Below are 1,031,762 nucleotides of genomic sequence, written 5' to 3'. Positions count from 1 at the left end.
TGGTCACCATATATGGCAGCTACAGTGGACCGTTTGTTGAATGAGTGTGAGGTATGTGCACAGTACAATGTCCGGAAATCATTCACAGCCCCTTTAGCCCACATTCCGGTCCCTGATGGGCCATTCAGACATCTTATGATGGATTTCATAGACATGGGAGCTGAAAACCGAGTTAAACGAATGAGATATGTTTTGGTAGTGATATGCAGATTCAGCCGATGGATTGAGGCAGTAGCCTCTGCAAATCAAGACCATAAAACGGTAGCCAAATTCTTGTGCCGAGACGTCTTTCCAAGATTTGGCATTTCAGATACTATCTCATCTGACAACGGTAGGGCTTTTGTAGCCAAGGTTACACAAGAAACATTCAAACAATTGGGTATCAAACAGAAGTTTGGGTGTGTTTATCACCCCCAATCAAATGGGGCGGTGGAACGGCTAATGGCATTTTAAAGAACAAACTAGCAAAAATCATAGCAGACAGCAATGGCAAACTAACCTGGCTGGATGCGTTGCCGCTTGCTTTATTGTCAATGCGCTCACAAACTAACCGACTAACCCATTTGACACCATTTGAAGCTCTTACAGGTCGGCCGATGCCTATTCCATACCTGAGAGGACCCTACGAAGGACCATCGCTGGAGCAGCTACAAGACGAATGGCATAATTATCTGAGACAGTTAACCCAAATACACAAAACTATCTTTTTGCAGGTCAAAGGTGCTACAGAAGACAGAGAAGCAGAGATTCCACTCAAAAATCAGAGCATCCAGCCTGGTGATCTGGTTTACGTCAAGGTGTTCAAAAAGAAGTGGGACAGGCCCCGCCGAGAAGGTCCTTTTAAAGTTATTCTTGCCTCACGTACAGCAGTCAAAGTAGACGGTAAGGACACTTGGTTTCATTTAAACCACTGCTGTAGGGTTGGTGGCTCAGCGCCCCTGCGGCCTCGGCAAGCTCGTCTTGGCAGAGCCGCCGGGCCAAGGGGGGAAGCAGGAGAAGCCAGAGACCCTACAGCAGCACAGAGGGACGGCCACGCCTCCCTGCAGCCAGAAGAAGCACCGAGGGAAGGCCACGCCTCCCTGCGGCCAGGCGAACACTGGCCAAGGCGCTCACAGAGACTGATTGAACAAAGACGACGCACAGCTTCAGAGAGTAGTGGATCCCTGCCAGATAGAGCAGCGACAGACTCAGATGCAGACTCAGAAACAACTGGAGACGCAGGCCAACAGACAGACAGAAATACAGACCGACAGATAGACAGGCCACAGGAGACATCAGACTCGGACAGCAACTCAGTAGATTTACCGACAGAAGAACCGCAGGAAGTACAACCCAGACAAAGCACAGATACACCACACATCCCTAGTGACAGCTCATCTAGTGACGGCTCACTTAGTAGCACATCTAGTAGCACATCTCAACAGTCATCAGAGCAATGATTAAGGAATTATTCAAGGGATTGACAATACTACTGGTGGTCAGTATGGGAGAAAATAGACATCCAAAACATACAACGGACTGTGCCGTGGCCATGGCCGCAATAGCAGCTAAACAAGGCATTCTAAACACAGGAAAAACATATAATTTGGTATACATTAAATCAAAAGCCTACAAGAACATAGGAATACAGGGAAAGCTGGGGGATTACATATTAGGCGAAGCCATTAGCATCAAATGTGAAGAGGAGGGAACACTCAACATAGAGGTAATTTGTGATAAAAGAGGATGCAGGGAAACCAAGCAAGACGTAACTGTTACAGTACATGAAGCCACAAAATGGGTAAAAAGCAAACCAAGGAAAAAGAGGACAATTAGAAGCCTAGAAACAAGCAGTCACTTAGGGAGATGGGATCCCAGTACAGACCTAGCCCGCACACAAGGGTTGAAGACCAATTTATTTTACCAATGGTTGAAATTTTCGGCTAGGCAGATCAGTGAAAAGCCTTGCATAGCCTGTCACCGGAAAGGTGTGATACCTCAGGCTAAACCCCTACCTGATATCAACAACTGTTATAGGAGCCCCCAACATAACTCAGACCAAGCAGAATGCTATACACAATGTGTTATGAAAATGGCAGTAGGTGATGAAAAATATGCTGCCGACAGTAAACTTTGTCCAGTGCCCCTAAGTACAGAAGGAACCGTTCCACCTATGATTAAAATAGAGAAAGGGATGATACACCCATTCTGTATAGCTAAAGGATTAGTAGCACAATACATAAGCGATTGGCAGGTAGGGACGACCCAGCCAAAACACCACATACAGTGTATGCAAAAGCAGCAAGAATACAAACCGGCCAAAACAGCATGGAACATTACCGTCTGTCACACCCTGCCAGCAGCAGGCATACAGTGTGAACAAATAGTACCGGCCACAGGGGGGGTCTGTAATTGGACTGAATCTCACCCATGCTTCATGGGTATCTACTCCAAATTTAGCTAAGGAAACGGTACCCTTAGCTGACATCTTTTGGATATGCGGACAAAAAGGAAACTCCTGTCATCGCTGTCCCCGAATTGGAAAGGCCTTTGTGCTCCTGTGATGCTCACAGGAGCAATAACAGTAATTGAAATGCCGAATTCAATACAACCCATGCCACAGAAACTTCGTAAGAAAAGAGGAATAATGACGTTTAAAACAGACTACAACATCACAGTAAGAAACGGGATACCAGAAGGGATACCCCGACAGTTAGAAGCCATAGACAGTAGCAGAGTTAAAGCAGATGAAGATGCGGATAAATGGGGATGGGCATTGGCTCTGTTCGGGGTTACTCCAAAAATCCGTTCTAGGTTCCAGGAGGTGCAGTGGATTAATTACTTGTGGTATAATCAGCAAAGATACCTGAACTGGACATTGGCAGCAGTAGGAGCCTTAACCGAACAACTGCACGCCACCTCGCTAATGACAATGCAAAATAGATTAGCTATCGAGATGATGATGGCTGATGAACAAGGAGTTTGTATTATGATCAAAGCCACCGAATGTTGCACAGCTATTCCCATGCGTACAGGGGAAGACGGAAATTTGACAGAGCTCTTAATCACACTTGAAGAGATGCAACAGGAACTGTTAAGTAACTCCATAGGAGGGAGAAATGAAACTGACGATTCTGGATACATTGTAGGGAATGGAATGAATATTGGCCCACTATTTTCACTGTTTGGGACTCTAAGGAGAGGGTGGATATCATGGAAAGACTGGTTATACCAGATAGGTGTAATTTTGGCACTAACAGGGGTGGCGGTCTTGCTGGTAATATGTTGTGGTATTCCCTTGATAAAATTTCTGGTCAATAAATTGATTTCATCCACAGTAGGACAGCTCCCACTGTTAGCCATCCGAGCCCTGGAAGAAAGCACAAACGAAACAGACAGAGAACCAGAATATATGGAAATGGATGAAATGCCAATTATCCTCCCCGACAGCCCCCAGCTCCCTAATATTGTGGCGTACACCCCAGATAGGGAGGACTGGGATGGACCGTGCTTGGTGATATTGTAGACGAGGAAGAAGACATGCACGCACATTTACATTCACACACATGCACCCACAAAAATGAGGGATAGGATAGACAATATCTGAAAGAATGACATGGAGCTGTAATAATGAACGTATATGTATATTACTAGGACACAGGAGTATGGCTGAGAGACCAGACTCCCCTGATCAGGGACCTATGCCTGATCTGCCTCTATCAAGTCTGATTGGACTCTCAGAACTGTTTGGAGGAGAGGATATACAGGAGGGATGGTCGAGACATGATTGGTCGCCACAGCCGCCTTCCATCCAGCAGCTAAACCAGTTGGCAACAGAAGGATCTTCATCGTTCCAGCACCTGGCGATGACGGCTTCACAGAATCTGCCTGCAGCAAGAGTCGGCCCGAGGACTCCACCATCACCTGAAGGACCCTTTGGACTCAGGAACACACCCCTTCCGCAGATGCCATGGAGACAGTCACATGTGCCAGTGGCAACGATACCCTCCAGGGGAGGCAGCCAAGGTCGGCCATATGCAGCAACTGCCCGAGTGCATCCTAGACCCAATTCACTGCTAGGACCTGTCCCCAGCTTTCCACCCCCAAGGCAGGAGAGATATTCTGATCAGCCCAGTACCTCTGGAGGAGGATCAGCAGGGGTGGACCTTAGTCGAACTCACCCACCAGGACAGAGGGGAGCTTTGTACAGGCTACTAAATGCCCAGAGTGTCCCAACCACTTGCCTGTGCGACATCAACAATACTCCCCCCCACACACGAAATGCCTTCCCCCTTGTACTTCCTGTCCCCTGGACTGCACAACCTTAATCTGGTCATGGTCACCCCACTGGACATGGCAATCTTGGTTCGAGAGCTTTGTCTTCCACAAGAGTCTGTTCCAAAAACCTTGGAGCAGCTCCTGCCCCTCACAAATCACATTCCCCATGAGCTATTTGAGGAAATCATGCCACAACTAAGTCAGACAGCTGCATACCTGTTCAGGATACACTGTGACAATGCCAACATCTCTTGTGCTCAGGAGGGCCTCCATACTCAACTGTGTGGTCTTCAGTCTAGTATGAACATGCTAGCCAGCATGATGGAGCATATGGAAAGGGAGCAGCTAGGACTGGCCACCACCACCCTGAATGTGGGCAAGAATTCTCTGGGGGCCCTGTACAACCTGGCCAAGCAGCACAAGGAGCTGGAAAGATCCATCAGAGAACTGCACGACTGTCTGAAAGCCAGAATTCCTGATCCTTCCCCCACTACCCCTGAAAGGCCAACCTCCCCATGTTCCCCAACTTCTCCCAAAACTTCAGACGCTGAGTAAATGCTGAGGAGCGCGGACTGACGTAATGGCACTGAACACGGACTATGATCTTGGTTCTTGAGTTTGAATTACGGACTGGTTTCAGAAATCCGAGTGTAAATAAAAACAAAGAAGGATATATGTTAGTAACGAAGGTTGGGTAAATGTCTGTCCTTACCATCATCTGCGTAACACAGATAAAGCTAAATGCATACACATAGATATCACGTTGCAAAGTTATAAAAAGGGGACCCTTACACGGCGTGTTTGTAGATTTAGTAGTAAAGATGCACCATAGGGACCCCTTTTTCTTAAATTATAGCATGCCTCAAGAGACATGCATCGCCTAAATTTGGCGTCTGGCCAAAAAGGGCATTAGAAAACAAGCTGAAAAAGAAGAAAAACAAAGTGGAGAATGTTGAGAAATGGCCTATAATGAAAACCATTATATGATTGACTAAGGCAAATGACTTAAGGACGGACATGAAGGGAAACCATTTATTGTGTTTATCATTTAACTAGACATAGCTGCGCTAACCTTAGAATAGTTTCTTGATTGGTTGACTAAATAGTGGTAACGTAGGGGTTATTTGATGCATTTAAATAATAAATGTGTGACGCTTTAACAAAATAATATGTAGAACCAAGTATAATGGGTTGGAGCCTCTGGTTGAGTGAGTCAATAGATGCCAGAAGATGATTGGTTGCACTGATGTCAATGTGAAGCCTTTACTTTGCCATGATTAAGAGGTTGATGTAACTTGTTTTATGTGGCCATTTTAAGTGCCTTGAATTACACCAAAACTCAATGTTTGAATGTCACCTTGCGTTGATATAATCCAGCTAATTGCTCACCTTGTGCCTTAGTATGTAGGTTCACCTGCACTGCAATATATTTACCGTGTGAAGTATCACTGATATTCATATCCGCACCAGAGTTATCAGTAAGTCGAGTGATGTGTTTTTCTTTTTTATTGCAATGCACAAATGAGGATGTCTTGTCAGTAAACAACCCAAGAGTATAATTGATGTAATGGGACTCTTTCGAGTCCCAGAGGAGGGACTGTAGAAGAATTTTTAGGTCCTTATTTGAACTATGATGAACTATCAAGTGTCCTGATCCGAACTGTATGTCCTCTGGTTGAACTAGCAGGTGTTCAACCCAAAAAAAAGGGCTCTATTAGTCATTCAGTCTGTCAGGGGCTTTCCAAGGCCTTTTAGGTGCTTTCCCGCAGGCCACGTGCAGGGGCCTCAGGCCAGCTGCACGTGTGACTGAGGCCACGTGCGGGGGGGGCCTCAGGCCAGCTGCACCTGTGGCTGAAGGTCTTTTAAAAAAATCAGTTGTAAATCCTTCATGTTTTAATGGGAGCATTTGTCACATTGAAATAATGGCCTAACACCTGCTTAGGGTTCACTAGGGGACGCTTCCAATAGAAAACCATGTCTTAGGAATGAAATAAATAAAAAAGTTGAAGGAGGAGCGATGCCCGCGGGTCTCCAATAAATAGACGAGCGCGGTTGTCATATTCAGTCTCTCTAGAGGACTCAGTTTGTCTAAGCTCTGTGTCGAAGGCTTAAATAAACTTAAAAACTCTGTGCATTTTATCTTGCTTAAGGCTGAATTATTCTAAAGTGTTGTGTCCTTCTCTAGGATATCACTTGCAATTAGTTTGTGTTATCTAAAAGACGACATCCTGAGAAGACCAAAAAGACGAGCCGCGACATTATCCTTGTTGGATGTGTGATTACTGGAAACATTCCCATACAAAACAGAGTTTATAAATTCAGTTATTTGTACCTGACCATACGGATTTTAAAAAAATCTATATTAAGTCTCCACAGACAAATAAAAACTTATTTTTCCACTGTATTGTACATTTCAGTCAATTTATCCACAAATGTATTTATATTAGATCCTGGAGCTCTGTAAACAACTTATGATGATATATTTTTTTTACATTTAATTTCCAGTGACACATTCCATGATATTTTCCAAAGAAAATTACATATTTTTTTATAATTTTTAAAATCTCTGGAAAGATGTCAAATAATGTTTTTTTAAGTCATCAAATTTTAGGCTCACCCCATAGCAATCCTTTAATTGTTAATAGACAAACAGACGCATGCATTTCTACTTACCAGTTCTTGAATCAATCATTCTGGGGGTAACTGAGACACACACACACGCTGAGCTGCTTTGAATCGACAGCTTTTATTAGGACACACCATTAAAGAGGAGGTGAAAGTAAGCACTCCAGCAACAAGAGGAAGTTCTTGCACTTCTTAAGAGTACACTGTAAAGTGTTGTGTAGGCTCAATTACTAAATACTACTTTTTGGGGACACCTTCTGGCTGCCACAATGACTCACTGCATGAAGTCTCATTCATGGCTCTTGAGTTACCAAGAAGGACGTTGTACACCTCCAAGTAGGGGTGGCAGAAGGTTAAGTGAGGTATCCTTGGGATCATTTGGGAGTTCATAAGGAGAAAAAAAAAAAAAAAAAAAAAAAAAACAAGCAATCCCTTCGGGACATCCTGGGTCTACCTGTTGTAGACACCAGAACACCATCAGTGGTTCACAACACAAAACTGCAAGTACTAACTGCTCTTGGTGTTGATTTGCAGTACCTCTGTGGTTTTGCATGCACTGTCCGAATATGCAGCAGACATGCTATAAAAAACAAATTATTGCAAAAACTGCAGGCTGTGTTTGTTTATGATCTCTGTTTGCAAAACTTTTTTAATGGAAATACCTGGTGTTGAAATGATGTAGGTATTTTCTGAATTTACAAGGGTTCTCTGAATTGGTTTGTCTGAATTTGAAAGTGATGTGGCTTCTCTCAGCCTCCACACAAAACACTGAACACCTGTCAGAGAAATAAGGTGGACTTACATGAAAGTAAGTAATCACAGTTTTATAGAATTGGCTTGTTCTGAAGGAAAGTGAATGTTGACACTGAGCAAAGAATTAGATGGGCACTTTCACCTTAAAGGGTACCCAAAATGTATCACAGGGGGTTAAAAATAAAGTATATCCTATTTAGAAAGTGTTATTTGTCATATAAACAAATCCCAAACAAATGCAAAAATGAATACTTGGACTCTGATGCACTCATCTCTCCAAAAAAAAAAATCCCTTCTGAATCTGAATTTATTGTCTCGGAGGGGACAAAATTTTTTAATAAAGAGAAGTCACATTTTGCAACATGAACAACATTATAAATAATTTTAACCCATTTAAATATGACCATGGATATCGTTATAGTAACCGCAAGTATGTGTTGGTAAGTTATTATTACGTGGTGACGTGACATCCTAACTATAACCTTAACCCTAATAGCCCAAATAACCAAACTCTTCCAGATAAATGAACCAGATGAATAACAAACAAAAAATGTTGGTTGATATGAAGGGAGTGAAAAAAGTTTTGTTCCTCCCATCAGTTAACCCCTGGTCTCCCGCATGACACGTGGAGATACGTACCACTATTTGCGGTTTTAGAGTATCCCAGAATCCTTTGTGCGCTGGGGAGGGAGGCTTGAAAATGACTCAGCTTAATGCTAACTTTAACATTGAAAATGCCATAGACATGCTAACGCATTAGCATCGGCCCCATTTTTAAGTTCTAAAATACATCTATCAACTGTTTCAGAAGACCATAACAGGTCTGTTTAACATAAATATTAGGGTTTGAGCAAGGAAAATAAAACAAAGAACCAACAAAGCAGCACATCGAAGAACTGCTTCATTTGTTCAAGGTTCAAAGCAAAGCCGCACTGCAGAAACGGTTGATTATACAGACCTGCTGCAAACACCCCCAAAAACAACAGCCACTCTGAAGGCCCAATAAGGGAATCGTTAAGCAAAAAGGCTATTGAGGTCGATGGATCGAATCATTTCTTAAGGATACCCGAAAAGAATCGGTTCCTGACATGCAATCCTAACATCAACATTTTTTTTTTTTTTTTTTTTTTTAAATAAAACTCAAAGACTCACGATTATCTTAGTTAAACACCTAAATAAATATTTTTGTTGAACTCACCTCCATAACGACAATGACACAATGATGCAAACAAATTGCTGCAAAGGTTTGTTTACACCGACAACAAAATCTCGGCCTCCCCAGCGAGTATGTGATTACGCGCAAGATTTGACACCGTAAAAGGCGTCTATACTAAAGAGGAGTTAGCAACGAGCACAGAGTCACAGAACATCAACTATGGCAGCTTGCCCCAAGATTTATGGTTACGGCTGCAGCAACCACAGCCTTGATTTACCTTTATGTTTTTGGAGCACTGTATTGGAAGGGATATTTTTTTTAAACAAACAAAAAAAAAATTCCAAGGGTGATAAAAAGTATCTCCACCAGCATTAAATAAGTGGACGAGATAGTGTTAGGAGATGCCGAAGAAGGGCTTTTTACACTCAACAAAAATATAAACGCAACACTTTTGGTTTTGCTCCCATTTTGTATGAGATGAACTCAAAGATCTAAAACTTTTTCCACATACACAATATCACCATTTCCCTCAAATATTGTTCACAAACCAGTCTAAATCTGTGATAGTGAGCACTTCTCCTTTGCTGAAATAATCCATCCCACCTCACAGGTGTGCCATATCAAGATGCTGATTAGACACCATGATTAGTGCACAGGTGTGCCTTAGACTGTCCACAATAAAAGGCCACTCTGAAAGGTGCAGTTTTATCACACAGCACAATGCCACAGATGTCGCAAGATTTGAGGGAGCGTGCAATTGGCATGTATTGGCAATTGCAATTGTATGTGGAAAAAGTTTTAGATCTTTGAGTTCAACCAAAAGTGTTGCGTTTATATTTTTGTTGAGTGTATAATTTAACAACATTACAAGCTGAACTATACACTTACTTTTTGACACAAGTTAAAAAAAAAAAATAAAAAAAATCCTTTACAAAAATCCTCCTCTATACCACTTCATGATGACATAGTATAGAGGAGGATTTCCTTCCACCAAAACGTCACATGTAGGCTTGCATCGCAGATGTACCTTTTGGCAAGTTGTAGCTGAACTGTCGGGTCTTCTTTTTAAGAACATCCTCCTCTATACCACTTCATCATGAAGCTGTATAACTGACGATACAAAATGCAAGGCATGCCCAATGCACAATTTCTCCAATAACACCCAGAGAAGTGTAGAACATCTTCTGGGTTGTCTGGGTGGCTTTCCTCACGCTTCTCCGTCTTGCACAATCACTCAGTTTTTGATTTACCATAGAGTGCCATACTGTTTGTATTTCTTCATAATTGATGTGAATAAAGTCCAAGAAATATTCAGTGACTTGGAAATGTTCATGTATCCATCCCCTGACTTGTCTGAAGAAAACTAGCAATAAAACTGATTATTTACAGTTATTATATCAAAGTGTTCAACTACTTATGCAACCCATCATCTTGGGTTTTATATTTTTAATTAATTATATCAGAGACTTGCTTTCACTTTGAGTTTAAGGAAGATAATTTTAGAAATTTGTATTTATTTATTTTGTTAGTCTTTGAAATGGATAAATACATTAAATTATGTGAAATACCAAGTGCTCCAGTACTTTTGGAGAGCAATGTACGACACGTCATACTGTTTGACACGCCCCTTGTATTTTGTGTGTATACACACACTTTTTCTGTTTATTTTTTACACTATATAACGGTACTAAAGTTTAATTTAATGAACGTTCTTGCAGTATATTTTTACTTTTATTTTTCTTGGTGTATTCAATATTTTTTAAATTAGATTTTAGGACTGAGGAATTGTCTATAATTGAAAGCAGGGATTTAAGGAGCCCCCAAATCCACAACAGAAGAAAACAGGCTAAGGCGTTTGGAAACAGGTGCCATCCACCTGCACAGTCTTAAAAGAACTGTGTGAAATCGTCCTACAGCTGCAGCTGAGTGGAAACACAACACTTTAGAACCATTAAACCTTAAGTAAGGAAAACAAATAAACTACATAATAATAATAAAAAAAAGAGTTGTTCGGCGGCACTTACTTTGAGCAGCGAGAACATCAAAGGCGCCGAACCGCTCACAATCAAAGGTGTTTATCTCATTCAGGTCGCGCGCACCGAAGCGGGAATGCACACAGGAGGAGCAGACATGCAGAGTCATTTGACCTTCTCCCAATAGAAAGTACCATCGATGAGACGTAGCGGAGGGGAGGAGCAGGCCGTACCAAGCAGGAGTCCCAGCCAGGCGAGGGGGGCGGCGGGGAGGAGAAGCCTCAATCCCGGCCTGGAGTCTGGACTGCAGGGATCAGACTCACACCAAACTGGTCCCTGGTTAACAAAAAACAAACAAACAGATAAAAAACAGGTGCAGTTTTTCCATCACAGAGTATTCATTGTTAACCTCTGGTTTCAATTATACAATTATTGCAGGTGTCTGCGGCACCAGTTCCTCAGATTTATAGTATTATTATTATCATAATTATTATTAATATTTTAAGTGGCACTTACATGGCTGCTTGTTTTTGAAAAATGCCAGATTTATTCTACTGTCCAACATCAATGGTCTTTCTGACAAATTAAAACTGAAATATTCAGAGTATAAGCAAAGTTCTATAGTTACAGGAACAAATTCACAATGTTATTAAATTTAACTTGGACTCTTGGAAACTTGCAGATATTTTGAAAGAAAGTATCACACTATTAGAAGTATATATGGGGGGGTCACGTGGGACAGCCGAGAGGAATGGCTGCACATTAGACGAGCTCCTGAAACCCATTCTTATTTTAAAACTTTTAAAACATACACTTCGATTAAAGACAGTATTTTTGATCGTGCAGCAGATTGGGAATAATAGATACTGGCGAAGATGTCGAACACCGGTAAAAAAACTTTTTCAAAGGAGCAACAGCTACGAGGCTAACTAGTAAGAAACAAGCTAACACCGTATTACAGCTTCAATCACCTGAGGAAGGAAGCTATGGATGCTAATGCTAAAGCCGCACTCACAGAGACCGAGGTCTGTAAACTAGATGAAAATGCTAACGTGACATTGCATACACAGCTGAAAAGAATGAATGAAGTCTTCATGAATGTGGCTGCGGACGTGACTACTATCAAAAAGACAACAGAAGACTTGAAGGATTCAGTGGAGAGCATACAGTTACGAATGGGCGAAATGGAGCAGCGCATTTCAAATCTGGAGGATGACAGCCAACAAGTTAATGACAAGCTGGATAAATGTGACAAGAGAGTTGAAGCATTGTGGTCATGAGTGGAGGACTTAGAAAACAGAAGCCGACGAAATAATGTGCGTGTGGTGAGAAGATACTACCAGACGCTTTTGGCTGCAAGGATGCTGAATTTGAGGTGGAACGTGCCCAGAGAGTCCCGAGCACACCCATGCCTGACCCGAATAAACCCCCAAGGATGGTGCTGGTGCGTTTTCTATGCTCCTCGGCGAGAGAAAAGATTTTACACATAGCCAGAGAGAGAGGCGCGGATGCGACTGGGAGGGCGCACGGCTTTCTGTCTTTGAGGACGTCTCGAAAGAGCTGGCCGAGAAGAGGAAGGCATTCAGCCCTGCTAGGAAACACCTCAGAGAGTTCCAGGTGAAGCATCGATTGGTCTACCCGGCTGCGCTCGTGTTTGAATGGAACGACCAGAAGAAAACTTTTACTGATGGAGAAGAGGCGAAGCGGTTTCTGCTGCACGGGTCATAAGGATTGAACGAAGAAAGAAGTGTATGTAAATATAACATTGCAAGCTCAGTAAGGATGGGCGGGGGGCGTTCACAAGGAGCAGGCGGTCGACAAGAACTAGTCTCACGGACCAAGTAAACTGAGGGAACTAATGTTGGGGATGGCTCGGGGGGGCGGGGAGGGGGGTTACGGGAGTTTTGTTTGTTCAGTGTGGTTACGCTACACTTTTTGTTCTTTCTTAAGTTGTTCGTTCAGACAGCATTCTATATGGGCCAAGGGATTTTTATTGCAAAGTATTTTGTTAAATGCCTATACATTCAAAGCTACTGCTCAAGGTATATATTCTAATTCATGGTAATGTCTAAGTATATTAAAATCACATCTTGGAATATAAAGGGTTGCGGAGATCCAATTAAGAGGAGGAAGGTTCTTTCATACTTAAAAACAAAGAACACAGATACAGCGTTCATTCAGGAGTCACATATGGCAGGGGAGAAAGAGGCACAGAAATTTAAAAGGGCTTGGGTGGGGACTGTATTGCATAGTTCATACTCAAGTAAACGAAATGGTGTCATGATACTGGTAAATAAAAGTTTAAGTTTTGTATGATCAAAGATGTATAAGGATGGGGAGGGCCGTTTCATTTGTGTAGAAGCCCTAATTAATGGAATTAGGATAATTTTGTGTAATATTTATGCTCCTAACACAGAGGATCCAATTTTTTTTCATTCAATCAGTAGTGTAATAGGTAACATGGAGGGTCAAATCATTTTAGCTGGGGATTTTAACCAGGTTATGGATGGCATTATTGATAAAAGCAAATTAAGTGGAAGGTCTTCACCCAGGAACAGAGAGGCAATACATTTGTTAGCGGAGGACATGGGCTTGGTGGACATATGGAGGCTGGTTAACCCATCTGAGAGAGAGTATACCTTTTATTCACATTGTCATAACACATATTCAAGAATAGATTTCTTTTTGATATCTAGCGCTTTAGTCGACTCGGTGGTGGGATGTGACATTGGAACAATTCTTATTAGTGATGACGCTACAGTGGAATTACTTGCAGATCTGAATGTGAATAGATCAAAGAGGGGTCGATGGAGGCTCAATACTATGTTATTACAAGACAAATTATTTAGTGAGGAGATTTCAGAGGATCTTAAAATGTTGAAATGAAAATGAAATTAATATGGGTTCCACAGATAAAGTTGCTTCAGTATGGGAAGCATCCAAAGCTTATTTAAGGGGTAAGATAATTGCATATGCCACAAAATTAAAAAGAGAAAAGTTGGAAAAAGAAAAGATTATGGAGAAGGAAATACAAACATTAGAGAAAAAATTAGCTAAACAATTTTCAGATGATAAATGTAAGGAACTTTGTAAGAAGAAATTTCAACTAAATGATATATACAACAGGAAAGCTGAATATGCATTGTTTAGACTAAGATCTAAATTTTATGAGGGAGGGGAAAAAATGGTAAGATATTAGCAAGACAATTAAAACAACAGGATAATCTTTCCAATATACCAATAATCAAAAAGGATGACCAATCTAAATCGTTCTATCAGAATCAATATACACCCGCAGGAAAGGTTAATGAAACGGAGGTAGATTCATTTTTTTCAGATTTGGAATTGCCAAAACTAACCAGTGATCAAAGGGAAAAGTTAGATGCGCCTATAACAGAAGGAGAAATAAGAGCAGCAATATCATCCATGAAGAACGGACGGTCACCTGGTGTGGATGGATATCCGATCGAATATTACAAGAAATATATAGACACTCTGAGCCCAATATTACAAAAAGTTTATTTAGAAGCATTTGATTTGGAGTCGCTACCAGGCTCATTTAATGAGGCACTAATATCTCTAATTCCTACAAAAGATCGAGATTCCTCTGACCCAGCAAATTATCGTCCAGTAAGCCTTCTGGGAGTGGACTGTAAAATTCTAACAAAGATATTGGCATCACAGCTGGAAAAAAATACTGCCTACGATCATTGATGGCGATCAGGTTGGCTTCATCAAGAACAGATGTTCTGGAGACAATGTGAGGAGACTTATTCATATAATGTACAAAGGTGGGACATGCCTGGATCCTGTCGCGGCCTTCTCCCTTGATGCAGAGAAGGCTTTTGACCGGGTGGAGTGGGGTTTTCTCACGGCAGTCCTGTCTAGGTTTGGTTTTGGGCCAGCCTTTTGTACCTGGGTGAGGACCATATATTCAGATCCAAAAGCCGCAGTTCTTACCAATGGGTTGATTTCAGGTTTTTTCTCTCTCTCTAGAGGAATGAGACAGGGATGTAGCTTATCTCCGTTACTTTTCACAATATTTTTGGAACCTTTAGCTTTAAAAATACGTGCAGATTCAAGAATTAAAGGGGTGATGGATGAGGGCAGAGAACATAAGTTGTTCCTGTATGCGGACGACATCTTAGCAGTTTTAAATGACCCAGTACAGTCTCTACCAGCTTTACTTCAATGTGCTGATTCTTACTCAAATATATCGGGATATAAAATAAACTGGAGTAAGTCGGAATGCATGCCTCTTTCACCTACGAGCTTGTCTGGATATGTCTCTCCTTTTAACTCTAGATGGTTGCCGTTAGGTATGAAATATTTAGGTCTTCTTTTGAACCCTAATTTAGAAGAAATAATGCAATCAAATATGGAACCTCTCCTCAAAATAAAAACAAATTTAGATAAATGGGGGAAATTAAAACTTACATTATGGGGGAAAATAAATGTGATTAAAATGATAATTGCTCTGCAATTCAATTATGTTTCTATGATGTTACCTATGAAAATTCCACCAGATATATTTGTTAAATTTGAGAGGATGATAAAAGATTTTTTTATGGGAGAAAAAAAGACCAAGAATAAATATAAAAAAGATGTGCCCCAAAAGAAATTGGAGGTCTTGCACTTCCAAATGTAAAACTTTATAACCTGGCTTTTGAAATGTCAAGGTTGGCAAAACATTGGACAAAAATGGACTTGGATATGAGCTGGATCAAGATTGAGCAGGAGTTGGCTGAACCATTCATGTTTCTGGACATTTTATCTCAAGAGTCAAATACTAATTGTTTTGGATTACATGACAACCCAGTCCTCACATATTCAAAACATGTTTGGAGTGAGGTACATAAATATTGTGGGGTATCTCATTTAAGACAACATTATGCATCTTTGTGGAATAATACTGCTATACGAATTGGGGAAAAAAAACTGTCAATTGGAAGGAATGGATTGAAAAGGGAATTACTAAAGTTGGTCAACTTCATGAACATGGTGTGATAATGTCTTTTGAGGGAATCATTCAAAAATATAGGTTGGAAAGGAGAGGGAATCTTGGAAGTATTTACAGTTGAGAGACTGCATTATAAAGGCAAATTTACTCACGAAATAAACCTTGTAGTGGAGTATTGTAAACTAACTATTGGAGTGCAAAAAGCAGCTCTATTTTACAAAGTTTTTATTAAGTTAAGAAAGGACATATGTGATAATTTGAGAGTTGTTTGGCAAAGGGACCTGGGTAGTAATATAAATGAAGAATGGGATAGGATACTTTTGCATTCTTGTAAATATATAAAGGAGGCTAGAGGGCAGTTTACTCAATATAAACTTTTGCACAGATGGTACTACACACCATCTAAACTCAAAAGAATGGGGATTATGGTGAATGACAAATGCTGGAAGTGTCACTTAGCCCCTGGAACCTTCTTGCATATGATTTGGGAATGTGGAAAAGTTTACCCCTTTTGGGAAAAGGTTTTAGAATGTTTGGAAAGGTGGATTGGCAAAACAATACCCAGGTCACCAAGATTATGTTTATTAGGAGATCAGTCATTAATTCCAGGAATTACAAAATATGAATATGTGGTCTTGAAGACAGGAGTCATGACAGCAGCACGGGTAATTTTAACGGTGTGGAAGGATCCCTTGCCTCCAACTTTTGATAGATGGATGGATATCACAATGAAGGTAGTTTCATATGAGAAGTTATTGGCAAGGTTAAACGACAATTCAGACATTTATTCTAAATCATGGGGACGTATTTTTGATTAAATAGTGGGGTTGGTTTGGGAGGAGATACTTGAAGCAAAATTTTTTCCTTTTTGAGTTGTGGTAATTTTGTAGAAAATCAATAGAGGCTATACTAAATTCTATTGTACCAAATTGAACTATTAGGCAGTAATTATTATAAATATATATATATTTATATTTTGGAGTTTGTTTATTTTATGAAGGGGACACGTATTGTTCAAGGTTGTGTCAATTTTGCCTGCAGTACCTCTTTCTCAGTACTACTGGGGGGACTTTGTATGAGTATTGTACACTTATGGCATAAATTTTATTTTATATAGTTTTTTAAAATTTTATTTACTATTATTATTGCTTTTTATTTTACTTTTCTTTAATTCCCTTGGGCCCAGTAGGAAATGTATAATTTGGATTGCTGTCTGTTATGTTTAAATGTTAAAAATTAAAAAATTAAAAAATAAATAAAAACTTCAATTACAAAAAAAAGAGAGAAGTATATGCATGTTATTATGACAATAAAACATTTAAAGTGTAGGTAACACCACAAAATGTGCACAACTATCACTAAAAATTATGAAATGTTGATAAAAAAAAAAAAATCCTGAACAATAAAAGTCGATAAGTGTGCAGGTTAAGAATAAACAACAGCTGTCTTAAGCCTGCGCTCTATTTCAGCCATCAGCTGCGGCCATATTGTTGCTACATCATCACAAAAATGGGACCTGCTGATTCAAGCCCAAATTATTTGCAAACATGATGTGGGTCGAGCTGTTTTTGGACTTTTTTTTTTTTTTTAGTGAGGAGGTTTTATTTTTAAAGTCCAGTTTGAAGGTTTTTCTGAAGAAGCTGACAATGAGGGAGAAGAAACCTTGGAGTAAGACCTTCAGTCTGACAACAGTGACGATATCAGCAGAGTTCAGAACACAGAATTGTGATTATAAAATAAATAAATAATGCAGGTGATTTTCGGCATGCAGATGGAGATGATAAACTTTTTTTTGCCAGCTCTTTGGTAGTAATCAACCGATAAAACAAAACAAAAAAAAATAGTTTGTTTTACTATCTGTGACATCAGAAAAAAATAATGAGGAAATGGAATTTTTTTTTTCTTCTTAGAAACAGGTACATAATTTCAAATCTGAAAAATGACAATAGGGACTGAAAATATCAGCTATTTTTAAAATAAATCTTGTTTCCTTCTTTAATAGTCAGGGATTGGATTGGATTGGTACTGTGTGCTGTGTTTAGTTATTGTGTTTTGTTAGTTTTTCTATGTTGTTAGTTATCTTGCTGGTCTTTTTCTGCTTGGGTTTTCTCTGTCCCTTTCTCTCTTGTCTTTTCCTTGGTGCTTGGTGGTGGGCGTTTCACTCTGTCTGGCCACACCCTTGTTCTGTTGCTTTCCACACACACCTGTTCCTAATTTGTAGCACATCACCTGGGTGTATTTAAGGTTCACAGGTTTCACTTGTCACTCGCCAGATCGATGTGCCTTGTGCCTTCTTTCCAGCTCTTATCTGTGTGTTTCCTAGTCCTGTTTTGCTTCATCATTTTTTGACCACCTGCCTGTGTACCCAACTCCGCCTCTGCCCGATGTTTTTTGTACTGCTGCTTGTTTGGACTGCCTTTACGTGTACCGACATCTGCCTGAAACTCTACTAAACATTTTGAACCGCAGAGCTGCTTGTCTGAGTTTGCATTTGTGTCCAGATGTCATTTGCCACCAAGCCTGATATGAATAGTTAGTGTACTATGTGTTAGTAGTGTAACATGTTATTATTAAATATTAAAACCATTCACACAAGCAATGAATATAAAGGCTTACCTTTAGTGAGATCATCTTCAGTCTGATGAAAAAATATCCACATTTGGAAAACAATGTCTATGCCTAGACTGATAAGGAATTGTTTTGGGCAGAAAACTGGTAAATGAAGGACTGTCAGCAAGTCTCATCACCACGGTTATACCACAAGAATATTAGCACATCTCAAAATTGCACAATATTCTGACAAGTCTAATCATACCCGCGTATCAAGTTTAGTCTCCTTATCTTGCTGACTGTGGTCAGTACTGGCATCCTGTTCCATATGCTGTTTGCAACATATGGATGTTTCTCAGTGTATCTTTCTGGGCCTCACTGAAAAAGGGACACATCACCTTTACAACACTTTGAAAATGATTATATAAGTAAATCGTCTTTATAACAGCATGCTAAGAAACTAAACTAATACTTAAAACAAAAGCAAATCTTAAAGCAAAAGCAAATATAATCATAAACGTAACATACCTTTAATTTGGTACACACAATACATAGTTCAAAAGCATACAAACATATATTTCAAAAGTATTTGAACATATTCGTCCTATTGATGTATCCCATAATCCCTTGAATGCCAGAGTCGCTGCAATCAACATAAAGAGAATCAACATGATGACAGTTGTAAATTAATATTATACGACAAAAATGTATTTTTTATGATACCCTGAAAACGTGCTAAAACAATTATAACAAATAATCTGCGTCTGTTATGTTTAATCTGCGTGGAATTTAATAAACACAAACCGAATTTCAGACATATATATATATTAGTTTCGAACAAAGAGGACAAACAGTGTTGTAAAGAAAATAATCAAGACGTTAAAGAGCAAACTTCACTTTCCTCCAGAACGACATGATCAGAAAGCGATTGTAGCTCACAGCAGCTCCCCTTGAAAATAACGGAGAGACAGCCTGTGATTCTCGCATGTTTACATAAAACACATGCAATAACAACATCTATAAACCCAGATAATATATTCATGAGAGTTTTAGGCACAATATAAAAATAGTTTTATGTTGCGATGTTAATGGTGTTGTCCGTGTGCAGCGGTTGAAGTGCAGCGTGATCAAAGCGTCTCAATGCATTTCTCAATGTTACTGAGATCTCGCAGCGCGGCGACCTCTCTGAGGTTTTGCAGGATTTGAAGCATCAATAGGACGAATAGATATCATGTAATTAACCTTAGCTATTGATTACGTGTTTAATAAGCATTGATAAATATTGATCACTATGAGCATATGAGTCATATATTCTTCAACAGCAACAAGCTCTATTAATATCTAAATGATCACTTCCAAACATTAGAACACACATAAATGTAACAATATATTCTTGGCTCAATAAAAGATAGAGAATAATAGAATGATTCTGAATGGGGAAAAAGCACAAATGATTAATGCATATTTAAGCACATTTAGGATATATTTCTTCACATGCTCGCATCACATTAAAAATATTAATATTGAAGACTGCTCTTAACCCACCTCGGTGCTTTTAAGGAGCGCTTCCCTGCGAACATTTCAAATAAAATTAATAAAATTGTTGGGAAAGTGAAATGCACGGACCCACGCCAGGGGGCATAAATGAACGGTCAATAGGAATTCAAAATAAATGACAATTTATTATGCAAATGTGCAACACAACCAAATATGCTTGAGTCACTCAATAACCAAAATGGTGACGCGTGGGCAGGCCCGAGGGTAGGAGACGCCTATCCAGAGAAGAGCCAGGACCCACGAAGTTCTACCGGCAACAGAGGCCTGCAACACACCAGAGCCGCCAAGTCCTGATTTCCCCAGGTGGCCACCGCTCGTGGCTGTCAGACCCAGTACTGCTGGCAGGAGCAAAAACAGGTTAGGGTGGGTGTGTGAGCACCCAGCAAACAGTCAGTAACTCACAGAAATCCTCTTGGAGGAATAAATCCAGATACTCCCAGAGTGCAGAGGAAAAACTGGAGGACATGCAGTGTCAATTGTTATACTTGTAGCGGGATGAAAGTCCCGGGTCCCAATTGAAAAGACGTTCCCGCTAGCTTGGCTAACAGGGAGTTCCCCTTTGGCTGACCTGGTAGAGGAACGGTCTTTTGGTGCGAGCTGCGTGGGTTCGATCCCCCACCGTCGTCCCGGCCACGAAGGTCCTGCTGCTTCAATCTGGCGTCATGAACAGGATGTGGGTCACAGAGTATGCTAACATGCACCTGTGACTTCGGGACAAAGTCAAAAATGGTGGGGAGATGTGTAGCGGGATGAAAGGCCCGGGTCCCAATTGAAAAGACGTTCCTGCTAGCTTGGCTAACGGGGAGTTCCCCTTTGGCTGACCTGGTAGAGGAACGGTCTTTTGGTGCGAACTGCGTGGGTTCGATCCCCCACCGTCGTCCCGGCCACGAAGGTCCTGCTGCTTCATACTTAGTAAGTCAGAAGTGAGGAGTGGAGACACCAACTTCTCCAACTTCCACAAACTCCGCTACAAGCTGCAAGTATAAGTCACAACTGCAAAGACTTCAGTAACAATGAATGTGCGTACGTGCACAAAACGGCTGAGTTGGTTTACCTGCGTGGTAAGCTGATAACTCGGCAGAGTTATGGTGTCTCTCCCAGGCTTTTATGGATGAGGTGATGAATGATGACAGACAGCTGACAGCCAAACGGTGCACCTGGAGGATCCACATGGCCAGTGCGCCCTCTGGAGCCCGAAAAAATGCCAACAGGCAGGGCGCCCTCTGGTGGTGGGCCAGCAGTACCTCCTCTTCGGCGGCCCACACAACAAAAATGAAGCAGCCATGCTGGCCAGAGTGAAAGTAAGATTATTCAATTATTCAATTATAATTATTCAATTTCTGGACCAGGTTAAAAGAAACTGAAAACACGACACTGTTATGGAGTATATCATAGAGAAATTAATCTCATTCATCTACATTCTTATAGAAGGCACATTTGTGCCTGCATGTGTGCCTGCATGTGTGCCTGCATGTGTGTCTGCATGTGTGTCTGCATGTGCAGCTGAGTGTACATTTCATCTGGCCACACACTCACATGCTGTTTGGATCACTTGTTCTACACACATACACGTGCACACTCCATCATGTGAGACACACACACTCCTGCCAGCGCATCCTCCTCCTGATGAGAGGTCAGTTTAGCGCTGGGGATGTGAAGACAAGCGAAGATTTGATTGTGTGGGTGAGTGAGTAGGTGAGTGACAGCTCCAATATCGGTGCCGTCTGACAACAGTCTGTGTCATCTGACTGTTGTCTGAAATATGTTTGGGTGGCATCCTGCAGGTGTGCACGAAGTAGTCTGGCTCCATTCTGACACGGCTGACCACGCCTCTTTTCCTCCCGAATGTGTCTGGATTATGTGTTGTGGGCTGCATGCTCTGTTTCCTGCTGCTGCTCTCGCTCTCCTCTGCACAGGTGGCGCGCCTCAACCTGATCGACACACCTGTTCCACATCGCATCAACTACTGCATATGAACCCTGGCTCTTCACTCCATCCTCGCCAGAAACTCAGCATTCTTTCCAAGGTAACTGACCTCTCTGGTGCATTGCTACGCAGTATAACTTTTTGTTAATTCTGAGCTCCAAAGCTCATGAATAGCTCTCTGTATTTTTCTGCAACCTGTCTGAGATTTTTCCCAGCTCTGGGTTTTTGTTGCAGCCTTTTTTCAGCCTCAGCTCTCATCAGCTCTCTGGATACAACTAAGACGATCAGTACATATTGACTGTGATATTTTCAGAAGGACTAATTAATTCAGCTCTGACTCACCTGTGTGTGTTTCCTTTAGACAGCTTGCAGGCGGCCACCTGGCTCTGGATCCATCCACTGGGACTGAAACTGTCTGGACTGCAGACTCCCTGGTTCCACCGCTCAGCGGGCCGGTCTCCTCACGGCTAGGCAGCCTTGCACATTTTGTTCTGTACAATAAATCTGTGTTAACCACTCACTCTCTGCTCTCTGCTTCTGGGTTCGTCTTCCACTCACGCCCGAACCATAACAGGAGTTTCTGGTCACGTCATGGACCCAGCGGGGGCAGACAGTATGCAGCAGGCGTTGAATATCCAGGGCGAGTACCTCGGAAAGCTTCAGCAAGCCGTGGACTCCATCGCGGATCACGTGAGCTCATTAACAGACCATGTCAAACATTCTGACACACACCTAACAGACCTTTCCACACAGCTATCCCAGCTCTCAGTCATGCACACACCGGCACCGCCTCCCGCTGCTCCAGTACAGCTTATCACCTCCTCAGTTTCTGCTGCTGCTGTGACTGTATCACCAGAACCATTCATTTGCCATCCGGAACCTTTCGCGGGATGCGTAGATACGTGCGCCATGCAATGTTCTTTGGCCAGCATCCGTCTCAGTTCAGCTCTGATAAAAGCAAGGTAGCTTATGTAATCAATCTCCTCCGAGGGGACGCGCGTTCTTGGGCGACCATACTCTGGACCAAAGACTCCCCACTCCTTAGTTCCTTCGCGGCATTCTCAAAAGAATTCCGTTTGATTTTTGACCATCCATCCCGGAGGGATCCCATCTCCCAACGGCTTCTCACACTCGTAGTGCTGCATAGTGCACCGCGTAGTGCTGCGGAATTCATAGTAGACGTCCGCATTTTGGCTGCGGAGGCCGACTGGAACAAGGCGGCGCTGTGAAGCGTTTTCGTAAATGGATTAAGCGATGCGCTGAAAGATGAACAGGCAGTCCGGGACAAACCAAGCAATCTCGACTCGCTCATTTCTTTAATTATCCGGCTGGATAACCGTATGAGAAAGCGCCGACGGGACAAAGGCTGTTGGGCTGACCGGGACCTCTCCGCTCACCCCGCCTCTCGGCATACACCAGCACGGCCTTTTCCCAGCTCCACCGAGTCCTCCTCTGATACGCCAGCTCCCCCTGCTGGCGAGCCTATGCAACTCGGCAGGGCCAAATGTAGACGGAGACTGGCATCTGGGGAGTGTCTTTATTGCAGCGCTAAGGGTCACATCCTTAGCACATGCCCTGTTCAGCCAAAACGCTCACCCGTAGAGACCGGGCTGTGGGTGAGCCCAGCAAAATTCACAGGTGTGGGTTCCTGTTGCACTCAAATCCCAGCCATGCTTTGTTTTGGCAGTGAAATGCTTTCGGTACCGACCCTCATTGACACTGGAGCCGAAGGCGATTTCATAGACGCCACTTTTGCATCCAAAACCAGGATGAAACTTGAGGCACTTCCTTCCCCACTGTCGGTGCATGCTTACCAAGCAAAATTCACAGGTGTGGGTTCCTGTTGCACTCAAATCCCAGCCATGCTTTGTTTTGGCAGTGAAATGCTTTCGGTACTGACCCTCATTGACACTGGAGCCGAAGGCGATTTCATAGACGCTGCTTTTGCATCCAAAACCAGGATGAAACTTGAGGTACTTCCTTCCCCACTGTCAGTGCATGCTTTAGATGGCACCCCCTTACCTACCATTATTCACCGCACCACTCCAGTCACATTAGTGGTGTCAGGAAATCACCGGGAAGTTATTCAGTTTTATGTTATTTCATCTTCATCCCCCTTGGTTCTAGGGCATCCATGGGTCTTCAGACACAATCCCGGGATAGGTTGGCAGTCCGGGGTTATTACTCGATGGAGCGAAGCCTGTCTCAAGGGGTGTCTTAGTTCCTTGGTTCCCCCCAGCGTCGAGGTCAAGGAGAAGGTCCACTCACCTCCTGACTTGTCCTTAGTCCCTCCTGAGTATCACGACCTTGGTGAGGTATTCAGCAAGGATCGTGCGCTCTCACTGCCTCCTCACCGTCCATATGACTGCGCCATTGACTTACTCCCAGTGCTCAGCTACCTTCTGGTAGACTGTATAACCTCTCCCGCTTGGAACGAGAGTCAATGGAGACCTACATCCGGGAGTCTTTGGCTGCTGGGCTGATCCGGGCTGATCTTCGTCACCCTTGGGGGCAGGCTTCTTTTTTGTTGGGAAGAAGGACGGTTCCCTGCGCCCCTGCATTGACTTCTGGAGGCTAAACACCATAACGGTCCATAATCTGTACCCACTCCCCCTTCTAGATTCGCCGTTTAGGTCCTTGCATGGGGCGTCAATATTCACTAAATTGGACCTTCGTAACGCCTGCCATCTGGTGCGTGTCCGAGAGGGGGACGAATGGAAGACAGCCTTCAACACACCACTGGGGCATTTCGAGTACCTAGTCATGCGCATCGGCCTTACCAACGCTCCAGCTACATTCCAGGCGCTAGTTAATGATGTGTTGAGGGACTTCTGGAATTGGTTTATGTTTGTCTATCTGGATGACATTCTGATCTTCTCGCCAAATCCTCAGACTCACACTAAGCATGTACGACTAGTGCTCCAGCGGTTACTAGAGAACCGATTGTTTGTCAAGGCCAAGAAGTGTGGGTTCAATTTAGACACTGTTTTGTTTTTAGGATTCATATTCTCACACAACCAGGTAAAACCTGACCCTGCTAAGGTCAAAGCAGTCGTAGACTGGCCCATTCCATCATCCGTTAAGCGATTACAGCAATTTCTAGGATTCGCTAACTTCTACTGACGCTTCATTCGCGGATTCATTCAGGTCGCTGCACCTCTCACAGCACTCACTTCATGTAAGAACATGTTCCAGTGGACCCCTCAGGTTGACACAGCCTTTTCTTTCCTGAAAGAATGCTTCACTACAGCACCTGTACTCACACAACCGAACGCGGATCGCCAGTTCATTGTTGAGGTAGACTCCTCGGACTCCGGGTTAGGGGCAGTGTTATCCCAGCGTTCGGAAAAAGACAACCGGGTACACCCTTGTGCTTACTTTTCGCGGCGCCTGACCCCCGCTGAAAAAAACTATGACGTGGGTAACGGGGAACTCCTAGCAATGAAATGCAGCTCCATTTGTCGTTTGGCCAGACCACCGCAACCTTGAATACATCCAGTCTGCTAAACGGTTGAACTCCCAGCAAGCCAGGTGGTCACTGTTCTTCGGTCAGTTTAACTTTACCATCTCCTACCATCTGGGTAGCAAGAACATTAAACCGGATGCGCTGTCCCACCAATTCGCCACCCCGACCAAAGAACCACTCGAAACATCAGAGACAATCCTACCCCGATCCATGGTCATGGGAGCACTGTCCTGGGATGTCGAGCGAGCGGTCCAGGAAGCCCTCACCCGCCATCCGGATCCTGGGGGTGGGCTGCCTGGCCGGCATTTTGTTCCACCTGAGGTTCGATCCCAAGTTCTTCAGTTCTGTCATTCCTCTAAACTGTCATGCCATCCCGGAACAACCCGAACCCTAGAACTCCTCTGTCGCCACGTTTGGTGGCCCACCACCTGAGCAGATGTGAAAGAATTCGTCCAAGCCTGTACAGTCTGCGCCCGAGGGAAGACCTCTCATCAACCTCCAGTTGGGCTCCTGCGACCACTCCCGATTCCAGGCTGTCCGTGGTCGCATATTGGAATGGATTTTGTCATTGGACTTCCTCCATCCCAGGGGAACACAGTTGTCCTCACAATCATGGACCGGTTCTCCAAGGCAGCCCACTTCATGCCCCTGCTGAAGATACCAACCACCCAGGCACTTCATGCCCCTGCCGAAGATACCAACCACCCAGGAGACCGCCGACCTTCTTGTCCTCCACGTTGTCCGGTTGGATGGCATACCCCTGGACATAGTTTCTGACCGAGGACCTTAGTTTGCGTCTCAAGTCTGGCAGAGTTTCTGTGCTGCTCTGGGGGCCTCGGTCATCCTGTTGTCTGAGTTTCATCCTCAGACCAACAGGCAGGCAGAGCGGGTCAACCAAGACGTTGAGACCACCCTACGGTGTCTCTCTGCCACCCAACTGACGGACTGGTGCCTACATTTGCCCTGGGTGGAGTATGCTCACAATTCCCAGGTTTCCTCTGCTACCAGACTCTCACCCTTTGAGGCCTCCCTGGGTTATCAACCGCCTCTCGTCCCTTCCCAAGAAACTGAGGTCTCCGTCCCATCTGTGCAGCTCCACCTGCCCGGACTATCAGCCTGGGCAGGAGGTGTGGCTCTTATCTTGGGACATCACTCTCCAAATGGACTCCCCGAGGCTGGCTCCCTACCAGACCAAGCTTTGGCAATAACAACCCAACAAACAAGCTTGTTTCAATCTACATGCAACTTCAAAACCACACATGTTGAGAGAGCCAGACAGGGACGGAAGCTATATTCATACAAAATCCTCTCCTGCGGGGTTGCATGGCCTTGTGACCATGTTATTTCTTTTATTTAATACATTTCTGTGTAGAAACAGTCTCTCTGTCTCTCTCTCTCTCTCTCTCTCTCTCTCTCTCTCTCTCTCTCTCTCTCTCTCTCTCTCTCTCTCTCTCTCTCTCTCTCAGACCCCATTCACTGCGCAGCTCACTACACAAGGTTTGGGACTCCGACGAGGGCGGTCGCATTGTCTCCTCTCTCCTCTATCTCTGCCCCAACCTTCAAAGTCCCTACTTCACCAGACTGTGAATTCTTCAAACTATATTGGATTAACTATGGAATTGATCAGCTGGTCTCTGAACGCTATTGACACCATTTTCTACAAGAAGATCAGAGCCGGGGGACCCGGCGTGCCCAGATGGAATCTACCCTACTCTGTGGGCTATTTTCTTGTTGCATGGGAGATGTGGCATGTCGCATGCTTTGCGCCATTCTCTGTGGAGGATGTCGAGGATTTATTCATATTTGGTTTCATAGTAGGAGGGCTGGTACTTATTGGCTTATGTACTGCCCTGACCTACCGGAAAATTGGCAAGACGGCTGCCGCCAAACCACGACCCCTCACTTGTCCGTCATGATTAATGAGTTGGGCAAGGTGATGCATTCTCAGACTGCGTGAACCCTTGAACTCAGATGCAAATTGGATAACATCTTGGAGCAAATGCGCACCTTGCAGGGGAAGGTGAAAGATTTCAGAGACCGGGAATAATTCATAAATTGTGATCTGGTTTGTTCATGTGAAGCTGTGAAAGTGTTTTCACTGCTCAACCACAAACATGGCAGGCCTTTATGAGCCTTTGAAGGACAAAATGACCCATTGTTTCCTCCAGAAGAATCTCTATGGCCTTGGGGAATACTGGCTGCCTCCTTATCTCTCTAACTCCAGACACAAGGACAGATACTGACACACATGGACAAAGACTGAAGCATGCTCCACCTCCCCCCTACCTCCCCTCCTGCCCCCATCATACACCCCATCCCGGCTACCGCTCAAGCCACTCCTTCTCCCCTCCGGGGGCTGCGCGTTTTTAGCTGCGGCAGGTCCCCCCCAAGCTGATGGCGGCGCGACTCATGTTTGCTGCGGCCTTCACCCACTTTGCCTCAATTCGAATGACGGACTGCTTCAAGTTTTTGTAATTAGTTTAGTAATTTAGTAATTGCTGTATTCTGAGGCAATTGGAGTGTAAACGTAATCTCATTGTTGTTGCATTTGTAATGACAATGATAATAAATCTCATTCCATTCCATACCACCTCTCCCCTCACTTTCTTTTACTTTTCCACCTGGATCCTTACTATAAACAGCCTTACATGTGTGGCGCTGTGGAACTGTACGTCTGTTCGCAGTGAAGGCAGCACTCTTGGTTAGATGTAGTGGCTGTCTGTCTGCACAGTTTGCTACTGATGGAGCTCATCTGATACAGCAATTCACTGCATAACAAACCATATTATTACAGATATTTGTAATAAAATGGTCACGAAGGAGTCATTTGGTCACACTGACATTAGCTGCTACCAAGGTCTTCACGACAAAGATTAAATCCATAATCAGTTGGCAGTGTTGTCACAGTTACTTTGAAAAGTTGCTTTATTAGTTACATTTTACAGTTACTTTATACATTTACTTCATTAGCAGCTGCAGCCAACTTGTCGGCAGCTGCTGAATGTAACTAATAAAGTAACTAGTAATCTGAGTTGTTTTTTTTTAAGTTTGAATACTCAGAGAAGTAACTATTAGTTACTTTGCTGATTAGTTACTTTGCTGATTACTCAATCTTAACAGTAACCAAGTTAGATTACCAGTTACCTTATTAGTTACATTACTTATTAGTTACAAGTTGCCAGCAGCTGCTAATAAGTAACTGCTTTGTTCTTGCTTTCTCAGTTGTTCTGATTTGTTTGTATTCTGCTGCACTCACCTCAGTTATTTATTTCCATGTTTTTAGCTCTCTTCCATGACATATTTGTTTGGTTAGTGTTATTTGTTTTTTTTGTTTTTTTCCCATTCACCCTTTGTTATCCACGGTATTGTTTATCACCGGTGTCGCAGACCGAACAGTCCCCCCCTAAAAATCGGTCCGCCTTGCTTCACTGCGCATGCGTCATTTCGGACCACAACAGCACGACTGAGACAGTCTCTTCACCCAAAGCAATCAGATAGATTAATGGGATTATTAACCATCAGATGATTAAAAACCTCCTAAATCATTCTGAAGTCAGTTTTAAGCAGAAAAAAGAGGCAGTTTTAAGCAGAAACTCTGCGAAATTCGTAACGCTTTCAAATGACCGACGCACAGTGTATGCATCAGCCAGCAACTCATGCAGCCACAGCGCTCTGATTGCTTCATCCATCTTTTTTGATGAAATGATGCCGAATTTATGAGGAAATGATTGTTGCACAAAAGCTTTAGATATCTGTCGCTGAGATAGGTGATGACTGGAGTGCAGTTTTAAGCAGAAACAAGGTGATAATCAGTGAACCGGAGCTAATGACACATGCGCAGTGAAGCAAGGCGGACCAATTTTTTTGGGGGGGGGCATTCAGTCTGCGACACCGGCTTTCTCTGTTTCATTCTGTCACTTAAACCTCCCTTTATTTTTAGTTATTAGTTTTTGCTCATTGTGCTTCCCGGTCGTTCTTGTGCCTTCTACTCCCCTCATCAGGATCACTTAAGTACGCTATGCTCCATAAGACTGTTTGTTGAACTGGTTGTACTGGACACTGTAAATAAACCACAGAGTTTTGTCACAACTCCAGAGTTTCCATGTCTGCATATTTGGGTTATTCTAATGGGTTGCTGCAGACTAGAGTCCCTTTATTCATAGAGTAGCAACATGAATCATGATGAGACGAAAAAGGTCACATGACTCATGGTGCCATTGTGGGGCCAAAATAGCATTCACTGTTAATCTGTCTGCATGTAAAGCCAGATACAACCCCAATTCCAGTGATGTTGGGACATTGTAAAAAATGTAAATAAAAACAGAATACAATGATTTGCAAATCCTCTTCAACCTATATTCAATTTAATACACCACAAAGACAAGATATTTAATGTTCAAACTGATAAACTTTATTGTTTTTGTGTAAATATTTGCTCATTTTGAAATGGATGCCTGCAACACATTTCAAAAAAAGCTGGGACAGTGGTATGTTTAACACTGTGTTACATCACCTTTCCTTCTAACAACACTCAATAAGTGTTTGGGAACTGAGGACACTAACTGTTGAAAGTTTGTAGGTGAAATTCTTTCCCATTCTTGCTTGATGTACGACTTCAGTTGTTCAACAATCCAGGGTCTCAGTTGTCGTATTTTGCGCTTCATAATGTGCCACACATTTTCAATGGGCGACAGGTCTGGACTGCAGGCAGGCCAGTCTAGTACCCGCACTCTTTTACTACGAAGACATGTAACACGTTCAGAATGTGGCTTGGCATTGTCTTGCTGGAATAAGGAGAGACATCCCTGACGTTGCTTGGATGGCAGCATGTGTTGCTCCAAAACCTGGATGTACCTTTCAGCATTGATGGTGCCATCACATATGTGTAAGTTGTCCATGTCATGTTCACTAACACACCTCATACCATCACAGATGCTGGTTTTTGAACTTTGTGCTGGTAACAATCTGGATGGTCTTTTTCTCTTTTGTCCGGAGGACACAACGTCCATGATTTCCAAAAACAATTTGAAATGTGGACTCATCAGACCACAGCACACTTTTCCACTTTGTGTCTGTCCATTTCAAATGAGCTCAGGCCCAGAGAAGGAGGCGGTGTTTCTGGATGTTGTTGATATATGGCTTTCGCTTTGCATGATAGAGTTTTAACTTGCACTTGTAGATGTAGATGTAGCGATGAACTGTGTTAACTGACAATGGTTTTCTGAAGTGTTCCTGAGCCCACGCGGTAAGATCCTTTACACATTGTTGTCGGTTTTTAATGCTGTGCCGTGACGGGCATTCAATGTTGGTTTTTGGCCTTGCCGCTTACGCGTAGAAAGTTCTCCAGATTCTCTGAATCTTCTGATTATATTATGGACTGTAGATGAAGGAATCCCTAAAGTCCTTGCAATTGAACGTTGAGAAATCATTGTATTCTGTTTTTATTTACATTTAAAAAAAAGGCCCAACTTCATTGGAACTGGGGTTGTATCTTATTTATATATTCACTGAAAATGTCGGGTTGTTGTGCATTTGGATGCACAAATAGACATAGTAAGGGCTTCAAAATGTACAGATTCCCTTCAGATCCGAACAGAAGAAAAATTTGGGACAATAAAGTCAACCGTGTTTTTTGAGAAGTAAATTTATTGTTCAGTCCCATGTACAGTAAAACGCACCTAAATCGTCATTGTATAAGCCGGATATTCGCAGTCAGTGGACAAAAAAAGTCCCAATGTTTTTAATAAACACCGTATATAACAGGTAATGGATTTTTCAGTCTGATTTGCCGACAACTTATCCGCAGCTTCTAATGAAGTAATTGTATAAAGTAACTATAAAATGTATCTGTAAAAGTAAGTAATAAAGTAACTTTTCAAAGTAACTGTGGTAACACTGAATTTGGTCACTTTTCAAAGGGGTCAGACTCATCAATATAGTCAATTTAATGTACAATAGTTCATTTCAGGTATGCTTGGTGTATAAATCTCAATGTTCCAGTCAATGACAGCTACCAGCAGGCTGTTAGGAGCAAGTTACCAGCTGATTTCAATGGAGAAACTATCAGGAACTGTGATGACACGACAGGCCCGTGGACACACTTGCAGACTCATAGCTCAGCAGTGGGATTAAGAAAAAAGCTTTAATCAAAAAACAGACTGAGGTAGATACACAGGATGACAAACAGGCAGGCGGAGGTACAGGCGGTAATGAGGTGGTGGCATTGTCAGTAACGAGCAGAGTTCAAGCACAGGCAAACAGGTGTACAGGAGAAGGCAAAAACGGAGTCACAAATGTGGAAGGTTCATGCATGGTGAAGCAGGTCGTAGGCTCCAACAACAGGCATGGTCAAAAACAGGCGAGGGTCGTACACGGCAAGAAAACAGGCTATGTCAAAATACAGGAGGCTTGGAACAAGGCAGGATGCACAATGAACAAGCACAGAACACTGGACCACATGGGGCTTAAATACAGAGAGTATTCAGTGAGTGATGTGAAGCAGGTGCAGGGAGGAAGACGTGGCCGGACGAGACATCAGTGAAGTGAGAGGTGGGCGTGTCAGACACAAGCAGCAATAACAGATGTGACAGTGACAAGACAAATGTTAAACAAAAGTGACAGTAACAGAAATGTGACAGTGACAAGACAAATGTAAAACAACTAAGAAACAAAGATACCTAAAATCCAAACGTGAGAGGAACACAGAGTTAGCAAATGCAAGAACGGAAAAAGACGAACAGAAAATAAAAGGCTGGGTCTAAACTAGAACAGAATTCAACAAGTGGCTGAAGCATAACAGATAATCCCCAAAACCCAACGTGATGAAACAACAAGAAAATAAAAAGCAGAGGCTAAACTAGAACAGAACTCAACATGTGGCTGAAGAATAACAGATAATATAACCAATGAATAAAAGTGGACACTCAAGACCAGACAAAAGGACAAAAAAAGGGAAGCAGAATAAGACGGGGGGCAAAACATGATTCCGGGCAGGACCTGGGCCAAAACATGACACAAACATCCCGAACAGCCCGACAACACAACAGCCCGAGTGCGTTTTCATCGAGCGGAAGTACGAATTCTCGATTTGTGTGGAATAATGCCATTAATTATTCTAAAGCAATATGATACAGAATATGAAACAATAAAATGAAAAACACAATTATCAAAATGTACAATAAATATTTTAACTCTATTATAGAGGACACACACCAATTGGCTAAACTGCAGGATTGTCTTACAGACATAAAGACATGGATGACCTCTAATTTCCTGCTTTTAAACTCAGATAAAACTGAAGTTATTGTACTTGGCCCCACAAATCTTAGAAACATGGTGTCTAACCAGATCCTTACTCTGGATGGCATTACCCTGACCTCTAGTAATACTGTGAGAAATCTTGGAGTCATTTTTGCTCAGGATATGTCATTCAAAGCGCATATTAAACAAATATGTAGGACTGCTTTTTTGCATTTACGCAATATCTCTAAAATTAGAAAGGTCTTGTCTCAGAGTGATGCTGAAAAACTAATTCATGCATTTATTTCCTCTAGGCTGGACTATTGTAATTCATTATTATCAGGTTGTCCTAAAAGTTCCCTAAAAAGCCTTCAGTTAATTCAAAATGCTGCAGCTAGAGTACTAACGGGGACTAGAAGGAGAGAGCATATCTCACCCATATTGGCCTCTCTTCATTGGCTTCCTGTTAATTCTAGAATAGAATTTAAAATTCTTCTTCTTACTTATAAGGTTTTGAATAATCAGGTCCCATCTTATCTTAGAGACCTCATAGTACCATATCACCCCAATAGAGCGCTTCGCTCTCAGACTGCAGGCTTACTTGTAGTTCCTAGGGTTTGTAAGAGTAGAATGGGAGGCAGAACCTTCAGCTTTCAGGCTCCTCTCCTGTGGAACCAGCTCCCAATTCAGATCAGGGAGACAGACACCCTCTCTACTTTTAAGATTAGGCTTAAAACTTTCCTTTTTGCTAAAGCTTATAGTTAGGGCTGGATCAGGTGACCCTGAACCATCCCTTAGTTATGCTGCTATAGACGTAGACTGCTGGGGGGTTCCCATGATGCACTGTTTCTTTCTCTTTTTGCTCTGTATGCACCACTCTGCATTTAATCACTAGTGATCGATCTCTGCTCCCCTCCACAGCATATCTTTTTCCTGGTTCTCTCCCTCAGCCCCAACCAGTCCCAGCAGAAGACTGCCCCTACCTGAGCCTGGTTCTGCTGGAGGTTTCTTCCTGTTAAAAGGGAGTTTTTCCTTTCCACTGTAGCCAAGTGCTTGCTCACAGGGGGTCGTTTTGACCGTTGGGGTTTTACATAATTATTGTATGGCCTTGCCTTACAATATAAAGCGCCTTGGGGCAACTGTTTGTTGTGATTTGGCGCTATATAAAAAAAATTGATTGATTAATTGATTGAGTGATATTAGGAAACAGCATTGTTTGATAATTTTAACACAATCATACAGCACTTTTAAAAAGACTCAACAGAAGTACTCTGTGATTGCTGTAGTTTATTTATGGCCTGAAACCACCATGTGGATGTGCTGATTCTAACGATATGCTTAATTTTTTTATTTTTTCTTATGAAAAACTCTTAAAACATGCCGACTGCACTCTAAAAAACTGAACTGCTGTCTCAAAAAAGTGATGTAAAAATTTGCATAGATATTTTTAAGTAATTTTGACTTAATTAAAGTTATTTCAACTTAACTAAAGAGGTCTTGTGGCATCAACTCAGTTAGAATGTTGAAATAACTAAGCTGAAATAACTTTTAAAAATCTATGCAAATTGTTACATCAATTTTTCACATTGAGAGAGCAGTTCGTTTTTTAGAGTGTGCTCTTCACCCGAGCAAAGACGGGCACCTCTGTTAGTTGATATAAAATCCTTTCCACAGGGTTGGGTGGTTGCTTTTGACCTTGTGTGATACGCATACATGAGGTGTTCACGCTAACATCCGTAACATGTCTTATAAATCACTTCAGAGGTGCACTCTAAAAAATGAACCACTGTCTCAACATGGAAAAGTTATACAACAATTTGCATAGATTTTTTTTAAAGTTATTTCAACTTAACTAAAGTTATTTCAACTTAACTAGAGAAGTCTTGTGACATTAACTCAGTTGAAAGCTGAAATAACTTTAAAAACCTATGCAAATTGTTACATAAATTTTTCTCGTTGAGAGAGGAGTTTGTTTTTTACAGTGTGATACCTGGTTCCAGGTACAGCATTTTTAGATTCCGAAGTGTTTATTTCTTGCTACCCTTTACAAAATGTGACATAAACAATAACAAAAACAAAACAAATAATAAATAAAATGATGTATGATAATAATAATAATGATAATATGAAACTTTAACAAACAGTAAAAACTGTGAGAAAAATAAATAAATCCTAAAAATACAGTATGAGGTGGACTGTGGAAGAATACGGCGTATAAGCTGCGAACGCTTGTGTGGTGTTATTGGGTTGTATAAACAGTGTAAAGGATGGTTTACAGTCTGCTTGTTAAAATGAAGAATATGAAGAACTAACACAGAACAAAATGTAATTTATCATAAAGCCGAAGCCAAACACATTATATGTAGACTCTGTCTCTACGGTGATGTTTTATGTATATTATATTAATATAGAATCGATTCACGAGAAACCAGTGATGCACTCTGAGCCCCTACAGGAATTTAATGTGATAATTGGAAAGAGAAAATAGTGCCTGTAACTCACAGCACAGAGACCTTACACGAGCACACTATATTCCCAGAGAAAGCTGCTGAAATATTATAATTGGATGAGATAAATAACTCAGCAAACATGAGAGAAGCATCAGTAACTTAATATCAAATAACAAATTTCAGCTGAAATATAATTCAAATAAAAATTACTAACTGCAAAGCATAATTTTAGTTTAAAGTAATTATGGGGCTAAAATGTAAAAACCTTGGATCAGGTCATTGCCAGAAGCTGTAAGCTTTGCAAGTTAAAAAAAAAATACTGTTACAAGAATATAAAGTGACACAAATTCACAGCCTTGCTGGTGATGGATTTAAAACACCTTAGACTGGTGTTTTACACTAAATGTGTGGCCTTGGGACAGCGCAGCCTCTGAAAAACCACATTTGTTTTCTTTACAGCTGCTCAGCCTTCTGCAGGAAAAAGATGTCATTGGTGGAAGAACGCAAGCAATATATGACTCTGTAGCTGTTATTTGTTTTATTTACATTTAACATCTATTTAATATTCCCAGGAAGTTGGATGATCACATCATTTATGTCTGTCTTTATAGCAGCATCATCGATCCATCCACCCATCTTCTACCGCTTAGTCCAATTAAGGGTCACGGGGGGTTGGAGCCTATCCCAGCAGTCATAGAGCGCAAGGCGGGGTACACCCAGGACAGGACGCCAGTCTGTCGCACGGCCACAAATAGACAAACAAACACAGACACACCCACACACACACCTACGGACAATTTTAAAGATTCCAATCCACCTAACCAGCATGTCTTTGGATGTGGGAGGAAACCGGAGCACGCGGAGGAAACCCACGCAAACATGGGGAGAACATGCAAACTCCACACAGAAAGGCCACGGGAATTGAACCCACAACCTTCTCACTGTGAGGCAACAGTGCTAACCACTAAGCCACCGTATAGCAGCATCATTTAAACATAATTCATCCCATCTCTGTGAAGGTGAAGAAGAAGAAGAACAACAACAATAACAACTCAAATCACCTTGACGGCGGTTTGAGTTGATCACCCTAACACACACACACACACACACGCCACTTTTTCCTTTTGTCAGAGATCTGGTATTGGGCTGGTTTTGGTGGATATTTTGTTGGTTTTGCCACAGAGACTTGGCAAGCCTATTCACCCCTTCACAGGATCCAAACTTTTAATCTGGATGTGAAATAAACCTACTAATTTATAAATATTCTCACTATAAATATTTCATGAAGACCAATTAAGATACCAAGCAAATATCAGCTTTCTATAGTTTGTCTGTTTGAAATTGCACGCATATATGCACACATGCTTTTAATATATAGATGATTTACCCCCCTGCTGGAATGAAATGTGAGTCCAGAATGTAATGCTCACATTGTTCAGTCTGTTTAGCTAATATCTGTAGTTTTTCCAAAAATATTAGTCCTATCAATGTTCCATTTTGGCCGCATTCATAGTTGACCCAAAATACATAAATATATCAAACAGCAAATGTCGGCTCTCCACACTTTGTCTGTGATTGAAGTTATATGCCCACACACAGAGTTTTGTGTCTTTTCTGCACTCTGCTAGAAGCAGGTGCTTTTTTGACACATCCACAAACAGAGACGTGGCAGACATGGAAGACGTGGAAGACATAAAATTCAGTACACTTTTCACTCATGGTAACAGCAACATGACAACTTACTCATGATGATGGCAACATGACACTTAACTAAACTGACTGAACCAAATGAACTACAAAACTATAATAATCAATAACACTAAAAACACTGTTACAACCCCAATTCCAATGAAGTTGGGACGTTGTGTAAAATGTAAATAAAAACAGAATACAATGATTTGCAAATCCTCTTCAAACTATATTCAATTGAATACACCACAAAAACAAGATATGTAATGTTCAAACTGATACACTTTATTGTTTTTGTGCGAATATTTGCTCATTTTGAAATGGATGCCTGCAACACATTTCACCTTGGATTCAGGTGGACCAGTGAATTTTGTCCGTTATAATCAAAATCTGTTATTTGTATAAAGTAGACAAAATTCCTTATACGTATAAAATGGACAAAATCCGTTATACGTATGTAATGGATTCATTACAGTCAGAAGGTGCTGAATTATCTACAGTGAATCCCCAGGTCCAATTACACTCTAAAAAGAAAAGTGCTGTCTCAATGAGAAAAACTGATGTAACAATTTGCATAGATTTTTTGAAGTTATTTCAACTGTAGTTAAGTTGAAATAACTTTAGTTAAATTGAAATAACGTAAAAAACATTCTATGCAAATTGATACGTCACTTTTTCTCGGTGAGACAGCAGTTAATTTTTTTAAAGTGTAGGCTTATGTATTTCCTTGATTAAACACCCAATCTTGAATTGGGACCTGCTTCATTTAATGACCAGGTCAAAACTTCGTCTGAAAAAAATAAATGCCTGCCTTAAATAAGTGGCGGACATTATTAACTTAAAAAAAAGAGTCACTCGACCAGTGTTTGTAAAATGTCTCTTGACCATAAACACGACCTACTAATTGTATGTTTAACAAGAGCAATCTGAGGTTTCTACATCCCCCAAGGGTTGACGAGGACCCAAACAGATATGTGATTCACCTCGTGACCCAGACTTTACCTGGATCCAGATTCCACAACACAATGCAAAAATTGCATACTGATCCAGAATGGGCCGACTGATCAAGATGTTGCAATCTGATATTTAATTCACAAGCTAAAAGGAAACAGTGTCTTCCTGACCTTGGTTTTCCAACATTTGTGAAATAATTTTGACATAATCCTTAAAAGTCTACAAAGTGAAACACTGATCCGGATCACCTCCAAAATTTAATGGAGTCTTCCAAGGTCATGTGTGGTGAAAATGTGGTGAAAATCCATAAAACAGTTTTAATATGACAAAGTGATGCGTAGAAATTGAAATGCTGATCCCAACCCGGATCACCTCCAAAATTCAGTGGAGTCTTCCATGGCCTAATATCTACCTGTGATGCAAATTTGGTGAGAATCTGTGAAATAGTTTCAACGTAATCCTTAAAAGCCTATATAATGCGTCTTTAAAATTGGTGGGTGTGGCTAATATTAAGGTGCGCTCTATAGTCCAGAAAATGTTGTGTGGGCCGCTGAAGAGGAGGTACTGCTGGCCCACCACCAGATGGCGCCCTGCCATGTTGGTAGCGTTTTGGCCTCTAGAGGGGGCACTGGCCTTTTTTGGTACCATCAGGTGTGCACTGTTGGACTGTCATCAGCTGTCTGTCATCATTCATCACCACATCCATAAAAGCCTGGGAAAGACACCATAACTCTGCCGAGTTATCAGCTTACCGAACAGGTAAACCAACTCAGTCTCTTTGTGCTGTACGCACATTCATTGTTACTGAAATCTTTGCAGTCGTAACCTTTGGTATACTTGCAGCTTGGAGCTGGGTTTGTGGAAATTTGGAGGAGTTGGCGTTTTCCACTCCTCACTTTTCTAATTCTAAGTATAACTATTGGTACTGCACGTTCTCAGTTTTTCTGCTCTCTGGGAGTGGTGGATTTTTCCCTCAGGAAGGAACTGTGGTTTTTGCTGACTGTTTGCTGGGTGTACACACACCCATCTAGTCTGTTTTTGCTCCTGCCAGCAGTACCGGTCCGACAGCCTTGAGCGGTGGCCACCTGGGGGTACCAGGACTTGGCGGCTCTGGTGTGTTGCAGGCCTCCGGCTGGCGGTGGAACTTCGTGGGTCCCGGCTCTACTCTGGATAGGCGTCTCCTACCCTCGGGCCTACCCACGTGTCACCATTATTATTAATTGGACTCAGCATATTTAGAATCTGTTTGCACTTTTTGCATAATAGTTATTTATTGGTATTCCTATTGACCGCTCATTTACGCCCCCTAACATGGGTCCGTGCATTCACTTTCTCAACAGGATAACTCGGCCACGTCATTGACTCCAAGGGGCGTTTACCACCTGATGACTGATCGATGGAAGTGCTGGGTACGCAGGATCTACCGGGAGGAAAGCTGGGTGAGCTGCAGCATTTTTTGTCTACCCTTACTGCTCGTCTGGATTTGTTAACCGAGCGGAACACTCACCTCTGCCATAGGCTGGAGGCTCTCACCACGCAGGTAGACACGAGCGCGTCAGGCGCGGCTGCAGCCACACCTCCTCCAGTAGATCTGCAGCCTAACGGAGATGATCCAGCAGTCGTTCAGAGGTTCTCCCCTCGTCGCCCGAAGCTTACATTAGTTCCCCGGAACTGTACGGGGGTTGTGTTGAAACGTGCGTGGACTTTTTGATGCAGTGCACGCTGGTTTTTTCACAACGGCCCATTATGTACGCGTCAGAGCACAGCCGGGTGGCTTTTGTAATTAATTTACTTCGGGGCAGAGCACGCGCCTGGGCTACGGCGCTCTGGGAACGAGATTCACGGATCCTCTCAACTTACACTGAGTTTATAAGGGAGTTTCGACAGGTGTTTGATCATCCCAATACAGGCAAGACTGCTTCAAATATGCTGCTGTCAATGAGACAGGGACAACGGAGTGCAGCTGATTATGCAATCGACTTCCGCATCGTGGCAGCGAGGTCCGGTTGGAATTCAGTCTCACTCCACGCCGCCTTTGTAAACGGGTTGTCTCCAACCCTAAAGGAGCATCTGGTGGCTAAGGATCAGCTGCGGGATCTAGATGGGCTTATCGATCTGGTTGTTCGCTTAGACAATCAGTTAGAGGAATTCAAGCGGGAGCGAGACAAAGGGCGTGGCCGGGTGCGGGCTGTCCCTCTCCCCCCCAGATCCGAGTTAGCGCCGTCCTCTCCCCGCTCCAAAGCCAGGACTCTCCGCGTTGCACCAGCTCCCCCTACTGACGTTGCTATGGACACGAGCAGGGCTAAAGTCAAATTGAAGGAAAGACACGAGGCTGGCCCGTGGAGAGTGTCTTTACTGTGGCTCGAGTGAGCATGTGCAGAAGAATTGCCCCAAGCGGTTAAAACGTCAATGCTCACCCTTAGAGACTGGGCTAAGGGTGAGCCATACAAACCACACGGGTGTTCCATGAAAATGTGCACGACTCCCAGTCACAATCCTCTGTGGGGATTTAACCCTTACCGATCCAGCACTGACTGACACAGGATGGGTTAAGGCAGTAGGGCTCTCTCTGGTGGCCGTTCCTTCACCATTAAACGTGCGGGCACTAGATGGCACCCTACTACCAGAAATCACACACCGGACACGGCCTTTAACCTTGGTCGTCTCTGGTAATCACAGGGAGGAGATAGTGTTTTATGTAACACGTTCTACCTCCAGAGTTATTTTGAGCTATCCATGGATGATGAAACACAATCCCCGGATTGATTGGCCATCTGGGGTTGTGGCTCAATGGAGCGAAACCTGCCACCGGGAGTGTTTAAGATCCTCGGTGCCACCTGGCGATGAAGTTAAAGAGGAGATCAGAGTCCCCCCCAATCTTACGGAGGTGCCGGCTGAGTATCATGACCTTGCTGACATTTTCAGCAAGGATCTGGCCCTCACCCTGCCCCCACATCGACCGTATGATTGTGCCATTGATTTGATTCCAGGCACTGAGTATCCGTCCAGCAGGCTGTACAACCTCTCACGTCCTGAGCACGAATCAATGGAGACCTACATCCGGGACTCTTTAGCTGCTGGGCTAATCTGAAATTCTTCATCTCCGTTAGGTGCAGGTTTCTTTTTTGTGGGCAAGAAGGACGGCGGTCTCCGTCCATGCATTGATTATAGAGGGCTGAATGAGATTACGGTTCGCAACCGATACCCATTACCTCTCTGATTCAGTGTTTACGCCCCTGCATGGAGACAAAAAATTCACAAAGTTGGATCTTAGGAATGCTTATCTAGACGATATCCTCATCTTCTCCCAGGATCCTGAGACTCATTTTAAGCATGTCCATCAGGTCCTTCAGCGGTTATTGGCTGTGTGTGAAGGCGAGGCCCACCAGATCTAACTGGTAGCGCTCCACCTCCTGCACAAGTTTCGGCTCCTTCCCCCATAGTGAGGTGATGTTCCACATGCCCAGAGCTAGCCTCTGCCGCCCGTGTTTGGTCTGACAAGGCCCTTGACTTTCACTGCCGCCCATGGGCAGTAGTGGGCACCGTTCTGCCAATCTGCTAATTAGTGAAGCTAACTTTTTGTTAGCAGATTAGCTTTTCAGCTAATTTGGAAACCATTAGCGGACCACTTAGCTTCTGCTAAATTTAGTTCTGCTAACTTTTTTTTTTTGCTGGCATAGTGAATAAAACATAACAGTAAAATTATACATTTTAGTGCTTACCTGTTGCATGTTTTGCAATAGCCAGATGGCCGTGAGCTCAGTCCTCCCGCAGCAGAAGAAAGCAGAGTGAGCCAGCTGCTGTTGCAAGGACAAAAAAAGTAATTTACTTTCAACATGCAAAAAGACAGACAGTCTGGAGGAGACATGAAGCGCAACACACTTTTCACTTATGGTTTTACTCATAAACAACTAATTCCGGACAGTTTGTCGATATTAATGGTAACTGTCATTTTTTACAAAGAGAAAATATCACACATTTATTTTTTAAAGGAATAGGTGAAAGTGCGTATATGGATATATATTGATGAGCACTTGTAATGGGTTTGAATAATTGAATATGGAATTGTTGAGTATACTGCTATTGAGAGTTGAATGTGTACCTCACAAAGAAGATCTGAATACGAAAGCAAGCAGAAAGAATTGATGGTGGTGATGGATGATGGGTGATTGTTGTAGTTCATTGCTCTACCATGAGTTTTATATTTTGCGAATTTTAATTAGGGGTGGGAGTTTATAAGTTATACTTCTTCCCACTCCTTTTCTGGTTGAGGAGGCACAGTATATGCACCGGTGTGACAAATGGTGATGAATGTATATGTTTGTTTTTATATCTGTATAGCAAAAAAAAGTGTTTGAGGGTATGCGAATGAAATTACGAGGTCTGTCAATAAAGCAACGGTCCTTTTTATTTTTTTTAAAAAACTATATGGATTTCATTCATATGTTTTTACGTCAGACATGCTTGAACCCTCGTGCGCATGCGTGAGTTTTTCCACGCCTGTCGGTGACGTCATTCGCCTGTGAGCACTCCTTGTGGGAGGAGTCGTCCAGCCCCTCGTCGGAATTCCTTTGTCTGAGAAGTTGCTGAGAGACTGGCGCGTTGTTTGATCAAAATTTTTTCTAAACCTTTTTTTAATGAAAGACGTGCGGACGGGTCCGCGCGTCGGGACGCAGCCGACGCGGTGCGGCGGCACAGGAAAAACACCTCCGTGTTGATAACCATTTGTAAAATCCAGGCGGCTTTTAATGGCTTTCAGTGGAGTGAGTATATGAGAAATTGTTTAACAGCAGGACATGTTCCAACTTGTCCTTAAGGCTTTCAACAGAGGTGTTTTTCCTGTGGCGGAGCGTCGCGTGACGCGCGGACCCGTCCGCACGTCTTTCATTAAAAAAATCTCCTTTAACAGTGGAATATCCGGATAAAATGCTGAAACCGACTTCTTCTGAAACTTCTCTGTTCTCTCACGACGTCCTGGATCAATAGAGCCTGAAATGTGGAGGTTTTCAGCTTGAACAGGCTGACGACGGCGGCTGAGAGCGCTGAGCGACGTCTCGCACCGTGGGAAGTCCTTAAAGCGACAGAATCACCTCAAAATCTCTCATCAGCCGTTAAAATTTTCACTGAAAACCAGCTTAATTTTTCGAACCGTGTCCACTTCGATGTGTCTCACAGGTTTAGAAAAAATTTTGATCAAACAACGCGCCAGTCTCTCAGCAACTTCTCAGACAAAGGAATTCCGACGAGGGGCTGGACGACTCCTCCCACAAGGAGTGCTCACAGGTGAATGACGTCACCGACAGGCGTGGAAAAACTCACGCATGCGCACGAGGGTTCAAGCATGTCTGACGTAAAAACATATGAATGAAATCCATATAGTTTTTGAAAAAAATAAAAGAACCGTTACTTTATTGACAGCCCTCGTATATGTGCCTTAAAACTTGAAAAAATAAACTTGAAACTTGAAGGAATGCGCTAAATTCTGAAGGTTTTCTGAAGGAGCTTTAACAGACACACTTGCCGAAAGGCATTATGGGACATTCAATTGTCTCTTTCAATCAATCCCCCTCCCCCCTGTCAAAATGCATCGAACACTGCCATCTATTGGATGGGAGTGTGAATAGTGGCCCATGTTGGTCACAAACAGAATTATCAGTTCTGCAAATGCCTTTTTTTTTTTTTTTACAAATGACATATTCACAATACATGTTTATTTGTAAAAAAAAAAAAAAACAACACACACATTACAGTAACTTATGTGTATGTTTTTACAAATAAATAAGCCAAGCAGGCATTTTTCCCATAATGCCTTTAGCCAAGTGTGTCTGTTAAAGCTCAAACCTTCATGTCTGATATTTTCTCCTAACCCTAACATTGCACTTCATGTCTCCTCTACACTGTCTTTTTGCATGTTGAAAGTAAATTACTTTTTTTTTTTTTTTTTTTTGCAACAGCAGCCGGCCTGCTCCGCTAGATCCTGCTAAAAGAGGACTAAGCTCACAGCCGTCTGACTATGTAATATAGAAGCTCTGGCTCATTGTTCGTTTTTAGGTTTGTGATTGCTTTTGATTTTACTCAGAAGTGTCAGCAGTACTTAAACTTGAAACTGGCTTATCAGTAGCCAACAGTACTAAAAGTTAGCAGTTAGCTGTAACTTCTGCTAAACTTTTTTGTGGTCTATCGGTTTAGTGTTAGAAAAGTTAACCTTTCAGTTAGTGGATTAGTGATTATTGAAGCTATCTTTTTGGTTAGCTGTGCCCACCACTGCCCATGGGACAGCTACACCCATGGGTAGCTGTTCTGATAAAACAAAACTGTTTGTAGCCATACTAATGCAAAATTCTGTCTGTTGTAGCAGTACTGATAATACTAAATTCTATCTCTTAATAGTCGTACTGGTAATACAAAAATTATGTTTGTTCATAGCAGTACTACAAAATTCTGTCTGTTAATAGCCATTCTAATAATACAAAATTCTGTCTGTTGGTAGCAGTATTGATGATACAAAATTCTATCTGTTAATAGCCATTCTAATAATACAAAATTCTATCTGTTGGTAGCAGTACTTGTCGTTCATTTGGCTGCTTCCGGTTGTGTCCAGGGTCACCACACTAGATACACCCAGATCCGCACTGGTAATTGGCACAAGTTTTACACCGGATGCCCTTCCTGATGCAACTCCAGTTTCACCTGGAGAAACACACACAGCCACTGGTGTTCCAAAGAGGTCTCCCATCCAAGTACTAACCAGATCCTACTCTGCTTAGCTTCTGAGATCTGACGGGACCAGACTGACACAGAGCAGACCGGCTGCTTGTTGGTAGCACTACTGATAATGCAAAATTCTCTCTGTTAATAGCTGTACTGATAATACAAAGTTCTGTCTGTTCGTAGATGTACTGATAATGCAAAATTCTGTCTGTTAATAGCTGTACTAATACAAAGTTCTGTCTGTGGTAGCAGTACTGATATTACTAAATTCTCAGGCTCCTCTCCTGTGGAACCAGCTCCCAATTCAGATCAGGGAGACAGACACCCTCTCTACTTTTAAGATTAGGCTTAAAACTTTCCTTTTTGCTAAAGCTTATAGTTAGGGCTGGATCAGCTGACCCTGAACCATCCCTTAGTTATGCTGCTATAGACTTAGACTGCTGGGGGGTTCCCATGATGCACTGAGTGTTTCTTTCTCTTTTTGCTCTGTATGCACCACTCTGCATTTAATCATTAGTGATTGATCTCTGCTCCCCTCCACAGCATGTCTTTTTCCTGGTTCTCTCCCTCAGCCCCAACCAGTCCCAGCACAAGACTGCCCCTCCATGAGCCTGGTTCTGCTGAAGGTTTCTTCCTGTTAAAAGGGAGTTTTTCCTTCCCACTGTCGCCAAGTGCTTGCTCACAGGGGGTCGTTTTGACCGCTGGGGTTTTTACGTAATTATTGTATGGTCTTGCCTTACAGTATAAAGCACCTTGGGGCAACTGTTTGTTGTGATTTGGTGCTATAAAATTGATTGATTGATTGATTGATTGATATCTCTTAATAGCCTTACTGGCAATACAAAAATTCTGTTTGTTCATAGCAGTACTACAAAATTCTGTCTGTTCATAGGCATACTGATAATCCAAAATTCTGTTTAATAGCCATACAGGTAACGCAGGGGTGGTGGAGAAGTGGTTAGTGTGCTTGGTTTCAGTGAGTATCAGTCCCGGTTCAAACCCCACATAATGTGGACTTGTGTCAGGAAGATGTAAAACTTGTGCTGAATCAGTAGATCCATCTTGTATCTGTTTGTGGCTGCACTGATAAAACAAACTGCTGTTTGTAGCAGTACTACTATGCTGTTAAACACGTTTCCAGTATGTTTTAGTCTTGGCAGAGCTGTGCACTTTGCATGCGTTTCCTGATATGATGATGCTCAATGATTTGGTGTTAATGAACCATTAGTGGGGCAGATGAAGCTCTGACGATGCTCAGACGTTTTGCCCACTGAGCTGGAAGCTGCATTTCCCAAGTATAAATGAAGACTTGTTACTGTATTGACTGATGGTGCACTTCAGCAGAAAGGGGCAAAAATCGATGTGCACCACATGGAGTCTGAGGACTGAGGCTGAAGACAGATGTCTGTGATGGCTGCCCTCCTGGACACCCCAGAGCCTACTCATAAATAAGTGAAGGAGACACTGCATTTCCTGAGAAACAGCTTGTTTGTGTCTGCAGAAGAGAAGTGTACTTTTCCATACTGAACAGGCTCTGCACAATAAGAAGATACAATTTGGTCTTGATTCACAAACAACAAATTAATTCAGCGGCAAACCGTTAAAGAGGCACTTTATTGCAAAACACATCCAGCAAGTAGTGCTTGTGTGCTTTGCCTCATGCCCATAGTAAAACTCCACACAGCCTCGTGCAAATTAATTTAGCTTGGGACTTATTGAGAAGTATGAGGATTGAGTGTCTCGTTTAATTTCAATGAGTCCGAATGAAATTAGGTGGAAGATTAATAAAGCTCAGCCAGATAGAAATTAAAAGGAAAACATGACGTCAACATGTTCCAAATGAAATATGTGATTTACATGCTGCTGAATCTTTCATGTGGCATTTACAGCTGCAGCCACATGGAAAAATAATCAGTCTTCTTTTTGTCTCATCCTCATCAGTAAAAGCTGTGACAAGTTTTCGCATTGTGGGTCAATGATGGAACAATATTCCAAACAAACATCTTTCCTCGCTGGTATTGCAGTCGTTTGATGCCGTATGATTGACAGATGCCTAGATTGTTTATGTAGTCTCAGAGTTTTATTATCTCTGTTAACAAGACTGTTTTCTTGAATTTGGTTTTAACCAGGTTTATTAAAAGTTCTGTAGGAGTTTTTATTGAACCTAAATATGTCGTGGTTGAACTTTGCCTTCTCCCTGTCTGTCCTTTTGTGTGTTGTTTGCCTGTTTTCCCTCCAGGTGGTACGCTGCAGAGCCGAGGTGCACCTGAAATTCATCAACTGCTGGCATGTGTGTTTCATGAGCTCCTGATCATGAGGGGGCTACTTTAACCCCGGCTTTAAGCTCAGTCCTTGCCAGATTCCACCGATGCTTCCATGAGCTACCTCGACCTCGTCTTTGAGCTCTGTCTTCTGAGTGTTGGGGAAAGTGAATGCATGGACCCACGCCAGGGGGAGTAAATGAACGGTCAATAGTTTCCAAATAAATACAATTTATTTTGCAAATGTGCACAATCACTCAAATATGCTTTAGTCTGTCAATCCAAAAACATTGACAATCCAGATACTCCCAGAGTGCAGAGGAAAACTGGAGAATGTGCAGTGTCAATGGTTATACTCAGTAAGTCAGAAGTGAGGAGTGGAGACGCCAACTCCAACTTCCACAAACTACAAGCTGCAAGTTTAAGTCACAACTGCAAAGACTTCAGTAACAATGAATGTGCGTACGGCACAAAACGGCTGAGTCGGTTTACCTGAAAGGTAAGCAGATAACTCGACAGAGTTATGGTGTCTCTCCCAGGCTTTTATGGCTGAGGTGACGGGTGTTGATGGCTGACAGCCGACAAGGTGCACCTGGTGATCCAACTAGGCCACTGCGCCCTCTGGTGCCTGAAACCCGCCAACAGGCAGGGCGCCCTCTGGTGGTGGGCCAGCAGTACCTCCTCTTCGGCGGCCCACACAACACAGAGATTTCCCTGAGATGCCCTTAGCATGAATTCTGAGCTTCCCACAGCTTCTCTCAAAGGTAACCTGGCCACTCTATTTCCCGTAATAGAGTTGTTCCGAATTCCCCACTTTCACCAATAGATGGAACCATTTTGTTCTGTGATATGCTTTGGTCAGGCTTTGTTTTGGGCACCCACAAGTGCCTTTGAGGTCTTTATTTGCAGTCACAGATTTACTAGATCAGCAAGAACTGTATAAAACAATTGCCCCAAGCAGATCACAGCCACACCATCTTGAAAGGTTGAAGCGCTGCATCGGCCTCTTGCTGTCAGTAGAAAATGCATGCTCTGCGCTTGTAATCACTGTCAATTCTGTGGCCGACTTGTCCGCTGTTATTTACATTTAAAGCCGCGTTCACACCGGGTGCGATCAGACGCTACAAATTCGCATGGGTTGCCAGGCGACGGACATGCCTCCTTCGCCCGGTGTGTCACTCTGCTTGGGTGGACTTTCGCTGCGAAAATTCGCCCCGGTGCATCATCAAATAGAAGGATCTTCCATTCCGCTCGCCGGCTCCGGTTGTCAGTCAAGCTAACATGACGGACCTTGATCACACGGAGTTGCTGTGGAAAGCTCCCAATACAGAGAGTATTATTATTTGCTGCAGGAGCTGTGTCTGGTGACGGCCGCTTTCAGTGGTCCTTCCACCTCTGCGGGACCCAGTTTGAGGATCAACTGTCCTGTTCGCGCGCACACATGTAAATAATAATAAAAAAAAGAAACTCCGCTGCTTGCTGCAGCTTGCACTTCCCCCAAAAAACTCTGTCATAATTGTGTTTAGAAACCAGTCACCATTTGTTTTATTATACATCTGTGTAGTTAATTAATAAAATATTCTCTACAGACGATTCGCTCGCATGCGCACGTAAAAAAAAAGAAAAGGAAAAAGCTCCGCTCCCGCTGCTGCAAGTAGGGCTGCTACTCGCTCCAAAAACTCTGTCATAATTGTGTTTAGAAACCAGTCACCATTTGCTTTATTATACATCTGTGTAGTTAATTGTTGTGTGTTGGGGGGTTTGGCTGGATGTTTTTGTGTTGTTTTCTTTTCTTTGCTCTCCAGGTGGTATGCAAACTGGTTTTTGTCTGTGGAGAAGGTGCTGGCAGAAGAGTCCTTCACCCTCATCAGCATGATTTGCAGCACCTGTGGATGATGCTCACGTGCAAACTTAAAGACTTTCAGCTGAAGCAGATAATGAGATGGCGTTCTGCATTTAAGCCATGAGTGATTCAAGCAGAATTGCTGGGAACTCGACCTTGTGACGTTCGTTTGTGAGACGCTGAGGACCGCGCCTGGGTTTGACACATCGTGCCTGTGAAGGAGGACGGGTGAGGGACACATGCTGTCAGCACACATCAGAGGTGATTGATTGTCTGAATAAGTGTTAACAGTAATTTGGTATTTTGTTACGCAGTATATGTGAATATTGATGAGAGTTGTGCAGCTCGCTTCTCACGGCCGTGGTGTGCGGACAGATGATCCTCCACCTGTTGTGAGAAGCTGCTCATTTACATAAAGCTTAAATTCAGACCTGAATGTGTTGCTGATAGTGTGTGCCTTTGAAGGATATTAGTTGTAGCTGTTGACTTACCTCACCTGTTCTATCCTTCACAGAGTCAGTTTGTCGTGTCCACCTGGGGGGTGTTTGGCGGTGAATGTGAGTCCAGAAGCGCCGGGCTTCGATCCCTTTGGGCGCTGGAGAGCGCGCCGTCCTTCACTCCGCCAGACAAACACACTTTATGTTGTACACCGAGTTTTGCACAAGAGGGGGATAATAAAATTGTTTTGTTTTTTGGAACCGCTTTCTGGTTATTTAGCGCTGGGTTCAGTCAGACGCAGGTCCGCTCCTCAACCCGCGTCGGCACATAACAGTTAATAAGTAAAATCTCCAGGACGATTCGCGCATGCACGTAAAATAAAAATAAAAAGAAACTCCGCTCCCCGCTGCTGTGGTGCTGCTGTTCGCTCCAAAAACTCTATCATGATTGTGAAATAAAGGACAAAAGAGACATAAGTCCTGCTCACAGGCTGCTACCAGATACAGGACATGTTCACATCTTCAGTCAAACTCCAGACATCTCCACGTCACCAGTCCCTGATTGGTCATCGCGACGAGACGAAAAAGTTCAGATTTTTGAACTTGGGGAGGAGGGCAACGCGACGCGACGCAATATCGCGCCACAAACACGCAAAACGCTAAAAATCGCTTCACTCGCGTCCATCGCGTCGCGCTGCACGGTTTGGTGCCAAAACGCGTCCTTACATAGGGATTACATGGCAACCTGTGGCTGCAGTCGCTCGTGTCGCACCCGGTGTGAACGCGGCATTGTCGGCAGTCTAAGGCACACCTGTGCACTAATCATGGTGTCTAATCAGCATCTTGATATGGCACACCTGTGAGGTGGGATGGATTATCTCAGCAAAGGAGAAGTGCTCACTATCACAGATTTAGACTGGTTTGTGAACAATATTTGAGGGAAATGGTGATATTGTGTATGTGGAAAAAGTTTTAGATCTTTGAGTTCATCTCATACAAAATGGGAGCAAAACCAAAAGTGTTGCGTTTATATTTTTGTTGAGTATACATACATACATACATACATACATACACACACACACACACACATATATATATATATATATATATATATACATACACACCTACACATATGGTCATAATAGCTGTACAAGAAAAGAGAGAAAAGAAAAGTGCATAAACAATTTAACTTAATCACAAAAATTTCAAAACACAACCAAACAAGTAAAGCCCCGTTTACACATAGACGGTAAGAGCTCCCGGAAGCGTCCCGGAAGAGTTTTTGGCCGTCTTAAGGATCACACGCCGTTGTTAACGCCGGCACTATGGGGCATGGCTTAGTTCCAGCTTTACCGGGAATTGTCGAAAAAATTATTCAACATCGAATAATTCCGGGAGCGCTCCCAGAGAATTTGCGTGATGACAGAGACAACGCGAACAACGGCGTTTGATACTTTTTAATCACCGTTTCATCCTGTCCCTTCCTGTAGTGCCGCAGTTTACACTGCCGTAATTGGCGGCCGGCATTGTATCCTTTATCAAGGGCGTGTAAAACGGCGATAGAGCCCACATCGGCATCCTCAAGGGCATTTTAACCGTCGACAGAGGCGGACAAAACGACGGCACTAGCGTACAGTACAGTACTAACAGTACGCAGTTCTAAATGCCACCTCCCGGTTAACGGTGTTCCAAACGGCCGATAGGCGGAGGTCAATATAAAAACGCTAGCACACTGCATGCAGGCCTTTCACTCGTGGCCAGCTACAGATATTTTTGCAGAGAAGCTCCAGTATGCCTCCTACAAGAAAACTGGCAGCAGCAAGGACTTACCAAGAGGTCTGGTTCAGAAGCAGAGGGTAGCCCTGTGGTGGAGACGGAGAAACATGTTGAGGAGGGGAAAAGGAGAAGAAAAGGCTGAGTATGCTCTCCCTCCCCCTGCAGTGACAGAGGCATGTATTCCTGCTGCTTCAGCCTATTATACTCTGGGGCAGTGCCTATATGCAAAGGTTCCTGGAGTAACGCAGGATTTGCCTGGATAAATCCAGTGCTACACAGGGCATTATCGGCGGCAGCTGAACACCGCCGTTCTCACGCGCATCTTAACCTGTGATTGTAAAGGATAGAACTGGGTATTAACCCCCGTTGCCTGACGTGTGCCGGATGCTACGGCGTCAAACGGCGCTTTATTCTGCGGATTTAGCTGCATTTTATCTGCGTATTTGCGGCTAGTACGGTGGTCAAAACACCGGCGAAATGCTCCGCCCCTTTCCACCGCAAAAACAGCCGGAACTACCGCGAACTTCGGTCTACATACTACCCACCGACAAAACCGTCTATGTGTAAACCATGCTTAAGAGTGAACAGTGACAAAATGTAAACCTAATCCTTCAACATATAACTGTTGAATATAAACGGGTAAATATATTCTTTTTGTAAAGCCTTTCAAAACCAACCAATGTACCAAGTATTTTAATATTATCAGGACAATTATTCCAAATATTAACACCCCTGACGGAAACACAATGACTTTTAACAGTAGTACGGATCTTCAATTTCTCAAATAATAATGCTCCTCTCAAACTGTAGCTGGAGTCTCTCATTTTAAACAGATTCTGGACATGTAGAGGCAAAAGCTTATTTTTAACTTTATACATAATCTGTATTGTAATATAATCAACCAAGTCCCAGAATTTTAAAATTTGCAGACAAGCAAATAACAAATTTGTTGGCTCTCGATACAGTTTATTACTGATGATTCTTATAGCTTTCTTTTGCAACAGAAAAACTGGTTCCCCAAACCTTGACACAATATATCATATATGGAACAAGTAATGCATGATATAAAGTGGTCAATGCATGTTGGGTGAGGAAGTCCTGGGCTTTGTGCAGAATTGCAATGGCTTTTGACATTTTAGTTTTAACATAGTTAATATGTGTTTTCCAGCTTAATCTATCATCAATATGAACACCAAGAAATTTTGTATCTGTTACAATTTCAATATCATGTAGTAATAGTTTTTTTTCTTAAATTCCTGGACTTATTCCCAGATATCATACACTTAGTTTTAGCAAAATGGAGCGATAATTTATTTAAATCAAACCATTTTTAAATTTATGTAATTCGTTCTCCATCTTGTCCAGGAGCTGTCCCAAATGATCCCCACTACAAAACAGTCGTATCATCCGCAACTAAAATACAACTTACATACTTAGAAACCAAACATATATCATTAATATACAAAAGGAACAACAGTGGCCCAAGGACTGAACCCTGGGGCACCCCACAAGTAATCTTCAAAAACTCAGAATTTGTCCCACCAAAGTGGACACACTGATACCTACTGTCTAAGTAGCTCGCTATCCAGTCATGTGCTAATCCCCTGATACCATACTTCTGTAATTTGTCCAATAGCAAGGTATGATCTATAGTATCAAATGCTTTCTGTAAATAAAAAAAACAACAACAAAAAAAAACGCTACAGTATATTGCTTATTTTCAATCGCGTTGGTAATTTGTTCAACGAAATCCATCACAGCCAGTGAAGTAGTGCGATTCTTTCTAAAACCATATTGCTGCTCGCTAAGGATATGATATTTAGTTAAAAAATCGTTTAATGTTGTGTGTTGGGGGGGCGTGGCTGGTTGTGTTGGTGTTCTTTTCTTTTCTTTGCTCTCCAGGTGGCATGAGGGCTGATTTGTCTGTGGAGAAAGTGCTGGCTGAAGAGTCCTCACCCTTATTAGCGTCATGTGGAACACCTGTGGCAGGGGCTCACATGCGGCCTTGAAGACTTGCAGCTGGAGCAGATAATTGGATGGCGTTCTGCATATAAGTCATGTGTGATTTGAGCAGAACTGCCGGGAACTCGACCTTGTGACGTTTGTTTGTGAGACGCTGAGGACCGCGCCTGGGTTTGACATATCGAGCCCGTGAAGCAGGGAAGGGTGAGGACACATACTGTCAGCACACGCTAAAGGTAATTAAGTGATTAAGTAATTGTTGATAGTATCTTGGTGTTTTGTTACACAGTAAACTGAGACTGTGAAGAGAATTGTGCGGCTTGCTTCTCACTGCGGTGGCGTGCAGGATAAGTGATCCTCCACTTGTTGTGAGAGGCTGCTCATTTGCATAAAGTTAAAAAGAAACATTGACCTAAGTGTGTTGCTGATAGCGTGTGTTATGCGAAAGAGAGTTGTATCTGCTGACTCACCTCACCTTCTCTTTGCTCCACAGAGAATCGGTTCGTCGTGTCCACCTGGGGGGTGTTTGGCGGTGGTAGTGAGTCCAGGAGCGCCGGACTTTAATCCTTGCGGGCGCTGGTGAACGTGCCACTTATCACTCCACCAGAGGGACGCTTTTTATGTTTTATATTTGTAAGCACAGGTGAAAAATAAATTGTTTCTGTTGGGAACCGCCTTCTGGTTATTTTGACCGCTGGGTTCTGTCAGACGCAGGTCCGCTCCTCAACCCGCGTCGACACATAACAGTAGTTCCCGGCCATTCCATAATGGACCCAGCGGCAGAGGCGGTTCCTTTTGCCGAAAAGGTGCAGGAACACTTGGAGAAGATATGGGAGCAATTACAGCATCTCGCAAATCGACTTGAACAAACAGACGCCCGTGTTGCGGAGCTTACAGCGTAAGCCGTTCCGCTTCCTGCAGCTCCAGCTGTGGCATTAAACGAATACGGGGGCTCAACGGTTGCTGAATCTCAGGCAGCGGAGTATTCTGTGGACTTTCGGATTTTTTCTGCTCAATCCGGTTGGAATGCCATAGCTTTACGGGGCGTGTTTGTAGATGGGTTAAATGAGGCACTAAAAGACGAGCTGGCGGTCCGTGATGAGCCAAATGATTTAGATGAGCTAATATCGTTGGTGATTCGTCTGGATGATCGGATGAGGGAGAGTGGACGCGAGAGAGGACGCCCATCAGAGCAGTTTTTTTTTGTCTCAAGGCTTTCCCCGACACAGGTTTGGGCCGCCCCACTGAGGCTCCTCCGACGGGACCTCCAGCTCCTCCTGTTGACGAGCCCATGCAGCTCAGACGAGTAGAGATGTCTGTATTGCCCCGACACGTAAGCGTCAAGAGAAATAACGGCGACGTAACTCCAAGTGTTCTGGGACAGGCAAAATAACACAATAAAAAAAAAAAAAAAAAATTTCTAGCACAAGTAAATGTTTTGTTTTCTTTAATTAGGGGTTATGAGTGTTTGGGGAGTTAGGGGCGTATCTGGTGGAGTGATTGATGGGCTCACTTAATTGTCAAGTTTGTATGTGGTTTAGGTATTTTTTGTTTGGGTTGTTGGGTCGTTTTATTTTGTTTTTATTTCTCTACATCCCTAACCCCGACCTCACTTGCCCCAAGCCTGTTCGTCTTGTGGGTTGTAGGGTGGTGCAGGTTGGTCACGCTGAGCATTCTCAGAAGACCTCTGCACCTAGGGGGGGGGGGGGGGGGGGTGTTGGAGGCATTTCTTTGGTTTGGTTAGGGCCCGGTTCCACTCCAGCCTCGGTGAGCCTTTGTACCGCCGGGGTGTGGTGCAGCAGAGACTTACCTCAGTCGGAGGGGTGGGCCGATCTGTTGCCGTTCGCCATTTCGGTAGTTCCACCCCTCCCGAGCGGCTGGGGTATGGTCGAGTTGTGGCACTGGACACATTTCCAGTTCTCTGCTGCGCCTTGGGGTTGAGCTGGGTTAGTTTTTTCCTTGTTCCCTTCTCCGGCTTACTATTTTGGGCCGTTTGCCAAAATTGAGCCGCCGGGGGGCTCTGGGAGGAACCTGGGGTCTTTCGGGGTGCTGGGGAGGGTAACGGGATTTATGGTTGTTTCTATCCCCCCGGGGTTGTTTTTGGTTGTCCTCCGGGGGTTGGTTTTTGATTTCGTTTTGTTTTCCTTCCGGGTTCCACCTCTGGGGTTGATGGGACAGTCCCCTGGGGGGGGAGTTGGCTTGGGACCGACCAGCCATGTGTGACCAAGTCTGGGGTTCCGGGGTTGTGGGGTGGGTACCTCCTGGGGTTGATGGTACGGTCCCCTGGGGGGGGGCGCCGTGTTGCTCCATGTGCACCTGGGGACCTTTGTTGGGCTTATGGTTTTGGCTGTTCCTCCTGGAACTGGCAATGAAGGCCTTCTGGGGGGGTTGGGCTCTGCAGGTCATTCTGGGGGGGTTGTTTGTTATTTTTCTTTTATGCATTTACGTTTGTATTGTGTTTGTGGGACTGTGTTGGGGGTTTTGCGTTTGGAAGTTTTTCTTTTCTTCCCGGGGTTGATGGGACGGTCCCCTGGGAGGGTTGTTGGGTGGGTTTTTGTGTTTTTTTTTTCTGTGTGAGTGACTTTGTTTTTGGGGACTGTTTTGGGGGCTTTTGTTGATTCCAGCCGGCCTTCCTGCTGCGGTGCCTGTCCTGCTTCCTGACATGGACCCTGGAGGGGGATGCTGTTCTCGGGCCTGGTTGGTTCGGTCGCCGGGAGGCTTCCCGTTGATGGGGGGGGTACTGTTGTGTGTTGGGGGGGCATGAGGGCTGATTTGTCTGTGGAGAAAGTGCTGGCTGAAGAGTCCTCACCCTTATTAGCGTCATGTGGAACACCTGTGGCAGGGGCTCACGTGCGGCCTTGAAGACTTGCAGCTGGAGCAGATAATTGGATGGCGTTCTGCATATAAGTCATGTGTGATTTGAGCAGAACTGCCGGGAACTCGACCTTGTGACGTTTGTTTGTGAGACGCTAAGGACCGCGCCTGGGTTTGACATATCGAGCCCGTGAAGCAGGGAAGGGTGAGGACACATGCTGTCAGCACACGCTAAAGGTAATTAAGTGATTAAGTAATTGTTGATAGTATCTTGGTGTTTTGTTACACAGTAAACTGAGACTGTGAAGAGAATTGTGCGGCTTGCTTCTCACTGCGGTGGCGTGCAGGATAAGTGATCCCCCACTTGTTGTGAGAGGCTGCTCATTTGCATAAAGTTAAAAAGAAACATTGACCTAAGTGTGTTGCTGATAGCATGTGTTATGCGAAAGAGAGTTGTATCTGCTGACTCACCTCACCTTCTCTTTGCTCCACAGAGAATCGGTTCGTCGTGTCCACCTGGGGGGTGTTTGGCGGTGGTAGTGAGTCCAGGAGCGCCGGACTTTAATCCTTGCGGGCGCTGGAGAACGTGCCACTTATCACTCCACCAGAGGGACGCTTTTTATGTTTTATATTTGTAAGCACAGGTGAAAAATAAATTGTTTCTGTTGGGAACCGCCTTCTAGTTATTTTGACCGCTGGGTTCTGTCAGACGCAGGTCCGCTCCTCAACCCGCGTCGACACATAACATTTAAAAATTGTGGTAAGAGGGAGACTGGCCTATAATTGCAAAATACATGCTTGTCACCAGATTTGAACAATGGGATCACTTTAGCTATTTTCATTTTGAAAGGAAATTTCCCAGTCATTAATGACAAATTACGGATATATGTTAAAGGCTTAACAATGCAATCAATAATATTTTTAACCAAAAACATATCAAAATGGTCACTATCAGTTTATTTTTTTTTTTTCCCTTTAAGTTTGTGAACTATATCAATTTCTTTTTCATCCGTTCCTCTAATAAACATTGAATCACGAACTGTTTCTATTGTTTTGCTGTAATTCAAGGAGCACGTTTTGGAAGGAACAATTGAATTTGCTAAGTTTTTACCCAGGTTAACAAAATAACCTTTAAAATGATCTGCAATAGCTTTGTTTTCTTTAACAATTGTCAGTATTTGCATAAAAATAGACAGGATATTCTTTGACATCTTTTTCTTATTTATGATTTCATTTAACAACCTCCAAGTACCCTTTATATTCGTTTTATTTTTCTTCAATAAATCACTATAATACTGCTTTTTACATGATGGCATAATGTACGAGGTCTGTTAGAAAAGTATCGGACCTTTTTATTTTTTTCAAAAACCATATGGATTTGAATCACGTGTGATTGCATCAGCCAAGCTTGAACCTTCGTGCGCATGCGTGAGTTTTTTCGGTTTGTCGGTTGTCATTCGCCTGTGAGCAGGCTTTGTGTGAGCAGTGGTCCACCCCTCTCGTCGGATTTTTATTGCGACTAAAATGTCTGAACGATTTGGAGCTTTGCTGCATCAATTTTTTTCCAGAAACTGTGAGAGACCTCCAGGTGGACACCATTCGGAAAATTCAGATGGCTTTCAGGGACGATTTTATGGGGATTACACAGATTAAGGAGTGCTCCAGCCGGTTTAAAGACCGCCCACAGCTGCTGAGAGCGCTCCGAGCGCCGATCGACAGGCTGAATCAACCAGATAATTTCCAACGTGAAGGCTTTGTTGATCCGGGACGTCGTCTGACTTACACAAAACTGGCAGAAGACGTGGATATAGGGTTGCCAATCGTCCCTTATTTGGAAATAAGTGTGCGTTCCGTATTGACCTGAAACGGGACGCAGTTTGTCCCGTATTTCTGTGAGAATCAAAAAGTCTGTAAAATGTCAATGGAATTGACTGGCGCTTTATATTGAAACTTACGGTAAATTTGATCCCAGCCTCTCTCCTCTTCACCAATGAGCTGACAGACACGAGTTGACGATACAGAATCACTCTTATCTCATTGGTCGAGGGACATCTGCTCGCAAGAAGATCCCGGACGAGAATCATGAGCCGACGATGGTCGTCGGACGACCATAGCAGCATGGCTGATACCGACACAGACACTGGTATTGCAGATACACCTACGAACAGCAATGTCTGTAACGTCGTTACTCCTCCTCGAAAAAAACAAAACGAAAAAGAAAGCAAAAATACATGGGCAAATGGGAAAACGTGCGCGACAACGGCTATAAGTATTGTTTACTTTTTCAGACTTTCACTGTTACATTGTTTTGGATTATATTTTTTTGTTAATTTATACACTTTTATAACAACACAACAGATTTATTTTAAGACTTTTTTTATACTTTAAAGCAGGACAGGATGCTCATATTGAAATTGTAAGTGAAAATGAAGCATACATAAGTCCCCCAGAGCTATACGGAGGTTGTGTGGAGACGTGCGCGGACTTTCTTATGCAGTGTTCGCTCGTCTTTGCACAACGTCCTGTCATGTACGCGTCTGACGCCAGTAAGGTGGCTTATGTAATTAACTTGCTTCGTGGTGAGGCACGCGCTTGGGCTACAGCGCTTTGGGAGCAAAATTCACGGCTCCTTACCACTTATACTGGGTTTGTGAGGGAGTTCAAAACGGTTTTTGATCACCCTAATAGAGGAGAGACTGCTTTAACTGTGCTGCTGTCTATGAGACAGGGGCGCCGGAGCGCAGCCGACTTCCGCATCGCGGCTGCGAGGTCCGGCTGGAATAACGTTGCGCTCCGCGCCGCCTTCATAAACGGACTGTCGTCGGTCCTGAAGGAGCACCTGGTAGCCAAGGATGAACCGCGGGATCTAGATGGGCTTATTGATCTCAATATCTGACAATCGGTTAGAGGAACGTGGGGCATACACATATTTCCACACGACTCCCAGTTACAATCCTGAGCGGGGATTTAACCCTTCAAGCCCCAGCACTGGTGGACACGGGGTCAGAAGGGAATCTGCTAGACAGCAGATGGGCTAGGGAGGTAGGGCTCCCTCTGGTGGCGCTCCCTTCGCCATTGCAGGTGCGGGCACTAGATGGCACCCTTCTCCCTTTAATCACACACAAGACACAACCTGTAACCTGGTGGTGTCTGGAAATCATCGGGAGGCGATCAAGTTTTTTGTGACTCCTTCTACCTCCAGCATGATTTTGGGCTTCCCTTGGATGTTGAAACACAATCCCCGGATTGATTGGCCGTCTGGGGTGGTGGTTCAGTGGAGCGAAACCTGCCATCGGGTGTGTTTAGGATCCTCGGTTCCTTCCGGTTTACAGGCTAAGGAGGAGGTCAAAGTCCCTCCCAATCTGACGGCAGTGCCGGTTGAGTACCACGATCTTGCTGACGTCTTCAGCAAGGATCTGGCGCTCACCCTTCCCCCGCACCGTCCGTATGATTGTGCCATTGATTTGATTCTGGGCATTGAGTTTCCGTCCAGCAGGCTGTACAATCTCTCACGACCTGAGCGCGAATCAATGGAGACCTACATCCGGGGCTCATTAGCGGCCGGGCTGATCCGGAATTCCACCTCCCCGCTGGGTGCAGGTTTCTTTTTTGTGGGCAAGAAAGACGGCGGACTCCGTCCATGCATTGATTTCAGGGGACTGAATGAGATTACGGTTCGCAATCGATACCCGTTGCCCCTGTTAGATTCAGTGTTCACGCCCCTGCATGGAGCCAAAATCTTCATCAAGTTGGATCTTAGAAATGCATACCACCTGGTTCAGATCCGGAAGGGAGACGAGTGGAAGACGGCATTTAACACCCCGTTAGGTCATTTTGAGTACCTGGTCATGCCGTTCGGCCTCACTAACGCCCCCGCAACGTTCCAAGCTTTGGTTAATGACGTCTTGCGGGACTTCCTGCACCGATTCGTCTTCGTATATCTGGACGATATACTCATCTTTTCTGCGGATCCTGAGACTCATGTCCAGCATGTACGTCAGGTCCTGCAGCGGTTGTTGGAGAACCGTTTGTTTGTGAAGGGCGAGAAGTGCGAGTTCCACTGTACTTCTTTGTCCTTCCTGGGGTTTATCATCTCCTCCAACTCCGTCGCCCCTGATCCGGCCAAGGTTGCGACGGTGAGAGATTGGCCCCAACCAACAAGCCGTAGGAAGCTGCAACAGTTCCTCGGCTTTGCAAATTTCTATAGGAGGTTCATTAAGGGCTACAGTCAGGTAGTTAGCCCCCTGACAGCCCTGACCTCTCCAAAAGTCCCCTTCACCTGGTCGGATCGGTGCAAAGCTGCGTTCAGGGAGTTGAAACGATGGTTCTCGACTGCACCAGTTCTGGTGCAGCCCGACCCTGGCCGCCAGTTTGCGGTTGAAGTGGATGCCTCTGACTCAGGGATAGGAGCCGTGCTATCCCAGAGAGGAGAGACCGATAAGGTTCTTCACCCGTGTGCCTACTTTTCTCGCAGGTTGACCCCGGCTGAATGGAACTATGACGTCGGCAACCGAGAACTCCTTGCAGTGAAAGAGGCTCTTGAGGAGTGGAGACACCTGTTGGAGGGAGCGTCTGTGCCGTTCACGGTTTTCACTGACCATCGGAACCTGGAGTATATCAGGACCGCCAAGCGGCTGAACCCCAGGCAAGCCCGCTGGTCACTGTTCTTCGGGCGTTTTGACTTCCGGATCACCTATCGCCCCGGGACCAAGAACCAAAGATCAGATGCCTTGTCCCGGGTACACGAAGACGAAGTCAAAACTGAGCTGTCGGATCCACCGGAGCCCATCATTCCGGAGTCCGCTATCGTGGCTACCCTCACCTGGGACGTGGAGAAGGCTTCATGGATAGATAAAGCTGGGTATCATCTGCGTAACAATGAAAATTTAAGCAATACCGTCTAATAATACTGCCTAAGGGAAGCATGTATAAAGTGAATAAAATTGGTCCTAGCACAGAACCTTGTGGAACTCCATAATTAACTTTAGTCTGTGAAGAAGATTCCCCATTTACATGAACAAATTGTAATCTATTAGACAAATATGATTCAAACCACCGCAGCGCAGTGCCTTTAATACCTATGGCATGCTCTAATCTCTGTAATAAAATTTTATGGTCAACAGTATCAAAAGCAGCACTGAGGTCTAACAGAACAAGCACAGAGATGAGTCCACTGTCCGAGGCCATAGGAAGATCATTTGTAACCTTCACTAATGCTGTTTCTGTACTATGATGAATTCTAAAACCTGACTGAAACTCTTCAAATAGACCATTCCTCTGCAGATGATCAGTTAGCTGTTTTACAACTACCCTTTCAAGAATTTTTGAGAGAAAAGGAAGGTTGGAGATTGGCCTATAATTAGCTAAGATAGCTGGGTCAAGTGATGGCTTTTTAAGTAATGGTTTAATTACTGCCACCTTAAAAGCCTGTGGTACATCGCCAACTAACAAAGATAGATTGATCATATTTAAGATCGAAGCATTAAATAATGGTAGGGCTTCCTTGAGCAGCCTGGTAGGAATGGGGTCTAATAAACATGTTGATGGTTTGGATGAAGTAACTAATGAAAATAACTCAGACAGAACAATCGGAGAGAAAGAGTCTAACCAAATTGTTGGGAAAGTGTCAGTACACGGACCCACAACAGGGGGCGCAAATGAACGGACAATGGAGAAAGTCAAATAACAAGGCTTTACTGTTGTGAACGTGCACAACGAATACAACCAATCACGAAATGGACAACAGTCAATTCACAAAAGTGTCGTGTGGGCAGGCTCGAAGATAGGAGACGCCTCTCCAAGGTAAGACCCGAACCACACGGCTTCCTCCGCCACAGGACCCCGGAAATACTGGAGCCGCCAAGTCCCGAACTCCCAGGTGGCCACTGCCTCCGCGTGTCGGACCTGGTACTGCTGGCGAGGAACAAAGAACAGTTAGATGGGGGCGCGTTTGCACCCAAGACTCCGAACAGCAGGGAAGTTACCTCCACCTCTCGTTGGAACAGTAATCCACAAGCTATACACTAATCCAAAAGGATACACTCCGTCAGCTTTGATACGTTACCTCGTAGGTAGAAACGATATCTCGGCAATGAGGTGGAGGTGCCGTCCTGCTGATATACCCCACAGATGATTGCCGTCAGCTGTCTCAGGTGATGGGTGACAGCTGTCACCGTAGCTGCTCACATGAGGCGGCGGCGCCCTCTGGTGCCTGGAGCCCGCACTCCAGGCAGGGCGCCCTCTGGTGGTGGTGGGCCAGCAGTACCTCCTCTTCAGCGGCCCACACAACAGGACCCCCCCCTCAACGGGCGCCTCCTGGCGCCCGACCGGGCTTGTCCGGGTGGCGACGGTAGAAGTCGGCCAGGAGGGCCGGGTCCAGGATGAAGCTCTTCTTCACCCAGGAGCGTTCTTTGGGACCGTACCCCTCCCAGTCCACCAGATATTGAAAGCCCCGGCCCATCCGTCGGACGTCCAACAACCGGCGCACTGTCCAAGCCGGCTCGCCATCGATGATCCGGGCAGGAGGTGGTGCCGGACCGGGTGTACAGAGGGGCGAGGTGTGATGGGGCTTGAGCTTTGACACATGAAATACTGGATGGATCCGCAGTGAGGCTTCGGCTTCCAGCCTCACTGCGGCGGGATTGATGACCTTGAGAATTTTAAACGGTCCTATGTATCTGTCCTGCAGTTTTGGGGAGGCCACCTTTAGCGGGATGTCCTTCGTGGACAACCACACTTCCTGCCCGGGGCGATACGTAGGGGCCGGGGTCCGCCGCCGGTCTGCATGGGTCTTTGCCCTCATCCGGGCCTTCAACAAAGCAGAACGGGCGGCACGCCACACCCGACGGCACTTCCGCAGGTGGGCCTGGACCGAGGGCACACCGACCTCTCCCTCAACCACCGGGAACAATGGGGGCTGATACCCCAAACACACCTCAAAGGGGGAGAGGCCGGTGGCTGATGACACTTGACTGTTGTGGGCGTACTCGATCCATGCCAGATGAGTACTCCAGGCCGCCGGGTGCGCGGCTGTCACACAACGCAGTGTTTGCTCCATTTCTTGATTGGCCCGCTCTGCTTGCCCGTTGGTCTGGGGGTGATACCCGGACGAGAGACTGACCGTGGCCCCCAGTTCCCGGCAAAAGCTCCTCCAGACATGCGAGGAGAACTGGGGACCGCGATCGGAGACGATGTCTGATGGTATCCCATGCAGGCGGACGACATGGTGGACCAGGAGGTCCGCTGTCTCCTGGGCCGTTGGGAGCTTCGGGAGGGCCACGAAGTGGGCCGCCTTGGAGAATCGGTCCACTATCGTGAGGATCACGGTGTTTCCCTGGGACGGCGGGAGGCCCGTGACAAAATCCAGGCCGATGTGGGACCAGGGGCGATGAGGCACGGGCAGCGGCTGTAGCAGTCCCGGAGCCTTGCGATGGTCGGCCTTGCCCCTGGCGCAGGTGGTACAGGCCTGGACATAGTCCCGGACGTCGGCCTCCAGGGACGCCCACCAGAAGCGCTGCCGGACAACTGCCACGGTTCTTCGCACCCCTGGATGACAGGAGAGCTTAGAGCCGTGACAGAAGTCCAGGACTGCAGCTCTTGCCTCTGGTGGGACGTAAAGTCTGTTCTTTGGTCCAGTCCCGGGGTCCGGGCTTCGTGCCAGGGCCTCCCGGACGATTCTCTCTACGTCCCAGGTGAGGGTGGCCACGATAGTGGACTCCGGGATGATAGGTTCTGGTGGATCCGACAACTCCGCTTTGACCTCGTCTTCGTGTACCCGGGACAAGGCATCCGATTTCTGGTTCTTGGTCCCGGGCCGGTAGGTGATGCGGAAGTCAAAACGGCCGAAGAACAGTGACCAGCGGGCTTGCCTGGGATTCAGCCGCTTGGCGGTCCTGATATACTCCAGGTTCCGGTGGTCAGTGAAAACCGTGAATGGCACGGACGTCCCCTCCAACAGGTGTCTCCACTTTTCAAGAGCCTCTTTCACCGCAAGGAGTTCTCGGTTGCCGACGTCATAGTTTCGTTCAGCCGGGGTCAACCTGCGGGAAAAATAGGCACACGGATGAAGGACCTTATCGGTCTTCCCACTCTGGGACAGCACAGCTCCTATCCCTGAGTCCGAGGCGTCCACTTCAACCACTAACTGGCGACTAGGATCGGGCTGCACCAGAACGGGTGCAGACGAGAAGCGCCGTTTCAACTCCTTGAACGCGGCCTCGCAACGATCCGACCAGGTGAAGGGGACTTTTGGTGAGGTCAGGGCTGTCAGGGGGCTAACAACCTGACTGTAGCCTTTAATGAACCTCCTGTAGAAATTCGTAAAGCCGAGGAACTGTTGCAGCTTCCTACGGCTTGTGGGTTGGGGCCAGTCTCTCACCGCAGCAACCTTGGCCGGATCAGGTGCGACGGAGTTGGGGGAGATGATGAACCCCAGGAAGGACAAAGAGGTGCGGTGAAACTCACACTTCTCGCCCTTAACAAACAGCCGGTTCTCCAATAACCGCTGCAGGACCTGACGTACATGCCGGACATGAGTCTCAGGATCCGGAGAAAAGATGAGTATATCGTCTAGATATACGAAGACGAACCGGTGCAGGAAGTCCCGCAATACGTCGTTAACCAAGGCTTGGAACGTCGCGGGGGCGTTTGTGAGGCCGAACGGCATGACCAGGTACTCAAAGTGACCTAAGGGGGTGTTGAATGCCGTCTTCCACTCGTCTCCCTTCCGGATCCGAACCAGATGATACGCGTTTCTAAGATCAAGCTTGGTAAAAATCTTGGCTCCATGCAGGGGCGTGAACACCGAATCCAACAGGGGTAACGGGTGTCGGTTGCGAACCGTGATTTCGTTCAGCCCCCTATAATCGATGCATGGACGAAGTCCGCCATCTTTTTTACCCACGAAAAAGAAACCTGCGCCCATCGGGGAGGTGGAATTTCGGATCAACCCGGCAGCTAACGAGTCCCGGATGTAGGTCTCCATTGATTCGCGCTCAGGCCGTGAGAGGTTGTACAGTCTACTGGACGGGAACCCACTGCCTGGAACCAAATCGATGGCACAATCGTACGGACGGTGGGGGGGGAGTGTGAGCGCCAGATCCTTGCTGAACACGTCGACAAGGTCGTGGTACTCCACCGGCACCGTCCCCAGATTGGGCGGGACTCTGACCTCCTCCTTAGCTTGGGAGCCGGGAGGAACCGAGGAACCTAGACACACCCGATGGCAGGTCTCGCTCCACTGAACCACTACCCCGGACGGCCAATCAATCCGGGGATTGTGCTTCAACATCCAGGGAAAGCCTAAAACCACACGGGAAGTGGCCTGAGTCACAAAAAACTTGATCACCTCCCGGTGGTTTCCTGACACCACCAGCGTTACAGGTGGTGTCTTATGTGTGATCGGAGGGAGCAGGGAGCCATCTAGCGCTCGAACCTGCACAGGCGAGGTAAGCGCCACCAGAGGGAGCCCTATCTCCCTGGCCCATCTGCAGTCCAACAGATTCCCCTCAGAGCCCGTGTCCACCAGTGCTGGGGCCTTCAGGGTTAAATCCTCATACAGGATCGTGACTGGGAGTAGTGTAGCAATGTGGGTGTGTCCCACGTGAATGTCTCGGCCCACCCCTAGCCCAGTCTCTAGGGGTGGGCGTTGGTGTTGTAACCGCTCGGGGCAGTCTCTCACATGGTGCTCTAGTGCACCACAAACAAAACAAGCTCCATGGGCCCGTCTCCTCTGTGCAGCTGGTGCCCTAAATGTTGCCCTACTCATGTCCATAGCTTCGTCAGTAGGGGGAGCTGTGGCCCCACGGAGCGCAGGGGCCGTGGAGCGTGGGGAAGGCGGAGCGCGGTCGGAACCGGAAGGGAGAGGGACGGCGCGTGCCTGGCCACGCCCTTCGTCTCGTTCCCGCCGACGTTCTTCTAACCGGTTGTCCAACCGTATGACAAGATCGATAAGCCCGTCTAAATCCCGCGGTTCGTCCTTAGCCACCAGGTGCTCCTTGAGAACCAAAGACAGTCCGTTTACAAAGGCGGCGCGGAGGGCAGCGTTATTCCAGCCGGATCTCGCAGCCGCGATGCGGAAGCCGACTGCATAAACAGCTGCGCTCCGGCGCCCCTGTCTCATTGACAGTAGCACGGTTGAAGCGGTCTCGCCCCTATTAGGGTGATCGAACACGGTTCTGAGCCCCCTCACAAACCCATCGTATGTCAGAAGGAGCCGTGAATTCTGCTCCCAGAGCGCTGTAGCCCAAGCGCGTGCCTCACCGCGAAGCAGGTTTATGACATAAGCTACTTTACTAGCATCGGTCGCGTACATAACGGGACGCTGTGCGAAGACGAGCGAACACTGCATCAGAAAATCCGCGCACGTCTCCACACAGCCTCCGTACGGCTCTGGAGGGCTTATGTATGCTTCCGGGGAAGGAGGGAGAGGTCGTTGAACAACCAGTGGAACGTCAACGTTACGCACAGGATCTACGGGAGGGAGAGAAGCAGCGGCACCCGGAGGGCGCGCTTCCACCTGCGCGGCGAGAGCCTCCACCCTGCGGTTCAGGAGGACGTTCTGCTCGGTCATGAAATCCAACCGAGTCGTGAAAGCGGTGAGGATCCGCTGCAACTCACCGATTACCCCTCCCGCGGACGCCTGCGCGTCCTGTTCTTCCATTGGCCGTTCAACAGCCGGTTGACGCCCCTCGGGATCCATGACGTTGGCCGAGATATCCTGTTGGGAAGGTGTCAGTACACGGACCCACAACAGGGGGCGCAAATGAACGGACAATGGAGAAAGTCAAATAACAAGGCTTTACTGTTGTGAACGTGCACAACGAATACAACCAATCACGAAATGGACAACAGTCAATTCACAAAAGTGTCGTGTGGGCAGGCTCGAAGATAGGAGACGCCTCTCCAAGGTAAGACCCGAACCACACGGCTTCCTCCGCCACAGGACCCCGGAAATACTGGAGCCGCCAAGTCCCGAACTCCCAGGTGGCCACTGCCTCCGCGTGTCGGACCTGGTACTGCTGGCGAGGAACAAAGAACAGTTAGATGGGGGCGCATTTGCACCCAAGACTCCGAACAGCAGGGAAGTTACCTCCACCTCTCGTTGGAACAGTAATCCACAAGCTATACACTAATCCAAAAGGATACACTCCGTCAGCTTTGATACGTTACCTCGTAGGTAGAAACGATATCTCGGCAATGAGGTGGAGGTGCCGTCCTGCTGATATACCCCACAGATGATTGCCGTCAGCTGTCTCAGGTGATGGGTGACAGCTGTCACCGTAGCTGCTCACGTGAGGCGGCGGCGCCCTCTGGTGCCTGGAGCCCGCACTCCAGGCAGGGCGCCCTCTGGTGGTGGTGGGCCAGCAGTACCTCCTCTTCAGCGGCCCACACAACACAAATACCGGCATCACTGAAAGCAGCCAAAGATAACGATACGTCTTTGGGATGGTTATGAGTAATTTTTTCTCTAATAGTTAAAATTTTGTTAGCAAAGAAAGTCATGAAGTCATTACTAGTTAAAGTTAATGGAATACTCAGCTCAATAGAGCTCTGACTCTTTGTCAGCCTGGCTACAGTGCTGAAAAGAAACCTGGGGTTGTTCTTATTTTCTTCAATTAGTGATGAGTAGAATGATGTCCTAGCTTTACGGAGGGCTTTTTTATAGAGCAACAGACTCTTTTTCCAGGCTAAGTGAAGATCTTCTAAATTAGTGAGACGCCATTTCCTCTCCAACTTACGGGTTATCTGCTTTAAGCTACGAGTTTGTGAGTTATACCACGGAGTCAGACACTTCTGATTTAAAGCTCTCTTTTTCAGAGGAGCTACAGCATCCAAAGTTGTCTTCAATGAGGATGTAAAACTATTGACGAGATACTCTATCTCCCTTACAGAGTTTAGGTAGCTACTCTGCACTGTGTTGGTATATGGCATTAGAGAACATAAAGAAGGAATCATATCCTTAAACCTAGTTACAGCGCTTTCTGAAAGACTTCTAGTGTAATGAAACTTATTCCCCACTGCTGGGTAGGCCATCAGAGTAAATGTAAATGTTATTAAGAAATGATCAGACAGAAGGGAGTTTTCAGGGAATACTGTTAAGTCTTCTATTTCCATACCATAAGTCAGAACAAGATCTAAGATATGATTAAAGTGGTGGGTGGACTCATTTACTTTTTGAGCAAAGCCAATAGTCTAATAATAGATTAAATGCAGTGTTGAGGCTGTCATTCTCAGCATCTGTGTGGATGTTAAAATCGCCCACTATAATTATCTTATCTGAGCTAAGCACTAAGTCAGACAAAAGGTCTGAAAATTCACAGAGAAACTCACAGTAACGACCAGGTGGATGATAGATAATAACAAATAAAACTGGTTTTTGGGACTTCCAATTTGGATGGACAAGACTAAGAGACAAGCTTTCAAATGAATTAAAGCTCTGTCTGGGTTTTTGATTAATTAATAAGCTGGAATGGAAGATTGCTGCTAATCCTCCGCCCCAGCCCGTGCTACGAGCATTCTGACAGTTAGTGTGACTCGGGGGTGTTGACTCATTTAAACTAACATATTCATCCTGCTGTAACCAGGTTTCTGTAAGGCAGAAGAAATCAATATGTTGATCAATTATTATATCATTTACTAACAGGGACTTAGAAGAGAGAGACCTAATGTTTAACAGACCACATTTAACTGTTTTAGTCTGTGGTGCAGTTGAAGGTGCTATATTATTTTTTCTTTTTGAATTTTTATGCTTAAATAGATTTTTGCTGGTTATTGGTAGTCTGGGAGCAGGCACCGTCTCCACGGGGATGGGGTAATGAGGGGATGGCAGGGGGAGAGAAGCTGCAGAGAGGTGTGTAAGAGTACAACTCTACTTCATGCATTTATTTCCTCTAGGCTGGACTATTGTAATTCATTATTATCAGGTTGTCCTAAAAGTTCCCTAAAAAGCCTTCAGTTAATTCAAAATGCTGCAGCTAGAGTACTGACGGGGACTAGAAGGAGAGAGCATATCTCACCCATATTGGCCTCTCTTCATTGGCTTCCTGTTAATTCTAGAATAGAATTTAAAATTCTTCTTCTTACTTATAAGGTTTTGAATAATCAGGTCCCATCTTATCTTAGGGACCTCGTAGTACCATATCACCCCAATAGAGCGCTTCGCTCTCAGACTGCAGGCTTACTTGTAGTTCCTAGGGTTTGTAAGAGTAGAATGGGAGGCAGAGCCTTCAGCTTTCAGGCTCCTCTCCTGTGGAACCAGCTCCCAATTCAGATCAGGGAGACAGACACCCTCTCTACTTTTAAGATTAGGTTTAAAACTTTCCTTTTTGCTAAAGCTTATAGTTAGGGCTGGATCAGGTGACCCTGAACCATCCCTTAGTTATGCTGCTATAGACGTAGACTGCTGGGGGGTTCCCATGATGCACTGTTTCTTTCTCTTTTTGCTCTGTATGCACCACTCTGCATTTAATCATTAGTGATCGATCTCTGCTCCCCTCCACAGCATGTCTTTTTCCTGGTTCTCTCCCTCAGCCCCAACCAGTCCCAGCAGAAGACTGCCCCTCCCTGAGCCTGGTTCTGCTGGAGGTTTCTTCCTGTTAAAAGGGAGTTTTTCCTTCCCACTGTAGCCAAGTGCTTGCTCACAGGGGGTCGTTTTGACCGTTGGGGTTTTACATAATTATTGTATGGCCTTGCCTTACAATATAAAGCGCCTTGGGGCAACTGTTTGTTGTGATTTGGCGCTATATAAAAAAATTGATTGAAATTGATTGATTGACATAAAAACCGGACGTCATCTCTATCTCGTTGCCGAGATATCATCTACCTGTGAAGGTAATATTCTCAGCCTTAACACTAAACTGTGTCTTAGTCTGAACTCTTTTTTTGCAGCCGCTTTCCTGTGGTGTTCCCTATCTGAGAGATTGGCGTTTGGTGTGATCAGCGACAGCTTCGCTTCACACCCCAACCAGATAAGTGTTTAGAGAGGAGCTGCACGAGTGTGTGTTAGAGGTGGAGGTGGAATTCCCACCATTGTTGTTACTGGGTGTGCACGCACCCACATATAACTGTTTTTGCTCCTCGCCAGCAGTACCAGATCCGAAACTCTGAGACGGTGGCCACCTGAGGACTCGGAACTTGGTGGCTCCAGTATTCTCCAGGTTCGGTGGCGGAGGAAATCGTGTGGTTCCAGTTCTTCTCAGGACAGATGTCTTCTATCCTCGAACCTGCCCACACGTCACCTTTGTGGATTGACTGTTTGCTCAAATTCTGTAATCCTCTGTGTTTTTGTTGTGCTCTTTCACAACAGTAAAGTGTTCATATTTGACTCTTTCATTGTCCGATCATTTGCGCCCCCTGTTGTGGGTCCGTGTCACTACACTTTCCCAACACACCCATTATGTTTCCCGTAGTAATGTTTGTCAATATATTGTCAATAAGTGGTGATGAATTCCTAGTTATCCTAGTTGGATCAGTAATTACTGGATACATTCCCATACTAAATACGGAATTAATAAATTCATCTATATGTGTGATTGACAATGAGGATTGAGGAAATCCATATTGAAGTCTCCACAGATAAACAAAAGCTTATTTTTATAGGTGTTATACATATCTGTCAATTTATCCACAAAAATATTTGTTTGATCCAGGAGCTCTGTAAATATAACTTATGATTATGTTTTTTGATTTTTCACATTTAATTTCCACTGAGACACATTCCATAACATTATCAAAAGAAAAAGACATATTATTGACAATTTCACACTGATAACTAGAACTGACGTAAAGTGCCACGCCACCACCCCTTTTATTCATCCTATTTATTAAAAAAAAGATCATAACCATCGAGCCGGACCATGTCCATGTGCTCGTCCCTCAACCATGTCTCTGTAACCGCAATGACAGAAAAGGGGTTATTGACACTTTTTAAACAATCCTGAATTTTGGGCAAATTCATAGGAAGACTTCTACTATTAAAATGTATAATGCTGAAAGAACCATTTATCATGGAACAGTCCTTAAGTTGTTCTTCGGTAAAGTAATTGCAGTGGTGAGTAGTATTTTTGAGAAAAAACAATCTCGATCTATATTGTAATCAATGCTATGAAATTTGTGTTCAGAGTAATCAAACACTTTTAGATCAAGCTCCTGTGCAGAAGCAAGTTGAAAAGCATCAAATGACCATAAAAGGGTTATAATCGACAAACCAAAAATGCGGCTAAATATGATATGGCTATTTCATGTATACCAGTGTGTGATATGGATTTAGTCAAGAATTGTCTCATAACAAAAAAGGAAAATGAAAAAAAAAAAAACCAAAATCCCTTCAAATAAACAATATCAAAACAATAAGGAACATGTTCATCCAAAAGGAGCAATCATTTAAATTTATCCAAATCCACAAGCTCTCTTATCATTATGGCCTTCGCTTCCTCCAGAGTTCCATTTAGTTTGATCCACACTTTACAGTTCCTGGTCCATGTCGCTTGAATTTTTTTCTGCTTGCGAAGGACTCTGGTTTGTCTTGCAATCTCTGCAATTTTCTTTGTCAAATGTTCGTTCACATACACCTCGGTTCCTTTCAACTTTTTTGTTTGCCTTTACAATTCATTCTTAAACTTTCTATTTACAAACCGGATGATGATCACCGGTTTCGCCTTTTTATCTGTTCTTGCAACTGAATGGCAATCAGTAATATTAATGTGGATATCGTTGGAAGAAAAAAACTGAACAACCTGTTGCTCCAGGGATTGAGTTTCTTCTCAACTGCTTCATCGGCACCGCTGCCCACAGCAGTGGCCCGAGCGTATGTCTGATGCTTAATGTTCAGTCCCGAAACAATTACTTCCTCCATCCTCATTTGTTGCTCAAGGTCATCGACACGATTTTCCAATGATCTGATTTTATTGTCTTTCTCTTGCAAGATTTTTTTGAGATCACGAACCTCCTTCAATAAACCAAGCAGTTCAGTCTGCTTTTTAACCACTCCACTGAGTTCATCTGACATGAAATTCAGGGAGAGTTTGATCTCATCCAGATCTTCACTACTTAAGGCTTTTTTCTGGCATTTTGTACAATTAGGAAAAAAAGGTTGTACCTTATGGGCAGTAACTACACCGACTGACCGCGGGGGGTTCAGCCCGCCTTCGAGGCCCGCCACTCTGCGGCTGCTGCTGCTGGAAAACCCTCCGTCGGTGCTCGTCAGCCCGCCGTCGAGGCCCGCCACTCCGTGGCTGCTGCTGCTGGAAAACCCTCCGTCGGCGCTTGTCAGCCCACCTTCAAGGCCCCCAGTTTCCCTGTCACTTCCACAGTGCTGCGCTGTGTCCTGTCCCACAGTGCTGCGCTGTGTCCTGTGACATGCATGCATGTCTTAATTGCACTTCTGACCTCTGAACAATTCCTGAACTGTGAACATTCCTGTATTAAGTCTCTGTGCAAACTCTTAACATTCTGTTGTTAAAGGCTTCCAGTGTTATGAGTGCATTCATTCACCTTTGTTCTCCTCAGAACGTTCCTCCATCCTCGGCTCTGTGTCTCGGCTCTGTGTCTCGGCTCCGGTTCCTGTCCTGGATTTCAACCCACTCTCTAACTCCCAAGCCTGATTCCATTTGCATTGCAGCTCCTGGCTTTCCACCACTCAGAGCTGGCCCTCTCTCAGCTCTGCAGGCACTATCACTCGTTGGCAGCTTCAGCATTATTATTCCTTTGTTACTTATTATTGCAAATAAATCTCCTTTCATTCACACCTGTTTTCATCATTGCACCCAGCATTTGAGTCCATCGCCTGACCGGTCCAGCCCCATCCGGACCTCTAACCAATAATAATATAAATGGTTATTAACAGCAAGCGGCAGTGATCTTGGTTGACACCAGACTGAGGCTTTGGAAATGAAAAAAACAGACAAACCAGGAGCAAAGCTCATTTCAGGTGAAGGGGTTGGGGGTTGTGACTGGGAAGCTAAATACTGACTGCTCATCACTGTTTTTGCTACATAATTTTTATTTTAAACATGAGAAATCTTGCAGCTCTCATCAATCAGCCTTTGTTCAAGACCTTTCCCATATTTTAAAACACCTTTGGTCTGCAGCTTACCTGCAACCGCCAGCCCCATGTGCCACTGCAAAAAGCTAATTTCAACCTCAGCTGCATTTATTTTCTACCATGCATGTGATGATAAGAATATTCGTTGCAACAAGTCCAGCAGGTGGCAGTGTTCAGCAGGCAACAGGCGGGTCTACAGCACAGTTCAAGTTATTATTGTCTCTCGTGTTTTTTTTTTGTTTTTTTTGTCGCTCTTGGTTCTTCATTTCTCTGGCTTTACTTCCTGTTTTATTTTGACATTCCCTTTTGGTGTTGGATTCTGTAGCTTTCTTCCTGTCTTTCCTCAGCTGTTCCTGGTCCTAAGTACTCTCCAGTATATATTTAAACCATCCTTGCTGTCCCTCCAGTGGCAGAACGTCAATCCTCCCTGCTTTTCTCATGTTGCTTCTTTGCATCCAGTTTCTGACCCTTGTGGTTGACCCTGGACACTGCTGCCTAGTATGTGTGTTTTTGAATCTTAGCATAATCTTGGTTGGCCTCTCTCTCTCCTGCTTCTACATTCTAAATTCTGACCATTTGCTTGTTTGCCTGGATTCTCCATTTGTTGTGTCCCTCAAGGACTCTCTGTTTCCTTGTTCTTTCTGTGTACCCTGTCGCCTGTGAATTTTGCCTACCTGTGTTGTTCTCTGCGCTGGGGTCACCAGTCATGCTAAACCCCTAACAGTCTATTGGATATTCCGTCCATCAATTTTCTGAAATGTAGTTGGTTTTAATCAGACTTCTGCCGCTGGGTGCCACGGTGGCTTAGTGGTTAACACTGGTGCCTCACAGCAAGAAAGTCATGGGATCGCTTTCCACCCCTTTCTGTGCGGAGTTTGCATGTTCTCCCCGTGTCTGGATGGGCTTGCTCCAGGCACTCTGGATTCCTCCCACAATAAAAAAAGAGTTTATTTAGGGTCTGCTTCTTTCTCTGCCCCTGACCAAGGCAGCATCTCTACATCTGGAGTTGGTCCCCGGGCACCGGACGGTGGCTGTCCACTGCTCTGAGTCATTGAATTGTGTCTGACTGTAGTTACAATGGGTTAAATGAAGAGGACAAGTTTCATTGTATATATGTACAAAGGCTCTTCTTCTAAATAAAACAACCTTGACCTTCCTTGGTAGGGGTGGGGATGCCTTTCCTCTGCATGGATTGCCTGTTTGGGTCTTAATGGAAGTGATGAACCCAGCACTCGTTGAATCTGCTTCAAACCTCTCCAAGTCCTTCCTTGATATGGCGATAATTATGATGCAATGATCCTTTTCATAATGAGTCAGAAGATGCTGTCCCCACCAAGGACCAAGTTTTGTTATCCCAAGTTTGGTCTCTAGATTGGTCTCATCTTTGTTGCCAGAGATTCATTCTGACTGAAAGTCAGTCGCCTGTGGGGCATCAACATGTGATAAACATGGTCAGTGTTTTCCTCAGCGTGGCAGTTTTATGCCTTCTAGACTTTGGGTCATCTGCAACAAAATATTCCGCTATAAAATTCAGACACTACGGAGGCTGAAAGAGGCCACAACACTTCCTAATTAAAACAGTAACAGATGCAAAAAACACCTGCATCATAATGCAATAGGTGGTTGTGCCAAAAAACGTGCAAATAGAAAAACAAGGTTGCAGACACAAAAACAAATATCAAATATAATCTGCAGCACATGCAACAATTTAATTTGATATTGTGTCTGCTGCAAATTCAAACAATGCGCATAAAAATGCAGACATGTTTCAAACATAGAGTGTATATATCACAACACTATCTTACAACTGCAGTAATTCTGTTGTGTGTTGGGGGGGGGTTTGGCTGGGCATTTCGGTGTTCTTTTCTTTGCTTTGCTCTCCAGGTGGTATGCAAACTGATTTATTGTCTGTGGAGAAGGTGCTGGCAGAAGAGTCCTTCACCCTCATCAACGTAATGTGCAGCACCTGTGGATGGTGCTCACATGCAACCTTAAAGACTTTTAGCTGAAGCAGATAATGAGATGGCGTTCTGCATTTAAGTCATGTGTGATTCAAGCAGAATTGCTGGGAACTCAACCTTGTGATGTTCGTTTGTGAGACGCTGAGGACTGCGCCTGGGTTTGACACATCGTGCCTGTGAAGGAGGATGGGTGAGGGACACATGCTGTCAGCACACATCAGAGGTGATTGATTGTCTGAATAATTGTTAACAGTAACTTGGTATTTTGTTACGCAGTATATTTGAACATTGATGAGAATTGTGTAGCTCGCTTCTCACTGCCGTGGCATGCGGACTGATGATCCTCCACCTGTTGTGAGAAGCTGCTCATTTACATAAAGCTTAAATTCAGACCTGAATGTGTTGCTGATAGTGTGTGCCGTTGAAGGATATTAGTTGTAGCTGCTGACTTACCTCACCTTTTCTATCCTTCGCAGAGTCGGTTTGTCGTGTCCACCTGGGGGGTGTTTGGCGGTGAACGTGGGTCCAGAAGCGCCGGGCTTCGATCCTTTTGGGCGCTGGAGAGCGTGCCGTCCTTCACTCCGCCAGACTGACGCAGTTTTCGTTTGTACACTTTGTATTGCACAGAAGGGGGAAAAATAAAATTGTTTTGTTATTGGAACCGCTTTCTGGTTGTTTTAGCACTGGGTTCCGTCAGACGCAGGTCCGCTCCTCAACCCGCGTCGACACATAACAAATTCTTAATCTAGCTACATTTTCACATTTTATTTTATTATTTTTTTTGCAAAGCATTGAACGTAGCTGCTCCGCTTTGTGTGTTCCTGATCCATTCAGATTTCCAAAGCTGACCAGAGTAGGTCCTGGTTAGTACTGTACTTGTAAGGGAGGCCTCTTAGGAAGGACTGTGTGCGTTTTCCGGGTAAAACTGGAGTTATGACAAGATGGGCATCTGGTGTAAAATGTGCCAAATTCCAATGTGGATGTGTTCTTGCTACACTATGGCACCCCGAAGCAGCAAAAGGGGGCAGCTGAAGGACAAACAACATTTGCAATGTTGTGTACCAACCTCAGCTTATACCACAAGTAAACTTTAGAGCTGTTTGTCCAAGTCCTGTATTTGTGTCCAACCATTCCTGATCATCCAGCCTGATACAATGCATTGAACAGTCCCTCAGTAAATGTCCTTCAGGCAAAATGGTTTATTATTATTATTATTATTATTATTATTATTATTATTATTATTATTAATACAAGTACTTCCATTGTGTTTTGGCTATTTGCCTCATGCCTGTGCTTTTGTGTGCACTGTGTGAATTTGTAACACACATGAAAGCAAGTTCAATTGCTGCAATGCTGTAGGTTCAGTTTGTTTGTGTTGTTTGCAAGAGCTTTCTCAAGTTGCAAGACAATTTTTGTAGAATAGATGCAGGAGTTTGTTGTATTGACCTCTCAAGTCCAAATTTACAAAATACAGCATTGCACACTTCCCCTACAGATGTCAAAATTTTATTAAGATAATGTTTTTTATTTAGATGACGCCTCTTCATCTGCACCTCAAGTAAGACTTTTTTGATGTGCATTTTTGCTTTTTTCTTCCTTCTATATGACCTTTCGAGTCCACCATAGATACCCAACTTTACATTGTTTATAATGTTGGAACCTCATCCCCTCTTGGAGAAAGCATATCTGCATTAATGTTCTGCTTCTGTAGACATTTGATGAGACTGCAGTGTCCACATTTTTTTTCAATTTTTACAAAAAACTAACTACTGTATAAGTCTTCTGTAAAACATCAAATGCAGCTATACCTGGACTCCCATGTCCCCCATCCTTATTTTATGCCAATGTAATACGTGTCCTTAGCATATAAATGTTCTGTAATTATTGTTTTACTTTGTGCATGTAGCAAGAAGATTCTGACAAAAAGATAAACCCTTAATTATTCCCAGATTCCTTCAGTGTCACCACTCTGAAAGTGTGTCATTAGCAAAGGAGTGGAAGATGATGCTGCCATTGGTGGATTTAATAAAAGCAAGGCAATCTGTTGTGAGATATGAATGCCACAGCAGTATTAGTGATGACCTTTGGTGCTACAGATAGCCGGGAGCAGAAATGTCACCAAGTTCTCCTGCTCTGTATGACAAAACAGATAAGACAAAGTCTTTTTTTATCTGAATGTCATGCTATCTCATTTATAGTTTGATTTCATGCACATTAGACGTGCGCGTCTCTATGTTTGCAAGAAAACCATTTTCATGATGAATGATCAAGCAGTAGAAGGTATTGTAAATGAGAAAAGTATGCACAAATGACATAACTTAGCCAGGAAGGAGTGGGAACAGAGGCATGTGAGAAATAAGTTAATTGGTATTATTTGTAGAGTCTATTTTCCATTTTTGGTGGCTGTCCAACATGTGTCCTCTGTCTGTTGGTTGCTGGTGGTGTCCTGTGACTCAGGACAAAACGCATTGTGTAAAACTCTGTAGAATGTCAGTGCTGGTGGCAACAAACCAACATTATAAAACTGACTTTTGCCTCAAGACATGACACAAATGGTAAACATGGTGTCACAATGGTCTGGCACCGGCGATGCCACGCTTCATCGCTGTGCACAAGGAGGGTCACATGTGGCTTCAAGGCTGCTGAAATGTCTAATCAGAAAAACAAAATGTACCAAGCAATAAATACCAAAGAGCACTTTCTCCTTTTCTGTGAGTGCTCAAGTATATTAGACCATAAGAGAAACTACAACACTTTAGAAGCTGTATTTCCAGTTGTCAGTCCAAAAATTATTTCTCTACAGCCATAGCTGTACTTTTCTGCCAAACCTTAACTGCATGCACATTTGCAAAATGCCTAAGGCACACCTGTGCAATAATCATGCTGTCTAATCAGCATCTTGATATGTCACACCTATGAGCTGGAATGGATTATCTCAGAAAAGGAGTGCTCACTGTCACAGATTTAGCCTGATTTGTGAACAATATTTGAGAGAAATAAGTCTTTTGTGTACATAGAAAATGTTTTAGATCTTTGAGTTCAGCTCATAAAAAATGGGAGCAAAAACAAAAGTGTTGCATTCATATTTTTTCTTCTTTTTACTTCAGTCTATCAACTGTGCTGCAAAATTCGTACTAACATGGTGGTGCAACATGGCGGCATCCATGAGGGGGGGCACTGTCGTGTAGATAAGAAAAGGGGTCAATATAAGATCATCAAACACATCAATTAGCTGTTGCAGGTAATTATATACTAATGAACAAATGATTAAGAATGCTATATTCCATTTCTGCAAATACAGAAATAAGTCCCTTCAGGTGCCCCCCTTATTTTCACCACAGCAGATAAAAATTGTTGGGAAGGTGTCGTAACACGGACGCAGGGGGCGCAAATGAACGGACAATGGATAAGACAAAGAGTAACAATTTAATGTTGTGAAACGCACAACTGGATACAGACAAAAATATATAATGCCAATTAAACACAAGGTGACGTGCGGGCAGGCTCGAAGATAGGAGACCTCTGGCGATCGAAGAGCCGGGACCCACACAGCTTCCACCACCAACGGCCTGAAGAACACCGGAGCCGCCAAGTCCTGAGTCCCCAGGTGGTCACCGTCTTCTGTTGCAGACCCTGGTACTGCTGGCAGAAGATGAAAACAGTTAATGGTGAGTGTGTATCCACACACCCAGTAATCCTTCACCCACAGGTCTTCAGGGAGGGAAAACCTCCACCTCTGATACAGAATCACCCGTGCAGCTCCTGACAGTTGCTCCTTGGATGGAGTGAGAGGCGAAGACGTCGCAGACTCTCACTGCACGCCAATCCAAAAATCACTGAATCCTCAGGAATACGGCTGCAAACAGAACAATTAGTTAGCACTAATCACAGCAGAGAATTACCTTAAACGGTAGCTGATTTCTCGGCGAGGAGGTGGAGTAATAATCCGACTTTTGTAGGGAAGGTGGTGATTGGTGACAGCTGGTGTAAATGAGTGACAGCTGTCACTCTCTGTTGTCTCGGCGCCCTCTCATGCTTGAAGCCCGCACTCCAAGCAGGGCGCTGACTGGTGGTGGTGGGCCAGCAGTACCTTCTCTTCAGCGGCCAACACAACAAAAAATGCCCACATGTTGATTTTGGCACAAGTTTTACACTAGATGCCCTTAGTGACACAACTCAGTGTTACTGAGACAAAGGTGGCAGAAGGGTTTGAATCACAAACCTCCCGCACCAAAACCATGCACATTAACCGCTTGGCCACCACCATTGCTTTGTTGCTGGAAATACACACCACTAAATCCTACAACACTAAAGACTGCTGTCCATTTTAAATCCAATGGGATTTATAGTCCTTAAAAAAATAAATAAATAAATAAAATGGAAAAATGAAATAAAAATTCAAAAGGGGGTGATAAAAAACCCACACAGGCCCTGTATTTTAAATTGGGTGCCTCAGAAAAGTGCAAGAGCTGAATGTCTTTGTTCAATCAGTGTTGTGATATGTGGGTTTGACTGAGAGCTTTGGCAGCAATCAGATGTGCAAAGCCTTCAACTGAACGCCTATAATCCAAGGGGGAAACTTCAAATGCCAACATTTAGGACATCATGCATCATCAGTGTCTGCACTTAAGTCTTTGATGGAATGAGATGGCTTTGTGAGGATGAGCTACAATCTTTTGCGGCCTCTCTCCTCTTCGGTTTGTGTCACCGATTTCCATTTACACTGACAGACCATAAAGAGGTCCAACCTCAGTGACTGCTGCTAGAAATGTTTTCACAGACTGTAGAATGAAGACATCTAATGAGACCAGACCGTCCCTCTCTCACTCCTCATCACACAGAGCTGAAGCAGAAGCAGGACGGCTCTGCATCATTAGCTTTAATCAACACTGGATCCCCTAAAACAAAAACACCACCCACCCTCACACACTTCAGCTTGGCACGGGGTCATTATGGCATTCATCATTTCAGCCCAGCCCACTTTTTAATGAATTCCCTGCATGGCTCCAGTCACCAGTCACATGCTGCCCAAACAGTTGTTGAGGGTTTACTTTACCTCAGCAGTGAAGGTGATGTTTTCATTGCTATTTTTTATTTTATTTTGTCAGCATGAGATATAAAAAAGGCATGGACTGATTTCAGTTATATTTTCTGGAATGGTAGACTTTGTTGGGCCAAAGAAGTGCAGATTACATCCACCAAGGATGTAATAAAATCATCTGCGTTTATTTATTTGTCTGTCTGTTAGCAGGATTATGTGAACACTACTTCACGGATTCTCACAAAACTTGCACCACAGATATATATTAGGCCATGGAAGACTCCACTGAATTTTGGAGGTGATCTGGATCTGGATTCTGAATCAGAATTTCAATTTGCACGCTTCACTTTGTCAGGTGTTGAGGACTCTGTCAAAACTACTTAAGTGATTTTCACCACACATGGTGTTAGTACGGAGCACAAATTATCATGGCCAGAAAAAAAGATCACTTTAAGTGGCCTTTCCCGGGTTCCGTAATTATTCATTATTGTCTTGACACATAAATGTTTACTATTAGTCAACAAACCAGGAGACACATTTCCCAATTAGAAATGGATCTGGTCAGGGTACATCAAGGTTTGGGCGTACAAGGACATATAGAGAACTCTAACTACCCAGCATGGCATCATCTGGAGTTTAAGCACATTAAAAAGGATGCTGAGGGCAAAGCGTCTCCCCGTCGTGAGTATGGCGATTTAGGTTATGGAGTTAATTTTGAACGAAAGGAAAACGTTTTATTAATTCGAGGGATGAATTAAAGGAAAACGTGCGCTTGTTTTATTAATTTGAGAGCACGTTTTATTAATTCATAGGCTCAATTAAAGGAAAACGTGTGCACAAATGATCATGGCCAGAAAAAAAATCACTTTAAGTGACCTCTCCCAGGTTCCGTATGTTAGGCCTTGGAAGATTCCATTAATTTTTGGAGGTGATCTGGAGCCGGATTCTGGATCAGGATTACACTTTGTAGACTTTTAAGGATTATGTCAAAACTACTTCACGGATACGACATCACGATGTAAAGCCAAGATCAGGAAGACACTATTTTGTTTTAACTTGTGAATTAAATATCAGATTGCAACATCTTGATCAGTCGGACCATTCTGGATCAGTATGCATTTATTGCCTTGTGTTGTGGAATCCAGATCCAGGTAAAGTCCGGGTCACAATGTGAATCACATATCAGTTATTTTGAATCCTTGCCAACCCTTGGCGGATGTAGAAATCTCAGATTGCTCTTTTTAAACATACAATTAGTAGGTTGTGTGTTGTGTGTTAGGGGGTTTGGCTGGATGTTTTTGTGTTGTTTTCTTTTCTTTGCTCTCCAGGTGGTATGCAAACTGGTTTTTTGTCTGTGGAGAAGGTGCTGGCAGAAGAGTCCTTCACCCTCATCAGCATTATTAGCTGCACCTGTGGAGGATGTTCACGTGCAGGCCTACTGACTCGCAGCACCTGTGGATGATGCTCACGTGTAAACTTTAAAGACTTTCAGCTGAAGCAGATAATGAGATGGCGTTCTGCATTTAAGCCATGAGTGGTTCAAGCAGAATTGCCGGGAACTCGACCTTGTGACGTTCGTTTGTGAGACGCCGAGGACCGCGCCTGGGTTTGACACATCGTGCCTGTGAAGGAGGATGGATGAGGGACACATGCTGTCAGCACACATCAGAGGTGATTGATTGTCTGAAGTGTTAACAGTAATTTGGTATTTTGTTACGCAGTATATTTGAACATTGATGAGAATTGTGCAGCTCGCTTCTCACTGCCGTGGCGTACAGAATGATGATCCTCCACCTGTTGTGAGAAGCTGCTCATTTACATAAAGCTTAAATTCAGACCTGAATGTGTTGCTGATAGTGTGTGCCTTTGAAGGATATTTGTTGTAGCTGTTGACTTACCTCACCTTTTCCATCCTTCACAGAGTCAGTTTGTTGTATCCACCTGGGGGGTGTTTGGCGGTGAATCTGAGTCCAGAAGCGCCGAGGCTTCGATCCTTTTGGGCGCTGGAGAGTGCGCCGTCCTTCACTCCGCCAGACAAACCAAATATTTATGTTGTACACTAATTATTGCACTGGAGGGGAAATAAAATCGCTTTGTTTGTGGAACCGCTTTCTAGTTATTTAGCGCTGGGTTCGGTCAGACGTTGGTCCGCTCCTCAACCTGCGTCTGCACATAACAGTAGTTCCCGGCCATCCCAAAATGGACCCAGCGGCAGAAGCGGTTCCATTTGCTGAAAGAGTTCAAGAATACTTGGAGAAAATATGGGAGCAATTACAGCATCTCGCAAACCAAATTAAACAAACAGATGCCCGCGTTACGGAGCTTGCAGTGCAAGCCGTTCCGCTTCCTGTTGCTCCAGCTGCGGCACCATCGATACCCGTGCAGATAACTCTGTCACCCAGAGATTCGGCTTCCGAACCAATCATTTGTCATCCGGAGCCTTATGCGGGAAATGTTGAAGCCTGTGCTCCGTTTTTGATGCAATGTTCTCTGGTTTTTGCTCAGCGACCGGCTTCCTTCTCTTCTGATGGTAGCCGTGTCTCATATGTGACAAATTTGCTCCGAGGTGACGCCTTAGCTTGGGTCACTGCGTTGTGGAGTAATAACTCTCCATTGTTAGGATCCTTTAAGGATTTCTCCCGGGAGTTCCGCTTTGTTTTTGACCATCCGGTGAAAACAAATACCGTTGCCCAACGGTTGCTGAATCTCAGGCAGGGGAGGCGGAGTGCGGCGGATTATTCCGTGGATTTCCCAATTTTTTCTGCTCAGTCCAGTTGGAATGCCGCAGCTTTAAGAGGAGTGTTTGTGGATGGTTTGAACGATACATTAAAAGACGAGCTAGCAGTCCGTGACAAACCAAAAGATTTAGATGAACTAATATCTTTGGTTATTCGTCTAGATGATCGGATAAAGGAGCATGGACGCGAGAGAGGACGGACATCAGAGCGGGTTTTTTCGTCTCGGGGCTTTCCCCGACACAGATCTGGGCTGCCTCTTCTTCGCCCCACTGAGACTCCTCCGACGGGACCTCTGGCTCCTCTTGCGGATGAGCCCATGCAGCTCGGACGAGCTGAAGCCGCCATATTACCCCGGTCACATAAGCGTCAAGAAAGATAGTGATGACGTATCTCCAGGTGTTCTGCGACAGGCATAATAATGGACACACACACACACACAAAAAAAACCTTTGGTTGTTTAGTTATTTGGGCTATTTTTGTTTTTTTTGTAAGGGGTTATAAATTGTTTGGGGATTTAGAGGCGGTTCTGGTGGAGTGAACGACTGGCAGTTCGGAGCTTGGCTGGACTCAGGTAATCGTTTGTTTTCATTATTTGGACTTAGGTATTTTCTGTTTGAGGATTGGGTTGTTTTGTTTTGTTGTTTTTTTTTATTTCCCTGCTTCCCTAACCCCAACCTCACATTGCTCTGAGACCGTTTGTCTTTTGGGTTGTGGGGTGGTGCAGGTTGGTCACGCTGAGCGTTTCTCAGAAGACCTCTGCACCTGGGTTTGGTTAGGACCCGGTTCCTCTCCAGCCCCGGTGGGCCTTTGACCGTTCGTCATTGGTGTTTTCTGGGGTGTGGTGCAGCGGGAACATACCTCAGTCGGAGTGGTGGGCCGATCTGTTGTCGTTCGCCATTTCGGTAGTTCCACCCCTCCCGATAGGCTGGTGGTATGGTTGGGTTGGGGCACCGGACGTCTTTCCGGTTTTCCACTGCGCTTCGGGGATGGGACCTGGTTAGTTTTTCCTGTTTCCTTCCCCAGCCTAGTAGTTTTGTGCCATTCGCCAAAATTTGGCTAACGATAGGCTCTGGGAGTGATCTGGGGTCTTTCGAGGTGCTGGGGGGGGGTAACAGGGTTTGCCCCCGGGGTGTTTTAATGAAGTCCGCCGGGGGTTGGATTTTTGTGTTGTTATGTTTCCTTCCAGGTTCCACCTCCAGGGTCAATGGGACGGTCCTCTGGGGGGAATTGATTGTGGGGCCGATTAACCAAGTGTGGCCGGGTCTGGGGTTCCTGGGTTGTGGGGAGGGTGCCTCCTGGGGTTGATGGTACGGTCCTCTGGGGGGCGCTGTTCCTCCATGTAAACCTGGGGACCTCTGTAAGATTCCGGTTTTGGTTGTTCTCTCCTGGAACTGGCGGTAAAGGTCTTCTGGAGGGGGGGTGGGGTCTGCATATCATTCTGGGGGGGGGGGGGGGTTGTTTGTTTTTTCTTTGTGTATTTATGTTTGTATTGTGTTGTTGGGGCTGTGTTGGGTTATTGCATTTGGGAGTTTTTCTTTTCTTCCCGGGGTTGGATGGGACGGTCCCCTGGGGAGGGTTTGGGTGGGTTTTGTGTTTTTCTTCTATGTTGGGTTGTATATGGGACTTTTTTGGGGTTTTTGTTGATGCCAGCCAGCCTTCCAGCCGCGGTGCCCTGTCCTGCCATCTGCTTTCTGTCATGGACCCCGGAGGGAGGTGTTGTTCTCGGGCCTGGTCTGTTCGGTCGCCAGGAGGCTTCCCGTTGATGGGGGGTACTGTTGTGTGTTGGGGGGTTTGGCTGGATGTTTTTGTGTTGTTTTCTTTTCTTTGCTCTCCAGGTGGTATGCAAACTGGTTTTTTGTCTGTGGAGAAGGTGCTGGCAGAAGAGTCCTTCACCCTCATCAGCATTATTAGCTGCACCTGTGGAGGATGTTCACGTGCAGGCCTACTGACTCGCAGCACCTGTGGATGATGCTCACGTGTAAACTTAAGGACTTTCAGCTGAAGCAGATAATGAGATGGCGTTCTGCATTTAAGCCATGAGTGGTTCAAGCAGAATTGCCGGGAACTCGACCTTGTGACGTTCGTTTGTGAGACGCTGAGGACCGCGCCTGGATTTGACACATCGTGCCTGTGAAGGAGGACGGGTGAGGGACACATGCTGTCAGCACACATCAGAGGTGATTGATTGTCTGAATAAGTGTTAACAGCAATTTGGTATTTTGTTACGCAGTATATTTGAACATTGATGAGAATTGTGCAGCTCGCTTCTCACTGCCGTGGCGTACGGAATGATGATCCTCCACCTGTTGTGAGAAGCTGCTCATTTACATAAAGCTTAAATTCAGACCTGAATGTGTTGCTGATACTGTGTGCCTTTGAAGGATATTTGTTGTAGCTGTCCTTCACCTCGCCAAACAACCGCACATTTATGTTGTACACCAATTATTGCACAGGAGAAAAATAAAACTGTTTTGTTTTTGGAACCGCTTTCTGGTTATTTAGCGCTGGGTTCAGCCAGACGCAGGTCCGCTCCTCAACCCGCGTCTGCACATAACATTGTGTTTATGGTCAAGAGAAATTTTACAAACATTGGTCGAGTCACTCTTTTTTAAGTCTTTTTGGCGGATGCCGGAAATCTCAGATTGCGCTTGTTAAAGTTTTGTGCTGATCTGGATCAAGACGAGGCACATGTTACCTTCAATTACATATTAAAAATAAGTACAGATTCAGGTCTGGGCTCTGGCTGGGCCACTCAAAAACATTCACAGAGTTGTCCTGAAGACACTCCTTTGATATCTTGGCTGTGTGCTTAGGGTCATTGACCCGCTGAAAGATGAACAGTTGCCCCAGTCTGAGGTCAAGAGCGCTCTGGAGCAGGTTTTCATCCAGGATGTCTCTGTACATTGCTGCATTGATCTTTATCTCAATCCTGACTAGTCTCCCAGTTCCTGCCGCTGAAATACATCCCCACAGCATGATGCTGCCACCACCATGCTTCACTGTAGGGATGGTGCCTGGTTTCCTCCAAACATGACACCTGACATTCATACTGAAGAGTTCAATCTTTGTCTTATCAGACCAGAGAAATTTGTTTCTCATGATCTGAGAGTCCTTCGGGTGCCTTTTAGCAAACTCCAGGTGGACTGCCATGTGCCTTTTTAAAACACTCTTTATTTATTGCTTTTTTGACTTATTTTAATGAACATGTACTTGAATAAAAACAATTACAGTGTGGGGGTATACCATATCCTTGTTAAATTGCATTGCATAATTTGTCTCTTGTGTAACTTAAATCTTACGGAGGCAGCATCCTCTTGTTATTGAAGTCTTCTCCTCTACACCTCAAGGTGAAGGTCATCTTTTCCATTACAAATGATTCTTTCAGTATGTTTGTCCATTGGAGAGTCCGGTTTGAACCAGTTCTTGGTAATCACATTTTTACAAGCAATAAGTAAAATTTTACACAGATACCAGTCTTATGGAATAATTACATCTTCTTTTATTACACCAAGATACAGGGTCTTCAGGGCTGGATCCAGAGTGAAAATCTGACAGATGCATTTTTGCCCAATGATAAAATAAAAATCGTACGTGTCTTGTTATTCAATAATCTTCATTCTTTTATTCGTGTGCAATATACAATGTCACACTTCTTTTAATATATTTATTATACTTCATGGACCATAGTGAACACTTCTTATTTGTATAAATATGATGTCCTAAAAAAGAACACTATAACAAAAATTGACATGGTGGATCCTTGATCTCTGGACATAAATAGGAATAAACAAAATCTGTAGTTTTTGTCAAAAGCATTTCCTTTCAGACATTATTGGCATGAATGTCTTTATATATATCTGAGCTGAGCTCTTACTGCTGTGCTGCACGTCAGGATGTAATTTGTAATAAAATACAGCACGTCTCATTTTGGGAGGAAAAAAAACATTTTAGTCGATTGTAGTTTCTTGTCTGTATTACAACGTTTGTAAGAGGTGTCATTTTATTTAAAGCGGCAATTCATTTTGAAGTTATTAATACCGACTGGACTCTGTCTTGGCAGAGAGCGGCGCAGCGTTTGGAGCTGTGCCAACGGAACGGAGGACGATTCTCGTTTCTTGACTGCAACAAGACAAGAGTCCCAGTTAGTGACATTAATCCACACAAAAGTGACTGAGTGAGTGAGAGGGGTTAAGAAGCAGACTTGCGGTTTCTAAAGAGCAGCGAATCAAAGAACCAACAAGCTAGTGGATCGAAGCATTGCTTCAATGGTTCACCCTTCAAAGTGGAGTAGCACTGCAGAAACAGTTGATTAGACCCGCTGCAGATCAAACCCTGAATATCCGACTTTATTTGTACGTCCGTATGACGCTGAAACTCAGAAAAATCTGTATAATTTACGGACACTCCGTATAGGTTGACATGTATTGTCGGAAAATCACCGAAAATGTAATTTCAGTCATCATAGAATGCCTTTCAAACACACTATTGTCTGAAAACTGTTGTGTGGGCCGCCAGAAGAGGAGGTACTGCTGGCCCACCACCAGAGGGCGCCCTGCCTGAAGTGCGGGCTTCAGGCACGAGAGGGCGCTGCCGCCACAGACACAGCCGGGAGTGACAGCTGTTACTCATTACTTCGTGACAGCTGTCACTCATTCTTCATCACCTCACTCCATAAAACCCAGACGTCATCTCCACCTCATCGCCGAGATATCGTACTTCATTGAAGGTAATATCCTCAGCCGTTTTGTGTTACAATATATCTGTATATTGTGAGTGTTTGCAGGAGTACCGGTTCCTCTATCTGTGGAAGCTGAGTGAGTGCAGGACGGCACTCTTTTCCCCTGAGGAATCACTGCGGTACTCATCACATATTGAGTGAGAGGTGGAGGTGGCATTCCCACCGTTGTTGTTACTGGGTGTACACACACCCACACTTGACTGTCTTTGTTCTCGCCAGCAGTACCAGATCCGACAGTCGGAGACGGTGATCACCTGGGAATTCGGGACTTGGCGGCTCCAGTATTCACCAGGTTCGGTGGTGGCAGAAATCATGTGGTTCCGGCTCTTCTCAGGACAGACGTCTTCTATCCTCGAGCCTGCCCACACGTCACCTTTGTAATTTGACTGTAATCATATTCTGAGATTGTCTGTATATTCGTTGTGCACATTTCACAACATTAAATTGTTACTTTTTGGCTCATCTATTGACCGTTCATTTGCGCCCCCTGTTGTGGGTCCGTGTCACTACACTTTCACAACAAAAACTATAAACCACTCACAGTTTCTTGCTGAAATAAGCGCCCAATTTTCCTTGCACAACTTTTTTCCTGGATGCCATGATCATCAACTTGAGTGGACTGACGCTATGTTTGTTTGATCCTGTTTGAATTTTCCTGTGTACACCTGCGTGGTGCATTGTGGGATCAAATCAAAAGCTGTGTTCACCGCGGGGACACGTTCGGCACTATTTGAAATTTTTTTATTTGCCAATGACGAACGATGCGTAAAAAATCTGACCGATGCAACTGCATCGGTCCAAACCGGTCCTGGTCTTTACATCATTAAGGATTGAATATTGCCATGTGCCTTTTCCTCAGGAGTGGCTTCCGTCTGGCCACTCTACCATACAGGCCTGATTGGTGGATTGCTGCAGAGATGGTTGGCCTTCTGGAAGGTTCTCCTCTCTCCACAGACCAATGCTGGAGCTCTGACAGAGTGACCATCAGGTTCTTGGACACCTCCTTGACTAAGGCCCTTCTCCTGCGATTGCTTAGTTTAGACGGGCGGCCAGCTCTAGGAAGAGTCCTGGTGGATCTGAACTTCTTCCATTTACATATGATGGAGGCCACTGTGCTCATTGGGACCTTCAAAGCAGCAGAAATATTTATGTACCTTTTCCCAGATTTGCGCCTCAATACAATCCTGTCTCGAAGGTCTACAGACAATTCCTTTGACTTCATGCTTGGTTTGTGCTCTGACATGCACTGTCAACTATGGGACCTTATATGTAGACAGGTGTGTGCCTTCCCAAATCATGTCCAATCAACTGAATTTACCCTAGGTGGACTCCAATTCAGCTGGAGAAACATCTCAAGGATGACCAGTGGGGAGGTGAGGGTCTAGTGGTTAAGCATTGGCCTTGAGGCCAGACGATCCTCGGTTCAAACCCCAGCCTGACCAGAAAATCAATAAGGACCCTTGAGCAAGGTCCTTAATCCCCAGTTGCTCCTGGTGTGTAGTGACTGCCTTGCATGGCAACACTCTGACGTGTCCGTGTTGTCAGATCCCGCTTTTTTGGACACACGGCACACGCTCACCCTCCGATGAGTGTGTTTGTGTACAAAACCAGCTCTCCGTCTCTGGGGTCCGACCTTCGTGTCTCCACGGGTATTACCCGGCAGGGCTGCACAAAGGCTATTCAAGCTGGTGGCGAGGAGATTCGTCTAGCCGCTCACTGCCTCCATCTGGACGTCCACCCCGCTGACGCTGATCTCGCACCCCGGTCGAATAGCCTTCTCTGGAACCAGGATACGAACCGGCCACGCCCGTTAACGGCAGCTCTCCTCTTATGGATCAGGGCTCTTGGAATGTTGCTAGATTTTGAATTCAGTGACTCGTACAGCGAGTCCCCAGGATGTGTTATTTTCATTAAAAAAACAGACTAACCTTTTAGAGCCTTTTTTGATGTTGTACACCCAATAAACTTTAACTTTTACACCTTAAGAAGCATCAATAATCCAATGTCCGCGCCTTAACACTTTAACTGCATGCTTGGAAATTTATTGCAGGTTTTGCAAGTGCCGACAGCATAATCAAAATAGGTTATATGTTGATAATTTCACAACGATAATTCAAGTATAATTAGAATAATGATTGGCAGAGATTTTTGTTTTTGATTCAGTAATTCTGACTGATCTTACTTTGACTGGGACTGGATTGACTTCTTAACAATTTTTCTAGGAGTGAGGGAAGGAGGTTTTTGAGGTTAAAGTCCCCAGCTCGATGAACTTGATTTCCTCTTCATCAGCTATTAGTCGTTAGCTGACCACGATCCTTGTGTGATGTTGTAATCCTTCAGGAAGTTAATCCACATAAGAGTTTATTCCTTCTTCAATCAACCAAAAGTTGATCTAATCCATTCTGGTATGCTGTGATGTTCCTTGAGAGAGAAAACGTTGAACATTCCCCGCTCAGACTTAAGGCCAGTGATTATTCTCCAATGTTCTGCTACTCCGTGACTGGACGGCCTGAGTGGGAGTTGAAAACTCTCTCAAACGATCTTTATGGCTCCAATCCTCTCACTCCACGATTCCAATTGCTGCTCACAAGATGGTCAAGTCTTGTGATTTCCTCGTAGCAGGGGACAAGTGGCAACAGCACCTCTCCCTGGAAGAATAACCCCGTTTCCTGGTGTTTCACAGTTTATATATGTGCTTGACTTTTGTTGTCTTCAGATGATCTTGGTTACCATGGGGACGCTGTTGACTCAAAACCTCCTCCCTTCTCCTTCCCTTACTGGAAATCTTCTGCAGCTCCTTACCAGTAACTTATTGCTCAAGTTCCTCTTTTCTGTTTAACACTTCAGCTTTTCTGAGAATTCATTCTTTTAAATCATTTCTTTAGAATCACATCAATCATATTCAATCATTTCATTACAACTTCCTTTCACATAAAAACAATTCATATGATCATATACAAACATTTTCATTCCTTATTATTCATTTCATATTTTACCAACATCTTAATCATTTGATCAGTTGTTTATCATCAGCTTTTCTTGCCCTGCTTGCGACATCATCTTCACTTCCTCTTTCTCTCTGACTCTGCACTCTTTATGAAAAACAATTTCTTCACTTCCTCTTTTCCTCTGACTCTGCACTCTTTATGAAAAACAACTCATATAATCATTCATTTCACTTATTTGTAACATACTTTTTCTAATCAACTCTTAATTTTAACACATTAATACTTCTTTTAATCATACTTGTCATGTTAGAATCATTTTTAAACATTACTTTTAACACATTAATACTTCATTTAATCATACTTGTCATGTTAGAATCATTCTTAGACATATTCTATCGTCTTCACCACTGAGTTCATTCCGTGGGCCTCCCCATTTGTAATGGAAAAGTCCGGTATGACCTCACTTACTTCTGTAAGGTACCAAACACTGTGCAGTTTAATCCAACAGCATGTATATTAATCCCATGGCACGTATTATATTCCAAGATGAAAACAAGCTGAAAGCAAGCTTAAAGTCATCTTTCCTGACAGTGTGAATATGTGAATGTGAGGCATAATTGTAAAATGCTTTGAGCGTTTGATGCAGATGGAAAAGCGCTACATAAATGTCCATTTATCAGTGGAAACAGGATGCATTTGAGCTCAATGAGCTCATGGCAACGGCTGTGAATACTTACATATATGTGATTTCTTAGTTTTGTTATTTTTAATAAATCTGCAAAAATCTAAAAAAAAACTTTTTCCACATTATCATTATGGGGTATTGTGTGTAGAATTTTGAGGAAAAAAATTAAATCCATTTTGGAATAAGGCTGTAACATAACAAAATGTGGAAAAAGTGAAATTGTTGTGTGGGCCGCTGAAGAGGAGGTACTGCTGACCCACCACCAGAGGGCGCCCTGCCTGAAGTGCGGGCTTCAGGCACGAGAGGGCGCCGGAGCAACCGGGAGTGACAGCTGTCACTCATCAACAAGCACCAGCTGTCACTCATCATCACCACTACCATCACTATAAAAGCCAGGCAGCAACTCCACCTCGCTGCCGAGATATCGTCTACCTTATAGGTAACACTCTCAGCCGTTATTTGTGCCGAACGCACGTAATCATTTATGGATTGTTTGCAGGCGTCCTGTTTTCCCTACTTACAGCTGGAGGCTGGGTTCGTGGATGTTGGAGGAGTGACGGTCTTCACTCCTCACTTCGAACTTGTGATAAGTAATGATTCAGACTCTGCATTACTGTGTTTGAGGTGGAGGTGTTATTCCCACCTAAAGAACAAACTTGCTGACTGTTTACTGGGCGTGTTTTCACACACCCACCATTAACTGTTTTCTGCCCTGCCAGCAGTACCTGATCTGACAGCTGGAGACGGTGGCCACCTTGGGATTCGGGACTTGGCGGCTCCGGTGTGTTCCAGATCCCGTGGCAGTGGAAATCGTGTGGGGCCCGGCTCTTCTCTGGACGGTTGTCTCCTATCCTCGAGCCTGCCCACACGTCACTCTTGTATATTTGACTGTAATCCAAATTCTGCATCTGTCTGTATTCCGTTGTGCACGTTTCACAACAGTAAAGTGTTGTAATTTTTGACTCATCCATTGTCCGTTCATTTATGCCCCCTGTTGTGGGTCCGTGTCACTACACTTTCCCAACAGAAATGCTGTTAATCCTTTCCGGATGAACTAAATACATACCTATGTCCGTTGTAACACAGATGGCATGGTGGCTTAGTGGTTAGCCTATTTGCCTCACAGCAAGAAGGTCCTGGGATCAATTTCCACCTGATCCTTTCTGTGTGGAGTTTTCATGTTCTCCCCATGTTTGTGTGGGTTCCCTCTGGATGCTTCAGCTTCCTCCCACTTCCAAAGACATGCAGGTTAAGTGAACTGGTGATTTTAAATTGACCGTAGGTGTGAGTGAGAATGTGTTTGTTTGTCTGTGGTCCTGGGACAGACTGGTGTCCTGTCCAAAGTGTACTCTGCCTTTTTCCCTGTGACTGCTGAGACAGGCTCCAACACCCCCTATATAGTGACTTAAAAATAACAGTAGCTGAATGACTTAAGAAGTAAAGTGACTGTAACAGTGAAATAACTGTTTGAACATAGTAAAAAACAAACAAACAAACAAAAAACAAAAAGAAAAACAACAGTCTCTTAATTTTTTAAGGAACTTTACATAGAAGTATAAGTTCTAACCAACTTAACACATATACTGCTTGATTAAATAGATGTGCAGGAGGAAAAAAAATTGAATGTTTTTCGGCAACTGTGTACAGTACCAGTCCAAAGTCTGGCCCAAGTTTGAAGGAAATCTCCTACAACAGGTTACAAGGATAAAAATCTGCTGATGTCCTTTGGAGCTGTACAATGCCATAGTGATTAGTACTATTGCATCACAACAAAAGGGTTTGGTATTTGCTTCCTGTACTGCCCAGGTCCTTCCTGTGTGCACTTTGCATGTCCTCCGCATGTCTGTATTGATTTTCATGGGACACTCCGGTTTCCTCCCACCATCAAGAAAAAAAAAAAATAAATCTATAGGTTCTTGCTCCCCTCACTGCTCTTGACCAAGTCACTGTGTCTCGACTTGGGCCTGGTCTCATGAAACTGTGGGTGCCCACTGCTCCTAGTGGTTGGATTGTGCATCTCAATACAAATACAATAAAAATTGTGTGGATGTACAAATAACCAACAAATACTCATCTTCTTGTGATTTCCTGTTAACTATCTTAAAAGACAGTCAAAATGGCAATGAAAACACAACTTGAATCTAATTTCTGTGTTGCAGTGACATAACGTAGAATGTGAGGCTGAGCAGCTTCAGAAGCTCTTTTTGTCAGGGGCTTGTGATGCCTCAGTGTTTTACTGAACGATTTAGGTCTTTTGTCCCAGCAACAGTCAGATTTTTTCATCAGCACGTTTAGTTTTTGGTGTTCCGTTGCTGTACATTATGCATATATTGTATGTTAATGTTTAGTTGTGGATAAATCTGTTTTATCTACTGCAGAGAATTTGTGTAATTCTGAAAACAGATTTAAAAATCTGATTTCTGTGTTAAATGTGTTTTATAACAGCACCCTGGTGGCAGGTTTGTGATGTCACATATTGCAGAGATGTTCTCTTCTAAAACCATTAGCTGTCATTATTTAATGCCTCTCTGGTGTCTGAAATGTGCAAAATGATTACACACGTGGAACACTGCCAACCTGCAGGCACAATTGGCAACAAATGCTGTGTGAGAAACTGTGTGTTTGATACAGAACATGATCAATACGGGTGTCACAGGCCCTCAGTGAGGCACACCAGCTCTCTGTGCCACACAACAACACATGTAGAACAACAATTTGCACATATTACTAATCTGAGAGACGTCTGTCCTGCCCATCGTGAGTGCCTTGTTACACTTGATGAGGGTTTGATTAGGTTTTCTAAGACCAGTAAATGACATGCAATCACAGGCCCAATTCCTGATGATTATGTATTTTGGTCAAATCCATAAATTGCAGCATGCTTGACTATATTGCCCTCCAGCTTTTATTACAACCACATTTCATTTGGGAGTGAGATATTTTTCAACCAACTCATAAAATGGTGATTATGCTCCTATTCCTATGCTACAGTAAATCTTGATATGGAAAAGATAATGGGATTGTGTCCTACAGCGCCCCCTGCAGTGCAGCCGGTATAATACTTATTTTGACCGTTGTCATTTTACATAATAAAAAATAAAAGGTCTCACCTTCCACCTCAAACTGCAGACAGCTCTTCACCTGCACAAAATGTATACAAAGTGCACCTGTTTCAATTTGTACTGAAATTCATTTGAGATATCCTGCTGAAAAAAATAAACCAGAATGAAAACATCTACTACTACTACTACTACCAGTACTACTACTACTACTACTACTACAGACAAGTGCAAAGACAAACTTCGACACAAAAGTATAAATATTAATAATTATATTATTTTATTGTCACCTGCTTTACATATCTAAATTGTTTAGTCTGAAATGTTCTTAAAATATGCAAATGCATCTTCCCATAGTGCACGAAAGGTGTATAAATTAAATTACAGCGACTGAAAAACAATTCACACTGATACGAAACACACACACACACACACACACACACACACACACACACACACACACACACACACACACACACACACACACACACACACACACACACTGTAAATGTTCAGTAAATTTCCTCATTTGTGAAGATGAAACTTAAATTTGGCCTTTTGCTCGAATTTAAACAATGACATGATGCATAAAATAGCTGTTTTTCTGTTGTGTAACAAGCAGTTATTTCAGAACCTGTATTATGTATTGAGCATGACACATTTGAGGAAATTATACAAAATGAATTTAGGAATTCTCATAATTGCATGAATTTATATTTTATATTTTAAAAAAAGGCATATTACTTTCTATGTACGTGTTTATTTTGTGAATTGATGCAAACATTCAATAAGTAAACATGTGTAGTTTGAAGGGTTTCAGCAATTTACTTTAGGGTTTACTGCGTCACTATTTTTTATTTAATATTGTTAAGTATTTGGGCAATATCCATTCCCACATGACGTGACGCAAAAATGTTCTTTTTAAATTCTTTTCCATTACGCCAAAGTTTACCTTAAGCAAATTTGACACATCTCGGCTTCTGTAGCTGAACCGGGCTGTAGCTGTGGAGCTATTAGCTCATTCGTAACATCTACTTAGTTCACAGAAAAGTCAAGAATTGATAATAATTATTTAATATGCGCAGACGATTAGAAGTCCATGCATCGGGTGATGAAAGTGTCAGTGCTAACAGAAAGGTAATTTATGTCACGTTAAACAGGAACACCTGCTTGGCTAAAGTTAGCTTGTTAGCCCCAAAAGCCAAGTAAATGTAATTAATTCATAGACATTTTAAAATGAGTAACTGATTTTTGTGTCATATTCCGCTGATCATGCTGCTTCTACATGAAGCTCATGTTTCCCACAGGTTCTCATGTGAAAAAATTATAAATTGACTCATGCACATTAAAAATATAAAAAAATAATTTTAATGGTTATTTACACAGTTGCTATTTACTCATGATTTAATACATTGAAAGAACGAATTCTGCTTCACACAGAGCAGCAAAAGAGACCTGAAACGTGAATTTTATGGACCACAATGAAAATGTTATCACTTTATTACGTTATCCGTATTTTTTTTTTTTTTTTTTTTACTTTAGATACTTTGGTATGTGCACTGAATTGTACTAAATAAATTCAATGTCAACTGATCAATGAAAAATAAAATCTCGAAAGAGCTGTTCCCTGCCCGTGTGTAAGCAATAGCTCAAAAACAGTAGACATCAACTTGTAAAGTAAGCCCCTTCGGCTGCTCCATTGTTTTCACTCAGGATCGCTGCAGCAGATCCAAGGTGGATCGGCATGTTGATTTGGCACAAATTTTACACCGGATACCCTTCCTGACGCAACTCCACATTACATGGAAAAATGTGGCAGGGCTTGAACCACAAACCTTCCACACTGAAACCAAATGCACTACCACTTGGCCACCACCCCTTGTTGAATCATATCAATCAAAAATGTAACTTTGATTTGCTAATGTAAAATACTATAGACTTGTCTGCCACCTGCTGGATGATTCAGTAATATGCATCAATTATGAATATTTATAAATATTTCATATTTAAATGCTACAGTCAGAGAACTGTCTGTATGTACACCAGCACATATCTTGTTTCTTTATCAGGGCAACAAATACATTAAAAAAGTGATGCAAATTATTGGTTCAGTTAATAGGGTTTTAAAAAGGAATTGTCTTCACCATTTGATCTGTCACGTTATGGGGGTAACATATGCCACATGTCATAGAATCCAATGGACGTCAACATTGTTTGACCTTTACTCTGAAGACCAAGCATTCAACACAGTCAAAACTATTACATTTATTAATCCTGTTAGTTCAGCCAATAATTTGCACCACATTTTATTAAAATTGGAACAACTTTAACTTTTGACCCCTGTACAAACTGAAATTGACCTTTCTCACCATTCTTGCTGTTATTACCCCATAACTCTATAACATTCAGTCACAGATAGTCCAAACTATGCCTTTTTGGAATCTTTATTTTCCAACAAATAATGTGGTATAATTTTCAATATGATAGGAGCATATTTATGTTTTAACCCCTGTGTAATTCCTCAATTGACCTTTATCTGGCAGCTTATTGAAAATTCAAGTGACCAGTTAGTTTTTAAGGCAGTGGTGTCTAAAGTATTCCAGAAAGGGCCAAGAGGGTGCAGGTTTCCTTTGCAGCCAGTGACTCCAGTGGGTGATTTCAGTGATTAACATCACTTTGAGCAGATGGGATGTCATCAGTGAAATCACCTGCTGGAGTCAGTGGCTGCAAAAAAAACCTGCTCCTTCTTGACCCTTTCTGTAATACTTTGGACATTACTGGTCTAAGGAGTATTGGTGCCCAATTTGGTGGTTGCATCACCATTTGAAGGATTGTTTCAGTGATCTGCTGCACTAAAAGGGGAGGTAGTTGCATCACTCGATCCATCAAGTTGAGTGAGCCTCCTCTGATGCTGTTGCTTGTGGACTCTCTGTGGCTGGTTCACACAGATTGGGGCTCTCCAACAATGATCCTGGAGATCACCTGCTTTGCAAACTTTCCAGCTCTTCCAACTCCACCCACAGCTAATTAGGCTAATGCATGTGTACTGAGCCAGTCAAAAGCTAGGAAACACTAGGGTTAATCAATTAGGTGTGAGTAAGGCAGGTAGACATGCAAAACATGCGAGACAGGTTCTTTCCAGGAGTTGGGTTGAACTCTCCTGTTCTTGGTGATAGAGTAGCCAAGACTAACTGACTGTCCCCTCGGGTGGGAGTATGTAGTGGTCAGGGGGAACTTCACTCAGATGTGGGAACAGGAGCCTAAGGACTTCTGTGAAAATCTATATTATAATAGCCAAGCGGCCTGTGTGTGTGTGTGTGTGTGTGTGTGTGTGTGTGTGTGTGTGTGTGTGTGTGTGTGTGTGTGTGTGTGTGTGTGCGCACGCGCGCGCACATGCATATGGCTTTGATCACACAGAAACGTTCAACCCAATCCAACTTTTGCTGCTGTGCCCTGTGATGTAGCTTTGCACTGTCCAATAGAAACAGGGCATCAGGCCGAAACATGGAAGACTTCGGTGCAGAAACCACCGATCTGTGTAAAACACTGTGTTATATACAGATCAGTGGCAGAAACGTGTCGCAGATATAAGGAACATAAGGAATCTTGGACATTTATTTTTAGACAAATAAAATAAAATGGAAATGTGTACATTTTTAAGTCTGGTAGATATTCATATCTCATTTCAAACAGAAAAACACACTGTACATAAATACAAATGTTTATTATAAATGCATCAGGAAATAATTTAACAATGACTGCAGTGTGATTGTAAAGTAGGATTTCTGTGACATAAACCTCATGATGAAGTCTTTTTAAAATTGAGTAATTTCAGCTTGCAAATACGTCAGAATATGTGATTGCCTTTAATGCTCTGATCAGGACAGAGTCATTTCGCCATGCATTTGATGTCACTGACCCGTTGGGAGGCGTTAACTGCCACGCCTGACGCCTTCAATCTGAAAGGCCCATAATGCTTTTGACGTCTTCTGCCACTGTCTCTGTTTGTGCATGTGTAAAATGTAAAAGCACCTGCTTGCTGCAGTCACTGTCTCTGTTTGTGCATTTGTAAAAAATAAAAGCACTTGCTTACAGCAGAATGCAGAAAAACATAAAACTCTATGTGTGTGCGACTGGGGACAGCTGACATTTGCTGTTTGGTATGCTTATGTATTTTGGGTCAAGGATGAACACTGTGAAAATGGAAAGTTGATGGGACTAATATTTTTGGAGAAATTAGCAATTTTAGTGAACCAGTAAAGAATGGACATTGTGTTGCAGCTTTAAATGTTATTGTGGTTCATGTTAGTTTAACAGTGCTGTTAGTGTTATTGATTTATTGTGTTTTTGTAGTTCAAATGGTTCAATCAGTTTAGTTAAGTGTCATGTTGTCATTACCATGAGTGAAGAGAGTATAGCTTTTGATGCCTTCCGCCACCGTCTATGTTTGTGTGTGTGCTAATTACATTCTGGGCTAACATGCCATTCCAGCAGGGGTGGTAAATCATCTTTTTGTTAAAATGTGAGTGAGTGCGTATTTTATTTAGTATGTTCTGTGGCTGCAGCTATCGATTATTTTAGTAATCAAGAATTCTATCAGTTATTCTGGCGATTAATTGAGTAATGGGATAAAAAGTAGTTTTGTGTTTTTAAACAACATCAATAGTCCATGGCTCTCTCTAAGCAATGGCACAATGCCGCTGCACCAAAGTCTTGACATTTTGCTGAAATGGGGATGGGGTGTGGCTTTCTGTTTTGTTTTGTTTTTTTACCCCCAACTTGTAAAATTTAACCATTTTTGATTTTGTTTGTTTTTTAAGGTTAGTGGACTGGGTCCCTGCATGATTTTTTTTAATACCTCTTTCTCTGCGATTCAGCAGATGCATTTCAGCTGGAGGTTGAACATGCAAGCCTCGCAGTCATTTTTTTTTTTTACAGTGTTTGTGAGGCGTTGTGTGTTGCCCAAAAAAGCTAAAATTAAAAAAGTGAAATACTCAGTGCGAGTCTGAGCAAAACACAGACGAAAGAGTGGACTTCTGCTGAGAGAATCTTATTTCAGACACAGTGTGTCAGTGTGGCCGGGGACGGAGCTGTGACTCGCCCGGTGTGAGGGGAGTGCTGAGAGCCCCTCACACTGGGCAGAGAGAGACAGCCGCCGGGCGAACAGCAAACTCCGGCTGTGGGTACCCGGCCGCCAGGTCAATACTTACTCTCCGCTTAGAGTGGACCGTATGTTTTTAAAAAATAGACAAATACACTGCTTTCTTTAAATGCACAGTAAGTCTGTTTCAGATGATCAGTGTGGACTCTCTCTCTCTTAAAAGGCTTTATTTTACTCTGTGTCTTGCGTTGGAAAGCTGTAGCTTTTGGTGCTAAATTGATTAGCTCTTACACAATTCAATTCAATTTAATTAGCTTATAATGCACCAAATCACAGCAAAAGCCGTCTCAAGGCGCCTTACATGGAACAATTCAATATAAAATTTAAATAAATAATTAAAAATGAATAAAAAATTCAAATACATAATTAAAAACAGAAATAAAACAATGAAACGGCTTATGCACATGCTCTAGTCTTCTGCTTTTTTTCTGGGGACATTACAGCGCCACACACAGGCGTAGCGTATGTACTACAACGGTAAACGGAGCTTCAAGGCACAAAATTTGCCTCGGACATTTTTTGTAATCAAATTATTTGAATTACTCGACGAATCGTTTTAGCCTAAGTTCAATGTAAGTACATAATATAATTGTAAGTACATTAAAAATATATGGATGACACAAGAAAGTGAAAACACTTATTTCCATTGTGTGTGTTCCATTTAAAAGTCAAATGACAAAATAGAAGTAATAATAAAATATAATAGTAATAATAATACTGAGAATAATAATAGTGTGTATATGATAACAAGAAGCTAAACAATACATTAAGACAGTAAATTAATGTTAAAAAAATTACATAATTCCCCAGAATTTTTTAGTATAGCAGTGCTGTTGGCAATTATCACTTTACTGTTTCACTGAGGCTGTGTGGTGAAACAGAGATGATGGTCGTTTATTAAAATTGCTTCACTGCTTTTTTACAGCGTGTAAGTAAGTAAGTAAGTAAAATTGATTTCTAAAGCACATTTAAACACAGTTTACACTGACCAAAGTGCTGTACATAGTTAAAAATAAATAAGTAAATAGGCAGGAAAAATACAAAGAAACAAAACAACTGATTACAACATCAGCAGCAAGATACAAACACAACAATCATTAACATGACAAAAACTTGGCATAACCAGCTAGCGGTTAATTAGTAGGGAATGCTAGTGTAAAAAGGTGTGTCTTGAGCTTGGATTTAAAAACAGTAATAGATGGGGCATCTCTGATATCAGGAGGCAGATGGTTTCACAGTCGGGGACCAACGACTGCAAAAGCTCTGTCCCCTTTTAACTTGAGGCGAGTTTGTGGGACATGAAGGAGACCTTTACTGGAAGATCTCAGAGACCTGGGAGCAACAGCAGGATGAATGGCAGTAGCTATGTAGTTAGGGGCCAGGCCATGAAGAGCTTTAAAAACCATTAACAATAATTTAAATTGGATCCTGTACTGGACAGGAAGCCAGTGTAATGTGGCTAGGACAGGTGAGATACGAGGTCTATTAGATAAGAAACCAACACTTTTATTTATTTTTTTTAACAATATGGATTTGAATGATGTGTGATTACACCAATCATGCTTGAACCCTCGTGCGCATGCGTGAGTTTTTTCACGCGTGTCGGTGACGTCATTAAACTGTGGGCAGGCCTTGAGTGAGATGTGGTTCAGCCCTCTCGGCTGAATTCCTTTGTTTCACACGCTGCTCGAGACGGCGCGTGTTGCTTTATCAAAATTTTTCTGGACCTGTGAGGAATATCCGAGTGGACACTATTCGAGAAATTTAGCTGGTTTTCGGTGAAAAGTTTAACGGCTGATGAGAGATTATGGGGTGTTTCTGTCGCTGTAAGGATTTCCCACGGAGCGGGACGTCGCGCAGCGCTTCCAGGCCCGTCGTCGGCCTGTTTCGACCTGAAAACATCCTAATTTAAGGCTTAATTCACCCAGGACGTCGTGAGAGAACAGAGAAGATTCAGAAGAGGCCGGCATGAGGACTTTATGCGGACATTCTGTTGTGAAAGTGTAGGAACACGGACCCACAACAGGGGGCGCAAATGAACGGACAATGGAGGAGTCAAATAACACTGCTTTTACTGTTGTGAAACAGGCACAACAAACACAACAGATTACAATCTCGAGATTGAGTCCAATTACAGCGGTGTCGTGTGGGCAGGCTCGACGATAGGAGATGTCTGTCCAAGTCGAACCGGAACCAACCCGATTTCCTCTGCCACCGAACCCCGGGAATACTGGAGCCGCCAAGTCCCGAACTCCCAGGTGGCCACTGCCTCTGCTCGTCGGATCCGGTACTGCTGGCGAGGAACAGAAACAGTCAGGTGTGGGCGCGGCTGCACCCAGCAACACGTGAGGTGGAAATACCACCTCCACCTCAAATCACAAAACAACACTGAAGTGTAGGAATATGTGTACTTATCCAAACACGTCCAAAAGGGTCTTTAGTGTCCTAAGCACAAGCAACAAAGTATTACGTCTCTGAATGAAACAACTGGCTGAGTTCGTTACCTCTTTGATTGAGCGATATCTCGGCAATGAGGTGGAGATGCCATCCAGCTGATATACCCCTCCGCTGATGGATGACAGCTGTCTCAGTTGATTGGTGACAGCTGTCACCTTGGCTGCTCCTGTCAGGCGGCAGTGCCCTCTGGTGCCTGGAGCCCGCACTCCAGGCAGGGCGCCCTCTGGTGGTGGTGGGCAGTACCTCCTCTTCAGCGGCCCACACAACACATTCCACTGTTTAAGGACATTTTTTAATGAAAGACGTGCGCGCAAATTTCTGTGTGCGCCATGACAGGAAAAACACCTCCGTGTTGAAAACCATTTGTAAAATTCAGGCGGCTTTTGATTGCTTTCAACAAGTGAGTAACTGAGAAATTGTTTAACAGCTTGGGCATGTTCCAACTTGCCCGTTAAGGTTTCCAACGGAGGTGTTTTTCCTGTCGTGACCCCCCGCGGTCAGGTCCGGCCCGACATGCAACTCTGCCCGCACGTTCTTTCATTACAAAATGTCCGTTAACAATGGAATGTCCGAATAAACTCCTCATGCCGACTTCTTCTGAAAGTTCTCTGTTCTCTGACGACTTCCTGGGTCAACAGAGCCTGAAATGTGGAAGTTTTCAACTTGAAACGGTGAGACGCTGCCGCCTCGAAGCGCAGATCGCCATCAGGCGCCGTGGGCCGTCCTTACAGTGACACTACCAGACCGAAATCTCTCATCAGCCGTTAAAATTTTTACCGAAAACCAGCTGAATTTATCGAATGGTGTCCACTCAGTTGTGCCTTACAGTTTTGAAAAAATTTTGATCAAACAAAGCAGCAGTCTCTGAGCCATTCCTAAACAATGAAAAAATCGATGAGAGGGTGGGCCACTCCTCACTCAAAGACTGCCCACAGGCGAATGACGTAACCGACAGGTGTGAAAAAACTCTCGCATGCCCACGAGGGTTCAAGCATGTCTGATGTAATCACACGTGATTCAAATCCATATGGTTTTTGAAAAAAATAATAAGGTCGGATACTTTTCTAACAGACCTCGTATGTTCATGTTTTTTCCTGTTAGTGAGCAGCCTAGCAGCAGCATTTTGGACTATTTGAAGCTGTGACGCCAATGTTTGAGGGAGGCCAAAGTAAAGGGAGTTACAGTAGTCTAGACATGAAGTTATAAAGGCATGGATAACTTTTTCCAGGTCACTGTAAAACAGAACAGATTTGAGTTTTGCAATAATTCTTAATTGATAGAAAGTAGTTTTAACAACAGAAGAGATTTGTCAAAGTTGAGTTGGGAGTCTAGAATTACACCCGGGTTTCTTGCATAGGTTTTGACAAATGGAGTGAGGGAGCCAGCATTCCTGGAGATGGCGTTAATGGATTTTAGGGGGCCAAAGATTATGACCTCAGTTTTATCCTCATTTAACTGGAGGAAGTTATTGGCCATCCAGATTTTAATTTCTTTCAGGCAATCCAGGAGAGGCTGCAAAGAATTTCCAGATTTGAGAGGAAGATACAACTGAGAATCGTCGGCATAAAAATGGAATGAAATATTAAATTTTCTGATTATGTTCCCCAATGGAAGCATATATAAACAGAAAAGAACAGGACCCAGGAGGGACCCCTGAGGGACCCCATAAGACACAGGGGCAGGGGGTGAGGAATACTGGCCTATAGACACAGAAAAGGTTCTTTGCTGGAGGTATGAGTGGAACCATTTTAATGCAGAACCCTTAATCCCAACCCACTGTTCAAGCCGGGTCAACAAAGTTGTGTGGTCTACAGTGTCAAATGCTGCACTCAAATCCAGCAGGATAAGGATAGCATTGTCACCAGAGTCGAGAGTGAGCAGCAGGTCGTTTGTTACTTTTAACATGGCTGTCTCAGTGCTATGGCGGGCCTTAAAGCCAGATTGAAATGGCTCCAGGATCTCTCCTGAATTGAGAAAGGGAAGCAGCTGTGTTAACACAACTTTTTCCATAATTTTGGAAATAAATGGTAGTTTGGAAATGGGCCTAAAAATTTTTAAACATTTTGTGTCAAGGTTATGTTTTTTAAGCAGAGTCTGAACTACCGCATGCTTAAAACAGGTGGGAACAAAAGCATTAGCAAGGCAGGAATTTAAGATGATTTGAATGCCTGGACCAATGACATCAAATGCATCTTTGATAATTCGGGAAGGAATTGGGTCATGAGGAGCTGTTGAAGTTTTCATGTGTTTAACAATATCCCACAATTCAGTATATGAAACTGCTTCAAAGTGGTCAAAGATAGCTGTGGCACTGAAGAAGTGTGGGAGGGTTTCAGATACAGCAGGAGAAAACTGTGCTCTAATGCAGTTAATTTTCTCAATGAAAAACTTTAGAAATTTGTCACAGAGGTCAGTGGATGCCTCGACCTCTGGGGACCCCTGGGGGTTAACAATGGAATTGATGCAATTAAACAAAATTTTTGGCCGGTGGGAGTGTTTTTCTATGATATCAGAATAATGTTTAGCTCTAGTTTTCTTAGCAGCAGACTGAAAATCTAACAGAGAAGTTCTGAAAATTTCTAAGGACACCATGAGGTGGTCTTTCTTCCATTTCCGCTCAGCTCTACGGCAAACCTGCCTGAGGAGGCGGGTAGATTCATCAAGCCACTGTTGGGATTTGAAATTGGCACGTCTGAATTTAAGAGGGGCCACAGTGTCTAAGATGGCAACACAGGAATTATTGAAAAGAATCATCATCAAGCATCATTTTAGGTGTAGCACCTATAAAGGCTGCTGTTCACACTGATTCCTCCTCCCTCCTTCACAGAGAGGAAGAGGAGGAGCCCCTCCTCCTGGAGTGCCTTGATTAGAGATTGGTGACATGACGAGTTGAAAAAAATCGGTCACGTGACTCATGGTGCCATCTTGGGTTCAAAATAGCGTTTGCTGTAAATGTGTCTGCATGTAAATCCAGCTATTTTATTTATTTATTCGGTGAAAATGCTGGGTTGTTGTGGATTTAGATGCACAAATATACACAACAAGGCTTGAAGATGTACAGATTCCCTTCAGATCTGAACAGAAGAAAAATTAGGGAAAATAAAGTCAGCCGTGTGGGATGGAAGCTGACTTCATTGTCAAAGCTTTGAGAGGTAAATTTATTGTTCAGTCCCACGTACAGTAAAACTCACCTAAACCATCGTCATATAAACCAGATATTCACAGTCACCGGACAAAAAAGTCTCAAAGTTTTTGTATTGTTTTCCATGTAATAAACACCGTATATAACTTTGTACAGCGGATTTTTCGCTCACATACGATAAAATGTCCTTTCCAATTGCAGTGTATTTCCATTCAACCCCCTGTATGTGGGACCAGAGACAGTTACGTGATTAAAAGTCTGACTCAAAGTCTGCTATGATTTCACACTTTGCTGCTTTCAATCCTTCATCTCTCATCATATTTTAATAGTATTTACAGTGCGCACGCAGATAACATTTTGATAATGGATCAAATACATTTGGCAGAACAAAAAAAAATTCAGAGGAAATTTTGACTCGGTCATTAATGAGGCACAGGTCCCGATGCAGGATTCTCGTAGATGTTCGGCACCTCCTGACTGTAACTAATCTGTTACATACAAATGGCTCACATTGGATAAATGTCCCGTCCGATCACAATGTATTTCCATTACAAACCCCGAGCAGTCTGGACGTGCAGAGGTACAAATTAAAGTTCAGCTCTGACACTCACCGATTTGTGGAAAGTGGGAGAGGAGTCATTTCTGTGATTCAGAGTCCGGCTGTTTATTTTTTTCAAACCATGTTCAAACTGGGACCTGAAACCTGACGTGCAGCTGTTAAGTCAGACACAAAAGGCTGTGATTTGACACTTTTCTGCTTTTAATCCTTTGGGCAATTCTATGGTAATGGAATTACAACAGCAGCAAAATCTGGACATATGGCATCTAACCACGACAGATTAGCTCTGATTGTAATTCCGTTACCGTAGAATTGCCCCTTTGTCTCCCATCATATTATATAGTACACACCCTGATAAATGGATCAGAAAAATCCGCACATTTACTGTACAAAAATGTACAGCTTACCTTTTGATTTGGAGCTGATGACTGTAGAAAGAAAAGCTTGTTGAGGGTCAAATTAGTCCATAATAAAACATAATCCAGAGACGGAGAACTTTAAAACTGTCACACATGTCATTACATGACACAGAGTTACAGAGCAGCAGCTGCATAAATCAGGCTTTAAATTAATTAAATAAATCATCATAAATTGTAAATTTATGTAAATTTGATAGCTTAATTATTTTTATATTTATTTTGATAGCACCTGTACCTGGATATGTTGCTGTATGTGGTTAAATGATTTTAAAAAATGTTGAAAACATTAAAGGTTCATTCAGTAGTTCAGCGCAGTTCAGGCAGAAGGGGCTCTTTTTATTGTAAGACTTTGAGGAGTGTTTGTTCTTTCACTGATTTACGCTGTGCTCTCTCATTCTGAGCTGCACCACTGTGGCTCTGCTCGGCTCACTGCCGGCAGGGGAGAGGTGAGCAGGCAGCAAGTCCATTCAGCACAAACAGCCTGGCTGGATTAGAAAACTCCCCATCACTACCTGAGAGCAGGGCACAGTATAACGGCGCTGTGATAACAGTGTAATGGCAAAATGCTTTTGTTCCATTGTCTGGAGAGAGCCCTGGGAAATAAAAGGGTTGAGTTCCTCTTCTAAAAATTGTTGAGTTCTAAGGTTCTAAAAACATCCTGGACTCACACACCAGCTCAACTCATTATACAAGCTTTGTTTAATTTATTACCATCCTTGAAAAATGTCAGCTACCTATTTTATAAACACTACCCACTCGAGAGCCCTTGGATCCCCACGGCAATACGCTAGTTAGGGCCCCTTCACACATTACACCATTGAGGCAGAATGGCGCACGAAGAGGGGTTAAGTTCCACAAAAAATTGGAGCCACCTCCAATTTTGTGGCCTCCAACAGCTGTACAATGCCTTGTACAGCTGTTGCTCCAACCATTTGCGCACACCAGCAGCCGAAAGACAGCAAGTGCTCATTTGACTCCTCTGTCGGCAGGTGTCAGCCAAATTCCAGGTGTCGCACATAGGGCTGCAACAACTAGTCGACTTGTCATGACTACGTCGACTATTGAAACCATCGACAACTAATTTAGTAGTCGAAGAGTCATTTGCTTTGAACCTTGAACCAATGAAGCAATGCTTTGATCAACTGCTTTGTTGGATTTTTGCTTTGCTCCTCTTCAGAAGCGGCAACTCCGCTGCTTATCTCCTCTCAAAGCCAATAAAATATGTCAATCATGAGTCACTTTTGTGCGGATTAAAGTGACTAACTGGGGCTCCTCCCAAAATGAGATATCCTGGCTGACGTGCAGCAGCCCAAGACTGTATGACTGCAGACCTGCAGACTCCAGCAGTCAGCTGAGCTTAGCTCAGATGTACGAAGAGACAATCATGCCTTTAATGTCTGAAAGGAAATGCTGTTGACAAAAACTACAGATTTTTTTCTATCTATGTCCAGAGATCAAGGATCCACCATGTAGAGTTTATTTACTGTATGTCCAGAGATCAAGGATCCAGTGACCAATTCATATTTATTTATTTTAAGACTCAATAAAATGTTGACATAGAAACCTGTAAAGCCTACTTGTAGCTAGGGTTGGGTATCGAGAACCGGTTCTTTTCGGGTATCGTTAAGAAATTATTCGTTCACCGATATCAATAGTCTTTTCGCTTAACGATTCCCTTATTGGTCCTTCAGAGCAGCCGTTGTTTTTGATGGTGTTTGTCAGGAAAATGATCACTCCTCTATGTTGATTACAGATCCTGCAGCCGGTCTGTAATCAACTGCCTCTGCAGCACAACTCCACTTTGAATACTGAACCAATGACGCATTGCTTCGATCCGTTGGCTTGTTGGTTCTTTGATTCGCTGCTCTTCAGAAGTGGCAAGTCCGCTTCTTAACCCCTCTCAAAGCCATTAAAATATGTTATTCGCGAGTCACTTTTGTGTGGATTAAAGTCACTAACTGGGACTCATGTCTTGTTGCAGTCAAGAAACAAGAATCATCCTCCATTCCGTTTGTTCAGCTCCAAACGCTGCGCGGCTCTCTGCTGAGACACAGTCCGGTCTGAATTAATAGCTTCAAAACAAATTGCTGCTTTATATAAAATGGCACCTCTTTCCAAACGCTGTAATACAGACAATAAACTACAATCAACTAAAATGTCTTTTTCCTTCCAAAATGAGATTCCCTGCATTCTTTATGAATTACATCCTGATGTGCTGCACAGCCAGCTGCAAGAGCTCAGCTCAGAGGTATGGAAAGATATTCATGCCAATAATGTCTGAAAGGAAATGCTTTTGACAATAACTTCAGATTTTGTTTATTTCTGTTCATGTCCAGAGATCAAGGATCCACCATGTAGAGTTTATTATGTCCAGAGTTTAAGGATCCAGTGACCAATTTCACATTTATTTACTTTAAGACTCAATAAAATGTTGATGACATAGAAAACCTGTAAAGCCTAGTTTTAGTACACAGAAAGAAGTATCGATAAGGGAATCGAGAAGGAATCGGATCGATAAGCTGAATCGATAATGGTATTGATTAAAATCTTATCAATACCCATCCCTACTTGTAGCACACAGAAAATTCACAGGAGGTATCGATAAGGGAATCGATAAGGAATAGGATTGATAAGGAATAAGGAATTAACACCCTCTCTACTTTTAAGATTAGGCTTAAAACGTTCCTTTTTGCTAAAGCTTATAGTTAGGGCTGGATCAGGTGACCCTGAACCATCCCTTAGTTATGCTGCTATAGACTTAGTCTGCTGGGGGTTTCCCATGATGAGGTTTCTTCCTGTTAAAAGGGAGTTTTTCCTTCCCACTGTCGCCAAGTGCTTGCTCACAAGGGGTCGTTTTGACCGTTGGGGTTTTTCTGTAATTATTGTATGGCTTTTGCCTTACAATATAAAGCGCCTTGGGGCAACTGTTTGTTGTGATTTGGTGCTATATAAATAAATTTGATTTGATTTGATAAGTGTAATTGATAATGGTATTGATAAAATGCGATAATCTGCAATTTACGTATGATCCAACTAGTCGACTCAAAATAGTCGTTTGTGGCAGCTCTAGTTGCACACCAACATTCAACACCACTCGCTGGACACTTAGAAAAGATGGGGCTATTTGCGCTCTCAGCACGAGAGTAGAGAGCAGGTGACCACATTCAACCTCTTTGTGAAAATTGTCTAAGTGCCCCAGGAGTGTGGCATAACCTAGCAACACACATGGGCGTGACTGTGCTGAACTCCCCCCCCACCCACACACACACACAAATGGCTTGTGGAGTATGTCATCCACCCCCACACACACCATGAATCCAACATTGTGAGCTGTAGCTGAGGATCCCGGAGTCTGGTCGCTGTCCAGCGCAGTGCACTGCTGGAACAGCTGACCACTGTGGACTGCAACTCAGCTGGAGAACACTTTGCTGTGGACATACGGTGCCTGTCAGCTGACCGCCGACTGTCATCTGGATGTGAACATGCACGCAAGGTGTTAAATTACAAACACAGACCTCAGACAGCTGCAGGTCAAAAAAATAACACATACATAAAATAAAAATCACAGAATAAAGGTACAGAGAGTGAGCCTTTTTTTGTGAGCTGGCGAGGTCCGCAGACAAAGTTGAGCATGTCCCCTGCAGCTGTTCAGATATCGGTGCTCGCAAGTCACAGCTGGAGTACACCTGTAGTGGCTTGTAGGATATGAGCTCTCATAATTTTTCCATGAGGCATGGACGTCGGCATGCTGTCCTCACGTGGAAATAAATTAAAGCACATATCGTTTCAGCTGACGTCAGTGCACCGCAATGCTGGCGAATTTCGTGCCATGCTGAGAATCACCATGAGGCGCATGTCACTGCGGGATTTCCCCACATTTTAATAATTAAAACACTTGTCACATTTGCAATGTGGTGACCAGCCGAACAATGCGTGCTGGATACGTCATGCCGGCTAATGTATACATGACACGGGAGCCCAGCTGATATCTTCATGAGAGGGGCGCATCAGGTAATTCATGTAAAACATAAAAGGGAGAACAGTAATCCACGTCATTTCATTCCTTCCTGGTGTACGACTAGGCGGAGTCTAAGTCCACTCTTTATTACAGGAACTAAGTATTACGTATAAATTGTTTTTTTGTTTTTTTAATATTTTGCTCTGCTGCTGTGTGCAACTTTCCACGTTACTCGCACTGTGTCTGTGCATGCGAACATGACTTGACCTGTCCTATCGTGTGTCCCTCTCGACAGCAGGTGGAATGTTTTGTGGTTCACCGTTTCGTTGTTTGTTCGCGGAGTTTCTTCCAGTTTCTGCGTCTTTCGCTCAACGCTGTGTTATGTGTGAAGGGGCCCTTATATCTTAATCAAACATGCTCCAATCACTATTTGAAAGTCAGGTGCAGACTGGCACTCACTTTCAAACTTTGTCAGGTTTTTAAAACCTGACAAAGTTTGATCCAAATCTGATCCTGGATTGTGAAACCAAGTGCCAAAAAGCAATGACAAATTGTGTATAGCAGAGGTAACCAATGTTCTGTGAAAATTATCTGAAAAAGAATTCAGAAACTGAAAAAATTGGAAAACAAACAAAAAACAAAGCCTCACAGCACCACAAAAACACAAGAAAAGTAGATTCAAGTGCATGAACTAAATACATACTCCTGATGTTTGATCACATCTAATTTAGCTTATGAAAATCCACTTCTAACAGGACTTTGACCTTGAAATTTTTTTCCAAGATAAATATTTCTGGAATTTGAAGCTAGTGTTGGTGGAGGCTTGTACCGTAGTTCTTGTTGCGTCTTTGCCACTCTGTACTTACAGATTCATCAGAATTTATAAAGTCAACCATTGCTTCTGAAAAATAATCAACAGATTAATTGTGAATGAAAGGAATTACAAGTTGCAGCACACAGTTCAAATGATTATCCATTAATGCCATGTAATTTGTAAGTGCTTAAATTCTTGGATTGTACATGGTTGTACCTAAAGTGCTAAACATCCCATTGCACAGCCACAGGCGTCATACTGTGTGTCTAGTTGAAAATATTCATTGATGCAGGCACCGAGGCATTGTTAAACCTTTATAGTCTACAGTTGGGCACTGTCTGCCTGCTGGAGGGTAGAAGCTCAGACTCACACTGCAGGAAATGGATGGGTTCGTCAATATTCAGCACGCATATATACTATAATAGTTAGTGTTCTCTTTGACCATCAGGGCAGTCTATACAAAGTTTTTAGTTGTACTCAGAAGTTGCTGTAACAATCCTGTGACATTTCTCTCTAATTTTCTACGTCGAGAGATTGTTTTTTTGTTTGAATTCACAGAATTTACCTCACATGCATATATGGGTTTGTCAGGTTAGCATTAGTGAATTTCACTTTTGTTTGTGTATAAACTAGGATGAAGATCGAGAACTGCACAGCCAAGGAGAAGTAAAAGGCAGAAAGTCTTATGGCTCTGCGCTCCTGAACATTGGAAAGTGTTTACTTTTAATCATCATCATCCCTCCATTCCTCAACTACGCGTCGCTGCAGAAAGAAGGCCAGATGCTGATGCCTAAAGGTTCTCTTATCCAAGTGGAGCAATGTTATTTTTTTCCTCTTCAGTTTAACTTCATGGTGTACTGTGCATGCAAAAAGGATTTTATGGAAGTTTGTTTGCATTCTTCATGTCCAAAATGAAAAAGTAGCATCATCTCTCTCTCTCTCTCTCTCTCTCTCTCTCTCTCTCTCTCTCTCTCTCTCTCTCTCTCTCTCTCTCTCTCTCTCTCTCTCTCTCTCTCTCTCTCTCTCGTTTTGCTCTTACATGCAGATGGGCAAATTGTCGACATTGGTTTGGGTCAAAAGATGCACCTTTTGTGTAAAGGACAAGGAAAACCAGTTGGTAACGAGTCATTCTGTTTATGAAAAATGTCTTTCAGTTTTTTGTTCCTATTATTTTTTAATGTCTGTCTTTTTGACTGTTCTCAGCCTAAATTCCTAATTATCACCTTTTATTTAGTCATATTGGATGCACCAACTGGAATGTCTTCAGACATTTGGTTTCATGTCCAACAGAGTGTTTCCACACTAACAAAGGTGAGGAAAATTGTAAAGTTATTGTGTAGTGTTTGACTTCAGTCACTTGATAGAAAAATATTTATCAACACTTTTGATCATGATAATTGACTTTATTATGCCGTTTTTTTTAAAAGGAAAAATGTCAGGATATTACTCTTTCTCTTTAAAAAAAACTAAAGTAAATAAGTTCTTTTGGCTTCTCCCTTTTTATTCCCCGGTGTGAAATACAGGGGGATATAGCGATCAGCATGTCCCTCTGTACGTTTTGCTTGTTATATCACAAAAACCACTTGATCAATTTCATTGATCAAATCAAATCAATTTTATTTATATAGCGCCAAATCACAACAAACAGTTGCCCCAAGGCACTTTATATTGCAAGGCAAAAGCCATACAATAATTACAGAAAAACCCCAATGGTCAAAATGACCCCCTATGAGCAAGCACTTGGCGACAGTGGGAAGGAAAACTCCCTTTTAACAGGAAGAAACCTCCAGCAGAACCAGGCTCAGGGAGGGGCAGTCTTCTGCTGGGACTGGTTGGGGCTGAGGGAGAGAGTCAGGAAAAAAACATGCTGTGGAAGAGAGCAGAGATCAATCACTAATGATTAAATGCAGAGTGGTGCATACAGAGCAAAAAGGTGAATAAAAAGAAACACTCAGTGCATCATGGGAACCCCCCAGCAGTCTGTCTATAGCAGCATAACTAAGGGATGGTTCAGGGTCACCTGATCCAACCCTAACTATAAGCTTTAGCAAAAAGGAAAGTTTTAAGCTTAATCCTAAAAGTAGAGAGGGTGTCTGTCTCCCTAATCCGAATTGGGAGCTGGTTCCACAGGAAAGGAGTCTGAAAGCTGAAGGCTCTGCCTCCCATTCTACTCTTACAAACCCTAGGAACTACAAGTAAGCCTGGAGTCTGAAAGCGAAGCGCTCTGTTGGGGTGATATGGTACTATGAGGTCCCTAAGATAAGATGGGACCTGATTATTCAATTCATTGATATTTAGTATAACAGTGTGCTAGTGTGATCCCCAACACTAGTCGATTACAGAGACCTTGGGGTCAATTTCAAGGTCACAATTTCAAGGTCAAGATATTGTCATTGCCACCCTTGTTAGCGTGATAGCACAAGAACCAGTTGACCAATTTTGACCAATTTTATTCATATCATAAATAAAATTGGCATAAGTGTGTACTTGGGTGATTCTCCGACACTTTGTATTGCTTATTTGTGGGGACCTGGGGGGGGTGTCCTGATGACTCCTGTTATGCTATGCTATGCAGTGCAAATAAACCCCTGCCCATTCTCCATGTAATGTGCAGTTGCATTAGGAAGGGCATCTGCCTTAAAACCTTTGCCAAATCAACATGCAGATCCACCTTAAATCTGCTGTGGTGACTCCGAGTGAGGGGAAAAAAATGAAACAAGGGAGAAGTGAAGGGACTGACTTCCTTTAATCTATCTCTCTGTATGTTTTAGTTTGTCATTCTGATACATTTGGGTTTGGACAGCTGGTTTATTCGTTAATTGTTCATTATTGAAGTTCATTAATGTACAAACAGATGTGGTTGAAAACATCACCTTGGTGCAGCTGATGATCCATCTGAAAGGTTGTAGATTTTGTGTTTTGGTGTTAAAGCCTGTAGAAATGGTAGCTGTATCTCAGATGAATTATCCGTTCAGACCCATGGGAGCGAAGCAGCATGTTCATATTTATTTTCTTTTGCCGGGGGAAAGCTTGTGTGTTGAGCTTTCTGCGGATGCAGCCATGTTGTTTATTGTCAGGGGCTTGTAGAGATGGTTCTTTGAGTCAACGTGCCACATTGTTTCTGCTCAACATGGACCCAGCACAACAGAAAGTTGAGGCTGACAGCCTGCACCTTGTTGTTTGTCTGAAATGTGATCCAAATGAGGTCACAGACTTGTTGGGGAAGGACATAGACACAGCTTAACAACAAACCAGCAACAAAAGCAAACTTGCAGTGCTCTGTTTACGTTTGCATTTTTTATAGGAAGATGGGCAGTCATCCGACTCACGTGTCATCCTTATTATGAGTCTAATGTGTGTGTGTTTTATTTATTTATTTATGCATATAGTGGATTTGCACACTTATTAAAGGCACTGCGCTGCGGTGGTTTGAATCATATTTGTCTAATAGATTACAGTTTGTTCATGTAAATGGGGAATCTTCTTCACAGACTAAAGTTAATTATGGAGTTCCACAAGGTTCTGTGCTAGAACCAATTTTATTCACTTTATACATGCTTCCCTTAGGCAGTATTATTAGACGGTATTGCTTAAATTTTCATTGTTACGCAGATGATACCCAGCTTTATCTATCCATGAAGCCAGAGGATACACACCAATTAGCTAAACTGCAGGATTGTCTTACAGACATAAAGACATGGATGACCTCTAATTTCCTGCTTTTAAACTCAGATAAAACTGAAGTTATTGTACTTGGCCCCACAAATCTTAGAAGCATGGTGTCTAACCAGATCGTTACTCTGGATGGCATTTCCCTGATCTCTAGTAATACTGTGAGAAATCTTGGAGTCATTTTTGATCAGGATATGTCATTCAAAGCGCATATTAAACAAATATGTAGGACTGCCTTTTTGCATTTACGCAATATCTCTAAAATCAGAAAGGTCTTGTCTCAGAGTGATGCTGAAAAACTAATTCATGCATTTATTTCCTCTAGGCTGGACTATTGTAATTCATTATTATCAGGTTGTCCTAAAAGTTCCCTGGTTTGTTGTGATTTGGCGCTACATAAGAAAAAAGTTGATTGATTGATTGATTGACTTGTAATGTCACTGTTCTTTGACACGTAGGTCTGTACATATGACAGAATGGGATTGGGCTTCAGTAAGCGGATCATGCAGAATGAAACAACAGGAACTGAGAAAGTTTGGGGGATGTCAACAAGTGGACGGTGAGCATTTGAAGTCATTCTCAGTGTTTTTGACATATAACTGTGGATATAGAGTGTTTCCCAAACTTTGTTTCATGTAACCTGGTTGGATACAGGTTTTCTGTCATCAACAGTTTTTACCATTAATTTATGATATGTTAAATCAGGCAATGTATGTACATAAGGTATAAATTTGAAAGGCTGTATCAAAAACTAATTCATGCATTTATTTCCTCTAGGCTGGACTATTGTGATTCATTATTATCAGGTTGTCCTAAAAGTTCCCTGAAAAGCCTTCAGTTAATTCAAAATGCTGCAGCTAGAGTACTGACGGGGACTAGAAGGAGAGAGCATATCTCACCCATATTGGCCTCTCTTCATTGGCTTCCTGTTAATTCTAGAATAGAATTTAAAATTCTTCTTCTTACTTATAAGGTTTTGAATAATCAGGTCCCATCTTATTTTAGGGACCTCGTAGTACCATATCACCCCAATAGAGCGCTTCGCTCTCAGACTGCAGGCTTACTTGTAGTTCCTAGGGTTTGTAAGAGTAGAATGGGAGGCAGAGCCTTCAGCTTTCAGGCTCCTCTCCTGTGGAACCAGCTCCCAATTCAGATCAGGGAGACAGACACCCTCTCTACTTTTAAGATTAGGCTTAAAACGTTCCTTTTTGCTAAAGCTTATAGTTAAGGCTGGATCAGGTGACCCTGAACCATCCCTTAGTTATGCTGCTATAGACGTAGACTGCTGGGGGGTTCCCATGATGCACTGTTTCTTTCTCTTTTTGCTCTGTATGCACCACTCTGCATTTAATCATTAGTGATCGATCGCTGCTCCCCTCCACAGCATGTCTTTTTCCTGGTTCTCTCCCTCAGCCCCAACCAGTCCCAGCAGAAGACTGCCCCTCCCTGAGCCTGGTTCTGCTGGAGGTTTCTTCCTGTTAAAAGGGAGTTTTTCCTTCCCACTGTAGCCAAGTGCTTGCTCACAGGGGGTCGTTTTGACCGTTGGGGTTTTACATAATTATTGTATGGCCTTGCCTTACAATATAAAGCACCTTGGGGCAACTGTTTGTTGTGATTTGGCGCTATATAAAAAAATTGATTGATTGATTGAAAATTGAATATGGATGTACATTGCAGAACTGTCCAGCAGGTGCCAGCATTCAGCAGGTTGTGTAGCTTTTCATGTTTCATTCATTTGAAACAGTCATCTTTCAAATTTTGGAAAGTTTCAGAAAAGTCCTTTTGCCAGGTTTTAGGTTATCATGTATTTTGAAATTTGTTTTGGGGAGCAGTTCTTGGTTTGTGGATGGTGTTTGTCTTTGTCTTATTTTGTGTGGGATTTTGTGCCACTGTTTCATCTTGTCTATCATTTGGGTGTTTGGTGGGGGGCAGTTCCCTTCTGTTTTACATGCCCCACTTTGGACCTCCCCTGCACACCTGTTCCTCATCACCATGTCATTACTGCAAGCATCTCACTGCCCTGTCTTCTCCGCCAGATCGTTGTGCGTCATGCCTTCATGCTTCGTCCTGCTTGCCTCGCTGTGTATTCATGACCACCTGCTTGTTTTTTTGGTAACAAAAACTGCATTTTTAGATTTAGAAGTCTTTATTTCTCATTAACCTTTACAAAATATATGAGAAAAATTCCAAACATAGATTTAGATATATACAGAAACAAACAAGTCTTAATATAGCAGCCGCCAAAAATATCACTCTGGGGCTTTCCTGTCAGTACCATCCCATAATAATATGAGCAGAAGTTCAATGCAGCGATTGGCCATTCACTGAATTATCAAGCTGTGCAAGCTGCCGCTGAGTGAAAAATTGACCCTCATGTATAGCCTCAATATTTTATATTTTCAATATTTTTTCTGAAGAAAAAGATTACATGTTCAATACCCTTATATCGCAAATTTTCATAAGGCGAAAACGCCAAATTTCTTCACTGTGATATACAAGGTTCTAGGTTGCATAAATATTATTGAACTTCATATACAATAGCTCAGATGCAATGCACAAGATATCTGCATGGAAAGCAATATGAAAATATTGAAATATTTGGATATATTTCCTCTTTTTCAAAATGTAGTAGCGGTGGCCAAGTGTTTAGTGTGCTTGGTTTTAGTGTGGAAGGTTCCTAGTTCAAACCCCACCCTGCCACATTTCTCCATGTGATGTGGAGCTGCGTTAGGAAGGAAATCCAGTGTAAAACTTGTGCCAAATCAGCGTGCAGATCCACCTTGGTTCTGTTGTAGCTACCCAAAGGTAGAACAAGGGAGCAGAATAGAATAGAATAGTCTTTGTTGTCATTGTATGAGGGTGTACAACGAGCAGAGCTACTGCACCACAAAAAAAAAAAACAGCTTATACACCACAAAACATTCTTTAAATAGGAAAGATGTACTGTATACTGATACATTGATGTGTGTGTGTATATATATATATATATATATATATATATATATATATATATATATATATATATATATATATATATATATATATATATATGAGGGCTGTCAATAAAGTAACGGTCCTTTTTATTTTTTTCAAAAACTATATGGATTTCATTCATATATTTTTACGTCAGACATGCTTGAACCCTCGTGCGTATGCGTGAGTTTTTCCATGCCTGTCGGTGACATCATTCGCCTGTGAGCACTCCTTGTGGGAGGAGTCGTCCAGCCCCTCGTCAGAATTCCTTTGTCTGAGAAGTTGCTGAGAGACTGGCGCTTTGTTTGATCAAAATTTTTTCTAAACCTGTGAGACACATCGAAGTGGACACGGTTCTAAAAATTAAGCTGGTTTTCCGTGAAAATTTTAACGGCTGATGAGAGATTTTGAGGTGATACTGTCGCTTTAAGGACTTCCCACGGAGGGAGACGTCGCGCAGCACTCCCAGGCGCCGTCGTCAGCCTGTTTCAAGCTGAAAACCTCCACATTTCAGGCTCTATTGATCCAGGACGTCGTGAGAGAACAGAGAAGTTATAGAAGAAGTCGGTTTCAGCATTTTATCCGGATATTCCACTGTTAAAGGAGATTTTTTTAATGAAAGACATGCGGACGGGTCCGCGCGTCGGGACGCAGCTGGCGCGGTGCGGCGGCACAGGAAAAACACCTCCGTGTTGATAACCATTTGTAAAATCCAGGCGGCTTTTGATGGCTTTCAGTGGAGTGAGTATATGAGAAATTGTTTAACAGCTGGACATGTTCCAACTTGTCCTTAAGGCTTCCAACAGAGGTGTTTTTCCTGTGGCGAAGCGTCGCGGCAGCTGCGAGCCGACGCTGCAATCCACCCTCACGTCTTTCATTAAAAAAATCTCCTTTAACAGTGGAATATCCGGATAAAATGTTTGAAAAAAATAAAAAAGACCTATACTTTATTGACAGCCCTCGTATATAAGCTGCATCTACAGACACTCATGGACACTAATTTTTTTGTGAGGACCTGTGTGTGCAGACCAAAACGTCCTGCACATACAGCCACAACAAACCTTGCTTTACTGGGAAACTAAGGCAGCTCCGCCAGGCCAAGGAGGAGGCCTACAGAAATGGGAACAGGCTCCTGTACAAGAAGGCCGGGTACATGCTGACAAAGGAGATCATGGCAGCAAAGAGGAGCTACTCTGATTGGCTGAAAAAACAATTCTCAGCCAACGATCCTGCAGCAGTGTGGAGAGGTCTCCAGCATGCCACCAACTACAGGAGACTATCCCCCCTACCTCTGGAGAATCGCAGACTGGTTGAGGAGCTGAACATATTTACGCCAGATTTGAAAGAGGTCCTCACACACTCCAACAACAATGGAATACCTACCACCTGGACACCTTTTCCCCCCTCCCCTCTGAAACCCCACCTGCACTAATGATCTGCAAAGAGGAAGTATGCCAACAGTTTTGCAGACAAAAGATCAAGAAGACTCCAGGACCTGATGGTGTCTCTCCCTCATGTTTGAGAGCCAGTGATGATCAACTGGCTCCTATCTTCATCTGTATTTTCAGCAGATCTCTGGAGCTGTGCAAGGTCCCCTCCTGCTTCAAATGCTCAAATGCTCCACTGTTATCCCAGTTTGACTACTGAGTGAACAAGTCAGTTGAGGATGCATTCAACATGGCACTGTATTACATCCTACAGCACCTGGACTCTGTAGGGGCGTACATGAGGATCCTTTTTGTGGACTTTAGCTCGACGTTCAACACCATCATCTCCGACATTCTCCGCAAAAAACTCTCCAATCTCTCTTTGCCAGCTCCGACCTGTCAGTGGGTCTCCAACTTCCTGGCTGACAGAACATAGCAGGTGAGCATTACATCCGACATACAGATAATCACCACTGGCGCCCCTCAGGGGTATGTGCTCTCTCCACTACTCTTCTCCCGCTACACGAATGACTGCACCTCAGGGAACCCCTCTGTTAAACTCTTGAAGTTTGTGGATGACACCACCATCATTGGTCTCATCCAGGATGGTGATGAGGCTGCATACAGACAGGAGGTGGAACAGTTGGTCCTCTGGTGTGGCCAGAACAAACTGGCGCTGAACCAGCTCAAGACTGTGGAGAAGATAGTGGACTTCAGGAACCCCCCCCCCATCCTCAACAACGTTGTATTTACTGTGGACACTTTTCGGTTCCTGGGATCCACCATCTCCCAAGATCTAAAGTGGACCTCCCACATAGACTCCATCAGGAAAAAGGCCCAGACAGCTCAGGAAGTTCAACCTGCCCCAGGAACTGCTCATCACCTTTTATCCATCCATCCATCATCCATTCTGTCCTGTGCATCTCCATATCTGTTTGGTTTCCCTCTGCCTCCAAACATGGCAGGCACAGACTTCAACAAACTGTCAGGTCTGCAGAAAAAAATTCAGCGGAGCCAGCCTGCCCTCCATCCAGGACTTATACCAGTCCAGGAAGTGAGCTAGCAACATCTCTACAGACCCCTCACACCCTGGACACACAGTTTGAACTCCTCCCCTCTGGTCTACGTTGCAGAGCTCTCTGTATGTCAAAACAACCAGACACAGGAACAGTTTCTTTCCACAGGCTATCACACTGATGAACAATTTAACCTGCCAAAAAACTTACTAATTCATATACCTCATGTACAACTCAATCTGCTTGTCTTTGCACTCATTTTTATTGCACATTTTATTTGCACATTTTTCCTCTGAAGTATTTAGTGTATATTTATACATGCTTGTACAGAAATTCCTTGTATTTTTGTAGATACGTAGCAAATAAGGCTATTCTGATTTTACTGATGGGGGTAATGTAATTTGTAATAAAAATGTTGTGGCTGATAATGTAAATAAATTTTTTGTAATTGTAGGACCCGATCTTGCAGAAAAAAATTTCTGATCCAGCGACGGATGGGAAAATATGGATGTACTGATAGAATGAAATCGTAATTCAGTGTTTCTCAAAGCGGTGGGAGAGAAAGAAATACTACATATTGTTAAAAAATGTAAAAACAAATGGTCAACTGATTGACAACAGTGAGAGAGGTCTTTGAAGAGATTTCAAAACCATTAACATACATCTGTAATTTATAATTTCAAACGGGTTCATTTCCAAAAAAGGTGAAAATAGCCAAAGTCATTTCACTGTACAAAACTGGGAACAAGCATCATTTCAACAACTACAGACCTGTCTCTTTACTTCCACAATTTTCCAAAATACTAGAAAAAGTCTCAAATAATAGACTGAATACATTCATTGAAAAGCACAAATTACTCTCCAATAGCCAGTATGGTTTTAGATCAAACAGTACATCACCACTAGCAATAATAGAAGTTAATGAAGAAATCACAAATGCCATTGAACAAAAGAAATATGCAGTTGGAATATTTATTGACATTAAGAAAGCCTTTGACACAATCATCCATGAAATATTACAAAAAAAAATCTGAAAGATATGGCATCAGAGGTATTGTGTCAGACTGAATTAGAAGCTATTTGCTAATGACACAAATATTTTCTGTTCTGGGGAGAATTTAGAAGAAATGCTGGACAAATCACTGAAGAACTGAATAAATTGAAAATACAGTTTTGACTGAAACAAATTGTCATTAAAGTTAAATAAAACAAAATTAATGTTATTTGGGAACAGCAGAACCAATGAGCAAGTACAAGTAGAGATAGATGGGATGCAGATTGAAAGGGTTCAGGAAAATAAAGTTAGCTTATATTGACGGGTAAATAAATGTATAAATTGTTCATCCAAATGCAGTAATGTGTCAAATGTACTCAATATTAGAAGATAAGTATTCTTAACCTGAAGACTATTTTTTTTATTATTGCGATAATCGTTCATCACAATAATCCTCACTTATTAGCGCCTCAATGGACCTTATTGGAGAGAGAAATTATTATAATTACCTCCGCCAAGGAGGTTATGTTTTCGGTTGCGTCCGTTTGATTGTTTGTTGGTTGGTGGGTTGGTTGGTTGTTAGCAGGATTACTCAAAAACTCCTCAATGGATTTCAATGATATTTTTGCCAGGGGTGTATCTTGTCCTAACTTAGAAGTCATTAAATTTTGGTAATGACCCAGAACATGATCCAGATCAAATTGTTTTAAGGATTCTTTATCATTGCAGGATAGGGCCACTTTCAACATTTTTGCATCTAACTTTATGATGATGGGTCACAAAGGCTGAACAAAAATTAAGTTACGACACAACAATAATTTAGCATTTGTTTCTCCTCATTGAATAAACTTATTAGAAAATAAAAAAAAATTGTGTAGTTCATGCAGATTCTCTTTATAAATACATTTGCTGAAGATCTAAGGGTTTAACCATCTGGGGCAGACGCTGTCGTATACGAAGGCTGAGACCAAGCTTTACTAAATTATAAATAACTTTTTAATGATATGAGATAGAAACTTACTTATTTTTTGCTGAAAAGTTAACTCCGCGGACTTTCGAGCCACCATCCACCATCTTTGTACTCCTCATAGAAGCTGTGTGATGATGTGAGCAATGTGAGTGTCCAATCGGAATTGGTTCACCTTCACATGGTTTTCCAAAATCCAATCAATCGTAGGGCAGATTCACCTCACGTGACACACCAAAGATTGTTTGTAGGAGTGATGTGTTAATAGTTGGCCTGTTTGAATAGCCCCCTGGTTATTATAGTTTGCTGTGTGTTTTGAATAACTGTGTGTGGAAAACTATTTTTCCGCTTTACTTTTTCTTTTCATATTTCTGATTGTAAACTTGTATTACACTTATAAAACATAACTATAGCATATATATTTTTAAAGTACAGGTTGTCCTGAAAAAAAGAGACATAAAACTTGATTGTGGGATGCTGTTAACAGCAATAATAAAACATTTATGCCAGGCGAGTGAACTGTCCAAAAAATGCCCTCAGACCCCAGAGGGTTAACCACTGAATCTGAAACATGCCGGTAGATGTATGAAACCACGTGGAATAAGTCTCTTTGCCAAAGAGTATTCCATGTGACGTCAGTGACCCTATGGCCTTGGCGGACATTTGCGCTCTCCGAGTGCTTCTAGTTAGTTTAAGTTCAGTTGATATTGGCCCATAGGAAAAACCTGTACAATAAAAATATTTGTTTTAACCTACAATAAAATGTACTGTTGTGATTCCAGCATTTTAAAGCCCTTTTAAACTTGTACAATGTTTATTAATTATTGTGATATTATTGTTAATCTTAAAATCTGTACAATAAAAAATATTGGTTTTAGCCTCCAATAAAATGTACTGTTGTGATTCCAGCATTTTCAAGCCCATTTAAACTTGTACAATGTTTAGTAATTATTGTGATATTATCATTAATCTCAATTACGATGGCCAAGATAATCATGAAAAATTTATATCATCCCATGTGTTGTGAAGGTGTAGGAACACAGACCCACAACAGGGGGCGTTAAATGAACGGACAATGGATAAACCAAACAGTAACAATTTAATGTTGTGAAGTGCACAACGGAATACAGACAAACACAGTTTTGGTACCACAGACAGTTATATGTAGCGTGACGTGTGGGCAGGCTTGAGGATAGGAGACGTCTGTCCCGAACCGAGCCGGATCCCACATGGCCCTCACCGCCAACGAATCTGAAGAACACCGGAGCCGCCAAGTCCTGGGTCCCCAGGTGTCCACCGTCTCCAGCTGTCAGACCTGGTACTGCTGGCAGAGAACAGAAATAGTATTGATGAGTGTGAGTTCGCACACTCAGTAATCCCACAGTCTGTATTCTTTTGGGAGGGAGCACCTCCACCTCCAATCACACACTCGTGCAGCTCCTGTCTAACCACTTATCTGGTTGGAGTGTGAAGCGAAGCCTTTGCTGATCACACCAAACGCCAATCCCTCAGGTAAGGCAACACCACAGGAAAACGGCTGCAAATAAGTTCAGACTATAAGTCACGGTTTAGTTCAGCAGAGAAAATTACCTCTCTAGTGGCTGATTTCTCGGCGGGGAGGTGGAGTTGTGGTCCGGCCTTTATGGTGGTGGTGATGAACTGTGGATGAGTGACAGCTGGTGCTGATGATGAGTGACAGCTGTCACTCCTGGTTGCTCCGACGCCCTCTTGTGCTTGAAGCCCGCACTTCAAGCAGGGCGCCATCTGGTGGTGGTGGGCCAGCAGTACCTCCTCTTCAGCGGCCCACACAACAGGACCCCTCCCTCAACGGGCGCCTCCATCTTCCTGTTAAAAGGGAGTTTTTCCTTCCCACTGTACCCAAGTGCTTGCTCACAGGGGGTCGATTTGACCGTTGGGGTTTTACATAATTATTGTATGGCCTTGCCTTACAATATAAAGCACCTTGGGGCAACTGTTTGTTGTGATTTGGCGCTATATAAAAAAATTGATTGATTGATTGATTGATTTGATGTGTGGTAGGGTTTGATTCATGAAACATGGAACACTGGATGAATCTGAGGACTGAGGACTTTAAGTATGGAAAACGGTCCAGTGAACCTGTCCTTTAGTTTTTGGGATTCTACCTGTAGCGGAATGTCCTTCGTGGATAGCCAAACCGCCTGCCCGGGCTGATACGTAGGGGCTGGGGCATGCCGGCGGTCTGCATGGGCCTTAGCCCTCGTCCGGGCCTTGAGCAGGGCAGAGCGGGCGGTACGCCACACCCGACGGCACCTCCTTAGATGGGCCTGGACCGAGGGCACTCCGACCTCTCCCTCCACTAGCGGGAACAATGGGGGCTGGTACCCCAAACACACCTCAGACGGGGAGAGGCCGGTAGCCGATGATACCTGGCTATTATGAGTGTACTCGATCCAGGCCAGATGGTCACTCCAGGCCGTCGGGTGCGCGGAGGTCACGCAGCGGAGGGCCTGCTCCAGTTCCTGATTCGTCCGCTCTGCCTGCCTGTTCGTCTGGGGATGGTACCCGGACGAGAGACTTACGGTGGCCCCCAGTTCCCTGCAGAAGCTCCTCCAGACCTGGGAGGAGAACTGAGGACCACGATCCGAGACAATGTCCGATGGAATCCCATGCAGACGCACGACATGGCAGACCAGGAGGTCTGCAGTCTCCTGGGCCGTCAGGAGCTTTGGGAGGGCCACAAAGTGGGCCGCCTTGGAGAACCGGTCCACTATCGTGAGGATGGTGGTCTTGCCCTGGGACGGCGGGAGGCCCGTGACGAAGTCCAGGCCGATGTGAGACCAGGGGCGATGAGGCACGGGCAAAGGCTGGAGGAGGCCCTGGGTCTTTTGATGGCCCGCTTTGCACCTGGCGCAGGTGGTGCAGGCCTGGACGTACTCCCGGACGTCGGCTTCCAGAGACGCCCACCAGAAGCGCTGCCGGACAACTGCCATGGTTCTTCGCATCCCTGGGTGGCAGGAGAGCTTGGAACCGTGACAGAAGTCCAGGACGGCAGCTCTTGCTTCTAGTGGGACATATAGTCTGTTCTTTGGGCCGGTCCCCGGGTCCGGGTTCCGTGTCAGGGCCTCCCGGACGGTCTTCTCCACGTCCCAGGTGAGGGTGGCCACGACAGTGGACTCGGGGATGATGGTTTCGGTTGGGTCTGACAGCTCGGTCCTGACATCCTCTTCGTGCACCCGGGACAGAGCGTCAGATTGTTGGTTCTTCGTCCTGGGGCGGTATGTGATCCGAAAGTCAAAACGCCCGAAGAACAATGACCAGCGGGCTTGCCTGGGGTTCAGACGCTTGGCGGTCCGAATGTACTCCAGGTTCCGATGGTCAGTGAAAACCGTGAACGGCACCGAAGCTCCCTCCAACAGGTGTCTCCACTCCTCCAGAGCCTCCTTCAACGCAAGAAGTTCTCGATTGCCGACGTCATAATTCCTTTCAGCCGGGGTCAACCTGCGGGAAAAATAGGCACATGGGTGGAGAACCTTGTCGGACTCCCTGCTCTGGGACAGCACGGCTCCTATCCCTGAGTCAGAGGCGTCCACTTCGACTATAAACTGGCGACTTGGATCGGGCTGCACCAGAACTGGTGCAGACGAGAACCGGCGTTTCAACTCCCTAAATGCGGCTTCGCACTGATCCGACCAGGTGAATGGGACTTTTGTGGAGGTCAGGGCTGTCAGGGGACTAACCACCTGACTATAGCCCTTGATGAACCTCCGGTAAAAATTAGCAAAACCGAGGAACTGTTGTAGTTTCCTACGGTTTGTTGGTTGGGGCCAATCTCTCACCGCGCTACCTTGGCCGGATCAGGGGCGACGGAGTTGGAGGAGATTATGAACCCCAGGAAGGACAAAGAAGTACGGTGGAACTCGCACTTCTCGCCCTTCACAAACAGCCGGTTCTCCAACAACCGCTGCAGGACCTGACGTACATGCGTAACATGAGTCTCAGGATCTGGGAAAAAGATGAGTATATCGTCCAGATATACGAAGACAAACCGATGCAGGAAGTCCCGCAAGACATCGTTTACCAAAGCTTGGAACATCGCGGGGGCATTAGTGAGGCCGAACGCCATGACCAAGTACTCAAAGTGACCTAACGGGGTGTTAAATGCCGTCTTCCATTCATCTCCCTTCCGGATCCGAACCAGGTGGTACGCATTCCTAAGATCCAGTTTTGTGAATATTTGGGCTCTATGCAGGGGCGTGAACACTGAATCTAACAGGGGCAGAGGGTATCGGTTGCGAACCGTGATTTCGTTCAGCCCCCTGTAATCAATGCATGGACGGAGTCTGCCGTCTTTCTTGCCCACAAAAAAGAAACCAGCACCCATCGGGGAGGTGGATCAGCCCGGCAGCTAATGAGTCCCAGATGTAGGTCTCCATTGATTCTCGCTCAGGACGTGAGAGGTTGTACAGCCTGCTGGACGGGTACTCAACGCCCGGGATCAAATCAATGGCACAATCGTACGGACGGTGCGGGGGAAGGGTGAGCACCAGATCTTTGCTGAAAACGTCAGCAAGATCGTGGTACTCACTTGGCACCGCCGTCAGATTGGGGGGGACTTTAACCTCCTAACTAGCTGTCACACCAGGCGGAACCGAGGATCCGAGACATTCCCGGTGGCAGGTTTCGCTCCACTGAGCCACAATCCCAGACGGCCAATCAATCCAGGGATTGTGTTTTATCATCCAAGGATAACCGAATATCACAAGGGAGGTAGAAGGTGTTACATGAAACACAATCTCCTCCCTGTGATTACCAGACACCACCAATGTCACTGGCTGTGTCTGGTGTGTGATTAATGGAAGAAGGGTGCCATCTAGTGCCCGTACCTTCAAAGGTGAAGGTAGAGCCACTAGAGGGAGCCCAACTTCCCTTGCCCATATGCTGTCCAGCAGATTCACATCCGACCCCGTGTCCACCAGTGCTGGGGCGTGAAGGGCTAGATCCCCACTCAGGATCGTGACTGGGATGCGTGCAGATTTTCGGGGTCTCCCCGCGTGGGTATTGTGACCCACCCTTAGCCCAGTCTCTAAGGACGAGTGCTGCTGTATTGACCGTTTGGGGCATTTTTTCTGTGTGTGTTCAGTTGAGCTGCAGAGAAAACACTCCCCACGGACCAGCCTCCTTTGTCTCTGATCTGATCACCTTTTGGCCCTGCTTGTTTCCATAGTAACGTCAGCAGGGGGAGCTTTGGTCACGTGGAGTGCCCTGGCTGTGGAGCGTGGGGAAGTCGGCTCCTTTTCGGACCCGGGAGGAAGAGGGACGGCTTGTGCCTGACCACGCCCTTCGTCTCGCTCCCGTCGGTGTTCTGTTAATCGGTTGTCTAACCGTATAACCAGGTCGATAAGCCCGTCTAAATCCCGCGGCTCGTCTTTCACCACCAGGTGCTCCTTAAGGACCAGAGACAGTCCGTTTACAAAGGCGTCGCGGAGCGCAACAGCATTCCAGCCGGCTCGCGCTGCCGCAGTGCGGAAGTCGACTGCATACTTAGCTGCGCTCCGACACCCCTGCCTGATTGACAGCAGCAAATTCGAAGCAGATTCGCCTCTATGGGGGTGATCAAAAACCTGTCTGAACTCCCTCACAAACTCAATATACGTCGTTAGGAGCCGTGAATTCTGCTCCCAGAGCGCCGTAGCCCAGGTGCGTGCCTCTCCTCGAAGCAGATTTATTACATAAGCCACCCGGCTAGCGTCTGACGCGTACATGACGGGACGTTGTGAAAAGACGAGCGAGCACTGCATTAAGAAGTCCACGCACGTCTCGACACAGCCTCCGTACGGCTCCGGAGGGCTTATGTATGCTTCAGGGGACGGTGGGGGGGTTCGTTGAACGACCAGCGGAATGTCTGTTTCAGGCCTCCGGTCAGCAGGGGGAGGTGCTGCAGCAGCGCCCTGAGCTTGCGCTTCTACCCGGGCGGTGAGAGCCTCCATCCTCCGATTGAGAATCACATTCTACTCGGTGACTAAGTCCAGCCGAGCAGTGAAAGCGGTTAAGATTTGCTGCAGCTCACCTAACACTCCTCCTGCTGACGCCTGTGCACCTCGCTCTTCCATTGGCTGTTCAAGCAATGGTTGACGCCCCTCGGGATCCATGACGCTGGCCGAGAAATCCTGTTGTGAAGGTGTAGGAACACGGACCCACAACAGGGGGCGTTAAATGAACGGACAATGGATAAACCAAACAGTAACAATTTAATGTTGTGAAGTGCACAACGGAATACAGACAAACACAGTTTTGGTACCACAGACAGTTATATGTAGCGTGACGTGTGGGCAGGCTTGAGGATAGGAGACGTCCGTCCCGAACCGAGCCGGATCTCACACGGCCCTCACCGCCAACGGATCTGAAGAACACCGGAGCCGCCAAGTCCTGGATCCCCAGGTGGCCACCGTCTCCAGCTGTCAGACCTGGTACTGCTGGCAAAGAACAGAAACAGTATTGATGAGTGTGAGTTCGCACACTCAGTAATCCCACAGTCTGTGTTCTTTTGGGAGGGAGCACCTCCACCTCCAATCACACACTCGTGCAGCTCCTGTCTAACCACTTATCTGGTTGGAGTGTGAAGCGAAGCCGTTGCTGATCACACCAAACGCCAATCCCTCAGGTAAGGCAACACCACAGGAAAACGGCTGCAAATAAGTTCAGACTATAAGTCACGGTTTAGTTCAGCAGAGAAAATTACCTCTCTAGTGGCTGATTTCTCGGCGGGGAGGTGGAGTTGTGGTCCGGCCTTTATGGTGGTGGTGATGAACTGTGGATGAGTGACAGCTGGTGCTGATGATGAGTGACAGCTGTCACTCCCGGTTGCTCCGACGCCGTCTCGTGCTTGAAGCCCGCACTTCAAGCAGGGCGCCATCTGGTGGTGGTGGGCCAGCAGTACCTCCTCTTCAGCGGCCCACACAACACCATGCCTACTATACAGATTGGTAAATTACAGTGTACACTTCTCAAAACTGCATTCTGTTAACACAATTAATCCATTTTGTTGCTAAATTCGATGTGTGAGGTGTTAAAGCACATGCATAGTAGAACTCATCTTCACGGGACACATTATTTAATGCAAGCTCCTAAAGTCGTATAAAATACATACTCACTAAATATAGATAAGTATAATGTGGAAGTAACTTATTTGTACAGGCGAAATATACATATACATTAATAACGAAAAAAAATACAGAAAATGTACTCACTATATGTGTAAATACACTGAATGCAATTCATATAAAACTTACCTCCTCGTAACTTTGGTGTCACTTATTTTTACAGGCAATTTACTTTAACAATGTAAGAATTCCTAACGTAATAAGCCTATATATTATAGGAAAAGTACTCAGCATAAAAAAGGCTAAATAAGAATTTATCTATGAATGATCATTATTGTAGTTAATGTAGGCTGTGCTATGTATTTTAGTACATTTTGTCACATACACATAAATATACAATATCATTTTGTTTGTATGTTCATTAATTGTTTTTAATTTCCAGACACTCAAAATACATAGGATTTACAGAGCCCTTCAAAAGTATTTGAAGTATGTCACACATTAATTTATTTGTGCCATTTATAATACAAAAAAATAATACACAAAATAAAATTTTCTACAATTACCTTCCTTAAACTCAGACTGAGAGCACATTTTTACATCTTCATATAAAGTAATGACAAATATAAAAGCCAAGATTAGGGGAGGTGATGGTCTCATGGTGAAGCGACCAGAGAATCCTCGGTTCAAATCCCAGCCTGACAAGAAAATCACTAAGGACCCTTGGGCAAGGTCCTTAATCCCCTAGTTGCTCCCGGTGTGTAGTGGGCGTCTTGCATGGCAGCAGCCAGACATCGGGGTGAATGTGAGGTATTGATGTGTAAAGCGCTGTGAGAGTCTGATGCAGATGGAAAAGCACTATATAAATCCAGTCCATTCACCATTTATTTACCAAGATGATGAGTTGCATAAGTGATGGAATATTTTGGTATAATACCTTTAAATATTCAGTTTTATTGCCAGTTTTCTTCAGACAGGTCAGGGGACAGACGCATTAACTACTGAAAGATATTGAATATATCTTGAACTTTACTGACATCAATTAGGAACAAATACAAACAGTATGGCACTTTATGGTAAATCTGTGTGGAGCATTTTTTTTATTTTGATATATAGCGCCAAATCATAACAAAGCTGCCTCAAGGGCCTTCACAGAAGTAAGATCTAACCTTACCAACCCCTAGAGCAAGTACACAGGTGATAGTGGTAAGGAAAAACTCCCTCTGATGATAGAGGAAGAAACCTTAAGCGAATCAGACTCAAAGGGGTGACCCACTGCTTGGGTCATTCTAAGAATTACAATGTTTAGCAAAGTTGTACAAAACTGAAGAAACAGAAAATGGAAAATCAAACATAGAATATAAAGAAGATGAAAAGTCCACACAGGCATCAGCACCACAGGCAGGGGTCAGCCAGCATTCTTCACGCCATCAGTGGGCCTGTGAAATGCAGACTGCAGCATGCACCACCCGCCTCAGGTCTTCCACCTCAGTTTGTCGGGCTCTTCAGTTTAGATCCAGCCATCATTCGTACCTCAGACAGAGAGAAAAAGAGCAGAATCAGTCATATCAGCTGGAAATGAAAAAAACAAAACAATAACAAAAAATGCTCCCACAGTTGATTTATTCACACCAACGTGCTTGACTATTGTAGATCCACTCTTCCCAGCCTGGTGCACATCTACAATCATCTGCGTAACAATGAAAATTTAAGCAATGCTTTCTAATAATACTGCCTAAGGGAAGCATGTATAAAGTGAATAAAATTGGTCCTAGCACAGAACCTTGTGGAACTCCATAATTAACCTTAGTCTGTGAAGAAGATTCCCCATTTACATGAACAAATTGTAATCTATTAGATAAATATGATTCAAACCACCGCAGCGCAGTGCCTTTAATACCTATGGCATGCGCTAATCTCTGTAATAAAATTTATGGTCAACAGTATCAAAAGCAGCACTGAGGTCTAACAGGACAAGCACAGAGATGAGTCCACTGTCTGAGGCCATAAGAAGATCATTTGTAACCTTCACTAATGCTATTTCTGTACTATGATGAATTCTGAAACCCGACTGAAACTCTTCAAATAGACCATTCCTCTGCAGATGATCAGTTAGCTGTTTTACAACTACCCTTTCAAGAATTTTTGAGAGAAAAGGAAGGTTGGAGATTGGCCTATAATTAGCTAAGATAGCTGGGTCAAGTGCTGGCTTTTTAAGTAATGGTTTAATTACTGCCACCTTAAAAGCCTGTGGTACATATCCAACTAATAAAGATAGATTGATCATATTTAAAATCGAAGCATTAATTAATGATAGGGCTTCCTTGAGCAGCCTGGTAGGAATGGGGTCTAATAGACATGTTGATGGTTTGGAGGAAGTGACTAATGAAAATAACTCAGACAGAACAATCGGAGAGAAAGAGTCTAACCAAATACCAGCATTACTGAAAGCAGCCAAAGATAACGATATGTCTTTGGGATGGTTATGAGTAATTTTTTCTCTAATAGTTAAAATTTTATTAGCAAAGAAAGTCATGAAGTCATTACTAGTTAAAGTTAAAGGAATACGCGGCTCAGTAGAGCTCTGACTCTTTGTCAGCCTGGCTACAGTGCTGAAAAGAAACCTGGGGTTGTTCTTATTTTCTTCAATTAGTGATGAGTAGTAAGATGTCCTAGCTTTACGGAGGGCTTTTTTATAGAGCAACAGACTCTTTTTTCCAGGCTAAGTGAAGATCTTCTAAATTAGTGAGACGCCATTTCCTCTCCAGCTTATGGGTTATCTGCTTTAAGCTGTGAGTTTGTGAGTTATACCACGGAGTCAGGCACTTCTGATTTAAGGCTCTCTTTTTCAGAGGAGCTTCAGCATCCAAAGTTGTGCTCAATGAGGATTTAAAATATTGACGAGATAATCTATCTCACTCACAGAGTTTAGGTAGCTACTCTGCACTGTGTTGGTATATGGCATTGGAGAACATAACAAAGAAGGAATCATATCCTTAAACCTAGTTACAGCGCTTTCCGAAAGACTTCTACTGTAATGAAACGTATTCCTCATTGCTGGGTAGTCCATTAAAGTAAATGTAAATGTTATTAAGAAATGATCAGACAGAAGGGGTTTTCAGGGAATACTGTTAAGTCTTCAATTTCCATACCATAAGTCATAACAAGATCTAAAGTATGATTACAAGTGGTGGGTGGACTCATTTACATTTTGAGCAAAGCCAATTGAGTCTAATAATAGATTAAATGCAGTGTTGAGGCTGTCATTCTCAGCATCTATGTGGATGTTAAAATCGGCCACTATAATTATCTTATCTGAGCTAAGCACTAAGTCAGACAAAAGGTCTGAAAATTCACAGAGAAACTCACAGTAACGACCAGGTGGACGATAGACAACAACAAATAAAACTGGTTTTTGGGACTTCCAATTTGGATGGACAAGACTAAGAGTCAAGCTTTCAAATGAATTAAAGCTCTGTCTGGGTTTTTGATTAATTAATAAGCTGGAGTGGAAGATTGCTGCTAATCCTCCCCCTCGGCCCGTGCTACGAGCATTCTGACAGTTAGTGTGGCTCCGGGGTGTTGACTCATTTAAACTAACATATTCATCCTGCTGTAACCAGGTTTCTGTAAGGCAGAATAAATCAATATGTTGATCAATTATTGTATCATTTACTAATAGGGACTTAGAAGAGAGAGACCTAATGTTTAATAGACCACATTTAACTGTTTTAGTCTGTGGTGCAGTTGAAGGTGCTATATTATTTTTTCTTTTTGAATTTGTATGCTTAAATAGATTTTTACTGGTTGTTGGTCCTCTGGGAACAGGCACCGTCTCTACTGGGATGGGGCATTGGGGGGATGGCAGTGGGAGAGTAGCTGCAGAGAGGTGTGTAAGACTACAACTCTGCTTCCTGGTCCCAACCCTGGGTTGTGACTGTGTAGTCAAACAGATCAATCAATCAATCAATTTTATTTATATAGCGCCAAATCACAACAAACAGTTGCCCCAAGGCGCTTTATATTGTAAGGCAAGGCCATACAATAATTACGTAAAAACCCCAACGGTCAAAACGACCCCCTGTGAGCAAGCACTTGGCGACAGTGGGAAGGAAAAACTCCCTTTTAACAGGAAGAAACCTGGAAGAAACAGATGCCATTAATACAGGTAACAGGTGGAGGACAGAAGAGCTTCTTAAAGAAGAGGTTACAGGTCTGTGAGAGCCAGAAATCTTGCTTGTTTGTGGTTGACCAAATACTTATTTCCACCATAATTTCCAAATAAATTCTTTAAAAACCCTACAATGTGATTTCCTGGATTTTTTTTTTTGCTCATTTTGTCTCTCACAGTTGAAGTGTACCTATGATGAAAATTACAGACCTCTCTCATCTTTCTAAGTAGGAGAACTTACAATCAGGGACTGACTAAATACTTTTTTTACCCTACTGTACAGGCTTAGAAGGGGTTAAATTGGAGCAAAACAGAGTGTGCAGTGTGTCGTCAGTCTGAACCAGACAGTGAGGATTCTGATGATGAGGGAGATGATCCCTCTGTTCTGGATGAGCAACCAGAGCAGGTGGATCCACCAATGTGTGCACAGATATCCAGAGTAGATCGGATTGCGCACTTGTCTTTGCAGCTTCTCCAGGACTGAGGTGCTACAGAGCTCCATCCCAGCGCCGAGTCCTGGAATCTAGAGCAGGATGCAGACACACACTGCTCCAGCAGAGGTTCCAGGTGTTTTTTGTTTAAAATGTGGAGGTCAATGTTAATTTTGGTTTCGTTTTGTTCCTTTTATGCTCTTGATTCGCAGGCTATTCGGTGATGGGAAAGGTCAAAAGCTCATTTGTCCACCTTTTCTCGACAATTTGTGACTTTTTACTTTTTTCCCTTTGTTCAGGAATTGTCGTACACAGTGTGACCGGGCCTTAAGGTATAATTCATCAGCAGTAAATCAACATGAAAACAGAGAAATTACTAAGGTGATCAGCAGCCGCTACTCCTAAGCTTCACTCACAGACCCAAAATTTAGATAAGGTTGAGGCCGAGACCTGTTTTGTTGCTAATAAAATGACTTAAAAATGATAGGTAGCACAGTACTATGCCAGTGTGCTAGCCATACGAGAGGGAGAATAGATGAGTCTTAAGTCTAGACTTGAAAATCTCCATAGAATCTGACTGTTTTATTGACGCAGGAAGATCACAATCATTCCATAGAACAGGTGCATGATAAGAGAAGGCTCTGTGGCCCGCAGACTTGTTATTCACCCTCGGGACACAAAGTAACCCTGTGCCCTAAAAAACCAGAGCCTGGGCCGGTACAGAGGATCTGATTAGGTCAGGTCAGTTAAGTAGGGAAGTGCTAGACTGTGAATAATTTTATAAGTTAATTGCATAACCTTGAAATCCGACCTCACAGAGACAGGAAGCCAGTGAAGAGATGCTGAAATGGGTGTAATGTGGTCAAACTTAAGCCTGGGTCCCACCGAATAATGAAGGATGAAGAAGTAGCCACGCAGCATGTTTTCTTTGCTCCTAGAGGGTTTCTTCAACTATCGTGGGAGTTTCATGGCTCTGAGTGGCTCTTCGGGCATTATCTTCAGTTAATGAGGCTCCTCTCTGAGCGTGGCACTAATTTCAAGAAGTTCAAAATTTAGCAACAACAGCGTGGCGCAGTTTGTGTTAGAGTTACTGCGACGGCTTAGAGGCATTTGCATGGTGCTTACGAGTCTGCTAAAAGTCCATTATCCGTGTGCCTGGCACCTTCGCAGGACCTGAGAGGCTATTTTTGGAGTGGCTGCCCTCTTGCGCACACAATTCCACCTGCTCTGTGTGCTGGACTCTATATAAAATAATTATTTTGTAGCGGATTAATCATTTTCTGTCAAACCTTGGATGCTGAAAACACCTCTAATCACTTCTGGAATTAATGGATCACATGAGCTCCACTGTGTCTGCGTACTGAGGCAGTGACTCATCATCACGCTTCAAACGAGCATTTAGGCAGAATGCCAGCTCACAAAAGGGTGATTTTTCAGTCAATATTGGATGAACACAAAGTTAAAATTTGACTACGTGAAAGTGGATGTGTGTTTAAAGCCATGGAAGATAATAACTCCAGTGGAGCAGCTAAGAGCAGGAGCTGTGCGGCAACACAGGTGGAGAGCGCACAAAAGACCAATTTTGAATACGTAACACAAAGTCAAAAGTTGTATCATGGTGACTTGTAAGCTGCGGAAGAAATAAAGAAATAGATATATATATTGAAAATGATCCACAGGTGTATATAATACAACGGCCACCTCATTCTGTATGCAGAACGGCACCGCGCGCAAAAGAGCGCTTTTGCAGAAATAAACGGACGAACACAAAAGTTAAAAGTGGAATCACGTTGTAAAAATGACTGTGTTTAAAGCCAGGGAAAAAATAAAGCCAGCAAGCCACGGATGGAAAGGAAGCCACTTAGAAAGAGCACAGAGGCAGCTGTCCATGAAAGGACAACAGCAGCACGCGCAAAAGAGCGATTTTGCAGAAATAAACGGACAAACATAAAGTTTTGTGTGTTTAAAGCTGCAGAAAAAAAGCCAGAGAGCCGCAGAGCCAGTCTTATTCACCCTAGGGTGAATATGAAGTCTGCGGGTCACAGAGCTTTCTCTTATCGTGCCCCTGTTCTGTGGAATGATCTCCCTGCGTCAATAAAACAGTAAGATTCTGTTGAGGCTTTCAAGTCCAGACTTAAGACACACTTATTTCCCTTTTGCATGGCTAGCATACTGGCATAGTATAGTTCTATGCTTTTCACTCTTTTAATTCATCTTATTAGGAAACAGAGCGTGCCACGGCCTCAACTGTACCTTAATTCTGGGTCTTTTAGTGAAGCTCAGGGCTAGTGGCCGGCGATCACCTTCGTATTTCCTGTTTTTCTTGTTGTTTAATGCTGACAAATTTTACAGTATTTCGTGTCTTTCTGATGCTTGATTCTGTTTTTCTCTCTGTTTAAGGTGCAGCTCCATCCAGAGGTGGGTGTGGTAATTGTGCTGGAGACCCTCCTGTCCTGTGCACCAACAGCTTTTCATGTATATTCATTTTGTGAATTGTTCTGTAATTTATGTCTGTAGCATGGCCCAAGCAGAGGGTCACCCCTTTGAGTCTGGTCTGCTTGAGGTTTCTTCCTCAGGAAGTTTTTCCTTACCACTGCTGCTCTGGGGGTTAGTAAGGTTAGACCTTACTTGTGTGAAGCGCCTTGAGGCAACTCTATTGTGATTTGGCGCTATATAAATAAAAATAAATTAAAAAATTGAAAAAATTATATTCTGTTTTTATTCACACAATGTCCCAACTTCATTGGAATTGGGGTTGTAGGTCAAATGTTACTGGTCTGTGACGTCAGACCAGTAACGTTTGACAGATCAGCGTTCAACAGCTCCGGCTACAGTGATCACAAAATTCACAGTAGACAGTTCTTGAGAAGGACAAGAGTGAATCGGAGTTTACAATTGGTCTACCATACAGTATTGTGTGACCAGTGAAATGTCACACAATCTTCTTGCATATTGTTGATACCAATGGAAAGGAAATCTTCTGCACAAATTTGTTGTTGAACTTTTTAAGAGAATCAATTTTTTTTTAGAGTAATCGTGACACTGGCCAGACGCTAAGAATAGAAATTGTTGTGCTGCAATGCATTATGGGATTTCAGGGTTTTGGGGTTTTAAGTGTTGTTATTGTGGTTCCTGTTGGTTTCACAGTGTTATACCCTCATCACACATAGCCAGAATGAGGCCGAATGGCGTCAGAATGACGATTTGGCCCACATACAAAAAGTGTCCAGTTGCAGTTCGAAAACGTTCTGACAGCCATCTGCAAGAGTCCACACAGTTGGTCAAAATTGGCCAGCGGCCCCGGGTGTGATGCACATGTTCAAAACCCTCCAGGCACCTTTGAGATGGGATACCTATCCGACGGCGGCCCATGTGCAATCTGAGCACCATCTGACCACAATTTATATATTCTGTTGGCTGCAAAACAGGATCCGAAAGGATATGAGTGTGTACGAGGGAACCTGAAGATGGATTTGGCATGGCAAAACCTGGCGGTATGACCAGCATGTGCCACGTATAATAATGTCTATCTCCATTGCACCCCCACCCATCCGCTACTGTGTGCACTCCACCACAAATCTGAACAGGCTGTTATATCCACAATAGACTTATTATTATATTTGACCACTCCTTCCCATGGGCGACGTAAATAATGTGAACTATGGTCTCCATCATATCTCTATATACCACCGACAGCTGCGCCTCTCTGTGGTCTCATGCGCAGTAACGTGTCATTGCATGCGTCAGGCTCGGAGCTAAACGGATCTCACCGCTGTAATATATGATGACCTTATATCTCTGTAGGAAATATGACGTGGAACTGTTGTGCCAGGCCACAACAACATTAATAAACATGAATCTCACCTCCAACAATAGCCCAGGAGTGTTTCACAGCACGGACGTGGACATGGAGCCAGGACCACAGCCTGTGGTTAAACCACGCAAAAATCAATCCCATGTGAGAATCCAACCATCGTAGTGTCCAGAGTTGCATTGTGCTGCTGAAGTGAGCCAAAACACACACAAATAAAGAAATTAAAGTTCTCTGGAAAGGCTGCGTCTGACGGATGGGACAGCATAGCCCACTGCCAGCAGTGTCCAGTAGCTGGCAACGGCGCGCATGTACACCGAGCACACACATAGCTGCTCATTCAGCCGTTGTGACCACACAAACACGCACCTAGTGATCATGTCATCAGTCCAGTACCTCTGCATTATGCACACACACACACACGCACACACGTGAGGTCACTAGCGCTGGGGGGCGGAGGACGAGTGCAGATGTAATGGGTGAGTGAGTGACCACACCATGCCAGCTTTGACACATATGCCGTGAGTCCGGTCCATACGTTGGTTGTACTCGAGTGTACAGTACTGGCAGGTACTGTGCAAAGGGATTTACACAGCACTCCCTCCTACTCCGGTCCCATGTTTGCCATCCAGACGTTTGGACATCATGCAGTCTTCAGCGCCTTTTATGGCCGTCTGACAGCAGTCTGTGTCACCTACCTGTTGTCTACATGCACTTGGATGCCATCGTGCAGGTGTGGACGAGGTAATCTGGATGCATTGTGACACTGCTGACCACACCTCTTTTCTTCCCGACTGCATCTGATTATGGCAATATTTGCCGTGTCGGTCTGGTTCCTGCATATTCTACGAATATGGTAACTGTATTAACCAGTTTTAATATAAGAACAGTGAAAGTTGACTTTATTTTTTTCCCCCTTTTTTGTACCGCCCCCTCCTGGATGGACAGTGCCCTTAGCCATTGCCTGTAATGCCTATAGGTTGGGCCGGCCCCGACAGGGATGAAGTGGGGGTGTGAGAGTCATTAAGTGTTCACAGGAAACTTATTGATAATTTATTTTTTTTACTTTTTCTTTGTTTTTTCTAAAATTGTATCATCATATGATTGTTGTTGTTAATATGATTGTTAACAGAATATTTTTAGGGAAGCAGGGATTGATAGATAAATCATCATACAGGGAAAAGGGGTGAGATTCAATAAGTTTTGACTTCTCACTCCTTTTTGAACTAAGTTTACATTGTCTGTTGTTTTACTTTGTCTTTTGTTATGTTCAAAATAATATGTAGCAACCCTACCACCACTCTATAACACTCATACATCAGAGTGGGAGAGTGCTTTGGGTCCAATCTCCATTTAAGGGTACTTTCCCACACTTAATTGTTCCCAGCTCTTAAAATCAAATCCCCAACATTTACGATTCCCCCTGAACACAACACACCCCCAGGCCCACACACACACACACACACACACACATATCCAGTCAGGTGTCGCCGACCAGACCGTCCCCCCTAAAAATCGGTTCGCCTTGCCTTCACTGCGCATGCGTCATTAGCCACGGGTCATGGATTAACACCTCGTTTCTGCTTCAAACTGCACTCCAGTCATCATCTGTCTCAGCGACAGATATCTGACGCTTTTGTACAACAATCATTTCCACATAAATTCAGCATTATTTCATCATAAAAACTGGTCACGATCAGAGCACCACAGCAGCATGAGCTGGTAGCTGTTGCATTCACTGCACGTGCTTAATTTCAAAGCTCACCAATTATCACCTCGTTTCTGCTTAAACTGATTGTAGATTGATTTAAGAGGTTTTACTTTGTCATCTGATGGTTAATAATCCCATTAATCCATTTGATCGCTTTGGGTGAAGAGAGTCCATCTCAGAAGAACTGATATGGTCTGAAATGACGCATGCGCAGTAGAGGCAGGGTGGACCAGTTTTTAGGGGGGACCGTTCAGTCTGCAACACCGGTCTAGCAGTAAACTGAATATTTCTGAGTTGTACACAAAATAAGCCATTTTAAGGCATCATTTTGGGCTCCAGAAAACATTTTTCACCATTTTCTGACATTTTATGTACCAAATGACTAATTAATTAATCGAGAAAATGATTGATTAATCGATGATGAAAATAATCCACAGCCAGAATATAAACTCTGTGTGCTGCCACTGGTGCACATATTGCAGGTACTCAAAGGGGATGAAGGTCTATAAATACACTTATTTTAAGCTTTAAACTTTGAACAAATTAAGTATTTACAGATATATTGATACATTCATATTCAGCCCCCGTCACACATAGCAAGAATGTGCAGGAACCAGCCCAACACTGCAAATATTGCCATAATCTGACGCTCCGCGCACACGCATGAGGCTGCGGTTATCACTCAGCTGCGTGTGTGTTTGTGTGTGTATGTGTGTGTGTGTGTGTGTGTGTGTGTGTGTGCGTGCGCGCGTGCGTGTGTGTGTGCGTGCGTGCATAACACTGCATGAGCCACTAAGCCAATTTTGACCAACTTCTGTGGACGGCTGTCAGAACGTTTTGGAACTGAAATCTGACACCTTTCAGATGTGCGCCGATTCGTCATTCTGATGCCATTCTGCGTGATTCTGGCTATGTGTGACGGTGGTATTAGTCTTGTTTATTTGTACAAAAGGTAGTTTATGAGAGTTGGGATGAATAAATAAATAAATAAATCGGCTTCCAAGAGGATGATGATGCTGTTTTGTTTTGTTTTTTTTTTTTGTTTTTTTTTTTGACAAATATCTTTATTGATTTTTTTCTTTTTAATTAACAAACAAGCACATACAAAAATAAAGCAACAAGAACAGAAGAACAAAAGAAGGCACATTAACAGACATAGTCATCAGGGACAACAGCAAGTAAATATAAAGTCTGGAAATTAACATTAGTGAAGAAAGTAAAAAGAATAACATGAGCAAAAAAAAAAAAAGTTATACAATTTCAGACAAACTCCCTCCCTCCAAAAACTCCATAAACGAATCCCAGATCTTAACAAATCTGTTATATTTCCCCTTGATCAAGTATGTCAATTTTTCCATGGCTATACAGTGTGAGAGTCCTTCAGCCCACATTTGCTTACTTGGCCTATACATAGATCTCCATGACAGAGCAATTTTATGTTTTGCTTCAAGTATACAATATATGACCATTGATTTCTCATATTTACTGAGTGTACAATTTTCCGGGAAAAGTCCCAGTATACAGAGCTTAGGGCATAGTGGAAGATGTGTATCAGTAATCTTAGACAAAGTCGTAATTATCTCCTTCCAAAATTCTTGGATAATGGAACACTCCCAAAGACAATGAAATAGAGTCCCTTTATGTGTACCACATTTAACACAGATCAGGTGTGTTAGGATCAATACAATGTTGTACTACTGGAGTGATAGATGTTTTCATCCACCATTTGTACTGAAGTAATTTAAACCGTGTATTTATCGTTTGAACTTGACTTTGTAAGGATGCATGCTTCCATTCTTCATCAGTTATTTCTTCTTTAAGATCTAGACACCAGGCATGTCTTTTATCATCTGAGGATTCTATTGATTTTGCAATAATATTGTGATAGAATCGAGAAATGAGTCCAGGTCTACCACAATAGTTCACAGCTATCATTTCAATAGTGTTCAGGGAGGGCAGGCTTAAGGAGTTTTGAGCTTGTTTTATGAAATGTCTAATTTGCAAGTATTTGAGAAAATGTTTGGCATCAATGTTAAATCTTTGCTTGACATCAGTAAAACTTAAAAGGACTTCTCTGTCATAAAGAGCTGATATTTTGTTGATACCCTTATTAGCCCATATCTTAAAGCCAAGATCGTTTGTACCTGGTGTGAAATTTCTATTTCCCCAAATGGGAGTAAATTTGGATAAAGCAGCATTTTCTTTTAAGTAGTTCAAAACCTCATACCAGACGATCACTGTATTCCTAACAAAAGGATTTAAGGTTTGTTTTTTTCAAAATAGAAAGGTTTGCTGAATGAAGATATAACTTAAGAGGGATTTTGGAGGTTGTCTTCTCTCAATCCTCGCCCAGTTAGGGAATGATGTAGTGTCAAACCAGTATGAAGCCGCTCTCAATTGTGCAGCCCAATATTATCCTTGGAGAAAAGGGACTTTTAACCCACCCCTATCATATGGTAAATACAACAGAGTCATGCGTAACCTGGGGCGTCTATCATTCCAAATGAAATGACAAAACATCTGCTTAATTTTGGCAAAAACGTTAGTAGGAGGAGCAAATGGAATGATTTGAAAGAGGTAAAGGAGCTTAGGAAGAATATTCATTTTCAGAACGTTAATACGTCCAATCATGGACAGTGGCAGAGATTTCCATCTGTTTATAGAGCCCATCACAGATTCAACTATGGGGTCATAATTAGTGGGTACCAATGATTCCATTGTTGGTGTAATTTTAACACCCAGATATGTGAAACTATCCTGCACATTCTTGAAGGGGGTGTATAGCAGTGGAGTTATTCTTCTGAGCTTTTCAGGAATAATTGTAGATTTTGTTGCATTAACTTTATAGCCAGAAAAACTCCCAATTATTTCTATACATTTCAATAGGGCAGGTACAGATTGCTCCAGGTTGGTCAGGAAGACAACCACATCATCAGTAAAGAGTGCTATTTTATTCTCAATATCATTTATGTTAATACCGGTTAGCTCATGGTTGTTTCTGATTGTAATAGCCAAGGGTTCTATAGCTAATACAAAAAGAAGAGGTGATAGGGGACATCCTTGTCTTGTGCCTCTGGAGAGAGGAAACTGTTTTGACACTATGTGGTTTGTCAGTACTGATGCCCTTGAGTCATAGTACAAGATCTTAATCCAGTTAAGGAAATAACTGCTTATACCAAAATGTTGAAGAACTTCAAATAAATATGTGTGTTCCACCATATCAAAGGGTTTTTTTTTTTGTTTGTTTGTTTTTGTTGTTTTTTTTGCCTTGATGTTTCTGAGAGTGCACAAGCTGCTTTAAGCTAGCAGGTCCATCTGTTGCTGGATTTGTAAAATTAAGTTAAAATTAAATTGTGGCAATTGTTTGATGAAATGCCAGCCAAATGCAGAGTAGATGTAATTTGCAGCGTGATGTGAAAACTGTGGGTCTTTCTGCAGGTCATACAGTCCTGGATCAATGAAAGACCGCCATTTTAATTTGACACTGCACAGAGAACAGAGAAGGATTTTATTAAAAACAAGACATTATACCTCAGTTACAATTTGCCAGGAGGCACACACAAAAGACTTGAGTCTAGATTTCACCCATTTTGTTTTTTCTCTATCTTCCCTCTAGTCTCCATGTGCGGTCACTTACTTTCTGAGAATGACCCATTCTAGACAGATTTATCGCACAGGTTCTCTTTATTACAGACTATTTAAATGAACCCCAAAAGATAGGAACGTCCTTGTATTCACCTCTGACGTGTCTACAGAAAGTGGCGGCAAAAGTGATGATTTAGTTGTTACATTAATGGGTCCAGTTGCACAGTTTGGGTTTCATATGTTTAATTAATTTAAATAATCCTGTAATATTATGTTGTTTTCATGATGAGTGGTATAGCTTGGGGTGCTTGGGATGTCTCAAATCAGTTTATTTTTTAAAATGAGTATTGTCCCACCATGAAAAGGCAGCTATGGCACAGAAGAAATAATGACCTCTTGCAAAAGAATTGTAAATTCATTCATTCCCCGATACTTGCTTATTCTAATTAAGGGCCATGAGACAGGGGGCTGTAGGCAGTCATTGAGTGAGATGCAGGATACACCCTGGGCAGGCGGTCAGTCTACCGCAGGGCCACATATAGACAAACGAACCTATTCACACCTACAGCCAATTTAAAGTTTCAGTTTAACCTGACTTGCATGTTTTTAGAAGTGGGGGAAAGTTGTAGCACTGGGAGTGACCCGCTGTGAGGCAGCAGTGCTAACCACTAAGCCACCGTGCTGTCAGAATCATAAACGATTCATAAAATATAAAAATAGGAAACAGATGTCATCACAGATTACAATTTATACTTCATACTAATTTTGTTCTTTAAAGCCATAGCATTCACCACAGATTACTTTGTACATAATTAGTGTGCACAGTGATGTAATTATGTATATCGTGGCAGCTCCTGAAAAATTTCAGTAGAGGGTCAATTTTTCTGATACCCATTCAGTAAATACATTAAGCAAGACGATTATATCAATTAGTTTAGCTGATTAACTCATACAGCAATGCCTCCACTAGATGGCAGCATACAACAGATAGATTTCCCCTCTCGCTACATAAATTACAGGTGGAAAGCTATGGAAGAAAGTTGCACCCAGGAACCTTCAGCAAATCGGTAATCAGTAGTGTTTCGTCATACTCCCCCTCAAAGCGCATAGTCATAACAATTTCTATATAACAGCGTGTGAGGTTTTATTGTTTTGTGATTAGATATCATAGAAGAACAAAAAAATTGAAAAGAACAGGGTTTGTAACCTTTTTTCATGCCTCTGTATTGTCAACAGAATGATAAATGTTATGAGGTGAAAATTTTTTAATGATGTTTTTGGCAGTGATGTCGGTAACACATTACTTAGTAATGCGTTACTCTAATCTGACCACTTTTTTTAGTAACGAGTAATCTAACGTGTTAATCTTTCCAAATCAGTAATCAGATTAAAGTTACTTCTCCAGGTCACTGTGCGTTACTATTATTTTTGCATTGTGGGTCGATAGCAGCATTAAACTTGGTCCATGGGCAGGGGGTTGGGGTCCGACTGAACTGCCCACTTTAAGTGAGCTGTGCGCTTTTCATCCGCGGTTTTCTGCAGCAGCTACGACTCGTCCTCACCTCTTAAAGCGCGGTGACAACAGCACACCTGCACTGAGCTTTACAAAGACATTTTTATGCTTTTTTTTCTCCTTTATTCAGAATTCTGAGCTGAGCCGCTCCGTATCTGCTGCTAAGAACAGCTGATCCTCCACAACTAACACTATTTTCCACTCAAATGCACCTAAACTCTCTTTCTGAGGACCACATGATGTGAAAACGCAATAAAACTTTCTTGCTTGTAAATCTGGTCATGTTTTCTGCATAAATAAATGTTATCCATTCTTTGTGCTCAAATGCCAAAGCAGGGGCGAATCCAGATGGAATGGGGGCGTGGGGCAAGGATGTGCCCCCCTCCCCCACAACAACCCTAGATTAAAGGTCCAGTTTTGAAGCCTTTTTTTTAACTACAACTACTAATACTACTTATAATAATAATAATAATTTCGACAAGTAAACTGTTTAGAGAGAATTTAAATGTTAGAAAAATGTTAGAAAGAATTTAGTAGTTACATTTATAACCAATGTAGGTTAGAAATTGCAAGTTTTACTGTTACAGTGCTATCAACGGTTAAATATGAGGTCAAGAAAGAGGTCTTTATTTTACTTTTTATAAAACAAGTATTTATTTTCATTGAAGTCAAAAAAGGGTGACTATAAAGTGAGTTTTGGCAGAACAGGTATCATTGTCATGTTGAGGTGGCAGAGGGTTGTTGTCGGCAGATGGGGAAAGTAACTAAAAAAGTAACTAGTAATCTAACTTAGTTACTTTTACAATTGAGTAATCAGTAAAGTAACTAAGTTACTTTTTCAAGGAGTAATCAGTAATTGGATTGCTTTTTCAAAGTAACTGTGGCAACACTGGTTTTTGGTTCAGCTCATTAATATTCAACCCATCAAGATCACCTCCAGCACAACATTCCTGTCGTTATCTGCCACAGCCTAGTCCTGTCATGGATTGGACAGTAATCTTACTGTCTGTGACATTGTAATGCGTTTGTCAGGCCTTAAATCTGTCCTATTTGTCCATCCCAGGGAGTGAGCAGGTGCGGTTCGGTGACGGTCAGCGGTCTAGTTTACCTTGGCATTTGGCCCACAAAGCAGATGATGGCTCACTTGAGATGCAAGCAGTCAGTTTCCCAGAATTCAATATCCCAGCAGGTTGGGTGACTGTCGAACCTTAACCCTGTGAAATATGTTGATTTTACTGTGACATTGCAGGTTTGTTAATGTATTAACACAAAGTCCGAACAACAGATGGCTTTCTGAGAGGAGCTGCTCGATCTAAAACAATGAAAATGCTTCTTCTAATGGTATTTCCTTTTGCAGAGAAAGCAGCTGGCAGTCGCCTCATTTATCCTGACATCTTGGTTTCAGCACTGCAATTTATGTAATTTATTGTGGCACATTTTAACTACTATGTCTAGAAATCTGGAAATAGATAAAAGCAAAGGTAAAGAACAAAACAAAAAAAACAAACCCTTTAACATCTACAGTTGCATATTTTTGATATGTACGAGGTCTGTTAGAAAAGTATCTGACCTTTTTATTTTTTTCAAAAACCATATGGATTTGAATCACGTGTGATTGCATCAGACAAGCTTGAACCTTCGTGCGCATGCATGAGTTTTTTTCACGCCTGTCGGTTGTGTCATTCATGTTGTGTGGGCCGCCAGAAGAGGATGTACTGCTGGCCCACCACCAAAGTGCGCCCTGCCTGAAGTGCGGGCTTCAGGCACGAGAGGGCGCTGCCGCCACGTACACAGCCGGGAGTGACAGCTGTCACTCATTAATTCCTGACAGCTGTCACACATTCTTCATCATCGCACTCCATAAAGACCAGACGTCATCTCCACCTCGTTGCCGAGATATCGTACTTCCTTGGAGGTAATATCCTCAGCCGTTTCTTTTGCAATATATCTGTATATTGTGAGTGTTTGCAGGAGTACCGGTTCCTTTTTCTGTGGAAGCTGAGTGAGTGCAGGACGGCACTCTTTTCCTCTGAGGAATCACTGCGGTACTCTGAATATTGAGTGAGAGGTGGAGGTGGCATTCCCACCGTTGTTGTTACTGGGTGTACACACACCCACACTTGACTGTCTTTGTTCTTGCCAGCAGTACCAGATCCGACAGTCGGGGACAGTGATCACCTGGGAATTCGGGACTTGGCGGCTCCAGTATTCACCAGGTTCTGTGGCAGCGGAAATCGTGTGGTTCCGGCTCTTCTCAGGACAGACGTCTTCTATCCTCGAGCCTGCCCACACGTCACCTTTGTGATTTGACTGTAATTATATTCTGAGATTGTCTGCATTTCGTTGTGCATGTTTCACAACATTAAATTGTTACTTTTTGGCTCATCTATTGGCCGTTCATTTGCGCCCCCTGTTGTGGGTCCGTGTCACTACACTTTCACAACAGGATATCTCGGCCAGCGTCATGGACTCCGAGGGGCGTCACCCGGCTGTTGAATGACCAATGGGAGAGCAGGGAGCGCAGGCGTCTGCAGGAGACGTGATTGGTGAGCTGCAGCACATTCTCACCGCCTTTACGGCTCGGTTGGATCAAATGACCGAGCAATACATCCTCCTGAACCGCAGGGTGGAGGCTCTCTCCGCACAGATGGCGGCGAGCGCTCAGGGCGCTGCTGCAGCTCGTCCTCCTGCCGACCCTGTGCAGGATATAAACGTTCCAGTGGTGGTTCAACAACCCCTCCCACCATCCCCTGAAGCATACATAAGCCCTCCTGAGCCGTACGGAGGTTGTGTGGAGACGTGCGCGGACTTCCTCATGCAGTGTTCACTCGTCTTCGCACAACGTCCCGTCATGTACGCGTCAGATGCTAGTAAAATAGCTTATGTGATTGCTCTGCTTCGGGGTAAAGCACGCGCCTGGGCTACGGCGCTCTGGGAACAGAACTCACGGTTGTTATCAGCATACACTGGGTTTGTGGGGGAGTTCAGAACACTGTTTGATCACCCTAACAGAGGAGAGACCGCTTCAACCGTGCTGCTGTCAATGAGACAGGGATGCGACAGCGCAGCCGCTTATGCAGTCAACTTCCGCATCGCGGCTGCGAGGTCCGGCTGGAATAACGTTGCGCTCCGCGCCGCCTTCATAAACGGACTGTCGTTGGTCCTGAAGGAGCAGCTGGTAGCTAAGGAGGAACCGCGGGATTTAGATGGGCTTATCGATCTCGTTATACGGTTAGACAATCGGTTGGAGGAGCGCCGTCGGGAGCGAGGCAAAGGACGTGACCGGATACGCGCCGCCCCTCTCCCTTCCGGGTTCGAAAAGGGGCCGCCCTCCCCACGCTCCACAGCCGCAGCGCTCTGTGGGGCAACAGCTCCCCCTGCTGACGTTGTTAGGGAAACGCACAGGGCCAAAATGAGGAGGCTGATCCGTGGAGAGTGTTTTCTCTGCAGCTCAACTGAGCACACACAGAAAAACTGCCCCAAATGGCCACAACAGCAACCGCCCTCAGAGACTGGGCTAAGGGGGGGGTCAAAACATTCACGTGAGACACACACAGATTGCCACACGACTCCCAGTTACAATCCTGAGTGGGGATTTAACCCTTCAATCCCCAGCACTGGTGGACACGGGGTCAGAAGGGAATCTGCTAGACAGCAGATGGGCAAGGGAGGTAGGGCTCCCTCTGGTGGCGCTTCCTTCGCCAGTGCAGGTGCGTGCACTAGATGGCACCCTCCTCCCTTTAATCACACACAAGACACAACCAGTAACTCTGGTGGTGTCTGGAAACCATCGGGAGGAGATTGAGTTTTTTGTAACTCCTTCTACCTCCCGCGTGATTTTGGGCTTCCCATTTATGTTGAAGCACAATCCCCGGATTGATTGGCCGTCTGGGGTGGTGGTTCAGTGGAGCGAAACCTGCCATCGGGTGTGTTTAGGATCCTTGGTTCCTCCCGGTTTACAGGCTAAGGAGGAGGTCAAAGTTCCTCCCAATCTGACGGCAGTGCCGGTTGAGTACCACGATCTTGCTGACGTCTTCAGCAAGGATCTGGCACTCACCCTTCCCCCGCACCATCCGTACGATTGTGCCATTGATTTGGTTCCAGGCGCTGAGTTTCCGTCCAGCAGGCTGTACAACCTCTCATGACCTGAGCGCGAATCAATGGAGACCTACATCCGGGACTCATTAGCTGCCGGGCTGATCCGGAACTCCACCTCCCCGATGGGGGCAGGTTTCTTTTTTGTGGGCAAGAAAGATGGCGGACTCCGTCCATGCATTGATTTCAGGGGGCTGAATGAGATTACGGTTCGCAACCGATACCCGTTGCCATTGTTGGATTCCGTGTTCACCCCCCTGCATGGAGCCAAAATCTTTACTAAGCTGGATCTTAGAAATGCGTATCACCTGGTTCGGATCCGGAAGGGAGACGAATGGAAGACGGCATTTAACACCCCGTTAGGTCACTTTGAGTACCTGGTCATGCCGTTTGGCCTCACCAACGCCCCCACGACGTTCCAAGCCTTGGTTAACGACGTCTTGCGGGACTTCCTGCACCGATTTGTCTTCGTATATCTGGACGATATTCTCATCTTTTCTCCGGATCCTGAGACTCATGTCCAGCATGTACATCAGGTCCTGCAGCGGTTATTAGAGAACCGACTGTTTGTGAAGGGCGAGAAGTGCGAGTTTCACCGCACGTCTTTGTCCTTCCTGGGGTTTATCATCTCCTCTAACTCCGTCGCCCCTTATCCGGCCAAGGTTGCGGCGGTGAGAGATTGGCCCCAACCAACAAGCCGTAGGAAGCTGCAACAGTTCCTCGGCTTCGCTAATTTCTATAGGAGGTTCATTAAGGGCTACAGTCAGGTAGTTAGCCCCCTGACAGCCCTGACCTCTCCAAAAGTCCCCTTCACCTGGTCGGATCGGTGCGAACCCGCGTTCAAGGAATTGAAACGACGGTTCTCTACTGCGCCAGTTTTGGTGCAGCCCGACCCTAGCCGCCAGTTCGTGGTTGAAGTGGACGCCTCTGACTCAGGGATAGGAGCTGTGCTATCCCAGAGCGGAGAGACCGATAAGGTTCTTCACCCGTGTGCCTACTTTTCTCGCAGGTTGACCCCAGCTGAACGGAACTATGACTTCGGCAATCGAGAACTCCTTGCAGTGAAAGAGGCTCTTGAGGAGTGGAGACACCTGTTGGAGGGAGCGTCTGTGCCATTCACGGTTTTCACTGACCATCGGAACCTGGAGTATATCAGGACCGCCAAGCGGCTGAACCCCAGGCAAGCCCGCTGGTCACTGTTCTTTGGACGTTTTGACTTCCGGATCACCTATCGCCCCGGGACCAAGAACCAGAGATCGGATGCCTTGTCCCGGGTACACGAAGACGAAGTCAAAACGGTGCTGTCGGATCCACCGGTGCCCATCATCCCGGAGTCCACTATCGTGGCCACCCTCACCTCGGAAGTGGAGAAGACCGTCCAGGAGGCCCTGGCATGGACCCCGGAACCAGTCCGAGGAACCGTTTGTACGTCCCACCAGAGGCCAGAGCTGCAGTCTTGGACTTCTGTCACGGTTCCAAGCTCTCCTGTCATCCAGGGGTGCGAAGGACCGTGGCAGTTGTCCGGCAGCGCTTCTGGTGGGCGTCTATGGAGGCCGACGTCCGGGAGTACATCCAGGCCTGCACCACCTGTGCCAGGGGCAAGGCTGACCACAAGAGGTCCCAAGGGCTTCTCCAGCCACTTCCTGTGCCTCATCGCCCCTGGTCCCATATCGGCCTGGATTTCGTCACGGGCCTCCCGCTGTCCCAGGGCAACACCACCATCTTCACGATAGTGGACCGATTCTCCAAGGCGGCCCACTTCGTGGCCCTCCCGAAGCTCCCAACAGCCCAGGAGACAGCAGACCTCCTGGTCCACCACGTCGTCTGTCTGCATGGGATACCCACCAACATCGTCTCTGATCGTGGTCCCCAGTTCTCCTCACATGTCTGGAGGAGCTTCTGCCGGGAACTGGGGGCCACTGTGAGCCTCTCGTCCGGGTATCACCCGCAGACCAATGGACAGGCAGAACGGGCCAATCAGGAGTTGGAGCAAGCCCTGCGCTGCGTAACATCCGCACACCCGACGGCCTGGAGTGAACATCTGGCCTGGATCGAGTATGCGCATAACAGCCAGGTGTCCTCTGCCACCGGCCTCTCCCCGTTTGAGGTGTGTTTGGGGTATCATCCCCCATTGTTTCCCGTGGTGGAGGGAGAGATCGGTGTGCCCTCGGTCCAGGCCCACCTGCGGAAGTGCCGTCGGGTGTGGCGCTCCGCCCGTTCTGCCTTGTTGAAGGCCCGGACGAGGGCGAAGACCCATGCGGACCGCCGGCGATCCCCGGCCCCTGCTTACCAGCCCGGGCAGGGGGTGTGGCTGTCCACGAAGGACATCCCCCTCCAAGTGGACTCCCCCAAGTTGAAGGACCGTTACATTGGACCTTTCAAGATCCTCAAAATCCTCAGTCTTGCCGCAGTGAAGCTCCAACTCCCAGCTTCACTGCGGATCCACCCGGTTTTTCATGTGTCCCGACTCAAGCCTCACCACACCTCACCCCTCTGTGCTCCCGGTCCGTCTTGGACGGTGCGCCGGCTCCTGGACATCCGTCGAATGGGCCGGGGGTTCCAGTATTTGGTGGACTGGGAAGGGTATGGACCTGAAGAACGCTCCTGGGTGAAGAGGAGCTTCATCCTGGACCCGGCCCTCCTGGCCAATTTCTACCGCAGGCACCCGGACAAGCCTGGTCGGGCGCCAGGAGGCGCCCGTTGAGGGGGGGGGGTCCTGTTGTGTGGGCCGCCAGAAGAGGATGTACTGCTGGCCCACCACCAAAGGGCGTCCTGTCTGAAGTGCGGGCTTCAGGCATGAGAGGGCGCTGCCGCCACGGACACAGCCGGGAGTGACAGCTGTCACTCATTAATTCCTGACAGCTGTCACACATTCTTCATCATCGCACTCCATAAAGACCAGACGTCATCTCCACCTCGTTGCCAAGATATCGTACTTCCTTGGAGGTAATATCCTCAGCCGTTTCTTTTGCAATATATCTGTATATTGTGAGTGTTTGCAGGAGTACCGGTTCCTTTTTCTGTGGAAGCTGAGTGAGTGCAGGACGGCACTCTTTTCCTCTGAGGAATCACTGCGGTACTCTACTGAATATTGAGTGAGAGGTGGAGATGGCATTCCCACCGTTGTTGTTACTGGGTGTACACACACCCACACTTGACTGTCTTTGTTCTTGCCAGCAGTACCAGATCCGACAGTCGGGGACAGTGATCACCTGGGAATTCGGGACTTGGCGGCTCCAGTATTCACCAGGTTCTGTGGCAGCGGAAATCGTGTGGTTCCGGCTCTTCTCAGGACAGACGTCTTCTATCCTCGAGCCTGCCCACACGTCACCTTTGTGATTTGACTGTAATTATATTCTGAGATTGTCTGCATTTCGTTGTGCACGTTTCACAACATTAAATTGTTACTTTTTGGCTCATCTATTGGCCGTTCATTTGCGCCCCCTGTTGTGGGTCTGTGTCACTACACTTTCACAACAATTCGCCTGTGAGCAGGCTTTGTTTGAGCACTGGTCCACCCCTCTTGTCGTTTTTTTATTGCGAATAAATGTCTGAACGATTTGGAGCTTTGCTGCATCAATTTTTTTCCAGAAACTCTGAGAGACCTCCAGGTGGACACCATTCGGAAAATTAATATGGCTTTCAGAGACGATTTTATGGGGATTATACAGATTAAGGAGTGTTACTGCCGTTCCTCTTTCCATGACAAAAACTCCTGTAACAGTGGAATGTGCCGTTCATTTCTAAACTGGACGCTGTCTTGATCCAGTATGTCGTCTGACTAGCACAGGAATTGTGAAAAGACGTGGACATCAGCACATTAAGACAGACGTGCGGCGGAGCTGCATGGCGCAAAGCAACGCCGTGATGAAGCCTTCCAGGACATGTTCGGGCATGTCCAGCTCATGCACAATCACAATCGGATAATCACACGACTGAAAAGCAACCGGAATCCATCTGAAATCCACCTGAAAGCCGTCTTGTGAGACCAACATGGAGGTGGTTTTATGCCTCGTAATGAACTGCTCCGTGGCGCGTCCCTCCGCTTTTCTTTCCATGAAAAAAACTCCTGTAACAGTGGAATGTGCCGAAAAAGTGCTGATGTCCACGACTTCTGCCTTTTTGTGAAAGTCAGACGAGGTCCCGGATCAACAAAGCCTTCACGTTGGAAATTATCTGGTTGTTTCAGTGGGGTCTGAGCCTGTCGATCGGCGCTGGGAGCGCGCCGCGCTCTCAGTTGTTGTGGGCCGTCCTTAAAGCGGCAGTAACACTCCTTAATCTGTATAATCCCCATAAAATCGTCCCTGAAAGCCATTTTAATTTTCCGAACGGGGTCCACCTGGAGGTCTCTCACAGTTTCTGGAAAAAAATTGATGCAGCAAAGCTCCAAATCATTCAGACATTTATTCGCAATAAAAAAACGACGAGAGGGTGGACCAGTGCTCACACAAAGCCTGCTCACAGGCGAATGACGCAACCGACAGCCGTGAAAAAACTCACGCATGCGCACGAAGGTTCAAGCTTGGCTGATGCAATCACACGTGATTCAAATCCATATGGTTTTTGAAAAAAATAAAAAGGTCGGATACTTTTCTAACAGACCTCGTATTTATATTTTCATACTTTATCTTCTCCTCAAAGGTCTTTTTTTCTCCTTGATAATACCTCTGTATCCTGGTGTCCTGTATTCATTTTTCATACAGTGATTTCAGTGCCAGCTTGTTCAATAAATAAACCTTCTGACCCACTTCACTTTGTGTCCTGGTTTTACGTTGTCTTTTACGTTTGTTGTCTTACAGAATGGTGGATGATCTGCAACGACTGGTCCAAGCTGCAGGTGTAGCTGCACCCTTCATCCTGGTGGGCTCAGAGCTCGGCGCGCTCAATACGAGGTTCTACAGCCACATTCATGATGCGTAAGTATTGTACAGAGGAGTATTCTTCCCTTGTGGTCTTTCAGACAGCATAAAGACATTGTGTTTGTGGTCTGATTTGTGACTCAGATTTGACAGAATATCCAGCGCATATGTGAAGTAGACACAAACTGCAGTGTGATTACCTCTTCCAAGTGACAAAGGTTTAGACTCTGGTCTATTCATCTTTCCTGTTATAATGCTCATTACTGAAGTACTGAGAAAGATGGATAAGATTTTATGAACAGACCCACATCTACCTCAAAATTTGACTAACTCCTCCAAGACTTAAGGACTACCTCTTTATACACATTTCTGAAATGTGTTGACTACCGTTTAGCTTATTTTGCCTACCAGTAACTCCAAGTTCCCACAGTCCTACAGCCCCATGGTGGGACATGAAAGTCCTGCAGGTAGGCTATGCGAGGTCATTAAGAATACATTGAACAAAAATATAAACGCAGGCGTTTCGGCCTGGAGATAGGAGTGGAAGTCACCCGTGGGCTCAAAGGACTAACATTAGGCATATCCAAGGGAGAAAACTGGTTCACAGTTCGCAGTGGCAAGTGTGATCAGGGTACCGCAACCGGGCACCAAGCCCTTCCTCCGCCTAACCATGGCCCGAAAGCCGTCATCCACAGCTGGCGTTTCTAGGCTAATGCCTAGAAACATAATTATTGTATGGCCTTGCCTTACAATATAAAGCGCCTTGGGGCAACTGTTTGTTGTGATTTGGCGCTATATAAAAAAATTGATTGATTGATTGAATGGGCACACTAACCAACCCAACACTAACCTTGTTTGGAGTGCCAGTAACATCTAACTCCATTGAATTAAGAAGTTGGTCTAGCTTATGGCATGGGTTAAAGTTCTCCGTCACCATGACGGATTTCCGTCATTTGGAAAATTTAACCACCCATACGCGTGCGTACGTGGTGTCATGTGTGTTTTGGGGCCGAAATATGATAGTCTCACTGTCAAAGCAACATCCCATTCTACGCTAATCAAAGCAGCAATGCCTGCGTGAATGGTGCCACAGTGAGGAGGAAGGGACCGTGTGAATTTTCCTTCCTCCACGCTCTGTTTACTGCTTGCCATGAGCCACGGTCGTTCTCCTCCCTGTCTTCGTGAGAACATTGGCAGACACTCCCCAAGTAGAGCAGGGCGTGGCTGTGCTTTGAACCAATGAAGCATTGATCCGTCTCACTGCTTTGATGGTTTGTTATATTATTTTGCTTTATCTTAATTTTCCCCCACTAAAACCCTAAAGAGTATATGTCTGTGAGTAATATTTACCTTTTTATATTAAACCAACCTGTTATGGTTTTCTTAAACAGTTGATAGATGTATTTTAGAAGTTAAAAACGGGACAGATGCTAACGCGTTAGCATGTCTATGGCATTTTCATTGTTAAAGTTAGCATTAAGCTGTTCGCATCTCAGCACAATTTGTGTGCATTTGTTTTCTGTATAATAAATAATTAATGGCTTAGCATTTGTTGTCGTAAAAGAGTCAAATGTATTACGAATTGTCATTTTTTAATTTATTTTTATTAATATATTAATAATAATAACAGCAGCAACAACAAAAGTAATAATAGCTAATATTGCTATAATACTACTCCCCCTCGAGCTGCTACCTTATCGTGGTGGGGGAGTTTGCGTACCCGGATGATCCTAGGAGCTATGTTGTTGGGGGCTTTGTGCCCCTTGTAGGGTCTCCCAAGGCAAACAGGTTCCCAGGTGACGGTTCAGAATAAGGGCAGTTCAGAAGCTCCCATGACCAGTAAAAAATCAAGGACAGAGACGTCGCCCGGTATGGCGGAGCCGGGGCCCCACCCTGGAGTCAGGTCTGGGGTTGGAGCTCGCACGCGAGCGCCTGGCGGTCGGGCCTTAGCCCACGGGTCCCGGCCGGGCTCAGCCCGAAAGAACGACGTGGGCCAGCCCTCCTGTAAGTTCACCACCTGCAGAGTGGGCCATGGGGGTCGGGTGCAGAGAGGATTGGCTGGCAGTCGAGGGCGGGTGGCCCAGCGGCCCGGTCTGTGCTCACAGTCCCTGGCTGTTGGGACGTGGACTGTCACCTCACTGGGGGGGGACTGAGCTTGTGTGGGAGGTTGAGAGATACCGACTAGAGATAGTCAGGCTCACCTCCATGCACAGCTTGGGCTCTGGTACCCAACTTCTGGAGAGGAGCTGGATGCTCCACTTTTCTGGTGTTGCCCACGGGGAGAGGCGGAGAGCTGGGGTTGCATTTCTTATTGCTCCCCAGCTCAGTCGCCATGTGTTGGAGTTCACTCCGGTGAACGAGACGGTCGTGTCCCTATGCCTTCGAGTTGGGGACAGGTCTCTCACAGGTCTGTTGTCTCGGCCTACGGGCCGAGCAGCAGTGCAGAGTACCTGACTTTCTTGGAGTCCCTGGGAGGGGTACTAGATAGTGCTCTGACTGGGGACTCCATTGTTCTCCTGGGGGACTTCAACACCCACGGGACGTACGGCCTCCCCGATCTGAACCCGAGTGGTGTTCAGTTGTTGGACTTCTGTGCTCGTCACAGTTTGTCCATCACGAACACCATGTACGAGCACAAGCGTGTCCATAAGTGCACGTGGCACCAGGACACCCTGAGCCGGAGGTTGATGATCGACTTTGTAGTCGTGTCATCTGACCTTCGGTCACGTGTCTCGGACACTTGAGTGAAGAGAGGGGTTGAGCTGTCGACCGATCACCACCTGGTGGTGAGTTGGATCCGCTGGGAGGGGAGGAAGCCGATCAGACCTGGCAGGCCCAAACGTATCGTTAGGGTCTACTGGGAACGACTGGCGTAACCCTCTGTCAGCTAGGTCTTCAACTCCCACCTCCGGGAGAGCTTCTCCCAGATCCCGGGGGAGGTTGGAGACATGGAGTCCGAGTGGACCATGTTCTCCACCACTATTGTCGATGTGGCCGCTTGTAGCTGTGGTCACAAGGTCTCCGGTGCCTGTCGTGGCAGCAATCCCCGAACCCGGTGGTGGATGTCGGAAGTAAGGGATGCCGTCGAGCTGAAGAAGGAGTCCTACTTGTCTTTGTTGGTAGGTGGGACCCCGCAGGCAGCTGACAGGTGCCGGCAGGCCAAGCGTACTGCAGCCCGTGCGGCCGCAGAGGCAAAACCTCTGGGAGGAGTTCGGGGAAGCCATGGAGGCGGACTATCGGTCGGCCTCGAAGAAATTCTGGCAAACCGTTCAACGCCTCAGGAGGCGGAAGCAGCTCTCCACCAGCACTGTCTGTGGTGCGGGTGGGGAGCTGTTGACCCTGACTGGGGATGTTGTCAGGCGGTGGAAGGAATACTTCGAGGATCTCCTCAATCCCATCGTCACATCTTCCGAAGAGGAAGCAGAGACTCGGGACTCAGAGGCAGACTCATCCATTACCCAGGCCGAAGTCCCCGAGGTGGTTAGAAAGCTCCTTGGTGGCAAGGCTCCTGGGGTGGATGAAATCCGTCCTGAGTACCTTAAGTCTCTGGATGTTGTGGGACTGTCTTGGTTGACACGCCTCTGCAACATCGCGTGGCTGTCGGGGACAGTGCCTCTGGATTGGCAGACCTGGGTGGTGGTCCCTCTGTTTAAGAAGGGGGACCAGAGGGTGCATTCCAACTACAGGGGGATCACACTCCTCAGCCTCCCTGGTAAGGTCTATTCCAGAGTACTGGAGAGGAGAATTCGAACGATAGTCGAACCTTGGATTCAGGAGGAGCAGTGTGGTTTTCGTTCTGGTCCGGCACACTGGACCAGCTCTATACGCTCCATCGGGTGCTCGAGGGTTCATGGAAGTTCGCCCAACCATTCCACATGTGCTTTGTGGATCTGGAGAAGGCGTTTGCCCGTGTCCCTCGGGACCCTGTGGGGGGTGCTCTGGGAGTATGGGGTCCAAGGTCCTTTGCTAAGGGCTATCCGGTCCCTGTACGACCGCAGCAGGAGCTTGGTTCGCATTGCCGGTAGTAAGTCAAACCTGTTTCCAGTGCATGTTGGCCTCCGCCAGGGCTGCCCTTTGTCACCGGTTCTGTTCATTATCTTTATGGACAGAATTTCTAGGCGCAGCCAGGATGTAGAGGGGGTCTAGTTTGGGAACCACAGAATCTCGTCTCTGCTGTTTGCGGACGATGTGGTTCTGTTGGCTTCTGGACCTTCAACGTGCACTGGGGCAGTTTGCAGCCGAGTGTGAAGTTTCCAGGATGAGAATCGGCACCTCCAAATCCGAGGCCATGGTTCTCGACCGGAAAAAGGTGCTTTGCCCTCTTCAGGTCGGTGGAGTGTCCTTGCCTCCAGTGGAGGAGTTTAAGTATCTCGGGGTCTTGTTCACGAGTGAGGGATGAATGGAGCGTGAGTTCGACAGACAGATCGGTGCAGCGTCTGCAGTGATGTGGTCACTGTATCGGACCGTCGTGGTGAAGAGATAGCTGAGTAGGGGGGCAAAGCTCTCGATTTACCGATCGATCTATGTTCCCACCCTCACCTATGGTTATGAGATTTGGCTCATGACCGAAAGAACGAGATCGCAAGTACAAGCGGCCGAGATGAGTTTCCTCCGCAGCGTGGCTGGGCGCTCCCTTAGAGATAGGGTGAGGTGCTTGGTCACTCGGGAGGAGCTCGGAGTCGAGCCGCTGCTCCTCCACGTCGAAAGGAGTCAGCTGAGGTGGCTCGGGCATGTTTTCCGGATGCCTCCTGGACGCCTCGCTGGAGAGGTGTTCCGGGCACGTCCCATCGAGAGGAAGCCCCGGGGAAGACCCAGGACACGCTGGAGGGACTATGTCTCTCAGCTGGCTTTGGAACGCCTTGGGGTTCCCCCAGAGGAGCTGGGGGAGGTGTGTGTGGATCGGGAGGTCTGCTGCTCCCGCGACCCTACTCCGGATAAAGCGGAAGAAGATGGATGGATGGATGGATGGATGGATGGATGGATGATGGATGCTACAATACAATTTTAGAGAAACGGACAAAAAGAACCTGATAAAACAAAATACAACAGAAAAGGTAAAACCAACTAACAATGAACATAAATAAATAAATATAGAGATTTATTTATTTTATTTATTTATTCAATGTTTTAACAGGTAAGTCAATTGAGAACACTTTCTCATTTACAATGACGACCTGGCGAGAGAGATAAATAACTGTTTCCTGTGAACACCGAGTGACTCTTAAACCTCCACTTCATCCCTGTTTTATTTAAGTTTAATGACCATTTGTTTCGGTCAAACCACATCTAAGCTGTGTTTTGCTCTTTTAAAATTTTTTTGTGGGAGATCCCCCAGACCCCCATAGTTTGAAGAGAGTTTTCTTTGTTTCAGAGGGCTTCATACCCATTAAAATTCACCAGAATATACAAAATTTGACTTGCTCTTTTAAAAGTTTCTGGGGGAGATCCCCCAGACCCCCCATAATCAATACTGTGTTTTTACTTAACAGTTTGAAGTGAGTTTTCTTTGTTTCAGAGGGCTTCATACCCATTAAAATTCACCAGAATATACAAAATTTGCCTTGCTCTTTTAAAAAATTTCTGGGAGAGATCCCCCATAATCAATACTGTGTTTTTACTTAACAGTTTGAAGTGAGTTTTCTTTGTTTCAGAGGGCTTCGTACCCAATAAAATTCACCAGAATATACAAAATTTGACTTGCTCTTTTAAAAAATTTCTGGGGGAGATCCCCCAGACCCCATAGGTTGAAGTGAGTTTTATTTGTTTCAGAGGGCTTCATAGCTGTTAAAATTCACCAGAATACACAAAATTTGACTTGATCTTTAAAAAATATTCTGGGTGCACCCCCAGACCCCCCAGAATCAAGACTACATCCTGCCCTCCACCACCCTTTTATGTATCTTTATGTTCAAATTTTGCATTCTTTTTATGCTTTGTCTGTTTCTCCTTAGAGGCTATTTAGAATATATTTGTATGCTGTATAATGTGTTGTGTTGTATTTATTGAGGAAAAAAGAGTCTGTGCCCCCACTATGCCATATTTTAGGGAATTGCTGGCATTGATTTTTGCCAGGAAAAAATTTCAGTCAGATGAAAATTTATTGCTTTAACCCATGGCTTACGGACACAGCTCTCTAAAAGAGCCACCCTATCTGCCAGTATCGAGCAGGAGTCATGTAAAGTGTAAAGTAGTGTACTTTGTGCACCAGAAAATCCAAGAGTGCAGCCAAGCTAGCGTGAGCTAACTGCTAACGAAAATGCTAACCACCCCTAAGATTCACGCAGGAGTAAAATAATGAGCTACAATTCACAGCAGTTACACTGAAAAACTAACAGAAGTATTAGACTGGTAACAGTAATAAAAGAAACAATTACAGGAGAAAAAAAACAAAATGTAACCAAGGTAGTGCGACATAACTGCGAACTCTAACCGCTCCACGATTCATAACAGGAGAAAAAGATGCACTTAAAAAACTGAAAGAAGTGTTAAACAGAAATAGGAGAAAAGAATACAACCTTGTAGTGATCAGACGAGAGTTACTCAGCACGCAGTTCATTGGAAGCAAGTTGCCAGATCAGTGAACCAGTGCCTGACGCTGGTTCACAGATCTGGCAACTTAAGAGATGTGGGAATGGACCAGTTGTATGCATGGGTGGTCTACAGGAAGTAAGGTGGTTTTGTGGTGTGTTGGTTGTGGTGAAGTATGACATCAGCTCATGCTCCCAGACCCGACTCGGCTTGACTTGACTTGCCAGACATAAAAGTAAACCCCTTTGGCTTTGCCCTTGTTTTCAGTCTGGGTCGCCACAGCACATCTGAGGTGTACCTGCATGTTGATTTTGCTCAAGCTTTATGCCGGGTGCCCTTCCTGGTACAACTCCACATTGGAAAATGTGCAGGGGTGGCTTGAACCAGGAACCTTCTGCGAAGGGAATTGCTTCTTGTATTTTATCTGGCAGCAAAAAACAAAAAATAAAGTCAAAATGTCCGTACTGTGCCTCCTTTATCTGGATAAAGTCGGAGCTTGCGTACACTGCATCCGAAAAATATTCACAGCCCTTAACTTTTTCTGCATTTTATGTTACAGCCTTATTCCAAAATGGAGTAAATTAATTATTTCCCCCATAGTGACAACATGAAAGAAGTTTTTTTTTTTTTTAATTTTGCAAATTTATTAAAAAAGAAAGAAATCATCTGTACGTGTTGTAACATGTTGCTCAATTGCGCAATTACAGCCTCAAGTGTTGTTGTTGATGTACCTATCTTTCGGCAGTTTTGTCCATTCCTTCCTTTACAGTACCTGTCACGCTCCATCAGGTTGGATGGGGACTGTTGGTGCACAGCCATTTTCAGATCTCTACAGAGATGTTCATTCGGATTCAGGTCTGGGCTCTGGCTGGGCCACTCAAGGACATTCACAGAGTTGTCCTGAAGCAACTCCTTTGATATCTTGGCTGTGTGCTTAGAGTCATTGTCCTGCTGAAACATGAACCGTCGCCCCAGTCTGAGCAGGTTTTCATCCAGGATGTCTCTGTACATTGATGCATTCATCTTTCCCTCAATCCTGCTGCTAAAAACATCTCCACAGCATGATGCTGCCACCACCATGCTTCAGTGTAGGGATGGTGCCCTACATTTTGGAATAAAGCCCTGGTCCCACCAAATAATGAAGGATGAATAATGAGCCCCACAGCATGTTTTTTTTTTGGTACGAATCCAGTTATTCGACAGTCGTGGGAGAATAGTGGCTCTGGGAGGCTCTTAGAGGCAGAATGTTTGGCTAATGAGGCTCATCTCTGAGCGTCGCTCTAATTTCAAGAAGTTAATTTAGCAACAACGGCGTGGGGCAGTTTGTGTGCTGGGTACTACGTGAACAAACAAGGATTTTAGAGGCACGGTTGTGGTGAGGACGAGGCTACTAAAAGCCCATTATCTGAGCACCTGTCGACTATGAGGACAGGACAGACTGTTTTGGACAGGGTATTTTTGGTCTGTCTTCTCGCTCACTTCGTCATGACAATCCCATCTGCTTTGTGCGCCGGACACTGTATATAAAATAATTATTTTTTAGCGGATTAATCATTTTCTGTCAGAGCTTGGCAGTTGAAAACACCTCTAATTGCTTCTGGAATCACAGAGGACTGTTTCATCTGGACCCTTTTCTTCCTCTCTCTCGTGTGCTGCAGGAGGTGAAGAACGTATTTGGAACAGCTTAAAAGCTAAGTATATGTAACGTTATTAATGTAATAGCTTGGCAAAACAGTTGCATGTTCCCTCCTTATTTATAAGCAGCTGTAAAAGCATGTTTATGATAGATTTAACATTTTGTTATAATGGATCAGATGAGCTCGGCTGTTTGCGCATTGACGCAGTGACTCGCACTCAAGACGAGCATTTATGCAGAACGCGAGCGCGCAAAGGAGCGATTTTGGAAACAACAGACGAACACAAAGTTAATAGTTGGATTACTGATGAGCCACAGAAGAAATAAAGCCAGCAAGAAACGGAAACGCTATGGAGCTTTGGTCTGCTACTTAGGCCCAGACTATCACCGACCCCCACCCCTACACCTCGCCCAGAGTGGAAGCGCCACAAGCGGCGTGAGAGCAAACAGAAGAGGGGGAAGCGCGGAGGCATCTGAGCGAGGTTAGCAGCTAGCCCACATAAGCCGGCGATCCCCACCATCGTGCTGGCTAACGTTCGCTCCCTGGACAACAAACTGGACCACATACGGCTCCTGAGGAATACCCAGAGGAGTGTGAGAGACTGTTGTGTTTTTGTGTTCACGGAAACTTGGCTTAACAACAACGTAGCGGACCACGCCATTCAGCTCGAGCGGCTAACCTGCTACCGGGTGGACAGAGCCCTCATTGAAGGAGGTAAAACGCGAGGGGGGGGGGCTCTGTGTTTACATCAATGACGCTTGGTGTCGGGACGCTGCGGTGGTTACTAAACTCTGCTTGCCGCTTGTGGAGCTTATGATCGTGAAGTGTCGGCCATTCTACCTACCGAGGGAATTCAGTGCCGTAATGATAGCTGCGGTGTACATTCCCCCTAGCTCCAACAATAACACCAGGAAGGAGGCACTGAACGAACTGCACCACCACATTAGTGAGCAGCAGACAGCCCACCCAGATGCCTTCCTCATCTTGGCTGGGGATTTCAATCAGGCTAACCCCAAGACAGTGTTTCCCAAACTACAACAACACATAGACTTTCCCACTCGGGGCAACAACACTCTGGACCATGTTTACACCTTCCAGAAAGGAGCCTACAAAGCTTTCCCCCTTCTCCACCTTGGCGCCTCTGACCACATCACCATCATGCTGCTGCCTGCTTACAGACCACGGGTGAAAGTAGTTAAACCAGTTCGGAAGCAGGTCAGAGTGTGGCCAGAAAGAGCTGTAGAGGCACTCCAGGATTGCTTCAACACCACAGATTGGGCGGTGTTCAAGCAAGCTGCCCTACACAACTCCACCACCATCGACCTCCAGGAGTACACAGACTCGGTTACAGCGTACATCTCCAAATGTGTGGACGATGTAACAGTCTTAAAGACCATCACCATCCGAGCCAACCAGAAGCCGTGGCTGACAGGTGAAGTCTACAGGCTTTTGAAGGCCCGGAATGTGGCCTTCAAAGCGAGAGATCAAGTTGGCCTGAGGACAGCTAGAGCCAACCTGTCACGCGGCATCAGGATGGCGAAGAAGGAGTGCTTCAGGAGAATAGCCCACCGCTTCAGTGACAGCAGGGACGCACGCAGCATGTGGCAAGGACTGCAGTCTTTGACCAACTACAAGCCACCGCCACAGTCGGAAGTAAGGGATGCCGTCGAGCTGAAGAAGGAGTCCTACTTGTCTTTGTTGGTAGGTGGGACCCCGCAGGCAGCTGACAGGTGCCGGCAGGCCAAGCGTACTGCAGCCCGTGCGGCCCGCAGAGGCAAAACCTCTGGGAGGAGTTCGGGGAAGCCATGGAGGCGGACTATCGGTCGGCCTCGAAGAAATTCTGGCAAACCGTTCAACGCCTCAGGAGGCGGAAGCAGCTCTCCACCAGCACTGTCTGTGGTGCGGGTGGGGAGCTGTTGACCCTGACTGGGGATGTTGTCAGGCGGGTGGAAGGAATACTTCGAGGATCTCCTCAATCCCATCGTCACATCTTCCGAAGAGGAAGCAGAGACTCGGGACTCAGAGGCAGACTCATCCATTACCCAGGCCGAAGTCCCCGAGGTGGTTAGAAAGCTCCTTGGTGGCAAGGCTCCTGGGGTGGATGAAATCCGTCCTGAGTACCTTAAGTCTCTGGATGTTGTGGGACTGTCTTGGTTGACACGCCTCTGCAACATCGCGTGGCTGTCGGGGACAGTGCCTCTGGATTGGCAGACCTGGGTGGTGGTCCCTCTGTTTAAGAAGGGGGACCAGAGGGTGCATTCCAACTACAGGGGGATCACACTCCTCAGCCTCCCTGGTAAGGTCTATTCCAGAGTACTGGAGAGGAGAATTCGAACGATAGTCGAACCTTGGATTCAGGAGGAGCAGTGTGGTTTTCGTTCTGGTCCGGCACACTGGACCAGCTCTATACGCTCCATCGGGTGCTCGAGGGTTCATGGAAGTTCGCCCAACCATTCCACATGTGCTTTGTGGATCTGGAGAAGGCGTTTGCCCGTGTCCCTCGGGACCCTGTGGGGGGTGCTCTGGGAGTATGGGGTCCAAGGTCCTTTGCTAAGGGCTATCCGGTCCCTGTACGACCGCAGCAGGAGCTTGGTTCGCATTGCCGGTAGTAAGTCAAACCTGTTTCCAGTGCATGTTGGCCTCCGCCAGGGCTGCCCTTTGTCACCGGTTCTGTTCATTATCTTTATGGACAGAATTTCTAGGCGCAGCCAGGATGTAGAGGGGGTCTAGTTTGGGAACCACAGAATCTCGTCTCTGCTGTTTGCGGACGATGTGGTTCTGTTGGCTTCTGGACCTTCAACGTGCACTGGGGCAGTTTGCAGCCGAGTGTGAAGTTTCCAGGATGAGAATCGGCACCTCCAAATCCGAGGCCATGGTTCTCGACCGGAAAAAGGTGCTTTGCCCTCTTCAGGTCGGTGGAGTGTCCTTGCCTCCAGTGGAGGAGTTTAAGTATCTCGGGGTCTTGTTCACGAGTGAGGGATGAATGGAGCGTGAGTTCGACAGACAGATCGGTGCAGCGTCTGCAGTGATGTGGTCACTGTATCGGACCGTCGTGGTGAAGAGATAGCTGAGTAGGGGGGCAAAGCTCTCGATTTACCGATCGATCTATGTTCCCACCCTCACCTATGGTTATGAGATTTGGCTCATGACCGAAAGAACGAGATCGCAAGTACAAGCGGCCGAGATGAGTTTCCTCCGCAGCGTGGCTGGGCGCTCCCTTAGAGATAGGGTGAGGTGCTTGGTCACTCGGGAGGAGCTCGGAGTCGAGCCGCTGCTCCTCCACGTCGAAAGGAGTCAGCTGAGGTGGCTCGGGCATGTTTTCCGGATGCCTCCTGGACGCCTCGCTGGAGAGGTGTTCCGGGCACGTCCCATCGAGAGGAAGCCCCGGGGAAGACCCAGGACACGCTGGAGGGACTATGTCTCTCAGCTGGCTTTGGAACGCCTTGGGGTTCCCCCAGAGGAGCTGGGGGAGGTGTGTGTGGATCGGGAGGTCTGCTGCTCCCGCGACCCTACTCCGGATAAAGCGGAAGAAGATGGATGGATGGATGGATGGATGGATGGATGGATGGATGGATGCTACAATACAATTTTAGAGAAACGGACAAAAAGAACCTGATAAAACAAAATACAACAGAAAAGGTAAAACCAACTAACAATGAACATAAATAAATAAATATAGAGATTTATTTATTTTATTTATTTATTCAATGTTTTAACAGGTAAGTCAATTGAGAACACTTTCTCATTTACAATGACGACCTGGCGAGAGAGATAAATAACTGTTTCCTGTGAACACCGAGTGACTCTTAAACCTCCACTTCATCCCTGTTTTATTTAAGTTTAATGACCATTTGTTTCGGTCAAACCACATCTAAGCTGTGTTTTGCTCTTTTAAAATTTTTTTGTGGGAGATCCCCCAGACCCCCATAGTTTGAAGAGAGTTTTCTTTGTTTCAGAGGGCTTCATACCCATTAAAATTCACCAGAATATACAAAATTTGACTTGCTCTTTTAAAAGTTTCTGGGGGAGATCCCCCAGACCCCCCATAATCAATACTGTGTTTTTACTTAACAGTTTGAAGTGAGTTTTCTTTGTTTCAGAGGGCTTCATACCCATTAAAATTCACCAGAATATACAAAATTTGCCTTGCTCTTTTAAAAAATTTCTGGGAGAGATCCCCCATAATCAATACTGTGTTTTTACTTAACAGTTTGAAGTGAGTTTTCTTTGTTTCAGAGGGCTTCGTACCCAATAAAATTCACCAGAATATACAAATTTGACTTGCTCTTTTAAAAAATTTCTGGGGGAGATCCCCAGACCCCATAGGTTGAAGTGAGTTTTATTTGTTTCAGAGGGCTTCATAGCTGTTAAAATTCACCAGAATACACAAAATTTGACTTGATCTTTAAAAATATTCTGGGTGCACCCCCAGACCCCCCAGAATCAAGACTACATCCTGCCCTCCACCACCCTTTTATGTATCTTTATGTTCAAATTTTGCATTCTTTTTATGCTTTGTCTGTTTCTCCTTAGAGGCTATTTAGAATATATTTGTATGCTGTATAATGTGTTGTGTTGTATTTATTGAGGAAAAAAGAGTCTGTGCCCCCACTATGCCATATTTTAGGGAATTGCTGGCATTGATTTTTGCCAGGAAAAAATTTCAGTCAGATGAAAATTTATTGCTTTAACCCATGGCTTACGGACACAGCTCTCTAAAAGAGCCACCCTATCTGCCAGTATCGAGCAGGAGTCATGTAAAGTGTAAAGTAGTGTACTTTGTGCACCAGAAAATCCAAGAGTGCAGCCAAGCTAGCGTGAGCTAACTGCTAACGAAAATGCTAACCACCCCTAAGATTCACGCAGGAGTAAAATAATGAGCTACAATTCACAGCAGTTACACTGAAAAACTAACAGAAGTATTAGACTGGTAACAGTAATAAAAGAAACAATTACAGGAGAAAAAAAACAAAATGTAACCAAGGTAGTGCGACATAACTGCGAACTCTAACCGCTCCACGATTCATAACAGGAGAAAAAGATGCACTTAAAAAACTGAAAGAAGTGTTAAACAGAAATAGGAGAAAAGAATACAACCTTGTAGTGATCAGACGAGAGTTACTCAGCACGCAGTTCATTGGAAGCAAGTTGCCAGATCAGTGAACCAGTGCCTGACGCTGGTTCACAGATCTGGCAACTTAAGAGATGTGGGAATGGACCAGTTGTATGCATGGGTGGTCTACAGGAAGTAAGGTGGTTTTGTGGTGTGTTGGTTGTGGTGAAGTATGACATCAGCTCATGCTCCCAGACCCGACTCGGCTTGACTTGACTTGCCAGACATAAAAGTAAACCCCTTTGGCTTTGCCCTTGTTTTCAGTCTGGGTCGCCACAGCACATCTGAGGTGTACCTGCATGTTGATTTTGCTCAAGCTTTATGCCGGGTGCCCTTCCTGGTACAACTCCACATTGGAAAATGTGCAGGGGTGGCTTGAACCAGGAACCTTCTGCGAAGGGAATTGCTTCTTGTATTTTATCTGGCAGCAAAAAACAAAAAAATAAAGTCAAAATGTCCGTACTGTGCCTCCTTTATCTGGATAAAGTCGGAGCTTGCGTACACTGCATCCGAAAAATATTCACAGCCCTTAACTTTTTCTGCATTTTATGTTACAGCCTTATTCCAAAATGGAGTAAATTAATTATTTCCCCCATAGTGACAACATGAAAGAAGTTTTTTTTTTTTTTAATTTTGCAAATTTATTAAAAAAGAAAGAAATCATCTGTACGTGTTGTAACATGTTGCTCAATTGCGCAATTACAGCCTCAAGTGTTGTTGTTGATGTACCTATCTTTCGGCAGTTTTGTCCATTCCTTCCTTTACAGTACCTGTCACGCTCCATCAGGTTGGATGGGGACTGTTGGTGCACAGCCATTTTCAGATCTCTACAGAGATGTTCATTCGGATTCAGGTCTGGGCTCTGGCTGGGCCACTCAAGGACATTCACAGAGTTGTCCTGAAGCAACTCCTTTGATATCTTGGCTGTGTGCTTAGAGTCATTGTCCTGCTGAAACATGAACCGTCGCCCCAGTCTGAGCAGGTTTTCATCCAGGATGTCTCTGTACATTGATGCATTCATCTTTCCCTCAATCCTGCTGCTAAAAACATCTCCACAGCATGATGCTGCCACCACCATGCTTCAGTGTAGGGATGGTGCCCTACATTTTGGAATAAAGCCCTGGTCCCACCAAATAATGAAGGATGAATAATGAGCCCCACAGCATGTTTTTTTTTTGGTACGAATCCAGTTATTCGACAGTCGTGGGAGAATAGTGGCTCTGGGAGGCTCTTAGAGGCAGAATGTTTGGCTAATGAGGCTCATCTCTGAGCGTCGCTCTAATTTCAAGAAGTTAATTTAGCAACAACGGCGTGGGGCAGTTTGTGTGCTGGGTACTACGTGAACAAACAAGGATTTTAGAGGCACGGTTGTGGTGAGGACGAGGCTACTAAAAGCCCATTATCTGAGCACCTGTCGACTATGAGGACAGGACAGACTGTTTTGGACAGGGTATTTTTGGTCTGTCTTCTCGCTCACTTCGTCATGACAATCCCATCTGCTTTGTGCGCCGGACACTGTATATAAAATAATTATTTTTTAGCGGATTAATCATTTTCTGTCAGAGCTTGGCAGTTGAAAACACCTCTAATTGCTTCTGGAATCACAGAGGACTGTTTCATCTGGACCCTTTTCTTCCTCTCTCTCGTGTGCTGCAGGAGGTGAAGAACGTATTTGGAACAGCTTAAAAGCTAAGTATATGTAACGTTATTAATGTAATAGCTTGGCAAAACAGTTGCATGTTCCCTCCTTATTTATAAGCAGCTGTAAAAGCATGTTTATGATAGATTTAACATTTTGTTATAATGGATCAGATGAGCTCGGCTGTTTGCGCATTGACGCAGTGACTCGCACTCAAGACGAGCATTTATGCAGAACGCGAGCGCGCAAAGGAGCGATTTTGGAAACAACAGACGAACACAAAGTTAATAGTTGGATTACTGATGAGCCACAGAAGAAATAAAGCCAGCAAGAAACGGAAACGCTATGGAGCTTTGGTCTGCTACTTAGGCCCAGACTATCACCGACCCCCACCCCTACACCTCGCCCAGAGTGGAAGCGCCACAAGCGGCGTGAGAGCAAACAGAAGAGGGGGAAGCGCGGAGGCATCTGAGCGAGGTTAGCAGCTAGCCCACATAAGCCGGCGATCCCCACCATCGTGCTGGCTAACGTTCGCTCCCTGGACAACAAACTGGACCACATACGGCTCCTGAGGAATACCCAGAGGAGTGTGAGAGACTGTTGTGTTTTTTGTGTTCACGGAAACTTGGCTTAACAACAACGTAGCGGACCACGCCATTCAGCTCGAGCGGCTAACCTGCTACCGGGTGGACAGAGCCCTCATTGAAGGAGGTAAAACGCGAGGGGGGGGGGCTCTGTGTTTACATCAATGACGCTTGGTGTCGGGACGCTGCGGTGGTTACTAAACTCTGCTTGCCGCTTGTGGAGCTTATGATCGTGAAGTGTCGGCCATTCTACCTACCGAGGGAATTCAGTGCCGTAATGATAGCTGCGGTGTACATTCCCCTAGCTCCAACAATAACACCAGGAAGGAGGCACTGAACGAACTGCACCACCACATTAGTGAGCAGCAGACAGCCCACCCAGATGCCTTCCTCATCTTGGCTGGGGATTTCAATCAGGCTAACCCCAAGACAGTGTTTCCCAAACTACAACAACACATAGACTTTCCCACTCGGGGCAACAACACTCTGGACCATGTTTACACCTTCCAGAAAGGAGCCTACAAAGCTTTCCCCCTTCTCCACCTTGGCGCCTCTGACCACATCACCATCATGCTGCTGCCTGCTTACAGACCACGGGTGAAAGTAGTTAAACCAGTTCGGAAGCAGGTCAGAGTGTGGCCAGAAAGAGCTGTAGAGGCACTCCAGGATTGCTTCAACACCACAGATTGGGCGGTGTTCAAGCAAGCTGCCCTACACAACTCCACCACCATCGACCTCCAGGAGTACACAGACTCGGTTACAGCGTACATCTCCAAATGTGTGGACGATGTAACAGTCTTAAAGACCATCACCATCCGAGCCAACCAGAAGCCGTGGCTGACAGGTGAAGTCTACAGGCTTTTGAAGGCCCGGAATGTGGCCTTCAAAGCGAGAGATCAAGTTGGCCTGAGGACAGCTAGAGCCAACCTGTCACGCGGCATCAGGATGGCGAAGAAGGAGTGCTTCAGGAGAATAGCCCACCGCTTCAGTGACAGCAGGGACGCACGCAGCATGTGGCAAGGACTGCAGTCTTTGACCAACTACAAGCCACCGCCACAGTCGGAAGTAAGGGATGCCGTCGAGCTGAAGAAGGAGTCCTACTTGTCTTTGTTGGTAGGTGGGACCCCGCAGGCAGCTGACAGGTGCCGGCAGGCCAAGCGTACTGCAGCCCGTGCGGCCGCAGAGGCAAAACCTCTGGGAGGAGTTCGGGGAAGCCATGGAGGCGGACTATCGGTCGGCCTCGAAGAAATTCTGGCAAACCGTTCAACGCCTCAGGAGGCGGAAGCAGCTCTCCACCAGCACTGTCTGTGGTGCGGGTGGGGAGCTGTTGACCCTGACTGGGGATGTTGTCAGGCGGTGGAAGGAATACTTCGAGGATCTCCTCAATCCCATCGTCACATCTTCCGAAGAGGAAGCAGAGACTCGGGACTCAGAGGCAGACTCATCCATTACCCAGGCCGAAGTCCCCGAGGTGGTTAGAAAGCTCCTTGGTGGCAAGGCTCCTGGGGTGGATGAAATCCGTCCTGAGTACCTTAAGTCTCTGGATGTTGTGGGACTGTCTTGGTTGACACGCCTCTGCAACATCGCGTGGCTGTCGGGGACAGTGCCTCTGGATTGGCAGACCTGGGTGGTGGTCCCTCTGTTTAAGAAGGGGGACCAGAGGGTGCATTCCAACTACAGGGGGATCACACTCCTCAGCCTCCCTGGTAAGGTCTATTCCAGAGTACTGGAGAGGAGAATTCGAACGATAGTCGAACCTTGGATTCAGGAGGAGCAGTGTGGTTTTCGTTCTGGTCCGGCACACTGGACCAGCTCTATACGCTCCATCGGGTGCTCGAGGGTTCATGGAAGTTCGCCCAACCATTCCACATGTGCTTTGTGGATCTGGAGAAGGCGTTTGCCCGTGTCCCTCGGGACCCTGTGGGGGGTGCTCTGGGAGTATGGGGTCCAAGGTCCTTTGCTAAGGGCTATCCGGTCCCTGTACGACCGCAGCAGGAGCTTGGTTCGCATTGCCGGTAGTAAGTCAAACCTGTTTCCAGTGCATGTTGGCCTCCGCCAGGGCTGCCCTTTGTCACCGGTTCTGTTCATTATCTTTATGGACAGAATTTCTAGGCGCAGCCAGGATGTAGAGGGGGTCTAGTTTGGGAACCACAGAATCTCGTCTCTGCTGTTTGCGGACGATGTGGTTCTGTTGGCTTCTGGACCTTCAACGTGCACTGGGGCAGTTTGCAGCCGAGTGTGAAGTTTCCAGGATGAGAATCGGCACCTCCAAATCCGAGGCCATGGTTCTCGACCGGAAAAAGGTGCTTTGCCCTCTTCAGGTCGGTGGAGTGTCCTTGCCTCCAGTGGAGGAGTTAAGTATCTCGGGGTCTTGTTCACGAGTGAGGGATGAATGGAGCGTGAGTTCGACAGACAGATCGGTGCAGCGTCTGCAGTGATGTGGTCACTGTATCGGACCGTCGTGGTGAAGAGATAGCTGAGTAGGGGGGCAAAGCTCTCGATTTACCGATCGATCTATGTTCCCACCCTCACCTATGGTTATGAGATTTGGCTCATGACCGAAAGAACGAGATCGCAAGTACAAGCGGCCGAGATGAGTTTCCTCCGCAGCGTGGCTGGGCGCTCCCTTAGAGATAGGGTGAGGTGCTTGGTCACTCGGGAGGAGCTCGGAGTCGAGCCGCTGCTCCTCCACGTCGAAAGGAGTCAGCTGAGGTGGCTCGGGCATGTTTTCCGGATGCCTCCTGGACGCCTCGCTGGAGAGGTGTTCCGGGCACGTCCCATCGAGAGGAAGCCCCGGGGAAGACCCAGGACACGCTGGAGGGACTATGTCTCTCAGCTGGCTTTGGAACGCCTTGGGGTTCCCCCAGAGGAGCTGGGGGAGGTGTGTGTGGATCGGGAGGTCTGCTGCTCCCGCGACCCTACTCCGGATAAAGTGGAAGAAGATGGATGGATGGATGGATGGATGGATGGATGGATGGATGGATGCTACAATACAATTTTAGAGAAACGGACAAAAAGAACCTGATAAAACAAAATACAACAGAAAAGGTAAACCAACTAACAATGAACATAAATAAATAAATATAGAGATTTATTTATTTTATTTATTTATTCAATGTTTTAACAGGTAAGTCAATTGAGAACACTTTCTCATTTACAATGACGACCTGGCGAGAGAGATAAATAACTGTTTCCTGTGAACACCGAGTGACTCTTAAACCTCCACTTCATCCCTGTTTTATTTAAGTTTAATGACCATTTGTTTCGGTCAAACCACATCTAAGCTGTGTTTTGCTCTTTTAAAATTTTTTTGTGGGAGATCCCCCAGACCCCCATAGTTTGAAGAGAGTTTTCTTTGTTTCAGAGGGCTTCATACCCATTAAAATTCACCAGAATATACAAAATTTGACTTGCTCTTTTAAAAGTTTCTGGGGGAGATCCCCCAGACCCCCCATAATCAATACTGTGTTTTTACTTAACAGTTTGAAGTGAGTTTTCTTTGTTTCAGAGGGCTTCATACCCATTAAAATTCACCAGAATATACAAAATTTGCCTTGCTCTTTTAAAAAATTTCTGGGAGAGATCCCCCATAATCAATACTGTGTTTTTACTTAACAGTTTGAAGTGAGTTTTCTTTGTTTCAGAGGGCTTCGTACCCAATAAAATTCACCAGAATATACAAAATTTGACTTGCTCTTTTAAAAAATTTCTGGGGGAGATCCCCCAGACCCCATAGGTTGAAGTGAGTTTTATTTGTTTCAGAGGGCTTCATAGCTGTTAAAATTCACCAGAATACACAAAATTTGACTTGATCTTTAAAAATATTCTGGGTGCACCCCCAGACCCCCCAGAATCAAGACTACATCCTGCCCTCCACCACCCTTTTATGTATCTTTATGTTCAAATTTTGCATTCTTTTTATGCTTTGTCTGTTTCTCCTTAGAGGCTATTTAGAATATATTTGTATGCTGTATAATGTGTTGTGTTGTATTTATTGAGGAAAAAAGAGTCTGTGCCCCCACTATGCCATATTTTAGGGAATTGCTGGCATTGATTTTTGCCAGGAAAAAATTTCAGTCAGATGAAAATTTATTGCTTTAACCCATGGCTTACGGACACAGCTCTCTAAAAGAGCCACCCTATCTGCCAGTATCGAGCAGGAGTCATGTAAAGTGTAAAGTAGTGTACTTTGTGCACCAGAAAATCCAAGAGTGCAGCCAAGCTAGCGTGAGCTAACTGCTAACGAAAATGCTAACCACCCCTAAGATTCACGCAGGAGTAAAATAATGAGCTACAATTCACAGCAGTTACACTGAAAAACTAACAGAAGTATTAGACTGGTAACAGTAATAAAAGAAACAATTACAGGAGAAAAAAAACAAAATGTAACCAAGGTAGTGCGACATAACTGCGAACTCTAACCGCTCCACGATTCATAACAGGAGAAAAAGATGCACTTAAAAAACTGAAAGAAGTGTTAAACAGAAATAGGAGAAAAGAATACAACCTTGTAGTGATCAGACGAGAGTTACTCAGCACGCAGTTCATTGGAAGCAAGTTGCCAGATCAGTGAACCAGTGCCTGACGCTGGTTCACAGATCTGGCAACTTAAGAGATGTGGGAATGGACCAGTTGTATGCATGGGTGGTCTACAGGAAGTAAGGTGGTTTTGTGGTGTGTTGGTTGTGGTGAAGTATGACATCAGCTCATGCTCCCAGACCCGACTCGGCTTGACTTGACTTGCCAGACATAAAAGTAAACCCCTTTGGCTTTGCCCTTGTTTTCAGTCTGGGTCGCCACAGCACATCTGAGGTGTACCTGCATGTTGATTTTGCTCAAGCTTTATGCCGGGTGCCCTTCCTGGTACAACTCCACATTGGAAAATGTGCAGGGGTGGCTTGAACCAGGAACCTTCTGCGAAGGGAATTGCTTCTTGTATTTTATCTGGCAGCAAAAAACAAAAAAATAAAGTCAAAATGTCCGTACTGTGCCTCCTTTATCTGGATAAAGTCGGAGCTTGCGTACACTGCATCCGAAAAATATTCACAGCCCTTAACTTTTTCTGCATTTTATGTTACAGCCTTATTCCAAAATGGAGTAAATTAATTATTTCCCCCATAGTGACAACATGAAAGAAGTTTTTTTTTTTTTTAATTTTGCAAATTTATTAAAAAAGAAAGAAATCATCTGTACGTGTTGTAACATGTTGCTCAATTGCGCAATTACAGCCTCAAGTGTTGTTGTTGATGTACCTATCTTTCGGCAGTTTTGTCCATTCCTTCCTTTACAGTACCTGTCACGCTCCATCAGGTTGGATGGGGACTGTTGGTGCACAGCCATTTTCAGATCTCTACAGAGATGTTCATTCGGATTCAGGTCTGGGCTCTGGCTGGGCCACTCAAGGACATTCACAGAGTTGTCCTGAAGCAACTCCTTTGATATCTTGGCTGTGTGCTTAGAGTCATTGTCCTGCTGAAACATGAACCGTCGCCCCAGTCTGAGCAGGTTTTCATCCAGGATGTCTCTGTACATTGATGCATTCATCTTTCCCTCAATCCTGCTGCTAAAAACATCTCCACAGCATGATGCTGCCACCACCATGCTTCAGTGTAGGGATGGTGCCCTACATTTTGGAATAAAGCCCTGGTCCCACCAAATAATGAAGGATGAATAATGAGCCCCACAGCATGTTTTTTTTTTGGTACGAATCCAGTTATTCGACAGTCGTGGGAGAATAGTGGCTCTGGGAGGCTCTTAGAGGCAGAATGTTTGGCTAATGAGGCTCATCTCTGAGCGTCGCTCTAATTTCAAGAAGTTAATTTAGCAACAACGGCGTGGGGCAGTTTGTGTGCTGGGTACTACGTGAACAAACAAGGATTTTAGAGGCACGGTTGTGGTGAGGACGAGGCTACTAAAAGCCCATTATCTGAGCACCTGTCGACTATGAGGACAGGACAGACTGTTTTGGACAGGGTATTTTTGGTCTGTCTTCTCGCTCACTTCGTCATGACAATCCCATCTGCTTTGTGCGCCGGACACTGTATATAAAATAATTATTTTTTAGCGGATTAATCATTTTCTGTCAGAGCTTGGCAGTTGAAAACACCTCTAATTGCTTCTGGAATCACAGAGGACTGTTTCATCTGGACCCTTTTCTTCCTCTCTCTCGTGTGCTGCAGGAGGTGAAGAACGTATTTGGAACAGCTTAAAAGCTAAGTATATGTAACGTTATTAATGTAATAGCTTGGCAAAACAGTTGCATGTTCCCTCCTTATTTATAAGCAGCTGTAAAAGCATGTTTATGATAGATTTAACATTTTGTTATAATGGATCAGATGAGCTCGGCTGTTTGCGCATTGACGCAGTGACTCGCACTCAAGACGAGCATTTATGCAGAACGCGAGCGCGCAAAGGAGCGATTTTGGAAACAACAGACGAACACAAAGTTAATAGTTGGATTACTGATGAGCCACAGAAGAAATAAAGCCAGCAAGAAACGGAAACGCTATGGAGCTTTGGTCTGCTACTTAGGCCCAGACTATCACCGACCCCCACCCCTACACCTCGCCCAGAGTGGAAGCGCCACAAGCGGCGTGAGAGCAAACAGAAGAGGGGGAAGCGCGGAGGCATCTGAGCGAGGTTAGCAGCTAGCCCACATAAGCCGGCGATCCCCACCATCGTGCTGGCTAACGTTCGCTCCCTGGACAACAAACTGGACCACATACGGCTCCTGAGGAATACCCAGAGGAGTGTGAGAGACTGTTGTGTTTTTGTGTTCACGGAAACTTGGCTTAACAACAACGTAGCGGACCACGCCATTCAGCTCGAGCGGCTAACCTGCTACCGGGTGGACAGAGCCCTCATTGAAGGAGGTAAAACGCGAGGGGGGGGGGCTCTGTGTTTACATCAATGACGCTTGGTGTCGGGACGCTGCGGTGGTTACTAAACTCTGCTTGCCGCTTGTGGAGCTTATGATCGTGAAGTGTCGGCCATTCTACCTACCGAGGGAATTCAGTGCCGTAATGATAGCTGCGGTGTACATTCCCCCTAGCTCCAACAATAACACCAGGAAGGAGGCACTGAACGAACTGCACCACCACATTAGTGAGCAGCAGACAGCCCACCCAGATGCCTTCCTCATCTTGGCTGGGGATTTCAATCAGGCTAACCCCAAGACAGTGTTTCCCAAACTACAACAACACATAGACTTTCCCACTCGGGGCAACAACACTCTGGACCATGTTTACACCTTCCAGAAAGGAGCCTACAAAGCTTTCCCCCTTCTCCACCTTGGCGCCTCTGACCACATCACCATCATGCTGCTGCCTGCTTACAGACCACGGGTGAAAGTAGTTAAACCAGTTCGGAAGCAGGTCAGAGTGTGGCCAGAAAGAGCTGTAGAGGCACTCCAGGATTGCTTCAACACCACAGATTGGGCGGTGTTCAAGCAAGCTGCCCTACACAACTCCACCACCATCGACCTCCAGGAGTACACAGACTCGGTTACAGCGTACATCTCCAAATGTGTGGACGATGTAACAGTCTTAAAGACCATCACCATCCGAGCCAACCAGAAGCCGTGGCTGACAGGTGAAGTCTACAGGCTTTTGAAGGCCCGGAATGTGGCCTTCAAAGCGAGAGATCAAGTTGGCCTGAGGACAGCTAGAGCCAACCTGTCACACGGCATCAGGATGGCGAAGAAGGAGTGCTTCAGGAGAATAGCCCACCGCTTCAGTGACAGCAGGGACGCACGCAGCATGTGGCAAGGACTGCAGTCTTTGACCAACTACAAGCCACCGCCACAGACCTGCGGCAACTCCACCTCCCTGCTGAATGACCTTAATAACTTCTTCGCCCACTTTGAGGCCCTTAACACCACACCAGCGCACAAGTCCCCCCCCCCCCCCTCTGGGTGACCAGGTGATCACACTGACTGCAGACAGTGTGAGGAGAACATTCAGCAGGATCAATGCCCGGAAAGCATCTGGTCCTGACAACATTGCTGGCCGCGTACTGAGGGATTGCGTGGGGGAACTCGCAGATGTCTTTTCGGACATCTTTAACACCTCGTTGCGCCAGTCGGTCGTTCCCACGTGCCTCAAAGCCACCATCATCATCCCGGTGCCGAAGAAGTCCACACCATCTGGCTTCAACGACTATCGTCCTGTCGCCCTCACCTCCATCATCATGAAGTGCTTCGAACGGTTAGTCATGAAACACATCAAGTCTGCACTCCCCCCTCCCTAGACCCTTTCCAGTTTCCATACCGGTCCAACCGCTCAACAGAGGATGCCATCAGTGCTGTCCTCCATCCAGTCCTCACACACTTGGACAATAAAGACTCATATGTTAGGATGCTGTTCATTGATTTCAGTTCAGCATTCAACACCATCATCCCTCAGCAGCTGGTCATCAAACTCGATCAACTGGGCCTTAACACCTCACTGTGCAACTGGCTGCTGGACTTCCTGACCGGGAGACCTCAGGCAGTGCGGGTCGGCAGCAACACATCCCACACCATCACTCTGAACACGGGGGCCCCCCAGGGATGTGTGTTGAGCCCCCTCCTCTTCACACTGCTGACCCACGACTGCACACCACTTCACAGCTCAAATCTCATCGTCAAGTTTGCAGATGACACAACCGTGGTGGGTCTCATCAGGAACAACGACGAGACCCACTACAGGAGCGAGATCAGCCGGCTGACCATGTGGTGCGAGAACAACAATCTCCTTTTGAATGTGGAGAAGACGAAGGAGATTGTTGTGGACTTCAGGAGAGTGCACACCCAACACTCCCCTCTGACCATCGATGGTGCTGCTGTGGAGAGGGTGAGCAGGACCAAGTTCCTGGGTGTGCATGTGTCGGAGGATCTCTCCTGGACCACTAACACCGCATCACTGGCCAAGAGGGCTCATCAACGCCTCTTCTTTCTCCGCAAGCTTCGAAGAGTCGGAGCAACACCACACATCATGCGCATGTTCTACAGGGGTACGATCGAGAGTGTCCTGTCATGCTGCATCACGGTGTGGTACGGCGCCTGCACAGTGACTTGCCGTAGGTCCCTTCAACGCATCGTGAGAGCAGCGGACAAGATCATGGGCACCTCTCTCCCACCCCTCCAAGAACTGTACAACACCCGCCTCACCCGGAAAGCCACTAAGATCGTAAGTGACCCCACTCATCCATTACATAGTCTCTTCAGCCTGCTGCCGTCGGGGAGGAGACTGCGCAGTCTCCAGGCCAAGACCAGCCGGCTGAGAGACAGCTTTTTCCACCAGGCTGTCAGGTCACTCACCTCCCTCCCTGCTTTGCCCCCTTTCCCCCTGTTGCCCTCCACTCACACATAAACACAAACTGGACTGTTTCACTTTCCACTCCCGTCTATTCCCTAACCTCCCTAACCTAAGCTGCTGTGAAGATATTGCACTTTATACATACAATACTCTCTGCACAATGATCATCAACTGTATATATTCTTGCTCTGGTCATGGAATTTGCACATATCCATTACTGCTGAATGTTGTCCTGCCACTTTGCACTACAAGTATTTGTTTGTTTACAATTCTACACTTGATATTTATACTTTATTATATTTCTACACTTGATACTTATACTTTGTTATTATATTTCTTTAATACCTTCTTTTGTGAGGTCAGGGAGTCCAGAGATCAGGTATTTCAGTTCTCAATATGTCTGTGATGTATTGTAGAAATGACAATAAAGCTGACTAAGACTAAGAAAAACTGCATTTAATGACTCTGGAACACAGGTGAATTGAACCCTGTCGCACGGATGCGCACACAGGCTGGACTGCGCAGGAATGTCTTTTTTGGACTGCATGTTGGGAAAGTGTAGGTACACGGACCCACAACAGGGGGCGCAAATGAACGGACAATGGAGGAAGTCAAATACAACACTTTACTGTTGTGAAAGGGCACAACAAACACAACAGATTACAACAATAGACAAAAGGTCAAATCACAAAAGGTGTCGTGTGGGCAGGCTCGAAGATAGAAGAAGTCTGTCCAAAGCAGAACCGGAACCACACGATTTCCTCCGCCACCAGACCCCAGGGATACTGGAGCCGCCAAGTCCCGAACTCCCAGGTGGCCACTGCCTCCGCGTGTCGGACCTGGTACTGCTGGCGAGGAACAAAAAAACAATTAAATGTGGGCGCGTATGCACCCAGCAATCCACACGGCAGGAAAACCAACTCCACCTCTTGTTGGAAAAAGAGTCTGCTATACAATACACAAAGTCACAAAAGGTTACTGTCGAAAAAATCTCACAGCCAGCTGAGAACGTTACCTTCCTGGTAAAGCGATATCTCAGCAAAGAGGTGGAGATGACGTCTTGCTGATATACCGATGCTGATCAGATGAGTGGTGACAGCTGTCATAGGTGATGAGTGTCAGCTGTCACCCCGGCTACTCCTGTGAGGCCAAACCCATGCCTAAATGTGCACCAACATTGCGTTACATGGTGCTACATGGATCATATGTGGTTTGACGTGGATCATGTGCAGCGACAGGAGCCATTCGAGGCTGGACAGGGCTCAAATGACAGGTCAGTTGTGTCTGATTAGAGGCTGATACCTGGCACACGCGAGCTACTTAGAGGCACATAGTTTCTTCATAGCGGGTCACAATTCTTCATAGCGGATAAATTTATATGGGGATCATTATTCAAATAATCACTGAAATTTCTGGCAAATCCATACGTGGCTCATTATTCATGGCTTTATTATTCGATGGGGCTGAGGCTTACGGCTGTAACATAACAGAATGTGGAAAAAAGTGAAGCACTGTGAATACTTTCTGAATGCACTGTAGTTCAGCTGAGACAGAATTTTCAGCAGATTTTCAGTAAACTGGGGAGTAAAATGAACATCTCTTGCATTGTGAGGGAGCATCAACTTTGACATTTTAACCATGTGGCACATTCCTCTGTGCATGACCTAGGTGCCTCAGTGTTAATAATAATAATAATAATAAGTCCCCAGAAAGCCACACATATTTGGTTACTTTGAGGAGTAGGGATGAACCCATTGTCTGCTTGGATAGTTGTCATCCAGGACCCAAGACAGATCCATGATTGGATGAATGTGATGTCACCAGTGCATGCTCCGAGACCACTGATTGTTTGATAAATTGCAGTTGAGGAAAATTCAGTTTGAATGTTTTCCCTGGGTGTATGTAAACTTATGTCTGCAACTGTAGCATGTAGTGCCACTGAAACTCTTGGTTTCCAGAATATATTACGAAGACCTTTCCCAGCATTCCTCATAGCTCAGCCATCTGACAATGTCATACCATCTGACTAATGTGACATGTGGCCTATAGCAGCAATGATGATTTAGTATTTAATCAGGCACAATGCTGCTACCATCAAGGAAGAAAATTGATGACTGGTTGACACCTTTCCAGATGGAAATATAGCCTGTGGCTCTGGTCTGCATATGGTCATCTGTCTGTAGGGACAGTCGACAGACAAATCTACTGAAAGACAGACTGGGAGATGCTATCCATCTCACACTCTTTATAGCCTGGACCAGCAGGGTAAAGTGAACAAGGGAAGTTGATGAGTCTTTCTTCATCTGAGAGTGTGTCTCGTCTCCTTGTCCTCAGGCAAGTGTCAGACCTGGTGCTGATCGATCCCATCCCAGAAGATGTGTTTGAGGAGGGCCAGTGGATGGAATACTGGTAGGTTTTTATGCCCAGCTTCAAGGACGAGGGAAGGACAAGTAGGTTGTTATCACGTGAGATAATTTCACAGGACACCGCACATATTTACACTTTATTCTCACATTCACCCCAGGATTTGCTTTGACAGTAATTTTGAGATTTTTTTTTTGGTCAAGACTGCAGCATGAGAGGATTCATTTAACTGTGCACCTTATCAACATGAACTCAAAATGCACAAAAATCATCTTTTCACAATCTAAAAACACAAAATCTCCCTTTTTACATCAAGTTATCAGGATAATTTGAGAAACAATAGTTTGTGTTTCTTTGTTTCGTGACTCCTCTGGTGCTTGGGCCAATTTCCACCAAATTTGCTGTGTGCATGTACACTATCTTCATCCCAGATTTGCCTTTAAAGGTATAATATGGCCAGTAAACATTTTAAGATTTAAGGCATAAAATGAATTTCCTTTGGCACCAATATAATTTTATTTATTAGCCTTTTAATAGGAGATTCATAATTTGTCATTGCCAATATGATCAAAATTCACATTGTCCAGAAAAAATTAAAAGAACATGTCACACATTATTTAACATCCCATTTAGCAACACAACATCAAAGTATTCATGATTGTAAGTCTATCCATGCACATGTGGTAATAATTAGTGGTCACTGATGGATTTTATTGGTAATTATCCCTCTCGCTCAGAGAGTTAGCAGGTGCATTTCTGGAAAACATTTTACTCAGCATTTCTCGGTGTGTGACTTACATTTTAGGAAAAGCAGAAACATCCCAGTGGCTGACAGACAGAGTGAAATGAATGCTGCTACGTCTGATAATGAAGCTTCTGAGCTTTCATTCAAAAATGATGGCTCGCAAGGAATGCACACATGGAATGTCTCCACAACGCTGTTTTTACAGGCTGCCTAAACATGCAGATGTATTTCTTACATTGGAAAAAAGTCAGAGTATGTTATTTTCGGGAGATAATGAAATTTCTATCCAACATGCCAGAATCCTGAGAGAACTTGAGGAGCTGACAGTGGAGCTACAGTCTGACATTATTCTCTGGCTGGTGATCACTCATGATCCATACATCAATCAATCAATTCAATCAATTTTTTTATATAGCGCCAAATCACAACAAACAGTTGCCCCAAGGCGCTTTATATTGTAAGGCAAGGCCATACAATAATTATGTAAAACCCCAACGGTCAAAACGACCCCCTGTGAGCAAGCACTTGGCTACAGTGGGAAGGAAAACCTCCCTTTTAACAGGAAGAAACCTCCAGCAGAACCAGGCTCAGGGAGGGGCAGTCTTCTGCTGGGACTGGTTGGGGCTGAGGGAGAGAACCAGGAAAAAGACATGCTGTGGAGGGGAGCAGAGATCGATCACTAATGATTAAATGCAGAGTGGTGCATACAGAGCAAAAAGAGAAAGAAACAGTGCATCATGGGAACCCCCCAGCAGTCTACGTCTATAGCAGCATAACTAAGGGATGGTTCAGGGTCACCTGATCCAGCCCTAACTATAAGCTTTAGCAAAAAGGAAAGTTTTAAGCCTAATCTTAAAAGTAGAGAGGGTGTCTGTCTCCCTGATCTGAATTGGGAGCTGGTTCCACAGGAGAGGAGCCTGAAAGCTGAAGGCTCTGCCTCCCATTCTACTCTTACAAACCCTAGGAACTACAAGTAAGCCTGCAGTCTGAGAGCGAAGCGCTCTATTGGGGTGATATGGTACTACGAGGTCCCTAAGATAAGATGGGACCTGATTATTCAAAACCTTATAAGTAAGAAGAAGAATTTTAAATTCTATTCTAGAATTAACAGGAAGCCAATGAAGAGAGGCCAATATGGGTGAGATATGCTCTCTCCTTCTAGTCCCCGTCAGTACTCTAGCTGCAGCATTTTGAATTAACTGAAGGCTTTTTAGGGAACTTTTAGGACAACCTGATAATAATGAATTACAATAGTCCAGCCTAGAGGAAATAAATGCATGAATTAGTTTTTCAGCATCACTCTGAGACAAGACCTTTCTGATTTTAGAGATATTGCGTAAATGCAAAAAAGCAGTCCTACATATTTGTTTAATATGCGCTTTGAATGACATATCCTGATCAAAAATGACTCCAAGATTTCTCACAGTATTACTAGAGGTCAGGGTAATGCCATCCAGAGTAAGGATCTGGTTAGACACCATGTTTCTAAGATTTGTGGGGCCAAGTACAATAACTTCAGTTTTATCTGAGTTTAAAAGCAGGAAATTAGAGGTCATCCATGTCTTTATGTCTGTAAGACAATCCTGCAGTTTAGCTAATTGGTGTGTGTCCTCTGGCTTCATGGATAGATAAAGCTGGGTATCATCTGCGTAACAATGAAAATTTAAGCAATACCGTCTAATAATACTGCCTAAGGGAAGCATGTATAAAGTGAATAAAATTGGTCCTAGCACAGAACCTTGTGTAACTCCATAATTAACTTTAGTCTGTGAAGAAGATTCCCCATTTACATGAACAAATTGTAATCTATTAGACAAATATGATTCAAACCACCGCAGCGCAGTGCCTTGCTGATTAACTGATTCCATCTGCTCAAAGTAATGTTAATCAGTGAAATCACCTGCTGGATTGGGTGGTTGCACAGAAAACCTGCACCCTCTCGGCCCGTTCTGGAACCGGTTTGAGACCTAGACAAATTGTAATGGAATACCTAAAAACTGGAGTTTTGAAATTTCAAATATGGTTTGTGAGTTCCATGCAAACTTTTTGGGTGCCTATATAAATAGAAAATGTATAACAGGGTAAATAGGTGGCACGGTCTGAAATTTTCAACTCAAAGCCCCCCCCCAGCAATTTCATGCGATTTTCACCATATATCAGTTTTTTTAATAACAACATATTTTCATGACTACAGAAAGGTTATAGATCGAAAGCCAACTATTTTCTGCTAATAATGCCACAAAAATGAAACAGATATCTAAAAAAATTGGTTTCCTGAGATTTTTTCACGCCCATGTCAGTAAAATGCAACTCAATGCTTGAAGCTTGTCTTATGAATGTTTTTCCATTCTTTCAGTGGAATGAATATTTAATCTAGTTTTGTACATACTTTTCTCTTTTTATTATACAATCTCCCTTTTTTGCTACTACGTATGTTTTTTTTGTTTTTTTTTTTGCTTTGAACACACCTTTTCCTTTTTTTTTTACTTTCTTCACCAGACCTTTTAAGTCTGCGTGTGGTTTACTCAGGTTTATATTTGCACTGAAAGGCTTGCACCTTACCTTTAGTTGTACCTGTGACAATGACAATAAAGTATCTATATCAAAATTAACAGTTATCACTTAAAAATGAGTCATCATAACACGACATCACACTTATGTAAACTTTGTAATTAATCTGTGTCTCCTTTCAATGGTTGAGACCCATATAGTCGATGACACTGACATCATAGATCACTTGGGGGCTTCCCCAGAATTGCGGAAGGCATTATGGGAAGAACACAGTGACAGCCAATCAGACTAGAGAGGCACTGTGATGCCACTGGCTGGTCTGTCTCTTCTTGCTAAATCGAACATGGCAGAAAACGCTCTGAAAACTGCTGCATTTCTGTATAAATCTAACATGTTTCTCATCTATTTTGTAAAACCTAGCAAGAAATAAACACTTCTAAACGTAAAGGCACTGTACCTGTAACCTGCCAACACCTATAAAGTAATTTGCAAGACATCTCATGGACGCACGTAGCATGCGTGCTCATCACCTGCAGTCAAAAGTAACTTCCGGTCTTTTCAAAACCTCATGCATCCGCACACTGACGTCCTCCTGCAGATGCCATTAAAAATAAAATAAAATATTCATTATGGAATTCACTCCAGATAAATACGCTCTCTGCGTTAAAATGAGCTGTAGTTGTACAAGATGTTTCAAAAATAAATTAACATTATAATGCTTGGATTTCAGTTGAAACTAAATTTTGCCAGTATAGTGAAATTTGGTGGCCCTATAGCATTACGTTTTTTTTCTTCAAAAGTCAAAGTCATTTGTGTCAAAGGTCAAAATTTTGGATTATCTGTCTGTTCCTCTACTCCCTTCAGGTCCTTTGGACAGTTTACACAAAGCTTGATATGTGGAGGTCAACATATATCAAGCTCAAAGTGTGGAGGTTCTGTGTTTCACACTGAGAAATACACCCAGAGCAGACAAACATCGAAGGACTTTTTTGTTTTTTGTCTTGGTGGAATTTATTCAAGACGACTCATACCTGAATGCTGGTGTGAATGAATTGGAGTGCTGTGAAGAGGGCCTTCTTTAAAAATACTGCATTTCTTCAATAATTTCCACGATAAGGAATTTCCCAGATGTCGTCTTATCTTCTGACTGTGATGATGAATCCGAATGAAACAACATAACAGTTCAGATAAAGACTTATATTTACTCAGAGTGTGAATGGTTTTAATATTTGAAACAGTCGGAACTGTGTGAATGTTGCGTGAGGACTAGGGGACTGACATGAATAGCCTGTTTGTTTGACGATTCCCCTATCGGTTCTTCAATTCACATTGTGCCGGAACTGGCTGGTGGTCAGAGATAGCTCCGACCACTCATCATTTTCTCGTGCACGCTCTGCTGAAGAAACAATTATTGTTGCATTGCTGCCACCTTCTACATCAGTCTGTTATAGCAGTACTAAATCCTCTTGAGTCCAGTGACTTTCAAGTATTTAAAAAGCCAACACTCCCCCCTCTCCCTTTAATTTAATCTTTACTTAACCAGGTTAGTGCCATTGAGATTAAGATCTCTTTTACAAGGGAGACCTGGAAAATGATAAATTTTCTATTTCACCTAACCTCCTGAACCTATGCTTAAAATACTTCCAACAGAAACTTCTTTCAGGCCTATTCTTCTAACATCTGAGAGTAGCTCTTGCCTTTATCTGGAATATTTATTACAATACATGAGGACATCCCTAAGCACCAAAACAATGTCCTAAATAAGGTCTTGCTGATGAACCTGTACCAGAGATCTAGGATCCATTTACCATGCACAGATTTGATTTATTTTTATTATTTCTGTCCAAATATCAATGATCCAGTGACCAATTTCATACTTATTTACTTGAAGACTCAATAAAATGTTGTTGACATAGAAAACCTGTAAAGCCTACTTTTTGTACACAGAAAATTCACCGGAGGTGTTGATAAGGGAATCGATAAAGAATTGGATCGATAAGCGGAATTGATAGTGGCATTGATATCGATAAAATCTTATCAATACCCGTTCCTAGTGAGGACTGTGCCCGGTTGCTCAGAGCAACAAAGTGCTGTGTCTTCTAAAAATACACAAACACACTGCTTCACTTTAAATGAGTCTATTTCAAGTGATCAGCACGGACCCTCTCTCTCTTTAAAGGATTTATTTTACTCAGTGTCCCATTTTGGAAAAATGTATCTTCTGCTGTGTGCTGCGGAATGCAGTATTGTCTTCTCTGTTTTTTTCTGGAAGCGTTACAGCTCCACATACAAGTCTGACATATACAGTGTTTTCAGTGTCCCACAGCTGACATGGAACTGTAACAAATATTTATTTATAAAAATGCGATCGCTCACACCGGGGCACCATAAAATAATATGTAATGTTTTTATTTAAATCTTTATGCCTCCGCACGGAGACGCATTAGATATATAGCGAATGTAATGAATAAGTAGTTAAACTCCCAAATTGAGCTACACTCAACAAAAATATAAACGCAACACTTTTGGTTTTGCTCCCATTTTGTATGAGATGAACTCAAAGATCTAAAACTTTTTCCACATACACAATATCACCATTTCCCGCAAATATTGTTCACAAACCAGTCTAAATCTGTGATAGTGAGCACTTCTCCTTTGCTGAGATAATCCATCCCACCTCACAGGTGTGCCATACCAAGATGCAGATTAGACACCATGATTAGTGCACAGGTGTGCCTTAGACTGTCCACAATAAAAGGCCACTCTGAAAGGTGCAGTTTTGTTTTATTGGGGGGGTACCAGTCAGTATCTGGTGTGACCACCATTTGCCTCATGCAGTGCAACACATCTCCTTCGCATAGAGTTGATCAGGTTGTCAATTGTGGCCTGTGGAATGTTGGTCGACTCCTCTTCAATGGCTGTGCGAAGTTGCTGGATATTGGCAGGAACTGGTACACGCTGTCGTATACGCCGGTCCAGAGCATCCCAAACATGCTCAATGGGTGACATGTCCGGTGAGTATGCCAGCCATGCAAGAACTGGGACATTTTCAGCTTCCAAGAATTGTGTACAGATCCTTGCATCATGGGGCCATGCATTATCCTGCTGCAACATGAGGTGATGTTCTTGGATGTATGGCACAACAGTGGGCCTCAGGATCTCGTCACGGTATCTCTGTGCATTCAAAATGCCATCAATAAAATGCACCTGTGTTCTTCGTCCATAACAGACGCCTGCCCATACCATAACCCCACCGCCACCATGGGCCACTCGATCCACAACATTGACATCAGAAAACCGTTCACGCTGTCTGCCATCTGCCCTGGACAGTGTGAACCGGGATTCATCTGTGAAGAGAACACCTCTCCAAAGTGCCAAATGCCAGCGAATGTGAGCATTTGCCCACTCAAGTCGGTTACGACGACGAACTGGAGTCAGGTCGAGACCCCGATGAGGACGACGAGCATGCAGATGAGCTTCCCTGAGACGGTTTCTGACAGTTTGTGCAGAAATTCTTTGGTTATGCAAACCGATTGTTTCAGCAGCTGTCCGAGTGGCTGGTCTCAGACAATCTTGGAGGTGAACATGCTGGATGTGGAGGTCCTGGGCTGGTGTGGTTACACGTGGTGTGCGGTTGTGAGGCTGGTTGGATGTACTGCCAAAGTCTCTGAAACGCCTTTGGAGACGGCTTATAGTAGAGAAATGAACATTCAATACACGAGCAACAGCTCTGGTTGACATTCCTGCTGTCAGCATGCCAATTGCACGCTCCCTCAAATCTTGCGACATCTGTGGCATTGTGCTGTGTGATAAAACTGCACCTTTCAGAGTGGCCTTTTATTGTGGGCAGTCTAAGGCACACCTGTGCACTAATCATGGTGTCTAATCAGCATCTTGATATGGCACACCTGTGAGGTGGATTATCTCAGCAAAGGAGAAGTGCTCACTATCACAGATTTAGACTGGTTTGTGAACAATATTTGAGGGAAATGGTGATATTGTGTATGTGGAAAAAGTTTTAGATCTTTGAGTTCATCTCATACAAAATGGGAGCAAAACCAAAAGTGTTGCGTTTATATTTTTGTTGAGTGTAGATTGGGCTAGGCCCCATATAATGGGTCACCCAAAATTATTAATAATTTAGAGTTTAATACTTATTATTTAATTATAACTCGGGCACCGCCTATTTATAGCATAGGTACTATCATTTAAACATTCATTAATTTATCAGTCTCAAATGAATTAATCAGTCTCAATTTAATTTAACCAGTCTCTGATCTGAAGTCTGAATTCACACGATACGGTTGATCAAGGGTTTCCTTCTGAACACAAAATGAACCACAGCAGAAATATTTACAATTTATTTACAATTTCTACAAGAAATGAACATTTTACTGGCATTTTATGGACAGTGATTAATAAGTTCATTTATGGGCACAATTCTTACTAACTCATGAGATGTTGGAAGAAAGAGAGTTAAAGCTTAAAACTTTAAGTAAATAAATCTGATTGGAATTTAGTGATGAATTTTGAAGCCAGTTAATTTTAAGAAATTATTAAACAAACATAAATATGTTTAAAAAGGAGCCAAAGGAGCCACCTGTATCCATTGACAACAAACCTTTTTCCTGGAACCTTCAACAGGGTTACTTACAACCTCTGGCAAAAATTATGGAATCACCGGCCTCTGCGGATGTTCATTCAGTTGTTTAATTTTGTAGAAAAAAGCAGATGACAGACATGACACAAAACTAAAGTCATTTCAAATGGCAACTTTCTGGCTTTAAGAAACACCATAAGAAATCAGGAAAAAAAATTGTGGCAGTCAGTAACGGTTACTTTTTAGACCAAGCAGAGGGAAAAAAAAATATGGAATCACTCAATTCTGAGGAAAAAATTATGGAATCATGAAAAACAAAAGAACACTCCAACACATCACTAGTATTTTGTTGGACCACCTCTGGCTTTTATAACAGCTTGCAGTTTCTGAGGCATGGACTTAATGAGTGACAAACAGTACTCTTCATCAATCTGGCTCCAACTTTCTCTGATTGCTGTTGCCAGATCAGCTTTGCAGGTTGGAGCCTTGTCATGGACCATTTTCTTTAACTTCCACCAAAGATTTTCAATTGGATTAAGATCCGGACTATTTGCAGGCCATGACATTGACCTATGTGTCTTTTTGCAAGGAATGTTTTCACAGTTTTTGCTCTATGGCAAGATGCATTATCATCTTGAAAAATGATTTCATCATCCCCAAACATCCTTTCAATTGATGGAATAAGAAAAGTGTCCAAAATATCAACGTAAACTTGTGCATTTATTGATGATGTAATGACAGCCATCTTCCCAGTGCCTTTACCTGACATGCAGCCCCATATCATCAATGACTGTGGAAATTTACATGTTCTCTTCAGGCAGTCATCTTTATAAATCTCATTGGAACGGCACCAAACAAAAGTTCCAGCATCATCACCTTGCCCAATGTAGATTCGAGATTCATCACTGAATATGACTTTCATCCAGTCATCCACAGTCCACGATTGGTTTTCCTTAGCCCATTGTAACTTTGTTTTTTTCTGTTTAGGTGTTAATGATGGCTTTCATTTAGGTTTTCTTTATGTAAATCCCATTTCCTTTAGGTGGTTTCTTGCAGTTCGGTCACAGACGTTGACTCCAATTTCCTCCCATTCGTTCCTCATTTGTTTTGTTGTGCATTTTTTATTTTTGAGACATATTGCTTTAAGTTTTCTGTCTTGACGCTTTGATGTCTTCCTTGGTCTACCAGTATGTTTGCCTTTAACAACCTTCCCGTGTTGTTTGTATTTGGTCCAGAGTTTAGACACAGCTGACTGTGAACAACCAACATCTTTTGCAGCATTGCGTGATGATTTACCCTCTTTTAAGAGTTTGATAATCCTCTCCTTTGTTTCAATTGACATCTCTCGTGTTGGAGCCATGATTCATGTCAGTCCACTTGGTGCAACAACTCTCCAAGGTGTGATCACTCCTTTTTAGATGCAGACTAACAAGCAGATCTGATTTGATGCAGGTGTTAGTTTTGGGGATGAAAATTTACAGGGTGATTCCATAATTTATTCCTCAGAATTGAGTGATTCCATATTTTTTTCTCTCTGCTTGGTCTAAAAAAGTAACCTTTACTGACTGCCACAGTTTTTTTTCTTGTTTTCTTATAGTGTTTCTTAAAGCCAGAAAGTTGCCATTTGAAATAACTTTAGTTTTGTGTCATGTCTGTGATCTGCTTTTTTTCTACAAAATTAAACAACTGAATGAACATCCTCCGAGGCAGGTGATTCCATAATTTTTGCCAGAGGTTGTAGCTGCTGTTGAAGAGTTGTTTCGTATGGTCCGATCCGTCCGTCGTGGATATTCATGCTCTGGGCAGTGTGAGCTCACATGGGTCAAGTGGTTAACTCAGAGGTCTCCCCGTCACGATCGCAAGGCTTGTGTTTGCTGGTTTGAAATCGGCTCCATCGTCAGCTTGCAGGAACCCAGAGGTAGAAGGTGTTTGTTGAAAATGGTTTCTGGTAGCTTTTAAAAAAGTTTATTGGAACCAGATTAAAAATCTTTGTGAATTTAGGAAAAAAGTTAAAACTTTAAGAGCGTTGAAAAATTATAATGAAAAGAAAAAGTCGCTTTTCTGTAAATTTGCTCTTAATTTGAAAAGCTCAGCTCGGAAGTTCTCTTAAAAATTCAAAAGACTTGACGCACCTTAAAGCGTCAGGTTAAACTTTATGTTTGTCAAAAGTAAAGAATGAATGAATGCAACGTGGTAGCTTAGCTTAGCTTAGCAATGGGGCCTTGGCCCAAGAATAGAAATGAAAGTTAAGGAAAGAGAGAGAAGCAAAGAGAGTTGCAGAGCGCTCCAAGAGAGTGAGCGAGACTCGTTTCTAACTTTTTAAAGGGGGACTGACGTCACCAAACTCCACCCATTTAGGGTGTGTAATTTCACAGACCACATGTTCACAGGGCAGACTCAAATGATTAAACTATGTAAACACATTAATTAATTTGAAATACTATTTGTTCTCAGACACTCATATGGACACTCCTTATTAATAGGCACTTAAACACTCCATTTGGTTAAGGCAGAATACTTCATCAACATATTGATGATGGGGTAGAATCACACTTAAACATCAGTGGCAAGAACACATATCAATAAATGTAATGACTACATGCAAAGCATTTTGTTTGAACAATCAGTACAAACATTATAAGTCTTAGATATAAATGAAAGAAATACTCAACTAATTTTTATTTCAAACCAAAGGTCTTTTCCTTTGCTTTAAACTAAATATAGTAGATGCTTGTCAAGACAATGTTTATGACCACGTCTTGTCATGGTGGACGTTTTGCAGTCTTGAGAGGTTCCTGCCTTAGCTTGAGGCCATAAAGTGGGTTCTTCAGGCCTGGGCAATTTCAGATTCTGACGTGAAGCAATTACAATGTCATGTAATTCATAATGACCGGAGTTTAACCAATAAAAAGGCAAGGGCTCCTCTTTGAAGAACTTTGAATTGCAGTTTTGTTTTTCTCTGCAAAGTAGTGTTGAACCATCAGAGGATGTCTCCAAACTTATCTGAAGATCTCCAGATGACTTAGGAATTTCTCAACTGAGAGTGGAAGCACAGTCTGTCTCCAATTGAAAACTCTGTTTTTTTTTTTTTTTTGTTGAGACAGTATTAATGTATTTATCTCGGGCGAATCGAGGCCATGGCGCTACAGAACGTTACTAACCGCTTTGAGAACTATATTTTTTGTTCTAACTGGTTCAGGAACATCAGTTTTGGGGTGGAAGTCAAAACCGCAAACATTAAAATATTGTTTCTGTTTGGAATGAACTAGTTGGAAAAAATTCTGGTTCAAAGCCCTGCTGTTTATCTGTTTCTTGGCCTACTTTTGCTGATTTCTGCCAAACTTGGTATGTCAGTAAAGGTGACCCCAAAATTGCCCTTTAAAGAGTTCATTTTGACAAAGGTGAAGAAATTTGACTTTCAACCCGATTTGGACCAAATGTGGCACACTCTTAGGTGGATTCCAGAATTGCCATGGCAAATTCAGCAAGAGATCAGTCATTGGGGTCAATACCAGATAGCTCTTCCCTACATGTACTACTGCCTAGAACAATCTGAAGTAGTGTTACAGTAATGAGTTGCCTCTTGTATTAATTTCTTGTGCTGGTAGTTAACAGTTCCCTGACCAGTGGCCCAAAGGTCATTTAAGAAGATGATGATTGAAAGATTAAAGGGTATTGGGGAGAAGATGAACAGATGTTAATGAGGGAGAAATTAGAAACATGTAAATGGGAAATTGTGAAAAGGAAATAGCAACCGATGATGAAAAGGAATGAAGAGGATGATAAGGAGCTGTGAAAGCTAGAGAGGAGCAGATAAAAAGGAAGAACACAAAGAGGAAATAGAACGATTATTAAAATGAGGAAAGGAAAGGCGGGAACACAAGCATGTTTCATAAATTAAACCCCAAACTAGTTCCTTATTTTCTGTACAGTGAGACTTTGCCTGTAGTTGATTATCTTTCTAGGGTGGGGCTCTTTAGTGTGATTAATTGGAGCTTAAAGAAAGCCATTAGCACTGTTGTAGCACAAAACAGATGAGGACAGGATGAGAATGTGGGCTTTAATCCACCACATTAGATATACAGTCTGTCAAGTTAAAGTCATTGCCATATCATATGCCTGATTATGCATCATTTATCATGCAGTGAGAGAAGAAAGCGTGGGATTAGATATTATTAATGATTTCTAAATTCTTGGAGGAGAAATGTTTCTAAATGTCAGTTACATAATGCTGACAGTGAGGGAATTCAATTACCTCAGGGTCTTGTTCATGATTGAGGAGACAATGGAGTGTGAGATTCGCCGGAGAATTGGCACAATAGGGACGATATTGCATTCCCTTTAACGTACTTGTTGTGTTGAAAAGGTGGTAGAGCCAAAACGCCAAGCTCTCTATCTACCAGTCACTCTTTGTTCCTACGCTCACCTATGGTCATGAGGTTCAGGTCCTGCCCGAAAGAACTAGGTCATGGGTACAAGCGGCCGAATTGGGTTTCCTCAGGAGGGCACAAAGGACTGGACTGGAATGGCTTAACGTGGCTGACATGGTACGTGGGATGAATGCACATGGACCTTGGCAGACGGAGATGGACATAGACTGGGTTAATAATTTTGAAAACGGGAAAGGGACCAACGAACTTGGGAACAAGTTTCCTGGGAACACCACTTAAAGGCAGGTTGCGGGTGGATAAACAAACCTTCTGCCCAGCTGCATAGGCTGGTGCCAAGGATCTTATACGGTCAGCAGCAGTCTTGTACCGAGCCAAGAAACGGCATAAGACCCGTCGGTCCCGCTCCCAGTTTCGCTGGCCCTGAAGGATTAGACTGAGGGCTGTTGGAACAGGGGACCGTAAGTCTGTGGAGGAGAATAGATAGGGTTGATGACCATACACAACATGGAACGGGGAGTAACCAGACGATGAAGAAGGCAGACTATTGTGGGCAAGTTCAGTCCTGGATAACTGTGTGGACCAGGTGGAAGGATGATGTCAGCAGAGAATTCTGAGACCCTTTTCTACTTCTTGATTTAGTCTTTCAGTCTGTCTGTTGGCTTGAGGGTGGTATCCAGACGTGAGACTGGATGTGGCCCAGAGTAAGTGGCAGAACTCCCTCCCGAAGCCGGAGATGAACTGGGGTCCTTGATCCGAGATAATGTCCTAGGCAAACCCATGGAGACGAAATACATGAGTCAACATAATCTCGATCATTTCTTTGGCTAAGGACAGCTTAGGCAGTGGTACAAAATAACACATCTTAGAAAGTCTATTTACAACAGTGTTACCCCTGGAAGGAGGGAGTCCAGTAACAAAAGCCATTGCGATGTGAGTCCGTGGCTGTCTGGCAATAGGCAGAGGATACAAAGAGCCCACACGAGGGCGAGAAGTCGACTTGTGCATAGCACAGATTTGACAAGCATTCACAAACTCAGTGACATCACTTAAAAGCCGTGGCCACCAAAACCGCTGTTGGACCACGTACACAGTTTTCTTAATTCCTGAATGACAGGCAAACTGACTGTTGTGACTCCACTCAGTCACCTCTCCCCTGAGCGAAGCTGGAACAAATAACTTGCCCTTAGGGCATTTGGGTAGAACATGTGCATTAACTAATGCTGTTTTTACCCATGACTCCACTTCTCGTGAGATTTCAGAAATGAAACAGGCAGGCGGAAGTATTGTACTGGGTTGGACAGTGCATCAGGATTATCATATTGTCTAGACAGGGCATCAGGCTTGCCATTTTTAGAGTCGGGTCGGTAAGGTAACACAAAGTAAAATCGACTGAAAAAGATCGCCCACCGGGTCTGTCAAACGTTAAGGCGTTTTGGAGATGAGTCAGGTTTTTGTGGTCAGTATAAATGAGAAATGGCATCTGTGCTCCCTCAAGCCAGTGGCACCACTCCTCCAAGGCCACTTTAATCACCAGTAATTACGTTCGGCTGCAAACAATTTTCGGGACAAAAAGCCACACGGATGTAACCGCCTGTGTGTGGGGCTTACCTGAGACAGTATAGCACCCACTCCCACATCAGAAGCATCAATCTCGACCACAAACTGACGAACAGGGTCAGGGAGCTGCAGCACAGGGGGTCACAGTAAAGCATTGCTTTAGGACCCTGAATGCCTCATCACACTCCAGTGTCCAAGAGAATGACCGAAGGGAAGACATCACGTTATATAATGGAGCTGCGTTATATAGCCGTATGAATTTGCAATAGAAATGAGCAAACCCCAAGAATCTCTGAACCTCCTTACAGTTTACTGGGCACCGCCCACTCACGTACTGCCGCCACCTTATCCGGATCCATCCGAATCTCCCCCTCGGCTATGACGAACCCCAGAAATGATATGGTGGATCTGTGAAACTCATACTTTTCAACTTTAACATACAAGTTGATATGCAATAGGGTCTGTAAAACAGAATCAACGTGTTGAGGGTGTACCTCTAGATCTAGGGAAAAATGAGAATTTCATCCAAATAAACAAAAGTGAACTGATTCAAATTCTGGAAGACAGCTGGACCATTGGTGAGTCCAAATGACATCACCAGATATTCACAATGTCCTGTCGGTATATTAAATGCTGTTTTCCACTCGTCTCCCTGCTTAATTCTAACCAAGTGATATGCATTGCAGAGATCCAGCTTTGTAAAAACTTTGATACCCTCCATTAGTTCAACGGTGGACAAAATGAGAGGCAGGGGATAACGTTTTTTAACAGTGATATCATTTAAGCCCCGATAATCTATACAGGGATACATCGATTTGTCGTCCTTCTCAACAAAGAAAACCCCACCCCTGCGGGCAACGAGGAGGGATGAATTAAGCCCGCAGCTAGCGACTCTTGTGTATATAGTCCTCCATGGTGGTGCGTTCAGGTGCTGACAGAAGATACAGCTTTCCCCGGGGCAGGCTTGCCTCAGGGAGGAGATCAATAGCGCAGTCGTATTCGCAGTGTGGTGGCAAAGATTTAGCCTTCGACTTGCTAAACACCTGAGCTAGTTCGTGGTAACAACATGGAACTCCCTCAAGATCCCGAATAACTCCAGGCGATAGTGAATCAGTTTAACTAAACAAAACAGGTAGGTCCCCAAGAACTGATCTCCCCTCTTGCCCAGTCAAAGTTTGGGCCATGTTGTATTAGCCAGGGGTTCCCCAGAACTAAGAATAACCAGATGAGTCACTTCATCAAAAACAAAAAAGCTGATTGATTCCATATAGTTCTCATCTATGGTTAGACGAACTGACTGAGTGTGGTGAGTTATTTGTCCCAAATTGTGACCATCCACTGTGTTCACCACCAGGAGGCGCGAGAGGCAAAATAATGGCAAAGGGACCTGGTGAGAGAAGACAACATTAAATTGTCATCTGATCCAGAATAAATAAATGCAAGAATGAAAACTGAGGAATGATCAGACTCTAATTGAGCAGAAATTACATTTTGTGACACGGAGGAAGAAATGGAATTTAGACTCACCCGCAAAGTGGTTTGGGACCTAGCAGAGGCACCCCTGACCAGACAACATTAAAAACATAGTCCGTCCTCCCGAAGGTGGCATCGCTGTTCTTGGAAGAACTGAGTCCGGACCAGCTGCATGAGTTCTTCTGAGCCACTGTGAGATGAGACGACGTTGGTGTGGTGAGTCGCTGATGGCTGTAGAGATGGCGTGGAGGAGCGCTGTGAAAGGAAGCAAGCTTCTCGGCGGGGTCGATCCGACAGACGACGGTCGGTCCAGATGGCCAGCGCTATGAGCTTGTCGAGGTCCTCTGGAAGGTCGACAGCTATGAGCTAGTCCAGGACGTCGCTCACAACCCCCTGGAAGAACACATCAAAGAGGGCGGCCAGATTTCATTCACTCTTGGTGGCCAAGATGCGGAAGTCGATAGCGTAGTCGGCCACATGACGAGTGCCCTGCTTCAGTCTCAGGAGTGAGCGCACCGCCTCTCGCCCCAGGGATGTGTTCTGAAACACCTGCTGGAGAGCTGTAGTGAAGGCTTGGAGAGAGGAGTAGGAGGATGACTGATGACTGACAGCTCCATTCAGCAGTAGCCCATGCCGCAGCCTGCCCGGACAAATGAGTGATCATATCTTTGCCTTTTCAGACAAAAACATAGATGACAATAGTTCATAATGTAACTCACTCTGTGTGATGAATGGCTTGATGTCACCAGATTCTCTGGAGAAACGTTCTGGGCGGGATAGTTGATTACACGTGACTGGTTCAGGTACGGAAGCTTGCGAGGTGGTCGGCAGAACCGGAGGAAGTGAACTGGTGCTGCTGTTTGCCCGGTCCGGGCTGGCCTGAGAGCTAAGCTTTGACAGTGGTTGTTCCATCTGGGTTGCTCACGGAGGACACGAAGGCATCTTGTCACTGAGATAGCTTGCTAAAGATGGTACTAAGGGCGGCGAGCCAGCCCTCTTGTTGGGCCAGTTGCCGACTGTGGTGGCGTACTGCCAGCTGGAAAGGACTAGAGTCCGATGTGTCCATAGTTGGCCAGATTGATCTATCAGACTTGGTAGGCAGAAATGGCTGGACACAAATGCAGGACTCAGGCTCTGTATGTAAAAGCGGTTTACTGAGACAGCAAACGGGGTCTGGTACACACTAAGGCAGTCCAACAAGCCTTAAGCAGGTGGTCATACACGCGTAGAGGCAAACAGGATGAGGAAACACTAGGAAAGCTGGAGAGAAGGCACAAGGCACATCAATGTGGCAAGGGAACAGAGCAAACAGTGAACCTTAAATACACCCAGGTGATGAGCTACAAATTAGGAATAGGTGTGTGTGGAAAGCACCACAACGAGGGTGTGGCCAGATAGTGTGAAATGCCCACCACCAAGAACCAGGAGACAGATAAGAGAGCTAGGGACAGACCCAAGCAGGAAAAAACCCAGCAAGAGAATCAACATACAAGAAAACAAATGAACAGAAAAAGTAACAAAACAGACCAAAAAATGAGAGAAACAACATGACTAAAATCTCACATCCTGTCACCTTCATACAGAACACGAAGTTAGGCGAAAGAAGCAGAAATTGGCCGAAAATCCATGAACAAAATACAAAATGGGTAACCGCAAAACATTCCACCTGTTGTTGAGAGGGACACATGGTTGGACAGATGCACAAGCATGCACGAACACAGTTCGAGCACCTGGAATGTGTGGCACCACATTGTGCCGCTGCTGTGGGGGGGACAACACACACACACAGACACACACACCAAAAAAAAAAACACAGCAATTTCTAATATTTAAGCCCTCTTATTGAGCGGACAATACAGGTATGATCCTTCTGTTCCTCTGTATATGACCCATAGTCATAGACATCAGTCATGAAATGACATGAATGAAGAAGTGCGCTCTTATCATTTTCACATCTGCTGGCCCTGCGTGTCCAGTGAGTGTCGCATTGAAGGACACCACATCATGTGGACCATAGCTCACATGGGTGACGTGACATTCAGATCGCCAGGTAAGTGTACACATGATCAGACAGTCTTTTTCACCTGGCACAGCCTGCCGATGTGCTCGCTCTGCAGTCACTCCAGCCCGATGCAAAGGCGATATATGTTTTTTATGTATTTCCACATGAGGACAGCATGCACACGTGCCTCACGGTGGACAGTTGTAAGGTCATGTCCATCATAGCACGATACATGTTCTCCAGCTGTAACTTGCAGGTCGACAGATCCCACCAGCAGCGGCTCTTTGCGGACATGCCCACCTTTTCGATCAGTGCACAGAACAAAGTGTCACTCTCTTTTGTTCTGTGATTATTTATTTTAGTTATTTGTGTAATTATGTGTGTAGTTATTGTAGTATTTATTTATTTATTTATTTATATTCTTATCCTGGCTGTGTTCTCTGTGTTTTTAATTTAACATATTATGTGCACTGAGATGTCATTTCCAGTTGTCAGTGAGTGGCTGGCCATGAACAGCGTCTTGCCGTGCTGTGTGCACTCAGACATGGCTGGCCAGTCCCCATGTGATCTTGTCTGCACATAATTATCAACATGTCATGCAAGTGTGCCCCCCCTCCCCCGCACGCCACATGTGTTGGGGGGAAGTGACACACTCACCCGCCACGTGTGTTGGGGGGGGGGCGACACAATCGCACACCACGTGTTGGGAGGGGGAGGAGTGAGACACACACACAGCACGTGTTGGGGGAGACACACTCGCAAGACACGTGTTGGAGGGGACACGTTCTTCACATGTGTTGCTTGGTAACGGCATACTTGTGTGGCACATAGACAATTTTCACAGACAGCTCGAATGTGGTCATCTGCATTCCCCTATCGTGCCGGGAGCGCGATTAGCCCCGCCTTTTGTAATTGGCCAGTGAGTGGTGTTGGATGTTTGTGTGTGGCACCTGGAATTTGGCCGACACCTGACGAGAGGGATCGAATGGGCACTCGCAGGGCATTCGCTGTCTTTCAGCTGCTTGTGTGCACTAGTGGTTGTGGTGACAGCTGTATGAGGCATTTGAGGTGGTTCCGATTTTCCTTGAGTGGCATGCGATTCTTCCGTGAGCCAGTTGGCTTCAGTTGTGTTATGTGTGAAGGGGCCCTAAGATTTACCTGCAAGTGACAGCAATGCTGCAGTCACTACGTCAAGGCAAATCTTGATTATGTCTGCATTTTGTTTTGTCGCTTGAGGCTTGTACCCTCTAACATACAGTGGGTGAACAGACAAAAGAATCAGTCTATCCACTCCACATTGTTAACACAATAACTACTCTCATCCTATAAGTCAAAAAACAATAACTGTTGTCATCTTGTAACTCACCAAATTAAAAGTACCTATAATGAGGAGAAACCCTTTGACATCCAGGTCAACTTTAGTAATATCCTAAGATGTATGTGCCACCTGCTGCCTGGTTTGCAGATGTTGGATTAATCTTAAGGTTAGAAGCAACAATAGTTGTCAGTGAGAGGAACAGACTGTTCTGCAGTTTCTGCGCAGAAAAACATACAAAATCAGAGACATAAACTTTACTTTCTGATTGTTTGATGTTACATTCTAAATCTCAAACCACATAGTGAGTGGGGTCCAGAATAGAGCGAGCGACAGTGAACAACTCAGTCACACGTCCCCACAACTCTGCAGGAATGATTTTGTAGGAATGTATCTGAAGCAGGCACACACATTGTGGCATACAGTAAATTTGCTGTTACTTTGAAAACCAAGACATTAAAATATAATTAAAAGTATGCATTGGAAAACTAAATGTCCTCATTTTGGTCATGACTCTATGACTTTGTGCATCTGTAGTTCTGTCCAACCCAATATTAGCTCAGGGGTTATATAAGATTGAATCGTACCAGATAAGAATTCGATCCCTGAAAATGGCCTAATTTGTGCACGAATCAAAGTGGAGCAGTAGCATTTATTAGGGGTATGTGTCCAATTATCCTCTGATTAACAGGCATTCATTTCACGGACTACATGATTGTGCAGCCACAATCCAATTACTCAGTGGAGATGCAATAGAGAAATGAAATGAAGACTCAAAAACTTGCTTTTTCTCCATTTTAAAACATTTTTATTATCAGTGTTTAATTTCAAAGAGGGTGGCTGAGTAAAAATAGAAACCAATATCATGATATAAGAGACGCGGCCATTTCTCACTGAGCACCTTTTATTCCTCACCTGAGCTTTCTTATTGCCTCCTGTTTTGCTCTCTTCATCAATGTGGTAGATACTGTAAGTGTGCATTCCAGATATAGGATTATTAGTCATCAGCCAGGCCTTACAGTGTTTGCTACACAAGATAAGTAATGCAGATGGGAGCAGGTCTCCACCTGAGGAGGATTGTGGGGAGACCCTATCAGCTTTGCACTGGGACCGAAGGATTTACACATCAAAGACCTGCTCATTAACACAGGCTCACTCCAAAAATTAGTTCTGTTCCATCCTACAAAATGGTTCATGACCATCTCCTGAAAATGATGCTTTTGTGTGTGCATGTACCACACCATGGATCTCCATTGGTTGTACTTCTTCTGAGCGGTTAGCTTTCTTATTTGGGGTTGCCCTCTGCAGACTTTGCAGCATGAGTCTCATTTCCTTCTGGGCATATATATAATACCTAAATAATGAAAAATCAAGCAGTGTTTGTAGCATCGGCGATGAGGAGAGGCCCCAGTCCACGTCTGGACAATTTAAGTTCAGGATAAGAGCTGGTGTTCACAATCACTTGATGCTGTCGTTCTGTGTTTCAACAGCTCAAGTGTGCAAAAACACAATCATCTTGATTTTAACTGAGGAGGAAAGATTGACATTTACCTTTGTTTTCCTGTCAGACTACAATGTTGTGAACCTTTCAGTGTAATGTCGGCTTTGTATTTTCAGATGTAATAAGTCTAAGGTCCTGCAAGACTCTCGATTTACCAGTCGAATTACCCTCCTGTCCTCACCTATGGTCATGAGCTTTCGCTAATGACCGAAAGAACAAGGTTGGAGATACAAGCGGCAGAAATGAGCTTGGGCTCACACTCGGGGACGTGGTGAGAAACTTAAACATATGGGAGCAGCTCGGAGTAGAACTGCTACTCCATTGCATCAGTAGGAACCAGCTGAGGTGGTTCAGGCATCTGGTGATGAGACCTCCTGGTCATCTCCCTATGGAGGTCTTCCAGACATGTCCACCTGGGAGGAGGCCCTGGGGAAGACCCAAAACACAGTGGAGGGATTATATCTCCCAGCCGGCTTGGGAAAGCCTTGCAATCCCCCAGGAAGACCTGGGCAGAAAAATACTGGTTTTTCACAGTTTGTTCATGGCTGCATGATTGAATCACGTATTCTGTGCCAGTTTGGTGTGTCAGTATGTACATTTCCTGAAAAATTAATGTGACACCTCCACATGTTGCAATACACTACTGCTCCTATTAATGTAGGAGTAGTATCAAGATGGTCAGCAGAAACAACGCTGGAGGAAAAAATTTCTTTGTAAGAAACATTGTGTGACCAAGTCCACAGTTTCCCCACATGAAAATTCAGTAAGGTATATCTTACATATTCTTATAATAAAAATGGCGGCAGCAAGGTGCAGCAGCTCGGGAGGTGCTGCTGCCACTTCTTTCCAAAAAACGCCTAGGAAGCTGCCTGATTGCTCTGCTTTATCCGGGAATGGGAACATAAAGCCTTTCTTTCCAAGTAACATCAAAATTAAATATCTACTTTGTGCTCTAAACGTGGCTTTGTACATGGTGGCTATCATCGCCACACAATTGTTTGGTGGCTGGCTAGCTGTGTGGCAACGCTCAGCTGCACTCCCACTGGAGGAATATGCTACACCGGTGCCACATGCTGTGCCGCTGGATACGTGGAGCCAGTACATTCTGTTTAATCACTTCTTGGATCAAGGAAAAGCGGTTGTCCCGTGTACACATCATCAGCGCGGTCCAAAGACATCGCTGATGCACGACACATCTAACCGGGGTAGTGCTACTCTCTTCTGCATTGTTCTTTTACTCTGTGGAGATGTGCACCTAAATCCTGGCCCCGTGGATCCACTTGTGGCTCCACTGAAACAGCACCAGGTAGACACTGCTCTGCATCCGCTTATTCCTGACACTATGCTCTGTCTGCCCTCAGGATTACGAGGTAACACAAACAGTTTGACAAAAATGCAGACGAACATTACTGCTCTGCGACCTTCAAATGTGTTACAGGCGATCGTGAGTCGCAGACAAAAGGAGACTAAACTTTTCCAAACAGTCAGTCATGCCCGCGTGCTGTGGAATCCTCACAATAAACCAAAAGGCATTTTCGGGGGACATATTAACATAAGGAGCGTTATATCCAAGACTGAGCAGATTGAACATTTACTAACGGACTCAAACTTGGACTACCTCTGCCTCACAGAGACATGGTTATGTCCTACAACCCCGTTATCTGCTTTCACTGTTCCTGGATATAAAACATATAGACGTGGAGGGGGGGAGGGGTTTTGATATATGTTAAGGATGGTATTCAAAGCAATGAAATTAATATAAAAACTGATACAATAGAATGTGTAGGAGTTTCATTTACACTTTCTTCTGAAATGTCCTTTGTTGTGATTGTCATTTATCGCCCCCCCAAATGCCAAAAACATATTTTATACAGAGGTATTTAAAATGCTTAAAATGTTTGAAGGGAAAGAGGTCCTATTAATGGGGGATATGAATATAAACTGGGCAGATAAAACACGTAAAAAGAACCTTAAAGAAATCATGAAATCATTCCAGATGAGAAAAATAATTAATAAACCCACAAGGATAACAAAAACTTCCCAAACACTTATAGATTTAATTTTTACAAACAAACCAGAAAGGATAGTGAAAACATATCATTTATTAACTGGATTATCTGATCATAATCTCACATTGGTTGCCAGAAAATTAAATAAAGCCAGATTTAGGGACCAAATTCAACTAAAAACCAACCAAAGTATATCTTTCATTTCAAAGAAGGATCTGTCTCTATTGGAAAATGATCTAAAGCAAACAAACTGGGATGATATAACAGAAAATAAATCATGTGAGAAAGCGTGTAATGATTTAATATTAATTTAAAAAAATATTTTATTAAAATACATAAAGACAAAAAATAAAACAAAAAAAACAAGGTTTGCCGTGGTTCAGTAGTGACCTCTGGGAATTTATGAAGAAAAGAGATGCCTCACTTAAAAAAATGTGTCAAAACTAGATTAACGTCCGATCAATTAATAAATCGAAGTCTGAGAAACAAGGTCACAACATTACTTAGAAAAGCAAAGGCAGATTTCTTCCTTAATCTAATTAAAGATGCAAAAGGGAATAGTAAATTGTTGTGGAGAAGTATTGACAAATTTCTTGGAAATGAAAAAAACACTCGACATGACCTACAGCTAAAAATAGATGATAGTATCAAAAATGATGATACAACACTAGCAATGTTTTTCAATGAATATTTTATTAACTCTGTTCAGAGACTGGCTCAGTTGTTTCCAGCACCTTGCTCTTTCCACCCTCCAGTCTGTGATGTATCTGCCTTTAGTATGACACCTGTTAATGATGCAAAGGTGGAAAGGCTTATTGGGCAACTCAATAATAGCAAAGCAAAAGATCTGTATGGTTTAGATAATGCCTTTCTAAAAACAAACAAGGAAAGTCTAACACCAGTGTTGACTAAATTAATTAATCAGTCCATTAGAGACGCTATCTTTCCTGATGCACTAAAAACTGGTATCATCACGCCAATACATAAGTCTGGAGACAAGCTAGAGGTCAGTAATTACCGGCCTATCACCATCCTCCCTGTCATCTCCAAAGTGTATGAAAAGGTAGTAGCAGAGCAATTAATTACACACATCGAAACCAAATCTCTTTTAAATCATTTTCAATTTGGTTTCAGAAAAAAATACTCAACAGAGACAGCTTGCTCCTACTTCCTTGAAGAAATTAAAACAAATTTAGATCATGGAGGTGTAGTGGGAGCTGTGTTTCTGAACTTGCGAAAGGCTTTCGATACTGTTTCTCACAGTGTCTTAATAAGGAAATTATCAAATTTTGAACTGTCTAATCAGACAATAAATTGGATTGCATCATACCTAAATGGCAGGAAGCAGTGTGTTCGAGTAAATCACACATTGTCCTCTTTAAAACACTGCACTATGGGAGTTCCGCAGGGTTCCATTTTAGGGCCGCTGCTTTTTAGTTTGTACATTAATGATCTTCCATCGGTGTGTGACATTAACATCATTATGCGTCATTATGCGGACGATACTGTCCTTTTTAGTCACGGAAAGAACATGACAGAAGTGGGCACAAAATTAACAGGAGAATTGAAAAAGGTTGCTGCCTGGCTACAAAATTGCTGTCTCACACTAAATGTTGACAAAACGGTTGCAATGTATTTTACAAACAGACAAAAACTTTTAAATCAACCAGACATCCATATAAATGGGGAAAAAAATGTAAACAACTTCACTTACTTACATACCAGTCATACCAATATATAAAATTCAGTAAGGTATATCTTATGTATTATATTCCAATTCTAAGGTGGAACTATGCTAGTATACTAAGGTATATCTAAAAAGGAAGAGTAAAATAGAAGAGTTAGAAAAGAGTAGAGTAGAGCCACTTAGGTGCCTGGTCTTGAGAACCAGGGATGGTAGGTTGAAAAGCTTTTTTGTACATGAGGCGTCACTGCCGCTACACAGCAAAAATATGTTTGTCAGAACAGCTGGGAAGTTCAACATAGTCTGAGGACCTTGGTGTTTCTGCTGGTGTACCCTCTGGTAACACATGTAGTCCACAGGCAAGTCTGTGTACAGTTACATTCAGGACATAGCCAGTTTGTCTATGTGAACCTGTGGTTAAAACCAAGTATATTTTTGCCCTGCGAGAACTTGGCTGAGGATAGGGAAGTCTAGGATGAACTGCTTGGTCTCCTGCCACTGTGACCTAGACCTGGATAAGTGGTAGAAAATGAATAAGTAACTAATGTGCACCTAAGTATTGTTGTTCATAAAAAAAAACTTCAATTAATTGAACAGCCACTGCTCTTTAGACAAGTCAGTGGATGGATATGTCAACATTTCTGAGACTGAATACATCTGCCAGCCCACTTTCAAGATTTGAGGATGGAACATTGTCTGCAGGGGTGGTTGCTTTCCAGGACCCGAGACACTTCCGTGGTGTGATCGATTTTGTGTTGTGTAGCACTGGAGCATGCTACCAGACCGAGCTATAATGATTAATCCATTATGAATCACCTATTACATGACCTATTTTGATAATCAGTTAACTGTTTAATCTTAAAAAAAAAGAGCAAAGAAAATCCAATTTTGTAAAATTAAATTTTGTTGTATTATTCCAATGACAAGAAATTATATTCTATTGTATTGTATTCTAAATTGTCTTGATTTCAGCTTCTTAATTGTGAATATTTTCTGGTTTATTTAATCTTTTAATCTTTTTTAATCTCTGATAGTAAACTCATCTTTAAGTGGTGGATAAAACAAGGCATCTTGTGCTTTGAAAAACAATAATCAACATTTTTCATACAACATTTTGTGACATTTTATGGAACTAACAACTAATAGATTGGGAAAATAGTTGCCTGTGGGGATCCATGGGCTCTAGATTGGGTAGTGTTTATAAAACAGGTAGCTGACATTTTGTGTTAAGGGTGGTAATAAATTAAGCAAAGCTTGTATAGTGAGTTGGAATGGCGTGTGAGTCCAGAATGTTTTTAGAACTTTAGACCTTGACAGTTTTTAGAAGAACTCAACCCTTTTATTCCCTTTTAATTATGTAATTTTTTAATTTTGTTAATTTACTGTCTTAATGTATTTATAAATTGTTTAGGTTCTTGTTATCATATACATATTATTATTATTATTGTTATTATTATTATTATTATTATTATTATTATTATTATTATTATTATTATATTTCTACTTCTATTTTGTCATTTTATTTTAAAATGGACCACAATGGAAATAAGTGTTTCCACAAACAGTGGGAGAAGAAGAAAACTAGAAGGGTGGAAATGAGAGTGGGGACTTTGAATGTTGGTAGTATGACTGGTAAAGGGAGAGAGCTGGCTGATATGATGGAGAGGAGAAAGGTAGACATATTGTGTGTGCAAGAGACCAAGTGGAAGGGAAGTAAGAGCAGGAGCATCGACGGTGGGTACAAGTTGTACCATGGTGAGGACAGGAAGAGAAATGGTGTTGGGGTCATTTTAAAGGAAGAGTACGTTACAGGGTGATGAGTGTGAAGCTGGAAATTGAAGGGGTGATGATGAATATCATCAGTGCATATGCCCCACAGGTAGGTTGTGAGATGGAGAAAGAAGATTTCTGGAGTGTGTTAGATGAGGTGGTGGAGAGTGTGCCCAAGCATGAAAGAGTGGTGATAGGAGCGGACTTCAATGGGCATGTTGGTGAAGGGAAAGGAGGTGATGAGGAAGTAAAGGGTAGATATGGTATCAAGGATAGGAATGGAGAAGGACAGATGGTAGTTGATTTTGCAAAAAGGATGGAAATGGCTGTGGTGAATACCTACTTTAAGAAAAGGGAGGAGCACAGGGTAACATAAGAGTGGAGGAAGGTGCACACAGGTGGACTACATTCTTTGTAGGAGATGCAAGCTAAAAGAAATCAGAGACTGTAAGGTGGTGGCAGGAGAGAGTGTCGTTAGACAGCGTAGGGTGGTTGTTTGTAAGATGACTTTAGAGGTAAAGAAGAAGAAGAAGAGTGAGAGCTCAACAAAGGATCAGATGGTGGAAGCTGAAGGAGGAAGACTGTTGTGTGAAATTTAGCGAGCAGGTGAGAGAAGCACTGGTTGGAGGGGAAGCAATTTTGGACAACTGGAAAAGTACTGCAGATGTGTTGAGGGAGACAGCTAGGACAGTACTGGGTATGACATCTGGACAGTGGAAGGAAGACAAGGAGACTTGGTGGTGGAATGAAGAGGTCCAGGAAAGCATAAGGAGAAAGAGGTTGGTGAAAAAGTTTTGGGATAGTCAGAGAGATGAAGAAAATAGACAGGAGTACAAGGAGATGCAGCGTAAGGCGAAAAGAGAAGTAGCAAAAGTGAAGGAAAAGGCATATTGCGAGCTGTACAAGAAGTTGAATAGTAAGGAAGGAGAAAAGGACTTGTACCGATTGGCCAGACAAAGGGACAGAGCTGGAAAGGATGTGCAGCAGGTTAGGGTGGTAAAAGATGCACATGGTAATGGGCTGACAAGTGAGGAGTGTGTGCTGAGAAGGTGGAGGGAATATTTTTAAGAGCTCATGAATGAAGAAAATGAGCAAGAGAAAAGGCTGGATGATGTGGTGAGAGTAAGTCAGGAAGTACAAGAGATTAGTAAGGAAGACGTGAGGGTTGCTATGAAGAGGATGAAGAGTGGAAAGGCAGTTGGTCCAGATGACATTCCAGTGGAGGCATGGAAATGGCTAGGAGAGGTTGCAGTGGAGTTTCTAACCAGATTGTTTAATAAAATCTTGGAAAGTGAGAGGATGTCTGAGGAGTGGAGATGAAGTGTGCTGGTTCCTATTTTCAAGAACAAGGGTGATGTGCAGAGCTGCAGTAACTACAGAGGCATAAAGATGATCAGCCAGATCATGAAGTTATGGGAAAGAGTAGTAGAAGCTAGGCTTAGAAAACAGGTGAAGATCTGTGAGCAGCAATATGGTTTCATGCCGAGAAAGAGCACTACAGATGCAATGTTTGCTCTGAGAATATTGTTGGAGAAGTACAGAGAAGGCCAGAAACAGTTACATTGTGTGTTTGTGGACTTAGAAAAAGCTTATGATAGGGTGCCAAGAGAAGAGCTGTGGTATTGTATGAGGAGGTCTGGAGTTGCAGAAATGTATGTTAGGGTAGTGCAGGACATGTACAAGAATAGTTTGACAGCAGTGAGATGCACAGTAGGAATGACAGACTCATTCAAGGTGTAGGTGGGATTACACCAAGGATCAGCTCTGAGTCCTTTCTTGTTTGCAATGGTGATGGACAGGTTAACAGATTAGATCAGACAGGAGTCCCCATGGACTATGATGCTTGCAGATGACATTGTGATCTGCAGTGAGAGTAGAGAGCAAGTTGAATCTAGTCTGGAGAGGTGGAGATATGCTTTGGAGAGAAGGGGAATGAAAGTCAGTAGAAGCAAGACTGAGTACATGTGTGTGAATGGGAGGGAGCACAGTGGAATAGTGCAGTTACAAGGAGTAGAAGTGGTGAAAGTAGATGAGTTTAAATATTTGGGGTCAACTTTTCAAAGTAATGGAGAATGTGTTAATGAGGTGAAGAAGAGGGTGCAAGCAGGGTGGAGTGGGTGGAGAAAGGTGGCAGGAGTGATTTGTGACTGAAAAATATCTGCAATGTGAAGTGGAAAGTTTACAAGACAGTAGTGAGACCAGCTATGTTGTATGGTTTAGAGACGGTGACACTAACAAAAAGACAGGAGGCAGAGCTGGAGGCGGCACAGCTGAAGATGTTGAGATTCTCTTTGGGAGTGACGAGAATGAACAAGATTAGGAATGAATATATCAGAGGGACAGCTCAGGTGGGACAGTTTGAAGACAAAGTCAGAGAGGCAAGACTGAGATGGTTTGGACATGTGCAGAGGAGGGACCCAGGGTATCTAGGGAAAAGGATGCTGATGATGGAGCCACCAGGCAGGAGGAGAAGAGGGAGGCCAAAGAGGAGGTTTATGTATGTGCTGAGGGAGGACATGCAGGTGCTTGGTGTGACAGAGGAAGATACAGAGGACAGAGTGAGATGGAAATGATTGATCTGCTGTGGCGACCCCAAACGGGAACAGCCGAAAGACAAAGAAGAAGACTTTCTTGTGTCATCCATGTATTTTTACTGTATTTACAATTATATAATGGCTGATTTGATCTTTGTCATTTGATTGGTGCTTTGTATGTCACGTGACATGGATTATTTGTTCCATTTCTTGTGCAAATTTGGTTCCATATGTTTTGTACCATTGCACACTGCGAACCCCACCCATGCACACACTAGTGGCGGTGGCATTTAGCTAAACATGGCAGAATTTGTTTTGCTGACGGACGATGTTTTGAACAAGCTAACTGACTGCTAATTCTTCTAAAACGCACACACACACACACACACACTTCCACTACGCCATAAGCCATCTGGAGGTTTGAAGAGCTGTTAGGATGAAAAGCTAGATAAATTTCTGATGTATTTTTTTTTTTTTATCTCTGCCAAGGATGTTATGTTTTCGGTCACGTCCGTTTGTTTGTTGGTTGGTTGGTTTGTTAGCATTTGATAGCATTTTCACTTTGTACAATTGACATTAATGTGGTTATTCTATCCGGATTAATTAGATTTATAAATCAAAACCATAAGGCAAACCTGCTTTACTTTTCAGGACGTCTGTCTCACGGCTGAACCACTGTATGCTGTGAAGGATAATCACTTTTCCCTACAACAGTGGGCAGGGCACACTCATTGACTGTGTTTGGGTTTGTGATCGCCTTTGATTCTATCAGAAGCATTGGCAGTGTTTAAACTCAAAATCGGCTTGTTAGTAGCTGAGAGCGTACCAGAGACAATACTGAAAGTTATCGGTTAGCGGTTAGCTGTAGCTTCCGATCATTTTTTTGGTGGTTTATCGGTTTAGCGTCATAAAAGATAACTTTTTATCTTTTTGTCTGGACTCGAAAAGACCCATGCTGCTGGTCATGTTGGATCTAACTGCAGCATGTGACACTGTGGACCACTGTCTCCTCTGCAGACGTTTGCGAGAACAGGTTGGACTCCGGGGCACTGTGTTAAAGTGGTGTCAGTCTTATCTGACTGATAGGAGCATTAGTGTTGTGTGTTGGCGGGCTTGGCTGGACACTGTTTTGTTGGGTTTGTGTTTGTTTTCCTTCCTAGGTGGTCTGGGACTGACCTCTGGGAAAATTGTGCTGCAGAAGAGTCTCTCACCTCTGTGATGATTGGTTGCACCTGTTGCATCCTCGTGCGGCTCTTTATCAGGATGATCTGCAACACCTGTGACATTCACATGGTTGGCTCTCACTGCGGTATTGTATCACTTCCTGTTCCGGAGCACAGCGGTGTTTTTCTGTATCTGTTAGCTGTTTAATCTGCGCAGTTAGATTGATCTAGTTATCTAGATTACGATTTGTTTCCCAGTGTAATCTTTACGTGCCTTAACTAAAGCACTCCTTCTGCTGAATCACCTCTAAATTATTTACACATTATTCACTTTGCGTGTTTTTAGGAATCCGCTAGCTTAGCGTAGCTACTAGCTCTTAGCCGATTTAGCATGGCGGCTTCTCCTGTCTCTCCCGCACTTTTCTGCTCTGGGTGTGAAATGTTTAGTTATTCCTCGGCCTCCTTTAGCAGTAACGGTACTTGTAATAAGTGTAGCTTATTCGTAGCTTTGGAGGCCAGGCTGGGCAAATTGGAGACTCGGCTCCGCACCGTGGAAAATTCTACAGCTAGCCAGGCCCCTGTAGTCGGTGCGGACCAAGGTAGCTTAGCCGCCGTTAGTTACCCCCTGGCAGATCCCGAGCAGCCGGGAAAGCAGGCTGACTGGGTGACTGTGAGGAGGAAGCGTAGCCCTAAACAGAAGCCCTGTGTACACCGCCAACCCGTTCACATCTCTAACCGTTTTTCCCCACTCAACGACACACCCGCCGAGGATCAAACTCTGGTTATTGGCGACTCTGTTTTGCGAAATGTGAAGTTAGCGACACCAGCAACCATAGTCAGTTGTCTTCCGGGGGCCAGAGCAGGCGACATTGAAGGAAATTTGAAACTGCTGGCTAAGGCTAAGCGTAAATTTGGTAAGATTGTAATTCACATCGGCAGTAATGACACCCGGTTACGCCAATCGGAGGTCACTAAAATTAACATTAAATCGGTGTGTAACTTTGCAAAAACAATGTCGGACTCTGTAGTTTTCTCTGGGCCCCTCCCCAATCAGACCGGGAGTGACATGTTTAGCCGCATGTTCTCCTTGAATTGCTGGCTGTCTGAGTGGTGTCCAAAAAATGAGGTGGGCTTCATAGATAATTGGCAAAGCTTCTGGGGAAAACCTGGTCTTGTTAGGAGAGACGGCATCCATCCCACTTTGGATGGAGCAGCTCTCATTTCTAGAAATCTGGCCAATTTTCTTAAATCCTCCAAACCGTGACTATCCAGGGTTGGGACCAGGAAGCAGAGTTGTAGTCTTACACACCTCTCTGCAGCTTCTCTCCCCCTGCCATCCCCTCATTACCCCATCCCCGTAGAGACGGTGCCTGCTCCCAGACTACCAATAACCAGCAAAAATCTATTTAAGCATAAAAATTCAAAAAGAAAAAATAATATAGCACCTTCAACTGCACCACAGACTAAAACAGTTAAATGTGGTCTATTTAACATTAGGTCTCTCTGTTCTAAGTCCCTGTTGGTAAATGATATAATAATTGATCAACATATTGATTTATTCTGCCTTACAGAAACCTGGTTACAGCAGGATGAATATGTCAGTTTAAATGAGTCAACACCCCCGAGTCACACTAACTGTCAGAATGCTCGTAGCACGGGCCGGGGCGGAGGATTAGCAGCAATCTTCCATTCCAGCTTATTAATTAATCAAAAACCCAGACAGAGCTTTAATTCATTTGAAAGCTTGACTCTTAGTCTTGTCCATCCAAATTGGAAGTCCCAAAAACCAGTTTTATTTGTTATTATCTATCGTCCACCTGGTCGTTACTGTGAGTTTCTCTGTGAATTTTCAGACCTTTTGTCTGACTTAGTGCTTAGCTCAGATAAGATAATTATAGTGGGCGATTTTAACATCCACACAGATGCTGAGAATGACAGCCTCAACACTGCATTTAATCTATTATTAGACTCTATTGGCTTTGCTCAAAAAGTAAATGAGTCCACCCACCACTTTAATCATATCTTAGATCTTGTTCTGACTTATGGTATGGAAATAGAAGACTTAACAGTATTCCCTGAAAACTCCCTTCTGTCTGATCATTTCTTAATAACATTTACATTTACTCTGATGGACTACCCAGCAGTGGGGAATAAGTTTCATTACACTAGAAGTCTTTCAGAAAGCGCTGTAACTAGGTTTAAGGATATGATTCCTTCTTTATGTTCTCTAATGCCATATACCAACACAGTGCAGAGTAGCTACCTAAACTCTGTAAGTGAGATAGAGTATCTTGTCAATAGTTTTACATCCTCATTGAAGACAACTTTGGATGCTGTAGCTCCTCTAAAAAAGTGAGCTTTAAATCAGAAGTGCCTGACTCCGTGGTATAACTCACAAACTCATAGCTTAAAGCAGATAACCTGTAAGTTGGAGAGGAAATGGCGTCTCACTAATTTAGAAGATCTTCACTTAGCCTGGAAAAAGAGTCTGTTGCTCTATAAAAAAGCCCTCCGTAAAGCTAGGACATCTTTCTACTCATCACTAATTGAAGAAAATAAGAACAACCCCAGGTTTCTTTTCAGCACTGTAGCCAGGCTGACAAAGAGTCAGCGCTCTATTGAGCTGAGTATTCCATTAACTTTAACTAGTAATGACTTCATGACTTTCTTTGCTAACAAAATTTTAACTATTAGAGAAAAAATTACTCATAACCATCCCAAAGACGTATCGTTATCTTTGGCTGCTTTCAGTGATGCCGGTATTTGGTTAGACTCTTTCTCTCCGATTGTTCTGTCTGAGTTATTTTCATTAGTTACTTCATCCAAACCATCAACATGTTTATTAGACCCCATTCCTACCAGGCTGCTCAAGGAAGCCCTACCATTATTTAATGCTTCGATTTTAAATTTGATCAATCTATCTTTGTTAGTTGGCTATGTACCACAGGCTTTTAAGGTGGCAGTAATTAAACCATTACTTAAAAAGCCATCACTTGACCAAGCTGTCTTAGCTAATTATAGGCCAATCTCCAACCTTCCTTTTCTCTCAAAAATTCTTGAAAGGGTAGTTGTAAAACAGCTAACTGATCATCTGCAGAGGAATGGTCTATTTGAAGAGTTTCAGTCAGGTTTTAGAATTCATCATAGTACAGAAACAGCATTAGTGAAAGTTACAAATGATCTTCTTATGGCCTCGGACAGTGGACTCATCTCTGTGCTTGTTCTGTTAGACCTCAGTGCTGCTTTTGATACTGTTGACCATAAAATTTTATTACAGAGATTAGAGCATGCCATAGGTATTAAAGGCACTGCGCTGCGGTGGTTTGAATCATATTTGTCTAATAGATTACAATTTGTTCATGTAAATGGGGAATCTTCTTCACAGACTAAAGTTAATTATGGAGTTCCACAAGGTTCTGTGCTAGGACCAATTTTATTCACTTTATACATGCTTCCCTTAGGCAGTATTATTAGACGGTATTGCTTAAATTTTCATTGTTACGCAGATGATACCCAGCTTTATCTATCCATGAAGCCAGAGGACACACACCAATTAGCTAAACTGCAGGATTGTCTTACAGACATAAAGACATGGATGACCTCTAATTTCCTGCTTTTAAACTCAGATAAAACTGAAGTTATTGTACTTGGCCCCACAAATCTTAGAAACATGGTGTCTAACCAGATCCTTACTCTGGATGGCATTACCCTGACCTCTAGTAATACTGTGAGAAATCTTGGAGTCATTTTTGATCAGGATATGTCATTCAAAGCGCATATTAAACAAATATGTAGGACTGCTTTTTGCATTTACGCAATATCTCTAAAATCAGAAAGGTCTTGTCTCAGAGTGATGCTGAAAAACTAATTCATGCATTTATTTCCTCTAGGCTGGACTATTGTAATTCATTATTATCAGGTTGTCCTAAAAGTTCCCTAAAAAGCCTTCAGTTAATTCAAAATGCTGCAGCTAGAGTACTGACGGGGACTAGAAGGAGAGAGTATATCTCACCCATATTGGCCTCTCTTCATTGGCTTCCTGTTAATTCTAGAATAGAATTTAAAATTCTTCTTCTTACTTATAAGGTTTTGAATAATCAGGTCCCATCTTATCTTAGGGACCTTGTAGTACCATATCACCCCAATAGAGCGCTTCGCTCTCAGACTGCAGGCTTACTTGTAGTTCCTAGGGTTTGTAAGAGTAGAATGGGAGGCAGAGCCTTCAGCTTTCAGGCTCCTCTCCTGTGGAACCAGCTCCCAATTCAGATCAGGGAGACAGACACCCTCTCTACTTTTAAGATTAGGCTTAAAACTTTCCTTTTTGCTAAAGCTTATAGTTAGGGCTGGATCAGGTGACCCTGAACCATCCCTTAGTTATGCTGCTATAGACGTAGACTGCTGGGGGGTTCCCATGATGCACTGTTTCTTTCTCTTTTTGCTCTGTATGCACCACTCTGCATTTAATCATTAGTGATCGATCTCTGCTCCCCTCCACAGCATGTCTTTTTCCTGGTTCTCTCCCTCAGCCCCAACCAGTCCCAGCAGAAGACTGCCCCTCCCTGAGCCTGGTTCTGCTGGAGGTTTCTTCCTGTTAAAAGGGAGTTTTTCCTTCCCACTGTAGCCAAGTGCTTGCTCACAGGGGGTCGACCGTTGGGGTTTTACATAATTATTGTATGGCCTTGCCTTACAATATAAAGTGCCTTGGGGCAACTGTTTGTTGTGATTTGGCGCTATATAAAAAAATTGATTGATTGATTGATTGATTCACATGCAGACTAAGGACTCTCAGCTGGCGTCAATGAAGAAATGAGGAGTTGCATTTAAGCCAGCAGTGATGAGGGCTGTTTGCCGGAGAATACAACCTTGTTACGACCTTGTATCGACCGTTGGGGACGCTGAGGGCCGCTCCAGAGTTTGACGTTACGTCTGTGAAGGAGGACTAGGGTGAGAGGCAAAAGCTGTCAGCACACGTCAGAGGTGATTATCTTTAAAGGCTTATTTGTGAATATAATGTGGTGTTTTTTGCACAGCTAAATTTGAACATTGAAGAAATTGTCTTGTTTGCTCCTCATGGCTGTGGTGTGCAGAATAATAAACCTACACAAGCCGTGAGCAGCTGTTCATCTGAATTACTCTGAAACCTGAACTGAACGTGTTGCTGATAAGTGTGCCTTTAATAGCTTTCTGGTAATAGTATCGAATAATCTCACCTCTGTTCCCCCTCCAGAGAGTACAGTTCTGGGAAAGCCACCTGGGGGGTGTCGGCAGAAAACCTGAGTCCAGAACGTTCGGGCTCCGGTCCGTTGAGGCGCTGAGAGAGCGCGCAGCCTCTTCACCCCGCCAGTATTATTTAATTTGTATTTCTTGTACAGTACCGATGGGTGATTAGAAAATAAAATTGTTTCTTTTGGAGCTGCTTCTGGTTATTTAGCGCTGGGTTCAGTCAGACGCTGGACCGCTCCTCGAGCCGCGTCCCACACATAACAATTAGGGTCATGATGAATGATCTCTCCTCCTCTACTGTTCCCCTAACTACAGGCGTACCCCAAGGTTCCATTCTTGGTCCTTTGCTGTTCTCCCTATACATGTTGCCACTGAGTTCTGTCTTATCCAAACACAATATGTCTTTTCATTTCAATGCCGATGATTTACAAATGTATCTGCCAGTCACACACAACAGGTCCTGTGCACTGCTGTCCATGCAAAATGCATTGTCAGACAATAAACACTGGCTTTCGCAGAACTTTTTGCACCTCAATGAGAACAAAACTGAGTGCATTTTGTTTTGCTTGAAACCTGGTGATGCTGTACCTGACATAAATGATCTTGCTCCTTACCGTCAGTCAGTTGTAAGAAATCTGGGGGTCAGATTTGATGAATATTTAAAATTTGACAAACAAATTGACAGTGTGGTGAAAGCCAGCTTTTTTCAGCTTCGTCTTCTGGCCAAAGTCAAACCTTTCCTTTCACGGACGGACCTAGAAAAGGCTATGCATGCATTCATCAGCTCCAGGATAGACTATTGTAATGCACTGTAGGTGGGTGTAAACCAGAGCTGTCGCCAACGTCTGCAGATGGTTCAAAATGCTGCAGCACGCCTTCTGACAAACACTCGCAAACACAGTGACATTACTCCTGTGCTCTTTAGTCTTCACTGGCTCCCAGTCCGCTTCAGAATTGATTTTAAACTTTTAATGTTTGTTTTTAAAGCTATACACGGACTTGCACCTTCTTACCTGTGTGAGCTGTTAGCTGCACACACACCAACAAGAACTTTGTGGTCCTCCAGTCAACACCAGCTGGAAGTCCCCAAGACCAAGAGCAAACAGTGGGGAGACCGATCATTTGCAGTGGCTGGGCCTAGACTTTGGAACTCATTGCCCATTGAGTTGCGCTCAATATGTACTCTATCTCTGTTCAAAGCTAAACTAAAAACCTATTTGTTCAGAGTTGCTTTTAGTACATAGTTTTATTGTGGTTGTTCATTTGTTGTTGATTTTATGCATTGATGTGAAGCACTTTGGTTCAGTAGTCACTGTTGTAAAGGGCTATACAAATAAAGTTTGATTGATTGATTTTGATTTTTGGTTAGCTGTGCCCACCACTAGGAGCAGCCGAAGGGACTTACTTTTATTTACACTGTCTACTTGTCTCTATTGATTCATGTGAGCTTTGTTCTGATGGAGTACAGAAGTGAAATTAGAAAAACAGTTGTCCACATCCTATGGACCTGATTATATATTTTAAATTATGAGTCACAAATCCTTTGATGTAGACTTATGAAACAGATATGCTTTATTTCTTTTCTTCTTGGAGCATCAATTTGTATTTCCTGGTAAAATTCATCCACTATTTCATAAGTTTCAGCCATTTTTCTGACAAGATTTGTACAGTTTTGGTTATTATAGGGTATAAGGTGAATACATGATCACTGACTAGTAGTCGGGTGTTGTCACTTAAGTAATCTTTAACTTTCTTGACTAGTAAGAGCTGTGCTGTAAAATTGTGAATTCAGTGTATCGTACATTACAAATAAATAGTGCCATAGGGATTTAATTGTTTTTCATCAGCATGAAAAACATGTGGGAACACGTTGTTGCACCCTAAAGTGTGTGCATGTGTGTGTTAGTGTGTGACCATCCCATCTTTCTCCAGCACGAGTGCGTGTATGTGGCGTATAAAACTAATTTACCCCATGGGGAATATATTTGCTGGGAGAGCAGAAACAGTGGGGAATCTCCTCATCTAATAGGATGGTCCTTACAATTTAATGAGTGCTGAATGATTGGCAAACTGTGCCTTTTAATGTACCATTACTGTTTTTAGTGCAACTCAGTTCTCACAGGAATATCATTTGAAATTCTCCCCGTCCCTTTCTTCCACATCTCAGCTCTTTTAAGTCAAGAGTTATCAGTGTTTCTTTCCTTTGCTGTTAAATTGAACATTTTTTGAGTTTGGTGCTGTGCAACAAAGCCAAAAGGTGTCTGTGATTGGTGGACATTTCTCAACATTTTTTATTACAACTGATCAATATGGATTTTTTGGGAGCCAATGTGATACTGATATTAGGAAGTAAAAAAATTATCATTCGGATTTATCTGACAATATATACATAAAAAGTGGCAGTGGTTCCCAACATTTCATTAGCAAACCTTCATAACAAAGAAATAAAATTGAGGCTCAATATTAACCAGTGTATATCACACTGCCTTCACTCGGATTGACAGTCGGTGTGTAGCATTGCTTAGTATTTGCAGAAAATAGACTTGTCTATTTTGGCCCTGCCTTGCTGGTGGCATAGTGACACATGTCTGTTGCCAATATAAAATAGCCATTGATAACACAATAACATGCTTTTGGAGGGCGGTATGCATTTTCAGAGGCCCGACGTTCATGTCCAGTCGCCCAAAATTACAGATATTCGCCCGACGACGGACGACGGCATGGACGGAGGGACTCAGAAAATGTATACCGCACGACAACAGCATGTTATTTGCATTATTATCACTTACTGAGATACACAACACGTAACGCGTACATAAAAAGTTGGCTCACTTTAACTTTTGTCGTTTCGGCTGGCGCATGCTGCTCTCCAAATTCGGCAGTGCGTCCTCATCAAGCTGGCTGCTTTAATTGGCTCCTGTTCATTGTCATACTATCCATGAGAAAATCATCTGGAATATCCATATTGGGACTAACACACACTTCTCGCCTTTTTATCTTTTCCTCTGTGGACAGTTTTTCAGTTGTTTTTTTTTTCCCCCTCTGCGGACAGTTCTTGGGCTGCGTGCTATGATGTCATTTGTTTACGCACAGCGGGCGGGTATAGCCAGGTAGCGTCGACGTAAATCTACGATACCGGCCTAGCAACACCACGGTAAAGTGATAATAATGAATGACAGCTGGTCACTTTGCCTCTGTCTCTTGTAGCTAATGTGACCAAGGGGTAAGGGGGTACCAGTCATGCTTGACAGCATTAAAAAAATTGTTGTTGGAGCCACATTTGGAGCTGCATTTTTTATTGTTTTTTTATTTTTGGTAAAGTAAAAGTTTTCATTTTGGCAAAATTGGTCAGGTTCTAATTTTTATCTTTTATGTACAGTCAAATCCTGTAAATTAATGCATCAGCAGGCAATGATCCTCATAAAACTGAAAGTATTAGAAACCCCAGATGTCTGACCATGTCCAGGCTGAGATGTTGGCTGAGATGTTGGCAAAATTAAGATTAAATTTATTGTACAACATAAAAATGAGCAGTATATGTATCAGAAGAAATACAGTCCATGAGTAACAGGTCTGTGGCGCCATCTGGTAGAGAGCCTCCCTCCATGGAATCAGGACCAGCAGCAACAGCATTAAACTGCTGACAGTGGACAATGGAATAATTTGGACTTTGTCCAGCTGTCAAATAATAGTAACCTTCATTTAACCAGATCAAAAGCCCATTGAAATCGAAACCTGGGGCAAGAAAGACAGCAGCACACGTTATAATAGACAGGTTAACATCATTAGGAGAACATTAGAAACAAATAAAATGCAAGCAATATACAGATAAAACAATCAGTTTGGTCATTGTAACAGTATACAAGATAAAACAAATGAAGATTTAGGAACTTGGGAACTGTGCAACAGAATTCCATTTGTGGTCTCTTAAAATAGAGTGGAAGGCGTTCAAAGAAATCAACCCACACCATTTCAGTTCAGATTGGAGGACATTCCAATCACAAGGAACAGGAAAACTAAAAGCTTTCAGGGAATCTGGAAAATGTTCTACACGTAAGTGGCAAAGCCGAAAACCAACACTGAATGCCCGTGACCTTCGATCCCTCAAGTGGCACTGCATTAAAATCCGACATCATTGTGTGAAGGATCTTAATGCGTGGGCTCAGGAACACTTCAGAAAACCATTGTCATTGCCTTCCCTGGGCCCGAGTTCATTTGAAATGGACAGACGCAAAGTGGAAAAGTGGGCCGTGGTCTGATGAGTCCACATTTCAAATTGTTTTTGGAGATCATGGATATCGTGTCCTCTGGACAAAAGAGGAAAAAGACCATCCAGATTGTTACCAGCGCATTGTTCAAAAGCCAGCATCTGTGATGGTATGGGGGTGTGTTAGTGCCCATGGCATGGGCAACTTACACATCTGTGATGGCACCATCAATGCTGAAAGGTACATCCAGGTTTTGGAGCAACACGTGCTGCCATCCAAGCAACATCTTGTTCAGGGACGTCCCTGCTTATTTCAGCAAGACAATGCCAAGCCACATTCTGCATGTGTTACAGCAGCGTGGCTTCGGCGTAAAAGAGTGCGGGTACTAGACTGGCCTGTCTGCAGTCTAGACCTGTCACCCATTGAAAATGTGTGGTGCATTATGAAGCGTAAAATACGACAACAGAGACCCCGGAGTGTTGAACAACTGAAGTGGTACATCAAGCAAGAATGGGAAAGAATTTCACCTACAAAGCTTCAACAATTAGTGTCCTCAGTTCCCAAACACTTATTGAGTGTTGTTGGAAGGAAAGGTGATGTAACACAGTGTTAAACATACCACTGTCCCAGCTTTTTTGAAACGTGTTGCAGGCATCCATGTCAAAATGAGTAAATATTTGCACAAAAACAATAAAGTTTATCAGTTTGAACATTAAATATCTTGTCTTTGTGGTGTATTCAATTGAATACAGGTTGAAGAGGATTTGCAAATCATTGTAATCTGTTTTTATTTACATTTTACACAATGTCCCAACTTCATTGGAATTGGGGTTGTAAAACTTGATATCCTCTCATGGGGTGTGGAGACGTAGCTGTCGTCTTTGACTGTATAATCCAAATAATCCAACAACGTGACGTGGCATGAGTTCTTGCCTAAATAGTGACAGACCTGATTAGTAATAAGATTGCATAAAATGCTGCGTTCACAGGGCTCGGAATGAGTCATTTCTTATCTCCATCCTTGACAGTATGTGGTCAGGCAGAATCTTGACAGAAAGAAAGGATTTTCTCTATAAGCAAAAATACATAAATAAGCAAGCTGCATAACACTCAGCTGTGTGCTTGTGATGCATGAGCCACTAAGCGTGCACGCGTGCCGCTGGACACCTTTGCTGAAAGTTTGCTGGCAGTGGGCCAAGCGTCAGACACAGCTTTGACACATATGGCATGAGTCTGGTCCATGCGTTGGTTGTACTCCGGTGTCTTGTACCGGCAGGGACTGGGCAAACTGAGGAACACAGCGCTCCCTCCCACTCCGGTCCCATGTTTGCCATCCAGACATTCGGACATCGGGCAGTCTTCAGCACCTTTTATGGCAGCAGTCTGTGTCATCTACCTGTTGTCCATATACGCTTTGGACGCCATCGTGCAGGTGTGGACGAGGTAATCTGGATGCGTTCTGACATGGCTGACCACGCCTCTTTCCCTCCCGACTACACCCGATTATGGCAGTTTTTGCCATTTCGGCCTGGTTCTAGCACATTCTTGCTATGTGTGACAGGGGCTTCAGAGCGGTGAGGATTTTCTTAAAAAAGACCTGAAAGTTCAGCTACAATTTGCCAGAAGGTACATTCTGAGATGCAAGCCTAGATTCGATGTTTTGGTGGAAGAAAATCCTCCTCTATACCACTTCATCATGAAGCTGTATAACTGGTGATGCAAAATGCAAAACTTGCACTATGCACAATTTCTTCAATCACAGCCACAGCAGCCTGTAACATCATCTGGGTTGTCTGAGTGTCTTGGTGGCTTTCCTCACTCTTCTCCTTCTTGCACAGTCACTCAGTTTTTGAGAACTGTTTACTCCACACAAATTTACCATAGAGTGCCATACTGTTTGTATTTCTTCATAATTTATAATTTATGTAAATAAATTCATATTCAGTGACTTGGAAATTTTCATGTATCCATCCCCAGACTTGTTTGAAGAAAACTGCCAATACAGCTGATTATTTACAGGTATTATACCAAACGGGCTGATTACTTATGCAACTATCATCTTGGCTTTTATTTTTTTATTAATTTATATCAAGTTATAGAGATTTGTTTTCAGTTTGAGTTTAAGGAACATAATTTTCCAAATTTTTATTTTGAGAAGCCTGATTTACTTTTTGCATTTGAAATGCCATAAACAAATTAAAATGCGTGAAATACCAAGGGGCTGAATACTTTTGCATGCCACTGTATGTTTAATGGCCCATGGTAGGTTGTGGTGAGTATGGAGGATTTCATTATCTGTCAAAATCCAACAAACATTGATTTGGTGTTTTTTGGTGTTTTCTTTGCATTGCTTTGCTGATAACATGCATATCCATCCACCTTAATTAGTAATTTGTAAAAATGCATTGCAGCCTTTGTTGGATGAACATATATATTTAAACCTCTTCATTCTTGAAAATAAGACTGTGGCTGCCCTCTAATCTTTGGAATGCCTTATATTTTAGACTATTTGAGTCCTAGGTGAAGTTATTTCATTACAGTTTGATTAGCGTTTGACATCTTGACAACCTGATTTTTTTATTGCTCTGTAAAGGCCTTGTCACACCTTGACAATTTTTCCAGCATATACCAGTCATATTACAAAATGCTGTCATAAGTCTAATAAGTTAAGGGTAAGTTTTTTTTTTTTAATATAAGTTAAGAGCACGTTGAAACACGCTGAAGCTCGCAGATGTACGTCCTAATAAGCTGAACTCCTCAAAAAATTTTGGGCATGCTGAAAATTTTCAACGCATGCCAGCGTGTGACTCATTCGTCCCGCACATGCGGGACATAAGTTGCCGGTCAGTTATGTGATTGTTGACACACGTTTCTTGTAATTTACTCATAAGTCTAAATACGTCCATATACGGCCACTGATTGACTGAAACCTGTGGTTCTTAGGCATAACAACTGTTTCATTCACACACAGAATAAATCTAACCTGTTCATTTCAGTCCAATTCACCATCACAGATAGATATGAATCCACATAAAGGTCCTGATTTTTGAAAATGACGTCTGAAAATACTTTAATTCATGGCTGGAAATGTAGCGTTTTAAAGCAAGTCCCTCAGTGGTTTTTCTGCTCCAGGTGTGTTTCTCATGTCAGTGTCACGCCCTGATCACACAGAAGTGCTGTGATGATTTAAACTTTTAAAGCGCCATCACTGTGGTGTGATCATCAGACGACCTGATCGAACGATCAGGGTGGTCACACATGATTAATGTGCTGTTTAAACATTTAAAGCACCGACGCTGTCGGTGATCACCACACCGGCAGATCACCAGATCACGGTCGACTGGAGCTTTAAAAGTTTAAATCATCACGGCGTTTCATTATTCAAGTCTGCGATGACCTGATCAGGTCTGATCAGCGGACCTAATCAGAAAACAAAGCACTATAAACATGTAAAGAGACAGCACTTCCCACAGCCAGTCGACTCATCAGCATTCTGTACACAATGAAAATGGTCCACCAAGATAAAAAATGAAAAAAAAAAAAAAGTTAAATTACTGTGTTTCTGACCTGCACCACACGGTGGAGTACCGACCAGAACCACTGGGTGGAAACGGGGCTGTTGCCATACGCTGGTTAATCGTCAAGGTGACAGCTGCATTAGTTTAATTAGAGGTACGCCAGTGTGTACCAGTGTGTTGAATACGGTCGGCATATGCAGGCTACAGTGGGGTAAAAAAAAGTATTTAGCCAGTCCCTGATTGTGCAAGTTCTCCTACTTAGAAAGATGAGAGAGGTCTGTAATTTTCAACATAGGTACACTTCAACTATGAGAGACAAAATGAGCAAAAAAAAAATCCAGGAAATCACATTGTAGGATTTTTAAAGAATTTATTTGTAAATTAGGGTGGAAAATAAGTATTTTGTCAATAACAAAAGTTCAACTCAATACTTTGTAACATAATCTTTGTTTACGGAGCCATTCCTTTGTTGCCCGAGCGGTGTGTTTGGGATCATTGTCATGCTGGAAGACCCAGCAACGTTGCATCTTAAATGCTGTCACTGAAGGAAGGAGGTTTTGGCTTAAAATCTCATGATACATGGCCCCGTTCATTCTTCCCTTAACAGATCAGTCGCCGTGTCCCCTTCACAGAAAAAACAGCCCCAAAGCATGATGTTTCTACCCCCATGCTTCACAGTAGGTATGGTGTTTTTGGGATGCAACTCAGCATTCTTCTTCCTCCAAACACAACGAGTTGAGTTTTTACCAAAACGTTCTATTTTGGTTTCATGTGACCACATGATATTCTCCTAATCCTCTTCTGGATCATCCATATGCTCTTTGGCAAACTTCAGATGGGCCTGCACATGTACTGGCTTAAGCAAGGGGACATGCATGGTACTGCAGGATTTTAGTCCCTCTGTGTGTAGGGTGTAGCCTTTGTTACTTTGGTCCCAGCTCTCTGCAGGTCATTCATCAGGTCCCTCTGTGTTGTTCTGGAATTTTTGTTCACCGTTCTCATGATCATTTTGACCCCACGGGGTGACATCTTGCGTGGAGCCCCAGATTGAGGGAGATTATCAATGGTCTTGTATAGGGATGGGTATCGAGAACCGGTTCCTTTCGGGTATCGTTAAGAAATGATTCGATCCACCGACATCAATAAGCTTTTTGCTTAACGATTCTGTTATCGGTCCTTCAGAGTGGCCTTGTTTTGTGGGGTGTTTGTCAGGAAAATTATCATTTCTCTACATTGATTACAGACCCTGCAGCGGGTCCGTAATCAACTTTTCTGCAGCGCGGATTTGCTTTGAACCTTGAACCAATCAAAGCAGTGGTTTGCAGATTGAGGCAGTGCTTTGATCTATTGCTTCATTTATTCTTTCTTTCTTTGTTTCGCTTAATTTTCCCCTGCTAAAATCCTAAAGAGCATACGTCTGTGAGTATTATTTACCTTTTTTATGTTAAACCGACCTGTTATGGTCTTCTGAAACAATTGATAGATGTATTTTATAACTTAAAAACGGGAGCGATGCTAATGCATTAGCAAGTCTATGACATTTTCTATGTTAAAAGTTAGCATTAAGCAGTTGCAGCTGTCATCACGTTCGGGTGCATTTGTTTTAAAATTGTAATATTTTTTAAATTTATTTTTGTTTATATATTAATAATCTAATGATTATTATATACAATATATACTTATTATATACAATTTTAGAGAAAGAGACAAAAAGAACCTGAATAGAAACACAACAGAAAATATAAATCCAACTAACAATGAACATAAATAAATAAATACATACAGAAATAAATAAGTGTTTCCTGTGAACACCTAGTGACTCTTACACCTCCACTTCATCCCTGTCTTATATAAGTTTAATGACAGTTTGTTTCAGTCAAACCATATTTTCAGTGTGTTAATTTCTTCAGTGATTTCCTCCAGAACTATCTGCCAAGCTAGAAAACTGCTGCATCCTTGTAAGAGCAGAATACTACTGGAATGAATTTGAATAAGGAAAGTTGTTTTTTTTCCTCACCTAAATGGATGCCGCACTCACTGCAGTTTATTATCTGGAATAGTCCCAGATTGCATTTGAGAGCTTCTAGAATTGAAACATTTGCGTGCAGGTGGTGTTGGGGGTAATTTTGGGTTTCAGCTTTTTTTGTTTTTCACCACTTTCATCCCTGAATATGTGAAATTGTGAGTCACTTTTGTGCGGATTAAAGTTACTAACTGGGACTCCTGTCTTGTTGCGAGAAAGAAACGAGAATCGTCCTCTGTTCTGTTCACACAGCTCCAAATGCTGCACGGCTCTCTGCCGAGTCAAGTTAGAACGATAGAGTCCAGTCGGAATTAATAACTTCAAAGCGAAACACCGTTTTGTTTATTTTTATTTATGTCCAGAGATCAAGGATACAGTGACCAATTTCACATTTATTTACTTTAAGACTCAATGAAATACATAGAAAACCTGTAAAGCCTACTTTTAGTACAAAATTCACAAGGTATCGATAAGGGAATCGATAAAGGAATCGGATCGATAAGCAGAATCTATAATGGCATCGATATCGATAAAATCTTATTGATACCCATCCCTAGTCTTGTATGTCTTCTATTTTCTTACAATTGCTCCCACAGTTGATTTATTCACACCAACCTGCTTGACTATTGTAGACTCACTCTTCCCAGCCTGGTGCACATCTACAATTTTCTTCCTGATGTCCTTCGACAGCTATTTGGTTTTGGCCATGGTTGAGTTTGGAGTCTGGCTGTTTGAGGCTGTGGATAGGTGTCTTTTATACAGACAACGAGTTCAGACAGGTGCCATTAATACAGGTAACAGGTGGAGGACAGAAAAGCTTTTTAAAGACGTTACAGGTCTGTGAGAGCCAGAAATCTTGCTTGTTTGTGGGTGACCAAATACTTATTTTCCACCATAATTTACAAATAAATTATTTAAAAATCCTACAATGTGATTTCCAGGATTTTTTTCTCAGTTTGTCTCTAATAGTTGAGTGTACCTATGTTGAAAATTACAGACCTCTCTCATCTTTCTAAGTAGGAGAACTTGCACAATCAGGGGCTGACTGAATACTTTTTGGCCCTGTCCCACCAATCGTCAAGATGTGACAGGGCCTTAACACTCATGTTACTGTCTTTGTTTTATTTACTTTTATGGGTTTTTTTTCACTTAGTTCTGGTCTTTTAAGTTTAACACTTCCGGGATGACGTCACCCTGAGAGGATCGAAACTTAAGAGCTCCCGGTGAAACTTTCCTAATATTGTACTTTTAATGACATTAATACTGCCATGTTATCAAAATTAAGCCACTGGCAACTCTATAAGATGTCCTCCAAAAAGGTGACTGCGGAAAATGTTGATAAGAAGACCTCCAAGGGTGCTTTGCAACTTCGGAGTCAAGCTAACACCGAAGCTAAAGCTAACCCAACGGCTAATGCTAGCAGTGCACGTGGTACAGAGATTACCCCGGCTGTCCCTACAGCTGAGCAGAGCTTTCCGTTTGATTTGTCCCAACTAACAGCTAATATCAAAGAGACAGTTGGCACGGTTGTTGAAGAGAAGATGAATGTTATCACGGACAAACTGGACACAATCCAAGCTACTTTCGATAACAGTACAAGGCGCCTGGATGAGGCAGATTCACGCATATCTGTCGCTGAAGACACTATCGCTGACATGGAGGTCAGGCTGCTGCGTGTAGAGAGCAGGCTCGAGGAGCTCACAAATCGGATGGATAATCAGGAATTGAGAAGCCGTACAGACAATCTCTGAATCTTCGAGTGAGTGAGGGGACTGAGGGGAAAGATGCGCTCTCCTTTTTTGAAACCTAGCTCCCCGCACTTTTAAAAATGGAAACTAAAAACGAAAGAATCCGATTGGACTCCTGCCACAGAAGTACCGGGCCACTGAGACCAGGCACACTGAGAGCAGTCCTAATGAAGCTGCATTACTCCGCAGATAAGATGAAGGTGCTCGGTCTCAGCAAGGGGAAGGAGCTAACCTACGAGGGAGCAAGGATAACCATTCGCCAAGACCTCCCACAACAAATCAGACGACAGAGGCAAAGTTTCAACGCGGTGTGCCAGATGTTGATTGACAAGAAAGTCAGATTCAGGATGCTCTACCCTGCGACTCTGCGCTTCTCTCATAATAGTAAAGTGCTCACATTTGACTGTCCAGAACAAGCCTCAAGGGAAATAGCAGCGATGGATGTCGTGTGAGTAATACAACAGTAGAGCCAGTGGCCAATTTTGTTATTATTGACATTGTATTGACATTATTGAAAAAATAAGTGGCTAATCTTATTTTGTGGTTATCATTATTTTTTATTATTTTAAACTGAAAGTTTTACGGGGGTGTGTGAATGCTAATGTTGATGGGATCATGTTTCTTCAGCGTGCGCTCACAGCAGGTTTTGTATCCTCCCAGCCCTGCGGAGCCTGAACTGTTGTTGAGGACTGTTGAGGACCTCTGTGTGTGTTACCGGGCTTGTTTACAAACAGAAGAAACGTGAATATACAGCCCAAAGTGTTTTTGTTGTTCTTGTTCATCTTGTGTTTTGATTTTTTGAGCAGATCTGAGCACTTCATGTTTATCCAAACTTTTTTTTATTTTTTTTTTTATCTACTTTGTCTATTTAGCACAATATACTAAACTATGGTGATTTGGGATGAGTGTTACAAAGTATATTTCATTGAACATTAAAGGGATAAATAATGCCATTAAACGAAAGAAACTGCTAACCTGGTTTAAGAAGGAGAATGCAAATATAGCTCTACTTCAAGAAACGCACCTTACAGAGATAGAACACCAAAAACTTAAAAGGGAATGGGTAGGACAGGTGTACTATTTATCATTTTCATCAAATAAAAGAGGGGTGGCAATATTGATTAATAAAAACACCCCATTCACCATGACAAAATGCCTCAAAGATGATCGGGGAGATATGTATTCATCATTGGAACATTATATGGAGAAACTATCCTTATTGGCTGTATTTATGCACCAAATGTTTATCTCAGAGAATTTTACTCAAAACTCATAGCAGAATTGTCCACTAGCCTTACCACATTCAGTATCATTGCAGGAGATCTAAATTGTCCCTTGGACCCAGAGACGGACCAGAAGCCACCTTCTAAAAATCTATTTTCCAAAATGAGAGAAGCTACCAAAGGGCTGTTATCAGATCTGCAGTTGATTGATGTATGGAGAGTCCTTCACCCAGGTGACAAAGATTACACGTTTTATTCAAATCCTCATCAAAGCTTCTCCCGAATTGACTATTTTTTAATATCGAGATTGGTACTGGACAGAGTACACTCATGTGATATTGGCACACGACTATTGTCTGATCATGCAGATGTCCAAATGGTTGTATTACCCCCCACAAACTCTTCCGACAGCACGTAATTGGCGACTGAACCCTACACTTTTAAATAATCCAAAATTTGTGTTTTTCATCAAAGAACAAATTGACCTCTTTCTGTCAACTAATGATAATGAGGATACTAATCCATCAACACTCTGGGAAACTTTAAAAGCCTTTTTACGTGGAATTATCATTTCTTACAGTTCTGCAAGAAAAAAAGAAGCTTTGAAACAACAACTAAACTTAGAAAAAGAATTGACAGCTCTTGAAAATCAACTCAAGCTAAATTTTTCATTGTCTCTGCTTAAAAAGACAGAAGCTACTCATTCATTCATCCTTAAATCAGTTATTGACTCAGAAGGCGGAAGCTAGTGTTTTCTATGCTAGGCATAGATTGTTCGAGATGGGTGATAAGCCTGGAAAACTGCTAGCACAATTGGCGGCTGGCAGACAGGACACCTATGCGATATACTCTTTAAAAGATGACAAGGGTAAAAATTATTACAAAAGTGATAAGTTGGTTAATTTAATGGAGGACTATTATAGAAAGCTGTATACTTCCGAATCATCTGTTCCTCCTCACACTATAAATGAATTTTTTTGTAAACTTAATCTACCAGCCTTAAAACAGGATGACCAGGAAATACTGGGGAAACCAGTAACAAAGGAAGAGGTTACTTTTGCAATTAAAAGCTTGCAGAGTGGAAAGACTGGAGGACCAGATGGTTATGGACCAGAATTTTACAAAGTGTTTCAGGAGCAATTAACTGAGCCTCTCTTAAAAATGTATTTACATTCTCTGCTTATTGGCTCTCTCCCACCCACCTTCTACTCCGCAAATATGTCCCTAATTCTCAAAAAAGGTAAACCAACTGATCAGTGCAAATCTTATCGCCCCATTAATCATTCTAATACAAACCAAAAACAGGGTCTGGTAATATCACTCGAAGCGGAGAAAGCGTTCGATCGCGTCGAGTGGACTTATTTGTTTGCTGTATTGGAAAAGTTTGGGTTGGGAGAAGGTTTTGCTAATATGATTAAGTTGCTGTATCATTCTCCTAGAGCTAGTGTTATAGTAAACGGTATTAGGTCACAAGAATTTCTGTTGGGGAGATCTACAAGACAGGGATACCCGATTTCTCCACAGATTTTCGCTTTGGCAATTGAACCATTGGCTGAGGCCATTCGAAATGACAGAAGTATATTAGGTTATCAAATAAAAGGGATTGAATATAAAATCGCACTATATGCAGATGATGTTTTGCTTTTTGTCACTGAACCTGAGATATCCATACCAACTGTGATGTCTGTTTTACAACATTTTGGCTCTTTGTCGGGCTATAAAGTAAATATGGCTAAATCTGTTGCCATGCCTTTAGGAAATCAAACCATGATGCAGAACTTCCCGTTTGCCTGGTCCGTTTCTTGGTTCACATATTTAGGGATGCAGGTCTCACTTAATATCAAACGTATTTTCAAAAGTAATGTCGATGGTGTTCATAACAACATAAAAAAGATCTCATTAGATGGATGGATCTTCCAGTATCCTGGATGGGTAGAATTAATTTAATTAAGATGAATGTCTTACCACGCCTTCTTTACCCACTACAAATGTTCCCAATACTCCTTACCAGGAAACTTAATAAAGAAATAGAGCAAGAGCGGTCACATTTTATTTGGAAAGGGAAAAAGGCCAGATTGAGTTTTAAAACTTTACAACTTCCTAGAGAAGAAGGGAGACTTGCTCTTCCCAACACATAATTGGTTCTGTCACAGTAAAATACTACATGGGTGGTTTAATGCACACCTTAAGGGGGAGAGAGTCCTCCTGGGTCTTGGGTGTGTGCACCATTTATATTGCTGAGTGAACTTATGTATAAAAAGAGTAAAAACACTAATGCATTAGTGCACAATACCATAAACGTCTGGAGGAATTTAAACAGTTATGCTGCAGATAGTTATCTAACACCATTTATTAACAACAGAAATTTTACCCCTGGCACCAACAGCCCAGTTTTTCAAAAGTGGTATAACAGGGGAATAAAAGTTGTTGAGGATCTATTTGAAGATAATTTAATTATGTCATTCACACAGATCCAGAACAAATATGGAATTCCACAGAGGGAATTGTTTGCCTATTTGCAGGCATGTCATTTTATCAACACAACATTTGATGTTACCCATGGGGTAATGCAGCTGGGTCCCATTGAGAGAATTATTATGGATTTGAACACAAAGAAAAGTTTCATTAAGCAAATGTATTCAAGATTACAGGAATATAATCAACATAATATTGACAAACTGACAAAGGTTTGGGAAGAAGAACTCCAATGTCACTATGATGAACAAGCTTGGAAAGATTGTATCCGGTCTGTCCACTCTTTATTCCTTATGAACAAATTTAAAGAAATTCAATTCAAAATTTTGCATAGACAACACAGAACACCAGTTTTTCTTAATAGGATTGACTCTAAAAGATCACCTCTGTGTATTAAATGTCAGAAAAATGACAGGACTGATCTGCATTGCCTCTGGACTTGCCCAAAGATATCCAAATTCTGGTCTTGTATTGCTAAGGAAATAAAGCAGGCTGACTGGGTGACTGTGAGGAGGAAGCGTAGCCCTAAACAGAAGCCCCGTGTACACCGCCAACCCGTTCACATCTCTAACCGTTTTTCCCCACTCGACGACACACCCGCCGAGGATCAAACTCTGGTTATTGGCGACTCTGTTTTGAGAAATGTGAAGTTAGCGACACCAGCAACCATAGTCAATTGTCTTCCGGGGGCCAGAGCAGGCGACATTGAAGGAAATTTGAAACTGCTGGCTAAGGCTAAGCGTAAATTTGGTAAGATTGTAATTCACGTCGGCAGTAATGACACCCGGTTACGCCAATCGGAGGTCACTAAAATTAACATTAAATCGGTGTGTAACTTTGCAAAAACAATGTCGGACTCTGTAGTTTTCTCTGGGCCCCTCCCCAATCGGACCGGGAGTGACATGTTTAGCCGCATGTTCTCCTTGAATTGCTGGCTGTCTGAGTGGTGTCCAAAAAATGAGGTGGGCTTCATAGATAATTGGCAAAGCTTCTGGGGAAAACCTGGTCTTGTTAGGAGAAACGGCATCCATCCCACTTTGGATGGAGCAGCTCTCATTTCTAGAAATCTGGCCAATTTTCTTAAATCCTCCAAACCGTGACTATCCAGGGTTGGGACCAGGAAGCAGAGTTGTAGTCTTACACACCTCTCTGCAGCTTCTCTCCCCCTGCCATCCCCTCATTACCCCATCCCCGTAGAGACGGTGCCTGCTCCCAGACTACCAATAACCAGCAAAAATCTATTTAAGCATAAAAATTCAAAAAGAAAAAATAATATAGCACCTTCAACTGCACCACAGACTAAAACAGTTAAATGTGGTCTATTAAACATTAGGTCTCTCTCTTCTAAGTCCCTGTTGGTAAATGATATAATAATTGATCAACATATTGATTTATTCTGCCTAACAGAAACCTGGTTACAGCAGGATGAATATGTTAGTTTAAATGAGTCAACACCCCCGAGTCACACTAGCTGTCAGAATGCTCGTAGCACGGGCCGGGGCGGAGGATTAGCAGCAATCTTCCATTCCAGCTTATTAATTAATCAAAAACCCAGACAGAGCTTTAATTCATTTGAAAGCTTGTCTCTTAGTCTTGTCCATCCAAATTGGAAGTCCCAAAAACCAGTTTTATTTGTTATTATCTATCGTCCACCTGGTCGTTACTGTGAGTTTCTCTGTGAATTTTCAGACCTTTTGTCTGACTTAGTGCTTAGCTCAGATAAGATAATTATAGTGGGCGATTTTAACATCCACACAGATGCTGAGAATGACAGCCTCAACACTGCATTTAATCTATTATTAGACTCTATTGGCTTTGCTCAAAAAGTAAATGAGTCCACCCACCACTTTAATCATATCTTAGATCTTGTTCTGACTTATGGTATGGAAATAGAAGACTTAACAGTATTCCCTGAAAACTCCCTTCTGTCTGATCATTTCTTAATAACATTTACATTTACTCTGATGGATTACCCAGCAGTGGGGAATAAGATTCATTACACTAGAAGTCTTTCAGAAAGCGCTGTAACTAGGTTTAAGGATATGATTCCTTCTTTATGTTCTCTAATGCCATATACCAACACAGTGCAGAGTAGCTACCTAAACTCTGTAAGTGAGATAGAGTATCTCGTCAATAGTTTTACATCCTCATTGAAGACAACTTTGGATGCTGTAGCTCCTCTGAAAAAGAGAGCTTTAAATCAGAAGTGTCTGACTCCGTGGTATAACTCACAAACTCGTAGCTTAAAGCAGATAACCCGTAAGTTGGAGAGGAAATGGCGTCTCACTAATTTAGAAGATCTTCACTTAGCCTGGAAAAAAGAGTCTGTTGCTCGTCTGTTGCTCGTATCGTTATCTTTGGCTGCTTTCAGTGATGCCGGTATTTGGTTAGACTCTTTCTCTCCGATTGTTCTGTCTGAGTTATTTTCATTAGTTACTTCATCCAAACCATCAACATGTTTATTAGACCCCATTCCTACCAGGCTGCTCAAGGAAGCCCTACCATTATTTAATGCTTCGATCTTAAATATGATCAATCTATCTTTGTTAGTTGGCTATGCACCACAGGCTTTTAAGGTGGCAGTAATTAAACCATAACTTAAAAAGCCATCACTTGACCCAGCTATCTTAGCTAATTATAGGCCAATCTCCAACCTTCCTTTTCTCTCAAAAATTCTTGAAAGGGTAGTTGTAAAACAGCTAACTGATCATCTGCAGAGGAATGGTCTATTTGAAGAGTTTCAGTCAGGTTTTAGAATTCATCATAGTACAGAAACAGCATTAGTGAAGGTTACAAATGATCTTCTTATGGCCTCGGACAGTGGACTCATCTCTGTGCTTGTTCTGTTAGACCTCAGTGCTGCTTTTGATACTGTTGACCATAAAATTTTATTACAGAGATTAGAGCATGCCATAGGTATTAAAGGCACTGCGCTGCGGTGGTTTGAATCATATTTGTCTAATAGATTACAATTTGTTCATGTAAATGGGGAATCTTCTTCACAGACTAAAGTTAATTATGGAGTTCCACAAGGTTCTGTGCTAGGACCAATTTTAGACATGGATGACCTCTAATTTCCTGCTTTTAAACTCAGATAAAACTGAAGTTATTGTACTTGGCCCCACAAATCTTAGAAACATGGTGTCTAACCAGATCCTTACTCTGGATGGCATTACCCTGACCTCTAGTAATACTGTGAGAAATCTTGGAGTCATTTTTGATCAGGATATGTCATTCAAAGCGCATATTAAACAAATATGTAGGACTGCTTTTTTGCATTTACGCAATATCTCTAAAATCAGAAAGGTCTTGTCTCAGAGTGATGCTGAAAAACTAATTCATGCATTTATTTCCTCTAGGCTGGACTATTGTAATTCATTATTATCAGGTTGTCCTAAAAGTTCCCTAAAAAGCCTTCAGTTAATTCAAAATGCTGCAGCTAGAGTACTGATGGGGACTAGAAGGAGAGAGCATATCTCACCCATATTGGCCTCTCTTCATTGGCTTCCTGTTAATTCTAGAATAGAATTTAAAATTCTTCTTCTTACTTATAAGGTTTTGAATAATCAGGTCCCATCTTATCTTAGGGACCTCGTAGTACCATATCACCCCAATAGAGCGCTTCGCTCTCAGACTGCAGGCTTACTTGTAGTTCCTAGGGTTTGTAAGAGTAGAATGGGAGGCAGAGCCTTCAGCTTTCAGGCTCCTCTCCTGTGGAACCAGCTCCCAATTCAGATCAGGGAGACAGACACCCTCTCTACTTTTAAGATTAGGCTTAAAACTTTCCTTTTTGCTAAAGCTTATAGTTAGGGCTGGATCAGGTGACCCTGAACCATCTCTTAGTTATGCTGCTATAGACGTAGACTGCTGGGGGGTTCCCATGATGCACTGTTTCTTTCTCTTTTTGCTCTGTATGCACCACTCTGCATTTAATCATTAGTGATCGATCTCTGCTCCCCTCCACAGCATGTCTTTTTCCTGGTTCTCTCCCTCAGCCCCAACCAGTCCCAGCAGAAGACTGCCCCTCCCTGAGCCTGGTTCTGCTGGAGGTTTCTTCCTGTTAAAAGGGAGTTTTTCCTTCCCACTGTAGCCAAGTGCTTGCTCACAGGGGGTCGTTTTGACCGTTGGGGTTTTACATAATTATTGTATGGCCTTGCCTTACAATATAAAGCGCCTTGGGGCAACTGTTTGTTGTGATTTGGCGCTATATAAAAAAAATTGATTGATTGATTGAAATTGTATTTTGAAAAGTAAGGTGTGTAAGGATCCAGGTCAGTTCTTGTTGGGGCTTCCACCTTTAAAGGGAAAAAATAAATCTAAATTGTTGAGTAAATTACTATTTTTGGCACGAAAATGTATACTTTTTAATTGGATAAATGATAAACCACCAACTGTCACACAGTGGTATAAAGAAATCTTTAGAATTCTACCATGAAAAGACTCAGTGCAAAACTAAAAGGTAATGAACTGTTTCTTGATGTATGGGGGCCCCTGCTTGAATACTTACCTGCAGATCTGAATGGCATTATACAAAGAGGCTCAGGCTCACTGCAGTGGCGTGCCTTAAGCTTAACTCAACCGACTGATTAGTGAAGTGATGTACAGTACTGTATGTTTGTGCAATTTGGTAAAACAGTATTTTGTGGTCAGACTGGTCTGTTTTGTGTTTTGGGTTAATTTTTTGTATGTAAATCTTAAAATCTGAATTATATATATATATATATATATATATATATATATATATATATATATATATATATATATATATAAAGTTTAACACTTTGATCAGCTGTGGATGTTTTTTAAATGTTCTTTGTAATACTGTCATAGTTTCAGCTTTTCGCTGTAATTGGTTTTCCTGTTTTGCCCCCCTCCCCCTTTATTTATTCATTTATTTATTTACTTATTGTTAAATTGCTTAGGAGCTGTCTATTATTTGTTTGTTTATTTCAGAGTGTAGTACATTCTGTATGTTGTCCAGGCTGACCAGCTGTGGGTATAGAACTGGATTCAAGCCTGAATGAGTTGTGAATCCCATAATACTTAGGGTCTCATTCATCATCCTACCTGTCATTAGCAAACACAGCAATGTGCACACAGATGCACAGTGTCACAGTCTCCAACATTTACATGCATACTTATCCAGTCTTTGTACACACACATGCAAGCATCTTTTTGAGAACACAGACATGTCCCCACATGGCTTTCTGCAGCGTGGACGAGATAAACGTGTTTTAGCGGCTCACCAGGAGTGTGCTCAGTATGACGGGAAGCGTATGACTGTCACTTTGATTGACGACCATTCTGTCTCCCAAAGGCTGCATTCAGTTTGATTTATAAGCCAGCTGAGGATGAGAACAGTATTTCTGTCCTCTGCCTTGTTTTGGTAGCATAAAGATTTACAGACAGAATTATTTTTTGATTCTGTTTCTGGCAGATTTTTGTATGTGTTGCTTGTTTTTTAACATTTAACTGGAATACCCCAGTGGGCATTATGCAGACTTTGCTTGCTTTGTGTCTGTCTCCATCTCTTCTGTTTGCATTGATACACAGTAGCAGGCGGTGATGACATATCTCCCCCTCAGAGCCCGTTTACTTTCACTGCGAGTTGCGTTCAATAACCCACTGGAGAACAGCCATGCTCTAAACCCTTCCAGGGATCCTCAGCTGACATTGGCAGCAATCACCCAACAATGAGGTGTTGGATGGAGGAAGAGGGAGAAATTGGGGAAGTTGGGAGAGCAAGAGTTAAAATAGACGTACAGTATGGCAGCCTGGCAGAAGAAGGGCATCGGCAGAATTAGTTATGCATCTGGAGAGTCTAGTGAGTTCTGACCCTGCAGGCTCTGGTGTTGTGGGATTCATTAGGAGCACGGCTCACACTGTGGCTCCGTAATGGCTCTTGGTGTGCCGGCCTCCTCCCTCTGCCCTCTCCTGACTCAGCTGCAATCCTCCCCCTCATCCAGATTCTCCCAGATGAGTCAGGAAAGCCAATTAATTGTAATTAGAACCACAGTAAGCGTAACTTGCTGCTCCGCATCATTAGTGAAGTAGGGCTGCTGCGGCCCCTGTGTGTTTACCCCTGTGTAATCTATAGTATTCATGCAGGGAGACGGTTCAGAGAAGCACAGCGAATTGGCTGTGGTGCACCAATGACACCATGTGGTCTTGCTGGGTGTTACACTCTTTTGGTTTGAATGCAGTAATACAGCACATGCACCATTTGGTCAGTTCTGTGTTAAAGGGATGTAGCATTGATGCTTCACTCCTGTTTCCAGTCTACCCCAACCATGTTTGTTGGTGCAAAAAACAGTTTTGTTCCTTATTTGTCACAATTAAATGTTCAGATGCAGTCTAAGACAAGATAAAGTCAAACGATGAAAATTATAATTTTTAAAATGTCTTAGCCTTGGAAATCATGTACAACTCCAATTCCAGTGAAGTTGAGACGTTGTGTGAAATGTAAATAAAAACAGAATACAAATCCTCTTCAACCTATATTCAGTTGAATACACCACAAAGACAAGATATTTAATGTTCAAACTGATAAACTTTATTGTTTTTCTTGCAAATATTTGCTCATTTTAAAATGGATGCCTGCAACACGTTTCAAAAAAGCTGGGAGGGTGGCAACAGAAGACTGGGAAAGTTGATGAATGATCAAAGAACACCTGTTTGGAACATTCCATAGGCGAACAAGTTAATTGTCAACAGGTGAGTGTCAAGATTGTGTATAAAAGGAGCATCCCCAAAAGGCTCAGCCATTCACAAGCAAGGATGGGGCGAGGATCACCACTTTGTGAACAACTGCATGAAAAAAATAGTCCAACAGTTTAAGAACAATGTTTCTCAACGTTCAGTTGCAAGGAATTTAGGGATTCCATCATCTACAGTCCATAATATAATCAGAAGATTCAGAGAATCTGGAGAACTTTCTACACGTATGCAGCAAGGCTGAAAACCAACATTGAATGCCCGTGACCTTTGATCCCTCAGGTGGCACTGCATTAAAAACTGACATCATTGTGTAAAGGATCTTACCGCGTGGGCTCAGGAACACTTCAGAAAACCATTGTCAGTTAATACAGTTCGCCGCTACATCTACAAGTGCAAGTTAAAACTCTACCATGCAAAGCGAAAGCCATACATCATCAACATCCAGAAACGTCGCCGCCTTCTCTGGGCCTGAGCTCATTTGAAATGGACAGACGCAAAGTGGAAAAGTGTGCTGTGGTCTGATGAGTCCACATTTCACAGTTTTTGGAAATCGTGGATGACGTGTCCTCTGGACAAAAGAGGAAAAAGACCATCCAGATTGTTACCAACGCAAAGCCAGCATCTGTGATGGTATGGGGGTGTGTTAATGCCCATGACATGGGCAACTTACACATCTGTGATGGCACCATCAATGCTGAAAGGTACATCCAGGTTTTGGAGCAACATATTCTGCCACCCAAGCAACATCTTATTCAGGGACATCCCTGCTTATTTCAGCAAGACAATGCCAAGCCACATTCTGCACGTGTTACAACAGCGTGGCTTCGTAGTAACAGAGTGCGGGTACTAGACTGGCCTGTCTGCAGTCCATACCTGTCACCCATTGAAAATGTGTGGCGCATTATGAAGTGCAAAATACGACAATTATCAATAATCCATTTCAACAGCAGAAGTCTGTATGCAAACTTTAACAACATTAAAGAATATTTAAGTCAATTAAAAAAAAAAATTAACATAATTGCTATATCAGAAACATGGATCAATGAAGATAAAGGAATGGATTTTGAACCAGTCGAAGCAGTGGTTTGCAGTTTGAAGCAATGCTTCAACCTATTGTTTCATTTATTCTTTCTTTCTTTCGCTTAATTTCCCCCCGCTAAAACCCTAAAGAGCATACTTCTGTGAGTATTATTTACCTTTTCTATGTTAAACCGACCTGTTATGGTCTTCTGAAACAGTTGATAGATGTATTTTATAACTTAAAAATGGGAGCGACGCTAACACATTTGCATGTCTATGGCATTTTCAATGTTAAAAGTTAGCATGAAGCAGTTCCAGCTGTCTTCACGTTCGGGTGCATTTGTTTTCAAATTGTAATATTTCTTAAATTTATTTTTGTTTATATATTAATAATCTAATGATAATTATTATATACAATTTCAGAGAAAGAGACAAAAAGAACCTGAATAGAAACACAACAGAAAATAAAATATAAAAGCAACTAACAATGAACATACATACATACATACATACATACAGAAATAAATAAGTGTTTCCTGTGAACACCTAGTGACTCTTACACCTCCATTTCATCCCTGTTTTATTTAAGTTTAATGACAGTTTGTTTCGGTCAAACCATATTGTCAATGTGTTAATTTCTTCAGTGATTTCCTCCAGAACTATCTGCCAAACTAGAAAACTGCTGCATCCTAGTAAGAGCAGAATACTACTGGAATGAATCTGAATAAGGAAAGTTTTTTTTTTCTCACTAAATGGATGCTGCACTCACTGCAGTTTATTGTCTGGAATAGTCCCAGATTGCATTTCAGAGCTTCTAGAATTGAAACATTTTCATGCAGGTGGTGTTGGGGGGTAATTTTGGGTTTTGGGTCTTGGGCCACATGTAGAACGAATCAGTTTTTAAATTAAGCTTTCAATTCATATAGTGGCATCTACCTTTTTTTTTTTTTTTTTTTTTTTTAAGGTTACTTTATACTTTTATACTTTAAGTAGGTTTTGGAGCACATACTTTTTCACTTTTACTTGAGTAAAAAGGTCAAGCTGATACTTCAACTTTTACCAGAGTGTTTTTAAACTGCAGTATCTATACTTCTACTTAAGTAACAAATGTGTGTACTTTTGACACCACTGATAGTGAATAAATATGATGCAGTTCTGCATGTTCTACCATGGCAGAATTTTTGTTTGGGTCTTTTTTTTTGTTGCCATTTTTCAGAGAATATGAATGATAACACAAACTTTTTTGCAGTCATGGTTAGTGGTTGGGTGAAGTTATTTATTGTCAAACAAGTGTGTTTACTCTTTTTAAATCATAATGACAACAGAAACTACCCAAATGACCCTGATGAAAAGTTTACATCCCCCTGTTACTAATACCATTTATTATATGGCTTCGGCGTTAAAGCTGATTTCTGATTGGCTGATTTCTGGTCTGATATTTTCCCATATCAGGCCGTTGCCATGACAGTCGGTCAAAATCGCGTATCAGATTTGCGATTTTGTTTACAATTTTAACAGCGCAAAATAAAACCAATAAAACCAATCAAAGAAAATGGAGGAATTAACAGCAAATGTGCTTGAAGTAGACATGCAAAATGAATTCCAACAAGATGAAAACACAGCTCATAATGGTCAAGAACACATTGAAAACTTTGTTACAAACCAGAAAGCTAAAAACATGATTAGAAAAACCAAGTCAGACATGAACATACTGAACCATCTCTTAGTAAATTCTTCATGGAGATGAAGAAAGTGAACGGGTCTGACTACAAGCCCAAACCATCAGCAGCTTTCATTATTTGGTGATACCGGAAGTACGCGTGTTTATAAAATAAAATAGGAAAATAATAAACAATTTATTAACCTCACTTGCTCTGTCTGTACGAGAAAATATAAAAAATATTTTCCCGTACAGACCACAGTCAGGTGCCTGGGGATCAACTTCAGATGTAGACGCTGCCTTGGTCAAGCTCAGAGAAAGGAATAGACCCTAAATAAGCATGTTTTGATTGTGGGAGGAAACCGGAGTGCTTGGAGGAAACCCACAGAGACATGGGGAGAACATGAAAACTCCACTCAGAAAGGGCGAGAAGTGATCCCATGTCCTTCTTGCTGTGAAGCATCAGTGCTAACCACTAAACCATCGTGCTGCTAAGGGAGGGAAGGGAGCGACAGAAGGGGCTTACTATATCACATACATACTCTTTACCTACCATATATCAAATCTGTATTCTATCCATTTACAACCCCGATTTCAATGAAGTTGGTATGTTGTGTAAATTGTAAATAAAAACAGAATACAATGATTTGCAAATCCTCTTCAACCTATATTCAATTGAATACACCACAAAGAGAAGATATTTAATGTTCAAACTGATAAACTTTATTGTTTTTGTGTAAATATTTGCTAATTTTGAAATGGATGCCTACAACATGTTTCAAAAAAGCTGTGACAGTGGTATGTTTACCACTGTGTTACATCACCTTTCCTTCTAACAACACTCAATAAGCATTTGGGAACTGAGGACTCTAATTGTGAGTGTCATGATTAGGTATAAAAGGAACATCCCCAAAATGCTCAGCCATTCACAATCAAAGATTGAGGATCACCACTTTGTGAACAGCTGCTTGAAAACAAGTCCAACAGTTTAAGAACAATATTTCTCAGCGTTCAATTGCAAGGATTTTAGTGATTCCATCATCTGAAATGGCGAGAAATGCAGAATAAGACATGTTGCACCTCTTGACTCACTGAGCGAGAGCAAGAAGGATAATTAGAAATAACGTGCAACATGCCCTTTAATTGGAATCCACCTGGGATAAATTCAGTTGATTGGACATGATTCGGAAAGGCCAAACGGAAGCCACTCTTTTGTAAAAGTCATATGGCAGCCCCTCTGGAGTTTTTCAAAAGGCACCTGAAGGTCTCTCAGACCATGAGAAACAAAATTCCCTGGTCTGATGAGACAAAGCTTGAACTCTTTGGTGTGAATGCCAGGTGTCATATTTGGAGGAAACCAGGCACCATCCCTATAGTGGCGCATGGTGGTGGCAGCATCATGCTGTGGGGATGTTTTTCAGTGGCAGGAACTGGGAGACTCGTCAGGATTGAGGGAAAGATGAATGCAGCAATGTACAGAGACATCCTGGATGAAAACCTGCTCCAGAGGGCTCTTAACCTCAGACTGAGGAAATGGTTCATCTTTCAGAAGCACAGTGACCCTAAGCACACAGCCAAGATATCAAAGGAGTGGCTTCAGGACAACTCGTTGAATGTCCAAGTGGCCCAGCCAGAGCCCAGACCTGAATCTGATTGAACATCTCTGGAGAGATCAGAAAATGGCTCTGCACCGATGCTTCCCATCCAACCTGATGGAGCTTTTTGGAGGTGCTGCAAAGAGGAATGGACAAAACTACCCAGAGATAGGTGTGCCATGCGTGTGGCATCATATTCAAGAAGACGTGATGCTGTAATTGCTGCCAAATGTCCATCAACAAAGTATAGAGCAAAGGCTGTGAATACGTAAGTACATGTGATTTATTTTTTTTTTTAATACATTTGTATAAATTTCAAAAAACATTATGTGTTTATTATGTGTATTATATGTACAATGAGGTGGAAAGTGACAAATAAGTTGGGTTTTATCAGCAGTGTGACCTTTTGTATAGTAGGACTTGTTAGAGGAGCTCTGCTGCGAACCTGAAAACTGCAACCAAGTCATCTTATTCTTTATCCAATCACAGGACTGGGCTTGTACAGGGTATGTACATATTGTCAGAATGGGGTAGTAGTGATTCAGTGGCAACACCTTCGGGCATGAGGCATTAAAACAAACAAACACTCAAAAGAACAACGTCAATGACAAAACAAATGAACTGGGTGATAATGCCATCGACAAATCAGATGAGCTACAAATCACATTTAATGAAATCTTTTCATCTTCCACGTGGAATGAATAGCAGCATGCATTATTTCCATTCTTCTATGTTTTAAAGGACATGTCGCACCAAAATCATAACATTTCTGAGTGTTTCTATGTTTATGTAGCTTTGAAACATCCCAGCAACCTTGAATAGAATGTGTCTGCTAACTTTAAGAATGGAGCTGCAGATTAATTGCATAGTTTACATAAGTGTGATGTAGTGTTATGACAACTCATTTTTAAGTGATAAGTGTTAGTTTTGATGCAGTCATGGTAAAAGCAGCAGCCGCTTGCCACTGTGACAAGACTTGATGCGTGTGCACGTTCATCATGAAACAGTCTGTTAGAGGCTCAGCTTTGTGCACGCTCATAAGTCTTGTCATCGATATAACTGTGAAAAATCTAAGGAATAAATCTGTGATCAGACAGCCTGAAAAACAGCGGACAGGTTTATGTGCACGGTGTGCAAATGCGGTGTGTGCTGCTCCATTACAGCCAGACTTGTACACCTCAAAACAGACTCAAAGTAAAATAAAAAATAATGCATACAATAAAATACAGCAGGAAAACAACTGAACAGGGCACTCACTCACTTGTAGAATGATTTCCAAGATTAAATATATAAAGCCCACTCCGCGGAAGAAGTTGCGCACGGATCGCTCGTGATTGCCAGCCAAATGTTCAGTCAAAACTAGGGATGGGTATTGATAAGATTTTATCGATATCGATGCCATTATCGATTCCGCTTATCGATCCAATTCTTTATCGATTCCCTTATCCATACCTCTCATAAATTTTCTGTGTACTAAAAGTAGGCTTTACAGGTTTTCTATGTCAGCAAAATTTGAAATTGGTCACTGTATCCTTGGTCTCTGGACATAAATAAAAATAAATAAAATCTGTAGTTTTGTCAAAAGCATTTCCTTGCAGACATTTTGGCATGAATGTCTCTCGATACCTCTGAGCTGAGCTCAGCCGGCTGCTGCACGTCGGCGCGGAACGGCACGTTTTGGGAGGAAGAAACATTTTGATCGATTGCAGTTTGTGTTAGAACATTTGGAAAGTGGATTCATTTGATTTAAACGGCGTTTCACTTTGAGTTATTAATTCCGACTGGACTATTGTTCTAACTTGACTCGGCAGAGAGCGGTGCAGCGTTTGGAGCTGTGTGAACAGAATCGAGGACGATTCTCGTTTCTTTCTCCCAACAAGACAGGAGTCCCAGTTAGTGACTTTAATCCACAAAAAAGTGACTATGAAAGTGGTGAAAAACAAAAAAAGCTGAATCCCAAAATTACCCCCCCACCACCACCACCCGCACAAACATTTTTGAATTCTAGAAGCTCTGAAATGCAATCTGGGACTACTCCAGACAATAAAATGCAGTGAGTGCAGCATCCATTTTGGTGAGAAAAAACCCTACTTTCCTTATTCAAATTCATTCCAGTAGTATACTGCACTGACTAGGATGCAGCAGTTTTCTAGCTTGGCAGATACTTATGAAGGAAATCACTGAAGAAATTAACAAATTGAAATATGCTTTGACCAAAACAAATTGTCATTAAACTTAAATAAAACAGGGATGAAGTGGAGGTCTAAGAGTCACTAGGTGTTCACAGGAAAGTTATTTATTTATGTTCATTGTTAGTTAGTATCTTTTCTGTTGTTTTGTTTTATCAGGTTCTTTTTGTCTCTTTCTCTAAAATTGTATTGTAGCATTATTATTCTTATTGCTATTATTGTTATTGTTGCTGATATTATTATTATTATTAATAATAATATATAAATAAAAATACATTTAAAAATATTACAATTTGTAATGCATTTGAGTCTTTTATGACAACAATCGCTGAGTCATTAATTACTATACAGAAAACAAATGCACACAAATGTACTGAGATGCCAACAGCTTAATGCTAACTTTAACATTGAAAATGCCATAGACATGCTAAGGCGTTAGCATTGGTCCCGTTTTTAAGTTCTAAAATATATCTATCAACTGTTTTAGAACACCATAACAGGTCGGTTTAGTATAAAAAAGGTAAATATTACTCACAGACATATGCTCTTTAGGGTTTTAGCGAGGAAAAATTAAGATAAAGAGAAATAAAACAAAGAACCACCGAAGTAGCAGATTGAAGCAGTGCTTCATTGATTCAGTGTTCAAAGCAAAGCAAAGCTGCAGAAACAGTTGATTACAGACCTGCTGCAGGGTATGTAATCAATGTAGAGAAATGATAATTTGCCTGACAAACACCCCCCAAAACAACAGCCATTCTGAAGGATCGATAAGTGAATCATTAAGCAAAAAGCCTATTGATGTTGGTGGATCAAATCATTTCTTAACAATACCCGAAAAGAACCGGTTCTCGATACCCATCCCTAGTCAAAACATTTGCAGCGAGGTATAAATGAAACAGCTCATGAAATATTCGTATCATTGAACTCATAAACATTCATTATTTGTTTTATATAACAGCTAGAATAGCTCCTTGTTATTTGATATTTTATAAATTTTTAAACAAAAGAAAAGTGACCTACATTTTGGTGCTAAAGTCCAAATTGTGACGTGTAGTCCAGTGATGCTGTGCACTGACTTCGGACTTCCATAAAAAAAGAAAAAAGACTGTGAAGTTCATCAGTCCAGCCAAAAATCTCATCAGCTTTTCATCTGAACAGTTCTTCATGCATCCAGACAGCTTACAGCGGAGTGGATTTTGTGTGTTTGTGTGTATGTGTGTTTTACAAGAATTAGCAGCATCAGTTAGCTGCTACCAAAAAAACAAAGACTGTGTACATCTTCAGTGCACTGAAAAAAAAAATCATGTCAGAAATGAGTCCAGCTTTTCCTTCCAACTTCCTGCCAACAGGCTCCAGACAGCACAGTGGATTTCTTTTGTGTGTGCATGCGCGTTATGTATGTGTGCACACGTGCATGTTTGTGTGTGTGCGCGTGTGTGTGTGTGTTTGTTTGTGTGTGTGTGTGTGTGTGTGTGTGTGTGCACGTGTGCAGAGTGCAATGGTACCAAACGTATGGAACCAAATTTGCACTCAAAATGCAATGCAACACAAATGGGAGGAATATGTCATGTGACATACAAAGGACTAATCAAATGGCAAGGCTCCACTCAGCCTTTATATAAAACAAAATAACTAATAATACAAAAAGGAAAAGCTTAACATCAGTTTTCAAAAGGCTTTGAGAAAAAAAGAGACAAAAACAACAATATGTATACACCTCAAACAGTGAAAGTTCACAGTTATGCATGTAGAAGATTTCTACAGGTTTACTCTTCAGCATTGGGATGTCTTATTGGCCTCACTCATTCAAGTGACTTCTTCAAAATGGAATAAATCACTTGATGACCAACCAGAAGTCCAACTGGTGTAGAGCAAAACCTCTCGATACAGTATATTCCTTGAACATTCAATACCATCTTAATTCATGGAAGGATGTTCAAAACCGAGTGATATGGGGTCCAACCCAAAGCAGGCAACCTACCCAACTCCAATCAACTCAGGAATAAATCAATTAAACAGAAGAGATTGTCAAAGAGAGTAAAAGAAAACAAAAAAGAACAGTACAGACCATCATCACCATCATGATTGGATGTTGCTATAATAACAATGTTTCCCATGCACAGGCTGTACTTGGGTGGTTGCACACAGACCATCTGCCGTCCAGCCCAGCACACCCTGTCACACACACGATGTACCTATTGTCAGAGTGTAGCGCTAATATTTCAGAGGTAAGTAGGAAGGCATAATTAATTGCATCACAATCGTGATATCAGATTGTGCAATGTAATCATCAAAAGGTGCCATTTAAATAAATAAGTCAATCACCTGCAGCACTGCACTCGTGTGTGTGTTGCTGTAGTCTGTATGCACACCATTAATATAGATTTTTTTTTCACCCGCCATCTGATTCACACTTTATACATGTTTTTAAAGAAAGATTTAAGTGTTTAAGCAGCACAGCTTCCATTTCTTTTCTTTTCCTCTCCCTCTTGTTTTGCTGCTTTTCTGCTTTTCCCACACCCTATAAGCTATAAAATCATCTTAAGATAAAGACAGCATTAAACATTATTAAGCTCTTAAATGAGTAACATTTAACAACTGCATGTCTCTGCGTACAGCCACATATTTGTTAAACTTGGAAAAAAACTGAAGGCAAAAGTGTGTAAAGAAAAAAAAAACTTGCACGATTAATGGAAGTTTTCATTCAGGTTTTAACTTTCAGATATAAAAATGGAAATAGTCCACTCTTGTTCAGATAAGATAGTTATTTTAGGGGTCATACATTTTGTGTAAAACCAGTTTGATCTCCCTTTTACATGTTTGAGGTTTAATGTTCATCTCCAAAGTCCCACAATTCTGAGTGTGCTCAAAGAAATTCTCCTGCTACAGCTGCTTTAGTGTTGTTTGACATAGAGTTGTATGGAAAAGTTTGGGCACCCCTGATGATTTCCATGATTTTCCTTTATAAATCATTAGTTGTTTGGATCAGCAATTTCGGTTAAATATATCTTATAGCAGACAAACACAGTGATATTTGAGAAGTGAAATGAAGTTTATAAGATTTACAGAAAGTGTGCAATAATGCTTTAAACAAAATTAGGTAGGTGCATAATTTTGGGCACCCTAACAGGAAGAAAATCCATCAATATTTAGTAGATCCTCCTTTTGCAGAAATAACAGCCTTGCCGGTTCTGCCGTGGTCTCGGGGCCCTGCTTTGGGACTCATGAGGCCCGTGGTCCTGCGGTTCGTTGGGGGGGTGGGTGGTGGCAGTGGGGCATGGGAGTTTGGTGTCAGGGGTGCGTTCCGGCGCCGTCGGGCAGCTCTCTTGTTGGTCCGCTGTGCTGCCCCGGTGGCTCTGGTGGCTGCCCTTCCTGGCCCCTGTGCCCTTCCGCTTCCCTTTTTCGCCTGGTTCCTCCTGGGGCCCTGCGTCCTGGGCCCTTTTCCGTCGTTGCTTGCGGTCAACCGTATGGCTTCCGACGCGCCCGAGTGATCTGTGTCTTATGGTAGGGTTCTGTGCTTTTATCTTGCCCAACACACCAGCCACAGTAGTGATCGGATATATCAATCAATCAATCAATCAATTTTTTATATAGCGCCAAATCACAACAAACAGTTGTCCCAAGGCGCTTTATATTGTAAGGCAAGGCCATACAATAATTATGTAAAACCCCAACGGTCAAAACGACCCCCTGTGAGCAAGCACTTGGCTACAGTGGGAAGGAAAAACTCCCTTTTAACAGGAAGAAACCTCCAGCAGAACCAGGCTCAGGGAGGGGCAGTCTTCTGCTGGGACTGGTTGGGGCTGAGGGAGAGAACCAGGAAAAAGACATGCTGTGGAGGGGAGCAGAGATCGATCACTAATGATTAAATGCAGAGTGGTGCATACAGAGCAAAAAGAGAAAGAAACAGTGCATCATGGGAACCCCCCAGCAGTCTACGTCTATAGCAGCATAACTAAGGGATGGTTCAGGGTCACCTGATCCAGCCCTAACTATAAGCTTTAGCAAAAAGGAAAGTTTTAAGCCTAATCTTAAAAGTAGAGAGGGTGTCTGTCTCCCTGATCTGAATTGGGAGCTGGTTCCACAGGAGAGGAGCCTGAAAGCTGAAGGCTCTGCCTCCCATTCTACTCTTACAAACCCTAGGAACTACAAGTAAGCCTGCAGTCTGAGAGCGAAGCGCTCTATTGGGGTGATATGGTACTACGAGGTCCCTAAGATAAGATGGGACCTGATTATTCAAAACCTTATAAGTAAGAAGAAGAATTTTAAATTCTATTCTAGAATTAACAGGAAGCCAATGAAGAGAGGCCAATATGGGTGAGATATGCTCTCTCCTTCTAGTCCCCGTCAGTACTCTAGCTGCAGCATTTTGAATTAACTGAAGGCTTTTTAGGGAACTTTTAGGACAACCTGATAATAATGAATTACAATAGTCCAGCCTAGAGGAAATAAATGCATGAATTAGTTTTTCAGCATCACTCTGAGACAAGACCTTTCTGATTTTAGAGATATTGCGTAAATGCAAAAAAGCAGTCCTACATATTTGTTTAATATGCGCTTTGAATGACATATCCTGATCAAAAATGACTCCAAGATTTCTCACAGTATTACTAGAGGTCAGGGTAATGCCATCCAGAGTAAGGATCTGGTTAGACACCATGTTTCTAAGATTTGTGGGGCCAAGTACAATAACTTCAGTTTTATCTGAGTTTAAAAGCAGGAAATTAGAGGTTATCCATGTCTTTATGTCTGTAAGACAATCCTGCAGTTTAGCTAATTGGTGTGTGTCCTCTGGCTTCATGGATAGATAAAGCTGGGTATCATCTGCGTAACAATGAAAATTTAAGCAATACCGTCTAATAATACTGCCTAAGGGAAGCATGTATAAAGTGAATAAAATTGGTCCTAGCACAGAACCTTGTGGAACTCCATAATTAACTTTAGTCTGTGAAGAAGATTCCCCATTTACATGAACAAATTGTAATCTATTAGACAAATATGATTCAAACCACCGCAGCGCAGTGCCTTTAATACCTATGGCATGCTCTAATCTCTATAATAAAATTTTATGGTCAACAGTATCAAAAGCAGCACTGAGGTCTAACAGAACAAGCACAGAGATGAGTCCACTGTCCGAGGCCATAAGAAGATCATTTGTAACCTTCACTAATGCTGTTTCTGTACTATGATGAATTCTAAAACCTGACTGAAACTCTTCAAATAGACCATTCCTCTGCAGATGATCAGTTAGCTGTTTTACAACTACCCTTTCAAGAATTTTTAAGAGAAAAGGAAGGTTGGAGATTGGCCTATAATTAACTAAGATAGCTGGGTCAAGTGATGGCTTTTTAAGTAATGGTTTAATTACTGCCACCTTAAAAGCCTGTGGTACATAGCCAACTAACAAAGATAGATTGATCATATTTAAGATCGAAGCATTAAATAATGGTAGGGCTTCCTTGAGCAGCCTGGTAGGAATGGGGTCTAATAAACATGTTGATGGTTTGGATGAAGTAACTAATGAAAATAACTCAGACAGAACAATCGGAGAGAAAGAGTCTAACCAAATACCGGCATCACTGAAAGCAGCCAAAGATAACGATACGTCTTTGGGATGGTTATGAGTAATTTTTTCTCTAATAGTTAAAATTCTGTTAGCAAAGAAAGTCATGAAGTCATTACTAGTTAAAGTTAATGGAATACTCAGCTCAATAGAGCTCTGACTCTTTGTCAGCCTGGCTACAGTGCTGAAAAGAAACCTGGGGTTGTTCTTATTTTCTTCAATTAGTGATGAGTAGAAAGATGTCCTAGCTTTATGGAGGGCTTTTTTATAGAGCAACAGACTCTTTTTCCAGGCTAAGTGAAGATCTTCTAAATTAGTGAGACGCCATTTCCTCTCCAACTTACGGGCTATCTGCTTTAAGCTACGAGTTTGTGAGTTATACCACAGAGTCAGGCACTTCTGATTTAAAGCTCTCTTTTTCAGAGGAGCTACAGCATCCAAAGTTGTCTTCAATGAGGATGTAAAACTATTGACGAGATACTCTATCTCACTTACAGAGTTTAGGTAGCTACTCTGCACTGTGTTGGTATATGGCATTAGAGAACATAAAGAAGGAATCATATCCTTAAACCTAGTTACAGCGCTTTCTGAAAGACTTCGAGTGTAATGAAACTTATTCCCCACTGCTGGGTAGTCCATCAGAGTAAATGTAAATGTTATTAAGAAATGATCAGACAGAAGGGAGTTTTCAGGGAATACTGTTAAGTCTTCTATTTCCATACCATAAGTCAGAACAAGATCTAAGATATGATTAAAGTGGTGGGTGGACTCATTTACTTTTTGAGCAAAGCCAATAGAGTCTAATAATAGATTAAATGCAGTGTTGAGGCTGTCATTCTCAGCATCTGTGTGGATGTTAAAATCGCCCACTATAATTATCTTATCTGAGCTAAGCACTAAGTCAGACAAAAGGTCTGAAAATTCACAGAGAAACTCACAGTAACGACCAGGTGGACGATAGATAATAACAAATAAAACTGTTTTTTGGGACTTCCAATTTGGATGGACAAGACTAAGAGTCAAGCTTTCAAATGAATTAAAGCTCTGTGTGGGTTTTTGATTAATTAATAAGCTGGAATGGAAGATTGCTGCTAATCCTCCGCCTCGGCCCGTGCTACGATCATTCTGACAGTTAGTGTGACTCGGGGGTGTTGACTCATTTAAACTAACATATTCATCCTGCTGTAACCACGTTTCTGTAAGGCAGAATAAATCAATATGTTGATCAATTATTATATCATTTACCAACAGGGACTTAGAAGAGAGAGACCTAATGTTTAATAGACCACATTTAACTGTTTTAGTCTGTGGTGCAGTTGAAGGTGCTATATTATTTTTTCTTTTTGAATTTTTATGCTTCAGAGACTACTGGGTCTCTGTATGTGGCTGGTTACGTGTTCATGGCCGACACCACAATTCAGTTTTGGGTGCTGTCAAGGGGATCAAGAATCTGGTGTCCTAGATTAGTGTAGGAATGCCCACTAACTAGACAACAGACTGTTGCTGTCACTGCTTGTTCATGTGTGGTGGTTTGTTCCAGCATGTTTTATGTTGGGACCCCGTCTCCTCGGTGGCTCACTTCACAGTTATTGCTTTCACCATTTGTCTTTCGTTTTTGTCTGTCTTTGTGTTGTTTTGGTGGTCGGTCCTTCCTGATAGAGGTTGTCAGTCGGCTTTGAGTAGGATGTTGTAGGGTGATCGGGAAGGGCAGATGGGGGTCACACACGCACACCACATTCTCTCACGCGCTACATACCTTCTGTCCTGCAAGAATAAATTGCATATATGTGTATTAATGTTCATGCTTAATGCTTGCCTCTACTGGTGGTTGGCTCTCACTGCGGTATTGTATCACTTCCTGTTCCGGAGCACAGCGGTGTTTTTCTGTATCTGTTAGCTGTTTAATCTGCGCAGTTAGATTGATCTAGTTATCTAGATTACGATTTGTTTCCCAGTGTAATCTTTACGTGCCTTAACTAAAGCACTCCTTCTGCTGAATCACCTCTAAATTATTTACACATTATTCACTTTGCGTGTTTTTAGGAATCCGCTAGCTTAGCGTAGCTACTAGCTCTTACCCGATTTAGCATGGCGGCTTCTCCTGTCTCTCCCGCACTTTTCTGCTCTGGGTGTGAAATGTTTAGTTATTCCTCGGCCTCCTTTAGCAGTAACGGTACTTGTAATAAGTGTAGCTTATTCGTAGCTTTGGAGGCCAGGCTGGGCGAATTGGAGACTCGGCTCCGCACCGTGGAAAATTCTACAGCTAGCCAGGCCCCTGTAGTCGGTGCGGACCAAGGTAGCTTAGCCGCCGTTAGTTACCCCCTGGCAGATCCCGAGCAGCCGGGAAAGCAGGCTGACTGGGTGACTGTGAGGAGGAAGCGTAGCCCTAAACAGAAGCCCTGTGTACACCGCCAACCCGTTCACATCTCTAACCGTTTTTCCCCACTCGACGACACACCCGCCGAGGATCAAACTCTGGTTATTGGCGACTCTGTTTTGCGAAATGTGAAGTTAGCGACACCAGCAACCATAGTCAATTGTCTTCCGGGGGCCAGAGCAGGCGACATTGAAGGAAATTTGAAACTGCTGGCTAAGGCTAAGCGTAAATTTGGTAAGATTGTAATTCACGTCGGCAGTAATGACACCCGGTTACGCCAATCGGAGGTCACTAAAATTAACATTAAATCGGTGTGTAACTTTGCAAAAACAATGTCGGACTCTGTAGTTTTCTCTGGGCCCCTCCCCAATCAGACCGGGAGTGACATGTTTAGCCGCATGTTCTCCTTGAATTGCTGGCTGTCTGAGTGGTGTCCAAAAAATGAGGTGGGCTTCATAGGACCAGGAGACACATACATTTTAACATTATAAGAAGCATTATGAAAAGTTCTCCCGAAATACAGTTATCATAGGCTTATCAAAAGTACGATCTATTGACAGTAGGTCACATTACTTTTTAGACATAGTAAGCCGTCATTTCATTCAGCCTTGTTACTTAAATTTAGAAATAGAAATTATATAAAAACATTTGTTATATAAATACTGTAGGCTATACTATAAATAATATATCATTACTTGTGTGATATAATTCATCATATAAATCAAGAAATGACTGGATGACTGGACCAATGACTGGATACAAAGGTTGAACTTTTGAAACTGCAATACACAAAAAGGCCACAAGATGGAGACTGTTGTCTATCTCACTACAAGCTACAAGTAACGTCAAGGATTTCTTTTATGACCAATTTGTGTTGCTAATCAACTTAGATAATGACTCTCAATGTTGGGAAAGTGTAGTGACACGGACCCACAACAGGGGGCGTAAATGAACGGACAATAGAGGGAGTTAAATTAGAACACTTTACTGTTGTGAATGTCACAACCACACACAGCAGATTACAGAATAAATACAAGTCAATTAATGAAGGTGTCGTGTGGGCAGGCTCGACGATAGGAGACGCCCGTCTGGAGATGAACCGGAACCACACGATTTCCACCGCCACCGAACCCGAAGGATACTGGAGCCGCCAAGTCCCGAAGTCCCCAGGTGGCCACCGTCTCAGCATGTCGGATCTGGTACTGCTGGCGGAGAACAAAGACAGTCAAGTGCTTGTGTGTGTACACCCCGTAACAATAATGGTGGGAATTCCACCTCCACCTTTAACACACACTCGTGCAGCGTCTGTTTAACCACTTATCTGACGGGACGTAGGACGAAACAGTCGCGACCCACGCCGGTCCTCTGGTTGACAGCTGCAACACAATTGCTCTTGAAATCACTGAATGCTGGCAGGGAAAGTTACCTCTCACAGAAGTCGATATCTCGGCGATGTGGTGGAGGTGTCATCCTGCTTTTATCCAGGGTGAGATGCAGATGATCGGTGACAGCTGTCATAGTTGATGAGTGACAGCTGTCACCTCGGCTGTTCCTGTAGGCGGCAGCGCCCTCTCGTGCCTGAAGCCCTCACTTCAGGCAGAGCGCCCTCTGGTGGTGGGCCAGCAGTACCTCCTCTTCTGGCGGCCCGCACAACACTCAATTTAAAGTAAAGTGTTAGGTATGTGAAATTATGCCAGGACTTGGAAAGAATAGGATTTGTTTCATCCATTTAATTTAGAGTATAAAATAAAAAGGGATGATTCACATAATAATAGAAGTTCAACAGTTAGACAGCACTTTACTTCGGACCAGAAGATCAGAATGTCTCTCTCACACACAGACGTCTGATTTATGAACAAGTTAGGTTACTGTTCATCAATTAATAGCTGAAGTTAACCTTCACTTACCGTCATGGCCGTAGTGGTCCCTGCCTCGTCCACCTGTTGAACTTCTTTTCCGCCACTTGCTGAGGCTGCCGCAGATGTGGATGCTCCGCGTCCACGCGAAGCAAACATGTCTGTTATTTTAAGAAATTTTGCAGCATCTGCCTGAAGGGCTACTCTCTTCTGATCCCTGGCTCTTTCAGCTCCACCTTTCCTCTTCTTGCTACCATCCATATCGTTATCGCTCTGTCTTGCACTGGCGCACTGTGTAGCCCAACCGAGGCCCGAGATGGAGGGGTAATTGGCCTGCCCCTCACCTCATTGGTCCAGGCCTCAATCAATCCTGACTAAAGGGCCGATCTACCAGTTTATGCACCAATAGGAGGGTTTATATACTGGTATCCACCTATAGCGTTATGTTTTAAATGATTATTATATTACATATTATACTTCGTTAAAAAAAAAAAAAAATCCGCAGGCCAGTAGGCCATCAGGCCATCAGGCAAATGCCCGGTGTGCAATACTATCAGTCCAGCGGTGCCTAGTAGGCTAAACTATAAATATGGTTATTTTATTATAGAAACACAAGCTATGATGTAATATGTTTTAGGTATCTATCTCCGTTCACCCTGTTTGCTTACTATAGGAATACAAAATATATATTCTATATGCTAAACCCCAAACTTTTATTCTATTTGGTAAATCCCAAACTTAGATACTATATGTAGATATCTGTTAACGAACCCATAAACTGAAAAATCATTAAAAATCTACACCATGTAAAATAAAAATGTAAATCACGAAAATAAGCTAACTATAGCTAGATGAGCTACCGTTAAATTAGCTGTTAATAAGCCAGCCGTACCTTGCTAGCCATAAAGATTAAACCAAGCCGGTAACTAGCGTATAAAGTCCAATAGCGTAGTTTAACCCTACAATAACGGTATTAACAAATACATATAACAACAAATGTAAGCAAACGTGTGTATTAATGTGAGCTTCCCAAACAGAAAAGAACCGTATTGTTAGCTTTGATAAACGATGCTACAGCCGGCTAGATAAGCTAACGTTAACTGTTAGGTATAACTAATTGTACCCCACTCCTCCATTTTTTTTTATCACTTTTCACTATATAATATATATGATATATTTAACTGACATTTCTGATTCAGACAAAATATAAAGGTAAATCTTGAAAATTATCAGGGGTGCCAAAACTTTTGCATACAACTGTATATGACAGGAATAACCCCAAATGTTTTTATTTTGTATCAGATTATTAAATGAATGCCTGCCTCAATGGCCCAGGATCACCATTCTATTCCAAAATACTAGGACAAAAAACAGAACTGCTTTGCATGATTCAACAATCTCACCGGTTTGTTTTGCATGTTGAGTTGCTGGGAAGAAAATGTTAAAATAAATTGTAGTGCGTTTGTGCATTAAGGTTTGATAACTATGGAAATACAGTCAGGTCCATAAGTACTTGGACTGTGACGACTTGTTTTATATGTAAATTTCTACATTATTTAACAACATTGAGTATGTTTTGTAATAAACAGAGTTCATAAACCTTGGTTTAACTAATTTATTTAGAACCCACTCATCACACACCTCGCTGTCCACCACAAGTAAATTTACAACCTGTGAGAAACACTGAATAAACATCAGTCAAGATATTTGATAACTGAGGAAGCCACTCTCACACTGTTGTCGTCCCTTCAACCACTGAAGTATATGTCAGTTTGTCCTGGTTTTGTATTTCAAACCGAAAACATTCACTCATAAACATTCATTATTTGTATACTATTCCACTGAATGGTATGTTGAAATTATGCTGCATAAGAGCTTGATGGCCCTCATCATGTCCCTGTCCACGTCCGTATGCTTTCTTTTGCAGTAATCTCCAGAGGTCTTTGCAATAACCTGCTTTTTAAAATGTCCCGTGGACATAATAGTTAGTTGAGCCCATGTAATAGTCCGTGTTTAAATGTTCTCTGCTCATTGTAATAGTTGGCAGAGACTCGTGTAATAGTTCGTGTTTTGCGTGTGAGCAGGCTCTCAGGTAACAGAGGCCCTGCATATGAAATGAGATGGTAATGAGGAGGAGGAGGAGGTGGTGGTGGTCGGGGCCTTATCACTATAGGGCCAAATTCCGACAGTGAATTGCGCAGTTGTAACAAAAGTAACAGAGCGTCCATTCAGCCTGCACTAATCCAGATGGGAAAGTCAAACAGCAGAAAGTCCACGGCACAAACTCATTTCATCACTTTATTAATTTAGATATTGCTTCCTCGCTCCTGTGGGGAGAGAGAGAGAGAGAAAGAGAGAGAGAGAGAGAGCCCCTCCGAAATGACCAACATCGGTGAGGCGTTTTGCTCTACATGGTTCCCCCACTTCGTCTCCTCCTGTTATCTGTTTAATTCATCCCGCCAATCTTGGCTGTCTTTACCCACTAAATTTCCCTTTGACACGCATGCCTTGCTTCACATAATCCTCACTCCGGGGCAGAATTAAAAACGGAAAAAAGAGGAGGGAATAGGACAGGTGGCTGGAGAATCCTTGAAATAATGTTCAATGCCAGACTTGGGAATGATTTGACTAGATTTGAATTGGGGAACTGATACAGAGTGAGGTTTTTTTCTCTCTTTTATTTTTGGCATCAAGAGGGAAGAAAAGGGTGACAAGTGTAAAATGTGCAAACTTAAAAAGTCCCAAAGAGCCGGGTTGAAGACTTGGAACTAAATTGTGGCTGACTTTGCAGGAAAACTGTGGTGAGGCAGAGGGAAATGTCAAAATGTTGCTCTCCAAAAGTTGCCCTTCCCGTTTTCAACTGAAATTTACAACACAAATTTACAACATTTGATTTGTTTCTTCTTGCTGGTATTTCTGTATGCATCGTAGACCTGCAGGGATCATTCTGGCCCTGGTTACTCAACATCACTTCATGTGCTTCATTCCTGATTTGTGATATCCGATCACCCCAGGCTGCCTGTCAGAGTCTGGATGTTTGCATATTGGAATATAACGTTGATATCCGATTTGCAAAAACCAATCGAGGAGGTGACCTAATTTGCAATCCTATCAGAGTTGTCTGCAGTCTGGATTCTGTCTGACTTCTTGCTGGTAAAATGTGAGCGAGCACACCCTCGACCAGTACTCTCACTGTGCATGAACTGTGGAAGACTGGATGTTTGCTGTCAAATGATCCTGTTTAATAAGAAATGATGGAACCATTCAGATGAAAGCCTGTACTTTGACCTTGACACAGTGCAAAATAAACAAGGAAAAGCTTTGCGTAACAATACTTTTAACCAATGAGCATGTTTTGATTTTACAAAATGTGATCCTATCATTTTATTGTCAGATGTCAGCACAAATTTACTCGTTTGGCCACAAATCAATGCTGTTTGTCCATTTATTCATCTACAACTCCCAGGTCCGTTGGCCACTTTCCACCAACCTTGATATAGGGATGATTGTCAACCCCAGCAAAGGTTAACAATGTTGGAGTCAAAGGTCAAAATTATTATGAGTTTTTTTCCTTTGTAGCCCACCAAATTTGACATGCATATTGGTGAGTTTTGGAATTGCCCTGGAGAGAACACATTCATCAAAGGTCAAAAATCATTGGACTCAAGGTCATTGGGGTCACAGGTCAAGATTGGTGTATCAGTGAAGGCTGACCCTGAAATTGCCCTTAAATACTATTTGTTTGTTCTTCGCCCACATATGATAACTATACTGCCTATCAGAGGTATTACCGCCTATGATGTTTGGTAACACTTGTTTTTGGTCCTGTCTCTCTGACCGGAACAGACTAAATGAAATGTTTAATCTGACTTGGACAAAACTTGGTGGAATAATTGAGGACCAGGCATAATGTTGAACAATCTTTGTTTTCAGGTCATTTGAGAGTTGTTTAGAGGCTCCCATGTTGCCACTCATTAGAAGAGATGCAAAGAGAGGAAACATTTGCAAATGGGCACCTTAAATACTCTTTCTCATGATTTGATTCACCTGTGTAAGGAGGTCAAGGGTCATTGAGCTTACCAAACCAATTTTGTGTTCCAATAATTAGTGCTAAATGTATTCAAATCAATAAAATGACAAGGGTGCCCAAATTTATGTGCTTGCCTAATTTTGTTTTTGTTATTCTACACTTTCTGTAAATACTAGAAACTTCATTTCACTTCTCAAATATCAGTGTGTACATCTGCTATATGATATATCTAACTGAAATTTCTGATCCAGACAACCAATGATTTATAAAGGAAAATCATGAAAATTATCAGGGGTGCCCAAACTTTTGCATACAACTGTAGGCTAAGGCTATTCAGCTCATTCCAGAAAGGTCCTAGACGGTGCAGGTTTTCTTTGCAACCGCCCACTGCAGCAGGTGATTTCACAGATTCACTGATTCTATCTGCTCAGAGTGATGTTGATCAGTGAAATCACCTGCTGGAGTGAGCGGTTGCAAAGAAAACCTGCAGCAACTTGGTACTTTGTGGAACCACTTAAATACCTCTGAAGTAGGAAACATTTAGCATGGCCCATTCAAGGAATTCATTAAAGATACACTTGTGGTTAATTAAGGAATAACTCCTTTGTGTCTGATGATTTGCGGACATTCATGCTGGTTATATGGTCACAATTGAGCTTTACCAGCGATGCGTTAGTGGAGTCGGTAAAAAACAACAAGGGGGTTATTTCCATCCTAATCCAATTCCATCGTTTGCAGTTTATTTTTCTACAACCCCTGGCAAAAATTATGGAATCACCGGCCTTGGAGGATGTTCATTCAGTTGTTTAATTTTGTAGAAAAAAAGCAGATCACAGACATGACACAAAACTAGTCATTTCAAATGGCAACTTTCTGGCTTTAAGAAACACTATAAGAAATCAGGAAAAATTATTGTGGCAGTCAGTAATGGTTACTTTTTTAGACCAAGAAGAGGGAAAAAAATATAGAATCACTCAATTCTGAGGAAAAAATTATGGAATCATGAAAAACAAAAGAATGCTCCAACACATCAGTCAATCAATCAGTTTTTTTATATAGCGCCAAATCACAACAAACAGTTGCCCCAAGGCGCTTTATATTGTAAGGCAAGGCCATACAATAATTATGTAAAACCCCAACGGTCAAAACGACCCCCTGTGAGCAAGCACATGGCTACAGTGGGAAGGAAAAACTCCCTTTTAACAGGAAGAAACCTCCAGCAGAACCAGGCTCATCACTAGTATTTTGTTGCACCACCTCTGGCTTTTATAACAGCTTGCAGTCTCTGAGGCATGGACTTAATGAGTGACAAACAGTACTCTTCATCAATCTGGCTCCAACTTTCTCTGATTGCTGTTGCCAGATCAGCTTTGCAGGTTTGAGCCTTGTCATGGACCATTTTCTTCAACTTCCACCAAAGATTTTCAATTGGATTAAGATCCGGACTATTTGCAGGCCATGACATTGACCCTCTGTGTCTTTTTGCAAGGAATGTTTTCACAGTTTTTGCTCTATGACAAGATGCATTATCATCTTGAAAAATGATTTCATCATCCCCAAACATCCTTTCAATTGATGGGATAAGAAAATTGTCCAAAATATCAACGCAAAGTTGTGCATTTATTGATGATGTAATGACAGCCATCTCCCAGTGCCTTTACCTGACATGCAGCCCCATATCATCAATGACTGTGGAAATTTACATGTTCTCTTCAGGCAGTCATCTTTATAAATCTTATTGGAATGGCACCAAACAAAGGTTCCAGCATCATCACCTTGCCCAATGCAGATTCGAGATTCATCACTGAATATAACTTTCATCCAATCATCCACAGTCCACGATTGCTTTTCCTTAGCCCATTGTAACCTTGTTTTTTTTCTGTTTAGGTGTTAATGATGGCTGTCGTTTAGGTTTTCTTTATGTAAATCCCATTTCCTTTAGGTGGTTTCTTACAGTTCGGTCACAGACGTTGACTCCAGTTTCCTCCCATTCATTCCTCATTTGTTTTGTTGTGCATTTTCGATTTTTGAGACATATTGCTTTAAGTTTTCTGTCTTGACGCTTTGATGTCTTCCTTGGTCTACCAGTATGTTTGCCTTTAACAACCTTCCCATGTTGTTTGTATTTGGTCCAGAGTTTAGACACAGCTGACTGTGAACAACCAACATCTTTTGTAACATTGCTTGATGATTTACCCTCTTTTAAGAGTTTGATAATCCTCTCCTTTGTTTCAATTGACCTCTCTCGTGTTGGAGCCATGATTCATGTCAGTCCACTTGGTGCAACAGCTCTCCAAGGTGTGATCACTCCTTTTTAGATGCAGACTGAGCAGATCTGATTTGATGCAGGTGTTAGTTTTGGGGATGAAAATTTACAGGGTGATTCCATAATTTATTCCTCAGAATTGAGTGATTCCATATTTTTTTTTCCCTCTGCTGGGTCTAAAAAAGTAACCGTTACTGACTGCCACCGTTTTTTTTCCTGATTTCTTATAGTGTTTCTTAAAGCCAGAAAGTTGCCATTTGAAATGACTTTAGTTTTGTGTCATGTCTGTGATCTGCTTTTTTTTCTACAAAATTAAACAACTGAATGAACATCCTCCGAGGCCGGTGATTCCATAATTATTGCCAGGGTTTGTATAGGTAATTCGGTCGGCGAGCCTTACCGTCAAGGCACATCACTCCAACTGCAGTCAGGGCGCGGAGTAATCCATCAAATGTGAAACAGTAATTCTGTATCAAAATCCACATCAATACTTTCATATGATAGCTTAAATTTCGGCATCATCGTTGGTACGCGACTTTCTCTCGCTCTCAGCTAGCAGTGCCATTATTGACATCTGTGTAGCAGCGCGCGCAGCATGTCAGGCTGTGGGGTAATACATTAAATGTGGAACGGTTGAATATTTTGCGACCTTACATCCGATATTAACCAATCAGTTCTTTCGGTGACGATCCTATGGGCATCACACAGATTAAGGAGTGTTACACACGGTTTAAAGACGGCGCACAATGACGGAGGGTGCGCCGCGCTCCGAGCGGCCATCGACAGGCTGAAACGACCAGATCATTTCCAAAGTGAACGATGTGTTGATCCGGGACGTCGTCTGACTACCAGAGAAATTGCAGAAGAGGTGGACATCAGCACTTTTTCGGCACATTCCACTGTTACAGGAGATTTTGTAATGAAAGATGTGCGGAAGTTGGAAGTCTCACAGGACATGTTCTGACATGTCCAGCTCTTACACAATTCCTCGGATACTCACTCGACTGAAAAGCCACCGAAAGCCGTTTGAATCTTCCGAATGGTTTCCACCTGGCTGTCTCTCACAGTTTCTGGAAAAATTTGATTCAGCGCTGCTCCAGTCGTTCAGACATTTTCCTCGCAATGAAAATCCAACGAGGGGGGAGGACCAGTGCTCACTCAAAGCCTACTCACAGGCGAATGACGCAACCGACAGGCGTGAAAAAAGTCACGCATGCACACGAAGGTTCAATGTTGGCTCATGCAAGCACACGTGATTCAAATCCATAAGGTTTTTGAAAAAAATAAAAAGGTCTGATACTTTTTGGACAGACCTCGTATGTATGCAATATGTATTGCAACAGTATGAGCCAACTGTGACTCATTAAAGTAAAACATAAAAAATATAATGCAATGCTAAAATACCCTTGGACCTATGAGCATACAAATAGGAAACAGAATGTGACCTTTTGACCTCTTAAAATAGGTCAAGGTTAGCCATTTTTTAACTTGTCCAAGGTCTGTGTCCCAAGAATGTTTTCTGTGAATTTAAAGACTGGGACAGTAATAGAACTGGACTTATGCTGAGCACAGACGGATGGACGCGAAGCCTTTGTAATACTTGATGGCTATTTTTTGGCCTCGGGTAAAAACAAGTGTGGGACAGTATTTGTGAGAAAACATTTGCACAGGCTTTGACAGCTGTTGCGGCGAGGACAGCTTCAGATGATATTGGATAGTTATTGGTTTTTATCTTTCATAGAGGTACACAGAAAAGAAGTGATTACATGTAAAGGTGAGAGTGATGGAGGTTCGGACTGAGGCAGATGCGTGAGACTTGGTGGTCGATCCGCTCTGTGTTGGCTGTGTGCTGGGGCAGGCTGCGCCGCGCAACGATGGCGGCAACCGGCATGTGGCTCTATTGATTGGGCTCCACAGGCTGAGACCGGCCAATTCATAGCACCAGTGAGCCGAGACCGATTGGGCCTCCTGAGTTACAAAATCCCAGAGCTCTTCTTCACTCATCTGCCAAAACAGTGTTTCTCATGCTCTAGGCAAATATTTCCAAGAGAAAGTTTGAATATTTTCCTTCAAAAAAGATTTGAAGTCCAGCTTTTTGGATGACCCTTCTGTGTGTGTGTGTGTGTGTGTGTGTGTGTGTGTGTGTGTGTGTGTGTGTGTGTGTGTGTGTGTGTGTGTGTGTGTGTGTGTGTGTGTGTGTATACAGTGAGGAAAATAAGTATTTGAACACTCCCGAAGTTCTCCCACTTAGAAATCATGGAGGGGTCTTGTCTTGTCTTGTCTTGTCTTGTGCATGTCCACTGTGAGAGACATAATCTAAAAAAAAAATCCATAAATCACAATGTATGATTTTTTTAATAATTTATTTGTAGGTTACTGCTGCAAATAAGTATTTGAACACCTACCAACCAGCAAGAATTCTGGCTCACACAAACCTGTTATTTTTCTTTAAGAAGCCCTCTTATTCTGCACTCTTTACCTGTATTAATTGCACCTGTTTGAACTTGTTACCTGTATAAAAGACACCTGTTCACACACTCAATCAATCACACTCCAACCTGTCCACCATAGCCAAGACCAAGGAGCTGTCTAAGGACACCAGGGACAAAACTGTAGACCTGCACAAGGCTGGGATGGACTACAGGACAACAGGCAAGCAGCTTGGTAGAAGACATCAACTGTTACGATTATTTATTAGAAAGTGGAAGAAACACAAGATGACTGTCAGTCTCCCTCGGTCTGGGATTCCATGCAAGATCTCACTTTGTGGGGTAAGGAGGATTCTGAGAAAGCTCGGAACTACACAGGAGGACCTGGTCAATGACCTGAAGAGAGCTGGGACCACAGTCACAAAGATTACATTAGTCACACATGATGCTGTCATGGTTTAAAATCCTGCAGGGCAGCAAGGTCCCCCTGCTCAAGCCAGCACATGTCCAGACCCATTTGAAGTTCACCAGTGACCATCTGGATGATCCAGAGGAGGCATGGGAGAAGGTCATGTGGTCAGATGAGACCAGAATAGAGCTTTTGGAATCAACTCCACTTACCATGTTTAGAGGATGAGAACAACCCCAAGAAAACCATCCCAACCATGAAGCATGGGGGTGGAAACATCATACTCTGGGGGTGCTCTTCTGCAAAGGGGACAGGATGACTGCACCGTATTGAAGGGAGGATGGATGGGGTCATGTATTGCGAGATTTTGGCAAACAACCTCCTTCCCTCAGTAAGAGCATTGAAGATGGGTCATGGCTGGGTCTTCCAGCATGACAATGACCCCAAACACACAGCCAGGGCAACTAAGGAGGGGCTCCGTAAGAAGCATTTCAAGGTCCTGGAGTGGCCTGGCCAGTCTGCAGACCTGAAGTCAATAGAAAATCATTGGATGGAGCTGAAACTCCAAACCTGAAAGATCTGGAGAAGATCTGTATGGAAGAGTGGACCAAAATCCTTGCTGCAGTGTGTGCAAACCTGGAAACTACAGGAAATGTTTGACCTCTGTAATTGCAAACAAAGGCTACCAGTGGTGGGCACAGATAACCAAAAAATTAACTTCGATAACAGACAATCAGATAACTGAAAAGTTATCTTTGATAAACATAAAACGATAAAGCACCCAAAAATGTATCGGAAGTTACAGATAACCGATAACTGATAAATTGCAGTATTGTCTCTGATGCATTTGCAACTACTAATAAACTGAATTTGAGTTTTAACACCACTATCGCTTCTGGTAGCATCAAAAGCAACAACAAACCCAAACAATGAGCCCACACTTCTGTCTTTGAACGTCTTGCCCCCTGCTGGAAGCTCTTGTTTACTACATGGCTTCCAGCACAGAAGCAAGCTGAGAGCAGCCATAAAGCCCAGCTCTCTACCAATCACAACGCTCCGGTCAGGCGGAGGTCTTGGAAAATAAAGCAATGCTGACTTGTGGTTTTGATTTATAAATAACATTAATACTGATAGAATAACTCCATTAATGTCAAGTCTATCATTTGTACAAAGTTAAAATATATCATATATCTTTTAATGTTGAATAATGCACTAATTCTGAGGTTTTGTAACAAACACAGACAGATTGAAAAGGATTCTGGGTAAAATGTGCCTCTGCTAAACACTGATTGGTTCAGTCATTCATTATGTAAATCAACACGTTAATGTGACGTGTGTCGTGTGTTGGTGTTTACAGATAAATGTGCTTTTGTAAAATATTCCATTTTTTTATTTGTAAAAACAAGTATTTTTACGGAGCCATGGAAGTGTCATCGCAAAATGTTTTGCATGTGGAGAGAATGGGCCTCATTTATCAACATTACGTAAAAACAGATCTGAGCGCATAATTAGTCTTACGACAAGACACACGTGTGATTTATGAAACATTCGTATCTGACCGATCCCAGCGTACGAATGATCGGCTCTTGATAAATGCGGCGGCTGAATTTAACCGTCATTAGCATGTTACGCCCTTAAATATTCATGGTTCGGAAGCGTCACCCACTGAGCTCAACATGGAGAGAAGCAGCACTGGGAAGAAGAAAAACTTTTCGGAGATGGAAATCGGCATCCTAACATCGGAGGTGGAGAAAAACAAACTTGTACTTTTTGGCAGTCTGAAAAGTGGAGTCAAAGGCACTCATAAAAATGCATGTGGAAGAGTGTAACGGAGGTGGTCAACAGCGTTGCCGCAGAGGAACGGACTCTGGCTGACGTTTGTAGAATTCTTTGACTTAACCTATGCCTAATGATTTTGAATCAATCTTTTATGCACCCACAGTTAAAAGCTTATGCCTGCTAATTGATTAAGAATTCTTTGCATTTAGGTCAAGAAAAAGTGGTCCAATTTAAAGCTGGCCACCAAAAAACGTGTTGCGGCACTTAAGCGCAGCATTAGGCATTTTAATGTGCAATGATTAGTTGTCATTTTTAGGCTATTTATCATATGTATTTTTTATTTTACAAAGGAAGCAGTATCATTAAAAACGTTGGCTTTTTTAAATTAATTTTGTTTAATCCATTTTAAGAATCCGTTTTGATCTGTTCTGAATATGTGGCTGCTTATGCTTGGATGACAGCTGAGGTTTGTTTCATAATTATTTTCAGACTCAAACAGATTTTGTAGTGCTGCGCCGCAGATCCACAGACTCAGATTTGCGTACACGAGCTCAGACCAGACGTGAGCTCTGTCGTGAGATTCGTCTTAGCCTCCGCTCACGTCCAAATTGATAAATACCGAAGTTTGCGTAAAAATGGTCGAACGCACGTTTTCTGCCGTACGTTTGTTTGATAAATGAGGCCCAATGTGCGCACGTTTTATTATGTTGTAAAACGTGCACTCAATATTGTCTTGACACATAAATGTTGGCTATTTGCCCTATTAACGTTTCAAATCCCACAAAGCCTTGGAGAGGTCGCCGCGCTGCGAGATCTCAGTAACATTGAGAACTGCATTGAGACACGCTGATCACGCTGCACTTTAACTGCACACAGACAACACCATTAACATTGCAACATAAAACTGTTTTTATATTGTGCCTAAAACTCTCGTGAATATATCCTCTGGCTTTATAGACATTGTTATTGTGTTTATTTTATGTAAACATGCGAGAATCATAGGCTGTCTCTCCCTTATTTTCAACGGGAGCTGCTGTGAGCGACAGTCGCTTCCTGTTCATGTCGTTCTGGGGGGAAAGTGAAGTTTGCTCTTTAACGTCTTGATTATTGTTCTTTACAACACTTTGTCCTCTTTGTTCGCGACTATTATATATAATATGTCTGAAATTCGGTTTGCATTTATTAAATTCCATGCAGATTAAATGTAACAGACGCGGATTATTTGTTATAATTGTTTTAGCAAGTTTTCAGGGTATCATGCATGCAGTCTTTTATTAACATGACGAAAAGCATAAAAAATACATTTTGTAGTATAATATTAATTTACAACTGTCATCATGTTGATTCTCTATATGTTGTTGACTGCAGCGACTCTCTTGCACGCAAGGGATTATGGGATACGTCAATAGGGCAAATGAACACTACTGGCCAGTAGATGGCAGTAGAGACCTTGAAAACTTGCCAAAACAAAATTCCAGATAATCCATGTCTTGTTATGTGTCGGACGCGGTCGGAGCACCGACCCAGCGTTTGAAAGGACCCAGCATAAAATAAGCAGAGCACGGTTCAAAAGATAACAGAATTTAATAAACATAACAGTGGGGGATGTGCTAAACAACTAAAAAGTCCGCGGTCTGGTGAGGTGGAAACACGGCGCGCTCTCAACAGCGCAAACGGTCCGGAGCCACAGCAGTTCGGACCCAGGGACCCCGCCGACACCCCCCAGGTGGCCACGACAAACCAAGTCTGTGAAGAAAGAAAACATGAGGTGAGTCCAACTCCACACAGAGAGACACAACTCAAAGGTGCACGCAATCAGCAAACACTTCCTGGCTTAAATCTATACATCTTCTCACCCTGCAGGCACGGAACAACTCAGTTCAAATCTCCACTGCAGCAGAAGCTGATTAGACAATTAGCATAACGTGACACCTCAATAACACAAGGTGTGAGGGACACCAAATCCACTGTCATTACTTCATAAAAGTCACCAAAACCAAATTACCTCAGGAAGTGTGCTGAAGAGCGTGAGACCTCACCCAATCCTCCTTCACAGACTGTGGCGTCAAACCTGGAGCGGTCTCTGCGTCCGTGATGGTGAGATTGTTCTCCTGACGTCGATCTCACACGTCTGCTCACAAGGTCGAGTCTCTGGCAATCACACACTGTGCATTCAAGATTTAAATGCAGCAATCTCTGATCAAGACAAAATACACCACAGCTATGAGTCCTGATGACCTGCATGTGAAAACAAGCCTCAGGTGTTCAGGGTGAGGTCCTAATGCCCAGCCACTCAGTCCTGAATGCATACCACCTGGTGGGAGAAACAGAAAACAAAAACCAAGCCAGCCAAACACCCCAGCCCACAACATGTCTGCTACATTTAAGATGCGTGGAATTTAATAAATGCAGACACAACGTCTATAAACCCAGAGAATATATTAACGAGAGTTTTAGACACTAGAGTTTAATGCTGTTGTCCGTAGAGCCTGATCAGAGTGTTTCAGATGCATTTCTCATGTCGTGAACGTACTGAGATTACCCTATCCTACCCATAATGCACTGTTGGGCACAGCATATATCCACACTAAAACCTTAAAAATTAGAGCATTACTTTGATATTTTCAGTTTATAAAACTTCAGACATGACATCAATTTAAATAACTTGTCCGAAATTAGCTTCGTTAAAAGTTGAACCATAAGTTAAAAATGTATGCCTCTGGATGACTTGGGTGATATTGCCCGCGTATCAGTATGGGGTTAAGAGAAATGAGTTTTTATTTTTTTGGGGACCAGTTCTCCTTTGTCTACAGAGGATAGAGCGGTTTCTTCTTAAAGCAGCTCATTTCTGTTTTGCAGAGGGTAGAACTACACATCAGCTACGAAACATTTAACAGGTAGGTGCTCAACTGGTTTTAAGTTTTATAAATATTTGTAGCTGTTCAGCTTTATTTACCACGTTATCGGTCTAAAAATTATTGCACAAAAATTTATCGCAAGATAATTAGTCGATAATGGTTTTACAAGTTATCTAAAAAGCTAATCTGATAATGAAAACATTATCTTCGATAATTATCGGTTATCGGATTATCGGAACTGTGAAGGCTACTGTGCCAAATACACTCAACAAAAATATAAACGCAACACTTTTGGTTTTGCTCCCATTTTGTATGAGATGAACTCAAAGATCTAAAACTTTTTCCACATACACAATATCACATTTCCCTCAAATATTGTTCACAAACCAGTCTAAATCTGTGATAGTGAGCACTTCTCCTTTGCTGAGATAATCCATCCCACCTCATAGGTGTGCCATATCAAGATGCTGATTAGACACCATGATTAGTGCACAGGTGTGCCTTAGACTGCCCACAATAAAAGGCCACTCTGAACGGTGCAGTTTTATCACACACACACACACACATATATACATATACAGTGGTGGGTAAAGCAAACCAAAATGTTAGCTGCAATAACTGTTAATCTGCTAATTGAAAAGTTAACTTTTATAAAACTAAACCGATAAATACCTAAAAAATTTAGCGGAGGTTACAGCTAAAAGCGAAAGTGATAACTTTCAGTATTTACTCCACTACACTGGCAGCTACTGATACTTCTGAATAAATTCAATGGCAATCACAAACAACAGCCAGCCAGGGCTTCTGTCTAAGACCAGCCTTCTCTCAGCAAAAGAGACCTGTTTACCAGAGAGGAGAAAAAAGGGGAGAGAAAAAAAGATCATTTATTTTCTCAGCCATACAGTCTTACATACGTCACAGGAGTCATGCACAGCACAGCAGTTTCGACTTATGGTTAAAACAAACTAAATTAACGTCACCTCTGTCGTTTTTACAAAATGAAAATATCAGCTATAAGTTTTAGTTTTAAAGTATTATTATAATAATATTATTATTATTAACCTTATTTATCACTGCGGCGATGCATCAACTCCTCAAGTATGACTGACCTCTAAGCTAGACTGCCTGATATCTTAGCTTCATATTTTGTAAATGCCCAGTCAGAAGTCAGTCTTGTGGAAAGTTTAAACTCAGTGCTCAAAACTACACTCAACATGATTGCACCATCTTTATTAAAACCATGCAAAACACAGTCACCTTGGTACACTGATTACCTACGTGACCTCAACCATAAGGCTAGAGGTCTAGAATGGAAATGGCGTAGTTCAAAATTAGAAGTATTCCACTTTGCGTGGCGTGATGGTATCTTAGACTGTAAGCATGCACTACTGGCTACAAAGCGGACCTATTACTTTGATTTGATCAACAAAAACAAGCATAACTCAAAGTTCTTGTTTGACACGATGACAACACTTATTCATGGACAACCACCTGTAGTTCACTCTCCTTTTGCAGCACAACATTTCTTGGATTACTTAAAGAAGTAAATAGAAGACATTAGGTTGAGCATATCCCAGCATGCCTTAACCCAGCCATTACACCCTGCTATTGAGGTGGATGCCATTACTGAGGTATTACCTAGATTGATAGACTTTGATAGTATCTCTCTAGGCATGCTGACAAAACTCGTAACGTCAACAAAAAGCACAACCTGCTTATTTGATCCTATACCAACAAAACTGTTTAAGGACCTGTGGCCCACTCTTGGGCCGACTGTGCTGGAAATGATTAATCTCTCATTAACTTCTGGATCTGTTCCTACATGTTTCAAATCTGCAGTGATAAAACCATTATTTAAGAAATCAAATCCTGATGCTAGTGTGTTGAAAAACTATAGGCCAATACCAAATCTATAATTTTGCTATAAAATTCTGGAAAAAAATGGTTTCACAGGAGCTTGTGGCCCACCTTATTGAGAATAATCTCTTTGAGCCACTGCAGCCTGCTTTTAGAAAATATGATTCCACAGAGACGGCTCTCACTAAAGCGGGTGAACGATCTTCTGCTTGCAATGGATTTGGACACCACTATGGTGCTGGTGCTGTTAGATCTCAGTGCTGTGTTTGACACCGTGGATCATCATATTCTGCTCGATAGGCTGGAGAATCTTTTTGGGATTACTGGGAATGCCCTTGCGTGGTTGACTGCTCACTGTGTTTTGTACATTAACACTACCTCTAAGCTTAGTGACATGAAACCTGGGGTTCCACAGGGGTCTGTATCAGACTCCTGCTTTTCTCCCTTTATTTAGCACCCCTTGGGCACATATTCTGGCGTTTTGGGATTACCTTTCATTGCACAGATCAGCCTTCTGATCTGTGTCCGATCAGCCCACAGAAGCGCTGCCTCGTTGTGTCAGTAGCTGCTAGTGTACTGAAATCAATATTGAAAGTTATCGATTTAGCTTTTATCTGTCACTTCTGCTAAATTTTTTAGGGGTTTATCAGGTTAGCTTTGTAAAAGCTAACTTTTCAGTTAGTGGATTAACGGTTATTGAAGCTAACTTTTTGGTTGGTATGGTTAGACCTTACTTGTGTGAAATGCCTTGAGGCAACTTTGTTGTGATTTGGTGCTATATAAATGAAAATAACTTGAAAATGATATATATACATACACACACACATACATTTTTATGTAATTGTGCTTCTGACTGTGAAGACAGAATTCATTGTCCCCTGCTGTCTCTTCAGGGACAGGGGATATACAGTCATGATTTGTCTGTGTGTGCATCCATTACATTATTGTTTCAACACTGTAACTCATGAGCGTCTAATCCAGTTCATTCAAAAACTGATTTGCATAAACATATATTATGTTTTCTTACCATTTAAGCTTTTGGCCCATCTGTCAGTCAGGAGTTTTTCCAACAGAGCCACTTCAAACACTCTTCAAATACTCTGTACAATACACGCATGTATGCACACACACACACACACAAAAGACACACATGCACATACGCGTGTGTGCATGTGTCATTTTCTGAATGTGAGTGCACTGTCCATGAATGCTTCAGTTGCTCTTGGTGGATGATAGTCGACCACCAGCTTCCTTGTTTCTTGTCAAAATATGAAACTGCACTTTATATATTGGACAAAATCATTTAAGTATAATTTCAATAAGATGTATTTTTTTAAACAATACGTCTTAAAAATCTTAAGTGAAAGTGTCTTGGAATCATCTTGTTTTGAGTCAAATTAATTTTCACTTCAACTGGCTGGATTTTTTTTTTTAAATTGTTAAGTTAAAAATAACTTGTTTTTTATGGTTAAAAACTGCCAATGGAACAAGCGGAAATTTACTTGATTACTTAAGGTTTTTAAATTACCTGAGAACACTCATTTAGAGCTTTTTTCTTTTCTTTTCTTTTTCTTTTAGGCAGCTCATTATGCTCTGGCTGTTCATTATAAGGCTGCACAGCAACACAGTGACCTTGAGTGGCTAATGAGTGTTTAAGACTGTGGTTTACTTCCTGTTGATGTTTGATGAACAAGTTTATGTGTCTTTGTTCAGGTACAGTCAGGTGTTACCGTCACTTCAAGCCCAACAGTTTTCAGCAGCGACAGGGCTCAGCCGCATGCTGATCATCCTCGGTGCGATTGAGCCGACGATTAAAGGAGAAAATGTCTCAGAGGAAGTCATCCAGCAGCAGGTCAGGCTGACACACACTAGGGAGGACTCATTTTAACCTCGAAAACTGTTTGAGGTTGAGAAATGAAACTGTTTCTAGTAGCCTTCATAGTTAAAAGAAGAGTAATATCATCTCATGTGAATTGTGTTTGAAACTCTTATTTGTTCACAAATGATCAGAAAAACTTTATTTTTTCATAATTGTGGCAGTATTTATTTTTTGTCATTGTATAGTACAGTAAAACTCGCATCCATCCATCCGCTGGGACAGCAGCTCAAGCAAAGCCGCCCAGACCTCCCGATCCACACACACCTCCCCCAGCTCCTCCCGAGGAACTCCGAGGCGTTCCCAAGCCAGCCGAGAGACGTAGTCCCTCCAGCATGTCCTGAGTCTTCCCCGGGGCCTCCTCCCAATGGGACGTGCCCGGAACACCTCTCCAGCGAGGCATCCAGGGGGCATCCGGAAAAGATGCCCGAGCCACCTCAGCTGGCTCCTTTCAACGTGGAGGAGATGCGGCTCAACTCTGAGCTCCTCTCGAGTGACTGAGCTCCTCACCCTATCTCTAAGGGAGCGCCCAGCCACCCTGCAGAGGAAACTCATCCTGGCCGCTTGTACTCATGATCTCGTTCTTTCGGTCATGAGCCAAATACCATAGGTGAGGATCGGAATGTAGATCGATCGGTAAATTGAGAGCTTTGACCCACCCCCCACCCCGCTCAGGTCTCTCTTCACCACGACGGTCCGATATAGCGACCGCATCACTGCAGACGCTGCACCGATCCATCTGTCGATCTCATGCTCCATCCGTCCCTCGCTCATGAACAAGACTCCAAGATACTTAAACTCCTCGACTTGAGGCAAGGACACTCCACCGACCTGAAGATGGCAAGCCATCTTTTTCCGGTCGAGAACCATGGCCTCAGATTTGGAGGTGCTGATTTTCATCCTGGACACTTCACACTAGGCTACATACCGCCCCAGTGCACTCTGAAGGTCCTGATTTGACGAATCCAACAGAACCACATCGTCTGCAAACAGCAGAGATGAGATTCTGTGGTTCCCAAACTAGACCCCCTCTACACCCTGGCTGCACCTAGAAATTCTGTCCATAAAGGTGATGAACAGAACCGGTGACAAAGGGCAGCCCCGGCGGAGGCCAACGTGCACTGGAAACAAGTTTGACTTACGACCGGCAGTGCAAACCAAGCTCCTGCTGCGGTGGTACAGAGACCGGATAGCCCTTAGTAAAGGACACTGGACCCCGTACTCCCGGAGCACCCCCACAGGGTGCCCCGAGGGACACGGTCGAACATCATCTCCAGATCCACAAAGCATATGTGGACTGGTTGGCCGAACTCCCATGAACCCTCGAGCACCCGATGGAGGGTGTACAGCTGGTCCATTGTGCCGCGACCAGGACGAAAACCACACTGCTCCTCCTGAATCCGAGGTTCGACCTTCGGTCGAATTCTCCTCTCCAGTACTCTGGAATAGACCTTACTGGGGAGGCTGAGGAGTATGATCCCCCTATAGCTGGAACACACCCTCTGGTTCCCCTTCTTAAACAGAGGGACCACCACCACACCAATCTGCCAATCCAGAGGCACTGTCCCTTACCGCCACGCGATGTTGCAGAGGTGTTTCAACCAAGACAGTCCCACAACATCCAGAGACCCAAAGCACCCAGGACTGGTTTCATCCACCCCAGGAGCCCCGCCACCAAGGAGCTTTCTGACCACCTTGGTGACTTCGGCCTGGGTGACGGACAAGTCCGCGTCCGAGTCCCCAGTCTCTGCCTCCCCCTCGGAAGATGCGACGGTGGGATTGAGGAGATCCTCGAAGTATTCCTTCCATCGCCTGACAACATTCCCAGTCAGGGTCAACAGCTCCCCACCCGCACCGTAGACAGTGCTGGTGGAGAACTGGTTCCGCCTCCTGAGGTGTTGGACGGTTTGCCAGAATTTCTTTGAGGCCAACCGATAGTCCTCCTCCATGGCCTCCGAACTCGAACTCCTCCCAAGCCTGATTTTTTGCCTCTGCGACCGCACGGGCTGCAGCACGCTTGGCCTCCCGGTACCTGTCAGCTACCTCCAGGGTCCCACTTACCAACAAAGACAAGTAGGACTCCTTCAGCTTGACGGCATCCCTTACTTCCGGCGTCCACCACCGGGTTCGGGGATTGCCGCCGCGACAGGCACCAGAGACCTTGCGATGACAGCTACGAGCGGCTGCATTGACAATGGAGGTGGAGAATATAGGCCACTCGAACTCCATGTCTCCAACCTCCCTTAAGGCCTGTGTTTTCATCTGGTTTCTGAACTTCAGACAAAATGTAATCATCATTTATTTAAATTTTATTTATTGATTTATTTTTAGCATTATTTAAAAATTGGTCCAGTTAAATAATGACTGGCTTCAGAGGGCTGCTGTGCACATGGCGTGCTCTGCACACACCGTGCACTCAGATAGGTTTGATATGAAAGACACAGTGTTCCGCCAGTTGTTCTCAGCAGACCCTGACGATATGTTTGGGCCTGCCAGGTCTGACCGGCTTCCTCCCCTCCAAGCGGATCCAACTCACCACCAGGTGGTGATCGGTCGACAGCTCAGCCCCTCTCTTCACACGAGGGTCCGAGACACGTGGCCAAAGGGCAGATGATACAACTACAAAGTCGATCATCGACCTCCGGCTCAGGGTGTCCTGGTGCCACGTGCACTTGTGGACACGCTTGTGCTCGAACATGGTGTTTGGGATGGACAAACTGTGACTAGCATAGAAGTCCAACAACTGAACACCACTCAGTTCAGATCGGGGAGGCTGTGCTTCCCAATCGCCCTCCTCCAGGTCTCACTGTCACCGCCCACATGGGCGTTGAAATCCCCCAGGAGAACAATGGAGTCCCCAGTCGGAGCCCTATCTAGTACTCCTCTCTGGGACTCCAAGAAGGTCGGGTACTCTGCACTGCCGCTCGGTCCGTAGGCTGACCCAACAGTAAGAGACCTGTCCCCGACCCGAAGGCGTAGGGACGTGACCCTCTCGTTCACCGGGATGAACTCCAACACATGGCGACTGAGCTGCGGAGCAATAAGCAGTGCTACCCCAGCTCTCCGCCTCTCCCCGTAGGCAATGCCAGAAAAGTGGAGCGTCCAGCCCCTTTCCAGGAATTGGGTACCAGAGCCCAAGCTGTGGGTGGAGGTGAGTCTGACTATCTCTAGGTATTATCTCTCAACTTCCCGCACAAGCTCAGACTCCTTCTCCCCCAGCGAGGTGACATTCCACATCCCAACAGCCAGGGGCTGTGAGCACGGACTGGGCCTCCGGGCCACCCGCCCTCGACTGCCACCCAATCCTCTCTGCACCTAACCCCCATGGCCCCCTCTGCAGGTGTTGAACCCACAGGGGGGCAGGCCCACGTCGCTCTCTCGGGCTGAGCCCGGCCAGGCCCCGTGGGCTAAAGCCTGACCACCAGGTGCTCATGCGTGAGCCCCAACCCCAGGCCTTGCTCCAGGGTGGGGCCCCGGCTCTGCCATACTGGGTGGCGTCTCGGTCCTTGATTTTGTACTGGTCATGGGAACTTCTGAACTGCCCTTAGTCTGAACCATCACCTAGGACAAGTTTGCCTTAGGAGACCCTACCAGGGGCACAAAGTCCCCGACAACATAGCTCCTAGAATCATCTAGGTACGCAAACTCCCCCACCACGATAAGGTGGCATTTCGAGGGGGAGCAGTAAAACTCACATATAATGAATTCAGGTGGACCAGCAAATTTTGTCCGTCATAATCGAAATCTGTTTTATGTATAAAACAATCATCAACCTCCAAACTTACAGTACGTGTAATTTTCCTCCATGAATTGCGGGTCATTTGAGCGGCTTTTTCTGACTTTGTGTTGTGAAGTTGGTCATACTTACAAACCTTTCTGCCAAACATATTTGATCCATGATCAAAATATAATCAGCGTGCGCAGTGCAAAAACTTGAATATTAAATATGACAGGAGAGGAAGGAGTGAAAACGCAAAAGTGACAAATCACAGCCCTCTGCAGTCTCTGATTTAGCAGGTGCGCGCAGCCACACAGAGCGTTGTGACACCCAGGCATATGTGTGAAACTTGACACCATATCACTGCGCAGACAGCAAGCCTGCCTCGTTTAGGCTTTGATTTGAAAAAAATTAATGCTCCAGCTTTTATTCAAGGAAATATGGTAAATCTAATAAGTTTCCACTTACATTTTGTAGAAATAAACACTTCTATATCTAACAATGCTGTTTTTATAACTACTTTATACTTCTGAGGTGATTTATGAGACTTTTAACAGAGATGTTGGCAGGCTAACTAGCGATACAGGAACATCACTGTCAACCATGTTTTACTGAAACATATCATTGGTTTCCTCAAGCGGTCAAATGCAGAGGAAAAGCGTATAGTGACAACACTGGATTTCCCCATCATTTATAATTCGTCACTAAACATTGTACACGTATGCATGAGCTGGCCATGCCCCAGGAACGCCTATCAAGGAACAAACCCAACTGCTTGTCTCCCTCATTTGTAGCTAATCTGACCGAAGAGTTTAGTTTTTAGCAGGGTAACGCAAAATGTATTGAATAGATTTCAATGGAGTTTAGTGAGCAGATGGATAATGTTATGGGAAATGTGTGAAATTTAGAGATGATCCAGCGTATATTCTGGAACTCAGATCCAGAAAAATGCTGAACACATAGCAACAATTACCTCAAATAATGATCCCATAATTAATTCAAAAGTTGTGAGAGGATGCTGATGAAATCTTGTGAGCAGGTAGGTAATTACCAAGAAAATGAGAGATTTTATATGTTGAATTTGATCTGGAACATGTTTTGGATCTGCACTGGATAAGCATTCAGGAACAGTCTAATTAAAAATGTATTAATAATGAACTTCAGTAACATTTTGTGAACAAATAATGTCAGATGAAATGATTTATGTAGTTTGTGAGTCAATTCAGAGATGCAGAAAAATATTAGAGAAAAAGCTATGAATGAATCTTGATGGAAATGTTTTGAGCATGTCGATAAATTTTTAGGAAACACGGCTTAATGCTCAATGCAAGTGAAAGTGTGTATTCTGGCGGTGGGAAACACGTGGCCTTGGTGCAGGCTTGCGCTCTGTCTTCTAGTTTCTATATTTATTGCCAGCAACAATTCCAGGCGTGTCCAGCAGGTAGCAGACAAGCTACATGTAAGTTAAACCACACCTGCTCCTAATTTCTATCATCCAACCAGGGCATGATGCATCCATCATGCCATCCAGCAGGTGGCATTGTTCAACAGGTGGCGGATTTATTATATTCTGTATAACAGAATTTAAAGAAAGTTTCTTTTTGAATTGATGCCTCGAAGTCTGATCAGTTTCTCCTCATTAACTGTGTGAACATGACACAGAAGAACAAAGAAGGTGTTGGGAAAGTGAATGCACGGACCCACGTTAGGGGGCGTAAATGAACGGTCAATAGGAATACCAATAAATAACAATGTATTATGCAAAAGTGCAAACATAAGACGAATATGCTGAGTCCAATTAATAACAAAATGGTGACACGTGTGCAGGCCCGAGGGTAGGAGATGCCTATCCAGAAAAGAGCCGGAACCCACGAAGTTCCACCGCCAGCCGGAGGCCTGCAATACACCAGAGCCGCCAAGTCCTGGTCCCCCAGGTGGCCACCGTTGAGGCTGTCAGACTGGTACTGCTGGCAGGAGCAAAAACAGGTTAAGGTGGGTGTGTGTACACCCAGCAAACAGTCAGCAACTCACAGTTATCCTCTTGGAGGAATAAATCCAGATCCTCCCAGAGTGCAGAGGAAAAACTGGAGGATGTGCAGTGTCAGTTGTTATACTTAGTAAGTCAGAAGTGAGGAGTGGAGACGCCAAATCCTCCAACTTCCACAAACTCGGCTACAAGCTGCAAGTATACGTCACAACTGCAAAGACTTCAGTAACAATGAATGTGTGTACGGCACAAAACGGCTGAGTTGGTTTACCTGTGTGGTAAGCTGATAACTCGGCAGAGTTATGGTGTCTCTCCCAGGCTTTTATGGTGTGGATGATGATGATGATGATGAAAAACAGCTGACACCCTAACGGTGCGCACCTGGTGGTGCCAGAAAATGCCAACAGGCCAGTGCGCCTTCTTCAGGGCAAAAAGGTGCCCACAAGGCAGGCGCCATCTGGTGGTGGGCCAGCAGTACCTCCTCTTCGGCGGCCCACACAACAGGACCCCCCCCTCAACGGGCGCCTCCTGGCACCTGACCCAGCTTGTCGGGGTGCTCCTTGTAGAAATCCGCCAGGAGGGCGAGATCCAGAATGAAGCTCCTCTTCACCCAGGAGCGCTCTTCTGGGCCATACCCCTCCCAGTCTACCAGATATTGGTACCCCCGACCCCTCCGATGTACGTCTAGGAGTTTTTTGACTGTCCAAGCCAGTTCTCCGTCGATGATGCGGGCAGGAGGCGGCGCCGGTCCGGGGGTGCAGAGGTGTGGTGTGGCTTGATCCGGGACACATGAAATACTGGGTGAATCCGTAGTGAAGCGGGGAGTTGTAGTTTCACGGCAGCAGGGCTGATCACCTTGAGTATTTTGAACGGTCCAATGTAACGGTCGGTCAGTTTTGGAGAGTCTGTTTGTAGAAGGATGTTCTTGGTGGACAGCCAAACCTCCTACCTGGGCTGATAAGCTGGGGCCGGGGCTCGTCATCGGTCCGCATGGTCCTTAGCCCGCATCCGGGCCTTCAGGAGAGCAGAGCGGGCTTTCTTCCACACCCGACGGCATCTCCTGAGGTGGGCCTGGACCGAGGGCACCTCGACCTCTCCCTCAACAGCCGGAAACAATGGGGGCTGGTACCCCAAACAGACCTCGAATGGGGAGAGGCCGGTAGATGACGAGATTTGACTGTTGTGAGCATACTTGATCCAGGCCAGATACTGACTGCAAGCCATCGGGTGCGCAGAGGTGACACACCGTAATGCTTGTTCCAAATCCTGGTTGGCCCACTCTGCCTGACCGTTCGTTTGTGGGTGGTACCCGGACGACAGGCTCACCGTGGCCCGCAGCTCCTTACAGAAGCTCCTCCAGACCTGCGAGGAGAACTGAGGACCACGGTCTGACACTATGTCCGTCGGGATACCATGCAAACGCACGACGTGGTAGACCAGGAGGTCTGCAGTCTCCTGGGCAGTCGGGAGTTTCGGGAGGGCCACGAAGTGGGCCGCCCCGGATGTTTTTGGTCCCGGGGCAGTAGGTGATCTTGAAGTTAAAGCGTCCAAAAAACAGTGACCACCGGGCTTGCCTGGGGTTCAGACGCTTAGTGGTCTGGATATATTCCACGTTCCGGTGGTCAGTGAGAACCACAAATGGGACCACAGCTCCCTCCAACAGTTGTCTCCACTCCTCAAGGGCCTCTTTCACAGCCAGGAGTTCCTAATTGCCAGCATCATAGTTCCGTTCGGCGGGGGTTAACCTGCGGGAGAAGTAAGCACAAGGGTGGAGAACACTATCGGACTCCCTGCTCTGGGACAGTGCGGCTCCTATCCCTGAGTCAGAGGCATCCACTTCAACGATGAACTGGCTGCTAGGATCGGGCTGCACCAGAACTGGTGCAGTTGAACACCGGTGTTTCAACTCCCTAAACGCGGCTTCGCACCGGGTGAAGGGGACTTTGGTGGTAAAAATTGACGAACCCTAGGAACTGTTGCATCTTCCTACGATTTACCGGTTGGGGCCAATCTCTCACTGCAGCTACCTTAGCCGGATCGGGTGCGACGGAGTTGGAGGAGATAATAAACCCCAGGAAGGACAAAGAAGTGCGATGGAACTCACACTTCTCGGCCTTCACAAACAGCCGGTTCTCCAATAACCGCCGGAAGACCTGACGGACATGCTTAACATGAGTTTCAGAGTCCTGGGAGAAAATGAGGATGTCATCTAGGTAAACAAAGACAAATTGGTGCAGGAAATTGGTGCAGGAAATCCCGCAGAACGTCGTTTACCAAGGCTTGGAATGTGGCGGGGGCGTTAGTGAGGCCGCTCTCTCTCTACTGGTGGTTGGCTCTCACTGCGGTATTGTATCACTTCCTGTTCCGGAGCACAGCGGTGTTTTGCTGTATCTGTTAGCTGTTAGCTGTCTGCGTAGTTAGATTGATCTAGATAATTAGATAACGATTTATTTCACAGTGTACTCTTCACGTGTCTTAACTAAAGCACCCTCTCTGCTGAATCACCTCTAAATTATTTTCACATTCTTCACTTTGTGTGTTTTTAAGAATCCGCTAGCTTAGCACAGCTATTAGCGCTTAGCCGGTTTAGCATGGCGGCTTCTCCTATCTCTCCCCCACTTTTCTGCGCTTGGTGTGAAATGTTTAGTTATTGCTCGGCCTCCTTTAGCCGTAACGGTACTTGTAATAAGTGTAGCTTGTTCGTAGCTTTGGAGGCCAGGCTGGGCGAATTGGAGATTTGGCTCCGCACCTTGGAAAATCCTACAGCTAGCCAGGCCCCTGTAGTTGGTGCGGACCAAGGTAGCTTAGCCGCCGTTAGCTGTCCCCCAGCAGATCCCGAGCAGCTGGGAAAGCAGGCCGGCTGGGTGACTGTGAGGAAGAAGCATTGTTCTAAACAGAAGCCCCCTGTACACCACCAACCTGTTCACATCTCTAACCGTTTTTCCCCACTTGGCGACACACCCGCCAGGGATCAAACTCTTGTTATTGGTCACTCTGTTTTGAGAAATGTGAAGTTAGCGACACCAGCAACCATAGTCAAATGTCTTCCAGGGGCCAGAGCAGGCGACATTGAAGGAAATTTGAAACTGCTGGCTAAGGCTAAGCGTAAATTTGGTAAGATTGTAATTCACGTCGGCAGTAATGACACCCGGTTACGCCAATCGGAGGTCACTAAAATTAACATTGAATCGGTGTGTAATTTTGCAAAAACAATGTCGGACTCTAGTTTTCTCTGGGCCCCAGCCCCAATCGGATCGGGAGTGACATGTTTAGCCGCATGTTCTACTTGAATTGCTGGCTGTCTGAGTGATGTCCAAAAAATGAGGTGGGCTTCATAGATAATTGGCAAAGTTTCTGGGGAAAACCTGGTCTTGTTATGAGAGACGGCATCCATCCCACTTTGGATGGAGCAGCTCTCATCTCTAGGAATCTGGCCAATTTTATTAAACCCTCCAAATTGTGACTATCCAGGGTTGGGACCAGGAAGCAGAGTTATAGTCTTACACACCTCTCTGCAGCTTCTCTCCCCCTGCCATCCCCCCAATACCCCATCCCCGTAGAGACGGTACCTGCTCCCAGACCACCAATAACCAGCAAAAATCTATTTAAGCATAAAAATTCAAAAAGAAAAAATAATATAGCACCTTCAACTGCACCACAGACTAAAACAGTTAAATGTGGTCTATTAAACATTAGGTCTCTCTCTTCTAAGTCCCTGTTAGTAAATTATATAATAATTGATCAACATATTGATTTATTCTGCCTTACAGAAACCTGGTTACAGCAGTATGAATATGTTAGTTTAAATGAGTCAACATCCCCGAGTCACACTAACTTTCAAAATGCTCGAAGCACGGGTCGAGGAGGAGGAGTAGCAGCAATCTTCCACTCCAGCTTATTAATTAATCAAAGACCCAGACAGAGCTTTAATTCATTTGAAAGCTTGACTCTTAGTCTTGTCCATCCAAATTGGAAGTCTCAAAAACCAGTTTTATTTGTTAATATCTATCGTCCACCTGGTCGTTACTGTGAGTTTCTTTGTGATTTTTCAGACCTTTTTTCTGACTTAGTGCTTAGCTCAGATAAGATAATTATAGTGGGTGATTTTAACATCCACATAGATGCTGAGAATGACAGCCTCAACACTGCATTTAATCTATTATTAGACTCAGTTGGCTTCGCTCAAAATGTAAATGAGCCCACCCACCATCTTAGCCACACTTCTGACATATGGCATAGAAATTGAAGACTTAACAGTATTCCCTGAAAACCCCTTTTTGTCTGATCATTTCTTAATAACATTTACATTTACTTTAATGGACTACCCAGCACTGGGGAATAAGTTTCATTACAGTAGAAGTCACTTGACCCAGCTATCTTAGCTAATTATAGGCCAATCTCCAACCTTCCTTTTATCTCAAAAATTCTTGAAAGGGTAGTTGTAAAACAGCTAACTGATCATCTGCAGAGGAATGGTCTATTTGAAGAGTTTCAGTCAGGTTTCAGAATTCATCATAGTACAGAAACAGCATTAGTGAAGGTTACAAATGATCTTCTTATGGCCTCAGACAGTGGACTCATCTCTGTGCTCGTCCTGTTAGACCTCAGTGCAGCTTTTGATACTGTTGACCATAAAATATTATTACAGAGATTAGAGCATGCCATAGGTATTAAAGGCACTGCGCTGCAGTGGTTTGAATCATATTTATCTAATAGATTACAATTTGTTCATGTAAATGGGGAGTCTTCTTCATGGACTAAGGTTAATTATGGAGTTCCACAAGGTTCTGTGCCAGGACCGATTTTATTCACTTTATACATGCTTCCCTTAGGCAGTATTATTAGAAAGCATTGCTTAAATTTTCATTGTTACGCAGATGATACCCAGCTTTATCTATCCATGAAGCCAGAGGACACACACCAATTAGTTAAACTGCAGGAATGTTGTTCAGACATAAAGACATGGATGACCTCTAATTTCCTGCTTTTAAATTCAGATAAAACGGAAGTTATTGTACTTGGCCCCACAAATCTTAGAAACATGGTGTCTAACCAGATCCTTACTCTGGATGGCATTACCCTGACCTCCAGTAATACTGTGAGAAATCTTGGAGTCATTTTTGACCAGGATATGTCCTTCAAAGCGCATATTAAGCAAATATGTAGGACTGCTTTTTTGCATTTGCGCAATATCTCTAAAATTAGAAAGGTCTTGTCTCAGAGTGATGCTGAAAAACTAATTCATGCATTTATTTCTTCTAGGCTGGACTAGTGTAATTCATTATTATCAGGTTGTCCTAAAAGTTCCCTGAAAAGCCTTCAGTTAATTCAAAATGCTGCAGCTAGAGTACTGACAGGGACTAGAAGGAGAGAGCATATTTCACCCATATTGGCTTCTCTTCATTGGCTCCCTGTTAATTCCAGAATAGAATTTAAAATTCTTCTTCTTATAAGGTTTTGAATAATCAGGTCCCATCTTATCTTAGGGACCTCATAGTACCATATCACCCCAATAGAACACTTCGCTCTCAGACTGCAGGCTTACTTGTAGTTCCTAGGGTTTGTAAGAGTAGAATGGGAGGCAGAGCCTTCAGCTTTCAGGCTCCTCTCCTGTGGAACCAGCTCCCAATACGGATTAGGGAGACAGACACCCTTTCTACTTTTAAGATTAAGCTTAAAACTTTCCTTTTTGAAAAAGCCTATAGTTAGGGCTGGATCAGGTGACCCTGAACCATTCCTTAGTTATGCTGCTATAGACTTAGACTGCTGGGGGTTTTCCCATGATGCACCCAGTGTTTCTTTTTATTCACTTCTTTTGCTCTGTATGCACCACTCTGCACCAATGCACCAATCATTAGTGATTGATCTCTGCTCTCTTCCACAGCATGTCTTTTTCCTGATTCTCTCCCCTCAGCCCCAACCAGTCCCAGCAGAAGACTGCCCCTCCCTGAGCCTGGTTCTGCTGGAGGTTTCTTCCTGTTAAAAGGGAGTTTTCCTTCCCACTGTCGCCAACTGCTCATAGGGGGTTGTTTTGACCGTTGGGGTTTTTCTGTAATTATTGTATGGCTTTTGCCTTACAATATAAAGCGCCTTGGGGCGACTGTTTGTTGTGATTTGGCGCTATATAAATAAAATTGATTTAATTTGATTTGATTTGAACAGCATGACCAGGTACTCAAAGTGACCTCAGGGGGTGTTAAATGCCGTCTTCCACTCATCTCCCTTCCGGATCCGAACCAGATGGTAAGCATTTCTAAGATCCAACTTTGTGAATATTTTGGCTCCATGCAGGGGCGTGAACACTGAATCTAAAAGAGGTAATGGGTATCGGTTGCGAACCGTAATCTCATTCAGCCCTTTATAATCAATGCATGGACAGAGACCACTGTCCTTCTTGCCGACAAAAAAGAAACCTGCACCTAACGGGGATGAAGAATTCCGGATTAGCCCGGCAGCTAAAGAGTCCTGGATGTAGGTCTCCATTGATTCGCGCTCAGGACGTGAGAGATTGTACAGCCTGCTGGACGGATACTCCGCGCCTGGAATCAAATCAATGGCACAATCATACAGTCGGTGCGGGGGCAGGATGAGGGCAGATCCTTGCTGAAGACGTCAGCAAGGTCATTGTACTCAGCCGGCACCTGCGTAAGATTGGGGGGAACTCTGACCTCCTCCATAACTTCATCGCCAGGTGGCACTGAGGATCTTAAACACTCCCGGTGGCAGGTTTCACTCCATTGAGCCACAACCCCAGACAGCCAGTCAATCCGGGGATTGTGCTTTACCATCCATGGAAATCCCAAAATAACTCTGGAGGTAGAACGTGTTACATAAAACACAATCTCCTCCCTGTGATTACCAGAGATGACCAAGGTTAAAGGCCGTGTCTGGTGTGTGATTTCTGGTAGTAGGGTGCCATCTCGTGCTCGCACCTTCAATGGCGAAGGAACGGCCACCAGAGGGAGCCCTACTTCCTTAGCCCACGTACTATCCAGTAGGTTCCCTTCCGATCCTGTGTCAATCAGTGCTGGAGCGGTAAGGGTTAAATCCCACAAAGGATTGTGACTGGGAGTCGTGCGCATTTGCGTGGGACACCCTGAGGGGAGAGGGACAGCGCGCACCCGGCCACGCCCTTTGTCTCGCTCCCGCTTGAATTCCTCTAACCGATTGTCTAAATGAATAACCAGATCAATAAGCCCATCTAAATCCCGCGGGTGATCCTTAGCCACCAGATGTTCCTTTAGGGCCGGAGACAGCCCGTTTACAAAGGCGGCGCGGAGTGAGACTGAATTCCAACCGGACCTCGCTGCCGCGATGTGGAAGTCGATTGTGTAATCAGCTGCACTCCGCTGTTCCTGTCTCATTGACAGCAGCATATTTAAAGGGGCCTCGCCTCTGCTGGGATGATCGAACACCAGTCGAAACTCCCTTATAAATTCAGTATAAGTTGAGAGGACCCGTGAATCTCGTTCCCAGAGTGCCGTAGCCCAGGCGCGTGCTCTGCCCTGAAGTAAATTAATTACGTAAGCCACCCGGCTGTGCTCAGACTCGTACATAATGCGCCGTTGTGAAAAAATGAGCGCGCACTGCATCAGAAAGTCCGCACACGTTTCAACACAACCACCGTACGGTTCCGGGGGACTAATGTAAGCTTCGGGCGACGAGGGGAGGGACCCCTGAACGACCACTGGATTAACCCTGTTTGGCGGCAGATCCACTGGAGGGGGAGCGGCTGCAGCCGCGCCTGACGCGCGCGTGTCTACCTGCGCGGTTAGAGCCTCCATCCGACTGCTGAGGTGAGCATCCTGCTCAGTTAATAAATCCAACCGAGCAGTGAGGTTAGACAGAATGTGCTGCAGCTCACCCAGCGATCCTCCTGGTGGATCCTGCGCACCTTGCACTTCCATTGATTGATCATTAGGTGGTGAACGCCCCTCGGAGTCCATGACGTGGCCGAATTATCCTGTTGGGAAAGTGAATGCACGGACCCACGTTAGGGGACGTAAATGAACGGTCAGTAGGAATACCAATAAATAACAATTTATTATGCAAAAGTGCAAACAGAAGACGAATATGCTGAGTCCAATTAATAACCAAATGGCGACATTCTGAGTGCCGGTCCCAAGCCCGGATAAATGAGGAGGGTTGCGTCAGGAAGGGCATCCAGCGTAAAACAAGCCAACCCAACTATGCAGACTCAGAATCGAATTCCCATACCGGATCGGTCGCGGCCCGGGTTAACAACATCCGCCACTGGTGCTATTGCCCAACAGGGTGCCGGTGGAAATTGAGCTACTGCTGGGCGAAGACGACGACGAAGAAGAGGAGGAAAACGTTGCCACGAACAGCGGGAGAAGAAGAAAACTAGAAGGGTGAAAATGAGAGTGGGGACTTTGAATGTTGGTAGTATGACTGGTAAAGGGAGAGAGCTGGCTGATATGATGGAGAGGAGAAAGGTAGACATATTGTGTGTGCAAGAGACCAAGTGGAAGGGAAGTAAGAGCAGGAGCATCGGCGGTGGGTAGAAGTTGTTGTACCATGGTGAGGACAGAAAGAGAAATGGTGTTGGGGTCATTTTAAAGGAAGAGTATGTTAAAAGTGTGTTGGAGGTTAAGCGAGTGTCTGACAGGGTGATGAGTGTGAAGTTGGAAATTGAAGGGGTGATGATGAATATCATCAGTGCATATGCCCCACAGGTAGGTTGTGAGATGAAGGAGAAAGAAGATTTCTGGTGTGTGTTAGATGAGGCGGTGGAGAGTGTGCCCAAGCATGAAAGAGTGGTGATAGTAGCAGACTTCAATGGGCATGTTGGTGAAGGGAACAGAGGTGATGAGGAAGTAATGGGTAGATATGGTATCAAGGATAGGAATGGGGAAGGACAGATGGTAGTTGATTTTGCAAAAAGGATGGAAATGGCTGTGGTGAATACCTACTTTAAGAAAAGGGAGGAGCACAGGGTAACATATAAAAGTGGAGGAAGGTGCACACAGGTGGACTACATTCTTTATAGGAGATGCAAGCTAAAAGAAATCACAGACTGTAAGGTGGTAGCAGGAGAGAGTGTCACTAGACAGCATAGGATGGTTGTTTGTAGGATGACTTTAGAGGTAAAGAAGAAGAAGAGAGTGAGAGCTCAACAAAGGATCAGATGGTGGAAGCTGAAGGAGGAAGATTGGTGTGTGAAATTTAGCGAGCAGGTGAGAGAAGCACTAGTTGGAGGGGAAGCAGTTTTGGACAGTTGGAAGAGTACTGCAGATGTGGTGAGGGAGACAGCTAGGGCAGTACTGGGTATGACATCTGGACAGTGGAAGGAAGACAAGGAGACTTGGTGGTGGAATGAAGAGGTCCAGGAAAGCATAAGGAGAAAGAGGTTGGCGAAAAAGTTTTGGGATAGTCGGAGAGATGAAGAAAGTAGACAGGAGTACAAGGAGATGCGGCGTAAGGCAAGAAGAGAAGTGGCAAAAGCAAAGGAAAAGGCATATTGCGAGCTGTACAAGAAGTTGAATAGTAAGGAAGGAGAAAAGGACTTGTACCGATTGGCCAGACAAAGGGACAGAGCTGGAAAGGATGTGCAGCAGGTTAGGGTGGTAAAAGATGCACATGGTAATATGCTGACAAGTGAGGAGTGTGTGCTGAGAAGGTGGAGGGAATATTTCGAAGAGTTGATGAATAAAGAAAATGAGCGAGAGAAAAGGCTGGATGATGTGGTGAGAGTAAATCAGGAAGTAAAAGAGATTAGCAAGGAAGAAATGAGGGCTGCTATGAAGAGGATGAAGAGTGGAAAGGCAGTTGGTCCAGATGACATTCCAATGGAGGCATGGAAATGTCTAGGAGAGATGGCAGTAGAGTTTCTAACCAGATTGTTTAATAAAATCTTGGAAAGTGAGAGGATGCCTGAGGAGTGGAGACGAAGTGTGCTGGTTCCTATTTTCAAGAACAAGGGTGATGTGCAGAGCTGCAGTAACTACAGAGGCATAAAGCTGATCAGCCACAGCATGAAGTTATGGGAAAGAGTAGTAGAAGCTAGGCTTAGAAAACAGGTGAAGATCTGTGAGCAGTAATATGGTTTCATGCCGAGAAAGAGCACTACAGATGCAATGTTTGCTCTGAGAATACTGTTGGAAAAGTACAGAGAAGGACAGAAAGAGTTACATTGTGTGTTTGTGGACTTAGAAAAAGCTTATGATAGGGTGCCAAGAGAAGAGTTGTGGTATTGTATGAGGAAGTCTGGAGTGGCAGAGAAGTATTTTAGGGTAGTACAGGACATGTACAAGAATAGTGTGACAGCGGTGAGATGCGCAGTCGGAATGACAGACTCATTCAAGGTGGAGGTGGGATTACACCAAGGATCAGCTCTGAGTCCTTTCTTGTTTGCAGTGGTGATGGACAGGTTGACAGATGAGATCAGACAGGAGTCCCCATGGACTATGAAGTTTGCAGATAACATTGTGATCTGTAGTGAGAGTAGAGAGCAAGTTGAGTCTAGTCTGGAGAAGTGGAGATATGCTTTGGAGAGAAGGGGAATGAAAGTCAGTAGAAGCAAGACTGAGTACATGTGTGTGAATGAGAGGGAGCCCAGTGGAATAGTGCAGTTACAAGGAGTAGAAGTGGTGAAAGTAGATGAGTTTAAATATTTGGGGTCAACTGTTCAAAGTAATGGAGAGTGTGGTAGAGAGGTGAAGAAGAGAGTGCAGGCAGGGTGGAGTGGGTGGAGACAGTTGGCAGGAGTGATTTGTGACCGAAGAATATCAGCAAGAGTGAAGGGGAAAGTTTACAAAACAGTAGTGAGACCAGCTATGTTGTATGGTTTAGAGACAGTGGCACTAACAAAAAGACAGGAGGCAGAGCTGGAGGTGGCAGAGCTGAAGATGTTGAGATTCTCTTTGGGAGTAACAAGAATGGACAAGATTAGGAATGAACATATCAGAGGGACAGCTCAGGTGGGACGGTTTGGAGACAAAGTCAGAGAGGCGAGATTGAGATGGTTTGGACATGTGCAGAGGAGTGGCCCAGGGTATATAGGGAGAAGGATGCTGAGGATGGAGCCACCAGGCAGGAGGAGAAGAGGGAGACCAAAGAGGAGGTTCATGGATGTGCTGAGAGAGGACATGCAGGTGGTTGGTGTGACAGAGGAAGATACAGAAGACAGGGTGAGATGGAAACGATTGATCTGCTGTGGCGACCCCTAACGGGAACAGCCGAAAGACAAAGAAGAAGAAGACACGTGAGCAGGCCCGAGGGTAGGAGACACCTATCCAGAGAAGAGCCGGAGGCCTGCAATACACAAGAGCCGCCATGTCCTGGTCCCCCAGGTGGCCACCGCTCGAGGCTCTCAACTGCAAAGAATTCAGTAACAATGAATGTGCGTACGGCACAAAATGGCTGAGTTGGTTTACCTGTGTGGTAAGCTGATAACTCAGCAGAGTTATGGTGTCTCTCCCAGGCTTTTATGGTGTGGATGATGATGATGAGAAACAGCTGACAGCCTAACGGTGCACACCTGGTGGTGCCAAAAAAGGCCAACAGGCCAGTGCGCCCTCTTCAGGGCAAAAAGTTGCCCCCAAGCAGGCGCCATCTGGTGGTGGGCCAGCAGTACCTCCTCTTTGGCGGCCCTCACAACAGAAGGTTTTGGATCCGTTGTCACTCTGAAAACAATCAGAAGCACCGATATCTAAATCAAGATATTCTTTACTTACTATGCCAGCTTACTAAAAAATTACTGATGGTTTGTTTTCATCAGTAAACAAAGCCATCAAACAGAGTTGTTTATTTTTATTTTTAGTTGTGATCACTGTTTGAAGACACAAAATAATGACTTTTATCATTGTAAAGGTAAACACTTGAATTATTGATTTGTTTTAAATGTACAAATGAAATAATAAAATAAATGGAGTTCACATTTAAGGCCTGTGTTTTTCATATGGTTTCTGAACTTCAGCCAAAATGTAATCATTTTTATTAACATTTTATTTATTTATTTATTTTTAGCGTTATTTAAAAACGGGTCCAGTTCAATAACAACTGGCGTCAGAGGGCTGCTGTGGCACACGGCGTGCGCTGCACACACGACGTGCACTCAAATAAGTTTATATGAAAGACACATATCAAAATGTGTTTTCTGGGCTGTGATATCATTTATGACTTCATTATAACTTCGCTTACACAGTATTGATTAGTTGCTAATCGATACTGGCTTAGGATCACGTTTTCCACTGCTTTAGTTGCAGAGATAACAGAAACAAGATAAAAGTTTTTTTAATGATAAGTTTTTTAAAATTATGTATTTATGTAATTACCAACAAATATTTGACAAATATTTTACTGGTCAATATGAGCTTTATGTGAAATCTTTAGTCACGTTGACACCTGAGATATTATAATAAACATGTTTTTTTCTTTTTTTTTGACTATGTTCTGCTTGAGCTTGACATTGGATCAAAATCTGTTCTACAAATTAATAATCTGGAGACACGAACCCAAGTCATGTTCCCACCAAGCTTGGTGAAAATTCTTCAAACCCTGTTTGTAGCTGTCATTTTGTTCCCATGTACACACACACACACACACACACACACACACACACACACACACACACACACACACACACACACACACACACACACACACCACACACACACACACCCAAAGATTACAGTAGCCTGCTCGAGTGGCAGCACAAGGTAGTGACGTGAGGGAGGACAGATTGTTAAGTTCTGGTTCCTTTGTGTCACATTTAACCTTGCAGATTAAACATTTGATTTTACTTTAGGAGTTCTGGGGCCTCTTGTACAAAGAGCTGCGTGGATTTCCTACTAAAACATGGTGTACGCCAAAACCCAGAAACTGGCGTAGGCACAAAAATATTCACATGTATCAAAGTGTATGTAGGCATGGACCCACGCATGTTCTGTTTGTACATCCCAATGAACGTGGATTTAAGTGTGGAACCAAACTCCTCCCTGGCCATGCCCCATTTAAATATGCAATTTCATGTAAATAAGTCCTTTGAGCAGGGATTCCCCAGAACGTCACATCAGACAGCATGAACACAGAAAATAAATTATACTACAGATGACTGTAAATTACGTGGAGACACGTAGGAATAGTTTATTTGTTACACTGTTAAATGAACAAATCACCAAACTGGAAAAATGTTCGTGGGAGCTACAAAGCATATGTGAGGCTGAAACACAGAATAGTGCACACACACTGAAGTTAAAAGGTGAGACGCACCTCCGCTGACAGTGGGACATTCACAATTTACACACGTGTTTATTGACAAATATGGAACACAGGAAGCCTGTTAAGAAGCTCTGCAGCTCACCATCAAGCAAAAATAAAAAAAGACAATAATAATAATGATAAAAGACATTAATAATAATCAAGATAAAAAAAAATTTGAATGTGCACATGCACAAAATGGCCGCGCTGATTTACATTTGAATCAGTTACACAAGTAAACTATTTACACAGCAAGCAGCTGCCATGACGCACTGTACCAGCCACCAGCCTGACGCGCATTTGCGCATCACATATGATGTGAACGTGTGCAGTCAATACCTCTGATTACCTGGAAACTGGCTTTTTTTGCAAATGGCGCTTTAATGTTGGAAAGTAATGTACCTTGATGACATTTGGATGATTGCGTTCCACACAGCTGGCGTGGCTCGGCTCAAGGTTGAGTGGCACACTCTGGCGCTCTGGGCCGACCGTAGTTCTGCGTGCAACTCCAGTATCAGTGGCCTTGGTAATTGAAATTGGTTTATGAGCCAATCATTGTCATTTGCAAGTAAGTCCCCGTGTTCCCTGAATACATGCACACGTCAGAATGCACCATTTGCAAGGTCCTTTGACGCTAATACAGCCATTGTTAGTGCCATTTTATGCATCACTTTGCGCATGGTTTTATATCCACCCATGTAATTGCAAACTTGTGGGTGTGTTAAATGTTCATCAGTGTGTCTCTTGTGTGCACATCACTCTGATGACTTCTTGTTTTCACACTATTAATGGTTCCAAGCATCACCACTACATGTCCACAGTGGAACAATAGCTGTAGAAACTTGCATACGCAGGCAGGATTTTTGCGTGACGCACCGCCCCATTCCACGGTCATTTCACTTTTGATACATCTGAACGTTGGTGTGGAGATGGACATGCGGCAGGTTTTTGTGTGTACGCAGCCTTTGAACATGAAGCCCCAGGTGTCTTGTTAGAAACTGACAAACAAACATATGACGTTAATTCCATGAGCTTCTGCGTCAGTCATGGTAAATGTTTCAGAGTTTTCTGGTTAATATGGGTAATATTGCACACAAAGAGGAGTGAGAATTTAGTTAAGACAAAAATCCAAATGTGTGCAGTGATTGTTGATGGTTTTACTTCATCTCAAACAAGAGTCTTATTATTGTGATGATGATGATGATGATGAGGATGATTTGTTTATTTTGTGTCTGGCGTGGTACTGAAGATGTCAGCAGAGGTCGTGACATGCGCTCACACTATGAATGTTGAACTTAATACAACCATTGTCTGCACTCTCATAAACATTTAGCTGATATTTCTGTTTCCTGTGCAGCCACAGGATGGTGCTCGTGCCAGAATAATCCTGCGACGTTCTCTGATAGGAGTGGATGATGATTGCACGGCCGTTTGTTTTCATATCGTCCCAAAAAAAAAAGTGCATGTGGAAAGATATGACACCAGTTGTCGTTTTGAAATAAATGAAAATTGAAGCTGCTGGTGGAGCTGACACGGCAGCAGAATTGTATCTTCTAAAAGCTGCTGCATTATAACTCAGAGCTGTCTGACAGGTCATCAGGAAAACGCTGTTAATAAACGCTACAAGCTCGCCGCTGCATATGAGATTTTCCACCGCACATCTGCTGTGAATCTGTTTTTTTCTTTTAAGGTAACGGTTCTGCCAGTCGTGGAATCCTGTAGTCATTTTTACACACGACTGAGAGCATCTTTGACAGAAGAGGATTAATGGTTCATGGTGACAAATAACCAGTATTTGGTAGCATGTAAAGACGTAAAATAAAACACTTTATTTTCACGCTGAAGCTGCTCTCAAGCGTTCACGTGGGGCCACAGCAGAGTAACAGCGGGTTACTTATTACCTCCGCCAAGGAGGTTATGTTTCGGTCGCGTCCGTTTGTTTGTTGGTTGGTTGGTTTGCTAGCAGGATTACTCAAAAAATCCTCAACGGATTTCAATGAAATTTTACCAGGGGTGTATCTTGGCCTAACTTAGAAGTCATTAAATTTTGGTAATGATCCGGAACATGATCCAGATCCAGTAATTTTTTTAAGGATTCTTTATCATTGCAGGATAGGGCCAATTTCAACATTTTTGCATCTAACTTCATGAAGACGGGTCACAAAGGCTGAACAAAAATTAAGTTACGACACAACAATAATTTAGCATTTGTTTCTTCTCATTGAATAAACTTATAAGAAAATTAAAAAAAACTTGTGTAGTTCATGCAGTTTCTCTTTATCAATACATTTGCTGAAGATCTAAGGGTTTAACCACTGAATCTGAAACATGACGACAGATGTGTGAAACGACGTGGAATACGTCTCTTTGCCAAAGGGTATTCCATGTGATGTCAGTGACCCTATGGCCTTGGCAGAGGTTTGCGCTCTCCGAGTGCTTCTAGTTTTTCATATACGAGGTCTGTGATGAAAAAAGTGGTCCTTTTTATTTTTTTCAAAAATAAATGGATTTGATTCATATGTTTTTACGTCAGACATGCTTGAACCCACGTGCGCATGCGTGAGTTTTTTCACGCGTGTCGATGACGTCATTCGCCTGTGGGCAGGCCTTGAGTGAGGAGTGTTACACCCCGCCCGTCGGAATCTCTTTGTCTGAATAGCCGCTGCGGATGGCGTGCGTTGCTTTATCAACATTTTTTCTGGACCTGTGAGGGATATCCGAGTGGACACTATTGGAGAAATTATGCTGGTTTTCAGTTTAACGGCTGATGAGAGATTATGGGGTGTTTCTGTCGCTGTAAGGACTTCCCACGGAGCGGGACGTCGCGCAGCGTTTCCAGGCGCCGTCGTCGGCCTGTTTAGAACTGAAAACATTCTAATTTAAGGCTTAATTCACCCAGGACGTCGTGAGAGAACAGAGAAGATTCAGAAGAGGCCGGCATGAGGACTTTATGCGGACATTCCACTGTTTAAGGACATTTTGTAATGAAAGACGTGCGCGCAAATTCGCCGAGTCGTTTCCGTGACGATTCGGCGAATCTGTGTGCGCCGCGACAGGAAAAACACCTCCGTGTTGAAAACCATTTGTAAAATTCAGGCGGCTTTTGATGACTTTCAACAAGTGAGTAACTGAGAAATTGTTTAACAACTTGGGCATGTTTCCAACGGAGGTGTTTTTCCTGTTGCGACCCCCCGCGGTCGGGTCCGGCCCAACATGCGACCCTGCCCGCACGTTCTTTCATTACAAAATGTCCGTTAACAATGGAATGTCCGAATAAACTCCTCATGCCGACTTCTTCTGCAAGTTCTCTGTTCTTTGACGACTTCCTCGGTCAACAGAGCCTGAAATGTGGAAGTTTTTACTTGAAACGGCGAGACGCTGCCAGCCTCGAAGCGCAGATCACCATCATGCGCTGTGGGCCGTCCTTAAGTGACACTACCATACCAAAATCTCTCATCAGCCATTAAAATTTTTAACCGAAAACCACTGAATTTATCGAATGGTGTCCACTCATGTTGTGCTTAACAGTTTGAAAAAATTTTGATCAAACAAAGCAGCAGTCTCTGAGCCATTCCTAAACAATGAAAAAACGATGAGAGGGTGGGCGACTCTGTCACTCAAAGACTGCCCCAGGCGAATGACGTAACCGACAGGCGTGAAAAAACTCTTGCATGCCCACGAGGGTTCAAGCATGTCTGATGTAATCACACGTGATTCAAATCCATATGGTTTTGAAAAAAATAATAAGGTCCGTTACTTTTCTCACAGACCTTGTATAATGTGTCGATCCACTAATTCTTATTATCTCCACCAAGAAGTCGTGTTATCTGTTTGCTTATTTGCCCGTTAGCGGGATAACTCAAAAAGTCATGAGTGGATATCAGTGAAATGTGGGTGAGCAGATAGATAATGTTCCAGGAGGGTGTCAGAATCCAACCCTTCGTTCAGGTCATGAACAAAGGGTAACGATCAAGTAGGGGTGAAATACGGTGGGGGAGTCTTGTGCCCCGTTGCCGCTAGACAGTAGCTGTGAAGGCCCACAGGAACCCTGATGTGAGACGCTAATGGGGCTCTGATGTAGCAAGAAGTCCTCAGTGATGGATCAGCCAGAGGAGATGATGGCTGTAACCCACGGCTGTGAAATTTGCAGCAGGTCCTCAGACCCTATCATCTGGGATTTTCCCAGCCATCCAGGAAAGGATCTATCAAGGGCCGTGTGTTTGTTGTGGTGCAAACGACATTCCCACGGTAAATAAGCCCCCACACAGGCGTCTCTGGATTGACCCTGGATGTAGAATTCTATCATCCCGTCCAGCGGAATTGACCAAGACACAATCTTTGTCACCACCAAGGGATTTCCATGACGAAAGTTCCAGAAAATAGAACATGTATTTCCCAAAAACATTCCTTCTGGACATTGGTCTATTTTGGAGCTGATCCAAATAATTCTGGACCCGAGATCCAGAAGAATGCTTGACATATAGCAACATTTAACTCAAGATGGTGTGAGAGGATGTTGATGAAATTTGGTGAGGCAGATGACGTCCTAAAAATGAGAGATTTTAATTTTTAATTTGATCCGGAATATATTTTGGGTCCAGAATCCACAAAATGTTTTAAGCATTCAGAACATTAATTCAGAGATTTATGAATGAATTTCAATATTGCGTGAGCAGATGGATAATGTTGTGGGAAATCAGTTGGCCTTTTTAGTTCAGCTGGGAACATATACTGGATTTGCGAATATGTGGCCTCAGCGGTGGTACAGTAGTGTTCAGAATAATAGTAGTGCTATGTGACTAAAAAGATTAATCCAGGTTTGAGTAATTTCTTAATGTTATATGGGAAACAAGGTACCAGTAGATTCATTAGATTCTCACAAATCCAACAAGACCAAGCATTCATGATATGCACACTCTTAAGGCTATGAAATTGGGCTATCAGTAAAAAAAAAAAAAAAATAGTAGAAAAGGGGGTGTTCACAATAATAGTAGCATCTGCTGTTGACGCTACAAACTCAAAACTATTATGTTCAAACTGCTTTTTAGCAATCCGGTGAATCACTAAACTAGTATTTAGTTGTATAACCACAGTTTTTCATGATTTCTTCACATCTGCGAGGCATTAATTTGTTGGTTTGGAACCAAGATTTTGCTGTTTACTAGTGTGCTGGGGCATTGTCTTATTGAAACACTCCATTTCAAGGGCATGTCCTCTTCAGCATAAGGCAACATGACCTCTTCAAGTATTTTGACATATCCAAACTGATCCATGATACCTGGTATGCGATATATAGGCCCAACACCATAGTAGGAGAAACATGCTCATATCATGATGCTTGCACCACCATGCTTCCGTGTCTTCACTGTGGAACTGTGGCTTGAACTCAGAGTTTGGGGGTCGTCTCACAACTGTCTGCGGCCCTTGGACCAAAAAGAACAATTTTACTCTCATCAGTCCACAAAAATATTCTCCATTTCTCTTTAGGGCCAGTTGATGTGTTCTTTGGCAAATTGTAACCTCTTATGCACGTCTTTTATTTAACAGAGGGACTTTGCGGGGGGATTCTTGCAAAAATAAATTAGCTTCACACAGGCGTCTTCTAACTGTCACAGGACTTACAGGTAACTCCAGACTGTCTTTGATCATGCCTGAGCTGATCAATGGGTGAGCCTTTGCCATTGTGGTTATTCTTCTATCCATTTTGATGGTTGTTTTTCTGTTTTCTTCCACACGTCTCTGGTTTTTTTGTCATTTAAAAGCATTGGATATCATTGTAGATGAACATCCTATAATTTTTTGCACCTGCGATAAGTTTTCCCCTCTCCAATCAACTTTTATCAACTACGCTGTTCTTCTGAACATTGTCTTAGAACGTCCCATTTTCCCTCAGGCTTTCAAGAGAAAAGCATGTTCAACAGGTGCTGGCTTCATCCTTAAATAGGGGACACCTGATTCACACCTGTTTGTTCCACAAAATTGACAAAATCACTGACTGAATGCCACACTACTATTATTGTGAACACCCCCTTTTCTACTTTTTTTTTTTTTTTTACTAATAGCCCATTTCATAGCCTTAAAGAGTGTGCATATCATGGATGCTTGGTCTTGTTGGATTTGTGAGAATCTACTGAATCTACTGGTACCATTGTTGTTCCCATGTAACAATAAGAAATATACTCAAAACCCTGGATTAATCTTTTTAGTCCATTGCACTACTATTATTCTGAACACTACTGTATGTGCCACAAAGTTGTTGCATAATGCAGCACTCCTTCTCCAAATGAACCAGTTATCTTATTATTGAAATGCTGTATTCGGCTCAGTCTTAATCTGATTAAATTTCTCTGACTTTACAGAAGGTAAGAACGCATTTGCTTGTAGTTGCTTTCTGAGTTATTGTTTCCCCATTTCATTATTTAAAGAAGAAGAATGCAAAAATTGTTTGAAAAAATTGCAAGAAAAGAAATCTAAAAAATGTATAAAAAAAACCCATTGGCACCACCAAACAAATTAACAAAACAGACAAACTCATTCAGTCACACCTGCACCTAATTTCTATCATGTATGTGATGATAGAATACTCTCTGCAACAATCCCAGATGTATCCAGCAGGGTGGCAAACAGGTTTACATATAGCGTCATTATTAATGTGTAGATGTACAAAATAATAGCATTTATTGCTTTTGTGTTACAGTGGTATTTCTCATTTTGTCTGCCGTTTGCAGTGATGTGTGTAATTCTGAACTACCAAAGAGATTTTGTGATTTAGAGCCCACAGGGTTTCATGATCAGGTTTACAGTCCGGTCTAAGTCTTGTTCCACGATCGGACTGATTTCTCTTGAATATTTCAGCTTCGGAGAAACAAATGACAGTATTTGCCCTCTGACGAGTCGGTGACATTTCTCACCATCCGTTCAGCATGAAACATTTTGTGCCACTGTGCACCGCGATGCACTGATGGTGGCGGGTTTGGAATGAATAAGTTAAGACGCCTTGTTCTCTGCTGCCAGCCACCCACGATTTGATGGCAGCAGTGATCAGGGACCTGTTTCAGCTTTTCAAGTTTTACAGTTGTTGCCAAGGAGATAAGGACATCATTGTGCTTGAAATTCTCGGCGGACAGAGAAAGGTTTTGTAGTCGGACTAGTGAAGGTTATAACGTGCATACACACGCGCACACAGAAGTCAGCAGAGTGTGCAGTCCTTTTCTCAAGGGCGTGTTCTCTAACCGCTGCTTAATTGAACGGGTGCACAATTGTTTGCTGCTGTGTTAATGGCACTGAAGTGATCTGGTCTGATCACATGTGTGTGATGGATACAGTTCAAACTAATTCTGCTCACATTATTCTGGTGGTGTGCTGACCTTTAACCCTGTGAATCCAGACTCGCATTTCAAATGTGATGTCAGTGTTCAGTGTGTCGGGGCCGGATGCTGACTTCAGGAAGAGGACAGTGATTATTGACTCTGTGTGTGTGCATATGGTGTGTGTGTGTGTGTGTGTTGTGTGTGTGTGTGTGTGTGTGTGGTTGTGTGTGTGTGGTGTGTGTGTGTGTGTGTGTGTGTGTGAGAATTCACTTAAATAATTCAGCGTCTGTCACTCTGACAGCACAGTTGCTCACGGTTCCTGTCTGATCCATGTTCAGAGCCAGATTCTCAAAATATTTTAGTCAGGGTCATTTTCAGTGATGTTTTGTTAGTTTTTTATTGGGGGGTTCAGCACATTTTCTGGCCTTTGTTTTTAGAGATGATGAGAGATGCAGGAAAAGAGGGAACGAGAGACCAAAGGTTGTCCAGGCCAGGATTCTAACCTGGTGTGAGGAGCTCAGCTCTTCCCCGTCTCAGCAGGCGATCACCGATTATCGCCTCGTTTCTGCTTCAAACTGCACTCCAGTCACCGTCTATCTCAGCGACAGCTATCTGAAGCTTTGTACAACAATCATTTCCACATAAAGGGCGGGGGAACAGTCACAGTGTGACAGCAGCATGTCTGAGACTCTCTCTCTGAGTCTGACTCTCTACACCCAAAGTGATCAAAATGGAATAATGTGATTATTAACCATCAGATACAACATCAAACCTCTTAAATCATTCTAAAGTCAGTTTTAAGCAGAAACGAGGTGATAATCTATTAATTGCTGCTGGCACTCCACCATGACGCTGCTAATGCTCTGCGGTGCCGCTTGTGCAGTGAAGGCAGGGGGAGTGCTGAGTCTAGGAGAGTGCTGAGCCCCTGACACCAGGAATGCTGCAGACTGCAGGAAATGCTCAGCACGTTAACCCTCAGAGCACCCAACATTTATCGCCAATACTCAATACAATGTTAGCTTCGATAACTGTTATCCGCTAAACTGAAAAGTTAACTTTTATAACGCTAAAACCGATAAAAAACCGCAAAAATATTTTAGCGTAAGTACAGCTGAATGCTACTTCTAGTGCTGTCCGCTACTGATAAGGCCAGTTTTGAAGTTTAGCACCATCAAGGCTTCTGAGTAAATCAAAAGTGATCACAAACCCAAAACGAACAACGAGCCAGAGCTTCTGTCTTACGTAGTCAGAGCTCAGTTGTCCTTCAGCGGAAGTGAGCGAGCGGGCCGGCTGCTGTTGTCCAAAGGGGTGGGGGGGGGGGGAGGTAGTGTGCCTAGATAGAGAGGAGCGGCATCAACTCGAACACGGCACCATTTTGGGTCCAGCTGCGCTGAACTACTGAATGAACCTTTAATGATTCAACATTTTTAAAATCATTTAACCACAGTACGGCAACACATCCAGTACAGGTGCTATCAAAATAAATAAAAAAATACTTAGCCTATCAAATTAAATAAATTTGCAATTTATGATGATTTATTTAATTAATTTAAAGCCTGATTTATGCAGCTGCTGCTTTGTAACTCCATGTCATGCAATGACGTGTGACAGTTTTGTCTCTGGATTATGATTTATTTGGACTAATTTGACCCTCAACAAGATTCTCTTTCTACAGTCATCACTTCCAAATCAAAGGTAAGCTCTACATTTTCCTCTTTTATTGACATTGTGCTTGTAAATTTGCAGACTTTTCTGATCCATTTATATCAGTGTGCACTGTAAAAACTGTTATATGATGGCAGATGAAGGATTGAAAGCGCAAAGTGTCAAATTACAGTGTTTGCGCTGTCTGCTTTAACAGGTGTACTCAGGCTGCGGGTCCAAGTCTGAACACGACATGAAAAATAAACGTTGGACTTTAATCACAGAATGACTCTGGTCCCATATGCGGGGGGTTTAATGGAAATACATTGCGATCGGACGGGACATTTTTATCCGCTGTGAGCGAAAATCTGTTGTACAAAATCTGTTATATACTGTGTTTATTACATGGAAAACAATACAAAAACTTTGGGACTTTTTGTCCTGTGACTGCAAATATCCAGTTTATATGATGACGATTTAGGTGAGTTTTACTGTACATGGGACTGAACACTAAATTTACCTCTCACAGCGTTGACAATAAGTCGGCTTCCATCCCACACGGTCTGACTTTGGGGTTTGGGGTCCCCAACTGGAGCTGTTGCCCCCCACGACCCGATCACGATAAGCAGGTGAAGATGAGGGATGAGTGAGTGTTGAGAGATTCTTCACTGATTTGACTCAAAATGACCCGCAGCAATACAGGAGGCACCTGGACGCTAAACACATTTGTCCGTGTTGCAGCGTTCAGTTGCAGAGATCTTCATTCAGGTAAACGTTTACAATGCCTGACTGAGATCTGTGCCATTGAAAAGCTGGTTTAAGCAGAGTTTTGGGAATCATTTCATACAGTGTGCAGGGATTTTTGTCTTTTTTTTTTTGGATTCTGGTCCTCAGTTTTGATTCAGACCTGTGGACAGTGTTGAATGTGCATATACAAGCCATGAGCCATGAGTCTATAATGTCTTTATCACAGGACTTGATTTTTTTTTTCCTTTATGCTCTCTGTAGAAATACCTCTATGTAACCCGCCCCCAGAGTAGTGCTGTGGATGAGCACTACTTCCTGAACGAAAGTGCAGCTTCAGTACGGTACGAAAGCACGTCGCTAATACAATTTAGTCTGAATGTGCATTGGCATTTTACACAACATTTGGTCTTCAAGGACATCACGAAGTTTAAGCCTCTGTCCAGCAGGATGTCAGTGAGCGTGATCACTGGAGAGTCCTCGACCACCAAATACCAGAACCCTTAAACGCAGTGAGAACATCTCCATCACCACTTTTGCAGCTCGTGAATAAAACTGTACCTACATAAAATCACTACTTTTCTGCATTAGATGGTGGCAAAGCTTCAAAAGAAGTTCCTGGAGGAGTCTTACCCGACAGCCAATCACATTCACATAAAAGGAGCAGACCGGCGAATGATCTACATGAAGCCAGCTGCCATCAGCATGCACGTGAGGATGTTAGTGAGCCAGCGACAAAGCAAACAGCAGCGTGAGTGACCTGGACAAACCAGCTGTTGAATCTTTTAGACCTTCTGCAAAAGTTGTCTGGATTTTTGTTTTAATTTTGTTTTGAAGGTGTTTGTTATTGAAATATTTTAAATTAAAATAACTGGAAGATTTCAATTTTGAAGATTGTCTTTTTTTTTACCTTACAATCTGTTGCCAAAATGCACACATTGCTCTTGTCAGAGTAATAGACTGTAATGCAGTGGATACACTTCATCAACACTGATATTCTCCTCCATGACCAGTAAAAGATCAAGGACCGAGACGTCGCCCGGTATGGCGGAGCCGGGGTCCCACCCTGGAGCCAGGCATGGGGTTGGTGCTCTCGTGCGAGCGCCTGGTGGTCGGACATTAGCCCATGGGGCCCGGCCGGGCTCAGCCCGAAAGAGTGACGTGGGGCCCGCCCTCCTGTGGGTTCACCACCTGTAGAGGGGGCCATGGGGGTCGGGTGCAGAGAGGATTGGGTGGCGGTCGAGGGCAGGGGCCCGGTGGCCCGGTCCATGCTCACAGCCCCTGGCTCTTGGGCGTGGAATGTCACCTCGCTAGGGGGGAAGGAGCCTGAGCTTGTGCGGGAGGTTGAGAGATAACCGACTAGAGATAGTCGTGGCTCACCTCCACGCACAGTTTGGGCTCTGGTACCCAAACTCCTGGAGAGGGGCTGGACGCTTTATTTTTCTGGCGTCGCCCCACGGGGAGAGGCGGAGAGCTGGGGTCGCATTGCTTGATGTATGCCAACGTGAGGGAAGCATACATAGCTACTCCACTACCACCACTGGGAAAATCAGATTACAATCTCGTTTTTCTACAGCCTTAGTACAACCACTGGTACTGAGGCAGCCCATTACTACACGTTCATTCAGAGTCTGGTCTCCTGAGGCAGAAGAAGCTCTCAGGGACTGCTTCGAGACTACTGACTGGATGCGTGCTGCAGGACACACATGGTGAGGACATTGATGGGGTGACACACTGCTCAATGGGCTACCTGAACTTCTGTAGGGACGTTGCTGTTCCCATAAAAACTGTACGTTGCTTTCCAAACAACAAGCCCTGGATCACCAGCGATGTCAAGAATCTTCTAAACCAAAGAAGAGGGCGTTCAAAGACGGAGATGGGACAGAGCTTAGGCGTGTACAGCGGGAACTAAAGGCTCGCCTTAAAGAGGCCAAGGAGTCCTACAGGAAGAAGGGTGGAAAGAAAGCTGCAAGACAACAACATGAAGGAGGTCTGGGATGCAATGAAAACCATCACAGGCGGCAAAACACAGCAGCTGGCAGCCCAGTAGATGGGGGTGTGGACAGAGCAAAACCAGTTTAACGACTTTTTAACAGGTTTGATTGTTCTACCTCTGCAAACCCCCCATCAACCCCTCCCGCAGCAGTTATCACTTCATCACCATCAAAACCCCCACCAGATCAGCCCTCACCATCATCATCATCACTGTCAGCACCAAAACCCACAGTAGATCAGCCCTCGTCCTCACCCTCACCATCCTCACCACCATCAATCATCATCGTCACAGTCAGCCGGAACAAGCACCCACTCTCACCGTCCTCCTCCTTCACGGCAGACCAGGTCAGAAGAGAGCTAAGGAGACGCCACCCCAGGAAGGCAGCAGGCACGGATAAAGTGCGTCCCAGAATGCTTAAGGCCTGCGCCAACCAACTGGGGGAGCCCCTCCAGCATGTGTTTTCAAACTGAGCCTACGTCTCGGAAAGGCCCCAGTCACGTGTAAGACATCCTGTGTCATTCCAGTTCCTAAGAAGGCACACCCGAAGGAGCTGAATGACTACAGGCCAGTCGCTTTGACATCCCACGTGATGAAAGACCATGGAGCGACTGCTGCTGAGCGTCCTCAGATCTCAGGTCAGACATGCTGAGGACCCACTGCAGTTTGCATACAGGGAGAAGGTGGGAGTGGAGGACGCCATCCTCTACCTCCTTCACAGGGCCCACTCTCATCTGGACAGGGGTAACAGCGCTGTGAGGGTCATGTTTTTTGACTTCTCCAGTGCCTTCAACACCATCCAGCCCTGCTACTGAGAGACAAGCTCATGGAGATGGAGGGGGACATTCAACTGGTCACCTGGATCACTGATTATCTAACTGGAAGACCACAATACGTCAGACTCAGTAACTGCAACCTCGACACAGTGATCAGCAGCACTGGAGCACCACAAGGAACCATGCTCTCTCCAATTCTGTTCACTCTGTACACATCAGACTTCAATTACACTTGGAGTCGTGCCACATGCAGAAGTTTTCGGACGACACTGCTATTGTGGGATGTGTGCGAGAGGGACAGGAAAGAGAGTACAGGGACCTGATACAGGACTTGTGGAGTGGTGCAAATCAAACCCCCTGCAGCTGAACATTGCCAAAACAAAGGAGATGGTAGTGGACTTCAGAAGGTCCGGGCCCACTCTGCAGCCAGTCTCCATTGAGGGGGTCGAGGTGGAGGTGGTCCAGACTTACAAATATCTGGGGACACTTATGGACGATAGTTGGATTGGTCAGCCAATACTGACACCCTCTACAGGAAGGGGACAGAGCAGACTGTACTTCCTGAGGAGGTTAGGGTCCTTCACGATCTGCCCATAAACTCCTGCGAATGTTCTACCCAGTCTGTGGTAGCCAGTGTCCTCTTCTCTGTGGTGGTCTGCTGGGGGAGCAGCATGAAGAGGAGGGACCCGAGGGCGACTGGACAGGCTGGTGAGGAAAGCTGGTTTAGTGCTGGGAACAGAGCTGGAGACACTAACATCAGTGGCAGAGAGAAGGACCCTCAGTAAACTCCTGGCCATCATGGACAGTTTTGAGCACCCTCTGAACAGCGCCATCATCAGGCAGAGGAGCTCATTCAGCGGCAGACTGGCTGTTCCAGTCCTGCCACAGACAGATTCAGGAGGTCTTTTCTCCCTCAGGCCATCAGACTGTTCAACTCTTCCCATCTCAGTAAGAAATAATCCTGTGACACATCTGTTTGACCTTTTATTGCTTTCTTTTGCACTACCAACACTGTTTACACTGCTTACTTCTTTGCACAACCTACACTGTTCACATTGTGTACTGTTTACATCTGTGCTACTTCCTCACTACTGCACTACTACATTTACTCCTCCGTCATATTCTCTGAGACTGGATGCTGTACTTGCACACAAATTTTATTTTATTTTTAGTTAGTAGCTTTTATTGATTAGTCTATTTTCTTTTATTTACTTAACCCTGTTTTGTGTCTGGTGCAATGTGTGTGTCTTGTCTAATGTGTAAAGCTGCTGGATGCCTTGAATTTCCCTCTGGGATCAATAAAGTATCTATCTATCTATCATCTTATTGCTCCCCAGCTCAGTCGGCAAGTGTTGGAGTTCACTCCGGTGAACGAGAGGGTCGCGTCCCTACGCCTTCGGGTCGGGGGACAGGTCTCTCACCGTTGTCTCGGCCTACGGGCCGAGCAGCAGTGCAGATTACCCAACCTTCCTGGAGTCCCTGGGAGGGTACTAGATAGCGCTCCGACTGGGGACTCCATTGTTCTCCTGGGGGATTTCAACGCCCACGTGGGCGGCGACAGTGAGACCTGGAGGGGGGTGATCGGGAAGCACGGCCTCCCCGATCTGAACCCGAGTGGTGTTCAGTTGTTGGACTTCTGTGCTAGTCACAGTTGTCCATCACGAACACCATGTTCGAGCACAAGGGTGTCCATAAGTGCACGTGGCACCAGGACACCCTGAGCCGGAGGTCGATGATCGACTTTGTAGTCGTATCATTTGACCTTCGGCCACATGTCTCGACACTCGAGTGAAGAGAGGGGCAGAGCTGTCGAGTGATCACTACCTGGTGGTGAGTTGGATCCGCTGGGAGGGTAGGAAGCCGGTCAGACCTGGCAGGCCCAAACGTATCGTGAGGGTCTGCTGGGGTGATCGGGAAGCACGGCCTCCCCGATCTGAACCCGAGTGGTGTTCAGTTGTTGGACTTCTGTGCTAGTCACAGTTTGTCCATCACGAACACCATGTTCGAGCACAAGGGTGTCCATAAGTGCACGTGGCACCAGGACACCCTGAGCCGGAGGTCGATGATCGACTTTGTAGTCGTATCATCTGACCTTCGGCCACATGTCTCGGACACTCGAGTGAAGAGAGGGGCAGAGCTGTCGAGTGATCACCACCTGGTGGTGAGTTGGATCCGCTGGGAGGGTAGGAAGCCGGTCAGACCTGGCAGGCCCAAACGTATCGTGAGGGTCTGCTGGGAACGACTGGCGGAACCCTCTGTCAGCGAGGTCTTCAACTCCCACCTCCGGGAGAGCTTCTCCCAGATCCCAGGGGAGGTTGGAGACCACCCTCCATTGTCGGATGCGGCTGCTCAGTAGCTGTGGTCGCAAGGTCTCTGGTGCCTGTCGCGGTGGCAATCCCCAAACCCGGTGGTGGACACCAGAAGTAAGGGACGCCGTCAAGCTGAAGAAGGAGTCCTACTTATCTTTGTTGGTAGGTGGGACCCCAGAGGCAGCTGACAGGTACCGGCAGGCCAAGCGTCCCGCAGCCCGTGCGGTCGCAGAGGCAAAACTCGGGTCTGGGAGGAGTTCGGGGAGGCTATGGAGGAGGACTATCGGTCAGGCCCTCGAAGAGATTCTGGCAAGCCGTCCGACGCCTCAGGAGGCGGAAGCAGCTCTCCACCAGCGCGGTTTACGGTGCGGGTGGGGAGCTGTTGACCCTGACTGGGGATGTTGTCGGGTGGTGGAAGGATACTTCGAGGATCTCCTTAATCCCATTGTCACGTCTTCCAAAGAGGAAGCAGAGACTGGGGACACAGAGGCGGACTCATCCATTACCCAGGCCGAAGTCACCGAGGTGGTTAGAAAGCTCCTCGGTGGCAAGGCTCCTGGGGTGGATGAAGTCCGTCCTGAGTACCTTAAGTCTCTGGATGTTGTGGGGCTATCTTGGCTGACACGCCTCTGCAACATCGCGTGGCGATCGGGGACAGTGCCTCTGGATTGGCAGACCGGGGTGGTGGTCCCTCTGTTTAAGAAGGGGACCGGAGGGTAGGTTCCAACTATAGGGGGATCACACTCCTCAGCCTCCCCGGTAAGGTCTATTCCAGAGTACTGGAGAGGAGAATTCGACCGATGGTTGAACCTCGGATTCAGGAGGCAGCAGTGTGGTTTTCGTCCTGGTCGCGGCCTACTGGACCAGCTCTACACGCTCCATCGGGTGCTCGAGGGTTCATGGGAGTTTGCCCAACCAGTCCACATGTGTTTTGTGGATCTGGAGAAGGCGTTCGACCGTGTCCCTCGGGGCACCCTGTGGGGAGTGCTCCGGAGTACGGGGTCCGGGGTCCTTTGCCAAGGGCTATCCGGTCCCTGTACAATCGCAACAGGAGCTTGGGTTCGTATTGCCGGTAGTAAGTCAAACCTGTTTCCAGTGCACGTTGGCCTCCGCCAGGGCTGCCCTTGTCACCGGTGTGTTCATTATTTTATGGACAGAATTACTAGGCGCAGCCAGGTGTAGAGGGGGTCTGGTTTGGGAACCACAGAATCCTCGTCTCTGCCGTTTGCGGATGATGTGGTTCTGTTGGCTTCGTCAAATCAGGACCTTCAGCGTGCACTGGGGCGGTTTGCAGCCGAATGTGAAGCATCCGGGATGAAAATCAGCACCTCCAAATCCGAGGCCATGGTTCTCGACCGGAAAAAGGTGCTTTGGCCCTCTTCAGGTCGGTGGAGTGTCCTTGCCTCCAGTGGAGGAGTTTAAGTATCTCGGGGTCTTGTTCACGAGTGAGGGATGAATGGAGCGTGAGATCGACAGACAGATCGGTGCAGCGTCTGCAGTGATGTGGTCACTGTATCGGACCGTCGTGGTGAAGAGACAGCTGAGTAGGGGGGCAAAGCTCTCGATTTACCGATCGATCTACGTTCCGATCCTCACCTATGGTCATGAGATTTGGCTCATGACCGAAAGAACGAGATCGCGAATACAAGCGGCCGAGTTGAGTTTCCAGGGTGGCTGGGCGCTCCCTTAGAGATAGGGTGAGAGCTCGGTCACTCGGGAGGAGCTCAGAGTCGAGCCGCTGCTCCTCCACGTCGAAAGGAGTCAGTTGAGGTGGCTCGGGCATCTTTTCCGGATGCCTCCTGGACGCCTCGCTGGAGAGGTGTTCCGGGCACGTCCCACTGGGAGGAGGCCCCGGGGAAGACCCAGGGACACGCTGGAGGGACTACTTTCTCGGCTGGCTTGGGAACTCCTTGGGTTCCCCTGGAGGAGCTGGGGGAGGTGTGTGTGGATCGGGAGGTCTGGGCGGCTTTGCTTGAGCTGCTGCCCCCGCGACCCGACTCCGGATAAGCGGAAGAAAAATGGATGGAATCTACAACCATCAGTTCCAATGAAGGTGGGACATTGTTTAAAATGTAATATAACAATGAGTACAATCTTTGCAAATCCTCTTCACAACCTATATTCATTTGACTACATCACAAAGATAAGATATTTAATGTTGAAAGTGATAAATTTTATTGTTTTGTGCAAATATTTGCTCATTTTGAGAGTGTTTACCACTGTGTTACATCACCTTTCCTTCTAACAACACTCAATAAGCATTTGGGAACTGAGAACACTAATTGTTGAAGCTTTGTAGGTGGAATTATTTTCCATTCTTGTTGATGTACGACTTCAGTTGTTCAGCAGCTTCTGTTGTATTTTGTGCTTCATAATGCGCTACACATTTTCAATGGGCGACAGGTCTGGACTGCAGGCAGGCCAGTCTAGTACCCGCACTCTTTTACTATGAAGCCACGCTGTTGTAACACCTGCAGAATGTGGCTTGGCATTTTCTTGCTGAAATAAGCCGGAACGTCCCTGAAAAAGACGTTGTTTGGATGGCAGCATGTGTGCTCGAAGACCTGGATGTACCTTTCAGCATTGATGGTGCCATCACAGATGGGTAAGTTGCCCATGACATGGGCACTAACACACCCCATACCATCACAGATGCTGGCTTTTGAACCTTGCTCTGTTAACAATCTGGATGGTCTTCATCCTCTTTTGTCCAGAGGACATGACGACCATGATTTCCAAAAACAATTTGAAATGTGGACTCATCAGACCACAGCCACTTTTCCACTTTGCATCTGTTCATTTCAAATGAGATCAGGTCCAGAGAAGGCGGCGGCGTTTCTGGATGTTGTTGATGTATGGCTTTCACTTTGCATGGTAGAGTTTAACTTGCACTTGTAGATGTAGCGAAGAACTGTGTTAACTGACAATGGTTTTCTGAAGTGTTCCTGAGCCCACGCGGGTAAGATCCTTTACACAATGATGTCAGTTTTTAATGCAGTGCCACCCGAGGGATCGAAGGTCACGGGCATGCAATGTTGGTTTTCAGCCTTGCCGCTTCGAGTAGAAAGTTCTCCAGATTCTCTGAATCTTCTGATTATATTATGGACTGTAGATGATGGAATCCCTAAATTCCTTGCAATTGAACATTGAGAAACATTGTTCTTAAACTGTTGGACTATTTTTTCACACAGTTGTTCACAAAGTGGTGATCCTCACCCCATCTTTGCATGTGAACAGCTGAGACTTTTGGAGATGCTGGTTTTATACCCAATCATGACACTCACCTTTTTCCAATTAACCTGTTCACCTGAATAATGCTCCAAACAGGTGTTCTTTGAGCATTCATCAACTTTCCAGTCTTTTGTTGCCCCTGTCCCAGCTTTTTTGAAACATGTTGCAGGCATCCATTTCAAAATGAGCAAATATTTGCACAAAAGCAAAAAAGTTTATCAGTTTGAACATTAAATATCGTCTTTGTGGTGTATTCAATTGAATATAGGTTGAAGAGGATTTGCAAATCATTGTATTCTGTTTTTATTTACATTTCACACAATGTCCCAACTTCATTGAAATTGGGGTTATACAATATGTACGCGTCATGTTTTAATTTTCTCTATCAGTGATTCATCATGCTGATTGTGTCTCCTCATTACTGAGATAACGCTAAAAAAATGATGTAAGGGAAGCACGGTGACTCAGTGGTTAGAACTTTTGCCTCAAAACAAGAAGGTCTGGGGTTCGATTCTCCCGTGTCCGGTTCCTTCCTGTGTGGAGTTTGCATGTTCTCCTGTGTTTGTGTGGTTTCCTCCCACTTTCTCTATCCCTGACCAACACAACATCTCTTCCTCTGGAGTTGATCTCCAGCTGGACCGTGGCGGCTCACTGTGGTTAGAGTGTGAGTGACAATAAAGGCCCTTTAAATATACCCCCCCCCGCCCAAAGAAAAAAAGAAAAAATCCTATCACACAATGTGGTCATAGTGGGGAGCACTTTGGGAATTCTTGGATCCACTCTGTTCTCCAGGACCCGCATCCACGGAGCATCCCAAGGCTAAAGTGGCTCTAACTGACAACATTCTAACAAAATTCCTAGACAATTCTTAGAATTTCCACTTGGTAAGATAAAGTCATCCGCAATGCATCTGACATCGCAAGAGAGCTCCTGAGGTGCCAAACTGCTAAGAGTAGGGAGGACCTTTAAGAAGGCTAAGAGTGTCTTAAGCAGACAAGATGGCAGAAAAGACAGAGAGGAAGGAGAAATATTCTCCCTATATTGAATGACAGTGAATTAATAACACGCTACCGGCTGGATCGAGCAGGGAAATGACCTAATCAGGGATGAGATTACTTGTAATCCTGTAGCTGTAACACAATACTGCCAGAGATGAAGGTCATCGCAACATTGCGTTACTTGGCTATGGGAAAAATGCAACAATGTAGCAGAGATGCCTTGTGTCTGTCACAGGTCACTCTGTCAGCAGAGCGCTCAGTCCGACTGTCACCTGCGCTTTCACAGCCATGTATTGTTGCACGATTTGTTCGCTCACTCGTTGCAGGCCAACAATGGGCATTCATGGGCATAGTGGGTTTTCCTGGAGTTGGTGGTGTAATTGATGAGACTCATATCCACATAACTGTACCATCAAAAGATGAGGCCGTTTATTTCAACAGAAAGCGGTAACATAGCATCAACACTCAGACTGTACTCAGTGTGGACTATATGATTTTGGACGTCGTAACAAATGGCCAGGCTGAAGCATGATTCAAGAATACTGTCCGAGAGCGGCCTGGGACAGCTGTTTGACAGACACTATGTGCCAGCTGGTTGCCACCTGTCAGGGCACAGTGCTTATCCATGCAGATCTTGGCTTTTAACACCTCCATCCAGACCACAACTATATTATAACTGGTAATGTAAATATTGTTGAATTAACACTGACATACACGGAAAGCTAAATTAAAGAGCAGTCAGAGTGTCGTATGTCACCCTAAATGTATCCCTAAAATACCTTTCAGCCATCTGATTAGTTACCATTTCCAGCTGTTGACTGAAGCTGTGCTGGGCCCTGTGTATGTGCACAGGACCCATAAGAAAACGCGGGGTATTGGACAGCTGAAACGGAGGTTCCACGTGTTGCACAGAGAACTCAGGCTGTCGCCTGTAAAGATCTGCAAAATAATAAACGCCTGTGCAGTACTACACATCATCTGTAAGTGCAGGCAAATCCCAGAACCTCCTGAGGATGGCTGCCATGATGACACGGATGATGATGATGATGTCCATCCACAGCAGGAGGAGATTGTCTCTCTGACTTGCAATCTTTACGGAGCTCAATTTACACAGCTGCACTTTAGGTAATTTACAATCAGTGTCATGGGGCTTTTTTATTTCTCCTTCTCTTTTTGTGACAACCAGTCACAGCTCTTACAGGACTTTGTCATACCTAGCAATGGGGTCAACTCCGCCTCCTCACAAAGATGAGCTTTTTGTCCCCTCCTTGCTCAGAGTTCCTCTCTTGGATCTCTTAGGCTAAGATTCCTTGCCAGGAAATTTTAGGCAAAGTTAGGAGCTCTTTCAGAGGGCTTTGAGTTGCTTCAGATCTCCTGCATAACTGAATGTGTCCTCCTTTGGCACCCCCTGCATGTAGAAAATACTTTTATCTGGCAAGGTTAAAGGAAAGTAAAAGAAGAAACTTACTGGATCTTCCTTCCCTTTTCAGCCACCTTATAATTTACGTGTCCTGTTTGGCACAAACTCCATCCTACAGCAAGGTTTCACAAAATGTGTTTGGTAGTTTTTGAGAAATGGACACAAAAGTAGAAAAACATCTTATCTCACGATGTTAAAAAGTAAGAACAAAGAAAGAGAAAGGAACGAAATAAACAAATACTGGATCTGCCCCTTCATCCAGATCCACGCCAAACTGAGGTGTCCTTTCTTGTCCCATGTCCCACCAACCCCTCCATCAGTCCATTTTCACTACCTGGTTATTCCAGTTAAGGGTCATGGGGGGCTGCAGCCTAAACCAGCAGTCATAAAGCCTGAGGTGGGGAGCACCCTGGACAGTTCCTTTTTTTTTTTGCATAATCCTGTTAAAAGTCAAATATGACAGAAATAAAATCACCTCCTCATCTTATGGCCCAGTCACACGGCACACGATGATTACTGAATGAAAGGAAAAAAGTAAAAAATTCACAATTCGTTGAGAAAAGGTGGACGAGAGAGCTTTATTACCAAATAGCCTGCGAAGCAAGAGCGCAAAAGGGACGAAAGAGGAACTAAACAAAACCGAAGGTAACATTGATCTTGACGCTTTAAACGAAACGCGCCTGCAGCCACAGCTGGAGCAGTGTGTGTCTGTATTTCTGAGTTCCAGGACTCGGCACTGGGATGGGAGCTCATAGTGCCTGAGTCCTGGACAAACTGCAAACAGAAGCTGTGGAGATCTGTGCGCATGTCGGTGGACCACCTGCTGTGGTTCCTCATCCAGAGCAAAAGAGGGATCATCTCCATCATCAGAATCCTCACTGTCTGTTGACAAGCTATGCGCTCTGTCTTGCTCCAGTTAAAAAAAAGAAACTGGTGTGCCGTGGTCACTGCTGTATCATTGTATTACGTTACTAAGCTATATATATATATATGTATATATATATATATAGAGAGAGAGAGAGAGAGAGATTTATAACAAAAAACTGTCAAAACAGGGAATAAATATAAGTGTAAAGATGACTTAATATATCAGAGCAGTAAACTGATCAGTGTGGTTATTTCCACTAGCTGCAGCTGATCCACAACCTGAATTATGCCTTCAGAACAGCTCTTAATCATCTACCTGTTGCCACATGTACAGAAGGGCTGGATTGTCATTCATACACTCATATTGTTATCTATATACGTCTGTCTGTCTGTCTGTCCGGGATAAACTCCCGAACTATAATATGTAGCCCTAAAAAGTATATATATTCTGAATCCTCGTGACATGGGCAACAAACTGGTACCATTTTTTTTTAAGTTGAACTGAAAATTACCCCCAAAATAGCCGGCTGTGTGTATGACCAGGCAGATTCAAATTTCCAGCCCTGTATATGTGTTGGTCATCTCTGTTTATTTAATCCCTTTCTACCACACACTCAGCACAGCCACAGCACACTCAGCAAAACAACAACATGCGTAGGCTGAGGCTGTGGGTATGACCAGGCAGATTCAAATTTCCAGCCCTGTATATGTGTGTTGGTCATCTCTGTTTATTTATTTATTTACGTATTTGGACCGGGAGTGACATATTTAGCCGCATGTTCTCCTTGAATTGCTGGCTGTCTGAGTGGTGTCCAAAAAAATGAGGTGGGCTTCATAGATAATTGGCAAAGCTTCTGGGGAAAACCTGGTCTTGTTAGGAGAGACGGCATCCATCCCACTTTGAATGGAGCAGCTCTCATTTCTAGAAATCTGGCCAATTTTCTTAAATCCTCCAAACCGTGACTATCCAGGGTTGGGACCAGGAAGCAGAGTTGTAGTCTTACACACCTCTCTGCAGCTTCTCTCCCCCTGCCATCCCCTCATTACCCCATCCCCGTAGAGACGGTGCCTGCTCCCAGACCACCAATAACCAGCAAAAATCTATTTAAGCATAAAAATTCAAAAAGAAAAAAATAATATAGCACCTTCAACTGCACCACAGACTAAAACAGTTAAATGTGGTCTATTAACATGAGGTCTCTCTCTTCTAAGTCCCTGTTAGTAAATGATATAATAATTGATCAACATATTGATTTATTCTGCCTTACAGAAACCTGGTTACAGCAGGATGAATATGTTAGTTTAAATGAGTCAACACCCCCGAGTCACACTAACTGCCAGAACGCTCGTAGCACGGGCCGAGGTGGAGGATTAGCAGCAATCTTCCATTCCACCTTATTAATTAATCAAAAACCCAGACAGAGCTTTAATTCATTTGAAAGCTTGACTCTTAGTCTTGTCCATCCAAATTGGAAGTCCCAAAACCAGTTTTATTTGTTGTTATCTATCGTCCACCTGGTCGTTACTGTGAGTTTCTCTGTGAATTTTCAGAACTTTTGTCTGACTTAGTGCTTAGCTCAGATAAGATAATTATAGTGGGCGATTTAACATCCACACAGATGCTGAGAATGACAGCCTCAACACTGCATTTAATCTATTATTAGACTCAATTGGCTTTGCTCAAAATGTAAATGAGTCCACCCACCACTTTAATCATATCTTAGATCTTGTTCTGACTTATGGTATGGAAATTGAAGACTTAACAGTATTCCCTGAAAACTCCCTTCTGTCTGATCATTTCTTAATAACATTTACATTTACTCTGATGGACTACCCAGCAGTGGGGAATAAGTTTCATTACACTAGAAGTCTTTCAGAAAGCGCTGTAACTAGGTTTAAGGATATGTTTCCTTCTTTATGTTCCCTAATGCCATATACCAGCACAGTGCAGAGTAGCTACCTAAACTCTGTAAGTGAGATAGAGTATCTCGTCAATAGTTTTACATCCTCATTGAAGACAACTTTGGATGCTGTAGCCCTCTGAAAAAGAGAGCTTTAAATCAGAAGTGCCTGACTCCGTGGTATAACTCACAAACTCGCAGCTTAAAGCAGATAACCCGTAAGTTGGAGAGGAAATGGCGTCTCACTAATTTAGAAGATCTTCACTTAGCCTGGAAAAAGAGTCTGTTGCTCTATAAAAAAGCCCTCCGTAAAGCTAGGACATCTTACTACTCATCACTAATTGAAGAAAATAAGAACAACCCCAGGTTTCTTTTCAGCACTGTAGCCAGGCTGACAAGAGTCAGAGCTCTATTGAGCCGAGTATTCCTTTAACTTTAACTAGTAATGACTTCATGACTTTCTTTGCTAATAAAATTTTAACTATTAGAGAAAAATTACTCATAACCATCCCAAAGACGTATCGTTATCTTTGGCTGCTTTCAGTGATGCCGGTATTTGGTTAGACTCTTCTCTCAGATTGTTCTGTCTGAGTTATTTTCATTAGTTACTTCATCCAAACCATCAACATGTCTATTGGACCCCATTCCTACCAGGCTGCTCAAGGAAGCCCTACCATTATTTAATGCTTCGATCTTAAATATGATCAATCTATCTTTATTAGTTGGCTATGTACCACAGGCCTTTAAGGTGGCAGTAATTAAACCATTACTTAAAAAGCCATCACTTGACCCAGCTATCTTAGCTAATTATAGGCCAATCTCCAACCTTCCTTTTCTCTCAAAGATTCTTGAAAGGTAGTTGTAAAACAGCTAACTGATCATCGCAGAGGAATGGTCTATTTGAAGAGTTTCAGTCAGGTTTTAGAATTCATCATAGTACAGAAACAGCATTAGTGAAGGTTACAAATGATCTTCTTATGGCCTCAGACAGTGGACTCATCTCTGTGCTTGTTCTGTTAGACCTCAGTGCTGCTTTTGATACTGTTGACCATAAAATTTTATTACAGAGATTACAGCATGCCATAGGTATTAAAGGCACTGCGCTGCGGTGGTTTGAATCATATTTATCTAACAGATTACAATTTGTTCATGTAAATGGGGAATCTTCTTCACAGACTAAGGTTAATTATGGAGTTCCACAAGGTTCTGTGCTAGGACCAATTTTATTCACTTTATACATGCTTCCCTTAGGCAGTATTATTAGACGGCATTGCTTAAATTTTCATTGTTACGCAGATGATACCCAGCTTTATCTATCCAGGAAGCCAGAGGACACACACCAATTAGCTAAACTGCAGGATTGTCTTACAGACATAAGGACATGGATGACCTCTAATTTCCTGCTTTTAAACTCATAAAACTGAAGTTATCGTACTTGGCCCCACAAATCTTAGAAACATGATGTCTAACCAGATCTTTACTCTGGATGGCATTACCCTGACCTCTAGTAATACTGTGAGAAATCTTAGAGTCATTTTGATCAGGATATGTCATTCAAAGCGCATATTAAAATATGTAAAACTGCTTTTTTGCATTTACGCAATATCTCTAAAATTAGAAAGGTCTTGTCTCAGAGTGATGCTGAAAAACTAATTCATGCATTTATTTCCTCTAGACTGGACTATTGTAATTCATTATTATCAGGTTGTCCTAAAAGTTCCTAAGCTAGAGTACTGACGGGGACTAGAAGGACAGAGCATATTTCACCCATATTGGCCTCTCTTCATTGGCTTCCTGTTAATTCTAGAATAGAATTTAAAATTCTTCTTCTTACTTATAAGGTTTTGAATAATCAGGTCCCTTCTTATCTTAGGGACCCTCATAGTAGAATATCACCCCAATAGAGCGCTTCGCTCTCAGACTGCAAGCTTACTTGTAGTTCCTAGGGTTTGTAAGAGTAGAATGGGAGGCAGAGCCTTCAGCTTTCAGGCTCCTCTCCTGTGGAAACCAGCTCCCAGTTCGGATCAGGGAGACAGACACCCTCTCTACTTTAAGATTAGGCTTAAAACTTTCCTTTTTGCTAAAGCTTATAGTTAGGGCTGGATCAGGTGACCCTGAACCATCCCTTAGTTATGCTGCTATAGACTTAGACTGCTGGGGGTTCCCATAATGCACTGAGTGTTTCTTTCTCTTTTTGCTCTGTATGCATCGCTCTGCATTTAATCATTAGTGATTGATCTCTGCTCCCCTCCACAGCATGTCTTTTCCTGTTCTCTCCCTCAGCCCCACCAGTCCCAGCAGAAGACTGCCCCTCCCTGAGCCTGGTTCTGCTGGAGGTTTCTTCCTGTTAAAAGGGAGTTTTTCCTTCCCACTGTCGCCAAGTGCTTGCGCACAGGGGGTCGTTTTGACCTTTGGGGTTTTTACGTAATTATTGTATGGCCTTGCCTTACAATATAAAGCACCTTGGGCAACTGTTTGTTGTGATTTGGCGCTATATAAATAAAATTGAATTAAATTTAATCCCTTTCTACACCACACTCAGCACAGCACAGCCACAGCACACTCAGCAAAACAACAACATGCTTAGGCTGAGGCTGTGGGTATGACTGCAGATTCAAATTTCCAGCCCTGTATATGTGTTGGCCATCTCTTTATTTAATCCCTTCCTTCAGCTACTTTATGTTCTCAACTGTTAAGCACCTGACTGTCCTGTACAACCCAGTTTGCCTTCCTGTCTGAATACATTCATTTTATGTTTGAAAAAATTGCAATGTAAAAACAGTGAAATACACCACTACCTCAATTTTGATTCATTGATATTTCCATTTACTGTTACCTACCTTTTGTGTGTAAATTTGTTATAAATTTGAGCGCAAAACAAGTCTGCATGAAAGACTTCAAATGTGGTTTGTCTTTTAACCAAGTATTTCCACTTAGTTTGGGGAGTCCACCTCTTATAGTTCTGTGGACAAACTTTAGCCCATTAACTATTATATTTATGAAGACATCAGCATTACAAAAACAAAAGTTGGGCAATTGTTTTGATTAAAATGATTGGCATTTGGCTTATGTCTAAAACAGGTTAACTCGGGCAGTGCCGGTACCCCAGCTAGTATTTAATAAAACATAATAAGCGCACACAGTAGCTGCTGCTCTCCCTGCAGCTGCGTTCATGTACCGTCGGAAATTACACAACTTTTTGGTTGTTTCAAATTCAGCAAGTTGCTTGTGGCAAAAATAATTAATTGTATTCACACAAAAGATTAATTCTTCCGTATATAAGGTGCCTGAGGTCCACCGAAGCTGACCCCCCACCCAGATAAAAAAAAATCCAAGCAAACAGGCTGAGTTTGCCCTGTAATTCTGAAGGTACATGAACGCAGCAGCAGCAGCGCTCACAAACTGGCCTCTACACTGTGTGAAAACATTCAGCTGGTACAGATTTTATACATAATACTGATTGGACGTCTGCACTGACTGATTACAATCCAGTTGGTCAAATCAGTGTGCCCCTTTGAGGAGCCGATTTATTTATTTTAGTCATTTGCACATTTTCCATATAGTTCAAATCACAATCTCTAACTCTCCTGACATTTGAAGAGGTGGAACTAATCAGTGTGCTATTGGACCAGTTACAGCTGTTACACAAACCAGTGTTAGACGAGAGCACCGCGCTTGTAGAGTGCAAATCTCCACCACTAGTTTCCAATGGGAGATTTTCAAGTTGTCAGTAGACAGTGCCTATGCGCATGCTCTGTCCAGTTAGAGAAACGCGGTTTTGTTCACAACTGTCAAGAAACATTCTCGTGTTTGGTTGGAGTTGTGTGGTGGTAGGAATAGCCTTTTGAATGCTTGAATAACAATGTCAGTTGTGCAAAGAAATAGTGAAAACATGTTCATTGCGCCCAGAATGTTGGTATTTTGGTGTTGAACTTTCCAAAGAAGGAAGCCCCGGTCACATGGCACTAATGAAGCACACTGCACGTTTGCATGCCATCTGTGGCTGGAGTGGATCTTTAGTTATTGATCTGTTTCAGATATCATCAATGTTCATACAAGACGTCGGACTTGGGAGGCTGGACGAAGTTGGACGACAGTTAAATGGAACGCTGACGGTACGAGAACTACGCAAACGATGAGGAACTGTCAAGACACAAAGCAAAACGGAATACGGACGATTGAGGGTTGTCGTCAGAATTCGTTCACATCTTTCAACAGATTTAAAATTCTGACGAAGCGCCAGCTACAGGAACGAAGCTGGACGACAGTTAAACAATGTCTCTGAAAATCAACGTAAGTCCAGATTTCTTCGTTTTGGCTTCAGTGTCCTTCGTTAGTGCCGTGTGACCAGGCTTTACATCGATATTCACACCACTGCAGCACTCCTTCTCATTCCTTGTGGGTTAAAACAACAACAACAAAATTACTTTCCGATACTGTGAGGAGTTCGCCTCCAGTGGCCATTTCACTCCCTGGAAATCTAACAGGTAAGCTGGTGTTTCTAATGATGCCAATATGCGAGCGAGAGGCTCAGTAACCGGAAGTCCTCAGCAGCGCAACTTGAAAATTGTCCATTCAACAAATTTTTATCTTGGAAAAAAATATCAAGGTCAAAGTCCTGTACGAAGTGGCTTTTCATAAACCAAAGTAGCTTATCCAAATCCGGATTTGGAACAAGATTTCCCTTTATATAGGCTTTGAAGGATTACTTCAAAACTACTACACAGATTCTCACCAGATTTGCACCACACATAGATATTAGGGCATGGAAGACTCCACTGACTTTTTGAGGTGATTCAGATCCGGATTCTGGATCAAGATTTCAGAAACTCTCATTGTGCATTGCAGCACAACATCCATTGTTTATTGGTTAGATAAATCAATCAATCAATTTTTTATATAGCGCCAAATCACAACAAACAGTTGCCCCAAGGCGCTTTATATTGTAAGGCAAGGCCATACAATAATTATGTAAAACCCCAACGGTCAAAATGACCCCTTGTGAGCAAGCACTTGGCTACAGTGGGAAGGAAAAACTCCCTTTTAACAGGAAGAAACCTCCAGCAGAACCAGCTCAGGGAGGGGCAGTCTTCTGCTGGGACTGGTTGGGGCTGAGGGAGAGAACCAGGAAAAAGACATGCTGTGGAGGGAGCAGAGATCGATCACTAATGATTAAATGCAGAGTGGTGCATACAGAGCAAAAAGAGAAAGAAACAGTGCATCATGGGAACCCCCCAGCAGTCTACGTCTATAGCAGCATAACTAAGGGATGGTTCAGGGTCACCTGATCCAGCCCTAACTATAAGCTTTAGCAAAAAGGAAAGTTTTAAGCCTAATCTTAAAAGTAGAGAGGGTGTCTGTCTCCCTGATCTGAATTGGGAGCTGGTTCCACAGGAGAGGAGCCTGAAAGCTGAAGGCTCTGCCTCCCATTCTACTCTTACAAACCCTAGGAACTACAAGTAAGCCTGCAGTCTGAGAGCGAAGCGCTCTATTGGGGTGATATGGTACTACGAGGTCCCTAAGATAAGATGGGACCTGATTATTCAAAACCTTATAAGTAAGAAGAAGAATTTTAAATTCTATTCTAGAATTAACAGGAAGCCAATGAAGAGAGGCCAATATGGGTGAGATATGCTCTCTCCTTCTAGTCCCCGTCAGTACTCTAGCTGCAGCATTTTGAATTAACTGAAGGCTTTTTAGGGAACTTTTAGGACAACCTGATAATAATGAATTACAATAGTCCAGCCTAGAGGAAATAAATGCATGAATTAGTTTTTCAGCATCACTCTGAGACAAGACCTTTCTGATTTTAGAGATATTGCGTAAATGCAAAAAAGCAGTCCTACATATTTGTTTAATATGCGCTTTGAATGACATATCCTGATCAAAAATGACTCCAAGATTTCTCACAGTATTACTAGAGGTCAGGGTATGCCATCCAGAGTAAGGATCTGGTTAGACACCATGTTTCTAAGATTTGTGGGGCCAAGTACAAGTTATTGTACTTGGCTCCACAAATTGCTAATTTCTCCAAAAAATATTAGTCCTATCAACTTTCCCTTTTAGCAGCATTCATCCTTGACCCAAAATACAGTAGTGTTCAGAATAATAGTAGTGCTGTGTGACTAAAAAGATTAATCCAGGTTTTGAGTATATTTCTTATTGTTACATGGGAAGCAAGGTACCAGTAGATTCAGTAGATTCTCACAAATCCAACAAGACCAAGCATTCATGATATGGACACTCTTAAGGCTATGAAATTGGGCTATTAGTAAAGAAAAAAAAAATAGAAAAGGGGTGTTCACAATAATAGTAGTGTGGCATTCAGTCAGTGAGTTCGTCAATTTTGTGGAACAAACAGGTGTGAATCAGGTGTCCCCTATTTAAGGATGAAGCCAGCAACCTGTTGAACATGCTTTTCCCTCTTGAAAGCCTGAAGAAAATGGGACGTTCAAGACATTATTTAGAAGAACAGCGTAGGTTGATTAAAAAGTTGATTGGAGAGGGTGCAAAATATTATAGGCCATTCATCTACAATGATCTCCAATGCTTTAAAAATGGACACACACAAAAAAAAAATAGAGACGCATGGAAGAAAACGGAAAACAACCATCAAAATGGATGGAAAAATAACCAGAATGGCAAAGGCTCACCCACTGATCAGCTCCAGGATGATCAAAGACAGTCTGGAGTTACCTGTAAGTGCTGTGACAGTTAGAAGACGCCTGTGTGAAGCTAATTTATTTGCAAGAATCCCCTGCAAAGTCAGTCTGTTAAATAAAAGACATGCCTATATATCGCTTACTAGGTATCATGGATCAGTTTGGATATGTCAGAAATACTTAAAGAGGTCATGTTGCCTTATGCTGAAGAGGACATGCCCTTGAAATGGGTGTTTCAACATGACAATGACCCCAAGCACACTAGTAAACAAGCAAAATCTTGGTTCCAAACCAACAAAATGAAAGCCTCGCAGATGTGAAGAAATCATGAAAAACTGTGGTGATACAACTAAATACTAGTTTAGTGATTCACAGGATTGCTAAAAAAGCAGTTTGAACATAATAGTTTTGAGTTTGTAGTGTCAACAGCAGATGCTACTATTATTGTGAACACCGCAGACAGTTTGTGAGACACCCCCAAACTCAGAGTTCAAGCCACAGTTCACAGTGAAGACAGTGAAGCATGGTGGTGCAAGCATCATGATATGGGCATGTTTGTCCTACTATGGTGTTGGGCCTATATATCACATACCAGGTATAGTTTTGAGTTTGTAGCATCAACAGCAGATGCTACTATTATTGTGACACCCCCTTTTCTACTTTTTTAGTAATAGCCCAATTTCATAGCCTTAAGAGTGTGCATATCATGAATGCTTGGTCTTGTTGGATTTGTAAGAATCTACTGAATCTACTGGTACCTTGTTTCCCATGTAACAATAAGAAATATACTCAAAACCGGATTAATTTTAGTCACATAGCACTACTATTATTCTGAACACTACTGTACCAAATGCCAAATGTCTACTCTCCCCAGTTTGTCCATCATGGATGGATCAAAGCCATACACACGCACACAGAGCCCACTTGGCTGTTTTAATATAGATTTTGTCTGCTGCAGTCAGTCTGTTTGTCTCACATCAGCTTCAGCTGTTCCATGATCACAGAGTGCAGGTATGTATTCATGGACTCATGTTAATTTGTTCACTTATAGAAACTAATAAGCTGAGTCAGGATTTCATCAGCTTAATTTGTGTTTTTGTAAATGTTGAGTATCGGCTTGTGTGTCTATTTTGGAACTGTGTTTCCTCCTTTGATTGGGACACCCTGTTACCATGAAAGAAACAGCAGACAGCATTGGATTATCCTGAGGATTTAAGTTTAATTATGACACCGACATCAAAATAAAAATTTCCAACAGATCTGGAATTAAATTCCATCCATATACATGCATAGCAACAACGTTTTTAAAGAAACATTTTCTCCCCGTAATCAGGACATTGGAATGACATTTTACATCAGTATCCCCACTGACCTCCCACCCACCTTGTTCTTGAGTAATAACTTTGTGTTTTTTCCCCCTGTGGGGTTACAAATATTATATGCACAGCCCCCATTTCATAATACTGCCTTCAGTAATGTTCCCTCATTTACAAAGTATTGCATTGAGAGCAAATTTCAAAAAGGGAGACCAAAGTGTATCATCAAACAGAATACAAGTACTATACAAGAATGCTGCCATCCTCATGAAAACATCCACATCTGAGTTGAAGAAAAGAGACGGGGACAAACAGCCACATATGTATGCAAAGCCATGTGTATATGCCAAAATGTGAGATGCATTGTTGTGCCTGGTTATCAACCCCAATGGGGAGGTTTTATTTTATTTATTTTTTTAAGGCTAACAAGTCTTCAATTTTAATCTGCAAGTGACATTTTGGGCATATACGGAAACTGGTACAGCAAATAAGAATACACAAGTGCCTCAGTAGCTATTTTTGTGTCTAAAATGCATCTCATTTTGTCTTGTCTATTGTTTCATTGAGCCTACATTACAGTGTAAACAATGTGAGTGCTACACAAGAATGACTATACAATAACGTTACAAACAACTCTGATTTAAATTTCATTTTGAATTTAAATTAGATCCACTACTTCTATTAATACTGATTGTAAAATAAATTAATGTGAACGTGGCACCAATATTATTCTTGATTAATTTTTCCTCTTTTTTTTTCCCCTTTTTTTTAAACCAGCGGTTTTGCTTTTTCTTTTTTTATAAGTCCTTAAAACAACGAAAGAAGAAGCTTCTCTTGATTGTCCACAAGCAGGCGTTTAGCACTGCGTGATGCACTATTCCAGACACAACAGTGTACCAAAACAAAAGAGGAAAAAAAGCAGTAAAAGTCAGGAAAAAGGTGTTGGAACGCGAACAGGAACACGTCTTACTCGTCTCAACTTATTTTACATGCTCTGCAGCATGTGATGAACAGTAAAACTCTTATGGGTAATAAAGTTTGACAGGTTGTTGAACTGAATGTCGCAGAGGCGGCAGTACTTGCCGCTACCGGAGCCGTTCACCGCCTTTAGTGGCGTTGGGCAACCACCTCCTCATTCGGGGACTTGGAGGAAGGCGACATGTTCTCATTGGACTCGGGCTGGTTCTCAGTGGCCCACGTGGGCGAGGGATTCAGGGCTTGGCCATCTGCTGCTGGGAGGTAAGGGACGGGTTCTCCTGCTGTGGCGGAGCTGTGCCTGAACGTTCCTCCGTGTTGTGCCCCCCGTTGACGATGACCATGCCCCTGTTTTGGGCAGCAGGGGAAGGGCTTCCTTGCCAGGGTGAGGGCAGCCATTAGCAGCAGGCTGTTGAGCCTGCTCTCTAGTTGTTCCAGTCTCTCCTGCTCCTACTCCGTTAACACTCTGCTCCTGTTCACATGGCCTCTCCCGGCATCAATGAGCCCCCACTCACATAATCAGTTGCCTTTATCCCAAAGTAGGGCGATATTTGTTCAGGACCTTTAACCTTCTTTATTGCTCCAGGGTAAAGGCAGTGGGTAGAAACACGTTCTTGTTCTCTTCTTTTGGCGGGATAAGTTGGGGCTCAGCAAAAGGCTTTAGTCCCGGCACAGGTGCCAGGTGAGGTGGGAACATACCTCCATTCTGAGCAATCACCTTCCCGTTGCCGTTCTTCTCACATTTGCCTGGACTCTTATCAAAGACATCATCAGGGTTTTGGTGGCTTCAGTCTTCACTTCGGGGAAGATGTTCGGCTCCAAGCTGCCCGTCTCATTGTGCTGCTGCTGCTGCTGGGGCTGTTGTTGCTGAGCGGCGGCGGCAGCAGCTGCAGCAGTAGCAGCGGCTGTTGCGGGGCAAAAGTTCTGTTTGTGCGCCAAGTAGTTCTCTACTTTGTTGAAACTTATCTTGCACACTGCACATTCATGATAGTCCAAGAGTCTTTTCGGGAGCTACATGTCTTGTCAGGAACTGGTGAACATTTTTTGCTGAGGTCAATGGGAGCATCCAGCTCCTCTGCTGCTCCTGCACAGTATTGCATTTGGAGCCAGGATAGGTTTTGTGACAGTCAGGGAGGCCTCTAGGTGGTTTGGGTACCATGCCTGGGAACATGTCACAGCGGGGGTGGAAGCGGTCGGCCAGACTTTCTACAGCTTCCTGGGATGTACAAGGATTCATTGGAGGAACCCCAAGAAAACCTGGCTGTCCCAAATGTGGCCTCTGGTGGTCCTGGGCAGAAGACACATCTCGTACATCTTCCTGCGCTTGCGGGTTCTCATGGTCCTCTGCATGGATGGCACCTTGTTGGTGGACATGCGTTTCATGGGTGGATCATGACGTGTGGCGGCAGTAATACTGTTTATGGACCATGGTAGGTCTCGTGACGACTGAAGGTGAATGTTGCAAGCATCACAGGTTGTCTTGTTGGGTCATTGTCACTATCCACCAAACCTGTACTGGGGCTTTTCCCCTCCAGCTGCTTGCCATTTAGCCTGTCCGCGCGCCGGTTGGGGTAGAAACCTTCTTCACCTGTCCTGCTAGATCCTTATCAGGCCCTTTGGCTCCAGCACTGATCATGTCCAGAACATTGGAGTTCAAACAGGCAGACTGCATAAGGTGGCTGTCGGCCTCTGCGGGGTGGCAGCCGGCCAACAGGCTCACTGAACTGTGGCCACTGTTGGGACTCACCGCCTCGGGGATCTTGTCTGACAGAGCTGAGAAGTCGGGGGACTTGCCATGTGTTGCCAGCGGCTGTTACAGTAATGCTTTTTGTGCACCAAATAGTTGTCCAGATTGCTGAAGGTGATATTGCAGTTCGAAACACGTGGCCCCTTGGGCATCAGAGGGCTGTAGATGACAGGGGGGGTAGCTGTTTACCTCCATGGCGCAGCCTCCTATGAACGAGCTCTGACATTTCGCCAGAATCTCAGAAGCTTGAGGGACTACTGAAATGTCTTGGGAGAATGCAAACTGAGAAAGAAGGGGCCCATGGGAAACGTAGGCATGTTATGCTGCACAGGGGAGGAGGCGAGCCGGGGGCTTGAAGGCTCAGACTTGATCCTCGTGTAAGAAAAACTCGCTTTGCTGCCTGGTGGCGTCTCCCTTCTGAATCGACAGCAGGGATTTCTTCTCAGCCTTGTCGGCATCTCCGTCTGTGCTGGTCTCCTTGTTGAGGACCCCTTTGGGACTCCCCAGCAGGGCGTCCTTCCTGTTGGCCAGCTCGCGCGGGCTGCTGCTGCTGCTGGAGGCTTTCGTCAGCCCCCTGGGGGAATGCTCAGTGCCGTCACCTTCCCTGTGAAGTTTGCTGCCGTGCCCATGTAAGTCCTGATGCTGTAAGAGTTCCCTGTGGCTCTGGAAGCTGATATGGCAGTGATTGCATCTGAAGGCCGCCTGTGACAGGTGAGACATGATGTGATGCTGGAATGTAATAAGAGAATCCGCCGTGTAGTTACAGATTGTGCATTTCAAGCTGGTGCCAGGAGGGAGGCTCTCTTCCATTTTGACACCTGTGAAGGAGATAACAGGGAAACTGCTCAGAATCTCACCTCCTACTCCTCCTTTTGAGTTAACTGGAGAAACCATCAAACAACTTTTGCATTATGCTGAGCATTTTTCCATTGCGTATATACATTTTGTTTTTTGTTTTTTTTTGCTTGAGGATAAACTGTCAGCAGAGCTGACTGACAGCGGGACATGTATTTTTCGTGTACCCGTGTCACTCTATTCCTGTGACTTTTTCTTTTAAAACTCTTTTTAAGAAATCATTATCTTAAAAAGAAGACTGAACTTAACCTGCTAACTCTCTGCTATACACGCATCAGGAAATGTACCTGTGCTGGATCCACAGTAGAAGTCCAGGAGCCATAAGCCAATTTTGGCCTAATTTCTACCACTCGAAGGGACTAATGACACTTACTGTCCGGCCTCAGTACACCACAAAATGTTTGCAGGCCACCCCAGGGTGGCAGCTGTAGCCAGGTAGGGGTCAATGAAGCATTACACAGGGGTCAGCATTTTCACAAAAGTGCTCATGAAATGTAAATTACCGTCTGGTCAAATTTAAACTGCACATAAATTTATAAAGATGGAGTCTTAATATTGGTATTTTATTTACTTGTAGATAATTAAATACCTAGAGAACTTTATTTTCTTTAACTTCCCCCAAAACGACTAACAACAGTCACTGAATATTTATTTTTTATTTTGGTTTCGGTGTTTATTTGGCTGAAGTCCACTACAGCAGATCCGGTGTTTTTATTCCACATTTATAACCCAAAAATATGAACTAACAGACATCTGATGATGTGATCTTGGTCTTTGAGAATCATTGATTTTTTCTTTCATATTTCCCAATGACTGCCTGTTTAATTTCTGGATTTTTTTTTCTTTTTAAGGTGCAAAATAAATGACAGTACTTGAATGCAAGGTTGAAAGATATTTGTAGAATTTTTGGTTAGAATTTACTATTCAACCAATCAGAAACCAAGCACCAGGCTCAGAAAAAACTAATTGTGGACAAGAATTCATTAAAAATCATGCAATTAATATTAATTGAGATTAATTAATTAATTAATTAATTAAGAAAAATAATTGACAAGAGGAATCTGTTTCAAAAATAAATGTTAGTTGCAGCTGTAATATGGTACAGGTGGTGTTGAACTTGCTAATATGATCACTGAACCTACACGGTTTGCACCGGCGCTTTACAATAGTGTTCAGAATAATAGTAGTGCTACGTGACTAAAATATTAACCCAGGTTTTGAGTATATGTCTTATTGTTATATGGGAAACAAGGTACCAGTACATTCTCACAAATCCAACAAGACCAAGCATTCATGATATGCACACTCTTAAGGCTATGAAATTGGGCTATTAGTAAAAATAAGTAGAAAAGGGGGTGTTCACAATAATAGTAGCATCTGCTGTTGATGTCACAAACTCAAAACTGTTATGTTCAAACTGCTTTTTTAGGAATCCTGTGAATCACTAAACTAGTATTTAGTTGTATAACCACAGTTTTTGATGATTTCTTCACATCTGTGAGGCATTAATTTTGTTGGTTTGGAACCAAGATTTTGCAAGTTTACTAGTGTGCTTGGAGTCATTGTCTTGTTGAAACACCCATTTCAAGGGCAAGTCCTCTTCAGCATAAGGCAACATGACCTCTTCAAGTATTTTGACATATCCAAACTGATCCATGATACCTGGTATGCGATATATAGGCCCGACACCATAGTAGGAGAAACATGCCCATATCATGATGCTTGCACCACCATGCTTCACTGTCTTCACTGTGAACTGTGGCTTGAATTCAGAGTTTGGGAGTTGTCTCACAAACTGTCTGTGGCCCTTGGACCCAAAAAGAACAATTTTACTCTCATCAGTCCACAAAATATTCCTCCATTTCTCTTTAGGCCAGCTGATGTGTTCTTGGCAAATTGTAACCTCTCTGCACATGTCTTTTATTTAACAGAGGGGCTTTGTGGGGGATTCTTGCAAATAAATTAGCTTCACACAGGCGTCTTCTAACTGTCACAGCACTTACAGGTAACTCCAGACAGTCCGTTGATCACCTGGAGCTGATCATGGGTGAGCCTTTGCCATTCTGTGATTCTTCTATCCATTTTGATGGTTGTTTCTGTTTTCTTCCACACGTCTGTTTTTCTTTTTGTCCATTTTAAACCATTGGAGATCATTGTAGATGAACAGCCTATAATTTTTTGCACCTGCGTATAAGTTTTCCCCTCTCCAATCACTTTTTAATCAAACTACACTGTTCTTCTGAACAATGTCTTGAACGTCCCATTTTCCTCAGGCTTTCAAAGAGAAAAGCATGTTCAACAGGTGCTGGCTTCTTCCTTAAATAGGGGGACACCTGATTCACACCTGTTTGTTCCACAAAACTGACGAACTCACTGACTGAATGCCACACTACTATTATTGTGAACACCCCCTTTTCTACTTTTTTTTTTACTAATAGCCCAATTTCATAGCCTTTAGAGTGTGCATATCATGAATGCTTGGTCTTGTTGGATTTGTGAGAATCTACTGAATCTACTGTACCTTTTTTCCCATGTAACAATAAGAAATATACTCAAAACCTGGATAATCTTTTTAGTCACATAGCACTACTATTATTCTGAACACTACTGTACGTCATTGCTAGATGTGGTTTGACGCCATGATGCCAGTTGTGACACGTATGATTTTGTCAGGCAGACGTGACAGAATATCTGAGGCCACGAGTCTGATGGACTGAAATATTTGGGACTGGCTGTCAGCTGGAATCGGTTCTCAGTTCTCAACTCTATCCAGATTGATTCCCCTAATTGAGTTTGCATGGAGTGGGGTGGGGATACCCCTTGTAATATGTAAAAAAAAAAACCACTGCTCCCATATGGGACACGCCCACCCACCGGTGTGTGTGCTGCTCAAATGCATCTCCAGCGCTCGGGCTCCAGAGAAGCTCTTGTTGCATTGTGGGAAGGGGCACAAAGTGGGGGTCTGGTGGGGCCCCGTGTCATTTTCCTCCAGCACCGTTTCTGGTTCCCGCTGCCCGGGCCCGCTGCAGTAGTACATCAGATGGGCCTGCAGGTTCCTCTCACTGCGAAAACCAGATTCCACAAGCCTTGCAGGGGAAGATGTCCTCTGGAAGGACGCAGGTAAAGGACAAAGGGGATACGATATCAGGACTCACTGCTTTCATATTTACGCACAAAGATAAAGCGCTCACACACACGCACGCTTGCCTCTTCTTTACTTCTGCAGTTCTGACTCTCAAAGCTGGTGTTAAAAGGCTTTTTGAGCAAATCCTCAGCTGCTGCATATCGCTGTGCTGCTAGCGCGGGTTGGTGCTCTTCTCAAGGGCAAACAAGAACACTGGACCATCTGCTTACAAAAGCCTCCCTGCTGAGCTGAACCCAGATAGCCCTCGCTCAGTAAACAAACACACTATTTGCATCAGGCGTGTTTTCCACAATTAACACATTAGTTTGAGCCACTATGTGTTTATGTGACCCAGAACTTGAAGGTCAACACTCTTATCTCAGATGCAGAGACTCATCTGGGTTAATCTACGACGCCCGACTGAGACGACGCTCCTTTGAGAGTGAGTGTGGACGTCTAAAACACGACCGGTTTGTGTCTGTGTGCGGGCGCTCACTGTTGACGATGGCGGTGGGCAGGATGGACGCCATGGCAGCCTGCTGCGGCAGCAGCTGGATGCTGTCCAGGAGCCGGGCCGGGTACATGCCCTCGCTCAGAGACATGTGGTTCACCGCCTGCAGACGCGAGTCGAAGTCCACGGCAAACGCCACCAGCTCCTCACCCTCCATCATGTTCTTGGTGGTGGTGCACCACAGCTGGCCGCCTGGACAAAACGGACAGTGAGGAGACGTTTTAAAGAGTGCACAGGAATAATTCTCCCCTTAATGTCAGATTATGTCCCAGAAAAAACGTGAGATGTGACATCACAAAGAAACTCATCTCATGGACAATATATGTGTCAATAAATAAAAAAATCTTTTAAAAATGTCATAAATATTCAGGGTCAAGAGACCTGAAGTCCTTTGGGAGAAGGAAAGCAATTTTATCAAATATGGAGAAAGTGCTGTTTAAGTCAATCATTGGTATGTTTTTGTTTGAAACTGTTTAAATTCTGAGGGTCCTGGGGTTGGGGGGGGGGGGGGGGGGGGGGGGGCAACGGGGATTCAATCACAAAGTCCACCTTACCATGGCCAGACAGTCACCCAAGGAATGTCTGTACAAACCTTTACAAAAATTCACGGTATAGTTTTGAGAAAAGCAGCAGATATTTTTTAACCCTCCAAAGAATTTATATGCAAAATTAAGGATAAAGCAATAAACTGAGAATTGTACACTTTCTTGCATGTGGGCGTCCTCCCAAAGAATCATTATGCAAAATTAGAGAAAAAAATTATTTAACTAAGTGACCCTGACCACAAACAGTTTGCAAGATTTGCTTGTACCAAATTTCAGAATAACGGCTATGAACTGTTTCTCCATCAATAAATTGAACAGTGTCAAAGAGACATTTTGTCAGTTCCTGAAGGATTTTATGTAGAACATTTCTGAAAAGTGTATTGAATTTTATTTTATTTTTAGAAAATAATCAGGCACAATTCTTGAGTTGTGTGAACCTGAGTGTCGTTTGTATCGCATAGTTTATCCACCAGGGGGCGCCCTGTTGAGCATCTTGCCAACACACATTTGTGAAACAAGAATCTACTAACAGGAAGAAGATTGCACAGCGTCGAAATCATCTGTGTTCACGGTAAAGAAGCTTGTTTTTTCAAATACAAGAAGAATTAACCATAATGAATAAAAAAAGGACACAGATTTTTATATCCAGGGGATGCAGAATCGTTTCAGACATGCGTGCAAGTAATCAACAAAGTACTTCTAAATAAAGGTGTGTGGGACAAACGGCATCGTCTAACTCCTCCTGGACGGATTCTGTTTCAAGCAGACTGTTGACATCAGAGTTCGCTGCATTTTGGCTATAAACAAAAACTACACAAAACAAATTTTAGAGGAAAGTCTTTGTTTATGCCATGTACTTTTGGGAAAAACAATATCGGTCGATATATTTATGTTCAAAATAATAGTGTGTTTAAAATCAATTCAATTTAAATTCAATTTCAATTTATTTCATTTATATAGCATCAACTCACAACAAAGCTGCCTTAATGCGCTTCACACACGCAAGATCTAACCTTACCAACACCTCGAGCAAGCACGCAGGTGACAGTGGTAAGGAAAAATTCTGATGATTTGAGGAAGAAAGCTCAAGCAGACCAGACTCAGAGGGGTGTCCTTGCTTAATCCAGAGACTATTCATGCAGTTTGCACAAAACGATTGATAGCCACATGTTTCTGTCTGACCCAGAGTGACACAGTTTGTTCTAATCGTGCCTAACTGCAGCCTTGAGACAAAACATTTTTTGTGGGAATTAATTTCTCCACAGCCTGTTTCCATCCAGATGAAGTCATTTTCAAATAGCTACCACTATCAGTTTGGGTAGATGAGCTCATGAGAACATGACATGTGTACATAAGGGTGCACTCTAAGTTATGATTCACACACACACGCTCAGACACTTGCTGTATGCTGTTCGTCTGGTGTGTCCAAAGCGCTTTGTATAATAAACCAGTTAATTTTGACAGTCAACCTCCTGACTCTTCCTTCTGCAGACAGCCAGAGACCTCTTGGTCCAAGTTTAAGGTTTTGCCTCGAAAGACCCACTGCTTAGGCCATTGTAACAGTTTTTTACAAAGGTGAAGAAACAGAAAACAGGAAATCAAAACAACATGACATAATAACAAAAGAATATGTATTTGATGAGAAGTCCATGCAGGCGGTTATGCTAAAGGCAGGGGCCATCCAACAGTCCTCATGCTGTCAGTGGACCTGTTCCCACGGCAATGTCCATGCCAAATGCAGACTGCTGTGTGAGGCACCAGCTTCAGGTGTGGCATCTCACGGTCAGTCCGGCACCCTACCTTTAGTAGCCATCCCACTAACCATGCCTCGGACAGAGAGAAAAAGAGCAGAATCAGTCGGCTGGAAAATAAAAAATAGGGCAGTGCAATGTCGTTTGAACCCTGCGTGATATCGCAGGATTTGACCACGTATGGGGACAGCTGCTCCATTGCACAATATATACACAGCATAACTTCACACAGGAAAATGGTGTATTAATTTGTTTTCAGCTGCAATCACCGAAGCAGTTGCAAAAAGTGCAGTTTTTTCAGTTCCCAGCGGAGAAGGGATGACAACGCAAATTGGAGAGGGTTGTGTCGGTGTTAGCGTACACAGCTAACCAGAGCAGCTCGTCTCTCACCTGCAAAACTGCCTCAATACTTTTGAGCTCTGGGTCATAAACAAACCGCAACACATGTCCACTTTCCACCGCATCGTCACTTTTTCTTTGCATTATCACTTTGTTTGCGTGTAATCTGCTCAAAAATTGAGAGAAAAGGCAATGATTCTGTTCCCGGAAATAGAGAAAATATGTCATATGCAGCATATGTTTCCCCTTTAGTGCCCGCCCTCAAACGAGACTGCGCTGCCCAACTGACAGGAAAGCAGAGAAAATACTATGGCGATAGCCGGCTGCTAGCCCTAAGTTTCACTAACACACCCAGAATTTCGGTAAAGTTGAGGCTGAAACCTGTTTCATTACTAATAAATTAATTTTAAACGATAGGAAACATAGTTCCATGCTATGCCAGTATGCTAGCAATACAAAAGGTAGAATAAATGCATCTTAAGCCTGGACTTGAAAGTCTCTACAGAATCAGACTGTTTTATCTCCATAGGCAATGATTCATGATGAACCCATTAATGCATAAATGGATGGAGCGTAGGTGGGTCAGTGTGTGTGTGTGTGATGAAAAAAATCCTTAACACGCCCCTCTCTTCAAGCCCAAAATACTAGCTAACAGGCTAGCCTCGCATTCAGGTGGGAATGTGCTCTGTTTTGGAACCAGCCTTGAGCGGCCAGTCAGGGAACTGCACTTCAGGGTTGGGGTCAAAATACGGGATCGAGGTTTGGCGCTAGTAAGCTAGGTTGCTTACTGCAACCTGGAAGGTGGCATTTGAAACACTGTCCTCATGTTTTTTGGCTTATCCTTTTTGCTCAAGGTTGCTATTTTGATGTGGCACAGGTTTTACACTGGGTGCCCTTTCAGATCCAGCTCCAGGGGTACATGAAGAATGAGATAAAGGTGTTCTTCAGCATTGGAAGCACTTGCACCGTATCTTGGAAAACCTTAGTGGGTTGGGGAGGGTGTCTGTGATGAAACAGGATACTCCAAGATGTTTCAAAAATTGACATTGACACAGCAATCCTTTGTACATCTGTGGCACTTGTAACATCAACATACGTGATGTGACGTCACCAGAGGGTTTTTTTTTTTTTGGAAGCACTGAGGTTGAGTTAAAGATTGACTGCAGCTTCCACAGTTAGGCTGCAGTTGATTTTACACATCATGTCATCAAACCACATGTTGGGGAATGATGTCAAATACAGAGGTCGGAGTTAAGAACTTGTTCTCGAGTCACCAAGAAGTCACCAATTCTGACTTCTGGGAGCATTTTGATTGATTTGTTTTTTTTTCCCCTTGTTGGAAGTCAGAAATTCAGAGTTGACAGTTTCAGGGGAAGGCAGCGTTCCTGTAGCCCACAGCGCTGTTGTGGGCTGGAACAGAGAGACGGGTCCTTCATATTAGATTGTTGTGGTTTGGGATTAAGAATTCCTGTGAAATCTTCTGAACATATTCATTAAGTCAGAGAAAGGCGGAGGGCAGGAGAGAGTGAAGGTTTTAGCTTAGATAATATTTATCTCAGCACATGACAGGCTTTTCAGCCGCACTTCATTTTCCATTGAAGAGATTAAAGTTTTTAATGTGACTATTTACAGAAATCTGGACGACGAGATAACAACAAACTATGATACGCTCCCGCTAAATGGCAGAATTAGGACATTGTTTCTGAGGAAAGCTGGACAATTAATTAAAGCACGCTGTTAGCTTTCAAACGTGCAAACACACGGCGGAGTGTCAGGCTGACGGCTGACATGATTCCACCCTGAGGAGCTGCGTAGCCGCGAGGAACGCCCACCCACCACGAACACGGATCACTCATGTTTATACAAAAACCGCCAATTGCCAGGTTTCAAACGTCTCAGTGGCCTGGGTCAAGGTAAAACCAGAGCCGCCATGCGTTCTGTATTAACTGCCGCTTAGTCTGCCAACACAAATCCGACCATTATTCCAATTGAAAGTTTCAGATTTCACATCACTGCTTTGATTAAAAGGGGTTTTTTTTTTTTTTTGGTGTTTCATATCTGCTGGCGAAGCACTGAAAATTAGACCAGCACAAATGTGTCAAGGCAGTGAAACGGTATTAAAATATGCTATCTCTCAAAGTCACATTTGTGTGCAGGCCGTGTGCGTGCGCACGTCAGCACTGCTTTAAAGAGCGGCGCCTATCTGTCGGCCAATCTGCCGCGGCGAGGCGCACACTTCAGGCCGCTCCACTTCATCGTTTCGATTCTGTCATACCGCACACTGCCTGGAGAGCCCCTTTGAATTTTTATCTCCTAATTAAAATAACAAAACTCTTCTCTACTGTCTGCCCAAGTTACCATCAAGGTAGATACAAACTGCCACCCACAATGGCAGCGAATATATCGCCATCAGAGCCACAAAAGTTTCTTTGTGCAGATCTTTTCCTTCAATCGGCTTACAAAGAGAATTACCAACGAGGCCGCGATGCTCAGATACCAATCGCTGCTTCTGGATCAGTCCAAATCAACGATCGTGTTCATGCTTCTCAACTCAGAAATCAAGTAGATTACACGGAGTCTGAGAAAAAAAATGTTCTGTTGTTTTGACGGCAGAATATGCACTCAGATTGTTTCCCTTCAGTTAAAAAAAATGTTCCACATCCATCTGCTATAAGAGAGTGAGGACAGCTTGTCCCAGTCCTCCTGAGACTCTCAGCACACTGAGGCAGCACTGCTCTACGTCCAGTAATTCAAACAAACACAAGGTGGCGCCCTAAAGGCTCATTATTTCTCCATTTCTTTCATTTATGTCTCCAGTCACCAACGGACATTACATTCTGCTGTTATATATACATTATAACAGTCATTATGATTTTATTTTTTGGTGGATAAATAAATGTCACATAAAATAGCACTTCAACATAAGTTCTAAATTGTCTGGACTATAAATCACACCAAAATATTTGTCACATTTGTCCAAAAATGACTCATGAAGAGGGAAAAAATACAACCCCATATATAAGTTGCTTGGTCTATAAGTCATATTTATTTTGGAAAGATGCTACTGCTTCATGCAACAAGAAGGAAAATGAATTTAACATGCATTATTTATTTATAATGCAAATAACCAGTTAGCAAGCAGAAGCTAATGAGCTAATTAATGTTGTACAAGGCACAGAGAATGCGAGTGAAATTACTTTTGGTTATCTCTGAACAGATGAAACGTGTTCAGAGATAAACACATGCATGTTTCCCTCAGTAAATGTTATTAAACATTTTTAAACTCCTGTACATTTTAACAAATTATGGTGAGCCTTAACGTAGTCTAGCTTTCCTTCTTGTTGCTGCTGTAGACAGTATGTATTCTGACTACATGACAACGAACTCATTAATGCATCAAGGGGTGGAGCATGGGTGACACACCCCTCTCTGAGTCTGAACCAGCTAAGCTAACCTCATTTCAGGTGTTTATTAAATCACATTACTTTGGTGTGGACATTAAAAGTTAGGGTTCATTCATATCTGTATACAGGAGCAGCATGTCATGCATGTAGACATGCCATCTTGTGGCCACAGATGATAATGCTGTTTATCATATACAAGTCGCTTCAAAATAAAAGTTGCAGGAGCTCCCAAAATAGTAAAAAACAACAACCCCCAACACACAAACACACACACAACTTAGAGTATAGAAAATATGGTACATGCAAGAGATTTTCCTCCCGATTTTTCATACTTTTCACATGGGTTATACCTAGACAGCACACATACAATTCGGCGATGTCAGGTTTAGATCGTACATCAGGCTTTGTTTCAGAATGATCAGCATGAGGTCGGCCAGGGGTCGATGCTGCAGTTCCTCACTGCATCACTAGAGCTGCTTGCTAGACAGGTTGAGAAACCATCGGATTCCGATACCACCCAGCGGTTTCTTTTCAGTACTGCTGCTTACCGGAAGGAAGCACTGCCAGACGGGAGGACCAGCATTAACCTAGATTTCAGGTAAGTTGTCTGTCAAATGCTGAAATATGTTGTGAATTATGTGACTATAAATGGGTGATTCTTTAACTACGGGCACTATTGGCCTTGTAAATGTAATTTCCACCACACCATTGCCTTACAATATAAAGCACCTTGGGGCAACTGTTTGTTGTGATTTGGCGCTATATACATGTGCTCTGATGTCACTGTTTATCTCCATAGAAACTACCCAAACAATCTTTCATACAAACTGTTTAAAGGGACATTACAGTGTTGTGGTGGAAATTACGGCAATAGTGTGGGACAACTACATTTTGTTTAAAAAAATCACAACAGTTGTATGACATTGAATACCCCAATTATGTTTTGATTATTTTACTGATATTTTATTCAGAGATATTTTAAAACATTAGAAAAAACGTTTCTTTACCATTCATTTTTATCATTGAAGATCAAAAGTCTGGGTGTGGGACAAGCCCAAAACGGCAATATTTGCATATAATGATGCTGAAAAAAGGTGAAAAAGTCATCAGACTACTAGAACAAATTTCTTAACACACTTTCATTGTAAAGATAACTATAAAAGCATGAAATTTCCCCTTTTTTCTGTTTTTCATACAATATGATCAAAGGACATAATAAGTGCCCGTAGTCTAAGAATCACCCAAATGCATTTGTAAGTCTCAAACCGGTCATTAGCTGTTGGCTTGTTGTTTAGCAAACAGTCACTGTAGAAATTATTTTCATCTTATGCTGTACCAGCTAATGTCTATTTTGGCTAGCAAACCCTTCAGCTAAATGCGTTTCAGGCATATGAAGCGCAATGACAGTTGAATTTAAAGTGGATATGACACCTAAAAAATTAGGTAAAACTGATATAAATATCAAAATATACATACAATATAGTAAGTTGAAAGTGGTTTTAATTATTATCACTGAGAAATAAAGTTTGTACAGTTTCTCAAAAGTGTGTTTCTTGGAAAGCGCGCTGGCAGCGTTCCATCAGCGGTCACATGATGTCGTGACGTCACAACGTGTAGAGTCCCGTCTTTGTCTGTTCGATCGACAACAGGAACAGATGGACCTCAGCATGGACAGTGACGAGATCGAGAACTTTTTTGACTCTTCAAGTGTGGATTATTTCTGTGAGGAAATCGAGACTGACTCGGATCCTGAGGATGTTGCAGCAGTGATTAGACCCTACAGATTGGAGCCATATCTTTCGGACGAATATTCAAACCAGGAGCATTCTGGCAGCGAAAATAATGCCGACGGTGTTTATGGCAGAGCCGAAGCAGAGGCAAGAGACGTGCCAATTCCGATGGATTTTGAAAGGCTGTAGAATATGGAATAGTAAGGGAGGCTTTGATTTTTGTTGCTGCTGTTTATAACACTCTAATTACAGTGGCCCCTCATTTATTGCTGGAGTTACATTCTAAAAATAACCCGCGATAAGCGAAATCCGCGAAGTAGTCAGCGCTATTTTTTGCAATTATTATAGAGTTTTAAGGCTGTAAAACCCCTCACTACACACTTTATACACCAGATTTGGTGCAGCTCCGCACAGCAGACAGGAGGGCGGTGTGAGTGGCCCAGAGGCATCGGAGGCAGTCAGAGCAATCGCGGTGATGCCGACCGGTGCCACGACCGGCCCACCTGATAAGGACGCAGAACACAATGCGCTGTAAAAAAAAAAAAAAAAAAAAGCATGCAAAATTGCGCTAAAAAAATCTGCGAAACTGCGAGGCTGCGAAAGGTGAACCGCGTTATAGCGAGGGACCACTGTATAGCATTTTCGATTTGAGCGTCTGTTTACTGCCTTTGTTATTGTTCTGGAGCCGTGATAGTGTAGGTATTACTTGCGGACCACCATCATTACCTTCAGGTTTTTGCCGTTTTAGTGCCTGGCATTGCATTCATCTGTGTTTAGTTACGTTATTTTCATGAAAGAATAGGAAATAAACGGCAAAAGTTTCGGAAAAAGATTGCCGAAAACAACAGTGAACATGCCGCCGCCATGTTTACTACGTAAGTTCCTTGACCATTTCAAGATTACTGTGAACATATTATTTGGGGTTGACATTTTATGTGTTCCTGTGAGCGGTGCGAGAACATGGAGACAGTAGAGGAAAGTGTCTGCTGTCGGGAGCAAATGTGGGTGTACGAGCGGCAGCCTGACATTTCGTGCATCACACAACACCACGGCATTTGAACAATCTGCCTGGACTTGAAAAGGCTAAAACCTTTTGCCCTTGTGTTTGTGCAATATGCTGCGACACACTGGTCAGGCATATCGACAAACAAGTCCCTGAGAGCTGTGTTTAATCAAAGTTTCTGCCGCTAAAAAACGTGTAAACAACGGTCGCCAGGTGCGCAAGCCGATACAGTCTACACGTAGTGACGTATTTTAGGCTTGGTGCTCAGCGGGAAGCTGGTCATGGGGCGTGCACATTTTTCAGTGGCGGGACGTTCAAATGTTATATATAACGGGAGAATTGCGTCCATTAGGTTGACTGAATTATATAACCTTTGTTACATGTAATAAGACTATGTTGTCTTTAAGTGTCATATCCACTTTAAATGTAATGGACTGCATTTATATAGCGCTTTTCCATCTGCATCAGACGCTCAAAGTGCTTTACAATTATGCCTCACATTCACGATGTGAGGGTGCTGCCATACAAGGCTCTCACTACACACTGGGAGCAATAGGGGATTAAAGACCTTGCCCAAGGGCCCTTAGTGATTTTGCAATCAGACTGGGATTTGAACCGAGGATCTTCTGGTCTCAAGCCTTATAAACCATCACCTCCCCTATTACTTACCTACTACTTTATATCAGCTTAGGGCCCTGTCGTACCTTGACGATTTAGCCAGCGTACGGGACTCGTAAGACTGAAAAATGTCTATATGATGGATACTTCTGTACAAAAATGGACTTGTATTTCATGATACTTGGGTGTTTGACAGATGGGATTAGGTGATAGAATGCTGTCAAAAAGATACCATTTCAATTCCTCTTTGGAAAATCTTGATATCATCTCCAACCAATACCTGTTATTAATATTTTTGATACCTTTGTAATTATTTTGTTTCATTATTACTTATTTCTTTATTTCCCGTCTATATACTTTTTCTTTTTATCTTATTTTATCCATTTATTTTTACTCCTTTTTATTTTTTCCATTTATATACCTTTTATTTGCTTATTTATTTATTGACTGATTCATTTATTTCTTATATTTATTTTCACTTCTTATTTTCTGTGTTTATGTTTATTATGATGTCATTTATTACAAACCCTATGTCAGGAAATATTATGTAAATAGTTTAAAATAGTTAAATAAATAGTTTAAAAAAAGAAAAAAGAATATAGTCCACCTGTGTGCACCTTCCTCCACTCGTATTTGGTCACCCTGTGCTCCTCCCTTTTCTTAAAGTAGGTATTCACCACACCCATTCCCATCATTTTGCAAAATCAACTACCATCTGTCCTTCCACATTCCTGTCCTTGATACCATATTTACTCATTACTTCATCACATGTGTTCCTTTTGCCAACATGCCCATTGAAGTCCGCTCCCTTCACCACTCTTTCATGCTTGGGCACACTCTCCCCCACTTCATCTAACTCACTCCAGAAATATTCTTTCACCTTCATTTCACAATCTACCTGTGGGGCATATGCACTGATGATATTCATCATCGCCCCTTCAATTTCCAACTTCACACTCATCACCCTGTCAGACACTCGTTTAATCTCCAACACATTCTTAACATACTCTTCCTTTAAAATGACTCCAACACCATTTCTCTTCCTTTCCTCACCATGATACAACTTGAACCCACCTCTGATGCTCCTGCTCTTACATCCCTTCCACTTGGTCTCTTGCACACACACAATATGTCTGCGTTTCTCCTCTCTATCATATCAGCCAGCTCTCTCCCTTTACTAGTCATACTGGCAACAATGAAAGTCCCAACTCCACCCTTCTAGTTTTCCTCTTCTCCCACTGTCTCTAGGCACGTTCTCCTCCTCCTCTTCTTTTTCGCTCAGCAGTAACCCAATTTCCATCTGCACCCTGTCGAGCAACGACAGAGAGGTCGTTAAGAGTGTGCATTAATTAAGGAGAAATGGTGTTATAAGGCATGTATTATGTATTGTTACATGGTATTGTCATATGGAGTGCAACAGATAAATAGTATAGACTTTTTAAGCCGCGGTCCCACCGAATAATGAAGGATGAAGAAGGAGCCATGCACCCTGTTTTTTTGTTTTGTGAGCTATCGTGGCAGTATAGTGACTCAGAGTGGCTCTTAGAGGCATTATCTTCAGTTAACGAGGCTCCTCTCTGAGCGTGGCGCTAATTTCAAGATGTTCAAAATTTAGCAACAACAGCGTGGCGCAGCTTGTGTTCGATTTACTGCGACGGCTTAGAGGCATTTGCGTGGTGCTTACGAGTCTGCAAAAAGTCCATTATCCGTGCGCCTGGCACCTTCGCAGGACCTGAGAGGCTATTTTTGGAACAGCTCTCCTCTTGCGCACACAATTCCACCTGCTCTGTGTGCTGGACTCTATATAAAATAATTATTTTGTAGCAGATTAATCATTTTCTGCCAAACATTAGATGCTGAAAACACCTCTTCTAGAATCAGCGGACTGTTTCATCTGGACGCTTTTTTTTCCTCTTTTTCCTGCTCCATGTGGAATGTATTTTGAACAGCTTAAGGTAATTATTTTTAATGTTTTATAGCTTGATAAAACAATCCCTTGCTGTAAAAGTATGTCTGTATGTTGATGTCTGTTGTATGTAAAAGTATGTTGATTTAATATCTTGTCAATGGATCACATGAGCTCCGCTGTGTGCGCGCACTGATGCAGTGACTCATCATCACGCTTCAAACGAGCATTTAGGCAGAACGCCAGCTCACAAAAGAGTGCTATTTCAGTCAATATTGGACGAACACAAAGTTAAAATTTGGGTGACTGTGTGAAAGTGGATGTGTGTTTAAAGCCATGGAAGATAATAACTCCAGAGGAGCAGCTAAGAGCAGGAGCTGTGCGGCAACACAGGTGGAGAGAGCACGCAAAAGACCGATTTTGAAGACATAACACAAAGTTAAAAGTTGTATCATGATAACTTGTAAGCTGCGGAAGAAATAAAGAAATATATACAAGTATATATATATATTTTTTTTTTGAAAATGATCCACAGGTGTATATAATAAAACGGCCACCTCATTCTGTATGCAGAACGGCACCGTGCACAAAAGAGCGCTTTTGCAGAAATAAACGGATGAACACAAAGTTAAAAGTGGATTTACGTTGTAAAAATGATTGTGTTTAAAGCCAAGGAAAAAATAAAGCCAGCAAGCCACAGATGGAAAGGAAGCCACTTAGAAAGAGCACAGAGGCGGCTGTCCATGAAAGGACAACAGCAGCGCGGGCGCAAAAGAGCGCTTTTGCAGAAATAAATGGATGAACACAAAGTTAAAAGTGGATTCACGTTGTAAAAATGATTGTGTTTAAAGCCAAGGAAAAAAATAAAGCCAGCAAGCCACGGATGGAAAGGAAGCCACCTAGAAAGAGCACAGAGGCGGCTGTCCATGAAAGGACAACAGCAGTGCGTGCCCAAAAGAGTGATTTTGCAGAAATAAACAGACAAACATAAAGTTTTGTGTGTTTAAAGCGCAGAAGAAAAGCCAGAGAGCCGCGGAGCCAGCGAGGAGCACAGAGGCGGCTCTCCAGGAACCCGTGGTTCGGGTCTAGCTGGTCTAATGCATTACAGGTGGACAGCAGCCTGGCACACAGCACACAACTGTGGAACTGTGCTGGAGTGTCTATTTTTGGACTGCGTTTAAAAAAAAAAGAAGGGACATCTTTAAATGCTGCTGTGAATCTGTGAATTCAAAACCCACACTTTGAAGGGACCAGGTGTGGGAGGGCTGGAGGTTTGGACCAAACTCACGCCTAAACGTGCGCCATCATGGCGCTATCATGGCACTATGTGGCTTAGTGTGGCTGATGCGAGCCATTCGAGGCTGTAATGACAGGTCGGTCATGGCTCAGTAGAGGCTGCTACGCGGCACATGCGGGGTACAGAGAGGCACATAGTGGCACCTTCATAGTGGATACGTGATAGATCAAAACGTGGGTCATTCTTCGAATAATCACCCCACACCCATGCCTGGCTCCTTCTTCAGCCTTCGTTATTCGGTGGGACCGAGGCTTTAGTCTTGTCAGAGACCACAGGTCTAGCAGAGGCAGATAAGAGAAGATAAACTTTATTGCTCTCACAGAGGAGAAATTCACATGTTATGAGTGTGATGGCACTGGGCATGAAAGATCTCCTGTACCGTTCCTTTTAGGCAGCATGGTTGTATGATTTTGCTGCTGAAGACTCATACAACCACGGTTGTCCAGTCCAGTTTTCTGTGACTGGACAGCAAACAGGACTGGACAACCCACACCAACCACCTGGACAGGAAGGGACAGAGCAGACTGTACTTTCTGAGGAGGCTGCGGTCATTTAACATCTGCAGGAAACGCCTGTGGATGTTCTACCAGTCCGTAGTAGCCAGCGTCCTCTTTTACACCGTGGTGTGCTGTGGGAGGACACAGCTAGACTGGACAAAATGATCAGACGGGCTGGCTCTGTGGCATGAAGCTGGACTCTCTGGTGACGGTGGCAGAGAAGAGAACACTGGACAAACTGCTGGAAATTATGGACGATGTCAGTCCCCCTCTGCACACCATCATCAGCAACCAGGGGAGCCTCTTCAGCCACAGACTGCTCTTTCCCAAGTGCAGGACCAACAGACTGAAAAACTCCTTTGTCCCTCAGACCATCAGACTGTACAACTTCTCACTCAGGGGGAGGAGGAGTAACAAGAAGACAGAGGACTGGAAGGAGAGGAGCAGTAGTAGCCAGTAAACCAGTAGTCTGGTATTTATATTTGCAAATTGTTTTTTACTTTCACTTTTAATGCTGTGTATGCTTCTTACCCTGTGTGCTGCTATACAATGCTGCCGTAACCTAAATTTCCCTGAAGGAGTCTTCCCAAGGGATTAATAAAGTTCTATCAAATCTAATCTAATGTATTTGTGTGTAGGTCATTGTATGTAGAGACTAAATTGTAAATGTCATTTTGTCACCTTACGTGGTACCCATGAGGTCAGAATTTTGGTACTGTACATGTAGTGAGGTATGTCTGTCAACTACTATATGTGCATACATTGCAGTAAGTTAGCTTGGTGTGCGGTGTACAAAGTGTTGCCTTCACCAGTGAGGTAATTAATGAAAACAGAGTGATTGAGGAGTATCCACTTGCAGATGCAGATGTTGTACATTACTTTGACCCTTTCTAGAGTGGTCCATTCATGGAAGAGACTGCTCTGCCGAGCACTGACTTGTAAAGTCGGGCTAAATACGTCTTATATAGGACGTGATGCTCGTTGGTGCCAGTGCTTCTCTCTGGATTCCTTTGTGTGAATCAGATGAGAGTCTACGACGACTCCTGGACGGGACGCCGGTCCAATGCAGGTTACTTCCCCAGCCAAAGCCAAAGTGGACACAGACAGCATGACCGTTGTCACTGACCGAACGGTCCCCCCTAAAACTCGGTCCGCCCTGACTTCACTGTGCATTCACCGACTAACACCTCGTTTCTGCTTCAAACTGCACTCCAGTCATCATCTATCTCAGCGACAGATATCTGAATCATTTCCACAAAAATTCAGCATTATTTCATCATAAAAGATGGAGGAAGCGATCAGAGTGCGGCTGCATGAGCTGCTAGCTGATGCGTTCACTGTGTGTCGGTCATTTCAAAGCATCACAAAGTATCACCTCATTTCTGCTTACAACGGCCTTGTTTCTGCTTAACACTGACATCAGAATGATTTAAGAGGTTTTACCGTCATCATCTGTTGATTAATAATCCCATTAATTCATTTGATGGTTTTGGGTAAAGAGACTCCGTCTCAGACGTGCTGCTGTGGTCCGAATTGATGCATGCGCAGTGGAGGCAGGGTGGACCAGTTGTTAGGGGGGACCGTTCGGTCTGCGACACCGGGAATCAAATCCAGGTCTGCATGTTGGTAGCCCAACTCCTAAACTCACTGAGCGAGCTGCTTATAACGTCAGCGTGCTCAACAATACATCTGCTTAAGTGTGATAAAATCTTGTCTAGTTTATAAAGGGTAAGTGTGAGGTAAGCAGGTGAAACTCCTCTGTCTTCATGTGCCAGGCTTGTTTAACAGTGAAGCATCATGGGAATCAAGTCCTCCCTGTCTGTGCTGTCGAGTGATTTAAATCAGAAACACAGGTGAGTCACCGGCAACAACGGCACGATGTGCATGGATGGCACTATGAGGGAGTGGAGCAAAGGGTCAAGAGTCGGTGTGAAAGACCAAAACCTGTAAGTCATGAAACTGGGGGAAAGGCTGTGAAAAAGTGCAGCTTCTGATTTGCACTTGTTTGCCTGCAAAATGTCTGCAGTGAGCCGCCTTTGTGCAGTGGCCAATGCAGTTGGAATGAAGGCTATTGTGTAAATCCTCCTGCAGAGCACCTGATAAAAGAATAAAGAACTATGACATATTCAAAAAACAATGGAGGAATTAAGGGGAGACAATAGGCCAGCTGCCTCATTAAAACAATCAAAAACGGCATCCTGTACGTAGTCCAGATAATTAAAAACCACTGCTTCCATACCCACCAGCTCGCCGAGGCCCTGAGACTGTGGCTCTGCTGGCTAAATGCCCTGTCATGCCTTTGATTAATGCTTTATTTGAAAATGAAGTTGAAGATGAGCATTTGAAGGAGTTCATGAAACAAAATTTTAATTTGAACAGCATCTCCCTATAAGAACCCTGTTTTCTGGACTATAAGTCGCAGAGGCGTATTAGCCGCTTCTGTCCAAAAATGCGTCGGGGGGGGGGGGGGGGGGGGGGGGGGGGTGTCGCACCAGTCTATCAGTCAAATTCATGATTGAAATGTACTTCTCCCACTTCATTTAGCAAGAAGCACAAAGAATTTAAATTTGTGCATTATGTTTGCTTATAATGTAAACATTGCATTAGCAAGCAGAGGCTAATTAATATTAATGTTCAAAGCACAAACTTCAAGTAAAATGTTTCTCCAAACTCCAGTAAACTGCTTCTTCTGGCCAATAAACAGATGAAAACATCTGTTCAGTAATTCTGTTCAATGTAATTAGACATTTGAAAACTCTTGTGAAACATCTGTAAAACAGAATAGTAAACATAATCTGTAAAACCTTACCAGTTCTGTAAAACCTTAGCAATTCGGGCTAACTGACCTACTATTGCTGTTTTTGCTGTCTCACACAGTCCAAACAAGCAGAATGCTGACTAGTATGGAAGTTATATGCCCTCTTTTTATTCCAGAGCATGGTCTTTCAGTTTGAGAACATGAGTTATTAAATTAACTCATTCTCTAAAATGGCTCCTTGACACTTGCCTGCATTTAACCCCCACACTGCCACGCAATTCGTCATCCCAATGCGACCTGCTGTGTTCCACTGGATGCTGTGCTTTGTGCCACTGGATACTGTATTACAGGGGTGGCCCTGTTCAGTCATCGAGAGCTACCTTCCTGACACTCTTAGTTGTCTCTTAGTTGCGTGGGGCAAACACTTTTTTCCTCAATAAATGCAATAAACACATTATACAGTATACAAATCTATTCTAAATAGCCTCTAAGGAGAGAGAGACAAAGCATAAAATGCAAAACCTGAACATAATAGTACATAAAAGGGTGGTGGGGGCAGGGTGTAGTCTTGATTCTGGGGGTGCCCCCCAGAACATTTTTAAAAGACCAAGTCAAATTTTCTGTATTGTGGTGAATTTTAATGGGTATGAAGCCCTCTGAAATAAAGAAAACTCACTTCAAACTGTGAAGTAAAAACACAGTATTGATTAGGGGGGGGTCTGAGTGATCTCCACCAGAAATTTTTTAAAAGAGCAAGTCAAATTTTGTATATTCTGGTGAATTTTAATGGGTATGAAGCCCTCTGAAACAAAGAAAACTCACTTCAAACTTAAGTAAAAACACAGTACTGATTAGGAGGGGTCTGGGGGATCTCCCCCACAAATTTTTTAAAAGAGCAAGTCAAATTTTGTATATTCTGGTGAATTTCAATGGGTACGAGGCCCTCTGAAAAAAAAGAAAACTCACTTCAAACTGTTAAATAAAAACACAGTATTGATTATGGGGGGTCTGGGTGATCTCCCCCAGAAATTTTTTAAAAGAGCAAGTCAAATTTTGTATATTCTGGTGAATTTTAATGGGTACGAAGCCCTCTGAAACAAAGAAAATTCACTTCAAACTATGGGGGGTCTGAGGGATCTCCCCCAGAATTTTTTTTAAAAGCGCAAGTCAAATTTTGTATATTCTGGTGAATTTTAATGAGCATGAAGCCATTTGAAACAAATAAAGGTCACTTCAAACTTCAAATTTTAATGGGTATGAAGAAGAAAACTCACTTCAAACTGTCAAGTAAAAATTCTTTGTCTTCTGTAGTATTTTGATCGGTTCTAATCCGCTAAATGCACCAAAAGGGTGCTGTGTCGCTGACTGGACAGTCAATAAAATACAAAATTAGGGCCTAAAGCAACTGACAACGTTGTCCTGCTGTGCACAAAGTAACACTGTCACCAGTTTTGAAAACACATGCACACTGAGAAACTCAAAACTGGCTTATTCACATTTAATCGGTAAAATGCTCTCACTCGTAAAACAAACTAGGGCTGCAACTAACGATTATTTTAGTAATCGTTTATTTTTTCGATTTTTTTTATTTACTTACATTTCAGTTTCGCCATTATTTCTTTAAGCAAGTTATTACTAAAAGGCCTTTGGCACACAACATCAACCATCATCATCATCCTTTTTGCTAAAGCTTATAGTTAGGGCTGGATCAGGTGACCCTAAACCATCCCTTAGTTATGCTGCTATAGACGTAGACTGCTGGGGGGTTCCCATGATGCACTGTTTCTTTCTCTTTTTGCTCTGTATGCACCACTCTGCATTTAATCATTAGTGATCGATCTCTGCTCCCCTCCACAGCATGTCTTTTTCCTGGTTCTCTCCCTCAGCCCCAACCAGTCCCAGCAGAAGACTGCCCCTCCCTGAGCCTGGTTCTGCTGGAGGTTTCTTCCTGTTAAAAGGGAGTTTTTCCTTCCCACTGTAGCCAAGTGCTTGCTCACAGGGGGTCGTTTTGACCGTTGGGGTTTTACATAATTATTGTATGGCCTTGCCTTACAATATAAAGCGCCTTGGGGCAACTGTTTGTTGTGATTTGGCGCTATATAAAAAATAATTGATTGATTGATTGATCAACGTTTGAGCTTGTCACAAAGTTATGATGTTATATTCTCATCAAAAACATACCAGGAGTAATGTTTTGTTTTATTTTGCACATACATACATCACTGACACACCACAAAGAGATTTCCATCAGATTTCACCCAATTACGAGCATTTTTAGATGCCTACAGAAACTCAAGCACTGACAACATATTACAGCAAGAGTCCACAAAAGTATTTTAAAAGCCTGACTAAAGTATATGTGCTCTTTAATAAGATATTTTCATGAAAAAAGACGCAAATGTGCAGTTTACTGCATTCTATTTTTTTCTTGTGTAAAAACGCAGCTTAGATGTGGTTTGACTGAAACAAATTGTCATTAAACTTAAATAAAACAGGGATTAAGTGGAGTCACTAGGTGTTCACAGAAAACATTTATTTCTATATTTATTTGTTAATGTTCATTGTTAGTTGGTTTTACCTTTTCTGTTGTGTTTTGTTTTATCAGGTTCTTTTTGTCTGTTTCTCTAAAATTGTATTGTAGCATTATTATTATTAGTATTACTTTTGTTGTTGTTGCTATTATTATTATTAATATATAAATAAATAAAAAAATTACAATTAGTTGTTGAACTGAAGTCATACATCAAGTAAGAATGGGAAGTAATTCCACCTGCAAAGCTTCAACAATTAGTGTCCTCAGTTCCCAAACACTTATTGAGTGTTGTTAGAAGGAAAGGTGATGTAACACAGTGGTAAACATACCACTGTCCCAGCTTTTTTTTAAATGTGTTGCAGGCATCCATTTCAAAATGAGCAAATATTTGCACAAAAACTAAATATCTTGTCTTTGTGGTGTATTCAGTTGAATATTGGTTGAAAAGGATTTGCAAATCACTGTATTCTGTTTTTATTTACATTTTACACAACGTCCCAACTTGATTGGAATTGGGGTTTGGCTGATGAAACCACCTCTAATCGCTTCTGGAATCACAGACGAATTTTCTACAGCTGCAAATTTTTCTTTCCTCTCTTGTGTGCTTCATGACGTGGAAAATGCACTTGGAATAAAAGGCAATTATTTGTAATATTTATAATATAACAGCTTTTCATTTGTACCTATGAGTATCTGTAAAATTATGTTTATATGACAGATTTAGCATTTCATCATAAATGTTCAAATGAACTGCTCTGTGATGTGCTGCGATGACGCTGTGATTCGCACTGATACTGTTTTTGAATTGCAATGTTCACGTGTAGTTCAAAAAATTAATGCATGACAGAGATTTTGAACATATCAAAATTTTCTTTGCGCACTTGCATGCAGTCGCGCACAGTTTACGAGTTTACAAATATATTCTCTGGCATGGCAGTTGGTGTAACAATGCGCAAATCAAATTCATGCAAGTGTCAAGGTACCTTTAGACGTAGAATGCCTTGCTGACACAGACTGTCTTCCTCTTCTTGTTTTATGGTGATTAATATCCATCTTAATGGTGTGTTACGGTCACCTTCTGCTCCAGCGTTTGAATCTCATTCAGTGTGCAGGACTAGCTTGTCACAAAGATGTGCCATCTAGTGGCCATAGATGATAATGCAGCATTTTTTCATATACAAGCTGTTTTGGAATATACACTCAACAAAAATATAAACGCAACACTTTTGGTTTTACTCCCATTTTGTATGAGATGAACTCAAAGATCTAAAACATACACAATATCACCATTTCCCTCAAATATTGTTCACAAACCAGTCTAAATCTGTGATAGTGAGCACTTCTCCTTTGCTGAGATAATCCATCCCACCTCACAGGTGTGCCATATCAAGATGCTGATTAGACACCATGATTAGTGCACAGGTGTGCCTTAGACTGTCCACAATAAAAGGCCACTCTGAAAGGTGCAGTTTTGTTTTATGGGGGGGGGGGGGGGGGGGGGGGGGGGGATACCAGTCAGTATCTGGTGTGACCACCATTTGCCTCATGCAGTGCAACACATCTCCTTTGCATAGAGTTGATCAGGTTGTCAATTGTGGCCTGTGGAATGTTGGTCCACTCCTCTTCAATGGCTGTGCGAAGTTGCTGGATATTGGCAGGAACTGGTACATGCTGTCCTATACGCCGGTCCAGAGCATCCCAAACATGCTCAATGGGTGACATGTCCGGTGAGTATGCCGGCCATGCAAGAACTGGGACATTTTCAGTTTCCAAGAATTGTGTACAGATCCTTGCAACATGGGGCCGTGCATTATCCTGCTGCAACATGAGGTGATGTTCTTGGATGTATGGCACAACAATGGGCCTCAGGATCTCGTCAGAGTATCTCTGTGCATTCAAAATGCCATCAATATAATGCACCTGTGTTCTTCGTCCATAACAGATGCCTGCCCATACCATAACCCCACCGCCACCATGAGCCACTCGATCCACAACACTGACATCAGAAAACCGCTCACCCACACGACGCCACACACGCTGTCTGCCATCTGCCCTGAACAGTGTGAACCGGGATTCATCCGTGAAGAGAACACCTCTCCAACGTGCCAAACGCCAGTGAATGTGAGCATTTGCCCACTCAAGTCGGTTACAACGACGAACTGGAGTCAGGTCGAGACCCCGATGAGGACGACTGTCAGGAACTCGGGGTGATGTAGCACCAAAGGTTGTGGGACCCAAATGCAAAAACTCACAGACAGTGGAATTGAAATTGAAAGGCTTTATCGGTCAAAAAATGAGCTTGGATTCGGTACACAGTTAGGCGGTCATGGATGCAGAGGTACAGATAGTCAGCAGGCCAGGGCGTCGTCAAAAAGGCAGGCTCAGGTCTTTAACACAAGCAGACAAAGTACATGGGCAGCAGCAAGACAAGGTCACAAAACAGAGCTGGGTCAGTACACGGCAAAACAAGGCAGAGCTATGAAAAGGCTGGTACGAGGACTGTGAAAATCAACTAACTGGCGGGGCTTGAGTGAAGGCAGAGAGTTTAAATAACCAAAGTGGAAATGAGAAAAGTGAGAACAGGTGTGTTGGAAGAACCAGGAAGAGGGCGTGGCAAACAGAAGAAACAGAAAAGTTCAGGTGGGCGTGACTTAGTGCAAAAATACTGAACAGCAAAAACCAAAAGGTAATTCTGATGAAGAAAAAACAGAAATAACAAAATACAGAGACAAGTGCAATGAGACAAAGATGAAAGAAAACAGAAGACTAAGTGATAAAATGAAAACAAAAGCAGAGACAAAAGTAAACTTCACAGAAAAGGCCAGACTAAAGCATAATACAAGAAATTAAATAAACAGAACAAAACCAAGACTGAAGTGAAAACTAAGGTAACAATTAATGACAACAATGTGGCAAAACAGCTACTAAGACAAAACTACACAATACATGAACGATGAACAGAAAACAAAACCAATGAAAACATGAACATGGCAGGAATGCAAATACAGATGTACAGAACAAGAAAGCAAAGATCAAAGAAAAAGTCATAACAAAAAGCACATCAAGGGCAGGACCATGACAACGACGAGCATGCAGATGAGCTTCCCTGAGACGGTTTCTGACAGTTTGTGCAGAAATTCTTTGGTTATGCAAACCGATTGTTTCATCACCTGTCCGAGTGGCTGGTCTCAGACCATCTTGGAGGTGAACATGCTGGATGTGGAGGTCCTGGGCTGGTGTGGTTACACGTGGCCTGCGGTTGTACTGCCAAATTCTCTGAAACGCCTTTGGAGACGGCTTATGGTAGAGACATGAACATTCAATACACGAGCAACAGCTCTGGTTGACATTCCTGCTGTAAGCATGCCAATTGCACACTCCCTCAAATCTTGCGACATCTGTGGCATTGTGCTGTGTGATAAAACTGTATCTTTCAGAGTGGCCTTTTATTGTGGGCAGTCTAAGGCACACCTGTGCACTAATCATAGTGTCTAATCAGCATCTTGATATGGCACACCTGTGAGGTGGGATGGATTATCTCAGCAAAGGAGAAGTGCTCACTATCACAGATTTAGACTGGTTTGTGAACAATATTTGAGGGAAATGGTGATATTGTGTATGTGGAAAAGTTTTAGATCTTTGAGTTCATCTCATACAAAATGGGAGCAAAACCAAAAGTGTTGCGTTTATATTTTTGTTGAGTGTAAATTGCAGGACCTCCCAAACTAGCAGAAATTCCACAAATTATAATCTGGAAACACGATTATTTGTAAAATAATCAAATGTCTCAGGATGAACAGAGGACTCGGTCCCCCCCCCCCCCCCACACACACACCTAAAATGGCAAAAGATTTCAAAGTGTCTGTAACACAGGGCACTTTTCCCCCTCACTTTAAATGACTTTATAAGAAAACGAGTGTTTACAGTATCTGTATGTACGGGGGGAAGCACAGAGAATGTAGCATGAGAATTTTTTTTTCCTGTGCTAGCTGCAAGCCGCCACCACGCCATATCTTAATGAAGCCACAAACAAATCTCCCATGCCTCGTGCAAAGCTGAGAGACAACAAAGCGGCAGAAATAACAGAAGGGCCCGGATAATTAAACTGGCCTGAAGACAGGTATTCAAATGTTGGTGTGTAAACAGCACAACTCTTTAATAGTTTAGCTGTAAAATGCGTAGTTAGGCACATCAGCGCTCGCCTCACCCATCTGTCCAAATGTATTATGGCTGCAGAGGACATTACAGCACCGGAGTACTGATCCACCAGGGATTCTGGGAAAACTAAACCTGACACGCTGGTTTGTGGTTTATGGCATCACAGGTCGCCTGTAAAAACCAGTACAGCAAACAGCAGTGACGTCATCAAAGTCAGATGGTAAAGAGAGAAAGAAACACTTTAATGACTTCATAGAAACAGAGAGGCAGAGAGGAGTGCATTCTGGGACTGTGGAATTCCAAAAACAGAATGGGAATGTCCAGTCAGTATGATGAGGCTGCAAATTATTTATTAATCATGTAATCTATAGATAAAAGTTGCTAGTTGCTCCCGGTGTGTAGTGAGTACCTTGTATGGCAGCACCCTCACATTGGGGGTGAATGTGAGGCATAATTGTAAAGTGCTTTGAGTGTCTGATGCAGATGGAAAAGCGCTATATAAATACAGTCCATTTACCATTTAACCTAGTTGCCAGAAAACACATTGACATTTTTCAGCCTCGTGCTTTGGGTTAATTTATCCTTTTCTAACATATATTAAAGGAGTTCAAACCAAATAAATAAAATAATAATAATGACATTTCTTAAAACTGCTGTAACGAAGGTGGCTAAATGTCTCAAACTTGTTTTCATCAGCCTCCATCTGAGCTCATCTGGTCTTAGTTCAGGAACAGAACTTAAAGTAGTTTTAAACCACTTCAGAAAGGTTTAAATGCAGATATTAAGAGTTTTGAAACACATTTTAATTGAATTATTTAACAGTTTCATGAGATAAAATGAAAACGACCAATATTTTAATTTTGTGCTGCTGACTGAACAGCCCCCCCGCCTAAAAAATTGAAAGTACTTTTTAAGTTGTGAAAAAATGTGACTGGAAATTTTATTTAAATCTTAACTAGAAAATAAAAGTTACTGACAGGCTGATAATTAAAATAATACTTGATTGAAGCCCAAATTAGTCTGTGATGTTTTAAATAACCCCCAAGGTTTCATCTACAAATGTCTTATTTTGACCAATCAATAACCAATAATCCAATGTCACAGCTATATTAATTGGAGACAGAAATCTTATATTTGAAAAACTGGAGATAAAGAATATTTGCCATTTTTGCTCAATAAAGTCCTGAAATGAAAGTAAAAATAACAGTCAAATTTCTGTCAACTGATTTTAACTAATGAAACAAATGATTAGTGCTAATAAATGCCAATTTAAAAACCCCAGAATAAAACAATGAGTCAGTGAAGTGAAGCTTTGTCACATTTTGATTCTGATTTGTCTGGCTGCATTTTGAATTCTTTGGAGGTTTGTTTTTTTGTTTTAATGAGTGAATGAGATGCAAAAAAATACTGGCATGTATCGGTGTGCCAGAATTCTAACATTAAAAACATTTCAGGGACACCTCACATGTGCACAGGGCCCACAGATCTGAACCAACATGACCGGGATCAGTGAGTGGCTGCTGTTGAGTGGAACATGGTGCGGTTTGGGGACATGGTGGTTCTTCTCCCCCTTCAGGCTAGTTTTGTGACCCTCAAAGTATTCACATGTTCTGGTCTTAATTTGTGAGCCTGAAACCACACACAGGTTTAAGTAAAGACTCTTCAAATCAGCCCTTTTTTTTTCTCTGCTAAATATTTTGAAACATTGATGCGTAACATTTATTCACCTGGTCTGATTGAACAAACCCTCCTAAATATGAAATATTTGAACTGATTCTGGATCCGTGTGAACACATTATATCGACTCACGTCTGTCATCAGAACCCGGTAAACCAGAAGGAGCTGACTCTCCTCTTATTCCTCTGCTGCTCCTCTTATTCCTCTGCTGCTCACATTTCTACGGCCACCGGGAGGCGCTCTTCTCCTGCTGTGATGAAAGTGTGAAGCCTGACACGTGCAGGTTGGTGGTACAGATCTTATGAAAACAAAATCTGGACCATCCTTCTGACTTAACTCGTGTTGTCTACTGGTAAACGTGCACTTTTGTCTGACGTCTGCTGCATTCCATTTCTGTGATGGAAATCAGAAAGCCTCTTTTTAAAACTGCCAAATGGAAAATGCAGCAGGGAAATTAAATAAATAAATGTATTTTTCAGGAAAATAAATTTGGTAAATGCGTGTGTGTGTTTTTTATGACTCATCTGACACCCCCCAAAACCCCACGTTTCACTCCTTGGCACTGCAGCGGCCTCACTAATTTTAGTATCAAGTGTTTTTGCAGATCCAGGCGGCGAGCTGGAGGACGGCCTTGAGCGAATGGCATGCAGGTCAGAATCCACAAATTAAAAAGTCCTCCTGGGGGAGCCTGGTACGCACAGTAACACATTCAGCCGCAACAAAGACATAAAAGCAACACAATGTCACTCAGCACAGGGGTGAAGACAAAAACATGAATCAGCAAGTGTGAAGAAAAATGAAAGGAATCACACTGGAAATTTAGAGGGTTATAAAAAAAATGGAAATGTGATTTCTGACAGTTTAAATATTCATATTTTAATTAAAATTTGTTCTTTTAAATACTGAACAAGCTTGGAGCGATTATTTTTACGATTGATTAATCCAGTCATTTCCAGTCTTAAGAACATTAGGGACCATTTGAAAACCTTAAATTCATTAGGTGTCAACCAAAAGGTGAGGAGGAATATTTCTATATCCATATTATTTTAATAGGGACCATTTGAAAACCTTAAATTCATCAGGTGTCAACCAAAAGGTGAGGAGGAATATTTCTATATCCATATTATTTTAAACACTGTCAGATAATTAAACAATAACATAAATTAAATCCCATGACTTTGTGTTATTGTTTTTCATTCTGTGTGTTTTATTTTATTTTTAGATCATTTTAAACTTTATTACACATATACACCCCCCCCCCCCCCCCATTAATTTTTTTCAATGACCTCTCTTTGCCTACTTGCAGTACCTTCATGGGCCATTAGGTGGCCACAACCCACACTTTGAAAATCATTGGATAATTTGATTATTTCGTTCTGGTTTGTGTTTTTAAAATGTAAATTGTCATGTAATGATCATTTTCTTTTCTCTAAATGACATTTAACATTTAAAACTCATATTTCAGGAGAAGGTTTTGGATTTTTTCTTCTGAATAAATGACTCCAGGGATTAATCAACATCAAAATAGCTGATATAAAACATTTCACCAAATGTTTGCCAAGTTACATTTCAAGAAAAAATTGAAGTAGGAATATTTCTTGCCACAAGAGTACTCTCTTTTTAAAAAATGCAGTAATGTAATTTCCAGCATTATTAAAGTTTTTTTTTAAACAAAACAAATGTCTCTTCTGGGTGCCGACTTGGACAATATTTCTGTGCTTTTTGGATTTTTCAGGTGCTGCGTGCTCTTGGTTTGAGACCACACTCAGCTTTTCTCCTCATTATTTCAGCTCCTGCATGTCAGCAGTAAAGTGGAGCGACTATTAAAGCGACACTCTGACAGTCTGCTCTGCTTTATTCTTTATTTGGACGGCTTCACGCCGCTGAGCTCTCTATTAGCCGTCCTGCTCTGCGGGTAGTGCCGCCGGTGTCCTGGTTGTGGCCAGTCGACATGTGTTTACCACGGCCCCTGCTGCGGCGGCAGGCTGGTCCTGACCGAGCCCTGCTAATGGGCCCGGTGGACCTCTCGTGACAGGACGGCGCTGTGTCGAGTGTCGCACCAGACCTGCCACTCCCCGTCTCCCAGCTGCGGCCTCGTGGCCCATGTCCCTCTACTCATCGCGCCTCGGTGGGGAGCAGGTGAACGGCAACATGCCAACGCCGGCGAGCTGGGCTTTTTCCTGGGAGAGCACCACGCCGTCGTCACGCGCCTCAGTGGTTCCTCCAACATGGCTCCAGCCCCACGCCACATGGGCTGGCTGGCCAGTCTGCGAGCGTGTGTTTAAGTGTGTGTGTGTGTGTTGTGGATGCCAGCCACAATGCAAATGGCGTTTAAAAAATGGGACCCTCTCTCCTCCTCTGTGTCTTTGGAACAGTCGATTTTGGCCTTCTGGTGCTGGCGCTCATTTGTCTTCCTCTCCAGAGCCAGAGAGATGCACCTGTCATCCATTTTGGAATTCAACATTATTGATCTGGTCGTGAGGAAAAGAAGTGAGGAAGCGATGCCTTCTTCTTCTTCATGACTCTTATTGAGTCACGCCTCCATTTGTGGGCCGTCTCAAACCTCCTACCACGCCATTTATCCGTGCACCCCTGTAATTCTACAGACTGCTTAAAGTAGTTCCTAATTAAATTTTCTGTCGTTTTTGTGACAAGAAAAAAAAAATCATCTGCAGCTAAAAGGCCTAATTGTGTTTGTCACATTGTGGCTGGTGCATCGGGAGCACAGCCGCTGCCCTTCCTCATTGCCATTCTGTTGTCCTGGCAAGCCCCAGCGCTGCCCCAGGTATCACCACGTGGCCATCTGGAGCAGACATCTGTCTCTCTATTGATCACAAGGGTTTAGCACTTGATCAAACAGACTGCGACAGGAAATTGCTCTTTTCCCCACAGAAAAGGCCAATCGCCTGCGTGAGGGTAATAGAGTGGAACTGAGACGCCGCACCGGCGCGGCGGGCACAGCCGGGTGGGCAGCACGGCGGTGTGGAGGTGGCATGGATGGCACGAGCGGTGAGGTCCACAGCCACGTTAGAAACACACAGAGATCACATTTGTAACCTTTGGAAGAACAGCGTTTTTATTGCAGCAGCAACAAAATTATTCCAAATGATAATTTGCAATCTGGAACTGAGAGGTTTGTGATGTGAGCAGGAAGAAGATCATCCGATTAAAAAGAAAAATCATATCTGAGGAGCTGACTGCAGTTTTCAGCAGCTGTTTGAAACAATTTGAAATATGCTCTACAGATCCAACAGACGGCAGGAAATTAATGTGTTTCTTAAAGAAAACCATAAACGCTACGGCTGCAACCTGACAAGAACATCATGTCAGTTTTCATAATAATTATAAGAGATTAAACAGGAAAGTTTTACTTTCCAAAACTGCAGCAAATAACACTTTTAATCTGAAGGTTTTGTTTCGCTTGTGCCTGTTTTACTTGTTTGCAGAGTTCCAAAATATGAAAGTGTGCAAAGTGTCCAAGAAGGGTTGGCTGGGACATTTTAATTAAAGACAGAAAGACTTTCTTTAAACAAGGTAAAATGTGTGAGCCTATATTGGAATGGAGTGCATTTCCTTTTTAGAACAAATCTTAATAAAGGGGCTAGAAAAATTTAAAATATTTTATTCAAATTATAAAATGGTGTTACTAGAATTCTTTTTCCACAAAAAAATGGTGACAATCTTGGATATAACAACATTTTTTTAAAGGGGGACTCACAAGAAAGGAAGAGAAGGAAGGAAGGAAAACAAGATGCAAGTTTTACTGCATTTCGGGGCTTTATGAAGGAACTGGTTCCTTCACCAAACTCAACTCAAAACTGATCAAACAATTTACACAGCAGTCAGTGAAAGAATGCTATTAAATTCTGAGGTGGATCTTGAAATAAAAAAACATTTTAAAAAAGTTAGTTAATTGATGATGAATGCAGCAATGTACAGAGACATCCTGATGAGAACCTGCTCCAGAGCGCTCTTTGAAGGTCCCAATGAGCACAGTGACCTCCATCATCTGCAAATGGCTGCCCCGTCTAAACTGAGCAATCGAGTAGAAGGGCCTTACTCAGAGAGGTGACCAAGAACCCAATGGTCACTCTGTCAGAGCTCCAGCATTCCTCTGTGGAGAGAGGGGAACCTTCGAGAAGGACAACCATCTCTGCAGTAATTCACCAATCAGGCCTGTATGGTAGAGTGTCCAGACGGAAGTCACTCCTTAGTAAAAGGCACATGGCAGCCCACCTGGAGTTTGCCAAAAGGCACCTGAAGGACTGTCAGACCATGAGAAAGAAAATACTCTGGTCTGATGAGACAAAGATTGAACTCTTTGGTGTGAATGCCAAGCATCATGTTTGGAGGAAACCAAGCACCATCCCCACAGTGAAGCATGATGGTGGCAGCATCATGCTGTGGGGATGTTATTCAGCAGCAGGAACTGGGAGACTAGTCAGGATTGAGGGAAAGATGAATGCAGCAATGTACAGAGACATCCTGGATGAAAACCTGCTCCAGAGCGCTCTTGACCTCAGACTGAGGCGAAGGTTCATCTTTCAGCAGGACAATGACCGTAAACACACAGCCGAGATATCAAAGGAGTGGCATCAGAACAACTCTGTGAATGTCCGAGTGGCTCAGCCAGAGCCCAGACCTGAATCTGACTGAAGATCTCTGGAGAGATCAGAAAATGTCTGTGCACCGACGCTCCCCATCCAACCTGATGGAGCTTGAGAGGTGCTGCAAAGATGAATGGACAAAACTGCCCAATGATAGGTGCAGCACGCTTGTGGCATCACATTCGAGAAGACTGGATGCTGTAAGTGCTGCCAAAGGTGCATCAACAAAGTATTGAGCAAATCACAAATCACGTGTACTACTTATGTACATGTGATTTCTTAGATTAAATTTTTAATAAATTTTTTACTTCCAATGCCATTGCCATTTTGGAATAAGGCTGTAACGTGAAGCGCTGTAAATATTTTCTGGATCCACTGTACTTATGTACATGCACTGTAAAAAAAATAGGTGCTGTGTTAACTATAAAATTAACGGGGAACTCCTATAAAATCACAACATAAAAAAGTAGCGTTGAGTAGTGTTTAATTTAAAGTAAAAATTATAAAATGTGCAACAAAACTGAATTGTGAATGTAACAGTACACATGTTAAAATAATCATATACCATTGTAGAATTTACAAACGACTGTAGTTTAAACACAGAAAAACCGTAATAACAAAAACTGTACAATACAGTTAAAATTACAAAATGACACTGTTAAAATAATTTTTTTTTGTTAATTAGAATTTTACTATTGTTTTAGACTTTACAGATAAGAACTTTCACAAATACAGTAAAATACTGTAAATTAAGGGGTCGAAAAAAGAAGTTGTTTCAACTACATTTTGAGGATATTTCAACGTCACCATTTTGCAGAGATTTTATCTTGTAAATAGACAATGGCTTATCTGTTCCATATATTTGCATTGTAATTGTAACGGATTAATTCTGCACTGTAATAATGATTAATTCATAAAATAGACAGACAGACAGACAGACAGACAGACAGACAGACAGACAGACAGACAGACAGACAGACAGACAGACAGACAGACAGACAGACAGACAGACAGACAGACAGACAGACAGACAGACAGATAGATAGATAGATAGATAGATAGATAGATAGATAGATAGATAGATAGATAGATAGAAAGAAAGAAAACAACGATTGTGTTTGTTAGTAGGTAACACGCCAAATTTATTTTATGTTTATATAATTGTAAGTTGTGTTGGCCTACGGGCCGAGCAGCAGTGCAGAGTACCTTCCTAGATAGCGCTCCGACTGGGGACTCCATTGTTCTCCTGGGGGATTTCAACGCCCACGTGGGTGGCGACAGTGAGACCTGGAGGGGGGTGATCGGGAAGCACGGCCTCCCCGATCTGAACCCGAGTGGTGTTCAGTTGTTGGACTTCTGTGCTAGTCACAGTTTGTCCATCACGAACACCATGTTCGAGCACAAGGGTGTCCATAATGGCACGTGGCACCAGGACACCCTGAGCAGGAGGTCGATGATCGACTTTGTAGTCGTATCATCTGACCTTCGGCCACGTGTCTCGGACACTCGAGTGAAGAGAGGGGCAGAGCTGTCGACTGATCACCACCTGGTGGTGAGTTGGATCCGCTGCGAGGGTAGGAAGCCGGTCAGACCTGGCAGGCCCAAACGTATCGTGAGGGTCTGCTGGGAACGACTGGCGGAACCCTCTGTCAGCGAGGTTTTCAACTCCCACCTCCGGGAGTGCTTCTCCCAGATCCAAGGGGGAGGTTGGAGACATGGAGTCCGAGTGGACCATGTTCTCCACCTCCATTGTCGATGCGGCTGCTCGTAGCTGTAGTCGCAAGGTCTCTGGTGCCTGTCGCGATGGCAATCCCCGAACCCGGTGGTGGACACCGGAAGTAAGGGATGCCGTCAAGCTGAAGGAGTCCTTCTTATCTTTGTTGGTAGGTGGGACCCCCGAGGCAGCTGACAGGTACCGGCAGGCCAAGCGTGCCGCAGCCCGTGCAGTCGCAGAGGCAAAAACTCGGGTCTGGGAAGAGTTCGGGGAGGCTATGGAGAAGGACTATCGGTCGGCCTCGAAGAGATTCTGGCAAACTGTCCGACGCCTCAGGAGGCGGAAGCAGCTCTCCGCCAGCACTGTTTACGGTGCTGGTGGGGAGCTGTTGACTCTGACTGGGGATGTTGTCGGGCGGTGGAAGGAGTACTTCGAGTATCTCCTCAATCCCATCGTCACGTCTTCCGAAGAGGAAGCAGAGACTGGGGACTCAGAGGCGGACTCATCCATTACCCAGGCTGAAGTCACCGAGGTGGTCAGAAAGCTCCTCCGTGGCAGGGCTCCTGGGGTGGATGAAATCCGTCCTGAGTACCTTAAGTCTCTGGATGTTGTGGGGCTGTCTTGGCTGACACGCCTCTGTAACATCGCGTGGCTATCGGGGACAGTGCCTCTGGATTGGCAGACCGGGGTGGTGGTCCCTCTGTTTAAGAAGGGGGACCGGAGGGTGTGTTCCAACTATAGGGGGATCACACTCCTCAGCCTCCCCGGTAAGGTCTATTCCAGAGTACTGGAGAGGAGAATTCGACTGATGGTCGAACCTCGGATTCAGGAGGAGCAGTGTGGTTTTCGTCCTGGTCGCGGCATACTGGACCAGCTCTACACGCTCCATCGGGTGCTCGAGGGTTCATGGGAGTTTGCCCAACCAGTCCACATGTGTTTTGTGGATCTGGAGAAGGCGTTCGACCGTGTCCCTGGGGGCACCCTGTGGGGAGTGCTCCGGGAGTATGGGGTCCGGGGTCCTTTGTTAAGGGCTATCCGGTCCCTGTATGACCGCAGCAGGAGCTTGGTTCGCATTGCCGGTAGTAAGTCAAACCTGTTTCCAGTGCACGTTGGCCTCCGCCAGGGCTGCCCTTTGTCACCGGTTCTGTTCATTGTTTTTATGGACAGAATTTCTAGGTGCAGCCAGGGTGTAGAGGGGGTCTGGTTTGGGAACCACAGAATCTTGTCTCTGCTGTTTGCGGACGATGTGGTTCTGTTGGCTTCGTCAAATCAGGACCTTCAGCGTGCACTGGGGCGGTTTGCAGCCGAGTGTGAAGCGTCCGGGATGAAAATCAGCACCTCCAAATCCGAGGCCATGGTTCTCGACCGGAAAAAGGTGCTTTGTCCTCTTCAGGTCGGTGGAGTGTCCTTGCCTCAAGTGGAGGAGTTTAAGTATCTCAGGGTCTTGTTCACGAGTGAGGGACGGATGGAGCGTGAGATCAATAGACGGATCGGTGCAGCATCTGCAGTGATGCGGTCGCTGTATCGGACCGTCGTGGTGAAGAGAGAGCTGAGTAGGGGGGCAAAGCTCTCGATTTACCGATCGATCTACGTTCCGATCCTCACCTATGGTCATGAGATTTGGCTCATGACCGAAAGAATGAGATCGCGAGTACAAGCGGCCGAGATGAGTTTCCTCCGCAGGGTGGCTGGACGCTCCCTTAGAGATAGGGTGAGGAGCTCGGTCACTCGGGAGGAGCTCGGAGTCGAGCCGCTGCTCCTCCATGTCGAAAGGAGTCAGTTGAGGTGGCTCGGGCATCTTTTCCGGATGCCCCCTGGACACCTCGCTGGAGAGGTGTTCCGGGCACGTCCCACTGGGAGGAGGTCCCGGGGAAGACCCAGGACACGCTGGAGGGACTACATCTCTTGGCTGGCTTGGGAACGCCTTGGGGTTCCCCCGGAGGAGCTGGGGCAGGTGTGTGTGGATCGGGAGGTCTGGGCGGCTTTGCTTGAGCTGCTGCCCCCGCGACCCGACTCTGGATAAAGCGGAAGAAAATGGATGGATGGATGGAAGTTTCTATAATGAGTTGGAATGGTGTGTGAATCCAGAATGTTTTTAGAAACAAGATGAAAAGAAAAACTCAACATTTCCTGTTAATTACATAATTATTCAATGTTAATTTTCTGTCTTAAAGGATTTATAAATTGTTTAGGTTCTTGTTATGATATACACACTATTATTATTATCACTACTACTACTACTACTGCTATTATTATTGTTATTATCATTATTATTGTTTTATTTTATATTACTTCTATTTTGTCAATTGATTTTTAAATGGACCACAATGGAAATAAGTGTTTTCACTTTCCTGTGTCATCCATGTATTTTTAATGTATTTACAATTATATCATGTACTTACATTAAACTTACTAAATAAAATCAGGCAGGCAAGCATGCATGCAGGCACACTCCCACACACAGTTTTAATATAAAGATGATTTACCACCCCCTGCTGGAATGGCGTGTGAGTCCAGAATGTAATGATCACATTGTTCAACGTTACGTTCATTCTTGACCCAAAATACATAACCATACCAAATGGCAAATGTCAGCTCTCCCCAGTTTGTCCGTGGTCAAAGTTATACATACATATATATGCATGCACGCACACACAGCTTTCTGTCTTTTCTGCATTCTGCTGCAAGCAGGTGCTCACCCATAAATGGAGACTGTGGTGGAAGGCATCAAAAGCACTGCACTTTTCACTCATGGTAACAGCAACATGACACTTAACTGACTAAACCAACTGAACTACAAAAACACAGTAAATCAATTACACTAACAACGTTAAACTAACATGAACCACAATAACAACATTTGAAACCCCAAAACCCCAAACTCCCATGGTGCATTGCAGCACAATGTCCATTGTTCACTGCTGTTAGCTAATATTGATAATTTCTCCAAAAACATTAGTGATATGAACTTTCTATTTTTGCAGCATTAATCCTTGACCCAAAATACATAACCATACCAAACAGCAAATGTCAGCTCTTCCCAGTTTCTCAGTGATTGAAGGCATACACACATACAAGCACACAGAGGCACAGAGGATAGCGGGGCAGCTACTGAAAACAGGGCGCCAGACTTACAGACTGCACACTGCAGTCTGCATTTGGAATGGACACTGCCGCGGGAACAGGCACAATGATGGCATGAGAACTGCTGGATGACCTCTGCTTGTGGCATAAAAACCTGCGTGGACTTCTAATCAAATACATATTCTTTTATTATTATGTCATGTTGTTTGGATTTCCTGTTATCTGTTTCTTCACCTTTGTAAAAACCTTGTACCTGTTAGAATGTCGTAAGCAGTGGGTCACCCCTTTGAGTCTGGTCTGCTTGAGGTTTCTTCCTCAATATCATCAGAGGGAGTTTTTCCTTACTACTGTCGCCTGTGTGCTTGCTTTAGAGGGTGGTAAGGTTAGATCTTGCGTATGTGAAGCGCACTAAGGCAGCTTTGTTGTGAGTTGGTGCTATATAAATTAAATGAATTGAAAATGAAATTAGATGTTACAGCAAAATTTTCAAACTGGAGGCGCTCATTCTCATTACATCTCCATGAAGTGGACTGATTCTGTTCTCTCGGGGGAAGTGGGTAGTGTGCTTTGGTTTCAGTGCAGAAGGTTCCCGGTTCAAACTCCACCCCTGGCACATTTCTCCATGTAATGTGGAGTTGTGTCGGGAAGGGTATCCTGTGTAAAACATCTGCCAAAACAACATCCAGATCTTGGATCTGCTATGGTGACCCTGAGTGAAAACAAGGGCGTAACTAAAGAAACTTGCTATTTGTGCAAATATTGCAGAAAAGAAAGTGTTTAATAATAGCATGGCCATGCTAATTTAACAGGAAAGGGCCATTAAAATATTTTTTTTTGTAAATTACAACAGGTTTAAAGTGTAAAATGTACACATTTTATGTAAAACTATTTACATATTCACTGCAATTTTTGCAGAATTCCAGAATTGCAGAATATTTCAGTAAAAACAACAGATTTTTTACAGTGTACGAGGTCTGTCAATAAAGTATAGGTCTTTTTTATTTTTTTCAAAAACTATATGGATTTCATTCATATGTTTTTACGTCAGATATGCTTGAACCCTCGTGCGCATGCGTGAGTTTTTCCACGCCTGTCGGTGACGTCATTCGCCTGTGAGCACTCCTTGTGGGAGGAGTCGTCCAGCCCCTCGTCGGAATTCCTTTGTCTGAGAAGTTGCTGAGAGACTGGCGCTTTGTTTGATCAAAATTTTTTCTAAACCTGTGAGACACATCGAAGTGGACACGGTTCGAAAAATTCAGCTGGTTTTCCGTGAAAATTTTAACGGCTGATGAGAGATTTTGAGGTGATACTGTCGCTTTAAGGACTTCCCACGGAGCGAGACGTCGCGCAGCGGTCCCAGGCGCCGTCGTCAGCCTGTTTCAAGCTGAAAACCTTCACATTTCAAGCTCTATTGATCCAGGACGTTGTGAGAGAACAGAGAAGTTTCAGAAGAAGCCGGTTTCAGCATTTTATCCGGATATTCCACTGTTAAAGGAGATTTTTTTAATGAAAGACGTGCGGGCGGATTGCAGCGTCGGCTCGTAGCCGCCGCGATGCTCCGCCACAGGAAAAACACCTCCGTTGGAAGCCTTAAGGACAAGCTGGAACATGTTCAGCTGTTAATTTCTCGTATACTCACTCCACTGAAAGCCATCAAAAGCCGCCCAGATTTTACAAATGGTTATCAACACGGAGGTGTTTTTCCTGTGCCGCTGCACCACGCCGGCTGCGTCCTGACGCGCGGACCCGTCCGCACGTCTTTCATTAAAAAAAATCTCCTTTAACAGTGGAATATCTGGATAAAATGCTGAAACCGACTTCTTCTGAAACTTCTCTGTTCTCTCACGACGTCCTGGATCAATAGAGCCTGAAATGTGGAGGTTTTCAGCTTGAAACAGGCTGACGACGGCGCCTGGGACCGCTGCACGACGTCTCGCACCGTGGGAAGTCCTTAAAGCGACAGTATCACCTCAAAATCTCTCATCAGCCGTTAAAATTTTCAGCAACTTCTCAGACAAAGGAATTCTGACGAGGGGCTGGACGACTCCTCCCACAAGGAGTGTTCACAGGCGAATGACGTCACCGACAGGCGTGGAAAAACTCACGCATGCGCACGAGGGTTCAAGCATGTCTGACGTAAAAATATATGAATGAAATCCATATAGTTTTTGAAAAAAATAAAAAGGACTTATACTTTATTGACAGCCCTCGTAGTTTCTTCATTTTTTTTCTTTTTAATGAACTTGGAATATTAAAAAAAAAAAACTTTTTCACATCATCATTATGGGGTACTGTGTGTGGAACTTTGAGGGAAAAAAATGCATTTCATCCATTTTAGAGTAAGGCTGTAACATAACTTGGAAAAAGTTAAGTGCTGTGAATACTTTTCGGATGCACTGTGTATCTCATAACAAAGGATAATTTTTCTGTCACAATTTCATTTCAAGGGCAGAGCCAAGAAAATGTTTAAGGCTGTTCCTAATATTTTGAACCTTGTTTAAGGACTGCAGCCATCTCCACTAATGTAGATGAGGTCATGTGACCACCCAGGTCTGTCTGTACGTCTGTGTGTAAGACAACTGGAAAATAGAAGAGATTAATTTTAGGGGTGATGAAATGTACATTTTCTTGTTTGTTGTGCATTAAAAAAATAGGGCGTTAAAAAAACCTGCCTTGTGATGTCATAAAGATCACTGGATATCCTGATGACAAAGAGCATGTTGGCTTTTAGTGGACTTCTGCACTGTGATGAAAGCTGATCTGGTTTATATGTATTTCTGTATAATATTCCAGCGGTGGGAAATCCCTGAGTGCGCCGCACTCGTCTGTTGCTGGGTTTTGCAGCCTGAGGTGAACGGCTCCTGAATCTGTGTTCCGCCGTGTTAGTAGAGGCTGCAGTCCACATCCAAAGCAGCCGTTTTTCCTCTGCTTGCACATGCTTTCCAGGCACTCACTGTAACATCATGTTTAGCAAGTATGGACAATTTGATACTGAAGGTGACATTTATTCAGCATTGTGGAAAATATTTAATTGTTCCTGCAGAGAGTGAGATATGTTCCCCACTTGCCTACAGTGCTGGGATTGTCCTTTGGAATATGATGCAAATTTGGGATGAAGCAACTAATTCCTTCCTTGCACTTCTGTACCCCTCCCCCCGCCCCTCCCCCCCACACCCCCGTAACTCCTCCGCCAGCCACCATCCTCCCCAGACGCCAGGATTCTGATTAATCATGTGACCGCCCCTCGTTTTACATTTTACACAATCTCACGGCGCGGCGGTGAGATGTGTGAGAGTTGTTTCGCCACTTTTGGCAAACTGAAAAGATGTAGCCCAAGGAAGAACAAGTCGAAAGTATGGGGGGTGGGGGGTAAAAATATGACCAGGGGACGTGATAAAAAATTATCAGCCAGTGTGTTTTCCTGTTTGGTTTTAATCTACATTTAATTAAATTCTTATCTGCTGTGTGCTTATGGCTGCATTTGAATGGCGAGGCTGCATTCATTATGAATGGTAAAATTGAACTCAGTACATTGTGTGTGGCCCAATAAAGAAACAAGACTCTTATTGCAGTACGTGCGCAAGCTCTGACAGACACGGCGGAAAAAATAAGTCAATTAAGATCGCTCTTTAAATTACCACTGTATCAAAACAAGGGGCGGGAGCGTGCTCCATAACAGAATCCTGACAGGAGAGAGACAGTGATGTCCCGTTTGATACAGCCAATTGTATTCGCTGGTTATGGAATATACATTGCGGGCACACGCTAAATTTACTCGTGTGTCATGATAGTTCATAATGGAAAGCGCAGGAGGAAAAAGTTCTAGTAATGTGGAGATCAAATTAAAAAAAACAAACAAACTGCTGCTGGTTTATCAGAGTGTTTTGGAGTCAACAGCAAAGGTCAATGTCGGCAATATGTGCAATGTGCCAGATACCAAAGAGTTAAAGCCTAAGGAGGAGGAGAAGAAGAATCCAAAATTGTAATACTATTGACAAAAGACACACGGCTTATAACAGGCAGGCGGCACTTTATAAGCTAAGAACAATATCCCACAGGCAGCAGCCCGGAAAACGGCGAAAAAGACCGTGAGCCGATGCTACAAAGTTGGGGCCCGGCAAAATCCTTAAATCTTCCCGTTTGCTTATTCCGAGCATCGTGGGGGGAGAGCGAAGCTCCCCGCTGCCTGCCGTGTTTACAGAGGCGTTCTCATCTCTAGGCCGCCTCATCCAGCACGCTGACACACGGTGTCGACATGATTAGGGGTCTGCCTTTTGCATGGCGTGTGCGAGCAGTGAGGGTGGAGGATCGGCAGATGAATGACTTTGGTGCAACACAGAGGGATCACAGGAGATAATCGCTCCCGACTGCGGCTATGCAGCGCTCAGATGTGCTCTGTAAAATAATGTCAGGAGTCAAGTCTCTCCCGAGCTTCCGCAGGTTATCGTCTGCGTTTTATGTTTGCTGTTTAAATCTTAACAGGACGCAAAAGCAGCACGGGAGAGCAAATATGTCTGGAGTCGTCGGAGTAAGCGGAGTGGAAATGTTATTGCAAGGGGTTAAGATTAGCTGTCGCCGGGGCTGAGGAGATGAAACTATTCTAAAGGCTTTTAGTCCTCGGGGGGTGGGGGTGGGGTGGATCTTGGGAGTGGGGTTTAACCTTGGGAGGCCAGATTCCAGCGAGGGGATAATGAATCTGACCTCTCGCTGAAAGTGACATCATTCAGACACAAGACAAACAGTGAGTAGATTTAAATACAGACCATGACTACAACACACAGGACAACATAAATTCCAACATCATAAATACTACTATCACGCTAACAGAGGAGCCATAAAGCACGGCCGCCTGTGTCTGCCACCATAAACCTCTGGCGTTCCTCATAGGGAATAAACACACATGCACAATTTACTGCACGAGATTCCCTCTTTGTTTATCTTTTAAATGAGCACACTTTATCACCCTCCTGCATAAGCAAATTGCATGCAATGTGTGTTGTTTTAACATTTGATATGCTGTCCAGAAGATTCATTTCTCTCCACCAATTCAATTGTCTTTTGCAATATCCCGCTGCCATAGGCATCAGGCCCCATCACCTGTTCGTTATCGCTGGCTGTCCTGTTCGCGAGCTTTTGAAACGCTGCCATGGCACCGACTCGCAGTTAACAGCAGGTCTGTGAACTTCTCACGGTTGACGGCAGCGGCTGGAAATTACGCGAACAACTAATTAACATCATAAAGTGCCTTTAAATGGATGGACGACACCTGCAACCTTCATTTGCACACGCAAAATTACCTGTGTTTTTATTTTCCTAGATAACGTGTGCATTTTTTTAAACGTACCTTTTAGAATATTCATTTTCTTTTTCCATGTACTGTCACCACTGTCCTTTTACTCTCTACTGTAAAAAGACACAGGACAAAAATAGTGATGGTCACCACAGGGCGCTGGCAGCATCCCCAAAACTAACACGCACCACCAGCCAGCCAGCCAGACGTTACGTTGTCATCTGTCCGTTTGTTGGGAGGATGGCTCAAAAATAAACTCTTGTTCAAACCTTATTTAAATGTTGAATTATAAGCCACAACATTATGGTGTGATCCTGCAAAAACATTAAAGGGGTCGTATTGTGTTAAATGTGTTGGTATCCACATTTATAGTTAAACATATTTGGTGTTTTGTGTTACACAGAATCACTGACACAGAGTCAAACCTCTGTTATTCTACCAAAAACGGTCCCTAAAGAAGCCAAATTTACACCTGAAACAACTATTTCACACCTCCATGACATATGTCACACAAGTACACATTTGATGTGTTATATATTTGAAGAGTTTCAGTCAGGTTTTAGAATTCATCATAGTACAGAAACAGCATTAGTGAAGGTTACAAATGATCTTCTTATGGCCTCGGACAGTGGACTCATCTCTGTGCTTGTTCTGTTAGACCTCAGTGCTGCTTTTGATACTGTTGACCATAAATTTTATTACAGAGATTAGAGCATGCCATAGGTATTAAAGGCACTGCGCTGCGGTGGTTTGAATCATATTTGTCTAATAGATTACAATTTGTTCATGTAAATGGGGAATCTTCTTCACAGACTAAAGTTAATTATGGAGTTCCACAAGGTTCTGTGCTAGGACCAATTTTATTCACTTTATACATGCTTCCCTTAGGCAGTATTATTAGACGGTATTGCTTAAATTTTCATTGTTACGCAGATGATACCCAGCTTTATCTATCCATGAAGCCAGAGGACACACACCAATTAGCTAAACTGCAGGATTGTCTTACAGACATAAAGACATGGATGACCTCTAATTTCCTGCTTTTAAACTCAGATAAAACTGAAGTTATTGTACTTGGCCCCACAAATCTTAGAAACATGGTGTCTAACCAGATCCTTACTCTGGATGGCATTAGCCTGACCTCTAGTAATACTGTGAGAAATCTTGGAGTCATTTTTGATCAGGATATGTCATTCAAAGCGCATATTAAACAAATATGTAGGACTGCTTTTTTGCATTTACGCAATATCTCTAAAATTAGAAAGGTCTTGTCTCAGAGTGATGCTGAAAAACTAATTCATGCATTTATTTCCTCTAGGCTGGACTATTGTAATTCATTATTATCAGGTTGTCCTAAAAGTTCCCTAAAAAGCCTTCAGTTAATTCAAAATGCTGCAGCTAGAGTACTAACGGGGACTAGAAGGAGAGAGCATATCTCACCCATATTGGCCTCTCTTCATTGGCTTCCTGTTAATTCTAGAATAGAATTTAAAATTCTTCTTCTTACTTATAAGGTTTTGAATAATCAGGTCCCATCTTATCTTAGGGACCTCGTAGTACCATATCACCCCAATAGAGCGCTTCGCAACTGTTTGTTGTGATTTGGCGCTATATAAAAAAAATTGATTGATTGATTGATTGATATACACCCACTGAAACACTCTTCTGTATGACAGGCCCACATGGAGAGATGTGCCCCCCCTTTAGAAAGGGGGCGTGGTGAGAGACAGTTCCTTTTCATTTAAAGCAACAGGCACAGAAACAGACCGTTTCTAAGAGGACGGAAATTATTCTGCATTGCCTCAGTTTTGGCAATAAAACAAGCAAAAAAAAAAAGTTTAAAGCTTGTTGTTAAGATGGCTGACAGTGTGTATCAGTTTGCTAAATGTTTTAATACAACCAATTTTCACAAAAACCTAGTGGAATGTTTGTCTAGTACCGATAAAGGGGCATTGCCATGAGGATTTATTTATTTATTTTTTGCATAATCCCCAATTTACACTCATCTTGGATATGAATGTCATGGCAACGTTGATCTTTCAATGATTCCTTTCAACTGTTCATTGTCTGAAGCAGAATGACTCCACAACATACAACTGTTATAATAACAACAACAATAAAAACAAAATAAAATAAAAAAAAAAACAAGAATTTGATGCACGTTTAATTCATTTTGGGTTTTCTAAACTCAATACAGGGTCAAAACTGTTTACACAGCACACCTAAGTGCCCCTTCACACATATTAAACTAGAAGAAAATCTGGGAACCAAAAATGAAATGGGGAACCGCGAAACATTCCACCTGCTGTCGGGAGGGACGCACGGTCATTCAGGGGCACACAATACCGTGGCGACGGTTTCGTGTACACTTGTGTTTGCACTCACGAACGCAGTGCAAGCACGTGGAAAAAGTTTTAAAAATACCACAATTCATAATATGAGCGCAGCAGCGCAAAGCTCACTCATGGTACAGGGCGACCTAAACAGGAAGTGCCAATTTTCAAATCCACAGTAAAACAGGAAATGTTCAAATGTCAAACACTTCCTGGATTGACAGACGAGATCCCATGGAATCTAGCGGGAACTCAGTGGCAAGCTCACTGTCACAGTGAAACAGGAAATGTTTGACATTTGAACATTTCCTGTTTCACTGTGGCATGGGTGGAGCTAGAGCGGAGGCCGGGGTTTCACTGGACTCTCCTGAAATCTGATTGGACACAGATGATTGACATGTCACGGCACCACACGTCTGGTTGAAAGAGCTGCATTTTCAAATCAGAGAGTCACATTGACTGCTAGATTCCTCCTGTCCAGTAGTTTGTGCTGTGTACCACAAAAAGTTCTAATCCACCTTAGTAGAAGAAGAAACATATTTGCTCCAGATGTGAACTGAGCAGGTCGTTTGAACTATGGACTTCTAATCACACCAAACTTATATTGGTGAGTAAACGACCGTATTTTATGTTAGAAATGAGGTCCAGGTTGTTAAAAGCAGCATTTCTCCTTTAATTCGGGTGGCTTATTGTTGTTGGCTTACTCATGCAGCAGATAACAAACAATCCTTCAAATGGTGATACAAGCATCAAATTCAGCACAAATACTGCTGCAGCTAAATTAATGAAGCAACTTTAACTTTTGACCCCTGTACAAACTGAAACTGACCTTTGTCACCATTCTTTCTGCTTTTACCTCATAAATCCATAACATTCAATCACAGATTGTCCAAACTATACCTTTTATGGAATCTTTATGATCAGGCAAATAATGTGGTGTAGTTTTCTATATGATTGGAGCATCTTTTAATTTAGACCAGGGTGATTAATATCACTTTGACCAGCTGGAATCAGTTAATCAGTGAAATCACCTGGTGGAATCAGTGGCTGCAAAGAAAACCTACACCCTCTTAGCCCTTTCTGGAACAAGTTGCCCAACCCTGATTTTGACCCCTGTGTAATTCTTCAACTGACTCATACCTGGCTGACTATTGAAAATTCAAGTGGCCAATCAGTTTTTTTTAAAGGGTTAATCTCTATGGATTATTTGTGCCAAGTTTGATGTTTGTATCACCATTTGTAGGATTCCACTCTAAATATTCTCTTATCTGCTGCACTATATATGAGATGTAAGATGCTACTCCTCAGTGTTTCTCAATTGCCCTCAAAGGTATTGTAACACTTGGTATTTCACACATTTTAATTTCTTTATTCCATTTCAAATACATTTTTAAAAAAAATATCTTTAACTCAAACTGAAAGCAAATCCATCTTCCTGATGAAGGGGTGCAGAGGAGGATTTTCTTAAAAAGAAGACCTGATAGTTCAGCTACAATTTGACAGAAAGCACATTTAAAGCCGAGATTTGATTTTTTGGTGAAAGAAAGTTTTGTATTTCTTCATGATTGATGTAAATAAAGTCCAATACCTTTTCAGTGACTTGGAAATGTTCATGTTTCCATCCCCTGATTTGTCTAAAGAAAACTGGCAATAAAACTGATTATTATTTACAAGTTTTATCAAGTTTTAGAGATTTGCTTTCAGTTTGAGTTTGAGGAAGATAATTTTAGAAATATTAATTCTTTATTTTTTTGTATTTTTGTATTTAAAATGGCATAAACAAATTAAAATGTGTGAAATTCCAAGTGTTCCAATACTTTTGGAGGGCACAGTATCCTAACCTTATGATGAGTGCAAAATGAGTGTGGTATTATTACTGTTTTGTTTAAGAATGTTTAATTTTCACTGTTGCTGTACTTTGTGTCAAATCATAGTCATATCGTTTATCATATTGATATGAAAATTCAGTAAGGTATATCTTCTATTGTACATTCCAAATCTAAGGTGGAACTCTACTAGTGTTTAAAAAAAAAAGAAAGAGGGTGGAGCCACTTAGGTGCCTGGTCTTGAGAACCAGGGATGGTAGGTTGAAAAGCTTTTTTATCCCATGGCTCAAGAATATGGACACCATGTATATAAGTGACATTTACATGACAACTTATATGACAATATTGAGATATGATAATGTGGCCATATTGTACAGCCCTACTGTTAACTAGCTGTAAACTTTGAATATTAATTTACATCTACAAAAAAAATGCTTAAAAAGGTGGAGAGTATGGGGGCAGGGCCCCTCCAGAAGCTGAAAGGCAACTTAAAGGAAAATGCTTAAAAAGGCGGGGAGTCTGAAGGGAGTGGAGCCCCCCCAGAAGCTAAAAAGTTTTAGTCATGCTCTTGCACTCAAAAACCATTATACTGAAAAAAGTCTGAAAGACCTAAAGGACATGGTTAGATGGCGAGGGGCTTTTCCAAGTATGTGAGAGGCAAATAAAGGAAAATGCTTAAAAAGGCGGGGACTCTGGGGGGGCTCCGTGAAAGGTTTTTGCCATGCTAATGCTCCCCTGAAGCATTTACTCAAAATAAAGTCTGAAGAACCTAAATGACATGGTGAGATGGCAAGAGAAGGGAAGAAGAGCTGGCTGGCTCCCATGTCATGAAGAGTTGGCTCCCATCTCATGAAGAGCCGGGCTCTTCTATGTCGTGAAGACATCCAACAGCATGGCGTGTCCAGCGCGCAGTGATCCGCTGCAAATGTGACGTGTTTTAATTATTACAGTGTGGGGAAGTGCCACAGCAACATGCGCCTCACGAGGCGTCCCATGGGGTGATTTCCTGCATGGCACAATACTCAGCAGCGTTGCGGTGCACTGATGCAGTGGTCAGTTAAAGCAACATGTGTTTTAATTTATTTCCACATGAGAACAGCATGCCAACGTCCGCCCTTCACGCTGCGGTTATGTGACTGTTAAAGATTTTGTATATATGTTATCACTGTTAAACATTTGTACATTTGTCTTCTTTCTCATGAGAACGGTGTTGTGCTGTTTTGCACTTCACCCTGAGAATGTACGTGTTATTCAACCTTGTTTTAGCTTTGTCTTCTTTCTCATGAGAACGGTGTTGTGCTGTTTTGCACTTCACCCTGAGAATGTACGTGTTATTCAACCTTGTTTTAGCTTCGTCTTCTTTCTCATGAGAACGGTGTTGTGCTGTTTTGCACCTGTCTTAACCAAGCCTGAGAATTCAATTTTGTTTTAGCACTCTGGGGTCAATCTGAGCTGGGAATGAAGGGCTGGATGTACTTATTATTATAATATAACTTTGTTTTCGCAGCCTCTAACGACTGGGAGTAAGAGAACGTTTTGACTGTTGTGATGTGGTGCTTAGTGTGAAGGAGTGTGAAGGACAGGACACTTCAGGCAGATGCAGAACAGCAACTGCAACAGACGAACGAGATGTGCTGACCTGTGTAAAAGAAAGTGTTCTTCCTTACAGCTGCACTTATTGACGTATGCGTTTATGTTACGGGAAGAAACTTGTCTTGCGTCATCACCCCCACCCTTAGGACAAGTTTTTTGTTTATGTGATGAGGGCGTCTCTTAATAAAAAGAGCGGAAAAGCAGGCCAGACTTTAGTGTAGCCTTGGTGTACAGCCTGACTGCACTCCGCGCGTAAAATTTGACTTTCTGTCTCACTGGTGTTTCTTGACTCTGTTTGTCTTGTTAAAGGTTTTAAAAATGTTTGGAGGAGAAAATACCCAACATTGACTGGGGGCTCGTCCGGGAGCTCAACAACACCGGAGGTGTCCGGCGGAGGTCGTCAAGTCCAGACGTAAATCCTTGGCCAAGGTCTGATCGATCGATTGATCGTGTCTGCAATTGTCGACCACCGTTGGCATCGTCTGGTTGACGAGATTTTCCCGAAGAAGACAGACAGGAAGTCGAGTCAGTGAGTAAACTTTCTTTGTAAACAGTACTGAGTGAGTGGTGATCAGATCGCATAAAACAGTTAAATTCCGCAAGCGATGATACAGAATCGTCTGTTAATGCAAAGCAGTTAAACTCTGTAAGGAGGGTGCGGACTCCTCTGTTTATATACGCGTACCGGTAGGGGATAAAAGTGATCACATAAAACAGTTAAACTCCGTAAGCGATGATACAGAATCGTCTGTTAATGAAACACAGTTAAACTCTGTAAGGAGGGCGGACTCCTCTACGGTTGCGAGGGACGCACGTAGTTAAATTCCGGAAGGAGGATACGGACTCCTCTGTTTTAATACGTAAAGGAAATCCCGGGTAGAAATACGTGCACTGTAAAAAAGCAGTTAAATTTGGCAGGGACGGCGGAGTCCCCTAATGCAGGACATTAGTTAAATTTCACGGGAGGGCGAGCTCCCCTGGCATAAGAATACGCGTACGATTATTAAAAGTGTTTCTATGTGTACATAGTGTATTGTGTAAGTGTAAATAACTGTGTGAAAGTGTAATACTTTGGACACCACCACCGCCACCACAGTATGATTTGGCAGTAAAACCTAAGGTAAAAAGAGAAAAACCAGAAAAACCACAAACACGCAGTCAAGCGAAAGTGCCTACAGCCCCTCCCATGGTGGAACATAGTGATCAGGGAGGTGCCTATCCTATGATAGAAGTACCAAATCCTCGTGCAGGAACAGCAGGACAGCTATCAACCATGCTCGTTTATCGGACATGGAATGCTGATGATATCAAAGCAGCAGTCGACATGATACCATCGCCACATGTCGATATTGAGGGATTTATGCAGGATATAGAAAACATTAGAACATCTTACCACCTTAATGGACCTGAAGTCCAACAGGTGTGGATGAAAGCATGTGGCCCTAAATGGAGTCAGGTACGCGGCGACTGGAATCCTGCAGATCAACAAGGCGTACCACTGACACATGATGATCTAGTCTTAGAAACAAGAGTGGAAGCTTTGATTACACGTGCGAAAGGAGTGTTAGGACCAAAGATAAATTATACTGAAATTACCAGGACAACTCAGAAAGAAGGAGAGCCATGGACAGAGTTTAGATGCAGATTTGAGAATGTATTTAGGGTCCATAGTGGCATATTGCCAGGAACACCTGTGTATGAACAACAATTGAAAAACGCTCCGATCCAACATTCCAATAAGGATATAAAAGCTTGGATACAGAAACATTGGATTGGATTGCCTACAGGCACATTGGAAGAAACACATACACACTGCTGTCATGCAGAAGAAGTCTTAAAGCAGAAAAAGACAAGAAACAGCGACAAAGGAGTGTATGTAGCACATGGAGATGATGAAATATATTACCAGCAGGGTAACTTAAGACAGCAGAAGCAGTGCAAACGCCCCAAAAAGCCATGGCAAAATAGACAAGGTGGACAGCCACAACATCAAGGACCCTGGCAACCACAACAGCAGCACAGACAGGGAGGGCCACCACGTGGTCCCCTGATTTGTTGGAACTGTGGAAGAGAGGGACATATGTATAGAAATTGTCCGAATCCACCTACTGAGGGAGCAGCAGGGAGAATTCCACAACGGAATAATCCTCCGCAGCCACAGTATCCACAATGACTAGAATCCATAATCCATGATTCCACATCAGATAGGCAGTCTGATTGTGATATGGATCTGTGTGCCTTGCTGGGAAATCCGGTACCAAAACCAGAAGTGACTTTGTTGGTAAATGGACGACCAGTGACATTCCTTTGTGATACAGGAGCATGTAGAACCACATGTAATGACAACATACCTGTCCATCAATTAAGCAACGAAACCTTTAGGGTTCGCTCTGCAAATGGACAAACATCAGACGTCCCTATCACCAAACCCATAACGTTGACAGATCCATTTGGCCTGACGTGTACTATGTCAGTGTTGAGCATGCCACAATGTCCAGTTAACCTCCTAGGACGAGACGGATTGACTGCATTGGGCTTGTCCATAATTGTGGAACAAGGGAAATTAGTTGTTGAACGCACAGGAGGCGTTAACATGGTAAGAGAAGAAAGCAATGACCCCACATTCCACTATTACTATACATTTGACATTTCAGAAGAAGATGCTGCAGGATGGGGTAAAGATGTTGTCTTGCAAGCGACAGCCCTACTAAAAAATCCTGAACAACAGATGTCACCACCTGACCTGCATGTCACAATGTGGCATAAAGATCCTCCAGGTCCGGATGGTGACTATGAAACTAAATTGAAAAATGTTTCACCTGTGAAGCTGACAATGACCGATTTGATTCATGATGGCAACTCAATAGCTGTCATAACAGTAACAGGCGCCACTGAAGATGTATCAAAATTGAGATTCACAGGTATGCCATTACATATGTCACTTTGTAAGCCATATTTGACAGAATGGCAAGAATTGGGACTGACAGTCATAACAGCTTTGTCAGCCTCTGATTGGAGCAGAGTTGGACCACGAACGGAGTTCAGTCCATCAGCCAAGTTGTATAAAGTGCCAGTTAATGTCTCATTGGTGCTGACAGCTGGAACACACATTGATGTGTCCACTTCACAATCCTGAGTGTTTCAGTTGAGTCCTGAAGAAGATGCTCTTCTCTCTTCAGTACCGTCAGGATTGTGGACAACAGGTCCTTCAGACGTAGGACTGATTAAAAATGCACAACCTGTAGTTATAAGGCCAAAAACAGAATACAGACCATGTGTAAGACAGTATCCATTGAAACCTGATGCAATTGACGGAATCAGGCCAGTAATAGAGGATTTATTAACAGCAGGAGTAATAGTGCCATGTCCAGATTCACCATGTAACACACCCATATTTCCTGTAAAAAAGGCTCCGCCCTCAGTGGGGTGGAGAATGATTCAAGATCTGCAGGCAGTAAATGCTGCTGTGATTAAAAGAGCACCATGCGTCCCAGATCCACACACCTTGTTAAATTCGCTGAGACCAAATTCTAATAGTTTCTCAGTAATTGACATAAGTAATGCATTTTTCTCTGTGCCAGTACATCCAGATAGTCAATTCTGGTTTGCTTTTACCTTTAAAGGACAACGATATACATTCACCAGATTACCGCAGGGTTACGCAGAGAGCCCAACTATTTATTCTCAAGTCATGTCAGCATGTTTAGCCAATTTCGTTCCACCGGCAGATAGCCAACTATTAGTGTATGTTGATGACATTTTGATTGCCTCTGACACACGAGAAAACTGCATAACTGACACAGTAGCATTATTATGTTTCTTATTTGACAATGGCCACAGAGTGAGTAGAAACAAAGTTCAGTTGTGTAGGGATAAAGTAAAATATTTAGGACATGAGTTATCAGCCACAGGGCGCACGATCCTGTCTGACAGGAAGGAAGCAATTTTGCACGCTCCAAAACCACAAACCAAAAAGCAGATGATGTCATTTCTTGACAAATTACTGGAGGGCATGGATTCCTTGCTATGCAGAGTTGACTAGTCCACTTTCTGATTTGATGTACAAAGATGATATTTCAATGTCAACCGTGTTGGAATGGAACAAAGATGCTGAGGAAGCCTTTGTAAAAGTAAAACAAACATTAGTGTCATCCACAGTTTTGGCACTACCAGATTATAGTAAACCATTCATTCAAACAGTTGATTGTAAGAATAAGTTCATGACTAGTGTTTTGGTTCAAGTGTATGGCTCAAAATTGAGGCCAGTTGCCTACTACTCATCTAAATTGGATGCAGTAGCAAGTGCTTTACCACCATGCGTACAGGCTGTTGTTGCAGCCTCTATGGCTGTTCAAAGTAGCGGTAATGTTGTTCTATTCCATCAGCTGACATTGAAAGTTCCACATGCAGTCTCTGCACTTCTGTTGCAGACAAACATGAGCCTTTTGTCCCCAGCAAGACATCTTTCGTGCATGTCCTTGCTATTATCACAGCCACACCTTACGATAGAGCGATGTACAACATTGAATCCCTCCACATTGATACCTTTACCTAAGGATGGTGAGCCGCACAATTGTCTTGATGTAGCAACAGTCTGTACGAAAGCACGCCCAGACCTCCGGGACACACCCATCCCAAACAGTACAATCGTGTATGTGGATGGTTCTTCCACTAAAAATGCTTATGGACAAACGCAATCTGGATATGCTGTCGTCACAAATTCAGAAGTATTAGATTCTGCTTCATTGCCATCGTCATTTTCAGCACAAGCAGCTGAATTAGTTGCTTTAACTGCAGCTTGCTATCTGTTTCAAGGTACGGCCGTATCAATTTATACAGACAGCCAGTACGCTTTCAGCACAGTGCATGTGTTTGCAAAACTGTGGGAGGAGCGTGGAATGGTGACATCATCTGGAAAGCCAGTGACTCATGCCACTCTCCTAACTGCCCTACTGTAAGCTGTGAAGTTGCCTCAACAAATTGCTATATGCAAATGTGCGGCTCACACCAATGGCTCTGACAGTGTTTCAAAAGGAAATGATTTTGCTGACAGAGCAGCAAAAGAGGCAGCAGCAGCTTCTTCTATTTTGGTTGTACAGGAAACTACTCCAGATTTGCATTTAGGTCATACACTGCTTGCTGACATGCAACAGCAGGCAACTGACAGAGAAAAACAAATGTGGATAGCTAAAGGAGCTACGTATGCAAATGACTTGTACGTATGACCACAAAAGAAACCCATATTGCCAAAAAATATGTTTAAATGGGCAGCTATTATGAGCCATGGCGTGACGCATGTCTCATCAGGGGGTATGATATCGCAATTGCAATCTATTTTTTGTCTTTATGGGTTCGATGCATATGCAAAACAGCATTGTAGAGCATGCATGATATGTGCAAAACACAACTCACAAGGCAATTTGAGACCCCAAAGAGGTAAATTTCCAACACCACAATATCCCTTTCAAGTGATTCATATGGATTATATACAGCTGAGTAAACATGAAGGGAAGGAATTTTGTTTAGTCATAATTGATGCCTTCTCAAAATGGGTAGAATTGTTCCCTACAAAACATGCAGATTCACTTACAGTGGCTAAAGCATTATGCAAAGACATCATCCCACGATTTGGAATACCAGAAACAGTCTATTCAGATAATGGAGCGCATTTTGTTAATACAATAGTGCAATACGTAGGAGAAGCACTACAGGTTAATCTCAAAAATCATTGTGCTTATCATCCACAAAGCGCCGGATTAGTGGAAAGGATGAATGGAACAGTAAAAAACAGACTCAGAAAGACAATGGAGGAAACAGGCAGACCATGGACGCATTGTGTAGATTTGGTAAAAATGTATATAAACATAACTAGTACCATGGGGTTGACACCGTATGAAACATTGTTTGGCAGAAAATATCGATTGCCATATTATGGACAAATTTGGGATGTACCTGAAGAAGCCAATTTGGCGGATTACATGAGAAAAATGTTAGAAGGACAACGAGGGAGAGTTCCAAACACTGATGATCCCATTTCTCCACAGGAGGACCCTAAAGTGGTACCTGGAGACTGGGTGTTGATAAGAGGCATCAAGAGAAAACACTGGCATTCACCTAAATGGGAAGGGCCCTATCAAGTACTACTCACAACACCCACAGCTTTGAAAATTGGGGAAAGAAGTACATGGATTCATTTAACTCACTGTAAGAAAGTCATTTCTGCAGACACAGACAAACAGTAAGAACAGTAGGACAAGACTAGTAATAGTGTGTGAGCTTGGTGTTAAGATCCAGGTTAGACACGAAAGCTAGCAGAAGACATTAAGAAGCCACTGTTCTGAACATAGGTGTGCTGTAGTGTGCAGAAATGGCGAAAGAAAAAAATAAAAAGAACGAGGGTTTCTGGACCCCACGGACAGTCCTTGTTATGCTACTTTTCTTTTTTGAATTGGGATTATTATTAAAAGCCATGAGCACGGGACATGATAATAAGGATCACATCCGCAGATTGCAGAGACCAAAAAGAAGTAACAAAGACCCCAGTCCGATAATAAATGCCACAGTACATAGCTGTGATGGGAATAATGCGTACCGATTTGGTGTACAAGCCTGCATTCCTAGAAATACTTCTGTGATCATCTCTGTACCATATAGTGGTCTTACCCATGGAATGCCGGATGGTGACAGAGGGACTAATTACGGAAATAGTTTCTCATGGTATATGACCAACGATCAACAAGATAGGAGATGGGAAACGTTGGTAGCCGATGAATGGAGTAGATGGACACCAAGATGGGCACAAACCGAGTGGGCTAAGTACCAGAGTCAAATTCTCAAAATGTATCAAACAGATGATAAGCTGTCTATAGTGGTGAATACCACAGAAAAAGGAACCATATTCCCACCTGATATAGAGGGAGACTGTTGGTTGTTCCTCCTTTGGGTATACAAACAAGGAAAAGATCCGTATTTCCATTTCTTCCTCTGTGAAACAGATAGAGTACAGCAACCAATATTGACCGAATTAAGTACGTCAAAGGGGGTGTCCATACAAGCAAAGGGGGTGCCCATACACGCAAAGGGTGTGTCTGTACAAGGCACAAAAGACATGAAGGCAGATGACTGGTTCCTAGTAACTACAGGAATTAGTGGACAAAATAACAATTGGCTTTTAATGGCAGAACAAGCAGGACTAGCAGCAAAGAAGGACTGTGTTGTATGTATGGGACCCAGACCTATATTACAGGTAATACCGGCAGCATTACCCAAAGACTGTCTACTGACTGCTATGACACAGACATACATTGCGGCAAACAACAATTGTTCTAAGTGGGACAAGATCTATCCAGTGACCAAATTGACTAAGATTAAACCTTTATTCTCAAGCAAAGTTGGGCATGCTAACCATACATGTGTACACTTGACAGGGACAAGTAAGACTTTGGGTAGCTTAAACCACACCGCCTGGTGTAAGAATGTGGTCCATAGTACTCCCACATTCAAACCTGTCGGGAGGAGTGACGTATGGTGGTGGTGTGGGGATAACAGAATCTTTGACAGACTGCCACGGAATGTGTCAGGTTATTGTGCATTAATATCATTATTGTTACCAGTTGAAGCCATACCCATAACCCCTGAAGACGTTACGACATATGCAGCCTCTCTTATTCCTGAAGATTGGCAGAAAGGCATAGCCAGACATAGAGTAAAAAGAGATTGGAAAGGAGTGGGAAATCCAACATATATTGACGCAATAGGAGTCCCCAGGGGAGTGCCTGACGAGTATAAACTGGTTGATCAAATAGCAGCTGGATTCTAATCTTCCATCTGTTGGTGGTGTTCAATTAATAAAAACGTGGACAGAATAAACTACATCCACTACAATGTACAGAAATTAGGAAATTGGACTGAGGAAGGATTTAAGGCTGTCCATTCACAGTTAGAAGCCACGTCCCTTATGGCCTTCCAGAATCGTATTGCTCTGGATATGTTGTTGGCAGAGAAAGGAGGTGTTTGTGCCATGTTCGGAGAACAATGCTGCACATTCATTCCCAACAACACGGCTGCAGACGGCAGTCTCACTCAAGCCATTGACGGGCTGAGGACGTTGAACAGGAAGATGAAAGAGCACAGTGGAGTAAACACCGAAGGCTGGGATTGGTGGCTGGAAGGGATGGGAAAATGGAGGTCTTTGATTTCTTCACTATTAGTGTCTATAGCAGTATTTGCTGCAATTCTAACATTGTGTGGATGTTGTTGTATTCCATGTCTCCGAGGCCTTGTAAATAGAATGATAACCACAGCAATAAGTCCAGGACCAGGAGGGGGTCCAGCATCATATCCACTTCTGGGGACAGACGACGACAAGGAGGATGATGGCTCTCCTGACCTGTACCCAGACCAATGGAAGTCTGATGACCCAGACACCGATGATGGTGACAATGATGACATCACCTCTGGGGTGTAAGCCTATAGAGAAAACATACCATGATGAACCTCTTAGTGAAAATCTCAAAAAGAAGTGCTAAGCTGAGTGATGCCTACTGTATGTTTAACAGGCGATAAACAGGAGGGGAATGTTAAAGATTTTGTATATATGTTATCACTGTTAAACATTTGTACATTTGTCTTCTTTCTCATGAGAACGGTGTTGTGCTGTTTTGCACTTCACCCTGAGAATGTACGTGTTATTCAACCTTGTTTTAGCTTTGTCTTCTTTCTCATGAGAACGGTGTTGTGCTGTTTTGCACTTCACCCTGAGAATGTACGTGTTATTCAACCTTGTTTTAGCTTTGTCTTCTTTCTCATGAGAACGGTGTTGTGCTGTTTTGCACCTGTCTTAACCAAGCCTGAGAATTCAATTTTGTTTTAGCACTCTGGGGTCAATCTGAGCTGGGAATGAAGGGCTGGATGTACTTATTATTATAATATAACTTTGTTTTCGCAGCCTCTAACGACTGGGAGTAAGAGAACGTTTTGACTGTTGTGATGTGGTGCTTAGTGTGAAGGAGTGTGAAGGACAGGACACTTCAGGCAGATGCAGAACAGCAACTGCAACAGACGAACGAGATGTGCTGACCTGTGTAAAAGAAAGTGTTCTTCCTTACAGCTGCACTTATTGACGTATGCGTTTATGTTACGGGAAGAAACTTGTCTTGCGTCATCACCCCCACCCTTAGGACAAGTTTTTTGTTTATGTGATGAGGGCGTCTCTTAATAAAAAGAGCGGAAAAGCAGGCCAGACTTTAGTGTAGCCTTGGTGTACAGCCTGACTGCACTCCGCGCGTAAAATTTGACTTTCTGTCTCACTGGTGTTTCTTGACTCTGTTTGTCTTGTTAAAGGTTTTAAAAATGTTTGGAGGAGAAAATACCCAACATTGACTTCATATCCTACAATCCAGTACAGGTGCACAGACATCTGAACAGCTGCATGTCACAGGGGGACACTCACACCTCTGTCTGTGGACCTCGGCAGCTCACAGAAAAAAAGGCTCACTCTGTTCCTTCATTCTGTGACTTTTATTTTATGTATGTATTATTAGTTGGTTGTTCTGCATGTGTCTGATGTCTGTGTTTGTAATGTAACACCTTGCAAGCACGGTCACGTCCAGCTGACAGCTGGCGGTCAGCTGACATGCGCTGTATGCCCACAGCAAAGCATATGAACAAAGCGATCACAAATGAATGAGCTCATGCCTTCACCCTCATTTGTGTTATTTAATCTCCACTCTGTTTATCATGTAAACATGAGCATATCTCACCCATATTGGCCTCTCTTCATTGGCTTCCTGTTAATTCTAGAATAGAATTTAAAATTCTTCTTCTTACTTATAAGGTTTTGAATAATCAGGTCCCATCTTATCTTAGGGACCTCATAGTACCACATCACCCCAATAGAGCGCTTCGCTCTCAGAGTGCAGGCTTACTTGTAGTTCCTAGGGTTTGTAAGAGTAGAATGGGAGGCAGAGCCTTCAGCTTTCAGGCTCCTCTCCATTGGAACCAGCTCCCAATTCAGATCAGGGAGACAGACACCCTCTCTACTTTTAAGATTAGGCTTAAAACTTTCCTTTTTGCTAAAGCTTATAGTTAGGGCTGGATCAGGTGACCCTGAACCATCCCTTAGTTATGCTGCTATAGACTTAGACTGCTGGGGGTTCCCATGATGCACTGAGTGTTTCTTTCTCCTTTTGCTCTGTATGCACCACTCTGCATTTAATCATTAGTGATTGATCTCTGCTCCCCTCCACAGCATGTCTTTTTCCTGGTTCTCTCCCTCAGCCCCAACCAGTCCCAGCAGAAGACTGCCCCTCCCTGAGCCTGGTTCTGCTGGAGGTTTCTTCCTGTTAAAAGGGAGTTTTTCCTTCCCACTGTCGCCAAGTGCTTGCTCACATGGGGTCGTTTTGACTGTTGGGGTTTCTACGTAATTATTGTATGGCCTTGCCTTACAATATAAAGTGCCTTGGGGCAACTGTTTGTTGTGATTTGGCGCTATATAAATAAAATTGATTGAATTGATTGATTGATTAAACTACAATTTATGTGGTGGAACTGACATCAGCCTGCTCTCCCAGCTCATTAATTCCACATCGTGCCGCACGCTCAGACGCTGGCCTCATGTGATCGTGTTGGTACGTAATTATAGCATGTCATGAGGGCATGAGCGCCCGCCCACACGTGCATTGTGTGTTCCCCAGCTGAGTTGCAGTACACAACGGTCAGCTGTTCCAGCAGTGCACTGTGCTGACAGCGACCAGACTCTGGGACCTTCAGCCACCGCTGACAATGTTGGAGTCATGGTGTGTGTTTCACGCCGATGTGTGTTGCTAGGTTACACCACACTTGTGGGGCACTTAGACAACTTTCACAGATAGGTCGAATGTGGTCGCCTGCTGTCTACTCTCATGCTGGGAGGGTGAATAGCCCCACGTTTCTAAGTGTCCAGCGAGCAGTGTTAGATGTCTGTGTGTGACACCTGGAATTTGGCCGACACCTGCCGAGAGAGGAGTCGAATGGGCATTCGCTGTCTTTCGGGCACTGGTGGAAAATATAAACCCCCATACTTTTGAACGGTTGTCGCGATAGCTGTATGAAGCATTTGAGGTGGCTCCGATTTTTCACGAGTGCCATTTGACTCCTCTTTCGTGCACCATTCTGCCTCAATCGTGTTATGTGTGAAGCGGCCCTAAGACTTGTCACCAACAAGAAGCTTCTGGCACAGTTCTTGTTGGATGTTTGACTGCTCTTCTTGGCAGAGTTCATACAGTTCAATTCAATTTGTTTTTTTTTTTTGTCACAGATCTGACTTTTAAATTTGAAAAGTTTAATGTTAGCTTGCTTTATCAATTCCACAGTTAGCTTTGAGATGTGTTTGCGGTCAATGTCATGCTGGAACACTGAACTATGTTCAAGATTCAACCATCTAGCGAAGAGGTGCCCAAGTACGGTCCTCAAGATCTACCTTCCTGACACTCTTAGTTGTCTCCCTGCTCCAACACACCTGAAGCCAATGAAAGGCTCATTAAAACCCTGCTAATGTGTCTTTCATTGGATTTAGAGGTAGTCCTTAAGGGGTAGTACAGTGTTCTTGGGGTTGAAGGCCTCACCTTTGTTGTCCCAATCATACCTCTGGTCATTGTAGCCAAACACCTCAATCTTTGTCTTATCTGACCATTAACTTTTCCTCTATCTTTGAAAAATTTAGTGGAGCTTGAAGGTGTCAATTTTGGACCAAGAGCTTCTTTCTTGGATCAGTCCATAGTGATGTAAAACTTACTTCTGGTGTTCCAGCAGCTTCTAGTTCATGGTAGGTCAGTGCCTTGAGGGGTTCCTTTGTTGTTCCTGACAATCTGAACCAATTTCCTTTCAGCTGGTGCTGACAGTTTAGACTTTCTTCCAGACAAGGGAAAAGTGACTGCACTCCCAAATACGTTTTAGACTTTCCCACTATCCCGTGTGTCTGCCAGTCCAACGAATGCTGCCAAGTCAAACCGTTCTTATGTTGTGTATGTTTTATACAGAAGCTACCAGCTGTAGTCAGTCAACATCACTAATGCACAGTGAGAGGCCTTGGCAAGTTCAAAGATATTTTGGAAATTTCAGCTTCTCTGAATTAATAATCTGTCTGGATATATATGTTGGAACCTTTATGTATAATTTTGGTTCAATGTTGACTTCAAAAACACAGTATAGATTAAAACTTATGAAACAAAGTTTTTTTTTCCTCAAGCAAAGATACATGTTACACAATTATTCTTGCCTCAGAAAAAGAACAGTTCAAAGAAATCACAGAAATCCCAACATAGCCGTAAGAGTCACATCCACAATGAGTGATATTTGAGAAGTATTCAAATCAATAAAATGACAAGGGTGCCCAAATTTATGCACCTGCCTAATTTTGTTTAAATAATTATTGCACACTTTCTGTAAATACAAGACACTTCATTTCACTTCTCAAATATCAGTGTGTTTGTCTGCTATTTGATATATTTATCTGAAATTTCTGATCTAGACAACCAATGATTTATAAAGGAAAATCATGAAAATTAACATTGGTGCCCAAACTTTTGCATATATATATATATATATATATATATATATATATATATATATATACACACACACACACACACACTTCATAGTCTCATTTGGGATTAAAGGTTTTGGTGACCCCAGACAATGTTCAGATTTCAAATTGGTCCCTGACATTCAGAAATGTGGGAATAGCTGTACGAATACTACACTATACTATACTATATATCACATGATGTACTGAATAAGCACAAAGTTTCCATCATCAACCCTTGAAGAGCTCAGATCAAAATTATTTTCCTTTATTTGTATCTTCACATAGTCACATGGTTCTGTTTAGTTGAAACCCACTCATGGGTTTTGGAGGAGATGCACTCACAATGATCATGGACAGACGGCTGGACACATCTGGACCTAGGCGGAGGTATGCGCTGTTATGAGTGCCATTCGAGTGTTTGCGTAGACCTGTCAATAATACATTGGCATGTGTCTGTTGGGGGTGGGTGTGTGTGTGAAAAAATCATTTGTAATTTCTATTTGAATATAAAGTATTTGCAGCTCCAGTTACTGGTCCGGATAACAAAGTGCCGCCTGTCAGTTTGAGACACTTTGCTGGCTGGCTGAACTAAGCTGGTTTAGACTGACGATTCTTCAATGGTGGCAGCCTGAGCTTCGTCTGGCAGGCCTCTGGAGTCGCTTGAATTCCAGGCGGCAGCTCGGTGGAGATGACCGCAGTACAGTCGAGCATCCCTGCTGCTCTGTTTTTCATTTAAAGGTCTGAAACGGCAGTTAACTTCTGCAGGACGGTAATGCACTCACACCTCATTACAGAGCCACATTATGGACTACAGCAGTAAAACGGCTTTACTCTTCTCCAAATCGTTATAAATGTCAAGCCGGGGCCAGGGACTTCCCAGTCTACTGCACCAGTGGCTTAGCCCGCTATCCCCTCTTTTCCGTATTAGCTATAGAGAATTACATCCGCTGCCAGATCCCCTGAAACTTTCAACCTTTTTGTTCCAACATTCAATGCAACATTAACATACCCTTTGAAATTGCCTCTCTCCCCTCCCAAAAAAGCCCCAAACAGCTAAATATGAAACCAGTCGATACCCTGCCCCCGTTCTCTTAATGAGACACCGCATCCCTCGCTCTCCACTGAAGGATCCAGACTTTGTGTTGTGATAGAGAGACTGCGGCTGTTTATTAATAATGAATTTGGATGTTTGCGTGTGGAATGTTATCAGCGCGCACACAATCCCACCAATAGTTTGCCCTGATGGGGTAGCTGGGTTCCTCATTAGCAGAACATATTTAATCCAGAAGTTTCTTATCAAATGTCACACCTGCATCTCTAAATGGCATTTTCACATTCATTCGCCTGTATTTGGGAGATGAGGCTCCAAGGTGCTTTGCAGAGATTAAGAAGGAGAGAGAGTGCAAGCTTATTTTATCATTTAGCGGGTCTGGAAGGAATCCAAGGAGTTTTTGTCTTGTTGTTGTAATTAGAAAGCCTTTTAAGTGATAACGCCTGCATAGGAATATGAATATGTAGCGATCAGGCCAGTCCTCCCCCTCCTCCCCTCCATCTCGCCCTCTTTTTCTGTCTCCTCTCTCCCTCTCTCTCGCCTTTTTTAATTGTTGAATGCTGAGTTTTTGTTCTATGTACAGGAAGGATTAACACAAGCTTCAGAAGTTTAATGAAAGACTTGAAAGTACACACTTTTTTTTTTACTGTGACGGTGTTTCTGTGGAAGAACAGACGTGACACAAGAACATGATTTTTGCTTTTCGACAGGAAACAAAGGACGAACGTGACTTTCTGTGAGTCCACACTGAAGCAGCACTCGAACCTCATGTATGGTAGAAATCTACAGCAGCACTCAGATACTGCATACCTCAGCCAAAGCCCATAATGGCTCAAAGGCTTTGCCATAGTCAATACTGTGCAAATTCCCAGTGTTTCTGGAATATGTTTATCCTTCATTAGTATGTCAGGTTTTTGTTTTTGTCAGCTGCACTCAGTTGCTCAGGGTCACCACAGCAGATTCAGTAGAGATGTGCACTGGTATTTGGTATAGTTTTTCTTACGCCAGATACCTTCCCTGACAGAACTCCAATTGTACCTGGAGAAACGTGTGCAGCTCCCTGTGCTCCTAAAACCCAGTTCAGACTGGGGTTGGCCATCCAGCTTGAGGCGGGAGCATTTTTTCTGAATCTGAATGGCACTATTCAGATTTAAGTTGGATTATTTCCTATATTGGTCAGAGGTGGGTTGAGCCGGATTTGAGTGGCATTAGCCGAGGTCTGAATGTAAATGTGGCAAGAATCCAGCAAGTTCAGGGATCATGACATCAGACTTCCTGACTACGTTTGCGTGCTAACAGCGTCCTCTCCACTGTGGCAGCGTTCAGTGCAGCTGCAAAGGTGAGGCCAGCAAACAGCCTTCACGTCCAGCTCCACACGCCCACACACCCGCGCCGTCACCTCCAGCTCCACACACCCACACACCCGCGCCGTCACCTCCAGCTCCACACGCACACACACCAGCGCCGTCACGTCCAGCTCCACACGCCCACACACCAGCGCCGTCACGTCCAGCTCCACACGCCCACGCCATCACGCCCAGCTCCACACGCCCACACACCCGCGCCGTCACCTCCAGCTCCACACGCCCACACACCAGCGCCGTCACCTCCAGCTCCACACGCCCACACACCCACGCCGTCACGCCCAGCTCCACACGCCCACACACCCGCGCCGTCACCTCCAGCTCCACACGCCCACACACCCGCGCCATCACCTCCAGCTCCACACGCCCACACACCCGCGCCGTCACCTCCAGCTCCACACACATGCTGTCACGCCCAGCTCCACACACATGCTGTCACGCCCAGCTCCACACACATGCTGTCATGCCCAGCTCCACATGCACAAGGCTTGAATTCGGTTACAGTCAGATTGAGTTTGTTTGCCCGTGTAGGATGAGCTGGATTTGAAAAACAGGTCTGAACACTATCCAACAAGAAAGCAATCCAGATTGAATCCAACTCAAGCTGGATTGCCAACCCCCATACTGCATACTAGACACACACATACTGTATATATTTTATGAGCATTTTACAAGTTTCTTTACTTCTCTCTGACAATAAACTTATTTTATGTCATCTTGACCATTTTCTGTACCTACTAACTAAATAGATTAATAAAGAAAATAATCAACAAATTAATCAATGATGAAAATAATTATTAGCTACAGTACAGCCCCAGTTTGCACATGTGCATACATACATGTGTACGAGTATTTGTTTATGTATGCATGAATACATATTTAATTTCTGCATTTTATGATACATGGGATACTTTCACAGGGTCAGTTTTGCCAATGCAGAAACCTGCAAATGGCTGTACTGCATTTTTTAGTCCTTCTCTTGCTGACAATAGTTAAAACACCTGTTAATCTTTGCAAGAACGTTGAATGGAAACAGATGAAGGGCAATGCCCAAAACATCTTTATCTAACAAATAAAAACATCTTTAAAAATCCCAGGACTCCACTCCTTTATGTACATGTATCCAACAATGTATAAAATGCAGAGAGGTTTGACCTGTTTTCTGATCAGCTTTGAGTAATCCTGATAACAAAAAAAAAAAAAAAAAGGGGGGGGGGAGGTGGATATAACCTCCCTTGAGGTAATTAAAATGTCTGTTGTATGTAATGTGTTCTGTTCGAGAACAATTTTAGAGACCATTGAAGTGTTCAGTGAGTGCAGAAACTCATTTTAAACCAGTGGGGAATATAAATTTGTGGGTAAAAAAACCTGTTCAAATATTGAATATTTCCTATATCACCATCGGTCTCCATTGAAGAAAATGGAGGTTTGCAGTCAGACATGGCATTTAGTCTGTGTGTATATCCAGAAAAGCTGCTGCTAACCATCGCGGCAGCGATAAGTGCAAAACTGAGAAGTATTGATCCGGTAATAGTGGTTCACGCTTTGACTGTGACACTTTAACCCTGCAGACATAATGTCATAGCCTCTTATCCTTTCCTCTTAACACAACCTGCCTATCTCTCACAAGCTGTCACCTCTGGTAATACGCTTCTCCAAAGCTCCTTTAAATCACCGAAATCATTGCACTTTCAGACATTATTTATTTTCCCTGCTCTTAAAAGTGAAGCGTGATTTACAGTGCGGGTTAAGGTTGTGCTCCTCTCCCCTCCTCTTCCTCCATTTCCCTTTAGACCTATGAGCTCTTTCTGTCAAGGTGTTTCCATTTGTAGTGCTGTAAGAGCTGCTACATAGCAATTACTACGTGCAGTCAGTGTAATTGTGTTAGCTTACAGCGCATGACAAATACAGTCGACCCCACGTAGTGATCCCAGATGTGTGCCGCTTTAGACGTTTTCATTAATTGAAAGCGTCACGGTGGAACACTGCAGTATTACACTCTGGCAGGTATGAATGCAGCTTAATTACTCTGCAGCTAAATATCTATTGTAGGAATTCCTCATGTGAGGCTTTTTATCTGCTACAAATCACAAGTTTAGACCGCTGAAGGGTGGGAGCGATAATTAGAGAGGACTTAGGTGGACGGAATTCTAATGGCAAATAAAACACTGGGAAAGAACCGTTACATCCAAAAAGGCTGCACACAGTCAGACACTGCGCCTAAAAATTTTGATCGATGTGTTTTAGGCTGTTGCAGGAAGATGCCAAAAACACTGACATTATATGCAAATTTTGTTTATTATCTCACAGACAGCCCAGATCTCGCCTTGGTTGGGTTGTTGCAGCCCACAGCTACTTCCAAGTGAGGTTTGTGCACGAGGGTTTCTAATTAGCTCTCTGAGGGCCGCAGATAGTGCAGCACTTTTGGGAAGTTGAGCACTAACTTGGAGGGCTCCATATGTTGCCCAGGAGGTGTGAGAGATGGACTGATCTCACATGTTTCACATTAGAAGTCCTGAGAGTGTCTTTCTTCTGCAAATAGACAAGGAGAAGTCGCTGAGCCAACGAACAGAGGCTCAGGCTGCATTCACCATTATTTATGTAACTCTGGGCCTTTATTTTAAATATGAAGCTTTTCATGTATAAGAAAGTGATTCAAACAAAGTTAGTGAGGACAAGAATGAATCCACAGAAGGAGAAGTAACTGTGGAAGCCAAACTTTAACCCTGATCACAGAATGGCTGCTTCGACCTTCACTCAAATATCATGAATTGATTCATGGGTCTGATTTTATGTACTTACACGGCCCCAAATCACAATATATTCCCACCAAAGATGGTACACACTAGCAAGGGTTAAACCTTACCCATCACGTGAGCAAACACACTGGTGACAGAGTGTAAGGAAAAAAGAAAGAAAGAACAAAAAACTTCTGATGATTTAGGATTACAGGAAGAAACCACAAGCAGACCAGACTCAGTGGAGCAACTATATGCTTTAGCCAAACTAACAAATAAAACAAACAAACAAAAAAACACAATTGTCAGTGACAGAAATATTACAGCTAATCAACATCCAATCAGCTAATCAGGATGTTCCAAAAAATAAAAAAATGGCCTCAAGCCAGTTATCCAAGATGGGTGCCAAAATAGGGATTTTTCACTAAAACACCTTTACACAACATATAAACAACGTAAATATCACAGGGATTCAATGGGAAGACCATTGCAGGTCACAGCAAACTCATTTGTGCCTAAACTAAATTCATTCATGGGTTTAAGATTAAAAATGGCACCCAAAATGGCCGCCAATAGACCCTTCTCATTAAAATACATAGTAGGAACAAACAATAGACTTAATAATGACAGATATCATTGGTGTTTTAAGGAAAAAAAAACAAACAAACCCTATTTTGGTGGCCATCTTGGACACTATCTTGGATAACTGGTTTGAGGCCAGTTTTTACTTTTGTGAACATCCTGATTGTGTTTTGGGGTCATCTAAGGAACCTAAAAAAGTTGGTTTGGTTTAGTCCTGGGGGGGTACAAAGGTAGTGGCTGTAGCTCCCCTAGTACTCCCCATCCAACCTGATGGAGGTTGAGAGGTGCTACAAAGAGGAATGGACCAAACTGCCCAAAGATAGGTGCACCAAGCTTGTGGCATCATATTCAAGAAGACTTGAGGCTGTCTGCCAAAGGCGCATCAACAAAGTATTGAACAAAGGGTGTGAATACTTATGTATGTGTGATTTCTCAGTTTTGTTTTGTTTTTTTTTATTTTTTAATACGAGGTCTGTGATAAAAAAAGCGGTCCTTTTTATTTTTTCAAAAAATAAATGGATTTGATTCATATGTTTTTACGTCAGACAAGCTTTAACCCTCGTGCACATGCGTGAGTTTTTTCACGCGTGTCGGTGACGTCATTCGCCTGTGGGCAGGCTTTGACTGAGGAGTGCTTCACCCCGCCCATCGGAATCTCTTTGTCTGAGACGCTGCTGGAGACGGCGCGCGTTGCTTTATCAAAATTTTTCAGGACCTGTGAGGGATATCCAAGTGGACACTATTCGAGAAATTCACCTGGTTTTCAATCAATCAATCAATCAATCAATTTTTTTATATAGCGCCAAATCACAACAAACAGTTGCCCCAAGGCGCTTTATATTGTAAGGCAAGGCCATACAATAATTATGTAAAACCCCAACGGTCAAAACGACCCCCTGTGAGCAAGCACTTGGCTACAGTGGGAAGGAAAAACTCCCTTTTAACAGGAAGAAACCTCCAGCAGAACCAGGCTCAGGGAGGGGCAGTCTTCTGCTGGGACTGGTTGGGGCTGAGGGAGAGAACCAGGAAAAAGACATGCTGTGGAGGGGAGCAGAGATCGATCACTAATGATTAAATGCAGAGTGGTGCATACAGAGCAAAAAGAGAAAGAAACAGTGCATCATGGGAACCCCCCAGCAGTTTACGTCTATAGCAGCATAACTAAGGGATGGTTCAGGGTCACCTGATCCAGCCCTAACTATAAGCTTTAGCAAAAAGGAAAGTTTTAAGCCTAATCTTAAAAGTAGAGAGGGTGTCTGTCTCCCTGATCTGAATTGGGAGCTGGTTCCACAGGAGAGGAGCCTGAAAGCTGAAGGCTCTGCCTCCCATTCTACTCTTACAAACCCTAGGAACTACAAGTAAGCCTGCAGTCTGAGAGCGAAGCGCTCTATTGGGGTGATATGGTACTACGAGGTCCCTAAGATAAGATGGGACCTGATTATTCAAAACCTTATAAGTAAGAAGAAGAATTTTAAATTCTATTCTAGAATTAACAGGAAGCCAATGAAGAGAGGCCAATATGGGTGAGATATGCTCTCTCCTTCTAGTCCCCGTCAGTACTCTAGCTGCAGCATTTTGAATTAACTGAAGGCTTTTTAGGGGTTTTTTTCGGTGAAAAGTTTAACGGCTGATGACAGATTGTGGAGTTTCTTTTGCTTTAAGGACAGGCCACAAAGCGGATCGGCGTGGCTCGGTCGGAGGTGGTGTCCGTCTGGCTGTTTCGAGCTGAAAACATCCTAATTTAAGGCTCTGTTCACCCAGGTCGTCGTCAGAGAACAGAGAAGTTTCAGAAGAGGTCGGCATTAGGAGTTTACCCGGACATTCCACTGTTAAAGGAGATTTTGTAATGAAAGAACGTGCGGGCAAATTCGCCGAGTCGGTTCTGTGTTCTGGTTCTGCGACGCCGCCGCAAATCCGTCTGCGCCGCGACAGGAAAAACACCTCTGTGTTGAAAACCTTCCTTAAAGTGACACTAACAGACCAAAATCTCTCATCAGCCGTTAAAATTTTCACCAAAAACCAGCTGAATTTATCGAATGGTGTCCACTCAGTTGTGCCTTACAGTTTTTGAAAAAATTTTTATCAAACAAAGCAGCAGTCTCTGAGCCATTCCTAAACAATGAAAAAAAATCGATGAGAGGGTGGGCCACTCCTCACTCAAAGACTGCCCACAGGCGAATGACGTAACCGACAGGCGTGAAAAAACTCTCGCATGCCCACGAGGGTTCAAGCATGTCTGATGTAATCACACGTGATTCAAATCCATATAGTTTTTGAAAATAATAAATAAAATAATAAGGTCCGTTACTTTTCTCACAGACCTCGTAAATTAGCAAAAATTAAAACAAACAAACTTTCAGCCAAAAATAAACTTTTTTTCATGTTGTCATTATGTTGTGTTGTGAGTAGAATTTTCCTCTATTTTGTAATAAGGCTGTAACATAACAAAATGTGGAAAAAGTTAAGCGCTGTGAATACTTTCTGGATGCACCGTACTTAACTGGCTTTTAATACCTTGTGGTGCAGTGATGTGTTTTGTTTTTATTTGCAACTTTAACTCCTCTATTGTATGTTTGTTTAATTTTTGTGAATTCTAAGATCACTAGTTTGTGGATTTTTCAACTTTGTAATGATCTCTGAATGTGGACGTTGGGTGAAGAAGTTTTGAGAATTGATTTTGTTGCTTTCACTCAACGCTATTTAAGCCTGATAATGCTCATCTAATACTTACATCTCTTTTGGCACTTTATTTTTAAATTCTTATATGCACATAAAAGCAGATGTTCCATGGGTCTTTTTAGGGTGAGTTCACAATTTTGGACCCAAGGACACTGCTGCAGACTATTGACATGTCAGAAGCAATGCTGTTTGCGTTAACCAATCAACAGAGCAAACACATAAAAACAAATCAAACTGAATTTGAGAAACTCTTGGACTCATACGTTATGCTACAAAGACTCTCGCTGGTACAGAGCTTCGACAAAAAGATCAGATCTTCATGGATGCCAGCTAACCCTTGTCTCCAGATACTTACTGAGCTCCTCTTTCGAAGCTTTGATGATCACACATCGCCTTCAGGAGCATTAAGGTGATTTTTATTCACGAAAAGCCTGTTGGACCCACTCTGCTCGCTCCCACGTTTCCTCCTTTCACTCTCAATCAGCATGAATTCTGCTTTTGACCCTGAACGGCACAAAAAAATAAAATAAAATAAAAGAGGTGATGCGCCTCATTAGCTGAGGCATCACAAAGGCTTTTTCAACTTATTGTCTTGCACCCCTTATCCCCCCTTCATCTTAAACTTTGAATAAATTAGAGCGATAACGATTGCCTGTGTGTCATTACACACAAATAAAGTGGTTGATGCATAGGAGGGAAGATAAGGCTGAGATCTGATCATAAGAGGGGGCAGACTGTTATAAAACAGCAGACAGACTGTGAGAATTGGGTGCTAACATCATGAGGCAACATTATTAGCAAATAATCTCAGGCTTCCCCTTCCAGCCACTCATCCTGATCACAGATACTGTTGTGTGGCGTTCACAGGCATTATTCTTTGAATAAATACTTACACAACCTGCATGCTGCCTCTGAAATGTATTTGCTTTTAATTTGCATGTTTAATTGTGACACTCAAGGTATCACAGGTCAATTGATGGTCTTGAGTAAACATGAAATGGCCTCTTGAAATCAGAATAAAATGTTTGTTGAAGATCGAATGTTTTGTTCTGATCACTGTTACTATGTAGAGTGCAGTCTATGCGGTGCTAATATTTAGTAAAATTGCAGGACAAGCCAGAGTCCTTTGAAAACAGGAAAAAAAAAAAAATACAAGGGACCTGGACCAGGAACTGTAAAGTGTGGATCAAATTGAATTGAACTCTGGAGGAAGTAAAAGTCATAATGATACGAGAGCTTTCGGGCAATTTTAAATAACTGCTCCTTAAGTTGGACAATGTTCCTTATTGGTTCTCTGTCGCTTATTTGGAGGGATTTCCATTATCATTTTTGTTTTGTTTTCCTTTTGTTATGAGACAACTTTTGAGAAAATTTATGTCCTGTACAGGTTTATATCAAACAGTTATACCTTATTGAGCCGCATTTCTGGTTTGTCGATTACAACTTTTTTATGATGGCAACTGATTCTTTTCAGTTTACTTCTGCACATGAGCTTGACCTAAAAATCTTTGATTACTCTGAACATAAATCTCATAACACTGAATTTAATATAGATCTGGCCTGTTTTTTTCTTAAAAATATTACTCACTACTGCAATTACTTTACCGAGGAACAACTTAAGAACTGTTCCATGATAAACGAGTCCTTCTCCATTATACATTTTAAAAGTAGAAGTCTTTCTAGGAACTTGTCTAAAATTCAGAAGTGTTTAAAAAATGTCAATAAACATTTTTCTGGAATGGCGGTTACTGAGACATGGTTGAGGGATGAGCACATGGACACTGTCCAGCTCTAGTGTTATGATTTTTTGCTATAAATAGGATGAATAAATGAGGCGGTGGCATGGCACTTTACGTCAGTTCTAGTGATCATTGTGAAATTGTTAATAATATGTCCTTTTCCTTTGACAATGTCATGGAATGTGTCACAGTGGAAATTAAATGTGAAAAATAAAAAAATATATATAATTAGAAGCTGTGTTTATAGAGCTCCTGAATCAAACACAAATATTTTGTGGAAAACTGACAGATATATATATAACACTTTTAAAAAATAATAAGCTTTTGTTTATCTGTGGAGACTTAAATATACGTAGATTTCCTAAATCCTCAGCTGAATTTATTGTATCCAGTGATTATTCATCCATCTAGAATAACTAGGAATACATTGACACTTATTGACAATATACTGACAAATATTACCGTGGGAAATATAATGGGTGGACTACTCATTAGTGATATCAGTGACCATTTGCCTGTTTTTGTTGCTTTCATTTCATTAGTCATTAAAATTGGCCATATTAACATTAAAAACTTCACAAGGAAAATAACAAAGGAAACTATGGAAAATCTTACAACGGATTTAATACAGCAAAATTGAAGTGACATTTATATTGAGGATGTAGATCAATCTTACGAATCATTCATTTCTATTATTTCCAATTTATACAATAAACATTGCCCTTATGTATTAAAAGCTGGAAATAAGCAAAGCAAAGATAAACCTTGGATAACTAAGGGGTTTCAAAATGCATGTAAAAAATTTTTTTTTTTTTTTGTACAAGCAGTTTTTAATATTTAGAACAACTGAAGCTGAGAGAAGATATAAGTCATATAAAAACAAACTAACATACATTATGTGATCTTGTAAAAGGCAGTACTATAGTGATTTATTGGAAAAAATAAAACAAATATAAAGAATACTTGGAAGTTTTTAAATGAAATCATAAATAAGAAAAAAGTTGTTAAAGAATATCCTGCCTATTTTTATACAAATACTGACAGAACTGTTAAAGAAAACAAAGCTATAGCAGATCATTTTAATGGTTATTTTGTTAATGGAATTTTGTTATGGAATCACTCAATTCTGAGGAAAAAATTATGGAATCATGAAAAACAAAAGAACGCTCCAACACATCACTAGTATTTTGTTGCACCACCTCTGGCTTTTATAACAGCTTTCAGTCTCTGAGGCATGGACTTAATGAGTGACAAACAGTACTCTTCATCAATCTGGCTCCAACTTTTTCTGATTGCTGTTGCCAGATCAGCTTTGCAGGTTGGAGGTGCGACGTCCACGTACTCTGGTGTCACTTCAGAATTTTGGCTCTCTGTTGGGACTGTTTACACAGAGACTGCTACCTGCTGCTTTGGACTTGAACTAACAGTCTTTTTCAAGACTTTTTTAACTTTTTTACCTTTTTACTTTTTTTTAACTTTTTTACTGTGCTCCAACGCCTAAGGAAGACCTCTAACGGTCGAAACATCGCGACGGAGCACTGTTATCAGCTAACTTTCATTAGCGTTGGCAAGCTAACTAGCTTGCTAACGCTTTCGTTTTTATTTTTTATTTTTTTTTATTTTTATTTTATTTTAGCACCGTTGTCGTGCGTACGCTGTTGTCGTGCGTTGCCTGTGCTGCTTCATGGCCTGTTTGGTGCCTTGATTGGGGCACTCCTTCTGCTGAATCACCTCTGGATTATTTGCACATTATTCACTTTGTGTGTTTTTGGGAATCCGCTAGCTTAGTGCAGCTACTAGCTCTTAGCCGATTTAGCATGGCGGCTTCTCCTGTCTCTCCCGCACTTTTCTGCTCTGGGTGTGAAATGTTTAGTTATTCCTCGGCCTCCTTTAGCAGTAACGGTACTTGTAATAAGTGCAGCTTATTCGTAGCTTTGGAGGCCAGGCTGGGCGAATTGGAGGCTCGGCTCCGCACCGTGGAAAATTATACAGCTAGCCAGGCCCCTGTAGTCGGTGCGGACCAAGGTAGCTTAGCCGCCGTTAGTTCCCCCCTGGCAGATCCCGTGCAGTCGGGAAAGCAGGCTGACTGGGTGACTGTGAGGAAGAAGCGTAGCCCTAAACAGAAGCCCCGTGTACACCGTCAACCCGTTCACATCTCTAACCGTTTTTCCCCACTCGACGATACACTCGCCGAGGATCAAACTCTGGTTATTGGCGACTCTGTTTTGAGAAATGTGAAGTTAGCGACACCAGCAACCATTGTCAATTGTCTTCCGGGGGCCAGAGCAGGCGACATTGAAGGAAATTTGAAATTGCTGGCTAAGGCTAAGCGTAAATTTGGTAAGATTGTAATTCACGTCGGCAGTAATGACACTCGGTTACGCCAATCGGAGGTCACTAAAATTAACATTAAATCGGTGTGTAACTTTGCAAAAACAATGTAGGACTCTGTTGTTTTCTCTGGGCCCCTCCCCAATCAGACCGGGAGTGACATGTTTAGCCGCATGTTCTCCTTGAATTGCTGGCTGTCTGAGTGGTGTCCAAAAAATGAGGTGGGCTTCATTGATAATTGGCAAAGCTTCTGGGGAAAACCTGGTCTTGTTAGGAGAGACGGCATCCATCCCACTTTAGAGGGAGCAGCTCTCATTTCTAGAAATCTGGCCAATTTTTTTGGATCCTCCAAACTGTGACTGTCTAGCGTTGGGACCAGGAGGCAGAGCTGTGGTCTTATACACCTCTCTGCAGCTTCTCTCCCCCTGCCATCCCCTCATTACCCCATCCCCGTAGAGACGGTGCCTGCTCCCAGACCACCAATAACCAGCAAAAATCTATTTAAGCATAAAAATTCAAAAAGAAAAAATAATATAGCACCTTCAATTGCACCACAGACTAAAACAGTTAAATGTGGTCTATTAAACATTAGGTCTCTCTCTTCTAAGTCCCTGTTGGTAAATGATATAATAATTGATCAACGTATTGATTTATTCTGCCTAACAGAAACCTGGTTACAGCAGGATGAATATGTTAGTTTAAATGAGTCAACACCCCGAGTCACACTAACTGTCAGAATGCTCGTAGCACGGGCCGGGGTGGAGGATTAGCAGCAATCTTCCATTCCAGCTTATTAATTAATCAAAAACCTAGACAGAGCTTTAATTCATTTGAAAGCTTGTCTCTTAGTCTTGTCCATCCAAATTGGAAGTCCCAAAAACCAGTTTTATTTGTTATTATCTATCGTCCACCTGGTCGTTACTGTGAGTTTCTCTGTGAATTTTCAGACCTTTTGTCTGACTTAGTGCTTAGCTCAGATAAGATAATTATAGTGGGCGATTTTAACATCCACACAGATGCTGAGAATGACAGCCTCAACACTGCATTTAATCTATTATTAGACTCTATCGGCTTTGCTCAAAAAGTAAATGAGTCCACCCACCACTTTAATCATATTTTAGATCTTGTTCTGACTTATGATATGGAAATAGAAGACTTTACAGTATTCCCTGAAAACTCCCTTCTGTCTGATCATTTTTTAATAACATTTACATTTACCCTGTTGGACTACCCTGCAGTGGGGAATAAGTTTCATTACACTAGAAGTCTTTCAGAAAGCGCTGTAACTAGGTTTAAGGATATGATTCCTTCTTTATGTTCTCTAATGTCATATACCAACACAGAGCAGAGTAGCTACCTAAACTCTGTAAGGGAGTTAGAGTATCTCGTCAATAGTTTTACATCCTCATTGAAGACAACTTTGGATGCTGTAGCTCCTCTGAAAAAGAGAGCTTTAAATCAGAAGTGTCTGACTCCGTGGTATAACTCACAAACTCGTAGCTTAAAGCAGATAACCCGTAAGTTGGAGAGGAAATGGCGTCTCACTAATTTAGAAGATCTTCACTTAGCCTGGAAAAAGAGTTTGTTGCTCTATAAAAAAGCCCTCCATAAAGCTAGGACATCAACCCCAGGTTTCTTTTCAGCACTGTAGCCAGGCTGACAGCTCTATTGAGCTGAGTATTCCATTAACTTTAACTAGTAATGACTTCATGACTTTCTTTGCTAACAAAATTTTGACTATTAGAGAAAAAATTACTCATAACCATCCCAAAGATGTATCGTTATCTTTGGCTGCTTTCAGTGATGCCGGTATTTGGTTAGACTCTTTCTCTCCGATTGTTCTGTCTGAGTTATTTTCATTAGTTACTTCATCCAAACCATCAACATGTTTATTAGACCCCATTCCTGCCAGGCTGCTCAAGGAAGTCCTACCATTATTTAATGCTTCAATCTTAAATATGATCAATCTATCTTTGTTAGTTGGTTATGTACCACAGGCCTTTAAGGTGGCAGTAATTAAACCATTACTTAAAAAGCCATCACTTGACCCAGCTATCTTAGCTAATTATAGGCCAATCTCCAACCTTCCTTTTCTCTCAAAGATTCTTGAGAGGGTAGTTGTAAAACAGCTAACTGATCACCTGCAGAGGAATGGTCTATTTGAAGAGTTTCAGTCAGGTTTTAGAATTCATCATAGTACAGAAACAGCATTAGTGAAGGTTACAAATGATCTTCTTATGGCTTCGGACAGTGGACTTATCTCTGTGCTTGTTCTGTTGGACCTCAGTGCTGCTTTTGATACTGTTGACCATAAAATTTTATTACAGAGATTAGAGCATGTCATAGGTATTAAGGGCACTGCGCTGCGGTGGTTTGAATCATATTTGTCTAATAGATTACAGTTTGTTCATGTAAATGGGGAATCTTCTTCACAGACTAAAGTTAATTATGGAGTTCCACAAGGGTCTGTGCTAGGACCAATTTTATTCACTTTATACATGCTTCCCTTAGGCAGTATTATTAGACGGTATTGCTTAAATTTTCATTGTTACGCAGATGATACCCAGCTTTATCTATCCATGAAGCCAGAGGATACACACCAATTAGCTAAACTGCAGGATTGTCTTACAGACATAAAGACATGGATGACCTCTAATTTCCTGCTTTTAAACTCAGATAAAACTGAAGTTATTGTACTTGGCCCCACAAATCTTAGAAGCATGGTGTCTAACCAGATCGTTACTCTGGATGGCATTTCCCTGATCTCTAGTAATACTGTGAGAAATCTTGGAGTCATTTTTGATCAGGATATGTCATTCAAAGCGCATATTAAACAAATATGTAGGACTGCCTTTTTGCATTTACGCAATATCTCTAAAATCAGAAAGGTCTTGTCTCAGAGTGATGCTGAAAAACTAATTCATGCATTTATTTCCTCTAGGCTGGACTATTGTAATTCATTATTATCAGGTTGTCCTAAAAGTTCCCTAAAAAGCCTTCAGTTGGTTCAGAATGCTGCAGCTAGAGTACTGACGGGGACTAGCAGGAGAGAGCATATCTCACCCGTGTTGGCCTCTCTTCATTGGCTTCCTGTTAATTCTAGAATAGAATTTAAAATTCTTCTTCTTACTTATAAGGTTTTGAATAATCAGGTCCCATCTTATCTTAGGGACCTCGTAGTACCATATTACCCCATTAGAGCGCTTCGCTCTCAGACTGCGGGCTTACTTGTGGTTCCTAGGGTTTGTAAGAGTAGAATGGGAGGCAGAGCCTTCAGCTTTCAGGCTCCTCTCCTGTGGAACCAGCTCCCAATTCAGATCAGGGAGACAGATACCCTCTCTACTTTTAAGATTAGGCTTAAAACTTTCCTTTTCGCTAAGGCTTATAGTTAGGGCTGGATCGGGTGACCCTGGACCATCCCTTGGTTATGTTGCTTTAGACGTAGACTGTGGGGGGGTTCCCATGATGCACTGTTTCTTTCTCTTTTTGCTCCGTATGCATCACTCTGCATTTAATCATTAGTGATCGATCTCTGCCCCCCTTCTCGGCATGTCTTTTTCCTGGTTCTTTCCCTCAGCCCCAACCAGTCTCAGCAGAAGACTGCCCCTCCCTGAGCCTGGTTCTGCTGGAGGTTTCTTCCTGTTGAAAGGGAGTTTTTCCTTCCCACTGTGGCCAAGTGCTTGCTCATAGGGGGTTGTTTTGACCGTTGAGGTTTTTCATAATTATTGTATGGCCTTGCCTTACAATATGGAGTGCCTTGGGGCAACTGTTTGTTGTGATTTGGCGCTATATAAGAAAAAAGTTGATTGATTGATTGATTGATTGTCATGGACCATTTTCTTTAACTTCCACCAAAGATTTTCAATTGGATTAAGATCCGGACTATTTGCAGGCCATGACATTGACCCTATGTGTCTTTTTGCAAGGAATGTTTTCACAGTTTTTGCTCTATGGCAAGATGCATTATCATCTTGAAAAATGATTTCATCATCCCCAAACATCCTTTCAATTGATGGGATAAGAAAAGTGTCCAAAATATCAACATAAACTTGTGCATTTATTGATGATGTAATGACAGCCATCTCCCCAGTGCCTTTACCTGATATGCAGCCCCATATCATCAATGACTGTGGAAATTTACATGTTCTCTTCAGGCAGTCATCTTCATAAATCTCATTGGAACGGCACTAAACAAAAGTTCCAGCATCATCACCTTGCCCAGTGCAGATTCGAGATTCATCACTGAATATGACTTTCATCCAGTCATCCACAGTCCACGATTGCTTTTCCTTAGCCCATTGTAACCTTGTTTTTTTCTGTTTAGGTGTTAATGATGGCTTTCGTTTAGCTTTTCTGTATGTAAATCCCATTTCCTTTAGGCGGTTTCTTACAGTTCAGTCACAGACGTTAACTCCAATTTCCTCCCATTCGTTCCTCATTTGTTTTGTTGTGCATTTTCGATTTTTGAGACATATTGCTTTAAGTTTTCTGTCTTAACGCTTTGATGTCTTCCTTGGTCTACCAGTATGTTTGCCTTTAACAACCTTCCCATGTTTGTATTTGGTCCAGAGTTTAGACACAGCTGACTGTGAACAACCAACATCTTTTGCAACATTGCGTGATGATTTACCCTCTTTTAAGAGTTTGATAATCCTCTCCTTTGTTTCAACTGACATCTCTCGTGTTGGAGCCATGATTCATGTCAGTTCACTTGGTGCAACAGCTCTCCAAGGTGTGATCACTCCTTTTTAGATGCAGACTAATGAGCAGATCTGATATGATGCAGGTGTTAGTTTTGGGGATGAAAATTTTCAGGGTGATTCCATAATTTATTCCTCAGAATTGAGTGATTCCATATTTTTTTTCCCTCTGCTTGGTCTAAAAAAGTAACTGTTACTGACTGCCACAATTATTTTTCCTGATTTCTTATAGTGTTTCTTAAACCCAGAAAGTTGCCATTTGAAATGATTTTAGTTTTGTGTCATGTCTGTGATCTGCTTTTTTTCTACAAAATTAAACAACTGAATGAACATCCTCTGAGGCCGGTGATTCCATAATTATTTCCAGGGGCTGTACTAGCTTCTTCTAGTCATTCTCAAAGAATAATTATCTTGTTAAACTTGGGGAAATAAAGTGACATGTCGCAGGCCGAGTTAATGTTGCTTCTTTCTGAAGAAGACAAACTGGCGGATTGAAGGTCTCTTGAATCTGGGCTCTCGCTGGGGGTAGTGTAGCTCTTGTAATTTGCCGAACTGAATCCATGGAGCGGACATAAGGGAATAAGTTGGAAGGGGAAGAAGACAGAGAACAAACCTGGCAGGCATGTTGAGGCCATGCCAGTCCTGCCTGCACCACGCGGTGTGGCAGGGGGGCAGTGCCAGGAAATGTGGCAAGAGGAGGAAAGATCAAACAACAAGGGCTGCAGATCTCCACCAATCTGCTCTGTATTAATGTCAGAGCCAAGGAGCAGCTGAACCAGACGTGATCCACAATGTGTGACAGCCATGCATGTGTGAGCGTTTCTGAGCCTATATGACCATTTGCTGCAAACTGGACCAAATTCATAATGGCCTGGTGGTACGACAGACAAGTTTGTCTCAAAACTGAAACATTTTCCCAACTAGCAAACTTGAGAACAGTTTGCTCTCAGATATTTTTTTTTCTTTTCCTACGGATCCAAGCAGTCATTCAGAGGTATGTCGCGTGCGTCTTTGCATGTCAGACACGCAGTAGCTCGTGATGGAGTGGCGGCAACCTGGTGCCTGTACCGACATGCCTCTCAGCTCCACTGGGCTGCACACCCGGGCCTGCATCCCGCTCCAAAAAGTTGTTCTGTATAGCCGCAATAAAGCAAGCAGACGGCAAATGAGCTCCACACTGCCATCGCTCCCTCCCGGACAGATGGCAAAATTAGACAATATGCTTTCCAAAATTACACTGAAATCACATGGCTGAGTGTCTGTCTGCCTGCCTGCCTGTCTGTCTGTCTGACCGGCCGGCCGTCCCGCATGGCGTCACAGGCGTCTCTGCCAGGGCGTGGCGCCGGGCCTTGTTGTTTCTGTTGACGAGGGAGCTGTTGGGACAGGCTCATTGCTGCTGATTGATATCGGAGCACTGAGATGGGATGTAGGGCTAGCTGGAACAACGATGGACGTGGGGGTGGGGTGCAGCTGGGAAATGAGCCTGTTCTATGACAATGCATGATGAACAGCCTGCTATTTGGAGTGCATCTGCAGGCTCCAGTCTGTAGCGCCGGCTTCTGAGAGAGATGCAGGAGGACAGCAAATGTTTGAGGAGCAGACTGTGCGAATGCTGAATCTCCCAGCGCTCTGTGCATTTTGGGAGTGACATAGAGCATCTTATGACAACATTAGCCTCTATCTTGTCTTGTCATTTTTGAAAAGAGTCTTAAACGGAGACTGATAATGGTATCTGCGCTGACAGTATGGGAGTCTGTGCTGCAACCTGGGAAAGGTCCGATGTTTTGAGGAACATCAGCAGGAAATCTTGTCTGAGAGGAAAGATGTTATTCCTCTGCTTTATGTAGCCTGACAGAATTACAGCAGTTGGTAGTTTGATTATCTTGTCATGTAAATAGTTCAACAGAAGGGCCACTCTCCCAAAAAGAAAACATCTCTTTCATATTACTGCAAGTTGAAAACACCCCAATTTGGATGGAGAAGTTTGAAGAGAAACTAAAAACTTGAAGCTACAATGTGTAGAATTTAGGGGTGTTGATTTGCATAAGTGGAATATAGCATTCATATCCATATGTTTATTGATGCACAATAGCTACATGGAGCGGGCCGCCTCATAGAGGCAGCCATGTTATACCCCATGTTGATACAGTAGTTCAAAGGGGACATACTTACTCTGCCTTTTGCAACACAACTTTTAAGATTGAAGACAAAAGAAGAGGAATCAGTGGTTGCTGTAGCTTTAATATGACTGAAATTTGCAGATGCAGGCAATCTCAAAATATGGAACAATGTTGAATATTTACAAATAATAATTCATGTGAATGCTTTACATTTTAAAATAAGATTATAGATTGCAGGTTGTCAACTCCACAATCAGTTTCAGAAAAAAAGCACATCCTTTATATCATGTTACCTTTAAAACATTATATGAAAAACATGAAAAAAAAACTTTTTTAAACACACACACAAACACACACAAAATCAGGTTAAATTAGAAACTCACTTCAACAACAATGGAGAACAGTGAAATTGCAAAAAACACTGCATAGAATAATACACCACATATAACTGCACAGTACAATAAATGTCTGTTGCAACACCAGTTATAGTTGAACACAGATGATTTTCTCAAAAAGTGGATGTGAAATTTCACCTACAGTTTTCCAATTGGCACATTAGAGACTCAAGCCTAGATCTGATCTGTTTTCTTGTATGAAAGTCCTTATTTGTTCCACTCCAGCATGACACTGTGACTGCTGATGCAAAAGATAAATCTGCACTGTGCAGTTTCTCCAATCACAGCCACAGAAACCTGTAACTCCTTCAGAATTGTCATAAGTGTCTTGGTGGCTTCCCTCCCCAACCAAAAACTGTTGCTTTTAAAAACAACTAAAAATAAGTCCCTTTGGCTTCTCTCTTGTTTAACTCGGGGTTACCACAGCAGATCTGAGGTGGATCTTCTGTTTTTCTGTAATTATTGTATGGCCTTGCCTTACAATATAAAGCGCCTTGGGGCAACTGTTTGTTGTGATTTGGCGCTATATAAAAAAAATTGAATTGAATTGGATCTGCATGTTGATTTGGCACACGTTTATGCCGAATGCCCTTCCTGATGCAACTCCACATTACATGGAGAATGGACATGGGTGGTCTTGAACTGGCAAACAAGTGCATTTAACCACTTGGCCACCACCCCTACATAAAAAACCATGTTACCATGCCAATAAATATGTATTTCACACTGTTAAAATTTCCAATTAATATTCAAGCCTTACTTGAGGGGAGGGGGGTTATAAATGAAGGGAATACCCACTCTTCACGTAGCTGTGGCAGATAGATGGTTATTTTAGAGACATGGAGATGGAACACCTGTCTGCCTGGGCGGTTGCCAAGGCAGACAAGGTGGTTTTGTGGTGTCATTTCCATGCTCCCAGACTTGAATTGACATCAGACAAAGCTTGTGATCTTTGGTGCCCCCCACACCACACTGGATACTACACCACTAACTACAAGCAGATCTTCAATGTTTTATTCCAGATCCACTGTGGTCACAGACCACAAGATGACAAAATGGTGTCACTGTCCAAATACCTATGAGCCATGACTAGTGTGTAGAACAGTCTGATTGAATACTAAAGGATTATTAACCAAGCGAGAGGTCTGTATGGGGAACTATCAGACTGAGGTGTAAGTACGGACCAAGCGCCAGCAAGGTCCATGTGGAAAAACACTGAGGTCTGATATCCCGTAAAGACTGAGCAAGCAAGGTTAATAATTTGTTTATTATACGGCTATTTTATATATATATATATATATATATATATATATATATATATGAACATGCAAACTTACAGTATCACCCGAATATGCTGCTGACGGTACTGAGCTCACTCACTTTCTTCACCTCCATGAAGATCTTGCTAACGGATGGTCCGGTTGTTAGCTGGTAAACTTTCAATCCGTGTGTTTTTTTTAGATGCTGTTTAGATATTTATGAAGTACGTTCATGTCTGACTTGGTTTTTCTAATCGTGTTTCTGGCTTCCTGGTTTGTAAAGAAAATATGCATTGTGGACTGATTGTCATGGTAACCGGTTCGGATATGGGAAAATATCCGACCGGTAATCAGCCAATCAGAGTGTGTGTAGTGTCACAGCCATATCTGAATAAATAAACATTAGGATCTTAAAGAACTGCTCAGATTTCGACACTTTCTGCAGAGACTAAAGGAATAAATTTAAAGGAACGATCAGATCCAGAAACTCAACAGCGCCACCTCTGACTGCCCCCTGCTGTCTGCCACCCCAAATCTCTCCCGTCTCTGCTTTTGTGCAACATTTGCACAATTACAGCCAGCTCTATGTTTTCATTTGGGAATGGATGAGGAAGGGATTTGGGGGGAGGGGAGGATGAGGGGGGCACATTGTGTGAAAAAGTCATTTTGGCGTCTCACTCTTCAGTTCCGGTCATGCTCTGTACTGACGCAAATTAAACCCTCCCGCAGTAGCCTATGTAAATATGCTGCCTCGTGCGCTGCGCTTTAACGAGCCATGATATGAAAATCAGTGGAAAAAATAACTGGCCACTTAAAGGTGGAGTGTGTCTGACAGGTGACAGGTAGAACCAGGTTTGAGACGGGGTTGAGTTGAGGGGTGCAGGATGATGGGGGCAGACCAGCTCTGACATTTACGAATAACCTGGGTTGCAAACCAGAGGAGAGTAACCACCTCTTTAGCCTCAGGCGTTTCAAAGAACTGTGGGTGGTGGCAGTGGAGCAGGTGCAAAAAAAAAGGGAGGGGTACTGTGTGTGTGTGTGTGTCATGCCCATTTTTAAGGGGGTGGGATGTTGTTGGGTGAGAAGTGAAAGGAGACAGTTTCCATGTCTGTTGCCTTGAGACACAGCTCATTGTCACCAACTTAAAAAATGTACATAATTTCCCTCCGCACCGACACGCACAGCCCTCAGTCCTCTAATAACCTGTCTTCTAAAAACCTTACAAGGATTACCTATCAGGAAATCTGCTTTGTATGCAGAATGTGATGGCGGAATGGAAATGAGCAACTCTTCAAGATGCCCCCCCACAAAAAAGGCAACCACATCTGCACAAACCGATTAATCCGAAAAATTCAGAGGAAACTCAAGTCATTTGCAATATCACAGAATCCATAATCAAGATTCAGTGTCGGAGCCCGAGTCTGCAGCACAGAGTCAATGCCCTGTTCAATGAGGGCTGATGGAATGTATAATTTCATGACAGATGTATGCATTCACACGGGAACACGGCCACAGTTTAACATTCACGGGCAAAAAAAATAAAAAATAAAATAAATAAAGCAACTTATAAAAGAAATTCATATCCAAGTGTTTGTAAGGGAACTGGCAAATAAAATGTTGGTTCACTGAGAGCATTTGTAAAATGCATATTTAGCATTTTATGTGTGCTGCTTTTAGCTGCAACATTTATTTACAAACATGAGATCCTATATGGATAGAAATCTGCATCTCTAATTGGACAAATCCCCGTGTATGCATAACATTAATTAGGATCAACATGTTTATTGTAAAGCTTACAGGCTTATTTGTTCTACTGGGTAACTCACAGAAAAGACGCTGTAGACACCAGAAGAGCACTCAGAGAGGGCATGCCTCCGCCAACACTCAGCAATCCTGGAAGTCTGAATTTTGCATGACTGTAGCCTTCTTTGTTATGAAACAACAACTTCAAGAGCATCACCTCACTCACAAAGTTCACTGAAACAGAACCAGATCCTGATCCAGCTTGAAGTTTGTGTTGTCGATTCCAGCACAGCACTGAGGATCGTATGGTTTTGGTGGCGGTACGTACCCTTTGTATGCACTTGTTCGCATGTCTGAATACGCACAGACACCTGCTAACACTTTTACACCATAAACGTCCAAAGTTGCAATAAATCTGATTTCTCTGAAGCTTGTGGTGGAAGTATTTTGTATTTTTAGGCATGAAAATATGTGGCACAGGGTATTTCTGCATCAACACTGGATACCTGGTTTTGTTTGCATAAAAATTAAGACGTCACACAGTTGCATAAATGCTGTAATGAGAATCTAGGTGGGTTTCAAAGGCATGTTACAAAATAAATAGATCCTGTGGTACTGGTGGGGGGATTCTGCACTCCTCAGCATAACTATAAAGCTTTGAATGATTTGTCTGAAACAAACATTCACATTACAAAATTCAGCAAAGTCTTCACTTGAACCACAGACTTGAGACAGCAAAGGATGGAGAGAACCGAGAGATCTCACAGAAAATATACCTCCTGTATCTATATTATAACCTCCAAGTGGCCTCTGTGTGCGTGTGTATGGCTTTGATCATGGACAAACTGGGGAGAGCTGACATTTTGCTGTTTGGTATACTTATCTATTGAGTCAAAGATTAACACTGCAGAAATGGAAAGTTGATAGGACTAATATTTTTGTAGAAATTAGCAATATTAGCTAACAACAGTGAACAATGGACATTGTGCTGCAATGTAGAGAGCGACAGAGGGATTGGGTCCCGCAGGACCCAGTTGTTGAGGTCTAAGTTTCTAAAACATTCTGGACTTACATACCATTCCATCTCATTATAGAATCTTTGCATAATTTATTGGCAAGGGCTATTTGCCCAACCTTTGGGCAGATAAATACAATGTCTTATCTTATTCACCCAACTGTGATTGTGTATTTGACACGTTTTGTGCATCAAAACTACGTTTTTTTACACCACTTCTTAAGGCTCTATATCGTCATGAAAAGTGGCATATGTTTGACATATTTAACGGAGCTGTCTTTAATTACTGCAAAAAAAAAAAAAAAAAAAAAAAAGACACTGCAATGGATGAAAGCAGACAAACTTCTCATTAGCATTTTGAACGGAAGCCTGTTGACGACAAAACAGTTTCTGAACAAAATGCTGCTTGTTGCTTGTAAGATGGTGTTAGTCTGACACAGTTCCATGGGAGTGATGAGCCAAACAGAACAGCTTTAGATCACAGCCCCTCCGCGGGCTGTGAACCATCCCGCAGCCTGCAAGAAAATACCCACCGCCCCCCGCGTTGAAACCGGAAGTGAACTTACAAGCGCACTCATTGGTCGGTTGTGGTTTTGCGTATATGCTCGCGTATTTACTTTATTGAACCAACGGTTGGGTGTATAGCCACTCCGTAATTTATTACCACCCTTGAAAAATGTCACCTACCTATTTTACAAACACTACCCAATCTAGAGCCTGTGGATCGTCATGAGTATGTTTTATATGTCTGGCATGTGGAGCCCCCCCCACCACCACCAATACTGGTACCATTTGTGGGCACTTTGAAAATGTAGTACATATAGATTCCACGTTTTTCAATTTTTATGAGAAATTCAACGTTATTTCTTCTTGTATAATTTCTGACCATGTAACAGTTATGCTGCACAAAAGCTGAGTTCTAGCTTCTTCAAGCCATGATTGTGCTGTTTCCATAGAGGTGCAAGACTTGCAAGTGCAGTGAAAAGAGCTCAAAGGATTCAGAGAGTTAATTCCAATGAATTACAAACAGAGCCTGTACTCTTTGTTTTATAAATACTTGCAGTTTTACAGCAAAGTTCTATTTTCATAAAAATCTTGTCATTGTGTTTGATATGTAGCGTGATATGTAGTGTGTGTTTACTGTTTGAAATGACTATATATCTATACAGACTTGACACATGCACCCCATGACAAACATGTTGTAGGTCTCACAATTTTCTGGATACAAAAAGGTAACAAACCAGTTTATTTTTCAACAGGAGTGCAAACTGCTCCAGACGAGGTATCTGGACCCTGTATTCTTGCGCACTGCTGAAATGCCCTCCATATGACCGATACTGGAGGAAACTGAGTTCTCTCTAGCTCAATTTCTGCCCAACCCTGATCAAAGAAACCTTTTACAAGGATCCAGCTCTCACCCTTGCAACTTTGCATGACCTTGTGAGGCTGAATAAGACTGTAAAATTGATTTGGCTCCTGCAATAAAAGAGCATGCACATTATCAGCGCTCTAATTATAATTAATACAGGCGGCAGCAGCACACCCATTATTTACGATGGGGGCTCGTGGTAAGCAAACACAATAATAATCTGCTTCATATTTTTATTGATATGCTGATGAATGGCTCACTTTCACACAAAACACCAATGGAACGTCTCAGTGGCCGATCATACAAGTGCTGATTATTTCACTGCCGGTTTCCTTCACCTCCTCCCTCCCGCCTTCTTCTTCTTCTCCTCAGTCTTTCATTAGGCTGTTGTTTGTATCATCTTAGGTCCCCGACTCCAAACCTCATTACCGAAAGCTGGGTCAGGTGATAGAGTCAGCTCACCTCCACGAGGTGAATTACTGTCAGGAATAAACAGTCCAACACCAACATCGCGCATCAGCGCCGCCTGTCCAGCAAACAGACTCCCAACACTTCATCTGTGAGGAGGAGCAGCCGCACACATTTAAAAGGTTGTAAAAACTCCAAATCTGAAGATACTCATCTGAATGTAACTTTAGAAAGGCCAAACTGCAGTCAGCTGACACTTATATCACTGTTAAAATGTTCTTGTAAGCTCCTGCTGAAACTTTCACTCTGATCTGGTTTTCTAGGTGCAGACTAAATCCACACCTCCTTGGTCTTTTACTGTTTCTAGTGTCCTCAACATTAAAGCATCTGCATGCTGGATCTTCCCAAGAGAAATGCATCACATGTACAAAATGCTGCAGCTGTCATTCTCTTACAATTTAAACAGTAAAATTAATTTGAGTCTCCCTGAGTAACTGGTCATTTGACACAAAGTCATGCCAGCAAATGACTGGAATGACGTTTTAAATTGCCTTCACAGTTCATATCAAAGACGTCCAGTCATTGCCTTAGGTGACTGGGAAGTATCCAGATTTCACACCCGTACAATAAGACATGAAGCCACAGGACCCTAAAGACTTAGATCCTTGTTGTCCTGCAAGGACATCAGCAACCTCATGACTCCATAAGCTCTTCTCAGGTTTCTCCCAATCTCAAAGGCCAAGGACCCAGAGGTAAGAATGTCACTACTGAGATAAGTCAATGTCTCTACAAGTTCAATACTTTCATCACATATACATACACTTCTGATGGCAGAGTTCTGGATGTTCTGACGAGACATGGTACCAAAGGGAACCAAGTCTCGCAACCACACGGTAAGCCAGGAAACACCAAAACACATTGACCTTTATTCTCCTACAAAGGCAATGGCATTGCCAAATACACTGTGCTAAAAAGTTAAGCTTCACCCCGTGAAAGTGCATGCATGGGGTAAACACTACAGGCAAAAAACAGAAAAACAAGCTAACATACAAATTTATTTAGCAAATTCATCATTTCAGTAGTGCACTGGACCACGTCTTGCTGTAGTAACAGATGCTATTTGTTGTGACATACTCTGTACAAGGTAGTGCAGGTCCAGTGTACTTGCATCTGGTGAACTCATGACTTCATAAGCTCTTACCAGGCATCTCCCATTCTCAAAGGCAGAGGACCCAAAGACATGAACATCACTGCCAAGATGTCTGTGGAGATTCTCAGTCATGGTATCCAAGTAGGCTGAGTCAGGTCAACTGGACTTGTTTAGTTCCTTGAAGACATTTTCCTCTTCATTGCGAAAAGCATCAATTATAATTGTAGTTGTTAAAAAACTAAAATATTTATTCTTCGTGAGGTTACTGATGCCACAAAAAGCCTTGAAGAGTTGGTGGTCACTAGAGGTCATTTTAGGTCAGGTGTGGGTTGTGTTTCTTAGTTTCATTTGCAGAGAGGCAAGGACGATCTCTGAGTCTCTGTGGTATTGATGAAAGGATAGAATTATCGGTGGGAGAAAGGTGGTATCTCAGCTTCCCACTGTGGTTTCAGAAACGGTTTCATCACTTTAACAAAGATGGATTCCTTGACCCCTCTTTCGTACAAACCCTCTTCCCTGTCTGAAATATGACTGTTATCTTCAAAATTTTGTTCTTTTTCCTTCAGATGTTGGTAGACGGCTGACCTGAGGAACTGGCCCTTCTGTGTTGAGCCATTTGTTTGTCACTGCTCGGATAAGTACATAAATGTCTCGACAAGTTCAACACTTTCATTGCATACAGATACATGTTTGATGGCCGAATCCAGGAATTCCAAGGACCTTCTGAAGAGACCAAAGACATCCCATCATCACCTTGTGTTACTCGTTAACGTCCAGATTTGTATGACCACATGGTAAAACAGGAAGCACCACAACCATAAAGACTTGGATCTTTTTGGAACTGATGTTTCCAATCACCTCTGTTTGGGGATTTCATGGCTCCATGAGGTCCCACTGAGATGCATGAATCTCTTGCAAGTTTGAAACTTTCACCGCATACAGATACCTTATCAAATCAAATCAATTTTATTTATACAGCACCAAATCACAACAACAGTTGCCCCAAGGCGCTTCACATTGCAAGGCAAAAGCCATACAATAATTACAGAAAAACCCCAACGGTCAAAACAACCCCCTATGAGCAAGCACTTGGCGACAGTGGGAAGGAAAAACTCCCTTTTAACAGGAAGAAACCTCCAGCAGAACCAGGCTCAGGGAGGGGCAGTCTTCTGCTGGGACTGGTTGGGGCTGAGGGGAGAGAATCAGGAAAAAGACATGCTGTGAAAGACAGCAGAGATCAATCACTAATGATTAAATGCAGAGTGGTGCATACAGAGCAAAAAGAGAAAGAAACACTCAGTACATCATGGGAACCCCCCAGCAGTCTAAGTCTATAGCAGCATAACTAAGGGATGGTTCAGGGTCACCTGATCCAGCCCTAACTATAAGCTTTAGCAAAAAGGAAAGTTTTAAGCCTAATCTTAAAAGTAGAGAGGGTGCCTGTCTCCCTGCTCCGAATTGGGAGCTGGTTCCACAAGAGAGGAGCCTGAAAGCTGAAGGCTCTGCCTCCCATTCTACTCTTACAAACCCTAGGAACTACAAGTAAGCCTGCAGTCTGAGAGCGAAGCGCTCTATTGGGGTGATATGGTACTAAGAGGTCCCTAAGATAAGATGGGACCTGAATAATCAGGTCCCATCTTATAGGGGCACTTATAAGGGTCCCACTTATAGGGGCAGTTGTACAGAATAATGTCTTCTATTTGTGTGATTGCTTGATAAAAGGTTTGATCTGAAGTTAAAATCATTCTTGTTGCACGTGGTTTACAGAATGTGAACTGCTGGCAAACAATAAGAGACTAACACCACTTTGTACACTTTGTGAGAGAGACATCTGAGTATAATATCTGCTTTACCGAGCACAAAAACCTGAATACATCACAGTCCAAGTGTATAAAATAAAAAGACAGCAACCTTCACATATAGGTTATCCTTCATAATTAGATGTCTATGTAGCGCATGCCACTTTCCCTGTTTGATAATTGTCGTCCATACCTCCTAATTTTGCCGAGAGCCAGAAAAAAAAAAGCTTATTTGTGCCTATCTTCCTTATTAATTCTCCTCACAAATCCTTGATTATTTTCCAATCCTTTCCTCTGATATCTCTGGCTCTGTTTGTCTGTTTCACTCACTCCTCCACTGAGCAGTCTGCCTTCCTCCTCAATCGGCTGTTTTGTTTCCCGTTTTAATGAACAGTTGGATTCTTTTATTTCTCTACAAGTGCTGGATTTGCCTTATCACCCCCCGTCCCTTTGAGGGTTGCCAATTGGTTTTATCCATGGATGTATCATTTCTTAGGCTTCCTCTTTTTTTCTGCACAAAGAGAAAGAACCACTTCGTCAACAAGCCTCTCCGGAGCCAGAGATTAAAAACCTCAACATCACCTACCTTCCAGCACTACTCCCAACTGGTTTGTGTAAAACTCAATTAAACTTGTCCCCACTGAATTTCACATTACAGTACATTAAAAGGAAATTCTTCAAGCGTGATGACAAAGCTCAAACCCAGCTTCAGAGCTGTTGTGTAGGAGCTTTCCTCAACGCTGCAGTCATTGGGGGTTTTTCACCTTGTTTCGATGCAAAAGGTACCAAGCACAAAGACAAAGGTTTCGTTTGACACACACACACAAACTTTATGATTTATTTATTTAGCAGCGCGCTGAAAGTCACCCTTTCTGCCGGATGTGCAGCAGGAAAACAACAAGGTCCGTCCACCATTTAGCTCGGGACAAAAGTAAAAACGTTTTGATGAAGCAACACAATAATAGTCGTGTGACATCAGCCGCGTTTGTCAATTACAGATGTTAATCTTCTGCAGATTTTTGATCTCACTTTCAGAGCTTCAAGTGAGTCAATAACAAATTATTCTGCCGCCTTCATAAAACCTGTCTGGGTGAAACGGGAGCCTTCAGCCGAGCGTGGAACCGGATCGATGTGCGTGTCGACTTCATTCACATGTGATTATGTGATAGTGAACCTGAGGATCGAGCGGGGGAGGGAGATCCTTCAGATGTCGTCTGTGTATAAGGAGACTTTTGTAGTTTTGCTGCTGAGTGGGAGAGAAAAAGCGCAGCAGTAAATGTGTGGATTTTTTTTTTTTTTTTTTTTTTGCCGAAGCAGATGGGGAAGAAGAACAGGAGCGCTGCTCAGCTTTCCTTCAGCCAGGTCAGCTTCAAAAAGGAGAATCTGGAGACGCTCTCCTCTCCTCCTCCCCGTCTCCCTCTTGTTCTCCCCCGTACGGACATTCCTCCTCACAGCCCTGAGAAGTTAAGGGCAGCTTTGAACTCTGTGTGTTCTTGCACACTGTGCGTGCAGGCATGCCTCCACATCAGGAACCCAAAGGTGTTCCTCCTGCTGAGATGAGTGGACGAGGTGCTGTCTGTATTTTGAGCCAGACATGCCCACCCTTTGACACAGGGGCAGACTCCGACTTCGACTGGGCTACAGACCAAGATCACTCCCTCTCGTCTCCTCTGCTTCTTTCTCAGTTCTGTCCAACAAATGACATGTGTCAGTGCTGCAGATCTGCACTGGAAGATCTGACTGGTTCAAGGTCAGGGCAACTCCCAAAGCAGGGGGTAGGGAGTGTGGGATCGCACAGACTCTGTTTGCACTCTGACGGCCGAACTGAAAAGTTCATTTTCCTTAAATGCTCAGCATATTTCATGGCACTATAATGTGAAATCTCCATTAGCTAAAGATGAGTGCAGCAGTAATGCAATGGATATGTCAATTTTCTTGTTCTGGAAAAAATACTTTTTATAGGGATTTAAAATCCATGTAATATTCATATTTTCTATTTCACAGCACAATAGCCAGTGAGGAAGTAAAGTGATTATACATAGCCAGAGTCAAATTCTAGGGCCGTTATCTATTACAGTTTAATAAATCAACAGCGGGAGAGCAGGGTGCACACTTATTCTCAACCCATTTTGCAGCCAAATATGTTCGATGAGATAAAACACTGTAGAAGAAATATTTCAAAAGAGCTGTTAACTCCACCGAGAAGGTTCTGTTTTATGCTGTTGGTTCTGCAAGATTACTAATGAACCGATTTGAATTAAACTTTTTGAATTGGTTTGTCCTGACCTGTGGCCTGTGGAATGTTGGTCCACCCCTCTTCAATGGCTGTGCGAAGTTGCTGGATATTGGCAGGAACTGGTACACGCTGTCGTATACGCCGATCCAGAGCATCCCAAACATGCTCAATGGGTGACATGTCCGGTGAGTATGCCGGCCATTCAAGAACTGGGACATTTTCAGCTTCCAAGAATTGTGTACAGATCCTTGCAACATGGGGCCGTGCATTATCCTGCTGCAACATGAGGTGATGTTCTTGGATGTATGGCACAACAATGGGCCTCAGGATCTCGTCACGGTATCTCTGTGCATTCAAAATGCCATCAATAAAATGCACCTGTGTTCTTCGTCCATAACAGACGCCTGCCCATACCATAACCCCACCGTCACCATGGGCCACTCGATCCACAACACTGACATCAGAAAACCGCTCACCCACACGACGCCACACACGCTGTCTGCCATCTGCCCTGGACAGTGTGAACCGGGATTCGTCCGTGAAGAGAACACCTCTCCAATGTGCCAAATGGCAGCGAATGTGAGCATTTGCCCACTCAAGTCGGTTACGACGACGAACTGGAGTCAGGTTGAGACCCCGATGAGGACGATGAGCATGCAGATGAGCTTCCCTGAGACGGTTTCTGACAGTTTGTGCAGAAATTCTTTGGTTATGCAAACCGACTGTTTCAGCAGCTGTCCGAGTGGTTGGTCTCAGACGATCTTGGAGGTGAACATGCTGGATGTGGATGTCCTGGGCTGGTGTGGTTACACGTGGTCTGCGGTTGTGAGGCTGGTTGGATGTACTGCCAAATTCTCTGAAATGCCTTTGGAGATGGCTTATGGTAGAGAAATGAACATTCAATACACGAGCAACAGCTCTGGTTGACATTCCTGCTGTCAGCATGCCAATTGCACAGGGCTGAATCCACGTAAGGCCCCGGGCCCAGACTGTGTCTCTCCTGCCACCCTGAGACACTGTGCTGATGAGCTGGCCCCAGTCTTCACGGGGATCTTCAACACCTCCCTGGAGTCATGCCATGTTCCAGTCTGTTTCAAGTCCTCCATTATAGTTCCAGTCCCCAAGAAACCACGCATCACTGGACTTAATGACTACAGGCCTGTGGCTCTCACGTCTGTAGTCATGAAGACCTTCGAACACCTGGTTTTATCCCACCTGAAGTCCATCACCGACCCCCTCCTGGACCCCCTGCAGTTTGCCTACAGAGCCAACAGGTCTGTAGACGGGCCATAAACCTGGTCCTGCACTCCATCCTGCGGCACCTGGACTCCCCAGGAACCTACGCTCTGCATTCAACACCATCCTTCCGGCTTTGCTCCAGGACAAGCTTTCTCTGCTCCACGTGCCCGACTCCACCTGCAGGTGGATCACAGACTTCCTGACGGACCGGAGTCAGCATGTGAGGCTGGGAAAGAATGTCTCAAACACTCGGGCTCTCAGCAAAGGATCTCCACAGGGCTGTGTCCTTTCCCCTCTGCTCTTCTCCCTGTACACTAACTGCTGCACCTCCAGCCACGACTCCGTAAAGCTCATCAAGTTTGTAGACGACACCGCCCTCATCGGATTCATTTCGGATGGGGATGAGTCTGCCTACAGGAGGGAGGTGGACCGGCTGGTGACCTGGTGTAGCAGCAACAACTTGGAGCTCAACGCCCAGAAAACAGTGGAGATGATCAATCAATCAATCAATCAATTTTTTTTATATAGCGCCAAATCACAACAAACAGTTGCCCCAAGGCGCTTTATATTGTAAGGCAAGGCCATACAATAATTATGTAAAACCCCAACGGTCAAAACGACCCCCTGTGAGCAAGCACTTGGCTACAGTGGGAAGGAAAAACTCCCTTTTAACAGGAAGAAACCTCCAGCAGAACCAGGCTCAGGGAGGGGCAGTCTTCTGCTGGGACTGGTTGGGGCTGAGGGAGAGAACCAGGAAAAAGACATGCTGTGGAGGGGAGCAGAGATCGATCACTAATGATTAAATGCAGAGTGGTGCATACAGAGCAAAAAGAGAAAGAAACAGTGCATCATGGGAACCCCCCAGCAGTCTACGTCTATAGCAGCATAACTAAGGGATGGTTCAGGGTCACCTGATCCAGCCCTAACTATAAGCTTTAGCAAAAAGGAAAGTTTTAAGCCTAATCTTAAAAGTAGAGAGGGTGTCTGTCTCCCTGATCTGAATTGGGAGCTGGTTCCACAGGAGAGGAGCCTGAAAGCTGAAGGCTCTGCCTCCCATTCTACTCTTACAAACCCTAGGAACTACAAGTAAGCCTGCAGTCTGAGAGCGAAGCGCTCTATTGGGGTGATATGGTACTACGAGGTCCCTAAGATAAGATGGGACCTGATTATTCAAAACCTTATAAGTAAGAAGAAGAATTTTAAATTCTATTCTAGAATTAACAGGAAGCCAATGAAGAGAGGCCAATATAGGTGAGATATGCTCTCTCCTTCTAGTCCCCGTCAGTACTCTAGCTGCAGCATTTTGAATTAACTGAAGGCTTTTTAGGGAACTTTTAGGACAACCTGATAATAATGAATTACAATAGTCCAGCCTAGAGGAAATAAATGCATGAATTAGTTTTTCAGCATCACTCTGAGACAAGACCTTTCTGATTTTAGAGATATTGCGTAAATGCAAAAAAGCAGTCCTACATATTTGTTTAATATGCGCTTTGAATGACATATCCTGATCAAAAATGACTCCAAGATTTCTCACAGTATTACTAGAGGTCAGGGTAATGCCATCCAGAGTAAGGATCTGGTTAGACACCATGTTTCTAAGATTTGTGGGGCCAAGTACAATAACTTCAGTTTTATCTGAGTTTAAAAGCAGGAAATTAGAGGTCATCCATGTCTTTATGTCTGTAAGACAATCCTGCAGTTTAGCTAATTGGTGTGTGTCCTCTGGCTTCATGGATAGATAAAGCTGGGTATCATCTGCGTAACAATGAAAATTTAAGCAATACCGTCTAATAATACTGCCTAAGGGAAGCATATATAAAGTGAATAAAATTGGTCCTAGCACAGAACCTTGTGGAACTCCATAATTAACTTTAGTCTGTGAAGAAGATTCCCCATTTACATGAACAAATTGTAATCTATTAGACAAATATGATTCAAACCACCGCAGCGCAGTGCCTTTAATACCTATGACCACGTTATTGACCGTTGGGGTTTTACATAATTATTGTATGGCCTTGCCTTACAATATAAGGTGCCTTGGGGCAACTGTTTGTTGTGATTTGGCGCTATATAAAAAAAAATTGATTGATTGATTTATTGATGATCGTGGAATTCAGGAAAGCCACAGCCCCCCCGCCCTCCCTCGCCCTCACCAACAGCCCCATCACCACTGTGGACTGTCACCGCTTCCTTGGCACCACCATCACCCAGGACCTCAAGTGGGAGTCAACCATCAGCTCCCTCATCAAGAAGGCCCAGCAGAGGATGTACTTCCTGCGGCAGGTGAAGAAGGCCAAGGTGCCTGTCCAGCTGATGGTGCAGTTCTACACGGCCATCATCGAGTCCATCCTCTGCTCCTCCATTACGGTGTGGTACGCCGGGGCCACAGCCAGGGACAGACACAGACTGCAGCGCATTGTGGCCTCTGCTGAGAAGGTGATCGGCTGTAGCCGTCCATCTCTCCACGACCTGCACATCTCCAGGACTCTGGGCCGAGCAGGTCGGATCACAGCTGACCCTTCTCACCCTGCACACAGTCTATTCAAACCACTCCCCTCGGGCAGGAGGCTACGGTCCATCCAGACCAGAACCTCCCGCCATAAGAACAGTTTCTTCCCCTCTGCCATTAGACTCATGAACTCCTCATAACTCAGTCACCTTAACCTTAACTCTGTCACTTTATCATTTTATCACGGGTCACTTTAGACAATGTTTTAACTGCACTCCTCCAACTGCACTGTTTTTTCTGTTTCTCTTTCTGTTTTTCTGTTGCACACAGCCTTTCATATTTCATATGTCATTTTTTATCTTATATTTTGTCTTATTTTGGCACATATTTTATATGTGCATATTTTATATTTTATATATTATCTTAGCATTTTATATTGCTCTCTGTTTAATGTTGCACCATTATATCAAAGCAAATTCCTAGTCTGTGAATCCTGTTCATTGGCAATGGCAATAAACTTCTTCTGATTCTGATTATCGGTTATCTGTAACTTCCAATACATTTCTGGGTGGTTTATTGTTTTATCTTTATCAAAGATAACTTTTCAGTTATCTGATTATCTGTTATCGAAGTTAATTTTTTGGTTATCTGTGCCCACACTGGTTAAATCCCACCCTGTGAGACAGGTGGTTTCACAAAAAAAAAAAAAGAAGATTTTAAAGAAATTATTTAAGATGTTTAGTCTGGCTTGAAATATGAACCATTTCATTTCCAAGACAGATGCAGGTGTGTTTTGGTACAAAACATAAAATATACCGCAATGCTAAAATGCCCTCGGCCGTATGAACATTTTGTTCTTTACAATTTGCAATTGCTTAACTAATTATTAAGATCCTATTGTCTTATGTACAATTTGCACGTCCAATAAAGGCCCTCAATCAATCAATCGATCAATTGATCATAAACAATATTTACGTTTTAATGGTGTCCGCAGGAGGCTTTGTGTGTGTGTTTCATGAGCTTTTGACAAGAGCAGAAGTTGTGCAAATCAAAGAATATTTGTAGATCACCCTCTGTGCATTTGCAGGTATTAATGAGACAAATTTAACCCATAGGAAGTTAGCAGATGTTAGCTCTAACAGACATTAAGCTAACATCCGCTAAATGTCTTATAAATCACTCCAGAGGGGTATCTGTCTCCCAATTCAGATCAGGGAGACAGATACCCTCTCTACTTTTAAGATTAGGCTTAAAACTTTCCTTTTCGCTAAGGCTTATAGTTAGGGCTGGATCGGGTGACCCTGGACTATCCCTTGGTTATGCTGCTTTAGACGTAGACTGTGGGGGGGTTCCCATGATGCACTGTTTCTTTCTCTTTTTGCTCTGTATGCATCACTCCGCATTTAATCATTAGTGATCGATCTCTGCCCCCCTCCACAGCATGTCTTTTTCCTGGTTCTTTCCCTCAGCCCCAACCAGTCTCAGCAGAAGACTGCCCCTCCCTGAGCCTGGTTCTGCTAGAGGTTTCTTCTTGTTAAGAGGGAGTTTTTCCTTCCCACTGTTTCCAAGTGCTTGCTCACAGGGGGTCGTTTTGACCGTTGGGGTTTTTCATGATTGTTGTATGGCCTTGCCTTACAATATAAAGTGCCTTGGGGCAACTGTTTGTTGTGATTTGGCGCTATATAAAAAAAAAGTTGATTGAAAGTTGATTGGGTTCCAAAAACAGCATTTTCCTACACAAACGAAACAGTGTTTCCACCTAGCTAACAGACTGTGACGTCACCACTCTAACGTCCGCTAAATGGTTTGCAAATCCTTCCAGAGGTGTTATCAGGTTACAAAAACAGTGTTTTCAGTTTTAGAAGTGTTCATTTCTTGCTAGCTTTTCCATAATATATGAGAAACATGTATATAAACACACAAAACAAACGGTTTTGAAGAGACCAGCAACTGACGTCATGGTGTAGCTCTACTCTGATTGGCTGTCACCTGCTGCACTCAAACACAAAAGGGTCCGCGCGTCGGGACGCAGCCGACGCGGTGCGGCGGCAAAGGAAAAAAACCTCTGTGTTGATAACCATTTGTAAAATCCAGTTGGCTTTTGATGGCTTTCAGTGGAGTGAGTATATGAGAAATTGTTTATCAGCTGGAGATGTTCCAACTTGTCCTTAAGGCTTCCAGCAGAGGTGTTTTTCCTGTGTCGGAGCGTCGCGGCGGCTGCGAGCCGACGCGCGGACCCGTCCGCACGTCTTTCATTAAAAAAATCTCCTTTAACAGTGGAATATCCGGATAAAATGCTGAAACCGACTTCTTCTGAAACTTCTCTGTTCTCTCACAACGTCCTGGATCAACAGAGCCTGAAATGTGGAGGTTTTAAGCTTGAAACAGGCTGATGACGCTGCCTGAGAGCGCTGCGCGACGTCTCGCACTGTGAAAAGTCCTTAAAGCGACAGAATCACCTCAAAATCTCTCATCAGCTGTTAAAATTTTCACTGAAAACCAGCTTAATTTTTCGAACCATGTCCACTTCGATGTGTCTCACAGGTTTAGAAAAAATTTTGATCAAACAAAGCGCCAGTCTCTCAGCAACTTCTCAGACAAAGGAATTCCGACGAGGGGCTGGACGACTCCTCCCACAAGGAGTGCTCACAGGCGAATGACGTCACCGACAGGCGTGGAAAAACTCACGCATGCGCACGAGGGTTCAAGCATGTATGACGTAAAAACATATGAATGAAATCCATATAGTTTTTGAAAAAAATAAAAAGGACCTATACTTTACGGACAGCCCTCGTATTTTACACACAAGAAAAAGTACGATTAAAGTAAAGTGTGATTAAGTGCTGGTCTGGAATATCAAACATTGCTTTTTGGGATGTTGCCAAATAAAGGGGTGGATCCAATAAAGTTTTAAACCTACATTATTTAATTTGTGACTTTAGGCTTGAAACCTCATTTTTTAAGTGTCTCAGAAATCCAGATTTGAACTCCAATAAGCCCCGCCGACTGAGCCCAGCCGCAGTCTGTGCAACACGCTAGCAACAGGCAACAAAATCAGACTGTTTTTTTCTTAAAAAGGATATGTTTATGTGAGAAAAGCAGGACGTTACAAGAACACCTGAGGTTGGTGCTGCTTGGCACTGTAACTGGGCGAGTATCAACTCTGTGCACCTCGGCTAGATTCCCCAAGCAGATATCACCTGTCAGCATATGGAATAAAGTACTCCTGAGCCACTCTGCAAAAGGTGGGGAAAATCTTAAGCAAATCCACAATGTGCACTCTGGGCAACCTCGTCTTAACTCTTGATATTTTGAGGCAAGTCTTTCTGCACTCTGTATAAAGTCTGACACAGAGTTGTAGTGAGGCTGCAGTCTGAGCAGAGGACAAGTCAAACCAAGGCAACCAGAATTTCAACCAAGCTCCTGAAAAGGTTCAACCCCCACCACCATCACGTTCAGGAAGACTGGGTACTGATGTGACAGCTGATTAAGAAACCAGAAAATGCTCATTTGCATACGTCACCTCAGTTTTTATGTAACATTACTCTTTACCAACATTAATATTTGTTTGTAGGACTACTGATGCGCTCCATTATCTCACTGAAAAAAAAGCACAATATGACCCCTTTAAACAGGAATTTTTGGTCTCATTTTAACAGACTGTGACGTTATTGTGCATCTTACATGCACCAGTTTCATGCATCTGCATGGAATCCACCAGCCCAAAACCCTAAGCATAAAAATTTCACCACTAACGAAGTTACACTTTTGTCCAAATGCAAACCTGTGGCCAGGTTTGCTGCGACACGAGGGAAGGAAGGCACTGTGTAATTATTTGGCACTTACAATGTCCTACACTGTGGATGTGTGCAGAAAATCTGTTTACTACAGAGCCGAATTCCTCGCTCTTCTGCGTGGATGAATCCTTTGAATAATTCATGGTGAGAGCCATAGGCGTATGTGCAGGAAAGAGTTGAAGAATATCGCACAAAAAGTGGCATCCTGCATTTTGTGCATGCACCGTACCCATTGTGCCCACGGACCTCACGTAATCTAATTGAATAAAAGTCAGACGCTGCATATTGAAAAGTGCTGTCATATTCTTCCGAGTTTCTGAAATGTGCTAATTGACTCAAAAGCAGCAACAGGAGAAGCATCGCATGGCTTATTGTCTTCATAAATTTATCTCCAACACCTCATTACGTTTTCGTGCAGTTACAAGAACTAAGTGGAATAAATTTACTCACTACAACTTGTGTTCAAAAAGCATGACCTTTCCCAAATAGAATGTTGGGTGGGTGGGGGCGTGCACACACACGCACGCACACACACACACACACACACAAAACAACTCTTGAATTAGAACGTCATTATTCTGATTCGGTTCAGAAAAGATGTTTTTGCTGTCATTTTACTTCTGCTGACAACTTGTCTCTTCGGAATATTTGTGAGTGAAACAGCGTGACATGCGTTTTACATATCAAAACTGCCCAGCCTTTCATTTAAAGAGACTTCATCTTCACTGACAACATGTTTATTGACAGGTAAAGCCCTCCAGATTAGGCATGCTGCTCTAATTAGTCTCTTCCTCCACTGTCGTATTTACAGCCCCTGAAAAAGCAAAGCGCCTCAGACAAAGCCGGCGCTCGAGAGAAAGGACGATGATGGATGCGGCGGCCGTCTCACTGTAGAAAGGAGTTGGTAGGCTTGCTTAATTCCTGACATGAAATATTACCTGCAGCCCTCGACAGAGCAGACCCGCTTGGATGGCGGGAGAGATAGCATCCATCCTTTCAGTATAAGAAACAAACAAACAAACAAAAGCTCCAAGACCCCTGACCCGACAAAGGCAGTACAACTGATAAGTTCGCACCAATTTCTTCCTGTTTCTCTTTTCTTTGAATAGCATTTCGCTGCCTTTGGCCCTCGTTTCACCTTGCTATGGCTGTGCCCTTCTATTAAAGGTGGTAATGGCTGCCAACTCCCCTCAGGCCTTCTTTTTAATATTTGTCACTCATGAAAGAAAAAAAAAGGCGGGGGGGGGGTAGGCAGATGATAAATCTTACTTTTGCCAGCTAAGGGCTTCTGTCTCTCAACCAGAATAAAATCCAACCAAAAACACTGCTGTGCGCATTAGGAAGCTGTGGGTTTAAGCCTTGTCCGCCATGATCAAACCAGGATTTATGAAGCATCATAACTCCCGACAACATCCAGTGGCTTATTAATTTTATATATTTCTGTCCATTCCCTGATATTCCCGGCCTTGACAGTCACTCAAGATAAGCCAAAAGCGTTGTGACAGGATGGAGTGTGTATATATTTTTCACTGTTCCGCTGCTTCCCTCCAGTTGAATAGGTTTAGCAGAAACCTTGAGAGGGCTGTGGGGTGATTTGTCTCTGGTTTTTGTCTTCACTTGCAACCTTCCCATTTGTAAGAGCCCTTACAGTGTATCCAGAAGATATTCACGGTGCTTCACCTTTTTCCACATTTTGTTATGTTACACCTTTATTCCAGAATAGAGCAAATTCATTTTTCCCCTCAAAATTCTACTCACAACACCCCATAACGACAACATGAAAAGTGCTAATTTATGAAAAATAAAAAAACTATGAAATCACATGAACATAAGTCGTCACACCCTTTGCTCAATACTTTGTTGATGCTCCTCTGGCAGCAATTACAGCCTCAAGTCAGAATCAGAATGGTTTTTATTCACCTAGAATCCACAGAATACAAGGAATTTGACTTCAGTTTGAGCGGCACTCTCTCTGTACGGTATGTATAAATATACACTAAACGCTGAATAATATACAGTAATAAAATGTGCAAATGAAATGTGCAAGTAAAATAAAATGTGCAGTAAGAGAAAAGAAAAAGATGTGTGAAACAGACAACAGATTGAAGTTAGGTTGTACATGAGGTATATGACTTGGTCAGTTTCTTTGCAGGTTAAACTGTTCATCAGTGTGAAGGTCTGTGGGAAGAAATTGTTCCTGTGTCTGCTTGTTTTGACGTACAGAGCTCTGTAACGTAGACCAGAGGGGAGGAGTTTGAACAGTGTGTGTCCAGGGTGTGAGAGGTCTGCAGAGTTACCAGCTCTCTTCCTGGTCCTGGACAGGAGTAAGTCCTGGATAGAGGGCAGACTGGCTCAGATGATTTTTTTTTCTGCAGACCTGACAGTTCTGTGTCTGTGTCTGTCATGTTTGGAGGCAGAGGGAAACCAAACAGAGATGGAGATGCACAGGACAGACTGGATGATAGATGTGTTGAAGATGATGAGCAGTTCAATTGACACAGTGATTACAGCAGTACCCAAGGAACTTCTGAAGAGACCTGGTACCAAAGGCATCATGCACTGTCTTAGTGAGTATTTTTTATTTTTTTTGTGCTTGCACAGGGCAGTTGGTGAGGTTAGACATACCCTTGTGAAGCACCTTGGGTGACTTATGTTGTGACTTACAGCAATATAAATAAATCAAAATGAAATAAATTGGTCACTGGTTTGTATGCAAGTCTCACAATACAATAAGACAAAACGCACCAGGACCCGAAAGATCTGGGGCCTCATGCACAAAGTGTGTTTATGCACAAAAACGCTGTACCTCCACGGCAGCGTTCAGATGTATCAAAAGTGAAATGACTGTAAAAATGTGCGGTGCGTCACGCAAAAATCCTGGCTGGCATACAGCTATTATTCCACTGTGGACATGTAAAGTTGATGCTGGGAACCGTTAATACTGTGAAAACAAGAAGTCATCAGAGTGTTGTGCACACCAGAGACACACTGATGAACATTTAACACACCCACGAGTTTGCAATTATATGGATGGATATAAAACCATGTGCAAAGAGATGCGTAAAATAGGACTAACAGTGGCTGTGTTAGCGTTTTTATAGCACCTTGCACATGATGCAATCCGACATGAGCGTGTATTCAGGGAATGCGAGGATTTACTTGTACATAACGATAATTGGCTCATTTAAATTTTGATTACCAAGGCCACCGATACTGGAGTTGCGCACAGAACTGTGGCCGGCCCAGAGCGCAATATAGCGAGGAGCCAGGGGTTGTCTGTCCCCACATAGTTGCTGACCACTCTGGGCTTCTGGCATCATGGGCATTGCAGCGTGAGCTGGCTGATCGGTCAGGAGTGAGCCAGTCAACCTTGTGTGGAGCCGTGCCAGCTGTATGGAACGCAATCATCCAAATCTCATCCAAGTACATTCCAACATTACAGCGCATTTTGCAGCGAGAGCCAGTTTCGCCGAACGGTGATCGCTGCCCTGCCTTCATTGCGCATGCATCATCAGCCGCAGTTCACTGATTATCACATCGTTTCTACTCCAAACTGCACACCAATCATCATCTGTCTCAGTGACAGATATCTGAAGCTTTTGTAAAACAATCATTTCCACATAAATTCAGCATTATTTCATCATAAAAGATGGAGGAAGCGATCAGAACGCCACGGCTACACAAGCTGCTAGCTGATGCGTTCACTGCGCCGCCGTCATTTTAAAACGTCACAGTGTATCACCTCATTTCTGCTTAAAAAGGCTTCTTTCTGCTTAAAACTGACTTTAGAATGATTTAAGACGTTTTACTATGTCATCTGATGGTTAATAATCCCATTAATCCATTTGATCGCTTTGGGTGAAGAGACTCTGTCTCAGATGAGCTGCTGAGGTCCAAAATGACGCATGTGCCGTGGAGGCAGGGCGGACCAATTTTTAGGGGCAGACTGTTCGGTCTGCGACATCGGTTTCCTGAATGTACTCTGAGCTATTGATTGACATATTGCTATGAAGGCGCCCTCACATGATGAATTTGTTTGTGTTAGGAAACAATTTCATTCCATTAATGCTCAAATCATGTGTGGTGCATGCAGGGTGGAGGCTGCACGGTGCGCGATGGGGGCTGATTGGGGGTTAAATAATTTATCTATGTAATTGTTCCTAATGTAAACCAGTGTGGACACATTTGGGCATGTGCACATTCAAATGTATGTGTTTTCTTTTTCTTGATGGAGGAACTAGAGATGAGCCTCTTAACAAGCCCCCGACTGTGTTCAGTATTTGTCAATAAAAGTGTGTTATGTTGATGTCACACACTGTCAGCCACCGTGCACCTAATATCTTTTTACTTTAGTGTGTGACCACAGCTCAGTTCAGCATTTACACACACAAACATACTTATTTAATTTCCGTTTTACATTACAGCGAGCTGAGAGAACGGTGATTACATTGTTTTTGCACGTTTTTTTTCTGAAAGTTCTTTAATTTTTACACACAACAACACAGAGAAGATAGCAGGCGACATCAAACACACAACACTCCACACTTATGGTGCCGTTAACACGACACAACCAAACTATTTGAATGTATTTGCATATTCAGATAGAGGCGTGGCCAGGGAGAAGTTCAGTGTGTGTGTGCACGTTCAGTGGGATGTACAAACCGAAGGTGCGTGGATTCATGCCTACACACACTTTGAACCATCTGAATATCATTGTGCTTATGCCTGATTCAGGGTTTTGGCGTACGCCAGCGCCCTGGACTGTCATTCTCCTGCAAAGATATCAGCATCTCCAAACACCTCTGTCCAGCAACTTCATGACTCTCTTTTCAGGCACCTCTCAAACTCAAAGGCCGAGGACCCAGAGACATTAACGTCACTGACAGAATAATAGAATGGCTCTACAAGTTCAAGGTTCTTCTGATGGCTGTGTCCATGAAGTCAATGAAAGCCTGGATTTTAATCTTGATCCAGTACAATCACAAACCGAGACACTCGGACGCAAATCCCACCACCATCCCTGAAGCTGGTGGACCACCTGCCTTCCCCAGATGCAGAATAGCGCCATGCCCACTCATAAAATACAGAGCAAACACATATTAGTAATAAATAAATACATAAATAAATAGGCAGCCTGTGCAACATTACACCAGAAATATAACTTGGTAAGAACTGCACAAAGAAATTTTGTAGAGCTAAAAATGGAAAGAGCAGAGAAGGAGGTGTTTGGCTCTAACACAGTATCACACACAGTTTAATTTTAATCAAAACACTCACTAATCACCATTTACAGGCCGTCTATATAAAGGCCTGTTCTCTGATATAAGAGGGCAACACGCTGATAGGGTTTAATTTAACTAGAGTCCGGGTCGGAGGCTTGATTTAATGTGGCCCACAGGAAGAGTGAGCAGGAAGGAAAGCGAGAGAGAAATGGAAGTTCTTTATGCAGTGATCACATAAGTTCACATCAGTAAAGCTCTGAGCCATGAAAGAACACCAACCACTCTGAACCCTGATGCCTGATCCACGCTTCTGACAAGCTACACAAATTGTGACAAGCTTTAAAAATATAAAAAAGATAACACACTTAACCCAGTGAACCTGGGTCTTCCAGTTAAATATCTTCAAAATTCACATTTGATGACAACATCAAACAAGACTCCTTGTGTCAGTGGCTTTTTAGAGCTTCAACACTGAAATTGAAGCTAAAACTGTTATTCACTGCATTAACTGTCAGCACTTTAAGCACGTTTTGGGAGTAATTAAAATATAATTAAGTAATAGTTTAAAAAACAAATTGAAGCTCCAGAACTCCAGAAATGTTCAATAATCACTTATAAAGGAATCTCAAATGTTAGTTCATCCCCAAGGAAAGATGAACATTTTGAGCGGTTTTTAGATTAACAGATAAGTAGTGTATCTTTTCCACAGTCTCCACCAGGCCTCCTAAAGACGCCATGTCAGATGCTGCTGAACTTTAGAACACATCCTGCCAGCATTACCTCTCCTCCAGCTGCCTCTGTGACCTCAAATGAGCTAACTAGCCACAGCGGCTATCACACCCGGCAGTGTGGGACTTCGACCTAAGTGCAGTCGCCGGGTACAGCCACAGTGACTGCGGCCCACAGTGGTGAGGAGGCACGCAGGATGTAATCTCCAGGAGCTGTTGATACAGGCAAGCAAACACAGAGGGTTTGGGTCAAAGGGATTAAAATGGTGGAGGTTCTGGCTATAAGAAGGACAGGGTCTGTGAAAAAGTGGAAGGAACAGTGGGCGAGCCATCCCACAACACTGAGGAGTGGAGAGATTACAGGGAAAATGGCACAGGGGGATTCCTGAATAGGGAGCAGAAGAATTTCAGCGTTCGTCACCCCAATAGTCTGTGTGGGCCACAAATCCAAATTTCTCCTCTCAAAGAGGTAGAAAATGACTAACTTGGGACAACCGCGTTTTCACTTTAGCAACTCGCTATACGTATTGTTTTGAGATCCTCAGTGATGTATTTTCTGAGAAGCTAAGATTAGAACTGACCATTACAGTGACAGAGCAGCGTGAAAGCGGGGACAGTGTAAAATTTACATAGTCCCTGCCCAGATTATAAAGCATCTTATGGGCTAACCCAGTATGCATCCAAGAGTCCTACTGAGGCCAGGGCATTTCATACCCACCTAAAGCAGATTATCCTGCTCTCCGCCCCCCAACACACACACACACACACACACACACACACACACACACACACACACACACACACACACACACACACACACACACACACACACACACACACACACACACACACACACACACACAATAATCCAGAATACCATATTACATTAAAATCGTATTTCACACACTGATGAAATTGGGCAGCATGTTGGCTTAGTGGTTAGCACTGTTTCCTCACAGCAAGAAGGTCATGGGACTGATTCCCGCCTGAGGCCTTCCTGTGCGTAGTTTGCATGTTCTCGCCATGTTTGCATGGGTTCCCTCCGGGTGCTCGAGGTTCCTCTCACATTAAAAGACATGCAGGTTAGTTGAATTGAACATTTTAAATTGTTCGTAGTGAACATTGTGAGTGTGAATGTGTTTGTCTATCTGTATGTGGCCCTGCAATAGACTGGCATCCTGTCCACCTCACACCCTATGACTGCTGGGACAGTCACACACCCCCTCCCCATGTGACCCTTGATTGGCGTAAGTAGGTATAGAAAATGGATGGATGGATGGATGACACAAATTGTAAAGTACATTACTCAGTTTTAATTTATGAAATGAACACAGCATGTAACACTGGTTACAACATAACAACCAACTTATTTATGAAAAACACAACAAGATACAAACTGGAATAGAGGGGTACAGTCTGCCATTACCCAAAATACACCTCTGCATATGACGCAGCCTGGGATATTTTATATCATAATCGGAAAGTTGGCTGCTATCGTAAGCAAGCTAATTGTGTGATCTTGCTGGTTTGCTTGCATCCATCTACAAGTGTCAGCCTGAAATCAAACTGCCTACCAACATCACATAAAGAAATATTAAACCATTTACAACATCTTAGAACTTTCATTGTAATCCACAGTGTTAAATCCACAGTAAAGGTGTGTATGCTCTCTGTCCATACTCCATCTATACCTATCGGGCACAAAGGCAATTCCTCCATATATTTGTGGACTATGTTCTAAAACTATCAGTTGTCAAAATCTGCCGAAATCTTTGACATTTATCCTTCAGTAATGAGCTAAGTGCTAATTTTAGCTTTAGCTGCTAGCGTTATCTCTGTATTCTGTAGTACTTTGGGAAAAATATGAACTTTTTTGTTCTGTGCATAGAGCATATCAGAGGGTTGAGGCCCAGGAGCAGTTAAAAACTTTCTCAGGACATCATGATCAATTTTTTTCTCTCCATTTTAGAGCCTGATCCAAACATATAGATCTATCACTGCACCAACAAATGCAGTCTGTGACATTCGCTAATCACGGATTTATTTTAGCCCTAGCTTACTGCAAATGTTTTCCTCCTCTAATCAGTGAATGTCTGTCTAAATATTGTCAATGTAAAAGAAGAAGAAAATCTCAAGTTTTAAACAAAAGAGGTCAACTGTGCTGTCTGAGGTTTTAAGTGAGTCCTTCATGCCTATGCAAACCTCATGCAGGCTGGACAGAGTTCCATCAACAAAACATGTCAATCACGTCAGCGTGGAAAAGAGAGCGATATGAGACTAAGCCTATCTCGTACAGACCCAAATACTGTACTCACCGCTTCCATTTCACAGCCTGTGAGAGAGCTGGTGCAAAAATCTTACATCAGTTTTTTTTTTTTTTAACCCAGTTATCCACAGATTCCAGTTACATTTCACATTGAATAGACTTGTGTTTCCAGCAGTATAGCCCTCTTCTGCTACACTGCCTAGTGGAGCGATGACAGATTGGTTTCCACTCACTGCACGGGGGAGCACAATGGAGTGGCTTTGACAGAGTTAAGAGAAACAGTGCATCAATGCCCCTGCCATCTCTCTTTTTCCCTGCACGCACACGCCTTTCTCTCATTCTCTCTCTCTCTTTCCTTTTCTTCTTTCCTTCCCTCTCTCTCTTCCCAGGGGCTCAGAGAATGGATGGCCCTGTCTGACCTGCACGACACTGATGTCTAGTCCTTCGCACTACTGTACCTACAGCACGGCTGTCTGCTCACGCGCCGCACTGTCTTCTCCCTCATGCAGACAGGAAGTGCACAGGAAGAACAGTGGCGTCCGTCTCTGTCACCACCGTGGACAGGCAGTGGTCAGCAGAGCTCAGCCACTGAAAAAACCAGCGGAGGAAAGGTTTGAACACCAGTCAGCTCATATCATTGCCACGGTGAAAACATGATACTCCAGTGTCAACTACAATAAAATAAAAATAAAAAAGCTGCTTTTGTGATGCAGCGGTTCAATGCAGCAACAACTTGACGATTTCACGCTAAAAAAAAATCGTAAGATTTTGCTTGATTTATCTCCATGTAATACTGTGATTAATCAAGAAAAATACAATAAAGTTCCAGATAACAGCTGAACAAAGGTGAGTATTAGTTCCTAAAAATGTCAAAGTGACTGAACTGATTGCTGTTTTGTTCTCTTTTCAAGCTGAAAAAGTTAGATTTTTCGGACTTCCGGTCGGGACTCGATAGCGGCAGCGTAAAAACATTGCTCCCCGACTTTTAAGTTGGGTGAAGCCCTGAGTGGTGAATTTTGCCGTGTAATCCCTAAAATATCAAGGCATAAAGGGGCTTTTGACAATGACAAGAGGAAAGACGAAAAAATCTTTTAGAAACACTGAGATACACACGGACGAAGAAGAGGGGGGTAAGCTAACACCACAGCTAACCGAGCTAACAGAGGTACATGCGGAGGAGGAACGGGCAGTGCAGAGGTACTCCGAACCCAGGAAAATGTCAGAGCTGGAGACTGTTCTGCGTGAAATTAGGGAATTTCACCGTGAAACAGTGGAAAATCTGAAAGATATCAGGGCAGAAATAAAAACAGCCAATAGCAGAATTGATGAAGCGGAAAGACGTATCGAAGGGACTGAGGACCGAGTCCAGTGCATTGAGCAAGCGACATGTGAGCTGATCAAGATCCAGAGAAGGCTGGAGGAGCGGTTGGTGGACCCGGATGGACAAGGCAGACGCGAAAATATATGTCTGCACAACATCAGAGAATGGGCTGAGGAGAGCGCGGAGTCAGTGTGCACATTCGTGGAAACTTTACTCCGGGAAAAACTTGAGCTGCCACCGACATTTGCACTCCGAGTGGAGAGAGCACACAGAGCACTCGGACCACGTCCCCCTACAGGTGCCCCTCCACGCTTGATTATTGTGAAGCTGTCAAGTTACAAATGTAAAGAGGAAATTATAAAGAAGGCGTGGGGAATGAGAGGCTTCATGTTTGAGGAGCAACGGGTGTACGTGGATCATGATTATGCACCCGAAGTCATGAAAAGGAGAAAGGAATACGCTGAAGCAAAGCGAGTGCTGAGAGAGAAAAAAATCAGATTCCAGACGCCCTTTCCCGCGAAGCTTCGCGTTTTCTATGAAGATGAAACTCGCTTGTATACCACGGCAGCAGAGGCAACTAAGGATATGGTGGCGAGGGGTTTCCAGATCCGGATCATCAGACCTGTGGATGACCCCCTGGAGAGGCTGTCTCATCTGATGTGGCGCTCTGTTCGAGGAGGGGACAGACCGGACCAGACAGCATCTTTGGGATATAAGGAGAAACTGCAAGCCTTCAACTACAGAAGAGCGGGGGAAGAGGACCAGTAAGCCACTGGACCAATAGGACCTTCTCTCATCAAGACAACAGTGTGGTGTTATGGAAATTATGTTGAAAATGACTGTGTATTCGTTTACAACAGAGAGGGAGCCTTCCTCTATTTAGTTAATTTATCAGTCGGGGAGTTTATGTTTATTTCAAAGTGGACAAAAAGTGGGAGGAATGAACAGGGCCAAATATGGTCACAAGGGCCCCCTACCCTACGGGGTTAGGGGTTATCCCTCAGAGCTGGTACTTTGCTCTACAAAGGTCTCCTTTTGGACCTCATGTTTGGAAGTCTTGAGTATATTTAGTTCAAAGTTGTTCTTCTGTATTCATTACTGTTCCAAATGTTTGTTTTATGTAGCACATAGGGTGAAAGGAATAACAATATTTACATTATGTAACATAGAATGGCATCACAGAGTACTCATATAAAAGTAGCCTCATACAATGTTAATGGTCTCCTCAGTCCAATCAAGAGGGGCAAGGTGTTGAGCAAGATGAAAAAAGAGGGTGTGGAAGTGCTATACTTACAGGAGACCCATATGACTGATAAAGAACATGAAAAACTCAAGAGAAATGGATATAATCAGGAATTTTCATCTTCATATCAGTCAGGGCATAGAAGAGGGGTTTGTATATTAATATCCAATAGAATAAGTTTCGAAATGCTTAAAACTATAAAGGATAAGGAAGGTCGATATGTAATAGTTATAGGTAGACTAGAGGGAGTTCTGGTTACATTGCTCAATATCTATGCCCCCCCAGGCTCAGACTGGAGTTTCTTCAAACTCCTCTTTGAGCTGGTGATAACTGAGAGTGAAGTGTTAATAGGGGGAGGTGATCTAAATCAGCGTCTTAATTCGAATTTAGATTCGACAGGGAAAACCCAACAAAAGACCACTACTGGTAAAAGAATTTTTAAATTATTGTCAGAACATGGGATTTTAGATATATGGCGGGACCTAAATCCACTCAAAAAAGATTACACCTATTATTCAGCTCCTCATGCTCTGTATTCACGAATCGATTATTTTTTAATTAACTCAAAAGATCGTTATAGGGTAAAAGAATGTTATATGGGGGTCATGGACCTATCGGATCATTGCCCAATATTTTTAAAAATATTCACAGGGACTGAAAAGAAAACAACAGTATGGAGACTAAATTCAAGTTTGCTCAATGGTCAGATGAAAGAGGAAATTGAGAGGAATATTTGCGAATATATTAAAGAAAACGATAACGGTGAAGTGTCTCCACCTATACTATGGGACGCATGCAAGGCGGTATTGAGGGGAAAGCTGATAGCAAAATCTGCTCACATAAAAAGAATGAGACAAGCCGAACTAAAACAATTACAAGCAGATTTGGAAAAAAAGGAAAGAGAGCATAAAAACAAAGTTGATGATAAAACTAATGAAGAATTAAAGATAATACGGGCAAAAATTAATGACATTTTCTCTCAAGAAATCCAGAAAAAATTATTTACACAAAGCAAAGATATTATGAGGCGGGGAGTAAATCTACAAAATTACTTTCGTATAAACTTAAAAAGCAACAGACATTAAGACAAATTTCTAAGATGAAAGACCCTAAAACAAAGCAAATGGTATACAAAACAGAGGACATACATAGATGTTTATAGATATGCACAAACAGAAAATAATAATGAATCTCAAATAGACACGTACTTAGACCAGTTACATTTGCCACAAATAACAGAGGAGCAGAATAAGAAATTAATTGCTCTAATAACGGTGGAAGAAATCAATTCAGCCATATCTAGACTTAAATCTGACACCAGTCCTGGTGCAGATGGTTATGGCTCCGAATGGTATAAAGTATATAGGAAAACTTTAATCCCTTTATTACAAAAAACTTTCAATTGGATTTTACAGGGTGGGACAATTCCAGATTCTTGGAGGGAAGCAATTATTTCCGTTATTGCAAAAGAGGGTAAGGACGTAACAAATTGCTCTAGCTACCGACCTATTAGTGTACTTAATGTGGATTATAGAATTTTTACAGCAATTTTAGCTCGAAGAATGGAGGACATATTACCAGATATTATCAGTTTAGAACAGACTGGATTTATAAAGAAAAGGCAAACACATGACAATATTCGCCGTACATTACTTATTATGCAACACATCAAAGAAAGAAACCTGGAGGCCGCCATACTGGGAATGGATGCAGAAAAAGCATTTGACTCCGTTAAGTGGGAATTTTTATTTAGAGTAATGAAAAAATTTAATTTTCATGATGGTTATATTGAGACTGTTCGATCTCTGTATGTGGACCCAATAGCAAGGATCAAAGTCAATGGTAGTCTGTCAAAGGTAATCAAATTAGAGAGGGGTTGTCGTCAAGGCTGCTCAGTCAGTCCGTTATTATTTGATATTTTTTTGGAACCGCTAAGCCAGAGGATAAAACAGTGTGTCAATATCAAGGGAATAACCGTATCAGGAATAGAGCAGAAATTAGCGTTGTTCGCAGATGATGTCTTGATCTATCTGGAGAACCCAAGCTCATCACTACCAGTCCTGATGTCATTCTTGGCAGAGTTTGGAAAGCTGTCAGGATATAAAATTAATGTGCAGAAAACTCAAGCTTTATCATATAATTATATACCAAACCAATTTATAAAACAAAATGATCTAATTAATTGGGAGAGCAAACAATGAAGTACTTGGGCATTCACCTGACAAAAGATCTTGGACATTTGAAAATCTCAAATTATGATAAGGTGATGTCTAACATCAAAGCCAACTTTTCAAAATGGAACTTAATCCCTTTCTTAGGCCTGGTGTCAAGAGTTGAGGTGATTAAGATGAATATTTTGCCACGGTTGTTATATATATTTCAAAATCTTCCTATTGAATTAACTGAGAGGGACTTTAAAGAATGGGACAAATTAATATCTAGATACATATGGCAGGGGGCAAGACCACGCATTAAATATAGAACTTTACAGTTGCCAAAAAAACATGGAGGTCTAGCTTTACCATGCCTCAAGAGGTACTATCAAGCTGCTCAGTTGAAGGTGTTGATGGGTTTGTGTGATCCAGAATATGTAGCGAAATGGAAAGATATTGAGGGGAAAATGGAGCCACCAGTACAAGCCCTGTTGTGTGATTTGCAATTACAGGTAAACTGGAGACAAAATGTGAACCCTTTGCTGCGGGTTTCTCTGGGAATCTGGTCTGAAATTTTGAAAAAGTATAATTTAGTTGAAAAATGCAGGCTTTTGAGATGGATCGCATACGATACTGATTTTGTACCAAATGCATTGGACAGCACATTTAAATTGTGGGGAAATGGTCCAAGAATGCACTGGGAGATAATCAAAAGAGATGATGTAATGAGTTTTCAACAAGTAAGAGATGTCTTTCATCTTGGAAATCAGGATTTCCATAGGTACCTGCAGCTAAGGCATTATTTAAAGCAAGAAATGAAAAATAAGGATATGAATATTACTCGGTCAAATATACTCAAACTTATCCTAGATGCTTATAAATCAGAGTTAAGTTACAAAGTTATTTCAAAATTATATACAGCTTTAGAGGAGTTAAAGGGGGATGCCACAGGATATGTCAAAGAAAGGTGGGAGAGGGAAGCAAATATTTTAATTTCAGAGGGGGACTGGGATCAAATACTCCGGGATCAATGGAAAACAAAACAAAAATGTGTAAATGCTGTAGGTGAATCTGCTTTCTATGTTTTCAACATATTTCAATGGACTTTCACAAAGTGGACTTATGAATAAGATTATTTCTTTACACCCGGGTTCAATGCTACAGTTCTCGTTAAAAAAAAAAAAAAAAAAAAAAAAAGTACGTTTTCACAAATGTTAATTATTTTGTGGGATGCTACCAAGTTCAATCGGTGCAAATGTTTATGTGTAAAACTGTATCCTTTTGAAAACTAAAATAAAGTATACATTTAAAAAAAAAAAGAAGAAAAAGTTAGATTTTTCAGCTGAGAAACATCTGTAGTTTTATGAAGATGCCGATTTTGGTAGCTTATGACTGGTTCTTTTATTTAAGGATATTTTAAAGATAAAAGATCAATCAATTAAATGTGAATTAAAATACCGCTGAAGTTACATAATGACATGGTGAAATTTTAATAGAATCTCATTCCTGACCCTCGTGAACTGCTTGGTGCTATTCTCCCGAGTTATCATCCGTTTTGTTCTCCGTCCAACTTAAATTAACTTCCACCTCACAGTGAATCGGTTTTCCCTGGTTGTTATGTTTTTCATGGCGCACTCTTCCAGTTTCTGAGTTGATTTGTTTCCCATGGTACACGGTGCGGTTCATCTTTTGGGTTTACAATCAGTGTGACGTTTTCATCACTCTTGCATTCTCCCTCCTGTCTGTGGCTTTTTCCTCCATGAATTTTTTGAGTTTTCTCTCTCTTCCCCATCACGATTACTGCTTATTATTAGTTTCCCCGGCGATTCTGGCTGCTATTGTTGTTGTTTTTTTTTTACATTTTATGTTTCCTCATGCAAAGCACTTTCTGGGTTTTAGTTCTCCAAGCTGTCACACTTCCACCATTAATAGATGAGCATCCTTTAAAAGGCATTTTATTCCATGTGTCTCTTGCCAGACTGTTATGGTTCATCCAGCTAGAAATCTGGATGTTTTTAGTGTTTCCAAGTGATTTTCTCTAAGTGTTCCAGTTGTTGTTGGCCATTCAGCTTCTCCCGTTTTGTCCAGGGTCGCCACAGCGGATACAGCCAGATCCGCATTAGTATTTGCCACAGGTTTTACAGCGGATGCCCTTCCTGACGCAACTCCAGTGTACCTGGAGAAACGCACACAGCCGCTGGTGTTCCAAAGAGGTCTCCCATCTAAGTCCCATCTGCTTCTGAGATCTCACGGGATCAGGCTTAAGATGCCCTGACACAAGCGTGTTTTTGATTCACGCAACATCACGACTTGTGTCGTGATATGTTGTGCTGGAGAGTAAACTCGTCTTTAACTGGTGCAGACAGAATGCCAGAGGGGCGCCGGTGCGTGCTACTGCGCACAGAGAATTTTGAAAAGTTCAAAACATTTTTCACACACAAATGTCGTGCTACGCGATCTAATTTCCAACACGACATGCACTTCGTCAAGTGGAGTAAAGAAGAAGTGAACAGAGCGAGTGGTGACGTCAGCGGATCACATCAGAGCGCAGCTCATCTGAACGATTATAACAAGAAGTTAAATCTATTATAAACTAAAAATAAATACTTTAACAGCTGCACACAAGAAGGAAAAAACATGTAACTGTTTTATCAAGCCATGACAATGTAAACAAGTCAAATAATTGCCTTTTTAGACGGCTCAAAATGCTTTCTGCAGCTTGTTAGGCGCACATGAATGGCTCCAGCTGCAGCCTCCTCTCTGATCCAGGAAGTGATTAGAGCCATTTTTAACGTCCAATTTGCAGAAAAAAATGATTAATCCGCCACAAAATAATTATTTTATATATGCAGCGTCCAGCGCAGAGCGCATGGCAGCTGGTAGAACAAAAAACAGCGTCCAGCTGTGAACATAGCGGTTGTGGATCGTCATGACACAGGTTGTGCTGTTGCGTGAATTAAAAACATGCTTGTGTCAGGTCACCTTTACACAGAGTGGATCAGATGCTTCTCTAAGTGTTCCAGTAATTATCACTTATTGATCTCTGCTACAAACATTGACTTCTGAATTTTCCTAATGTCATAAGGAATGTGTAAAAACTGTTTGACTGCTTCCATGTTGCTGACCTCCAACTTGTGTACTGATTAACCATCCTGCTTATCCCACGAAAAACTGCTGCCAGATAACTGTCGTTCTGTGTGCTGAACCTTTGCCTGAGCTCCATCCATCCTGAGCAATTCCTTCTGGACTGGCGACTCCACCTCTGCTCAAACTGATTGCCTGTGTTTGATCCAAACATGTTTTCACTGACTGTAATAAACATTGCTATAACACTCAAAGTCATTCACTAAGAAGGGGTTTACAGTCTGGTCTGTGACAGTTCCACAGAGAATGTCATACATTATTATATAAGTTGTGCATCAGAATCTCTCTTTTTTCCATTTTATGTACATGTATACATGTATACAGATTACTTGAGTTTGCTCATTTTGTTGCAACGTATCGTACAGATCTTATGCCATTTGCAACAAGGTCTTATTGGTGTTTACGGGCCCTATTTTGATAGCAGTTGTGCAGTTGGTGCAGTTTCATATGAGGCATATCTGACTGCACACTGTCACCTTATTGTTTGTCCAACCAGTACACACGAGTGCAAGATCTGACCGTAAAAATGATATCTGCATCCATCTAGGATTAGCAGTGACACACCTGGTGGAAGATAGGGGCCTTTATATTATTTTAGTCAGATACAGTCAGATTTCCTTTTGAGACAGACCGTGTCTGCACAACCTCCATCTAACAAGGTCAGGGAAGTCTCAACATTTTAACAGTCGGCACTCTGGGATTGTGTTCTTATTGATTCTATTCTCGTATTACATGATGATACATGATGATGAGGCGTATTGTTGATTGTCAGGTAGTGTTAGCTACGACATTTTGGGTATGTAATGAGTTTCTCTTGGTATAATCCAGCACTAGGTACCTCGGTGTTGAGGACACCCATGGCTAGTGAAGGCCCAGGGGGCGACCATATTTCACCTGGCTGTGACAAATAGATGGTTTCATTTAAAAGATGGAGGTGGACCGGTTGTATGCTTGGGTGGTTGCCATCCAGAACAGAGGCCAGTTCCATGGTGTAGTGGGTGTGGTGACGACTTGATTTGACATGATAATACTGTGAACAGGTGTATCTCTTTTCTCGTCACTGTGCTCGTTCTTGATGTTTATTTTGTTGATCCGTGTATGTGCAGTGGTCCAAGTGATTAGGACCTTCTTGTTTCTCTGCAAGAAGGTCCCCAGTTCTAGACTATCCATAATTGATTCTCCATGTACATCTGGAGTTGCATCAGGAAGGGCATCCAGTGTAAATTTTGTACCAAATCAATATGAAGATCCACACCAGGTCCACTGTTGTAAACCTTGAGAAAAAGGAGAGAAGCAAAAAGAAACAAGTATCCTCATGTGAATCATGTGCATAAACCCAAATATAAAAAAATATGGCCCAGCGTAAAGATGCTACAACTCATCTGGTCAGTCAGCTGCAGCTGTCAAGTTGTCAAAGTTGAAAATTTGCACCATCACAATGAGGACTATACAGCCAAAAATCATTCATTTAAAATGGAGGAACTGGTCATTGGGATATGGAGAAGTTAGTCCCAATGTCTGGTAAGAAGTCAGTCATTTTCAACCTCCTTCAGTACAGAAATACGTATATTAGAATAGACTACTGGTCTTTGAATCTTGATTATTTAACAACTAGACTTTTTTGACATCTCTTTGCATCTTCAACAACATGACGGTGGCAAAATAATCCCAAAATTGTAGCTTGACTTCAGCTTTGCTGCACATGGTTCCAACACTAATGAATGAAACATGTTTTTACCAGGATTACTTAAAAGCAATGCTGCTGCTGCTACACTCACACTGCTTGTTGCTGAACCTGCCTTATGCATCCCTGTGTCCTTACCTGTGGCATTGGGCTTTGAGAGGAGTGGAATAGCTAAGATCCCCTGACCAGATCGCATGATAAAACAACCAACAGATAAGGCCGTGGTGCTAGAAGTGCCATGCAGTCGTGTTGCTGTGTGCGTTTCAATGAGAAAAGAAAAACTGTGATATCACACTGATACCATGCTCTAAACACTTTGGGGCTGCTTTTTTTTCCATGTAGGTGGATGTACAATCAATAAAATGGATTAGTTGCAGAGGTATGTATAAAGGTTATCGCAGAGTTCTCCTGCATGAACACGCCGGCGACCCCACAAAACAATTTTGTAATGTGCCTGGCTACTTCTTCAGAGAAAATCTGATTATGTTTTGCACAACCTAAAAAACTGAACTGCAGTGGTGTGCATTACCAAAAGAAAAAATGAAATCCTGAACCATCAAACCCTGCAAGGCTTCTGTTGCAACTCCATTCTGTGCACTGGTCGTATCGTCATAGCAGTTGGTACTGTATCTTTTTCTCTCAAGGGTGCATCTGTGGGGTTTTTTTTCCCCTGTCATGTTTGTTTCCTTCTCTGTGGCATTTTTCCCCCCTCTCACTGCATCAGAGCTGTAGCAGGACTCACTTGTTTCGTTCCACCCGCTGCAGTCCTGTTTCAGCCCTCAGAGAGACTTTAACCGTGTGGTTTTCCATCACGCTGACTGACGATCTAAACAGCACTCCACCCCAGTGATTCCTCTATCTCTCTCCCTCCATCTCTCTCCCCCCCACCGCACCGAGCTGGAGAAAAGTCCAAACTGCCCCCCCCCCCCCAAAAAAAAAAATGTGTTGCAAATGTGCAGAAAGGCCTCTCGCTCCAACTCTTAGCTTTTGTCTGTGATGATCCTCTATGTGCCCTCCCTCCATGCACACTTCTTCTCAACCTGTTTCTGGACCGTGTGTGTGTGTGTGTGTGTGTGTGTGTGTGTGTGTGTGTGTGTGTGTGTGTAAGTGAGAGAGAGAGAGAGAGAGAGAGAGAGAGAGAGAGAGAGAGAGAGAGAGAGAGAGAGAGAGACACTGACCAATGGCATCCAACAGCAGGGCTTTATCCTGAATCACACTGACAATGCTTTTCACACCTACTTACCACAGCAGAGATGGGGGCGGCGGGCTGGATCACACCCAGGCCCAAAAGCAGGCTCAGGGCTTTTAGGAGGCACATACAGAATAGCCTCTTTAATTACTGACTCAAGATCCTGTGCTAGATTTTAAAAAAGAAGCTTATTTTCATATGAATTTTTCAATGAATATAAAAATGGTCATTGATTACGCTGTTAAGGGAGAGAAGTTAAGAAGGGAAATATAAAGTCTATGTAATCACATTAATCATGATTAATGTAATAAAATGTGATCTTTTTTTCTTCACTGGTGCTGAACACATTCAATACTGCAGAGACATGCTTTAAATATTAAGAAGTAGCTCCTCAAAATCCACTTAAGCACTGCAACATTCAAAGACAGCTGCAAAAGAAATATAGATAACGCATACTGCATGCTTATGCAATGCAGATACAGAGCGCAAACGTGCACACTGGCCTGTGTGCATGCAAAAGCACTGCGCTGAAATAACTGATATTGTTAAAACCGTGCACTTTGTTGTTGGGGTATTTATACACTTGATTAGAAATAACAGTACATGACATTTGTTTGCATTATACGAAATAACTTTAAAACTGAAACCTTAATTTGCAAAAATAGACCAGTGACATTTTGTTAGATATAAAGATTGGTGTTTTCTTTTTAAAATTGTAAAATTGAAAATTTTAAAAGTATTTCCAATCATTTATATGTTCCAGTTAGTTACTTGTTTTTATTCACGACAACCGTTATCAGTTGTCTTGATGTTTAACTGTTATAGTATCTGTCAACTGTCTTTTTGTAAATTAAATGTTTTTGTAAATTGCATCCAATATAACTCACACAGAATTGTGTATCAGCTTTTATATAATGCCTGAATAGATCCTTGTCATTTGACTGGTGGTTTGTGTGCCACCATACCATTGTGTCCCATTTATCGTGCAATTTTGGCAATCAATCTCTAAACCAATGTTTAGAGAATTGTGGGTCATTTAAGCATATTTGTAGTTTTTCGGCTCAGTGTTGTAAAGTTCAGCCAATGAGGATTCTGTGATATTTGCAGACTTCTGCCAAATGTTCCTCTATTTACTTCATGATCGAAATGTAACTGGTGTGTGCACTGCAAAAACTTCTAAATATGACAGGAGAGGAAGGAGTGAAACCGGAAAAGTGACCAGTCACAGCCCTGCGCTCGCTTTGACGTACAGCTTAAATTTTTGGGAGGTGCATATCAGGCTATGGAGTGTGGCTCAGAGAGGGTACGCAGCAACGCAGAGCACTCTGTGTCGCTACAGAGCTGCGGAGGTGGGAAAGCATAAATCAGACACTAAAATGTTCATTATGCCGTGTTCACACCAGACACCACACGACGCCACAAATTCACGTCCCTCACGTGGTGATGGATACGTTACCATAGCCCGGTGTGTCGCTCTGCTTTCGCTGCGAAAATTCGCCCCAATGCGTCATCAAATAGGAAGCGCTTCCATTCCGTTCGCCATCAAGTCAACATGATGGACCTTGATCACACGGAGCAAGTTGCTGTGCTCTATTTGTTGTGGAAAGCTGACAAACGTCGCCAGCAGTGCCGTCCCTGGGTTCACAACATCCTCATGAGACGTTCCCAATTTGGGGAGTTTTATTATTTGCTGCAGGAGCTGCGTCTGGATGACGGCCGCTTTCAGCTGTATTTCTGCCTCTCCAGGACATCTCCATGTCATTACATATCCAGTCCCTGATTGGTCATCGCTGCGCAACAACATGAAAAAGTTCAGATTTTTCAATTTGGGGAAAAGGGCGACGCAATGCAACGTGATATCACGGTACAAACGTGCCAATCGCTCAAAATCGATTTATTCACGTCACTTTATTCGCATCCATCGCGTCGCATTGTGTGTCTTGAACTTTTGTGGCACCACAACGCGTCCTTCCATAGGGATTACATGGCAACCTGTCTCCGCCGTCGCTCGCATGGCATCCGGTGTAAATGCTGCATAAGGCATAGACGTATCAAACAGTCAGAGTAGCAGCTGTCAGTCCCTTTAAGGCCCAGTCACATGGCACACGGCGTTAGCCAAATGAAGGAAAGAAGTCCCAAAGTCCCAAATTGTGGAGACAAAGTGGATGAATGAGCCGGCACTTCTCCCATCACTGAAAAGCCTGCAATTGCTGAAACAAAACCAAAACTAACAAATCAAAATGAAGCACTAGCGTGCGATCATTTCTGCACCGAGTCTGTGCTGTCCAGCCACCTGCAGCTGTGTTGTCTTGACGTGTGCACACACACGTCGCAGCCAGAGATGTTGAGGGGATGGAGAGAGAGAGAGAGAGAGAGAGAGAGAGAGAGAGAGAGAGAGAGAGAGAGAGAGAGGCTGGATGAAGTTGGACAACAATCAAACAGAACGCTGACGGTATGGGAACTACGCAAACAATGAGGAACCGTCAAGACAGAAAGCAAAATGGAATACGGACGAATTGAGGTTGTCGTCAGGATTTGTTCACATTTTTCAACAGTTTGAAAATTCTGACAAAGCACCAGCTACAGAAACGAAGCTGGACGATGGTTAAATGATGTCTCAGAAGGTCAACGTAAGTCCAGATTTCTTGTTTCGTTTTGGCTTTGGTGTCCCTACGTTAGTGTCGTGTGACCGGGGTTTTAGACTGAAGTATGCCAGATAACCACGGACCGGGGTGGTAGCACTTGGTGCGGAAGGTTCCCGGTTCAAACCCCACCCCAGCCACATTCCTCCATGTAATGTGGTTCACAAAGGGCATCTGGCATAAAACCTGTGTCAAATCAACTTGCAGATCTACCTTGGATCTGCTGTGGAGACCCCGAGTAAAAGCGAGGGAGCAGCCGAAGGGACTTACCACAGAGCTGAGGTACTGCGAAAGCAGACACAAATGATGGGATCTGTTGTGAGTTAGTGGATTAGCATCAACCTGTCAGACAGTAGACGGTGGCCACCAAAGCTCCCTGAGGTGAAGTAGTCCGGCTGTAAGGTGTTTACGCTTAATTTGTTCAAGTATTTTTTTTTTTTTGTACATCATGTTGCCTGGATGCGCTGGGGTGGGGTAGGGGAGCAGATGACATTTTCCATCATGAACAACACTGTTTCACTTTGCAATTTCACATCATAGACGCTGATACCACATGTGCACATCAGTGATGAACAACTTTGAACATAGCAGCTTATTAAAACTGTCATATGATTTATCATTTTCATAACACTAGAGTGTTCTGATACGAGTATATAAGTTCTTTCTTCAGTGTTCTGAACTCACCCACCGACCCACCAAACACACACACACACACACACACACACACACCCCACAGTACATAGTCACACTAACATTTATGCAGGCGATTGGTGACTACAGGCAAGCATCGTGTACATGTGTCGTGAACCCGCTTATGTAAGGTGTGTCTGAGTGTTGTGCTCTCTATCCAGCACTTTGCGGTTCTGAACTTTAAACATGGTTTGACTGAGGAATCAAACAGCTCTGTGCCTGACCACACCTTATTTTTACACACACACACACACACACACACACACACACACACACACACACACACACACACACACACACACACACACACACACACGTGGTATTGTGATATTGAGGAAGTAGGTACTGGGTGTAAAAATGACAACTGGTTCAGGTGGAAATGATCAATACCACTTGTGGGCACTGTCATGTACCAGGTAGGAGCCATAGAGTTAATTAATGTGACCCATGTGACGTTTTGACTTATGTACAGAAAGAACATTGTGACGTTAAGCCACAATAATGTCCTAATTGAGCTAATATTCTTAATCCTGAGTGAAATGTGTACTTGAAATTTTATTTAAAGATGAAGTTGTGTCACTGCTGCAAAGACAAGAAGGCTGAATAGTCAGAGGGGCATTCTTTTTGTTTTTAATGCCTCATTTGTATTATACGCTTTTACACATGTACCAAGAAAAAAGTTGAAAAAAGGGTAATATTCGTTGCATTGGTGCCAAAAATACTGTAAAATAACAGAAAGTCACTGCAGTGAGTTTTTAAATTTTATTTTACACTGAATTTTATTGAGATTTCATTTATACATTTTTTACACGTAAATTCAGTCTTTTTGGTAATTTCATTGATATTACATATATTTAAAAAAACAGTACAGGGAAAATGTGTAAATTTACACTTTCTTAAACATGTCATTTTTGTGCAGTTTCTCTCTTTGACACACAGTCGTCCTTTCAGTGTGACCAACACCAAAGCATTTCTCATCACTGATTATGTGAAGTTAAATCTCTGACATACTCTTGTGCTGAAGCGCGTTAGCCGGCGGTGAGGACAGAAAGGAGGAAATAAGCTGCATGTTTGTGAAAAGACGGTGCTCAACGCGAGCTCGGTCTAGGCCAGGTACTTCACTCGGATGATTATAATGCCACGAGGGTGCAATACATCACTCTTATTAGCTACACTGGAGCACAATGGTATCATAATTAATGGTCGCAGCAGGATTGAACGCTGCCCTGACATGGAAAAGTGGGCCTACTTAAGCTCTACAATGCATTTAAATATGCAGAGTGAATGGCACAACCCAAACCCTCCTGCTCTAAGGACGGCCCACGCTCATTAGCCTGACACCCTCCGTGGCATTGATACAAGAACGGCCGGCACAAATCACAAGCACATACTCCAAATTGTGCACTCGAGCAGAGACGTACTACAGCTACCAAATGCGAAAAGCAGACACCGCCTCCTGCACCTCATCAGTGCCCATCATGTCTTTTGCATTTTCTCCTTGTATTGTTTGTTTTTGTCTCCAGGCTTAGGCCACACTGAATGCAGACGGACATATATGTGTCAGTGGGCATTATGGGAATTTTCAGCAATGGTACTGCATGCAGTGCAGTGAATGTGGAGTGCAGCATCTGCTGTGTCGTGCTGGGAAACTGGCTGTATGATGAGAGAACAATGCACATGAAAAGGCCGGCGGAGGAAACGTCTGGAGCCAACGTCCTTCTTACGGCTGTGAAGGGAACAAGTGTGAGCACGTGCACGTCTGTGTTTATACATGCCTACGTATATGCTTGGAGCAGCAGCATGTGCGTGCTCCTAAATACATGTGTGGGCGGTTTAAGTCCTCTCAGATCGATGTGGATTCCGCCATCCTTGCCACACACTCCTCTTCCTCTCCATAAATGCAGCTTCTCCTCAAAGCTCCCGCCACTACAAACGCTCCATCCTCTCCTGTCTTCCGCTGCAGCCTGACCGTATACAGAGTTATCGCGCGGCTCAGTGCAATCAATTATTGCTGCGGCGGAATCATTAATAATTTCCTAATGAAAACGATTCTGTTGATCTCTGTTGTCTTTTAATTAAATGTAATTAGTCGGCTGCTCGGAGCTGTGGCTGGGACTCCTTTAGGGTACAATTTTGTTTTAATACGCTGATAATGAAATTTTTTACATTGTGTCACTTGTTTAGTTATTATTCCGTCACACTATTTCACCATGTTCACAGATAACAGATAATAAGCTGGTACTGTGGCAAGAGGAGGGTTAAAAGCAAACTAAGAGTCCTCACTTCTAATTGTTTAATGACGCATGCTTTGACCTCCATGCAGCCGTGTTTTATAAGAAAAAATTAAAAACAATGTGATATAGCCATTCAGCCTCTGGAGCAGTGGCAAGAGCAGATGAAGGCATGAAAAAAGGATCTGATAAGAGTATATAAGTTGTTTCTTCAGTGTTCTGGTCTATATGTTACACATTACATGGGTCAGTTTCTGCACAAACAATGGAATAAGTTACCCGGAGATGTACACAACATGCTGTGTCAAAATTGAAAAGTTTAGGTAACCTGTGGATAATGCCACAGAATATAGAATATTCAAAGTACTCGGATATGCAGTAACAAAGGCACAAGCTGGCTTGTTTTAGTTTGGTTAAAAAAAAAATCATTCATGTATTAAAAAAATTATTGAGGACAACACAAAATATAAAACACTTATTTCCATTGTGCTCCTTTATGAGTGGGAACAGGACACTCTAAAAATATTTTACGGAGTGGCTATACGCCCAACCGTTGGTTCAATAAAGTAAATACGCGAGCATATACGCCCAACCACAACCAACCAATGAGCGCGCTTCTAAGTTCACTTCTGTTTTCAATGCGGGGGAAAAAGGATGGATATTTTCTCACCGGCTGTGGGAGGGTTCGCAGCCAGCAGAGGGGCTGTGATGTAAAGCGGTTCTGTTTGGCTCATCACTCCCAGGGAACAGTGTAAAACTAACACCATCTTACAGGCAACAAGCAGCATTTTGTTCCTCAAAACTGTTTCGTCGTCGTTAACAGGCTTCCATTCAAAATGCTTATGAAGTTTGACAGCTTTCACCCATTGCAGTGTTTTTTTGTTGTTTTTTTTTGCAGTAATTAAAGATGGTGCCGTTAAATGTGTCGCCAAACATACACCGCTTTTCACGCTGCAATAGAGCCTTAAAAAAGTGGTGTAAAAAAATGTCGTTTAGATGCACAAAATGTGTCAAATACATGATCGCGGTTGGGCGAATAAGGTAAGACATTATATTATCTGCCCAACGGTGGGGCATGTAATGTTCAATGTATGACTTATATATCCAACGGTTGGGCGAATAGCCTTTGCCAATGTTTTAACTGTAGACCCCTTGTGTCACTTTAAAAGAGAACCTACACTTTTTTTCCTCAACATGTTTATAGGTTCATATTTCCAACTAGGACTAAAATAATTTAAATCATTCCAGGACTGATTTAGAACACAAACATGATCACGGGCTAAAAACACTTACACAATGCAGTTATATAGGGCAAGCTAACAACCTCACAATGAACCACTTATTGTCACCACTAAATAGAAAAACATTTCTGGTAGCATGGTGACAGCCCTTTCTGAAGCAAATATGTTTAAAAATGTGTGTGTTTAAATCACTAAAAAATTTTAAAATGATTATACAGATAGCCGCCTGTGTTAGCCTACTGCTGGTTCTCCACTCAGACATTGCCAGTTTATTGTTGATAAGGGGCTCGACCCCCAGTACTGGGGATGTTTTTGTCCTGAGTGAAAAGATGAAATCAAAACCATCTAAAAATTGAGCCCATGGTTGAAAAATCTGAGAGCTCTCTTTTAAGCAGATATGCAGATATAGGAGAGTGGTGTCACATGACTAGGCATCTTGATATAGACAAATATCATAAATATATATCTACGGCAGAATATGGTCACTCCACACTTCAAGTCACCATAGCTTGAATAGTTCACATCCAATGTGTAAAACCTTTTTTTTTTTTTTTTTTTAAACAAGAGCAACCCAAAGCATGGCATACACCCCCACTCATGCATTACATATAGTAGAGATGACAATGAAGTCTGGAAATTGTTTCTATGGTGAAGGACTACATGTGACTCCTAATTACCTCTGCCAAGGCACAGTAACCTCATTTCTGCTGAAACTGACTTTTTAAAGATGGTATATGACTATTTGTATAGCAAAAGATTGCAGCTTTACAACTGGTGTGTGGTGCATTGATCCCCATTTTACAACAGATACCCCCAAATATACGATCAAGAAATTATTTCAATCAGATGAGGAATTTTTTTAAAGTTATTGCACAGAAACTAAAATCAAGATTGTGTCCGTACAGGCCAAGTTGGATAACAAACAATGGCATTCTTTTTTTTTGAAAGGAACCTTCCTGTAGCCTCTCTTAGTAGCGTGGAAATAAAAAGTTTACAGACAGAAGTCTGGATGGATGGCATGAACACGTAATGCCCTCCAACTGTGCTGAGTGGGGGCAAAACATTATTGAGTGGGGAGAGGGGGGTGCAGGTAATACTGGAGTTGCGTGAGGAAAAGCATCCGGTGCAAAACATGCCAAATCACAGTGCCTATCTGTACTGGATGCACTGTGGCAGCCCTGACCAAAAACAGCCCAACAACAACACATTATCAACGCAAACAATGACAAAACTACCTTAGATTGTTTTTTTTTTTGTGGGGGGGGTTCATGTTACACCAAAAAGCAATATACACGATCTTCCAATTCCCAAAGATTTGAGTTCTCAAATACAAGGTTGTTAAAAAGTATCGGACCTTTTTATTTTTTTCAAAAACCTGATGGATTTGAATCACGTGTGCTTGCATGAGCCAACCTTGAACCTTTGTGCGCATGCGTGAACTTTTTCACGCCCGTCGATTGCATCACTTTCTGGTAAGCAGCCTTTGTGTGAGGACGTAGTGCGCTCGGCGGATTTTCATTGCATGGAAAATGGCGGAATGACTGGAGCAGCGCCGCATCAAATTTTGCCAGAAACTGGGCGACAGCCAGGTGGAAACCATTCGGATGATTCAGACGGCTTTCGGTGACTTTTCAGTCGTGTGACTATCCGAGAAATTGTGGAAGAGGTGGGCATGTCACAGCACATCCTGTGAGACTTCAACACAGAGGCGCTTTTGCTCCGCCGTCAGCAGCAGCATGAATTTCACCGCCAATATTTTCATGGCCAAATCTTCTGTCACAGTGGAATGTACCAAAAAAGTGCTGATGTCCACCTCTTCCGCAATTTGTCGGATAGTCACATGACGGTCCCACATCACCACAGCGTTCACTTTGGAAATGATCTGGTCATTTCAGCATGTTGATGGCCGACCGGAGCGTGGCTCGCTCTCCACCGTTGTGCGGATGTCTTTAAACCGGTTGTACCACTCCTTAATCTGTGTGATGCCCACAGGATCGTCACGAAAGCCATCTGAATCTTCCGAATGGTTTCCACCTGGCTGTCGCCCAGTTTCTGGCAAAATTTGATGCGGCGCTGCTCCAGTCATTCCGTCTTTTTCCTTGAAATGAAAATCCGCCGGGCGCACAACACACGTCCCACACAAAGGCTGCTTACCAGGAAATAGCGCAATCGACAGGCGTGAAAAAGTTCACGCATGCGCACGAAGGTTCAATGTTGGCTCATGCAAGCACACGTGATTCAAATCCATCAGGTTTTTGCAAAAAATAAAAAGGTCCGATACTTTTCTAACAGACCTCGTATGTTCACCTGAACTACCAACATGTGCATTGTGAAGCAACCTCTGAGTCTTCATGTTTTGCCTTCCGTCTTCCAGCTGCACTCGAGGAGGTCGGCTGCCACGTAGATATGAAGGCCTCATCCTAAGCTTACAAAAACAGTGATTTGTTTTTGCAGGTCATTATAAAAACATACGTACAATGAACAGATGGTAATGAATTATATATTCCATTTCTGCTGATAAACACCCCAAAATCCTACCAACTGCAGCTTTAATGAGCGTCACTTGTTTTCTTTTATTCCACGTAAGAAATCAGCCCATTTTTTTTAAGTTCATGATTTGCCGTCTAAATCCTTAAAACATCAACTGTCTCCTCTTGCACACTTGATTATTGATCCCACATAAAATGGCCATTAAAGTGATTTTTGAAACCCCGGTAAGTGTGAACAGTCTTTAAAACAGTTCAAATCCGGAAGGTTTGCAGCATTTGAACTAAAGGTCTCCACTGGTTACAACACAGATTCACCTGGAAGGGGGAAAAAAAGAAGCCCTAAATGGTGCAGAATTTGTTTTTCCTGTTAAATCTCCAGCTTCCTCCCTGCATTGTTGATCAATGTGTTGTTTATTGGTACAGGAAATTCTCCTCTCTCTCTCTCTCTCTCTCTCTTTGGGTCCCTGTCATTCTCTCTCTCGCTCGCTCTCTCGCTCACCAGCGTTACTGTAACATATAATTACTCTGCAGACTTGCTGCCTGTTTCTATAACTTCAGTGGTTCAAAGAAACTGTCGGACTGTGGAGGAGAGCATTGTGGGAGTTCCAGGTGGATTTCTCGATAATGAGTTAGCGCGGTAGTGGAGTTGAGAGTTTTAGTAATGGCTGGCTGCTGAGGCTCTTCCTAAGAGTTTAATGTAAAACAAACAGGGCCGTGCTGACAGCCTGGGAAAAACAGATATTGCACCCTTCCATTCCACTTCAGGGCTCTCGCTGCCTCTTACGTTTCAGAAATGGAATTCAAAGAAGAATTTATATTCATGAAATGGTTCTGTGAATCATAATTTGAGACATTTTAATGCCTCAAACATTCTTGTTGTTGGACTTGTAATTACCTCTGCCAAGGAGGTTATGTTTTTCCCCGGCAGTTAGTTCGGTTTGTTCGAAGGATTACTCAAAATATAATAAAGCAATTTTCATGAAACTCTGTGAAAACGCTGGACCTGTGCTATTACATAAGTCTATTACATTTTTGGTCCAGAGCAGTTTGAGGAACACGTACTGGTGCAGTGTGCATGCACCACCTCACAGAACTGCAGCAAAGACACAGAGTTCACAAAAAAAATGTACAAAGTGAATTTGGGACTCTGTGGACATACAGAGACTTGTTTATACTTGGTGTCTGCATTTCACCCAATAACCTCCAAAACTCCAAAAGAATTACCTTGTTGCTGTATTTCAACCCACATGGAACACAATCCTAAACTGTTTCCAGGCAATGCAAATTTTGATCATATTAGAGATGTAAGACTGTGAATCATTTATTTGAATAATATGGAACAAAATGTTAGTGGTACTGATGAGAATCCTTTTTAGGACTTAAATTGTAAAAAACAAACAAACAAAAACATGTGGAAAACAATAGTGATGGGCTACGACGATCACAGTGATCACATCAGGTCCAATCAAATCATTTTTTAATTAATTGTTATCCGAGTCAAACAGATCAATCTGTGTTCCATCTTACTTTACTTCATAAATGCTGTGCTGATGAAGCCGGAGTCACTGCTCCACTAACTGCTAGTTAACCAGCAGTGCTGTGGTGCATGAGGATATTTATGCTCTGCTTTGCTTCATATAACTCCATTTCTGATGGTTGATATGATACGCTTCCTATCGGCCAATCAGGTTGCACTTTCACAAAAGAATACAAAAGTGTTCCTCGTTACCTTGTCTGCGTTTTCCTTCTGCTAACAGAGGTGAGAAGACCCGCCTCCCCACCGCACCCCTTTGGGTGACAATCCACTTCTGAAGACATATTTTAAACACGTCTCCATATAATAATGACAACAATAATAATAATAAAAAATGAATCCTCATTACTAACAATTACAACACAGCCACAGTCTTTCATCCATGTCAGTATGACTGTTGAGCATTCCAGTTTTACTTAGTGGAATTGATAAGAGCCATATCTTAAAAAAAAAAATCTGTTTATTGTAAAAGTAAGTCCTTTCGGCTGCTCCCTTGTTTTCACTCTGGGCCATCACAGCATATCCAACGGGGATCTGCATGTTGTTACACCGAATGCCCTTCCTGACGAACTCCCCATTACATAGAGAAATGTGGCAGTGGTGAGGTTTGAACCGGTGTCGCCGACCGAATGGTCCCCCTAAAAATCGGTCTGCCCCGTCTTCACTGTGCATGTGAAAATTCAGTAAGGTATGTCTTCTATAATACATTCCAATTCTAAGGTAGAACTCTACTAGTGTATACTAAGGTATATCTAAATATCTAAAAACAAGAGAAGAGTAGAGTAGAGTAGAGTAGAGCCATTTAGGTGCCTGGTCTTGAGAACCACCCCTGGTTCTCAAGACCAGGCATCCCTGAGAACCAGGGATGGTTCTCAAGACCAGGTTCTCAAGATACGTGCAGGAAAAAAATGAAAACGTTTACACGGGGGGAGAAGCTTGGCTCCATGATGCTGTTTTTACAGACTGCCTGGACACGTAGATCTATTTGAGACCTTGGAAAAAGTCAGAATACATTATTTACAGGAGTTAATGGACTTTACCATGCCACAATCGTGAGAAAACGTGAGATCATGAGAGAACTGTGAACGGTGAACTGTGTGTCAGCCGCAGTTCACCGATTATCAGCTTGTTTCTGCTTAAAACTGCACTCCAGTCATTATCTATCTCAGTGACAGATATCTGAAGCTTTTGTACAACAATCATTTCCACATAAATTCAGAATTATTTCTTAATAAAAGATGGAGGACTGATCAGAGCGCCACAGCCAGACAAGCCAGACTAGCTGCTGCATTCACTGCACCTCCGTCATTTAAAGCATCAAATCAAATCAATTTTATTTATATAGCGCCAAATCACAACAACAGTTGCCCCAAGGCACTTTATATTGCAAGACAAAAGCCATACAATAATTACGGAAAAACCCCAACGGTCAAAATGACCCCCTATGAGCAAGCACTTGGTGACAGTGGGAAGGAAAAACTCCCTTTTAACAGGAAGAAACCTCCAGCAGAACCAGGGTCAGGGAGGGGCAGTCTTCTGCTGGGACTGGTTGGGGCTGAGGGGAGAGAATCAAGAAAAAGACATGCTGTGGAGGGGAGCAGAGATCAATCACCAATGATTAAATGCAGAGTGGTGCATACAGAGCAAAAAGAGAAAGAAACACTCAGTGCATCATGGGAACCCCCAGCAGTCTAAGTCTATAGCAGCATAACTAAGGGATGATTCAGGGTCACCTGATCCAGCCCTAACTATAAGCTTTAGCAAAAAGGAAAGTTTTAAGCCTAATCTTAAAAGTAGAGAGGGTGTCTGTCTCCCTGATCCGAATTGGGAGCTGGTTCCACAGGAGAGGAGCCTGAAAGCTGAAGGCTCTGCCTCCCATTCTACTCTTAAAAACCCTAGGAACTACAAGTAAGCCTGCAGTCAGAGTGAAGCGCTCTATTGGGGTGATATGGTACTAAGAGGTCCCTAAGATAAGATGGGACCTAATTATTCAAAACCTTGTTTTGTTTTTGTGTCGAGTGGACAAGTCACTGTAATGTCCAAAGTGAACCTGAACTACACTACCCACAATGCACCTTGCGTCGACCGGCCAATCAAGTTTTGCGCTTAATGATGACATCATCAGCAAGCGACAGGCAGCCAGTTTGCTACATACACACAGACTAAAATGTTTGATTTTAGGGTTCACAAACGTTTTTGATCGTTAAACTTTGCTCACTTTACTAGCAAAAAAATGTGATTGGACTGAAAGCTATCGGAACTAAATTCATCGGAAGATAATTGGTCCAATGATGGTTTTAAAACCTATCTGAAAAGTCAATCTGATAGCAAAAATATTAGCTTCGATAATTATCTGCTATGCTGCTATTAGCTGAACTGTGCCCACCACTGTTGTTACCATTCGGTCTGCAACAATGGAAACCTTCCGCACTGAAACCAAGCACACTAACCACTTGGCCAACCCTTGGTTATTTTATCATTTTGGACTGAAGGTAATTTTTTTCTTAATGCATTGCAGAGTTGTTTAATTGTCAAGCTTATAGGTTGGATTGACTTTAATGTGCTTACAGCATGTTCTGTGCAAATGTATCATCTTGGAAAATATAAGTACTGGATCAGGACTCAGGACTGGGAGATACGCTATATGAAATTATTTCATTTGAGGAGCTAAAAAAAAACAAAAAAAAAACAGGACATTCCTAGTAAACCATATACCAACTGTCAGGAAAGGAACAGTTCTGCTGGAATTGAAATGCAGTAGTCTAAAATGTAGGCCAAAATAATCTCTATATAAGACTCCACATTATGGGGTTAGCAGGTTTGGTGCTCATGACCAGGGGTGCTCCCTGGGGGCCTCAACAAAACCACCCTGCTGCTTGTTACTCACTGAAGTGCATGTATTATACATTACACAGTGCTGCAGCAGAACTCTCAGGGGAATCATTTGGCTCCATCGTGTCCTGTCTCCTGCTCCACAGTTTTCATGGATTTATTGAGTGACAACTTCGGCAGATGGAGCACGAGGAGGAGTTCAAATTGTTAGGATGAAATCATAGTGGAGAATGACCAACAGAAAGCTGCAGCCACTCAAACCAATCACCAGTCCCCGCACAGAGATACTCCCCCTCAGATTCACACTGGCAGATGTCCAAAGTGAACTGCTACTATCTTTTCAGGCAGCCCTAAAAGAAAGCCGCGGCCACTGAAACGTGAGCCAAAACATATTCGGTGAGCATACTGTGCATTGAGATATTCACCGTTTTCCATAAGTAATGCATCTCAGGAAGCAATGAAACAGCCTACAGAGAAGAAACAAGCACAGGGGTGAAGATACAAACAATCCGAGCCTCGGCTTTTCTAGGTGGGGAGAAGGTCACTGTAGGAGTGTGAAGAGGCCTTTTCCCTTTAGCCAATCCACGCTACACGATAAACACAATTCCAGCAACACTTCAAAACTCCTGCGAAAAGACCAAATTCAATATTGGACTTTATAAAGAAAAAGTCTGATATTTTTACTCGCTCAACACTCAGACATTTAATTTCAATGTCACCTCCAGAGTGCACTGAGACACACACACGTGCACACACACTCACATATATGTACGTGCACACACACATACAGATTGGAATATTTAAAAGAAGGCTAAGAAGAGAGGAATGTATAAATCGAGTCACAGGCTCTTGCTGGTGCAGAAGTCAAAAGGAGGAAAACGTTCATCAGCATCAAACACTTTCTGAACTGAGTCTACCTGAAAAAGTGGCCAGGAGCAAAATGTGAAACAATTTTGGTTTCAGAGCCCACATAAACTGACAGTGAGCCAATTTATCAGAGGCATTATGGAAAAAAGTTGCAACAGTGAGTCACATTTATCGACACAACTGGAGTTTTCAAAGGTTTGATGTAGGAGGAAACATATATTAAATACAAGGCTGGTCAAAGGTTCAAGGTGCCTTTAATAACAAAGGTCAAACTGCAAACTACATGTCGATCGATACACAGAGGCGACTCTGGTATTTTTCATCAAGTCATGTAGTCACCTGTGACTGTTGGCAGGCTAATATGAGTAACAGACAGACAGATTTGCTGAAAATATTGTTTCTAGCCTGGACCAGAAACCTTCAAATTTCAGAGTGGATCTGGATAAAGTTGGATGAAGCATTGGGTGAGAGGATGATGTTGGGAATGTCCAGTATGTGTCCAAACCCTGGGCTAACGCTAGTCATATCAACATTTGGGTAAATGATATTCAGCTAATTTTACTGACCTCAAATTGACCAAAGTCTGAACAATTATATGGCCTGACCTAAGTCCGATCCTCGTCATAATGTGCATTGGAAGACCTCTGTTTTGATGGTGGATACTCTGACAACAGACCGCTGTTACATTGTTTAGTGCATGTGTGCTGAGTTTGCTGCAAATCGCTCAAGTGGAACATGTAGGGGTGCAAAAGCATTTCAATGCATGCACGAATGCTCCGCATAGCTACACGAACATGGCTGAATCTACAAATAACACTGGAGCAAATGTCTATAACTTGTCCAAAGAAGATGGACAAAGTCCCTTAAATGTGTCCCAGATGTGACAATAAGAACAATAAGACAATATTTAGCAGAGAATACTGGCACCGGCAGCCATCATCCTGTACATGTGCTGTGTCTACATTTTTTTCAAAGCTTTATTCGTGAAAATCGTTCAATATTACAACAATAAAAATAGCTTGTGTGAGAGCTTGATTCAAACATGCTTCACACAAATGATAGCTACAACACCATTCTAGTGTACTGCTCCAGTCCTCATGAAAAGAAATATTTTTCAGGCTTTTAATTCAATCAATTCAATCAATTTTTTTATATAGCGCCAAATCACAACAAACAGTCTTTTTGGAACTGATGTTTCCAATCACCTCTGTTTGGGGATTTCATGGCTCCATGAGGTCCCACTGAGATGCATGAATCTCTTGCAAGTTTGACACTTTCACCGCATACAGATACCTTATCAAATCAAATCAATTTTATTTATACAGCACCAAATCACAACAACAGTTGCCCCAAGGCGCTTCACATTGCAAGGCAAAAGCCATACAATAATTACAGAAAAACCCCAACGGTCAAAACGACCCCCTATGAGCAAGCACTTGGCTACAGTGGGAAGGAAAAACTCCCTTTTAACAGGAAGAAACCTCCAGCAGAACCAGGCTCAGGGAGGGGCAGTCTTCTGCTGGGACTGGCTGGGGCTGAGGGGAGAGAATCAGGAAAAAGACATGCTGTGAAAGACAGCAGAGATCAATCACTAATGATTAAATGCAGAGTGGTGCATACAGAGCAAAAAGAGAAAGAAACACTCAGTGCATCATGGGAACCCCCCAGCAGTCTACGTCTATAGCAGCATAACTAAGGGATGGTTCAGGGTCACCTGATCCAGCCCTAACTATAAGCTTTAGCAAAAAGGAAAGTTTTAAGCCTAATCTTAAAAGTAGAGAGGGTGTCTGTCTCCCTGATCTGAATTGGGAGCTGGTTCCACAGGAGAGGAGCCTGAAAGCTGAAGGCTCTGCCTCCCATTCTACTCTTACAAACCCTAGGAACTACAAGTAAGCCTGCAGTCTGAGAGCGAAGCGCTCTATTGGGGTGATATGGTACTACAAGGTCCCTAAGATAAGTTGGGACCTGATTATTCAAAACCTTATAAGTAAGAAGAAGAATTTTAAATTCTATTCTAGAATTAACAGGAAGCCAATGAAGAGAGGCCAATATGGGTGAGATATGCTCTCTCCTTCTAGTCCCCGTCAGTACTCTAGCTGCAGCATTTTGAATTAACTGAAGGCTTTTTAGGGAACTTTTAGGACAACCTGATAATAATGAATTACAATAGTCCAGCCTAGAGGAAATAAATGCATGAATTAGTTTTTCAGCATCACTCTGAGACAAGACCTTTCTGATTTTAGAGATATTGCGTAAATGCAAAAAAGCAGTCCTACATATTTGTTTAATATGCGCTTTGAATGACATATCCTGATCAAAAATGACTCCAAGATTTCTCACAGTATTACTAGAGGTCAGGGTAATGCCATCCAGAGTAAGGATCTGGTTAGACACCATGTTTCTAAGATTTGTGGGGCCAAGTACAATAACTTCAGTTTTATCTGAGTTTAAAAGCAGGAAATTAGAGGTCATCCATGTCTTTATGTCTGTAAGACAATCCTGCAGTTTAGCTAATTGGTGTGTGTCCTCTGGCTTCATGGATAGATAAAGCTGGGTATCATCTGCGTAACAATGAAAATTTAAGCAATACCGTCTAATAATACTGCCTAAGGGAAGCATGTATAAAGTGAATAAAATTGGTCCTAGCACAGAACCTTGTGGAACTCCATAATTAACTTTAGTCTGTGAAGAAGATTCCCCATTTACATGAACAAATTGTAATCTATTAGACAAATATGATTCAAACCACCGCAGCGCAGTGCCTTTAATACCTATGGCATGCTCTAATCTCTGTAATAAAATTTTATGGTCAACAGTATCAAAAGCAGCACTGAGGTCTAACAGAACAAGCACAGAGATGAGTCCACTGTCCGAGGCCATAAGAAGATCATTTGTAACCTTCACTAATGCTGTTTCTGTACTATGATGAATGCTAAAACCTGACAAACTCTTCAAATAGACCATTCCTCTGCAGATGATCAGTTAGCTGTTTTACAACTACCCTTTCAAGAATTTTTGAGAGAAAAGGAAGGTTGGAGATTGGCCTATAATTAGCTAAGATAGCTGGGTCAAGTGATGGCTTTTTAAGTAATGGTTTAATTACTGCCACCTTAAAAGCCTGTGGTACATAGCCAACTAACAAAGATAGATTGATCATATTTAAGATCGAAGCATTAAATAATGGTAGGGCTTCCTTGAGCAGCCTGGTAGGAATGGGGTCTAATAAACATGTTGATGGTTTGGATGAAGTAACTAATGAAAATAACTCAGACAGAACAATCGGAGAGAAAGAGTCTAACCAAATACCGGCATCACTGAAAGCAGCCAAAGATAACGATACGTCTTTGGGATGGTTATGAGTAATTTTTTCTCTAATAGTTAAAATTTTGTTAGCAAAGAAAGTCATGAAGTCATTACTAGTTAAAGTTAATGGAATACTCAGCTCAATAGAGCTCTGACTCTTTGTCAGCCTGGCTACAGTGCTGAAAAGAAACCTGGGGTTGTTCTTATTTTCTTCAATTAGTGATGAGTAGAAAGATGTCCTAGCTTTACGGAGGGCTTTTTTATAGAGCAACAGACTCTTTTCCCAGGCTAAGTGAAGATCTTCTAAATTAGTGAGACGCCATTTCCTCTCCAACTTACGGGTTATCTGCTTTAAGCTACGAGTTTGTGAGTTATACCACGGAGTCAGACACTTCTGATTTAAAGCTCTCTTTTTCAGAGGAGCTACAGCATCCAAAGTTGTCTTCAATGAGGATGTAAAACTATTGACGAGATACTCTATCTCCCTTACAGAGTTTAGGTAGCTACTCTGCACTGTGTTGGTATATGGCATTAGAGAACATAAAGAAGGAATCATATCCTTAAACCTAGTTACAGCGCTTTCTGAAAGACTTCTAGTGTAATGAAACTTATTCCCCACTGCTGGGTAGGCCATCAGAGTAAATGTAAATGTTATTAAGAAATGATCAGACAGAAGGGAGTTTTCAGGGAATACTGTTAAGTCTTCTATTTCCATACCATAAGTCAGAACAAGATCTAAGATATGATTAAAGTGGTGGGTGGACTCATTTACTTTTTGAGCAAAGCCAATAGAGTCTAATAATAGATTAAATGCAGTGTTGAGGCTGTCATTCTCAGCATCTGTGTGGATGTTAAAATCGCCCACTATAATTATCTTATCTGAGCTAAGCACTAAGTCAGACAAAAGGTCTGAAAATAGGAACAGTAAAAGTCAAACTGTAAGCAGCTGAACTTGATCTCATTCTCAAACTCTGTCCCTGCGCTCGGAGGTCTTGGGGTCGCTCGGTTTGCCCTTCTCTCGCCCAGCGGCTCTTTCAGGAGACACCTCCTGAATTTATCGTGAACCTAAGTGTTCATATCAGAGGGGCCTTCAGTCTTGGACCTGGAGGGTGACAGGTCGTTCTGAGCCTGCACTCCAGAGAGCCACTCCTCAGATGTGTTTTGGATCAAAGACGCACTTAACACTTTTCTCCCAAGCCGACACCCGAGGTATGTGCTCACGCTTGAGATTTACTGGCGATATGCAGACTGTGACAATTAGCGGCGAGTGATGTGTGTTTGAGTACCCCAGCAGAGGAGATTAATCTGATGGGATTACACTTGTTTACCTACAAAAAGGCAAGCACAACTATTTTTCAATTCAATTTATTTTCATTTATATAGCGCCAAATCACAACAGAGTTGCCTCAAGGTGCTTCACACACGTAAAGTCTAACCTTACTAACCCCCAGAGCAACAGTGGTAAGGAAAAACTCCCTCTGAAGAAGATTCCTCAAGCAGACCAGACTCAAAGGGGTGACCCTCTGCTTGGGCCATGCTACAGACATAAATTACAGAACAATTCACAGAACAATTCACATACAAATATATAAGAAATGCTGTTGGTGCACAGGACAGGAAGATCGCCAACACAAATACAACTCCCATCTCCGGATGGAGCTGCACCTTAAACAGAGAGAAAAAACAGAATCAGGCATCAGAAAGACAAAAAATACAGTATAATTTGTCAGCATTAATCAACAAGAAAAACAGAAGAAATACTAAGGTGATCACCGGCCACTATCCCTAAGCTTCACTAAAAGACCCAGAATTTAGGTAAAGTTGAGGCCGTGGCACGCTCCGTTTCCTAATAAAATGAATTAAAAGAGCAAAAAGCGTAAAGCAAAACTTTACCAGTATTCTAGCCATACGAACGGAAAAAGAAGTGCATCTTAAGTCTGGACTTGAAAGTCTCCACAGAATCTGACTGTTTTATTGACGCAGGGAGATCATTCCACAGAACAGGGGCACGATAAGAGAAAGCTCTGTGACCCGCAGACTTCTTATTCACCTTAGGGACACAAAGTAGTCCTGTACCCTGAGAACGTAAAGCCCGGGCCGGTACGTAAGGTTTAATTAGGTCAGCTAGGTAGGGAGATGCCAGTCCATGAATAATTTTATAGACTAGTAGCAGAACCTTAAAATCTGATCTCACTGGGACAGGAAGCCAGTGAAGGGATTCCAAAATGGGTGTAATGTGGTCGAACCTTCTGCTTCGTGTCAAAAGTCTGGCTGCAGCATTCTGAACCAATTTGAGACCCCTAATGCTAGACTGCAGTAAACCAGAAAACAGAACATTGCAGTAGTCCGATCTAGAAGAGATAAACGCATGGATCAGGGTCTCAACATCAGCCATAGACAAGATGGGACAAAACTTCGCTATATTTCGCAGGAAAGCAGTCCTCATAATATTTCTAATGTGGAGGCCAAAGGACAACGTAGGATCAAAAATTACCCCAAGGTTCCTCACTTTGTCAGTGTGATGTATGACACACGAGCCAAGGCTGAGCGTTAACTGGTCAAATTGATGCCGATGTCTCACTGGACCAAGAACCATCATTTCAGTCTTATCAGAGTTTAAAAGTAGGAAGTTTCTAGACATCCAACTTCTCACTGCTGCAAGGCAATATTCTAAGGATTTTATGTGAACGAGATTACCAGCAGTTATCAGCATGCATAACTGAGTATCATCAGCATCGCAGTGAAAGGTAACCCCAAAACACTGCAATATGTGCCCAAGGGGTGCTATATAAAGAGAGAAAAGCAGGGGGCCTAAGACAGACCCCTGTGGAACCCCAAATTTCATGTCACTAAGATTAGAAGTGGTGTTACTGTACAAAACACAGTGACGACTGGTCAAGTATGACGTCAGCCATGCAAGGGCACTCCCAGTAATCCCAAAATGATTTTCCAGCCTATCAAGTAGAATATGATGATCCACTGTATCAAATGCAGCACTGAGATCTAACAGCAACAGAACCGTAGTGGTGTCCGAATCCATTGTAAGCAGAAGATCATTCACCACTTTAGTGAGACCCGTCTCTGTGGAATGATATTTTCTAAAAGCAGACTGCAGTGGCTCAAAGAGATTATTCTCAGTAAGATAGTCCACAAGCTGCCGTGACACCACTTTGTCCAGCATTGTAGAGCAAAATGATAGATAAACAACTACAACAGGATCTGCTCACGTACAGCGTGCAAACTCCCTTAACTCAGCTAACATTTCAACACACAGCATTTTATGGTGCCTTCAGAAAAGTGGAGGTTTGTACATTGAGCACTCCTGGCATGTAAACAAACAAACAAAAAACAAAAATGCTACAAAAATATGAAAATGATTTATGATCACGTGCTACACTATAACACGACAAAACAAGCAGAAGTAAGCAGGGCTTACTAATATCCTCCACTGCCAAAATCCACAACTCGACACCTCCCTCTATTGGTAGGAACTTTAAATTAAAACATATAGTGACCTGGCAAGATAACCCGTTTGGAAAAGTCACTCAATAAAGGCCTTCGGTTTTTTTTTGTTTATCTCTTCATTTTGCATGTGCGAGCACTTCATATTATAGATAGAATACCTCGCAACACAACAGCATATCTGACTGTGAAACTTGCACTGTACCTCTCCGAGTGGAATAGATTTTAGGAGCTGAACTGTAAATGCATTTCTTGAATAGTTTTTGTGAATTCATCCTGGTAATTTTAATAGAAATGATCTAAATTAAAAATGTGGGAAAAAAAAATGCAAAGAAATAAATTTAACCTCGTACTGCACCTGTTCTAGCAGTATAAACTATATAAACCAAGTCTGGCAATAAATAAATAAATAAAATAATCACTTTAATCATTTTTGTAAACTTAAGAAAGGCAAATTTACTGTCATGTAAAATTAGTGAATAAAATGGAAAAAAGAGGAAAACCATCTAAAAATTGATAAAATTAAACTTTCCGCTGCATGCTCAATTTATAAAAATATAAAAACAAAAATAGAAACCAAATTTGAAAAAGAAAAAATTTTTTTTTCAGTTTTTTGGTGGTATCACCTAGATATGGATGGAATTCCTTGGTATGATTTATACCCCACTCCTTTAAGACAGAAGACGTAACTAATTCCTATCCAGGTCGTGAGGTCTATCAGACCTTTGCGTATACTTGGATTCTGTAGTATGACACCTATGAGTCACCGACTCCCTCTGGAGGGAAGCTAGTCCACTGCAGGTTACTTCCCCGGCCAAGTCCAGTACCCATTTACAGCTGGGTGGACTGGGATGATGCAGGTGGCATAACAAGTGAACGTATCTGGAATCAAACCCCCGGTCTCTCTGTCTGTGGTCCAACTCCTATGCGACCGAGCCATCTGCTATGTCCCTGGGCGGAGTTTCAACAAATATCGGATGTGGCTAACCTGTACTTTTAAAATAGAACTATTTGAGAAGAACTCTTTCATGATTTTGCAACATCATCATCGATTGATTATTTATTGATCATTATCCTGTTGTTTGTGGAATCTGCCCCATCACTCACACACACACACACTTAAATGTGAATGAACATGTTTTCTGATGGTCTGTGATTGTGTTTTTCAGACGAGAACAGATGGATCCTCGGCGTCGATGACTGCAAAGCTGCGGCTCAGCGATCGTCTCGGAGCAGCTACTGTGAGGTGACAGCAGATATTTAACTTCTGCTCTGAGATTTAAATTAATTCTTTGTATTCAACATTCCCTCTGTTATCATTTATCATCAGCTGGCAAGTGTGTGATGATTTTTGTGGAGGATTTACAGTAATGAACTTACTAACGCAGTACAACACTGAACACGTCTCACAAGGGGATGTCTGGAGATGTCATTGTGCGTAATTTAATAAGGTCAAACCACAAGTGACAAACAAAAGAGAGACGGAGCTGCATTGGATACGTAGCTGAGGTGATGCCGCCGCTTTGTGTTGCGTGACGTGCACTCTATGTGGCGCTATCTCTAGGATATCTTCTCCAAACAAAAATGGAGAAATCCTGTTATTGCCCTGCTTTTATATTTTGTTTCATACAGTCAGTCTCCAAGCAGAAAGATTAGAAGATTTTAAAGAAGTGCATAATCTTCTGTAACAGCTTATCAAAACTTTAATGATTTGGTGATAAAGAGCACAAAGTTAAGTAGCCGGTTAAGAGGATAACTCCCCAGTGCAGTCTAGTGATTAGTAGATGAGAACTGAGAGAGTGAAAATCCGGGTTGCAAATCCCACTCCTGCCACTTATTCACTTTGAGGGAGAAGAAGCTCCATTCCAGCTTTGGAGGTAATCATTCTGATAAGTGGAGCCCCCTTTCCTTCACCCGCTGAAATCCAAAACATCTTTATTTTGCCTTTTTTCCCTCTTTGGTTAACACCCGTCAAGACCCAATTATAGTGGCGGCAGGTGCGTTGTGTTGTTGGTGCAACGTGAGCAGAGCGTCTTTGTGCACGTTAAGTGTCTTCTTCAACAACTTCACACCAAAGCGTATCTGCTCTGAGCTGCTTTAATGAGACGTTCTGGACACACTGCAGCAGACCGAGGCGTTTCTCGTTATGCCGGTTAGTCATTTAGGTCAACATGGGTTTCTGACGTTGACGGTGCCTTTTTGTACATATTTACATAAAGCCATGACTGGTGAATACATCTGATTTAAAAAGCACATCCAGCTGAATTAGTTAGAGGACAAATGAAGCAAAGTGGTGAAGCTCTATCTAGTCTGAGATAGAGCTTCAGGGTAAAAGAGGGAAAAAAAAAAAAGGTGGGGGGGGGGGTGCATTAATTACCTCCTGAAATCTAAAGACCATTAACTTTGTGTGTCAAGTGATGTTTCTCAGTTCCTAATCAGAGTTTTAGCGATATAAATGAATCTGGGGATGACAAAAACAGACAGGGGCGGGCGCTTTGTGTGTCCTTGAGCTTTTATTTGTGTGTTTGTGACTTTGAGAAGTGAGCAGATGGAGAAAAAAAAACAAAGAGATTGAGCGGGAAGGATGGACAGAAGTTGAGTGGACGGAGGACTGTTGGTGTCTTTGCGGCGGCACCGTGGCATGGTGTGTTGCGCTGTAGAGAGATAACGGGATGTCGGCGCAGCCGCCTTACCTTTGCTGTACACCACGCAGTTGTTTTTGTTGTCTTCTGCTCCCTGCCAAGTCACATCCAGCAGCCACCTGGGGCTGGCACTCAGCACAACCGGGACCGTGTTCTTCGTCTTCTGGACGGAGACAGATAACAAACCCTAATCATTCGCTTATTTTGGTGATTAAAGGAATATTAATAAGCACAGAGTTGTACTGTCAACAGTCATAAACAGACAATTTCACAAAATACACAGCGTGCAATTCAAGTCCATCCCCATCCGATTTTTACACTACTGAGAATAATGGCTTCGTATGAGGGTGGGAGCGGTGGGGAAAAAATGGCTGCAAGAAGCTGAATTCTATGAAAAATTAGAGGTACACATTATTAAGTGGATCAGACAGGAGTGAGCCAAAACAATGGAATCGTAACAGATGTTTCATTGAGCCCAAATATAATGAGCATGTATGTTATGTTTTCCAAAACAAATAACTGGAATGACAATAAACACTATTCCTAAAGATTCCCATCTTCCTTGTTTGTTTGTTCATTACTTCCAAAAAATTTCAACTTGCTGATACTTGAAACTGGTTGTATTTGATACCATTGTTTTGAGGAAGCCATCAAAAACTTGCAGTATTGACGAAAAGTTCTGGCACCATCCCCATCCCCCCTATAAATTCTATCCATATTCTAACTCTGGTTTTACTTCCTTGTTCTGTTTTATATTTTTCTCCTTTGTTACTAGGCATCATGTTTCTCCTTGTACAACCCCTGGCAAAAATTATGGAATCACCGGCCTTGGAGGATGTTCATTCAGTTGTTTAATTTTGTAGAAAAAAAAAGCAGATCACAGACATGACACAAAACTAAAGTCATTTCAAATGGCAACTTTCTGGCTTTAAGAAACACTATAAGAAATCAGGAAAAAAAATAGTGGCAGTCAGTAACGGTTACTTTTTTAGACCAAGCAGAGGGAAAAAATATGGAATCACTCAATTCTGAGGAAAAAATTATGGAATCATGAAAAACAAAAGAACGCTCCAACACATCACTAGTATTTTGTTGCACCACTTCTGGCTTTTATAACAGCTTGCAGTCTCTGAGGCATGGCCTTAATGAGTGACAAACAGTACTCTTCATCAATCTGGCTCCAATTCAATCGGAGGTCACTAAAATTAACATTAAATCGGTGTGTAACTTTGCAAAAACAATGTCGGACTCTGTAGTTTTCTCTGGGCCCCTCCCCAATCAGACCGGGAGTGACATGTTTAGCCGCATGTTCTCCTTGAATTGCTGGCTGTCTGAGTGGTGTCCAAAAAATGAGGTGGGCTTCATAGATAATTGGCAAAGCTTCTGGGGAAAACCTGGTCTTGTTAGGAGAGACGGCATCCATCCCACTTTGGATGGAGCAGCTCTCATTTCTAGAAATCTGGCCAATTTTCTTAAATCCTCCAAACCGTGACTATCCAGGGTTGGGACCAGGAAGCAGAGTTGTAGTCTTACACACCTCTCTGCAGCTTCTCTCCCCCTGCCATCCCCTCATTACCCCATCCCCGTAGAGACGGTGCCTGCTCCCAGACTACCAATAACCAGCAAAAATCTATTTAAGCATAAAAATTCAAAAAGAAAAAATAATATAGCACCTTCAACTGCACCACAGACTAAAACAGTTAAATGTGGTCTATTAAACATTAGGTCTCTCTCTTCTAAGTCCCTGTTGGTAAATGATATAATAATTGATCAACATATTGATTTATTCTGCCTTACAGAAACCTGGTTACAGCAGGGTGAATATGTTAGTTTAAATGAGTCAACACCCCCGAGTCACACTAACTGTCAGAATGCTCGTAGCATGGGCCGAGGCGGAGGATTAGCAGCAATCTTCCATTCCAGCTTATTAATTAATCAAAAACCCACACAGAGCTTTAATTCATTTGAAAGCTTGACTCTTAGTCTTGTCCATCCAAATTGGAAGTCCCAAAAACCAGTTTTATTTGTTATTATCTATCGTCCACCTGGTCGTTACTGTGAGTTTCTCTGTGAATTTTCAGACCTTTTGTCTGACTTAGTGCTTAGCTCAGATAAGATAATTATAGTGGGCGATTTTAACATCCACACAGATGCTGAGAATGACAGCCTCAACACTGCATTTAATCTATTATTAGACTCTATTGGCTTTGCTCAAAAAGTAAATGAGTCCACCCACCACTTTAATCATATCTTAGATCTTGTTCTGACTTATGGTATGGAAATAGAAGACTTAACAGTATTCCCTGAAAACTCCCTTCTGTCTGATCATTTCTTAATAACATTTACATTTACTCTGATGGACTACCCAGCAGTGGGGAATAAGTTTCATTACACTAGAAGTCTTTCAGAAAGCGCTGTAACTAGGTTTAAGGATATGATTCCTTCTTTATGTTCTCTAATGCCATATACCAACACAGTGCAGAGTAGCTACCTAAACTCTGTAAGTGAGATAGAGTATCTCGTCAATAGTTTTACATCCTCATTGAAGACAACTTTGGATGCTGTAGCTCCTCTAAAAAAGAGAGCTTTAAATCAGAAGTGCCTGACTCCGTGGTATAACTCACAAACTCGTAGCTTAAAGCAGATAACCTGTAAGTTGGAGAGGAAATGGCGTCTCACTAATTTAGAAAATCTTCACTTAGCCTGGAAAAAGAGTCTGTTGCTCTATAAAAAAGCCCTCCGTAAAGCTAGGACATCTTTCTACTCATCACTAATTGAAGAAAATAAGAACAACCCCAGGTTTCTTTTCAGCACTGTAGCCAGGCTGACAAAGAGTCAGAGCTCTATTGAGCTGAGTATTCCATTAACTTTAACTAGTAATGACTTCATGACTTTCTTTGCTAACAAAATTTTAACTATTAGAGAAAAAATTACTCATAACCATCCCAAAGACGTATCGTTATCTTTGGCTGCTTTCAGTGATGCCGGTATTTGGTTAGACTCTTTCTCTCCGATTGTTCTGTCTGAGTTATTTTCATTAGTTACTTCATCCAAACCATCAACATGTTTATTAGACCCCATTCCTACCAGGCTGCTCAAGGAAGCCCTACCATTATTTAATGCATTGATCTTAAATATGATCAATCTATCTTTGTTAGTTGGCTATGTACCACAGGCTTTTAAGGTGGCAGTAATTAAACCATTACTTAAAAAGCCATCACTTGACCCAGCTATCTTAGCTAATTATAGGCCAATCTCCAACCTTCCTTTTCTCTCAAAAATTCTTGAAAGGGTAGTTGTAAAACAGCTAACTGATCATCTGCAGAGGAATGGTCTATTTGAAGAGTTTCAGTCAGGTTTTAGAATTCATCATAGTACAGAAACAGCATTAGTGAAGGTTACAAATGATCTTCTTATGGCCTCGGACAGTGGACTCATCTCTGTGCTTGTTCTGTTAGACCTCAGTGCTGCTTTTGATACTGTTGACCATAAAATTTTATTACAGAGATTAGAGCATGCCATAGGTATTAAAGGCACTGCGCTGCGGTGGTTTGAATCATATTTGTCTAATAGATTACAATTTGTTCATGTAAATGGGGAATCTTCTTCACAGACTAAAGTTAATTATGGGGTTCCACAAGGTTCTGTGCTAGGACCAATTTTATTCACTTTATACATGCTTCCCTTAGGCAGTATTATTAGACGGTATTGCTTAAATTTTCATTGTTACGCAGATGATACCCAGCTTTATCTATCCATGAAGCCAGAGGACACACACCAATTAGCTAAACTGCAGGATTGTCTTACAGACATAAAGACATGGATGACCTCTAATTTCCTGCTTTTAAACTCAGATAAAACTGAAGTTATTGTACTTGGCCCCACAAATCTTAGAAACATGGTGTCTAACCAGATCCTTACTCTGGATGGCATTACCCTGACCTCTAGTAATACTGTGAGAAATCTTGGAGTCATTTTTGATCAGGATATGTCATTCAAAGCGCATATTAAACAAATATGTAGGACTGCTTTTTTGCATTTACGCAATATCTCTAAAATCAGAAAGGTCTTGTCTCAGAGTGATGCTGAAAAACTAATTCATGCATTTATTTCCTCTAGGCTGGACTATTGTAATTCATTATTATCAGGTTGTCCTAAAAGTTCCCTAAAAAGCCTTCAGTTAATTCAAAATGCTGCAGCTAGAGTACTGACGGGGACTAGAAGGAGAGAGCATATCTCACCCATATTGGCCTCTCTTCATTGGCTTCCTGTTAATTCTAGAATAGAATTTAAAATTCTTCTTCTTACTTATAAGGTTTTGAATAATCAGGTCCCATCTTATCTTAGGGACCTTGTAGTACCATATCACCCCAATAGAGCGCTTCGCTCTCAGACTGCAGGCTTACTTGTAGTTCCTAGGGTTTGTAAGTGTTGTGTGTTGGGGGGTGTGGCTGGAGGTTTTGGTGTTTTTTTCTTTTCTTTGCTCCTCAGGTGGCATGGAAGCTGATTTGTCTGTGGAAAAAAGGTGCTGGCTGAAGAATCCTCACCCTCGTCAATATCATGTGAGGCACCTGGGACTGGTGCTCACGTGCAGCCCTAAAGACTTTCAGCTGTAGCAGATAATTGGATGGCGTTCTGCTTTTAAGGCATGTGTGAATCAAGCAGAACTGCCGGGAACTCGACCTTGTGATGTTCGTTTGTGAGACGCTGAGGACCGCACCTGGGTTTGACACATTAAGCCTGTGAAGCAGCGAAGGGTGAGGACACATGCTGTCAGCACACAGTAAAGGTAATTAACTGTTTGACTAATTGTAGATAGTAACTTGATGTTTTGCTACATAGTATACTTGAAATTGTGATGAGAATGGTGTGGCTTGCTTCTCACTGCTGTGGCGTGCAGGGTAAGTGATAGCGTGTGTCTTGTGAAAGAAATTGTTATAATTGCTAACTTACCTCACATCTTCTGTGCTTCACAGAGAGTCAGTTTGTCGTGTCCACCTGGGGGGTGTTTCTCTGATGGTAGTGAGTCCAGGAGCGCCGGACTTCTCTCCTTATGAACGCTGGAGAGCGTGCCAGCAGTCACTCCTCTTGAAGGACATTGGGTTGGGGTTTTTTGTATAATTTATTTAGGCACAGGTGAAAAATAAATTGTTTTTTGTTGATGGAACCGCTTTCTGGTTATTTTTAGTGCTGGGTCCTGTCTGACGCAGGTTCGCTCCTCAATCTGCGTCGACACATAACAGTAAGAGTAGAATGGGAGGCAGAGCCTTCAGCTTTCAGGCTCCTCTCCTGTGGAACCAGCTCCCAATTCAGATCAGGGAGACAGACACCCTCTCTACTTTTAAGATTAGGCTTAAAACTTTCCTTTTTGCTAAAGCTTATAGTTAGGGCTGGATCAGGTGACCCTGAACCATCCCTTAGTTATGCTGCTATAGACGTAGACTGCTGGGGGGTTCCCATGATGCACTGTTTCTTTCTCTTTTTGCTCTGTATGCACCACTCTGCATTTAATCATTAGTGATCGATCTCTGCTCCCCTCCACAGCATGTCTTTTTCCTGGTTCTCTCCCTCAGCCCCAACCAGTCCCAGCAGAAGACTGCCCCTCCCTGAGCCTGGTTCTGCTGGAGGTTTCTTCCTGTTAAAAGGGAGTTTTTCCTTCCCACTGTAGCCAAGTGCTTGCTCACAGGGGGTCGTTTTGACCGTTGGGGTTTTACATAATTATTGTATGGCCTTGCCTTACAATATAAAGCGCCTTGGGGCAACTGTTTGTTGTGATTTGGCGCTATATAAAAAAATTGATTAATTGATTGATTGATTGATTGATTGATTGCTGTTGCCAGATCAGCTTTGCAGGTTGGAGCCTCGTCATGGACCATTTTCTTCAACTTCCACCAAAGATTTTCAAGTGGATTAAGATCCGGACTATTTGCAGGCCATGACATTGACCCTATGTGTCTTTTTGCAAGGAATGTTTTCACAGTGTTTGCTCTATGGCAAGATGCATTATCATCTTGAAAAATGATTTCATCATCCCCAAACATCCTTTCAATTGATGGGATAAGAAAAGTGTCCAAAATATCAATGTAAACTTGTGCATTTATTGATGATGTAATGACAGCCATCTCCCCAGTGCCTTTACCTGACATGCAGCCCCATATCATCAATGACTGTGGACATTTACATGTTCTTTTCAGGCAGTCATCTTCATAAATCTCATTGGAACGGCACCAAACAAAAGTTCCAGCATCATCAACTTGCCCAATGCAGATTCGAGATTCATCACTGAATATGACTTTCATCCAGTCATCCACGATTGCTTTTCCTTAGCCCATTGTAACCTTGTTTTTTTTTTCTGTTTAGGTGTTGATGATGGCTTTCGTTTAGCTTTTCTGTATGTAAATCCCATTGCCTTTAGGCGGTTTCTTACAGTTCGGTCACAGACGTTGACTCCAGTTTCCTCCCATTCGTTCCTCATTTGTTTTGTTGTGCATTTTTGATTTTTGAGATATACTGCTTTAAGTTTTCTGTCTTGACGCTTTGATGTCTTCCTTGGTCTACCAGTATGTTTGCCTTTAACAACCTTCCCATGTTGTTTGTATTTGGTCCAGAGTTTAGACACAGCTGACTCTGAACAACCAACATCTTTTGCAACATTGCATGATGATTTACCCTCTTAAGAGTTTGATAATCCTCTCCTTTGTTTCAAATGACATCTCTCGTGTTGGAGCCATGATTCATGTCAGTCCACTTGGTGCAACAGCTCTCCAAGGTGTGATCACTCCTTTTTAGATGCAGACTAATGAGCAGATCTGATTTGATGCAGGTGTTAGTTTTGGGGATGAAAATTTACAGGGTGATTCCATAATTTATTCCTCAGAATTGAGTGATTCCATATTTTTTTTCCCTCTGCTTGGTCTAAAAAAGTAACCGTTACTGACTGCCACAATTATTTTTCCTGATTTCTTATAGTGTTTCTTAAAGCCAGAAAGTTGCCATTTGAAATGACTTTAGTTTTGTGTCATGTCTGTGATCTGCTTTTTTTTCTACAAACTTAAACAACTGAATGAACATCCTCTGATGCCAGTGATTCCATAATTTTTGCCAGGGGTTGTAGTTTCTAGCTCAATATGTTAGCTACTGCTGATGTGACGGGTGAAGTAGACACATCAATGGGATATTACATTGGGGGGGGGGGGGATGCTTTTGGGATATCTGGAGCAGAGTTCAAGCTTATATCCATCAGTAAATCATTTCTCATCAAATATAGTATGAGTGAGGTTATGATGATGTCACAGACACATCAAAGAATGAAGTGATAACTCTAAGACAAATGTATATTTCACAAAATCTCCACAGCAAACAGGGCATCAGAGGTAAGCCAAAACTTATATCAATCATTTATACTGATCAATTACTATTAGGTGGTTCAACTGACATCATGATGACATCACCAAAACATCATGAAATAATGTCATTTTAGTCTGAAAAATAGATTTACCATGCATGCATGAAGGGTATGCTCTTCCTTCTGATGCCTTTCATTCATACAGTTTTCATCTGGATAAATTAAAGATTTATCCACTCTGGGACCAGTTTTCGAAAAGTACTGTTTTCAGCCACCGAAAACGGCATTTGTGTGTGGTTGAAATTACCAATATAACACAAAACCTATGCCCGTTTCCATGTGGACAGCGCCTAAGCTATATACCACTGGAACACATTATAAACGGTGAGCCTTTAGAATCATTGTAGGAGCATTTATAGAAAAACATCCTGCAAAAATATGGTGAAAATTTTCACAGTACCAAAGAATGCTGACTTAGAGTAAGGTGATTTTAATTCCTACTTGAGAGTGTGAGATGTCTCCAGATGGTTCCGAATACTTCACTGTGAGTTTTTGACAAAATGACCTGATTGGATCACGTCACACCAGCTGTGGCTTCCCTTCACTGGATGGCTGCAAGACTAAACTTCAAGGTTTTGCTGCCAACCATAAGCACCTAAAGCCCCGGGGCCTCATGTACAAAGACCTGTGTGGATTTCCTACTGAAACATGGCATACGCCAAAACCCAGGAACTGGCGTAAGCACAACATATTCAAATGTATCAAAGTGTAAGTAGGCATGGATCCACAAGCATTCCATTTGCACATCCCACTGAACGTGGATTTGAGCATGGAACCAAACTCGTCCCTGGCCACGCCCATTTAAATATGCAGTTTCATGAAGCCCTTTAAGCAGGGGTTCCCCACAACGTCACATCAGGCAACATGAACACAGAAAAGAAATTATACTACAGATGACTAGAAATTACGTGGAGACACGCAGGGATAGTTTATTCATTACCATCTTAAATGTTTTAATCATGAAGCTGGAAAAATGTTTGTGGAAGCTACGGAGTGTGTGTGTGTGAGCCCGACAGCTGTGATTTGTGAGTTTAAAAAGGTGAGGCATACATCTGTTGACTGGAGCTGGGTATCGATTCAAATTTCTAGAATCGATTTGATTCTGATTCTTAAGAATCAGAATTGATTATTTCGATTTGCTTCAATTTGATCCGATCTTGATTTCGGTTAGTGTTATTACAACCGTTTTTTTGAGCTGTTACATGATTGTCTAGTTATGCAACATATTAATACTACTTCACAAAATTTGGCACTCCAAATGCAGGCAACAGTGTTTCAGAGAGCTATACGAGGTCTGTGAGAAAAGTAACGGACCTTTTTATTTTTTTCAAAAACTATATGGATTTGATTCATATGTTTTTACGTCAGCCAAGCTTCAACCTTCGTGCACATGCGTGAGTTTTTCCACGCCTGTCGGTTGCGTCATTCGCCTGTGAGCACACCTTGTGGGAGGAGTGGTCCAGCCCCCTTGTCGGATTTTCATTGTCAGGAAATGGCGGAATGATTTGGGCTTTTTTTCCATCAGAATTTTTTCAGAAACTGTTAGAGACAAGCAGCTGGAAACCATTCGAAAAATTGATCTGGCTTTCGGTGAAAATTTTACGGGCTTCACACAGAACCTGAGGTGGAGTTTTTTAAACTTTTACTTTGTCTTTTGGACTGTCGTCTCTGTCTTTTTGTCGTTGCTGTTGACTTCTGGTGATCAGCCCGAGGCGTCAGCGCAGTTCCACCGGCGCGGCTCCACCTGAAGCCCGAGTCGTCAGCGCACATCCACCGGCGCGGCTCCACCTGAAGCCCGAGGCGTCAGCGCAGTTCCACCGGCGCGGCTCCACCTGAAGCCCGAGGCGTCAGCGCAGTTCCACCGGCGCAGCTTTACCGAGGCCCGAGGCGCCAGCGCGGAGTTATCTGACCATGGGTCCTAAGAAGGCACTGACGGCGGAGGAGGGAGATGATATCAAGAACTCCCTGGACTTTTTGTCTGAGGAAATTTCTGTGGTTAAAATGCAGCAGAAATCCATTATGGAGCTGGTGGGAGAAGTGAAGGCTCTCCGGATCCAGAATGCCGAGAAAGACCGGCGTCTGGTGTACCTGGAGAACCGTGTTGCAGAGTTGGAACAGTACACAAGGATGAACGACGTTATTATTACAGGAATTCATATTAAACCTCGATCCTACGCACGGGCGGTGTCAGAAGACAGCGGAGGGGAGGCCAGTGAGCAGGAGGCCAGCTCAGTGGAACAACAGGTGGCTGACTTCCTGCAATCTAAAGGTATTCAAATGGACTGTAATAACATTGAAGCATGCCACCCCCTGCCCAGGAGAGAGGATGGAGACAAGCGAGCAGTTATAATGAGGTTTGTCAACAGAAAACATAAAATGGCATTGTTAAAACAGGGACGGAAACTCAAAGGAACAAACGTATTCATCAATGAACATCTGACCAAAAGAAACGCAGACATCGCCAGGAAAGCTCGTTTCTTAAAAAAGCAGGGAAAAATTCAACAGACATGGACATCCAACTGCAAAACATTTATCAAATTGAATGGAACACCAGAACAAGCAAAGGTTATGGTAATCAGGAACATCGAGGATCTGGACAAATATGACCAATAAGGTATGAGGACACAAACACATCACAACACCATGACACAGACCAGAGGAACCTATTCATCTACTACATCATCTACATCTGGAGACAAAAAGGATATAACTCAAAGGATTGCTGATCATGGAAAAGTAGAACTGAGAACATTTAAATACACAGACCACAATGTACTGGACTTGGAGCACGATATAGACCCGGACAATAATTTCTTCTCAAATATCAATGACAGTTGTTGCTATTATACAGATGAACAGTTTAATCGGATCATTAGAATGGATAACAAATTATCAATAATCCATTTCAACAGCAGAAGTCTATATGCAAACTTTAATAACATTAAAGAATATTTAAGTCAGTTTAAAAAAATATTTAACATAATTGCTATATCAGAAACATGGATCAATGAAGATAAAGGAATGGATTTTGAACTGGATGGATATGAATTTAATTGTGTAAACAGAAAAAATAAGAGTGGAGGAGGAGTGGCTGTGTATGTGGATAAGAACATGGATTATAAAATAGTAGACAATATGACAACTGTGATTGATAACTTATTAGAATGTATAACTATTGAAATATGTGAAGAAAAAAGCAAAAATGTATTAGTCAGCTGTATATATAGAGCACCGGGATCTAGTATTGAAACATTCACTGACTGTATGGGAAAAATGTTCTCAAAAACTAATCAAAAAACTGTGTTCATTTGTGGTGACTTAAATATTGATCTGCTCAATCCAAATAAGCATAAAATAACAGATGAATTTATCAGTATAATGTACAGTATGAGTTTATATCCAAAAATCACTAGGCCAAGCAGAATTACATCCCATAGTGCCACCTTAATTGATAATATATTCAGCAATGATATTGAGAATAACACTGAGTGGATTATTAATCAATGACATTAGTGATCATCTACCAGTTTTCATCGTTTATAATAGAAACCATCGGCGGAATCAGCCAGAGGAGAAAATAAAATACAGGCGAGTGCGGACAGAGGAAAACATGAACACACTAAAGAAAGATTTACAGGAGCAAAACTGGGAAAAGGTATACAGTGAAAGTGATGTTGATAGTGCATATGAAACTTTTTTACAAATATTTACATCATTATATGATAAAAATTGTCCAATTAAACAAGACTAGAGAAAACAAAAAATCCAAGCTCGACCATGGATGACGAAAGGGTTACGAAATGCATGTAATAAGAAAAATACACTGTATAGAGAATTCATAAAACTAAAGACTAAAGAGGCAGAAAATAGATATAAGAAATACAAAAATAGATTAACTAATATTATACGGGTATGTAGGAAGGAATATTATAGTAACATATTATATAATAACAAAAACAATATTAAAGAAATATGGGATATATTAAATAGCATTATAAAAAATGGTAATAAAAAACAGAGTTACCCTCAGTATTTCATTGATAATAATGTCAAGAAGGAAAATAAGGATGAGGTAGTCAACGGTTTTAATAATTTTTTTGTAAATATTGGACCAAGCTTGGCAGAAAAAATTCCCGATTCCCAACCTGAGGATTGGGATAATAATCTCATAGAAAGAAATCCCTGTTCAATGTTCCTCACAGCAGTGGATGGAAATGAAATTATAGACATTGTGAATAATTGTAAATATAAAACATCTACCTATTTAAATGAAATTGATATGGTGGTGGTAAAACAGGTCATTGAATGGATTGTAGAACCATTAACATACATCTGTAACTTATCATTTCAAACCGGTAAATTTCCCAATCAAATGAAAATAGCTAAGGTTGTGCCGCTGTATAAGACTGGGGATAGACACCACTTCACAAATTATAGACCTGTTTCTTTGCTTCCACAATTTTCCAAATTATTAGAAAAGTTATTCAATAATAGATTAGACAAATTCATAAATAAACATAAATTACTTACTGATAGTCAATATGGATTCAGAGCACATAGTTCAACATCACTTGCATTAATAGAATCAGTTGAGGAGATTACAAACGCCATAGACCACAAATTACATTCAGTTGGAATATTTATAGACCTTAAAATGGCTTTTGATACAATCAATCATGACATATTAATCAATAAACTTGAACAGTATGGGATTAGGGGGTTGGTGTTGCACTGGGTGAGAAGCTACTTAAGTAACAGAAAACAGTTTGTGAAGTTGGGGGAATATACATCATCATGCTTGGACAATGCTTGTGGCGTCCCACAGGGGTCAGTATTGGGTCCAAAACTGTTTCTAATTTATATAAATGATATTGTCAATGTTTACAAAATATTAAAATTAGTATTATTTGCAGATGACAAGCATTTTTTGTTCAGGGGGGGATTTGCAGGAGTTACTGAGGAGGATCAGTATAGAAATGGGAAAATTGAAAATATGGTTTGACAGAAACAAATTATCATTAAACTTAAGTAAAACAAAATACATGTTATTTGGCTATTGTAATACAGACATACAGGTTCAGTTACAAGTCGAGGGGGTAGATATTGAAAGGGTACATGAAAATAAGTTTCTGGGGGTGATAATAGATGATAAGATAAACTGGAAGACTCATATAAAACATATACAAAGTAAACTGTCAAGAAGCATTTCAGTTCTAAACAAAGCGAAACATATTCTGGACCACAACTCACTCCGCATTCTTTACTGCTCACTGGTTTTACCATATTTACAGTACTGTGCAGAGGTATGGGGTAATACTTATAAAGGTACAACACAATCACTATCAGTAACGCAGAATAGAGCTATAAGAATTATTCATAATACTGGCTATAGAGATCATACAAATCCACTATTTTTACAATCCAAATTCTTAAAATTCACAGACTTGGTTCATTTTCAAACAGTACAAACTGTGTATAAAGCAATAAACAATTTACTTCCAGCAAATATTAAAAATATGTTTTTTAACAGATCAGGGGATTACAGTCTGAGGGGGAAATTTAATTTAAAGCATCAGTGGGCACGAACAACATTAAAAGGTTTCTGTATTTCTGTCTGTGGGATGAGGATGTGGAACAGATTGGGAGTGGGGCTCAAGCAATGTCCAAGCATGAACCAGTTCAAACAGCGGTACAAAAATATGTTTTTTTCTAGGTATAGGGAGGAGGAAGGGTAATGAGCGTTAGGGTGTTTTTGTTTTTTGCTTTGGCTTGTAAATATATAGTATTTTGTATGTAAGTAGGTATGTGTAGGTGTATATTTATGTTTGTGTATATATGTATATGTGTATATATGTGTATGTATATGTGTATGTGTATATATATATATATATATATATTGATATCGGTTTAGGTGTGTAGGAATCTATGTGTATATGTGGCAAAGGGTATTACTGGTTGTGGGGAAGAAGGGGTAGGGATAAATAAGCTGATGCTTCACCCTACCCCTTTTCGGACATGTTGGGTACACAGTAGGAACTTTTTTGTTGTTGTCTTTACTGATCTATCTTGTAATTGTTGTTGTATCAAATGTTCGAAATAAACAGTTTTCATTCATTCATTCATTCATTCATTCAGAATAAGGATCGTTACTACAGCTTTAAGGACACCCCACAATGGCGCACGGCGCGCCGCGCTCCGAGCTGCCATCGAGAGGCAGAAAACACCACATCATTTCTAAACGGATCGCTGTGTGGAGCCGGGACCGCTGTGTGCAATTTCTCTGGTTATCACAAGAGCTGGACATCAGCCATTTTCCGGCAGATTTCACTTTTAACAAGAGATTTTGTCATGGAAACCGATTCGCTGATCGAGCGAGACAAAGGAACACCTCCGTTTCGGAGTGCCAGGGGACAAGTTGGGACATGCCTATCTCGGCTTTCAATGCTTACCAGCCCAGTGAGTATAAGAGAAATTGTGGAGAGCTGGGCATGTCCCAACTTGTCCCCTGGCATCTTTGGATGTATGAATCAATCTGTGGGAATTAAAACAAGAATCGATTTAAAATCAGCAGATTGATCTTTTCAACCCAGCACTACCGCTGACAGTGTGACATCACAACTTGCGCATTTATTGACAAATACGGAACACAGGAAGCCTTTTAAGAAGCTCTGCAGCTAACCATCAAGCAAAAAAAAGAGACAATAATAGTAATAATAATAATAATAATAATAAAAACCATATCTGAATGGGTACATGCCCAAATGTGGACATGAACATAAACGCTGGTTTACGTTCGGGTCAATTACACAAACACACTATTTACACAGCAAGCAGCAGCCACCGTGCGCCGTGCGAGCCACCTGATGTGTATTTGCGCATCACATATGATGTGAACATGTGTGCAGTCAATTACTCTGATTATACGAGGCTGTTAGAAGCCTATTATCTGAATACCTGGTGGCTACGAGGACATGGAAATATAGACCTGGAATGGATGTGCGCGCCTCAATCTATTAGTGTCACTCAGGACAGGAAGGCACCATTAGTAAGGGTGGAGATGTGCAGATCATCAATAATAAACTGACCGCTTTTTTTTGCAATAGCGTCACTATTTCTTAATGGATTTTAATAAATGTAGGCTTGTTTTAAAGCCATTTGAAACCTCTTTCCAATGAACCTATGCATGTGTGGGTGAAAAAAAAACTTATGTAAAATGCAGAAATTTGGGGAAATTATGACAAACTGTGTTGCTTTTCTCACTCTATTGTCACTATTTGTTAACAGATTTTAATAAAAGTAGGCTTGTTTTAAAGCCCTTTAATTGCTCTTTCTAATGAACCCATACATGCCTGGGTAGAAAAAAAAATGTTTTATGTAAAGTGTGGAAATTTGGGGAATTTACTGTGTTTTTTTCCCCCTGTCATCATAATTCTCGATGGATTTTTATAAATGAAGCCTTGCAAGTTGTATTCAAGCTGATTAAAAGCTCGGATAAAAACATCCTTATGTATTAAAATATAAATCTGAAGTATGCCTTGCCATTGTGGTCATTTGCCTTGCTGCTTTTTCCACTGTAATATTGCTGCTAGTCTTTTAATAACAACAACATATATATATGATTTTTACTAGCATTTTATTACAAGTAGATATAAAGCCATTCACCATCCCTGGTTCTCAAGACCAGGCACCTAAGTGGCTCTACTCTACTCTTTTCTACTCTCCTATTGTACTCTTCCTTTTTAGATATTTCGGTATACCTTTATATACTAGCATAGTTCCACCTTAGAATTGGAACATAATATATACCTTACTGAATTTTCATATCATATTAAACAACAACTGCAATAAAAAAAAAGTCCCTTCGGCTGCTCCCTTGTTTTTCACTCGGGGTCGCCACAGCAAATCCAAGGTGGATCTGCATGTTGAATTGGCACAGGTTTTACACCGGATGCCCTTCCTGACGCAACTCCACATTACATGGAGAAATGTGGCAGGGGTGGGATATATATATATATATATATATATATCTCAGGGGTGGCCAAGTTCGGTCCTCGAGAGCCACATTCCTGACACTCTTAGTTGTCTCCCTGCTCCAACACACCTGAATCCAATGAAAGGCTCATAAAAAGTCTGCTAACAAGTCTTTCATTGGATTCAGGTGTTTTGGAGTTGGGAGACAACTGAGAGTGTCAGGAATGTGGCTCTCGAGGACCGAACTTGGCAACCCCTGATATATATTTGTTTTTTTAAACATTTTTGCAGCTTAATGAAAAGAACTTATAGCATTGAGTTGTAGTCTCAGTATATCGATATTAAATTGTGACATAATGACTTTAAAATAGACATTTATTTTACATAATTACATTAAGGCTTTTGTAGAGTTCACTTTAGTATTGGAGAATTTGTTTTTGTAGTTGGTACAGTTGATGGTGAAGCACTGTCTGCCTTTTTTCCCCTCATTTTGCTTCTTTTTAACAGGTGCCTTAACTAGCTCAAGGTGCTCTCTCCACCCTTAGTAAGGGCCGCTGTGCGGCACGCCGCTAGTCACGTGACATCCATTCCAGGTCTCTATTTCCATGTATGAGAACAGCACAGGCTACGTGCAACAGAGCAGGTTCCACTCTGAGAAAGTCCTTGTAGCCTTTTATTAGCATCAGTTTCCTGCAATTCCTTCAGAAGAGAACATGATATACGTGGCTCATTATTCAAATAATAACTGAAATTTCTGACAAATCCAATCGTGGCTCATTATTCATGGCTTTATTATTTGGTGGGACCAGGGCTTATATGGTTATGCACCCACCTAACTTGCTGAATGTGTTAAGCCTTACGTGCCTTTTTGTGCCCTGTGGTCACAGGTTGTGAGCTTGTTCTGTATCTTTACCGTTAAAAAGAAGTCAGTAGGCTTCACAGCCTTTGTCTACCGTGTTCTTACTTTGTGGAACAGCTTGGCTGTGGATATTAGGAAGTCCACTTTGACTATTTTAAAGCCAATGTTTGGATGTATTTGAATGTATTTAAATTTTAACTGTTCTTATGGAGGTGGCATGGTGACTTAGTGGTTAGCACGTTGCCTCACAGCAAGAAGGTCATGGATTTGATTCCCACCTGTGGCCTTTCTAGTTTACATGTTCTTCCAGTGTTTGTTTGGGTTTTCTCCGGGTGCTCCGGTTTCCTCCCACATTTAAAGATATGCAGGATAGGTGAATTAGAAACTATAACTGTCCATGTCTCCCTTGCAAAAGAGGTCTCGATCTCAATGGAACTAACCTGCTTAAAAAAACAACAACAACATTGTTTTTGTTGTGTTTTGAGGTTTTATTACATTGAGTGCTTTGTTGGTGCTTTATAAATATTATTGGTCTCACTTTATGAAGAGATGAATGAGATTTTGAAATGAATAGACAAACAAATACTGCTGCCTAGGACTCTTGGTTTTTACAGAGATTCCAGTGATGAAGTAACATTTATCATCCAGGGTAAAACCCAATGATTCCACATTACATCTCCTAGAATTTGAATATCTCAGGTGTCACAGGCAGAAGGGAAAAAGCAGGGAGAAGGGAGCAAGTGTTCGGCAGTGAACTTTGGGCACATTGTGCCTCACTATCAGTAGGATCTGGCTATTTCCTGAAACAAGCCTGGGAAGAATTTAAAGAATCAGTATCCATTTCAAAGACCGATTGAGGTTAGAGTTTTATAATATGCTGGAAAAATTATTCAGAATGTGTTAAGGTCATTTTTCTTCTTGGTCAGAGGTCAAACCTGGGGTTTTATTTCTCACAAAGAAAAAAATAAAGCAGCGAGATAGAGTACAACACCCAGAATAATAGATTCACATGGTGCAGCCGATCTATTTATCCTCACATGAATTCCAGTTCCGTTTTCTTTTACTGTCAAATCTTTTTTCCAAAGGCTAAGAACGCAGCATCCGTGCATGTGCAAAGTGGGCAGTGTTGTGTGAGAGTGGGTGCTGAGGGGGGGGCGGCGGCAGCGGCGTCTCAGGCAGGTGGGTGCTGTAGCCTATTACTCAAAGGCAAAATGTCAGCATTTCAAGGCCATTACTTCTGAACCCCCGGGCCGTCCTTCATTAGGATGTTACCGAAATAGTTTAGCTAAGAGAAAATGGGTTGGGGTGCAATCTTGACATTTCATTTCTTTTGCCATCTGAGGCAGGCAGCGTCAGGACACTGTCCATCTGCCTAATGCAAAAGAAAAATGCTAGTCCTGTCCGGCTTTCACTTACTTCTCCCCCGCAAAGGCAACAACCTTCAAGGATAAATGCAAATGTCACTTGAGCATGTTAAAGGTCTGAACTGGAACAGATGCACAAGAGATGAGCATTATTCCTCCTCCTCCACGCAACCATTTCTCTTTCCATGAACTCCATCGAGTTGGAGGCTGCAGGACAAACTGATTATTTCTTTTTAGGAGAGAGAACATTATTTACAAATAAGCAGACATCTCGGAGAGATAATAGGAATCTGCTTGCAAAATGAAGAAAACACATTTCTAAATAGTCCTCGTAGAGCTGCATGTTGGCAAACGAACGCTGCCAAACTGATCAAACGCAGACAGTGAATTGTGTCTGCTGATATTCGTATTCCTTCTCTTGGCATCTTCTTATCCCGTCCTGGCAGCAGATGAGAGAGAGAAGACCTCCGTAATTTAAGTCATCCTCCATTCCACATTTCAAATTAGCCTCACAATAAAGTCTTCTGTCTGGCTAACCTGGAAATCTCACACTGCTGTCAAAGGAGCGAGCAGACCAGCCGATAGTTGCTAGGACAACTATCTGAAATGGGAATCAGATTAACCCTTTCTTAGATCTCCAGACTGGAGCTGTCTCTTATTCAGCAGCAAGAGGCCTCGCTCTCGTCCTTCGGAGCCTCTGGGAATTTATAATATTCCACCTGCTCTTAATGTGGCCAACAGGGAACAAATCTCACATTAACTCCACATCACTGCTGTATTAGAAAACACACACAGAACCTCACATGGGTTTGTGCAAAATTGTCTGTCATATAAACTTCTGAAATAATGAAATGTCAGTTCTTTTTTTTTTTTTTTAAACTGAGCAGCTTCATCACACGGCATTTTGTCAGCACAGATTTACATAATGCATCTGCAGAGACAATAATGTCACGTGCACTGAGAGCACGCTGCATGCACATGGCGACCCAAACACAAAGAAATACAGCGGGGCAACTGTGTGCAACACTATTTAAGATGAAGATATGACTGCATCACTGCAAGGAGGAGGAGCCAATGCAAATGAAAACATTTGTCTATACAAACAGATCAGCTAATCTAAGTGGCCCCGGCCAGAACAAAAGCAGACTGACAGGCAGAAAATCAGCATTTTCCAAGAATGAGGGCACATATGATGAACTGGATTACAGAAACAAACACAACCAACAAAGTTTGAATGTGCCCACATGTTGTTCATATCAGTCATGAAATGAGTCACATTTTTGTGATGTGTTTTTTTATTTTTTTTATTTTACCATTTATAACCCTACCCCTAACCATAACCCCACAGGGACCCCCCCCCAATTTGTGATACTATCACTAAAATGTGGTGCATTTTGTAACGGTATCTGGAACTAATAGATTATTTCACCTTTGGCATCACACACTGGCCTGAGACTGGGTTGGTCAGTGATTCCCAAACTGTGGTTGAGCTTAAAGCACCCCTCAATGAGGAATTTTAGACACCACTGCCTCCATCAACAATTACACTTTTACTTTTTTAATTAGAATGTTTTATTTATTCCTGAGAGAAAAAAAAAGGTAGTTGGAGTAAAATGTGCCTTTAGCTTCTGAGCCTCTGGATGGATGTCTGTGTTTGAGTGACAGCCAAGTATGCAGCAGAATACGACTGACTGGAGCTTGTATTAGTTTACACAACGATGACAGACTACTTGTTTAAAGAGGTACTGAAGTTGAACTCCAGTAGCATTTACCATCTAAACGGAATAAGTACGTACCTTTGACTCTTCGTGAAGGGGAAAGCAGCTAATAACTGTGTTGGTTTGCTTGTATGTCTTTTTAAAAATCTTCAAAATACAAAGAGTAATTTTAAACAAACTTTGCGTATAATCTCAGTAGCCCATCTTCTTGCAGCACAGGTCATGTCAAAGTTATTGGTTTAAATCAGGGGTCATCATCTAAATTACCTTAATGATCATATCTCAGTAACGAGAGCAGACACTGAAATCTCGTTTTCTGCATAAACGTCTTCTCTTCTAGGTCTCACAAATTTATTAGTCCTCTGACGTCATAAGGTGATGGTGAGCAATGTCCAAAAAATAAATAAATAAAATAAATAGCTGGCAAAAACACAGCACGTCAATCATCTGGATGTCTTGTTTAAGCTGTGCTGAGGTTGCCAGCTAACAAGCTGAGTAGTTAACCAGCAACAGCCTCTGTAGCTCTGTAACTAGCAAGCCAGTGAGGAGTGTACTTTTCCGCTTTGAAAAACAAGTCTACTAACAACACTTTTATTCATTATTCATATTCAACACAGCTGCTGCTATCGGTTTTAAATAATTTTTATTGCTTTGTTTCACATCATATTAAGGCACTGTCAGCAATTAAAAACAACTTATCTTTTTGTATCACGTAACGTTTTATAAATTAGTTTGTTCTAAGGTTCATTTATTTCCTGACAGATTGAACACTACATACTATATGATTGAGTTTTGCTTCTGAAAGACTTTTATGCCAACAGCCATGACATAAACACGCTACAGGATATAGGAAAAACTGACTCTAAACCCCCCACCCTCCAATATACATTGTGATATGAAAAAAATACAAGAATTATCACCAGATGACTTAAATATCTCTACTTAATCACTGTGAAATGATTTTGTAGGGGAATGCATCTGCATAGAAAGAAAAAAAAAAGGCTGAAAAATGACTTTATTCTGCAAGTCACGCTAAACATCTTCCTTTCTGTAAATCAAAATAAATAATTCCATACAATTAGGCACCCTGGTCTGGTTTGAGAGTGTGCGATAAAGGGGCTAAACGAAAGAGCATATGACGCAAAAACTGTACCTCCGGGGACAGCCCCATTATCACTGTTGACATTAAATCTTGCTAAAACTTACCGACACGACCTCTCCCATTTGTCTCTTCTTCCCTTCTCCACTGGGAAAAAACCTGCATTTTTCGCTTCCGTGATTGCAGCTGAAAACAAAACAGTACACCATCTTTTCATGTAGAGTGGTGCTGTGTTTGTGTTGCGCACTGGCAGACTATCCCCGGAAGTGGTCAAATCCCTCGATATCACACAGGGGTTCAAACGAGACTGAGCGCCCCATAGTTGCTGATTGTCTTTTTGCAACCATGTCTTCTTTTTTGGTGTTTTGCCTACTGTTTCAATTTTTCTTTTGGGAGACCTGTGGGCAAAAGAAACAGTAGTGTTCTGACACAAATATCAAGTGAAAATATGAGAATGTGAGAAAATGTGTGACCTTTGAGAATAAAAGTCCTAAACAGTCCTAAAAGACCTGTTGCTGACCACTGGCAACTTGACCTCAGAGCATTTTGCAAAGAGACACCTTAATAAAAACAGCTTACACTATCATACTTTTGAGGTCGATTTTCTGGAGTGGTTGGCACACAAAGTACATTTACAGGAACCTCCTTACATAAAATTTATTACTGACAGGCGCAGAGAAGCAGCAGGAGTCTGTGAGAGCTTGCAGTTAACTCATTAAGCCTCTGTCCCACCGAATAATGAAGGCTGAAGAAGGAGCCACGCATGGGTGTGGGGTGATTATTTGAAGAATGACCCACGTTTTCATCTATCACGTATCCACTATGAAGGTGCCACTATGTGCCTCTCTGTACCCCGCATGTGCCACGTAGCAGCCTCTAGTGAGCCACGACTGACAATGTCATTACAGCCTCGAATGGCTCGCATCAGCCACAATAAGCCATGTAGTGCCATGATAGCGCCATGATAACGCCATGTTGGTGCACGTTTAGGCATGAGTTTGGTCCAAACCTCCAGCCCTCCCACACCTGGTCCCTTTAAAGTGTGGGTTTTCAATTCACAGATTCACAGCAGCATTTAAAGATGTCCATTCTTTATTTTTTTTTTTTTAAACGCAGTCCAAAAATAGAATCACAGTTCCGCAGTTGTGCGCTGTGCGACAGGCTGCTGTCCACCTGTAATGCGCCAGACCAGCTAGACCCGAACCACGGGTTCCTGGAGAGCCACCTCTGTGCTCCTCACTGGCTCCGCAGCTCTCTGGCTTTTTTTTTTTTTTTTTTTGCGGCTTTAAACACACAAAACTATGTTTGTCCGTTTATTTCTGCAAAATCGCTCTTTTGCGCGCGTGCTGCTGTTGTCCTTTCATGGACAACAGCAGCAGCTGCCTCTGTGCTCTTTCTAAGTGGCGTCCTTCCATGCGTGGCTTGCTGGCTTTATTTTTTCTCTAGCTTTAAACACAGTCATTTTTACAACGTGAATCCACTTCTGACTTTGTGTAAGTCCATTTATTTCTGTAAAAGTGCTCTTTTGCGCGCGGTGCCATTCTGCATACAGAATGAGGTGGCTGTTTTATTATATACACCTGTGGATCATTTTCAATATATATATATATTTCTTTATTTCTTCCGCAGCTTACAAGTCACCATGATACAACTTTTAACTTTGTGTTATGTCTTCAAAATTGGTCTTTTGCGCGCTCTCCACCTGTGTTGCCGCACAGCTCCTGCTCTTAGCTGCTCCACTGGAGTTATTATCTTCCATGGCTTTAAACACACATCTACTTTCACGCAGTCACCCAAATTTTAACTTTGTGTTCATCCAATATTGACTGAAATATCACTCTTTTGTGAGCTGGCATTCTGCCTAAATGCTCGTTTGAAGTGTGATGATGAGTCACTGCCTCAGTGCGCACACACAGCAGAGCTCATGTGATCCATTAATTCCAGAAGTGATAAGAGGTGTTTTCAGCATCCAAGGTTTGACAGAAAATGATTAATCTGCTACAAAATAATTATTTTATATAGAGTCCAGAGCACAGAGCAGGTGAAATTGTGTGCGCAAGAGGACAGCCCTCCACAAATAGCCTCTCAGGTCCTGCCTCAGTGCGCACACACAGCGGAGGTCATGTGATCCATTAACAAGATATTAAATCAACATACTTTTACATACAACAGACATCAACAGACAGACATACTTTTACAGCTTGGAACTGTTTTATCAAGCTATAAAAAACATTAAAAATAATTACCTTAAGCTGCTCAAAATACATTCCACATGGAGCGGTCAAGAGAGGAAAAAAAGTGTCCAGATGAAACAGTCCTCTGTGATGCCAGAAGTGATTAGAAGTGTTTTCAACATCCAAGGTTTGGCAGAAAATGATTAATCCACTACAAAATAGAGTTCAGCGCACAGAGCAGGTGCAATTGTGTGCGCAAGAGGAGGAGCCACTCCAAAAATAGCCTCTTAGGTCCTGCAAAGGTGCCAGGCGCACGAATAATGGACTTTTTGCAGACTCGTAAGTGCCACGCAAATGCCTCTAAGCCGTTGCAGTAACTCGAACACAAACTGCGCCACGCTGTTGTTGCTAAATTTTGAACATGTTGAAATTAGCGCCATGCTCAGAGAGGAGCCTCGCTAACTGAAGATAATGCCTCTAAGAGCCACTATATTGCCACGATAGCTCACGAAACAAAAAAAACAGGGTGCGTGGCTCCTTCTTCACCCCTTCTTCACTCGGTGGGACCGAGGCTTTAGCAACCAACTCTGTAGTGTGCATCCAAGAACCCTTAAATCTGAGTAAATTCCAATACATCAGACAAACCTCATCATGGAAGTGGAGAACTGGCAGTGTTTCTCATATCAAGCAACAATAAAGTTGTAGGGTGGCATGTTTGCTTTCATTTGGCTTCGTTAATATTGCACATTTCACAGTGATGATGTTCAAACGATTTATCGTGCAGCCCTAACAACCACCATAGTTGTCTCGGAAACTGTCATTGTTTGCCAATGATGGAATAATACATTCCATGTATGTAGAAAGAAAACCAACTTTCTGGCTTCCAGATTAAAGACGTGTGTGTGGGGTGGGGGTGGGGGTGGGGAGTTAGTTGCTGAAAAGTTAACTCCGCGGACTTTCGAGCCAGCCATCAGCCATCTTTGTACTCCTCATAAAAGCTTGTGTGATGATGTGTGCAATGTGAGTGTCCAATCGGAATTGGTTCACCGTCACATGGTTTTTCCAAAATCCAATCGTAGGGCAGATTTACCTCACGTAAAAAGCCAAAGATCGTTTTCAGGAGTGATGTGTTACTAGTTGTCCCATTTGAATAGCCCCCTGGGTGCTCCAATGAGTACATACTATTAGTACATACTCAGTGTGCCCTGCGCCATTACGCACAGCGATCAGTGAAAGCAGGAGCACGCAGAGAGCCTCTGATGACAATCTCACATGCTCAAACAAAGAGTGTGTAACTATCAGGATTGCTCCACTAGTTTGCATGCGAATGTTACTGGATAACTCTGTTGCTTTCTCTCCGTAAAGCACTGTTTACCATATTAATGGACAACAAAACGCACAGACCATTTTGTATATATTGTTCAAAATGTGCATTTGTGTTTATTGTTTGGACCTTATTGTTGTACAGTCTTTCACACAAGACCTCAAATTACCTTTATAAAGTGTCAAAACAGTTGTTTATTATAGTTTGCTGTGTGTTTTGAATAAATGTGTGTGGAAAATTATTTTTCGCTTTATTTTTTTCCTTGCCTATTTTTGATTGTAAACCTTTATTACTGAAAAGCACAGGTTGTACTGAAAAAAAGAGACATGCAACGTGATTGTGGGATGCAGGGAGAGCTGTTAACAGCAATAATAAAACATTTATGCCAGGCAAATGAACTGTCCAAAAAATGCCCTCAGACCCCAGAGGGTTAAACATCTTTATTTTCAGATCTTAATAAAAATGTGGAATAGCATTTTCAAAGTAGTTGTTTGTTGAAACAGGTAAAAACAGGAGGAAAAGCAGATTTTAGTAAGTAAGTAAGTAATTTCTTTAAAAACATAATTTCTGTTTGTATTTTCCTTCAGTATGCTTAATAATTATTCACACAAACAAAGGTTTAAATTAAAATGTATTATAGTTTTTACATGATTCCCTCCTCAAATACAGACTATCATTCTTGTCAAGATTTGTAAAAAAACAAACCACACCAAAAAACCCTCTTTGGCCTTCAAGTTTATCTGCCTCCTGCCTTCACTCCAGTGCTTTCAATACTCTCTCTGTTTTTCCCCCCCCTTAGCTCAGTTACCGTTCCTTGTGTGAAAGATACAGTGACCAAAACAGCGAGGAAGTGATTACAAACTGATGCTCCAAATTCGCTATAAAATGAAAATCAATATTTCCACAAGTTGCTGCAACATAAAAGATAACCTTCATTGATTTTTCCAGACTTAGGCCTGTGTGATAAAATCTAATATAAATTTTCAGCCACACGGATTTGGATCAGAGCGGAGCAGGGGCTGAACGATAAGTTCCGTGTACATCTCTCAGAGTTGGATTTTTCCCCTCTTCCAAGGCAGGGCTGTACTATTTATAATTGGCCCTGTGTGAGCAAAAGCTTCTATCAGGAATCTGTTCTAATTTTTATTACTGAGAAGCTAAAGCCTGTTCCAGATAATTTGGAAATTTCAGGGGAATTGTGATAGAGCTGATGGCACAGCCGAACCGACTCCAGAAAGAAGCTAACCTGTAATAGCCTCTGTGGCTGCGCTGATTAAATGTTGCCATAGATGAAAGACCTGCCATCACCGCAATAAATTAACCAATCACACAAATCCCAAGTCGCTACTAATCCCTCCTTGATACCATGATCCTCTGATCAGCTGAAGGAGGTGAAGAAGAAAGTGGTCCTTCTCCTAACTCCCAGCTTCCCAGTGTAAACAACGAGCTAATGATATCACCGCTGACCATTTCACCACCACTGGCTACTCTTAACCTGCTTCATGGTCAGGGCAGGTGAAATCGATACAAACCTTGGTGGAATGATTATTTTCCTCATCTCTTTTTTCCCCTGCACCAAGGTCACTGGCTGGCACTGTATCCTTCTTGATCCCACGGCTGCAGGATTTAGACAACTGAGAGATCAAAACCACTCCAACGGAATATCTCATTGGCTTGATACAGTCCATTTTCAACGCCTACTTGGCATGAAGTAGTTCCATTAAAACAAAAACACCAGTGTATGGGGCCAATCACACTCGCCTTTTGGCTGGGAATTTTTAAATTTTATTTACTCATTCATTTATTCATTTCAGTGGATTTGACAGCGGACAGAATTTCTTATCCGAACAGATATTTTTTTCCACAGGTTCAAGCATTTTAACACTTCTGATATCAGAAGCAAAAGAAACGTACAACAAGATGGTGCTTACTCATTAGCTAACTAGAAGCACTTGGAGAGCGCAAACCTCTGCAAGGCCATAGGGTCAGTGACATCACATGGAATACCCTTTGGTAAAGAGACTTATTCCACGTCGTTTCACGCATCTACCGTGATGTTTCAGATTCAGTGGTTAACCCTCTGGGGTCCAAGGACATTTTTTGGACAGTTCACTCACCTGGCATAAATGTTTTATTATTGCTGTTAACAGCTCTCCCCGCATCCCACAATCAAGTTTTATGTCTCTTTTTTTTCAGGACAACCTGTACTTTCAAAATATATATGCCATAGTTGTGTTTTATAAGTGTAATAAAGGTTTACAATCAGAAATAAGGAAAAAGTAAAGCAGAAAATAATTTTCCACACACATTTATTCAAAACACACAGCAAACTATAATACAATAGTAACACATCACTCCTAAAAACAATCTTTGTTGTGTCACGTGAGGTGAATCTGCCCTACGATTGGATTTTGGAAAACCATGTGACGGTGAACCAATTCCAATTGGATACTCGCATTGATTACGCCATCACACAGCTTCTATGGGAGTACAAAGATGGTGGACGGTGGCTCGAACGTCCACGGAGTTAACATTTCAGCAAAAAAAAAAAAAAAAAAAAGTAAGTTTCTATCTCATATCATTAAAAAGTTATTTATAATTTAGTAAAGCTTGGTCTCAGCCATCGTATACGACGGCATCGGCCCCAGAGGGTTAAACCCTTAGATCGTCAACAAGATCTTTTTATTTTCTAATTTCAAGTTTATTCAATGAAGAGAAACAAATGCCAAATTACTGTTGTGTCGTAACTTAATTTTTGTTCAGCCTTTGTGACCCATCTTCATGAAGTTAGATGCAAAACTGTCGAAATTGGTCCTATCCTGCAATGATAAAGAATCCTTAAAAAAATTACTGGATCCGGATCGTGTTCCGGATCATTACCAAACTTTAATGACTTCTAAGTTAGGCCAAGAAACACCCCTGGTAAAAATTTCATTGAAATCCATTGAGGATTTTTTGAGTAATCCTGTTAACAAACCAACCAACAAACGGATGCAATACCTCCTTGGTGGAGGTAACTATGTCATGCAGTTTTATTATGTCAAGCAAGTCTTTATTATATGTACTCTTCAGAAAACACTAGGCTGTTCCAGTGCTATTACCAAATAATAGAGCTCTATTTTGATCATCTATCTGGTATTGACCAAGCTAGCTATTTGGCCTTTTTAGTCAATACCAGTTGAGTATTTTGAATGTAAGATTGCTCCTCAACTCACTCAGTGAACACGTTTGTGAGCAAATGTTTATGATTTTATATATAGGGTGCATCCAAAAAGTATGTGTCCTTATGTTATGCCACAGAAACAAATAAAGCATGTGAGGTGTCATTTGGTGGAGAGGTGTAGGGAACCTTCTTGGGCATGTTTAAATTTTTCTCATCTGCAGCACAGGCCAGTCATGTGCACCAAGGCAAACAGTGCAGAATGTGTGCTATGCCTGCGCTGGTCTTTAACATGAATGAACTACTTGAGGTGGGGACTTCTGACAGAGGTCTTGGTCTTGGAATAAAATATGGTCAGATATTTTTTGGATGGACCTTGTATGTGTTCATCAAACAACAGCAGGTTCCTACCCAAGGATTTTACCAAGTAACCTAGACTCCTATCTTGACTATCTATAGTGAGGGTATATGACAGAAGTGTAGTTGAGGCATGTCCAAATCTACATTGTTATTTATATAGTACATAATCTGAGTGCAATATAAGGTGCGGGGAGTCAATTAATCATGGAGGTAACACAAAGATAAATAATGCCATCCATAATTACATTTAAGAGCTGGGTGCACTTAAGGTGTTTAAGAAGGAAGTTTTCTGGTGTGTGTGTACTAGCTGTCAAAGAGGGCAATCAGAAAATTCTTTATGGGAGTGGCCACCAAAGCTCCCTGAGATGAAGCAGTGGAGGAGTAACAAATTCTCACATTTTCCCTAGACTATTTTCTTATATTTTTAACGTTCTGTTTTAATTTCAGCTTTATTGTTGTTTCACGTGCTGATGCATATCCCTGTGTGTACAAGCAGAGTGTATTGGTCCATTTCCTCTACAGGAAGTTGACCTAGTTCTCAGACATCAAAAAAGTTTTTAGGAATGGCCCTATAATTATCCTTCGCAGCTATTGCATATCCACTGCAGGAAAAATGGCAAAAACGCTCTGAGTTTGTAGTCGATGCCTGTACATCCTCATCGGTCTAAATGTCACCGCTGTTATCCATTCTATATCGGGTTTCCTACCCTTGTTTTCATTTCACTTGTCCACTTTTGGTGTGAATTAATGACCAATCAGCACCAAACCTTGCCCAATGGTTTTTCAGGTCCTCTCAGAATTACCTACCCATGAGCAGGGATTTACTTCATCCCTGAAAAAGCACCAGAAAAATTACCATTTGGGGTGGATCTTACAGTGGAGACATGTGCAAAGGTCTCAGAGCCCTTAATATCAAGGTCATGAGAGGAAAGACCTGCATTTGGGGAAACAGCCACAGGTACAGCAGAGTCAGTTCAACAGCAGTTCTTCTGTCAGGGTGTGGTCAAAAAGTGGAATCAACAACCCAAAGAAGTTGTATCCACAGACAAAGCCAAAACGTCAAAGCTAAATTTGACATGCATTGGAGGAACCATCTACTCCACTTTGATTATAAAGATGGAGATGATGTGTATTTGACCAACAGATATTGCCACGCCAACCACAGGTGTATGGGTTGTTGAACTTCCCAGTGTACAACTATGTACTTGTCATAAATGCCCTGTGAGTTCTTGCAGTGGAAACAGAGTTTTATGTGTGCTGTGAACATAACTACGTAAGGTGTGTCAGAAAACTGTGTTCTATAAATAGAAGAAAATCTCTGTGCTAGACTTTTGACTAGGTTTTTTCTGGTCTATGGTGGAATCACTTTCTCCTGTCTAACAACAATGTGCCTGATGATGCCTTATATATTTAAACAGTCAGTTGTGATGTTAAATATTTACTATACATTTACATTAGTATGTTTTTGTCTACATGTTTGATTTTCCTCATCTCAGTCCGGAGTAAAATGACTATATTTCCCTGGTCTTGCAGGTGTCTTAAACAATTTTCTTATGTCCTTTTTAGATGCCAGCTGTATAACAAAAAGCGCTTGTGTTTTGGCTTATGTCAAGTTTATATTTCTCTGTTTCTAACATGGGAGTGAGGATAAAGGATTTTGTACCTGTTTTACAGTCAGTTTACAGCAGACAGGACACTCACACCTTGATAACGTCCATTGCAATTAGTTGTTCACTGCGATGAAACAAATTGCATGTGGTCAACTGGAAATTTCATTAAGGAAGATTTTCCTCTAGCCCTCGTTATCGCGCTGCGTATTAATATTTTCTTAGCCTCAAGGATGGATGGGTTACAAGGGTCTTTTTGTTGAGTAAAACGGCCAAAGCCAAATTCACACTCTGTGTCTCCTGCTCCCTGTGCAAAGGAAGCAGTGTGCATGCTTAGTTAGACGCTGCATATTTTTCATTGCACACTGTCAACATCCTACATAAAGTAGGAAATAGCTCCATTTCTCAAGCCTGCTTTTGCATCATTTTCTGCTCTTCTAAATGGCTGTGGTTACATCTGCTGAAATGAAAAGATACCTGCAGTACATCCTGCTTTCATTCCTTATTCCCTCTCTCTAAGGCTGCAGCAGCTGCTGCTGGGAGACTAAATAACAGGAATATGCAGGAATTGCACACTAATTCCCTTTAGAGATAGATCTTGGCTGGTGCCTTGTCATAAATCAGAGAATTTCGATATGAAATGAGGCAAGCTGCTCTAATCATTCCTGCATTTCAAATTGGATCACTGGCTCAATCGCTTGGCTTTTAAACTGCTTGCCTAAGAGCAAATGTGAGGTGGGAGATAATTCAGCTGAAATCTCTGCCTGCTCTGTGCAGCAGTTAGTTTACTGCTTGAGTGCAAGAGAATGCTTTTTTCTCTTCCTTTAGCCCATCTTCCTCTTTTCAACTTTGTTAAATTGACTTTTCATTTTAAAATCGATTAAACGGAGAGAGTCGCTGCTGTTCCCGGAATCTTTAAAGGGACACCCATCACTGTGCACACGTGCCTTTATTGGGTGCTTGCTATCATGGTGGCGCTATGGGGAATAAATATTTTCTCATTTAAATCACCTTTTATCCTGCTGACTGGACTGTAAGCATCAAAGTTCATGTGCTGCATAAGCTATTACTTTTTTTTTTAATTCTGCCAAAATGGTGACAGCGGTCGTAGTACTTATACTGACGAAGGGCGGCGCTGCATGACTACCATTATACTCGCCTGCTTACAGTATTTAAAACAGATCAGAGCAGTGTTAAAATAGACTTCCTCATCATGTTGTTGATTAAGGATTATTGTTAAATCATTAGCAGCTCGTCAGGAAATAATTTTGTTAAAAAAATAGATGCTGCTCAGATGGGGGAGGAGAAGTGTGAAGAATAGAAATTCATTCTTTTCCACCCTCAGGCACTTTGAGATGCTCCAACTCTAAACGCTTTAGTGGAAGCTGTAGATGACCTGAAGACAAGTACCCTCATTTATCCACTCCTGCCTCCTTTCCTTTCCTCCTCTGTCCTATCACCCATCATGTTTCCTTTCCTCCGATCACCTCTTACCTTTTGTTTTTCCTTTCTTTCACATTGTTCCCTTCTACATCCTGTCTTTAATTAAGGCTCATTTCCTCCTCTCTTTCTCTCACACTCAGCTTTCCTTCCTCTATCCACTTTCATTATTTCCCTTTTCCCTTTCGTCTTCTCTCATATGCACTTTCATTTATCCATTTATCCTCCCTTCTCTCATATTTCTTTTCTTTCCTCTCATTCTTTGTCTCATGGTATTTCATGTTTCATTTCATTCCATCTCCTATCCTCTTCCATATTTCCTTTTCCTTCTTATACATTCTCTGTTCCTGTTTTCTATCATTTACAGTGATTTCCTTTAATCTTTTTCTCTTATTGTTCCCAGTTATAATTCCTTAAATCCACTTCCATCTTTGCTTGCTTCCTGTATTTCCCAACCATGTTTGTTTTTCCAATCCTTCCTATATTACTCATCCACTTCCCATTCATCCTTTGTTGCATTTCCCATCCACATTCCTTTTTCCTTTCCTATATGTCTCATCCATTTCCTTTTTCATTTCTTCCTTTGTTTTCCATCATCTTCCCTTTTTCCTTCTAGAATATGGTTTCCTTTTCCTACTCCCTATTTTCTGTCATCTTTCCTATATCTGATCAACTCTCACATCTCCCTTCCTTCCCATTTAATCCTATCTTATATCCTCTTTAATTTGTACCTAATTTTCTTTCCTCTGGTCTCCTACTTTCTTCTATCTTTCCTTTTCACTTATGTCCCCTGTTCTTTCCCATCTTCTATCCTGTAATATTTCCTTCCCTCTACCTCCTATCCTCTTTTATCTTTCCTTTTCATAGATTCTCACATCTCATTTCCTTTGTTTTAATTTAAGTTCTTTTTCTCCTGTCTTTGTCTGTCATTCTTCCTTTCTTCCTATCTTTGTTTTCCATTTATTTGCTGTGTACTTTCACACTTCCTTTTGCCATGTCCTACATTCTCTCATCTCATCTTTTTCCTTTCACCCGTCATCTCATGCTCATTCATGTCTTTTTATTTACTTTACTCCTTGCTGATATCCTGTCATCGTCTATCTTTTTCCCATCACTTATTTTCTGTCACCGTTCCTCACATCCTCCCTTCATTCCCTTTATCATCCTACCTCATATCATCTTTAATGTGCACTTAATTTTCTGTCCTCTGGTCTCCTACCAGCTTTGTTTTTTTCCCTTCCTTTTCACTCATCCTGCTTTTCCCTTCCTTTTCTTTCCCCTCTTCTATCCTCTGTAATGTTTCCATTCCTTTGCTCCTGTCTCCTATCCTCTTTCATCTTTCCTTTCCTTTAATATTTATACATCAATCATACAACTGTCTACTGATTCACTCAAAACTTAAATAGAAATCACCTTCACTCTTCCCCCTTCTTCTTCTCCAGCCCTTCAGCATCACACTGCAATTTTACCAACTTCTTTGTAGTCAAAAATGTTTAATTCAACTTTACAAGTAAATGCACGTGTACTCCTGTAACTACATATGTAATGAGAAATATTTGAAGTTGTAAACAAGAGCAAGCTGAATTCGTAATGCTGTGCTTCAGGGTTTAATCATGTTTTGGAAGCAGGGTGCACACGTGTACCTCTTGTGTTTGGGATTGGTCAGGGGACAGAACAGCTCCTCATTTCACTCTGAATTACTTGAAATTTCCCATCTGAATTCCATTGGGAAGGATTTGTTTGATCTCCTGCATGTAAGTTGGGGCCGACTCCAGAAGCAGTGAGAAGCTGTGTGAGGGAACATAATAGGGAACCTGCAGTAGTAATGTTCACCTGTATGGATATTACTGCCGCCCTAGGGGTCAAGGTGGCAGGTGGCATATTCTCTGGACAGATCCACTCTTTCTCCGCCGGGAATAAACATGCAGAGAGGGATTTCTTCAAAGTGGAAGAATGGGAACTCGGTAGTCAATCAGTCAATGGGGTCACAACAAATCCGTGCTCTCATAACCACAAACAGAAGAGTGGGATCAGTCAAAGGCAGTAAATAAAGACAAACAATAAAATAGTAGGCATGATGCTTGAATAAAGCCTCTGACTTTAGATAAACCCCTGTGCCCCCTTTAGGTATTGGATTTTAATATTCTTTTGAACTCCCCTCTCTTCTGTGGCGGAATCATAAATTTCATGATGCATTAGTGCAGCCTCTGAATGTGATTTTATATTTCAGCAGACTCGATGTGCAGCCTATTTCACCTCTAACTAGGCTCTGTCCATATCTAGATATACAGAAAAAAACTTTTATAAAGACAATACAGTAACACCATGTGAGAATAAAAAATTAATACCTGTAATGAATTCCAAATCTAACGCTGTTGGAAGGATGAATAAACTGAACTCAAGTATTGTCCACATATTCTGCAGCATGGGACAGTTTGATCTTCGCATGCACTGCAGAGAAATGGGGTCTTACTAAATCCACCGTCAAGACCAACAATATTTACACCAAGTTAAGTAAATAAGATAAAAGACTGTGAACTTACACCTCACTGAATGCATTAGACGTGAACCTTCTTATCAGTGTCTCACCACACAGACTCTTAAAAGATGGGTTTCCCAAGTTGGAAATGGTTTTTGTTACCCAATTAGTCTACTGACAACCTCATGGTGTAATATTCCTGTTCTGACAGGAACATCCATCTAATTAGGTGCCGCTGGACCACCAATGAACAGATGGATACTGTGCAGAAATTCACTCACTCCGCTGAGTACCTATCAGCCTTCTTAGCATCACTGCTCACCTGGTGGCATGACAACAAAAAAGATAAAAAAAAAAATAAATAAAAAAAAAAAAGATATTTTTTTCAACAAATACAAAAATCTTCCTTATTGGTTGTTCACACCATCAGAGACATTCTGAAAGTGGTTTGGCTTTGGTCATACAGTAGTCTCAGAGACAACTAGGCTGAAGAGCTGTAGTCAGGACAGGGGGGCAGTGAGGACTCATCAAGGTCCAAAAATGACCATTTCAATTTGAAAGACCTAAAACAAAGCTAAAACTTTCAAGCCACCAGTGAAAGAAAGGTCAGATCCAGACAAGTACCTTATGATGGTCACGTGTGTTAATACACCCACCGCACTATGGAACCACCTTGATGGCAATCACCCAGGAAGACAACTGGCCCATCCCCATATCTCAAAAGTAACCATCTATTTGCTGCAGCCAGGTGAAATATGGGCGTGTTTGCCTTCTCCAGCTGCTGGGGTTGTCAACACTGAGGTGTGCCAGATCATACCGAGAGAAATGCAACACATAGCATAAATGTTGTACCTCATGCAAAGTAAATGTTCTTAAGCAGTGGCTGATGGTGCGATGCACCACCTGAGAAGAAAGAGGGAAAGAGATGAGGGAATTTGCCTGTCACATTCTCCCACACTGTTATGGCTGGACTGCACAGTTTGTCCTGCTTCTGAATCATCATTCAATCAGTGTGAAGTTGTGCTTCGTGAAGTACTCGCCCCTTTACAATGACATCAACCATGCTGAACAATCACTCTGCCCACTCCCACAGACTTCATGCAAAACCGGCAAAACCCTTTGTTTTTTGTTCAAACTGCAGGCTCTCCATGCAATCTCTATTACAGCTCCTAGTGTAACGCCCTTTTACAGCAAACATAACCCAGGGGAGGAGGACAGTGACAGCTCCCCTTTGACTGAGATAAATAACATCAAGCATTCATCAACAAAATCATTTTAGATCATTAACAACCATTCAAGTATTTCGTGTAGAAAGATAAATACATGTTTATGTAGCCTATTTGAGGGAATTCTGACAGATGATCACATAAAGGTTGATGTCCACAGTTCAGTCATTGTCCAGCCTAGGATTTAAATTTTATTCAAAAAGACACGTACAAAGAACTGGACACACAGTGTGGCAAATAAGTATTTGATCCACTGTCAATTTTGCAACTTTTACCACCTACAAAGAATGGAGAGGTCTCTAATTTTTATCATAATGATTAATGAAAACATTCTTGGCAAATGCTTTCACTTCTGTCAACTTTGAGAGACAGAATAAAAAAAAAAATACAAATCAGAAAATCACATTGTATGACTTTTTTATAATTTGCATTTTATTGCTTGAAATAAGTATCTGATCACCTACCAACCAGGAAGAATTCTGTCTCTCACAGACCTGTTAGTTTTTCTTTAAGAAGCCCTCTTATTCTGCACTCTTTACCTGTATTAACTGCACCTGTTTGAACTCATTACCTGTATAAAAGACACCTGTCCACACACTCCTGTCCTGTGCACCAACAGCATTTCCTGTATATTCGTTTTGTGAATTGTTCTGTGAATTGTTCTGTAATTTATGTCTGTAGCATGGCCCAAGCAGAGGGTCACCCCTTTGAGTCTGGTCTGCTTGAGTTTTCTTCCTCAGAGGGAGTTTTTCCTTACCACTGTTGCTTTGGGGGTTAGTAAGGTTAGACCTTACTTGTGTGAAGCGCCTTGAGGCAACTCTGTTGTGATCTAAGGACATCAGGGACAAAACTGTAGACCTGCACAAGGCTGGAATGGACTACAGGACAACAGGCAAGCAGCTTGGTGAGAAGGCAACAACTGCTGGCTTAATTATTAGAAAATGGAAGAAACACAAGATCATTGTCAATCTTCCTCCGTCTGGGACTCCATGCAAGGTCTCACTTCGTGGGGTAAGGATGATTCTGAGAAAGTCCAGAACTACACGGGAGGACCTGGTCAATGACCTGAAGAGAGAGTTGGGATCACAGTCACAAAGATTACATCACCAACACATGACACCATCATGGTTTAAAATCCTGCAGGGCAGCAAGGTCCCCCTGCTCAAGCCAGCACATGTCTAGGCCCATTTGAAGTTCACCAGTGACCATCTGGATGACACAGAGGAGGCATGGGAGAAGGTCATGTGATCAGATGAGACCAAAATAGAGCTTTTTGGTATCAACTAAACTTGCCATGTTTGGAAGATGAGAACAACCTCAACAACACCATGTAAATTGTAAAGCATGGGGGTGGAAACATCATTTTTGGGGTGTTTTCTGCAAAAAGGATAGGACAGCACCATAGTGAACGGAGGATGGATGGTGTCATGTATCACGAGATTTTGGCAAACGACCTCCTTCCCTCAGTAAGAGCATTGAAGATGGGTAATGGCTAGGTCTTCAGCATGACAATGACCCCAAACACACAGCCAGGGCAACTAAGGAGGGGCTCCGTAGCATTTCAAGGTCCTGGAGTGGCCTGGCCAGTCTCCACACCTGAACTCAATAGAAAATCTTTGGAGGGAGCTGAAACTCCAAACCTGAAAGATCTGGAGAAGATCTGTGTGGAGGAGTGGACCAAAATCTCTGCTGCAGTGTGTGAAAACTTGGTCAAGAACTACAGGAAACATCTGACGTCTGTAATTGCAAACAAAGGATTCTGTACCAAATATTAAGGTCTGTTTTTCTATTGTACCAATTTCTTATTTCATGTAATAAAAATGCAAATTAATTATCTCCGAGTGCTCTGGTTTCCTCCGACATATAAAAGAAATGCAGGTTAGATGAAATGGAAATGGCAAAAGAGATGTTGATCTCAATGGGACTAACCTAGTTAAATAAAGGTGAAATTAAATTTAAAAATCATACAATATGATTTTCTGATTTTTATTTATTTGTTTTTTAGATTCTGTTTCTCACAGTTGAAGTGTACCTATGATATAAATTACAGACCTCTACATTCTTTGTAGGTGGGAAAACTTGCAAAATCGACGGGATCAAATTCTTATTTACCTCACTGTAGCTGTTTACGAGCCTTCGGGGAAATCTTTGTGTTGTGCTGCTATCTGATGGTTACTGGTGGTATTGCAACATGAGGTGGCCAGAAAGTGTAAGTAAGTAAATAAGTTTGCTCGTAAGTAAGTAAGTTTGCTCGATGATTTGCACAACACAAATTGCCTGCTTAGCTATATGTTAATTACTGAATGGATCACCTTAGCCATTAGTGCGGTAATTGCCCCCCCAGAGAAATTTGAAAGATGTCGCCACTGTTCTTAAGAAAAAAGCAAATTGTAGTATCTTGCTGTCAATAACATACGAAACTAGAAAAAAAGACTGTGACCTTGTCTCATTTTATGACTAACAAGTGTCAAAAAACAAAGGTCGCCATGAAGACCTCAAAACTTCACAATCCTACAGCTTTCTCCTAAACCAAGTCTCCATATTTCCACAATCACAGTTGTTAGGGGGATTGGTCAGCCTTCCATAGCTTTCACCAAACTCCAATCTGAACAGACTTTGTGCTGACATGCCAAGAGGACTGTCAGGGCCTTGCAAAGGGAAACAATTGATTATCTCCACCACCTCTCAAGAAAGTTCTTTCAACATATCACAAGAACACCATGACAGTGACAGATGGCAAAGCAGCTGGCACCACTCAACTTTGTTTCACTTTTTTTTTTCTTAGCTGTCCTTGTGCTCCTTTGCTGCAACAGAGGTCTGTTGCGTATTGAAGTGTCAGAAAAGTCATTCATTTGGGAAGACATATTGTGTACTGTAAAACAAGGCAGTACGTGTGAAGCTGGGGAGTTCTGCTTGACTATAGCTGCCTGTTAAACTCGCACACTCTACAGACGGAATCCTTGCATCCTTCACACAATGGTGTATCACAGCTTACACAGCATCTCCTTTAATCTGCTGTAAGCAGTCATTCAACGTCACAAAACTCCAGAGATAAGTGTGCGACTTGAGGTGTTGTGCTATCCCAAACGGAACGTTTATTCATGAATGTTAATATTCATATCAAGCTGTATACGTGGTTTTACCACTGTAAGCATACAGACGCTATGTGTGCTGTCCTCACTCTGTCACTCCCCGACAGTCGACAGTTGTAAAAGGACGGGGACGCCCAGCTCACCCTCAACCCCTGTGGGTATGAGGAGCGGCCGTGCAGGACCCGGAGCCTCACCGGGGCTTTCAGCCATCACCGGTTCTGCTGCCGCCTGCAGCTGTCAGCCGGGTCCAGCTGAACGGTGTCTGCGAGTGCAGAGCCGTCTCATTACAGGGAATGCTTTCGAAATGTAAGATGTGCACAATGACCCCTGTTGATCCGCTCTCTATCTGCTTCAAATACAGAGAGAACAAAGACACTGAAGACAAAAAGCAGTTTTATGACTGGTACATTATCTCAATAAAATAAAACTAACTACACACATAGGCAATGATTAGAGCGCATGTCAGAGGCCAACAATCAAGATTATCTAAAAAAATTAATTCAATGAGAACATCCTCTTATAATAAGTAACACTTATACCAAAACACACGAACAGGTGCACAAACAAACAGGAGAATTCAAACGCTGCTCATTTAGAGTAGCTCATCATCTACCGTAAACAAAGTCCATCAACTCTCTCCTGCTACGAGTGCACATGGTTCCTATTAAAGCAGTGTTTAATTCTGTCATAGTGTTCAATCAACACGAATCATCTTGACCAACATGAACAGAATTGATTAATAGTTTACACTGCGATAGATTTAATTCAACACCTGAGCACGACTGACATGGATTTTTTGGGGGCAGATACAGATATTGGGGTATAAAAAAAAGACGCATTATCAATGTATCCATAAATATGGGGATGATTCCAAACAGTTCATTATGAAACCCTTAACCCAGGTTGCACTGCTCAGCATTTGCATAAAACAGACTTGTCTCTTGCTACTGTAAAACACCCACTCTGAGTGAAAATGAATGGCAGCTAGTGGCTTTGCACTTGTCTCTTGTAGCTACTGTGACCAAGGGGTGATGAGCATCCCAGCAATGCCCGACAGCATTGTAAACAATGCCCTCAGAGCGTACTCTCCTGGACAAACTATGCAATGACACAATTTCCAACAGCTAAAGTGTTTTTCTGCATTTTTCTGCATTGTTTGGTTGTTAAAATAAATTTTAATATTAGTAAAAAAAATAGCAGCTAAATAATAAAGGATTATTAATTGAGTGCGAGGTCTATATGGGAAAATATCAGACTGAGGTGTAAGTATGGACCGAGCTTTAGCCAGGTTCGTGCGAAGAACACTGAGGTCTGATAATCCCGTGGAGCAGTCAATTCAGTCATTTTGTTCCTTTTTAGGATGGATTTAGCCCGAAAATCTTTCCCATCTTTGTGTTTTGATCAGTGAATTGATATGTGAATGGGCTGCACAGCCATTACCGTTAGCACAAAGCATCCTGCTGTGCTTATCGGCAGACCTGCCATATCACTTTGGGTAGTTGTGATGTAAGGACAATAAAATGTCAGGTCCACTTGTAGATCAAGCGGAGCATGCATTATCTCTCAGACACTGGAGCTCAACTGTGGTCGCAACAACACTGACTAGCTGAGTGACTGCTTCACAGTTTGTTAACAGAGCGTGCAGGTTTTCCCGTCAACATGCAAACCTTTAAAGTCTCAAAAAAGATATTGATGTGCATAACTGAGTCCAATTCAAGGTAGTACTTGAGTGCAGAATGTCTGGAGTCTTTAATATAAACAGTTAAAAATGCACAGGTCATTCATTCATAAGGATCACTATCAAGGAAGATGAAACCAGCCTGATAATGAACACTGTTGCCATCTGAAGAGACCTCAGCCCTGATACTGGTTCATGCCCAAGAAATAATTGATGCATGCAATCACAAATTGGTTCTCCGCCTAAAATTTGGTCCTATTATTTCATTAGATGAAGCCACATTCTTTGTGCCAAAGTTATTTGTGTCCAAAACAGAAATTAAAATCCTGTTAGTCCTGATAATGTCTGGTGTTACGAGTCACATCCAAGACTGTGACTTTTAGATAGAATGCAGTGACAACCTTCAAATGCAACTGCAATCAGTTTTGTTGTTTTCTTTTTTAGTCTGTGCATGTGCACATGCACATTTGAGGTGCGTATATGTGTGTCGTTTAGCGGTTATGCTACAGCGATGGTCCTATCCCGGGGTGCCGTCTTGCATATGTAATTGGATGTTACTGTAAATAATTGCCTGGGCATGTGCCAGTGTGATGATGGTGATGATTTGTGTGCATATCATTCTGTATGTTTGTGTGACTCTACATATGTTTGTGTGTACGTATGCTTGTTTGTGTGTGTGTATGTGTGTGTGTGTGTATGCATCTGCCCCATCCGTACTCCACTCTCAAGTCCCACTGATTCTCCTTTCCAGCCATGTTGAATCCTCTTTTCCTTATCAGGCGAGCCCAGGCCTGCATCAGGCTCTCCTTGCTATGACAGAGGCTACAACAATAGGCCTGCGATACCGCTGCTTAGCGCTGCGTTTCGGAGGGGAAACCTGCCACGGGCGCAGATTAACTACAACACACACACACACAAAATAGATTGCAGCCTCCAAAACAAAACATTTTTCAGAATGCCTCCTCTTGATTAATGAAGCAATGACAAGAAGAAAAATATAATTTCTGAAACTGAAAAATCCGGCGCCACTTGTTAAAGTTTAGGGGTAGCTAACAATAAACATGTTGGAGGGAGAGGGTGGGCAAAAAGGGTGTGATAAATGGTTTGAGTGATGGACTGAATAATTTTTGGTGCATTTTTTTGCTGCACAGACCCATATTCCTACCCTTGTAGTAAATTACACAATAATCACACTCGATCAGTTGACAGCCTCAGCATTTCTCTCTGTCCCAGGTGAAAATTAGGACAGTATCTTGACATTTTGCTTCTTCTCTAGTCTACAAGCTAAAGCTCTCTGTTCAGCATGAAGAGCAGCACACAGTGTGCACATCCACGCTCTTTAAAACAACAATATGGATTTTTTTTTTCACCTTTAAGTAACAGCTTCAGAATCTTAACCAATGTGGTTGCTCATGCAGTGGGTAAGGGCCAGTCATTCCCAAATGATCAAGGATGAGGACCCACCTAAACCAAGATTAAGTATTACACTATATACTGTACATTATTATTATTATTATTATTATTATTATTATTTTAGGCCATTCTAAACTTCATCACATCACACACCAGGCCAAAGATTTTACAAAGGCAGAGATCAGCGTATATAGAGAGAAGGATACTGAAGATGGAGCCACCAGGAAGCAGGAGAAGAGGGAGGCCAAAGAGGAGGTTTATGGGTGTGGTGAGCAAGTACATGGAGGTATTTGATGTGACAGAAGAAGACACAAAAAACAGGGCAGGACAGACAAAGACGATCTGCCTTGGAGAGCTCTAACGGGAGCAGTCAAAAGAAATTCAAGAGGGATTTAGCTAGCAGCTAGCTAAAAGGAGAGGTTAGCTTGATATTGTTTTTGTGGACATTATTGCAGGGGCACCGAAGAAACCGAAGAGAAGATAGCAGAGGAAACAAAGAAGAGAGAGCAACTGAGCACAAAACTGCACAAGAGTGAATATCGGACCAACTTTTTGAGACATACAAGATGCAAGACAGATGCCTAGCTAGGCTTGTAGCTACTGCACTACCAAGCCATATTTTTTTCTTATATGCTGTCCTGTGTTGTTGCAAGATTTTAGGCTGCATTGGTGAAGTTGTTTATTTATGTTCATAATCCAGGTAAGCCCTTTTCAATAGAGGTTTATCTGGTAAATAACTTGAGGTGATGCTAGCAACATTGTGACATCATGCTCCTACGTCAGGTACCAGCTTCATATGTTGGCTAGCTTACACATTACTCCCATTCTTCATATTCAAAGACTAAGCTAACAATGTAATATTGTAACATGGGATTAAAACGCAAGCAGTATTTCAGTTAAACTAAAACAGTCATTGTTTTTGTTATTAATTTCTTATGTTGCTTTTCATCCCCAGTCTCACAATAAAAAAGCTATATTATCATCACTGTTTAAAAAATTGACATGTTGATCTACTTTCTTGGTCAAGATGGTTAATTGGTTTCAACAGTTGTTGACACTTTTTTTTACAAGAACTTGTCAGCAAATGCATGTGTATCACTGTGCATGAGCAGGCTCAAACTGTTACATATACATGGGTGCAAGCAACTGAAAATTTTTGGACAGAACATTTTCTGTACGGGGACGGCCAAGCGCCAAATGCGCAAGGTCCCATAAGGGGTCCGGGGGCATGCACCACCCCCACCACCCGCCCGAAATTTTGAAAAAAGAAATGGTGGAATTTGGTGCATTCTGAGAGCACTTTGGTCATTTTGTCTTGGTTTAAAACATAGTGATATTTGGCTCTTATATCGGAACAAAATATGGCTCAAATCTTGATTTCATTAAAATTTATTTACTATCTTGTATGTACAAATGGACTGACTGTCTGCATTAACTGACTTTAATTCTGCTTTCATTCTACATTTATCAAATTCTAAGTGTGTCTTATAAAAATATTGGCCTCTCTTCATTGGCTTCCTGTTAATTCTAGAATAGAATCTAAAATTCTTCTTCTTACTTATAAGGTTTTGAATAATCAGGTCCCATCTTATCTTATCAATAGAGCGCTTCGCTCTCAGACTGCAGGCTTACTTGTAGTTCCTAGGGTTTGTAAGAGTAGAATGGGAGGCAGAGCCTTCAGCTTTCAGGCTCCTCTCCTGTGGAACCAGCTCCCAATTCAGATCAGGGAGACAGACACCCTCTCTACTTTTAAGATTAGGCTTAAAACTTTCCTTTTTGCTAAAGCTTATAGTTAGGGCTGGATCAGGTGACCCTGAACCATCCCTTAGTTATGCTGCTATAGACTTAGACTGCTGGGGGGTTCCCATGATGCACTGAGTGTTTCTTTCTCTTTTTGCTCTGTATGCACCACTCTGCATTTAATCATTAGTGATTGATCGCTGGTCCCCTCCACAGCATGTCTTTTTCCTGGTTCTCTCCCTCAGCCCAAACCAGTCCCAGCAGAAGACTGCCTCTCCCTGAGCCTGGTTCTGCTGGAGGTTTCTTCCTGTTAAAAGGGAGTTTTTCCTTCCCACTGTTGCCAAGTGCTTGCTCACAGGGGGTCGTTTTGACCGTTGGGGTTTTTCCGTAATTATTGTATGGCCTTGCCTTACAATATAAGGCGCCTTGGGGCAACTGTTTGTTGTGATTTGGTGCTATATAAATAAAATTGATTTGATAACAAATCAATAATTATACCCTTTCTACTTTTAATAATAATAATACACAAACACATAACTATTGGCAATGAAAACTCTTTTGCCACTTGTAAGTCATTTAAAACTTATGCAATATTTAAAATATAAAATTAAAAAAAGACCATCGACAGGTCAATACCATATAATAATGCCAACACCAGAATGCCGTGCTTTCAAATGCCACCAGTTATAATATAAATAATAAAAATCATAACCAATGAATATACCTGTACAGAATTTATGTATGTATATATATTATTTTTTCTTTTTAAGGTAGCGGTTTTATATGACAAAATAAATGGAACATGGAAACAAATTTTGACAGAAATCTGTATACAAATGGAGGTTTTGCAGCCCTGCAAAACTTGTGACCCTGATGGAAAGGAGAATTATGCTTTGCACCTGTAGAAGGACCCCAAAAACACTACTTGCATAGCATTGCTTTGAAGTCTCAGTTATAAATATTATTTATATTAAATTAAATTTATTGTATTATATTTTTGTATACCCACTTGTCTGTATATATCCCTGCAATATTAGTCACAGCATGGGTTATACCATAACAAATATATACAATTTTTAATATTCCTGCAGCATTTTACTGCTCCCGTTCCTATTCTCAAAGATTATGGGAGATATACGAAACACCACAGAACAGTGACAACAAGACACACCAGTAAAGTCAGTTACTGTGATGACAACAAACAAAGACGAACACAAGGACAGTGTGTGTGTGTGTGGGGGGGGGACTACAGACCATGCCCCCAAGGAGGAAGCCAGGATGATAGTTGAGATCCCAGACGTTTGCAGGATTTTACAGAAATTATGGCATATATTGAGGAAATGTGTGTGTGGGTGTGGGTGTGGGGGGTGGGTCTAGGAATCCATGTACCAAATGTGAAAGATAAAGATAGATGTATGATCACGTAGATATTGGTGAGGAGTTGCATCCATGTCATGTGGCTCCTGAACTGAGATACAGCCCCACAGCCACCCAAATAAACCAATATAGCTCGAATGCATTAACCACAAGGTTATTGGTTTGAGTGTCAGCGTCCTTTTGCAAGACAGTGAATACCAAAAACAAAAGGACAGATGTATGTATGTCCAGCCATGTTTTTGGTCAGAGGCATTTTTGGCCTCTAAACACCCCCATCTGAAGATTTTGTGGAAAGTCATTACTGTCCACAGCCTTGAAGAAAAAAATAGAACACCTATGCAGTGAGTACTGCTACTACAACAAATGGTCAAATGGACTGCATTTATATAGCGCTTTTCCATCTGCATCAGACGCTCAAAGCACTTTACAATTGTGCCTCACATTCACTCCAATGTCAGGCAATAGGGGATTAAGGACCTTGCCCAAGGGCTTTAGTGATTTTCCAGTCAGACGGGGATCTTCTGGTCTCAAGCCCAGTTTCAACAGGGTGGGACTCACATGCACTAAATGTAAATAATGTAACCAGGGGACAGAAAGGCTCTGATTACAACACTCACAGAGGGAGTGGTGCTTCCTTCTCTGCACAGGACACCATGACACCACTAAATCCTTACTTGGAAAATACCGGTAGTTGTTGGCTGCTACATTTATGTGTAAAATCTCATTTAGAGCTTCTAAAATGGTTACTGCATGCAATAACTCCATGGTGCAAGCTGACATTAACTGTGTGTAATCTAAGTGGACAAAAGACGGCAGTAGTAGATATGTTTTTCCTAAAGTTAAACTCAGACGTAAAGATGGAAGAAGAGATAGAAAATCTGCTTTGTTGTAGATGTTAATCAAGAATGAAATGAGGCTTATGCATTTCAATTAGTCTGTATTGTACTTTAAAAGGCCCTCAAAACATAAAAAACAGGATTCAATTGAATCCATACACATTACAGTGCACCTTTACTAAGCCCCAGTAATTAGCACTGGAAAGCCATTGTACAAGAGGCGGCAACACTCATCAACACACATTTACAGCACAGCCCTAAATCTGCTGCTCATTAATAGCTCGCCTCCCAATCAATTATTAACACCTACAATGGAATCCAGGCTCACCGGGGCCAGGCCTCTTACTCCAGGCTAACCACAGGCCACCGTCTCCTGCCTGTTCTGTCCAGCGTAGGTAATTACCGCCTTTAAAGACACCTGCTACTCAATAGCTTCGACCCAGACTGTTAATTTAGCCCACCGATTGCAGACATTTATATCTGAGTGTCACTATTAATTTGCATTAATTTGGAGCGAGTGAGGAGTCGGGCGGAGGCGTTGTCGGCAGCCGGCTGAATGTGCTCGTTGCTCACCTGCGCCGGAACTGCGGCTGTAATTGGAGTCTAATGGTCTGATTGATCAGTGAGAGAAGTGAGGGATGAGACGGCTGTCTGGCAGCTCCATCAGTCAGGCCGAGAGGAGAGAGGAGGAAGAAGAGCAGAGCAGGATCATCGGCTGACAGCAACACAATGCCAACTCCTGGTGCTTTTTCTTTTCTTTTCAGTCTTAATTTTTAAAATTGTATTTTTGTCTTTTGTCTCTTCTTGGTAAGAGCTCCCCTCTTTCAGATTTCCTCACCTTTCCCTCACTCAGTACAAAATACTCTGAACCAGGGCAGTTTCTCTGTTTCAGACTCTGTGCTTCAGTCTCGTTGACAGCCTTTGAATTCCATAACCTGTTTGGAAAAACCCCTCTGTATATTTGCACATGAGGACGAAAATACAGGATAACTGCTGCAGTTTTCTCATCTGATCCATGTCCCATTATTGTTATTTTCTTGTGTACTTACAGAAAGCTTCAAAGTTGTTGGATTTATCAGGTGCATCTCCATAAATTTTCATCACAGAAAGCACTCTAGTTCTGGACTCTGTGCCAATCTGATCAGGCTGTTTGGTGAAGGGTGCTGCTGCCTTCATATTTTTGCAGTTCAGTCTGGGTTTCACAAGTCCACATAACCCTGAGGCAAGAATTTGGTATGAATTTAGCCATTAAAGTAAAAGAGGTCAAGGGAGATGTTGAAGATAGGTACAGAGTAAATAAGAGACTCTGTTTCTGCAGTGATTTCTAAAATCAAAGATTTTCTGATTGTTTAACAACAATCATGTTCTAAATCTTACTATGCTCCCCCAAAAATAGAAAAATAAACTTTTAAAAATGTATTTGTTTCATAAATGTCTTTGCCTGGCAGCTACAGCCTCTCAACAGCAGGGGATGCCGCAGCCCCCTCAGCACACACACAGCGTTCATGTGCAGCACCAGCACATGCTCCCAAAGTTGAAAAGTCGATACAATTCATAAAAGGAATTTGCTGCTCTCAACCCATGTGGGGTGTACCGTAGCTTTAAATGAGCTCGAGTGTCCAAGATCTGCTCATTATACTTGAGAAACCGAAAAAAGGATCCTGAGACGTTTCCATAAAAATCATAGAAGGATATGCTTTGCAAACTTAATACCCATTATTACATTGGATGATGTTGAAATTGAGGATGACCCGTTGGCTGTTCCAGCAATATCAAAGATTTTGTGTTTGCTACCTACAACTCGTGTGGAATGTCTCAAACCTAAACCTACTTCCAGGCATCTTATATATGCTACTCTGGAACCACCCCTAAACCCAAACAGTCCAACCGTCAACCCCACTGAGGTCCTTAGACTGGGTTTCATTAACGTAAGATCACTGTCCTCAAAATCATTGTTGATTAATGATCTAATTATGGATCATCACTTAGATATGATTCGGTTACGTGAAGCCTGGCTTAAAACCTACAGCTGTCCTCCCCTTAAATGAGGTCTGACCACCAGCGTACACATTTAGTCATGTCCCTTGTGATGCGAAGCAAGGCGGGGGTGTTGCTCTTATTTATAAATCTAGGTTGAATGAATTCTTAGATGAATTTGGTGCATTCATCTCTAACTTGTCAATGAATGCTGATAACATTCTGATTATTGGTGACTAACATTCACATAAATAAGCCTTCTGATCCCCTCTGCAAATCATTTCTGGAAATTGTGGATGCATTAGGATTTCAGCAATGCATTCAGGAATCAACGCACATTAGTGGAAATATCCTGGATTTGTTTCTCACATGTGGTGTTGCTGTCACGAATATTGACATCATGCCTCTTGCTTCGGTGGTCTCTGATCCCTCACTTACTAGGTTTACAGTTTCGCTGCCGTGTTTAGTGAAACAGCAAACTTATTTATCACTACAGCAATGCATCAACTCCTCAACTACACCTGAACTCGAAGCTAACTGCTTGATATCTTAGCTTCATATTTGGCAAATACCCAATCAGTAGACAGTCTTGTGGATAGTTTAAACTCAGTGTTCAAAACTATACTCGACATGACTGCACTACCTTTGTTAAAACCATGCCCCCCAAAACACAGTCAACTTGGTTCAATGACTACTTGTGTGACTTCAAGCATAAGGCTAGAGGTCTAGTACGGAAAGAGCGTAGTTCAAAATTGGAAGTATTCCACCTTGCGTGGTGTAATGCTATCTGAGACTCTACGCATGCATTACTGGCTACAAAGTGGACCTATTACTCTGATTTGATCAACAAAAACAAGCATAAATCAAAGATCTTGTTCGACATGGTGGCAACACTTATTCATGGACAACCACCTGTAAGTCGCTCTCCTTTTACAGCACAAGATTTCCTGGATTACTTCGAGAAGAAAATAGAAGACATTAGGTTAAACATATCCCAGCATGCCTTAACCCAGCCATTACACTCCACTATTGAGGTGGATGCCATTACTGAAGCATTACCTAGATTTACAGAATTTCATAGTATCTCACTAGGCGTGCTGACAAAACTTGTAAAGTCTACAAAAAGCACAAACTGCTTATTTGATCCTATACCAACAAAACTGTTTAAGTACCTGTGGCCCACTTTTGGGCCGACTGTCCTGGAAATTATTAATCTCTCATTAACTTCTGGATCTGTTCCGAAATATTTCAAATCTGCAGTGATTAAACCATTACTTAAGAAATCTAATCTTCAAATCAAATCAACTTTATTTATAAAGCACTTTAAAAAACAGCTGCAGCTGAAACAAAGTGCTGTACACAAGGGGACATAAAAGGCAACAAACCACAAAGTACAAATAAAAAACGTCATACCTGACCAGTTGTTCTCACTGTTTTGTACAATAACGCTACCTCTAACCTTAGTGACATGAAATTTGGGGTTCCACAGGGGTCCATCTTAAACCCCCTGTTTTTCTCCCTTTATATAGCACCACTTGGGCATATTCCGGCATTTTGGGGTTACCTTTCACAGCTGTGGTGATGACAGTCAGTTATACATGCCGATAACTGCTGGTAATCTCATCCACATAAAATCCTTAGAAGATTGCCTTGCATCAGTGAGAAGCTGGATGTCTAACAACTTCCTACTTTTAAACTCTGATAAGACTGAAATTATGGTTCTTGGTGCAATGAGACATCAGCATCAATTTGACCAGTTAACACTTAGCCTAGGCTCGTGTGTCATACATCACACTGGCAAAGTGAGGAACGTTGGGGTAATTTTCGATCCTACGTTGTCCGTTGACCTCCACATTAGAGATATCACCAGGAGTGCTTTCTTCCACCTGCAAAATATAGCGAAGATTCATCCTATCCAGTCTATGGCTGATGCTGAGACCCTGATTCATGCGTTTGTCTCTTCTAGATTGGACTACTGCAATATTCTATTTTCTGATTTACCGCAGTCCAGCATTAGGGGTCTCCAATTGGTTCAAAATGGTGCTGCCAGTGTTTTGACACGAAGCAAAAACATTTGACCACATTATACACATTTTGGCATCCCTTCACTGGCTTCCTGTCTCAGTGAGATCAGATTTTAAAGTTCTGCTACTAGCCTATAAAACTATTCACGGACTGGCACCTCCATACGCAGCTGACCTAATTAAACCCTACGTACCGGCCCGGGCTTTGCATTCTCAAGGTGCAGGACTACTTAGTGTCCCTAGGGTGAGTGAAAACTCTGCAGGTCACAGAGCTTTCTCTTATCATACCCCTGTTCTGTGGAATGATCTCCCTGCGTCAATAAAACAGTCAGATTCCTTAGAGATTTTCAAGTCCAGACTTAAGACGCACTTATTTTCCCTTTCATATGGCTAGCATACTGGCATAGTATGTTTCATTGCTTTTTCCTCTTAATTCATTTTATTAGGAAACAGAGTGGGCTGTGGCCTCAACTTCATCTAAAGTCTGGGTCTTTTAGTGAAGCTTGGGGCTTGTGGCTGGCAATCACCTTAGTATTTCTTCTGTTTTCCTTGTTGCTTAATGCTGACAAATTATACTGTATTTGTCTTTCTGATGCCTGATTCTGTTATTTTTCTTTTCTCTCTGTTTGAGATGCGGCTACATCCAGAGGTAGGTGTGGTATCTGTTCTGGAAACCGTCCTGTACACCGGCAACATTTCCTGTATGTTTATAGTAGAGAAGCTTGAATCTTCGACTGGACTGGGTTGCTTGACGTGAGGACGTTTCGCTTCAAATGCTTCCTCAGCTAAAATTCTTACTCTGGTAGTCTGACTTCTGTCTTGACTTTTGTAGAGAAGAATAAACCAGAAGCCAACAAAAGCTGGCGTTTTTTAACCCAACCTGGTTATGTTAAAAAACTCCAGCTTTTGTTGGCTTCTGGTTTATTCTTCTCTACAAGAGTCAAGACAGAAGTCAGACTACCAGAGCAAGAATTTTAGCTGAGGAAGCTTCTGTGATTTGAAGCAAAACGTCCTCACGTCAAGCAACCCAGTCCAGTCGAAGATTAAAGCTTCTCTACTATGGAAACCACCTGGACAACTGAGAGCCTACACAGAAACATTCCTGTATGTTTGTTGTGTGAACTGTTTTGTAATTTGTGTCTGCAGCATGGCCCAAGCAGAGGGTCGCCCCTTTGAGTCTGGTCTGCTTGAGCTTTCTTCCTCGGAGGGACTTTTTCCTTACTACTGTTGCTCTGGGGGTTGGTAAGGTTAGACCTTACTTGTGTGAATCGCCTTGAGGCAACCTTGTTGTGATGTGGCGCAATATAAATGAAAATAAATTGAAACTGAGATCACACCTGGATCCACATCTCTCTGAAAATGTGTCAACCATTCCGAGACAGTTGACAGAACCGTATCACCGTGATGTTTTGTCAAAAGTGAAAGCAGCAAAATGTTCAATGTAAGAACTAGTTCAGCAAGTCTGCAAGAATGAAAAAGAGGGGCTGATGCAGTGGGTAAAGAGAGGCGCGAGCTGTGCTGTACAGTGCAATGTGAATGTGCTAACAGGTCTGCAAAAAGCAATAACTATAACTCTAGTCCTCCACGCCAAGCCAAACCCCTGGGCTGTACAGACCTGCCACGGCCGACCCATCAGCTGTGAAATCTGCTTTCCTCTTTGATAAACGCTTGAGATGTGACCCTATCTCTGTCCTGCAGATGCCCAGATTTCCTGTTATGCTTTTCCCCTGTGTTTTTTCAAGTCTTTCTCTCACTCACTTTCTCGCTCCCTCTCTCCTTTTCTTTTCAAGTTTTATTCATTGCATTCTAGGCTTGTGTGGAAAAATGCTCCAGTCCTTCTTTCTCATCATCATCTGTCACTCTGTTCATCCACTGAGGCCTGTCGTCCACCAAAACACCAAACCCACTTCGGTTGTTACACTGCAGCACATGCAGCAAGACCAGATCCAGCACCCCTCTGCTGTCTTGTTGGATTATATATATATATATATATATATATATATATATATATATATATATATATATATATATATATATATATATATATGTGTGTGTGTGTGTGTTGCTGAACCTGATTAATGGGTGCTTACGTTCCTTCACTGTAAACGTCGACCCTTAACGCACAGAAAGACTAATATGAATTATTTGAATTTGTTAAAGTAGCACTGACCTTCCACAAGAAACCATAAAAATGTGCAAGCTGGTAACTAAGAAAATGCATTCATAAAATTTAAAGTTGTTTAACTTTTATCCCTCCGGCCAACCAATGTGATTATTACCAAGTTTACCTGTAATCATATGGTACTGCTATGTTGTTGTAAAAACTTAATAAAATAGAAGTTGTTTCAAATGGTACATTTACTATTTTACTATTAATCATCATCAGTTCGACAATGAGGGCAGCACTCATTGTCGAATGAGGGAAGGCCCAGATGTAAATGTACTGCCTTCAGGAGCTCTAAAATAACAAAATGTCATGCGAGTTTTTTTCAAATATTTTATGGGGGTGGTGGGTGAGAATACCCCCTCCAACAGTCCTTCAGTATTACTTTTTTTTTTTCAAAAGTTATCACATCTGCATCATAGACAACTGGTTTTGAGAATTTGCTGCCAAAATGCTTGCAGATGCTAACAGCGAAGGCTGGTAGAATAAAATGCATTTATTTAAGATCACAAAACTAAAAGAAACAAGAGCATTGGCAACATTTTCAGCAAGACATGCTCCTTGATTTCAGAGCAGTCCTGGTGTGGTGGTTTACTTAGACTATAAAGCTACAGTATGTAGGATTTCGTGTCATCTAGTGGTGAGGCTGCAGATTGCATTATGCCATCACCGGTCATGATTTTGTTTACCTTGACGTTGTTGCTTCTTTGGTGATGGGGATTCATGCTCCTGTGTCTTCTCTTGTTATGATCAATATGTGTGATCCTCTATTTCACAAAAATGAGGGTTCTCATACTTGTTAGCATGCAAGAGCAACCAGTGTGAGAAACCATTGATTCCTCTTTGTTGATGTTTTTTAAATCTTGTGGCCATGCTGCAAAATGAGGAAAGGCAGAGTACCTATGTTCCTTATGGGCCAATGTATAAACATGGCGCTGAAACATGGTGGCATCCATGAGGGGGACTATGTCGACGTAGATATAAAGGTCTTATTCTAAGCTCACGAAAAAAAAAACCCCAGATTGTTTTGTTAGACTAATGAACAGATGTTATGAAAGCTATATTCTATTTCTGCTACTAACTACCCCAAAATCCTTTAAGGAAAACAGCAAAACAATGGAGTTGAAGGAGGTGTAGCCAGAGGTGGAAACAGGGTCGGATCCAGCTCTGAATCTGTGTTTTGGTGCTCCTGCACTCTCATCCAAGAGGTAAGTGTCAAAATTAAGTCCTACCCTTAATGCCATTTACCATCATGGAAGTGTGTGATGTTCTGGAACATTTGTGTAAATGTACAGTTAGTGCACCTTATGTCTATCACTGGGTATGATGCAAAAGAGCAAGAAATAAATGTCTGCACTCTGTGAGAGGTGCTACAAAAATACTTTGACCTCTAAATAGTCATCTCTTAAAATGATGTGTGTGGATGAAGGCATAAAATCTCTCTGATTTCAGAGAGGGCATATTGATATTTCACTTAGCAGTTCATGTGTTTCAAGCATGAGAGAGGTGTCACTCTGCCACACAGCCGGCTGCCTTCAGGTAATTCATTCACCTTTATAAGTTTCAAAATCTTGGAGACTAAAAGGAGATTTAATAGTCTGTGCAGGTCATACTTCATAAGAATGACGGAGAGGGCCTCCGAGGCGAGCCAGAGACCTGTGAAGCAATGAGCCTTTATTTCTACCTCAAATGCTTTATGTCACCTTTTGACCCTGCTCTGACATGCATCAAAACTAGCCACATTTTTTATATTGTTCTATCATATATATATATATATATTTTTTTTTTTTTCTTTTCCCTCTCTCGCCTCTTTCTCTCCATCTGGGTGAGGCATCAGGATTCCATCCTGTCTTGATGTATCAGTCTTTGAAGATGTGCACGACTCCTGCAGCCTCCCACTAAAATAACAGAGATAAATTCAGCCCAGTATTAGCCAGCGGCAGCATGTTTAAACCAGGCAACAGCTCAATGACTAAAATAAATATAAAAAAAGAAATGTGGATGCTACTGTAAAGAAATGGCTCCCCTGTCATGCATACAAATGCAGGAATCCACTTGTAGTTTGTGGCTCATTTAAGGTCTAAGAAACAAAGAAAAGTTTCACTCAACCCTAAAAGGAGTCTCAATAAAACAGAAACATGCCAGTTAGGTCGACCTGGTCTTTAATGAGAGATGGTGAGAAGCTGCTAACAGCCAGTTGAGAGATGAAGCTTGGAAGAGGAGGGCAAGCAGCAAAGACACATGGAAACCTTAAAGGCAATGTGTCAGACTTTCTACCGCCGCTTTTAATTGCAAGGAAGGTTTGGTGTATTTGACCCCCCCCCCCCCCCCCCCACACACACACACACACACAGAGCCTATTACAGGTGATGTCAAGCACCTGGTCCCTTAAAAAAGCACAGCTGAGGAGGATCTGAAAGCAAGAAAGAAAATCACTTTCTGTATCTACTGCATTCTGATGAATTTGAAGTTATTATCTACTGAAAACAAACACTTGAAAGGATGACATTTGTTGGTATGCCTGAAGGTCAATTGAAGGCCAGTTCCGTGTTGGTTTTGGAAGCCTTTCAGGGAAACACATGCAGAGATCGTGTGGACTTTGGAAAGCAACCGGAGGTGTTGCTCTGTCAAATCATTTTTCTGCCTGAGAGTGACTGGCTTTACCCGGAGAGAAGCCATATTTCATGGCTATAATACCGCCTGAGATATTTAAAGCTACTGATGACTTCAAAACCACGAGAGGATTTCAGAAAACAGCTCCCAAAAAATGATTTAATAAAGTTATACATTTAAGAAATCTCAGAGAACGGAGGGCCTCTGAGTCCAAAAACCCTCATGGAGATTCCCTTACCTTTTGGAACAGGATGAATGCAAGATTGGTTAGAAATTTAATAGGAATATCTTAATTAATCCTAATGAATCCCATGGAGGACAAAACACTGAGTCAACATAAGCAAGCTGGGATCTCCGAAATCAGAACAAAGTAACATCAAAAATAACGGATTGTGACTTCATTCAGTTGATGCCTAGACTGAGTTAAAAAAAAAAAAAAAAAAAAAAAAATCAACCAATTAAAGTGTTTTGTCATAAAATATGCAGATTAAATGGTGAAAATGGATCCACTTCAAAGGCCTGTTGGATACCAGAAGATTCACCTAAATGGGTTCAAATGTCAAGGGAATCAACACTAATATGGTATTCATATCTAGGTTTTTCTAGTAATTATGTTTCCATGGCACCTTAAGAGAAGATTTTTTACCAACTAAAATAATTCCACTACATCTTTAAATGATCCTGGGAATATTTGGAAATGTGAATTCCTCTAAGAAACATGCAAGTGCATGAATTTCAAAAATAACCCTGTCAATCACATAAAAATTAAATGCAGATTATACATTTTGTGAGTAAGAAGTCGATACAACAATTATACTGAACATAATCACTAATTGCAGATTCGTTATCAAAACTATGAATACGCTGAAAAAAAGTGCTGAACAAACATAAAAAGGTAACACTCAAATGAACAAAGTTGAGCTAAATGAACTTGGCAACTAATATTTATGCCAAATTCTTAACTTAATGTGATCTTAATTACTTTGAATGTCACCAATTTATTTATGTTGTTTCTTTTTTTTTTTGTGTTAAGAACATGACATCCAAGAGTGTTCAGACAAGAGCATTTTGAAATGGAATCTTCTTTTGAAGATGGCAATGTGACCTTGGACCTTGAAACAGTAGGTTAAAACAGGTGTAAAAGTTTGAGGTTTAATACAGTGTTAATGAATCCAAAGACACTTGAATGTGAGAAATTTTAAAGAAGAATGTCTTAGGTTCAGAAAGGAGGTGGCCCTGGTGCTGATTCCCAGATTCCACGACTCCCCCTGGATGGGATGCCAGCCCAGTGTAGGTAACATGCACTTTTCCAGCCAAGATGGGCACCAATTTAGAGTAGGCTGGACTAGGGCAATGCAGGCAAATGCATGTCTGTCTTTGTCCATGGACAAAGTAGGACCCAGAATTGAACCAAGGTCTACATATTGGTATCCCAAGTCTTCATACCACTTAGCTACCTGCTAAGTTGTTTTCTGGAATAATCTAAACAAATGTGGGTGTTGACCTTCAACAGTGTCCTAATTCCTGGAAGTGTGATTATGCTGTCATGACAATGTGATAAACGAAATAGAGTGAGTGTCCATAAGGGAGCAACACCAACATACACACAGGAACACAAGTGTGTATGATGCACAGTTAAAGAGGTGATATAGGACAGATGCTGGCAGATGCACTGGCTAGACCATTTGTTTTCTGTTCTGTGCTGTGTTTAGACTTGGATGTGAAGCTTTGACTGGGTGGCCATTTAAAATCAAGCCCAAAAACAAACCCTAGCTTTAACCTCAACCATAAGTAAGCCCAGGAAACAAACAACATATCCAGCAAGCTGGCATGAGGGCTTTTCTACCCATTGGGTAGGGTCTGCACACATAACCTATGGTATTCTGACGCTGTAAGCTATGATACTCTCCTATAATCAGGGCTATTTCACATTAATGAGGAATGACACAGATGAGATACACACATAGGGCTAGAAGTGAGGTTGCACACATGCATGAGTAAGAAATCTAGTTGACCAAAAAAGGCCACAGCTTATGGCATTTACAGCAAAAAAAAAGTTGAATAATAAAGCAGATGTACAGTACAAAGTAAAAATTCATAACATACCAATGCAGTGCTGTCAGTGTTCATCTCAATCTTGCCCTCAAACGGTCCCCATGTCGTGCCCACCGGCAGCTGCTGACGGCTGTGGATCCGACGCTCGCCATCTTTAAGGAAGGCATCCAGCTCTCCTAAAACGATGAAAAACAAAAGAGTCAACTCCGGTGCTCAATATAGCCCATAAGTTCTAAACCAAATTACTGAGACATTTCGTCATTGTCCATTTCCCTTAAACCCACATGTGGATAGGTTGAAGCCAAGCAGTTTCAAAATGGATAAGCAAATTAAGTGAGCATACATCTGACGGTGTTCCTCAGACACACGACTAACTAACTTATTTGAAAGGTGTCTTGTGTTGAGATAATCTCTGAGACACTACAGGCTCAAAGGAGCAGCTAGTGGTTGTGTCTTTCTACGGTTTCAGTCAGACGGGGCCTTTGTTAGTGCTGCACAGAGCTTCAGTTAATCAACACTGAAACCAGATCACACTGTTAGTATGAACGCTGGTCACCTCCCTGACATCCCACCCTATCTTATCACTTAGATTCAGTGGTTTTCTTTTTTTGGGGGGTGGCGATTAGTCAAATAGCCATGATAAACCCTAGAACAGGCTGTCACATGGTTTATACATGAAAATGCTTGTGTGTATATAACTCAAGTGCCCATTTTCCACTGGTTGCCTTGACAACTGTTGAAAGTCTGTTAAAGTCATCTGTCACTAATAGTTGTTTCAAGCTGTAGAAAATTTCAGGAGAGAAGGGTTTCAACAAATGTAATGACACATCTTTGTTAGGTTGGAGCATGTTTACACTCAGAATGGATGCATCAGCTCCAGATTTTATTCTAAAGTTTAATAAGGTTCGGGTTACACCGTTTTCAGGTTTGTGTGTTTCAGGGGGAAAATGCACATTACAATTTCACTGAAGATTTTACACACAAAGTACAAATGTCACATAGTTTGTAAAGCTATAAACAACATCTTGCATTTGAGCCGCTAGTAATTCTTAAGATTGATCAATTAATTACCACAATTAATGGTTCAACACTACAGCCAATGTTTGAATGTGATACAATTAATAATAATAAAAAAGGAGACATGAAATTTCTCACTCACTCATCTTCAAGTGCTTATCAGGGATCGGGTCGCGGGGGCAACAGCTCCAGCATGGGACCCTAAACTTCCCTTTCCCAGGCCACATTAACCGCCTCTGACTGGGGAATCCCAAGACGTTCCCGGGCCAGTGTGGAGACATAATCTTTCTACTAAGCCTGGGTCTTCACCGGAGTCTCCTCACAGATGGATGTGCCTGGAACACCTCCCCAGGGAGGCGCCCAGGGGGCATCCTTACCAGATGCCCGAGCTACCTCAGCTGGATAATTTCAAAGTGAAGGAACAGCGGCTCTACTACGAGCTACTCACGGATGACTGAGCTTCTCACCCTATCTCTAAGGGAAACATCAGCCACCCTCCTACGGAATCCTATCCTGGCCACTTGTACCCGCAATCTAGTTCTTTTGGTCATGACCCAACCCACATGACCATAGGTGAGAGTAGGAACGAAAATCGACCAGTAGATCGAGAGCTTCACTTTTCGGCTCAGTTCCCTTTTCGTCACAACAGTAGAGCAGAGCGAAAGCAAATGCTCTGCTGCACCGATTTTCCAGCCAATCTCACGCTCCATTGTCTGCTCACTCGTGAACAAGACCCCAAGGTTCTTGAACCCCTTTACTTGGGGCAAGACCTCATTCCCTAACCCAGAGTAGGCAATCCATCAGTTTCTCAGCTGCTTCACACTCGGCTGCAAACTGACCCAGTAAGTGTTGGCGGTCACAGGCTGATGAAGCCAACAGGACCACATCATCTGCAAAAAGCAGTAATGAGACCCTGACCCCACCAAACTGAAGACCCTCCTCCCCCCAACTACGCCTCGATAGCTTGTCCATGAATATCACAAACAGGATTGGTGACAATGCAGAGGCGGAGAAAACTACTCTGGGAGCCAGTGAGTCTCAAGGAGAAAGCCGCATAAGTTTATCCAATTTTGGAGAAGTGTGACCATGAAGAGTTGGAGGGAAAGCCACAGGAGGTGACGATGGCAAACCTCTGTGCTCATGATCTCAACGGGAAAGCTGCGCCATGAACAGGAGACTTGAAACATAGCTGTTTGTGGTCACGATGTTACCTACTTATTGACTGTGGATGGACAAATGAAACAGTCAAGCAAAATATACTCAACAAAAATATAAACGCAACACTTTTGGTTTTGCTCCCATTTTGTATGCGATGAACTCAAAGATCTAAAACTTTTTCCACATATACAATATCACCATTTCTCTCAAATATTGTTCACAAACCAGTCTAAATCTGTGATAGTGAGCACTTCTCCTTTGCTGAGATAATCCATCCCACCTCACAGGTGTGCCATATCAAGATGCTGATTAGACACCATGATTAGTGCACAAGTGTGCCTTAGACTGTCCACAATAAAAGGCCACTCTGAAAGATGCAGTTTTATCACACAGCACAATGCCACAGATGTCGCAAGATTTGAGGGAGCGTGCAATTGGCATGCTGACAGCAGGAATGTCAACCAGAGCTGTTGCTCGTGTATTGAATGTTCATTTCTCTACCATAAGCCGTCTCCAAAGGCGTTTCAGAGAATTTGGCACTACATCCAACCAGCCTCACAACCGCAGACCACGTGTAACCACACCAGCCCAGGACCTCCACATCCAGCATGTTCACCTCCAAGATTGTCTGAGACCAGCCACTCGGACAGTTGCTGGAACAATCGGTTTGCATAACCAAAGAATTTCTGCACAAACTGTCAGAAACCGTCTCAGGGAAGCTCATCTGCATGCTCGCCGTCCTCATCGGGGTCTCGACCTGACTCCAGTTCGTCGTCGTAACCGATTTGAGTGGGCAAATGCTCACATTCGCTGCCGTTTGGCACGTTGGTGAGGTGTTCTCTTCACGGATGATGCGAAGGAGATGTGTTGCACTGCATGAGGCAAATGGTGGTCACACCAGATACTGACTGGTATCCCCCCCCAATAAAACAAAACTGCACCTTTCAGAGTGGCCTTTTATTGTGGGCAGTCTAAGGCACACCTGTGCACTAATCATGGTGTCTAATCAGGATCTTGGTATGGCACACCTGTGAGGTGGGATGGATTATCTCAGCAAAGGAGAAGTGCTCACTATCACAGATTTAGACTGGTTTGTGAACAATATTTGAGGGAAATGGTGATATTGTGTATGTGGAAAAAGTTTTAGATCTTTGAGTTCATCTCATACAAAATGGGAGCAAAACCAAAAGTGTTGCGTTTATATTTTTGTTGAGTGTAGATGTGACGACTGGTATCAGATGTTTACTGTAATGTAGAACTTGGATGTATTGAAGGGGACAACAACTTTGTATACAAAGGTGTGTGAAAATGGAGCAGTGACAGACAGCAGAACAATACTGTACATGGCTGCTGTGTGCAAACACACGAGAAGTAAAATCAGCGGGATGCAGATGTGTTTCAGGGTATGCATTTCTTACTATGTTGTTTCTGGTTATCCAATCTTATTTAGATGCATTTAGCTGCATTTGATGTTTTATTTATTCTCTGAATACACAGCTGGTTACAAAAGACCCAAAGCCGGAAATAGGTTGGTAGGCCAACCTCAGAAAATTCAGGCAAAAACAAATGTTTTTGTGTACCCTATGGGGATATGTTTTTAGGCAGCTGTCTGCATGTAAATGGACCCAAAGGGAAGGCCCAGCATTATCCCACAGAAGCCTCACTGACAAACCCACTTGCTGGATGTTAGTACAGATATATTGTATGTATACACATATACACAGGTGAGCCCTGTTAACTTGCGCGAGTTGGGATCCACAAAATCAGACCGCAAGTTATCTGAAACCACGTGTTAGGGTCCCTTCACACATAACACGATTTAAGCCAACTAGTGCATGAAGGAGGAATTGCATGCCATTCGTGAAAAATCAGAGCTGCCAATAACGCCTTGTATACGAGTTGGTACAACTATTCGCACACACCAGCGGCTGAAAGATAGACAGTGCCCTGTGAGAGCCCATTTGATCCCTCTCGCAGCAGGTATCGGCCAAATTCCAGGTGACACACACGAACATCCAACACCACTCGCCTGACACTTAGAAAATGTGTAGCCATTCGCGCTGTCAGCACGAAAACAGTGAGCAATCATTTTTGAGCTGGATGTGAAATTTGTCTAAGTGCCCCCACGAGTGTGGTGTTGCAAAAAGCAATACAAATGTGGTGCATGTGTCTCCCACATGTGCACGTGTAGCACCCCCCCAAAACATACGTGGCTTATGTGTGTTTTGCCCCCCCCCACATGTAGCATGTTGGGGGGCACACTTGCATAAAATGCTTATATGTATGTACAGACATGAACACATGTCTGTACATACATATACGCCGCCACAGGAAAAACACCTCCGTGTTGATAACCATCTGTAAAAACCAGGCGGCTTTTGATGGCTTTCAGCTGAGTGAGTATCTGAGAAATTGTTTAACAGCTGGACATGTTCCAACTTGTCCTTAAGGCTTCCAACGGAGGTGTTTTTCCTGTGGCGGCGCGCCGCGCCGGCTGCCTGCCAATACACCAATCCGTCCGCACGTCTTTCATTACAAAGTCTCCTTTAACAGTGGAATGTCAGGATAAACTGCTGATCCCGACCTCTTCTGAAAGTTCTCTGTTCTCTCACGACGTCCTGGGTCAACAGAGGCTTAAATTTGGAGGTTTTCAGTTCGAAACAGGCTGACGACGGTGCCTGGGAGCACTGCGCGACGTCCCACTCCGTGGGAAGTCCTTAAAGTGACAGTAACACTCCATAATCTCTCATCAGCCGTTAAAATTTTCACCGAAAACCAGCTGAATTTCTCGAATGGTGTCCACTTCGATGTGCCTCACAGGTTCTGAAAAAATTTTGATCAAGCAAAGCGTCAGTCTCTCAGGAAGTTCCCATACAAAAGAAATCCGACGAGAGGGGTGGAGCACTCCTCACTCAAAGCCTGCCCACAGGCGAATGACGCAACCGACATGCGTGAAAAAACTCACGCATGCACACGAGGGTTCAAGGTTGGCTGATGTAATCGCACGTAATTCAAATACATATAGTTTTTGAAAAAAAGAAAAAGGTAGGATACTTTTCTAGTAGACCTCGTAAGTCATGTGCTCAGTGCACAGGACGTGTCACAGTACAAACACAGAGACCACAGCCATAATAAGTACTACACTACCAACATACACAATTACTTAACAAATAACTAAAAAATAATGATCACATAACAGAGAGTGTCACATTGGTGTGTTCACTGAACTGACAGTCTCCTCCTCCAAACTCTCTCAGATTAAAGTTTCTTGGCCATCTGTTACTGAATCAGCATCCTGACAAACAGGCAGCAGCAGGTGGATTGTCCCGCTCAAGCCCAACTCATGGTAATAGCAATATGAGACTCATCTAAACTGACTGAACCAATTGAGCTACAAAGTCACAATGAATCAATAACACCAACAACACTGTTAAACTAACATAAACCACAATAACATCATTTAATAACTCAAAACCCCGAACTCCAATGGTACACTGCAACACAACATCCATTGTTTACTGGTTAGCTAAAATTGCTCATTTCTCCAAAAATATTTGTCCTATCAACCTTCCGTTTTCACAGTGTTCATTTTTGACCCAAAATAGATAAGTATGGCAAACGGCAATGTTAGCTCTCCCTGGTTTATATATATATATATATATATATAGTAAGTCCCTTTGGCTGCTCCTTTATTTGCACTCGGGGTCACCACGGCAAATCCAAGGTGGATCTGCATGTTGAACTGGCACAGGTTTTACGCCGGATGCCCTTCCTGACGCAACTCCACATTACATGGAGAAATGTGGCAGGGGTGGGATTTGAACCCGGAGCCTTCTGAACTGAAACCAAGCGCATTAACCACTTGGGCACCACCCCTGCACACACACACACACACACACACACACACACACACACACACACACACACACACACACACACACACACACGGTCAAAATGTCATAGCTGATGCTCTCTCGCAATGCAAATACTCTGCCTCAGCTAAATCTCACTTATTAGATGTTCATTTGACCCAAATCATTCCAGCTTTACCCAAGAATCCTCCAGAGAAATAAAGTACCAAAGACATTTAGTCATTACCTAAGATCAGTGGTTAGTCCAAACCAGTTTATCTTAAATTCATCCAGAGGATATCAATCAATCAATTTTTTTATATAGTGCCAAATCACAACAAACAGTTGCCCCAAGGCGCTTTATATTGTAAGGCAGGCCATACAATAATTATGTAAAACCCCAACGGTCAAAACGACCCCCTGTGAGCAAGCACTTGGCTACAGTGGGAAGGAAAAACTCCCTTTTAACAGGAAGAAACCTCCAGCAGAACCAGGCTCAGGGAGGGGCAGTCTTCTGCTGGGACTGGTTGGGGCTGAGGGAGAGAACCAGGAAAAAGACATGCTGTGGAGGGGAGCAGAGATCGATCACTAATGATTAAATGCAGAGTGGTGCATACAGAGCAAAAAGAGAAAGAAACAATGCATCATGGGAACCCCCCAGCAGTCTACGTCTATAGCAGCATAACTAAGGGATGGTTCAGGGTCACCTGATCCAGCCCTAACTATAAGCTTTAGCAAAAAGGAAAGTTTTAAGCCTAATCTTAAAAGTAGAGAGGGTGTCTGTCTCCCTGATCTGAATTGGGAGCTGGTTCCACAGGAGAGGAGCCTGAAAGCTGAAGGCTCTGCCTCCCATTCTACTCTTACAAACCCTAGGAACTACAAGTAAGCCTGCAGTCTGAGAGCGAAGCGCTCTATTGGGGTGATATGGTACTACGAGGTCCCTAAGATAAGATGGGACCTGATTATTCAAAACCTTATAAGTAAGAAGAAGAATTTTAAATTCTATTCTAGAATTAACAGGAAGCCAATGAAGAGAGGCCAATATGGGTGAGATATGCTCTCTCCTTCTAGTCCCCGTCAGTACTCTAGCTGCAGCATTTTGAATTAACTGAAGGCTTTTTAGGGAACTTTTAGGACAACCTGATAATAATGAATTACAATAGTCCAGCCTAGAGGAAATAAATGCATGAATTAGTTTTTCAGCATCACTCTGAGACAAGACCTTTCTGATTTTAGAGATATTGCGTAAATGCAAAAAAGCAGTCCTACATATTTGTTTAATATGCACTTTGAATGACATATCCTGATCAAAAATGACTCCAAGATTTCTCACAGTATTACTAGAGCTCAGGGTAATGCCATCCAGAGTAAGGATCTGGTTAGACACCATGTTTCTAAGATTTGTGGGGCCAAGTACAATAACTTCAGTTTTATCTGAGTTTAAAAGCAGGAAATTAGAGGTCATCCATGTCTTTATGTCTGTAAGACAATCCTGCAGTTTAGCTAATTGGTGTGTGTCCTCTGGCTTCATGGATAGATAAAGCTGGGTATCATCTGCGTAACAATGAAAATTTAAGCAATACCGTCTAATAATACTGCCTAAGGGAAGCATGTATAAAGTGAATAAAATTGGTCCTAGCACAGAACCTTGTGGAACTCCATAATTAACTTTAGTCTGTGAAGAAGATTCCCCATTTCCATGAACAAATTGTAATCTATTAGACAAATATGATTCAAACCACCGCAGCGCAGTGCCTTTAATACCTATGGCATGCTCTAATCTCTGTAATAAAATTTTATGGTCAACAGTATCAAAAGCAGCACTGAGGTCTAACAGAACAAGCACAGAGATGAGTCCACTGTCCGAGGCCATAAGAAGATCATTTGTAACCTTCACTAATGCTGTTTCTGTACTATGATGAATTCTAAAACCTGACTAAAACTCTTCAAATAGACCATTCCTCTGCAGATGATCAGTTAGCTGTTTTACAACTACCCTTTCAAGAATTTTTGAGAGAAAAGGAAGGTTGGAGATTGGCCTATAATTAGCTAAGATAGCTGGGTCAAGTGATGGCTTTTTAAGTAATGGTTTAATTACTGCCACCTTAAAAGCCTGTGGTACATAGCCAACTAACAAAGATAGATTGATCATATTTAAGATCGAAGCATTAAATAATGGTAGGGCTTCCTTGAGCAGCCTGGTAGGAATGGGGTCTAATAAACATGTTGATGGTTTGGATGAAGTAACTAATGAAAATAACTCAGACAGAACAATCGGAGAGAAAGAGTCTAACCAAATACCGGCATCACTGAAAGCAGCCAAAGATAACGATACGTCTTTGGGATGGTTATGAGTAATTTTTTCTCTAATAGTTAAAATTTTGTTAGCAAAGAAAGTCATGAAGTCAAAGTTAATGGAATACTCAGCTCAATAGAGCTCTGACTCTTTGTCAGCCTGGCTACAGTGCTGAAAAGAAACCTGGGGTTGTTCTTATTTTCTTCAATTAGTGATGAGTAGAAAGATGTCCTAGCTTTACGGAGGGCTTTTTTATAGAGCAACAGACTCTTTTTCCAGGCTAAGTGAAGATCTTCTAAATTAGTGAGACGCCATTTCCTCTCCAACTTACGGGTTATCTGCTTTAAGCTACGAGTTTGTGAGTTATACCACGGAGTCAGGCACTTCTGATTTAAAGCTCTCTTTTTCAGAGGAGCTACAGCATCCAAAGTTGTCTTCAATGAGGATGTAAAACTATTGACGAGATACTCTATCTCACTTACAGAGTTTAGGTAGCTACTCTGCACTGTGTTGGTATATGGCATTAGAGAACATAAAGAAGGAATTATATCCTTAAACCTAGTTACAGCGCTTTCTGAAAGACTTCTAGTGTAATGAAACTTATTCCCCACTGCTGGGTAGTCCATCAGAGTAAATGTAAATGTTATTAAGAAATGATCAGACAGAAGGGAGTTTTCAGGGAATACTGTTAAGTCTTCTATTTCCATACCATAAGTCAGAACAAGATCTAAGATATGATTAAAGTGGTGGGTGGACTCATTTACTTTTTGAGCAAAGCCAATAGAGTCTAATAATAGATTAAATGCAGTGTTGAGGCTGTCATTCTCAGCATCTGTGTGGATGTTAAAATCGCCCACTATAATTATCTTATCTGAGCTAAGCACTAAGTCAGACAAAAGGTCTGAAAATTCACAGAGAAACTCACAGTAACGACCAGGTGGACGATAGATAATAACAAATAAAACTGGTTTTTGGGACTTCCAATTTGGATGGACAAGACTAAGAGTCAAGCTTTCAAATGAATTAAAGCTCTGTCTGGGTTTTTGATTAATTAATAAGCTGGAATGGAAGATTGCTGCTAATCCTCCGCCTCGGCCCGTGCTACGAGCATTCTGACAGTCAGTGTGACTCGGGGGTGTTGACTCATTTAAACTAACATATTCATCCTGCTGTAACCAGGTTTCTGTAAGGCAGAATAAATCAATATGTTGATCAATTATTATATCATTTACCAACAGGGACTTAGAAGAGAGAGACCTAATGTTTAATAGACCACATTTAACTGTTTTAGTCTGTGGTGCAGTTGAAGGTGCTATATTATTTTTTCTTTTTGAATTTTTATGCTTAAATAGATTTTTGCTGGTTATTGGTAGTCTGGGAGCAGGCACCGTCTCTACGGGGATGGGGTAATGAGGGGATGGCAGGGGGAGAGAAGCTGCAGAGAGGTGTGTAAGACTACAACTCTGCTTCCTGGTCCCAACCCTGGATAGTCACGGTTTGGAGGATTTAAGAAAATTGGCCAGATTTCTAGAAATGAGAGCTGCTCCATCCAAAGTGGGATGGATGCCGTCTCTCCTAACAAGACCAGGTTTTCCCCAGAAGCTTTGCCAATTATCTATGAAGCCCACCTCAGGATATGCAAACAGTTTTGTGTGTACTTGTTTAAAACCAGTCAATATTTTAAATCTGATTAGATAAACACCAGTTTGATGTTGAAAAATAATATCCAGTATAAAATTGTTTAAAACATGTTTGAATTGGCATTTGCATGTTGGGTCTGGGAGGCATTCAGTGGGTCTCTTTTGGGCCAACCTCTAGTTTGAGGCTTTTGATCACTAGAAGAATCTAAACACAAAGAGGTCAGTGCCAGCCACAAAACCAAAATTCTGAAGCTTATAAAAGGAGACTGTGTCCTCCAACAGATGTCCTGACCTACAGCCCACAGTCATCTATCCACATTAATAATCATAATGTTACATTATTATGCAAATAAACTCTACATGACTTGTCAACATTGTGGCTTTTAACCTATTTGTTCACAGATGTAGCTAATAGGTATTCCGGACATTTGATTCACACCGACTGGGCTGGAGTGTTCAGTGAACTTTCTGATGTGTATGTGCTATATTGACCTATTCAGCCCTGTTCCTCAGTGTAAATATCAGCCGTGTATCTGCAGCACGCTATTGTGGCCATGTGTTGTGCTGGTATGGAAATGTGTGGTTCTGTGCTACCCTGCATGCATAAACTTTATCTAACCATCGGGCAAGTAACTGTTATTATGTGCTAAATAACACCTCACTGCACAGACTGTGTAACCGATAATGCCAAAATTTCACCCCAAACCAATGCTTTGTTCCAGGAAATTCCCAAGTCACTGAAAAACCAACCAGAGAGAATCGCAAAGTTGCCTGAGACACTGTTCAGGTTCTGATCTCTGAAGAGGGCCAAGTGAACAATCAAAGAAAAACAAAACAAGAGCAAACCGAGATTTCTGACATCCGCCAATCTGGATCCGGATCACCTCCAAAATTCAGTGGAGTCTTCCATGCCTTAATATCTATCTGTGCTGTAAACGTATCTGTGAAGTAGTTTTGACGTAATCTTTCAAAGCCTATATAAAGTGAAATCTTGATCCACAATCCAGATCACATCCCAAATTTAACTGAATCGTCCATGGCCTAATATCTAAAATCTAAAAATTAAATCAAAATCCATGCAGTGGTTCTGATGTAAGCCTGCTAACAGACCAACAAATAAATAAATGCAGATGATGTTATTACATCCTTGGCAGACATAAAAACATCTACTTGTTAACACTAAATACATATGTCACAGGAGCAACTGACAAACTTTGCATTAAGCTGAAGATTTAGAATGTTTTTCCACCAAAGGACAGATTAGCACTGAGTCATCTCTGTTTGCTCTTCTTGTTGATGAGCTCACACCTTGACATATTTGCCACAGCAGATCAGAATGGTGACTTCACTGTGGACATAGTCTGACAGTTTTTGCAAGAAAATTTTACACTTTTTTTGTGCCTTTTTTTAAGCTTCTATTCCAGGTGGTTCCTGGTTCTTTGCACTGCACCCAAGGGTGAACTGCCCCTGTAGCTGATGAAGGGGGTGTAGCTTGTGCATTCAGTTTGAAGGACTTGCACAAAGAATGTTTGAAGTTAAAAGTCCTACAAATGATTTGCATGGCCATTGTTTCTAGTCTTGTGAACAGTTTTTAAAGAACAGAACAGCTTAGATTATAACACACGCACAGGGGGCATAGCTTTGTTCTCTGTGAAAAATATCTATGTCACATCTTTTTTATGTACATCTTTTATATGTAGACAGGTGTGTGTCTTTCCAAATCATGTCCAATCAACTGAATTTACCCCAGGTGGACTCCAATTAAGCTGAAGACACATCTCAAGGATGATCAGTGGAAACACGATGCACCTGAACTCTTTTTTGACCTTCATGGCAAAGGGTGTGAATACTTATGTACATATAATTTCTTAGCTTTTCATAAAAACCTTTTCACATTGTCATTTTGGGGTATTGTGTGTGGAATTTTGAGGGGGAAAAAAAAAGAAGAATTTCATCCATTTTGGATCAAGGCTGTAACATAAAAAATGTGGAAAAAGCGAAGCACTGTGAATACTTTCTGGATGCACTGTATGCTGGTGCACAATTAAAAGCAGACATTGTTCATGCGCATTTGCGCAATATCTCTAAAATTAGAAAGGTCTTGTCTCAGAGTGATGCTGAAAAACTAATTCATGCATTTATTTCCTCTAGGCTGGACTATTGTAATTCATTATTATCAGGTTGTCCTAAAAGATCCCTGAAAAGCCTTCAGTTAATTCAAAATGCTGCAGCTAGAGTACTGACAGGGACTAGAAGGAGAGAGCATATCTCACCCATATTGGCCTCTCTTCATTGGCTTCCTGTTAATTCTAGAATAGAATTTAAAATTCTTCTTACTTATAAGGTTTTGAATAATCAGGTCCCATCTTATCTTAGGGAACTCATAGTACCATATCACCCCAATAGAGCGCTTCGCTCTCAGACTACTCTGTATGCACCACTCTGCATTTAATCATTAGTGATTGATCTCTGCTCCCCTCCACAGCATGTCTTTTTCCTGGTTCTCTCCCTCAGCCCCAACCAGTCCCAGCAGAAGACTGCCCCTCCCTGAGCCTGGTTCTGCTGGAGGTTTCTTCCTGTTAAAAGGGAGTTTTTCCTTCCCACTGTTGCTAAGTGCTTGCTCACAGGGGGTCGTTTTGACCGTTGGGGTTTTTCCGTAATTATTGTATGGCCTTGCCTTACAATATAAAGCGCCTTGGGGCAACTGTTTGTTGTGATTTGGCGCTATATAAATAAAATTGATTTGATTTGATTCATGCACTTTTCTACTACATTGCTCTCATGTCTCAAAAGAAACAAGATGGCTTGCTTAAATCCAATCCACAAATGATTAGAATGGAATAGATGTTTATTATCATTGCATTTCTGAAATGAAATTCTGGTGACACCTTCCAAACAGCTATACACAAAAGACAACAACAGCGGCTTTAAATAACAATGAACAACTTCACAGGATGGCAATACCTTCTTTAAATACCAAAAAAAGAAAAAAAAAAAAGAAAAAAAAAAGAAAATGTGCTTAATAAAAATGATTAAAGTGCTTAATGCTTTGTGAGATAGGATAGTATTAGATATGTAAACAGACTATTATTTATTGCACATGTTGATATCCATTATTGAATGTTTGTGTTTGTTGGAGGGGGACGGGGTGGGGCAATGGAGGCTACAGCTCTGGGGAAAAAGCTGTTCCTTAGCCTATTAGTCTGTAGTGTGGTACCTCTTCCCCGATGGCAGAGAAGCCAACAAAGGAAGACCCCAGGTGGCTCTTTTCCTTGCAGATAGCCAGTGCTGTCCTCTGCAAGCGCTCAACATACACAGATTCCAATTCCGGGAGCTCAGCTCCTACAATCTTCTGTGCTGTCTTCACTACCCGGGACAGATCTTTTCTGTCATGCAGCTGCTTTACCACACTGTGCAGCCTTGGCAGAGAATGCTCTCGATAGTGCATCTGTAGAAGTACCTGAGCAGCTGTGGAGCCAGACCAGCCTGCTTCAGCTTCCTCAGGAAGAACATCCTCTGCTGGGCTTTTTTCACAAGGTTGTGGGTGTGTAATGTCCATATCAGATCCTTGGTGATGTGGGTGCCAAAGAACCTGATTGAGTCCACCCTCTCCATCTCTTCTCCGCTGATGTGTAGTAGCAGGTGTCAGACTCTCCTGGTATTCCTGAAGTCTATATTGAGGACCAGGTCATTGTCTGCACACCACTCTGTCAGGTGTTTGACCTCCTCCCTGTACTGGGTCTCGTTGTTGTCTCTGATAAGGCCTACCACCGTAGTGTCATCGGAAAACTTTATGAGGGTGTTGGAGGAGTGAGTGGGGACACAGTCCTGGGTGCAGAGAGTGAAGAGTGTCGGACTGAGCACACATTCCTGCGGTGTGCCTGTGTTCATGGTTATGGTGTCAGATGTCAGGTTCCCCATCTTGAGTTTCTGAGGTCTGCTGGTCAGGAAATCCATAATCCATGAACAGAGTGAGGTGGAGAGTCCGAGGTTTGTGAGTTTATGCAACAATTTGTGAGGGATTACAGTCTTAAACTGCTAAAATCTGCAAAGAGCATCCTGATATATGTATTTGGCTGCTCCAGGTGGGTCAATGCTATGTGAAGTGCAATGGAGACAGCAGCATCTGTAGATCTGTTTGCTCGGTATGCAAAGTGATGGCTGTCCATGTCTGCAGGGATGCTGTTTTGATGTGTGCTAACACCATCCTCTCAAGGCATTTCATAATGACTAGGGTGAGTGAAACTAGGCAATAGTCATTGAGGGTTGTGATTGCAGGCATTTTGGGTACAGGGACAATAGTAGTCCATCTGAGGAAAGTGGGTACAGCAGCTTGTAGAGAGAGGTTAAAAGTGTCGGTCAGCACCCCAGCCAGCTGGTCAGTGCAGGTTTTCAGTAGGCTGCCTGTCACCCCATCTGGTCCAGCTGCTTTGGTGGGGTCAATCCGTTTCAAAGTGGTTCTCACCTGGTGCTGCTGGAGAACGAGCTCCTCTTCAGGCTGGATTCTTTCAGCAGGCTGGGCTCTTCCCTGCTGCTTATCGAAGCAAGCAAAGAAGAGGTTCAGGGTGTCAGCGAGATCTCTGTCCTGACTGATCAGCGTGGTGTTGTTTTTACACTGGGTCAGAGTTTTAATTCTTCTTCACGTGTTGCAGGGGTCATGACTGAATGAATCCACAGGTGCAAGTAATGTGGACATCATGGACAGCTAATCCACATGATTTTAGCTTTAACATGTCAGAAGATTCCCTTTAAAAATTTATTCTCCACCAGTACTACATACAAAAAAGTCATCTTTAACTCAAGAAAAAAAGTTTCATTTCAAACAGATTTCTCAACATTATTTTCTGAAAGACTTCATATTCCTCCCTTTTCCTTCATCATCATTAAAACCACCTACTGGCCGCGAATTTGCTTTTCAATTTCACCGTTTCACTATAGACTCCTTTAGGTTCTCTATGCAGCAGCTGAGCTCAGAATACGTTGAACATGTGCAGTAGTAATTAACATGGCCCGATGGTGGCCGTAATGAGGCAATGAGCAGTTTTATCAAATCCTACAAAGAAGACTGTGGCCATTCGTCTACTTTTCATATTTTAAGTTAGACATGCTCCCAGTCTGTGCCATCCTCCAAGTGAGGTGGAAACAACAGACTTGTGACCCCAAACCCCTGTGTAAGTGGTGAGGCAGCTGTTGCATGACAGAAGCCTCTGCAAAAGCTGAAAGAATTTGAGTAATTTTCCTTTAACATTGGTACTTAGCAAAAATAATTCTCCAATGGTGTCATGCTCTGACTGCCGCAGCTACCACGTCAAGATGAACAATGCCTGTAATAAGGTGGCCCTCAAGAGTCTGGTGGGGCAGCATCGTGGATTAGTGGTTGGCACCGTTACCTCACAGCAAGAAGGTCATGGGTTTGATTCCCACCTATGGCCTTTCTGTGTGGAGTTTGCATATTGTGTTTGAGTGGGTTCCCTCCAGGTGCTGCAGTTTCAGACATGCAGGTTAGGTGAAGTGGAAACTTTAGAATTGTCCATGTCTTTCTTCCAAAAGAGGTCTCAATCTCAATGGGTCTAAGGGCTCGGTCACACGGCGTTAGCTGAACGAAGGAAAAAAGTCCCAAAGTCACAAATCATCGAGAAAAAGTGGACAAATGAGCCGGCACTTCCATTACCGAAAAGCCTGTGAATGCAGAGCGCATAAAAGACAGAAAGGAAACCGAAACTAACAAAAGAAAGACGAAGCGAACGGCAACCTTGACGCTTTAAACAAAATCAAAACGAAACATTCATGATGACGTGAGCAGGTATCAGACCGAGCACCAGCATGTGATCATTTCTGCAGCGAGTCTGTGTTCTCCACAGCCACCTGCAGCTGCGTTCTCTTGACAACGTGTGCGCACATATGCACGTCACAGCCAGAGATTGCTGCAACATGCGCAAACAGTTAAAGTAGTTGATCAAATGTTCTTGCTACTGTTATTTCTGTATGAAAACGTTGCTTTTCGTCCCACACATGGACGGGTCACGTTCAGCTTGTCGCATCTTTAGTTACTGATCCATTCAGATATCGTCAATGTTCATGCAAGACGTCCGACTTGGGAGGTTGAACGAAGCTGAACGACAAACAAAACGCTGACGGTACGAGAACTACGCTAAGTTGAGGAACTGTCAAGACAGAAAGTAAAACGGAATATGGATGAATTGAGTTTGTCATCAGGATTCGTTCACATTTTTCAACTTTCAATTCTGATGAAGCGCCAGCTACAGAAACGAAGCTGGATGATGATTAAATGATGTCCCTGAAAGTCAACGCAAGTCCAGATTTCTTGTTTCGTTTTGGCATGTGTCCTTCATTAGTGCCATGTGACCGGGGCTTTACCTGGTTAAATAAAGGTTAAATTGAATTAAATGCTTAGCTAGGTCACACTGATAGCATAGTAGCGCTCTGCCATCCAGCATCCAATATTCAGGTTAAGATATCAATGGCATCCTTGCCGCCGCCTCCTCATAATCGCTAAACGTGATTAGACCAAGATCCTTTTAGACGTTGGCATTACCAACCCAGTCTGGACGATTGAGCATAACTTTCAGTCAGATATATGATCAAAAATGCTAGACCTTGAGTCTTGTTATTAATCTTTAAAGTTAAAAAAGAAAGGGGAAAAAGCAGCATATTTCTGTGTAAAAGAACCAAGTTGACAAGAATATACTGTTCTCTCATCTAACACTGAACATTCTCTTGGACTTAAAGCTGTGGTGTGTAGGTTTTAGGGTGTTTATTACCAGACATGGAATACAGCATCATCTATGTTATTTGCTATGTAGATAGATTAGTCCAAAAGGTACATACTTTCACCACATTTTGCATCACTCTTTCAGCGTGGCTGAAAGAAATCAGTGGTTGCTCCCCTGAACACTGTCTACTGGTTGCTAGTGCTGTCTACTGGTTGCTAGTGCGGGTTAACACGCTTAAGGATGACACATATTTGATATTACAACAAAAGGCAAGGGAGAATCTTCGTTACCAAAGAAGCAAAAATATGACCAGTGACAGCATAATGCAACTGACATCCTCACCACTAGATGACACTAAAGCCTACCCACTGTAGCTTTAACATAAGGAATGTGTGTCGCTTGTTGTACAATTATTTATTAATTTTTTTGTTTACTGTACAGAAAGAAAACTATAATGCTGCACATAATTAATGATACATGATAAGCCATCCTGTGGGCCATAAACTACTCATTTTACAGCCCATATGTGACCCACAAGCTGCCAGTTTGAGACCTCCACTTTAAACCTGGAGAAAATATATAAGCACTGCTTCAAAAATAAAATAATTGGTACTGCATTATTTCGTCCTATTGCTCCCGTGTTCCTGCTGTTGCAGCGGAAGGTGGGCGAGCTCATTACAGAGAAATAATTAAACATTGGTGCACAGCTGGTTGTCATCACTGAGAGCAACAGCCACTGCTTGATGCATTCTGTTTGTCCTCAGATAAGACCCACGGCTTTTAACCGCTTGGATGCAAGTTCCTGTTTAGCCCCGCTTGACACACAGCTGAAGCCAATTCTGATTTCTCTCCCATCCCCTCTCTCTCTCTCTCATTTTTGGGTGCGATGTTTGGAGAAAATGGTGACATTGTGTAGCTACAGTGTAGGTGCATGGGGGCGGGGGATGGATAAATCGGGGGTATGATTCAATTTGTAGGAGTTGTGGTCGGCCGTGTTTAGGTGCCAGTAGCGTGCGTCTCACACCAAATGTTGCCTGAGGACCTTGGCTCACAAATGGCTTGTCACATCTGTTGCAGATACTAGTGGAAGATCTCCACAAAAACAGCCGTGAATGAATAATGAGTTTGCTTTATGCTTGCCACAAGCATTTGAAGAAGTATACAATAAACTGACAGATGTATTCTGACGCTTTTCACAATCACAGATGCAAAAAGTTGATGTTTTCATAGTAATATGATGGCTTGTCAGCACCAGCCACAAATGCATTTATGAAAGCGTTTTTGTTTTTTTTTTTCTCACCCGTCATGCTGCGAATGTCGGACACAAGCATAAAGCTCTTAAGGGCCTATTAGCAGATTTTAAAAAAAACAAATCCTGCTCCTCTTCGTCCAAATCGCAGATGCCACAGACTTGGCAAAAGAGAAGCCGATGATGTGGCTGAAGAGCCGTACCCCTCCTCCTGCTCCCAGTCCCAACTCAGCCTCACCCTCTACCCCCTCCCTCGATAAGATCATCATCTGTCGCTATAGACCCTCGGGTCTGTTCCTGCACTCCACAGATACTTGGCAGACCAATGAATGTCCCTTTATGTGGAAAGATCCTCCTCAGATAGACCGAAGATGCTCCACGATGGCATCTGTTTGGGTTTTTTGTGTGCGTGTGTGTGCACGTCTTCTGTCTTTCTTTGCCGTCATGGTGCCGACAAACGGGGAACCTCATCGCTCCCTTTTCAGTGGCACACGACTAAATGCTAATGAGTCTGGCAGCGGCAGCATGCCAGCCGACTATGACTTAAAGGGGCGTGGCCTGATGTCAGACACACCCCACAGGAGGAGACTTTTACTGATGAAACACATTTGACTGAAAGGTTTGGACTTCGAGCCAGAAATAAAAAAAAATGTTTAACAGCTGTTGAACAAAACTTTTTATTAAGATATTCTAACAAAAAAGTAAACTTCCTTCAATTCCAACTTCTTGAATGTGAAGTTTTGCAGCTGCCTTTTTTTTCTCCTTTATTTGTATGTAGGCTACACTAATGAGCCAGCTTTCATATTTCAGTTGAAATTTTGCATAAATAATTTGAGTAAAATTGAATAAAAACAGGTTTGCACTCAGTGATCTTCTCATGGTCAAATCCAGCATCATTATATTTTGGGCTTTTTTTTTAAAGCCTAAACAAGATCGTTTAAGCTTTCAACTTGGGGATCAAGAAATTCCAGGCATTATTACTCTGCGTGCAAGTAGTGATGCAGGGTATTGTAATCGCACATGCGTGTGTGTGTGAGTCTTTGTATGAAATGAATGAGTGTGCAGATTTTCACCAAAATTAAGGACAAGTTGAGGACAAGGGAATCAAAAATACAGTCCTAAAAACACATTTCCTAGAATATCACTGCAACCAAAGAGATAATCAAAGCTTATATCAACCAGTAAATCATTTGTTACTACATGGCAGCGTCATGATGTCATCACTACATCATTAAATGATGTCACTATGTGCACGTGATGGATGTGCATCACCCTTCGGATACCTTTAATTTCCTGCCATATTTGATGTTTTATAGGTGAAATGAGTAACTGATAAGTCACCCAGCAGATTGCAACACCACCAAACATCACAGGAAGGTAAAGATTATACTAAGTGATGCAAATTATTGGTTAATATCTTTTTAAAAAGAAATAGTTTGCACCAGCTGTCATGCTTAGTTATGTTACAAGGTAACATACGTTGTCCTCATTTGACCTTTACTTTAGAGATCAATCATTCAACACTACTCCATTTATTAATCCTTTCATTTCATCCAATAATTTGCATAATTTTTTAATTGAAATCGGAGCAAATTTAACTTTTGACCCCTGTACAAACTGAAACTGACCTTTGTCACTGTTTTTACCCCCTAACATTCAGTCATAGTTTCAAATTATACCTTTTTGGAATCATTAAGATCAGACAAATAATATGTTCTACTTTTAACATGATTGGAGCATTTTTAAATGTTGTTCTCTGTGTAACCCTTAATTTTAATTTAACCAGGTAAGTCCCACTGAGATCGAGATCCTGGACAATTATATATACAACCCCAATTCCAATAAAGATGGGACGTTGTGTAAAATGTAAATAAAAAAGAATACAATGTTTTGCAAATCCTCTTCAACCTATATTCAATTGAATACACCACAATGAGAAGATATTTAATGTTCGAACTGATAAACTTTGTTTTTGTGCAAATATTTGCTCATTTTGAAATGGATGCCTGCAACACGTTTCAAAAAAGCTGGGACAGTGGCATGTTTACCACTGTGTTACATATCCTTTCCTTCTAACATCCACAGCCTGTGTGGTTACTGCCTGCATGTTGGGGTTCATCCTGTAACCAAACACCATATTACACTGTCGCTGGATTGTGAGTGTTGGTTGGTCCCTGGTACAGGGACCCCATGGTACAGATTAGGTCAAAAATGATAACTGGCTCATGGACTATTTCTGATGCGATGAACAGAGGCGGTCTTGAACTAGGAACCTGCTGCTCTGGTGTACTAACCGCTTTTCCAGGAGTACTAGTCCCCCCACTAGACTCACTGGCATTTTGTGTCAAGTAAGAGGTAAAACAACTTGATAATGATTTTATCATATACCTATAAATGATAAATGTTGTATGGTTTTCTAAATATGACCTCTAGTAATACTGACCTCTAGTAATACTGTGAGAAATCTTGGAGTCATTTTTGATCAGGATATGTCATTCAATGCGCATATTAAACAAATATGTAGGACTGCTCTTTTGCATTTGCGCAATATCTCTAAAATTAGAAAGGTCTTGTCTCAGAGTGATGCTGAAAAACTAATTCATGCATTTATTTCCTCTAGGCTGGAGAATTGTAATTCATTATTATCAGGTTGTCCTAAAAGTTCCCTGAAAAGCCTTCAGTTAATTCAAAATGCTGCAGCTAGAGTGCTGACAGGGACTAGAAGGAGAGAGCATATCTCACCCATATTAGTCTCTCTTCATTGGCTTCCTGTTAATTCTAGAATAGAATTTAAAATTCTTCTTCTTACTTATAAGGTTTTGAATAATCAGGTCCCATCTTATCTTAGGGACCTCATAGTACCATATCACCCCAATAGAGCGCTTCGCTCTCAGACTGCAGGCTTACTTGCAGTTCCTAGGGTTTGTAAGAGTAGAATGGGAGGCAGAGCCTTCAGCTTTCAGGCTCCTCTCCTCTGGAACCAGCTCCCAATTCGGATCAGGGAAACAGACACCCTCTCTTCTTTTAAGATTAGGCTTAAAACTTTCCTTTTTGCTAAAGCTTATAGTTAGGGCTGGATCAGGTGACCCTGAACCATCCCTTAGTTATGCTGCTATAGACTTAGACTGCTGGGGGTTTCCCATGATGCACTGAGTGTTTCTTTCTCTTTTTGCTCTGTATGCACCACTCTGCATTTAATCATTAGTGATTGATCTCTGCTCCCCTCCACAGCATGTCTTTTTCCTGGTTCTCTCCCTCAGCCCCAACCAGTCCCAGCAGGAGACTGCCCCTCCCTGAGCCTGGTTCTGCTGGAGGTTTCTTCCTGTTAAAAGGGAGTTTTTCCTTCCCACTGTCACCAAGTGCTTGCTCACAGGGGGTTGTTTTGACCATTGGGGTTTTTCCGTAATTATTGTATGGCTTTGCCTTACAATATAAAGCGCCTTGGGGCAACTGTTTGTTGTGATTTGGCACTATATAAATAAAATTGATTTGATTTGAATTGATTTAAATGGTGTAAAAAGCCATATTCATTGGTGAACAACTTGATAACGATTTTATCATATACAGTGGTCCCTCATTTATCGCAGGAGTTATGTTCTAAAAATAACCCGCAATAGGCGAAATCTGCGAAGTAGTCAGCGTTATTTTTTACAATTATTATAGATGTTTTAAGGCTGTAAAACCCCTCACTACACACTTTTCTCAAACGGGCATTAACATTTTCTCACTTTTCTCTCCTGTGTAAACACTCAAAGTTCAAACCTTAGTAGAAAAAAAAAATAACGTTTTCCTATAAATAATTATGATAGCTTTTAGAACTAACAAATTTAATTTTAACGATCAACCTACGAGGTTGGACACGTAAGAAATTATTAATAGTGACTCATCAGTATTTCACAGTTCCTCTGACCACGCCTCTTTGTCATGATGCCGCTCCACTGTCCAGATTGGCTGATTACCAAGACGACATTCATTTTGTGGGTTTTACTCGGGTGGTATGAAAAATATTACCTGTCCGTGAAAAGGGTGTATTGCTATTTATTCTTTAGTGTTTTATCCAATCATATTGGCGTATCATTTATAGGTATATGATAACAAGTCATATAAACGCGCATCGGAATATCCCCATAGAAAGGAACATTATTTTGTGTTCTGCGCATGTCCTATCCGCAAGGAATCTTGGTCTTTTCAGTACGGCAACTACTTGTATGCGGCGCGTGCAACCCACCGGACACCACAGAAGCAGAGGTAAACAAGCATGGGGAAATCCAGATGCGGCAGCACAACACCACACTGTTGGAGCGAGGAGGAAACCGAGTACTTCATTAGTATCGTGAAAGACATCAATATAATGTCTTTTATTGATGGTAGAAAGTACCGAGATAGCAACATTTACAAGGAGGTGGCCGAAAAGATACGCGAAGCAGGACCTGCACGAACGCCAGACCAAATCAAGCACCGGTGGAAGATGTGTGTCGCTGTTTAGATGGGGATATTCCAAATGATACCAATGACCATGTATACAGGAGTAACTCTGTCTGCTTAAGCATGTAAACGGGTTATTCCTAATGATTCAGAAACCGGAATATTGACCTTATCCCAAATATTAACGGCATGTAAACGTAGCCACTGTAATTTTATTTATTAGCCTTTAAACAGGGGACTCAGAGTATGACATTTACCAATACAATCAAAATTTGTGTTGTGTACAAAAAAATTATAAAAAGCTTCCTTGAAAAGTAAATTTTCAAAAGACCAACCTTGAACTACTGATGGCAGCAACGGTTGAGACCATGGAGGGCTTCCCCAGACTTGTGCAAAGCATTATGGGATAAACACTGGCGGCAGCCAATCAGAGTAGAGAGGTACAATAAGGTACGCTGGCTCATCTCATTCTAGCTCCTCCTCCAACATTGCAGAAAACGCTCCGAAACCACGGTGTTTATGTGTAAAACTAAGCTGTTTCTCATATATCGTTTAATAGCTAGGGAGAAATAAACACTTCTAAAATGAAAAACGCAGTTTCTTTGTAACCTGATAACACCTCTAGAGTGATGTACAAGACATTTCACAGATGTGAGGAACGCTTCGAATCAAGGTAACTTCTGTTTTTTTCAAAATCCCATGCATGCAAACACACACACGTCCTCCTGCAGTGTTAAAAAGAAAATAAAATATTCATCATCATCATTATATATTATATTCATCCCTGCACAGGACATCAGTCTATCACAGGGCCACATATAGGCAAACAAAAACATTCAAACCTGCACACATATCCACAGTCAATTTAAAGTTTCCAATCCATCTAACCCTCATGTCTTTGGATGTGGGAGGAAGCCGGAGCACCCGCAAGGAACCTGCACACACACGGGAAGAACATACAAACTCCACACAGAAAGGAACAGGTGGGAAATGATCCCATGACCTTCTTGCTGTAAAGTGCGAACCACTAAGCCACTGTGCTGCCGCTTTAGTTCAGTTCTACAAAATAACAATTACCTGCACCATTAGAATGATGCATCTCTGCTGTGGCTTTTTTTATGTTTTAAAATTTAGTCCAACATGGAAAAGTTAAAAACAGCACACGTTTAAATGGAGGCATTCAGGGACTCCATGTCAGAAATTATTATTACTCTGAAACGCAATGACAGATTTCACTGCAAATATTTCCATTAATGCACACAAAGTGCAAGGATGAATTTTCTTATTACAATTTTCTGCCCGCTGTGTGGACTGTTAATAGTCAAAAATGACAAATTACATCATCTACTTGCTGCTGCAGATGAACATTTGTTAGAGCAATGAATCTACTCGAGACACATTCAGCATGAACTTCAACTTCTACAACTGGATCAAAGAACCAATTTAAAGGTGAAGGAAACTTGCTTGCAACCATGAGGGGGAAAAAAAAACAGTGATCAAGTTGTTGAACTTAAGGTCTAGTTTTAAGAGCAGAGGTTACATAAAAACAAAGAAATGGCTGATTTGAAACAAGTTGAAAATATGGTGGCGCTTCAGGTAGCGTACGATCCTCCTGATATCTTTTTATCAAAGTGAATAAATGACTGCTGTTCAAAGTTCAATAACCTGTGTGTGGCAATTCTGAGCTGAATTCCAATCATCTCCACTGATATGCCGCATTCAAGAGCCGCCAGATGGACTGAAAATTAATATACCGTGAGAGAGGCGTTTGAGGTGAAATGGAATGCACTGTATTGCTTCGACAAAAAGGTGCTACATCTTTAAAGCACATATGTGATACGAAATTTAACAGCTGAAGGAGAAATGTCACAGAGATTTGATAAGAGAGCAATGAACTTTCTTCCCCTCCACCACTTTCCCCGACCAAAACTGCTATTATCAGGTCCTGGTGAACAAAATGCATCATTTATAACCCACAGCCAACACGATTATCTCTCGGAGAGGTGGGCGTTTTAAAACAGAGAAAGTCCCGCCTCACAGCCTCCTCCTCCTCTGCTGATGGTCTTCACAGCACCAAAACCCAAAAATAGCCCAGTGGAAAACTAACCCTAATGTGACCATAAAGGGACCCGAGGAACTCAGGCTCTAAAATGAAAATTGATCAAAATGTCAATCTAAACAGTACCAAAGAAAAGAGAACACCAGTGTAAGGTGGTAAAACAAAACAGTAATCTTTTTTTGGAGCAGGTTGAGGTGAAGCACCAATGTTTGAGAGTTCTACTGTCCCATTTTCCCTCAACATCACAGGACAATTTTTCCACAGCTACCAGGAAAAACAAAGAAAGACACAAACAAATGTAACAAAAAAGACACTTAGTGCAGAACACTGACAGAGAACAACATCATACCTTTGTGACATCAAACAGCAAAGATGTTAAAGAAAGATAAAAGTCAAATCAAATCAATTTTATTTATATAGCGCCAAATCACAACAAACAGTTGCCCCAAGGCGCTTTATATTGTAAGGCAAAAGCCATACAATAATTACAGAAAAACCCCAACGGTCAAAACGACCCCCTGTGAGCAAGCACTTGGCGACAGTGGGAAGAAAAAACTCCCTTTTAACAGGAAGAAACCTCCAGCAGAACCAGGCTCAGGGAGAGGCAGTCTTCTGCTGGGACTGGTTGGGGCTGAGGGGAGAGAATCAGGAAAAAGACATGCTGTGGAAGAGAGCAGAGATCAATCACTAATGATTAAATGCAGAGTGGTGCATACAGAACAAAAAGAGAAAGAAACACTCAGTGCATCATGGGAACCCCCAGCAGTCTAAGTCTATAGCAGCATAACTAAGGGATGGTTCAGGGTCACCTGATCCAGCCCTAACTATAAGCTTTAGCAAAAAGGAAAGTTTTAAGCCTAATCTTAAAAGTAGAGAGGGTGTCTGTCTCCCTGATCCGAATTGGGAGCTGGTTCCAGAGGAGAGGAGCCTGAAAGCTGAAGGCTTTGCCTCCCATTCTACTCTTAAAAACCTTAGGAACTACAAGTAAGCCTGCAGTCTGAGAGCGAAGCGCTCTATTGGGGTGATATGGTACTATGAGGTCCCTAAGATAAGATGGGACCTGATTATTCAAAACCTTATAAGTAAGAAGAAGAATTTTAAATTCTATTCTAGAATTAACAGGAAGCCAATGAAGAGTGGCCAATATGGGTGAAATATGCTCTCTTCTTCTAGGACCTTTTAGGACAACCTGATAATAATGAATTACAATAGTCCAGCTTAGAGGAAATAAATGCATGAATTAGTTTTTCAGCATCACTCTGAGACAAGACCTTTCTAATTTTAGAGATATTGCGCAAATGCAAAAAAGCAGTCCTACATATTTGTTTAATATGAGCATTGAAGGACATATCCTGATCAAAAATGACTCCAAGATTTCTCACAGTATTACTAGAGGTCAAGGTAATGCCATCCAGAGTAAGGATCTGGTTAGACACCATGTTTCTAAGATTTGTGGGGTCAAGTACAATTAATTCAGTTTTATCTGAATTTAAAAGCAGGAAATTAGAGGTCATCCATGTCTTTATGTCTGTAAGACATTCCTGCAGTTTAACTAATTGGTGTGTGTCCTCTGGCTTCATGGATAGATAAAGCTGGGTATCATCTACGTAACAATGAAAATTTAAGCAATGCTTTCTAATAATACTGCCTAAGGGAAGCATGTATAAAGTGAATAAAATTGGTCCTGGCACAGAACCTTGTGGAACTCCATAATTAACCTTAGTCTGTGAAGAAGACTCCCCATTTACATGAACAAATTGTAATCTATTAGATAAATATGATTCAAACCACCGCAGCGCAGTGCCTTTAATACCTATGGCATGCTCTAATCTCTGTAATAAAATTGTATTGTCAACAGTATCAAAAGCAGCACTGAGGTCTAACAGGACAAGCACAGAGATGAGTCCACTGTCTGAGGCCATAAGATCATTTGTAACCTTCACTAATCCTGTTTCTGTACTATGATGAATTCTAAAACCTGACTGAAACTCTTCAAATAGACCATTCCTCTGCAGATGATCAGTTAGCTGTTTTACAACTACCCTTTCAAGAATTTTTGAGAGAAAAGGAAGGTTGGAGATTGGCCTATAATTAGCTAAGATAGCTGGGTCAAGTGATGGCTTTTTAAGTAATGGTTTAATTACTGCCACCTTAAAAGCCTGTGGTACATAGCCAACTAATAAAGATAGATTGATCATATTTAAGATCGAAGCATTAATTAATGGTAGGGCTTCCTTGAGCAGCCTGGTAGGAATCGGGTCTAATAGACATGTTGATGGTTTGGAGGAAGTAACTAATGAAAATAACTCAGACAGAACAATCTGAGAGAAAGAGTCTAACCAAATACCAGCATTACTGAAAGCAGCCAAAGATAACGATATGTCTTTGGGATGGTTATGAGTAATTTTTCTCTAATAGTTAAAATGTTATTAGCAAAGAAAGTCATGAAGTCATTACTAGTTAAAGTTAAAGGAATACTCGGCTCAATAGAGCTCTGACTCTTTGTCAGTCTGGCTACAGTGCTGAAAAGAAACCTGGGGCTGTTCTTATTTTCTTCAATTAGTGATGAGTAGTAAGATGTCCTAGCTTTACGGAGGGCTTTTTTATAGAGCAACAGACTCTTTTTCCAGGCTAAGTGAAGATCTTCTAAATTAGTGAGACGCCATTTCCTCTCCAACTTCCGGGTTATCTGCTTTAAGCTGCAAGTTTGTGAGTTATACCACGGAGTCAGGCACTTCTGATTTAAGGCTCTCTTTTTCAGAGGAGCTACAGCATCCAAAGTTGTGCTCAATGAGGATGTAAAACTATTGACGAGATAATCTATCTCACTCACAGAGTTTAGGTAGCTACTCTGCACTGTGCTGGTATATGGCATTGGAGAACATAACAAAGAAGGAATCATATCCTTAAACCTAGTTACAGCACTTTCCGAAACACTTCTACTGTAATGAAACTTATTCCCCACTGCTGGGTAGTCCATTAAAGTAAATGTAAATGTTATTAAGAAATGATCAGACAGAAGGGGGTTTTCAGGGAATACTGTTAAGTCTTCAATTTCCATACCGTAAGTCAGAACAAGATCTAAAGTATGGTTAAAGTGGTGGGTGGACTCATTTACATTTTGAGCGAAGCCAATAGAGTCTAATAATAGATTAAATGCAGTGTTGAGACTGTCATTCTCAGCATCTATGTGGATGTTAAAATCGCCCACTATAATTATCTTATCTGAGCTAAGCACTAAGTCAGACAAAAGGTCTGAAAATTCACAGAGAAACTCACAGTAATGACCAGGTGGACGATAGATAACAAATAAAACTGTTTTTTGGGACTTCCAATTTGGATGGACAAGACTAAGAGTCAAGCTTTCAAATGAATTAAAGCTCTGTCTGGGTTTTTGATTAATTAATAAGCTGGAGTGGAAGATTTCTGCTAATCCTCCCCCTTGGCCTGTGCTACAAGCATTCTGACAGTTAGTGTGACTCGGGGGTGTTGACTCATTTAAACTAACATATTCATCCTGCTGTAACCAGGTTTCTGTAAGGCAGAATAAATCAATATGTTGATCAATTATTATATCATTTACTAACAGGGACTTAGAAGAGAGAGACCTGATGTTTAATAAACCACTTAACTGTTTTAGTCTGTGGTGGAGTGGAAGGTGCTATATTATTTTTTCTTTTTGAATTTTTATGCTTAAATAGATTTTTACTGGTTGTTGGTGGTCTGGGAGCAGGCACCGTCTCTACGGGGATGGGGTATTGGGGGGATGGCAGGGGGAGAGAAGCTGCAGAGAGGTGTGTAAAATTACAACTCTGCTTCCTGGTCCCAACCCTGGATAGTCACGGTTTGGAGGGTTTAATAAAATTGGCCAGATTTCTAGAAATGAGAGCTGCTCCATCCAAAGTGGGATGGATGCCGTCTCTCCTAACAAGACCAGGTTTTCCCCAGAAGCTTTGCCAATTATCTATGAAGCCCACCTCAAAAGGACACTTTATCAAGTCAAGTCAAGTCAGGGAACATGTGTTAGTCCCGCGCTTCATCAAAACCACCTTTGGTCCTAGATGGCAACCACCCAGGCAGCCAACTGGTCCAGCACCACAGCTTTAAAATACCCATCTTTCTGCTGTGGACATGTGAAGCATGGACATCCCCTTGGCCTTCTGGGGCCCTCAAGACTCAGGCACCTGTGTACTGGATCTTGCACAGAAAAACACGCCACGACTAAAATGTCAAAGTGGACGCTGCCTCACAATGTAACTGATGGGGCACATTTTAGTCTCCATAATGAACTGCCAGTTTGATTCAAAGTCATTTCAGCAGTACCCAAAGATCCTTCAAACGACCTTGTACCAAAGGCATCTCATCTCCTTGTGTGAATTTAATGAACAGAAGGAAAGTGTTGAATCTATACAAAATTTGGTCAAACTCTGAGTTAAAATGTCTACAAGTGGTCAGATGGAGCACTCGCATAACCTCCAACTCGTCTGCTGGCTGATCAAAATGAAGTCCAATACAGGCCTGAGGTCAAAGCATGAAGCAGACAAGAGTCTATGACTCCCACTGGATGGGACGCCAGTCCATCAGTGGTTACTTCCCCAGCCAAGACCAGCTGGGTTCACAGGAATAAAGCAGATGACATCCCTTGTTCAAGAACACAGACAGGAAGTATGACTGGGAATCAATCCCTGGTCTACATATTCATTGTCCAAGTCCAATCCCACTATATCCAGTGATCTACCTGCTCTGCCTTTCGTTGGTGGCAGACAGAATAATTTTTTTTGATAATGATTTGATAATGAATGATAATAATAATAACGTACTACACAATCACAGCTTATGTTGATTTGTTTGGATTCACTTGGGCAGTAAACATATTTGGTACTGACACATCTGAGGAAACAGAACTGACCTCAACCAGCACAAGACTTGATGAAATCTATATCCAAACAGACTGGAATCCTGGGTCCACAAATATGTTCCTTTCCTATAAACCTAGTAGAACATTTTAAGCCTTCTAAGACTTACTACCTCAAACAGCCCAACTCACCTAAACATGTTTTCAATGGAACATCTGTCGTTTTGTTGCATGTTAGGCAGCAATCTTTTGTGCAGACAAGTGTCATGAAAAGTGGTGCAGAAGGAGGAAGGTCCAAGTCCTCAGGGTCCTGGTGCCTCCTCACTTAATGTATGGATGTGAGACTTGGAGTCTAACCAGCGGCTTAAGGTGAAAACTAGATATCTTTAGTACTTAGTCTTTCTGCAGAATCTTTGGGCCAGCTGAAAATATTTCTCTTGCATGCTACTTGTATCATCAGTTATAACATTAGGTCCAAGTGTCTATGATCCAGTGCACCCATACTTCACTCTTAAAGACCCCAGCAAGTGGAAAAAAGTTACCTCGATGCCCATATAGATAGGTAGCTACTTTTGGGACATGAGAATAGAACAGTTGTCTGTGTGGGTGGTTGTTAATCAACACCCAGGGTGGTTTTGAGAGTGTGGTAGATGCAGCAACGCAATGCTTTTTGATGAAAGGACATTATCTCCACTAAAGCAGCTAGCAAACCTGACTAATTTCAACACTGTTTTCCCAAGCAGCACCTAACCATGGCTTATCCAGTGGGAGGGCGGCATGCTGGCCGTGACAGTTCAGAACAAGTTAGGAAAGGTTGATTAAACTTGTGCCGGTGTCGCTGACCGAACGGCCCCCTCTAAAATTTGCCTTCACATTGCCTGCATCTGAGGCTGACCCTGAGTCTGACTCTCTACACCCAAAGCAGTCAAAGGGAATAATGTGATTATTAACCATCAGATGACAAAGTAAAACCTCTTAAATCACTCTGAAGTCAGAAACAAGGCGATAATCGGTGAATCGCTACTGATGCTCCGAAATGATGCATGTGCAACGAAGGCAGGGCAGACTGATTTTTAGGGGGGACTGTTCGGTCGGCGATACCAGTTTTACATGGACAGGACCGCTGGTCTCACTGGCTGTTTCAGGCATAGCTCCAGTCGGCCTGGTGCAGGTTCAGCACAACTGCATCCACTTTTCACACTGAGTATAGAAAGAATAACCCCTGAGATACCAAGAGGTGAACATGGGGTGCACACCAAGTTTTCTTGGAGTTGCGCTGAGATAACCTGGGTAGTCTAAAGCAGAGTGCGTGTGGAGCTGAGGCGCCTGGGAGTCCATCGAGGGGGAATCTCTGTCAGACTTTTGGAAGCAGTTTACCTGTACAGGGCTCAGCACCACATGCTGCCAGAGAGCCACTTGGGGAAAACAGCAGTGTTGTAACTCAGCCCATTACTTCACAAAACTTGACCAGGTGTGACAGCTGCTATGTGACATCACAAAGGGTTGTTTCTTTTGTTTAAACCAGGATATCGCAAAGACACTTAAATTAAATTCAATAAAATTTGATGGAGAAGTTGGCTTTGTGCCACAGAAGTGATGATTATAGTTTGAGGCAGATGTAGACACAAAATCTTTTAATACACAATTCTAGCATTTTCCCCACTGATCTCTATGTTATCTGTACTTTGGTGCATGATGCCCGCCTCCACACACACACACACTTATACTTCCACTTTCTTTAAACAAAAACAGGTGCAGATCCTTGGTGACAGTAATGTGAACATGGATAACAGTATAATCGCACACACACACACACAAGTTGCAGTACATTATCACTGCGGCAACTGTTGTTTGGCGTCATTGAACAATTGAAATATACCAGCTGTCAAGCTCTCCAGTTCATCAAAAGCCTGGTGAAGTTAGCAGCCGGCACGCAGACAGCGATCTCAGAGACATCCATCTTTAGGGAAGCACAGCATGTAAAGGAAGACTGCAAAACTTAAAGAATGACTGTCCTCGCACAAAGATATCTCCATATCGCTGCCAACATCTAGAGGACACGCCACTCCTCCTGGAATCTGATGATTTTGAAGGCTTTTCTTAAAAATTCTGAAGCATCAATTGGACATTAGTCCACCTGAGTGTCAGAATGAATGAAAGATTAATGACCGCATGAATCTGAGACAGATGGAAGAAATGACTCAGGATGCAAAAGAAATTTGCTGCTTTACCTGTTCAGTCTTGTCATAAATCATGTGCGCAATGCACAGCGTGACATAAAAAATATAAGAGGAAATTAGCTTGGAAAGCAAACAGTAAACACTGAGTCCTCCAAGTCTTGATATTCCGCAGTTAATTCGCGAAGGCACTATTTTTAAAAGTATTCCTGCTTCCAAGTCAATTACCAGACTACAACTTCCCCTGGGTAACGGGGAATTCTGTTTTTTCCTAGGTGACCTAGTTGTCTTTTGTGAGTAGGTTTTAGCTGGAGCAGTTTGACAGTCAACAGATAAGATGGATTAAGCTTTTTTCCATCCAGTTTTGATGTGAACAGCGTAAAAGCGGGTTAAATCGTGGAGTTTCAGGAGTATTTTTAAATGCCTGGAGATAGCGAGATAAAGGAGCTAAACCTAAGACTCAGGTTGGGAAGGTCAAGGTCAGGGCTTTGGAGAGCAGCTACCCGACGACGAGGCCAGCTTTCGCCTCTCTCCGAGCCGCAGCCGAGCCCACCTCTCATCATTCCCAGAAAAGATATGCGAAGGAGTGAAACAAAATCCAGTGAGGGCATCAAAGAGCAGCGCAGCCTCGCCTTGTGTGTGAAGAAGGGGGGGGGGGGGGGGGGGCTCCCCAGCATTTGTGTGCATGGCTGAATGAGACTTTGAAATATCATCGAGCATCCCTCAGCAAGTAACCAATTATGTTTTGAATTGCGAAAGCTAAAATAAAACAGCAATTAATCTGATGGTTCACGACAGAAAAAAAGTCTTACATCTTAAACAACCCAGTTTACAGAGCGAGGCAACGCTGAAACAAAAATCAACTTTGGAGAGGAGAATCGGTGCAACAACCCGCTTCTCCAAACCTGATCTGAGACGTACACAGAGCTGACAGGCATAAAATCACGTGGCAGTGCTCAGCCAATCAAGAAACCATTTGAATTTTAAGCTGCATGGCGATGAAGCCACTTGAGCATAAGAAAAGGTGAAGAGGCGACTGAAACAAATCAAGAAAATCAAACACAGCGTGCAACATTTTATGTTTTATCTCGTGTTGCATCTGTCCGACAGTGAGACATGTGAGGTTTTGGGTTGGGAACATTACTGAGGGGACACATTTAGACATATTTTGTGGACGTCTATTCCCCCGCTGCTCCTCGTGTCGGTGACAGGGGAGAGTAATCCTATACACAGGCTGCTATTGTGAAATGAGAAACTAGCCTCCTTCACTGCCAGAGACCAGATGCACCTCTCTCTCTCTCCCTCTGTCCTAATCTGTAAACGACTTAAAGGAGCCTTATCTCCGGGCTCTTCTGCTTCATTTCATGCTTGATTTACTTTAATTTGTCTGATAGGGCACAAGGATTTGGAAATGGCCCATCTTTCGGTGGAAAATGTTCTGATTTTTCTCCGGCATTGTTATGTGGAGGTTTTTGACTTTTCTCTCCCCCTCTCTCACTCTCATTCCTCCTCTTCTTTCTCCATCTCCATCTCTCTCCTACTCTTCCCCTCATTCCCCCTGAAAGAGGGAGGTGGTGGTGGTGCTGGGGGATCTTGCTCCAGTGCAACAGTCTGTTTGAGTGCATTTAGATTCAAGCTAACACAGAAGAAACAAGTTTTTACATGAGGTGTGATTTTGTGATGGGCGCCGGCGACACTGTAGTCGTGTTTGCCTTTCAGATCCACACTGTGGCGCAGAGCAGCCGAGTGCTTCAAACCACAAAGATCTTATGTTTAAGTTAAGGAGCGACTGGCCCGCCAGTTTAGCAAGTGGGTGAGCGGCTGCCGCTGATAAAGTTGCTCCACAATGAGGGACAAGCGACATGTCTGCAGAGGCCTCGAGTTCTTTTTCTGCTGGCGGAACTCAAGTGCCTGCACGGCTGTCTGCCTGCTGCCATCACAGAGACATTTTCCCACTTCTATTTAGTCTCTGAATGACAGTGGAGGCAGTAGGTGATGATTAGAGAAGCCATATCGCACTAGATTCAGAATAATCTCTGTCACTTCCCACCATGAGAATAGAATCAGAGAAAAAGAGAGGAGGAGAATAGGTAGAGCTAGATGAGTGGGCTCTAAAAGTATCGTACAGATCACACCTAACGTGGTAGTACACTTCAAAGCACTTATTACAAAATACAAAGGAAGTACAGGCATAAGGTATTGTAGGTATTGTATCACTTCCTGTTCCGGAGCACAGCGGCGTTTTTCTGTATCTGTTAGCTGTTTAATCTACGCAGTTAGATTGATCTAGTTATCTAGATTACGATTTGTTTCCCAGTGTAATCTTTACGTGCCTTAACTAAAGCACTCCTTCTGCTGAATCACCTCTAAATTATTTACACATTATTAACTTTGCGTGTTTTTAGGAATCCGCTAGCTTAGCGTAGCTACTAGCTCTTAGCCGATTTAGCATGGCGGCTTCTCCTGTCTCTCCCGCACTTTTCTGCTCTGGGTGTGAAATGTTTTTTGGGGCATCATGCACCAAAATGTTCCTGTTAATTCTAGAATAGAATTTAAAATTCTTCTTCTTACTTATAAGGTTTTGAATAATCAGGTCCCATCTTATCTTAGGGACCTCGTAGTACCATATCACCCCAATAGAGCGCTTCGCTCTCAGACTGCAGGCTTACTTGTAGTTCCTAGGGTTTGTAAGAGTAGAATGGGAGGCAGAGCCTTCAGCTTTCAGGCTCCTCTCCTCTGGAACCAGCTCCCAATTCAGATCAGGGAGACAGACACCCTCTCTACTTTTAAGATTAGGCTTAAAACTTTCCTTTTTGCTAAAGCTTATAGTTAGGGCTGGATCAGGTGACCCTGAACCATCCCTTAGTTATGCTGCTATAGACGTAGACTGCTGGGGGGTTCCCATGATGCACTGTTTCTTTCTCTTTTTGCTCTGTATGCACCACTCTGCATTTAATCATTAGTGATCGATCTCTGCTCCCCTCCACAGCATGTCTTTTTCCTGGTTCTCTCCCTCAGCCCCAACCAGTCCCAGCAGAAGACTGCCCCTCCCTGAGCCTGGTTCTGCTGGAGGTTTCTTCCTGTTAAAAGGGAGTTTTTCATTCCCACTGTAGCCAAGTGCTTGCTCACAGGGGGTCGTTTTGACCGTTGGGGTTTTACATAATTATTGTATGGCCTTGCCTTACAATATAAAGCGCCTTGGGGCAACTGTTTGTTGTGATTTGGCGCTATATAAAAAAATTGATTGATTGATTGATAATATATCAAGATCCGTAAAAGATGTTAGTTAATTTAATTGCTAGTTGTTTTAGAGTTGTTGTGTTTTATCTACGAGGTCTGTCCAAAAAGTAACGGACCTTTTTATTTTTTCAAAAACTATATGGATTTGAATCACGTGTGATTGCATCAGCCAAGCTTGAGCTTCGTGCGCATGCGTGAGTTTTTCCACGCCTGTCGGTTGCGTCATTCGCCTGTGGGCAGGCTTTGAGTGAGCACTGGTCCACCCCTCCCGTCGGATTTCTTTTGTCTGAGAACTTGCTGAGAGACTGCCACTTTGCTCCATGAAATTTTTTTCAGAAACTGTTAGAGACAGGCAGTTGGAAACCATTCGATAGATTCAGTTGGATATCGGTGAAGATTGTGTCGGCGTCATGCAGATTATGGACTGTTAAAACCTTTTTAAAGACGGCCCACAGTAGCGGAGGGCGCACGGCGCGCCGAGCGGCCATTCGACAGGCTGGAGCTGCTTCGTGCCGACGCGCGAAATCCTCCGCACGTCTTTCATTACAGAATCTCCTGTAACAGTGGAATGTGCCGCAAAAGTGCTATGTCCAGCTCTGTTGCCATTTCTGTGGTAGTCACATGATGTCCCGGATCAACACAGCATTCAGTTTAGAAATGATCTGGTCGATCCAGCCTGTCGAATGGCCGCTCGACGCGCGGCGCGCCCTCCGCCATTGTGGGCCGTCTTTAAAAAGGTTTTAACATTCCTTAATCAGTGTGACGCCGACAGAATCTTCACCGATATCCAACTGAATCTATCGAATGGTTTCCAACTGGCTGTCTGTAACAGTTTCTGAAAAAAATTTCATGGAGCAAAGCGGCAGTCTCTCAGCCATTTCCCAGACAAAAGAAATCCGACGGGAGGGGTGGACCAGTGCTCACTCAAAGCCTGCCCACAGGCGAATGACGCAACCGACAGGCGTGGAAAAGTCACGCATGCGCACGAAGGTTCAAGCTTGGCTGATGTAATCACACGTGATTCAAATCCATATAGTTTTTGAAAAAAATAAAAAGGTACAATACTTTTTGGACAGACCTCGTATGTCTTTTTTCCAATAGTACCTATAATGATGCTTGCTGTTATGTGTCCAGAAATTGTGTTATGTGGCCTTCAGTTTATAACAACAGCTGTCAGTACTCTCTAATGAGCTGTTAAATGAAGCTTATCTTTTGGTGAAGCATTTGGCTGGAAGTCAAATCTTCGATACGGCAACGAAACTCAGTTTTGTCTTTGGCAGCTTTTCTATTACTGCTGACAAGAACAGTGTATCACAGCTTCCACTTTGCCTCACCTGTTAGCTATAAAACCACACTTTATACCATTAACCACAGTGCATTCTACCACGTCTCAAGACACATACATGCTTCGTGACACAGAACAGCCTTGCCCAGTAGGGAAGCATGCTAATCTAACTCAACGTTTCGATTGCACAGGTAGAAGAGATTTTATCTGTCCAGGACATGTTGCTGTGAGACCTATCCAAGACTAATGTGGTAAAACGTAAACCCTGAGGGTCACTGGTGCTAGTATTTAACCCTAGATACTCTAGCATGAAGTGGACGAGAGTTTATGACTCCATGGATGGGATCATCAGTTACTACTCAAACTAAGGCTGGTACCCATTTACAGCTGGGTGGCCTGGGACAAAGCAGAGTCCAAGGACACACACAAGTAGCATAAAGTGGAAACTGAACCCAGGTCCACTCTATTACCTGCTCAGTCAGAATTTACTTGGTGCTGATTGGAGGGAGGAGGGTATGAAAATTATGATCACTGTCCTGTTGGCTGCAATAATAATTGATTGATCAGTGTCATGCAGATATACTGGCAGAGGTATGCACTCTCTGAGGTGCTCAGAGTCCAAAGTGATCATGCTGATGTCTCCTTGTGGTTACTGTTTTTGTTTTTTTTAAGATAAATATTTATCTCAGCAAAGACATTAGACCCCATTTCCTTTGACTTCCTATTGATTCATAACATTTTTAGAATGCTCGTAAGTAACACTGTACAGGGTGATGCAGCATTCTTCCCCCTTTCAATTAATAAAATCTGTTCAGCAAAAATATTATCATCATTATTATTATATCATCATTTACCTATTTCATTTTAAATGCTTTTTTGGGAAGGGGAGGCTGTGCATGTTCTTAAGATCACTCAGAATTGTCTGCAGTTTTCTCCTGCAGTTCACTGGAAAGCCCAAAACAGTACTCTGTATACAGCAGAGCTGTTTACACTTTAAACTAATAAATTGCAAAATATTATCATTGACAAGTGCTTGCGTCATTAACGTCAAAATAATGATGCAAGCATACAAAGCTTGCAAAAGTGAACAAATGTTAAACTCAAGTTTAAGCTGATGCATGTCGCTGAATAACACCAAAAACAAAACAAAAGCAATCAAACAAAAAAGAGCCAATGTGTATGGTGGCCAAGAGAGGCCACAAAACTTAAAAGACACCAGCAAACGAAGAAAGCATGTAGGAATACAAAAAAACAAAACTAAAAACCCTACATCAATTCAACATATTTGGGTGCGTTCAATTTTTTATTTTATTTATTTTTTTTTTGTAGTTTTAAGTGTTTTCTGCATTTACTCTAAATTTCAAAGTGTTGCTGCCTCTCTTGGCCACCATAAATCTATCTATCTATCAATAACTATAAACAGAACTATTTTGCGTTAAAAATGAATGTGCCTTAAAAAAGCTTTGCCATATGAATTGTTCGTGTGCATGAATCACTTCAGGTCACTAACTGCTGTTTACAAACCCTGACATGAAACGTCACGAATCACACCTCCATACACAGTGTGCACAAATAAATGTTTTGCCTACACACAGAAACACAGAGGAAGACACAGGAGGACCATTGAAATTCATCTCACAGCCTGAATTTACTTAACTGCGGGTCTGCGCGCAGCGATAAACGGAGTGATGATCCGGCAACACGTCTTTATCCATGCTTTGCTTTAATTAACGGCAGCTTGTTTGTTGAAAAGATGATTAATATGCCAATGAAAATTGCATAACTGAATACCACAACACTCACACAATCAGGGAGGCACATGCCGTTTTTATTAACTTTTTATTATCATTATTACTATTATTCTTTTTTGTTTGTTTGTTTAATTCAGCTGACAAGCTGTCACCACCTTGCACCACCCCTAACCAAAAAATGGGAGCTAGATTTGGTGTGGCCAGCGGGCTAAGTCAGGTCCTGCTGTAGCGTTCACAGGCAGCGGGGGTGGGGGGTTGGGGTGTCACTCTTGCGGAACCAACAGCCAATCACTGTGCGTGAAAGACAGTGAAGGACATCATGTTCCCACTTCAAAGCATTAAGTTACATTAACATTACATTACAGTGAAACGTGCACAAGTATTTCTGTCCACCAGATGTAGTCCCTGAATCCAATCATTTCACACAAGATCCACAGAACGTAAGGAAGGAATGTTCTTCCTGCTTTTATACTAGAGATATGGAAACTAGAATGTCATAACTGCCTCCTAGCTCTCAAAACTCTAAAGTAAGTCCTGTACAGGCCTTGAGGCCCACTGGAGAGGTGTTTATGCTCAGATACCTTAGTGTGACGCAGATGAGCGTCTATGACTCCCCCTGGATGGGACGCCAGTCCATCGCAGGTTACTCCCCCAGCCAAGACCAACACCTGCGTGGACTGGGACAATGCAGTTGTCTTATTGAGTGTCTTATTCAAGAGGAATTGTATCCATATCTACATACTGATAGTAGAGCTACAATCCCACAAAGATCCCTGCTCCATGAAAGACAAAAAAAAATTCTGGGGCCCAGGTTCGGAAAAGGAACAAGTCTCTGTTATGTAAATGAGGTGACTTCCCTGGATAGTCTGAAAAACCAGGTCATACCTGTCTCAGTAAAGAATAACCCCCCCTCCCCCACCACCAAAAAAAAGACAAGAAAAATCTACTGTCTAAGACGGAACCCAGATTCTTGTGACTTTTGTTCAGGGTTTGGTCTTGGTGTCCTCCTACCTTGTGTAATATTTGAAAGTCAATCAGTATCGTGTCATTGGATCCAAAGTAAAGAATGCCTTAATAGAAGAAGAAAAAAACTGAATCCAAACAAACCTACAACTTGTTGATTTCTGGAAGGGATTTTGCCTTGCGGGTTTCTAACCCAGATTACACATTCAGATATATGAGTCAAAATGTTGAAAATGGTCATATTTGTCAAAAGCACAGATTTATTTCTTTTTAATTTCTTGAATCCAAGACAGAACCCATGTTGAGGTGATATTACTGATTTTCTACCTTATGTAAAAAAACATTCAGGTCTGCCAAAATTACACCACTGGATACAAATGTCAAAATGGTAAAAACAGCTTTATATGTGGAAAAAAAATGAAATAAAAAAAATTGAATCCTACTACAGACTTGGATCCATCTCATTTCAAGACAGAAATAAGACAAACAACATAAAATGTTATCTTATTATTTTAAAAGTCAGTCAGTAAAGAATGTTTTGTTTTTTAAACCAGAACCTATAGACCAGTGATTTCTGAAAAAAAGGGTAAAAAGTGTTTTTATGATAATTTCCTACATTGTGTAAAACAATTTTGTTAATCAAGATTACATCTACAACCCTGACAGAGACACGAATCTTTAATTTGATTTGAAGGTAAAATATTGAAAACAGATTGAAAAACTATAGGCTGGGTCTAGAATGGAATGAATCCTGAGGGAGTCAGGAGTCATTAATCTAGAAATTGAAGGTACAATGTTGAAAATTCACAGGTTTGTCATTTGACTCAGATTTAAAATTTAATAAACAAATTGACTCTGTGGTTAAAGCAAGCTTTTTCCAACTCAGACAGTTAGCTAAGGTCAAACCTTTACTAAACCGCAGAGATTTTGAGAAAACCATCCATGCTTTTGTCAGTTCACATCTGGACTATTGTAATGCTCTATATACTGGACTTAGTCAAGCCTCTCTTTACCGTCTGCATCTGGTGCAGAATGCGGCTGCTCGCCTCCTCACCAGCACTCGCTAATACGACCATATCACACCAGTTCTTTACTCCCTCCATTGGCTCCTGATTCAGTTCCGAATAGAATTTAAACTCTTGTTGTTCATCTTTAGTTCAATCCATGGCCTCGCACCAACTTACCTCAGTGACATTTTGACCCCTCACCAGCCCAGCAGAGCCTTGTGCTCTTCAGACCAAAACCTGCTGGTGGTTCCAAGGTTGAGGTATAGACAGTGGGGCGATTGTGCCTTTGCCGTCTCAGGTCCTAGACTCTGGAACTCTCTTCCTCTGGAGTTACGCTCCATCTCATCCCTGCCCCTGTTCAAAGCCAGGCTGAAAACGTATTTGTTTCAATTGGCCTTTGACACAGAGCTGTGACTCCCTGGAAACCAACAACTGTAATATATTTTAGATGTATATGTTTTATCTTATGGTTGTTTTTAACTGTGTGCAGCACTTTGATCAACTTTGGTTGTTGTAGAGCGCTTTAGAAATAAAACTTGATTGATTGATTGATTGACTGATTGATTGATTGATTGATTGATTGAAAATAGCACCATCTCAATGGTAATTTTCAAAAAGCCAGATCAACTTATGATTGCAGTGGATCTGGAAAGAGGACTAAACCACTGTGAGTAATCCTTTTTTATTTAGGTGACTGTGGTACACACATCTATACAACGTGACTGAGAACAACAAACCAAATGAAGAAAAATACACAGAATATGTGTTGATGAAACCGAGCACCATCTGAAGTGCCCAAAGCCCGTTATTATAGAAACCAAGTCACTAAAATATCCTGTGTCTTTTTATTAAACAAGACTAAAATCAACCTGTGTATATAGCTTCAACTGAGTGATCCAGGCTTTCCTCGTCTTACGTCCTGTAGGACGGCATGCACGAGTGCCTCCACACTGATGCTGAATATACACATCAAACACCCAACCAATTACAAGCACCCACCTCAGGAAAAAAAAAATAATGTGTGCAGTTGAAGCAGCTGGGAGGGTAAGCACTGCAGAACAAAAATAAATATTCAGAGAGCAGAAGAAAGACGCCAAGGGTGTCAAGTCCCTGAGGGTGGAACTCTACCGGCCAGCCGCATGTTAACTCCACTTCCTACTTAGCAACAGCTTCCATTTTCACTGAATCCTTTGGACTTGAACTGTGAAATAGGTTTTAAAAAATGCCATTGTGATTTTCTTTTTTTTTTAGTGGACACAAATTTGGTTGAGAAGTCGACAAAGGGGTTGAAAGTGAATTATCTTATTAAGGGCATCATCCCACCAGAAACTGCAGTGACTTGTCCCTTGGATGATAAGAACAGTGATTGCATTTTTACCCTATTTTAGATTATATAACTAACAACCATGAACTTCCATCATAAAGCTTCTTAGTATAGCGGATCAGTGAGTAAATTTGCATCAAGGCCACACAGTGAACGCACACATCTCTTGTTATTTCAGCATTATATTTTGCATATCATATGGGGGGGGGGGGGCTCCCACACAGGTGAGCACGACGGATACAGTGCAAGTGGAAATAAATGCTTTCTGGAAAAAGACAGACAATGTTTACACACAGTGCTTTGATTGCAATTTAATTTTACATCACTCGGGGACCCGGAAACTCGCATAGAAGCTGATGACGGACTTTCATCATCAGTATCAGCGATCTCCGTGTCATTCATGTTTTGTGAGTCTTGTCAGAAGACTTTGAATAAACCCCTGGAAGAGAGAGATAAAACCTTCCTCTCTGAGACCGAATTGCCATAATGCACGTCCACATTTCTTGATTACAAGACGAGTGTGTGTTTGTGTGTGTGCGTGGTGGGGTGGGGGGGGCATAAAACCTTGAATGAAAGCTTGCACTGAAAGTTTTCACTTTGCTGATATAACAGTCAAGTGTGTCTATAAGTCTACTTAAAACGCTTAGGTATCAGCGGAGACAGCTGCGACACCCTCGTCTTATGATTCTGTCGAGACAGTACACTATCAAACCTTTCATAGCGTTCCCAAGCTACATTTCCGGTGACAAAAGCTTTGCCAAAGCCTCCTGAAGGATTCATCTATATCCTAATATTTCCAATCCAATTTAAGTGGAGCAGCCAGAGTGGTCTGAGCACGAGTTTACCAATCTTTGCTTTCCAAGACTCTGTGTGCTGAAGGCTTGAGGGGTTCAATCAATGGCGCTTTGATCTCGGCTGGAACCATAATTATTTAACATTGTTACAAGGATTTCTCTAATCCATCCTACCATTAAATCCCTTTTACACCCTCATCTTCTGCAGCCTAATCTGCATCTGGGTGCTCCGTTTGTCTCTCTCCTTCATTTCGCTCGCCCCTCCTTCCCTGACGACATCCTGACTTTATAATGGACTTGGGTGCTGAGTTAGAAAATGCCTTGTTTACTGAGAATAACCGGGCTGAACTGTATTTAAAGTGGACTGCAACTGTGCAAGATTTTAAAAGTTTCCCTCACTGGGTTTGTAGTCAACTTTGGGTAAGTTCACAGTTAACTTCAGTTTGGGGGTACATACAAATCAGCTTCTGTCGCTACAAAGTAGCAAAGCACTCAGAGAGCATGCCCCAGCCAACAACCCCAAACTACCACAATCTACACCATAAATTCACACCTTTACCCAAATTTACAATTTGCCCTGCAAACATAAGCTTTCAGCTAATTTATCAACAACGTAGCTAACAAAAATTTTTAAAATACATACCGCCATTGTTAACTTTGTCACCAAATTTGAATTTAGATTCAGGTTTTGTCTTCTAATAAATATTTTAATTTCACTACTCTTAGTTTTAGTCAACCAAAAAAAAAATTTGTGTTCCTGTTTTAAGCAGAACAAGCCCCTCATCCCCATTCGATTTCTACTGACTGATCGGCACTGCTAAAATAAAAGGCGCATGAGCTAAGTGGTACCTGCCAGTTGAATACCCGAGGGACCGATTGATCCATCTATGCCTGGGACATGTAGGTTCTACATGAGAGCTGTTTGAGATGTGGAATGAGCATATGGGTTAGCAAACCACTGTCATGTGGAATTTAAAAAAAAAGACCTGCAATGGTAAAAACACTGACTTGCCAAGGGTAGTCCATTATTTCACTGGGACTCTTCACTATTTGGTTGTCATTCGCAATAACTGTACTGTATATGTTTGTGCTTACTGAGCTGTAACATTTCTGCCTCAGAATATTTGGCAATTCCTTGTTGTGTGTGTGTTTGTTGTTTTGTTTAGTATGGCCAAAGGAGATGGTCACTTCACTGAGACTGGTCTGCTTGAAGTTTCTTCCTATAATGACAGAACACCTGAGGGAGTTTTTCCTGACCACTGTAGCCAATGTGTTTGCTCAAGGGGTGGGTAAGGTTACTCATGTACAGCACCTTGGGGCAACTTAAATTCTGATTTTTTTATTTATTTTTTTATTTTTTTTTACAGATGGACAAATAATCCAGTGAGAAGGAGCAGTGGGCAGACCACTGGAATGAGCACGAACCTACTGAGCAGTTTTACTTTTATTTTTTTTCCAGTGATGTTGAAGTACGAGGTTTATTAGAAAACTAACCGGCAGTTTTATATAAAAAAAAAAAAACTATATGGATTTGAATCACGTGCGATTACACCAGACATGCTTGAACCGTCGTGCGCATGCGTGAGTTTTTTCACGCGTGTCGGTGACGTCATCCGCCTGTGGGCAGGCTTTGAGTGAGCACTGGTCCAGCCCTCTCGGCTGAAATCCTTTGTCTGAGATGCTGCTGGAGACGGCGCGTGTTGCTTTATAAAAAATTTTTCAGGACCTGTGAAAGATATCCGAGTGGTGAGAGGTTGTGGAATTTCTTTCGCTTTAAGGACAGCTCACAAAGCGGATCGGCGCAGCGCGGTTGGAGGTGGCATCCGTCTGGCTGTTTCGAGCTGAAAACATCCTAATTTAAGGCTCTGTTCACCCAGGTCGTCGCCAGAGAACAGAGAAGTTTCAGAAGAAGTCGGCATGAGGAGTTTATGCGGACATTCCACTGTTAAAGGAGATTTTGTAATGAAAGAACGTGCGGGCAAATTCGCCGAGTCGGTTCCGTGACGCCGCCGCAAATCCGTCTGCGCCGCGACAGGAAAAACACCTCCGTGTTGAAAACCATTTGTAAAATTCAGGCGGCTTTTGATGGCTTTCAACAAGTGAGTATCTGAGAAATTGTTTAACAGCTGGGCATGTTCCAACTTGTCCGTTAAGGTTTCCAATGGAGGTGTTTTTCCTGTGGCGACCCCCCCGCGGTCAGGTCCGGCCCGACATGCGAATCTGCCCGCACGTTCTTTCATTACAAAATCTCCTTTAACAGTGGAATGTCTGCATAAACTCCTCATGCCGACTTCTTCTGAAACGTCTCTGTTCTCTGACGACGACCTGGGTGAACAGAGCCTGAAATGTGGAAGTTTTCAGCTTGAAACAGCGAGACGACGCCGCCTCGGAGCGCAGATCGCCGTCAGGCGCCGTGGGCCGTCCTTAAAGCGACACTTACAGACCAAAATCTCTCATCAGCCGTTAAAAGTTTTAAACCAGCTGAATTTATCGAATGGTGTCCACTCAGTTGTGCCTTACAGTTTTGAAAAAAGTTTGATCAAACAAAGCAGCAGTCTCTGAGCCATTCCTAAGCAATGAAAAAAATCGACGAGAGGGTGGGCCACTCCTCACTCAAAGACTGCCCACAGGCGAATGACGTAACCGACAGGCGTGAAAAAAACTCTCGCATGCCCACGAGGGTTCAAGCATGTCTGATGTAATCATACGTGATTCAAATCCATATGGTTTTTGAAAAAAATAAGGTCGGATACTTTTCTAATAGACCTCGTAAAACACCCATGCAAGACACAAGAAGAACATGGCAATGCTACACAGAAAGCAACTGGATAATGCTGGAATCAAACCCCAGACCTTCTTGCTGTTACGCAAGAGTGCAAACAACTATACTATTATGTTGTCATAGCAATGAGGAAGAGTGACCAATTTGTCAAATAAATTTGGCTCTTCTAATGAAAGTAGCTCACATTTCAAAAAACTCACCAGGTTTACTGCCTCTTCTTGCTAAATGAAGTCCGTAAAGAAGTCAGATGACAGACTGACAACAAAATTCCCATCTAACTTTGAAGTACAGTTTAAGCATCACAGTAAAGAGCTAACAACGCATTCATAGCAATTGTTTGTCTTATTTCTGTCTTGAAATAAGATGGATCAAAGCCTGTAGTAGGATTCAATTTTTTTCCACATATAAAGCTGTTTTTAACATTTTGACCTTCGTATACAAGAGGTGTACAACCCCAATTCCAATGAAGTTGGGACAGTGCGTAAAATGTAAATAAAAACAAAATACAATGATTTGCAAATCCTCTTCAACCTATATTCAATTGAATACACCACAAAGACAAGATATTTAATGTTCAAATTGATAGACTTTTTTGTTTTTGTGCAAATATTTGCTCATTTTGAAATGTATGCCTGCAACACATTTCAAAAAAAGTTGGGACGGGGCAACAAAAGACTTGGAAAGTTCATAAATGCTCAAAGAACACCTAATTGGAAACAGGTGAGTGTCATGATTGGGTATAAAAGGAGCATCCCCAAAAGGCTCAGCCGTTCACAAGCAAAAATGGAGCGAGGATCACCACTTTGTGAACAACTGCATGAAAAAATAGTCCAACAGTTTAAGAACAATGTTTCTCCATGTTCAATTGCAAGGAATTTCCATCATCTACAGTCCATAATATAATCAGAAGATTCAGAGAATCTGGAGAACTTTCTATATGTAAGCGGCAAGGCTGAAAACCAACACTGAATGCTCGTGACCTTCGATCCCTCAGACGGCACTGCATTAAAAACAAAAAACATTGTGTCAAGGATCTTACCGCGCGGGCTCAGGAACACTTCAGAAAACCATTGTCAATTAACACAGTTCGTTACTACATCTACAAGTGCAAGTTAAAACCCTGTCTTGCAAAGCGAAAGCCATACATTAACAACATCCAGAAATGCCACCGCCTTCGCTGGGCTTGAGCACATTTGAAACGGACAGATGCAAAGTGGAAAAGTGTGCTATGGTCTGATGAGTCCACATTTCAAATTATTTTTGGAAATCATGGATGTTGTGTCCTCTGGACAAAAGAGGAAAACGACCATCCAGATTGTTACCAGAACAAAGTTCAAAGCCAGCATCTGTGATGGTATGGGGGTGTGTTCGTGCCCATTGCATGGGCAACTTACACATCTGTGATGGCACCATCAATGCTGAAAGGTACATCCAGGTTTTGGTGCAACACATGCTGCCATCCAAGCAATGTCTTTTTCAGGGATGCCCCTGCTTATTTCAGTAAGACAATGCCAAGCCACATTCTGCACGTGTTACAACAGTGTGGCTTCGTACTAAAAGAGTGCGGGTACTAGACTGGCCTGTCTGCAGTCCAGACCTGTTGCCCATTGAAAATGTGCGGCGCATTATGAAGCGCAAAATACGACAACGGAGACCCCGGACTATTGAACAATTGAAGTTGTGCATCAAGCAAGAATGGGAAAGAATTCCACCTACAAAGGTTCAACAATTAGTGTCCTCGGTTCCCAAATGCTTACTGAGTGTTGTTAGAAGGAAAGGTGATGTAACACAGTGGTAAATATACCACTGACCCAGCTTTTTTGAAACATGTTGCAGGCATCCATTTCAAAATGAGCAAATGTTTGCACAAAAACAATAAATTTTATCAGTTTGAAAATTAAATATCTTGTCTTTGTGGTGTATTCAATTGAATATAGGTTGAAGAGGATTTGTAAATCATTGTATTCTGTTTTTATTTACATTTTACACAACTTCCCAACTTCATTAGAATTGGGGTTGTACAGTGGAGGAGGATGGCTAGGCTAAGATAAGCAGCTAACTGTATAATCTGTCATTTAGAAAATTTATTTACATTTAGTGAAGTAAATGTATGCATGTTATAAAAACCAATCTGTGCAACTGGACTCTTCTAATCACATTTCAAACTGTTCGGTGGAGACAAGAACTTGTCTGCTCTGATTTCCTATTGCCAATAACATTAATTAGCTTGTAAGCTGCAGTGGTGTTTGTGTTCTAAATAAATAACACACTGATTTAATTATTTTTTTATCCTAAGTGAAAAGATGATCCCAAAACATCATCATCTTGTTTATCATCATCTTGTACGTGTTATGACATCACAGAGATGTTTTCTGGAAATTCCAAGGTTGTGCTAAAGTTACACTCTGGGTGTGTTAGTGTTGTTTCGCACACATCATATGGAAAAAGGCAAGTGTGTTACATCATAAAACTGTGTGCTAGATCATATTCCTGTGATCTAGCACAGGAATGTGTTCCTTCAGACATGGGTTTGTCATGAATACGAACTTCTGGCATGCATATCCGTGAAAGCAAAAAGAGGACTTTAAATACTTTTTTGAATAATACCAAAAAAGTAATATCAAATGAGGGCAAAAACATTGTCTTTTAGAAGGAGGTAAATGTTGCGCAGTCAGTAAATTCTAAAATGACTGCAGAAGATGTTTCTTACGAACTGGGGAATTTAAAAGTTCGGGTGATTGATGTCCAAAAGGTTTAATCCCATCTGTTTGTTGATGATGATCACTTTGACTCACAACAAAAAGGGCCGACCATCCTTTTGCAAATATTTGCGTGTCTGTGTTTCTCCGTGATATAAATAGCAGCACGGGCAACCGCAAACATTTGTTGAGGCACCTGCCACAGTATCGTGGCCATCTGCTCCTCCAATTCTCCGAGCATGACATATGTGCGTTAAACCTGAAACGGTTATTGTCTTCTTTTTTTCCCCGGCCACAGACCCTTCTGGGTTGGCTGGAGTCAAAAATGAGACTCGAGAGTTTTTACATCTGAGTGAAGCTGCGTTTTCAGCATATGCATCTCTGATGTTCTGAAACAGTTGGGGGGCTGAAAATGGATGGTTTAGGTTGGGGGTGCCTGGGTGCTTGTGTTCTGTGTGTGTCTGTGACCATCAGGTAGATTCTCAGATGGCCACTCCTTCTGATGACCCCTGCCTAGCCTGGCCAACGCCCAGTTGGCACTGGGAGCCGAGCAAGCTGCACCACGCTGGCTGGCTGAGAGAGCCAAGAGAGGAGATTTGTGGACAAGGTGCTCACATGGCTTCTGTTACCTCTCTGCCAACACTCATCAACTACTTCTAAACATCCTCCTTCATGTGCTTTGTGTATTTTTTAATTTCTTTTGTGTTATCTTAAATGCTGATGTCACTGCTGCATTTTAATGTAGCATAGCACTGCTTTATCTCCAAGAAGATGCATTTTGATATTCGGAATAACACAATTTTTTTCCCAAAATAAGATTTAGGAAAGCCAGGAAAGATTACACAGGAAGAGGTGAACAATACCTAATTTAACTGATCATAAAAATTTGAGTATATGTTGCACTGACATATCTAATAAAAGGAGGAGAGGGGAACTAAAATGGGGGATGCACTCGGGGGCTGTAGAAAGTGTAGGTGTAAAAATCATTTAAGAATGATATATTTTGCCTTTAACATTCATAAAGAACCCTCTTTATGACGTCACAATGAGCTTTACTTGCTACATCCTTTTTCATGGGAGGTGGGGGTGGAGGGGTGCAGAAGAGTGGGATGTGCTACATGCACACACCTGCAAAGATAACAGAATTCTGAGCACCTTCTTCTGTCAGATGAAGGATGTTAAATTGGTGTTGTCCATTATGATCACTTGCATTCTGACAGGACAACAAATACGGCATTTTTCTCCAGCCATGATCCAGGTGACAGGTGCCTCTGTGCTGAGGACCCTTGCAGTGCGTGAAGGCCAAGGACACGTCCACGCCTAACCTGGCTGCAGCACATAGACGAACACTTTCATGAGACAGGGAAGGACCCGCTGTCTGCTTGGGTGGTTGTCATCCATGTCAACTGCGTGGTGAGGTGGATACAATAACATGTGGCACCAGTGGTGTTCAGAAACAAAATAACAAAAAAAATGTCATGGTCCAAATACTTATGGACCTGGCTATATAAGGATGAGGCTTGATGACTGTAGAAGCCTTGTATAATACATGTGTCTGTCTACTATACTCATGCATACTCAATCTATACTCATGCACTCACGCTTGCACTTGATTATGGACTTTGAAGTTAAACATCATCAAGTGCCGTCAACAAAAACAAAACATATAAGCCAAATATCTTGTGTCTTATATTACACTCTGAACCAAATCAGACACGTTTTCGAGCAGCGATCACAGAGTGCTCTGAATAAACTGTATTTTCATGGGTTTCACTGTGGGTGTGGTTTACATGAGCAACCACTGAGATAAGGATGAGAACAAGTTCATTAGCAGAGTTAGCTAGCTAGCGAACGCCATTCCCAATTGCCTCCAGGAGAGAAAGCGACAGTCAGATTCTTATCGCTCCGAGTCCATGAAAACGAATAAAGAAGCATGAAACGCTATCACCCAAATCAGTGGCTGATTGTGAAACATCCGTGATGAGAAATGAACATGAGACAGAAGATCAGTGTTCAGATTTGCTTAAGGACACGCTCGTCGAGAGATGAGTGCAGAGAGAGAGAGACAGAGGGAACTCGCTGGGTGTTCCACATCACAGACCTAGAAAAGAGCGAGATATCAGATTAATAGTGAGTCATTCTGCGCCGTTCTTGGCTGATCCACAAGACAATCAGAGAATGGGCCGGCCGGCAGTGAACGCCACTTGACATGAGTTACTAAAGTGGCGATGAAACGTAATGACAAAAAAAAAGTTCAATTACAGGATGTAGATTGTAAAGGGTTTTGTTGTCACTCAGCAAAAGGGAAATGGTATGGAAGCGCCTCAATAGACTCACCAAAGCAGGTGGGCATGTTCCGAGTTAGCCCACCTCATTAAAAGGCCTCGCTCTCTTTTCATGTAATGGCCATTCCACGTCCTATTCTCACACACACACACACACACACACGCCGTGATTAAAAATTATCTGTTAGTGATCATAATCACACCTGCTTAAACTTAAGCCAAAGAATAACAAAGAACTTTTTGAATGCTGGACTATCTGAACATTTACAAAGAGATTAAAGGGTAGACAGTCTCAAACTAAATAAATTTGCTTTTAATCGCTTTGAACATGAAGTCATGTCATTTCAAATGTCCCTATCTGATTGTCTGATTCCTCTCTTTATTCAAATTCTAACATGCCCATCTGACTTTTGCAGCACAATGGGAAAAATTAAAAAGGGAAATGACCTTTCATGGCAGCCATGATGGGAGTGTGAATGGCATTATTATACGCCAAGATTAATTTCTGCCCACTCTGCGCGGCCCAAACAGAGGAGAGGCACGGATGCCTCAGTCTAAGTCACTCGCTAATTGGCTGGAACATCATAGAGATGTTGGTGGTAACATCATGATTGTTTCCTCTGCAAAGGAGGTTTTCACCCGTGTCTGTTTGTTTGTTGGTTTCCAACATGACTGAAAACAAACAAACAGATCTCTCTCTTAGTGGAAATGTTTGACAAGCTTTTTAAAGTACAGCACATGGATCAGTGGTTAAGGGGTTGGACCACTGATCCAAAGATCAGTCGGTTCAACTCCAGGGATGGTCCACGTTCATGTCCATGGACAACACACTTTATACACTCTAAGAAATTAAATGCTATATTTACTTAATGTAGTTATGGCAACTGGTCAGGTGTAAAAATGGAAAATAGAATATACAATTAACTGTGACATTTTGCCACAGAATTTACTACAATCAAGTGTAACAACTTTTTACATACTATACAATTAACTGTAACACCTTGTTATAGCTGTGATTTTATCATCTCTTTTGACGACTGAGACTCCTGCTAAAGTCTCAAAGCCTGGAACATAAATACAGCACTTTTGACCAATGATGCTGAACTCGTATGTGGTTTTCCTTTACACTTTCGTCCCCTTAGAAATGTTGCAGAGTGAACACAACCTAAACAAAGTTAAAAATGCAACATTGTAACATAACAGTTCCTGATCCGCACCAAACTAACAATTATGTGTGAAAAGGCCCTACAATGTGCTGCCCACTACGTTCTTCCTGCTAATGTAAGCACAAATTGGAAACATCCATCCATGTTCTATACTCCTATTCCCAGCAGTCATAGGGAGCGAGGCAGGGTACAGCGCACACACTGTGTCACGGGGCCACATACAGTCAAACAAACACATTCACACCTACACACACACACACACACACACACACACACACACCTAAGGACAATTTAAAGCAAACTGGAAAATACAAATACAGCAAAATATTTAGATTATATTGTATTTACAGTAATATGATTGATACTGAAGCTGATATTTATGCAAAAATGGACACTTTGATGCGTGCGGCTCCAGTATGTCTTTTAGTCTGAGGACCTCGCCGCTAACAGCAAGCTTGTGTCCAGATCTGACGTCTAAATAAATGAAGGCATGTGTCTTTGAGTCAGATACACCCATTTGCTGAGTCCCATTAAAATACAGGAGATTACGAACCAGTACTTCAAACTGGATGTCAGTCTGCAGCTGTGTGTCTGTGGTTTTAGGAGAATGTGCAGCGGGCATCATGTTTACATCAAGGCTGCACTTCAGTGCCATATCCACTACTTTACTGTCATAAAACTCTGGCTCTCTGCTGCCAGTTCCGGCCTCTAATTCTCATTCTGATTGCTAAGTAGAAGCATAATTACAGTCAGTCAAACATCCAATCGTACTACATCCAGCCCTCCTTTTCAAAAGCGGTATTTTAAAACTCAGCATTTCCTCGCCCTCTTCGGCGTGTGATGCCTTCTTTTTGTCACGGCCTCCATAGTTGCGAGCTGACCCCCTCAGCCCCGTCTCCTGACTGATCACAGTGATGGTTTATTACTGTCGTCCCAGCGCTCTTATCTTTAGCCAGCAATGCTCATTTCCTTCACCGGATTTAAATGCAAATGTGAAATTTAATGATAAATGCATTATCTGATAGGTGCGATAACACTGATTCACTGTCAGTATAAAATACACACCCCAGGGGGCTTCCAGCGAGGAAGCACAACTTGCCCAAATCCATTTTTCCCTCTTTTTTTTAATTTTTTTTTTACCTAACGCATGTACCTGCAATAAATTCTTGAGGTCATTTTGTGCATTAAAGGGAATCATATTTTTGTGTGTTCAGCAGTGTGGGTGCAGCCTACTGCCGAGCAGTAATTGCTGTGCAACTATCTTCTTCAATGTATTATCCATCACTTTGATGAAATTACATTTAGTTAAAGGTGCACAACAAGATAAAAAATATGTTCTAAATGCTTCAAAAAGCCAAAAGCAGCACTGCATTATGGGATTCTTTAAAAAAAACTTATACACCTGCTTTCTCAAACAACAGTCCACTGACTAATTCCTGGAAAGTTGAAGGGCGATCTATGATGTTCGGTAAACATAAACAACCTACCTGTATGGAATTCAAAATTTTGTCTTTCTGAAGTGGTAATACATGATATATCTTTAGGAAATAACAACGTCTATAGAACTGTTATTCTCCTTTTTCTATGAAGCAGGTTACACTCTAGAAACAACAGAAATTGTGTTGCAATCACATGTTTCACTTGTGCAGCAGAAGAGGAAGTTCATTTCTTTTCAGCGACATGGAACCTCCTCACTCCTGGCACCATGTGCTATCAAAAGTTACACCTGCTCCTTCAGTAGGCTAAAGAGCAAACCCAATGCTGATTTATCTTCAGTTATGGTCACTCTTCAACTGCAAATGCACCAATCTTATTTTAAATGAAAAACTCTTCTGGGCACAGCTTATGGAGTCTTGAGGCTGCTGGATAGAGTTGTTTGTTGATGCTAACACCTTAGCAGGAGAACCAAAGGTTACACCATCTGTCTGTGTCCTGTATCATTCCAGTCCACCCAGCTGTAAGAAGGTACCTGCACTGGATGGGAAAGTGCAAACATGCAACTGAAAAAAGCCGCAGGAAACCCCACAGGCGCTAACATGATTACTTTTGGAAGGTGGGTGTAGTCCACCTGCGTGACTGCCAGTCGGGGCTCATGGTGGTTTGGTGGTGGGGTTGATGTCATGACACTCAGGACAAGTGCATAATCCCAGACGTGACCATAAAAACTGGAATGAGTTGTGCGCCATCGTTGAGAAAAATTAAGTTTCAACTTCACAAAACGCAGAGTCATTACACAACAGCCGGAGTCACTGTACAAAAATCAGAGTCACTATACAAAGTTCAAACATGCACACATGAGAGAAGAAGAAGAAGAAGAAAAAGAAGAAAAAAAAAAACCTCCTCATCCCAACTAGCAAAATTAGTGTTTGTGATGCCTTCAACTTTTAAGTTGTCTGAACTTGAAAACGAACACTGAGGTAACTTTTAGATTGATTCAACCTTTTGTCGCACATCACGTCTCTTCATAACATAATCATGAATGACTGATCCATTGATTCATGCTGAACAGCACGTGTCCAACTAACACAATTTTCTTAATTAACTAATTAGGATACAGAAGAAAATTGCGTTAGTTGGAAACATTATGATCCTGTGGGTCCAATGTACACATTTAAATGAAGCAAATACAATTGTCTTTTGCAGTGAACCCTAGCTGTGCGACAGCTGCGCTACTAACGCGCCACTGTACTGCTACTAATAATAAAGATAAAGCAAATAAAGACCAAAACCATAACGTGTGTAGATGTAACAAAACATATGTGTTGTTTTTGACTGTATGGTGGCGTAACTGGTAATGCACCTTCCTCACAACAACAAAGTCACTGGTTCTAAGTCAAACGTGCAGCAGTTTTACATTTTAGGCTGAGGAGCATTCATTCAGTTTTTCATACAGGCTGCTAATACAGTGCAGGGCCACGTACATGGAGACAAACACATTCATGCCCACGGTCAATGTAGAGTCATCTATTCACCTAAAGCACACATCTTTGGGAGTGGGAGGAGGCTGAAGCACTGGAGGGAACCCACACAAACACCAAAACTCCACACAGAAAGGACCAGGCGGGAAGCAAACATGGGGCCTTCTTGCTGTGCAGCGACAGACCTAACCACTAATCCACCAAACCACCTGCTCTGAAGCACATTTTTTTTGTTGGGGTATTTTCTGAAATAAATGTTTCTGAGCATATATCCAGTGATTAATCATTTGTTACTATTTCATGAAAAGACATGGTATCCGAGTGTGTTGCAACAGCTGAATCAATATCAAAGTTACATTAATTTTTCCTTTTTAATCTCAGGAAACTTAAAAAAAAAAATTTAAAGACTGACACAAAAACTAAATATTTTATCTACTGTAGCCGCTCAGAGTGTTGGTGTGCCACTTCTCTGAAATGTCTCATCTCTGAAGCCACATCCATAAAAATCATCACACATATTATCTATATTATCTGGTTGTGCTTACTTGGACCGTCCCAGCCCTCGGGCCCCGTGTTGGGATGCCTGGTCTTATCACTCTGCCCGTCCATCTCTGAGTCTCCTGTTTCTCTGTTGCCATCATCTTCCCCTGCAACACAAACAAATACATTTTTAAAAAGCACATAAGCAAAAGTGAGCATCATCGCTCAGTCCAAATTTAACGTTCAGACACCTAATTTAATTATGCAGCACATTACCAAGTGCAGTGCCGCTGCACACGCTAACGTCTTATGGGCCCTGGAAATGATCCCAGCAAAAGCCATTTAGTTTTATAACTCTTTGCTTTAAAGTCTGAGTGTTTTGTCTGCAGCATCATAGGCTACTTGTGTGCGACCGTGTGCGTGGTTGAGCTCGTCGGGTCCAGCTGCAGACTTTTATGTAAAAGCAGCTCCCAAGAGTACTTGCAGGAACAGGAGGAAGCCCCATGGAACAGGAAGGAAAGCAATGTGTGGGAGAGAGGTGGCTATTTATTACCGTTTGATCTATTGTGGAGCGAGGCAGAATGTGTGTTATAGGATGTACGAGTAGAGCCGATTTACAGTCTGGGGGGTGCACACAGGCCATGCTAGGGGATATTTGGGTATCTCGTTCCAGGATGTAAGTGCTTAAAGACCTTTTTAAGCAGACTCCGCCTCCAAGTGTGCAGCGGTAACAGTGGCCGGAGCGCTTGTTGAGCATTCTTAGACGGGAAAAAAAAGTGTATTTTCCGATGCCTACAGTTTGCACTCCAAGTTTTTAGGAACATAAATCCGGAGGTACAGGTGCCCCGAGTGAGGTGCTGTAAATAAATCCAATGTGGCTGACACAGCGCTTGCACAGGCGCCGTTTCCAAACTTAAGAAAGTGAGACCAAACCTGCTTGGGGCATTTAGTGGTACTTGATAGTTTGTGGAGGAACATTTGACTCACTTTTGTCACCGTATCTTTTCCATCCCTTTGATGTTTTAAAGCTGATACTGAACGGTCAAGGACAGTTCTGGATTACTACAATAAATTACTACAGTACACAGACCCAATACGGGAAGGCCCAGATATATGAATATTTTATATCGATAAAGAATACTACAAAGATACAGTGACGACGTGTTGGCAGCGTGAGTCAGATGCAAAACAGGATGTTCTATTCTTTTCAACAAGCGGGCGATGGAAAACAATCCAGCACTGCTGGCTGTGAGAGCCACAAGCTGCATCCAGAATAAACATGTAGAAAGGGAAAATTTAGGTGAAAAGTCACGCTTTTGGTGATGATGTTGCCAGTTTTGTATCAGAAAAGCAGTTTCAATTTTCATCACATTCATCTTGTGGCTGTAGCCATGTGCTGAGGTCATATCAGTGGGTCATCATTCTCCATCTCATCCAATTCAGTGTGGAACTCTTGTAGCAGACTCATTGTCCCCCCCAGTCCAGCTGTAATTCTGAACACTTCAGTGTGTGCATTTTATGGGCAAAAGCTGAAGCAGACTGAGCTTCCCCCAGTCCATTTGTGATCGCTATCTTTTTTTAAATAATAATTATATATATATATATATATATATATATATATATATATATATATATACACACACACACACACACACACACACACATACATACGAGGTCTGTTAGAAAAGTATCCGACCTTATAATTTAAAAAAAAAAAAAACATATGGATTTGAATCACGTGTGATTGAGTCAGACAAGCTTGAACACTCGTGCGCATGCGTGAGTTTTTTCATGCCTGTCGGTTGCGTCATTCGCCTGTGAGCAGGCTTTGAATGAGGTGTGGTCCACCCCTCTCGTCTATTTTTTATTGCGAATAAATGTCTGAACGATTTGGAGCTTTGCTGCATCAATTTTTTTCCAGAAACTGTGAGAGACCTCCAGGTGGACACCGTTCGAAAAATTAATATGGCTTTCAGGGACGATTTTATGGGGATCAAACAGATTACGGGGTGTTACTGCCGCTTTAAGGACGGCCCACAACTGCTGACAGCGCAGCGCGCTCCCAGCCCCCATCGACAGGCTGACACCCCGCTGGAACAACCAGATCATTTCCAACGTGAAAGCTTTGTTGATCCGGGACCTCGTCTGACTTTCACAAAAAGGCAGAAGATGTGGACATCAGCACTTTTTCTGGCACATTCCACCGTTACAGGAGTTTTTTTCATGGAAAGAAAAGCAGAGGCTGCACCGCGACGTGCGGAAGAGTTCCGCGCGTCTTAATGTCGGAAAAGTGCTGATGTCCACAATTCCTGTGCTAGTCAGATGACATACCGGATCAAGACAGCGTCCAGTTTAAAAATGAACGGCACATTTCACTGTTACAGGAGTTTTTGTCATGGAAAGAGAAGCTGCTCCACCGCACGTCGCGGTGCGGATGCTCGGCGCAAAGCAACGCCGTGATGAAGCCTCACGGGACATGTTCTGGCATGTCCAGCTCATGCACAATCACAATCGGATATTCACACAACTGGAAAGCAACCGGAATCCGTCTGAAATCCACCTGAAAGCTGTCCTGAGAGACCATCACCGAGGTGGTTTTGTCCCGCGTAATGAACGGAGCCGTGGTGCATCCCTCCGCTTTTCTTTCCATGAAAAAAACTCCTGTAATGTCGGAATGTGCCGGAAAAAGTGCTGATGTCCACATCTTCTGCCTTTTTGTGAAAGTCAGACGAGGTCCCGGATCAACAAAGCTTTCGCGTTGGAAATTATCTGGTTGTTCCAGCGGGGTGTCAGCCTGTCGATGGGGGCTGGGAGCGCGCCGCGCTCTCAGCAGATGTGGGCAGTCCTTAAAGCGGCAGTAACACCCCGTAATCTGTTTAATCCCCATAAAATCGTCCCTGAAAGCCATATTAATTTTTCAAACGGTGTCCACCTGGAGGTTTCTCACACTTTCTGGAAAAAAATTGATGCAGCAAAGCTCCAAATCGTTCAGACATTTATTCACAATAAAAAATAGATGAGAGGGGTGGACCACACCTCACTCAAAGCCTGCTCACAGGCGAATGACGCAACCGACAGTCATGAAAAAACTCATGCATGCGCACGAGAGTTCAAGCTTGTCTGACGCAATCACACGTGATTCAAATCCATATGGTTTTTGAAAAAAATAAAAAGGTCGGATACTTTTCTAAACAGACCTCGTGTATATATATATATATATATATATATATATATATATATATATATATATATATATACACGGTTTGCAGTTATGACCTATACACTCCAAATATGACATTTTAAGGACAGGTCGTGGAACAGAAACTAGTGCCTGAGAACCACCTCCACCACACTACGGACCCACCATGGGTCTTTGTTAGCACGCATCCAGGAAAGCAATACATAAATACATATGTATTTTACACAATTTATTCATATCACAGAAACTACTCTGTATGTCCACACTGTAGACTACAAGCATGAATGAATGAATGAATTTATTCAGCACACACACACAGTCTAAAACAACAACAAACAAAACTTGCAACGAAAAGGAAAATGGATTGACAATGCATCCAAGTGCCTGAAAGAGTATAAGCAGAAGCAAAGATTTTTTACGCCTACCCCTTTAACCAAAAGTAACATCATCTAGTCGACAGAAAGGAGTGCAAAGAAAGAAAGAAAGAAAAAAAACCCCCAACTATTTCCACTCCCATTTTAACCACTTCAATCTCTTCAACTTAAAGGACACAATCCGAGTGCTACCGAACAAATTTACAATTACAATTTGGCTACACACAAAACTCATCCTTCTTCAGCAGATACATATCTTGAAATCATCATTTCTTTATATCGATTTTTAAACTGATTGATATTTGGACATCGCTTGACTTCATCCGTCAGGTTACTCCATAGTCTTTCATAGTCAAGCATTATTTATTTACTTCTTTTTGCTTTCAGCTGTCCCCAATTGCTTGGACACACCACAGCGGATCTGGTAAACCTCTACACTGGTACTTGGCCCTTCCTGATGCAACTCCAGTTGTAAATGGAGAAACTAATGCAGCTCCTGGTGTTCCCCTGGTCTCCTTGACGTCTGAGGTCTGACAGGATCAGGTGTGCACAGAGTGGAACGGCAGCACATGTAGTGGATTTACTGGCCAGTCTAAATGTACCACCGATACTGTAGACCAGTGGTTCCCAAATCGCGGTCCTCAGGAAGCACTAACACGTACATTTTTGTTTTAATCTCTTCCTGCTCTACCAAAAACTGATCAACTCACTCAGGTGTGTTCAGCTGTTCAAGAACTAGATACATCTGACTGAGTCATTCAGCTGTGGGTGGAGCAGGTAGACACAGAAAATGTGTAGGTTCGGTGCCTCTGAGGGGTGTGATTAGGAAACACTGCTGTAGACTACATCTATTACTAACCAACCTCAACTTTCTAATTGTTCTGTAAATATGATGCCTGTGCAGCAGTGTTAGGAGAAACAACTGCATTGAGGAAACTGACACCTGTACGCCGATTTCTCTGACCTAGTTATTGAAATGCAAGTGTGCCATTGTTTCAGTGAACTGCCCACAACTTTTACGATATTACTGAGACAACTTATACATGATACATCAAGCTCAAAGGGGACAGATTACATACTCTTTCTAAACTTGCATGGTGAGGTTGTGTCAGCTGTGACATTTTGGTCATATGGTGTGTTTCTATAGGTGTGACACAGCATGCAGGTGCCTCGGTGTTGAGTTTCACTTGTCTGCAGCAGCAGTGGATGATTACTTTGGAGAGGTGGGGATAGACTGGTTGACTGCCTGGGGTACGGGTTGTCATCCAGGACCCAAGGTGGACTCTGTGATGCACAGCACCAGTGCATGCTACCAGACTTGACAGGTTACTGGTAGAGCCTGACCAATATGGATTTATGGAGGACGATGCAAATATTGGGGAATAACACAAATTTATGATCCTGATAAAAATGACAATGGTTCCTAAATTTTCATTATCAAACAATTATGACAAAGAAATGTAATTGACACTTGCTGTTTTACAGTCTAAACATGAACTTTATTGCAAATAACGTTGAAGTGTGTGTGTGTGTGTGTATATATATATATATATATATATATATATATATATATATATATATATATATATAAAACCAACAACCAACCAATGTATGTCATGCTGCCTTCACTCTGACAGTTGCTGTGTCACATTGCTCAGGATCTGCATAACATCGTCTTCTTGTATATTTTTGCCCTGCCTACATGATGGCTGAACATACAGAGGTTTTTTTTGTATTTACTGATGGAAATTCTACAGACCCACTGACTCACAAATTCAGTGACTAACTTCATTATGCCTACACTTTCTCAGGGAAAATTTCCCGCTGTCCAGCATTTTGGGGATCTAAGGTGACATCCGTCCTCTGTTTAGTCTGTTGCTCAAGCACATGCATGCGCACGCACACACACCTTGCTATTTTTGTTTTTTATTTTATTTGTCATGGCACACTTTAAAGAACTTAGCAAACATTGCCAAAAGGATGTCAGCATTCTGCCACAAACTAAAATGAGGCGATGTATATGAAGAAAAAAAAAATGACACTGCAGAGATGTCCTACTTACAGTGCATGAGGTCATTATGACCTAGTTTTGCTTATGCAAGGATATAGCTACTCATGGTTCCTTCCCCTGCTCCTTTGCTATCCAACTACACTATCAAGGCGTCTACTTCACTAAATCTCCCCCCACTATTTACAGTGCATCTAGAAAGTATTCACAGCGCTTCACTTTTTTCATATTTAGTTATGTTACAGCTTTATTCCAAAATTAATTAAACTAATTATTTTTCCTCAAAATTCTACACACAATACCCCATAATGACAATGTGAAAAAAGAAGAAGGGCCTTAGTCAGGGAGGTGACCAAGAACCCGATGGTCACTCTGTCGGGGCTACAGTATTCTTCTATGGAGAGAGGAGAACCTCCCAGAAGGTCAACCATCTCTGCAGCAATCCACCAATCAGGCCTGTATGGTAGAGTGACCAAAATGAAGCCACTGCTTAGTAAAACACACATGGCAGCCCACCTGGAGTTTGCCAAATAGCACTTGAAGGACTCTCAAACCATGAGAAACAAAATTCTCTGATCTGATGAAACAAAGATTGAACTCTTTGGTGTGAATGCCAGGTGTCATGTTTGGAGGAAACCAGACACCACCCCTACAGTGAAGCATGGTGGTGGCAGCATCATGCTGTGGGGATGTTTTTCAGTAGCAGGAACTGAGAGACTAGTCAGGATTGAGGGAAAGATGAATGCAGCAATGTACAGAGACATCCTGGATGAAAACCTGCTCCAGAGCGCTCTTGACCTCAGACTGGGGTGACGGTTCATCTTTCAGCAGGACAATGACCCCAAACACACAGCCAAGATATCAAAGGAGTGGCTTCAGGACAACTCTGAATGTCCTTGAGTGGCCCAGCCAGAGCCCAGACCTAAATCTGATTGAACATCTCTGGAGAGATCTGAAAATGTCTGTGCACCGACGCTCCCCATCCAACCTGATGGAGCTTGAGAGGTGTTGCAAAAAAGAATGGACAAAACTGCCCAAAGATAGGTGCACCAAGCTTGTGGCATCATATTCAAGAAGAATTGAGCCTGTAATTGCTGCCAAAGGTGCATCAACAAAGTATTATGCAAAGGGTGTGAATACTTACGTACATGTGAGTTCTTTGTTTTTTTATTTTTAATAAATTCACAAAAGTTTTGAAAAAACATTTTTCATGTTGTCATTATGGAGTGATGTGAGTTGAATTTTGAGGGGGAAAAATGAATTTGCTCCATTTTGGAATAAGGCTGTAACATAACAAAATGTGTGGTGAAGCATTGTGAATACTTTCTGGATGCAGAGAACCTCTTTAGCACACCAGGGTTGGATTATGATGAGAGTAACAAAGGTGTATAGCAACAGTTCCTTCCAATGCAGCGGAGTTATAAAAAAAAGAAGAAGAAGAAGAAGCAGACGAGATAACATTAGAAGCACTACCTTGATCTTAGGCGAACATGTTAAGCCCTGTAACAAAACGTACTGGAAGTGTTTAATTACAGCCCGGGAAATGAAGCTACAAGATGATTCCTTAATTAAGCAGTGATTAAGGATTTTCTGCCTTCTATCTAACACTGTTTGCAATGCATTTTAAACACAATCGCCCAGGCAACCTCACAGGGAACAACGTCGCACAGCTTTGATGAAGTTTGCTGCACAAATGTCAGTGGAGAGAAAGAGGAAGAAGTGCTGGACCAGCACTTCTTTGAATATGATAAAACCAACAACCTGAATTACTGGCGAACACCAAGACCCATTTTTAGAGTTTCACGAAAACTGTGGTATTTTGAACTTTCCGTCAGAAATAGAGTGACTGAAGTGCTCCATTTTATTTGCAGAGGTTCCTCTCCATGTATCAGACCCTTGTTTTAATTTTATCAGGGTGAGACAGATTGTCAATGATCATCCTGCAAATTATCAGCCGGATCATAATTTACATCTGGCTTAGTTTCCTGTCACCACGCAATCAAATGGAGATACTTAAGGTTGAGTGAGAGAAGGCTGCAGAACAGAAGGGCTGGCGAGGGAAAGGGAGGGCCAGGGAGCGAGGCGGCCTGCTGGGTGCAGGGTTGGCGGGCATGCAAGAGGAGCCAGTGAGCTGTTTAAATCAGCCCTATCGCTGCTCTATCAAAGGACAGCTCTCTAGCCAAATCGCAGTCACATGCAGCGCGCCTCACGTTCAGGTCAATAAGCTTATGGGCGATTTACACAAACAGTTCCTGCAGCAAGGTAGCAACAAAGTCATATTGGCTTTTCCTCTCCCTTTTAGCATTGTCTCTACCAAGGAAGCCCTTGAAAATGTCAATCTCTTGTGTGTGAGTTTAAGGAGCTCAGGGCACTCTAATCCTGGCCAGTGAGTCCAGAGACACATCGCCATTTCTGCAAAACCGAGCATTTTTAAGTCTTCACATAGGACTGCTCAGAAACTCATGTTAGCGAGACAGACTGTAAATACTGGACAAAACCTCCATGACATCACCTGCAAGTTTTCAGAAGAACAGGTTTTACGCTCAAATAGGGCAGATCCAAATTTCTAAATCTTGGCAGCACTCAACTCCACCTAAGTCTCGGCCAACCCATAAATAGGAAAAGAGGTGGAATGTGGGCAAGACCAGCGGGATGTGGGTGGGATAAATGAAGCTAGAACCGGTCCCCCAGCTTGAATTCCCAAACGAGAAGCTATGGCCAAAAGGCTAACTGTGGCTTGGGTGTTTAATGCATGTGGATTTTCGTAAATAGTGGCATGCTGCCTTAGGAACCATTGCACCATCAGTGGACCTATTATCACATGACACATGAATCAAGCCCTATATGTTGGGCTTGAGTCCAGAAGATCATGGGTTCAAATCCTCGCCTGACTGGAAAATCACTCAGGGTCCTTGGGCAAGGCCTTTAATCCCCTATTGTTCCCGGTGTGTAGTGAGCGCCTTGTATGGCAGCACCCTGACATCGGGGTGAATGTGAGGCATAACTGTAAAGCGCTTTGAGCGTCTGATGCAGATGGAAAAGCGCTATATAGATGCAGTCCATTTACCATCACCACAAAGTAAGAAGTCTGATATAGGCCCTGAGACCCATTGGTGCCAGTGGGTATCTACGGATTCCGCAGCATGAAGCAGATGAGAGTCAACACATTGGCAGACCAGCACCTTCGCCAATCAACTACCTGCTAATTAGTACGAACCTAGTACCAACATAAAAATTAAATCATTTCAATCAATGGTAATACTGAAGCCCAGACTTCTTTCATGTTCCATCAGCATAACTGACCACACAGCAAGCCAAATTATCTTAGATATTTGTAATAAAATGCCCAGAAAGGACAAAGTCAACTTGACTGGGTTGGGTCACCCTTCTCAGAGTGCTGCTCTCATTGGACCAACATCTCTGCTATTTTGGAATTGTGAGATACCTCGCACCTACAGATTGAACTCGCCGGACGACTTTTGCCACACTCTCACGAGCGCCATGCCGACATGAGAAGATGTTGCTGGATGAGTGTGATTATTGACTTACCATCATTTAGGAGTGAAAACACACGAGATACACAAGTTCTTGTCTTGTTCTATAGGTTCTGCTACTACTCTATAAAATTATTCATGGACTGACACCTCCCTACCTAGCTGACCTAAATAAACCTTACGTACCGGCCAGGGCTTTACATTCTCAGGGTGCAGGACTACTTTGTGTCTCTAAGGTGAATAAGAAATCTGTGGGTCACAGAGCTTTCTCTTATCATGCCCCTGTTCTGTGGAATGATCTCCCTGCATCAATAAAACAGTCAGATTCTGTGTAGACTTTCAAGTCCAGACTTAATGCCGCGTTCACACCGGACGCGACGCGAGCGACTGCAGCCACAGGTTGCCATGTAATCCCTATGTAAGGACGCGTTTTGGCACCAAACCGCACAGCGCAACGCGAGTGAAGCGATTTTGAGCGTTTTGCGCGTTTGTGGCGCGATACTGCGTCACGTCACGTCGTGTTGCCCTCCTCCCCAAGTTGAAAAATCTGAACTTTTTCATCTTGTCGCGCCGCGATGACCAATCAGGGACTGAATATGTAGTGACGTGGAGATGTCTGGAGTTTGACTGAGGATGTGAACTCCAGCAGCCTGTGAGCAGGACTTATGTCTCTTTTGTCCTTTATTTCACAACCATTAGATGCACTTATTTTCCCTTTCATATGGTTAGCATACTGGTACAGTTTTGTTTTATGCTTTTTACTCTTTTAATTCATTTTATTAGGAAACGGAGCGTGCCGCGGCCTCAACTTTACTAAATTCTGGGTCTTTTAGTGAAGTTTAGGGCTAGTGGCCGGCGATCACCTTAGTACTTCTTCTGTTTTCTTGTTGTTTAATGCTGGCAAATTATATAGTATTTTTTGTCTTTCTGATGCCTGATTCTGTTTTTTCTCTCTGTTTAAGGTGCAGCTCCATCCAGAGATGGGAGTTGTATTTGTGTTGGCGACCCTCCTGTCCTGTGCGCCAATAGCATTACTTGTATCATCCGTGAATTGTTCTGTAATTTATGTTTGTAGCATTGCCCAAGCAGAGGGTCACCCCTTTGAGTCTGGTCTACTTGAGGTTTCTTCCTCAGAGGGAGTTTTTCCTTACCACTGTTGCTCTGGGGGTTGGTAAGGTTAGACCTTACCTGTGTGAAGCGCTTTGAGGCAACTCTGTTTTGATTTGGCGCTATATAAATGAAAATAAATTGAAATTGAAATTCTTTTCCCAAATATAATTCTGAGGTTTTTGCTACCCATAAAAACGCTCTGTCATTGCAAATACAGCATTGTTTGGGAACTTCTTTCTGCGCAGGAATTCATCAAGCACATCGGCGGCAGGGGTGTACTAACACAGAATACCCAGAAACTGGACAGTTGTTCAGCCAAAATGAGAGCGTCCACTTTACGCTTGCCATAAGCCAAGCTAGTGGCGCTTGTGAGAGTGTGGGGTTGGGTGTGCAGCAACTGCTAGCAGGCCCTGACTCTGACAAACAGCTGTCAAAGTGACCACACTTCGAGCTAGTCATAACCTTGTTTCATAAAATATCTTAAACTGGTGAATTATTAAAAAAACAAAAACAAAACCATTTCCAGTACAGTTATGATGAATAGCTAAAGTAGCTTTACAGAGTAAAACTGCTTCATTTTTTTAAACCAGGCTCTAAACATACACATAAACATACAGTTGGAGAATTTAACATGAGCTTCTACAAGGAGTGGCTCATATTTGGCTCAAGAAGCCATTCAAAGAACTGTAAGATTTGCCATTACCATGTTGGCTTCCCTTTATCAGGACCAGAAGTTGGGGCTTGTTTCGAGCTTCACAATGATTTGTGGACTGTAATATCTCTAGTCGTTTACTACCCCCCTCCCCCAACCACAGCAGTCGTGCTCATCTCCCAATTGTGCATATTTGGTTGTTGATGCAGATTATACTGCGACAGATAAAGTCAACTCCAGGATGCAACCTTCTTCACTAAAGTCAAGCATAGCTGTGAGACGTCTCTGCTATCTGGATTGCATGCAGTTTGTGGCGGGGAGAACACTCCATTGGAGGAAAGCTATTAGCGCAATGCCTCACCACTGTCTCTTTAAATGCCAATAAATTCCCATCATTACAGAATCTGGCAGTTTTCCTCGCTGTCTGCAGCCTGGGCCTTTATCTCACTCTGCCTCACTCTCTGAGCATGTAGATCTGGCCCAGTTAGATTGTCATACTTAACAAACATTAATGATTAATTTCCTCCACTGAGTCAAATGGGGCTAAAGGGATGATTCGATTCATCTTATCGTACCGCAAATTAGCATTTCTCCATATTCTCCACCATCAACTGTGCATTAAAATTCCACATTTACCATTCCAGGCACTGGCAGCTGTGGCACAAGAGTCATGGTGATCGTCCGTCGCTGTTGCTGGGGATTCTGATTACTTCTGCGTTACACAAAGACTGGTGTAATTAATTCTGCTGCTTTCTGTTTGTTACTGCAAATCTGACCGCTGCAAGTCAAATTACTCACTTAAAGGTTACGTGAGGGGTCAAGGTGGATTTGTTATTGGCTATGCTGTAGTCCTGACACCTTTTCAATATTACTTTGAAATTCAAAAGTCACATTAGATGACGATGTATTGTTGTGCAAGACTAAACTGACACAAAAAACAAAGACCTAAACTGGTCCCTCAGTGAAGTATGCACACAGAAATGAACAAATCCTTAGACCATACCTACCACAAATCAGGCCAATCACTGTCTCACTGTGATTGGCTTGTTAAAACACGGGGTAGAGCAATACACTGGGTGTTGTGACAAATCCGCATCAAATTATTTTCCCCTCTCTCTCTTCTCTCTCTCTCTCTCTAAATGAGTATCACGATACCATGAAAAGTCAAGGATTGCATGGAAGAAATAGTGACCTTTTGCAGAAGAATCATAAATTATTCATAACATATATAAATAGGAAAAAGGTAAGTTCAAAGATTAGAATTTACCATACACTTGTGTAGTTTAAGTTAAACTCTCACCACTCTACATAATTAATATAAATGGCAATGCAATTATGTATCATGACATCTGGCAAATCATGATAGTTGTGTCGTGATATGCTGTTTTGTTCCACCCCTAAAAAACACAATAATGTATCTATAGACCTGTCCTGCCCAACCAGTCGATCAATCGCGGAATGATTAAACAAATCTGTCACTAGACTTGAGAGAATTTAGTGCTGCTATAACAGAGTGATGCAGAAGATGGCAGCAATGCACCAACAAGGATGCTGGCTGCCATTAAATGCCATAGAAGAAGAAGCTCCTCTTCTTCTGTGGCGGAAGAGGAAAAATAAAAAAAATTATAATTTTCATTCAGAGTGGCAGGAGGATTATTTTTTTCATTCATTCGAATGGCAAATCCATCTAACTTCTCTGCAATGTAAATGTGGCTTTACTGAAGAAAGGGAATTTGTAGCAACATTTTAAGACGATTCAAAAGTGCTACAATGCTATCTTCCCGGCTAAATCACCTCTGCGCATCTGAAAAGTCAGCTAGCAGCACAGCGGTCCATAAGTATGGAAGATGTGATGAATGTGATGAGGACACATTTATTTTGTGCGCAGCTGGAGGAGACAGGTGCAGAACACACACATCTGCTGCACACAGATGTTAGGTAGCTCAGCAGAGGCAAATTTCTGGAGCGGTTTTCTGAATTGTTGCCTGAAATTAAAGAATATGCACAGTTTTTGGATTTAGCCTTTCTTCGATCTGACTGACAAGCTCAAGGACAAACATCATCGACATGATCAGCTCTGAACATGTTTAAAAGCAAGTTACACCTGCTATCAAGCAGGTTGCAACAGTGTGACCTGTGGAACTTTCCACATGTGGAAGCAGAACTCAAGCCTCAGGACAATCTTGAAGTTACCATCCTAACTTAAGTTAAGCTAGGTAACCTGGGTAACTGGTTAATGTGTATTTTTTGCAGACTGAATGGTGGCTTCAATAAGGGGCGCCACAGGGGCAGATGTTAAAAACTATGACCAGCATATAGCTTCAATAACAAACACTACCAGTGTAGCTAACATCAAGCTATCACTTCTTAGATGTTTGTTAGTACACTTAACTGCATAGTAAGCCATATCGGTCATAATATTTCCAGATTGGAGCTAGCAGCCTGCTAGTAGGCAGGACAGTCAGATTTTGCTTGGTGTTCCGCCAAAAAAAAGACAATATGCAGACTGTTTTGGAACTCACCTCCTGTTACATACAGCTCAATGACTAGTTTGTTTCACAAACTGTCCACTGTGCAGAATACAAAGAATATGAAAAGTTTCAGGCTTCAGGCCATGAAGATATCAAAGCAGCAAAGGTAGTGGCACTAGAATGGACTTTTAGTGGAATCATTCTACAAAAAAGTGCCTTATGATAAGAAACCCAATAGTACTAGCACTGACTGATGACTGGATTGTTTCAGCTGAAATAATTTACATAAATATGAAACGTTCTAAAACATGTTGCTTAGAAAGTAATAGAAAGTATTAATATTAGAAAGTAATAATATGTTGCTAACAGAAGTGAGATAGTGAAATTTAACAGACTTTTGCAAGGATGCAAAATATACTCTACTTTTCACTGTTGACAAAATCCCAGAAGATATAATGAGGCAGGTTATCTTTATGACAATTTTGTAGTAAAATGTTCAAAAAAAATAATGCACACAAATTTGTACATAATCCACATATTCTGCAACTGTGAGGCTGCCATAACATCACCATAACAAGATGGTGGATTTCCTGCTCCCCCCACCCACCCACCCACCAAACAACCAACAACAACAAAAAATACATTGTCTCATAGCTATGATTACTGCTCTGCTAACCATAACCGTTACACACACTTCTATATGTTAAATGCACCTTGTGCATGCGCATGCAAATTCATAGGAATACGCACAAAATAGCTTCCTTTATTTTTCATGTGATGTCATACCAAATGTGTTAGGAGCATAAGCTCCATGATGATATAATAGCTACTATGTACAGTGGAAGAAGGTCTGTTGGTTTGGGGTTCTCATCCCTGGATTTGATAGCACAAAGTGGATGAGAGTCTACAACTCCCTCATTCACAAAATCAGATAAAAATATCACACCTGTCCTGGAATAGAAAACCCCTTTTGGACTGTATAGCGCAAGTCTACTATTCTCCAGGGATGGGATGCCAGTCTGACGCAGGTCACTTCCCGAGCCAAGGTCAGTACCCCTTTGAAGCCGAGTGGACTGGAACAATCCAGATAAAGTACCTCGTGCAAGGGTACAGGCAGGCTGCAGGTGACAGGGACTCAAACCCACATCTACATACTGGTAGCTCAACTCCTTATCCCACTGAGCTACCTGCTCCTCAAATACTGCATGCATCATGTACATGTATGTGCAGAGATGAAGGACACATAAAAGTATTGTAGTACTATGGGCATATATAAGTAAACACTGAAACATGTTTAGAGATATAAACATAAGAGCAGATTTTTTGAGTGGAGTGAGTCTTAATACAATCAGAAATCATAAGCATAAACTGGAATCATGTTTGTACTTTGGCAAAAAGGTGTTTGAAGAGAGACACATGAAATGTACTGTCAGAGCAAACAAAGGAAGCCATTTGTCATCAGCAAAGCCTTGGACGGCACACATGCAACAGCTTGTGGCAACACCCTGAGCTGAACTTCACCCAACATGCAGCAACACAATAAAAGAGGGCGAAACAGCAAGGTGAAATTTCACCATTTCAGTAAAAAAAAAAAGTCCCTCAGTATATAAAAAGATATCTTTGTTTCAATTATGGGGCCAGGTGCATCAAGAGAGTATAAATCTCCGTCAGCAGGTCCATCTGTGTGCTCTTCACAAGCACAGCTTCATAAATGTGAAACTGACCAAGAAGACCATTCTTTTTCAACTGCAAGGAAACACCAAGGTTATTTTTTAATGCATTAAATGACAGTGGCTAATTCAGTTTACACACATTTACAGTGTGTTCTTTCAGAGCCTTTTACACTCATATGGATGAAGCTGTGATCACAGGCGGCTCCAAGAATTTATAGATGGGGTGGCCGGTGATATGATATGAGGATAGCAACTTCAGTTTAGCAACACTGCCATTGCCCATTTCATAAATTACACCAACTTCATGATCATCACCCCCTTTCAAATGTATGTTTTCTTTAGGTTCGCAGGACATTTTTCTCATCGTTTGTCAAGTGATATTTTGACTAATTTAAAAACTTGAAGATCAGTGTATTAGTTTTTGAAAGACTGATCAAAAGGTTGAAAAAATGTCAGATGGATGTAAATAGTAAAAGTCTCACTCTGCAAAGCAAAATAAACAAAACAAAAACAAACAACAGGATCTATGGATCAAGCAACACCAGGATTTACAGTAGTAGGTTATTTATCTTAAGATCCATCCATGCAATTGGCTAAAATCATTTTTGATAATCCACTAGCAAACAGGGGAAATGGTAAATGGACTGCATTTATATAGTGCTTTTCCTTTTCTTTTTCCCCCTGTCTGCATATACAGTAATGGTAAAAGCCACACTGGCAGAACCATTTATATACATGAGTGAACGTGGATGCATGTGTGACCCCCCCCCCCCCCCCCAAAAATAGCGCTTTTCCATCTGCATCAGATGCTTAAAGCGCTTTACACATAAATGCCTCACATTCACCCTGATGTGAGGCTGCTGCCATGCAAGGCGCCCACTACACACCAGGAGCAACTAGGGGATTAAAGACCTTGCGCAAGGGCCCTTAGTGATTTTCCGGTCAGGCTGGGATTTGAACCGAGGATCCTCTGGTCTCAAGCCCTACACTTAACCACGAGACCATCACCTCCCCTAGGGGACAGCATAAACTCCTTAGCAGAGATAATAAACAGGTTCCTTTGCGACAGAGACCATCTCTTCATGGGTCTATTTTTTTTCTTAATAGAAAACTTGAGACACATCTAGATAATGCTGCAAATCAGATACAGATACTTTATTTGTCATTGTAACCAGTACAACGAAAGGGAAGGTGCAAGCCTTTCAGTGCTAATATAAACCTGAGTAAACCACACGCAGACTTTAAAGTTCTGGAGAAGAAAAGAAAAAAATATTATAAGAATGTAGTAGCAAAAAAGAGATTGCATATAAAAAAAGAGAGAAGTATGTACCAAACTGTGGAATGTTACACAAAAAACAAATATTACACTCAAGTGTGGCATGTGACATGGCTATTTGGTTCCAGTGGCATTCAAAGCTCTATCAGGAAATCCGGAAAATAAAAATCTATAATGCAAGGGAGCATGACAACTGCAAAACAGTATGTTACATTCAGAAGACAACATGCATCACACAATACCATCTTACAAATGGTATTTGTAAGATGGTAGGTCTCTGCGATTGGTTCACATTGTGACACACCAGCATTAGAGTGCATCCAAACAAGCAGAGGTTTATTTTTAGCATCCATTCCTCTATCTTGATATCAGGAGCAAAACAACTGGTGAATGTTGAAAGTTCAATTGACAAAAAAACAAGTGTAAAAATCAAGCAAGTCAAGCACTGGATACAAAGAGGTTGGATCTACCATGTTCATTAGGCACAGGCTCATTGTAGCCTGAACATGGTAACCAATCAGAGGCAACTGTCCTTAAAAGAAAATGTCATCGTATGCTCAGTGCTGCAGTACTGAGGAAGCGGATGTAAGTGAAAGGATTTCTGGGATGTTCATGCATTAGCAGACAATGGCCACCAAAGTTCCCCAAGGTGAAGCAGCCAAACAACAAGTTGATGTTTTATGTTTTTAAATGTGTTTACTTTTACTTTTATTACATTTAATCCTGTGTTTGAGAGAGAGAGAGAGAGAGAGAGAGAGAGAGAGAGAGAGAGAGAGAGAGAGAGAGAGAGAGAGAGAGAGAGAGAGAGAGAGCTCTCAAAAATGTTTTTTTTTTAAACAGTGCCCATCATAAGCATTCATATTAATATCATCACTGCGGGCAACTGGCAATGATTTGTATAGCCAGAGTATGGGACATTTTGAACCCACTTAAGGCACATCTGAGGCTTGAGCTCTATACAGCTCCAGACATGGGCTTCAGACCAGATTTCTGTGTGGTCTAAGCCAAAAATACTTTCTTATAATGGACAACATCAACGCACCTGCTCTGCATGTGACCACACCTCATCTTTAAACCAGCACACCCACAGAAGTGAAAGTGGTTTTGTTATTTAGAGGACATGGCCACAGAGAGTAAAAATGACAAATGTGTCATGCTGAAACTTGCAGAGTTATACTGTGCCATGCGCTGCTTTGCGTTGGGTGGAAGATAGGGCCCCCTAGTACCAGTGCAAGTCAAACCTTTCACAATCACGTCTCATACTGGAAGGAAGTCACTGAGCAAAATCTCACCCCTATTATTGCCAGCATTATTGCCTGGTGTCACCTATGTAAAAGGATATCCTCTCTAAACTGTTTACCAAGCACTCGATGCACCTCTAGCTGTGTTATAAATCCTGCCGTGATTTTGGAGCATTACCCAATTTCTTTTGCAAAACCACTGCTAATAAACCGCTTACCAACGGCAACAAGAAGCATCAATGTAAAGCAACCAGTTATGCCATTATTAACTAAACTGGTTATGGAGTCAACTATCCTCCATTTTACAAGCCCCCAAACCCAAGACCAAGATGGGACATCAAGGTGCTCCAAGCACTTATCTGGCGAGAGCCCCTTTTCTGCAAGGCGAAGGCAAATGGCTGAGTCTTTGGTGGCATTCAACTTCTTGACCTTTGCGCCTTTAAGCGGCTTTACTACTTCACCGCACTCTGATCAAAGTTAATAAGTGCTTCATATGTTAATGAAAATTGGTAGTCCTCTTTGTGTTCCTGCAGCTTTTTAATACCTATTATGGACTGAAACTTTTAATGGAGGCTTTAGGTCCCCCTGACAAGCCCATTTCAGAGAGTGACTACACAGATACAAGGCTAAGCTAAGACCAGAGCATCGCTGCTCAGTAGAGGAACCTTACACGGGAGACCTTATTCTCCGGGAAGCAGCACACAAGATAAAGGCCGTGGGATGAGTGGCTGCTTTAAAACCCACGTTCAAGTCCGCACAGGGCTAATTACAGCACGCCATCACATTTGAGAGGGTTTAGTTAATCAAGGGGCTCTCCATTTTCCCCCCTCCTATAGTCGAGGAATAACACACTTAAACCATTTAATGCTGCCAGGATTGCGTCCCGTTTAATTCATCCCAGTTCCACATAAGTGAGGTAAATTTAAGCCACTCAGACATTACGTTTCAATAGATCTAATTGAAGAAGGGATCACAGCGAAAATGGCTACACCTGATGATCGTGCACAACTTGCTATAAGGAAAAAAGAAATTCGGATAGTACATCATCACAGTATTAGGCTGCAATGGCAGATTTAGCTACCATAAGCTTAGATACACCAAAGCAATTTTTAAAAATCTGACTAGTAAGGCAGGCATGACAAGGAAAAGATTAGGACTAACCCTGGAAAGTAGTATTTGACAGTTTGGATTGCTATTTAGTGTTGACTTTACTCTGAAACAAAGGGTGGGGGGTGAAAGGGGATTTGTTCTTCACAAGACAAATGGAATATCAAATTGCCTCGACACGGTTCTTTGAAGATTTTGGAAGTTGTAGTTTTATTTGTTGCAGTACCAACCATCTACTTTATAGCTACTGGGTTGTAACACGACCATACGTGGTTCTTTGAAGTTAGTGAAGGGAGACATTACGAAATAGACAAAGGGTAAAGCAAACGAGGCGTCGCTGGTAATTGCAATTTCCAAACAATTGTGCCGTTCGACATTTTCCCAGGAGAACAAAAGGAAAACACTATTGATACGATTACCGAGGCATAGCCTACCTGAAACATGAAAGATTTATTCCCTGTCTTCAATAATGTAATCCCACAAGGCACATCAGTTCAGAAGTGTGAAAAATAATTCTAAACAATTTCCCTTTGAAAAGAGGAAGGAGAGGCAGACACTCAGAGCATTTGTTCTTCATTAAAAAGTCAAATTTATGGCGTTCATGCAAGAGTGGGGACACCTGGAGTGGCGAAACCGTGCGGCCGCGGGGACAGAAGGGGGGGCAGGGTGGTGACAGTGAGGGGAGGGAGGGACAACTCTGTCATCTTCACACTGTAACCTGGAGCAGACCACAAATTAGCTCCTGTGACGGCAAGGTGTGACCGAAATGAAACAAACATACAAAGAGGCAATCTAATTGAATTGGAGTTCAAAGAGGAGACAGGCGCATTTGGCGACGCTTGGCGCTTTATACCGCTGGACCTCGGAGCAGAAGCAGGTGCTGCTGCTGAGTCTTCACAGAGTGTTCGTGAGGCTCAAAGGAAAGTACGCGACTCTCCAGTGGATTGACGCATCGTAGCCTTGCCTTTGCAGCACCATTACAGAGGAAGCGCCAGTGATGGTGATGTCATCTTTCTGGCAGATCAAACCACTGCTCCTGATATCAAAATGGACAGATTTCAATTTTAGGCAAAACTTCTGATACGGAAACAAGTTGTGCCAGGTTTAATTTCAACACATCCAGGAGTTTATTATTAAAGTCATTTGGCAGGAATTTAACCTATTTTTGATATTTGGGAAATGGGTTACGTAGCTCAGTGATTTTCAACCTTTTTTGAGCCGCGGCACCCTTTTTATATTTACAAAATCCTGCGGCACACCACCAACCAAAATAATATTATAAGGCTATTACCTCTGGTTTTGCGCAAAACCCAGTTATCGCAATAGAAAATCGATACAGAAAACACCGCATTTCGAAAATCCTCAAGCATTTTGCGCTCTGATCTCAAGTAGGGCTGTCACGATTAGAAATTTCTGGAGACGATTAATTGTCAGACAAATAATTGCGATTGACGAATATATTGTCTATTTTTTTTTCCCCTTCTTTATATTCTACTATTGTAGTATAATTACACAACTCTGGAAGAACGTTTGGCTTCTGTGAGTGGAGAAACTGGGAATGGTACAACATTTTTATTTTTATCTTCATTTTACATAGTCCCAACTGTTTCTGATTTGTGGTTGTTTCTGTTGCATTTCTGAAATTGTTTCTCCTCATCAGTCACGTTTTGTGCTTAAACACTGCATTAAGCTCAAGATTGAACAAATAAATACCTTTGGAAAATAACAGCTGTTAAAGTTCAGAGTTCTCACCTGCTTTTTGTGATCTCTGCGTCTGAACATTGTTTTTTTTTTTTTGTGGCTCAGTTCATTCATATATTCTCATTTTTTAAATATGTTTTTAAAGATATTTGACCGTTTATTTCATCTCATGATCTCATAAATTCAGCATACGACGCGCACATGGTGTGAACAGGACGGTAACAGCAGAATCACACCTTTAGAGAAAGTTCAGAGAGAAGTAAAGGCAGCTTCACGTTTCCGTTTTGTTAACGTTCACTCGGGTTAAAATCCTCTCTCTGCTCCGCGCTCGCTGCGCACTGAACGTGTCGCGACTGCATTCAGGAATCTCCCTCACCCACCCCCTCCCTCGCAGTCTGCAGCCTGTTAACTCCGCGCGCGCGCACACACACAGGCACAGACACACACACCGACAGCTCCGCATTTTAGAAGGCTTTTGAAGGAGACGGCACTGTTTTAATCAGCCGTCAGCCTCCTTGTTATTGTCCCGCCTTAAGACGAGAGCGAGGCTGCAGCACGTTTGACATCAGATTCTGAGTCGTTTTATGCTTTGTGGATAAAATAAATAATTCACGGTAATCGCGAATATGAAAAATAATCGCGAATATGAAAAATACCCACGGCACCCCTGACGATCGATCACGGCACCCTAGGGTGCCGCGGCACCCCGGTTGAGAATCACTGACGTAGCTTATCGTCCAATGTTAGATGTTAAAATTGTACTATGTAATGAGTTTACCTTTCAAAATTAATCCATAAGAACAACCTAAGCTATTGCTGATCTGTTCCCTGTTTTGAAATGACACAATAAGTGGATTTATGAGTCATTTTGCTCACCAGATCCAGAGGGATCACTTGATCCAGATCATTTCAGCTAGGTTACAGACAGACCAGTGTAGTAAGGAAAGTTTGAACAACATGTTGAATTAAAGTTGAATGAATCTCATTCCTGGGGGAACACTGAACAAATACAACACTTCTGATGATTTGGAAATCAAATCTCAAATAAGCACGTTTTAGGCTAGCTGTCAATCTTGAGGCCACAGATTTGAGTCATTTGGAGCAAAAATCTGTCAGCTGGAGCAATGTGCAACTCCTCAGCCACACAACAGCAACGGTTAGAATTAGTGTTTAGTAGTGAGCGCCTTGTATGGCAGCACCCTGACATCGGGGTGAATGTGAGGCATAATTGTAAAGCGCTTTCAGCGTCTGATGCAGATGGAAAAGCGTTATATAAATGCAGTCCATTTACCATTTAGTGTTAAATTGGGCTATAGTTAGTGTTCCCAACTATTAGTGTATTATTAATTAAATATACAATGCAAACAGATATATGAGTTATGGTAAGGATAACGTCACAAGGGAAAAAGTTTGGTAACTTATCACTCACAGTGTATCATGAAAGAGGCAAAATGGTCCTGTCTATCAGTGGTAAAGACGCAGAAGCAGTAAGTCCTATGTAGGTCCACTAGTATTGATGGCTGTTCCCAGATACCATAGTGTGAAGGAGATGAGAGTTTATTATTCCCCCTGGGTGGGATGCCAGTCCATTGCAGGTTACTTCCCCAGGAAAAGCTGGTGCCCAACTACAACTGGATGAACTGGGACAATGCAGATAATCTTAACACAGATACTCAATAGCGTGACTGGGACTCAAACCCAGGTTTTCATATTGATAGTCAAACTCCTTATCGCACTGAGCTACCTATTCTGCAGTGGTACAGGCTCCTATAAAGATTTGACAATCTGAATATAAACTAGATGAAGTGCAATTCTGGTTGATCTTTGAGGAAGATCAAGCTTTGATGTCACTCAGTTTTCTTTAATATCGTTCAGAGATATCATACTTAGACCATAGAGGCCAAAATGTCTGGATGACAAAGAACACAAAAAGATAATAACCAGTGTCATTTTAATTCACAAAAAAATTACCTACAAATACTATTTTGTCTTCTTATTTAAAAATGCAGGCGTAAATGGATCAGTCTCTGAGTTCTACCGACCACCAAGATGATTAGCCTGTTCAAATTTTAACTGGTCTGTGACTGGCCTGTAGCAGCAAATTTAGAACTCACAGTTCAGGTGGCAGAAAAGAATTCTGATAAAGGGTAGGCATAGAGTTTACAACAAAAATGAAATATTCCCAGAAATATAACAATAAAAACTATTAAAAAATGGACCCACCAAAATCAGCAACTCGTTACCTCCTTTAATAGGTCAGAAGTTATGAATAAGTTAATTTACATACTCTACAAACACCAATTTCATGAAAACTTGCAGTGTACAAAAAATATGTACCGTATTTTCAGAGTATAAGTCATGTTTTTTTTTTCCAGTAGTTTACTTACTTACTTTTTCACTAGTACAGTAGTGTTCAGAATAATAGTAGTGCTATGTGACTAAAACGATTAATCCAGGTTTTGAGTATATTTCTTATTGTTATATGGGAAACAAGGTATCAGTAGAGTCAGTAGATTCTCACAAATCCAACAAGACCAAGCATTTATGATATGCACACTCTTAAGGCTATGAAATTGGGCTATTAGTAAAAAAAAGTAGAAAAGGGGGAGTTCACAATAATAGTAGCATCTGCTGTTGAAGCTACGAACTCAAAACTATTATGTTCAAACTGCTTTTTTAGCAATCCTGTGAATCACTATACTAGAATTTAGCTGTATAACCACAGTTTTTCATGATTTCTTCACATCTGCGAGGCATTAATTTTGTTGGTTTGGAACCAAGATTTTGCTCATTTACTAGTGTGCTTGGGGTCATTGTCTTGTTGAAACACCCATTTCAAGGGCATGTCCTCTTCACTATAAGGCAACATGACCTCTTCAAGTATTCTGACATATCCAAACTGATCCATGATACCTGGTATGCGATATATAGGCCCAACACCATAGTAGGAGAAACATGCCCATATCACGATGCTTGCACCCCCATGCTTCACTGTCTTCACTGTGAACTGTGGCTTGAATTCAGAGTTTGGGGGTCGTCTCATAAACTGTCTGCGGCCTTTGGACCCAAAAAGAACAATTTTACTCTCATCAGTCCACAAAATATTCCTCCATTTCTCTTTAGGCCAGTTGATGTGTTCTTTGGCAAATTGTAACCTCTTCTGCACGTCTTTTATTTAACAGAGGGACTTTGCGGGGGATTCTTGCAAATAAATTAGCTTCACATAGGCGTCTTCTAACTGTCACGGCACTTACAGGTAGCTCCAGACTGTCTTTGATAATCCTGGAGCTGATCAATGGGTGAGCCTTTGCCATTCTGGTTATTCTTCTATCCATTTTGATGGTTGTTTTCCATTTTCTTCCACGCGTCTCTGGTTTTTGGTCCATTTTAAAGCACTGAGATCATTGTAGATGAACAGCCTATAATTTTTTGCACCTGCGTATATGTTTTCCCCTCTCCAATCAACTTTTTAATCAAACTACGCTGTTCTTCTGAACAATGTCTTGAACGTCCCATTTTCCTCAGGCTTTTAAAGAGAAAAGCATGTTCAACAGGTGCTGGCTTCATCCTTAAATAGGGGACACCTGATTCACACCTGTTTGTTCCACAAAATTGATGAACTCACTGACCGAACGCCACACTACTGTTATTGTGAACACCCACTTTTCTACTTTTTTTTTTTTTTACTAATAGCCCAATTTCATAGCCTTAAGAGTGTGCATATCATGAATGCTTGGTCTTGTTGGATTTGTGAGAATCTCCTGAATCTACTGGTACCTTGTTTCCCATGTAACAATAAGAAATATACTCAAAACCTGGATTAATCTTTTTAGTCACATAGCACTAATATTATTCTGAACACTACTGTAGATGCTGTGACTTATACTCTGGTGCAACTTGTATAACAAAAGTACTTTCACAGGAATCAAAGTACTAAACAAAATCAATCAATCAATCAATTTTTTTTATATAGCGCCAAATCACAACAAACAGTTGCCCCAAGGCGCTTTATATTGTAAGGCAAGGCCATACAATAATTATGTAAAACCCCAACGGTCAAAACGACCCCCTGTGAGCAAGCACTTGGCTACAGTGGGAAGGAAAAACTCCCTTTTAACAGGAAGAAACCTCCAGCAGAACCAGGCTCAGGGAGGGGCAGTCTTCTGCTGGGACTGGTTGGGGCTGAGGGAGAGAACCAGGAAAAAGACATGCTGTGAAGGGGAGCAGAGATCGATCACTAATGATTAAATGCAGAGTGGTGCATACAGAGCAAAAAGAGAAAGAAACAGTGCATCATAGGAACCCCCCAGCAGTCTACGTCTATAGCAGCATAACTAAGGGATGGTTCAGGGTCACCTGATCCAGCCCTAACTATAAGCTTTAGCAAAAAGGAAAGTTTTAAGCCTAATCTTAAAAGTAGAGAGGGTGTCTGTCTCCCTGATCTGAATTGGGAGCTGGTTCCACAGGAGAGGAGCCTGAAAGCTGAAGGCTCTGCCTCCCATTCTACTCTTACAAACCCTAGGAACTACAAGTAAGCCTGCAGTCTGAGAGCGAAGCGCTCTATTGGGGTGATATGGTACTACGAGGTCCCTAAGATAAGATGGGACCTGATTATTCAAAACCTTATAAGTAAGAAGAAGAATTTTAAATTCTATTCTAGAATTAACAGGAAGCCAATGAAGAGAGGCCAATATGGCCTCTAATATAAATAAACTCTAATAAAATAATAAATGCCAATTATAAAAAAAATACAGGACAACAGTGTTCTGTAAGAATATGTTTTGCAAATTCAGGCAGAATAAGTTAATAGTCATAAAATTCTGAAATACGTACATTTTTAAAACACTGCACTGCACCTCCACGAGTTGCACTGATCACATGAACTGGATTAGAAAAAAAAAAGAAATCCCTTGCTATTACTATGCACTCCTGCCCATTTTGGGTGCAAGCTAGTGGAATGATTCAGGATCTTGAATTTGAAGGAGGATCAAAGCACAGTAACACCAAAAGTTGCATTTCAAAGTCAGTCGAAGCAATATAAGTGGATGACCTGATGAAAATAAGGGAATAAAAAAAACATCATCACCTTTGTTGCAGAAGTACTCCATGTCTTCACAGTTCATGTTCTCAGTCTCAAACTCTGCTGAGAAGTTCTCCTCCAGTGAGAACTCGTCTTTGGCCAAGAGCTCATTCTCCTCAGAGACGCATTCCTCCTCCTCTTCCTCCAAGCCATCCTCCAGAGGACCTGAGACAACATGCACACACATGCACACAACAAGCACAAGGGAAATGTTCAGCAGTTTCATCACATCCTTCACTTTTTCAAGAAAGAAGAAACCTGTCCTGTTTCTCTCCTCTCCTGTTTCTTTTGTTGCAATCCTACAAATGCAGAAGCAATTCCAAGCACATTCTGTTCACTCAGATATTCAGGACAAACCAAGTGACTTCATGTTAATAAATGTGATTATTTTACTGTAAAAATTAACAAAGATTCTTCCATTCTATTCTCCAGGAGAAATGGCTTTGAGGCAGTGTGCTTTCTGAAAAACAAGCCGACATGCAGCCAAGGTGAGCGCTGATGTTAATCCCACTACCTGCAGAACAAAACCTCACAAAGACACATGAGGGAGGGAAAAAGTTCATTTCCAGACTTTTCATACAGCCAGGAAAGAAAATACTTTTATTAATTTGTTAGCCTTATCACAGGGTACAATGTTGATTTTCCATTTACATTCCATGCCTCCAGGTAATACACCAGTGCAATCTTAAAGGAGACACTTTTCCATGTGATTAATTTTTTCCCCCTCTGTGCAATATTATTTCTTTAAATCTAAATGATTTCAGAGTTTTGCTTGTAGCTGTACATCTCTTTTGGTATTTGCATATTACCATTTTGCTTCAATCAAGGCCGTTGATAGAATTACTGTACTGCTACATGAATTGTATTACAGGTAGTCCCAAAAACCATCTCAGACCACATTTGAATTTCATAAGGACAACGAACATTTTGCACACCTCCCTTCCTCACCAAAGAATGCCTCCAACATCTGAACATATAGTAGTACACTGGCAAAGAAGTTTTGAAACACTTCAAGCTTAAGGTTTGTGTATAGTTCAAATTCATGCTGAAGAGATAAATTATTTGATCATCGGAGGAAAAAAACACTATCAAATTATCTATATAATTGGTTAAGTCACTGGTGAAGAAAGAAATTCCAATTTTTGATTTGTTATAATTCTCTACTTTTCTGCAATTTTGTATTTAGAAACATTAAAATGATTAAAAATAGACAATGGCTTATTAAGTTCTAAATCAGTGATAAAATATCTTATTCTCTACCTTTCTACAATTCAAACCTTTTAAAATGGTTAACGCTAGACAATAACGGTAAAACCATAAATCAGTGGTAAAATGTCTTACGACTCTACCTTTCTACGTCTCTTTACTTCAAATGTATTAAAATGGCAGAATTTAGACAATGGTTTCAAATCAGTGGCAAAATATCTTAAAATTTCCTACCTCACTACAATGGCTAAAGCTAAACAATGGTAAATGGGCTGCATTTATATAGTGCTTTTCCATTTGAATCAGAAGCTTAAAACACTTCACAATGATGCCTCACATTCAAACAGACACACTCATACACACCAATGTCAGGGTGCCGCCATGCAAGGCACTCACTACACAGCAGAAGCAATTTGGGGATTAAGGTCCTTGCCCAATGGCCCTTAGTGATTTTCTGCTCAGGCTGGGGTTTGAACCAAGGTCTCAAGCCCTATGCTTAACCACGTGACATCACCTCCCCTATCACAATGGCTTATTCATTTTCAAATCACTGTGGTAAAATATCTTACAATGTGTTTACCTTTGTACAGTTATGTATTTCAACCATGTAATAAAATGGCTGTAAGTAGACAGTGGCTTGTTATATTCTAAATCCGTGATAAAATAATATCTATCTTTTTATACAGCTGTATGTTAAACATATTAAAATGTATTAAAATTGCTAAAGCTACACCTGAATACCATTATATAATACAGAACTTCAACAACTAAGGTATATCTACAACCCCATTTCCAGTGAAGTTGGGATGTTGTGGGAAATCTAAATTAAAAACAGAATTCATGATTTGCAAATCCTCTTCAACCTATATCCAACTGAATACACCACAAAGACAAGATATTTAATGTTCAAACTGATAAACTTTCCAGAAAACATCTCTGTGATGTCATAACATGTACAAGAAGATGATAAACAAGATGATGATGTTTTGGGATCATCTTTTCACTTAGGATAAAAAAAAAAAAATTAAATCAGTGTGTTATTTATTTAGAACACAAACACCACTGCAGCTTACAAGCTAATTAATGTTACTGGCAATAGGAAATCAGAGCAGACTGTTGTGAAAGTGTAGGAACACGGACCCACAACAGGGGGCGCAAATGAACGGACAATGGAGAAGGTGACTAACAAGGTTTTACTGTTGTGAAACGTGCACAACTAATACAACAATTGACAATGTGGAGGTAAGCCGAATTCCACTGGTGTCGTGTGGGCAGGCTCGAAGGTAGGAGACGTCCGTCCAAGTCGAACCGGAACCACCCGGGTTTCCTCTGCCACCGAACCCTGGAAGTACTGGAACCGCCAAGTCCCGAATTCCCAGGTGGCCACTGCCTCCGCTCGTCGGATCCGGTACTGCTGGCAAGAAAACAGTAGACACACAGGTGTGGGTGCGGCTGCACCCAGTAACACAGAGGAGGGGAGAAGTCGCCTCCACCTCACGTCACAATGCTGCAGGAAGGTGAGTACTTATCTGAAGCTACGGCTTCTTGTAAACAGCTGTCCTGCAATGCTCAACAAGAAAGACAATATAATAATGTACGAAGTACAGCAGAGAACGTTACCTTTATCTTAAGGCGATATCTCGGCACTGAGGTGGAGACGCCGTCCTATTGATATACCTCCGTGCTGAGTGGAACAGCTGTGTCCAGTGATGGGTGACAGCTGTCACCCAGGCTGCTCCCATAAGGTGGCAGCGCCCTCTGGTGCCTGGAGCCCGCACTCCAGGCAGGGCGCCCTCTGGTGGTGGTGGGCCAGCAGTACCTCCTCTTCAGCGGCCCACACAACAGGACCCCCCCCTCAACGGGCGCCTCCTGGCGCACGACCGGGCTTGTCCGGATGGCGACGATAGAAGTCGGCCAGTAGGGCCGGGTCCAGGATGAAACCCTTCTTCACCCAGGAGCGCTCCTCGGGACCGTACCCCTCCCAGTCCACCAGGTACTGAAAACCCCGGCCCATCCGACGGACGTCGAGGAGCCGGCGCACAGTCCAAGCCGGTTCCCCGTCGATGATCCGGGCAGGAGGTGGTGCCGGACCCGGGGTGCAGAGGGGTGAGGTGTGATGGGGTTTTATCCGGGAAACATGAAATACTGGATGGATCCGCAGCGAGGCCGGAAGCTGGAGCCTCACTGCGGCGGGGTTGATGACTTTGAGGATTTTGAAAGGTCCGATGTATCGTTCCTGGAGTTTTGGGGAGTCCACCTGCAGACGAATGTCCTTGGTGGACAACCATACCTCCTGCCCAGGACGATACTTGGGGGCCGGGGCCCGCCGCCGGTCTGCATGTTTCTTCGCCCTCGTCCGGGCCTTCAATAAAGCAGAGCGGGCGGCACGCCACACCCGACGGCACTTCCGTAGGTGGGCCTGGACCGAGGGCACACCGACCTCTCCCTCAACCACCGGAAACAGGGGGGGCTGATACCCCAAGCACACCTCAAAAGGGGAGAGGCCGGTGGCTGACGACACTTGACTGTTGTGGGCGTACTCGATCCAGGCCAGGTGGGTACTCCAGGCCGTCGGGTGTGCGGCTGTCACACAGCGTAGTGTCTGCTCCAGTTCCTGATTGGCCCGCTCTGCCTGCCCGTTGGTCTGGGGGTGGTACCCGGACGAGAGGCTGACCGTGGCCCCCAGTTCCCGGCAGAAGCTCCTCCAGACGTGCGAGGTGAACTGGGGACCGCGATCGGAGACGATGTCTGATGGTATCCCATGCAGACGGACGACGTGGTGGACCAAGAGATCCGCGGTCTCCTGGGCCGTTGGTAGCTTCGGGAGGGCCACAAAGTGGGCCGCCTTGGAGAAACGATCCACTACCGTGAAGACGACGGTGTTTCCCTGGGACGGCGGGAGGCCCGTGACAAAGTCCAGGCCGATGTGGGACCAGGGGCGATGTGGGACGGGCAGCGGCTGTAGCAACCCTGAGGTCTTTTGGTGGTTGGCCTTGCCCCTGGCGCAGGTGGTACAGGCCTGGACGTAGTCCCGGACGTCGGCCTCCAAGGACGCCCACCAGAAGCGCTGCCGGACGACTGCCACGGTCCTTTGCACCCCAGGGTGACAGGAGAGCTTAGAACCATGACAGAAGTCCAGTACTGCAGCTCTGGCTTCCGGTGGGACGTAGAGTCTGTTCTTTGGTCCGGTTCCGGGGTCCGGGTCACGGGTCAGGGCCTCCCGGACGGTCTTCTCCACGTCCCAGGTGAGGGCGGCCACGATAGCGGACTCCGGGATGATGGGATCCGGGGGATCCGACGGTTCCGTTTTGACTTCGTCTTCATGTACCCGGGACAATGCATCCGATCTTTGATTCTTGGTCCCAGGACGGTAGGTAATCCAGAAGTCAAAACGGCCAAAGAACAGTGACCAGCGGGCTTGCCTGGGGTTCAGCCGCTTGGCGGTCCTGATATACTCCAGGTTCCGATGGTCAGTGAAAACCGTGAATGGCACGGCTGTTCCCTCCAACAGATGTCTCCACTCTTCGAGGGCCTCTTTCACAGCAAGGAGTTCCCGATTGCCGACGTCATAGTTCCGTTCAGCGGGGGTCAACCTGCGGGAAAAATAGGCACACGGGTGAAGGACCTTATCGGTCTTCCCGCTCTGGGAGAGCACCGCTCCTATCCCTGAGTCCGAGGCATCCACTTCAACCACTAACTGGCGGCTAGGATCGGGCTGCACCAGAACTGGTGCAGACGAAAAGCGCCGTTTCAACTCCTTGAACGCGGCTTCGCACCGATCCGACCAGGTGAAGGGGATTTTTGGTGAGGTCAGGGCTGTCAGGGGGCTAACTACCTGACTGTAGCCCTTAATGAACCTCCTGTAGAAATTAGCAAAGCCGAGGAACTGTTGCAGCTTCCTACGGCTTGTGGGTTGGGGCCAATCTCTCACCGCCGCAACCTTGGCCGGATCAGGGGCGACGGAGTTAGAGGAGATGATAAACCCCAAGAAGGACAAAGAAGTGCGGTGGAACTCACACTTCTCGCCCTTCACAAACAGGCGGTTCTCCAACAACCGCTGTAGGACCTGACGGACATGCCGGACATGAGTCTCAGGATCCGGGGAAAAGATGAGTATATCGTCTAGATACACGAAGACGAACCGGTGCAGGAAGTCCCGCAAGACATCGTTTACCAATGCTTGGAAAGTCGCGGGAGCATTAGTGAGACCGAACGGCATGACCAGGTACTCGAAATGACCTAACGGGGTGTTAAATGCCGTCTTCCATTCGTCTCCCTTCCGGATCCGAACCAAATGATACGCATTCCTAAGATCAAGCTTGGTGAAGATTTTGGCTCCATGCAAGGGGGTGAACACTGAATCCAACAAGGGCAACGGGTATCGGTTGCGAACCGTGATTTCGTTCAACCCCCTGTAATCAATGCATGGACGAAGCCCGCCATCTTTTTTACCCACAAAAAAGAAACCAGCACCCATCGGGGAGGTGGAATTCCGGATCAACCCGGCAGCTAATGAGTCCCGGATGTAGGTCTCCATTGATTAGCGTTCCGGCCGTGAGAGGTTGTACAGCCTACTGGACGGGAACTCACTGCCTGGAACCAAATCAATGGCACAATCATACGGGCGGTGGGGAGGAAGCGTGAGAGCCAGATCCTTGCTGAACACGTCAGCAAGGTCATGGTACTCCGCCGGCACCGCCTTCAGATTGGGCGGGACTCGGACCTCCTCCTTAGCGTAGGAGCCGGGAGGGACCGAGGAACCTAGACACTCCCAATGGCAGGTCTTGCTCCACTGTACCACTACCCCGGACGGCCAATCGATCCGGGGATTGTGCTTTAGCATCCAGGGAAAGCCCAGAACCACACGGGAGGTGGCCTGAGTCACAAAGAACTCGATCACCTCCCGGTGGTTACCTGACACCACCAGAGTTACTGGAGGTGTCTTATGTGTGATCGGTGGGAGTAGGGAGCCATCTAGTGCCCGAACCTGTACAGGCGAGGTAAGAGCCACCAGAGGGAGCCCTATCTCCCTGGCCCATCTGCTGTCTAGCAGATTCCCTTCAGAGCCCGTGTCCACCAGTGCTGGGGCCTTCAGGGTTGAATCCTCATACAGGATTGTGACTGGGAGTCGTGTGGCAATGTGGGTGTGTCCCACGTGAATGTTTTGGCCCACCCCTGGCCCAGTCTCTAGGGGCGGGCGTTGGAGTTTAACCGCTCGGGGCAGTCGTTTGCAAGATGCTCACTCGAGCCACAAACAAAACAAGCTCCATAGGCCCGCCTCCTTTGTGCTCCAGGTGCCCTAAATGTTGCCCTGCTCGTGTCCATAGCTTCGTCAGCAGGGGGAGCCGTAGGCGCACGGAGCGCAGGAACAGAGGAGCGTGGGGAGGGCGGAGCTCGGTCGGAACCGGAAGGGAGAGGGACGACGCGTGCCTGGCCACGCCCTTCGCCTCGTTCCCGACGGCGTTCTTCTAACCGGTTGTCGAGTCGTATGACCAGATCGATGAGCCCATCTAAGTCCCGCGGTTCGTCCTTCGCCACCAGATGCTCTTTTAGGACCAGTGACAGTCCGTTTACAAAGGCGGCGCGGAGGGCAGTGCTATTCCAGCCGGATCTCGCCGCCGCGATGCGGAAGGCGACTGCATAGGCAGCTGCGCTCCGACGCCCCTGTCTCATTGACAGTAGCGCGGTTGAAGCGGTCTCTCCTCTATTGGGGTGGTCGAACACTGTTCTGAGCTCCCGCACAAACCCATCGTATGTATGAAGGAGACGTGAGTTCTGCTCCCACAGCGCTGTAGCCCAAGCGCGTGCCTCCCCGCGAAGCAGGTTTATTACATAAGCTACTTTGCTAGCGTCAGTCGCGTACATCACGGGAAGCTGTGCGAAGACGAGCGAACACTGCATCAGAAAATCCGCGCACGTCTCCACACAGCCTCCGTACGGTTCTGGAGGGCTTATGTAAGCTTCTGGGGACGGAGGAAGGGGCCGTTGAACGACCAGTGGAACGTCACTATCACGCGCAGGGTCCTCGGGAGGGAGAGCCGCAGCGGCGCCCGGAGGGCGCGCTTCCACTTGTGCGGCGAGAGCCTCCACCCTGCGGTTTAGGAGAATGTGCTGCTCGGTCATTAAATCGATCCGAGTGGTGAAAGCGGTGAGGATCCGCTGCAACTCACCGATTACCCCTCCCGAAGACGCCGACGCGCCCTATTCTTCCATTGGCCGTTCAACAGCCGGTTGACGCCCCTCGGGATCCATGACGCTGGCCGAGATATCCTGTTGTGAAAGTGTAGGAACACGGACCCACAACAGGGGGCGCAAATGAACGGACAATGGAGAAGGTGACTAACAAGGTTTTACTGTTGTGAAACGTGCACAACTAATACAACAATTGACAATGTGGAGGTAAGCCGAATTCCACTGGTGTCATGTGGGCAGGCTCGAAGGTAGGAGACGTCCGTCCAAGTCGAACCGGAACCACCCGGGTTTCCTCTGCCACCGAACCCTGGAAGTACTGGAACCGCCAAGTCCCGAATTCCCAGGTGGCCACTGCCTCCGCTCGTCGGATCCGGTACTGCTGGCAAGAAAACAGTAGACACACAGGTGTGGGTGCGGCTGCACCCAGTAACACAGAGGAGGGGAGAAGTCGCCTCCACCTCACGTCACAATGCTGCAGGAAGGTGAGTACTTATCTGAAGCTACGGCTTCTTGTAAACAGCTGTCCTGCAATGCTCATCAAGAAAGACAATATAATAATGTACGAAGTACAGCAGAGAACGTTACCTTTATCTTAAGGCGATATCTCGGCACTGAGGTGGAGACGCCGTCCTACTGATATACCTCCGTGCTGAGTGGAACAGCTGTGTCCAGTGATGGGTGACAGCTGTCACCCAGGCTGCTCCCATAAGGTGGCAGCGCCCTCTGGTGCCTGGAGCCCGCACTCCAGGCAGGGCGCCCTCTGGTGGTGGTGGGCCAGCAGTACCTCCTCTTCAGCGGCCCACACAACACAGACAAGTTCTTGTCTCCACTGAATAGTTAGAAATGTGATTAGAAGAGTTCAATTGCACAGATTGGTTTTTATAACATGCATACATTTAATTCACTAAATGTAAATAAATTTTCTAAATGACAGATTATACAGTTAGCTTCTTATCTTAGCCTAGACATCCTCCTCCATTGTACAACCCCAATTCTAATGAAGTTGGGAAGTTGTGTAAAATGTAAATAAAAACAAAATACAATGATTTGCAAATCCTCTTCAACCTATATTCAATTGAGTACACCACAAAGACAAGATATTTAATTTTCAAACTGATAAAATTTATTGTTTTTGTGCAAATATTTGCTCATTTTGGAATGGATGCCTGCAACACATTTAAAAAAAGCTGGGACAGTGGTATGTTTACCACTGTGTTACCTCACCTTTCCTTCTAACAACACTCAATAAGCGTTTGGGAACTGAGGACACTAATTGTTGAACCTTTGTAGGTGGAATTCTTTCCCATTCTTGCTTGATGCACAACTTCAATTGTTCAACAGTCCGGGGTCTCCGTTGTCGTATTTTGCGCTTCATAATGCGCCACACATTTTCAATGGGCAACAGGACTGTACTGCAGGCAGGCCAGTCTAGTACCCGCACTCTTTTAGTACGAAGCCACACTGTTGTAACACGTGCAGAATGTGGCTTGGCATTGTCTTACTGAAATAAGCAGGGACATCCCTGAAAAAGACATTGCTTGGATGGCAGCATGTGTTGCACCAAAACCTGGATGTACCTTTCAGCACTGATGGTGCCATCACAGATGTGCAAGTTGCCCATGCCATGGGCACGAACACACCCCCATACCATCACAGATGCTGGATTTGAACTTTGCGCTGGTAACAATCTGGATGGTCGTTTTCCTCTTTTGTCCAGATGACAACATCCATGATTTCCAAAAACAATTTGAAATGTGGACTCATCAGACCATAACACACTTTTCCACTTTGCACCTGTCTATTTCAAATGTGCTCAAGGCCAGCGAAGGCGGTGGCATTTCTGGATGTTGTTGATGTATGGCTTTCGCTTTGCATAACAGGGTTTTAACTTGCACTTGTAGATGTAGTGACGAACTGTGTTAACTGACAATGGTTTTCTGAAGTGTTCCTGAGCCCGCGCGGTAAGATCCTTGACACAATGATTTTGGTTTTTAATGCAGTGCCGTCTGAGGAATTGAAGGTCACGAGCAATCAGTGTTGGTTTTCAGCCTTGCCGCTTACATGTAGAAAGTTCTGTGATAAAATTTGTTTTTGTGCAAATATTTGCTCATTTTGAAATGGATGCCTGCAACACGTTTCAAAAAAGCTGGGACAGTGGTATGTTTACCACTGTGTTACATCACATTTCCTTCTAACAACACTCAATAAGCGTTTGGGAACTGAGGACACTAATTGTTGAAGCTTTCTAGGTGAAGTTCTTTCCCATTCTTGCTTGATGTACGACTTCAGTTGCTGTTTGGTCAGTTATCATGGTGCTTTTTTTTTCTTTTTTTCTTTTCTTTAGAAAATACATTTATCTGCTTGTTGATTTTATCCATTTCATGCTCCTTTTACAAGACAGTGATTGTAGCGCAGTGGTAAAGTTTCCGTCTGGTAATCAGAGTTTGCGGGTTCAAATCCCGTGAATGGCATTTTTCTTTTTGTTTATTTAACCGCGGGGTTCTGTTTGTGTCCCCTTTTATGTATTATTTATATCAAACCAGTGATATTCACTAATTATACAGCTGGTTTTTATTTTATTTTCCTCCACATCAGTGGTGCGATGTGGTGCAGACAGCATGAATAGCACCGGCTTGAAATGAATGAATGAATGAAAACTGTTTATTTCGATCATTTGATACAACAACAATTACAAGATAGATCAGTAAAGACAACAACAAAAAAGTTCCTACTGTGTACCCAACATGTCCGAAAAGGGGTAGGGTGAAGCATCAGCTTATTTATCCCTACCCCTTCTTCCCCACAACCAGTAATACCCTTTGCCACATATACACATAGATTCCTACACACCTAAATCGATATCAATATATATATATATATACATATACATACACATATACATACACATATATACACATATACATATATACACACAAACATAAATATACACCTTCACATACCTACTTACATACAAAATACTATATATTTACAAGCCGAAGCAAAAAACAAAAACACCCTAACCCTCATTACCCTTCCTCCTCCCTATACCCAGAAAAAAACATTTTTGTACCGCTGTTTGAACTGGTTCATGCTTGGACATTGCTTGAGCCCCACTCCCAATCTGTTCCACATCCTCACCCCACAGACAGAAATACAGAAACCTTTTAATGTTGTTCGTGCCCACTGATGCTTTAAATTAAATTTCCCCCTCAGACTGTAATCCCCTGATCTGTTAAAAAACATATTTTTAATATTTGCTGGAAGTAAATTGTTTATTGCTTTATACACAATTTGTACTGTTTGAAAATGAACCAAGTCTGTGAATTTTAAGAATTTGGATTTTAAAAATAGTGGATTTGTATGATCTCTATAGCCAGTATTATGAATAATTCTTATAGCTCTTTTCTGCATTACTGATAGTGATTGTGTTGTACCTTTATAAGTATTACCCCATACCTCTGCACAGTACTGTAAATATGGTAAAACCAGTGAGCAGTAAAGAATGCGGAGTGAGTTGTGGTCCAGAATATGTTTCGCTTTGTTTAGAACTGAAATGCTTCTTGACAGTTTACTTTGTATATGTTTTATATGAGTCTTCCAGTTTATCTTATCATCTATTATCACCCCCAGAAACTTATTTTCATGTACCCTTTCAATATCTACCCCCTCGACTTGTAACTGAACCTGTATGTCTGTATTACAATAGCCAAATAACATGTATTTTGTTTTACTTAAGTTTAATGATAATTTGTTTCTGTCAAACCATATTTTCAATTTTCCCATTTCTATACTGATCCTCCTCAGTAACTCCTGCAAATCCCCCCCTGAACAAAAAATGCTTGTGTCATCTGCAAATAATACTAATTTTAATATTTTGTAAACATTGACAATATCATTTATATAAATTAGAAACAGTTTTGGACCCAATACTGACCCCTGTGGGACGCCACAAGCATTGTCCAAGCATGATGATGTATATTCCCCCAACTTCACAAACTGTTTTCTGTTACTTAAGTAGCTTCTCACCCAGTGCAACACCAACCCCCTAATCCCATACTGTTCAAGTTTATTGATTAATATGTCATGATTAATTGTATCAAAAGCCTTTTTAAGGTCTATAAATATTCCAACTGAATGTAATTTGTGGTCTATGGCGTTTGAACTATGTGCTCTGAATCCATATTGACTATCAGTAAGTAATTTATGTTTATTTATGAATTTGTCTAATCTATTATTGAATAACTTTTCTAATAATTTGGAAAATTGTGGAAGCAAAGAAACAGGTCTATAATTTGTGAAGTGGTGTCTATCCCCAGTCTTATACAGCGGCACAACCTTAGCTATTTTCATTTGATTGGGAAATTTACCGGTTTGAAATGATAAGTTACAGATGTATGTTAATGGTTCTACAATCCATTCAATGACCTGTTTTACCACCACCATATCAATTTCATTTAAATCGGTAGATGTTTTATATTTACAATTATTCACAATGTCTATAATTTCATTTCCATCCACTGCTGTGAGGAACATTGAACAGGGATTTCTTTCTATAAGATTATTATCCCAATCCTCAGATTGGGAATTGGGAATTTTTTCTGCCAAGCTTGGTCCAATATTTACAAAAAAATTATTAAAACCGTTGACTACCTCATCCTTATTTTCCTTCTTGACATTATTATCAATGAAATACTGAGGGTAACTCTGTTTTTTATTACCATTTTTGATAATGCTATTTAATATATCCCATATTCCTTTAATATTGTTTTTGTTATTATATAATATGTTACTATAATATTCCTTCCTACATACCCGTATAATATTAGTTAATCTATTTTTGTATTTCTTATATCTATTTTCTGCCTCTTTAGTCTTTAGTTTTATGAATTCTCTATACAGTGTATTTTTCTTATTACATGCATTTCGTAACCCTTTCGTCATCCATGGTCGAGCTTGGATTTTTTGTTTTCTGTAGTCTTGTTTAATTGGACAATTTTTAGCATATAATGATGTAAATATTTGTAAAAAAGTTTCATATGCACTATCAACATCACTTTCACTGTATACCTTTTCCCAGTTTTGCTCCTGTAAATCCTTCTTTAGTGTGTTCATGTTTTCCTCTGTCCGCACTCGCCTGTATTTTATTTTCTCCTCTGGCTGATTCCGCCGATGGTTTCTATTATAAACGATGAAAACTGGTAGATGATCACTAATGTCATTGATTAATAATCCACTCACAGTGTTATTCTCAATATCATTGCTGAATATATTATCAATTAAGGTGGCACTATGGGATGTAATTCTGCTTGGCCTGGTGATTTTTGGATATAAACTCATACTGTACATTATACTGATAAATTCATGTTATTTTATGCTTATTTGGATTGAGCAGATCAATATTTAAGTCACCACAAATGAACACAGTTTTTTGATTAGTTTTTGGGAACATTTTTCCCATACAGTCAGTGAATGTTTCAATACTAGATCCTGGTGCTCTATATATACAGCTGACTAATACATTTTTGCTTTTTTCTTCACATATTTCAATAGTTATACATTCTAATAAGTTATCAATCACAGTTGTCATATTGTCTACTATTTTATAATCCATGTTCTTATCCACTCCGTCACGTGCACGAACCGTCGCACTGGCATTGTGCATGCCTGCCCATCGGCGCAATGTTTCATGGTGCGCTTATACGAGCTCTACCGCCATGAGTCGTTCTGAGGTGTACGTATTTGCACTATGTGTGAAGGGGCCCTCAGGCATGTTATAAAATTTGGCTACCATACAGATATGGTTTTAAACTGTTTTAAACTATCTGGAATAATAAAAGATGAAACCTGAGTTGCATTTATATGAACACTATGTGTAAACTCAAACGTGCTGGTTGCTCAATGTAGATGCTTTGTCCTTTTCTGTCTGTCACAGGAGTTTTCTTGCAGCCTCGTCATCACAGTGCTCAAAGAGAGTACGCAGATACCCTCTCGACACATCTCAATGTGTTTGTTCTATTGTTGCAGCAGTGAGGCCCTCAGCTTTAATAAAGCAATAATTTCAGTTCAGAAAGTGGGGTCGCTCCTGTTTCTCTTTCTTCCCTCACCGAGCCTCATAAAAGACCCCCCTGATGTCCACAAACTGCTCACTCTTTTCATTAGTCTTATAAATTACTCCTTTGTAGGAGCCTACATCTGCAGGAGCCCCGGACATGAAAAGAATTAGCACACAGATCTCTAATAGACACCGCACAGCCCGAGTGGCTCTTTTAAATTAGGATCCAGTTTTATGATCTTATCTGATGCCTTCTGCTGATTTGCTGAGGAGTGAAGCGAGGCGTGAAGTGACTCGATGAGTCTACCATCGATGATACTGGGAGATAGATATCACAGTATCAAGGGGAGATTGTATGACTGGCGTTAAAAGCGCCTGCCAAGGCAATACAAGACAGCGTGAAAATAAACGGCAAAATATGTTTGTGTACACATTCCATTACACAGCTGAATAAGAACTGTGCGGCTCTTACTGCTCGCCGGCAAACACGGCGACACTGTTGCAACCACACAAAATAGACCTACAGTGCTGTGTGATAATAAGGGTAAAGGGAGATTAAAGATAAACTTCATGGTCAATAAAACACAAAGATTAGGGAGATAAGATGAGATAGAATTGAGGTTTAATAGACTTGGAATAAGGGCATCTCACTTCCCCACTCTCACAGATAGTAACTAAATGGAGCATTTTCAAACTGATAAAGATACTCGAGACCTAACTGAATATGGAAAAATGAAATGCTCCCCACAGACATTTAAAAAGGGTCTGATGGCGACTTCTTTGGGAAGCGCGTAGATTACCAAAGTTTGCTCGCATTCTCACGTTTAGTTTATTATACAGTATTCATTGCATGGAGAGACCTGAAATTATTTCAGAGACAGCAATGATAAGAATAATGACTTTCTAAACGACCAGCAGCACACTCCTAACTCATTTTCTGATAGTGGCGTTCCTGCTATATTTAGTTGTGTACTGTTTAAAATCCTGTCACATTCACTGTGTGACCCGCGCTTGTTGGTGCATTTCTATAGGGTCTGCTGACGAATGGGTCGGTGGAATGTCTGTGGCTTCACCCTCTTATCAAGCCTCCTCTGGAGTTCAGATGGCCAATGACACCACAAAGGAAGCATCTGCATTTCACATCTCCACATAGAGCAGCACAATCTGCTCAGAAAGGCGGCGCAACAAACACGAAGGTTTGCAAAACCAACAGATTTTGGAAATATAATTATGAAAGAAACCACATGATGAGACAGAAATACCGCTTTGGAATTTATTAGAAACCTGAATGATTGGCTTAATGTGAGCATCTAGTAAGTCCCTTTGGCTGCTCCCTTGTTTGCACTCGGGGTCACCACAGTAAATCCAAAGTGGATCTGCATGTTGAATTGGCACAAGTTTTACGCTGGATGCCCTTCCTGAGGCAACTCCACACTACATGGAGAAATGTGGCAGGGGTGGGATTTGAACCCGGAACCTTCTGAACTGAAACCAAGGGCATTAACCACTTGGCCACCTTAATGTGAGCATCTAAAAGGCAGAAACACAGAGGCATTTCATTATGTCACATCACACACGTCCTAGGCTTGTTTCAAGATGCCCAAAATTTATGCAACATGAGCTACAATATGCACAATAACCATGGCAGTACAACTGTGAAAACAGCCTGAACAACAACAAAACAAAGGTTTTGATGAGAAACCATTTCAATTTGTCCACAGTTGTGTTACCATATGATTCTACATGGATCGTGTATTTCCCAGAGTACATCACCATCAAAATTTGGAGGTGTTTTTCTGTCTGCCAGAAGTGTATTGTTTCTTGACATATGATTCAAGACTTTGCAGTCACTTTCTAACCAACATATTTAGAAATAGCTTCTTTTGACAGGGTTCCTGTTGGTACTGTGCCTAATCCTTTTCAATGCACCATTTTTGTTCCCATTTAGTGAGAAGCACAGGGCAGTCTATCTTTCAGTCATAAAAGAAACAAGAGTCATGCTTCTTTCCTGCTGAAATGAGTCCAGAGTTGGATACCAAACACAAAGAATCGTTTTGACATCACTACTTTCCAAGAGAACTACATCGTAAAACAGACGGCTGAGCTCTGTCTCTGGCATACAGAGACAGAATTTACATGATCAGCTGTCTGCAACAGCTGTCATTATCCTATCAACTGCTCACGTGCATTTCCCCTAGAGTTCAGTGGGGTCAACGTGCAGGTATCGCTGCAGCGAGGTGCCGTCTACACCCTCCACCCTGAACTCCGTCATTCACATTCACGGAGCGCTTCCTCTGCTGACGACAGAAAAATCTGAGGCCTGTTCAAACAGTCATGCACCAGGAGCAGCCAATGCTAATAGAGACATTGGTAGCTGAATGCGGACTTGATCACAGTGGCGCTTTTGTTCACAGCGTGGCCTCTGTCTGATAGGGATCGGCCATGCAGAGTGGCGCTCCGGAGAGGGATATGGTAATGCCTCCACAGAGTCTATAAAACGGGGTGATACTCTGAGACCATATGATGGACAGAGGATTAATGAGTCACAGCGGAAGAGGTGCTGGAATGAACATGAAACACCAGCCTCAGAGGATGAGAATAGAAAAACACAGATGTGCCAACCTCAGTGCTGAAAATCACACTTGGAAAGGAAGAGGAAAAAAAAAGTAAGCAGAAGAAGCAGCAGCAGCACACGAAACAAATGTGTGTATGCGCTTGTACAAACTGACTTTCTAATTCCGTGGTGTGCTTTTTCAACCATCCGCAATGTGGGCAGCTTGTGGCCGGGCTGTGATAGCAATACCTCACATTATCAGCAGGCTCCACAGTGTGATGTGTGGATCACAAACCCAGCCTCTTCTATAGCTCCCTAATTAGAGGTGAGGTAATTGAATCTGACAGAACAAAGCAGCAGATCTCTATAAGCATGGAAATCATTTTTGCTCCCACCTATACAGTTTTTCATCCAAAAAGGTCCATTGAAAATGTGTCCAAGCTGGCCTGGGGATAAAACGCGGCACCTGAGACTAAACATGAATGCATAATGTAGCCGTAAAAAATCCAACAGTGCCACACAGCTCAACCTCTGCCAACTGCGCTCCCTGTGGCTGGCTCTTTGTGCCAACACTGATACTGGGTCTTCCACACTTCCAGGTTAACACGGACAGACTCTGCAGGACTCTCGAAATACAACCCCTGGCAAAAATTATGGAATCACCGGCCTCGGAGGATGTTTATTCAGTTGTTTAATTTTGTAGAAAAAAAGCAGATCACAGACATGACACAAAACTAAAGTCATTTCAAATGGCAACTTTAAGAAGGCTTTTAGAAACACTATAAGAAATCAGGAAAAACAATTGTGGCAGTCAGTAACGGTTACTTTTTTAGACCAAGCAGAGGGAAAAATATGGAATCACTCAATTCTGAGGAAAAAATTATGGAATCATGAAAAACAAAAGAACGCTCCAACACATCACTAGTATTTTGTTGCACCACCTCTGGCTTTTATAACAGCTTGCAGTCTCTGAGGCATGGACTTAATGAGTGACAAACAGTACTCTTCATCAATCTGGCTCCAACTTTCTCTGATTGCTGTTGCCAGATCAGCTTTGCAGGTTGGAGCCTTGTCATGGACCATTTTCTTCAACTTTCACCAAAGATTTTCAATTGGATTAAGATCTGGACTATTTGCAGGCCATGACATTGACCCTATGTGTCTTTTTGCAAGGAATGTTTTCACAGTTTTTGCTCTATGGCAAGATGCATTATCATCTTGAAAAATGATTTCATCATCCCCAAACATCCTTTCAATTGATGGGATAAGAAAAGTGTCCAAAATATCAACGTAAACTTGTGCATTTATTGATTATGTAATGACAGCCATCTCCCCAGTGCCTTTACCTGACATGCAGCCCCATATCATCAATGACTGTGGAAATTTACATGTTCTCTTCAGGCAGTCATCTTTATAAATCTCATTGGAACGGCACCAAAGAAAAGTTCCAGCATCATCACCTTGCCCAATGCAGATTCGAGATTCATCACTGAATATGACTTTCATCCAGTCATCCACAGTCCACGATTGCTTTTCCTTAGCCCATTGTAACCTTGTTTTTTTCTGTTTAGGTGTTAATGATGGCTTTCGTTTAGCTTTTCTGTATGTAAATCCCATTTCCTTTAGGCGGTTTCTTACAGTTCGGTCACAGACGTTGACCCCAGTTTCCTCCCATTCGGTCCTCATTTGTTTTGTTGTGCATTTTCGATTTTTGAGACATATTGCTTTAAGCTTTCTGTCTTGACGCTTTGATGTCTTCCTTGGTCTACCAGTATGTTTGCCTTTAACAACCTTCCCATGTTGTTTGAATTTGGTCCAGAGTTTAGACACAGCTGACTGTGAACAACCAACATCTTTTGCAACACTGTGTGATGATTTACCCTCTTTTAAGAGTTTGATAATCCTCTCCCTTGTTTCAATTGACACCTCTCGTGTTGGAGCCATGATTCATGTCAGTCCACTTGGTGCAACAGCTCTCCAAGGTGTGATCATTCCTTTTTAGATGCAGACTAACGAGCAGATCTGATTTGATGCAGGTGTTAGTTTTGGGGATGAAAAGTTACAGGGTGATTCCATAATTTATTCCTCAGAATTGAGTGAGTCCATATTTTTTTCCCTCTGCTTGGTCTGAAAAAGTAACCATTACTGACTGCCACAATTATTTTTCCTGATTTCTTATAGTGTTTCTTAAAGCCAGAAAGTTGCCATTTGAAATGACTTTAGTTTTGTGTCATGTCTGTGATCTGCTTTTTTTCTACAAAATTAAACAAATGAATGAACATCCTCCGAGGCCGGTGATTCCATAATTTTTGCCAGGGGTTGTATATGCAGGGCAGAAGATATACAGTGCTATAGACTTTGTTTGTGGAATTAAAACACAAACTAGAAACTTTTGGAATTTTTCTAGGAACCAAAACCAAACCAGAAACTTCGTGTTTTTTTATGTTTTGGAACAGGATTATTTACTGAAAATAATGGTAACCAATTATTCCCATTATTTTTTCCGTTCTTGAAAAGGTTTCCGTTTACAATGACCCAGTGAGGTCCACGTCTTCATGTCGTTCACTTGGAGAGAGCAGAGAGAAGCTTACCAACGTGACCAGCAGGCAATCAAGAGGCCTATGCTGTTCTGCAGTCTCAGTTATCAAAAGGAGGTAAATACTGCAGGCAAAACATCTTAAAAATTATTGTTTTCACCAATAATCTTATTTGTTTGCTTACTTTGCAGGGCTGCGACGGATATTAAAACAAATTTTGGAAACAGTGAACATTAACATTCAGCAGTGGCTATAGGTGCTGTGCCAACATATAGACTTTCAAATTTAGGGTGTTCCCTCTGTGTTTTCCTGGGTATATATATATATATATATATATATATATATATATATATTCTTTATGTATAATATTGTGCAAATATTTGCACAAAAACAACCAAGTATATCAGTTTGAACATTAAATATCTCATCTTTGTGGTGTATTCAATTGAATATAGGTTGAAGAGGATTTGCAAATCATTGTATTCTGTTTATATTTACATTTAACACAACTTCCCAACTTCATTGGAATTGGGGTTGTACATATACATGTCTTTTGGTAGAGCAGAAACAGGACACATTAAAGACATATAGCCTGTAAATGGTAAATGGACTGCATTTATACTCAACAAAAATATAAATGCAACACTTTTGGTTTTGCTCCCATTTTGTATGAGATGGACTCAAAGATCTAAAACTTTTTCCACATACACAATATCACCATTTCTCTCAAATATTGTTCACAAACCAGTCTAAATCTGTGATAGTGAGCACTTCTCCTTTGCTGAGATAATCCACCCCACCTCACAGGTGTGCCATACCAAGATGCTGATTAGACACCATGATTAGTGCACAGGTGTGCCTTAGACTGCCCACAATAAAAGGCCACTCTGAAAGGTGCAGTTTTATCACACAGCACAATGCCACAGATGTCGCAAGATTTGAGGGAGCGTGCAATTGGCATGCTGACAGCAGGAATGTCAACCAGAGCTGTTGCTCGTGTATTGAATGTTCATTTCTCTACCATAAGCCGTCTCCAAAGTTGTTTCAGAGAATTTGGCAGTACATCCAACCAGCCTCACAACTGCAGACCACGTGTAACCACACCAACCCAGGACCTCCACATCCAGCATGTTCACCTCCAAGATCGTCTGAGACCAGCCACTCGGACAGCTGCTGAAACAATCGGTTTGCATAACCAAAGAATTTCTGCACAAACTGTCAGAAACCGTCTCAGGGAAGCTCATCTGCATGCTCACCGTCCTCATCGGGGTCTCGACCTGACTCCAGTTCGTCGTCGTAACCGACTTGAGTGGGCAAATGCTCACATTCGCTGGCGTTTGGCACGTTGGAGAGGTGTTCTCTTCACGGATGATGCGAAGGAGATGTGTTGCACTGCATGAGGCAAATGGTGGTCACACCAGATACTGACTGGTATCCCCCCCCCAATAAAACAAAACTGCACCTTTCAGAGTGGCCTTTTATTGTGGGCAGTCTAAGGCACACCTGTGCACTAATCATGGTGTCTAATCAGCATCTTGATATGGCACACCTGTGAGGTGGGATGGATTATTTCAGCAAAGGAGAAGTGCTCACTATCACAGATTTAGACTGGTTTGTGAACAATATTTGAGGGAAATGGTGATATTGTGTATGTGGAAAAAGTTTTAGATCTTTGAGTTCATCTCATACAAAATTGGAGCAAAACCAAAAGTGTTGCGTTTATATTTTTGTTGAGTATATATAGCGCTTTTCCAATCTGCATCAGACGCTCAAAGCACTTTACAAATAATGCCTCACATTCACCCCGATGTCAGGGTGCTGCCATACAAGGCGCTCACTACACACCGGGAGCAACAGGGGATTAAGGACCTTGCCCTTGCCCAGTGATTTTCCAGTCAGGCTGGGATTTGAACCTAGGATCTTCTGGTCTCAAGCCCAACGCCTTAACCACTAGACCATCACCTCCAGCTTATGTTCTTTCTGCTGGTGTGTGACTGAACATTTTTTTTTCCACTTTCTTACAAAATCTTTTTCTTGAATTCTTGTGAAATATGTTTCAAAAATAAATGTGACCCATTCGTTATTAATTGTGGCACTCCCTCGGTGGTGAGGATTATTATTGTATGTAGATTGGATTAGATTACAATTCTATTAATCCCTTTGGGAAGAGCATTGTACAGTAGCACAGAGTATCAAAAGTAGATGTAAGAAACAATTAGCAAAAGTAACTACAAATATAATGTATAATGTATGGGTTTTTTCCGCTATTTTTTATTTCATAGTCATGAATTCAATTTTGATCAACCACACACACCTCACCTCATTGTTTTGAACCAATTTCAACCTTGTGGCAAAATTTGGATGATCCAACCACTTTTCATAACATTCGTATGAGCCAGTTTAATTTACTGTGAAAAAACACCCTTCGTCAGAAACACAATAATAGCCATTGGTTGCACTCATGGTTTGTTCAACCTTAAATACAACATTTCCCATCTTTTTTCTCAATTTTTTCAAAATTGACCAGAATAAATCCTGACATTTATGTTGCATTTCTGTGGCCAGTGAAAGACATTTAAAAAGACAAGCAGTGACTTCCAAGCTGAGGTGTTGCAAATGAAAAAAAAAAGTGACAAGATCATGTCAGGCCATATGCAAGTTAAACTGGGCAGGATGGTGGCTCAGTGGTTAGCACTGTTGCCTCACAGTGAGAAGGTCCCAAGCTCACTTCTGCGGGGACTTCGAATGAGTTCCCTCCATGGGCCCTTTTCCACAACACAGAACTAGCACTACTCGGCTCGACTCTACTCGGTTTAGTTCCAGGCGTGTCTTTTTCCATTACAAATAGAACCTTCTCAACATGGGCGGGGTCATCAGAGCAAACTGCTGTGATGTCAATTTATACATGACGCAAAAATAAACAATATAAGATTCTGTGTGTTTGCTGCTCTGTGAGTTTTTAAGAGAAAGCTACAGGCAGAGAGACGAAACACGCTTGAAAAGTACAGCAAACTTTGGGAGGTCATACAAGAATATGAAGACGAGAGGATACAAGCTGCTAAGAGACGACGCACGACACTAAACTAATCGTTAGCTTCCCAGATAGGTCATAAATAATAAGTCCAGCGTACAATGTTGTAATAATTGCAGGCTGTCGCTATTAAGTATTAAAATTGTGGCTGTCAAAATAAAGCGTTAATTTAGATTAATTAATTAAAGCACCTATAACACCTTCAGTCACACTTTGCACCATTTTGTTTAGACATCAGTGACTTGGTCTGTAAATAAAGACTTGTTTCTGAGAGCAATAAATGTGTTAGAAGTCAATAGTTTTTATAACAAATTTACTTGCTTTGATAACTTGTTAAATCTCAAATGTGTAAGTTTGTGTGTTTACTGATGCTCATGCACAAAATGCTGGTTTGGTTTTAACGTTGTCACTGAACTCGAACAGGCTTAAAACCTATTGCATTTGATTTGTGTTTTTCATCCAGATTTTAATATTCAATGGACAGACTTAAATATGAAATCTAATAAGATAATTATTACAGGAGTCATATTGTGCAGAATCAGCCTCCAAACTCCCACACTTCCTTTTTTGTAGACATTCTATATAAAAATCATCAGGTGCCTCCCAGGTCACCAACTCGGATTCTCAGCTTTTTTTTTTTCAAGTACCTACACATGTCTGATGAACACATGCAAAATATTTCTGCTCAACTCCAAGTAGTTTTTTAGATATATATATTTTTAGTAAGGGTACCCACAATCCTATTTTTCACTCATGAACACATTTTGAGCTTTTTTTTTCTCCATATTTATAACGCATTATCTTAGCTAAAAATGATAAATATATTTTACTTCGAGAAAGTAAATTCTGATATATCAAAATTATCTCTCATTTACTCTCGGAGTACAGCTCTTCAAAACTTTGTAACAACATAGCCCTGATGACTGAATTGCTAATTTTATGATGCCATGAAAGAAAAAATAAGCTCAGTAATCTGTCTTTCACAGTTGATCCATTATTTTGGGGTGCCAAATAATTTGAGCTTTATGCTTCCATTCAGAGCTGATATACTGCTTTCTGAATATGCAAATACAGGTTCAAAAATGTTCGCGCCGTGTTACGGTACCCTACTTTGCAAACTTTTTTCACTATGAAGGCATGTAAGCTAGATAAAAAACATTTTGATGTAAAGTTGGTATATCAACATGCTCACCACAAAAAAATTATGAAATGGCTGAGCACTTGCCCACATGGTCAAATCATGAAGAGACTGAAGGCCTATTTTGGACATTCTACGACCATGTTTGATTTTCAAGAGTCAATAATTCAAAAACCCTTCAAGTTATGACCACAATGTTTTACACACATAACTAGTACCCCACATATGTGTATTCTACAATATGAAGATTATTCATGGAATCCCTTCTTTAGTACAGCTCTTTGATATTTTGTAATTTTTTGCAAGAATGGACAAACTGCCATTTTTGTGATGCTACAGAATGAAAAATTAGCTCTGTATCCCATTTTGGAAATTTACTACTATATCTGGGGTGCCCAAATAGGGTGTGTTCCAAATTTGTGCTTTATATCTGCATTTTTAGCTGAGATGATGCTTTTTAAAAATGAAAAAAGCTCAAAAGGCTTTCAGAGTGTAAAATACGATTGTGGATACCCTGATTTAAAAAAAAAATCTATCTAAAAACTACTTGGAATTAAGCAGAAGTATTTTGCATGTGTTCATCAGACATATGTGGGTACTTGTTTAAAAAAAAAAAAAAAAAAAAAAAAAAAAATTCATGAGGATCCGACGGTGACCAGGGAAGATTTTGGAAAATCTGATGATTTCACATGGAATGACCCAGCTTTTTATTGTCATTGTACATGTTACATACAATTTTGTCTGCATTTAACCCATCCTAATTTCATTTAAAAAGTTCTCCTGATTTAAGATTAGGGTGGTCCATAAAAATGGTCAAATTTTTTTTAAAAAAAAACTTCAAGTCTCACCCTCTACATTTATTGTACCTAACATAAAAACACATGTACAATTTCATAAAACTGTAATAATTTTTACTGGTAGCACACAGCCCTTAAAGATTTTGCTCGCAATAACTGTCATATAGTATGGTCATTTCCAGATATTTCCAAATTATTTCTGTCAGTTTAATATTGATATGTCAGGACAGAAATTATGGCAATACATTGGAAAATCAAATCTTTTCATATCCCATAAAATAGTTAACACAAACATGAATTGTGAGATGCAGTTCTTCTCGTACATGTATCATGCTCCTACAATACCTACATACTGGGGTAGCGAAGATTTTGTAACAATCAAACATTGCATTTTCATTTTATTGATGAAATACTGTTTCATTATTGATAAATTTAAATAAGTCTATGCTTTATATATTTCCACATATATTTTGATCTAGCGCCAAACAATAATATTCTTTATGTCTTGCAGTACTTAATATTCAAAAATGTATGAATCAGCACAAGAACCAATTATACAGCTGTGTAACATAAGAGAACATCCTTTACATGATAATGATATTTCAGTTGCTTGCATCATGACCAAGACTTGCTGCCGTTTCAGTCAGAATATAGGTGGCACTTCTGTCTGTTGTTTTGGTCCTATCCGATGCTGCTGCAAGTCCTGGTGTTACAACAGCTTTAATTTTACTGGCTTTTTGTGGCACTGGCATAACAAATTCTTCATCTGGACTTTCTGTGTTCTCTTCACTCTGGCTGGAGACAGTGTCAGGTAGTGAGACATTAGATGGTCCAGGCTCCTCCAGTTTCTCTTTGTATTTTGCTTCTGCAGCTTTCCTTTTTTCTGCTCTTTGTTCTTTGGCAGTTTGTATTTTATCTATGCCTGTCATGCATCCTCTACCTTTCTCTCGCTGAGCAAGTAGGAACTGTCTGTCATCTTCAAACTTTATCATTGTTAGGACATCCTGATGTGCCATGTCAAACAAGTCCTCCAAAGATTCACAAAACACTGTTTCATCTTTCTTCTGCTTGTCTGTATTGCGATTCTTGGTCTTTTTCAATGTTTTCCATTTTCCGAACACCTTTTCTAACTTTGTGATCAGATGCTGCTTTGCCCTCAGTGGGATTCTAGCTCTCTCCCAAAAAGGAATTGCCATGTCTATAGAGGTCACAGCAGCATCATGGACCTTGAGTATTTGCCCATTTGAGGGCAATTTGTTTCCCTTTATTTCAGTCGGTGGAACCAATAAGGTATACAAATGTTCTACTTCTAGTAGCTGACATGTTTTACTGAAGTTTCCAGTTAATGGTTAAGCATGTTAAGTCAGCAAGTGTCTCTTTTTACATTTATCTCATGTTAGATTCACCATCACCAAAGATCTGAAAGAAAAGAAGCTGTGAATTGAAGCAAAATTTTCAGCTTGTAGCCTAAAATAACATTTCTGAAAGTATGTTGTTTGTGAGAAATATTTAAACCCAGGTATAGTTTTAAATTGAATATAAAATTATACTTTAGTTACACTCAGGTGGTTAACTTCTATCCTCTTTATAAGTGATGTGATTAGATACTGGATAATGGATAACCTATTGCACGGGCACTCGGGCAGCGATAATTGATATATTTACAACCTTCAGCTATGATGTGCTACCTCTAAATATTAATGTATGACAAAAATATTTGGCAGGCTTTCTTTTTCCCCAAAGCATCATAAAATGAAGGGGTGAGAGTAATGAATTTCCAACTTTTATTTTTTTGAACCACCCTATTTAAGATCAATTTACATCACAGCTTGTTTAATACTTCCTTGACTATGTGTAACAGAAATAACCCAGATCCTTTTTTACCAGAATATTAAATGCCCCAAAGACACACAGATCTGAGGTTTATTTTAAAATATACATGCAATCAAATGATTCATGTAGATGAACAAATCACATACTGTAATCAATTACATTCTTTTTTTAATAACCTGACAGCACTAATTAAAATATGTATGCTGTGTGTGTTTCAGATGGTTTTCTCAGAGTCACAGCTGCAAAAGCTTATGACACGGAATGGGACACCTTTGTCATCATTTGCCTACACGTTATACACCGGTTATGTTTCATTGTGAATTTTGAATAAACTTTTGTACTTTTTGCTAAAATGTCTTCACTTTTGTGTAACATCAATTTGATATGTAAAGGTTACCAAAGTTTACTGATTTAAAGGCAAACAGTTTGAAAAGCTGTTTAAGCATAATCCAGTAGTAAAATAAGTTTTACATTTAATGGGCTCATAGATGTAAATGGAAGTAAACGGACAGTAAAACTGGTTGTTCAAAATATCTGAATAAATTATTGAATAATTCTGCTGGATGACTTATACCGTATAAGTCATCCAGCAGAATTATACACCACAGTACAATAGTTTGTGGTAAAATGTTACATCTCATTAAACCCTAACACTCATATAGCCAGAATTCCTTGATGTAATGGTGCCATCACTTAAGTGTCTAAACCTTTTTGTTTATGTTAAATACAATTTGCTAAAATCTCAGTTTCAACATGATTATTCCAGCATCTTTGTAAAGATTCAGCCAGGTGTAGTGTGCAGCGTATTCTGGAGTGGCAAATCCCAAATTAAAAATTCTTTAAAATGAACCATCATTGCACCAAAACATCAATGACAAAATGTTTTTTTACTGTTGACTGAAATGACAGAAAATTGTAATACAATCACATAAGTCAAATTGTATACTGCAACTAAAAGACGAGCCAATACAAAATAAATAAAAAAAAAAAATCTGTGCAACACAGCAAAAGATACAAAAGTTCCATGTGTCTATAGTCCTGGGATGGGGGCGCAGGTCACATGCCTTGGGCTTGCATCGCGTGGACAAGCTCGCCCAGCACGCCAAGGAATGCCTGATTAAATGTAGCTTCCACCTCCCTTGCTTCATCGAGGATCAGTCGGATGTGTTGATCACACTTTGTGGGATTTATTACAATAGTTATTGGATCTGATTTCTTTTTTTTGGGGGGGTCACCCTGTGTATGTATATCGTATTTGGGAAATACATTTTGGAGCTAAAAGCTACGTCATGCGAGACATTTATTACCAGTGATAAGTTGCTGTGTGGTGCTGGACGTTGATACAGAGGTTGAAGCTGGTGGTCGAACCCTGTGCTTATGGAACTGGATTCTTCAATCAATCAATCAATTTTTTATATAGCGCCAAATCACAACAAACAGTTGCCCCAAGGCGCTTTATATTGTAAGGCAAGGCCATACAATAATTATGTAAAACCCCAACGGTCAAAACGACCCCCTGTGAGCAAGCACTTGGCTACAGTGGGAAGGAAAAACTCCCTTTTAACAGGAAGAAACCTCCAGCAGAACCAGGCTCAGGGAGGGACAGTCTTCTGCTAGGACTGGTTGGGGCTGAGGGAGAGAACCAGGAAAAAGACATGCTGTGGAGGGGAGCAGAGATCGATCACTAATGATTAAATGCAGAGTGGTGCATACAGAGTAAAAGAGAAAGAAACAGTGCATCATGGGAACCCCCCAGCAGTCTACGTCTATAGCAGCATAACTAAGGGATGGTTCAGGGTCACCTGATCCAGCCCTAACTATAAGCTTTAGCAAAAAGGAAAGGATTCTTCAACAAAAACAACACGAAATGATGACATGTAAAAAAAAAAAACATCAGAGTAATGGCACTAAATTAATCAGGTGTATACGTTAATTGTTGTCATGCTGACTTTAGGTGTTTTTTTTTTGTCAGAAGTTAATACTTTTAAGCGGAGCACAGAGTTAGCTAGCTTGGTAGTTAGCAATCAGCTAGCTCACTGTGTCCACATATGAGACAACGATGTTACTTTAACAAGTTTAGACTCAAAATATCCTTGTTTATTAAAGTGCACTTCCCACCAATGGGATAAGTAACGTTAAACGGTGCTTTCAAGCAGACTACGGATTATAAAGTCACAAAAACACTTACCATCGTCGCCTCCAACAAAGCCGTGGTTGAATTGCGGTCATCCTGCCTCCCGGTGCTTGCTGGTCGGTGTCCGTAAACGGCGTTCCTGTGGCCGAACAGCTTCCAGCCCTTATGGTCCGATCCATTCCGGCCATTGTGGTCCTGTAATCACTTATAAGCTTTTTCAGCTGTTCTCCGTGTTGCTGTAATGTCCGGTACGCATGAGCGGCCAAAGACTGGGAGATTTTCTCATTTTGGATGACTTCGTCCTGCTCTTTGTATTCTCTCCTCTGCCAACCAGCACAGAAATGTCTATAACTCATCCACGGACAACGGTGTGGTTTTGTGTGAGTAAAAAAAAAAAACTCGGCGGGAAATGAAAGAAAAGCACAATCACTGTAACACCGCTGCGAGTATTTAAAAATGGCGGGTTTGAGTCTTGTGTCGGACAGTGCACTCATGACTCATCCCGTGACGACATTCTCTGACCAAACAGTGGCCGGCAGCCTGTTGACATCACATTTTAGTATCGGCTCAGTTCGCTTGGAACCTCTCCTGAGCAGATACCAAGAAAGCACCAGGTACCAGGTACTATCCCTAATGGAAAAGCAAAAAACGAGTAGAGTCGAGCCGAGTAGTGCAGCCTTTAGGTTTATGTATGGAGTCCAACTCCGACACCACAGAGCCACCTGGTCTGCAGTCACAATAGTGACATAAACTTACGATACAAGGCCCTTCATGGAAAACACAGAAGTAACTAGAGTTCTGGCAGACCACTTTGGCCCTGAAAGTTCTCCCTGTTTTTGAGTCCTTGTGCTGTGGTAAGAGGAAGTGGAGCAGAAGGAGGATGGCGCGAGGAGACCTGGCGGGGTACATTCTCGCCTCAGCTCTAATGACCTTTGGGAAGCAGAAGGCTCCCTCAGCTTTCGAGGAGACTTAGTGTATGTGTTACAAGGCTCAAGCACTTAATTTAATCCTTGATCATGGTAATGAAATTGATACCATTAGCGCAACGTTTAATAGCTTAATATGCTACATACACTCAAGGGAATTTTTTTTATGCAAGCGTATATTTCTGAATCCATAAACGTACAAAAAGTGACTTTTCCAAAGTTGCATGGCCTGTGATCAAAACTAAATATGGAGCTAATGCTGTAGCACAATGAAAAACTAAATTTGTACTTCATGTGCATGTGTGGAACAGCTTCAACGGAGACTGATGTGTTCTCAAAGCTGCCGTCTGTGACCAAGAATAAGCAACGCCATTGTTTAACTTGATTTTCCGGTTGCTAAGCAATGTAATTCTTGTGATTAGAAATGGCTGCCTTCCTAAATTCAGGCACTTACAATCAACAGTCAACAAACTGCTTAAAAACTCAGCACTGATGCTTGTGTGGAAACTGCAGCACGAAATGGGAAGAGGATGATCCACCTTATTCAGATCCTTCTAAATGAGTCCACGCTTGACATTTGAGTGCAGTCTGACAAAGGTCATGCTTTTAGGCAGCCTGCTGGGCAGCAATTCTGTCCTATATGGCACCACCTAAGATTACTTAAAGATGACCAAGATGACTAAAAACACTTATAATGCAAAAATGGATGAAGACTGCACAAGCGTCAAAATATAAACATTCTCCAATCACGTTGAAAAGTATCTTCCTCTTTCGGCTGCTCCCGTTAGGGGGCGCCACAGCAGATCAATCCCTGTCCTCTGTATCATCCTCTGTCACACCAACCACCTGCATGTCCTCCCTCAGCACATCCATAAACCTCTTCTCCTCCTGCCTGGTGACTCCATCCTCAGCATCCTTCTCCCTATATACCCTGGCTCCCCCCTCTGCACATGTCCAAACCATCTCAATCTTGCCTCTCTGACTTTGTCTCCAAACCGTCCCACCTGAGCTGTCCCTCTGGATCTGTTCATTCCTAATCCTGTCCATTCTCATCACTCCTAAAGAGAATTGCAACATCTTCAGCTCTGCCACCTCCAACTTTGCCTCCTGTCTTTTTGTTAGTGCCACCGTCTCTAAACCGTACAACGTAGCTGGTCTCACTACTTTCCCCTTCACTCTTGCTGATATTCTTCGTTCACAAATCACTCCTGCCACCTTTCTCCACGCTCTGCACCCTACCTGCACTCTCTTCTTCACCTCTCTATCACACTCTCCATTACTTTGGACCCCAAGTATTTAACTTCAACTACTTTCACCACTTCCACACCTTGTAACCACACTATTCCACTGGGCTCCCTCTCATTCACACATGTACTGACTTTCATTCCCCTTCTCTCCAGAGCATATCTCCACCTCTCCAGGCTAGACTCAACATGCTTTCTACTCTCACTACAGATCACAACGTTATCTGCAAACATCATAGTCAATGGAGACTCCTGTCTGAGCTCATCTGTCAACCTGTCCATCAGCAATGCAAGGAAAAAAGGACTCAGTTTAATCTTGATGTAATCCCACCTCCACCTTGAATGAGTCTGTCTTTCCTACTGTGCATCTCACCGCTGTCACACTATCCTTGTACATGTTCTACAAACACACAATGTAACTCCTTCTGGCCTTCTCTATATTTCTCCATCAGTACTCTCAGAGCAAACATTGCATCGTAGTGCTCTCTCGGCATGAAACCATATTGCTGCTCACAGATCACCTGTTTTCTAAGCCTAGCTTCTACTACTCTTTCCCACAACTTCATGCTGTGGCTCTAACTTCAACTTTATGCCTCTGTGGTTGCTGCAGCTCTGCACATCACCCTTGTTCTTAAAAATAGGAACCAGCACACTTCATCTCCACTCCTCAGGCATGCTCTCACTTTCCAAGATTTTATTAAACAATCTGGATATAAACTCCACTGCCATCTCTCTTAGACATTTCCATGCCTCCACTGGAATGTCATGTGGACCAACTGCCTTTCCACTCTTCATCCTCTTCATAGCTGCCCTTAGTTCATCCTTTCTATTCTGTTGTACTTCCTGATTTACTCTCATCACATCATCCAGCCTTTTCTCTTTCTCTCTCTCGTTTTCATCATTCATCAGCTCCTCAAAATATTCCCTCCACCTTCTCAACACACTCTCCTCAATTGTCAGCCCATCACCATGTGCATCTTTTACCACCCTAACCTGCTGCACATCCTTCCCTGCTCTGTCCCGTTATCTGGCCAATCGGTACAAGTTCTTTTCTCCATCCTTAGTATTAAACTTCTTGTACAGCTCACAATATGCCTTTTCCTTAGCTTTTGCCACTTCTCTTTTCACCTTACGCCACATCTCCTTGTACTCCTGTCTACTTTCTTCATCTCTCCGACTATCCCAAAACTTTTTCGCAAACCTCTTTCTCCTTAAGCTTTCCTGTCATGCTGAAAAGTATGCCATATTATTTCTCTGATCATCAGGATTCCCAAAAGGTGTAGTTCTAGACTATTAGCAAAAGTTGTTTTCTTATGGGGTAAGAACTGAATGGGAAAACAAACTAATAATTAGAATTATTAGGGCTTGTACGGAATGACCTAAAATTCATATCGTGGTATAAACTGAATCCCTTCACGGTAACAGTATACATCGCGATATAAACTTAAGTGCAAAAATTATAATGTGTTTCTGAATGGGTCCCTTAGCAAAGGTAAATTGATCAAAATAAATAAATAAAAATGACAACAACAAAATAAAAACAGATATAATGTAATTTTGAAAGCATTTATTGTACAGATCTCAAAAATACTAGTACAATTTGCCGGAAGGTACATCGAAGATGCAAGCCTAGATTGGATGTTTTGGTGAAAGAATTAAATACATTTATGGTAAGTGGCTGACGTTTCATCTCTTGAACACTAGATGGCACACCTGCTCTGAATACATGAAACACTTTCAGGACATCACTTCCTCATTTACAAAAAACAGGAAACCACCAAAACATTTTATAAAAAATACTTAATTTACTCATATTTGAAGTCAGTCTGGGTAAACTGACGTTACCTGGCTGATTTTTGTCTTTTTAAAACGGTTAAAAACCCTTGCGTCATTTAACATGGCGCTTTCTCAAATGTTTGATTCAGGTCGTGACAGAGCCTCCACCTTCCCCCAGTGCGTTGGCTGAAATGAATAAACAACGGATTTGCAAATATCAGCGACAGAACAGGTGTCTCACAAACTTACAGCAGTGAGAGACACACACACACACGCTTCACAGAGGAGTTTTCCTGGATCGAAAACCTCCGTGAGCGTTACTGCAATTAGTTGGTGGAGTCCAAGTCACTAACGCTGGCCAAAATTACACCGTGTATCGGGTAAACCGGCTAAACTGTGCAGGTCTAATTATAATTATTATAATAATAATTCAGGTACTCCAACACATTCTGTGTGAAATACTACCGGATAAGAGGGTGGGTGGATGAAGGAGCTATTATGTTTGTTGGACCGCCCACAACTCCATATATTTTAATGAAATGTCTGATTTTATGGGCACTACGGTGCCTTAGTGGTTAGCACTGTTACCTCACAGCAAGAAGGTCATGGGATCGATTTCCACCTGTGGCCTTTCTGTGTGGAGTTTGCATGTTCTCCCCATGTTTGCGTGGGTTCCCCCCGGGAAGCTCCGGCTTCCTTCCACATCCAAAGACATGCATGCATGGTTAGGTAGATTGAAAATTTTAAATTGTCCACAGGTGTGTGTGCGGGTGCGAATGTGTTTGTCTATATGTGGCCCTGTGACAGACGTCCTGTCCAGGGTGTACCCCGACTCACACCCTGTGACTGTTAGGATAGGCTCCAGCCCCACTCCCCCCCCCCCCAAGTGACCCTTAATTGGAGTAAGTGGTTGAAGGTGACTGAATGAGTGTCTTGAATCCTATGACATACTTTACCAGGTAACATGAAAACGTCTTGCAAACTGTTCCTTTTTTAAATCCTACTAGCACAACCAATAATTTGCATCACTTTTTTTTTTTTTTACTAAATGTTTGACCCGTGCAATAACTGAAATGGGCCTTTGTCACCATTTTTGTTGTTTTTACCCCATAACTCCATACCTTTCAGCCATAGATAGTCCAAACTACATCGTATTTTTGGAATCCTTATGTTCAGACAAACAATGGTTTTCAATACTTTTCAACATGATTGAAGCATTTTTTCAAATTTGACCACTGTGGAGTCTTTCACTGACTCCTACCTGGTTATACCTGCCACTGTGGAAAATTGTCAGACATTTTTGTGTTGGCCATGGTATACTCAGGAAGTTGTAGTCCCCTGGGTGGTACTTAAAGGTTTTTTTGCTCATGGACTAAGTTTACAATACTGAACATGTGTGCTTCATGCATTAAACCCAAGGCACACCCATTGGCTGGAGAAAAAAAAAAAAAGCATCACTGCCACCATCTGACATCTCATAACAACTTATGATAGATGACAAGATTGACTGCAGATATGCAGATTGGATGCAGAAAGATTATATATCTCAAAGGTTTTTTTTTCTCCTTTGAACACTTAATTCTGTTCAGCATCTTATTCTACTCAGACACAACGTTGGATCCCAGCATGTTTGCAGAGTTGCTAAGTTCTGTGTTGTAGTTCTGTGTTGTTACGCCAGCGTTTCTGTCTGGACTGTTGAAGGCGAATAGCACACTCTTTACTTCTTTATCCAATGAATTTCAATTGGAATAGCATGAAAACATGCTGGCATTTGACTATGCCATTAAAATGCTGGAGGCACCTCTGAGCGTGCCCGAGGGCTTCAGCAGATGCCAGCCAGTTCCTTTGTGAAGTTAGCTGGGTCCTTCTTCACTCTCCGCCTCTTTACTTGTCTCTCTCGAGTTGGCACACATACACGCAGACATTCAAATGGACACTACGACACTATCTGGTGTTTGCAGACCGAACAGTCCCCCTAAATATCGGTCTCCCCTGATGACGCGGTTCACGGATTAACACCTTGTTTCTGCTTCAAACTGCACACCAGTCATCATCTATCATCTAAATCTTTAGTACAACAGTCATTTCCACATAAATTCAGCATCATTTCATCATAAAAGGCGGCGGAAGCGATCAGAGCGCCGTGGCTAAACAAGCTGCTAGCTGATGCGTTCACTGCACGTCGGACATTTCACAGCATCACAGAATTTCGCCTTGTTTCTGCTTAAAACGGTCTTGTTTCTACTTAAAACTGACTTTAGAATTATTTAAGAGGTTTTACCTTTATCATCTGATGGTTAATAATCCCATTAATCCATTTGATTTTTTGGGTGAAGAGACTGTCTCAGACGTGCTGCTGTGGTCCAAAATGACGCATGCACAGATGCAAAAGGCGGACCGATTTTTAGGACCAGACCGTTCGGTCTGTGACACCGGTCCACAAAAGTCAAACAAGCAGGATAACACTGGAGGGGCAACAAGCAGATTAAAGTAGTTTTAAATCCGTCTGCATGGGTGACTGTACATAATGACTGACAACAGGACAGTTAAAGTAACGTGAGGCTAGACTGTCTTATCACCGCCCTTGTGGCTGGCTGCAGTACAGGTCATTAGCTCTGCTTCTGTTGTGCATGCTAATGAGTCACAAAATGTAATTTAGTCAAAGAGTCTTGTGTAATTTCACATAATTCCAATGCAAAATAGGTGGCTCAGTGGGATAAGCAGTTAGGTGATGAATATGTAGACCTGGATTAAATTCCCGGTCACACTACTAGTTCACCCACCTGAAACTGGATACCAGTTCCTTCTGAAGCAGTAACTTGGGCCGACTTATGACTTACATCTTCTAGGAGTCATGTGCTATACTCTGTATGTATCCAAATATCCATGTGGATGATAATATTTCATAAAATATGTTTGATAGTTGTTTTTTTAAGGGGTGTGATCTTCACTGCAATTTGATGAATATTCATCCAGCCATGTTGTTAATCTCAAGACTTTTCCATCTGCATCAGACGCTCATTAGCACTTTAATAATGCCTCACATTCACCCCAATGTCAGGGTGCTGCCATACAAGTAGGGATGCACCGATCCACAATTTTTCACTTCAAATCCAATCCCGCTGCTTGAATTTGGATATCTGCCAATACCCAAAACTTTTCCGATCCGATACCAGAGCTCTGTTGGCTTTAATATTATGATCATTATTGTTGATTTTATATGAGGATTTTCTTAGAAAGGAGACCTGAAAGTTCAGCTACAATTTGCCAGAAGGTGTATCTAAAATGAAAGTCTACATTTGATGTTTTGGTGAAATAATTAAGTACTTTATTTTTTATAAGACTTTGATAACCTTATTTTTTATAGACAAAGCGAAAAGACTCTCTCACTGCCTATCTCTCTCTCCGTCTCTCTCCCTCTTTGTCTGTCTGTCTCTCACTCGTTTTCTCTCTCTCCCTCCATCTCTCTCTCTTTTTCTCTCTTGCTGTTTTTGTGCTGCACAAATGTCGAACTTTTTGGAAACACAAAGCCTTTCAACTGTAAAATAAATATATCATCATCGATGCTCATGTGCACGATTATAACCCTCTGGGGTCCGAGGGCATTTTTTGGACAGTTCACTCGCCTGGCATAAATGTTTTATTATTTCTGTTAACAGCTCTCCCTGCATCCCACAATCAAATTTTATGTCTCTTTTTTTCAGGACAACCTGTGCTTTCATAATATATATGCTTTGGTGTGTTTTATAAGTATAATAAAGGTTTACAATCAAAAATAAGGAAGGAAAAGTAAAGCGGAAAATAATTTTCCACACACATTTATTCAAAACACACAGTAAACTATAATGAACAACTGTTTTGACACTTTATAAAGGTAATTTGAGGTCTTGTGGGAAAGACTGAACAACAAAAAGGTTCAAACAATAAACACAAATGCACATTTTGAACAATATATACAAAATGGTCTGCGTTTTTTTGTCTTCATGGTAAAAGCAACAGAGTTAGCCAGTAATATTCACATGCAAACTACTGGAGCAATCCTGATAGTTACACACTCTTTGTTTGAGCATGTGAGATTGTCATCAGAGGCTCTCCGTCTGCTTTCAGTGATTGCTGTGCGTAATGGCGCAGGGCGCATTTGGATCCCAATAGTATGTACTCATTGGAGCACCCAGCGGGCTATTCAAACGGGCCAACTAGTAACATCTCACTCCTAAAAACGATCTTTGGCTTTTCACGTGAGGTGAATCTGCCCTACAATTTGATTTTGGAAAACCATGTGACGGTGAATCAATTCCGATTGGACACTCACATTGTGCACGTCATCACACAACTTCTATGAGGAGTACAAAGATGGTGGACGGTGGCTCGAAAGTCCGCGGAATTAACTTTTCAGCAAAAAAAAGTATGTTCTATCTCATATCATTAAAAAGTTATTTATAATTTAGTAAAGCTTGGTCTTAGCCATCATGTACGACAACGTCGGCCCCAGAGGGTTAATGGAGACTTTTTTCCCTTTCAGCAGACAGAATCTCTGTTCGCTGTCCTCCTCGGCTACACGCTAAGCTGGCTTTTCAAACGGTTTTTACAGCCTCAGAACAGTGAAGTGGCTAACCTTTTAGCATACATTACAGTAACAACTTAGTTAATTTTTCATAAAATCTGTGCTCGATGAACAGACAATTTGAACCCGAGAGCTGGGCAGAAATCTGCCACTAGCCACAGCTAGAATAGTGCGGAAGAGAACTCTCTCAAACAGCCCGGCTTCAGAAAACCTCCTTTCTTCCCTCCTCCCGCTCAGTCCCATCCCTACATACAAGGTGCTCACTACACACCGGGAGCAAATAGGTGTTTAAAGGCCGGTCACACGGTGTTAGCTGAACAAAGGAAAAAAGTCACAAAGTCAAAATCATCGAGAAAAAGTGGACAAATGAGCCTGGACTTGCTGCGGTGGTTTGAATCATATTTGTCTAATAGATTACAATTTGTTCATGTAAATGGGGAATCTTCTTCACAGACTAAAGTTAATTATGGAGTTCCACAAGGTTCTGTGCTAGGACCAATTTTATTCACTTTATACATGCTTCCCTTAGGCAGTATTATTAGACGGTATTGCTTAAATTTTCATTGTTACACAGATGATACCCAGCTTTATCTATCCATGAAGCCAGAGGAGACACACCAATTAGCTAAACTGCAGGATTGTCTTACAGACAAAGACATGGATGACCTCTAATTTCCTGCTTTTAAACTCAGATAAAACTGAAGTTATTGTACTTGGCCCCACAAATCTTAGAAACATGGTGTCTAACCAGATCCTTACTCTGGATGGCATTACCCTGACCTCTAGTAATACTGAGAAATCTTGGAGTCATTTTTGATCAGGATATGTCATTCAAAGCGCATATTAAACAAATATGTAGGACTGCTTTTTTGCATTTACGCAATATCTCTAAAATTAGAAAGGTCTTGTCTCAGAGTGATGCTGAAAAACTAATTCATGCATTTATTTCCTCTAGGCTGGACTATTGTAATTCATTATTATCAGGTTGTCCTAAAAGTTCCCTAAAAAGCCTTCAGTTAATTAAAATGCTGCAGCTAGAGTACTAACGGGGACTAGAAGGAGAGAGCATATCTCACCCATATTGGCCTCTCTTCATTGGCTTCCTGTTAATTCTAGAATAGAATTTAAAATTCTTCTTCTTACTTATAAGGTTTTGAATAATCAGGTCCCATCTTATCTTAGGGACCTCGTAGTACCATATCACCCCAATAGAGCGCTTCGCTCTCAGACTGCAGGCTTACTTGTAGTTCCTAGGGTTTGTAAGAGTAGAATGGGAGGCAGAGCCTTCAGCTTTCAGGCTCCTCTCCTGTGGAACCAGCTCCCAATTCATATCAGGGAGACAGACACCCTCTCTACTTTTAAGATTAGGCTTAAAACTTTCCTTTTTGCTAAAGCTTATAGTTAGGGCTGGATCAGGTGACCCTGAACCATCCCTTAGTTATGCTGCTATAGACGTAGACTGCTGGGGGGTTCCCATGATGCACTGTTTTTTGCTCTGTATGCACCACTCTGCATTTAATCATTAGTGATCGATCTCTGCTCCCCTCCACAGCATGGTTTTTTCCTGGTTCTCTCCCTCAGCCCCAACCAGTCCCAGCAGAAGACTGCCCCTCCCTGAGCCTAGTTCTGCTGGAGGTTTCTTCCTGTTAAAAGGGAGTTTTTACTTCCCACTGTAGCCAAGTGCTTGCTCACAGGGGGTCGTTTTGACCGTTGGGGTTTACATAATTATTGTATGGCCTTGCCTTACAATATAAAGCGCCTTGGGGCAACTGTTTGTTGTGATTTGGCGCTATATAAAAAAAATTGATTGATTGATTGATTGACTTCTCCCATTACCGAGTGCAGAGTGCATAAAAGACCGAAATAAACCAAAACTAACAAAAGAAAATGGCGACCTTGACGCTTTAAACAAAATCAAAACGAAGTGCCAATGCGTGATCATTTCTGCAGCAAGTCTGTGCTGTCCACAACAACCTTCAACTGCACTGTCTTGACAATGTGTGTGCGCACATGTTGAGAGGCTGGAGAGAGAGAGAGAGGAGAGGAGAAGAGAGAGAGAGAGGAGAGAGAGAGAGAGAGAGAGAGAGGCTGGAGGTTGGATGAGTTGGACGACAATCAAACGGAACGCTGACGGTACAGGAACTATGCAAATGATGAGTAACTCAAGACAGAAAGGAAAATGGAATACGCACGAACTGAGGTTGTTGTCAGGACATTTTTTAACAGTTTCAAAATTCTGACGAAGCGCCAGCTACACAAATGAAGCTGGACGATGGTTAAATGAAAGACTCCGAAAGTCAATGTAAGTCCAGATTTCTTGTTTTGGTTTCGGTGTCCTTCATTAGTGCCATGTGACCGGGGCTTAAGGACCTTGCCCGAGGGCCCTCAGTGATTTTCTAGTCAGACTAGAATTTGAACCAAGGATCCTCTGGTCTCAAGCCCAACGCTAACCACTAGACCATCACCTCCCAAATGAGGTAACATCTGGCTTACAGCAGTGTAAAGTAAAATGAAAACCAGTTTTAACAGCCAGTTTTTATAAGAATCAGGCAGGTTCTATTAGACGGTGATTCATGACCCCTTCAGATTTGTCACAAAAAATGTAATGGTAGATATACTGTATGTTAGAAAGGAACAAAAATCACATTTTTTTTTATTCTTGATAGGGTACGCTTTTTTTTTTTAGGGGGTCCTAAAAATTTGGGGTCAAAATGAGCCAAAATGACAAAATCATAAAATTTAGCTTTTCGAATGTTCATATTTCAGTGTGCCCTGAGTGACCCAAATTGATTTTCACTAATGTTAGCCTAAAAAACAAATCTGAAGGGGGTCATAAATCACCACCTGCCTGTAGAAAAGTCAGAATTAGCTTAAAAAATGTTTTTTCCCCATTGTCAAAATTTTTCTGACATTTCAAACATTATTGTTGGTGTATTAACTGGCTGAGGCTTTTTTATTACCCGAGGCCACCAAATATGGCCATCGGGTACTCTGAAGATTTTGTGTCCGTATGTCTGTCTGTGTTCAGCATAAGTCCAGTCCTATTTCTGCCAGAGCTTTCAATTTCACAGGGAACATTCTTGGGACACAGACCCTTGGACAAGTTAAAAGATGGCTAACCTTGGCCTACTTAAACAGTCACATTCTGTTTCAATCTGTTTGATTGTTTTTTTGAGTGGCAAGCATAACAGCCAATCAGAGTAGAGCTGCACCGTAACGACAGTAGCTGCTCTCTCCAAAACTGCTTCGTTGTGTGCGTTTATGTACATGCTTCTCATATATTATGTAAAAGCTAGCGAGAAATAAACATTTCTAAATTGATAATGCCGTTTTTGGAGCCTAACACCACCTCTGAACGGACGTTAGCATGGTGATGTCACAGGCTGGTAGCTAGCTGCAAAACTCTTATTGTGTGTAAAAATAACCTCTGTCATATATTATGTAAAAGCTACCAAGAAATGAACATTTCTAAAACTGAAAACACTGTTTTTGTAACCTGTGTTTTTGTCATTCACTGTCAGAATAAACTGCAATGTCAAAAAAGGTTCAAACATGGATTTCTAGACCTTTGAACTGTAGACATTATAAGTGGTGGCCGAGCTGGAAAAGGATATTCAAAGTTACAAGAACCTCATAACTAAGTGTACCTGGATTCTCCTGTTCAGGTCACCTAAAAGGACATGACATGATAACACTTGGGTTTTGATCAAACTCAGAATTCTATGGCAGAGACTAAATGTCCTGATATATTGGGGATGGGTGTATTCTATTGATGGACATTGAACAGCACAGTTCCAAACAGATTTCCTGCCAGATCAGCAGTGGCGGGCACAGTTCAGCTAATTTGATAACAGATAATTATTGAAGCTAATATTTTTGCTAGCGGATTAGCTTTTCAGATAAGTTTTAAAACCATCATGGGACAAATTATCTTCCGAAAATTTAGTTTCAATAACTTTCAGTCCGATAACATTTTTCTTGCTGGTAAAGTGAGCAAAGATTAACAGTCAGAAACATTTGTAAACCCTAAAATCAAACATTTAGTCCGTCTGTTGCGTATTTGTGGCAGACTGGCTGCCTGTTGGTTGCTTGATGATGTCATCATTAAGCACAAGATGTGACTGGGCGGTCAATGCAGGGAGCATTGTGGGTAGTGTAGTTCAGGTTAACTTTGGACGTTACACTGTTCCTGTCTGCTCGACACAAACAAAATGGACTAATTTTACCATTATTTTATTTTATTTCTTTGTGGCTGATGGGATAATTTAATCCCCAAGACTCTGTGTGTACAGAGGGACTTTCGTCACCGTTTAGACACTGTTTTGGATAAAAATAAAAAAGGACTCTATTTCTTCAGATGAATCCCACTGAAAGTAACAGGTAAGAATTTAGATTTACTAACGTGTCTTTTACTCTGCAAATCATGTATTTCGGTTGGTTTAAGCCACAGGGTTTAAAACGTGTGTAAAAAAACAGCAACTTTTGAGTTTGTGTATACTATAATACTGAAATAAACTGTGACTTATAATACTGTTTTACTGCTTTTGAAAGATGATGACAGTGTTTGGGGTTTTATGTTTTATTCATTAATTTTTCATGCGTTCTTATGTGTTTGTGATCCTTGAATTTGCCCAGCAGCGAAAAGTGAAATTGAAACTGGTTTATCAGAAGCCGACAGTGTAATCTGATGTGGCCGCATCCAATTCAGTACTAAAGTTATCGGTTATCTATACTAAACATACATTTTTGGCAGTTTATCGGTTTTAGCATCATAAAAGATAGCTTTTCAGTTATCGGATTAATGATTATCAAAGCTAACTTTTTGGTTAGCTGAGCTCACCACTGCAGATCAGCCTAATTTCATGTTCGGTTTGTCCCATGTGTCCTTGGATTAGACACTCCATCAGTATTGTCCAGTTGGGTAAGTAAGGTGCAATGAACTGGCACCCCATCCAGGGGGAGTGGTAGACTCATCTGAATCACGCAATGGAAACCAGGTATATGCACCGGCACCAGCAAGCATCACAGCCTGTATAGGACTTCTTCTTGTGTCCCGTGTGATGCTGGCCTAATATTGTTCAACAATGTATTTTAAAAATGCAAAATTTGGTTGTGTGTAGGTCAGTGGGGATGTTAACATAAACGACCTCGGAACCAGCATGCTCAAATTCTTCCTGGAGCTACATGCCAGTGGTCTCACCAAATGATTTATTAGTGTCATTCTGTTACTTATAAGGAAATAAAAAGTTACCATGTGCCTGTACACTGAGTGTGACAGCTGAAACAAAGCAGGTAAAATATGTGTGGTCTTAATTACTGGTTTATAAGCCAGCTTTTCACTAGAACGTTCACTTTTAATGAAGCCATTGAGTGAGGCTCCTCCAGGGAGCTATCATGGTTAAGTGGGGGCATCCATCTTCAGCCATTGGCCCGTCTGCAGACAAGTGGCGGCACTGTCTCCAGCATGCTCACCTCATATTGGCTCACTTTATCTCCACTAAGTAAAAAGTCTGTTTCTGTGGCTAGAAAAGTCTTTTCTCTACCAGCGTGAAGACCTCAACAGAGTTTGTGAAGGGGTGGGGGTGATTTCTTTCTTCCTGTAAAGGCACTTTTAACCAGACAAGTTTTGTCAAGCATCATGCAAGAATTAAATGGAGACCCTTCAGGAAAAGAAATGATTCCTGTATCAAATAATACAGATAAAACAACATTTGTCCCATCAATGAAGTTCTATGAAATGGATATATCTAAGATGCCAATTTCATACTCGCATTATAAAGCATGGGGGATGGGGGTCCTTTTGCAATAAATTCTTCATTAATTCAATTCTAATTTGCCTCTGGTTCCTACTTCTACTATTGATAGTTCCACTCCTTAATACCTCGGATAAGAGGGAGAAATCATTGCAATAACTCGGTGGAGACTGCGCGCCACAGATAGGATCTAAATATTACCAATGCCAAAAGAAGTGTGAAGTCTGATGAACATTTCAAAAGAACATTCTTTATGGATCAGCTAAATCTTTTCCACTTTTTAATTAAAAGTAAAGAAAATAGAAGTTAATTATCCTGTAAAGATTAGCTGGTGGGCATCATTCTGTAAATTAGTTCTAATTAAAAGGAAAATTGTCAAATGACATTCAAAGCACTGTCCTTTAAAACAGAGACCAAGATGGGTTCCCCCCACCCTGGCAGCCCCTACCGACCCACCAGCCTCCCTCCTAAAACTTGATCTGGCCATGTAAAGCTTTTGCTGGAAGATTAGGATGCTGCCACACTCCGTTCCTGGATAGCAGGCTGAATCCTCAAAGAGGCGTCGAGGCTTCTGGAAGAAATACTCCTCATCGATAAATGATTGTCCCGATTGGCTGCTCAGGTGAGAATTCAGATCAGAGGGGAGGTACAACAGAAATAATTAAATGTATTATTAGGTGATTGGCACAAATACTGAATCATTGTCGGGCCCAAAACAAAAAAGAATCTGAAAGATGATACGTGATCAGAAGTCATGCTGATACTGCTGACTTTAATGGTGACGAAAACAAACTGTGTGCAGCTATCATAACTAGCCATGTCACACAATCAAATTTCTGGTTTGCACAAAAATATCATATTCTGCCTTCATTTGTAAGGCAAGACTGGACAGAACAAGTACAATCCCTTCAATAATTGGTGTTTTATTATTGGCATACTCACAGCTAACTGGTTTCAACACACCAATGGTGACATTAGCTGGTTAACATGCAGCTAAGCTTGTTCAGTCCATTCACAAGCAAGTAACATTCAACCAAAATACATTCATTAGCTAACTTTTGTATGTGAACTCAAGAAATCCATGCTTGACATGATCATCCCTTTGCCAACATTGCACAAATCCTCGTTATTGTAAAACCCCTATTCCAGTGAAGTTGGGACATTGTGTAAAATGTAAATAAAAACAGAATACAGCGATTGCAAATCCTCTTCAACCATATTCCACTGAACACACCACAAAGACAAGATATTTAATGTTCAAATGATAAACTTTATTGTTTTTGTATAATATTTGGTCATTTTAAATGGATGTCTGCAACACGTTTCAAAAAAGCTGGGAAAGTGGTATGTTTACCGTGTTACATCACCTTTCCTTCTAACAACACTCAATAAGCATTTGGGAACTGAGGACACTAATTGTTGAAGCTTTGTAGGTGGAATTCTTTCCTATTCTTGCTTGATGTACGACTTCAGTTGTTTCAACAGTCCGGGATCTCCGTTGTCGTATTTTGCGCTTCATAATGCGCCACACATTTTCAATGGGTTACAGGTCTGGACTGCAGGCAGGCCACTCTAGTACCCGCACTCTTGTAACACGTGCAGAATGTAGCTTGGCATTGTCTTGCTGAAATAAGCAGGGACGTCCCTGAAAAAGACGTTGCTTGGATGGCAGCATGTGTTGCTCCAAAATCTGGATGTACCTTTCAGCATTGATGGTGCCATCACAGATGTGTAAGGTGCCCATGTCATGGGCACTAACACACCCCCATACCACCACAGATGCTGGCTTTTGAACTTTGCGCTGGTAACAATCTGGATAGTCTTTTGCCTCTTTTGTCCAGAGGACACAACATCCATGATTTCCAAAACAATTTGAAATGTGGACTCATCACACCACAGCACACGTTTCCACTTTGTGTTTGTCCATTCAAATGAGCTCAGGCCAGAGAAGGTGGTGGCATTTCTGGATGTTGTTGATGATGTCTTTCGCTTGCATGGCAGAGTTTTAACTTGTACTTGTAGATGTAGCGACAAACTGTGTACATGACATGGTTTTCTGAAGTTTTCCTGAGCCCACGCGGTAAGATCCTTTAAACAATGATGTCGGTTTTTTAATGGGTGCCGCCTGAGGAATCGAAGATCACGGGCATTCAATGTTGATTTTCGGCCTTGCTGCTACGTGTAGAAAGTTCTCAGATTCTCTGAATCTTCTGATTATGTGATGGACTGTAGAGATGGAATCCCTAAATTCCTTGCAAGTGAACGTTTAGAACATTGCTCTTAAACTGTTGCACTATTTTTCCATGCAGTTGTTTCACAAAGTGGTGACCTTCGCCATCTTGCTTGTGAACGGCTAAGCCTTTGGGGATGCTCTTTTATACCCAATCATGACACTCACCTGTTTCCAAACAGGTGTTCTTTGAGCATCATCAACTTTCCCCGTCTTTTGTTGCCCCTGTCCCAACTTTTTGAAATGTGTTGCAGGCATCCATTTCAAAATGAGCAATATTTGCACAACAAACAATAAAGTTAGTTTGAACATTAGATATCTTGTCTTTGTGGTGTATTCAACTGAATATAAGTGAAGAGGATTTGCAAATCACTGTAGTCTGATTTATTTACATTTTACACAACGTCCAATTTCACTGGAATTGGGGTGTAAATAAGATTTTTTTTTTAACTGACCGGTTAAATAAAGGTTAAATCAAATTAAAAAAAAAAACAAGTGGGCAACCATACTCATGACTGATGTAACTGAAGAGCTGACAGGTTAAAATAGTTGCAAATATAAAGTCCTAGTCACACTGTGACAGATAAAAGAAATGCATGAGGAACTGATTCTATACGTTGGTTTAATTTTTGTCTGACAAACATCATTTTTTCATCTGCATAATGCATTCTTTGTCAGCAGATATCCACCTAGTTTGTCAAAAAGTTTTGTGCATGTTCAAAACTTTGAATGGTGATCAGGGTGACAGCTTTCCCACCACCTGCATGTTTGATGTTTTATCCTCTATGTGTCTTTTATTTTCCTGTGGCTGTCTGTTGGCTCATTCTGGCCTTGGCCAGAAGTCCAGTAGTAGTAGAGGAGAAAGGAGCAACACAGTAAGTGCAGCTCCATGTCTTGTACAACTAGACCTCTTTCTCCCTCTCTCTCAGTAAGGAGACACAGCAGAGTTGCTGGTGTGAAGAAAGATGATGTCATGTGTTCACACTGCAAAACTCCACTCAAATGCAGCATATTTGTCTGTAAATCTGGAAAATCCTTCTGCTGAGTGCAGACATCTACCCATTAGCACCCCAACTCCAGGGACTTACCAACAGACAATATTTAAATACACAGTTAATCCTTTTGCTCTGTCCATCAGAGTGTAACAGGTTCAAACTTGAGTGGTGGTTTTAGTTTGTGGTGCAACCAAGACACAAACCAAACTTGAGTCTGGACTGAAAATTTCAGAAGTAATAGATATCCCTGGGGGAAGACTTTATAAGCTAAGGTAGCTTCTTGGGAGATCCTTTTTACAAATTTCAAGAAAGCTTCCTCAAATGCATACTTTCTGAAATGTAAATGAAATGTCTTTCTTTGAAATATTTGTAAATAAAATTTGTAAGTTACAGGCTCAGTAAATATGAAAGAGGAGAGGAAATAGTTGAAAACTGTAAAAAAATTTTACTAAGCAAATGACCGTACATTTAATAGAAACTTTGTCTTCATTACTGACAGAAACAGTTAAATGTGGTCTATTAAACATTAGGTCTCTCTCTTCTAAGTCCCTGTTGGTAAATGATATAAAATTGATCAACATATTGATTTATTCTGCCTAACAGAAACCTGGTTACAGCAGGATGAATATGTTAGTTTAAATGAGTCAACACCCCGAGTCACACTAACTGTCAGAATGCTCGCAGCACGGGCCGGGGCGGAGGATTAGCAGCAATCTTCCATTCCAGCTTAATTCATTTGAAAGCTTGTCTCTTAGTCTTGTCCATCCAAATTGGAAGTCCCAAAAACCAGTTTTATTTGTTATTATCTATCGTCCACCTGGTCGTTACTGTGAGTTTCTCTGTGAATTTTCAGACCCTTTGTCTGACTTAGTGCTTAGCTCAGATAAGATAATTATAGTGGGCGATTTTAACATCCACACAGATGCTGACAATGACAGCCTCAACACTGCATTTCATTTATTATTAGACTCTATTGGCTTTGCTCAAAAAGTAAATGAGTCCACCCACCACTTTAATCATATCTTAGATCTTGTTCTGACTTATGGTATGGAAATAGAAGACTTAACAGTATTCCCTGAAAACTCCCTTCTGTATGATCATTTCTTAATAACATTTGCATTTACTCTGATGGACTACCCAGCAGTGGGGAATAAGTTTCATTACACTAGAAGTCTTTCAGAAAGCGCTGTAACTAGGTTTAAGGATATGATTCCTTCTTTATGTTCTCTAATGCCATATACCAACACAGTGCAGAGTAGCTACCTAAACTCTGTAAGGGAGATAGAGTATCTCGTCAATAGTTTTACATCCTCATTGAAGACAACTTTGGATGCTGTAGCTCCTCTGAAAAAGAGAGCTTTAAATCAGAAGTGTCTGACTCCGTGGTATAACTCACAAACTCGTAGCTTAAAGCAGATAACCCGTAAGTTGGAGAGGAAATGGCGTCTCACTAATTTAGATTGTACATGTTACATACAATTTTGTCTGCATTTAACCCATCCTAATTTCATTTAAAAAGTTCTCCTGATTTAAGATTAGGGTGGTCCATAAAAATGGTCAAATTTTTTTTAAAAAAAAACTTCAAGTCTCACCCTCTACATTTATTGTACCTAACATAAAAACACATGTACAATTTCAAAAACTGTAATAATTTTTACTGGTAGCACACAGCCCTTAAAGATTTTGCTCGCAATAACTGTCATATATGGTCATTTCCAGATATTTCCAAATTATTTCTGTCAGTTTAATATTGATATGTCAGGACAGAAATTATGGCAATACATTGGAAAATCAAATCTTTTCATATCCCATAAAATAGTTAACACAAACATGAATTGTGAGATGCAGTTCTTCTCGTACATGTATCATGCTCCTACAATACCTACATACTGGGGTAGCGAAGATTTTGTAACAATCAAACATTGCATTTTCATTTTATTGATGAAATACTGTTTCATTATTGATAAATTTAAATAAGTCTATGCTTTATATATTTCCACATATATTTTGATCTAGCGCCAAACAATAATATTCTTTATGTCTTGCAGTACTTAATATTCAAAAATGTATGAATCAGCACAAGAACCAATTATACAGCTGTGTAACATAAGAGAACATCCTTTACATGATAATGATATTTCAGTTGCTTGCATCATGACCAAGACTTGCTGCCGTTTCAGTCAGAATATAGGTGGCACTTCTGTCTGTTGTTTTGGTCCTATCCGATGCTGCTGCAAGTCCTGGTGTTACAACAGCTTTAATTTTACTGGCTTTTTGTGGCACTGGCATAACAAATTCTTCATCTGGACTTTCTGTGTTCTCTTCACTCTGGCTGGAGACAGTGTCAGGTAGTGAGACATTAGATGGTCCAGGCTCCTCCAGTTTCTCTTTGTATTTTGCTTCTGCAGCTTTCCTTTTTTCTGCTCTTTGTTCTTTGGCAGTTTGTATTTTATCTATGCCTGTCATGCATCCTCTACCTTTCTCTCGCTGAGCAAGTAGGAACTGTCTGTCATCTTCAAACTTTATCATTGTTAGGACATCCTGATGTGCCATGTCAAACAAGTCCTCCAAAGATTCACAAAACACTGTTTCATCTTTCTTCTGCTTGTCTGTATTGCGATTCTTGGTCTTTTTCAATGTTTTCCATTTTCCGAACACCTTTTCTAACTTTGTGATCAGATGCTGCTTTGCCCTCAGTGGGATTCTAGCTCTCTCCCAAAAAGGAATTGCCATGTCTATAGAGGTCACAGCAGCATCATGGACCTTGAGTATTTGCCCATTTGAGGGCAATTTGTTTCCCTTTATTTCAGTCGGTGGAACCAATAAGGTATACAAATGTTCTACTTCTAGTAGCTGACATGTTTTACTGAAGTTTCCAGTTAATGGTTAAGCATGTTAAGTCAGCAAGTGTCTCTTTTTACATTTATCTCATGTTAGATTCACCATCACCAAAGATCTGAAAGAAAAGAAGCTGTGAATTGAAGCAAAATTTTCAGCTTGTAGCCTAAAATAACATTTCTGAAAGTATGTTGTTTGTGAGAAATATTTAAACCCAGGTATAGTTTTAAATTGAATATAAAATTATACTTTAGTTACACTCAGGTGGTTAACTTCTATCCTCTTTATAAGTGATGTGATTAGATACTGGATAATGGATAACCTATTGCACGGGCACTCGGGCAGCGATAATTGATATATTTACAACCTTCAGCTATGATGTGCTACCTCTAAATATTAATGTATGACAAAAATATTTGGCAGGCTTTCTTTTTCCCCAAAGCATCATAAAATGAAGGGGTGAGAGTAATGAATTTCCAACTTTTATTTTTTTGAACCACCCTATTTAAGATCAATTTACATCACAGCTTGTTTAATACTTCCTTGACTATGTGTAACAGAAATAACCCAGATCCTTTTTTACCAGAATATTAAATGCCCCAAAGACACACAGATCTGAGGTTTATTTTAAATATACATGCAATCAAATGATTCATGTAGATGAACAAATCACATACTGTAATCAATTACATTCTTTTTTTAATAACCTGACAGCACTAATTAAAATATGTATGCTGTGTGTGTTTCAGATGGTTTTCTCAGAGTCACAGCTGCAAAAGCTTATGACACGGAATGGGACACCTTTGTCATCATTTGCCTACACGTTATACACCGGTTATGTTTCATTGTGAATTTTGAATAAACTTTTGTACTTTTTGCTAAAATGTCTTCACTTTTGTGTAACATCAATTTGATATGTAAAGGTTACCAAAGTTTACTGATTTAAAGGCAAACAGTTTGAAAAGCTGTTTAAGCATAATCCAGTAGTAAAATAAGTTTTACATTTAATGGGCTCATAGATGTAAATGGAAGTAAACGGACAGTAAAACTGGTTGTTCAAAATATCTGAATAAATTATTGAATAATTCTGCTGGATGACTTATACCGTATAAGTCATCCAGCAGAATTATACACCACAGTACAATAGTTTGTGGTAAAATGTTACATCTCATTAAACCCTAACACTCATATAGCCAGAATTCCTTGATGTAATGGTGCCATCACTTAAGTGTCTAAACCTTTTTGTTTATGTTAAATACAATTTGCTAAAATCTCAGTTTCATGATTATTCCAGCATCTTTGTAAAGATTCAGCCAGGTGTAGTGTGCAGCGTATTCTGGAGTGGCAAATCCCAAATTAAAAATTCTTTAAAATGAACCATCATTGCACCAAAACATCAATGACAAAATGTTTTTTTACTGTTGACTGAAATGACAGAAAATTGTAATACAATCACATAAGTCAAATTGTATACTGCAACTAAAAGACGAGCCAATACAAAATAAATAAAAAAAAAAATCTGTGCAACACAGCAAAAGATACAAAAGTTCCATGTGTCTATAGTCCTGGGATGGGGGCGCAGGTCACATGCCTTGGGCTTGCATCGCGTGGACAAGCTCGCCCAGCACGCCAAGGAATGCCTGATTAAATGTAGCTTCCACCTCCCTTGCTTCATCGAGGATCAGTCGGATGTGTTGATCACACTTGTGGGATTTATTACAATAGTTATTGGATCTGATTTCTTTTTTTTGGGGGGGTCACCCTGTGTATGTATATCGTATTTGGGAAATACATTTTGGAGCTAAAAGCTACGTCATGCGAGACATTTATTACCAGTGATAAGTTGCTGTGTGGTGCTGGACGTTGATACAGAGGTTGAAGCTGGTGGTCGAACCCTGTGCTTATGGAACTGGATTCTTCAATCAATCAATCAATTTTTTATATAGCGCCAAATCACAACAAACAGTTGCCCCAAGGCGCTTTATATTGTAAGGCAAGGCCATACAATAATTATGTAAAACCCCAACGGTCAAAACGACCCCTGTGAGCAAGCACTTGGCTACAGTGGGAAGGAAAAACTCCCTTTTAACAGGAAGAAACCTCCAGCAGAACCAGGCTCAGGGAGGGACAGTCTTCTGCTAGGACTGGTTGGGGCTGAGGGAGAGAACCAGGAAAAAGACATGCTGTGGAGGGGAGCAGAGATCGATCACTAATGATTAAATGCAGAGTGGTGCATACAGAGTAAAAAGAGAAAGAAACAGTGCATCATGGGAACCCCCCAGCAGTCTACGTCTATAGCAGCATAACTAAGGGATGGTTCAGGGTCACCTGATCCAGCCCTAACTATAAGCTTTAGCAAAAAGGAAAGGATTCTTCAACAAAAACAACACGAAATGATGACATGTAAAAAAAAAAAAACATCAGAGTAATGGCACTAAATTAATCAGGGTGTATACGTTAATTGTTGTCATGCTGACTTTAGGTGTTTTTTTTTTGTCAGAAGTTATACTTTTAAGCGGAGCACAGAGTTAGCTAGCTTGGTAGTTAGCAATCAGCTAGCTCACTGTGTCCACATATGAGACAACGATGTTACTTTAACAAGTTTAGACTCAAAATATCCTTGTTATTAAAGTTGCACTTCCCACCAATGGGATAAGTAACGTTAAACGGTGCTTTCAAGCAGACTACGGATTATAAAGTCACAAAAACACTTACCATCGTCGCCTCCAACAAAGCCGTGGTTGAATTGCGGTCATCCTGCCTCCCGGTGCTTGCTGGTCGGTGTCCGTAAACGCGTTCCTGTGGCCGAACAGCTTCCAGCCCTTATGGTCCGATCCATTCCGGCCATTGTGGTCCTGTAATCACTTATAAGCTTTTTTCAGCTGTTCTCCGTGTTGCTGTAATGTCCGGTACGCATGAGCGGCCAAAGACTGGGAGATTTTCTCATTTTGGATGACTTCGTCCTGCTCTTTGTATTCTCTCCTCTGCCAACCAGCACAGAAATGTCCTATAACTCATCCACGGACAACGGTGTGGTTTTGTGTGAGTAAAAAAAAAAACTCGGCGGGAAATGAAAGAAAAGCACAATCACTGTAACACCGCTGCGAGTATTTAAAAAATGGCGGGTTTGAGTCTTGTGTCGGACAGTGCACTCATGACTCATCCGTGACGACATTCTCTGACCAAACGAGTGGCCGGCAGCCTGTTGACATCACATTTTAGTATCGGCTCAGTTCGCTTGGAACCTCTCCTGAGCAGATACCAAGAAAGCACCAGGTACCAGGTACTATCCCTAATGGAAAAGCAAAAAAATCGAGTAGAGTCGAGCGAGTAGTGCAGCCTTTAGGTTTATGTATGGAGTCCAACTCCGACACCACAGAGCCACCTGGTCTGCAGTCACAATAGTGACATAAAACTTACGATACAAGGCCCTTCATGGAAAACACAGAAGTAACTAGAGTCTGGCAGACCACTTTGGCCCTGAAAGTTTCTCCCTGTTTTTGAGTCCTTGTGCTGTGGTAAGAGGAAGTGGAGCAGAAAGGAGGATGGCGCGAGGAGACCTGGCGGGGTACATTCTCGCCTCAGCTGCTAATGACCTTTGGGAAGCAGAAGGCTCCCTCAGCTGTCGAGGAGACTTAGTGTATGTGTTACAAGGCTCAAGCAACTTAATTTAATCCTTGATCATGGTAATGAAATTGATACCATTAGCGCACGTTAATAGCTTAATATGCTACATACACTCAAGGGAATTTTTTTTATGCAAGCGTATATTTCTGAATCCATAAACGTACAAAAGTGACTTTTCCAAAGTTGCATGGCCTGTGATCAAAACTAAATATGGAGCTAATGCTGTAGCACAATGAAAAACTAAATTTGTACTTCATGTGCATGTGTGTGAACAGCTTCACGGAGACTGATGTGTTCTCAAAGCTGCCGTCTGTGACCAAGAATAAGCAACGCCATTGTTTAACTTGATTTTCCGGTTGCTAAGCAATGTAATTCTTGTGATTAGAAATGGCTGCCTTCCTAAATTCAGGCACTTACAATCAACAGTCAACAAACTGCTTAAAAACTCAGCACTGATGCTTGTGTGGAAACTGCAGCACGAAATGGGAAGAGGATGATCCACCTTATTCAGATCCTTCTAAATGAGTCCACGCTTGACATTTGAGTGCAGTCTGACAAAGGTCATGCTTTTAGGCAGCCATGCTGGGCAGCAATTCTGTCCTATATGGCACCACCTAAGATTACTTAAAGATGACCAAGATGACTAAAAACACTTATAATGCAAAAATGGATGAAGACTGCACAAGCGGTCAAAATATAAACATTCTCCAATCACGTTGAAAAGTATCTTCCTCTTTCGGCTGCTCCCGTTAGGGGGCGCCACAGCAGATCAATCCCTGTCCTCTGTATCATCCTCTGTCACACCAACCACCTGCATGTCCTCCTCAGCACATCCATAAACCTCTTCTCCTCCTGCCTGGTGACTCCATCCTCAGCATCCTTCTCCCTATATACCCTGGCTCCCCCCTCTGCACATGTCCAAACCATCTCAATCTTGCCTCTCTGACTTTGTCTCCAAACCGTCCCACCTGAGCTGTCCCTCTGGATCTGTTCATTCCTAATCCTGTCCATTCTCATCACTCCTAAAGAGAATTGCAACATCTTCAGCTCTGCCACCTCCAACTTTGCCTCCTGTCTTTTTTGTTAGTGCCACCGTCTCTAAACCGTACAACGTAGCTGGTCTCACTACTTCCCCTTCACTCTTGCTGATATTCTCGTTCACAAATCACTCCTGCCACCTTTCTCCACGCTCTGCACCCTACCTGCACTCTCTTCTTCACCTCTCTATCACACTCTCCATTACTTTGGACCCCAAGTATTTAACTTCAACTACTTTCACCACTTCCACACCTTGTAACCACACTATTCCACTGGGCTCCCTCTCATTCACACATGTACTGACTTTCATTCCCTTCTCTCCAGAGCATATCTCCACCTCTCCAGGCTAGACTCAACATGCTTTCTACTCTCAACTACAGATCACAACGTTATCTGCAAACATCATAGTCAATGGAGACTCCTGTCTGAGCTCATCTGTCAACCTGTCCATCAGCAATGCAAGAAAAAAGGACTCAGAGTTAATCTTGATGTAATCCCACCTCCACCTTGAATGAGTCTGTCTTTCCTACTGTGCATCTCACCGCTGTCACACTATCCTTGTACATGTTCTACAAACACACAATGTTAACTCCTTCTGGCCTTCTCTATATTTCTCCATCAGTACTCTCAGAGCAAACATTGCATCGTAGTGCTCTCTCGGCATGAAACCATATTGCTGCTCACAGATCACCTGTTTTCTAAGCCTAGCTTCTACTACTCTTTCCCACAACTTCATGCTGTGGCTCTAACTTCAACTTTATGCCTCTGTGGTGCTGCAGCTCTGCACATCACCCTTGTTCTTAAAAATAGGAACCAGCACACTTCATCTCCACTCCTCAGGCATGCTCTCACTTTCCAAGATTTTATTAAACAATCTGGATATAAACTCCACTGCCATCTCTCTTAGACATTTCCATGCCTCCACTGGAATGTCATGTGGACCAACTGCCTTTCCACTCTTCATCCTCTTCATAGCTGCCCTTAGTTCATCCTTTCTATTCTGTTGTACTTCCTGATTTACTCTCATCACATCATCCAGCCTTTTCTCTTTTCTCTCTCTCGTTTTCATCATTCATCAGCTCCTCAAATATTCCCTCCACCTTCTCAACACACTCTCCTCAATTGTCAGCCCATCACCATGTGCATCTTTTACCACCCTAACCTGCTGCACATCCTTCCCTGCTCTGTCCCGTTATCTGGCCAATCGGTACAAGTTCTTTTCTCCATCCTTAGTATTAAACTTCTTGTACAGCTCACAATATGCCTTTTCCTTAGCTTTTGCCACTTCTCTTTTCACCTTACGCCACATCTCCTTGTACTCCTGTCTACTTTCTTCATCTCTCCGACTATCCCAAAACTTTTCGCAAACCTCTTTCTCCTTAAGCTTTCCTGTCATGCTGAAAAGTATGCCATATTATTTCTCTGATCATCAGGATTCCCAAAAGGTGTAGTTCTAGACTATTAGCAAAAGTTGTTTTCTTATGGGGTAAGAACTGAATGGGAAAACAAACTAATAATTAGAATTATTAGGGCTTGTACGGAATGACCTAAAATTCATATCGTGGTATAAACTGAATCCCTTCACGGTAACAGTATACATCGCGATATAAACTTAAGTGCAAAAATTATAATGTGTTTCTGAATGGGTCCCTTAGCAAAGGTAAATTGATCAAAATAAATAAATAAAAATGACAACAACAAAATAAAAACAGATATAATGTAATTTTGAAAGCATTTATTGTACAGATCTCAAAAATACTAGTACAATTTGCCGGAAGGTACATCGAAGATGCAAGCCTAGATTGGATGTTTTGGTGAAAGAATTAAATACATTTATGGTAAGTGGCTGACGTTTCATCTCTTGAACACTAGATGGCACACCTGCTCTGAATACATGAAACACTTTCAGGACATCACTTCCTCATTTACAAAAAACAGGAAACCACCAAAACATTTTATAAAAAAATACTTAATTTACTCATATTTGAAGTCAGTCTGGGTAAACTGACGTTACCTGGCTGATTTTTGTCTTTTTAAAACGGTTAAAACCCTTGCGGTCATTTAACATGGCGCTTTCTCAAATGTTTGATTCAGGTCGTGACAGAGCCTCCACCTTCCCCCAGTGCGTTGGCTGAAATGAATAAACAACGGATTTGCAAATATCAGCGACAGAAACAGGTGTCTCACAAACTTACAGCAGTGAGAGACACACACACAACACGCTTCACAGAGGAGTTTCCTGGATCGAAAACCTCCGTGAGCGTTACTGCAATTAGTTGGTGGAGTCCAAGTCACTAACGCTGGCCAAAATTACACCGTGTATCGGGTAAACCGGCTAAACTGTGCAGGGTCTAATTATAATTATTATAATAATAATTCAGGTACTCCAACACATTCTGTGTGAAATACTACCCGGATAAGAGGGTGGGTGGATGAAGGAGCTATTATGTTTTGTTGGACCCGCCCACAACTCCATATATTTTAATGAAATGTCTGATTTTATGGGCACTACGGTGCCTTAGTGGTTAGCACTGTTACCTCACAGCAAGAAGGTCATGGGATCGATTTCCACCTGTGGCCTTTCTGTGTTGGAGTTGCATGTTCTCCCCCTGTTTGCGTGGGTTCCCCCCGGGAAGCTCCGGCTCCTTCCACATCCAAAGACATGCATGCATGGTTAGGTAGATTGAAAATTTTTAAATTTGTCCAAGGTGTGTGTGCGGGTGCGAATGTGTTGTCTATATGTGGCCCTGTGACAGACGTCCTGTCCAGGGTGTACCCCGACTCACACCCTGTGACTGTTAGGATAGGCTCCAGCCCCACTCCCCCCCCCCCAAGTGACCCTTAATTGGCAGTAAGTGGTTGAAGGTGACTGAATGAGTGTCTTGAATCCTATGACATACTTTACCATGGTAACATGAAAACGTCTTGCAACTGTTCCTTTTTTTAAATCCTACTAGCACAACCAATAATTTGCATCACTTTTTTTTTTTTTTTTACTAAATGTTTGACCCGTGCAATAACTGAAATGGGCCTTTGTCACCATTTTGTTGTTTTTTTACCCCATAACTCCATACCTTTCAGCCATAGATAGTCCAAACTACATCGTATTTTGGAATCCTTATGTTCAGACAAACAATGGTTTTCAATACTTTTCAACATGATTGAAGCATTTTTTCAAATTTGACCACTGTGGAGTCTTTCACTGACTCCTACCTGGTTATACCTGCCACTGTGGAAAATTGTCAGACATTTTTGTGTTGGCCATGGTATACTCAGGAAGTTGTAGTCCCCTGGGTGGTACTTAAAGGTTTTTTTGCTCATGGACTAAGTTACAATACTGAACATGTGTGCTTCATGCATTAAACCAAGGCACACCCATTGGCTGGAGAAAAAAAAAAAAAAGCATCACTGCCACCATCTGACATCTCATAACAACTTATGATAGATGACAAGATTGACTGCAGATATGCAGATTGGATGCAGAAAGATTATATATCTCAAAGGTTTTTTTTCTCCTTTGAACACTTAATTCTGTTCAGCATCTTATTCTACTCAGACACAACGTTGGATCCCAGCATGTTTGCAGAGTTGCTAAGTTCTGTGTTGTAGTTCTGTGTTGTTACGCCAGCGTTTCTGTCTGGACTGTTGAAGGCGAATAGCACACTCTTTACTTCTTTATCCAATGAATTTCAATTGGAATAGCATGAAAACATGCTGGCATTTGACTATGCCATTAAAATGCTGGAGGCACCTCTGAGCGTGCCCGAGGGCTTCAGCAGATGCCAGCCAGTTCCTTTGTGAAGTTAGCTGGGTCCTTCTTCACTCTCCGCCTCTTTACTTGTCTCTCTCGAGTTGGCACACATACACGCAGACATTCAAATGGACACTACGACACTATCTGGTGTTTGCAGACCGAACAGTCCCCCTAAATATCGGTCTCCCCTGATGACGCGGTTCACGGATTAACACCTTGTTTCTGCTTCAAACTGCACACCAGTCATCATCTATCATCTAAATCTTTAGTACAACAGTCATTTCCACATAAATTCAGCATCATTTCATCATAAAAGGCGGCGGAAGCGATCAGAGCGCCGTGGCTAAACAAGCTGCTAGCTGATGCGTTCACTGCACGTCGGACATTTCACAGCATCACAGAATTTCGCCTTGTTTCTGCTTAAAACGGTCTTGTTTCTACTTAAAACTGACTTTAGAATTATTTAAGAGGTTTTACCTTTATCATCTGATGGTTAATAATCCCATTAATCCATTTGATTTTTTGGGTGAAGAGACTGTCTCAGACGTGCTGCTGTGGTCCAAAATGACGCATGCACAGATGCAAAAGGCGGACCGATTTTTAGGACCAGACCGTTCGGTCTGTGACACCGGTCCACAAAAGTCAAACAAGCAGGATAACACTGGAGGGGCAACAAGCAGATTAAAGTAGTTTTAAATCCGTCTGCATGGGTGACTGTACATAATGACTGACAACAGGACAGTTAAAGTAACGTGAGGCTAGACTGTCTTTATCACCGCCCTTGTGGCTGGCTGCAGTACAGGTCATTAGCTCTGCTTCTGTTGTGCATGCTAATGAGTCACAAAATGTAATTTAGTCAAAGAGTCTTGTGTAATTTCACATAATTCCAATGCAAAATAGGTGGCTCAGTGGGATAAGCAGTTAGGTGATGAATATGTAGACCTGGATTCAATTCCCGGTCACACTACTAGTTCACCCACCTGAAACTGGATACCAGTTCCTTCTGAAGCAGTAACTTGGGCCGACTTATGACTTACATCTTCTAGGAGTCATGTGCTATACTCTGTATGTATCCAAATATCCATGTGGATGATAATATTTCATAAAATATGTTTGATAGTTGTTTTTTTAAGGGGTGTGATCTTCACTGCAATTTGATGAATATTCATCCAGCCATGTTGTTAATCTCAAGACTTTTCCATCTGCATCAGACGCTCATTAGCACTTTAATAATGCCTCACATTCACCCCAATGTCAGGGTGCTGCCATACAAGTAGGGATGCACCGATCCACAATTTTTCACTTCAAATCCAATCCCGCTGCTTGAATTTGGATATCTGCCAATACCCAAAACTTTTCCGATCCGATACCAGAGCTCTGTTGGCTTTAATATTATGATCATTATTGTTGATTTTATATGAGGATTTTCTTAGAAAGGAGACCTGAAAGTTCAGCTACAATTTGCCAGAAGGTGTATCTAAAATGAAAGTCTACATTTGATGTTTTGGTGAAATAATTAAGTACTTTTATTTTTTAAAGACTTTGATAACCTTATTTTTTATAGACAAAGCGAAAAGACTCTCTCACTGCCTATCTCTCTCTCCGTCTCTCTCCCTCTTTGTCTGTCTGTCTCTCACTCGTTTTCTCTCTCTCCCTCCATCTCTCTCTCTTTTTCTCTCTTGCTGTTTTTGTGCTGCACAAATGTCGAACTTTTTGGAAACACAAAGCCTTTCAACTGTAAAATAAATATATCATCATCGATGCTCATGTGCACGATTATAACCCTCTGGGGTCCGAGGGCATTTTTTGGACAGTTCACTCGCCTGGCATAAATGTTTTATTATTTCTGTTAACAGCTCTCCCTGCATCCCACAATCAAATTTTATGTCTCTTTTTTTCAGGACAACCTGTGCTTTCATAATATATATGCTTTTGGTGTGTTTTATAAGTATAATAAAGGTTTACAATCAAAAATAAGGAAGGAAAAGTAAAGCGGAAAATAATTTTCCACACACATTTATTCAAAACACACAGTAAACTATAATGAACAACTGTTTTGACACTTTATAAAGGTAATTTGAGGTCTTGTGGGAAAGACTGAACAACAAAAAGGTTCAAACAATAAACACAAATGCACATTTTGAACAATATATACAAAATGGTCTGCGTTTTTTTGTCTTCATGGTAAAAGCAACAGAGTTAGCCAGTAATATTCACATGCAAACTACTGGAGCAATCCTGATAGTTACACACTCTTTGTTTGAGCATGTGAGATTGTCATCAGAGGCTCTCCGTCTGCTTTCAGTGATTGCTGTGCGTAATGGCGCAGGGCGCATTTGGATCCCAATAGTATGTACTCATTGGAGCACCCAGCGGGCTATTCAAACGGGCCAACTAGTAACATCTCACTCCTAAAAACGATCTTTGGCTTTTCACGTGAGGTGAATCTGCCCTACAATTTGATTTTGGAAAACCATGTGACGGTGAATCAATTCCGATTGGACACTCACATTGTGCACGTCATCACACAACTTCTATGAGGAGTACAAAGATGGTGGACGGTGGCTCGAAAGTCCGCGGAATTAACTTTTCAGCAAAAAAAAGTATGTTTCTATCTCATATCATTAAAAAGTTATTTATAATTTAGTAAAGCTTGGTCTTAGCCATCATGTACGACAACGTCGGCCCCAGAGGGTTAATGGAGACTTTTTCCCTTTCAGCAGACAGAATCTCTGTTCGCTGTCCTCCTCGGCTACACGCTAAGCTGGCTTTTCAAACGGTTTTACAGCCTCAGAACAGTGAAGTGGCTAACCTTTTAGCATACATTACAGTAACAACTTAGTTAATTTTTCATAAAATCTGTGCTCGATGAACAGACAATTTGAACCCGAGAGCTGGGCAGAAATCTGCCACTAGCCACAGCTAGAATAGTGCGGAAGAGAACTCTCTCAAACAGCCCGGCTTCAGAAAACCTCCTTTCTTCCCTCCTCCCGCTCAGTCCCATCCCTACATACAAGGTGCTCACTACACACCGGGAGCAAATAGGTGTTTAAAGGCCGGGTCACACGGTGTTAGCTGAACAAAGGAAAAAAGTCACAAAGTCAAAAATCATCGAGAAAAAGTGGACAAATGAGCCTGGACTTGCTGCGGTGGTTTGAATCATATTTGTCTAATAGATTACAATTTGTTCATGTAAATGGGGAATCTTCTTCACAGACTAAAGTTAATTATGGAGTTCCACAAGGTTCTGTGCTAGGACCAATTTTATTCACTTTATACATGCTTCCCTTAGGCAGTATTATTAGACGGTATTGCTTAAATTTTCATTGTTACACAGATGATACCCAGCTTTATCTATCCATGAAGCCAGAGGAGACACACCAATTAGCTAAACTGCAGGATTGTCTTACAGACAAAGACATGGATGACCTCTAATTTCCTGCTTTTAAACTCAGATAAAACTGAAGTTATTGTACTTGGCCCCACAAATCTTAGAAACATGGTGTCTAACCAGATCCTTACTCTGGATGGCATTACCCTGACCTCTAGTAATACTGAGAAATCTTGGAGTCATTTTTGATCAGGATATGTCATTCAAAGCGCATATTAAACAAATATGTAGGACTGCTTTTTTGCATTTACGCAATATCTCTAAAATTAGAAAGGTCTTGTCTCAGAGTGATGCTGAAAAACTAATTCATGCATTTATTTCCTCTAGGCTGGACTATTGTAATTCATTATTATCAGGTTGTCCTAAAAGTTCCCTAAAAAGCCTTCAGTTAATTAAAAATGCTGCAGCTAGAGTACTAACGGGGACTAGAAGGAGAGAGCATATCTCACCCATATTGGCCTCTCTTCATTGGCTTCCTGTTAATTCTAGAATAGAATTTAAAATTCTTCTTCTTACTTATAAGGTTTTGAATAATCAGGTCCCATCTTATCTTAGGGACCTCGTAGTACCATATCACCCCAATAGAGCGCTTCGCTCTCAGACTGCAGGCTTACTTGTAGTTCCTAGGGTTTGTAAGAGTAGAATGGGAGGCAGAGCCTTCAGCTTTCAGGCTCCTCTCCTGTGGAACCAGCTCCCAATTCATATCAGGGAGACAGACACCCTCTCTACTTTTAAGATTAGGCTTAAAACTTTCCTTTTTGCTAAAGCTTATAGTTAGGGCTGGATCAGGTGACCCTGAACCATCCCTTAGTTATGCTGCTATAGACGTAGACTGCTGGGGGGTTCCCATGATGCACTGTTTTTTGCTCTGTATGCACCACTCTGCATTTAATCATTAGTGATCGATCTCTGCTCCCCTCCACAGCATGGTTTTTTCCTGGTTCTCTCCCTCAGCCCCAACCAGTCCCAGCAGAAGACTGCCCCTCCCTGAGCCTAGTTCTGCTGGAGGTTTCTTCCTGTTAAAAGGGAGTTTTTACTTCCCACTGTAGCCAAGTGCTTGCTCACAGGGGGTCGTTTTGACCGTTGGGGTTTTACATAATTATTGTATGGCCTTGCCTTACAATATAAAGCGCCTTGGGGCAACTGTTTGTTGTGATTTGGCGCTATATAAAAAAAAATTGATTGATTGATTGATTGACTTCTCCCATTACCGAGTGCAGAGTGCATAAAAGACCGAAATAAAACCAAAACTAACAAAAGAAAAATGGCGACCTTGACGCTTTAAAACAAAATCAAAACGAAGTGCCAATGCGTGATCATTTCTGCAGCAAGTCTGTGCTGTCCACAACAACCTTCAACTGCACTGTCTTGACAATGTGTGTGCGCACATGTTGAGAGGCTGGAGAGAGAGAGAGAGAGAGAGAGAGAGAGAGAGAGAGAGAGAGAGAGAGAGAGGCTGGAGGTTGGATGAAGTTGGACGACAATCAAACGGAACGCTGACGGTACAGGAACTATGCAAATGATGAGTAACTCAAGACAGAAAGGAAAATGGAATACGCACGAACTGAGGTTGTTGTCAGGACATTTTTTAACAGTTTCAAAATTCTGACGAAGCGCCAGCTACACAAATGAAGCTGGACGATGGTTAAATGAAAGACTCCGAAAGTCAATGTAAGTCCAGATTTCTTGTTTTGGTTTCGGTGTCCTTCATTAGTGCCATGTGACCGGGGCTTAAGGACCTTGCCCGAGGGCCCTCAGTGATTTTCTAGTCAGACTAGAATTTGAACCAAGGATCCTCTGGTCTCAAGCCCAACGCTTAACCACTAGACCATCACCTCCCAAAATGAGGTAACATCTGGCTTACAGCAGTGTAAAGTAAAATGAAAACCAGTTTAACAGCCAGTTTTTATAAGAATCAGGCAGGTTTCTATTAGACGGTGATTCATGACCCCTTCAGATTTGTCACAAAAAATGTAATGGTAGATATACTGTATGTTAGAAAGGAACAAAAATCACATTTTTTTTTATTCTTGATAGGGTACGCTTTTTTTTTTAGGGGGTCCTAAAAATTTGGGGTCAAAATGAGCCAAAATGACAAAATCATAAAATTTAGCTTTTCGAATGTTCATATTTCAGTGTGCCCTGAGTGACCCAAATTGATTTTCACTAATGTTAGCCTAAAAAACAAATCTGAAGGGGGTCATAAATCACCACCTGCCTGTAGAAAAGTCAGAATTAGCTTAAAAAATGTTTTTTCCCCATTGTCAAAATTTTTCTGACATTTCAAACATTATTGTTGGTGTATTAACTGGCTGAGGCTTTTTTATTACCCGAGGCCACCAAATATGGCCATCGGGTACTCTGAAGATTTTGTGTCCGTATGTCTGTCTGTGTTCAGCATAAGTCCAGTCCTATTTCTGCCAGAGCTTTCAATTTCACAGGGAACATTCTTGGGACACAGACCTTGGACAAGTTAAAAGATGGCTAACCTTGGCCTACTTAAACAGTCACATTCTGTTTCAATCTGTTTGATTGTTTTTTTGAGTGGCAAGCATAACAGCCAATCAGAGTAGAGCTGCACCGTAACGACAGTAGCTGCTCTCTCCAAAACTGCTTCGTTGTGTGCGTTTATGTACATGCTTCTCATATATTATGTAAAAGCTAGCGAGAAATAAACATTTCTAAAATTGATAATGCCGTTTTTGGAGCCTAACACCACCTCTGAACGGACGTTAGCATGGTGATGTCACAGGCTGGTAGCTAGCTGCAAAACTCTTATTTGTGTGTAAAAATAACCTCTGTCATATATTATGTAAAAGCTACCAAGAAATGAACATTTCTAAAACTGAAAACACTGTTTTTGTAACCTGTGTTTTTGTCATTCACTGTCAGAATAAACTGCAATGTCAAAAAAGGTTCAAACATGGATTTCTAGACCTTTGAACTGTAGACATTATAAGTGGTGGCCGAGCTGGAAAAGGATATTCAAAGTTACAAGAACCTCATAACTAAGTGTACCTGGAATTCTCCTGTTCAGGTCACCTAAAAGGACATGACATGATAACACTTGGGTTTTGATCAAACTCAGAATTCTATGGCAGAGACTAAATGTCCTGATATATTGGGGATGGGTGTATTCTATTGATGGACATTGAACAGCACAGTTCCAAACAGATTTCCTGCCAGATCAGCAGTGGCGGGCACAGTTCAGCTAATTTGATAACAGATAATTATTGAAGCTAATATTTTTGCTAGCGGATTAGCTTTTCAGATAAGTTTTAAAACCATCATGGGACAAATTATCTTCCGAAAATTTAGTTTCAATAACTTTCAGTCCGATAACATTTTTCTTGCTGGTAAAGTGAGCAAAGATTAACAGTCAGAAACATTTGTAAACCCTAAAATCAAACATTTTAGTCCGTCTGTTGCGTATTTGTGGCAGACTGGCTGCCTGTTGGTTGCTGATGATGTCATCATTAAGCACAAGATGTGACTGGGCGGTCAATGCAGGGAGCATTGTGGGTAGTGTAGTTCAGGTTAACTTTGGACGTTACACTGTTCCTGTCTGCTCGACACAAACAAAATGGACTAATTTTACCATTATTTTATTTTATTTCTTTGTGGCTGATGGGATAATTTAATCCCCAAGACTCTGTGTGTACAGAGGGACTTTCGTCACCGTTTAGACACTGTTTTGGATAAAAATAAAAAAGGACTCTATTTCTTCAGATGAATCCCACTGAAAGTAACAGGTAAGAATTTAGATTTACTAACGTGTCTTTTACTCTGCAAATCATGTATTTCGGTTGTTTAAGCCACAGGGTTTAAAACGTGTGAAAAAAACAGCAACTTTTGAGTTTGTGTATACTATAATACTGAAATAAACTGTGACTTATAATACTGTTTTACTGCTTTTGAAAGATGATGACAGTGTTTGGGGTTTTATGTTTTTATTCATTAATTTTTCATGCGTTCTTATGTGTTTGTGATCCTTGAATTTGCCCAGCAGCGAAAAGTGAAATTGAAACTGGTTTATCAGAAGCCGACAGTGTAATCTGATGTGGCCGCATCCAATTCAGTACTAAAAGTTATCGGTTATCTATAATAAACATACATTTTTGGCAGTTTATCGGTTTTAGCATCATAAAAGATAGCTTTTCAGTTATCGGATTAATGATTATCAAAGCTAACTTTTTGGTTAGCTGAGCTCACCACTGCAGATCAGCCTAATTTCATGTTCGGTTGTCCCATGTGTCCTTGGATTAGACACTCCATCAGTATTGTCCAGTTGGGTAAGTAAGGTGCAATGAACTGGCACCCCATCCAGGGGGAGTGGTAGACTCATCTGAATCACGCAATGGAAACCAGGTATATGCACCGGCACCAGCAAGCATCACAGCCTGTATAGGACTTCTTCTTGTGTCCCGTGTGATGCTGGCCTAATATTGTTCAACAATGTATTTTAAAAATGCAAAATTTGGTTGTGTGTAGGTCAGTGGGGATGTTAACATAAAACGACCTCGGAACCAGCATGCTCAAATTCTTCCTGGAGCTACATGCCAGTGGTCTCACCAAATGATTTATTAGTGTCATTCTGTTACTTATAAGGAAATAAAAGTTAACCATGTGCCTGTACACTGAGTGTGACAGCTGAAACAAAGCAGGTAAAATATGTGTGGTCTTAATTACTGGTTTATAAGCCAGCTTTTCACTAGAACGTTCACTTTTAATGAAGCCATTGAGTGAGGCTCCTCCAGGGAGCTATCATGGTTAAGTGGGGGCATCCATCTTCAGCCATTGGCCCGTCTGCAGACAAGTGGCGGCACTGTCTCCAGCATGCTCACCTCATATTGGCTCACTTTATCTCCACTAAGTAAAAAGTCTGTTTCTGTGGCTAGAAAAGTCTTTTCTCTACCAGCGTGAAGACCTCAACAGAGTTTGTGAAGGGGTGGGGGTGATTTCTTTCTTCCTGTAAAGGCACTTTTAACCAGACAAGTTTTGTCAAGCATCATGCAAGAATTAAATGGAGACCCTTCAGGAAAAGAAATGATTCCTGTATCAAATAATACAGATAAAACAACATTTGTCCCATCAATGAAGTTCTATGAAATGGATATATCTAAGATGCCAATTTCATACTCGCATTATAAAGCATGGGGGATGGGGGTCCTTTTGCAATAAATTCTTCATTAATTCAATTCTAATTTGCCTCTGGTTCCTACTTCTACTATTGATAGTTCCACTCCTTAATACCTCGGATAAGAGGGAGAAAATCATTGCAATAACTCGGTGGAGACTGCGCGCCACAGATAGGATCTAAATATTACCAATGCCAAAAGAAGTGTGAAGTCTGATGAACATTTCAAAAGAACAATTCTTTATGGATCAGCTAAATCTTTTCCACTTTTTAATTAAAAGTAAAGAAAATAGAAGTTAATTATCCTGTAAAGATTAGCTGGTGGGCATCATTCTGTAAATTAGTTCTAATTAAAAGGAAATTGTCAAATGACATTCAAAGCACTGTCCTTTAAAACAGAGACCAAGATGGGTTCCCCCCACCCTGGCAGCCCCTACCGACCCACCAGCCTCCCTCCTAAAACTTGATCTGGCCATGTAAAGCTTTTGCTGGAAGATTAGGATGCTGCCACACTCCGTTCCCTGGATAGCAGGCTGAATCCTCAAAGAGGCGTCGAGGCTTCTGGAAGAAATACTCCTCATCGATAAATGATTGTCCCGATTGGCTGCTCAGGTGAGAATTCAGATCAGAGGGGAGGTACAACAGAAATAATTAAATGTATTATTAGGTGATTGGCACAAATACTGAATCATTGTCGGGCCCAAAACAAAAAAGAATCTGAAAGATGATACGTGATCAGAAGTCATGCTGATACTGCTGACTTTAATGGTGACGAAAACAAACTGTGTGCAGCTATCATAAACTAGCCATGTCACACAATCAAATTTCTGGTTTGCACAAAATATCATATTCTGCCTTCATTTGTAAGGCAAGACTGGACAGAACAAGTACAATCCCTTCAAATAATTGTTGTTTTATTATTGGCATACTCACGCTAACTGGTTCAACACACCAATGGTGACATTAGCTGGTTAACATGCAGCTAAGCTTGTTCAGTCCATTCACAAGCAAGTAACATTCAACCAAAATACATTCATTAGCTAACTTTTGTATGTGAACTCAAGAAATCCATGCTTGACATGATCATCCCTTTGCCAACATTGCACAAATCCTCGTTATTGTAAAACCCCTATTCCAGTGAAGTTGGGACATTGTGTAAAATGTAAATAAAAACAGAATACAGCGATTTGCAAATCCTCTTCAACCAATATTCCACTGAACACACCACAAAGACAAGATATTTAATGTTCAAACTGATAAACTTTATTGTTTTTGTATAAATATTTGGTCATTTTAAAATGGATGTCTGCAACACGTTTCAAAAAAGCTGGGAAAGTGGTATGTTTACCGTGTTACATCACCTTTCCTTCTAACAACACTCAATAAGCATTTGGGAACTGAGGACACTAATTGTTGAAGCTTTGTAGGTGGAATTCTTTCCTATTCTTGCTTGATGTACGACTTCAGTTGTTCAACAGTCCGGGATCTCCGTTGTCGTATTTTGCGCTTCATAATGCGCCACACATTTTCAATGGGTTACAGGTCTGGACTGCAGGCAGGCCACTCTAGTACCCGCACTCTTGTAACACGTGCAGAATGTAGCTTGGCATTGTCTTGCTGAAATAAGCAGGGACGTCCCTGAAAAAGACGTTGCTTGGATGGCAGCATGTGTTGCTCCAAAATCTGGATGTACCTTTCAGCATTGATGGTGCCATCACAGATGTGTAAGGTGCCCATGTCATGGGCACTAACACACCCCCATACCACCACAGATGCTGGCTTTTGAACTTTGCGCTGGTAACAATCTGGATAGTCTTTTGCCTCTTTTGTCCAGAGGACACAACATCCATGATTTCCAAAAACAATTTGAAATGTGGACTCATCACACCACAGCACACGTTTCCACTTTGTGTTTGTCCATTTCAAATGAGCTCAGGCCCAGAGAAGGTGGTGGCATTTCTGGATGTTGTTGATGTATGTCTTTCGCTTTGCATGGCAGAGTTTTAACTTGTACTTGTAGATGTAGCGACAAACTGTGTTAACTGACAATGGTTTTCTGAAGTTTTCCTGAGCCCACGCGGTAAGATCCTTTAAACAATGATGTCGGTTTTTAATGGAGTGCCGCCTGAGGAATCGAAGATCACGGGCATTCAATGTTGATTTTCGGCCTTGCTGCTTACGTGTAGAAAGTTCTCAAGATTCTCTGAATCTTCTGATTATGTGATGGACTGTAGATGATGGAATCCCTAAATTCCTTGCAAGTGAACGTTTAGAAACATTGCTCTTAAACTGTTGCACTATTTTTTCCATGCAGTTGTTCACAAAGTGGTGATCCTCGCCCATCTTTGCTTGTGAACGGCTAAGCCTTTTGGGGATGCTCCTTTTATACCCAATCATGACACTCACCTGTTTCCAAACAGGTGTTCTTTGAGCATTCATCAACTTTCCCAGTCTTTTGTTGCCCCTGTCCCAACTTTTTTGAAATGTGTTGCAGGCATCCATTTCAAAATGAGCAAATATTTGCACAAAAAAACAATAAAGTTAGTTTGAACATTAGATATCTTGTCTTTGTGGTGTATTCAACTGAATATAAGTTGAAGAGGATTTGCAAATCACTGTATTCTGATTTTATTTACATTTTACACAACGTCCCAATTTCACTGGAATTGGGGTTGTAAATAAGATTTTTTTTTTAACTGACCTGGTTAAATAAAGGTTAAATCAAATTAAAAAAAAAAACAAGTGGGCAACCATACTCATGACTGATGTAACTGAAAGAGCTGACAGGGTAAAATAGTTGCAAATATAAAGTCCTAGTCACACTGTGACAGATAAAAGAAATGCATGAGGAACTGATTCTATACGTTTGGTTTAATTTTTGTCTGACAAACATCATTTTTTCATCTGCATAATGCATTCTTTGTCAGCAGATATCCACCTAGTTTGTCAAAAAGTTTTGTGCATGTTCAAAACTTTGAATGGTGATCAGGGTGACAGCTTTCCCACCACCTGCATGTTTGATGTTTTATCCTCTATGTGTCTTTTATTTTCCTGTGGCTGTCTGTTGGCTCATTCTGGCCTTGGCCAGAAGTCCAGTAGTAGTAGAGGAGAAAGGAGCAACACAGTAAGTGCAGCTCCATGTCTTGTACAACTAGACCTCTTTCTCCCTCTCTCTCTCAGTAAGGAGACACAGCAGAGTTGCTGGTGTGAAGAAAGATGATGTCATGTGTTCACACTGCAAAACTCCACTCAAATGCAGCATATTTGTCTGTAAATCTGGAAAATCCTTCTGCTGAGTGCAGACATCTACCCATTAGCACCCCAACTCCAGGGACTTACCAACAGACAATATTTAAATACACAGTTAATCCTTTTGCTCTGTCCATCAGAGTGTAACAGGTTCAAACTTGAGTGGTGGTTTTAGTTTGTGGTGCAACCAAGACACAAACCAAACTTGAGTCTGGACTGAAAATTTCAGAAGTAATAGATATCCCTGGGGGAAGACTCCTTTTATAAGCTAAGGTAGCTTCTTGGGAGATCCTTTTTACAAATTTCAAGAAAGCTTCCTCAAATGCATACTTTCTGAAATGTAAATGAAATGTCTTTCTTTGAAATATTTGTAAATAAAATTTGTAAGTTACAGGCTCAGTAAATATGAAAGAGGAGAGGAAATAGTTGAAAACTGTAAAGAAAATTTTACTAAGCAAATGACCGTACATTTAATAGAAACTTTGTCTTCATTACTGACAGAAACAGTTAAATGTGGTCTATTAAACATTAGGTCTCTCTCTTCTAAGTCCCTGTTGGTAAATGATATAATAATTGATCAACATATTGATTTATTCTGCCTAACAGAAACCTGGTTACAGCAGGATGAATATGTTAGTTTAAATGAGTCAACACCCCCGAGTCACACTAACTGTCAGAATGCTCGCAGCACGGGCCGGGGCGGAGGATTAGCAGCAATCTTCCATTCCAGCTTAATTCATTTGAAAGCTTGTCTCTTAGTCTTGTCCATCCAAATTGGAAGTCCCAAAAACCAGTTTTATTTGTTATTATCTATCGTCCACCTGGTCGTTACTGTGAGTTTCTCTGTGAATTTTCAGACCCTTTGTCTGACTTAGTGCTTAGCTCAGATAAGATAATTATAGTGGGCGATTTTAACATCCACACAGATGCTGACAATGACAGCCTCAACACTGCATTTCATTTATTATTAGACTCTATTGGCTTTGCTCAAAAAGTAAATGAGTCCACCCACCACTTTAATCATATCTTAGATCTTGTTCTGACTTATGGTATGGAAATAGAAGACTTAACAGTATTCCCTGAAAACTCCCTTCTGTATGATCATTTCTTAATAACATTTGCATTTACTCTGATGGACTACCCAGCAGTGGGGAATAAGTTTCATTACACTAGAAGTCTTTCAGAAAGCGCTGTAACTAGGTTTAAGGATATGATTCCTTCTTTATGTTCTCTAATGCCATATACCAACACAGTGCAGAGTAGCTACCTAAACTCTGTAAGGGAGATAGAGTATCTCGTCAATAGTTTTACATCCTCATTGAAGACAACTTTGGATGCTGTAGCTCCTCTGAAAAAGAGAGCTTTAAATCAGAAGTGTCTGACTCCGTGGTATAACTCACAAACTCGTAGCTTAAAGCAGATAACCCGTAAGTTGGAGAGGAAATGGCGTCTCACTAATTTAGAAGATCTTCACTTAGCCTGGAAAAAGAGTCTGTTGCTCTATAAAAAAGCCCTCCGTAAAGCTAGGACATCTTTCTACTCATCACTAATTGAAGAAAATAAGAACAACCCCAGGTTTCTTTTCAGCACTGTAGACAGGCTGACAAAGAGTCAGAGCTCTATTGAGCTGAGTATTCCATTAACTTTAACTAGTAATGACTTAATGAAATTCTTTGCTAACAAAATTTTAACTATTAGAGAAAAAATTACTCATAACCATCCCAAAGACGTATCGTTATCTTTGGCTGCTTTCAGTGATGCCGGTATTTGGTTAGACGCTTTCTCTCCGATTGTTCTGTCTGAGTTATTTTCATTAGTTACTTCATCCAAACCATCAACATGTTTATTAAACCCCATTCCTACCAGGCTGCTCAAGGAAGCCCTACCATTATTTAATGCTTCGATCTTAAATATCATCAATCTATCTTTGTTAGTTGGCTATGTACCACACGCTTTTAAGGTGGCAGTAATTAAACCATTACTTAAAAAGCCATCACTTGACCCAGCTATCTTAGCTAATTATAGGCCAATCTCCAACCTTCCTTTTCTCTCAAAAATTCTTGAAAGGGTAGTTGTAAAACAGCTAACTGATCATCTGCAGAGGAATGGTCTATTTGAAGAGTTTCAGTCAGGTTTTAGAATTCATCATAGTACAGAAACAGCATTAGTGAGGGTTACAAATGATCTTCTTATGGCCTCGGACAGTGGACTCATCTCTGTGCTTGTTCTGTTAGACCTCAGTGCTGCTTTTGATACTGTTGACCATAAAATTTTATTACAGAGATTAGAGCATGCCATAGGTATTAAAGGCACTGCGCTGCGGTGGTTTGAATCATATTTGTCTAACAGATTACAATTTGTTCATGTAAATGGGGAATCTTCTTCACAGACTAAAGTTAATTATGGAGTTCCACAAGGTTCTGTGCTAGGACCAATTTTATTCACTTTATACATGCTTCCCTTAGGCAGTATTATTAGACGGTATTGCTTAAATTTTCATTGTTACGCAGATGATACCCAGCTTTATCTATCCATGAAGCCAGAGGACACACACCAATTAGCTAAACTGCAGGATTGTCTTACAGACATAAAGACATGGATGACCTCTAATTTCCTGCTTTTAAACTCAGATAAAACTGAAGTTATTGTACTTGGCCCCACAAATCTTAGAAACATGGTGTCTAACCAGATCCTTACTCTGGATGGCATTACCCTGACCTCTAGTAATACTGTGAGAAATCTTGGAGTCATTTTTGATCAGGATATGTCATTCAAAGCGCATATTAAACAAATATGTAGGACTGCTTTTTTGCATTTACGCAATATCTCTAAAATCAGAAAGGTCTTGTCTCAGAGTGATGCTGAAAAACTAATTCATGCATTTATTTCCTCTAGGCTGGACTATTGTAATTCATTATTATCAGGTTGTCCTAAAAGTTCCCTAAAAAGCCTTCAGTTAATTCAAAATGCTGCAGCGAGAGTACTGACGGGGACTAGAAGGAGAGAGCATATCTCACCCATATTGGCCTCTCTTCATTGGCTTCCTGTTAATTCTAGAATAGAATTTAAAATTCTTCTTCTTCTTTTAGCTTTCAGGCTCCTCTCCTGTGGAACCAGCTCCCAATTCAAATCAGGGAGACAGACACCCTCTCTACTTTTAAGATTAGGCTTAAAACGTTCCTTTTTGCTAAAGCTTATAGTTAGGGCTGGATCAGGTGACCCTGAACCATCCCTTAGTTATGCTGCTATAGACGTAGACTGCTGGGGGGTTCCCATGATGCACTGTTTCTTTCTCTTTTTGCTCTGTATGCACCACTCTGCATTTAATCATTAGTGATCGATCTCTGCTCCCCTCCACAGCATGTCTTTTTCCTGGTTCTCTCCCTTAGCCCCAACCAGTCCCAGCAGAAGACTGCCCCTCCCTGAGCCTGGTTCTGCTGGAGGTTTCTTCCTGTTAAAAGGGAGTTTTTCCTTCCCACTGTAGCCAAGTGCTTGCTCACAGGGGGTCGTTTTGACCGTTGGGGTTTTACATAATTATTGTATGGCCTTGCCTTACAATATAAAGCGCCTTGGGGCAACTGTTTGTTGTGATTTGGCACTATATAAAAAAAATTGATTGATTGATTGATTACCTACTGTGTTGGGAAAACATCTTTTTGGTTGAGTTTTGTTATTACCTCCATATAGGAGAGAAAGGAGTTTGGCTCCTAACATGTAGATGTGGAACCCACCAGCTGTCCTTGGACAAGAGATTTAATCTGCATTGTCCTTGTCCACCCAGCTATAACTGGATACCAGCCTTGACTGAAGAAGAAACCTGCAATGGACTGGCGTCCAATTAAGGGGGAGATGGAGGCTCTCATTCTTTTTTTGTCCCCTTCTTTAAATCATTCTTGGCATAACTCCCATTGCTTTTATACTTTAGAGAATCAAGAGTCTCTTGGAATTCCAGCCCAACTGAGAACCACATCGTTGCTTGGTGAAACAGCACCACCATTGGCAGGCACACAAGCACAGGAAAGGTAAAATAAAGAGAAGACTGCTGGGCTTTGGCTATTGTAGGTGAGCTGTGTAGGTTTAAACTAATTACACTGGGTGTGAATAGTTCAAATATTTCCCATAATAAACAACTCCAAACTGTTAAACTGAACTGGAAAAAAATTATTTCGCTCTGTCTAAGAGATCCAGTGATTATCTTTGCTCACTTTACGCAGGATGGCCTTTTTTACAGTTTCTTCAACACTTACTGCCTTACAATAATAAAATTATTGTAGAAATATTATACGTGTGACATACTGCAGTTATATTTAAATATAAGAGCACAAGTTTATGGCTTAATAATATACTCATCTAAATATATCTGCCTTTAGGAGGATGTTATTCCCCTGCCACCAAAACAAAAGAATGCATGCACCAAACTTCTATTATCATCACTTCACAAATAAATGATGAATCAGACTCCTTTTTATGTGTGTGGGTTTCATCTGTTTTCGTGTGGATTTCATCATTCACTGTCTGGCGCTGTGTTTCTCTCATCTGCTCGTGTTGTATCAAACCAGATTCCAGCAGTCAGCCGACAGAAGACGGGAAAACAGTGCCGAAGCCGCTCCATCTGCTCCGACTAATGATGATGCTCTCTCTGGCCTGTAGCAGAACTGTGTGAGGGAGATTTACACCCATAATACCCCTGGGGCTGGAGAGCAGCCGTTCCAAAACACCATCACTCCATCACTTCCTATATGATAGCTGGCAGAGCAGGTAACAATGGAGCAGCAACAATGTCTTTTTGTATTACTGACAAGTGCCTTATTTGGTTGACATAACCTGCATTGCTGTTGGTGAAGTGGCGCTAAGCGTGCAGTAAAACTGATGACAGCTACACCATTAAGACACTGTATCACACACACACATATACACACACACACACACACACACACACACACACACACACACACACACACACACACACACACACACACACACACACACACACACACACACACATATATATCAATCAATCAATCAATCAATTTTTTTTATATAGCGCCAAATCACAACAAACAGTTGCCCCAAGGCGCTTTATATTGTAAGGCAAGGCCATACAATAATTATGTAAAACCCCAACGGTCAAAACGACCCCCTGTGAGCAAGCACTTGGCTACAGTGGGAAGGAAAAACTCCCTTTTAACATGAAGAAACCTCCAGCAGAACCAGGCTCAGGGAGGGGCAGTCTTCTGCTGGGACTGGTTGGGGCTGAGGGAGAGAACCAGGAAAAAGACATGCTGTGGAGGGGAGCAGAGATCGATCACTAATGATTAAATGCAGAGTGGTGCATATAGAGCAAAAAGAGAAAGAAACAGTGCATCATGGGAACCCCCCAGCAGTCTACGTCTATAGCAGCATAACTAAGGGATGGTTTAGGGTCACCTGATCCAGCCCTAACTATAAGCTTTAGCAAAAAGGAAAGTTTTAAGCCTAATCTTAAAAGTAGAGAGGGTGTCTGTCTCCCTGATCTGAATTGGGAGCTGGTTCCACAGGAGAGGAGCCTGAAAGCTGAAGGCTCTGCCTCCCATTCTACTCTTACAAACCCTAGGAACTACAAGTAAGCCTGCAGTCTGAGAGCGAAGCGCTCTATTGGGGTGATATGGTACTACGAGGTCCCTAAGATAAGATGGGACCTGATTATTCAAAACCTTATAAGTAAGAAGAAGAATTTTAAATTCTATTCTAGAATTAACAGGAAGCCAATGAAGAGAGGCCAATATGGGTGAGATATGCTCTCTCCTTCTAGTCCCCGTCAGTACTCTAGCTGCAGCATTTTGAATTAACTGAAGGCTTTTTAGGGAACTTTTAGGACAACCTGATAATAATGAATTACAATAGTCCAGCCTAGAGGAAATAAATGCATGAATTAGTTTTTCAGCATCACTCTGAGACAAGACCTTTCTGATTTTAGAGATATTGCGTAAATGCAAAAAAGCAGTCCTACATATTTGTTTAATATGCGCTTTGAATGACATATCCTGATCAAAAATGACTCCAAGATTTCTCACAGTATTACTAGAGGTCAGGGTAATGCCATCCAGAGTAAGGATCTGGTTAGACACCATGTTTCTAAGATTTGTGGGGCCAAGTACAATAACTTCAGTTTTATCTGAGTTTAAAAGCAGGAAATTAGAAGTCATCCATGTCTTTATGTCTGTAAGACAATCCTGCAGTTTAGCTAATTGGTGTGTGTCCTCTGGCTTCATGGATAGATAAAGCTGGGTATCATCTGCGTAACAATGAAAATTTAAGCAATACCGTCTAATAATACTGCCTAAGGGAAGCATGTATAAAGTGAATAAAATTGGTCCTAGCACAGAACCTTGTGGAACTCCATAATTAACTTTAGTCTGTGAAGAAGATTCCCCATTTACATGAACAAATTGTAATCTATTAGACAAATATGATTCAAACCACCGCAGCGCAGTGCCTTTAATACCTATGGCATGCTCTAATCTCTGTAATAAAATTTTATGGTCAACAGTATCAAAAGCAGCACTGAGGTCTAACAGAACAAGCACAGAGATGAGTCTACTGTTCGAGGCCATAAGAAGATCATTTGTAACCTTCACTAATGCTGTTTCTGTACTATGATGAATTCTAAAACCTGACAAACTCTTCAAATAGACCATTCCTCTGCAGATGATCAGTTAGCTGTTTTACAACTACCCTTTCAAGAATTTTTGAGAGAAAAGGAAGGTTGGAGATTGGCCTATAATTAGCTAAGATAGCTGGGTCAAGTGATGGCTTTTTAAGTAATGGTTTAATTACTGCCACCTTAAAAGCCTGTGGTATATAGCCAACTAACAAAGATAGATTGATCATATTTAAGATCGAAGCATTAAATAATGGTAGGGCTTCCTTGAGCAGCCTGGTAGGAATGGGGTTTAATAAACATGTTGATGGTTTGGATGAAGTAACTAATGAAAATAACTCAGACAGAACAATCGGAGAGAAAGAGTCTAACCAAATACCGGCATCACTGAAAGCAGCCAAAGATAACGATACGTCTTTGGGATGGTTATGAGTAATTTTTTCTCTAATAGTTAAAATTTTGTTAGCAAAGAAAGTCATGAAGTCATTACTAGTTAAAGTTAATGGAATATTCAGCTCAATAGAGCTCTGACTCTTTGTCAGCCTGGCTACAGTGCTGAAAAGAAACCTGGGGTTGTTCTTATTTTCTTCAATTAGTGATGAGTAGAAAGATGTCCTAGCTTTACGGAGGGCTTTTTTTATAGAGCAACAGACTCTTTTTCCAGGCTAAGTGAAGATCTTCTAAATTAGTGAGACGCCATTTCCTCTCCAACTTACGGGTTATCTGCTTTAAGCTACGAGTTTGTGAGTTATACCACGGAGTCAGACACTTCTGATTTAAAGCTCTCTTTTTCAGAGGAGCTACAGCATCCAAAGTTGTCTTCAATGAGGATGTAAAACTATTGATGAGATACTCTATCTCACTTACAGAGTTTAGGTAGCTACTCTGCACTGTGTTGGTATATGGCATTAGAGAACATAAAGAAGGAATCATATCCTTAAACCTAGTTATATACACACATACATATATATACATATACACATACATATATATACATATACACATACATATATATACATATACACATACGAGGTCTCTTAGATAATAAACCGACCCTTTTATTATTTTTTTTAACTATATGGATTTGAATGACATGCGATTACACCAATCATGCTTGAACCCTCGTGCGCATGCGTGAGTGTTTTCACGCGTGTCGGTGACGTCATTTCCCTGTGGGCAGGCCTTGAGTGAGATGTGGTCCCGCCCTCTCGGCTGAATTCCTTTGTTTCACACGCTGCTCGAGACGGCGCGCGTTGCTTTATCAAAATTTTTTCTGGACCTGTGAGGAATATCCGAGTGGACACTATTCGAGAAATTAAGATGGTTTTCTGTGAAAAGTTTAACGGCTGATGAGAGATTATGGGGTGTTTCTGTCGGTGTAAGGACTTCCCACGGAGCGGGACGTCCTGCAGCGTTTCCAGGCGCTGTCGTCGGCCTGTTTCGAGCTTAAAACATCCTAATTTAAGGCTTAATTCACCCAGGACATTGTGAGAGAACAGAGAAGATTCAGAAGAGGCCGGCATGAGGAATTTATGTGGACATTCCACTGTTTAAGGACATTTTTTTAATGAAAGACGTACGCGCAAATTCGCCGAGTCGTTTCCGTGACGACTCGGCAAATCTGTGTGCGCCGCGACAGGAAAAACACCTCCGTGTTGAAAACCATTTGTAGAATTCAGGCGGCTTTTAATGGCTTTCAACAAGTGAGTAACTGAGAAATTGTTTAACAGCTTGGGCATGTTCCAACTTGCCCGTTAAGATTTCCAACGGAGGTGTTTTTCCTGCCGCGACCCCCCGCGGTCGGGTCCAGCCCGACATGCGACTCTGCCCGCACGTTCTTTCATTACAAAATGACCGTTAACAATGGAATGTCCGAATAAACTCCTCATGCCGACTTCTTCTGAAAGTTCTCTGTTCTCTGACGACTTACTGCGTCAACAGAGCCTGAAATGTGGAAGTTTTGTCCATTTTGTATGGACAAAATGATGCATTTTGTCCATACAACTTTCACTCACTGGATATCAGGTCAGAGCTGCGTCAGTCACAGTCAGTCAGAGCTGCGTGTCGTCAGAGCGAGCTGCAAAAAGTTTGTACCTGAGTTTTCAGAGGTGGTGTTTGTAGTTGCCATCTGCCACGCCGGTGTTTGCCAACCCGGACAGTGGGAAAACCACCTCAACCGGCAACTTAGCCCCGAAACTGGACAGCAACAACGTCCGAGGCCCGCCCAACGTGGTGAATTCACTGAGGCCGCGCGCTGCGTCATTAGAGCCGCGCGTCACGAGTGCCGCTTCCCCGAGGCCTCGTGCAGCCACCGCGGATCCATCAGCGCGGAAACACCGAGGCCGCGCGGCACCAGCGCACTGCAGATCCATCCCGGTGACAAACAACGCAGGCTGTTAACATCGGCGATCGACAAGCTGCTCATAAGCCGACCATGGGGCCTAAGAAGGTTCTGACAGCGGAGGAAGGTGACGATATTAAAAAATCTCTGGACTTTCTATCAGAGGAGATCTCTGTTGTGAAGCAGCAACAGAAATCAATCATGGATCTGGTGGAGGAGGTGAAGGCATTACGGCTCCAGAATGCCGAGAAAGACCGGCATCTGGTGCAGCTGGAAAATAGAGTGGCTGAATTGGAGCAGTACACCAGAATTAACGACGTCATCATCACAGGTCTTCATATCAAACCACGGTCCTACGCACGGGCGGTAACAGATGAGAGCGGAGGGGAGCCCAGTGAACAGGAGGTCAGCTCTGTGGAAAAACAGGTTGCTGATTTCCTCCTATCTAAAGGTATAGAAATGGATTTAAATAACATTGAAGCATGCCACCCTCTGCCCCGGAGAAATGACGGTGATAAACGAACCGTTATCATGAGATTCATCAACAGAAAACACAAAACAGCACTGTTAAAACAAGGAAGAAAACTGAAAGGGACAAACGTATTCATCAATGAACATCTCACCAAACGGAATGCCGACATCGCCAGGAAAGCACGCTTCTTGAAGAAACGGGGAAAAATCCAGCACACATGGACTTCAAACTGTAAAATATTCATCAAACTGAACGGATCACCAGAACAAGCAAAAGTCATGGCAATAAGGAACATCGAGGAGCTGGACAAATATGAACAATAGTGTTTCTTAAAGCGAGGATCTGGACAAATATGACCAATAAGGTATGAGGACACAAACACATCACAACACCATGACACAGACCAGAGGAACCTATTCATCTACTACCTATTCATCTACATCTGGAGACAAGAAGGATATAACTCAAAGGATTGCTGATCATGGAAAAGTAGAACTGAGAACATTTAAATACACAGACCACAATGTACTGGACTTGGAGCACGATATAGACCCGGACAATAATTTCTTCTCAAATATCAATGACAGTTGTTGCTATTATACAGATGAACAGTTTAATCGGATCATTAGAACGGATAACAAATTATCAATAATCCATTTCAACAGCAGAAGTCTATATGCAAACTTTAACAACATTAAAGAATATTTAAGTCAGTTTATAAAATATTTAACATAATTGCTATATCAGAAACATGGATCAATGAAGATAAAGGAATGGATTTTGAACTGGATGGATATGAATTTAATTGTGTAAACAGAAAAAATAAGAGTGGAGGAGGAGTGGCTGTGTATGTGGATAAGAACATGGATTATAAAATAGTAGACAATATGACAACTGTGATTGATAACTTATTAGAATGTATAACTATTGAAATATGTGAAGAAAAAAGCAAAAATGTATTAGTCAGCTGTATATATAGAGCACCAGGATCTAGTATTGAAACATTCACTGACTGTATGGGAAAAATGTTCTCAAAAACTAATCAAAAAACTGTGTTCATTTGTGGTGACTTAAATATTGATCTGCTCAATCCAAATAAGCATAAAATAACAGATGAATTTATCAGTATAATGTACAGTATGAGTTTATATCCAAAAATCACCAGGCCAAGCAGAATTACATCCCATAGTGCCACCTTAATTGATAATATATTCAGCAATGATATTGAGAATAACACTGTGAGTGGATTATTAATCAATGACATTAGTGGTCATCTACCAGTTTTCATCGTTTATAATAGAAACCATCGGCGGAATCAGCCAGAGGAGAAAATAAAATACAGGCGAGTGCGGACAGAGGAAAACATGAACACACTAAAGAAGGATTTACAGGAGCAAAACTGGGAAAAGGTATACAGTGAAAGTGATGTTGATAGTGCATATGAAACTTTTTTACAAATATTTACATCATTATATGATAAAAATTGTCCAATTAAACAAGACTACAGAAAACAAAAAATCCAAGCTCGACCATGGATGACGAAAGGGTTACGAAATGCATGTAATAAGAAAAATACACTGTATAGAGAATTCATAAAACTAAAGACTAAAGAGGCAGAAAATAGATATAAGAAATACAAAAATAGATTAACTAATATTATACGGGTATGTAGGAAGGAATATTATAGTAACATATTATATAATAACAAAAACAATATTAAAGGAATATGGGATATATTAAATAGCATTATCAAAAATGGTAATAAAAAACAGAGTTACCCTCAGTATTTCATTGATAATAATGTCAAGAAGGAAAATAAGGATGAGGTAGTCAACGGTTTTAATAATTTTTTTTGTAAATATTGGACCAAGCTTGGCAGAAAAAATTCCCGATTCCCAATCTGAGGATTGGGATAATAATCTTATAGAAAGAAATCCCTGTTCAATGTTCCTCACAGCAGTGGATGGAAATGAAATTATAGACGTGAATAATTGTAAATATAAAACATCTACCGATTTAAATGAAATTGATATGGTGGTGGTAAAACAGGTCATTGAATGGATTGTAGAACCATTAACATACACCTGTAATTTATCATTTCAAACCGGTAAATTTCCCAATCAAATGAAAATAGCTAAGGTTGTGCCGCTGTATAAGACTGGGGATAGACACCACTTCACAAATTATAGACCTGTTTCTTTGCTTCCACAATTTTCCAAATTATTAGAAAAGTTATTCAATAATAGATTAGACAAATTCATAAATAAACATAAATTACTTACTGATAGTCAATATGGATTCAGAGCACATAGTTCAACATCACTTGCATTAATAGAATCAGTTGAGGAGATTACAAACGCCATAGACCACAAATTACATTCAGTTGGAATATTTATAGACCTTAAAAAGGCTTTTGATACAATTAATCATGACATATTAATCAATAAACTTGAACAGTATGGGATTAGGGGGTTGGTGTTGCACTGGGTGAGAAGCTACTTAAGTAACAGAAAACAGTTTGTGAAGTTGGGGGAATATACATCATCATGCTTGGACAATGCTTGTGGCGTCCCACAGGGGTCAGTATTGGGTCCAAAACAGTTTCTAATTTATATAAATGATATTGTCAATGTTTCCAAAATATTAAAATTAGTATTATTTGCAGATGACACAAGCATTTTTTGTTCAGGGGGGGATTTGCAGGAGTTACTGAGGAGGATCAGTATAGAAATGGGAAAATTGAAAATATGGTTTGACAGAAACAAATTATCATTAAACTTAAGTAAAACAAAATACATGTTATTTGGCTATTGTAATACAGACATACAGGTTCAGTTACAAGTCGAGGGGGTAGATATTGAAAGGGTACATGAAAATAAGTTTCTGGGGGTGATAATAGATGATAAGATAAACTGGAAGACTCATATAAAACATATACAAAGTAAACTGTCAAGAAGCATTTCAGTTCTAAACAAAGCGAAACATATTCTGGACCACAACTCACTCCGCATTCTTTACTGCTCACTGGTTTTACCATATTTACAGTACTGTGCAGAGGTATGGGGTAATACTTATAAAGGTACAACACAATCACTATCAGTAATGCAGAAAAGAGCTATAAGAATTATTCATAATACTGGCTATAGAGATCATACAAATCCACTATTTTTAAAATCCAAATTCTTAAAATTCACAGACTTGGTTCATTTTCAAACAGTACAAATTGTGTATAAAGCAATAAACAATTTACTTCCAGCAAATATTAAAAATATGTTTAACAGATCAGGGGATTACAGTCTGAGGGGGAAATTTAATTTAAAGCATCAGTGGGCATGAACAACATTAAAAGGTTTCTGTATTTCTGTCTGTGGGGTGAGGATGTGGAACAGATTGGGAGTGGGGCTCAAGCAATGTCCAAGCATGAACCAGTTCAAACAGCGGTACAAAAATATGGTTTTTTCTGGGTATAGGGAGGAGGAAGGGTAATGAGGGTTAGGGTGTTTTTGTTTTTTGCTTCGGCTTGTAAATATATAGTATTTTGTATGTAAGTAGGTATGTGAAGGTGTATATATATGTGTATATATGTATATGTGTATATATGTGTATGTATATGTGTATGTATGTTGATGTGTGTATGTATATATATATGTGTATGTGTATGTATATGTATATATATATATATATTGATATCGGTTTAGGTGTGTAGGAATCTATGTGTATATGTGGCAAAGGGTATTACTGGTTGTGGGAAAGAAGGGGTAGGGATAAATAAGCTGATGCTTCACCCTACCCCTTTTCGGACATGTTGGGTACACAGTAGGAACTTTTTTGTTGTTGTCTTTACTGATCTATCTTGTAATTGTTGTTGTATCAAATGTTCGAAATAAACAGTTTTCATTCATTCATTTTCATTCATTCATACATATACGCATACACGCACGTACGTATACGCGTACACGCACGTACGTATACGCGTACACGCACGTACGTATACGCGTACACGCACGTACGTATACGCGTACACGCACGTACGTATACGCGTACACGCACGTACGTATACGCGTACACGTACACGCACGTACGTATACGCGTACACGTACACACGTATACGCGTACACGTACACACGTATACACGTACACGCACGTACGTATACGCGTACACGTACACGCACGTACGTATACGCGTACACGTACACGCACGTACGTATACGCGTACACGTATACGCACGTACACGTATACGTACGTACACGTATACGCATACACGTACACGTATACGTACGTACACGTATACGCATACACGTACACGTATACGTACGTACACGTATACGCATACACGTACACGTATACGTACGTACACGTATACGCATACACGTACACGTATACGTACGTACGCATACACGTACACACGTATACACGTACACGTATACACGTACGTATACGCATACACGTACACACGTATACACGTACACGTATACACGTACGTATACGCATACACGTACACACGTATACACGTACACGTATACACGTACGTATACGCATACACGTACATACGTATACGTATATACGTATACGTATATACGTATACACGTATACGTATATACGTATACACATATACGTATACACGTATACGTATACACGTATACGTATACACGTATACGTATATACGTATACGTATATACGTATATGTATATACGTATATACGTATACACGTATATATACACGTATACACGTATACGTATATATACGTATACACGTATACACGTATACGTATATATACGTATACACGTATACACGTATACACGTATACGTATATATACGTATACACGTATACACGTATACGTATATATACGTATACACGTATACACGTATACGTATATATACGTATACACGTATACACGTATACGTATATATACGTATACACGTATACACGTATACGTATATATACGTATACACGTATACACGTATACGTATATATACGTATACACGTATACGTATACGTATACGTATATATACGTATACATACGTACAGTGGGAAGGAAAAACTCCCTTTTAACAGGAAGAAACCTCCAGCAGAACCAGGCTCAGGGAGGGACAGTCTTCTGCTAGGACTGGTTGGGAAACCTTAACGGGCAAGTTGGAACATGCCCAAGCTGTTAAACAATTTCTCAGTTACTCACTTGTTGAAAGCCATCAAAAGCCGCCTGAATTTTACAAATGGTTTTCAACACGGAGGTGTTTTTCCTGTCGCGGCGCACACAGATTTGCCGAGTCGTCACGGAAACGACTCGGCGAATTTGCACGCATGTCTTTCATTAAAAAATGTCCTTAAACAGTGGAATGTCCGCATAAAGTCCTCATGCCGGCCTCTTCTGAATCTTCTCTGTTCTCTCATGACGTCCTGGGTGAATTAAGCCTTAAATTAGGATGTTTTCACCTCGAAACAGGCCGACGACAGCGCCTGAGTGCCTGGAAGCGCTGCAGGACGTCCCGCTCCGTGGGAAGTCCTTACAGCGACAGAAACACCCCATAATCTCTCATCAGCCATTAAACGTTTCACTGAAAACCAGCTTAATTTCTCGAATAGTGTCCACTCGGATATTCCTCACAGGTCCAGAAAAAATTTTGATAAAGCAACGCGCGCCGTCTCGAGCAGCGTGTGAAACAAAGGAATTCAGCCGAGAGGGCGGGACCACATCTCACTCAAGGCCTGCCCACAGGGAAATGACGTCACCGACACGCGTGAAAAAACTCACGCATGCGCACGAGGGTTCAAGCATGATTGGTGTAATCGCATGTCATTCAAATCCATATAGTTAAAAAAAAAAATAAAAGGGTCGGTTATTTAAGAGACCTTGTATATATATATATATACATACATATATATACATACATATATATACATACATATATATACATACATATATATACATACATATATATACACACACACACGCATACATATATAAAACCAGCATGCTTTTCACCACTAATCATTTAATCAACAAAATGTATCTTAGATAATGTCTAGCACAATTTCTCCTAATCCATGTTGCAAATGCAGTCATGCAATCCATGATCCAATCAGTTAAAACCAGTTAATCTCAAACTTGGCAGTTTAAATCCAACTGAGCTTTAGTTTAGCTCATATTCAAACTGGCTCAGAAATGTGAAAGTACTTTATCTTTGGTGTAGAACGGTTTAAAACAAGTTAAAGCTGCAGTAATAATGGCCAACACCAGCTGGCAATAGTGGTGCACCTTTGTGACATAAAAAAGCAGGTTATTGCAAAAAGAGGTCAAAGTAAAACCTATTTTGCAAATTTAAAGATAAAGAAAATTGTTAATGCAAAAATCCTTTTTTGATCCATATTCCATCATTCTACAAATCTGTACATTATATAGCTATCTTAACCACAGGTAGACAGACAGACAGACACTGTAATTACATAATCTTTGTCCTCCTCTGTTAGTTGGTGGACATTCTCTTCTTTACTACTTGTTTACAGGCTCTGACTAAAAATGTAGCTCTATCAATTCTAGACCAGGCCTTCCACCATATTTTAAAATATACAAATAAATAAAAAATTTTTGAAGACTCTTACAATGATATAAAGAAAAATACATGGACAAAAACACTAATAATTAGTAAATATCTGTTTCAAATCAGCTAAAATTGCATTTGAACCTGTTAATCCTTTTAATTCCACAATCCGCAGGCAAATTTAAAGACATGTTTTCTTTTCCTTAAAAAAAAAATCATTAGCATAGCCATAAAGTATAAAAAGAGATATAGTCAGGTTTCTACATTTTTGATGGTCTTTGAACTAACCATGTGCACTTCTGTGTGGGGAAAAAAATAACCAATTGTCATTGTGATACTTGTATTTCATCAAATCACTTCAATGTATAAATCTCATCTAAACATCTCACAAACAATAAACCATTTATCCATCCACCCATCCATTTTATGAACCTGCTTACTCTAGACAAACAAACTCATTCACACTCCCACCCCGTTTATCCACAAACTGTTAAAAAAGAAGGGAGAAAAAAGGTGAAAACTTGAATGATTCTGCTCAGAGCCAATAGTCACGTGACAAAAATTCAGCAAATCTTTGACTGAAAGGCTGAGGCAGAGAGGAAAGAAACGGTGGAAAGAAAGGAGAAATGATGTCAAGAGAGACAGCAGACAGGAAAAACATATTCATAGTATATATGTCATGTGGACTCCCCACTTTTCTCCCTCATGCTGGCAATACCTTTGGGCACTTGTAAAAAATAATATATCCCTGAATAATCTCTTCAATTTTGTAAATTAAATTAAAAATTAAAACTTGCAATTTTTCTTGTTTTATGATTTGATATTACAATTGTGGTATAATGCACAAAAGACATTTTTATTCTTCCTATAGCTATCCATAATTTGTGACGTTTCCATACAGGTGCAGGACTTGCAGGTATAGTGAAAAATGAGCCCACAGTAAAAAATATGACAGGAGCAAAAAATGCTCAGAAACGGCTTGTAGTTCAGAGGTTAAACCAGTGTAGAATTTAACATACAAATATTAAACTATAATGTAAATAAATTCTAATAAACAGAAACACAGTTAATTATTTGACAAACTATGCAACATTTCTTCATAACTTGCTTAAATGATCAGATTTAATGATTATTTTCTTCCATCGATTGATTAAATAATAAAGAATTAAATCTTCATTCCAGTTGGAATTACCACAATGAAAAGGGGAATATGAAGCTGAAGAGTTGAAATGAGCTGAGCTGCCTTTAACTATTAATTATAAAAGCTCTATAAGTCATATTTGGCCTTCAATTTGCACATTTTGGAGCATCTGTCTCTTAAAACCAATGAGCTAAACAGTGAGAGGCAGAAACACTGTGTGTGTGTGTGTGTGTGTGTGTGTGTGTGTGTGTGTGTGTGTGTGTGTGTGTGTGTGTGTGTGTGTGTGTGTGTGTGTGTGTGTGTGTGTGTGTGTGTGTGTGTGTGTGTGTGTGTGTGTGTGTGTGTGTGTGTGTGTGTGTGTGTAGGCAGGGATGCAGAGAGCTCCACTCCTCAGGGATTGTGTTCACGCACAGTAAATGGAAGTGGCACAGCTCTGACCTTTGAGCTGCAGCACACGAGTAAAGTGAAGTCGCTGTCAAAATATTGCTTCAGAAATGACAATCCACCTCACCAGTCCCAAGTCTTGACATGGCAGGGAAGAGGAGAGCCGTAACCCGCTGAGCCCAACATTACAAATGAGGGGATTATCATGACAACAAACTGCAGCTCGACACGCTGCATACCCTAAAGATATCCTGGCACTGCCCCTTATTATCACCAGTGTCCCGCGCAGATGGCCTGCGATGACATTTACAGCTGACACCAACATACAAATGAACAGCAGTTGTGTCATAACTTAGACTTCTAAATAAATTTGATATCGAACTAGAAGTGCACTCACTCACTCAGTGTAGACTGTAGCTAACAGACAAACGCTCCATCATGCAATGTTTAAAACACAAGTAAACATAAAACTCACTCATCTTCAACTGCTTAGTCCAATTAAGGGTCATGGGGGCTGGAGCCTATTCCAGCAGTCATAGGGCATGAACCGGGGTTCACACTGGACAGGACGCCGGCCTGCCACAGGGCCCAGACGCACACCCGGACGCACACCTGCGGACAATTTAAAATTTCCAATCCACCTAACCTGCATGTCTTTGGAGTGAGGAAGAGAAAACCGGAGCACCCGGAGAGAACCCACGCAAACATGGGGAGCACATGCAAACTCCGCACAGAAAGGCCACAGGTGGGAATCAAACCCATGACCTTCTTGCTGTGAGGCCACAGTGCTAACCACTAGTCCACAGTGCTGCCCACAAACATAAAAGTATAAAAAAAATATTCCAGGTGGTTTTACTGACTGGCTGCAAACTTTAATGATGTTTGTTCAGTAAATCTGTCTACTAGTATAAATGTTGTGGCTCTACTCCACTTCCAGATCTGCACTGGTACCGGTTACAGGACACAACCACCAAAGTCCTGAGCAAATTGGTTCTATAAGCAAGGATTATTTGGCTATTTTTGGTATTATTTTCAAATGTCTGGTCCACTTATTATTAAATAAAGAAATGAATAATAAAAGTTTTTTTTATCAGATTAAAGTTAGAAAAGAATAAAGGTGATCAGCTTCAATAAAATGGGATGATATAGATGCTTTAGTTCAATCAAACCTTATTTTATGGTTTTTTTTGGCACATGAACACTGAATCATCATCAATATCCAGAGATTATGACAGCTGGGCATTTTTTTTTTAATTGGTTTTGAAGAAAACAATGTTGGAAAGCGAATACTGGGCAATCCAACAGTAACAGAATTACAATGACCGCTAAATCTGGTTATATTTTAGCTGACCATTAAAATTTTGCTCCAATTGTAATTCTGTAACCACAGACTATTAGATGCAGTGTATTTCACATTTTCTGGGCTGCTGCATCAGATCGATCAAGTGGAATAAATTTCTCACAGGACTATTCTTGTAATAATTAAGGTTTGAACATCAAAGGTGTAAGTTTGTTAGTTCTGAACAACTGACCAATTATTAAATTAGTTGCCTGCTAGTTTGAGCATAAATTAATTGTTTTGAGTCATTAAAAATGCACAAATTCTTAAATTCCAGTTTCATAAACATGTGAAGTTTTTGCTTTTCGTCAAGTTTTATTTATTTATTTATTCCTTTTTGTGACATTTTATGGACCAAACCCCTAATTGATTAATTAAAAAATTGCTCAACACATTCATCTGTAACGTGAATAACCATTAGCTGCAGTCATGGTTCCTTGTAAATGTTAATTTTTCTCATAATCTTAAAATTTATTCACTGCACTACGAAAACAAAAAGACAGTCTTGCAATGTTTTTTTCTATAAATATCCCAGTTAAGATTCAAAGGTTTACAGCAGAATGCAGTGCAGCCTGAACCTCACCGAACTTGTTTCCACTAACATTTTGCAAATAAAAGACCTGCACAGAGCAATTCTAACATTTAAATATTTTCATTCCAGCTCAAACCAAGGTTTGTATAAATCCATGCTGGATTAATCCCACTAACGAACGGACGTCTTGCTGGAGAAATTCTATTGCCATCGTCATTGATTTGAACTGTTTCTGAACTTGGGATTTGGAACAACTGCTGCATCTTCATTTCTAGCCATGTAATACTCAAGTCCGCAGAGAATAACTGACTCGTAAAGAATACCAAAATATCACAAGCAAATTACTAGTGCTGTGAGAGGAAGCTTGGGAGGAACAAAGACAGGCAGCCATAATTATATCTTGGCATGTAGAGCATGTCAATGGGCCACCTTGGTTCTGGAGGGCATTCCCCTGGGCCCCTCAGGCATCAAAATGATGTCCAAATTATTTTGTGCTCTATTGCAGCAAGCCACGATTATCATATTTACCGGTGGTGCATTATGACAACATTGATGTTTATACCTGTCTGTGTGAGAAGGCGAGGTTTACTCTCTGTAATTTAGCAAATGTACAGTATGCATATGAGCGTGTTGGCAGGGATTTAAATTAGGTCAGAAATGGAATACATCAATAGCAACCCATATGTGCATCTTTCTTTTCCTTTCTTCTCTCTCCCCTCCCCGGCCGTCTTTGCTCAGAAGCTTGGCGATGAAGCAGCTTGACGACTGCAGAAGTGTGATATGTGCAAATCACATTTGCAGATGAGCTTGAAACTCCCTTTTAATATTCACATATCAAGACATCCCGTGCTGAGAAACCCGCTAAGACGCAATTCGGGGGAGAAAAGAGAGATCCGCGTCATTAAGGGAATCGTTACAAGCTCGGTTTACATTTTACATATTTAAAAAAAAATGTACAACCAAGTAAAAACATCACCAGTTAACAGTGATAACAATGCAAATGTATGTCAGAGAAGATCCTGTCAAAATCCAAAGTTGCTCAGGTCTTTCTTTCTTGTTTGGCTTAACCCTCAGCTTATTGACACTGATTTTTTTTTTTCTTTATAACCCCCCCGAGAAGTCACACAGGGTTTTGGAGTCAAAGACACTGAAAGGTATGTTTGCCATTAGGCACAGGAACACGTGTCACCACAGCCTGCCAATAGCTCATCAAACACACACAGACACACCAATCTGCGGATGGACGGAAGCCCGCCTCACGTTTATGGCATCTATACAGCATCAGCTCAGCCACACAAACCTCACTACTTCTGATTCTTTACTTTGTTCAGAGCAACAAATCCAAACCAAATCTGTTTCCTGACCATAAACATGCTGCCGATGACAACGCTGCCGCTGCAGGGTTGCACCTTTTCCCCCTCGTACCTGCTCCTTTGTAATGCACAGCGGTGCACCGACAATAATTCTGACGCTTTACGGTACCAACTTTTTCACTGGATGACAGAACGTCGCCCCCTGCAATTCTCCCCACTCTCATTTCCCCATGTCTTTGCCCTGCACCAAATTTGTCTCTGTGCCATTTTAATTACAGTCAAGGCAATCTTTATGGTGGTATTCTGCAAGAACACCAATCTGCAAAAAAGGTGATAAGTAGAACCGCCACCCGGCTTTGGTATCAGTAATAAACAGACACTTAATTGAATAATTTGACCTAAGAGGCTGATTCTGCATGTTGGAAAAATTATTTTGAATATTGAAGGCAGTTCAGTGTTTTGCATGACGCCTGCCGTAGGAGAAAACACAGTGGATTTGGCTGGTTGCCCGCCAACTCGCCAATGTGGGCCACGGCAAGTCTTTGCAAAATAGATAAGTGCGCCTTTGGTATCCTGGAAGCACTGAGTGAGCGCTGTAAGGGAGGGGCGGTGTGTGGGCGACACACGTATGCACGAGCCTGTGTGCAGGCGTGTGCGTGCAAGTGTCCGATATGTACGCGAGGGAGGGCGAGGAGCGTGAAGCGTGCCCACTCAAGGTCCATCTCTAGCTAGCAGCCACACGGGCACATCACACGGCAGCTTTCCGCAGAGACAATGACTCGCGGCCCCGTTCTGTTTAAGGATAGCTGTCAGACGATGATGGCTCAGATTCAACACCGCAGCAGGTTTGCACTGAGCTGCCTGATAAAAAATAAAGAAAGAAATAAAACCACAAAAAAAGAAAACCGCCTCCCCTCTCTCCTGTCTGTGCCTCTCTCTCTCTGTCTGTCTCTCTCCCGCTGCCTCCACAGTTCAACACTGATTTGACTGCTAGCATAATTTTGCAGAGGAGACTATTTGCAGATGCGGCGGAGTTATCAATCCGAACAGACACACAATCCGGGTCCAGTGTCACTTCTCCTCATTATGTTAATGGTTAATACATGCAAATGAAAACATTCCGGCAATTTGATTTCTTTGAAGATAGTTTGCATATTGTCTTAGCCATAATGATGGTACACTTTTTCCCCAGCTTCGATTTATGCAAGGCTAGTTAGTTCATTTTTATCAGCTCCGAGTTCATTTCTAGGGCTACTGGAATCTGTTTTCCCCTTCCCCTCACTATTTAACTAATTAGGATTCAGGTACCATAAGCAGATTTTTCACGCTATTGGTGTTTTTCTTAATTAAGAAACAAATGAATTCTCCCCAGCAAAATAGATGGAACAACGGGATAGGGTGCCAGGGGCCAGATGCGGCGCTTCTTAATTAGAAGTCACTCTATTGTCTGAGGTTTTTTAATGAAGCTCCAATCTAAATGGATATCAAAAAAGCTTCTAGTGAAGGGGGAAAAAAAAAACACACCGGCCATTTAAAATAATAAGGAAATAAAGATAATGAAAGACAAAAGATATGTACTGGCAGCCCCGGCGCACACCTTCAGTTCAACAATTGCACTGCACTCGTCACCTCTGGATGAGCCCTATTAAAGCAGCTCGATCCCTCGCCTGCCCCCTCCCGCCTCCAGCCTCGTGTAATGTTCTGCCAAGCCAACAGTGAAACACTCAACTTCTCATCAAAGCTGCAAGTTTCATTACCCTGTGGATGCTTGTCGACCGTTTCTGAAAACTGTTGCAGCTGTCAACTTCCACATCTCGGTTTGGCGGGGGGGGAGAGATAACAATTAACAGATACGAAAGATAACACAATTTTAAAGTAATAGATACGACCGCATCAATCCCCAAATCGATCTAAATGCATTATGAACCGGTCGATTTTAAAATGAGAAATCTGTTTAATTGAGGTTGTTTCACAGCTATTTCTGCATCTTCAATCAATCTGTTTGAACATTACCTTTCACAATTTGTTAATACATTCATACCAGATCAGAACGGAAAAGTTATGCTATAGAGGGTTTTCAATCACGTGACAGATTTGCTGCAGGACAGGTGCCGTCGCCATTCTGGATTATAAGGAGGCTGGCGCGTGATAGAAAAATGAAGAGAATGTACGGTTATTATGAGGCTTTAAATCCTCGAGATAAAGCTATTTATTGTGATAGATGTGTAGCAGTTGGTTCAGTGGATCCATATCTTATACCAGATAGTGAGTTTAGTGTTAATGTAACGAACTAGCCGACAGGGTCACACTGCAATATTGTGAACTAGGAAGCTGCCGACCAGGTCAGCCTCGCCGGCCTCCTGCAGAGCATCACAGCAGAGCTCTGAAAGCCGAGGTCGTCTTGAGGTCCTGAGCGGTTTCTCTCACCAGGCGCTAGAAGGGCAGCATGTGGATCAGCAGCTCGGTGCTCGAGGACAACAATTTAAATAAGCATCGGTATTGGAAGCGTTCTTGTGTTATCCTCTGCAGTATTTTTGTGTATTGTTATATAATTTTATTGCAGAATAAAATAAAATAAAATTCTGGGAGCAGTGGATTTCTGTTAGCGGCGGATCTCTCACAGCGCCACGGTGCCGTGAGGCTTCTTCACACCGACGTTGAAACTTCTGCAATTGTTCGCCAAATGCACGAAGTGTAATCACAGCGGCCACCGCGTTGTAATCCAGAATGGCCACGGGACACAAAATGATGTGACCGATACGTCACATGAAAACCCTATATACTAACAACAGCAGTCTTCTTCTGGGATCCTTCTATACCATGCTTTCTGCGACTATGAGTGGTGCTGCCCCAAGTGGGCAAGAGGCTGAGCAGCTGTTGTTCAGCCCTTGACATTCTGCAGCTCAGTAGTATAAACCTGAAGGAGAGCCCTCATTTTATTTGAAATGTGTATTTAAAGGCAATCAGTGCCGCTTTTAACCTTATTCTAATTTATCATAGAAGATGTCAAAGTCCACATTAAACAAAGAATTGTATCATACTGCAGTGAATTCAAAATCAAATCAATTTATTTATATAGCACCAAATCACAACAAACAGTTGCCCCAAGGAGCTTTATATTGTAAGGCAAGGCCATACAATAATTACGGAAAAAACCCCCAACGGTCAAAACGACCCCCTGTGAGCAAGCACTTGGCAACAGTGGGAAGGAAAAACTCCCTTTTAACAGGAAGAAACCTCCAGCAGAACCAGGCTCAGGGAGGGGCAGTCTTCTGCTGGGACTGGTTGGGGTTGAGGGATAGAACCAGGAAAAAGACATGCTGTGGAGGGGAGCAGAGATCAATCACTAATGATTAAATGCAGAGTGGTGCATACAGAGCAAAAAGAGAAAGAAACACTCAGTGCATCATGGGAACCCCCCAGCAGTTTAAGTCTATAGCAGCATAACTAAGGGATGGTTCAGGGTCACCTGATCCAGCCCCAACTATAAGCTTTAGCAAAAAGGAAAGTTTTAAGCCTAATCTTAAAAGTAGAGAGGGTGTCTGTCTCCCTGATCTGAATTGGGAGCTGGTTCCACAGGAGAGGAGCCTGAAAGCTGAAGGCTCTGCCTCCCATTCTACTCTTACAAACCCTAGGAACTACAAGTAAGCCTGCAGTCTGAGAGCGAAGCGCTCTATTGAGGTGATATGGTACTATGAGGTCCCTAAGATAAGATGGGACCTGATTATTCAAAACCTTATAAGTAAGAAGAAGAATTTTAAATTCTATTCTAGAATTAACAGGAAGCCAATGAGAGAGGCCAATATGGGTGAGATATGCTCTCTCCTAGTCCCTGTCAGTACTCTAGATGCAGCATTTTGAATTAACTGAAAGCTTTTCAGGGAACTTTTAGGACAACCTGATAATAATGAATTACAATAGTCCAGCCTAGAGGAAATAAATGCATGAATTAGTTTTTCAGCATCACTCTGAGACAAGACCTTTCTAATTTTAGACATATTGCGCAAATGCAAAAAAAGCAGTCCTACATATTTGTTTAATATGCGCATTGAATGACATATCCTGATCAAAAATGACTCCAAGATTTCTCACAGTATTACTAGAGGTCAGGGTAATGCCATCCAGAGTAAGGATCTGGTTAGACACCATGTTTCTAAGATTTGTGGGGCCAAGTACAATAACTTCAGTTTTATCTGAGTTTAAAAGCAGGAAATTAGAGGTCATCCATGTCTTTATGTCTGTAAAACAATCCTGCAGTTTAGCTAATTGGTGTGTGTCCTCTGGCTTCATGGATAGATAAAGCTGGGTATCATCTGCGTAACAATGAAAATTTAAGCAATGCCGTCTAATAATACTGCCTAAGGGAAACATATATAAAGTGAATAAAATTGGTCCTAGCACAGAACCTTGTGGAACTCCATAATTAACCTTAGTCTGTGAAGAAGATTCCCCATTTACATGAACAAATTGTAATCTATTAGATAAATATGATTCAAACCACCGCAGCGCAGTGCCTTTAATACCTATGGCATGCTCTAATCTCTGTAATAAAATTTTATGGTCAACAGTATCAAAAGCAGCACTGAGGTCTAACAGAACAAGCACAGAAATGAGTCCACTGTCTGAGGCCATAAGAAGATCATTTGTAACCTTCACTAATGCTGTTTCTGTACTATGATGAATTCTAAAACCTGATGGCTTTTTAAGTGATGGCTTTTTAAGTAATGGTTTAATTACTGCCACCTTAAAAGCCTGTGGTACATAGCCAACTAATAAAGATAGATTGATCATATCTAAGATCGAAGCATTAATTAATGGTGGGGCTTCCTTGAGCAGCCTGGTAGGAATGGGGTCTAATAGACATGTTGATGGTTTGGAGGAAGTAACTAATGAAAATAACTCAGACAGAACAATCGGACAGAAAGAGTCTAACCAAATACCGGCATCACTGAAAGCAGCCAAAGATAACGATACGTCTTTGGGATGGTTATCAGTAATTTTTTCTCTAATAGTTAAAATTTTATTAGCAAAGAAAGTCATGAAGTCATTACTAGTTAAAGTTAAAGGAATACTCGGCTCAATAGAGCTCTGACTCTTTGTCAGCCTGGCTACAGTGCTGAAAAGAAACCTGGGGTTGTTCTTATTTTCTTCAATTAGTGATGAGTAGTAAGATGTCCTAGCTTTTACTCTGCCCTGTGTTGGTATATGGCATTACAGAACATAAAGAAGGAATCATATCCTTAAACCTAGTTACAGCGCTTTCTGAAAGACTTCTAGTGTAATGAAACTTATTCCCCACTGCTGGGTAGTCCATCAGAGTAAATGTTATTAAGAAATGATCAGACAGAAGGGAGTTTTCAGGGAATACTGTTAAGTCTTTAATTTCCATACCATAAGTCAGAACAAGATCTAAGATATGATTAAAGTGGTGGGTGGACTCATTTACATTTTGAGCAAAGCCAATAGAGTCTAATAATAGATTAAATGCAGTGTTGAGGCTGTCATTCTCAGCATCTGTGTGGATGTTAAAATCGCCCACTATAATTATCTTATCTGAGCCAAGCACTAAGTCAGACAAAAGGTCTGAAAATTCACAGAGAAACTCACAGTAACGACCAGATGGACGATAGATAATAACAAATAAAACTGGTTTTTGGGACTTCCAATTTGGATGGACAAGACTAAGAGTCAAGCTTTCAAATGAATTAAAGCTCTGTCTGGGTTTTTGATTAGTTAATAAGCTGGAATGGAAGATTGCTGCTAATCCTCCGCCTCGGCCCGTGCTACGAGCGTTCTGGCAGTTAAGGTGCGGGGGTGTTGACTCATTTAAACTAACATATTCATCCTGTTGTAACCAGGTTTCTGTAAGGCAGAATAAATCAATATGTTGATCAATTATTATATCATTTACTAACAGGGACTTATAAGAGAGAGATCTAATGTTTAATAGGCCACATTTAACTGTTTTAGTCTGTGGTGCAGTTGAAGGTGCTATATTATTTTTTCTTTTTGAATTTTTATGCTTAAATAGATTTTACTGGTTATTGGTGGTCTGGGAGCAGGCACCGTCTCTACGGGGATGGGGTAATGAGGGGAGGGCAGGGGGAGAGAAGCTGCAGAGAGGTGTGTAAGACTACAACTCTGCTTCCTGGTCCCAACCCTGGATAGTCACGGTTTGGAGGATTTAAGAAAATTGGCCAGATTTCTAGAAATGAGAGCTGCTTCATCCAAAGTGGGATGGATGCCGTCTCTCCTAACAAGACCATGTTTTCCCCAGAAGCTTTGCCAATTATCTATGAAGCCCACCTCATTTTTTGGACACCACTCAGACAGCCAGCAATTCAAGGAGAACATGCGGCTAAACATGTCACTCCCAGTCCAATTGGGGAGGTGCCCAGAGAAAACTACAGAGTCCGACATTGTTTTTGCAAAGTTACACACCAATTCAATGTTAATTTTAGTGACCTCTGATTGGCGTAACCGGGTGTCATTATTGCCGATGTGAATTACAATCTTACCAAATTTACACTTAGCCTTAGCCAGCAGTTTCAAATTTCCTTCAATGTCTCCTGCTCTGGCCCCTGGAAGACAATTGACTATGGTTGCTGGTGTCGCCAACTTCACATTTCTCAAAACAGAGTTGCCAATAACCAGAGTTTGATCCTCGGTGGGTGTGTCGCCGAGTGGGGAAAAACGGTTAGAAATGTGAACGGGTTGGTGGTGTACACGGGGCTTCTGTTTAGGGCTACGCTTCCTCCTCACAGTCACCCAGTCGGCCTGCTTTCCCGGCTGCTCGGGATCTGCCGGAGGGGAACTAACGGCGGCTAAGCTACCTTGGTCCGCACCGACTACAGGGGCCTGGCTAGCTGTAGGATTTTCCAAGGTGCGGAGCAGAGTCTCCAATTCGCCCAGCCTGGCCTCCAAAGCTACGAATAAGCTACACTTATTACAAGTACCATTACTGCTAAAGGAGGCCGAGGAATAACTAAACATTTCACACCCAGAGCAGAAAAGTGCGGGAGAGACAGGAGAAGCCGCCATGCTAAACCGGCTAAGAGCTAGTAGCTGCGCTAAGCTAGCTGATTCCTAAAAACACATGAAGTGAATAACGTGTAAATAATTTAGAGGTGATTCAGCAGAGGGAGTGCTTTAGTTAAGGCATGTGAAGATTACACTGTGAAACAAATCGTTATCTAGTTAACTAGATCAATCTAACTGCGCAGATTAAACAGCTAACAGATACAGCAAAACACCACTGTGCTCCGGAACAGGAAGTGATACAATACCGCAGTGAGAGCCAACCACCAGTAGAGGCAAGCAAGAGCCAACAAGAGAAGGATTTTGCGAAATAAGGTCTGTTCCGTTTAAATTGTTCCATAATGAGTGTTGTCCTTGGATCATATCATAGCTCATGTATCGGATTGTTTTAAGTAAGCAGAGTTCTAGGTAGAATTCAATGTTATCATATCATTGAGAGAGACTGATGTTTTGTGCATGGAAGACTGGCTCTGGGACTTTGCTGTGGAGACAGTGATGGAGGTGTGCAGCTTGGTTTAAGCACCTGTAAAGTGCAGCCAGAACAAAAGTTGACGTTAATTTGCAGGTGGATTTCTCTGTGAAGCTCAGCCTTGGTGACGCCTGTGTGTCAGTGATTGAAGGCGATAACATTGGGGCTGTTTTGACTCAAATACAACCCGCAGTGTGCCCATATGTGCTGCCAACCCCATCAGTTCTTCTTCAGACGGCATGGCTTAGGAGCTCCCAGAGGACGAGCCAGTGCCCACTGATATGCGCCCAGCAACGATCTTGTCCAGGCCAAGTATCCCTGCGCCCAGGGGCTGTGCCATCAATGCCATGACTTGTGCCAGACTGGATCCCACCCAGCAATCCATTTCAAAGGCTTTTTTATAGATCAGGTATGCAGTGTGATTTTCCTTTCCCTTTGTAATGTGCCATGTCAAAGGCGAGCTAGGCTGACTTTAAAGTCATATACTAGTTTTTCTGCCTTTCATTTCAGAACGACATAATTGATTTCTGAATTTCTAAATGTCACGTTGGCAGAGGTTAGAAAAAAAAGACCACTGTCCTAAAACCACCCAACATTGTGGGACTATTTTAGACAGTGTAGCTAAAATGATGAATCACTTAGTTAACAGGTAGAAAATATTTGTCAAATGTTTTGATAATTCACAAATGATTAATTCATTTAAGCTTCGCACATATGAATATTTGCTACTTTTAGCTCCGTTATGGGGCAGCACAGTGGCTTAGTGGTTAGCACTGTTGCCTCACAGTGAGAAGGTCATAGGATTGATTCCCACATGTGGCCTTTCTGTGTGGAGTTTGCATGTTCTCTCCGTGTTTGTGTGGGTTCTGTCCAGGTGCTCCGGCTTCCTCCCACATCCAGAGACACGCAGGTCAGTTTGGTTGAATGTGAAAATGGAAGAATTTTACTTTATACAAATTAAGTGAAAAAGTGATGGTCATTAAATCAATCCCCAAATATGATCCCCACTGTTAAGAGAACAGAAAAAGAAAAAAAACAAACAAACCCATGCAGGTGTGTGGGGATGTGAAGGTGTTTGTCTATATGCGGCCCTGCAAACAGGGTGCGGCCCTGCAAACAGGGTGCGGCCCTGCAAACAGGGTGCGGCCCTGCAAACAGGGTGCGGCCCTGCAAACAGGGTGCGGCCCTGCAAACAGGGTGCGGCCCTGCAAACAGGGTGCGGCCCTGCAAACAGGGTGCGGCCCTGCAAACAGGGTGCGGCCCTGCAAACAGGGTGCGGCCCTGCAAACAGGGTGCGGCCCTGCAAACAGGGTGCGGCCCTGCAAACAGGGTGCGGCCCTGCAAACAGGGTGCGGCCCTGCAAACAGGGTGCACCCCCCCCCCAAATGGCTGCTGGAATAGGCTCCAGCCCCGCACTACCTGATGTTGGATGAGAGAGAGAGAGAGAGAGAGAGAGAGAGAGAGAGAGAGAGAGAGAGAGAGAGAGAGAGAGAGAGAGAGAGAGAGCTCTTTTTTGTAAAATATCAGAAATAAATATAGTTGTGTTTCGGATTTTTGATATTGTGCTGTTTGCAGAAAAAAGCTTTCTTTTCATTTTTATACATTTTTGCTAATTTGGGAACATTTTAAATTTAAATTACAACAAAATGAAAATCCTGACACTCAGTTTAGCAAGTCTATATATTACGGACTTATAACAACTAGCAGCTTCTCAGTGAGTGCATACCTCTGCCAAGGCTAAAAGTCCCCAAATGTGGAAAAAGTACCAATTGAGGTGCTGAGGCCTGAGCGATAAAACAATAACAATAAATAATAACGGTAAAAATGACTTTGATAATGATGATAAGCTTTGGACATTTACACTCAATAAGGACAGTTCTAACAGTTTATGACACACCAGAAAAGCATGTGAAAACAATGTCTGCACATATACATATCAAATATTAATATATTAATATCAAAGTTAATGTACATATCAAAGTTTACAACCACTTCCTACTTCAAAGTGTTGTATGAGCTACCGGAAAGCCCTGGCAATGGGTCAAAAAAAAAAAAAAAAAAAAAAAAAAAAAAAAAAAAAAGCCAAATAGACTAGACAGGATTCCAGAAATTGTGAATGTATAAAGAATTTTTGAGTGAAAGTGTGCAAATAGGTATTTCTGAATGGAAATTTCATGCCGATTACGAATCCATTGTTTGCGGACTCCAAAAATGCCTAATTAGGACAATAATTAGGTCAAAGGTGAGTTAGTGCACAAATTCATTAATTTTCCATATAATGTTTTATTTGATGTCTTTTGCAGAGACCACTGAAATATTGTGAGTGAGTTATGATTACTTGCACAACTCAAAAGAATCAACAGAAAGATACTGTAAGTTTTGAATTGCCAAACATTTTCCATTCTCTACACAATATAAGAAGGCTTTGAATTTTGTTCTCTACGAATACTAACAGCTATAATGGGCCCAAACAGGCCTAATGTGCATTGTGACTGTTCAACTGCTGCGATGCACAGTCCTGTTCAAAATATTACTACCAAGTGTATTTCTATTAAAAATGTTCCAACGATGAGCTACTGGTATTCATAACGAATGCTTCCTTTCAATACGATTGCTCATTCCGACTACACACATGGGCATGTTGTAAGTGTTTAATCAGACTTCAAACACATATAATTATTAATAACAAGAGGAATGGTACTCAGGTGATCCACAACGCGGCACAACTAACTGATGGGTCAGAGAATTCTGGAATAACCCTAATGAATCGAACTTGCCTAAGGGTTCATAAATTGGGGAATACACATTCATATTGGAATCTGTTTCCAGTAACAGACAACCGCTCAAGTAGGAAATTACTTTTTGGGCCTATTTCTGCATGGTACTTCTCCATCACTGTATTTGCAGGTGTCAGTACATCGTTGATTCCACCACTTCCGGCAAGAACAACTGTCTGTTGTACAGCCCTTTTGACAGCTGCACTGGACAATGCCTTTACAGGCCTTTGGGATTGGAGGCAATGAAGTCAGGATTGGAGAAAGCACGCCATTGTCATCCAGTCTCCACCCAGAATCAATTGGTAGGGGTACGGATGGCATCGGGTGGCATGCTTCCCTCCAGACCTAACCTTGGCAGTTTGCTTGCTGTATGTGATATCTAGCAACATCACTTGTTGGAGGCAATGTTTTAGTTGCTTTGCATTTGCTGAAGAGTTTGACGTCATCACAGTTTTCCGATGGTGCTTTGTAAATTAGGCAAATGAACTTCTTAACATCATCCATAACCTGCTTTGAAGGACTTGGTGCCTTGCCAAGTTTCTGAAGAAGAACACTATGTTCCAGAAAAACATCCCACTCTGTCTTCTTGGTGTGGCCAGAGAAATGAGACACAGTGTCGCATCCTGTCAAGGTGTGGAAAGCAGTTACTGTTTCACAGCCATCGTCTGTAAGGCCAAGTGCTTCCTGGATACTGTGGACAGCAATATATTTCGGCTTCTTCGCAGTGCCAGATTTAAGCCAGAGATGAAGGCAAGCCATCTTCTTGAAATAGGCCAAGAGCAGCACGAAGACATCAGTGCCACGTGCAGTGACAACAATAACTTTTGCATCAGTGTGGATGCAATGCAAGACAATCCTCATGTCTGCTTCCTCGTGATTACTTTCAAGTGCTGATGTTTCCATTGTCGTGCATGTGCTTTTGACCTCCGTCTCCAATGCGAATCCACCACCACCTTATCCGCAGGTGCTGCTGTTATAAAGGCGTTGGAGAGAAACTTTGCAAGCTCTCTCTTGTTCTCAGTAGACACCATGAAATCAGCCCATTTATTAGGAAGTGGCACATTCCTATCTTCGATTAGTCGTTGAACCGGTCGCGTCCACTTAGCACATTTCAACCTTGTGCCACACTTGATAGAAAAGTCTCTGTAGCAACTGAATGTCACATCGATACGGCTGTACTCTCAGCCCTGTCCAAATATGAGTTGGCAATACTGATCTGTGCATTGACCGAAGGTATTGCTTCCTTAGGCTTTCCCATCGCCATGACTGCAGCTTGGCAGTCAATGATCAGACATGATGGACCTTCAAGGGCAATGTCTGTGGGACATGCCAGGTTCTGAGTCAGAACATCAGACAGAATTGATTTGGTACCACTAGTGTTCAATGCACCAGATGTATCAGAGATGCTGCTGGGCACTTTCATCAACTCATGGTTGAGTATTTTCGCAAGGTCAACTGGTCTTCGTGCTCTACAGTCTATGCTGCTAGAAGTCTCTGCAGAAAGTTCCGATCTGCTTTCACACTTTGTTTTTTTTTTCGCTGGATGACTTTGGACACTTCATAGAGAGATGCGAAAGTTGGAGCTTTCGTCTTCGGTAGTGTATCTCTTAAGTTGACAGACTTCTGTATAAGCCTATAATTCACAAATTTCTCCAACTGTTTCTGTCCAAGTGACTTCGCATTCAACAAACTTTCTTCGATTTCATGTGGCAACATCCTTTGTCGCAATGTTTAGAAGCATGTTGGCCCGGCCTGTTGGTTCTTCTGTGAATACTTTGAACTGCAACAGGATAGTCAAGAGACACTTTTCATCCATGTTGTCTTGTTAGGCATTTTTAGTATCTGCAAACCACAGATTCATAATCAGCATGAATTCTTGCTCAAGAAACAACTCACAATATCAAATAAAACATCACATGGAAAATTAATGAATTTTTGCACTAATTGACCTTTGACCTAATTAGTGAGCTAATTAGGCATCTTTGGAGTCTGCAAACAACAAATTCGTAATCAGCACAAAATTTTCATTCAGAAACACCTATTCGCACACTTTTACTCAAAAATGCCTCATCATCTCTAAATAAGCACATATTTCAATTTCTGGTCTAGACTAAGAGTGGAAATGGCAAGGACTCTAGAAACTTAACCCGAGTCATAGCTGAGGAAACTGTAGCTGAAAAACATTATCTAACTGGGGGTTAGAGCTACTCTAACACTTATAGAAGGATGGTAAAACATAATGACATACGCTCTGTTGTGCGAATAAAGATAAGCAAAACCTTTCTGCACTAAAATCACTGTCAAGCAAGGAGAAAGAGACACACATTGCATCCTGATTCTTAAAAGCCCTCGACATGCGGGGGCTCCATCAGATGTCACCTGGGTGAGACGGGGTATCTCGGTCTTGCTACCGCCCTGTGGCGGACACCGAAGGACCGGAAAGGGTGCAAGTCCTTTTCTCATTTATAAATTAATAAAATATCAAATGATAAGTATCTGTTTTAGGTGTGATATAAAACAAATAATGAATATTTTCATTCATGCAATGGTACAAATATTTAATTCGGTGAAAGATGGAATGTTCCATTCAGCTCAGCTGTACCTCATTGAATGGAACAATCTATCATTGAAATGTAATTGGCAGGCACCCTGCAAAAACATTTAAAATATGACAAGAGAAGAAGGAGTGAAAATGTAAAACTGACAAATCACAGCACCCCCCCGTCTCTGATTTAGCAGGTGCATGGGTTTGCAACCATGCAGAGGGCTGGTATCTAAAGCAGTTTGGTTCGTCATGCCCAGGGATATGTGTGAAACGTAACACCATATATACATATTGCAGGCAACAAGCATCAGCCTTGAATTATGCCCTGCCTCGTTTAGGCACCGAATCTGAGCACAGTTTGAAAAAAAATAAAGGGCTGGGCTTTTAATCAAGGAAATACGGTATCCACTTTCCTCAAATTGACGAATGTCAGTGCTGAACTTCATTTCATACTTCTGTTACTGGGCACGTCCAGACTGAGCTGCCCAGTACATGCAACGGGTTTTTAATGGAAATGCATTGCATTCAGACACACAGAGAGAAAAAAATACTGTGATAATATTTTCTGCCATGTCAACATTGGAGCACTGTTTCAAAAGTAAAAACAACATATGAATATTAATAAAAGGCGATCCTGCAACTGTATCAAAACCTAACTAAACTTTATTTAGCTCAATGTCCATTTCTCCATCAAATGTAATTTAAATCAATACATGTGCTTTTGCGATACCTTCATGAGAAGCAAAGAGGTGACAAGACCAACAACAAGGGAGTTAAATGGTCAACAAAATAAGCAAAATCAACTCAGAATTTGTAGGATTTCTCAAAGAGTAATTTTATTTTAAACCGGGACTCGGCTTTTCAGTCAGAATCAAATGTTTCAAGGAAGCAACTTTCTTATAAAAAGTCACTTAAAAACAAACAAACAAAAAAAACAAAACACCTCAGTTTATCTCTAATTACCATAATCCCCTGGGTGTTCAGTGGTGTGCTTGCTCTCTCATTTACAGCATTACTTGTTTATTTATATCTGTGAATGAGATTAAAAGAGGAGATTATCGAGTGCAGACACATGAATAGCGATCAAAGACGGCAGGATAATGTAAGTCTGTCTGTGACTGCTCAGCTCTTTTCAAACCTACTGGTGGAGTATTAGGACAACACCAGTGGCTGTGCTCCATGCAGTGTGACAACTGTAATATAAAATCCTCAGGGACAGAACCACATGTCAACACCCGGAACACCCACTGTCCTCTAATGCAGCAAAAATGAGCTCTGATCCCCACAAGCGCATGGCAACCAAGTTAGTCAAAATTCAAAAATACGGGCTCAGATGCGAGTTCATACCCTCTGTTTGTTAAAACCATAAGTCAAACACACGTAAGAAATGCAGTCATGTTGTAAGTCTCCACAATAAAATGGCATGCAATGAGAAAAAACTGTAAAAATTAGGTTAACTTTGACAAATCAGATCAATCCAAAAAAAATTGTTTATGCTAATGTCAAATAAGCAAACCTGCCACTCGTTGGACATGTCTGAGCGTGATGCAGGAAATAATCACATCATCACATGCATGTTGGAAATTAGGAGCAGGTGTAGCTGAAGTTCCATGTTAGCTTCAAGTGAGTTTCTTTGTCAGTTTGTTTCATTTCCAAAGCCTAAGTCTGGCACCCTTGAAGTGCCACTGATGCTTGTACATGCATTTTGGCTGTGGAAATTTGGTCATAATTTCAATTCCTTTTCATGTAATTGACTACAATTCCTCTATTTACCCATAAAGTCTGACTAATCAGCAAGACGTTTTGCAGATGAGAACAACAAACTACAATTTAATTATATTCTATCAAGCCTAAAATATTGCAAAAATAGAATGGACTGTATAAATTCATTCATGCAATTGTTAATCAATTTTCTGACAAGAAGCCATGCAAGCTAGCTAACTAGATGAACCTGGATGCTATCAGACTAACTGCTATCCATGCTAGTGTGACAGAGGTCAGCAGGAGTTGCTGTGCAATAGTAGTCATTAAACCTCACTCCCCAACAACGAAAAGGATTCTTTGTCCAAAAGGCCAGAGCCCTAGTTTTTAGCCTTCCAGTTAGAAAGTTGACCAACCATGTCAGAGATCAGGAGTGAGTGGGAGTTGTCAAAATCACAATGCAACGCAGAGCATGCCGCTACACTAACATGGCTAGTTGGCATTTATGCGGCTCTGTAATTACCCTGTTGCAAGTTGACAGAATAAGGAGTTTAAATATTAACAGTTGTAAGCTCCCCTACATCAACTGGAAGTAGATAAATGTTCTTTGTGCATTTGCGTTACCTTGACTACCCGCCATAGTCTATAACTAGCACAATTTTCCCATACATGCTACTATATAAGGTGTAAAGGTAAGAGGATTTTTCAATTTAAGCATTTTCTTTTTTTGTAAACGTTTTATGCTCGTCAGGAAAGGCAGGGGGAGGTGGGGCATGTATTGCATATAACTTTCTAATTTGTAATTCTGTTTTCAGTCTCTAAATCAGACGTTAAATCAGCTATATCCGCTAAAGTTAATACAGGTGAAAAGTTGTTAGCAAGAAGTCATTAGGGAATTGCTGTTATCATATATGTATTTATTCACGGTTGGCAATGTTAAGTGCTCCTTCACACATAGTACGAATAAGCACAAATCAGGGAGAATCATGGTGGAACAGCTCGAAAGAGCACAAAAACATCGAGCCAATGGGCAGGCCTGCACGATCCCGCTGCGACGGTATTGTGCACGCGACGTTATCGTGCACACGACGGTGTCGTGTGAGCAGCTGGGACATGGTGCACCACATCGCGCCGCTGATGTGGAGAAAATTAAAAGAAAATCCAGCTGTATAATTAGTGAATATCACTGGGTTGATGTAAATATACATAAAAGGGGATGCAATACAGAATCCCGTGGTTAATAACCCTGGTTAAATAAAAAATAAATGACACTCACGGGATTCGAACCTGTAAGCTCTGATTACTAGATGGAAACTTTACCACTGCACTACAATCACTGTCTTATAACAGGATTGTGAAATGGCTGAAATCAACAAGCAGATAAATGTTTTTTTTTTTTAAAAAGAGAGAAAAACGCTGTGATAACTGACCAAACTGCATTTGTTACAGCGTATTTCTGCTGATACGTGACTGAAAGGTAGCGTACTTGTCACACAGTTGTCTTGACATATGGTCCTGCGGCGCGCACAGGCGTGTCCTGTCAGACAGATGTGACATTCAGATCGCCTGCTGCGTGACCACATGAACTGACATTCTGTTCCAGCTGGGACAGCCTGTCAATGTGCGCGCTGTGTACACTCTCCAGCCCATTACAAACGGGATATATGTTTTATGTATCTCCACGTGAGGGCAGCAAGCAGAGACACACTCCTCATGGAAGAATGTTGTAAGTTCATGTCCTTCACACCATGGCAGTTGTTCTCCAGCTGGGACGTCCAGGAGCACAGATCACAACGGCAGCCGTGGTGAGCAGACATGCCCCCTGTCCGTTCAACGCCCAGACCAACGTGTCTCTGTGTTATGTAGTCATTCAGTCATCCATTTTCTTTATTTGTTATGTAATTGCGTATGTAGGTTATGTTGTAATTATTTATATACCTGTCCTGGCGGTGGTTTCTGTCTTTTTAAGGTGTGCACGGAGCCGTCATCTGGCTGTCAGTGTGCTGTGATCAGCTGACAGGCACCTCCGCTTGCTGTGTGCAATCATACCTCGCGCACACATGCGAGACACATGCACCACGTGTGTTGCTTTCACGACACACTCCTGGGGGCACTTAGACAAATTTCACGTCCAGCTCAACAGTGATCGTCTGCTGACTGTTTTCATGCTGATAGTGCAAATGGCCACACATTTTCTAAGTGCCAAAGGTGTTAGATGTGCGTGGGTGTCACCTGGAATTTGGCCGACACCTGCCACGAGAGGGATCGAATGGGGTCTCACAGCCACAATCTGTCTTTCAGCCGCTGGTGTGCGTAAATAGTTGTAGCAGCAGGTGTACAACGCATTGGAGGCAGCTACGAATTTACACGTACTGCATAGGATTCCTGCTTCATGCGCACTTGATGCGCAATTTGCCCACATTTGTACTATGTGTGAAGGGGCCCTAAAGTTCTGCCTGCTTAAACTCTTCAGCTACATTGCTACAGCAGAAATGCAAATACAGTACCGGTCACCACAGCAGATCTTTAAAACTGTCACAGTTTAAACTCCCTGACAGCATCAAACTGTTACGAGTTAGCCATTTTTCTAAGTAATTTAACATGGCAGGAAGGGGTGAACAGAAGGCTTTTTGACTGTTGTTGCTGACGCCCCTTCCAGGCAGTCCAGCTTTTATTAATATGGTTCATGTGACTGAATATCAAAAGACAGTTGTCAGAATATTTACACCCACTTAAATCTTAAATACCCACAAGTCCCTGGATGATAAAGGTCTTCAGATTAACTACAACAACCCAGTGACTAGATCAAGTTTCTTCCTCTTCATCCCACATTTACATGCATCAAAGTGAGCAATGTGCCTCTGGGTTCAGCAGTTTAGGGGTTCAGTCTCTTGCTCAAGGGTATTCATACTCAATCACACTTGGGGATTGAACCCAACAACCCTTCAATTACTGGGAAACCTGCTGTATCGACTGAGTTATCGTCACGCTGAGATTATATTCCTAGTTCACATGGGCAAAACAATGCGACAGACTGCATCTTGATGTATTAGTTTTGGTTTTTGTTGGACAAGCTGGGTTCTGGTTTGACAGATTCTGCATTTGTTCATTATTACAGGGGCTGCGCTCCATCGTGGGCTCTCTGCAGCACCACCATTCAGCGTGTATACAGCGAAATATGTTTTATAGTCTGAATGGTTTCTAGGAACTCAATTGGGAGACATCAGGCACAAATAAACAAGCAAAATTATGTTATGATATATTCTAAACAAATATGTGGGCATAAATATGAGGCATTCTCATCCACATGATTTATGGAAAACATTATGACAGCTGAATTGTCTTTTTCTCTTGGTCTGTGCTGCACACAGTTGGCAGAATCATTGATTTTGCCAATTATCGGTTTCCGGGCAGAGTATCCTGTCACTCGTTTATACATGAAAATGAAGCTGAAAAACGCTAACAAACAAAACAAAATCTTAAAAATACACATATTCAATCACAGCAAATAGCAAATGGTAGTTTTGACAAACTATGACGAACTTTGGTGAAAGAATTTATTTGTAGCTCCAAATGAAGGGATGGGTCCTCAGAGCATTTGGCTAATTATTTATCCTCCTGGCTTTATGGCTCTCATTAATTTCCCCACTCTCTCTTTACCTTCCATTGAAAGTGTGAAGTCAAACCTGCATCTGGTGCTGATAACGCCGAGGTCTCAGCAGCCTCCATCGAGCCCACCCACACTCACCTCCTTCAGAGGAAAGCAGCAGTTTTCATGTACACAGCCCATGGTCTGCGAGCAAGAGGACGCAACTTACAACACTTCAAATCTGTCATGAAGAGGCTGTTTTTTTATTCTTGATGGGGGCAAACAAACATTAGGACAAGAACAATCACAGACAACAGACACAGGATGCCCTGATGACATTTAGTTTTTGTCCCTGATCCCGATCCAGGTAATATCGAGTATGTATCGATAACGAGTCCTAATCGGTTACTTGTATTTTCCGAGATAATGCACATGGCAGACTGCGGGGCACATTAAAGTTAGTGCGTGGGGGGGGGGGCTCCCAACCTGCAATCAAAACTGCTCCTTAAGTTTGGAAGATAAAATATCAAAGTAAACAATTGCAATATTTTTGATATGATATCAATTACACTTAGTGCAGCATTGTATTAAAAAAGGGATATGATGATGGTGTTTTACTTCTGACTACTAGATGTCAGACGGGTTACCAACCGCAAACCAAGTCTATTGTCGTCCATTCAGCCTCTCCCGTTTCGTTTGGGGTCACCACAGCGGATACAGCCAGATCCACATTGATATTTGGCACGTTTTACGCCGGATGCCCTTCCTGATGCAACTCCAGTTTTACCTGGAAAAACACACACAGCTGCTGGTGTTCCAAAGAGGTCCCCCATCCAAGTACTAACCAGGTCCTGCACTGCTTAGCTTTGAGATCTGACAGGATCATGCTGACACAGAGCAGATCAGCTGCCACAAAAGTCTATTACTATTACCCCAATTCAGGGACCGCATCCTTCGAAAGCTAGATTTGTCAACTATGTGCGTCCCACTGGCGCAACTATGCTGTCTTGTTTCAGAGGTTCTACGGGATGTAGCTGACAAATGCACCTCTCTTTCCCCTGAAAATGAAGGATACAATAGGTGTAACCTTTGCAGCCCAAACAATCCCACGAGTCATTGCATGGCCCCCAAGACAAAACTTTTGGGAAATTTCAAAAAACAAAACTGAAAGACAATTTCGGCCTCCATATGTACAACTACAAATAAGTATTTTCTGTAAGTATAAATAAGTATTGAAAATTGGTTAGTAAACTATATATATATATATATATATATATATATATATATATATATATATATATATATATATATATATATATATATAGCACTTTAAGAGAACAGCATAAATCAGTCCAACTTCTGGAATATTGATCTGGTCAGTTAAGTAGAGGGGGTTGTCAATCAGTTTCAGCGGCTTTGGTGTTAATGAAATTAACAACAGGTGCAATAGGTGCAATGAGATGACACCCAAAACAGGAATGGTTTTACAGGTAGAGGCCACTGACATTTTTTTCCCCACCTCATCTTCTCTGCCTGATTTCTCACTAGTTTTGCATTGGTTAGGGTCAGTAACACTACTGGTAGCATGGTGCGGTACCTGGACCCTACAGAGGTTGCACAGGTAGTCCAACTCCTCCAGGATGGCACATCAGTAAGTGCCATTGGCAGAAGCTTTGCTGTGTCTCCAAGCACAATCTCAAGGGCATGGAAGAGAATCCAGGAAACAGGCAGTTACTCTAAGAGAGCTGGACAGGGCCGCAGAAGTTCCTTAACCCATCAGCAGGACCGGTATCTGCTCCTTTGTGCAAGGAGGGACAGGATGAGCTCTGCCAGAGTCCTACAAAATGACCTCCAGCAGACCACTGCTGAACATCTCTGACCAAACACACACAAACACACTTCATAAGGGTGGCCTGAGGGCCCAACGTCCTGTAGTGCCCCTGTGCTCAGTGGCTGGCACTGTCACAGATGAGAGGAGGATAGGGCTTCAGCTATCGATTATTTTAGTAACCGAGTATTCTATTTGGGGGAGGTGATGGTCTAGTGGTTAAGGCGTTGGGCTTGAGACCAGAAGATCCTCGGTTCAAATCCCAGCCTGACTGGAAAATCACTAAGGGCCTTGGGCAAGGTCTTTAATCCCCTATTGCTCCCGGTGTGTAGTGAGTGCCTTGTATGGCAGCACCCTGACATCGGGGTGAATGTGAGGCATTATTTGTAAAGCGCTTTGAGCGTCTAATGCAGATGGAAAAGCGCTATATAAATGCAGTCCATTTACCATTTCTATCGATTATTCTGGCAATTAATCGAGTATTCGGAAAAAAAGTACTTTTGCCTTTTTAAACAACATCAATAGTCCAGGTCTCTCCCTAAGCAATGGCACAGTATCACTGCGCCATCATGCAGATTGCCAAATTTAGTGTATCTGTTTCTGTTTTCCTGAGCAATTTTTTTTTTTTTTTTTCCACGTCTTTACAAGTTTTGGATCTTTCCTGGTGTCAGGAGCTCAGCACCCCCCTGACACAGGACCGTAAGCGCAGGCGGTCAGTGTCATCCTCAGTCAGTCAGGCAGCACGTGAACGTGAGCACAGCCTGTGAAAAACTGGGCTCTGGAATGCAGCTTTTCCACAAAACCCACATTGATAAATCTGCTCTGCACCCTGTCGATGGAAACTTGACTTAAAGTGCATGTAGAGCAGAGCGCAGCCAGCGGCCCAAACTGTGTTTTTTTAAAAATCGACAAAATGCGCAGTAAGTCTATTTCAGATGATCAGCGTGGACCCTCTTTCTCTTAAAAGGCTTTTGGTGCTACATTGATTAGCTCTTACACGGCTTATGCACATGTCCTAGACTTCTTTTTTTTTCTGGGGATGTTAAACAGAGCTTGAAGGCACAGAATTTGCCTTGAACATTTTTTGTAATCAAATTATATGAGTTACTCAACTAATGGAGCAGGTCAACCTCAGCATGTGGCAAATGTGAAAGGGTCGAGAGACGCTGTGGAGAACGTTATGCTTCCTGCAACATCATTCAGCAAGATCGGTTTAGTTGTAGGTCAATGATGGTCTGGGGAGACATATCCTTGGAAGGACACACAGAAATATACAGGCGAGACAACGGCAGCCTGACTGCTGTTATGTATCAGGATGAAAACCTTGGACTCATTGTCAGACCCTATGCTGGTGCAGTGGGTCCTGGGTTCCTCTTGGTGCATGACAGTGTCTGGCCTCATGTGGCGTAAGTATGCAGGCAATTCCTGGAGGATGAAGGAATTGATACCAATGACCGACCACAAGCTCACCTGGTCTAAATCTAATCAAACACCTCTAGGAGATCATGTTTTGGTCCATCCAACACTGTCAGTTTGCACCTCACACTGTCCAGGAGCGAAGTGATGCCATGGTCGAGATCTGGGAGGAGATCAATCAATCAATTTATTTATATAGCGCCAAATCACAAACAGTTGCCCCAAGGCGCTTTATATTGTAAGGCAAGGCCATACAATAATTACAGAAAAACCCCAACGGTCAAAACGACCCCCTGTGAGCAAGCACTTGGCGACAGTGGGAAGGAAAAACTCCCTTTTAACAGGAAGAAACCTCCAGCAGAACCAGGCTCAGGGAGGGGCAGTCTTCTGCTGGGACTGGTTGGGGCTGAGGGAGAGAACCAGGAAAAAGACATGCTGTGGAGGGGAGCAGAGATCAATCACTAATGATTAAATGCAGAGTGGTGCATACAGAGCAAAAAGAGAAAGAAACACTCAGTGCATCATGGGAACCCCCCAGCAGTCTAAGTCTATAGCAGCATAACTAAGGGATGGCTCTGGGTCACCTGATCCAGCCCTAACTATAAGCTTTAGCAAAAAGGAAAGTTTTAAGCCTAATCTTAAAAGTAGAGAGGGTGTCTGTCTCCCTGATCCGAATTGGGAGCTGGTTCCACAGGAGAGGAGCCTGAAAGCTGAAGGCTCTGCCTCCCATTCTACTCTTACAAACCCTAGGAACTACAAGTAAGCCTGCAGTCTGAGAGCGAAGCGCTCTATTGGGGTGATATGGTACTATGAGGTCCCTAAGATGGGACCTGATTATTCAAAACCTTATAAGTAAGAAGAAGAATTTTAAATTCTATTCTAGAATTAACAGGAAGCCAATGAAGAGAGGCCAATATGGGTGAGATATACTCTCTCCTTCTAGTCCCTCTCAGTACTCTAGCTGCAGCATTTTGAATTAACTGAAGGCTTTTCAGGGAACCTTTAGGACAACCTGATAATGAATTACAATAGTCCAGCCTAGAGGAAATAAATGCATGAATTAGTTTTTCAGCATCACTCTGAGACAAGACATTTCTAATTTTAGAGATATTGCGTAAATGCAAAAAAGCAGTCCTACATATTTGTTTAATATGCACACTGAATGACATATCCCCCAGGACACCATCATAATCTCATTAGGAGCATGCCCCACCATAGTCAGGCATACATACAAGCAGGTGAGAGCCACACAAACTAACAAGTTCCATTTGAGCTGCTGCAAATAATTTTGGCAAAATGTACAAGCCACTGAATCATTTTTTCACTTTGATTTTTGGGGTGTCTTTGAATTGAGCACTTCGTAGGTTAACAATTTTCATCTTCATCAACCTACAGAAGTGTTCAGAATAATAGTAGTGCTATGTGACTAAAAAGATTAATCCAGGTTTTGAGTATATTTCTTATTGTTACATGGGAAACAAGGTACCAGTAGATTCAGTAGATTCTCACAAATCCAACAAGACCAAGCATTCGTGATATGCACACTCTTAAAGTAGACCTGCATTGAAATAAATGCAGTCAGATCTTTGGACCAAAAAATGACATATTTACACATAAGATCCTTCTGAATGTAGTAAAGTAAATCTGCTAGCCCAGATCTGTCATTCAACAGAGAAATCTTCATTTAAAAATGACAAATTTACAGCTAAAACTTAGCCCTCCGCAAAACTGTCATCACATCCGGGACGCTGCCGAGATGTCAGAGAGAAGACCCTATCCCAGCATGCATTGCGCGCGCCAACTGTAATTTGTGGATTTACGTCAGTTTGCATCTGCACCTTTTTCTTGTCTTATACGGAAGGATCTACTTTTTTAAAACTTCATATCGTCTTGCGGCACGTTTGGTGAGTACACATTTCTTTTATTTGTGCTTGAAAATTATTTTGGAGGACTTTTTCATACGCCCGTTTGACTGAGTGGTGTCACATTGAAAATCTACTGTCTTTCGCCTCAGGTGTTACCGTCGCGGGGTACGGAGGCGGGACCCGCAAAGAATCCAAGTCATTAAAAAGATATAAACCTCTCTCAGCGGCCACGGAGCTCTGTGGCATCGATTACCGAGACGTGCGGCGCTGCAGAAAGTCTGTCCTTGCAGCAACAGGTGCCACCGGCCGCTCCACATCAAAACAGCGAGCATAGTCTCTGGACTTTTGCCAAGTTGGCTGCACCTCCATTCAGTAGACACGGACGTGGTGCCGGCTGCACAGCAGACACGGGGGCAATCTGAGTGGCCCGCTTCAGCGTTTACCGAGCACACAGACACAGTAAGCGCAGCGGAGGCAGAGAGCGAGGCATCGGGGAAGAACGTCGTCCGCTGTCAATGTCGCCGCTGATCTGAGCATGCAGAGCTGTATCTCACATTCATTGCAGCTTACTTTTGGATGCTGAAACCAAGATGTGTATAACAGTAACATTACTAACAGATAAAATCAATTTCAATGCAGGATCGGACTAAAGGCGGGAGTGCTCCGTCTTCTGCCAGACGTCACTGCAATGACCCAGATGTACAAACAGTTTTCGCTGAGGGCCAAATTTTAGCTGAAAATTTGTCATTTTTAAATGAAGATTTCTCTGCTGAATTACAAATTTGGGCTTGCAGATTTACTTTACTGCATTCATAAGGGTCTTATAAATACATATCAGCTATTTCTTTCTGAGATCTGACCACATTTATTTCAATGCAGGTCTACGTTAAGGCTATGAAATTGGGCTATTAGTAAAAAAAAAAAAAAAAAAAAAAAAAGTAGAAAAGGGGGCATTCACAATAATAGTAGCATCTGCTGTTGATGCTACAAACTCAAAACTATTATGTTCAAACTGCTTTTTTAGCAATCCTGTGAATCACTAAACTAGTGTTTAGTTGTATAACCACAGTTTTTCATGATTTCTTCACATCTGCGAGGCATCAATTTTGCTGGATTGGAACCAAGATTTTGCTGGTTTACTAGTGTGCTTGGGGTCATTGTCTTGTTGAAACACCCATTTCAAGGGCATGTCCTCTTCAGCATAAGGCAACATGACCTCTTCAAGTATTTTGACATATCCAAACTGATCCATGATACCTGGTATGCGATATATAGGCCCAACACCATAGTAGGAGAAACATGCCCATATCATGATGCTTGCACCACCATGCTTCACTGTCTTCACTGTGAACTGTGGCTTGAATTCAGAGTTTGGGGGTCGTCTCACAAACTGTCTGCGGCCCTTGGACCCAAAAACAACAATTTTACTCTCATTAGTCCACTAAATATTCCTCCATTTCTCTTTAGGCCAGTTGATGTGTTCTCTGGCAAATTGTAACCTCTTCTGCACATGTCTATTTAACAGAGGGACTTTGCGGGGGATTCTTGCAAATAAATTACCTTCACACAGGCATCTTCTAACTGTCACAGCACTTACAGGTAACTCCAGACTGTCTTTGATCATCCTGGAGCTGATCAATGGGTGAGCCTTTGCCACTCTGGTTATTCTTCTATCCATTTTGATGGTTGTTTTCCATTTTCTTCCACATGACTCTGGTTTATTGTCCATTTTAAAGCATTGGAGATCATTGTAGATGAACAGCCTATAATTTTTTGCACCTGCGTATAAGTTTTCCCCTCTCCAATCAACTTTTTAATTAAACTACGCTGTTCTTCTGAACAATGTCTTGAACGTCCCATTTTCCTCAGGCTTTCAAAGAGAAAAGCATGTTCAACAGGTGCTGGCTTCATCCTTAAATAGGGGACACCTGATTCACACCTGTTTGTTCCACAAGATTGACGAACTCACTGACTGAATGCCACACTACCATTATTGAGAACACCCCCTTTTCTACTTTTATTTTTACTAATAGCCCAATTTCATAGCCTTAAGAGTGTGCATATCATGAATGCTTGGTCTTGTTGGATTTGTGAGAATCTACTGGTACCTTGTTTCCCATGTAACAATAAGAAATATACTCAAAACCTGGATTCATCTTTTTAGTCACATAGCACTACTATTATTCTGAACACTACTGTATGTGGCATCTTTTCATTGCTAACACATTACCCAGTCCATATCAGGAAGATATCCAACATGCTTTTTTCCCCACAGTTGAGCTCTGTTGTGTTTTCAAAGTATTCCTTTACATTTTTTTAATCAATATATATATCTTTTTTTTAGCAGTGTCACAATAAATGCATTTGTGTTGAACAGTTTAGTACACAGCCGATGGTTCGGTGCACAGATCTGTACCCAGAATACACTGTACAATAGCGATATGATCATGCACATGTGCATGCGTACTTGTGTCCACAAGTCAGACATTTCAGCGAATAGGGCTGCTGCTGTCCACAGACCATGTCCTTCTAGCTGGCTCGCAGTCCCGCAGAGAGCTCTGATCTAAAGCAGTTTGGTTTGTTACACCCAACGACATGAGTGAAACTTAACACCATATTACAGTGCAGGCAAGCAGCATTTTGTTAATAATCACCGGCCTTGAATTACGCACTGCCTCATTTAGGCACCATGTCTGAGCACGGTTTTAAAAAATAAATGCCTGGGCTTTTAATCAAGGAAATACAGTACCCACTTTCATTGAATCGGTGAGTGTCAGTGCTGAACCTTGTTTCGCACCTCTGTTTCTGGGCACGTCCAGACTGAGCTGTCCGGTACATGTGGGGAGGTTTTAATGAAAATGAACTGTGATCGGACAGGATGTTTTGTCCGATGTGATCGAAAGTCTGTTATACAGAATCAGTTATGTACGGTGTTTATTACATAACATGCATACAAAAGCATTGGGACTTTTGCTTTTGTCCGGTGATTGCGAATATCCACTTCGTACGATGACAGTTTAGGCGAGTTTTACTGTATACACACACATACACAGACAGCATGGTGACTTAGTGGTTAGCACAGTTGCCTCACAGCAAGAACGTCATGCGTTCGCTTCCCACCTATGGCCTTTCAGTGTGGAGTTTGTATGTTCTCCCGATGGGAGCATGAGTTCCTCCGGGTGCTCCATCTTCCTCCCACATCCAAAGATATGCAGGTTATGTCAACTGGAAACTTTAAATTATCCCTATGTGTGTGTGCAGATGTGAATATGTTTGTCAGAGGGCCACATATAGACAGACTGGCATCCTGTCCAGGTTGCACCTCACGTCATGCCCTAAGACTGCTGGGATAGGCTCCAGCCCCCCCGCCATGACCCTTAATGAAACAAAATCTATGGCTGTTACAAGCTGGCAGGTGTGAACATGAGTGTGTTCAAAAGCCTCTGAGTTTTTCGATTATCCATAATTCTTTTCTTTGTATCAGCCAGATGTGACACAGATGTGCAGCAACCAGAGAGTAAAAATGAGAAGCTGTTAACCAAAGTTGCTTACTATGAACAAGTATGAAGGAAGGTGTTTAAAAAGTACTTTGATAAATAGTTTTAAATATGATTGACACCCAGTGAATTAGTGTTTCATCTTTTGTTGGATAAATGTATAAATCATTACCAACGTGTAATTAATTGTTCCAAAAGATAAAAATAAATACATAAAAAAATAAAAAATAAATAAATAGCAACATAATAAATATACATTATCAATATAATAAATGAATAAATAAAAATTCATTCATTCATTCTCCATACCCACTTACTTCAGTCAAAGATCACGGGGGGCAGGCTGGGGTGAGAACGAGAGGCACCCTGGACAGGATGCCAATCTGTCGCAGAGCCATATAGGCAGATAAACTCATTCAAATTCTCACGCACACCTACGGTTAGGGCTGCAGCTATCGAATATTTTTGGAATCGAGTATTCTATCGATTATTTTATTGATTAATCGAGTAATCGGATAAAAAAAGTATTTTTGTATTTTTAAACAATATCAGTAGTGGCAGGGCTCTCTCTAAGCAATGGCACAATGTCGCTGTGCCATCATGCAGATTTTTAAGTTTAGGATGTCTCTGTTTTCCCAGGTAATTATTTATTTTTTCACATTATTAAGAGTTTTGGAGCTTTGCCAAACCATAAGCCCAGGTGCTCTGTGAATTCTTCAGTCTGTAGACAGGACATTCTTCTTTTTTCTCTTATTACACATTTCATTTGCACTTTTTATTACTGTGATTTATTCAGTGTTTAGTGTATATTTCTACATGCCGTACAGAGAAGCTCAAACCAAAGTCAAATTCCTTGTTTTCTGTGGATACACGGTGAATAACAAAGCCTTTGAAAAAACGGCTGTGGAGTGCAACATTTCCACAACAGCTACAATGATAAATTAACTCTAGAGCCTGCTGATAAAAACTCTTATCAAATCTGAATAGGCATTTTTTTTGAATAGTTAAACGATTAATTTAAAGTGCGCTTACTTTTGCTACATCTGTGGAGGTGGAGAGCAGCCAGTGGAGCAAACCACATTTAAAAAAAAAATATATAAATATATATATATATATATATATATAAACAAACAGACTGCTTCACTTTAAATGAATAATAAGTCCGTTTCAGACGATCAGCACAGACCCTTTCTCTTAAAAGGCTTTATTTTACTTAGCATGTGGCTTTGTAAACTTGTAGCATCACCTGCTACACTGATTAGCGCTTACATTAGTTATGGGCATGCTCTACGGTCTTCTTCTCATTTTTTGTGGGAGCATTACAGTGCCACCTACAGGCCTGGCATATGTACTACAGCTTTAAACGAAGCTTTGAGGCAAAGAATTTGCCTCGAACATTTTTTGTAATCGAATTACTCGATTAATCGTTTCAGCCCTACCTACGGTCAATTTAAAGTTTCCAAATCATGTAACCTGGGGAAAAACAATGATAATACTTATTATAAATATAATAGTCATAAATGAACAATAAATAAACTAAAGAAATTAAAATCCTTTCAGAAATTTGTAGGGATGGGTATTGATAAGATTTTATCGATATCGATGCCATTATCGATCCGATTCCTTATCGATTCCCTTATCGATACCTCTCGTGAATTTTCTGTGTACTAAAAGTAGGCTTTACAGATTTTCTATGTCAACAACATTTTAGTGACTCTTAAAGTAAATAAATATGAAATTGGTCACTGGATCCTTAAACTCTGGACATAATAAACTCTACATGGTGGATCCTTGATCTCTGGACATAAACAGAAATAAAATCTGTTGTTATTGTCAAAAGCATTTCCTTTCAGACATTACTGGCATGAATGTCTTTCCATACATCTGAGCTGAGCTCTTGCAGCTGGCTGTGCTGCACATCAGGATGTAATTCATAAAGAATGCAGGACGTCTCATTTTGGGAGAAAAAAAAAAAAAACATTTTAGTCAATTGTAGTTTGTCTGTATTACAGCATTTGGAAAGAGGTGTCATGTTATTCAAAGCACCAATTCATTTTGAAGTTATCAATTCCGACCAAACTTTGTCTCGGCAGAGAGCCGCGCAGCGTTTGGAGCTGTGCCAATGGAACAGTGGACGATTCTCCTTTTTTGTATGCAACAAGACAAGAGTCCCAGTTAGTGACTTTAATCCACACAAAAGTGACTCACGATTAACATATTTTAATGGCTCTGAGAGGGGTTAAGAAGTGGACTTGCCACTTCTGAAGAGCAGCGAATCAAAGAACCAACAAGCCAGGGATCGAAGCATTGCTTCATTGGTCCACGCTTCAAAGTGGAGTTGCGCTGCAGAAACGGTTAATTACAGACCCGCTGCAGGGTCTGTAATCAACGTAGAGAAATGATCATTTTCCCGACAAACACCCTTAAAAACAACAGCTGCTCTGAAGGGCTGATAAGGGAATCATTAAAAAAAGACTATTGATATCGGTGGATCGAATCATTTCTTAACGATACCCGAAAAGAACTGGTTCTCGATACCCAACCCTAGAAATTTGTGATCTGTCCTGCATGGCAGAAAAAAAAAAAAAAAAAAAAAACGCTCATCACGTTTACCGTCCACACGAGGAAGATGGTCAGGTTGTATTATGGTTTTGTAAATTATAACACTCAATGAGGATCTAAGACTGATCTGATCCTGGTGGCTTAGTGAGATCACACCCCAGAAGGTTTTCGCTGAAGATATTCTGCCCCTTCCATATGGCTCAGCCTGGCTTCCTTCATGCTCACCCCCCCCCCCCCCCCCCATGGCTGCCCATTACGGCAAACCTCACATGGTCCTCATCATCAATCCACAAGCAAACCAAACACCCAATTTCAGCTGGACCTGAGCAAAGTGAACAGATAGAGGCTCCACACTGGTCACACTTTCAAACGCAAGAGAGACACAGTGGCCGGGAATTGCTGAAAAGCAAATCTTTTCCAGTTCTGCTGACTTCAAAAAGCAGTCAGATGGCAGCGACTACCTCGATGGAAAAGACGCTGCATTCCCGACGACACGAGAGAAAAAGCCTAAAGAACTCTCGATGATTCCTTTCATGTTTGTCTTTACAGGAAACATTCATTTCTCTTCTTCTATGCAAAGGAAAAGTAAACACGGCACACTGTGCAGCCGCCTCACCAACAGCTCTGAGCAGAGCGGCTAGTTATTTCTTTCTAGTGTTTTAGAATTGGGTGTGCTCGCTCGACTGCAGAGTACTCTGTATTTTTAACTCCAAGGCAACCTTAAATAAGAATTTGCATTTAATTCATGATGTGTAGTTCATGAAAAAAGTTGCTTTTTAAAACTAAACTGTTGCTCAAACGGGGCAGCGGACACTTGCACAGGTCACTGATTCACAAGCACAAACAGAAATGTGAGAGAAAGTTAACTCGGTTAAGTTCTGTTTGAGTGTGGCAGTCCTACTGGACTATCAGTGCTCTGGGGTCATGGGCCTGGCCAGTCAAGATAAAAGAGACCCTGATGAAATGAACCATGTGGGAACAGAAGACACTGCTGTGGACTGAGAGGAGAAACTCTAACACTGGCGTATTGACCGTGTGTCTGAACTCCAACACGCCGTGCAGACAGAAGGAGGCAAACACAGCTTTAGCTTGGAGATCTTCTAGGTTTCAGCATTTACAAGTATTGCTCCACTCAGTGTTTATCATGTTATAACATTATTACACTTTGATGTCATCTACAGACTCACTCAGAAGCAGAGCCAGAGAACTCTTGGAGATCTTTGGCACAAATGTTGATGTTGAATCACAAAAGCTCTCAGTGCAGGTGGTTATCATTTGACCTATTATGCCACATACTCCAGTTTTATGCCATGGAAAAGAAAGCCTTCCTAAAACATAATATGATCAGTCAAGAGCATGAACTAGGATGTGCAATGCCACATTCCTCTGCATCATATCATTTTCCACTCTCATGTGGTTTGAACTGGATGTATAGCAAAAATGTAGATGAGTAGGTGATTAAGTTTGCCCATCCCAACCAGACTATGTAACCAATAGCTTAAAAACAATAAATTACATTTATTACATTTATATAGCACCAAGTCACAACAAAGGTGCCTCAAGAAGGCGCTTCACACAAGTAAGGTCTAACCTTACCAACCCCTGAAGCAAACACACAGGCAACAGTTACAGTGAGGAAAATAAGTATTTGAACACCCTGTGATTTTGCAAGTTCTCCCACTTAGAAATCATGGAGGGGTCTGAAATTTTCATCTTAGGTGCACGTCCACTGTGAGAGACATAATCTAAAAAAAATTCTAGAAATCACAATGTATGATTTTTTAAATAATTTATTTTATGTTACTGCTGCAAATAAGTATTTGAACACCTGTGAAAATCAATGTTAATATTTGGTACAGTAGCCTTTGTTTGCAATTACAGAGGTCAAACGTTTCCTGTAGTTCTTGACCAAGTTTTCACACACTGCAGCAGGGATTTTGGTCCACTCCTCAATACAGATCTTCTTTAAATCTTTCAGGTTTGGGGTTTCAGCTCCCTCCAAAGATTTTCTATTGAGTTCAGGTCTGGAGACTGGCCAGGCCACTCCAGGACCTTGAAATGCTTCTTACAGAGCCCCTCCTTAGTTGCCCTGGCTGTGTGTTTGGGGTCATTGTCATGCTGGAAGACCCAGCCATGACCCATCTTCAATGCTCTTACTGAGGGAAGGAGGTTGTTTGCCAAAATCTCGCAATACATGACCCCATCCATCCTCCCTTCAATATGGTGCAGTCGTCCTGTCCCATTTGCAGAAGCGCACCCCCAGAGTATGATGTTTCCACCCCCATGCTTCACGGTTGGGATGGTTTTCTTGGGGTTGTTCTCATCCTCTAAACATGGTAAGTGGAGTTGATTCCAAAAAGCTGTATTTTGGTCTCATCTGACCACATGACCTTCTCCCATGCCTCCTCTGGATCATCCAGATGGTCACTGGTGAACTTCAAACAGGCCTGGACATGTGCTGGCTTGAACAGGGGGACCTTGCTGCCCTGCAGGATTTTAAACCATGACAGCATCATGTGTTACTAATGTAATCTTTGTGACTGTGGTCCCAGCTCTCTTCAGGTCATTGACCAGGTCCTCCTGTGTAGTTCTGAGCTTTCTCAGAATCATCCTTAGCCCACAAAGTGAGATCTTGCATGGAATCCCAGACTGAGGGAGATTGACAGTCATCTTGTGTTTCTTCCACTTTCTAATAAATAATCATAACAGTTGTTGTCTTCTACCAAGCTGCTTGCCTGTTGTCCTGTAGTCCATCCCAGCCTTGTGCAGGTCTACAGTTTTGTCCCTGGTGTCCTTAGACAGCTCTTTGGTCTTGGCTATGGTGGACAGTTTGGAGTGTGATTGATTGAATGTGTGAACAGGTGTCTTTTATACAGGTAAAAAGTTCAAACAGGTGCAATTAATACAGGTAAAGAGTGCAGAATAAGAGGGCTTCTTAAAGAAAAATTAACAAGTCTGTGTGAGCCAGAATTCTTGCTGGTTGGTAGGGGTTCAAATACTTATTTGCAGCAGTAACATACAAATAAATTATTAAAAAAATCATACATTGTGATTTCCGGATTTTTGTTAGATTATGTCTCTCACAATGGACATGCACCTAAGATGAAAATTTCAGACCCCTCCATGATTTCTAAGTGGGAGACCTTGCAAAACCGCAGGGTGTTCAAATACTTATTTTCCTCACTGTATAAAGAAAAACTCCCCCTGATGATATTGAAGAAACCTCAAGCAGACCAGACTCAAAGAGGTGACCCATTACTAGGCCATTCTAACAGACCCAGAATTTAGATAAAGTTGAGGCCTGTTCCATTACTGATAAAATGAAATTAAAAGTATAGTTCCATACTATGCCATATAATACTATGAATAAATGTGCATTAGGTCTGGACTTAATCAGACCATTTTATCTCCATAGGGAGATCAATCCACAAAATAGGGGCATGATAAGAGAAGGTTCTGTGGCCTGCAGACTTTTTATTCACCCTAGGGACAAAAAGTAGTTCTGCGCTCTGAGAACGCAGAGCCCGGTACATAGGGTTTAATAAGGTCAGTTAAGTAGGGAGGTGCTAGTCCATGAATAATTTTACAGAACCTTAAAATCTCATCTCACAGGGACAGGAAGCCAGTGAAGAGAAGCCAAAATAGGCATAATGTGGTCAAACATCCTGCTTCCTGTCAAAAGTTTGGCAGCAACATTTTTTTAAGTGATTGCAGTAGCAAACCTACCATTTTGGGGGAAGATTTTCTACTGGCTAGGGACAACCTACACCTCTTGACGCTGATTAACATCACACCCAAGATGGCACAATTTGGGATTTTTTTAACTTTGCTCAAGGACAGTTTCACACATAGAGGTAACTGGGATTTCTCCTACTTTGGTTGGACAACAATCCACTCTACCCACTAAGCTATAATCAGACAAGACTGGTTAACCTTTAATTGTTACCTAGTTCACCCTATCTGAATCCCTACAACAGTACACCAAGCTAGCTAACTTGGCATGCTGTTGTAGCAGACTCAAAAATAACTTTTTTGAATGCATTTGTATCATTTAACTACTACTAAATAGACAGTGAGTATTCGGACACCCTACAATATTAGGAAGTACTGCATTTTACCGAAGCAAATATAAGTATGATGTCAATAGGGAAAACTGTATCACCAGATATCCAAGGTCTGAGTAACGCACATGAAAAAGCGTATTGTGCCATCCTTTAGTTTGAAGCAGTTTAACCTCTTAAACCCTAGAGTCCCCAAATTTGGGGACTTGCCCTGTTTTGGAACATTTGAACACTCATAACTAATTAAGATGTCAAGCAAAGTCTCCCCTACAAAAGTATCCACTTCAATCACATATCAACTAACCACAGCTGAAACACCAAGCAAATAAAGACAAATTGGAATTCATTTTTTTGGGGGAAAAAACCTCATTTACTCCTACCAAGTATTATTTACTTTCAATTTTTTAGCATCCACAACATTCCCTAGGACCCGTCTTTTAGCTGATCCAAACTTTTGCATCTTTGACCCTGTACAAGCTGAGAAATAAATAATAATGTATGGGTATGTGATTTTGGTGAAATAGGCTCTAGGGCTTAAGGGGTTAAAGCTCATTACAACCACCCAGTGATGAACTACAGCATCAAGTGAGCACACAGCTGTCAAACTTTCAAAATCAAAGTAACACAAACTTCTTATGAGATGGAATAATTTTATAATCAACACACTGAATGTCTAGTCGACTGTTTTAGTTAATAACTCATTCAGTTCAACAATACGGCACAAAAAAGAGTTTGTGGCAGATCTATGCGTTGTTTCTGTCTAAAGTAGACAGTGTTTCCTCTACAGTATTAGAGGCCTGGCAGGCTGCAAAGATGAGAAGAACACCTGACAGGCCAGAAATATTGTGCATAAAACACTGATGACAAATACAGCAAAATATCCATTAATTTGGAAGTTAATAATCATTTCAATGCATCTGCAGTAGTTTGATTCTGGTATTCTCTCACACAATCATCTGTGGAGTAACTGGAGTAACTTTTATCGTGATTTGACAGTGCACTAATCGGCTTCTTATTATTTTAATCTTAGGGCCCTGTCCCACTGGGGAGAGGATTAATTGCGCATGAAATGAGTATACAAATCGCGGGCGTTCATTGTCGTCCGCAACAAAAATGGCCAAAAATGACAAATGTCCCAGTATGAATTACGGCTATATTAATAATATATAGCGAATATATGACGAACAATCACGGTTATATAACGAATGTAGTGAGGAAACTGATACGACTCGTTGAGATTATCACGGCAGTATTACGGGTGTATTATGAATGCATCACACACGTGTTACGCGTGCATGGCATCTGCACTGCGGTCATAAAAGAAGTGAACTCGGGCCGTCGGCATCACTATTTACACCAACAATACAGCCTCTGGAGCATTTGCTGGACTTGGACAAGTTGATCACAGAGTCAGTGTTCATTTTGTCATGCGAGGGTTAACTGTTCATGAGTTTGGGGAGCGGGAGGGGGGAAGCCGCTCGGGGTGTGAGATGTTTTTTGTTTTTTTTTTGAGTGAGTGAGTTGTGGCTGAACACCAACTCTTCTTTTTGTTTGTGTTAAATAAAAATCCTGGATTGCAGCAGGTACATCTTTGTGGATCTACACAGCCGGACCGGCACTGACTGGCAGGTATGTCGCTTTCTGCCACACTTTGGGTTTACGTGACGTGTTTGTTATGCATTCACAGATTGTCCGCAAATCAGCTGCAAAGCAGATGTAATAAAAACGCTTTATTCGTAGCCAATTTGTATGCATTCACTACAACTTATTTTAGTTTGTGATGTGGACACGATATATCTGTTTTACACACTGTCCCGGTCCGCTGCCAAGCCGCAAATCCCCGTCAGTTGCGGATATCAGCGGTTAACGGCAGATATACAGCGCATAGAGTGAGTATGTATTGTGTATGAATTGAGTATATATGGAGTATGTAAGCCGGATGTCATCCGCATTCAGATTTTTGAACAGCTCAAAAATCCTGGCTGCGGACATGCGTACCTCTGTGGATGATCACGGACGTGTTCGGATGATGGCCGACTCATACAGGCATGTTACATGGATACTGCAGATGTTTGGTGAATATGAGCCAATTTTGTGCGCAATCCATACGCAAATCCTCCTAAACGCCAGTGGGACAGGGCCCTTAATAGCAGTCATCTGACAGCAGCATGACATTAAATACCCCCACTGCTTTCTGCATCAAACATCAGAATTTCAACAGAAGGCATCGGACATCAGAATCTGACATCTACTCCAGAGATTTTGACTCCTAACAACATAACAAAAGTAAGATATTTCCCTCCAACTCCAAACATATTTGCACTGCAAACTTTTTCATGAAATGCATTCTCAGCTGTTTTGCGACCCCTTGGTGCTGTTAAAACGTCCTTTTCAATAATCCCTTTTTCACACAAGACATCTGCACTGCTAAAACCAGTGTCATAGGGAAAACGGAAAAAAGAAAACATAAAATTTTGTACTTCTTAACATGGTCTGCTTGATGTTAAGTCACTGCTGCATCTGAATGAGGGTTATTAATTGGTGATATGCTTTATCAGAATGTCTGACCTTCAACATTGTAGAAAAATTGGGCCACATGCACCCTGAGATCTGTCAGTGAGCATTGGGGGGATTCTAACGATAAATGTGGACAATTAATTTTGCTTATTCGGTACTTCATCGTTTCCCATAATGCCCCTGCCGGCCCCCTGCACTTCCCAGAATGCACCATGGTGCCAGCAGAGTTCAACCGTCGCACAGCGCATGTAAACACTGGCAAAACGAGGATGTGGATGCCGTTGATTTAGCGAGTTCACGGGTGATTATGATGATGATACGTTCTCCCAAGTTGAGAGCGTTATCTAGAGGAGGTGTAGCGCCTGTGATGGACTTCTGCTGTGCCCCGATGTTGTCTTATAGTCGATACTTCACGAGGTGTGTTTACACTGTGAGTGCTGAGCTCCTGACACCGGAACTCTGCTGAAACCGACCTCTCGTGTGAGTCATGGACCACGAGATGGTGCAAGAATCACAACTGTGAAATGGCGAATAGCCACATACTGTTTACGTCTTATTGTCTTATCGTCACTTATTGTTTACCTTTGGCGGAGTGGAGGTTAGTGAAGCTGAAACTGAGTGATCCTAATCTTTGGGTATCCTTCAACAATATGACTGCCTCACATTTTTCTGCACAACCCAACTCGGAATTTGGGAGGGAGCTCAGTGAGTACAACCAGGGCTGATAAAATTTGAGGGGAAACATTGCTGTTGCTATATTAAATATTCAGTCTGACAAAAGTGTTGACCAATGATTGTAAAGTGCAGTTTTCAAATATGACACTTGACTGTGCAGATGACATAAATCTTTTTTCTTTTTTGCCACTTTCAGATCAGACATGCACAGTACGCCATCAGTGAGCTGGTCAATATACATCACTTCCCCCAAAGGATTACACTGCTTATCTAAAATGATATTCAATAACGTACGACCGCAGAAATACAGAGTGGAGGGTTCTGGCTTGGACCTGGCTTATGCTGTGGAGGAGAAAAAACACTTTATTGGAATTAAGATCTGAGTCAAGATTACCTGAGGAAACAGCGGTTAGATTTCTGTTCCAGTGCCACGTCCGACACTTTATTCTCGCCTGTCTGTAGACCAGACCACAGTGCAGTGTTCCCCACAAGCCACGAGGGTGTAATAGAATGCCGTTATGAAAAATTTCACTGAGTCGCACCCCAGCACCATCCACAGATCATAGCTGGGCTAGGTGAGCCGTCCACGGATTTTTTTTTTATATGTGTGCATGATGTAGAAAGAAAGGAAGTAGACCCTGTGTGTCTTACTGTGCATCCAGAAAGTATTCACAGCACTTCACTTTTTCCACATTTTGTTATGTTACAGCCATATTCCAAAATGGACTAAATTAATTTTCGCTCAATAATGACAACATGAAAAAAGGTGTTTTTTTGAAAGCTTGGCAAATTAAAAAAAAAAAAAACAAACAAACTAAGAAATCACACATAAGTATTCACAGCCTTTGCTCAGTACTTTGTTGATGAACCTTTGGCAACAATTACAGCCTCAAGTCTTCTTGAATGTGATGCCACAAGCTTGCTGCACCTATCTTTGGACAGTTTTGTCCATTCCGCTTTGCAGCACCTCTCAAGCGCCATCAGGTTGGATGGGGAGCGTCGGTGCACAGACATTTTCAGATCTCTCCAGAGATGTTCAATCAGATTCAGGTCTGGGCTCTGGCTGGGCCACCCAAGGACATTCACAGAGTTGTCCTGAAGCCACTCCTTTGATATCTTGGCTGTGTGCTTAGGGTCATTTTCCTGCAGAAAGATGAACCGTCACCCCAGTCTGAGGTCAAGAGCGCTCTGGAGCAGGTTTTCATCCAGGATGTCTCTGTACATTACTGCATTCATGTTTCCCTCAATCCTGACTAGTCTCCCAGTTCCTGTTGCTGAAAAACATCCCCACAGCATGATGCTGCCACCACCATGCTTCACTGTAGGGATGGTGCTTCGGTTTCCTCCAAACATGAAGCCTGACATTCACACCAAAGAGTTCAATCTTTGTCTCATCAGACTAGAGAATTTGTTTCTCTTGGTCTGACAGTCCTTCAGATGCCTTTTGGCAAACTCCAGGTGGGCTGCCATGTGCCTTTTAAAAAGGCCAGGCCTGATTGGTGGATTGCTGCAGAGATGGTTGTCCTTCTGGAAGATTCTCCTCTCTCTGCAGAGGAATGCTAAAGCTCTGACAGAGTGGTCATCGGGTTCTTGGTCACCTTCCTGACTAAGGCCCTTCTCATGCGATCACTCAGTTTAGATGGGCGGGCAGGTCTAGCAAAGACTCCTGGTGGATCTGAACTTCTTCCATTTAGGGATGATGGAGGCCACTCTGCTCATTGGGACCTTCAAAGCAGCAGAAATGTTTCTGTAGCCTTCCTCAGATTTGTGCCTTGAGACAATCCTGCCTTGGAGGTTTACAGACAATTCCTTTGACTTCATGCTTGGTCTGTGCTCTGACATGCACTGTCAACTGTGGGACCTTATATGTAGACAGGTGTGTGCCTTCCAAATCATGACCAATGAATGGAATTTACCCCAGGTGGAATTAAGCTGTAGAAACATCTAACGAATGAAGAATGATGGGAAGAGGATGCACCTGAACTCAATTTTGAGCTTCATAACAAATGTTGTGAATACTGTTGTACATTGTGATTTTTTTTTTCCAAAAATCTAAAAAAACAAAAAAACACTGTCATTATGGGGTATTGTGTGTCGAATTTTGAGGAAAAAAATGAATTTCATCACGTTTTGAATACGGCTGTAACAAAAAAAAAAAAAAAAAAAAAAAGGAAAAAGTGCAGCTCTGTGACTACTTTCTGGATGAACTGTATATACTGACTTTGTGCAAGGCCCTGATGAAAATGCCCCAAAACATCAGTGTGGCAACAATAAAACTTTCTGATCCCTTTCACACATGCATTGTAGTCTGAGAATGGTTCTACTTTAAGAGCACAAAGTGAGAATGTAGCTTAGACAAAAGCTTGCAGTGTACACTGTAAATTGCAATCCTCACCAGGGTTAATCCTTTCCAGACTTTCAACACAATAACTCAAAAACCATAAAAGCTATCGTCTTGTAACTCATCATATTAAAAGGACATATAATGAGGATAAAGAGAGTCACCTTTGGTTATTTTTGATCCACTATATCAATCCAAAAAGCAACTCTGTTTTACTTCTGTTGTACAATATTGCCATCTGCTGGATGATTTGGCAATGCTGGATGGATGATGGGAATTACAATAAAATGTGGATGATGACGCAGTTCCAAATAGAAGAAGAATAGTTCATTTAATTTATTTCATTTTATATAGCGCTAAAACACAAGCAAGTTGTCTCAAGGCGCTTCACACAAGTAAGGTCTAACCTTACCAACCCCTAGAGCAAACACACAGGCAAGGAAGAAAACTCAAGCAGACCAGACTCTGAGGGGTGACCCCCTGCTTGGGCCATGCTACCGACACAATTAACAATACGAATATACAGGAAATTTGGGGAGTCCATGCTGGTGCACAGGACAGGAGACCTGCAAAAGAAGACATCCACTCCCATCTCTGAATGGAGCCGCACCTCAAACAGAGAAAAAAACAGAATCAGGCATCAGAAAGACAACAAATACAGTACAATTTGTCAGCATTAAGCAACAAGAAAAACAGAAGAAATACTAAGGTGATCGCTGGCCAGTAGCCCTAAGCTTCACTAAAAGACCCAGACTTTCGATAAAGTTGAGGACTGCGGCCTGCTCCAATTACTAATAAAATGAATTTAAAGGAGTATAAAGCATAGTAACTAAAATGGCAGCAGCATTTTGAACCAATATATAATATTATAATGAAGAATGTTAAAATATAGCTATTTTAAAAGTAAAATCATCAAGAAAGTAAATAAATACATAAAGACAACAGAGCACTGTGAGACACTGCAAGGTCCATCAGGTAAAGTCCTCCTTGCAGAAACCTTTTTGTATTGCAAGTATGTACGAGGTCTATCAGAAAAGTATCCTACCTTTTTATTTAAAAAAAAAAAACTATATGGATTTGAATGACGTGCGATTACACCAATCATGCTTGAACCCTCGTGCACATGCGTGAGTTTTTTCATGCGTGTCGGTGACGTCATTTCCCTGTGGGCAGGCCTTGAGTGAGATGTGGTCCTGCCCTCTCGGCTGAATTCCTTTGTTTCACACGCTGCTCGAGACGGCGCGCGTTGCTTTATCAAAATTTTTTCTGGACCTGTGAGAAATATCCGAGTGGACACTCTTCGAGAAATTAAGCTGGTTTTCGGTGAAAAGTTTAACGGCTGATGAGAGATTATGGGGTGTTTCTGTCGCTGTAAGGACTTCCCACGGAGCGGGACGTCACGCAGCGCTTCCAGGCGCCGTCGTCGGCCTGTTTCAACCTGAAAACATCCTAATTTAAGGCTTAATTCACCCGGGACGTCGTGAGAGAACAGAGAAGATTCAGAAGAGGCTGGCATGAGGACTCTCATTTCATTGCTCTCATTTCTAGAAATCTGGCCAATTTTCTTAAATCCTCCAAACCGTGACTATCCAGGGTTGGGACCAGGAAGCAGAGTTGTAGTCTTACACACCTCTCTGCAGCTTCTCTCCCCCTGCCATCCCCTCATTACCCCATCCCCGTAGAGACGGTGCCTGCTCCCAGACTACCAATAACCAGCAAAAATCTATTTAAGCATAAAAATTCAAAAAGAAAAAATAATATAGCACCTTCAACTGCACCACAGACTAAAACAGTTAAATGTGGTCTATTAAACATTAGGTCTCTCTCTTCTAAGTCCCTGTTGGTAAATGATATAATAATTGATCAACATATTGATTTATTCTGCCTAACAGAAACCTGGTTACAGCAGGATGAATATGTTAGTTTAAATGAGTCAACACCCCCGAGTCACACTAACTGTCAGAATGCTCGTAGCACGGGCCGGGGTGGAGGATTAGCAGCAATCTTCCATTCCAGCTTATTAATTAATCCAAAACCCAGACAGAGCTTTAATTCATTTGAAAGCTTGTCTCTTAGTCTTGTCCATCCAAATTGGAAGTCCCAAAAACCAGTTTTATTTGTTATTATCTATCGTCCACCTGGTCGTTACTGTGAGTTTCTCTGTGAATTTTCAGACCTTTTGTCTGACTTAGTGCTTAGCTCAGATAAGATAATTATAGTGGGCGATTTTAACATCCACACAGATGCTGAGAATGACAGCCTCAACACTGCATTTAATCTATTATTAGACTCTATTGGCTTTGCTCAAAAAGTAAATGAGTCCACCCACCACTTTAATCATATCTTAGATCTTGTTCTGACTTATGGTATGGAAATAGAAGACTTAACAGTATTCCCTGATAACTCCCTTCTGTCTGATCATTTCTTAATAACATTTACATTTACTCTGATGGACTACCCAGCAGTGGGGAATAAGTTTCATTACACTAGAAGTCTTTCAGAAAGCGCTGTAACTAGGTCTAAGGATATGATTCCTTCTTTATGTTCTCTAATGCCATATACCAACACAGTGCAGAGTAGCTACCTAAACTCTGTAAGGGAGATAGAGTATCTCGTCAATAGTTTTACATCCTCATTGAAGACAACTTTGGATGCTGTAGCTCCTCTGAAAAAGAGAGCTTTAAATCAGAAGTGTCTGACTCCGTGGTATAACTCACAAACTCGTAGCTTAAAGCAGATAACCCGTAAGTTGGAGAGGAAATGGCGTCTCACTAATTTAGAAGATCTTCACTTAGCCTGGAAAAAGAGTCTGTTGCTCTATAAAAAAGCCCTTCGTAAAGCTAGGACATCTTTCTACTCATCACTAATTGAAGAAAATAAGAACAACCCCAGGTTTCTTTTCAGCACTGTAGCCAGGCTGACAAAGAGTCAGAGCTCTATTGAGCTGAGTATTCCATTAACTTTAACTAGTAATGACTTCATGACTTTCTTTGCTAACAAAATTTTAACTATTAGAGAAAAAATTACTCATAACCATCCCAAAGACGTATCGTTATCTTTGGCTGCTTTCAGTGATGCCGGTATTTGGTTAGACTCTTTCTCTCCGATTGTTCTGTCTGAGTTATTCTCATTAGTTACTTCATCCAAACCATCAACATGTTTATTAGACCCCATTCCTACCAGGCTGCTCAAGGAAGCCCTACCATTATTTAATGCTTCGATCTTAAATATGATCAATCTATCTTTGTTAGTTGGCTATGTACCACAGGCTTTTAAGGTGGCAGTAATTAAACCATTACTTAAAAAGCCATCACTTGACCCAGCTATCTTAGCTAATTATAGGCCAATCTCCAACCTTCCTTTTCTCTCAAAAATTCTTGAAAGGGTAGTTGTAAAACAGCTAACTGATCATCTGCAGAGGAATGGTCTATTTGAAGAGTTTCAGTCAGGTTTTAGAATTCATCATAGTACAGAAACAGCATTAGTGAAGGTTACAAATGATCTTCTTATGGCCTCGGACAGTGGACTCATCTCTGTGCTTGTTCTGTTAGATCTCAGTGCTGCTTTTGATACTGTTGACCATAAAATTTTATTACAGAGATTAGAGCATGCCATAGGTATTAAAGGCACTGCGCTGCGGTGGTTTGAATCATATTTGTCTAATAGATTACAATTTGTTCATGTAAATGGGGAATCTTCTTCACAGACTAAAGTTAATTATGGAGTTCCACAAGGTTCTGTGCTAGGACCAATTTTATTCACTTTATACATGCTTCCCTTAGGCAGTATTATTAGACGGTATTGCTTAAATTTTCATTGTTACGCAGATGATACCCAGCTTTATCTATCCATGAAGCCAGAGGACACACACCAATTAGCTAAACTGCAGGATTGTCTTACAGACATAAAGACATGGATGACCTCTAATTTCCTGCTTTTAAACTCAGATAAAACTGAAGTTATTGTACTTGGCCCCACAAATCTTAGAAACATGGTGTCTAACCAGATCCTTACTCTGGATGGCATTACCCTGACCTCTAGTAATACTGTGAGAAATCTTGGAGTCATTTTTGATCAGGATATGTCATTCAAAGTGCATATTAAACAAATATGTAGGACTGCTTTTTTGCATTTACGCAATATCTCTAAAATCAGAAAGGTCTTGTCTCAGAGTGATGCTGAAAAACTAATTCATGCATTTATTTCCTCTAGGCTGGACTATTGTAATTCATTATTATCAGGTTGTCCTAAAAGTTCCCTAAAAAGCCTTCAGTTAATTCAAAATGCTGCAGCTAGAGTACTGACGGGGACTAGAAGGAGAGAGCATATCTCACCCATATTGGCCTCTCTTCATTGGCTTCCTGTTAATTCTAGAATAGAATTTAAAATTCTTCTTCTTACTTATAAGGTTTTGAATAATCAGGTCCCATCTTATCTTAGGGACCTCGTAGTACCATATTACCCCAATAGAGCGCTTCGCTCTCAGACTGCAGGCTTACTTGTAGTTCCTAGGGTTTGTAAGAGTAGAATGGGAGGCAGAGCCTTCAGCTTTCAGGCTCCTCTCCTGTGGAACCAGCTCCCAATTCAGATCAGGGAGACAGACACCCTCTCTACTTTTAAGATTAGGCTTAAAACTTTCCTTTTTGCTAAAGCTTATAGTTAGGGCTGGATCAGGTGACCCTGAACCATCCCTTAGTTATGCTGCTATAGACGTAGACTGCTGGGGGGTTCCCATGATGCACTGTTTCTTTTTCTTTTTGCTCTGTATGCACCACTCTGCATTTAATCATTAGTGATCGATCTCTGCTCCCCTCCACAGCATGTCTTTTTCCTGGTTCTCTCCCTCAGCCCCAACCAGTCCCAGCAGAAGACTGCCCCTCCCTGAGCCTGGTTCTGCTGGAGGTTTCTTCCTGTTAAAAGGGAGTTTTTCCTTCCCACTGTAGCCAAGTGCTTGCTCACAGGGGGTCGTTTTGACCGTTGGGGTTTTACATAATTATTGTATGGCCTTGCCTTACAATATAAAGCGCCTTGGGGCAACTGTTTGTTGTGATTTGGCGCTATATAAAAAAAATTGATTGATTGATTGATTGACTTTATGCGGACATTCCACTGTTTAAGGACATTTTGTAATGAAAGACGTGCGCGCAAATTCGCCGAGTCGTTTCCATGACGACTCGGGGAATCTGTGTGCGCCGCGACAGGAAAAACACCTCTGTGTTGAAAACCATTTGTAAAATTCAGGCGGCTTTTGATGGCTTTCAACAAGTGAGTAACTGAGAAATTGTTTAACAGCTTGGGCATGTTCCAACTTGCCCATTAAGGTTTCCAACGGAGGTGTTTTTCCTGTCGCGACCCCCCGCGGTCGGGTCCGGTCCGACATGCGACTCTGCCCGCACGTTCTTTCATTAGAAAATGTCCGTTAACAATGGAATGTCCGAATAAACTCCTCATGCCGACTTCTTCTGAAAGTTCTCTGTTCTCTGATGACTTCCTGGATCAACAGAGCCTGAAATGTGGAAGTTTTCAACTTGAAATGGCGAGACGCTGCCACCTCGAAGCGCAGATCGCCGTCAGGCACCGTGGGCCGTCCTTACGGCGACACTACCAGACCAAAATCTCTCATCAGCCATTAAAATTTTTACCGAAAACCAGCTGAATTTATCGAATAGTGTCCACTCAGTTGTGCCTTACAGTTTTGAAAAAATTTTGGTCAAACAAAGCAGCAGTCTCTGAGGCATTCCTAAACAATGAAAAAAAAAAAATCGACGAGAGGGTGGGCCAGTCCTCACTCAAAGACTGCCCACAGGCGAATGACGTAACCAACAGGCGTGAAAAAACTCTCGCATGCCCACCAGGGTTCAAGCATGTCTGATGTAATCACACCTGATTCAAATCCATATGGTTTTTGAAAAAAATAATAAGGTCGGATACTTTTCTAATAGACCTCGTAGTTATGCATCTGTGTTTTGTGAGTGTTGTGTGAATATGTAGCAGACAAGTTATCAAAGTAAACTGTTGCATATGCTGCAAGTTATATTTGTTTGTGTTGTCTGTGTTTGCATGTGTTTTTCTCAATTTGCAAGACATTTTTATGCACCTATCCACTGCTGAATGTTTCCTGCATTTGTTTTATTTCAAAGTGTTGTGGCCTCTATCGGCTACCATAGAAACGACTCAAACACACTTCCTGTGAAGGAAAAAAATATATATATAATGTCACATGAGAATGCAGCTGTCGCAGCTTTTTTCTGCACTGTGGCTACAAGTGGAAAACAAGCATTTCAGAAACATTCATACCAGAAAGTCCCGGCACCTCATGTACAAAGACTTGATTGGATGTCCTACTGAAACATGGCGTAAGATCCAGAAATAGTCATACACACAAAAAATTCAGATGTACTGAAGTGTGAGTATACATGGATTCAAGCACAAAACTCCTTGTCCACTCCTGTCCACGCCCCCATCTGAATATGCAAATGTATTTAGATAGGCCCTGGGGCCTGGGATTCTCCTTTCTGTCTGATCATTCAACATGAACAAAGGAAAGAAAAGAAACTTTACCGGATCTCAGCTAGAGATGAAGTGGAGACATGCGGGGATGGTGTATTTGGTACCCTGTCAACCCGGATAAATATTGTAGCGATTGCCGGGCTGGTCGCTAAGACTGTTGTTATGGTCCATGTTGATTTAATATTGTTGCTAGTGTTACTGATTTGTTGTGTTTGGTAATTCAATTGGTTTAGTCTGTTTGGTTGTGTCATGGTGCAGTTACCATAAGTGTGTAGTGTGTTTGATCACTTCCGCCATTGTGAAATGAAAAAGGAGAGTGTGTGTGTGAAGCTATAAACGCTGAGACTCAGAGCAGCACACACAGAAAAAAAAAGGCAAGACGGAGGGTTTCTGCCCACCACCGAAGCGTGACCACAACAAGTGGCCGCAATCGTGGGCAACACAGCTCTCACCAGAGTTGGTGTGAGCCCATGAAGGTGACAGACCACACCCGATTGTCCCCCCACTACTGTCCGAGTGCAGGAATGGGGTTCATGGGGAATGGGGAACCCAACACTGACCCAGCGAGGCGTTACAGCCTCTCTGGGTCAGTGTTGGGATTCATTAAGAAGCTCTAGTTTCACCAGCAAAACACACACACACACACACACACATAAATAAATAACATATTTGAATGCACATATGCCCAAATGTGCCCACGCTGGTTTTCATTCGGGACAATTAAACAAACTATTCATTTGTGATGTCAGAGTGATGTGTACATCACTCTGATCACTTCTTGTTTTCACATTATTAACAGTTTCCCAGCATCACCTCTAAGTGTTGGCAAAGGAACAATAGCTGTAGAAATGTGCGCACACCAGCCATGAAGTTGGCGTGGAGCACCGCATATTTCCATGGTCACTTCACTTTTAACACATCTGGACATTAACGTGAAGATAGATGTATGCCATGTTTTTGTGCATATGCAGCCTTTGTACATGAGGCGCGTGGTCTGTACTGCTGCTGCACAACCATAGTGTCACCAAGGTGCTCCTGGTGATTCCACTTGCTCATTTCTACACTCTAATTAGCAACTTCCCTCCCTTCAGCTGTGCTATCCATTCAGAGCTTCGAGCAAAGCAGCCATCATCAACCAAGTCAGAATGAAGTTCACCCCACCGCTGCCAGGATGGTCAGCACCGAACAGTGAGGTGGTTTCTCTTTTAAATGCAGTTATCTTAATTCAAACCCGACAGTTGTAATGAGATTTTCACCACATAACACTTTGTATATAATGTGGGTTTGTGGAATTTTCACCCAAATACTGAAATAACTCCAGATTCTCTTTTCATTTTCTGTGTTTTATTTTCCCCCTTTGACACCAAATCCCACGCACACCGCCCCAGCGCTGCACTGTATAGCTTTTCTTTTGTTGTCAAGGATTTGATAAAGCCTTCAATGAGTGCGGTTAGAGCACTTGGGCTGAGGATCTGATGAGAAGTGTCTGCGCCATCACACACAAACACTGTAAGTACATTCTAATTAGCTGATGTATGCAGGACCTCATCCACGTTGGAGGGGTATCAAAAAGCAATCAACGCCCCATCCCTGATGAGCTCAGAGAGACACAAAAAAATTCACATTGTCTATGGAAAGATGATGCGTGGCTGGACCTCCACTCGGCTTTCCAAACCACCATAATACCACGCAATCACGAGACATTATGCACAGATCTGAACCCCAAAGCCACAGAAGAGCAAGAGAGAGAGGAAAAAACATAACGGGAATATTGAGCTGGTAATTCAAAAGCCTGATTATGATGGTCGCGCTTGTGAAAAGCTGCTGTGGAGAGCCAGAAGTGGGAGAATTGGCTACAACATATAGTTATAAATGCTAACAAGAGACGTGTTTTTAAAAACTGTCATGATCAAGAGCAATACAGCACAGACAACAGAGAAATCTGCACAGAGAAGATGACAGCCTTTTGCCATGGAAAATTAGTCAGCGGAGAGACGATTTGCCTCCGCCAAGGAGAAGTTTCTGCCAACATGTTTGTTGATTTGTTCGCTGGATTATTCAAAAACTACTGCATCAATTATCATGAAGTTTGGTGAAAAGTTGGGCACGGCCTGGGAAAGAAACATTACACTTTTCTAAGGCAATTAGTTAAAAAATATATCACGATAAGTGACAGCAGCTCAGGTCAAAGAGCAGGTTGAAAGTGGAGGATAACAGTTCATATGTTGGCTGGAAACGGATGTCCCCTTGTTTCAGTTCGAGAATGATGAAAATTACACCGCTGCAGAGTGTTTAATGTTTCTAACTTTTTCATCAAAGACTATCTGAATACAGTGCAGGTACTACTGAAATGCAGAAACAGCAGGTTTTATACCATGTAAACAGGAACAATTTGTATGAAATTTAGCGATGGGAAATGAGAACCAGTTCCACATAAATACTGGTTTAAATTTTTTTAATCCATCAGATTAATACGCCTCAGACATTGTCACTTCCTCTTGTCAATGCCGCCATAATTCTGATAGTTCAGTATATATATATATATATATATATATATATATATATATATATATATATAGTGCGTGTGTGTACAAAATCACTGAATTTGAAGAATAAATTTTTAAATGAAGCAGTTGCAGTAGCTCTGGACAAACCCTGGAATAAAATGTTTAATGAATGAGATTTTAACTGTAAGTATGGCCTTGAGCAAAAAATAATTTCTGACTGACCTGAAACTGAAGTAAGCCATTTCAGTCACTTGATAAAGCAAAAAGTAAACTGAAGTAAAAGGTTCCATGAATAAATAAAACAATTCAATAAATAAAAAGAGAAACTAATAAAATAGGACATTGATTTGTCACTTGGGTTGAATTGATCAGGCAACGATCAATCAAAAAATGCTTTGATCGGGCCAGAGAATGAACACTTTAATCATCTCAGGACATTTGTAGGACATCCCTAATTTTCCAACTTAAAGTGTTCGGAGCAACATACAAAGCATGCAATAGGCTGCTGGATCTATACATGAAGTAAAATTGGATCTGCATAGTGATTTTACACAGGTTTTAGGCTGGATGCCCTTCCTGATGCAGCTCCACATTACATGGAGAATGGGCAGGGGTGGTCTTAAACCAGGAACCTTCTGCTCTGGAAACAAGTGCACTAACCGCTTAACCACCATGCTGCCACAATGCACTGTATCTTCAGCACAGGCAAGTGGTACAATTATATTAAAAAACAAAACAAATGGAACGATGTGTCGCTGTGAATGTGAGGAGCTCAATGCTGACCTCAGGACTTGATTCAAACAATCAAGTTGAATCTGCACCACAGACTCTCTGTGATGTCATTTTTGCACTCAGGAGTCAATAAGGTATAAATCTGATAATGATGCATACACCTGGAATTTTGCATAATGACGTCAGGAGTAATGTCATGATGTCAAGCTCTGGGCCTAACAGCAAGGAAAACAACTGCATTCATGCTGAAAACCTGCCTACATTTTTTCCACATGGACAATTGATCAGGAATTGATAACGAATCAGACAGATAAGCAGAATCAATAATGGCAGCAATATCAATAAAACTGCATCAGTTTCCATCCCTTGGAGGTGTGCAGTCTATCCACTGCTTTCCTGTGGTAGAAATGAATCTTACCTGTGGGAAGAAATAAATCAAATTGAAATGTAACTATTGCCCCACGATCGGCGTGACATGGTGGAAGAAATGTAACCACTACCATCCCAAACATGCGATGTGGGATTGTGTCAGCCATTCATAATCTAATTTGACCCGAGGCCATACAGCTGATTAGTTTCAGTAAAGACCATAGGTGTTTTCACCGCAGGCTCCAACAGAGAGAGGCATGTGTGCCGCACAAAGACCATCGGTTAGCAACGTACCGAAAGGGACTCTGTATCACCATCTTATCTTCAAAGGACTGGGCAGAGGCTCAGGGGAGCTGTGCCACCGCCTCGCCTCCACACAGACACACACACGGAGGGGGATTTGGACCTGCAAGCAGGAACCGGAGATCTCTCGGCCGGCACCCAGGCCTGGACCCTCCTCCAACTCACCCGCAGAGAACAGGCAGGGTTCCTGCACACGCGGCACGACATCAGTGAGCTGATCCCCACCCCCTCCCTCCGCCGACTGCCTGCCCATTTGCTTCTTGGCCTCAGCTTGATGGAGGGGATGGGATCTGAACTCAACTTAGACACAGAGTTTCCACATTTCACAGATGGCTGGGAGAGGCTTTGCATGGAGGTGAAGAAACAGAGAGAGAGAAGAAGAAGAAAAAAGAGGGAGTACCTCGTCAGCGGCGGCGAAGCGGGGCTGATTTCACACCGCGGTAGAGTGCGCTAAAGCGGGCCAGCATTAATCCACTCAATAAGGGGAAGGCCTGGAGCGATTCCGCTGCCCGACCGCCATCTCCCACCACAAAGCCATAAATGGTGCATTATACAACTGGGCTTCAGAGACACTGCTGATATGCTGATAGGTGGCAGACAAAGACCAAAGCAACCACAGGAGCAGAGTCACATGCAGGACTGAAGGCCTCAACACACCGGCGTGATCTCTCAAACGCTCCACCTGCTGAGGTGCAGACTCTCAGAGCACCCTATCTGCTGTTGTCATCGGAGTTAGTTCAGCCTCTGGATTCGGCCGGGACTCAGACAGAGATGGATGTGCACTAACACTCCCTGCTGTCCGACAACAACCCCCCCCTGCCAAGCCACCTCCCCACCAAACCCTCCACCCCTGTGTGACTTCATATCTGCAAAGTTACCAAAAGTCTTGAAGATGAGTCTTTGAACTTATGAAAGGCAATCATTTTGAATGAAACGAGACAGGAAATATATAAACATGGGGGAATTTAAATAAATTACCACAAAGAGAAATCACGAAGAGGCCAGCGAATTATGTAACGATAAGACAGCCACCAGCCTAAGCCACAAAATGAGATGTTTTACATGAAACGAACAGTGGTCTAGATTAGAGAGTCATTCTGTTTAGACATGAAGCCAATTGGGTTGATATCACATGTAGAGAAAATTTGAAAGATAAGTGGGAACTCTGAGAATTGTTATAATCCAACTGCAACAAAAAGCTGAAGTAGATTGGCTTTTCCTCGCAGAAGCACTGCTTGATAAACATCTCTGATGAAAGAAGTTCATTACTTCTGCGCTGTGTAGTGTAACATGCTGTATTATGAGTCAACCTACAGTCAAGCAGCCTCTAAATGAAGCCTCAGGCATTTAATGGACATCATTAGGTGAAAACATATAAGAGATAATTATGGTAATTACAAATCCCTTTTATTCGCCCAGAGTCTTTGACAAGAAGGTTGTCATATCAACCACTTCAAACAAACAAAGACTTGTTGTCTCTTCCCCTAAATGATGTCCAGTTCCATTTGGATGGGAATTGTTTCCAGATTATCCTTCTTTTTTTTTTTCTTTATTGTTTGGTTACTGGCTGTGAGTGAAATAAGTGATACACAATAGTGGAGTATTACTTGCATTTGTATAGCCACTTCAGTACAAGACCTTGATCTTGAAAGCTAATGGACATGTCTGCCATGTCTACAAAAGATAGGAGTCTCAGTGAAACTAAAGCTTCCACTGATATAGAGACTAGAAAGTTTGAAAGACTCTTTAAAATCAAAGTGAAAACAAATCTCGAGAGAGATTCATTACATAAACTAGAGAGTGGTTGAACAGCACATACACCACCAAGACATCACCCATGTCTCTGGAACAATTAGAGGCAAATATTAGTAGGATTATGCAAAACATAATCCTGGTAACATTACAAGATAAGGCATTTTTCAGTGTTTTTATGAAATTCTCAAGAGATAATGTAGACATAGCACTCCACATATTCTTCATCTGTGCGTTATTTATTGAGAAGTTCACAAAAATATCCCATCTCACACAAAACAAAGAAGAAGAAAAAAACAAAAACAAAACAAAAAAAAAAAACTGGATTTGCCACTTAACTGGATTCACTCCAAAAGTTAATAGTTTCTTCTTTGGCCCACAGCTGACTTTCACAATCTTTCAAGAAAGTCTGTTTGTAGTTTTGTTTGTACTTTTGCATGATCCAGTGACACCATGCTTCACTATCAGGATGGTGCATTGATAGTGATGTTATCTGAGAAAGGCGTTAATAAAGCTGACATGGGATGTATCGCTTGGTACATCTCAACATTATGTATAGTACATGTCCACAATTATCTGTCTCAAATCTTGCCACTATACAAAACCATATGGCTGCTATAATGCAAGAGGATAAAGTCGCATAATTCTACAAGATAAAGTTACATCGTTGTTTTGCCATGCAGAAAAAAAGATAAAGAGCATAATATGCACAAAGGACTAGGACAGGGTACCCACGAAATGCACTTTGGTACAACACCTGTCAAGCATCATGGCACCTCACACATATAAAATTACTTTGAAAATATTTCTAATTTCAACTTGCTCTCATTTAAGGGCATCACAAAGTGATAGGAAGAGAATAAGCTCTGAGAAATGGGCTTTTGACAGTGGTGTAAAGCAATGCTACTTTTTAAAACTACAGTGTTGTTGTTTAGTTAGTGCCAAAGAAGATCTTTGAATACTAGTAGATACTGATATCAAGGATTTTGAGAAAAGGTTTTGATGTTTGATGTCATAATTCTTTCCGAAAATAAAGTTAAACAGTCTTGGTTCATAACTGCAGCTGCATATTTCTCTTATTATTACTACACAAATCAAAGAGGGAGATGTTAATTCAGGGTAGGAATTAGTAATGAAGGCCATTTTCCAACTAAATAGCAGGAACAAGTAAAGAAACTACAAAAATATAATAATTTGAAGTTATGCAGCCAACGTCAACTGAAGCTTTAACAACTAAACTTCAGACTTTTCTGTTCTTGCTTGCCTGTAATCTGTGATGTTGACAATTAAACAAAAAATAATCTTAATGTTTTAGCCTAGCTTTAATGTAATTTTAAAATGTATTTTTCTATGACTGTTTTAGTTTTCATCACTGTATTTTATGTTTAATAATATCTATAACTTTTTGTAACACTTTCAGTATAAACACTTTAAATAAAGGATTCAAGTAATACTCTAGTAATACTGTGAGAAATCTTGGAGTCATTTTTGATCAGGATATGTCATTCAATGCGCATATTAAGCAAATATGTAGGACTGCTTTTTTGCATTTGCGCAATATCTCTAAAATTAGAAAGGTCTTGTCTCAGAGTGATGCTGAAAAACTAATTCATGCATTTATTTCTTCTAGGATGGACTACTGTAATTCATTATTATCAGGTTGTCCTAAAAGTTCCCTGAAAAGCCTTCAGTTAATTCAAAATGCTGCAGCTAGAGTACTGAGAGGGACTAGCAGGAGAGAGCATATTTCACCCATATTGGCTTCTCTTCATTAGCTTCCTGTTAATTCTAGAATAGAATGTAAAATTCTTCTTCTTACTTATAAGGTTTTGAATAATCAGGTCCCATCTTATCTTAGGGACCTCATCGTACCATATCACCCCAATAGAGCGCTTCGCTCTCAGACTGCAGGCTTACTTGTAGTTCCTAGGGTTTTTAAGAGTAGAATGGGAGGCAGAGCCTTCAGCTTTCAGGCTCCTCTCCTGTGGAACCAGCTCTCAATTCGGATCAGGGAGACAGACACCCTCTCTACTTTTAAGATTAGGCTTAAAACTTTCCTTTTTGCTAAAGCTTATAGTTAGGGCTGGATCAGGTGACCCTGAACCATCCCTTAGTTATGCTGCTATAGACTTAGACTGCTGGGGGTTCCCATGATGCACTGAGTGTTTCTTTCTCTTTTTGCTCTGTATGCACCACTCTGCATTTAATCATTAGTGATTGATCTCTGCTCTCTTCCACAGCATGTCTTTTTCCTGATTCTCTCCCCTCAGCCCCAACCAGTCCCAGCAGAAGACTGCCCCTCCCTGAGCCTGGTTCTGCTGGAGGTTTCTTCCTGTTAAAAGGGAGTTTTTACTTCCCACTGTTGCCAAGTGCTTGCTCACAGGGGGTCGTTTTGACCGTTTGGGTTTTTCTGTAATTATTGTATGGCTTTTGCCTTACAATATAAAGCGCCTTGGGGCAACTGTTTGTTGTGATTTGGCGCTATATAAATAAAATTGATTTGATTTGATTCAGAAGACTAATTGGTAGGGCTGTCATGATTAGGAATTTCTGGAGACGATTAATTGTCAGACAAATAATTGCGATTGACGAATATATTGTCTATTTTTTTTTTCTTTTTCCCCCTTCTTTATATTCTACTATTGTAGTATAATTACACAACTCTGGAAGAATGTTTGGCTTCTGTGAGTGGAGAAACTGGGAATGGTGCAACATTTTTATTTTCATTTTACATACAGTCCCAACTTTTTCTGATTTGTGGTTGTTTCTGTTGCATTTCTGAAATTGTTTCTCCTCATCAGTCACGTTTTGTGCTTAAACACTGCATTAAGCGCAAGATTGAACAAATAAATACCTTTGGAAAATAACAGCTGTTAAAGTTCAGAGTTCTCACCTGCTTTTTGTGATCTGTGCATCTGAAAATCACCACAGCTTCTCCATGTCAGGGTTTTTTGTTTTTTTTGTGGCTCCGTTCATTCATATATTCTCATTTTTTAAATATGTTTTGAAAGCTATTTGACCGTTTATTTCATCTCATGATCTCATCAATTCAGCATACGATGCGCACATGGTGTGAACAGGACGGTAACGGCAGAATCACACCTTTAGAGAAAGTTCAGAGAGAAGTAAAAGCAGCTTCACATTTTTTTTTTAAACTTGTTCACTCGGGTTAAAATCCTCTCTCTGCTCCGCGCTCGATGCGCACTGATGGTTCTTAGACTGTAACGTGTCGTGCCTGCATTCAGGAATCTCCCTCACGCACCCCCTCCCTCGCAGTCTGCAGCCTGTTGACTCCGTGCACGCGCGCACACACACACACACACACACACACACACACACACACACCACACACACACACACACACACACACACACACAGCTCCGCATTTTAGACGGCTTTTGAAGAAGACGGCCACTGTTTTAATCGGCCGTCTTATCCAAACGGCAGGACGGATCGCTCTTCAGCCTCCATGTTATTGTCCCGCCTTAAGACGAGAGCGAGGCTGCAGCACAATGACGTCAGATTCTGAGTCATTTTATGCTTTGTGGATAAAATAAATAATTCACGGTAATCGCGAATATGAAAAATAATCGCGATTGACGAATATTGCAATAATTGTGACAGCCCTACTAATTGGTGGGTTCATTTTTTTATTGTATAGTATTCTGTGAAGTACTTTTTGTGCTTGATTTGAAAGTGATTATTATTATTATTCACATAAAGCATAAGAACAGGTTACTAAAATCTGGCAATGATTCCCCCCCTCAGCCCCCCCATGTCAAACTTGGTGGATTCCCTTATGAGCCTTCGTTTTTTTCCCTCTATGTTCACTCAGTTTTTGAGGACAATCTGTTTCAGGCAGATTTTCAGATGTGTTTCTGAATAATTTGTTTAATTGAACTGAATAATACTGAGTGACTTTTAATTTTCCTTGCATCCATCACCTTGCATATGTTTTTCATTCATCTTTTTGAGTTGGTTTTAGGAAATGTATTTAGTCTTCATGGTGTAGGCTTTGGAACAGTACTGACTCCACAATTGTGGTTCTTAAAACCCATTGGCTATATCAGTAATGATTTAGTTGAGCTATGTATCACTATGGATACTCATGGCCCTGTCTTTTTGGATACTGCATTTACAAAAAGGGCTGAAGGAACAAAATGACAAATACTGGCAATGTTCTGGCTTCTTATGACCAAAAAATAAATCTCCATAGAGTTTGTTTTGGTTAAATGCAATCCAAACATTACTGTTATTTTGGCATATGGGGTCAAACCCAGAGCAACCTTTGTCACTTCATCTTGATGATGCAAAGTCTAAGCAGCAGCACAAGTGTCTTTTCAGGGGTTTATGGAGAAACAGAGCGCGAGGCAATCGTGAAAGACTTGGGTGTTTATTTACAATATGCATCCAATCATCCTTTGTCACGGTTCCACATTCATGTTTTTCCGAAACACAGAGAGGACAGTCAATGTAGATTACATTTTTGGCCTCTTTGCTACACAAACTCATAATATGGTACCGTCTTATCAGATCCTGCTTACAATAACAGATTCACTTCAAGTTGAAGCTGTTGTTTAACTATTCATCCTTGGGAAATACCGTTCAAACAAGTCAGCAGACATCTGCCAGTCCACAGCACTTGATGATGTCAATGGGTCCCGTTGGTACCAGATTCTTCCACCACTTTCAATCATTTCTTGTGAGATGACTGCAGTAGAATATTATTGTACAAACTATGACCATGTGTCCTGTTGCCACAAAGCTTAGCAACACATTACAGTTTGTCAAAGCAAGCTATTGCAAGTGAGAGATAGATACAGAAAGGAGCTGCTGACCTTTCTGTCCTTCATATTTGCCTAGTTTCCCCTCAACCCCAATCAGAAGAGTGAAATCATGTGATCTCAACTACCTGTCAACTGCTTGTGATGGTGGCAAAGCCAGTAGACATCAATCAATCAGATTTCCTCCTTGTCTATCAGAGGAGGTTTTTCCCCCACCCCCGTTTTGCTCCATCTTATCATCTGACCCAGTTGTTATCCCATTTCTGCAGCTTAAAACCTTGACTATGGTCAAAAGTATGTCTCGGAGATTCACAGCTAGACTGCACCTAAAGGAAAATATTATCAGTGTTTCACCACAGAAATGAATGCAAGAGGTAATCAGTTGTGTATGTGTGTTTCTTTTTTTATGTGGCTCTTAATTCTACAGTCAGGCCAGAAATAAGGAGTTTCAGCCAGTTATCGGTGCTTTTCAGGAACTGCGTGAACCTAAGATAAAAATCCAATCTGATATCATAAGACAAAAAGGCATTTTAGTGGGCTACAGCACTTGCTCAATGTCAACACTTTTTAGTAATTACGAGATAAGCATTCTAGGAAATACACGGAGAAGGAAAATTGGCTGATTGTGAAATAATAGCGGCTGCATTTCTCTGTGGATGTTTACTCTGTCACTTTACAAAGCCCGCTTTGAGATAATTAGAAGCAGGAGACGCGCACTTGCAACACATCACTCCTTTCACCACTGCTGACGATCGCGCGCACTTAGTCTAATCTGATTTGCATAAATTAGTGTAAATATAATTGATCAACCTGTTTGAAATTGGAATATTACTCCATTGTGGCTGTTAATGTTGCTGCACAAGCTCTCTTAATCACATGCAGGCAGATACAGCCAGGCGATGTGTAAGCTGTGCTGTCAGCTTTGCAATGGTGCAAATCAAAACAGTCTCTTTTAAAGGTATTAACATGTTTTGAAGTTTGTTTTATATCTTCAGCACATTTGACATAAATTGTTTATCTATTTACATGGTTTTGTCATTAGTAATTTTCCACTGAACCCTTAAGAATGGTCGAATTTTGTGCAGGAAAATGCTGATGTACAAATTGAACTGAAAAGCTTGTTACTTAATCTGCGGTGCTTAATCTGGTAGTGCTTCCTCTACCAACACATCCCTAGTTATTCCTGCCAAGCCAAAGATTTTCATGAACAGCTATTTGAGACGGTTCTGGTGCACCAACTATGCTCCAAATCTAGTAAATGGTGCTCACCAAATTATCAGCATTTATTATCTGCTTTCAAAAACGCATTAAAAATGATGTAGTTTAAGCCAAACTCATTGCTCATCCAATATATTTACTGTATTTTACTGACAATGTCTACTACAAAACATGAATCATATTTGCAAGGAATCTCTTTCCTTTCTGAGCCAAGATTCAGTCAAAATCCTAACAGAAAATTTTGACATATTCCATGAAAATGTTTTGATTAAGTGTAGCTAAATAAATTGAAATGAATAAAGAGGATCTTAATAGACAGACAAAGGTTATTTATATTCTTGCCATTTAAAAACTGACAGATTTACACCGTGGTTGCTTTTTGGTGAAAATGGCAAGTTCCTGCTCTAAATGCGAAGTGGTTTCTCTTGAAGAGATGAAGATGTCAAAGCATCAAATGAATGCAATGAGCCCAATATTCATATCCCTGATACATCAAGACCTCAGCATGGCACAAAAATAACAGGATGCACAACCTCAGAAATCCTGTTAATTGAGCCAGTAGTGTCCTGATTAGCATCACCCAGGTGAAAAAGGACTGTGCAAGTTAAATGAAAGAAGAATTCATGATGTGTGGCGGCCTCTCTTACTCACTCTGGCTATATCCCCCTCTTGGCAGGGGCCAAATAGAGAATGTTAAATGAGGCAATTGTGTCCCAGAGGTAAAAACAGGAAGAGAAAAAAGAGGAGGCAGTGGTCCTGCTCTTTGCTCCAACCCTGAGGAGCATTCAGCTGCATGATGAGGTACATACAAGCACTACGTTACACAAATAGCCCGGACCAGACCCAACGTGTGAACAGAGATGGATACTGCACTGTCTACACGGACACACACTCACACAGAGTCCCTCACACCTGCTGATCAGTTCCCCACTCTATTGATGACTACAACACCTACTGTTTCACTCAGTCAGATTATCAGATAATTTAATTTCAGTATTATGTATTCATAGGATTTGGACAAGCCTAGGCATGTACTCTGTAAAATGCAGCAAGTGAAAAATGAGTCCCCTGCGCTCCAGCCTGCTAACACAGTAACTCAAAATCAGTAAAAGATATAATCTTCAAAACTGTCAAATTTAAAGAGTATATAATGAGGATTAAAATGATCAGACTTTGATTAATTTTGATACACCAGATCAACACAGAAAGCAATGTTAGTTTTGCTTAACTACTATAATATTTCATAGACCTACAGTTGTATGTAAAACTTTGGGCACCCCTGATGATTTCCATGATTTTCCTTTATAAATCAGTGGTTGTTTGGATCAGCAATTTCAGTTAAATATATCATATCGCAGACAAACACAGACATATTTGAGAAGTGAAATGAAGTTTATAGGATTACCAGAAAGCGTGCAATAATTATTTAAACAAAATTAGGCAGGTGCCTAATTTGGGCACCCCAACAGAAAAAAATACATCAATATTTAGTAGATCCTCCTTTTGCAGAAATAACAGCCTCTAAATGCTTCCTATAGCTTCCAATGAGAGTCTGGATTCTGGTTGAAGGTATTTTGGACCATTCTTCTTTACAAAACATCTCAGGTTTGTTGGTTTCTGAGCATGGACAGCCCACTTAAAATCACACCACAGATTTTCAATAATATTCATGTCTGGGGACTGAGATGGCCATTCCAGAACGTTGTATTTGTTCCTCTGCATGAATGCCTTAGTAGATTTTGAGCAGTGTTTAGGGTCGTTGTCCTGTTGAAAGATCCAGCCCCGGCGCAATTTCAACTTTGTCACTGATTCTTGAACATTGTTCTCAAGAATCTGCTGATATTGACTGGAATCCATGTGACCCTCAACTTCAACAAGATTCCCAGTACCTGTACTGACCACACAGCCACACAGCATGATGGAACCACCTCCCAATTTTACTGTAGGTAGCAAGTGTTTTTCTTGGAATGCCGTTTTCTTTTTCTGCCATGCATACCGCCCCTTGTTATGTCCAAATAACTCAATTTTAGTTTCATCATTTCACAGCATCTTATTCCAAAATGAAGCTGGCTTGTCCAAATGTGCTTTAGTATACCTCAAGCGACTCTGTTTGTGGCGTGTACGCAGAAAAGGCTTCCTGCATTACGGCATCATACAGCATCTCTTTGTGTAAAGTGTGCTGTATAGTTGAACGATACACAGAGACACTATCTGCAGCAAGATCATGTTGTAGGTCTTTGGAGCAGGTCTGTGGTTTGACTACGACTGTTCTCACCATCCTTCTCTTCAGCTTATCTGCGATTTTTCTTGGCCTGCCACTTCAGGCCTTAATTAGTACTGTGCCTGTGGTCTTCCATGTCCTCACTATGTTCCTCACAATGGAAACTGACAGCTAAAATCTCTGAGACAGCTTTCTGTATCCTTTCCCTAGACCATGGTGTTGAACAATCTTTGTTTTCAGGTCATTTGAGAGTTGTTTAGAGGCTCCCATGTTTCCACTCATTACAAGAGATGCAAAAAGGGGAAACATTTGTAAATGGCCACCTTAAATACCCTTTCTCATGATTGGATTCACCTGTGTACAGAGGTCAAGGGTCAATGAGCTTACCAAACCAATTTTGTGTTCCAATAATTAGTGCTAAATGTATTCAAATCAATAAAATAACAAGGGTGCCCAAATTTATGCATCTGCCTAATTTTGTTTAAATAATTATTGCACACTTTCTGTAAATACTAGAAACTTCATTTCACTTCTCAAATATCAGTGTGTTCGTCTGCTATATGATATATTTACGAAATTGCTGACCAATGATTTATAAAGGAAAATCATGAAAATTATCAGGGGTGCCAAACCTTTTGCATACAACTGTATCTGCCACCTGCTGAGCACTGCTATCTGCAGGGTGGTTAATGGAAATTAGGAGCAGGTGCTATTGAACTACATGTGTCTTATTTTCTCCCTGAGGAATGTGTATTGTTGGAGGGAATAATCTTATCATATGCATGATGGAAAATAGGAGCAGGTGTAGTTGAAGTTAGCTCATTTGATGGTTTCTTCAGTTTGCAAAGCCTCTGTGTGGCAGCCACCCATTGCTGGTGTTAAGCCAAAACACAAAATATAAACAAAAATTGTACATACATGATTTAAAACAACTTTGGATGCTACACCGAGACCAAGATAATGATTTTACAGAGGGATGGAAGCCTGTTCTTCCTAAAAATTTAATACTGGAGCTAGGAGGTCAAAATTACGACCGTATTGTCGGGAGTATAAATTGCACGTCAAAAAAATGCCTCCTGAAGATGAAAAAACAAAATAAATCTCTCTGGATTATAAATCATAATTGAGTATATATTGCAGGACCTCCCAAACTGCTACTACTACTATAAAGTGAAAATATGTTATGTTGAAATACAGGTTTGAGTAATATTAAAGGTAGACTGAGCAATGGCAGCCCACACTGCCTTTTTGTTTTTCCTTATTTTAAAATCATCAATCTGAGTCATCACAGGAGAGATAGGAGATAAAATGTCCAATTTCTAACACATAAAGAGTGCATTCTTATTTTATTTGAATCTAGGTACAAGCCAAAATTTCACTGTAACTAGAGGATGCATGAACAAGTAAGCCAGAGTAACACTGTAGCTCCAGCAAAATTTTCAAAGCAATCAGTAGCCAACCCACAAAGATAGACGGCAGACTGCCTAAATGCCATCATTGTTCATTGCTAAGGAGTCACTTAAAACCTTTAAAAACAAAGTCACAGATCCAGTTGTTCTTGGAGAAGACTGAAGCCACAATGACAACCTTCTGTGGCTGAAATTTAAAAATCAATCACAAGCACATCACTAGAGACAGATAACAAAATCTGGAAAATATTTCCACCTCTCAGTGGTAACAGGTCATTATATATATATATATATATATATATATATATATATATATATATATATATATATGTGTGTGTGTGTGTTCTCCACTCAGATTGCAATAGCCAATCACAGCTTAGCCTTTCTGTCCATCATTTACCTGTATTTTGGCATGCTTGGTACCAGAAAGTTATGTTGGATCCAAAAAGGCTAGGACCAAAAGCTATATTGGATCGGTTCCCACTGACCAATAGCGTTAGAGCTTACTGCCAACAGCTAGCCAATCAGAGCGCGGCATACAAAGGTCAGGAACTAGCTGACAGACGCTGGTTGAAAAAATGGCAACAAACATGTCAACAACAGCAGAAAATTGTCTGCCAGCGAGGTTTGCTGAGTTCACAGAGGAGGAACTGGCGGAAATATTGAACATAACAATTGATGGATGGATGGAGAACATAATTGATGGATGGTAAGGAGTCCAACATAGAGAAATATTGGATGAAGAAAAGTTATACTGGACGAGGCTATAACTTTCTCTATGTTGGACTCCTTACCATCCATTATTTGTATAATACACAACAAAAATATAAACGCAACACTTTTGGTTTTGCTCCCATTTTGTATGAGATGAACTCAAAGATCTAAAACTTTTTCCACATACACAATATCACCATTTCCCTCAAATATTGTTCACAAACCAGTCTAAATCTGTGATAGTGAGCACTTCTCCTTTGCTGAGATAATCCATCCCACCTCCCAGGTGTGCCATATCAAGATGCTGATTAGACACCATGATTAGTGCACAGGTGTGCCTTAGACTGCCCACAATAAAAGGCCACTCTGAAAGGTGCAGTTTTATCACACAGCACAATGCCACAGATGTTGCAAGATTTGAGGGAGCGTGCAATTGGCATGCTGACAGCAGGAATGTCAACCAGAGCTGTTGCTCGTGTATTGAATGTTCATTTCTCTACCATAAGCCGTCTCCAAAGGCGTTTCAGAGAATTTGGCAGTACATCCAACCAGCCTCACAACCGTAGACCACGTGTAACCACACCAGCCCAGGACCTCTACATCCAGCATGTTCACCTCCAAGATCGTCTGAGACCAGCCACTCGGACAGCTGCTGAAACAATCGGTTTGCATAACCAAAGAATTTCTGCACAAACTGTCAGAAACCGTCTCAGGGAAGCTCATCTGCATGCTCGTCATCCTCACTGGGGTCTCGACCTGACTCCAGTTCGTCGTCGTAACCGACTTGAGTGGGCAAATGCTCACATTCGCTGGCGTTTGGCACGTTGGAGAGGTGTTCTCTTCACAGATGAATCCCGGTTCACACTGTCCAGGGCAGATGGCAGACAGCGTGTGTGGCGTCGTGTGGGTGAGCGGTTTTCTGATGTCAATGTTGTGGATCGAGTGGCCCATGGTGGCGGTGGGGTTATGGTATGGGCAGGCGTCTGTTATGGATGAAGAACACAGGTGCATTTTATTGATGGCATTTTGAATGCACAGAGATACCGTGACGAGATCCTGAGGCCCACTGTTGTGCCAACATCCAAGAACATCACCTCATGTTGCAGCAGGATAATGCACAGCCCCATGTTGCAAATATCTGTACATAATTCTTGGAAGTTGAAAATGTCCCAGTTCTTGCATGGCCAGCATACTCACCGGACATGTCACCCATTGAGCATGTATGGGATGCTCTGGACCGGCGTATACGACGGCGTGTACAAGTTCCTGCCAATATCCAGCAACTTCGCACAGCCATTGAAGAGGAGTGGACCAACATTCCACAGGCCACAATTGACAACCTGATCAACTCTATGCGAAGGAGATGTGTTGCACTGCATGAGGCAAATGGTGGTCACACCAGATACTGACTGGTATCCTCCCCAATAAAACAAAACTGCACCTTTCAGAGTGGCCTTTTATTGTGGGCAGTCTAAGGCACACCTGTGCACTAATCATGGTGTCTAATCAGCATCTTGATATGGCACACCTGGGAGGTGGGATGGATTATCTCAGCAAAGGAGAAGTGCTCACTATCACAGATTTAGACTGGTTTGTGAACAATATTTGAGGGAAATGGTGATATTGTGTATGTGGAAAAAGTTTTAGATCTTTGAGTTCATCTCATACAAAATGGGAGCAAAACCAAAAGTGTTGCGTTTATATTTTTGTTGAGTGTATCTATCTATATATATATCAGAATCACCTTTATTGTCATTGCACAGCAATCAACACAAGAAATTTGCTTGTCACACAACGAAATCAACACAACGAGATTTGTTCACCCATAGACATACTTCAATAAATATTAAAATACATCAGAAGATTTGGGGGGGGCAAGCTCGGAGACATACATACATACATACATATATAAAATTTTCAGACATAGCTGATCTTGGATGTTGGAGCGGCGGTGCAAACTTCCCCCCTCTGAATTATGTCAAGGTACACACAGACAAATTGGACCATTTATTAAACCCCCTTCACGCCATGGGGGGGCGTTGGAGAAGGGTGCTAACTAATCATCAAGCTAATGTTTCTCTGTGAAGTCGTGTACACAAGCTGTTAAAATAGAATGTGCACTGTATTTTAAGCTGCCGATTTGCGACACGAATAAGGTAGGTCAAAATAAAAATTTAAACTAAATCTGAGCCTGCTGAGACAAACAGAGTACATTCTTACATAATGACTGCATGGTGAGTGCTATAAACAGCGAGGGCCAGGATGTGCACTGGGGGCCCACAGGAATACCAGGATGCAGAGTTTGATCTGTTAACATTCTGCAGGAAACCGATCTCGCCTGCAGTCGCACACTGTCAGCTATACAGATATACTCTGCGGTGACACCTCTGATAATCAAAGCTTTGTCTGGGTCTTAAAAGGACGTACTTGAACAACAGCAAGACCACGGGCCCTCTTCGCTGTAATGGCCTTTGGACATCAATATTTAAATCTTACATCTCTGCTGTGATTAGAATGCTGCTTTTCTCTTTTCCCCCTCCTCTCTCCAGAAACAACAAGGAGGGGGTGAAAAAAAAAAAACCCTTTAATCAATGATCTCTGAGTCTAAACTAGATTCCTAAGCAGTTTGCCACTCTCAGCAGCAAGATAAGATAAACTCTTTTTGACCTGAGAGATGAAGTTGCCATGACGATCAGGGAGTCCACTTTCTCTATTGAGATTTTGTTGATGTAACAACAAATAGAACTAGATCCTGCTTGTGATAATGGTGATTAATTAATACCAATATTGATCCCTACAAGCAAGAGACAAGGCTATTAACTTAAAGCAGGCTGAAAGTCAATTGTTACCTGGAGGCTCAATGAGCATCACAGATATCAAATCACCACGGTTACAGACAAGCTATCTAAAATTAAACAGGTTACACATACATGTTAAAGCAAGGTGTCTATACAACTCTGCAAAGGGCAAAAACTCCACATCTCACAAAAAAAAAATAAAAAAGTTACAGACCTACCCATTGTTTTTTTTCCTGGAGCCACCTCAAAGGGTAAATGTCACCCAAACTTTGAACCAGTGTACCATGTGACAATATAGTTTCATGTTCCAAAGAGATTTTTTATTTCTGGAATAAAAAACAACAGCAGCAGCAGCAGCTGTTTCTTCATGTGAAAAACGTCCTTTTGTTGTAAAAATTCAATACAAAAATCTTCTTGAGAATGTTCCACTCAAAATCAATTGCTTCACCTTACATGCATGTGTATTTTTTAAGGACATCTTCCAAAAATATTAGAATGACTGGGATAGAACGACTGTCATGGTCTCCTCGTGTTGTTCAACGTGTTTATTTTTGTTTTCATCTCCCTGTTTTTTGGTACTACGGCCAAAGCACTGGGTCAAAAAACACCAGAGGGAGTTTTTCCATACCATTGCAGCCTATGTGCTTGCACAAGGGGGTTGGATGGTAAGGTTGAATTGAATTGGTTTAATGGGGTAGCCACTAATTTAAGCTTGGTGGCCTGCGCTTTTGAAAACAATGTTTATCTTGGGATGGGATATATGCAAAGTCTGGCAAAATAATCTTTAAAACCCAATATGTAACAGATTCTTGACAAGCTTATGGCTCATGATTCTGCCTGGAAGAAAAAAAAATTTTGATATGATATTTTTGCCACGTTGTCCACCACCACTGTAGTGTGATGGACCATGGTAAATGGTCAAAACTGTAGCTTCACTTTACAAAAGAAAACCATAAGGTAAAGTGCAGCCACAACACAGCATTCTAGGTAGGAGCAACAGAAAAGCTGACCAAACAGAAAATTATCACAAAACAATATCATTATAGGGAGACCTCATGAAACAAACCTACCAGTCAGGTGCTTTACCAAAACCTAGAACATTACGCATCAGTGAACATAACAGTTCAATGCTGCTATTAACATCTCTGGGTCAAATAATATATTGCACACTATGATATTACAAGCTAGAGTCCACATAGCCCAATTTCTGTGGGCATACAACAGCAAACAGCACTATAGTCATTATGGACAAAATAACTAGTTGGTAAATAGAAATAATAACTCCAAAAGCAACTTCCCTCATTAAGAGTTGGACAGGTTCATTATGGAAGAGAACTGATAATGCTTCAAAGTTACCCGTCTCCTGGATAGGTGGAGTTGAGGCCTGTATAATTTGTATTAACAATAATTCTTAATTTGACTTTGTCCAATTAATTATATTCTCTGAAAATTAAGAACTGCTCCCTGGTTAATGTGCTATTTTTGTTAAACCCCTTGACTTGAGGCTGAAAGTCAACACTACAAACTCATCACAGATGTTTCATTTCAACCCCACTGTGGTGGTGTACAGTCAACATTACAAAATTGTGTCACTGTCAAAATACTTATGGACCAGACAGTAAAAGTGAATAAAAGTGCAATCAATAACACTAGCATGGACCGTACACTCCAGAACAGAATAGTTATGTCAAGTATAATTTACTTCATATATAAAATAGCAGCAATAAAAAAAAAACTGCATGTATTACATCAAATAAAGATGTATGTGAACTATGACAGATTTAAGTAATCAGATTTAGATTTAAACAAAAAATAATAATTTCATTTGGAAATCCAATGTTATTTTTCAAGGCTTTTTTCTTTGACCCATTGTGTAGAGGGATATTTTAGAGTTTCCAGGTCAGACCCAGCACCACATTTCGTGAAAATTGTCAAAATCCCACAGACACTGAGAAAAACAGGTTCCTGTGTTCACATTGGTGCCACTTTCAATAACAGCACAATGATGACAATTTGCACTGGTCATTAATGGAAGAACAGCAGTGGAATTCAGGAAAAAGGAAGATAAAGAGAAAACTGCGTGAGGAAGCGACCTCCACCTTTGCAGCAACCCCGCCCACATTTCACACTGCCATCCAGGGGACAGAGTGTGCAGGACTATGCACCGTCAGTCATTCAGGCCACCGACTGCCAACTCATCCAGCACATCACATGGCAGCGTTTCCAACAAAGGAAGCAGCAGCACGCAACTGCTGTACATTCTGCTCCCTATAGAGGCTGTGACATCAGTAGTAGGCACAAAGACCGACCACAATTTACTTTAGACACTGGGAGGAAAAAAAAAAAACATTACAACGAGATGACATTCATCTGCATTGTTGTTTTGTGTCAAAACTGAGGAGGCAATTGGGGATCCTTCAGCTAAGATGAGGCAACGGCACAAGCTGTTATTGGCAGGGAACAGATGTTTGAGAGAAAGTTGGCATTCAACAACCATTCTTCTTCTGACAGAAATCAACACGACAAACACAAGAGAGACAGCATGATTGTCACCCAATGAAAGAGACACCCTTAAATATACACGGAGGCTGGCACACCAGCATTTTTTCTTTTTATGGTTTTGTTTTGATTTTACACCCCCAAAACATCTGACGAGTGGGACTGCCGGTAGATTTCGGGCAAGGGTGAAAACATAGTATCGTCATTATAATGCAGGAAAGCAGGCTGAGTGACCAACTGAATGAAATATGGAAAAATAAAAATACATGCTTTGCTGTAAAAACACGCAGTCACATGCCCGTAACATACGAGGGCTGTCAGTAAAGTTACGGTCCTTTTTATTTTTTTCAAAAACTATATGGATTTCATTCATATGTTTTTACGTCAGACATGCTTGAACCCTCGTGCGCGTGCGTGAGTTTTTCCACGCCTGTCGGTGACGTCATTCGCCTGTGAGCACTCCTTGTGGGAGGAGTCATCCAGCCCCTCGTCGGAATTCCTTTGTCTGAGAAGTTGCTGAGAGACTGGCGCGTTGTTTGATCAAAATTTTTTCTAAACCTGTGAGACACATCGAAGTGGACACGGTTCGAAAAATTAAGCTGGTTTTCAGTGAAAATTTTAACGGCTGATGAGAGATTTTGAGGTGATACTGTCGCTTTAAGGACTTTTCACGGTGCGAGACGTCGTGCAGCGCTCTCAGGCGGCGTCATCGGCCTGTTCAAGCTGAAAACATCCACATTTCAGGCTCTATTGATCCAGGACGTCGTGAGAGAACAGAGAAGTTTCAGAAGAAGTCGGTTTCAGCATTTTATCCGGATATTCCACTGTTAAAGGAGATTTTTTTAATGAAAGACGTGCGGACGGGTCCGCGCGTCGGGACGCAGCCGCCGCGACGCTCCGCCACAGGAAAAACACCTCTGTTGAAAGCCTTAAGGACAAGTTGGAACATGTCCTGCCTGTTAAACAATTTCTCATATACTCACTCCACTGAAAGCCATCAAAAGCCGCCTGGATTTTACAAATGGTTATCAACACGGAGGTGTTTTTCCTGTGCCGCCGCACCGCGTCGGCTGCGTCCCGACGCGCGGACCCGTCCGCACGTCTTTCATTAAAAAAATCTCCTTTAACAGTGGAATATCCGGATAAAATGCTGAAACCGACTTCTTCTGAAACTTCTCTGTTCTCTCACGACGTCCTGGATCAATAGAGCCTGAAATGTGGAGGTTTTCAGCTTGAACAGGCTGATGACGCTGCCTGAGAGCGCTGAGCGACGTCTCACACCGTGAAAAGTCCTTAAAGCGACAGAATCACCTCAAAATCTCTCATCAGCTGTTAAAATTTTCACTGAAAACCAGCTTAATTTTTCGAACCGTGTCCACTTCGATGTGTCTCACAGGTTTAGAAAAAATTCTGATCAAACAAAGCGCCAGTCTCTCAGCAACTTCTCAGACAAAGGAATTCCGACGAGGGGCTGGACGACTCCTCCCACAAGGAGTGCTCACAGGCGAATGACGTCACCGACAGGCGTGGAAAAACTCACGCATGCGCACGAGGGTTCAAGCATGTCTGACGTAAAAACATATGAATGAAATCCATATAGTTTTTGAAAAAAATAAAAAGGACCGTAACTTTATTGACAGCCCTCGTATGTACTCATGTATATACACAAACACATGATGTTGGCAGTTGGCTCGGTAAACGCTCGGCTTATCCTTTACTACTGGAATCTCTCTCTGATAAACGCCCCTCAAAGATAGAAATGTCACCTGATATGATAAACTGAGCTGACGTTACATAAAGTGGCCTTATGCTAAGGAGGTGGAAAGATTAACTGGGGAAAAAGGGGTTGCTACTATAAAAAAAAATAAATACAGACAACATTGAGTGGCTACAGTTTTGTTCAAGTATAAGCAGAAACATTATTTTAGTAAAGTAAAGGTTCTAACAACTGATTTGTAAATCACCAGAAAAATGATTTGACTCTTATAGATACAGCACGAAAAGCAGCAAACTAATGACTTAAAGCTTGTCAAATGTGAAGATTTGCTTGTAAATTGAATATACTTTGCAAATTGAATATATTTTGGTTTTGGATTGTGAGACAAATCAAACCATTTCAATATGATCTATGTAAAAATGAAGAGGGCAATTTCTTTCGGACAACAAAAAAATAACATTCTTTAAAGCACACGCTTATCAGGATAAAAAAAAAATGAACTTCTTTGAATATTTCATGAAATCACTGAATGAGGAAATGACTGACAACTAGTAAGAGTAAAGTAAAAGTAAGTCCGTTCGGCTGCTCCCTTATTTTCACTCGGGGTTGTAATCAGCAGATCAGAGGTGGATCTGCATGTTGAATTGGCACAAGTTTTACATCAGATGACCTTCCTGACACAACTCCACATTACATGGACAAATGGGTAAAGGTGGGGTTTGAACCAGGAACCTTGTGCACTAAAACCAAGCACACTAACCACTTGTCCACCCTAGTAATCAATTAAAATTTAGATTGGTTGATCACTACAGTATAAGTTTTTCAGTGACTGATATTGATGCTGATTTTTAAAGAACAGAGGAGCCAAAGGAAGATATATATCGCCTCTTTTTTCTTCTTTTTTGCATGTGATACACAATTTTAAAAAAATTTGTTGTGTTGAGACACAACACACAGTATAAGCGAGACACAAAGTAACTGTACTTAAATGAACATTTAACACTGCTACTGTCTGGGTAGTCTCTGCTCAAATCGGTTTTCCATCAGTTGACGCTGCATTCAACATGGTCATGTTTCTCACTGTTTCAAAACACATTTCCACTGTTTTGAGGCACCCGCCTGCATGTAAAATGCCACAAGGGGGCACCTTAGCATCATTCCACAGGAGCCACACTCACAATCCTTCTTGTCAGATGCGACTGAAAATGTTTGTTTTTGTTGTCATTTTGTTTATTTTTAAATTAGCATCAAAGGCTGATTATCTATAAATGAATTTTATTGGCCCAAATCTGGTGGCTGACAAATCAGTCTACTACTAAATAATTTGTCATTTAATGAATAGGCATGATTATTTGAATCAGGTTCAGTGAGAAAAGATTTTTTTTTATTATTTTAAAATTTAGTGTAAAGTGAATATTTATGCTTCTGTAAAGGTATGGCTGAAACAATTGCTTATTTACATTATCAGTTATTTTTTGATGATTCGTCTGATTAGCTGTTTAGCCTATCAAATGCCAGATCTTAATTTATGGCATCACAACCTGCAAAAGTTCAAGATTTTCTAAGACTAAACCAAAGACTACATTCATTACTGGTTATTGCATCTGTTATTTTTAAGAATAGTTTAATCATTGTCTAGGAAATTGTATTTTCACGGATCAGTGTGACATCTTTAGGGTCAAACTGCTTGTTTTGTGTGCCCAACACATAAAAGCCAAAAACATTCAAATTATAAATGAAAAATTAAGCAAATCCCCTTTTTGAGACTGCATTAAATTTTAGCATTTATTTATAACAACGGCTGTCCTATCAACTAATTAGCTACATAAGTGACGTACCAGCATTGTTTCAACTCACCTCACATTCATGAAGCTGGAATCTCAGAATGAAGGACGTTTTACTGTAAAAATAATTTAATTGGCTGTCATCATTGGTATTTTTTTTAATTAACTACTTATTTTGGCCTGATAAACAAGACATCACCCAGAATGATGGGAAATTATGAGAAACATTTGTCATTATTAAAACTATTAATCAGTAATGTAAATAATTAATAGCTGCAGCATTAAAGAGAATGCACATTTAGGATAATTATATTAAAACAACTTGTCAAGTACAAAAGGTCTTATGAGTTTTTTTTTTTTAAAGTGTTACTGTACACAATAATGGAGCAGCTTTACAGATGTAAGATCACTATCGTATGATTAGATTGGGCATTTTGACAGTATGACATATTATTGTTTGCCCTAGGGACTTGCTGCTATACAAACTTGGAGTAAAAGAGCTAAATAATCACCAGAAGAGGGCTTCCTTCTGGTTGGACAATGTGGAGTAAATGAGCCAAAGGAAAACAACATGAAGGGGAGAACACTAAGTCAGTTTAATAAGCACATTTGACATTAGATGTCTGCACATGGCCTCACAGGGCTGCTTCAATATGTTCCCATAAACATTAGTGGAGGCAAGGCCCCTACATCATCCAGATTCCCCTTTACGCCTACAAACTTTGGGGGGCAATTTTACAGAAAAATTACTCTGAGGGGCCTGGTTTCAATTCACCGTGTTCATATCTTTCGTTCCTATTAAGCATCAAAAGCACCAATAGCACCACCAACAGCAGTGGCAGCAGCTGAGGGAGAGAGGGAGGAGGGAGGAGTGAGAGCTCGGAGGAATTCACACATCATATTACAGGAGCTAATCGCAATCCGTGGAGCATCAGCGATATGTTCATCACACCCGTCAACGTCTATACTGACCTGTCGTGGAACGGCTAACAATCTGGGCAATTTATTGGCATATTGGCATGAGGTGATAAGGCTAAAAACAACAGCAGCTAGCAGCTGGCCCCACGAGATGAGCTGATAACATTGATATGTGCTCCCACACAAAACACCTCCAACCGCTATCTCTTCCCATCAAACTCTTATTACAATAAAAGTGGATTTCACTTTTGCGGAAAAGCAACAAAGTGGAGGGGGTGGGAGAGTGCAGAAATATATAGTTATATATAAATAAAATCAGATGTAACGTTTCCCAGAAGAAGAAAAAAAACAAGGAGGAAAATACAGAATTTATCACTGTATTATCGGGATATCCAGGCAGCCTAATCAAGGAGCACTGAATGACTATTTTTTGCCTTATCATCTAAAGTGGTGGAAACGGAGAAGGAATTATCAGCCAGCTGCAGATTGCTGGGCTGGAATTTTAATGGTAATAATCGGGTTTCTGATGGTATATCTTCTCTGCTTATCTTTCCCATTATCTGGCCTTATCTCCCCAGTCATCGGAACAAATTAATGGTGCTCTTTCAGCATCGCCTTTTTATCACCGCTCAGAGAGCACCCAAGGGGAAAGAATAAGCAAAATATTAAAATACTGCATAAATCACAATTTTAGATAACAGTCCAATGTATGCAGGAGTAGGAGGAGGTGGAGGGGGCCCAACAACCTTTTTGTCCTTTAGAATGGCTGTGTGTGCTGACTTTCTGTGCAAAAGGCTACTCGGCCAGGAGGTGTTGGAAAGAGGATCTCGACTCCTCGTGACCTTTGTGTTTCTTGATTACGGTGTGCCACCACCATTGCGTACCAAATCCATATTAACAAGATCTTACACGTGACATGCTAATTCACACATGGGCCGGGTCACAAACAGGATCACACAAACTTCCTTTTTGCTCAACAACAAAATTTGGACGCTGGAACAGGATTGGTCCAAAGATGAGTAGGCCTGCCACATCATAGGTCGTCATGCTTCTTTATGTTGTTGTTGCTGATTAGAAATGGCTTCCAGCAAACAAGCGCGTCTGGTTAAAATAACATTATTTTCTTTAGAGTTTGCAACAACACACTATTCAAATGCTACGAAAAAACGCCATGTAAATTATTATTTTTACTATTATTATCATCATCATCATCATCACCATTAATCTCACTTATTTTATAGTGCTTTGCTGAACTGGTGACTTTTGACTCAAAACACCTACAGATTAGTAATGCACAGTTTTAAGCACTCTACAAACAAATACTTTACAAACCATAAATATTTAAAGTACAAACAATTTAAATATAGTATAAAGTGCAAGCAGAAATACAGAAAAAAGGAATTTCACAGAAATGTAATTTTTAAAAAAGCACTGAATTACAGCTGTGTATGTTAATGTCAAGAAATATAAGTGAATTCCAAACACACAACAGCGCATAACGTCTGTATCCTCAACAACACAAACTACTGTGAAACACTTTAAATTCTCATATTTGTATACCTAAATTCTTTCTCCATTCAGCAGTAATACAGTAAAAGTGTGCACACACATGTTCGCACCACAGCTGCACGCCAGACAACAAAATGTGTTTATGCACAAAACTACACATCTGCAATAAAATCAAGAAAATTAGCTTTCTTTTTTATAAAAGATTAAGGAAAACATTTTTAAAAAGGTGAGGCTGCTTTACTCATGTGGAAGCTGCAGAGATTATAAAAATGTACCATAATTTCAGAACAAGAACATCTAAATTTGATAAGCTAATGACATTAAAATATGCAGAAACTTCATTCAGATTGTCTTGAAGAAATAGAGACACAGCAAAAATCTCATCCCATCTGCAGGTGAGATTTCAGTCTCTGCAGTGCTGAAGCAATTAGCGATTAACTATTTTGAAAAACCCATTTATTTCTGGAAAATTGTTTTTCTTGTATTCCGTGTCACCTGCAAAATGAGTATTTCAGTGAGCAATGTGAAGAGTCACTTTGGGATAAACTGGATTTTTTTTTTCCTTACACCCCCCCCCACCCACCCACCCAACCCCCCAAAGAAATAATCGATCAGAAACTGACAGTTTGCAAACATGCGCATCAGTAACAAAAGTGGCCCTTTTTTAAATAAAATAAAATACAGCATCGTATTATTGGATTTAACTTTTTATTTAGTGGCGAAGAATGAAAATGATAAGTTGAAAGCAAACTTTTCCAGCAGTGAGTCAGTATTGGACAATGACAGCTAGCAGGGTGCTAACTATCGAGCCGCAAAGATCCCGCAGCACGTACCGACGCAGCACAAACAAATCCAAACTTACGTTTGATCTGCCGGGGGTTGCTCTGCTTCCTTCGGGACATGCTGCTGTGTCAGTGAATCCAGGTGCAGTGCTGACAGAACGAGCGCTTTGTGTTCATCCAAGCAGCCGATAATTTGTCTGATGGAAGCGCAGAAAGAAAAAGAGGGCAGCGGTACTTTTTATGTCTATCTTTCCGTCTGTCTTTATCTTTCTCGTCTCTCTGGCTCTGGTTCTCTGTCTTTCTCAGACGCACAGGCGCTCTCTCTCTCTCTCTCTCTCTCTCTCTCTCTCTCTCTCTCTCTCTCTCTCTCTCTCTCGTGCCGCGCGCCAGGAAGATGCGCTTCGCCGCGGACCGCGCGCGCACTGACGGAGGAGGTGATAGCGGTTCGCGCTTTTGTTTGAAGCTCAGGTTTGTTCCTCCCCGTACACCGTAGCGCGGCTATCAACTTTTGTATTCATCATTTATTTATTTATTTATTTATTTATTTATGTATTTATTTATTTATTATTTAATTAATTATTTGACGCTGAAATTAATTATCCTCGTTTCTCCATTGTAGTGAATGAAAATATTAAATAAATCAACAAATCATAAACTTTATTTGTATAGCTCCTTTCAACATCAAGTTATTTCAAACATTTACAATTAAAAAAAGCATACCAACATGCAACATTTTAGAAAGGCAATGAATATAAAATTAAAAGAAGTGTTAAACAAATAAATACTGCTGACGAACCACTGAAAATAATAAAACAATAACAGGAAAATTTAAATATTAATAAAATTATGAATAAAGTAATTTTATTTATGTATTTATTTATTCGTTTGTTTGTTTATTGTGCTGCCCCCCTCCCCCCAGCAGTCCATTCTCCAACCTGAGTTCTGTTAGGGCTTTAAACCTTGATAGACGGTCACAGGATTCAGTAGAAGAGTTTCCAGATCCTCAGCTGATATAGTCGTAGACATAATAGGGATTACCCAGTTTTATTAGGGGTCCTTAACCATGAATTGTTTCTCATTCAAAATTCAGGTACCTCAGTAGTCGCTGACTACGTTTATGCATCCCAGTTACGTTCTACTTTGTCTGTTTGGTGTTTTTTCCTCATGAGTATCAAATTAATGGGCACATTTTTAGCTCAGACACAGTCACGTGTGATTGAGTCTCACACATGTGGCACGTGTGAGACATTTGATTTGATTTGATTTGATGGACAATCACTTATATACGTGTATCTCATCATGAATTTGAGGAATTGTTGAATTTGAAGATATAACCAAATAACTGAAAAACATTTAAATTTTAATACACCAAGTTTTTTACAGATTTTTTTTCTTCCACTTGAACATTTGTTGAATCTAAGTGAATAATTTATTCATGTATCAGCAGGACATCCCAAAAATCTGAGAACAGACCTAAATGAAACCCCGTGGTGGGCACTGGACAAATAATGTCCAAAAAAGAAGGATGTGGGAGTTTGTGATGCACCAAAATCTGCCTGAAAATCTCATCAAAACACAATGCAGGATGCTGTCAGAGATATACTCCCTCAGAATCTCTTAAAAAATCATTTTAAATGCTGACAGAAAACAAAATGCTAAAATGTGTCTGTTGATTCAGTCTATGACACTTTGAGGCTTTCCATTGTGTTGTACTGGCTGAGGTGATTCTAATAATTTGGCCACCTCTTTTACATATATGCTAACATGAAAACACTGGGAAATTGCTGAAATAGATTAATGTTAAAGGAAGTGATAAAAGGAAATTAAAGAGAAAATATGTGTGCAGATCCAAATCAATGCAGAACGTATTTGTCCTCACGTCTCCACAAATTCTACCCAAAATCTGTCCGTGATCCAGATATGTGTTAAGTATCACCATAATTATGTTTTATGGAAAGGCATCAAATTTTGCACAGATATTGGTTGACGTATAATAAAATAATACAGATATCATGATAAACTCACCACACACACACACACACACACACACACACACACACACACACACACACACACACACACACACATTTTTTTAACCTGTGTAATTGTGGTTGGAATGGATTTGTGTTTGTATAACATTTATTTTATTTTTTAAGACAGAGCATTCATTCATTTCCTATGCCTGCTTTTATTCCCAATAAGGGTTACAAGGGTGTTGGAAGAAGATATTCTGGAAACTGCATGGTGGCCATCTTGGATTTTGCTATTTATCACCCAAATTGAACATTGCATGATATCTTTTTTAATTATATATCAAATGTCCGGGCAACATTTGGTGCTTTTACCATAAAATGCACAATTGCTTCTCATTTCTGCATCGATATGTACAGTATCTTTGAGGTATCTACAGTCAAACACACTGATGGACAGAAACTTGTGGTGAGTGTAATTTGGTCAGTAGAGCAGGTCAGCCCTTAACCAAAATGTCATGATTTCAATCCTTCATTGCTGCTGAGCATCTTTAGAAAATTAAGACAGTGAACCCCAAAACCTCCCAGTCTGTGTCATATCTCCTCCACTCATCAAGCTTAACTCATTTGGGTGAAAAAAGTAAAGAAAGACAACATTAACTTGGTGTCTCAATCCACCATGATGCATCTGGAGAGTTGATTACTCACTTACCCATGCACTGAAGGGTTTTATAATTAGTTATTTAGTACAAATATGTATGAAATGACTAAAAGAGCAAACACCCAAATAAACATTCACTCATCTTCAAATGCTTATCCAGGATCCAAAACTTCCCTATTTAAATATAAAAATTAAAAATTTTCAATTTCAATTTATTTTCATTTATATAGTACCAAATCATAACAAAGATGCCTCAAGGCGCTTCACACAAGTAAGGTCTAACCTTACCAACAACCCCCAGTACAGGCAAACAGGCGACAGTGGTAAGGAAAAACTCCCTCTGATGATTTGAAGAAGAAACCTCAAGCAGACCAGACTCAAAGGGGTGACCTTCTGCGTGGGCCATGCTACAGACACAACTGACAGAACAATTTACAAGATGAATACACAGGAAATTTTGCAGGTGCACAGGTTGGGAGGGTTGCAGAAGTTGACACCACACCCACCTCTGAATGGAGCCGTACTTCAAACAGAGAGAAAAAACAGAATCAGGCATTGGAAAAACAACACATACAGTATAATTTGTCAGCATTAAGCAAGAAGAAAAACAGAAGAAATACTAAGGTGATCACCGGCCACTAGCCCTAAGCTTCACTAAAAGACCCAGACTTTAGATAAAGTTTAGGCCGTGGCCCGCTTCATTAACTAATAAAATGAAATAAATAAATAAAATAAATATCTCAGTTAACACTCTCCTGGGAAGGACAAAGAGAACAGCACAAAAGCACAAATATTATATCTCACAAAGCCAACTGGGAAAACATAAAACCATTCAAATGTAAAACACATCAGTATTTACAAGAATAACATCATTAAAACGACCTCATTTTGGTTAAAATGGGATTAAAACCATTGTTTTTATAGCCATAAAACACCCATTCAAAGAAAATATGGTAACAAAATGAATAAAATCTGAAACAAAAACAAAACAGAAGTTTAATACATTTAAAGAGAAATTTATCGGAGAAAATTTCCCATCTCTTATTAAATGGGCCAACAAGAAAACTAAGTTATTAATATTTGTAAAATGCGTTGAAGGTTTGTTTACACCTGTAGATAATGTCTGTATAGAAAGTCTTATGAAGAAGTTTATTTTACTAATCATTTGGCAAAACACACACAGAATTCTGATTTTTGTCATTATTAAGAGAAAGCCATGAATTATTTATGTAAGTTTATGTCATAATGTTAAAGTTTCTAAAGAATGAAAGATTGCACCTTTAAATGGAATTTAAAAATTGCTGATTACAGTGAGCAGTCAGTAAATATTCTCCCTCTGGAACCTCATCTGCATTTGTGCGTCAGACTTTAGAACTGTTTTTGTTTTTTTTACTTTAAAATATATTCCAACTGACTATTAGTCACCAACCACAGTGACTTCTCGGTGGCAGACACGTCTCTACTTATTTATCAATATTTGATAAACTGTCAATCAGAAAGTGAGCTGTTTTTCTCAGCCACAATTAGGCTCCCTATGGAAGAGGAAAATATTCAGACTTAAAAAAAAAAAGACAGAGCGCCTTCAAATCACTCAGATTTTGACTGCCATGTTCTGAATACTTGCCCAAACTGGAAATCACTCTCTTCAATTAGCCAGTTGGACTGCCAAGGAAGACAAGCAAGTGGCCTGTGAAATTATCTTGTAACCCAATTCCACAACTTTGGAATGGAGTCTGAAAGTACAGAATAATTTATGTGGCAGACGGGTCAGTGGCGGTTCACCTTCAGGAGAGCATCTGTCTTTGGTCGCTTCCCATCCTCTGGTGGCTGAAGTTTTATTCTTCCTCCTGCGGCTTTGGTCATGATCCAAACGCAGTGATGTGTTGGGTGAGCAGAGACATAAACAGAAAATCATCTCAGTATCTCGGCTCACAGCTCTGTCGCACTGCGTGCACTGTCTGTCAGACCAGAGTCTATTCAACACCAAGAAAAAAAAACAACAAAAACCTGTTATATAAATAAAGAGGACTCCTTATACCAAAGGCCACATCCACCCATCCTGCAGTGTTAAACAATCCAGATCTACATCCACCCCAAAATCGTAGTGGTTACGGGCCCAAAACCTTCCCCTAAAAAATAAAACAAAAATACATCTTTAACTTTGTAAGTATGCTGTCTGCACACCGTCCTTATGTATGTTAATAAAGGCCACCCAGTGTGGAGCAATGGATAAATAAACAAAGGTAGCAATCAACATTTAAAGAGTATAAATATGTAAAATGTTGTTTTAAACTATCCACATAATTATATAACAGAGAAAAAGAAAGAGAATGCGTGATAAGATATTATTATATGAATAAATGTTGTCAACCTAGTGGAAATGAATGAATAAATAAACAAATAAAAAGCCAGATATCTCTCACACACACACACACACACACACACACACACACACACACACACACACACACACACACACACACACACACACACATAATTATGTACACTGTAAAATCTATTGTATGCCTTTATAAATGACAGCAACAGACAAGTCAAATAAATGAATAAACAACTCATCAAAATAAAGTGAATATAATAGCCAAAATAAAAACAACTTTTATTAATTATATAAATGCAATCACCTAATTTATATGTAATATATTTACTTATTATATTATACACTGACTTTCTAACTGAGTGGAAGCAAATAACCAAATAAAATAAAAGTTAAAATCAGTAAGTACAATCTAAAAGTCATCATTATAAAAATCACACACACACACACACACACACACACACACACACACACACACACACACTGATTATGTATTATTTCTATATGATACATTTATAAATGACCACAACAGACATTTAAATAACTCAACCACATAAAGTGAAAGTAACTTAAAAATTTTCTAAATGTAGTCATATAATTTATATGCAATCAGTTTGTGTTATTATATTAAATGACTTTCAAACTGAGTGGAAACAAATAATCAAATTAGAAAAACAAGTAAAGCTCAATCAGAAAAACACTAGAAACACACGCACACACACACACACACACACACATATATATATATATATATATATATATATCCTTCACTGGATATATTTTAGAAAAGCATCATATTGAAAGCTATTAAAAGGTTAAGTCGCTGTCATCCTCTGGACAATTTCCATGCTAAACATCCATAAATAGCATTTACAGGCCATATTAGGAAGCCAGCACCAAAATCAATAATGATTTGTAGTAAGAGCAGGAACACAGTGAGGGAGGAGAGTCAAATTTCCAGCTGCAGATTAATTTAACGCCACTCCTAAATCCTCTGAGACTGGAGCAAGGTTCTTCTCTGCTGTTTCTGAGCCCCTGTGGCTTGTTTGAAGCCATCTGTGATTGACAGCTACAAATCTCTGAGAGGAAGAGAAAGCTTTTTTTTCCCCTACTGGTCAGAGCAGATGGTTGTGATAATTAACATGATACTGTTTCTATCACAGGGGAAATCACTGACACAAGGCTGGCAATATTAATAGGTTAAGGTATACTGTATGCTGTGGAGACGCGCTCACGTAATCTGATTACAGGGGGAAAGGTTGATTTAATGTGCTAAATCATTTGATTAGAGCTGCCAACTCACATTTGGGGAATGCCATTCAGTGTCGGGGCAGTTCAGGTGGGCTGTGGCGGTGCTGAAGCAATTAGCCGATCAACAGAAAATTAACAACTGGATCACGGATTTAAATAAATTCAACTTATTGCTACTTCTCATATTATCGATGATACCTCTTTGGACAGCTCATTGGACATAATTTGCAAACATTGCCTTGGGCTCCAGGAGATTATGATTATGTTCTGATATTTTATAGGCATCATAATGGAAATAAACTGAAGCTCTGTTTGGTGGCCTCCTTGTTAAAAGGGGTACTTCGTATCACTCCAAAAAAAAAAAAAAAAAAAAAACTCAATCAGGTGGATTGCACAATTCATATGAACCTTTCGTTCTCACATTGCTTAAAATGCACATCTTTGTAAAGAAAAATGATTTTTTTTTTCCTCTTTCATTTAATTAGAGAAACTCAATATTTTTGTTTTTAACTAACTTAATAGGTTTGTGGTTCCTGTTGAAAAAATAAGATAAGATAAGATAAAACTTTATTGTCCATAAAACGGAAATTTAACTTACATGAGCTGCCGAAGCCCCAAGACATAAATACATAAAACATTCAAGGTAAAGTATGTGATCTCCAACAATGTGTTCATTTGGTCTCCCTCTGATTTAAAAGTGCGATGGAGTGTGGCAATTATTTAATTAAATTAAATAAACATCTGAGTCTCTACACACTGGAAAAAAGAAAAACAAAACCAAAAAAGTTGCTTCAGTTGGTAACACTGGAATGAATTATGTTTGTGTAAAGGTGAGATACACAAGGGCGTAGGTTTGTTCTCAGCTTTGGTAGGGACAATAATTTTAATTTCCAAAGAATTTTATGTCACATTTTTAAACAGTAATTATAGTAATGGGGAAACTAGAACGCACTACTAGAAAGATTTTTTTTTTCTGTGAAGGGACACAAACGTGTTAATTACCAGACTAGAAAGAGTCGAATTCAACCTCGAGGTGGCTGTCGTCATCCGATGCCATGGCCACGTGCAGATTTTGTTGAACACAGAAAAAATGTTGACACCTCCATAAGGAACTTGAACTTTTTTTAATTTTTCTTGTATATCTCTTTGCTCTTGTGTTTTGTTCGTTTGTTGTTGCATTTGTTGAAATAAAGTTAAAAAAAAAAAAAGATGGTTGGGGAATCTTCCTGTCACGGCACAGATTGGATGGGAACTCATTACTTTGTATGGGGAGGGGGCGGGCTTTCAAATGACGTTGTCCCGGGCAGCCAAAGCCAGCAGGGGCTTTTTGTGTCTTTGATGCCGCCTGAGTGCAACGCCTGCAAAATGATTCTTGGGTGTCAGAGAGAGATGCGTGTTTGGGCAACAACTGAAATTATCGTACATTTTGGATTTTTTCCCATTATTGATCGTACATCGTACAGAGGGCAAAACTATCGTACAAATACGATAATTATCGTACATCTGGCAACACTGCACCGGAGCCACCCATCCTCTGCGCTCCGGGACCTCCCACTTTACAAATTAAGCACTGCCTGCCACGAGATGCGCTTTGTTTACGTCCATGTGAGAAGAACGTGAGCCAATGAAATTGCAACATGGGTAACCCTGTCATTCTGGCACGTCGAAAACACAAAATGTGACGACTAAAATTATAGTATCGAGTTCGCAAAAAAATAGTGAATGATTTTGTTATATAAACAAAAATGCTAAATATTGGTAGGGACTATTTTGCCATCCCAAAATAATGGTTGTGACTTGTCCCTATGGTCCATATGCAAACCTACGCCCCTGGAGATACATATTACTTGTACTTTGGATCAACTTAACTCATTTGAGTGTGACCAACTGAAGTACTTTATGTTGACCTAACAACCCTCTTTTTTCAGGGCAATTACCAGCAAATATCTTCTCTTTTTATTTCTTCATACGTATGTAGTTGATGGGGAGTGAAATGTTACAATAAAAAGCAGCTGAAATCTGCTGTCGGTCCGACTGATCCTTCACTTAGTGTGCAACGCACTTTCCCAGATGGAAAGTTCAGAGCCACTGAACACAGCTGTTTGCACCCAAGATTGTCCCCAGATTACAGTTTTATCCAGAAGGGGTGCAGCTTTGTATGTGAATAATTAAGAAGAGTGCTCCTTTAACAAAATGATTTTACAGAAGAAATGCCCATCGCAACTATGCAAATGAACTCAGACTCCAGATTTCTCAGTTTGTTTTAATTAAAAATTTCCAACTTTTAAAAACGCAACCCATCTCAGAATGTTAAAGAAACAAAAGCAAAAATATTTTGAGAGCAGCAGATGTGCAAAGAAATTTGATCATCTCCTTCCTAACTCAAGGACGCCTGTAGGGCAAAAATTTACTGAAATCTTCTTTTTTTTTTTTTGTAAGTTATTGTGCACATAATCAAAGACAGACAGGAGTGATATCACGTCCAGTTAGTGGACGTGATAACAAAAAAACTGTGAAGCCCATTACGACATGGTAAATTTTTAATACAGAAAATACTATATAAATAAATAGATAAATAACTATATGTATTTTAATTGCATTAATAATTTATTTGTTGACTGCTCTTTGCCACAGCTGCACTTTTTACTTATTTACTTTCACTTACTTACTTTTCAAGGGCCAATTTTGGCCCTTTCCCATGCTTAAAACCTCACCAAACTTTGCAAAGTTGGTGGGCCAGATCCGAAATGTGATATTTTGGGGTCATACATATGGTCACAGCGAAATGGTGCAATGGCGCCCCCTACAAATGTTCAAAAACCCCTCCCCATTGGGGCTTTTTTGTCGTAACCTCACGAAATTTGGCACACATATTTACCATGCTGGGACAACAAAAAAGTCTCTTAACGTCGTGATGAAATGTCAACAGGAAGTCGGTCATTTTGATTTGAAGTTTTGATTTTCAGGTTATTTTGACATTTTTGGCCATTTCCACTCCTTACATTTGAACAAACGCGTCCTAGGGATTTCATCCAATTTTCTTCAAATTTAGTACACAACATCATGACCCCATGCTGATCAAAAGTTATCAAAAGAATTTCTGTAGGTCAAAAGGCGTGGCTGCTACGGTTCGTCAAACTTTGGCGAGCGTTATGGAGCACACCGTTTCAATTCGAACAGATGTCATGCCCACTTACATCATTGTAGATCCATTGTAATTTCCCACCTAACGCATAGCGCCATCCGGTGGTAACAGGACATGTCCTATTTATACTTTAACAGGTACTGATGTCACATAGTTAACCCCATCAACTTCATTCCACTTCTAAAACATGCAAAACAAGTTGGTGAACATACATGATGGTGAAGGTACAAGTAATGGCGTCCGTGTGGCGACGTGCCGAATATCAATCCTTTACGTTCTTCCTTTTGATGGCTTTAATTTTGTAATATCATCATGAAAATTGATACACAGGTCAAGAATGGCAACCTCTTACATGTGATAGGGGCGTCGCCCATGGGCGGGGCAAAATGCCTCTATAGCACTCCCTTGCAACTTTCAAAAACCCCTCCCCATAGGGGTTTTTTGAAGTAGGAAGATGAAAATTGGTACACGTGTGACTTGCATAGATCTACAAAAAAGTCTCTTGTACCATGGGTGTACTCCAAACGGGAAGTTGGCCATTTTGAATTTTAGTGTCATTTTGGCATGATTTACTTATGTTGTATTTGAATGAACTCCTCTTAGGGATTTTGTCCAATGCATTCAAATTTCTTTCAGATCATCCAGAGACGTACTGATCATCCATCCATCCATCCATCCATCCATTTTCTTCCACTTTATCCGGAGTCGTGTCGCGGGGGCAGCAGCTCAAGCAAAGCTGCCCTTACCAAAAAGTAGTACATGCAAGTATGTTTCAAGTATACTTCCAGTTTACTTTTATATACACTCAACAAAAATATAAACGCAACACTTTTGGTTTTGCTCCCATTTTGTATGAGATGAACTCAAAGATCTAAACTTTTTCCACATACACAATATCACCATTTCCCTCAAATATTGTTCACAAACCAGTCTAAATCTGTGATAGTGAGCACTTCTCCTTTGCTGAGATAAGCCATCCCACCTCACAGGTGTGCCATATCAAGATGCTGATTAGACACCATGATTAGTGCACAGGTGTGCCTTAGACTACCCACAATAAAAGGCCACTCTGAAAGGTGCAGTTTTATCACACAGCACAATGCCACAGATGTCGCAAGATTTGAGGGAGCGTGCAATTGACATGCTGACAGCAGGAATGTCAACCAGAGCTGTTGCTCGTGTATTGAATGTTCATTTCTCTACCATAAGCCGTCTCCAAAGGTGTTTCAGAGAATTTGGCAGTACATCCAACCAGCCTCACAACCGCAGACCACGTGTAACCACACCAGCCCAGGACCTCCACATCCAGCATGTTCACCTCCAAGATCGTCTGAGACCAGCCACTCGGACAGCTGCTGAAACAATCGGTTTGCATAACCAAAGAATTTCTGCACAAACTGTCAGAAACCGTCTCAGGGAAGCTCATCTGCATGCTCATGGTCCTCATCGGGGTCTCGACCTGACTCCAGTTCGTCGTCGTAACCGACTTGAGTGGGCAAATGCTCACATTCGCTGGCATTTGGCACGTTGGAGAGGTGTTCTCTTCACGGATGATGCGAAGGAGATGTGTTGCACTGCATGAGGCATATGGTGTTGACACCAGATACTGACTGGTATCCCCCCCCCCCCAATAAACAAAACTGCACCTTTCAGAGTGGCCTTTTATTGTGGGCAGTCTAAGGCACACCTGTGCACTAATCATGGTGTCTAATCAGCATCTTGATATGGCACACCTGTGAGGTGGGATGGATTATCTCAGCAAAGGAGAAGTGCTCACTATCACAGATTTCGACTGGTTTGTGAACAACATTTGAGGGAAATGGTGATATTGTGTATGTGGAAAAAGTTTTAGATCTTTGAGTTCATCTCATACAAAATGGGAGCAAAACCAAAAGTGTTGCGTTTATATTTTTGTTGAGTATACTTATCAGTACTATTTTTTGGTAAGGGTGCTGCCCCCGCGTACTGATCAAAAGTTATTAAAAGCTTTTCTCTATGTTGAAAGGTGTGGCCGCTATGGTGCTGCCATTTTGACCCATCACCATGGAACATTCAGTCATGATAACTCCTTCAGGCTTTGTCTAATTGACTTGAAACTTCACATGTGTGATGAGGGTTGGCCCTTGAACACATCTGCCCCCCCCCCCCCCCCCATTTGTGATCTGAGCGCCTGCTAGTGGATGAACCATCAACTTGTCATAACTCCTTCATAAGTCATAACTGACCGATTTGCTCCAAACATCACATGTGTGATGAGGGGTGACCCTGAACGCACCTGCCCGTGCTTGTCACACCCGTAGTGCAGTGGTGGGCACAGCTAACCAAAAAATTACCTTTGATAACAGATAATCAGCTAACTGAAAAGTTATATTTTATAAAGCTAAACCGATAAACCATCCAAAAATTTATCGGAAGCTACAGATAACTTCCAGTACTGTCTATACTGTACACTTGCAACTACTAACAAGCTAATTTTGAGTTTTAACACCATGATCACTTCTGGTAGTATCAAAGGCAACTACAAACCCAAACAATGAGTCAGCACTTCTGTCTTTGTGCACCCTGCCCACTACAGGAAGCTTCTGTTTATTACATAGCTTCCAGCTTCCAAAGCTTAACTCTCTACTCAATAACAGCGCTGCCGTCAGGCAAAGGTCTTGGAAAATAAAGCAGTGCTGACTTATGATTTGGTGTATAAATAAAATTAATACTGATAGAATAACTCCATTAATGTCAATTCTGTCATTTGTACAAAGTTAAAATATAACATATATCTTTTAATGTTGAATAATGCACTAATTCTGAAGTTTTGTAACAAACACAGACAAATGCCAAAGGATTATGGGTAAAAAGTGCCTCCGCTAACACTGATTGCTTGACTCATCCATTCTATGTAAACCAACACGTTAATGTGAGGTGTGTCATGTGTTGGTGTTTACAGATAAATGTGCTTTTTTAAAAAAAAAGCCAAGTTGTAATTAGATAACCGTCTGATATAATTGGTGTCAAAATAAATGGAACACTGTCATGATCTACTGGTGTCCAGACTCAGTACTTAAGCTGGGCTTACACTGTGCAAGTTTTGGCCCTTTTTCAGCCAATTGTTCACTCATGTGAGAATTTTTTTGGATTGCGCCGAGTTTCAGCTTAATTGTGTGTCCTGTATCATGTAGTATACATGGAGTAACAAGCAGCGTTTAACCTCTCTCAACCACCTCCTGATTGGCAATCGTATGGTCGGATGAAAATCAAACCTGTTTGATATTCTGGTCTGCCGTCATGAGGGTATCCCGCTGCTGAAGCACTAGAAGTGTCCAACCTCTCGCACTGTGCATGTGCAAACACCAATGCTGAATTGGAGAGAGCATAAACAGTGATCATCTCTTTGGGAGAGCATCTTCTGTCCCCCCCACCTTCAACTCATGTAAAGTCTTGTAATTTTTTTTTAAACTTTGATGTCTCCCATTGAGAGTTTTTGTAAAAATAAGAAATGTAAATAACATTTAAAAAAAAAAAGCTTCTGTTTACGTTTTGCTTCTGGAAACATGAGTCCGACGTGTGGTTTTTGAACGTACGTGTGTGAGAACATAAATCGTGCGCTCTGAACTTTTACACCGTGTGGTTTGTCGTACAGTTTGAGCTGGAGCCGAGTACAATGACTGAAAATATAGTATATTATTATCACTTACTGAGGCGCTGCTGGGCCAATAGCATAGATTTACATTTACGCTACCTGTTCATACCTGCCCGCAGTAGTGGGCGGGTATCCCAGTACCCGCCTGTTGTGCATAAACTGATGACATCATATCATGCGCAACCCAAGAACTGTCTGCAGACGACAACATGAAAAGGCGAGAATGAACAGTAATGAACAGCAGCCAAAGCAGCCAGCTTGATGAGGACGCCCTGCTGAATTTAGAGAGCAGCGCCGTACCAGCCAACACAACAAACGTTAAAGTGAGCCAACTTTTTATGTACGCGTTTCCTGGATATTGTGCATTTTGAAATGACATTAAATATTGTTAATGTGATTCCACGTGTTGTGTATGACTGATATTTGCCCGAGCTAGATGAGTCAGTCATTTTGCACCATTGGTCTACTCCATATCAGTCATTTTGGGGCGACCGGCCATGGACGTCGGGTCTCTGAAAATGCATACCGCCCTCCAAAAGCATGTTATTGTATTAGTGTCTGCCCAGCTTTAGGGTGAATACTACCATGAACACTACTGGTCAGTAGATGGCAGTAGAGGGTGTGAAAACTTGCCAAAACAAATATTCCAAATAATCTGTGTCTGCTATGTTTAAGATGCGTGGAATTTAATAAATGCAAACTGAATTTCAGACATCTTATATATATTACTCTGGAACAAAGATGACAGACAGTGTTTGACATAAACAGGACTCTAAATAGCAAACAGGAATCGATTGCAATGATTCCAATTGAAAATAATGGAGGAGTAACCTGAGCTTCTTCTGGCATTTTTACATAAAACAAACACAATAACAACATCTATAAACTCAGAGAATATATTCATGAGAGTTTTAGGCACAATATACAAGGAGTTTAATGCTGTTGTCTGTGTGGAGCCTGATCAGACCGTCCCAAATGCATTTCTTCAGTCGTGAATGTACTGAGATACCCATAATGCACTGGGCACAGCATGTCCACACTAAAACCTTTAAAATTAGCGCATTACTTTAAAATTAAAACATATATCTGATATTTTTACTTTATAAAACTTCAGACATGACGCTAATTTAAATAACTTGTCTGAAATTAGTTTGGTTAAAATTTTAACCAGAAGTTAAAACTGTATGCCTCTGGATGATTTAGGTGATATTCCCAACATATCAGTATGGGGTCAAAGGAGATTTGCTTTTTTTTTTTTTCTTTCTTTCTTTCTTTTTCTTCTTCTTCTCTTCTGTGACCAGTTCTCCTTTGCTTGCAGAGGGTAGAGCGGTTTCTTTTAGAACCAGCTCTTCTCTGTTTACAGAGAATAGAACTGCACATCTACTACAAAACATTTAACAGGTAGGTGTTCAACTGATTTTAGGTTTCATAAATGTTTGCAACTATTCAGCTTTGTTTACCATGTCTGCAAAAATACGTTAGCGGTCTAAAAATTACTGGACCAAAACTTATCGGAAGATAATTAGACCGATGATGGTTTCCAAAGTTATCTGAAAAGGTAATCCCATAATGAAAACATTATCTTCGATAATTAGCGGTTAGCGGATTAGCGGAACTGTGCCCACTACTGCCGTAGTGCGAACTGGTGGATGAACCTTCAACTTGTTATAAATCTTTAATTTTTCCAAATTTGCCCAAATTTTAAATGTGACAGTGGTCCCCGTGACTGTTTGCAATCCTAGTTATTATTAATTAATTAATATTTTTTATTTTGATCATTCAAAGAGGGTTGGTGGTTAGCACTGTCACCTTCCAGCAAGAAGGTCTTGTGATCGCTTCCAACCTGGTCCTTTCTGTGTGGCGTTTGCATGTTCTCTCCATGTTTGCATGGTTTCCCTTTGGGTGCTCCAGCATCCTCCCACTTCTACAGACATGCATGTTAGGTGAACTGAAAAATTTAAATTGGCCTTGAGCAGGCGAATGGCACCCTGTCCAGGGTGTACCACGCCTCTCACCGTACGATCACTGGGATAGACCTCAAACTCCCTTCCATAACTCTTAATTGAAATAAGTGTGAATAGAAAATGACAATGTCATTCAAAGAAAAAAAGAACTTGCCTTTGGTTGTGGCAGGGCAGACAATAAATACATTAACACATTTAAAAGCATTGTATTCATTTGAAGCTGTGTCAGATCCCTGAGAGTTAGTACAACTCCAGTCAACTCCAAAAGAGTTTCTTTACGCTATGATAGAGTAGATATAACACTATGTTGAATGGGATCATATGCACGCACTGCAGATTCAGTTTAACTCAGCAAAATTTACTGTGTCAATAAACCTGTTTTTCCTGTACTTGATGCGACTTATCCCAGCTCTGCTCAGCTTACGCTTCCCCACTGTTGCGTTATGCTAAAATTACAACTGCAAAAAAAAAAAAAATCCTCGTATTTTTGTGCAGTAACTTGACCAGGTGGTCACGGTTGTAAAACTGCAGTATCCTGGTTATTGTGTTAATTATGTGGCAATAACTTTGGTTACTGCAGTAATAACTGTGCTTCCATGCAGTGTTTCGCTGTGCTGACAGAGTAATATCACAGAGTGTCTGGCATGACAAATTGGTTGATTTCTTTAAGGGATCACAAATGTCCAGTGGCACTGCGACTGACAGGCATCGTTATACCAGAGTAACTCCATCTTTAAAGAGCAGTCTCAGCAGCTCCACTTCCACATTGGTGTTATGAGTTTTCCTGCTGTGGTGATGCCCTCTGGCACTCAGGGATTGGTTTGTCTCCAGAGGATGTGTGAGCTCCATGTGTGTAGAAGATGTGGGACACATATAAAACTGTTTCGATTCCCCATAGTCAGACAGAGTTTCAGTTCAATTCAGTTTATTTATACAGCTTCAAATCACAACAGAACACATCTCAAAGTAAAGAGTAAAGTCGAGCGCTTACTCTCACTGCCAACAAGCATGTTTGTGACAGCGGTAAGGGAAAACTCACTTTTGACAGAAAGACACCTCGAGCAGACCACACTCTGTGAGGTAGCCATCTGCTACGGCCCCAAAACAGGAAGCAACAAATAAATACAGTTCATTATGCACAACCAAAAGACACCAAACTAGAAAACAGCTCAACAAGCTCATCAGGAGAGCTGGCTCTGTCCTGGTGGTTGATCTGGAGTCTGTGGTGGAGGTGTCAGAGAGGAGGATGCTGAGGAAACTGCTCATCTGGACAACACTCCCCACCCCCTGCATGCCACACTGACGCCCTGTTGGAGCACCTTCAGCCATAGACCGAGACCACCAAGGTGCGCTACAGAACGCCACAGGAGGTCTTTCCTACCTGTGGCAGTCAGACTGTATAATTCCTCTCCCTTCTGCAGGATGAATACATAACGAACAGTTATTTCGAGTTATTCAGTTACTCCGAATTATGTGCAATATTATCAAACATCTTGTGCTAATGCCTTCCAGTCATTTCATATAAATTTGTTGTACTTATTGTAAAAAAGATAAAGAAAAAAGAACATCGTTCACTGTTTACTGTTTTGATACTCTGGAAAAATTATTTCCCTCGGGATAAATAAAGTTAATCTTATCTTAGAGGACTGTAAGGCATGGGGAGAGTGGTGACATCAGCGGGGAGTAAGCGATAAGGTAAATCAGAATCAACAAAAGCTGCTTGATTACTCCAACAGGAGAGCTGTCAGTAGGGGGCAGTGCAGCCATGAAGAAGACAATAGTAGCTTCATTCTTGCAACTTACACAATTAGGCCATTTGACCTAACTGCATCATATGGCCTCAGTCAAGAGCATCTTTTTTCCACCCTTCTTCATGGTCCAGGAAGACCTTCGCCTCCTTCAATCTGTCAATTCTGTATTTTATGAGTATTTCCTGAGTGTTACAGTAGGGGGCACTGCAGCCATGAAGTAGTAGAGGATAGCGGCATGATTGTTGAACAAAGCAAGCAATACTTCTCTCAGTACATTCTGGAAGTAGAAGTAAGTCTTACTGGCCTGATAATTATACCCTGATACTGTAGCATGAAGGGGATGAGAGTTTAGGACTCCACCTTGATGGGACGCCAGTCCATCACAGGTTACATCCCCCAGCCAAGGCAGTTTGGAGTTTTCTAGCTGCTGGAGTCCTTAACACTGAAGCACCTCTATGTTGGATCATGCCCAGAGAAACCCTCCACATACCCAATATGCCATAACTGATGTTCCCTCACAATGAAAGAGATATTTCTCACCTTAGGCTCTCTAAGGAACAGTCATTCTAGTGGTACCCAATGACTCTCCCAGACATCAAGTACCAAAGACATCCATTTGTTACCTTATGTCACTGGGTATCTGAAGAATACCTACTCAGACTTGGGGAGCACACTGGATCTGATGGGAAAACGTGATGACATGTGTCAACATGTGTAGATGATCCAAACGTTTGTTCAAAAATACTGTGTCTGTAGATTAGATAGGTCATTAGGTCACTGGACAGAGGTGGTTGGTGATGATCTTTGCAGTAGAACATAGGCCCAAGTCTTTTGGGGCCTGGTGATTCGTGTCTTAATGTACGTTTGTGAGACTTGAACACTGATGAAAAATGTCTGTGGTAGCAGGTCTCTTCTGAGGATCCTTGGGTACTGCTGGAATAACTGTGTCAAATGAATGGATGCTTAGGGACAATAAGATGAAGAGTATCACTTGCATCTTGGCCACGTGGTGCATTTCTCTATGCATGACCCAAGGTGGTTCCGTGGTATGGAAGATGCAGCACTGCACTGCACGAGTGCATGCTCCCAGACCGGACTGCAGATCTCGGTTCATCATAACAAAAATAATTTTCCATTTTTGCTGGTTTTGAGAGTTGTCTGTGTGTGACAAACACCTTATTATCGTGTTTTTGATAATGGTGGTTCCCCATAAAGCATCATTATACGGACACAGTTTTACACAGTCTCAGGAGCACAGGAAGAATTTTTCGTATTTTCCCTCAAACCCCTGCTGAATGTGGCGGGTTAACAGCTACGTCCACAGGTATGATGCACTTTATTGCTGAGTTGTTGTGCGTTCTCGGTAAGATGTTTGTGCCGGTTGTGGCTGAATGCTCCAGCTCTCTATTTCCCTTCCAGCCAGCAGCAGTGAGCAAACAGATGTCTGAGACAGTGCCCACTCTGCTGGCCAAGCTGCCAAAACCACCCGCGGCCCTGGAGGCCTCAGCGCCAGCTCTTTCCAGGGAAGATTCATTCTCCGCACCACCGTCCAGCCTCCCTCAGATCCTCATCACTTCCCAAACCCATCCCTCCCATTTAACAGTGAGGTATATCGTGAAACAAAGCAACAACAACAACAAAAAACCCCAAACCCACAAACATGTAAAATCTACAAAAGTGCAGGAAATAGTCAAAAAGAGGGTGGGATGAACAAATGATGCACCTCCTAATGGGAGTGTGTAAGCATGTAAAAAAAAAAAAAAGAAGGTATTTTGTGGAGGAGGAGGAGGAGAGGACTATGAGACAGTTATTCATTTTGCCAATCTCAGCTTATTTTTTAATGTGGTCAAAAACTGATATTGCCATGCCTCCAGTAGATCAGCAGTGCCAGCTTTTTAATTTTTATTATATTTTTTGATTTGAATCATAAATGGTCATCATTATGTCAAAGAACTAATGCAGGCTGTAGAAGGAAAGAATGAATGAATGGATGAACAAGTGAATGTGCGCATTACCCCACAATTACTTTTATCAACTTTGATATCCATGAATGATTATAAAAGTTCACTTTCTACTATAAAATAATTATTATAGAGATGCCTTTAATGATACAGAAATATGACTCTAACTGCAGCCTGAATGAATCAGCCGACATTTCCTCATCGCAGAGGGATTGCCACGACAGCAAGGGCGTGGAAAAGACTTAAGCACTCTATTGTTTCTGCATGAATGCAGCTTTTCATGTTTGTCTTCATTAACATGTCAGAAAAAAATTAATTCTCAGTATTAATTTAAAACAGGTAGGTTATAGTAATTAAAGTAATAAATGACAGAAAGTAAGAGGACTCTACTGGTGAATACAAATGTGATTACTTTGTATTTTGCAGCTCAATGTATGATTCAAGAAGCAGTGATCTTATTCAATGAATAATACATGGATCAATATGATGGTCAGATTGTTCACTAAAACAGACCTGAGCTTGAAAAGTAAAGGGACGCCACATGAGATATTTATTACATTTATATTTTATCTGCCATTACTTGGACTTGTTTCTGCAAAAAAAAACTTAGCATTTTATATCATCTCTACCAGTGTTTTCTTCTGCATCTGTTTGTTTGTTGTGGGATTGCTCAAACAAATGATTTAATAAAAAAAAAAAAAAAAAAACTGGTTTAGAAAATAGTTGGACCTGGCCCGGAAAAGGAATTGATTAATTTTGTGGCAGATCGGCAAAAAATGAGCTGACATTTGAAATCTTAAAAACTAAAATAAAATAAAATGTATTGTAAAAAGCACAAAATAAATAATTAAAATCTAATTGACATGAAAAATTTTTTTAGTGGATTTGAATAACAGAACTGATTCAGGACATTTTTAAATGTACAAGTTGTAAAATTTTTTAAGTTAAACCTAAACAAACATAAAATATCTTAATTTTAATATCACCAAATGAGGATTTTTATACTTTCAAGTATTTAATAAACAAATGGAGTAAGAGATGTCTTCTGTTCTTTCAGTCATTTTGAATGTTAACATGTTCTAAACCTCTGCTTCGTGTCCAGACTATGATTTGTTTCCATTTAACTCTTTAAAGAATAAAACAAGCACAACATTTTACCAATAATTCCGACAAAAACTGATGGAAGTCTTATTTCTAGCACAATAAATGCATTTAAGGTCTACTAATACATGTTAGCCAGTAAATGTATTCATATTTTATTTTATTTTAAATCAATGCAAGAGAAGTTGTTTTGGATGTTAGTATAATGACACACTCTAATGAGTTCCCATTTAGTGTCAAAGTACACTTTACCCCCCAGTACCGACCACATCAAGATGAAGCTGTGTGTTGTGTTCACGTGCTTGCTTAATATTTGTAAAATACAGTGTTTTCAAGGTGAGACAGACAATGTAATAACAGTAATTTAATACAACAAAACCCTTGCCCAATTAAAAAAAAATAATAAAGCACAATAAACACCCCCCCCCCCCCCCCCAAAAAAAAGCAAGTGACTGTACATTTTAAAAACTACGAGTATTATTACTGTGTGACCTGAAATCTCTATTGCATGTTTCAGAAGATGTTTGCAGACCAGGTGTTGGTTTAACATGAGCATTTCATGTTCTGACATCCTGTTTTTTTATTTAAATGATTATTTTCATGAGGTCAAGTAAATGATATTTGTATGTGAAGCTGATTTTCTTCCCCTTCCCTATATGTGCATGAGGACATGAAGACCCACAGCCAAACACAGCATTATAATACAGTCTGTCTGATGTATTTTATAAGTGTGTCTGCTGGTTTATTACATATGCAGAGGCATCAGTGCACAGCAAAATGGAAAAAAAATGCATCAATATATTCAGAGAAAGGCAGGCCGTAGACAGCTCAGAAAATAAATCTACATCTGCCAGGCTCCATGCAAACAGCAGAGCCATCCTTAATGGTGAAACCATCGATGAAAACAGATAAAAATATTAAATATTCACACATTCCTTTCAGCCAGTATCAAAAGCGTCCAGATGTGGGGAGCTGAAGTTGTTATCATGAAGCCAACGACAGGCATTGAAAGAAATTCCTCTGAATTTTCAACCATATAAAAGTATTTTACGGCATGCAAATAAACGGTAATTTTTTTTTTTTGACTATGCAGGAAAAAACATGCCAATAAACCCTAACATTTGGGACTAAAATGCCACAAACAGGAGACACTTTCAATTTGCTTTGCCTGTCTCCCCGCGTTAGATGCCTGCGATTGCCGCGAAATTAATCCATTTAACAATCTGTGGCTTAAATTTGAGGATTTCCAGGTTTTTTTTTAGAATATCAATAAGTTACAATTGAAGAGAGGATTCTTTTGCAATTCAGGCATGTGCAGGCGATAACGGCAGAGTTGGCATGAAGAGAGGGAAAGATGGATTAATTATGCAGAGAACATGGAAATTCTGCTTATCATCGCTTAGCAAAGAAACCCAGCTCACATAATCAGAAAACGAGGATACAAAAAAAAAAAAAAAAAAAAAAAAAAAGAATAACAATGCAATGGCACCTTCCAGCCCATCATCTTACAAGTTAGATTTTTCCTGTAATTAAAAAGTCACATACAATTATATTCATATCTCATATGCACACTATGAGTGGGTGTATATTAAATAACTGCATTGGGATATATGAGTTAAAAAGAGAAGGTTTTTTTTTTTAATGTGGTTGCACAGGGGTAAGGTTCCACTGGGCTGGATTGAACTACTTGGAAACTGCAGAATTATCTTTGGAAAGCAAACAAAGGCTAAAGAGAAAAAATAGAAACTAGTGTATATTTGCTTGCATTTATAATGTTCTGAGATGTGCTCTTTGGTGCAAACAAGAATAATAATGTCTAAAGGCAGTCGCGCTAAATCCCCTCAGAGGATGTGTGATACGGAAAGATATATGCTGCATTTTGTTTCCCATTTCATGTCTTCATCACAGTTATTTCAGGATGTCGAGGAGCTTGTTTTCAGCCTGCCGGTTCTGGATTTATGATTACGTCTTGTAAAAGAAAGCAGATTAAACTGTTAATGTTGTACAGGATTTGGCATAAAAACCTGCGTTTCTGGGACGCTGACAGACACCGTGTGCAAACAGGAGAAAGGTGAGGTGAATATCTGCCTCTGCTGCAGATGAAGCCATCACTGGATTGTTTCTACAAGCTTCTCCTCCTGCACTGTAAAGCCTTAAAATGTTGCAGCTGCAGGATGAGCAGCTCACTGCGTGACGCAAACATCCCCACAATGAGTCACATGCAGCAATACTTTTGTAAAATTCCCCTAATGAGGGTACAAACCTTCTGTGCTCCTTTATTATGTTGAAATTTGCAAACTCACAGTTGTTAGTAAGTAAATGTCACATCCGAGCACAACAACACATTGGATGGCATAAGAGCTTAGAAACAAATCTGGGAAGCTGGAAGCTCGAAGTGGAAAGAGAAGTATGATGGTATGTTTTGCAGCTGAAGGAAAGTGAGTACTGTCTCATGCAGCGTCACTGAAAAGGCGGCTCCAGCCGTTTAGTCAGGGTGGACAGTTCTATTCCTGGAACTGGATCTTGGAACATGTTTTGTTTGGATGTTCTTTTACTTTTAATGATATTTTATGCCTTGTTCTGATGTATGAAGAATATTTTTTTTACAAGATTTTTGTATAATTATTCATGATTTATGGCCTCAGACAGTGGACTCATCTCTGTGCTTGTTCTGTTAGACCTCAGTGCTGCTTTTGATACTGTTGACCATAAAATTTTATTACAGAGATTAGAGCATGCCATAGGTATTAAAGGCACTGCGCTGTGGTGGTTTGAATCATATTTATCTAATAGATTACAATTTGTTCATGTAAATGGGGAATCTTCTTCACAGACTAAGGTTAATTATGGAGTTCCACAAGATTCTGTGCTAGGACCAATTTTATTCACTTTATACATGCTTCCCTTAGGCAGTATTATTAGATGGCATTGCTTAAATTTTCATTGTTACGCAGATGATACCCAGCTTTATCTATCCATGAAGCCAGAGGACACACACCAATTAGCTAAACTGCAGGATTGTCTTACAGACATAAAGACATGGATGACCTCTAATTTCCTGCTTTTAAACTCAGATAAAACTGAAGTTATTGTACTTGGCCCAACAAATCTTAGAAACATGGTGTCTAACCAGATCCTTACTCTGGATGGCATTACCCTGACCTCTAGTAATACTGTGAGAAATCTTGGAGTCATTTTTTGATCAGGATATGTCATTCAATGCGCATATTAAACAAATATGTAGGACTGCTTTTTTGCATTTACGCAATATCTCTAAAATTAGAAAGGTCTTGTCTCAGAGTGATGCTGAAAAACAAATTCATGCATTTATTTCCTCTAGGCTGGACTATTGTAATTCATTATTATCAGGTTGTCCTAAAAGTTCCCTGAAAAGCCTTCAGTCAATTCAAAATGCTGCAGCTAGAGTACTAACGGGGACTAGAAGGAGAGAGCATATCTCACCCATATTGGCCTCTCTTCATTGGCTTCCTGTTAATTCTAGAATAGAATTTAAAATTCTTCTTCTTACTTATAAGGTTTTGAATAATCAGGTCCCATCTTATCTTAGGGACCTCATAGTACCATATCACCCCAATAGAGCGCTTTACTCTCAGACTGCAGGCTTACTTGTAGTTCCTAGGGTTTGTAAGAGTAGAATGGGAGGCAGAGCCTTCAGCTTTCAGGCTCCTCTCCTCTGGAACCAGCTCCCAATTCAGATCAGGGAGACAGACACCCTCTCTACTTTTAAGATTAGGCTTAAAACTTTCCTTTTTGCTAAAGTATAGTTAGGGCTGGATCAGGTGACCCTGAACCATCCCTTAGTTATGCTGCTATAGACTTAGACTGCTGGGGGGTTCCCATGATGCACTGAGTGTTTCTTTCTCTTTTTGCTCTGTATGCACCACTCTGCATTTAATCATTAGTGACTGATCTCTGCTCCCCTCCAAAGCATGTCTTTTTCCTGGTTCTCTTCCTCAGCCCCAACCAGTCCCAGCAGAAGACTGCCCCTCCCTGAGCCTGGTTCTGCTGGAGGTTTCTTCCTGTTAAAAGGGAGTTTTTCCTTCCCACTGTCGCCAAGTGCTTGCTCACAGGGGGTCATTTTGACCGTTGGGGTTTTTTACGTAATTATTGTATGGCCTTGCCTTACAATATAAAGCGCCTTGGGGCAACTGTTTGTTGTGATTTGGCGCTATATAAATAAAATTGATTGAATTGATTGATTGATTGATTTACCTTCTTTATTATGACTTGTGCATTCCATGAAGCCTTTTGGGACATCCTGTAATTTTAGGCTACATGACACCCTGCAAGGGACCCTGCTCCCCCTGTAGGATTAATTTGCCACATTTTACAGTCAGATAATAAGTAGTTGGACAGTCACAATTTTTGTTATTTCACCTCCATACGTCACCACGATGAGACTGAAATGACACAATCAACATGTGCTTGTAATGTCAGCTTTCAGCTTGAATGTCAAAGGGTTCAACAAAAACATTGCATTAATTACTTCCCTTGTCTCTCCTTTTGGGGCTTTAAATTTTAAAGTTCTTCACTGTCATTTTCTAGTAGACTAACAGGAGATAGCTTTTGCCTGCCTGCAGCAATGTGAAGAGTTTCCTATGTGTTCGCTGTATGTGAAATAAGCATCAAATAAAGCATCCCTCCATGGTACAAGAAGAAAAGAGTAAATCTATATGTTTACACTTGTGTTGATTTATTTATTTATTACATCTGCCAAGGAAGTAATAAAATCATCTGTGTTTATTTGTCTGTCTGTCTGTCTTTTAGTAGGATTACATCAAAACTAATGTCCGGATTTTGATGAAATTTTCACCACAGATACATATGAGGTCTGTGAGAAAAGTACAAGTTAAAAAAAGGACAAGTTTAAAAGGACAAGTTGGGACATGCCTATCTCGGCTTTCAGTGCTTACCAGTTGAGTGAGTATAAGAGAAATTGTGGAGAGCTGGGCTTGTCCCAACTTGTCCTTTAACACTCCGAAACGGAGGTGTTCCTTTGTCTCGCTTCATCAGTGAATCGGTCGTGACGCGCGAAGCCTCCGCGCGGCTTTCCATGACAAAATCTCTTGTTAAAAGTGAAATCTGCCGGAAAATGGCTGATGTCCAGCTCTTGTGATAACCAGAGAAATTGCACACGATGGTCCCGGCTCCACACAGCGATCCGTTTAGAAATGATTTGGTGGTTTCTGCCTCTCGATGGCGGCTCGGAGCGCGGCGCGCCGTGTGCCATTGTGGGCAGTCCTTAAAGCTGTAGTAACACTCCTTATTCTCTGTGAAGCCCGTAAAATTTTCACCGAAAGCCAGATAAATTTTTCGAATGGTTTCCAGCTGCCTGTCTCTAACAGTTTCTGAAAAAATTCTGATGGAAAAAAAGCCCAAATCATTCCGCCATTTCCTCGCAATGAAACATTGACGAGAGGGGTGGACCAGTGCTCACTCAAAGCCTGCCCACAGGCAAATGATGCAACCGACAGGCGTGGAAAAACTCACGCATGCGCACGAAGGTTGAACCTTGGCTGACGTAAAAACATATGAATCAAATCCATATATTTTTTGCATAAAATAAAAACGTCGGATACTTTTCTCACAGACCTCGTATTAGGTCTTGGAAAAACCCATAAAATTCTAGAGTTGCTCCAGATCTGGATTTTGGATCAAGATTCAATTTATATAGGCTTTGAAGGATGATGTCAAAAGTACTTGAAGGATTACATCAAAAGTACGTCACAGATTCTCACCAAATTTTCACCACAGATGTGTATTAGGCCATTGAAGACTGCATTAAATTTTGGAGATGATCATGATCTGGATTGGCGGATGTCAGAAATCTCTGATTGCTTTTGATTTCTTTATTTGAGCCAAAGAGCAGTTTTGGGACAAAACGCATGCCATTTCCATTATATGCTCAAGCCAAGAGAATGGTATTAAAACCCCTGTCAAACCTTGACGATTTAGCCAGTGTATGCCAACTGTATTGAAAACACTGACAAACACTGGCGTACATCTAATAGGTTATGGGAAACTTTTGTTTAAGTTTCGAGCACGTTGAAACATGTTGGTATACAATGAGAACGTCGAAACATTTTGAGAATGTTACCACAATATTTTCAACATATGCCAGTGTATGTCTCAAACATCCCGCATGTGAGCCATAAGTTGTAGTACAGTAGGAAAAATAAATATTTGATCCACTGTCAATTTTACAGGTTTTCCCACCTACAAAGAATGGAGAGGTCTGTAATTTTTAATCACTTAACACTTCAACTGTGAGACAGAATCTAAAAAAAATTCCAGAAAATCACATTGTATGATTTTTAAATAATTAATTTGCATTTTATTACATAAAATAAGTATTTGATCACCTACCAACCAGCAAGAATTCTGACTCTCACAGACCTGTTATTTTTTCTTTAAGAAGCCCTCTTATTCTGCACTCTTTACCTGTATTCAATGCACCTGTTTGAACTTGTTACCTGTATAAAAGACACCTGTTCACACACTCAATCAATCACACTCCAACCTATCCACATGGCCAAGACCAAAGAGCTGTCTAAGGACACCAGGGACAAAACTGTAGACCTGTTCAAGGCTGGGACGGGCTACAGGACAGCAGGCAAGCAGCTTGGTGAGAAGACAACAACTGTTCTGATTATTTATTAGAAAGTGGAAGAAACACAAGATGACTGTCAGTCTCCCTCAGTCTGGAATTCCATCCAAGATCTCACTACGTGGGGTAAGGATCATTCTGAGAAAGCTCAGAACTACACAGGAGGACCTGGTCAATGACCTGAAGAGAGCTGGGACCACAGTCACAAAGATTACATTAGTAACACATGATGCTGTCACGGTTTAAAATACTGCAGGGCAGCAAGGTTCCCCTGCTCAAGCCAGCACATGTCCAGGCCCGTTTGAAGTTCACCACTGACCATCTGGATGATCCAGAGGAGGCATGGGAGAAGGTCATGTGGTCAGATGAGACCAAAATAGAGCTTTTTGGCATCATCTCCACTTACCATGTTTAGAGGATGAGAACAACCCCAAGAAAACCATCCCAACCGTGAAGCATGGGGGTGGAAACTTCATACTCTGGGGGTGTTCTTCTGCAAAGGGGACAGGACGACTGCACCGTATTGAAGGGAGGATGGATGGGGTCATGTATTGCGAGATTTTGGCAAACAACCTCCTTCCCTCAGTAAGAGCATTGAAGATGGGTCATGGCTGGGTCTTCCAGCATGACTATTACCCCAAACACACAGCCAGGGCAACTAAGGAGGGGCTCTGTATGAAGCACTTCAAGGTCCTGGAGTGGCCTGGCCAGTCTCCAGACCTGAACTCAATAGAAAATCTTTGGAGGGAGCTGAAACTCCAAACCTGAAAGATCTGGAGAAGATCTGTATGGAGGAGTGGACCAAAATCCCTGCTGCAGTGTGTGAAAACTTGGTCAAGAACTACAGGAAACATCTGACCTCTGTAATGGCAGACAAATGTTTCTGTACCAACTGTTAAGCTCTGATTTTCTAAGGGATCAAATACTTATTTCATGCAATAAAATGCAAATTAATTATTTAAAAAAATCATACAATGTGATTTTCTGGATTTTTTTTTAGATTCTGCCTCTCACAGTTGAAGTGTACCTACGATAAAAAATATAGACCTCTACATTCTTTGTATGTGGAAAAAACTGCAAAACTGACAATGAATCAAATACTTAAGTTATGCGCTTGTTGACACACGGTTCTTAAGTTAGTCATAAGCCAAAATATGTCCATTGATGCTGTCCATTGATTGGCACAACAAAAGAAAGCTGCAGTCCTCATGCGAAGAGTTCAGACTGTTACAAACATTAAAACCATTCACACACAGAGTAAATATAAAGTCTTAATCTTACCTGTAATGTCATATCTGTTGGATTCAACATTACAGCCTGATGAAAACAATTTCAAATCTTTACATACTAAGCAACATTACCAAAGTTAAACCAAGTACTTGGCTTATTGTATTCATGAAATAACTGCTGTTTGCTGATTCTAGAATTCCTCATATATACTTACATACAAAATGGTCTCCAAAGCTAAGCCATTAATTTCAGTTGATAATAGAGTAATAAAATTTAAATTCATGACTTGCTGAAATCTGCAGATATTTCAGACTTTTACTATTATCATTTGAAACAGTTTTTGACATTTTACCCACATATTCAAAGACTTTTATTTATGAAGAGATCATGTTTTATGATTGTCGGTTACATGTTTGATTAATCTTGCTAACAAACCATTCAGTAAGGTTTAGGTGAAATCATATCTTCCTCAGTAACAGTATTTGTGTTTATACTGGCAATGTTTGTTGATGTGTCCATATGATCACCCTATACTTCCCCCTGCCCCCAATATATAAAATTCTGGAGCCACCCTTGTTGTCATTACTCTGCCATGTGATCATCGTTGTTCACAGTATTTCATGGAGATATCTATGCAGTGTGACCATGTCAGTCAACCCTAAGAAGCAAATCCCTTGAAAGTTCTTGAGTCTTTTTTATCCATGATGGTTTTCCAGTTCACTTGCACATGCCAGTGGCCTTTCAGAAACCACACCTGTTGCTCGAGCCTTGAATTCGTTTTTGGATCAGACGGCTCTTTGACAAAAGAGGGAAAGAAGAGGCTGAAGAAGAAGAAGAGGCAAGAGAAAAGATTCTTATCAAATACTCTCCACCGGACAATGACTTTTCCTCACCATTCAAATGTATCTGCAGAATGCTTGAGTGATTCATTACAGCAGATTCTGAAGTGTGACAATGGCCCTCAGAAATGAGTGATGGTATCTTTATGCTGATGTCATTTCCCTGATCCTCCTTATCCCTCTGGCTTGTGTACCTCTATTAATTAGAAAGTAGGGATTTCCACTCATCAACTGATGGGTTTCATGCTCTGCTCTGTCACAAATCTCCTGTCCACGCTATCTCCCGTCCAAACCCGTGGCCGCTTTGGAACGTATGCACCCTGCACCAGCTTCAATCTCAGCTACAATTCAGGGTGGCTTTGGCGATTCATAAATATTTATAAAGCGATTAGTAGAAAGAATAATAAAGTTATAAGATAGTGGTTGCTTACCCTTGAACAGTGTGGAAGATGACTTTCTAAGGAGGGGAAATGTGATCAAATGTGCTAAATCCATTCTGAATATTTTTGCTGTTGGAAATGGTTCTGCTTCACTGTTTTGGGTATCAAAACTACAATATTATTTTATTGCTGCTTACCTAAATAAATGTATTATGATGAATGTTAAAGCTACTGTACCTTATAGTCAGGAGATTTATCAAAGTAAATCCAACAATACCACTGTCCTGTATCAGTAAGATGGTACAAAGTGCCATTAAAAAGCATTGCTTTTCTGAAAAATGTTTTATTTTGAGCTTATATTTACAGAAAATAATAACATTTGTTTATTCCAAGAATTAAGGAAAAGTACTTTCATATATGTGCCACAGATCTACAAAGAAAGAGAGAAACTGTGTGAGAAGGCATAAAAATGTCTAAGTATAATTAGCTGGCCATAAACTGTGCAAAAACAGACCGATATAATATAATTTATAGCCAGTTGTAATGAAATACTTCCTTTACTTCATTGTTAGTTCATTTATTATTGGACAGTGGCCTAACTCGCTAGCGACAGTGTCCTGCTCAAGACAACACTTTCTACGTTAGCTTATGAAAGTGGCTATCAATGCTAAGTTACCATCTCTTTTTATAAAGTTATAAACTGTTCTTAAGACAGATAGTCTGTATTCAGTTTTAAAATGATAATAGCGTGTTCCCCATGGGGATCCACGGGCTCTAGATTGGGTAGTGTTTATAAAATAGGTAGCTGACATTTTCAAGGGTGGCAATAAATTGTGCAAAGGTTCTCTTATTAGTTAGAATTGTGTGTGAGTCCAGAATGTTTTTAGAACCTTAGACCTCAACAATTTTTAGAAGAATTAAACCCTTTTATTTCCTGTTAATTATATAAAAAAAATTATGTTAATGTACTGTCTTAATGTATTTATGTCACAATTTAGGCCGGCTCTTGGGCTTTGATTCAGATTTTCCCACTTATTAGTTGTTTATTTTCATCATGGTTTGTTCTCTGTTATGTTTTACGTTGTCACTTTGTTTCTTTGTTACCTTTCATTCTTTAGCCATTGTTCAGTTCCGTTCTAGTTTTGTTCAGCTGGTTTGTGTTTTTGTTTATTCACTTGTTTATTTTGCTCATCTCTTTTGTGTTATCAGTTATGTTGTAATGTCAGGTTTTTTTTCTGGTATCATGTGGTCACTGTTTCTTAGAGGTTGTTGAACCACTTTGTTTTCTTAGTCAGATCCTGTTTAGTTTTGCTTTAGTATTATTTTCCATTTATTCTCTGACTAGCTAGGGTACCCGGCGCTGCCCGGGTTAACCTGTTTTAGATATAAGCCAAATGCCAATCATTTTAATCAAAACAATTGCCCAACATTTGTTTTTGTAATTCTGAGGTCATATAAATATAATAGTTAATTGGCTAAAGTTTATCCAGCAGAACTATAAGAGGTGGACTCCCCAAACTAAGTGGAAATACTTGGTTAAAAGACAAACACATTTGAAGTCCTTCATGCAGACTTTGTTTTGCAATCAAATTTCTAACAAAATTACATACAGAAGGTAGGTAACTAAATGTAAATATCAATTAATCAAAATTGAGGTAGTGGTGTATTTCACTGTTTTTTACATTGCAATTTTACAAACATAAAATTAATGTATTCAGACAGGAAGGCAAACTGGGTTGTACAGGACAGTCAGGTGTTTAACAGTTGAGAACATAAAGTAACTGAAGGAAGGGATTAAATAAACAGAGATGGCCAACACATATACAGGGCTGGAAATTTGAATCTGCCTGGTCATCAATCAATCAATTCAATCAATTTTATTTATATAGCACCAAATCACAACAAACAGTTGCCCCAAGGCACTTTATATTGTAAGGCAAGGCCATACAATAATTACGTAAAAACCCCAACGGTCAAAACAACCCCCTGTGAGCAAGCACTTGGCGACAGTGGGAAGGAAAAACTCCCTTTTAACAGGAAGAAACCTCCAGCAGAACCAGGCTCAGGGAGGGGCAGTCTTCTGCTGGGACTGGTTGGGGCTGAGGGAGAGAACCAGGAAAAAGACATGCTGTGGAGGGGAGCAGAGATCAATCACTAATGATTAAATGCAGAGTGGTGCATACAGAGCAAAAAGAGAAAGAAACACTCAGTGCATCATGGGAACCCCCCAGCAGTCTAAGTCTATAGCAGCATAACTAAGGGATGGTTCAGGGTCACCTGATCCAGCCCTAACTATACTTTAGCAAAAAGGAAAGTTTTAAGCCTAATCTTAAAAGTAGAGAGGGTGTCTGTCTCCCTGATCTGAATTGGGAGCTGGTTCCACAGGAGAGGAGCCTGAAAGCTGAAGGCTCTGCCTCCCATTCTACTCTTACAAACCCTAGGAACTACAAGTAAGCCTGCAGTCTGAGAGCGAAGCGCTCTATTGGGGTGATATGGTACTATGAGGTCCCCAAGATAAGATGGGACCTGATTATTCAAAACCTTATAAGTAAGAAGAAGAATTTTAAATTCTATTCTAGAATTAACAGGAAGCCAATGAAGAGAGGCCAATATGGGTGAGATATGCTCTCTCCTTCTAGTCCCCGTTAGTACTCTAGCTGCAGCATTTTGAATTAACTGAAGGCTTTTCAGGGAACTTTTAGGACAACCTGATAATAATGAATTACAATAGTCCAGCCTAGAGGAAATAAATGCATGAATTAGTTTTTCAGCATCACTCTGAGACAAGACCTTTCTAATTTCAGAGATATTGCATAAATGCAAAAAAGCAGTCCTACATATTTGTTTAATATGCGCTTTGAATGACATATCCTGATCAAAAATGACTCCAAGATTTCTCACAGTATTACTAGAGGTCAGGGTAATGCCATCCAGAGTAAGGATCTGGTTAGACACCATGTTTCTAAGATTTGTGGGGCCAAGTACAATAACTTCAGTTTTATCTGAGTTTAAAAGCAGGAAATTAGAGGTCATCCATGTCTTTATGTCTGTAAGACAATCCTGCAGTTTAGCTAATTGGTGTGTGTCCTCTGGCTTCATGGATAGATAAAGCTGGGTATCATCTGCGTAACAATGAAAATTTAAGCAATCTAATAATACTGCCTAAGGGAAGCATGTATAAAGTGAATAAAATTGGTCCTAGCACAGAACCTTGTGGAACTCCATAATTAACCTTAGTCTGTGAAGAAGATTCCCCATTTACATGAACAAATTGTAATCTATTAGATAAATATGATTCAAACCACCGCAGCGCAGTGCCTTTAATACCTATGGCATGCTCTAATCTCTGTAATAAAATTTTATGGTCAACAGTATCAAAAGCAGCACTGAGGTCTAACAGAACAAGCACAGAGATGAGTCCACTGTCCGAGGCCATAAGAAGATCATTTGTAACCTTCACTAATGCTGTTTCTGTACTATGATGAATTCTAAAACCCACAGTCATACCCACAGCCTCATCCTAAGCATGTTGTTGTTTTGCTGAGTGTGCTGTGGCTGCTTGATTATGACTGCGTATTTGCATAGTCCTGTTTGTACCTTCACTCCACTGACTCACAAGCTGTGTACCGAACCCGAGCCTGAATGACGACTTCCTTTACACCTAAGCCTGGTGTAGGAGTCTGCATAGAGGGTCCACCCTCTTCGGGTGCCTGGCACCCACCTGGCATGATAGTTTATAAATTGTTTGGGTTCTTCTTGTCATATACACACCGTTATTATTATTATTATTATTATTTTATTTTATTATTACTTCTATTCTGTCATTTGATTTTTAAATGGACCACAATGGAAATACTGTGTTTTCACTTTCTTGTGCATCCATATATTTTTAGTGTATTTACAATTATATTGTGTACTTACACTGAACTTACTAAATAAAAATCAGGCATGCTTTTAAATTATTTACCGACCCCTGCTGGAATGCTGTGTGAGTCCAGAATGTAATTATCAGTGTCCATTGTTCAGTACAATTAACTAATATCCATAGTTTCTCCAAGATTTTAGTCTTACCAATGTTCTGTCATGGCAGCGTTCATCCTTGACCCAAAATACAAAAGCATACCAAATGGAAAATGTCACCTCTCCCCAGTTTGTCCTTGAGCAAAGTTAACCATATGCACACACACACACACACACACACACACACACACACACACACACACACACACACACACACACACACACACACACACACACACACACACACACACACACACACACACACAGGCAGGCAGAGCATTTAGTCTATTCTACATTCTGTCGCAAGCAGGTGTTTCTATTTTTACACAGCCACAAACAGAGATGGTGGCTGAAGAAATCAAACACACTACAGTTCTCACTCATGGTAATGGTAACATAACACTTAACTCAATCATGGTAACGGTAACATGACACTTAACTAAACTGACTCAACCAACTGAACTACACAAACACAATAAATAAATAACATGAACAACACTATCAAACTAACATGAACCACAATAACAATTTCAATTTATTTTCATTTATATAGCACAAAATCACAACAAAGTTGCCTCAAGGTACTTCACACAAGCAAGGTTTAACCTTACCAACTCCTACAGCAAGCACACAGGCAACAGTGGGAGGGAAAAACTCCCTCTGATGATTTTAAGAAGAAACCTCAAGCAGACCAGACTCAAAGGGGTGACCCTCTGCTTGGGCCATGCTACCGACACAATTTACAAGATGAATATACAGGAAATTTTGGGAGTTCATGCTGGTGCACAGGGCAGGAGGCTTGCAGAAGAAGACACCCACTCCCATCTCTAGATGGAGCCGCACTTCAAACAGAGAAAAAAACAGAATCAGGCGGCAGAAAGACAAATACAGTATAATTTGTCAGCATTAAGCAACAAGAAAAACAGAAGAAATACTAAGGTGACTGCCGGCGACTAGCCCTAAGTTTCACTAAAAGACACACACTTTAGATAAAGTTGAGGCCATGGCCTGCTCCATTTTCCAATAAAATGAATTTAAAAGGGTAAAAGCATAGTAGGATACTCTTCCACTATGCTAGTCATACAAAAGGAAAAATAAATACATCTTAAGTCTGGACTTGAAAGTCTCTACAGAATCTGACTGTTTTGTTGGGAAGATCATTCCACAGAACAGGGGCACAATAAGTGAATGTTCTCTGACCCACAGACTTTTTATTCACCCTAGGGACAGAAAGTAGTCCTGCACCCTGAGAACACAGAGCCCAGGCTGGTACATAGTGTTTAAGTAGGTCAGCTAAGTAGGGAGGTGCCAATCCATGAACAATTTTATAGGTTCGTAGGAGAACCTTAAAATCTGATCTCACAGGAACTGGAAGCCAGTGAAGAGATTCCAGAACGGGTGTAATGTGGTCAAACTTTCTGCTTCCTGTCAAAAGTGTGGCAGCAGCATTTTGAACCAACTGGAGACCCGTAATGCTGGACTGCGGTAAACCAGAAAATTAAAATTGCAGTAATCCAATCTAGACGAAACAAACAAGCACGTAAATCAGGGTCTCACCGTCAGCCACAGATAGAATTGCACAAATCTTTGCTATATTTAGCAGGTGGAAGAAAGCAGTCCTCATAATATCTCTAATGTGGAGGTCAAAGAACAACATAGGATCAAAAATTACCTCAAGGTTCCTCACTTTGTCAGTGTGATGTATGACATACGAGCCTATGCTAAGCGTTAGCTGGCAAAATTGATGCCAATGTCTCACTGGACAAATAAGCATCATTTCACTCTTATCAGAGTTTAAAAGTAGGAAATTGCTAGACATCCAGCTTCTCACTGATGCAAGGCAATCTTCTAAGGACTTTATGTGGATGAGATTACCAGCAGTTATCAGCATGTATAACTGAGTATCATCAGCATAGCAATGAAAGGTAATCCCAAAACGCCACAATATGTGCCCAAGGGCTGCTATATAAAAGGGAGAAAAGCAGGGGGCCTAAGACAGACTCTTGCGGAACCCCAAATTTCATGTCACTAAGGTTAGAGATAGTGTTATTGTACAAAACACAGTGAGAACGACTGGTCAGATATGACGTCAACCATGCAAGGGCATTCCCAGTAATCCTAAAATGATTCTCCAGCCGATTGAATATAGAATATGGTGATCAAATGGTATCAAACGCAGCACTAAGATCGAACAGCATCAGGTGTCTGAATCCATTGCAAGTGATTAGATTTCTTAAGTAATGGTTTAATCACTGCAGTTTTGAAACATGTAGGAACAGATCCCAAAGTTAGTGAGAGATTAATAATTTCCAGCACAGTCAGCCCAAGAATAGCCCACATGTCCTTAAACAGTTTTGTTGGTATGGGATCAAATAAGCAGGTTGTGCCTTTTGTAGGCATTACGAATTTCGTCAGGACGCCTAGTGGGATACTATCAAATTCTGTAAATCTAGATAATACCTCAGTAATGACACCTCAAAAGCAGGGTGTATTAGCTGAGTTAAGGCATGCTGGGATATTTTCAACCTAATTTTGTGTATTTTCTTCTCAAAGTAATCCAAGAAATCTTGTGCTGTAAAAGGAGAGCGACTTACAGCTGGTTGTTCATGAATAAGTGTTGCCACCATATCAAACAAGAACTTTGAGTTATGCTTGTTTTTGTTGATCAAATCGGAGTAATGGGTCCGCTTTGTGGCCAGTAGTGCATGCTTATATTCTAAGATAGCATCACACCACGCAAGGTGGAATACTTATTATTTTGAACTATGCCATTTCCATTCTAGAACTCTAGCCTTAGGCTTGAGGTCAACCAAGTAATTACTGAACCAAGGTGACTGTGTTTTGGGGGGCGTGGTTTTAATATAGGTGGCACAATCATTTCGAGTGTAGTTTTGAGTGCTGAGTTTAAACTATCCACAAGACTGTAAACTGACTGGGCATTTTCCATATGTGAAGCTAAGATATCAGGCAGTCAAGCTTCGAGTTCAGTTATTGTTGAGGAGTTGATGCCTCACCGCAGTGATAAATAAGGTTGTTGTTCCACTAAACATGACAGTGAAACTGTAAAACTAATAAGTGAGTGATCAGAGACCAATGATGTAAGAGGCATGATGTCAATAATTGTGACAGCAATACCACGTGTTAGAAGCAAATCCAGGGTATTTCCAGTAATGTGTGTGGAATCCTGAATGCATTGCTGAAATTCTGATACAGCCACAATTTCCATAAATGATTTGCTGAGGGGATCAGAATGCTTATTCATATGAACGTTGAAGTCACCACTAATCAGAATATTATCTGCACTCGTCGACAAGTTAGAGATAAACTCACCAATTGCATCTAAGAATTCACAGTATGGGCCAAGGGGCCTATATACAGTGACAAAGTAATACGGCTGATTTTTATTCTTCTGACCTTGGAAATACGTAGCATCGTGGGCAGAGCTGAGATTCAGATGTTCAAACTAATTAGATTTGTGACCCCCAACAGCTAATAAACTAAACCTAGAATTATAACATTAACACCCTCGCCTCATTTAATGGGAGGACAGCTGTAGGATTAAGGCATGTTGCACATCATAACCCCACCATATCTAAGTGATGATCCATAATTAGATCATTAATCAGTAATGATTTTGAAGACAGTGATGTTATGTTAATGAGACCCAGACTAAGAACCTCAGTGTGTTGACACTTGGACTGTTTGGATTTAGGGGTGGTTCCAGAGTAGCATGTATAAGATGCCTGCAAGTAGGTTTAGGTTTGAGACATTCCACACTGGTTGTAGGTAGCAGACACAAAATATTTGAAATTGCTGGAACAGCCAACAGGCCATCCTCAATTTCAACGTCATTCAGTGTAACAATGAGAATTAAGTTTGCAAAGCATATCCCTCTATGATTTTTAATGGACATGTCTGTGAAAACAGGCCACAGTCTCAACTGGATGAATTTCCCTCCCTTCCACATAAACAGCACTTTTATTTTCATTTATATAGCACCAAATCACAACAGAGTTGCCTTAAGGTGCTTCACACAAGTAAGGTCTAACTTTACTAACCCCAAGAGCAGCAGATGTAAGGAAAAACTCCCTCTGAGGAAGAAACCTCAAGCAGACCAGACTCAAAGGGGTAACCCTCTTCTTGGGCCATGCTACGGACAATAAATTACAGAAGAATTCACAAAATTAATATATAGGAAATGCAGTTGGTGCACAGGACAGGAGGGTCTCCAGCACAAATACCACACCCATCTGTGGATGGAGCTGCACCTTAAACAAAGAGAAAAAACAGAATCAGGCATCAGAAAGACAAGAAATCCAGTATAATTTGCCAGCATTAAACAAGTAATAACGAGTAAAAAGTGTTAAATAATACAATGCCAGTATGCTAGCCATACGAAGGGGAAAATAAGTGCATCTTAAGTCTGGACTTGAAAGTCTCCACAGAATCTGACTGTTTTATTGACGCAGGGAGATCATTTCACAGAACAGGGGCACGATAAGCGAAAGCTCTATGACTGGCAGACTTCTTATTCACCCTAGGGACACAGAGCAGTCCTTCACCATGAAGTAAAGCCCAGGCCGGTACGTAGAGTTTAATTCAGTCAGCTAAGTAGGGAGGTGCCAGTCCGTGAACAATTTTATAGACTGGTAGCAGAACCTTAAAAAAGCTGATCTCACTGGGACAGGAAGCCAGTGAAGGAATGCCAAAGTGGGTGTAATGTGGTCAAACTTTCTGCTTCGTGTCAAAAGTCTGGTTTCAGCTTTTTGAACCAATTGGAGAGCCCTAATGCTGGACTGCAGTAAACCAGAAAATAGAACATTGCAGTAGTCCAATCTAGAAGAGATAAACGCATGGATCAGGGTCTCAGCATCAGCCATAGACAGGATGGGACGAATATTCACTATATTTCGCAGATGGAAAAAAGCAGTTATCGTAATATTTCCAATGTGGAGGTCAAAGGACAATGTAGGGTCAAAAATGACCCCAGGGTTCCTCACTTTGTTAGTGTGATGTATGACACACGAGCCTAGGCTAAGCGTTAACTGGTCAAATTTATGCCGATGTCTCACTGGACCAAAAACCATAATTTCAGTCTTATCAGAGTTTAAAAGTAGGAAGTTTCTAGACATCCAACTTTTCACTGATGTCATAAGCCTCTAACCACAGACAAGATGGCGGCGCCTTCACCAGTCGGGTGATAGCCGTCTGGTGAAGCCATGGCAGCCCCAAAACAAAGGCCAGTTATCAATAAAACTAAAGTCTTGCTGTCTACAAAATTGCACCAGCCACATATTTAACGATGTCAGCCTGCTAAATGCCTCATCATTACTTTGGGAAGGGAGGGGACCAGAGACTATTCATTGATGCCAACACATCTTTCTGGCAAGGTCACAAGTCCTCTCTATGTCCATTTTTGTGACCTCAGAGTGCTTCATCCTGACATCATTAGCACTGATGTGAATAACTATGTGACTGTATCTAGTGTCATGTTCCTTTGTTTGTCTACCCTTCTGCAGCGTCAGCACCATAAAATGGGAGGCAATGTCGGGAGCTCTGGCCCCAGGAATGCATTTAACGTCAGCTGGCATCTGTAACCTGACTTTGCGGGTGATACAATCCCTTATCACTAAAGCCCGGTATTTCAGGTCTGGAGATGGGAGTGGAAGTCACCAGTGGGCTCAAAGAACTCACAACAGGCATATCCAGGAAGAAAACTGGTTCACAGTTTGCAATGACCAGTGTGATCAGGGTACCACAACCGAACACCAAGCCCTACATGAGTTCCTCCACCTAACCGCAATCCGAAAGATATCATCCACAGCCGTCATTTCTAGGCTGATGCTAATGGGCACACTAACAACATTTAAAACCCCAAAACCAATAATTCCCATGGTGCACTGCACCTCAACATCCATTGTCCACTGTTGTTAGCTAATATCACTAATTTCCCCCAAAATATTAGTTCTATCAACTTTGTTTTAACAGAGGTCATCCTTGACCCAAAATACATAAGCATTCCAAATGGCAAATGTCAGCACACACACACACACACACACACACACACACACACACACACACACACACACACACACACACACACACACACACACACACACACACACACACACACACACACACACACACACACACAAAACTGGGCCATCTTGCCTCAGCTGCCATGAGGACCCCTAGAACCATGGGCGCTGCCATTTTGAGTGCCATGCCATCCGTTCATGAGAACCCGGTCACGATGACACCACTTCCGGTTTGCTTCCGCATGAGATCGTGGAACGTCACTTCCGGTTTGTATCCTCGTCAGATCATTGTTCACCTCATCCACCTTATGGACCCCTAGAATCAGAGGTCACATGATGTGATCTAAAATAGCATTGGACAACATGTGATTCGGTGGCAGCCCCCCAAAAAGATTTGGTTGCGGGACATCAGCTCCTGTTTTCTCCATTATCAGATCAGTGTTTGCCTCATCCATCTTAAGGACCCCTGGAACCAAAGGTCACATGATGTGATCTAAAATAGCACTGGGGAACAATTGATTTGGTTGTGGCAAAAACAACAACAAAAAAGATTCAGTTGCTGGACGTCACTGGTGTGCTTCTGCATGAGATCAGTCACCGGCGTTGTGAAGCATTGTTCCTAAAACCTCAGATGGAGTGCCCGGATGTGCAACAGAGCCAACAGATCGAAAACACATCTCGGATTTCAAAGAAAGTAGTGGGTAGCACCAAAACTATTTAAACTTAATAATATGTGCTGTTTTAACTTTATTGTATGTGTGTTTTGTATGCTTAAAATGGCAGGGGGTGCCCTGGTTGGGGCTGAAGGGTTTAGCCATGCTAATGCTTCCCAGAACCATTTTACTGATAAAAGATTGAAGGAGGAGACAATGGTTCCAGAGCCGAGGCTGTGCATGGAGGCGAGGCCAACCAGATCTAAATGTTATCGCTCTGACCCCTTCCCCCACAGGGAGGTGACATTCCACACCCCCAGAGCTGACCCCTGCTGCCCGGGTCTGGTCTGCCGAGGCCCTCGACTTTCACTGCCACCCATGGGCCAGCGCACCCGACACCAGCAGTTCCCCCTGTGGGTGGTGAGCCCAAAGGGTGGAGATGGAAGGTCCACATTGCCTTTTTGGGCTGTGCCCAATTGGGCTCTGTGGCAAGCCCAGCCACCAGATGCTCACTGACGGTCCCTTCATCCAGGCCTGGCTCCATACGGGGGCCTTGGGGTTCCTCCATGCCAGCTCACATTTCCTCTGCCTTGTTCTGTCATGGTGTCTTGTGAATCGGCCTGTGACCTCCAACACTCACTGGATCGGTTCGCAGCCGAATGTGAAGTGGCTGGGATGAGGATCAGCACCTCTAAATATGAGGTCATGGTTCTCAGCAGGAAAATGATGGATTGCTTACTCCGGGTAGGGAATACGGTCTTGCCCCAATTGAAGGAGTTCAAGTACTTCTGGGTCTTGTTCACGAGTGAGGGGACAATGGAGTGTGAGACTGGCCAAAAGGTGAAGCTCTTGATCTACTGGTCAATCTTCATTCCTGCTCTCACCTATGGTCATGAGGGTTGGGTTAACAAATCCTCTTCTTCATACACCCAAGCTAATTAGAACTATGGTGCGTCACATACAATCAACAATATATTTACATCAACCTATGTCAATGTTTGGTCCAAGGCTTTGCCTTAGTTATATTAATGCAGCAGGTAAGTGTAAGAATTGTTCAGCTGATAATACAAGTGCCAAATTTGGTATAAATATGTCTGAGAAGTTCTTTTCTTCAAAAAAGCTGAAATTTTAATTTCAATTTTTTTTTTGGGGGGGGGGGGGGGGGGGGGGGGGGGGGGGGTAATGTTGACGTCATTGTTTCATCATTGTTCTATTCAACAGTCCATTATGGAAGTTTCCCATCTTCATTCACTGATATGTCAAAAAACAAACTCCATGACAGAAAATTTCTCTGTGTGCTGCCCTTAACTAGTGTAGCCCACAAGCCAGTGCAGATTACTGAGGTGTGGCCATTGGCGTGAAGTAAGGTAAGAAAGAGTAAGAGTTAGAAAAGCAGTGAGGACGAGTGTTCATCCAAAGGACATGGCTGACTTCAAAGACAAAGGCACTACCTCTAGTACTAAACCCACACAATCACATGTTCTACAGCATGCATGTACACTTATTAAAAACATATGGTGCATCAGGAAACTATTCACAGCGCTTCACTTTTTTGACCATTTTCTTATGTTACAGCCTTATTAAAAAACGGATGAAATTCATTTTTTCCCTGAAAATTCTAAACACATAATGACAATTTTTTAGATTTTTGCAAATATATATACGAGGTCTCTTAGATAATAAACCGACCCTTTTATTTTTTTTTTTTAACTATATGGATTTGAATGACGTGCGATTACACCAATCATGCTTGAACCCTCGTGCGCATGCGTGAGTTTTTTCACGCGTGTCGGTGACGTCATTTCCCTGTGGGCAGGCCTTGAGTGAGATGTGGTCCCGCCCTCTCGGCTGAATTCCTTTGTTTCACACGCTGCTCGAGACGGCGCGCGTTGCTTTATCAAAATTTTTTCTGTACCTGTGAGGAATATCCGAGTGGACACTATTCGAGAAATTAAGCTGGTTTTCTGTGAAAAGTTTAACGGCTGATGAGAGATTATGGGGTGTTTCTGTCGGTGTAAGGACTTCCCACGGAGCGGGACGTCCTGCAGCGCTTCCAGGCGCTGTCGTCGGCCTGTTTAGAGCTGAAAACATCCTAATTTAAGGCTTAATTCACCCAGGACATCGTGAGAGAACAGAGAAGATTCAGAAGAGGCCGGCATGAGGAATTTATGCGGACATTCCACTGTTTAAGGACATTTTTTTAATGAAAGACGTACGCGCAAATTCGCCGAGTCGTTTCCGTGACGACTCGGCAAATCTGTGTGCGCCGCGACAGGAAAAACACCTCCGTGTTGAAAACCATTTGTAGAATTCAGGCGGCTTTTAATGGCTTTCAACAAGTGAGTAACTGAGAAATTGTTTAACAGCTTGGGCATGTTCCAACTTGCCCGTTAAGATTTCCAACGGAGGTGTTTTTCCTGCCGCGACCCCCCGCGGTCGGGTCCAGCCCGACATGCGACTCTGCCCGCACGTTCTTTCATTACAAAATGACCGTTAACAATGGAATGTCCGAATAAACTCCTCATGCCGACTTCTTCTGAAAGTTCTCTGTTCTCTGACGACTTACTGCGTCAACAGAGCCTGAAATGTGGAAGTTTTCAACTTGAAACGGTGAGACGCTGCCGCCTCGAAGCGCAGATCGCCGTCAGGCGCCGTGGACCGTCCTTAAAGCGACACTACCAGGCCAAAATCTCTCATCAGCCGTTAAAATTTTTACCGAAAACCAGCTGAATTTATTGAATGGTGTCCACTCAGTTGTGCCTTACAGTTTTGAAAAAATTTTTATCAAACAAAGCAACAGTCTCTGAGCCATTCCTAAACAATGAAAAAAATCGACGAGCGGGTGGACGACTCCTCACTCAAAGACTGCCCACAGGCGAATGACGTAACCGACAGGCGTGATAAAACTCTCGCATGCCCACGAGGGTTCAAGCATGTCTGATGTAATCACACGTGATTCAAATCCATATGGTTTTTGAAAAAATAATAAGGTCGGATACTTTTCTAATAGACCTCGTATATATATATATATATATATATATATATATATATATATATATATATATATATATATATATCACACGTACAAAAGTATTCACAGCCTTTGCCATGAAGCTCAAAATTAAGAGCAGGTGTTGCATCCTGTTTCCACTGATCATCCTTGAGATGTTTCTACAGCTTAATTGGAGTCCACCTGGGGTCATTTCAGTTGACTGGACATGAATTGGAAAGACACACACCTGTCTACATATAAGGTCCCACAGTTGACAGTGCATGAAAATTCGGCAAGGTATGTCTTCTAGAAGACATTCTAATGCTAAGGTAGAACTCTACTATTGTATACTAAGATATATCTAAATATCTAAAAAAACGAAAGAGTAGAACAGAGTAGAGTAGATCCACGTGCCTGGTAAGTTGAGAACCAAGGATGGTAGGTTGAAAAGCTTTTTTATCCCATGGGAACTCTCCCTACCCACCTAAGCGGCTCACAAAAATGGACAGCTTGTATATAAGTAATATTCAGGGTAATAAACAACAAATACAAGAAATATAGTACTACATAATATTATAGGTGTTAGTTTCTAAAACCTAAATATTCATACAGGAGAAGTCTGTATTATACGTGTACCTAGTTTGTAGACTAGCAAACGCTTATTGAGTGTTGTTAGAAGGAAAGGTGATGTAACACAGTGGTAAACATACCACTGTCCCAGCTTTTTTGAAACATTTGCACAAAAACAATAAAGTTTATCAGTTTGAACATTAAATATCCTGTCTTTGTGATGTAGTCAATTGAATATAGGTTAAAGAGGATTTGCAAATCATTGTATTCTGTTTTTATTTACATTTGACACAATGTCCCAACTTCACTGGAATTGGGGTTGTACTATTGTGGGAAATTTTGTGCTTGTATCACAAAATAAAAGATTCTTATGATACAGTAGTGTTCAGAATAATAGTAGTGCTATGTGACTAAACAGATTAATCCAGGTTTTGAGTATATTTCTTATTGTTACATGGGAAACAAGGTACCAGTAGATTAAGTAGATTCTCACAAATCCAACAAGACCAAGCATTCATGATATGCACACTCTTAAGGCTATGAAATTGGGTTATTAGTAAAAAAAGTAGAAAAGGGGTGTTCACAATAATGAATCATATTTGTCTAATAGATTACAATTTGTTCATGAAAATGGGGAATCTTCTTCACAGACTAAGGTTAATTATGGAGTTCCACAAGGTTCTGTACTAGGACCAATTTTATTCACTTTATACATGCTTCCCTTAGGCAGTATTATTAGACGGCATTGCTTAAATTTTCATTGTTGCACAGATGATACCCAGCTTTATCTATCCATGAAGCCAGAGGACACACACCAATTAGCTAAACTGCAGGATTGTCTTACAGACATAAAGACATGGATGACCTCTAATTTCCTGCTTTTAAACTCAGATAAAACTGAAGTTATTGTACTTGGCCCCACAAATCTTAGAAACATGGTGTCTATCCAGATCCTTACTCTGGATGGCATTACCCTGACCTCTAGTAATACTGTGAGAAATCGTGGAGTCATTTTTGATCAGGATATGTCATTCAAAGCGCATATTAAACAAATATGTAGGACTGCTTTTTTGCATTTACGCAATATCTCTAAAATTAGAAAGGTCTTGTCTCAGAGTGATGCTGAAAAACTAATTCATGCATTTATTTCCCCTAGGCTGGACTATTGTAATTCATTATTATCAGGTTGTCCTAAAAGTTCCCTGAAAAGCCTTCAGTTAATTCAAAATGCTGCAGCTAGAGTACTAACGGGGACTAGAAGGAGAGAGCATATCTCACCCATATTGGCCTCTCTTCATTGGCTTCCTGTTAATTCTAGAATAGAATTTAAAATTCTTCTTCTTACTTATAAGGTTTTGAATAATCAGGTCCCATCTTATCTTAGGGACATCATAGTAACATATCACCCCAATAGAGCGCTTAGCTCTCAGACTGCAGTCTTACTTGTAGTTCCTAGGGTTTGTAAGAGTAGAATGGGAGGCAGAGCCTTCAGCTTTCAGGCTCCTCTCCTGTGGAACCAGCTCCCAATTCGGATGAGGGAGACAGACACCCTCTCTACTTTTAAGATTAGGCTTAAAACTTTCCTTTTTGCTAAAGCTTATAGTTAGGGCTGGATCAGGTGACCCTGAACCATCCCTTAGTTATGCTGCTATAGACTTAAACTGCTGGGGGGTTCCCATGATGCACTGAGTGTTTCTTTCTCTTTTTGCTCTGTATGCACCACTCTGCATTTAATCATTAGTGATTGATCTCTGCTCCCCTCCACAGCATGTCTTTTTCCTGGTTCTCTCCCTCAGCCCCAACCAGTCCCAGCAGAAGACTGCCCCTCCCTGAGCCTGGTTCTGCTGGACATTTCTTCCTGTTAAAAGGGAGTTTTTCCTTCCCACTGTCGCCAAGTGCTTGCTCACAGGGGGTCGTTTTGACCGTTGGGGTTTTTACGTAATTATTGTATGGCCTTGCCTTACAATATAAAGCGCCTTGGGGCAACTGTTTGTTGTGATTTGGCGCTATATAAATAAAATTGATTGATTGATTGAATAATAGTAGCATCTGGTGTTGATGCTACAAACTCAAAACTATTATGTTCAAACTGCTTTTTTAGCAATCCTGTGAATCACTAAACTAGTATTTAGTTGTATAACCACAGTTTTTCATGATTTCTTCACATCTGCGAGGCATTAATTTTGTTGGTTTGGAACCAAGATTTTGCCAGATTACTAGTGTGCTTGGGGTCATTGTCTTGTTGAAACACCCATTTCAAGGGCATGTCCTCTTCAGCATAAGGCAACATGACCTCTTCAAGTATTTTGACATATCCAAACTGATCCATGATAACTGGTATGCGATATATAGGCCCAACACCATAGTAGGAGAAACATGCCCATATCATGATGCTGGCACCACCATGCTTCACTGTCTTCACTGTGAACTATGGCTTGAATTCAGAGTTTGGGGGTCGTCTCACAAACTGTCTGCAGCCCTTGGACCACCCCCCCCAAAAAAAACAATTTTACTCTGATCAGTCCACAAAATATTCTTCCATTTCTCTTTAGGCCAGTTGATGTGTTCTTTGGCAAATTGTAACCTCTTCTGCACATCTTTTATTTAACAGAGGGACTTTGCGGGGGATTCTTGCAAATAAATTATCTTCTAACTGTCACAGCACTTACAGGTAACTCCAGACTGTCTTTGATCATCTTGGAGCTGATCAATGGGTGAGCCTTTGCCATTCTGGTTATTCTTCTATCCATTTTGATGGTTGTTTTCTGTTTTCTTCCACGCGTGTTTTTTTTTTTTTTTTGTCCATTTTAAAGCATTGGAGATCATTGTAGATGAACAGCCTATAATTCTTTGCACCTGTGTATAAGTTTTCCCCTCTCCAATCAACTTTTTAATCAAACTACACTGTTCTTCTGAACAATGTCTTGAACGTCCCATTTTCCTCAAGCTTTCAAAGAGAAAAGCATGTTCAACAGGTGCTGGCTTCATCCTTAAATAGGGGACACCTGATTCACACCTGTTTGTTCCACAAAATTGACAAACTCACTGACTGAATGCCAGACTACTATTATTGTGAACACCTCCTTTTCTACTTTTTTTTTTTTTACTAATAGCCCAATTTCATAGCCTTAAGAGTGTGCATATCATGGATGCTTGGTCTTGTTGGATTTGTGAGAATCTACTGAATCTACTGGTACCTTGTTTCCCATGTAACAATAAGAAATATACTCAAAACCTGGATTAATCTTTTTGGTCACATAGCACTACTATTATTCTGAACACTACTGTATATGCATTTATGTGTTGCACTACAAATAATCTTAGACGTGTAGAATGCAGCTCATTTTAATTCATTTCAACAAAATTCACTACACTCTGTGGACTTGTGTCCAGGGAAATGAAGTCCATTGCTCCAGTAATCAGGAGAAATATTTCACATTAAATTCAACATTTAAATTAAATTAAACTCTGACATAGCAAGTGCAGATGTTTGAGGAAACTGAACTAAATTTCCAGAATAGCAGCAGCTATTATAGTATCTAACTATGCCATTTAAAGAGTTTTACAAAACTGTACTTACCGATGTGTATCCTTAGAAAAAACATTGTGGGATGCAAACAATGAGGCTACACAGTTAGAGATTTTAATATATAATTTGTTGGAACTTTGATGTTTGTATTGACAAACACACATTGCATAATAATGCAATGTGTGTTCCTGGGTTTATACTCCTACTCCTTCCATGAGACGAAGGGCCACAAATAAATAAATCAAACCGGATGTAAGGCCAATGGCCGAAAATAAATGTTGATGTTGATGTGAAGTACATACATAATTACATTACAATACCTTCAAAATAATGAAAACCCTACTATTTAATTTATTTGACAGTAATTTATTCATTTAAACTGGGCTTGTCATTTGGGCCCACTAGTCCCAAAGTGGGTAGCCGTGGACGTGCATATAACTTTTGCACTTCCTGTCCCTGTGGACAAACACCACCTAAGCAGATGAGGACTGACCAGAGGTGGCTGAGCCACATTAACTATTTTTAGGGACTATTCTCATGAACTCCAGTGTGACTGATGCTGACTTCATTTTCTTTGCATATTTATAAAATTGGTGTGAGTATTTTAATGTACGAGGTCTGTTAGAAAAGAATCGGACCTTTTTATTTTTTTCAAAAACTATATGGATTTGAATCACGTGCGATTACATCAGACAAGCTTGAATCCTCGTGGGCATGTGAGAGTTTTTTCACGCCTGTCGGTTACATCATTCGCCTGTGGGCAGGCTTTGAGTGAGGAGTGGTCTACCCCTCCCGTCGGAATCTCTTTGTCTGAGAACTTCCTGAGAGACTGACGCTTTGCTTGATCAAAATTTTTTCAAAAACTGTGAGGCACATCGAAGTGGACATCATTCGAGAAATTTAGCTGGTTTTCTGTGAAAATTTTAACGGCTGATGAGAGATTATGGACTGTTGCTGTCGCTTTAAGGACTGTCCATGGAGCGGGACGTCGCGACGCGCCGTGAGCCGCCGCTGTCTGCCTGTTTCAAGCTGAAAGCTTCCAAATTTAAGCCTCTGTTGACCCAGGACGTCGTGGCAGAACAGAGAACTTTCATTAATAAAATCTCCTTTAACAGTGGAATGTCCGGATAAACTGCTGATCCCGACCTCTTCTGAAAGCTCTTTGTTCTCTCACGACGTCCTGGGTCAACAGAGGCTTAAATTTGGAAGCTTTCAGCTCGAAACAGGCAGACAGCGGCAGCTCAGGGCGCGTCGCGACGTCCCGCTCCGTGGACAGTCCTTAAAGCGACAGCAACAGTCCATAATCTCTCATCAGCCGTTAAAATTTTCACAGAAAACCAGCTGAATTTCTCGAATGGTGTCCACTTCGATGTGCCTCACAGTTTTTGAAAAAATTTTGATCAAGCAAAGCGCCAGTCTCTCAGGAAGTTGTCAGACAAAGAGATTCCGACGGGAGGGATAGACCACTCCTCACTCAAAGCCAGCCCACAGGCGAATGACGTAACCGACAGACGTGAAAAAACTCACGCATGCGCACGAGGGTTCAAGGTTGTCTGATGTAATCGCACGTGATTCAAATCCATATAGTTTTTGAAAAAAATAAAAAGGTACGTTAGTTTTATCACAGACCTCGTATAGGTATGTTTTCGGGTGTGTTTTCATTAAGAGCTGCACTGAAACGATTTCCTGTGTAGAGACGGCAATAAAGCATTCTGCTCCAATATCACTGCAGTCTGTTCTGCAAAGTATTTTCCTTAATATGTCTGACTGATTTGTCTCAATGTCAGGAAGAGTTAAAGTCTCATATTATGCAGGAAGGAACGATTCAGTTGGGTCTAAACAATAAATTACAGAGTTTATAATTTGTATCACCTATACTTTATATTGGGTGGAAAAAAATCTTAGCTATTTAAGTGCTCAGATGGAGTAAACTCTGGATTATTTAGCATTTTATTAGATCTTACTTTTTAGTTAAGTGTGGAATAATTCATTGTAAGTTAAGAACTGTGACAAATCACAGGACAATATCGTGGTACAAAATCATCCCATAAAAACACCATTTATCACAGCTTAAAAATAAAAAGCCCATCGGAGCAAATGACACATTTCATGGTTCCCAAAGCGCCTTTTGCTGGGGTTTTTAGGGACATTCTGGCTGTTGAAGGTGCTTTTAATTATTAATGATACACAGCGCTGCAGAAATGGCCAATTTTGCTGTTGTCTCTATGACTAGAAGGGTGCTTGAGGGCGAAGACCCACAATTAGCTGTTATATGTGGGTGGCCGTTGTAGACAGCATCACGTCTTGTTACTACCATGACTGCAGAGGAAAGGAGACTGAACCCCATGACTAATTATCCTTTGCCTTAAATATGAAGACATTAAAGTTGATTAGGCTTTCTAATTAGGTTATGATTTTTTGATACCACTTTATGGTTGCTTCTGGCTTTTATGTACGATAATCTCTTTTTTTCAAACTTGCTTACAAAGTTATTCCATTGTAGTTTCACACGCTGGCAGCTGGGAAGTGGAAACGAGCAGAATGTAGAGAAAATAAGTAGTGAACTAGAAAATAAAATAAGATAGAAACACTCATGAGAGTGAACACTGTCGCCAAGGTCCCAAATAATCCACCTTAACAATATCAATATTTCCTGGCTCCCTGTGTTTTTACAAATGCAATCCTGAAATTGTGTTATCATATATATAAAAGTCAGATGTATGCACAAACACACACTACATGCAGTTATATTGTTGAAATTATGGAGTGAAAAGTAAGTCCGTTCAGCTGCTCCCTTGTTTGCACTCGGGGTCGACACAGCAAATCCGAGGTGGATCTACATGTTGAATTGGCACAAATTTTACACCAGATGCTCTTCTTGATGCAACTCCACATTACACAGAGAAATGCAGCAGAGGTGGGGTTTGAACCGGGAACCTTCCGCACTGAAACCAAGCCCACTAACTACTTGGCCACCACACCTGCCCTGTTGAAGTTGTGGAACTATCAGGTACAAACCTGGATTGTCAGGAGAGAAAGTATCTATGAGTCATGAAGTAACACGATAACAATAAACTTACTTGAAAACCAATGAAAACTAAAAATGTAACTTTCTTTGGATGAACTAAAGAGAAAAATGTTGGAAACCTATCCTGCCAATTAAAAAAACAACAATAACAACTCAAAACAAAACAAAAAGGGGAAAGAATTAATCTATTCTTTTTGGGGCTGAGGGGTGTAAGTTCTTGTTAGGTACACGTGGGGGCTGAGGGGGCTTTGAAGAAAAACAGTTGGGAACTGCAGCTTTAGATGACCCATATAAGCTTCTTGGTTGTAGAGATATGCAAAAAAGTTGTTTTTCTGACCATGTTTTCCTTTACCTTTAACCAACCTATGCCAAAATGTAACCACATCAAGCTATTGACTCAAGTAATATTTCCACCAAGCTTGGTGAAAGTCCCTCTGACCATTTTTGAGTTATCTCCCCCCCCCCCCCCCCCCAACACACACACACACACACACACACACACACACACACACACACACACACACACACACACACACACACACACCACACCTCCCATCCTCTGCATGCCACACTGGCATCCTGTCACAGCACCTTCAGCCACAGACTGAGACCACCAAGGTGTACCACAGAACACCACAGGAAGTCTTTCCTACCTGTGGCAATCAGACTGTATAATCCCTCCCCCTTCTGCTGGATGAATACGTAACAAACAGTTATTCAGATTTATTAAGTTATTCCGAGTAAATTTGTTGTACTTATTGCAAAAATAATGATAAAAAACAACAACACAACAAACACAAAAATATTGTTAATTGTTTATAGTTTCTGTAGTCTGGCAAAATAACTTCCTTTGGGATGAATAAAGTTGATCTGATCTTATCTTATGTTGCTTTGGAAATGCCTTATATATAACTATGTTGTTTTATCCAAACCAAAGCTGGTGAAATCCTCTTTCCACAAGTGACTATTTTACATTTTAATTTCCTTTTATTGCTTATTTGTTAAAGAAAAAAGACAAACTGCACCAGCATGACCAGAAGCATCAGTGATCATGATGATATATGGTGTATAATGCATGAATAAAATGCTGTAAAGCTACAAGAATGATGAGTTTGTATTATTTTGATAAGCTTACATTTTGCTGGAATATTTAATAACCCCTTTTTTAAATTTATTTTTAAGCTCATGTATGCAAGGCTGATGCAGATTTAAATTTTCCATGCACAGATAGTGTGACAAGGTGGCTTAGTGGTTAGCACTGTTGCCTCACAACAAGAAGATTGTGAGATCACTTCCCACCAGGTCCTTTCTGTGTGGAAGTTTCATGTTCTCCCCATGTTCAGGTGGTTTCCATCCATGCACTACTGCTTCCTCACACATCCAAAGACAGCTGAATTGGTGACTCTAAATTGTGTGTGTACGGGTGTGACTGAGTTTATCTATCTGTATGTGTGGCCCTGCGACAGGCATCCTGTCCAGAGTGTACCACACCTCATGACCTATGCGTGTAGTGCCGGGACACTGACTCCAGCCCAAAGCTGCCCAAGGACAATCTGTCCCTAAACTGTTAATTCATGGTAAGAAAATGTAGTTTTTTTTGTCAAATGTCTTTTAGTAACTACAACCCCAATTCCAATGAAGTTGGGATGTTGTGTAAAATGTAAATAAAAACAGAATACAATGATTTGCAAATCCTCTTCAGTCTATATTCAATTGAATACACCACAAATTCAAGATATTTAATGTTCAAACTGATAAACTTTATTGTTTTTGTGCAAATATTTGCTCATTTTGAAATGGATGCGTGCAACACATTTAAAAAAAGTTGGGACGGGGCAACAAAACACTGGGAAAGTTGATGAATGCTCAAAGAACACCTAATTGGAAACAGGTGAGTGTCATGATTGGATATAAAAGGAGCATCCCCAAAAGGCTCAGCCATTCACAAGCAAAGATGGGGTGAAGATCACCACTTTCTGAAAAACTGCATGACAAATAGTCCACCAGTTTAAGAACAAAGTTTCTCAATGTTCAATTGCAAGGAATTTAGGGATTCCATCATCTACAGTCCATAATATAATCAGAAAAGTCAGAGAATTCAGAGAGTTAGTAGAGAGTTCACCAGATTCAGAGAATCTGGAAAACTTTCTACACGTAAGTGGCAAGGCCAAAAACCAACACTGAATGCCTGTGACCTTCGATTCCTCAGGCAGCATTGCATTAAAAACTGAGATCATTGTGTAAAGGATCTTACCACGTGGGCTCAGGAACACTTCAGAAAACCTTTGTCAGTTAACACAGTTTGTCGCTACATCTACAAGTGCAAGTTAAAACTCTACCATGCAAAGTGAAAGCCATACATCAACAACATCCAGAAACGCCGCCGCCATCTCTGGCCCCGAGTTCATTTGAAATGGACAGACGCAGTGGCTTCATAGTAAAAGAGTGCGGGTACTAGACTGGCCTGCCTGCAGTCCAGACCTGTCGCCCATTGAAAATGTGGGGCACATTATGAAGCGCAAAATATGACAACAGAGACCCCGGACTGTTGAACAACTAAAGTCGTACATCAAGCAAGAATGGGAAAGAATTCCACCTACAAAGTTTAGTTTGTTTAGTTATTAGTTTGAACATTAAATATCTTGTCTTTGTGGTGTGTTCAACTGAATAGTGGTTGAAGAGGATTTGCAAATCATTGTATTCTGTTTTTATTTACATTTTACCCAATGTCTCATTCATTGGAATTGGGGTTGTACTATTAATTTATTTTCATGATTTCACAAAGATAAATGTGTAAATATGTACTGCGTCATTGTCAAGTAACTGGTTTGCATTGGTTTACAGTGTATGTGTTGTGGTTGGAACCACGGAAACACAAGGATTGGACCCCAGGATGCAGGCAGCAGACACAAAAGGGTTATGTGCAACACCAAAGTGTTTAATGTCGCAGGTGACAATGAGCATACAACAGTGGTCCACAACCCCAAGTGATAAAAATACAAAAAAGCAGTGACAAAGTGAACAACAAAAACAACTGTCAAAAAGCAAGTGACAGACAAAGTGAACAAACTAACAACAACAACAGCAAAAAACTGTCACAAAGCAACGGTGAGATAAACACTTGCAGAAGGTGATCACAGGGGCAGATGAATAGAATGCACGACAAACAGCACAACAAAGGTGCGGCTTAAATACAAACCAAACTGATTACAAACAGGTGTGAGGACTGCGTGAGGGCAGGTTGAGCACAAAAGAACTTAAAGTGACACAAGCAAACAACAAGTGAAACCAACATAATGATAACTGTGAAGATCAAACCATAATAACATTAAGAGAATCTGACACAGTGATGAAGAATGGGAAGGATAAGAAATACAACAAGCACGTGTCAGAAATAAACAACACAAATAAACAACAGATCTTGAGGGGCGGGACCCTCAGTAACAAGCAACTGTCAGATGCCACACCCAGCTGTCAGGCGTAACCAAGACAACTGCACACAGCAGGGAAACAGGAGGACGACAATGGTACACAAACAATAGGAGCGCATTCATACACATACACACACATTGATGGATGCACACACAGGACTCATTGCCGCATTGCTAACATATATAGAATAAATCACTGACAACCTATAGAGTTTAATTTGTTTAGCAGGACATTTGGTCATTTATGCCTTTTGTCCACCTGCTCAGCTTTTTCACACGGGCAGCAGCTAAACAGGCTAGTTCTGCTAACTCGATGATCTGATGATCCACACAACAAGCCAGATTATTCTAGATATTTGTAATAAAATACTCCAAATGAAACAGATACAGTGACAATGCAACAGTTAGCTGTCGCATCCAGCCGACATTGAACTGCGGCCACAGAGAGGGGAGGAGCTGCCGGGCTCAGCCGCTGTCACACAGAATGACCACACCCCCAGATTTACAGAACTTTATGTCTTAAAATGTCTGAAACTAAGAAGTTATTTTCCACAATGATATTTACCAAAGCAGTGAAGCGCATAATTAAAAACTGGTGGTTTTGGAGATACTGAGTTTTGCACCTGAACTCCAGTTTTTCTTGGTCAGAGAAAACCTTTTCACTCATTTTTGTGATACTTGATTCATTACATTTGTGACAAACCAACAAACAGACATCAGGAAACACATAACCTCCTTAAACTCAGCATTTTTTGAATGCACCAGCATGTGACATGGAACAAAATGTACATGTACTGAGTTTACAGAGAAATGAAACCACAAGAACCACTGAACCCAACATGCTTGCTTTCAAATAACAGCTAAATCTGATATGCCAACCACTCTCCTCCTTTTCCCAGCAGCATACAAGGACATGACTGAGCAGAAAATGGAGAGTCCTCATCTGTAAGATTAGGTTTGGCAACTCTACTCCTCTCTTCTGGATGTCAGATCAGCAGAGTAAATTATATTGAGATTCTCACAGAGATGACAGATGAAATCTGTCTCTTTGGGCTTGACGTGAAGCTGCAGGTGATACATGATACGTGATAAGACGTGATGTCACGGCCGCAGGTGGCTCCTCGTCTCTCCCGCCTCTGCTGCCTCCCCCCCGTCCAGTTGTGTGGAAAATGGCAGCACTGTGAGCGGCTCACAGAGAACTTTTATCTCTCCCTATCTGTGTGGTCTCAGCCACGATGATCTTGGACTCCAGCCATCTCAACCTTCATGCCATTTAAAAAAAGGGGGGGGGGGGGGTGGAAAAGGCTGAGCGACGTTGCTTTTAAGTTTTGGGCAAGAAAGCAGCTGGTTGACATGTTATTGTTGGGTTTTATCTCGTTTAAAAACTGGCAGCCGTTTCTACTTCTCTGTCACCTTGTCTACTGCAAGTGGAGGAAAGAAATTAGTCAAACATAACAGAGACATGTTATATGATATTTGAGAATAAATGATAAACAGGCTGCATTTCTATATCAGATGCTCAAAGTGCTGAATGATGATGTCACATTCAGCCATTCACACACACTCATGTCTGGGTGTTGCCACATGAAACGCACAGTGGAGCACTGGGAGTTACTTTGGGGCTTAAGGAACTTGGACAAGTGTACGTACCTTTGTGGTATTAATGAGAGTGAGACAAGTACTCTTCAGTTTTCTTCACAATCCATATATTCCTGTCTCATTGGGGGATCAATGACTGGTTTGTCCCGGTCTTGGGACGGTCGTCCACCTCTTTACCCACACAAGGTTATTAGAAGCGTTTTGGGAGTATGACTGGTCTACATGTGTTTTGTGGATTTGGAAAAGCCATACAACTGGGTCTGTTGAGGGGTCCTGTGGGGAGTGCTGTGGGACAATGGGGTACCAGAATCTCTGCAATGCACAATCCAGTCTCTATACGACCAAAGCAGGAGCTGTGTCCACATTCTCGGTATCACATCAGACCTGATCCCGGTGAGTGCTGGACTCCACCAGGGCTGCTCCTTAGCGCAGAGCATCAAATGGACAGGTGCAGAGTCTGCTGTGTCCATTTCTGGCCAGTTCGTTCTGTCATGAACTTGGGCACAAAACCGCAGGGCACAATTGCTAGACTCACTCAGGAGCGTGAAAGGCAGAAGTCGGTGCACAGAAAGACAGATGAAAAACAGCAGCGCTTTCCAAAACATGTGACAAAAACAAGGTCTAATAACAGGCAAGAGGTTCAAAACACAATGTAGCAAAAAGACAAACAAGGACTGTGGAAAAGTCTGGTAGCTACAACAAACTGTTGAAGACATAAGGGAAAGAGGAGGCTTAAAAACAGCAGGTGGTGAAGAGGGAAAATGAGGAACAGGTGTGCAGGAACATTCAGGAAACGAGGCGTGGCAAACAGAAGGGTAACACAGCCAGAACCAAACCCCAGACACAAGAGAGTACAGTGAGCACAAACACAAACCAAAAGGCAAGCAGTTCACAAAACATAACATATACACAGTCCCACATGACAGCGGCGGTTTTGGATAGTTTGGGAGATCATGTGACTTATATGATCTTATACCCTGGTGCGACTTGGATACTGAAAAATCACACAACTGCTATTAACAATGGCAATTCTACTTATAAAGGACATTCCCAAGAATCAAAGCACTAAACAAAATCAAGTCTAATATTAAAAGAATACATGCCAATAATAAAAAGTACAGTGCAACAATGCACAAAAATCCCAAATTACACTGCTGGTAATACAGACAAAGGGTTTATCCTTCAGTGCAGCTTAAAAGAATACGAATAAGATCAACTTTATTTATCCCGAAGGAATTTATTTTGCCAGAGAACTGAAACAGTGACAGTAAACAGTGAACAATGTTTTTTAATAGGACATTTGCACAAAATGTTTGACAATATTACACATACGAGGGCTGTCAATAAAGTAACGGTCCTTTTTATTTTTTTCAAAAACTATATGGATTTCATTCATATGTTTTTACGTCAGACATGCTTGAACCCTCGTGCGCATGCGTGAGTTTTTCCACGCCTGTCGGTGATGTCATTCGCCTGTGAGCACTCCTTGTGGGAGGAGTCGTCCAGCCCCTCGTCGGAATTCCTTTGTCTGAGAAGTTGCTGAGAGACTGGCGCTTTGTTTGATCAAAATTTTTTCTAAACCTGTGAGACACATCGAAGTGGACACGGTTCGAAAAATTAAGCTGGTTCTCAGTGAAAATTTTAACGGCTGATGAGAGATTTTGAGGTGATACTGTCGCTTTAAGGACTTTTCACGGTGCGAGACGTCGCGCAGCGCTCTCAGCCGCCGTCATCAGCCTGTTCAAGCTGAAAACCTCCACATTTCAGGCTCTATTGATCCAGGACGTCGTGAGAGAACAGAGAAGTTTCAGAAGAAGTCGGTTTCAGCATTTTATCCGGATATTCCACTGTTAAAGGAGATTTTTTTAATGAAAGACGTGCGGACAGGTCCGCGCGTCGGGACGCAGCTGACGCGGTGCGGCGGCACAGGAAAAACATCTCCGTGTTGATAACCATTTGTAAAATCCAGGCGGCTTTTGATGGCTTTCAGTGGAGTGAGTATATGAGAAATTGTTTAACAGGCAGGACATGTTCCAACTTGTCCTTAAGACTTTCAACAGAGGTGTTTTTCCTGTGGCGGAGCATCGCGGCAGCTGCGTCCCGACGCGCGGACCCGTCCGCACGTCTTTCATTAAAAAAATCTCCTTTAACAGTGGAATATCCGGATAAAATGCTGAAACCGACTTCTTCTGAAACTTCTCTGTTCTCTCACGACGTCCTGGATCAATAGAGCCTGAAATGTGGAGGTTTTCAGCTTGAACAGGCTGATGACGCCGCCTGAGAGCGCTGCGCGACGTCTCGCACCGTGAAAAGTCCTTAAAGCGACAGTCTCACCTCAAAATCTCTCATCAGCCGTTAAAATTTTCACTGAAAACCAGCTTAATTTTTCGAACCGTGTCCACTTCGATGTGTCTCACAGGTTTAGAAAAAATTTTGATCAAACAACGCGCCAGTCTCTCAGCAACTTCTCAGACAAAGGAATTCCGACGAGGGGCTGGACGACTCCTCCCACAAGGAGTGCTCACAGGCGAATGTCGTCACCGACAGCCGTGGAAAAACTCACGCATGCGCACGAGGGTTCAAGCATGTCTGACGTAAAAACATATGAATGAAATTCATATAGTTTTTGAAAAAAATAAAAAGGACCGTAACTTTATTGACAGCCCTCGTACCTCTGAGTAACTAAATAAGTCTGTTCTTTATGGATTCATCCTGCAGAAGGGGGAGGAATTGTACAGTCTGACTGCCCCAGGTAGGAAAGACCTCCTGTGGTGTTCTGTGGTGGACTTCGGTGGTCTCAGTCTGTGGCTGAAGGTGCTCTGGTAGGATGTCAGTGTGGCACGCAGGGGTGGGAGGTGTTGTCCAGGATGCTGAGCAGCTTCTTCAGCATCCTCCTCTCTGACACCTCCACCACAGACTCGAGCTCAACTCCCAGGACAGACCCAGCTCTCCTGATGAGCTTGTTGAGTCTGTTTGTGTCAGCAGCCTTCAGCTTGCTGCCTCAGCACAATATTGTAGAAGATGATGCTGGAGCCCACAGACGGGTAAAACATCTGCAGCATGTTTCTGCAGACATTGAAAGATCTGAGCCTCCTGAGGAAGTACAGTCAGCTCTGACCTTTCTTACACACAGCATCTGTGTTTGCAGTCCAGTTCAGTTTATTGTCAATGTGGACACCCAGGTACTTGTAGTACTCCACAATGTTCACCTCTGTTCCATTGATGGTAACTGGGTTCGGACAGGTCTTCCATCTTCTGAAGTCCACCACCAGCTCCTTTGTCTTAGATAGTCTTAATGAGTCTGCATTCCACAAACCTGTTCACCACACTCCTGTACTCAGCCTCCTGGTTACTGCCAGTGCAGCCCACAATGGCAGAGTCATCCAAGAACTTCTGCAGGTGGTCAGAGGTGTAGATTGTGAACAGAAAGGGGCACGGGACCATCCCCTGTGGTGCCCCGTGCGCCTCATGACGGTGTTGGATGTAATGTCCTGAAGCCTCATACCATGGGCCGCCTTTGAGGTACTTGGTAATCCAGGCCACGAGTGGAGCCTCCACCTTCATGTCACGTGGATTACTGCTGAGTAAGTTAGGCTGGATGGTGCTGAATGCACTGGAGAAGTCAAAGAACATGACTCTCACAGTGCTGCCTGCCTCCTCCAGGTGAGAATAATCTATGTGCAGCATCAAGATGATGGCATTCTCCATGCAAACTGCAGGTGGTCCAGCAATGATTTGACGACTTCATAACATGTGATGTTAGGGCCATAGGTCTGTAGTCATTAAGTGTGTTGGGGTTCTTGTTCTTGGGCACAGGGACCAGACATGAGGTTTTCCACCAATCAGGAACAACCACCAAGTTGAAGATGTGCTGGAAAATCCTACACAGCTGGATAGCACATCTCTTCAGCACTCTGGGGCTGAAGCCATTCCCAGACACAGGCAAATAAATTCTCTTTTCACATAGGGGAGGTGATGTTGTGCTTGAGACCAGAGGTTTCTCTGTTCAAACCCCAGCCTGACCGGAAAATCACTAAGGGCCCTTGGGCAAGGTCCTTAATCTCCAAATTGCTCCCGGTGTGTAGTGAGTGCCTTGCATGGCAGCACCCTGACAACGGTGTGTGAGTGTTTTTGTGTGAATGGGTGAATGTGAGGCATTATTGCAAAGCACATTGAGCGTCTGATGCAGATGGAAAAGCGCTATATTCTCAGCAGCGATGGTGATGGGAGGCATAGAGGAGAACAAGAGAATATATATGGGTTTTTTGACTTCAAGAGGCTTTTTTTTTTTGCATATGTAACTTATACTCAGGTGTGACGTTTCTCTGGAAAATATGGTAATAGTCAGGAAAAAAATCCAGAAAATTCTGCACCTCTCTGAGTGGTATCTATAGTATAATAGCTAAGTGGCCTCTGTTTGCGTGCATGTGTACGTGTGTTTATCTTTGATTGCGGAGGAACTGGGGAGAGCTGGCATTTGCTGTTTGGTATGTTTATGTATAGGACTCATGTTTTTTGAGAAATTAGTAATATTAGTTAACAACAGTGAACAGCAGGGGTGGTGGCCAAGTGGTAAATGCACTTGGTTTCAGTACGGAAGGTTCCCGGTTCGAATCCCACACCTGCCACATTTCGCCATGTAATGTGGAGTTGTGTCAGGAAGGGCATCCGGTGTAAAACTTGTGCCAATTCAACATGCAGATCCACCTTGGATTTGCTGTGGCGACCCCAAGTGCAAAACAAGGGAGCAGCAGAAGGGACTTACTCTAGAAACTTCATTTCACTTCTCAAATATCAGTGTGTTTGTCTGCTATATGATATATTTAACTGAAATTTCTGATCCAGACAACCAATGATTTATAAAAGAAAATCATGGAAATTATCATGGGTGCCCAAACCTTTGCATACAACTGTACATATTAATTATAGTGTGAATAGGATAACAAGAACCTAAACAATTTATAAATACATTAAGACAGTAAATTAACATAAAAAATTACATAATTAACAGGAACCAAAAGGGGTGAATTCTTCTAAAGTTTGTTGAGATCTAAGGTTCTAAAAACATTCTGGACTCACACGACATTCCAGTGTATTATATAGAAACTTTGCATAATTTATTACCACCCTTGAAAAATGTCAGCTGTTTTATAAACACTACCCAATCTACAGCACGTGGATCCCCACGGGAAATGCACTAGTAGATAATACAAACTAAATCTGGAAAAAAAATTACATCTCATTTATTTGTTTCTACGATATTGTACAAACAAATAAAATGTCTTCAGATATCTTGGACATTTCTCCAAGTGGCAGCACTTAGGTCTTTGTCTTGTTCAAGTCCTGTCCGTGGATGTAGTATTCTGCAGAATTAGCAATAAATATCATCATAACCTAGGACAGCCATGGGTACGAGCTTACAAGAGTCTCAATGGAACTCCAGGCTCGGTTAAATGCACTTTACAGCACCAACGCCCCCTTTACTATAAAGGGTTAGTGGTGCAGATGTATATTCTCACTTGTCTGAACACCATCAACTTTGCCTTTCTCGCTGCTTTTGTGTAATTCCACTCGCACTGTTTCCATTTTTTGATTCGTCAGTGATCAGTGCTATTGGATGGGCAGGCTTCAGATGGAGGTATCAAAAACAAAGGAAAAAAAACAAGTAAATAAAAAACTGTACAGTGAAAATTGCGAGGCTCAGTCCTGTTTTTGTCCTTCCTCTGAAATAAGATGTGAAGTATAAAAGGAGAAATCAAAAGTGTCAGCTTGAGTTGGCTAATGACTTCACCCGACGCCGCAGCAGAAGGGACTGAGTTTTGTTGGCAGGCTTTGGGAACAAACAGGTACGCCTGTACTTTTTGATAGGGACATCTTCACACTGCAGACGCTGAGTGGAGCTTGAAGGACTTATCATTGCAAAATGAGGAAAAGTAAATATATGTTGCTTGTCAATAATTAGGAATGCCTTGGCTTTTGTTTCTATGCAGCAGCTATGCATGCTGCTGTCAGTGTGCCATTTTGGACTCGGCTGCACTTCAGAGATATAAAGGCCGGCGACGTTCTTGTGATATTGCAGCCTGCCAGTGTTCTTTCATGTTAATGGATAAACACTGGCTAACTGTGTATATATCAAGTCACATATAGAATTGCTTTTAATGTAGTCCATAACGTCAGAGATTGTTTTAAGGTTAATGCTACAATTCATTTAATTTCTGCTATTGTCTACGCAAAATGAGATGGGGTGGGGGGAGAAGGGGGGAGTGCTCTGCTTTTTCAGTGGGGGGAAAAAGCCCCTTCAGATGTCACTTGGATGAGTGGCTAACACATCTTGAAGACCAACAGGAAGTCCGATTTGTGTCAAGTAAACTTCGAGATATCGCCGACCTTCAACAATTCAGCCATAGAGCTTTGAAAGTTTCCATTAATTAAACTGGATTGCAACTTGTTTAATCAATTTCAGAGCCCCCCCCCCACAAACAGTGACCATCAACTGCCTCCAGTCAGTGTGCATGCATGTGCACATGCACATCAAAGCATGGTTAAAAAAAAGAGAAAACCGAAAGCATTCATCTGTTTGCAATGCTACTAGCGGTGCTGGCGTGCAGGGTCTTACTAATTAACCTCCACGTTGATAATGTGCTTAATTACTTTATATTGTGATTTAGTTTCTTCCTAGAGGTTATTCTTTCTTTTAGATTGCAGAAATAATCTTACATGCCTCAAAGGTGTTGAGCGGAGAATGTGATGCCCCAGTGAAACGGGCAGTGCGAGCAGGCATCTAGACTCTGTGATTACCGCTGTGTTGACATCAATGGAAAGCATTTGACACCTGGCCCAGAGAGGGGGCAGCGTCAGACTTCAAGAACTTTGATTAAATTTTTAAAAAAAGGGGGGGGGGGGGGGTGCTTGATGTAATTTTGTCTGATCACCACACCAGCCCTGTGTCCTATCAGGCAGGGGGACCTCTCATCACCTTTAAATTTCTCTGGGCTTATCGAGGAGGAAAAAAAAAAGGAGATACAGGTTTATTAGAAAAAAGAAAAATTATAGCAATACAAAATGTGTTGGTTTGACACTTTGATCCCCTGCCTTTTCTTTGAAAGTTCCTTTAAAGTGATTCATTCAGGTGTGCACAGAAAGATTTAATACTGACTGAACTTTTTATTGAAAAGTTGCAAAAGTAACATATTGATTGCAACTTACGTAGATTTCAAATACAGTTTTGCTCTAAGAATGTTATGGTTTTGATCATGATGCTGGTTGGATGGGGGGGATAATTCCTCAGACAGAATTACAGCTCACAGATTGCATTCCGCTCCTATGTAGATAAATTCTCTGACCTTAATTGGAGTTACAGGTTTGATGGAATAATTTAAGGACAAATTTTGCAAAAACGTATTTAAAAGTTAAGGTGACAGACTCAGGTCAGAACTGTTTAACTCAGAGGGGCCCAAATTATATCCTTCGAAGGACCATATGTTAACCCTCTGGGATCCAAGGGCATTTTTTTTGGACACTTCACTCGCCTGGCATAAATGTTTTATTATTGCTCTTAAAAGCTCACCCTGCATCCCACAATCAAGTGGTATGTCTCTTTTTTCAGGACAACCTGTACTTTCAGAATATATATGCTATAGTGGTGTTTTATAATGTAATAAAGGTTTACAATCAGAAATAAGAAAGGGAAAAATAAAGCGGGAAATAGTTTTCACACATTTATTCAAAACACACAGCAAACTATAACAAACAACTATTTTGACACTTTATAAAGGTAGTTTGGGGTCTTGTACAAAAGAATGTACAAAATAAAAGTTCTAACAATAAACACAAATGCACATTTTGAACAATATATACAAAATGGTCTATGCGTTTTGTTTGTCTTTATGCCACATCTCAAAGCAGTTTCTGTCTGCTATTACACAAAGGCTTACAATACAAACTTTTTACTTCTGTGGAGTTGACTCCCTCTTGGAATGTGTTCCTGCACTGTAAACAACCTATCTTTACAGTTTCATGCCCTGTTAACACCCCCCCCCCCCCCCATTCATATGTATAAATGGCACTTTACGAGTGAGAGCGAGAGAGACTTATTCAACAATATTCACTGACCAAGTAGTGAAACATTCCTCCCACTGACACTCTTTGGTTGACCACATGTGGTTGTATGAGGCCCTCTTATGCTGATCACTTCCATTCCTATGTGCAATGCTGCGTTTTTACGCATGGTGCTAGCAGCCAAAGGACTATTCAGACAGCATTCACATGCCAAAGAGTAACACATCGCTGCTCCTAACAATCTTTGGCCTACCATGTGAGACTGTTCTGCCCTACTATTGGATATTGGAAAACCATGTGATGGTGAACCAATTCCATATAGACTCTCACATTGCGCACGTCATCACACAGCTTCTATTAGGACTACAAGCACAGTGGACGGCTGAACCGAAAGTCTGAGGAGTGTACTTTTCAGCAAAAAAGTAAGTTTCTATGTAATGTTATTAAAAAAAACACCGTAGCATTTAATAAAACTTGCATATGATGGTGCTGACCCCAGATGGTTAATCTGGCCAAAATAAATGACGGTATTTGTGTGAATTATAGACATATAAAGACAATTCACAAGATTATCTAACACTCTTTTAAAATAAAAACAGTATAGTCTTTAATCTACTTAACAGCAATTTGTTAATTAGAAATCAGTTGCCAAAGTGGGCCAAAAGAAAAAAGGCACAGCAGGCCCCAGATTGTGCGGCTGTGTGTTAACTCCAACAATTTGGACCCGCTGCAGTAGCCTGATGTCCTGTCCAGGGTGTGAACTCCAGCTCTTGCCCCATGTCTGCTGGAATAGATTCCACCCCCCGCTCGCCTGCCCCATGACCCCGTTGTAAGCAGGTATAGAAAATGAATAAATGAATGAATGAATGAATTAGGTGCCATTTTGGGTTAAACAGTCAACAATTTTTGTGAAATAGATTAAATATCAATGCCACACAGAACAATACATTATGATGTCACTGAATCACAGAAGAATTAATTTGCATGACTTGATATCAAAGATGTCATATGCAGGTTAATATCACACAGTGACAAATTTAACCTTGATGCTTGTTCCCCAATGTCGCCCAGGTCTGTTGGCAGACTCCCATCAAACTTAGTATGTGGACGAAGGCCAACTTTGGAATTGCCCTTAAATGGTTAGTTTCAATAAAGCTCAAGATCACTGGGGTCAAAAGACAAAATATTGATTTTCACCGTAATGTCTACCAGATTTGGCTCACACACTCATATGCAGGTGGGCTCTGAAATTGCACATGGAAAGATCGCAGTTACCAAACCTCTATCACTGGAACCAAGGTTGTTGGAGTTCTGGAAGTGCCTAGACTGTCAAATTTACCAAGGGTCAATAACAGGTGTCAAGGCGATTTGAATGAAAGGACAAAGTTTAAGTTTCTCATTACAATTTGCACAAAATTTGGCACACATATGTAGGTGGGTTCTGAAATTGCCCAGGCCATATCAAATTTACCAAGGGTCAATTACTGGGGTCAAGGTCATTAGGGTCAACATTAAAGGACAGCAGTAATGCTGACAAATTGCACTATGTGTTGTCTTTCTAATGCTTGATTCTGCTTTTTTTCTTTTCTTTTCTCTCTGTTTGAGGTGCGGGTCCATCCAGAGATGGGTATGGTATCTGTTCGAGAAACTGTCCTGTGTACTGGCAACATTTCCTGTATGTTCATTTTGTGAATTGTTTTTTTGTAATTTATGTCTGTAGCATGGCCCAAGCAGAGGGTCACCCCTTTGAGTCTGGTCTGCTTGAGGTTTCTTCCTCAGAGGGAGTTTTTCCTTACCACTGTTGCTCTGAGGGTTGGTAAAGTTAGACCTTACTTGTGTGAAGCACCTTGAGGCAACCTTCTTGTGATTTGGTGCTATAGAAATGAAAATAAATTAAATAAATTAAAATTGAGATTTTTCACTCTGATTTGCATCAAACACGGCACATATACAGGGCTGGGTTCTGGAATTGCCCAGCAAGGTCAAATGTATCAAACATAAATCATTTGGGGACAAGGTTATGTCTGTTTGTTGGCTCAATCCTGACAGGATTTGTTTTTTTTTTGTTTTTTTTTTGAGTTCTACAAAACTTGGTATGTTAATGAAGGTTGACCCCAAAGCTGCCATTAAATATTTCATTTTTGACAAGGTTATGTAACTTGGTTTTCAACTTACTTTGGGCGAAATGTGGCGCACACTTAGATGGCCTCCAGAAGGTCGGCTAGAAGTCAGTGATATGGTTGAAGGTCAAAGTTATTGGAGTCCAATGTCAGATTGTTACAGCCTTTATTGTCTTTATGGCAGCGGGTACCTAACTATAACCGAGTCATTTTAAACTAAAAGAAAAGACTTGCAGGTTGTTGTGTAATTACATTTTCCAAGCACTGAATTTGAAGGACATCAGATTTTTGCAGTGCGGTTTATCTGTGGAACAATACGTTACAAATGAGCTCAGTACTGAAAGTGTGGAAAATCAGCTAAACGCACCCTGACTTGGTAATGACATGGGATTGTTCATAGATAATAACATACACACCTGCATCTGGCTCCCAGCATACACCTCCCCCTCGCTCTGTGTTTGTTTTGGGCAGCGAGGATAACACCTGCCTCGCCGCAGTTAATGGTCTTTTTAATTCACAGCTCAAACCCATTTAAAGGCAAAGCTTTTCACAATTTACTTAATTTCTGATGTCATTTCCACTCTATAATTACTGTTCTCCTCCTCATATTTTTCACTCAGTGTACCTGCAATGAAAATATAAGACCTTGACACCACTTTTGCAGAATCAAAATGGTATTTAATTTGTCTTTGGCTGTCAAACAACATTGTTCGGAGGACGTAATTAGGACAAATTTATCTTTATTTTTTTTATTTTGGGGATATTGCCAAGACATGTGGGACATTTATGATAAGAAGGGGGAAGAAAACGTTTGAACGTAGCTGCCCAGTATCTCCTGCTTATTGTCAATGGCTTTCACTGAAATTAATGGCATGGGGGGAGGAAGCGGTGCGGCCGCACTAAAACAGGATGCAGATGTGGTTACAGGGCATCCAGGTAAGGAAGTATAGTCGTTTCCGAAATACAGCATGCTTGCACACAATCACCCACACCACACACACGCAGCGTAAATGGAAGAGTGAAATCAGTGGTTTGGATCAGTTCCCACAATTACATGTTGTGGATTTTTTTTTTTTTTTGACCCCTGACCATGTTGATCATGTCATAGAGTATATAGCTGATTATCTCTGCACATCTGATTTGTAGGATTGTCAACAAGTTCTCTCAATAACCAAATAAAACTAATTTTATGCAACAGGAACAAAGAGATGAAGGGAAAAATTACAAAGTACCAGATTTAATCCTTTCCTGACCCAACTGTCTGAAACTCTGAGGACAATCCAGTCATCATTTTTGAGTTATACAGTGCTGGTCAGAATTACTGGAAGCCTGATGTTGATCCTCGCCACAAACCGGAAACAGACTACTGCAACGGCCATATCTGTTTGTCTGTCTGTCTGCGATGATATCTTTAATACACAAAGAGAAATTTTAATCAAACTTTGAGGATAAAGTCAGTGGACTGTCCTCTTGCAAATTGTGGTCATAGGTCAAAGGTCAAGGTCAACAAAGACATGGTGGATGAAGCCAGTCAAGTTCATAGGTCAAAGGTCAAGCTCAAATCAGAGGTCAACATATGTCGTATCCAGTGTCGCCAACCGAACGGTCCCCCCTGCCTTCAATGAACATGCGTCATTTCTGAGTGTCAGCAGCAATTCACAGATTATCGCCTCGTTTCTGTGTAAAACTGCACTCCAGTCACCATCTACGTATCTCAGCGACAGATATCTGATGCTTCTGTACAACAATCATCACCTCCGCCAAGGAGGTTATGTTTTCGGTCGTGTCCATTTGTTTGTTTGTTGGTTGGTTGGTTGGGTGGTTAGCAGGATTACTCAAAAAATCCTCAACGGATTTCAATAAGATTTTTCCCAGGGGTGTATCTTGGCCTAACTTAGAAGTCATTAAATTTTGGTAATGATCCGGAACACGATCCGGATCCAGTAATTTTTTAAGAATTCTTTATCATTGCAGGATAGGGCCAATTTCAACATTTTTGCATCTAACTTCATGAAGACGGGTCACAAAGGCTGAACAAAAATTAAGTTATGACACAACAATAATTTAGCATTTGTTTCTCCTCATTGAATAAACTTATTAGAAAATAAAAAAAACTTGTGTAGTTCATGCAGTTTCTCTTTATAAATACATTTGCTGAAGATCTAAGGGTTTAACCACTGAATCTGAAACATGATGGTAGATGTGTGAAACGACGTGGAAAAGTCTCTTTGCCAAAGGGTATTCCGTGTGATCTCAGTGACCCTATGGCCTTGGCGGAGGTTTGCGCTCTCCGAGTGCTTCTAGTTTCCACATAAATTCAGCATTATCTCATAATAAAAGACTGGGGAGTGAACAGAGCGACACTGCAGCACGTCTGAGACTGATTCTCTGAGTCTGATTCTCTACACCCAAACTGATCAAAGGGAATAATGTGATTATTAACCATCAGATGACAACGTAAAACCTCTTAAATCATTCTAAAGTCAGTTTTAAGCAGAAACGAGGTGATAATCTGTGAGTCGCTACTGACGCTCCGAAATGACGCATGCACAGTGAAGTCAGGGAGACCGATTTTTGGGGGAACCGTTCGGTCAGCGACACCAGGTCAGACCAGCCCAGTCTCACGTTTGTTTTTTTTTTTTTGTGACGGGGTTTTTTTTAAACTCACTATAACTAACCCTACTCCTACCCCCGACCCTAACCTTAACCACAACCTAATCCTACTCCTTCCCCCCTCCCTAGCCATAACCACCCCTGACTCCCTGCTTCACTTTTAATTTCATGCAGCCATCACGGAATGAATTAGAATGAAGTTGTGCTGCTGTGACTTTTTGTCACAATATCATGAACCAATAGATTAATGTATATTTCGTGCTGCTGAATCACGACTTGTTGTGACACCAGGTTGATTAGGCACAATCAAATGGCATTTATGTATAAGACATTTTTACAGTTGTGATGTGCGTTTCATTAGTTCCTGTGTTTTTTCTTGGTTATAATACTAACAACTTGCTACTTGGTCCATGCATTTAACTATTACCTTGAAAGAATAACATTTTTCTGTTAAACAGAATGTAAATTAAAGTAAAAATAATGTTTTTCTGTGAATGTTTTTCTATGAATTTGCAAATCACTGATGATATGACTATGCTTTGATTTGCTTTGAAATTAAGATACAGCGTGTTAATCTGAACTGTCTGAGGATTAGTGTGCTGTTAAAGAGCCATCAAACATCCGTTGTGTTGGGTCTGGTGATTTATGTAGACTCTCATAATGAGGACATAACCTGGGTTCATTTCAGTATTAAAAATGACATGTATATTCTTGTATTCTGAGTATGTTTCTACTAAGGTTAATAAAATAATGAACAAATGACAGTTAGTGGTAGTTAGTTGGCCTGTAGAATCCATAAAGGATTGTAACTGATCACATGAATGTCCAGATATTCTCTCAAATCACAGTATTTGTCTGAACAACATCTTGCTATGTAAGCAGTTATGTTAAATTATGATAATATATACCTGTTATCATCAACACCTGTATTGTTGTGTGGGCCGCTGAAGAGGAGGTACTGCTGGCCCACCACCACCAGAGGGCGCCCTGTCTGGAGTGCAGGCTCCAGGCACCAGAGGGCGCTGCCGCCTCACAGGAGCAGCCAGGGTGACAGCTGTCACTTATCGCCTACAACAGCTGTCACCAATCATCTGATCAGCAGTGGTATATCAGCAAGACGACATCTCCACCTCTTTGCCGAGATATCGCTCTACCAAGGAGGTAACGATCTCAGCTGACTGTGTTGACTTCCTGACAGGAATATCTGTTGCTTGTGTGTGTTGGACAGCAGATATTCTGTTTCTTTTTCCGACGAGAGGTGGAGGTGGTTTTCCCACCATACGTGTTGCTGGTGCACCCGCACCCACATCTAACTGTTTTTGTTCCTCGCCAGCAGTACCAGATCCGACAAGCGGAGGCAGTGGCCACCTGGGTGTTCGGGACTTGGCGACTCCAGTATTCCCGGGGTTCGGTGGCGGAGGAAATCGTGTGGTTCCGGTTCTGCTTTGGACAGACGTCTCTTATCTTCGAGCCTGCCCACGTGACACATTTTGTGAATTGACTTCTTTGTCTATTGTTGTAATCTGTTGTGTTTGTTGTGCTTATTCACAACAGTAAAGTGTTGTTATTTGACTTCCTCCATTGTCCGTTCATTTGCGCCCCCTGTTGTGGGTCCGTGTTCCTACACTTTCCCAACATGTATGGTCAGTTGTTTCTGCTATGTAGAATCCAGAATGCCAGCAAATACAAACACAGTTAATCATAACTCTGAAAATGTTTTATCTGATGAGATACTTCATGAAATTTTTAATCAGTGTCTGTAAATGACTATATTTTACATTGGACATGAGTTATGAATAAAAAAATAAAATATAAAAAGTAAAAAATAAAAGTGAAAAATTGCCCTCTTTCCAAATTCATGACCATTTGATTGTGGCAGACTCATATTTGCAGTCAGATCTGCAGCAAAATTCTGAACCTATGCAATTTAGCAAAACCCTAATAGAAGCATCTTGTTTGCTATAAGTCCCAAAATGATTTAGGGTATTAATAAATTTATGATTTAGGGTATTCATACACTTATTTTAACAGCATACCAGAAAGAACTAAACTCAGCATGGTGTGTAATTTGATTTTTAAAATGTATTTATTTCGCCATATAAAAATTATTCACAGTAAAGATAAAAAATGCAATAAAATTAAATTTACAAGATTAAAACATAGAATAAAATTCAAACAAAATATCTGCACAGAAAACAAATAGCTGTAGATAAGGATCGCTTTAAAATGATTTAAAATGATGTGACATACTTTTTTATATAGTGCAAAAATCTGTTTATTGCAAAGCATCAATTGAAAAAATATATTTTTGCTTACTGATGTGTGCAGACATACAGCTACATTGGATGACACTCACCCACTTGCACATGGGGGTTGGGGTGCTGTTCCCAGCAGAGTGAAAAATTAATGTTGAGGCACAAACACTTTTGTGAGGTTATTCTGGTTCTGTGTACACACAGATTTTCTGCACACAACCTGCTATATGTTATGTTGTCAAGATTTTTTTTCTCCCAGCAAAAATAAAATTAATTGCAAAGAGGGCCGAGAATTTTCTTTTTTCCATGTTGGCTCAGTGGGGCTGAGTGCCAGGATGGAGGAGGACAGCTGTGGGGGAAGGCTGGCCGACCCGCTGCCTTCTGCCTCTCCCATGCGTAGCTGCACAGAGTCTGTGACAAAACAAGCCTCCAGGAATACTGGGCAACCACTGAGAGCCTCTCACTGGGAGCTGCACTGTTTCCTGAGAGCACCACAGCCAGCAAGCTTCACATGTCCAATAACGTCTCCACTGTGGCGTTGTAGCTGCCGTATCGCATTCCCATCAAAGATACGGAACAGACACCATCAGAAAAGGCTTTTCAGTCAGTGGCTGCTGGCAAATATGTGCGCAGCCAGGTGCTGAAACCGCAAACAAACATGTTCTTCTAACACGCTTTAACGACTTGCATCGAGAAATAAGGTCAAGCATGTTGTAAGTGATTTCACCTCTCCTCAGTCCGTGTGCGCGGCTCGGAGAGATGAGGTGGATAGAGGAGGATGAGGTAGGAGTCGTGCGTTTCACACCGTTACAATTACAGGAAACAGGACCCACCATTACAATGCTCACTCTCACTCAAATGCAGATAGAACCCCCCCCACCACCACCAAAAAAATAAAAATAAAAAAATGCACAGGCTAGGAGGAGAAAGTGGCTCACTTCTGTTTGCTAAATTAATCGCTTCCTAAATGGCTCCAGGCCAGGCAAAGTTAACATTTGCAGTTTCAAAGGTTTTCAGCGCTTGCAATGAGCCATGAAATTACTGCATGCTGTCGAAAATGGCAGCTGATGAAAAGCCCAAGGAGGAGGTCCCAAAGGCAGAGAGCTTGGAAGTGAAATCTTAAACACTAAGTCTCATTTTTGATTCGGATCATGGTGAAATTCAGAACCGAGCTGGAGAACATGTGAGCCTGTGTTGTTACAGCACAGACGATGCACAGTTCGACGGACGGGGCTCGTCCAGGTTCGACGCAGAGACGGTGGTGGGGGGGATACATACAGAGGGTTAGGCTGAAGGACCGTAATGATGATGTCAAAGTGCCCAGCTGCAGCCAAAATGGACTGAACCAAATTAGGTTTGATTAAATCACAGGGGTGAGGCTGCAGTTCTGCAGACATCATTAACACCAAAATCATTAGTGTAAAGCGTTTTGGCTCAGATCAGTCCAAAGACTGACGCCGGAACACTCACACTGGGTGTTGTCTGTTACAACAAAATAAAGATGTAAATATATCTAAATCACAGATTAGCTGCCTGTACGGCACCCATTAGAGTCCTCACACACACACACACACACACACACACACACATCTTCAACTGTTTACTCCAATTAAGGGTCACTTGGGGGGGGGGGGGGGGGCCTAGGGCGTGAGGTGGGGTTCAGGATGCTGGTCTGTCGCAGGGCCACATACAGACAAACAAACACATTCACACACCTACAGACAATTTAAAGTTTCCAATCCACCTAACCTGCATGTCTTTGGATGTGGGAGGAAGCCGGAGCACCAGGAGGGAACCCTCACAAACACGGGCAGAACGTGCAAACGTCACACAGAAAGGCCACAGGTGGGTATAGATCCTATGACCTTCTTGCTGTGAAGCAACAGTGCTGACAACTAATCCACTGTGTTGTCCCCATTAGAGTCCTGCAAAGTCAACTTATAGAAAGGAACACGTGGGAAGTGAACCCCCCGCCCACCCCCCACACACATACACTTTCTTCCAGTCTAGTTGAAAACATACTTTAGAGCTGCTGTCCAACATCACTTTTACAGCCATTTTTCTTGACTCAAGTCAAGGGATGGACGCATCAACCACGTCACTGAATGTGTCCTGGTTTTCATTTACATCAATCATCAAGCAACACCAGCAGAGAGGTTCTGTGAGGTCAGTCTGTAGGCGCTTGCAAGCAGACTAGTGACGGAAGCCACATTTATTTTCTACATTCAAAATATGACCAGTTTATAAGGCAAGAGTCCACAGTGTTTGAGAATGTTTACTTAAAGGGTTTTACGTCCCTTTTAATATTGTGTTGTGCAACTGCTGCTAACACACTGTGATCATTTTGTTCAACAAGCCTGACAGTTTAGGAATGATGTTTCCCATAAACCCCCACTGGGCTCGGGCTCTCTGGTTATTGATAGGAAAAAAATAAAAATAAAAAATAATAAAAAATTTCCCCACACATATCAATCTACAATCACAGTCGAACGGACACTTTGGACCGCAGAGACTTTGACCTATTTTTCAGGGTTGGAGTGACCATCCAATTTAGGAGCCAATTTGATTTTTCATCAAGCAGTTGAAACTTGAAGTGAGATTCTCAGTTAGCGGTTATCACCCATTAAATATAATCATTTGACATTTTCTACCTGTAAAAAAACTGTGAAATTAAAAGGGAAATCCTCTAAAACCACAACATAAAAAACTGTGAATAGAAAAAAAGTGGAGTTGTGTTTAACTGACAGCAATAATTTATAAAATGTGTAACAAAAATGAACTGTGAATCCAACAGTACAAATATGTTAAAATAATCATATACCATTGTAGAATTTACTAAAGACTGTAGTTTACACACAGAAAAAAACATATTACCAAAAACTGTACAATACAGTTAAAATTACAGCATGACACTGTTAAAATGTTACGTAATTATTTTCCCTGTTAACTTGATTTTTACTATTCTTTTAGACTTTACAGATAAGAATTTTCACAAATACAGTAAAATACTGTAAATTAAGGCTTTGAAAAAAGCAGTGATGTATCTGTTTAAACTACATTTTGAGGACATTTAAACACATCACTGTATTGCAGAAATTTTATCCTCTAAATCGACAATTTGTACCATATATTTATATATATCCATATACAGTGGGGAAAATAAGTATTTGACCCCCTGTCAGTTTTGCAGGTTTTCCCACCTACAAAGAATGGAGAGGTCTGTAATTTTTATCGTAGGTACACGTCAACTGTGAGAGACAATCTAAAAAAAATCCAGAAAATCACATAGTATGATTTTTAAATAATTAATTTGTATTTTGTTGCATAAAATAAGCATTTGATCCCCTAGAAAAACAGAGCTTAACATTTGGTACAGAAACATTTGTCTGCCATTACAGAGATCAGACGTTTCCTGTAGTTCTTGACCAAGTTTTCACACACTGCAGCAGGGATTTTGGTCCATTCCTCCATACAGATCTTCTCCAAATCTTTCAGGTTTGGGGTTTCAGCTCCCTACAAAGATTTTCTATTGAGTTCAGGTCTGGAGACTGGCCAGGCCACTCCAGGACCTTGAAATGCTTCTTACAGAGCCCCTCCTTAGTTGCCCTGGCTGTGTGTTTGGGATCATTGTCATGCTGGAAGACCCAACCATGACCCATCTTCAATGGTCTTACTAAGGGAAGGAGGTTGTTTGCCAAAATCTCACAATATATGACGCCATCCATCCTCCCTTCAATACGGTGCAGTCGTCCTGTCCCCTTTGCAGAAGAGCACCCCCAGAGTATGATGTTTCCACCCCCATGCTTCACAGTTGGGATGGTTTTCTTGGGGTTGTTCTCATCCTCTAAACATGGTAAGTGGAGCTGATTCCTAAAAGCTCTATTCTGGTCTCATCTGACCACATGACCTTCTCCCATGCTTCCTCTGGATCATCCAGATGGTCACTGGTGAACTTCAAATGGGCCTGGACATGTGCTGGCTTGAGCAGGGGGACCTTGCTGCCATGCAGGATTTTAAACTATGACAGCATCATGTGTTACTAATGTAATCTTTGTGACTGTGGTCTCAGCTTTCTTCAGGTCATTGACCAGGTCCTCCTGTGTAGTTCTGAGCTTTCTCAGAATCATCCTTAGCCCACAAAGTGAGATCTTGCATGGAATCCCAGACTGAGGGAGATTGACAGTCATCCTGTGTTTCTTCGACTTTCTAATAAATAATCATAACAGTTGTTGTCTTCTCACCAAGCTGCTTGCCTGTTGTCCTGCAGTCCATCCCAGCCTTGTGCAGGTCTACACTTTTGTCTCTGGTGTCCTTAGACAGCTCTTGGGTCTTGGCTATGGTCGACAGGTTGGAGTGTGATTGATTGAGTGTGTGAACAGGTGTCTTTTATACAGATAACAAGTTCAAACAGGTGCAATTAATACAGGTAAAGAGTGCAGAATAAGAGGGCTTCTTAAAGAAAAATTAACAGGTCTGTGAGAGCCAGAATTCTTGCTGGTTGGTAGGGGTTCAAATACTTATTTTATGCAACAAAATGCAAATTAATTATTTAAAAATCATACAATGTGATTTTCTGGATTTTGTTTTAGATTTGTTTTAGAGAGCCAACCACCAGGCCTCTACTGGTGGTTGGCTCTCACTGCGGTATTGTATCACTTCCTGTTCCAGAGCACAGCGGTGTTTTTTCTGTATCTGTTAGCTGTTTAATCTGCGCAGTTAGATTGATCTAGTTATCTAGATTACGATTTGTTTCCCAGTGTAATCTTTACATGCCTTAACTAAAGCACTCCTTCTGCTGAATCACCTCTAAATTATTTACACATTATTCACTTTGCGTGTTTTTAGGAATCTGCTAGCTTAGCGTAGCTACTAGCTCTTAGCCGATTTAGCATGGCGGCTTCTCCTGTCTCTCCCACACTTTTCTGCTCTGGGTGTGAAATGTTTAGTTATTCCTCGGCCTCCTTTAGCAGTAACGGTACTTGTAATAAGTGTAGCTTATTCATAGCTTTGGAGGCCAGGATGGGTGAATTGGAGACACGGCTCCGCACCGTGGAAAATTCTACAGCTAGCCAGACCCCTGTAGTCGGTGCGGACCAAGGTAGCTTAGCCGCCGTTAGTTACCCCCTGGCAGATCCCGAGCAGCCGGGAAAGCAGGCCGACTGGGTGACTGTGAGGAGGAAGCGTAGCCCTAAACAGAAGCCCCGTGTACACCGCCAACCCATTCACATTTCTAAACCGTTTTTCCCCACACCCGCCGAGGATCAAACTCTGGTTATTGGCGACTCTGTTTTGAGAAATGTGAAGTTAGCGACACCAGCAACCATAGTCAATTGTCTTCCTGGGGCCAGAGCAGGCGACATTGAATGAAATTTGAAACTGCTGGCTAAGGCTAAGTGTAAATTTGGTAAGATTGTAATTCACGTCGGCAGTAATGACACCCGGTTACGCCAATCGGAGGTCACTAAAATTAACATTAAATCGGTGTGTAACTTTGCAAAAACAATGTCAGACTCTGTAGTTTTCTCTGGGCCCCTCCCCAATCGGACCGGGAGTGACATGTTTAGCCGCATGTTCTCCTGAATTGCTGGCTGTCTGAGTGGTGTCCAAAAAATGAGGTGGGCTTCATAGATAATTGGCAAAGCTTCTGGGGAAAACCTGGTCTTGTTAGGAGAGACAGCATCCATCCCACTTTGGATGGAGCAGCTCTCATTTCTAGAAATCTGGCCAATTTTCTTAAATCCTCCAAACCGTGACTATCCAGGGTTGGGACCAGGAAGCAGAGTTGTAGTCTTACACACCTCTCTGCAGCTTCTCTCCCCTGCCATCCCCTCATTACCCCATCCCCGTAGAGACGGTGCCTGCTCCCAGACTACCAATAACCAGCAAAAATCTATTTAAGCATAAAAATTCAAAAAGAAAAAATAATATAGCACCTTCAACTGCACCACAGACTAAAACAGTTAAATGTGGTCTATTAAACATTAGGTCTCTCTCTTCTAAGTCCCTGTTGGTAAATGATATAATAACTGATCAACATATGATTTATTCTGCCTTACAGAAACCTGGTTACAGCAGGATGAATATGTTAGTTTAAATGAGTCAACACCCCCGAGTCACACTAACTGTCAGAATGCTCGTAGCACGGGCCGGGCGGAGGATTAGCAGCAATCTTCCATTCCAGCTATTAATTAATCAAAAGCCCAGACAGGCTTTAATTCATTTGAAAGCTTGACTCTTAGTCTTGTCCATCCCAAATTGGAAGTCCCAAAAACCAGTTTTATTGTTATTATCTATCGTCCCACCTGGTCGTTACTGTGAGTTTCTCTGTGAATTTCAGACCTTTTGTCTGACTTAGTGCTTAGCTCAGATAAGATAATTATAGTGGGCGATTTTAACATCCACACAGATGCTGAGAATGACAGCCTCAACACTGCATTTAATCTATTATTAGACTCTATTGGCTTTGCTCAAAAAGTAAATGAGTCCACCCACCACTTTAATCATATCTTAGATCTGTTCTGACTTATGGTATGGAAATAGAAGACTTAACAGTATTCCCTGAAAACTCCCTTCTGTCTGATCATTTCTTAATAACATTTACATTTACTCTGATGGACTACCCAGCAGTGGGGAATAAGTTTCATTACACTACAAGTCTTTCAGAAAGCGCTGTAACTAGGTTTAAGGATATGATTCCTTCTTTATGTTCTCTAATGCCATATACCAACACAGTGCAGAGTAGCTACCTAAACTCTGTAAGTGAGATAGAGTATCTCGTCAATAGTTTTACATCCTCATTGAAGACAACTTTGGATGCTGTAGCTCCTCTGAAAAAGAGCTTTAAATCAGAAGTGCCGACTCCGTGGTATAACTCACAAACTCGTAGCTTAAAGCAGATAACCCGTAAGTTGGAGAGGAAATGGCGTCTCACTAATTTAGAAGATCTTCACTTAGCCTGGAAAAAGAGTCTGTTGCTCTATAAAAAAGCCCTCCGTAAAGCTAGGACATCTTTCTACTCATCACTAATTGAAGAAAATAAGAACAACCCCAGGTTTCTTTTCAGCACTGTAGCCAGGCTGACAAAGAGTCAGAGCTCTATTGAGCTGAGTATTCCATTAACTTTAACTAGTAATGACTTCATGACTTTCTTTGCTAACAAAATTTTAACTATTAGAGAAAAAATTACTCATAACCATCCCAAAGACGTATCGTTATCTTTGGCTGCTTTCAGTGATGCCGGTATTTGGTTAGAATCTTTCTCTCCGATTGTTCTGTCTGAGTTATTTTCATTAGTTACTTCATCCAAACCATCAACATGTTATTAGACCCCATTCCTACCAGGCTGCTCAAGGAAGCCCTACCATTATTTAATGCTTCGATCTTAAATATGATCATCTATCTTTGTTAGTTGGCTATGTACCACAGGCTTTTAAGGTGGCAGTAATTAAACCATTACTTAAAAAGCCATCACTTGACCCAGCTATCTTAGCTAATTATAGGCCAATCTCCAACCTTCCTTTTCTCTCAAAAATTCTTGAAAGGGTCGTTGTAAAACAGCTAACTGATCATCTGCAGAGGAATGGTCTATTTGAAGATTTTCAGTCAGGTTTTAGAATTCATCATAGTACAGAAACAGCATTAGTGAAGGTTACAAATGATCTTCTTATGGCCTCGGACAGTGGACTCATCTCTGTGCTTGTTCTGTTAGACCTCAGTGCTGCTTTTGATACTGTTGACCATAAAATTTTATTACAGAGATTAGAGCATGCCATAGGTATTAAAGGCACTGCGCTGCGGTGGTTTGAATCAAATTTGTCTAATAGATTACAATTTGTTCATGTAAATGGGGAATCTTCTTCACAGACTAAAGTTAATTATGGAGTTCCACAAGGTTCTGTGCTAGGACCAATTTTATTCACTTTATACATGCTTCCCTTAGGTAGTATTATTAGACAGTATTGCTTAAATTTTCATTGTTACGCAGATGATACCCAGCTTTATCTATCCATGAAGCCAGAGGACACACACCAATTAGCTAAACTGCAGGATTGTCTTACAGACATAAAGAGATGGATGACCTCTAATTTCCTGCTTTTAAACTCAGATAAAACTGAAGTTATTGTACTTGGCCCCACAAATCTTAGAAACATGGTGTCTAACCAGATCCTTACTCTGGATGGCATTACGCTGACCTCTAGTAATACTGTGAGAAATCTTGGAGTCATTTTTGATCAGGATATGTCATTCAAAGCGCATATTAAACAATATGTAGGACTGCTTTTTTGCATTTACGCAATATCTCTAAAATTAGAAAGGTCTTGTCTCAGAGTCATGCTGAAAAACTAATTCATGCATTTATTTCCTCTAGGCTGGACTATTGTAATTCATTATTATCAGGTTGTCCTAAAAGTTCCCTAAAAAGCCTTCAGTTAATTCAAAATGCTGCAGCTAGAGTACTAACGGGGACTAGAAGGAGAGAGTATATCTCACCCATATTGGCCTCTCTTCATTGGTTTCCTGTTAATTCTAGAATAGAATTTAAAATTCTTCTTCTTACTTATAAGGTTTGGAATAATCAGGTCCCATCTTATCTTAGGGACCTCGTAGTACCATATCACCCCAATAGAGCGCTTCGCTCTCAGACTGCAGGCTTACTTGTAGTTCCTACGGTTTGTAAGAGTAGAATGGGAGGCAGAGCCTTCAGCTTTCAGGCTCCTCTCCTCTGGAACCAGCTCCCAATTCAGATCAGGGAGACAGACACCCTCTCTACTTTTAAGATTAGGCTTAAAACTTTCCTTTTTGCTAAAGCTTATAGTTAGGGCTGGATCAGGTGACCCTGAACCATCCCTTAGTTATGCTGCTATAGACGTAGACTGCTGGGGGGTTCCCATGATGCACTGTTTCTTCTCTTTTGCTCTGTATGCACCACTCTGCATTTAATCATTAGTGATCGATCTCTGCTCCCCTCCACAGCATGTCTTTTTCCTGGTTCTCTCCCTCAGCCCCAACCAGTCCCAGCAGAAGACTGCCCCTCCCTGAGCCTGGTTCTGCTGGAGGTTTCTTCCTGTTAAAAGGGAGTTTTTCCTTCCCACTGTCGCCAAGTGCTTGCTCACAGGGGGTCGTTTTGACCGTTGGGGTTTTTACGTAATTATTGTATGGCCTTGCCTTACAATATAAAGTGCCTTGGGGCAACTGTTTGTAGTGATTTGGCGCTATATAAATAAATTGATTGATTGATTGATTTTGTCTCTCACAGTTGAAGTGTACCAACGATAAAAATTACAGACCTCTCCATTCTTTGTAGGTGGGAAAACCTGCAAAACTGACAGGGGGTCAAATACTTATTTTCCCCACTGTATATAATGCTTATTTGTTCCATATATTTGCATTGTAATGATTAACATGCTAAAATAAAGAACAGATTCATTTTGCATTGTAATAATTAGTAATCAGTAAGACATTGGTAGATAGCTGGGGTGGTGGCCAAGTGGTTAGTGTGCTTGGTTTCACATTTCTCCATGTAATGTGACATTGCACTAGGAAGAGCATTCAGTGTAAAACTTGTGCCAAATCAACATGCACACCCACCTTGTATCTGCTGTGGTGACCCTGAATGAAAACAAGGGAGCAGCCGAAGGGTCTTACTATATTACAGAAAAAAAATTGTTTTGATAACAGCATGGCCATGCTAATTTAACAGGAAAGGACCATTAAAATTAAAGTTTTAAAATGTTATTTCTTTTCTCTTTTTTGTACATTACATGCTTAAACTGTAAAATGTACATGTTTTATGTAAAACCATTTATATACAATTTTTACAGAATTCCCCTGGTAACAACAGCTCCCAGAATTTTTCCATTAAAACAACTGATTTTTTTTTTTTTTTTTTTTTTTTTTTTTTTTTACAGTGTACAGAAACAAATACTTTACACTAAGTCAAATTCAGCCAGTGGCTTCTCACTTGTAATTTGAAATCAGTTTTTGAAGTAGTAACTTTAAAAACAGGAACCACTCTTTGAAACAACATCACTGATTCCTGCTAATAGAATTTTTGAGTGTTTTTATTATGCTGTTCGCATATTAATGCCTTTTAAATATGCCATGCTTCTGCCATAAAACATTAAATACTCTATTGTTAGGTCAAATTTGGAGTGGGAGAGAAGCGGTGGGTGTTTGTAAATGAGTGTTTAATTAATTTAAGAATGCACCATGTTTTAAGGGTGAATTGTTAGCTCCTGCTGTAGCCTCATTAATATGCTCCCTGTGGGATTTCACCAGCAACCTGCTCCCTGCAGGTCCTGTGGCTGTTTCACATATCTGCAGATTGATCGTTGACAAAGCAATTAATCATAGAGAAGGAACAACCATCTCCTCTACAAAAAATCCTTAAAAATGTCAGCTGTGAGGAGCCAATGTTAAAATCCAATTAAAAGTAGTATGGAATTAATGTCGCCGCAGATTTATGGACATCTCACACATGCAAATAATTTCTTTTACATAATAACATTTTTAGCATAAGTCTGAATTTTTGTTATGTATCTTTAGTGAAATGTAACTGATTTAATAACATTTTTTTTGTATCATAGTGTAGTGTGTCACCAGGGTCGGCTCGTGACAGATACAGCATTGGCAGCTGCTTAGGGCACCAAACAACATGGGGTGCTGGTAACATGACGTTTTAAAAAAAAGCCTTTATAATGATGGCCATGCAATGAAATCACTTCTTTTCCTTTCTACAAGCGGAATTATTAATGATGTCATGTCGCAACATTATCAACCCGACCAGCCTTATTTTAATCAAAAGGCTGGTTGGGTTAGTAATGTTGTGTAAATGTCAGTTTTAAGTTGAACACAGTGCAAAAAACAAAAAACAAAAAACAAACAAAAAAACTGATGAAACAGTATAAATGACACACATGGGTTCAAAATGTGTGTGGTATAGTTAATGTTTGAGTACTTGCTTTGGTAGAGCAATGGTCAAAGTGTGTGTGGTGTGTGTGTGTGTGTGTGTGGGGGGGGGGGGGGGGGCAACATAAACATCAACATAAACATCATCTAGGGTGCTATCATCTCCAGAGCCTGCCATCTGTCACCTGGGTCAGTTCTCCCTGTCAAACAGCCAATTTTTGACCTGGATTTTATAATTGTTTTCACCACACTGTTAACAAACAACATAGGACTTGTAGAGCAAAGGAAGAATGTAAGGGCCTTTAATGTCTTTGTACATTGACATTTTTCCTCTGTATTTAACTCATCCTAATTTTCGTTAGGCACAGTCCAACCAAGAGTTGCCACAGGTGGAAGGAACCTGGAGTACCTGTTGGAACCCCACGCAACAGGTCACCCTCATGCAAAATTAGCACTAAAATGTTCTAAATGTACATTTCAAAAATTCATACATACAGTGGGTAAAATAAGTATTGAACATGGCACCATTTTTCTCATTAAATATATTTCTAAAGATGCCATTGACATAGTGCAGTGGATAAGAGAATATTTAGAGGGAAATCCTGCAAATAGTGATAAAGCATGAAATTTGGCAGAAATACGCCTCAGACAATCCTCTTTAGAAAAAAATGATTGGCCACTTGAATTTTCAATTGGTGGTCAGGTAGAAGAATTACACTGAGGTCAAAATTAAAAGATGCTCCAATCATATTGAAAAATATTCCACATTATTTGCCTGATCATAAAGATTCCAAAAAGGTATAGTTTGGACTATCTGTGACTGAATTCTATGGCGTTACGGGATAAAAACAGCAAGAATGGTGACAAAGGTCAGTTTAATTTTGTACAGGGGTCAAAAGTTAAAGTTGCTCCAATTTTGGTAAAAAGTGATGCAAATTACTAATTGAGTTAACACGGTTTTAAAAAGGAATACTTTGGACCATGTATCATCCTTACTTATCATGTTATGGGGTAACATATGTCACATGTCATAGAGTCCAATAGACGGAGACCTTGTTTGATCTTTACTTTGGAGACCAAGCATTCAACACTGTCAACAGTGTTGAATGCTTGGTCGAGAACACAGAGGTAACATAATCTGGTGAACGCGGGTTCTTCACCTGTTTACTTGAGATGAAGTGAGTACTGCACAGACATCTATAACACCAGATGTCTGCGCAGGGCCAGAAGCATCAGCTTCAATGGTTCACACCCCGGGCACAGCCTGTTCTCACTGCTGCCCTCAGGAAAGAGGTACTGGTCCATCAAGGCCCGCACATCCAGACTCAACAACATGTTCTACCCAAGTGCAATACGAGTATTGAAAGCACATTAGCCTACAGTCGGCACTATTCATTGCATTTATTTTTTATAAAGGTGAATGCAATGAATAGCACAGACTTCTATGTATATACACCTACTGGCTCCTTTGTAAATACATGTATATATTCTTATTTGTCTTTTTATAATTACTTTCACACCTTTGCACTACGGGAGTTGTCTATTAATTTTGTTGTACCTTTTGTATAATGACAATAAACAGCATTCTATTCTATTCCTCTATTCTATATGATAACAACAACCTAAACAATTCATAAAGGCATTAAGCCAGTAAATTAACATTTAAAAATTGCATAATTAACAGGAAATAAAAGGGTTGAGTTCCTCTTCTAAAAATTGCTGAGGTCTGACATTCTCAAAACATTCTGGATTCACACACTACCCAATCTAGAGCCTGTAGATCCCCACGGGTAACTCGGTATTTAATGTTAACAACGAATGATAAAGGTAGATACAGCAGATAAAATAAGTATTGAACATGTCACAATTTTTCTCAATAAATATATTGAAATGAAATTTTTACCAGATGTCGGTAACAACAAACATAATCCACATATACAAAGAAATCAAACCATAGCTGTACATAAATTACCCATCCATCCATCCATTTTCTTCCGCTTTATCCGGAGTCGGGTCGCGGGGGCAGCAGCTCAAGCAAAGCCGCCCAGACCTCCCGATCCACACACACACCTTCCCCAGCTCCTCCGGGGGAACCCCAAGGCGTTCCCAGTGTGTCCTGGTTCTTCCCCAGGGCCTCCTCCCAATGGGACGTGCCCGGAACACCTCTCCAGCGAGGCGTCCAGGGGGCATCCAGAAAAGATGCCCGAGCCACCTCAACTGACTCCTTTCGACATGGAGGAGCAGCGGCTCGACTCCAAGCTCCTCCCGAGTGATCGAGCTCCTCACCCTATCTCTAAGGGAGTGCCCAGCCACCATGCGGAGGAAACTCATCTCGGCCGCTTGTACTTGCGATCTCGTTCTTTCGGTCATGAGCCAAATCTCATGACCATAAGTGAGGATCAGAACGTAGATCGATCGGTAAATCGAGAGCTTTGCCCCCCTACTGAGCTCTCTCTTCACCACGACGGACCGATACAGCAACCGCATCACTGCAGATGCTGCACCGATCCGTCTATCGATCTCACACTCCATCTGTCCCTCACTCGTGAACAAGACCCCGAGATAATTAAACTCCTCCACTTGAGGCAAGGACACTCCACTGACCTGAAGAGGGCAAAGCACCTTTTTCCGGTCGAGAACCATGGCCTTAGATTTGGAGGTGCTGATTTTCATCCCGGACGATTCACACTTGGCTGCAAACTACCCCAGTGCACGCTGAAGGTACTGATTTGATAAGCCAACAGAACCACATCGTCCGCAAACAGCAGAGATGAGATTCTGTGGTTCCCAAACCAGACCCCCTCTACACCCTGGCTGTGCCTAGAAATTCTGTCCATAAAAATAATGAACAGAACCGGTGACAAAGGGCAGCCCTGGTGGAGGCCAACGTGCACTGGAAACAGGTTTGACTTACTACTGGCAATGCGAACCAAGCTCCTGCTGCGGTCGTACAGGGACAGGATAGCCCTTAGCAAAGGACCCTGGACCCCAGACCCCGTACTCCCGGAGCACTCCCCACAGGATGCCCCGAGGGACACGGTCGAACGCCTTCTCCAGATCCACAAAACACATGTGGACTGGTTGGGCGAACTCCCATGAACCTTCAAGCACCCGATGGAGTGTGTAGAGCTGGTCCAGTGTGCCACGACCACGACGAAAACCACACTGCTCCTCCTGAATCCGAGGTTCGACCATCGAATTCTCCTCTCCAGTACTCTGGAATAGACCTTACCGGGGAGGCTGAGGAGTGTGATCCCCCTATAGTTGGAACACACCCTCCGGTCCCCCTTCTTAAACAGAGGGACTACCACCCCGGTCTGCCAATCCAGAGGCACTGTCCCTGATCGCCACGCGATATTGCAGAGGCATGTCAGCCAAGACAGTCCTACAATGTCCAGAGACTTAAGGTACTCAGGACGGATTTCATCCACCCCAGGAGCCTTGCCACCGAGGAGCTTTCTAACCACCTCGGTGACTTCGGCCTGGGTAATGGATGAGTCCGCCTCTGAGTCCCCAGTCTCTGCTTCCTCTTCGGAAGATGTGACGATGGGATTGAGGAGATCCTCGAACTACTCCTTCCACCGCCCGACAACATCCCCAGTCAGGGTCAACAGCTCCCCACCCGCACCGTAAACAGTGCTGGTGGAGAGCTGCTTCCGCCTCCTGAGGCGTCGGATGGTTTGCCAGAATCTCTTCGAGGCTGACCGATAGTCCTCCTCCATGGCCTCCCCGAACTCCTCCCAGACCCGAGTTTTTGCCTCTGCGACCGCACAGGCTGTGGCACGCTTGGCCTGCCGGTACCTGTCAGCTGCCTCTGGGGTCCCACCTACCAACAAAGATAAGTAGGACTCCTTCTTCAGCTTGACGGCATGCCTTACTGCCGCTGTCCACCACCGGGTTCAGGGATTGCCGCCGCGACAGGCACCAGGTACCTTGCGACCACAGTTACCTTGCGACCACAGCTACGAGCGGCTGCATCGACAATGGAGGTGGAGAACATGGTCCACTCGGACTCCATGTCTCCAACCTCCCCCGGGATCTGGGAGAAGCTCTCCCGGAGGTGGGAGTTGAAGACCTCGCTGACAGAGGGTTCCGCCAGTCGTTCCCAGCAGACCCTCACGATACGTTTGGGCCTGCCAGGTCTGACCGGCTTCAAAGCATTGAACACCTGATGGGAGGTGCCAAAAGTCATAGAAACCAAGACACCAGCTGAAATATATCAGTAATTAGAAAGCAGTCCTGCCCCTTCTCAGTGCAAATTTATATCAGCTGCTTAAGTCCCAATGGATGGCCTATAAAAGGCGTCTCATTACCAAGGTGTCACACAGGAAACATCTCATGAATCGTAAAAGTAAAGAGCTCTTTCAAGATATTCACAACCTTATTCTTGCAAAACATACTGATGTCATTGGTTACAGGAGGATTTCTAAACTTGTGAATGTTCCACTGAGCACTGTGGGGCCATAATCCCGAAGTGGAAAGAACATCATTTTACCATAAACCAGCCACAACCAGGTGGTTTTAGCAAGATTTCTAACAGAGGAGTGAAACGAGTTGTCCAAGAGCCAAGGACCACTTGTGGAGAGCTTCAGAAAGACCTTAAATTAGCATTTGTTTCAAAGAGCTCAATAAGTAATGCACTCAACCATCATGGCCTGCATGCACACTCACCACACAAGACTCCATTGCTGAAGAAAAAGCATGTTGAAGCGCATTTAAAGTTTGCTGCACATTTAAAAAAGCCTGTGAAACACAATCTGGTCAGATGAGAGCAAAACTGAAGTCTTTGGATGCCATAATACACACCATAAATGGCACTGCACATAACCCTAAAAACACCATATGAACAGTGAAGTTTGGAGGTGGGAACATCATGGTGCAGGGCTGCTTTTCAGCATCCAGCACTGACAAACTTCATATAATTAAAGGAAGGATGAATGAAAAATGTACTGAGACATTCTTGATAAAAATCTGCTGCCATCTACCAGGATAATGAAGATGAAATGAGAGTGGACATTTGAGCAAGACAATGATCCCAAACTCACAGCCAAGGAAACTCAAGTGGTTTCAGAGAATGAAAATAAAGCAGCCAGAATGGCTGAGTCAATCACCTGACTTGAATCCAATAGAAAATGTATGGAAGGGGGTCACCAACTCTGTTCCTGGAGGGCACCTGCCCTGCATGTTTTCTAACTCTCCCTGTTCCACTCCCAGGCAATTAACTCTATCAGGTGTGATCAGCCAATCAAGAACTGGAAAACGGCACTTTTAAAAAACCAGGTGTGACTTGAGTAGGTAGACTTGAAAAGCATGCAGGATAGGTGCCCTCCAGGAACAGAGTTGGTGACCCCTTATTTATGGAAAGAACTAAAGATCAGAGTTCATAGAAGAGGTCCATAGGACCTTCAAGATTTGAAGACTGTGTGGAAGAATCACACCTGAACAAAGCATGTGACTCCATGCAGGATGCACTTGAAGCTTCATTACCAGCAAAGGCTTTTGTACAAGGCATTAAATACATTTCAGTCAGCGTGTTTAATATTTTCCCCCTGTGTCATTCCATTTTATTACACATAACTTAATTTCTGTACTTATTGTTTTGGTTTCTTTGTATGTGTGGATTATTTGAGTTGTTACTGACATCTGGTAAAAATTTCATGTCAAGACTACCTTTAGAAATATATTTACTGAGATAAATGGTGATGTGTTCAATACTTATTTTACCCACTATTTACCTCCCAAACTAGTAAAAAACAAAACAAACAAACAAATAACAACAACAAAAAAATGCAACTTATACTCCCGAAAATGCGGTATTTCATTTTTAACATATACTATATCTAACAATGCATGATTTTTTTTTGCCTTACAGACTACGTAAATAATGAACATATAACAGACGTACAGATTTGGGCCTTCAAGAATTATGGTACACATAGACTTTGATAGAATGAATGACAGCGACTGTCCCGTCCACTGCACAGAACCCAGTCCCTGACTGCACAGAACCCAGTCCCTGACTGCACAGAACCCAGTCCCTGACTGCACAGAACCCAGTCCCTGCCAAAGCTGGAGCATCCTTCGTTGTGGGATGCTGCTCGAGGGGCAAAGGTCTATATTCTTGGACTGTTTTGTTTTTGAATTAGAGTGCTAAAACCTGTGGGTGGAACCTCACAGCATGTGAAAACATGTTAACATGAACATGACAATTGCCATGTTGAGTGGCCAAAGGGCGTACAAGTCCCCGTGCCACTCCAGCAGCGTTGTTGAAAGATTCTCGCCGAAGCCGCCATTTTCTGTCATTTCACTCCTAATTACCACAGACTCTCCAGAAAGTCCTCTGTTCCCTCTGTTTGTACGCTCAGTCACGGACAGTGATGCTCTAATCACCTTGCGTAGCAGGGCTCACATGGGAGAAGACTACACAACCGCCATACTGTCTCAGATACAGAGCTGGTACCGGATGCCAGCGGCTCACGGGGTGGGGGGAGGCAATAAACACTGGCTGTGGTCTTGTGTGGGATATGTTCAGTGATGTGCACTGAAATGAAGCCATTTCATGTTACAGATCTCCCCCACAGCCCGACAACACTGATGCCAAACGGCTTTTGTATGAAGTATACGCAGCATATGGCAGCAGTCCATCAGTAGCTCACATCAAACTGACTCTGAAGTGATGGAGCTGCGTTTTAGAAGCTTTACATTAAACTCCATCCTGTAGAAACATCACAGCGGGGAGGTTTGGAGGGGAAACTGGATTTTAACGGTCAAGTATATCAGGAAAATAGATCTGTCAGCAATAATTGAGAAAGAGTGCAGAGCGAAGAGTAACTTGTAATTGAAAAAATTTTATTTTACAAGACTGTGTGTGTGTGTTCTAAAGACATGCCTCTGCAGGTCCATGCATTATTTAATCTTCTTCTGGATGCCCTGAAGCTTGATATCTCACCCTTCTTCTGTTTGATTCTGTTATTCTTGCCCAGGTTGACACCTCCTGACTTCTCTGGTGATTTTTTTTTTTTTTTGCTTTGCTGTTTCTCCACGACTTTCATCTGTTCTTTTCTGGGGCGCTTCAAGTTTCCTCCAAAACTTTTCCTGAAGCAGAAGAGAAACTTTTTCTTTTCTGCCAGAAAGCCTTCTCATCTTGGCAGAGGAGCCGCCGAGGAAAGTCTCAAATGATGACAGCCATCGTGAAAGGGCAGATAAGCCCGTGTGGCTTTGCCTCTGATTGTATGTTCATCTCATTCTGATCCGGACGTGATTCTAAGCCCCTGTCTCACAGTCCTCACTCTCCCAACAGTTGATCTTCTGCATGTCATTGAAATCGTCTTACAGTTGATCCAGGAGACAGGGGGAAAGTGGCTGTTTGTCACCCAACTTCACTTTTGGCAAGAATAAGGAGTGCTGCAGATTTCCTTGAGTCTGACTGACCACTTAGTTTCTGTGGTTTGTTGAGCTGGACAGTAACATTTGAGCATTAAGACAAATCTTAATCCTGTAAACATTCTGTTTTATACTCTACCAGGATTGTGGTGTAACCTTTCAATGAATGAAATTCAGTTTAGTGGCATCAAAGTCAATACGTTCACCTGAAGACTGTTTCTTTTTCTGTTTTTACGTCTTCGTTGTTGCATGTTGGCATTATTTCACTTACAGTGCAGCAAACGTTGCACAGCTGTTTGCTTTGACAGTCCTATGTCGCCACTTGGGCAGTGGTACGTGCCGGTACCAGAAAGTGTAGCAGAAAAAGCCCAGTAAGCCTTGAACAGCACAGCCAAGTATAGTGTTCATTTCGATTTTAGTTACTAGCAGAGGTTCCTGTGCATAATACAAGCAATGAATAAATAAATAAATGCAGTAATTATATATTAGTCAAAGAATGAACTGTTTGAAAAAAACTGTAAATACTGGCCATAGGTGCTGTCATTTGTGTGGGAAAACAATTATTGCGATTATCTTGAAATGTGGATTATCTTGAAATGTGCTGTTGCTCAGTATTCTGTTGAAGCAAGCTGAAGAAACGCAAAGTGCTTGTAAGATCAAAGCCAGTGATATAATTTAAATATGCATTTATTGTCTTTCAGGCATCATCACGTTCACCAGATGCCAGTTATCCTCACATGTTAAGGGTGTGGCCACTTTGAGTGATAGCTTGTGTTGGATTTTTTTGCCTGCCTGCATGCATGCCTGCATGCGCAGCCAGTCTGTGACACCCACACCACCATCTGAGTGGGTCCTGGTTAGTATTTGGATGGGAGACATCTTCAGAAGACTAGAGGCTGTGTATGCTTCTACACGTAAAACTGGAGTTGCACCAGGAAGCAGTGGTGGGCACAGTTCCGCTAATCCACTAATTATCAAAGCTAATGTTTTCATTAGCAGATTAGCTTTCCAGATAACTTTGAAAACCATCAGCGGACCAATTAGCTTCTGATAAATTTAGCTGTGATAACTTTTAGACCGCTAACAACTTCGCAGGGAAAGTGAATGAAGCTTGACAGTGAAAAACATCGGTAAGTCTGAAATCAAAGATTTCAGTGCCTGTCTGTTACATGTTTTGTAGCAGACAGCAGCCATGAATGATAGAGCTCTATCCTCTGCATGCAGAGTACAGCTGATTACCAAAGAGAAAGAAAGGGAAGAGAGAGAAAAAAGATCAGTTCTCTTCACACCATAGAAGACCTGCTGGTCTTTCACTGGAGTCTTGCAAAGCAGACAGTTTTGACTTATGGTTATAATTTTAATAAACTAATTCCGGACAGGTTATTGAAATTAACATCATGTCTGTTTGTTTACAAAGTGAAAATATCAGCTATATGTTTTAGTTTTAAAGTATGCACTAATTTTTGAAGATTTTAGTGTTTTAGACACACATGCCGCATTGCATTATGGGTACATTAGTTCCCTGACATCACTGGTTGGCTATAACCATATAAAACTTATAAATAGCACAGTAAAAGTCATCAAACACCATAATAAAATCATCAATCAATAAAATCAAACACTGTAAAAATAACTATAGTAATCCAAGTACTCCAAGAAATAACACTTGGAGAATTTACCACATGATGAGGGAGGCTGTTCCACAAAGTTACAACTAAATAGAAAATATTTTCTTGAGTCATATCTGCATATTTGCAGCTCAAAAATGTGAGAGTGACCTCTCAAACATAAATAAACTATTTTGGAAAAAAAATTATAGCCTAAAAAAATATTTTATACATACTCGTGTATATATATATATATATATAAACCACATTCTTTTGCTGACCAACAAAACTCATTAAGAACAATTCACATTTTATTTTCAGTCATAAATTATTTTGATATCACTGAGGTATCACACAGTCAACACGACGAAATATGCATCATTTATTTCAGTCCACACAAATCAAAGAAAATATGAGAGGCATCATGAAGGACCTGACACTTGCCTTCAGTTTATATCAAGCTGCCAAAACTGTAGAAAAATCACCAGAAAGGTTTTATGATATAAACTGACATAAAAGTTTTGTAGTTTCAGAACTGTGCACATTGCTAGAGAAGCATCAGAGTCGTTGCATCATCAAGACATCCAGGATATCTGGGATCAACCGTGAGGCCTTGCAGGTGGCATTCTACCAGATGGTGGCTGACAGGATGACGCAAGTGACCGCTGCCACCGGAGACCACCAGCTGACCACGTGGCTGGCACTGCGGGTTTTCAAACTGTTGGATGCTGAGTCGACCAGTTCTCAGTCTGGTAATGTGGACAGACTTGTTCCCTCAGATAAAATAGTATCCATCCATCCATCCATCCATCCATTTTCTTCCGCTTTATCCGGAGTCGGGTCGCGGGGGCAGCAGCTCAAGCAAAGCCGCCCAGACCTCCCGATCCACACACACCTCCCCCAGCTCCTCCGGGGGAACCCCAAGGCGTTCCCAAGCCAGCCGAGAGATGTAATCCTTCCAGTGTGTCCTGGGTCTTCCCCAGGGCCTCCTCCCAATGGGACGTGCCCGGAACACCTCTCCAGCGAGGCGTCCAGGGGGCATCCGGAAAATACATATAGTATAATATAATAAGATAATATAATAAGATAAAATAGTATTTAGAGTAAAACAGAAATCATCAGTATTTACAGAATTGATTGAGTTTATTTTGTAAAATCAATATAAACACAGAAAGGTGAATATATCAATGATACACAGATGGCATTTCCATTGTGAGGCTAAAACGTGAGGCTAAAACTTGACAACACTGAGGAACTCGATTAAACATGTAAAGATTGCAAAGACATTATAATCTCATCAATTAATGTAAGTAGCAATAAGTGTGTAGTATACTTCTATGGTTTCATCATCGCAATCCAAGGTTGGCCACCATAACAAACCTCTAGCCAAGTATTTCATTGTACCATGCCCCAATGACTATCACGTAGCTCTGCAAGTAATCTGTTTTGCAAACTTTTTGGAACAATTACTCAGAATCCTGACAAAACATATTGTTTCACTTTCACCAGTATTGGATCTTTTTCAGTTATGCAAAGTGCTTTGCTGTGATAGACAGACTATCCAGGTATGAAACTCAAAAGACCGGATTTGACCTTGGAAAATCATCATCTGCAATTGGCAGTCTGGATAATGCATCTGCATTTCCTTGTTGTTCTGATGGTTTGTACTGGATCTCATAAGAATAGGCAGCTAAAATTAATGACCATCTTTGCATCCTAGCTGCTGCTAATGGAGAAACTCCTGTTTTTGGACCTAAGCTTTTCAGTCATGTTTTGTGATCAGTGATAAAAGCAAACTTCATCCGAACAAGTGCTTGCTAAATTTCAGTACCCCCAAAACTAGGCCTAATGCTTCTTTTTCAACCTGCGAATAATTTTTCTCTGCTTTGGTGAGAATTCTTGAAGCAAAAGCAGTTGGTTTCTCACTTCTGATTGGCATTTGGTGAGATATTACTGCACCATCCCTACGGGTGGCGCATCACGAGCCAATATGAGTAGTAACTCTGAGTTGAAATGTATTATGACTTTGTTTAAAATGAGCTGTTTCTTAGCTTCCTCAAAAGCCTTGTTACATGAGTCTGACCACTCCCGTTTGACATCTTTACATAGCAACTATGGCATGGGTGCTATCACGGTAGACATGTTTTGCATTAAATTCCCATAATGACTTAACAACGAGAAGAAGGACCTCAACTCGGTCACGTTACTTGGGGTCACGGCCTTGGAAATAGCCTCACGCTTGTCCCACAGGGGATGAATTCCCTCTGCATCAATCATGTGCTCCATCGCCGTTGGATAGGTGCCCCATCTCAACCGTGCCCGGAGAGTTTTGAACATGTATATCGCACTCGGGGCCACTGGCTGATTTAGACCAACTGTGTCAACTCCTGCAGATGGCTGTTTTGTTACCAGAGTCTCCTTTGGATAAAACCTTTCTCTCCACTGCTGAAGGAAGCTGGAGCACTGTTGCTCCATGGTGGTCAGCAGCCTCCTCGGATGAAGCTGTGAGGGTGATGATGTCATCATGCGGCATCTCCAGCGCCCCCTGCTGCTCCATCAGAGAGAGTTTACCATTGTCTGCAGCTTCTTATGTGACTTTTCCCACCGTCGATCACTCCGCTGCTGTGTAGACATCAGATGATTGGTTCACCGCTGGTTGGTTACACCCTTCTTCTATAACTTAGCGTGTCCCATCTCCTCTGGTCAGTCTCTGCATGTCCTGGCAATGTGCCCTTTTTCAGACACATGTGGCATTGTGCATCTTTAAAATGGCAGTCATTTGGCGCATGGCCTGTCCTTCCACATTCCTTTATCCTTCTTCTTGGAAAAAGCTTTCATGGACACAGCGTTCACTTTTAAGGACCATTTTGACCACTGCTCGTCATTCTGTTCCACCATTTCCTTCGCGAGGCTCACATCAAAAGCTTCTGCAAACATTAACTCTTTACTTTGCACCACACTTAATAACTGGTTGCTAGGTTTTTTTCACTGGTAACACCACAAATGAGCCTTTGTCTTAAAGCATTGTCCAAAAATGTCCCAAACCAACATGTCGAAGCTTGCTTTCTTAACCTTGCCATAAAACCACTGATGGACCCGTCTTGTCTCTGCTTCCTGGTATTAAACTTACATCTCTCTGCGATAAAGTTCATTTTTGGAACGTAATGCATTCTCAAATAACTGATTAAATCAGTCAGCTTACAGTCTGCAGGTTTCTTTCGTGCACAAACGTTTCTGAACAGTGCATGATGTCTTTTTCCAACACTGCCTTGGACTTTTCTTCTCCAAACTTTATTCCATTTGCCACAAAGAATTGGTCAAGTTGCTCCACTTATGCTTTGAATTCCTCTTCAGCCTCATAAAAGCGGAGGTCTTCTGCCACTCCAAATGCAGGTGTAGCCATTACCATGTGCTCCTTTTCGTCTCAGCAGAGTTCAGCGTTTCAGCTGGACTCTTCTTTGTCAGGAAAATTCTGTGTCCTCGTTGCCAGTTCTGCCATTTTTAACAGATTTAAATGTGTGGTTTGTCGTGGTGAAGAACCACGAAGGTTGCACAGCAACAAGCAACTTTACTACAGACTAAGTTTCTGTGTAGGCTCTCAGTTGTCCAGGTGGTTTCCATAGTAGAGAAGCTTGAATCTTCGACTGGACTGGGTTTCAACCCAGATTCAAGCTTCGATTCAAGCTACAGACTGTAAGAACAACTTTACGGTGTTACCCACTTGCTCGCTCTGATCTGTCCCGTCTGCTGCTCTCTGCATGGCAGCCACCTCTAGTAGTCATATTCAGATACCACAGTCATAGACTCATCCAGTTCATGCTACGCTATTTAGTGAGGAGCACCAATGCAATGGGCATCGAGGGCAACACAGGAAGAAGAAGGACTGTACTACCTTTTTCGAGAAACACGGAAGCAACTCATTTGATCGGAATGAGTTAAACAGAACCAACTGTAAACCAAACCTTCATTAAGTAGTGAATAACAACCTTTCTACATGTGACGCCAGTCCATCACGTGTTACTTCCTCAGCCAAGGCTGATGCCCATTTACAGCTGGGTGGACTGAGAAAATGCATATGAAGTGTCTGGTGCAGGACACAGGCAACATGACTGATAATCAAACCCAAGTCTACATATTGGTAGTCTGACCCCTATTCACTGAGCTACATACTCTCCACTATTCACACACACAGGCAGAAGTTAAATTTGTCTTTAAACTAAATGCAAGCCCGAAAGTGTTTCCAACTTGAAGCTTCTGAGTTGTACAAAAAAAATGTAATGTTTTCCCCCACATTTTAAAAGGTACTGTTCCTCTATCGTGGTTATCAAAGCTTAATATTTTATTTTAGTTGGACATTTTCCTATAAAAACCATTTTAGCCACTGTGAGAGTGACAGACCCAGGCTGAGGGAGCTCCGTGTGCTCCGCACCATAGGGAGGCACGTCCCCTGCTTACTAGAGTGTGCAGGCCCAACACTTCCCTTCACTTAAGTTGACATTTCTAGCGGCACTGTCTGCGGCGGGTCCTACACCATGTCCCTGCTCTCGCCCCTGCAGCATGCACTGCTGAATGCTGTGGATCTTAAATGAGATCCCAAAGGAGAAGAAGAGCTGAGGGTGGAGGTGTAGAAGGCCAACATTATCTAACCGCTAATGAACAATTGTATAATTTCTATCAAAAGCAGTGGTAAGGCCTGCTCAGTCTTACGGTATCTGCTCCAAATACTGTCATGATAAAGGCGCCGTTAAAAGAAGAGGGCTGGTGGAGGAATAGGAGGAGGGGCTTGGAGCTGCCAAGAGGGGCCACTGTGGTCAGGAGGAACGCTAGAAAAGAAAGTCTCTCCTTTATCTGCCATTTCCTGCTCCCTTCCTGGCTACATTAATAATCTGTAAGAGCAGACGATCACGCACGGCGGCGAGAGATAAAACATGGATGACAAAATATCAACTTCCTGCTACAAAACTACAAGCTGTTATTAGAATATCAGGCACAGACGGTAATTAATTTCAAGTTTAATTGCTTCCGCTGTTCCTCTAGATTAGATCACAGGTTTGAGATGGGTTATTAAAACAACTGGGGAAATCAGCAAAATGTAAAAAAAAAAAAAAAAGTTAATTTCTCCAAACCCCGTTTCTTAACCTGTTTGCTGAGTGATGCTATTACATCTCCGTGGTGCAGACAAGGACTGATACGATGTAGATGAAAAAGACACCTAATCACTTTTGGTGGAAGTTGGAGAAGAAAGCCCCACATGCTCTACACACCACAGTATAAATGTACAAGTAAATATACATGACTGTATTGGCATCGCTGACATTGCATGACTTCATCATATGACTTTGTGTGTCTTTATTATCAAATCATTCATATCAATCACAAACATTTTGCTGATTAATATCTGCTTTAAATCATCCATCTAGAGAGTTCTTGATATATATATATATATATATATATATATATATATATAACAAAATAAAACAAAAAACAGGTTTTTTTGGGGCCACGTTTTCCTTGACCAAGTATTCCAAAATCTTCTTGGAGAATGCCACCAATGTGTTAGCCATGTGTCAAACATTGACACTGACTATGAAATCCAACAGTGACTCCAATTTCTCAATCTTCGGCCTTTGTGATCAAGAGATGCCTGGGAGCCTTGAGGTCCATGGACAGAGATGTTTGGCAATACCAAAGTATTTACAGAAAAAAATAGGTTAAAAAAATCTTTTATGGGTCTTAGTGCTTCCAGTCTTAATGCACCGTTCTGGGAGTCAGATACTAATTAGTGACCTAAAGTAACAACTGGATGCCTTTGATACAGTTTCTCTTTGGAGGATACTTGGGCAGTGTTGGAATGGTTGCTTAGGAAGACTTTGATGCAGTATACTATTTCCATTGTAAATGAACGTCAGCTATGACATTGTGGGCACGTGGCACATTCTTCAGTGTCGAGGACCAACTTCAAAAGTCCAAGGGAACACCCACATATCAGCTGGATGCAGTAGATAGATAGACCAGTTGTTTGGCTAAGTGGTGGCCAAATAAGACCCAAGGCAGTTAATGTTCCTAGATTTGATCTGATCAATAAAGCTTCAGTGGTCCAGTGGGGGTAATTCACAAGCTACACAGCATTATGCAAAGTAGTATGTAATTAGAACATAATATAATATATATAGAATAGAATAGAATCTTTATCATCATTGTAACATGTACAAAGAAAATTAAGCTGTTTATCCATAATATAACAATATACAATATATTGTTATATTATGGGCCAGTGTGCATCATGACCACTTTTACTTTTGGCACTGAGTATATTTTGATTTTGGTCAATTTTTTTTAACATTATCCAATGTAGAGCTTATTTTTTTGGAAGTACTACTTTTACTGAAGTAAAAGCTCCAAGTACTTCTTCCACAACTACAAATCTAACAGTAATACCCAGCTGAATCTGAACTCCCGCCAATACATTGTCCATCATGCTTTAAAAGGAGCCATGGGGGTAATGCCCATTAATCTACACAACTACACCCTTTACTGTATGTGTACAGTAGATACGAGGTGGTGATTGTGTTGCAGTAAATAGGAGACTGCGCTCATGCACCTTAAATCCCAGGCAGGCAGACAAGCCTCGTTCTAACGACTCCATATCACTTGATTAAATGCACATTTTTCTTCATTAATCAAAACACCATCACACATAATTTCATTTATTGCAACCTATATGCAGACAATCTGCTGAGAAATGTCATATCGTGTGGCGCAGACGGTGTATTTGTAGTGGGATTATAGCAAGCAAAAAAAAAAAAAGCTTCACAGATATATCTTGAAATTAGAAGCACAGCCTCTTTCTGCCATTGCTCCTAAGATAGTCTAATTAATTGACACCTGCTATAAATAAACAGCTTCCTTCATAGCACCACCTCACAAGCCACGACTCCTTTGGAGCATCACGTCTTTATGAATACAGGAGTATGTGGGAAATGTTCAAATCCACAACAGAGTGACAGAAAGGAAGGATGCATGAGATAAAGTAATGAAACTGAAGAGTATGTAATGAAGAGAGAGCAGCAGCGGAATGTTTAAAATAAGTTCAAGAACAAAGATAAGCCCAAGGATGATGTTATCTGTAGGACTGAAGGAAACATTTCAGAAGCAGAACGGGTGCAATCAGCTGGACTCCACCCAGTGAGGTCCCTGTCTTCCATCATCTTCCACTTCCAAACAGTCAATTTTCACTCAGAGTTAAAGGGTAACAATAAATGTAGTGGATGTCGGCCTTCTTTTACCAAAGCATGCAGTTTTGGAGATGAAGACATGGTCAATTTCTAAATTCATGTGCAACTCAAGCAACAGTGACATTTAGCAGCCTCCAGAACCCTGCAATTAGCCATAAGGCTTCAAAAATTGCACGCAAATAAAAGTTAGACTTTATATGTGCCTGTCTGAACAACCCCAGACACTATTACAACATTCCTTTTCAAACTACCATAGTTTACAGAAAATTCAGCCATATACGAGGTCTGTCCAAAAAGTGTTGGACCTTTTTATTTTTTGCAAAAACCATATGGATTTGAATCATGTGTGATTGCATCAGCCAAGCTTGAACCTTAGTGCGCATGCGTGAGTTTTTTCATGCCTGTCGGTTGCGTCATTCGCCTATGAGCAGGCTTTGTGTGAGCAGTGGTCCACCCCTCTCATCGGATTTTTATTGCAAATAAATGTCTGAACGATTTGGAGCTTTGGTGCATCAAATTTTTCCAGAAACTGTGACAGACCTCCAGGTGGACACCATTCAGAAAAGTTAGATGGCTTTCAGTGACGATTTTATGGGGATTACACAGATTAAGGAGTGCTCCAGCCGGTTTAAAGACCGCCCACAGCGTCTGAGAGTGCGGCGCGCTCCGAGCGCTGATCAACAGGCTCAAACCCCACTGAAACAACCAGATCATTTCCAACGTGAAGGCTTTGTTGATCCGGGACGTCGTCTGACTTTCACAAAAAAGGCAGAAGGCGTGGACATCAGCACTTTTTCGGCACATTCTACTGTTACAGGAGTTTTTTTCACTTTTTCGGCACATTCTACTGTTACAGGAGTTTTTTTTAATGGAAAGAGAAGTGGAGGATTGCGCCACCGTGCCGCTCATGGAGCGGGACAAATCCACCTCCATGTTGGTCTCACAGGACGGCTTTCAGGTGGCTTTCAGATGGCTTCTGGTTGCTTTTCAGTCGTGTGAGTATCCAAGAAATTGTGCATGAGCTGGACATGCCCCAACATGTCCTGTGAGGCTTCATCACGGCGTTGCTTTGCGCCATGTGGCTCCGCACGTCTGTCTCAATGTGACGAAAAAGTGCTGATGTCCACGTCTTCCGCAATTCCAGTGCTAGTCAGACGATGTCCTGGATCAAGACAGCGTCCAGTTTAGAAATGAACGGCACATTCCACTGTTACAGGAGTTTTTGTCATGGAAAGATAGAGGTCTCTCACAGTTTCTGGAAAAATTTGATGCAGCAAAGCTCCAAATCGTTCAGACATTTATTCGCAATAAAAATCCGACAAGAGGGGTGGACCACTGTTCACACAAAGCCTGCTCACAGGCGAATGACGCAACCGACAGGCGTGAAAAAACTCACGCATGCGCACGAAGGTTCAAGCTTGGCTGATGCAATCACACGTGATTCAAATCCATATGGTTTTTGCAAAAAATAAAAAGGTCCGATACTTTTTGGACAGACCTCGTATGTCCAAAAATGCATCACGATGAGGAAAAAAAAAAACACATACAAGTAGCAGCAGTCTATGAATCACATTGATTTTTGAAATGTAGATCTACCATTTCTTTCAACAAGAAACAAAATAAAACATTGTTTACACATATAATGCATACACTGCATTAGAAAGCAGAAGGTAACAAGTTAATTAATGTTGTTGTAGAAGGCACAAAAACTCAACAGTGAACTGCTTCTTGTCACCACTGAGCAGACAAAAACGCCTTTTCAGAGTTAAATGTATGCATGTTAACACATTTTTAAAACATTATTGTTAGTCTAACCTTAGCAGGGTTGTCAACTTTGGGACCTCAGCTGGAGTCAGACTGCACGTGCATAGTGCGCGTCGAAAATTTTTCGTAACCCTAAGGGCCCCTTCACGCATAACACAAAAGGTGCAGAGACTGGAGGACAATCTGTGAACCAAAAAACAAAATGGGGAACCATGAAACATTCCACCCACTGCGGGAGGGACGCACGTTTGGACATGCGTCCACAATACACCAGCGACGGTCATGCACACACAAACACAGTGTGAGCAGCTGGAATGTGTGAAAACACATTGCACCACTGCTGTGGAGGAAAAAAATAAAAAACACACGCCATGAAAAAGCACCGGATTTTATTGAATCCCTCTTATCGAGTGGACAATACAAGTGTGAACCGTCTGTTACTCTGTAGATGACCCATGGTCACAGACGTACAGTCATGAAATGACATGAATGAAGCAATGCGCTCTCATTTTTTGGCCTCTACTGGTGGTTGGCTCTCACTGCGGTATTGTATCACTTCCTGTTCCGGAGCACAGCGGTGTTTTGCTGTATCTGTTAGCTGTTTAATCTGCGCAGTTAGATTGATCTAGTTAACTAGATAACGATTTGTTTCACAGTGTAATCTTCACATGCCTTAACTAAAGCACTCCCTCTGCTGAAACACCTCTAAATTATTTACACATTATTCACTTTGTGTGTTTTTAGGAATCCGCTAGCTTAGTGCAGCTACTAGCTCTTAGCCGGTTTAGCATGGCGGCTTCTCCTGTCTCTCCCGCACGTTTCTGCTCTGGGTGTGAAATGTTTAGTTATTCCTCAGCCTCCTTTAGCAGTAATGGTACTTGTAATAAGTGTAGCTTATTCGTAGCTTTGGAGGACAGGCTGGGCGAATTGGAGACTCGGCTCCGCACCGTGGAAAATTCTACAGTGCGGACCAAGGTAGCTTAGCCGCCGTTAGTTCCCCTCCGGCAGATCCTTTAAGTTTAACTAGTAATGACTTCAGGACTTTCTTTGCTAATAAAATTTTAACTATTAGAGAAAAAATTACTCATAACCATCCCAAAGACGTATCGTTAACTTTGGCTGCTTTCAGTGATGCCGGTATTTGGTTAGACTCTTTCTCTCAGATTGTTCTGTCTGAGTTACTTTCATTAGTTACTTCATCCAAACCATCAACATGTCTATTAGACCCCATTCCTACCAGGCTGCTCAAGGAAGCCCTACCATTATTTAATGCTTCAATCTTAAATATGATCAATCTATCTTTATTAGTTGGCTATGTACCACAGGCTTTTAAGGTGGCAGTAATTAAACCATTACTTAAAAAGCCATCACTTGACCCAGCTATCTTAGCTAATTATAGGCCAATCTCCAACCTTCCTTTTCTCTCAAAAATTCTTGAAAGGGTAGTTGTAAAACAGCTAACTGATCATCTGCAGAGGAATGGTCTATTTGAAGAGTTTCAGTCAGGTTTTAGAATTCATCACAGTACAGAAACAGCATTAGTGAAGGTTACAAATGATCTTCTTATGGCCTCAGACAGTGGACTCATCTCTGTGCTTGTTCTGTTAGACCTCAGTGCTGCTTTTGATACTGTTAACCATAAAATTTTATTACAGAGATTAGAGCATGCCATAGGTATTAAAGGCACTGCGCTGCGGTGGTTTGAATCATATTTATCTAATAGATTACAATTTGTTCATGTAAATGGGGAATCTTCTTCACAGACAAAGGTTAATTATGGAGTTCCACAAGGTTCTGTGCTAGGACCAATTTTATTCACTTTATACATGCTTCCCTTAGGCAGTATTATTAGACGGCATTGCTTAAATTTTCATTATTACGCAGATGATACCCAGCTTTATCTATCCATGAAGCCAGAGGACACACACCAATTAGCTAAACTGCAGGATTGTCTTACAGACATAAAGACATGGATGACCTCTAATTTCCTGCTTTTAAACTCAGATAAAACTGAAGTTATTGTACTTGGCCCCACAAATCTTAGAAACATGGTGTCTAACCAGATCCTTACTCTGGATGGCATTACCCTGACCTCTAGTAATACTGTGAGAAATCTTGGAGTCATTTTTGATCAGGATATGTCATTCAATGCGCATATTAAACAAATATGTAGGACTGCTTTTTTGCATTTACGCAATATCTCTAAAATTAGAAAGGTCTTGTCTCAGAGTGATGCTGAAAAACTAATTCATGCATTTATTTCCTCTAGGCTGGACTATTGTAATTCATTATTATCAGGTTGTCCTAAAAGTTCCCTGAAAAGCCTTCAGTTAATTCAAAATGCTGCAGCTAGAGTACTGACAGGGACTAGAAGGAGAGAGCATATTTCACCCATATTGGCTTCTCTTCATTGGCTTCCTGTTAATTCTAGAATAGAATTTAAAATTCTTCTTCTTACTTATAAGGTTTTGAATAATCAGGTCCCATCTTATCTTAGGGACCTCATAGTACCATATCACCCCAATAGAGTGCTTCGCTCTCAGACTGCAGGCTTACTTGTAGTTCCTAGGGTTTTTAAAAAGTAGAATGGGAGGCAGAGCCTTCAGCTTTCAGGCTCATCTCCTCTGGAACCAGCTCCCAATTCGGATCAGGGAGACAGACACCCTCTCTACTTTTAAGATTAAGCTTAAAACTTTCCTTTTTGAAAAAGCTTATAGTTAGGGCTGGATCAGGTGACCCTGAACCATCCCTTAGTTTTGCTGCTATAGACTTAGACTGCTGGGGGGTTCCCATGATTCACTGAGTGTTTCTTTCTCTTTTTGCTCTGTATGCACCACTCTGCATTTAATCATTCGTGATTGATCTCTGCTCTCTTCCACAGCATGTCTTTTTCCTGGTTCTCTCCCTTCAGCCCCAACCAGTCCCAGCAGAAGACTGCCCCTCCCTGAGCCTGGTTCTGCTGGAGGTTTCTTCCTGTTAAAAGGGAGTTTTTCCTTCCCACTGTCACCAAGTGCTTGCTCACAGGGGGTCGTTTTGACCGTTGGGGCTTTTCCGTAATTATTGTATGGCTTTTGCCTTACAATATAAAGCGCCTTGGGGCAACTGTTTGTTGTGATTTGGCGCTATATGAATAAAACTGATTTGATTTGATTTGTCTCCCTAACCGGATAGAGCTGTGATGTCATCACGTTTGCGCTTAGGCGCTGTCTAGCGGGATCTTGAAAATTTCTTTCTTTTTTCATACAAATGAAAAAAATGACATATTTTACAAAAGCACATTTATTTGTTAACACCAACACGTTACATTGATTCACGTGTGTTGGTTTTTACATAGAAAGAATGAATCAACAGTATGAGACATCAGTATGAGCGGAGGCTTAGTTACCCATAATCCCCCTTTGGCCATCTGTGTGTTAATGTTCAAATCTTCAGAATTAATGCATTATTTTAAAATTAACAGATATGGGTTATATGATTTGATCATTTATTTAGTCCCCATGGGGGAAATTCAGGTGCGGTATAACACAAGTATATTATTAAGGGCTCCTTCACACATAGTGCAAAGGTTGGTCAAATATGGCGAAACAGTTCGAATTAGCGCACCACTAAACATCGTACCGACGGGCAGGCGTGCACAATCCCGGTGCGAGAGTTCATGCGGGCGAATGTGTCTTTCGAGCAGGAACAGTGCGAGGTGCACCACATTGCACCGCTTATTTGGAATAAATAAAGAATAAAACCAGCCAGTAACTGTGGGACTACATCGTGCCACTTATGTGGAATAAATAAAAAATAAAAACCATCCGTACCCCTGGAGGCAGTGAGCAAAGGGAGAGCACGCGCACTGTGTTCTGCGTGTGTCTGTTTATAATCTTCTCGCCCAGAAGAACAAAGAGTGTTTACACAGGAGAGAAAAGTGAGAAAATGTTAATGCCTATTTGAGAAAAGTGTATAAAGTGTGTAGTGAGGGGTTTTACAGCCTTAAAACATCTATAGTAATTGTAAAAACTAACGCTGACTTCTTCACGGATTTCGCCTATTGTGGGTTATTTTTAGAACGTAACTTCTGTGATAAACGAGGGACCACTGTACTTCATTAGTATCATGAAAGACATGAATATGTCTTTTATTGACGGTAGAAAGTACTGAGATAGCGACATTTACAAGAAGGTGGCCGAAAAGTTACGCGAAGCAGGATTTGCACGAACACCAGACCAAATCAAGCACCGGTGGAAGACTTGCGTCACTGTTTAGATGGGGATATTCCAAATGATACCAATGACCATGTAAACAGGAATAACTCTTATCTGCTTAAGCATGTAAACGGGTTATTCCTAATGATTCAGAAACCGGAATATTGACCTTATCCCAAATATTAACGGCATGCAAACATAGCCACAGTCTGAAAGATTTGTCACTTTAGAAATGTAAAATTTACTGCACTGTAAAAACAAAAAGTGGAGGAAACAATGCCACAATTGCTGAAATGATGACAAAATTAAGAAATGGCATAAACATTCAAAGTGTGGTTACTCTTTCAAATCTTTATAAGTCAAATGAAAATCCATGTGGATGTCAAATTTCAAAATGGCCACCAATTTTCAAGCTAAAATTCCATTTTCCCATATCTCTGTATGTTGTTGATGGATTTGAGTGAATATTGGTTTTGCTAATATATTTTTTTTAATCCTGCAGTTGATTTTACCATTAATTATCCCTCAAAAGATATTTGTGTGTCTCTAAGACACAGATACAGATAGAGATTCTTTATTGTCACTGGGCCTCATGTATCAACGTTGCGTACAGCGATATTTGAGTGTATATGGGGTGTACGCCAAAATGGTTGCGCTACTTGGCATTTATGAATGTGGTCGTTGGCGTACGCTGCGCTGAAAATATACACCAGGTCGAGAGGTGGTGTAAAATGAACCAGCGCTGGAATCCACATAAAAATGAAGATGATCAACATGATAAATAGTGCCATTATACAAATCAATGCATATGTTACATAAATAACACTTTCCTGATTATACTACATAATAATTAATACAAATCCCACCTTTGCGGGATTGTTGGTCTCGAGCACGATCTGTGGCCACAGCGCTGACTGCAAAGAAAGCGCTGCTCGCCTTTTCCTCCAGAGCCTGGAGCCAGAGCAGCGCTGAGCTTAACTTCATGTGGTGTGATCGTTTTAGACTATGAAATTGATCATAACAACTGTAGTTCCGTCATTCCCTTAATTCGTCCGTGCTGCAGCCAGGTTTTGTCGTCTCCATTCGGTTGTCACAATAAAATAAATACAGAAATACATTTAAAAAATAAAGAAATCTGACAGATTAGGCGTGTCTTATTAATTGACCGAGCAAATTGTTATGTGGGCCGCTGAAGAGGAGGTACTGCTGGCCCACCACCACCAGAGGGCGCCCTGCTTGGAGTGCGGACTCCAAGCACGAGAGGGCGCCAGACCCAGAAGAAGTGACAGCTGTCACTCATCGCACCAGCTGTCACTCATCTACACCACTACTTAAGCCGGACTGCAACTCCACCTCCCCGCCGAGAAATCGACTACCAAGTGGCAATTTTCTCTGCTGACTCATACGTTGAGTAATAATCTGAACTTCTGTTGCAGCCGTTTTCCTGGTGCTTTCCTTATCTGTGGGATTGCCGTTTGGTGTGACAGCGACGGCTTCGCCTCACACCCCAAACCAGATAAGTGGATTAAACAGGAGCTGCACGAGTGTGTGATTGGAGGTGGAGGTGCTCCCTCCTAACTGTGTGCAGACTGTGGATTACTGAGTGTGCGGACTCACACTCACTCATCTTGTCTTTGCTTTCTGCCAGCAGTACCAGGGTCGACAGCCGAAGACAGAGGCCACCTGGGGACTCGGGACTTGGCGGCTCCGGTGTTCTCCAGACCGTTGGTGGTGGAAGCCGTGTGGGACGCGGCTTCTCTCTCGTCGGGGGTCTTCTATCTTCGAGCCTGCCCACACGTCACCTGGTGTTAATTGACTTTACAATTTTTGTGTGTTTAGTTGTGTGTTGTCACAACATTAAATTGTTACTTTTTGGCTTATTCATTGTCCGTTCTTTAGCGCCCCCTGTTGTGGGTCCGTGCTACGACACCTTCCCAACACAAATATCCACGTCAAGAATTATTGACATGTGAAAAGAGAATACAGTGGTCCCTCACTATAACGCCGTTCACCTGTCGTGGCCTCGGAGTCTCGCGGAGTATTTAGTCCAATTTTGCATGCCTTTTTTTTTTTACAGTGTTCTGTGTTCTGCGTATCTGTTTATAAGAATCTTGTTGCCCAGAAGAGAAAAGAGCGCCAACAACTACTCATAACTGTGTTTGTCACACAGAAACAGACACCTGCTGCAGCGAGATGTGAGTGGGAAAAGGCGCAGCGTCAGGACGCAGAGGCACGATCTGTGAAATACTGGTCACTATTAATAATTTCTTATGTGTCCGACCTCGTTCGTTGATCGTTAAAATTAATTCGTTAGTTCTAAATGCCATCATAATTATTTATAGGAAAACGTTCTATTTTTAATTCTCAAACAAATGTTTGGGCCTGAAAACAGTTTGGTATTATTTTCCTACTAAGGTTTGAACTTTGAGAGTATTTACACATGAGAGAAAAGTGAGAAAATGTTCATGCCTGATTGAGAAAGTGTATAAACAGTGTAGTGAGGGGTTTTACAGCTTTGAAACGTCTATAATAATTGTAAAAAATAACGCTGACTACGTTGCGGTTTCGTGTATTACGGGCTGTTTTTTAGAATGTAACTCCAGTGATTAATGAGGGACCACTGTAACACTTTATTGATTATATACTACAAAACAACTGATACGATGGCCGCTTTTGACGCTCTATTGGCACGCATCGTGATTGGTGGAGTTCTTTTTCATTGCCGTCTTCCCGGCTTCCATGTCGTAAAACGAGGGTGTGTCTGAAGCGGAATCTGAATATTTATGGGGGTGTTTATTATAATTACGATCGTTTCCACCCACCGCATTTATCAAGATCACGTCAGGCGTATGCCAGAAATGGGCAGGTGCGCACTGCTTGATACATGTCACGCCGACTTTGGTGTATTTCAAGTTTACGCCGTAAATTTACGCCACAAGTGTGCAACATTGATACATGAGGCCCATGGTAACCAGTACATTGTAACCAGCACCAGTAAACCACATGTAGACTTGAAAGGTCTGGAGAAGAAAAGAAAAAAAATTGTAAGAACGTCATAGCAAAAAAGAGACTGCATATAAAAAAGAGAAAAGTATGTACAAAACTGTGGCAGTGTATATTGCACATGAACAAATATTACACTCATTTCAAGTGTGGCATGTGACCTGGCTATTTGTGTTCATAGCTTTAACAGCAGTTGGGTAGAAACTGTTTTAAGATGATTATGTGTAAATATTCATATGACATTCCATCATAAATTAATATTTGATATTCTCTAGCAAGACATGTACAAAAACATTTTATGTGAGGTAATAAATGATAATATTAGCTTGTATAAAAACTGGAGAAAATAGCAAAGGGTCCATTTTCATTTTAACAGGTCAAGATTTATTCTTCATTCATTGTTACAGTATAAAAAAATACAGCAAATATAGTGGAGGGAAACTTGTGATATACATTTCAGCTTATGTCATTTGGACAATTTCACTCACTAGTTACCAAATAACTTAGAAATGGAGAGCATCTGTTTCAGAATACTACAATCAAACAAACAGAATCTATAATCATTCAGATCAGCTGTTTCATTCAGGAGATATGTGAAATTTGACTTTTGCCATTGCTGTAGGGAGCCATCTTGAAAAAATGGCTGCCATCTTGGGTTTTTGCTTAGCTAATTTTGAAGCTTACCCCAATTTGAATATTCATGTCAGGTTTCATGCTTGTACTGTATCATCATTTGAACAATTCTCCTCAAAATCAGAAATTAGGTGCTCTAATAATCCTGTTGGTGAACCATTGGTGTGGCTGGTATCTGAAAGTGTTAGATGAAAACACCGGATGGCGTGAATTGCCACTTTTCTGCCGTGCTTTTATTATGCACAAACACATTAACTCTCACATCCCTCTAATTTTGGACTTTTCATCGTGTCTAAAGTCTTCAGTCCACTTCACATTGTGCTCACAAAGCACAGATATTGTCTGCACTTTTCCAATTAGCAGCTGCTCAGCTGAGACAAGACTATTTAGCATTATATCATACACAAACAGCAACAGTGGATACTGGAGTTGGCATCAGCCTCAAGTTGAGCAAAAATATTTGCAATTTACATCAATGTGTAGCTGGGCAAAGATCTGGAAGCTGCTTTTTGGGAACAGTGTAGCAAAATCAATTTGTACTGTAAAGAATCCTGCTATTTCCCAATCAGAGTGCATTATTTCCAAGCAGGACTCACAGAGGCTATTTTACTGTGGCCAATGGAGAGTGGTGTTGCCCCACACACCAACAAATTTAAGGTCAGGTCCAATACATCCAGTAAGTCCCTTCAGCTTCTCCCTATATTTCTCGACAATCAGGGTTGCCAGTACCCTTTACCCCCAACCCCCACCCCACCCTGGTCCGACGCCCCTGGTAGCAACAGCAGAGCCGGGATAAATTGGCATGTTGATTTGATGTGTTTTATGCAGATGCCCTTCCTCACACAACTCCACATTACCTGGAGAACGGGCAGGGGTGGTCTTAACTGGGAACCTTCCACTCTGGAAACAAGTGCATGAACCGCTTATCCACCAACCTGAGGGCCCGTTTGCACATAACACGATTGAACCCGACTGGCACACGAAGGAGGAATCACATGCCGAGAAATCCTGTTGTGAAAGTGTAGGAACACGGACCCACAACAGGGGGCGTAAATGAACGGGCAATGGATAAGCCAAACAGTAACAATTTAATGTTGTAAATTGTGCACAACGGAATACAGACAATAACAAGTTTGGAACTACAGTCAATTACACGTTGGGTGACGTGTGGGCAGGCTCAAGGATAGGAGACGCCCGTCCAGAACTGAGCCGGATCCCACACGGCCCTCAACGCCAACGGATCTGAAGAACACCGGAGCCGCCAAGTCCTCGGTCCCCAGGTGGCCACCGTCTCCAGCTGTCAGACCTGGCACTGCTGGCAGAGAACAAAAACAGCACAGGTGAGTGTGAGTAAGCACACTCAGTAATCCCACAGTCTGTGTTCTGTAAGGAGGGAGAACCTCCACCTCCAATAACACACTCGTACAGCTCCTGGTGAAACCACTTATCTGGTTGGGGTGTGAGGCGAAGCAGTCGCAGTCCACACCAAACGCCAATACAGCAGATAAGGACACGTCACAGGAAAACGGCTGTAAATGAGATCAGACTCTTGTTCAGTTTAAGCAGAGAAATTACCTCCAAGGTAGCAGATTTCTCGGCGGGGAGGTGGAGTTGCAGTCCGGCCTTTATGGTGGTGGTGATGTGATGAGTGACAGCTGGTGCTGATGACGAGTGACAGCTGTCACTCGCGGTTGCTATGACGCCCTCATCGTGAATGAAGCCCGCACTTCAAGCAGGGCGCCATCTGGTGGTAGAGGGCCAGCAGTACCTCCTCTTCAGCGGCCCACACAACAGGACCCCCCCCTCAATGGGCACCTCCTGGCGCCCGACCAGGCTTGTCCGTGTGCCGCCAGTAGAAGTCGGCCAGGAGGGCCGGGTCCAGGATGAAGCTCCTCTTCACCCAGGAGTGTTCTTCGGGTCCATACCCCTCCCAGTCCACCAAATACTGGAACCCCCGGCCCTTCCGACGGACGTCCAGGAGCCGGCGCACGGTCCAAGCCGGCTCCCCGTCGATGATCCGGGCAGGAGGCGGCGCCGGTCCGGTGGTACAGAGGGGTGAAACGTGGTGAGGTTTGATGCGTGACACATGGAAAACCGGGTGGATCCGCAGCGAAGCTGGCAGCTTCAGCTTCAATGCGGCTGGACTGTGGATTTTGAGTATGGTGAAAGGTCCAATGTACCTGTCCTTCAACTTCTGGGATTCCACTTGCAGGGGAATGTCTTTTGTGGAAAGCCAAACCTCCTGCCCAGGCTGATATGTAGGGGCCGGGGCACGCCGGGGGTCTGCATGGTTCTTGGCCCTCGTCCGGGCTTTGAGCAGGGCAGAGCGGGTGGTACGCCACACCCGACGGCACCTTCTCAGATGGGCCTGGACCGTGGGCACCCCGACCTCTCCCTCCACTAGCGGGAACAATGGGGGCTGGAACCCAAGCACACCTCAAACGGGGAGAGGCCGGTAGCAGACAACACTTGGCTATTATGAGCGTACTCGATCCAGGCCAGGTGGTTACTCCAGGCCGTCGGGTGCGCGGAGGTCACGCAGCGGAGGGCCTGCTCCAATTCCTGGTTAGCCCGCTCTGCCTGTCCGTTCGTCTGAGGATGGTACCCGGACGAGAGACTCACGGTGGCCCCCAGTTCCCTGCAGAAACTCCTCCAGACCTGAGAGGAGAACTGAGGACCACGGTCTGAGACAATATCCGATGGAATCCCATGCAGACGCACGACGTGGTGGACCAGGAGGTCTGCAGTCTCCTGGGCCATCGGGAGGGCCACGAAGTGGGCCACCTTGGAGAACCGGTCCACTATCGTGAGGATGGTAGTCATGCCCTGGGACGGCGGGAGGCCCGTGACAAAGTCCAGGCTGATGTGAGACCAGGGGCGATGAGGCACGGGCAGAGGCTGGAGGAGGCCTTGGGCCTTGTGGTGGTCGGCTTGCCCCTGGCACAGGTGGTGCAGGCCTGGACATACTCCCGGACGTCGGCTTCCATAGACGCCCACCAGAAGCGCTGCCGGACCACTGCCACGGTCCTTCGCACCCCTGGATGACAGGAGAGCTTGGAACCGTGACAGAAGTCTAGGACCGCAGCCCTGGCCTCTGGTGGGACGTACAACTTGTCCTTCGGACCTGTCCCAGGGTCCGGGCTCCGTGTCAGGGCCTCCCGGACGGTCTTCTCCACGTCCTAGGTGAGGGTGGCCACGACAGTGGACTCGGGGATGATGGTTTCCGTCGGGTCTGAGAGCTCGGTCTTGACCTCCTCTTCGTGCACCCAGGACAGGGCGTCAGATCATTGGTTCTTCGTCCCGGGGCGGTAGGTGATCCGAAAGTCAAAACGCCCGAAGAACAGTGACCAGCGGGCTTGCCTGGGGTTCAGACGCCTGGCAGTCCGAATGTACTCCAGGTTCCGATGGTCCGTGAAAACCGTAAATGGTACCGATGCTCCCTCCAACAGGTGTCTCCACTCCTCAAGAGCCTCCTTCACTGCAAGAAGTTCCCGATTGCTGACATCATAGTTCCTTTCAGCCGGGTTCAACCTGAGGGAAAAGTAGGCACATGGATGGAGAACCTTGTCGGACTCCCCGCTCTGGGATAGCACGGCTCCTATCCCTGAGTCAGAGGCGTCCACTTCAACTATAAACTGGCGATTGGGATCGGGCTGCACCAGTACTGGTACAGACGAGAACCAGCATTTCAACTCCTTAAACGCGGCATCGCACCGATCCGACCAGGTGAAGGGACTTTTGTGGAGGTCAGGGCTGTCAGGGGGCTAACTACCTGACTGTAGCCCTTGATGAACCTCCGGTAGAAATTTGCAAAACCGAGGAACTATTGCAGTTTCCTACGGTTTGTTGGTTGGGGCCAATCTCTCACCGCCGCAACCTTGGCCGGATCAGGGGCGACGGAGTTGGAGGAGATTATGAACCCCAGGAAGGACAAAGAAGTGCGGTGGAACTCGCACTTCTCGCCCTTCACAAACAGCCGGTTCTCCAACAACCGCTGCAGGACCTGACGTACATGCTTGACATGGGTCACAGGATGCGGAGAAAAGATGAGTATATCGTCTAGATATACGAAGACAAACCGATGCAGGAAGTCCCGCAAGACGTCATTAACCAATGCTTGGAACGTCGCGGGCGCACTGGTGAGGCCGAACGGCATGACCAGGTACTCAAAGTGACCTAACGGGGTGTTAAATGCCGTCTTCCACTCGTCTCCCTCCCGGATCCGAACCAGGTGATAAGCATTCCTAAGATCCAATTTTGTGAAAATTTGGGCTCCATGCAAGGGCGTGAACACTGAATCCAACAGAGGTAACAGGTATCGGTTGCGAACCGTGATCTCGTTCAGCCCTCTGTAATCAATGCATGGACGGAGTCCGCCGTCCTTGTTGCCCACAAAAAAGAAACCAGCACCCATCGGGGAGGTGGAGTTCTGGATCAACCCGGCAGATAACGAGTCCCGGATGTAGGTCTCCATTGATTCGCGTTCCGGACGTGAGAGGTTGTACAGCCTGCTGGACGGGTACTCAGCGCCCGGTATCAAATCAATGGCACAATCGTACGGACGGTGCAGGGGCAGCGTGAGTGCCAGATCCTTGCTGAAGAGGTCAGCAAGGTCATGGTACTCGGCTGGCACCGCCGCCAGATTGAGGGGGACGAAAACCTCCTCTTTAGCTGTCACACTGGGTGGAACCGAGGATCATAAAAACACTACCGATGGCAGGTTTCGCTCCACTGAACCACAACCCCAGACGGCCAGTCAATCCGGGGATTGTGTTTTAACACCCATGGAAAACCCAAAATCACTCGGGAGGTAGAAGGTGTTGCATAAAACACAATCTCCTCCCTGTGATTTCCGGACGCAACCAATGTCACAGGCTGTGTCTGGTGTGTGATTAGTGGAAGAAGGGTGCCATCTAGTGCCCGCACTGACAATCAATCAATCAATCAATTTTATTTATATAGCGCCAAATCACAACAAACAGTTGCCCCAAGGCGCTTTATATTGTAAGGCAAGGCCATACAATAATTACGTAAAAACCCCAACGGTCAAAACGACCCCCTGTGAGCAAGCACTTGGCGACAGTGGGAAGGAAAAACTCCCTTTTAACAGGAAGAAACCTCCAGCAGAACCAGGCTCAGGGAGGGGCAGTCTTCTGCTGGGACTGGTTGGGGCTGAGGGAGAGAACCAGGAAAAAGACATGCTGTGGAGGGGAGCAGAGATCAATCACTAATGATTAAATGCAGAGTGGTGCATACAGAGCAAAAAGAGAAAGAAACACTCAGTGCATCATGGGAACCCCCCAGCAGTCTAAGTCTATAGCAGCATAACTAAGGGATGGTTCAGGGTCACCTGATCCAGCCCTAACTATAAGCTTTAGCAAAAAGGAAAGTTTTAAGCCTAATCTTAAAAGTAGAGAGGGTGTCTGTCTCCCTGATCTGAATTGGGAGCTGGTTCCACAGGAGAGGAGCCTGAAAGCTGAAGGCTCTGCCTCCCATTCTACTCTTACAAACCCTAGGAACTACAAGTAAGCCTGCAGTCTGAGAGCGAAGCGCTCTATTGGGGTGATATGGTACTATGAGGTCCCTAAGATAAGATGGGACCTGAATATTCAAAACCTTATAAGTAAGAAGAAGAATTTTAAATTCTATTCTAGAATTAACAGGAAGCCAATGAAGAGAGGCCAATATGGGTGAGATATGCTCTCTCCTTCTAGTCCCCGTTAGTACTCTAGCTGCAGCATTTTGAATTAACTGAAGGCTTTTCAGGGAACTTTTAGGACAACCTGATAATAATGAATTACAATAGTCCAGCCTAGAGGAAATAAATGCATGAATTAGTTTTTCAGCATCACTCTGAGACAAGACCTTTCTAATTTTAGAGATATTGTGTAAATGCAAAAAAGCAGTCCTACATATTTGTTTAATATGCGCATTGAATGACATATCCTGATCAAAAATGACTCCAAGATTTCTCACAGGGTAATACCATCCAGAGTAAGGATCTGGTTAGACACCATGTTTCTAAGATTTGTGGGGCCAAGTACAATAACTTCAGTTTTATCTGAGTTTAAAAGCAGGAAATTAGAGGTCATTCATGTCTTTATGTCTGTAAGACAATCCTGCAGTTTAGCTAATTGGTGTGTGTCCTCTGGCTTCATGGATAGATAAAGCTGGGTATCATCTGCGTAACAATGAAAATTTAAGCAATGCCGTCTAATAATACTGCCTTAGGGAAGCATGAATAAAATGAATAAAATTGGTCCTAGCACAGAACCTAGCACAGAAGAAGATTCCCCATTTACATGAACAAATTGTAATCTATTAGATAAATATGATTCAAACCACCGCAGCGCAGTGCCTTTAATACCTATGGCATGCTCTAATCTCTGTAATAAAATTTTATGGTTAACAGTATCAAAAGCAGCACTGAGGTCTAACAGAACAAGCACAGAGATGAGTCCACTGTCTGAGGCCATAAGAAGATCATTTGTAACCTTCACTAATGCTGTTTCTGTACTATGATGAATTCTAAAACCTGACTGAAACTCTTCAAATAGACCATTCCTCTGCAGATGATCAGTTAGCTGTTTTACAACTACCCTTTCAAGAATTTTTGAGAGAAAAGGAAGGTTGGAGATTGGCCTATAATTAGCTAAGATAGCTGGGTCAAGTGATGGCTTTTTAAGTAATGGTTTAATTACTGCCGCCTTAAAAGCCTGTGGTACATAGCCAACTAATAAAGATAGATTGATCATATTTAAGATCGAAGCATTAAATAATGGTAGGGCTTCCTTGAGCAGCCTGGTAGGAATGGGGTCTAATAAACATGTTGATGGTTTGGATGAAGTAACTAATGAAAATAACTCAGACAGAACAATCGGAGAGAAAGAGTCTAACCAAATACCGGCATCACTGAAAGCAGCCAAAGATAACGATACGACTTGGGATGGTTATGAGTAATTTTTTCTCTAATAGTTAAAATTTTATTAGCAAAGAAAGTCATGAAGTCATTACTAGTTAAAGTTAAAGGAATACTTGGCTCAATAGAGCTCTGACTCTTTGTCAGCCTGGCTACAGTGCTGAAAAGAAACCTGGGGTTGTTCTTATTTTCTTCAATTAGTGATGAGTAGTAAGATGTCCTAGCTTTACGGAGGGCTTTTTTATAGAGCAAAAGACTCTTTTTCCAGGCTAAGTGAAGATCTTCTAAATTAGTGAGACGCCATTTCCTCTCCAACTTACAGGTTATCTGCTTTAACCTGCGAGTTTGTGAGTTATACCACGGAGTCAGGCACTTCTGATTTAAAGCTCTCTTTTTCAGAGGAGCTACAGCATCCAAAGTTGTCTTCAATGAGTTTCCTTCAATGTCGCCTGCTCTGGCCCCCGGAAGACAATTGACTATGGTTGCTGGTGTCGCTAACTTCACATTTCTCAAAACAGAGTCGCCAATAACCAGAGTTTGATCCTCGGTGGGTGTGTCGTCGAGTGGGGAAAAACGGTTAGAAATGTGAACGGGTTGGCGGTGTACACGGGGCTTCTGTTTAGAACTACGCTTCCTCCTCACAGTCACCCAGTCGGCCTGCTTTCTCGGCTGCTCGGGATATGCCAGAGGGAAACTAACGGCGGCTAAGCTACCTTGGTCCGCACCGACTACAGGGGCCTGGCTAGCTGTAGAATTTTCCACGGTGTGGAGCCGAGTCTCCAATTCGCCCAGCCTGGCCTCCAAAGCTACGAATAAGCTACAATTATTACAAGTACCATTACTGCTAAAGGAGGCCGAGGAATAACTAAACATTTCACACCCAGAGCAGAAAAGTGCGGGAGAGACAGGAGAAGCCGCCATGCTAAACCGGCTAAGAGCTAGTAGCTGCGCTAAGCTAGCGGATTCCTAAAAACACACAAAGTGAATAATGTGTAAATAATTTAGAGGTGATTCAGCAGAGGGAGTGCTTTAGTTAAGGCACGTGAAGATAACACTGTGAAACAAATCGTTATCTAGGTAACTAGATCAATCTAACTGCGCAGATTAAAGAGCTAACAGATACAGCAAAACACGATACAATACCGCAGTGAGAGCCAACCACCAGTAAAGGCAAGCAAGAGTCAAGACAATGGTGACGGTAAGGCCACTAGAGGGAGCCCAACCTCCTTTGCCCATATGCTATCCAGCAGATTCCCCTCCGACCCCGTGTCCACCAGTGCTGGGGCGTGAAGGGTTAGATCCCCACTCAGGATCGTGACTGGGATGCGTGCAGATTTTCGGGGTCTCCCCGCGTGGGTATTGTGACCCACCCTTAGCCCAGTCTCTAAGGACGAGTGCTGCTGTATTGACCGTTTGGGGCATTTTTTCTGTGTGTGCTCAGTTGAGCTGCAGAGAAAACACTCCCCACAGATCAGCCTCCTTTGTCTCTGATCTGATCGCCTTTTGGCCCTGCTCATTTCCATAGCAACGTCAGCAGGGGGAGCTGTCGTCACGTGGAGTGCCCTGGCTGCGGAGCGTGGGGAAGTCGGCTCCTTTTCGGACCCGGGAGGAAGAGGGACGGCTTGTGCCTGACCACGCCCTTCGTCTCGCTCCCGTCGGTGTTCTGTTAATCGGTTGTCTAACTGTATAACCAGGTCGATAAGCCCGTCTAAATCCCGCGGCTCGTCCTTCGCCATCAGGTGCTCCTTAAGGACCAGGGACAGTCCGTTTACAAAGGCGGCACTGAGCGCAACAGCATTCCAGCCGGCTCGCGCTGCCGCGATACGGAAGTCAACTGCATACTTCGCTACGCTCCGACACCCCTGTCTTATCGACAGCAGCACGCTTGAAGCGGTCTCGCCTCTATGAGGGTGGTCGAACACCCGGCGGAACTCCCTCACAAACCCAGCGTATGTCATTAGGAGCCGTGAATTCTGCTCCCAGAGTGCCGTAGCCCAGGCGCGTGCCTCTCCTCGAAGCAAATTTATAACGTAAGCCACCCGGCTAGCGTCTGACGCGTACATGACGGGACGCTGTGAAAAGACGAGCGAGCACTGCATCAAGAAGTCCGCGCACGTCTCAACACGGCCTCGGTACGGCTCCGGAGGGCTTATGTATGCTTCAGGGGAAGGTGGGGGGGGTTCGTTGAACGACCAGTGGAATGTCTGTTTCTGGCAGTCGGTCAGCAGGGGGAGGTGCTGTAGCAGCGCCCTGGGCATGCGCTTCCACCTGGGCGGTGAGAGCCTCCATCCTTCGATTGAGAACAATGCTCTGCTTGGTAACTAAGTCCAACCGAACAGTAAAAGCGGTTAAGATGTGCTGCAGCTCACCTAACACGCCTCCTGCTGGCGCCTGGGCACCTCGCTCTTCCATTGGCTGTTCAAGCGATGGTTGACGCCCCTCAGGATCCATGACGCTGGCCGAGAAATCCTGTTGTGAAAGTGTAGGAACACGGACCCACAACAGGGGGCGTAAATGAACGGGCAATGGATAAGCCAAACAGTAACAATTTAATGTTGTAAATTGTGCACAACGGAATACAGACAATAACAAGTTTGGAACTACAGTCAATTACACGTTGGGTGACGTGTGGGCAGGCTCGAGGATAGGAGACACCCGTCCAGAACTGAGCCGGATCCCACAAGGCCCTCACCGCCAACAGATCTGAACAACAGCGGAGCCGCCAAGTCCTGAATCCCCAGGTGGCCACCGTCTCCAGCTGTCAGACCTGGCACTGCTGGCAGAGAACAAAAACAGCACAGGTGAGTGTGAGTAAGCACACTCAGTAATCCCACAGTCTGTGTTCTGTAAGGAGGGAGAACCTCCACCTCCAATAACACACTCGTACAGCTCCTTGTGAAACCACTTATCTGGTTGGGGTGTGAGGCGAAGCAGTCGCAGTCCACACCAAACACCAATACAGCAGATAAGGACACGTCACAGGAAAACGGCTGTAAATGAGATCAGACTCTTGTTCAGTTTAAGCAGAGAAATTACATCCAAGGTAGCATATTTCTTGGTGGGGAGGTGGCGTTCCAGTCCGGCCTTTATGGTGGTGGTGATGTGGATGAGTGACAGCTGGTGCTGATGACGAGTGACAGCTGTCACTCCCGGTTGCTATGACGCCCTCTCGTGCTTGAAGCCCGCACTTCAAGCAGGGCGCCATCTGGTGGTGGTGGGCCAGCAGTACCTCCTCTTCAGCGGCCCACACAACAGTTATGAATGTTTATGTTTTCTTTTTTTATTGTCCTCTCATGGATCATGTTGCTGTCTGCTGTGTGCGCGCATGCGCATATACGTTCAGTCTCCCCCACCTGATTTCACTCACTGTGCGCGCTGATAGGCATGAAATAAATTGTTTTAAAGAAAAGAAAAGCTTCCGACGTGTGGTTTTTGAACGTACAATGTGAGCAGTCAGATCGCATCAGAGCATTCGTCCGTACAGTGTGAGAACATGAATCGTGCTCTCTGAACTTTTAAACCCTGCGATTTTGTTGCACAGTTTGAACTGGAGCCAAGTACAACGATTGAAAATATTGTACCGTGTATGCCCAGCCTAAGTTCGCCTTTCGTTCATGCAGCATGCTGCGTCTGTGATCATTGCACACTCTTTTTAATGTTGAGAAAGAGTTCTCGCACTAACTGGACTTGACGAATCCCAGGAACTCCAGCTCTGACACTGCTTGAATAAATCGAGCATGCTTTAATTCATCCACCTTGTCATAATCGCTGGACTCAGGATCCTTGCCCTCTGCCGCACTGACAAGCGCAACCCTCAACCTATCAAATTGCTTGAACACAGACACACGTCATATCCGTTTGTTTTAAAATTAATTACTTTAGTTAATTAATTTGGTTTATTTGTTAAATACGTGATATTACTGAATAATATTTTGCTATATTTTCCAGTATTTCTTTTTCTTTCTTTTAATTTTTTGATAACGCTCACATCCGAGGGGGCGGGGTTGATGACGTGAGGGGGCGTCGCCCCCAAACGGCCCCTCGTGGCGTCGGGTCCGGTGCGCATGCATGAACTTTTTCACGCCTGTCGATTGCATCATTTTCTGGTAACCAGCCTTTGTGTGAGTGCACAACACGTCCTTTCATTTCAAGGAAAAGCCGGAACGACTGCAGCAGCACCGCATCAAATTTTGCCAGAAACTGGGCAACAGCCAGGTGGGAACCATTGGGATGATTCAGACGGCTTTCGGTGACTTTTGAGTCGTGTGACTATCTGAGAAATTGTGGAAGAGGTAGGCATGTCACAGCATGTCCTGTGAGACTTCAACACAGCGGCGCTTTTGCTCCGCCATTAGCAGCAGCATGAATTTCGCCGCCACTCTTTTCATGGCCAAATCTTCTGTCACAGTGGAATGTACCGAAAAAGTGCTGATGTCCACGTCTTCCGCAATTTCTCGGACAGTCACATGATGGTCCCACATCACCACAGCATTCACTTTGGAAATGATCTGGTCATTTCAGCATTTTGATGGCCGCCCGGACTGTGGCTCGCTCTCCACTGTTGTGCAGATGTCTTTAAACCGGTTGTACCGCTACTTAATCTGTGTGATGCCCAAAGCATCGTCACCGAAAGCCGTCTGAATCGTCCGAATGGTTTCCACCTGGCTGTCGCCCAGTTTCTGGCAAAATTTGATGGGGCGCTGCTCCAGTCGTTCCGTCTTTTTCCTTGAAATAAAAATCCGCCGAGAGCACTACACGTCCTCACACAAAGGCTGCTTACCAGAAAATGATGCAATTGACAGGCATGAAAAAGTTCACGCATGCGCACGAAGGTTCAAGGTTTGCTCATGCAAGCACACGATTCAAATCCATCAGGTTTTTGCAAAAAATAAAAAGGTCCGATACTTTTCTAACAGAACTTGTATGTCTTATTAATTAAATACATGAATTAACAGCAAGCACTTTGTGATTTAACGTTTAGATTACAACCCCAATTCCACCACAAAAACAAGATATTTAATGTTCAAACTGATTAACTTTATTGTTTTTGTGCAAGTATTTGCTCATTTTGAAATGGATGCCTGTAACACATTTCAAAAAAGCTGGGACAGTGGTATGTTTACCACTGTGTTACATCACCTTTCCTTCTAACAACACTCAATAAGTGTTTGGGAACTGAGGACACTAACTGTTGAAGCTTTGTAGGTGGAATTCTTTCCCATTCTTGCTTGATGTACGACTTCAGTTGTTCTACAGTCCGGGGTCTCCGTTGTCATAGTTTGCACTTCATAATGCGCCACACATTTTCAATGGGTGAAAGGTCTGGACAGCAGGCAGGCCAGTCTAGTACCCGCACTGTTTTACTACAAAGTCACGTTGTTGTAACACGTGCAGAATGTGGCTTGGCATTGTCTTGCTGAAATAAGCAGGGACGTCCCTGAAAAAGACTTTGCTTGGATGGCAGCATGTGTTGCACCAAAACCTGGATGTACCTTTCAGCACTGATGGTGCCATCACAGATGTGTAAGTTGCTCATGTCATGGGCACTAACACACCCCCATACCATCACAGATGCTGGCTTTTGAACTTTGCACTGGTAACAATCTGGATGGTCTTTTTCCTCTTTTGTCCAGAGGACACGACGACCATGATTTTCAAAAACAATTTGAAATGTGGACTCATCTGACCACAGCACACTTTTCCACTTTGCATCTGTCTATTTCAAATGAGCTCGGGCCCAGAGAAGGCGGCAGCGTTTCTGGATGTTGTTGATGTATGGCTTTCACTTTGCATGGTAGAGTTTTAACTTGCACTTGTAGATGTAGTGATGAACTGTGTTAACTGACAATGGTTTTCTGACGTGTTCCTGAGCCCACGTGGTAAGATCCTTTACACAATGATGTCAGTTTTTAATCCAGTGCTGCCTGAGGGATCGAAGGTCGCGGGCATTCAGTGTTGGTTTTCGGCCTTGCCACTTACGTGTAGAACGTCCTGCAGAGTCTCTGAATCTTCTGATTATATTACGGACTGTAGATCATGGAATCCCTAAATTCCTTGCAATTGAACGTTGAGAAACATTGTTCTTAAAGTGTTGGACTATTTTTTTCATGCATTTGTTCACAAAGTGGTGATCCTTACCCCATCTTTGCTTGTGAACGGCTGAGCCTTTAACCCTCTGGGGCCGACGCCATCGTATTCGATGGCTAAAACCAAGCTTTACTAAATTATAAATAACTTTTTAATGATATGAGATAGAAACTTACTTTTTTTTTTCTGAAAAGTTAACTGTGTGATGACGTGCACAATGTGAGTGTCCAATCAGAATTGGTTTACCATCACATGGTTTTCCAAAATCCAATCGTAGGCCAGATTCACCTCACGTGAAGAGCCAAAGATCATTTTCAGGAGTGATGTGTTACTTGTTGGCCTGTTTGAGTAGCCCCCTGGATGCTCCAATGAGTACATACCATTAGTACATACTCAGTGCACCCTTTGTGCACTTCTTGCCTTTGTGGTGTATTTAATTGAATATAGGTTGAAGAGGATTTGCAAATCATTGTATTTTGTTTTTATTTACATTTTACACAATATTCCAACTTCATTGGAATTGGGTTTGTACAAAGGAAAATGTCCACACGACATTAAATTCCAAATTTCCTGATTTTTGTGCTGCTTGGAAACGAGAGCCTGCTGATTAGCCGAATGCTTCCTGATGGATCTTCAGAGCCAGGCCGAGTGGAATGTCTCCCCTTGTCTGTTTAAACAAAGCCTGAGATAAGATTTAAGGAGAATCCTTAAGGTGTTCCAGCTGCCCTCCTCCAAACTCCAAGTGGGCTTAGTGCCACAGTCAAGAAGGACAAAAATCACTCCAGGAGGGAATCGCAGCTCAAAGTGAACACACTGTCTCCTTTGCAAAAAGACGGAGAAGGACGACGAACACAAGTTTTAGCAGACACAAAAACAGCCAAATCTAGGTGGGGGTTGTTTGTTGACAGGATTATTCAAGCCACTGTCAGCTGATCACGTCACTTCAGATGTTTATTCTTAATTTAAAAAAAAAATTAAGATAATCTGACATGATAACTGACACTGCCATCAATTCTACCCAGTAAAACACATTAGATGCTGATTACATCTGACTTCTGCATTTTTTCTGTTTCTTTTTACACAGTGTAAAGGATCATTTTTCAACAGTTTGTTCGGTTTCTCTTCAACACCAAGTGAAGGTGTCACAAGCTTGGTTTCCATTAAAAGTTACGTAATATTGTCAGAATGTAGACAAAACACAATAGTGAAATTAGGACTGCAAGTCATATACTGGCCCTCGTTCCACGCGACCACCTACCCAGGCCAGTGCAGGCCCTTGTGACCAGATGTGGGCATGTGCATACAGGGGCAACCACCCATCACACAGTTAAAATTTTATGCAAATCACACAATGCATGAAGGAGTTATGACATGTTGATGGTTCATCCACTCGGGGGTGCTCAGTGTACAAACAGAGGGGCCGGGTGTGTTCAGGGGCCAACCATCATCACACATGTGAAGTTTAAAGTCAATCAGGCAAAGCCTGAAGGAGTTATCATGACTTGAAGTTCCATGGCGAAGAGTCAAAATGGCGGCACCATAGCGGCCACACCTTTCAACATAGAGAAAAGCTTTCGATAACTTTTGGTCAGTATCATCTCTATATGGTGTGAAAGAAATTTGAAGTGCATTGGACAAATTCCCCAGGAGGAGTTTGTTTAAATACAACGTGTCATGGCAAAATGACAAGAAAATTAAAAATGGCTGACTTCCTGTTTGGAGTAGACCAATGGTGCCATAGACTTTTTTGTACGTCTATGCAAGTCACACGTGTACCAATTTTTATCTCCCTACTCCAAAAAAACCCAAAGTTTAAAGGGGGCGCTATTGAGGCATTTTGCCCCGCCCATTGGCGACGCCCCTATGAATTGTAAGAGGTTGTTGTGCTTGACCTGTGTATCAATTTTCATGATGATATGACAAAATTAAAGCCGTCAAAAGGAAGAATGTAATTTCATGGCGAAGGGGCGATATTTGGCACGCCGCCACACCGACGCCGTTTCTCATAACTTCACGGCAATCATCGCCTACGTTCACCAACTTGTTCTGCATTGTTTAGAAGGGGAAGGAAGTTGATGGGGTTAACTATGTGACATCAGTACCTGTTTAAGTATAATGTTCCATGGCGAAGGGTCAAAATGGCGAATGCGACCCCTGATCCCATCATAATTGTCTTTACTCCATTGTGTGACTTTCTCGACATAATGTGACCCATAACAGCAGAAAAAAGTGTTTCAATTTCATTTTCAAAGTCAGTACAAGTAAGGATTAAACACCTAGAAGCTGTGCATTATACGGTTTGAATGCACGACGCGGAGTCTAAAACACTCCGTGAAGTGCATTCAAACCGTATAATGCACAGCTTCTAGATGTTTAATCCGCTTATATCATGGTCCCACACAGTGAGCTAACACACAAATATTTATTTAAGTTAACAGAACTTGATAAAAATGTATGAGTATTTGGGACTATTTTATATTTTATCTCCGATGTGCTTACTGAGTCTGCGGGCTCGCGCCGCAGCGGTCCACTCACACCGCCCCCCTCTCTGCTGTGTGGAGCTGCGGCCAACTCTGGCAACAGGTCCAGAAACTACGCTTGCTGTTTTGATGCAGAGCGCTTGGCAGCCCAAAAGGATAGAACCGCTCTCTTCTTCTTTCCCGTCTTCAATCTTGTCCAGTTCGTCCGATGTTAAATCTTTACGCCGTTGCTTTTACTGTTCTTCTTGTTTGCTCTCCTCCTCTTTCCATTCCTCAAACGTTTTATTTTGGCCAAAAATATTAAAATTCACTTGGAAATCCATGTTTTATCTCGTTTCTGTCATGCACCTGTCAAAACACAGCTGATCTGTGCCAACTGATTTGCACATTGCTATGGTGACGACCAGAGCGGAGTGATTATAACAGTGACTTAACTCACCAAACTACTGTGCGTATACACGAAAATAATGCATGCCAGTTAGACATGGAATTCTCACTGACCATGATATAATACAGAATTAAGTCCCTTTGGCTTCTCCTTGTTTCACTCGGTGTCGGCACAGTAGATCTGAGGTGGATCTGCATGTGGATTTGGCACACGTTTTACTCCGTATGCTTTTCTTGATGCAATTTCATATTACATATAGAATGGGCAGGGAGTGGCCATGAACTTTGGAGGAATATTGTAGCCTGAGCTGTTGCTATCAATTTCATTGCAATTCAGGGGGCACTTCTAAAATATCATTAATAAAATAAAGATGTTCATTTTGTGCCAAATTTTTTTCTGTTTTTTTTTGGGGGGGGGGGTGGGGGGGGCCTCATATGGCGTGTCGCCCGGTGGAGTATTCAGTGTAGAACCGCCACTGTTTTGAGGGAAAACTTAATTTACTCCATTTGGAAAAAGGCTGCATTATAAGAAATTGTGAAAAAAGTGAAGCACCATGAATACTTTCTATTTATAGCTTAATAACCTGCCATGGTGATGTGCTAATTCCAGCCAGGTGCTTGCAATTTTTTTTTAAGATAAAAATGCTTTAGAACTTGGTAAGTACCCTTCACCGGTGAAGCAGACGGGTACCAAGCAGTGTTCAGAAAATAGTAGTGCTAGTGACAAATAGCTTAATCCAGGTTTTGAGTATATTGCTTATTGTTATATGGGAAACAAGTACCAGTAGATTCAGTAGATTCTCACAAATCCAAGACCAAGCATTCATGATATGCACCCTCTTAAGGCTATGAACATTGGTCTATTATTAAAAAAAAACGTACAAAAGGGCTGTTTCACAATAATAGTTAGCAATCTGCTGTTGAAGCTACAAACTCAAAACTGTTGTCCTTCAAACTGCTTTTTTAGCAATCCTGTGAATCACTAAACTAGTATTTAGTTGTATAACCACAGTTTTTCATGATTTCTTCACATCTGCGAGGCATTAATTTGTTTGGTTTGGAACCAAGATTTTTGCGCGGTTTACTAGTGTGCTTGGGGTCATTGTCTGTTTGAAAACACCATTTCAAGGCATGTCCTCTTCAGCATAAGGCAACATGACCTCTTCAAGTATTTGACATATCCAAACTGATCCATGATACCTGGTATGCGATATAGGGCCCAACACCATAGTAGGAGAAACATGTACATATCATGATGCTTGCACCACCATGCTTCACTGTCTTCACTGTGAACTGTGGCTTGAATTCAGAGTTTGGGGGTCGTCTCACAAACTGTCTGAGGCCCTTGGACCCAAAAAGAACAATTTTACTCTCATCAGTCCACAAAATATTCCTCCATTTCTCTTTAGGCCAGTTGATGTGTTCTTTGGCAAATTGTAACCTCTTCTGCACATGTCTTTTATTTAACAGAGGGACTTTGCGGGGGATTCTTGCAAATAAATTAGCTTCACACAGGCGTCTTCTAACTGTCACAGGACTTAAGGTAACTCCAGACTGTCTTTGATCATCCTGGAGCTGATCAATGGGTGAGCCTTTGCCATTCTGGTTATTCTTCTATCCATTTTGATGGTTGTTTTCTGTTTTCTTCCACACTTCTGTTTTTTTTTTGTCCATTTTAAAGCATTGGAGATCATTGTAGATGAACAGCCTATAATTTTTTGCACCTGTGTATAAGTTTTCCCCTCTCCAATCAACTTTTTAATCAAACTACACTGTTCTTCTGAACAATGTCTTGAACATTCCATTTTCCTCAGGCTTTCAAAGAGAAAAGCATGTTCAACAGGTGCTGGCTTCATTCTTAAATAGGGGACACCTGATTCACACCTGTTTGTTCCACAAAATTGACGAACTCACTGACTGAATGCCACACTACTATTATTGTGAACACCCCCTTTTCTACTTTTTTTTACTAATAGCCCAATTTCATAGCCTTAAGAGTGTGCATATCATGAATGCTTGGTCTTGTTGGATTTGTGAGAATCTACTGAATCTACTGGTACCTTGTTTCCCATGTAACAATAAGAAATATACTCAAAACCTGGATTAATCTTTTTAGTCACATAGCACTACTATTATTCTGAACACTACTGTACATCTGCTCGTTAATATAAATAAATGCATTATGTCATATATACATCTAACAATGTACAACATGTTGCAACATCACATTGTGTCGTGCAAAAACAAACCACAAGAAAAAAAGAGTTAATCTTAATGCTTCATGTGGGTCAGAATGAGAGAGAGAGAGGCCAGATATTAATTAGCAGTGAGAAGTAATTGCACTAATGAGGAGAATTTGACGAGGATACTTTACTTGACCCCCAATGTCCGAGAAAACAGGCTGATGCACCATGAAATTGTTATTGTGGAATACCTTTTTGAAAATGTTATCAAACAATTACTTAAATTTTTCTCCTGAAAACTGTTGCAGACAGAATGAGATGGTGGTGCAGAGCCTCCTGCCTGTCATCCACTGCTGTTCATGCAGATGAGTTTTTTTCTCGCCTTCCCCAGAGTCTGTGTTCCGACAGACGCTGTGGCAAATAAAATAATATTGTGATAAAACTGAAATATTTTGTGACAGAATGATAATCATTGCAAGCATACATGCCACTGATACGGGCCTGTTGCAGTTGGGGGTGGAGAGGAAATAATCCTTTTTGTGGCCTTTTTTTTTTTTCTTTTAAATGAATCTCAGTTGAATCACATCAGAGGAGGAAAAAACTCAAAGACAGTTCCAAGATGAGCCAACTCCAGGAGAAAATGACCTCCTCGTTTTGGTGATAAAGTTCTAGCCAAAATATATCAGCCTGCGACGTGACTCATTAGAAAATGTGTGCATGGCGTGGAGGCAGCGCTCGCTATCTGCCTGTGCCTGGCTCGTCGGCTGATAAGAGGCAAATGCAAATGTCCTGATAACAACTGAATGCAAATATTTATGATATGATATTCCCTGGGAATTATGTGCAGATAAAACAAAGTGTATTATTTCCTGTAATTCTTTCAGGTTTGCCAAAATGTCCTTTTTTTTTTTCTTTTTTTTTGCATTGGGAATTTGCATTTCTTGAAAATTGATTGGGCCTGTGTATTATGTTAAGCTATTTGTTTGCTGAGGATGGTAATTAGTTACTGTAATTACAGCGATGACAGTTGCTAAATTGTTTTTAAAGCATTACAGTGCGTCTGTGCCAGAAGATTGCAGTACTTATTTTAGGATTTAAGCATTTTGCTGGAAACACTCCCACTCTAGGGCCAAAGTGGGAATTTTTTGAACTACAAAGGCGCCATTTTCTAAGCAAAGATGATTTTGAAAACGTGTGTCAATTTGCACTAATTGCTGGTTTGACTTTGTTGTGCAGTTTCTTTTCCGATTGGGGACTTGTTACTGATAGGATGTCTTCAGGGATCAAAACGGTCTTGAAATAGTTTAAACGCACGTATTTGTTGGCGCTGCAAGCTCGTTTAAGTCCGACTTTTAATGTCCTCCGTCACCCAAGAAACAAATTGTTGTTGAAGGCGCATTTGTAATTATGGTTGCTCATGTAGCCTCTGCAGCCTTTCAAGTTTGGCAAACATTAATTAGTGTGGACACAGACAGTTGGGTGTTTTAGAGAGCGTTTCATGTGCGGCACAAACAGCAAATGTCTGACTCACATGTCAGAGATGTTTCGAATGCAGCAGTATGAAAACAGCTCGACAGAATGCAGAGCGTAAATATTACTCAACGCCCATTGAGGTTGGATCAGCAAGCGAAGACAGAATCAACTGAAGATTAGAAGCTTTTTAATGCACAGCTACAGAATAAAAAGACATACACACATTTTAAAGCTACAGTGTGTCGGGTTTAGTGGTGTTTATTAGCAGAAATGGAACTTCCTGGAGCAATGAATCAATGTGTTTTCATGAGCTTAGAATGAGACCTTCATATGCACATGGGAGCGGGCCCCATTATGGGGGCTGCCACGCTGCAGAGCCATGTTGATACAGTAGCCCAAAGGGGACATAATTACTCCACTTTTTGCAGCACGGCCAGAAGACTTATTAAAAAAAGAAGTGGCATCAGTGATTGCTCCCCTTTACACTGTTTAGCAGTTGCTGCTAGGATAAACAAGTTTGAGAACCCTCATTTTTGTGAAATGAAAGACAAGTCAAGGTAAGACAAGACAGCATGAAGCCTCATCGCCAGAAAGAGCTAAAGTGAGAATGGAAAGAAAATGGTAAACGATGAGGGCAATTCAATTTAATATATTACCTGAGGCCAACATATGGCCATCAGGTATTGCAAAGGCTTTGCGTCCGTGCGTCCGTCTGTCTGTGCTCAGCGTGAGTCCAGTCCTATTACTGCCACGGTCTCAAATTGACAGGGAACATTCTTGGGACACAGACCTTGGACAAGTTCAAAGATGACTAACCTCAAGCTATTTTAAGAAGTTAAAATGTCACATTCTGTTTCATTCGGTTCCTTTTTTTTAAGGGGTGGGGTGACAGCCAATCAGAGTAGAGAGGTACCGTGACACCTGTGGCTAGTTTAGCTAGCTGCATACGCCATTTCATTTGTGTGCAAATATAACCTCTTTGTCATATATTATGTAAAAGCTAGCAAGAAATAAACACTTGTACAACTGAAAACACTGTTATTGTAACCTGATAACACATCTGGAGTGATTTACAAGACATTTGGAGGACGTCAGCATGCACGCTAACTTCCGCTAACTCAAAGCTAACTTCCGCTCTTGTCAAAAGCTCATGTATGCACACACGCATGCCCTCCTACAGAGGCCATTAAAATGTAAATAAAATATTGTTTATGATTGATTGATTGATAGAGGGGCTTTATTGAATATGTACAAATTGTACGTAAGACAATAGGATCTTAATAATTAATGTAAATAACAATAAATATATAATTTACATGCAACCCCCAAAAATAAATGTTAATCTTCAACAAACCTTTAACAATTAGTGTCCTCACTTCCCAAATGCTTACTGAGTGTTGATAGAAGGAAATGTGATGTAACACAGTGGTCCACAGTGTGCCAGTTTTTTTGAAACGTGTTGCAGGCATCCATTTCAAAATGAGCAAATATTTGCACAGAAACAATAAAGTTTATCAGTTTGAACATTAAATATCTTCTCTTTGTAGTGTATTTAATTGAATATAGGTTGAAGAGGATTTGAAAATCATTGTATTCTGTTTTTATTTACATTTTACACAACGTCCCAACTTCATTGGAATAGGGGTTGTACACACACACACACACACAGACACACACATATATATATATATATATAAAATTTCAAGATGTTCAAAATTTATCAACAACAGCGTGGGGCAGTTTGTGTATGAGTTACTATGACTAACCAGGATTTTAGAGGCATGTGTATAGTGCTGGACTATGCAGGACATGAGAGGCTATTTCTGGAGCGGCTGCCCTCTTGCGCATACACTTCCACTGCTCTGTGCTCTGAACGATTGTATATAAAATAATTATTTTGTACCGGATTATATCATCTTCTGCCAAACCTTGGATGCTGAAAACACCTCTAATCGCTTCTGGAATCACAGAGACTGATCATCTGGATGCTTTTGTTCATCTCTTTCCTGCTCCATGAGGAAACAAGTGTGGGAGGGGTGTGGTAGAGGTGGAAGGTCGGACCAAACGTGCGTTCGTGCACCGATGTCATGCTACATGGCACTGCGTGGCTGATACTTGGCTCTACGATGGCTCTAACGACCGGCGGTCGTGGCTCACTAGAGGATGCTACGTGGCACATGCGTGGTACAGAGAGGCACACACGAGGTGCTAGTAGTGGATACGTGATAGATGAAAACGTGGGTCATTCTTCGGTATAATCACTACACACCATGCGGTTGCTCATATTCATGGCTTATTATTACGTGGGACTGGGATTTCTACAGGCCAGATCACAAAACAATGCCTCTAGGGGCTTCACACAGATAAGGCTAACCTTGCCAACCCACTGAGCAAGCACACAGGTGACAGTGGTAAGGGCCCCCTCACACATGCGAATATGTACAACTCAGGGCGACACCCATCGGAGCAAGCAGCTCATATGAGTGCACCATGAAAACATTGCAGTGACAGGTAGGCGTGCACACCTGCACGGTCTGTGCATGAGGAAACACTACCAAATTACCAGCCACGTGATGTGTAACTGCTGTGAAACATAAAAAATAAAAATTACATGCACCCACGGGAATGGAACCCGTGCCAAAAGCTCTGATTGCCAGTCAGAAACCTTACTACTGAGCTACAATGCCTGTCCCTGTGAAACCTGCAGCGAAACTGCACTCATATTAGGAAAGACATGGATGTATTTTAAAAACAAATCAATACCATATAAAAACACTGCATTATCAGGCGAAGCAATACAATATGATCCGTCTGCTTCTCTGTAGATGACCCATGGTCACAGACATAAGTCATGACTTGACATGAATGATGAAGCAGTTCACTCTTTCCATGTCCACATCTACTGGACTGATGTGCCCAGCACGCCACGCGCATGGTTCTGCCCGACAACGCGGTGTCTTGTGGATGGCGTGTCGCAGGAAAAACACCACATCATGTGGAACAGAGCTCACGTGGGTGACATGACAGTCAGATCGCCCGCTGTGTATTATAGATAATTATAGTGGGCGATTTTAACATCCACACAGATGCTGAGAACTGACAGCCTAAACACTGCATTTTCATCTATTATTTGAGCTTTTGCTCAAAATGTAAATGAGTCCACCAACCACTTTAATCATATCTTAGATCTTGTTCTGACTTCTGGTATGGAAATAGAGACTTAACAGTATTCCCTGAAAACTCCCTTCTGTCTGATCATTTCTTAATAACATACATTTACTCTGATGGACTACCCAGCAGTGGGAATAGGTTTCATTACACTAGAAGTCTTTCAGAAAGTGCTGTAACTAGGTTTAAGGATATGATTCCTTCCTTTATGTTCTCTAATGCCATTATACCAAACACAGTGCAGAGTAGCTAACCCTAAACTCTTTAAGTGAGATAGAGTATCTACGTCAATAGTTTTACATCCCTCATTGAAGACAACTTTGGATGCTGTAGCTCCTCTGAAAAAGAGAGCTTTAAATCAGAAGTGCTGACTCCGTGGTATAACTCACAAACTCGTAGCTTAAGCGATAACCCGTAAGTTGGAGAGGAATAATGGCGTTCACTAATTTAGAAGATCTTCACTTAGCCTGGAAAAGAGTCTGTGCTCTATAAAAAAGCCCTCCGTAAAGCTAGGACCTCTTTCTACTCATCACTAATTGAAGAAAATAAGAACAACCCCAGGTTTCTTTTCAGCACTGTAGCCAGGCTGACAAAGAGTCAGAGCTCTATTGAGCTGAGTATTCCATTAACTTTAACTAGTAATGACTTCATGACTTTCTTTGCTAACAAAATTTAACTATTAGAGAAAAAATTACTCATAACCATCCCAAAGACGTATCGTTATCTTTGGCTGCTTTCAGTGATGCCGGTATTTGGTTAGACTCTTTCTCTCCGATTGTTCTGTCTGAGTTATTTTCATTAGTTACTTCATCCAAACCATCAACATGTCTATTAGACCCCATTCCTACCAGGCTGCTCAAGGAAGCCCTACCATTATTTAATGCTTCGATCTTAAATATGATCAATCTATCTTTGTTAGTTGGCTATGTACCACAGGCTTTTAAGTTGGCAGTAATTAAACCATTACTTAAAAAGCCATCACTTGACCCAGCTATCTTAGCTAATTATAGGCCAATCTCCAACCTTCCTTTTCTCTCAAAAATTCTTGAAAGGGTAGTTGTAAAACAGCTAACTGATCATCTGCAGAGGAATGGTCTATTTGAAGAGTTTTAGTCAGGTTTTAGAATTCATCATAGTACAGAAACAGCATTAGTGAAGGTTACAAATGATCTTCTTATGGCCTCGGACAGTGGACTCATCTCTGTGCTTGTTCTGTTAGACCTCAGTGCTGCTTTTGATACTGTTGACCATAAAATTTTATTACAGAGATTAGAGCATGCCATAGGTATTAAAGGCACTGCGCTGCGGTGGTTTGAATCATATTTGTCTAATAGATTACAATTTGTTCATGTAAATGGGGAATCTTCTTCACAGACTAAAGTTAATTATGGAGTTCCACAAGGTTCTGTGCTAGGACCAATTTTATTCACTTTATACATGCTTCCCTTAGGCAGTATTATTAGACGGTATTGCTTAAATTTTCATTGTTACGCAGATGATACCCAGCTTTATCTATCCATGAAGCCAGAGGACACACACCAATTAGCTAAACTGCAGGATTGTCTTACAGACATAAAGACATGGATGACCTCTAATTTCCTGCTTTTAAACTCAGATAAAACTGAAGTTATTGTACTTGGCCCCACAAATCTTAGAAACATGGTGTCTAACCAGATCCTTACTCTGGATGGCATTACCCTGACCTCTAGTAATACTGTGAGAAATCTTGGAGTCATTTTTGATCAGGATATGTCATTCAAAGCGCATATTAAACAAATATGTAGGACTGCTTTTTTGCATTTACGCAATATCTCTAAAATTAGAAAGGTCTTGTCTCAGAGTGATGCTGAAAAACTAATTCATGCATTTATTTCCTCTAGGCTGGACTATTGTAATTCATTATTATCAGGTTGTCCTAAAAGTTCCCTAAAAAGCCTTCAGTTAATTCAAAATGCTGCAGCTAGAGTACTAACGGGGACTAGAAGGAGAGAGGATATCTCACCCATATTGGCCTCTCTTCATTGGCTTCCTGTTAATTCTAGAATAGAATTTAAAATTCTTCTTCTTACTTATAAGATTTTGAATAATCAGGTCCCATCTTATCTTAGGGACCTCGTAGTACCATATCACCCCAATAGAGCGCTTCGCTCTCAGACTGCAGGCTTACTTGTAGTTCCTAGGGTTTGTAAGAGTAGAATGGGAGGCAGAGCCTTCAGCTTTCAGGCTCCTCTCCTCTGGAACCAGCTCCCAATTCAGATCAGGGAGACAGACACCCTCTCTACTTTTAAGATTAGGCTTAAAACTTTCCTTTTTGCTAAAGCTTATAGTTAGGGTTGGATCAGGTGACCCTGAACCATCCCTTAGTTATGCTGCTATAGACGTAGACTGCTGGGGGGTTCCCATGATGCACTGTTTCCTTCTCTTTTTGCTCTGTATGCACCACTCTGCATTTAATCATTAGTGATCGATCTCTGCTCCCCTCCACAGCATGTCTTTTTCCTGGTTCTCTCCCTCAGCCCCAACCAGCCCCAGCAGAAGACTGCCCCTCCCTGAGCCTGGTTCTGCTGGAGGTTTCTTCCTGTTAAAAGGGAGTTTTTCCTTCCCACTGTCGCCAAGTGCTTGCTCACAGGGGGTCGTTTTGACCGTTGGGGTTTTACATAATTATTGTATGGCCTTGCCTTACAATATAAAGCGCCTTGGGGCAACTGTTTGTTGTGATTTGGCGCTTTAAAAAAAAAAATTGATTGAAATTGATTGATTGATCTGACCGTCCGTTTCAACCTGGGGCCAGCCTGTCAATGTCCACCCCGTGCATGTGCTCGCTCGCTGTAGCCCGTCGCCACAGCGATATGTGTTTTTCTTTATGTCCACGTAAGGACAGCAAGCAGACACACGTGCGTCACAGTTGGCAGTTGTTGGCGCATGTGTGTCCAAACACAGTATGTGTTGTTCCAGCTGGGACGTCCAGATCCACAGGTCCCCACAGCTGCTTCTGTCAGCAGGCACGCCTCCTGTCACTTAAGCGCAGAGACCAATATGTCAGTGTGTGTGTTTGCAAAGCCACACTCGTGGAGAACTTTGACCAATTTCACATCCACCTCGACAGTGATTGTCTGCAGACTGTTTTTGTGATGATAGTACAAATGGCCACACATTTCCAAGTGGAATTGGCCGACATCTGCCACGAGAGGGTTTGATGGGCTCACACAGCGCACACTCTGTCTTGAGAGCCGCTGGTGTGTGCGCAAATAGTTGTAGCAACAGGTGTACGAGGTGTTGGAAGCAGCTACGATTTTACATGTTTTGCAGAAGATTCCTATTTCATGCGCACTTTATGCGCAAATCGACCAAATTCACACTATGTGTGAAGGGGCCCTAAGGAAAAACTCCCTATGACATTTTTGAGGAACAAACCTCAAGCAGGCTAGACTCAGAGAGGTGACCCACTGCTTGGGCTATTCTAACTTTCCCAAGGTTTTTACCAAAGATGAGAAAAATAAACAAACAGAGAGTGAGTTATTAAGTACAAATGGTCCATTTTGGTGCAGATTCTCTTGCTTCAGCTCTTGAACACTTCTGATAGCAGACATCAGATGCCAATGCCAGGTTAGTCTGGTCCTCTGGGAGCAGTAGAACCATAGTGAGGCTGAGACCTGTTCCATTGCTATTAATATAATTTCAAAGGAAAGGAAACATAATTCCATACTACACAGGTATGCTAGCCATATGAGAGGGAGAGTAGATCAGTCTTTACTCTGGACTTGAAGGACTCTACAGAATCCAACTGTTTTATCTCTGCAGGGAGATCATTCAACAGGATGGGCACACAATAAGAGAAGGCTCTGTGGCCTAATGAGCATTTCTGTAACCTTAAGGGCCTGTCACAGTGGCGTATTCGTAGAGCTGCTTATTACAGCGTATCATCTACGCTGTATTTTATTTTGAGGAGTCTGAGTCTCCTTAAAATAAAACCGCTCTCTCTCCTCTATCAGACTCCTTAAAATAAAACTAAACTAGAAGCACTCAGAGTGCAAACCTCCGCCAAGGCCATGGGGTCACTGACGCCATAACATCTACACGCCGTGGAATCATTGAACCTAAAAAAGTCTAACAATGACGTTTGCTCAGTAGTAAAAAAGTTTCATCTGCTGTGACTGGATAGCATGTATCCTTAGCACTTGGCATCACAGTTTATTGCAACTTGCACCTTTCCCAGAAGCTACTGTCATCTGAGCACTGATATTGATATTGCATGTGCTTATAGACAAAAACAAATAAGAGACAAAATTCAATTCATTATTCAACTAAACTGCAAATATATGAATTTTTTAACATTTATGAAACACTTCTCTAAACGAAGAGCCGTAGGGTCACTGACCCTAAAGAGATTCCTCCTTGGCACAGTGACCTATTCAACAACTCGTGTTACAAACCAAAACTAATGATACATACACTTTTCTTTCCTTTATATTTGACATCCTTGACCATGAAAACATATCACTAGAACTTGGAATCACTTTTATGTCTTTATTAGTTCAAAAGTTACTGTATAAAAATGATTTTTTCGGTAATGGCGTTTTTCTTCTGGATCTAGCTCCATAACATTTGAAGCTACATCAAATCTGATGACACCTTACTGAATCAGTACAGATTCAGCTACAATTTGGTGTTAGTCGTACATCTCTAGCTTCATTTGTCACCTCACACTGACACATTTTCAATTTTCCCTATATTTTTGCATATTCTGGATCACCAGATCCGGAATCCGGATCTGATCATCATCAAACTTTGTTGTTTGATAGAACATTTGATTATGTTACACCCTATTTTTTTCAAGCCTTTCTGCCTTGTTTTTGTGGCGTTAGAAACTAGAAATGTCAAATTCCCCCTATCCCGCAATGGTGAAGAATCCTTTAAAAAATTCCTGGATCTGGATCAAGATCCAGATCACCACTAAAATTGAATCACTTGTTCCTCTTGTCATTTCCAACCACTCCACAACATTTCATAAAAATCCGTTCAAAACTTTTTGAGTTATCCTGCTGACAAACAGACAGACAAACAAACACAACCGAAAACATAACCTCCTTGGCGGAGGTAATTAAAGCACTCTCTCACGCGTGCGCGCTCTCCCTCCTTCACTCTCTCTCTCTCTCTCTCGCTCTCTCTGTGTGTGTGCGTCTAATTAGAGCTGTGACTCTTTAAAATAAACGCACACTCTCTGCTGACCCCGGCGCCACGAGGGGGCGTTGGGGGTGACGCCCCCCCTCACGTCATCAACCCTCGCCGCCTCGGATGTGAGAGTTATCAAAAATAAAATTAAAAAAGAAAGAAAAAGAAATACTGGAAAATATAGCGCCTTGCAGTTTTGCGGATTTTTTTAGTCCAATTTTGCATGCTTTTTTTTTTTTTTTTACAGCGCATTGTGCTCTGCGTCCTCATCAAGCAGGCCTGTGTTCTGTCGAGATGACGGGACACCTGTTGTGGCACCGCGAAGGGAGAGTACGCGCGTTGTGTTCTGCGTGTCTGTTTATAAGAATCTTCTCACCCAGAAGAAAAAGAGCACCAACAACTACCCATAAACTGTGTTCTTCACTCGAAAAAAAAAGACACCTGCAGCGAGGTGTGAGTGGAAAAAGGCGCGCTGACAGCGCGCGGCGCCAGGACGAAGAGGCGGCGAGTCAAAGGAACTGTGAAATACTGGTCAGTCACTATTATAATTTCTTATGTGTCCCTAACCCTCGGAGGTTGATCGTTAAAATTAAATTTGTTAGTCTAAAAGCCATCATACTATTTATAGGGAAACATTCTATTTTTATTTCTCAAACAAATTTTTGGTCCTGAAAACAGGTTGGTCTTATTTTTCTACTATGGTTTGAACTTTAAGAGTGTTTACACACGAGAGAAAAAGTGAGAAAATATTAATGCTGTTTGAGGAAAAGTGTACAAGATGTGTAGTGAGGGGTTTTACAGCCTTAAAAACGTCTATAATAATTGTAAAAAATAACGCTGACTTACTTCACGGATTTCGCCTATTGCGGGCTATTTTTAGGAACGTAACTCCACTATAAACGAGGGACCACTGGTATATCTACATGAAAGGTTTCTTTGACCCGTTGTGTGACTGTCCATGCCCAATTGCGCTGTGTTTGCGCTTGTGATGGAGGGCTGTATGTGGGGTTAATCTACTGTCTCATGTCATTTCTCAGATCAGATGTTGGTTTGGTTTTGTGGTATGCAGGAGATCACTTGACCGAGGGTCTATATGTTCAAATAATAATTAAAAAATACTGTCATCACTCTTTACCTCTTACTCAGTCAGTCTCTTACAACGGCGTAGCCTAAATACACGAGCTTTCTAGGAGCGCACTCAATTCATTACGCACGCTCAGAGGCATGTACCCTCCGGTGCACTTTTTGTGTGTGTGTGTGTGTGTGTGTGTGTACATACATGTATAAACTCATCGCCCCCTTAATATTTTTTTTTCTGCCGCCGGGCCTGACTCGCTGCATGTCGGTGCGCTCATGAAACACCCTGATCGATCAGTCTGATCGAAGCTGAAAAGAGCTATGACTCTAAAATAAACTTGCACTCGCTGCATAAAAAAATAATAATAATAATAATAATGTTAAATGACTGTTTTTGAGCAGCACCACACCATGCAGTAGAGAACAGAGCACACTTCCACAGAGGCAGGAAATAGCACTGAAACTGGTGCAGCATGGCACACGCGACACACATTAAAACGCGAACACACACAGCTGCAAGTATGAACGAACACTGTTAAAGGCTGAGTACGCGCGTATTTCGGGTGTATTTAAATGAAACACAATGCTGCAATGAGCAGCTCTAAGAATACGCCACTGTGACAGGCCCTTTAGGCACACAATGTAGTCCTGTATCCGGAGAACGCAGACCACGAGCCAGTACATAGGGTACACTTCTTTGCCTGTTTCAAGGGCCTGAAATCACTATCAAAGCCCACACTGCAGCCCTCATCCCTCCACAGTGAGCCTTTCACTGTGCAGGTAGAGGAAGTGAGGAGAACCATGAGGGCAGTGAACCCCCGAAAGTGGCCGGATGTGACAGTGTGACGGGGAGGGTATTGAGGGACTGTGCTGACCACCTAGCTGGGGTCTTCACCAGCATCTTAACCAGTCGCTCACCCAGTGCTCCATCCTACCCTGCTTAAAGTCCTTCACCATTATCTCACTGCCAAAAAAGAATAATATAAAGGGTCTCAGTGACTACAGGCCAGTGGCCCCATTATGAAAGTGCCTTGAAAAAGTGTTCAGTGATCCTAATTACTTCAGTGTTGCCCCACACACCTGACCAGCCACCAGTTTTGCCTACAGAGCAAATCGGTCTATGGAAGACGCCATCACCATCGCTCTGCACACCACTCTAAGACACATGGAGCAGCAAGGGAGCTACATGAGGCTGCTCTTCCTGGACTTCAGCTCGGCCTTTAATACCATCATCCAGAGCAGACTGGTGAGTTAAGCTGGGTGGACCTGGGTCTCTCCCATACACTGCTGTTGGATTATGGACTTGTCTACAGACTGGCCTCTCAGGGGTGAGAGTAGGATCCCACCTGTCCTCAGCACTGGAGCCACCAGCACCGACTCTCCACAGGGCCGTGTGCTAAGCCCCTGCTCTACACCCTCTACTACCGTACCCCACCCACCCACCCGAAAAATACCTCATAAAGTTTGCGATGACACCACAGTGGTGGGTCTTATATCCCTCTGGAGATGAGACCGGCCTACAGAGCGAAGGTGGAGCAAACTGTCTGTCTGGTGCACCATCAACAATCTCATCTTTAATCCAACCAAGTCTAAAGAATGATTGTTGACTTTAGGGAGGTGTAAATCAGATACTACAGCCCATCACAATAAATGGGAATAAGGTGGAGAGGTGGTCAGACTTCAGGTTCCTGTTCACCTACATCGGTGAAGACTGACCTGGACTGTAAACTCCACCTCAGTCCTGAAGAAGGTACAGCAGAGACTTTATTTCCTGAGGGTGCTCAGGAAGAACAGCGTGAGAACTGAGCTCTTGGTGTCCTTCTACCGCTGCTTGGTGGAGTTGGTGCTGAGCCACGGCATATCGCTGTGGTTCTCCAGCTGCGCTGCAGCAGAGAGGAAGCAGCTCCAGAGGGTTATAAACACTGCTCTCTTCCATCTCTGGAGGAAATCTACAAGACCCGCTGACTTCGGAGAGCCCATAGTATCATCAGGGACCCCTCACATTTTCGGTCACCACCTTTTTGAACTTTTACCCTCAGAGAGGCATTTCAGGGCAATAAAGAGCAGAACAATCATACTAAAGAACAGTTTTTATCCTAGAGCTGTTGCTGCCCTGAATGCTGCAGAGTAATTTAATGTGCAATATGTTTTTATCTGTCTTTTTCTAATTGTTTTTATCTATTTTATGCATTTACTGCACTTTAATCTTTGCACTGTCTTCAAGGGCTGCTGTTTTTGAATTTCGCTGTGCTTCTTGTGCAGTAACAATAAATGAATTCAATTCAATTCAAAGTTCTAGCAGCAGCATTTTCAACCAATTGAGACATTTAGTGTTGGACTGCAGTAAATGAAAAAATCAAATCAAATCAATTTTATTTATATAGCGCCAAATCACAACAAACAGTTGCCCCAAGGCGCTTATATTGCAAGGCAAAATGCCATACAATAATTACGGGAAAAAACCCCCCAACGGTCAAAATGACCCCCTGTGAGCAAGGCACTTGGCGACGAGTGGAAGGAAGGGAAGGAAAGAAAGGAGAAAATAGAGGACATTGCACAAATCCAACACAGTAAATCACTAGTGTTTAAATTAACACTGCCATTGTACATATGGCCCTATTCTGACCAGAATAGTAGTGTTAATTTAACACTATCAGTGTTAGTTTTACACTGGTGAATTTACTGTGAACCTAGAAGAGACAGAGGCATGAATCAGAGTCTCTCCATCAGCCACAGAAAGGATGGGACGAGTTCTCGCTATGTTGCAAAGACAATAGAAAGCATTCCTTTGGCTTATTTCCACTGAGTGGTCTGGGTCATTACTTCATGGTATGGGAATGGTATTTTGTGCATTTCCACATTCAGATTTAGGGGCACGTACCAAAATAATCGACCTATACCACACCACTTTTTGGCTTTGTGCACTAAGGTTTTGTGCGTTAAGTAAAGACGAGCCGTGTACCAGAAGTTAGTGCGAGCTAAGCGCTAGTAAGAACCTAACCCTTACTAGGATTCACACGGTAGTAAGATAATGAAATGGAAATTGTAGCATTTACAGTTAAAGAGTAACAAAGTAATGCACAGGCAGCTAAAATTATAACCTTTTGTTAAACACAAGCGTTTGTTCAGTTTGGCAGCTGAGGAATCCATCCACCCAAGATAGAGGTCCAGTGGAAACATGCAGCCAGAACAGCGGTAGCAGCGGGAAGGTGTTAGGTTCTTTTATGTGGTGAGTGATCTCAAAAAGAACTAGACAGGAAATGGACCTTCAAAGTTTAGATGTTGTATCGAATAAGTTCCGACAATGAATACAGGGAGTCATCTACAGCCACTGGGGGCCTTTGACCAGTTAACATGCTACATCTGGAACAAAGAGCCTAGATTTTCTCTCTACGCTAACTTTAATTCCTCCAGTCGGCCCCATGTGGGTGGTCCTTAGAGTGTCATGAATCAGTGGCTATGTGATTGGCTGCAAAAGTGAAGTAGGCAGGTATATGCGGATGTGTGCTCATGTTACATTCAAGGCAGTATGTAAAACTTTTATAGTTTATGTATGTCTGTCACGCAATAAATCAGAGTGTTTCATCATGCTGATTCTTTACCAAATAAATGTGAATACTCTGGTTTAATCAATTAGACATCTGTAAATAGATCAAATGGTTGTATCAATTAGACAGCTATGAAAAGATATGGTTTTATTAATTAGACAGCTATAAAAAGATCAGATAGTTGTGCCAAATAGAAGGACATTTTGTGCTTCAGCCATTTTTGAAATGCATTTAGGTTAAGATCAGATAGTTACAAGGACATTTTGGATGTGTGTCGGCCATTTTGTAATATGCATCATGGAACACTCTGACAACTCCCCCTGTTGACGTGACCTAAGTCACGTCACTAACGAAGAAGAGAAGAAAAATGAAAAGTGAAGTGCAAAAACAAAACAAATACAGAAAGAAAGGGAAGAAAAAAAAAACTACTAGTAAAATATGAAAATAACAAAACACCCAAAAGTACATGTAACCTATGTGAGTCCTAGCTAGTTCAATTTAATTAGTTTGATTTCAATTTATTTTTCATTTATATAGCACCAAATCTCAACCAAAACGGTAAGGTTAACATTACCAACCCCCAGAGCAAGTACCACAGGTGTCAGTAGCAAGGAAACACCTCTGATGATTTGAATGAAGTGCATGATTTCAGGAAAAAAAAACTCAAGCTTTGCTGATGTGTGAGTGAATGAATATTGAGGAAGAAACCTCAGCAGACCAGACTCAAAGGGGTGACCCTCTGCTTGGGCCATGCTACAGACAGAGAGTGAAAATTCTAACAATGTGTGGCTATACAGTGGAAAGTAAACATTAAATTGTATCAAAAACATATATTTAAACATTTCTAAAGAATCCCTGAGCACAGCGTAAACGTGATAGCTTCACCAACAATGTGAGATCAGTTAATGTGGACCCTAATCATAGACCTATTCTGTTTATTGTCAGACCTGGAGCGGCTGGACACGCAATGCAGACTCCCAGACTTGGCTTTGGTGTAAGAGATAACATGGTCTTTACTTCAGGCACAGGTACGGTACACATAGTCAGCTAGAGCAGCAGAAGCACAATCGGGGTCAGGCAAACTGCTGTCATTGACGAGCAGGGTTCAGTGGCACAAGCAAACACAGACATCAGGGATCAGGCAAAAGGTGCAGTCAAAAACACAGAGCAAAAATACAGTACATGGCTAGACAAAAACAGGGCTGTGAACAAAGGCTGGAAAGTGCACAAAACCACAATCTGGCAGTGGCACATCAGCCATTTCTGGCAGATTTCACTTTTAACATGAGATTTTGTCATGGAAAGGCAATGGAGGCTTTGCGCGTCACGACCGATTCGCTGATGAAGCGAGACAAAGGAACACCTCGTTTCGGAGTGCCAGAGGACAAGCCCAGCTCTCCACAATTTCTTTTATATTCACTCGACTGGTAAGCACTGAAAGCCGAGATAGGCATGTCCCAACTTGTCCTCTAACACTCCGAAACGGAGGTGTTCCTTTGTCTCGCTTCATCAGCGAATCGGTCGTCATGCGCGAAGCCTCCGCGCGGCTTTCCATGACAAAATCTCTTGTTAAAAGTGAAATCTGCCGGAAAAATGGCTGATGTCCAGCTCTTGTGATAACCGAGAAATTGCACACGATGGTCCCGGCTCCACACAGCGATCCGTTTAGAATGATGTGGTGGGTTCTGCCTCTCAATGGCGGCTCGGAGTGCGGCGCAACCGTGCGCCATTGTGGGCCGTCCTTAAGCTGTAGTAACACTCCTTATTCTCTGTGAAGCCCTAAAATTTTCACCGAAAGCCAGATAAATTTTTCGAATGTGTTTCCATCTGCCTGTCTCTAACAGTTTCGGAAAAAAATTCTGATGTAAAAAAAGCCCAAATCATTCCGCCATTTCCTCGCAATGAAACAACGACGAGGAGGGGTGGACCAGATGCTCACTCAAAGCCTGCCCACAGGCTAATGACGCACCGACAAGCGTGGAAAAAACTCACACATGCGCATGAAGGTTCAAGCTTGGCTGACGTAAAAACATATGAATCAAATCCATATTTTTTTGCATAAAAAGTAAAAAGGTCGGATAACTTTTCTCACAGACCTCGTATAGTAGAATGATGACGACATTCACGTTTTGCAAGAGCCTTGTTCACGTTTTGCTAGATATTTTTTAGTATTCACGTTTGCAATTAACGTTTGGCGGATAATTCCGATTTGCAGCTGATTCACGTTTGGGGGTTAACAGGGTGACCCTGAGTGAAGACAAGGGAGACGCTGAAGGGACTTACTATTCATGTGAGGAATGCGTGCAGATATATGAATAACTCTTATATCTTCCTTTACATTAAATCAGAAGACTGAAGTCGATTCACACCTTCAACATCCCAACCAAAACAACATTTAGAAGTAATTAATTGGCCAATTTATTTGACAAACACAAATAATTCAGTCTACAATATCTGACTAAATGCATATATGGGGTATGGGTAAATTATATCAGAATTAAAGAAATATAAAGCTAAAATCAGTGTGAAATAATTCCAAGTTATTCAGACAACGTTCAAAACTTGACAATTAGAAGTAAAAATCACCTCATTCCAAAGATAAGAAAACAAAATGGGAATTCATTGGACCCCGAGTCCATGGTGCTTGTTGAACAATCAGACTCAGCAACAGTGCGAGGATAGTTTTTTATTGCCTGAAGCAAAACACAAAAACACAAAAGCACACGGAATAAAAAAGACATAAAAATGATGTTTGTGTGAGAACAGCGCAGCTCTATTGGTTTTTCTGTTTAGAGCACAAACATGGCCTGTGTTCGGATGAATTTTGCACATTTGTGCCACGTAAATACCCAAAAGCCCACACTGCTCCCTAAATCCACACACCCAAGCGTCCGTATAAGAATCACCCGCTAGTTACTTCTTAATTAACACCTACTGCAGCCAGAATAATAGATCTCGTTTCCCTGTTGTGAAATCCCTTTGAAATTATGCAGGATTAAGGAAAGTTGGTTGCTAAATTGGTTAGTGTGCATCTGTAATTTAATTGCATCTGAGGCTATTAATTAATAAGGTGCCTTCTTTAATGGTTAATGTATAATTGCTGTTATTAACAGCCAGCCTTGATAACGTGTCACCGAAATCAAACAAAAACAATTAGGTTTTGTGAGGTAGGAGTCTTTTAAAAGCCTCATTATTAAGGTAATATACAGTTAGAATGATAAAGAAGCCAGTGTAGATTTTAATTTGGATGTGGAGAGAGGGGGAAAAACACAGTTGACATCCATATGGGAATTAGCATGTGGTAATTACGGGATAAGCTCATTGTAACATGATAAATAATGTGGAGAATCTGTCCCCTCCAGTTAGGTTTTCTCCTCTTTTTATTTGGGTGAACTGGGATTCCACAACTTGGGTTGGTGTCAGTGGTGTAGTCTACGTGGAACGCAGGTAGACGCTGTCTACTCACCTAAAATGACCGGGAATTTCCATCTACCCACTTCAAATTGCCCCGGGGGAACGTGACAGTGTAAATAAAATAAGCGCTTATTGACTGTAATTTTATTTTCTCCCTTTAAAAGACAGCCATTAGGCGTCCATCACTGCAGAGTGCACCGTATGTCCCACCCCCACTCGCTCTGCTAGATAAGAGTTTTAATTGGCTCAGACAGATGGGGGTGGGGCTACCAGCTAATCAGCGCGAAAGCTGCACACAAACAAGAAGAATGCTGGAGAAAGTATCAATGGTGATTATTACCCGAAAAAATGAAAAGAAAACAGGCCTCGGTTTAGATTTTTTTTTCGAAAACGTCCACCTGCTGTTTCAGGGCCGATTGATGAAGTTTGCAGCCTGAGTGGAGGAGATAAACCTGCCGCTGTCTGCATTGCTGGTAAGTGGGCTAGCCTACGATAGCTAGTTTTTATTTGTTCACTAAGCTAATGGGCCTTTCACACTGAATACGTCAGATGCATCAAAAAACTGTCTAAAAAGCATTATTTTCAATGAGAGGCATTGCTTTTTAGATGCTGACGGGAGCGCGCATTGCCGCTTGTCGGCAGGCTGACATGGACAAAGTTCAAGCCAATCCAACTTTCTGAGCTGTGGCGTACCTTTGCGTTGTCCAATAGGAACGAGGCGTCAGGCCAAAACACGGAAGACTAGTGGCAGAAAACCACTGATCTGTACAAAATGGATCGGTGTAGAAATAAACCACTGATCTGTACAAATAAATGTGCCACGGACTGCTCATTTATGGAGCAGTTTTCTGAAGAAAAATCCTTGGAAATGTTTTTTGTTGTTGTTTGTTACCTCAGAATTTCTGATTACTGTTAAAAAGATTAGAACACTTGTAATTAAAATAGCTAAATAAATCAATAAATGGTTCTTTAGAAACCTTTCATCTGTAAATTAAAACCACCTGTTATTTCAGATTAGATAATTTCTTGTTTACATAAGGAACCTCTGACATTTATTTTAGACAAAATAACATGGAAAATTTGTACATTTTTTTAAAGTCTGGTAGATTATTTATATCTCATTTCAACCAGAAAAGTAGATTATTTATATCTCATTTCAACCAGAAAAACAGACACTGTAAATAAATACAATGTTTATTATAAATGCAATAGGAAATAATTTAACAATGACTGCAGTGTGATTGTAAAGTAGGATTTCTGTGACATAAACCTCTTATGAATTTTTTAATGGTCATTTCAACTTATATAAAATAAATATTATATTAATATTTAAAAATATGTAATTGCCTTTTAATGTTGTTATCAGGACAGAGTCATTTCTAAAATATGAATTTGAGCACAATAAGTGGAGAGCTTCTACTTGTGCAAATGTCTTTTGACTTTGATTCGTGGACATTTTAATGATCCGTTCATTTATTGTTAAAATATAAAATGAAACAGCTTTTTAAAAATAATAGAGTTTTGCCAGTAATCTATAGATGTCTCTGAGCTTGAGTCCCATGGCTGTTGGATAGTGTAGTTTTAAAATGACTGGAATTGGTAAGTGGCATACTCCCAGTAGTTGCATGGTTGTCTTAGTTAGTTAGTTGTTTGTCTTCATACTATACGAGTACTTTTGTGCCACTGATTTGGCCTACAATGTTTTTGTCATGGGTTGAAAAGGTTTCTGCAAAGTAAAGCATCTACCATATTTTCATTGTATGTGAATTTTCTGGGAGCGAGCTTCTCTCCCGGCTTCTGTCCTTCAGCCTAGCTGCTGTTTTAATGGAACTTAACGTATACTAATACTAGCTTGTTTATACTGGGTAGGTTTCTTTATGGACCACAAAGCCTACAGGTTCCAGTCCCCCGTCTGGACCTGATGATGGACTGTCAACTTCAACAGAGATTGTGGTAGGAGGCGTGAGGCTCTGCAGCCAGTGCATGCTCATGTAGACCGGTGTGTTCTGTTTTGTTTTTGTTTATGCGTCTAAACTGTCCACAAACAACGTGGGGGCATGCGGATTATATGAAGGGTGAATCTTGCAGCTGCTGAATTTGACAGTACAGGCTCGTATCCACTACTAAATAGAGGGAGGAAAAGTGAACTCTTGCAGTATACTTAGTTGGGAGGCAATAATCTGCTCCTTATTATTGTTAAGAGAACTTTTCTTTCTTAATAACAAGGAGTCACAGTCACTTTTATTTTTTGAGTGACTGTGACTTAAAGTTGTCTTATTTACTGTTAAACAATGCACAGTAGCTTGCATATGATACTTTTGGCTGGATTTAAACATTGTTTATTCCTGGTTTATGACCTGATTAAATTTCTTTGTTAAATTAGGTTTTCAGATGCCAAAAAATAAATGTATTTGATCTTTGTATTTTTTAATCACTCTTTTAGATTTACTCTATTTTACTCTATCTTTATTTTGCAATTGGTGCAAATTACTTACTTACATTCTGACACATTTCTCACATTTATAGTGGCAAATATAGAATATAAATGATCAGATGGAAAGTATAGACCTATTTGTTGTTATGGTGTTAAAAATGTTAATAACCGGGGCGCAATGCACGAGGTTGATGGCAGACAAAAAACACAGTCTACCCACTTCAAAAATGTAGACTACACCACTGGTTGTAGTGGCTCATGTTTAGTTCCATCAACATTGTGTTAAAGACAGAAAATAAATGCTAAATGATTCATTGTTGAATTATGCAGAAACTGCACATCTATAGTGTTAATCTCAAGAAACCCATCAAGATCTCAAATTTGTGGCCTGAGGACCAGATGAGGCCTCATTTTGTTTGATGACAAATACGATGACATGATGTCATATTGTTTTTCGAGTAGCCCAGCTACGGCACAGCTGGAGAGACAAGAGATTTGAATGAACATCTTTCAGTTCAGTTTATTCATACAGTGCCAAATCATAACATAAATTACCTTGCAGAAATATACACAAGTAAGGTCTAGACCAGGGGCGGGCAATCTTGTGCCATGAGGGGCCTCACGCGCATCTTAACCTGCGATTGTAAAGGATAGAACTGGGTATTAACCCCCATTGCCTGATGTGTGCCGGATGCTACGGCGTCAAAACGCCGCTTTATTCGGCGGATTTAGCGGCGTTTTATCCATGTATTTGCGGATAGTACGGCGGTCAAAATGCCGGAGAAATGCTCCGCCCCTTTCCACCGCGAAAACACCCGGAACTTCGGTCTACGTACTGCCCGCCGACAAAACCATCTATGTGTAAACTAGGCTTAAGGGTCGCTGGGGGCTGGAGCCTATCCCAGCAGTCATAGAGCGTGAGGCGTGGTACACCCTGGACAGGATGCCAGTCTGTCACAGGGCCACAAACAGACAAACAAACAGTCACACCCACATGCACACCTACAGACAATTTAAAGATTCCAATCCACCTAACCTGCATGTCTTTGGATGTGGGAGGAAACCCACGCAAACACGGGGAGAACATGCAAACTCCACACAGAAAGGCCACAGGTGGGAATTGAACCCATGACCTTCTCGCTGTGAGGCAACAGTGCTGACCACTAAACCACTGTGCTGCCGTATTGGTAAGATATCACATTTTAAATTAATATCATATTCTGACTGCAAAGTGTTTCTCAAACTGTTTAAGAGCAACTCCAAAGCCTCCTAAAACCCCCGACACACTAGGAATGAGCTGGAATGAGCCGGAATGCCATTGGAAAATTCCACGTACATTCCAGGAGGCGCAGACTAAACGGTCCCCTCTAAAAATTGGTCCGCTCTACCTTCAGTGCGCATGTGTCCTTAGATAATTAATTAATTAATTAATTAATCACTAATTATCACCTCCTTTCTGCTTTAAAAATGCACTCCAGTCATCAGCGACAGCTATCTGAAGCTTTTGTACAACAATCATTTCCACATAAATTCAGCATTATTTCATCATTAAAGATGGAGGAAGCGATCAAAGTGCCACAGCTACATGAGCTCCTAGCTGATGCGTTCACTGCGTGTCAGTCATTTTAAAGTGTCACCAAGTATCTCCTTGTTTCTGCTTAAAACAGCCTTGTTTCTGTTTAAAACTGACATTAGAATGATTTAAGAGGTTTTACCTTGTCATCTGATGGTTAATAATCCCATTATCCATTGGATCACTTTGGGTGAAGCATTCCTGTCCGCATCAAGGGTTTGCATGGTAAACGATGAGATATCGATTGTTTCCCACAACTGTGACACTACCACCCACCCCTCTGGATCACCGTTACACACAGTTGCTGAGGTCCTGGAGCCAGCACAGACAATGAGCATCCTCTCGGTGATGCAGCCATGTGCCAGAAGTACAAGTGAGAGATGGTCACAACTGACTACACTGAGGAGCAGGAGCAGGAAATGGTTGACTGGCTCCAGGCCCCTGAGCGGTACTGCATCCTAAACAAGAAGAACCAAAAATACATTAAGTGGCGGCTGAAGGATGTGCTGTGCGAGGAGAAGGTGAGGGAGATAGGCAAAGGCATGGACCAGCTGAAGAAGTGGTACACCAAGATAAGGCTAAGATTTGGATAACTCAAGCAGACTCCCTCAGGTGCAGGATCCATGGTGCTAACCGCAAGGGAGTGCAAGGGCTGGATACTGTGCCTGTTCAATTTCCTTAGGCCCCACCTCATCGTCCAGGTCAAAAAGAGGGTCACTGTCAGTGTACGTATGTCATTACATTAAGCTCATGTGGTCATGTTGAGTGTAGTCACTCATTTCATGTCAGTACTTTTGTCCACGTCGGTGTTGACATTGCAACAGCTGTCTACATATGTTCACATCATGTATAATTATGCTCCCTGCAGATGAAGGCCAAGGTCCAGGCCAGGGCAGTTCTGGCCACAACAGCAGAAACACAGTCTTCAGAGTCTTCAGGCCTGTCGGTACCTTGCAACTGCCTCCAAGATAACATATCCCAGAAGGACTCCTTTTTCAGTCGAACGGCTTCTCTGACCAGCTGTGTCCACCATGGTATTCAAGGGTTGCCCTCCCTTGAGGCACCTAAGACCTTCAGGCCACAGCTCCTCGTTGCAGCTTCAGTAATGGAAGCTGAAGCTGCATTGCTGCAGGCGACCCTCTCATCTACTGGGGTAAACTCCAACATAGTGGTGCTCAGCCAGTACTCGTGAGTATCACCACACCTGCCCAGTGCCTCACACCCTGGGCAACTCCAGAGAAGAATAAGGTCCAACCCCTATCAAGGAGAGTGGTTCCAGAGCTGAGGCTGTGTGTGGAGGCGAGGCCCACCAGATCTAACTGGTATCACTCCATCTCCCACACAAGCTTCGGCTCCCTCCCCCATAGCGAGTTGACGTTCCACACCCCCAGAGCTAGCTTCTGAGAGAGAGAGAGAGAGAGAGAGAGAGAGAGCAGCTGGATAACGTAGTGGTAGAAATACTGCTTACAACAGGTCGTAGGTGCAAACCCCGGTCAGGACACACATCCAACAAGGGTCCTCAGGCTAGACCCTCCATGCTACTCCCACAGCTCAAAAACATGAGCAAGAGACAAAAAAATAAAGCCAGCTCGGATGTCGCCTGGGTTAACAAGGTACACTTCAGTTGTTGAGGAACCAGGAAACACTGATGGGAAATGGGCTACTGGAACAAGACACACATGGACAAGGACTGACAACATGGAACTAATAGAATGCTACCATGACAGTAGATCCATTGAGAGAGCTTACATGCAATGCATGTAGGAGCTATGGATGAACAGAAGACCAACCTCCACACTGACCAAGAAGCACCAGTGTTCTAACATCAAAAGAAAGAAGCAACTATTAAAACTGGAGATCGAGAGGCTACATCAGCATGGCATTGAGCAGTGTGAAAACAGGGAGCAGATCCCGGTTGGAGAGAGTAGAGAGAGTACAGTAATCCTTGACACACTTGGGTATGAGATCACAACTACCCCCAAAGGGGGAGCCACCTGTGGAGAAGAAGACTGGAAGCCCAAATCCAGAAACAACTAACAGAGGTACAGAAGGGCATCATGAGAGACAGGTCCCGGATGCATAAGAAGTACAACAAGTTGACCATAACTGAGTCCCTGGAAACTGACAAACAAAGGCTTAGAGCTCTAGCTACTCTGCTGAAGAGATACACCAGAGAAGCAGAAGCCAAGAAAATAAATGGCCTGTTATGACCAATCCAGGGAGTATTCCCAGTTTAAAGAGGAAACAGTAACATAAGAACAGACTTGCACAGAGGTGAGGCTGAGTAATACTTGAAGAACATCTGGGAGAATGAGGCATCACACAACACCAATGCCAAGTGGCTGGTGGACTTAACCTCCTGACTACCAGGACACACACACACCTATATACATATATACATATACATATATATATATATATATATATACATATATATATATACATATATATACATATATATATATACATATATATATACATATATATATATACATATATATATACATATATATATACACATATACATATATATACATATATATATACACATATACATATACACATATACATATACACATATACATACATATATATATATACATATATATATACACATATACATATACACATATACATACATATATATATATATATACACATATATATATATACACATATATATATATATACACATATATATATATACATATACATATATATACACATATATATATATACATATACATATATATATATATATATATATATATATGGGTGTGTGGGTCCCTGGAGTACAACTCCTGGTAGTGCTCCGCCCACCTCTCCATCTGTTGGTTGTGGTCAGTAAGGACTTGACCAGAGGCAGAATGAGGGGAACAGTCTTGATGACACTTGGTCCGAAAGATTTCTTCATGCCATCGTACATGGCATGGACGTTGCCACAGTCAGCTGATGTTTGGATGTCCTGACACACCACTAGCCAGTACTAGTCAGTACATTGCCAGGCTGTCAGCTCAGCATTTCTCTGGGCTGTGCATAGAACAGTGAAAGTCTTCTCTGAGGGCTCTCTCTTGTATGCAAGGAGAGCAGCTCGCTTGGCTGCAATGACGGGGTCTATCTTGACAATTCCTGCCTCAAACCAGTCCTCACTCCTCCTCTCTCTCTCTTCCAAAAAATGACTGAGGTGGCCTGGTACACAGCATCACGGATGTAGATCCACCGTGATGTGGCACTATTGGTGTGGCAGTCCTTGAGGACACTATTGATGGCTCTGGCAAAGTGCTCATGCAGTTCTGACATTGACGTCCTAGCTGTGTTGATGCAAGGATGAACCTTCTGCCTGGAGCAGTGGATTCATCTGGGGAGAAGATGCACTTTGCTGAGGACCAGAGAGTGGTCAATGTCACAGTCAGCATTGCGGTAGCTGTGCATGATGAGCACCTGGCTCAGCAGGGATCTCCTGGTAATGATGAATTCCAGCTGGTGCCAGTGACGGGACCTGGGGTGCTTCCAGGACACTCTGTGCTGTGGCTTGGTGGTGAAGAAGGTGTTAGTGAGGCAGAGGTCACGGTAGGAGCAAAGCTTAAGTAGCCGCTGACCATTCTAGTTGAGCTTGCCAATGCTAAAGTGTCCGATGCATTGGGACCAGAAGCTGTGCTCTGCACCCACTCGGGAATTAAAGTTACAGAGCAGGAACAGATACTCCTTTTCGGGAATCTCTTGAATCCTGGCCTCGAGCTTCTTGTAGAATGCATCCTTTACCTCAACTATACAGCAGAGTGTGGGAGTGTAGGCTCTAAGGATGTTTGCTGGTCCACAGGAGGTTGTGAGGCAGAGGGAGAGGATTTGAGCTGATCCCGCAGTTGGTAGTTCGACAGAGGACAGGAGCAGGTTTCGCACTGCGAAGCCGACACCATAGAGCCGGTGTTAATCTGGCTCCTGTTCCTGCCAGAAGAACATTTACTCCTTCTCTTTAAGGCTGCCGTTGGAGGGAAGCCTTGTCTCCTGTAGCACGGCTATGTCAATATTGAGTCTCTTTATCTCGCAGTTGATGACTGCTGTTTTTTTGGCATCGCTAAATTGCTGGAGGTTGTCAGAGAGGCTGGGACACATAGTTCTGATATTCCAGGTTGGCAGCCTCAAGGCTAGCATATCTGACTTCTTTCCTTTGTTGCTTGGTGCAGAAATTACAGTCCATCTTTTGGCTTTTGGCCTACTCTCCAAGCACCCGTTGAAGTGGGCGGACTGTGGCCTTATTGGCCGGTGACTTCACAGCTTGTGGTGGGCAGTAAATAGCCAGTAGGACACAATGATTCCTCCCACCATTAGAAGACAACCCGTTTCGCCTGTGAGCTCACGCCAATCTGCTCTGGGTTTAGAACTCGTAACTGCTGTCTTCCCGTGTTGTTGCTGCCGCTGGTGGCGACATTGGAATGACCTCTCCAGGGCGCAAGCCTGGGTGATGATATAGATATTCTAGGATGCCCAGTTGTTAAAATCCCACTCTCAGCATTGCTGGCCGTGTCCAACGGAAAGTTCAAGCCGATACAGTTGGCACCAGCGTTGCTGCAGGAGTTGCTGGAAGGTGACGCAATGTGCTCCTTAACCCCCCTTCAGCACTCCACTCTGGATTTTCTGTCAGGGTTTACTCCCTTGGCCTTTATCACTCCCATGACACCACAAGGCAGTGGTACTAGTTGCCCATAGCTGGGGTTTTGGTTTGTGTGCAGCAGGGGGGTTGTGCCACATGCTGGTGAGCCTGCAAACCGCACATTTAGAGATAAGGCCTAACCTCCTCCCCCCATCCTTGCAGTTCAGCCATTGTCCGAGAGGTCACTCTTACCGGGCGTTGCCGTCGAGGAGGCACTGGCATAGGACTTGCTGGTGAAAGGCTATATACTGATGGGGCAAGACTTACGCACTAGGCTTGCCTTTTTTGCAGTACTGCAAAGCAGCATTGTTAGTCAGCGGTGGAGGTTGAAAGCAAGATGTGACAAGCACGTGTACACTTCACCAACACACTAGACATGTCAACCAACCATGTATATGTATATATATATATATACACACACAGTGGTGGGCACAGTTCCGATAATTATCGAAGATAAAGTTTTCATTATTGGACTAATTATCTTTCAATAAATTTTTGTCTGATAATTTTTAGACCGTTAACGTGGTAAACAAAGGTGAACAGATGTGTAGTTCTACCCTCTGCAAAGAGAGGAGAGCTGCTTCTAAAAGAAACCGCTCTATCGTCTGCAGACAAAGGAGAATCAGTCACAAAAAAAAACTAATTTCTTTTAACCCCATACTGATACGCGGCCAATATCACCCAAGTTATCCAGAGTTATACATTTTTAACTTCAAATTCAAATTTTAACCAAACTTATTTCGGACAAGTTATTTAAATTAAGGTCACATCTGAAGTTTTATAAAGTGAAAATATCAGATATACGTTTTAGTTTAAAAGTAATGCGCTAATTTTTAAGGTTTTAGTGTGGACATGCTGTGTCCAGGTGCATTATGGGTGATAGGGTAATCTCAGTACGTTCACGACAGGAGAAATGATTTGAGACATTCTGATCAGGGTCCACGAACAACAGCATTAAAGTCTAGTTCCTAAAACTCTTGTGAATATACAAGTATTCTCTGGGTTTATAGAAGTTGTTATTGAGTTTGTGTTTAAATTCCACACATCTTAAACTAGGCAGTAGCAACACAGATTATCTGGAATTTTGTTTTGGCAAGTTTTCAAGGTCTCTACTGCCATCTACTGGCCAGTAGTGTTCATGGCAGTATTCAAACTGAAGCTGGGCAAACACTGTATGATATTTTCAATCACTGTACTTGGTTCCAGCTCAGCTGTACGACAGAACTGCACGGTGTAAAAGATCAGAGCGCATGATTTATGTTTTCACACACATTGTACGTTCAAAAACCAAACGTTGGACTCGTGTTTCCAGAAACAAAACGTAAACAGAAACTTTTTTTTCAAACTTAATTTCCAAAAACTTTCTATGGGAGACATCAAAGTAAAAAAAACAAAAAAACAAAAAACAAAACAAAAAACATTACACGACAGGTCTGCGGTGTTTGCACATGCACAGTGCGAGAGTTTGGATGCTTGTAGCGCTTCAGCAGGGGGATACCCTCACGACGGCCGAGCAGAATATCAATCAGGTTTGATTTTCATCTGACCATACGATCGCCGATCAGGAGGTGGTCGTGAGATGTTAAACGCAGCTCGTTACTCCAAGTATACTAAACAATGCAGGATGTGAGATTAACCAGAAACTCTGTGCAATCCAAAAAATTCTGGCACAAATGAAAAATCAGCTTAAAACAGACCAAACCTTGCACTGGCACCAGTAGATCATGGCAGTATTCTATTTATTTTGACACCGGTTATATGAGACGATTATCCGAATGCCATCTGCCTGTGTTTGTTACAAAACTTCAGAATTAGTGCATTATTCAACATTAAAATATATATGTTATATCTTAACTTTGCACAAATGACAGAATTGACATTATTGGAGTTATTCCATCAGTATTCATTTTATTTATACACCAAACCAGTGCAGAGTAGCTACCTAAACTCTGTAAGTGAGATAGAGTATCTCGTCAATAGTTTTACATCCTCATTGAAGACAACTTTGGATGCTGTAGCTCCTCTAAAAAAGAGAGCTTTAAATCAGAAGTGCCTGACTCCGTGGTATAACTCACAAACTCGTAGCTTAAAGCAGATAACCCGTAAGTTGGAGAGGAAATGGCGTCTCACTAATTTAGAAGATCTTCACTTAGCCTGGAAAAAGAGTCTGTTGCTCTATAAAAAAGCCCTCCGTAAAGCTAGGACATCTTTCTACTCATCACTAATTGAAGAAAATAAGAACAACCCCAGGTTTCTTTTCAGCACTGTAGCCAGGCTGACAAAGAGTCAGAGCTCTATTGAGCTGAGTATTCCATTAACTTTAACTAGTAATGACTTCATGACTTTCTTTGCTAACAAAATTTTAACTATTAGAGAAAAATTACTCATAACCATCCCAAAGACGTATCGTTATCTTTGGCTGCTTTCAGTGATGCCGGTATTTGGTTAGACTCTTTCTCTCCGATTGTTCTGTCTGAGTTATTTTCATTAGTTACTTCATCCAAACCATCAACATGTTCATTAGACCCCATTCCTACCAGGCTGCTCAAGGAAGCCCTACCATTATTTAATGCTTCGATCTTAAATATGATCAATCTATCTTTGTTAGTTGGCTATGTACCACAGGCTTTTAAGGTGGCAGTAATTAAACCATTACTTAAAAAGCCATCACTTGACCCAGCTATCTTAGCTAATTATAGGCCAATCTCCAACCTTCCTTTTCTCTCAAAATTCTTGAAAGGGTAGTTGTAAAACAGCTAACTGATCATCTGCAGAGGAATGGTCTATTTGAAGAGTTTCAGTCAGGTTTTAGAATTCATCATAGTACAGAAACAGCATTAGTGAAGGTTACAAATGATCTTCTTATGGCCTCGGACAGTGGACTCATCTCTGTGCTTGTTCTGTTAGACCTCAGTGCTGCTTTTGATACTGTTGACCATAAAATTTTATTACAGAGATTAGAGCATGCCATAGGTATTAAAGGCACTGCGCTGCGGTGGTTTGAATCATATTTGTCTAATAGATTACAATTTGTTCATGTAAATGGGGAATCTTCTTCACAGACTAAAGTTAATTATGGAGTTCCACAAGGTTCTGTGCTAGGACCAATTTTATTCACTTTATACATGCTTCCCTTAGGCAGTATTATTAGACGGTATTGCTTAAATTTTCATTGTTACGCAGATGATACCCAGCTTTATCTATCCATGAAGCCAGAGGACACACACCAATTAGCTAAACTGCAGGATTGTCTTACGGACATAAAGACATGGATGACCTCTAATTTCCTGCTTTTAAACTCAGATAAAACTGAAGTTATTGTACTTGGCCCCACAAATCTTAGAAACATGGTGTCTAACCAGATCCTTACTCTGGATGGCATTACCCTGACCTCTAGTAATACTGTGAGAAATCTTGGAGTCATTTTTGATCAGGATATGTCATTCAAAGCGCATATTAAACAAATATGTAGGACTGCTTTTTTGCATTTATGCAATATCTCTAAAATCAGAAAGGTCTTGTCTCAGAGTGATGCTGAAAAACTAATTCATGCATTTATTTCCTCTAGGCTGGACTATTGTAATTCATTATTATCAGGTTGTCCTAAAAGTTCCCTAAAAAGCCTTCAGTTAATTCAAAATGCTGCAGCTAGAGTACTGACGGGGACTAGAAGGAGAGAGCATATCTCACCCATATTGGCCTCTCTTCATTGGCTTCCTGTTAATTCTAGAATAGAATTTAAAATTCTTCTTCTTACTTATAAGGTTTTGAATAATCAGGTCCCATCTTATCTTAGGGACCTCGTAGTACCATATCACCCCAATAGAGCGCTTCACTCTCAGACTGCAGGCTTACTTGTAGTTCCTAGGGTTTGTAAGAGTAGAATGGGAGGCAGAGCCTTCAGCTTTCAGGCTCCTCTCCTGTGGAACCAGCTCCCAATTCAGATCAGGGAGACAGACACCCTCTCTACTTTTAAGATTAGGCTTAAAACTTTCCTTTTTGCTAAAGCTTATAGTTAGGGCTGGATCAGGTGACCCTGAACCATCCCTTAGTTATGCTGCTATAGACGTAGACTGCTGGGGGGTTCCCATGATGCACTGTTTCTTTCTCTTTTTGCTCTGTATGCACTACTCTGCATTTAATCATTAGTGATTGATCTCTGCTCCCCTCCACAGCATGTCTTTTTCTTGGTTCTCTCCCTCAGCCCCAACCAGTCCCAGCAGAAGACTGCCCCTCCCTGAGCCTGGTTCTGCTGGAGGTTTCTTCCTGTTAAAAGGGAGTTTTTCCTTCCCACTGTAGCCAAGTGCTTGCTCGCAGGGGGTCGTTTTGACCGTTGGGGTTTTACATAATTATTGTATGGCCTTGCCTTACAATATAAAGCGCCTTGGGGCAACTGTTTGTTGTGATTTGGCACTATATAAAAAATTGATTGATTGATTGAAACCAAAACTCAGCACTGCTTTATTTTCCAAGACCTTGGCCTGACGGGAGTGCTGTGATTGGGTAGAGAGTAGAACTTTGCGGCTCCTCTCAGCTTGTGTCTGTGCTGGAAGCCATGTAGTAAACTGAAGCTTCCAGCAGGGGGCAGGGTGCTCAAAGACAGAAGTGTTGACTCATTGTTTGGGTTTGTTGTCACTTTTGATGCTTCCAAAAGCGATCGTGGTGTTGAAACTCTTAGCTTGGTAGTAGTTGTAAGTGTACCGGAGACAATACTGGAATTTATCGGTTATCTGTAACTTCCGATACATTTTTGGGTGGTTTATCGTTTTAGCTTTATTGAAGATAACTTTTCAGTTATCTGATTATCTGTTATCAAAGTTAATTTTTTGGTTATCTGTGCCCACCACTGTATACACACACACACATATATATATATATATATATATATATATATATATATATATATATATATATACACAGTGAGGAAAATAAGTATTTGATCACCCTGTGGTTTTGCAAGTTCTCCCACTTACAAATCATGGAGGGGTCTGAAATTTTCATCTTAGGTGCATGTCCACTGTGAGAGACATAATCTAAAAAAAAAATCCGGAAATCAGAATGTATAATTTTCTTAATTTATTTGTATGTAACTGCTGCAAATAAGTATTTGAACACCTACCAACCAGCAAGAATTCTGGCTCACACAGACCTGTTAATTTTTCTTTAAGAAGCCCTCTTATTCTGCACTCTTTACCTGTATTAATTGCACCTGTTTGAACTTGTTACCTGTATAAAAGACACCTGTTCACACAATCAATCACACTCCAAGCTGTCCAGCATAGCCAAGACCACGAGCTGTCTAAGGATACCAGGGACAAAACTGTAGACCTGCGCAAAGCTGGGATGGACTACAGGACAACAGGCAAGCAGCTTGGTAGAAGACATCAACTGTTATGATTATTTATTAGAAAGTGGAAGAAACACAAGATGACTGTCAATCTCCCTCGGTCTGGGATTCCATGCAAGATCTCACTTTGTGGGGTAAAGATGATTCTGAGAAAGCTCAGAACTACACAGGAGGACCTGGTCAATGACCTGAAGAGAGCTGGGACCACAGTCACAAAGATTACATTAGTAACACATGATGCTGTCATGGTTTAAAATCCTGCAGGGCAGCAAGGTCCCCCTGTTCAAGCCAGCACATGTCCAGGCTCGTTTGAAGTTAGTTCACTAGTGACCATCTGGATGATCCAGAGGAGGCATGGGAGAAGGTCGTGTGGTCAGATGAGAACAAAATAGAGCTTTTTGGAATCAACTCCACTTACCATGTTTAGAGGATGAGAACAACCCCAAGAAAACCATCCCAACTGTGGGGCATGGGGGTGGAAACATCATACTCTGGGGGTGCTCTTTGAAGGTAGGATGATGGGGTCATGTATTGCGAGATTTTGGCAAACAACCTCCTTTCACCAGTGAGAGCATTGAAGATGGGTCATGGCTGGGTCTTCCAACATGACAATGACCCCAAACACTCAGCCAGGGCAACTAAGGAGGGGCTCTATAAGAAGCATTTCAAGGTCCTGGAGTGGCCTGGCCAGTCTCCAGACCTGAACAATAGAACAATAGAAAAAATTTGGAGGGAGCTGAAACTCCAAACCTGAAAGATTTGGAGAAGATCTGTTTGGAGAAGTGGACCAAAATCCCTGCTGCAGTGTGTGAAAACTGGAACTACAGGAAACGTTTGACCTCTGTAATTGCAAACAAAGGCTACTGTACCAAATATTAACATTGACATTTTTAGTAATATATTAATATTAACATTTTTAGATTATGTCTCTAACAGTGGACATGCACCTAAGATGAAAATTTCAGACCCCTCCATGACGTCTAAGTGGGAGAACTTGCAAAATCGCAGGTTGTTCAAATGCTTATTTTCCTCACTGTACTTCTTCAGCCATTTTTATAACTAGCATTGGTAGCTACAGTTCAACTAAGCAGGTAAAACACAATTAGTGAAGTGAACTTTTCATTCTTGGATTAAATTTTCAGCTAACCTTGACATTAATGGGCCAGTCAGTTTCCAGTACAGGTAGTTCCGCTAACTAAGTCAGCAAACATTTGTTTTAATACACTTAACAGTTAAAAATGTTCGTACACCCCAAAATCGTAAATAAGATTGACAGACTGAGTGGGGGAGTGTCAGATGTTTTATGGACACTGTTTTATGGACCATTGCGGTGAAAAAAGAGCTGAGCCAAAATGCAAGATTCTTGATTTACCAGTTGATTTACTCTCCTGTCCTCAGCTATGACCATGAGCTTTGAGTAATGACCAATAGAACAAGGTCACAGATACAAGTAGGTATCTGGGCTTACACTCCAAGATCACACTCTTACACTCTTCATCATCATCTGATCTTGGCACACTAAAGGTTTTTTGAAAGCTTTGTGTACATTACAGCATATAGAGTGTTTTCACTGATGTCAGAATTATGACTGCACCGGCCATTTTTGCCATCTTCGCGGTATTGACGAGTAAACATCAGATAGCAGAAGCATGCGTTCTGCCTCCGATGGCAAAAGTTCACGAAAATGTGGCAAAACATCACTCATCCGTGAGATATAGAGATGAACTCAGCAATGAAGCACAATTGTGCTTTGAGATGAAGATGAAATTAATTGGTGGTGAATGAAAAGACATAATCTGTGTGGCGGAACAGTGAGCGTCCACTATCGAGTGTCACGTACATGGACATCGTGAATTTATTTTCACCTAGCCCCAACAGGGTACTTGAACAACTTCAAAAGTCGGATGCTTATAACCAGTTTGTTTGTGGCAGATCAAGGAGGACAAACGCAAAAGTGACGCTGATAGCACGTCCACAGCGCACACATTATCTTTGTTGTTCTCCCTCATGAATGTTTCCTGCTGCTCTGCCACAGATGCAGGTAAAATACATGTTACTTTTCCTATGAAAGTGAGCTTGCTTTAATAACTCACTCATCTTCAACCACTTACTCCAGTTTGTACAAGTTCACCGAGGCTGGAGTTTATCCCAGCAGTCGTAGGACGTGAGGCGGGTTCACACTGGACAGGATCTCCCACAGGTTTAAAACAGCTTAAAAATGTTCATGATGTTTTTCATCCACATTTTAATGCTTAATGGACAGATTTAGAAATGAAATAGTTCCAGATCCAATGAGATAATAATAATTAAATAAAGAGGCAATATTATAGAAACTTTTAACATTCTCACACAGTTTTTCCCTAAACTTCGCACTGATTCCTGATCACCTTCAGTGGTCTGTAGTAATGCAGCTCAACTCTCAATTTGACCGACTGTGGCAGCCAACAACGTAATAACAATTCACCATGCCAGTGTCTGAATGTGAAGAATAGATGGTGATATAAACAGAACGGATAGCGAAGTACTGCCGAGATGGCCAGCTTCCAGGTTTGTGAAATCACATAAAAACACTCTATTAAAATTTCAGCTCTTGAAGTCTGTTGCATTGGGTTTTAGGGGGGCAAACCCACATTCACCCACATTCATTTAATAAAAGTTAATGGTAGTGTCAGTTAAATGTTTTAGTGATATATTGGTTTAGCCTTATCATAGTTTCTAGGTTAGCTGTGCCCACGACTGATAACTAGCTAGCCTAATCCAGTCACTACATCCCACCATGCTAGCTTGGCTAGTTACCATGTACCTTGCTGCATGAGCCTAAAGTGTATTCTGCAATGTGTTTATTGCTTATCTTGTCAAACAATAATGTCACTGGAGTTTTAGTTTACTTTTATCGTCATTTTTTCAGTGTCAGGATCTAGTAAATGGACTGCATTTATATAGCGATTTTCCATCTGGACCAGATGCTTAAACTGCTTTACAAATAATGTCTCACATTCACCCCGATGTGAGGGTGCTGCCATTCAAGTGCTCACTACACACCAGGAGCAACGAGGGGATTAAGGACCTTGTCCAAGGCAGACATGGGGTCAAATACTTTGCATTGTATTTAAATACAAATACAAATACTTTAGATTTTCAAATTCCAACTACAAATACAAATACTTTGTACTTTTTCAAATACAAATACAAATACTTTATATTTTGAGTATTTCAAATACAAATACTTTCTATGAACTATAAACAACAAATCAACACAAAAACTGATAAACCGGTGACAATTTATTGTGAAAATAGCATGACCAAATACTATTGATAAGTAAAGGATTGAATGTTTTATCACAAATTCACTATTATAATATCACAGGCAATAATCAAACTATCACAATATATATATATTCTGTTTCCATCAATATTGCATCCTTTTGTTTCCACCATATCACAAAACAATAATAAAATGTCATATCTGGTGTGTCTCAACACGGTGTCACAGAGATTCCCAAGTTTGAAAAGTATTTGAAAAAGTATTTGGAAATACTTGGGATCGGCGATGTATTTGAAATACAAATCCAAATACTTTGAATTCAAAATCAGAAAATACAAATACAAATACTCCGAAAAATGTATTGAAGTATTTTCAAATACAAATACTTTTGTATTTGGCCCCATGTCTGGTCCAAGGGCCTTTCATGATTTAGTTTACTTAGTGAACAGAGGATCTTCTGGTCTCAAGCCCAGCGCCTTAACCAGTAGACCATCACCTCCCCCTCTTACTGTATTACCTAGTACAGTAAGAGGATCCAAAAGCACAGATTTCAAAAAAATTCTAAACTCTTCACTGACGTAAACTAGCCTGGCTGGCTAAAGGGACGATAAATATGTTGCTGTTTGACGTAGTTCCTGTGTGGTTTGACCATTTTAATATCTGTGATGCCTCTAAGTCTTTGCTCTCGCTTCTCATTAAGCGTTACATTCCCTGATTAAAACCGCCTGTGAAGTCCGTGTGTTTGAGTCTCATTTCATCAAAGTGCCTCTTGGAGTAAATATAACAGGTAATAACTTACAGAACAGGTACACGCATGAACAGTATTTTACATATATGGTGCGACTAGCACCTTTTGTGTTTGAACTAATTTCACTAAAAGTGTATTTAAGGAGAAATAAGACAAAATGAATGTGGTAACTTTGTTTGTCTTATCTGCCGTAAATCAAGAGCTTGTGGCCAAGCTCAAGATTTATTGTATATCTTGTTGTCAAGATTTACAATAAGCTAAGTGAACCGGGTGCCAGGCTGAGAGGTGTAAACATACTGTATATCTGTAACTTTAAACAAAGCAGAGTATTATTTGAAGTGCCACATTACCACAAGTACAAACGACAGCACAACCTCAATTTTCTGCACTGAGGAAACCAACAGTTTAAGTGCATCCCAAAGTGCTTGTTTGGTCTCTGTTTCCCTCCTATCACAGAGCCGACAGTCCCACTGTGTCGTATTGAATTGGTGGAAATAATATTGGTGGTCCCTGTCCGCAGGCAAATACTATAACAACCCATTTTCCTCTGGAATACGGCTTGTTGATAGGAATACATCCACTACGTACACACAGCAATTTTATTTAATGAGGCATCAGCGGCAGACACAAACCTGCACTTTAACAAACACTTAGCCTCCGCAGTCATATTCACCTCAGTTCATTGCAGAGAGAAGCGGCAATCCACTCACAAAACAATTACAGCGTATTAGCTACTTGTCAGTCAGACCTTTTGGAGACGATACATCTCCATTCATTTCCTCTGCACATTTTCTGCCTCCACTTGCTCGTCTCCTCTGCCGTCCTCTCCCCAGACAGGCAGGGACGTGAGGGGAGTCCACAGGGAGCTGTGGAATATATCACTCCGCCAACAAGGCACCCAGTGGGAATAGGAGTTGAAACCGTGCAAGTATGTATCTCATTAGTTCAGTTATGTAATTTGGAGCACTGATAATCCTCCAGGACTGCCAAGTTACGCACCTCGGAAACAAGAGTCGGAGTCGTCAACACAAGCCAAGTACAGACTAAGCTGCTAATTGCTGGGTGTGGTAATGTAAGCCACAGTCCTCTGTGGTAATAAGGCCAACATCAGGAGAAAATTGGTGAATAAATTCCATATTTTCTGTATAATCAGGGATGAAGGAGAAAAACAGCAAAAAGCAAAGACACAACATAGTTTACCATTTGTGTTACACGCTAACTATTAAACACATTCCTGAGATGACTACAGGTCAGGTCAGTGGGCATGCGCTGGTGCAACATGTCACTGTGTCCATCAAACTATATAAGTGGCTTGGGTCTTGACTGGCAACCACCAAGGCAGACAACTGGATCACTGGACAATCCTCAACTCCTTAAAATAGCCACATATCTGAAGTAGATAGGTGACAGGTGGGCTTCCCCTTAGGGTTTTCCAATTGCTTGGGTCTTCAGCACTGAGGTAAATGCATGCAGGATCATGCTCAGGAAAACAGCTGATGTAGCTGTAATGTCATATCAAAGAAGTTCTCATAATGCAAGCAGTACACCTCACCTGAGTCTCCTTAGTAACTGTTTGACACAAAGTTATTCCAGTGGTACCCAGAGATTGTCTCAACTAGAGATCACCAAACCTGCTCCTTTAGGGCGCCTGCCCTGCATGTTTTCTAACTCTGCCACCTCCACATATTGCTAAGTAACCAAGTCACATGTGCTCAACAAAGTGGAGTCCTGTCCAGGGTGCACCCTGCCTCAGGCCCTATGACTGCTCAGATAGGTTTCCAGCCCCCGACCGTTAACTGGAGTAAGTGGTTATGGAAAATGGAGGATGAATTCTAAGGATGTCTCACAAACGTGCCTGACAACCATAAACGGTTCCTGAAAAATCAACACTGGTTTGCAAAAAAGCCCTGTGCATATTCATTCTTACATTCCAAAAGTACTTGCAGAAATAAAACTTTGTTCCGACTGCCAGTAAAAATCCAGTTTATGTTCATATCCGATTCAAATACGAACAGCCAAAAATTGTATGAAATCCTTTTTTTTTTTAAATCTGTTTCAAGTCTCATTCGTAGTTGGTTTGAGATGCAATTCAAATCACATTTTTGCAAATCTGTTTTGGTCTAAATGCTCAGACTGGATTCTAGGTGGGTTATGTTATGTGAGGTACAACATATGTGTGCAAATATGTACACAAAACCCATACTAACCTTTATAACCATGTCTAAAGAAAAGTCGCTGAACATGCAGACTGCAGAATAAGTCATTATCAAAGAAAAAGATTTAGCAAAGATTTAGCAGTGATGCAGTAGCTGCCCTAAGCTGCTGCATGTGTGTCACATGTGTATTTCAGGCTCAATAACACACAGATTCATTCTGGCTCAGTCATGCTTCAGACGCAAGGTGTGAGCAGGTCTGGTGTGTGAAAGTGGTGTGAGAGATTAAGGTGATGCCGCAGTATTTCAAATATGCTCGCTTCCCGCTCAACTCACACATCCTGCTGGGCACCATGTCATTGCTTTGCAAAAACAATGTCGGACTCTGTAGTTTTCTCTGGGCCCCTCACCAATCAGACCGGGAGTGACATGTTTAGCCGCATGTTCTCCTTGAATTGCTGGCTGTCTGAGTGGTGTCCAAAAAATGAGGTGGGCTTCATAGATAATTGGCAAAGCTTCTGGGGAAAACCTGGTCTTGTTAGGAGAGACGGCATCCATCCCACTTTGGATGGAGCAGCTCTCATTTCTAGAAATGTGGCCAATTTTCTTAAATCCTCCAAACCGTGACTATCCAGGGTTGGGACCAGGAAGCAGAGTTGTAGTCTTACACACCTCTCTGCAGCTTCTCTCCCCCTGCCATCCCCTCATTACCCCATCCCCGTAGAGACGGTGCCTGCTCCCAGACCACCAATAACCAGCAAAAATCTATTTAAGCATAAAAATTCAAAAAGAAAAAATAATATAGCACCTTCAACTGCACCACAGACTAAAACAGTTAAATGTGGTCTATTAAACATTAGGTCTCTCTCTTCTAAGTCCCTGTTGGTAAATGATATAATAATTGATCAACATATTGATTTATTCTGCCTAACAGAAACCTGGTTACAGCAGGATGAATATGTTAGTTTAAATGAGTCAACACCCCCGAGTCACACTAACTGTCAGAATGCTCGTAGCACGGGCCGGGGCGGAGGATTAGCAGCAATCTTCCATTCCAGCTTATTAATTAATCAAAAACCCAGACAGAGCTTTAATTCATTTGAAAGCTTGACTCTTAGTCTTGTCCATCCAAACTGGAAGTCCCAAAAACCAGTTTTATTTGTTATTATCTATCGTCCACCTGGTCGTTACTGTGAGTTTCTCTGTGAATTTTCAGACCTTTTGTCTGACTTAGTGCTTAGCTCAGATAAGATAATTATAGTGGGCGATTTTAACATCCACACAGATGCTGAGAATGACAGCCTCAACACTGCATTTAATCTATTATTAGACTCTATTGGCTTTGCTCAAAAAGTAAATGAGTCCACCCACCACTTTAATCATATCTTAGATCTTGTTCTGACTTATGGTATGGAAATAGAAGACTTAACAGTATTCCCTGAAAACTCCCTTCTGTCTGATCATTTCTTAATAACATTTACATTTACTCTGATGGACTACCCAGCAGTGGGGAATAAGTTTCATTACACTAGAAGTCTTTCAGAAAGCGCTGTAACTAGGTTTAAGGATATGATTCCTTCTTTACGTTCTCTAATGCCATATACCAACACAGTGCAGAGTAGCTACCTAAACTCTGTAAGTGAGATAGAGTATCTCGTCAATAGTTTTACATCCTCATTGAAGACAACTTTGGATGCTGTAGCTCCTCTAAAAAAGAGAGCTTTAAATCAGAAGTGCCTGACTCCGTGGTATAACTCACAAACTCGTAGCTTAAAGCAGATAACCCGTAAGTTGGAGAGGAAATGGCGTCTCACTAATTTAGAAGATCTTCACTTAGCCTGGAAAAAGAGTCTGTTGCTCTATAAAAAAGCCCTCCGTAAAGCTAGGACATCTTTCTACTCATCACTAATTGAAGAAAATAAGAACAACCCCAGGTTTCTTTTCAGCACTGTAGCCAGGCTGACAAAGAGTCAGAGCTCTATTGAGCTGAGTATTCCATTAACTTTAACTAGTAATGACTTCATGACTTTCTTTGCTAACAAAATTTTAACTATTAGAGAAAAAATTACTCATAACCATCCCAAAGACGTATCGCTATCTTTGGCTGCTTTCAGTGATGCCGGTATTTGGTTAGACTCTTTCTCTCCGATTGTTCTGTCTGAGTTATTTTCATTAGTTACTTCATCCAAACCATCAAGATGTTTATTAGACCCCATTCCTACCAGGCTGCTCAAGGAAGCCCTACCATTATTTAATGCTTCGATCTTAAATATGATCAATCTATCTTTGTTAGTTGGCTATGTACCACAGGCTTTTAAGGTGGCAGTAATTAAACCATTACTTAAAAAGCCATCACTTGACCCAGCTATCTTAGCTAATTATAGGCCAATCTCCAACCTTCCTTTTCTCTCAAAAATTCTTGAAAGGGTAGTTGTAAAACAGCTAACTGATCATCTGCAGAGGAATGGTCTATTTGAAGAGTTTCAGTCAGGTTTTAGAATTCATCATAGTACAGAAACAGCATTAGTGAAGGTTACAAATGATCTTCTTATGGCCTCGGACAGTGGACTCATCTCTGTGCTTGTTCTGTTAGACCTCAGTGCTGCTTTTGATACAGTTGACCATAAAATTTTATTACAGAGATTAGAGCATGCCATAGGTATTAAAGGCACTGCGCTGCGGTGGTTTGAATCATATTTGTCTAATAGATTACAATTTGTTCATGTAAATGGGGAATCTTCTTCACAGACTAAAGTTAATTATGGAGTTCCACAAGGTTCTGTGCTAGGACCAATTTTATTCACTTTATACATGCTTCCCTTAGGCAGTATTATTAGACGGTATTGCTTAAATTTTCATTGTTACGCAGATGATACCCAGCTTTATCTATCCATGAAGCCAGAGGACACACACCAATTAGCTAAACTGCAGGATTGTCTTACAGACATAAAGACATGGATGACCTCTAATTTCCTGCTTTTAAACTCAGATAAAACTGAAGTTATTGTACTTGGCCCCACAAATCTTAGAAACATGGTGTCTAACCAGATCCTTACTCTGGATGGCATTACCCTGACCTCTAGTAATACTGTGAGAAATCTTGGAGTCATTTTTGATCAGGATATGTCATTCAAAGCGCATATTAAACAAATATGTAGGACTGCTTTTTTGCATTTACGCAATATCTCTAAAATCAGAAAGGTCTTGTCTCAGAGTGATGCTGAAAAACTAATTCATGCATTTATTTCCTCTAGGCTGGACTATTGTAATTCATTATTATCAGGTTGTCCTAAAAGTTCCCTAAAAAGCCTTCAGTTAATTCAAAATGCTGCAGCTAGAGTACTGACGGGGACTAGAAGGAGAGAGCATATCTCACCCATATTGGCCTCTCTTCATTGGCTTCCTGTTAATTCTAGAATAGAATTTAAAATTCTTCTTCTTACTTATAAGGTTTTGAATAATCAGGTCCCATCTTATCTTAGGGACCTCGTAGTACCATATCACCCCAATAGAGCGCTTTGCTCTCAGACTGCAGGCTTACTTGTAGTTCCTAGGGTTTGTAAGAGTAGAATGGGAGGCAGAGCCTTCAGCTTTCAGGCTCCTCTCCTGTGGAACCAGCTCCCAATTCAGATCAGGGAGACAGACACCCTCTCTACTTTTAAGATTAGGCTTAAAACTTTCCTTTTTGCTAAAGCTTATAGTTAGGGCTGGATCAGGTGACCCTGAACCATCCCTTAGTTATGCTGCTATAGACGTAGACTGCTGGGGGGTTCCCATGATGCACTGTTTCTTTCTCTTTTTGCTCTGTATGCACCACTCTGCATTTAATCATTAGTGATCGATCTCTGCTCCCCTCCACAGCATGTCTTTTTCCTGGTTCTCTCCCTCAGCCCCAACCAGTCCCAGCAGAAGACTGCCCCTCCCTGAGCCTGGTTCTGCTGGAGGTTTCTTCCTGTTAAAAGGGAGTTTTTCCTTCCCACTGTAGCCAAGTGCTTGCTCACAGGGGGTCGTTTTGACCGTTGGGGTTTTACATAATTATTGTATGGCCTTGCCTTACAATATAAAGCGCCTTGGGGCAACTGTTTGTTGTGATTTGGCGCTATATAAATAAATTGATTGATTGATTGATTGATTTGGTCACTTGCTATAATGTGGAGAAGTCATCAGTGATGACTGAAGATGTTATCAATAACTATTCCATATGAGCGTGAAACCAGACTGCTGTGTTCACTTAGCAGGAAGCAGCAGGCACTGAATACTACTGAGAATATTCCTTGCAAATGTCCAGCTCTGCACAGAGAACAGTGTAATACTCTGAATTATTGCATTCCATGTGATTTTCCCTTTGCTTTCCAGAGGGACAACAGGAGTTTTTCCTTACCACTGCTGGTCTGGGGTTAGTAAGGTTAGACCTTACTTGTGTGAAGCGCCTTGAGGCAACTCTGTTGTGATTTGGTGATATATAAATGAAAATAAATTGAAATTGAAAAATTCTTTCTTGCAGATTGTTGGAATTTAGGATGATATCTGTCTCCCAAATGCAAGATAAGATTGCCTACAATGCAAAGAGAACATCATCCACCCCCTGCCTACACAGGTACACAAGGCACATGGGAGACTCAAACCTAAAATTGAATAGTGTTATGAATATAACGAAATGCTAAGATAACCTCAGCAGTATGAGCATTGTCTCCTTTAAAGTTTGCAGTTGTTTAATTGGAATCCCTGTCCAAACTATACATACATACATACATACATATATATATATATATACATATATATATACATACATACAAATACAACCCCAATTCCAATGAAGTTGGGATGTTGTGTAAAATGTAAATGAAAACAGAAGACAATGATTTGAAAATCATCTTCATCCTATATTCAATTGAATACACCACAAAGACAAGATATTTAATGTTCAAACTGATAAACTTTATTGTTTTTGTGCAAATATTTGCTCATTTTGAAATGGATGCCTGCAACACATTTCAAAAAAGCTGGGACAGTCGTATGTTTACCGTGTTACATCACCTTTCCTTCTAACAACACTCAATAAGCGTTTGGGAACTGAGGACACTAATTGTTGAAGCTTTGTAGGTGGAATTCTTTCCCATTCTTGCTTGATGGACTATTTTAGTTGTTCAACAGTCCGGATCTCCGTTGTCGTATTTTGTGCTTCATAATGCGCCACACATTTTCAATGGTCTGGACTGCAGACAAGCCATTCTAGTACCTGCACTTTTTTACTACGAAGCCACGCTGTTGTAACACGTGCAGAATGTGGCTTGGCATTGTCTTGCTGAAATAAGCAGGGACGTCCCTGAAAAAGACACTGCTTGGATGGCAGCATGTGTTGCACGCTGGTTGTTACACGCTGTTGTATACGCTGGTCCAGAGCATCCCAAACATGCTCAATGGGTGACATGTCCGGTGAGTATGCCGGCCATGCAAGAACTGGGACATTTTCAGCTTCCAAGAATTGTGTACAGATCCTTGCAACATGGGGCCGTGCATTATCCTGCTGCAACATGAGGTGATGTTCTTGGATGTATGGCACAACAATGGGCCTCAGGATCTCGTCACGGTATCTCTGTGCATTCAAAATGCCATCAATAAAATGCACCTGTGTTCTTCGTCCATAACAGACGCCTGCCCATACCATAACCCCACCACCACCATGGGCCACTCGATCCACAACATTGACATCAGAAAACCGCTCACAAACATGACGCCACACACGCTGTCTGCCATCTGCCCTGGACAGTGTGAACCGGGATTCATCCGTGAAAACACTTCTCCAACGTGCCAAACGCCAGCGAATGTGAGCATTTGCCCACTCAAGTCGGTTACAACGACGAACTGGAGTCAGGTCGAGACCCCAATGAGGACGACGAGCATGCAGATGAGCTTCCCTGAGATGGTTTCTGACAGCTTGTGCAGAAATTCTTTGGTTATGCAAACCGATTGTTTCAGCAGCTGTCCGAGTGGCTGGTCTCAGACGATCTTGGAGGTGAACATGCTGGATGTGGAGGTCCTGGGCTGGTGTGGTTACACGTGGTCTGCGGTTGTGAGGCTGGTTGGATGTACTGCCAAATTCTCTGAAACGCCTTTGGAGACGGCTTATGGTAGAGACATGAACATTCAATACACGAGCAACAGCTCTGATTGACATTCCTGCTGTCAGCATGCCAATTGCACGCTCCCTCAAATCTTGCAACATCTGTGGCTTTGTGCTGCGTGATAAAACTGCACCTTTCAGAGTGGCCTTTTATTGTGGGCAGTCTAAGGCACACCTGTGCACTAATCATGGTGTCTAATCAGCATCTTGATATGGCACACCTGTGAGGTGGGATGGATTATCTCAGCAAAGGAGAAGTGCTCACTATCACAGATTTAGACTGGTTTGTGAACAATATTTGAGGGAAATGGTGATATTGTGTATGTGGAAAAAGTTTTAGCTCTTTGAGTTCATCTCATACAAAATGGGAGCAAAACCAAAAGTGTTGCGTTTATATTTTTGTTGAGTGTATTATGGACTGTAGATGATGGAATCCCTATATTCCTTGCAATTAAACATTGAGAAACGTTGTTCTTAAACTGTTGGACTATTTTATCACGCAGTTGTTCACAAAGTGGTGATCCTTGCCCCATCTTTGCTTGTGAACGGCTGAGCCTTTTGGGGATGCTCCTTTTATACCCACTCATGACACTCACCTGTTTCCAATTAGGTGTTCTTTGAGCATTCATCAACTTTCCCAGTCTTTGGTTGCCCCGTCCCAACTTTTTTGACATGTGTTGCAGTCATCCATTTCAAAATGAGCAAATATTTGCACAAAAACCTAAATGTCTATCAGTTTGAACATTAAATATCTTGTCTTTGTGGTGTATTGAATTGAATATAGGTTGAAGAGGATTTGCAGATCATTGTATTCTGTTTTTATTTACATTTTACACAACATCCCAACTTCATTGGAATTGTATATATATATTATATATATATATTACATTGAAGATTAATCCAATCCAATCCACTTTATTTATATAGCACATTTAAACAACAGAACAGTTTCTAAAGTGCTGCACATAAAAATGATTATACAACTATACAAAACAATAAACCCACTCAGATACTAATAAATAAATAAACATAAAAACAATAAAACAATAAATAAATAAAACACTAGGCCAAAGACAACAGAGGACCATACAACTCATGCAGAGCTAAAAGCCAGAGAATAAAAGTGGGTCTTCAGACAAGACCTAAAACACTCCATTGTGGGGGATGTTCGAACGGGGAGAGGCAGAGCGTTCCAGAGTCTGGGCCCAGCCACAGAGAAGGCCCTGTCTCCCCTGGTCTTAAGTCTCGTCCTAGGCACCACAAGCTGGAGCTGGCCCTCAGACCTCAGAGCACGCGCTGGGGAGTAAATTTGGAGGTCTACAATATATTGTGGGGCCAGTCCATTTAAAACTTTAAAAACAAATAATAAAATTTTAAAATCAATTCTAAAATTAACAGAGAGCCAGTGCAAAGACGCAAGAATAGGTGTAATATGTTCATGTTTTTTGCTCCCAGTTAAGAGGCGTGCAGCAGCGTTCTGGACTAACTGCAATCTGTGAAGTGTATTTTGATTAATTCCATAAAAAAGTGAATTGCAGTAGTCCAGGCGTGAAGAAATAAAAGCATGCATGACACGCTCCAAGTCAGAAAAGGATAAAATTGATTTAATTTTGGTTAAAAGACGAAGCTGATAAAAGCTGGATTTAACAATTGCCTTGACCTGCCTGTCCAGTTTAAGATCAGAGTCCATAATGACGCCAAGGTTGGTGGCTGTGGGCTTCAGGTGTTGACTGAGAGGGCCGAGGTCTAATCGAACTGTGGAACCAACACTGGGCCCAAATACCATCACCTCGGTTTTGTTCTCATTTAAGCTAAGAAAATTTTGAGCCAACCAAGCCCTGACGTCTTCCAGGCACACAAGCAAGGGTGTCAGGGGGCTGCTAGAGTTCTTCTTAATAGGCAAATAAATTTGAGTATCATCTGCATAAAGATGATAAGATATGCCATGTTTTCTAAACACCTGACCTAACGGGAGAAGGTATAGGGTGAAGAGAATAGGCCCAAGAATAGAACCCTGGGGGACTCCACAGTTCAGAGGAACAGAAGACGAGGTGGACTCCCCCAGCCTGACAGTAAATGAACGGCCTGTAAGGTAAGAATGGAACCAGTCCAAGGCTGTCCCCCTGACACCCACACAGTTCTCAAGAAGAGATAAAAGAGTTGCATGGTCAACTGTGTCGAAGGCAGCAGTCAAGTCTAAAAGCACCAGAATCAGTGATTAAAAACAGGTCATTAAAAACCTTTAAAAGTGCAGACTCCGTGCCGTGAAATAATTTATAACCTGACTGAAAACTGTCTAAAATGTTGTTTGTTTCTAAAAACTCTTGTAGTTGTACAAGAACAGCTTTTTCCAAAATCTTTGAAATAAAAGGAAGCTTAGATATGGGCCTATAATTAGAGATAACAGAGTTATCAAGACTCGCTTTCTTTAAAAGAGGCTCAACTACAGCAACTTTTCCTGACATAAGGCTGCTGTTGACCAAAACAACAACATCAGGGCCGATAGTTCCCCAGACCTCTTTAAAGAGTCGTGGGGGGATACAGTCTGAGGGACAAAATGAAGGTTTGAGATTTTTAACAACATTTGATAAATCTGAAAATAACACAGGTTCAAACCGGTCTAACACAGCAGAACAGGTGTGAGCCATGATTGAACTGGCCGAAGTGACAGTCATCCCAGCCCTAATACTGGCGACCTTATCACAAAAGAAATTTAAAAAGCGATTACAAACAACTTGAGTTGCTTCCAAAGTGGTGGATTGGCCAGGGTTTAACAAAGATCCAATAGTTTTAAAAAGCACACGAGGTTTGTCCCAGTTATCAGAAATTAGATTGGAAAAGTATTTTGCCTTTTCAGACCTGACCATATTTTGGAATTTTCTCCAACTTTTTTTAAGAATTTGATAGGAGACGGTCAGTCCATCTTTCTTCCATTTGCGCTCGGCCCTCCTACACTCACGTCTGGCCTGTTGCACAGTTTCATTCAACCAGGGCTCCTGCCTGGGTTTAGGGCGCATAGCTTTGAGTGGAGCAATAGTGTTCATAATGGTATTGCATGCCAAAAGAAAAGTAGATGCAATTTGTTCTGTGTTTTGGCATGTGACAGCTACATTGTTTTTTGAGGCCACAAAAAGGGAGGAGAAATGATCTCCTGCTCCTGGCCTCAGCTGCCGTCGACAGCATGCAGAAACACTGGGTTTATTACTGCTGTCCAAAATAAAATTAAATAACACCGGACGGTGATCAGAGAACACTGCATCCAAAAGCTGAACATTACTGACATCAAAACCATTAGATAAAAGCAAGTCCAACCTATGACCAAATATGTGCGTTGCTTCAGTAACATGTTGCATAAAATTAAAAGGTATCAATCAATTCTAAAAACTCAGTAGCCAAAGGCTTGGACGGACAGCAAACATGAACATTAAAATCACCCAAAAGTAAGATTCGATCATACTGTGGAATAACAGCTGCAAGCAAGTCAGAGAAATCCTTTAAAAAAATCTTTGTTGTGCTTGGGTGGGCGATAGATAAGTGCGCACAACACAGGACTGCGGTGTCCCAGTTCAAAACAGCATAATTCAAATGATGAAAAACATCCAGGCACAATACGTTTATATGCCAAACTGTCTCTGAAAATAGCAGCAATGCCACCACCCCGACCACTGCTTCTTGGAACATTAATAAATGAGCAGTTCGAAGGAACCAGGTCAACAAAAGCTGAGGACTCACCCGCAGAGATCCAAGTCTCAGTCACAAACAATACATCCAAAAAGTGTGTGGAGAAGAAATCCTGCAAAATGAAAGTCTTGTTCATCACGGAACGCGCATTAACTAGCCTCCGAAGCTACCTGGCTAAGGCCTCAGAGGTTGGCGTGGTTTATGCCTGGAGAGACTTCAGAGCGTCCAGGGCTCCACATCAAGCGGAGGAACCACAGGAACCAACCAGGCGCCAGAAAAGTTCAAGGTGCGGCACGACGTGAAACGACGAAAACAGTCCATATATTCAATGGGGATATTGTACAAATCTGCAGAATGTGTCAGCCAAAGCTTCAGCTTGATACCCCCACGCTTCATCCCTCGACGTCTCTTCTTTCGTTTGACAGGTAAGATGCCGGTGTGCGACAGGAACATTAGCCAGCAGAGGGGAAAAATAAGTTCCACTATTACGATATGCCTCCACCGAATCCACCGCAGATTTTATTTTCAAAAGCTCATAGCGGTTATAGCTCAGCAGAGAGTCAGTGGACCTTGTCACCAAACACAGTATGATTAAAAAACATACAACTATCGCCAGTACAAGACGGCGTGCCAAGCATGCCGGCTCCATCTTTTTTTAAACGCCTATTGTCTTATTTACAATTTGTACAAGTTCAATAAAGCCCTCCGTTTTGTCACAAGGAGCATAATGGAAATAATCATTTATGCTTTATTGTGTTATCCATGTATCATTGATACATTCACCTCTGTATGTTTCTGTTGAAGTTGCAGAATAAATTCAATCAATCAAGCATAAACAATATTTTATTTCTGTTTTAACAGCATCTGCAGGAGGCGGTTCGCATGCACATACATAAGGTTTTGAAAAGAGCGGAAGTTACCTTTGACTGTGTGTGACGTCATGCACGCTGACATCTACGATATGTCTAAATCACTCCACAGGTGTTATCACGTTACAAAAAATAGCATTTGTAGTTTTAAAAGTGTTAGAAATGCAGGAGTTTTAGAGCTGGTTGAATTAGCAGACAGCAGGGGCGTAGGCAGAAATCATAAAACGGGTGGGCCCAGAAAAAATCAGACGGGCCCAACCTTTGGGGTTGTAGGTAAGGTGTAGGTATTATAATACACCGTTTGAAAAAGTGTGCCTCGTTTGGACATCCCAAGCAACGTTATCACTTAGCCTACAGCACTGGCAAAGTGAGCACACATACGCAACACGTCAGACACAAGTACTCTTCATGGATAATGCACGCTGCAGTGCAGCGCCCCACACACACACACACACACACACACACACATTCAGTGCAAGTCTGGTAGCCTACTTGGCTCGGCCTAAACCCAAAACATCAATAAGTATTTAAATAAGGCATTGTTTCAAAAATGAATTCCAAGTTTAATGATGAACACATCTCAGCCAACTGCACAGACGCGCAAAGTGTCAGACACAAGCACCCCATGGACAATGCAAGCAACAACGCAATGCTTAGTCATGTAAAGTCCTTTAAAATAAAAATTCTAAATATAACCACAACATGAAAACAGGTTGGCTCTGCAGCCAAATTATGAAATTGATAAACAGTGGAAACCATGGCTTGGCGGCCAAATTAAAAACCATCAGAACGGACACCAACATGATTTGTGGCAGTTACAATATAATATTAACAATTAGGCCTATTTAGAAGAAAAAAGTAATTAATGGTCTCATACATTTGATGAATCCTTTTAATGCTACAGCAGGAGACGACGGGTTTTTTGTTGAACTCTCTTATCACGTCATCATAGTCCAACGATTCAATCAGTTTTCTTTCAAGGGAAAGCACGGAAAGTGCATTCAGTCTGTGAGTCAACACGGATGTTTTGGTGGACGTTTTTATCCATTTAACAGTAGAAAACAGCCGTTCGACAGTGCATGTTGTTATTGGCATTGTGATGAGGGCCGGCAGACTATTTATTTGAGGAAAAATGGGCTCCCTCGTTTATCGCGGGAATTACGTTCAAAAATAACCCGCAATAAACGAAATCCGGCGAAGTAGTCAGCGTTAGTTTTTACAATTATTATAGATGTTTTAAGGCTGTAAAACCCCTCACTACACACTTTATACACTTTTCTCAAACAGGCATTAACATTTTCTCACTTTTCTCTCTTGTGTAAACACTCTCTTTTTTCTTCTGGGCGAGAAGATTATAAACAAACACACGCAGAACACAATGCGCAGCTCTCCCTTCGCTCACTGCCTCCAGAGGTACGGATGCAGGACCCGCAAAGAATCCAAGTCCTCTCTCGGTGGCCACGGAGCTCTGCGGCTGCGGTCAACATCCACATCAAAACAGCAAGTGTATCTCTGGACCTGTTGCCAGATTTGGCGCAATTCCACACAGCAGACAGGAGGAGGTGGCCCGCTGCTGCATTTACCGAGCTCGCAGAAAGCGCATCGGAGGCAGTGAGAGCAGTCGCGGTGATGCCGACCAGTGCCGCGAACGGCCCACCTGATAAGGACACAGAACACAATGCGCCGTTAAAAAAAAAAAGCATGCGAAAGGTGAACTGCGTTATAGCGAGTTACCACTGTACTCTGAAAATGAATTAATAAAAATCACAGAAGATGAATCAGATTTTTTTTGACAAAATTTATTAATTGTTGCTCAGTGCTAATGCAATACCATATCATAGGAATATAATGAGGCAACAACAGGTGACTGTCGAGTGTTGACTCAGCCTTCTGTAAGCCTTATTGTACTTGGCCCCACAAATCTTAGAAACATGGTGTCTAACCAGATCCTTACTCTGGATGGCATTACCCTGACCTCTAGTAATACTGTGAGAAATCTTGGAGTCATTTTTGATCAGGATATGTCATTCAATGCGCATATTAAACAAATATGTAGGACTGCTTTTTTGCATTTACGCAATATCTCTAAAATCAGAAAGGTCTTGTCTCAGAGTGATGCTGAAAAACTAATTCATGCATTTATTTCCTCTAGGCTGGACTATTGTAATTCATTATTATCAGGTTGTCCTAAAAGTTCCCTAAAAAGCCTTCAGTTAATTCAAAATGCTGCAGCTAGAGTACTGACGGGGACTAGAAGGAGAGAGCATATCTCACCCATATTGGCCTCTCTTCATTGGCTTCCTGTTAATTCTAGAATAGAATTTAAAATTCTTCTTCTTACTTATAAGGTTTTGAATAATCAAGTCCCATCTTATCTTAGGGACCTCGTAGTACCATATCACCCCAATAGAGCGCTTCGCTCTCAGACTGCAGGCTTACTTGTAGTTCCTAGGGTTTGTAAGAGTAGAATGGGAGGCAGAGCCTTCAGCTTTCAGGCTCCTCTCCTGTGGAACCAGCTCCCAATTCAGATCAGGGAGACAGACACCCTCTCTACTTTTAAGATTAGGCTTAAAACTTTCCTTTTTGCTAAAGCTTATAGTTAGGGCTGGATCAGGTGACCCTGAACCATCCCTTAGTTATGCTGCTATAGACGTAGACTGCTGGGGGGTTCCCATGATGCACTGTTTCTTTCTCTTTTTGCTCTGTATGCACCACTCTGCATTTAATCATTAGTGATCGATCTCTGCTCCCCTCCACTGCATGTCTTTTTCCTGGTTCTCTCCCTCAGCCCCAACCAGTCCCAGCAGAAGACTGCCCCACCCTGAGCCTGGTTCTGCTGGAGGTTTCTTCCTGTTAAAAGGGAGTTTTTCCTTCCCACTGTAGCCAAGTGCTTGCTCACAGGGGGTCGTTTTGACCGTTGGGGTTTTACATAATTATTGTATGGCCTTGCCTTACAATATAAAGCGCCTTGGGGCAACTGTTTGTTGTGATTTGGCGCTATATAAAAAAAATTGATTGATTGATTGATTGATTCTCATTGGATGGGACGGGCCTGGCTGACAAGTGGGCGGGCCCAGGCCCATCCAGGCCCACCCTTGGCTATGCGTAAGGCAGACAGACAGAGATCAGCCCCCCCCCCCCCCCCCCAAAAAAAAATGAATTTGTAATTCTTTATTGACCTCTGTATCTCATTAGAGGTCAGCTCCAGGATGGATCCATATCTGAAAATAAACATTAGTTAATTTAGAATATGTGTGCCAAATTCCATGCTTTTATCACAAAATGAACAATTTATATGGACATTTTAGCAAAGCTGCTCCACTGCTATATTTTAATGGCCATTGGTTAAAAATCCTGTCCAGATATTTATGCACCCAACTGTAGGTTGTGATCCAAGGAGTCTGTTCTTCAGAGATGTTAGCACATTGAGACCACAGAGTTTAAGGCCTCAGTCAAGTTAGCACGATGGGCAGGGCCACAGGAGGCACCGATCACCAGTCAAAAAATGTTGATTTATTTCTTCTCTCTTTTGGTTGTTGATAAATATTTTTCACTTTAGCTTTCATTGAAAAAAATGAAGATGGTTGCAGCAGCAGCATTCTAATTTTATTTGTTGGAGCTCTAAACTGCAGCCTGGTTCTGTCACTTGGACCAGCTGGCACAGCTCACTGGATGAGCGGGTGAAGCCTTCAACACTTGACCCACTTCTTGGGATCACTGTGGAGACGCAACCCCAACCTAACCTGGAGCAGGGCAAAAGGAAGGTCAGAAAAAAGGTGTCAGCGTCACACAGAGCAACACGCCGTGTTCAATAACAACCAGCAGCATAACATCATTTAACCTTTACAGCTCGTGTATTGATCCATCTGGATGTTATCAGGCTGTGATCAGAGCTCAGCTCCGGGGGCCTTTTGAATCCAGCTCGCAATATTCCTGACCGACAAAGAAATACAGTCCTTTTAGTGTTCTTCAACCCTGTCCTTGGATCATCCTTTTCCACAGACCTCTCGTGTGTGTGTGTGTGTGTGTGTGTGTGTGTGTGTGTGTGTGTGTGTGTGTGTGTGTGTGTGTGTGTGTGTGTGTGTGTGTGTGTGTGTGTGTGTGTGTGTGTGTGAGAGAGCCTGGCTGTTTCACTGTGATGACTGAATATACAACAGGATGTATGAGGTGGAATCACAGCACGCTGCAGGAGAATGATTAAGAAAACAACACCTACGCTATTCCTGGATGCCGTGAGAGTCTCCATAGTCCTGTTCAACATGTAGACATTATTTTATTATCTTATTTATGGTAAGATATGACTCACAATGCCCTAATTAAGTCTTTTTTATAAAACATATTCCCATAGTAATGCATTCATGAACATGCTCATTGAAATACATTTTTGTCCATGTTTAAAAGCCTCAAACATCCACTCTGAGAGAGAGAGAGAGAGAGAGAGAGAGAGAGAGCAACACCTTTTAAGCCATATAGTGTAATAATACAGGAACAGAAGCTGACTCCATCCCTGTGAGACATTTACTCAAATGGATTCACTTTCCACCTGATGGTTGTTCTGTCAAAAGCTGTTGCTCTGTCGTTCATTTCATTAGTTTAATCTTTCACTTGTAGGTTGGTCAACATGTACAGTAGAGAACATTTATGACAGCAGAAGATGTGAGTCCTGTATAGGCACTGAGGTTCATTAGTGCCAGTGTTTGATCCCTGGACAGCACAAAGCAGATGAGAGTCTACGACTCTTCCAGACAAGATGCCATTCCAACACAGGTTACTTCTCCAGCCACGACTGGGACCCGTTTCCAGCTGGTGCACTGAGACAATCCAGAGAAGTGTTTTGTCCGAGGTCACAGACAGGTAGCAGAACTGTGAATCAAACCCAGGCCTGCACTGGTACCCAGCTCCTTATCCCAAAGAGCTAAAGAAACCGTGACTCTTACAACTTTGCATGTGTGGACATTATGGAAAATGAGCAAATTCAAACTTGTTGAAGATATAGGGAAGATATTTAGGGGAGGTGATGATCTCGTGGTTAAGTGTTGGGCTTGAGACCACAGGATCCTCGGTTCAAATCCCAGCCTGAGCAGAAAATCAGTAAAGACCCTTGGGCAAGGTCCTTAATCCCCTAGTTGCTCCCGATGTGTAGTGAGTCTTGCATGGCAGCAGCCTGACATCGGGATGAATGTGATGTGTAAAGCGCTTTGAGCGTCTGATGCAGATGGAAAAGCGCTATATAAATGCAGCCCATTTAGTCCATTTACGAGGTGTATTAGATAAGAAACTGACACTTTTATTTTTTTTTAAACTATATGGATTTGAATGACGTGCGATTACACCAATCATGCTTGAACCCTCATGCGCATGCATGAGTTTTTTCATGCGTGTCGAGCTGAAAACTTCCTAATTTAAGGCTTAATTCACCCAGGACGTCGTGAGAGAACAGAGAAGATTCAGAAGAGGCCGGCATGAGGACTTTATGCGGACATTCCACTGTTTAAGGACATTTTGTAATGAAAGACGTGCGCGCAAATTCACCGAGTCGTTTCCGTGACGACTCGGCGAATCTGTGTGCGCCGCGACAGGAAAAACACCTCCGTGTTGAAAACCATTTGTAAAATTCAGGCGGCTTTTGATGGCTTTCAACAAGTGAGTAACTGAGAAATTGTTTAACAGCTTGGGCATGTTCCAACTTGCCCGTTAAGGTTTCCAACGGAGGTGTTTTTCCTGTCGTGACCCCCCGCGGTTGGGTCCGGCCCGACATGCGACTCTGCCCGCACGTTCTTTCATTACAAAATGTCCGTTAACAATGGAATGTCCGAATAAACTCCTCATGCCGACTTCTTCTGAAAGTTCTCTGTTCTCTGACGACTTCCTGGGGTCAACAGAGCCTGAAATGTGGAAGTTTTCAACTTGAAACGGCGAGACGCTGCTGCCTCGAAGCGCAGATCGCCATCAGGCACCGTGGGCCGTCCTTACGGCGACACTACCAGACCAAAATCTCTCATCAGCCGTTAAAATTTTTACCGAAAACCAGCTGAATTTATCGAATGGTGTCCACTCAGTTGTGCCTTACAGTTTTGAAAAAATTTTGATCAAACAAAGCAGCAGTCTTTGAGCCATTCCTAAACAATGAAAAAATCAACGAGAGGGTGGGCCACTCCTCACTCAAAGACTGCCCACAGGCGAATGACGTAACCGACAGGAGTGAAAAAACTCTCGCATGCCCACGAGGGTTCAAGCATGTCTGATGTAATTACACGTGATTCAAATCCATATGGTTTTTGAAAAAAATAATAAGGTCGGATACTTTTGTAATAGACCTCATATATACTGATCGCATGCTTAAAAAAAAAAAAAAAAATCCAAACTTGTACCAGAATCCACATTCAGGCCCTGTGGATCAATATGTTGAGTAACACACGTCTTAGCGTATGTTCATCCATCCATCTGTTTTCTATACCTGCTTACTCCAGTTAAGTGTCACGGCGAGGCTGGATCCTATCCCAGCTGTCACAGGGTGTGAAACGGGTTACACCCTGGACAGGACGCCACTCTGTCACAGAGCGTATGCTCAAAATAATTAAAATGATCTCAATCCACATCTGGATCAACAAACTTGAATGGGTTGTTCCTGCTTGTATGACTGATTATTTCACCAAGCTTCATGCAGACTGTCTGAATATATTTTATGAAATGGATCAAAATGTAGAGTAATACACATCTTAGTTCATATGTTTAAAAAATGGGTCACAATTCATCCATCCGTTTTCCAAAGCTGCTTGTTACAGTTAAGGGTCCTGGGGGAGGGGGGTGGGGCTGGCGAGTTATGCCAGGTCCTGATCATAACCACCCCCCCCACACACACACAATAAAAAATCTGTATCAAGTCACAAGCTAGCCACTTCTGTGGAAAATTGAAAACATAATACATGAACTGAAGACTAATACATCTGTTTCAATGCACATTTTGTTCCAGTGCAGTGGTCCAAGTCTTTAGGGTCCCGTGTTTCTTGTCTTGCTGTTGAGACTTGAAAGCCAGACGTCTTTCTTACTAGGTCTCTTTGGATGATGTTCCTGCTGGAATAACTTTGTATCAAATAAATGGTTTCCTAGAGAGACTAAGATGAGGAGTATATGACCGCATTAGCTTACTAAGGTATTGCTGGTGATATTGAGTTACTAAGATATTGCAGGTTCGATGAACAGATAAACTCTGTTGTCAAAGCAAGTTGCCTGTGCCAGTGCTTTTTCTCTGGGCACGATCCAGCACACAGGTGCCTCAGTGTTGAGAGCCCCAAAAACTGATAAAGCTCAAGAGGATGTCGGGGGGGTTGGGGGGGTTCCAACAACCTGTCCACTTTGCCCATTTTTGCCACAGTTTTCGTACCGGTGCCTGTTCAGGCTCTCTATGGATCATGGTATTTTCGAAGTACCTATATAAGACGTTCAGTACGTGCACCTGTAATCGCTCCATCAGGGTTTGATGCTGCAACCTGTCAGTCCGCTGTTTTGCGCAGCAGCTCCGAGTTGAAAAAAGAGTTCCCCTCTGTGTCTCAGAGTGAGGACACAGAGAGCAAAGAGCAGACTGCAGAGTTACAAACATATTTTTAAACTTTTTTTTTCTTTCAAACTTTGTGCCACTCTGTGAGTGACCTCGCTGTGGTTAAATTAAAAACACAGCTGTAGACGTGTTACCACAAATACTTTTTTTTTTTTCAAATACACCTAAAATCTCTTTCTGAGGACACTGTGATGTAAAAAGCACTGATTAAAACTTGTTACCTCAATTGGTTGCGCTTTCCTCCTAAAGGCACAACTTCTCCATTGTACCTGCTCAGAGACTGCAAACCAGGGGCAGACCCAGATGGAAAGAGGCATACCCCTCAACACCCCTCAATTATAGGTCCACTTTTAAAGACATTTTATCATACTAATAGAATACTACTACTATTTCTAATAATAATAATAATGGTGCAAGTAATAATAATAATATTTTTAACAACTAAAATGTTTAAATCAGTATTACTCTGGGCCTGAGTTGTACTACAGTTCTGTACTGTTTAATTGATGACCTATACAAAATTATGTTTACTTAATTTAACTTTTCTGCATAACTACATAACTAATGTCTAAGCTCAGGCATTGCTGGGTTTGTTTGCGGTTCTAGCTTTAAAATCAGTTCATTTAGAGTTCTGTAAATATGAAAATGATTATGGTTCTTGGGGTTAGGTTGTGTTTGATACCTGTTTGAGGTTCGATGAATAGATAAACTCTGTTGTCAAAGCAAGTTGTGTCCAGTTACGTCTTCTGGCTAAAATAAAGTCCTTCCTCAGTAGATGTGATCTTCAATCAATCAATCAATTTTATTTATATAGCGCCAAATCACAACAAACAGTTGCCCCAAGGCGCTTTATATTGTAAGGCAAGGCCATACAATAATTACGTAAAAACCCCAACGGTCAAAACGACCCCCTGTGAGCAAGCACTTGGCGACAGTGGGAAGGAAAAACTCCCTTTTAACAGGAAGAAACCTCCAGCAGAACCAGGCTCAGGTAGGGGCAGTCTTCTGCTGAGACTGGTTGGGGCTGAGGGAGAGAACCAGGAGAAAGACATGCTGTGGAGGGGAGCAGAGATCAATCACTAATGATTAAATGCAGAGTGGTGCATACAGAGCAAAAAGAGAAAGAAACACTCAGTGCATCATGGGAACCCCCCAGCAGTCTAAGTCTATAGCAGCATAACTAAGGGATGGTTCAGGGTCACCTGATCCAGCCCTAACTATAAGCTTTAGCAAAAAGGAAAGTTTTAAGCCTAATCTTAAAAGTAGAGAGGGTGTCTGTCTCCCTGATCTGAATTGGGAGCTGGTTCCACAGGAGAGGAACCTGAAAGCTGAAGGCTCTGCCTCCCATTCTACTCTTACAAACCCTAGGAACTACAAGTAAGCCTGCAGTCTGAGAGCGAAGCGCTCTATTGGGGTGATATGGTACTATGAGGTCCCTAAGATAAGATGGGACCTGATTATTCAAAACCTTATAAGTAAGAAGAAGAATTTTAAATTCTATTCTAGAATTAACAGGAAGCCAATGAAGAGAGGCCAATATGGGTGAGATATGCTCTCTCCTTCTAGTCCCCGTTAGTACTCTAGCTGCAGCATTTTGAATTAACTGAAGGCTTTTCAGGGAACTTTTAGGACAACCTGATAATAATGAATTACAATAGTCCAGCCTAGAGGAAATAAATGCATGAATTAGTTTTTCAGCATCACTCTGAGACAAGACCTTTCTAATTTTAGAGATATTGCGTAAATGCAAAAAAGCAGTCCTACATATTTGTTTAATATGCGCTTTGAATGACATATCCTGATCAAAAATGACTCCAAGATTTCTCACAGTATTACTAGAGGTCAGGGTAATGCCATCCAGAGTAAGGATCTGGTTAGACACCATGTTTCTAAGATTTGTGGGGCCAAGTACAATAACTTCAGTTTTATCTGAGTTTAAAAGCAGGAAATTAGAGGTCATCCATGTCTTTATGTCTGTAAGACAATCCTGCAGTTTAGCTAATTGGTGTGTGTCCTCTGGCTTCATGGATAGATAAAGCTGGGTATCATCTGCGTAACAATGAAAATTTAAGCAATGCCGTCTAATAATACTGCCTAAGGGAAGCATGTATAAAGTGAATAAAATTGGTCCTAACACAGAACCTTGTGGAACTCCATAATTAACCTTAGTCTGTGAAGAAGATTCCCCATTTACATGAACAAATTGTAATCTATTAGATAAATATGATTCAAACCACCGCAGCGCAGTGCCTTTAATACCTATGGCATGCTCTAATCTCTGTAATAAAATTTTATGGTCAACAGTATCAAAAGCAGCACTGAGGTCTAACAGAACAAGCAGATCTTCAGATGGCCATTCATGCTTTCATCAGCTCCAGACATGTTTACTGTGATACACATCATACTGGTGTTAACCGGTCGTCTCTTGCATGCTTCCAACTTGTGCAAAATGCTGCTGCTTGTCTTTTATTGAACACTTCCGGACATGAGCACATTATGCCTGTACTTTACTCACTCATCTGGCTTCCAGTTCATTTTAGAATTGATTTTAATTTTAATAAAAAATTTAAAAAATTAAAATTTTAATTTTTAAGATAGTTTTTAAAGCTGTTAATTAAGCTGTTAATCCCCACCTACAGTAGGACATTACAGTCATCTGATCAACATTACTTGGATGTTGTGAGGTCAAAATATAAACTCTGGGGCATTCGTGTTTTTACGATAGCTGAACCCAGACTGTGGAACAAGTTACCTCCAGATTTACAGACTATTCCTGACCCAGCACTTTTTAAATGAAAGTTCAAGAGTTATTTATATAAATGACTTTTAACACCTGGTAGCATTGTTGACATGTTTTGTTTGCATGTGTCTTTATTAATTCTATTGTAGGTTTGTTTTATTTTGTGAGTTGTTGTTCCTTGATTTTACTGTAAAACACTTTGGGCACTGTCTGGCTGCCTTAAAGGGTGATATAAATAAATGTTGATTGATTGATTGAGGATTGATAGCAATCTTATCAAACAAACATGTAGGTTGTGATATCAATTTGGGGCAAAGGCAAAGAAGAGATGAAACTGTGCAAACAAATAAAAAAAAAAAGTCACCAAGAACCCTCCAAAATCCTCAACACGCAAAACCCTCAAAATCCCAAATTTTTTCCAGGGGCCTTCAGCGGCCCCTAGACCCCCTACCGATAAAGGCCCAGTTTCATCAAAGAACCTCCCTTTTCAGATCCTACAGGCCTGGATGCCTATATATCACCAGGCTTTAGCAGATAGATGGTCACTTTCTGAAGTTGGGATTGGACCAGGCATTCTGAGACAGTCTGGGAAACTAAATACTGACTCTTTCAGCATCATTCTTAATACACATTTTTTTTTTAAACACTGGGAATCTTCTAATTCTGCATGTGCCATCCCCTCAACCCCCCCTCTAGATCCGCCACTGAGCTTTCAGATTTGCAGTGAATGCTGATCACAGATATGTATGTGAAGGAAAGCGCTGCTTTAATAGAGTTTTTAACTGTAGATCTGGAATAGAAAATTGGACGTACATTCTAATTGAATAGCTAGTTGGAAATGCGGCTGGTGTGCCGTTATAAATCATCTGGAATCAGTTTTCTCGAACTCCTCTCTCCCTCTCAGCCACTTTACAAACACAGAGCAAGGCTTTTTCAGCCTCTGATAAGTGTTAATAAATTACCTGAATTTGAAAATTAATGGCCAGCCGCCTGCTTCAGGGAGATATCATTGTGTTTCATGAATATTTTGATTTTGTGATTAGATCAAAATGCTGTGAATTCCGAAACAGCCCCGTGCCCAAGCTCCACTGATCATAAACTCTTCCCTTCTTTAAAAAAAAAAAAAAACACATTCCATGCAAATGTGCTGATATGAAATAATTAGAATGAGTTTGCCAGTATTTTTCTGCTGTAACATTTGCATGACTTTAGATCTTGCCCTACTGATCCTCACCAAGCTGACGGCAAATGTAAGTTTTTGTGCAGCTTCTCCCAAAAATTTACCTTGCCAGGCGAGAGATAATGGCTTACATTGTGATGTTAAAGAGGCTTGTATTTACAAAAAGAAACAAAGGCGAGACGCTTGCCAGTCCTGGAGGACTCTTCCTGTCATTTCCTATTCACACACTATATCTGTGGTTTTCCAGCTCATCGGCGTTTGTGCATGATAGGGATCAAACGCATTGCTGCACACACGTTTACAGGTGAGCGAATGTTAAGAAAAGGCAAAAAAATTCCATACAAACTGAAATATGAATGCTGTATGGAAGGAATGATATTTGGATATAATTTTTGAAAAATCTAATGTGCAAAATATTCATTTGTCCTTTGTTGCATTTCATCTTTGCTCTGCAGGAATGGCATATTTATGAACAACACGAGTTACCAAAAAGACCGTTTTTGATTGGTCCTCATTTTAAATTGGTCCTCCACACTCTGTCTGCTGCAGTTTAGTGACCACTAAGCCACCGTGCTTAGTGGTTAGCACTGTTCATTCATTTATTTTGTATACCTGCTTACTCCAGCAGAGACAGGGTGGGGGGGGGGTCTATCACAGGGTCACATATAGACAGACAAACACATTCACACTCGCACACACACACACCTACGGACAATTTAAAGGTTAAGAGATGGAATGAGCAACTTTAGTCTTTTGGGGGGTTTTCTTTTTTGGGGGGGGGGGCAGTAATTTAGAACACATAACCTGATCCTACAAAACTAAGGTATTAAAAACAAGTTCAGCCTAAATATTTAGTGCTGTGAGATTAATTTATAAAAAGTCACAATAAAGAACTGATTTTATGTTCTTCCCACTTTTGGGTGGTTTCAGCTGTTACACTTTGTTTATTTGTTTGTTTGTTCAGAAATTAGCCACAAACAGAATAGCACAGATTAGTACATTCATTGTTTTTAATAGGAGAAATATGTATAAAAGAAAAAAGGTTCATATTTGTGGTCTCCAAGTCTGTTTGCCTCATTACTGCTGACAAATATGGAAGCACACGCACACCATCACACACCAAAATAGACAGAAGGTATAAGATTAAATAATTTATGTCACATTGCTGCACATAACACCCAACAGTTGTGTAATGTCAAAGCATTCTACTCAGCGTGTTTGGGTACACTTTTTTGCTTCTCTTTGGCACTTTTTGTGCTCCTCTAGTTGGCACGCAGGAATGTGCACGGTGCAAGAAAATAACAGACACTCCAAGTGAAGTTGTGCGACTTCAGATCTAAGTTAGCCAGAGTGCACTTTCAAACATAGACGGATGCTGGTGGCTGTTTGGCTGTTTACATGCGTGCATGTGAGCGTGCATGCCCGGCAGCTGCACGGGGCCCCAGGGACCGGCCTGTGTAGATTGGGTCTCCTCAACCCACAGCTCATTAGTGGAGAGTGAAAGGAATCCACACAGATGGCTGTCAACGTTCAAAAAAAGTCGGCTGCGTGAGACATGTCAATTGAGGTTTAAGTTCCTTCTGCTCATTTTTGTGACACTGCAGTATTCAAGCAATATTTGTTTATTCTACCCCAAAAAGTACAAAAACACAGAAGCCTGGTGACATCTGAAAATGTGTTTTCTAATGAGCGCTCAGACTACTGAACAGGAGCCTGCACTTGTCATTCATCACCACAAATTACTCGTCCTAACTTGACATGTTTTCAGTGCTGCAGATGACGGGCTTGTCTGTTCTGCAAACAGCGAAAACGCTCGCCGTTTAAACTGGAAATGTGGCGTGGAACAGTCCAGCACGGCGCCACAAAAAATCAATTAGATTGTTTACCTGTCAGAGTTGGAATGGAGGCCAAGCCACTGTAACCGGCGCTCATCATTTTCAGTGTGATGCCGTCGCCGCCTCTCCTCCCGTTATTCAATTAACGTGGGTGAATACACCGCTCTCATATAGCTGGGCTTTATTTGACCGTGCTCGCTCTAATAATGTGGCATACTGTAGCCATATGGATGCCTGCCCTTGAGCCTCATGAATGTAAAAAGGTTTAAACTAGCGAGATAAAAGCACTTTAAAATGTCTGATATTTTCTGGCTGTTGGTTCTTGGGTCAACATTAAACAGAACTACATGAGACATTCAGAGTTAACCTTGCCTCTGACGATACCGGAACTCAAATTACTGCCGTCACTCCAATTATCTGTGCACAGGATTCCTGTAATTGAAACCAAATCATGCTTTCAAAAACTAAAAGCTTTGCAACTGGCACCATCCTTTGCAGCGATGTTGGAATAAATGCTCTGCATTAGTATTTCGGCTACCTGTCAGGTAGCGGAGGTCACATTATAAAAAGTCACTATTTAATCTGCCCCCTGCATTTAAATGTGGTGCGAATGTAATGTTCCTCAAAGTCCCAGTGTTTTGTCATGGTGCCTGTAGAAACGACCCTCCTGTCACCAACATTTAAACCTGAATAAGCTTGTTTCAGACTTCTGCAACATTTGCCACCATTTTTTTTTTTTTTTACAACAAATGCTCACTGAGCTGGTGCACCCTCTGTGTGACACACACATAGAGTCCGTGGGAGATCAACAAGACACTAACAGGACAGTCAGTTTAGCAACAAATGAGTGTGAAAAGCACTTGGAGTGTGTCCGGTTCTTGATGGGCATTCCCAGACATGGCTAGCTCATGGCTAATTGGCATTACCGTGCGCAATGTTTATATGATGAGGCCAGCAGGAGGCGCTGTGCACTCACTCACTCACTCATCTTCAACCACTTACTCCAATTAACCCTCTGGGGTCTGAGGGCATTTTTTGGACAGTTCACTGGCCTGGTATAAATGTTTTATTATTGCTGTTAACAGCTCTCCCTGCATCCCACAATTGGTTTTGTCTCTTTTTTTCAGGACAACCTGTGCTTTCAGAATATATATATGTTTTTGTTGTGTTTTATAAGTGTAATAAAGGTTTACAATCAAAAATAGGCAAGGAAAAAATAAAGCGGAAAATAATTTTCCACACACATTTATTCAAAACACACAGCAAACTATAATAAACAACTGTTATGACACTTTATAAAGGTAATTCGAGGTCTTGTGTGAAAGACTGAACAACAAAAAGGTTCAAACAAAAAACGCAAATGCACATTTTGAACAATATATACAAAATGGTCTATGCATTTTGTTGTCCATTGATATGGTAAACAGTGCTTTACGCAGAGAAAGCAACAGAGCTATCCAGTAACATTCACATGCAAACTAGTGGAGCAATCCTGATAGTTACACACTCTTTGTTTGAGCACGTGAAATCAGAAGCTCTCCATCTGCTCCTGCTTTCACTGATCACTGCACGTAATGGCGCAGGGCACACTGAGTATGAACTAATAGTATGTACTCATTGGAGCACCCAGGGGGCTATTCAAATGGGCCAACAAGTAACACATCACTCCTGAAAATGATCTTTGGCTTTTCACGTGAGGTAAATCTGCCCTACGATTGGATTTTGGAAAACCATGTGACGGTGAACCAATTCTGATTGGACACTCACATTGCGCACGTCATCACACAGCTTCTATGAGGAGTACAAAGATGGCCGATGGCTGGCTCCAAAGTCCGCGGAGTTAACTTTTCAGCAAAAAAATAAATACGTTTCTATCTCATATCATTCAAAAGTTATTTATAATTTAGCTTGGTCTTAGCTGATGGCATCGACCCCAGAGGGTTAAGTCTTGCAGTGGTTTGGAGCCTATCACAGCGTTCATAGGGCGTGCGGTGGGTTCACCCTGGACAGGACACCAGTCTGTCGCTGGGCCACACACAGAAAAACAAACACATGCACACCTACAGTCCAATTGAAGTTTCCAGTCCACCTAACCTGCATGTCTTTGGATGTGGGAGGAGGCCGGAGCACCCGGAGGGAACCCACGCAAACACGGGGAGAACATGCAAACTCCACACAGAATGGCCACAGGTGGGAATTGATCCCATAAGGGTCATTCCGTCTCAAGTCACCCAGAGGTTCCCAGGTCACCCCTCAGCTCTGTTCTGTCAGTTTGATATGTTATTCCTATTACGAAGTTATAGTGAAATGTCAAATATTAGGTCTGTATCTTGCAAACATATTTGAAGTTACAGTTTTTGGAAATTTTTGTGAATTTTTCACATATCATGAAAATGGTGTTTTCTACCAACTTTGCACGTTAATATGTCTCACAGCTTTGAAACTGCTCATGCTAACCTTTGGTGTAGAGTTTGGAAATGCTGGCATGTTTGGTGAATCTAGTGCGATCTGCCTTCCACGAAGGCCTCAATATGGTAGAAAACTCAAATTTGACATGTTCGTATCTTTGAATAGTTCAAAATCAAAGAAATATACTTGCTATAGCTATAAAACTTTTTGTATGATTGTTCGTGATATAATGGAACATATTTACACATTCAAATGATACACCAGGTTGCTTTAACAAAATTTATAGTTGGGAAAAAAATGATAATTTTGAAAAAGTGTCAAAATATGCCAATTTTCGTCACCTCAGATGCCAATGTGGACAGTTGACTATTGTATTCATATTTTTTACCATATATTCTTACATATCTCAAGATGATATGCTGCAAATATGGTGTTGTTATTGAGCTTTCATCTTGTGATTATAAATAGACACATTAGCGTGACACATTGACTATTTTGGGTGGATCTGGACATCTTGGGAATAAGTCACTTCATGAATACTGAGCAACACCTTGGTTGCATCACTAGAAATTGGGAAAACCCTAATCATATTCCCATTAAGTTTAAAAATAGACAAAAATGGCAAAATATCTATTTTAAAAGAATTAGGTCATGCTGGGATTAGGTCGCTTTTTCAAAATTATCATTTTTTCCAACAACTATAAATTTTGCTAAAACAACCTGGTGTATCATTTAAATTTGTAAATATGTTCCATTATATCACAAACAATCATACAAAAAGTTCTATAGCCATAACTAGTATATTTCTTTGATTTTTTGAACTAATCAAAGATACGAACAACATATAAAATTTTGTGTTTTCTACCATTTTGAGGCCTTTGTGGAAGGCAGATCACACTAGAGACACCAAAACTGCCAACATTTTCAAACACCAAAAGTTAGCCTGGCATGAGCAGTTTCAAAGCTGTGAGGAATATAGGGAGCTCATTATTAATGTGCAAAGTTTCTGTTTTCATGATATGCGAAAAATTCACAAAAATTTCCAAAGGCTGCAATTTCAAAAGTTTTCAAGATACAGACCTAATATTTGGCAATTCACCCTAACTATGGAATGTAATTAACATGTAAAATTGACAGAATAAGGTTGAGGAGTGATCTGGGAATTTTTTTTCAAAACTGGGTAATTTCAGGTGGAATGACCCCAAAGTTTGATTGATTTATTTGAGGAAAGCGTGCCACAGTGACACTAGTGTATTGCTAGTTAGCTTGTTAACATCTGGTTAGTGGTGAGATGTCTTGTACATCACCTCAGAGGCATTGTCTGGTTTCACAAAAGGGTTTTTAGATTTAAAAATGTTTATTTTTCGTGGATTTTTTTTTTTTTCAAAATGTATGGGAAAGATGGCAAACAGATTGACACAGAAAGGCAGCTGTTTGGAAGTGAATTCTGCCATCTTGGATTATTTTGTTTGAGTAACCAATCAACATATATCATGTTGCTCTCACACTGCCTTCACTCACATTAGAAACCACTTGTCTCTTGCTGTTAAATGCCCACTCTGATTGAAAATGTATGGCAGCTGGTCACTTTGCCTCTGTCTCTTGTAGCTAATGTGACCAAGCGGTGAAGCTGCTCTTAGTGCCGAGTTTCCCAAAGCAGCGCGTTGCAACAGGTCAAGGGTGTTTTGTGGGAGGTTGGTATGTTGCTCAGCATAGATCAGCACAAGCTGACATACAGTGCCTTGCAAAAGTATTCTGCCCCTTGGTATGTCACACATTTTAATTAATTATCCCATTTCAAATACTAAAAGTAAATCAGGCTTCTCAATATAAAAATTTGTAAACTTATTTCCCTTAAACTCAAACTCAAAGCAAATCTCAACTTGATAAAACAACTTGACAAAAATTAATTAAAAATACAAGTATAAAAGCCAAGATGATGGGTTGCATAAGTAGTTGAACACTTTGGTATAATACCTGTAAAGTTTTATTGCCAGTTTCCTTCAGGCAAGTCAGGGGATGGATACATGAACATTTCCAAGTCACTGAATATGTCTTGGACTTTATTTACATCAGTTATGAAGAAATACAAACAGTATGGCACTCTATGGTAAATCTGTGTGGAGTAGACAGTTCTCAAAAAGTGACTGTGCAAGAAGAAGAGTGAAGAAAGCCACCAAGAAGAAGAAGTTATATATTTCTCTGGCTGTGATAGGAGAAATTGTGCATAGTGCATGTTTTGCATTTTGTATCACCAGCTGTACAGCTTCATGATGAAGTGTAGAGGAGGATTTTGTTAAAAAGAAGACCTGAAAGTTCAGCTACAACTTTCCAGAAGGTACATCTGAGATGCAAGCCTAGATTTGATGTTTTGGTGAAACCCCACATGTAAGCGTCCTGTCACAAAATGAACTTGTGCTCCCGTCACAAAAATGGGGCAATTTTCATGAGCATATCATGAACCCATAGATTAAGTGACTTTTGTAATGCCATCACGAACTGCTGTGAGACTTGATTGGTCCTGGTGCAACTCTATGTCCAGTTATCATGCCGAGCACAGAAAGAGTTATCCAACGTTACCCACAACAGAGAATGGAGTGTACACCAAGCTTACGCTGAGTGCACACGAGCCAGTCGGGTCACTGTTGAACATGGTGAGGAGAGAGTTGTAGCTCCACCCGTTATGACTTGAAATGGTTCCAAACTTGGCAGGGGAGTACAAGATGCTTAACACCCTCTGACGTGAAAGGAGACTTGGCAAGATTCATCACATTTCAGTTTAATCCCTTAACACTTCAAGTCAAGTCAAGTCTGAGACCATGTGCTGGTCCTGGCCGCATCACAACACCACCAAACCTCACAATGTCACAATTACTATTTCTGAACAAAATGACAACATATGGATACATGGAAAGTTTATCTTCTCCTGAAGGAGCCAAAGCATGATGCGACAATCTCAAGTAAATCACAGTGAAAGCACAAGAGCCTCCTGACTAAAGTGATGCTTCCATCATTCCCGATGTTGTCACTTCTAGTTTGTTGGGGTCTGAAAGGTCGGTCGTGTTAGTCCACCACCCAGGCCAATGACAGGTCCATTTTCAGCTTCTGGAATAACCCATCTGTTGCAGCCAGGTGACATGTGGACCTCCCTTTAACCTTTTCCCATTGCTGGACTCCTCAGCACTGAGGCACCTCCACACTAGATCATGCTCAGAGAGCTGGGCCACATGGCCATAATGTTGCGTACATAGATGACATTCTCTCACGGTGAAAGTAATCACTCACTTGACACACAGTTTTTCTTCCAGAAGACCTTTTCATATTCGGTCACTGAGTAGAGTCCAGTGGAAGTACTAGGACCATGAAGTCTCTGTCCTTTGTTTTCCTGCAAAGATAACACAAATTGGCAAACAACTCTGACCAGCAACTTCAGCTGACAAGCTCTTCATAAACGTCTCTTAACTTCAGAGACTGAACTCCCAGAGAACAACTTAAAATGATAAAATCCTTGACTTTAATTCCACAGTAGACTACCAAACCTTTAGACTGGTGGTTGGGTGCCCATATTAGATTTTGTATAGCCATAGCAACAGGCATGGTTTCCTGTACATAAAATGTGTCAAACAGCACTTCCCTACTTGGGACAATAAGCTAAATGATGGAACAGAAAAAGCAAAACTGATGACAGATAAGGTTCATTCATTCATTCACCAGGTTCATTCACTCATTTATTCCAATTAAGGGTCACAAGGAGGCCTTTCACAGCAGCCATTGGTTGAGAGGTGGGGTTTGCCATGGAAAGGCCACCAGTCCATTGCAGGACCAACACGCACGCACACACACACACACACACACACGTCTCTAAAACGGAAGGTTCCAGGTCACGATGCCCCATTCTCTATGTACATCCGGAGTTGTGTCAGGAAGGAAGTGTAAAACTTGTTCCAAATCAACATGTGGATCGACACCAGATCCACTGTGGCAACCCCGAGTGAAACGTTAGCAGACAAAAGAAAGAAACGCAAAAAGAAATGACTTCACTATGTCAATGTAAATAATAAATCTAAGCATAAAAATGTATACAACATACATACGTAAAAGTGCACATCACAAGAATTCAAAAGAGAAAAGATCAGTAACATGACTGCAGAAGACTTAAACAAAAGTTTAAATCCATACCCGTAGCAGTAATTTTTGTAGCGATTCTTAAAGCATGCTAGACTTGGGGCTTCAAAAGTGAATGTCAGGTATTTCATAAACAACTAAATATGAATTAATCTTGTAACTGCTAAAGTATAGCAACCTCATAATCCTTGACATTTCCATTTTGGCATAAAATAAAAATGTATTAAACTCTGTCACCTCTAAACAGGTTCAGTTTTATAAAGCTTGATCAAGTCAGTCGTGTCAAACGTGCAACCTTTTGATTCTACAGCACACGAGCTCACAGAGAAAGAGATCAGGAAGTGACGATACAAATTCTTCCCCTAAAATGATATATGTAGTGTGCAGATAGATGCTCATGCAGATTCAAACCCACAGAGGCAGCACTGAGTATGCAGAGACAGTCCAGCAGCAGCAGCACAGTCCAGAAAGTGTGTTCATCGGCCGATCGAGATCACACGGAATTATTAGCTCAGAAATGGTACCGGAAATGCTGCAAAACTAGTTGAACTTTTCAGAAAAATGTGTACAATTAAGATAAGATAAGATCAGGTCAACTTTATTTATCCCAAAGGAAATGATTTTGCCAGAGTACAGAAACATTAAACAGTGAACAATGTTTTTTTTGTTTGTTTGTTTTGTTTTTTACAATAAGTACAACAAATGATAGAATTACAGACTGTAAGTACTTGAAAATCTCCTTGTGGCATTTTCAAAATCCAAGCTGATGTCCAAAATGGCCTGATTTAAGTATTTAAATATACGTATGTTTTAGGACATGATTATCTAGAGGTTTTAGATGTGAACGCCTAATTTCTATATCAGATATTCACATTTTAATGTTTCATTTCTAGATGATGTGGACAGAGCTGTGAATTCTCATACTTATGTCACTTTATGCATAATCATCATCACAGGCCAAAGCATTCCAAGAGTACTGGAATGTGGACTGTTGTCAAAGAAATTTAACCTCAATGTCCATGTTCCTGACCTATCAATAGGTAAGTTCATTTAAAACAAAACAAAACAAAAAAATAATCCAGTGGCAACCACTTTGGGTTCCAATATGGCCGCCATCTTAGTTTTCAACATTTACAGTCGTCAAAACCCTGAGATAATTATTGTAATGACTTTCTCATGCCAAAGTGCATACATTCAGATACAAATTAGGTTTTTAACCTTTACAGAAGCAAAGGTATGTAAAAATAAATGGCAGCCATTTTGGTTGCCATCTTGGTTTTTGAAACACCCAAAAACAAGTCCTATTAGTGCCAGGGTCCTCAAATCCACAGGGAGCATTCTTGGGACACAGACCTTGGACAAGTTCAAAGATGGCTAGCCTTGACCTATTGTAAGAGGTCAAAAGGTCACATTCTGTTTCCTATTTTTATGCTCATAAGGCCAAGGGTATTTTAGCATTGTGTTATATTTTTTATGCTAAAACTCTTGGACTAATGACCAGGGTACACTGGACAACTTCATTTATAAACCTTTATTCTGCCACAACTCTCATATCATATTGTCTATCATATGCAGTTTGTGTGGAAAGAAAAATGTGTACAACAAACCATCATGGATTAGGAGAGATTTAAAAAAAAAGTGTGTGGGAGAAGTTGACTTGTGGATTAAAAGTTGCTCTGCCCCAGAGATGCTACTTTTACAGTAAATGTACATAACTGCGATCTGCACGCCACTTGAGCTGACCTACTTATAGGGCTCAGAAACTTTTTATCCTGCAGCCAAGTCTAAAAATAACCCCGTGGCCAGTTTTAGATTCATCTCAACGGTAACCCTGACACTTTTACAGAGTGCCAGTGACAGAGTCCCGTTAAGCAGCAGCTTAAACGCCGCATCACTCCACTCCTTGAATTCCTCTTTGTGTGGGATCACACACAATTAAAGCACAGGTCACCGCGCTGCACACAGTTTGAGAGTTATAGCATGGTTTCACCGTGCAGTATTAAGTCACTGCGCTACGTAAATGCAGAGAAACAAAGCAGCGGTGCATCACTCTGATTCTGTGTTGAGCTTTGTGACGTCGGTGTTGAAGTAGCGGCTCTTTAATCGTTTACTGTGAAAGGCAGTGAAACGATTCTCAGCACTTTGGATTCATGTACATGAGTTTTTGTGTTCTCTTGTCTTCGCTCGCTGTCTTTTATTTTTGTCTGCTACATTCTCCCTCGCTGTACATGCCGCTCCTTTAAGATGATTTTGGAATTAGGGGCTTTTCATACAGCACATATTATGTAGCTTGGTGGGACTCCATTAGCCAGAATCAAAGAGGACAACAGCCCACGTGCAGCCGCACAATAACATTGCAGCCTGTGTTTCAGCAAATAAATAACAAATCCGCCGCTCACTGCAGCAGACAGTGCAAAGTCGCTAATTAAAAGATGAAGGGTGGGGTGGGTGGGGGGGACTTCCTCATGCATTTTGCTAGAAAATACTAACACTGGACTCATGCAAAATGATGCTAATAAGGATGTGGCGCGGCTAACGGTGGGAATGCAAGGGGCAGCGAACCTAATGTGTCATTGGAAAGAGTGTAATTAGGGCCAGAATGTCGTCCCTGAACTGGTGTTGGCCTGGGAGACAGTGAAACTAGCTGCAGCTCTCTCTCTCTCTCTCTCTCTGAGCATCTTGGGAGCGTTGAGCTCAGACAGCAGGATTAGTCAAGGATCCATCTTGAGACACAGATAGTGCTTGCGTGCACGCGGACTCCCCTGCTCTCCGCCTGCTCCTCCAACTTACAAGTCCAGCAGAAATGGTTATTTGTTCTTAAGCTAGCTTTGTGAGCGATCCCCTTAACTCGGCGCAGGAATGAATCTCAAGTAGGTCAAGACAATGGAAGCCTCGCAGCAGACTGACAGTGACATGGAAAAGCCACAGGGCCGTTTAAAAATGCCCTCTGGTCTAAACGGCTGGAAGGAGGTGACACCGCTACAAGTTTTCTCAAACCAAATTCAGGGTTTGTTTGAGCTGCAGATGCTTTACCCAACAACACCAGCAACTTTCTTTTCCCCAAGAAGCTCGAGTTCAGCGCAGAGTTGTCCGACGGCGTGCGAGTAACACGCTGTAACAGTTGTGCGCTTGCAAGGGAGTGTGTGTGCGCTTGCTGCCCCACCTGTCTGTCATTCTGAGTGACAGGGGAAGTGGTGGGGGGCGTTCAAGAGCCCAGCAGCTGGCTTCACACCTGCACAATCCCACACTCGCTTCCAGTGGGGAGCGTCGCTTTCCCGTCTTTGTTAGCATGCAGTAACGCTTCACAAATAATTTATTTGCTCGCTGTTGCTTTGCTGTTTCCTTCTGGCAATTTGCTGTTGAAATACTTTGTCGAAAACTGCACCGAGAGAAAAATACAACACACCTAATACCCTCTGGGGGAGATATTTATTTATTTGGGAGGGAGGTTTGCATGTATGCATGTAGTCGGTGCAAAGTGTTTGTGGCACATACTCTTACTGATAAATATTGATTTACTGGCTTTTTTGCAAATAAAAAACAAAAACAGCATAAACGTGGAATTCTTACTGCAAACAATCATGAATCCTCCATTGTGTTTCAAACTAAATTACATTTCCATCATAATGGAAAGATCCCATAGAATGTGCACTTACTGTACATCAAGTTGAAAAGCAATATTTAACTTTAGCTGCAGGAACTGAACAGCGTTCCTACGGTCCTGCTAAATGAGTAAAGGGGTCTGTTTGATGGATGGATAATTTAACTTAAAAAGGTTACGAAATAAAACATGACAAACATATCCTCAAAGCATTTTTGTGAAAGTCCATCTTATAATGCAGTAATAAAACCAGATTTGAAAAAGCTGAAGAAGATGAAGAAGAACATTTATTGTCATTGCATATGCAAAAATTTGTCCTCTGCATTTAACCATTCTAATTACAGTTAGACACAAATCAACCACCAGGAGCAGTGGGCAGCCACAGTCCGGGGCCCAGGAACCAACTCCAGATGTCAGAATGCTGCCTTGGTCAGGGGCAGAGAAATGATCAGACCCTAATACAAGTATATGTTTTTGATGGAGGGAGGAAACCAGAGTGCCTGGAGAAAACCCATGCAGACACAAGAAGAACATGCAAACTCCACACACAAAGGAACTGGGAATGGGTGGAATGGAACCCCAGGCTTACTCAGGTAACAGAGCTAACCACTGAGCCACCGTACTGCTGCTTTTAAAGACTGAGTGTGAATATATTTCCTTGAGATCTGTGATATAGAAGGGTTTGTCAAAACAGGTGTATGACCATGAGACTTAGTAATGTCATTAATAATACATGAATGCTTGAACATAGGTGACTTGAGAAGCATACCTCAAATGTTGTTGGTTTTCCTCTGTTTATGAATGTCCATCATGGCCATCAGGTCATGTGATTATAGTAACAGAGGTGGGACGAAGTCACCATCAAGTCACTCTCAAGTCATGATTCAGCAAGTCCCAAGTCAAGTCTCAAGTCATAATGACCACCAGTTTGCAAGCTCTGCATAGTAATATAGCAAAAAGTAACAGTATGGTACTTTGGCTCGCTATTACCCCAATTTGTCAGCTGTCTAAAGAAAAAAAATGAAAAGTGTAACCTAATATATAAAGTGCATAAAGTACGAATACCATTCCCTGTGACCTGTGAAATAAATGGAACAGGAAGTGGCAAATTTTAAGAATGAAATGTAAAATGTTGAACACTTCAAAGATCAACCCTTCCCAGATTGACAATAGATGAGATCTTGTGGGATCTCGAGGGAATTCAATGACAAGTTGAGACTGAAACAGGAAGTGTCAAAGTTTGAGTTCACAGTGAAACAGCAAATGTCAAATGTTGAACACTTCTTGGGATGGGTGGAGCTAGAGGTGAGGTGCCACCCCAGATAACTGACATGTCACGGCACCACATGTCACTGACATGAACACTGCCATCTCCTGGATGAGACTGTGAATACCAATTACCACACATTCGCTACGTGCTGAATCACACTTAACAAACAGAATTTTCAATTTAAAACTGCCTTTTTTTTACAAATGAAAAACAAAATGACATTTACAATTTTTTTGTTTTGTTTTTAATTTGTAAAAACCAAACACACATTACAGTAAATTGTGTGTTGTTTTTACATATACAGTAGTGTTCAGAATAATAGTAGTGCTATGTGACTAAAAAGATTAATCCAGGTTTTGAGTATATATCTTATTGTTACATGGGAAACAAGGTACCAGTAGATTCAATAGATTGTCACAAATCCAACAAGACCAAGCATTCATGATATGCACACTCTTAAGGCTATGAAATTGGGCTGTTAGTAAAAAAAAAAAGTAGAAAAGGGGGTGTTCACAATAATAATAGTGTGGCATTCAGTCAGTGAGTTTGTCAATTTTGTGGAACAAACAGGTGTGAATCAGGTGTCCCCTATTTAAGGATGAAGCCAGCACCTGTTGAACTTGCTTTTCTCGTTGAAAGCCTGAGGAAAATGGGATGTTCAAGGCATTGTTCAGAAGAACAGCGTAGTTTGATTAAAAAGTTGATTGGAGAGGGGAAAACTTATACGCAGGTGCAAAAAATTATTCCAAAAATGATTTCCAATGCTTTAAAATGGACAAAAAAAAAACCAAAAAAAGACGCGTGGAAGAAAAGGGAAAACAACCATCAAAATGGATAGAAGAATAACCAGAATGGCAAAGGCTCACCCATTGATCAGCTCCAGGATGATCAAAGACAGTCTGGAGTTACCTGTAAGTGCTGTGACAGTTAGAAGACGCCTGTGTGAAGCTAATTTATTTGCAAGAATCCCCGCAAAGTCCCTCTGTTAAATAAAAGACATGTGCAGAAGAGGTTACAATTTGCCAAAGAACACATCAACTGGCCTAAAGAGAAATGGAGGAATATTTTGTGGACTGATGAGACTAATATTGTTCTTTTTGGGTCCAAGGGTCGCAGACAGTTTGTGAGACAACCCCCAATCTCTGAATTCAAGCCACAGTTCACAGTGAAGACAGTGAAGCATGGTGGTGCAAGCATCATGATATGGGCATGTTTCTCCTACTATGGTGTTGGGCCTATATATTGCATACCAGGTATCATGGATCAGTTTGGATATGTCAAAATACTTGAAGAGGTCATGTTGCCTTATGCTGAAGAGGACATGCCCTTGAAATGGGTGTTTCAACAAGACAATGACCCCAAGCACACTAGTAAATGAGCAAAATCTTGGTTCCAAACCTACAAAAGTAATGCCTCGCAGATGTGAAGAAATCATGAAAAACTGTGGTTATACGAATAAATACTAGTTTAGTGATTCACAGGATTGCTAAAAAAGCAGTTTGAACATAACAGTTTTGAGTTTGTAGCATCAACAGCAGATGCTACTATTATTGTGAACACCCCCTTTTCTACTTTTTTACTAATAGCCCAATTTCATAGCCTTAAGAGTCTGCATATCATGAATGCTTGGTCTTATTGGATTTGTGAGAATCTACTGAATCTACTCGTACCTTGTTTCCCATGTAACAATAAGAAATATACTCAAAACCTGGATTAATCTTTTTAGTCACATAGCACTACTATTATTCTGAACACTACTGTATTACATTTCTTATTGAGTGTTGTTGGAAGGAAAGGTGATGTAACACAGTGGTAAACATACCACTGTCCCAGCTTCTTTGAACTGTGTTGCAGGCATCCATTTCTGAACACTAATATATATATATATATATATATATATATATATATATATATATATATATATATATATATATATATATATATATAAACCAACCACTCATGACAGAAAGCTCATTTTCTCATAATGCCTTTTGGCATGTGTGTCTGTAAACACTCAAACCTTCAAAATAAGTGCATTACTTTAAAACTAAAACATATAGCTGATATTTTCACTTTGTAAAAACAACAGTCGTGATGTTAATTTGTTAACTTGTCCAGAATTCATTTGTTTAAAATTTTAACCATAAGTCAAAACTGCCTTGCTGTGCATGTCTCCTGTGACATGTCTGCAAGATTGTATAGCTGTGAAAATAAATGACCTTTTTGACCTCTCTGGTCAGCAGGTCTCTTTTGCTGAGAGAAGGGTGATCTTAGACAGAAGCACTGGCTTGTTGTTTGTGATTGCCTTTGAATTTACTCAGAAGTATCAGTAGCTACTAGTGTTGTTATGTGGGCCGCTGAAGAGGAGGTACTGCTGGCCCACCACCACCAGTCGGCGCCCTGCTTGGAGTGCGGGCTTCAAGCATGAGAGGGCGCCAGAGCTATTGGAAGTGACAGCTGTCACCTGTCAACCTCACCAGCTGTCTCTCATTAACCTCCTTACAAGAAGCGGATCACAACTCCACCTCCTCGCCGAGAAATCATCTACCACAAAGGTAATTTCTCTGCTGACTTATCGATTGTCTAAACTTTGTTCTGTGTGCAGCCGCATTCCTGTGGTGATCCAGAAGAGGGACCAACAGGAGCTGCACGAGAGAAACGTATCTGGAGGTGGAGGTTTTCCCTCCCAGAGACTTTGAGTGTAAAGGTTGCTGGGTGTGAGGACTCACACTCACCTCCTTCTGTGTCTTCTTTGCCAGCAGTACCAGGGCCGACAACGGAGGACAGAGACCACCTGGGGATTCAGGACTTGGCGGCTCCGGTGTTCTTCAGGCCGTTGGTGGTGGAAGCGGTGTGGGCCCCGGCTCCTCGTTCATCAGAGGTCTCCTATCTTCGAGCCTGCCCACTGTCCTCTTGTATACAATTGGCACCTGTAATTTCTGTTTGTATTCCGTTGTGTACTTTCGCAACATTAAATTGTTACTCCTTTTCTTATCCATTGTCCGTTCACTTGCGCCCCCTGTTGTGGGTCCGTGTTACGACACCTTCTCAACAAGTGTACTGGAGTCAACACTAAAAGTTATTGGTTTAGCTTTTAGCTGTAATTTCCACTAAATTTTTCAGGGTTTTTTGGGTTTAGCTTTATAAAAGTTAATTTTTCAGTTAGCGGATTAGTGGTTATCAAAGCTAACTTTTTGACTAGCTGTGCCCACCATTGCATGTTTCTCTGGTGATGTTCGATGAGCTAGCTCATTCTTGCTCAGCTGAATGAAATACAGCTACTTTACTCCTGCTTTGTTCTGTATAAAAGCTCTGGACTTCACCACAGTGCTGTTGTGTTGTGAGAGCGGTGACCGAAAGCCAGTTAATTACATCAGTAACACCTTATTTAATGATTGTTTCACAGCAGTTATGTTCAACAGCACAAGACATCTAGAAGTTGAGTCTTTTCAATCAATTTTATTTATATAGCGCCAAATCACAACAAACAGTTGCCCCAAGGCGCTTTATATTGTAAGGCAAAGCCATACAATAATTACGGAAAAACCCCAACGGTCAAAACGACCCCCTGTGAGCAAGCACTTGGCGACAGTGGGAAGGAAAAACTCCCTTTTAACAGGAAGAAACCTCCAGCAGAACCAGGCTCAGGGAGGGGCAGTCTTCTGCTGGGACTGGTTGGGGCTGAGGGAGAGAACCAGGAAAAAGACATGCTGTGGAAGAGAGCAGAGATCAATCACTAATGATTAAATGCAGAGTGGTGCATACAGAGCAAAAAGAGAAAGAAACACTCAGTGCATCATGGGAACCCCCCGCAGTCTAAGTCTATAGTAGCATAACTAAGGGATGGTTCAGGGTCACCTGATCCAGCCCTAACTATAAGCTTTAGTAAAAAGGAAAGTTTTAAGCCTAATCTTAAAAGTAGAGAGGGTGTCTGTCTCCCTGATCTGAATTGGGAGCTGGTTCCACAGGAGAGGAGCCTGAAAGCTGAAGGCTGTGCCTCCCATTCTACTCTTACAAACCCTAGGAACTACAAGTAAGCCTGCAGTCTGAGAGCGAAGCGCTCTATTGGGGTGATATGGTACTACGAGGTCCCTAAGATAAGATGGGACCTGATTATTCAAAACCTTATAAGTAAGAAGAAGAATTTTAAATTCTATTCTAGAATTAAGAGAAGCCAATGAAGAGAGGCCAATATGGGTGAGATATGCTCTCTCCTTCTAGTCCCCGTTAGTACTCTAGCTGCAGCATTTTGAATTAACTGAAGGCTTTTCAGGGAACGTTTAGGAAAACCTGATAATAATGAATTACAATAGTCCAGCCTAGAGGAAATAAATGCATGAATTAGTTTTTCAGCATCACTCTGAGACAAGACCTTTCTAATTTTAGAGATATTGCGCAAATGCAAAAAAGCAGTCCTACATATTTGTTTAATATGCGCATTGAATGACATATCCTGATCAAAAATGACTCCAAGATTTCTCACAGTATTACTAGAGGTCAGGGTAATGCCATCCAGAGTAAGGATCTGGTTAGACACCATGTTTCTAAGATTTGTGGGGCCAAGTACAATAACTTCAGTTTTATCTGAGTTTAAAAGCAGGAAATTAGAGGTCATCCATGTCTTTATGTCTGTAAGACAATCCTGCAGTTTAGCTAATTGGTGTGTGTCCTCTGGCTTCATGGATAGATAAAGCTGGGTATCATCTGCGTAACAATGAAAATTTAAGCAATGCCGTCTAATAATACTGCCTAAGGGAAGCATGTATAAAGTGAATAAAATTGGTCCTAGCACAGAACCTTGTGGAACTCCATAATTAACCTTAGTCTGTGAAGAAGATTCCCCATTTACATGAACAAATTGTAATCTATTAGATAAATTAGAGTCACACTAACTGTCAGAATGCTCGTAGTACGGGCCGGGGCGGAGGATTAGCAGCAATCTTCCATTCCAGCTTATTAATTAATCAAAAACCTAGACAGAGCTTTAATTCATTTGAAAGCTTGTCTCTTAGTCTTTTCCATCCAAATTGGAAGTCCCAAAAACCAGTTTTATTTGTTATTATCTATCGTCCACCTGGTCGTTACTGTGAGTTTCTCTGTGAATTTTCAGACCTTCTGTCTGACTTAGTGCTTAGCTCAGATAAGATACTTATAGTGGGCGATTTTAACATCCACACAGATGCTGAGAATGACAGCCTCAACACTGCATTTAATCTATTATTAGACTATTGGCTTTGCTCAAAAAGTAAATGAGTCCACCCACCACTTTAATCATATCTTAGATCTTGTTTTGACTTATGGTATGGAAATAGAAGACTTAACAGTATTCCCTGAAAACTCCCTTCTGTCTGATCATTTTTTAATAACATTTACATTTACCCTGATGGACTACCCTGCAGTGGGGAATAAGTTTCATTACACTAGAAGTCTTTCAGAAAGCGCTGTAACTAGGTTTAAGGATATGATTCCTTCTTTATGTTCTCTATTGTCATATACCAACACAGAGCAGAGTAGCTACCTAAACTCTGTAAGGGAGTTAGAGTATCTCGTCAATAGTTTTACATCCTCATTGAAGACAACTTTGGATGCTGTAGCTCCTCTGAAAAAGAGAGCTTTAAATCAGAAGTGTCTGACTCCGTGGTATAACTCACAAACTCGTAGCTTAAAGCAGATAACCCGTAAGTTGGAGAGGAAATGGCGTCTCACTAATTTAGAAGATCTTCACTTCACACCTGGAAAAAGAGTTTGTTGCTCTATAAAAAAGCCCTCCGTAAAGCTAGGACATCTTTCTACTCATCACTAATTGAAGAAAATAAGAACAACCCCAGGTTTCTTTTCAGCACTGTAGCCAGGCTGACAAAGAGTCAGAGCTCTATTGAGCTGAGTATTCCATTAACTTTAACTAGTAATGACTTCATGACTTTCTTTGCTAACAAAATTTTGACTATTAGAGAAAAAATTACTCATAACCATCCCAAAGATGTATCGTTATCTTTGGCTGCTTTCAATGATGCCGGTATTTGGTTAGACTCTTTCTCTCCGATTGTTCGTTACTTCATCCAAACCATCAACATGTTTATTAGACCCCATTCCTGCCAGGCTGCTCAAGGAAGTCCTACCATTATTTAATGCTTCAATCTTAAATATGATCAACTTATCTTTGTTAGTTGGCTATGTACCACAGGCTTTTAAGGTGGCAGTAATTAAACCATTACTTAAAAAGCCATCACTTGACCCAGCTATTTTAGCTAATTATAGGCCAATCTCCAACCTTCCTTTTCTCTCAAAGATTCTTGAGAGGGTAGTTGTAAAACAGCTAACTGATCACCTGCAGAGGAATGGTCTATTTGAAGAGGTTCAGTCAGGTTTTAGAATTCATCATAGTACAGAAACAGCATTAGTGAAGGTTACAAATGATCTTCTTATGGCTTCGGACAGTGGACTTATCTCTGTGCTTGTTCTGTTGGACCTCAGTGCTGCTTTTGATACTGTTGACCATAAAATTTTATTACAGAGATTAGAGCATGTCATAGGTATTAAAGGCACTGCGCTGCGGTGGTTTGAATCATATTTGTCTAATAGATTACAGTTTGTTCATGTAAATGGGGAATCTTCTTCACAGACTAAAGTTAATTATGGAGTTCCACAAGGTTCTGTGCTAGGACCAATTTTATTCACTTTATACATGCTTCCCTTAGGCAGTATTATTAGACGGTATTGCTTAAATTTTCATTGTTACGCAGATGATACCCAGCTTTATCTATCCATGAAGCCAGAGGACACACACCAATTAGCTAAACTGCAGGATTGTCTTACAGACATAAAGACATGGATGACCTCTAATTTCCTGCTTTTAAACTCAGATAAAACTGAAGTTATTGTACTTGGCCCCACAAATCTTAGAAGCATGGTGTCTAACCAGATCTTTACTCTGGATGGCATTTCCCTGACCTCTAGTAATACTGTGAGAAATCTTGGAGTCATTTTTGATCAGGATATGTCATTCAAAGCGCATATTAAACAAATATGTAGGACTGCCTTTTTGCATTTACGCAATATCTCTAAAATCAGAAAGGTCTTGTCTCAGAGTGATGCTGAAAAACTAATTCATGCATTTATTTCCTCTAGGCTGGACTATTGTAATTCTTTATTATCAGGTTGTCCTAAAAGTTCCCTAAAAAGCCTTCAGTTAATTCAAAATGCTGCAGCTAGAGTACTGACGGGGACTAGCAGGAGAGAGCATATCTCACCCGTGTTGGCCTCTCTTCATTGGCTTCCTGTTAATTCTAGAATAGAATTTAAAATTCTTCTTCTTACTTATAAGGTTTTGAATAATCAGGTCCCATCTTATCTTAGGGACCTCGTAGTACCATATCACCCTAATAGAGCGCTTCGCTCTCAGACTGCAGGCTTACTTGTAGTTCCTAGGGTTTGTAAGAGTAGAATGGGAGGCAGAGCCTTCAGCTTTCAGGCTCCTCTCCTGTGGAACCAGCTCCCAATTCAGATCAGGGAGACAGATACCCTCTCTACTTTTAAGATTAGGCTTAAAACTTTCCTTTTCACTAAGGCTTATAGTTAGGGCTGGATCGGGTGACCCTGGACTATCCCTTGGTTATGCTGCTTTAGACGTAGACTGTGGGGGGTTCCCATGATGCACTGTTTCTTTCTCTTTTTGCTCTGTATGCATCACTCCGCATTTAATCATTAGTGATCGATCTCTGCCCCCCTCCACAGCATGTCTTTTTCCTGGTTCTTTCCCTCAGCCCCAACCAGTCTCAGCAGAAGACTGCCCCTCCCTGAGCCTGGTTCTGCTGGAGGTTTCTTCCTGTTAAGAGGGAGTTTTTCCTTCCCACTGTTGCCAAGTGCTTGCTTACAGGGGGTCGTTTTGACCGTTGGGGTTTTTCATAATTATTGTATGGCCTTGCCTTGCAATATAAAGCGCCTTGGGGCAACTGTTTGTTGTGATTTGGCGCTATATAAAAAAAAAGTTGATTGATTGATTGATTGATAAATATGATTCAAACCACTGCAGCGCAGTGCCTTTAATACCTATGGCATGCTCTAATCTCTGTAATAAAATTTTATGGTCAACAGTATCAAAAGCAGCACTGAGGTCTAACAGAACAAGCACAGAGATGAGTCCACTGTCTGAGGCCATAAGAAGATCATTTGTAACCTTCACTAATGCTGTTTCTGTACTGTGATGAATTCTAAAACCTGACTGAAACTCTTCAAATAGACCATTCCTCTGCAGATGATCAGTTAGCTGTTTTACAACTACCCTTTCAAGAATTTTTGAGAGAAAAGGAAGGTTGGAGATTGGCCTATAATTAGCTAAGATAGCTGGGTCAAGTGATGGCTTTTTAAGTAATGGTTTAATTACTGCCACCTTAAAAGCCTGTGGTACATAGCCAACTAATAAAGATAGATTGATCATATTTAAGATCGAAGCATTAAATAGTCTTTTATTGGCACATGGAGAGCGAGGATTCTCTCTGTTCTGTCTGTTGGTGTTCAGATGGCTGCAGAAAGTGGGTTCTTCACAGCACAGCTGACGCCATACTGTCTAGGTTTGTCCTGTGACAGACCCTGCCAGAAGAAGGTGTAGAAGGTCACACTCTTTAATGGACCCACTGTTGGCCAGGCCAGTCTGCTGTAGGCAAGCAATATCAATGTTCAGTCTGGCCACCTCCTTGTTAATGACTTCAGTCTTATGAGTGTTGTTGATCTGATGGAGATTGCCGGTGAGTCCAGGCCACATGGTTCAAATATTCCAACTTGCTACCTGAAGAGCTGGAGTCTTTGCATTTCTGATATTTCTTTGTTTACCTGGTGCAGCTCGCTGGTCAAGAACAATGATCTCTAAACCTCACGCACCCAGCAGAGCAGGCACGTTGTGGTGGGACAACACCTTACTGGCTGGGGGCTGACCAGCTTGAAGCGGACAGTACCTGGCGCTCCTTACCTGTGCCAATCAAATGGAATTTTTAACTGGTACCTGCCACTTCCTGTGTTGTGTCGAGATCTTGCGACAACGCTGGACTGTCCTTTCCAGGGTGCTATGGGCCAGGGTGGGTTATACGGAAACCTTGTGCTGCCCAGACGTCAAGAACTCCTCTTGGCGTTGCTGGTACTACCCAAAGGAAAGGTTAGACCAACAGAGTTTGGTCTGCAGAAGAAAGTGACGTTGTGCGCCATCCAACCGTCTTAGGGGTTCCGCTCCTGATTTTTCCTCAGGATTAACTCCATGAACGGGTATGCTGCAAGGCAGTGGAGGTTTGGAATCAGATGAACTGCCCTCCCAGGCTGACGAGCTCCATCTACCTGAAGCAACTGGTTTTAAGGTGCCAGTCACTGAAAGCAGTTTCGGGCAGGAACTGGGTTTAGTTGTCAGAGGCTATGTGAGATGCATGCATATGGGAGCACTTTATAGATAGTGGGAGCTCATTCCAACTCTTCATCACTAAGACAACCTTGGAACCTGACCTACTAAAAAGTTTGTTAAAAGCAGGTGTCTCACATTGAGTCTAATTCACATCCTAATTATTACAGAACAATTAAAAATACTCACATAAAATGAATTAACCTTGTTCTCTGTGACTCTGTGATGTTTCACTTAAAAAAGGATGACCTTGAGCTTCAGCTAGTAAGTAATACAAACATGCAGAAACAGAAATGTATTTTTTAAAAACTGTACGTAGCTTGGTTCTTAATTTTGAGCCTTAATAACATCCTAATTATGAACAGGAGTAAATTCATCAATTGAGGATCGATGAGGCATCTTCCTGTGACCTCTGACTTTGAATAAACTACATTAAAAGAAACAACATCGCTAAAATAAACAAGCAGGTGAGCAGTTCCTGTGACTTCTGTCCTACTAAAAAGGTAGGCCACAGCAGGAGTATGACTTAGAGCATCATTAGTATCCTAATTTATCCATCTGTTTGTGACAACTTAAATATTAAAATATTAAAAATGATAATACATGTGACATATGACCTTGAAAACCTGACCTTGAGTTTCAGTGGCATCATAATTAATTCCAATATGCTAAAATACAAATGTTTTTTAATCATAACTTTGAGCCTCACTGACGTCCTTATAACAAACAAACAAATTAAACAGTGTTATTATTGTAACTATTGTGACCTCTGAACTTGAATAAAGTATGTCGGAAGCAGCAGTCTGACCCTGAGCTTGAACAGCTTCATAACAACCAAAGACAAAAAGAAAAAGTCTGGCAGGCTCACTGGCGGGTCTCATTATGTGAAATAAAGATCAAGCAGATAAAACTGTTTCAAAGAGGTGCGTTTGCAGCCCACACCGACATTCCTGTTTGGTCTCCACTTAAACGTCACACTTATTAAAATCAAGCAAGCTGACATTTAAATATTAATAGTCTTGCACTTGCACACATGAAACAATTACATGTTTTGTGTGATTGTCAAGGCGGCTGAAAAGGAGCATCGGTTTCTGCTGATGCAGGGCTCCAACAAATTTAATTTAGAGGCATTCTCTCCTTCCCCTCACATCCTGGGCTTTTAAGACACTGAAGTGACTGTTCCTCGCCCATGTAAAAGAAGCCCATTATCAAAGCATTAAGATATGATTAAACTGACATTTTCTTAAGAAAACGAAAAGAGTTGGGAATAAAGGGAAGGAGAGAACTACATACTCCAGATCTTATCAGGAGGAGGTGGGGGGGGGGGGGTGAACATACTGATCTTTGAAGGAGCTTATTACAGAGCGAGCTCAGAAGACAAGCACAGTGGTGTACTGATCAGAGGTATGCGAGTCAAATGCACCTGCTGGATTTCACCATCATTCAAAGAGTGTGTCAGGAGCGAGGCCCCCGACACCACCCGCCGTCTGAGGCCACGCCGCAAAACAAATGCCCACATTTCTTACTCTGAAATGAAAAAGCTGGTGTTTTTATCTTGTATCCATGCTTGAAATGTTTCTAAATATGTCAAACAAATGGCAAGTTAAAAAAAAATAAAAAAAAATAGGGTCAAGACACCCTGAACTCCTTTGGACAAAGAAAGAATCATTTTGACCAAATATGGGGGAAGTGGCATTAAGTAAGTCCTTTGTATGTATTCACTTGAAATTGTTTAAATTTCTGGGGATCCACAAGGTTTCCATCAGAAAGTCCAACTCAGATGGTCGTAGTCACCCAAAGAATGTCTGTGCAATATTTCAGAAAAATTCATTTAATAGGTTTTGAGAAAATCAGCACATAGTGATATTTTATGTTTGTTTTTTTTGTGTGTGTGTGGGGTGGGGGGGGGGGGTGTCATGGGGGCCTTTAGAATGATTCAAGTCAATGAAAATCTTTGAGTAAGTTGACATTCATTTCAAGGAATCTATGTGCAGAATTATAATAAAAGTTGCTGAGCTGCTTTTACTGCAATAAAATGTCTTTTTTTGGAGCCCTTTGGGGGGGGGGGAGCTGAGGGCCCTTGGAGTGGACATGTGCCACATTTGTCTGTGCATAATCCAGCACACCTCAGTGTCAAAGACCCTACCATGTGGAGAAGACTAAGGTCATGCCCACGTTTCTCCTGGCTGCAGCAGATACATGGTTAGATTTGAGAGATGGCGATGAACCGGTTCTCTGCCCAGGTGGTTGTCACCCAGGACCCCAGGCTATTCCATAGTGTGGGTGATGGGGTCATGCACAGCAACAGTGCACGCTCCCAGACTCTATGACTCTTCCTGTACAGAGTGCCAGTCCATTGCAGGCTACTTTCCCAGTCAAGACCTATGCCAAGTTTGCCTATTTGACTGGGACCATGTGGATGAAGTGTTTTCCAAGGAGACAGTGCGACCAGGAATTGAACAAAGCTCTAGATTATTGGCAGCCCAACTCCTATCCCACTGAGGCATAGTATGTGCACATTACTAAATCAATCAAATGACTGCCATTTTTTAAAAACCATGTTGTGTGGTTACCTCACCTGTTACAGCCCCCCTTATCCACCTGGCGTTGCTGCCTTTCATCAAGCAAATATGAATCATATGTTGAAGGTGTCTGGATGCTAGTCAACATTTGTTAAGTCCTGTTCCTCACTTTCACAGTTCTGCATACCAGAAGTCATGGTTTGGAACCTGGTCCATACCTTGGAAAACCTTAGAGGGTCCAGGAGGATGTCTGAGATAAACTGGAATACTCCTTGATTGTGCCATGGACATGCTTTAACAACATGTTTGAACTTTGTCACAAACTTTGACATACTTAGATAATTCTTAACATTTCCATGGTGCCGGTAACATTATTTATTCATGTGGTGACATCACAGGGAGGTTTTCCAGAACCAACCAGGTTGCACTTTGGGAATGCTACAGTTTTATGGGTTTTTTTTCCCCCTCCCACATGTCACATGGTACAAGTCCAGCATGTTACATCAAACTGAGAGTGAGATCACATGAGCAACCACGATCTTCACCTGCCAGTTTTTCCACACTTACCGTGACCTGCTGGGTTTCTGGTGGCTCGCTGTGTTTTATAGGGTGCCTGCCTATAGGCTTCTGCCAAAGTCTAGGAAAGGTGAACAAATTTCAGGATATTGAAATTCCTCAAACCACTCATACTTGGTAGGAAATTCTGTGCCAGTACATGCAAGCTCTTCACACGCCTTCAGAAAAATAATGACTTTCCACTGCAGAATAAAAGGCTCTCTGATGGTTCGCGTGGTACAGCCCGTCCTGATAAAGCCTGGATACGGGTTCCAGGTTTTGGTGTGCATGGATGGATCTTTGGAGGCATTGAGGTGTCATTGTGGTATGCTCAGCATGTGGTGTGAAATCTGTCTGACTGGAGTCAAAAAGCTTTGTGCTTCTGATTGTCTTTTGGCTGTTGCAGGATGCCGTCCATCCCCACAGAGATTCTCACAAATAAAAGACAAAATTAACTTTGTTGCTGAGATTTGTTGTGTATTTGACAGTTGTTTTTAGCACCATCTGTAAAAACACAAAGTTTTTAAAGAGCCTCGTTAAGTTTTTGTGGGGAGTCTTGAAGGCGTTTGACTGGCTGGATAACATGTTTGGTTTTAGATATTGCCATCTAAGCAAAGACTGAAACTGGAGTTTTTATTTAGTGGACATCTAATCACTTGATGTGAAGCCATCTGCCACGCCGCGCGAGAAAACAAGCTCGAAACTATCAACACATCTGAACAGCTATTACAGAAACATTTGGATTTATATTCTCATCAGTACACACACACAAACTCATCTTTAATTAGTCCACTTCTTTCAGAGCACTCATTTCTTTATTTAATTTCATCCATTGCCTCAACTTTTCTTCCCAACTGCTCACTGTCACCTCTTGGCCACGCCCACCTCCTGAACATCACAGGTGTGGTTTCCACTTTCATCTTCTTATTAGTAAAACCGACCCCAAAGGCAGCTTTAAATCTCAAATAATCAGAGTGGACAGTTGAGGTGTAGTGGTACACCTCCCTCATGGTTCTTTACAAGTCACAGTACTTTGTCGGGTTTCCTCACGCAGGCACAGAACAGACGACCTGTCCAAAATAAAAAGATGGAAGAATATCACTTTTAAGGTTTAATATGGCTTTAGGATCTTCAGTTTGCATGTCCTGAACAATCTGCCTGCTGTTCTTAACATTGCATTTTGCATAATAAACTAGAGTTGTCTGAAAGCTCAAACCTCCACCAACGCCAACACTTTATACAGATCACCAGTGGCAGCGCCAGAAATTTTTTGTTGGGGGGGCTGAGGGAGGGCTGGGGGAAAAGTTGGAGGGGTGCCACAAAATGTCGTCGAAATGAGCAATATATAGTAAATTGCTTTATAAATACCAAGGTATATGTTTTAGTCACCCGTGCTCCTCTAAAATGTGGTATCAATGCACACACATGTCACTTGGAATGATTGCAAGTTCAGTAAACTTGCACATAGGTAGACAAACTGAATTCATTGAAATCATGCTCAAGACAATGCATGGAATCAACCTTAAACAAATTGTCTATATCAAAGATTTATTTTATTCAAAGATTTTATTATTAACATCGAGGTCATAACCATTTGATGAAAGTAAGTAAAAGATATAGCCTGAGAAACTTAGTTGTAAGTGAAGTTTTAAAAGTGGCCATAATAAATATTTAGAAAATCTAAATTTTTGGAGTATGGAGTTAAATTTGTCTCATTAAAACTTGCAAATGCACAGAGGGTGATTTACAAATATCCTTTGAATTGTACACGTGTTTTGTGATTCACAAACACAAATTTCTGATTTGTAACGTGTGTGGGGTTTTACAAATAAATGTTTATTTGCAAAACTGAAAATTCTGTTTGTGAAGCATTGGTGGATCACCGATCACTCACATTCATCACTTTGCTCAGTTATGCAATATTGAGACATTCTCAGTGCAAAACTGGAGTTGAGATCCACAAATATAAACCTAAACACAACCTCAGCATCAAAATATAACACTTATTGCCCATTTAAGATGGAATAATAAAGCTGATCCCAGTTTCATTATGTAATTTTGTGACAATATACCCACTGCCCAAGTATACCCACAAAGCCACTTCATATCCCACGGGATTATTTAATACTCTCCTGTTTATTGTGGTACCAGGTTAGAGAGACACAGTGCAGAAATCAAAGTGAAATTTACCAAAACGGTCATAGTGTGAATTTCCTAAACTGACTGAGCACAGTTTGTTATTAATATTGATTGTTGTGTCACCTCACAAACAGGGTGTTACAACAAAAGAAAAATAAATAAACAACAACAACAACAATAACGGCAGCAGCATAGATTTACACCAAACTTAATGGGACCATTAATTGGTGTCTCCAGATGATTAACTTTTGGAAAAGATAAGTAAAAGGTAAAGCAAAATACAAAAAAAGAGAAAAGAATAAAAATAAAAATTACCATCATATTTTCAAAAACAATGTGGCTAAAGATTTGATTAAAAGCTTATGTTAAGTCACATTTTTGTGATCAAATTGTATGAATGATAAAATCAAAATATCAACAACAACAACAACAAAACTAACATTTTATGCTCAGGGTATGTGTCAGAGGGCTGGTGCCTTTCATTTAATTTGTGCTTAGAAAAAAAGAACTCTGAGCACTGAAAACCTAAAGGAGTAGAAATTGAAGTAGAGGGGTATAGTCTAGCCTACCCCAATATTTTGAAGTTCTGATTGGATTTCCATCTAATAAATATATGTAGTCCAGATTAAATTAAATTAAGTTATCTTGCATGTATGCACTTTTTTTTTGAGTTGGGGCTACATGTATTTATTAGATGGAAATCCTACACATAATTGAATTGAATTCATTCAATGAGTCATTTTTTTGAGTCTGGCCACAGTTTATTGGGTGTAATTTTGGCCCCTTATAACTAGGACCAAACATAGAAGACCTGATTAGGGCTGTGACCCCCCGAGGATGTCAGCGTGTTCCTGCATTTATCTTTAATGCCACATAGTGGTGCTGAAGATTCACTCATTCATCTGTTCTGGAAAAGTTGGAAATGAACACGTGTGGCCTGAACGTGATGCTCTGAACTGAGTGCCGACCACAGCACTTCATTGTAATTCGGTGATTCTTGAGTCTGGTTGAAAATCAAATTCTGCTTGGAATTGAGCCCGTCCTGGTGGACCCGCAGCAGCTCATTAAGAAACAATGTTTGTGCTGCTCTTGGGAGCCGAGCAAACAGAAAACTGTGAAATCTAAGTCGTGCATGTGCTGCTACAGTCGACACGCCAGCGGTGCGGATACAAACCCCTGAAACAACCCGTCCAACGAGGAAACTATCCTTTATGAGGGCTTATTGGGGAACAGAGGATGTTGCACTCCCCCCCCCCCCCCTTATTTTTCTGAGGAAACAGAAATAGTGTTGCTTCATTAACTGCTAATTTTGTGGTTCTGCTCTTTTGGCCGCGGAAGGTGAACAGGGCCACAAATCCAACCGCGACATAATGATTGGCCTGTAATAACTGCGTCTTCTCTCTAGTCGTGAATCTTGGCCCCTGCTGCCGCGAGGGCTGTAATTCTGCAGCAAGGAGTGTTAAGAGGATATCATTATCGCATGTTTTCCTGAGTAAGCTGCAGATTTGGTTAAATATAGTGGCTTTTTGTTTCCTCTTCTTTTCATTTTTTTGCATTAGCTGGGTCAAGCCGGCCCCTCCCGTGGCAGTTCTTTCAAATGGGGCTGCCAAAGCGCCTCCTCTGCCATGAATGTAGCCAGTATCGATGCCATGCTCAGAAAAACTGATTGAACAGAGACTTGCATGTTTCAAAGCATGCTGGGAGCTGGGAGGCAGGCGAAAGCCCATAGTATTACGGCTGAGATGGTCACCAGTTTAAAAAAAAAAGGCAACAGCATATGCCCATGTGCACAATTGTGCAAGATCGCTTACAGATTTCAGTTTTTTGGATCAATACATGTTTCATTTTTGTGCTGATTAATGACAAAAAAGCACACAATTTATGCATTTTTGCTTACCCCAAATTATTAACTACAGTTCTGCAACATTACATTACATTATTTTTTTAAAGCCCTCACAGGTAAATAGGTCAACTGTGTAAGTGGATCTACTTCATTCATTTCAAATAATATTTTGAAGGACAAAGGCAAAAATAAGACATGATAATTCTAAGTCAATTACTAAACGTGTGAGTTTATGAATCCCATTTTCTGCTGTGATATTCAAAAATCAGCACAAAGAGGCTTTTTAATTAGTTTAAGCGAGGAAGAAGAGTCTTGATTTTTGGAGTTGGTATCTGTAGTTTATCAAAAGATGATAAAACAAAAAAAAAACCCTCATTCATGCAAATCCCCAAAGACTCCCATTGTTATCTTAATATACTGTTCATCTGAAAATCTGAGAGCGTGATCAAAATTCTGCGCTGAAGTGTGGTGCAGCGTTTGCATATTTATTCAGCTGTCATATCTATCTGTGCAGATCATCAGAGGAGATAAACTAAAGAGATGAGGGAATAATGGCTCTCGCTGAGAGAACGATATGAGCATATTCCCCAAAACGCCAGGAAGCGGGTAAACAAAAATGTACTCTACAAAGACGTGTGATTCTAAACCAGCTGCATTAATGACGCCCATGATGGCGATGATAATGATGATGAATAAAATTTGAATGATAGAAAGTTTTAAAGAGTTGCAACAATGGGTGGAAAAAAGGCAAACTGCAAACTTTTCTGTATGACAGAAAAAGCTGTGAGGTGTGTGTGTGTGTGTGTGTTGGGGGGCACAGATTTCCAATACATTCAGATCATGCAGTATTTACCTACTTTATTAGTTTACTTTTGGTCACCACCTGCCTGCATGTCAGAACTTAAATGCTGAGCTCACCTATGGTGATGGTTCCCAAACCTGGCACCCTGCCATTATTGGAACGTGCATAGCAATTTTTTTTTAATAATCTGATTTATGATGAAACAATAAAACTACACTCATGCTGCAAAATAAGTCAGACTGAGAATAGCTAAATGTTATTTAGACAGAAAACCACAATGAAAAGATGAACAGATTTATGGCAGAAAAATAAAACATGTCTGTGAAAAACCAAAATATAAAGATGAATCCAGAGTTGGTTTTTGGTTCTGATGGAGGAAATGCTTGTATTTTCTTGAGGGTTAGGGTTTAAAAACAGCTGTTTGTGGAATTTAATTGTTGATTTGTTCAGCTGCACATGCTTGATGCTGAAAATCAACTTGGATTTTAAGTGTCTGTTTAGCTGATTGAGCCAAATTAAGACAGAGAGAATACACTCGAAAAAATGAAATAGACGTGTTTATTCTGACAGCTTAAATGAGCAAAAATTTCTGAGGTTATTTAAAAGCAAAATACAGTTGTATGAAGTTCATGTAACTAAATGAACTCGAAAGTTATTTTAACTTAAAACACGTGTATTTTAAGTCAACTGAAAATAAAAAGTTTATATAAAAGTGCTGAACCCACCTTGTTCACTTTATGATGGACAAATATGGACAGTCTTGTCACACGTTTTAGGACCACCGTTTCAGGGGATCCATAAGAAACAACAGTGAATTAAAGGTGAACACCTCGTTGTTTTGTCCTTACATATAAATCAAACAGATGTCCAATTAAAATTAACAAAAAATAAAAGGAAAAGACTGATCTGATTTTATCATTTTAGGTTAAAAAAAAAAGTCATAGGTGGTAAAGATCAAGTTGTGCCACAGGTGCAACACGTGTTCACATAAAGATGTTGCACAACAATGTGATGAATGTGAAATGAAGTCGCATTTTCTGCTTGACAGAAAAATCTAAGGATGAATAATAATACATTTTTTCTCAACGTTGCGACAGTAGATTCGAAAACAGGTCTGCAGTTGATTTGACACAAGTTTTACACCGCATGCGCTTCCTGACGCAACACCGTATTGCACGATGAATGGACATGGGGGGGGGGGGGTCTGGAACAGAGAACCTTCTGCTTTAGAAGCAAACATACTGACCACTTTGGTACCACAACAACCTTGAATAATATATAATATAGGCCTGAGACCTGTTGGTATTGTGCTTGTTCCTCGATATCGTACCATGAAAAGTGTAATGTTGTGCAGCTCAGAGTCTATGAGCCCCCACCCCCCCACCCCCCTCAGACGGGGCGCCCATCTATCACAAGAGACTTCTCCAGCAACAATCGGCATAGATTTAAAGCTGGGGGGACTGGGATGATGCAGACAGTCTGTAGACTGCTCATCCAACTCATAGTTTTAATAAATACAAAGTTAAAATGATATTTCTAAAATTCTCAGCATGTGGGCGGAGTTCTGAAAGCATGATTCCTGGGCACATATATTCAGGCCTCTTTTTTTCATATGTGAAATAGCCTTTGTCTCTAAGTGGTGGGCACCCACTTTAAAACACAAACAAACAAACAAATTCACTTTATCAAGTATATCAGATGCATGCAGGTGCAATTTCCCTTTTCTAATCAGGCTGAATGTTGCACTTGTTGACCTCAGTGTGACCTTTTCTTCCACCATCCAAACGCTTCTCATCCATAAGTGACAGGATCATCACGCACGCGCACTAACTGAGAACAGGACAGCAGCATCCTGAGAGTGACAGCGCAGCAAATGCTGCTTAATGGTGCCATCTAGTGGCGGGTCCCCCTGCTGCTGAGCGAGCCGGGATAACAATTATGTGTTGTGTTTGCATGAATGTGATTGCTTTGTCTGCACACTCATCTGACTGCAATTATAAAGAGTAGCATTAAAACACTAATTCATTAACTCAATTGTGTGTGGATTGATTAATTCTAAACAAACACGAGATCGCAGCAGCAAATGAGCTCTGGAGTGCTTGATGCATCCGGGACATTTTGATTATCTGCAGACACATGTAGTTGCAAATCTTTTAATTAACACAAACAGATAGCAGCGGCGAGTTAGTTGTGCAACTTTGGTGCTTGTTAAATCATAATTTGGTCAGCCTGAATGAGGCTGTTTGGTGTGCGGCTTCCAGACAGTGATCGAGGAGAAGCTCGCTCCTTTCCAAAGTTGCACGTGCACACGTGCAACGTGCTGGTGTGCAATAAACCGGCTGTTGACATCTAAAGTCGTCACACAAAAAGAGATAATCAAATTATGATCAGAACAGCACAGATGGTCACATAAATCATCCATTCACATGTTGGACTGCTGCCTCTGTTGCAGAACAATGAATCACGGCTATCAATGCTACAATCGAAAAATAACGGCTCTTATGAATACAAAAAGATTCTTCAGCGCACTGCAGCAACATGTTCCTCTGTTTTGGGGAAAGACAAAATATTATATTGACTGCAAAGCTTTTAAAAATATGAAGGCAGATGTATTATTAAATCTAATAAATAAAACACCTTCATGTCAATTGTGATTTTTTTTATTTCACAGCAATATATTATTTTGTTGCACAAGATAATAATCTGGTGTGCATGTGATATTATGTTAATAACAGCTTTTAAAAAAAAAATCATATTATGCATTATCTGAAAACAGATTCAAGATAAAAACTTGTTCCCACACCTACCTTGTGAGAAAAAAAAAATAAAAATAAAAGATAACTTAGTTCCTCAAGATAATTATCTTGTGTGCATTGATAATATCTTAATCATTGTTTATTTTACGCATTTAAGAAGCTAATCTCATTACAACAAGTACAAGATAATTTGTTCCCACAAGCTAACTGTGGGAACAAACAACTGTTTTGTGGAAATATGTACAAAAGAAAAAAAATTGTTCCCACAACTAACTTGTGGGAACAAGATATAAAATTGTTCCCAAAATGATCTTAAATGATAGTTATGCACACAATTAAGTATCGGCATAATTATTGATAATTATGTTGGGCACACAAGATAATTATCGCAATAGAAATGAATGATTATCTCATGAGTAAGGTTGTTATCTTGTGTGAAACTCATTTTTTTCCCTTAAATTTCTACCTACAATAGCTCATAATGACAATGTGAAAGAAATTATTTTTAATTATTGTTATTTTTTGCAAATTTATTAAAAAAAAAAAACCCTGAGAAATCACATGTACTCACAGCCTTTGACATGAAGCGCAAAATTGTTGTCAGGTGCATCCTGTTTCCCCTGATCATCCTTGAGATGTTTCTTGGTAAGACACACACCTGTCTGCATATAAGGTCCCACAGTCGACAGTGCATGTCAGAGTACAAACCAAGCATGAAGTCAAAAGAATTGTCTGTAGACCTCCAAGACAGGATAGTCTCTAGGCACAAATCATCATCTATAAATGGAAGAAGTTCAGATCCACCAAGGACTCTTCCTAGAGCTGGCCACCTGTCTAAACTGAGCGATCAGGGGAGAAGGACATTAGTCAGGGACGTGACCAAGAACCCGATGGTCATTCTGTCAGAGCTCCAGCATTCCTCTGTGGAGAGAGGAGAACCTTCCAGAAGGACAACTATCTCTACCTTATAGGACTGATTGGTGAACTGCTGCACAGTGGCCAGACGGAAGTCATTCCTGAGTAAAAGGCACATGTCAGCCCACCAACAGTTTGCCAAAAGGCACCTGAAGGACTCTCAGACCATGAGAAAAAAAAATTCTATGGTCTGAGACAAAGATTGAACTCTTTGGTGTGAATGCCAGGCATCATATTTGGAGGAAACAAGGCACCATCCCCACAGTGAAGCATGGTGGTGACAGCATCAAGCTATGGGGATGTTTTTCAGCAAGAACTGGGAGACTAGTCAGGACTGAGGGAAAGATGAATGCAGCAATGTACAGAGATATCTTGGATGAAAACCTGCTCCAGAGCGCTGTTGACCTCAGACTGGGGTGAAGGTTCATCTGTCAGAAGGACAAAGACCCTAAACACATTCCTGCCTGTGGCCTTTCTGTGTGGAGTTTGCATGTTCTCCTTGTGTTTGTGTGGGTTCTCTCCGGGTGCTCCGGCTTCCTCCTCCATCCAAAGACACACAGGATAGGTGGATTGGAAACTTTAAATTGTCCATAGGTGTGCGTGTGAATGTGTTTGTCTGTCTATATGTGACCCTGCGACAGACTGGTGTCCAGTCCAGGGTGTACCCCGCCTCACGCTCTATGACTGCCGTCATAGGCTCCAGCCCCGCCGCAACCTTCAGTTGGAGTAAGTGGCTGAAGATGAGTGAGAGTGAAGTGCTGTGAATGCACGGTAACTATCTTGTGTGTAGAAGATAATGTCTTGTTCACATTATAATAATTCATTATCTTGGTTGCCCAAGATTATTTTGTTGTGCACACAACAATATTTCACAAGGATCTCTGTGACAAAAACATTCTTAAATTAAACAGATTAATTTTTTTAATTAAAACTGAAGAAACATTTTTTTTGAGGTTTGGGGCTGACATGTTGGCGTCCTGTCCAGGATGTACCCCACCTCACGCCCTACGACTGCTGGATTAGGCTCCAGCCCCCCGTGACCCTTAATTGGAGTAAGCGAGTATAAAAAATGGATGGATAGAAGGGTTTGGGGTTGTGTAGAATGATTAAATGTGTCATATATTCTATTCTAAACATACTTTTGCATCATTAGAAATTTGAAACTGTTGGTGATGACAGTTACAGTTCTGACTGGGAACACACACACTTGAAAATCCACATCTCCTGATTTAAAAAAGAGTAGCAAGTCAAAGCCTCCTTTCTCGGTGTGCTGTCAGCATCTGCACATGCAGAAAAGCCTAATCAGAGAGATACCAGCAAAGTGCATGTAATACTTTAGAGATTTAATGCAGTTTTTAATTGGATAGAGGCCCATTATTTTTCAATACAGAAAGGGCACTGAGGCACATAAAGCTCTTGAATATTTTTGCAAATCGTGTTCAACAGCATAATGATTAACCATGGCACTAAATTTGCCTCACAAAATGAAAAGCAAACTTCATGCAAGGCGTAATTTAATTGTTTCCCTTCACATTTTCTGCCTCCCATTGTTGGAAGCTTAACATTTTTAAAGTCTGCTTAACAGCTGCAACAATGTCGTTGACAAATGTTTTGAAGCAGCTGCAGAAGTGACATCACATGTGCCACATGTGAAGCATGTGAAGGTTCATTTTTTTTTATAAAAGGTGGCGCTTCACCACAAACAGGATCATTCACACTTTAATAGTTATACACTTGAATATTTACACATTTTAATCACCTCTTCACATCACATAAATGTTTGTAATGTCAAATAGAATCACACTCATACAAAAACTTCCTTATTAATGACATCCAAGACTGTGCCTGATCATTAATATTTTAGCATGCCACATTCTGGAAGAATTTTCTTTGTTTTCAGTAAAATATAAGAACTACAAGTGACATTTCAGCATGAAGGAAACACTGCCATCTGGAGTACAATGAGTGGAAATGCAATGCTAAAATACAATGTGCTCGTATGCAGTGCCATAACAAACCTACAGAAACACTGACAAACAAATAAATAGGTTAAAATACAGGAAATATAAAAACAACCAGTGTGTTGCCCGTGAGGATCCACGGTCTCCAGATTGGGTAGTGCTCATAAAATAGGTAGCTGACGTTTTTTCAAGGGTGTTAATAAATTAAACAGTGTTTCTATAATGAGTTGAAATGGCGTGTGAGACCTCAACAATTTTTAGAAGAAGAATTCAACCCTTTTATTTCCTGTTAATTATGTAATTTTTTTTAATGTTAATTTACTGTCTTAATGTACTCATAAATTGTTTAGGCTCTTGTTATCATATACACAGTATTATTATTATTATTATGATTATTGTTCTTGTCCTTTCGGCTGCTTCCATTTGTTCCGGGCCGCCACAGAGTATACAACCAGATCTGCATTGGTATTTGGCACAACTTTTACACCAGATGCCCTTCCTGATGTAATTCCAGTTTTACCTGGAGAAACACAGACCTTGGGTTCCAAACTGGCTGCACTATTATTACTAACATTATTAGTATCATTTTATTTTATTATTACTTCAATTTTGTCATTTGATTTTTAAATGGACCACAATGGAAATAAGTGTTTTCAGTTTCTTGTGTCATCCATGTATTTTAACATATTTACCGTTATATTATATTATGCACTTACATTGAACTTACTAAATATCACGCATGCACTCACGCTTTTAATATAAGATGATTTACCACCGTCTGCCACAGTAGCATGTAAATCCAGTTAGAAACATCCACTGTTCAGTGTTGTTAGCTAATAGCCGTAGTTTCTCCAAAAATATTAGTCCTATCAACATTCTGTTTTTGCACCATTCACTCTTGACCCAAAATACATAAACATACTACATGTCAACTGTCCCCAGTTGCACGCATGCAGAGGTGTATTTTTTATTTTATTATTTATTATTTCTCCAACCTTCCTTTCTCTCAAAAATTCTTGAAAGGGTAGTTGTAAAACAGCTAACTGATCATCTGCAGAGGAATGGTCCTATTTGAAGAGTTCAGTCAGGTTTTAGAATTCATCATAGTACAGAAACAGCATTAGTGAAGGTTACAAATGATCTTCTTATGGCCTCAGACAGTGGACTCATCTCTGTGCTTGTTCTGTTAGACCTCAGTGCTGCTTTTGATACTGTTGACCATAAAATTTTATTAGAGATTAGAGCATGTCATAGGTATTAAAGGCACTGCGCTGCAGTGGTTTGAATCATATTTATCTAATAGATTACAATTTGTTCATGTAAATGGGGAATCTTCTTCACAGACTAAGGTTAATTATGGAGTTCCACAAGGTTCTGTGCTAGGACCAATTTTATTCACTTTATACATGCTTCCCTTAGGCAGTATTATTAGACGGTATTGCTTAAATTTTCATTGTTACGCAGATGATACCCAGCTTTATCTATCCATGAAGCCAGAGGACACACACCAATTAGCTAAACTGCAGAATTGTCTTACAGACATAAGGACATGGATGACCTCTAATTTCCTACTTTTAAACTCAGATAAAACTGAAGTTATTGTACTTGGCCCCACAAATCTTAGAAACATGGTGTCTAACCAGATCCTTACTCTGGATGGCATTACCCTGACCTCTAGTAATACTGTGAGAAATCTTGGAGTCATTTTTGATCAGGATATGTCATTCAAAGCGCATATTAAACAAATATGTAAGACTGCTTTTTTGCATTTACGCAATATCTCTAAAATCAGAAAGGTCTTGTCTGTCGCCAAGTGCTTGCTCACAGGGGGGTCGTTTGACCTTTGGGGTTTTTACGTAATTATTGTATGGCCTTGCCTTACAATATAAGCGCCTTGGGGCAACTGTTTGGTTGTGATTTGGCGCTATATAAATAAAATTGAATTGAATTGAGACAAAGGCAGAAGATGGTCAAAAGCAAATACTCTTCTAACTCATGGTAATGGCAATATGACACTTAATTAAACTGACTAAACCAATTAAACTACAAAACACAATAAATCAGTAACACTAACAATACTGTTAAACTAACATGAACCACAATAACATTTACGAGCCCAAAACATTAAACACCCATGATGCATTGCAGCACAATGTCCATTTATTTACTGGTTAGCTAAAACTGGTCATTTCTCCAAAACTATTAGTCCTATTAACTTTGGTTTTTCAGTGTTCATCCTTGATCCAAAATACATAAACATACCAAATGGCAAATTAAATCAAATCAAATGGCAGTATGTATTCATCAACTCTAAATACAGTGTTGAGGCTGTCATTCTCAGCATCTGTGTGGATGTTAAAATCGCCCACTATAATTATCTTATCTGAGCTAAGCACTAAGTCAGACAAAAGGTCTGAAAATTCACAGAGAAACTCACAGTAACGACCAGGTGGACGATAGATAATAACAAATAAAACTGGTTTTTGGGACTTCCAATTGGATGGACAAGACTAAGAGTCAAGCTTTCAAATGAATTAAAGCTCTGTCTGGGTTTTTGATTAATTAATAAGCTGGAATGGAAGATTGCTGCTAATCCTCCGCCTCGGCCCGTGCTACAAGCGTTCTGGCAGTTAGTGTGACTCGGGGGTGTTGACTCATTTAAACTAACATATTCATCTTGCTGTAACCAGGTTACTGTTAGGCAGAATAAATCAATATGTTGATCAATTATTATATCATTTACTAACAGGGACTTAGAAGAGAGAGATCTAATGTTTAATAGACCACAAATGACCGCTCTCCTCGGTTTCTTTGTGATCGAAACCATACAAACACACGCACACACACACACACACACACACACACACACACACACACACACACACACACACACACACACACACACACACACACACAGAATCCACTTGGCTATGATAATATAGGGGACTTGATTCATCAAGAGCCCGAGATTACCAACAAGACATTTCAGGTTGGTCTGTATTTTATGTTATGGTCATTGTGTATGTGAAAAGATGCAAACATGGTCCAAAATAGTCGGTCATCTGGTTCTCATCTCTATCAGAACTACAAATTTCAGAGCTGAATATGCAGCATTTTTTAATGGAGTTATGGAAATTGTGCAGAATTTCCATAAATCATGTTACAAATTACTGATGCACAGAAATTAAACATTGTACAGTACATGCCGTTACACATACACGTGACACATGCTTGGACCCAAACCTTTCCACAGGAAAGGTTACTTTACTCAAACAACCACAGCCAGAGACCTGCTCATGAGTCAGGAGACCTTACCAGATATCCAAAGCATTCATTAGGGTTATGTTCATTTAATGACAATAACTGCTCAGAGACAGCCAAAACATGCTACAAACCATTATTATAATTCTCACAAGCCATTCTGATGTAACAACAGAAGTATATATATATATATATACCCAAAAGTTTGAGCATTTTGAATTCTGGGAATTCAGTTAAATTTTAATGCATGGTGTTTTATTTGCCCACTCTGGCTTGTTTGCAGAATGTTCTGGTTTCAGGGAGTGTTCAGATTACTCAGATAAAAACCTGAAAAACTGTCTCTGATTCTCCACTGTGTACATCAGCACACACTTGTCTTGTGACCAAATCATTACTGAATTAACATGATTTTACTATTATGAGTAAGTTAATTCATTTCATACCCTGATTTAAAAACTCCATCACTGGGTTTATTTGTAGAAACATGCACCACTTTGTTTCATGTTATTCAAGTTTTGAAATTCTGATAGAATAGAGCCTTTATTGTCACTGTACATGTATACATACATACAATGAAACCTGTCCTTTGCATTTAACCCATCCTAATTACAGTTAGACACAATACAACCACTAGGAGCAGTGGGCAGCCACAGTCCGGTGCCTGGGGATCAACGCCAGATGTAGAGACGCTGGGCAGATAAAGGAGCAGAACCTAAATAAGCATGTTTTTGATTGTGGGAGGAAACCGGAGTGCCCGGAGGAAACCCACAGAGACACAGGGAGAACATGCAAACTCCACACAGAAAGGAAGGAAGCGACCCCACAGCCTTCTGGCTGTGAGGCACCAGTGCTAACCACTAAGCATTGTGCCGCCCAAATACTGTACAGTGGGGTAAAAAAGTATTTAGTCAGTCCCTGATTGTGCAAGTTCTCCTACTTAGAAAGATGAGAGAGGTCTGTAATTTTCACCATAGATACACTTCAACTATGAGAGACAAAATGAGAAAAAAAAAAAAAAAATCCAGGAAATCACCTTGTAGGATTTAAAAAAAAATTATTTGTAAATTATGGTGGAAAATAAATATTGCTTTTCTATTAACGATAAATATTGCTTTTCTATTAAAGTAAATGTTCCTTTTTTATTAAATGTTTGACCAAATGTTTAAAGTTCTGTTTGTTTGACTGACTGTAACCCTTCTGTTACTTAAATGCTAAAGACTTGCTTTGTGTGAAAGATACTGATCAACAGCCTTTTGTGACACATCTGATAAAACCATTCCTAGGCTGCATCGCCACACAAATGGCTCCGTGTCACCCTGCTAATCCCTGATCAGTCACAATGCGAGAAGAAGCACTGTAGACAGTCTCAGAGTGGGACATGGCTTTGGGACCCCCAGAACAGAAAAGGACCCTTTGATCATCACAGCCCTGTCACTCTCATAAGCCCCTTTCACATTGGCGTATTCGTAGAGCTGCTCATTGCAGCATATCGTCTACGCTGAGTTGAGCAGCTCTACGCCCACTTTAGCAGCTCTACGTCGAGTTTTTGCTCACTATGAAGCAGTATGTTGAAGGCTACGCACATAGGACGGAAGAAATTAAACATGTTTAATTTTCTTAGGCGTAGAGCGCTGGACACAGTTTTAAGCAGGTCTGCGCAGCACAGCATTACTGCATGTAAGTCTGTGAAACACTGCGCTCCTGTACAAAACAAAAAACTGAGTGCATCAGCTGGAGAACATGAGAACATGATCACACAGCCCACAGCAACTGTGAGTGATCAGAACAGGGAGTCGAACCTCAAATCAGAAAAACAGAACAGCAGGTCGCTCTCTCCCGTGCACGCTCTCCCTCTCCCTCTCTCTCTCTCTTTCTCTCTCTCTCTCTGTGTGTGTCTGATCAGACCTGTGACTTTAAAATAAAAGCGCACTGTCGGTGCACTCATCAAGCACCCTGATCGATCAGGTCTGATCAAATCAGCAGACCTGATTGGAGCAACCGGAGGTTTAATAGTTTAACAAGTCACAGCGTTTCGTTGAGAGCAGCCTTTACCACAGCCAGACTCAGCAGCATCTGTACACAAAGAAAGTGATCCACCAAGACAAAATAAATAAATAAATCTTCTTCTTGTCTTTCGGCTGTTCCCGTTAGGGGTCGCCACAGCAGATCAATCGTTTCCAATCTCACCCTGTCCTCTGTATCTTCCTCTGTCACACACCAACCACCTGCATGTCCTCTCTCAGCACATCCATGAACCTCCTCTTTGGTCTCCCTCTTCTCCTCCTGCCTGGTGGCTCCATCCTCAGCATCCTTCTCCCTATATACACTGGGTCCCTCCTCTGCACATGTCCAAACCATCTCAATCTCGCCTCTCTGACTTTGTCTCAAACCGTCCCACCTGAGCTGTCCCTCTGATATGTTCATTCCTAATCTTGTCCATTCTTGTCACTCCCAAAGAGAATCTCAACATCTCTGCCACCTCCAGCTCTGCCTCCTGTCTTTTTGTTAGTGCCACTGTCTCTAAACCATACAACATAGCTGGTCTCACTACTGTTTTGTAAACTTTCCCCTTCACTCTTGTTAATATTCTTTGGTCACAAATCACTCCTGCCACCTTTCTCCACCCACTCCAGCCTGCCTGCACTCTCTTCTTCACCTCTCTACCACACTCTCCATTACTTTGAACAGTTGACCCCAAATATTTAAACTCATCTACTTTCACCACTTCTACTCCTTGTAACTGCACTATTCCACTGGGCTCCCTCTCATTCACACACATGTAACTCAGACTCAGTCCTTGCTTCTACTGACTTTCATTCCCCTTCTCTCCAAAGCATATCTCCACTTCTCCAGACTAGACTCAACTTGCTCTCTACTCTCACTACAGATCACAATGTCATCTGCAAACATCATAGTTCATGGGGACTCCTGTCTGATCTCATCTGTCAACCTGTCCATCACCACTGCAAACAAGAAAGGACTCAGAGCTGATCCTTGGTGTAATCCCACCTCCACCTTGAATGAGTCCGTCATTCCGACTGCGCATCCTCACCGCTGTCACACTATTCTTGTACATGTCCTGCACTACCCTAACATACTTCTCTGCCACTCCAGACTTCCTCATACAATGCCACAACTCTTCTCTTGGCACCCTATCATAAGCTTTTCTAAGTCCACAAACACCAATGTAACTCTTTCTGTCCTTCTCTGTACTTTTCCAACAGTATTCTCAGAGCAAACATGGCATCTGTAGTGCTCTTTCTCGGCATGAAACCATTTGCTGCCACAGATCTTCACCTGTTTTCTAAGCCTACTTCTACTACTCTTTCCCCATAACGTCATGCTGTGGCTGATCAGCTTTATGCCTCTGTAGTTACTGCAGCTCTGCACATCACCCTTGTTCTTGAAAACAGGAACTAGCACACTTCGTCTCCACTCCTCAGGCATCCTCTCACTTTCCAAGATTTATTAAACAATCTGGTTAGAAACTCTACTACTGCCATCTCTCCTAGACATTTCCATGCCTCCATGGGAATGTCATCTGGACCAACTGCCTTTCCACTCTTCATGCCTCTTCATAGCAGCCCTCACTTCTTCCTTGCTAATCTCTTTACTTCCTGATTTACTCTCACCACATCATCCAGCCTTTTCTCTCGCTCATTTTCTTTATTCATCAACTCTTCAAAATATTCCCTTCACCTTCTCAGCACACACTCCTCACTTGTCAGCACATTACCATGTGCATCTTTAACCACCCTAACCTGCTGCATATCCTTTCCAGCTCTGTCCCTTTGTCTGGCCAATCGGTACAAGTCCTTTTCTCCTTCCTTACTATTCACTTCTTGTACAGCTCGCAATATGCCTTTTCCTTTGCTTTTGCCACTTCTCTTCTCGCCTTACGCCGCATCTCCTTGTACTCCTGTCTACTTTCTTCATCTCTCCGACTATCCCAAAACTTTTTCGCCAACCTCTTTCTCCTTATGCTTTCCTGGACCTCTTCATTCCACCCACCAAGTCTCCTTGTCTTCCTTCCACTGTCCAGATGTCATACCCAGTACTGCCCTAGCTGTCTCCCTCACCACATCTGTAGTACTTTTCCAGTTGTCCAAAAGTTGCTTCCCCTCCAACTAGTGCTTCTCTCCCTGCTCGCTAAATTTCACACAACAGTCTTCCTCCTTCAGCTTCCAACCATCTGATCCTTTGTTGAGCTCTCACTCTCTTCTTCTTCTTTACCTCTAAAGTCATCCTACAAACAACCATCCTATGCTGTCTAGTGACACTCTCCTGCTACCCACCTTACAGTCCTGTGATTTCTTTTAGCTTGCATCTCCTATAAAGAAGGTAGTCCACCTGTGTGCACCTTCCTCCACTCTTATATGTTACCCTGTGCTCCTCCCTTTTCTTAAAGTAGGTATTCACCACAGCCATTCCATCCTTTTTGCAAAATCAACTACCATCTGTCCTTCCCCATTCCTATCCTTGATACCATATCTGTTGGGAAAGTGTAGTGACACGGACCCGCAACAGGGGGCGTAAATGAACGGACAATGGAGGAAGTCAAATATGAACACTTTACTGTTGTGAATAGCACAACTCAACACAGCAGATTACAGAATAGGTGCAAAAAATCAATTAACAAAGGTGTCGTGTGGGCAGGCTCGAGGATAGAAGACGTCTGTCCTGAGAAGAACCGGAACCACACGATTTCCTCCCGCCACCGAACCTGGAAAATACTGGAGCCGCCAAGTTCCGAGTCCCCAGGTGGCCACCGTCTTCCGCGTGTTGGATCTGGTACGTGCTGGCGAGGAACAGAAACAATCAGATTGGGGGTGTGAACACCCAGTAACACGTATGGTGGATATTCCACCTCCACCTCTAACACAGTAAGAGACTGAGGGCTACTTAGTTGGACGTGCGTCACTCGTCACGTTTCCCAAACTTAGCGTCCTGTTAACAGTAGGCTCCTCCAGAAACTCCTGCAACAACTCGAGAATTACGTTGTTTTTAGAACAACAACGGCTGAGAGTATTACCGCCGTAGGTAATGATATCTCGGCAACGAGGTGGAGATGACGTCCGGCCAGCCTCCTTGTCTATTAGGTGGGTCTAAATGTGGCCCTGCTCGTGTCCATAGCCGCATCAGCAGGGGGAGCTGTAGCCACACGGAGTGTAGAGGCCGTGGAGTGTGGGAGGGCGGAACCCTTTCGGAACCGTAAGGGAGAGGGACGGCGCGTGCCCGGCCAGCCCTTCGTCATGTTCCCGACAGCGTTCCTCCAACCGATTGTCTAGCCGTATAACGAGATCGACAGCCCATCGAAATCCCGTGGTTCATCCTTAGCCACCAGGGCTCCTTCAGGACCGACGACAGTCCCGTTTATGAAGGCGGCGCGGAGCGCAGCGTTATTCCACCGGATCTCACAGCCGCGATGCGGGAAGTCGACTACATAAGCGGCTGCGCTCCGACGCCCCTGTCTCATTGACAGCAGCACTGTCGAAGCGGTCCTCCTCCTCTATTAGGGTGATCAAACCCTGTTTTGAACTCCCTCACAAACCCAGCGTACGTGAGAAGGAGCCGTGAATTTTGCTCCCAAGCGCCATAGCCCAAGCGCGTGCCTCTCTCCTCGAAGCAGGTTAATAACATAAGCTACTTTACTAGCATCAGACGCGTACATCACTGGACGTTGTGCAAGAGGATCGACACTGCATAAGAAAGTCCGCGCGAACGTCGTCCACACAACCCCTGTACGCTCTGGGGGGCTTATGTATGCTTCAGGGGATGGTGGGAGGGGTCGTTGAACGACCAGTGCAACATCGATATCCCGCACAGGGTCGGCAGGAGGAGAAGCTGCAGCAGCGCCCTGAGCACGCGCTTTCCACCTGTGCGGTGAGAGCCTCCATCCTACGGTTAAGGATGACGTTTTGGCTCGGTCATCTGATCCAACCGAGCAGTAAAGGCGGTGAGGATTTGCTTGCATCTCATCAATCACACCTCCTGCAGACGCCTGTGCACCCTGCTCTTCCATTGGCCGTTCAACGCCGGTGACCCCCTCGGATCCATGACGATGGCCGAGATATCCTGTTGGGAAAGTGTAGTGACACGGACTCACAACAGGGATGTAAATGACAACGGACAATGGAGGAAGTCAAATATGAAACACTTTACTGTTGTGAATAGCACAACTCAACACAGCAGATTACAGAATAGGTTTTTTAGAACAACAACAGCTGAGAGTATTACTTCCGTAGGTAGATGATATCTCGGCAACGAGGTGGAGATGACGTCCGGTCTTTATGGGTGAGATGATGTAGTGTAGATGGGTGACAGCTGTCAAGAGATAATATGACAGCTGTCACCCCCGGCGGTGTTCCGTGGCGGCAGCGCCCTCTCGTGCCTGAAGCCGCACTTCAGGGCAGGGGCGCCCTCTGGTGGTGGGCCAGCAGTACCCTCCTCTTCTGGCGCCCACACAACAATACCCCCCCTCAACGGGCGCCTCCAGGCGCCCGACCAGGCTTATCCAGTGACAGCAGTAGAAATCGGCCAGGAGGGCCGGATCCAGGATGAAGCTCCTCTTTACCCAGGAGCGTTCTTCGGGCCCATACCCCTCCCAGTCCACCAAATACTGCAACCCCCGGCCCATCCGACGGACGCCCAGGAGCCGGCGCACCGCCCAAGCCGGCTCCCCGTCGATGATCCGGCAGGAGGCTGCGCCGGTCCGGGAGCACAGAGGGGTGAGGTGTGGTGAGGTTTGATCCTTGACACATGAAAAACCAGGTGGATCCGCAGTGAAGCCGGGAGTTGGAGCTTCACTGCGGCAGGACTGAGGATTTTGAGGATTTTGTATGGTCCAATATACCTGTATGGTCCAATATACCTGTCCTTGAGCTTCCTTGAGCTTTCGTGGATAGCCACACCTCCTGCCCGGGCTGGTAAGCAGGGGCCGGGGATCGCCGGCAGTCTGCATGGGTCTTCGCCCTTGTCCGGGCCTTCAACAAGGCAGAACGGGTGGAGCGCCACACCCGACGGCACTTCCGCAGGTGGGCCTGGACCGAGGGCACACCGACCTCTCCCTCCACCACGGGAAACAATGGGGGCTGATATCTCAAACACACCTCAAATGGGGAGAGGCCATGTGGCAGAGGACACCTGGCTGTTATGCGCATACTCGATCCAGGCCAGATGTTCACTCCAGGCCGTCGGGTGTGCGGACGTCACACAGCGCAGGGCTTGCTCCAATTCCTGATTGGCCCGTTCTGCCTGTCCATTAGTCTGCGGGTGATACCTGGACGAGAGGCTCATAGTGGCCCCCAGTTCCCGGCAGAAGCTCCTCCAGATGTGTGAGGAGAACTGGGCACCACGATCAGAGATGATGTCGGTAGGTATCCCATGCAGACGGACGACGTGGTGGACCAGGAGGTCTGCAGTCTCCTGGGCCGTGGGGAGCTTCGGGAGGGCCATGAAGTGGGCCGTCTTGGAGAATCGGTCCACTATTGTGAAGATGGTCGTCATGCCCTGGGACGGCGGGAGGCCCATGACAAAATCCAGACCGATGTGGACCAGGGGCAATGAGGCACAGGAAGTGGCTGAGAAGTCCCTGTGCCTTCTGGTGGTCTGCCTTGCCCCTGGCACAGGTGGTGCAGGCCTGGATATATTCCCGGACGTCGGCCTCCAGGGACGCCCACCAGAAGCGCTGCCGGACCACTGCCACGGTCCTTCGCACCCCCGGATGACAGGAGAGCTTAGAACTGTGACAGAAATCCAAGACAGCAGCCCCGGCCTCTGGTGGGACATAGAGCTCGTTCTTCGGCCCAGTTCAGGGGTCCGGGCTCCGTGCCAGGGCCTCCCGGACGGTCTTTTCCACATCCCAGGTGAGGGTGGCCACGATAGTGGACTCCGGAATGATGGGCTCTGGTGGATCCGACAGCTCAGTCTTGACTTCATCTTCATGCACCTGGGACAATGCATCCGATCTCTGGTTCTTGGTCCCGGGGCGGTAGGTGATTCGGAAGTCAAAACGCCGAAGAACAGTGACCAGCGTGCTTGTCTGGGGTTCAGCCGCTTGGCGGTCCTGATATACTCCAGGTTCCACTGGTCAGTGAAAATCGTGAAAGGCACACAGACGCTCCCTCCAAAAGGTGTCTCCACTCTCAAGAGCCTCTTTCACGCAAGGAGTTCTCGGTTGCCGACGTCATAGTTCCGTTCTGCCGGGGTCAACCTGCGGGAAAAATAAGCACACGGATGAAGAACCTTATCGGTCTCTCCACTCTGGGATAGCACGGCTCCTATCCCTGAGTCAGAGGCGTCCACTTCAACCACAAACTGGCGGCTAGGATCGGGCTGCCACCAGAACGGGTGCAGTCGAGAACCGCCGTTTCAACTCCTTGAACGCGCACCGCACCGATCCGACCAGGTGAAGGGGACTTTCGGAGAGGTCAGGGCTGTCAGGGGGCTAACTACCTGACTATAGCCCTTAATGAACCTCCTGTAGAAATTTGCGAAGCCGAGGAACTGTTGCAGCTTCCTACGGCTTGTTGGTTGGGGCCAATCTCTCACCGCCGCAACCTTGGCCGGATCAGGGGCGACGGAGTTAGAGAGGGATGATAAACCCCAGGAAGGACAAAGAAGTGCGGTGGAACTCACACTTCTCGCCCTTCACAAACAGCCGGTTCTCCAACAACCGCTGCAGGAACTGACGTACATGTCGGACATGAGTCTCAGGGTCGGAGAAAAGATAAGAATATCATCCAGATATACGAAGACGAATCGGTGCAGGACGTCCGCAAGACGTCATTAACCAAAGCTTGGAACGTCGCGGGGGCGTTAGTGAGGCCGAACGGCATGACCAGGTACTCAAAGTGACCTAACGCGGTTGTTAAATGCCGTCTTCCACTCGTCCCCTTCCAGACCCGAACCAGGTGGTATGCATTTCTAAGGTCCAATTTGTAAAGATCTTGGCTCCATGCAGGGGGGTGAACACCGATCTAATAAGGGCAACGGGTATCGGTTGCGAACCGTGATCTTCGTTCAGCCCCCTGTAATCAATGCATGGACGAAGTCCGCCATCTTTCTTGCCCACAAAAAGAAACCTGCTCCATCGGGGAGGTGGACTTCCGGATCAGCCCGGCAGCTAAGGAGTCCCGGATGTAGGTCTCCATTGATTCGCGCTCAGGTCGTGAGAGGTTGTACAGCCTGCTGGACGGGAACTCCATGCCTGGAATCAAATCAATGGCGCAATCGTACGGACGGTGCGGGGAAGGGTGAGTGCCAATCCTTGCTGAAAACGTCAACAAGATCGTGGTACTCAACCGGCACCGTTGACAGATTGGAGGGATTTTGACCTCCTCCTTAGCCTGTGAACCGGGAGGAACCGAGGATCCTAAACACACCCGATGGCAGGTCTCGCTCCACTGCACCACTACCCTGGACGGCCAATCAATCCGGGGATTGTGCTTTAACATCCACGGGAACCCCAAAATCACGCGGGAGGTAGAAGGAGTCACAAAAAAAACTCAATCTCCTCCCGGTGATTGCCAGACACCACCAGGGTTACTGGTAGTGTCTTGTGTGTGATCAAAGGGAGAAGGGTGCCATCTAGTGCCCGCACCTGCAATGGCAAAGGGAGCGCCACCAGAGGGAGCCCTACCTCCCTAGCCATCTGCTGTCTAGCAGATTCCCTTCTGACCCCGTGTCCACCAGTGCTGGGGCCTGAAGGGTTAAATCCCCGCTAAGGATTGTAACTGGGAGTCGTGTGGAAATATGTGTGTCCCACGTGAATGTCTTGGCCCACCCTAAGCCCAGTTTCTAGGGGCGGGTTGGTGTTTAACGCTCGGGGCAGTCTCTCAATTGATGCTCAATTGAGCCGCAGACAAAGCACGCCCCGCGGGCCAGCCTCCTTTGTCTATTAGGTGGTCTAAATGTGGCCCTGCTCGTGTCCATAGCTCATCAGCAGGGGGAGCTGTAGCCACACAGAGTGTAGAGGCCGTGGAGTGGGGAGGGCGGAACCCTTTCGGAAACGGAAGGGAGAGGGACGGCGCGTGCCCGGCCACGCCCTTCGTCATGTTCCCGACAGCGTTCCTCCAACCGATTGTCTAGCCGTATACGAGATCGACAAGCCCATCGAAATCCCGTGGTTCATCCTTAGCCACAGGTGCTCCTTCAGGACCGCGACAGTCCGTTTATGAAGGCGGTGCGGAGCGCAGCGTTATTCCAGCCGGATCTCACAGCCGCGATGCGGAAGTCGACTGCATAAGCGGCTGCGCTCCGACGCCCCTGTCTCATTGACAGCAGCACTGTCGAAGCGGTCCTCCTCTATTAGGGGATCAAACACTGTTTTGAACTCCCTCACAAACCCAGCGTACGTGAGAAGAGCCGTGAATTTTGCTCCCAAAGCGCCGTAGCCCAAGCGCGTGCCTCTCCTCGAAGCAGGTTAATAACATAAGCTACTTTACTAGCATCAGCCCGTACATCACGGACGTTGTGCAAAGATGAGCGAACACTGCATAAGAAAGTCCGCGCACGTCTCCACACAACCCCCGTACGGCTCTGGGGGCTTATGTATGCTTCAGGGATGGTGGGAGGGGTCGTTGAACGACCAGGAACGTCGATATCCCGCACAGGGTGGCAGGAGGAGAAGCTGCAGCAGCGCCTGAGCACGCGCTTCCACCTGTGCGGTGAGAGCCTCCATCCTACGGTTAAGGATGACGTTTTGCTCGGTCATCTGATCCAACCGAGCAGTAAAGGCGGTGAGGATTTGCTGCAACTCATCAATCACCTCCTGCAGACGCCTGTGCACCCTGCTCTTCCATTGGCCGTTCAACGGCCGGGTGACGCCCCTCGGGATCCATGACGATGGCCGAGATATCCTGTTGGGAAAGTGTAGTGACACGGACCCACAACAGGGGGGTAAATGAACGGACAATGGAAGTCAAATATGAACACTTTACTGTTGTGAATAGCACAACTCAACACAGCAGATTACAGAATAGGTGCAAAAATCAATTAACAAAGGTGTCGTGTGGGCAGGCTCGAGGATAGAAACGTCTGTCCTGAGAAGAACCGGAACCACACGATTTCCTCCGCCACCGAACCTGGAAAATACTGGAGCCGCCAAGTTCCGAGTCCCCAGGTGGCCACCGTCTCCGCGTGTGATCTGGTACTGCTGGCGAGGAACAGAAACAATCAGATGTGGGTGTGTGAACACCCAGTAACACTTATGGTGGATATTCCACCTCCACCTCTAACACAGTAAGAGACTGAGGGCTACTTGTTGGACGTGCGTCACTCGTCACGTTTCCCCAACTTAGCGTGTTAACAGTAGGCTCCTCAGGAACTCCTGCAACAACTCAGAGAATTACGTGTTTTTTAGAACAACAGCTGAGAGTATTACTTCCGTAGGTAGATGATATCTCGGCAACGAGGTGGAGATGACGTCCGGTCTTTATGGAGTGAGATGATGAGTGTAGATGGGTGACAGCTGTCAAGAGATAATGAGTGACAGCTGTCACCCCCGGCGGTGTCCGTGGCAGCAGCGCCCTCTCGTGCATGAAGCCCGCACTTCAGGCAGGGCGCCCTCTGGTGGTGGGCCAGCAGTACCTCCTCTTCTGGCGGCCCACACAACAATATCTACCCATTACTTCCTCATCACGTCTGTTCCCTTCACCAACATGCCCATTGAAGTCTGCTCCTATCACCACTCTTTCATGCTTGGGCACACTCTCCACCACCTCATTTAACACACTCCAGAAATCTTCTTTCTCCTTCATCTCACAACCTACCTGTGGGGCATATGCACTGATGATATTCATTATCACCCCTTCAATTTCCAACTTCACACTCATCACCCTGTCAGACACTCGCTTAACCTCCAACACACTCTTCCTTTAAAATGACCCCAACACCATTTCTCTTCCTGTCCTCACCATGGTACAACAACTTGTACCGACCACCGATGCGCCTGCTCTTACTTCCCTTCCACTTGGTCTCTTGCACACACAATATGTCTACCTTTCTCCTCTCCATCATATCAGCCAGCTCTCTCCCTTTACCAGTCATACTACCAACATTCAAAGTCCCCACTCTCATTTCCACCCTTCTAGTTTCTTCTTCTCCCGCTGTTTGTGGCAACATTTTCCTCCTCTTCTTCGTCATCTTCGCCCAGCAGTAGCCCAATTTCCACTGGCACCCTGTTGGGCAATAGCACCGGTGGCGGACGTTGTTAACCCGGGCCGCGACCGATCCTGTATGGGAATTCGATTCTGAGTCTGCATAGTTGGGTTGGCTTGTTTTACGCCGGATGCCCTTCCTGACGCAACCCTCCTCATTATCCGGGCTTTGGACCGGCACTCAGAATGTACTGGCTGCACACCCCATGTGGCTAAGTTAAAATAAATAAATAAATAATAATAATGTTAAATGACTCTGTTTTTGAGCCGCACCACACCTGCAGTGGAGAACAGAGTGCACTTCCACAGAGGCAGAAAATTGCACTGAACTGGTTTAATAGCAGCATGGTACACGCGACTGTGTGAGCGAACACATGTAGCTGCAAGTATGAAACGAACACTGAAAAAGGCTGAGTACGAGTGCATTTCGGGCGTATTTAAATGAAACACAACGCTGCAATAAGCAGCTCTACGAATACGCCAATGTGAAAGGGGCTATAGATAGGGAACAACCACTACTTCCATTTCCAATGTTTATGTGTGAACAGATGTATTTTCTTAACACCATATGCATAATTTCTTCCTGTCCTGATGTGGATAACAGCTGTGCTCAGAAAGCCACACTTTACACTGTTCCAATCAGGACACACTGGTTGGCACAGCGTTCGAAGTACTTCGTAATAAAAAGCCTGTCATTTGACAAACGGTCAATGTCTTGACTCTTTTCTTTCACAGACAGGCCGGAAAATCCTTCAGCCTCAACATAAGTATTTGGTCAACAACAAACAAGCAAGATTTCTGGCTCTCACAGACCTGTAACTTCTTTAAGAAGCTTTTCTGTCCTCCACCTGTTACCTGTATTAATTTCTCCTGCTGGAACTTGCTATCTGTATAAAAGACATCTATCCACAGCCTCAAACAGTCAGACTCCAAACTCAACCATGGCCAAGACCAAAGAGCTGTCGAAGGACACCAGGAAGAAAATTGTAGATGTGCACCAGGCTGGGAAGAGTGAATCTACAATAGTCAAGCAGGTTGGTGTGAATAAACCAACTGTGGGAGCAACTGCAAGAAAATGGAAGGCATACAAGACCATTGATAATCTCCCTCAATCTGGGGCTCCACGCAAGATGTCATCCCATGGGGTCAAAATGATCATGAGAACGGGGAACAACAATCCCAGAACTACACAGAGGGACCTGATGAATGACCTGCAGAGAGCTGGGACCAAAGTAACAAAGGCTACACACTGCGCAGAGAGGGACTCAAATCCTGCAGTGCTAGGCGTGTCCCCCTGCTTAAGCCAGTACGTGTCCAGGCCCGTCTGAAGTTTGCCAGAGAGCATATGGATGATCCAGAAGAGGATTGGGAGAATATCATGTGGTCAGATGAAACCAAAATAGAACATTTTGGTAAAAACTCAACTCGTCGTGTTTGGAGGAAAAAGAATGCTGAGTTGCATTCCAAGAACACCATATCTACTGTGAAGCATGGGGGTGGAAACATCATGCTTTGGGGCTGTTTTTCTGCAAAGGGGACAGGATGACTGATCTGAGTTAAGGGAAGAATGAACGGGGCCATGTGTCGTGAGATTTTAAGCCAAAACCTCCTTCCATCAGTGCGTTGCGACAGTAGATTCGAAACAGGTCTGCAGTTGATTTGACACAAGTTTTACACCGCATGCGCTTCCTGACGCAACACCGTATTGCACGATGAAGGACATGGGGGGGGGGGTCTGGAACAGAGAACCTTCTGCTTTAGAAGCAAACATACTGACCACTTTGGTACCACAACAACCTTGAATAATATATAATATAGGCCTGAGACCTGTTGGTATTGTGCTTGTTCCTCGATATCGTACCATGAAAAGTGTAATGTTGTGCAGCTCAGAGTCTATGAGCCCCCACCCCCCCCCCCCCCTCAGACGGGGCGCCCATCTATCACAAGAGACTTCTCCAGCAATCGGCATAGATTTAAAGCTGGGGGGACTGGGATGATGCAGACAGTCTGTAGACTGCTCATCCAACTCATAGTTTTAATAAATACAAAGTTAAAATGATATTTCTAAAATTCTCAGCATGTGGGCGGAGTTCTGAAAGCATGATTCCTGGGCACATATATTCAGGCCTCTTTTTTCATATGTGAAATAGCCTTTGTCTCTAAGTGGTGGGCACCCACTTTAAAACACAAACAAACAAACAAATTCACTTTATCAAGTATATCAGATGCATGCAGGTGCAATTTCCCTTTTCTAATCAGGCTGAATGTTGCACTTGTTGACCTCAGTGTGACCTTTTCTTCCACCATCCAAACGCTTCTCATCCATAAGTGACAGGATCATCACGCACGCGCACTAACTGAGAACAGGACAGCAGCATCCTGAGAGTGACAGCGCAGCAAATGCTGCTTAATGGTGCCATCTAGTGGCGGGTCCCCCTGCTGCTGAGCGAGCCGGGATAACAATTATGTGTTGTGTTTGCATGAATGTGATTGCTTTGTCTGCACACTCATCTGACTGCAATTATAAAGAGTAGCATTAAAACACTAATTCATTAACTCAATTGTGTGTGGATTGATTAATTCTAAACAAACACGAGATCGCAGCAGCAAATGAGCTCTGGAGTGCTTGATGCATCCGGGACATTTTGATTATCTGCAGACACATGTAGTTGCAAATCTTTTAATTAACACAAACAGATAGCAGCGGCGAGTTAGTTGTGCAACTTTGGTGCTTGTTAAATCATAATTTGGTCAGCCTGAATGAGGCTGTTTGGTGTGCGGCTTCCAGACAGTGATCGAGGAGAAGCTCGCTCCTTTCCAAAGTTGCACGTGCACACGTGCAACGTGCTGGTGTGCAATAAACCGGCTGTTGACATCTAAAGTCGTCACACAAAAGAGATAATCAAATTATGATCAGAACCACAGATGGTCACATAAATCATCCATTCACATGTTGGACTGCTGCCTCTGTTGCAGAACAATGAATCACGGCTATCAATGCTACAATCGAAAAATAACGGCTCTTATGAATACAAAAAGATTCTTCAGCGCACTGCAGCAACATGTTCCTCTGTTTTGGGGAAAGACAAAATATTATATTGACTGCAAAGCTTTTAAAAATATGAAGGCAGATGTATATTAAATCTAATAAATAAAACACCTTCATGTCAATTGTGATTTTTTTATTTCACAGCAATATATTATTTGTTGCACAAGATAATAATCTGGTGTGCATGTGATATTATGTTAATAACAGCTTTTAAAAAAAAATCATATTATGCATTATCTGAAAACAGATTCAAGATAAAAACTTGTTCCCACACCTACCTTGTGAGAAAAAAAAATAAAAATAAAAGATAACTTAGTTCCTCAAGATAATTATCTTGTGTGCATTGATAATATCTTAATCATTGTTTATTTTACGCATTTAAGAAGCTAATCTCATTACAACAAGTACAAGATAATTTGTTCCCACAAGCTAACTGTGGGAACAAACAACTGTTTTGTGGAAATATGTACAAAAGAAAAAAAATTGTTCCCACAACTAACTTGTGGGAACAAGATATAAAATTGTTCCCAAAATGATCTTAAATGATAGTTATGCACACAATTAAGTATCGGCATAATTATTGATAATTATGTTGGGCACACAAGATAATTATCGCAATAGAAATGAATGATTATCTCATGAGTAAGGTTGTTATCTTGTGTGAAACTCATTTTTTTCCCTTAAATTTCTACCTACAATAGCTCATAATGACAATGTGAAAGAAATTATTTTTAATTATTGTTATTTTTTGCAAATTTATTAAAAAAAAAAACCCTGAGAAATCACATGTACTCACAGCCTTTGACATGAAGCGCAAAATTGTTGTCAGGTGCATCCTGTTTCCCCTGATCATCCTTGAGATGTTTCTTGGTAAGACACACACCTGTCTGCATATAAGGTCCCACAGTCGACAGTGCATGTCAGAGTACAAACCAAGCATGAAGTCAAAAGAATTGTCTGTAGACCTCCAAGACAGGATAGTCTCTAGGCACAAATCATCATCTATAAATGGAAGAAGTTCAGATCCACCAAGGACTCTTCCTAGAGCTGGCCACCTGTCTAAACTGAGCAATCAGGGGAGAAGGACATTAGTCAGGGACGTGACCAAGAACCCGATGGTCATTCTGTCAGAGCTCCAGCATTCCTCTGTGGAGAGAGGAGAACCTTCCAGAAGGACAACTATCTCTACCTTATAGGACTGATTGGTGAACTGCTGCACAGTGGCCAGACGGAAGTCATTCCTGAGTAAAAGGCACATGTCAGCCCACCAACAGTTTGCCAAAAGGCACCTGAAGGACTCTCAGACCATGAGAAAAAAAATTCTATGGTCTGAGACAAAGATTGAACTCTTTGGTGTGAATGCCAGGCATCATATTTGGAGGAAACAAGGCACCATCCCACAGTGAAGCATGGTGGTGACAGCATCAAGCTATGGGGATGTTTTTCAGCAAGAACTGGGAGACTAGTCAGGACTGAGGGAAAGATGAATGCAGCAATGTACAGAGATATCTTGGATGAAAACCTGCTCCAGAGCGCTGTTGACCTCAGACTGGGGTGAAGGTTCATCTGTCAGAAGGACAAAGACCCTAAACACATTCCTGCCTGTGGCCTTTCTGTGTGGAGTTTGCATGTTCTCCTTGTGTTTGTGTGGGTTCTCTCCGGGTGCTCCGGCTTCCTCCTCCATCCAAAGACACACAGGATAGGTGGATTGGAAACTTTAAATTGTCCATAGGTGTGCGTGTGAATGTGTTTGTCTGTCTATATGTGACCCTGCGACAGACTGGTGTCCAGTCCAGGGTGTACCCCGCCTCACGCTCTATGACTGCCGTCATAGGCTCCAGCCCCGCCGCAACCTTCAGTTGGAGTAAGTGGCTGAAGATGAGTGAGAGTGAAGTGCTGTGAATGCACGGTAACTATCTTGTGTGTAGAAGATAATGTCTTGTTCACATTATAATAATTCATTATCTTGGTTGCCCAAGATTATTTTGTTGTGCACACAACAATATTTCACAAGGATCTCTGTGACAAAAACATTCTTAAATTAAACAGATTAATTTTTTTAATTAAAACTGAAGAAACATTTTTTTTTGAGGTTTGGGGCTGACATGTTGGCGTCCTGTCCAGGATGTACCCCACCTCACGCCCTACGACTGCTGGATTAGGCTCCAGCCCCCCGTGACCCTTAATTGGAGTAAGCGAGTATAAAAAATGGATGGATAGAAGGGTTTGGGGTTGTGTAGAATGATTAAATGTGTCATATATTCTATTCTAAACATACTTTTGCATCATTAGAAATTTGAAACTGTTGGTGATGACAGTTACAGTTCTGACTGGGAACACACACACTTGAAAATCCACATCTCCTGATTTAAAAAAGAGTAGCAAGTCAAAGCCTCCTTTCTCGGTGTGCTGTCAGCATCTGCACATGCAGAAAAGCCTAATCAGAGAGATACCAGCAAAGTGCATGTAATACTTTAGAGATTTAATGCAGTTTTTAATTGGATAGAGGCCCATTATTTTTCAATACAGAAAGGGCACTGAGGCACATAAAGCTCTTGAATATTTTTGCAAATCGTGTTCAACAGCATAATGATTAACCATGGCACTAAATTTGCCTCACAAAATGAAAAGCAAACTTCATGCAAGGCGTAATTTAATTGTTTCCCTTCACATTTTCTGCCTCCCATTGTTGGAAGCTTAACATTTTTAAAGTCTGCTTAACAGCTGCAACAATGTCGTTGACAAATGTTTTGAAGCAGCTGCAGAAGTGACATCACATGTGCCACATGTGAAGCATGTGAAGGTTCATTTTTTTTTTATAAAAGGTGGCGCTTCACCACAAACAGGATCATTCACACTTTAATAGTTATACACTTGAATATTTACACATTTTTAATCACCTCTTCACATCACATAATGTTTGTAATGTCAAATAGAATCACACTCATACAAAAACTTCCTTATTAATGACATCCAAGACTGTGCCTGATCATTAATATTTTAGCATGCCACATTCTGGAAGAATTTTCTTTGTTTTCAGTAAAATATAAGAACTACAAGTGACATTTCAGCATGAAGGAAACACTGCCATCTGGAGTACAATGAGTGGAAATGCAATGCTAAAATACAATGTGCTCGTATGCAGTGCCATAACAAACCTACAGAAACACTGACAAACAAATAAATAGGTTAAAATACAGGAAATATAAACAACCAGTGTGTTGCCCGTGAGGATCCACGGTCTCCAGATTGGGTAGTGCTCATAAAATAGGTAGCTGACGTTTTTTCAAGGGTGTTAATAAATTAAACAGTGTTTCTATAATGAGTTGAAATGGCGTGTGAGACCTCAACAATTTTTAGAAGAAGAATTCAACCCTTTATTTCCTGTTAATTATGTAATTTTTTTTATGTTAATTTACTGTCTTAATGTACTCATAAATTGTTTAGGCTCTTGTTATCATATACACAGTATTATTATTATTATTATGATTATTGTTCTTGTCCTTTCGGCTGCTTCCATTTGTTCCGGGCCGCCACAGAGTATACAACCAGATCTGCATTGGTATTTGGCACAACTTTTACACCAGATGCCCTTCCTGATGTAATTCCAGTTTTACCTGGAGAAACACAGACCTTGGGTTCCAAACTGGCTGCACTATTATTACTAACATTATTAGTATCATTTTATTTTATTATTACTTCAATTTGTCATTTGATTTTTAAATGGACCACAATGGAAATAAGTGTTTTCAGTTCTTGTGTCATCCATGTATTTTAACATATTTACCGTTATATTATTTATGCACTTACATTGAACTTACTAAATATCACGCATGCACTCACGCTTTTAATATAAGATGATTTACCACCGTCTGCCACAGTAGCATGTAAATCCAGTTAGAAACATCCACTGTTCAGTGTTGTTAGCTAATAGCCGTAGTTTCTCCAAAAATATTAGTCCTATCAACATTCTGTTTTTGCACCATTCACTCTTGACCCAAAATACATAAACATACTACATGTCAACTGTCCCCAGTTGCACGCATGCAGAGGTGTATTTTTTATTTTATTATTTATTATTTCTCCAACCTTCCTTTTCTCTCAAAAATTCTTGAAAGGGTAGTTGTAAAACAGCTAACTGATCATCTGCAGAGGAATGGTCTATTTGAAGAGTTTCAGTCAGGTTTTAGAATTCATCATAGTACAGAAACAGCATTAGTGAAGGTTACAAATGATCTTCTTATGGCCTCGACAGTGGACTCATCTCTGTGCTTGTTCTGTTAGACCTCAGTGCTGCTTTTGATACTGTTGACCATAAAATTTTATTAGAGATTAGAGCATGTCATAGGTATTAAAGGCACTGCGCTGCAGTGGTTTGAATCATATTTATCTAATAGATTACAATTTGTTCATGTAAATGGGGAATCTTCTTCACAGACTAAGGTTAATTATGGAGTTCCACAAGGTTCTGTGCTAGGACCAATTTTATTCACTTTATACATGCTTCCCTTAGGCAGTATTATTAGACGGTATTGCTTAAATTTTCATTGTTACGCAGATGATACCCAGCTTTATCTATCCATGAAGCCAGAGGACACACACCAATTAGCTAAACTGCAGAATTGTCTTACAGACATAAGGACATGGATGACCTCTAATTTCCTACTTTTAAACTCAGATAAAACTGAAGTTATTGTACTTGGCCCCACAAATCTTAGAAACATGGTGTCTAACCAGATCCTTACTCTGGATGGCATTACCCTGACCTCTAGTAATACTGTGAGAAATCTTGGAGTCATTTTTGATCAGGATATGTCATTCAAAGCGCATATTAAACAAATATGTAAGACTGCTTTTTTGCATTTACGCAATATCTCTAAAATCAGAAAGGTCTTGTCTGTCGCCAAGTGCTTGCTCACAGGGGGTCGTTTTGACCTTTGGGGTTTTTACGTAATTATTGTATGGCCTTGCCTTACAATATAAAGCGCCTTGGGGCAACTGTTTGTTGTGATTTGGCGCTATATAAATAAAATTGAATTGAATTGAGACAAAGGCAGAAGATGTCAAAAGCAATACTCTTCTAACTCATGGTAATGGCAATATGACACTTAATTAAACTGACTAAACCAATTAAACTACAAAAACACAATAAATCAGTAACACTAACAATACTGTTAAACTAACATGAACCACAATAACATTTACGAGCCCAAAACATTAAACACCCATGATGCATTGCAGCACAATGTCCATTTATTTACTGGTTAGCTAAAACTGGTCATTTCTCCAAAACTATTAGTCCTATTAACTTTGGTTTTTCAGTGTTCATCCTTGATCCAAAATACATAAACATACCAAATGGCAAATTAAATCAAATCAAATGGCAGTATGTATTCATCAACTCTAAATACAGTGTTGAGGCTGTCATTCTCAGCATCTGTGTGGATGTTAAAATCGCCCACTATAATTATCTTATCTGAGCTAAGCACTAAGTCAGACAAAAGGTCTGAAAATTCACAGAGAAACTCACAGTAACGACCAGGTGGACGATAGATAATAACAAATAAAACTGGTTTTTGGGACTTCCAATTTGGATGGACAAGACTAAGAGTCAAGCTTTCAAATGAATTAAAGCTCTGTCTGGGTTTTTGATTAATTAATAAGCTGGAATGGAAGATTGCTGCTAATCCTCCGCCTCGGCCCGTGCTACAAGCGTTCTGGCAGTTAGTGTGACTCGGGGGTGTTGACTCATTTAAACTAACATATTCATCTTGCTGTAACCAGGTTACTGTTAGGCAGAATAAATCAATATGTTGATCAATTATATATCATTTACTAACAGGGACTTAGAAGAGAGAGATCTAATGTTTAATAGACCACAAATGACCGCTCTCCTCGGTTTCTTTGTGATCGAAACCATACAAACACACGCACACACACACACACACACACACACACACACCACACACCACACCACACACCACACACACACACACACACACACACACACAGAATCCACTTGGCTATGATAATATAGGGGACTTGATTCATCAAGAGCCCGAGATTACCAACAAGACATTTCAGGTTGGTCTGTATTTTATGTTATGGTCATTGTGTATGTGAAAAGATGCAAACATGGTCCAAAATAGTCGGTCATCTGGTTCTCATCTCTATCAGAACTACAAATTTCAGAGCTGAATATGCAGCATTTTTTAATGGAGTTATGGAAATTGTGCAGAATTTCCATAAATCATGTTACAAATTACTGATGCACAGAAATTAAACATTGTACAGTACATGCCGTTACACATACACGTGACACATGCTTGGACCCAAACCTTTCCACAGGAAAGGTTACTTTACTCAAACAACCACAGCCAGAGACCTGCTCATGAGTCAGGAGACCTTACCAGATATCCAAAGCATTCATTAGGGTTATGTTCATTTAATGACAATAACTGCTCAGAGACAGCCAAAACATGCTACAACCATTATTATAATTCTCACAAGCCATTCTGATGTAACAACAGAAGTATATATATATATATATACCCAAAAGTTTGAGCATTTTGAAATTCTGGGAATTCAGTTAAATTTTAATGCATGGTGTTTTATTTGCCCACTCTGGCTTGTTTGCAGAATGTTCTGGTTTCAGGGAGTGTTCAGATTACTCAGATAAAAACCTGAAAAACTGTCTCTGATTCTCCACTGTGTACATCAGCACACACTTGTCTTGTGACCAAATCATTACTGAATTAACATGATTTTACTATTATGAGTAAGTTACTTCATTTCATACCCTGATTTAAAAACTCCATCACTGGGTTTATTTGTAGAAACATGCACCACTTTGTTTCATGTTATTCAAGTTTTGAAATTCTGATAGAATAGAGCCTTTATTGTCACTGTACATGTATACATACATACAATGAAACCTGTCCTTTGCATTTAACCCATCCTAATTACAGTTAGACACAATACAACCACTAGGAGCAGTGGGCAGCCACAGTCCGGTGCCTGGGGATCAACGCCAGATGTAGAGACGCTGGGCAGATAAAGGAGCAGAACCTAAATAAGCATGTTTTTGATTGTGGGAGGAAACCGGAGTGCCCGGAGGAAACCCACAGAGACACAGGGAGAACATGCAAACTCCACACAGAAAGGAAGGAAGCGACCCCACAGCCTTCTGGCTGTGAGGCACCAGTGCTAACCACTAAGCATTGTGCCGCCCAAATACTGTACAGTGGGGTAAAAAAGTATTTAGTCAGTCCCTGATTGTGCAAGTTCTCCTACTTAGAAAGATGAGAGAGGTCTGTAATTTTCACCATAGATACACTTCAACTATGAGAGACAAAATGAGAAAAAAAAAAAAAATCCAGGAAATCACCTTGTAGGATTTTAAAAAAAATTATTTGTAAATTATGGTGGAAAATAAATATTGCTTTTCTATTAACGATAAATATTGCTTTTCTATTAAAGTAAATGTTCCTTTTTTATTAAATGTTTGACCAAATGTTTAAAGTTCTGTTTGTTTGACTGACTGTAACCCTTCTGTTACTTAAATGCTAAAGACTTGCTTTGTGTGAAAGATACTGATCAACAGCCTTTTGTGACACATCTGATAAAACCATTCCTAGGCTGCATCGTCACACAAATGGCTCCGTGTCACCCTGCTAAATCCCTGATCAGTCACAATGCGAGAAGAAGCACTGTAGACAGTCTCAGAGTGGGACATGGCTTTGGGACCCCCAGAACAGAAAAGGACCCTTTGATCATCACAGCCCTGTCACTCTCATAAGCCCCTTTCACATTGGCGTATTCGTAGAGCTGCTCATTGCAGCATATCGTCTACGCTGAGTTGAGCAGCTCTACGCCCACTTTTAGCAGCTCTACGTCGAGTTTTTGCTCACTATGAAGCAGTATGTTGAAGGCTACGCACATAGGACGGAAGAAATTAAACATGTTTAATTTTCTTAGGCGTAGAGCGCTGGACACAGTTTTAAGCAGGTCTGCGCAGCACAGCATTACTGCATGTAAGTCTGTGAAACACTGCGCTCCTGTACAAAACAAAAAACTGAGTGCATCAGCTGGAGAACATGAGAACATGATCACACAGCCCACAGCAACTGTGAGTGATCAGAACAGGGAGTCGAACCTCAAATCAGAAAAACAGAAACAGCAGGTCGCTCTCTCCGTGCACGCTCTCCCTCTCCCTCTCTCTCTCTTCTTTCTCTCTCTCTCTGTGTGGTCTGATCAGACCTGTGACTTTAAAATAAAAGCGCACTGTCGGTGCACTCATCAAGCACCCTGATCGATCAGGTCTGATCAAATCAGCAGACCTGATTGGAGCAACCGGAGGTTTAATAGTTTAACAAGTCACAGCGTTTCGTTGAGAGCAGCCTTTACCACAGCCAGACTCAGCAGCATCTGTACACAAAGAAAGTGATCCACCAAGACAAAATAAATAAATAAATCTTCTTCTTTGTCTTTCGGCTGTTCCCGTTAGGGGTCGCCACAGCAGATCAATCGTTTCCATCTCACCCTGTCCTCTGTATCTTCCTCTGTCACACCAACCACCTGCATGTCCTCTCTCAGCACATCCATGAACCTCCTCTTTGGTCTCCCTCTTCTCCTCCTGCCTGGTGGCTCCATCCTCAGCATCCTTCTCCCTATATACACTGGGTCCCTCCTCTGCACATGTCCAAACCATCTCAATCTCGCCTCTCTGACTTTGTCTCAAACCGTCCCACCTGAGCTGTCCCTCTGATATGTTCATTCCTAATCTTGTCCATTCTTGTCACTCCCAAAGAGAATCTCAACATCTCTGCCACCTCCAGCTCTGCCTCCTGTCTTTTTGTTAGTGCCACTGTCTCTAAACCATACAACATAGCTGGTCTCACTACTGTTTTGTAAACTTTCCCCTTCACTCTTGTTAATATTCTTTGGTCACAAATCACTCCTGCCACCTTTCTCCACCCACTCCAGCCCTGCCTGCACTCTCTTTCTTCACCTCTCTACCACACTCTCCATTACTTTGAACAGTTGACCCCAAATATTTAAACTCATCTACTTTCACCACTTCTACTCCTTGTAACTGCACTATTCCACTGGGCTCCCTCTCATTCACACACATGTACTCAGACTCAGTCTTGCTTCTACTGACTTTCATTCCCCTTCTCTCCAAAGCATATCTCCACTTCTCCAGACTAGACTCAACTTGCTCTCTACTCTCACTACAGATCACAATGTCATCTGCAAACATCATAGTTCATGGGGACTCCTGTCTGATCTCATCTGTCAACCTGTCCATCACCACTGCAAACAAGAAAGGACTCAGAGCTGATCCTTGGTGTAATCCCACCTCCACCTTGAATGAGTCCGTCATTCCGACTGCGCATCTCACCGCTGTCACACTATTCTTGTACATGTCCTGCACTACCCTAACATACTTCTCTGCCACTCCAGACTTCCTCATACAATGCCACAACTCTTCTCTTGGCACCCTATCATAAGCTTTTTCTAAGTCCACAAACACACAATGTAACTCTTTCTGTCCTTCTCTGTACTTTTCCAACAGTATTCTCAGAGCAAACATTGCATCTGTAGTGCTCTTTCTCGGCATGAAACCATATTGCTGCGCACAGATCTTCACCTGTTTTCTAAGCCTAGCTTCTACTACTCTTTCCCATAACTTCATGCTGTGGCTGATCAGCTTTATGCCTCTGTAGTTACTGCAGCTCTGCACATCACCCTTGTTCTTGAAAACAGGAACTAGCACACTTCGTCTCCACTCCTCAGGCATCCTCTCACTTTCCAAGATTTTATTAAACAATCTGGTTAGAAACTCTACTGCCATCTCTCCTAGACATTTCCATGCCTCCATGGGAATGTCATCTGGACCAACTGCCTTTCCACTCTTCATCCTCTTCATAGCAGCCCTCACTTCTTCCTTGCTAATCTCTTTTACTTCCTGATTTACTCTCACCACATCATCCAGCCTTTTCTCTCGCTCATTTTCTTTATTCATCAACTCTTCAAAATATTCCCTTCACCTTCTCAGCACACACTCCTCACTTGTCAGCACATTACCATGTGCATCTTTTACCACCCTAACCTGCTGCATATCCTTTCCAGCTCTGTCCCTTTGTCTGGCCAATCGGTACAAGTCCTTTTCTCCTTCCTTACTATTCAACTTCTTGTACAGCTCGCAATATGCCTTTTCCTTTGCTTTTGCCACTTCTCTTCTCGCCTTACGCCGCATCTCCTTGTACTCCTGTCTACTTTCTTCATCTCTCCGACTATCCCAAAACTTTTTCGCCAACCTCTTTCTCCTTATGCTTTCCTGGACCTCTTCATTCCACCACCAAGTCTCCTTGTCTTCCTTCCACTGTCCAGATGTCATACCCAGTACTGCCCTAGCTGTCTCCCTCACCACATCTGTAGTACTTTTCCAGTTGTCCAAATTGCTTCCCCTCCAACTAGTGCTTCTCTCACCTGCTCGCTAAATTTCACACAACAGTCTTCCTCCTTCAGCTTCCACCATCTGATCCTTTGTTGAGCTCTCACTCTCTTCTTCTTCTTTACCTCTAAAGTCATCCTACAAACAACCATCCTATGCTGTCTAGTGACACTCTCCTGCTACCACCTTACAGTCTGTGATTTCTTTTAGCTTGCATCTCCTATAAAGAAGGTAGTCCACCTGTGTGCACCTTCCTCCACTCTTATATGTTACCCTGTGCTCCTCCCTTTTCTTAAAGTAGGTATTCACCACAGCCATTTCCATCCTTTTTGCAAAATCAACTACCATCTGTCCTTCCCCATTCCTATCCTTGATACCATATCTGTTGGGAAAGTGTAGTGACACGGACCCGCAACAGGGGGCGTAAATGAACGGACAATGGAGGAAGTCAAATATGAACACTTTACTGTTGTGAATAGCACAACTCAACACAGCAGATTACAGAATAGGTGCAAAAATCAATTAACAAAGGTGTCGTGTGGGCAGGCTCGAGGATAGAAGACGTCTGTCCTGAGAAGAACCGGAACCACACGATTTCCTCCGCCACCGAACCTGGAAAATACTGGAGCCGCCAAGTTCCGAGTCCCCAGGTGGCCACCGTCTCCGCGTGTTGGATCTGGTACTGCTGGCGAGGAACAGAAACAATCAGATGTAGGGTGTGTGAACACCCAGTAACACGTATGGTGGATATTCCACCTCCACCTCTAACACAGTAAGAGACTGAGGGCTACTTAGTTGGACGTGCGTCACTCGTCACGTTTCCCCAAACTTAGCGTCCTGTTAACAGTAGGCTCCTCAGGAACTCCTGCAACAACTCAGAGAATTACGTGTTTTTTAGAACAACAACGGCTGAGAGTATTACCGCCGTAGGTAGATGATATCTCGGCAACGAGGTGGAGATGACGTCCGGCCAGCCTCCTTTGTCTATTAGGTGGTCTAAATGTGGCCCTGCTCGTGTCCATAGCCTCATCAGCAGGGGGAGCTGTAGCCACACGGAGTGTAGAGGCCGTGGAGTGTGGGGAGGGCGGAACCCTTTCGGAACCGGAAGGGAGAGGGACGGCGCGTGCCCGGCCACGCCCTTCGTCATGTTCCCGACAGCGTTCCTCCAACCGATTGTCTAGCCGTATAACGAGATCGACAAGCCCATCGAAATCCCGTGGTTCATCCTTAGCCACCAGGTGCTCCTTCAGGACCGACGACAGTCCGTTTATGAAGGCGGCGCGGAGCGCAGCGTTATTCCAGCCGGATCTCACAGCCGCGATGCGGAAGTCGACTACATAAGCGGCTGCGCTCCGACGCCCCTGTCTCATTGACAGCAGCACTGTCGAAGCGGTCTCTCCTCTATTAGGGTGATCAAACACTGTTTTGAACTCCCTCACAAACCCAGCGTACGTGAGAAGGAGCCGTGAATTTTGCTCCCAAAGCGCCATAGCCCAAGCGCGTGCCTCTCCTCGAAGCAGGTTAATAACATAAGCTACTTTACTAGCATCAGACGCGTACATCACGGGACGTTGTGCAAAGATGAGCGAACACTGCATAAGAAAGTCCGCGCACGTCTCCACACAACCCCTGTACGGCTCTGGGGGGCTTATGTATGCTTCAGGGGATGGTGGGAGGGGTCGTTGAACGACCAGTGCAACATCGATATCCCGCACAGGGTCGGCAGGAGGAGAAGCTGCAGCAGCGCCCTGAGCACGCGCTTCCACCTGTGCGGTGAGAGCCTCCATCCTACGGTTAAGGATGACGTTTTGCTCGGTCATCTGATCCAACCGAGCAGTAAAGGCGGTGAGGATTTGCTGCATCTCATCAATCACACCTCCTGCAGACGCCTGTGCACCCTGCTCTTCCATTGGCCGTTCAACGGCCGGGTGACGCCCCTCGGGATCCATGACGATGGCCGAGATATCCTGTTGGGAAAGTGTAGTGACACGGACTCACAACAGGGAGTGTAAATGAACGGACAATGGAGGAAGTCAAATATGAACACTTTACTGTTGTGAATAGCACAACTCAACACAGCAGATTACAGAATAGGTTTTTTAGAACAACAACAGCTGAGAGTATTACTTCCGTAGGTAGATGATATCTCGGCAACGAGGTGGAGATGACGTCCGGTCTTTATGGAGTGAGATGATGTAGTGTAGATGGGTGACAGCTGTCAAGAGATAATGAGTGACAGCTGTCACCCCCGGCGGTGTCCGTGGCGGCAGCGCCCTCTCGTGCCTGAAGCCCGCACTTCAGGCAGGGCGCCCTCTGGTGGTGGGCCAGCAGTACCTCCTCTTCTGGCGGCCCACACAACAATACCCCCCCCTCAACGGGCGCCTCCAGGCGCCCGACCAGGCTTATCCAGGTGACAGCAGTAGAAATCGGCCAGGAGGGCCGGATCCAGGATGAAGCTCCTCTTTACCCAGGAGCGTTCTTCGGGCCCATACCCCTCCCAGTCCACCAAATACTGCAACCCCCGGCCCATCCGACGGACGCCCAGGAGCCGGCGCACCGCCCAAGCCGGCTCCCCGTCGATGATCCGGGCAGGAGGCTGCGCCGGTCCGGGAGCACAGAGGGGTGAGGTGTGGTGAGGTTTGATCCTTGACACATGAAAAACCAGGTGGATCCGCAGTGAAGCCGGGAGTTGGAGCTTCACTGCGGCAGGACTGAGGATTTTGAGGATTTTGTATGGTCCAATATACCTGTATGGTCCAATATACCTGTCCTTGAGCTTCCTTGAGCTTTCGTGGATAGCCACACCTCCTGCCCGGGCTGGTAAGCAGGGGCCGGGGATCGCCGGCAGTCTGCATGGGTCTTCGCCCTTGTCCGGGCCTTCAACAAGGCAGAACGGGTGGAGCGCCACACCCGACGGCACTTCCGCAGGTGGGCCTGGACCGAGGGCACACCGACCTCTCCCTCCACCACGGGAAACAATGGGGGCTGATATCTCAAACACACCTCAAATGGGGAGAGGCCATGTGGCAGAGGACACCTGGCTGTTATGCGCATACTCGATCCAGGCCAGATGTTCACTCCAGGCCGTCGGGTGTGCGGACGTCACACAGCGCAGGGCTTGCTCCAATTCCTGATTGGCCCGTTCTGCCTGTCCATTAGTCTGCGGGTGATACCTGGACGAGAGGCTCACAGTGGCCCCCAGTTCCCGGCAGAAGCTCCTCCAGATGTGTGAGGAGAACTGGGCACCACGATCAGAGATGATGTCGGTAGGTATCCCATGCAGACGGACGACGTGGTGGACCAGGAGGTCTGCAGTCTCCTGGGCCGTGGGGAGCTTCGGGAGGGCCATGAAGTGGGCCGTCTTGGAGAATCGGTCCACTATTGTGAAGATGGTCGTCATGCCCTGGGACGGCGGGAGGCCCATGACAAAATCCAGACCGATGTGGGACCAGGGGCAATGAGGCACAGGAAGTGGCTGAAGAAGTCCCTGTGCCTTCTGGTGGTCTGCCTTGCCCCTGGCACAGGTGGTGCAGGCCTGGATATATTCCCGGACGTCGGCCTCCAGGGACGCCCACCAGAAGCGCTGCCGGACCACTGCCACGGTCCTTCGCACCCCCGGATGACAGGAGAGCTTAGAACTGTGACAGAAATCCAAGACAGCAGCCCCGGCCTCTGGTGGGACATAGAGCTCGTTCTTCGGCCCAGTTCAGGGGTCCGGGCTCCGTGCCAGGGCCTCCCGGACGGTCTTTTCCACATCCCAGGTGAGGGTGGCCACGATAGTGGACTCCGGAATGATGGGCTCTGGTGGATCCGACAGCTCAGTCTTGACTTCATCTTCATGCACCTGGGACAATGCATCCGATCTCTGGTTCTTGGTCCCGGGGCGGTAGGTGATTCGGAAGTCAAAACGCCGAAGAACAGTGACCAGCGTGCTTGTCTGGGGTTCAGCCGCTTGGCGGTCCTGATATACTCCAGGTTCCACTGGTCAGTGAAAATCGTGAAAGGCACAGACGCTCCCTCCAACAGGTGTCTCCACTCCTCAAGAGCCTCTTTCACCGCAAGGAGTTCTCGGTTGCCGACGTCATAGTTCCGTTCTGCCGGGGTCAACCTGCGGGAAAAATAAGCACACGGATGAAGAACCTTATCGGTCTCTCCACTCTGGGATAGCACGGCTCCTATCCCTGAGTCAGAGGCGTCCACTTCAACCACAAACTGGCGGCTAGGATCGGGCTGCACCAGAACGGGTGCAGTCGAGAACCGCCGTTTCAACTCCTTGAACGCGGCACCGCACCGATCCGACCAGGTGAAGGGGACTTTCGGAGAGGTCAGGGCTGTCAGGGGGCTAACTACCTGACTATAGCCCTTAATGAACCTCCTGTAGAAATTTGCGAAGCCGAGGAACTGTTGCAGCTTCCTACGGCTTGTTGGTTGGGGCCAATCTCTCACCGCCGCAACCTTGGCCGGATCAGGGGCGACGGAGTTAGAGGAGATGATAAACCCCAGGAAGGACAAAGAAGTGCGGTGGAACTCACACTTCTCGCCCTTCACAAACAGCCGGTTCTCCAACAACCGCTGCAGGAACTGACGTACATGTCGGACATGAGTCTCAGGGTCCGGAGAAAAGATAAGAATATCATCCAGATATACGAAGACGAATCGGTGCAGGACGTCCCGCAAGACGTCATTAACCAAAGCTTGGAACGTCGCGGGGGCGTTAGTGAGGCCGAACGGCATGACCAGGTACTCAAAGTGACCTAACGCGGTGTTAAATGCCGTCTTCCACTCGTCTCCCTTCCAGACCCGAACCAGGTGGTATGCATTTCTAAGGTCCAATTTGGTAAAGATCTTGGCTCCATGCAGGGGGGTGAACACCGAATCTAATAAGGGCAACGGGTATCGGTTGCGAACCGTGATCTCGTTCAGCCCCCTGTAATCAATGCATGGACGAAGTCCGCCATCTTTCTTGCCCACAAAAAAGAAACCTGCTCCCATCGGGGAGGTGGACTTCCGGATCAGCCCGGCAGCTAAGGAGTCCCGGATGTAGGTCTCCATTGATTCGCGCTCAGGTCGTGAGAGGTTGTACAGCCTGCTGGACGGGAACTCCATGCCTGGAATCAAATCAATGGCGCAATCGTACGGACGGTGCAGGGGAAGGGTGAGTGCCAAATCCTTGCTGAAAACGTCAACAAGATCGTGGTACTCAACCGGCACCGTTGACAGATTGGAAGGGATTTTGACCTCCTCCTTAGCCTGTGAACCGGGAGGAACCGAGGATCCTAAACACACCCGATGGCAGGTCTCGCTCCACTGCACCACTACCCTGGACGGCCAATCAATCCGGGGATTGTGCTTTAACATCCACGGGAACCCCAAAATCACGCGGGAGGTAGAAGGAGTCACAAAAAAACTCAATCTCCTCCCGGTGATTGCCAGACACCACCAGGGTTACTGGTAGTGTCTTGTGTGTGATCAAAGGGAGAAGGGTGCCATCTAGTGCCCGCACCTGCAATGGCAAAGGGAGCGCCACCAGAGGGAGCCCTACCTCCCTAGCCCATCTGCTGTCTAGCAGATTCCCTTCTGACCCCGTGTCCACCAGTGCTGGGGCCTGAAGGGTTAAATCCCCGCTAAGGATTGTAACTGGGAGTCGTGTGGAAATATGTGTGTCCCCCACGTGAATGTCTTGGCCCACCCTAAGCCCAGTTTCTAGGGGCGGGTGTTGGTGTTTAACCGCTCGGGGCAGTCTCTCAATTGATGCTCAATTGAGCCGCAGACAAAGCACGCCCCGCGGGCCAGCCTCCTTTGTCTATTAGGTGGTCTAAATGTGGCCCTGCTCGTGTCCATAGCCTCATCAGCGGGGGGAGCTGTAGCCACACAGAGTGTAGAGGCCGTGGAGTGTGGGGAGGGCGGAACCCTTTCGGAAACGGAAGGGAGAGGGACGGCGCGTGCCCGGCCACGCCCTTCGTCATGTTCCCGACAGCGTTCCTCCAACCGATTGTCTAGCCGTATAACGAGATCGACAAGCCCATCGAAATCCCGTGGTTCATCCTTAGCCACCAGGTGCTCCTTCAGGACCGACGACAGTCCGTTTATGAAGGCGGTGCGGAGCGCAGCGTTATTCCAGCCGGATCTCACAGCCGCGATGCGGAAGTCGACTGCATAAGCGGCTGCGCTCCGACGCCCCTGTCTCATTGACAGCAGCACTGTCGAAGCGGTCTCTCCTCTATTAGGGTGATCAAACACTGTTTTGAACTCCCTCACAAACCCAGCGTACGTGAGAAGGAGCCGTGAATTTTGCTCCCAAAGCGCCGTAGCCCAAGCGCGTGCCTCTCCTCGAAGCAGGTTAATAACATAAGCTACTTTACTAGCATCAGACGCGTACATCACGGGACGTTGTGCAAAGATGAGCGAACACTGCATAAGAAAGTCCGCGCACGTCTCCACACAACCCCCGTACGGCTCTGGGGGGCTTATGTATGCTTCAGGGGATGGTGGGAGGGGTCGTTGAACGACCAGTGCAACGTCGATATCCCGCACAGGGTTGGCAGGAGGAGAAGCTGCAGCAGCGCCCTGAGCACGCGCTTCCACCTGTGCGGTGAGAGCCTCCATCCTACGGTTAAGGATGACGTTTTGCTCGGTCATCTGATCCAACCGAGCAGTAAAGGCGGTGAGGATTTGCTGCATCTCATCAATCACACCTCCTGCAGACGCCTGTGCACCCTGCTCTTCCATTGGCCGTTCAACGGCCGGGTGACGCCCCTCGGGATCCATGACGATGGCCGAGATATCCTGTTGGGAAAGTGTAGTGACACGGACCCACAACAGGGGGTGTAAATGAACGGACAATGGAGGAAGTCAAATATGAACACTTTACTGTTGTGAATAGCACAACTCAACACAGCAGATTACAGAATAGGTGCAAAAATCAATTAACAAAGGTGTCGTGTGGGCAGGCTCGAGGATAGAAGACGTCTGTCCTGAGAAGAACCGGAACCACACGATTTCCTCCGCCACCGAACCTGGAAAATACTGGAGCCGCCAAGTTCCGAGTCCCCAGGTGGCCACCGTCTCCGCGTGTCAGATCTGGTACTGCTGGCGAGGAACAGAAACAATCAGATGTGGGTGTGTGAACACCCAGTAACACTTATGGTGGATATTCCACCTCCACCTCTAACACAGTAAGAGACTGAGGGCTACTTCGTTGGACGTGCGTCACTCGTCACGTTTCCCCAAACTTAGCGTCCTGTTAACAGTAGGCTCCTCAGGAACTCCTGCAACAACTCAGAGAATTACGTGTTTTTTAGAACAACAGCTGAGAGTATTACTTCCGTAGGTAGATGATATCTCGGCAACGAGGTGGAGATGACGTCCGGTCTTTATGGAGTGAGATGATGTAGTGTAGATGGGTGACAGCTGTCAAGAGATAATGAGTGACAGCTGTCACCCCCGGCGGTGTCCGTGGCAGCAGCGCCCTCTCGTGCATGAAGCCCGCACTTCAGGCAGGGCGCCCTCTGGTGGTGGGCCAGCAGTACCTCCTCTTCTGGCGGCCCACACAACAATATCTACCCATTACTTCCTCATCACGTCTGTTCCCTTCACCAACATGCCCATTGAAGTCTGCTCCTATCACCACTCTTTCATGCTTGGGCACACTCTCCACCACCTCATTTAACACACTCCAGAAATCTTCTTTCTCCTTCATCTCACAACCTACCTGTGGGGCATATGCACTGATGATATTCATTATCACCCCTTCAATTTCCAACTTCACACTCATCACCCTGTCAGACACTCGCTTAACCTCCAACACACTCTTCCTTTAAAATGACCCCAACACCATTTCTCTTCCTGTCCTCACCATGGTACAACAACTTGTACCGACCACCGATGCGCCTGCTCTTACTTCCCTTCCACTTGGTCTCTTGCACACACAATATGTCTACCTTTCTCCTCTCCATCATATCAGCCAGCTCTCTCCCTTTACCAGTCATACTACCAACATTCAAAGTCCCCACTCTCATTTCCACCCTTCTAGTTTTCTTCTTCTCCCGCTGTTTGTGGCAACATTTTCCTCCTCTTCTTCGTCATCTTCGCCCAGCAGTAGCCCAATTTCCACTGGCACCCTGTTGGGCAATAGCACCGGTGGCGGACGTTGTTAACCCGGGCCGCGACCGATCCTGTATGGGAATTCGATTCTGAGTCTGCATAGTTGGGTTGGCTTGTTTTACGCCGGATGCCCTTCCTGACGCAACCCTCCTCATTTATCCGGGCTTTGGACCGGCACTCAGAATGTACTGGCTGCACACCCCATGTGGCTAAGTTAAAATAAATAAATAAATAATAATAATAATGTTAAATGACTCTGTTTTTGAGCCGCACCACACCTGCAGTGGAGAACAGAGTGCACTTCCACAGAGGCAGAAAATTGCACTGAACTGGTTTAATAGCAGCATGGTACACGCGACTGTGTGAGCGAACACATGTAGCTGCAAGTATGAAACGAACACTGAAAAAGGCTGAGTACGAGTGCATTTCGGGCGTATTTAAATGAAACACAACGCTGCAATAAGCAGCTCTACGAATACGCCAATGTGAAAGGGGCTATAGATAGGAGAACAACCACTACTTCCATTTCCAATGTGTTTATGTGTGAACAGATGTATTTTCTTAACACCATATGCATAATTTCTTCCTGTCCTGATGTGGATAACAGCTGTGCTCAGAAAGCCACACTTTACACTGTTCCAATCAGGACACACTGGTTGGCACAGCGTTCGAAGTACTTCGTAATAAAAAGCCTGTCATTTGACAAACGGTCAATGTCTTGACTCTTTTCTTTCACAGACAGGCCGGAAAATCCTTCAGCCTCAACATAAGTATTTGGTCAACAACAAACAAGCAAGATTTCTGGCTCTCACAGACCTGTAACTTCTTTAAGAAGCTTTTCTGTCCTCCACCTGTTACCTGTATTAATTTCTCCTGCTGGAACTTGCTATCTGTATAAAAGACATCTATCCACAGCCTCAAACAGTCAGACTCCAAACTCAACCATGGCCAAGACCAAAGAGCTGTCGAAGGACACCAGGAAGAAAATTGTAGATGTGCACCAGGCTGGGAAGAGTGAATCTACAATAGTCAAGCAGGTTGGTGTGAATAAACCAACTGTGGGAGCAACTGCAAGAAAATGGAAGGCATACAAGACCATTGATAATCTCCCTCAATCTGGGGCTCCACGCAAGATGTCATCCCATGGGGTCAAAATGATCATGAGAACGGGGAACAACAATCCCAGAACTACACAGAGGGACCTGATGAATGACCTGCAGAGAGCTGGGACCAAAGTAACAAAGGCTACACACTGCGCAGAGAGGGACTCAAATCCTGCAGTGCTAGGCGTGTCCCCCTGCTTAAGCCAGTACGTGTCCAGGCCCGTCTGAAGTTTGCCAGAGAGCATATGGATGATCCAGAAGAGGATTGGGAGAATATCATGTGGTCAGATGAAACCAAAATAGAACATTTTGGTAAAAACTCAACTCGTCGTGTTTGGAGGAAAAAGAATGCTGAGTTGCATTCCAAGAACACCATATCTACTGTGAAGCATGGGGGTGGAAACATCATGCTTTGGGGCTGTTTTTCTGCAAAGGGGACAGGATGACTGATCTGAGTTAAGGGAAGAATGAACGGGGCCATGTGTCGTGAGATTTTAAGCCAAAACCTCCTTCCATCAGTGAGAGCATTGAAGATGCAACATGGCTGGGTCTTCCAGCATGACAATGATCCCAAACACACCGCTCAGGCAACAAAGGAATGGCTCCGTAAAAAGCATTTCAAGGTCCCGGAGTCACCGAGCCAGTCTCCAGACCTCAACCCCATAGAAAATTTGTTGAGGGAGTTGAAAGTCCGTGTTGCCCAGTGACAGCCCCAAAACATCACTGCTCTAGAGGAGATCTGCATGGAGGAATGGGCCAAAATACCAGCTACAGTGTGTGCAAACCTGGTGAAGACTTACAGGAAACGTTTGACCTCTGTAATTGCCAACACAGATTATGTTACAAAGTATTGAGTTGAACTTTTGTTATTGACCAAATACTTATTTTCCACCATAATTTACAAATAAATTCGTAAAAAATCCTACAGTGTGATTTCCTGGATATTTTTTTTTCTCATTTTGTCTCATCGTTGAAGTGTACCTATGATGAAAATTACAGAACTCTCTCATCTTAGCATGTAGGTGGTTTAAAACAAGGAGATATCCAAGGCAATATGCCATTCCTGGTCTATAATTGAGCTACTCTTCAGATCTGTTGTATTAATCGGTGCATATTTACTGTCACTGCAACATAACAGAAGTTTAGCACAAATAAGAAGAAACCTCTTTCTGTCTGAGCCACATGCTGATAATCAGCCTGAACATTATCTTAGCACACGTCACGTTGTGTGCATGCTGCACCCTTCTAATGCCGTCGTCTTACCACTCAGCGATGTGCTCGCTGCATTTCAGTGCGGCTGAAAATAAAGTGACATCAGTGTTGGTGTGTAGTGCCGGTGGAGGAAATAAAATGATAACAGCAGCTTCGTCTAAATCCAGTAGAATGGCAACTTTTCCTCATTCAGCAGCGTGCAGACTTTTGAAGAGATGCCATTGCTGCCTCATTGGTTTTTCACTCTCTCTGATTACTCCTCTCATCTTATGTAAATCCTCTTAAGTCACATGTTATTGTTTATTGCAACTGTGAAGGTTAGGTGTTCCTAAGCCCCGTGCGTGTGCTTATCTCGGCAGTGCATGCATCTTTGTCTCTCCAATGCGTCTTGTTTTGGTAATACACTAATGGATGGGGAAAAGTTGTCTGGACTGATGCGCTGCAGACAACCAATCCACTGCAGCTGAATGCTAATCTCTCCCAGTGGCTAACAACTCTTCATGAAAGCGAGGCAGTTGAATGCTCCAGGGATATCACCGCATTATCGAAAGCCTCCAAAATACTGGGGAGCTTGTTTTTTTTAATATATATATATATATATATATATATATATATATATATATATATAAATGCTATACACAAACAACTCAAAAAGCAGACAATCCACAACATACAATCAGTGAGGACCTGCCGTGCATACTGTCTCAAAGTTATGGTACTTTTTTTTAGCATGACACCTGACTACACTCTGGAGAACCCCTTGGAATGTTTGAGTCAAACAAATGGTTGGTCAGGGAGACTCAGGGAGGAGCATCAGCTGTGACGCCACAGCTATGTTGCACATTTTACCAGGCATGATCCAGCACACAGGTGGTTACTCAGAACCCCGGGCGTCTGGACCGTGACAACATGATGCCCACGTGATGCCTGTCTGTGGCACACAGATGGTTATGTCCAGGAGATACAGATGGCCCACAGGTCTGCTTGGATAGCAGCCAGTTTGGACCCAAAAGTAGTACTGTGAGAAGTTGGATACCAGTGAGACTAATGTCCATGATCACAGAGTTTCTGACCAGTCATTGTCTTATGATGTATGTTGGAACAAAATAGTTGGAGTTCAAGTCAAAACTTTGCTGAAATAATAAAAACCAAAAGACAGGGAGATGGGATAAAAGCCTACTAATTATATACATATAGAGATAGACAGCCAGGAGGATGCCCACACTTCACCTGGCTGTGGCAGATTTGTGGTTATTTTAGAGATGTGGGGATGGAGAGTTTGTCTTCCTGACTGCTTAATATCCAGGAAACAAGGCAGTTCTGTGGTGCAGTGGACGTGGCAAAGCACAGAACCCTTGCATGGTCCCAGATTTGGCAAAATCCAACACCTCTACATTGTGACACCTGGGTAAGGTGTCACAATGAAGGGGACTGCCTGTTGGGGGTGAAAAACAGTGGGGACACTATGTGTCCAGTGGCCCCTACAGCAATCATGAAGGCTCCATAGGAACCCTGAACATAAGACAGACCCTGATCATCTGGGATGTCCCATGCATCGGACCAGACTAAGCATTTGTCGAGGACTGTGTGTTTGTTGGGGTGCAACATTCCTACTTTAAACAAACCCTAGCTCAACCTTAGATGTAGAATTCCACCATCCCGTCCAGGAATTGAGCAAGAGACAATCTTTCTCTCCACCAAGGGATTATTGCGATGACGAGTATTATCATACATGTATCATTTAATTCAATCAATTCAATCAATCAATTTTTTTATATAGCGCCAAATCACAACAAACAGTTGCCCCAAGGCGCTTTATATTGTAAGGCAAGGCCATACAATAATTATGTAAAACCCCAACGGTCAAAACGACCCCCTGTGAGCAAGCACTTGGCTACAGTGGGAAGGAAAAACTCCCTTTTAACAGGAAGAAACCTCCAGCAGAACCAGGCTCAGGGAGGGGCAGTCTTCTGCTGGGACTGGTTGGGGCTGAGGGAGAGAACCAGGAAAAAGACATGCTGTGGAGGGGAGCAGAGATCGATCTTGGCTTATCTTAATGCTAACTATAATATTGAAAATGCCATAGACAAGCTAATGTGTTAGCATCTGTCCCATGTTTAAGTTATAAAATACATCTATCAACTGTTTCCAAAGACCATAACAAGTCAGTTTAACATAAAAAAGGTAAATATTACTCACAGACATATGCTCTTTAGGGTTTTAGCGAGGAAAAATTAAGATAAAATGAAATAAATCAAAGAACCAACAAAGCAGCAGATCGAAGCACTGCTTCATTGGTTCAGCGTTCAAAGCAAAGCCGCGCTGCAGAAACGCCAGAAATTATAATTTTCTTGACAAAGGCCCCCCCAAAACAACAGCCACTCTGAAGGACCAATAAGGGAATCGTTAAGCAAAAAGGCTATTGATGCCAATGGATCGAATCATTTCTTAAGGATGCCGGAAAAGAACCGCTTCCCAACCCACAACCCTAACAGCAACACACTTTTTTTTTAATAAATGTCACATTAAAGACTCATGATTATCTTAGTTAAACACCTAAATACATATTTTGGTTGAACTCAGCTCCATAACGACGCGATGTTGCAAACAAGTTGCTGCAAACGCTTGCTTACACTGACAACGAAATCTCGGCCTCCCCAGCGAGAACGCGATTACGTGTGAGATTTGACACCATAAAGGCGTCTAATTGATGCCTTTACAGTGTCAAATTCAGACCCAATGTGGACCTTCTTTGTACATTTTGTCACATCTGAGGAATTCATTGTTCAACTTTTCTTTGATTGTACTTACCTTTTGCAGTGATATCTGTTTCTTTAAAAAAACAAAAAAAAAAAACAGGAATCTGGACATTGGCAGCATGGTGGCTTAGTGGTTAGCACTGTTGCCTCACAGTGAGAAGGTCGTGGGTTCAATTCCTGTGGCCTTTCTGTGTGGAGTTTGCATGTAAACTCTCCCCGTGTTTGTGTGGGTTTCCTCCGGGTGCTCCGGTTTCCTCCCACATCCAAAGACATGCGGGTTAGGTGGATTGGAATCTTTAAATTGTCCGTAGGTGTGTGTGTAGGTGTGTCTGTGTTTGTTTGTCTATTTGTGACCCTGTGACAGACTGGTGTCCTGTCCTGGATGTACCCCGCTTCACGCTCTATCAATCAATCAATCAATCAATTTTTTTTTTATATAGCGCCAAATCACAACAAACAGTTGCCCCAAGGCGCTTTATATTGTAAGGCAAGGCCATACAATAATGATGTAAAACCCCAACGGTCAAAACGACCCCCTGTGAGCAAGCACTTGGCTACAGTGGGAAGGAAAAACTCCCTTTTAACAGGAAGAAACCTCCAGCAGAACCAGGCTCAGGGAGGGGCAGTCTTCTGCTGGGACTGGTTGGGGCTGAGGGAGAGAACCAGGAAAAAGATATGCTGTGGAGGGGAGCAGAGATCGATCACTAATGATTAAATGCAGAGTGGTGCATACAGAGCAAAAAGAGAAAGAAACAGTGCATCATGGGAACCCCCCAGCAGTCTACGTCTATAGCAGCATAACTAAGGGATGGTTCAGGGTCACCTGATCCAGCCCTAACTATAAGCTTTAGCAAAAAGGAAAGTTTTAAGCCTAATCTTAAAAGTAGAGAGGGTGTCTGTCTCCCTGATCTGAATTGGGAGCTGGTTCCACAGGAGAGGAGCCTGAAAGCTGAAGGCTCTGCCTCCCATTCTACTCTTACAAACCCTAGGAACTACAAGTAAGCCTGCAGTCTGAGAGCGAAGCGCTCTATTGGGGTGATATGGTACTACGAGGTCCCTAAGATAAGATGGGACCTGATTATTCAAAACCTTATAAGTAAGAAGAAGAATTTTAAATTCTATTCTAGAATTAACAGGAAGCCAATGAAGAGAGGCCAATATGGGTGAGATATGCTCTCTCCTTCTAGTCCCCGTCAGCACTCTAGCTGCAGCATTTTGAATTAACTGAAGGCTTTTTAGCGAACTTTTAGGACAACCTGATAATAATGAATTACAATAGTCCAGCCTAGAGGAAATAAATGCATGAATTAGTTTTTCAGCATCACTCTGAGACAAGACCTTTCTGATTTTAGAGATATTGCGTAAATGCAAAAAGCAGTCCTACATATTTGTTTAATATGCGCTTTGAATGACATATCCTGATCAAAAATGACTCCAAGATTTCTCACAGTATTACTAGAGGTCAGGGTAATGCCATCCAGAGTAAGGATCTGGTTAGACACCATGTTTGTAAGATTTGTGGGGCCAAGTACAATAACTTCAGTTTTATCTGAGTTTAAAAGCAGGAAATTAGAGGTCATCCATGTCTTTATGTCTGTAAGACAATCCTGCAGTTTAGCTAATTGGTGTGTGTCCTCTGGCTTCATGGATAGATAAAGCTGGGTATCATCTGCGTAACAATGAAAATTTAAGCAATACCGTCTAATAATACTGCCTAAGGGAAGCATATATAAAGTGAATAAAATTGGTCCTAGCACAGAACCTTGTGGAACTCCATAATTAACTTTAGTCTGTGAAGAAGATTCCCCATTTACATGAACAAATTGTAATCTATTAGACAAATATGATTCAAACCACCGCAGCGCAGTGCCTTTAATACCTATGGCATGCTCTAATCTCTGTAATAAAATTTTATGGTCAACAGTATCAAAAGCAGCACTGAGGTCTAACAGAACAAGCACAGAGATGAGTCCACTGTCCGAGGCCATAAGAAGATCATTTGTAACCTTCACTAATGCTGTTTCTGTACTATGATGAATTCTAAAACCTGACTGAAACTCTTCAAATAGACCATTCCTCTGCAGATGATCAGTTAGCTGTTTTACAACTACCCTTTCAAGAATTTTTGAGAGAAAAGGAAGGTTGGAGATTGGCCTATAATTAGCTAAGATAGCTGGGTCAAGTGATGGCTTTTTAAGTAATGGTTTAATTACTGCCACCTTAAAAGCCTGTGGTACATAGCCAACTAACAAAGATAGATTGATCATATTTAAGATCGAAGCATTAAATAATGGTAGGGCTTCCTTGAGCAGCCTGGTAGGAATGGGGTCTAATAAACATGTTGAGGGTTTGGATGAAGTAACTAATGAAAATAACTCAGACAGAACAATCGGAGAGAAAGAGTCTAACCAAATACCGGCATCACTGAAAGCAGCCAAAGATAACGATACGTCTTTGGGATGGTTATGAGTAATTTTTTCTCTAATAGTTAAAATTTTGTTAGCAAAGAAAGTCATGAACTCATTACTAGTTAAAGATAATGGAATACTCAGCTCAATAGAGCTCTGACTCTTTGTCAGCCTGGCTACAGTGCTGAAAGAAACCTGGGGTTGTTCTTATTTTCTTCAATTAGTGATGAGTAGAAAGATGTCCTAGCTTTACGGAGGGCTTTTTTATAGAGCAACAGACTCTTTTTCCAGGCTAAGTGAAGATCTTCTAAATTAGTGAGACGCCATTTCCTCTCCAACTTACGGGTTATCTGCTTTAAGCTACGAGTTTGAGAGTTATACCATGGAGTCAGACACTTCTGATTTAAAGCTCTCTTTTTCAGAGGAGCTACAGCATTCAAAGTTGTCTTCAATGAGGATGTAAAACTATTGACGAGATACTCTATCTCCCTTACAGAGTTTAGGTAGCTACTCTGCACTGTGTTGTTATATGGCATTAGAGAACATAAAGAAGGAATCATATCCTTAAACCTAGTTACAGCGCTTTCTGAAAGACTTCTAGTGTAATGAAACTTATTCCCTACTGCTGGGTAGTCCATCAGAGTAAATGTAAATGTTATTAAAAAATGATCAGACAGAAGGGAGTTTTCAGGGAATACTGTTAAGTCTTCTATTTCCATACCATAAGTCAGAACAAGATCTAAGATATGATTAAAGTGGTGGGTGGACTCATTTACTTTTTGAGCAAAGCCAATAGAGTCTAATAATAGATTAAATGCAGTGTTGAGGCTGTCATTCTCAGCATCTGTGTGGATGTTAAAATCGCCCACTATAATTATCTTATCTGAGCTAAGCACTAAGTCAGACAAAAGGTCTGAAAATTCACAGAGAAACTCACAGTAACGACCAGGTGGACGATAGATAATAACAAATAAAACTGGTTTTTGGGACTTCCAATTTGGATGGACAAGACTAAGAGACAAGCTTTCAAATGAATTAAAGCTCTGTCTGGGTTTTTGATTAATTAATAGGCTGGAATGGAAGATTGCTGCTAATCCTCCGCCCCGGCCCGTGCTACGAGCATTCTGACAGTTAGTGTGACTCGGGGGTGTTGACTCATTTAAACTAACATATTCATCCTGCTGTAACCAGGTTTCTGTTAGGCAGAATAAATCAATATGTTGATCAATTATTATATCATTTACCAACAGGGACTTAGAAGAGAGAGACCTAATGTTTAATAGACCACATTTAACTGTTTTAGTCTGTGGTGCAGTTGAAGGTGCTATATTATTTTTTCTTTTTGAATTTTTATGCTTAAATAGATTTTTGCTGGTTATTGGTAGTCTGGGAGCAGGCACCGTCTCTACGGGGATGGGGTAATGAGGGGATGGCAGGGGGAGAGAAGCTGCAGAGAGGTGTGTAAGACTACAACTCTGCTTCCTGGTCCCAACCCTGGATAGTCACGGTTTGGAGGATTTAAGAAAATTAGCCAGATTTCTAGAAATGAGAGCTGCTCCATCCAAAGTGGGATGGATGCCGTCTCTCCTAACAAGACCAGGTTTTCCCCAGAAGCTTTGCCAATTATCTATGAAGCCCACCTCATTTTTTGGACACCACTCAGACAGCCAGCAATCAAGGAGAACATGCGGCTAAACATGTCACTCCCGGTCTGATTGGGGAGGGGCCCAGAGAAAACTACAGAGTCCGACATTGTTTTTGCAAAGTTACACACCGATTTAATGTTAATTTTAGTGACCTCCGATTGGCGTAACCGGGTGTCATTACTGCCGACGTGAATTACAATCTTACCAAATTTACGCTTAGCCTTAACCAGCAGTTTCAAATTTCCTTCAATGTCGCCTGCTCTGGCCCCCGGAAGACAATTGACTATGGTTGCTGGTGTCGCTAACTTCACATTTCTCAAAACAGAGTCGCCAATAACCAGAGTTTGATCCTCGGCGGGTGTGTCGTCGAGTGGGGAAAAACGGTTAGAAATGTGAACGGGTTGGCGGTGTACACGGGGCTTCTGTTTAGGGCTGCTCTATGACTGCTGGGATAGGCTCCAGTCCCCCCCGCAACTCTTAATTGGAGTAAGTAGAAGATGAATGAATGAATGAATGAATCTGGACATTCATCTTCTTTACTCCTCACTAATCTACTAATGTAAAGTGGAATTTGAGTTATTCAGATCCTTTAATGACGAAACCCGAAACCCCTGCTAAAAAACCCCATATCTGATCAACCTTGTTATTATTTTAGCCAAATTCTATATACACACCAGTAAATGTTTTAATCAAAAACCCAGTTTTGTTGTTTTTCTGCTTTATTTAAAATTTTATTGGAGACCTTAAAATATTGCACTAAAAACAACAACAAAAAAGATGTAAAAACCAAAACATTATTAAGAGAATTTACCTTCTAATCACTGTATCCATTTTGAGGTTGAGGTTCTCTTATTTAACGTGGGTAACCAACGAAAGGCTCAGTGAAAGACTTATTTCCAGAAGGGCCCACGTTGCGTGTCTCAGTCCTCCCCAGCACTGATGTTGAAGGTGTCAGTCGGGAGCGAGGCTGCGATCGGAAAACGAACCCGAGTCGCTGTCGTCCCAGTCCAACGTGTAAGATGTTACGTCACCACCTCCCTGTCCATTTTATGCATGCTCTTTATTTTAATGCCTTTCTGTATTGTGTATGCACACCTCGAACCATTGTTCTGTTTAGCCTGTATTGTTCATATTTGTATAAATCCATGAAAAAACAAAAACAAAAACCCTGAGGTCCTCACAACAGCTTTGGGTTTTCTGAGTTGCCGTGAATGCATCACGGAGCGATCACAGAAACAGCGGAAAAAACTGACGGTGTTTTATTGAGTTAGCAAAAACATCATGTTCGGCTCGAATTGACGTCAGGATAAATTGTTTTACTATTAAAACAGTTTATCAGAACGGGCGATACTCAACACCAAGCGGAGTTTTCGTGTGTCGCTTCTCGACTGCTGGTGGGAAAAAGTGCAGGGCGTTAAACCAGAAATTGATATTTTCAGCACCAGAGGTGAGAACAGTCTGAACACAGACCGCTGAAGCAGCAAACTTTTACTTTCTAATTATTTATTTGCATGTAAGACAATTACAAACACACACAGAGCACCAGTCCATGGTTTGTGTGTGTGCGCGCCCGCGCGCATGCATGCATACACATGTTTTTAATATTGTAATTTTGAATTTTGAGCATTGAGGCCCACAGTGGGCGGGAGATCCTCAGTGATATTCATGTGGGCGTATCTTTATTCACTTTAACGGTTTTTTTTTTGTTTTGTTTTGTTTTTTTACCAAATTAGCCAAGTAAACTCTAATCTCACAGATGTACCAAATTATATAAAAAAGTGTGCCATCTTTTTTTATTCAAATCTATCCCAGACTGTTATGTATTACTGTACTATCTTACACCTAAATGTGTGAATGTCTTTTATCAAGTCAATTTTATGTCTCTTTTCAGGTGAAACTGGCACAAGTTTTGTTTCAGCTGAAAAAAATGTGTATTTGTCAGATACTGTGAATTTTGTAGAGATATTGTTACAAATTGACTTTAATATTGATTTCCCGTGAGCAGAGTCCTTCGTGTTTGTGATATGTGACCGCACAGGAGACATCATCTTTGCAAATGTTCGAGGCAAATTCTCTGGCACGAAGCTCTGTTTAACATTGCAGTACATATGCCAGGCCTGTGTGTGGCGCTGTAATGTCCCCCCCCCCATACAAAACAGAAGACGAGAGCATGAGCATAAGCCGTGTAAGAGCTAATCCATGTAGCACCAAAAAGAGTAAAATAAAGCCTTTTCAGAGAAAAAGGATCCACACTTATCATCTGAAACAGACTTACTGCGCTCCGTTCTCAAAACGGTACATGAAAGCAAACGGTACTCACCTTTGCAGATGTACAGCAGGGTTCACTGCTGCCTTGTCAGGGCTCGTAACATCAGATCTTGAAGTTCAGAGTCCATTGTATGCCCCCCCCCCCCCCCAAAAAAAATTGCCAGTACTCACAAATGTACTTAAACATCCCTTGTTTATTGTTTCAGCATTCTAAAGAGACAACAAGACAGAGGGAAGGAGTGAGTGAGAGAGAGCACTTCATGTACTGTTTTGAGAATGGAGCGCATTTCTGAAAATAAATACAAGTACTTAATTTAGTCATTTGGAGTTAGTTTGGGTAAATCCTCGCACCCCTCCCAGAGTGAAAGGCAATAAAATCTAAGATTTCAGACTTTACAAATGCTTTTAACTGTTAAAC

General features: G+C 42.3%; 3 protein-coding genes and 1 long non-coding RNA gene across 5 annotated transcripts in view; 2 read left to right on the top strand and 2 right to left on the bottom strand.

Annotated features, from left to right (window-relative positions):
* Positions 1–10,918, bottom strand: part of oxr1a (oxidation resistance 1a) — a 668,289-nt gene extending 657,371 nt beyond the window's left edge. Inside the window, exon 1 of one of the 2 annotated variants that reach the window (XM_034173809.1) lies at positions 10,816–10,918. The gene's annotated coding sequence lies outside the window, so the exon portion shown is untranslated. The remainder of the gene's footprint in view (positions 1–10,815) is intronic. The other variant, XM_034173811.1, reaches the window with a different exon arrangement.
* An 83,632-nt stretch (positions 10,919–94,550) lies between these two features.
* Positions 94,551–299,211, top strand: si:dkey-122a22.2. The gene is made up of 11 exons (XM_034173815.1): positions 94,551–94,707; positions 110,714–110,876; positions 111,126–111,197; positions 111,315–111,391; positions 114,211–114,311; positions 152,328–152,444; positions 179,519–179,593; positions 269,540–269,678; positions 298,591–298,670; positions 298,743–298,838; positions 298,918–299,211. Exons 1-10 carry the CDS (start codon positions 94,648–94,650, stop codon positions 298,831–298,833), a joined length of 975 nt encoding a protein of 324 aa, XP_034029706.1. The 5' UTR covers positions 94,551–94,647; the 3' UTR covers positions 298,834–298,838; positions 298,918–299,211.
* A 21,359-nt stretch (positions 299,212–320,570) lies between these two features.
* zfpm2a (zinc finger protein, FOG family member 2a) lies at positions 320,571–762,366 on the bottom strand. The gene is given in 29 exon segments (XM_034173808.1): positions 320,571–320,820; positions 320,823–320,925; positions 320,928–321,044; positions 321,047–321,129; positions 321,132–321,255; positions 321,257–321,375; positions 321,378–321,560; positions 321,563–321,784; positions 321,787–321,850; positions 321,853–321,875; positions 321,878–321,920; positions 321,922–322,070; positions 322,073–322,178; positions 322,180–322,203; positions 322,205–322,332; positions 322,335–322,568; positions 322,571–322,706; positions 322,709–322,749; positions 322,752–322,811; positions 322,814–322,926; positions 322,928–323,339; positions 326,251–326,446; positions 326,448–326,482; positions 326,997–327,203; positions 465,340–465,451; positions 520,495–520,619; positions 574,664–574,765; positions 599,991–600,149; positions 762,171–762,366. Coding segments are annotated over 29 exon segments (3,501 nt in total). The 5' UTR covers positions 762,211–762,366; the 3' UTR covers positions 320,571–320,779.
* On the top strand, positions 709,251–709,467 carry LOC117513597. The gene is made up of 2 exons (XR_004561644.1): positions 709,251–709,294; positions 709,326–709,467. It is a non-coding gene; the product is annotated as an uncharacterized LOC117513597 (long non-coding RNA).
* Positions 762,367–1,031,762: the final 269,396 nt, after the last annotated feature.

The sequence above is a fragment of the Thalassophryne amazonica genome, chromosome 7 (assembly GCF_902500255.1).
Source record: "Thalassophryne amazonica chromosome 7, fThaAma1.1, whole genome shotgun sequence".
In the NCBI taxonomy this organism is placed as follows: domain Eukaryota; kingdom Metazoa; phylum Chordata; class Actinopteri; order Batrachoidiformes; family Batrachoididae; genus Thalassophryne; species Thalassophryne amazonica.
This window is presented reverse-complemented; position numbering and strand designations above follow the sequence as displayed.

Excerpts from the sequence above, each read along its gene's own strand:
- si:dkey-122a22.2 (XM_034173815.1), top strand. The coding sequence starts at position 94,648 with ATGCGCAGACGATTAGAAGTCCATGCATCGGGTGATGAAAGTGTCAGT. Across the intron at positions 94,708-110,713 it reads GTGTCAGTGCTAACAGAAAG|GATGAAGATCGAGAACTGCA; the intron begins GTAATTTATGTC and ends TGTATAAACTAG. Across the intron at positions 298,671-298,742 it reads GAAAGTGCAGCTTCAGTACG|GGACATCACGAAGTTTAAGC; the intron begins GTACGAAAGCAC and ends TTTGGTCTTCAA.